The sequence below is a fragment of the Lissotriton vulgaris genome, chromosome 3_1 (genome assembly GCF_964263255.1).
Source record: "Lissotriton vulgaris chromosome 3_1, aLisVul1.2, whole genome shotgun sequence".
Lineage (NCBI taxonomy): Eukaryota > Metazoa > Chordata > Amphibia > Caudata > Salamandridae > Lissotriton > Lissotriton vulgaris.
The window spans coordinates 949,909,392-951,062,824 of record NC_141689.1 but is presented as its reverse complement, the minus strand read 5'-3'; the positions used below and the strand labels follow the sequence as shown (position 1 = coordinate 951,062,824).

The 1,153,433-nt window shown below is 45.1% G+C and overlaps 3 protein-coding genes across 6 annotated transcripts; 2 read left to right on the top strand and 1 right to left on the bottom strand.

Annotated features, from left to right (window-relative positions):
- The first annotated feature begins 129,025 nt into the window (after positions 1–129,025).
- QNG1 (Q-nucleotide N-glycosylase 1) lies at positions 129,026–214,313 on the top strand. Of its 3 annotated transcripts, XM_086961306.1 has the most exons (6): positions 129,116–129,142; positions 138,308–138,359; positions 152,116–152,459; positions 163,576–163,835; positions 168,164–168,359; positions 213,829–214,313. In XM_086961306.1, exons 3-6 carry the CDS (start codon positions 152,123–152,125, stop codon positions 214,059–214,061), a joined length of 1,026 nt encoding a protein of 341 aa, XP_086817432.1. In that variant the 5' UTR covers positions 129,116–129,142; positions 138,308–138,359; positions 152,116–152,122; the 3' UTR covers positions 214,062–214,313. The 3 variants fall into 3 exon arrangements, with proteins under 3 accessions (XP_086817430.1, XP_086817431.1, XP_086817432.1); XM_086961304.1 differs by lacking the exon at positions 138,308–138,359 and having other exon boundaries at positions 129,026–129,142; XM_086961305.1 differs by lacking the exons at positions 138,308–138,359; positions 152,116–152,459 and having other exon boundaries at positions 129,110–129,142.
- Positions 214,314–264,411: 50,098 nt separating this feature from the next.
- On the top strand, positions 264,412–743,831 carry KIF27 (kinesin family member 27). 2 transcript variants are annotated; one of them, XM_086961311.1, is made up of 18 exons: positions 264,412–264,587; positions 283,108–283,497; positions 323,285–323,485; positions 355,545–356,521; positions 390,505–390,648; positions 434,048–434,269; positions 442,341–442,522; positions 453,418–453,551; positions 469,212–469,367; positions 497,906–498,111; positions 517,122–517,319; positions 603,513–603,623; positions 643,812–643,988; positions 673,699–673,914; positions 701,053–701,259; positions 702,323–702,521; positions 708,656–708,820; positions 740,857–743,831. In XM_086961311.1, the coding sequence occupies exons 2-18, from the start codon at positions 283,200–283,202 to the stop codon at positions 741,345–741,347; spliced, it is 4,284 nt and encodes a 1,427-aa protein (XP_086817437.1). In that variant the 5' UTR covers positions 264,412–264,587; positions 283,108–283,199; the 3' UTR covers positions 741,348–743,831. The 2 variants fall into 2 exon arrangements, with proteins under 2 accessions (XP_086817437.1, XP_086817436.1); XM_086961310.1 differs by having other exon boundaries at positions 469,209–469,367.
- A 42,663-nt stretch (positions 743,832–786,494) lies between these two features.
- SLC28A3 (solute carrier family 28 member 3) lies at positions 786,495–1,151,693 on the bottom strand. Its single transcript, XM_086961303.1, has 18 exons — positions 1,151,367–1,151,693; positions 1,063,825–1,063,905; positions 967,654–967,733; positions 962,350–962,441; positions 956,392–956,581; positions 954,133–954,277; positions 950,004–950,117; positions 914,526–914,603; positions 892,545–892,625; positions 871,803–871,883; positions 869,945–870,070; positions 855,539–855,669; positions 853,570–853,738; positions 843,882–844,079; positions 827,306–827,387; positions 823,720–823,818; positions 810,636–810,762; positions 786,495–787,679 (listed from the first exon to the last, which is right to left on the bottom strand). Exons 1-18 carry the CDS (start codon positions 1,151,430–1,151,432, stop codon positions 787,550–787,552), a joined length of 2,070 nt encoding a protein of 689 aa, XP_086817429.1. The 5' UTR covers positions 1,151,433–1,151,693; the 3' UTR covers positions 786,495–787,549.
- Between the last annotated feature and the right edge of the window lie 1,740 nt (positions 1,151,694–1,153,433).

Here is a 1,153,433-nt window from a genome sequence, read left to right as displayed (position 1 = left end):
CTAAGGGTGGGACCAGGAAGGGGGGTAGTTACACCCCTCTCCCCTGCCGGACTTTCCCCAGGCCAGGGCTGTCGCCCCTGGAACTGGTTCTAACCGGCAGATGCGTAGTGAGCACCGGGGTGCCACTCCGCAGTCACCTTCTCGCCCAAGCCCTACCTACCCAGAATACACAAACCCTGTCTGGGACGGTGCGAACAGCGCCCTCGACAGGAAACCCTTTGTCCAAGTGCTCCTCGCTGGAAGGACTCCCAGCAGCAGGAGGTCAGACTCGTGTCTGTGGTGGCAGCATCCATTTTGTGGAGCTGAGGCTTCAGTTAACTTTAACCGGGGTTCACAGTTACGTACATGTCGTGTCCCTCTAGAAGGGTGGGATGCTAACCTCATCGCCAGAATTGGTGAGAGGGCAGCACCCCGATTCGTATGACACCTTACTCGACATGCCTTGATAACGCGACACCGGAGTTACCGATGTGGTACGCGTTATCATGGAACAGCCATTGGGTCTTGATTCCGCAAGCTGCAACCGGGCTCGGCTCGGGCCAAAACCTAGTTCACACGAGCCCACGCACTCTGCCTTCAGGATTGTCAAGGCCTGCCATAGGAGTGACTGATAGGAACTCGGGTGTCCATTGTATGGTTAGATATAGGGCTACTATACCTAAAGCAAAGGGTGATTACACGACTTTGCCCCAGCTGTCATGCAGCCAGTTGTGTCAAATTTAGGAGGCCAGCCAGGGGTGGCATAATACATGCTGCAGCCCCTGGTGGCCCTGGGTACACCTATGCCCTGCGTTACGGGGTCTGATAAGGTGGCCCAGTACCAATTGGAAATGCACCTAAGGTACATGGAATCCATTTTAAAGAGAGAGCAGTAGGCCTGGGGTCCTGATTGGCAGGATCCCAGGTCGACTATGTCAAAAACCAGCTAAAACACAGGGCAAAAAGTTGGGGGCAACCATAGTCAGGATGTACCTTCCTACAAGGAGCTTATCTCTACCTTTACCTTCAAAGGAGAGCCACAAGATAGCTGCCCACTGACTTTGGGGAACACCCTGCACAGTGCAGGCCCTCTCCAAAGCAGTTATCCATTTGTGGATTTCATTCCCTTGCTTAAAGGGGGGCACTATCTTACTTAGGTGTCTTGTATCAAAACTCCTGTCCCTATTGCTAGGTATATTGCTGCCACCAGTGGGGACTACCCCACTTAACTTTTGCTCTCTAGCAAAGGCAAGCCTCTCTTTGGCCAGGGCAAGTTCTTCCCTTTCAATCCTCAGATTGACTGCCCTTTCTTTAGCTTCATACACTCTCCTCTGAGGGGATGTCATCCCTTTGTGAGAAGAGTTGTGAGAACGATTGGTTTGGATGGATCTGTTAGAGCCTCTTGATAGAGACCTAACTCATCCATTCCCAATGTTAAGCTGGCCTGAGAGTGGGCCTAGGGGTCACCCAAATCCATTCTCATGCCTACTTAAGTTGGACCTGCTTAGTCTGCTGACTTCCACCTGTCCCTTATCTGCCTCATCCCCAGATAGATCCTCATCCTCTTCCCCCTCCTCAGTCTCAGCTGAGAGCTGGATTAGGTCAGGGTCTCCTCTGGTTCCCTCTAGGGGAGGCATGTTCCCATCTGGATTAGAAGGGTCTGGGTTACCAGCCCTCCTGGCATCATAAGTCTCTAAGAGACCAATCAGAAAGGGAATTGTAGGGTTAGAACCCTGTTTTAGCTTCCTGGATGTGCAGATTTGCCTCATCTCCTGGAAGCTAAGAGCAGCATATCTGGAAGTGACCTGTGGAAGGTCCACTGACACAAGGGGAGACTCAGAGTTTCCTCCTTTGTCTGACATGCTGATTCTAGTGTGGTGTAAGTGATGCACCTACCTACACTATATGTTTGCCTACTGATCCCTTGCTAAGAGTTGTAGCCAAGGTGTGCTAAGCCTTGAGGAGCTACAACAGCTGGTTCAGTAGAACTCAGAGTATTCTAAGCTAAGTTATATGTACCTGAAGTACTTATGTGATCTTTCACAAGATATTCTTAGGATACGTGTGGTAAAACAACAGCAAGCTCAAATCCCAACCGCTGCTCACCAATGTGAGAAGTTGGCCTGACATGCAGTGCTCACTATTCTAGTGAACACTATGTATCAGTCCAGACAACCCTTATTGATGATTGGTTGTAAGTCAACCTTATAGACCAGCTATCCTAGTAGCGTGGATACGAGCAGTCTAAGGCTAAAGACTCGAGAGGGCGTGTTAAGCCAGCTGTTATACCATCACATATACCCCTTGAACACCAAGTGAAAGGACACCACACAAGTGTTATGAAAATAAACAGTGTATTTATTTGAATCACAACAGCCCTGTACTCTTTATGAGGACAGGGTACTAAGCACAAAACAAAACTCTTACGAAAATACTTAAGTTAGCACAGTATATACAAATGCCCGAGGGGCACGGAAAACCATATACTCTGAAAGTGGAATGGGAAATTACTAGCAGGTAAGTACAGTACTAATAGGCTTTGGAATCGCTAGGACTTGACTATAGAATCTTCAGATTACTTCTAGGAGGCCTAGGGGACTCGGGTGCAGAGTGTGCACTCTCACGCGTGATGCGGGACAAAGTCTATGGTAGCTAGATTTCACAAAGTTAGTGTTCTCGGGCGAACCCGACCTGGTAGGAGGAAAACGAAAGTGGATTCTGACCCTTGGATAGTGAGGCTATGCTGGGGCACCGAAATGCCGAAGTTACCTAGCCCAGGGGCTGCAGCTGCATAGGTCTCAAAAGACGTCGGGAATCCTCGTAGACGGACCAGGAGCCTGAAAGAAAGATGCTGGCAGGCGACCAGTGAAGAGAGTTCGAAGTGATCCAAGCCTGGATCTGGAAGATGGACGATACCTGAAAGCAGAGGGGACCAAGTTCGTGACTACTAGCCAGTAGTCAGGTGGCACCAGGAGGGCACCGGATGGTAGTCACCTCGACTAGGTGTGTGGGCGACGCTAGGCTCTGCAGATCTCACGGACCAGGAGGCGTTGTCGGTGACCAGGATGGAGGGGCGAGCTGTCCCACGATGGATGAAGCTGTCGGCGTCGCTGGACCCAGGATTGGGCAACAAAGCCTTGGCTAATTCAAGCCCACGCGGTGGACCTAAAATGGCGTCTTGAGTGGACCAGGAGGGTCCGGGGTGCTCCTCTTTTGGAAGGGAGCAAGGGCCAGTCTGGAGCAACCAGACCAGCAGTAGTGATGTCGTCGGGCGTCGTTAGGAAGGCCACAAGCCAGCGGGCTAGTAGCCAAACAACGCGGTGAGCAGCAAAAAGCAGAAGGGCCCCACGCAGATCGTGGAGATGCTGGAGGGCTGATCTTCGGTGCTGGAGCTGCTCAGGGTCGGGGCTTCTCGGACCCCAAAGCACTCACCAGTGGATTACTCGGCGGGCTTGCTGTAAAGAAGTCGTGCAATCTTGAAGATGGCCGGTCCCTCGAGGTCTCGTCGCACTTACGGTTCTCAGCTTTGCTGTAGAGATGAGTAGAGGTCAGAGGTGCCAGGGAAGCCGGTTCTCGTCGAGCTGGGCAGTCGGATTTCGGAGGAAGGACGTGCAGCAGACCGCAGTGTTCTTAAGATGGTGCCTGCGGATGCAGGGTGACTACTCCTTAGTCACAAGGGAGAATCTTGAAGAAGAAATCTTGAAGTCCTTTCGCAGAAAGTCGTGTCTTGATTCCAAAGATGATCTAATTTGAACAGGGGGCCCGCTCCTATCTTTATACTAAGAAAAGGGGCTGACCCGGTGACTAGGTCCTGCCTATGGGTGGGACTAGGAGGGGGGTGGTTACACCCCTCTCCCATGCCGGACTTTCCCCAGGCCAGGGGCTGGTGTGCCCCTGGAACTGGTTCTGACCGGCCTATGCCTAGTGAGCACCGGGGTGCCACTCAGCAGTCACCTTCCTGTAAAGCCCTGCCTACCCAGGATACACAAAACCCTGTCTGGGATGGTGCTAGCACCGCCCCGGACAGGAAACCCTTTGTCCAGGCTCTCCTCGCTGGAAGGACTCCCAGCAGCAGGAGGTCAGACTCGTGTCTGTGGTGGCAGCATCCATTTTGTGGAGCTGAGGCTTCAGTTAACTTTAACCGGGGTTCACAGTTACATACATGTCGTGTCCCTCTAGAAGGGTGGAATGCTAACCCCGTCGCCAGAATTGGCGAGGGGTTAGTATTCCAATTCGTATGACACCTTACTAGACATGTTTTGATAAAGCAATGCCAAAGATAGCATTTAACTGCGAGGATTATAATGCACTTAAGAGTATATGGTATGCGTTATCATGGAACAGCTATTAGGACTTGGTTCCGCAAGCTGCAAACGGGCTCAGCTCATGCCAGAGCACCATTTCACACGATTCCAAGCACTCTGCCTTCAGGATTGTCAAGGCCTGCCATAGGAGTGACTGATAGGAATCTGTGTGTCCATTTTTAGGGTTAGATATAGGTATACTATATCTACAGCAAAGGGTGATTACACGACTTTGCCCCAGCTGTCATGCAGCCAGTTGTGTCAGATTTAGGAGGCCAGCCAGGGGTGGCATAATACATGCTTCAGCCCCTGGTAGGCCCTGGGTACACCTATGCCCTGAGTTACAGGGTCTGATAAGGTGGCCCAGTACCAATTGGTAAATGCACCTAGGGTACATGTCATAATTTAGAGAGAGAACAGCCAGGCTGTGGGTCTGATTGGCAGGCCCACAGCCAGAGAAAGTCGTAAACCAGTGAAACAAAAGCAAAAAATCTGGGTGATCATAGGATTGCAGACCCTACTCTCCTACATACGGGACCTGTCATTTTGAAGGCCGCGAACCTGTGAGGTTCTCCACTCCCAACTGTGTCACCTTGTACTCGTCTGTGTGTGTGCGTAAGTTCACAAACTCCATGAGACGCCTTGTGGGTTGCTGGGAATATGTTTTCCTCCTTCAATGTTGCATGCATGCCCTGTCCTAACTTCGCTCTTGTATTCATTAAAGGTGCCACTGATTGATCTTTCTTAATAATACCTGAATGGAAGCTTCCCAGGACGTGTGTTCCTAATTACGTGTTTTGCTCAGTCAGCTCAAACATAATGCGCTAGGGAATACCCACCCCCCTGTTATCATGGTCTGACATGGCATCATGGTAAATGTTGATCTCCTTACCTCTGCTATGCATGCAGCTGAAATCAAGAAATACTGATTAGAAATTTACAAAGTTACGAAGGCTTGTGCTCTTCCTAATGGCCCTGCTTAGTTGCATCATGATCATACGGTAAATCAGAGGGAGATGTGTTTCTCTGTCTATTTGTATACATGATTGAGATAAAAACACATCTTGATAGATAATTTACACCATCATGCGTGGTCGCGTACTAAATTAAGTCTATTTGTTCAGCAAACAGGCCATTGGTACCTTGCATGACAGTCTATAGTAGTGTCAATGTCTTTTAGCAGTATCTTTTATGTCAATATATTTTTCTCTTATGATGTGTTAGATAGAAGTTAAAAGCGGAAATATGCAATGGTTTTCTGTGATCCTCAGCACCGTCCTTATATGCAGAGCATTAAGGAAAGGATAGCACGCCATCTCATATCACTGGCTTGAAGCTAAACTCAAAAGAGTTGGGCACGTGGCCAAGATGAGGAAGATGGCAGCTGCAGTTTTCTGGGCTCTGCTGGACTGCTGCACTAATCCTCCCTCATCCGCTCAGTGCTGGATCCCACCCTATGCCATAACACAATTCCAGAGGCTAAGACGCCCTATGCTGCTGCACGCTGGCTGATTGAGACAAAACTGGCGTTGTCCGACTGAGGAGACTGCCATGTGACCTGCTGGGCTTTGTTGTGCAGCTGAGGGAGTCGGCTCTGCCGCGCAGGCAAGGACCTGCTGAGCGGGGCAGTAGTGTCGCTCCTGTGACGCAACTGGAGCGTTGGGATTTCATCATTGTGCCTAAATGACATCTTGTGTTTATGCCCCTGTGGGCTGACGATTGTTGCTTCACCCCATACCACACCACAAGAGTCTTTTCAAATAAATGGTGCCTTTGCAAGGCGTGGTCGCAGAGGAGAACCCGGCCTCAGCAGTGCGCATGCTTTATTAATGCTTCTCTGTGTGCTATGTTTCTGGACCTATCGGCCTATGATCACGTGGCCGCAACTTCATGTAATCGTGGCCCATCCCAGTATCAATCTGGGGCCACGCTAGAACACTGGTGATGAGCGGGTGTTTTTCCATTGCTCCTGGTACGTTGGGGAGGCTGCATACCTGTCAGGAGGGTGCACGGTGCGTGTTCAGCCCCACATGAGAGTCCCAATGCTGTCGGAAGCCACCCGACCTGCATACAATGCAGACAACGTGGATGGACCAGTGCTGGCAATTCCTACATGGAGGTGTGCCCCTTCCAGCGGTTGTTAAGAGAAAAGGAATGAAGAGTGTGATCGGCACAGTCCTATAGAGGTAGAGGATGTGAAGGTAAAGTGCACCCCTGCTGTCTAGACTGGATGTGTTGGGCAAGACTGCCCTGTTGATATAAGGCTCAACTAAAAACTAAAACAAGCATTTGCAATGCAATAGGTCTTGCATTTGCGAGAGATTGAGCTCTTTTTATTGTAAATGACATTGCCTTTTATTTATTTTTTGTTTTTTGAAACATGAATAAAAGCCATTGTCATTTACAATGCCAATAGGCCAAACTCGTGTAAATGCGAGACCTATTGCATTGCAAATGCTTGTTGTTACCGAAAAGCCCTTTCTACAGCACATACTGGCTCTTTTAACGTTACTCACAAAAACAAAAAAGTACAGGTAAAGCACGTGATGGCTTCGTGTTACCAAAAGCACAATGCTCGAAGACCACCAGAAGGGGTGGATATGCCCAATCCAATGTCATGGATCGATATACCCAGGTTAAAGGGTCGCCCAGTGGACCGGGTAGGTCACTGGAAGAGGCGAAGGATTCCTCGGCCCCGGCGACCGATTTGACATTGCAGGACGTTATGACCGCTATTGACGGCATTAGGTCATCCCTCGGGAAGCAAATGGAGACCTTGGCACACAAATTAGACACCGTGGCCATTGATGTGAATCTTATTCGCACAGACCTTACAAAGACAAATGAGACGGTCAAATCGCTAGACATAAAGACATCGAGTTTAATGGATGACATCGTCGAGCTGCAGACCGAGGTCCGAAACCTGAGGGCCTCGATTGACATTGTGGCCCGTCGCCTTGAGGAGTTTAAAGGAAGGGCCTGAAGGAATAATGTCCGTATAATCGGAGTTCCGGAAAAGGCAGAGAATCAAGCGGCCGACCTTTTTGTGGAAGACCTTATCATCAACCAGCTAAAGCCCAAGGGACTGAGTACGTTTTTTACTGTAGAGCGTGCCCACAGGATCCCTGGTGGAAGACCGAAAGTGGGCGCCCCACCGGAGCCTCTTATAGCACGTATCTTTAACTTTCAAGACAGAGACGCTGTCCTCCAGGCCTCCCGAATGGGTGGGCCCTTGAAGTTCGAGAACTCAACTATCAGCTTTTATCCGGACTTTACTCAAGTGGTCCAAAAACAAAGACTCAGTTTTCTGGAGGTGAAGCGGAGACTTCGTGACCTGGGTCTTAAATATGCCATGTTTTTTCCAGCCAAGTTGAGGATCGAACATGATGAGCGAACCTATTTCTTTGATAAGCCTGAAGTGGTGGCCGATTGGTTAGATACTCTGCCGACCCAGCAAGGTCCTGAGAAACATTCTGATGAAACTGAGGGAGGGATTGTGGAACAGGAATGATCATAATTTATCTGGCTCCTGGGGATGCTTGGGTATTTCATATTGAGGTGGTTCTAGTCTATATGTGCATTTCATGCCGATGATATGGCGGGGGTTACTGGGCCATCGAGGGGTCTCTCTCGTCCCCAGCCTAACTTTCTGTAGTTTTGTTTAGATATGGAGGTGACAGCCACAATGCCAGTTGGGGTGGTCCTATAGTCGGAAGCAGGGGTGCAGGGTGGGGGAGTTGTAACGGGTTGTTTGGGTGGGGGTGTTGGTTTTCAGTTTCGTTTTTCAGTAAGGCCTTATATTGCAAGAGAATTGTATTGATGTGTTGGACTCGGAGGGTGGGTGGGTCTTCTTTCTGTTTTATGATGGGGGTAGGGGGTTGAGGCTGATGAGTTGGAATGTTAATGGGTTAGGGGATAAGATTAAACGTGGGGTGGTGTTGCAACTCCTGAAACGGCACTCTCCGGATGTGGTTTTACTTCAAGTAACCCACCTAGTTGGTAATACATGCCATGCATAGAAAGGGATATCGTTTGGTGGCTCATGCTGGGTTCCCATCTGGGTCCCGGGGGGTTGGAATCCTCATTAAGAATTCACTTCCGTTCGAGGTGGAGTCAACGGTCCTTGATGAGAGAGGGCGCTATGTGGCTTTGTCGGGAAAGTGGGAGGGTTGCACGCTTTCCCTGGTGTCTGTTTATGTTCCGCCTGGCCTGCAGTCTACTACCTTTGCTGACCTGGGACGGGTTTTACTCGGTCTCCCTGGGGGGTTTCTGATACTGGGTGGCGATTTTAATGCAGTGGTGTCTGGTGTGTTGGATAGGCATCTACCTAGAGATCTCGGGAGGGCTTATGGCTGGCTGCCTGACTTCATTGATACAATGGGAATGGTGGACTGCTGGAGGTTGCTCCACACCACTCAGCAACAGTATACCTTTCTTTCGGGCGCCCACTGTAGTCTCTCCAGGACAGATTATGTTTTAGTACCGGCTGCACAGGTGTCCTATGTTGCGGAGATTAGACATATGGCTCGGGGTATTTCCGATCCCTCCCCGCTTTGACTTCGGTTTGAACTGGCGCCGGGCTCTGAGGGAAGGATAGCTCCTATACCCCCTTGGTATCTTCTCGCAGTGCACTTGTAAAAGCTTTGGAACATTATTTCCGGGAAAATTTCTTCCTGGATATCGCTATGGGAGGCTTTTAAGACAGTACTTAGGGGTCAAGCTCTCTCTTTAATTGCTGGTGTTAAAAAACAAAAGGAAGAGGATGTGGTGAGGATAGAGACGGATGTAGGAAGGTGGATATCTAACTATGGTTACCCCCAACTTTTTGCCTGGTGTTTTGCTGGTGTTTCGACTTAGTTGACCTGGGACCCTGCTATTCAGGGCCCCAGGCCTACTGCTCTCTCTCTAAAATGGATTCCATGTACCTTAGGTACATATCCAATTGGTACTGGGCCACCTTATCAGACCCTGTAACTCTGGGCATAGGTGTACCCAGGGCCTACCAGGGGCTGCAGCATGTATTATGCCACCCCTGGCTGGCCATCTAAATCTGACACAACTGGCTGCACAACAGCTGGGGCAAGGTGGTGTAATCACCCTTTGCTTTAGATATAGTATACCTATATCTAACCCTAAAATGGACACCCGTATTCCTATCAGTCACTCCTATGGCAGGCCTTGACAATCCTGAAGGCAGAGTGCTTGGAATCGTGTGAGATGGTGCTCTGGCATGAGCTGAGCCCGTTTGCAGCTTGCGGAACCAAGTCCTAATAGCTGTTCCATGATAACGCATACCATATACTCTTAAGTGCATTATAATCCTCGCGGTTATATGCTAACTCTGGTATCGCTTTATCAAAACATGTCGAGTAAGGTGTCATACGAATTGGAATACTAACCCCTCGCCAATTCTGGCGACGGGGTTAGCATTCCACCCTTCTAGAGGGACACGACATGTATGTAACTGTGAACCCCGGTTAAAGTTAACTCAAGCCTCAGCATCACAAAATGGATGCTGCCACCACAGACACAAGTCTGACCTCCTGCTGCTGGGAGTCCTTCCAGCGAGGGAGGCTTGGACAAAGGGTTTCCTGTCAGGGGCGGTGCTAGCACCATCCCAGACAGGGATTTGTGTATCCTGGGTAGGCAGGGCTTTAGAGGAAGGTGACTGCAAGTGGCACCCCGGTGCTCACTATGCATCTGCTGGCTAGAACCAGTTCCAGGGACACCCCAGCCCCTGAGCTGGGGAAAGTCCGGCATGGGAGAGGGGTGTAACCCCCCCCTTCCTGGTCCCACCCATTGGCAGGACCTAGTCGCGTGCCAGCCCCTTTTTCTAGTATAAAGATAGGAGCGGGCCCCCTTCCAAATTAGATCATCTTTGAATCCTGAAACTACTTTCTACGAAAGGAACTCAAGACTTCTTCCTAAGATTTCTCCCTTGTGACTAAGGAGTAGTCACCCTGCATCCGCAGGCACCATCCAAGCATCGCGGTCTGCTGTAAGTCTCTCCTCCGGATCAAGACTGCCCAGCTCGACGAGAACCGGCTTCCCTGGCACCTCTGACCTCTACCTACATCTTCAGCTCAGCTGAGATCCGTGGGTGTGACGAGACCTCGAGGGACCGGCCATCTTCAGGACTGCACGACGCTTGCCCAGTACGACCGCCGAGGGATCCTCGAGTGAGTGCTTTGGGGTGTGAGAAGCCCCAACCCTGAGCAGCTCCAGCACCGAAGTTCAGCCTCCACGAGATCTGCGTGGGGCCCTTCTGCTCTTTGCTGCTCGCTGCGCTGTCTGGCTACTAGCCCACTGGCTTGTGGCCTTCCCGACGACGAACGACGACATCAACACCGCTGGTCTGGTTGCTCCAGACTGGCCCTTTCTCCCCTCCAACAGAGGAGCACCCCGGACCCTCCTGGTCCACTCCAGACGGCATTTTAAGTCCACCGCGTGGGCTTGCATTTGCCAAGACTTGTTGCCCCAATCCTGGGTCCAGCGACGTCGACAGCAGATACCATCGTGGGACAGCTCGCACCTCCATCATGGTCGCCGACAACGCCTCCTGGTCCATGAGACTGCAGAGCCCAGCGTCGCCCACTCACCTGGTCGAGGTGACTCCATCCGGTGCCATCCTGGTGCCCATCTAATCACTGGCTAGTGATTCAGAACTTGGTCCCCTCTGCTTACAGGTGTCTTCCATCTCCGATCCAGGCTTGGATCCATCCAAATCTCTTCACTGGTCGCCTGCCAGCAACTTCTTCTTTCAGGCTCCATAGACTGCAACAAGGATTCCCGACGTCTTTCCAGACCTATGCATCCGCAGCCCCTGGGCTAGGTAAACTCAGCATTTCGGTGCTCCAGCATAGTCTTGCTATCCAAGGGTCCAGATCCTTTTTCGTTTCAGCTCTACCTAGTCGGATTCGTCCGATATCACTAACTTTACGAAATCTAGCATCCATAGACTTTGTCCCGCATCCCGCGTGAGAGTGCACACTCTGCACCCGATCTCCCTAGGCCTCCTGCTAGTAATCTGAAGGTTCAGTAGTCAAGTCCTAGCGATCCCAAAGCCTATTAGAGTAGTACTTACCTGCTAGTAATTTCGCATTCCACTTTTAGAGTATCTGGTTTTTCGTGCCCCTCGGGCATTTGTGTAAATTGTGCAACTTTGCGTATTTTCCTAAGAGCTTTGTATTGTGCTAAGCGCCCTGTCCTCATAAAGAGTCCAGGGCTGTTGTGTTCTAAATAAATATACTTTTATTTTCATAACAACTTGTGTGGTGTCCTTTCACTTGGTGTTCAAGGGGTACATGTGATGGTATAACAGCTGGCTTAACACGCCCTCTAGAGTCTAGCCTAAAGACTGCTCTTGTCCATGCTACTAGGATAGCTGGTCTACGGTTGACTTACAACCAATCATCAATAAGGGTCGTTTGGACTGATACATAGTGATCACTAGAATAGTGAGCACTGCATATCAGGCCAACTTCTCACATTGGTGAGCAGCGGTTGGGATTAGAGCTTGCTGTTGTTTTACCACACGTATCCTAAGAATATCATTGTGAAAGATCACATAAGTACCCAGGTACATATAACTTAGCTTAGAATACTCTGAGTTCTACTGAACCAGCTGTTGTAGTTCAACAGGGCCTAGCACACCCTGACTACAACTCTTAGCAAGGGATCAGTAGGCAAACAAATAGTGTAGGTAGGTGCATCACTTACACCACACTAGAAGCATGTCAAACAAAGGAGGGAACTCGGAAGCCCCCCTTCGGTCAGTTGACCCTCCACAGTCCACTTCCAGATATGCTGCTTTTAGCTTCCAGGAGATGAGACAGATCTGTACATCCAAGAAGCTAAAACAGGGTTCTAACCCTACCATTCCCTTTCTGATTGGTCTCTTAGAGACTTATGATGCTAGGAGGACTGCTAACACAGATCCTTCTCATCCAGATGGGAAAATGCCCCCCTTAGAGGGAACCCTTGGGGACCCTGACCTCAACCTCCATGCAGCAGTTAGTGAAGGAGAGGAAGAGGATCTGGAGTTGTCAGAGGATGAGGCAGACAAAGGTCAGGTAGAAGTCAGTAGACTCACCAGGACCAACTTAAGTAGGCATGAGAATGGATTTGGGGGACCCCCAGGGCCACTCTCAGGCAGACTTAACATTGGGAGTGGACAAGTTAGGTCTCTATCCAGAGGCTCTAACAGATCCATTCGAACCAATGGCTCTCAGACCTCTTCTCACAGAGGGATGACATCCCCTCAGAGGAGAGAGCATGAAGCAAAAATGAAGGAAGTCAATCTGAGGATTGAAAGGGAAGAACTTGCCCTGGCCAAAGAGAGACTTGCCTTTGCTAGAGAGCAGAAATTGTGTGGGGCAGACCCCACTGGTGGCAGCATTCTCACAAGAGAAAAAGACAGGAGTTTAGACACTAGACACCTGATTAAGATAGTGCCCCCCTTTAAACAATGCCAGAAACCGGTCCCCGGTAGCTTGTCTCCTTTCTGGTGAAGAATTGGCTTGGTAGTTTGGTCTGCCCTGTTCCCATGATGCACTGGGCCAGGGACAGACTAATTTGCATATAGCCAGGTTCTGAGCTGGGATGGGGCAGTGAGATAAATAACGGTGATGGATCAAGCCCTGATCTTTGGACTGGGTAAGAGTGGTCTGCTTAATTCAGACACTCTGTTCATCACCACCCCCTTTTCTGTATCGTTTTTGGCCACTATAGGTGTGGCAGGGTATACTCAGACATGAGTCCCTTTCTCACTGCTCCATCAGGATTCAAGCAAGCCGGGCCGAAGAGGCTGAAATGCCAGAAACCGGTCCCCGGTAGCTTGTCTCCTTTCTGGTGAAGAATTGGCTTGGTAGTTTGGTCTGCCCTGTTCCCATGATGCACTGGGCCAGGGACAGACTAATTTGCATATAGCCAGGTTCTGAGCTGGGATGGGGCAGTGAGATAAATAACGGTGATGGATCAAGCCCTGATCTTTGGACTGGGTAAGAGTGGTCTGCTTAATTCAGACACTCTGTTCATCACCACCCCCTTTTCTGTATCGTTTTTGGCCACTATAGGTGTGGCAGGGTATACTCAGACATGAGTCCCTTTCTCACTGCTCCATCAGGATTCAAGCAAGCCGGGCCGAAGAGGCTGAAATGCCAGAAACCGGTCCCCGGTAGCTTGTCTCCTTTCTGGTGAAGAATTGGCTTGGTAGTTTGGTCTGCCCTGTTCCCATGATGCACTGGGCCAGGGACAGACTAATTTGCATATAGCCAAGTTCTGAGCTGGGATGGGGCAGTGAGATAAATAACGGTGATGGATCAAGCCCTGATCTTTGGACTGGGTAAGAGTGGTCTGCTTAATTCAGACACTCTGTTCATCACCACCCCCTTTTCTGTATCGTTTTTGGCCACTATAGGTGTGGCAGGGTATACTCAGACATGAGTCCCTTTCTCACTGCTCCATCAGGATTCAAGCAAGCCGGGCCGAAGAGGCTGAAATGCCAGAAACCGGTCCCCGGTAGCTTGTCTCCTTTCTGGTGAAGAATTGGCTTGGTAGTTTGGTCTGCCCTGTTCCCATGATGCACTGGGCCAGGGACAGACTAATTTGCATATAGCCAGGTTCTGAGCTGGGATGGGGCAGTGAGATAAATAACGGTGATGGATCAAGCCCTGATCTTTGGACTGGGTAAGAGTGGTCTGCTTAATTCAGACACTCTGTTCATCACCACCCCCTTTTCTGTATCGTTTTTGGCCACTATAGGTGTGGCAGGGTATACTCAGACATGAGTCCCTTTCTCACTGCTCCATCAGGATTCAAGCAAGCCGGGCCGAAGAGGCTGAAATGCCAGAAACCGGTCCCCGGTAGCTTGTCTCCTTTCTGGTGAATAATTGGCTTGGTAGTTTGGTCTGCCCTGTTCCCATGATGCACTGGGCCAGGGACAGACTAATTTGCATATAGCCAGGTTCTGAGCTGGGATGGGGCAGTGAGATAAATAACGGTGATGGATCAAGCCCTGATCTTTGGACTGGGTAAGAGTGGTCTGCTTAATTCAGACACTCTGTTCATCACCACCCCCTTTTCTGTATCGTTTTTGGCCACTATAGGTGTGGCAGGGTATACTCAGACATGAGTCCCTTTCTCACTGCTCCATCAGGATTCAAGCAAGCCGGGCCGAAGAGGCTGAAATGCCAGAAACCGGTCCCCGGTAGCTTGTCTCCTTTCTGGTGAAGAATTGGCTTGGTAGTTTGGTCTGCCCTGTTCCCATGATGCACTGGGCCAGGGACAGACTAATTTGCATATAGCCAGGTTCTGAGCTGGGATGGGGCAGTGAGATAAATAACGGTGATGGATCAAGCCCTGATCTTTGGACTGGGTAAGAGTGGTCTGCTTAATTCAGACACTCTGTTCATCACCACCCCCTTTTCTGTATCGTTTTTGGCCACTATAGGTGTGGCAGGGTATACTCAGACATGAGTCCCTTTCTCACTGCTCCATCAGGATTCAAGCAAGCCGGGCCGAAGAGGCTGAAATGCCAGAAACCGGTCCCCGGTAGCTTGTCTCCTTTCTGGTGAAGAATTGGCTTGGTAGTTTGGTCTGCCCTGTTCCCATGATGCACTGGGCCAGGGACAGACTAATTTGCATATAGCCAGGTTCTGAGCTGGGATGGGGCAGTGAGATAAATAACGGTGATGGATCAAGCCCTGATCTTTGGACTGGGTAAGAGTGGTCTGCTTAATTCAGACACTCTGTTCATCACCACCCCCTTTTCTGTATCGTTTTTGGCCACTATAGGTGTGGCAGGGTATACTCAGACATGAGTCCCTTTCTCACTGCTCCATCAGGATTCAAGCAAGCCGGGCCGAAGAGGCTGAAATGCCAGAAACCGGTCCCCGGTAGCTTGTCTCCTTTCTGGTGAAGAATTGGCTTGGTAGTTTGGTCTGCCCTGTTCCCATGATGCACTGGGCCAGGGACAGACTAATTTGCATATAGCCAGGTTCTGAGCTGGGATGGGGCAGTGAGATAAATAACGGTGATGGATCAAGCCCTGATCTTTGGACTGGGTAAGAGTGGTTTGCTTAATTCAGACACTCTGTTCATCACCACCCCCTTTTCTGTATCGTTTTTGGCCACTATAGGTGTGGCAGGGTATACTCAGACATGAGTCCCTTTCTCACTGCTCCATCAGGATTCAAGCAAGCCGGGCCGAAGAGGCTGAAATGCCAGAAACCGGTCCCCGGTAGCTTGTCTCCTTTCTGGTGAAGAATTGGCTTGGTAGTTTGGTCTGCCCTGTTCCCATGATGCACTGGGCCAGGGACAGACTAATTTGCATATAGCCAGGTTCTGAGCTGGGATGGGGCAGTGAGATAAATAACGGTGATGGATCAAGCCCTGATCTTTGGACTGGGTAAGAGTGGTCTGCTTAATTCAGACACTCTGTTCATCACCACCCCCTTTTCTGTATCGTTTTTGGCCACTATAGGTGTGGCAGGGTATACTCAGACATGAGTCCCTTTCTCACTGCTCCATCAGGATTCAAGCAAGCCGGGCCGAAGAGGCTGAAATGCCAGAAACCGGTCCCCGGTAGCTTGTCTCCTTTCTGGTGAAGAATTGGCTTGGTAGTTTGGTCTGCCCTGTTCCCATGATGCACTGGGCCAGGGACAGACTAATTTGCATATAGCCAGGTTCTGAGCTGGGATGGGGCAGTGAGATAAATAACGGTGATGGATCAAGCCCTGATCTTTGGACTGGGTAAGAGTGGTCTGCTTAATTCAGACACTCTGTTCATCACCACCCCCTTTTCTGTATCGTTTTTGGCCACTATAGGTGTGGCAGGGTATACTCAGACATGAGTCCCTTTCTCACTGCTCCATCAGGATTCAAGCAAGCCGGGCCGAAGAGGCTGAAATGCCAGAAACCGGTCCCCGGTAGCTTGTCTCCTTTCTGGTGAAGAATTGGCTTGGTAGTTTGGTCTGCCCTGTTCCCATGATGCACTGGGCCAGGGACAGACTAATTTGCATATAGCCAGGTTCTGAGCTGGGATGGGGCAGTGAGATAAATAACGGTGATGGATCAAGCCCTGATCTTTGGACTGGGTAAGAGTGGTCTGCTTAATTCAGACACTCTGTTCATCACCACCCCCTTTTCTGTATCGTTTTTGGCCACTATAGGTGTGGCAGGGTATACTCAGACATGAGTCCCTTTCTCACTGCTCCATCAGGATTCAAGCAAGCCGGGCCGAAGAGGCTGAAATGCCAGAAACCGGTCCCCGGTAGCTTGTCTCCTTTCTGGTGAAGAATTGGCTTGGTAGTTTGGTCTGCCCTGTTCCCATGATGCACTGGGCCAGGGACAGACTAATTTGCATATAGCCAGGTTCTGAGCTGGGATGGGGCAGTGAGATAAATAACGGTGATGGATCAAGCCCTGATCTTTGGACTGGGTAAGAGTGGTCTGAGGTTCCGTGACAATTGTAAGTGGTGTTTTCGACTCGCACGAATATGGTCGAGTCTGGTATCTATGAACCACAAATGACGAGTTTAGTAAGTGTGCGCAGTTTCGCTGTGCTAACTTAAACCGTTCGTTTGTTATGTGGGTTTTTCATCTGAACCCACGGGTTCCATCTTAGATACGACATCCATTTTGTCTCTTGCCCTCAAGTAGCCAGCGAACGGACGTTGTCCGCTTCGCGACCCTGGGACTCCCAAGATATTTGCGGAAGACACATGTTCTCTGTAAGTGTCTTTATGACGAGGGGGATGCTACTGTAAAGTAGATGGCGCCGCTCGAGGCTCATCTTGCCGCACGGACTTATTGTCTCAGCCGTGCATCTCATTAGGCACGTCCCTTTGATGCCTGTATCTCGTGTTTCCCGACACCTCCCCTTTTACACCCTTTCCGATCTCCCCACTGTCTCCGTCTTCCTCTGCACCTGTCCTTGTTCCTATTTCGATCTGTTTTACTGCTGATTGGAATTCGCTAATGGTGGGAAGATGGGTTTTTACAGTTGGGAACCACCAAATGTTTCCGCACTTATGTTCCGGACCTCATGTGTATCAAAGTGACCAAAGCGACCCCTCTGGGGGATAATGGTGGGAACCGGGTTGTAAACTTTTGTGTGCCATGTTGTCTTATGGGTAAAAACTGTATAAAAGGAGCGATCCACAGAACCAATTTGAAGCAGTCTCCCCGAACTACACTCGATGTACTTCCTGTGATTTCTGTGTTCCCTGCAGCAAATAAACCTTGAATCTTTGACGCCGAAGGAAGTGTCCCGTGTCTCTGTCATTCGTACGCCGGAGCAGGTTACCCACGAAGGTTTCAGGTGTTGTGCCCTGGCACCGCTGGGTCCTAAAGAACCCAGTCCTTCAGTTGGCGCCCAACGTGGGGCTGCATCAGTGGTACCGGTCCAAGCCCGACGATCGTGAGGAACTTCGTGTGAAATCTCCGAGGGAAGGTGCACTCCGCTTCATCGATCCTGTTGTCGAAACAAGTGGCCCGAAGACTTTTCCCGCGAAGATTCCCGCCTCCTGACGGCTGCGACGGACTGCTGCCCTGACTGTAGACCTGTTTTGGCGCCTGGCGTAGACCTTGGTATAGCGAGACGATTGACGGGCCTTCCTGGTGACGCCATCGATCTTTGAGTTAAGTATTTGTGGGTCGCTCCCAGAGTTCTTGGTTGTTGACACTTTAGCGAGTGTTTTTGTTGTTAACGCTGTGTGAGTGTTTTTGTCGGTGACACTTTGCTAGCGTACTTTGTTGTGTTGTTTGACGACTGCAGCCGCCAAAAACCGAGGGTTTTGTTCTTTGCTGGGACTTGGTAAATCCCGTAACCCTTGAAGTTTGTGAAACTCGGCTAGTGTGCAAGATGCCTGGTCGCAGTACTTTGTTTAGTTGTTTCAGGCCTTGTGGTACGGATTCCCGACTGGAGGACTCGTGTCCGATACCTCCGGTTGGAACTCCCACGTATGAACTTTATAGCAAACATGGGCTAGGCCCGATTACTTTTAATGAATACTGGATCAAATATACGAAGAAAGATGGTGACCTTCGCTGGCCACCACATGGTAGCTTCGAGGCACCGATCTTAGATAATCTAGAGGTTAAATTGTTCGCGAAAAAGTCAAGGCCGGCCATGTTTGATGCCTTTCGGTTGTGGCGTAAAGAAGCCCGACAGAAAGAAATCAGACAGACTAAACGAAATCAGCGAGATAGTGCTGGTACCATTGTAAAGAAAGCAGAGCAGTTCCAGCATGATAAGGAGGTTAGGGAAAAGGAAGTGTTTGACAGATTACAGCATATGACTATAGATAAATGTTATCCTACTTTGCCTACGGAGTCGGAAAAGAAGGAAGATGCAGTTGAGGATCCTCTAATGTCCTATCTTATGAAATCGCCACCTCCGTACGTACAGGGTACCACAGCCCCTGTGATTCCCCCTGTACCTGTTCCTGCACCTATTCTTCCTTTGCCTGTTCCTCAACCTGCACCCGTTCTTCCGACTGTTCCTGCTCCTTCCTCTGTTTCTATTCCTACTGCTCCTCCGCTTCCGCATACTCCTGCTCACGCTACTGCTCCTGTTTTGTTAACCCCTGCTGTTGTTTCTGCCTCTACCCCTTCACTTGTTAGTCCTGTGTCCTATGCTTCTCCCTCTACTCGTAGTCGTAATTCTCCTCTTGCTTCTTTCATTCACTCGGACCTGTTCTTGGGTCCGCTGGTTCAGATGGTCCTCAGAGACGTAGTCAGCTTCCTGGTAATAGGGAACGTGCTTCGCTATATAATATGGCGATGGGTTGGATGACGCACCCCCTTAGAAATCCACCACGTGTTGTGCTCGACACGTTTTGTCAGTTCAATATACCAACCCAAAGATTTGTGTTTGAGGAAATGTGTAAGGTTCTTCGTGATCAGATATCGGCCGACGCGCCTGACGAGGTGCTGACCGCTTTGTCTGATCTACAGCTTCAGTTTTCGACTGGACTGATAGTGGATACTAATGTTCGACGTGCTGTTGAACGGTTGCTATCTTTTCGTCCCACTCCTATACCTCAAGCCTTGTTTGTCGAGGATGTCGAAAGACAGACAGATGAGTCTGGCCAATATCCCATGCGTGAAGTTCCGCCGATTTGGATGCCAGGTAACCCCGCAGCTGCTCCTCCGATCTTGCCGTTTTTCCAGAGAGTATGGATACATCTCCCGTGGAAGCGATCAGAGGTGTTACAGGTGAAGCAATCTTTGCCTGACCCTCGCAAAAATCCTGCAGGGTATTACAAAGAATTATCGCAGCTCGTAGATGCTACGATAATGAATCTTGCCGATATCGACATGTTGTTCGGCAATGTCGTACCGCAGCCGGTATGGGCTAAGATTCGCCATGGAAACCATCCAAATGAATTAGGTGGTGCTTGGGCTGCCATTGTAGCGGCAGATGCCGGACAAGTTGGTGGTGCTAAGCCCGACCAGCTGATTACTGATCTTCCCCAACGAATAATAACATTAATGAAAACTCTTATGCCGGCTATGAGAGTAAATTGGGATAAATTGTCGGCTTGTAAGCAAAAGAAGGACGAGAGTGTTTCCGACTTCTTTACGAGGTTCGAGGAGGCATTCATCGACCATAGTGGCCAGGATATGAGCACTGAGGGTGGTCAAAGATTGTTCGTGGATAAATTTGTTTCGAACTTACTGCCCGATTTGAGCAATAAATTGAGGAATTCAGAAAGTGCATGGGCCGTTTCTACTTCGGCTCAGATATTGGCTACGGCACAATATTATGAGAACAGAGAGAAAGAAGAGAATGACCGAGCCGATAAAAAGACGAAAGAGCTAAAAACTAAAGGGCTGCTTCAGCAAGCGTATCCTCCACGTTCAAATCAGAATAATTCACAACAGAATAAATCGCAGCCGCAATCGAACCGATCTCAAACTCGTAATGACTCCTCTTCCCAAAGATCTTCGTTAGGGTACAATCAATGTGCTTATTGTAGACAAGAGGGTCACATTAAATTCAATTGTCCTGTTTTGAATGAGCGTAATAGTGGTAACTCATCTAGAGGAGGTCGTGGTGGTTCGCAGCAGGCATCACGTGGTAGAGGTCGTGGTGCTCAGAACGATCGCTCAGATAACTCATCAAATTCCGATAATTGTTTTGATCAACGTGGATCGTCGCAAGGACGATCTGCGCAGTACAATGTAGATGATTATTACGTCGATCAGGGAACTGACGACAGTAATTACTAGGACAGCCATAGACAAGGAGAGGAAGTGGTATCAGTTCCGGTTGATCAGAGAGGGCCTTACGTCGCAGTTGCTACATCGGGCGTCGTTGAGCCTTTTCTGTTGGACACTGGTGCAGCGAAAAGTTCCATTAAGCATTCGAAACTCCCTGGCGCACCTTTGTCTGGCTTAACAAATGTTTCCGTTGGATTCTCTGGCGCCCCTGTTAGCAATCCAGTTTCGCGCCCTTTGCCCCTTCAAATTGGGCCACGTGAGCTAGAAGCTCTATTGATTTTGACTACGGGTTGTGGTGAAAATCTTTTGGGCCTGGATTTGCTTAAACGTTTGTATGCGACTTTGTATTGTTCTCCTGCGGGTGTAAAGCTTACGTTAGGAGAGAGGGTTGTCTCTCCCATGTACTTGTCCCTCGATAAGCTCCCACCGGAATTGAGTTCTCTTCCTGCGTCTTTGTGGGCAACGGGTCAGAACGATGTGGGCCTACTTGATATCTCCCCTTATGTTGTACAGTTGAAATCTAATGTGCGATTGCCACGTATTCCCCAATATCGTATCTCCCTTGATGGTGAACGAGCACTGTTAGCGATCATCTATGATTTGATCGAGAAAGATGTTATTGAGGAGACTCGGGGAAACGTGTGCAACAGCCCTGTGCTGCCCATTCTTAAACGTACTGATCCTTCAAAGCCGCCTGTTTATCGCTTTGTTATCGATTTACGGGAGGTGAATAAAATTGTGGTTCCTCAATTCCCCGTTGTGCCTGACATCACGGCGCTATTGACTCTGATTCCAGCTTCTGCATCATGGTTTTCGGTGATTGACTTGAAAAATGCGTTTTTCAGCATCCCGATTGCCGAGGAGAGCAGAGACCTTTTCGGTTTCTCTCTTGGTGGACGCAGCTTCCGGTTCAAACGCGCTCCTCAGGGCTACTGTGAAAGTCCATCTATTTACAGCCAAGCCTTGAAGGGTCAACTGGATGCGTTTAGGTTGCCGGCTGGTGCGGCCTTAATCCAATACGTCGACGACTTATTGGTAGCTGCTGATACTCAGGACATTTGCAAAATTGCTACGGTGTCGCTGCTGCAACATCTCTGTGAGTTAAATCACAAGGTGTCCCCTTCTAAACTCCAATATTGTTGTCAAGAAGTAACCTATCTAGGTCACTTATTGTCAAAGGAGGGAAGGAGGTTGACCCCAGAGAGAATTGCAGCAATTGCGCGAATGGCTGTGCCAACAACCCAAAGAGATGTGCGTGCCTTTCTAGGTATCACGTCGTACTGCAGGCAATGGATTCCTAATTTTTCATTGCTAGCGAAACCATTGGTGGCTCTTACGTGCAAGGATGTTTCAACTCCTTTACCATGGACGGAAGAATGTCAGAAAAATGTTTCTGAATTGCGTGATTCATTGTGTTCGGCTCCTGTGTTGGGTACTCCTGACTACAGCAAGCCGTTTACGTTATATGTTCACGAGAGGGAAGGTTGTGCTTTGAGTGTCTTAACGCAACCTTTTGGTGGTAAGCAACGTCCATGTGCATATTTTTCCTCGACCTTGGACCCGGTAGCTAGAGCATTGCCGAGTTGTTTACGAGCAACAGCGGCAGCTGCGGTCTCCATCCGACAATCAGCAGGATTGGTCATGGATAATATGCTTACGGTGATGGTTCCGCATGCAGTCGATACTCTTTTGAATCGTACGAAAACTCAGCACTTGACGAGTGCGAGGTTGTCTGGGTACGAGTTGACGCTGTTGGCAAGCCACATTCAGATAAAACGTTGTAATGTTCTGAACCCGGCAACTTTGTTACCAATTAGCACAGAGTCAGATGAAGTAGCAGAACATGATTGCTACTTGAGGACAGAGGAGGAAACAAAAGGTCGAGTGGACCTTAAAAACACCCCATTGGAAGATCCGGACGGTACACTGTATGTGGATGGGTCATGCTTTAAGTTGCCGAATGGCGATGTGACTACTGCTTATGCTGTTGTAACGTTGAATACTGTTGTTGAGACTGCAAGATTGAATCAGAATTCTGCCCAAGCTGCAGAGCTGATCGCTCTTACTAGAGCGTGTGTGTTAGCGAAAGGGAAACGTGTGAATGTGTTTACCGACAGCCAATACGCATTTGGCGTCGCACATAGTTTTGGACGATTGTGGAGAGAGAGAGGTTTCTTGACGTCGCATGGTATGAAGATTCAGCATGGCCAGCTTGTGAATGATCTTTTGGATGCACTTACGTTGCCTAAGCAAGTTGAAATTGTTAAATGTAGTGCGCATCGTAAGGTGACGGATGATGTTGGTCGTGGTAATGCGTTTGCGGACGAGACTGCTAAGGAGACTGCCCGGAACCTTAGCAATCGAATGTATGTGACGAGTTCGGTTAGGTGGCCTACAGAATCGAGCATGTGTGAAGACACTATCGAAAGTGTGAAAGAAATTCAGAATAAGGCCACCGAGACTGAAAAGGCGAAGTGGAAAGAAAATACGGGAAAGTTGGATGCGAATGGTTGTTGGATTGATTTGTCTGATCAGAAAAGATGGATGTTACCGGATGCGTATGTGCTGGCCGTTGTGACAATGGCGCATGGGTTAGCACATATTAGCGCGAAAGGTATTTGTAAGTTGCTGTCCCCTGTATGGAAGAATGATGGTATCACGAAATGTGCTGAACGTCTGGTGAAGAACTGTATGGTGTGCATGATGTACAATCCTGGCAAAGGAACCCCAACTCCTCCTGGCAGTTTTGCTCCCCCTTCATGCCCTTTTGAGGTGATTCAATTGGACTTCATCCATATGGAGCGATGCAATAACCTGAAATACGTTTTAGTTGTGGTTTGCGCATTCTCCCGATGGATCGAGGCCTATCCTCTCAAAGACAATACTGCTTTGTCTACTGCGAAAATCCTACTGAAGGAATATTTTCCTCGGTATGGAATGCCTAGAGTCGTGTGGTCAGATAACGGAAGTGAGTTTGTGGGTAGTGTGATGAAGAGTGTGTGTAAGGGCCTTGGAATTAATCAGAAATTCCACAGCGCCAATCATCCCCAGTCAGCTGGATTGGTTGAAGGGTACAACGGCACCCTCAAACTAAAGCTAGCGAAGATTCAGGCTACGACTGGTCTTTCGTGGCCTGACGCTTTGCCTTTAGCATTACTGTCAACTAGGGCGACTGTACACTCCCGAGTAGGGCTTAGTCCCTATGAAATAGTGTTCGGCCGTCCTGCGAATGTGTGGGGGGTTCCTAGGCCAGGAATGTTTTCTGATCTTGAGTACCCAATGTTGATCGATTATCTACATGACTTGACTGCTAAACTGAGGTTAATTCACCAACAGGTTTACGACGCATTGCCGACGCAGACAGAGGGTCCAGGCCACCAGCTCCAGCCCGGAGACTGGGTGGTGACAAGGAATTTTTCACGCAAAAATAACCTGGACCCGAGGTTCACCGGACCCTATCAAGTGCTCCTGGCCACGAGGACTGCCGTTCGTCTCGAGGGACGTAAGAATTGGGTGCATGCTACGCACACCAAACGAGTCCCCAAGTAGACAACGTTCATTGAATCGCATGTTGCAGATACCTTTAATTTGGCCTATATTGTCTCAAGAGACAGATTTCAACGAGATCTTCAAGGAACCACCGCTATTTGCATATCAAAGAGGAATAAATTTGGGCAATATGATAAAACACAAGGCGGAGAACATCAGTGAAACCTACCATGGAACATTGCCATGTCACAATTGCAGTCACTGTAACTGCATAATTAAAGGAAACAACATCACACATCCGAGCAAAGGATATAAAATAAAATTAAAGGTATCTGCAACATGCGATTCAATGAACGTTGTCTACTTGTTGAAATGTCCATGTGGACAAGGATATGTGGGCAAAACCGAGAGAAAGATGAAGACCAGGCTCAATGAGCATAAATCCAACATTCGCAATAGACACACAAAATCGTCAGTAGCTAACCACTTTTTAGAAGCTTCACATAATATCAGCCAACTAAAATACACCATTCTGGAAGTGGTTAAAAAACGAGAAGGTGTAGACAACCACAAAGCTCTTTTGCAGAGAGAAAACTTTTGGATTTTCAAATTGGGAACCTTGAAACCAGTGGGTATGAATGATCGGACTGAATTCAGTTGCTACCTGTAACCACTGTTCGTTAACCATAGGAATGTATTTGCATAATTTTGATTGACTGCCGATATTGATCCTTCATGCAATTGTGAGATTTTAATTTTTATTAATTTTTTCTTCATCATTATTTTACTCGCAAGTTTGTTGGTTGATACAGTCATTAGGGCGTGGTATCCACCCGTAAGTTTGCATTGGGATCTATTTCTATTCCATTAGACACTTAATGCAGCGTTGTTTATTTCCCATTCAAACATGGCCGCTACTTTGTAACCCTTATGAATGAGTCCGTTTTTGATATCTGTTAATCCTCAATTGATTTAACCAACACGCCCGACCACGGTCGGGAGACAGTACCGTTTGGGGAATGGCGTTCGAGAACAGGGTTTACCGAGATTAGGTAAGCGTGCGCTAAAACTTTGCTCTATTGTTTTTGAACGCGGTGCATCCGCGGTTTCTTCACGCTTGGTTGGATTTTGTTTTACACTGTTTGCTAACCTGTGTGCCAACTTGGTAAATGTGTAAGAGGACTAATGAATGTTTACACGAACACGTTTGTGAAGATTCTCTAACGGTCAATGATTTTGGTTGAGAACCCTTTTGTATAACTATGTTTTGAGGTTTCTTTCAACAATCTTGGGTGGAGAGATTATTAGGCTGTATAATTCTATAATGTCTAGCGTTTAGTTTATCACGAACAGAAGGGAGAGATGACTGTTTTATATATCATTAGCTTCCAATGCATTTATTTACATTTTCTGTTTTGAAATTTTGAGTTCGAGCATGAGGGATTATGAGCATTACTTTAATGATTGCCTAATGAGATAGAGATATTGCATGAGATATGTAGCCTCTGATGAATTTCTAATTGTGATTATTTGATTTGTAGAACATGTCCCTGACGAAGGCTATGACCTAGCCGAAATGCATTGGACAAACTATCAATGTATTTAAAGGTCTGGATGATTTATCACGAAGAATGAACTTTGAATATGATAAGAGAATAAAAGATATAGAACTATCTGGAAACTGGTTTTGAAACTTTTTTTGAATATCTACAACCCTCACCATGGGGCTTAGGCTGTGACCAGGGGACGTTACTCAATTTTGGGTCACGCTTTTCCATATGCCTGATAGTACCATTTCCCTGGTGTACACGAAACGGATTAATCACAGGGCGGACCTTCTGTCGCAGCTGCGTGATCAATGGACCCATGACGGCCTTGAGCTTGACAATGAAGACTGGCAGTCCGCGATCTCCTCTCTGAAGGAGGTCGAGATTCCAGCACGATTGAGACTAGTTCAGCTCAAAATACTACATAGGGTCTATGTCACTGGTCCCCGTCTGGTCAGAATGGGTTTTTCTGAGGAGGGTCTGTGTCAGCAGGGCTGCGGTCAGTTGGGGACGTTCCTCCATATCATCTGGGAATGTCGGGAAGTGTTTGACTATTGGAGTAGGGTCCATGAGGTTATGCAGGAAGTTACGGGTGTGGCTCTCTCGCCGGAGGCTAGACGCTTGTTGTTGAATGTTTTGGAGCACACTGATCATAATGTGGCTCAGACTCAATGGGTGACTCTAGGGGCCATGATTGCCAGTAGGAATATTCCACAGTTGTGGGGGTCCCAGAGGCCTCCCACTCTTGAGCTGTGGGTAGAAAGCATGGATTGGTGCATGTTCCAAGAGAAAACGATGTACTTGGCTCAGGGCCGTCCCCGGAAATGGCATAAAGTGTGTAGTCTCATTGTCATCCGCACTAGTCTCGTTGTCATCGGCACTAGTCTCATTGTTGTCATCAGCGCTATGCTCACTGTTCTCCTTAGCACTAGTCCCATTGTTATCATCAGAGCTATAGTCATTGCTATCATCAGTGCTATTCTCATTGTTGTCATGAGCATTAGTCCCATTGTTATCATCAGAGCTACTTTTATTGTTATCATCACCTCTAGCCTCGTTGTTATCATCAGGGCTATTCTCATTGTTGTCATGGGCACTAGTTCCATGGTTACCAGTGCTATTCTCATTGCTATCATGAGCACTAGCCCCATGGTTATCAGTGCTATTCTCGTTATTGGCATCGGCACTAATCCTATTGTTATCATCAGTGCTACCCTCATTGTTGTCAGGAGCACTAGTCCCATTGGTATAATCAGTGCTATTCTAATTGTTGGCATCGGCACTAGTCCCGTTGTTATCATCAGTGCTATTCTTATTGTTGGCATCGGCACTAGACTCATTGTTATCATCAGTGCTATTCTCATTGTTGGCATCTGCACTAGTCCCATAGTTATCATCAGTGCTATCCTCATTGTTGTCAGGAGCACTAGTCCCATTGGTATCATCAGTGCTATTCTCATTGTTGTCCTGGGCACCAGTCCCATGGTTATCAGTGCTATTCTCATTGTTGTCATGGGCACTTGTCCCATTGTTATCATCAGTGCTATTCTCATTGTTGTTATGGGCACTAGTCCCATTGTTATCATCAGTGCTATTCTCTTTGTTGGCATCGGCACTAGTTCAGTTGTTATCATCAGTGCTATTCTCATTGTTGGCATAAGCACTAGTCCCATGGTTATCAGTTCTATTCTCATTGTTGTCATGGGCACTAGTCCTATTGTTATCATCAGTGCTATCCTCATTGTTGTCAGGAGCACTAGTCCCATTGTTATCATCAGTGCTATTCTCATTGTTGGCATCAGCACTAGTCCCATTGTTATCATCAGTGCTATTCTCAGTGTTGGCATCGGCACTAGTCCCATTGTTATCATCAGTGCTATTATCATTATTGGCATCAGCACTAGTCCCGTTGTTATCATTAGTGCTATTCTCATTGTTGGCATCGGCATTAGTCCCATTGGTATCATCAGTTCTCTTCTCATTGTTTGCATCAGCACTGGTCCCATTGTTATCATCAGTGCTATTCTCATTGTCGTCATGGGCACTAATCCCATGGTTATCAGTGCTATTCTCCTTGCTGTCATGAGCAATAGTCCCATTCTTATCATCAGTGCTATTCTCATTGTTGGCATCGGCACTAGTCCCCTTGTTATCATCAGTGCTATTCTCATTCTTGGCATCAGCACTAGTCCCATTGTTATCATCAGTGCTAGTCTCATTGTTGGCATCGGCACTAGTCCCATTATTATTATAAGTGCTATTCTCATTGTTGCCATTAGCACTAGTCCCATTGTTATCATCAGTGCTATTCTCATTGTTGGCATCAGCACTAGTCCCATTGTTATTATCAGTGCTATTCTCCTTGTTGGCATCGGCACTAGTCCCATTGTTATCATCATTGCTATTGTCATTGTTGTCAGGAGCACTAGTCCCATGGTTATCAGTGATATTCTCATTGTTGGCATCGGCACTAGTCCCATTCTTATCATCAACGCTATTCTCATTGTTTGCATCGGCACTAGTCCCATTGTTATCATCAGTGCTATTCCCATTGTTGGCAACGGCACTAGTCCCATTGTTATCATCAGAGCTATTCTCATTGTTGGCATCAGCACTAGTCCCATTGGTATCATCAGTGCTATTCTCATTGTTGGCATCAGCACTAGTCCCATTGTTATTATCAGTGCTATTCTCCTTGTTGGCATCGGCACTAGTCCCATTGTTATCATCATTGCTATTCTCATTGGTGGCATCGGCACTAGTCCCATGGTTATCATCATTGCTATTGTCATTGTTGTCAGGAGCACTAGTCCCATGGTTATCAGTGATATTCTCATTGTTGGCATCGGCACTAGTCCCATTCTTATCATCAACGCTATTCTCATTGTTTGCATCGGCACTAGTCCCATTGTTATCATCAGTGCTATTCTCATTGTTGGCATCTGCACCCTGTCCATGGTTATCAGTGCTAATCTCATTGTTCACATCAGCACTAGTCCCATTGTTATCATCAGTGCTATTCTCATTGTTGTCAGGAGCACTAGTCCCATTGGAATCATCAGTGCTATTCTCATTGTTGTCAGGAGCACTACTCCCATTGGTATCATCAGTGCTATTCTCATTGTTGGCATCGGCACTAGTCCCGTTGTTATCATCAGTGCTATTCTCATTGTTGGTATCGGCACTAGACCCATTGTTATCATCAGTGCTGTTCTCATTGTTGGCATCTGCACTAGTCCCATAGTTATCATCAGTGCTATCCTCATTGTTGTCAGGAGCACTAGTCCCATTAATATCATCAGTGCTATTCTCATTGTTGTCATGGGCACTAGTCCCATAGTTATCAGTGCTATTCTCATTGTTGTCATGGGCACTTGTCCCATTGTTATCATCAGTGCTATTCTCATTGTTGTTATGGGCACTAGTCCCATTGTTATCATCAGTGCTATTCTCTTTGTTGGCATCAGCACTAGTTCAGTTGTTATCATCAGTGCTATTCTGATTGTTGGCATACGCACTAGTCCCATGGTTATCATTTCTATTCTCATTGTTGTCATGGGCACTAGTCCTATTGTTATCATCAGTGCTATCCTCATTGTTGTCAGGAGCACTAGTCCCATTGTTATCATCAGTGCTATTCTCATTGTTGGCATCAGCACTAGTCCCATTGTTATCATCAGTGCTATTCTCAGTGTTGGCATCGGCACTAGTCCCATTGTTATCATCAGTGCTATTCTCATTACTGGCATCGGCACTAGTCCCGTTGTTATCATCAGTGCTACTCTCATTGTTGGCATCAGCATTAGTCCCATTGGTATCATCAGTTCTCTTCTCATTGTTTGCATCAGCACTGGTCCCATTGTTATCATCAGTGCTATTCTCATTGTCGTCATGGGCACTAATCCCATGGTTATCAGTGCTATTCTCCTTTTTGGCATCGGCACTAGTCCCATTGTTATCATCATTGCTATTCTCATTGGTGGCATCGGCACTAGTCCCATGGTTATCATCATTGCTATTGTCATTGCTGTCATGAGCAATAGTCCCATTCTTATCATCAGTGCTATTCTCATTGTTGGCATCGGCACTAGTCCCCTTGTTATCATCAGTGCTATTCTCATTCTTGGCATCAGCACTAGTCCCATTGTTATTATCAGTGCTAGTCTCATTGTTGGCATCAGCACTAGTCCCATTATTATTATCAGTGCTATTCTCATTGTCGACATCAGCACTAGTCCCATGGTTATCAGTGCTATTCTCATTGTTGCCATTAGCACTAGTCCCATTGTTATCATCAGGGCTATTCTCATTGTTGGCATCAGCACTAGTCCCATTGTTATTATCAGTGCTATTCTCCTTGTTGGCATCGGCACTAGTCCCATTGTTATCATCATTGCTATTCTCATTGGTGGCATCGGCACTAGTCCCATGGTTATCATCATTGCTATTGTCATTGTTGTCAGGAGCACTAGTCCCATGGTTATCAGTGATATTCTCATTGTTGGCATCGACACTAGTCCCATTCTTATCATCAATGCTATTCTCATTGTTTGCATCAGCACTAGTCCCATTGTTATCATCAGTGCTATCCTCATTGTTGGCATCGGCACTAGTTCCATGGTTATCAGTGCTATTATCATTGTTCACATCGGCACTAGTCCCATTGTTATCATCAGTGCTATTCTCATTGTTGGCAACGGCACTAGTCCCATTGTTATCAACAGAGCTATTCTAATTGTTGGTATCAGCACTAGTCCCATTGGTATCATCAGTGCTATTCTCATTGTTGGCATCAGCACTAGTCCCATTGTTATTATCAGTGCTATTCTCCTTGTTGGCATCGGCACCAGTCCTATTGTTATCATCATTGCTATTCTCATTGGTGGCATCGGCACTAGTCCCATGGTTATCATCATTGCTATTCTCATTGTTGTCAGGAGCACTAGTCCCATGGTTATCAGTGATATTCTCATTGTTGGCATCGGCACTAGTCCCATTCTTATCATCAACGCTATTCTCATTGTTTGCATCAGCACTAGTCCCATTGTTATCATCAGTGCTATTCTCATTGTTGGCATCGGCACTAGTTCCATGGTTATCAGTGCTATTCTCATTGTTCACATCGGCACTAGTCCCATTGTTATCATCAGTGCTATTCTTATTGTTGGCAACAGCACTAGTCCCATTGTTATCATTAGAGCTATTCACATTGTTGGCATCAGCACTAGTTCCATGGTTATCAGTGCTATTCTCATTGTTGTCATCGGCACTAGTCCCATTGTTATCATCACTGCTGTTCTCATTAATGTCAGGAGCACTAGTCCCATTGGTATCACCAGCGCTATTTTAATTGTCATCAGCACTAGTTCCATTGCTGTCATCAAGGTTACTCCCATTCACTTAGAACAGGTCTTGAAAACACTGAAATGTGGTGCCTGTTGCGGTTGCTGTTGTCTTCCTGCAGATTTCAAAACGCCCTTGCTGTTGACTTTACTTAAAGAGCAGATCTGCCTTTCGAAGAACCGGACACAGTCTGGGTATCTGCTACAGGTGATTCTGGAAGGAAGCCAGGTGCTGACCAAAGCAACCTCCATGGGTGATAATCTATATGCTACGAATGTTGTCTGCTGTGAAGATTAACAATTTCACCATCTGCCAACCACATAAAAATAGGGAGACTTTGTTTTATAAACATCGCTATCCACGGAGGTGTGAAAGTGGCGCCGAAAAAAAACACGGCTTCTTTCATTTAGTTGCTTCCCTGAGAAATTAACAAGCCTGCGAGTGGTGCGCGCGCCACTGCAAGCCATGTGGTTTCAGTTATCGCAACCGTGTCTGGGAACGATGATTGAAACCACATGACGGCCGGTGCGCGTAATAGACACCAATAGCCTTAAGCGGAGCAATGCGCCCACCTTTGGCCAATTGCGTTCTCTCTTGGAAAAAAACACGCACACAAAGCCCAATAGCGTGACACAAAAGGAAAAGCACACGCTCATGCATGTGTTATTCCTAGGTCAGCTTCTGAAACCCCATTGTTCTGTAGTAGGGGATCTCTGTGTATAGTCCTAATCTAGTGAATAGTCCCGCCCATGTGCGTGGACCCCGGAGCAATCAAAAATAATCTCTTAAACTGTCTTTTGTGCAGCCCTACATTGACACTTAAGAGAAAATTAAAGACAAATAATGCAGCCTATACCTACAAGGCCACACTGTCCAGTACTTCAACTAGAAATGCAAAGGATATTCCACCAATATCACATTTACCATAATCTGCCCAGTTTCACCCACAGAGAGACCTCCCCTTCACAAAATCCTTGGAATGATAGAGAGGAAGGGATGGACCGACAAGCCCCCATAGGCTGCCATTATGTGTCTGGAAAAGGGATACTGTGCCTTTAAGGAACTCTCCAGAGACCCTCGGTTTCCCAGCATGCACAGCCAAAGTCCTTTTACTTTCAGTTCTTTTTTCCAGATCCTGCTTGCACGACGCTGGAGCATTGAGCTCTCCTTTTTTGGGTGTCTTTCAATTGTTTGGCACTTTTCAAGTGTTTTGAGTGTTTCACTCGACGTCCGACTGCTTCTTCTTCCTTTTGCTGGGGTTTTTGTCCAGTTTTGGCCACTTTTCTGTCGAATATCCCAGCTTTGTTCGACAAGTGCCCTGAGTGTTCCAGGAAGAAAGCTAAATCAGACTCTCACAGTGTGTATCCTCTGTCTACCATTCTCTCATGTCCCTGAAGCTTGTGAGATTTGCCAATCCTACTCCAAGAGGACCGTGAGGGACAGGGAGAAAATTTGTCTCCTAGGCCTGGAGGTAAGGAGACACCAGGATCAAGGTGGGTCTGGGCCTGGAGAGACTTCGTCCTTTGCCCATGCTTCGGCCTCTCGGGGGATCCCCAGTTAAGAGATGGCCAGGAAAAGTCACAGGTCTTCGTCCCCGTCGATGGCCTCGACATCGGCGTCGAGAGGGATGACCACCATCTGCTCCCCGTTATCCCAGGACTCTGGAGCGAAGCGACGTCGCCGTTCGACGTCGAGGGGACTGACGTCGAGATCTCGGACGAGGTCGACGTCGAGGACAACATCGACGCCGAGACACTGTCGATGTCGAGATGGGTCCAAGAGGCACCGGCGCTCGCCGTAGAAGTGACACCTCCGTTCGGCGTCGAGGCGACACTGGCGTTCGACGTCGAGGAGAAGGGAGTTGACGTCGAAGAGACAAGAGCCAACATCGAGGGATGTATCGACATCGAGACGTTCGACGTCGAAAAAGAGATCGATGTCGAGGAGAGATGGGTCGGCATCGAGGGGGCGATAAAGGGCCAGGACTGTGTCCTCTGTCTCTGTGTTAAGCCTGTCTTCTGCATCAAGAACCCACGGTCGCGGCGGCACCGGCGCTCAGCTTTAAAAAGATCGGCCTCTAGAACATCATCGCCAAGGCCTGCGCAGAAGAAAAAGAGGAGAGTGGCGAGGTCTTTGGACTCTGAATACTCTCAGACCTACTCGCCTTCGAGGCCCAGGTCTCCTACGCCTCCTCCATTACCTTAAGGAGACCTCTCCTCGTCCTCCTCCTCCTCCTCCTCCTCCTTCAGTTCCCCCTCATCAACCTCCCCCTCCTCCACCGCGGCCTACTCCACGGTCTCTATCTCTGCCACACCTCCCGTCACCGCCTACGAGGCCTCCACAACCTATAGTTCCGGTTCTGCCTCCGCAGTTACCGCCTCCTGTACGGCCAGTGGATCGCCCGAGGCCTAGGAGGTCGAGGTCACGGTCCAGACAGAGACACCGGTCAAGGAGTGACCGTCGATCTTCAACGCGGTCCAGGCGTCGTCACTGGAGGGACATGTCAAGGTCCCGTCATACGGATTCTTCCAGCGCCAGGGAGTACTCGCCCACCTTATCGGATTCCCCCCGTACGAGGGTGTCACCGGTCAATAACATCATATCGTTCCAAGAGGTGTTACTGAGAGGGGCAGCGAAGCTGGGGATTACTGTAACGGTTCCCACACCTTCTACATCGGTGATTTTCGAGACCCTACACAAGCGGCAGCTGTCTCGACCCTTGTTGCCCTTGGTGCCAGGGCTGGAGGAACTGGCGATGGAGCTCCTCTTGACTCCGGCGTCAACGAAATCCGCTCCTTCCAGGCTACAGAAAAAGTATAGGGCCCCAGACTCCGATTCCGGCGTTTCTCAGATCAGACCCGGTGCCGGATTCGGTGATCGTCACTGCAGCCAGGAAGCAGCACGCTACTGCCCCGTCGTCGACGGTGCCTCCGGATAAGGAAAGCCGTCTGCTGGATTCAGCAGGACGTAAAATCTGCGGTACAGCGGCTACGTCCATGAAAGCCGCTAGTGCTTCGGCTCTCTTGGGTCGGCATGACCGGTCTTTATGGGAGTCCCTGCAGCAGTTTCTGGAGCACCTTCCTAGGGACAGGAGGGAGGACTTCCAGGAAATCATCAATGAGGGCATGATGGTATCCAATCAGGTTATCAGCTCAGCTGCAGATTCCTCTCTCTTGGCGGCTCATGGATACTGCCACTGGATTAATCAGAGATGCCATGACTGGTTGCGCCTGACATCGCTGAAACCAGAGGTGCAGCAGAGAGTCACCAATTTGCCGTTCTCTGGCTTGACGCTCTTCGAGAAGCATGCAGATGATGAGATGACCCGCATGAAGGCGGAATCGGAAACCCTGAGGGCTGTCGGGTTAGAAAAGCCAAAAGAGCAGAAGAGGGCCTTCCGTCCCTTCCAGAGACGTTTTGGTGCCCAGGGAAGAGGCCAAGGTCGTCAAGCTGGCCAGCAGCAACAACAGCAGCAGCAGTACCAGCGAAGGCCCTTCCAGAAGTGCCAGATGGGCAGAGGCGGCCAGTAGGCCTCAGCGACGCCTAAAACCCATCCGGGTCTAGGCCCTGAGGTATTACTTCCTCCTCATCGGTTACCCGCTCCGCTGGGGGGAAGCATACAAAATTATTTGGCAGAGTGGAGAAAAATTACTCAGGACAAGTGGGTGCTGAATATTGTTTGCAATGGATACAGTCTTCATTTCATCAGCCCGCCTCCAGCGATTCCGCCGGTTTGCTCGCAGTTCCAACTGCGCGAGCTCCAAGTGGAGGCTGATACCCTGTTAAGAAAAAGGGCGATAGAAGACGTCCCTCTGTCTCAAAGGGGAAAGTGTCTTTACTCACGGTTCTTCCTGGTGCGCAAGAAGGACAAGAACAAGTTTAGGCCCATTCTGGATTTGCGACAAGCAAACAAATGGATTCGCAGAGAAATGTTTTGCATGCTGTCTTTGCACCAGATTTGTCCTAAGCTGCAGTGAGGAGACTGGCTTTGCGCAATAGATCTACAGGTTGCGTACTTCCATGTGCCCATTGCATGGAAACACCGGAAGTTCCTGCGATTTCTAGTCGGCACCAATCACTATCAGTACACCGTACTACCGTTTGGTCTGAAATCTGCACCCAGGACTTTTTGAAAAATGCATGGCTGTGGTGGCAGCGACCCTAAGAAAGAACAAGGTGTTTGTCTACCCTTACTTGGACGATTGGTTGATCAAGGCCTCCACCTTCCAGGAAGCACAATTGCACTTCAACAGGGCGGCCGTCCTGCTGAACCAGCTGGGGTTGCACATAAACATGTCCAAGTCTGTCCCGAATCCTGTCCAGGGCCTACAGTACTTGGGAGCCTCCATCAATACGCTGTCAGCAAGCGTTTCTCCTTCGGAGGAGAGACGCTTATTGATCCTTCGGAAGGCTCAGGCTCTAATGGCTGTTCCATCTACAACAGTGAGGATGGTGTCTTCTCTTCTGGGGTCGATGACCTCTTGCATCTTCCTCACTCCACACGCACACCTCCACATGAGGCCGCTGCAGGAGTGTCTGGAGGATCAGTGGGACCATAAGCAGGGGAGCTGGGACAACAGGGTCAGGCTGTCCCTTCATGCTCAACAGCCCCTGAGGTGGTGGTGCTCAGCAGAGAATGTCCTCAAACGGGTTCCATTCCACAAGGACATTCCCATTCAGATTATCGTCACGGATGCATCTCTCCATGGCTGGGGAGCGCACTCAGACCATCTACAGATCCAGGGAACGTGGTCCCCAGCGGAATCCACGTATCACATCAATTTCCTGGAACTCAGAGCTGTTCACTTGGCACTGAAGGCCTTTCATCCGTCCTTCCAGACCGACTCCTTGCTTGTACAGACGGACAATATGACCACGATGTAATACCTCAACAAGCAGGGGGCTTGAGATCGCGCACACTGTCACAAGAAGCGCAGGCGATCTGGCATAGGCTGCTAGCCAGAGGACTGACTATAACGGCGACTCATCTGCCAGGTGTGCAGAATGTTCAGACGGATCAACTCAGCAGGATGATTCAAGAAAACCACGAGTGGGTCATAAACGACGAGGTGCTCGCAGACATCTTTGCCAGGTGTGGCACTCCAGACGTAGATCTGTTCGCCACCGTTGAAAACAGAAAATGCTGAGACTTCGCCTCAAGGTATTTCCAGCCAGGGACTCTGGGGAACGCGTTATGGATCAGCTTTCTGTACACTTTTACACCCATTCACCTGATTCCGGCGGTGCTCATCAAGCTGTCTCAGTCCAGGGCACGGATGATCCTCATCGGTCCGGAATGGCCCTGACAGTGGTGGTTCACGGACCTGCTTCACCGGTCTCTCCTGCCTCACCTGCGACTGCCGTGTCGGCTGGACCTTCTCACGAACTTCGGGGGGCAGATGGTGCACCCCAACCTCTCATTGTTGAGTTTGGTGGCATGGCTCCTGAGATAGTGCAATATAGCCAACTGAATCTTCCTGAGGATTGCATGGACATATTGAAGGAGGCTAAGCAACCTTCCACTAGGACTTCTTACGCTTACCAGTGGAAGAGGTTCTGCATCTGGTGCCCGTCTAAGAACTATGATCCGACGACCTGCAAGGAAGATGTCATCCTTCCATACCTTTTCGATTTGGCTCAGGCTGGCCTTAATTTCCATTCCATTAAGGTTCACCTCGCAGCGTTAACTGCGTACAGGAAATGCCCTTCACAGACATCCTTCTTCCAGATTCCTGTGATAAAGGATTTTTTGGAAGGATTGAAGAAAGTGTTCCCTCCTGTTCGGCTTCCTTCGCCTTTGTGGGAGCTGAATGTGGGGCTGTCCAGGTTGAAGAAGGAACCTTTTGAACCTATTCATAAGGCTTCACTGCAGCACCTATCGTGGAAGGCGGCGTTCCTCATGGCCATTAGATCGGCCCGCAGGGTGAGTGAAATTCAGGCATTGTGTTGCCAGGAACCTTATACTGTATTTCATGCTGCTAAGGTTGTGATGCATGCTCACCCTAAGTTCCTTCCTAAGGTGATCTCTGATTTTCACGTTAATCAGATTATAACTTTAACTACGTTTTTCCAGAACCCTTCCACTCCAGCGGAAAAGTCTCTTCATTCCCTGGATGTCAGAAGGGTGTTGAAATTCTATCTGGATAAGACCAAGGATATTCGTAGGTCAGACCAACTGTTTGTTAACTATGGGTCGGTCAGGACTGGTCTTGCTACCTCTAAACAGTCCATCTGTAGGTGGATTGTGTCCTGTATCCAGTTATGTTCCCAAAAGGCTAATAAGACCGTAGGAGGTAAGCCTAAGGCTCATTCCACCAGGGGAAAAGAGGCTACAACGGCTTTGCTACGTAATGTTCCCATTGCAGAGATCTGCAGGGCTGCCACATGGAAGTCGGTCCATACCTTTGCTAAGCATTACTGTCTGGACTCTGATGCCAGAGCAGATGCTCAGGTTGGGCAGGCTTCGTTAAGAAATCTGTTTGCACAATAGTGGTGTTGTCTTTTTTCTCCACCGCCGGGTTAGTTGTTGGGATGGGCTTGCCATTCTATTCACTAGATTATGGCTGTACACAGAGATCCCCTACTACAGAAGGAGTAGTTTCTTACCTGCAACTCCAGTTCTGTAGTAGGGGTATCTCTGTTATAGTCATAAGCGCCCGCCCTCCTCCCCAGTGGAGAAAATGGTACTGTATTATGTGCTAAAGGCCTTGCTTTATTCCCCTTCTAAAAGAACTGAAAGTAAAAGGACTTTGGCTGTGCATGCTGGGATACTGAGGGTCTCTGGAGAGTTCCTTAAAGGCACAATATCCCTTTTCCAGACACATAATGGCAGCCTATGGGGGCTTGTCTGTCCATCCCTTCCTCTCTATCATTCCAAGGATTTGGGCAGATTATGGTAAATGTGATATTGGTGAAATATCCTTTGCATTTCTAGTTGAAGTACTGGACAGTGTAGCCTTGTAGGTATAGGCTGCTTTATTTGTCTTTAATTTTCTCTTAAGTATCTATGCAGGACTGCAAAAAAGACAGCTTAAGAGATTATTTTTGATTGCTCCGAGGTCCACGCACATGGGCGGGACTATTCACTAGATTATGACTATAAAAGAGATACCCCTACTACAGAACTGGAGTTACAGGTAAGAAACTACTCCTTACCTACTAAAAGGCGCGAGACCTAAAAAGTAAGACTTGAATGAAGACACTAAAACGATACAGAATAGTGGAAGCATTGAGCAGCTGGCTCCCCAGCCATTGTTGAGTGTTTGAAGGAGGGAAACAGTGGAGAATTCCTCTATTAACCCTGCATGCTATGTGAGCGAAGTTGCGTGCAAGAACAAGGGAAATATAATAAGAGGGACTATAGCTGGCATAGTACTCCACACATATAACATGGCAAACATACCAGCAGTGGAACCAATCATAGTTGAAGGTGCCCTGTCAGGCATCTAGGTGGAAATAGTGGGTCAAGGGAGTACTACTCTTCTTGAAGCCACTAAAGTAGACAACGACCCATGACGAACCAAGTCTATGAGAGGTTTGTGTTTTGCCAAGCAAGGCCGCAGGCCGAGGAATCTATTGATGTTTTTTATGCACATTTGAAGGAACTTGCCAGCCCATGTGGTTTCAATGATGAGAATGAGGAAATAGGAGGGCAAATCATTCAAGGGTGTGCATCTGCAAAATTCTGTGAGATAATACTTAAAGAGTAGGGTAAATCGATAGCTGATATCTTAATGTTGGGCAGGACTAAGGAGCTCACCGGAGCCCGGGCTGCTCACTTGGAAGCCACATTGCAAAAACCGGTAAAAACCAAGAGAGAAGTAGTGACACGGATGATGATGAAAGTGAGGAACATACTATACACTCTGTTTTCACTATTGGCACAGCTTCTCAAACCACACGTCGTCTGCTGCAATGCCAAATATGAGTTGGAGATCACCCCACCACTTTGGGGGTAGATACCTTTCCACCTAGGTGCCCTGTCAGCGCAGGCATCTAGGTGGAAAGAGTGGGTCAAGGGAGTACTACTCTTCTTGAAGCCACTAAAGTAGACAATGACCCCAAAAAAGGGCTCTGATCCCATGTTTAGGGGGAAGAGACATCTAAAATATCCAGGTCAATCAACAAAGCTGCTCCCAAGACCCTTACCATCATTTTACATTTTGAACCGATGACGAACCAAGTCTATGAGAGGTTTGTGTTTTGCCAAGCAAGGCAGCAGGCTGAGGAATCGATTGATGTTTTTTATGCACATTTGAAGGAACTAAGAGGGGGCCTCCTTCATCCCTTTGTCTCCCCCCCGGCGGCAGCTCCGGCGGTCGGCTCGGGCCGCAGTGGTGACGAACGGCAAGCGGGGGGGCCCCTCCCATTGATGTGCAGTTGGCCCCGCGACCGGACACTGGGTGGCAGCTGTGGAGAGTTCTGGTCCTCCCTGGCTAGTGCGGACTGTAGGGGGCCCACTTGCACGGACTTCAGGGCTTCACACGGGGCGGTTCTTGGGGGTCCTGGCCTGTGACTGGTGCTGGACTTGAGCGTAATTGGTTGATGAGGGGCTGCCTGGAGTGGGCTTGCATTGGCTGCATCTGGATCCTGTAGGAGGCGTGGAGGCAGGCTGAGGCACCCTGTGGAGGACGGACACGGCGGCGGGTGGCGAGCCCTGGAGCGGGGGGACAGGTCATTTTGGTGCAGGGCCAGCAAGGAGCTTGGAGGGGCCGAAATGCGCAACGGAGTCCTCAAAGTGTGGAGCATAGTGCTTGGTCTCATCGTTGGTGTCCGACGGATTGCCTGAACATTCATTGTTCCTTTGGGGTGCCCGAGGCAGGGAGCTGGTAAGGGATACAGCGACGCCCACAGCGGGGGTCTTGCCTGCAGCCTACGATGACGAGAGGTGGGAGCGGTAACACAGTCACGAAACATGGACCCATAGACAAATACACGGGACAGGGTGGCGGAGCCGGGGGCCCCCCCAACCCGGTGCCTGATAATGCGGCGCTGATGGCAGCCATCACACAATCTAGGGACATGTTAGATGCGAAGATCGGGGCTGTGGGTGCGGATGTTGCCCTCTTGCGACAGGACTTGCGCAACGCAGTGGCCCGTATCACAGAGGTTGAAACAAGGATTTCTGGCATGGAGGACGATGTAGTGACCTTGAAACGCAAATGTTGCAACCATGGAAAGTATCCAGAAAAACCTGGCGCTCCGAGCAAAGAATACAGAAGGGCAGGCCCGGCGGAACAACCTGCGCTTCGTTAAACTTCCGGAAGGCTGCGAGAAGGGCAACATGGGGAACTTCTTGGCCCAATGGCTGGAGAGCTGGATCCCCCTGGATTCCCTCTCCAGATGCTTTGTGATACAGCGGGCGCACAGGGCTCTGATCCAGAAGCCGCCCGGGGGTCCCGTCCTCGGCCGGTGATCGCAAAACTATCATGATCGGGATGTCATCCTGCAGCAGGCGCGGCCGAAGGAGCCTCTAATGTATGACAATCAGCGGATTCTTATCTTTCCCGACTATACAAGGCTTGTGCAACAGCAACGGCAGTCCTTTATGGCAGCGAAGGCCCGACTCAGGGATCTCAAGCTCCCCTATGCATTGCTCTATCCGGCCCGTCTGAGGGTAGTCTTTCGATCCCGTACTCATTTCTTTGATACCCCGGAGGAAGTATTTCAATGTACTGATGAGACAGTGAAGGTTAGGACGCATACCCCGCCGGGCCTTGAATCCGACTCTTCACAAAATGAGGCCCGCTCCCACACGGCCCGGGGGCCGGAAAGGGGCATGCAGTGGCGGTTCAGATCTCGGAAACGCTCCAACCCAAGGGGGGCTGCCGAGGATGCCGGGGTGCGCCTGATCTCCGAATAGTGAAACCCTGCGCTGTGGACACACATCTGGAGAAGCGCTAACCATTGCAGCGATCGGCTGTGCTTGGCCTGCCCGAGGCGCCGGTGTGGCGCAGCTCCTGGGGGGGATCAGTGACATATGTGACTTCTGGCTATAGTGCTTAACGATTTCCATGCATACGGGGCGGTGGGGTGGGGGGGACATGTGGGGGGCAAGACCATTTGCCCCACTTACTTAAGGGTTGTTAGGGGGGAGTTGGGTACATGGGTAGGTTGACGGGGATCCATTGGTGTGGCTGTTCTCTAGGCTCCCGTTTGGGGCTGAGGGGTGTCTATACTGCGACAGGTACTTCAGTGTTTTTTAAGGTATGGGGGGGCTGGGGGTGGGGGGGGAGCAGTTTAATGGGTTACAGGGGGGACTTGGGGGTGTTCGATCGTATGACGGTAAGAGAATTTCCGGGGTTCCTGTGTGCTTTCTTTCGTGGCCTGCCTTGGGGCGCTTTCCCTTCCTGGGTTATGAATGACGACTGATGGGTTGAAGGCCTTAGGCCCTAGAGCATCCCTCCTAGTCATGAGCTGGAATGTGAGGGGTATGCTTGACAAGATCAAAAGGGGGGCAGTCTTGCGGCAGGCGAAGAGAAAACGTGCTGATGTACTGTTTCTGCAGGAAACCCACCTGTTGGGCAACATAATCCTCTGCCTCCAGCGCTTTGGCTATCAACAGGTGTATCATGCAGGCTTTGTTAGTGGATCGCGGTGGGTAGCTATTCTAGTCCACCGTAGGCTTACTCCACCCAATGGGTTGATACACAGGGCAGGTACATATTCATTAGTGGCATGGTGGGGGAAGAGTCCCTAGTTCTGGGTAGTGTGTATGCCCCGCCCCCGCTGCAGTGGTCATTAGTGGAGCAGCTGTTCACGATCTGGGCTGATATCCCCGAGACGCCGGCGATAATGGGGGGGGACTGGAATGGTGTCATGGATAAATTGTTGGATAGATGCAGGCCCGTGGAAGGCCAGCTGATGGGTGGGGCCACTAAACTGGGGGATTTGGTACGAGGTCTGGACTGGGTGGACACATGGCGATACTTACATGCGTGCAGGTGGGAATACACATACCTTTCGGCTGTCCACGGGTCCTTCTCGAGGCTAGATTATATATTTGTCCCCCGCTCGGCTATTGGCAGGGTGGAATCGGCGGCAGTGTTGTCCATGGGGCTCTCGGATCATTCCCCTGTGGTCATAGGATTTGCCCTGGATACGGGACGGCAGCCATTTCGATGGCACCTCTCTACATGGTATCTCCAAAACGAGGACTATCAGAGGCACATGAGGGAAGCCTTAGCTCATTATTGGGTGGAGAACGCATGATCTGTCTCTGAGGTCGGCACTTTGTGGGAGGCTTTGAAGCCCACACTCCGAGGAGTGGCTATTGCGTGGTGTGCGGCGGCGCGCTGGCAGCGGAAAGCAGAATTGATCCAGGCGGCGGCAGAGGGGGAGGCCCTGGAGAGCCACTGTAGCATGGGCGGTGAAGGCCAGGCGGTGGGGCAGCTCCTCTTGGTACAGCAATCCTATGCGGCGATGCTGTTGGGTGAGGAGCGGCAGGTGTGGCTGGCGACGCGTAGTAGAATTTATCAGTTGGGCGATAAGTCCGGGACGATGTTGCACCGCCTCTGCCAGAATACTTTTCAGGCGCAGGCTTTGCCGGGACTCCTAGATGCGGTGGGAGATCCGATCACGGACCCGCGGGAACTGGCAGAGAGCTTCGCAGCGCATTACGCTGTCCAGTATGATTCGAAGGAGTGTCTATCAGCAGACATGGTAGACAAATTTATAGCGGACCTGCCGCCGCGGACGGTGACAGATGATGTACGTGACCGTCTGGAGCTCCCTCTCACACATCAGATCAAGCGCTGGGTGAGCTTAACTCCGGAAAAGCCCCTGGGCCCAATGGGTTCCCTAGCGAATTTTTAAAGAAATATCACTTACAGCTGCCCTGGAGGAAGCAAGGAAGAGAGGTACCCTTCCAGCGGATTGGCGACATGCCGAGGTGGTGGTCTTTCAGAAATCGGGCAGGCCCCCGGAACAGCACGCCCCATTTCTCTCCTGAATATTGAGGCTAAGATTCTGGGTGACGAGCTTGCTAACAGGCTTCTGGCGGCTTGGGTGCGGCTGGATGCGCAGCTTCATGGTTTCGTCTGGGAGCGAGGCCTGGCCAACAAGATTGCCCTTTATGCCGACGACGTCCTGTTCTTTCTCACGCAGCTTGATAGGTCGGGACCGCGCCTATTAAAAATTATGCAGATATTCGGCGAGACCTCAGGTCTCTACTTAAACCCTCGTAAATCTTTCATCTGGGTACTGGGGGATGGCCCAAATGTCGGGGAATGGGCTTCCACGCTGCAAACGGCGGTGGGAGGTATTACGTATTTGGGGGTATTCATCTCCGCGAGTCCCGCGCTTTCCTGGGAGCGCAACTTGATGCCGGTTTGGGATAGAATCCACCTGGAGATGAAGACGTGGTCCAGAATGCCCCATACTATATATGGCAGATCGGCCATCTTTAAGATGGTGGCTCTCCCCCGATTGCTTTATCAACTGGAAAATCACCCTTACCCGATCTCGTCCCAGTGGTTCCGACAAGTAAATTCAGCATTGGGACAGTATTTGTGGGCCGGGGGAATGGTGCGGGTAGCGCTGCGCACCTGTTTCCTATCCACCTATAATGGGGGTCTGGCAACCTCCGATATTCTGTTGTACTATCAAGCCTCTCAACTTTTAGTTCTAAATGAATGGTGGTATGGAGATAGGGGGGATCCGGCATATGCTCTGGAGAGACATCTTATGGGATCCACTACGCTACATACGGTCCTCTATGCGCCGCGGCAGCGAAGGGGACTGCCCCCGGCCACCAAGGTAGTTTTTCAAGTTTGGAGACAGGCTCTACGTCGTATGGGATGGTGGGATAAGCTGACGCAACAGACCCCGCTGTGGCCCAATGGTCGTCTGCCTGCTCTGGTGTCCCTCCAAGGCTTTGGGGGCTGGGATGCCATCGGCATCTCGTCTTTGGGAGATGTGATGTCAGGGACGACGCTCAAATCCTTCCAAGATTTGCGAGAGGAGTATGATATGCCACAGTCCCAGTTTTTTAGGTACCTACAGTTCCGCCATGCCATCAGGCCGAGTCTTGAGAGTCTGGATTCCCTACTGGAGTTTAGCCCACTGGAGGCCAAAGTCTTTATGGGGGATCTAGTGGACAAAAAGATCTCCTGTATTTATCGCACGCTGGTAATACATTGTTCGATGACACTTCAGAAGCTTCGGGAGTCGTTGGAGCGTGATGTAGGGGTGCTTGAAGAGGAGGATTGGAGGGAGGCGCTGGAGGCCCCAAGAGGCGCGGCAATAGCGATCATCTATTGCAAAAACGAGAGAAACCAAAGGTTGACAGGATGGTCTGTGTCTCTACTTTCGGACCCCACACCAACCCGGTACAAAAAATAGTCCGGAGTAACTGGCATCTGGTGGAAGAAATCCTACCTGATATTGGAAAACCGCTGTTCGCACTAAAAAAAAACAGAAGTATTGGACAGCAGATCTCATCCACACGGGGCGCCACAAAAAGAGAAACACAAGGAACGCTCTTTAACATGGGCCCGGTAAAGGGTCATCACAAGTGTGGGACACGTTCTGTGTGCAATTTGACAACAGAAGGAACTCTCTTCACAGATGGTCAAAAACATTGGCGACACGAAAATTTTACAAATTGTAAGACCAGATATGCAGTATACGCCATCACGTGCCCTTGTGCAAAAGTTTACATTGGCAAAACAACCCAGGAAGTGCGCCAACGCATTATACAGCACCGTTCCAGGATCAATAACAAAGTGTTGACAGCACCGTTGGTATCCCATTTTCTGAAAAAAGAACATTCGTCTAATGATCTAAAATGGACAATTCTGGATAACATTAAGAACACTCCAGGCGCAGGCGGGGATCCTGATGTACGCCTTGCCCAAAAAGAGGCCTACCTCATCTTGCGATTCAATACTGCCATGGCAGGACTCAATGACCTTAACGAATTCAGTAGCCTATAGAAATCTGGTCTGCAGCAATTGCTTGTCTGTGCCTGTTGCCGCTCATGTGTCTGCTACACTTTTCACTGCCGATTTCTAAACGTACATGTGCCTCTTACACCTTTTTCCATAAGGGTCTCCAATTGTCGATCCCCTTTGTGAGCCCCCCCCTCCCCTTTCCCGAAACTGTCATTGGGGTTCGCGCAATGCCGCGTTTTCGAACTACATATCCCAACATGCATCGGGATTCAGTCCGTGTTAAATACATTTTGACACGCCCCCGTAAACCTCGTTTGGTCATTTCATTGCCGCCTGGGTGCCGGTTGCAGAGCTTCAATCGATTGTCCCTAACGTAAGTCCTGTTACAGAAATATTGAATGTTGTTGTGGAGTGAGCGCGAGCTGGGCTCCTTTCTCTAAAAACGCCCCTCCTTTGACTTTACAGTTACCGAACTGCTGCGGCGGCCGCCGCCCGCGTTCGCGTAGAGAATCACAAGCCTACATACAAAGGTAGGATTGTATAAATACACATATTTTTCCATACTCGCTCATTCAAATTCTATTTACTGTGAATAGCTGGGACTCTAATAAGAAGTACGTTCTGCTTCTTGCAGGCACTTTGAAATAAAAAACCACCATAGGTGCGCCGGCACCCCAACTACTTCCTAGTGTCTTGCACACTGAGGTATGTGTTGACATTTATTTATTTCGTTTACATGGTGGCTCATAGGGATCTGTATAAAATTGAAAATAACTGTGGTTATACAATCTTATCCACAGGGAGTATCCTGACATCCCAAGTATAAGGTACCCGCACGTTTTTTATGTTTGAGTCTCAGTGAGTTTCTATCCAGCTTGCCATTGGTACCATTCCCTTTTAACTTAATTCACAGCGACAACGACCCCCCCAATCCAAGTCCTGAGGAGAACCCTGAAATTATTGATCGGGTTCGAAACGCGTCGGCGTCTTGCTCCACCCAGATACTGAACCACCAGGGCGTAATAGGAATAGAATTTACACATTTTCACACTGTTGTATGGTTTATGTGTCTTCCTATTCTCCGCACCACGTGACAAATGTAATGCGTATCTTGTGGTGGTTGAAACAAGTAGGCTGTTTGTTCATCTTGCCAGTCCACTTGTTCATTGTTTATTCAGGATTGGTGCCTCATTGGCGCAATTTCTTGAGGCATTGCACAGTTGTCTTTATTTATTGTCTTCACAATTGTTTATGTGTGTGTAATGTAATTGAATGTATTGTTTATGGTTTATTCAATGCATTTGTGAACTTCTGTAAATGTGGTTGTGTATCTCTTGATGCCAAAAAAACATTGGCTTATAATCTTTCATAAAAAATAAGTGACTAAACACAAATGGTTTGGTAGCCTAGCAATTTATTATACTAGGTGTGCATTTGTCTTGAATAAGTGATACTGTCCGGCTCTTTTGTTTGTTTATCCCATACTATATATGGCAGATCGGCCATCTTTAAGATGGTGGCTCTCCCCCGATTGCTTTATCAACTGGAAAATCACCCTTACCCAATCTCGTCCCAGTGGTTCCGACAAGTAAATTCAGCATTGGGACAGTATTTGTGGGCCGGGGGAATGGTGCGGGTAGCGCTGCGCACCTGTTTCCTATCCACCTATAATGGGGGTCTGGCAACCTCCGATATTCTGTTGTACTATCAAGCCTCTCAACTTTTAGTTCTAAATGAATGGTGGTATGGAGATAGGGGGGATCCGGCATATGCTCTGGAGAGACATCTTATGGGATCCACTACGCTACATACAGTCCTCTATGCGCCGCGGCAGCGAAGGGGACTGCCCCCGGCCACCAAGGTAGTTTTTCAAGTTTGGAGACAGGCTCTACGTCGTATGGGATGGTGGGATAAGCTGACGCAAGAGACCCCGCTGTGGCCCAACGGTCGTCTGCCTGCTCTGGTGTCCCTCCAAGGCTTTGGGGGCTGGGATGGCATCCGCATCTCGTCTTTGGGAGATGTGATGTCAGGGACGACGCTCAAATCCTTCCAAGATTTGCGAGAGGAGTATGATATGCCACAGTCCCAGTTTTTTAGGTACCTACAGTTCCGCCATGCCATCAGGCCGAGTCTTGAGGGTCTGGATTCCCTAGTGGAGTTTAGCCCACTGGAGGCCAAAGTCTTTATGGGGGATCTAGTGGACAAAAAGATCTCCCGTATTTATCGCACGCTGGTAATACATTGTTCGATGACACTTCAGAAGCTTCTGGAGTCGTTGGAGCGTGATGTAGGGGTGCTTGAAGAGGAGGATTGGAGGGAGGCGCTGGAGGCCCCAAGAGGCGCGGCAATAGCGATCAGATTGCGATTGATCCAATTTAAATACCTGCATAGAGTGTACTTTACAAGGGAAAGATTGTGGCGGGCTGGCCTCATTGCATCACCAGATGGTCTCAGGTGTGGTAAAGAGAAGCAGACATTGATACATACGGTTTGGAGCTGTGGTGCACTGGTCGGATTCTTGACTGGGGTGTGGAACTGTATGGCTGAGGTGTTGGGGTGGGAACTTCCTTGCACACCACATTTAGGATTACTACACGTCCTGGAAAGGGTGGGGGGTGACATATATAAGAGGCATCTACTGCTGTTGGGCCTTACCCTCGCCAAAAGGGATATAGCCAAGGTGTGGAAGGACCCCCGCCCTCCCTCAGTTTCGGTGTGGAAGAAGGGCATTGATTTCTGTATGGGGCTGGAACAGCCAATCTTGGTGGCCCGAGGGTGCCCACGAAACCATTATAAGATATGGAAGCAGTGGGCAGAGTATCGGGGCCTCTGGCTGGAGCCCCCGATGGACCGATGGAGATGGGATAGGCGGGTCAGGAGGAAGGGGTACACATGATTTTGGTCGGTGATTGTGTTGGAGAAACCGGGAGGTGCTGTTGTGCGATCGGGGTGGGTAGGATCTAGGTAGGGGGTGTTGGGGGGGGGAGGGAGGGAGGGATGTTTGGTCAGTTTGATGAAACATTGAACTCTAAAATGTTGTATAGATTGCCAATTTCGTGATGCTTTATATTGATGTGTAGTTAACTTTGGTGTGCGAGATGCTGCCTTCATGTGCGATCTATCAATAAAATCTGTTTTTAAAAAAAATAATAAATTAAAACAGTAATTCCAAAAAATACACACGTGTGTACACAAAACAATTACTCAAAGTACTAAGGATTTTGGGATCAGATGTACGACCATTTCATTTAGCGCCTCACAATTGGCGACACATTGCGAGTGGCAAATTGCGAATCGCTAAATGAAGTGTACAACAGTGTGTTTAACACTGTTTGGGATTCCAATGGGGTCGCAAATTGTGAGGTTCATTAATATTAATGAGCCGCTTGCAATTTGCAAGCCCATTGGGAATGCCAGCCCTCCCAGGGATGGTGGACTGCTGGGCTCTGCAGGCCACCATGTCTCGGACTGCTTTTAAATAAAGCAGTTTAAAAATAAAATGCAGCCTATTTACCATGCATTTAAAAAAAAAAAAAAAAACGTTTTTTTTTCATTTTCTAAGGGCAGGCAGAGGCCCCTGGGACCACCGCCTGCCCTTAAATTATTTTTGCATGCATTTGCAAAGGGGAAGGGGTCCTCTAGGGACCCCTTCCTATTTGCGAATGCATTACCATCTACTTGGTTCGCACATACAAAAACAGATTGTACATCTGGCACTTAGTATTTTATATTGAAGTAATAGCCCCTCTGTCACATGTATTTCATTTGTTTTATAGCATCTCTCATACCATTGTAGGATGTCAGAGCACTTTACATCACACACATATAGAGACATTGAATCATACATGTAAATCAGTGTGTATATAAAATGTTTAAAGAGTGCTCGGTCTGGAAAAGCACAAACTCAGGATTCAGAACATAACACAGTGGCTAGTACTGACTTTAACATTAAAAATGTATTTGCACCCAAATAAATGTTTTTAGCAGCATTAGGATAATGGATAACTGGGGAAAAATATAAGTTACTAACTGGTAACATGCAGTATGCAAGCAGGTCTTTGATGACAGTTTATAGGTCCCTCTGCTAGATGTAACCACGAACCTATGCACATAAAATACTGCTGTTTAAGATGCATGATACACGTTCTTTGCAGTAGGCACATTAACCATCTTGCTGGAAAGCTGCTAATTATACAAGAAATGTTTCTGTGCTTTTAAAACTGTTGCCTACGGACCCCCTGGGAATGTGTCACGGACCCCAGAAGTGCAAGAGAGAAGTAGTGACACGGATGATGTTCAAAGTGAGGAACATACTATACACACTGTTTTCCCTATCGGCACAGCTTCTCAACCCACATGTCGGCTGCTGCAATGCCAAATATGAGTTGGAGATCACCCCACCACTTCGAGGGTAGATACCGGGGCGACTATCAACATCATGTCTGCTGAGGCATATTGTAACATGCACCCACCCACAAAACTATACCCCGCGATGATCAAAGTGTTCGCATACGGCCAAGAGAGACCCCTTGTGATGCAAGGAAAATTCAAGGCAGCCATAACAAATGGATCACAGATCGAAGATGGCCGAGTGAGCTTAGGTCTCCCAAGATCCTCGTAGCCCCCCAAATATATCCTGTTGTTTATCCTGTTTACTGTGGAGTGCTTCTTGCAGCGGAACCGGAGGAGTGTCGGATGCTGAAAACCGTGTCCCGAACGTGCCCCGGGGACCAGCGTTGGAGGTCCGGACAGTTTGAGGCCTGTATCTCTTGGAGACCCGGTGTTTGAGTTGGCATTGTGCCCGAGTTGTAATGCGACAACAACGGCTCTGAATACCGGAAGTGATTGGCTCGGCCATGCGACTTCACCTAGTTTCACTTTTGATTTCGCCTGGAACTCTCTGATACCTCGCTGGGACCCTCTCCGGAACATCTGAGAGCCTGGTCGACGACAATGGGCCGTACTATTACGACACTTTAACGGAGTGGTCAAAAACAAAAGAACCCCCCCCAGGACTAAATCTATTAAGAGGCACACACTCTAATCCATAAAAAACTTCATTATAGTCCCACACAGAGAGTAATTATTTGAAAAACATATATCTATTTATTTATTATTATTTTCTGAAGTTTTCATTTATAAATCCAACAACAATAGAGACATAAATGTATATAAAAAATCTATTTACATATCAAAATATATGCAACACATACCCTCTCACAACTTCATAGCAACCACCAATCAAACCCATACAAGCCATCATCAGTCATACCAATCAACAATATATACAAAAAGTACAAACAATTTACAAAAATGTACACCATAAGAAACAAACATACAAAAATGAAACAAGAACAAAACAAAGCAGAACAAAAGCGCCGAGGCGCGTTTCGGAACAGGACCGATATTCACCAATCCTTCGTCAGGGCGCAGACAGTTACATATAGTCTCTTCTGTAACTTTTCACAACATATGCATAAGTTCAAGATATAAATCAATAGATACAATACATTGTATGTAGAAAGCTAGACTCAGGGCTGCCGCTTCACATCACAATATCCAGTCAGTAGACAATATCCCTATCAACAGACAGGGAATTGCGTGGGTGGTATACAAGAGGGCGGGATACTTCACGTTGGAATGAGGACGCGAAATTGAAATAGAAATTGAAGAAACGTAGGTCCGGGTTTGTTCAACAGATGTATCACCTCACGATGAATCAGGTCCAATTATACCCTCTCTAACGGTATCCCGGGTTGAGACACCTCACGATCAAACGGGGCACACACCCCGAGCAGGCACCTTCGCGCAGATACACTTATATTTCCATCATATAGCTGAGGGCCATGAATTCTTAAACGATCATATGGGCAGCAGTAAATAATGCGTCCCTCAGTGCACACCTGTGGAATCGAGATTTAGGATTTTGGCTGCGTGTTGCACCAGTTAGTGCGCCGAGGCCTGGGCTTTTTGCCGACAGTACGGGTCTGCGGATGGCTAGCAGGCATTCCTAAAGAGTCGTAAGCAAGATATTGGTCCGAATTCAAGGGCTATCCAGTGCCTCCGCTTCGAATCGAATGACGAACAAATGGCGACCAAACCGAAGGGAGAGAAACGACAATCGAAGTCCACTAGAGGGGGAAGGTATACCCAATCTTACAACATGGACTGATGTGATGGTCGCCATTGATGGAATCAAGTCCTCCCTCGGACAGAAGATGGAGACCCTGGCTCATAAATTGGACACAGTATCTACTGAGGTAAATCTGATTCGGCGGACTGCACGAAGACAAGTGAGAAAGTTAAATCACTTGACATCAAGACTGCTAGCCTCACTAATGATGTAACGGAACTGCAATCGGAGGTTCGGACCTCGCAGGCCTCGAATGGTTTGGCTATCCGCAGACTGGAGGATTTTGAAGGACGGGCCCGGAGGAACAACGTGCGTCTTATTGGAGTGCTGGAAAAGGCAGAAGGGCAGGCCGCAGATCTCCTTGTCAAATATTTGGTACTTAATCATCTTAAGCCCAAAGACCTGAGCAATTTCATTACCGTCGAGAGAGTGCACAGAGTTCCCGGGGGCAGACCGCGTGTTTGTGCCCCGCCTCGACCGTTGATTGCGAGAATATTTAATTTTAGGGACAGAGATGCGATCCTCCAGGCCTCCAGATCGGGGGGCCCTTTGAAGTACAAAAACTCATCCATCAGTTTTTTTCCGGACTTCACACAGGCAGGCCAGAAGCAGAGAATGAGCTTTATGGGGGTTAAACGGAAGCTTTGTGATAAGGGACTCAAGTACGCCATGCTATACCCGGCCAAGCTGAGAATTGAACATAATGAGAGAGTTTATTTCTTTGACAAGCCGGAGGTCGCAGCGGACTGGTTGGACACTTTAACTACCCAACCTGAACCCCAGAGACAGAGTGGTGATGAAGGAGAGGGCGCACAAGAACAAGAATAAGTACTCTTGCTGTGGGAACTGGGGAAAGTTTGGGAACAAATTATTTCTGTACTCTTTCCGACAACATGTTTTAGCACAGTAACTATGGGGGGTCAACGGGTCTCTTCCCTCCTCAGATTTATCTTTTTTTAGTAGCCTAGTCTAGATGTGGGGGTGACCGGCACACTGCAAGTTAGGGAGACTTGATAGTCGTAAGTAGGGGTGCAGGGTGGGGGGTAGTGTAACGGGAAGTTTGGTGGGAGGGAGGGGAGGGGTGTTTATTTTTTGTTTTGTTTTTTTCTTTGTGTTTTTCCAAGGCATCGTATTCCAAGATTGCTTATTGATGTGGCATGGATTGGAGGTTGGTTGGACCTTCTTTATGTTTATTGATGGGGGATAGGGGGGATAGGGGGTTGCGAGTATTGAGTTGGAAGGTGAATGTGTTGGGGGATAAAATCAAGTGCAGTGTGGTCCTACAATTCCTTAAAAGACATTCCCCGGATGTATTCCTACTCCAGGAAACACACTTGGTAGGAAATGCATGTAAGGCGATGCACAGAAAAGGCTACCGGCTGGTTGCGTATGCTGAGTTTACGTCGGGGTCCTGGGGAGTAGGGATACTCCTTAGAAATTCTCTCCCATGTATAGTTGACTCCGTTGTTGCAGATGAGAGGGGTCGATATATAGTGGTGTCGGGACGTTGGGAGGGATATACTCTCTCCTTGGTCTCTATTTATGTCCCTCCGGGTCTGCAAACCACTACCTATATTGACTTGGAGAAGATTGTTTTAGACCTTCCTAATGGTTTGTTGATTCTGGGTGGGGATTTCAATGCTGTGGTTTCCAGGACCATGGACAGGTTTCCGCCCGCGATGTGGGACGGGCACAAAAATGGCTACCCGACTTTTTGGAGGCTCTGGGTCTGGTTGATAGCTGGAGATTGTTTCATCCTAATCAGCGACAGTATACCTTCCACTCTGGTGCCCATGGTAGCCTCTCTCGAATCGACTATGGTCTAGTACCGGCGGCCCAGGCGTCGTATATTACTGAAGTGAAACATCTGGCTAGAGGCATCTCGGATCACTCGCCGCTCTGGCTCCGGTTTGAGATGACCTTGGGTTCAGGTGGTAGGATCGCCCCCATTAACCCGTGGCACTTGCGCAAACCTAAGATTCGTAAGGAACTGTTAAAAACGTTGGAGCACTATGTTCGGGAAAATGAGGGTTCAGTTTACTCGTCGATCTCGCTGTGGGAGGCTTTTAAGACAGTGATTAGAGGTCAAGCCTTGTCCCTGATTGCGGGAGTCAACAGACAGAAAGAGAAAGAAGTGGTGAGAGTTGAATCGGAGATAGCGAACATTGAAATGGAAATAGAACAGGAGGTAACCCGGGCTAGATTACATGTTTTACAACTTAAGCAGCTCGAGTACAGGACGCTAGTCACAGATAGTGCTAGAGCCTTGAGTCGAGAACAGCAAGGGCGTCTTTATGATGTTGGGGACAAGGCCGGTAAATTGATTGCTTGGTTGGATAGGAAGGACATAGCGGATCGGGTGGTTCCTGACATTGAGACGAAGGAGGGGACTTAAATAAATGACCCGCAAGGGATAATAGATGGTTTTGTGGATCATTTTCGTAACGTTTATACTTCTGTCTCAGATAGGCCGGAGGAAGATTCGCGCCTATTATTGAGGGATATTCAACTTCCACGTTTGACGGAGAAGGATGGTGACCTCATGGATAGTAAACTTACCACGGATGAGATTGCCTTGGCGGTGCGCTCCTTGAATTCTGAGAAAGCAATGGGTCCCAATGGCCTTCCGATCGAGTTGTATAAGCTCAGACCAGATAAGATCGCCCCCTATTTGAAAGATATGTTTTTGGAAGCTCGAGAATGTGGGGTGTTGCCCCAAGACCAGAGAGTGGCCCCGATAGTAGTAATACCTAAGGAGGGGAAGCCGAGATCTAATTGTGCTTCTTATAGACCGATCTCATTACTAAATTCGGAACCCAAGATTTTGGCTAAAGTATTGTCTAATAGGTTGATCAAGGTCATTAGTGATTTAGTACATCCTGACCAATCTGGATTTATCCCACATAGGAATACGGCGCTGAACCTAAGGCGGTTGCACGGGGTTCTAGCCAGGGCGCATACCCTGCGGGAACCGGCCATATTAGCGTCGTTAGACGCGACGATGGCCTTTGATACGGTGAAATGTCCATATCTCTAGGCTGTATTGGCTAAATTCGGTTACGGTCCTGAGTTTATTAGCTGGGTGCGTTTATTATATACTGAGCCTCTAGCGCAGGTTGTTGTGAACAATCGTGTCTCGCGCCATTTTGTCTTGGACGGGGCACTAGACAGGGGTGCCCGCTTTCTCCTCTTGTTTTCTTTGGCTCTTGAGCCTCTCACGGCCTGGATCCGTTGGGAGCCTTCAATAAATGGCATTTTGTGCATGAGGTTATGGAAGAGGTCACTGGTGTTTCGTTATTACCGGAGGCCAGGAGATGTCTGTTGAATGTGTGGGAGCCAAATGACTATAGCGTAGCACAGACTCAATGGGCCACCCTTGGCAACATGATTGCAAACGAAAAGAGACATAGCCCAGCGGTGGGGGTCTCAACGGGCTCCCCTGGTTTCAACTTGGGAGGAAAACATGGATTGGTGCATGTTCCGAGAGAAAACTGTGTACATCGCCCGTGGATGACCTAAGAAATGGGGGAGGATATGGGGTCAATGGAACTCATATCGTGGAGAGATTTGTACCCCCCCCCCCCCTTCGTAGAAACCACTGATATCCCTCTGTCCCCGTGACCGAGCATTCCATACGCCTATATCCTGTCGTACCTTACCTGGTTGTCCGCTCCTGACCCCTTCATTCCCTCTGTATGTTTTCATATCCTTCATATATTTGCCTTTATTTGGGTCGCTCCCCCTGCTATCAGAGACGGTCACAAACTCTTTACACGTTACCTCGGAATTAGGTTGTTATGTTTGTTTTTAAAAAAAAAAAAAAAAGTGAAACCTTTCATGAATCCTCCTCTCATCACAGGGATATCGTTTGCGCATATTTTATCGCTGCCGAACCCCCGGGTTGTCGGCTGATGAGCTGTGTACTGTTTTTGGATTTCGGCATTTGTTGTACCTGACCGGCCCCTGTGGTTGTAGGTCTGTATTTGTATTGCTTTGTTGAAATAAAGGTTTTAAAAAATAAATAAATAACTAAATAAATAAATGGCATTCGTTGGTCCCCGCAATTTGAAGATCGGATCTCCCTATATGCTGACGACATATTACTCTATTTGAGTTCTCCCAGGAAATCCCTTAATGTTGTTTGTGATGTCTTGGCCTCGTACGGTAGGAATTCAGGATTGGTAATAAACTGGGCAAAATCCTATCTCTATGTATTGTGTGGTGACACCCTGGTCCTGCCTCGTAATTGTCCTATTCAGCTCGCTCAGGAAGGTTTCAAATATCTTGGGATTTATATTTCAATGGATTCCCGTACTTCGATATGATAAGAATCTTCTTCCTCCATTGACTCGGCTGAAAAGTGATGTCGCTGGCTGGAAGAAACTTCTGTTGTTCCTATTAGGACGGGCGGCCCTTTTTAAAATGATGTCCCTGCCCCGATTTCTTTATGCCCTCCAGAATACCTTGGGTGTGGTACCATCTAGCTATTTTCAAGAAGTAGAGGGAATGCAGCGCAACTTACTTTGGGAAGGCAGACCGAGTATAGCGTTGGATAAGTTGACACTCCCATGGTACGACGGAGGAATTGCCCTCCCTGATATTAGGAGATACTATTGGGCATCACAGCTGAGTGCTATAAATCATGGTACCTATGGGTCCAATATGGATCCGGGTTATGATAAATGGCTGCTCCCTGGTGGTGATTATAGTAGAGCGCTCTACACCAAATCTACAGAGAAAAGTCCTACGGGACCGACTAGGGTGGCGGTGCGCATATGGCACGCTGCCCCTTTTCACTGGGATGGAAAGACCGTCTGACTTTGGCTACCCCGTTATTTGGATCGGATAAGTTGGGCAGGTTATGGAATTCGAAGGGTTTTGATCAATGGGACTTGATAGGGAGTACCACTGTGGGCAATGTTTGGGAGAAGGGAAGAGTTAAGTCGTTTGCTGAATTACAAACTGAATATGAACTGAGTGGGACGGAATATTTTCGCTATGCGCAAGTGAGACATGCCTTGAGGTCGGTGTTCCCCGACGGGGAAGAGATACCGGAAGCGTCATCATTGGAGGACCGAATACTAGATGGGCATCTACCTGACAGCACCATTTCTCTCATTTATAAAAAATTGATAAACCATAGAGCCTATCTCTTAGTAGATTTAAGGGATAAGTGGACGCAGGAGGGTATTGAAATAGATGACGAGGATTGGCAATCAGCAGTGTCTTCCCTAGGGAAGTTGCGATCCCAGCGAGATTGAGGCTCTTCCAGTTGAAAATACTGCACCAGGTCTATGTCACTGGTCCACGTCTGATTAGAATGGGTTTAACAGAGGATGGTCTGTGTAAGTGTGGTTGCGGCCAGTTGGGGACGTTTCTTCATATCCTGTGGGAATGCCGATATATAATAGACTACTGGAGCAGAGTCCATGTTATGCAGGAAGTGACGGGTGTGGATCTTTTGCCAGAAGCTAGAAGATGTTTTTTTAATATTTGGGAGCCTACAGACCTGAACATTGCACAAACGCGATGGGTCACTCTAGGGGCCATGATTGCTAAGCGGAACATACATGTACTGGGGATGCCCAGACGTGGGTCCCAGGCACTCCACACCACTGGAGTCAAGCTAGCCGGGCTGATGAGAGGTGTTACCTCGAAACCGGTCCGGTCCTCGGATGCTTGATTCCGTTCTGGGAAGGACATGGCTTTTGTAGTTCGGACTGGACTGTTCCCATGGGGCACAGGGTCAGAGCTGATTTGCATATCGCCATTGTCTAACCCAGGGTGGTGTGGAGTGCAAAAAAACGATGGATTAGGACCCAGATCTTTTGACTGGGTTGAATGTGTGACATTGATCCACATTCGGTCCATCACCTGTTGTTTTTGCAAACTCGCTATAAGTGTACTGGGGATGCCCAGACGTGGGTCCCAGGCACTCCACACCACTGGAGTCAAGCTAGCCGGGCTGATGAGAGGTGTTACCTCGAAACCGGTCCGGTCCTCGGATGCTTGATTCCGTTCTGGGAAGGACATGGCTTTTGTAGTTCGGACTGGACTGTTCCCATGGGGCACAGGGTCAGAGCTGATTTGCATATCGCCATTGTCTAACCCATGGTGGTGTGGAGTGCAAAAAAACGATGGATTAGGACCCAGATCTTTTGACTGGGTTGAATGTGTGACATTGATTCACATTCGGTCCATCACCTGTTGTTTTTGCAAACTCGCTATAAGTGTACTGGGGATGCCCAGACGTGGGTCCCAGGCACTCCACACCACTGGAGTCAAGCTAGCCGGGCTGATGAGAGGTGTTACCTCGAAACCGGTCCGGTCCTCGGATGCTTGATTCCGTTCTGGGAAGGACATGGCTTTTGTAGTTCGGACTGGACTGTTCCCATGGGGCACAGGGTCAGAGCTGATTTGCATATCGCCATTGTCTAACCCAGGGTGGTGTGGAGTGCAAAAAAACGATGGATTAGGACCCAGATCTTTTGACTGGGTTGAATGTGTGACATTGATCCACATTCGGTCCATCACCTGTTGTTTTTGCAAACTCGCTATAAGTGTACTGGGGATGCCCAGACGTGGGTCCCAGGCACTCCACACCACTGGAGTCAAGCTAGCCGGGCTGATGAGAGGTGTTACCTCGAAACCGGTCCGGTCCTCGGATGCTTGATTCCGTTCTGGGAAGGACATGGCTTTTGTAGTTCGGACTGGACTGTTCCCATGGGGCACAGGGTCAGAGCTGATTTGCATATCGCCATTGTCTAACCCAGGGTGGTGTGGAGTGCAAAAAAACGATGGATTAGGACCCAGATCTTTTGACTGGGTTGAATGTGTGACATTGATCCACATTCGGTCCATCACCTGTTGTTTTTGCAAACTTGCTAAGCAGAACATAGCACAGCAGTGGGGAGCGGCTGGGCCGCCTACGCTAGAAGGGTGGAAAGAACAAAAATGGATTGGTGTATGTTCTGCGAAAAAACTGTTTATCTGGCACGGGGTCACCCTAGAAAGTGGAACAATGTTTGGGGACCCTGGAATCAATACAGAGGAAATATTTGTGTACCACCTGCAACTGTTGTTTTTGATACTCCTCTTTCCCCATGACCCCATCATGTTAATCTGCCTGACATTTGTGCTCCCTGCCCCCCCGGCAGATATTTTCTGTACTATATGTTGAAGTTGTGCCAACCCTCTTCTGTATGATGCACCAATGTATTTCTTGATGCCTTGTTGTAATAAAAAGAAATATAAAAAAAAACCAAATGGATCACACTCCGTGGATTCACAAGTTTATGTCGCCAAAGAAAGCCATGGCATACTCCTGAACTGCAGGGCGGTGGAAGCTCTTGGCATTGTGACTTGAATATACCAGGAAAATAATTAACTCACATTCTTAACGAATTTCCCACCGTCTATGAAGGCACTGAGTGCCTGAAAAGCAAGGAGATCCACTTACACATTGACCAGTCAGTGCAGCCAGTAGCACTACGACACTGGTGCATTGCTTTTCGACACTGGTGCATTGCTTTTCATTTGAAACCTCTCATGAAGAACGAACTAGATAAACTTGAGGCCTCAGGTATCATTGAACAAGTAACGGGGCTATCACCCAGTGTATCGCCAATCGTGGTAGCAAGAAAACACAAACAGCACGGCGAGGTGCGAATATGCATAGATAGATGCTTACCAAATGTAGCAATAAAAGAACGGCACCTAACACCAACAATAGGTGACCTGATTGGCAAATTCAGCAGAGCCAGCTGGTTTTCCAAGTTGGATTTGCGGTCCGGATATCACCAGCTAGTCCTTGTTGAGGAATTCCACCACATTATGACTTTTTCAACACACGTGGGCCTGCGTCGCTACAAGCGTTTAACTTTTAGCATCTCCAGTGCTGCTGAAGTGCTTCAAAACACTATTCAAGAGCTCCTTGTTGACCTTCCCAGGGTCGTAGATGTCAGTAAACACATTTTGATTTATGTTAAAACTGTGCCAGAACACAATGCAAGATTAAGGAAGGTGCTACAAAGAATTCAGGACTCTGGCCTTACTCAGCATTGCAAAAAGTGTGAATGTTTACAGCAGAAATGACTTTTCTTCGGATATGTATTCTAGGCGGAAGGCGCGGCCCCAGATTCTGACAAGGTACAGGACATCAAGGAAGTACCCCCACCAGCCACTGTGACTGAGGTGCGCAGATCTGTAGGCATGGTCAATTATTGTGGCCGCTTCATCAAGAATCTTACCACATTGACACAACCCCTCCAAGAGCTCACCAAAGTATCAGTCCCCTGGTCATAGGGCCCTGAGCAAGAAGCCGCTTTTCAGGGCACCAAGGATGCATTATCCTCTAACACAACGTAAGCTGTCCCTGGAAGAACACTACTATAGCTGTAGATGCCACCCTAGAGGATTGGGGGCTTTGCTGATGGAACGGCCCACTGATGTAGATGAATGGGCCCCAGTACCCTTTGCAAGTCGCTCACTAACCAGCACAGAGCAGAGGTACTGTCAAATTGAGAAAGAGGCAATCGTCATTCATGGGGGATGTTGCCATTTCCATCTATATGTGTATGGAAATTCATTTACAGTTACTACTGATCATAAGCCTTTAATTCCCCTATTCAAAGGTACTGCCTCCAAATGACCTCAGAGAATAGAAAAGTGGATGCTCCAATTACAAGAGTACACTGCCAAGTGGAGTACCACTCTAGGGGCCAGATGTAGGTAAATAAGATTTACCGATTTTTAATTACCGAATTTTACCGATTCGGTAATTAAAAATCGGTAAATCTGAGGGGTGGATATGTAGGAACATCCAGATGTTCCTTTTACCGAATCGGTAAATATCTGTATTTACCGATTCGGTAAATACCGACCGGTAATGCCCCATTCATTCCTATGGGCTTTGAAGCCCATAGGAATGAATGGGGCATTACCGGTCGGTATTTACCGAATCGGTAAATACCGATTCTGACAAGGGTGCAGGGGGTGTCACTTTGACACCCTCTAGCACCCCCAAAAAAGGTTCGGGGGGCATGTGGCAGGCATACCTGCCCTAAGGGCAGGTCTGCCTGTCATATGGCACAGGTGTGCATGCACACATGTGCATGCACACCAGAATCGTTATTTTACCATCAAATAGTATTTGATGGTAAAATACCGATTCTGTAATGCTTGTGGGACTCAGAAGAGTCCCACCTACATATCAATTTTACCGAATCGGAAAAAATACTGATTCGGTATTTTACAGAATCGGTAAATTTACCGATCGGTAAATTTACCGATTCTGTAAAATACAGGGCCCTACATCTCAAATTGCATTTACCGGTCGGTAACGGCCGAATTCGGCCGTTACCGACCGGTAAATGCCTACCTACATCTGGCCCATGGTCTCATAACCTAGCAGACAATTTGCCTCGCCTCCCTCATGCCTACTCCTGACAAATAATAGAATGCAGATGAGACCGAAGAATATGTATGGTACATGACTGAATAGTCTCATCCCATTCAACTTTCTGTGGACGCACTGTGTCAAGCCACCAACCAAGATGAGTGTCTCACCCCTGAAGCGCGTCAAATTATGGACAGTCTCTATCACGTTTGCCAGGAGTTAAGTGCTGATCCAAATGGGTGCCTTCTGCGAGAACACGGCTGGTCATCCCCACTATCCTCACAGAAAGGGTAATTCAACTTGCCCACGCGGGACACCAGGGCATAGTTAAAACCAAGAACAGGCTGCAAACAAAAGTGTGGTTTCCTTTGATGGATGAGAAAGTAGAGGAAGTGGTCAGATCCTGTCGATGATGCCATGTATCAGATGATGCCATTCCACCACTACTAGTATTGACAGAAAAGGAGCTGCAACATCCGTGGGTCTGTGCCAGTCTTGATTTCGGGACCTCGTGGATGGAAGACCCCCCCTGGTAATGATAAACGATTGCCCCAAAATCTGGAGGTAGAGATAATTTCTTCCCTGAGTGCCAGTGAGGTGGTGCCCAAGTTGGAGAAAATTATGGCTTCCCATGGTCTAAACAAAGAACTGAGAACCGACAATGTCTGCCTTTCCAGGGACAAGAAATGGCTTCATATTTAACATTGGTATCAAAAATAAGGAGTCTGGGGCTGTTACTGCTCTCGCAGGGGCAGAAGGTCCACACACGACGTGCCCAAAATATACGTAAATACAAAGAATGTCGTGTTGTTCCTAAGGAAAGAAAGAGGTATAGTTACTGTCTACAGTGCAAGCGGATTAGAACAGGGTAGCCTAGTGGTCACCCTGGGAATCCATTTTGTTGGATTTAATGCCCTCACACACCCTTTCAGGTGTCATGCTTCATCATTTGGGCCTGCTCCTCGTTGGGTCGGCGGTGCAATACCCAACGGGCAACACCTCATAGAGGGGCTCTTTGGCGGAGATCTTTTTCCAACTGCCGTATAGATGAAGTGCGGGTATGGGGCCAGGATTCAGGGTAGACGTGACCATGTGAGTTAAAATAAAGCTAGTGGTACCAAGGACACTTTATTCGGGAGGGCCACTGCTTTAGTTAAAAACAATCTCCTAGAGGAGAGTAGTGGAAAATAATGTTTCCCACTCTCATCTGGAATATGTTAGAGTCCGGTCAACATGTTTCTCGCTGCTCTAAAATTTATTGAGCGATTCTTCAGGACCAGGGGGACTAATTAGCAAGTATCTAGGGGTGTATGTAACTGTCTACACTGTTACCACACTGTATGGTGTATGTAAGCTCGTTTGGCTACCATCCTAGTGGGTGAAGGGGAGAACAATATTATATTACCCTTCTTCGGGTTGTGATTGTTAATACCTAAAGTTAAAAACAATCAGATAACGACAGTGTCCAGCAGGTAAAGCTTCAGGGAGATCTTCCACCACAATGTTGGTGAATGCCTGAGCTGCATTAATCGCACCTACCCATCGCCGGCCGGATATTTAACATCTCTGGGAATCTCTCATAACAAAATCACTTCGCAGTAGCCCCAAGCCAGTGGGGAGGTGAAAAGATTCATGAGAACCGTGAATAAAGTCATTAGAATTGCCTCTGCTAACTAACACCCTCCTGAATTGGCCATTTACTCCTTCCTTTGTTACTATTGACAGACTCCACATTCCACCACGGGACGAGCCCCGTGGTATCTTTCTATGGACTGGGTGGTTTTGGACTCAATTGCTCACCATTCCGGATGGACCCCGATGTCCTGTTGATGACCACCTGGTCTGTGAGCAACGGAAGAGGTTTAATGCACGAGCCAACTGTCGCCGGAGAGTGAATGTGTCAGATCTGAAGGTTGGTGATTTGGTGATCAATGCCCTGGTAGCAAATGCAAGCTGCCCTTTGAGCGTGGCCCCTGGAACATAGTTTCTTTGCATGGCACTAGAGTTACGCGGCATCGTGGGGTAAGAGACTATCACTCAAAACCAACCACGGCCTGTGAAGGGAGTTTTGGTGGGGCGGAGAGGCGGGCAGGGGAGGGGCAGGGTGGGGGTGCTAAAAACTGGAGTATGGATAATTAAAGGTAAGTAAACAATTTAATTAATAAAACGAATTTTGTAGCGCGCCCTGCATCGCATGCAGGGCGCGCTACCAAAAAAAAAAAAATATATATATATATATATATATATATATGTATATATTTTTCTTTTTGGGTAGCGCGCCCGGCCACGGCACGGCATCACTGCGGATTGAAGCGGGTCTGCCTCCGTCTCCATGGCGGGCGGAACAGGAGTGCTCTGTTGATTGTTTGAAAAGCGGCAGGCGAAGGATTGATTCTGTACCCACTAAGAACTTTGTCGAATGGATCCATGGCAATATGCGACCCACTGGGGTATATTTGACACTACTAATCCCATCATGCATCATTGTTGTTCATTGGAACGTGCATTTGAAAATAAAAGAGGGACTGCATTAGTAATCAACACAGCTGCTGTCATGTCTTTCTAGGTCCATGAGGAAGGGCTACATGCTTGAAACGCGTCGGACCGAATGAACTGTGGGGAATTATCCTTTGGATTGCCGTTGAATTTCAGAAGCGCAACTTACCTGGGTGTGCCGGCCTTTGGGTAAACTTTGGTGAAAATAAACTAGTGGCTGACCCGGCCACGGCACGGCATCACTGCGGATTGAAGCGGGTCTGCCTCCGTCTCCATGGCGGGCGGAACAGGAGGTGCTCTGTTGATTGTTTGAAAAGCGGCAGGCGAAGGATTGATTCTGTACCCACTAAGAACTTTGTCGAATGGATCCATGGCAATATGCGACCCACTGGGGTGTATTTGACACTACTAATCCCATCATGCATCATTGTTGTTCATTGGAACGTGCATTTGAAAATAAAAGAGGGACTGCATTAGTAATCAACACAGCTGCTGTCATGTCTTTCTAGGTCCATGAGGAAGGGCTACATGCTTGAAACGCGTCGGACCGAATGAACTGTGGGGAATTATCCTTTGGATTGCCGTTGAATTTCAGAAGCGCAACTTACCTGGGTGTGCCGGCCTTTGGGTAAACTTTGGTGAAAATAAACTAGTGGCTGACCCGGCCACGGCACGGCATCACTGCGGATTGAAGCGGGTCTGCCTCCGTCTCCATGGCGGGCGGAACAGGAGGTGCTCTGTTGATTGTTTGAAAAGCGGCAGGCGAAGGATTGATTCTGTACCCACTAAGAACTTTGTCGAATGGATCCATGGCAATATGCGACCCACTGGGGTGTATTTGACACTACTAATCCCATCATGCATCATTGTTGTTCATTGGAACGTGCATTTGAAAATAAAAGAGGGACTGCATTAGTAATCAACACAGCTGCTGTCATGTCTTTCTAGGTCCATGAGGAAGGGCTACATGCTTGAAACGCGTCGGACCGAATGAACTGTGGGGAATTATCCTTTGGATTGCCGTTGAATTTCAGAAGCGCAACTTACCTGGGTGTGCCGGCCTTTGGGTAAACTTTGGTGAAAATAAACTAGTGGCTGACCCGGCCACGGCACGGCATCACTGCGGATTGAAGCGGGTCTGCCTCCGTCTCCATGGCGGGCGGAACAGAAGGTGCTCTGTTGATTGTTTGAAAAGCGGCAGGCGAAGGATTGATTCTGTACCCACTAAGAACTTTGTCGAATGGATCCATGGCAATATGCGACCCACTGGGGTGTATTTGACACTACTAATCCCATCATGCATCATTGTTGTTCATTGGAACGTGCATTTGAAAATAAAAGAGGGACTGCATTAGTAATCAACACAGCTGCTGTCATGTCTTTCTAGGTCCATGAGGAAGGGCTACATGCTTGAAACGCGTCGGACCGAATGAACTGTGGGGAATTATCCTTTGGATTGCCGTTGAATTTCAGAAGCGCAACTTACCGGGTGTGCCGGCCTTTGGGTAAACTTTGGTGAAAATAAACTAGTGGCTGACCCGGCCACGGCACGGCATCATTGCGGATTGAAGCGGGTCTGCCTCCGTCTCTATGGCGGGCGGAACAGGTGCTCTGTTGATTGTTTGAAAAGCGGCAGGTGAAGGATTGATTCTGTACCCACTAAGAACTTTGTCGAATGGATCCATGGCAATATGCGACCCACTGGGGTGTATTTGACACTACTAATCCCATCATGCATCATTGTTGTTCATTGGAACGTGCATTTGAAAATAAAAGAGGGACTGCATTAGTAATCAACACAGCTGCTGTCATGTCTTTCTAGGTCCAGGAGGAAGGGCTACATGCTTGAAACGCGTCGGACCGAATGAATTGTGGGGAATTATCCTTTGCATTGCCGTTGAATTTCAGAAGCGCAACTTACCTGGGTGTGCCGGCCTTTGGGTAAACTTTGGTGAAAATATATATAAACATAGTATTAATAAACAAGCATTTACAATGCGACGGTTTCGCCTTTGTAAAAGTTTGAGCTATTGGCATTGTAAATGACAAATTTTGTATTTATGTGTTGGTTTTGAAAGCAGATAAATAAATGGCATTGTCATTTACAATGCCAATAGCTTAATCTCTCACAAATGCGAGACCTATTGCATTTGCACACACAGACATAGCTACACACAGACAGAGCCACACACACAGACAGAGCCACACACACAGACAGAGCAACACACACAGACAGAGCAACACACACAGACAGAGCAACACACACAGACAGACATTTTATGTGCCCAGACACCAACTGGTGGATAAAATATTGTAAACAGAAGCTTTGTTATTTCTCACAGTTTTTTAACGACACACATTGGCTTTAACCCACAACGTACTATATAACATGCCTTTATAACCCACATCGGGTGGGTTCAAGACTGTATTTTGTTACACATAGACTACTACTTGCACTCTAAACTTTATTGGTTTGTAAATGGCCCACAACATAATTTTCATCATGCACAACCACACCTGTCTCCAGTTATTCACCTATTTCCATTCTATACACCCACACATGTACACACAGTAACTCAATGTTGAATGTGGTGTAGTGGCTTACCTGTCATCTTTCGACCCAGGCGAAATAGGGGCAAATAATGGCACTTGACCAAAACCTTGTTATGTTATGTTATGTTATATTTATTTTTATATAGCGCACAGCTACTCAAAAAGAGTGTCCCGGCACTTTTAATAATGAGACCTACAGCAGAATAACACAACACAGTAATAAAAACAAGGTGGAAAGCGGAAACAGAAAAAGACAGAAAACAGCCTATAGGGCAAACAGCCAGGTTTTGAGGCCTTTCCTGAATGCGAGTAGACTAGTAGCTCCCCGGAGTGTCAGCGGCAAGATGTTCCACAGCTGTGGGGCCAGCAGTCCAAAGGAGTGGCCTCCAATGCGAGCTCTCTTTACACGCGGCACAGCCGCCAGAAACAGAGATTCTGATCTGAGAGAGCGAGCCGGTTGGTAAAAGGCGAGTCTCCATTGGAGATACTTAGCTCCCACAGCATGAAGAGCTTTGTAGGCCAAAGTTAATGCTTTGAAGGCAATCCGTTTACGGATAGGCAGCCAATGTAAGGTCTGCAAAAGACCGGCAGCACTGGCTCGCCTGTTTAGGCCATAAATGGCCCTCGCGGCCGCATTCTGCACAACTTGGAGCCGCTGCAGCAGATACTCTGGCAGGCCCAGATAGAGGACGTTGGAGTAGTCCAATCTAGAGCCTATCAGAGCCTGCACAGTCAGCTTCCTGTGTTCCTCAGAAAGAAGAGGCAGAAACCTCCGCAGCATCTTGAGGAGGCCGAAACATGTACCCGTCACACCTAGGATCTGGGATCTCAGCGTTATACCCTTGTCCATCTTGACCCCTAGGTTCTTAGCTACTTGGGGTGAACAGGACGTAGGAAACATGTTAATGGGCCACCAAGCTTGCCAGTCTGGCTCCGCAGCACACCCGAAGAAGAGTACCTCGGACTTATCAGAATTGCACTTGAGGCTGTTCAGCTGGAACCATTTAAAAACAGCCCCAAGGCAATCCTGGATACTCTCTCCATCGAAGTCTCCTCCCTTCTTACAAGAAAAGAGGAGCTGGGTGTCGTCGGCGTAGGATACGATCTGGGCCCCGAACGACTCCGCCAGCGCCGTCAAAGGGGTCATAAAGATGTTAAAAAGGGTCGGGCTCAATATAGAGCCCTGCGGAACCCCGACTCCCAGTGGCGGCATCACGGCGGAGTCTGGGGATGCCCAGACCGTTTGTCGACGGCCAGCTAGGAAAGATGAAAACCAGCTGAGCACCGTCCCTCGTAGGCCAATCTCATAGAGTCTTGCGAGAAGGCCCTCATGGGGGACGGTGTCGAAGGCCGCCGACAAATCCAACATAACCAGCATGGCTTTGCCCCCGGTGTCCAGAACCCCTTTAATGGTTTCTGAGACCTCTAGGAGCGCGGTCTCTGTACTGAGATTTGGGCGGAAGCCGGATTGGGTGGCGTGCAGAATCTCGTGTGTTTCCAGAAAATTGGAGAGCACCGTGTGTACATGCTTCTCCAAAATTTTCGTGAGAGCAGGCAACAGGGAGATAGGCCTATAATTGACCGGAGCCTTAGGATCGAGACCAGGCTTCTTCAGCAAAGGAATGACCATTGCCTGCTTCCAGGCCTGCGGAACCACTCCCTGGCTCAGCGAGAGATTCAGGAGTGGATTCGCCAGCGGATTTATCACTTCTGCCATTTTTGCCAAGAATTTGGCAGGGCAGGGGTCCAGAGGCGACCCAGATTTAAGATTGCCCATAAGCGCTAAGGAAGCAGGGGCTGAGATAGATGGAAAAACGGCCAGCACCGGACCTAGCGGGGCCGAAAGGCACGGGTCGTCCTCAGGGTTGATCAGCCCCACGGGCGCCGCCAGTGGAAAAGAGTCCTGGATAAGTTTAATCTTGCTGGTGAAAAAATTTGCAAGATCAGCAGCCCAGGACTTAGAGGGCATACCTTGGGATGTATTGGAACGAGGAGCCATAAATTCTCTCACTAGGGTGAAAATCTCCTTACAGGAGTTAGATGCGGCTTCTATCCTCCCTGCTAGATAGGCTTTTTTTCCTAGGCGAATGTCCCGATGATAGGCCTTGACCGCTGTCTTGTAGGTCAGCCTTGCCACAGAGTCATATTGTGATCGCCAGGCTCTTTCAGCTGCCTTACACTGCTGCCGAGCGGCCGACAGTGCCGCAGTGAACCAGGTGATGTAGGTGAATTAACTCATCTCTCTTTACTTCAGCCCAAAACCAAAAGTGCTTAGAATTAGGTTAATTGCATGTATGATGCACTACATAAATAAATGCGTATCAGGACATAAATAACTTCAATGGTGATATCTCACCGAGTTCTATGCCCACAATATCTACACTGATTGGTGGGGCAAGACAGAATCTGTATCCTTCCTCGTTTGCTTTTACACAATGAATGTCACTTTAAAGAAGCAGTAGCGCCGCTATACACTCTGCACCCAGGATAAATGGAGGCACCGAACCGGAGAATGGCAGGTAGTCTTGCACAGGCGGGAAGCAGAACTTGCCCGAGCCTCTTTTGTGAGCTGACTGGCTAGTCCGATCGGAATCTATACTTAATAACCCAAAACAACAAATGCTGTCTCATAAGCACTTGCAGCCTTACCTAAAGAGCCAATATCTATTACAGGTCAGAGGACGACTGGGAGAAACATTTACTGCTGACAACTCTCCCACTGCTGTACTTGCTTAATTTGAGTAAGTGGTAGCAGGTGCGCCTACCGACGTTCATTTTAGGGGAGCAGCACACGAACGGGAAAAACGGAGGAAGAAAAAGACAGAAAAAAGTCACCAAGGAAAAAAAGTAGGGACCTGCAAGAGTAAGATAAGGGGCCATGGAGTGTCTGGCATTGTATGAAAGAGGTACTAGCCTTGGTATTCGGCGCACAGGTATATAATATCGCCGCTGTGGCTTCTGAGCTGCGCTTAAAGAAATTAAACACTGCCCAGAGTAATATACACCGATGCGTCATTATGTTATGTGTAACACCTCAAACAGGTGCTTTTTAGAATTTATAGCTTTGCCTTTACATTGTGGGCTTTAAAAAAAAAAAGATTTTTAACTGCAGTGCAGGTCCACTTTTGCTAGTGAAAATGCAAACTGCAGGTTTTAGCAAAACACAAAGCTTTGCCAAAAGAACACACTTAAGACCTCTGGCCGGTTACACCTTGCACTGTTTATCACAGCAACTGTTTATGAGAAAGGCACAAGTAGCTTTCCCACTTGATAATCGTCCAGATTATAAAATTGCTATTTACAAAGTCTCAGCCTTTTACACACACTTGTAACCCTGGGTCTGAGGCCACATAACTATACCCGAACCCTTAACTCTGGGGAGTGTGTATAAATGCCTGTCATAACGCCAGCGGTCCTGATCTGTCTCTTGGGGACATGTCTCTTCAAAGTGAGGCACTGTCGCTCCTGTGAGTGCAGAGTGCGCACGCCTGTGAGGCGCGAGCAGTGACATAGATAGATGCTCAAACTCAAAAACGCATGCCTTTCAACACTGTCAACGCATAGCCACCGAGGAACTGTTTCTACCAGCAAAAGCAGGCATGGGGCACAAAATGCTGGCGAGGCAGCTTCAGCTGTGGCACGTTTGAACCTCTCACCCCTCCCCCACCCGTCGCAGCGTCCCTTCCGACCCCCCACTGCTTTCTCTGTGGATGTAAAAGTGGCTGGGGCCAGCGTCTTGACAGATGACTGGATACCGCCGCGGGGCTCACTGATAACCAGGCGTGAGGCGGCAAGCCCGCGGGCATCACTGCAACTGGTAGAAAGTGGGTCTACGGGGCACCTGCCGTCTTAACAGAATGTATGCTAGATCTGCATGTAAAAAGTAAATTGTGTGACGGTTGCCCATTGGGAGGTCGCAGAGCGGAGAGAGGTGGTGACTCGATCAAGGGCGTAGGTATGGTGGTGCAGAACGTGTAGTGGTACCAGGGCCAGAGAGGCCCAGTGAACCCTGATTACAGCTGAATTTGAGTTCTCCAGGAAGCAGTTCGGGGCTTATTCCCATTACATGCAAAGGGGTCATGGCACCCCATCTATGCCACCGGACTGGAGGGGAAGTCTAAGAAAGCTGCGACACATGCGGAACGGTGATGCAGCGAGTCGTGGTATCTGGTGACACAGCAGCAGAGCCTGGCAGGCAGCCTCATTCCCGCAGTGGAGCAGCACTGAAGTGCGCCTGCCCGAGGCCACGCAGTGGCCATAGAGAGGGCGGGCTCCTAGTCTCGGAGGGCTGTCCCGCCCCCAGCAGGATGTTCAGCTTTTCCTCCTCACTGGTTGGAGGAGGCGGCTGGCGGTGAGTCTCGTCCGGGGCGGCGGGGTGGGGCCTCCATGGGTACTTAAGCTCCTGTACCCCGTTGGAGGGCCTCTTTGCCGCTCCGGACGCCTTCGCGAGCTCTTCGGGACACTCTTTTCCACGATCGAGGTGAGCGAGGCCTTGGGCCTAATCTTCCCCCCCCTTTCTCCGCCTGCTCCCTCCTCCGGAGTCGTGAGCCTGGTGAGGCAGCCCACTAGCGTGGGCTGCTGTGGGGGGGACGTCCGGTTCCCCAATGTGGTCTCCTTTTCCTTGCCCCCTCCCTTCTTTTCTGTGGGGGGGTTTAGCGGGTCCGGCCTGTAACCCGTCGGGCCCCGCCGCGGCAACCGAGCGGCCTTGCTGGCGCCGTGTCCCCATGCCGCGTTGCCACGGATTACTTTTCCGACCTGGGTCCTTGCGGCAATACTCATTCCTCCCCTCGGCTTGGTCCACTTGGCGGCGCAGCGGCGGCGCTTTCTTTCTCAAACTCTTGGTGGAGGGGTAGGGGGGCCATGTGCCGGTTTCAAAACTTTGGGTCGTTTTCCCTTAGACCCGGCAGCCGAGAGTAATTCTCATCCCCCCCCCCCTGTTTTCGGCAGTTCCGGCGGCCATCTTAGGTGGGGAAAATCGGGCGGCCATTTTAGCAGATCTGTGGTTTGTTCAAACATGTGCGCTCGCGCCTTTCTTTGAGCAGTGAATGTTTATATCACGAAGATGGGCTCCGGTGACCGGAGCGTGTATAATTTCACTTTAAGGGAAATGTGGTGCGTGTCGGTGTTCGGTCCATGTGGGCTCGGGACCCGACGAGCGCTTCAGGCTGTGTTTCCCAGATCTGCTGTTGCGCATAATCTGCTGTTGCCTGTTATTTTCCTGTTTCTGTTTATATCGAAGTGATAAATTGTTGACACATGCACTGCTCGTGATTGCGGTGCTGCGTGGGGGGAGCTGGCAATTATTGTGCACGCCCGGACTGCAATGTTTTGCTAAGCGGTCATCATTGCCATCCAACCCGACCGCCCCCCCCCCCCCCCCCCCGCCCGCCGCGCGCATTCTTTAGAACCTACGGCGATGTTAACTTTGGCTGATCCGCGTGCAGGGTAAGCGGCGGAGGCCATCCGGGCACCCGGCCCGTGTTAAAGGGGAAGTGCGGCGCGCGGTGCGAGGTGTCCTTTCTTGGGTGGGGGGCGAGCACGATGCAGGAGGAACGGGCCTGGGGGGGCAGGTGGCCCCAACATTTAGGCACCTTGGGTGCGCACAAGGGTTTACCGTGCAATACATAGCGCGTAGTCAAGAGTTTGTACCCCTTGGGGCGAGTGGCCTTCAATCTAGAGGAGAGACCGCCCCACCCTGGCCACCACCTGTGTTTCCCGCGTCCTGCCACCGCCTGCTCCCGCGCAGTGCCAGTGGCGCATGTGTCTTAATTACGTTTCTTGTTTACGTTTCGTCTTTTCTTTAGGAGCCGCTCCTGTGTGTTGATGGTCGCCTGGGTAAGGCACTGACTCTACCCATGCCATTGGTAGCGCTGCACATTGCCAGCTCTGCACCCCCCAAGGACAGTGCGTGGGGTCCAAGCGCAGGCTAGACCATAACTTGTTCTCCAGTGTGAGGAGAATTTTTCCCCTTCCAGGTTGTGCGCAGCGCTGGCCTAACGATCGTTTTTCTGTTTTAGGCGCGCACGGCCATTGATGCATAGGGCGCTGGCCTCATTTAACTTTGTCGTACTTTGTTTTGCAGATTCAGTTTCAGTCTTGCAATCGCTTACCGCTTCTCTGCCTTTTCGGCTGAGCTTCTGCCCCCCCACCCCCCCCCCCCCACCCCCCACTCGCCAGTGCTAGTGCAAGGTATGTACGACCGGGAGAGTTGGGCGCTAATTTGGTTTCATCATGGGGTAATGCCCGCTTCCTGCTTTGCACGGGTATGGGCGGTGGGACGCCTACCGACAAATTTGGCATTGTGTTGGGCGTTTGCTTTCCGGTTACGGCCGGTAGAACGTTGTTTCAGGTCAAGTGGCTTACTCTCCTTTGTTTTACACAGTTGCACTCAGTCTCTGGAGCAGCATCGGGGGGCGCCCCATAGTCACGGATCTCGTTAGCTTTCACAGGAATAGTAGAAGAGGTATGTACGACTGAAGAGTGGGCCTGTACTAGGGGGGGGGGGGTGCTGGTCTCGGTCTGACTACCCCCCATTTGCAGTATCGGTTCTCTTTTCTCTACAGGTCCTGAGCGTGATTTCCCCCCCCCCCTCTCATTACATGCCTTGGCAGGAGAGTACCTCGTGGGGGTGGAGGGAGTGGGGGGCGGCCAGTCATTGGGTGGGGCGTGCGTGCTTTCTTTGGCAAAGTTGTTGGACATGGTGGCTCATGGTTATCTCTTTTTCAGGATACATACGAAGGCACCATGGAAAGTCAGGGGTCCCCCTCGCTTTTTACGCAGACGTCCCAGGTTGATGATTCGGGTCTAGGACCTTCCCAGGACCCACAGATGAAAGCTTTGTTGGATATGATAAAGGCAAATGGGGTGGCGTGGGCCAGTGAACTTTTGTTGGCCTACCCCCCTAAAGCCCCCAGGCCGGCCCCCGCCCCCCAGATAACTGAAATAGAAGTGGCAGAGGACCCGGCCACAGTGAGGCCTAAGCGCACTAGGAAGCCGACAGTGAAGAACTTCCCAGCAGACCCCCCCCCCTAAGACCAGGGCGGCGGACCCGGTCAGGAACGTCATTGTGCACGCCCCGGCACCCCCCCCCCCGGCGGTGATTCGGGTGTGCCCTCCCTCGCCCCCTCGCCCGGCAGTGCCTAGTGTGGAATTTGCTACCCGGGAAGATCTGGGTAAGATTACAGACTCGCTGGCTTTGTTCATGTCGGAAATCAGAGCCGGTCTGCGCGCTGCCCCTGTGCAGTCTCCTGATTTAGTGCATTCTCAGACTGTGGCACCGTTAGTTGCGGCGCCACTTCATGCCGCGGGGGAGGCGGACGTGGCTCGAGTGTGGGGGGGATTTTCTGTTCAAGTGGGGGATATTGCTAGTCCCCTGACTGGTGTGGTTGCCCTGCCTGTCAGCACGGCTCAAAGGTCTGTTTCCTCAGCGCCTCCTCCTACCCAAGTGTTGCTGTTGCCCCCGAGTGTGTACCAGGAGGCCCTCACACCCGCTGCGGCCACGGCTCTGCCACAGGCTGTTACCCCGGCCGCTCCTCCCCCCTGGCATCTATTGCTTCTGCGGCCTCCCCGACTTTGGAGGTGGCCATACCTGCGCCCACAGTACTGATGACTATGGCGCCTCTCTTGTCAGGCAAATGTTCCCTAGCCTGGCAGGTCCCTCAGGCAGCGAAGGAGGGCATCTGGCGTAGAGAATTTATAGACATTTTCCCTCATCATGTTGGGGGCGGATGGGGTGGATGTGAGAAGAATGGGTTCCGAGGATGAGGAGAAGAAAGCACGCTTTCAGTCTTGGCCTGAAAAGACAATTAAAAACTGGCGTCAGGCATTTGTCATCCTGGCAGCAGTAATCACGGAGCGTTTCCCAGATCAGGCGCAAGGTCTATTCCAGTATAACAGTGTCATAATCAATGAAGCTGAAGCCTCAGCCGGGATGGGGTGGTACTTATACGATTGTGAGTTCCGCAAAAAAATGTCTGTCTGTCCAGAACTGGAGTGGGACCAGGTTGAAGTTAGACTGTGGATGGTACACATGGGTAAAGGAAAAGCTGAGAGTGGTGCCAACAGTGTTGTCCAGGTTAAGAAGACAGAAAATGATAAGTCGTTCACTCAGAAGAAAAGTAATTTCAGGCAGTCCTTTCGAGGGGGCGCGGGGGGGCAGTTTCAACAGGCAGTACGCCAAGAAGAATGTCTCTTCCACTTGCAGGTTGTACAATGCAGGTAATTGCACCTGGGGGAAAGCATGTAGATTCTCCCACGCTTGCAACAAATGCGGAGGTTCCCACCCAGAGTCTTCCTGCGAGAAGCGGTCTTCCTCTGCCAGCGCTGCCAATACAGATAAATAGTGACCCCAAGATCCCACCCCCCCTTTTCCCCCCCTGCTGCGCCCCCCCTCCAACTTTGCTTTCTGCTTCTACTGCCCTAGAGGGGGGTTCATTCTCTGCGCTGCTCTGTGGGGACCCCGACCCCCTTAGTTCAAAAGGCCCGTCTCCAGTCATCATCCCCAGCCTGTTGTCCCTTCTTCCGTTCTTATCCCAATGGAAAGGATAGGGATGTCCTGACCTCCGGTTTCCTGGAAGGTTTCAAAATCCCATATCTGGGTCCTAGGGTCAGCAGGGATGCAGAGAACCAAAAATCTGTCAGGGAGCTCCCTGAGGTGGTTGACAAGAAGATTAGCAAGGAGGTGGCCTTGGGGAGGGTGGCAGGCCCTTTTCCTCCCCCCCCCCCCCCCTCCTGACTTTGTGGTGTCCCCTTTGGGCGTAGTCCCCAAGAAAGAACCTGGGGCTTTCAGGCTGATTCAGAACTTGTCTTTCCCAGAGGGGAACTCCGTCAACTCCTGGCTGCCAGAAGCGGCCTGTTCTGTCTCTTACTGTTCCCTAGACATGGCCATCGACTTAGTGAGGAGAGCTGGGGAGGGGGCCTGGCTAGCTAAGGCAGACATTGAGGCAGCCTTCCGCTTGTTACCTGTACACCCTGACAGCCAGCATCTGCTGGGTTTCAAGTGGAAAGGGGGGTACTACTTTGATAAGTGTATGCCAATGGGTTGCGCTGTCTCGTGTGCCTTCTTCGAGGCTTTCAGCACCTTCTTGCAGTGGGCCCTCACAGAGGAATACAAAGTGGCAGCAGTGTCACATTACCTGGACGACTTCCTCTTTATTGGAAGGGAGGGCACGCAGGAGTGTCAGGAGGGCCTGGACTGTTTCATTGACCTAGCCAGTCGCTTAGGTGTGCCGCTGGCGCCAGGTAAGACTGAGGGCCCTGCTCAGGTGCTGACCTTCCTGGGGATCGAGCTCGACACGCTCCAGGGAGTGTCTCGTCTCCCAGCAGAGAAGGTGGTTGGCTTGAAGAACGACATCCATGCTTTGCTAGGTAGCGATAAGGCACCTCTGGGGGTCATTCAGAGTCTTCTAGGCAAGCTGAACTTTGCTGCTAGGGTCATTCCGGTGGGGAGAGTTTTTGCGAGACGCTTAACCAGGGCTACTGCCAAGGTCCACAAGCATTATCACTTTGTTAGATTGACCTCTGGACTCAAGAAGGATTTGCAAATGTGGGATGACTTCTTATCTGATTTTAATGGTACAGTGATCTGGAGGTCCCCGTGGGTGGAGAGTCCTGAGTTGAATATGTTCACGGACGCCTCTGGCCGTGAGGGCTTTGGTGCCATTCTGGGAGAGCTGTGGTGCGCGCAGGGATGGCCCAATGCTTGGCGCAAGCGTGGTATTACTGCTAACGTTACTGTCCTGGAACTCTTTCCCATTGTAATTTCTCTACACCTTTGGCCTGAGACTCTGTCCAACAGGAAGGTTTTGTTTTGGTCTGACAATATGGCAGTCGTGCAGGCAATCAATGGCCTATCTGCCAGCTGTCCGCTAGTGCTGTCTCTACTCCGGGAATTGGCTAGCAGGTGCCTGCACTGCAATGTTGAATTTAGAGCTAGAAACATTGCAGGGGTCACTAATGTCGCAGCCGACGCTCTTTCTCGTTTGCAGTTGGATCGTTTCCGGGCAGCTTGCCCTCAGGCGAGAGAGGAGATGACCCCCTTTGCACCAGGGCTTTGGCACATCTTGGAGTGGCTATCCAAGAGAGAAAAAAAGAATAAAAGAGATACACTCTGGATGCGTTTTGTAGATACAATGATGAAATGATCAATGGTATTAGCATATTGTGGCAATGCTTATGATTATCATGGTTTATTATTATTCTGCTATGTTATATTATGATGTTTTGTGTAATGTCTGTTTTTTGTACACATGGAAGCAGTGTTGTCAGAATTCTTGTTAGGGTAGCAATATCTGTTTACACTCTATTTTTTAAGAAGTAGATATTATTATGTTGCTATTTAATAATAATTGTAATTAAGAATGGTTTTGTTTTAATTTTAGAATTAATTGGGAAACTATCTTAAATGTCCTGATGAAGGTGGTAAAAGTCTCTTTCACTCCACCGAAACGCGTCGATGCCTAAGGAGGAATACATGGTCAAGGAATAGAGGAGAATTCTGTATCACTGTGTGAATTTAATCCTCTACCTGTACCTCCTTTTTTACTGGAATGTTTTTATGATTGATTGTATATGATTTTCTTCCTGTCTGTTTCCCATTTTTTAACAAATATAGTGTATACTAATAAACTGTTTAGATTAATTTTACTAGAGTGTTTTTCACTTGTTTTTAATTCTGTTTATATTGCTTCCTGCATGTTCATGTGTTATGTATTGTTGCATTTTTATCTGTTTGGTCCGTAAGAACTAGCTGTTCTATGTTCATCTGTCCAAAGAGAATCCCCTTTTCTGACATCTTGGAGTGGAGCAGCAATTGAGAGAACTAGGAGAGAAATCTTTAGCGCTGGGCACAAGGAAACGCTATGCGAGTCACCGTGCTACTTTCATTAAAGTCATCTCTGACCTGGGCTTGCAGGCTTTGTCTATGGAGAGTAGAGTTCAGGCATTCGTTGTGTGGGCTAAGAAGCAGAAAAAGTCCCACTCTTGGGTTTGCGGCCACTTAGCGGCCATTAGCCATGAGGCTAGGTTGTGTGGGGGGACTGATCCAGCCAAATCCTTTGTGATTAGGGCCGCTTTGAAGGGTTGGTCTCGGGAGGATCCCAGGGTCCCAGATGACAGGTCCCCTATTGATTTTCCCTCGCTACAGGCTATGTTACAAGTGTTGCGTGCAGTTGTGCATTCGCAGTATGAAGCGGCCCTGTTTTCTGCAGCCTTTATCCTAGCATTCTTTGGGGCCTTCAGGAGTAGTGAGCTGGTGGCCCGCTCTAAGACAGATGTCTCTGGGGATGCGTTGGGAGTGGAGGATATCGCTTTTGTGAGTGGGTTGTCCATCACGCTGAGGCGGTCCAAGACAGATCAAGCTGGAAAAGGGTCTGTTATCAGGCTCTCCCCCCTTGGGGATCCCCGTTTTTGCCCGGTGTCGGTCCTACGGGCCTTCTTGGCTATGCGGCCTGCTGGGCCGGGTTACCTTTTTGTACATGCTCACCTCAGCCCCTTGACTAAATACCAGATGGACAAAATCATGCTGGCCTGCCTGGACAGGGCTGGTCTGTTAGTACAGGGGAAGAAGTTTTCTAGCCATTCCTTCCGTATCGGGGCGGCCACATTGGCCTTCCGTGCTGGTATGCTGCCAGTTCAGATTCAGTCAGTTGGGCGCTGGGAATCAGATTGCTATAGACGTTACATTAGGCCTTGATTCCGCTCATGTAAAAATGTTGTGCTTTGTTTGCTGTGTTTTGTTGTGGCGTTATTTGTTTTACTTGTGATTTACTCAATAAACACCCTTGAACATATTGCGTCTTTCTTTGACAGGTTCACGTGTATGGGACATGGGGCATTCTATGGTCGACAGATTGGCCCGATGGGCAGCGGTCAGGCAGTGGACTAGTACCTTCACGAGTATAGACTGTGTGTGGTCCGGTTTCCCGGGCATGCGCTGGCATAGCTTACTCTTTCGGCTTCGGGAGGCCCTTGCCTTGGGTGGACCACCTCCCCATCACTTGATAATCCACCTGGGTGGCAATGACATTACGTACTTGGGGAAATCCACTCTACTGCTTAAAATGAAGACCGACTTGGGTATCATCAGTGGCCTTTTGCGGGAATGCGAGGTCTGGTGGTCCGAAATAGTGCCCAGGAGATCCTGGCGGGGTGCTAAGTCCTGTGAGGCAATTGAGAGATCTAGGAGGCGGATCAATGCGGCCATGAAAAAGTTCACCCAGCGCAGAGGTCTAGGCTTTATCAAACATGACATGATTCAGGACAAAGTGAAGGGTTATTTCGAGGATGATGGTGTTCACCTCACGCCCGTAGGCTTAGACCTCTTCCTGCTGGACTTGAAAGAAGCACTCATGAGCAAAGGTTGCAGGTAGCAAAGGTAGCAATGGTGGGGGGGGCCTGTGCGGCAGCGGGTACCACTGCACAGGCTGTGGCGGAGCTACTGGGCGATCCGGAAGAAGAGAGGTGCAAACGATGTACTTCAGCGGGCACATAGGGGTGCCAGAGCCTAACCTGTAACCTCATGGGAGGTGCAGGAATTCGTGTTGGCGCCTCAGTAGTCCTTCGGGCGGTTGTGGGCCTGTGCAACCGGGGGTTTGCCTAGTCACACCCCGCAATGGGCGTGTCAGTATTTATATGTTAATTGTACAGCAGTTGGGTGGTTCGCCACTGTGCTGTTTGGCTCAACAGGCGGGCAGGTGGCGAGAATGCGGCCTGCTCGGGATCGCCCGTAAGTTAACCCACCATCATTACATATGTTGTATGTAATAAACCTGCAGCAATTTTTTCCCAAACCTAACACGGTGTCTGTGTATCATTTGCGGGTTTGGGCATGTGGGGGCGGGGGACTTCCTGTGGCCCTGATGTGACTATGCGCCTGCCCGAGGCCACGCAGTGGCCATAGAGAGGGCGGGCTCCTAGTCTCGGAGGGCTGTCCCGCCCCCAGCAGGATGTTCAGCTTTTCCTCCTCACTGGTTGGAGGAGGCGGCTGGCGGTGAGTCTCGTCCGGGGCGGCGGGGAGGGGCCTCCATGGGTACTTAAGCTCCTGTACCCCGTTGGAGGGCCTCTTTGCCGCTCCGGACGCCGTCGCGAGCTCTTCGGGACACTCTTTTAACTCCCTTCCTCGAACCCAGAGTGTCAGTATGAGGGGGTTGTGGGGGATTTTAATATGTTTATTTCTCGTTGCAGGCGGAGTTACTGGGCGATCCGGAAGAAGAGAGGTGCAAACGATGTACTTCAGCGGGCACATAGGGGTGCCAGAGCCTAACCTGTAACCTCATGGGAGGTACAGGAATTCGTGTCGGCGCCCCAGTAGTCCTTCGGGCGGTTGTGGGCCTGTGCAACCGGGGGTTTGCCTAGTCTCGCCCCGCAATGGGCGTGTCAGTATTTATATGTTAATTGTACAGCAGTTGGGTGGTTCGCCACTGTGCTGTTTGGCTCAACAGGCGGGCAGGTGGCGAGAATGCGGCCTGCCCGGGATCGGCCGTAAGTTAACCCACCATCATTACATATGTTGTATGTAATAAACCTGCAGCAATTTTTTCCCAAACCTAACACGGTGTCTGTGTATCATTTGCGGGTTTGGGCATGTGGGGGCGGGGGACTTCCTGTGGCCTCGGCGGCGCTCTCAAAACCAACTCTTGTCTGGAGGCGCGTCCTGCCCTCAGCCCTCCAGCTCTGGCGTGCCTGTGGCACAGGGTGGGTGCACCACAGGAGATGGGGCATCGAGGAGCTAAAAAATGACATGACCCCGAAAGGGTCACAGATTGTTCTCTGGGCTCAAGAGTGGTCTCTATGGATACAGGTAAATGGCTGATGTGGGGAGTGGGCACACTTGTGCCCGTGATCATCACACAGTTCGAAAAATGGTGCAGTGTCAGTGTATGTTTGCGCACTGTGGGCGGTCTCAGATCCACGTTGTGTTTCCAATAAAGTGACACCCGAATTATTCCCCCCTTCCCTCCATACAAAGTGAAGGAGCCCTCCGTGGACCCCTGGCTGTAAAACACAAAGACCCCCACACGTAACCCCAGGCTGCAATCATCAGATCCCCTCAACTCTCCTCCTGCAGGGACCGACCCACTCTCGCACAGTGCCCGCCACGGAGGGCACCTCACGCACCACACACCCACCCCGCGGTCTTACCTTGTGCGGGGCTTTCAGCAGCCGGTGCACCCATGCCACCTGGTTGACGAGCGCGATGTCCTCCCGGAAGGTGTAGAGCGGTGGCCTGGTGGGCTCGGGAAAGTTGGTGCTGTTGAAAGGATCGGTGTCATCTAAGAACTGGACCCGGCACACAAGCGTAGCCATGATTCATCCATGCAAGAAGGAGAAGGTGGGAAAACCAGCAGCACAAAAACCCCAGTCTCAAAAACAAAAGGCGAACAAAAGCGACGAGAACAGAACTTGGATGGGGCAGCAGAGACGATGACCGGCAGCGATTAGCGAAAAAAAATCTGCAAAACACAACTAGCTGCAGGGATTCCGGGCAGCTGCAGATGATGCGGAGCCTGCCCGGGCGCTCAAACAGGTCGTAGTTTTGATTTGGTCGTGAAAAAGCGTCACTCCAAGAGTCACACATTTGAAAGCAGAATGTCACTCATACGCCATCTGAAACGATAGAAATGACACACACAATCAATCTGAAAACTTGGCCGCTATGGTAATTATAGAATTGGGGCGCTCGGCACTTCTGCATGATATGCACGAATGAACTTTCCACAAACCATGAATGCCGACGGGTAAACACCCCCTAGCTAGTACTAACACATGCATTCTATGAACATTCTTTTATCCGCATGGCATAACGGTTAGAATTGCAGATATGCCCCTTTTTCCTGTCACAAGTTATCGCACAGGGCAGAGGAAGGGAACAAAACAACTGAACGCAACACACTGCATTCGAAGTACGGAGCGGATGACTCATACGACTGTCAGGGCTCTAGAGGCCACTGAGGGCCTAAATCAGAGTAGAGACATACTGATTTGGCATTACTGACGAGCCTAACTACCACCACCATCAGTCTCAGAGTACCTGCTGGCCTGAGTGCACAATCCCTCAGAAGGGCATGCTCGTGGGGCCCAGGCTGCCTTTCAGTACAAACAGTACAGCACGCAGAAAAAAAACGTATCTTAAACACGCATGTCACCCAACACCCCCACTGACGGGAAATGTAGTGCACTGAACTACATTACAATGAGTCTGCTTAATGGGCCTCACAGCCAATAATCAACTGGCAAGAGCTCTCTCAACCAATCCAACGCGAGGACGCATTTTTTTGCATTCTCACCGCCAATTAACATCTGAGAGGATATTCCCAACAACCAATCCTATGATAAGAGGTGCGTCTATGACGCGACATCAGACTTCCCAACCAGTGATCGTCACGGGACTAAACGACATCCGTAAACAGTAACAACGGACAACTAGTTTCAGGCTCTTCAATGAAGTACTCAGTAGACGATTACAGTAACCAGGAATGGAAGTAGGTCGGCATGTGACAGCTTATCGCTCCTGTTCTGGATAGTCACCGAGCCAGTGCGGAGTTCAGGATGGGGCAGAGAAGAACAACGTTTCTGAGCCCAGTGTCACTGCTGCTCTGGACCTTCTATGGTAGGAGACTGTTCACTAGTACACACACGAACAAGCTGTCATCACAGCTGCGTACCATAACATGATAACCCCACCTCGGTGCACATTACGCAGAATAAGACAACACGGACAACAACGGGACGGCAAGAGGGAGGGTGTGGGGGGCGGGACTCATCGAACACAGACAGTGGGCGGGCGGGAGGGAGGAGGCACGGAGAGTGGGCGGGCGGGAGGGAGAACTTCGAGAAGGCACGGACAACGGGATGGCGAGAGGGAGGGTGTTGGGGACGGGACTTAAAAAAAGACCGAGAAACGCCCCCGAATCGTGTTTTCACGGGGAAAGCGTGATTGACAGCCAATCTCTTCCAATGGCTAGCCTCAGTTTATGGAGCTAGCCAATGGAAGACAGAGGCGGGATGAAGCCCCATACTGGAGATCATAAAATTTCGCCCTGGGCGGAGCACCTGCTTCGCAGGTGCTACGGCCAGGGCGAAACCTAAAAAATACAATATATTTACCATAGGATAGTGAGAGGGTTTAAATTTACTATTACCACTCCAGTGAGTGCAACAGTAGAAAAAACATTGGATAGCATAGCAGTAAACATTACTATTCCCACTCCAGTGAGTGAAACAGTAGGGAAAACGTTGGATAGCGGGAGGGTAAGAATTACTATTCCCACTCCAGTTAGTGCAACAGTAGGGAAAGCGTTGGATAGCGTAGGGGTAAAAATTACTATTCCCACTCCAGGGAGTGCAACAGTAGGGAAAACGTTGGATAGCGTAGGGGTAAAAATTACTATTCCCACTCCAGTGAGTGCAACAGTAAGGAAAGCGTTGGATAGCGTAGGGGTAAACATTACCATTCCCACTCCAGAGAGTGCAACAGTAGGGAAAGTGTTGGATAGCGTAGGGGTAAAAATTGCTATTTCCACTCCAGTGAGTGCAACAGCAGGGAAAGTGTTGGATAGCGTTGGGGTGTAAATTACTATTCCCACTCCAGTGAGTGCAACAGTAGGGAAAGCGTTGGATAGCGTAGGGGTAAAAATTACTATTCCCACTCAAGAGAGTGCAACAGTAGGGAAAGCTTTGGATAGCATAGGGGTAAAAATTACTATTCCCACTCCAGTGAGTGCAACAGTAGGGAAAGCGTTGGATAGCGGGAGGGTAGAAATTACCATTCCCACTCCAGAGAGTACAACAGTAGGGAAAGCGTTGGCTAGCGTAGGGGTAAAAATTACTATTTCCACTCCAGTGAGTGCAACAGTAGGGAAAGCATTGGATAGCGTAGAGGTTTAAATTACTATTCCCACTCCAGTGAGTGCAACAGTAGGGAAAGCGTTGGATAGCGGGAGGGTTAAAATTACTATTCCCACTCTACTGAGTGCAACAGTAGGGAAAGCGTTGGATAGCGGGAGGGTAAAAATTACTATTCCAACTCCAGAGAGTGCAACAGTAGGTAAAACGTTGGATAGCGTAGGGGTAAAAATTACTATTCCCACTCCAGTGAGTGCAACAGTAGGGAAAGCGTTCGATAGCGTAGGGGTAGAAATTACTATTCCCACTCCAGAGAGTGCAACAGTAGGGAAAGCGTTGGATAGCGTAGGGGTAAAAATTACTATTCCCATTCCAAAGAGTGCAACAGTAAGGAAAGTGTTGGATAGCGTAGGGGTAAAAATTACTATTCTCACTCCAGTAAGTGCAACAGTAGGAAAATCATTGGATAGTGGGAGGGTAAAAATGACTATTCCCACTCCAGTGAGTGCAACAGTAGGGAAACTAAATACTTCATATATAAATAAAAATAACATAAATATTAATACCAATTACAAATTAATTTAAATAATTATCAATTTTATATAATATATTCATTAATCAATTAAAAAAACAAATACAAATTAATTATTATTAATAATTACCTACTAATACAAATTATTTACCTATTAACAATAAATTAATTAGCAATGTAAAATTAATAAAAAATTAGATCAAAAAATACAAATTTAAAAAATGTCATTACTTACAATTAAATTACTTCCCACCCTATTCCCCTATAAACCCACAACCCACTACAGAAAATAAATTAATAAAAGTTACATAATTATCAATTAATCAATTATTTAAAATTAATTAACAATTACATTTTAATTACTCACCAATTAATAATTAATTAACACTTATTTCAAAATAAATACCAATAAATAAAATAACATATTTAATTAATTATAATTAAATTAATTCCCACCCTATTCCCCTATAAACCCACAACCCGCTACAGAAAATAAATTACTAAAATTAACATATTTATCAATTAATCAATTAAAATTAATTATCAATCATATTTTAATTAATTACCAATTAATTACCAATTAATTCTAAATAAATACCAATAAATAAATTAACATATTTAATTAATTATAATTAAATTACTTCCCACCCTATTCCCCTACAAACCCACAACCCGCTACAGAAAATAAATTACTAAAATTAACATATTTATCAATTAATCAACTACTAATAATTACCAATTATATTTTCATGAATTACCAATTAATAATTAATTAACCATTAATTAAAAATAAATACCAATAAATAAAATAACATTTAATGAATTATAATTAAATTACTTCCCACCCTATTCCCCTATAAACCCACAACCCGCTACAGAATTATATTACGCAAATATTAAAAATAATATTAACTTACCTGAAATTCGATATTTTTGTTGTCTATATTCTGTCCATTCGATATTTTTGTATTCTATATTCTGTCAATTCGATATTTTTTCCATTCTATATTTTTGATTCGATATTAATGCTATTCTATTCGATATTAATACTATTCTATTCGATATTTTGGTAGTCTATATTCTGTCTATTCGATATTATGCCTATTCTATATTTTTTACTCAATATTATTGCTACTCGATATTAAAAACTCGATATTTTGACTGTACACCAGCTGCAATACTCGCACCAAGTAAGGACTCTGGAGGAATCCCATGCCATCGACCAGACTGAAAGATCATGTGATGTGAGAAGGTTTGATTTTTATTTTACGGTGTCAGGTAATCTCCTGTTATTAGGTATTTCACCATATCATGTGTATGTATTATTCCAAAGAGAACCTTTGGTCCCGCCCTGATCAGAATCCAGTTATGGTCCTTATGGTGTCTACATTGACTTTTGTGTTATTGTTAATTTGTATTTATGGAGAGGAATGTAGTGTCGCTCCACTAATGCAACTGGAGCATCGGGAGTTCATCATTGTGCCTAAATGGCAGGGGTTTTATGCCCCTGTAGGCTGACAGTTGTTGGTTCTCCCCACAGCACGTGGGGCTTTGCAAATAAATGATGCATTTGCCGGTCGTGGCTCAGAGGAGACCCAGGCCCCAGCAGAGTGCATGCTCTACTAATCCGTCTCCGTGTGCTCTGTTTCCGGGCCTATTGGCCTATGACCACGGGGCAGCAAATCCATGTAATCGGGGATATTCCAGTATCAATCCTGGGCCACCGATACCATAGGGGACCGGAGCCACCCTCCAAACACCCTGAGCAGATGACCGCCACTATGCCCCAGTGATGGTGGGGTTGACTGGCCGCATGGGCTGCTGGAGACTGCATGAAATAAATAGCTGACAAGGGCTGGAAGAGCATGGGGAGATAAGCCTCCCTGGTCGCTGGGATGGGGCCATGGGGGAACGTGTTGGCATGGGCTGTAGCTGAGGGATTTGTTGTCTTCCTTGGTGGCCACAGGGGATGTGAAGGGGCCAGCGCCACCTACCTTCGCCCCTCACTCTTTTTATTGAACTGTGACGGGTCACATATTCTTCCCCACTGCAGCGGCATAAAGGATAGTGATTTTTGACTAGGCATGACCGGGGGCCACAGGGCTGTGTCTGGATGTTCGCCTTGCCTGCAGACCTGAGGATACTTGGCAATTTGGGGTCTTTGAGGACACTGTACCCCCCCCCCCCCTCCATTAACAGTAGTCAGCTGTTTGTACTGCCTGATCATCCAGGTCGCGCAGGCTACCCATGTGCCAGTGATGCACTGAATACGAGTGGTCCTGCGGGGGAGGCCCCACTGTTAATGCTGCAACATTGTGACCGGGAGAAAGGGCGTTGTGTAGCTGACCTGCCCCTGCGCCACCACATTGCCACCTCGGGTGACATGAGATGGGGAGACTCAAACACTAGAAGGCCTCCCTGCCTCCGGTGGTGGCAACCTGTCTGGGGACTGCAGAGGGGAAAAACTAGAGTGAGGCAGTGATGGTTGGTCGCCGGCAATCGTGATACTGCTCAGTGGAGACGCGGTAGCTCAAATCCTGACAGCTGCGAACTCCTTGAAAGTGTCTATGGAGGCAAATATTGACGTGGTAGAGATAGAGGTGGGCCTCTGTGAGGACCAAAAGAAGCTACGAGAGAATAACACAGGAGGAAACTTCCCTCAGGCACCTACAACCTCGGACGAAAGACCTATAGTGATAAGTGCACAGCCTCTTGTAACGCCTACAAAATCTGGAGGACAAGGAGGAGGATGCAGAGGGCAGGGCTCATTGGAACGACATCTGAGTGGTGGGCAGCGGGCGTACTTGGAGGGAGTGAGACACGTGGGTAAGTGAGAGGTTGGATGGCTCCCTGATATACATCCTAGGTCTTTATTCCCCGAACATGGGACAGTAGGCGTATCTACGCTCTCTCATAGGTCTCCTGGAGCACACACTAACTGAGCACCTTGTAGTGGGTGGGGACTTTAAATTTGTGGTGGATGTCGCCTTGGACTGCTTGCATCCAACGCTATAGGGCGTGGCAGCACATAAGACAGTGGACCAACTGCACAACTGGCTGTCCAACTGGTACCTTCTGTATTTGTGGTGCCAGGCGCGCTCTCTGGTGAGGGAATACTCATTTTTTTTCCACCATCTATGAACTTCGTAGAAGGATAGACTTATTCCTCACCTCCTGACACCTGTGGGAACGGCTCACAGTATCTAATATCTGGCAAATACCCACTTAGACCACTGCCCATTGCTGCTGGTCCAAATCCCCTCCTGGTGATTGCAGACAATGGCACTCGGGGGCACAGCTTACCACAGTACAGTACTAGAGGAGGTCACAAGCTACTTCGAAAATAACGCCCCTAGTGTAGTTGTACGCTTTCATGGTGTATATCTGGGGGATTTGTTTGAAAACCTCAACTGGGGTGCGCTCAGCCTTACAACCCCAGCTGGGACGCATGGAGATGGAGCTTCGGCGTTTGGAGATCCACACAATCTCACAGGTGGAGGCTCGGGTTGACCTGGTGTGATAACACAGGTAACATGCTGAGACAGGAGAAAGACTGGCCCTGCACGACTACAGGGAGCAAGTGGCGCAAACACATGCAGCGGGGGACCAATCCAGGCATCTGCTCACTAATCCTTTGCACATAGAAAGTGGCCACTCTGTAATAACAGCCATTCGGTATCCAGAGGGCCACCACTTACACAGGCTGGTGGACGTTCTGGGAAGAGTTCTCCGAGAACTATAAAGCCCTGTATGGGCTAGTGCCTGGCGCTGATGCTAACCCGCCTATCCTGGGTGAAACACCTATAGCCCTTCTCAGCCCGGAGGACATTCAACAGATGAAGAGACCCATCACGGAGGGCAAAATCACTCGGGCAATTAAGCAACTGGTGACAGGTAAAAGGCCTGGCAGTGATGGCCTCCCCCTGGAGGTCTATATGTGCTTCCAGGCACACCTTACAAAGCCCTTGGCGGCAATGTATGCAGCCGCATCAGAGTTAGAGAGATTACCAGGTTCCTTGTGAGAAGCCTTCATTGCATGATGCCTACGCGGGGCAGTGACATGCTGAACAGAGGCGCGTACAGGGCATTGTCCTTTCTAAAATTAGATGCAAGATCCTGGGAGAAATCATCAGTATTCAGCCCCACTTAGTGGCCTTGGTTTTTCTGGCCCAGAGTGGCTTTGTTTGCAGAAGGAGCACCTCCTTGAACATATGGCGTCTGTTTCACATTATGGATGGTCTGTGAGAAAGGCTGCGCATGTCAGTGGCACTCTCATTACATATGGAGAAGGCTTTCAACAGTATCTTCTGGCCCTACCTATTTGCGGTGCTCTGCTCAATGGGGTTTAAAGTGGAACTGATGGACTGGCTCAGAGTACTGTATGCGACCAGAGGCACAGGTCCCGGTAGGATACAAAGACTCAGACCAGTGGGGTATATCTACACAGAGGCAACCACCAAGGTGACCCGCTTTTGCCATTGTTGTTTGCACTCGCCATGGAGCAGCTGGTACACAGGCTGCAGCGGCTGGGGTAAAGTGAAGGACTGCAGGTAGGGAGCGGCACACATGCTGTCTCTCTCTCTCTCTCTCTCTCTCTCTCTCTCTATGTGGATGACATTCTGATATATCTAAGTGATTTTGCCACCTCACTGACGTACAGACGGGAACTACTGGTTGCATTCAGAACACTCTCTGGCTTGCGGATGAACCTTTCCAAGTTTTGCCTCTTCCTGCTTTCGAGTTGATGTGCAGCCCTGATGACACACGCTGGAACATATGCTGTCCTCATGGTAGTGCACACCTTCTGGTGTCTGGGGATCCAGGTGTAGCTGGATTTGGAGTATGTCCGCGTGGGCAATTTTGGGCAATTACGGGCAGGTTATTGCCTCTCTTTGGGGGCTTTCAGTCTTCTGGAGAACTTTGCCACTATCACCCATGGGGAGATTGCACTGGTAAAAATGGTGGCTTTGTCATGTCTTCTTTATATGTTTGAATATGCCAAGAGTACCCTTAAAATATTAAGATACCCTTGGATGACTCTAGAATTTGCCCTTGGTACAGTGTGTTGGAACGTAAAGGGATTACCGAGCCCTGATGAAGTTCCGAAAGGAAAAAAATGCATTGGCTGAGGCCTTTTAAAGATTCAACGAATAAAGGATTTAACTTTCATAAAATTGAAAATTTCTGGACTCATATCTTTGGTGCACCATCCTTTTTTCCAAGATAGATTTTGTATCTGTTTCTGCAGTGGAGCATATATGTGGCAAGCTCCGGATGTATTGTGCACAAACCAAACACTAAGTGGATGTGCTTAACCTTGGTCAGCCACACAATTTGTTTTTCTTAGGAATTCTTCTTTATATGTTTGCTAATGTTTGCTAGTGCTCATTTGCAAAGTGTTTACAGATCTAAACAACCGGCTGTAGGAGTTGGTCTGGGCAGTGGGACACCACCGTGTGGCCACGGACAAGTTGTGTCTGACGATGGCTGCATGCCAGTGAGCCCTGTTTATGAACTGTACTATTTATCGAGCCAGCTGCAATGGTGCATGACATGGATAGTCACAGAGACAACCTATGGCCTCAAAGGAGAAGGGAAGGCGTATTCACGGCTGTACTGGAATGTGCCCCAAGGCCTGAGCACACACCACTCTTGTTACTGCTGGGTGGATATACCATATTCACCGATCTTCCTCTATGGTGCCTGCCGGGCTTCATTACGATTGGGAAGATGCTCCCTCTGTTACTTGTGCAGTGTACATTTTCTTTTCATTGACTTATGGGTTTACAGTCATTTATTTAATTACATTATAATGGCAGTGTTTGAAAACGAGGCAGCATCTGCGAGGCATGTACAAATAGCATGACTAAATTTGTCCTTCACTGGGAACCAAACACCCAATTGTAGCGCCTTACTCTCAGAGGGTAGCGTTTCAGAGCAGTCTGAGGCGTACTCAAGGGAGGTGGTGTGGGCTAGTAATCTCCATGTGTAGGTGCGCCAAAAATAACACTCAATAATTCATTGTCCGGTCTGTACTTTACTTTATAATAGTAAGAGTACATTTATTAAACACACACACTGCTCAATACTATGCACCAATTTTACAAATATACATAAGCTGTTGGAATAACTTTGTGACATTGTGTAACATCTCCACCCCTCCCGCAGGGGGTGAGGACTGGTACCACCACTCCCATGTATGCACATCATCTTGCCCCCAATGCAGTGAATTGGACTTAACCTGGAGCGAGGGCCCTGCGCACTGGCACCATCCCATTGGAGACCCCCCCTTACGTCAACCAGCATTAAAAATGGGTAAATTTGCCTTGGTGACACATAACCCTGACTGAGCATCTCCTACTGACCATAAAGTATGCACCTCTACATCTTAAGGGCTAACAGTCTGGGTGGTTCCTCACCTAACAGCAGCAGCAAGAATACGGTATGTAACTGTTACCACTCAACTTTTAGCACGAAATACTTTTACAACGAAACTATTACCACGCAGGACCCTTTACCACGAATACCTTTACAACGCATTACACTACAACGCAGATACTATTACAACGCATACCGTTACAACGTAAGTATAGGTAAGTTTATCTTTTTTTTAAAAACATTTATTAGGGGTATTGGGTTTGGGGTACAGGGGTATTTTTAGGTTTCAGGGTTGGGTTTGGGTTTTGGGGTACAGGGGTATTTTTAGGTTTCAGGGTTGGGTTTGGGTTTTGGGGTACAGGGGTATTTTTAGGTTTCAGGGCTGGGTTTGAGTTTTGGGGTACAGGGGTATTTTTAGGTTTCAGGGCTGGGTTTGGGTTTTGGGGTACAGGGGTATTTTTAGGTTTAAGGGTTGGGTTTGGATTTGGGGTAGAGGGGTATTTTTAGGTTTCAGGGTTGGGTTTGGTTTTTGGGGTGCAGGGGTATTTTTAGGTTTCAGGGCTGGGTTTGGGTTTTGGGGTACAGGGGTATTTTTAGGTTTCAGGGCTGGGTTTGGGTTTTGGGGTACAGGGGTATTTTTAGGTTTCAGGGTTGGGTTTGGGTTTTGGGGTACAGGGGTATTTTTAGGTTTCAGGGTTTGGGTTTGGGTTTTGGGGTACAGGGGTATTTTTTTTGGTTTCAGGGTTGGGTTTGGGTTTTGGGGTACAGGGGTATTTTTAACATATATATTTACAAATTAATAAATAAAAATTAATATAATTAATTTAAATATTTAATAAAAAAATAAATATTAATTAATTAAAAAAATTAATTAATAATTAATTACATTATTTTAAAATATTATTTACTTACCTATACTTACGTTGTAACGGTATGCGTTGTAATAGTACCTGCGTTGTAGTGTATTGCGTTGTAAGGGTATTCGTTGTAAAAGGTCCTGCGTTGTAAAAAATGCGTGGTAATGGTATGCGTGCTAAAAGTATGCGTGGTATCAACATATATCCCAAGAATACATGTTTAAGCACCACTTTAGAATGATCATACTCATAACATTTGGATATCATTAAAATGCCTTGAAATTACAGCCCCTAAAGGTATCACAGATGATCACAGGATTATGCATATAAAGCCAGACACCCTAGCAGGAATGTCTAATAACATAACCCCACTTTGCTTATGACATCACCTTACACCAGTACTTCACATTACTCAAGGAAATAACCATTAGTAAAAGCATTTCTGGTGCAATTACACCTCTTCACCTGCAGGGGATGCATTCTTCCAAACATCCCACCTCAGCTCTTTACTCCTTGAGGCAATTATACAAACACCCTCAGCTGAAAAACAAAAGTTCCAGCCCAGAAGGTGATAATTGTTAGCTGAGCCCTTGAAATACGTAGGAAACTTAGGATGATGTGTCTCTTCGTGCAGGGGGGAGACTGGGTTTCTCCTGAAGCTCCCCCCACACCTTTTCACCATTGAGGGTGAGCCCCCTTCTCTGGGGAACCACCAAGGATTAAAACGGCAGGCTTCCAAATGCCCGGCAAGACATTATGGGGGGGGGGGGGGCGCAACAGCGCTCCCCTTCACTCTGTCACTTCGAGGCCCGGAGATGGGGTCCCGGGCCCCTCCTCCTCGGGACGGGGTTGCGCGATGGTGCGCCCTTCACATTTGTGTCGGGCCAGGGTGGGCTCCTGGTACCCCGTGGAGGCATTTTCATGGGGAGCGCAACGGCGCTCCCGGCCTCCGTCTTCGTAGGGGCCAGAGTGGGCTCCTGGCCCCCCTGCAGGGCACCTTCATGGGGAGCGTAACAGAACTCCCTGGCTTTACTTCTCCTTGGAGGCAGCCCCCGGGACCTGACCCTCCCCAGGGGCATCTCTGAGACCGGCGGCGGAGCCCCACACGCTTCGTCGTCGGTCTTCTTAAGGGTCAAAGGTCGCCTATCTTCCGGGGCCATATCTCAACCCCTGGGGGTCCGATCTGCCCCATTTTCTCGTCTTCTTACTCCTGGTAGCGACCCCCAGCCACTGGGAGCACTCTCCTTTGCCCACCGGGTCTCCAAGAGGGTACATTCTGCAGGGAGCGGTCTTCACTGGCTCCCTGCGCCTCTCTTCTACCTGCGCAGAGGCCCCTGCTTCTGCGCACCGGTCCTGGGCGCTTCTACTGGTGCTGTTAAGGGCCTGGAGGTACAGTCAGGGGTGTCCTCCTTCCAACTGCCCATTGCCAGGCTCTAGCACCTTCCGCCTCAGCAGACCACACCCCAGAGAGAGCTTCTCTTCCTGTGCAAGTACTTTTTAAAAGTTGAGTAGGGGGCTGGCAGGAAGTCTCTGTGTGTCCTATCAAACAGCAACACATCACTTCCCTGCCCCTGCTCCCTCCTTCTTGTGCAGTCTCTGGGTTGTTCAAAATGGAGTCGTTTAGGGTCTCTGGCCACATGGTCCTCCTTCCCTCAGTGCTGCCTTCACTGGGGTTCAGCTTGGTGCCTGGCACCCAGCAACACCAGTTGATGGATTGGCTTGTAGCTCCACCTATCGTTTCTCCTTGAAGGGAAGATCTTTGCTCTGGGAAGAAATGTCATTAATCTAACCTAACAGGGCCAGACCCCAGCCAGGGACTCAGAGAAATATGACATTTCTGGACAACCCAAAAGCAGTACAAATATAACTTTGGACTCTGCAGAATACTGTTTTTCACCTACCCTATAATGGACTTTAGTGCGTGTCTGGAACCTGTAGGCCTTGTGGAAGTCATTTTAGCCATAGTCCCCACATCCCCATAGGGGAATAATGAAGTGAAAACACAGTAAAACACACTGACTTTCCCTGGCATGTTTCTTTCCAGTGCATAAAGCCTATTCCATGTCACCACCCAATTCTGCATAAGTCCTGCCACACCATTCAATTTGTACCTGCTCCGGGACTGCGCATGCTAGGACTCTCCCCTGCGCAGCCCCTACACGTGGGCACACGCATATACCCATGTGTCTGTAAGTAACCAGCCCGGTGCCCCATACTCCAGCTGCTGCGCAGCGGCCTAGTCAAGCCAGGGGGACACCAGTAAAATCTCCATGCAGTCTCTTTCATTAGGCGTTCACTGTGGGTGAGTCTCAGATTATGAGGCTCCCCCACAGTAAAAGCTCAACACTTAGGTGCTCAAAAAGCGAAAAAAATCCGGGCTGCCCCTACTGTCAGAACCACTTTCTAACAGGCAGGGAGGAGGAATCCCCGTTTTCCAGAGTGAGAATTGTCAGTCATTTTAAATGAAATTATTAGAGTGGAGCCCAAGTACAAAATAAACGATGCAAATGAATAAATAATACATTTTCCCTTGGCATCGTCCCTCGAAATCCCGCCTACGCAGCCCCACTGCTGTTACCTTCACAAACCACGGCTGCCTCCCTTTCCAGTAAGGAATCGATGTATCACCTCCTCTGACAGTAGGGAACCGACGCATCACCTCTCCAGCGTAGCAGTAAGGAACCGATGCATCGCCTCCCCTGTCAGTAAGGAAACAATGCATCACCTCCCCTGGGAGTAAGGAACTGACACATTGCTTTGTTTTCCGGCACCTAACCTCCCCAGCTCCTGTTTTTCGTCTTTGAATTTTGACGCATCCCAGGTACTTTGTGCTAAAAGAGTTGCATCCATATATTCCGATAGACAGAACTGATGTAACCTTTTTAAAGTGATATTTTTACTTATGTAGGTTGGATGTTTGTTGTTTTGTATTGATTTATTCAGATAAATATTGGCTGTTTCTCTAAACTGGTATGGAGTCGTAGTGTTTTCACTGTGTTACAGTGTATGTATGCACAAAGACTTTACACATTGCCTCTGACATAAGCCTGACTGCTCATGTCAAGCTACCAAGGGGGTGCTGGGGTTATCTTAGCTGTATGATCCCCTTACTAGAGTGAGGATCCCTACTTGGACAGGGTGCATACTGACTACCAACTAGAGAACCCATTTCTAACACCAAGGTTGAGAAGCATAGATATAGTTGGTGTGGTAAGTGGCAATTTCAGCAGTTGTTTGAGGAATCATAGCTCATGGCGCGATAGCCAGGATATTGGAAAAACCACACTGCTCCACACTATACATAGGTGCACTTTTGGCTTTGTGCCTTACACACTTCTTATGCCTGATGGATCAAGTGGTTACTTTTATTACAGGAAAAATAAAGCGTTCTCCCAGTTTGCTAGCCCATCAGGTTTGTTAAATAAATCGGATGCTGCCTTCTCAAATCCTGTTAAAATTTTATGCCTAGTTATGGAAAGTAGGAGATCCGCTCAAGAGGAGAAGAGTTTAGGATAAAATAGTTCTGATGCCTTTAAGTAGGTGGAACGTCATTAATTTGGTCTTTGCAATGTTGGAGGAACTGGAGTCTCCAAAATGTTTTAATATGTTTTAAAGGTCAGCAGGACATTTTGAAAGCATGTCGTTGTCAAACAAAAGTGTTGCCACCTTGGTCCCACCCAAAGCTGGAGCTTCTCATAAGCAAGATTTGACATACTTGTTCACTCCATTAATATAAATCAGGGGTCTCCAAACTATGACCCGCATGCCACATCTGGCCTTATACAAGATTTTTTCTGGCCCACAGCAACTTAAGAATTAATAGTCTAAAATGTAATTTCTCTGTTATTTTCCAAAGCCACGGATTACAATGATCACAGGGAAATATATATCCAATTCCTTTGGAAGCCTTTAAGTGACAGCAGAGCCTCTCCTCCTGAATTTAAAATGAATTAAACAATGCAGAGCATGTTTTTCTTATCTACAGTTGAGTAATACATTATTTTGTCAGAGCATTTGCTAATGTTTGACCTTTTTACTCATTATATATAATTTCTCAGTTTAAGTACTGCATTGTTTCTTTGTAATTGTCACATTTCTCTTTTGTTCTCAATCATAATATGCAGATTACAAAAAAGATCCAAATAAAACTTATTGATTCATTTAAATTTTATTCATTCATTTATAAAAACTGATGTTGTCATGTAATATTTTGTAAAATATACAATGTGGCCTTCGTACTCAAAAGTTTGGAGACCCCTGATTTAAAGTGAAAATAATGTGAGAGCTAGAAAGAAATCCTGTTGGATCCCCCTTAACACTGGAAATAGTCTTGTGGCTTCACCAACATTGCCCCAACAAATCTTTGTGAAATTCCCTTCATGGTGGATAACTAGTAGAGTTAAGATTCCAGATGGAATGCCACGTTCACATAAAGTGTCCCACAGTACATGGCAGGGAAGATTGTTGAAGGTACAACGTAGATCAACAAAGACCACATATAGCGGTTGCTTTTTAGAACCACAACAGTTGTAAATTGGAAATAGAAGGTAAAACATGAATGCTTGATCTGTTGGGTCCATTTCCTAAAATTGCATTGCTTAAAAATGGCAATAAATCACCCACTCTGATTTGTAAAGGTCTGCTGGGATCTCATCATGGCCTAAGGCCTTTCCAGACTTTTGCTTGATTATGGCTGCCATCAACTCTTTCATTGAGAAGAGGCATAGGTCAGCAGTTCCTATACTGTGGTCCGGAAACCCCTGAGGGTCTACAAAGCCTACTCAGGGTGACTGCTTAGAAAATTAAATAATATTAACATATTAATAACGTGTATATAAAAAAAGAAGCAAAATTGAAAACTGAAAACGTGCTGTAATTGTGAAGGAATTCTAAATTTTAGGCTAAAAACTAACTTAATTGCGATGTCGGGCAGACGACGTTTCGGGACTGACGGACCTCCGGTCGAGGGTCTCAACACAGCGATTACAATGCAATCGGACATGGTGCGTTGCATACTCCCATTTGTCTAAGCACAAGCTCCTATAGATAAATGGGAGAATTTGTTCATCTCTGCACTGCGTGGAAGGCACCTCATGGTACAGTGGGGCACAGAAGCGCAACTAGAGTCAAATTTCGGGGGGGGGCTAAGAAAACATTTCGGGGGGGGGGGGCTGAATCTTTAGGCAATCGGCAGAGTCAAGCTGCAGGGGCTCTTAGAAGGGGTGAAACAACAACAAAGCCCCATTAACATGTACAAGGTCTTTTAAAGACCTGTGAAGTGCTCGGGAGCGGCTGTGATCGGGCCAGGGAAGTGTCTCATCCAAGGCTGCCACACACAACGGGGGGGGGGCTGAAGCCCTTTGAGGCCAATGGGTGATGCGCGCCTGGTGGGGCACCATTGGTGCCCCCTCGGCTCCCAACCAAAGGCCACAAGATGAAGGGGGCCCTGATAGGAACCCCCAATGTCGCTTTCCGAAAGGCTTTCTATGTCAGAAAGCCCGATATGGAAAGCCTGTCGGAAACCAACATTGAAATCCCTATGGTGGAAACGCCATCCACAGGGATTACGTCCCGGTCTCCTACTTGCCGACGGGTTTCAGTTTCGAACATCTGCATTGTAATGCAGTGGTCAAGACTGAAACTGCGATGAGGCGTGGAAAGCCTCTGACCTGCAATCGGAGGCTTTTTGACCCTCACTGTAAAGAGGGACTTAGATTAATTCATGGGAGAGGGTAAGTGCATTAAACCGTCCCATTAAAATTATAATTGTGATTTTTAAATATTTTTTTGTGAATTTTTAAAAATATTTTACCATTTGTGTATTGTTTTGTAATTCAACTCATCAACATTGCTTAGGTCGGGGTCCTTGCCTTCCAGTAACGACTCAGTCGGTGATCCCTAGATTCCAATAATTATTCAGTGGGATTCCAGTAATGATTAAGAGGGAATTCACAGAAGTCAAAAGGTTAAGAACCAGTGGCTTAGGTCATGAGCTCCAGTGTGACTACACCGGAAATATAAGTCAGAGAAATGTGAGTGCCATTGATCCATACTTGCATATGAGGAAGGGAAGAGGATTTTTTAACATGTCCTAATACTATAATTTTATGGCAAGGCAGAGAGGCCAATATTATGCACATCTCTTTAAATGCCAACTCATAGCAGCAACTACAAAACAATTGAAAAGAACTTAGAATAGTAACCCTAACATTCTAAAGTCTACTTCATCCTGTGTGTGGCAGCCATCTTCCTTCTTTGTTGCTGCTCACAGCCAAGATAAGTTTATTTAAAATTGTGTGCTTGCCTTTTGCTGTATTTGTTGTTGAGGTGTGTTTTGTATATTTGGATGACTATAGCTCGAGTGGTTCGCTTGTCTGCGATCCATGGTATGCTTGGTCTTATAATATTGTCAATTAAGTGCTTATTTCTATGTTTTGGTCGATGTATGAATTCTATGCTTTGAATCTTTTGGACGCGTGCCCTTTTGGCTTGTGGAAATTGCGGGCGGAGAGTCTTTCACACTCCTCCCTCACAAAAGCTATTTTGGGGATCCTTTACTGTATGAGACTTACCCTCACCATTGTGGTCCTTGGAGGCGCGAGCACCCAGGCGTTGCATTCGTGTGCGCCCCAATATTTCTAAATAAATACTGCGAGCGGATGATTCCCTCTCGGAAATGAGTGTAGAAATTACATTTATATTTATTTGGGAAAGGCACTGCCCTACTGTTAGGCAAGATTGTTTTTTACCTGCTTTTCGACCCATGCTGATCACTGCGGGGCCACCGTATCGACGTCACATGACGCGACGGCCACCTTAGATTGGTGAGGTTAAACACGCACGCATTGTGTTTTGAGCGGTCATGTTTTGTGCTGCGGGAGAGCTTGAATTACTGTTTTTTCTCCACAGTTTGTCCTGTTAGGGTCAAGAGTTGATTGGCTGGGCCGAAATAGCTCAGTTGGGAGAGCGTTAGACTGAAGAGTTGATTGGCTGCTCAGCTGCAAAAGTCAAGAGTTGATTAGCTGCTCGGTCGGTTATTAGAATAACAATACCTTGTATTTTGGGGTTGTTAAGGTTTTAAGTGAATTTTGGTGTACTGGATTATTAAGGTTCTTAGTAAATTTTGGTGGACTGGATTATTAGGGTCCATGGTGAATTATGGCGTACTTTGTACTTACCTTCTTGTTTTGGAGAGTTTTATATGGAGGAGAATAAAGTAAGTGAAACAAATAAGGAAGTAAAAGTTCAAGAGTGTGTGGATAAAGCAGTTTCTGCCTTAGCATCTCAGTTGGGCAGAAAACTGGAGGATTGTATGGAAAGGTTGGAAGGAAGGTTTAGTGAACAACATAATGAGGAACAGTTCTGGTCAGGTGGCGAGGTGGTTGTAATCCCTCAACCAGTGGAGATACTAGGAAGGTCACCCAGATGAGACAACATCTCGAGAAAGAGAGGATTTCTAAAGGAAATGGGGTATTTAATCTGAAAGTCTTTGGGAGGACAACTCACAAGGAGTTGAGTGAAAAGGCATTAAAGGCCGCAAAAAGGGAACACAGGGCTATTGCCTGCGATGAATCCTCCAGTAGTGGAGATATTATAATTTCATGTTCCTCAGACTTTGACTCCTCAAGAGGATGTAATTAAGAGAAAAAAAATGTTAAAAAGGAGAGGAGTGAGAAATAAGGTGCAGATCAAGTCATAGACCCATTGGGTGATTTTAAGTTTGACCCCAGTATTATCCAACACCCTCTCTCACCTCTGTGGGTCCTGTCTAAGCATGTAGCGCAATATGTGGAATTTTGGATAAGGAGAGAAAGGCCTAAGGATGTGTAGACTAGACTCCGTTCGGAGTGTCCAAGGCCCTCCCTTTCAAATAAGGTGCCCTAAACACCTGAATTGGACCCAAAGGTGCTTACCTTCCTTAATAAATTTGGAAGGGACCTGAGAAGCCGCCTTGATAAGGGATTGAAGGGGTGTCAGGACCGCCTTTTTGACATGTTTGGACCTTTGACGAAGATTTTTTACCTCTGTGAGAAGGCTTATCTCAAGGAGTCTGCTGTAGAACGTTTGGAGTTAAGACAGTGGCTACAAAGAGCGGTCTGTTGGTTGGGAGAAATGCTGATGCATCCCTGTGTATTGAATGTAGGAAGAGCCTACTAATGAAAATGTACCCAAAATTGGCTGAGCTGGCTGGGAAAGAGTCAGGCATGGAGGCAAACGTTTTCCTATTTGGAGAGGATTTTGTTAGAGAAATGGCTTGTTATGCCGGGCCTTTAATTCAATACAGAAGGTCCAGAAGGACATCAGAAAGGTTTTTTGTACGGCTGTGAGTATGCGGAGTCAATTTCCAGGCTGAGGCATCGGAACCTCACGGAGCTCTTTCTCTCGTGGGTATAGACCCGGAACCTTCCAAGCCAGAAACTATACTCCCGATTTCTGCCCTCAAAGATAGAGGGAAAGAGGTCAATTTAGAGGAGAAAGGAGTCAAGGTATGTTTGCCAAACAACCTTTTGTCTAATCCAGTAAAATTAGGTGGCAGACTCGCCCATTTTTTAGACAGATGGAGAGAGATTACTTCCGATCCTTGGGTGTTACAAACTATAAGTGGCGATCGAATAGATTTTGTGGAGAGTCCGATTCAAGTAAGAAGTCCTCCCCCTTAAGGTTTTCAAGAGAGGAAGAACAAGCATTGGAAATGCAATAGGGCTCGCATTAGGAAAGTTTGAGCTATTGGTCTTATAAAGGATTTTTTTTTATTTATGTGTTTTTTTTTAAATAGCTAAATTAATAGCTTTGTCATTTACAATGCCAATAGTTATAACTTTCGCAAATGTGACACCTATAGCATTTTCTATGCAACATGTTTTGTATTTACGTGACTTAGATGTATTGATATTACAAATAACAATGGCTTTTCATTTTTTTAAATAATTAATACTTAAATAATGTATTTAATTTGTAATGGCAATAGCTTAAACTTTTGTAAATAACTTTGGTGAAGATTATGTTCAGTGTTTTTTATTGTGACAAAAATCCAAGAACAGAAGTGAAACATTAACATCTTTTTGTGATTTGTAATAAAGCGTGAAAGCTTGAAAACAGCTTGAAACATTGAAAGAACATATTTGAACCAGTGATGCTGTGGTTGCGCTGAGTGATGCTGTGGTTGCGCTGAGTGATGCTGTGGTGGTGCTGAGTGATGCTGTGGTTGCGCTGAGTGATGCTGTGGTTGCGCTGAGTGATGCTGTGGTTGCGCTGAGTGATGCTCTGGTTACGCTGAGTGATGTGTGCATCGGTGGAGCTTAGTGGGTGCATTGGTGGAGCTGTTTGGTGGGTGCATTGGTGGAGCTTAGTTGGAGCATCGGTGGAGCTGTGTGGTGGGTGCATCGGTGGAGCTGTGTGGTGGGTGCCTTGGCGGAGCTGTGTGGTGGGTGCATCGGCGGAGCTGTGTGGTGGGTGCACCTGTGGAGCTGTGTGGTGGGTGCCTCGGTGGAGCTGTGTGGTGGGTGCCTCTATGGAGCTGGGTGGTGGGTGCCTCGGTGGAGCTGTGTGGTGGGTGCCTCGGTGGAGCTGTGTAGGTGGAGCTGTGTGGTGGGTGCATCAGTGGAGCTGGGTGGTGGGTGCATCAGTGGAGCTGTGTGGTGGGTGCATTGGTGGAGCTGTGTGGTGGGTGCATTGGTGGAGCTGTGTGGTGGGTGCATCGGTGGAGCTTAGTTGGTGCATCGGTGGAGCTGTGTGGTGGGTGCATCGGTGGAGCTGTGTGGTGGGTGCCTCGGCAGAGCTGTGTGGTGGGTGCCTCGGCGGAGCTGTGTGGTGGGTGCCTCGGCGGAGCTGTGTGGCGGGTGCCTCGGCAGAGCTGTGTGGTGGGTGCCTCGGCGGAGCTGTGTGGTGGGTGCCTCGGCGGAGCTGTGTGGTGGGTGCATCGGTGGAGCTGTGTGGTGGGTGCTTCTGTGGAGCTGTGTGGTGGGTGCATCTGTGGAGCTGTGTGGTGGGTGCATCTGTGGAGCTGTGTGGTGGGTGCATCTGTGGAGCTGTGTGGTGGGTGCATCTGTGGAGCTGTGTGGTGGGTGCCTCGGTGGAGCTGTGTGGTGGGTGCATCGGTGGAGCTGTGTGGTGGGTGCATCGGTGGAGCTGTGTGGTGGCTGCATCGGTGGAGCTGTGTGGTGGGTGCATCGGTGGAGCTGTGTGGTGGGTGCATCGGTGGAGCTGTGTGGTGGGTGCATCGGTGGAGCTGTGTGGTGGGTGCTTCTGTGGAGCTGTGTGGTGGGTGCATCTGTGGAGCTGTGTGGTGGGTGCATCTGTGGAGCTGTGTGGTGGGTGCATCTGTGGAGCTGTGTGGTGGGTGCATCTGTGGAGCTGTGTGGTGGGTGCCTCGGTGGAGCTGTGTGGTGGGTGCATCGGTGGAGCTGTGTGGTGGGTGCATCGGTGGAGCTGTGTGGTGGGTGCATCGGTGGAGCTGTGTGGTGGGTGCCTCGGTGGAGCTGTGTGGTGGGTGCATCGGTGGAGCTGTGTAGGTGGAGCTGTGTGGTGGGTGCATCGGTGGAGCTGTGTGGTGGCCGCATCAGTGGAGCTGTGTGGTGAGTGCATTGGTGGAGCTGTGTGGTGGCTGCCTCGGTGGAGCTGTGTGGTGGGTGCATCGGTGGAGCTGTGTGGTGGGTGCATCGGTGGAGCTGTGTAGGTGGAGCTGTGTGGTGGGTGCATCAGTGGAGCTTTGTCGGTGGAGCTGTGTGGTGGATGCATCGGTGGAGCTGGGTGGTGGGTGCATCGGTGGAGCTGTGTGGTGGCTGCATCGGTGGAGCTGAGTGGTGGGTGCATCAGTGGAACTGTGTGGAGGGTGCATCAGGGGAGCTGTGTGGTGGGTGCATCGGTGGAGCTGTGTGGTGGGTGCATCGGTGGAGCTGTGTGGTGGGTGCATCGTGGAGCTGTGTAGGTGGAGCTGTGCGGTGGGTGCATCAGTGGAGCTGTGTGGTGGGTGCATCGGTGGAGCTGTGTGGTGGCTGCATTGGTGGAGCTGTGTGGTGGGTGCATCATGGGTTGCCTTCATTACATCAACTTTAACACTTTTATAACATTGCATGTTTAAAGCATGCCTTACGTGTAATCCGGAGTACGTAAATATGTATGTGAAGTGCATGTCCCACTATACACTGTCACACACATGGCTACTACGCCTTGTATATAATGCTGCAACATGATTCCCGTATTTAAATGTCATTTGTGTATATAACTTTAGTCACGTTTGTAAAAACACTCACTAAGAGTGGTTACTACACACAAACTCGCACACAAATATAGGCAGCTGTGGGTTACTTTAGGTATAACATGCATCATGTCTTTACAAAAGTATCTGTTAGCGATATTTCATGAAAGTGCACATTATATATCTGATATAGGTATGTGATATCAAGCTACTACCTGCACAAACTCATATAGCTATATAAAATACAAAAAATATTGCAAGTACGAGTAAGCACATGAACATGTGCATGTTTCAAATGCATGTGTGTCGAGAGGTGGCGGTAGTAGGATAGATAGTGTGTCTGTGGCGGTGTGTGTATGTGACTGTGTGTGGCTATGTGTGTGGCTCTGTAGGTATATATGGGTGTGGGTTTGTGTGTTTGTGTGTGGCATTTGCGAGAGATTAAGCTATTGGCATTGTAAATGACAATGGCATTTATTTATCTGTTTTCAAAACCAACACAAATAAAGTTATTTACAATGCCAATAGCTCTAACTTTTTCAAAGGCGAGACCGTTGCATTGTAAATGCTTGTTAAAATATGACTGTGGTATGGTCATGGTCCATTATAAAGACAACTATTTGGACAAATGAAGATTTTAAAATAAACCAAGAACCGTCTTCTATGATCTTTGCACTGTAAACTCAGTCACAATTAGAGGGGCAGCCTGATGCATTGCTGAAAGAGCCCGCTCACATTAAGTGAGAAAGCAAAAATATTTTGTAATGCCATTACAGGAGAGGACCTTATACTAGCTCAAATGTGGCATTTACATGCCATGTAATTGTTTTTTAAGTAAATCGGCCAAATAGTTCAGGTTGCTGCTTACTGCTAATGGGGGTCGCATTTCCCCCCCCCCCCCCCCCCCCCCCCCAAAAAAAGTTTAAGTCCCAACCGGGTCTATTTAGGCTATCGTCTATTAGAGTGCCAATGATAAAAGCAACATCTGCTTATTAAAGATCCAAATGTCAACACTTCAGAGTGAGTTTTTTTAACCACTGTTGTGACCTCACTGCAAGCACTCGTAAGCATACCATGTCAGAAGTCCCAATGCAGACAGGCTGACTTCGCATTTCATCCTTTCAACGTCGAAAACGGAATGGTTTATAGCAGTACTGGTCGCCTTCAGTACATCGAATGTGACGTGCAGCGTCCCAGGTGATCAGTTCACACTTTGTATTCGTGTTAAATCCCTTCAGATGTAGCTACACCCGAGCTGTATATCGTGCACTAATACGGGTTTGAGATGGTGGAAGAGCCAGAACATTATAAGTGGCATTGTTTCAAGTGTCATGTGATTGTGTTCTGAAACGTCAAGGACTTGGAACTCCTTGTTCAATTCCCGTGGTAAGTTTCTTTATGCTTTTTCTCCACTTCCTGTAATTGGCAAAATGCTTCTGGAGTTCATGAAGTAATTCAGCAGATCGTTTATTTTAGTTGTAATTATTGCACTTCCTAAGTTAGTTCTAAACAAAGGACCTTTGCCGTCCAGAGTAATGCATTCTCTTCGTAGAGTAAGCAACAGGATTCCACATCTTTACATACGACTGCTGAAGCTAAATAGGGGTCCTGTGTATAGTGCACAAACGATTCCACTATGGTTATAGAAAGAGAAAGTGGCTTTCATGTGAATGATACAAACCTTCAATGATTGATTAACCAATATTTCAACAGTCAACTTTCGGCGGTTGTGTGTTGGAAATGTACTTCTAAGTAGATTTTTGTAAAAAATACATATCTTCCATCGCCAATAGGAGGAAGAGCAGTGCTGTCAAGCTTATGTGGTAAGAGAACCTAACAGGAGGTTGCATCTCAACGTTATTCCTGTTGTTGAGGATTTCGATGTTCTTTAACCTAACGTGTAGATTTCATGTGACCATATCCATTCCAGACACTGATAATTAATTGGCGACAAAAGTTATTATTTGACGTGGCATATCTTAATTGCTAGGTTTTTTAATTACTAGTTGATGTTTAATTTTTGTAATCATTTTTTTAAGTATGCACCTCTTAAAAAATAAATAAAAATGTTGCTTGTTATGTATTTCCATTTGTAGACCTAGAATAGTTATGGTGCATTGTATGTAGCTTTAAAAAATAAAAATGTAGACTGCTCAATGTATTTCCGTGAATAGATGCAGGTTGCCTCTTTCTGTCAAATAATATCCCTTGTTCAACTTACTATAGTGGTGCGGCATACTATGAAGCAGAGGAGGACTGACTGTCAGAGCCTTGCTCTTTCCTCTCTTGCCAACAGGGCTACTCCAGAATAAGACCACGAAAACCATAATTTGTGAAACATGGCCATTTGACTCGCAGCCCGGTCAGTGGGGGGGCTCCGCTTTCTGATCCGTAGAGGCTGATGCGCAGTCACTTTCTTGAAGAGGAAATGGGGAATAAAAACTTTACTTTTGCAGTGATGTCGATGAACCTGGCTTGATGTCACACTGCTGCATTGTGCTGATTTTCTAAGTAAAAACATGCATAGTGAGGAGCCGCTAGGTCCATTGCTTTAACAAATGATGTCTTTGTGGCGCTGTTGGTTCATTAATCGTGCACTAATACGGGTTTGAAATGGTGGAAGAGCTGCTTATCTCTTATGGAGATAGATTATCTGGGGGGAGGAAGGACTCCTAATGGGAAGTGTAGACGGGGAGAAATTGAGAAAAAAGCTGAGCAGGGAGGGTGGTATTGCGGCTATCTGTTTGCCCGAGGGGAGGAGAAATGCCGGCCTGAGGCAGAGCACACGCTGAGAAGCTTGTGGGAGGGGGGCTGGGCTGCCTTTGATCTGGTAATGCGAGGCAGGCAGGCAGGCGGCTGGTGGCATTGTGCACGCGCTTTTTAGGGCTTGCGCTTGCGCAATGACCTAAAAAGCACATGCACTTGAAGGAATCGCCAGTTGAATCGCCAGTGGTGGTTCAACACTGGATAAGCCGTAATAGAGCTTCGCCAGCGATGCGCAGAAGCGCATCAGCAGGCGAGCCCTAAAAATGAGTAGAGCATGAGGTTCAGGAGTTAGATAAGAAGGGTGCCAGAGAGTTAGCAATGGAAACCACCCCAGGGTTTGTAAGCAATTTATTTCTAGTCAAGAAAAAGGACAAGGGCATGAGGCCAGTCATAATCCTGAAAGATTTGAACAAGTGGATGGAATACAGCCATTTCAAGATGGCGGGTATCCATATGTTAAGGGACCTTTTAGGGAAGGGAGATTGGTTGACTCTCTTAGACCTACAAGACGCATATTTGACCGTCCCTGTCTGCCACGATCAGAGGTATCTTTTGAAATTCCAATGGAATGGAACCATGTGGAGATTCAAAAGCCTCCCCTTCAGTTTAACATCAGCTCCATGGTGCTTAACAAAGGTAATGAGACTGATAGCGCATGGTTGCTTACGAGGGGTCAGGCTGATAATATACTTAGACGATATCCTGATTATAGCTCAAAGCAAAGAGATAGGTCAGGAGTACACCACGTTGGCAGTTCATGTGATAGAGGGCTTGGGTTTTGTAGTAAACAGATATAAGTTATGTTTGGAGCCGAGTCAGGACACTGTTTTCTTGGGTTTTCAGATTTGGACGTTGGACTGTGTGTTGAAGTTACCAATGGAAAAGGTGAAGAAAATTTGCAAGGAGATCAAGATGTGGCTCTCTGACAACTGGTGGGAGATGGACAGGTCAGGAGAAAGAAATGCACATCAACTATTTGGAGTTGCTGGCAGGTTACTTTGCGATAAAGAGCTTTGTCAAAGATCAAGCAAAATGTAGTGTTCTCTTAAAGATGGACAACATTTCTGTGATGAGATATGTAAACAAGTAAGGGGGCCCTCGTTCAAAGGCTCTAGCAGATTTAGCGAAGGAGTTTAGGCATTATTTTCTGAGCAGAAACATTATGATTCTAGCTCAGTACCCTCCGGAAATAGACAATTCCGTTGCATACTGAAATTCAAGACAGTTGGTGGATTTCAGCGAATGGAGATTAAACAGGGAAATGTTAAATTCTATAGATAAGAGATGGGGTCCTCTGGCAGTGGATTTATTTGCAAACAGGGTGAATGCTCAGATTCAGATTCTTCGGTCAGAGGCCAGACCCAGCAGCCGAAGCAGTGAATGCTTTTCTGCAGGTCTGGTACAAGTTACGGAATTACGCATTTCCCACCTTTGCCTTAATTCAAAGGATGTTACTGAAAATAAAGAGGGAGAGAGGCGAATTAGTGCTGGTAGCTCCGTCTGGACTTCCCAGGTTTGGTTTCACGATATGTTGGAAATGCTGATTGCTGACCCAGTACTTTTCCCAAATGTCCCGGAGTTGTTGATGAACGCATCGGGGGAGTATCACAAGTTGGTTCTTCAAGGCCATTTAAGCTTGATGGTGTGGCTGGTTTCGGGAGAGCCTGGCAAGTGTCAGGCTTATCAATGGAGGCTTTGAAACTCACTAAAGAGTTATGGGCTCCAGGGACTTCAAAAGTGTACAGGTTGGTCTGGAAAAGATGGGTTTGTTTGAGTTCTGCCAGGGGTCTGGATCTCATTTCAGCACTCTGGGTGATAGTAGTGAATTATTTGACAGAGTTATTCCTTGAAGGAAAATCTTAAGTGCAGTTAACATCACTAGGTCTGCCGTCTCAGCTGGTCACGATTTAATAGACCGCTTGCCAGTGGGTCAACATGATGTGGTTAAGAGACTATTGAGAAGTGTAAGAATAAAGGCTCCACCGGGGGCGAAATATTAATCCTTATGGGACGTTGATCTAATCCTTAAAGAGCTGTTGGCTTGGAGCGAAAATGAGTTTTTAGACTTGAGGGAGCTCTCTCTGAAGTTGGTTATGTTATTATGTTTGGTTTCTTTTAGAAGAGTTTCTGATGTTAGAGCTCTAGAAATTTCAGGGTGTAGCTTTGTACTAGAGGGGGTTTGCTTCTATGTAACTAAGAGAACGAATACTATGTCTAGAACTATACTTTAGCCTTATTTGGACGAGTGTAGAAAGGTGTGTTTGGTGAGATGTTTAGGTGAGAATGAGAGCAAAACAGAATGTTTGAGATGCAGTGGGGCTCCCAGCTGACAATTTGTTTCAGAATCCCGCATAAGGCAGTGTCTGCGCCTACCTTGGCTCGTTGGGTCAGAGAGGTCATGAAAAGAGTAGGTATAGATTTATCTAGGTTTGGAGCTCACTCTGCTAGAGGGGCTATGGCTTATAAGGCACTGCTTTTGGGAGGAGGTTTGCATGAGATCTTAGCTGAGGCCGACTGGTCATCATATTCTGTATTCAAGAAATTCTATTTTAAACCGGGACCTGATGGTCCACACCATTCAAACTGCACAAAGGCTTTGCCGTAAGGAGGAGGAAGAAATAGAGGAACTTACAAAGGCCATACAGACCAGCCGGGTGGTCACTGATGCCAAGTCACTCCTAGAAAAGATAGAGAAAGATATCCAGGTATTCAAGGACAACACAATTAACGACAAAAGCAATAAATACGAACGAGACTTCAAGGCATTTAACATCGATCAAGTCTATCCCTTTCTGCGAGACGACTATTATTCACAGTCAGACTCGCGGCAGGCTTTGTCAAGTTACCAGGGTAGATCCAGGAACAGATTTACAACCTTTTTAAGTACGTCTTCGTCAGATTCATCAGAATCTGACAATAGAAACAAAAAGAAGGGTGTGTCTTTTTTAGACCTGCGCAAACAACCCAAACCCAGATACAAGGTACCATGGGACATGAGAACACGGAACAACCACTACAAATTGTAGGTGGTGCCAGCACGGTAGTGAATTTGTCCACAAGGGTGCTATCTGTTGAGGAAGAGGCAGTATTAAATTTAGGCCTTAAATTTGTTCCTTGCAAGAAAACAGACTATACAAAGCTCAAAATGGAGGCTATCGAGTTTTGCCGCAAGGTGAGACTCAAGGCCTTCTTTGCAAATACACCATCCATTAAAAATATGGAACCAACGGGGTTGAGAAATAAATCCAGGTTTGTACCACACAATAACATTCCCAAACAAGTATTAGCGTTTGAGCAGGTGCTGTTATCTGCCATCAGTAAACTGGAGAAAAACAAAAGTTATACCCAACAGAATATGAGCCAAAAACAACGGGCCACGATAAGATCCTTAAAAGAAGACCCTTCTATTGTTATAAAACAAGCAGATAAGGGTGGGGCAGTAGTCATCTGGCCCCACCCTATGTATCTAGCGGAAGGCGAGAAGCAAGTCAAAAACACGACTTGGTATTCTGCACTAACTGAGGACCCAGTGAAGCAAATTCAGGGACAGATTGCTCAAATTCTAGAACTTGGTAAAGAAGGTAGATTCTTAGGTAGCAAAGAATACGACTATCTTCTTAAGAAATTTCCAAGGACTCCCGTCCTTTATCTTCTACCGAAGATTCACAGGAGTTTGCAAGAGCCTCCAGGTCGCCCGATTGTTTCGGGGTGCGATTCCTGCCTGGAACCAATAGCACAATATGTAGATTTTTTCTTAAAGCCTTTCCTTAGCGAAGTAAAGTCTTACCTCAGAGACACGACAGATTTCCTGCTCAAGGTGGAAGGTACCACATTTGATGCCCAATCACAAATAATGGTCACCCTAGACGTCACATCCCTCTACACTCAAATCCCACAAGAAGCACTAGAGGTCATGCAAATATATCTTGACAAAAGAGAAAGACCCCACAGGGTCCCTACCTCTTTCATTTTAGAACTAGCTGAAATAGCGCTGAAAAAGAATTATTTCACCTTTAATGGTGAGTACTTTATGCAAGTGAAGGGGACTGCCATGGGGTGTCCTTATGCCCCAAAGATGGCAGTCCTCTTCATGGCATGGTACGAGGAGAAATTCTTGGAGGTAAACAACCCCTTTAAACAGCACATCACACAGTGGTACCGCTACATTGATGACGTATGGCTCCTGTGGCAGGGGAGCCAGACCGAACTATTGGCATTTCACAGTTGGCTTAATACGAGACATAGAGACATCCAATTTTCCATTGAATACAGCACTAGTCGCATGACATTCCTAGATGTTGAGCTTATATGTGATCAAGGACAATTAAAAACATCTCTTTACAAAAAACCTACAGATAGGAACACAATCCTACACCATAGAAGCGCTCACCCCAAAAACCTTAAATCCAATCTGCCCTACGGGCAACTATTTAGGATTAGGAGAAATTGCTCTGACATACATGATTACGACAAACATGCCCGCAATTTTTGCTCTGACATGCAACAAAGAGGCTATCCCAAAAAGCTCTTGAAACACTCATTTAGATGAGCTAGATATATGCCTTGTGAATGCCTACTTCAAGTTAAGAAACGCACACCGCTAGAGAAACTTGTGTGTGTAACTACGTTCTGCCCTGACACACACAAATTAAGACAGGCTGTGCTAAAGAATTGGCACCTTTTGGAAGGTCTTGATTGCCCCTTTCCTAAACCGATTTTTGCTTACAAAAAGAATCAGAGCATCGGGCAACAGCTGATCAGAGCTGACATTGCAACACCAAAGCCAAAAAGTGACTTGCTGTCACAATGGAATTAATTTGAAACCTATTGAGGGCCACCACAAGTGTGGGAATTGTGTAGCTTGCCCAAATACGATCGAAGGCAAGGAATTTATACATCAAGGAGTTAAATGGTCACATACAGAGTTTTCTAATTGTAGGACCAACAATGTGGTCTATGCGATACTGTGCCCCTGCATGAAAACGTATGTTGGCAAGACTAGCCAGCAGATTAACCATAGAATCAGCCAGCACCGGTCCCGGATTAAGAAGAAAGTGATCTCAGCTCCCACGGTGGAGCACTTCTTGGAAAAGGGACATGATGAGCATGACTTTAAGTGGTCTGTCTTACTCACAGTTAAATCCACAAATCAATGCCAAGATGTCGAGTGCATTTTGCTTCAAAAGGAAATATACCGCATTCTGAAATTTAATAGCGCGCAAACCAGACTCAACAATCTCTCGGAGATAGCGCATTTGTAATAAGTTGACCTTTCCTCTGGAGTGACTTGAGTGTTAGATTAGACGTGCCGGGTCGGGCCAGCGGGCCCAGTTCTTCTATTTTCTACAAATATCTATTCTTTTAAAATCACTAAAGGGGCTCTGGGCTTTCTAGTTGTGCCCTTAATTTACCCAGTCCGTGATTCACATCTGATCCAGCAATGAATGCCCTATAAGTTCGGAACACTCGCGTTACACACTACACGCGCTTTCTCAACTTCAGTAAAATGTTTTCAGCAACACAGCGCACACACTAAACCTAAATACACCGTGGTTCCCACGCTTACGGTAAACATTAGCTAGTCATTTTCTAACGAACTCGACAATCACTTTTTCAACTAGCGGCTAGCGATCCGCAAAAACTACTAGGTCCACAATGCACTTGGGTTCGATTCAAATAAATCCAGTTCGGACACCAGCCGGCCATTTTGACTGAGACCTTGATGAACATAGTTGCTGAGAAAGCACGTCTGGAGAAGGTAACGCTCTATTTTAAAAGTGCGCCTTTTGAGTCATAACAACAATCCTGTAAGAATTTTCATAAGCGTCCCTTTCATTTGACAGGACCGCGAGCGCTGAAGAAACACTGAATTTAAGAATAAGTATTTGGCAAGATAGGCTCCTGGCGCCACTCCAAAGCGCCCATAATTAATGTACATGAGGATTGATTCTCCTTTCCAATCTCATTTATACGTACTCACTTTGCCCCCGCTAGGAACTAACACGGATGGTCACATTTCACCAGCCATCTCGCCGGTTGGCGGCACACGACAGGTCAGTGTGCTATGTTGGTTAAACGCAATGCAGTTTATTTATTTATCAGGCAGCTATCTAAATGCTGTGCCAATCTTAATCGATCCAAACCCTGATTTTTCAGATTAGATTGCCCGTTTACAGAAAACGATTGATCCCCTTGGTGTCCCGGATTCTGACAACAAGTCCCACATGCCTTCTCCTTTCTATAAAAAGAGCCTGGTATGTAGAGTCTATCCATTTATAAACTAGTAGCGAATGCAACTTTAGAACAGAGGCTACCATTTCATCAAGATAGTAAAACGCTTTTTTCTTTGCATCTTCCAGACACAAAGAATAAAAGCCCTGATGAGAGCCCAGGGACGTTTGTCCTGGCCTCGAAACGCGTCGGCAGTTTTGGTGGAATAGAGCATTATCTGTAAAGAAAACTAGGACTTGCTAGTCCAGATACTACCAATTTTGAGTCATTCAGTTGACTATATTTCCCTTTTTTTTTTTACTTTTCTCATTCATTGACTCTATATGTATGTGATATTGTTGTTTTGTAATGTATTAATTTCTTTGTAGGAGGTTTGATGTTGACATATTATTTTGACAATGTTTGTTTCTATGTGTATCAAACCAATTGTACAGTGATGTAAATATTTGAATGTACAGTCTGTTTTATTTCTGCTAATCTATGTGAAAGTATATTTCAAAATTTCAAAATAATTGGCATTGAATAAGCATGCCGGGTTGGAATGTAATAAATATTTTTTGAACCTAAAAAAACATTCTTCGTTTAAGTAAGTGTGGTTTAGGCAAATTGTGTGCTGTATACGTAAGGAATATTATGGCAAGGCTTTAAACATGCATAATATTGGCCTCTGTGCCTTGCCATAAAATTCAGATTTTCCACAGCTAGGATGAGTAGCAAATCATGATTTTATTAAAGACACGGAGGCTGATATTATCCCTCCCTTTTAATACCCACCCTTTAATAAATTGTTTGTGATTCTTTTCAGGAGGAGACTTCAAGAAGTAATTGGAAAACAAGATTTGGGATTTTAGTCGTTCTTTTGGACATTTAAGGATTGGTTTATTAAACAGTTTTTATTCACGGTTAGATGTGGCGGAATGTTCACAGCAAAAAAGAAGGAGGATAGCTGCCACACACAGGATGAAATAGATTTTAGAATGTTAGGTTTACTATTCTAAGTTCTTTTCAATTGTTTTGTAGTTGCTGCTGTGGTTGGCAATTAAAGAGATATGCATAATATAATATATTTTAATTAATATTTTAAAATTATATTTTTTATATTAATTGTACATTTATGCTTAAGTTACATGTTTTTTAGAATTGCATTTCTTAAAAGTTAATCAATTATGTTTTATTTTTTGTTAATTATTTTTAATGAATTCCATTTGTAAAAAAATAATCTGACTTCTTTTAAAAATTAAAATACGTTTTCATTCCAATACATAGATTTACCAATGCAAGTTCGATATTTTGTCCACAGTACCTTGGCAAATTATATTTTTGTACCCCAATATTGGTGTGTTCTATGTTTCATCATAACACCTTGTGGAGATCGTTATGTGTGTTTATTGTTTCAATTGTGTGCCTTTTTGTAGCCCAGTGTCTGTGTCGCCCATGTTGGTGTGGGTGTGCAGAGCCCAGGAAGGTTACATTGACAATTCCTGGAAATATGGTTGGACGACTTGTATTTCTTGTTACTACATCGGGGTGTGAAGTGATCACCCCCCTCTTTTCTTTTTTTTCTTACCAGAACCCAACAAATCTCAGTAAATACACCAGGTGCCCTTTTCCCAGTGTCTTGTGTACGCATTGTATCAACAGTTTAGAATGCGGCTACCATCTTGCATAGATCACTTGCCAGTCTTGTTTGCTATGTGATAATACCCTTCTATAATACTGGATTCAGTGTACTCATCTTTGTAATAAATCTGCACTTTACAACCTAGTTATGTGAAGATGTTACACTGATTCATTTGAAAATTAATAAATGCCTACATTAAGATCAAAAAGTGAAACTAGCAGAATTCAAAGGAAAACCGAGACTGGGTGAGCACCTCCCATCTGACTTGAGAACACAACAGGTCTCTTCTGGCCCATCTCTCAAAACATCTTCCTTCCTTTCTTCCTTTGTTTCCCACCTACTTTCTGTCCCTTAGCTCTCTTCTAATTCTTCCATCAGCTCTCTTCAACTTCTTTCTTCATAGTTCTGTCCTCAACTTCTCTCACCCATGCCCTCATCCCTGCTACCCACCTGTCTCTCTCATCATGCCTACCTGCTACTCCAGCAACGCTGTCTTTCTGCCTCTCTCTATAACCACTTTCTTATATCACTTCCCCTCAATGTCCCCCACCTTTCTCGATATACACTGTCTTTGAAAAGCAGCCTTTAGACTTAAGACTTGTAAGTAAATACTACTCCTGCTAACAATATAATTGACATTTCACACTGTATTGCTTTTGCATACCTGGGCACACCTTCGATTCACACCCACCAGGTGACCAAAGGCCACCCCTTGTTGGAATCTTTGCTTCCTTTATGAAACGTATAGAGCAAACTCTAACTTTTTTGTGAGAACAAAAATACACTTGTCCTCCCAGAGATGGGACCTCCTGGTTACAGACGCTAATAGCCAGCAATGGCTTGGCAAGAGAAATGCACCCTGCTGACATCTGGTGTAAGTTTCAGGCAACTGGTTTGAGTACTGTTACTTCATTTGTAAGTGCTTAGGAATAAACACATTGATATTTCAAGCACTGGAAAAAACAAATCATCTGAAAATATTCTGCTTTTAATGTATTTAAACCAGCACTTCCCAAACACTGTAGCACCATGAACCAATTTTTAGAATATCAAACTTACAATGTCAACCTAGTTTCAATCGACATGAGGTGGGTGATTTTTAATGTAACTGAAGTATAGTGTGGTAGCACACTGTCATTTAAAGACAGAACAATTTCCATTGAAATAGCCACTAAATTTGCACAGACATACATCTCTAGCTGAGAAAACTATATTCACATAAATGTTAATGCCTGGAAATTGTGTTTCAGTGAATATTTATCATTTGTGCATCACCAAGTAAAATGTCCTGATTTGTTTTTATCGTGTTAAAATCTTTGTTTTCATCACACTTCAGAATTACAAACAATTGTGCTTCATTTTCCCTAACTCCTGAGTGTGTACAGTTCCTTTACCTTTATTTCCATTTTGTGTTACAAAAAATTGCATCCTACAGCCTTTCATTTCACACTATCTGTACCCCAGCAAGACTGTCACATAATTCACTTTATGTTTCTTTCTCTTACTGCAAAATGAGAGGAGTTTATAAACACCAATCTTCATGTATTCAGCAATTTATCAGAAGACACAGTTAGACAATTGACCTCTGTCTATAAAGTGCAGCAAATGTGGCAAGGTAAATACAGAATTTAAAGAAATCTTTTTTTATTGCTTGGACTTTTGCAAACCATCAGCTTGCGACACATTGGTGGGTCATGAATATATTTTTCCTCTGCTACTGGCAATACATTAAAGAAGGTAAGAAATGCAAAGTGCCCCTCATTTGACAATTACTATCTTTTGTGCAGTATTTCTCCAGACTTTTACACTTTTTAACTGAACCTGTTTTTGTTGGCCAATGGTGAAGTTCCTGTGCTCTCTCCTGTAAATATAGTAAAATTGACATACATCTAATTGGAACATTTAATGTACTTATAAGTCCCTAATATATGGCACAACATGTATTTAAGGCTTGTAAATTAAATGCTGCAAGTGGGCTGCAGCACTCATTGTGCCACCTACTAAAGTAGCACTGTAAATTATGTCTCCAGGCATGCACTTGCAGCCTGTATGTGCAGTTTTAAACTGCTACTTCGACTTGGCAAAATAAACCTTTTGCCAGGCCTAACCATTCCCTTTTGGCACTTATAAGTCACTCCTAAGGCAGCTCTTAAATGCCCATAGGGCAGGGTGCATTGTATTTAAAAAAGTAGGATGTGTATATTTAAAGTTTTACATTTCCTGACAGTGAAAACCCTGCAAACTCGTTTTTTACTGTGGTGAGGCTGGCCCGCCTACAGGAAATCACTGGGTTACATTATAACAATGTACAATGCTTAATTCAGTTTGAGATCAGCTGGAACCATGACTCATTTTAATGCTACTTTAAAAAATCCAACTTAATGGTCAGGTCAGATTTTATATTAGGATTATTACTCTATTAGAAAGTTGCCATTTCTCTGCCGAAGTCAAATGTGCCTTTCTGCCAATGTCCAGTGTCATCTGACTGTCAAATGTTTTCCTGTGGTGTGTATTGCTCCCAGACAGCAGACAAAAGGCTTTGGTGTGGATTGGTGTTTGTCTTCCTTGAACAAGGTGGCCTGGGGTTGTGCCCAGCCCCTTCCTGGGCTTCAAAGAGTGCCTACCCTTTCACTGACAGATGCAGCTCACACCTAAGTCTGCCTCCCTTTGTCTTCCTAGTCAGCTTAGCTCCAAATTTATTGGAAGTGGGGAGCTGTCTCAGAACTTGTTTGGAGTGACCACAAGGGAGGCTTTAGTGATTACCACAGCCACACCTTTGGTTGGACACAAGGAGCCCTGACCAGAGTTAAAAAGGATTCAGGTAGAGAGGGGCACTGTGGAATAATTTACAGTAAAACACACAGGAAGAGTGGGAAGGGTCACCCGGGGAACTTTTACCCCATTGGTTAGAGAGTGGCCAGGACTTGTCCCCACCCACAGGCTGGTACTGGGCATAACATTGACATCCCATTGCCCCTCTAACACCACCCCTGGATCTGTGAGAATCAGAAGAAAGACCGGTCTGCAATCTGAGGAACATGAAGGAAGACTGGGCTTGCTTGACATGAACACAAGACCCCAGAAGTGACTCCATGGTTCAGTTGGCTGACCCGTTTCATCTACAGGGACACCACAAGCTTACAGAGGCCTTTCTTGCAATTTCCCAGTTGATCTGCTTTGGAGCCTGCTGTGATCTCTGCTGGAGTGAATCTTGATCCCAAAACCTTTTTCCTAAGATCCTAGTCCCTAGGCTTAGTGTCAAAGTATGCTCCTTCAAAAGTTTCCAAAAGCTTGGGAGTTATAAACGATTTGACACCATTTTACTCTGAGCCCCGACAGAGCACCGGGACCAACCTGCAAATCTGATCCTACAAAGGTGCATCGCAGATGGACCAAAGACTCAGGTTGTTCCTGCTCCGTTTTTCTCTTCAGCAGCAAATCTGATCTGGCAGGACTTCACGGAGAAGCTGTCCAGTCTCGTAGAGCACGCTTCAGCTACAGCCTGCAGCCTTGCCCTACTAAAAGATTCTGAGCTCCAAAAAAGTGACTACATCCGAAGATAGAAATTATCAGCAGGGAAAGGCAGGAAATTATCTTGCCAGTGAGTAGCCTTCTCTGGGCACAAAATTCAAATTTGCCCCCTCGTAGGTTTCCCATAAAAAGTAAACAGGTTCACCAAGAACTTGTTCAGCAGCTATCTGATAACATAGAGCCCTCTTCAGTCACAGTCTACAGCCTTGTCCAGCTGAAGATTTCTGGCTTCCATTCCAGAGACTAAGTCAGAAGGTAAAACTTATCACCAGAATGAACACGATCCCTGTATCCGGCCATGCTTTATTTCGGTTTGAGTTAATTTTTTACTTCTCCTTGGTCAAGCGCAACAAGATGACTGGTTTTTTGAACTTTAAATGTTCAAAACTCCAGTTCTACTTTTTAAATTTGTTTTTGTTTAGGTGTGATTTTATATATTAAAATTTACTTCAATTTTCTAAATTGGTTTCAGATTTTTGTTGTGTTTTCTTTAAGTAACTGTTTGAGTACTGCACACATTCTTTACACATTGCCTCTAAGTTCAGCCTGACTACTTTTCTACTAAGCTACCAGAGGGTTAACCACTAGTTTATTTAGTGACTTTTGTGGCTCACCCTGACAGAGGTTGTGATTATTATTTGATGTGGGTTCTCACCCCCCTCAGCTAATACTTCAATTTCTTACACCTTCCCTGTTACAAGCAGACTTCCTATCTTTGTGCCATTATTCTAGCTCTCTTTACCCTGGCTTGCCAGTTCCTCATCGACAAGCCTACAACCATTCAGTACAAACAGTATGGTTCATCTTCAGTTTGAAGCACGATTCATGAGCCGTGACATGAAAGAAATCAATTGGTTCCCCATTGTCAAATGCATCAAATTCAAAACCCTATGCATCACCTATGTAGAAATCAAAACTCCTTCTCAGGGGTCTCACTGATAAAGAAGAAGTTGGCACAGAAGCTGTAATATAAAAGAATATCTTTATTAAACTCAAATGAGTTGAGGCTACGTCACACAGAAGCCGTAGCTACTGAATGAGGCAGCCTAAAGAGTGCAGAAAGTTGGGGCTTTATATATGCTTAGGGTTACATAGTAAGCATAAATGCAAGGGGCAGTCCTGGCTCATGTAAGCATGCAGAAATGCCTAATATGGACATGCAAGATCGGCTTGCTCAACCAAGTGGGAGGAGCTAACAGTTTTCAGAAAGTAGTAAACACATTCCTATCTGAAACTAATCAGTAACAGCTGCAGACCCTACTGGGCATGTCTGGGCATGCGTTAAAGTGGGGGATGGTAAGTATAGCCTGTTGCTGGACAGACTTCAGGCGCAGTTAACAAGAAGGTAGGACAAAACACATGGTGAGCACATTGCAGCACATGGCAGACAAGATGGCTGCCAGAAATACAAAATGGCTTTCACAAAGCAGATAAGATAACTTCTAAATACAGGATGGCTTCTGCTAATGCTAACCCATTGCTGCCAATTTACAACACCCAGAGAGCCCTTCACATCAAAAGGCTGGTGCAATGACCGCAGCTTATACAGCACAGGAGATCAGGCAGGTCTACTTGTCATAGCATTAAACAGTACTCACAGCAAGTCAGGTAAAAAGAGCGGCATCAAATCTCAGCATAGCAAATGAAAACTACGGATTGGCACAAGACTACTTTTATACTGCATGCAGAGCTCCACATAGAGACGCTTGTGATCTTTGCACTCCCATGCTTTCTGTCAATCCCACCTTATTTCTGCACCCACGCACTTCCACGCACCTAGGGGCAGTTCCTCTCTATACCAAGAAGAGATGCCCAAGTCAGGGTGGAAGTTTGGGCACTAGAGCTGGCATACCTCAAAAAAAGCATAGACAAGGGCAATGGGTCGCGCCTTTGTAATGTGAGTGCCAAGCTGTTGGCCTTGGCAATGCTTGTGTGTAAAGTATCGTATAAAAAGAGTAAACAAAACAACATTTCAAAAGGAAACACATATCTTATAGCTCTGAAACTGGACATTTAATTCAATGTTTTCAATCTTTATGAAAGGCATGGCTTATTTTTTCAAACACTTTCCATTCAGGAAACTCTGAGCAAAATTTAAAAGTATAAGGAATTGTCAGAATGTAAAAAGGACTGCTTGCCAAGGCCTAGTTTACTTTCCAAAGGATACAGCTCCTTGGTTCTCTATACTTTCCAAGGGAGAAATGTTTGTGTCTCCAAGAGAGGTGGCATGATAATTACATCCTCTGCCTCAGAAGCTTGCTCAGTGAGTGAAGCTCATGGCCCTGCTAGTGGCCGCCAATGATACTTTACTATCTAAACTTCAGGTGGTGCAAAATACTGCTGCACACCTGATTTGTAACCTCTTGGCAGCCTCTCCCTCAGCTCCTAGGCTGATAACCTAAGCGTTGCTGCCTCACCCATAAGTATCTGATGGACTTTCTTAAAGAGAAAATGGTGTCACTATTGTCCCGCTAGAAACTTCATATCTAGTAACAAAGCCCTGCTGACCGTCCCATGCATCCGCACTTCTAGATTTGGCAGAAGATCCTTTTCCTTTATTGCTCCTTCGGCCTGGAATCAAATTCCATACTACATCCGCACCTGTTCGGACTTTGCGAATTAAAAACAATTATTGAAGACCTGGTTGTTTAAGTTTGATGCTGGTTCCTGTGTTAGCGAAGTGCCGAGATACACCTATGAGTGTGAGTCACTGCGCTATACTAAGTGATAACAACAACATTCACCCATACCTTTGTGTGCCAAAACTTGTATTTATCATTTTAGTACTTTACAGCAATATAAACATGGGTACTCACTGTCATCTGTACATTTAACTAGAGAATGCATCGATATTGATGAAATAGAAGGCAATGTAGCGAAAGTCCGATAATAAGGAGGAAATAGAATATAATTAATAAATGCAGTCCCAGTGGGATGTTCGAGTCCCTGGGGAGTAAAAGCATGTGCCCCCCTGCATAACCCCCCTTCTTCCCAACAAATAAAAGCAATGCTCAACAATTGAATAAAATCAAGACAGTCAATCTTAATAAATACATTTCAACATTCAGAAACAGGTTATTGTGTTGCATATGCCCCTCATTCCACTCCGGTAGGGACTATGCCGATTTCGAGTTGTGAGGCGGCAGGTTGACGTGTATTCCCGGTATTATCCCTGAATGATCCCTAGATGTCTTTGGGGTGGAAGGAGCGTGGTAATTATGGTAGAGTAAACTTTGCTTTTGGTGTTGCAGCATGCTAGGCTATCTAGTCAGTTTTGTAGCGTGGGAACTGTTTTGCGGTCCCAATGTAGTGCGATTTCCCTTTTGGCTAACAGCAAACTAAGGGAGGCAAATCTCCGTATTCCTTTACGGAAGTTTGCCTCATAGCCCAGTAGCGATCTCGGGCGTGGGGGCTAGTGTCAATTCTGTCATATCTCCTAGTGTCTTGTGTATTGTTTCCCAACATGAATGTATCTTAGGAAACGTCCATGTGAGATGAGTGGAATCTGCGTGTGGAGCATTGCATTTGCGACAGTTGTGTGGTCTAGCCGGATCAAGCCTGTGCGATCTGGCCAAGGTGATGTATATTCTAGGCAGAAATTTAAAATGAAGCAGTTTGTGTCGACTATTGAGTGAGACCTGCAACATTTGATCCATTGCTCATCCGTGATGGTGCGCCCAAAGTCATCTTCCCATGCTTCGCGTATCTTGTCGTCTGTGACCAGGATAATGTCTGAGCATGCCCTATAAAGTTTAGACACGAGATGAGTCCCACTCTGATTCTCAATGATCATAGAGAGGGGAGAGAATGGGTTGGGTTCGATAGGAAAGCTGGGTAAGGAAACCCGCAGTGCTGAACGGATGCGCCCCATTACGAAGCGGTCCATAAACGAGGCGTGACTGAAGCGTTCCTCGTCTGTCACAGAGAAGACATGTCCATTAGGGAACAGGTCCACCATTTTGGTGATACTGGATTTGTTCATGGTGCATTGTACCAGTTTCTCCCCCGTGATCGGCAGCCAAGAGGCATTAGGAACGGGTAGCGCCGAGGAATATAGCATGTCAGTGCCTGTAATGCACCTTAGTTTTTACAAGGTCCAGCTGGTGGTGGAAACCGTTTGTATGTCGGTAGGGTCTCTAGGTACGCCCTTGGGCAACACCGTGGGGAGTCTCTAAGGTAACATGAAGTCTGCCTCAGGACAGAGAAATGGGATCCTAGCGTCTGGGTGGAACCACGCAAAGGCATAGTTGCAGTGGGCTACCAAGTAGTACAATTGAAAATCGGGAATGCTAAACCCTCCTCTCTCGTATGGCAATGTCAGTACTTGCCAGCGTACTTGAGGCTGTTTACCCCGCCCCCCCGATCAGCATGATAGGTTGGGAGCGAAGTGTTAAAAAGAACCTGTTCAGGAGCGGTATGGGGATATTATTAAAAAGGTATGAAAATGTGGGGAGCATAACCATCTTGTTGATGGCTACCCTAGCAGTGATGGATAGTGGTAAACGCAGCCACTTCTCCGCCTGAGCCTCAAGAGCGGAGATTGCTTGGTCATAATTAAGATGAAGGATGTGTGCTGTGTCTAAGTGGAGGTGAATGCCCAGATATTTAACAGAATTGGTACACCACTCAAGGGGGAATTCACATTCCCACTGCAGTGTGCTTGAAGTCAAGGGGAAAATAACTGATTTGCGCCAGTTGATGCCCAGTCCTGAATGTTGTCCAAATGTGGTTATTTCCCTAATGAGGGTATCAAGATTAGTTTGGGGTTCACGCACATCTGCGTATAATGAGACCAAGAGTGGGCCAGTGTTGAATTGGAGACCTCTCTGGAGATGTTTTTCTTGAAAGTGCCGGATTAGTGGGTCCATGGCGGGAATAATAATAAGGGTGACAGGGGGCAGCCCTGACGAGTACTGCATGATAGAGAGAAAGGGTGGGAGAGTGTACCGTTCAGTCTCATTCTGGCTGTGGGGCGACTATACAGTAATTCAGTTGTGGCAATAAATCCTGTAGGCATTCCCATGCGGCGCATAACGGATAAAAGGAGGGCCACACCAGACAGCCGAACACTTTTTGCGTGTCCAACAGGATGGCAGTGGCCGGGACCTACGGGTTAAATCTATGCAAAATTGAGAATAGCGTCCTAAGATTTAGTGAGGTTGACCGATGCCGGACAAAGCAGGACTGTGCCTGGGAAATGTTAAATTCCACCAGGAGAGATAAGCGCATTGCTAGAACTTTGGCCAGGATTTTATAGTCTAAGTTTAGTAAGGACAGTGGCCGGTATGACCCACATAGAGACGGGTCCCTGCCAGGTTTGGGAAGGAGAATAATGACTGCTTCACGAAGGGTAGGCGGTAGGATTTGTATTTCAAGGGCTTCTGTGTATAATTCAATCAGTTGTGGGACCAACAGGTCTTTATATGACTTATAAAAGTCCCCTGTGAAGCCTTCAAGGGCCCGAGCCGAAGAGCTTCTGAGGGTTGAGATGGAGTTAATGACCTCGTCCCCATTGATCGGCTCAGCTGAAAAGTCCTGCATGTGTTTATCCAAATAGACCAAAGCGATTTCGGAGAAAAAGGCTTCCTGAGCAGTGAGGTCGCATCTTACTCTAGAAGTGTCTAGGGATGTGTAATAATCCAGGAGTTCATTGCGAACCTCCGAGGTGCCAGTGAAGATCTGGTCAAAGGAAGATCTAAATTCGGTGATATAAGCTTTACTGTATGGAGAGCGAAGCAATTGCGCTAGTACTCGGCCCGGACGCTCCCCTTCACCCTAGCGCTGTGCCGTGCTATATTTACTCAAAAACAGAATCTTGTGGTCTGCGGATTCCCTGTAGTCACTGAGGAGAGCTAATCGGCATTTGGCTACTTCGGGGTCCGAGCCATGTAATGTGGCACTGACGATGTCCCTCAGCCCGTGTTCCAAGCATGAAAGTGTCGTCCGAGGATCCTTTAGCAACCCGGCATGTTTGGCAATGCACACTCCTCTCATGTATGCCTTGAACCTTTCCTACAGGACTGTCCAAGAGTCCACCAAGCCAGTATTAATGGCGAAGTATTCCTCTATAGCTTCGTGCACCTCGGAGTAGAATAGGTCGTCATTTAGGGCCCAGCCGGGAAAGCTCCATTGTCATTCATATCCATCTGATCTGGGCATCTCAAGTCAGAGCTGAACTGAGGAATGGTCAGAATACGTTCTCTGGAAGGTCATAATTGATTGGTACCAGCGGGAGACAACTGGGGAGATGAGCCAGTAATCTATCCTCGTCCATGTGTTGTGTTGATCAGAGTAATGTGTGTGTTCAGTGGTGGAAAGGTAACGTTTGCGCCAGATGTCAAGTAGTGGGAGTTGCTCACAAACATCTAGTAGTGCCCATTGCGCATGAGCCTTTATGCTAGGAGCTTGGGCAGTGCTGTCTAATGCAGGGTTGAGGAGCAAGTTGAAGTCTCCCCCTGCTATCAATAAGTCATAATCTAGCTTAGCGAGCCGGGAGTGTAGGGAATGAAAAAATCTTGGTAGTCAGTGTTCGGGCCGTAGGAACATAACAGGGCGATGTTGTGACCCATTAGTGACCCGGGGACAAATGTGCATCTGCCCTCGTAGTCACCAGTCATGGAGTGGAGGCTGAAGGGCACCCTCTTGTGGAGGAGCATTGCTGTGCCGCAGGAAGAATTGCTGAAATTGGGAAAATATCTGTCGGCACCCCAGCTTGAGGCGAAACATGCGGGATCAGATTTGGGCATGTGAGTCTCCTGTCAAAAAACAATTTTGTGACGAAACAAATAATGTACGACATGTCTCCTCTTATGGTTATCATTAAGGCCTCTGACATTCCAGGATAATAGGGACAATCCACATGGACCACTAACATTGCCTAGCATGGACATCTAGCAGTCAAGATGGCTATGGCCAGTATGGGCCATTGTGGACAAATGTGAAATTGGACAATGAACACAACAGTAAACAACTCAATATATTTGTGCAGTGAAACTTCTCCCTCCCCCACCCCCCACCAACCCTTACCACAAAAAGGCGAGGTAGAAACCCCTGTATACAACAGAACATGATATACCAAGTAATCTTAAGCAGTAATGAAATACCCCTGAAGAGTTATATCCATATCACTAGAAACAGACCAAAGGTGTACACTATGGGGGGTGGCAACGCCACCTCAGTCGACCAGCCATCTGAACAATTTTGTGTAGTTAGATACTATTATCCGCAAATAGCTTACTGAACAAAGAAGAGACTATCAGTTCAATAACGTCAACCAGTTCCTGTGTTTGAAATGAGGTCCATGCTTGCATTGGAGCCGCTGCATGGGGGAGAGGACCTTGCGCCATCTGTGATCGTCTGGGCGTTATTTTGCCTGTGCGCTTGGCAGAATTCTTGTGCCTCCGTGGGGCTATCAAAGATGCGGGTCCTGCAGTTGACATCCACCCTCAGTCTAGCTGGGTATAGCATGGCGTATTTCAGGCCCAAGTTCCGTAGGGTGGCCTTGACCCGTTATATTTCCGACGTGCTTCTTGTACCATAATCGTGAAATCGGGGTATAGTGATAGTTTAGAGCCCTGTCATTTGGTTTCCCCACGCTCCCTGGCGAGGCGGAGCACAGTGTCCTGGTCTCTAAAGTTCATGAGACGTGCAATGATGGGTCTCAGAGGCAAGCATCTACTACGTCAAGGCGTTGGTCGTGCACTTAGATCTTGGCCCCCAGGCTCTCAAGACTTTTGTCCAGGGCGTCGAATCGCCCATCTAGCGTCTTGAAACCAGCCCTCACCTCATGCAGTATGGATGCAGAAAGAGCAGCAGCATCATCTCCATGTTCTGTGCCCACCCTCCGCCATTTTGGAGCAGCCCTCTGGAATTCTGTCAGTCAACTTTTCAAATAGGAGAGTTCTTTGCTTAGGGTCTTTGCGGCCCATGCCGCTGTGCAGCTATGTGAGAGGGGGCAGATTCAGATGGTCACCACCATGATGTCTCATAGTAGACTGGTCAGCTCAAACCTTCCACTGTCTAGTGAACAGTGAGAGGCAAGGCAGGGCCAGGGCGTGTAAGTAGCAGGTGGTGTTCTCCCTTAAATAGCCAGATATTGGGAATGTGGTGTGACCTGGAATGGCGAGTATGTAGACCGGGGCTCCAGAGTGTGTTTTGTTTTTTTCCTGGTAAACTCCTTCACCGCGAGGGGTGAGAGGTCCCCCCGTGTGAGCTTGGAGGGCTGTCGGCAGGAAGTGCGAGGGCCGCAGGAGAGTGCTGCAGTTCCCAGGTGTAATGATCAAATTGCAGCCAGCGCTGTGTGTTAATGCACTATGATCGAGGCGGCTGTGGACCCTGTGTTGCAGAGGGTTGCTGGGACGGTATGCCTGGAGTTTGGGCGCTGCGTCAGGAGGCCACTCAGAGTGTCGAGTGCGCAGGAGGAGGCAACCTGCCGAAGGAGTGTTGATTCCACTCACGCCTCCCCCCGGTTCCAGACCAGCGCGACCGGGTCGTCGCCTCCCGGACCCGCCCGCGGTCCCAGTCCCCACGGGGTCTTAGGGAGAAGGTCAGAACTTGCGGAACGAACCAGGAACAGTCTAAAGCGACCGCACCCTGGAGGGGGTAGAAGGTAGGGTGGGGGAGGCGTACGATATTGTGGTCCTGCGCCCGGTATGATCAAGCGCTTTCAGCAGGTTCTGATTTTTGGCCTCACTTTCCCCTCAGCAGCGCGCCACATGGATGGCCTCTAAACATGGCCGATGCTTGCTCCCTCTCAGGTCTCGCCAGATGTCGCACTAACCCATGTGGCATGGATCTGCATGCGGATGGTAGCGCCGAGCACCTCACTCTCTGGGCAAGCCGATGCTATTAGGCTGGATATGTTGCATGTGGGAGAAATTGCTGTTGCGCTGGGGTTGACTGGCGGAGCTTCAACGACGCGCGGCCATCTTGGTTGACTGCTTGGCCACGCCCCCAGAGGGTGTTCTTTTCACATTGGAAGGCCCGTATTTAATGAGCCAGGTGCGTATGAAAGACAAGTTTTTGTTTTTTAGTCACTGATGAACAGGTGCGCTGTGGATGGGCTGATGGCAAGATTTCAGACTGAGGAGGCATTCATGGTTGAACTTATTACTGGTCCTGTGGGTCAGCTGAAGGGGTTACGGGAGTGTGGAGTCTAGGAGAGTTGGAAAATAGATATGAAATCAAGATGAAGTTGGTTGAAAGGTATTACCTTTGGGGCCTGCAACAGTTATGGGGTGAGCAAGATCTGGTACATTGATGTGAAATGATGTCAACAAGTTTAGCCTTTGAGACATATGCCAAGGTTGTTTGTAATTGTAATGCATACCTGCCGCTGTCTGCGTCCCCCGCAGGGGGACATTAGTAGGGCAGCCTTTTAGTGCCCACTAGTCGGAGCACCCCTCCTCCTCCTGGTCCCAAGGAGGGGAAGGTCCGGGCTGGCTCACCAGCCCCGCCCCTGGGCGGGGGCACTGTGCGTGCATCCGGGGGAGGATATGGATCGCTTTAAGATGGCGAGGGACACGCGGGCTAGGGCAATACAAAGCGGAGGCTAGTTGTGTGTGTTGATTTTCCTAGTGTCCCACCAGCCAAAAGCACTTTGTCATGACAAAGGTAGCACAATAGGGAGTTTAGCAACCTGGTATTTTAAAAAAGTTGCCAGGATCAACGGTTAATTGAGTAGGTGTTAGATTTGGTAGTTGTATAAGATGGTGTGCAGTGCCCGTTAGGATGCCAGGAGTTAGATCTGGGCTAGAAAGGGAGGCACGCGCGTACACAGCTTAGGGTTGAAGCTGCTGCTCACCACTGAGATAGTTTGGTTGAGATCCTCAGCATGCGCTGGAACAGCTTGCTATAGAAACTACGACAATCTTTGGGGGGGAGTGTTCACCCCTCCCCACCAATTTGGTCATACACGGGGAGGCATGACTTTACTGTCCTGGGTAGGGCAGCACTGCTGTATGAAATGAAGTCCCCCTTGGATAGAATGAGCAGCTAATCTTGTTGAGTATTAGTAATGGTGGAAAAATTAATGTGTGCAGTTTTTGCAAACAATACACAAGTTGTGACAAGATGGTGTCCATTTTACTCATCAGGTTGTCAAGTGTGGCTGCGGAGACACTCATACGTTGCCAGGTTGGCACAGGGGGCAACGCACAGGGATTGGACCCAGGGTTTCGCACGGACACAGTTTGTATGGGGGCTCCCCCGGGCTGAGATGGATGAGCAGGCCAACAACAGCTCGCATTAGGGGACCCCCTCCCATGTCCTGATTATCCATTTAGGTGGCAATGACTTAGTAACCATGGGGGAGAGGGCACTTATACAGGCCATGCAAACAGATACTGGGACTATCAGCAATAATTGGGGCCATGCGAGCTACTGTGGTCAGAGATTGTTCCACGTAGGTAATGGCGGGGTGCCAGGTCCATAGCTGCGGTAGAGCATTCATGCAAAGGGCTCAACGCGGCCACGCAGAAGTTCACTGAATGGAGAGGCTTGGGGTTCATCAAGCACGCACTAATACAGGCAAGGATGGAAGGATATTATTAAAAGGATGGCGTGCACCAGTCCAAAGTCGGGATGGATATGTTTCTCCTTGATGTACAGGATGCACTGGAAGCTACAGGATGCAAGTAGGGAGCTCGGAGGTGGGGGGCTCTGTCATCGACGGTAGCCTCCTCCAGGGCTGTGGCGGAGTTACAGGGCGATCTGGAGGCAGACGGGTACAGTAAGGGTACCTCTGCGGCAGACCGGTACAGTAAGGGTACCTCTGCCTGGCACAGCATCCGGGTATTTAGGCCCCTGCCGCCCCCCAGATCGACCTCTGTAACCGCCGATTAGCCTGCTGCCTGCCTGACGCGCTGCACCCTCCCTATCCTCGTACCCAGCAGCTCGTACCACCTGCCCAAGGTGGCATGCAATTTGGATGGTTTAATGCTTTCTTTTGTGTTGCAGGCGGAGTTACAGGCCGATCTGGAGGCAGACGGGTACAGTAAGGGTACCTCTGCGGCAGACCGGTACAGTAAGGGTACCTCTGCCTGGCACTGTAAGGGTGCCAGAGCCAAAGACCTGGAGCCGCTGGGAGGTGCTGGGAAAACCGCGACGGCGCCCCATTAGTCCTTCGGCGGTTGGGGGGCCTGACCAACCGGGGGTGTGCCATACCACGCTCCGCCCCGAAAGGGGCGAGGGAGTATAAGACATGATAGCATGATCCGTAGGGGGATCTGCAAAGGTGCAAAGGACGTCGACCCACCGTGCCGGCGGGCTTAGAAGGCGGGCGGGGCAGCGAGGGGCTGCCTGCCCTGGATCGCCCGTTGGATAACCCACTAAAACGTCATACTTTTGTTGTATGAAAATAAACCTGCAGCAGTTCTTTACCCATAAACAATGTGTCCGGTGTAATCATTATATGGGCAAATGTAATATGTGATGGGGGGAGCGGATGACGGTGTGGGCACTATGCATCAGTAAAGGGGCCGAATGTCTGACATAATATCGACAGACAGAATATCGAAATACAAAAATATCGGCACAAAAATATCGACATCAAAAATATCGGAGTCATATCTTCATAAAGGTAAGTACAAAAATATCGAAAAAATAATATCGTAGTACAAAAATATCGAAATTAAAAATATCGTTTTTTAAATGTATTAATAATAATGTAAAAATAATTTTAAAATACATATAATTTTACAAATATTAAATAAAAATATTAAAACAAAATTAAAACTAATACATATACATTTAAAATAAATAAAACACTTAATAATTTAATGAAATTTTCTTTTTTTTAATTTCATTTAATTTATTTAATGTAAAAAAAAATTATTTTTACCCTGTACGCCTGTACCCCAAAAACCCAAAACTGACCCTGAACCCTAAAAATATTCCTGTACCCCAAAAACCCAAAACTGACCCTGAACCCTAAAAATATCCCTGTACCCCAAAAACCCAAAACTGACCATGAACCCTAAAAATACCCCTTTACTCAAAAACTGAAAACTGACCCTGAACCCTAAAAATACCCCTTTACCCAAAAACTGAAAACTGACCCTGAACCCTAAAAATACCCCTTTACCCAAGAACTGAAAACTGACCCTGAACCCTAAAAATACCCCTTTACCCAAAAACTGAAAACTGACCCTGAACCCTAAAAATACCCCTTTACCCAAAAACTGAAAACTGACCCTGAACCCTAAAAATACCCCTTTACCCAAGAACTGAAAACTGACCCTGAACCCTAAAAATACCCCTTTACCCAAAAACTGAAAACTGACCCTGAACCCTAAAAATACTCCTTTACCCAAAATTAATTAATATTATTTAATTACCAATTAATTAACAATAACAATAAAGTAAATATATTAGCACATTAGCTGTAAATAATTTAATGTATTAATTAATATTATTTTTCCCAATTAATTAATTAAGAATGACAAAAAATTATATATAAAAAAATTACTCTAATTAATGTAATTAACTAATTAATATTAATTAATTACCAACTAATTAATAATTAAAAATATGTACAAAATTATATTAATTAACTAATTAATATAAATTAATTACCAATTAATTATTAATTAAAATATGTACAAACATATATTAATTAATTAATTATTATTAAATTACTTCCCACCCTATTCCCCTATAAACCCATAACCCGCTACAGAACATATTTATCAATTAATCAATTAATTAAAATTAATTAAAAATTAATTCTCAATTAATTAATTAATAATTCCTACTAATTAATAATTAATTTAACATAATTAAATTACTTCCCACCCTATTCCCCTATAAACCCACAACCCGCTACAGTAGTAAAAGACAATATTTAATTAAATTACATTAAAAATAAATAGTAAAACATAATAAATACAATATAATATACACAAAATGTATTTAAAAATTGATATTAGTAACATCAAAGTTATTTATATCGATATTATTGACATCGATATTTAAAACTTCGATATTACTGATATCATACTAATATCGATATTAAGACTGTCGATATTACTTACCTTCGATATTTTGTCCCATCGATATTTAAACTTCGATATCATTGTATATCGAAATGTAAAACTCGATATTTTGTCTGTATACCAAAGGGGCCTTTTCCACATTATATGAAGTGTCCTTCTTGGGTTCAGGCCACCACGCATGAATGTGAGCAGTGGAAGGATGGATGCACGTCAGCCAAAGGCTATGCTCCAGGGGAGGGCCAAACACGAGAAGTGGAAAGCAGGACATCCAATGAAAATAAAATCCTGCAAATAAGGAAACAAAGCCAACCAATGGTAAGCAATAGGAAATCTATGTCTGCAATAAGCACGACCCCCTCGGCATTAGGAGAAAGCTTTAAACCGATGAGTTCAATTGTGCATGTAATTGAATTTACAGAGAGCTTACTACCCCTGACAAGGAATCGAATGTTTATGATGCTTTTGTTTTTATCTCGATTTCTTCACCCTGGCGCAGTGTGCCGCCGCGTTGCGAATGATCTTTCTTAAATAAATAATACGCTCGGAACATACCTTACATACAAAACAGTAGTTTAAAGTTGTTCTGTTGTTATTTAAATAAGACCTTACCTTGTAAGTGCTGCTTACATTGCAGACACCCATGGTCATAATGTTCACACATCCGGTCAAAGTATTTAGGTTCAACGTAGTCTCCGAATATTTTTTGTCTCCAGGTCCACATCAGGAACTACAGTTTGAGGCATGATGGGGCTGCTTCCTCCCTCCTTCCCGGAAGTGACTTTTTGCCCTCACCACCTTCCAAGGCGCCGCACCGCACGGCAAAGAAGAAAGAACGGTGAGGGCATCGCTGGGAAGCTAAACCCTGCAATGAATGTGGTGGCAGTTTTTCTTGGGCAACGATTTAATCGGTTTGCAAGAGAGTTCGTGGTTTTAATGGTTTGCCAACACTCCTTGGATTTAGAACAGCGGTGGGGCACGGGAAGATGTAGCGAACTGTGCGTTGTGGACTCTGTACTTTAGCACAGATGAACAAGTAGAATGGAGAGCAGGTGTGCGCTGACAGCTAAATGAGATCTTATTTGTTGTTTTCACTTGTTGAGGTTTTCATTTATACCCTGCCTCAAACGGTTGCCTTACCTGGCACTGAACTGTATTATGTTTTCAGATGGTTAATGGAATGAAACCGATTCACTGTCTCCGCAGTTGGGCTTAGGATGTGCCCAGGTGGCACACTTGTGCCCCCAGATCCCAGGACAGTTTTCGTAGCGTGGAGGCACTGTTCCCTGGCCCCTCGAAACACCAGCAATGGCAAATCTAATAGGTCTGGCTTGTTTTATGTGTTCTTCGTTGTAATGGGTATATGCTGTATGCTATGCACAAACGGAAAGCACATACAAAGGGGCCCATATGCACACGGATCATGCCCAGCCGCACGCACAGAGACTACAAGTATACAGACAAAAATGCATGTGTAGTCAGACAATTCGCATGGGCAGGTGCATGTCCGTTTGATGTAAGCATGCATGGATGAATACATCCATGGTTAGATAACAGAGCTAACAAAGTGGGATGAAAAAACTGAGAGGAGGAGTTTCAAATGGGCGTGGCCTATGTAATTAAGGGAGTGGCTTAAACATGCAAACTAAAAATCTGTTCTTAGCATAGTGTGCCACCCGACTGTTATTTTGTTGTTTCTGTCATTGCATCCAGATATATAATACAAGTAACATTATATCTACAACAAGCCAGGGCTGTTGTCTTTGTCAATGGTTGTTGGTTGCATAAGATAAATAAGCAACAGCTATGGCTTCTTTGAATATGGTATTGAAAATGCTTCAGTTCTGAAATGATGAGACTGTAAAATAACTATAACGAGTATCTTTGAAGCTACATAAAGACAGCGAAGAGAGGTACTGCTGCAAAGTTAACCCTGAGGGAGAGGCCAGGGCAAAAATTGAGAGCCCTATGGGGACCCGTCTTAGCACCTGCTTTTTAGAGCTGCCAGTGCTGAGCACCGGCAGGACCAGGCCCACATAAAGCCTGGATAACAAGATGAATAGATGACTGGGCGTGTAAACACATTTTGGAGCACTACTTGCATGCAGAGAGCAAAAACACACATAGGTGTAAAATCACTCTTAGGAGCAAAATGTTATGTTTGTGCACAGGGCACAAGTCGGGAGTACATTTAGGTACACAGCGTCCATCCACAATTTTCACAAGGTGGACACCTTCCACCCTGCCAAGAAGCTGGGCCCCACGGAAATATTCAGAATTTGTCCTAGTGTAGTTTTCAGACACCGGATACATTAAGCAGCACCTGCACGTTGTCTGCTTCACATTCCCAGCAGCAACATGCAGGCAGAGGGATGCTTTAAACACTTTTTTTACCTCTATCTGGGCCAAAGATAAAGGTCGAAGTGAAAGGGCCATCAGGCCTCCCTCTCATCGAGTATCCTGACTGGAGGTGGCCTGGAACCTCACACTTAAATGCAAAGGCAACGGAGGTTAAAAAAAGGCTCACAGCTTGTTATCTCTTCACAGGTACATAATAGGGGCATTCTCTTGACTTTCATGCACTGAATGAAAGTCAGATGTGTTGGTCTGTTCCTGTATTTATTCAAATAACAATTTAAATAGAATTGTTTTATTTCTTTATATCACTACTCATCCCGATGCAGGGTGTCAGAGCGCTTTACGCAACTCACACATTATACATTGACAATAAATTATGTAAATGAGTGAATCAATTGTACAAGATGTGTTATGTGAGACAGTGAGGTTTCAAGGTGTAGGAGTCACTGTGCTATATTAGAAGGATTACCATTTATGAACTGCAAGTAACAAAAGGATCTCTGTGTTCAAAGCAGTAACCCACTTACCTATCTACATAAATGAAAATCTGTCATCTGCATGTTACATGATGTGCTGTGCAGGGGACACATTAACCTTCTATGCTACTTTTATTCAAATCTAGAACTACACAAAACAAAGATCTCTCCAACAAATGCATTATCTTCCAAAGTTATCTCACCATTATTATTCCCTGAGATTTACTGTCTAAACCCCATAAAATATTGAACACTTTCCAACCAATTAAGCAGAACTGATCTACTAGCATGCTTCTCCTTTTTGCCAATTTCTTTGTGGCAGGGTTTTAAATATAAATTTAAATATATTAATTGAGACCTAGATTTTGTGTTGAGGTTGCGCCATCTTTTTTTGGCTCAACCCTGACACAAAACCTTATTTGTCAAATCTCATAATGCGCTTAAATGTACTCATGATATACCTGATAAACATGTGTGAGGTGTTAATATCCGATGTCTCTTCTTGTGATGTCACTTACAGTGATGCCACGTGCAATGTCATGCGCCGTGACGGCACTTGCCATGATGCTACGTGCATACTGCCTAACTTGGTTAGTCCCCCCCACTTATTTGTTTGGACTTGTGCCCTGTTTGTGCAGCATCAACTGTAGTGAAGAGACACGTTTTGCAATATAAATACACCTCCACTGGAGTCCTTGCACGCTTTGCTTCAATGTCCATACATTGCAATAGGAGGAAATCTTTAAGCAGAGGAACTAACACAGCTGATAGCCAGAAGCATAAGGTGATTGACCCTGATATACTCCTCTGGTGTGATCCGAAATATGCATTACTCTTTCTTCAAGCAATGGCTGAAGACAACTGATCCAAAGAAGTCAATGGTTTAAGGTGGCTGACCCAAAGCCTCTCATTGTATATGTTTTTTATATTGTTTACATGTGCTCTGGCAGAAACTAGACTTAAAAAAGCAAGAAGATATATTTTCGGAAGTGTATTTATGCTTTTTCTGTTTACGCTCCTAAAGAAGGAGGGTAGTAGCAGCCAGTGAGGGAATGGATGTATTATATGGTGTGGTTGTTCAAGCTCACTGTGTAATACATATACCAACCCCTGTCGGACCAGTAGATTTTTTTGTTAAACCTTTAGCTCAAACCTGGGCAGCTGTGTCTCTGAGCACTCAGGCTTACACAAAGGAACAAGTGTAAAGCATCTAAACAGCACCAAAACAATTGCTTAGGAAATACACGATACCCTCAAGAAATCTAAAACCAGTTTATAAAAATAGACACTAAAATGTAGATACTAAAATGAAAAAGATCCACTGTAGGATTCCGGAGATACAAATTTTACAAGGTATCATAAATATCCACTTTTTACTTAATCGTGAACAAGCCTTGGCAAATTTACCAAATTTGGCTCAGAAACGTTTTCAAGAAAAACTTGGGTAAGTATACTTTACGTGACCTACTCTGGCTGGGAGCCAGTTTGGGGAACCAGCAACGTCCACAGGAACAGCTACCTCAAAGGAAGAAGCAGTTTTCAGTGAGTTCCAGACACTTTTATCTCCTTGTCATATACTCCTATGGAAGTCGTCCTGATGCAAGGGATACAGGATACTGAAGTTGCTCAAGGATGCTGTGGATCCAAAGCAATCAACGGGGGTCTTCCTGTGGATAGTCCTCGATCCACTGGCTTGATGAGTCGATCCTGGCCATAGGGGTTGATATCCCTCGAAACTCCTCTCGTCCTGGCACAAGTCCAGTCACCTTTGGGCTGCCACTCACCCAGTATCGCAGTCATGGGCAAATCCTTCCTTGGGGGGTATCCCGCCTTCAAAGCAACCAATCTGCACTCTGATGACTCTCCTGGGTCCAGTAGGCTCGGTGCAACTTTGAATGTAGGTTTCTGGTCCTTGGTGCTGCACAGCAGCGAGGAGCATCGGTTAGAAGATTTGGGTTACCAACTCGCCCCATCAAGCTTCTTCAGCTGCTGTGACCCTGTGCAGCGAACAAGAGGTCGCGAATGGATCTTTGGAAGCTCTTTGTTTTGGCTGGGCTCAGGAGTTGCCTGCTCCCCAAGCAGGTCACAGCAGGCACAGTCCCTTCTCCTTTGCTAGCCACAAGGTTCAGCAGGTGCAGTCCATGTCGGTGCAACCTCTCTTCGCCAGGCCCTTGCTCTAGCAGGGTACTCTTTCTTTGGTCTTTCTCTCCAGTCAGTCGAGATCTGAGGTCAGGGAGCCCTTTACATTCCCAGAAAATTCCCTCAGGGTAGGTAATGGTCAGTAGCCAATGGGCTACTAGGTTCCATCCCTCCAGATGACACATCCTGCAAATTGTGGCATCTGGCTATCTCAGACTTCTCCATTCTGCCAACTTCCAACGTGGCAGAACCCTTCTCACGGCACGTAGAGTTCCCTAGCCTAACCCAGAGGTGTGGCTACCAAGGGGGCTACACAATCTTGAAAAACTGGTTTGGCAAGTGGTTTCCCTTCTCCTTCATGAGTGCCAGCTATATGATAAAGTCTCTTCAGAGTTCCAAAAAGTGTATTTCTTAATCATGCAGAAGCGTTTCACCTGAGAACATCAAATAAAATCACTACATTAAGACATAATTATTGAAAGTGATTTTTAAACATGAACTTCGAAACGTTCCTGCCCTTCACCCTCACAACAATGTCATTAGTGAACTAAGAGGCAAGTGAGTTGTCATGTGCATCCTATATGTGGCCTAGATTCTTATTCTAAATGGAGCCACTCTATAGTCTAATAATTGAAACACTTGATGTTTTTGTACAGCACACATCCTGAATGTATGTATTTGAAGGTAGTCTCATATATGAAAATTAAGAAAAGGAAGACTGGTGAAATAAAATGTTCGCCTGGCATCCCAAAATTTGGTTGATCAGGAATCTGAATTTGGTCCCAAGTTTTCTGGTTTCAGGTTGTGCATTACACCCTATAAATTGGTATCTTTTTTATATCAAATTGTAATGCTTTGTATTTAATTCTGGGCGGATGAGGTTAGAAAATGTGTACCAGACACAAGCCTTGGCTCATTTCAGGCTCTTTTTGGGTCTACACGTTTCCGTTTTCCACATGCCTGAGAACCGTGGTACCTTGAGTGGTCCTGGAGTTCCCTAGGCTTAGAGGACATCCAATGAACCCCGCAGCTACAGACTGTGAGCTTAACTCATCTGGGGCCGCATACCCTCATGCTCCTAGATGTGTGTCATTACAACGCAGAGAAATACCATACATGCCTTTAACACAAATCTTTTACGGTGCATGCCTTTACCGCGCATGTGCCTTTACAACATACGTAAGTATAACTAAGGTTAGGACCTAGTTTCCATAGGTAAAGTGTTTTTTGTTTTAGTAATAACTTAACGGCCGTTTGAAGAATCTTCACGAAATTTTCAAAACTAGTTTGCCACTCACAAAAGGAGGCAGTGTGCCCCCACCCTCCTGTTTAAAAAGGCTCCCTTGAGCTGCTGAGCTGACAAGCTTCTGTCTGTTGATGCACCTGTGCCCACCGAGTGGTACAGAGACCTGAAAAGATTTTGGGCAGCATTTCCAGCACCCCCAATCGACTTGTTGCTCTCTACTGATGAAGAAATGAATCCAGAAACACATGTCTAGAGTTACACAGCACAGGCTGCAGCATCAAGGGTGAACATGTAAAGACTACTACTGAACTTTTATCATGCACTGCAATTACTATGATGCATTGGGGGCAAATTGAGTGCTAGGGTGTGAGGCAGTGTGCTCCCACCCTCCTTCTGTTTGAAAAGGCTCCCTTTTGCTACTGAGCTGATGAGCTTGTGTTGATGCACCAGCATCCAGTGAGTGGTACAGAGACCTGAGAAGACTTTGAGCAGCATTTCCAGCACCTCTACACAAGTTGTTGCTCTCTAATGATGAAGGAAGGAATCTGGAAACACGTGTCCAGAGTTACACAGAACAGGCTTCACTAACAAGTGTGAAAAATGTAAGACTACTACTGAAGTAATTGTTATCATGCACTGAATTTACCATGATGCATTGGGGCAAATTGAGTACTGGGAAGTAAGGCAGTATGCTCCCACCCTCCTCCTGTTAGTTTGCCACTCACTACACCTGCTGTCTGGAAAGTTTTGGAGTGATTCGCAATGCAGGGGCCAAGAAACAGGGAGGGCCCCAAAACGTATTTTCCCAATGCAATTTCCCATAGATATTTCTGGCACTACTACAGCCCAAACTGCCAAACGGAATTGCACCAAATTTAGCAGAAAGTTAGATCTTGGGCCAGAAAACGTTATATCCGTAATTTGGTGTAAATCAGTTCCGTAGTTTTGGAGATATTAAAGAAAAAAAGATGTATGTATATCTAAAGATGTGGAGTGTCCGCAGTTCCAACAGATCTCAAAATTATATCTGATTGGCTGCCACCAGTTGAGCCAGGAAGTGGTGGCAGCCACCTTGGGACTCAGGAGTTATCCCAAAATACCAGGAAAAAAAACAGAAGGGGGCAGTGTAGGAATACCCTTACCCTCTAGGCCTGGAGTAAAAAACGTTTTCATTTTTCAAATTTACCACAAATTCGCAGAGGATCTGCAGTTAAATAAAAAAAAATTAAAAACAAAGCTCAGGCACCTGTGCTTGTTTTCTTTATTCCCCCCAGGTGGGCCAGGTCCTGGGGGGTTGATTTATAAATATAATTAGGGGCGGGGGGATTGTGAACCCCACAGGTTGGTTTCGGCCCGCGAACCCCATCCACCAGGGCCCAGCCTTACAAATTAACTGAGAGGAGGGCACACACCCATCCCTCCCACATGGGCTCATTTTGGCTCCAGGGACTTCATCCCCCAGGGACAGCCTTACAAATCAACTAAAAGGGGGTCATATGGCCCCCATCCCTCCCCAGGCCGATTTCAGCCCTGGGGACTCCTTCCCCCATGGCCCTGCCACAGTTTGAAAAGGAAAGGGAGCCGCATGTCCACCCTTCCGGATCCATTAATGGTCCCATTCCCTTAGCCTGGCTCCTACTATGTCCTAGGCTGCCCACCCCCAAGACATGGCTATTTCACCAACCGTACTGGCGTGGGCAGACAAAGCTGTGTTTGCTCTCGCTTTGCAGGAGCAATTTCAAAGCTCGCGCCAAATGAGAGCGAACATGAAACAATGCTATGACGCGGCAGGGAAACAGATCTGAATATTGCTCCTGCCCGCAAGGAGCAGCATTTGTAGCTGTTCCCTGTGAGCAGAAGCAATGCTGGCTCCCACTGGAGGCCCATTATCTCCTTGTTGGGGCCGCAGGAGAGACCTAGTCCCCCTGCGGCCCCAACAAGGAGATGGTGCCCTGAGTACACCCCTAGTTTGCCGAGACCCAGGGGATGGGGGTTGCGTGCCCCCTCCCATTTAAAAAGGTGCAAGGCACCGAGGTGGAGTCCCCGGGGTTGCAATCTGTCCGAGGAAGGGGACTGCATACACCCCTCCCTGCTTACAATATGGCCGGGCCTCAGGAGATTGGGTGCCTCGGGCCAATATCAGCCTGGTGAGGGAGCTGCATGGCTGCATGATCCCTCCCCCATAATCACAGTGGTGGGCCCAAGGGGATGAGGTACCCGGGGCTAAAAAAGGCACATGAAGGCAGGGCCCTTAAAAAGAAAAATACCGTGGGCCCAAGGGATGGGGTTACGCGGGGCCAAAATTGGCCTCTGGAAGGGGGAGATTTGCCCCCCTTCTCCCATGAAATGTGCAGGGCCTTGGGGGTTGGGGTCCCCAGGGCCGATACAGGCGATGGAGGGGGGCTGTGTGGGTTGTCTGCATGCGGGAAGTTGGCAGCAGGGCGTGGCCGCAGGCGGCAGTTGGGTTAACGTATGGTAATTAAATATTACTTTATGCTAAAAAATAAACCACTAGAAATTAACTGAAAAAACCAAAGGTTACAGGGACGTTATAGTTAAGAAATTGCATTAAAAACATAGAAATTCACTGAAAAAACAAGGTTACAGGGACTTTATAGTTAGGAAACAAAATGTAACAAACCTTGAAAATTCACTACATTCAGTGAATTAAAATGTTTCTGTTTGTATCAGCACTCCATGCCAGTGCATGTGTTTTCTTGCTGTCTTTCTCGTGTGCATCTTTCTCACTCAAATCCCCTTCCCCTGGCTCTCTTCATGTTACGTCCCCCAGCTCATATGTTGCATCCCCACACCCCCCTTCCAGCGTGGTATTCTCTCTTTTAATTTTTTTTGTTTTTTGACACCAAACGCCCAGCTCCAATGTTGCTCCTCTACTGTGTCTGCCTCTCTTTGACATTTATTTGACCCCTTCAGCTTTGCCCGCTCAAAATGCATTTTTTATTTTTAGATTTATCATTTTTGTAATTTAAAAAGTGTCCACTTGTTGCAGTTTGCTGCCGGACTACTTTTATTTTTTTGTATGCTATGCAGCACTTTAATTTTTTTTTTTTTTAGATCTACTCCTCTAAGATTAGTGTCCGCCATGTTGGAATGGTTAATTAAAAGAAATTGTTGCCACGTTATGGCTTGTGTGTGTGCCCTCATGGTGATGCATTCTGTGAATATGTGGTAACACCAGGGCCGCAATAGCATCATGATGCATTTCATACACGCATACACGCATATGCAGCATTGCAATTTTTTCTATTTTTTTTTGCCAAAGCTTTCATGCATCAGCAGTAAAAAAATATTTTGCTGAACAGCATCAGCAAAAAAACCATTGGCAAAGCAATCAGAAGAGAAGAGAGCGTGGCAACGTTCATCTATGCATACAAGTACCAAAGATTGCAACAAACTGCCATTACCAGAGAAGTTAATTTTTTTATGTACTACATTTATTTACCAGTGCTACCATGCTTAATTTTTAAAAATAAATAAGTTCAGTGTTACAGAGATTTGTTAGGAATCTGCTGTTGGTGCTGCTGAATGCATGTTGCTCCCTTACGCCACCTTAATCTTTCTGTTTCTTATTTAGTTTTTTTTATTCTTGATATTACCCTTTATTACTTCTACTTTCCCACTTTTATTTCCTTTTCTCTTGGTAAAAGACGTATGATGAAAAATAAGTCACAGTATCCAAAAATAAGTTCTGCCACCCACTACCTGCAAGCACAGGCAAAAATAAGTAATTCATTGATGTCCTTCTGTCTCTGGATTTTCTCAGGAATTGAGAGCAGGCTACATTTATTCCTGACTAGCAGCCAACTGGAATGCAGGTAATCTGTGCATATGCCTATCTTTCTTTTGCTTTAAACTGGGGCTTGCAGTAATTTGTGCTTGCATGACCCAGGAGGAAGGCGGACACATATGCATGTATGCAAGGCATTGAGGGCCATCTCCTGGCCATTAATACACCCCACCCTTAAAAACTCTGATGCCTGTTTCATGTTGCCCGGTCGTTTAATCATCTTGCAGTCACCTAGTGGTTTTTGCAGGTAAGGTACTCCTGGGACATTGAAACACATTCCCAAAAAAGGCCCAGATTGCTAATGCCCTTCAGCTCACAGTCCTGTGAATGCTGGCCTGCCTATAAGGTGTTTCCGATGGCAGAGCAGGCTGGGTCTCTAGCATTGGACACAAAGCGTGTTCCCTGGTCCTAAATAATGTTGTGGAACTGAGAGGCAGAAAGCACATCCACTGAGTTTTGGTGAATGCCCCGTTCTCTGATTGAGGTCTTCTACCTTAGTATAAGGAAAATCACACATTGCTTGGCAGTTAGAACATCACTTTGTACATTCACTCCTTTTTTTCTATTGACTTCAGTTTGGCATATACATGGTACGCTGTGGAAAAATAATGCTCATGGATGTAGTGCAGACAGGGGTAGGGATATGAGCAATTTGTTCCCCCCTTGACCATCACTACTAACTTTCCCACTGTACAAAATCCATGGTGCATAAGGCATGCCACAGGGCGATCACATCCTATTGTGATTACCTCGCAGTGTGTGCAAAATGAGAGGTAACCCACGAGAGCCCCAGCTTTCCAAAGGCACTTCTCCTGGGGTGCCATTGGACATGCTCCTTCGGGAATGGGTCTGAAAATAATTTATGGGGAGTCGGTTCACACACATGACCTCAGTTGTTTAGCACATCATCACATCACTTTCAAGGTTTCTTAGTGAAATACCCTTCCACAGGGAGAGGTTGTGCTGTGGAAATGGAGATAAACCCATGTACTGAAACGGTTTGACATTGATAAACACTGCAGTACTAGAACTAATGTGGTTGTTTTGCCACGCGGAGATGCGACGCCAGTGTTTACTTCCTAGGTGGCAAAGGTTCATTTTGCAGAAAGATATCCACAGATAAATAGCATGTTACTCAATTGGATTGATGGAAAAGAAAGGAAATACATTTCATGGAAATGTGTGTGTTCTAAAATGTTCCCCTAATATAGTAAAATGTTGTAACATGGGTGAATAAACTGACTCTGGTAGTAAGTACTAAGCTGTGTTTTTGAACAGTAAAATGCAAAGGTATTGAATGGCTTATTTTCTCAGTTTATAAAAGGAAAGAAGACAATGTAGAATAGCACATTCTATGGGCCACGAATCTAGCAATCAGTTAGTTGAAATGATGGTACTTTTCTTTTTCAATGTCACTAGCCATTTTTGGGATCTCTAGTTATTAAGCTTTGTTCTAGCTAACAATGTAGAAGTTGCACAAACAGAAGTAGACATGGATAAGAACTTTACTAATCGCAACAAACACCTCCATCACAAAAACGTGCCAAATATTTTTTCTACACTAAAAGGACACATTTTGAGGGATTGGACTTCTGTCTCCTCTTTTTAGACTGGATTCCCGCAGGCAATTACATGAAGTTCGCTCTAGAGCAGAAATTCTCTGTGGTCTGGGGACCACTGGGGGTCTGCGGCACCTACTCAGAGGATCTGCGACTGCTCAGAACAATAAATAATACTAACGGATTTATAAAGTGTATATAAATAAATAAGTGTGTACGCTCAATTCAGTTACACTTGTCTGTTAATGAGAGACAGCAATCAAGCACAGTCATGGACGCATTTTTATTTAAGTTTAAGCCTGAGAGATACAGAGCCGTCAGCTTCCAAGTATGCCCTGCTAAAGGCAGCTGGCGCAATCCTTCTATACTGTTTGAACTACATTGTAAACATTCAGTGCATTTTGGGGATCAATGTGCAGCATTCAGTGTATATCATTTTACAAACGGCCCCTTTCTCAGAGAAGAGCATACCAAGTACCATGCAATTTATTCAATTTTAGAGAACTACCTGTCTCAAAGCTACCATGTCTACTGTAATATTACCTAGGGTTCCTGTTGTTTCATTTATTGTTGCTTCCAACAAATGGCCTAATTGTCTTATTCTTCAGGAATTAATTTCTAACCCTAGCATAAGTATTATTTCTAGTGCCAAGTCACCGAACTCTTGGGCAGAAATATCCATCTGATCTATTTCCCTTCTCCCTCTAGCTACATTGTTGGCAGATATTTGCTAACATGTTCCTTAGTATGTTACCTAATACGCTGAAGCACTAGGCCCAAATAAAAAGACCCTCCCCAACCCTTGGGCAGCCAAAGGTATGCTTTTTGTCCACAGACAACATAAATGCCCTCAACTGCTGCTACTGATAACAAAGGCCAAGAGGCATCGGCCAGACTGAATACATGAGTGCAGTTACTCTACCCCATCTCTATGTTCCATTTGGTGTGAGACATAACTGCCTGTGTCCTCTTGTTACCCATAAAGCCGGGGGATTGTTAAATAAGGCAGACGTGCTGGGAATCGAACTATTCATCCCTAGGATGAATTGTTTATATCTTTTACTCATGATACTATCATTGAAGGCATCACTGTAGGTTGAACCTTCCCCTCTGACAGAACAACCTAATGGTACCACTACTTCATATCTGTATTTGCGTCTGGCATCAGTACCCCTCTGGCCAGAAAACCAGGTGATAACTGCTTTAAATAGATTCTAACAAGAATCATTAAGCGTCAAACTCAAAGGCATCCCTTGTTGTGTTACAGAAGGAAGTTTTAGACAAATCCAACAATCTGAGACATTTAATTCCTTGTGATAGGCGTTCATCATTTGTATGGCAACATTTTCATGGTACTGTTTGGAATGATGGTCGTGCAGATCTTCAGTAAGTGTGGTATTATTTAAACCCAGTAATTTTGGGAAGTATAGATCATACAAGTAGATGACTACGGTTGTTAGAGTAGTAATGATCAGTGCAAACGGTATGCACAATTTGTTAATCCGCATGGTTCCATTCCATCCTAATTGTTCCATCTGAGCAGTTGGGTTCCTTTGTTACCTATTTTTCACCCTCACTAGGTGGGGAGATGTTGTCAGTACTTCGCTGCTCTGGACCAATAGTAAACTATTGTTGGTTGGGTCAGTAAGATGGTCCTACTGTAGGGTGTGGAAACGCGTTTTAGGGCCCTGCTTAAAACACACCTATACACTGCATAGATCCTGGTCTTTGTCTGTTGTTTTCCTTGACAGCTTCAGCGCGGGGACACGCCGTGATGGCGTTACTGAGCGCTCTATAAGCTCAATATTATTATTATTATTTGTGGGCGCAGGTTGTATTGAGGGCCAGTGTTCCTGATGGGCTGAGGTGGCACAGTCAGGGCAATCCTTTGTGCTGCAGCTGGTGACGAGGTCTGAGGCAAGAGAGCTGTTTTCACATTTGAGGCATGAATCCAATTCTTATTTTCTGTACACTTCACAGCTTTTGTGCTGGCAGCAAAATATGTATGGGACCCTTCCAGCGTGGTTGTAGACAGTTAGATCTCTGAAAGTTCTTAACCATCACCCAGGGTGAATGTCAAGGCGTCTTTCACTTGTATATTAATAGCAGAAACATGTTTTGTCAATTCAATACAAAACTCACAGATCCATGTTTCTGTTATTTGTGTTGTTAGAAAAGCTTTTGGGACCCCGCAATAGGTGAAAGTTCGCCCAGTCACTATTTCATCTGCGCTGAGATGTGTTACACTTTCTGGGGCAGCTTGCATACTTATACGGGCAAGTGGCAAGTGATCCACCCAATTCAATGTGGATTCTGCACATATTTTTAGCTATCTTGGTCTTCAGGATGCCATTTCTCCTTATGATACAATGAAACTTCTGTTGTACTCCCATTGCCTTGCAGACCAATTCCATTACCTTAGGGAGGAAGTGCACCACGTTATCACTTGAAATCATCCAGGGCATACTTTCAGCAAATTCTTTCAGCAAGCATTTAGTTGTGGTCCTAGCATTGCATCGCTTAGTAGGGTAGCCTTCAATCCACTTGCTCAATATACATACCACAGTCATTACATGCCGTTACCTATTTTTAGGAGGCAGCTCAAAGTCCATTTGCAAATGTTCGAAGGGTGGCTCAGCAGATGCAAAATGCCCTGTAGGGGTCGGAATTCCTTTACCAGCATTATACGGTGTGCATCCTATGCAGTTTTACCATATTTTGTCTACATATTTTGTATATTATCATTCTTCTAAATAGCTTCATACTGTTTACAATGTCACTGCGTCCATTTCACCTTCAATGAATCCACCGCACCCAAGCCCGCCCCACGCCCGCCATGGTGGAACTGGAGCAAGGTCACAGAGGAACTCCTCAACACTGCCAAAACCCCCCCAGGAGCCACCACCGACACCAACGCCGCAGCCATAGGATTTCACCGCTGGATCTCCGGCTGCGCCGACAAGCTTGCTCCCCTCCGCCACCCCTCCAAATAACGCCCTCTGAAGGCCACCTAGTTTTCCACAGAACTACAAGAAGCCAGATGCACCTGCAGACGCCTAGAGAAAACCTCACAAAACCAGAAAACCACGGAAGCACAGAACAACCACAGGAGCGCAAGAAGGAATACCACCAGCGCATTAGTGACACCAAATGTACCTTCATAAGAGACACAGTCCGGACCAAAGCAGCCAACGCCAATGAACTGTTTAACGTCATACACAGACATCGTACCCTCCCAGGAACTCTGCGACTACTTCTATCTGAAGAACAAGGCCCTTTATGACCACTTCAGCGATCCAGCACCGGACACCCCCACCACACCCACCGCCGTCGATAAACTTGGACCTGCCACCGTCGAACACACCACCACGACCATGAAGAAAACCCACTAAGCAGCCCCAATGAACTCCTGCCCACCGGACATATTCCACAGAGCCTCCGCCGCCATCATACCCAAACTAGGACGGACCATCAACGCCTCCTTTATATCAGAAATTTGCCCTGACGACTGGAAGCGGCAGAGGTAATACCCCTACTCAAGAAACCAACAGTAGACCCTACAGACTTGAAGAACTACCTGCCCAGCTCTTTTCTCCCCTTCGCGGAAAAAGTCACAGAGGGACTCGTAAATGCCCAGCTGACCGCCTTCATCGAAGAGAACTTCATCCTAGATGCCTCCCTGGATTCCGCAGCAACCACAGCACCGAGACCGCCCTCCTCGCCGCCACTGACGACATCCACCTTCTACTCGACCAAGGCCCCACCGTGGCCCTCATCCTTCTAGACCTTTCCACAGCCTTCAACACCGTCTCACATCACACTCTCGTAGCCAAACTTCACGACGCAGGGATACAAGGAACCGACCTCCTCTGGATCCAATCCTTCCTCACCAGGAGAACCCAGTGGATCAGGCTCCCTCCATTCCTCTCCAAACCCACCGAGATCAACTACGGAGTACCCCAGGGATCTTCACTCAGCCCCACGCTCTTCAACATCTACATGGCCCCCCTCGCCGCCTTCGTCAGACAGCACAGGCTCAGCATTGTATCCTATGCTGACGACACCCAGCTCATCCTCTCTCTCACGAAAAACCCTGAAGGCACCACACTTTGCTTCCAGGAAGGAATGAAGAACAGGACAGCATGGGTGATAGACAGCTGCTTGAAGCTCAACTTAGAGAAGACTGAGGTCCTCATCCTTGGATCCTGCTCCTCCGCCTTGGACAACACCTGGTGGCCCTCTGCCCTCGTGAACCCACCCACCCCTATGGACCACGCACGAAACCATGACATCATCCTTGACTCCTCCCTCTCCATGAACCGACAGATCAACGCTGTGGCCTCCACTAGCTTTAACCGCCTGCGCATCCTCTGCAAGATCTTATAATGGATCCCCCCGACTGCAGAATGGCCGTCACCCAGGCGCTCATACCCAGCAGACTGGACTACGGCAATGCCCTCTATGCCGTAATCAACAAGACCCTTTTACACAAACTTCAAACTATCCAGAACACCGCAGCCAGACGCGTCCTCGCGACCCCGAGTCACGAGTACATGACCCAACACTTATGAAGCCTCCACTGGCACCCTGTTGAGAAGAGGGTCACTTTCAAGCTCCTCACCCAAAAATATTCATAAAGGAAAATCGGTTGCAATATGATTATGGGACACAAAAAGAAACAAGCATTTGCAAAGCCAGTAGGTCTGAAATGGGTGGTCAGCTTTTTAGTTTTGTCAATGTGTGACTTATTTTGGCATGGTTTTTGTAAAACCTTATTATTGTGGGAGTTACAGGGCCCTCACCATTATAACAAACATTGGCAAAAGCAAAAAAGTTTTTGGGTCTCAAAAGCACACACTGCCACAGTAGTTACTAGCACTGAACAAAGCTACTTTGTGTGCTGATATGCTCCTTGTGAAAGAGCAGAATGCTGTCACTCAGTGAAGCCAGCCGATACAGAGTGAGAGAGAGACAGAATTTTAATAAACCCAAAAAGTCACGGTCAATGCCAGACCAAATTAGGGGCCCAATTATTAAAGAAAGTCTCAAAAGTGCACCAATGGTATATGTCCTTACATTAAGTGCAGTTATACGGCTTCATGAATTCCCGAGAATTTACAGAAGTTGGACAAGAAATAGTACTCCTGGAAAATATTTGTGAACTGCATTTCAGCAATAGCAAATATGTATGTCTAGATTGGCTCATACTAAAATCTGTGTTTGCAAGTTCACTTTTTTCCCACCACTTTTTTACTAACTCTGGAAGAAGGTTCACGTCTGCCATTGTCAGGAGTACATTTCCAACATTTCCAACATTTCTCAGTATGGGAAAAGATTAGAAAAGAGTTGTGAAAAACCCTTAAAACATGCAAGTTAGTAGGTATGCACAGAGTCAAAAGAGCATTCTAACCCTGGAACTATTGCTTACCACTACCTTCAGCCCCAGTATGTAGCTCTGCAAAAACGTGGCAACATAAGGGGATTGCAAGTATTCAAACACCACTATGGTATAAGCCCTGGCATAATCAGAGAGGCTATATCAGAGCTCTTTTATAATGAGATTGCTGCCATGATTTGTCGCTGCACTACATACCACCAAAGGGGCTAGTGGATTTTGTTACAGGACAAGTAGATTTATGAAGCAACCTGCCCCATGGACAAGTAGATATTTTATTAAATTCCACACCCCTGACAGTTAATCCAGCACTCCGCCCACAAGCTCCTGTTAATGCTATTAATTTGGCTGCTTGCGTGGTTAATTCTAGTAGTGTATAAGTTTAATGACATTGGGTAAGGTGGTAACAGCATAGGCTGCAGTAGTTGTCCCTTCCTGGAGCCTAAAGCAAGAGCTATTGACCCATAAGTCACCATCTCTTTCTTCCATCGGTGTGTCCTGTAAATCTTTTGTCTCTTTGGTCTGTTCCCTTGTGATCAGTACACAATCATGGGGTGTGTCAGTGTCATTCTGGGGAAGGGGCAAGAGGGTCACTGGATTAAGTGTGTTACAACAATGTACGATAACATGAGGACTGAACAAACAAATCAAAATGTGTTAGTCTGGCATTTGTCAAATGTTGAGTTTGCATGTTGTTTATCAGTATACCTACAGAGTGAGGTACATACAGATGCACTTTGTGTCCAAGAATCATTATGTCTGCTTCTTTTAAGGAAACAGCTGCTGCAGTTGCATGCAGGCATGCTAGTAAGCTTAAAGCAACCATTCTGGAAAAATAAGCGCAGGGTCTTTTTTCTGTCACCCTTTTGTGTAAGAAGAGCAAGTGCATGCCCATCTTGTTCACGTACAAAAAGATTAAATTCTTTAGTATAGTCAGGCATTCCAAGAGCAGGAGCGTCACAAAGTGCCTGCTTGATATGCAGAAAACTATTCTGGTGTTCAGTTAACCATGGTAAAGATTGTGGGGTGTCTTTAGTCGTGAGGTTTAGCAAGGGTTTGAAATAAGGGAAAAGTTAGGGATCCATTGTCTACAATAACTTGCTATGCGCAGGAAGGCTCGTACTTGTTGTGTTGTAGGGGGTTGAATATTCAATATAGCTTTCTCTCTTTGAGGGTCAGTTCTCCTTTCCCCCTTCGACAGAAGGTATCCTAAATAGGCAACTTCCTTTTGAACAAATTGCAAATTAGTGGGAGATACCATGTGGCTATGTGTAGCAAGGAAATTTAATAATCCAATAGTGTCAGAAGCGCAGTCTGTTTCTCTGGTGCTGGCCAATAATATGTCATCTATGTATTGTATGAGAGTGGCGGTTGGTGTCAACTGAAAGGTGCCTAGTTGTGCTTTTGGTGCCTTTGAATAAATGGAAAGGCTTTCTGTGAAGCCCAGTGGGATACGTGTAAAACGGTAACAAACGTTTTTTAAACACAAAACTGAATAGGTATTATGAGTCTTCATGTAGGGGATTGGAAAAGAAAACATTTCACAACTCAACGACAGAAAAGTGACACGAATTAGGAAGAATGTCTGCTAACACAGTGGCAATGTTAGGTGCCCCGAGGAAACACGGTTCCACTTTTTCACTAATCTCGCAGAGGTCAACCACAAACCTCCAGACATCTTTTTTTAATACAGGGATGATCGGTCTATTACATGGGGAACACTGTATCTCTCATCACCCCGTTCCATATCCTGTATCACTATTTCCTCTGTTCTCTTTCTGTTGATGTTTTGTACTGTGACAGGAGCATTTTGTTTCACAGTTATTTGTACAGGTGCTATTGTCATATGTCCCACATTGTTGTCTACTTAGACAAACACCTATTCAGGGACTGTAGTTTGGTGTCTGGCGAAGAAGACATTAGTTGGAAAAGGAGAGTTTTTGGTAAACTCAAGATATATGCCATTGATGGTCGCAGGTAATATTTGGAGTAAGTCTATGCCCAACAAGTTAAGGCCGCATTTGTCTGTCAATACAAAACAATGCTTATCAGTTATTGGACCTTTTGTATTTCAGTGGGGTGGAGACTGAACAGAGCACAGGCACATTTTCTTTAGAGGAGTGCATGTGAGATACATTTTCAAGAAATGGAGGAATTAGTAGCCCGTGTCCATGACGAATTTTATCTTCTGTCCTTGCACCATTGCTTCAACATATGGCCCTCTTGAATCCACTGGAATTTCTACCTGTTCCTCCGTCCCTCCTGGGCCACCATATTGCACAAAATCATAATCAGGAAAGGGGACAGTTACCACCTAGGATCCATTAGCCTGTCTGTCAAAGTAGTTTTGTTGGTGTCTCTGATAAGTGGTGTTTTTGGAGTCATTAGTATAATATTCGGCATGGGGGACATTATTGGGCATATCATGGTGTTGTTATGACCCTCTGTTAAAAGAATTTCTGTATCCCCCTTGGGTAAGTACTCATGACATGGAAAACCTTTGGTTAGTTTTTTGTAGAAACAGGCCCTCTCTAATCCATTGATTAGGATCTTTGCAATTATGGCACCAATTATCTGTTTGGGCATTCTGGGGCCTGTAAGTTGGTGCAGAGTATCCCCTTGTTCCCCCGTGGTCCCCAGAATGCGGACCTGCCTCTCCCTTGTTGTAGTTGTTGGAACAACTCTTTACTCTTTAGCGCCTTGTGTTTCTTATCCTTATTCTGTTCTTCCTATGCCTCTCTCAGCGTAGTATTGGGCAATGGTCAATACTTTTTTTTGTGGCTTTACTCCCCATGTTGGCTCATAGGTATGGACGGCTAATCTTTTTTTGGTAACCACATTTATAATTTTTTGGGACAAGACAACAAAAGCAACAAATTGCCACACAAAGCCACCATAACAAGAATCCCTTTGAAGAACCACAGTAGAGCTATTTGTGGGGATAATTCCACTTCCACTACCAGCACATCTGAGAACATCTGGGCCACTTTGCCCCAGAAGCTGGCGCTAAGGAGGAATGTCTACAACATATGGTAAAAGTCTGCAGGCAGGTAGGGACATCTAAAATGTGGGATTAGAGAGGAAACCTGCACGGGGCAAGGTTTCCACAATTACGGTGATAGCAAACACAAGGAGATGATGGACGGAGCACTGAAACTTTTCAGAGACTCACCCCCAGTCACAGATCTGGGATGAATCCATCATCATTCTTTAGCTCACTTCGCCACCTCAGTTGAGACCCAGCTATTTGCAAATCAGTCTTGGCCCTGTGCCTCATGGGAACAGTCCAGCTGAACTGCCAAGCCAGTTCTTCCCTGAACCGGAAACAAGCATCCTGGGACCGGTTTCTGGGTAACACCCTTCATCAGCCAGGCTAGCCTGAATCCAGTGGCAAAGTGAGCAAGGGACCCACGTCTGGGCATACCCTACCAACTTAGGCCTAACAAAGCAAACACAAGGAGATGATGGACGGAGCGCTGAAAGTTTTCAGACACTCATTCCCAGTCACCGATCGGGGTTGAATCCATCATCATTCTTTAGCTCACTTCGCCACCTCACTACAGACCTAGCTATATGCAAATCAGTCTTGACCCTGTGCCTCATGGGAACAGTCCAGCCCGAACTGCCGAGCCAGGTCTTCCCTGAACCGGAAACAAGCATCCTGGTACCAGTTTCTGGGTAACACCCTTCATCAGCCAGGCTAGGTGATACACTTGCACTAATCGTAATTTGGATGAAATGGTCATGGTGTGAGGGGCCATCCTGGTGTTGTTCTAATCTTCTTCTTCTGAGGACCCACCCCTCGCATTGGGTTCGCAGTGGTGCAAATTTGTCAGGGGTTAGGCCTCCTTATTTTAAGATCATGTAATAACGGCAAAATATAGCGTTTCCTAGGGCCAAAATACATTTTTACAAAAGATGACAAGGTGCTCGGTGCAGTATGACTATCACAGAGACATTGAATGAGATCTTCAAACCAAGGACCACAGCTAGGAACGCAACCAACAAGTGTAATATGTTAAGTAAAATTTATGCTTGCGATTGATGACAATCAAAAGATAGGGTTCCGGGCCCCTCCCTGTAAGTAAATCAAGATTTGCCTAATTACTGTGCTAGTATAGCTTTTGCTGTACCATAATCTTACTTGTTGTTATAGCTTTATCTGGGTTGCTAAAGACCTCTGGCAACCCAAGCTGATAAAATTTATTCTTTAAATAAGCTAGCCAGGGGATAGCAGAGCCTTATCCAGATTTAGGCAATCTGTTCTAATCTGTTGCGCGAGGCACAGTTCCTTACTCCGCCATGTAGAAGCCTACAATAGGAGCAGAAAGATCTTTACTTGACCCGCAAAAAAAGATAGTCCTAGCTCACCGTGAACTATGTAAAACAGAACAGCCTTGTGGAACCGTTAGCATTGTCCATAAAAAATTTATTCTTTAGTTTCTGCAGCTGGTCTACTTCATCATATGCCCATAGGCCAGCTCTTTATGTGGCAATGGACAAACACTTACTCCTGTATAAGGTAAGCATTTCTTTAGTAGGTTTGTGGCCAAGTTTTTATGCAAATCTAAAAATCGCCTTTAGGGATCTGTCAAATTGCTGAGATCTAATGTTAATCAAGTGGTGGCAAGTAAGTTAGTTAAAAGGGATAACTAGCTATGTAAAAATCTTAACCTGCCCTCTACAGAATCCTATATTACATGTAAGTGTTATTTTGTATTCTTTGAACCACAGATCATAATAAAAGTTTTGGTAATGTTATCATTAATATTTTAAAAAAATTATGAAAAGTGTAACATTATTTAAAAAGACCTGAAGGACTTTTGCAGTTCTGGCTACTGGAACTGCATCATCCACATACAGCAACACAGGAATCAGTAGCTTCTTCCTGTGGCTAACTAAATAGTCCGCCAGCCCATTAATATAGAGTGTGAATAGGAGAGGTGCCTAATAATATGCAGCCTTTTTTTTTAAAATAATTTTTATTGCAGATTCACAGGAAGCCAAGAACAATCAATTGGGTGGTTCAGGTATAAATCATAAATACCGCATCTCATAGTCAACAGAAGGATACACGGCCATTTAGTCCACATCCCGAGGGCCGGGCGGCGAGTCATGATTGAGCACTGTAGGCTCTGTTCCACATGTAACTGTAGGCTTCAACGGGCATTCCTAGTATCTGCTTTTTGTTTTTTTCTCCCCCTTATTGTTACTGAACCCCCCCCCCCCTAACGAACACGAACACCAACTGGATATCCTAAACACATATGCACAAAAGAAAAATAGCAGCAATTACACTTTAATCCCCCGCTTTGTCTCTCTATTGCCAGCAATGTCCTTCACAGTTCTGAACCAGAGACCACAAACGCCCTGCGGTATTCCGCAAGTATAAGATATGTCGTCTTACCCTTTGGAGAGAGGTCCCAGTGTCCCGTTCCATACTCCCTGCAGGCCACCCTCCCTCACAACCCCCTATCAAGCCCATGGTATTGTCTCCACTTAGACCAGACCCTGCAGAATTTTTTGGGACACCCCCTAGCCTTATAGGTCACCCTCTCAGCCGCCATATACAGATCCAACCCTCTCCTCCATTCCTCTAATAATATGCAGCCTTGACGGATCCCTCGGACTATTCAAGAACACATTCTTGATCTACAGTGCTCGGAGTAGCTCAGAGATGATTACATTTCTCTCTGGTTAAGACTACTTGCAGACCATTAGTATTTTGTTCCTTTGGACCACTGGACTTAGGCTTTGTTCCCCATCTATAAAGAGGTGCCGTATGGAAAAATATAGCTTTCATGATGAATCAAAATTCTGCATTGTGTAAATACGTCAGAGTATTCATCCTTAGTAAATGTATAATCTAACACAGTAGAATAGGCACCCATTAGCCGAGTGTCTTGTCCCAGAACAACTCCCTTAACGCTGCCGTTTAGTATTCTGTAATTATAATGGCTCAAGAGCTATAGTAAGTCTTTACTACAGGACTCCGATCTAGAATTCACTACTATGCCACTCTTGACTGATTTAAATGGTCGAATCACTAAAACAGATTTTAACATTTTCTGAAGGATGATCAATGGCAAGTAATTCCAGCACATATTCTAGTTGGCTTGTAAGTTTGTAAAAAATGTTTTCCTTGGAGGAGTTAGTTATTAATTACAATAATTGAATGTGACTAGCTTAACAAGCCAAGTGAGGAAGGCACAGTTAAACTGCAAACTGTCCACTAGAGCTGCAAATCCGATCAGGCTTCAATTCCAATTTAACAGAGATTATTATTAATAAACCTGCCAGGTGCTACTATGTAGCCCGTTTGCTGCGTTGGACAGGATAATTTGTTCATCATCAATGACTAGTAGCCTATTCAGCTAGTTTTTGTATCTATAAATTCTTTTCAAATGATCTAATAAAACAGTCATAATCAAACTTCTGTAGGCAGTCTTAAGGTCTGTGATGTTGCATGAAACCATTGTTGGATAGATCATCTTTGTAGCTTTGAGGGGATGTGAAATGATACATTTATAATATATTGTCACAGGAATCCAAGATCATTCCTCTAGGCTATGAGACCTATCATTCCATGCTCGCCATTATTCTCTCTGTCAGATTCCTTGAATCCATTGTCGTCACAATCATAATATTTAAGGATGAGACCTTAACAGAAATAAGATGGTATTTACATTGTAAACCAATTTCATTTGGATGTGGTTGTCCAGGGTAATGTCCAGGGTAATTTCACGTCTCCTGTCATCGTTTTTTTATGCATAAATGTATTTACCTGGAATTGTATCGTGTCATACCATTCTAATTTTGTCTGTACTTAGGGCAAACATGGAAAGTCCGATGTGTCCTCGAGATTCTGGAAAGTTCATTGCAGAAAACAGCAAAGATGTCTTCGTCGACCATGAAGGCGTGAGAAAAGTTGCAGAAATGTTGGTTACCAAAATCACTAACAATCAGCTCACTTTGGCAGGTTGGAAATCTCTTCATGAACTCAACCCCCAATCATTGGATGAGGATTCAGTGAACTGGGTGTTCCTCTCTGATACACTGAACTTTTCGTTTTGGTCAGAAAGTGAGGAGCACAAATGCTCGGTTGCATACAAGGGTAAAATGTACAGTGGGTACTGGTCACTGTGTGCTGCAATCAACAGAGCTCTGGATGAAGGTACATAACTCATTATTATCTCAAAAAGTGTTTAGTCACATTACATGCCTTCAACATTTTATGTTCGAATTGTGTAGGGCACAATGGTTATGTTTGTAGTTACTAAATTGAAGAAAAGGTAGCACAAAATGATGCCCTTGCGCAGAATTGTTTTTTGAGAGTATTGGAAGTGTTAAATTAAGAAGGTTTGGTGATTGATGTCTTAATTCAGGAGCTAGAACTGCGTGATTTTACCTCCTCGACAATGTTAAATGGCAGCTTAACTCCATATTATAAGAGCATTACACAAACAAAATCAATTCATAAAAATAGAAAGCAGTATCAGAAATATACTTAGCATCTGGAACATTTCCTAAATCCAATCCGTTATAGGTGCCCATATCTTCACTCCCATAGCCCTCTTCCTGCTTACTTTAGTTTTATAGATAGCAAGTTCCAAATTATACATTATTAATAATCTTTCACGTCGACTAAAAAAAGAGGGCGGATCAGGATTGATCCAGTCTTTTGTAATGCATGCACGTACTATAGCCATACAAATAAAAATGAAACATATTGTAGCCTTAGACCTTATTTGACCAAATGTTACCGGACTGCGACCAGTCAACACCACAACAGTTATTTTGATCGAACTCCCCAAAATTAAATAAAAAAACTGTTCAAGTGATAAAAAAAATTCAGAAAGTTTGGGGCAAGAAAAAAACATATGCACGGCATCAGCAGGGAATTGTCCACACCTGTTACATATGGTCCCTGTGGCCGTACTCCATTTGGAAATCTTCCTGGGAGTATAGTGTAAATCAGGTATAGCCATGAAATACTGTGATTGCATCATTTCAGTAATAAGAACCCGGTTAGCCAGCATAAGTGATTCAGTAATATTAATTTCAGCTATCCCAAGCTTAGTTACCCATTTCATTTGACAACTTTCTAAATCATCTGGGAATTCATTGACAAGATGAGAATAAAATTGCCCTATTGATGTTTTTTTTCCCCATGCTCTCAATAAGAGGAAATTTCATCAATTGATGCTCTATACCAGGACATAGAGTCTGCAAAAAGCTGCGGATTTGAAGAAATTTAAAAAAATCGTTTTTTGATAGGCCAAAATTATTTTGCAGCTCAGTAAAGGAGGCTAATTGTCCCTCTTGAAGCAGGTCCCCTAAACATTGAATTCCTCTAGTGCTCCACCTATTGGCAATTTGATCACGAAAAATAAAGGGTAATAGATCGTATGCTGTAAATGGTGTATATATATTTAATCAAAAGGAGACTAGCTAGTAGTGTGGCTCACTGGTTAGAGGCGGCAGACCCGAGAGCAGAGGACGGCCCGGGACCAGGGTTCGATTCCCGGCGCGGCAGGTTTCTGGACCAGGGTCAGCGGACTCAATAATTCTCTCGCCTCGGTGCCCACTCTGATCAGCGATCACACTCGGCAACTCTGGGCATTAGCTTGCCTCATCTTCACTAACGGCCCCACCAGACCGCCGGGGATGCCTGGTCTCACCCTGGAGATACCCATTAAGGGACCATCTCTCAGGGAAGCCAGGAAGGGTTTCGCAGCGGTCGAAGCGCCTTGGGACCCTCCGGGTAAGTAGTGCGCTATATAAATGCCTATACATACATACATACATACAGCTCATCAACTACTAAGTTAAAGGACTCAAATATGTTTTGTCAGGGGGTAGGATTACACACCCATTACCTTTAATTCACACCTACACCTTTTTATCTTGGTCCTGAAGAAAGCCAGCATAGTCATAAGGCACTGGCTGAAACATGTCGACCCACCACTGGATGTGAGTGGTCGTAACTCGCCTCCTACATCCAAAAAGCCTTATTTTTAACCGCTGACGGAGGCCCAGTTATTAAAGTTTAATTTACCCTCGGGTACTGGGACCCCCACCAAGCCGTTTTAACATCACTATACCTTACACCTCACACTGCACACTCAGCAATATACCTGCTCCGCTGTAATCAGGCGTCGAAGCACACCCGGGACACGCTAGGTGTTACTGGGTGGGCCCGATGATGAAGCATGCCACCAACTAGGTTGGTGGGTGAGGGCTTCATGAACACACCTACAAGGTGTTCCTACCCCCTGACAAAACATATTTGAGTCCTTTAACTTAGTAGTTGATGAGCTAGTCTCCTTTTGATTAAATATATATAAACAACGGGGACACGGACTAGCTATCTGGTCCTCTCTCTCTCTCTTGATACGCATGTAAATGGTGTATATACATTTATTTTTGGAATTCCCATCTGGCGCTTAACCAATTTCCAGTTCATGTATGCAGCTTTAAGGATTTAAAATTGTGTCTTCTTAAAATAGCTGGGTTCAACTACTTTGACCAAACAGCCCTTTATCTCTTCACCCATCCCATAAATAGAAAGGGTGTTGCACGGAGGAATTCGTGCTCTATACCCCACTACTATTGGGCTAATAAATTGTAAAGTTGCTGCAACATAATAAAACAAAAAATAAGGTATTTCCCATCCCTCCGTTCTTTGGGCAGCACCATCTTTGTATAAGCTCTTCGTTGTCGCTTATAACCCCACAAAAATCTGGAGGAAACCCTCTCTAATCTTTTGAAACAAGCAGCGGAGAATTCAATCAGAATTGTACGGAACATATATAAAAGTTTAGGCAAAATCAACATTTTTAGCACGTTAGATCTACCATACAAAGACAAGTGGAGTGATCCAACCTCTCTAATATAACATTTATTTTAATCAAAACGGGGTTGATATTTAATTCTGGAATGTTAGAAACTGGGAGTGAGATCTTAACAGTGACTATATTAGAAGGGGGATCTCATCCAACATAAAGAATCTGGGTTTTGGATATATTCAACTTGTAACCCGAGAATAGTCCAAACTGGGCCGCTATCTAATAGCAGGGAGTGTAGTACCGATATCTGTTGTGACTACAACTATATCATCCGCGTAGGCGAGGGCTCGATAATCTATATGACCTAAGCGTATAGGTTTGATATTTTCAGCTACATCTAGTTTATTCAAAAAGGGATCAATGTAAAAAGCAAAGAGAAGTGGTGAGCACGGACACCCTTACAGTGTTACGCGGGAGATTAGAAAGAGGAAGATGTTTGACCACCCAAGCGTATAGAAGCAGTAGGGGAATGATAAAGGGCCTTTAAAGCAGTTAAGATACCCGGGCCGAATCCTTTTCTGGCTAGAGATTCCCACATATACGCCCAAGAAAACCCTGTTGAATACTTTTTCAGCATCCAACAGGGTTACACCAATTGTGGAGCTAGTTGCTTGCGCCCAATCCAAAAATGCAATTAGCCGACGAACATGATCAGCTGTATCGCGTCCAGGAATAAAACCATGCTGGAATTTTGACACGAGGTGTAATTATGCCAGAAAGATTTGACGCTAGGATCTTGGAATATAGCTTACTATCAGAATTAATAAGCGATATGGGCCTATATGAAAAAGGCATTAACGGTGGCTTATCTTTTTTAAGAAAGATGGTAATTATTGAATTCCGCCAAGAGAGAGGTGCATTCCCTTTTTGAGCTTCCAGAAAGACTGATGTTAGTTCTTTTTTTAACACTGTTCGGAAAGCCCTGAAAAATTCCAGAGGGATGGCATTGGGGCCAACCGCTTTACCCGACGCTAATGATATTAGAAATGTCTCAATCTCTTCCCATGTAATTGGTGTATCTAATTCCTCAGTCTGCTCTGGTGTTAGGATGGAATTTTCAATATTGATACTAAAATCTATTACATTTTCCTCAATACCATAGATAATATCCTCTGTATATAGTTTACTATAAAATTCGCGAAAAGTCTCCAATATTTCAGCAGGTTTGTTATTCATTTGCCCCGAATCATCCAAGATACTATCTATCGTTGCAGCCACCTCTTTCTGTCGTAGTCTTTTCGCAAATATTCGCCCTGAATTTTCTCCCACCTCATACATCTTTGATCTATACACTGCAACCTGTGAGGCTAATTTTGAAACGAAATTCTGATATAGGATTGCTTTCTGTATGACTAAGTCCTTTAAAATTTGATTAGTGTTCACCCCTCTACCGCATGCCACCATCAACCGAATATCAATATCTCGTAATTTTCCCATCTCAGTGTCATATACCTTCCACATTTCTCGCTGTTTGTTAATTGAATAGCATAACGTTTCTCCCCGAACCCCCGATTTTAAACCACACACCATCTGGACCGGTGCATATCCATGGTTAATCTTAAAGAACTCAGCTATCCATTTCCCCATCTGCTCGACATATAAAGGATCAAATAATAGTTTACGTTCGAAAGTCCAGGCTCTTGGGGAAGGTCTAAAATTGGAATCTAACTCTAAGATGATAGGGTTGTTATCCAGCAGTTACAAAAAAATAATCTAAGCGGAAGTGTTTTTGATGCGGGGGTAGAATAAAAAGTACTCCCTGGGTCACCCATTCCCTTTAAATAACCTACATCTACTAACCCGAATTCTTTAATAATCCCTTTGGTAGCCCTAAAGACTTTTTTTTTCTTAAACATAATTACTAGTTATATCATCCTTTCCATCCAGATGAAGGTTAAAATCCCCACATAAGACTAATGGGGAAGGCCACATTGCTAGCTCTACACTAAGCTGATTCAGCATGTCAGGATCATCCAGATTAGGACCGTAGATAGTGCAGATAGTCAATGATAAACCTTCCAAACATAGCTCACTAATTACCCAGCGACCCAAGGAATCTTGTTTTACACGCTTGCATGCCCCCAACCCATATCTTTTCAATACAACCACACCTCTTGTAGTTGTACCCTGCCACATACAACCTTCTAGTTCATGGCCTAGATCTTTAAACCAGTTTGTGTTATTCCATTCTATATGAGTCTCTTGTATACACAATACATCAATTTTCATAGATTTGAGCATATGAGCCATTATTCCCCTTTTCCTCCTATCATTTATCCCGCAGATATTCCAAGAACATATCGTGAATTTACCCATTCTTTAAGTGAGTTAGACCACTGTTAATCAGAAATTCAGTCGTGACATTACCTACAAAGGCGAAAAAACAATATACACTTAAAGAATCTTTATCAAATAAATCTTGGCTATAGTTTGTGCTTAGTACTCCTTCTCTGTTATTCCTTGCCCCACACACCACCCATCCAACCCACCCTTCCTCCAATGAAACCCACCAATATGAGACAAAGGGACTGACCGGTCCCTATTGGTGATGGAGAGAAAGGCTAGTTGCCCCCACCGAACATCCCCACCTCCCGAAGCAAGAAAGAGAAATTGAAAACATTGAATAGAACATAATTGAAAATTAGTTATACATTAGTCAGGCAAAATCACTAAACTACATTGTGTCTAGGAAACCCCTAGCAGCAATCTCTTACAGAAAAAATGTGTTTTCTCTTTATAAACAATCTTTAGCTTGTAAGAATTCAGTGGAACCGCTAAGACTCCCTCTGCTTGAAACTGTGGTATTAACTGCCGGAAATGCCACCTCTGCTGGACCGTAGCCTGGCAATAGTCAGGGGCAACAAAAAACTTAATCCCCTTCTCCTTCCTCTTAAGATCTGGTCTTGCTAAGTCATATAAGGCTTCTCGTGATAAAAAGTTATTTAGGCAGATCAGAATAGCTCTGGGTTTCTCGTCAGAGAGCTTAATACTGCTACGCTTGTGGAAGGGGAATCGTGCACTCTTTGCAGTTCAACCTCCCATCTCCATTGTGATAGTTCAGGAAAGGCTTCTGAAAACAGCTCCTGGATAAACTGTTGAATATTACTTCCTTCTGCTCCTTCGGGGATACCTAAAATTCAGAGATTATTTCTCCTCGCTCTGTTCTCAAGGTCAATTAATTTCCAATTGACATCATCCCTAAGAGCAGTTAAGGAGGCGACTTCAGCTTTCTGTTGCACCATTTCATCTTCGACTGAAGATATTCTGGCTTCCGCCTCACCAACCCACGTAGACAATTCATAAGTCGTCTTGATGACCCGACGTACTGTATTCTGTAGTTTACGCACCGCTCCTTGAGTGCGCAAGGCCTCCACTTTTGTCTCCTCCCCATGCATTGTAATTGCCTGAAGAATCGTGACTAAAGTGACCTCGATCTCGGTCTCAGTATGATCGCCTACACAAGGGTTAGAGAGAGCATCCCCAAATTCAGCAGATTCAACAGTTATGCCAGTTATTCCAGATGATTTAGGTTCAACCGGGGGGAGGGGCCAACGTAGGAGACCCATCATTTTCGCAGTAAACTCTAGAGAATATTCGCGGCCCAGACGATAGTACTGTGGGGCTGGCCTTACGTACTGTATTTCCCTCCATAAGGCTGCCTTCATCCTCCCCCAGAGGAACTGAGCTTGCCAAGCTTCTATCATCTGGCAAGTCAGTTTCACCGCTCTCTGTACCCGATAAGTTATACAGATCCGACATGGAATAAAATTTGCCGGCAGAGTCCCCAGAATCTACATCAGAAATTACTTGGTACAAAGTCCTGTAGCCAGTAGCAGCTTTATCTGTCTGTAATAAGTTACTTTCAGAAAGGGGGGCTAGAATATCTCCCTCAATTACAGGAATCATATCTGCATTATCACTTTTATCCCTGCTTTCCACCGCCACTTCTGCCGTTTCCTCTTGCAAAGTATTTGGCTGTATATTTTGTAAGTCCGCCATTTCAGCCTGAGCCGTATCTTGAGCAGTAGTCTTACCTTTGAGCTGCATCTTCTTTTTAAACATTCCCGGGATTTTGGGCCTCGTACCTCCGACCTCAGCGTCAGCTCTACCCGGGATCAAGGAGTGGGATCTAACTCTTTGAGCGGCTTTACTATTTCCAGGTCCATCCCTCTCAGCACCACTGGAAACCGGGCCCTCTAGACGAGCCGCATCCTTGGGAGCACGGCCATCAGCTCCCCCTGACATAGCAGCTGCTGTGGCTCGAGTGCATGGTCCTTTCCCCGCAGTGCCGGCGGCGTTCTTGGGCGCCATTGAACTTGCTGCATGCGATGCTGGTGACGCAATCCACTGCGGGTCTTCTAGGTAGCTCGCTGCCTGCACGGGGAGTGTCGATGCCTGGAGGACGGCTGAGAGAAGCGTCCCGAGTCGGCAGTCGTTCCCCACAATCGGCGTGCAGGGGCTCAGGTGATGAAACAGACGCCAGTAGATCTGCTGAAGGTGTCAGAGCCGCTCGTACCGGGAAAAATCATTCAGCATAGCCAGCAAAAAAAGGTATGGTCAAATTCCAAGCATAAACTACCAGGGTGGTGGGAAAAAGTCGTCGGTGAGGAGCTTCAAAACGCCTGCCTCACTTGGACACCGCTGTGTCCGCCATCTTGTCCCCAGCCTGTCTCTAAAATTTTAAAGGAATGTAATGTTTTTGGCTGGAAATAGAGCAGAACAATATACACATCAATACTCCCTCCTACCTTTTTTTTACAAAACGTTGGAAAAATATGTTTATTCAGCTAGTACCTCGTTCGCACCAGAGCCAAACCGGTTTCAGGCCAAATTTCAGCACGGAAACGGCTCTCCTTGAAATCTCGGAGTCCATAAAGGATGTCCTTGATAGGGGCAGCAAAGCTATGCTGAAACTCCTGGATCTCTCTGCAGCCTTTGATACCGTTCCTCATGACCGACTCCTACGGAGACTCCAAGAGTCCGGTTTTGGAGGGACGGTTATCAAGTGGGTTGCCTCTTTTCTGTCGGACCATCAACAAACAGTTTGGGCTCCCCCTTTTTTGGCTCGCATTCCCCCTTCAAAGGTGGAAGTCCCACAGGGTTCTGTGCTCAGCCCTACATTGTTTAATATTTACATGTCCCCCCTAGTGAATCTGGCTGAGTCGCATGGAGCATAAATAGTGTCTTACGCTGATGACACGTAGTTGCTCTTCACGTGTGATACGGACACAGATTTTAATGGTGAAGCGATCAACTCTTGTCTATCAGAGGTGTTTGCCTGGCTTCAGCTCAATCAACTGAAGTTTAACTCCAACAATTTGGAAATATTTTTTTTGGGCCTGCTCCCCAACATTAGGTGGCGCAGCTGGTAGTCTCAGGACATGCACCTCCCCATAACCTCGGTTAGGTCAGGTAAAAACTTATGGGTGAAATTGGATGACACTTTGAATATTAATTCCTAGATTCAAGTGGTAGCCGGACAATGCTTCGGCCTCCTGAAAATGTTAAAACAATTTCTGCCCCTTCTTCAGGTCCCCACAGGAAAACAGTGGTCCAGGCCTTGATCGTTTCCAGGCTGTATTATGTGAATATATTGTACATTGGACTACTTGAATATCTACTCACCCGCCTCCAGGTAGTCCAAAACGCTGCTGCCAGGGCTATCATTTTACTAGGTCCCAGGGCGCGGATGTCTTCTCACTCGAATTCTCTCCACTGGCTCCCGATCCGCAAGAGGATCCATTTCAAAGCGCTTGTCCTGGCCTTTAAGGCCCTTCACGACTCCGGAGCCCCCTATCTTAGGAAAAGAGTCCAGCCCTATCATCCACGATGCTCTTTGCGTTCCTCATCTCTGTCGTTAGCATGCACCCTTGTGTTCCTCCGCTCTCGAATAGGAGGTCGATCCTTTCAGGCACTAGCTGCCAAACTTTGGAACGGCATGCCGCTTACCTTAAGACGGATGCATTATTTCCTCCCCTTTAGAAAGGCCCTAAAACCTGGTTGTTCCAGCAATAGTCCAGCAATCAGCCCCAATATCGCAATACTTCTACCTGCCAGTCACACTCACCTAGCGCCGGGACACTCAGCCGAGTAGCTGTGCTTTCTACAAATACCCTGATAACATAACATAACAAAGCAAATAACAACACAACAGAAACATCGCACGGCAAAATACAACAAATCAGGCAAAACAGAACACAATAAAGCAACCACAGTAAAAGACAATAACAGTGCAGTAATGAGCACAAAAACACCACAAAAATGCATAACACATAATGTCAAATATTCTCACACAGATTACTATCTCCTCAGATCTGCTCTCTTAATATAATGTCAAAGGGATATGCAGCATGCAGGGCCTTACCACCAAGGGACAGTGCCAGTCAAAAAATGTTTTGTGATCAGGCACCTTATGTTCTATCTTTGGTCAGAGTTCTGATTGAAAAATAATTTTGAACTTAAAGTAGTGTGTCAGCTCTGCTCTTTAAAGAGAGTGAACACTCCTAATGTGATAACCTTTCAGATATTATTTATACTACTAGATGGACAAACAGGAGTGTGTCCCCATCTGAGCCCCAGCAAGTTCTAGAACTCTAGCTACACAAGATATTTTGCTATAGGTGTTCAAAACATTATTAAAGAATTTGTGAGCTTTTGTCGTAGCTACAAATCACACAGTTCTACCTTAGGTTTTCTGTCAGGTGTTTGTACTATTTTGCTCACCCGTTTCATGAATAAAATGCTGTTTCCCAACCAGCAATGAGACACAGACATCTAGATTATCTTGTGATAATTTTGCAGTGTTTTAAATATTAAACCAGAATAACCACACTCCTTCTAGCCTTGACAGCTCTGCACATACATCAAAAACATGCGACTTTTAGTGAGATGCAGAGTGCCTTAAAAAGATTGCCTTATATTCCTTGCCCACAATTGAACACTTCATTATAGCACTGATTTCCTTTGACGCTTATGCATCTCTCCCTTAACTCTGCTACCTGTCTTTTCTATTTTTCCTCTCCTCTCAACTGCATCACTTATCTCCTTGTCAGGCTCCATTCATACCTTATTACTATAGCTCTCAGCCAGTTGTCTTTACTTAGTAGCCATAAAAGGTATTGATTGGCAGGCACATTGGTAATTGTGGAGAATGCCATCGTTTTCTAGAGTATGCTATTCAGACTACACACATTGTTCGATACCAAGAGGAGGCACACAGCAGACCCCTTCAAGGAGATACTGATCACTTGTCTCACAGAGTACGCTCCGATACCTGAAAAAAATTACCATCAGTCTGTGCTTCAACACTGTTTCCGAGGAATATTTCAAATCTCTATCATGGATTCTTTCATATTTCTCCCACTTACTGGTGTTACACCTCTCTTCCAGACCTGCCAACAGACCTCTCAGTTTCACCAGGTAGTTTGTCTGTTTCTGCCAACTGCAAAACATATTTATGTGTAGCGCCCCACAGTCACATGCAGATAAAACAGTGAAATGTTCCCACCTGCTGGTAGATGACAGCTAGCTTGTGTGAATCAATATTTCCAAAGCAGGATCACTGCTTTCGGATGGTGTGGCGAATGTACCTACGTCACACCAGCAGACCCACCTAACAAAAAAAGCGAGTTCCTTAGTTTGAGCCAGAAGCCTGATGTCCATATTTCCATATTGCTCTGGAAGGTGTGTATTGTATGACTGATGTTTCAGAGAGGATATTTTAAGTGCAACATTCCCATTAGTGTTGACTGTAGTGTTGACACCTCAGTCAACACTGAGGGGCGCGCAAATTGTGGACGGCATGTACCATGATGGAAAGGAGCAAACATTTCTGGAATATGATGTAGTGTCCGGCCACACCCTTTTCCCTGCCCAAACTGATTTTCAAGACCTCCTTTACCATTTATCATACATTACTTATGTTCCTTTTTTGTAAAAATTAGCATTCCGGCACATTAATTACACCTCATCCTGCCCGAGCCAGGGAGTACAGCCCCGGTGCGGAGAGTACGGCCCGACTGCAGACGTAAAGATTCGACTTGTTAATGACCTCTGTGAATACCAAAAGTTGTAAAGTTAGACTTTTGTCTCAGATTACGTTTGTGAATCGGGCCCAATTTCTTTTCTTCCATCCAAAAGTGGTAAATTCCTCTTCAACAACTTCTGGCATCCTGTAATGGGGAATACAACCCTTTCTGCACAGGAAATGGAAGGACACCATCATAGGGCAAGCTTGAGGGCAGGAAAGCGGGGGTTAAAGTCTTTCGCATGTTAATTCTGCTACCAATTGATGTGACTGACATTCCTTCTCTGCCATCAAATTAAATATCTTCAACTCCTCTAACTCCTGTTATTGTTTTAACTGTCAATACATTTATTTAGTGGCATCAGTGGATGAAGGACTAGGATGTCTTCTTTAAAAAAATAATTTGTTTTTCTAAGGTATTCCTTTCACCAAAGCGTCATATTTCGCTACCATGACCCTTGATGAGCTGAAGCACATACTCCGTTCTGATAGTGATGAGCCCATGCCTATGATTGAAGAGAGACATCAGGTCCTCAATGAAACTGGAACTATTCTGCTGAAGAACTTTGGAGGTTCATTCCTGAACTGCGTTAAAGCAAGTGAAAACAGTGCACAGAAACTAATACAAATTGTGGTCGAAAACTTTCCTTCTTATAGAGATGAGGCAATGTTTCAGGTCAGTTTCGCTAACTCATTTCCTTTTCTTTCCCTGTGCCTCAAAAGTAATGATGACTAACGATAAGACTAGATAGTCAAACAAATTCATATTATTTAATTGAATTTAGTCTATATATTGAGAGTTGGTAAATTCATCTACCATAGGGATGGCATGCTGTAGAAGCTGGTCTAAATAATCCATTGTCATTGCATTGACCACTATATCATTGCTTTTTACAGTTTGTTTAATCCCTTAACTTCCGAAGCTCCCACCCCCATACACACATACTGTGACAAGCCTATTTTTGATGTTTGGGGTACTTTGTGCTTAAGCTGTCAGGTGGCTCTATTTTGGAAAAATTGCAAAAATGCTGTGCAAGAAAATGTGTTTTATTTTTTCTAAAATGGCATCAACAAATTGTTTGCTATAATAAGATCATCCTCTTCACAGCTTTCAGGTACAGTCTGAGTTGTAAAAAATATTTTTTTTATATCGCAGCCTAGGCATTTTGTACAAGTGGCTGTCGATTGTGTTTTTCCTTTTTGTGGGGTTTACCCACCTCCATCTTGTAAGTTGTGCATTTGTGAAACATGTGAAACCCATGAGTGAACCCAGAAAGCTATACATTTATGAAGAGTAGCTACAATTCAGAATTCAGCACAGGTTCATTTCTATAGATGACTTATAGTATTTCCAATGAAACTAATCTTTGAAATAAAAGAAATAATGAAAATAAGAAGGAAAAAATAGAAATAGGTAACATTTTCATCTGTAATTTTTTGCCCCGATTTACAGAATTCATGTACTGTTATATCCGTGGGATACTTCTGGTAATAGTGATATATAATGGTTGTTGATTTTCCAAAAGCGTGATATCCAGAGTCACCAATCGAGCTGCAGCTTATAATGATTTTTCATTGTGCACTGACCATGCATCAACTCATATGTTACTATCTAATGAGTGAAAATGGGATATGATGGACATATGCATGTTGTTAAATGAGTCTAAGATACTGAGTTTAGGAATAGTGATTATGTGTGCAACTCTGAATTTAGAGTTACTCATACTTTCATGTGATTTAGAGGGTGTTTTGCAAAATGTGTACTTTCTTGTACATTGGCTTACGTTTGGAAACTAAAAATGGGAGAAGTTCAATTGATAATAACAAATGTTCAACTATTTTGAGTTCCCATACTCCTGATAAAAGTGGTACGCACGTGTATGGCTAGGCCTATTGCCCGAGACATAAAAAAGACACAAAACAGAACAACGAAACATCAAGATTTTGGCTTGGGAACTGATCCATTCTGTTGATGTGGTTAGCTGCAGTATTTGGGCCTGGGCTCAACCTACGGCACCCATACATTTCTGAAAACTAAACATGCCAGGGGAGTCCAATGTGGGGTGATGTGGATACAACTAAGTTTTCTTACCCAAAATGCATTGCAAATATCAAAGTTTGGTTAAATTCACAGGTTTTCCCACAAATTTTGCAGAGGAAAGGTTCATGGATCTTGCAGGCATCCACAAAATTCCAACCACCAAGAATTTGAACAATTCTGATAAAAACATTACCCAATTTTTTTTTTCATCTATTCCCTATGACAGGAACAAGTCAAAACTTTGACTATTAGGAGTCCATGTGGTGTCAATGAGGTCTTCACATGGTAAATGTGTTAGGTCCACCCACACATGGGAGGCGGTGTTTCAATTGGGAGAAGTGTGAGAATGCAATGTGGTAAAACATTGGTAACTGGCATCCAGTGTAACTTCTGCTCCTCTGCCTCCGCTCTGGTGTCAGATTTAGGGGGATTTTCTGATATCTAGTGAATTTTCTGCATCCGTCCCCCCAAATCCCCAAGAAGGTTAGTCTTGTGGTAAGCCCTCAATCTGCAAATGAGGAAGTCAGAAATTCTGTTAAGTCTTTTATGGGTGGGGATCAGGCCCATACCATGACAGGCCACCTTCACCCCATTCTTTTTTCTTAAAAACAATCTCTGGTGTTCTATCAGTATCTCAGTTCAATCCGCTAATCCACAGCAGGAACAGTTGCCCATATCTGGGAGGCCGGTACCCCCTTCCTTGGTGTCTAGTGGGTGGATCCTTGCGTGAGGATCGCCCTCCTATGGCGATCCCCAGGATAGGGCAACAGTAGGAAAAGTACCTGTCAAATGCATTTATGATCAGATGTTTTAATCATCTTTGCCTTCCCTCCGTTATCTCTAATTCCCATCAATTTTTTGCAAGCTAAAGAGAGGCAAAGCTTCAAGTTAGTATTGGAGGAACTTCTAATCTGATTTGCAAGGCCAAATGCCACATGTTCACAAGGCAGCATTCCACAGCCAGCACTTTTTGGATTGACAACGTCAATAAAGTGCACTTATTATGTAACAGCATTTAAAAATTTCCACAGGTCCATTGATAATTTCCATATTAGTATTGCCAACTGCACTATGCCAGGTACGTGTTGTACTGCGCTGCAAAATTGGTCCCAAGTGTCTTTCTTGAAGGATGGTGTGTTTGTTATCACTAGCAATTACTATTAGGAAAACAATCTGTTAATCACATCTGCTCATTTTTAATAAGTTAAACACCCTGAAAATAAAGGATGTAGTCGGGAAAGGTCAGTGACTGTTTGAGAAGAATTATTTTGCGTCTTTGTTGTTACTAGGAGTGCAAAACAAATTGCTGTTGTATGTACTTTATTCGATATAAAATATCATAAAAGCATGAACAAGGTATTTTTAAGAATAGGAAGTCCGACAATTCATACAACAGTTAACAATATAAAAGTTTGGCCAAAAAATCAGTTAAAAAGAAATGTATACACTATATACAAAAAAAACAGATTCATTTACAATTGACATATAAACAACATTTGGGCCCTGAAGATGCTAACTCTTACTGTGCTTTAACAGCTTTGAACTTATCAGCCAGGCGTTGCCCAAATATTTTGCTAACGCACAGATCATGCTAAGGGAGGAGGTATCTGATTTAAACGTGCGTAGTGCTGCCCTATAGTCAGTAAACCCCAGGTTTTTGCATGTAGGTTTCAACCATTTCCTCCTGGCAGCCCTATAAGCGGGGCATGCGAAGAGGAAATGGGTAAGCGATTCTGATGGCGCTTGGCAACCTGGGCAGCTCACAGAAGCCAAGCTATGATTCCTCCAACCCGCTACCAATTCGTTGAGTGGGAGCATCCCTAGTCTGAACTTCGTGTATAGCAATCTATCTCGGGGAGATTGTATAAAATCAAGATAGTGCTCAAATTTAGCAACCGGCTTGTGCTCTAAAAACTGTTCAGTGAGGGTCCCCCAGTTGGATTTTCGTTCCTCCACTCCTTTCACCCATTCCCAGGATGCCTTCTTGATAATTTGCTTGGCTGGCGCGGTCTGGGTTGCCAAAGCCTCTCTGAACCCAATTTCTATTACCAACTGCTTTAATTTACCGAGCCACTTGATCTTATTCCCTGAGTCTAGGTTGATAATCTCATTCAGTGCAGACGCGTAGTTGGCAAGTTCAGGAGTCCTTCTTAGGCGCACCCAGAAAAATAATGGACGTAATCTAGCAATATTTGTGAAGGACTGCTTCCCCAGGTCTCTAGGGAGCGGAGGCAGAGGGGTGGAGAGAGGAAGAGATACCAGACCCCTGAAAAACGTATTCTCTGATTTCTCTAGCTCACAAACATCCTCGAATCCCCATAACTCCGACCCGCAGAGCGCCGAAGGCAGTACGATACCATCATAGACCACGATAGCCGGGCCTACTGGTCTAATAGATGAGAGCTGCTGTTCTCTTAAAATGGCTCCCGCTACCCTTCTGTGATTAAGGAACATTTTGGCTAAATGGGTATTCCACTTCATTTGATTATTCATCCTGATCCCCAAATAGTCAAAAGACTCTACAGTTTCCAAGGGGGTACCATTCAGGTTGATACTATTCTTGAAGCGTTTGGAAGGGGAGAGTGTCATCAGTTTAATTTTATCTGTATTAGTCGTTAGACCCCGTAAATTAGAAAAGTGGCAAAACCTATCTAACAATTTTTGCAGGCCGGAGGATGTTTTTGAGACTAGTAACGTATCATCTGCGAATAGGAGGGTGGGGGGTTTATCGCCGGCCAGGGTTGGGGCATCAGATGGAACCTCTCTCAAATGCAAAACAAATTGGCTTCTTTATGATTCACAATATTACCACTCTTCTAAGTGATCATGAGGGCTTTTAAGGCGATCCACTGTAAAGAATATTAAGGGAACTTAGTTAACAGTACCGCTGTAATGAGTTGCGTGATAAAAGCATGAAATTCAAAGTACAAGTGTGATTGAAAAGTGTTACTTCTTTATTCTAGGGAAAAAGAGTGACTTTCTACAAACGGGCCCAGATTCTTGTGGCTGATACATGGAGTGTTTTGGAGGGAAAAGGAGATGGGTGTTTTCACGATATTTCTACAGTGACCATGTTTGCTGACTACAGGATTCCACAAGCCTTAGTACACTTAGGGGCAATGAGATATTCTGAGGAACTCATGGAGAAACTTAGAAAAGGTTTGTAACAGCTGTTATTTCTTTATTTATTTTGGTTTGTAACTGTGGTGGTTTATTTATTTGCAGGTTTTTATAGCGCGAATCAGGCCCTCAAGGGTAGCAGAGCATGCTACATAGGAATAAGAGACACAATACAATCACAGAAAGACAATAAAAGATAGGGTAACCTATGGTATAATGTCCATGATCCAACAATAATGGCATTGCATTAGGATTTTGTTTCAGTCACTGTTGCAGATGTTGCTGAAAGAGCAGGATTTTAAACTCTTTCTTGAAGATCTCATGAGACAGATGTGTTCTAGTGGTAGTGGGGATGGCATTCTAGAATCTGGGTGGAAGTCCTTAGAAAGCTTGTTTCAGGGTGTTTGCTTTCTTCAATGAGGGCGTTTCTAGTCTTAGAGAATCTGCGCTTCGGAGACAGCAGGAAACCCCTGAGATGGCTTGTTGTATGTTTTGTGTTTGTGTGTTAGATAGTTAGCAGCTCCCGCATGTATTGCCTTGTGAACTGAGCAGGCCAGCTTGAAAATTCTTCTTGCTTCTATGGGAAGCTATTTTAGTGTCTTCAGGACTGTGGTGATGTTCCCAGATCTTCTGCAACTAGTGACTAGTCAGGCCACGTAATTAAGGTCTGCCTTTAGTGGTGCCATGTGAACTTTGGGTACACCAGTCCATAGGGAAATTGCCATAATCAAGTCTTGAGAGGACTAGTGATTGACTGTTATTTTGAAGTTATCTAATGGCATAAGAGACATGCATCTCCTATTCACTCTAATGTGGTAGTAGGCTCTCTTTGCTACAGCATTAATGTGGGCATGTGTAAATTACAATTTTTGTCCTGAGTAAATACTAAAGATTTAGCATTTTCCACCGTGGATGGCTTTCAGTCAAGTAGGACTGAAGTACCCAGCCGGGCTTACACTGATGTGGAGCAGTGTGGTCTAGAAAGCAGAAGGAAGTTCGTTTTCAGGGGGGAGGGAGGTGTTCAGTTTGGGATGATTGCATGCCATCAGGGATTGGAGGGCACTAAGGGTCTCTGCATGATTGGTTATTTCCTCCGGCGTGGAGTCTTTCAGGTACAGCTGCTTTCCATCTGCGTGTAGGTGAATTGAGATGTTGGATTTTCTCCAGAGAGAGCTGAAGGGTGCAACAGACTGAAGTTGTGTGGGAGAGGATGGAACCTTGGGGTACTCCTTGGTGAAGAGGTGAGGTACTAATGAGAGAGTTTCACAATTTTATTTGCTGTGAGCGATTTGTGAGATGGGGCTTACACCATCTAATGACTATTCCATTTGAAAAAGGAGGCGTGATTGACCATGGGGAGTGCTGTTGTCAAGAATGGGCAGTACATCTCCATAACATGTAGCAATGCTGTCTCTGTGCTGCAGCCAGCCCTGAAGCACCACCAGCGGTCATCAAGGAGGTTATTTTCTTTTATGTGTTTTTTAGTGTCTCTCAGGGGGAAGAGGAGGTTGGATATGGGATGGAAGTTGTTACCGTCTTCTCAGTCAGCATCTGGGTTTTTGGAGCATCTTGTATCTCATTAACGGCCCTCCTATTTGAGCAAAGAACCCACACTGCTAAGCCTGGATATGTAAGCATTATAAAGAAGCACCACCTGTAGAGAAACTCTCACAGTCATTGAGGAGCGTATGATAGGCACTGACTAGACACTGACTGGACACACGACACCCCAGTGTCATTGGTTATGGAACCTGTTGAATTATCACTAACAAGTCCGTTATTCTAATTTCAGGAAAATATTTCCTACATTTTGTGGTATTTTTAATTGGTTCAAATTTCGCCCTGAGCCTAGCAAATCTGCATGGCCATAATGTCAATCAGAAAATTATTTTCAGCACAGGTAACCCCTTCACGGAACGAATAAGCTGTGGCGGAGGTATATTAATCACATCTTTGTCATTTTGGAATAAATTGTACATTGGCACCTTCCTCACTAGGATCAGCAAGCACTCTCAGTGAACATTTCATGTTCACTGCCACATTGAGCAAATTAGAACTGGTTATAGACTAGTCTCAACTGTGGGGACAGAATGTATGAGAAAAAATGTTATGCTCTGAAATGGGTACACACTTAGGGGACATTCTGGTCTACCTCTGCCCAGCTACTCAAGAAAGAAATTCCCAGCAAATACTTTGGAACAAATCAAAACAGCAGGCTGTCTACCTTAATAAAACACGTGTGGCACTAATGCAGCATAATTCGAGCATTTAGAAAGCATGAAGTGGAATCTATGACAACCATTTACACAATTTACACATTCCTTGTAGAGTATGCAGTTCAATGTTTCTTGTTCTACTGTGTCTTAAATTAAATCTGCACATTTAGAGCAACGTTTTGCATTCTTCAGAATACTTCAAATTAGATACTTCAAAAGCCAATACTTTACATTACATAATGGACACTAAACAGAGGGTGCAGAATAAAATCCTAGTATATTGGTCAATAAAGTCACACCCCTGATATGATGTGTAGAGCGGTCGCCACTGCATAGTTATAGTTAGGTCAGTGTTTTCACAATGAGCGTATTTTATTTTGCTAAGAACTTTGGCACTGATTGACCTTTCCAAAAAACAAGTTCATCCACCTCAGCTCCTTTCTGGAATGTTCTGGGATGAGCCATCAAGCAGGGGCCGAGAAAAATTAGTAACTATAACGGGCAACCTTGCCATCCACAGTGTTTTCATAAACAATATTATTTCAGATGTTGCAGTGATGTTAGTAATTTCGTAGATCGTCTCATGAGTGATGTATCAGGTGGGGTAAATGGCAGTGCATGGCGGGCGCGAGTTATATTACTTTAGGGCACGAGTGATAGTTTCTTGAGATAACTATAACTGGTGAAATTCAGTGGTTTCATTATTTAAAATGTAAAACATACCGTATGAAACGAACAAATCCACTGAAATTCACCTGCAGTCAGTCCCTGCATCCAACAACCTGTGGACAACTGACCCTCGCCACACACTGACTTTGGCTGTGTGTGGTGGAAGGTTGGGCACTTGTGTCCAACCCCATGTTGCGCATTGTTTGGGTAGGCCCCAGACCTGGCCTGTGGTGGGGGATTGTTGCTGGTGGGGGTTGGGCACAAGGACTGGCGCCCAAACCCCTGCAGGTGCACACGGCTGACTATGTAAAGTTACAGTATAAAGAGTGTCATTATACAGCAAACAAATTATGGACGAAATGCTGACAATGCAAACATTCTCCCCCAGTCAAAAGATCTGGGTTAAATCCATCGTTCTTTTGCCCACTACGCCACCCCAGTTTGGGCCCAGCCTTATGCAAATCATTCTTGACCCTGTGCCTCATCGGAACGGTCCTGACCAAAATGCCAGGCCAGGTCTTCCCTGGACCGTGAACAAGCATCCTGGGACCCGTTTCAGGGTATGTCACTCTTCTTCAGCCAAGCTAGCTTGAATCCAGTGACTCAATGAGCAAGGAGCCCACATCTGGGCATACCCATCCCCGAGTGGGACGAGTATGCCAGACGTGGGTCCTGTGCTCTCCATGCCACTGGAGTCAAGCTATCCTGGCTGATGAGGGCTGAAAGCCCGAAACCGGTCCTAGGATGCTTGTTTCCAGTCCAGAGAGGACCTGGGCTGGCAGTTCGGGCTGGACTCTTCCCATTGGGTGCAGGGTCAAGACTGATTTGCATATGGCTGGGTCCAAACTGGAATGGCATGGTGAGCGAAAAAACTATGGATTTAGGCCCAGATCTCTGTACTGGGGTGGATGTATGACACTGTTTTGCATTCTGTCCATCAATTGTTCTTTTTGCATTAAGTAAGGCAAGTAAGGCAGACTTATTGACTTTGTCAACGGGTCAAATCTCAAAAATATAAAATGTGGGCCTCTTGGCTTTATGAAGGAGTCAGCATATCCAAATACAAAAAGCACCCCTATTGCCATTGTCAAGAAATAAATCACTAATAATTATAACCAAATGTATGTTTCATTGAATCACACAGTACAATTTTTAATACAAGTGATTGTCATTTAAAAATCGTATTCAGTTTTATTCTTTAAAATCATCATGTCTTTAAGACTTTTTAAAAATAATTTTCTAGCTACAAAGCACAGCTATTGAACCAACCACAAGGGGCTCTGCACTACAGATGGCGAACATAGAGCTCCTGCTTTAAAAATATGTTAAGCTCTCCTTGGGTTCACCACCGCAGGCCTTAGATAGTTCTTGGTGGAGGAGTGAACCGGAATGTGGGGCAGTAGTACAGTAGGAAGAAGGAATATGCGGGGGGAGGTGCCAGTTATTGCTATCCTGGTTCTGGGTGCACAGTAGGGCCGGCCGGGTCCCCTACCAGAAGAGCCACCAGTCCCACAGATGCTGCAAGGAATGAAGTCTGCGCAGAAACACCTCAAGATGGAGGGTACTGGTCTCAGTACTGTTGCAGCGTTCGGTGCCGATCTCGGGGCCCTGCGGACGGAATGGCTGGGCGCAATGCACACCATGCAGAGAAATCCTTGCAGTTTTCCCTTTATGTATCAAACACTGCTTTTCAGGGTAGAAAGTGCCCCACGGGGTCCTCTCTCCTCAGGGGGGTTAAGTCAGGCAGGCGTTGCAGGAGTTATGGGTGCCCCAACATGGTGCAGACCGGCCATCCCAGAGGTGGAAGGTTGACCATGGGCATTACGGATCAAAGAGGTTGCCACAGATGTCGTACTAACAATGGATGGCCCTGGGGCATCTCAAGCCGGGTGCTGAGCGTTGGCTGGGCCTGGTGTAGATCGCATGATGGGGGGCCACTGCAGTCCTCCGCACGTGTGCGGCTTTTGTTACACTGAGAAAGAAGGTGCTCCGCTGGGTCTTACTGCTCAGGGAGTCTGAGACAAGGCGGGCAGCACCGATGTTTTGCGGGAGCTGAAGTCGTGTGGGGTGATTGTCCCTAGGCGGTGGACCGGTTGCAGGCTGCAGGTTTCAGGAAGGCCGTCACAGTCGGTATAGTGCCGCAGAAGTTTCCAGAGATGGCGTAATTGACTGCTGTCAGCCCCAAATCAATGCCCCCAAACTCCTTCAATGGGCGGAGCCCCAGGATGGCACATTCAGGTTGGCCCCGGGTAGAGATTTGACAGGAACTGGGTGGCCGGGATCACGGAGCTCTAGGAAAGAGCATCCAACATAATGTCTGATGAAGCCACACCTCGCTCACTCTCTTTTCACTAACTACATTAGTCTGCTGCTGGTTATGCTGGAGGTTGATGGTGCCTTGTGTTCTTTCCATTACAATGATTTCCTAATCTCTTCACTGACAGTTGTATACATGACAAATAACACGGTTCTCAATTCCAAAAACCAGAACTGCGTGCAAAGGGAAAAGAGTAGCAAAATATATGCATTGATACCGAGCCTTACCACCTCCTCAGGTGCTGAAGACTTAGGGCCTGATTATGAGTTTTGCAGTTTGGGAGTGGTCTGCCATTCCACTGCCTCACTTCCACACTGCCAAGCGTGACCGCAGGCCGCCCTCCAGATTATGAGTTATCTTGTGGTCTGGTGGCAGTCCTTGGCATTCCCACAGTGGTGCCTATTAAAAAGGCACCGCAATGGGAATGCCAAATCCCGTTCCTGCACGGCATGGGCTATACAGTCCATGCCGTGCAGGAAAGGGGGTGCATGCAGACGGGGGGCACGCCATGTGCCCCCCTGCATGCATCCCATGGCCCTGAGTGAACAGGGTGCCCTTTAGGACCCTCTAAATTTTCTCACTACCACCCTTTTTATGGCGGGCTCACTGCCATGAAAAGGGTGGATGTGAGTAAACTTGTGATATGCTTGGCAGTGCCGCAGCAGCAGCATATTGCATGTTGCTGCCATCAGACCACCTCGCCACCGCCAGGATCGTGGATCCCTGTTGGTTGCAGTGGTTCTATTGCGATCCGAACACCACTTGTTGATTTTTTGGTTGTCCCAGCAGAATACTACACTGTCAAACTGTGGTACACCCAAGAACGCTCCCACACCTACTTGATGAGAATGCCACATCCTCACTGACCTATGGTGAGACTGAATGCCTAAGCAGCCGTTTATAGCCTGGGAACATGCCTTTTTTACTTGCACCTCAGGAAAACCTGCTGACATTTTTTGGTAAAATTGTGTTAAGTAATTTATACGTGAACTCCTTAATTCCCTCAATTGAATGATATATTCTGTGGTTTTTGTGTGTGTGCCTACAGTAAAAATTGTGTTTTCTGTTCACAATGACTGCAATGCAGTGTTATAGTTCTACACAGTCTATACTTTGTAGCTCTCCTTCGGGTCTGGAATATGAACCTAGCCACATCTCTGCTCAGTAACACCCTCTAAACTAATTTTGACCTCTCCAGAAGACTGTTGTCCAGCTGATAGGGCTGTTGAAAGTACTGTTGCCATTTCATCAATGTTAATTCTAAGCCTGAAGGATATGAGGAGCTGTCTAAATCTTTTTTGTCTTGTAGGAGGAATAAGAATCTGGTTTATTGTGATTGTTGCTTACATTACCCTTACACAAAACTCATGACCCAGCTGAACCTGCAATCTGTCTGGAGGATTAACTCAAGGAAGTGATGCCAAGAGGAACAACATCCCTGTAAAATGTAGGCAAAAGACCCACAGATGAACCTGCAGAGTGAGGCTGCCTTTCTTAATGTTATGCTTTATCACAGCCAGTCATATTCTCTGAACTCAACCCTACCTTTGGGCGCTGGGGGAGAGGAGTTGGCCTAATGGCTAGGGCGTCGACCTTGAATCTGGGGAACCGGGTTCGAGTCTCGGCAAGGACGCGCAACATCCTGTGATTCTGGGCAAATCACTTAATCTCCCTGTGCTTAACAAAAATGAATGTGTCCTCATGTAATGCAACTGGCGCTCGTGTAAAGCGCGGTCACGTTTGCGCTATATTAAACTCAGTAAAATAAATAAAAAATAATAAAAATAAATAAAAGCCTCTTCTCCACTCTGCCTGATCATCCTGGTAGTGAATAAATCCCCCTTAGCTTGGGAACCCTGTATGCACACTTTTATGTTCAAGAGGAACACCAGTCTTTTTACCTTCCACATTTGACTCTAGGTTAGTCATTCGGTGTGTGACCTCCTGGATTGTTTAAACCATCTTTCTAACAAAACATAAAACTCCTAAGTTATGGCTGTCTGACCGTAAACTATAGTCTCCAGTTATTGGTACTGTTAGAAACAAGGTCTTTAGTTGTCAGAAGTTTGCACCCTGTCCACGAAGGGACCCTCACTCAGGGTAAGGGAGTCACACAGCTAAGATAACCCTGGTAGCTTGGCATGATCAGTCAGACTTACCTCAGATGCAATTTGCAAAGCATTTGTACATACACACATGGTAGACCAGTGAAAACACTATAAAAAGAGACCACACAAGTTTAGAAAAATAGCCAGTATTTTCCGATTAAAACAAGACCAAAATGACATAAATCCAGCATGCTGAAGTAAAGATGTCACTTTTCAAATGTTAAGCAAAGGTAGTCCATAGAAATCTACGGACGAATTACTTTTAACACAAAGAACCTGGGATGCTTCAAAATTCAAAGATGAAAACAGGCACAGGGGAGGTGAGGCACCCGAAAAACACAGCAATGCATTGGTTCCTTACTCCCAGGGGAAGTGATGCGTTGCTTCCTTACTTCCAGGGGAGGTGATGCGCTGGTTCTTTACTGCTATGCAGGGGACGTGATGTGTTGATTCCTTACTGTCAGGGAGGTGATGCGTCTGTTCCTTAGTGGAAGGAGAGTTGTTGTGTCGAACTCCCGACATGCGGCTTCGGTTCCATATTGCTCGGCAACATAGATGAGGAGACAACGTCAAACTATGTTGCATCGAAAATCCAGATGCACTGTGTCGATGTGGTGGCGGAGAAGCAGGTGCTGCGTCAATTTGACAGCCATGAAGCAGGCGATGTGTTGATTCTCCAGCCACAAAGCACGGGCTGTGTGTGAGTCGGAGTGGGTTCCACAGACTTCAGTGACACAGTGCTTGGACTCAGGCTGTGGTGATTTTTCAGCAGCACAGCAGTGCTGCATCGATTCTTTGGTCACACAGGGGTGATGCTTCGAATTCTTCTTTTTTTTTGCCACACGGCTGCGCTGTGTCGAATAAAACGGTTGCTGAGAGTTGATGTGTGGATGTTGTTAACAGTTTGAACGTCCAAGGGTACAGGAACTGGATTTGGCACCACTAGACAAGTCAGGGTTCTTAGCTGAGGAGCCCAGGGACTTGTAGGTGAAGTCTTTGATGGCCCTGAGACTTCTTAATACGAGGCACGCACGTACAAGCCCATGGAGAACCTTGGAAGAGGGACACTGAAAGCAAAGCCAAGACCTTTCACTCCCAGGACAGAAGCAGCATGCAGCAGGCCAGCACAACAATGCAACAGGCAGTTCCTTCCACAGCATTGAGCTATTTTTCCTGGCAGAATGTCCTTTAGTCCAGCAGTATTGTGATTTGAGAGTGTCAGATGTCCAATACTTATTCCCCTTTCTGGCTTTGAAGTAGGAAGAAATGTCTTGGGAGTGCACACGATCTTGCCTTTCCCTGACCTGGCTCCAGACACACTACAGGGGGGTGGAGACAGCTTTGTGTTAGGACAGGCACAGCCCTGTTCAGGTGTCAGTGACAACTTCTACTGCCACTCTAGCTCAGGAAGACCCACCAGCCTGGTGATGGGCCATCAGGATATCCAGGGCACACCTCAGCTCCATTTGTGTGACTGTCTAGAGTAAATGCACAAACAGCCCAACTGTCACCCTAACCCAGACTTTGATTCTTCAGACAGGCAAAGGCACAGAATGGTTAAGCAAGAAAATGCCCACTTTCTAAAAGTGTCATTTTCAAAAGCGCAATTCAAAAACCAACTTCATCAAAGGATACACGTTTAAATTGTGAGTTCAGAGATCCCAAACTCCAAATCTCTATCCACTCCCAAAGGGAAAAGATATTTCAAGGCAATTCCCATGTTACCGAAAACGAAATTAGCAGCATTCCACAATTAGGACATTTAAAACACAACAGTACAAGTCCCCCCTTTTATATACACTGCACCCTGTCCCTGGGCACACCTGGTGCACTTTACTTGGGACTTAAATATGGCAATTATGGAGAAACTAATGACAATATAATTTAGCCAAAGAGCATATGCAATTTAGTGCTTGTTAGGTAAAGTGCCATGAGTCTTAAAGCCCAAAAAAACCCAAGTCCGAATAAATAGGAGGAAGAAGGCTAAAAGTTAGGGGATAACCCCGCAAAAAGGGCTAGGTCCAACAGGTACACTGTGCACCATTGATAATTTATCACACCTATGAGAAGCACAAAATAAAAAATCTTGACATTGACTAGTAGATCCTGAAGTTTCCTGATGGTCTTGAGTACCAGCCAGTACTAATCCATCTCTGGTCACCAACTAGCCATTTGAATTGGACCTTTGAAAAGTGCTGATGCCACAAGTACACTGAACTACTGTCTGTTACCCTCTAAATCAATGGTCTTCAAACTTTTTTGCTCAGACCCCCCCAAAGAAAAATGTTTTGAAGTCGGGCCCCCCCCCCCCCCCCCCCTACCAGAAGAGCCACCAGTCCCACAGATGCTGCAAGGAATGAAGTCTGCGCAGAAACACCTCAAGATGGAGGGTACTGGTCTCAGTACTGTTGCAGCGTTCGGTGCCGATCTCGGGGCCCTGCGGACGGAATGGCTGGGCGCAATGCACACCATGCAGAGAAATCCTTGCAGTTTTCCCTTTATGTATCAAACACTGCTTTTCAGGGTAGAAAGTGCCCCACGGGGTCCTCTCTCCTCAGGGGGGTTAAGTCAGGCAGGCGTTGCAGGAGTTATGGGTGCCCCAACATGGTGCAGACCGGCCATCCCAGAGGTGGAAGGTTGACCATGGGCATTACGGATCAAAGAGGTTGCCACAGATGTCGTACTACCAATGGATGGCCCTGGGGCATCTCAAGCCGGGTGCTGTGCGTTGGCTGGGCCTGGTGTAGATCGCATGATGGGGGGCCACTGCAGTCCTCCGCACGTGTGCGGCTTTTGTTACACTGAGAAAGAAGGTGCTCCGCTGGGTCTTACTGCTCAGGGAGTCTGAGACAAGGCGGGCAGCACCGATGTTTTGCGGGAGCTGAAGTCGTGTGGGGTGATTGTCCCTAGGCGGTGGACCGGTTGCAGGCTGCAGGTTTCAGGAAGGCCGTCACAGTCGGTATAGTGCCGCAGAAGTTTCCAGAGATGGCGTAATTGACTGCTGTCAGCCCCAAATCAATGCCCCCAAACTCCTTCAATGGGCGGAGCCCCAGGATGGCACATTCAGGTTGGCCCCGGGTAGAGATTTGACAGGAACTGGGTGGCCGGGATCACGGAGCTCTAGGAAAGAGCATCCAACATAATGTCTGATGAAGCCACACCTCGCTCACTCTCTTTTCACTAACTACATTAGTCTGCTGCTGGTTATGCTGGAGGTTGATGGTGCCTTGTGTTCTTTCCATTACAATGATTTCCTAATCTCTTCACTGACAGTTGTATACATGACAAATAACACGGTTCTCAATTCCAAAAACCAGAACTGCGTGCAAAGGGAAAAGAGTAGCAAAATATATGCATTGATACCGAGCCTTACCACCTCCTCAGGTGCTGAAGACTTAGGGCCTGATTATGAGTTTTGCAGTTTGGGAGTGGTCTGCCATTCCACTGCCTCACTTCCACACTGCCAAGCGTGACCACAGGCCGCCCTCCAGATTATGAGTTATCTTGTGGTCTGGTGGGCAGTCCTTGGCATTCCCACAGTGGTGCCTATTAAAAAGGCACCGCAATGGGAATGCCAAATCCCGTTCCTGCACGGCATGGGCTATACAGTCCATGCCGTGCAGGAAAGGGGGTGCATGCAGACGGGGGGCACGCCATGTGCCCCCCTGCATGCATCCCATGGCCCTGAGTGAACAGGGTGCCCTTTAGGACCCTCTAAATTTTCTCACTACCACCCTTTTTATGGCGGGCTCACTGCCATGAAAAGGGTGGATGTGAGTAAACTTGTGATATGCTTGGCAGTGCCGCAGCAGCAGCATATTGCATGTTGCTGCCATCAGACCACCTCGCCACCGCCAGGATCGTGGATCCCTGTTGGTTGCAGTGGTTCTATTGCGATCCGAACACCACTTGTTGATTTTTTGGTTGTCCCAGCAGAATACTACACTGTCAAACTGTGGTACACCCAAGAACGCTCCCACACCTACTTGATGAGAATGCCACATCCTCACTGACCTATGGTGAGACTGAATGCCTAAGCAGCCGTTTATAGCCTGGGAACATGCCTTTTTTACTTGCACCTCAGGAAAACCTGTTGACATTTTTTGGTAAAATTGTGTTAAGTAATTTATACGTGAACTCCTTAATTCCCTCAATTGAATGATATATTCTGTGGTTTTTGTGTGTGTGCCTACAGTAAAAATTGTGTTTTCTGTTCACAATGACTGCAATGCAGTGTTATAGTTCTACACAGTCTATACTTTGTAGCTCTCCTTCGGGTCTGGAATATGAACCTAGCCACATCTCTGCTCAGTAACACCCTCTAAACTAATTTTGACCTCTCCAGAAGACTGTTGTTCAGCTGATAGGGCTGTTGAAAGTACTGTTGCCATTTCATCAATGTTAATTCTAAGCCTGAAGGAAATTTGCAAAGCATTTGTACATACACACATGGTAGACCAGTGAAAACACTATAAAAAGAGACCACACAAGTTTAGAAAAATAGCCAGTATTTTCCGATTAAAACAAGACCAAAATGACATAAATCCAGCATGCTGAAGTAAAGATGTCACTTTTCAAATGTTAAGCAAAGGTAGTCCATAGAAATCTACGAACGAATTACTTTTAACACAAAGAACCTGGGATGCTTCAAAATTCAAAGATGAAAACAGGCACAGGGGAGGTGAGGCACCCGAAAAACACAGCAATGCATTGGTTCCTTACTCCCAGGGGAAGTGATGCGTTGCTTCCTTACTTCCAGGGGAGGTGATGCGCTGGTTCTTTACTGCTATGCAGGGGACGTGATGTGTTGATTCCTTACTGTCAGGGAGGTGATGCGTCTGTTCCTTAGTGGAAGGAGAGTTGTTGTGTCGAACTCCCGACATGCGGCTTCGGTTCCATATTGCTCGGCAACATAGATGAGGAGACAACGTCAAACTATGTTGCATCGAAAATCCAGATGCACTGTGTCGATGTGGTGGCGGAGAAGCAGGTGCTGCGTCAATTTGACAGCCATGAAGCAGGCGATGTGTTGATTCTCCAGCCACAAAGCACGGGCTGTGTGTGAGTCGGAGTGGGTTCCACAGACTTCAGTGACACAGTGCTTGGACTCAGGCTGTGGTGATTTTTCAGCTGCACAGCAGTGCTGCATCGATTCTTTGGTCACACAGGGGTGATGCTTCGAATTCTTCTTTTTTTTTGCCACACGGCTGCGCTGTGTCGAATAAAACGGTTGCTGAGAGTTGATGTGTGGATGTTGTTAACAGTTTGAACGTCCAAGGGTACAGGAACTGGATTTGGCACCACTAGACAAGTCAGGGTTCTTAGCTGAGGAGCCCAGGGACTTGTAGGTGAAGTCTTTGATGGCCCTGAGACTTCTTAATACGAGGCACGCACGTACAAGCCCATGGAGAACCTTGGAAGAGGGATACTGAAAGCAAAGCCAAGACCTTTCACTCCCAGGACAGAAGCAGCATGCAGCAGGCCAGCACAACAATGCAACAGGCAGTTCCTTCCACAGCATTGAGCTATTTTTCCTGTCAGAATGTCCTTTAGTCCAGCAGTATTGTGATTTGAGAGTGTCAGATGTCCAATACTTATTCCCCTTTCTGGCTTTGAAGTAGGAAGAAATGTCTTGGGAGTGCACACGATCTTGCCTTTCCCTGACCTGGCTCCAGACACACTACAGGGGGGTGGAGACAGCTTTGTGTTAGGACAGGCACAGCCCTGTTCAGGTGTCAGTGACAACTTCTACTGCCACTCTAGCTCAGGAAGACCCACCAGCCTGGTGATGGGCCATCAGGATATCCAGGGCACACCTCAGCTCCATTTGTGTGACTGTCTAGAGTAAATGCACAAACAGCCCAACTGTCACCCTAACCCAGACTTTGATTCTTCAGACAGGCAAAGGCACAGAATGGTTAAGCAAGAAAATGCCCACTTTCTAAAAGTGTCATTTTCAAAAGCGCAATTCAAAAACCAACTTCATCAAAGGATACACGTTTAAATTGTGAGTTCAGAGATCCCAAACTCCAAATCTCTATCCACTCCCAAAGGGAAAAGATATTTCAAGGCAATTCCCATGTTACCGAAAACGAAATTAGCAGCATTCCACAATTAGGACATTTAAAACACAACAGTACAAGTCCCCCCTTTTAAATACACTGCACCCTGTCCCTGGGCACACCTGGTGCACTTTACTTGGGACTTAAATATGGCAATTATGGAGAAACTAATGACAATATAATTTAGCCAAAGAGCATATGCAATTTAGTGCTTGTTAGGTAAAGTGCCATGAGTCTTAAAGCCCAAAAAAACCCAAGTCCGAATAAATAGGAGGAAGAAGGCTAAAAGTTAGGGGATAACCCCGCAAAAAGGGCTAGGTCCAACAGGTACACTGTGCACCATTGATAATTTATCACACCTATGAGAAGCACAAAATAAAAAATCTTGACATTGACTAGTAGATCCTGAAGTTTCCTGATGGTCTTGAGTACCAGCCAGTACTAATCCATCTCTGGTCACCAACTAGCCATTTGAATTGGACCTTTGAAAAGTGCTGATGCCACAAGTACACTGAACTACTGTCTGTTACCCTCTAAATCAATGGTCTTCAAACTTTTTTGCTCAGACCCCCCCAAAGAAAAATGTTTTGAAGTCGGGCCCCCCCCCCCACCCCCCCCCCCCTACCAGAAGAGCCACCAGTCCCACAGATGCTGCAAGGAATGAAGTCTGCGCAGAAACACCTCAAGATGGAGGGTACTGGTCTCAGTACTGTTGCAGCGTTCGGTGCCGATCTCGGGGCCCTGCGGACGGAATGGCTGGGCGCAATGCACACCATGCAGAGAAATCCTTGCAGTTTTCCCTTTATGTATCAAACACTGCTTTTCAGGGTAGAAAGTGCCCCACGGGGTCCTCTCTCCTCAGGGGGGTTAAGTCAGGCAGGCGTTGCAGGAGTTATGGGTGCCCCAACATGGTGCAGACCGGCCATCCCAGAGGTGGAAGGTTGACCATGGGCATTACGGATCAAAGAGGTTGCCACAGATGTCGTACTACCAATGGATGGCCCTGGGGCATCTCAAGCCGGGTGCTGTGCGTTGGCTGGGCCTGGTGTAGATCGCATGATGGGGGGCCACTGCAGTCCTTCGCACGTGTGCGGCTTTTGTTACACTGAGAAAGAAGGTGCTCCGCTGGGTCTTACTGCTCAGGGAGTCTGAGACAAGGCGGGCAGCACCGATGTTTTGCGGGAGCTGAAGTCGTGTGGGGTGATTGTCCCTAGGCGGTGGACCGGTTGCAGGCTGCAGGTTTCAGGAAGGCCGTCACAGTCGGTATAGTGCCGCAGAAGTTTCCAGAGATGGCGTAATTGACTGCTGTCAGCCCCAAATCAATGCCCCCAAACTCCTTCAATGGGCGGAGCCCCAGGATGGCACATTCAGGTTGGCCCCGGGTAGAGATTTGACAGGAACTGGGTGGCCGGGATCACGGAGCTCTAGGAAAGAGCATCCAACATAATGTCTGATGAAGCCACACCTCGCTCACTCTCTTTTCACTAACTACATTAGTCTGCTGCTGGTTATGCTGGAGGTTGATGGTGCCTTGTGTTCTTTCCATTACAATGATTTCCTAATCTCTTCACTGACAGTTGTATACATGACAAATAACACGGTTCTCAATTCCAAAAACCAGAACTGCGTGCAAAGGGAAAAGAGTAGCAAAATATATGCATTGATACCGAGCCTTACCACCTCCTCAGGTGCTGAAGACTTAGGGCCTGATTATGAGTTTTGCAGTTTGGGAGTGGTCTGCCATTCCACTGCCTCACTTCCACACTGCCAAGCGTGACCACAGGCCGCCCTCCAGATTATGAGTTATCTTGTGGTCTGGTGGGCAGTCCTTGGCATTCCCACAGTGGTGCCTATTAAAAAGGCACCGCAATGGGAATGCCAAATCCGGTTCCTGCACGGCATGGGCTATACAGTCCATGCCGTGCAGGAAAGGGGGTGCATGCAGACGGGGGGCACGCCATGTGCCCCCCTGCATGCATCCCATGGCCCTGAGTGAACAGGGTGCCCTTTAGGACCCTCTAAATTTTCTCACTACCACCCTTTTTATGGCGGGCTCACTGCCATGAAAAGGGTGGATGTGAGTAAACTTGTGATATGCTTGGCAGTGCCGCAGCAGCAGCATATTGCATGTTGCTGCCATCAGACCACCTCGCCACCGCCAGGATCGTGGATCCCTGTTGGTTGCAGTGGTTCTATTGCGATCCGAACACCACTTGTTGATTTTTTGGTTGTCCCAGCAGAATACTACACTGTCAAACTGTGGTACACCCAAGAACGCTCCCACACCTACTTGATGAGAATGCCACATCCTCACTGACCTATGGTGAGACTGAATGCCTAAGCAGCCGTTTATAGCCTGGGAACATGCCTTTTTTACTTGCACCTCAGGAAAACCTGCTGACATTTTTTGGTAAAATTGTGTTAAGTAATTTATACCTGAACTCCTTAATTCCCTCAATTGAATGATATATTCTGTGGTTTTTGTGTGTGTGCCTACAGTAAAAATTGTGTTTTCTGTTCACAATGACTGCAATGCAGTGTTATAGTTCTACACAGTCTATACTTTGTAGCTCTCCTTCGGGTCTGGAATATGAACCTAGCCACATCTCTGCTCAGTAACACCCTCTAAACTAATTTTGACCTCTCCAGAAGACTGTTGTTCAGCTGATAGGGCTGTTGAAAGTACTGTTGCCATTTCATCAATGTTAATTCTAAGCCTGAAGGAAATTTGCAAAGCATTTGTACATACACACATGGTAGACCAGTGAAAACACTATAAAAAGAGACCACACAAGTTTAGAAAAATAGCCAGTATTTTCCGATTAAAACAAGACCAAAATGACATAAATCCAGCATGCTGAAGTAAAGATGTCACTTTTCAAATGTTAAGCAAAGGTAGTCCATAGAAATCTACGAACGAATTACTTTTAACACAAAGAACCTGGGATGCTTCAAAATTCAAAGATGAAAACAGGCACAGGGGAGGTGAGGCACCCGAAAAACACAGCAATGCATTGGTTCCTTACTCCCAGGGGAAGTGATGCGTTGCTTCCTTACTTCCAGGGGAGGTGATGCGCTGGTTCTTTACTGCTATGCAGGGGACGTGATGTGTTGATTCCTTACTGTCAGGGAGGTGATGCGTCTGTTCCTTAGTGGAAGGAGAGTTGTTGTGTCGAACTCCCGACATGCGGCTTCGGTTCCATATTGCTCGGCAACATAGATGAGGAGACAACGTCAAACTATGTTGCATCGAAAATCCAGATGCACTGTGTTGATGTGGTGGCGGAGAAGCAGGAGCTGCGTCAATTTGACAGCCATGAAGCAGGCGATGTGTTGATTCACCAGCCACAAAGCACGGGCTGTGTGTGAGTCGGAGTGGGTTCCACAGACTTCAGTGACACAGTGCTTGGACTCAGGCTGTGGTGATGTTTCAGCTGCACAGCAGTGCTGCATCGATTCTTTGGTCACACAGGGGTGATGCTTCGAATTCTTCTTTTTTTTTGCCACACGGCTGCGCTGTGTCGAATAAAACGGTTGCTGAGAGTTGATGTGTGGATGTTGTTAACAGTTTGAACGTCCAAGGGTACAGGAACTGGATTTGGCACCACTAGACAAGTCAGGGTTCTTAGCTGAGGAGCCCAGGGACTTGTAGGTGAAGTCTTTGATGGCCCTGAGACTTCTTAATACGAGGCACGCACGTACAAGCCCATGGAGAACCTTGGAAGAGGGATACTGAAAGCAAAGCCAAGACCTTTCACTCCCAGGACAGAAGCAGCATGCAGCAGGCCAGCACAACAATGCAACAGGCAGTTCCTTCCACAGCATTGAGCTATTTTTCCTGTCAGAATGTCCTTTAGTCCAGCAGTATTGTGATTTGAGAGTGTCAGATGTCCAATACTTATTCCCCTTTCTGGCTTTGAAGTAGGAAGAAATGTCTTGGGAGTGCACACGATCTTGCCTTTCCCTGACCTGGCTCCAGACACACTACAGGGGGGTGGAGACAGCTTTGTGTTAGGACAGGCACAGCCCTGTTCAGGTGTCAGTGACAACTTCTACTGCCACTCTAGCTCAGGAAGACCCACCAGCCTGGTGATGGGCCATCAGGATATCCAGGGCACACCTCAGCTCCATTTGTGTGACTGTCTAGAGTAAATGCACAAACAGCCCAACTGTCACCCTAACCCAGACTTTGATTCTTCAGACAGGCAAAGGCACAGAATGGTTAAGCAAGAAAATGCCCACTTTCTAAAAGTGTCATTTTCAAAAGCGCAATTCAAAAACCAACTTCATCAAAGGATACACGTTTAAATTGTGAGTTCAGAGATCCCAAACTCCAAATCTCTATCCACTCCCAAAGGGAAAAGATATTTCAAGGCAATTCCCATGTTACCGAAAACGAAATTAGCAGCATTCCACAATTAGGACATTTAAAACACAACAGTACAAGTCCCCCCTTTTATATACACTGCACCCTGTCCCTGGGCACACCTGGTGCACTTTACTTGGGACTTAAATATGGCAATTATGGAGAAACTAATGACAATATAATTTAGCCAAAGAGCATATGCAATTTAGTGCTTGTTAGGTAAAGTGCCATGAGTCTTAAAGCCCAAAAAAACCCAAGTCCGAATAAATAGGAGGAAGAAGGCTAAAAGTTAGGGGATAACCCCGCAAAAAGGGCTAGGTCCAACAGGTACACTGTGCACCATTGATAATTTATCACACCTATGAGAAGCACAAAATAAAAAATCTTGACATTGACTAGTAGATCCTGAAGTTTCCTGATGGTCTTGAGTACCAGCCAGTACTAATCCATCTCTGGTCACCAACTAGCCATTTGAATTGGACCTTTGAAAAGTGCTGATGCCACAAGTACACTGAACTACTGTCTGTTACCCTCTAAATCAATGGTCTTCAAACTTTTTTGCTCAGACCCCCCCAAAGAAAAATGTTTTGAAGTCGGGCCCCCCCCCCCGCCAGCAAACTTTATGGCAAGGATCGGCAAACAGGAGAGACAGGGCTGTGTGCAGAGGTGGAGGTTTTGAGATAATTTCATGGATACTTTTTTGTAGCTCATAATCCACAATAAATGTGAAACATATAATAGAGAAAATCATCAAACAATAACAATAACAGAAATGTACTAAAATACTGTTGCTGCACTAATGATAGCTGAGGTCCTAAGCAGCAGTCTACCTCCTCTTCCTCTTTCACAACCTACCGACCATGCCTGGCCATCACCCCAACCTTGAAACAGGTTATCCATTCTATAAAATCCATATAAATTCAATAAGTAAAAGGTTCAGATTGAGGTTGAAATGAAGTATGTTTATTATAGAGAAATAAGGATCCCATCCGTCCAGTCCAATCAGTCTGATGCATCTGACTCCCAAACTTCCTCAGTGTTCTATCACCAAGGAGATAATCATAAAACAACATTAGTGAGCAAAGGCATGGATCAGCACTTAAAGATACAAGGCTACTATATACATACTAAGAATAAAATAGGCATAGGCGCATGTTACACACCATCCCTCCTTATAACAAAACAAGAAAGAGAAGAAAAAACAAAAAAAAACAAGTCACTTCATTTCATAATCTTTAAATTTTGAAGGGACTTTGATAATTCTTCTAGTTTTCACACAAACAGAGCTTGGTGGAGAACTCACTGACCCTGAAATGGAAGTGAATGTGTAATCATGCAAAGACATGTCATGGTTTTTAATAACATGGGGATTCTTCACTACAACCACCATATTAAGATTCCAGATTCTGGAATCTTCTGTTTTCACAGCATTAGTGAGAACTTTCACCACTTTGTGAACTTTCTTGAACAAATCAGAAGATTTGCGACCAAAAGGTGCTCTTATCATGACACAATCACCAGCATGAACATGAGTTTTCTTAACTACTTTCCTTTCATCAAATTTAGACTTGCGTTCTAATATTTTGCTGGACTCACGATCTTTCCATCCACTTGGAGGAACTCTTTCAAAACCTTTTTTGAACAATAGGTCATTAACCCAGAAAGGCGTTATGAGAGTGTTAAGCTGTCTTTTTTTTTTGCAAGACAAATGGAGTACATCCAGTAGTAGCATGAGGTGTTATCCTGTACATATCAACAATTTTGTTCACACCTTCTTTCCAATCAACATTATTTTGTTCAGATAAAGCAATGGATTCTTTAAGAACTCTAACAAAGCGTTCTACCATTCCATTACTTTCTGGATGGTACAGAGAACAACGTTTATGTTTTATGGAACACTTGTTTAAAAACTCATCCATTTCCCTGGACACAAATTGCACTCCATTGTCAATTAGTAAATACGCCCATAAGAACGTCTCTAGCAAATACATCTATTTAAAAAACTTATGACATGTTTAGTGTTTATACATTTGGTCATTTTGATCTCAGGCAACCTGGAAACTAAGTCTATGAGTACAAAAATATATAATTCACGATCTTTGCACTTTACTGGACCCAAATGTCAAGAGCCAATTCTTCCCAAGGCCTAGTTGGGTGCTCCCTTATAACCATAGGTTGGCCCCTTGGTTTTAAGCTTTTCTCACTCAGAGTACAAGGAATGCACTCACATACTTGTCTCTCTACATCCAGATCCATACCTGCCCACCAGTAGTTAAGTCTTATGGTTTCCTTGGTTTTGGATATGTCCTGATGACCCTGATGGGCCAACTTAACAAGATCATCACGAAAACATTTTGGTGGTATTAACCTGGTACCACGAAAAATTAACCCATCAACATTTGGTATTTCATGCCTAACATTCCAGTATCTTTCCGATACACCTTGTTTCCTTTTATCCCAACCAGTGTCAATAAGTATAGATGAGTTCTTCATCTGTTTTGCATTCCTCACGCCATTTAGTTTCTTTAATACCATATTTTTCAATGTTACACACCAACTCAAAGTCTTCTTGTGAATCTTGGTCAATATAATCTTCATTTGGTATAACTAACCTGGAAAGTGCATCAGCCGTGCAATTCTGTGCTCCAGGTAGATACTCAACTCTGAAATCAAAACCCTGTAGGTCAACTACCCACCTTGAAATTCTGCTGGATATGGCATCAATGCCTTTCTTGTTAAAGACTTCTACTAACAGTTTGTGGTCGGTGCGTACGATAAATTTTGTACCCCACAAAAGATTCTTTAACTTTTTGGTAGCCCAGTGCACAGCCTAAGCTTCTCTCTCAATGACAGAGTAGCGACATTACGCCCCCCTGAGACTTCTTGAATGAAAAAGTATGACATTTGTTCCACTCTCATTTTCCTGTTGAAGAACAGCGTCTGTTATAAGAAAGGTTTTGTTCTTAGGATCGAAACTTCTGAGCTTGGGAGTATTTTTAAGTAGCGCATTTATTTTCACAAACTCACTTTCACACAAATCACTCCACTCAAAATCAACACCCTTGCACAACAGCGTTCGCATATTGATACACTTTGCAGCAAACCCTTTGACGAACTTGCTATAGTACTCCACCATCCCTAGGAACTTCATCAATTCCTCTTTATTTTTGGGAGATGGCAAGTTTTCAAGGAGTCAACAAGATCTTGTTTAGGTTCAACACCTTTTCCAGAGATTGTGTGTCCTAAGTAATCAATCTGGGACTTCCTGAATTTGCATTTATCAATCCTGAGTGTGAGGTTATGCAAGTCAAATTTACTTAAAACCTCTTAGTCTTAGATCGTGTTCTTCCACATCTTTCCCATAGATCAAAACGTCATCTTGATAAATTTTGACTCCTTTTTGACCTTTTAATACTTTTTCAAGAGCCAATTGGAACACTGAAGCTGCTGATACTAACCCGAAAGGTAGACGCCCAAACCTAAATGTTCCAAAAGGCGTAATGAAAGACTTATAATCTTTTGACTCCTCATCCAACAAAATCTGATGGTACACCGACTTAAGGTCGACTGTTGAGAAAACTTCTGCACCATTTAGTAACATGAGCATGTCTGAGATTTTAGGCAACGGGTATTTATCAACAATTACCTGCCTATTAAGTTCTCTGAGATCAATACAGAGCAGGAGAGAGCCATCCGATTTGCGTACGGCTACGACCGGAGCAAACCATTGTGTCCCCTCTACCTCTTCAATAATACCCTCTATTTTAAGTTTTTTGCAACTGCTCCTTCATTTCTTCTCTTACTGATAACGGAACTCCTCAAACTTTGCTGGCAAATAGAACAGCAACAGAAACTAACTTAATTTTGTGGGTATAGTTAGTTAGACATCCTAGTCCATTCCTGAAAACTCTAGGATAAGAGTCCTTTAACTCCTTGGCAAAATTCTCACTATCAACTTGAGCACAAACATCTCCAACAACAACATTTTCTTTTAAGAGGATGGGAGGATCACTATTAGGATCAAGCATAACACCCAGATCTCGTTGGTGTAGTCAACTTAAAATGCTGTCTCCTTTTTTAGACACGTACACTTTTCCAGACACATACCTTCCTTTATATTCTATCAATCCAGAGAAATACCCCATTAGCTTTATAGGCTCACCACCGTAAGCGTATGGGTTAATATCAGCCTTGAGCAACTTAACTTTGTCTTTCAAATGACTAAGGAAAAACTCTTTAGAAACTATTGTTATTTTAGCTCCTGAATCAAATAGGACATGGGTACCACAGTGTTCAACTAAAACTTCATCATAAGGACCCTTTTTCTTTTCATTAGATATTTGTGAGACAACTTGTCCACAATCACAGTCGGAATCAGATTCACTTTCATCTTCATCACACTTGCGAATCATGTTGCCCTTCGATTTAACTTTCTTTGCTTTACAGGAGGAGGTAAAATGACCGATTTTCTTATAGACATCACATTTGGATTTTAACACAGGGTATTTTTTATCATTGGCTAAGTGGTTGGGGTTGCCACATCTGAAACACTTAAACTGAGAAGAATAATTCTTTGAACTTACACCAACCTTTTTATCTACCCCGATTTAAAGGCACTGTTAGCACCCTTCTCCTTGACAATTTTATTTCTCTTAGGATGTACTTTAATTTCACTCACGTTCTCATTCTTGTCTTCTTGTTTGGAGATGAGTTCCACCCATTTGACTGAGTGTTCAATTTGCTTGGCAATTGTTATGACCTCATCTAATGAAGGCTCATCCTTTTGCCAAATGTCTTCTTTTACTTTCTGCACATCGCAACCCAACATGAATTAGTCTCTGATCCTTTCTTCTAGGAGGGCTCCAAATTTACAGGATGAACCTAATTTCCTAAGGGCAGTGATATCATTTTCTACAGACTCCCCTTCATTTTGATTGCGACTCCCAAAATGATAACATTCAAGGATAGTGTTAACTTTTGGTAGATAATGCCTATCCAATTTCAAAATACATATTTCGTACTCATTAAGTGTGGAATCATCAATGTCTGGTAAATGGTCCAAGACCTCTTGGCCTTCAGACCCAAAGCAATGTAATGAAAGAGCAGTGCGGCGCTCAGCGCTAAGATTTGTCCCACAAACTTTGGCATATCGTTCAAAAACCTTTTTCCATTTTTGCCATTTGATAGGCGGGTCTCCAGGATTAGTGAGAAAGAATGGATGGGTGGTTGGCTACATTCTGCATGGTTGAAACTCAAATCACAAATGAATTCCCCCCCCAAAAAATATATATATTAACCCCTTCGACGCTCATGACGAGCTGGGCTCGTCATGGCGTAGCTTCCTCGCACGCTGATGACGAGCCCAGCTCGTCACGTAAAGTGCGTTTTTGAAAAACCCAGCACGCTAGCGGAATTCCGCTAGCGCGCATGGTGTTAAAATTAAAGCACTAAACCATATAAAAATTAACAGTTTGTAAAATTTTGATAAACTTGCCAGGCTTGTGTATATGCGTTTCTAGAATAATTGTGGCAACTAAAGTGCACAAACTTCAAAGCAGAACGATTGCAGGGAATATTATCTTTCAATAGTATTGTAAACAATAAAGTAATGATAGCCTTGTTAAAAATTGTTAATCAAAACTTGATTAATAAAAAAAAAATGCAGATAAAGGGAAAAACAGGTTAACATACACACGGTTGAACAATTTGAAAGTATACAGAAAATGTAATAATAGATTAGACCACAATATCAAGTCCAGTAGATGGCGCTGTTGTATAAGGCTTTGTTTATGAATTAAGGCTCAAAGTACCTCGAAACAGCTATAAAATGCAAAAGTCTTACTTGCAGTGCGTTTTCAGTTCAAAACTGTAGATTCTCAAAACATATTAATTATCTTGGTAGAAAAAATGAGTTAAAGTTGGACAAACTACTGAGGATTTTTAGAGTCCGATTGAATGTTTTCCATGAAATGCACTAAAAATGGTTGTCACGAGTAACGTAGGCACGTTGAAGCGTCATAAATTATTACGGGAGCCCACGCTGTCCAAATTGCCAACTCCATAAACAATCAGGCTGAAAGGAACACTCTGTGCGTCACACTTAGAGCAGAAGATCCTAACTCCAACGTCACAAGAATGTTCACGCAGTGAGTTTTGAATGTGACGATATTTTGAATAGAAACAAGGAGGCAGATTTACAAGCCCCTTGCGCCTCTTTTACGCTGCCATTGCGTCACTTTTGTGATGCAGCGGCGTCGCAAAAGATGCGCCATGGTGCGGGGTATTTACAACGTGACGCATCTCCCATATGCGTCACGTTGTAAAGCCCTGCGCCACATGTAGGCGTTCCGTCGCAGGGGGGGGGGCGTTCCGGCGCAGGAACGCCTCCCAAAAGTGGCTGAGTGAAATCTACAAGATTTCACTCAGTCACCTTTGGGCCCATGCTGCGTCAAAACCCTGCGCCTGCTTGAAGCAGGCGTAAGGATTGACGCAGCATTGTGGAGATAGAGCCTCCCAAGCCTTGCTGAAGCTGCGTCGCGCTTGCGACGCAACTCCAGCAATGGTGCGCCGCATCCAGGGTGGCGGAGCTGCGGCGCACAATTACTGGCGCATCCCTGCTGATATTGTGGAGATAGAGCCTCCCAAGCCGTGCTGAAGCTGCGACGCAACTCCAGCAATGCGCCACTTTTACGGCACAGATGCGTGACATCCAGGGTGGCGGAGCTGCGGCGCACAATTACTGGCGCATCCCTGCTGATATGCAGGGATGCGCCAGTAATTGTAAATCTGCCCCAAGATGCTTTAAAATTTATAACGTAGGCTGTGGATGATGTTCCTGTCTTCATGTAAAATGCTGGCACTTCTAAAACACACACATTTAAAACGAGTGGTATTTTCAAATAATAACCAACTGTGGCAGGCAAACAGAGTTACTGGAGTATTAGGTGAAGAAAAACAACAGTTAAGGCATAAACGTGGATCTTAGCGGTAGACTCCAATAGTCAGGAGATTGTTAAATAATGTAAACTTTTTTTAGTAGAAACAGTTCAGTTCAGTTTATTTAGCTTTATTCGATTTTTAAACAAAATCATAAAAGCACAAGCATATGATACATACAATAAAATCAAGTCAATATCAGCACCATCACACAATTATGGTAAAAACCCCGAGGTATACATATTTACATGTTCCTATAAAAAAACACAGCATTATTTTACGCTAACTAATCTGGTGTTACAGAAATAATATCGGTCGAGTATCACAAATTTTAAGAACATATAAAATTCATTATATTTCATAAGAGAGATTTAAAAGAATGAATTAGTTAAAAAAAGGTATGTTAAAAGAAAGCTCACAATACAGTAGAAGCAATTAATTTAGACACTTTAAAACCACTATTCAAAAAAATAAAAAAGATAACAATTGTTGAGTGTTTCCCTGGAAGTTATAAGATATTTAAGAAGTCACTTCAACGCAACCTTGTGTAACCTTACTTTGTGAGTACAAAGTCACCATGTAGTAATCACACAGTAAAAGAATTAGCTCCCAACAAAGTTTTCAGGATTACATGCAGCCCACATCGAATTTCTCCCAACCCAGTTATGCTGATAAATTTTAAGGGTGAGAAATGTGGCGATTGCTGAAGGTTTTAAAATTAAGTCTTGTCAATTAAGATGTCAGTGACTCAATATAATAATGGGTAAACACTTACAACAAAATCCAGTCAGTCAAAAATGAAATTCCAGATGTTGAGATCTTCCTTTAAATCTTGAAATTCCTCTGAAAACAAACTTGAAACTTCATATATCAGTAGAGATGCATCCCGTCCTCGTCACCAGTGTAAAATCCATGTAAATTTAATAAGTAAAACGTTCAGATTGAGGTTGAAACTAAGTATGTTTATTATAGAGAAATAAAGATCCCATCCATCCAGTCCAATCAGTCAGATGCAACTGACTCTCAAATTTCCTCAGTGTTATATCACCAAGGAGCTAATCATAAAACAACATCAGTGAGCAAAGGCATGGATCAGCACTTAAAGATACAAGGCTACTATATACATACTAAGAATAACATAGGCATAGGCACATGTTACACATTCCTTTTCTTGGGTATATGTAGGAAGGGCATTGGAAAACTTTACATAAGCACCATTTACATTTCACAAACACAAGGTCATATTCATTTATTATTAAAACAATATATATATTTTAGGCACTGGACAATTAAGTGATTTGAGTTGAGCTGACATGAGGACCTGAACTAGGTTCCAAAGTAGGCAGCTCTCACTATTAGGCCACATCTCATTCCTTTTAGAAAAAAATAACTCCAACGTGTTGCCCCAATCTTTTTGCCGCAAAGGTGCTCTCATCTCTATGTGAAAGGCTCTTTGCAAAGTTTGACTGGTCACCTTTTTGTTGCTTTTTGCTATATTTGGGTATTCATCATCATCATCATCACTTTATTTCGTTCACACAGACCCAAAAAAGTACACAGCACAAGTATCAAAACAGAAATATAAAACATTATCAGATAAATATGTTTAAAAAAAACAGTTCCATAAAATAGTTGTGCAAATACAGGGTACAACAACTTGAAAAGAATAAAGTGCTTCATGCAAATGATTTCCCACCCCTGAGCCACAGTGCATACCAGAATCTGAGAGGCCAAAAATCATTACTCTCCGAGTGTCAGTACACAAGATTCTCATCACCTCGAGATAATGACCCAGGCCTGCCAGTCTACACAACGGGAGTATCCATTTTTTCCACAGAGGTGAATAGTGTGAGCAGAAGAAAAGTAGATGTACAATGGATTCCAGGCAGGCTTTACACGCAAGGCACTAATCAGTAAAAGTACTATGGCACTGTTAGACCTGTCAGCCCTTTGGGTGGTCCCTCCTATTTATTTTATTTTTGTCCCCTTTGTGCCTCCTAATTTTCTTTTATTTTTTTGTGTCCACTACAATTTTTGGTGTTGTCCCTAGAGTTCTGAGTGCCTTATTACCCCTACATCCTCCTGAGGCACAGGTGTTCTTTAAAATAGAGAATAGGGAGAGACAAAATGGAGGCTTGTAACTGCCACATTTTTACCTCAGGATCCTGGGCCATAGGGTTATATGGGAAAGCTCTAGAACCTTCTAGCCAGTTCCCAGTCTATAAAAGGGTCAGAACCAGGGCGGCCATTTTGGAGTGACCGGAGAGCTTGAGTAGAACCTGGTGAGGAGTGAAGCGGTAGTGTGGGGAGGAAGGCGCACTGAGAAGGGGTTAGATCGTCCCACGGGCCGGCTACTCCACTTGGCTGATGTGACCCCTTGCCTAGTGACTAAGCCCTGTCATCGTTTTGTCATTATTAACTCTCAAAACCTGTTAGGGCCCCTGGGAAGGATGTCCCTGAGCTGCTCGTGAAGAACTATAAGAAACTAGCCTGGGAATTCCACAGGGAGAGCAACGGTCCATGAGAGAGACTGTCCGGTTTTCCCCCTTCCTTCGTGACCTCATCTGAACTGCCCCCATAGAGAGTGTGGAGGGAAGGTCTGAAACATCACCGCTACTGTCCCCAAGTGTTCTCTGTGCCCAAAAGATGGTGAAAAGAACCCTACCTGGTCGCGGCTAGCGGCTGAAGTCCCTATCGCTAGATTACCGCCCCCTAATCAAGGGCCCCCGCTGAGGAGATTCCGCGGGGAGGGCCCGGTTTTCATCAGCTGAGCAGAGGGTTTTGTGAGGCGGAGCCGGGGAAGCCAGTGAGGGCTGACGCAGGAGCGCTGTGAGAAAGGGGGCGGGTATCGGAAGAGGCTGGTCCGCTTAGCACCCTCCCTCGCTGACGACGGAGCCGAGAGAAGCGCCGAGGGAGACGCGGTGAAGTTCCAGCCCAGTCAGCTGCGAGGAGCCTGCAGCGCTGGGGCCGGGATCCTCACCGAACAGCTGCAGTGTGATCGAGTGAGGTGACCGGGGCGAACTGTCCAAAACCCGGTAAGGCCTAAAGTGAAGTGCGGGGCCCCGGGGGCTGAAGGGGCCTCGCTTCTGTCTTAAGAGCATTGGCGGGAAGGGAGAGTCAGGTTTACCCGGCTCACCATAACCCAATTAACTGACAGTGACCGGTGACTCTGAAATAACACCATGGCTTTGGGGAAACCTCCATCTGGTAACCTGCGCCAATAACCCTTCCCCATGATAGCGTGACACAGTGTTTACAGTACTTTCCCTGCTGGGTGAAAGACGCTTGTGGGAAAGAGACTCCTGAATGAAGCTCAATTTACCGCTCAAGGAAGCCGAGTTAATAGGGCTGTTACAGGAAGAGGAAAGCATTGGTGGGGGAGGTTTGCTTCTTTTATGCAGAGTTAATTAGAGCCTGAGAATGTCACTGGGACAAACTGTCAATCCACTGTGATTCTAGAGCAAACTACATAGCTTAGTGAAATAACAAAATATCTTGCCTGTCGTTATTCAGATTTCCCGCTGTTGAGCCAAGGTGATAGTGGGCTATTAGTGGAATATTTGCTGAAAGCCTGTATTCTCCTGCCAGTAATAACATTGAGTCCTCAAGGGTAATGTACAGCCGTGCATAACTGTAAGGAAACTGTCTTCTTGCTGATTACCTTAACTAAGACTGTGGAATATACTCTGCTTGCATAAGGTGCAGGAGTTACTACTGAGCTCCTTTCAATTGAGGGAGAAAAGTGTTGTCAATGTTGTATGAAATTGTGCATATGCTAGTAATCCAATGCAGAGCTATTTAATGTACTGAATCTAAATACTGCTAAGAAACAAAGAGATTCTAGAGATTTTTATAAAGCAACTCGTATTTTTCTAAACTGGTGTAGTGTCATTTATTTTTAGTGGTTGGGCGCTGGGTTACTGTAAGTGAGTGATGTAAGCACAACACAATTGCCTTTGAGTTTAGCTATTCCTACTCAGTGCCAGTCTACCCTATGTGGATTGGTAACCCCAGGTCCAACATAATTGGTGTTCAGTGGTGGGATTAGAGCTTGTGCTTGCATCCACTTAGCAGTAGCTTAGTGTGCACTACGGACCTACACTTGGAGTTTTCTTTTAGCGGACTCCCTAATTAAAAGTTTTGTTTTTCCAAATTCTTTCCTGGTCGTGGGTGGAGGTAGCCCTTACGTAACGCTCTTCCTTGAATTCTTCCAAGTGGTTGTCTGAGTCCCTGTTGGCAAAATGGAATTTGATTTGGAGGAGTTGGAGACCTACACTGCGGCCCAACTCAGGGAATTTTGTCAAAGTAATGGGGTGTTTTTCAAGTGTGGTGCTAAAAAGGGGGAACTCCAAACCAGCTTGAGAGCATGGGTGGCAGGTGACCCGGATGGGAAGAAGGAGGAGGAAGAGGGGGATCGGGACACTGTCATCGGAGTGGATGAACTGTACCAAACCGAAAGGGGGAACCTACTGCAAGGTCCTAGGACACTTTCGAGGGAGGGCAGCAGTGTCTCTGTGAGGAGCTTGACCGAATTAGCTGACCGGAGAGAGGAAAGGCAGTTGAAGTGGGAGTTAGCTAAGATGGAGAAGGAGAGGGAGGAACAGAGGCTGGCTCATGAAATGAGTTTAAAGGAGTTAGACCTCAAGGCCCTGCAAATAGGGACTTCTAGTGCTCCTGTTGGTGGCAGCGAACTCAAAGAAATAACCAGGGAACCCGACCCTATTTGCCAAAGGACGTAGTCGCCAGCTACAGTGCAGGGGACGATATTGCGAAGTGGTTGGCTGCCTGAGGTCTCGCTAAGAGCTCATGGGATATCGGAAAGACACTGGGGGGATGGCATGTACAAATACATGCCTCCAGTAGGGAGAGCTGCACTTCTAGCCCTAGAGCAGGAGGAGCAGACTAACTACCCCACCATGAAAGTGGCGCTGATAAGAAAGTTTGGGCTGACTCCTGAGTAGTACAGACAGAAATTCAGGAACAGCCACAAACTGGCTACACAGAACTGGGTGGATTTCCTAGACTACGCCAAGAAGGCCTTGGAGGGTTGGGTGCAAGGCAGCGAGGTTGGGGACTATGAGGGGTTATATGATCTAATCCTAAAGGAGCACCTACTCGAGAAATGTTTTCCAGAGCTGCGACAACACCTGGTGGACACCAAGCTGACCAGTCCCAGGAAACTTGCTGAGGAGGCAGACATCTTGGCTAGTACCCGGATGTCCTCAAAGGGGACCGGAGGGGATTCCCAAAGGACTGGTCAGGGCGCTCCCCAGAAGAAAGAGGGGGGAGATAAGAAGAGGGAATTCTCTAAAGGCCCCCAAAACAGTTTCCAAGGAAAGGGATCAGGATTCATTCCTAGGACCAACCCGCCGTAAAACCCTCATCCTGACCATAGTCAGCAGCCAAGGGTTGTCCGCTGCTATGAATGTGGTGAGATTGGGCACTATAAAGGTGATGCTAAGTGCCCAAAGAGACCACCCCCTCCCCTTGGTTCCCAGCTACGTCATCAGAAGTTTTTCGCTTTGTGTGAGTGGGTGCGTTGCGGCTTCTTTTATTTTGACTTGAACTACCAAATGGTGCACCTGTTGATACCTGAAGTGCTCTTGTCTGGCAAACTATGTTTTCTTACAGTTTGCTAATTACCTGGTTTCCCAGTCTAGACACATTTCTAAAATGATCCTACAATCTCATGTACCCCAGTGCGAGTGTGACATAGACCCCAGAGTAGACATGAACTCCTGATTATCTAATATTAGTGTCAGGGATGAGGCGAAAGTGGTAATTTTGTATAGCAAGGCTATGGTGTCCTAGAGGTCAATAAGTGTACTTTCAATGTGACTGCAGCATACGTGTCATAGGGATCTTCCGACTACTGCTCTATTTATGCGAGTCCCTCCTTTGTCAGATTCTTCTTTTGATCATTCCCCTGTAATGTGCATTTGCACTGCCCTGTATCAATTACCAATACCTCTAGGTGCTAACAAGATTTTCTTGGAGAATCTAGGTGTCCTGTTCTGCCAATGCGAATCTGATTAAGGCAGTTTCCAGAAAATCTAGCATTGATTTGTCACTCCGAACTGGCGGTGCTTGAACGACATAAAGCAACCTGGAGACTAGGTTCATTTTAATGGCTGCAATGCGACCCAACCAGCAGATGTATAATTTCCCCCATTTTTGAGTCAAATTTACTCCCAGCTATCTTATCGCCCTGTGGTTATTTTAAAGGGGACCTTGTCCCCAAGTTATTCGATGTCAGTATCAGACAGACCCAGAAGATAAAGTTCGCATTTGGATGGATTACTTTTATATCTGGATCTTTCCCATATCGTAACCAAATTTGATGGAGTGGCACTATAGTTTGCTCCAGTTCGAGAACGGAAAGGAGTAAATCATCGGCAAAGAGCTATACTTTGTAAGTTACACCCCTGAAATTGTGAATCTTTAATGTAAATCGAGAGGTGAATTCTCGTGGCTTGCGTTTCTTTTTTTTTTGTTACTTTTTTTTTTTTTTTTTTTCTATTTTCCTCATTTGCGTGCATGGCTCCAATCTATCAAAACTAAAAACCGCCACAGAGCAATAAGGCGTATGGTCGTGTTCTGTGCTGTCTCAGCATATAGCTGGTGGGAGAATTCATTAGGGAGGGAGGAAGACCAATTCCCAGCAGCACCATTCACACAGGCCAGACATGATCTTGCTTAGGGCTGCGCCTTAGTAGATAGTGTCTGAGTTATCGAGACCCCCATATCACCAAGACACTTAGTCATGGAAACAAGGGTAGGCAATGCGCGCATTAATCATAGGACCTGGGGAAAAAAAAAAACCCAGGCTTGTCGCTACTATCCAAGCATAGCCCAAAACGCTATCCTATTGGGATTTCCTGCCCTGGCGGGGTCGAGTTTGGAAATTTGAAGAAGTGATGCTCGCCATTCGTGAACTGTGGGTGGTTGAGCATCTTTCCAGTGTCTACATATCTCCCTACGTGCCGCTAGAATGGCATAAAATAGCAGATTAGTTGCGGCATTGCGGGCTTTGCTTCGAAGGCCAAAGATAACAAGAGCAAGGTCTATAGAGATATGCTCACCCAAAGATTGTGATAACTTATTACTAATGGCTTCCCAATAAGCGGATACATTTGGACAGTCGTAGAACATATGGATGTCTGATGCTGCGATTAACCCGCATCTTGGGCATAAGACCGGGCCTGTTAGAGAAAACTTGGTCAACCTATACGGGGAATAGTATGCCCTATGTATAGTAAAAAGGTGGTTCCTACGAAGCCACGCAGGTTTAACTAAGTCCCAGAGTGTTGAGCAAGAAGCCGTCCAGAGCTCCTCCACATCTAAACCTGGCATTAATTCAGCCCATAATGATATTGGTAAGTGGATGTTGGCATCTATTTCATCAATTATTTTATTATACCAACGTGAAATTTCTTTCTTTGCGACTGGGCTGTCCAAAAGGCAAGTTACCAAATCACTATAACCACCTATAGGCAGCTTACTAATCCGTGCTGGCTGCTCTTTATATGACTGTGACCAGCTAGAGATCTGAATATATTTAAATCTGGACAGACTTGGGCCTACTTTGTTAATTAAATAGTCCCATGGAAGCAAAGATCCATCCATAAACAAATCATCCCAACTATTGATACCAGCTTCTATTAGAGGATTGGTAAGTGCATCCATTGTCCATGGAGGGGGAACGGGTAAGTTCCATATAGGAGCCTTCCCAGAATAGTAGCCCACTTTAGTCGCTTGCCTCACTTTATACCAAGTAGATGCAATCCCTTGTAAAACTTTCAATTTTATTTTCTTAAAGAATTTGGGGTCACCAAATGTAAACAAAAAACCAGATTGCTCTACTCTTTCACATTCCAATAGTGTAAAAAGAAGAAGGCCCATCCCTGTTGATGTAGGAGTTTTAAGCAACATACGTGTGTGCGAAAGCTGGAACGCCCATGCATAGATTTGAAGGTCTGGTCCAGCCAACCCTCCCTTCTCCCTACGACGTCTAATTTTTTTCCACGAGATTCTAGGGCTCTTACTATTCCAAATGAAGCTGGTAATCGTGCTCTGCAGCTTTGAGATTAACTTTGAATCAAAAAGAAGTGGAATTGAGTTAAACAAAAAAGAAATTTTCGGTAAAATACTCATCTTTACCAGGTTAACCTTACCCAAAACAGTGAGCGGGAGATGTGACCAGTCTCTCATAAGTTTCCGGCACTCTGCAGCTACTTTGGTGAAGTTTAGAGAAGCAATTGAGTTGATGTCTTTGACTATGTTTATCCCCAGGTAGCGTATTTGGGTTTTGGATGTCCCGTTATTATCAGTTGTATTAATATTCCAGGACATTGACTCTGTCTTTAAGGCGTTGATCTCATACCCTGAGACTTTACCAAATTTGAGAGCCAGATCGATTATCTCTGGGTATGCTTCATCATAACTTGTAGTAAAAATCATAATATCATCCGCATAAAGCGCCACCTTTTTATCCCAACCACCGAAAATAAAAGGTTTAATGAGTGTATTGTCTCTTAAGGTTTGGGCAAAGGGTTCGATGTATATATCAAAAAGGAGGGGAGACAGGGGACACCCCTGTCTAGTTCCTCTCGTAACCCTGAATGGCTCCGTCAAACCACCGTTTATCAAGAGTGAAGCAGATGGGCAACGATATAACAGATTTACCGTTCTGCGAAATCTATCCCCTACATTGAACTTCCTCAAGGTCTCCGACAGGTATAGCCAATTCACCCTGTCGAAGGCCTTGGTAGCATCCAACGTGAGAACAGCCAAGGGGATAGCCTCTTTTATAGCAATATCTATAGTGCCTAGTAATTCATAAGTGAGCTCACACAGCTGTCTCCCCTTTATAAACCCTTTTTGGTTCGGAGCTATAATATCAGGCGCTACCCGGCCCAACCGATTGGCCAGTATAGTGGCAAAGATTTTGTAGTCGGCGTTTAAAATAGAGATAGGCCGATATGAGCCACAATCTGAGGAGGGTTTGCCAGGCTTCAAGATGAGAGTTATGGAAACATTATCCCATGATTCAGGTGGCAATTCGCCGTCTCTTAGAATTTGATTAAATAGGGTAACTAGGACTGGAGACACCTCTGTGATCAATTTTTTATATATTTCGCATAGCAAACCATCAGTGCCTGCAGCCTTTCCACCCTTTGCACTCCTTATAGCCTCCTCTACCTCTGTAATGCTTATTTCCTCATCCAAGGAGCGGCTCTGTTCTGATATTAGAGATGGTAAAGAGATACCTTCCAACCAACTCATGATGTCATTTTGAGTAACATTAAGATCGTCTTGATATATAGATTGAAAGAAAGTTCTAAAAGCTTCTCTGATTTCATCGTCCCTGGAAAAGGTGCCCCTCGCTGATGTAACAGAGGAAATGTTGTTTCGGACCCGGTCAGATTTAGTTTTCCAGGCAAGTAATTTCCCTGCCCCCTCCCCATATTGGAAATGTGAAAGCTTACTTGCCTCCCATCTTTGCAAGACACGTTTCTCTAGAATTGCCGATAATGCGCCCCGGGGGCTGAGGGGGCCTCGCTTCTGTCTTAAGAGCATTGGCGGGAAGGGAGAGTCAGGTTTACCCGGCTCACCATAACCCAATTAACTGACAGTGACCGGTGACTCTGAAATAACAACATGGCTTTGGGGAAACCTCCATCTGGTAACCTGCGCCAATAACCCTTCCCCATGATAGCGTGACACAGTGTTTACAGTACTTTCCCTGCTGGGTGAAAGACGCTTGTGGGAAAGAGACTCCTGAATGAAGCTCAATTTACCGCTAATGGAAGCCGAGTTAATAGGGCTGTTACAGGAAGAGGGGGGAGATAAGAAGAGGGAATTCTCTAAAGGCCCCTAAAACAGTTTCCAAGGAAAGGGATCAGGATTCATTCCTAGGACCAACCCGCTGTAAAACCCTCATCCTGACCATAGTCAGCAGCCAAGGGTTGTCCGCTGCTATGAATGTGGTGGGATTGGGCACTATAAAGGTGATGCCAAGTGCCCAAAGAGACCACCTCCTCCCCTTGGTTCCCAGCTACATCATCAGATGTTTTTCACTTTGTGTGAGTGGGTGCGTTGCAGCTTCTTTTATTTTGACTTGAACTACCAAATGGTGCACCTGTTGATACCTGAAGCGCTCTTGTCTGGCAAACTATGTTTTCTTGCAGTTTGCTAATTACCTGGTTTCCCAGTCTAGACACATTTCTAAAATGATCCTACAATCTCATGTACCCCAGTGCGAGTGTGACATAGACCCCAGAGTAGACATGAACTCCTGATTATCTAATATTAGTGTCAGGGATGAGGCGAAAGTGGTAATTTTGTATAGCAAGGCTATGGTGTCCTAGAGGTCAATAAGTGTACTTTCAATGTGACTGCAGCATACGTGTCATAGGGATCTTCCGACTACTGCTCTATTTATGTGAGTCCCTCCTTTGTCAGATTCTTCTTTTGATCATTCCCCTGTAATGTGCATTTTCACTGCCCTGTATCAATTACCAATACCTCTAGGTGCTAACAAGATTTTCTTGGAGAATCTAGGTGTCCTGTTCTGCCAATGCGAATCTGATTAAGGCAGTTTCCAGAAAATCTAGCATTGATTTGTCACTCCGAACTGGCGGTGCTTGAACGACATAAAGCAACCTGGAGACTAGGTTCATTTTAATGGCTGCAATGCGACCCAACCAGCAGATGTATAATTTCCCCCATTTTTGAGTCAAATTTACTCCCAGCTATCTTATCGCCCTGTGGTTATTTTAAAGGGGATCTTGTCCCCAAGTTATTCGATGTCAGTATCAGACAGACCCAGAACATAAAGTTCGCATTTGGATGGATTACTTTTATATCTGGATCTTTCCCATATTGTAACCAAATTTGATGGAGTGGCACTATAGTTTGCTCCAGTTCGAGAACGGAAAGGAGTAAATCATCGGCAAAGAGCGATACTTTGTAAGTTACACCCCTGAAATTGTGAATCTTTAATGTAAATCGAGAGGTGAATTCTCGTGGCTTGCGTTTCTATCACAATAACATAGAGCAGCAGAGATAAAGACCATCCCTACCTCGTTCCTCATGGAAAGTGAATAAGTCACAGGCTCAAAAACCTAACTGCAATATACGTGACCCGTAAACTGGTCTCACATTGTATGATCTGAGGCAAATATTTTATTTTACAGAACCGCCATTTTATTCATTATCACATTTGGAAGCACATTCAAATATGTTAATTCAGCATTTCTTCTTTACAACAAAAACTCTATTGTTTGAATAAATAGACTAAATGTTTGATCTATGTATAATAAGAGTAGTTCACACGATCTCTGATTTGCCTCTTAGTGCTTAATTTAAGCTATTGGTTTCTGGTGCTCAGCACCCGCACTTAATCATTAACCCCGGCACTTATGGTAGGTACAAAGGGCCCGATTCACAGAACTAACTTAAGACAAAATCCTAAACTTACTACTTTTGGTATTCACAGAATTTAGGATTTTGTCTTAAGTTTGTCTTAAGTCTGTCTTAAGACAAACTTAAGACAAAATCCTAACTTCTGTGAATACCAAAAGTAGTAAGTTTAGGATTTTGTCTTAAGTTAGTTCTGTGAATCGGCCCCAGAGAGATTAACAGGTAGATTCATCAAAGTCCCGTTTTGCGAGTCTGTAAAAGCGATTATTAAGGAATCGCTATTACAGACTCGCAAAAAGGGATTCTTGTACAAATCGCAATTATTTTTGCGATTCCTACAGCTTCCTTATTTGCGATTAGCTAATTGATATTCGCAAATAAGGAATAACTGCCCAGTCATTCCTATGGGCCTAGAGGCCCATAGGAATGAATGGGATGACATATCAAGGTGCGAATCGCTATTAGCGATTCGCATTTTGAGTTTGCGATTTCAAGGGTGCAGGGTTGTCCAAAGGACACCCTGTTGCACCCCTGAAATGACATTGGATGCTGGTGTTACGCACACACATGTCCCAAGGACATGTGTGTGTGTAACATACAACTTAGAAAAATGCACTTAAGTGCATTTTTCTAAGTTTCCGCTATTTACCACGAGGTTTGACTTCGCAGTAAATAGCGGCCCAAAATTGCGAATTCGCATTTTTTAAATGTGTCATGAATTGCATTTAAGGAATCTCAAATAGAGATTCCTTAAATGCAATTGCTCGCAAATTTGCGAATTCTATAATAGCGATTTTTGCATTTGGGATGATGAATCCCAAATGCAAAAATTGCGCTTGCAAAGGGCCAGATTCTCAGAATCTGGCCCTTTGCGAGCCGATTTTCGTTTCATGAATCTGGCCGTAAGTGATTTGCCCAGAATCGCAGGCTGTTGAGCAGACGCCGAGACTCGAAACCTGGTTCCCCATCTCTGAAGTCGGCAACTCTGGCTATTACACCACATACTCCCCACTTTCATTTTTAGTTCTGTTTTAGGCAGCCCTAACAGGAGAAAAGGGCTGGTGGGAAGTTTGTGCGCACATGCACGCCGTAGAAATACTTTCCACATCCTGTTTTAATCGTTCTCAGACAATCGCAACTCTTTTTTGTAGGGATTTACAGCCTGATTCATCAAAGACCCGTTTTGCGAGTCTATAATAGCGATTCATAAGGAATCGCTATTACAGACTAGAAAACGGGATTCATGTAGGAATCGCAAAAAGAATTGCGATTCCTACACATTCCTTATTTGCGATTAGCAAATTGCTAATCGCAAATAAGAATAACTCCCCATTCATTCCTATGGGCCAAAAGGCCCATAGGAATGAATGGGGAGTATTCCTTATTTGCGATTAGCAATTAGCTAATTGCAAATAAGGTAGCGATTTAAAGGGTGCCAGGGGTGTCCAAAGAACACCCTGTAGCACCCCTTAAATGCAAATTGAAACAGGTGTTGCGCACATACATGTCCAAAGGACATGTGTGTGTGCAACATGCAACTTAGAAAAATGCTTTTAAAAGCATTTTTCATAGTTTTCGCTATTTACCACGAGGTTTGACCTCGCGGTAAATAGCGGGCTGAAATTGCGAATTCGCTATTTTTAAATGGATGATGAATTGCATTTAAGGAATCTCAAATAGAGATTCCTTAAATGTAATTCCACGCAAAATAGCGAAATCGCTATTACAGATTTTTGCATTTGGGATGATGAATCCCAAATGCAAAAATAGCGCTCGCAAAGGGCCAGATTCTCAGAATCTGGCCCTTTGCGAGCCGATTTCGGCTTGATTAATCAGGCTGTTAATTTCCATGCTTTGCAAACTTGAACGTTCACTTTTTGCATTGGAGCTTTGCAGTGCTTCCACTGCGGCATAGGATCCCCTTACGATCCTAGGCCCACGATTCTACAGGAGTTTTGCACTTTGCGAAAAATAGAGCCCATCTATTCTTTCAATTGTTCTTGCTAATTTTGGCCTCGAAGAAGCCAATGTATTTTTCATTTCTGAGGTGAAAAGTGTCACTGAATATGAGGCCAAGTCTTTAAGGGGAGTAGGTGTAGGGGGAAACATTTTCTGAGCCATAAATCATAGAATTATGCAGTTTACTGTGATCTCTCTCTCACACCCCCCCCCGCCCACCTCCCCCCCCCCTACTTTCTTTCTTTTCGGTGGAAATTCTAAATTAACTGAATTATAGCAGTAAGGATAGTACTGTCGACTGTGGTATATGTATCTTTCTCGAAACGTGTATTTCACTTGTCCTACTTTTCATTCGTGTATTGGTTCATAATGTATGCTGACCCCTGTGAATGACGGAGTGTTTTACAATAAAAGCTGGCTCTAACAGGAGAAGTGTGCTGGTGCAAGCTGCCTCCTGACGAAAGCCCCAGCACTTATTTCTTTGCAAATTAACCATTGCTCTTAGTTCACTTAGTTTTTTGTAATTTTCTCCCTGAGTGTACTGGGGTAGCTCAGACGTGGGTCCCAGAGCCTCCACACCACTTGAGTCAAGCTAGCCGGGCTGATGAGAGGTGTTACCTCGAAACCGGTCCGGTCCTCGGATGCTTGATTCCGGTCTGGGAAAGATATGGCTGTTGTAGTTCGGACTGGACTGTTCCCATGGGGCACAGGGTCAGAGCTGATTTGCATAAAGCCATTATCTGACCCAGGGTGGTGTGGAGTGCAAAAAACGATGGATTTAGGCCCAGATCCTTGTACTGGGGTGAATGTAAGACATTGATCTACATTCTGTCCATCAAATTGTTTTTTGTAATTTTCTCCCTTAGTTCACTCACAGCATTGCCATTTGGACTGGGGCAGGAAGGAGTGTTTCTCTGTTCATATTTTAAAAAAAACTCTCCTTTAATAAATATATTACTAAAGCATGATGTGGTAGCACATAGTCCTTTACAGACAGTAAATTTCTCATGGAAATGGCCAAAAATGTTCCCATTAACACTAGTTTTACTTATAAAACTATTTAGTGTATAAACAATAATCTATGCATACTGGGTTTCAGCAAACACATGTATCATTTGCACATCACCAAATAAAGTGTTATATTTTCATCCTATTAAAATACTTTTTTCTTCACATAGAATTACAAAAATGGACTTTCATATCTATTAAAATATATTTGAAATGTTTGTATGATTCACTTATTAGCTATGTTGTGTGTTCGGATAAAAAACTGACAACCTACAGCCTTTTATTTCACATTCTTTGTACAGCACCTCAGACAGTTCATTTTACAAAATCGTGGAACTCTGCAGTCATAGAAAGAAAAGTAATTGTAACAAGATGTTAACAGACTTCTGACCTTGTCTCTATGCAGAGAGCAAATGTGACAAGATAACAACAAGATGTAAAAGTATCTTTATTGCTCCTTCATTTTCTGAGTGAACAGAACACCTGTTCATTTTCAGCTCCCAGGACGGGTGAGTAGTCCCTAAAGTTAGCTCGCCCTTATAAAGTCTGACTCGCTGGACGAGTAGATTTCTTGAGGCCTGTGTCAGAGTGTATGCCCCCATTCATCACTCTTATTTCCATTTCCTTCTGTGATCCTATTTATAAATGCCACCTATTCCAGAGTGGCTCAGAACTGCCCTCATAAATGCCAGTACACCATATTGAAGGTTTTTTCATCAAGTGTTACAAAACCCACATTCAATTGTTTATGTTTCGCCGTTTCGACAAAGTGCTACACGGCGTATGCTATCAAAGGTCTACCAGTACCAAAGCCAGACTGGTTTTCCCAGGTGAGTGACAGGAGAATAGGAGTCAGTCTTGTCGCCAATATTTTCATGTACATCTTCACTTCGAAGTTCAATAATGTGATAGGTCTATAGACAGAGCACTCAGCATGGTCCTCCCTGATTTTGGGATTCCCACTATTGTGGTGTCCACTATTGACTAAGTAACTACCGGTGATTCGAAGGACTTAGAAATTTCTCTTGAGTATTGGTGCAAGTTTTGTTGAATGGAGTTTGTAACATTCCCCACTAAACCCAGCCGGACCCAGGGCCTTATTCGATTTGAAGGATTTGATTGCGGCTCTAATTTCTCCTTCCTCCACAGGTGTCTCTAGCTCTTGACATTGCTCTGGTGAGATTATGGGAAACTCAAAATGTCCTTAAAATGAGGCAATCGCCCCTTGCCCAGGCTTCTCTGGCGTTTATAGTTTGGTGTAATAGGTTCTAAATAGGTTTGCGGTTTCTTTGGTATCTTAAGTAAGTAGGCACTGGGAGTTCTTAAGTGCCATTGTGTGTTATTTCTATTGCTCTAACTTTAAGCAAATTGGCAGTATTTGATGCTCTTTATCTCTGACCTCCTAAATGTTTCCTTTCAGGGACAAATGGGGCCTCTTTGCTCTGTTTAGTTCCAGGGTTCCTAATTGGCATCTACATTAGTTTGTGTTTAAAGATCTCCCCTGGTTGCAGTCTTTTTGTCCCTTTCTTGCAAGCTATAAAACTTTCTGCTCTGATCTTGGGTGGGGGTCTTGCTAGTCTGACTTGCAATGGCCCCAGCACAGAATACAACCATGCAGAGAGTCAGGAAATGTTGTGTCTGATATTATTAGCCAGGCTGCTGCTGCTTGGTGCTGACATGGTAACTATAGAAATAAGAAGGGGTTGTACTAGTCTGGTAATATCTTATTCAAGTACCATGTATTTTTGGTTACATTTTCCATATGTCGTTTATGTGACTGGAAAATTCACACACATGCATGTGCATCTCTGGACATGGCTGGAACACCAGGGCATATCTCTAATGGTTCAACACCTGGCTGGCACTCTAAACGCCTGAGCGGACAAACTAAGCCATTGATGCCTTGCAGATCATGAACAAGGCTCAATCTGAAGGTGGATCAAGTTCTGTTAGAGTGGAGAGATCCTTGGTTAGATTGGTCTTCCTCCACCGAGAATACGTAATGTCAGCAGTTTTGCATGCTGGAGTTTCCAAGGAGTTCTCGCTCAGAGGCACTTTTTGTCTTGAGTGAAGCTCAGACCTCCTGGATGCCTTTCTGCCAATACCACTCCTGTCCAGAGTTCTCAAGAAGATCAAGAACGACTGGGCCCAAGTTATTCTTGTGGCTTCAGATTGGTAACTTGAGCTGTTGAGCGTGAGCATTGGTCCACTGATCAGGCTGCCTCTTCAGGAGGATCTTCTGTCACAGCAGCAGGCAAGGCCCTGCACCTGAAACTGAAAATGCTTCACCTTTGTTAGAACCGGCTGTCTCTAGTTGGCAGAGGTATACACGTCTGACAAATAGGGACACACCTTTTCTAGTCAGGGCAAGGGGATCACACCCTTCGATAACCCCTGCTCACCCCCTTGGTAGCTTGGCAGAGCAGACAGGCTTATCTCAGAGGCTGTGTGTTAAGCAATTATGACCACATACAGTAATAAAGTGAATACACTACAAATGGACACGACACAGTAGTATTATAAAAATAAGTATTTTTATATAAGGCTTAGCACAAGACCAAATAACGAAAAAAATGTATACAATCGTAATAAATACTCTGGGAAGGAAAAAGGGATAGTTCAAAGGTAGGTTCGTCTTTAGCACAAAAGTCTTTTTAGTATCAAAGCAAATCCGCTTCTTGGCAATACAGTTCTTAGCAACAGGGTAACCCACACGGGGGCTACACGACGTCGAGGCAAAGTTAATCCAAAGGTTCGGCGTCGACCGCGAGGAGCGCTACGTCGAGCCCGGAGTCACACGGACCCCCAACAACACAGTACCTTTAGGAAAATGAAGCACACGATGATCAGCGGCGTCGAGCAATCCGGCGTCGCGTCTTCGGTGTCGATCAGGCCTCAGCAGGCGTCGTCGATGATGCGGTTGCACAGAGTGAGCAGCGCTCACGGCTTCGAGAGGGCACACAGTTGATGCGATCAGCAGCGGTGCAGACACGAGGTCCTCTGGAGCTAGAGCCGTACTCCCACTCACTGGCGTTGCTGCTGGCGTCGGTCGGGCCCGGCGGCCGGTCGTCGAGGAAGTGGGACACTGGGGCCGTTACCCACTGCGTCGAGCTGGATTCGGCGACGTCCGTCGGCGTCGAGATTGCTGGTTCTTTCAGAGGTGCTGGATTCACTATTCCAGCAAATAGCACTTTAAGCAGATGAAGTCCTTTAGCCCTGTGACTTCGGCAGGAGACTGGCACTCTTCCAGTCCTTGGAGATTTTCTTATCAAGCGTGAGAGTACACACACAGTTCCTCTCTCCTGGTTCCTTGGCAAAAATAAAGAAGCACTGCAGGATTCCCCCCAGCAAACAGCACACTGGCAGAAGGGGTAGGCAAGTCCTTAGATCAGCAGGCCTCTTGTCCTTGGTTACAGGGTTCCTTGTCAGAAGTGATCTAAATTCTTGGTTCAGGGGTCCTTCTCTTATACCCCTTTTCGGCTTTGATCCCTTTGTCCATGCCGGGGAATTTCCCAACATCCTGGGTCTGTTGTGGGTGGAGCCAGGCAGAAGCACCTGGCCTATTCACTGAGCAGGGCTGGGTCCTCAGACGCTCAGCAGGAGGTGGAGCCAGCATTGACACTGGCAGGAGCAGAGCTATCGGCCTCCTGGCAGGAGGTGGGGCTAGGATCGTCCATGGCAGGCACAGAGCCATCAGTCGCTTGGCAGGAGGTGGAGCCAGCATTGTATCAGGCAGGGCAGGCTATCAGCAACTACTCTCCCCCTACTCTCAACGCAAATGTCCCACTCATCCCACACTGACTCATCCAGACCTGTGGAGCCACCCAGCTCCTGTCACACACACGCAAGACCAGCAGAAACCAGAAATGGTTAGACAAGAAAATAGACCCTTTCTAAAGTGCTATTTTCGAACCCAGAGTCCAAAGACCATCCACACCAACGGATGCGTAATTAAACCCCGAGTTCAGGGATACCAAACTCGACATTGCACCATGCTCCCCGAGCCAGCTAGGATCATAGCATTAATAATCCCGGCGGCCCATTCTAACTAATGGAGAGCAGGCTACCTCGCAATAGTGAAGAACGAAGATGGCTGTAATTCACTATTAGGACATGCCAACTTGGTCAGGCGTGTCCTACCTTATACTTACAATGCACCCTGCCCGTGGGCCTACCATAGGGGTGACTAACATGAAGTCAAGGGAAGGTTTGGGGGGCTGGCAAGTAGGTATACTTGCGCAGCCTGCGTGACAGCACTAGGCTGCACGTGGGTCTCGCAATGACCGACCCGTAGACATTCTTTTACGAGGCCGCTCCTGTGGGTGGCACAACACGTGCTGCAAGCCCACGAGCGGCATTTGTATTTACAAGCCCCGGCACTCCTGGTGCACTAGACTAGGGACTGATAGTAAACCAAATAAGCCAAACATGGATACAATAGATGCATCAATTTAACATAGGGAGCACTTGCGCTATGGCACTGATCAGCAGTGGCACAGTGCCCAAAGCATATACCAGCAAAACATCGAAAAACAGTGGAGGCTAAACAGAAAAAATGGAGGAGAGACTCAAGCCAATGATGTCAGGTCTAACAACCTTCATGTATGGAGATTGAGCAGAAGAGTTGACAACTTTTGACCTTCTGTCCGAAGTCTGCAATGTTTTCTTGGCAGCCAGGCATCCCTCCACCAAGAGAATAAATGCCTGCCGTTGGAACAAGAATGCCAGATGCTAGATCAGCCATACCTTCTCAAATCCTTTCGTCTACATAGTTTCCTGGAAGGTCTACAACACATATTCCCTCTAGCGCCTTTTATTATACCTTAGTGGGACCTCGACCTACTTCTCAGTTTTCTGATCTTTGCTCCCTTTGAGCTGCTCCACAACTGTCCACTCAGGCTTCTGACAATCAAAAGGCCTTCCAGAGCGTCAGTGAGCTACAGGCACTATCTGTGCATCCTCCATACCTTACCTTCAACTCTGCCACACTGGTTCTTCCAACTACAGCATCTTTCTTACCAAAGGTGGTTACTCCTTTTCATGTGGGCTAGTCCATCACTCTGCATACCCTTTATGCTCTGCCTCATCCCTCTAAAGAAGAGGAGAGACTCCACCGACTGGCCCCCAAAAAGAGCGTGTTTGTTCTAACTTGATCGCATTTGTGATTTTCGGGTGGACGATCAACTCTTCATGGTGTATGTCGGAACCAAGAAACGGAAGGTGCTGCAGAAGCGGACTATCTCGTGATGGATAGTTCTCTGCATCACAATCTGCTATGCATTGGCCAACAAGCAACCCCCTAACCAGAGCCAAAGTTGCAACCACTGTGTTAGCTTGGATATCTATTAGGCAGCAACGTGGGCTTCCTTGCACACTTTTACGAAGCACTACTGCCTAGACAGTCTGGTCCAGCACGGCAGTCATTTTGCCAGTTCAATCCTACACGACTGTATAATACCCTTTGTGCAGCCCTACTTCCGGGTACGTATTACTTGGGTATCTAGTCTAAGGTAAGGAATCTGAGGCTAAAAGTCTGTATAAGATGAACAAGTTACTAATCTTCAGTAACACCTTATCTGGTAGAGACTCTATCTAGCACCAGATTTGTTACTGACCCACCCATCCTCCCAGCTCTGCAACTGGATTATAGAGTTAAGGATTAATCCTTGTAATGGCAATTGATTTTCAAACCAGGGGACAGTGTTCCTCGTGGCTCTGCGATTCTGGCATGGAAAGTCACAAAAGAAACTAACGTCAGTGCGCTAGGGTGGTGCCTAAATAGGCACCGCGCATGGTACTTCCGGCGCGGATGCTGCTTCCGACGCCAGGCAGAGTCAAATAACGCCACATACTGGCGTGCAGGGGTACTGAAATTTCCAGTGGTATATTCTAAGGTAAGGAATCTGCAGCTAGATAGGGTCTCTACCAGATAAAGTGTTACTGAAGGTAAGTAACTTGTTCTTCATGTAGCTTGCCTGGTATTTCATCTAGTTTCATCACTTTGAATTTCACCATTAAAAGTGGTAGCAGAGATACCCTTCCACGGAGGTGGTGTCTTTATTAGCAACCACATTTAATCAGTTTCTACTGATGTTTTATTCCATGAATCTAATTTGGATGACCTCTATATTTTCATATTCCTTATTAGTTTTATAATCCAATGAGAAGGAAGCGGGTCCAAAAGGGGAGTTGTTTTATTACTTATTTCTATTACAGAAAATGGTGTTTATAGTGCATGTGATTAGTTGCTGTACACTTGTGGGCATGGGAAATGTATCTAGTATTCTAGTATTTCAAAGGTAGTACACCAGCTATTTTTGGAGAAAATAGACATGTAATAGGTTGTTGTATATCATTTTCAAGATAAGTACTAAAATCGTGCAGCTTTGATCTCCCATGCATTAAGTATTTTGAATATTCACAAAGATATTTCTCTCCCACAGGAGTGATGTTTTATTCCGGAGAGAGCCAAGAGGTAGAGATCAGAGGCTGTTCCATTTGGTGTGTCGAGTTGATTTGTGAAAGTTTGTTGGAATTTTTCAAGGCTCAGGGAGAAAAGAAGAGCAAAGACATAAATCCCGTTTTACTTGATCACTACTTGTGGGACTATGCCAGAGACCACCTTGAAGAAATGAAGCAGATTCCCATCCACCGCATCCGCTGCATATATTACTAGGTAGTGACATGTCTAGATGATACTTAAATTTAGCTGCCAGTATCCTGAAATGACCGAGTCAGTAAGGAAGAATTCAGACTTGTATCAAGCTTTCTTAGAGCTACTGAATGAGAGCATCTCTATAGTCGGTGGCATTTATAAGCTGTTTCTTGGTTGAAGATGATTTGTATTCCTTTACAGGACAAGAATCAGGTGGAACAATATTTTTTCTAAATCTGTACATGATGGATTAAATTAACTATTCTTATATCAGTTGTTGCATTGCAAACGACTTTAAACCTATTGGTAAAACTGAAATATTTGATAATGTGCATAGCCTGTGTGTGCTTTTCATTTACAGTCCACTCATAAACAGTCATTAACATGCTATGTGGTTTTTGTAAGTGCTGTACACAATTGTTTTATATGATAATAATAACAGTATATTATTTCGTATCACTGTGAGCAACAAGTTTTTAGTATGATTAAACTTAGCGCCATACAGTTTTTAGCTCTTTAAAGGATGAGAGGCACAGTCGGCTCTGCCGCGATGTGAAACAGTTGTCGTCAGGATATAGGCCGATGCCTTCAATGAGCAACAATCTCTCTGAGAAATATAATCAGCTAACTGTTACATAAGAGCATGTAATGGCACAGCTATCTTAATGCCTTAGCATAACGGTAAAGCATGTAATAGCAGAACTCCGCGAAGTGACCATAAAACTCGGCTGTACTACGCGGTGTTCCTCATGTGACGAAGTGCTTTAGGCAATGTGGTTTGCGCTGATTTTTTGTGCCAGGTGTTTATCCCGTGCTGGAAAATCTGCGCAAATGGCACCATGCCTAGCGCAAGAGTGTGCTGTTTCTTTCTGCCGCTCGAGTAGATTTTCAATTTGAGCATTAAGAAATCGTCTAGCGTTGGATTTTCCAAACTTGCGATCGAGAGCGAGTGAGGAAAAAACTCCACTCTGCGTGTGCGGAGTGCGGAAAACTCCACGAACAGAGCGGAGTTCACCGTCCATGCCTACATGAAATACTAAAACGACTTTCTGTCCCCAGCTAAAGAATGCAGTTAAGGGCAAGAAACTGATACTTGCATCAAAGATTCCTCTTGTAGTCCCATTGTACCATCTATCTTCAAAGGCTGTTGTTATATTGCTATGAACTATGTGTATAAAAAAAACAAATGATTACTGGCTTCGGGCTGTTTGTTTTAGGCACAATAAATACAAGTAGCTAGTCCTGTCCCCAATAAATCACAGGTTCAGTGTATGAAGACGGGGAGTGAAAAAAAGAGATAGGTCTTGGGTCAACTAACGGCCATGTCTATGCATCAATATATGCCTGGCACAGTTGACCTGAGGAGAAGGCAAAAACATATGGAGATCAAATAATTCAAAACAGTGTGAATACAAGGGAATTGTATATTCTAGCAATATAACCAACCTCAAAGAACCTGGCCTGTTCACAGGACTGACTCTCTCCCAGCGAAACGCTTTCCTTGAATACCTCTCAGGTGCCTAGACTTAGAATCACTGCTGTATAACAGGAATTTCACAAATAACAGTTTTCACAAGTTGACAGCTTCTTTACTGAGTGTCAATCTAAAGTTTTAATCTCTTAAAATACTTCTCAGGAGGGGGGGCATATATTCAGCACATCAGGACTTTCAAAAGAAAAAGTAGTCTTGAACGATGTTTATTACATGGTATATCTTAACTTCCTCTAGATGAGTGAGGTACTCTGAATGGCTGCTGATAAATCAGCGAGCTGGAACCAGCAGCTAGATTGTAGGTGAACAAGGAAGATCAAGAGACACAGATTGAGAAAGCCCAGCCACTAGGTTTAGTCCCAGGCTGAGGAGCTGGGGCCAAGGATGAGGACTTCTGTTTTCTCTGAGTTGAGTTTTAGGCAACTGTTCTTCATCCAGGTTGCGACAACTGTCATCCCTTCTTGGAAGCTGTGCACTCTGATGTTCAGAAACGTTAAGAGGCTCTACACCACAGCCCCACATTGCATGCGCGTCAACGTCTTAGGAAGGTGTATGGAGAGAACTTGACAGGTTTAAAACAATTGTGATCTGTTTGTTGACACTGCTCATGTCCAAAGCTCTTAATACATTTTCATTAGGGCAGTCATCACTTTACGACCGAACTTCAGTAATTAATATCATGGAAGTTCTATAGTTTTGCCTTAAGATGGCAGGAGATAGTAGTGATTAATGCCCAGATGCATCAAACTACTTTTTTGCGAGTCCTAATTTGCTAAAATTACCGAATCGCAAATTAGGATTCGCAAAATGGTATGCATCATTATTTTCGCATTTTTTTTGCAATTCGGTAAAAATCTCAATTTTTACCGAATCACAAAAAAAATGCGATTTTGAAATTGCGAATTCGCAATTCCCATTCATTCCTATGGGCTGAAATACCCATAGGAATGAATGGGAATTGCGAATTCGCAATTTCAAAATCGCAATTCAACAAAGCATTTCAAGGGTGGAGAGGGGGGTCCAAATGACCCCCCCCCGGCACCCATGAAATGCACTTTTAGCTATAAGTTACATACACACATGTCCTAAGGACGTGTGTCTGTAACTTAACAGTTTAAAAATGCATTTTTGTGCATTATTAAACATTTTTGCAAATTACCACGAGGTTCAAACTCGTGGTAATTTGCACTTGCTATTTTAAAATTCGCAAATTTTTAAACAATGATGCATTGCATTTAAGGAATCGCAAAATTGCGATTCCTTAAATGCAATCGCATTTTAGAAATTCGCAAAATTAGCGATTTTGTACAAAATCTAATGATGCATATCAACAAGCATTTTTGGAGTCGCAAACGGCCGATTTTAAGGAATCGCACCGTTTGCGACTCCAAAAATGCTTGATGCATCTGGGCATAAGTGGTTTAAAAATGTCTAAGTTGTATCACAAAAATAAATTTTTAATGTTTGATCAATTAGACATATTAAAATCAATGTGTTGGGAAACAAGCCAAATAGATTGTTTGGCTATTTCCAGAAAGATTTACAAGTGGGTTAACATGTTTCTGCCGTAAGAGGTGTAAATTTAGCAGGCATTCATCAGGACCAAAATAGTGGACTAAACCCTGGTGGTATGGGCGCGCTAAGGCCCACCCTACCTAGGGACGTGAAAGTGAAAATATGTACAAAGTGCAAGAGAAGGAAAAATCCTTCCCTGGTACTCTCGATTTGAGAGACCATACAAAAATTGTACACTTGGGTAGTGTGAGGGAATCACACCATGGATCTCGGGAGGGGGGTGGTGGCTAATTCGGCACACCGGACCGAAAGTCCATCTTCGGGATCCGGTTACTGAGGGCGAGTTGCAGGTTTCCAGAGGGTGCCTGGCGTTGAGGGCGGTGTGCCGAATTCGCCACCTGCCCCCTCCCGAGATCCATGGTGTGATTCCCTCACACTACCCAAGTGCACAATTTTTGTATGGTCTCTCAAATCGAGAGTACCAGGGAAGGATTTTTCCTTCTCTTGCACTTTGTACATATTTTCACTTTCACGTCCCTAGGTAGGGTGGGCCTTAGCGCGCCCATACCGCCAGGGTTTAGTCCACTATTTTGGTCCTGGTGAATGCCTGATAAATTTACACCTCTTACGGCAGAAGCATGTTGACCCACTTATAAATCTTTCTGGAAATAGCCAAACAATCTATTTGGCTTGTTTCCCAACACATTGATTTTAATATGTCTAATTGATCAAACATTAAAAATTTATGTTTGTGATACAACTTAGACATTTTTACACCACTTAATCACTACTATCACCTATCACTCATCATTTCACAATACCCGCTCCGCAGTAAATCTGGCGTCGTAGCACACTGGGGAGGCACTCGGCCTCTCCCGGTGGGGCCCTATGATGAAGCATGTCACCAACCAGGTTGGTGAGTGAGGGCTTTTTATACAAACCTAATTGGTTCTGTGTATCCCTATTTTTGTGCTTTAGTTGCCTTTTCTTAGAGTTCTTACACTCTTTTCTTGTTTAAACCAGTATAATCGGGGACTAAGAGTGTATGTTTACCTTTTCCCTGCCTCTCTTTTTGTTGAACTTTAAGATGGCAGGAATCAAGGTATTTTCTCGTAGTCAAAATATTGAAAACATTTATCAAACATTATCCACAATAGGAAGATGTACTGGGAGAATACATCGAAGTGTAGTACAGTATCTCAGATGATTTTATAACGTTTTTGAGTTTCCTTGGTATATGCCTCTGAAAGTGCATACCATCATTTCTCATGGTATTCTAAGTTACCCAACTTCTATTTTACCACTCTGTTTTTAATTGCGTCCTGAAATTCCTAAAATGTCCTTTATGCTACCTTCTTGCTGCTCAGAATTTCCTCGCCCATTTTCATGAAGTATTTACCTCTTTGCCACATAACCTTTTACTTAGTTCCTCCGTAGGTGGAATGTACCATTAGCTCAGGGAGGGCTGGTGTGGTAAATGCCTCCTATTCCGAGCTTTTCACTTAAAAAAATGGGTCAAGGCATGCAGAATTGTTATCCGACACAACATATTATGCATGCTTTGCCTTTATTTCTGGGCCTTTTCCCTGATACATTTCTGCGAGTTTGTTCCTCCAAGTCTACCAGGAGGAAATGTTGAGAGTTTGTTAATATTCACACAACTCATTATTGTAATCCGCACGCAAACTCCCGTTTGCACAGGGATCAGAATTTAGCCTTGAACCTGTTTTCAGAGCTTTAGTATCTTGGATCATCACATTCATTCAAAGATCCTGTCTTTTTCATTTGCGTGTTGCTGATAAAGACAATTATAGCAATATATACATCTTGACATTTTAAAGCAAAGATTAAGTCTATAAAATGTTAAGATCGTCGGGAAACACAATGAAATAATACACACTTACTTCATGTGTGGCATGTAATTCTCAGATTTATTTGCCCCTAATACTTTTCTTGGAAACTCAGGCAATCGTGATCCTGCTTGGCCTTTGAATAATTAATGTAAAATTATTTTATATCATGCCATCATAATTAAAACAAATCAAGGCATGTTATGCTATTATTAAGTACAACCACCATAAATTGCATGTGCATTAACACTACAAGCCTGTGGAGTTGACACGGCGTCCATTTAGGAACTTTTAAAACCTCCTTTCGCATCTTAACCCCAATATCGACTAGCAGTACACCTCTGAGTTATTATGTTGTCTGGACTCTCAAGCCCGTTCAAAGCCTCCTTTCTGGTTGTGACACCCCATGATCATTAACAGAGGTTTGCGCTGTACCTGCTAAATCTGAGACTAAGAAAGGCACCGGAAATAGAGATGCACCTCCATTATCAACACAGCTTTGTTATACAGGCAGTACAAGGAATCATATTTAGGCTAGTAAATAGCCTAAACGGAATAATGTTCAGCCTAAATGTAACATGGCGAACACTGGTTTGGAGGATACGCCCAGTCAAGACAACTTTCCATGCTTATCACTGATGTATCACTAATATAGTGAATGACAGATCCCAAATTCTGCAAGTTCTGAATATCCATTCTTTATTTTGGTTAGAATGATTTCCTATATGAACTCAGACCACATCCTGTACTAAACAATTTACTATAAAATAACCAGAATATGCCAGAATCACAGGAAGTTAACAAAGGTTTCATGGTTGATAAGATTCCTTATGGAATGCTGAAAGAGTTTTGCCACTGGATTTGACCAAATTCTGGACCATAACAACGCCGCTTAATAAACTCTTTCTATACAGTACTTTTAACTCCTAGTTTATGGTACTGGGATTTAATTAAGTTAATTGAGGTAAACAGCACAAAGGACAAACAACCTATTGTTTATCTAAGCCAGTTATTTTACAGGTGACTCATCTGAAGAAAACCACTCTGAACATCTCTTCTGGAGCCGACAACAGGCTGTCCTCTTAACTAAAGTTCTATACACACTTATTTTGCGATTTGTACATTAAAATACAGAGATATGTAGGGATGTCATATTTGTTTTGCTAGTGGATCCATGTAGAGTGCAAAAAGCAAAGGGAACACTGGGCACACCTGCCTCGTTCTCCTGCCAGTCATGAGGGGGGCCGACACGCACTGTTTGGTCGGACTCTTGTGGTGAGGTGTATATAGCTGGTAAGCCCCCAGGTTGTGAATTTAGGACCAAATCCCACTTTGGCTAGAATCACTCGTATGAACAGCCAAGTGACCCGGTCAAATGCCTTCTCCGCATCTGTGGAACAGTTGTTTGACATAGGATTTCATATCTACCTGTTCAGTTTCCCTCAGGGCACGTCTAATACGGATGTTAGATTTGTGCGATCTGTTCTTGAGGTCGTCGAGGTGGCCCTGTAGGTCTATATTCTGGTTTTGCAGTTCCAGGATTTAATTCCTTAAGGATTAAAATGTTTCTTCCCTGGCATCTCCCGTGTCCACTCACTGGCCCAAGTCCCCCAGGTTTTGTTGCATCTCTTTGAGATCTTTAGTGACACCATCACGGAGGGTGCAGTGGTAACAAATGAGGACAGAATGCTGAATGAATCAAACATTCACCCCTAATCAAGAGATTTTGGGTTAAATCCATAGTTCTTTTGCTCACTGCACCATCGCAGTTTGGACCCTGCCATATGCAAATCAATATTGACCCTGCTCCTCATGAGAACAGTCCAGCCCGAACTGCTGAGCCGGTCCTCCCTTGAACAGAATCGAGCATCTTCGGACCAGTTTCGTTTTAACACCCCTCAACAGCCAGGCTAGCTTGAATCCAGTGACAAAGTGAACAAGTGACCCACTTCTGGGCATACCCATCCCACTTAGGGCAAAAAGTGCAGCGGTAACAAATGATTAACAGAATGCTGAATTAATCTAACATTCACCCCTAATCAAGAGATCTGGGTTAAATCCATAGTTCTTTTGCTCACTACACCACCCCAGTTTGGACCCTCCAGCCATATGCAAATCAGTCTTGACCCTGCTTCTCATGGGAACAGTCCAGCTCAAACTGTCAAGCCCGGTCCTCGCTAGACTGGAAACAAGCATCCTGGGACCAGTTTCGGGGTAACACCCCACATCAGCCAGGCTAGCTTGAATCCAGTGACTTAGTGAGCAAGAGACTCACGTCGGGGCATACCAGTGATTTGTCTGCTAGTGGAAACCCTAAGTTCAGCGTAGGGATGGCAACAAGACACCAATATTTTGATTGGTAGTATGTGTGGGGGTTCATCTGAGTCGGCCATGCATCTGAGCTATGCTGGTCATGCTTGATTTGTCGGCGGCTTTTGACACCGTCCCCCATGAGGGTCTCCTCGCCAGACTTTATGAGATTGGTCTGAGGGGGACGGTGTTCAGCTGGTTTAGATCTTTCTTGGCTGACCGCCGACAAACGGTCTGGGCCTCTTCTAGCTCCGCCGAGATGCCGCCATTGGGAGTCGGAGTCCCTCAGGGCTCCGTGTTGAGCCCGACTCTATTTAACATCTTTATGACCCCTTTGGCGACATTGGTGGAGTCTTTCGGGGCCCAGATCGTATCCTATGCCTATGATACCCAGCTCCTCTTTACTTGCCGGAAGGGAGAAGATTTTGATGGAGAGAGTATCCGTGAGTGCCTTGGGGCTGTTTTTAAATGGTTCCATCTAAACAGCCTCAAGTGCAACTCAGATAAATCTGAGATACTCTTCTTCGGATGTCCATCTGACCCAGATTGGCATGGATGGTGGCCTGCCGACATGTTCCCTCCAGCGCACTCGTCCCAGCTAGCTAAGAACCTGGGAATCAAGATTGACAACGGGCTGACGCTTAGATCCCAGCTTCTGGCTCTCACGGGAACCTGTTTTGGCATCCTCAGGATGCTCCGGAAGTTCTTCCCTCTGCTCTCCGAGGAACATAGGAGGACTACGGTTCAGGCCTTAATCGGTTCAAGATTAGATTACTCCAACATACTATATCTTGGCCTGCCGGAGTATCTCTTGCACCGCCTGCAAGTGGTCCAGAACACGGCCGCGCGGGCCATCTTTGGCCTCCACAGGCGGGCCAGAGCCTCTAGCCTATTGCAGTCGCTCCATTGGCTGCCTATCCGGAAGCGGATAGCATTTAAGGCTTTGACACTGGCCCATAAGGCTCTGTACGCCTCGGGAGCCCAATATCTCCAAAGGAGGCTCGCCTTTTACCATCCGGCACGATCTTTGAGATCGGAGTCCCTTTTCCTGGCTGTGGTTCCCCGAGTAAAAAAGGCCCGTATTGGAGGCCGCTCTTTCAGGCTGTGAGCTCCACAACTCTGGAACTCTCTCCCTTTGACTCTGCGCAGTACATCCAATCTACTGGCTTTTAGGAAGGGCCTAAAGACATGGCTCTTTGCCCGCTAGGGCGCTCTCTATAGTGCTGGACCCCTTTAGTCCTCTGGATTGAACCTGTTATTGTTGTGTGTTGTCTGTTCTTTTCTGGTCACCAATAAAAAGCGCCGGGACACTCCTTTGGAGTAGCCGTGCGCTATAGAAGACCAATTTAACATTAACATTAACATCTGATTCTTTTGTGCCTAGGCTACATCAAATCCCAGGTGCAAGGGCTCCTGAGCCCCTCAAGGGCATTGCACGTTGCACGGCCGTTGGACAGTCAGTTCACTTAATGCGATGCAACCTGTATGGGTTCCTGCATCATTGTAAGAGGAAGGACCGGTGCTGCAAGCTTGTGTCTCTCCTGGCCTACTGCTTGTGCTGGTCCCGCTTGAACCCTCAGGGCTCCACTGGTGGTCCTCGGCCTCAGGTCCAGGGTCTCATTTATCGGCCACCATGCACCACCAGGGCCCGACACAGCTGTCCCCAAGGGTCCAAAGTGTTGCCGGGGCCTTAGGGCACTATTGCTCCTTTCAGTGAACAGACCTTATTATGGGAGGGATGAAGATGATCTTTTCCCCAGGTCCAAGCACAAAGAAAGGAATAAACGCTTCTACTCCAGCACCATTTTGGCCCCACCCCTCAAAATGATAAGTTTTAGAGTGTCTGTGTTGTTGTAGAATGTTCCATACAAAAAGCTACTGTCCATCTAAACCTTGGGGACTAACCAGAGTTCTCTACTTCCTTTTTTGCAAAATGTATGTGGTGTTCTACGTCTGAAAGGGTATTGCTTTGACTTAAACTGGATGCTCCCCTGTGTCTGGACTAAGCTATGTCTCTCTCACGAGCTCTAATAACAGCAAAATACATGTGTCAGGGATGGCTTTTATTAATTCCAGGTTTGCTAGGATGGTATTTTACCTGTCTGGAGTGTTAAAAGGATTTTTTAATTTTTCAGCTCAGCATGGATCGCACTAGATAATCCTGGCCTAAAGACTTTGCTGCAAAAATGGCAAAGGGCTTTGTTACTTTTCTAGCTCGAGATGGATGGCACTATGCTAACCCTGTGCTTTAAAACTCTGCTTAAAAACAGACGTTTTAGAGTGCCACCCCAAAACTTTTTTATATATATATTCATTGAAAAACACAAAAGGTTAAAGTGATGTTATAGTTAGGTATGGTAATAATATCTTACTTTCAATTATAACAAACCATACAAGTTCACTGAAAACAACAAAACTTAAAGGGGCGTTATAGTTAGATGAAAATGTCAGTTAAAACATACCACTTTTTAAACTAATAAAGCCACAGAAATTCACCAGGTATAGTTATCTCATAACTCGTGCCCTATAGTAACTTTAACTCTTGTTACTGCAATGGTGGTGGGTGGGGGGGAAGGTTTCCCATGGCAAGGAGAGCATTTTATTTTTTATTTTCAAAAGAAAATCCTGCTGTGAGCTTTTCATTTTGAAAACTAAAGAAAACTGTTTGGTTCATGCAAACTGTAAACAGCAATTCCTGCCAATGCTTTAGAAATGGCTGCCAGCTTGGCAGTCATTTCTAAATTTGTTGGGCAGCACCTCGGCAGGGTGATGGAATAATTTACCCCGTCACCCTGTCCGAGTAACAGACCGCCCGCAAAATATATAAATCAAGGCTTGAGTCAGAAAAATTGACAACTCTAAAAGTAACTAACCTACATGAGAAGTCTTATTAGAACACTGTAGATCAAATGCAACTGCACAAAGCATTCCAAGTGTAAAAAACAGTCAGTTTGGGCTGTGGTCTCGCTGGAAATGCAGTGAGACGCACGCTGCGGGAGCTCCTGCCAGCCGCTGCTAATTAAAGCAATTTTAGCAGAGCTGGGGGCTTTTTGATGCCGACTCTGGGGGTGATCAGCTAGCAAAAGGTGAGAGGCACCGGTTGCAGAGCGAAGGGCTGCTTGGAGGTGACGGCGGCGGCAAAGAAGCAGCAACATATCAACCTACAGGCCGGGACGCCCGCCATTTTACGGCGCCCGGACCTGGTCTCCCCAGCCGTGTGACCAGAGCTGTTCCAGTGCACTCTGGGACCCCCTGGACCCGCACAGGGTTGGGGCGAACGGAGGAGCAGCGGGGCGCCTACACCAGATGTAGGGTGCTCGGGAACGGCTCGGAGCAGGCGAACAGACCCCTGACTGGACCTGAGGCGCCAGCTTGAATACCGCGCCGGAGACGTCCCCTGGCGCGGGGCGCTGTAGGCTGCCTCTCCCAGCCCGACAGGCATATCATAGGACCTGAGAGGTGACAGCGGTGCCCAGACTGCGGTGGGGGACGACGGGGACAGCCTCCTCAGTGTACTTGGGCCTGTTGCTTTTGGGGTCCTGCTGTGGTGGCGGCCGCCATCTTGCCTGAACCGTCCGTGAACCGCCTACTACAGTGAGTAGCAGCTGCAGGGCACAGCGCGCAGACCTGGGCCACTGTTGTGGGCTCTGTGGGGGGCCCCATGAGTAGATGCTTCAGCTGCCCTGCGTAACGCCCCGACGCCCTGAGCGACTGAGGACGTCATCTTGGGCCTCGTCCGCCTTCCTGGTGCTGGCGTGAAGCGGTTGGATTTGGCAGCAATCCAGCAGGAGACTGTATGGGCAGTGGTGACTTCCCTGAATGACCCGACGCTGGACCTCGGCGGCACAGACACGCAGCGCAGGTGAGGAGTAAGGGGTGGGGATGCTCCTTGTTGACTCACTGCTCCACGTCCCCCCCCCCCCCCCCCCCCCTGTCCTCAGTGCCTTGCTGCACCAGGCGGCCCCATCACCCTACACCTGCTCCGGGCCTGGCTGACCCTATCGAAGATACGATTGATCAGACAACGGGGGGCCCTGGCGGCCAACCTTCCTGTCATTGGTGCCTCCCCTGAGTGAGCTGGTGGGGCTGGCTTCACGCGGCTTGGCCCGAGGCATCTACACGACCTATGGCCTCCAATCATCCACTTGTCGACCGTAGAGGGCGGGTGCGCCACGCGCTTAGCGCCATCCTCAGGACGCTGGTACAGGACCTGCGAACATTGGGGCCTCCTCTGATCTGTCCCCAGTGTGCAGCCTCCTCTGCATGGACACTGCAGCTCTTCAGCGACCTGCCCTGACAATGCTTCGACAGTGTCCTGCACGCCCCTTAGCATGGACAGGTACAGAGGACTAGCGGAGGCGACTGCAGGCTGTCGGCCTTGGGTGGGGACGAGCTGATCTGCATGGTTCCTGGCCTCTGGGATTGTCACCTTCCGGCTGGGCGACTGAGCGGCTGAATACGACCCGCATCAATCTCTGCCCTGGTCGCCCTGCCTCCTATTAGCCTTCTGGATAGCGCACATCTTGAGCTGGCGGGGAGCTGAGGCGAGACCATTCATGTGAGTGGTGACCCGGCCCTTCTCATTTGAAACGCACCGCTCTGTTATCTGCTGAACCCGAAGCGACACACCCCAATCTCCATCCACAGACGCGAGGCAAGTACACTTGACGCTCGGGCTCGATCTTGAGCAACCCTTCGAACACCCACTGGTTCCTACGCTTGGAGCTGTTCAGGACCACACATATACAAGGGATGACACGCACCAAAGTGGCAAAGGACTCCACAGCACCCCCCCAAGGACAATCAGGTCACCGCGATGTGGGGCAAGGCGGGCGCACTTGCCCCTGCGGAGGTGATCTCGCAGACTGGAGGAGATTCGCCGCCTGTCGCGCAAGCTTTTATCGCCACCTTTATGTCAGAGCTTAAGAATGAAAAAGGCTGCCTGCGCACTGAGATCTACTCCTGTGCCCAGGAGCTTAAGAAGGAGGTCACAGACCTTGGAGAAAGAGTGGATGGGCTGGGGAAGACCATAGATGCCCGAACTGAGAACCAGGAACAACTCTGGCAGCGCCTGGCCACCTTGGAGGAACAGCACAACGAGTTGCAACTGAAGCAAGAAGATCTGAAAAATCGGAGCCGCAAGAACAACCTCCGCATCCGGGAAGGGTTTCCCTTGTGGCGGAGGGGAATGGCATCATGACATACGTGACACAGCTCCTGCACAAAGCCGGCTCTGGATTGGGCTCATCGGTTTCTGGCCTCACTGGCAGTCAGGGTGTTCCCCCAGACATCCTGACCCGGGTCCATTTCAATACAGAAAAGGAGGCTATACTCAGGGTGGCGCGTGCCAAGCCGGACCTCAACTACATCGGGATCAAGATCCAGATCTTCCAAGATCTCGCACCTACCAACCTTCGAAGACGCTGAGATTTTAAACCGATAACGGATAACCTGCGAAGCATGGGCATTTCATACCAGTGGGGCCACCCATTCGCTCTCATTTTCCAATGGGAATCCAAGCACCAGATGATAAGGTCCTATAAAGAAGCGGCACAACTCCTCCACGCCACCTGCCAATCCTGCATATCTTCTGACACCTCACGCGGGCACCTGCCAAGCCATCATGGTCTACAGTGCGTCGTCATAGACGCTCACCGCCTCCCGATGAACACTCATCCTCACAAGCGAAAAACGATATTATCCAACAAATCAGATCCCTGAAGGGGGAAAAGTCTGCAGCAAACTCCCGCTCTCCATCCCCTTGATTGATTGACTGAAACCCCACCTTTGTAAGAGAATGAACACGCTGCATTCGGATCGTGTCCCTGACCCCTTTGAGGTTGGTGACTACTTTCAGGAATTGTCCACACCTCAGCTCCCTACCTGCAGTGTTCATGGAACTGGAATACCCACCTAGACGATCCCGCGAGCGCCTGACGACCCGCCCCTATCTGTTCTTGAGCGAGCGACATCTCTGGGATCACCCAAACCTTGTAGTCTAGACTGACCCGCAACTGGATCAGAACACTGTGGCCCAGTAGGCCAATGTTGTTTACTTATTTTTTGTCTTTACATATCTATGCTCTTCTTTCTCTCTTTTCCCACTCTCTTCCTTCCTCTGGCCAAGGCGAGCGGGAAATCCCCTTCCGATGGTGCCCTCCTTTTGCCAAGAGTGATGAGCCCCAACAACCACTCCCCCCTACTCCATCTTGCTCTCTACAGTGGCATGACGGACTAATTCGGGCCTTAACACAACTGTGTCTATCCCTTGCCCCCTGAAGATCTTATCCTTTAACATCAAGAGTCTTAACTCCCCCAACAAACGGCAACAAAAATGGCGCTACCTTCTACAACACAATCCAGACATTATCCTTCTTCAAGAAACCCACCTTTTAAAAGCAGATATCCCTCGCATGGCTCACCCTAAATATCCCCTCCAATTTTAGGCTATGGCACCCACTAAAACAGATGGAGTGGTGATCCTTTGCAGAGCAGGTATCAGGCAGGGTGAATCCAGGGTCTTCCGTAGCTCGGATGGCCGCTTCATCAGGGCTGGGGTTCGGATTGGACAACGCCTCTTTTCACTATGAAATGTGTATGCGCCCAACCAGATGCAGGACTCCTATCTTCGGATGACCTTTAGGGAACACGTGCCGCAGGACGATCCCTCGCTAATCTTAGGGGGGATTTTAACCTGGTGTGGGATCCTAAAATAGACCGCAGTGACGCTTCCTCGCATGGGTCGGAGGCCATGTCCTCGGCCCTCGGGAGACAAATGGCGGACCTTGGTTTGCTGTACTCCTGGCGTTACCATTCTCCTGAGATGCGTGATTTTTCGTATAATTCACACGTCCATCGCTCGCACTCACGCATTGATTATATTTTTATCTCTCACGACCTAATCAGTGACACGCTTTCGGCCTCCATGTCTGCTATCTGGCTTTTCGATCACGCTCATGTTGAACTCTTGCAGGTCCTGGGCACTTGTCCCTCCCATACCCCACAATAGCGTCTGCCGCCGCACATCCTGCGGGACCCAGTGGATGTAGAAAGCATAAGGAGTGCCATTGACTCTTATTTCACGATTAACGACACTCCCGAAATACCCTTCCCTGTAATGTGGGATGCCTTTAAGGCTACGACCCGCGGTCATATCACATCCCTGGCAATTGCGCGGGAGCTCGAGGCCCGTCTCCTGGAGGATAACCTTTCCAAGGATATTAAAGACCTGGAGAGACAGGATCAGGAATGCCCCACACTCGCACGTAAACGATGCCTTGCAAATCTTAGGGGGCAACTCTGTTCCCTCCACACCAATAAGGCTGAGAGAGCCCTATTAGCATTAAAACAACAACACTTTGAGGTGGGCAGGTTACTGGCGAAACGCCTGCGAGCGTGCACTGCGAAGGCACACATTGCTATCATCCAGATCCCTGCCGGCGAGAGGGTCACCACAGACACGGCCAAGCGTGAGGCTTTTTTGGCCTATTATTCAGCCCTCTACTCGGCAGACAAGCCATCCTCGGAACAGATCGAAGTTATCCTCGACCAATGCCCCTGGACCCCACTTGGCCTCCACCACTCCAAACAGCTGGAGGAACCCCTCACAGCAGAGGAGTTGGCGTCGGCACTAAAGAACCTCCCTCTTGGGAAGTCACTGGGCCCGGATGGTCTTCCATTGGCGTTCTACCACCTGTTTCTAACACAACTCCAACCCTACCTCCTGCAACTGTTCTATTCTTTCTCCGACACGGAGGGGCCAACGCCCTCTATGGGAATGGCAGAAATAGCCCTTATTCCCAATCCGGGGAAGGACCCAATGTTGTGCGCATCCTTCCATCCCATAGCCCTCTTGAACACGGATCTTAACATTTATACCAAAATACTGGCTAAACGCCTTGATCCCTATATGCCTGGCCTTGTACAGCCGGATCAGGTTGGCTTCATTCGGAATCGACAGGGAGCAGACAATGTACGCAGAATTGCACATCTTGTGGGGAAGGGGCAACACTGGAACATACCAGCATGCCTTCTGTCGCTAGACGTGGAGAAAGCGTTCGATCGGGTCGATTGGGCCTTCCTTCGAGCGGTACTAAAGAAAATCGGACTGGGCCAGAACATGATCGGTAGGTCATGTCTCCCTATCTCTCCCTGCAGGCTCGGGTGCGAGTCAACGGTCAGCTCACGGATCCACAGGGGCACGCTGCAGGGCTGCCCCCTGTCCCTTCTGTTGTTTGCCCTCGTGGTAGAACCCCTGGCTGTTATGATCAGGCAAGCCGCGGACATATGTGGCCTCTTCCTTGGGGGTCGGTAGAACAAAGTGGCACTCTTTGCTGACGATCTCATCCTCATGTTATCTCGCCCCCCATATCTCCCTACCGGCACTACACTCATTACTGCATTCCTTTGAGCGGGCTTCTGGTCTTAAAATCAACCATGGAAAGTCCTGGGCACTGAACCTTACAATTCCTGAGGAGGAGATACCGACCCTGCAAGCACTTTCCCCCTATCAGTGGGCCACTAACTACATCAGATATCTAGGACTTCAGCTGACTCCTTCCCTCGCCACCTGGACCCAAAACGAATTGGTGGGAATGTAGGAAAACTGTCTTGGAAGACCTGAGGGGTTGGAAAACCTTGACCCTTTCATGGCTGGGCCGCATCAACGCTATAAAAATGTCGATACTCCCAAAAATACTGCATCTGTTTCAATGCCTACCCACCCCCATTCCACAACATCAAATCCAGAGCCTTCAGTGGGATCTCACCAGTTTCATATGGGGCGGGCGTAGACCACATTTCTCCCACAAAGTTCTCATGCTCCCCCGGGACAGAGGAGTACTAGCGTACCCCAACCTACTGGAATACTATTGGGCCTCCCACCTTCGCATCGTTTCGGAATGTACAACGACTGAGAGTGAGAAGGTCTGGTTCCATATGGACAGGATGGTAACCGGACCGACCATATGGGATCTTTCCTGGCTCCATCTGACTGCGTGCTCTTGCAGCGCCTATATTGCCGTGCCCACGAAGACAGTGCTGGATATATGGGACAAAGTGGCCGTACCCAAGGGGCTCATGACCTTCCCCTCCCCCCACACTCCTATTGCAGGTAACCCGCTATTCCCTCCGGCCCTTAATCCACAGTGGTTTTCACAATGGCTGAAAGGTGAATGCAGAATGATCAGCGATCTGTACGATGGGGGCACACTCAAAACATTTACTCAATGCAGAGAGTAGTTCCGACTCCCGGTGGGGGCTGGGCTTCAGTATGCACAGCTGCGACATTGGTTGTCTTCGCCCGACATGCAGCAGGCTTCCAACCATCCTTTCACTCCTGGACGTACCAGATCCTGCCGCACCCCCGCTAGTAACTATTCACCCATGCCAGCGCCAATGGCAATCAACGTCCCCCACCGAAATCACGGCTGTTCAATGGAGCTGCCTGTGGCGAGACATACCAAAGGTCTATCGCAGTATATCGCAATGAGAAACTGCGTATAAGATCATGACGCAGTGGTATTATACGCCCTCTCGATTGCATAGGATGTTCCCCGCATCCTCCCCATTGTGCTGGAGAGGTTTAAATGCTTCTGGGGACTTCATTCACATTTGGTGGGCATGCTCTCTCGTAACCCTGTTCTGGAAATAGTTCTTAGTCATATTAAGGAGGTACCAGGCTTCCCTCTGCCTGAATCCACAGCCACGGTCCTTTTAGGCCTTAAACCTGACAACTTAAAAGCGCTTACCCGTAGTGAGTGACACATAGCTCTTCATATGCTAGGAGCCGCTAAGCAACTCATAGCATTACATTGGAAAAAAGCTGAGACCCCCCCCCATTGCTGCCTGATTTGTGCGCTTATGGCACGTAGTGACTATGGAACTCTTCACAGATCGATTTCAGTCCCGCGATACCCGCTTCACCAAAATCTGGAACCCATTAGTCACATATCTCTGTAAAGTAGAACATGCGCGTCTCCTGCCCCCGAAACTCCGGGCCCTACACCTATTTGGAGATGCTGTAACCCCGTCTGACCCCAACAGATTACCTACACAGCCATAATGGCCCTGCTCATAGCTCCAAATGACATGTGTACCGACCCATGACTTGACTAGCATACAATGCTGGCTCCCCTTGCTCTCCTCCCGCTCGACTGCGCACTCCCCATCATCGTCACTTAACATTGCTCCCTTGATGTGGGGGCCTTTCTCATTCTTGATTCTTTTACTCCTCTATCGCTCCTATCTGTTTGTTCCTTACTTCCTTCTTTCCATAGGCCTCTTGCCTACACCTTCTGTCCTTCTCTCTGCTATATTATTGTCATTGTTAATTTAGGGTCTCGAAACTCACCCATCATTGTAATCTACTGCTACGATACATGCATCATGCAGCCGACCCAACAAGGGTTGTAGGCGACATGCTGTGTATAAGCTGTTCCGCTAGGCCCCCCCCTCCCCCGATATCCTTTGAGGCTCTTTAAAATTGCGCTGCCGGCCCTGCATAGGGTTGTGGGCCTTGCGCTGTATGTACCTAGGCCCTCCCTTTGTTCTCTATATGGAAAAATAAAACAGATTTACAACAAAAAAAGGGAGATGATGTAAAGTGCTTAAATAAAAAAAAATTGACCTTCATAGATGAAATAGGGGACTTTGTCAGTATTGGGACACAATGTTCACATGACTGGATGTTTCTATCCATCAAAACAGAGGAAAGAATCAGTAAAAAAAATGTGGAACCTATCAAGGAATGAGTAGAGGTAATCAAAAGAAATACTGTCATTACAGATGCCAAAGCCCTATTAGCTCAAATTGACAGCATGTTTGTGGACTTTAAGGATAATACGCAAGGCCAGAAACAGATGAAGTTGCAGAAAGGTATTTCAAATTTCAGCTTGGAAAAGACTTACCCTTATCTCCAAAAAGATTTTTTTTCTCAACCTGACGACACCAGAGCAGTCTCAAAGTATCAGAGGGGAAGCTGTAGAAGGTTTATTAACTTCTTTGAAGTTCATTATACTCAGATACTAGCAGGAACTCAGACCTTGAACAAATTCATTTGACCCAAAAGAAGAGGCCATTTTTTAGAGAGCGACCAAAAGGAGAGGAGCAGGAACACGATGGCAGAACCCAGGTACTGGAGTAATACGAACTGCAAGATGAACATAACTCCAATTCACAACTTCTCTGAAAGAGCACTATATCTCAATGAGACCAATGTACTGAAATAGGCTTTTCATATGTTCCAAGTACACAAACTGACTTAATCGAAGTAAGAATGAAAGTGATGCAGTTCTTTTGCAAAATTAGAATAAGAACATATTTCTCTGGCTCAAATAGTACACATTACCTGGAATACATTGGTTTAAAAAGTCTATCTAAAATGTTGCCCTCCTGCCCAAAATACACCCACTGGAATACTGAATTTTGAAAAAACTATATTGAGAGAGCTGGATAAAATGGAGGCCACGGATCTATTTAAATAGAAGACCCAATTTGTCCAAACAGAAATTTGAGGCTCTACAGAGACTAAAGGACGTGGATGGCATCATACTTAAACCTCCTGGTAAGGGTGGAGCCATAGTGGTTCAAGACAGACATAGTATAGCCTAGAGATCATACCTTAACTAAGTAATGTGGAAGACTACAGAAGGATACCCACAGATATCAATAATTAATTCAATAAGAAATGTGCTGTTTAATTTTGCAAGGTGAGTGTAGTGACCGGCTAACAGGGCACTAGGACCCTGCAGGTCACGAAGTGGACACTGAAGGAACCGGACACCACATCCAGTCAGGGGTGTGGGAAGGGGCATTCACGGTTGGACAATCATGGTGTACAGACGTGTGTGGGCATGCAGATACTAAGCTGTACTAAATAAAGAAGTAACGATCCTTACCTGTCTCCTGCCCCTCTGTGAAGTGTGGACATCACAGTGAGGAATCAGACTACTTAGACAATCGGCATGCAAAGACTCCAGTAATTTATACCCTCCTAAAAATTCAGAAAGATGCTACTCACTCTTCAGTAAGACCAATAGTGTCAGGGGTCAACTCAATTCTTAACCTACTAGCAAAATACTGATATTGTCCTGCAACCATTTATGGAGTACGTACGATCTTATGTGAGGGATACCAGTGACATCATCAATCTGATGAGGGCTTTCCATATAACAATCAAGAGAAAATCTTAATAACCTTAGACATGGAGCGTCTCTATACAGACGTTTCCCAGGAAGTAGCTTTGGAAATCCTGGAGGGATACGTGGAAACAAGACCTGGACCCCATACAGACCTTTCAGGGATGGTGATCACATTAGCCAAGATCTAAAAAAAAAAAACATAACATGTACATTTGTAAAGCGCACGTATCACCTGAAGGCCTCAAGGCGCTGAATAACAGATGTATATTGTTACCCAACGGTACTCATTTTATCGACATCAGATGGATGAAAGGCTGAGTGGCTCCCGCCGGGATTAGAATTTGTGACTATGAGGTCAAACACAGGCTCCTACAGTGGATGCATTAGTCCAGTGCGCCACCAGACTTGGCGATCTGTCTGTCGGAGATCTGTCTCACACGAAACGTTTTCAAATTCAACAAGCAGTTCTGCATACAAATTAAAGGGAATGCAGTGGGCTGTCCCATTACACCAGAAATGGCCGTGTTGTCCATGGCAAAATTTAAAGAGAGACAGACTTACATAAACAATCTTTTCAGGGATAACATAATGGTGGAAAACGTACATTGACGTGTTCCGATGATCTGTAAAAGAAGTACAGGTGACCTGAACTTCTTTTATAGCTGGTTTAACACCAAATCTCTGGACATCACGTTTTCGAGCAACAATGTGTGTGTTAATGTATTTGTTGCATGTAACAATGTGGAAAGTTAATGCAGTCTAAAATTGTGGAGATCAGTACATTTCCATTTATCACACTTAGGATTGTGCTACTAAATAATACATGTGTGGCTCTTTGGCTTAATAAGTAGTATGATCCAGCACGTTGAATAAAGTCCATGTGTCGGAGAGGTAAAACATGTTTTCATAAGTTTGTAGCCAGAGAGCGGTATACGTGAAAGTGATTTTAATTAAAAAATACATCATTCAGTGTAAGTAGAGATGTAATTTGCAGACATGAGGAAAACAGGAATTGCTATTTTCTTTTAACTAAACCTGCAGACCGTCCTAATGGACTGTCTTGTCTTTAATGCTGCCCCTTATAACTTACCTTACAGGATTTAAAAAAGATTCAGTGGCATAACACAAACTGTACTAGATGATGAGGGCCTCCCCAGACTAACATATCTCACCAGTATTCACAGGCTTTAGAGGGGACCTCATGATGGGGTGGAGCAAAAGAGATTGACGCCCACCCCTGCTAATATTTTCAGCAATATTATACCTCCCTCTGTGGCACTTAGAATAAGTTGACACAGTAGGCGACCAACCTGTGTAAAAGCAGAAGCGTCTGTACAAGTTGCTCTGATATTACATCACTGCACTGTGAAGCCACAGAATTCTCTGCTCTTAAAAAAACAGCAACATGTCAAACAGGACCTTATAAGAATTCCCTAATACACTCATTGTTGATCATTTCCATGCTGGATAGCGTGGGAAGATCAAGATAGACCTAAACTACTTCACCCAAAATAGTGTCTTGATCTGACACTTCTCAATGAACTGAATGATATTTCGGCCTCAAACAAACGTTAGGGACACCACCTAAAAATAGCTCCTTTATCTCTGATGGATCAATAACCATGTCTACGAGAAGTGTGGCTCACTGGTTAGAAGTGGCAGACCCTGAAGCAGAGGTCTGCCCGGCACCAGGGTTCAATTCCCGGCAGGGTCTTGGGTCAATGTCTGCAGACTCGATAATTCTCGCCTAGGTGCCTACGCTAACCATGGGTCCCACTCTGCAACTCTGGGCAATAGCTTGCTTAATCTCCACAACGGCCCTATCAGCGCCGGGGATGCCTGGCTTCACCTTGGGGGTGCCCAGGAATGACCATCTCACAGGGAAAGTCAGGACGGGTTCCCCAGTGGTACACAGCGCCATCATTCCCCAAGTGATGGGGTAACAGTCCGCTTTACAAGTATACATACATTTACATTCTATATACAACAATGGCAGGATAATTATCCAATCCACGGATGTATATCTAACACTATTCAACCATGTATTCACCTTACTTCTGAATGCTGTGGAGAGGTTATCCTCTGCCTCTCCTCCCCATATGTAGCGAACCTCTTCACATAACTCTAGATAGAACTACACCCCTAATATGATCCTCATCTAATTTACACACACTCCCGACAATTTTTCCCTTGCACCATTATTCTACAGGTCTTGAGCTCAAGCAGTCCTTTGTCTAAGTATGCCCTAATAACAACATCATTCTTGCTCAAGACCTCTCAGCTGTTCTGACTCACGTCACTGAACAACATCCCAATAGTCGGACTTCCTCCTTTCCCAGTTCTCATCCAAATCCCAAAGAAGGGCTATGCTTTAACTCGCCACCAATTATGCTGGCTACGTACTATGGAGAGCCGCCTCACCTAGGCAGCCCTTGAATGGAATCAGAAGATTCCACATATTCAACAAGCTCATCTAGTCTGTCTTTGATGACGCCCAATCTATGTATTTACTATCTGAGAACACCTTCCACTCACTCTCATGAGATAATGCCCTCTTGGCCTCCCCTGCCCCACACCCCTCTCCCTCTCTCTAAAACATTCAAACAGAACTTTCCATGTCATATGAAAGCACAACTGATGAACTCTAGTCCTCTTATGCTTTATTTGCAGCACCACTTGCAAAAGAATATAAATACCTAATTCTGCACAGTCCTACCTCAGTCACAGTTGTGAGGATTTTGGTAAAGTGTGGTTGTGCTATCTCACCCTGTAATACACTCACTAAACCATTTTGGACCAGTCAGGCTTGTTTGTAAAATCTCTAGCTCAACCCTGGGTAGCAGTAGGTTGGGGCAGCAAGACTTAAACAAAGGAACTACTGTAAAGCATTAAGAAGCACCAAACAATGAAATAAGAAAGTCACGGCATGCAAAAGAAACCTGATACGAATTTATAAAAATAGTATATATTGTTATGAATTTTTAGACACCAAAACGAGAAAAATCCACTGGCGGGTTCAGGGGATATACATTGTTAAGTAAAATGTAAATCTCCGCTTTTTATTCAAAAGTGCAAACAAGCACTGGTAAGCATAAAGTTTGGAAACTTTGTAAAACTTTTAAAGAGTTGTGCTTGATTACTTCGGCCCAGACTTGACAATCCCTTCTTGCGGGGAGAAGGCCAGGGGCGCCAATAAGGAGTGTTTGGACGGTTACCTGGTCACCAAAACCACACCCACACTCTATGCTTGGACCGCCATTGACTTAAATGGAATGGTCCTGATGCTGGAGATACAGGATGATGTGGGATACTGTGTGTGCTGTGCGGTCGCTGAGAGGCTTCTTGCATTTTTTTCTTGGTCTAAGGTGCAGGTGGGACAACTTTGGCCACAGTGTTCAACGTCGCTCGAAGTCCTCCTTGGCCCAGCAGAAGTAACAATTACGACTAGGCTACTGATCTCCGGTCACAGCAGCTCCAGCAGTTTCCTTTGGTGAGGGCAAGTGAGTGTCTTTGGCAACCAATCTGCACTCTGATTACTCTCTTGGGTACCACAGACTCAGGTGCAATTTTTGAGTGTTAAGCTGTGCTCTTCTTGGCTCCATGGCGGCGGTTAGGGGGATTTCAGATGATTGGTCAGGACGGGCTACTTCAGCTTTTATGGCCCTAGTGCTAGAACAGAGAATCAGTCGACTGACTCTTAGAGTTCACCTTTTCTGTCTAAGACTCTGAAGCCACTTTTCCATGAGGCAGGCTCCACAGGCACAGTCCTCTCTTTGGTAGCCCAAGGGGCAGCAGGTGCAGTCTGGCGGTTGATGAAGCATTTTTTGCCAAGTCCAGGGGTCACCAGTGCAATCCTTCTTCAGTCCTGTGTCCAGTCCAGATGTGATCTGAGGTCTGAGTGCTAGGTGTGAAATATTTATGCCCATAAAGTGCCCTGGGGAGATGAAGTAGTCACTAGTCAATGGGCTACCAAGTTCCATCCTTCTTTATGATGACTTCCAGCTATGTGTTGACTCTAACTATCCCAGAATGTACTATTCTGCCCACTCCCAATTTGGCTGAACCCTTCTCTTGGTGTGGGGTGCATGGGAGCCCACCCTAAAGGTGTACCTACCTGAGGACTACACACCCCCAAAAAACTCAGTTTGGCAACTGGTCTCCCCTCTCTGTTCCTGCCGCAAGACTGGCTACCTGAACAAAAAAGCAGCCTCTCTTTAGTGTGGTTGGCTTTTTCCTATCAAAGGCAGCTCCGCCTTTGAAGCTTGCCTTTAGGCCCAGCACGATGTGTGGCTTCCTGCAAGACGGGGGTAACACCTCTCTCTGCAGCAGGCCTCTATTGTTCCTGTCCTTGGGAATCGTTCACACTCCTCTCCAGGAGGGTAGAAGACTGTCTAGTGGCCAGCATCTGGGAAAGGCCAATGGAATCAATGAGCAACACAGTGGCAACTTTCTAAGTGTTGCGTTCTCTTAAAACTGACATCACATTCGATTTGACCATCAAGTCAGGTTTAATGCTATGTTTAATTTGATATTTTAAAGTACCGACTTTAGTTGTCTCATTCCGAAGTTAGCAGGGCTGAGATATCAGGCTGTAACTCTATACTTGCCAATGGGCCTTCAATTTAGGGTTTTCACTATTAGGACATAAGTACATACATGTCCTACTAAAAAATATACAGCTCCCTGCCTGAGGACTTGATAGGCCTTCCTAAGGGGAGACTTATATATGTTATTAAGGGATGTGTGGGATTTGCCATGGGTTTGAATGGCAAAGTCGAACCAGCAGTTGAAAACTGCTCTTCCAGTCTGCATTGCCACCGGATTGCATGGATGGCACCTGGAAAGGACCTCTATTGACTTTGAGGCTAAATGGAACTTATCAAGGCTCCATAACAATATTACACTGTGGAAGCTTGACATACGACACTGCGTCCTTTTGATAAAATTGAAAACTACACAATAGTGATACGTCTTTGTGGGAAAGATCGGATATGGACATACCAGCGATATTTAAAAAGAAATAAAGAAACTGTGTGCAATACGCAAGTTTAGAACCTTGAGAAAGCCCGAACGGGGCGAAACGCGCGTCGGCTGTGGATCATTGTCAAGTGAAAAATAAAGCTTGAATTACCGACATCATATGGCTTTCGGAAGTTGCTTCTGACAAAGGACATGGACTGACAAGAAAGTGCTAAAATTGCACAAGGGATAAAAGTGACTATTTTGGATGTGCACTGGTGTATATTTTTTTGCTTTGTGGTGACCTACGGCTTGGATTTTTATTTGGGTAGGAGGTCCTGGTGGATGCCCTAGGTGAATGTGCATCAAACGCCAAAGCTGCACTATATATTGATTATTGTTCGTTAAATTGAGTTGAAGTTGAATGTGATTGTGAGAACTGATGTTGATGTGCAGGTCATGATAGCAAATCCACCATTTCTTATTTCCCATGTTATTAAGGGATGTGTGGGATTTGCCATGGGTTTGAATGGCAAAGTCGAACCAGCAGTGGAAAACTGCTCTTCCAGTCTGCAGTGGCAGGCCTAGAACCGTGTTGTACTTTGTCACACTCAGGGTGGCACAACAAGTGCAGCAGCCCTAGGTGGGCACTTTAACTTACAGGCCCTGATAACCTTGGTACCATATACTAGGGACTTATTCTGTCAATTGGGGGAAGTGAATTTAACATATACTTTGTAAAAGGTTAGAACACTGGCACTGAGGTCTGGTTAGCAGAACTCTGTCCACTCTCAGAGTCGAAAAACCAGCAGCATCAGTCCAAAGCTTTAGGTTTGATCATGCAAAAAGAGGCATTTCCTTACAACACACCTAAACGCCAGCTTACAATCTTGAACTATAATACTACTCAAATTTCTCTCTTTACTGTCTCGACTACTCCCCTGATTTGACAGTAATAGATCCCTGTACTCTCATTCCCAAAATGTGACAACAAAAGCTGCCTTTACCCCACAGCACCACATAAAATCATGGCAACTCTCTGTTTCCAATACTGACCTCACTAGGCCCATTAACCTCTGCACTACTGCAAAACCTGTAGCGGACAATACCCCAATTAAACCCTTTAACAGGTGCTAGATGAACATGTTTAAAGTTGTGAACATCAACACAGCCCCTCACTGAGTCATCCATATCCTGCTGCCCTGAACTCCTGTCTACTGCAAACGGAGATCACAACCAAGGCGCATTCACAAAAGAGAGTAGCAAGAATCAGGGGGAGCTGAGCTCTCCCGTTCAGGATCCCCGCTGAAACCTGGTAAACTTGACTGACCAAAGTCCTCTTGAACATAAGCTAGATCCCCTCAAGTCTTCATTATCCCGGTCTAGTTATCTTCTTTTTTATGGTCTCCATCCCCTCAGTGAATGTCTGACATTACATGGTACTCCAGACCTAGTAGCAATTGACTACTGTGTCCTGAAATACTTAAGCCCTGTCTATCACAAGAAGACCTTGACAGCCTCCTGGCAGATTACAACACTTTGTCCCCTCCTATCATCAATACTCCTGTACACCTCTCCTGGTTTTTGTACCTACCTTGACCAAAACAAAGACAAAATCCTATTTTGTTGTTTAGGACCGGTTTCAAGTCCTACCCAGCAAAAAACAATGGCAAACAGGAACACTATGCCTATTTAGACAGAACTCATTGACACGCCGTGCACCAAAACGATATGCTCTGCCCTTCGGGCATGCATTGTACCTGTAGATCAGCAATGAAACACAGACTGGATCTCGCTGACTTAATCTGACACTACAACCTTGATATTCTAGTCCTTACTGAGACCTGGTTCAACAAAAGTTCCCAGAACATAATGGTCCTTCAGCTGCCTCCGATTTACTCAACCATCAGATGCGCCCGTGAAGGTAGAGCGGCAGATGAAGTTGCAGTCATTTTCTGAAACTCATTATGCAAAGAGATACCAAATAGTTCTCTTCCTTCATTCCACTGCCTGACACTTGATCTACATGAACAACAGAACTTCCTTCTTCAACTCAATGTCATTTATCACCCTCCAGGTGAAAAGGCATGGAGCTCATTAGCACCCATTTAATTTAATGTGACTAAGTCATTTTTTGGGAGACTTGAGTCTTCATTGAGGCAACACTGATGACTCGGCAGTCAATCTCCTCTCCTTGTTCCTCACTGGAAATGAATAGATACAACACAGCCTCAGACCTACCCACATAAAAGGATCATCACTAGACTTAATTCTATCTTAGAGAGACATGCTCGTACTAGAAGATTCCATACCTATAGATGGGTGTGATCATTTTCTCATACTTTCCCCCTTGTTGCTCTCCCACTACATTACCAGAGGCTAACTAAAAAGGAGTTAACATGGTTTTGTGATGCTTAGAATATTGCCCTCAGAATTCTTGGCAGCAGGATGCAGAATGTACTTCCTCTATCAATTCTGACTCCGACATGAACCATTCCCCAGTCCTTTACTCCGATGGTCTTTTGGAAATGTTTAACGATCTAGTACCATTTAAATGCAAAAAGAAAAAACAAAACCATAATTTCCCTTGTTTAATGAGGCACTTTTCAAGTAAAAGCAAAGCTCTGAGACTACTGGAAAGAACAATGTAGACAATCGCCATTTACTGCCAACCTCACTTACCTCAGAACTGCGAAATCCATCAAAATGAGAATCATCTTCAGTGCGAAAGGAGTTCATATTAGATCATTCAACTCAGCTAAACAATGACCCAAACAGCTCTTCGAGTTGGTTAGACTAGTTTGCAACACCTCCAAGGCAATTACATTTGATAACCCAGCTGCTAAAGCAAAAGAGTTTGCAAAGTTCTTTGATTCTAAACTGACATTGATTGATCAATCACTGATAAACTGTCTAAATTAACACTCCAGCTGAATCAGCACTTACAAATCCAAAACCACTTAGCATCTCTTTGACTAAATAGGGAAGGACAAAATACTAAAGATTATCCCAAAGATCACACCCTCAAACCATTTTGTGTAACCGGTTCCCAGAAATCTAACCAAAAACATTGCCATACACTTACTTCCATACTGGACCAAACTAGTAAATATCTCACTTACCCAGTGAGTGGTTTTTGACTTTCTCAAGAGTGGACAAGTCATCTCATTAGTCAAAAAACATTTGGCAGACACGAAAAACCACAACGCCTTTCGTTGAGTTTCCAAACTTCCATTCTTTGCAACAGCAATTGAAAGATTGTACACCAACTTACCTAACATACCCAAGGTGACAACCTTTCCGAAGAATACCAATCAGGATTCAATCAAGGCTGTGGTACTGAAACATAATTTCTCAAAATCGTTGACGATGCATTTCGCAACCTGGACTCAGACACCTCATGCCTCCTGATTGTACTCAACTCATCGGAGACTTTTGACACACTTATTCACAACACGCTTTTGGAAACTCTCACAAATCAGACGGGAATTAAAGGAGTGGTTCATATCATACCACATGGACACATCATAGAGGCTAAAATACATCTATGCTTATCTAAACCTATCACCCTTACACAAGGGTTTCCTTAACCTCTACATTGAACCCTTAGGAGTCTTATTAAGAAACTCAGGAATCCCCTTCAGTCAATACATCAATGACACCGAACTGTAGCCAAAGATCTAATCGCCAAGCGACATTTTACAAGTAGTCAACACTCTAAACACTGTTCAAGAGTGGATGACTTCCTACCATTTAAAGCTGAACCCATCCAAAACTGAATTTCTCCTTATTTACCCACCTCAATTGCCCCTATCAATGCAATCACGCTTAGGCTCACTCAGCGTCCTTACCTGCAAGCCAACCGTTGTTGACAGTGCTAAATCACTTGGGGGTCATCCTAGACAAAAAAGACTTAATCTACAGTAAAAAGTCAACACCATGATCAGAACTGCGTGCTTTAAATTGAGACTTTCATGAGGAATCAGCTGCTTCATTTCAGAACAAGATCTCAAAACACTAAATCAATTATAGGTACTCTCTAGAATCGAATACTGCAATTTTCTTTTAACCAGCCTTCTCAAAATTCATCTCACTCCTCTGAAAGCAGTTTTACATGCAGCAGCACTTTGCATCTCTGGAGCCAAAAGGAATGATCAAATTGCATTGGTACTGTTATCACTCCACTGGCCTCCTAATGAAGACAGAGTTATGTAAAAAATGGCTTTCTTAACACTCCAGGCTCTTCACACAACTACTCCACAGTATCTGGTTGCCAAGCCCAAGACATCTGGTGGGTCTGGACCATCAAGGAATGCTGAAACGCTCCTAGAATGCCCAACCTCTCAAATGACTGATGTATGGCACTATCCTTTTCAGGGAGTCCAACCAGAGTCTGGAACTCTCTACCTCCGAACCTACACACCACCATCTCATTGACAATATTGAAATTGGAACTAAAACCCCTCCTATTCAAGAGACATTTTAGCTAATTATGTTCTTCGCTTTTCATTTAGTGCGTGATACTCCACAATGATAGATGCCCAGAGGATCAATTCTCTCTCTAGATTTGATTTGGCTCCCACATATCACTGCACTGACTTTCATTCTGCACAATATATGTGCAAGATGCAATACTCTATTTGTAACAGAAAGCACTCAAACACCTGGGAATGTCCACAGTGTTGCTCTGGGCCCTGGGACCTTCTGTTCTAGCTCAATATTATTTGACACATTCCCAGTCTTGCACCTGTGCTCTTTCTACTACTCTTTATTTATGACTATGTCATCTCTATGTGCCATATGTAAAGCTGCAGTGCTATTGTAAAACGCTCTAACACCTTTGGGTAAAGTCTGCACTGTATAAAACTACATACATAGATAAAGAACGTATAGACCTAAAGGTTCTAACCATTGTATGGCCAAGGCTGTCTTCACTGATGACTTTCAGTAATACTGGCCAAGCAGGTAATGTTTTGCTTGATAGGTGACGATTGTCTGTGTCACCTATCCAATATTCTCAAATTCTTCGTTATTCTCACAAACATGGCATGCTTTTCTATGCATCTTCTAGGTTACATGTTGGTTTTTGTAAAAGGTAGTGTTGGTTGCTTATGGATGGCTTTGCTGACATATTGAGGTCACTCATTGCCAGCATTTTAGAAGAGGTAAGCAGGGTTCACGATTTGATCCCGACGCCGGCAGCAGGTCAGCCCAGCACCATGTGACTCTGGGCAATAGCTCGCTTAATCTTCCCGAGGGCCCCCCGCGCCGGGAAACCACTGCGGAGGTAGCTGTGCACTTTAAAAATTCAAGGTTATATATTACTCAAGTATCATGCCGGGCCTTTACAGACTCTTAAACAGCCTTGCCAAGTACCACACATTAGGAGTTAGACTAACACATTTTAGTGCTAGTGTCCGCATCACCACACTAAAATGCTTTAGTCATGCATAATAGCATCCCTAGGACCACTGCAAGGTGTGCTCCACGATTTTACCAACGAGCACACAATGCTTCCCAAAGGAAAGCCGCATGCTCTGTCCTCCTAACAATGGATGTCTCTCTTGTTTTTATGTGGAGCCTTGGCAGCGCGCATGCGCTGTCTGCAAGACCTTGTTGTAATCACTATACAGCAGTGTATTCTCGCATGCTGCTTACCATTGGTTCACTCCTCCGTAGCTCTTCTTTGGTGGCTCCTAATTGGTTGGCACTCCCGAGAAATCATTTTCATTTTTCACTTGTGAGCACTGGCCAACTACAGTTTCCTTCCGCTGTAGAGGTTTACTTGTGCCTTTGGGGGCTACTTCAATAAAGCAAAAGTGTTGAAGATTAGAACATGCGCCACTGTAAAATGCAGGCTGTCTGTCACTTCCTCACTCTACACTGCCTGACAGCATTATCGCCTTTCCAAACTCACCCCCTATAAATTTTTGCTCATTTTCGCCCCTGTGCCATGCCGCGCTTTTACTTTGATAAAGGTGGCATGCGTGCCTTATACACACCGCATTTGTTACTTCGCGTCATGCTGCACTTTCAGTTTGATAAAACACTGCATTTTTGCTCGCGCCATGCCGTGCTTTCACTTTGATAAAGGCGGCACACACCTTTTATGCACACTGCATTTTTTTACCTTCGCCAGGGTGCTGCGAAGTGGTAATGAAAAGCTGCCACCCTCGCCAACAGTTTGATGAATACTTCAGTACCTTCACTTCAGCGTACCCCGCCCCCTTCCACTCTTGTCCACTTCACAGCGTGGTTAAATCACTCTAACAGGGTACGTTCATAATTGAACACTCCATATCTCACCCATCATTAATTTCACGCCGCCCAGGAGACTGCTAGTCCTATATATCGGACTCCACCACTAGCCACCTTTCACTGTATCCCCCACAATGGGTACAGTCACCGTACCACTTTAACGCACAGTTTTTAACACCTTGACCTTACCCACCACCTTGCGCCCGCTCTCTCCAAACCATCCTAGAGACCGTCACAACAAGTAACAAGACACCACACCACCCCAGAGCGCCCACTCTCACGCGCTGTTCGTGTTCCACAGGTTCTTCCCCACCTCCACGCGGTAGTGTTCCTTCTCTCTACCCACGAGCTTCACGTAGCACGCTTCCCGATTAGCCTTCCCAACCATGCGCTCCCATCCCTTCCTCCTCCCATCCCTTATCCTTCTCCATTCCCTCCTTATACAGCACAGTCAATACCCACAACCCCGTCCTGAAGATAATCCTGAGTATTAGGATCGAAACTTCGTCGACTCCTCAGCGCAACTAAAGGTGCATCTTCTGTAATTCTGATGCAGCGCTTCTCCGGAAATAATTTCTAAAGACATGTCACCTCTCCCGGAAGTATAATTTCTAACATACTCTCAAACAGTGGGGCCCATATCACTGCGAATCACTCTTAAACACTTACACTTTACTTCTTGGATCGGTGAAATTCAAAGGAAAAGCTGCTGTATCATAGTGGAGTGTCTAAAAACTAAATTGCATATTTATACTATTTACACTTGCAGTTTTAAATGTATTTACCATGGTTTCATAAAATACGACATTTTATGAGACACACCGCTCGTCGAGGATTCTTGGACGCTGTGCTGCTTTTGCCCTTTTGGAGTTCTGCCGGGAACCTGCCCAGGGAGAGAGTGCTGCTGGCTTAGGAGGACGGGACTGCGAGGTCCAACAGGCTGTGCGTACAACAACGAGCACACCTGCCGCCTCTTCCCGTGTCTCCGCCTCCCGCCTTGTGCCTTTTAAAACTCCTCGCGGCCCCCGCTTCGCGGGAGCCGCTCGTCGAGGATTCTTGGACGCTGTGCTGCTTTTGCCCTTTTGGAGTTCTGCCGGGAACCTGCACAGGGAGAGAGTGCTGCTGGCTTAGGAGGACGGGACTGCGAGGTCCAACAGGCTGTGCGTGCAACAACGAGCACACCTGCCGCCTCTTCCCGTGTCTCCGCCTCCCGCCTTGTGCCTTTTAAAACTCCTCGCGGCCCCCGCTTCGCGGGAGCCGCTCGTCGAGGATTCTTGGACGCTGTGCTGCTTTTGCCCTTTTGGAGTTCTGCCGGGAACCTGCCCAAGGAGAGAGTGCTGCTGGCTTAGGAGGACGGGACTGCGAGGTCCAACAGGCTGTGCGTGCAACAAGGAGCACACCTGCCGCCTCTTCCCGTGTCTCCGCCTCCCGCCTTGTGCCTTTTAAAACTCCTCGCGGCCCCCGCTTCGCGGGGGCCGCTCGTCGAGGATTCTTGGACGCTGTGCTGCTTTTGGAGTTCTGCCGGGAACCTGCCCAGGGAGAGAGTGCTGTTGGCTTAGGAGGACGGGACTGCGAGGTCCAACAGGCTGTGCGTGCAACAACGAGCACACCTGCCGCCTCTTCCCGTGTCTCCGCCTCCTGCCTTGCGCCTTTTAAAGCTCCTCGCGGCCCCCGCTTCGCGGGAGCCGCTCGTCGAGGATTCTTGGACGCTGTGCTGCTTTTGCCCTTTTGGAGTTCTGCCGGGAACCTGCCCAGGGAGAGAGTGCTGCTGGCTTAGGAGGACGGGACTGCGAGGTCCAACAGGCTGTGCGTGCAACAACGAGCACACATGCCGCCTCTTCCCGTGTCTCCGCCTCCCGCCTTGTGCCTTTTAAAACTCCTCGCGGCCCCCGCTTCGCGGGAGCCGCTCCTCGAGGATTCTTGGACGCTGTGCTGCTTTTGCCCTTTTGGAGTTCTGCCGGGAACCTGCCCAGGGAGAGAGTGCTGCTGGCTTAGGAGGACGGGACTGCGAGGTCCAACAGGCTGTGCGTGCAACAACGAGCACACCTGCCGCCTCTTCCCGTGACTCCGCCCCCCTTTAACAGCACGTATAAGACCTGGTTTCACAACGCGTTAGCGGGACGCGTGTGCGGGACATATCCCGGGACAAAGCCCGGACTAAGGGCGGACCCTCTGAGACCCTCCGAGAACCACTGAGACCGGACTGGACACTAAGCCCTGGTATTTATTATCGTGATTCGTTGTTTTTATATTTCTGTACCTTCGTTTCCCTGCTAACCCTCGCTTGTGGTTGAATTCACTGATCCATCATGTCTGAGAAGCAGGGAGGGATGTTAAACAAAACCCTTGACAATTAGTATACCAAGGCCTCTCCAGACATTCCACTAGAAACTGTTTTGGCAGAGCGTCGTGCCGATCGCCGCCGCTCTGTGGAAAGTCTAAAGAGTCGGCGTTTGTCGCCATTATCCCTACCTCCCCTGAACAATAGTGTAAATTTCCAGCTAGCCGATGTCATCGTTCACGCAACTGACAACCAACCTGTGGAATCAGCCGTTACTACTCCCATTATAACTAACTCCCCCCAATTGGACATGATTGGTCCTGATGTTCTTACACATACAAGTACCCCTAACGTTTCAAAACTCCCTGCCCCTATACCATCAAAAATAGTGCGCAGTAGAGTAAAGAAAACTATTTCAGCCCCAAGGGTACATGGGCCACCTCCATGCAAGAAAAGGCGAAAAGGGGGGATTCCATCACAAACAAAATTAAGTCATTCAGACTTTGGGAAAAAGGCGAAGACTCCGGTAGCTAGCATTGATATTACTCCAGCGGCTACGGAAGGGCCTATTATCATTGCATTCCCGCCACCCCCAACTATTCCCATAGACATGGAGGATAATATGGAAGTTTCTGTGATGTCTAAAGCGCCCCTCACAGTTCGTGATTCTGCCACTTTAGACTCCATAGAAAGCTTAATTAACACCTACTCTGCATCGATCCTGGAGAGGCTGATTGAAGTGGAATTAAGACTAAGTTCACTTGAGCGTGCACTGGGAAATAAGGGCAAAGAGAATCCAAAAACATCGAACTTAATAACGCACAAAACATCTAGCGTGACTAAGCTTATCCCAGCCGCTCCAGCCCCACCGGCTAATTCTACCTTGTTGGCGAATCCTTCTACTTCAGCGCCTAAAGGGAACACCACAATAACTCCCCAACCTATCCCACCCCCTAAAAATCCACAAAATCAAACGGCTTCTACGCTAGTTACTGTTATAACTAAATCATCCAATGATATAGTTAACATTCCACACGAAAGCCAACCGACTGAGGTGAGGGGACAAAAACCAAGATGGGGTAGGCCCAAAATGGTCCCAAACCCAGAATTACCACCAGAGGCAGTGCCCTTTGTGGTAGTCCTAACAGGGGTCCCCGTGTTACAAAATAGCAAGCGGGAGGGTTTTGCACAATTAAAAAATAAAATCATGCATTGGCTAAGTCTATACAGGCCAATAGCAAACCATATAAATGGTGAAATTGTGCATGTCCGACGCCTTCAATGGTTGGGAAGCAGACCAAAAAATATCGAGGGTGACGTGGTGGTTGTAAACTTTAGGGACCCTAATGCAGTCCAATTTGTATTAAACTGGCCTCCAGGCACTACAAGTAACTGCATAATACCCAGACCGTTGACATATTTCTATCCCAGGTCTGTGGTTTCCCCCCCCCCAACAACAACCAGCCTCGCATCTAACATCTCAGACCATACCCAGTTCTTATCCACCATTTATGCAGAGGGCTGGTAATTTACATCAAATGATGCCACCACATATTAGACACAACCCTATGGAGCCCTTTTACCCACCAAACCCCGTGCCTGCACCTGATGCTTTTGGTTGGAACTGTGTCCCATACAGGCAAACCAAACCCAACAATAGAAGAATGGACCACCTAAAACCCTTCACCCCCTTAGAAACCATCAACAGATTCGACATTTTCAGCGGTCTAGATGATTGTGATTGATGCCAAACGTCTAAGGGGTTTGATGGAAATGAGTTGGAGAATGGCAAATTGTTGGAGGGGGGGGGAAGTAGGAAGTGATATATGTTTACCAAGAGCTGGTGGTACCACTAATTAAATCAAATTTTTGGGGAATGTAAGTTTATTTCCTGTAGAAGCACCAGCAACTGGGGATAACCCAATATTAAGGGAAAGTGTTGTATATCAAAATGATTTGATGTCCATAGAATCTGATGCAATTAGCCCAGAATGCCATATTATAGAACCTGGGGAGGTGGGAAATGTACTGATGCAAAAACAAACTCCGGAAACATTTCAACCTATAAAATTGGTTTCCTGGAACATAGCCGGGGTATCAAAAAATTTAAGGGATCCGGAATGGGCAAGTTTCATTGACACTTTTGACTTTTGTATTTTGCAAGAGACCTGGTCAGTTGAAATCATACATAGGCTAGGATACAAATCCTATGGTATTAGTGCGATTCCCTCTAGAAGTGGAAGACCCTCGGGAGGGTTGTTGATTTGGGTAAAAGTTAACCTAAGAGTGAATATAGAACAGATAGACACCAACTCCCCTGATATATTGATTTTAAAAATCACTGTTTTCAAAGGGAAAAAACTCTATTTAGTGAATGTTTACAATAGACCAACACCCATCACAAGGGAATCTTCCTTGCTAACCCACTTAGATCTCCTATTGGCCAACCTGGATACTAGAGAGAATTATGTTATCATGGCAGGTGATTTTAATTGCAATTTTGAGCCTATTGTGGGATTTAGTGACATCTTTTTAGAAGAAGATGAGGCAAATGGGATCCCTGCCTTAGATAATATTAAACCAGTCAAATGCTCACCCCTGGCCCTCCAAATGACGAAACTATGTGAAGAATACTGCACTAGGGCGTGCAATGGACGGCTACCATCAGATATTGTGAAGAAGCCTACCTTCTATAGGGGGAACTATAAAAGTAATATAGATTTCATTATTGCCTCTGTGTCGTCATGGGAATACTTTCTTGACATGGAGGTAATAGAAAGATTAGAAAGTGACCATTTCCCTCTATACCTTCAGATTGAGGCTTCCCTATTCGGAGATACAGTTTCCTTTTTGACTGGAGAAGTAACTAATGGTGACCAAAACGAGATCCATATTAGTAATAATAGACGTTCTCTTAAATGGCCTCTAATACTGGGCAACGGTGACATTGTAGCAGAAATCTATAAACTCTTTGCTAGTACTTTTGGCCCATATTTAAACGATATCTCAAAGGAGGGGAATGATAGCCATTTTATGAAGCTACATCAAAAATTCTTTGATGCCCTAAAGCTATTAGTCACCAAGATGCCAAGGAAAGGGCAGCAGAAGACTCATAATTTGCCTCATAGCAAACCCTGGTACAATAAAGACTGCAGGGAGTCCAAGAGGGCACTTTTAACTGCGATCAAAACGAAGGCACAATCGGATATTATGTTAGCCAGGAATAACTATAAATTGGTCCAAAAAGCATGTAAAATAGCATGGGAGGAAGCAAAATGGGCAGAACTGCTGCACGCAGCAAAAATACGAGACAACACAGCCTTTTGGAGGTTGATAGCGAATGGCAACCATCAAGGTAGAGTGGTCAAGGACGTCTATCTAGACGAACAGACCTGGGTAAACCATTTTTCTAATCTCTACAAGGAATATGAGGAACCCCTTACAGATAGGACTCCAAGTAATGCCATTCCAATGGATACTTTGGATTTTAAACTAGGAGAGACAGAATTGGCAATAACCCAGATTAAGTCTGGTAAAGCCCCTGGGTTAGACAAGATTCCGGGAGACTTGTATAAACACGAATAAAAAATATGGGCTCCCTACATCAACCATTTGTGTAACGAGCTATCCCGAAATCTAGACTTCCCAGAGAGCTGGAAGGGGGCTGAAATTGTCTTAATTTATAAGAAAGGTGACAGGATGGATTCCTCAAACTACCGTCCAATAAGCCTAATGGATATACTACAAAAAATTTACACAAGACACATCCTATTTCGTGTTAATGATTGGCTGGACGAAAAGGCAATTTTGTCTAGATACCAAGCGGGATTTAGACCTAAAGTTAGTACAATTGACCAAATTTTCCGCTTTTGTTGCCTTTATTGGAAATACATTAAGATTAAAAAGGGCCAACTATATGTTGCGTTCGTTGATCTAAGGGCGGCGTTCGATTTAGTCCCACGCAATTTATTGTGGGAAACATTGAGTTTAGTAGGGATGCCACCCACCCTGATAGTGCAAATAAAAGAGCTCCACAGAGGTAACTTTGCGAGAGTACGATGGGGCCCAAAAGGTGAACTAACTCCTAAAATCCCTATTGAACCTGGTGTGCGCCAGGGGTGTGTACTGGCCCCCACACTGTTTTCGTTATTTGTGAATGACATTCCTGTATATCTGGAGGGATGCAAAAATGACTCTCCAAAGTTGAATGGCGAAAAAGTTACTTCCTTATTGTTTGCAGACGACACCATTTTGATTTCTCAGACAAAAAAAGGTCTCCAAGCCCTCCTAAATTCTTTTAACAATTACTGTTATAAGAAAGGATTGGAGATAAATGGGAAAAAGACAAAGTGTATGACCCTAAATCCAACCAAATCTGACAAGGGTTGTCTAACCCTAAATGGATTAAAATTGGAATCGGTTCCGTTTTTCGGATACCTTGGGGTAACATTGGATTCCAAATTCAAATGGAAGCACAATTGGAAAAGAGCAAGATGATGTGTAGTCAGAATGTAAAACCCATTCTTAGAGAGCAAGGCCAGAGTACCAGTAAGGCCGTGTCTCCTGCAGTTGAACTTTTTAAATTTAAGGTCCAACCTGCAGTGCTATACGGCTCAGAAATCTGGGGCCCAGGGTCTAAAGACACTTTTAGAGTTTTGGATAACAACTTCCTGAGAAGTTTGGTCAGAGTCCCCAGAAGTACTCCTCTGGTCCCACTTCAGCTAGATTTAAATTTTCGTAGAACGGACCATCATATTATTCTACGTCCCTTACTGTTATGGATCAGGCTGTGGCGGGTACCCGAGTTGCAAGTATATAGAGATGGGCTCATAGAAATCATGGGGCTTGATAGCTTCAAGGTAATACCCTGGTTTAAACACGTCAAATTCTGGCTTAGCATATTAGGTCTGACACATTATTGGGAACATCCAGAGCTACTTCCACCTCATTCAAAAACCATGGTAAAAAAGTGTTTTTGGTCGTACATTACGGACATGACCAAAAACGCCTCATCTAGTGGGTCACTTGTGACAAGGTTTCTCACCTTTAAAGATGATCCATTCTTTGAGACCTTTTTGGATGAAATAGAACCACCTTTAGCAAAGACCCTATTTCTGAAATTTAGATATGGCAATCTCCAAATTGGCTCAACATTGGCACGTTGGTCTGTCGGTGCAAACTTGCCAAACCATGTAGAAGATGAATTGTGTACCATGTGTGGATGTAACCAAAAAGAAAACGAGTTACATATCCTCTTTTTCTGCCCAGCATATGCTCAGGCTAGAAAAAGATGGATAAAACCAACTTGCCTAGCATTAGGTGTAAGATCATGTTCCCAGGCTTTAAGGATTCTTTTGACTAACACAAGCCAACCTATTGTATTTAGTGTTAGCAGATTCTTGCATAGTATTTTCTTCCCAAGAAGGAAATTGGGTTATAAATTGTAAAAAAGTTGATAAATCAAATTGCTGCTGTACCAATAATAGAGGGATAATTGATGAAATTTCATTTCCTCTTGCCCATAACTGTCTCTACTAAGATAGAATATTTATCTTGAATGTTTTTAAACTTCTTGGTCCTTATTTTATAGAATCGACATGAAAATTGAATGAATTTATATAGCAAGTTGTGTATTTTTTTTTTAAAAAAGAAATGTTTGACTGTATTTATGCAATGGTTCTTTTATGGTATTCATGCCGAAATAAAGATTGAAACTGAACTGAGACACACCACCATTGAGATCAATGGATCTACTAGTAAAAATTAGGCACATGAAAACTCAAGACCAGCTTGATTCTCTATTTATCCAATTTTTATTAATAGCAAATTCAGCATGTCTAAGATTATTCACTTTCTTTATTTTATTTCAGAAAAATAAGACATTTAAAATATGAGGATTCAATTTCAGGGCAGTTAAATCATTTATTTAAAAAAAAACCTCAAGAATAGACATTCTCATTATTTTGAATAATTAAGATATTAGCAAAAGACTGATAGTTCCCAAACCATTTACCTATTCTCCTAACATCCCTAACTAGACTCTCAAATAAAGTGCATTTCCCTGTAAAAGAAAACAGAGTTAGGCAGGTTTCTTACGTCTCAGGAAAAATCAGCAATCCGGCAGCATCTCAGGAGGGAAATTGAAGGAAGCGATCCCCCTCAGTAAAATCAGCACTTTTTATACCTTTTTCACTAGCTCTATCTAACTAAAAGCGTATCTTTTAGCTTAAATGTGAATTCTGATTGGACAATTTTGGGGTGGATGAGCATCATCTCGTCATTGAAACTCAAATTTCCTTCGGTTCGCAATTTTTCTAATGGGTCCATTGTATTATTCAGTGTCCAGCCTAGTCCGGTTCCCTACTCGCAACATTCCACAATTTTCCCACGTTCTGTACCACTGTGCTCATCACTTGGCAGACATCTGCACTTCCAGTCCAAATCGACCTTGAACCTTAGTCAGTCCAGGCTCAAGCTGCCCGCATTCAATTCTCACACATGCGGAGTTCTTTTGTGGCCACAATAATCGAGTGACTCCATTTTCTCTTAGACCTCATGACTCGGAAATGAGAACTATCATAGAAACACAAATGAACATTAATTTAAATTGTTTAAACCTTCTGTTTACCTCCCCCCTTACTAAAGTCTTCCCAATTAGTATTTACCTAGCAAATAGCTACATTTAAGCACAATATACTTACTTTGTTTTCACATTTTTACACAAAGACACATAAACAAAAACACATTTATACCCCATTCCATTAATTTTAAAGCTGCTTATTAGTTTTAACATGACAAAATCACATAATTAGTTGATTATGATTGCAACATAAGCAAGATTAATCTCCCACATGTATTTGTGTAGGTGCTTTTCTTATTCTACGTTGGTTATACATGCACAACGTTTCATTAATATGAGTTATTGTTATTGGAGTATGATTTCACAAGGGGTACACAAAATTTTGTTTCATCACCTTGCTCCATCAGTTCAACTGAAATCATTGTCATTTTTTTATCCAAAAAATTGTAAATCATTGTCTTGAACAACTATATTCACTGTATATACTTGCACACATTCGCACCTTGCCCTGTGTTTCGCTGATTACACATTGTCACTTGCCTTGCCGCTTTTTGTGTCACATACACAATTGAGCACCAATTCCAATTCAGGTTGTTCACACAAATTTTTGCCTACAGTGCTGTTATAACTGTAACTTGCTTTTCTCAAATTTGATCTTAATTATATGATGCCATGTGCATACTTCAAAAATCTGCTAAGAGTCTCCCGTTTTCTTTTCGTGTAATGTATTGTACATACATGTCTAACCCTCCTTCCTAGTGATACCAGTTGAGATACTGTTGCTTTGTTTCACATACCTACCCAAATCTCAACATGGTTTATGGGTTATATTCCTGTTGTTAAATACAAAATTCACTTCGATATAGGCAGCACATGCCTTTTATGCACACTGCATTTTTGCGCCTCGCCATGCCTAACTTTTAGTTTGATAAAGTGGGCACATGCCTTACTTTTATATACACTGCACATTTGGCTTATTACTAAGCTCTTTATGTGTGGTAAACATCAGGACTGCTACAGAACAAAATAGAGGAAGATAGCGCTTTCGACTGTGCCATTGCAATGCAGTAGGGTTTAGGATCTTCTGCCCTCATGCTGCTACAAAGCTGGGGGCTGCACTGTAGGAAAACTCCACCGCCAGCACATGAACACTTCAATAGGATCAGCCTGCCCTATAGGAAGACTCCACAGCCGGCACCCTGAACACTTCAATCGAAACTACGTTTTGCCTCAACAATCTCCACCATAGATACTACGGTGGATATATACAGTGTGCAGTCAATGCCGTGAGCTAATGTTTAAAAGCAAGCTGCTGTGTATTTGTTTTCCGCGGGCTACTTTAAAAAAAATCTTTAGACTTGATTAATAGCTAACGTTTTGTCTGTGTCATAATGCCCACTGTAATTATTTTGTTCACTGCAAACAAAACCTGTAGATTCCTAACATTCCTGCCCCTCCTCCAACATCTGCCCAAGCCCTCCCTGCAGAAGCAGTGCACATACAGATAGCTCACATAAAGTAAATTTACTTACATCATTCCAAGTACAACCAGTATTTACTTTGCCCGCTTACAGTAGGTCTATTAACTCTTGTGCTACCTTGCCAATACAAAACATGTTTTGGCACTTTTATAATTATTATTATTTATTATTTATTGAACTTATAGAGCGCACTATCACCTTACAGGCATCCTGGCGCTGAGGCTCCAATGAAGGTGGAAAAAAGGGTGTAGTCTAAGAACTAGAGGCCAGACCTTAGGAAACAGACAGATTTTCACACATTTTCTGAATGGGAGAAGTAGAAGTTCCTCAATTTGTCTTATCTCCCAAGGTAGACTGTTCCAAAGTTTGGCCGCTGCTACTCCAAAAGATCTTCCCCCTGCCCTAACTTTCTTGAATCTAGGTACTCTCACCAGACGAGCCGATGAAGAGCAAGCACTCTGGTTGGAGTGTACCAGGCAAATCTAGATTGCATTGATCTGGGGCCTGACCCATGAAGAGCTTTTAAACCAAGGCAGAGGGACTTAAATTGTACTCTCTGCCTAAGAGGGAGCCAATGGAGTTCGGCCAAAGCTGCTGATGCGGACGATCTTCTAGGTCAACCTAAGACCAGTCTGGCTGCAGCAGATTGGATTCTTTGAAGTCTATCCATCAGAAGGTTGGGAGACTCGAGTAAGAGGGCGTTGCAATAATCGAGTCTGCTCAAGATTGTGCACCTAGCCACTAAAGCATGAGCATAGGAGGGTAGTAATGGCAGGATCTTACGAAGGGACCTAATGAGGGCAAAGCAACAGGACGCGGTTTTCGCAACCTGAGCTTCCATGGTTAGCTTATTATCCAGCATGATGCCCAGGTTGCGGACAGTTTTAACCGGTTGAACCTTAATCGATGTTTCTGGGGGCCAGAAATTGTCAGGAAGGGGGTGAGGGATCTGGCTCCCTGCACAGAAAAGCACCTCGGTCTTGTCAGCGTTAAATTGGAGGGAGTTATTTTGTAACCAACTGGCAGTGTCCCGCAGACACTCATTAAATACCTCCAACGGGGTCGAGTCCTCACCCTCCAAGGATAAGATCAGTTGGGTGTCGTCCGCATAGTTAATCGTATTGATCTTATAAGATTTGATCAGCGTAATTAAGTGTTTTAAATAAAGGTTGAACAAGATAGGGCTAATTGTCGAACCTTGAGGAACCCCATGCGACACAGGGAAGAATGCAGATTGGAAAGGGGGAAGGGACACCGCCTGCTGTCTATCCTGCAGAAAAGAGCGAAACCAGCAAAAGGCGCAGCCTCTCACCCCGGCCTCACTCAATCTTCTCAGGAGGATCTCATGGTTAACCGTGTCAAATGCGGCAGACAGGTCGAGCAGAATCAAAGCTGTTGCGTGTCCCCTGTCTGATAATTCTTGAAAGTAGAAAGATATTTGCAATAGCTTTAACTTACACCTCATGTCCTTTGAATGCGCTGGTCCATTAGACTGCTACCTCCGTGGGGGGGGGGGGGAGAGGAGGGGAGGGGGGGGGAGGCATCTAACTGCCTGCCATGCATCTCGCATTTGTTAAAGTTAGAGCTATTAGCGTTCTAAATTACAATGTTTTTTACTTTTTCTTTTTTATACTCATTGCAACAGTGCTATGCAAATATTATTACTCCACTACAAATAAAAAAAACGGAATTAAAAAACATTGCCATTTTCAACGCCAACATCGCTAACTTTAACACATGCGAGACCTACTGCATTGTAAATGCTTGGTATTGACTAGCTGGCCATCAACACTCTATGAGGGGCTATGTTGCGCCACAGGCCAGATCATTAATTTTCACTAGGCAGTTCAATAAAGTTGGACTGCCCAGCCCATCTCACAGTGCGTTGACCAAGTGGTCTCTTTCTATCAGTGCAGCCAGTGGTAATAAACACAATCCAGGGGCGGCACCTTGACTGTTGTTATTTTATGGCAAGCGGCTGACCCCACTGTGACTACAGTGTCGGATTGGCTACAGCGTCTCCCACAGCAGACACTGATGCAGTGGGGGGCAGTTCTGTTTTTTCTTTCTGATGCCCCATCATCAGAGATGTTTCACTTACAAGTGTAAAAAAAAAGTCCAAGATTGGCCCCTCTCACATGCAACTTTAAGCATAAACTTTACATATCATAGGCAAAATAATGTGAGTTATAACCATACCCTAATTTGTTTATGCTTATATTTTTTAACTTTTGGCGTTGGAACTTGGGAATGCCCATGTTGCCTTTTACTATACATTTAACGTAATTTGTGTAGCTTATAAAAATATCTAAGCTTTGGTTGGTGCTCAGTTTTCTCGTGCCCAGCAGCCAGCTTCTATACAAAGCCCCACAATTTAACAACCATTTTGTAATGTAAGCATTGATCTTATAGACAAGACTTTGGACCACCTGACTGCTGCAGAGCCTTCTCCCTCCCAGCTATATAGTGTTTCCTCTTAAGGGGTTAAGCTGTGGTTGACTGCTTGGGAAATCATTGCAGGGGCGTGACTGCTCAGGCGCATGACAATCACTTATCTTGGCTCTCTTCACAGTACTTATCGTTAGTGCACCAGATATAAACATTTACAAAGCCAAATCGTTTGGGTTTCATTTTCAAATGAAAAAGACTGTGCTCACTAGAACAGAGAGTCAGTTTTCTATTTACTTGAAGAATTGCACAGCTAAGCCTACACCCTGGAAAACTGGTTGGTGCAGCGGGAAATAGAGACTTCTGTATGCTAGTGCTATGAGGTTGCAGCCTGCTACCATACATACCAACATTTTAGAAGAGAAAAGTGTGAGATTTAAAAAAAGATTATCGGGAGAATATATTTCTACCACTGACTTCGTTAAAGGCCTGAATCTGGTCTGTTGTCATATATGGAACTTGTAAGGGTGCTGCAGCAGCAAAGGATATCAGAAATATACGTTAAAATTTTTTCTGGTCTGTCAGCCCGTATAAAGTGCTATGGCAGGCAGAGAAATTGTGACAACAATGTTGTGCACTGCCCTGCAGGAGCAGGTTCTTGGCAGTGCATACTCCTAGTCACCCAAGACCTGTCCCTATTGGCAGAAGCCCACCTAGGTATCAGTCTTTAGCATGCAGGAATCAGGAAGTGGCAGACTAGCCTTGAAATCGTTAGTGTCCTGAATTTGGAGGGTTGGCATGTATGTGCTACTGAAAGGACAATGAATATGCACATTTTTTTAAAACTCTATTACACACAAGATAAGATGGGCTGTTTATTATAAAACAAGTGCTAACCTTCTATTTAATGGTTTTGCAGCAGTTTTAAGATATTTTTAGAGCCACTCTATATTCAAACAGGTGTCATTTCTGATATTTATCTCTTTCCGTGCACTTCATTGCTTGGTTTTAGTTGTGAGAAAGTGTCACTCTAAGTGTTGTAGTGTCCGGAGACACGGGGGAGGGAACGCCTAGGCCTCAGAGTGGGGCCTAACTAACTGGTAACAAATCACACGCACACACTAGCTGCAGGTTAGGGCCAAAGACCACGAGCGGTCTTCCGGCCGTTTATTTATACTCAGGGGCTACCCCGCCCCTGAGGCGTATGCGTGCGTGTGTGCGAACGTGTGCGGGCCGGGTGGCTCCGTTATTACATCCCTCCAAACTTACGGATCAATAGTCCCGGCCATGAATTGTCTCTGATCAGTTCATATTCCATGCATAGTCCTTTAGCCTTTGACTGGGAGCTGGATTTGGTCGCAGGTGGTATCTTTGGCTTTGGCGATTTTCCAAACCTCCCATCTCCGCTGGTAGCTCAGGACGATGTTGAATGTCACTCGAGGTGCTTCCGGGACTGGTGGTGTTGTCCGGCTCGAGTCTCGGTGGAGTTGGTCTTTCCTCTTCTCGTGGGGCCGTGGATGACTCCTCTTGCACCGGCTCCTGGTCCCCGTCTTCGGCACCCTCAGATGCAGAATCGGTGTTTCCACTCTCACGAGAGACACGCTTGAACCACAACACGTTTCTGGTCACGGCTCTTGTGCCCCTGGATGCGGATACCATGGTGCCGTGTATGTTCACGATCTCCCACACTTCAGGTTCAAATGCTGGGTCGTATTTTGAATGTCTGTATCTGTTCTTGAGGACCACTTTGTCGCCGACTATTTATGACCTGGCCTGGGCTCTTCTGGTCCGACTGGCTTTGTCGTTCGTGCGCTTCCGTCGTTCTTGAGTGGCTTCCTGGTTCATCTCTGGAGGGCACCACGCAGGTGTGGCGGGCACGCAGTCTCTTGGTACCTTCTTGAACACCAGGTGTGCCGGGGCGCAGCGTGTGGTCGAGTGGGGCGTTTGTCGATATGCACAGAGGAACTGTGATAGGCACTCTTCTGCGTCCTCCTTCCTTTCCACTCCAATTTATAGCGCGCGGTTCAGGGTCCTCATAAACCTCTCGACTTCCCCGTTTGCCTGGGGCCATTGCGGAGTGATTTTCCTGTGGTGGATGCCCCGGGCGGCTAGGTAGGCCTGGAAGTCTCTTCCCTGGAAGGGTGGACCATTGTCCGATCTCATCTCTTCTGGCAGGCCTACCATGGCGAACACTCTCTCTAGGGCTTTCTTCACGTGAGTGAACGCCGTGGAGGGTACGATCTCCACGATAGGAAAACGGGAGTAGGAGTCAATTAAGACGAGGGTATGCCGCCCATCCGGGAAGGATCCGAAGTCCACACTGACTTTTGACCATGGCTCCCGACACGGGTCTTCAGTGATCACAGGGTGGGGAGCTGGTTCCCGGCCTGTGATGGTGCACGAATGGCAGTTGCCGACTTCCTTCTCTACCGCTGCGTCTATGCCGGGGAACCATACTTTGCTGCGCAGCCGTCCTTTGGTCTTTGACACGCCTTGGTGTCCTTGGTGGGCTAGACGTACGACTTCTTCCTGTAGTCTTGCGGGTATCACAATCGCTGTCCCTCGGAGGATCACTCCGTGGGGTCCGACACTCAGCTCACTTTGGGCCCTCCACAGTTGTTGTCTTGACAGCTGTTCTTGAGGTGTAAGGGCGCTGACTCCGTCCAGAAAGTGCTTCCAGTTCCTGTTCAACAGTGTGGCTTTTACTTTGAGGAGACACTCGTCCTCATCTGTCGCTTTGCCAATGTCTTCCAGTGTCAGGGCCACCGGGCAGGCCTCCTGAGAAATCATCTGCACATACTCCTCGACGTCCTCCATGTCGCCCGTTGCTTGAGCCGAATCAGCGGTGCCGGGGTGCCTTGATAGGAAATCCGCGGGATTGTCGGCTCCAGGCCGGTATATGACTTCGAAGCGGTATGTTTGGAGTTGGACGGCCCACCTCTCGATCCTGGGTGGTGCAAGCCTGGCAGTTCCAGCAAACAGAGGCACGAGAGGTTTGTGATCGGATACTACTTTGAACTCGTGTCCATATAGGTAGAGGTGGAAGTGCTGGCAAGCCCATTTGATGGCCAGCGCTTCACGTTCAATTTGAGCATACCGCATCTCCGTCGCGGTCAGTGCTCTGCTTGCGTATGCTGTTGGTACCCATTCGTGTGCTTCAGTCTCTTGCATAAGGACAGCCCCCAGGCCAACGGGGCTCGTGTCAACAACCACTTCCGTGCGCCGGTGTGGCCTGAAGTAAGCCATGACCTTGTCGTCGATCAGAGCGGCCTTGATCGCCGTGAAAGCTTCGTCTTCCTTGGCGGTCCATGCCCACGGTTGGCCCAACTTGGTGAGGGCACGTAGTGGCTCGGAGAGGGACGCCAATCCAGGGATGAAACGGCCACAATAAGTGGCCATCCCCAGGAAGCTTCTGACTTCAGTGGCCGACGTGGGTTTGGGAGCGGTTCGGATGGCTTCCGCTTTCTTCGGATCAACCTGAAGTCCTTCCCTGGAAAAGATATAGCCGAAGAAGTCCATGGATTCCCTGTAGAAGGAGCACTTATCCCTGTGGAGGGTGAGGCCGTGATCGGCGAGGCGTTGCAATGTGGCTCGGAGGTGGACGTGGTGTTCTTCCAAGGTCTTGGAGAAGACAAGGATATTGTCGCTCAGGTTTATGACTCCTGTCAGACCTGAGAGTGTCTCCCTGATGGCGTTTTGAAAGACTTCGGCAGCCGACGACACCCCGAAGCTCAGGCGTTTGTACCTCCGGAGCCCAACATGGGTGGAGAACGTAGTGATGTTGCGACTGTCCGGGTGAAGCTCAAGCTGGTGATACCCGGCGTTGAGGTCCAGTTTAGAGAACTAGCGAACGCCGTTGAGGTCTGCTACGATGTCGTCCATAGTTGGCGTCAAGTGCCTTTCCCTCTTCACTGCTTTGTTCGGAAGACGCATGTCCACACACAGGCGTATAGCGCCTGGCTGCTCCGGTTTCGGGGCGATCACCAGCGGCGACACCCATGGTGTCGGGCCCGACACTTTTTCGATCACCCCCAGCTCCTCGAGTTTGCGCAGTTCTTCTTCTACCTGCGGCCGCAGGTGAAACGGTACTCGACGGTGTCTGAGGGCTGTGGGCCGGATCGTTGGGTCCACGTGCAGCTTGAATGTTTTTCCTTTTAGGCAGCCGAGTCCTTTAAACAGGGTTGGGAAGTCCCGCAGCATTGCGTCTGCGTGCAGCTCATGCACCTGTCGTGCGAAGAATACTAGTTGTAAGTCCTCAGCCGTGTGGCAGCTCAGGAGTGTGCCACGCCTGCGTCCGGTGACATGGAACTTGGTTTTGACTTGGTGATCGTTACAAGCGGCGGTCACCTCGATCACTCCTCTCAGGGGAAGTGGGTCGTCACTGTCGTAGGTGTAGATTGTGGCGTTTGAAGGTGACAGTGATGGGCGTGGTGACAGTAACTCATATTGTGTGCTGTCCATCACATTCACTGACGCTCCGGTGTCAATGAGCGCCTGTACGGGTGAGCCAGCGATGGAGATCTCGCACATCGGTGGAGGTCTTTTTCTGGAACCATCTCTTCCAACAAAGGAGACAAAGACGTCGTCCTCGTCGTCGTCGAGGCGGAACGCTGATCTGGAGGCATCGCTGCACGGGCCTGGGTCATCCAGGGAGAGTTGACGCACAGCCTGTGCAGGAGTTTTCCCGCTCGAACTGGTGCGGCGGTTCCCGCTGCTGCGGCACACTTTGGCGAAGTGATTCATCTTCCCACAGTTGGAGCAGACTTTACCCCTCGCTAAACACTTCCCACCGGCGGGGTGATCCATCCCACAGTTCCCACAGGAGGACCGGGAAGAGGCATGCGAGGACCCCCTCTGGGGATGTGGCCGGCGTCGAATGGCGTCCACGTGTTCTTCCTTGATGTGGGGGATCTTCATGGGCGTGCCAGGCCGGTCGAGGGCAGCCTGCATCTCGTCAGCTCTGGCATTGGACAGCTCATGGGAGCGCGCGAGGACGAGGATTTCATCCAGGGTGATCCTCGGCTGTCTGAGGATGAGGCGTCTGAGCTGTACTGAGCGGCACCCTTGGATTAGCTGTGCCCGTATCTCCTGACGCTGGTCCGGGAGCTCGCAGGCCAGGGCCAGCTTACGCAGCCGCGCATAGAAGGAGTCTATGGGTTCCGATTCACCTTGTCTTGCCTGGCGTAGTTTAAACCACTCGTAATCCGGGTTCACCCTAGGGTCGAAGTAGAGGTTCAGGGCTCTGACCGCGGCGTCGTAGTCTTGATCACTACCCCGATCTGGTAGCGTTTCGAAAAGCTCGTAGAGTTCGTCACCCCCGTAGCACATGAGCAGGGAGCGCTTAACTTTGCCATCAGTTTCACGGACGCCAACGAAGTAACGTTCCAACCTCCCAATCCATAGGCGCCATCTTGCTGCGGCTGTGGGAGGGTCAGCAAGTTCGCTAAACGGAGGGAGTGGCGCAGCAAGGCCATGCCCAGGGGGAGCAGGCGTAGCGGCCGTCGCACCACCCGGGGCCGGACCGGCCGCTGCGACACCTGGAGCTGGACCGGTGACTTGGGGCGGCACGGTGGCAGGAGAACCAGTGGTGGCCGGCGCCTGATTTTGCGCGGGAGTCGCGGCTGTGGCGCCGCCAGTAGCGGGCAGTTGGCTCATGGTCGAGGATGCAGGAGCACGTGGAGGCGAGGGCAGAACAGGCCTGGTAGGGCAGGCGCGGCTGGAGCAGGTCCTGCGTGACGGTGGAGGAGGAGCTGGGTGCCCAGTCTGTGGGGTGCAGGCAAGGATGGCCTCAGCGACTCAGGAGTGGTGCGCTGGCAGTCGTGGCGGCAGATCGAGGCCTGCGGAGCGCAGGGGCAGCTGACGTGGCCCTCTGGGGCTGTGGTGCGCAGGGGCAGCAGATGTGGTCTCTGGCGTGCAGGGATAGCGGGGATACCGAGGGCCGAACACACCCTCCGACAGGTATCCGCCGTCCGCCCGATGCGTGAGCAAACGCAGGGCTCTTCACAATGCCCGTCCGCCTAATGCGTGAGGCGAGATAGGGCCTGCGCGACCAGGAGCGGTGTGCGCATGCGCGAGCCAATGCTCCCAGCGCGGCCGCGAAGGATCAAGCGCGAGGGCCGAGAACCACCCCCCGAGGCGCTGGCGGCAGATGGGCGCACACCGAGGCGGCAGGTAATCGCACACCGGGCCGGAGAGTGGGTGCGGGCGCGAGGGAGGGCAGGCCACGGGATGGAGCAGGCGGAGCTGTAAGACGCTCGCTGCGGCCTCGGAGAGGCGGGAGCTCACCTTAGGCACCACGGCCTGGTGCCGAACAGCAGAAGTGCGCACCGGGGGCCCGTCCTTGCAGGGCCCGGCCACGCGCGCGGGTGCAGGATGGCAGGCACCGCTGTGTGGCGAGGCGTGGGTAGCAGAAACCGCCTCGTCGCCAGTGTAGTGTCCGGAGACACGGAGGAGGGAACGCCTAGGCCTCAGAGTGGGGCCTAACTAACTGGTAACAAATCACACGCACACACTAGCTGCAGGTTAGGGCCAAAGACCACGAGCGGTCTTCCGGCCGTTTATTTATACTCAGGGGCTACCCCGCCCCTGAGGCGTATGCGTGCGTGTGTGCGTACGTGTGCGGGCCAGGTGGCTCCGTTATTACAAGTGTCACACATTTGCCAGTTGAATGTTACTCATAAGTCCACTGAAACCATGGAAATGTCACACATAAGCAATCTGAAAACTTGTTAGCTATGCTTTAAATATGAATCAATGGGCAGTATTTTTCTTTTGGAATGATGGCAATCGCAGTTGGGAAGCTAGTTGCTTGATGTTTTGCAAAATAAGCCTTGGATTCCGAAGCAGCGTTCGGCGTAAACCGCTTCCACACCTCCTCGGTGATAGCTAGCGAGAAATAAAATGCAATTACAGTAAATCAGGGTCGTTATGCCTGACCCTAACATGTCCGCCGCAGTAAGGAAGTCTCTGGCTAAGTTTTCATAGAACACCAGATCCACTGGGTGGCGCTGTGATTTCGGAGGACTTTAGTTTACTAGGTGCAAGCAAGCGTTTTCTCTCTTGCACCCTCGCGCTGTAGCGTCGACAGTTTAGGTGAAAGGTCACGCAACGTTCGTTGGTTGCTATGGAAACAGACGAAAACAAAGTACTAGAAGTGCTGGTGTGGCCTGCAGAAGTAGATGTGTATTGTGTCATAAACAGAGAGTGATATTGGGAACTGTCATCTACCTCGCATTCGCAAAGAGGCTGCTTTACAGCGTCGCACGAAGTGGAAGCGCATTGACAGCACTTCAGGTGGGCGTCTTTGTTTCCCTTTGTAGAAGGAGCATCTGAGTAGCTCTGCACACCAGGCTTGGGTATGACTAGCGGTACACCTCTGCACCACACATTTCCCATAGATTTCAGCCCCGGGCTGATGCTCCCTTTTGGGTGTGCAGTAATTTCACAGCCTCCGTACCCTTCTCAAAATACAAAAATATAGCTTGTGGTTGGTAAATTGAGCATAAGTGGAAGCGAACTTCAGCCCAAGAATAATTTACTTTGCACCTGTGCGCTGACAGCACCTCTAAAAAGAAGATGCTGAATGTCGCACACCGTGTGGGAAATGTAGGAATGTTAATCCACAATAAGTGACAAAAATAGTTGTCTATTTGTAGTACTATATAAAATGTTGGCGTGTTGACATGCTTTGCAGTGTTTTAACTATTCATGTGTTAGCTGTTCGATAAGTATGGAGTTAGTTGCCTAAGTGGGTGATCCTGTTTTTTTTTTAGATAGCTGTTTTTTGTAGGGTTTTTGGGCTTTCAATGAGAGAGTTTGTAGTGAGCCGCCACTTAATTGCAGATAAGTAAATGGGATGATACAAGGAACAGAGGTCCAGCCAATGTACCACAATCACCCTCATAGCATTCTCTCACCCATCCTCCTTTATCGGACAGCATTCCAAAGTCAACCAACATCCTATCTTGCTTCTGCCTTAATGAAGGAACGGTATGACATTTTGTTCTTACCAGTATTAGATAGTGAAAAGGTGCAAGAAAAAGTTCATCAAATGTACAGTAACAATGTCAAAATGTTAATTCATTACATACGAAATAATATTCCAATCTCCTGGGAAAACTGGAGATATCTGAACGCATCGGTGTGCGTCAGTATCATGCACCACTGTGTTACACACCTATTTTCAGCACCTCTTCTGCAAGAGCGGGAATCAAATGAAATAAACGGTTTAGCATCTCTAGCATTCATTCACAGGGTTGATCCCCAATCTCGGTGTAAGTCGTACTTCTATGTGACAGACCTTTGACGTCGTTTATGAGAAGATCAGGAGCTATGCATCCACAATCATAATCGCAATACCATTTCTAATTTCAGTCAATAATGCGAGTTTTAACTAGTTTTACGGGTTTTATTTGTATTAAAATGTTTAGTTAGTTCTGTTTTACTCTTTTATTCAACTAGTGGTCAAATGCATCAGTAAAATTACAGAATTGATAATAAAATATGGTTAGAACAAACCATAACAAAATAATGCATTCAGCGCGTTCCATAAAGGAAAGAATCCCTATTCTAATAAAAATGGGATGAAAATGGTGTTAGCAGGAACTTGTAAAGATTCTAAATTTATAGGCAAGAGTGAGGTTATAGCATGATGCTTAAAATTCCGATCAATGAGTATCAGCTGAACGTCCCATAAAGAGAGGTTCATGAAAACTCAGTAGAGTTTCAGAAATATAAGTGAAATAATCATGCAGTAGCAACTGCAATTAGGTCAGGTAAGATAGCAAATCAGCATTCAGCCTTCAGCATTAAGTTGTTAGCATTCAGGTTCACTGCATTATGGGGTACCAAAGGGGATGATGGACGGAGCGTTTGAGCAAATCAAACACTCATTCCTAGTCAACTGATGTGGGTTTAATCCATCATCATTCTTTACTCACTCCACCACCCCAGTTCAGACATGGCCAAATGCAAATCAGTCTGACCCTGTGCCTCATGGGAACAGTCCAGCCCGAACTGCCAAGCAATGTCTTCCCTGGACCAGAAACAGGCATCCTGGGACCAGTTTCGGGTTCATAACCCTCATCAGCAAGGCTATCTTGAATCCAGTGGCAAAGTGAGTAAGGGACCCACGTCCGGGCATACCCTGCCAACTTAGGGCGAACAAAGCGATACCAAAGGCGATGATGGACGGAGCGTTTGAGCAAATCAAAGACTCACCCCCAGTCAACTGATCTGGGTTTAAGCCATCATCATTCTTTAGCTCACTCCACCACCCCAGTTCAGACATGACCATATGCAAATCATTCTGACCCTGTGGTTACATACTGCGATTTTGTACATTTTAATGTCGTGCCAGTTCAATGTAAATTGCATGCTAACATTGCATGTCTCTTTTAGGTATTTTATTTTGCATTTTAATAAAACTTTCTCTCACTCCTATATATCTAAATGACTTCATTCCTGCTTCTTGAGGCTTCTTTTCCAAACATCCCGTCGGGTATCTTGCTCCGACCGTTCCGTGTCAAAAACATAGCCTGTCTCTGTGTTCTGTACCTGCTGCATTTCTTCTCTCACCCTACTTTTATCAAAAAATTCTCATTTCGTCGTCTGTCACCCTCAACCTGAACTCCCCTTTCACACTCATATCTAGAAACGTAAGGCAGGAGATAATTTGGACAAACTTTGAGTTGCTATGAACAGCTTCTGCACATTTCCCAATGTTTAACCATTATCTCTCTAGATTCTAACAGGCTATCTCTCGATATAGCGTTTTCTTCTAGCATTGGTAGAAGGAACCTTCTTTATGTGTTCAGGTACAACAGATAGTGAGTTTATTTATAGTTCAGTGTTCCATATAAGGTTCAAGCCCTTATGTAACACTAAATCCCACCATGACCTATTAAGGTTTATGCTCAGCCTTCAAATTCTCTCTGACTCTTCCTAAAGACACTGGTGGAATCAAGGTAAGGAAATATTTAAAACACGGACAACATTTATTGCACCAGAACACTCAGCCAGGACAGGGGTCACAAAGAATACTGCACTCTTCCAGGGTAGGAATAGAAACTTGAAACATCCCAGGCAAAAATGATAAATTCAGCCCCCATTTGCACCAGGTGAGTGTCTCCCAATGCGTTGCTCAGTATGATTTTCCCTAGGATAATTTTGGAAAAACCTAACAATGCGTGTTAACTGCACACTTTTTCATTTATATATGCTAGTTTTACTGGCTGTTCTGAAATGATTATAATCATCAGTACCTCGTTGAACTATTTCCACGCATATTCTAATCATACATACACCTGAGCAAAAATAGTGTGCCTGACAAAAAAAAGGACACATTGGTACCATATGAGAGACTTTCTTCTCATTCATCCATTCATTAGGCTTTAAAACAAGCCTAAAAACGTTCTATTCATGTAGTGGAATAGTGTCAAATGGCAGAGTTATATGACCAGTTTATAATGCTGAAATGTAATTTGTCAAAAAAGTTAAAACATTTTCTTGACTATATAAACCCTCAAATTTGGGGGTTAACCAGACACTTTTGAGCTGTTACAAGGGACAATTCACTATTGATTTTTAGCACACTTTGGACTCAGGGCCTGAGTTAGATCTTGGTGGACGGGTTACTCTGTCCACCAATATACAGGCTTTCTTTATGCTTTTAATATTAAAGAGCACATTGCTTTTAAGGTTTTAGGTTTAAAGACATATTTGAACTTATACTATAGCACATGTTTTGGGAAGTTTTTTAATCACCTTACGTCCAAGGAATGGGTGTTATGCTGTTACATAGGCTCCGGACGAGGGACACCACCATTTTACATGTTCACGTTTAAAGTTGACATCGTTCTTAAACGGTGATTCTTGACACACATTTGAAAGCACACACCAAGGATATAATGGAATTTATATTTCGCAGATGGGATATCCATCACAGTTGTGACAGAGTAAACCGTCTGCCAATCTAAATCAGGCTCTTAGTCTATATGTCAGATTTTGTTCATTGTTCCATGTACTTTACATTCCGAGAGCCTTCATGGCAATTGATTTCTATATCCTTTGATGGATTTATTGAGACTGCTGCTGCATTTTTATAATTTATGTATTGCACTTTAATATTTTGTTAAACCTTCCTGGTTATCTAAATTTATCAACTTTACTTTTTGAGTCATTTTCACTTATAGACTATATTTTGAAAAGTTGTTATGGAATCTTGTCTTCAGGGAAATATTGCCTCATATTTCCTTGAGGATAACACCATCCCGACCCAGCAAATGGGCTCTATTAGTGTTATGACTATCATGCTAATTATTTAAGCGAAAGCACCCACACTATCATTCATGCTTCATATAGTTAACAACATTTTGCTGTTTTTACATTTTAAATTTGGTAGGCTAAAAGTGCTATGGTGATAGGGGCCATGGGATGTATTGCCAAAGGAGTATAACACATTGGTGCCTTTTGTGGGGATAATTTACAAACAACTGTACATGTTATCTGTGTTTGCTCATTCTTCCAGGGGCCAAGGGAGATCATGCTGGAGCTGGTATTTCTTAAACCTAATATGTAGACAGGAAACGAAAGGGCCTCTTGTGTGAGATAAAACTGATATATCTGGAGGCAAAACATTCAACTGTTATGTAAATGTATGTAAATGTATAGGCATTTATATAGCGCACTACTTACCCGGAGGGTCCCAAGGCGCTTCGACCGCTGCGAAACCCTTCCTGGCTTCCCTGAGAGATGGTCCCTTAATGGGTATCTCCAGGGTGAGACCAGGCATCCCCGGCGGTCTGGTGGGGCCGTTAGTGAAGATGAGGCAAGCTAATGCCCAGAGTTGCCGAGTGTGATCGCTGATCAGAGTGGGCACCGAGGCGAGAGAATTATCGAGTCCGCTGACCCTGGTCCAGAAACCTGCCGCGCCGGGAATCGAACCCTGGTCCCGGGCCGTCATTTATTTGACATTTGCAAGGAACTGAATTTGATGTGACATTTACAAACGGTAATGCAAAAAAGTGCATAAAAAGCAATTACGATGGCAGAGGGCCCGCCACTGCCAGCTGGCCAGTGGCGGGCCCTCCGCCTCCGCACTGATGTCCCCTACCCTCCATATTATGATGGCGAGGGAAATCGGTTAAGCGTGGCGGTCGCAAAGATCAACCGCCACAGTTCTGACAGGCGGTCCTTTTCTGACCGCCTGTCGGAACTAAACCATTGGCCAACATTGCGGCACTGCCTTGCAGGCACCGCCGCAGGGATTATGATATCCCTTTATCCGTTCGTTTTTGCGGCAGACAACCCACAGCAAAACGAATGGCGGAAACGGATTTGGGGGCTCGTAGTATGCCCCCCTCAATCCCCCTAAATATCCCTGTCCCATGTGGCAGGTACCGTAGTGTGCCTGCCACGTAGTGCAGGGATGTGTCTGCACCCTCTATTTTGCATTGTGGTGGGGGCTGCTGACCGCATCCCCGCCACAATGCAAAATATTGGTGATGCGACTGCTGTGATGGCAGTCAAATCATGATCAGGATTGTGAGGAGGCCACCTCATAGGTGGCCAGTCCCAAATCTCTATGGTAATGAGGCCCTATATTTTTGCAAACAATATTTTACACTTATATATTTTAAACATCAATATTACTTACCTAAATTCGATATTCTTGACCACGAGAATTTGTCTGTGGATATTTCTGACCCACAATATTTTTGTAAATCAATATTCTGTCTCTGCACCCATCAGGATATATTGGCCTTAGTCTTGGCTAACTCACAGTGCACCCTCTGGACGTCTAAACCTTACAATGTACCAGAAGGCATGTGCAACCTTAGAATATGACAACTCTGACACCCCAAGGGAATTGTGAAAACAGATCAGTCTCTTTTGTTAGTAACGTATGCATGCCCAAAGAGAGACACAAGAAATAATCAAATTGGCATTTCAATCAATTGTTGAAGCATTGTGATTCTTGTTTAAAATACGTGTGCTGCAATGATTATTAGAAGAAAACAGAACAGAGTAATCTGCATTACTAGAATCGTAAAAAAGATGAACAACTCAACCATCGTTTTCTTACATTAATTACAGGCGTACATGAATATTCATAAGTAATACTCCTACCCAGCACTTCCTAACCTAGGGGCTCATTACGATGGCAAGGGGACCGAGTCCGTCCGCCATTGTTGCGGTGTGTGGGACCGCCCGCCAGACGGCTGGCTGCAGCACCGTACGCAATGTAAAAATGTCATGCTGTTCATTTCCCTGCACTGCGTGGCATGCACCACGCAGTGCCTGCCACGCAGTGCAGGGAAATATAGGAGCCAAGTGCACCACTACCTCCCCCCAAAACAAGGGCCGACCCCTGAATCCGTTTTGCCTGTCTTTTCGCGGTGGTATGACCGCAGCGAACAGACAGGTGGGAAGGGATATTGTAATTCATACGGCGGTGCCTGCAAGGCAGCGCTACAATGTTGGCCCATAGTTTAGTTCTGCTAGGCTAGTGGAAAAGGACTGCCTTGCGGAACTGCGGCGGACGCAAAGACCGTCCGCCACGCTTGCCTGTGGATTCCCCCGCCATCATAATCTGGCAGGGGGACCATTGCTGCCCGATGGTGGAGGGCCCACCGCTGCACGGCTGGCGGTGGAGGTCCCTCCGCCATCGTAATGAGCCCCTTAGGGAGCTTAGGGGATTTGAATCTCCAGAATACCCCAGGGTGATCTAACTCCCCAATTACTTGTGTGTATGTTTCATCTGGCAGTCCGTTCTTGTGCTGAGCAGGCCGTCATCCTTCTCAGGAACATAAACCGTATTCACCTGTGCAGGAATTCCAGCTCTGGGCAACCTTGACACTGACTGCTAAATGCTCCTCTATCTAAACAAAGGATTTATGTTGTTTATATAATAAACTTCACCCATGTTGTCATGCTGGAGCTCTAGTCAGGCCGTCATTATTGATTCTACCCTTGCAGTACTGTAGCTGAGTGGAAAACCACAAACAACAACATTTTTTGCAGTGAACTTAAGCCTGATACAGATTATTCAAAGGCCCTGTTAATATGCCTACGGAGAAGTGTAAATGTAAGCAAATCCCTTTCAGAGAATATTATCCTATATGTGTGTGCATGCAAATGTTTGTCAAGAGTCACTGTTTTAGAAAGATGTGAACTTTAAACTTGAACATGTAAAATGGTGGTGTCCCTCATCTTAGGTCTTTATAACCACATAACAATATTACTCCAGTCCTAAAACAACTACAGGTTCACTGTACTTGCACAAATCTGTTATTACTCCCAAAGTGATATATGTCTGCTTACTGTATTATTTGAATGATCAACAAAATATTCTGGAAGTGTGCAGTGGCAGTGGAGTATGATGAAGTTCAGACTAGAAGTCACATGCATGAGCAAAAGGTCTTACTCTTACCTACTCCTTTTTTTCTTAACTCTTGTCTCTATTTGGATATGTTATTTTCTCACTTAAATGCTCTTTCTGTTCTGCTTATTAGGAAACAACCCAAAGATTAGTTTAGCAATCCTTCATCTCGTTCCATTCTTTCTTTTTTTTATGATTTTGCTGGTAAGTGTATTTAGCTATTTTACTGTCTATGAAAGACCTTGATAGGTATTTAATATTGAATGAAAAATTTCCTAGCAAAGAAAAGTTTCAATTCTACTAAGGACACAGAGGTGAGGATTTCCTTCTCCTTTACTTCTCTCCAGCAGCCTTGATCAGAAATTCAAACTAAAAGAAGTAACACCGTGAACCAATCAACAGACTTTCATCCTTTAAATTGATGAGTGAGCTCCTTGCCTATCCTCTTTCTTTGCATGACAGCTGCCTTGTATTTCCCAAACATACTAACAATCAAAAATGGAAAGGATCACTAGTCCTGCAGAACCCAAGTGTGCAGGATGTACAGGGTGTCCCCCAAATGTTAACCCTCATGCACTTGTCTTTTCGTTGTTCAATGAGCTCTAATATAAAAGGTAAGTGCGTTTATTGGATTGAGTTGGCTGAAGGCAGCGACAGCACAAGCTGTTAGCTACGGTAGCGAGGCAAATTGCCATCCGCACCCAAGCGCCTCCCAACTGATGCCGCAATGCGCTATTTAACATGAGGTACCAAGTGACCTCGCACCAAGGAACAGGTTAATAATATTCCTTTCCTTACACACTTCCACTCACCGGTCCTGATAAATGCCCACAGACCACCTCACGGCTACTAGGGCAGAAACATGTCGACCTCTCCCCCCATTTTTTTGCACTGAATAATTGCGTTTGGACTTCCTAAAATCAATCCAATAAACGCACTTACCTTTTATATTAGAGCTCATTGAAGCTACCCGAATCCAGACCAATTAAAATAAACAATCTGGCTGTACGGGTATTTTAACTATATACCTCACCTTTCTCACTCACCAACCACTTCCACGATCACTACTGTCACAACCCAAGAAAGAACTTCCTGGTGGAGGGTGCGTTTTACAAAAAATAACCCAATGATTATGCACTTACGTTACCGTAGCTAACAGCTTGTGCTGTCGCTGCCTTCAGCCAACGGTTGGCTGAAGGCAGCGACAGCACAAGCTGTTAGCAACGGTAGCGAGGCAAATTGCCATCCGCACCCCAGCGCCTACCAACTGATGCCGCAATGCGCTATTTAACATGAGGTACCAAGTGACCTTGCACCAAGGAACAGGTTAATAATATTCCTTTCCTTACACACTTCCACTCACCGGTCCTGATGAATGCCCACAGACCGCCTCACGGCTACTAGGGCAGAAACATGTCGACCTCTCCCCCCATTTTGTTGCACTGAATAATTGCGTTTGGACTTCCTAAAATCAATCCAATAAACGCACTTACCTTTTATATTAGAGCTCATTGAAGCTACCCGAATCCAGACCAATTAAAATAAACAATCTGGCTGTACGGGTATTTTAACTATTTACCTCACCTTTCTCACTCACCAACCACTTCCACAATCACTACTGTCACAACCCAAGAAAGAACCTCCTGGTGGAGGGTGCATTTTACAAAAAATAACCCAATGATTATGCACTTACGTGTACTTTAAAAAGCGGGTACCCAGTATATACCGCCACAAGTTCAGAACAATAGAACAACGAAAAGACACCTGCATGAGGGTTAACATTTGGGAGACACCATGTACATCCTGCACACTTGGGTTCTGCAGGACTAGTGATCCTTTCCATTTTTGATTGTTAGTATAAACCTAGGAGACTGAAAGGATCAATACTCTACCCCCCCTTTCTTGATTTTTTGTTGTTTCCCAAACATAGCCTTACTCCATCTTCTGTTCAGTTCCTGAGCAATAAAAATAATGTTTTTAATAGTTTGTTACAATAGAGATAATTATTTTTTCCAATATAATGAATACAATGACATTAGAAGGTATAGCTCTTTTACCTACTGATAGAAAAAAATATTTCTCAACCCATAGTTAGACCACTGATTGAGGTATACAGGTGGGAAATTAGAATATTCCAAGTCTAAGTGGAGGGATACTTTTTGCCTCCATATACTTAATAGAATTGAAATTTTCCTTCTTGTTTGCTAGGAGTTTTTTCATTCTATGTCTGGACTGGAGGCAAGGATTATGTATGCTGAAAGCTTACTTACCACTAGAGTGGCCACATCCACAATAGGTTTGAAATAAAACTTCTTAAATGTTGAATATGAGGACCACTCAGCGGCATTCAGAATGCTCTCAATCCTCGCCTCAACAGGAAAGACTTTTGAGGCCACGGCACCTTGCGCGGAGTACGCTCCGAAAAGTTTGATATCTATACCTGCTTCTTGCATGACCCACCTGACCCATCTGGAGGGTCATGCAAGAAGACAGGACTGCTTTGAAATGTTTACAAATTGAAATAAGCATTTGGCATTCTCCCATGGGTCTGGGTTAATCAGTCATCCATTTGTATGCTTTCAGGCATTGCAATTTCGTGCACTCATCAAATGCTGGGTGTGAAATGACTCGTATGAGTATTTCTACTCCTACACACAGTAAACATAACACTGTCAGGGGTATACATTCTGCAAGATATATCCAGTGCTCTAACATCTGAAACTCTCCTGCAGAACACCAAGCACAGCAACATGACCAATTTGCTAGACTTTTTCTTCTTGTTCAGGTATTTGTGTTGAGGCCAAGATAAAAACAGGTTTAAGACATTATAAATATCCCAAAGATAAGAGAATATTGGTTCTTGGGAAGAGAGAATCTGATACCCCTGAGAAGTTTCCTTACCAATGGGTATTCCCCCACATGTATTCCATCAATGGGAAAATGCCTCGTTGATATGGCTATTCAAAAGGTGTTAACTGACCTATAAAACATACATTGTAGCACCAAATCTGATAGGAAATTCAGCACATGAACAGTGGAGGACCCCACAGGATCCAGGTGTTGGTGCACACACCAACGCAGCCATCTTTTCAAGGCTTACCTATACCTTTTGGTAGTGTTGTCAGCCCATTCTTTAAGGGCGAGTGTCTGAGCATGTTCTGAAAGGCTTCTGATTTTCCACTGTCCCTGGTAATCCTCCAGGCCATCAGATACACTTGCCTTCTAGGACCAGCTGATGTGGTAGTCCGTTCTGGCTCCTCCGAATATGAGGATGGTGAGGCTGTTGGATTTGAGAATCCCAGAAAAGTTCCAGAAGAGCTGGAATTCACACTTGAGAACTCCAAATCGTTGTGATAAGGATGACATTCACTTGTTGTATCCTGATTTTCGTTGATGTTCTCTTAATCATCTCGAATGGTGCTAAGGCATAACCTTTCTCTGTTTGCAAATTCTGAAGAAAGGCATCTATCACGTTGCCTCTGGATCTGGTCTCTAACTGAATACCAGGGGATCTAACGATCTAGATAGGATGCAAAGATGTCCTCCAAGAAGAAACCCCAGATCTTGCTTAGACTGAAATATTGGGTCCAATTGCCATCCGCTTCAGTCCCGAAGGAATCTTGAGTGTCAATACGCCACTTTGTTGGCTTTCCTACACAGGTATTCCGCCGTCACTGAGACCTGATTGGCGAGATAGAAGTACCAGAAGTTCTTTGTTATGTCCGTGAGGATCTTGGATCGAGTACAGCCTAGATGGTTTATGTACTGTACTGCTGACATATTTCCATCTTCAGTAGTATGCAGCATTATTAGGCCCTCTCTTTGGTCCAGCATTTGATGGTGAATGATCCAGCAAGAAGTTCCAGGCATTTGATATGGAGTTGTTTTTCCTGGTTGGACCAGCTTCCTCCTGTAGATAATCCGCGACAAGTGGTGCCCCATTACAAACGGCTGCCATACGACTCTATGATGAGGTCCTTGTCTCAGCCCAAGATGGCTTTGCTTTTGTGTGGCTCAACCCCCGTTGAAGGTCCTCTTTGGCGGCATCGTAGAGTATGACTTGTTCCGAGTACGTGAGGCCCTTCCTGTAGTGTAGAGATCCCGGGAAGATCACTTGGATGGAGGAAGAGAGTAAACCCACAATCCTCAATAGATGCCTCAGGGAGGACTTCGGTCTGGCCAACAGTCCACTGATTTCCTAGCAAACCTTTACTGTCTTCTTGTTTGGCAGGCTAAGAGTATTCTTGACAGAGTAAATGGCGAAGCCCAGAAAGGTGACAGATTGGGCAGCGATCATGGATGATTTTTGCTGTTGATGAAAAACTTCAGTTCCTCCAAGAGTGTAGTTGTTATTGCAAGCTGGGACCTCAGTTTCTCCCGTGATTGGTGCATTAGAAAAATGTTGTCCAGATACACGATCATGCGAATGCCTGCATCCTGAGTAATTCCATTGCCACTTTGAGGACCTTCATAACGCACCACTGTGCCGACGAAAGGCCGAAGGGTCAAGTTTGGAATTCATAGAGCTGTTCCCTTTTAATGAATTGAAGGAACCTGGGATGATGTTTGAAAATGGGGATTGTGAGATACATGTCCTTTAGGTCTAATCAAACTAGCCAGTGCCCTGTAAGAAGTATATCCTGAAGTAGATGAAGTCCCTCTGTCTTGCAGTGACAGTAAACCACACATTAGTTGAAATCTCACAGACTTATCACAAGTCCAAATCTTCTTTTCCACCACGAAGAGGTTGCTGAGAAACCCGCAGGGATGTAGGTAGAACCTTGTAATGGCATGCTTTGCCTCTAACTCCATCACCTCTTGAGCTAAAGGAGTGGATTGTGCATCTGAAAACACCATTGGGCAAGAGGGTCTAGCCTGAAAGGGGGATCTGCAGAACTGTGAAACCCTGTGATTGTAGTACCGAAGCATCAGAAGTAAAATGTATCCTTTTGTGGAGAAAAAGTGCCAGTCTGTCCCCCAGAGGTGTTTGAAGGGCGTTTGATGCATTTACAGGAAAAGGAATTAGCAGTGGAATTTCCTTGTGAAATGTCTCTGGATTATCTAGATCTGCCTGCGCCTCGTGCAGGGAAGAAACCCACACATTTCACTTGGTCCTGTAAGTGTCTCCTACAGGAGTCTTGGCCTCTTTGAGGAGCACTGCAGGTCAAGCGCTCCCGGCTAAGTTCCCAATTCCTCTGCAGGCCCTGGGGACATCCTTGGGTGCAAACGCCTTTTAATGGACACTTGGACCTTATCTAGTGAAGTAAATGTAGCAACAATTATGCCAAGCTCTTTCATGAAGGGGTCTTCAAAAAGACCCCCGCCCACAGGGGGATCCAGGTCCCCCATCATAGGGTACATTTTTATGAGGTGGGATCTGCGTCTTTCCGTAGACATATGATATCTATCCATACCGCCGATCAGGTATGTGTTCTTCTGGCCATTGATCCTTGTACTCCTTCTGATTCAGATCAGGACCAAACAGTGGATTAACTGATATCCCCCTATTTCTTTTCCATCTATTGCTTCCAATAGTGACGGTCCTGACTGCAATTTCAGGTTTGGGCCACACTTCATGTATAGGCCTCACCTATGCTTTATTAGAAAACTGAAGTAAGCCCCCCTCCTTTCTGTTACTAAGGTACTAGGGTGATGGTGGTGACAGACAATGAGCATGTTTTCCTCTGGGAAGTGCACAAATGTGATTTTTGGCACTGAAATCTTATCTCTTTGTAATATTGCACATGATTTTTCTATTGCACACGGGTTTCCTTTTTCTCTCCTTTTTAACCAATGAAATTCATTGATAGTACACTTTTTGTTTACAAGTGTTGTAACACATTGTATTATATTTGTATAGGGGTCTTTCTTTGCAAAATCAATTGTCCTAATGATTGTCTAACGGATTGACGCCATAAAGACCGAAACGTCGACCTTCTCATAACCAAAATAAATGTATTGTCTTTTAAGTGACGTTTACTCTCTTGTGGAGATCTGTTACTTTGTGATTATGTTGGGAGCTGATGTTTGTTATGAACTGTTTGACTAATTTGATTCTACATCTTTTCATGACATTTTTGCTGATGTGCTCTTTATGTATGTATTCCTTTTAATCCTGGTATATAAAAATATAAATATTTCTACAGAATTAGAATCTCCCGTGTGCTCTGTATCACTAATTCCCATTCAGTGTTGTTGTCTTTAGACACTTCTGGAGTTTGTTCATTTATGACTTACCCCTCTAAAAGATTCTAATAGTTACAAATCTTGCATAAACAAAATCCCCTGTAGACAGTCTTTACCCTTGTTTTTTCCATAGAGATGGCACAATTACAATTCCCCAGGAAAACTATATCTCTTTGTGCCCTCTCAGGGGAAATTAGGGTTCTCGATTGTTTAGCCTCCTCTGCTATATGCAGAATCTTTGTTGAAGGGCCAGCAATGCCCAGTAATTTATCATGGTAGGAGCATCAAGAACTGTTGATTCCCTTTTTGGGGTCTTTAATATATTTAGCAACCAGGGCACCAGGGTCTGACAGAGTCATTGTCTCTGTCAGTCAGGAGGAGGGGAAATTAAGGCATAGCCCCGAGAGAGACGAACACCTGAGGATAGTAATGGGGATCCCTTTTCGAGAGATTCCTCCATAGAAGATTAACGTCTTTGGCCAGAAAGGGCTTTTTTAGGCAAACAAGCATGTCTTTAAAGCACCTGGTCCCTTTGATTTCTATCTCAAAGGGGGGATTGCCTTGGAGGACCTAGCCTTTGCAGATTTGTCTTCCCTCCAAGGGAGGGGTTCTGGTTGGCAAGCTGCCAATTGCAGTAATTTCCTCTCCAGAGGCACTGGGGCTAAAAATTGGGCGCTTTGCACTGGGGCATCCACTGCCTCTACATTATGGTCAATAGAAATAAATTCCACCTTGTCCTCAAGGAGAGAAGAGCCATTTTAGGCCTTGGATTGACGTATATGGGTGCCAGAAGGCAACAATGTGATTGGTGAACCAATCTATTTTAGGTCCCTGTGGGAATATTCAGTAGTGCAGGTGACTGGATTTTAATGAGGAGACACAAAGTTTTTTTGAATCAGTTGTTAAAATGGCAAAGCCTGGGCAACCTTGCAGAGGATAATGCATTGATCAGGTTTACTGACCCCGAGATGGGGCGTCATGCTTCAGTCTATGTGGATGAGTCCTACTAATGTTTCCCTCCGTGCTCACTCCAACAAACAAAATATCAAGCAGCTCCAGACATTCACGCAATGTGTTAAAACGAAGTAGGAGGCTTAGACATGTCTTGTAGATAGTTAAAGAAGATTTATTCATGTAGAAATCCATCAGGCTCTGAGATACAAGATGATATATAGATCCTTAGTAAAGCCTGGAGATGCCTGGTAATGCCCCACCAGGAGCAAGGTCCTCTCTGCTCAGCCCATCACACCAACTGATTCTCAGCTACATACAAACCAACCTAAACATTCCAAGTGACCTCTCCACAGGCTGAGCAGAAAGGCAGAGAACCACAGTGGAGAGACTGCATTAGTAAATAGCACATTACAACACATAAAGATAAAATCACAAAAAAGAATACACACGTCTGGAAAGAAAATACAAAAGCACAAGTCTGGAAAGAGAATAGACAGGTCAGAAATAGAAGCAGATAAAATACAGAAAATATAGAAGTGGGGAAAAGAAGAATGCATTAAAACAAAATATAACACGTCCTTCCCCCACACAAGTCAGGAAAAGAAGAATGCATTAAAACAATATATAACACATCCTTCCCCCTTAATAACGATCATAAACACAAAAATGCATCAAGATGGTAAACACACTTTTGACAGAGAGACGAAAAGGACGCACCACCAAAACATAGTAATACATCCTTACAACCTTTTCCTTGAAAATGATCAAAACAAAAAAAATAGCAAGAAACCAAAACCGCACAAATTTCCTAAAGTGCTGCAGAAATCTCAAAAACCAAGGATAAAATACAATAGCAAAACTGATAGGAGAAGTTACACATAACAGAAGTAACCCCCCACATGTGTACCCGTCACACACAGTCTAAGTAATGTGTATGTAACACAAGACAAAACTTGAAAACCTAGGGTAACCCTTAACCCAAAACAAAATTAGGGTATCCTAATAACCCAAAACACACCCGAGTAATACAATGAGTATGATTAAACTCAGAAGTCCCAAAAACTAGGGGTAAATCTAAACAGATAAGAGAAGTTACACTACACTTGAGGTAACTCTCCATGTGTGTACCCATCACACACAGTCCATGTAGCCTATAAACAAACGAGAATGCAAACCAAAAACCTAGGGTAACCCTTACCCCACATATGTAGTTGTCATATCACACACAGCCTATATAAAATGAATACATAACACCAGGCAAATCAAAAACCTAGGGTAACCTTAAACCCATGACAGACTCACAATACCCCATATACTGCGTAAGGCACTCACAAAACAACCAATAAAGGTGAGAACACACACTCACACAACACTACACCACACCTCCTATACTGCACAACCAGAAGAGACAATAACTCAAGTGCTACCAGATGAGGGAACCATGCTGTCCCAACAGCCACAACAAGAACATACGCCTACACAACAATACACTAACGAGTTTACAAAGCTCAAAGCATGTCAGAAAAAATAAAAATAAATAAATAACAGCCATGACCTACAAATGGATAACAGAGCAACCCCCCTCGCAACAACATTACAGAGCTAAGAAGTCTCTAGCACCGGTGAGCGATGACTCACCCCAGATCCACACTGCGATGAGTCCTTGTTGATGGCTTGGAAACGTCACGTATTCCCCATATCAAGATGCATCCAATACATCCATCTCCATAAAAGTAATGACTTGGAAGAAGTCTTGAGAAACAGCGCAAACAGACATCATTTCCAAAAATAAAAATGCTCAAAATCCTTGCATGTTGATATTTAAAATGACTTGCAGAATAAATTACCTACAAGGCATAATGTCAAAATAAAAACACAAATCTCCACAAAAACGCTGACACACTCGCCGTTTCCGTATTGCAGCTTCAGTGGTGTTACTATAGAAACACAAATTTTAAAAAATGACTTCACGACAAAGTGAACGAGCGTCATACGTCATCCGTTGTTTGCGCGTAACATCTGAGGCATCCAGAACGTCAAGGCTCTTCAGCGAGTGTTAAAGATGAAGTCAGCAGTACCTCTCACGAGAAGGGAACACGCGCTGGAACTCCGACAATTTTGAAGGTAAACACACACGTAACTAAATTGCCGTTGAAGAAATAAATGTCAGCCAATTAATCCAGGAAAAGCACACGCAAAGACAAGTATGGCGGGAGCATTACCACTCAATATCCAAACTCGTGGTACAATACAAACAGGTGTCACAGCAGATCTCCAACGCCGACGATCTGCCGTACACTTCCAAATAGCAGAACACTCTTTGATGGTGGAGAGGCAAATTCCATGCCATAGAGCACCACTCCACAAGTCAAGGAACACGTGGCTGCAGTCTATATATAACCAAAAATACGTTATCAAAACTGCCAAATCTTAGAGGGGTGCAAGTTTTCCCAGCACGCATCGCTGCATCCCTCACTGCTAACAATATCCAGGGCACATCGCTGCTTCCCACACTGATGTCAATACCCAGCACACATCAATACCTTCCACTGGGATTGTGAAGTATTCACTTGAAAATAGCTAAGTAGAAATGTAGTTTTCCTTAGGCACACGTCACAGCACAATCAAGACTTCAAAATTCATTCCAAAATTGTCCCAAATCTGTAAATAAATAGACTTAAACTGGGAAGAGACTGACACCATGCGTTGAGGGCGACCGTTGACAGGGTCACTGGTGGGGCATATGGGGTGGCTAGTTTCATCCATTCCACTTACTTGAAGTCTTTAAGTCTTTAAGTTCCAAATCTTTAAATCCTTTTTAAAAGCGCTACTTCATCTACTTCAGTTTCAAAAGTCAAATCCATCCAAGGTAGCTCCATGGGTTCTTTTTAAATCGTCGCCAGTGTGAAAACGAAGTAGTAGGCTTAGACATGCCTTGTAGATAGTTATAGAAGATTTATTCATGTAGAAATCCATCAGGCTCTGAGATACAAGATGATATATAGATCCTTAGTAAAGCCTGGAGATGCCTGGTAATGCCCCACCAGGAGCAAGGTCCTCTCTGCTCAGCCCATCACACCAACTGATTCTCAGCTACATACAAACCAACCTAAACATTCCAAGTGACCTCACCACAGGCTGAGCAGACAGACAGAGAACCACAGTGGAGAGACTGCATTAGTAAATAGCACATTACAACACAATGCTGAAAATGTATTGTTCGAACCTCCAACTTTCAAAAGGGAAAGACTTATGGCACAATCCTTCTCAGGTAATGCGATTAGAATTTCTTCGGACCACCGCCTTTTTCCGGACTTTCAAAACAAATTTTAAAACCCTTCTATTCAAAGACACTTCTATGAATAATTTGTCTCATCCCAGGTCATGACCCTGAATGCCACACACACCCACGAGTGCTCAATTTTGTAATTAGATATTCTGTGCTTGTATTAGCCTATTCGCGCCACCTTTTCGTATTTTTTAATAATTTTGAATGTATCTGTAACTTGTTAATTTGTAACTTTCACCACGAGTGCCTATAAGTAGTTTTACCTACTTCCATGCTACTCTCATTCCTTATGTAATTTACTTCGCTCTATTGTAAAGCGCTCTGACATCTCTGGGTAAAGTTTGCTCTATATAAAAATGCATAAATAAATTGCAGCCCCATGACCAACGAGGAGAGGATCAAGGCACTGGGGCTGCTCAAAAGCGGGCCATCTAACGATCAGAGAACATCAGCACGGGTGCACGGCCCCTTCCTGATGCAATCTCACAGGGATCGGAAAGTCGATTTTCATGATCAAAAGTTACACCCGAGGTACATGAAATCTAACGTGCCAAAAATATACATGAAATATAACGTGCCAAAAACAGTATAAAATAAACAACTGCGTTTATAAATACTATGAGAGAGGATATATAGAGATACGTATCTGCTGCTGGAGCAGCGAAGGAAGAGCAGAGGCATGAAGCTCACTCGTCTGTTCAAAGGGTAAAAGACTGCTGATTGGTTCATGTTACTTCTTTTCCCTGGTGTTCTGGGAAATGTAGTTTGGTTTTCTTATCAAAGTTGCTGGTGAGAAATAAAAGAGAAAGAAATGCATAATCCTTGACCCTGGTCCTGACATAGAATTATGTTGAATGCATGTAAAGTATTTTGACCATTGTAAAACTGCCCTAATGCTGTCCCACACTCTTATATGATTTCAAGTAATATTTGCAAAAACAATGAAGACAAAAAACCTTCCATCAGATTTCATGCATTACAGTCAACATTTTTATTTGTTTTAGATTGTGTAACGATACTATGAAGACAAGCACAGAAGCCATCCCCCTCCCTTACAGCAACCCATACTAAGCAAGGGAAGACTGGGGTCACTGACATGGAAGAGACTGCAGTGAAGGTTGCTGTGAGAGTAAGGCCGCTTTTATCCAAGGAAATTCTGCACAACCAGCAAGTGTGTGTTAGGCTGGTCCCAAACACTCAGCAAGTCATCATTGGAAAGGACCGGGTCTTCACTTTTGATTATGTCTTTGGCAAAAAGTCTACCCAAGATGATGTTTACATAACTTGCATAAAGCCTCTGGTAGTCTCCTTGGTTGAAGGATATAATGCAACAGTTTTCGCCTATGGACAAACGGGTTCAGGAAAGACGTACACCATTGGAGGTGGCCACATAGGTATGTTTTTAAAATTAATATTCATGTTATTTGAATTTATATTTTGTATTTCTTTATTTATTTGGTTTTATAAAGCACTTTGTTGCCCGTGAGGGCACCCTGTCGCTGACAGAACAGCCATACACAGAGCAGCACGGCCAATAATTAGATTAAGAAGAGGCAGGTTTTATATTCTGCCTTTTCAATAAAGTCAAGAATATTCTATTAGTTCTGCAGATATATTCTTTTAACTGATCATTTAGACAATAAATCACGCTAGTTTGTTCTTTTATGCTTGATTACCTCTCAGAACTGAAATGTTTTCTAGCTAATGCAGTAACTGAAATGGTATTTACAGATGTACAACACTTTATGACATCTTCACCTGTAAAGCTTGTCTGTGCTGGAACCCATTTGTTTCCATGTTGTTTATTGTTGTGTTCTACTGGTGAACAACGGAATCTAAAATGTGGAAGACATTAATGTTGCTTTTACCTACTTTTTAGGTCTCGCGTAAACAGCGCATGCACTGTCGGAAGACCTATAGTAAACACAATATGTAGGGTAATTTGTCCTGTTGCATGCTATTGGTTGATTCTGGTATTGCTCTTCTTATCTCACTTACAGTTTTATCTCACTTACAGTTTGCTGTTGATCGGATACCTCACTTCCGTTTTTGTAGGAAGCAGCACCGACCAACTACAGTTTCCTTACACTGTGTGTTTATATATTATTTTGGGGACTACTTCTTTATAGGTCGAGCATCTTACACAAACACATGCATACACAATCAGCACGGTGCCCTTTCACGAGCGCCGCGCTGTTAATGGTGTTTCATTGTTTCCTCCACCATGCTCTCCGCTCTCACTCCCCCTCCCTTCTCCCCCTCCCTCCTTGTTTTATTACCATTGTACCCATTCATGAGCTGCTACGCACATAAGTTCATCCAAAACAATCAACCCATTCTTGAAAGCTTTAACAGATGGAATACGGCTGCAGCTAGGGACACTTCTCCCATTATCTGCTCATGCAAAACTGAGCACTCCGTGATGGGCGGGGCTTGAATAAAGGTCACCAGCAGGTGCAGAGTTGACCTAAGCAGCGAATTATGCGTGAAAAAGGAGGGATTCCTGAAGAAGTGCAGGGGTTGCTCTAACCCTAGGCAGGACATCAAATGTTAATCTTGCACGGCTGCCTTGCCCTCCATCCTCCTGTAGTGCCTTCCTTATGGTATCAGTCAATGTAAACAGGCATTCCGATTGGCTCACCTTGCTCCTAGACGAACTTTGCTGCAGTCTGACCTTAATGCTATGCCAGTGAGAGGTGTCACGTTTGTGATTTGTAACGGTTCCAGGGTAGATAAGGTAATCCAAATATAAACGTGCGCAGTCCCAGACGGCAAATTGAATGCATTGGTAGGACTGCCTAAATGTAAACTTGTAAGAACACGCTTGTGTGGGGTGGAGTGCGGCTGTAGAGCAGAGGCCATCTTACGTGTGGTGTTGCTGCAGAAGAGCCGAAGGGGCCAAATGCGCGATGGTTAAGGCACTAATGTATTATATTAATTTGTACTATAACATTTACAAGACGCTTACTACCTCGTCAACGTAGGATGTTGGTCTATGGTTTGGGCGGTTACCACTCGGCAATTTTTGGAAATTTTCACTTCCGAGACAATCTGCTGTTGCCCCCAGTGCGGCTCCAGTCTAACAACGCTTCTTTCAGTTTCACGTGCCACATAGGACTGAGCTCTACCAGATGTGCCACCAGTGGTCGCCTTAAAACAATCATTCTTCTGCCAGGTATAACAGGTACCAGCGGTGGAGCATACGGTGCCAAAATGTACTGCCTCATTTGCACAATTTATCCAAGAATGCACCTTAATTTTTTCATTCAGCCATTCAAATTGATATATAGTGAGGGTTCGTGGTCCCGTTTGATGTCTGTTCTTTTAAAGTATATTGGTTTAAGAGTCCCGTCGATGCCCTCCCTGCCTTAAGCTTATGTATAACCTTAGATCTGACCTTTATATTTAACTAGAATTCTATGAATAATGAAATCGCAGAGGCTTTTAGTCAGCCTTTTTCATCCATTGGTCTCTTATTGTGTTATTTACATTTTAGGTCGAACCTAATTTATACACGATAATGAATGCATTGTTGCACTGACTTTGTTTCACCACACACCCGGCACAGTGTCCCACCCTGGAATATACATGATTGCATTTGACCTTCTTGTTTGTATTGTCAGCATAATGCGTAATGAATGAATGGTTCACCAGTTTATGACCAGAGTTCACGATTCTCCACCTTTCTAGGCCATTAGTTTATTGCTGAATAACGCCCATTGAAAGTCTTGTACTTTATTGGTCTCAGTTACACCTGGTGTGTTCCGTAATGGATCGCTCTGTTATTCAGTCCCGTATTTAAAAAAATGTAATGTAGAGTGTAGATACCAAAAGACTCCACGCATCAGAACAGTAGTAACATTTCTACAATAATTCATACCGCTGGCGAGGCACTGACACATTTGTGGACAAACCACGCCCCACTAACTCTGCAGAGATGGAAGTGTGTGGGTCTCTAGTGTATCTTGTTTAAGACGTTTAATAAAATCTTGCATGAAATCCAGAGTAATGCTCTGTTAGACCTGTCAGCCCTTTGGGTGGTCCCTCCTATTTATTTATTTATTTTTGTCCCCTTTTTGCCTCCTAACTCCTTTCGCCTTTTTATGTCCACTGGGATTTTTGGTGTTGTCCTGGGAGTTAGGTGCTACTTTGTCCCTATAACTTTTTGAGGCCTTGACGCACTTTTAAGAAGTGGTGAAAACAGAGACACAAAATGGTGGCTTGTAACTGCCAAATCTTTTACATCAGAAGTTCTGACCCATAGGACTTAATAGGGAAGTTCTAGAACCTTCTAGCCAGTTCCGGTAGCCAGAGCCCAGCCTATAAAAGGTCAGGACTGGGGCGTCCATTTTAGAGTGACCAGGAGGCTTGGGTAGAATCTGGTGAGGAGTGAGGCAATAGTGTGGGGAGGAAGGCGCATTGATTGGGGTTAGATCATCCCTTGGGCCGGCTGCTCTTTTCTTCTGCCGTGACCCCCTGCCTGTTGACTGAACCCTGCCACATTTGTCCCAGTTTCGGCCAGTGGAGTGCCTCTGGTCAGATGTCCCTGTGCTTCCCCTCATAAGTTGTGGGTAGCCGTCTGGATCTAGGAAGTAGGGGCATCCAAAAACAGTGGCAATTTCAGACGAAACCTAATCACCGTGTGAAGAGCTCTGCACCGTGGGGCGGTGAAGCCTTACATTACCTGCCCAAAGTTTAGTTTAGTGCGGGACCATTGAGAGTGAAAAGCGGAGATATATCCCATCAGACGGAGGACTGAACTCACCGAGAGTGGGGTGAAGTGCCTGGCGGCTCGCCGTCATCCTCTCCTGCACGCGAGTGCCTTAGACGCGAGCTCTCCGCTGTGGAAGCGAAGCGGGAGCCGGAGGGAGCAAATCGACCTCTGTCTGGCGAGTGTGTTGCGACGTCGGAAAGGGGAGGAGAGACTCTGGTGGAGGCCGGGCCTGGGCGGAGATTTGCCTGTGAGAAGCCGATGAGGGAAGGAATGCGGAAGCGCTGACAGGTGTCCACCGAAGCCGGCAGGTCGAAGAGCAGCAAACGAGAAGGCAAGCGGAACCAGCCGGAGCGGGGCCTTCTCTTGTCAGTGAGAACAGATCGGACCCGAGTAAGAACTGCCTGTCAGCCTGGCAATTGAAGTTAGCTGGGAATCGAGTCCGGTGGGCGGGGAAGATCGTTAACAGGCCTACAGTGGCGGGAGCTATCAGGGCCTGGAAAGTGAAGCACCGGCTTTGATTTCCTCAAGCCTGCTGAACTGTGCAACGAACAACGTATCTACTAAATGAACTTGTTTATTCTAGTTACTTTCTTACTGGATAAGGACCATTCTGGGAGAGAGTGAGAATTCTGTATGCAATTTATTAATCCTAACTAATGAGAAGACGGAGTAGTAAGGCTTATTCAAAGATAAGGCCTAGTTGGTTGAGGGGCCTATGTTTATACCGATCATTCTGGGCCCAGGAGAGTTATTGTGAAAACCTAACAATTTGAGGTGGCTGTAGAGTGAGTTATATGGCTAAATGTAATAATCAACTAAAACTGCCTGTTTCTATTTAGAAATTCAGCTGTGTAGAATGAGTTACCAGTATAAAACGTGTGGAGAAATATGCTGAGCAGCTGTTTCCTCTAACTAATGATGACACTGTGACCCCAAGGGTAAGGTACCAATTGATTTCAACCTAAAAGGAATTTGTTCTTGCTGGTACCCTGATTACACTGGGGAAATATTGGGGAAGAGATAAGGTGCAGATGTTATTGCTGTGACTCTTTCAGTAAGGGATGACAAGATGTATCAAGTAATGTACTGAAAAGCTTATGAAATCCAATATTTGAATGTGGAAGATTGTACTGTACTGAATTTAAACACTGCTAGTGGTAGAAGATAATTCAAAGAACTTTTATAAAAGGTACCTGTATTTTTCTAAACTGGTGTAGTGTCGTTTATTTTTAGTGGTTGAGCGCTGGGTTACTGTGAGTGAGTGATGTAAGCACAACACAATCGCCTTTGGAGATTAGCTGTTCCTACTCTGTGCCAGGCTACCCTATGTGGACTGGTAACCCCAGGTTTAACATGCTCTTATTGTGTTTTTGCTGCCATGTCTTAGTTTGTCATGAAAAAAAGGAGTATGGGATAAAATGCTTAGACTCGTGCATAGATGGAAAAAACATTTTGTGTTTGTAGGATGTTCATTGTGGGAAATGTTTTAGTCTTGTGCCTTTGGAGAAATCCCATTCCTCTATGGCCCCACTAAATTTAGTGGTATTCCAAGCATTTGCTATGCAGTATTTCTTGCATTACTGTAAGTTTGAACTATTGCATTATTATTGGCAACGACAATAGCTCAAACTTTCAGTAATGCAAGACCTATTGCATTGCAAATGCTATTTTTTATTTTTAGTTCGTTTGATGGTTGCAATGTTAAAGTAACTGTTATGACCACAAAATAAATCAACATTAAAGTTGCGAAACACGTGTTGAACAGTGTTTGTTGATAATAAACATACCAGTACTGAATTAACATCAACAATTTAGTACTTTTCATTTCGCACCAGTATCTTTTGCTGTCGACCTCGAAATGAGGTTTGTTTTTCCCATGCTTCAAGCACACTCACTTTAGCCAGTACTGTTAGCTTCCCTAGAAACTTGTATTCAGAAGATACAAAATCTTTAGTAGCGTTGACACGTAATCAGCATAATCCTGTCAGTTTTACATCTTTTCGCTCCTTTTTTATTTGATCCTATTCCGCCATGGCCCATTCCATCATATCCCTCACCTAAATATTCATTGGTGGTACCTTTGCTCTGAGCCAAAGTATAACTATCCTGTGTTTGGCTGGGATAACTCCCTGACCATCAATTTTTTTATTTCTGTTTATTTTTTCTAGCTAGGAACACTGCTTCAGCCCTAATTTAGGTGGACCCCTATAAGTAGCTGCTGCACTTGTATATTAAAAGCAGTAATGCTATATCAGCTGGCGCAGCTACGTCATGTCTATAAATCATAACCTAGGGCCATGTCAATGAGAGCAGTCACACGTGTGGCTCACATAAATCTTGGTCAACTTTAGTAGAATTATAAAGGTCCTATGTACATAATTATATTGGACCAACTTAAGCATACATCACTAAACAATCTTCAACGAACACACATACAGACAAATACAAACCCGATCTGTGCTTACAGAATGGCACTTTGCTTTCACTTTGTGCCTTTGCCTCTCTATTTTGCAGAATGGATCCCTAATAAAGCTATCACACTCCGTGATTCCCACGGTACTGTCTAAGCCAGCAGATACTGGGAACGTCTGCCGCATTACCACAGTGTGCCATTGACGTCGGAGCTTAATCATTACTCGCACATTCTCGTGTCAGTTTGCCGGCTTGGGAGTGCAAAATTAGGTAGCTAGCTATAATTGCGCTGGATCACACTGTTTGTCCGGAATGGGATAGTAAGGGGGGGTGGAGCCACTTTCACACAAAGCTTCTATTGCATGTTTATGGTTTATATAGTTCAAATCTGCTCATTGCTTGCATTTCTTTTCATTTGCTTATATCAGTGCCCTTTAAAATCCTTCCTTACTAGTTGTTAGTCATGCCTATCAGTCCCTCCTTTTTGTCTTCTGTTTCGTTCACCACTTCGTACACAAACTACCTATCCCTCTCTATCTGCCTTTCTATTTATTCTGTGCAGCTCTCACTCCTATGTATTCACCATGTATTCACATAATTCCACTACACAAATACAAAAAACACCACACAATTCCACCTCACTCAATTTAAATTAAACCCACAAAATTCCACTCCACACCACATACATCCACTCCAGCTCAAACCCAAACACATAAATAACACTTTGTCATCTACAATACCCATAGCTCTAACTCTCGCAAATGCGAGACCTATTGCATTGCAAATGCTTGTTACATTTGTTTTTAAAGTACCCTTTTAGGCCTGTATACCGCATCGACCTGTATAAATCCCATACTATACATCTTTAATGTTATTTCACGAACAAAGTTATTTGGAAAATGCGGGCATGTAGCTACTTATGGATTTTGTGATTTATCATGGCTTAATGGTTGTTACATACCATTCATTTAACACCATCGATGCTAGTGTTATTTTCCTCCTGTGCTGATATTCTCTGAATACCATTGTTCATGACGAGCTCAGCTCGTCATGAGTGTATGGAGGTGTACATTATGACGAGCTGAGCTCGTCATGAGCGTCGAAGGAGTTAAACAAAAAATACAAGAGCAGGAGCTGTTGGCTACAGTTCCTACCTACTTGATTGCCAGAGAAAAGTTTAGCTGTTGTCCTTGCAACCCCTGTAGGTCCAATTTTCAATCATGAAATTTGTTTATGGGGACGATTAGTATGTGACTTTTTTACATTATATAATTCATCTAGAGGGAGAATACAGCTGTTCCTGTTGGAGAAGCCTAAACTGTGCCGGAGGCGATGTTAGTTGCTAGCAATATACATATGTCTTCACCTCTTAATAAAAACTATTTTGTATTTCTTCATCAAATCTTTATTTCGAAAATCTGCCGTAAAAGCACAATTTAAAAAATACATCTGTTAAAATTGACAAAAACAGAACCACATTATGACAAGTGCTTAAAACATTGTGAAACAGTTGTTAAAATCCATTCCAGTCATAATAACACTGTTTAATTCACATCCATATTAACAAATGCATCCTTTCCAACTCTACCAAATAAAGTGCTAAGTGATTCTAAAGGGTCAGGATCAGAGGAGGCACACTACCTCCATAGTGTCTGGGCCACGGTTGGGTGCAGACTCATCTTTTGCCTAATCCTCCACATAAATAACTGATAACGTGAGACAACAAAGACTGCACTTTGCTGCACATCAGAGTTCAGAATTCATAGGGTCTCTGCATATTTCCTGAAACCTATATTCCGGCAAACTGGAGCTACCCATTTCCTCCTCCCGTTCAGATAGGCTGTGCAGAAAAACAGAGCATGCTCCTCCGTTTTTTTAGTGAATGCCCACCTAGCTGGCTCAGGAGTGCGGACCCATTTACCAGGAAGAGGTAAACGGTAAAGTACTATACCAAAACTGGAGGTACATTTTCCTAGCTGTTGTGGGTTCGATTTGATCAAGGAACTGTTCTATTTTTAATTTATCCTTCGTCAGAAGAAAGGAATCGGTCAGGGGGCTAAAAGAAGATTGAGCCTGCAATTGGCTCATTTTATGCTGCCCATAGTTATCCTTTATAATTGATTTATAAATTGAGGGGGCTGCCAGCGGATCGTCCCACAAAATCCCATTCACCATCTCTCCCAGGGTTACTCTAACATACTTGATCTAAGGTATGCTACCTGAGCCAGAGATACCTAGGACTTCCTCCAGCCCCTCACAGTAAGAGTGGACCTTGGGGGTGGCCCAGATCCTTCACCAGTGTAATATTGTCTCACTCCAATCCCATCAGAAATGGAATTCAGCCCCATATCTAGTCTAAGGGGGAGCAATGGAGTACTGATGGGTAAACCCGTCAACTGGTGCAGAAATCGATTTTCTACAGCTACCATTTTAGCCGTGTCCTTATGACCCCAACGCCCACGCCATAAAGGTTCACTCCCAGGGCCTGCTGTTTGTATGTTTGTATATTTGGATAATCGTGAAATTGGGTGATACTAGGAACCTGGTTGCACTTTAGCTAACCCCCCAGTATGTTGTTCTAATTTAAGCATGCTCCTTTCAAAGTGCCACAGCCAATCTAGCTGTTCTGCGAGGATCAGCCTGAGATATTCAAATGTGTGTGCATGTTCCAGGGGGATCCCTTTAAGCTTGGGGTTAGATCTTGTGGAATGACAAGGATTTAGGACCATTTATTTTGTTTCGCCACATTAATTTTCAAGCCCCTCTGACTGCTGAAATCGTCAACACAATCTAGGATTTTTTGTAGCCTCATAGGTGAGTTAGATAGTAGAAGTGTATCATAAGCAAACATTAAGGCGTGAGCCTTAATGCTTGCCAGACTCTCACCGGGATGTCTGTAAGGAATCTGCACCAACAACTTAGTTGGGCACTACTAGACGTACCCAGTAGTTCGAGAGGGGACTCCACCTCCTAATCACTAGAAAGACGGTGCCCACAGAATACATGTCTTCGCAGTCCTGGTAGCCTTGATCACGTACGTGGTGGCCAGTATATTTACACTTCTTATGATCACAAATTGATACAGAGTGACTATATAACTTTGAGGTCCTGATGAATGCCCTGGAATCTCTGTATGGGATCATAATTGGGCAGAAACATATTGACCCCCATGAGGGGTATGATATATTAATCCCTTCTCCTCTTTTTTAAAGTCTATCCCATAGGCCACTTAATAAAGTCTACGTGGACCTCTGCTTGAGTGTTTGCAGATCTTCTTCCTCTTCCTGACTGAACTGCATTAAGAATGTGGTTAGAACCAGTCGAGGAAAAGACCAGAGTTAGAGAGTCTGACTTTGACTCCTTTGGAAGATATGTTCCCACAGGCAAGTATACCAAATCAGGGCACCCTTAGAGGGATGGGTTCTGCTAGGAAGTTGGTGACCTGGAACTTGTCTCTCCGTATTCCATCTCAGAAGTCACACAGAGGTGAGGACCTTTGGTATGTCCCCAGTTTGAGACAGGGGAACCACTGGGATTTACCTGAACCATCCACTATTGGAAAATCCTGGTTGTCGAGGTTGGTGATAGAATGCATGGTTGGAGGTACTGCATCTTGGCCTCTCAATGACATGAAAAAGCAGTCCCTCAAGGCCCATTGTGAAGAGGACAACACAAAGCAGAAGCTTGTAATTCTTCTAAAGGCATACAATAGCTTCTAGGCATAACAGAATCCCAGCCTGCGAGATGGGTAAAATGTAGCAAGGCCCCTCAGGTATGTGCCAAGCTGCAGCCTTTTTCAAGGGCAGCAAGTAAGAAAGAGAATTAAGATTGGGCCCTGCGTTTGTCCTCTGTTCAGATTCATTGGGTGAGGAGAGAGACTTGCCTCCTCCCTTCCTCTGGACACTGGAGGTAGGCTTCACTCTGACGAGGAATGGCCCTGACCACCAGGCCTTAATTATGGGAGGAATGGTTCCACCAGTTCCAAATGATAACTTCCATCCTAGGTTTAGAGTGTCTCAGGCGCCTCTGTTATTTATTTTCACATCCAGGAAAAGTTAGGCACAAGGCTAACTTACTGATGTGTAACTTTCTATGAAGAGTTCAGTGGAGTCCAGGGATTTTACAGAATGTGATACAGAAAGACTGCTGCATATTGTGGCCAAGCAGGAAATATAGGCAGTTCTAAATAAACTTTTAAGGAATATAAAATAAGAAGACACTCAGTTTGCAAGGGTTGATTTTAAGCAAAAAGATAATTCCTTGGTGACAGTCAGACAGTCTCCTTGGCAGCGAACATGCATTAAGAGACAAAATGAGGAAAAAGAACCTGTGCCATTTACATGCCACAGGTATATGGATATGTGTGTCTTAGCTCTCTCAGTGATATTATGTAAAGGTTGAAACACATGGGCGATAGAATGGAACCATGACACACTCAATATGCCTTTACGATGGGTGAGTATCTGAAAGATCCATCTGTACAACCCCAAGCAAGTGACCAGAATAGACAAGAGGACCTCAATATTTAGTATATTGAAGACCACCTGGATAGTAGCAGACTAAGTGTTGCATCAAGAATGGCAGCTAGACTGATCATGCCAGAGAATATGTAGAGTAGATAGAATAAATATGAAAAAGGTTTGTTTTTTTTGATCAAGAGCAAAACCTGACCATATTTAAGAGGTCCTGGTAAAATAGTCAGTGAAATTGATGTATTTATGAGAGAGACGACAATCCGATTAAAGTTACACTTGATCAAATATGCCAGAAAAGGGTCTTTTTTTTCAGAACAAAATTTTATTGTTTTCTTAAGAGAGATTGCAAGTAAACCACAGCACTCCGAACACCGGAGGGGCTGTGAGCATGTAATTAAAATTCACAGAATAGTAATCAATACAGTAGTCAAAAATAAGCATAATCACTATAGTTTTCCCAACCCCCCTACCCGGTATTGACCCCCCCCCCCCCTCCCCCTGGTTCCCACCCTAGCCCCTTGCACGATGTCCTCACAGGTCCAAGAAATCAAATCATTATGAAACTAGCAATGCATACTTTCCCTCACCCCGGTTCTCAAAGCATCTGTACAGTATCTACATCCCGCTGTGCTGGCGGCTCCAGCCACAATCCCCTGTACTACGCCAATCTCTTCCAAATTTTGTAGTGCTTCCTGGGGCAGCCTCGGGCCTCAAACACTGGGCGCTCTAGTCCCATACAGTAATCTAATCCCTTTTTCCACACTCCCACCGGGGGGGCCCTAGGGTCCTTCCAGGCACGGGCCACATCCCTCTTGGCCACGGTAAGGCCGAGGAGCAGTAAGTGTCGTTTGTAGATGTTGCCACCCACTTGTTCCATAACATGGAGAAGGTCTAGCTGCGGTGTACGGGGGAGCCTCCAGCCCAATACTTCATCCAAGCAGTCCCAAACACTTGTCCAGAATCTCTCCAGTGCTCCACAAGACCATACGGTATGTAGGAAGGTGCCCACTTCTCGACCACATCTCAGACATTCTGGAGACACAATCAAACCCGCTCCCCACAATCTCTCCCTAGTGTAGTAAGCTCTATGTAGATTCTTGAATTGAATGAATCGTAGTCGTACGGCAACTGCTGCACCCCTTGGAGCAGCAAGAGCCTCCCTCCAATCTTCTTCCTCCAGCTCTCCCACATCTCCCTCCCAGGTGGTCCGCAATTTGTCAAGAGAGGAGGAACAATGTGTAACCAACGATTGATAGATGCAGGATATTTTCTTTTCCCCCAATTCTCCCATGAATAGCTTAGCTTCCAGAGGGCTGAACTCGGGTAAGGAATCTAGTCCCTCCAAGGCAGGGGAGATGGCATGTCGGAACTGCAGGTATTTAAATAACTGGGTGTGGGCAATATCATACTCGTCCCTTAGTTCTTGGAATGATTTTAGGGTCATGCCTTTCATTACGTGGCCTAGCGCAGAGATCCCTATTGCATCCCTATTGTGTGAGAAGTGTGGCTCAGGGGTTAGAGGCGGCAGACCTGGAGCTTGAGTTCGGCCCTGGACCAGGGTTCAATTCCCTGCCTCGGCGGGTCTTGGGCTCAAAATTCCACGGACTCGTTAATTCTCGCTCCGGTTCCTTCTCGACTCACGGGTTCACACTCTGCAACTCTGGGCAATAGCTTGCTTAATCTCCACAACGGCCCCTCGCGGTGGGATGCCTGGCTTTCACCTTGTGGATACCCTGCCAGGGTTATCTCACAGGGGAATACCAGGACGGGTTCCCTAAGCAAGCGCGGAGATGCCCCAGGGTAAGTCGTGCGCTATATAAGTTTCATTCATTTCATTTCATTTCATCCCAGCCGCGGAACCCCTGCAAGGACGCCAGAGCCGATAAGCGACCATTCCGCCACAACGGGGTCTCCTCAGTCAGCCTGTTCCACCATCCCATGCGATGAAGCGCACGCCTCCAGATCTGAAAAACTACCTGCGTGACCACCGGGAGCCTTCTCCTCTTCCTAGCTGAATACAATAATGTATGTAGGGTGTCTGGCTCCATCAAATACCTCTCCAGGGCGTAAGCCGGGTCGCCCCGATCTCCATACCACCATTCATTCAATACCAACAAGTGGGACGCCTGATAATAGGACAGGACATCCGAAGATGCTAAGCCGCCGCAATATGTAGAGAGGAAACCGGTACGGAGCGCCACTCTCACTGCACCCCCGGCCCAGAGAAACTGGCCTAGCGCCGAATTAACCTGGCGAAACCACTGCGGCGATATAGGGTATGGGTGGTTCTGTAGTTGATAGAGCAAACGTGGGAGGGCCACCATCTTGAAAATGGCTGAGCGACCATAGAGGTTCAGGGGCATACGGGACCAGGTTTTCATGTCCGACCGAATCCGGTCCCAAAGAGGAATGATATTGCCCTCCCACGAGACTCCAGGGATGTCCGTCAGGAACACCTCAAGATACTTAAGGCCTCCGGTCGCCCCTTGTAGCGCTGATGCCCTGGTACCAAGCTCCGTACCGTCCCCCAGAGTCCACAGTGTGAATTTCCGCACATTTAGGCAAAGCCCCGATACCTCTCCAAACACCCGCATAATTTCAAGGACCCTTGGTCCTGACCTATTAAGGTCTGTGTGGAAGAAGAGCACGTCATCCGCGTAGAGCGCGATCCTGTCCGATGGCCCGGCCTCCCATTCAAAGCCCCTCATCTGAGCGTCTATGTGTACCCACGCCGCCAAGGCTCCATGGCAAGGGCGAATAGGTACGGCGAGAGTGGACACCCCTGTCGGGTGCCCCGTCCGATAGGAAAGGCGCCGGATACAGCCCGAGCCACTCTCACAGACGCCGTCAAGTCAGTATACAGTAGTTGTATGTACGACAGAAACTGGGGTCCAAGATTCAGGCGAGGTAGGAGTGCATTTAGATAAACCCAACTCAACGAGTCAAAGGCTCTGTCTATGTCAGCCAGTAGAAGCGCCGCCTGGGTCCCCGTGGCCCGCATCATCTCCAATGCCACCTGAGCCCGCCTAATGTTGTGTCTCGTTGCTCTATGCGGCATAAATCCTGCCTGGTCCGGATGCACCAAGTTAGTGATTAACGGAAGGAGGCGATTGGCGAGGGCCTTCGCCAATATCTTCGCCTCAACATTTAGAAGCGAAATGGGTCTATATGATTCATGACGTTCGGGGGGGCCTCCCTGGCTTACAAAAAAACACTATTTCAGCGTGCCTCCAATCAGCCGGTAGGCGGCCCGACTCCCTGGCCGCATCTAACGCTTTTTTATAATGCGCCCCTAATTGGAGGTGGTATTTCCTAAAGAACTCGCACGGGAACCCGTTGGGTCCCGGGGCTTTCCCTGCATTCAATTCTCCGAGGGCCTTTCCTAATTCTTCTGCTGAGAGCGGAAGCTCAAGGCGGTTTCGCTCCTCTTCTGATATCGCTTGTGGCGGGAGATCCGCAAGAAATGTATCATCCGCGTCCGCTGGGAGGGATTCCCTAGGGGCATATTGCGCTGCATAATAGCTTGCAAAGCTGTCTGCGATCTCCTCGGGGGCTGATAAGGGATCCCCGGCCTCGTCTCGAAGAGCCGGCAGTGTCTGCGCTTGGAAGGCGCCCTGGCAGAGCCTGTACAGCATCGTGCCGGACTTGTCTCCCCATTGGTAGATTCTGCTCTGCGTAGCAAGCCACACCTGACGTGACTCTTCGAGATGTAGAGAGGCAGAATCGTGCTGCGCCTGCAGCAGCCTCCGCACGTCTCCATCCTCCCCGGTCGCCGTGCACTGCTCCTCCAGGTTGCGGACCCTATCTGCCGCCATCTCCATGCCCTCCCTACGAGCTGTCGCACACCAGGCTATGTCTACTCCTCATAATGTGGGCTTCAGAGCCTCCCAGAGGGTCACATCGTCCGTCTCCGATCCATCATTATCTTCCCAGTAATGGGCTATGGCCTCTCGCATGTGAGACTGGTAGTCATCTTGCTGCAGGTGCCAAGTAGAGAGGCGCCATCGAAATGGCTGCCGCCTCTTATCTAGAAGGATATTAATAGTAATGGGGGAATGATCAGAGAGACCGCGCAGCAGTATATCCGTCGAGTCTACCCTCCCAATCCGAGTGCCGGGGACAAACAGGTAATCTAACCTTGAAAAGGATTTGTGTACCGCAGACATATATGTGTATTCTCGATTATGTGTATGTTGATAGCGCCATGCATCTATCCAGCCCATTCCCCTCACCATGTCATTCAACCTGGTAGGGGTGCTCACTATCTGCCCACCACCTGGTCTGCAGTGATCCACCTGACCATTCATAACATCGTTCCAGTCACCCCCGATGACAGCCATCACGTCTGGGATCTTGGCCCAGATGGTGAACAGTTTCTCTACAAGTGACCATTGCAGTGGGGGAGGAGCATACACACTTCCAAAAACCACTGGTTCACCTCCAATCATTCCTTTGACAAATACGTATCTGCCCTGAGCATCCACCCACTGCGTCGAGTGGACGTAAGACACCCTGCGGTGGATCAATATCGCCACTCCCCGGGAGCCCCTAGCAAAGCCGGAGTGGAACACCTGTTGATACCCATAGCGCTGCAAACTAAGGGCTTTGGTGCCCAGGAGGTGTGTCTCCTGCAGCAGGAGGACATCTGCCATCTCTTTTTTCCCTTGTCGCAGCACAGCGCCCCTCTTGATTTTATCCAGCATACCCCTTACATTCCAGCTCACTAACCGTAGCGATGCCCTGGGGAGCTCAGACTCGGGACCTCTAGCCGCCATCTATCGGTTGGAACTTTAATTCCCCGGGTGTCGGGAATTGCATCTGCATACATACCCACAGTAGAGCCTGGTGAACCATCGTACTGTAAAGAACTGTCCTAACCCCCCCCCCCGAACTCTTCCCTCCCCCCGCCTCCCAGCCCCCTTCCAATCCCCAGCCCAACAACTCCTCAACTTCCAGCCTCCCCCCACCCCTATACCTCAGCAACGTTGAAGTACCTGACGTGGTGCAAGAGTGCTCCGACCTCCAACGGGAGTCCGGAAGCCACCTACTCCAATGGATCCCCATAAACTACACACTCAACCCCCAACTCACCCCTTAGGGCCCATAAACGTCTCTGAACTCGTGGAGCGTGCCCGCCAGCCAGATCGTTGCCCCCCCCATACCCATCCCCACCCCATCTCAGATTATTTGAAACCGTGCAGCCTCAGATGTGGCTAGTCCCCCATCCTCCCACTGTCTCCAGCGGGGGCCAGGAGGCGCCACTCGCCCGCCACATATGAATAACTGCAGATAATGTCCTCAGGTCCGTCTCGGTATTTCAAGGATCTGGCTTCCGAATGACCGGTGTATCCGGAGGACTTTTCTTTTTGGATCGGGACCTCCAGTTGCTCGCGCTCCGCGATCTCCGGGAAGACTGCCACGACGCCGCCGTTGAGGATGAATCCGAATCATGATCAGGTGGTGTGTGCGCTCAGACCCTAACAGTTTCGTCGGTCCAGTTAAACACCTGCTCTGGTGTATTGAAGAAAAGGGTACGAGACCTATACACCACCCATAAGCGGGCCGGGAAGAGCAGGGCATATTGAATCTTCAGGTCTCGCAGACGCGCCTTGGCCGCTGTAAACGATTGCCGCTGCTGTTGGACCTGTTTAGTGTAGTCCGGAAATATAACGATCTTCTGATTGTCGTACATGAGGGGCTCTTTTACACGTGCTTGCCGCAAGATAGTGTCCCGGTCATGGTAGTTGAGGAGCCGAGCTATCACAGGTCTTGGGCGGGCGCCCACCGGAGGTTTCTTGAGCAGCGCCCGATGTGCTCACTCGACTATGAAGCAGCGGGAGAGGGAGTCCGCCGGCATCCAGCACTCCAGCCACTGGGTCAGGAAGGCCTCCATGTTATCTTTCTCACCACCTTCCGGAAAGCCAACAAATCGCAAGTTGTTGGGCCGAGCCCGTCCTTCTGCATCTTCGGCTCGGAGCACCAGGCCCTTTTGGATCCCTTCCATATTGGCCACTTTTTTCTTTAAGGTCGCCATGCCGTCTTCTACCTCCGAGAGTCTGGACTCGGCCTCAGTAATGCGGGTCACAGCATTCCGTAGGTCCTGACGCAATAGGGTGACGTCAGCCCCAACCGCCCCAATCTTGGCGTCCAGCATATCTCTGGACTGCGTGATCGCCGCCATAAGGGCCGCATTATCTGGCCCCGATGTTTGGGGGCCCCCGGAGGCTCCGGATCCCCCGCTCGGGCCTGCGAACTTGTCCATAGGCTCCTGTTTCGAGGTCCCACACTATTTCCTCCTCTGGTCATGGTAGTCTCGGTCTCTCCGGGCGTGTCACTCGGCCTCTGTTGTGTCGCGTCCTTCTCAAATCCTCGGATGACCCATAGAGAATACAGCGCACCGTGGTCAAGGGCCCAACAGACGTCACACTCCCTCCGCCGCAGCGCGAAAATGGCGGTCCACAGTCCAGAAGGATCCACACTCCCCACCACCGGTAAATAACAACTCCACACTCACCCCTCAGGCTGCGTGTCCTGCTGTGCCCAGGACACAGCGCCTCGTGGTGGCTCCACCGGAGAGGAGGAGGGGGGGGAGGGTGGCGGGCGGCGAAGCGCCGCTCCGGGCCTAGTCATCCACTGGCGTGCACCGCACCACCGGCTTGCCGCTTCCCTGCTGGATGATCTTTTGGGTCTTTGCACCCGGGGCCAGTATTTCCACAAGGCCTCACCCGGCCCTCAGGGTCGCCAAACTCCAGGTCCCGGCTCCAGCCGTCGCATAGGCCGCACCGTCTAGAGCCCAGTGCCTCCGCTCCACCCAGGGTCGCCGCGCTCAGCTGTCCAGTCGCACAGTACAGCACAGGGCTCCACACACCTGGTCCGCTTCTCTCCGGCCAGCCGATCTCGCCGCTCCCGGGTCCGGGCCCGCTCCCTCGCGGGATCCCTCTCGCGGCCGCCGGGGCCGCCAAAATCTAGGTCCCGGCTCCGGATGAACACTCAGGCTGCACTGTTCGGAGCTCCGGATCTCCGCTCCCAGCGCTCGCCCGTCACTCGGACTTGCTGTGCAGTTCAGCGCTGGCCTCCCCGTAAGGAAACCCGTAGTTGGGGCTTTCGGGTATGGGGGAAAAGGAAGGATAAATGCAGGATCTCTTATCGACGGGACGGAGCTGTTTTAAGCCACGTCCGCCATGCTGTCGCGCTAAGCCACGCCCTAGGAAAGGGTCTTTTAATGAAGAAGTAGGTTTAATTTTAGCAGAGATAATATTGAAGAGAGCCTTATGCAGTAGGGAAATGATGAACCAGAAATAAATGACATGAAAAGCGGGACACAAACAATCTATAGGGCAGTGTAGCATAGCCAAGATGTTATTTAGAACAGTCTAGATTTTAGAAGTAAATATACATAAATCTTAGCCGCTATTTACAATGAATGGGAAATAGCGCCAAGAGGTGGGACACTGCTGAACCTTATGAAAAATGCAAAAAGAACAATTGATGGACAGAATGCAGAACAATTTCATACACTCACCCCAGTACAGGGATCTGGGCCTAAATCCATCGTTTTTTTGCTCACCATGCCATTCAAGTTTGCATCCAGTCATATACAAATAAGTCTTGACCCTGCGTCCCAATGGGAACAGTCCAGCCCGAACTGCCAGGCCAGGTCCTCCCTGGTCTGTAAAAAGGCATCCTAGGACCAGTTTCGGGCTTTCAGCCCTCATCAGCCAGGATAGCTTGACTCCAGTGGTATAGAGAGCACGGGACCCACGTCTGGGCATACCTGTCCCACTCGGGGTGAAAAATGCAAAAAGAACAATTGATGGACTAAATGCAGAACAATATCATACATTCACCCCAGGACCGAGATCTGGGCCTAAATCCATCATTTTTTTGCTCACCATGCCATTCCAGTTTGGACCCAGCCATATGCAAATCAGTTTTGACCTTGGATCCGAATGGGAACAGTCTAGCCTGAACTACCAGGCCAGCTCCTCCCTGGACAGGAAACAAGCATCCTAAGACCGGTTTTGGGTTTTCAGCCCTCAGCAGCCAGGATAGCTTGACTCCAGTGGCATGGAGAGCACGGGACCCATGTCTGGGCATACCCGTCCCACTCGGGGTGACAAATGCAAAAAGAACAATTGAGGGACAGAATGCACACAATGTCATATATTCACCCCAGTACAGAGATCTGGGCCTAAATCCATTGTTTTTTTGCTCACCATGCCATTCCAGTTTGGACCCAGCCATATGCAAATCAGTCTTGCCTCTGCATCCCAATGGGAACAGTCCAGCCCGAACTGCCAGGCCAGGTCCTCCCTGGACTGGAAACAAGCATCCTAGGACCGGTTTTGGGCTTTCAGCCTTCATCAGCCATGATAGCTTGACTCCAATTGGCATAGAGAGCACGGGACCCATATCTGGGGATACCCATGAGGCACAGGGTCAAGACTGATTTTCATATGGCCAGCTCCAAACTGAGGTGGCATGGTGAGCAAAAGAATTATGGATTTAACCCAGATCTCTTGACTGGGAGTGAATGTTTTGATTTGTTCTGCATTCCGTCCATCAATTGTGTGTCTTTTGCTTTCTCGCCCTAAGCGCGCCAGGTATGCCCAGACGTGGGTTCTGGGCTCACTGTGCCACTGGAATCAAGCTATCCTGGCTGATGAGGGATCAAATCCCGAAACCGGTCCTAGGATGCTTGTTTCCGGTCCAGGGAGGAACTGGCGTGGCAGTTCGGGCTGGACTGATTTGCATATGGCCAGGTCCAAGCTGGGGTGGCATGGTGAGCAAAAGAATGATGGATTTAACCCAGATCTCTTGACTTGGGGTGGATGTTTTGATTTGTTCTGCATTCCGTCCATCAATTGTGTGTCTTTTAAACCACATGAAAAATGCACACTGATTGAGTCTGCATATGGGCTTAGTGATATCTTGAGATTTAACCTTGATAAATGAAATTATGTTGAGCAGACAGATGGAGAAAGATCGTATGTGTTCTCAAATCTCTTGAGCTGGCACATTGTTTGATTTTTAAGTTTGAGCTTGTTTGGCTAATGTTTGGGAAGGTTTGAGCATAAACTATACTAGTGGCAGCTGAAAAATAATACCTTTTTAATTTGTTTAGCCTGAACAATCACTAACCTATCAGGACTTCTACCTTGATTATGTGTTGGAGCCCAAAATGACTGCTAGGTATATTAGCAACGGCTGTGCCTTGCTTTTGTTATGTTATGTTATGTTAACAAGAGCTTATAAAGCGCACGGTCACCAAAGGTTTTATGGCGCTAATCATGCATAGTGTCGTTGCGTAAAGACCATTTAATAGGCTTGCCCAAACAGCCATGTTTTCAGGGCCCTTCTAAATCCCAAGAGGTTGTCACAGCTCCTGGTTGTCAATAGGAGAGAATTCCAGTATTTGGAGGCAAGGTAAGAGAACCTGCAGGATCCCTGTCGTTTAAGTTTGATGGCCGGGATGGTAAGTAGGTGAAGGTGGGCTGAACGTAAATTGCGCCGAGGGACGTGCTTCATGATCACATCACTGAGAAATTTTGGGCTATTACAATGCAGCGCCTTGAAGGCTAGGCAACCCGTCTTAAACGCAGCCCGTTGCGCCATGTGCAACCAATGAAGTTTTAGCAACAAGGGCCTAGCCGATTGTCATCTCGGCTGTTTGTAGATTAATCTTGCCGCCTGATTCTGAACTATTTGTAGACGTTTGAGCAGAAACTGAGGTAGACCAATATAGAGAGAGTTTGAGAAATCAAGGCGTCAGAGAACCAGCGCTATCACAACCTGAACGATGGCTGAGAGTCAGCAAATGAGCAATCTTCCTGATTTTACACAGTTGGAAGAGACTGGTGGAAACCACTGCACCCACTTGTACTCTGAGGGAGAGATCTGAGTTTATAGTAACCCCTAAACTTTTCACAGAGGGGGAAGGGGTAAGAGGAGGGCCTAATTCGCTCGGCCAGAAACGCGGTCCCCAGCAGACATCGCTCTTCCCGGGCAGCACAAGTTCCATCTTGCCCGGGTTGAGCTTCAAATGGTTAAGACCCATCCAACGCTGGATGTGGAGCATAGTAGTTTGAAATTCCGCGGCGGAGTTAGGAGAATCCAGAGGAAGACGAGCTGGAGGTCGTCGGCGTAGTTGAAGATGCTTATTTTTCAGTTTTTTAGTGAGTGAATCAAGGGCCTAAGATAGAGATTGAACAGCAGTGGGGAAATGGACGAACCCTGCGGGACCCCACACGAAGTGGACAATTTGGGGGCAGTAAAGGCACCAAGACGTACTGCTTGAGTTCTGCCTGTAAGAAAAGTCTTGATCCAGTTATATGCAGGACCTTTCATACCTGCTTGTTCGACACGGTTCAACAAGATGTTATGATCGACCGTGTCGAACGCAGCCGACAGATCCAGGAGCACAAGAGGCTGGGGGACCCCCATGTCCGCATTTGCTCTTAACGTATCCAGTACCGCAAGATTTACTGACTCCGTTGAGTGAGCTGGCCGGAAGCCAGCTTGATTAGGCGCTAAGTATTCTGATTGTTAAATGAAGTTCGAAAGGCACCTGGCCACGTGGGCCTCCAAAATCTTAGCCAAGAAGGGAAGAAGGGATATTGGACGATAGTTGGAGGGATTCAGGGGATCTGCCCCAGGTTTTTTAAAAAGAGGAACTACCGTAGCGTTCTTGAAGGCACTAGGCACCTCACCCTTGCTGAGGGATTCGTTCAGAAAAGGGAGAATGCTGTGAGGTAACACAGAGAAAGTGTCCCTGAGGACAGGAGGTGGGCAGCAGTCATTGGGAGACCCCGACTCAACACGGGTCATAAGATCTGATAGTGTGTTAGGACATATAGCTGAGAAGGGATTCATAGTAAATTAATTACTGGAGATGTCGTCCAGTGATTCCATGTTGACAGTGGGGGGAATACTAGCCTTGATGATGGTGATTTTATCCAAGAAAAAATTATTCAGAAAATTACACCGCTCTTGGGTGGGAGGCTGGCTAGGTGATATTCTCTCATCACTACTCAGGTCGTTTACAATCTTTAAAAAATTCCTTTTGTTTATTATGGGCATTAAGTATTCTCGCTGAGAAATTAGCAGCTTTAGCAGACAGTATGGCTTTTTTATAATCCTTGCGAGCTAGCAGAAGCTGCTGCCTATCTTCGATGGAATAGCAGAGCCTCCATTTTTCTCTAATTGACGGAGCTTGAGTTTTTGATCTTTTAATTCGGTAGTGAACCATTTGTGGGCGTCTGAGTATCTTGCACGAGAGAATTTGATGAGAGGAGCATGTGAATCGCTAGCCGACAGTAGCCAGTCCGCAATGTCCTTTTCCATGGAATTAGAGTTAAAAGTGGGTAGAGAGCTGGCTAGGGAGTTAATAAATCCCTGTTTATCGAGGGTTCTCCACTTTCTTATCAATCCTCCCGCCACCTTGGGGGTCTTGATTCTGCTGTTAAAAGTGGCTGTAAATTCAATCAGATGGTGGTCAGACCAAATACAGGGAGAGATTAAGGGTACCGAGAATGTGAGGTTATAGGACCAGATTTGGTCCAGGGTATGCCCCTTTATGTGGGTAGGGGAAAATAAGTGCTGGGACAGATTTAAGTTGGAGAGCAAATCGGAAAGTTCGGCCGCCTGTGGCCCGCCACGATCGTCATTGAACCAGTAGTTCAAGTCCCCAATAAGTAGGACACTGGCATGGTTCATGATGAGGTTGGCCATTTGCTCGCTTAAGGAGAGTGGGAAAGAGGGCATGGTCTGGGGGGGGCGATAGATGAGCACCAGTGCAAGAGACCCATGATTGGTGTCAAGTGTAATGACAATGATTTGATTTGATTTGATTTGATTGTGGATTTATAGAGCGTGTAGCTACCCTCGAGCGTCCCAGCGCTAAAGAGACAGCCTAACAGTACTCCTGTGGAGGGATTATTGAGGGAACAGCCAGGTTTTCAGAAGTCTGCGGAACATAAGCAGATTGTTTTCTTTGCGGATGTTAATGGGGAGGCTGTTCCAGAGCTTAAGGGGTTGTAAGAAAAGCGTCGACCGCCCGTGCGAGCTCTTCTTATTCTGGGAACGCTGGCCAGAAATAGGGAGTCTGACCTGAGCTGTCTGGTGGATTTGTGGGGCTTGATGAGTGGTCTTAGTATGGGTGGGCCTTTGCCTTGTAAGATTTTATGGGAGATACACAGGGCTTTGAAGGCGATGCGCTCCTGGATGGGAAGTCCATGAAGTGCCTTGAGGGAGGGTTTAGCTGAGCACCTTGTATTCGTCCCCGTTAGTAATCTTGCTGCAGCATTCTGGGTGTGCTGAAATTTTTTAATAACAGCTACTGGTGCGCCCAGGTACAAGGCGTTTCCGTAGTCCAGTCTCAATATGATGAGGCCCTTGATCAGAATTTTCCTAGACTGGGGGGAATGAGGGGGAGGATCTTCCGAGCTGCTCGCATGAGCCCAAAGCAGGTGCCGGCTGTCTTTCTTGCTTGGGCTCTGAAGCTGAGGTCCTGGTCGAGCCAAAAGCCTAGGCTCTTGATTTCTTGTTTAGGTGTGGGAGGGGTGCCCATGCTAGATGGCCAGGCAAGGGTTTTAGGGAGTTTGTTTGGGTCACCTAGGAGCATAATTTAGGATTTCTCTCCGTTAAGTTTGAGTCTGGAGTCGCCCATCCATTTGGATATTTTATGGAGGCATGAGACTAGGTTCTCCATGAATTGGTCTGCCTGGTTGATGGAGACGACTAGTTGTGTGTCGTCGGCGTACATGACCACCTTTATGCCAAATGGTGAGGCAATGTCACCTAACGGGCCATGTAAACATTAAAAAGGGTGGGGCTCAGGGAAGATCCCTGTGGAACCCCACAGTTCAGGGGAAAGCTTTGGAGCGACCATAGTTGTCTGCTACTTGGAAGGTCCTGTGTTCCAAGAATGATTGTAGCCAGGCCAGGGCGGTCCCAGTGATGCCGATTTTTTGGAGAAGGTGGAGGAGGATGGTGTGGTCCACTGTGCCGAATGCAGCGCTCAGGTCCAGGAGGATCACTGCCACTGATCCCCTGCGTCCAAGATAGACCTTGTCTCCTCTGTTACGGCCAGGAGGGCGGTGTCAGTCCCCTGCCCTGGTCTGAACCCTATCTGGGAGTGGCGAAGGAGGTTGTTTGTCTCTAGAAATGTTGAGAGCTGTTCATTTACAATTCTTTCTGCCACTTTGCTGATGCCTGGGAGGAGGGAGATGGGTCTGAAGTTTGAGGGGTCCAGGGGGTCTAGGTTGGGTTTTTTGATTAGTGCCCGTACTATCGCACTTTTCCAGTTGACGGGGACTGTCCCGCTGGAAAGGGAGGCATTTATCAGCCTGGTGAGAAGAGGGAATATTGTAGGGGCTACTAGTTTCAGTTTACTCATAGGAGCTGGGTCGTCCGGGGAGCCACTCTTCACATGGTTGAGAGTGGTCACCAACCTCTCGATGGAGATGGGGAGGAAGGCCTTAAGGGCGGGGGCGTCTTGATCGATATGCCCTGCTGGTGGGTCGGTAGGGGGTTGGGGTTCGGGGAAGGTCATAAAGATCTTGAGGATTTTAGATGAGAAATACTCCACGAGTTGGGTACATCTGGCGCCGGTGGGGTCAGCGGCCGGCTGCGATTCGGGAACTTTCATGAGAGATTTTACTATGCGGTAGGTCTCCTTAGAGGAGTTGGAGGCAGCTAGGATTTTCCCTTCGTAGTAGGTGGCTTGCGTATTTTTGATAAGGGTTTTGTATTGCTTCATGGTCGATTTATAGGTTTCTTTGCTGTTTGGAGTCCAATCTTTCCTCCAGAGACGTTAGAGTCTTTTGCATTTTTTCCGTAGTTCCCGCAATTCTGGAGTGAACCAGGGAGACTTAAAAGATCCCCTCTTACTGGGGAGGTGTTTGACAGGGGGAGCCGCGTCCAAGGATAATTCTATCTCGGATTTGAGTGTCTGCTAGCGAGGGGTCCGGGTTCAGGGTGGGGGTGGAGGCTATCAGCAGGCTGGTCCAGGTGTCCGTGTCTAGTTTGTGCCACGGGCGAGAGGGAGCTTGGGGAGGAAGGTTGTGGGTGATTTCAGTGGAGATTGGAAGTTTCAGGAGGATAAGGTGATGATCAGTCCAGGGGATGGGTAGGGGTGAGAGTGAGGTGAGTTCCGAGATGTTAAAAAAAATAGGGTCCAGGAGCAATGTTCCCTCTAATTTTTTTCCTCTGTGTGCGGCAGTGGAGGGTCTCTGTGCGCTGCAACCATGGCTATGTGCGCCAGGAACCAAAACGCGTGTGTCTGCGGCGCCAAAAAAGTTTACTTTAAAAAGTGAAAAGATGATGCATTTTCACACATACAGCGCCACAATAAGGGTCTTAAGAGCAGTTTGCAAATTGGATAAGCACGCCATGACATGAATTGGTTACACTGGCAAGTATACTTCAAGTTTAGAAAAGCACAAGACTTCAATGGTGGTACCATCATAAGATTTTAATAAATATTCTTAACTGGAGCACAGTTCATTGGGTGGAGAAATGTCCCCGTGCTCTCTCTGCCCAGTCTTTCCTTCTGTACCCCTAGCTGCCCTGTGTCTCTCTGCCCATTCTGCCTTCTGTTCTAAACTGCCCCTATATTTCTGTATTCTGTATTTTGCCTCTGTGCCATTCGTTTTTTGTGCCCGTCTACCCTCTATGCCACTTGTTTTTCCCTCGTTTTTGTGCCCCTTTTGCCTTCTGTTCCACTTGTTTTTCCCTAATTTTTTGTGCTTTTCTGCCCTCTGTTCCACTCGTTTTCCCTTGTTTTTTGTGCCTTTCTGCCCTCTGTTCCACTAGTTTTTTGTGCCTTTCTGCCCTCTGTTCCACTTCATTTTCCCCTTGTTTTTTGTGCACTTCTGCCCTCTGTTCCAATCGTTTTTTGTGCCGTTCTGCCCTCTGTTCCACTTCTTTTTCCCCTCGTTTTTTGTGCTCTTCTGCCCTCTGTTCCACTCGTTACTTGTGCCTTTGTGCCCTCTGTTACAATCGGTTTTTGTGCCCTTCTGTCCTCTGTTCAACTCGTTTTTTGTGCCTTTCTGCCCTCTGTTCCACTTGTTTTGTGCCCTTCTGCCCTCTGTTCCACTCGTTTTTTGTGCCTTTCTGGCCTATGTCCCACTCGTTTTTTGTGCCTTTCTGCCCTCCTGCCTTCTGTTCTGCTCATTTCCCCAGCTGCTGTGACCTTTTGTTTAGGTATCGCTGTTAATCAGAGCCCCTTCACGGGCTCCGATTAACAGCAATACTTAAACAAAAGGCTACATTCTGCCCCGCGCTTTGCAAATAAAAACGTAGAGACAGTTTCCAAACACAGCGCGTACTTTAGCACACGCTGTGTTTGGAAACTGACTACCAGCCGCACAGCAGACATAGAACAGCCAGGGGGCATGGGCCTGTCTCACCCTCCTGGATGAGAGCCCTGGCTGGCACCAGCCAAGGCTGATAGGGGCCCACGTGGGCTCAGACCGCACAGCAGACATAGAACAGCCAGGGGGCATGGTTCACCCTCTCACCCTCCTGCAAAAGAGTCCTGGCTGGCACTAGCCAAAAGTGCCAGGGGCATGGTTCACCCTCTCACCCTCCTGCAGAAGAGTCCTGGCTGGCAACAGCCAAGGGTTTAAGGGGCCCATGTGGGCCCACACAGACATAGAACAGATCAGCCCCAGAGGTTGGGGCAGAAATGTGAACTCTTCGACACGACAAGCCTTCATACATCTCTTCTCTGTGGCTTCGGATGTTTACCTCTGGTTGATGTTAGACGGACCGGGAGGGTCGGCCGAGGTTACGGGGAGAGGTCTCCAGGGAGAGCCGTCTCCAACGACTGTACAGATAAGTGACTTCCCCCCCACAGACGGACACCACACAAGGTTGAAGGTTAACGAGACTTTATATGCAATTCTTAGGTTACGAGGATGGATACAAGGAGGTCTGGACTCAGGGGTCCCCTCGGTTCTAGTCTCTGGTTTAGGAAAGGGGGTAGCGGGACAGTCTTAGTTACCAATGAGTACAAAATAGCTCTCAATCCTCGAGCTCGGCGTTCTAGATGATCGGGCCGTGGAGGAGCCAAGCAGGTCCCGAGATGGATGAAGGAAGGACGACGGTCCGCGGCGGAGCCTGCAGGTCCCGGTGGAAGATGACGGTTACAACGGTCCGCGGCCACGCCAGCAGGTCCCGACGACGATGAAGGATGAAGGTTACGACGGCTGTGGCAGCGCCAACAGGCAGGACGATGGTGCACAGGACAGGGCTATGGCAGCGCCAGTAGTCCGTCCAGGATGAGTTCCTCTTTACGTCTCTCGACTCCAAGATACAACTGCCTTCCTGCTCTGGAGCTGCCCCAGTTATAGGGCTGGCGTGCTTTGATGTCCGGACCCTCGCACTTGGAGGTCGGGAGGTCCGGGATGGGGGAGTCCAGACACCCAGCAGGGGGGTGGAGCCAGCGCCCGGGGAGGCGATGGGCGAGCGGCACTTGGTGGGGGAGAGCCATCGGCACCTCTTTCTCCCATTGACTTGCCAAGTAGCCCGCTCACCTCCTGGGTGGAGGGTGGTGCCGGAATGTCTGAGGCCGGGCCAGGCCCAGGGTTGAGGTCGATCGGGGGCCAGGCGGCCTCGTGGTGGAGTGTCCAAGATGGCGCCCCAGGCTGGGCGCGTGGGCCGGCAGTGGATCGGACCCTCGAGGTCGGCAGGCTCGAGGGCAGGGGTCCCTGAGGGGACGGAGGACGTGCAATGGTGGTGTGTGGTACTTGCGGGACTGGGCTCAGGCCTGGTTGGGCCGGGGGAGAGCGGCCCTTCATGTGGCCTGTCCAACATGCGTCCCCCCCAGCTGAAGGCGGGGAGAGTTACCCATCCTCTTGGGGACTCTCCTCGTCGAGGCGGAAAAACCGGGACAGGCCATCCGCGTTGGCGTGATCTGGCCCAGGCCGGTGTTCGACTGTGAAGTCCATACCTTGCAAGGAGATGGACCAGCGTAGCAACTTTGGGTTCTCCCCCCGCATATGCATCAGCCATTGCAGGGGTCGGTGGTCGGTCTGCACCCGAAAGTGGGTGCCGAAAAGGTAGGGCCGGAGCTTCTTGAGGGCCCATACCACAGCGAAGGCTTCCCTCTCTATGGTGCTCCAGCGTTGCTCCCGTGGTAGGAGTCTCCGGCTGATGAAGGCCACCGGTTGATCAAGGCCTTCGGTGTTCACTTGAGACAGGACTGCCCCAATGCCCTGGTCGGAGGCGTCCGTCTGGACGACGAACTCCCGGCTGTAGTCTGGGGCCTGGAGCACAGGGGCGGAACACATGGCGGCCTTTAATTGTTCAAATGCAGTTTGACACTCTGGGGTCCAGGTGACTTTCTTGGGCTGGTTCTTTGACGTGAGTTCTGTGAGGGGCCCCACTATGGTACCATAGTCTTTTACGAACCTTCGGTAGTAGCCCGTGAGGCCCAGGAAGGCTCGTACCTCGGTTTGGGTGATGGGGGGCTGCCAGGCCTGGATGGCGGCAATTTTCAGCTGTAGCGGGGCCACTAGGCCGCTTCCCACCTGGTGTCCGAGGTAGGTTACAGACCCTTGCCCAATTTGACACTTGCTGGCCTTGATCGTGAGGCCAGCTCGCTGAAGGGCTTGCAGCACTGCTCGGAGGTGGTGGAGGTGCTCGGTCCAATGGTGGCTGTATACAGCGATGTCGTCTAGGTAGGCGGCGCTGAATCCTTCGAGCCCCGCCAGGACCTGATTGACGAGCCGTTGGAATGTTGCTGGGGCATTCTTCATGCCGAAGGGCATGACCGTGAAATGGTAATGGCCATCGGGGGTGGAGAAGGCAGAACGTTCTTGCGCCCGGGGTGTGAGGCCGATCTGCCAATAGCCTGCTGTCAAGTCGAAGATGCTGAGGTAGCGGGCAGCTCCCATTCGGTCGACTAGTTCATCTGCCCGGGGGATGGGGTGCGCGTCTGTTCTGGTGACCGCATTCAAGCCCCGGTAGTCGACGCAGAACCGGAGTTCGGGTGTGGTGCCGGGGGCAGCTGCTTTGGGGACCAGTACGACAGGGCTGGCCCAGGGACTGTCTGAGGGCTCGATGACCCCGATCGTGAGCATCTTGGCTATTTCTTCCTGGATGCAGGCCCGTACCCGGTCTGGCACGCGGTAGGCCCGGTGGCGGATAGGGGGGCTGTCCCCGGTATCCACATCGTGCACACACCAGGAAGTGACACCCGGGGTGAGGGAGAACAGGCTGGCGAACTGTGATAGGAGGGCTTGACACTCCTGGCGTTGTTCTCTGGTGAGGGCCTCTGAGAGCCGGACCCCATCCACGGAGCCGTCTTGCTCTTGAGTCCGGAGGAGGTCAGGGAGAGGCTCGGAGTCTTCTTCAACCCCAGTGTCTGTGGCCATCAGGAGGCTGAGCTCTGTTCGCACAAAGTGGGGCTTTAGTCTGTTAGCGTGGAGGACCCGGAGAGGGTTCCGGGAGGATTCCATGTCGATGAGATAAGTGGCAGGACCCTTGCGCTCTATTACTTTGAAGGGCCCCGTCCATTTGTCTTGCAGGGCGCATGGCTCAGTGGGGGACATCACCCATACCTGTTGGCCAGGTTCGAATTCAATGGATGAGGCATTCTGGTCATACCATTTTTTCATGTCCTCTTGACTGGCCTCTAGGTTGGCCTTCGCTAGTTCTCTGAACCGCCGGGTCTGGTTGCGGAGGGTGAGGAGGTACCGGAAGACATCTGGAGGGTTCTTTAGCGGAGGCATCTCCCAGCCTTCTTTGACGAGACTGAGCGGCCCTCGCACTGGGTGTCCATATAGCAGTTCAAATGGGCTGAAGCCCAGGGATTTCTGGGGGACTTCTCGATATGCGAAGAGGAGGCACGGCAGCAGCACATCCCACTGGCGACGGAGGGGCTCTTCCAACCCCCCGATCATTCCCTTTAGCGTGCGGTTGAACCGCTCAACGAGTCCGTTCCCTTGAGGGTGATAGGGGGTTGTGAATCTGTAGGTGACCCCGCACTGTTGCCAGAGGGACTTCATGTATTTGGAAATAAAGTTCGTGCCTCTGTCGCTGACGACTTCTCGGGGGAAGCCCACACGGGAGAAGATCCCCATCAGGGCCCGGCCGACCACCGGGGCTGTCACAGTTCGCAGAGGAACAGCCTCAGGGTAGCGGGTGGCGTGGTCCACTAGCACCAGGATGAATCGATGGCCTTGTTTTGTGCGTGGGTCCAAGGGCCCCACAATGTCTATTCCGACTCTCTCAAACGGGGTAGTGACCACGGGAAAAGGTTGCAGGGGAGCCTTTAGTTTGCGGCCGCTCTTCCCACTGGCTTGGCACGTGGGGCAAGATCGGCAATGCTGGTGCACATCGTTTCTCATTTTGGGCCAGAAGAAGTGGGTCACTAGGCGACTGTAGGTTTTATCTTGTCCCAGATGTCCTGCCAGGGGGACATCGTGGGCCAGGTTTAACAGGAAGTCTCTGAAACGGAGGGGTACCACTAGTACTCGGTTGCTCCCCAGCTCGGCGATTCTTTGCTCGCTGTACAGCAGATCATTGTCCCAGTAGACCCAATGAGTTCCGGGGGTATCCCCTGCGCTTTGGGCGAGCGCTTGCTGGCGGAGTCCCTCGAGGGAGGGACAGGTCTTCTGTTCTTTGCGAAATTGTTCTTGCGTGGGCCCCCCTTCTTGAGGCCACTGGTCGAGGTTAGCGAGGTCGGTAGGTTGAGCTGGTTCGGCGGGAATGTTACGGTCGGTGTTTTCGGCTGGGGCGACCGGAGGCGGTGGCGCCGGCCATTCGGGTTCTTCTGGCTGGTGGTTGGCACGGGCGGCCATGGAACGGGTGGTGACGCACGCCCAGTCTGGGACGCCCAACATCCCCAGGTGTTCCTTTCGCTCCACGGCGGCCCACGGAGAGCTTTCCAGGTCATTGCCCAGGAGGCAGTCTACGGGGGCATCGTCTCGGACCGTCACTTTCAACATGCCGGAGACCCCCCCCCATTCGAAGGGGACGCAGGCCATCCGACACAGGCTCTCCGAGTTATCGGCTGATCGTACAGGGCAGAGAATGTTCGGTAGATACTGTTCTGGGGCCACCAGGTGACAGCGGACGGCTGTTACACTGGCCCCGGTGTCACGAAGGGCTTCGGCCTGGTGTCCATTGATGCTCACCCATTGGCTGTACTTCTGGGTGTTAGCGGGTAGGGGGACCCGCGGGACCATGTCTTTCCCCCCTAAGCAGGCTAGAGTCATGGCGGCTGGCTCCCACTCTTGATGCTCTTGTTCGTACTCTTCCTGTTCCTCGGAGATCTGTTCTTCCCCTAGGGCTGCAGCGGCCACTTGGCGGGGTCTTGGGCTCTGGTATTGCGGGCAGTTTGGGTCGTTCGCATAGTGGCCGACTCGTTGACATCGGTGACACGTGACATTGGCTCTGTACCCCGGTCGCGCTGGGGTGCTGCCCCGGTTGGCCGGGGGGGTGGTGTTGGTAGCGGGGGCGACCGGGGCGTTGTCTCTTCCTCGCCCTTGGCCCCCTCCTCCTCCTCTGGGTCGGTGCTGACCATTGTTGTTCCGGTTCTGTTCGTAGGACCCATTCCGGCCCACTCTGGTGATCTCCCACCGGTCAGCTTCGGCTGCGAGCTGCCGGGGATCCGTTAACTTGCTGTCGAGGAGGTGTTGGCGGAGTTCAATGAAGCAATTGTTCGACAGATGCTCCCATACCATCAGGTTAAATAGTTGCTCGTATGTCGTGACGTTGCTTCCTCGGATCCAGCCCTCGAAGGCTCGGCTAAAGTATGTTACATAGTCCACCCAAGTTGTACCCGGGATGCGGGTGCAGTCTCGGAACCTCTGACGGTACATCTCGGGTGTGAGACCATAGCGGGTGAGGAGGGCCGCTTTCATATGGTCGTAGGAGGTCATCTGGTGGTCCGGGAGCTGTAGTAGGGTGTCGCGGCCCTCATTGAGGAATCTTCCCCAGAGACCGGCTCCCCAGTCGCTTCTATCGATCCGGTGTGCAGTCATAGCGATTTCATAGGCTTTAAACCATTGCTGGATGTCGTCCTCTCTGAAGTATTCTCGGACAACATCCTTGGGGATGTGTACCTTTTTGTCTGTGGCCCCTGAGGTGGGGGGTCGCTCGGGTACCCCTGCTTCTTTATTCTGCTTGCGTAGGTTGATCTCGGCTAGGTTTCGTTCGTGTTCGTACGCTAGTTTTTTTTCCTCGAGCTCCCTTTGTCTCTGTTTCTCCTCTCTTTCTTCTCGGAGACGCAGGTGCTCTAAGTTGATTTTTTGTTCGGCCAACTTAAGTTCAACGTCCATTTTAAGTCGGGCCATTTCTAGTTCGTGTAGTCGGGTCCTTTCTCTTTCCTGGATCTCGCCTTGCGAGAGACCCGTTCTTTGCCCTTCCGGGGCCGTGGTCGTTTTTTCTACGGTGCTTTGATCAGGGGTTCCGGCAGCCCCGGTTTCTGCCCAAGATTCTAGGGCATGCTTAAAATCGTCCTTGGTACTCAGTCCGGTGGTAGCGATACCCAGTTCGATGCAGAATTGTTTAAGTTCACGATGGTTGTACTCCTCCAATTTCTCCATTTGGAATTTCTCGGTTGATCCGCTCTCTTTCGTGGTCATTGTGACTTCGTCGTGGGGTGAGCTACTATCTGTACGTTTATGCGGTGATTCGGATCGCGCCGCTGGCCACCAATGTTAGACGGACCGGGAGGGTCGGCCGAGGTTACGGGGAGAGGTCTCCAGGGAGAGCCGTCTCCAACGACTGTACAGATAAGTGACTTCCCCCCCACAGACGGACACCACACAAGGTTGAAGGTTAACGAGACTTTATATGCAATTCTTAGGTTACGAGGATGGATACAAGGAGGTCTGGACTCAGGGGTCCCCTCGGTTCTAGTCTCTGGTTTAGGAAAGGGGGTAGCGGGACAGTCTTAGTTACCAATGAGTACAAAATAGCTCTCAATCCTCGAGCTCGGCGTTCTAGATGATCGGGCCGTGGAGGAGCCAAGCAGGTCCCGAGATGGATGAAGGAAGGACGACGGTCCGCGGCGGAGCCTGCAGGTCCCGGTGGAAGATGACGGTTACAACGGTCCGCGGCCACGCCAGCAGGTCCCGACGACGATGAAGGATGAAGGTTACGACGGCTGTGGCAGCGCCAACAGGCAGGACGATGGTGCACAGGACAGGGCTATGGCAGCGCCAGTAGTCCGTCCAGGATGAGTTCCTCTTTACGTCTCTCGACTCCAAGATACAACTGCCTTCCTGCTCTGGAGCTGCCCCAGTTATAGGGCTGGCGTGCTTTGATGTCCGGACCCTCGCACTTGGAGGTCGGGAGGTCCGGGATGGGGGAGTCCAGACACCCAGCAGGGGGGTGGAGCCAGCGCCCGGGGAGGCGATGGGCGAGCGGCACTTGGTGGGGGAGAGCCATCGGCACCTCTTTCTCCCATTGACTTGCCAAGTAGCCCGCTCACCTCCTGGGTGGAGGGTGGTGCCGGAATGTCTGAGGCCGGGCCAGGCCCAGGGTTGAGGTCGATCGGGGGCCAGGCGGCCTCGTGGTGGAGTGTCCAAGATGGCGCCCCAGGCTGGGCGCGTGGGCCGGCAGTGGATCGGACCCTCGAGGTCGGCAGGCTCGAGGGCAGGGGTCCCTGAGGGGACGGAGGACGTGCAATGGTGGTGTGTGGTACTTGCGGGACTGGGCTCAGGCCTGGTTGGGCCGGGGGAGAGCGGCCCTTCATGTGGCCTGTCCAACAGTTGACAAGAAAATCTCACTTTGATTAGAAAAGGAAAATGCTTCCAGAGTGCGCTCTCTTTCCTCCTGAGGACAGATGCCTTGTGCCTGCCGAGGAAGGTGCATAAGTATCAAACAATAGCAGAAGCCGAAAGCATGGGTGCCGGTGAGACACTGTGCATGCATAAGTGTCTCTGGCACGCAGTGCATGCATAAGTGTCTCTGGTGCGCGGTGCGAGCACAGGTGTCTGTGGTACACGGTGCGTGCATGAGTGTCTGTGGTACATGGTGCATGCTTAAGTGTCTGTGGTACGCAGTACATGGACGAGTGTCTGCAGTACACGGTGCATGAATAGGTGTCTGTGGCATGCGGTGCATTCGTAGGTGTCTGAGGTACACAGTGCATACTTGAGTGTCTGTGGTACTGCTACTCACTAATAAAGGAATAACCTTTAGGCATATCTTGAGGTAATCTTATGCACCTAGGACCTCTTAGCAGGAGCAAATTTTGGTTGGAAGCGCAATCTAAATTACGAAACAATAACTCTTGGAAAGCCCCCATACAAGTTATCTAAAAGCAAGGCACGAATAGCAAGTATTTTAACTTTACCTCCAGAGAGGGGCTTCTCCGCTGCCATGTGCTGTGACAAGTCCAGGGCTTTTATTCAGTGTAAGAGCTGGCAATGCAATCAGGAGACTACCTACTCTACTTCCTAATTTTTATTTTTCTTTAGCTTCCTGACTGAGCGAAGAGGTCCGACACTTTTTTAGACACACCCCCATCCAGTAGGCCCATCTGCATGCTCCCTTCTAGCCCTGGTCAAGAAGACTTATCAATGCCCCTGTTCCTCCTCCATGGGTTCCACACCTTCCATTTTTTGAGCATCCCCTTCCTGTATGTACCAGTCCATGTCCTTTGCCCAGTCCTCCGCCCAGGCTTGAATGTCTGTGCTTGGCACTCCCACCCCCCTAACTTCTGGCTGTGTTCCTCTTAGCCACTGCCAGTACCACCATTAGCAGCAGTTTGGTGTGCTGCAGAGGATCATCATCACCTCACATACGGAGTATCAGCATATTGACGGTATTCTCTACTTTTGCCCCTGTTGCTCTGTAGAAGCCCTGTCCAACTGGAACGGCGTAGGGCTGGATTCTCTCATAAGCCCACATGGTGTGTAGGAACTCTCAGTGTGACGCATCCCCTGCTGCACACACTGGAGCCTGCCCTACCCATGTTATAGATGAAAACGCCGTTGTTGTATGCCCTGTGCAGCAATTGCAGCTGCGCCAGATGTAACTCTGGCCTTATCGCTATCACCCTCTGGGCCTGGAGCACCTCCTCCCACTCCCCATCCTCAAGTGTGTCCACATCTTTTTCCCAAGCAGTCCTTAGTGTGGACATTCCCTCCAGCGAATTAGACATTATTTTTCAATGTATTAGGGAGATGGCTTTCTTAGCCAATGGTTCCCTTAGTAGCCTACCCTCCAGGGTTGAGGATTCTTTGATTGTGTTGTCACTAGTGGTGTGTGCTGTCAGTGCTTCTCTTACTTTCCGGTAGAGGAACAGCAAGTCCAATATTTGAGATCATCCATCTTCTGGTTGGAACTTAAGGAACCTTGAAGGCATGTGCTGATTCCACTATACTTCCTTTGGTTCATAGCCATATTCACAGCCAGTAGGACACCTGCTCTTGTCTGTCAGAGAGTTCAGTCTCCATCTTTACCTGCGCTCACGCAGTACCATTATTACTATGTAATTTGTTTTTTATTACTAATTGAGTAGCGTGTTCGTTTTCTTTGTACTTGCTTTTGAAGGTTCTACCATTCAGTCGCAAGCTATTGAAACCAGTTTGCTTTCATTTTGCACGACCGTGTCTAGGGATGGTTGTAAGAGTGGCATGCTGTCAATGGGGAAAAGATAAGGCAATGGCAGGCTTAAGGAGGCTGAGCTTGTGACAGTTCTGAGATAGGTACAGTTTGACCTAGGAACTTTTAGGAGAGTTACAGTATTTCCTGGTCACACCTTTGAAATACAACTTCAGCACAGACTGGTCTCGCCCAGTAATGCTGGGAAGTGCCTATTTTCACCCTTGCTTGAGGCATAGTTATTGTGCGTCATATTGTGTGACTCTGTAGTGGTAGCCACGCAAGTCTGTAATTATTTCAGATGCTCTGATCTTCTGTGCACCATACCTAGGTTTGCAGGTATTCTAAGAACCACAGTCCAAACATATTCAGCGAGTACGAGAAACTTAAGTGCCTTGGAAGCCAAGGACTGAGATGGCCTCAACCCGGGCTAGGAAAGTCCAAGGCGGATATGTTCAGGACGATTATCCTGAGTTACAGCAGGCCAGACAAGAACAGTGCAGCATGCAGAATGCAGTCCTGCCAAGCGTCGTGCAACATGTGTGACGCCCACGCATTTCGGTGCTGTGATACGCATCACCGCACTGAAATGAAATGTCACACATTTTGCCAACGGTGCTTGTCACTGTGCCCGTCACGGTGTGGCTCTCTCTGCTGCTCGAGGTGCCGGCCGCCTGTGTCCCAGCAAACAGTTAACAGCAGTGCGCAGCTCTCTGAGAGCCGGCGCTACAATGTATCGGAGTAGCACTTCTGTGCCGGTGCGGGCTGCCTGCCCTAGTCCCGATACGTGCAGCCAATCATGATCACCGGTGTCACCAGGGGGCCGGGATTAATAAAATCCGGATGTGCGGTACTCCTGCATCACGTCTGCCGCCAGGAACTGACAGGAAGTTAGTCAGCGGGGGAATCTGAGTGAGCGTGCAGGCTGCCTCGGCCGTGTGGCTCAGCTGCCTCAGTCAGTGCAGTTGCAGTAAATTTACCCGGGCCCCGGCGATCTCAATTGCCTTCACCGAGAGGGACACTTGACTGACGGACGGTCACTGGATTGCACACGACAGGCTTTGCTGACTCGAGGACTCACTGACTGTGACCAGGTGAGGCTCAAACGGTAATTGCGGTGGTGGCTTGCGGCCTGAGCTACAACAAGTGATGTGAAGTAAGACAGGAGTGGTGCAGTGCTGCAGCCACCCGAGTGTGTGTGTGACTGTGCTCTAAATGTGAACACAGTCCCGCCCATGTTTGCTGACATCTGTTTTCAGTCAAGCCATCAGTGTTTCTGGACACTGTAGCATTTTACATACTTTGTAAATATTTAAACTCACCATGATTATAAAATCTTACATTCTGTGCAACACGAACTCCAGAAACAGGAAAAGCTTTCAATCCCCATCGTTTAGGCCAATGCATATTTGACCATGGTGTTGTAAATTCAAATTGCAGAGGCCTCTGCACACCACCCAAAACGTTGCGCAGCACGGACACACCCATGGTGCAGGCCTACAGCATCTGCACCAGACACGACTCCAGCTCGGTTTCGGCCACGCAGAGATGATCGGTGAGCAATGCTTTGTGAGTGGCCCTTCACACGTCGTCCTCGCAAGGCTGCTCCAGCAGCGAGAAAGCCCAGGCCTGGCCCCCGAAACATCAGAAACAAGAAGTAGGCGACCAGCATCAAGCAATAGAGCAGGCAAGGGTTGGGCCATAGCACTGTTGGTAGCGTACTCCTCTGCACCCTGGGCTAGTACCCGCCGACGGTGCCAACGTTTCACAGCTGAGTAACAGGTATGAGTCTTGTATTGCAGCAAACATAGAGGGGTTCGGGTATTCTACATATTAGTCAGAGCTTGATTATTTGAGAGGCGTGTTTGTGCAGCAGCTACTCGAGTTACGTTTTGCTTGTAAACACTGGAGTAATTTAAACACCACTACCTGCAATCCGAAAGAGGCAAATGAAAGTGTCCTTCTTCAAGAGGCCTGTATATTGAGCGTTGTTAAGTTGTTACACCAAAATCCATTCTTTATAGAAATGCAGAAGGAAGTGCTATTTAAAAAGTACGTTTTTATGATTATATGACTGGATACACCTAGGCCTTGCATTCTTTTTCGAAACCCCAGTGACTGAAATGACCTCAGTTCCCTTTTAATTTACTCTTCTTAATGCAGCTGCTATGTGAGTGCATGTAGATCCATTGTTCCTGTGTCTTCATCGCTTGATTTTGCTCGAAAGAAAGTGTCACTCATAGTCGTCTAATGTCACTCATATTTACACTGAAATTATGAAAAAGTCACACAAAAGTAATCTGAAACCTTGGCAGCTTTGAGAATGCTTTATAAATGCTGCACAGTCAGTCCTTGCGAAATCGCGTGTATGTTTCCCTCTTGCTATCTGCCCTATGTGTCTCCTGATCTCATCCTCAACCCTCCCCTCTCGCATCACAAACCATGTGGCCCTTCGTGAAAACATTTGTTAATGGCAGCCCCGTCATGCGCTGCAATTACCAAACATTTTCACAATGGTTCACAATCAGCCCCCAACCGCTCCCCCTTAAGAGAAGACATTTAGCAAGTCCGTGCTTTTGGACTTGCTAAATGTCTTCTCTTAAGGGAGCGCGGTTGGGGGCTGATTGTGAACCATTGTGAAAACGTTTGGTAATTGCAGCGCATGACGGGGCTGCCATTAACAAATGTTTTCACGAAGGGCCACAAACAGCCTGCAGCCACAGCCGGAATTACCATTTTCGCGCCGCTCGCGTTTCAAAAGCGGCGGCGCGAAAGCACTCACAGGATGTGTGCGCGCTTCCCTCGGGACTCTGCGCGCTCGGGGGTAAGCAAGGTGCGCGCGCGCGCCCGCGCGGGTTACAGGGAACACTGTCCAGGAGTTGGCCCTTATTATGGGTGGGCTGAGAATTTTTCAAGGAGAGGCTGAGTGCTGCTAGGTCTTCTTTGAGGTCACCAGATATTTTGTACCCTGGGTCATCAAAGTGGATGTTAAGGTCTCCTAGTACCGTAAAGTTGGAAGATAGACAGGCTAGGGAGGGGGCAGTCTCCACCAGAGAGTTGGGGAACTATCCCAGTGGGCCCGGGGTTGATATATTAACAGCCCAACAGCGTTTTCTCCGGGGAGAGATGTAGGGAGAAGTGAGTGTTTTCGCAGTCGAGGATTGGGCTGTCCTTAAGTTGGCAGGTGAGGTGGGCTTTGATGATGATTGCTATGCCGCCTCCTGACCCTTGGGGTCTATCTAGATGTTTAATTGTGTAGCCCGGAGGAAGGGCTTGAACTATGTCTGGGTCGGAGGATGAATTGATCCATGTTTCTGTGAGGAACAGCACCTCAATGTCGTAGTTCCGTATTAGATGGTTTAACTCGGTGCTGTGCTTGGGGAGGGATCTGCAGTTGAGCAGAGCCATTTTGATTGTCCTAACTTTAGGAGGTGAGTGGGGGGTGAGTCTATATGGGCAATGGTTGCATTTGCTGTACTGCTCATCGGGAGAGATTGAGTGAAGACATGGGTCCTGGGTACGCATAGCGAGTTTTCGAAGAGTGCTTGAAGAGTAGCTGATGGCTGTCGAGGTGAGAGGAGCAGGGGGACTGGGCCCTGGGTCCGTTCTGGCGCGGGTGCGCTGGCGGCGCGCCCGCAGCGCGCGTCCGCTGCGCGTCTGACTGAGGCACATCCTTAAGGGGCGGAGGGGGGCGTGGCCTCAGGGTAGTGGGCGTGGCCTCGTTACCAGACTGATGGCGGCAAGAATGAGATTTTACCCGCGGCAGCGTTTACATCGGCTGCGCGGGGTGATTACGAGCGAGTTGAAGGAGGGGGAGTGCCCAGTGGAGAGTGCTACAAGCAGGTAAACACAATATTTAACAGAATCAAAATGTTTAAAAAACGCTAAGCGTTCCTCCCGGCTTCCGCCTCAGGAGCTGTCTGATAGACTCTCTACTTCAGGCAGTTCAAGTGAGGTCATAATAACAAACTTATGGTTTTTGTTTATAATGGCAGCAACACCCCCCCCCCGTCCTCCCTAAGGGCCGATTGACAGTCAGAATGTAATAATCTGAGGAGAGTGCCGCTAAAATATCTGGCGTGGAGTTCTGGGTAAGCAAGGTCTCAGTGATCAGCAGTACATCCGGTTTTTCTGAAGTTAGCAACATGAAACTGTCCAGCTGGTGCTTTTTTACATCTGGTACTCTTAATCCATTAGATTCTCCTCTTCCTTCAATGCTTATGCCTCATTATTGCCAACTAATGGTATACAGCTTCTTCCAGGCTTCCTCCAAGCTGTTTGTCCATATTTACAACTGAGTTTTGAGGAGGAGTAAGAGGAAGTGATGGAGGCAGGAAAGGTGCAAGAAGAAACTAAATTCACGGTTATCTAAGTGATCAGTCATATATTGTTACTATTGCAGTGCTACGTGTCATGTAAATATCTCAAAGTAAATTACTATTTGAGGAAGTCTGTTTCCCAAAAATGATTCAATGTAAGCTGGGATACTTGTACCTTGACTTTTGAATGCTCTTTGATATTTAAGTTTCCTTTCTATAATTGTGGTCCTTCATCATGGGTAATGCCACCATTTTATACTGCCCTCATTACAATCATAGATGTCTCTGTGGTCCATCTCCAGACAAGTAAGATGGCCAGATGGGGTAAGGTTAATACAATGAAAAAGGTATGCTCATTTGTAAACCAGAGGTATTCTAGGTCTCCTTCATGATGGTAGCTGGCAAAAGATAAAAACATTTTTATAAAAGTGCTATCTTTAAGGACCCCTTTGATGCAGCTGATAATCAAACAGGTTGCATGTAGATGGCTTTTTCCTTTCACCTGCCTTTAATGGCAATAACTAAGTTAGTACATATGATTTTAAAAGTATGAGTAGTACAAATAGTTATTTTATCAATTATTTCTGGCAATTTATGTTTGATATTTCTCCTGGGACTTTCCTAAAATGCAATGTTAGTTTTGAATCATAAGTGAAACTGCTAAACCACTGTATGTTTTTTGCCATTATTTCAGCCACAGTGGCTGAAGATGAGAAAGGCATCATACCACACGCTATTCAAGACCTATTCGAGAGCATCTCTGAAAACCATAACATTGACTTCAGTGTAAAAGTGTCCTACATAGAGGTGTACAAGGAAGATCTGCGAGACTTATTGGAGCTGGAGACGTCAATGAAAGATTTACACATTAGAGAGGATGAAAAAGGAAATACAGGTAAGATTTTATCTTGTATTATACATGATCGTTAAACTTAGAGACATCAAGAGTCTGTTTGGATGTCACCCCAATATTAGAGGTGCACTACACTAAGGAGTATGTGACCTTAACAGCATTTCTGTTGGTACAGATATTGAAGGTTCAGAAGTTGGAGCCATTCTCCCTAATGCATTTTACTCCAGAGTCCATTCTGTAACCAGTAGTCAATCCCTGCAGTACTCACTCTCCATCAGGCTCTCTCACCTCAAGGGTATTCAAATACATACAGAGAGATCGGAACTAATAGCCCCGTTGGACCAGGAGCAGTCAGACCTCAAATTGCCAAACACCTTCCAACTTTTCTCGTACCAAACAGAGTACATTATGCCTCAGTCTCAGTCATCAGCTCTGACTTCTTGAATACACAATAGTACACATGGTACAAAACTAAAGGCTAGGCAGTCCAGCTTGAACCGTCAGCCTCAAACCTGACTGCTCCTCTAAATCACCCATGTGTAGATCCCAATGTCTGAAGGTCAGTTACTGACCCCAGTCACTTTGTTACAGCCAGCAGTGCAAGTTCTGGGTCAGCTGTCTAACCCACTGTGAGAAAGTGCCATCTTTCTTGCATGGTATGCACCCACGTTTTGCTGAATATCATGTGTACTTTGACTGAGTGTGCCCTGGGCTCCTGCCAATCAGGTGCCCAGGGGCTGTGTTCCTTCCCTAAAACTGTGTTGAAGCTAAAACCCAATTGGCATCTCTGGCCACATGTCAGCCCCTGGTAAATGGTACCCTAGGTACCCAGGGCATTGTGACCAGAGAAGATCCCTAAGGGCTGCAGCACTTATAGTGCCACCCTTAGGGGCCCTGCACCCTGACACACACACACACTGCCTTTGCAGGCTGAGTGTCCTGGTGCAGAACTAAACAAAGAGTCGACATGGCACACATCCCTGTGTAGAAGAGTGCCGTGCACACCACTTTTAGCCTTTTTCTTTTCTTAACCAAATTTTTCCATTTTGAATCATTATGCGTGCTCACTGGATAGCGTGATCTGCCCTTTTATCACGTGGGGTTAAACAACATTCGTATTGGAGCAAAGCTTCACTCCAAATCCAGGGGCACTGCAAGATCACATGTTCAATGTATTTAAGCATTTCTATCGCCATGCAAGTTAATCCAAATCAATCCAAGTACTCCAAAAATGTTTTGATCGCATTCCAATTTATTAAGATCTTTCCACACGTAATTCATATTTGCGTTTTATACTAGCTTCTCATTCCGTGAATATGCAAATCCATGCCTTTTTCCCAGCACGTCGAAAAAACGTCAGACATCCTCAATCGTTAGTGATTCTGTTACCCAATGCATTTAGGGCTTAAAAATAGCCCTTCCTCAGGGGTTCACTATAGAATAAAAGAACATGGCTGTTAACATTTGACTTCAAATCAAACTGCTTCACATGCTTAAAACTGTACCTTATGACGAATCAACCCGTGTACAACGCTTACCCTCTTAACCCGGTACTGTGATATTACCGTAATTGAACATGAAATTTTTTTAAACCACCCTCGATGTCCCGTGCTATACACCATCCTTTACCCTGCAAAACATCACCATTGTCCCACCCTTATTCTGCTGTTTCGTCCCTTTACCGTACCCACTGTTCTTTATCCCAAACGCCTACTCTCAAAATCGTACCTTTGCAACTCGATTCGGTTCTTCAACTTTTCACCACAGTTCCCTCTAGCTGGCAGCATTTGAATGCGCTCCATCATTTCCATCTATTTTAACTGTTCTGAAGTTGCCCCGCCTTTAAAGCTGCACCTGTCGTTACCACTTAATTAGCAAAGGTGCAATCGCTCCTGCCTACAAGCCTCACAGTGCACTTCACAATCAGTGGTCAAACCCAATGGTGATTTGTAATTCCCTTCTCTTTAAACCAACCCATTATTCCTCAATTGTATTTGTGGTTCCACAGATACCTTGTGGGCATGGCACACATCCCTGTGTGCCATGCCCACAAACCCACTACCCTGGCATACATCAGTCACCCCTCTAGCTGGGTGCCGTATGCCAGTGGTGAGGGCACAGGTGCATGAGCCCTGTGCCCCTACAGTACCCAGGGCCATTCCTGGGCACTGTAAGCGGTCGCTCCCCTCGCTGCTCCCTGCACATCAGCCTGCTTGCCTCACTCAGAACCACCTAACATTCAGAAAGCAACTTAAAACCTGGATATTTGACAAGTAACTCCCCACCCTTCTTCAAGCGCCTTGAGACCCTCTGGGTATGTAGCGCGCTATATAAATTAATTGAATTGAATTGAATTGATGCCATTAAGAGTATATGGTGCTGGGAGGTTGTCATTATGAACTCCACAGTACCATAATGGCTACACTGAAGACTGACAAGTTTGATATCAAACTTCTCAGCACATGAAATCCACACTGATGCCAGTGTGGGATTTAATGTAAAATGCACGACAGAGGGGCCCCTGAAACCTAACCTACAATCCACGTCTTGTCTGAGAGGCTGCCTATGCTGCCACACAGCAGACATGGTGCTGGACCCCTGAGTGGAGAGCCCCCGCTCTCCTGGGCCTGCAACAATGCACATCCTCGGCGAGGTGCTAGGTCTCCTCCCCCGGGATGGGCAGGGGGAAGCTTCAAAGGCATACCACCTTTGTGACCTTCTCCAGACCACTTGCTGTACTCAGAAACAGGCCCCCACCGGTTCTGAACCCCACTCTGGCGGGAAGACTGGCGGGAAACCCTACGTGAGGAAAGGGGTGTGCCAGCCTGTGCCAACTCCACCCCTCAGGTGGGAGAGGCGAGGTGAAGAACAACTCTAGGCTCCGGCCATCTTGAGGTTGGGGAGCCCTGCCCAATCAGAGATAGGCTCCTGCCCCTTCCCACAAGGGAGGAGCAGGATAGGGGGTGTAGTCACACCAGGACAGGGACCTGTTGGTCCCTGCCCTTCCCCTACCTGTTACCCCCCTAAATTTAGTATTTAGGGGCACCCTGAACCTTCCTTCCTCAGATCCCGATATCGAAACAAGAAAGAAGACCAAGAAAAAGACGACTTGCTGTGCAGCTGCTAACAAGAGGACGACACCAACTGACTTGGCGCCAGCCCTACCGGCCTGTTGATCCTTCTTTAACCTGCCTGCCTTGACCCTCTTAGTGACTGGGACTCCCATGAGCAGTGGTTCTGCTCAAACAGCAATACCCCAGGTGCTAGCCAGGAACCGCGAATCCAGCACACTCTGCACCCGCCGAGCCCGGCCTGTTCCTGAGTGGACAAAGACCCTGAGTACTTCCCCCCGGCGATTCTGACCTGGAATCGAGTGCCCAAGGACCCTCCTCGACGGCCCAGACGACGCCTGCAGCCGCGACCAGCAGAGGGTAAGATTTCCCGACGTCAAAAGACACCCCTGCACCTGGCTCCCCCCGCCTCCTGTGCCCAACTCCAGGGTGCCTACCTATCTTCAAAGATCCCAACTTCCCTCTCGAAGTGTTGGTCGCTCCTGAAGAATCTCCTTCCCCGAGCCTGTAGCCTTTGTTCCCTTTTCAAGCTCTCCATTGAATAACATTGAGCGCCCGACAGCTCAAAAGCACCCTGCACCCAGCCGCCCGACTGCACCTGGCAGTGCAACCTTTGTCCTATCCTACTTCCCCATTTGCCCTCAGCAAGTGACCAGCAGCCCGGCTCCCACAGCCGCATGGCCTGCTGGCCAGCAGCCACCAACCGAAGGCCCCTGCCTCTCATTGGATAACTTCTGGTCTAACTACCGCTGAGGGTGTACCAACTGTACCTACTTGACCCTGGGAGACCCCTGAGTCTATGCCCAGAACCTTAACTCTACCAGTCGAGTACTTACCTAAAAGCCGATAACTCCCTTTTCTTCCATAGGCTAACATTCACTTGGAAATTCTTCAAAGTGTGGAGTTTTGGAACTTTACAATATTCATCTAAAATCAGCCGAACAATGAATTCCAATTTACTCACCTGTTATCAGGAGAGACCTCAGTGCTGCATCTTTTAGCCCAGTACTGACCCTGAAAAGTAATTCTAACCGTACTTACCAGTAACTTGATTTTCCTTCCATAGGATATCATTGCCTGCTTTTTGCTGAAAAAGTTTCTACGTGTCAATTTTTGAAAATTACAAATATTCTTTAAAAATCGTGCCAACGATAAAAACGAAATTACTTTCCTGTTTTAGATAGATGTCCCAGTGCTGAACCTAGGAGTCCCAAAAACATACAGTGCCCACACCATAATTACTTAAACAACACTAAAATAGGGAAAAGAAACCAATTTATTGTAACTTCCCTATGACAATATTTACTTTGTGTCCATTATTTTATGTTTTTATCTTTTTCAAAAACTTATAACAGAAAAAGGACAATACATGTACAATATTTACAAGACTAGATACACTTTGTACAAGTTTCAGACATTAACATTATGTACAATTTAAAACGTTCTTGCATCAAACATTTATACATAAACAAAAATATATTACATATATCATGACTTCATCATAGGGCTCCTCCTCACGCCTGGAGGCATGGACCATAACCTGCCAAAGCAGGAGAGCTCTTGGTATTTTGGAGAGCACTATAGGATACGGTTTGTGTGGGGTGGTGTACATCTAAAAAAGTGGGTATACTAATCCCTCATCGAGTGAGTGCAGACAAAGGAACTACTGTTAAAAATACTAAGTGGTACGTGGACTAAATATCCTTTATTAATGTCTGCTACAAGGTATGTAAAAATGCCTTCACTGATACTTTGATAGCTACTTGGTCGAAGCCTTGTTCTTGCCCTCATGTTAATGGGGAGGTGGCCAGACCTGTGCCCAGTAACCCAGATTTTCTCACCAACCACCCAGCCCCAGAAAGTACAGGCTTCAGTCAATAAGGTGAATTCAGTCTTATTTCTGTCCACTTCTCTGGTTCGAGAATCCAAGAGGATTAATGCTTTTGCACAGGTTTTCCTCCAGCAGTCTTTCTATGTGGTCTGTACATGGTGTTTGTCCACTGGTCCATTACTCACATTCCCTTTGGAACATGATCAGTGAGATTTAGCTGGTAATCCTGGAAGACCTTAGGACCTCTTTGGCCCAGACGGTGCCAACGTTTCACAGCTGAGTAACAGGTATGAGTCTTGTATTGCAGCAAACATAGAGGGGTTCGGGTATTCTACATATTAGTCAGAGCTTGATTATTTGAGAGGCGTGTTTGTGCAGCAGCTACTCGAGTTACGTTTTGCTTGTAAACACTGGAGTAATTTAAACACCACTACCTGCAATCCGAAAGAGGCAAATGAAAGTGTCCTTCTTCAAGAGGCCTGTATATTGAGCGTTGTTAAGTTGTTACACCAAAATCCATTCTTTATAGAAATGCAGAAGGAAGTGCTATTTAAAAGGTACGTTTTTATGATTATATGACTGGATACACCTAGGCCTTGCATTCTTTTTCGAAACCCCAGTGACTGAAATGACCTCAGTTCCCTTTTAATTTACTCTTCTTAATGCAGCTGCTATGTGAGTGCATGTAGATCCATTGTTCCTGTGTCTTCATCGCTTGATTTTGCTCGAAAGAAAGTGTCACTCATAGTCGTCTAATGGCACTCATATTTACACTGAAATTATGAAAAAGTCACACAAAAGTAATCTGAAACCTTGGCAGCTTTGAGAATGCTTTATAAATGCTGCACAGTCAGTCCTTGCGAAATCGCGTGTATGTTTCCCTCTTGCTATCTGCCCTATGTGTCTCCTGATCTCATCCTCAACCCTCCCCTCTCGCATCACAAACCATGTGGCCCTTCGTGAAAACATTTGTTAATGGCAGCCCCGTCATGCGCTGCAATTACCAAACATTTTCACAATGGTTCACAAACTAAAGGCTAGGCAGTCCAGCTTGAACCGTCAGCCTCAAACCTGACTGCTCCTCTAAATCACCCATGTGTAGATCCCAATGTCTGAAGGTCAGTTACTGACCCCAGTCACTTTGTTACAGCCAGCAGTGCAAGTTCTGGGTCAGCTGTCTAACCCACTGTGAGAAAGTGCCATCTTTCTTGCATGGTATGCACCCACGTTTTGCTGAATATCATGTGTACTTTGACTGAGTGTGCCCTGGGCTCCTGCCAATCAGGTGCCCAGGGGCTGTGTTCCTTCCCTAAAACTGTGTTGAAGCTAAAACCCAATTGGCATCTCTGGCCACATGTCAGCCCCTGGTAAATGGTACCCTAGGTACCCAGGGCATTGTGACCAGAGAAGATCCCTAAGGGCTGCAGCACTTATAGTGCCACCCTTAGGGGCCCTGCACCCTGACACACACACACACTGCCTTTGCAGGCTGAGTGTCCTGGTGCAGAACTAAGCAAAGAGTCGACATGGCACACATCCCTGTGTAGAAGAGTGCCGTGCACACCACTTTTAGCCTTTTTCTTTTCTTAACCAAATTTTTCCATTTTGAATCATTATGCGTGCTCACTGGATAGCGTGATCTGCCCTTTTATCACGTGGGGTTAAACAACATTCGTATTGGAGCAAAGCTTCACTCCAAATCCAGGGGCAGTGCAAGATCACATGTTCAATGTTTTTAAGCATTTCTATCGCCATGCAAGTTAATCCAAATCAATCCAAGTACTCCAAAAATGTTTTGATCGCATTCCAATTTATTAAGATCTTTCCACACGTAATTCATATTTGCGTTTTATACTAGCTTCTCATTCCGTGAATATGCAAATCCATGCCTTTTTCCCAGCACGTCGAAAAAACGTCAGACATCCTCAATCGTTAGTGATTCTGTTACCCAATGCATTTAGGGCTTAAAAATAGCCCTTCCTCAGGGGTTCACTATAGAATAAAAGAACATGGCTGTTAACATTTGACTTCAAATCAAACTGCTTCACATGCTTAAAACTGTACCTTATGACGAATCAACCCGTGTACAACGCTTACCCTCTTAACCCGGTACTGTGATATTACCGTAATTGAACATGAAATTTTTTTAAACCACCCTCGATGTCCCGTGCTATACACCATCCTTTACCCTGCAAAACATCACCATTGTCCCACCCTTATTCTGCTGTTTCGTCCCTTTACCGTACCCACTGTTCTTTATCCCAAACGCCTACTCTCAAAATCGTACCTTTGCAACTCGATTCGGTTCTTCAACTTTTCACCACAGTTCCCTCTAGCTGGCAGCATTTGAATGCGCTCCATCATTTCCATCTATTTTAACTGTTCTGAAGTTGCCCCGCCTTTAAAGCTGCACCTATCGTTACCACTTAATTAGCAAAGGTGCAATCGCTCCTGCCTACAAGCCTCACAGTGCACTTCACAATCAGTGGTCAAACCCAATGGTGATTTGTAATTCCCTTCTCTTTAAACCAACCCATTATTCCTCAATTGTATTCGTGGTTCCACAGATACCTTGTGGGCATGGCACACATCCCTGTGTGCCATGCCCACAAACCCACTACCCTGGCATACATCAGTCACCCCTCTAGCTGGGTGCTGTATGCCAGTGGTGAGGGCACAGGTGCATGAGCCCTGTGCCCCTACAGTACCCAGGGCCATTCCTGGGCACTGTAAGCGGTCGCTCCCCTCGCTGCTCCCTGCACATCAGCCTGCTTGCCTCACTCAGAACCACCTAACATTCAGAAAGCAACTTAAAACCTGGATATTTGACAAGTAACTCCCCACCCTTCTTCAAGCGCCTTGAGACCCTCTGGGTATGTAGCGCGCTATATAAATTAATTGAATTTAATTGAATTGATGCCATTAAGAGTATATGGTGCTGGGAGGTTGTCATTATGAACTCCACAGTACCATAATGGCTACACTGAAGACTGACAAGTTTGATATCAAACTTCTCAGCACATGAAATCCACACTGATGCCAGTGTGGGATTTAATGTAAAATGCACGACAGAGGGGCCCCCTGAAACCTAACCTACAATCCACGTCTTGTCTGAGAGGCTGCCTATGCTGCCACACAGCAGACATGGTGCTGGACCCCTGAGTGGAGAGCCCCCGCTCTCCTGGGCCTGCAACAATGCACATCCTCGGCGAGGTGCTAGGTCTCCTCCCCCGGGATGGGCAGGGGGAAGCTTCAAAGGCATACCGCCTTTGTGACCTTCTCCAGACCACTTGCTGTACTCAGAAACAGGCCCCCACCGGTTCTGAACCCCACTCTGGCGGGAAGACTGGCGGGAAACCCTACGTGAGGAAAGAGGTGTGCCAGCCTGTGCCAACTCCACCCCTCAGGTGGGAGAGGCGAGGTGAAGAACAACTCTAGGCTCCGGCCATCTTGAGGTTGGGGAGCCCTGCCCAATCAGAGATAGGCTCCTGCCCCTTCCCACAAGAGAGGAGCAGGATAGGGGGTGTACTCACACCAGGACAGGGACCTGTTGGTCCCTGCCCTTCCCCTACCTGTTACCCCCCTAAATTTAGTATTTAGGGGCACCCTGAACCTTCCTTCCTCAGATCCCGATATCGAAACAAGAAAGAAGACCAAGAAAAAGACGACTTGCTGTGCAGCTGCTAACAAGAGGACGACACCAACTGACTTGGCGCCAGCCCTACCGGCCTGTTGATCCTTCTTTAACCTGCCTGCCTTGACCCTCTTAGTGACTGGGACTCCCATGAGCAGTGGTTCTGCTCAAACAGCAATACCCCAGGTGCTAGCCAGGAACCGCGAATCCAGCACACTCTGCACCCGCCGAGCCCGGCCTGTTCCTGAGTGGACAAAGACCCTGAGTACTTCCCCCCGGCGATTCTGACCTGGAATCGAGTGCCCAAGGACCCTCCTCGACGACCCAGACGACGCCTGCAGCCGCGACCAGCAGAGGGTAAGATTTCCCGACGTCAAAAGACACCCCTGCACCTGGCTCCCCCCGCCTCCTGTGCCCAACTCCAGGGTGCCTACCTATCTTCAAAGATCCCAACTTCCCTCTCGAAGTGTTGGTCGCTCCTGAAGAATCTCCTTCCCCGAGCCTGTAGCCTTTGTTCCCTTTTCAAGCTCTCCATTGAATAACATTGAGCGCCCGACAGCTCAAAAGCACCCTGCACCCAGCCGCCCGACTGCACCTGGCAGTGCAACCTTTGTCCTATCCTACTTCCCCATTTGCCCTCAGCAAGTGACCAGGAGCCCGGCTCCCACAGCCGCATGGCCTGCTAGCCAGCAGCCACCAACCGAAGGCCCCTGCCTCTCATTGGATAACTTCTGGTCTAACTACCTCTGCACCCGGCTGCCCCTGTGCCGCTGAGGGTGTACCAACTGTACCTACTTGACCCTGGGAGACCCCTGAGTCTATGCCCAGAACCTTAACTCTACCAGTCGAGTACTTACCTAAAAGCCGATAACTCCCTTTTCTTCCATAGGCTAACATTGACTGGTTTCACTTGGAAATTCTTCAAAGTGTGGAGTTTTGGAACTTTACAATATTCATCTAAAATCAGCCGAACAACGAATTCCAATTTACTCACCTGTTATCAGGAGAGACCTCAGTGCTGCATCTTTTAGCCCAGTACTGACCCTGAAAAGTAATTCTAACCGTACTTACCAGTAACTTGATTTTCCTTCCATAGGATATCATTGCCTGCTTTTTGCTGAAAAAGTTTCTACGTGTCAATTTTTGAAAATTACAAATATTCTTTAAAAATCGTGCCAACGATAAAAACGAAATTACTTTCCTGTTTTAGATAGATAGTGAAGTAGTGTGGCTCACTGGTTAGAGGCGGCAGACCCGAGAGCAGAGGACGGCCCGGGACCAGGGTTCGATTCCCGGCGCGGCAGGTTTCTGGACCAGGGTCAGCGGACTCGATAATTCTCTCGCCTCGGTGCCCACTCTGATCAGCGATCACACTCGGCAACTCTGGGCATTAGCTTGCCTCATCTTCACTAACGGCCCCACCAGACCGCCGGGGATGCCTGGTCTCACCCTGGAGATACCCATTAAGGGACCATCTCTCAGGGAAGCCAGGAAGGGTTTCGCAGCGGTCGAAGCGCCTTGGGACCCTACGGGTAAGTAGTGCGCTATATAAATGCCTATACATTTACATTTACATTTACATGTCCCAGTGCTGAACCTAGGAGTCCCAAAAACATACAGTGCCCACACCATAATTACTTAAACAACACTAAAATAGGGAAAATAAACCAATTTATTGTAACTTCCCTATGACAATATTTACTTTGTGTCCATTATTTTATGTTTTTATCTTTTTCAAAAACTTATAACAGAAAAAGGACAATACATGTACAATATTTACAAGACTAGATACACTTTGTACAAGTTTCAGACATTAACATTATGTACAATTTAAAACGTTCTTGCATCAAACATTTATACATAAACAAAAATATATTACATATATCATGACTTCATCATAGGGCTCCTCCTCACGCCTGGAGGCATGGACCATAACCTGCCAAAGCAGGAGAGCTCTTGGTATTTTGGAGAGCACTATAGGATACGGTTTGTGTGGGGTGGTGTACATCTAAAAAAGTGGGTATACTAATCCCTCATCGAGTGAGTGCAGACAAAGGAACTACTGTTAAAAATACTAAGTGGTACGTGGACTAAATATCCTTTATTAATGTCTGCTACAAGGTATGTAAAAATGCCTTCACTGATACTTTGATAGCTACTTGGTCGAAGCCTTGTTCTTGCCCTCATGTTAATGGGGAGGTGGCCAGACCTGTGCCCAGTAACCCAGATTTTCTCACCAACCACCCAGCCCCAGAAAGTACAGGCTTCAGTCAATAAGGTGAATTCAGTCTTATTTCTGTCCACTTCTCTGGTTCGAGAATCCAAGAGGATTAATGCTTTTGCACAGGTTTTCCTCCAGCAGTCTTTCTATGTGGTCTATACATGGTGTTTGTCCAGTGGTCCATTACTCACATTCCCTTTGGAACATGATCAGTGAGATTTAGTGCCAGTGTGGGATTTAATGTAAAATGCACGACAGAGGGGCCCCCTGAAACCTAACCTACAATCCACGTCTTGTCTGAGAGGCTGCCTATGCTGCCACACAGCAGACATGGTGCTGGACCCCTGAGTGGAGAGCCCCCGCTCTCCTGGGCCTGCAACAATGCACATCCTCGGCGAGGTGCTAGGTCTCCTCCCCCGGGATGGGCAGGGGGAAGCTTCAAAGGCATACCGCCTTTGTGACCTTCTCCAGACCACTTGCTGTACTCAGAAACAGGCCCCCACCGGTTCTGAACCCCACTCTGGCGGGAAGACTGGCGGGAAACCCTACGTGAGGAAAGGGGTGTGCCAGCCTGTGCCAACTCCACCCCTCAGGTGGGAGAGGCGAGGTGAAGAACAACTCTAGGCTCCGGCCATCTTGAGGTTGGGGAGCCCTGCCCAATCAGAGATAGGCTCCTGCCCCTTCCCACAAGGGAGGAGCAGGATAGGGGGTGTACCCACACCAGGACAGGGACCTGTTGGTCCCTGCCCTTCCCCTACCTGTTACCCCCCTAAATTTAGTATTTAGGGGCACCCTGAACCTTCCTTCCTCAGATCCCGATATCGAAACAAGAAAGAAGACCAAGAAAAAGACGACTTGCTGTGCAGCTGCTAACAAGAGGACGACACCAACTGACTTGGCGCCAGCCCTACCGGCCTGTTGATCCTTCTTTAACCTGCCTGCCTTGACCCTCTTAGTGACTGGGACTCCCATGAGCAGTGGTTCTGCTCAAACAGCAATACCCCAGGTGCTAGCCAGGAACCGCGAATCCAGCACACTCTGCACCCGCCGAGCCCGGCTTGTTCCTGAGTGGACAAAGAACCTGAGTACTTCCCCCCGGCGATTCTGACCTGGAATCGAGTGCCCAAGGACCCTCCTCGACGACCCAGACGACGCCTGCAGCCGCGACCAGCAGAGGGTAAGATTTCCCGACGTCAAAAGACACCCCTGCACCTGGCTCCCCCCGCCTCCTGTGCCCAACTCCAGGGTGCCTACCTATCTTCAAAGATCCCAACTTCCCTCTCGAAGTGTTGGTCGCTCCTGAAGAATCTCCTTCCCCGAGCCTGTAGCCTTTGTTCCCTTTTCAAGCTCTCCATTGAATAACATTGAGCTCCCGACAGCTCAAAAGCACCCTGCACCCAGCCGCCCGACTGCACCTGGCAGTGCAACCTTTGTCCTATCCTACTTCCCCATTTGCCCTCAGCAAGTGACCAGGAGCCCGGCTCCCACAGCCGCATGGCCTGCTAGCCAGCAGCCACCAACCGAAGGCCCCTGCCTCTCATTGGATAACTTCTGGTCTAACTACCTCTGCACCCGGCTGCCCCTGTGCCGCTGAGGGTGTACCAACTGTACCTACCTGACCCTGGGAGACCCCTGAGTCTATGCCCAGAACCTTAACTCTACCAGTCGAGTACTTACCTAAAAGCCGATAACTCCCTTTTCTTCCATAGGCTAACATTGACTGGTTTCACTTGGAAATTCTTCAAAGTGTGGAGTTTTGGAACTTTACAATATTCATCTAAAATCAGCCGAACAACGAATTCCAATTTACTCACCTGTTATCAGGAGAGACCTCAGTGCTGCATCTTTTAGCCCAGTACTGACCCTGAAAAGTAATTCTAACCGTACTTACCAGTAACTTGATTTTCCTTCCATAGGATATCATTGCCTGCTTTTTGCTGAAAAAGTTTCTACGTGTCAATTTTTGAAAATTACAAATATTCTTTAAAAATCGTGCCAACGATAAAAACGAAATTACTTTCCTGTTTTAGATAGATGTCCCAGTGCTGAACCTAGGAGTCCCAAAAACATACAGTGCCCACACCATAATTACTTAAACAACACTAAAATAGGGAAAAGAAACCAATTTATTGTAACTTCCCTATGACAATATTTACTTTGTGTCCATTATTTTATGTTTTTATCTTTTTCAAAAACTTATAACAGAAAAAGGACAATACATGTACAATATTTACAAGACTAGATACACTTTGTACAAGTTTCAGACATTAACATTATGTACAATTTAAAACGTTCTTGCATCAAACATTTATACATAAACAAAAATATATTACATTCAAACCATGAGGAAAACAAATTTAGAGGGGGAATATGAAACAACTTAGTAACTTATAAGTGTTTAAGTACTGGACCAGCCGGTCCTAGTATGTTGCAAAGACAATTTATTCCACCCAAACAAAACTGCCGACGCGTTTCTAGACCAGGCGTGACATCACTGGTCTTTCATCAGAGCTGTGGATTCTGAATATCTGAAAAATGCAAAAACATTGTTTTGCTTTATCAGCCTTAATGGCAAGGGATTCCTTTTTCAATGGAGGCTACAGAAAATGAAGGCTACATACCAATTTTTCGCTAGAGGAAATTCGAGGATATGACTCTTCAAATAGTCCAGTCCGCTATTTGTGGTGGCCCAAATGGATATCTGGATGCGTGACACTTACAAAGAGAGCTAGTGGAAACTAGTGGAAACTGTCTCATAGTTTGTGCTATGAGACCATTTCCACTAGCTCTCTTTGTAAGTGTCACGCGTACCAAACAACTCACTTTATTGTTTTAGAAAAAACGAACTCGATGGTCACGTTGTACAAGCGATTTCGCCGTGCTTTGGCACTCCAACAATACCAAGATACGCAATCATTCATTTGTCCTGGTTTCCAAACATGTCAAGACCCGAACGGTTTATATTTACATAAATTTTCAAAACCTTTTTAGACATCCATTTGGGCCACCACAAATAGCGGACTGGACTATTTGAAGAGTCATATCCTCGAATTTCCTCTAGCGAAAAATTGGTATGTAGCCTTAATTTTCTGTAGCCTCCATTGAAAAGGAATCCCTTGCCATAAAGGCTGATAAAGCAAAACAATGTTTTTGCATTTTTCAGATATTCAGAATCCACAGCCCTGATGAAAGACCAGTGATGTCTCGCCTGGTCTAGAAACGCGTTGGCAGTTTGGTTTGGGTGGAATAAATTGTCTTTGCAACATACTAGGACCGGCTGGTCCTGTACTTAAACACTTATAAGTTACTAAGTTGTTTCATATTCCCCCTCAAAATTTGTTTTCCTCATGGTTTGAATGTAATATATTTTTGTTTCTGTATAAATGTTTGATGCAAGAACGTTTTAAATTGTACATAATGTTAATGTCTGAAACTTGTACAAAGTGTATCTAGTCTTGTAAATATTGTACATGTATTGTCCTTTTTCTGTTATAAGTTTTTGAAAAAGATAAAAACATAAAATAATGGACACAAAGTAAATATTGTCATAGGGAAGTTACAATAAATTGATTTATTTTCCCTATTTAAGTATTGTTTAACCCCTTAAGTGCTGCGCACGACCAATGGTCGTCAGCAGCGCTACCTCCCCAGTGCTGCGCACGACCATTGAACGTCCATTCAGCACTAGTTCTAATGGACAGCGCAGCACTGGGGAGGAATGTGTAATAGCAGCTATGGAGTTAAGTAATTATGGTGTGGGCACTGTATGTTTTTGTAATTTCAAAGAAGGTCTAGCCCTCACTGTTAATTTACGGACCTATCCCCTGTTGTTGCTAAGCACCTAGGAGTCCAGCACTGGATTACAAAAGTAACCTAAACGTACTTTACCTGCAAACTGAATTTCGTTCCATAGGATAACATTGGTAATTTCAACTGAAAAAGTTTCAAATTGTCAACTTTTAAAATACAATAATATTCCTTAAAAATCACTACTGTAACCAAAACGCTTTTACTTAACTGTTTTCAGGACATGTCCCAGGACAGAATCTAGGATCCAGTCTTGTGGTTTGAAAAGTAAACTACAAAGTAACTAATTACATTTAACTAGAAATTCAAATTGAGCTCAATGTTGCATTGTGATTGAAATTGTGTTGCCTGTTGCAACAAATTGTGACTATTGTATTCCAATAGTCTATTGCCTATTTGAAAAGTATTTAACTAAAGGAATCCATTCTGAGAAAGTATATTTTGATACCTTGTTGTTTCTAAAATAAAACAACTATATCCTTTGATACAAAACAATTGGCCTAGAGTTCAGTTCTTGAGTGTGTGAGACCATTTGCTGACTGAGTGTATACAATACATTCTTTACACTGTCCTCTGATACTGCCTTACTGCTCGACCAAGCTACCACTTTAGAGAGTAAGGTTATATCTAACTTTAGCCTCTGCCAAACCTCTGGGGACTGTGGTCTCTGTACACACTGTACCTTACTTTGGTCCAGTATATACAGAGTCACTTTCTTACACCCACTTATAATCTGGGCTTCTCCAACGGAACCTTCAGAATGGGCAATTACTCAAGTCAGCTAGGGGTCTGACATTGTCCTAGGCACAAGATTATTTTCTGACGCTACTGGCATTAGTACTAGCTTCGGGATAGCAGGGACTGGTGCGGATCTCAGGCCTAGATGAGAAGCCTGTACTGCCACTGGTACGGGCTCAGGAACGGGTCCTAATGGGACATACGGTAACAGAGATGGAACCACCAGCAGTAACCTGACTGGAGGTACCCTTGCTCGCTGACATTACTTTCTTTCGAAGCCTTGTTCGTGCTCTTCTGTAAATGGGCAGGTGGCCAGACCTGCACCCAGTAACCCATATTTTCTTACCATTTCTCACCAACCACCCCACCACAGAAAGTACAGGCTTCAGTCAAAAAGGTGAATCCAATATTATTTCTGTCCACTTCACTAAATAGAGAATCCAAGAGGATTAATGCTTTAGACAAGCACAAGCTTTCTTCCTGTAGTCTTCCTCTGTGGTCTGTAAATGCTGTTTGTACGCTGGTCCATTACACACATTCCCTTTGAGACATGATCAGTGAGATTTAGATGGTTGTCCTGGAAGACCTTAGGACCTCTTTGGCACAGACGATCCATGATGACAAGATGCGGCCAAATATGTTATCTGCACAGGTCTGGATACTGGAGATTGCCTTTGAAAGTCAGTTGATCCCAGTATTATCCTTCGTAGATAAGCTTGGATGTGATCCACTGGATTCCCTGGCAGTGTACAGGCCTCCCTAATGGATATGCCTTTTGATGGGTCTGGCTTTTTCCATGAGAAGGAGGACTCCACATTTGCATGCTTTAAAGACAGCAGTGCTGCAGCACTTTCCTTATGGCTGTTGACCCCTGCCAAACAGTTTCCGCATCAATTTCACAGGTTTAAAGTCTATCCCAGGGGGCTGGCATATAAACAGAGACTGCTTTCCTAACCAGTGATGCTGCATAACCCAAGTCCTTCCATTGATTTGAATGTGAGTCTGGCAGACAGTGTATGGGTTAGCAGGGACATCAGTCCTCCCATTCCTCTTCCTCTGCTACAACAGCCACCAAAGCACTTTAGTTTGCCCATAGTGGTGCATGCCCAAGCACCTGGGGGGCAGCATTCAACAGATGGGTCTTACAGATTGTTCCAAATGTCTATTCCCTTCCTTCTCTATTTACTCCGCATTTATTCCTCCTTCACAAGGGCAAATTTCAGATAAGCACCTGTGGATTCTTTTAAAGGAGATGCTCCTATTGCTAGACAAGGGTGCTACTGAGAGTGTTCTGGACTCAGGGGGGGGGGGGGGGGTTAGAGGGGGTTGTTACTCATGCTAGTTCTTTGTTCCAAAGAAGGATGGAGGTCTCCGGCCTATTCTGGACCTTCAGCCTCCGATTGCCTTCCAGTGGAATCAGCAAAATAAAAGTGCTCATGGTGGACTAGATCTGTCTGCTCTAGACCCAGGTGACTGGATCATGTCCTTGGACCTTCAGCACCCATATGATCAAATATGCGTCCTCCAGTACCCCAGACGTTATCTGTGGATCAAGGTAGGTAAGGGGCATTTTTAGTATGCTGTGCTCCCCTTCAGCCTCACCAGCACCCCTCTGATGTGCACAAAATTGATGGCGGTGGTCGCTACCCATCTTTGGAGTTTGAGAATTCCAGTATTCCTGTACCTTGAGGACTGGTTGTTGAAGGCAGACATGTTACAGTTAGTCTTTGACCCCCCTCTGGATGATGGCAGGCTGATTGGCATCATTGGGGTTCAAAATCAAAGTTCCAAAGTCCACCTGATATCTTCTCAGAGGCTTCAATTTATTGGGGCGATCCTGGACACAGAGGAGTTCAGAGCTTTCCCTCTACTGCAAAGAGCCCAGGATGTTCAGATTCTGATTCTGATGTGAAAAAAACAATGGGGGGAAGGGGGTTAAACACAGAGATACATCTCGGATAAATCATATAACAAAAAGTATCCTGGGGAGAAAAGGGGCTAGAACAAAACATGGACTAATGTGAACTGATAATTGTCTGTGGAGTCTCTCTATTAAGGATGGATGCCTTCACCCACTGACCTGGTGGCATACTTCATCATAGGGCTCCTCCTCACGCCTGGAGGCATGGACCATAACCTGCCAAAGCAGGAGAGCTCTTGGTATTTTGGAGAGCACTATAGGATACGGTTTGTGTGGGGTGGTGTACATCTAAAAAAGTGGGTATACTAATCCCTCATCGAGTGAGTGCAGACAAAGGAACTACTGTTAAAAATACTAAGTGGTACGTGGACTAAATATCCTTTATTAATGTCTGCTACAAGGTATGTAAAAATGCCTTCACTGATACTTTGATAGCTACTTGGTCGAAGCCTTGTTCTTGCCCTCATGTTAATGGGGAGGTGGCCAGACCTGTGCCCAGTAACCCAGATTTTCTCACCAACCACCCAGCCCCAGAAAGTACAGGCTTCAGTCAATAAGGTGAATTCAGTCTTATTTCTGTCCACTTCTCTGGTTCGAGAATCCAAGAGGATTAATGCTTTTGCACAGGTTTTCCTCCAGCAGTCTTTCTATGTGGTCTGTACATGGTGTTTGTCCACTGGTCCATTACTCACATTCCCTTTGGAACATGATCAGTGAGATTTAGCTGGTAATCCTGGAAGACCTTAGGACCTCTTTGGCCCAGACGATCTATGATGACAAGATGCAGCCAAATATGTTATCCGCACAGGTCTGAACACTGGAGGTTGCATTTGAATGGCAGTTAATACCAGTATTATCCTTCATAGATAAGCATGGATGTTGTCTACTGGATTTCATGGCAATGTACGGGCCGCCCTAATGGATATTCCTTTTGATCGGTCTGGCTTTTTCCATGAGAAGGAGGACTTTGCATTTGAATGCTTTAAAGACAGCAGTGCTGCACCACTTTCCTTCTGGTTGTTGACCCCTGTCAAACAAGTTTCCACATCAATTTCAAAGGTTTAAGTTCTATCCCAGAGGGCTGTAATATAAACAGAGACAGCTTTCCTAACCAGTGATGCTGCATAACCCTAGTCCTTCCATAGATGTGAATGTGAGTCTGGCAGGCAGTGTGCGGGCCATCAGGGCCACCAGTCCTCCCATTCCTCTTCCCCTGCTACAACAGCCACCAAAGCACTTTAGTATGCCCATAGTGGTGCATGCTCAAGCACTGGGGGGACAGCATTCAACAGATGGGTCTTGCAGATTATTCAAAATGTTTATGCCCTGCCTTTTCTCTCCACCCCGCATATTTTTATCCTTCACCAAGCCAAATTTCAGACAAGCACCTGTGGATTCTTTTACAGGAGGTGCTCCTATTGCTCCCCAAGGGTGGCATTGAGAGGGTTCTGAACTCAGAAAAAGTAGGGGGTTGTTATTCTTGCTAGTTCCTTGTTCCAAAGAAGGATGGGACCTCACACCTATTCTGGACCTTCAGCCTCTGTTTGCCTTCCAGTGTAATGGGCAAAATAAAAGTGCTCATGGTGGCCTAGATCATGTCTACTCTGGACCCAGGTGACTGGATCATGTCCTTGGACCTGAGCACGCATATGTTCAAATATCCATCCTGCAATACCACAGACGTTATCTACGGTTCAAGGTTAGGTAAGGGGCATTTTCAGTATGCTGTGTTCTCCTTCGGCCTCACCAGCACCCCTCTGATGTTCACGAAAGTTATGGCGGCGTTCGCTATCCATCTTTGGAGTTTGAAAATTCCAGTATTCCTGTACCTTGAGGACTAGCTGTTGAAGGCAGGCATGTTACAGTTAGTCGGATAATGGCGGGCCGATAGACATTAGGGTTCACTATCAATGAGCACGAAGTCCACCTCATTTCTTCTCAGAGGCTTCCATTTACTGGGGGCGATCCTGGAAACAGAGGAGTTCAGAGCTTTCCCTCCACTGCTATCCAATGACTGGACGGTTTCACTTTCAACTGCCTGCATCATAATGCGGCAGTCGAAACTGAAACCGCAATTAGGCTCGGAAAGCCGCCGACCTGAGATCAGAGGCTCTCTGAGTCTCATTGTAATTGGGCACATAATGTATAATTTCCAAAGATTCAAGTTCAGGGTATCCTCGTATCTTCATTTTATATCACCGGATAGCTGACGTAGGGCATAAAACAATGTTGTTGACGTTTCGACCCTATGATCATGTGTTAGTCACTATGCATCATACCAGGTCTTCCTCAGGACTATAAAGGTAACAAACCAGAGGACAGCCTGTAAGAAATAATACCTTAGGTTAGTGTTGTGCAAATATATGTATAGTAGTTTTAAAATGAAGTGGTACCCCCTTGGTGGTCACTCACCTTCAAACACTGCAATCAGGAACACACAGCTTGTCAGATATATCATGGCATCATGGACCCCAGTCGGGGTTCACTAGGAAAGAAAAATAAATATATGGTGAGCCACCGGCCACTACAATACATTGTGTACACGCAACTCCCTGGGCTGGGCCCGGACCAGGGAGTATTTAATAAAGGGTGACGTCGGGGCACGTGACCGACGGCACAAACTGAGTATACGAGTGGCTGTGTCTCCCATGCGGTCCCGCTGTATTCAGAGTATACGACTCTGTACACCGAGTTATCTCCCCCTAAGAGTTACCCTGCTGATCTACGAGCACCTTCCGATAGCAGGGTACCACATTGGCGACGAGGGCGGGATCCGACTCCGCAAGCAACCTCGTGGCCTGTTCGTGGACGAGCCTTGCTGGAGGTCGACTGGGACCCGAGAGCACGCAGAACTGCACCCGCAGGTGGTCAACGAGTGTGAGTGCTCGAAAGGAGAGGAGCAGCCTGGCCTAGCGGGAGTTGGGGCGAATCGAGGCCTAGTAGAGGTTTCGGAGGCGTGGCGTAGGAGAGGTGGAAGTCATGCCTGACTTGCTGGAGAGAACGGCTGCTGGTGGGGCAGCAGGAGGGAGGCCGAGTCGCGCTGCCACGAAGAACCTTCCAGAATTCAGCCAGCTAGCAGATCCCGCTACAGCAGCGCCCCGCTGGATGAAGTGGCTAGGGCAGCTGGAGAATTACTTTGTTGCCACCCGGGAGACGGACAACACTGTTAAGAGGTCGCTACTGTTGCTGATGGGTGGCGATCAGCTTTATGATCTATTCCAAGATCTGACGGACACTGGGGACAGTAGTAATTATGACAAAGCGATACAGGCCTTAAATCGCTACTTCGACCCGCAAGTTAACCCCGATTATGAACATTTCCAACTGCGGCAAGCGAAACAACGGAAGGAAGAATCAATTGATATGTACTATGCTAGGCTGTGGAAGCTAGCCTGTACCTGTACCGTGCCCAGTTGATTGCGGGTTATAAGTCCTTGGAGCTGCGCAAGCGAATCCTTCGCCAGCCAGGAATCACGTTGGAGGAAATCCTAATCCTGGGGAGATCGTATGAGCTAGCAGACGCACGTGCTGGCGAAATGGAGATGGTGCGGGCGAAGAAGTCGGGAGGAAGCCAGCCCGTGTTTCCAACTCCGATCAAGGAGGAAAGGGTTGAGGCGATTAAGAAATCGTATGGCTGAGAACACGGAAACGGTGCCAAGCAGGAAGACCGGAGGCGTGAATGCCAGAAGTGCGGCATGGGGGCGCATGCCCCGAGGGTATGTCCAGCGCAAGGGAGGCAGTGCCTAAAGTTCAAAAAGTATGGACATTTTCCCAAGGTATGCCAGAGTGGGGGGCAACCAGGAGGAAGCAAGTCCCCAGGACAAAAGGTCGTAAAGGCGACCAAGACGGTGCAGGTGGAGGAAGAAGCGGATGAGAGAGGGCCACCATCGTCAGACACCGACGATGAGGAGGAGAATGTATTTGTAATCTCCCACATCCGAGGGGTGAAAACTGCCAAAAGACCCCCGCCGAGCTGTCAAGTGTGGATAGGGGAATCATATATACGAGCCCTAATTGACACAGGGGTATCAGTCAACTGGACGCTAATCAGTACGAGAAACTCAACCCCAGGCCCCGGCTGATGCCGACGAGTGCGAAAATTCTCACGTATGGTGGCACGACTCGGATTCCACTACAGGGGGTTATCCATGCAGAGTTGAAGTACAAAGACTGAGTTACCGCAACAAGGTTCTATGTCTATGTTACCTGTGATCAAGCGGGTTCGTTGCTCAGCTGTCACACGGCCGAAGATCTAGGATTGGTGATGTTTGCAAAACACATACATCAGTCACAGGCGGACAGGATTATTCATGAGTTCCCTCAGCTTTTCCAGGGACGGGGTTGCTTGAAAGGAGTCAAAGTTCGGCTGCACATTGATGAGTCCATACAGCCGGTTGCACTTCATCACCGAAGGGTACTGTTCCATCTGAGACCTTTGGTGGAAGCGGAACTGGACCGTTTGGAACGAGAGGGGGTGATTGAGAAAGTGTCGGGCCCTACGCTGTGGGTGTCTCCCCTGGTCATTGCACCCAAGCCGAAGCAACATGGGGTCATTAGGTTGTACGTGGACATGAGCTCCTGAATAAGGCCATCCGACGAGAAAGGCGTATCACCCCGACCATCGATGAGATTATGACTGACCTGAATGGGGCGCAGTGGTTCTCAAAAGTAGACTTAAACTCCGAATACCATCAATTGAGGTTGGCGGAAGAAAGCTGATACATAACCACGTTCTCTACCCATGTTGGGTTACGACCTTTCAAAAGATTAAGCTTTGGGATGTCCTCGGCGGTAGAGGTGTTCCAAGAGGCAGTACGGGAGGCGCTGTCTGAACTGGTGGGAGTTATCAATGTCAGTGATGACATTCTTATATTCTCGAAGTCGTTGGAAGAACACCATGTGAGGTTGAGGGCAACTCTCCAGCAACTGGTGGAGCAAGGACTCACTCTACATCAAACGAAATGTAAATTCTACACCACCGAAGTCGAGTTCTTTGGATATCCTTTCCCCACCCTTGGGCTGCAGGTGGATCCAGCCAAGGTGGAGGTGATCAGGACAGCAGCAATCCCTCAGACACCAACGGAAGTGAGGAGTTTTTTGGGTATGGCGAATTACTGTGGGTGATTTATTCCGCGGCTAGCTACCATTTCGGAACCCTTAAGACAACTAACCAAGAAGGACACTGGTTGGCAGTGGTCGGACAAGGAGGCTCAAGCATTTGCGGATGTCAAGAGAGCGTTGCTAAAAGGGGCCACGGTGGCGTACTTTCAGCCGGGAGCGGCGACGGAGCAGACTGTGGATGCCAGCCCAGTGGGGCTGGGGGCTGTACTTCTGCAGATGTCTGACCAGGATGAGTTGGTCTCCATCGCCTATGCCAGCAGGGCACTCACAGCGGTGGAAACCGGATATGTGCAGATGGAGTGAGAGGCCCTGGCCATCCGCTGGGCATGTCAACACTTTCATATCTATTAGGGTGGACATTCTTTCACCATGGTGACAGACCACAAGCCTCTGGTGCCCCTCTTTGCGGGAACGTCGAGGAATGGGCCTACCAGGATTGAGAGGTGGGCTATTCAGATCCAGCAATACCGGTTTGAGGTGGTGTATCGTCCAGGAGCGAGTAACCCTGTCGACTATTTGTCAGGGCACCCGATGGCTCCGAACGGAGTGTAAGGATCGGAGGTGGATGAGGGCACTGAATGCTTTGTGGAACAGTTGCTGGAAGAAGCCCGACCCCAGGCGTTGCGGCTGGAGGACATCAGGAAGGCGTCACAAGAGGATGGATGTTTACAGGCCATTGCCCGCACTTTGTGTGATCACCAGTGGAAGTGGTTCCTTAGCGGGAACAATCAAAGGTCTGCCGAAGAAAAGGAGTACTGGGAAAGTGGAGATGCTGAGGGGAACTGAGTGCCGAGGGTGATGGCATTATCCTGTGAGAATCAAGGATAGTGATACCGGCCGCCCTCCGTGACCGCACAATTGACTTGGCACATCAAGTGCACCAGGGATTAGAGAAGACCAAAGCACGCCTGAGGACAAAGGTATGGTTCCCGGGGATGGACCGGTTAGTGGAAGGCAAAGTGAGGAAGTGCTAGGCGTGCATCATAACAGGGGCCGACCCCGCAGAAGCACCTATCATCACAGAGGGTCCCTGCCTGTTGCCCTGGGAGCAAGTGAGCTTGGACTTTGGGAGCTTCCCAGACGGCAGACAAATGGCGGTGTTGGTGGACAGCCAGTCCAAATTCCCAGTGGTGGAGTTAGTGTCTTCGACGTTTGAACACCTACAACCGGCCCTGGAAAAGACTTTTGCATTTCTCGGATTGCCGGGGGAACTCTGGACGGATAACGGGCCACCATTCGAGGGGCAGGAGTTTCATGAATTTCTAGAGCAGTATGGCGTAAAGTATCGGACGATAACGCCGCAATGGCTGCAAGCCAACGGCGATGTTGAACGGTTTATGAGGACACTGAACAAAGTCCTGCGAATTGGAGTAGCTCAGGGATTCAATCTGGACAATTACCTACATCAATTTCTGAGAGCTTACCGGCAGATGCCTCATTGCACGATCAAGTGTGCGCCACACGATCTCTTACTGAAACGAGCTGTGCGTGACGGCATACCCTGTAGTGATGCGTGGACCCCTGCAGTTCTGGATCATCTGGATGTAGAGCAGTCTCAAGCCCAATGACAAAAGAACAACGATCGGGCCAGCCAGAAAAGAGGAGTCCGGCTGGTAGACCTTCCAGGTGGGAGATTATGTAGTGGGTAAAGACAGACACCCTGGGTCCAAGTTTCGTACACCGTTCGAGCCGGATCCGTGGAATGTGGTGAAAATCCAAGGAACTCTCGTGGTGGCCGAAAAAGGGAACCAGGGCATAGCTCGCAATGTGTCCTGGCTCAAGAAATGTCCCTGGCCTAGTGAGGCCGACATGGAGCCTGAGAGGAACCTCTGGGAAGATGACGCAGCCGAGGTGTCTGGGGAAGGTAGCCACCCAACGGAGGTGACTCCGGACAGAGATGGATCGAGTGCAGTGGCTGGGCAAGGATGGGCTACCCCCAGTAGCACCAGTGACCCACCGAGTGCTGAGGGTGGAGAAGATCGTGGCCGACACCATCGCTATGAGTTCCGCAACAACCCCACTCCAAGCACTCGGCTGAGGGACTTTGTGCGTTGACAGCTCCTGGAGGAAGCAGGCCCTGGGAAGTCGCAAACGGCAGGTACCTGAGCTGAGTGGGGACGCGGGGAAAGAATGAGCTTATGTTATTGGGTGAACACTTTTATTGTTATTTGTATGTTTGTTCAAATCCCGAGGTTGGATGGGATGTGGGGAGCCACTACAATACATTGTGTACACGCAACTCCCTGGGCCGGGCGCGGACTGAGTATACGAGTGGCTGTGTCTCCCATGCGGTCCCGCTGTATTCAGAGTATACGACTGTGTACACCGAGTTATCTCCCCCTAAGAGTTACCCTGCTGATCTACGAGCACCCTCCGATAGCAAGGTATCACATATGGGAATATTTTGCAACCACTATAGCAGCACCTCAGTGCTAGTGAAATCCTTCTCCTATCGGCAGGATGAGGGCAAATGCTAATTTAAATACTTACATTTATGAGCAGGAAACTATTCTCACACACAAATGTGCATGTAAAATGTGCCTTGTTAAAACTAAACATACACGTCTTTATTCGCAGTTAGATAGAGATGTAAATCACAAGACTGCACCGTTGTGCATGTAAACCGTACCGGATTAACAAGCACCGTGGGTCCAAAAATCACTCAGAGTTGAGAAAATAATATAACGTCCCAACATTAAAGAAGGGACAGGCCCGCAAAACTTACCGTATTTATTCTAAAGCAATTCCTTGTATTGGAGCAACAGCCTGCGTGCTCACGTTGCTTCTTTCAGCAGTGAAGCGCACTGACGGAGGAATGATTTGTAGCCTTCAAGCAGTGCTGGCGTCGACGTGCACTCTGCAGTGTGCGTGATGCTGTCGGACTCCTGAGTTGACGTCCCGTTCGAAGTAAAACAACTAATGGAGGTTGTATCGTCATTGAACCCCTGTGCACAACGTGGAAGAAGGGGTCATGTGAGCGGGTTTCAATTAAAATAGCTTGCTACGTCAATCACAGCCCTTCATCTTAGATGTTTGCTGCGCATCTCTGCTTTGGCACTGCAGATGGTTCAACTACCACAGAGCTGCCCCATCTTGCTCCTCCGGGCCACCAGTAAACTTCAGCCAGTCCTCGTCTGGGCCGATATGGCTGTTACCTATGGTGCTTGATTTTTTGTTTTCATTTCAGAAGTTGAAATGGAATTGCATTTGTAGCATAGGTAGATGAATGTCTCAGAGTATTGAATACATAAAAAGTAGCAGGCTACTTAAGCAATTAATGATGTTACATATGCAAGTGATAGTATTCTGTCATCTTATATAATAACTGTCCAATAGGATGAATTGTACACGATGCAAAAGTGTATCTTATGAAAATTACCAATTTTATTTTTAACAAGAAGTATAGAGATAGAATCGGGGCAAAGAAGAAAGTGAGGACAGAGGAGAAGAAGAGAGTGTGGTGTAGGAGACTGGAACTGCTGGTCCATGAAGATGGTATTTGTCTGTGGTACTGCAGAAAGGCAATGTCATTACTTGCCGTAGAGAGAACATGAGTGGAGAGAGAGAATGTTATTTCCATAATGAGAGTTATGGAGGTTTGCTTTTTTATGTCAAGAGAGTCCAATAGCTTGATGAATGGAGACAGAGGAAAATTAAGACCTACTTATATCTTTTCTATTATTGATGACACAACACAAAGTTGTTAAATACTATACTATGCCTTTGTGACAATTTTGCACAATATCAGAGACACACACTGGCACAAGTGAGTCTGATTTATACTGTGGCTCTATGTCTAGTCACATCCTGTAGACTTTATATCCGTTCTCACTCTGTGCACTTAACCGTACATCGGCTCGTACAATGCACAGCCCAGGGAAACACCTGTTACAACGAATATATCGCATCGCGCGGAGTAAATGTTACACTTTCTCTATCTTACAAACAGAACATCCTCCAGTCTTTAGCAAGCATTCACAAAGCCAGTAGGTCGTGTCTTTTCGCTTTGCCAACGCACAGCTATTGGCTTGACCAATGCTTTTTTTCCATTCAGCATTGATGAATAGAAGATAAAAATGCTTGTTTGCCCATTTGGACAGCACTGGCAAAAAAAAACCATGATGCGGTGCACGAAAGTATGCATCTTGATGGTAAACTAAGCGTTATCCCAAATGACAAATACTCATGCTTGTGGAATGTTCCGGCTGAGATTTAATTTTTCTTATGTACCATACGAAAATGGCAAATTTCAATTTTGGGGAGATGAATAAAAACATAAGTTAAATACGTGCGAAAGCTCTCTTTCGAAAAGGAACACGTTACCACTGACGTGCCCTTACAAAAAAAAGGAAATACAATTAAAATACATGGTTGGATAGGAAATGGAGAACAATTGTGGAGTGGGTGTTTGGTTGAGGAAAAGTAAATGCCACACAGCAGCAAGATTAACGTGCAACAAGGTTGGAGAAGTAGAGGACGAGGTGGAGTGAGGGTTGCTTGAATAAAAAAAGACAAAAAAACAAATAAGATTAACAAGAAAGTCAAGTAATGGTAAGTAATGGACCGAGCCAAAGCCCACCGCAACTAATTATATTTTCCACAACAGGTCTTCGATAGCAGACAGCTGATAGCTGCCTGTAGGCAAGACCTAAAAAAATTGTGCAGTGCATGTAGTAGGCAGAATTCTTACAGGACTCTAGCTAGCTAGAAGAGAACTGTCCCAAAAAAGTGTGACTGTCTGGCACCCCAACACATTTTCAATCAACATGTAAAAGGTGATTCAAAATATTAGGTAGCATTCAAGTTTCATCTCTTTCCAAGTAGCCCATCTGTATCTGTATTACACTAATGAGCCCCAAATAGTGGATGGTTTGTGGGTAATTATTGAATAATTTGGAGATGCTGGTCTTCGAAGGGAAACATTCTGTTTAAAGTGAAACTGTCAGTAGATTACGATATTCTTCGGCACTTTTGCTTGGAATAACCAAAGTTATAAAAACGGACGCTTCCCAGTGAAAATCTGTAAATACCCACTAAATTCCTCTTTTGCTTGAATTATTGTTAAATGGATCTGATAGAGACTACTAGCCGCAGATTCCTTAATGTAGAATTATTCCCAGGCATGAGACTGGATCCGGAAATTTTTGGCCCAGCATTTTTGCGCGCCGGGGTGATGGCATCATGCGACTCTGCCCAGGCGTCTTCCGCCTACGTGACATCAGCGCGGTCACATAAGTCCCACCCCGGCGCGCCTACATCAGTTTTTTCCTTTTCCTCGTGCAACGCGGATCCGGTTTGTGCTCCGGGCCTGTTTAGGCCTTTTTCCCTTCGCTATTTTGCGTGTTGTGGGAACAGTGTGCGGATGCCTTCAGGCTTTAAAACGTGCTTGTCTTGTGGACATCTGATGTCGGCGACGGACCCTCATCTCATTTGTATATGGTGTTTGGGGGATGCAGCCCCGCGTATCGTCCCCCTATCCACCGTTTCCCGGTGAAGGGGCCTCGAGAGCACAGATGGAGACATACGGGGCGGCTCTGCAGGCCTCGCTGGCTTCTCCTTCTCCTCCTTCTCCTCCTGGGAAGTCGGCGGATCCTTTGCGCAGTGCGGGGCCCTCCGCGGTGTCACCGGCGGCTCCAGCGCCGACTGGTTCGGGCCCAGGCTCGGAGGATGTGGTGCCTTTGGGGTGCAGCCCTTCGGGGTTCCCTCCTTTGGACCATGGCGCCTCTGCTTCGCCGCAAACTCATGTGGGAGTCCCTGTGGTGTCGCTGGAGGTCGCCGGGGCTCGGTTGCATTCCCAAGCCCCTCTCGGCCCTTTGGACAGACGGCAATCTTGTCTGAAGCTGAGGTGATGCAGCTATGGCGTCGGTGGCTGCTGGCCCTGGCGGCGCCACAGGGGTCGGCGAACCCCCCCTAGTCCCATAATAGGTTGAGGCTGACGAGGGACTCTGCGCACCTCCCCGGGTCCCTCTCGTCCCTCTGCGCAGGCGGCTGCCTCATCGGGGGTCGAGTCAGAGGTCGAGTAGGCCTTGGCACCCCTGGGAGCGGCGGGCCCCCTCGCCCCGTCATGGGTCGAGGCTGGCAAGGGACTCCTTGTTATGCCCCGGGTTGCTCTCGTTCCTCCATGCAGGCGGCTGTGCCTTCCTATAGCCGCTCCAGCTCCGGCCCAGACCCGGTCTCCTGCGCCGTGTGGGTGGTGGTTGCGGACTCTATGGCAACGGACAGGTGTCAGGTCGTGGACTCGTCTTCGGACGCCCCTCTTCCCCAGAGGTTGGGTGCCTGCTGGTGTCATCCTCACCTGCGTCGTTGCTTTTTCCCCAACGTCATCAAAGGGTGTCTTCTCGCCCTCACCGCGGCCACGGTTTTCGCAAGAGGAGCCACAGGTTCCCCACTCCTCGGTCCCTCTTTCTCCTTTCCGGACCTGGCCCTTGCCCACTCCGATTGGCTTAGGAGACGGCCACCTTAGTTTGCAGCCGTCGCCTACGGAGGAGCTCCTATCCCCCGCGGGGCCCAACGGAGGCGGGTGCGGCCTTCGCTCGCGCTGTTTTCACGGCTGTGGGTATTTTGCGCATGGGTGAACCGGCTGCACATTTTTCAGCGGATCATCTTCTGGAAGTTCTCCACCAGGGCTCTGGTGGGAGGGAGCTACTGCTTCCGTTTGAGGGTTCCCTCCACTCTTCCTTGACGGGGACTTGGGGGCGCCCCGCCATGGGGTTTCTGGTGCCCCAACACCTTCTGCACTGGCACCTTCTAGCACCACGTGACCCGGTGTGTCTGTCCCTCCATCCTTCTGCCTCGGGTCCTCTTTTGCCGACTGCTTTTCCATCCCTACCGCCGCTGTTGTCTCCACCATCTCGGGAGGCCTGCTGGCTGGACTGTTGGGGGCGCAATATGTTCGCTTCAACAAGTGCCGCCTTGCGGGCCCTTAACACTTTGTGTGTGTTGGCTAGGGCCACCTTTTGCTTGTGGGCCTCGGCGAAGTTCCTTGGATCTGCCGTTTCTCAGGAGAATGCTGGAGTTGACTTGCGGCACCATGCGTTGGATGGCCGGGAGCTGGCAGCGTTTATTCTTCGCTCCGCTCTGGACATCTCAGAGGCTGTTGGTCTGGCCATGACTTCTTCGGTTGCCCTTCGCCGCCATGCTTGGCTGTGGGACAGTGTGTTCCCGGAAAATGTGAGGGAACGACAGGTGGATCTTCCCTTCGATGGCACTCTTTTGTTCCATGCCCCGGCAGACTCGGCCATCCGGAGGTTCTTGGCTGCTCCTCCTCCTCCTCTTCCTCCTTCTCCTCTTCCTCCTCCTTCTTCTCCTCCCCAGTGGCCTGTGAGTTGATCTGGTCTTTGAGTGCTGTTCTGTCGTTGGGGTGGGTCGCCCCAGTTGTGTGATCTGTGCTCTTCATGTTCTTTCGAGTCCTCCTGTTGGAACTGTGGTTCTGTTGGCTGCTGGCCGGCCCTTCTTCACTGTGTGTTTTTGTTTTGGTTATCTACACCAGGTTGGCCCTGAGATTAGGCCTTCTGTTTTTTTCTCTTTGGATGCCTGACAAGCCTTCTGCGGGTTTTTTTTACCCGCGGCTCTTTCTGTTGTCCTCTGCTGCGGAAGTTTCTTCTTAAGAGGGTTCCCATGTCTTGGAATTTAACATACCCTATGTGGGGCAGTGGTATCTGTTATATAGCTTGTTCTATGCTGGGGATTTATGGTCGCCTTTGGGCCTCTGCTCTCCATGGCGTTTATGTATGTTGCCGGTGCAGTTCTCTTTTTGCTGGATTGGAATGCCTTGGATTGTTTTTCTCTGGGGTCGCTGCGCTGTTCGCTTTGTCTGCCTGCTGTCTGTGGCCTGGCGTCATGGCTCTGGTTCTACTTCTTTTTGAGTCGTGTGTGCAGGCCACTCTCTGATGTGTGTCCGGGCCCTTCTTCACCTTCGTGTTCTCTGTCCTAGGGGCTGGGATGGATTTTGTGTTCCTCCCTCTTTCATTCGCAGCCTTCCCGGTTTTCCTGGGTTCCCCCGAGCTACTCTTTCTGCTTCCGACTGCTTTATTGCGGTCGGCGCCGTTCAGGTCTCTTGACTTCTGTCTGTGGTGGGCCCGGCTGCCCTCTCCGCGGGGTGTGTTCCCTGCGGGAGGGCTTGCCTTCTTTTTCCCTCGTCTCCTTGGAGCCTCTAGGTTGCTCACCCTTCCTCTTCCTTGCATTAGCCTTGGAAGGAGGTTCTGTTGCCTTGTAGGGACGTGGGGTGCTTCGGCCTTCCCTTGCCTTGCCCTTGTTTCCTCTGTTGAGTGTGAACGGGCTTCCTCTTCTTTCTTCTTCCCACACTCCCCTTGGGGTCGGTGGTGTTCGGCCTGTAGGGGTTACCCTTGCCTGGGGGGCGGGGCTCCTCGTCCTGTCCGTTTGACTGGTCTCAGGTGGGACCCTCTGTTCTGTCCAGGTTGGTGGGTTCCTCTCGCAGACCCTCCTTCCCCGTGGGTTTGGCTAGGATATCTATTCTACGTTAAGGAATCTGCAGCTAGTAGTCTCTATCAGATGTACGAGTTACTTACCTTCGGTAACGATGTATCTGGTAGAGTCGATTCTAGCCGCAGATTCCTTCACGGCCCACCCTTCCTCCCCGTTCTGCGAGGACCTTTGGCTTGGTCTTCTGCACTCGCCTCCCGGGGAGTGGCTATGTCTTCTGTGAGTGCATCCCTTCGCTCTTATTGGCGGAATGATTTGTCTTATTCCTTTTTCCTTTCCTCCTCTTTGGCACATTGGAGGATGGGTTTACAGGTACTTCTGTGCCCCTCTGCTCTGGTTGTCCAGTGATTGGGGCTTGTCTTCACTCTTTCCCTCCTCTCCTTCTTCCCATTTTGTTGCTAGGGTTATGGCCCCTCTGATATCCTATGGGTTGGGGCTCTCTGGCCATGCCTGTGACCCTTGTCTGTTCCGGGGGTTGTCGCACTCTGTGCTGGGGTTGCCTTGGGTGTTGTCGTTCCTGCTTGTCTTGGAACTGGTTCCCCTTCATTGTTCTTGGTTTGGGTTGTAGTCCTGCTACATGTTGCCATAACATTTTACATATGTTCCTTATCTCCAGGGGGGGGGGGCTGTCTACATACTGGCAGGGTGACTGCTCTGTTCTTTCCCTTTTTCCCTGCGTTTGGGTGCTGCAGTGTTGCCACTGCTCCTTATGGATGTTGTTCATCTCCATGCCTGTTCCCATACTCCCACAGTTTTGTCTGATGGCTCCGCGTTGTGGCGCGTAAAAGTTCTCCGAAGAAAACTGACCTAGGCACGCCGGGGTGGGACTTACGTGACCTCGCTGATGTCACGTTCGCGGACGGCGCCTGGGCGGAGGCGCGTGCTGCCGGCGCGCAGGGATGCTGGGCAAAAAGAATTCCGGATCCAGTCTCATGCCTGGGGATAATTCTACGTTAAGGAATCTGTGGCTAGAATCGTCTCTATCAGATACAGCGTTACCGAAGGTAAGTAACTCGTACTTTATTTCTGCTGCTTTCAAAATGGTAACTCACTCTCCTCTCATATGCTAATGTCTATTTTACTTAATCGTATTTTCATACTTTACTCCATAATAACGTTCTGCTGACACAATAGTGACAATTAAATTGGAAATATGATGAACATCTATGTACTGAATTTGTGTTGATAACAAACAAGATAATTTCTTGTTTTATGATTCATTTGATACAGCTGTAGGTAGGGATAGTGAGAATATTGTAATGTAGATGAGCAGAACCTATTGAAACACATGCCTCATTTCGTTCTGTGTCCTTAGTCATTATAGGTGCCAAGGAATGCCAGGTGGAGAGTGCAGAGGACGTCATGAGCCTCTTAGAAATTGGAAATGCTGCTCGTCATACCGGCACTACGCAAATGAATGAACACTCCAGTCGATCCCATGCCATTTTTACCATCAGTATTTGTCAACAGCGGCCAAAGCAACCACTGAACTCTCCGGACACTGCTCAAAATAGTGACCCGAGAGCAGTCCAAATGATCTTCTCAAAGTTCCACTTTGTGGATTTGGCAGGTTCCGAAAGAGTGACCAAAACGGGGAACACAGGCGAGCGCTTCAAAGAGTCCATACAAATAAACAGCGGTTTGCTAGCCCTGGGCAACGTGATAAGTGCTCTTGGAGATCCCAAGAGGAAAAGTGCTCATGTTCCATATAGGGACGCGAAGATCACACGTATCCTCAAAGACTCGCTCGGGGGAAATGCCAAAACCGTTATGATCACTTGCATAAGCCCATCCTCCTCTGACTTTGATGAGTCCTTAAACTCCCTCAAATACTCCAACAGGGCTCGAAATATTAGAAACAAACCCATTGTGAACTACAATCCAGACTGGGACCGGCTAGATGAGATGGAAAATGAAATCAAGGCCCTGCGAGAAGCCTTGCAGAACCAGCGTTCCAGTGTGATGGCCCGTACAAGTCAGGTATCTCAAGAATGGGGACCGGACAAAACGCAAATACGTTCCCTTGAAGAACAGCTTGCACAGCTTCAGACTGAATGTTTCAACCAACGAAACTGCATTGAAGAAGCCCTTACATTCATCACAGATGTGAAGGATACTTGCAACTTAACGAAGAGTAAACAGTTGAAGTTGCAGGACTGGCTGAATATGGTAGAGGATCTAAAAAACGAAATCCCAAACGTTTCTGGTGTTGATAACCAAACTGGTAGTGGAAGAGATGAGCCACATCATATAACTATTCTTCAATTGAAGAGGGAGCTGAAAAAATGCCAGGTATGTACAGATATTTTCCTGAATTCTATCTTTTTGCCATTTTTAATTTTTGTCTGCATTTTTTATTTTTGTCAAGGTAAACACTATTTGAATTGCATGCTATTATGAAAACAAATGATTACCAAATCTAATCTTTTTGGCTCTGGCCATGAGTACTTACATATTTTCCCACCAGTATGTGCCAGCATGATGGCAAAACACTCATAAGAAGTTGATGAGCCTTCTGTTGTACAAGTTGGCACATATTAGCTGCATTTTCTTTTATTTTTGATTAGGATGAACACTGCCATTAATGCTTTCAAAGATTTTGTTGGGTTTTATGATTTCTTGTCACACCACCAGGAAACATTTGATCTGAAAGAGACACGTTAGTGATAGATTCCTTACCTTAGAATATCCCCAGGCGTCAGACTGGATCCGGAAACTTTTTCGTAGCAGTACCCTTGCGCGTCGGCAGGCGTCGTCTGCGGCTCCGCGTCCGTCGTCGGTGTCGTGGGCGCCGTGATGACGTCGTCGGAGTACTTAGACGCCGCCTCCGTGTGCTGACGTCAGTTCTTCTTTTTTCCACGCCAGCCAGCGCAGATCTGGAAAAAGCAGTAACCCAGTCAATTTTTGACTAACTTTTTTTAGATCATTTTTGATCCTTCTCGAAGTCTTGCGACTCCGATCGGTGCCGTAGGGATGCCTGGTTTCAAGCATTGTGAAGATTGCGACCGCACCATGTCGGTCACGGATCCTCACCACCTGTGCCTGACTTGTCTAGGCATCGACCATGACGACAAGGCCTGCTCCGACTGCCGGGCCCTTTCTTCGAAAGCCAGGCGGAAGCGGTCCCGCAGGCGACTCGAATTCCGGCAGTCGACCCCGCGCCGCGTGAGGTCCCGGTCCCGGTCCCACGGGAGGTCGAGGGACAGGTCGCGGGGACGGAGCCACCAAAGCTCTGGGAGTCGGCACCACTCCTCCGGGTCAAAGTCATCGTCAGGTAAGAAGCACAAGAAGTCGAAGAACTCTTCTGACTCCCCCCGACGCTCGCGCGACGCAGCCGGGGGTTCGGGTGACACTGCCCACGCGGCTCCTTCTGAGTCGCGGGCGTCCCATCCTGCCCCACACCCTCCGGTCCCTGGGCGAGATGCGACACCAGAGGAGATTGAGCGCTTCCTCATGGCCATGAGGTCCCTTTCTCCTCCGACGGGCTCCGCGGCGCCTCCGGGCCCAGCGGACCCGTCTGGGTCCCCTAGCAGGTCAGGGGCTTCGGCCCCGACGCCGTCGGGTGCTTCGGTCCCGACACCGCCGGCGCCTTCGGGCCCGGCGCCGCAAGGTCAAGCGGCCCCAGCGCGCCGGCGCCTTTGGTCTCGGTGCCGCAGGAAGTCGCTGGACCTTCCTCAGGCTCTGGATCGTCACCGGTGGACCTTACGACCCCCCCGGGGTCGGTCCGTCAGGTGTCTCCTCCGGCGCCATCCTCGGGCGGCGCCGCCCCGATTCCTCCTTTGCTTCGGTTCCGGCGTCGGAGCGGCGCCGCTGGGCGCCGCATCCGACGCCGTTTGGAGATTTCCACTTCTATGAACCGGCCCCATTGATTAACGACCCTGAGTATCAGGAGATGGGTGATGAGAAGGATTGGGAGGGGTCTGAAGACCCTCTGACCAGGGAGTGTCAGTCTCAAGAGGACTGGGCAGGAGACCTTGGGGATGCCAGTGGTCTGGACACTTCCCCAGACACTGGCTTTGTCTCACCTCCTACCGTGGCTATGGAGGAGGGGGCAACCTATAGCGTGGTGTTGACGAGGGCTGCCAAGGCCTTGGGCCTTGAGCTCCCCGTCGCGTCCGTGAGGACTAACCTCCTCACAGAGGTCCTTAAACCGCAGTCAAGCTCGGCCGAGCCTCTGCTGCCGTTTAATAAGGCCTTGACCGACGTTCTTTTGGGCACCTGGTCCAGTCCCGCTACGGGCTCGTCCGTAGATAGGAACATGGCCAGACGCCACTGCCCAGCCCCGGGCGACCCATGTTTCCTGTCCACCCACCCCACCCCCGAGAGTCTGGTCATCCAGGCCTCCAATTCCCAGACCGCATTCCTGTCGGCTCCGCCGGACAGGGAATCCAAGAGGTATGAGAATTATGGCAAGAAAATATTCTCCTCCCTTAGTTTGGGACTGCGGTCTTCCAACACCGCATGCCTCTTGGGCCGCTACACCCACTCTCTGTGGGAGACGGTGCGGAAGTGCTGCCAGAGTGCCCGTTGAAGGTACTGGACAAACTCGGCCAAGCACTTGTGGAGGGCCGAGATGCAGCCAGGTATTCTATCCGGTGTGGGCTGGATACCACCGACTCGCTGGGCAGAGCAATGGCAACGACGGTGGCAGTGAGACGCCACGCCTGGCTGAGTCCGCCAACTTTTCGGCAGATGTCCAGAACACTCTCATGGACATGCCGTTCGATGGCTGTCGCCTTTTTGGCGACAAGGCAGACCACGCGCTTGAGCGCTTTAAGGACTCCAGGGCTACGACCAAGTCCTTGGGCCTCTCGGCCCCGCGCCAGCAAACGGCTGCTTTTCGCTCCTTTCGTGGCCAAGGAAGGGGCGTCCCCACACGTGCCGCCAGCCACTCGCCGCAGACTAACATCCAGCGTGGTGGCGGCCGTGGGAACCGCCGTGGAGGCGGTCGGGGACAAAGGCGAGGTCAGTCCACACCTTCCCCCGCAGCATCCGCCTCTAAACCCTCCTAGTCCGTGCTTTCAGGCCCATGTGAAGCCAGTGGGTGGCAGGGTTCGCCATCACCACTCTCACTGGCACACCATCACGTCGGACAGGTGGGTGCTGCAAATCGTCTGAAGGGGCTACTCCCTCCCCTTCGAGACGACTCCTCAAGCCATGCCACCGCAACACCACCGCGTATTGGGGGATCACTTGCGGCCTCTGCAGGAGGAAGTTTCGGCCCTCTTGGCCAAGGGGGCCATCGAGCGCGTTCCTGGGCCGGAAGTAGGACGTGGTTGCTACTCCCACTACTTTCTGGTACCCAAGAAGGACAAAGGGGGCCTACGCCCTATCTTGGACCTGAGGAACGTCAACGGCTTCCTCCGGAAGGAGAAGTTCAAGATGCTGACTCTGGCTCAGGTCTTAGCTGCCCTGGACCCAGGAGACTGGATGGTAGCATTGGACTTGCAGGACGCGTATTTCCACATCCCCGTCCTGCCGGCCCACCGGCGTTACCTGCGGTTCCCGGTAGGTCACGAGCACTTTCAGTTTACCGTGCTCCCCTTCGGCCTTACCAGCGCCCCACGGGTGTTCACGAAGGTGATGGCGGTGGTCGCAGCTCATCTGCGGCGGTTAGGGGTCTCAGTCTTCCCCTACCTTGACGACTGGTTGTTGAAGGCGGGCTCGCCCCAGACAGTCGTCCACCACCTCCAGACTACGGCAGACCTCTTGCACCAGCTGGGGTTCTCCATCAATGTGCCAAAGTCACACCTGTGTCCCTCTCAGAAGCTCCTTTTCATCTGAGCGGTTCTCGACTTGGCGCTGTTTCGGGTTTACCCACCCGAACAGCGGGTTCGGGATATACAGGGTCTGATTCCAGCCTTTATCCCGAGTTTCGGTCAGGTTGACGCTGTGGCTTCTGGGGCTGATGGCCTCCTGCATCCTTCTGGTGCATCACGCCCGGTGGCGGATGCAGGCTCTGCAGTGGGACCTGAAGTTTCAGTGGGCCCAGCATCAGGGCAACCTGTCCGACCATGTCCTGATCTCGGAGGGCACTGCGAGACAGGCAGTGGTGGCTCACGGGCCGCGATTGGGTCAGCAGCAGATCCCTCTCCCTTCCCCAACCGGAGCACGTAGTTGTGACGGACGCATACCTCCAGGGCTGGGGAGGCCACATCGGAGAGGCGGAGATCAGAGCCTCTGGTCTCCGGCGGAGTCCCGGCTCCATATCAACCTTTTGGAGCTGCAGGCGATTCGTCTAGCACTGAAGGCATTCCTCCCCTCTGTCCGAGGGAGTGTAGTGCAGGTGTTTACGGACAACACCACCGCCATGTGGTACTGCAACAAACAGGGCGGGGTGGGGTCGTGGACCCTCTGCCAGGAGGCTCTGCGCCTCTGGCAATGGCTGGAACATCAGGGGCGTGACTCTGGTGGTTCAACACCTGGCCGGTTCTCTGAACGCCAGGGCGGACGTACTCAGCCGCCGGTGCATGATGGATCACGAATGGCGTCTGAACTCGGACGTGGCGCAAGGTCTCTTTCTGCAGTGGGGAGAGCCTTGGTTAGATCTATTCGTCACCGAAGAGAACGCGCAATGTCATCAGTTCTGCGTGTTGGAATTTCCACGCCGGCACTCGCTCGGAGACGCTTTTCGTCGCGAGTGGAGCTGCGGTCTGTTGTATGCCTTTCCGCCTATACCACTTCTGCCCAGAGTGCTGAAGAAGATCAGGCGTGACCGGGCACAAGTAATCCTTGTGGCTCCGGACTGGGCACGAAGGTACTGGTATCCCGAGCTACTCAGTATGTCAGTCGATCCCCCGGTTCGTCTGCCTCTTCAGGAGGACCTTCTGTCGCAGCAGCAGGGGACTGTCCTCCACCCGAACCTGTCCAGTCTCCACCTCGATGCTTGGAGATTGAGCGGCGACAGTTGAGGCCATTTGACTTGCCTCCTGAAGTTGGCAACATCATTCTGGCAGCCAGTCGTCCCTCCACAAAGTCGGTGTACGCCTGCAGGTGGAACAGAATTGTGGCATGGTGCACAGCAAAGGCTGTGGATCCCATTCATGCCCCTCTTTCTGAGGTTCTCCTCTTTCTTCTTTCTCTTGCCCAGCAGGGCTCTGCTCTGGGCACTATCAAGGGCTACCTTTCTGCTCTTTCAGCCTTTCTGAGGCAACCTGATCAACCTTCTTTGTTCAAGTCCCCTATCGTTAATCGATTCCTGAAAGGCATCACACCCACGTTCCCTCCTGTTCCCTTTGTGATGCCTCAGTGGGACTTGAACCTGGTTCTTACGTTTCTGATGTGCGCTCCCTTTGAGCCACTTCACAACTGTCCTCTTCGCCTTCTCACTTTAAAGACTGCCTTCCTGGTAGCCATCACCTCTGCCAGGAGAGTGAGTGAGCTCCAGGCTCTATCCTGTAAACCTCCTTTCCTTTCAGGTTGTGTTCCGGACTAGGCCCTCCTTCCTACCCAAGGTAGTCACGGCCTTCCACATTGGGCAATCTATCACCTTGCCCACATTCTTTCCACCTCCTCATCCCTCGAGAGAGGAAGAGAGGCTCCACCCTCTGGAGCCAAAACGTGCGCTCTCATTTTATTTGAATCGCACACACCAGTGCACGACGAACTCTTTGTTGGGTACATGGGCGCTAAGAAAGGGAAAGCGGTGCACAAGCGGACCATCTCGCGGTGGATCATCTGGTGTATCCAGGCGTGTTACTCCTTGGCTAAGAAGGAACCCCCTGTGGGGCTGAGGGCTCTTTCCACTCGAGCCACAGCGACTACAACTGCCTTGGGCCGAGGTGTGCCCTTGCAGGACATTTGCCAGGCGGCTACGTGGGCCTCACTGCACACATTTGCACGACATTATTGCCTGGAAAGTCAAGTCCGGAGGGAAGGCTTTTTTGGCCGTTCCGTCCTCCAGGACTTTCTGGTGTGATTATTGGTTCGCTGACCCACCACCACGGGGTTGGTATTGCTGGGGTATCTATTCTAAGGTAAGGAATCTATCACTAATGTGTCTCTTTCAGATGCACAAGTTACTACTTGTGTAACGATATATCTGTAAGAGACATTAGGTAGTGATAGATTCCTTACCGACCCACCCATCCTCCCCGTTCTGCGAACCGATATCTAGGATTATGGTCATCCCCTTTCAGGGCCCTAGTTTCATGGCACCAGTGTTGGTTTTTGGCATGGCTCTGCGCTTCTGGCGCGGAAAAGCTGTGTCTAAGAACTGACGTCAGCACGTGGAGGCGGCGTCTAAGTACTCCGACGACGTCATCACTAGGCATCAGCCTGGATCTGGAACATCAAGAGCAGTACCCTCATGTGCGTTGTAGGCATAGTCAGCATCAGCTGTGATGTGCGCAATGCCTAAATAGGCACGACCCCAGCACTCTGTCACCAGTTCCGTTCTTTCGGCGCCAACAGCCCGAATCCGTTGGAGCTACCCCGGTCAATTTTCGAGCACTTTTTCATCATTTTGTCAACCTCATTTTGAGCATTTTGCACCCAGTGTGCCTCAAGGATGTCCCCTACGAAACCAGTGGATCTTAACCTGTTCCATGCTGAGGACAACCCCCGGCCGTCCCACGTGATGGTGGACATGTGCGGGGGACGGCCAGGGGCCATCCAAACCCCGCCCACTGATTAAAATGCTCGCACCGCGACGGAATTCACGCTGAGGTCAACGGGTTAAACCCTGTGGAGCCTGTCACAGGCAAATGTCTGTAGTGGGCCCATATCTGGTTTGTCTATGGTGCCTGGAACTGGACTACATTTCCCAGAACTGTCCTGACTGACACACTATGAATCTGAAGGTGATTTGGGATTGGGAGACAAAGGTACTGGTGGCCCAACATTGGAATACTCCGCACCGCTCCAGGTCCCGGTCGTGTGGAGGGTCCCAGGCCCACTCTGCTGGTCGACTTTGTAGTCGAAGTTGTCATCGGGTAATTTCCAAAAACACAAGAATTCTAAGAAGTCGAAGCGCTCTTAGACTTTTCAGCACTGGTCCAAGTCACCCGACGAGGCTTGGTAACAACACCACAAGCTGAGGCACCGCTCCCTCACTCCACCTGCAGAGCCTGGGCTTGTGTCTGCTCCGCACCTCCCTAAAGTTCCTGGAGCTGGAGTTACCGCAGCTCAACTCAAAGAGTTTTATGAGGCTGTGCACCTCTTATCTGGGCAGTCTGAATTCTTTGGAGAGTCTTTAGGCCTCCCGGGTATGGGAGGTGGCTCGACTGGATTACTGCCAGCGAGTTTGCTCTCACTGTCAGCAGGATATACTCAATTTATATGGTAACATTAATGCATAATAGCAATTTACAACAAGGGTTGAATGGGATGTCAAAGAGACGCAGTGATTCTTGCTGGAGCAGACAGATTAACTCGGACTGTCCCCATGCCATCGATGCGAGTTCATGAGGTACTAACCCTCAGTAACTAGCGCCCTCCTTTCGGGCCTCAAACGTCATCTGGAATTACTCCAAACCTGGTAACATCGCGCTCCATCCGTATCGCCCCATCTGATAGCACATCGCTTTGCTACTTACTCGTACCAGTGAACCCGGTTGGGTTCACTGTGAGTACTTTTACTTCACCTGCAGCACACAGGTTACATATCACTGTGCACTAGACCATCACTGTATACAGCAGATGTCCCCATATCATTGGTCCTGATGAGACCCTCCATTCACTCCAGGGTCGAAACGCCGTTGACACTAAAAAGGAAAACGAGCCTTGCAAAAACAGCACTTATGATTGTATAAAGTGTCTGCATATATCTCTTGTACATATACAGAACGGCCGCTTTTCCTCAAAGACAATAATTGCACAGAAACCTTGTAAATACAGTCACCTGTATTCACCCAATTGTTCGTTTGGTTCTTCGTATATACACTGGGGACACTTGTTGCACTGAAATATTGTTGTAAAAATTTATATATCTTGATTTATTTGCATAAATACGATTGCATTATCAAAATCCCTAGGTGTAAGCTTCCTCTTTTCTCTCTTTGACATCCCATTCAACCCTTGTTGTAAATTGCTATTATGCATTAATGTTACCATATAAATTGAGTATATCATTCCACTGGAACCATTGTTTCCTATATAATGTCTACACCCTGGTTACTCTGTGAGTAGGGTTCCCTTGTTCCTCCATTTCAACTCACTGTCAGCAGGGCCTGTAGTGCGAGGTCCTGTTCCATCGACATCAAGGATCCTGCCGTACAGGTTTCAAATGCAAAGTCAGGTGTCGGGGGATCTGATGCCCAGCTGAGGGGATATGTCAATTCTGATGAGCGGTGAAGCTGCGATGCACTGTTTAACTGTTGTTGTTGAGGCTCCCATCGACAAGAGACTCGAGGAGCTGGTCCCGGGAAAGTGATGGGCACTGGCGGTTCCAAAAGTGATGCTTGGTCTCAAGATGAGGGTTGCGGTGGCAATGTAAATCTTTTACGATGGGTCCAATCCACGCATCAGCAGTGATGCTTTAGTTCTGCTCGGGGATGCACTGCTCAGCTGAGGAGATACATCAGTTCTGCACGGGGATGCACCGCTCAGCAGAGAAGATGCGTCAGTTTCACTGGCAAGCACCTTAATCCCTCTTCCAAGAGTCTAGGACAGGGGTTACATCACTTAGCAAGCTAGGCTCACAGAGGAAAGAGTCCAGGTGCAAGGGATGGAAGCCTGTTATGCCCATTAGGCTTCAAATAAGGAGGCGATCCAAATAAGTCTCTCTGTGTTATGGGGTCAAGAGATGCAAGTCCAGTCTTTTTCCCCCAGCCAAGAAGGCAGCAGATCACCACAGCAAAGCAGCAGTCCAGTAGAGTGCAGTCCAGCAGAGTGACAGTCCTTCAGCAGCACAGCATTCCTTTTTCCCAGTAGAGTATTCACAGGTCCAAAATTGTACTAAAGTGTTGGTGTCTAAGGTCGAGTATTTTTACCCAGTGGTGCCTTTTAAGTGGGGGGGGGGGGGCTTTAAGAGACATGCCTTTGAAGTGTACAGATGTCCTTCTCCCCCTGCCCTGGCTCGATACTAACTACAGGGGGCATGCAGCCCTTTGTGTTGTAGCAGTACACAGGTGTAAGTGAGGATGTGCCCAGCTCTTCTCTCCCATCCCGCCAGTGATGGCCCATTGAGACACATCAATGCTCCCATTGTGTAAGGCTGTCTAGGAGGAATACCTAAAGGCCAACTGCCAACTTCACCCAGTCAGGTGATCAGAGAAATCGCCAAGGCACGAAAAATGGCAATGTCCTAAAAGTTGCATTTTCAGAATTATATTTTCAAATTCTGAGTTAACCATAAGTTAGAATTTTAAATTATGAATCCAGAAAGACCAAACATGAGCCAGTCCTTCCTTCCTGTTTGGAAATTATTCCTCTAAGATCTAACAAGGTAATCCCAATGTTATCCTACAGGAGATATAGGCTTTGAAGTAGTAAAAAAGGAATTTAAGAGTTTTTCACTACCAGGGCATGTAAACTACATGTCTTGCTTATTAATACATTGCTCCCTACCCTTGGGGTGGCTTATATACATTAAAAATTAAGGTTTAGGACTGGCAAAAGGGTCATTTTGTCCGAGTGATAAGGCAGTTTAAACTGCACATACAGGCTCTGAAATTAGAAGCCTGAGACATGTTTGAAGGGATACTTAACTGGGTGGCACAATCAGTGCTGAAGGCCCACCAGTAGCATTTAATATACAGCCCCTGGGCACATTTAGTACACTTTACAAGGGACCCATGAGTAAATTAAATATGCCAATTAGGTAGGATCCAATATTACCATGTTTAAAGGAGAGAGCACATGCACTTTAGCACGTTAGCAGGTGTAACGTCTCAGAGTCTTAAGGCCAACAAAAACAATTTCAGCAAAAAGGAAGTGAAAGGCAAAAGGTTTGGGGTGGCCCTGCAAAACGGCCATTTCCAACACCATTGCTGACTGGACCCCAATGACCATCTGGGTTGGATACATTGCCTCCTTTCTGTGACTGGCCCTGTGGGAATTTGTACTGGGGTAGATCTGAGGATCCGTACGGCTCCCTAGATCCCCATGAAGACCATTTGGCCCAAGTAGATGATGATAACTAGTATGAAACCAGACACTGGCCTGGTCTTTCCTCCTAGTGTGGTTACGGAGGAAGGGGTATCAGTTGATATGGTGGTGAGGAGGGCAGCTGAAGATCGAGGACCTTAGCTGCCCTCCTCACCACCATATAAAATGATACCCCTTCCTCCTTAACCACACTAGGAGGAAAGATCTTGGAGGTCAAAATCAGTGAGTTGACGGAGGTGCCTTGTTAGAACTGGGGGTCTCTAGTTGGCAGAGGTAGGTACCACAAGGCCCCACAACTGGATCAAGCACTCTAGGAAGGACAGAACTCTCTCAGCAGAGTTCACGGAAGCTGGGGGGTGAAGTCCTTTTGTTCCTGGGACTTCAGAACAGGGAGCCAGCTCTCCTCAGGCCCTTGGAGATTCCTTCAAGACAGGGGACACAGCACACAGCAAAGTCCTTCCCCTCTCCTTGGCAGCAAAGCAACAGCAGGTCAGTCCAGCAGAGCAACAGCAGGACAGTCTTCCTTCTTCAGAGTCGGCTTTCTCCTGGGAAGAGGTTCCTTCTTGATTCCAGGATGATCTAATTTTCTGTTGTCAGGGGTCTTGTACTTATACCCCTAAACGTCTTTGTTCTCTTTGTGCATATGGGCCCTGAGCCCGGTCAGAACCAGTTCTGGGTGTCTCCTGAGTACTTTGTTTTCCTGGCTGCTCCTTTCCTTTCAGAGTGAGGGGCAGGGTCGTCAGCCACCTAGCAGGAGGTGGAGCCAGCATTGTGGCAGGCAGGCACAGCCCTATTCAGGCCCAGGTGCTAACTCCTCCCACCACTCAGGTTGCAAATGCAGTCATTCAGCCTAGGGCTGACTCAGCCAGCCTCCTGGGGAATCCGCAGCCCCTGTCACTCTCAAACCAGACAGTCAATACACAAACAGGCCAAGGCACAGAAGGGTCAGACAAGAGAACAGCAACTTTCTAAAAGTGCTGTTCTCAAACACAGGATTTAAAAACAACCTTTCCTAAAAGATGTGTTATTAAATTCTGAGTTCAGGGATACTAGATACTTATGTCCTATCTTGTTCCTATGAGAAGAAATGCTGGAAGCCACTGTAGCCAGCATCCCCCATGTTAATCTATGGAGCAAGATAGCCTTACAATAGTGAAAAACGAAAATGGCTGTAATTCACTACCAGAGCATGTCACCTGCACCAGTACATGCTCTACCTTTCACATACACTGCGCCCTGCCCAGGGGGGTACCTTGGGCCTTCCATAGGAGTGACTGATGTGCACAAAAAGGGAAGGGTTAGGCCTGGTCAGTGGGGACACTGACCAGGAGGACATGGCAGTTTCTAAACTGCCCATAGGCACTGCAGTCGCAGGCTTGAGACACCATTTTAGAGCTACTCCTGTGGGTGGCACAACCAGTGCTGCAGGCCCACTAGTAGCATTTGTCATCACCAGCCATGGCACACCCAGTGCACTTTACTAGGGACTTCAGGGTGATACAAATATGCCAATCATGTATATCCAATCATGATAACAATTTACACAGAGAGCATAGGCACCTTAGCACTGATCAGCAGTGGTAAAGTGCGCAGAGTCCTATTGCCAACAGCCACGGGTCAGGAAAAATAAGGGAGGAAGAAGCAAAAAGTTAGGGGATGACCCTGCGAGAAGGGCCAGGTCCAACATGGCTCAGCTGGGTTATTCCACTCCGAACATCTACTGCTCTTCAATGAAGCCCTCTCTGGTGTCCTTCTAGGCTTCAACGCGCTCAGGACGCTTGCATTTCGCCCCCTTTTTGCTCTTTCGGCCCAGCTTTACTCACCCAGCACCACGCCCCTGAAAGCCTCTAATCTGAATCCAGGAAGTTGGGCGTAGCAAAGGAATTAGGACAGGTGTATGTGGTAATGTTTCTGTATTGAGGAGAACGTCATGAAGTCTCATTGCGCTAGGAAGTCTCTCATCCTGGAGATGGCTATCATATCTCATGCCCCAAAGCCAGTCAGTTTTGTGATCTCTCGTAACCAAGTTCCCTTCCAGAGGGATGTTTCCCAAGTTATTTTGTGGGCCCACCCAAGTGCCCCCATCACCCTGGCCCAGGCTTTCAATGCCACTTCTGTTGCAGGAAGTAACATCTGGGTTCCCTCCCTCCATATACATGTGTTCTACCCTAAATGTCGGGGGATCTTGTGGGACATGAATCCAGTTATTAATATTAATCAGATGTGCCGCCCAGTAGTAACCCTCTATTTCTGGGAGTGCAAGTCCACCATTATGTTGCTTGTGTTGCAGAGTTTTAGGCAAGGTCCTGGGCTGTCCCCATCCCATAAAAGAGTTCTTTTGTCACTGTTTATCCTAGTAAACACTATCGGTGTTACAAGTTTGTACGAGGTTTGTAGGACATACAAAAGCTGAAGCAGTGTAATCATTTTAAAGAGGGCCACCGCCCCATCATAGAGAGAGGCAGGACTTTCCACCTAGCCATGTCAGCCTGGAAGACCAACAGTACCTTTCCCACATTGCGACGGAAGCATAGGTCTTTGGGTAATGTCAGGAATATTCCTAGATATTTAAAGCCCTCCTCTGATTCTTTAAGCCCCTGGGGCAGTGGCAATGGTGTTCATATCCTGTGAGGGGTGTTACGCACTGATTTGTTCAAAGTGACCCTATAAGCCAAGTGGGCACCGTAGTCCCCCAGTATTTGGGAAAGTGTTAGGATGGTATTCACTGGGTCTGTTACATATGCCACTGCAATCCAGACCTAATTATAATTATTAAGCAAACAATTTGATGAGCCCCGACCACACTAATAGTGTATTTGGGTTGTTGAGGCCATGGCTTAGTACACTATTTTTCTAACATCTTTATTTTAGGTTCTTGACATGGTTACATGGGCACACATTATGCAGCATATTAATAAATTAATATGATGAACCTAATGATAGCTACTAGACTGTGAGCATCATCTAGCAACAATTTCATTTATAAGTCCAGCTCTCACTGAAACTGGGTCTCCCCCAAAAGTGTTCTTTCATGTGTGTCATGAATGGGAGCCAAATCCTATCAAATCTATCATGTTTAATGGCAAATAATGTTTTCACTGTCAAATATTACATACTTTCTCTCACCACATGTTTATTTTTAGGAGTACTCAGAGCTTCCAAACTTGAGCAGTTGCATGTGTAGCAGCCACTAAAAGGGTGTATATTATTTTTCCCAGGATATCAAAAGAGTAGTAAAAAAGGGCTGGAGTGGCAGGGCTATCCATGTGATTGTTCCAATCTGAGATAGTATCTCTCGTCAACAAGTTTATATATGAATACATGACTGCCATGCATAGAGGAATTTGCCTCTGTCACTGTAACCCTTCCAGTACATATCTGGCATACCAAATATAGCATTCAATCTGGTAGGAAACAAGAATTATCCAGTCATAGTTTTATATCCATTTTATTTTTTGTTAGAAACGGGACCCCTGGCTGGCCAAGGCTTGCGCCAAAGTCAGTCACAGATCACCATTCCCAAGTCAGGGCAAGGGAGTTACACACCAAGATAACCCCTGCTCACCCTCTAGGTAACGTGACTCGAGCAGCAAGGCTAATCTCGGAGGCGATGTGTAAAGCGTTTGCGCGCGCACCCAGCAACAACACCCAAGGCCCACCACAAAGGAAACTCCACACAAGGTTATATAAAAAATAGCCTTTATATTATAGCAAAAACACATTAGAGAAACACACACTTTACAATGTGCCAACAGGCACGGGCAGAATTTACAGGGGATTATGTACAGGACAGGGCCACATGGACCACCGTCAGGGGTAGGCACTTTTAGAATTAGTACTTTGTAGGTATAACACTTAACACATAGACATATAATGACTGTAGCACCAAAATAGTAAATGTAGCACACAACCAGTAATCACTGGTAAAGGGTAAATACCTCCTATGCAACCCTAACCACCTTAGGAAAATCACGCAGGGAACTAGGACCTTATTATCAGGACCTATAGAAACATAAACAATCACCTAAGCAGGTCACATTTAGCAAAGGTAAAGAAACATAAAACAATCACATAAGCAGGTCACATTTAGCAAAGGTAAAGAAACATAAAACAATCACCTAAGCAGGTCACATTTAGCCAAGTTAATAACAATTGCGCAGGAATCACATTAGCAAGTAAATAATAAATCGCGCAAGGTGCACATGGCACAACACTAGAACTGTCCCCCAGGCCAACCGGCCTCGCAAGGGCTGAGATGCCCTTCGTCCAAAATGTCAGGGCAGGCTGCGCAGGCAGCAAAGAACAAACCTAAACGTGGCAACTGCCCACTAAGAGCAGGGCAGTTGTAAACAATGATGATGCCAACGTTGGAGCCTCATGGGCTCAAGAACAATAGTGGGGCAAAACACAGCGTGCAGAGCTCTCCTTCCGCCCTGGAACCCCGCCTGCCTCCACTCCAGTTCTCCTCTGCTGTCGGCCAATAGCAGCGCGGGTCGCCGGCGAGCCTCCTGCTGCCTTAACCAATGGCAGGGGCGGCTCCCCGGGTGACGTCGGCGGCTGCACTCTCACGGCCCCGGTGCTGCGGCGGTGATATCCTGGGCAAACGAGGGGTAGGCTCCCTCTTGATTAAATAACTAGCAGCCCGTCCCGACGTTGTCCGGGAGCAAAAGGCTGCTTCAGGGCCCCCGTCCGCCCCGCAGAAGAGTTGTCTGTGCATGTCCTAGCCCTGTTCAACTGATTTGACCCACTTGTGTTATTTTTTTAATTCGTATGTATTGTTTTCCGTGTTTTATGTTGTCCGCAAGATGTGAGGAAAGTGTTGTGTCACCTGTTTAATGTTTTGTTTTCTTTCGAAGGCTCTTTCCCTGTGTTCGTTTTTGTATCCCTTCAAAGAAGTTTCCCTTTCGTTTTGTCAATTGTGTGGTGAAGTACTGGCAGTGCTCGAGTGATTATGGGCGGTTGTGTTATTTTCGTTATTCGTATGTCTTATTGTAAGCGTTTTATCTTGTCCGCAAGATGTGAGGAAAGTCTTGTGAATGCGCAGTCGATTGCTTTTCTCCGTTAAGAAATGTCGGCTTTTTTTGTTCGTGTTTACCCACCTGTGACGTCCTTGCTCAATGGCCAATGGTTAAAGATTTTTTTTTTTGGTAAGCCGAAGTCGTGTGTGTGTGTTTTCTTTAGTGCGTTGTGATGGTGTAGTATGCAATTAATCCTGCCCCCTGTGTGTGGCGTCATTTGACACTCCTCATCGATGGAAGGCCGTTTTTTAATGCGAAGGCGTCAATGTTGTCTGGGTAACTGCAACAAATGTGTGTATATGTGTGTATATTTCTTATAGCGCGCACCTCTGCTGTTTTTGTATATTGGTGTTACCGCGCTGTATGTGTGAATTTAAATTCATTGAAAGCGCATTTCCGCTGTATGTGTTGGGATTTGCAAATGTTTGTTAGAAATTCATTGAAAGCGCATTTTCGCTCTATGTCTGCATATTGTGCGTTCTAAATTCAGTGAAAGCGCATTTCCGCTCTATTTGTGCATATGTAAGTGTGTTGTGAAGTCGCTTGGCCTATGTTTGTTATTTGCACTTGGCACGGCCCTGTAAATGCCCACATTTGTTGTTTGAGACGCCCACGGCCACGACCACGCCCCCAAGGGACTACTTTACCACTTTTGGCGTTTTTGCTTTTTTAATGTATATGGTGTGCATATCTGTAGCCTATGTCCTTCTGCCACATCTCCCCTTTCAAATGGTGTATTGGGTGTAGTGATTGGTGCAGTACTTTTGTAGTTTACCTGGCTCAAAGGTTTGTGTTCTCTCTTTATAATAGTAGTATAGATAAAACGGGGTTGGCACACGGCACAACGCGGCGTAGGCAGCCGCAGAAGGAAATAAAAGCGCTACCAAGCGCTTAGGGGAAGACAAAGTGCTCTTAAGCGCTATAAGTAAACTAAAGCGCTTCCAGGCGCTCGGGGGCGAAATAGAGCCCTTCCAGGCGCTTTGCAGGAAGAAGAAGAAGGAAAAAGAAGGTCTCTGTCAAAATAAAGCGCACCCCGAGCGCTATGGCAAAAAGTAAAACTCCAGCAGGGTCTGGAGACAGGCAGGGGGGCAAGGCTGGGCTCACTGGGTCTCCAGGCAGGGAGACAGTCCAAGTGGCGGTCCTCCTGGCCCCAGCAACAGCAGCAGCCCCCTCTGGTAGGATCCAGGAACAGAAAGGAACCAAATGTAAGGGGACACAGCCCCTTCTTATACTGTAAATCCTTTGTCTTTGTCACAGGGGGAGGGGAGAAACCAGTTGCAGCTGGTTTTGGAGCACCCTGGATGTGCTCAGCCCCTCACTCTATTCACTAGCAGGGCTAGGGTCATTAGTCGCACTACAGGGGGCGGAGCCAGCATTGTGTGGGGAAAGTCCAGCCTTATTCAGGAACCAGGTGTAGCCCTCCCCAGCCATCAGCATGCTAATCTCCACACTCACCATTGGGCAGACCCATCCAGACTTCCTGGAGCCAGGCTCACCAGCCAGCTCCAGCCAATCACACGCCAGGCACATTTTACACTAATATGCCAACTCCTAGAAGGGGCATTTCCACACAAGACACAATCATGCCACATACATCATTGCGAAGCATTCAATCTCACGAGTTCGCACATACCAAACTCGAGCCTGCACTCCCCACGCATCAGGAACTACCAGGGACACAGACATTCCCCATGCATTCCTATGGGAGGGCAGGCCAGCCTTACTACATGCACGCACTTTACTCTGGGACACAGGGAAGAAGTGCGCAGAGACCAAAAATCATCAAAAACAGGTTCAGTTATCAACATATTACATGGTTGACCAATAACCACCCCCTCACTGGTGATAAAGAGAGACTTCTTGAAAATCTCATACCATCATAGGAATTGTGCTTGTCCCCACCACTCTCTGACAGTTCAGTCCTGGACACCCCCAACTGATCTCCCCTACAATTGAAAGGATAATACAGAATCCAATATTAACTGCCTGCAAGAATCACTATTGTGTTCCTGGATACTCAATTAGAATTTCCAAAAGGTCATTTAACAGTTCTTTTCCATAACCCAGGATGAAGGGAAAACACTCTCCAGAATAGGGATTCCCTTAGCGCATAACAGTGTTAATGGAGGACTGTGATAACTTCAGCCAGTAAAAGAAATACAAGAAAGCAATACATGTAGTACCTCTGCACTCTCGCTATTGCCTCAAAGCAAGAGTGGTAATAGTTCCAGAATACTTGTCACAGGAAAATGGCACCAACCTTTCCTCCCGCATGAGACCTTAAGGATTAATACGTCTCGCCAACGGGAAGAACAAGAAAACCTGCTTCGGGACTCTCCGTAGCAGAAGAACACCAGAAAAACAAAAGAATGTAACCGGTGCGAATCCGCACCTTTACCCGACCGTACTTTCTGGTACATTAGGAACAACAGGATAATCGGCGTCTTCGTAAGGGTGCAATCTCGTTATATGCAGGTAGGCCGACAGCACGTCTGATAGCGTGCAACGTCAGCGCTTGCAATGACAGCGCAAGCTGAATGACAGGAATTGTAGTTCTTGTCTGTCTCAGCTCCGCGTCCACTGTCAGTGCGCTCACGCTAGGGAGCCTTGAAACCTTCTTTTAAGTAATAACCAATTAGGCGACAGCACCCTATAGAACACTTCCAAGAGAGGCTGAGTTCTTCAGATTTTCAAGCACAAGTATGACAGGGAGTTTCCGTGAGCTCTGCTATTTTATATCCTTTATTCACCTGATTTTTTCTCTAATTTCCAGAAAACCATGCCAGATTCTTCTAAGAAGGGCCTCTTCAGATCGTGGTTTCTTGGGGTAAGAAGAGACTTCATGCTGAAGATCCCCATAAAGACTGTATTTACTGTTTATACCCTCCGCATAAAGTAAAGGACGGCAACATTTGTAGGGCATTCTCAACCAAAACCCTAAAAGACAAAGCAGGTAGGTTGTTGATTTGGTTACAGAGACTTAAGAGTACATCTGATGTCTTCTTTGAGGATGGGGAAAGTAATACCTCTCACACCTCTCTGGAACAGCACAGAAGGAGAGAGAGGTCACAGGAATCACCTGAACCCCATAAAAAGCCGCCAAAAAGTCTCGCCACCACAATCCAAACTCCTCACAAAAAGGAACGTGTTCATTTACTACTGAGGAAAAATCTCATCTGGTCTCAAAACATGAAAAAACCTCTGCAGAACCTTCCATAGTGAAGATACAGATCACTAAAAAGCTTACTCCTTTATATCCATCGTCGATGACTCAGTCGATGAGTCATTTTCTTCAGAACCCTTCAGTGGTTTCACCTTTACCTCCTGCAACTGTCTTAGATGAGTCGGATGATGATCTGTTTGGCCCCACCTTCACAACTTCATGTAAAATACCAGGAGTATTATGATGAATAGGAAGACTATTATCCACAGGAGTTTCATCACCAACATGCCAAGACCTTACAGTTTCTGGAACCTGCACATGAGCCCATGGTTCACCTTCCTGTAGCATTAGTTCAGGATTTGCATGCCATGTTTCAGGATTATCATGCTCATTTCCCTTCATCTACGGGTGCACCTCCAGCTATGCCAGCATCTCCACCACTTATGTCTCCTCCTACACCTAGGATGATGCTGAGAACAGATATTATTGTTCCTCCACAGCAGGATGTTTTCTCTGATGATGACCTAGAGGAAGGTGAAATTCAGAATGCTAGACCAGCTAGCAATAAGTGGGAAGAATACATAATTTCCACACCTGCTTCTCTAACTCCTCAAATAGCAGATTCTCAGCTGGAGGACATAGGTGGTTTCCATACATTAATTGAAAGAGCTGCCTTTCGTTTTCAACCACCGATGACAGTCAAGCAATCTGACTGCTTTCTTTATGATTTTAAAGACCAATCGTGAAAAACTGTAAAGGGAATCCCTATAATTGACCATATTTGGGAGGAAGGAGTGAAAGTTAAACACCTGCAACTGTTAGCGCAGTCCTTCCTAGAATAGACAAAAAATACAAGGCCCCTGATGACGCACCAGCCTGTCTGGTAGAACACCCAAAACCAGACTCAGTGGTTACTCAAGCTGCACAGTGAAGGTCAAAAAATCCTTCGGCACCTATCACCGCTCCACCGGATAAAGAAGGCAGGCATCTGGATAACATCTGCAAGAGGTTTACTACCACTTCAGGCACTACTGTGTGGTCGACCAATACTGTGCGACATTGGGAAGATACGACCACCAGATGTTGGCCGATATTGCGCAATACTTGGACCTTCTTCCAGAAGACAAAAAGCTAGAGGCAAGGAAGATATTGTTAGAAGGAGAAAGATCTGCTACCGAGATCATTGATGCATTGATGGATGTAGCTTTCTTTGCTTTCTGTCAGCTTGTTGGTGCAACCATCCTCAGACGTCAGGGTTGGTTGAAGGAGACTACTTTCCCCTCTGAAGTGCATAATAAAATTCTGGACATGCCTTTTAATGGTGAAGCGCTTTTTGGAAAGCACATAGATGTCTCATTAAGGCATACACCGAGACTGCTAGATCCTTGGGAACGCTCCAGTAAAGAAAGATCCCCTTTCGTCTCGTGGAAGAGAAGCCTATTTATTTCATGGAGGCTACCAAAGATACCAGCCTCAGTCTTATGTATAATTTTGTCCATCCTACCAACAACAAGCTTATCGTGCACCACCATGGGCTGCATACTCCAGACAATCCAGACATAAACATCCTGTACAGTCCAGAGATGCTGTTAGAAAACAGTTCTCCCTACCCTATTGCCCAAAGGAGGCACGCATTACTCGCTATTACAATCAGTGGCAGCAAATGACTGCAGACAAATGCGTCCTGGATATAATAAGGTACGCCCCTGGAGTTTGTCTCAGTACCGCCTCCTCATCCACCACAAAAATCTCTGCCATCCCATCTTCAGTTACTCAGGAAGGAGGCATTCACCTTGCTGCAAAAAGGAGCCATAGAGAGAATTCCACACTCTCAAAGGGGAATGGGTTTCTACTCCTACTTTTTTTCTTGAAAAGAAAAAGTCAGGAGAATGGTGTCTCATTCTGGACCTCAGAAAGCTCGACAAATTCCTACAGAAAAAATCCTTCCACATTGTAACTCTCCAGGAGATATTGCAGCTGCCGGCCATTCAGATTTTCTAGCCAGTCTCGATTTACAGGATGCGTATTTCCATTTTCTTATCCATCCCAAACACCGAAGGTTTCTCCGTTTCACTGTGGCAGGCGCTCACTATCAATTTAAGGTGCTCCTCTCTGTTCTCTGCTTAGCTTATTTCGGTATTCACCAAATGTCTTCCTCGAATCTCTGGAGTAATATATTTGATTTCAGAGGCAGCACTAGTAAAAGCTTGGAACGCGTTTCGGCATGTATTGGAAACGCAAGCTCCAGCAATGAAAACAGAGAAATAAAAAGGTGAGCGCTGATGTTTAACTTTGTGGACAAAGTAACAGAAAATATGTTTATATCGGAAATCCAAATGAAAGTGGCAGAACATTAATGTGAACTTTATTTAAATACTCATGGGAAAGCTGGAAAATATTTTTGAGAAAGACTGCCAACGCGTTTGGAATAAACAGGTGAATTAAAGACATGATTTATAGATTTCATGAAGAACATGCAGCAAGCTCGATGCTTACAGAAAAAAAGGCAAATGGTTTTTATTTTTCTGCTGGAACCGAAAGGATTATGTTTTAAGTACACATTTCTACAGGTTTTGTAAAAGTAATTTTGAGTGATTTTAAACAAGGGAGTACAATAGTAACTCTTTCATGTTTATTTAATTACCAACACCTGTGGTGAGAATTTAAATGAAATGAACACCACAATGCATTTTATGGTTGACAAAGCTGAAGCAACAGCCGAAACGCAGAAAGGCAGCCTCTCGATCAGTGCGTCAGTTGGAGGGTCGGCTTCCTTCGGCACTTGCGGTTGCGAGCTGCGTCGGGCAAGAAGATAGTTGAACTGCTCCGAACCACCATGTCTTGCTAGAGCAAGCAAAGGCATACCTTGAAGGTGTCTAGTTTGACGTAAAGTCGGACATGATAACGCCAGGAAAGAACCCCTAAGGAATAGTAGTTCTTTGCAAAGTACATGAGTTCTTGGACAAAATCAATATTCAAGCAAGGGAAGGTCCCTGACTGTTTAAGCTGATTTTTCAAGAAATCGTTGTGACGTTTGGTACGGGTTGAAGTAGCCATGCCTGTATTTGGTCTGCATGGGCTATGTTTAAATAAGGGAATGATTTCTATGCCTATATTAGGGCAATGTTAATTGTACTATATAAGGGCATGAATCCGGAAAATTTACTATGAACCTAAAACGCCACATAACAATCAGTGATGTTATCAGTGATGTTACTGACCATGTCATGAATGATGTAATATGTGACATCATCAGCAGTGAAATGTCCAGCTAACTATAACACTCATGAAACCTATCGTTTTTCCAGTGAATATTATATATTGTTACCCACCATCCACTATGGATATTTATATTCTCTAATGTTTATCTATACAACTGCTGTCTACTCTGATTCAAGCATGTGAATCTATGAAAGAGCCAATACTGGAGAAGAAAATTAGTTACTTACCTGTAACTACAGTTCTCCAGTATTGGTATTTTTCATATATTCACATGCACCCACTCTCCTCTCCTGAGAGGCTTCCCTTATATACTTAAGTATATACCAAGTATATAACTTCACACTTGTGCTTGAAAATCTGAGGTACTCAGCTTCTCTTTGGAGTGTTCAACAGATTGCTTATTGGTTATTGTTTTTTACAAAAGAAGGTAGATAGGCTATTGGAGTGACTGTACATTGCATTGTAGCCTATGGTTATAATATCTACTGCTTTAGAATAATACAGTGGGACTCCGACAGCGACGATGGGGATGATTCAAGCATGTGAATCTATGAAAGATACCAATACTGGTGAACCATAGTTACAGGTAAGTAACTCATTTTCTTATGTGTTGCGTATAGGTCTTATTTGTGGTGGAAGAGCCATGTGATGCCCCTCCGCCTCATATTGGAGAACATAAACTCCAGATGGGTCTTTTCTCTTTTTCTGCTACAAACTCTCTGACCTCCTGGCTGTTTGCCCAGTATAATAACTGAGTTAGCTCATGTCCATCTTCTTGGGTCAAGCCCATATTACCCTGCCTTTTTTGTCTTGTAAAAAGTTCATCATCTGTAAAAGATCGCCTAGGGTTGGTGGGTTGTTATGATTCTATTTTCTAAACATCCTTGGTTGGAAATCGGTTATGTATGAGGAGTATAATTTTTTCATGCTATCTTTTGCAGTAGTCCGCTAGGAGTAATGCAGACTTTAGAAGTGTATGTACTTAGGGTTTAGCTCTGGAAGGGATTCACAATAAATACTGCATTGAAACCTGGGAAAATTCATTTTGCACTTGTACCCACAGTTTTCCTTCGGAGTTATGATTCAAATCCTGAGATAGGCGAGTCTGAGCAGCCGCTATGTACGTAACTCTTTACATTGAGAAGTCCCAATTCTCCCTATCCTGTAGCTTGATATAGCGGGTGCTTGTGACTTTGAGTTTCTTGTTTTTCCCTACAAAGGAATTTTTTATGCAGTTGGGCTGGTATTACTTTATGGAATTTAAGTGGTATGGTCTGAGATAGAAATAGTAGTTAAGGTAGGTAATCAATCTTGGAGCTTGTTGTCCTCCCCCATCAAGGTTATCTCAAGTTTCCGACATTAGTAAAAGTGTCTGCAGGAGTGGAGGGTTATTGCATTCATACATTGCAGCAGCCCTTTGCAGCAGATTTACTTCAAGATATTTAATAGGACCTTCAGTCCAACTAAAGTCATTGTGTAGTAGGGATTCATGACATTCATCTCTTGCATCAGACACGCATCCCTATTGACTTTGAAAAATGCAGTTTAATGCCAGAGATTAATAAAGTTTCTGGGTTGGCAATGAAACACAGCTTGGCATCAACAAATAATGCTAATTTGTGTTTAGTATTAATAGGGTCAGGCCTTTTTTATTTGGCTTGCATAGGAATCTTTGAACGAGAGGATCCATTGATAAAGGGAGCAATAAGAACCAAAGAGGGCGGCCCTTTTTTGCCCTCTTGTAATTGGGATGTTGGTAGACTAGTCCTCATTCACACTTATTTTAATAGCAGACCAAATATAGTTGGATTGGATACATGTTTTCATGATCGGACTGATACACCTTTTATGACGTATTGCCAGTCGATCCTATCAAAGGTCTTCTCTGCATCAAGCAAGAGCAGGACCATTGATTTCTCATATCTGCAGGCTCTATGAGAATAGCCAACAGCATGGTATTGTTGCATGTGTATCTTTCTTTATGAAGCCCGATTTGTTAAAATTGATATTAGCTTAGACTAAATGGAATGTAATCTGGTAACCAGCTGAGATGTGAACAATGTGGCATCACAGTTAAAGAGCACAATGGACCTATATAGGCAACATGACACTGGGTCTCTCATTCTGGTTTACAGAGGAGGGTCAGGTGGGAATCAAGTATGGTATTCATCACTATACCAGGGGATAGAACATAATTGAACACCTGTGTGAGTAGGCCTGTCAGAATTTCTATGTAGACCTTATAGAGGGACAGCAGAAAACCTTCTGATCCCTGTGTTTTTCCCTGTGTTTTTCCTCTTGGTGTTTCAAAAAGTTTTTTTTAACTGCTGTTACCTCTTCTGTTGAAATGTCCTCTTCTAGAGATTCAGAGGGTAACTCATATGTTGGTTGGTTATACTATGCCAATTAGTCAATTTGTTTGTGAGGCTGTTGAAAAAGAGATGAGTAGAAAGTAGTAAGAGCTTGAGAATATCAGTGATCCTAGTATGTGTGGTTCCTTCTTCCTCTTTTATTACTTTGATGTAGTTCCACATGTGCAATTGCATTAATTTGTACACCAGAAAAGTATCTGCTTTATCCCCCTTTCTATAATATGCTTGTTTGATATACCATGGTTTTCTATCTGCATCTTTCATTAGGAGCTACTCCACTTCACCTCTCACTTTTCTTAACTTGCTACATGCATGCCTCAAACAGTCTTTTTATGACAGGCTTCTAATGTTTGAAGCTGAGGATCCAAATCCAGTTTCCTTTGTTTGGTTCCAAAATTGAACATATGGGAAATTAATTCCCCCATATGACGGCTTTCACTGCATCCTATACGAATCTGCAGTTTTTATCCCCATTTTCGTTTCCCCAGAAATATTTTTTTACTTCCTGTATTCTTCCTCTAACCATTAGATCACATGATGCCATTTCATTGTTTATTCAAAGTCATGAATTGGGTCTCTGTGGTGTTGTGGGGGTCCAGGTCAAGCCAGATCTGGGCATAATCAGCAAGAGCCCGGATACCATTCGAGGAATTTAATATCTCCGGTGCTAGAGCTCTCAAGAGTAAGAAGAAACCTGTTGTGTATATGATTTGTGCACAACAGAGAAAAATGTGAAGTCCTTGTACTCCCCCTAATTGTTACCTTCAGATGTTTAAAAGACTCTATGCTTTGTATTAGTGATGGTTGTCTCTGGGGGGATCTGTATTGCGTGGAATGAAGCATAGCATAATATGCAATATAGCATTAATGTCAGTTCTGAGAATTAAACCTGCCTGTTATGAATTGTGCTATTTTAGGAAAGAATAAAAAAAAAATCCTTTAGTTCTTTACGTGCATATAGCGAGATTAGTATTGTATTCAATTAACCCACCTTGTCACTGTTTTGTATAAATCTGCCCTCCTTGAGTACTCTGACTTCAAGTTGAAGTCAAGACCACACCACAAGGGAATAGCTACCCATTTAGTTTGAGGAGTATTAGTGGCGTGTAACTACAAGGGAAACCAGTAGGAACGTAGGCGTGGTAGAATTTTGTGTGAGTAATTGGTTTCTTGTAAGAAAGCTATATCAACTTCCTCTTTTTCTCGACCATTGTAGCACTACTTTTCGCTTAACCGTTGAATTAAGGCCTAGTTAATTTAGTGATACTATTGTCAGTGGGTTAATCAAATATATTGTTTTGGTAGATTATATCTCTCCCCATTTCAATGCACTGTTGTATATTTTGCATTCTCTGGAAGCTTAAGGCTGTGTACCTTTCCTACATTGCTCCTTTTCTTCCTCTCTCTTGAAACAAGCCCATATCTATCCATCTCCTCTTTGCGCTGTCTATGTAATAATTTTGACAAAAAAACTCAACTAAAACAGCGTATACCTTAACAAGTAAACACACCACATTACTATTTGACTGCAACTATTCACACTGTTCTCATCTCTATGAAGGGGCTGACTCAGTGGTGTGATTCCAGGCAACTTACCCTTCTCGCACCATTGAGGTTTTTGGTTTCTGGCCAAGATCATATGCCAAGAGCACAAGCAAATATAGAAATTGACCAAGCAGGGAGAAGCCCGTTGGAATGCCAATTTATAATATATCTGCTCAAGAGATCCCACTTTCCAAGGAGTTTTAAAGTATTCAAAGCCAAGATCTCATCAGTCTATTCCTCATCCTGTTGGTGTCCATTGGTGCCGGACCTCGCCGAGTGCCAGGAACCTTGGTCATCCCCCCTCCTGCTGCTACCACGTTGTGACCCTTTACATCCTCACCCTGGCCACCGTTCCACACTCTGCTGCATCACACACAACACTGAAGGAGCATTCTTCTGTGCTTCCTGCAAGTATTCATGCACTTACCCACACCCAATAATCACCGCACCGGCAGCACCCAACACCCCACTTTGTGACACTCACACAGTCCTGCAGCCACCCACACAACGCTTCACAATCCAATGCATGCTCCTCAACTCCTGCTCACTCACCAAGCACACCACAGAGATCTGGGACCTGCTGCACGACAATGCTCCAGAGCTACTTTTCCTCACGGAAAACTGGCTGAACCCTGCATCGGTACCTGACTTCACAAGCCTGAAGGCAGAATTGCTGTCATCCCCATCAATACCATCGACTGTACCACATCCACGGACACGCCATCCTCTAACATGGAACACCCATTGTTCAAGCTCCACATCAAAGCAAGCTTCACCCTAAGCGGCACATGCACCTACAGACCATCAGGGCTGTGATCCACTTCACCGACACCATCAGGGACTTGGTTTCACCACTCGCTCTTATTTTTAGCAATTACTTCCTACTCGGAGACCTAAACTTCCATCTGGAAGACCACGCCAACCACTATTCAAGAGCCCTGATTGAAACCTTGGAAGCCTGGGCCTCACCCAACGAGTAAAGAGACCTACTGATGTTTTGGACTTCTCCTGGACCCTATTTTCACCAACTTTGACAACATTTAGGTCTACGAGCACCCACCAGTCCCCTGGGCAGACCATAAGCCCCCACCAGTCTCCTGGGCAGACCAGCCTGCTGAAACTGGAACAGAATCCCAAACAAGGACTGCAAAACCGCTCTCAAAACTCACCAACCCGCACACAGCAACAGTCTCCTCAAAGCCATAAAGAATTTCAGCAGTTGGATCTCCTCCTGCACAGACTCCCTGCCCCCCCTCAAGCAGATCAATACATCAAGATCCAAACCCCAGCCTAACTGGTACATGGAGGCATTCAGACTGATGAAATGCCACTTCCAACAACTGTAGTGGAAATGAAGAATGAGCCAGGACAATGAAGCCAGGAGCACATTCAAATCCTCTCTGTGACGCTACCACCAAATGATCCAGACCACGAAATACACCGCTCTGGTAGACTACATCGATGCCAGCTCCAACCAAAGCAAATAAATCTTTGCCATTGTGAAAGATTTTGCCTCTCCCTTAGCCGCCTCCAACTCAATCGCATTCCTATGGATCTGGTCCTTCCTGACTTGAAGGACCCAGTCAGTCAGCCTGGCACCGTTCACCTCAGACGCCACGACCTAATCTGCAGAGTTCTAAGCCTGACCCTCTTCAAAGCATACATGGCCCTGCTAGCCAGGATCATCCACTCTCACATCAACGTCCTCTCCTAAGCCGATGACACACAACTCATTCTCTCACGGACAAACGACCCAGTACCCAAATTAAGTTCAATTCCTGCATGACTGAAAATGACTGAAATCGCCCACTGGATGAAGACCAACTCAGTAAAGCTGGACACCGACAAGATCAAAATCATGATCTTAGGGAAGAGCACATCGCCTTGGGCCATAGTATGGAAGTGCCCCGGGGGCGCAACAGGCATCAGTGCCTGCTTTGTGCACCCTCAGAGCACTTTGGTATTACAGAAGGGGCCGCAAATGCTTATGCGCCCCCTTCTGTAATACAGATACCGCTGGCGCACATGTAGTGCCAGCGCTATCATTAGTGGGTATTCCCTCATTTGCATGGGGGCGTGGCCCCTAGCAAATGAATGAATCTCTTTGCCTCTGCCCCCGGACTATATTATCAATGTGTGCCCCGGGCCAACTATGCCTTGAAAGTGGGCCACAAAAAGGTGGTGCACTGAAAGTGTGCCTCTTGAAGGAAGCTCTCTGGAGAAATGAAAGGAGGTCCCATAGACCCCCAGGCATCCCCTTGCAGGTCAGCGCAGTGACTCACTGCACCCACCTGCAAGAGGATCTCTAACCCTTCTTAAAAGTACTGATGGGTTACCGTCTACACAGAGAAACACAGGGCAACTTTTAAACCTATGCTCTTTATTTCTCTTGAATGTGCTGCCAGGGGGGCAGTACGAGTACGAGACTGCCCTGAGGGCAGTTAATTCACCGTAATAGGGCGCACTATCCCAGTTTGCATCCGGCGCGCTTACTTAAAGGTGCACTGCAGCACAAACGGGAAAAGAGTGCCCTATCTGTATTAGGACCCCTGGTGGCCAAGAGAGCTTGGATAATTATTGACAGCAAATCCGAGATCACTGCCCAAATCAATGCTGTCACCAACTTAGGCTTCCATACCCCGAAGATGCAGAGAAAGCTTTTCAATTGGCTCCCCGTTAGCACCCTGAAAACTATTACACATGCCCTGGTCACAAGCAAGCTGGGCTACAGTAACACCCTCTATGCTAGGATCAACAAAAAACTCAACTGAAGGCTGCAGACCATTTAGAACTCGTTGTCAGAATCACTCTCAACCTCCCACGCTGCATTCACATCTCACCACAGCTGAAGGAGCTCCACTGGTTTTCCATTCACAAACACAGTTTAGCCTTTTGATAACACTGGCCCAGCATATCACAATCCTCGCATCTGTTTTCTCAAACATTCCAGACACCTCTGCTCTTCTGGACTCCTATTTGCATAAAATCAATGCATATAGAAAACCACATCCAGTGGGTGAGTCTCCTCCTATGTTGCTCCTAAAATGTGGAACAACATGCTGATTTACATAAGAGCTCCTCCTCACTTCTTGAATTCCTCAAGAAGCTGAAGACTTGGCTTTTTGAGTAGTCCCACTAGGCCTTAGGTGTAGCTGGACTCACACCTGCTCAGCGCCAGGATAACCTCTGGGGTAATAGCGCGATCTTTAAATCTGGATTATATAACATAGCAGCCTCTGAACATATACATCACACTAATTTCTCTTGTTTGTGTCCATGGCGACTTTTTTCTATGCTATCCTTGTTTGATTTTAAAGTCCACCACACTTCATAAATATTTTTTGCTGGACCTTGTGTTTCTTCGGCTGGTCTGGATGTGTTTATCCAGAAAATAATGTTTCCTGTGGCATATTACTTATATAATACTTGGTCAGTAAAACAAGCTCAATGGCAATTCAATTATTAGAGGGAGGTTGGCAAAAGAAAGAAACACAACTGTACCAGTTTATAACGTTTTTTTGTATTTCAAACTGTATTGCACTAACAAAGACCACCCATCTACAAACTGTATTGCACTAACACAGACCGCCCATCTACAACTATTCTTAAAGACCATCTAAGAACTCTCCCCCAACATGCAGCTAGCCAACTCCCTTCTATAGATTCTCTAAAAAGGACAATAGCTAGGCAAAAAAGAACAACTACAGCCACACCACCTGCCCCAAAAACATTTGAGGAAATCCAAATTCCCCCTGAACTAACAATAAGCCATAATAACGAACCTTTCATCATATATGACAATGCAGCTAAAGAAAAAAGAATTATAATGTTTGCTACAGCAGACAATATGGTGAAATTACACCAATGTGGAACATGGATGATGGACAGCACATTCTCAGTCTGCCCAAAACCATTCTACCAATTATACACCATCCATGGAAACTATCAAAACTGCAATATCCCCTTCATATATGCCCTACTACCCAACAAACAACAAACAACCTATACTGAAGTACTAAATAAAACAAAAGACCTAACAAATAATTACTTCCCTCAAAAAATTATCATTGACTTTGAGAAAGCAATGATAAATTCAATTCTAAAGACCTACCCCCACACAGCAATCTAAGGTTGCTACTACCACTTTAACAAATGTATATGGAAACATATACAAAAATCTGCCCTAAGCACCCAATACTGCACTGACAGTACTTTTGCCTACCAGGTAAAAAAATTAATTGCACTGGCCTACGTTCCAGTTACAGACGTAGCGGAACTTTACAACCTACTAATCGACAGCCCCTATTATAAAAAAATGAAACCAAACTAAGCCCTCTCTTAGATTATTTCGAAGATACATGGGTAGGGAGACTACACAGATCATGACACAGAAGTCAACCTAAATTCTAAATCCCCTGGTGGAACGTCTACCTAAGTACACTAAATAAACAAGCTAAAAGCAACAACGCTGTTGAAGGATAGCACAATGCTTTCCAAGCAGGTACAGGCAGAGGTTCCCTAACCCTACATAAACTCCTTCAAGCATTACAAAAGGAGCAAAGCTACCAATAACTCAGAATGGAGCAATCTATAACACAAATAGGCCCTAAACTAACTAAAGAAATGAAAAAATGTACAACACCTTACAAAGCCAGGTAACCCTATACCCAACTATCAGAGACCTACCATACCTATCTACCATAGCTAAAACAATTCTCTAAACATAACTCACATACAGACACTATTCAAACAGTAAACATAAAATATACATATTAAACACATGTTAGAAACTGTAAAAAAAGTATTCAAATATATTTCATATATTTATTTAAATATATCTAAATAATTTTCTTACAATTTCTAACATATACCATAAAATTACATTAAAAATAAAATGACAATCCCACCCAAAAAATAATTGAAAAATACTTACTCACTTTGTTGCTGAAGAGAAACCTTTGTAACAAAATAAATCATTCCTTAGAAGTAACCCACCCAAACAATCCAAACAAGATCATCCAAAAATAACACGAAATACCCAAAATTTCTTCTCCAAAACAATCCACTCGAAAACCCTTAAAAACCCGAAAATGGTTCACAAAAACAGAAAAAACGCTCCATGGAAATGTAATGTAAATGAAATAAAAAAAACACATCCATAACGATTCTTCTCCATAATAGATCCAACAATAACCCATTAAAAACCCGAAAATAGTGTAAAATATAAAAAACGCTCCAGGAAAAACCGATTCCTAAATTTTAGTATACATTTTATGAAATTTTAATTATTTTTTTGAAATTTTAAATTTAGATTTTTTTTCTTCAAATTTATAATTTTAAAACTATCCCAACCCGATTTCCCTAAAAACCCACATCCCATTCCTAAATTTTAGGATAATTTAAAAAAAATTTTTTTTATATAACAATTTAAAATAAATATTACTAATTAAAATTTTTATAACAGTGCCCACCCTATTCCCCTTAAAAACTCACAACTCACTCCTAAATTTTATTACAAATTAAAAAAAAAATCAAAATATATATATATTTTTTTTTAAATACATTTTTAAAACAAAACATTTGTAATACACTCCCCACACATTTCCCTAAAAACCCACATACCACTCCCAAATTTCTTTATATATTTTTTTAAGTTAAAAAAAAATAAATTTTCACTTTTTAAAAACAATCCCCACCCTATTCCCCTTAATACCCACATCCCGCTCATAAATTTTCTTATACTTTTATTTAAATTTTGTTACAATTAAAAAAAAAAAAATCAAATGTCACTTTTTTATAACACTCCCCACCCTATTCCCCTAAAAACCCACATCCCGCTCCTAATTTTCATTATACTTTTATTTACATTTTTCATTTTTTTTTATAAAAAATAAAAACAAATTCCAAATTACCTTTTTTAAAACACTCCCCACCCTATTCCCCTAAAAACCCACATCCCGCTCCTAAATTTTATTATACATTTTTTAAAATAATTTTTGTTTAATTATTTATTAAAAATTATATAAAAATATATATTTTTTCATAACTTAAATAACATATTTTACAATCTAAAATACTCTTATAAATATTCTTACACTCTATATTAATAATTTCGATATTTTAACTTTATATATTTTTACATTAGATATTCTGACACTATATTTTTACATTTGATATTCTGACATTGTATATTTTTACTTTCAATATTAATTACTTACAAACATAATCGATATTTTAGACACTCGAGATTAACAACTCGATATTACTACCTTCGATATTTTTTTTACTATAAAAATCGATATTAGATACCTCGATATTACTTACCTCGATATTATTGCAGACTCGATATTCCTGACTCTAAAAAAAACTAGATATTTAGACTGCATACCGTTATTTCTCTTTTGACCTGCTTGGAAAACTTACAATTTTGAGAGAATGTATGCAAGTGACAAAAACATGTCAGAATAGTCAGCGTTAACATTTTTTTGACGTGTTTTCATCTTATAATTGATGTTTTCAGTTTATATTTCGAAGGGAAAATTCCAGATTTTAATTATTTTACCTGTCATGGCATAAATATATTGGCAAGGCCAGTAAAATACCTGTCAGTTGGCAACCCTAGTCTTCATCCTTATATGTGGGTACATTAGAATTTTCAAATTCACAGTATGATGTTAAATTCCAAATAGTTGGTGAACTCGATATCTCAAACTCCTTACATTTATCATTAATTTCTTATTGTGTACCCCCACCTCCACCGAGCCTCCCCCGCGCCCTGTCCTGTGTTCTTCCCCCGCCTGTGTGCCTCCACTTTGTGTATGTGGCAGCTGCCACTGTTTAGTAGGTCACCGAAAATCCAAGCAACAAATAAAAAATGCCTTTTAATTCTGTATTTTCTTGTCATATTTGCAGTGCTTCAATGACAGAGGTCAAATGTCAGTCTATGTCTCTACTGCTAATTTTGTTAACATGGGTTCTGGTGCTTACAAAATCCTTTCACTTTGAAGTCAGAGAAAGAAGAGTAAAGAAAAGTAAAGTGAATTATGTGGCAATCTTTCTGGGGTACATGAAGTGTTAAAGGAAAGGCTGTAGGATGTCATGTTTTCTTAACACACAACAAAACATAAATACCTGTAAAGAAACTACACACAATCAGCAGTTAGGAAAGCAAACATACCCACATTTGTTTGTAATTCTGAAGTGTAATGGAAACAAAGATTTTTATAGGATTAGAACAAATCAAGACACTTAACTTGGTGATGCACAAATAATTATTATTCACTGAAACCCGGTTTCCACACATTATTGTGTGCAATATAGTTGTATAGTTGTATCAGCAAAACGTATGTCTGTGCAATTTTAGTGACCATTTCAATATAGAATGTGCTGTCTGTAAATTACAATGTGCTACCACATGATGCTTTAGTTACATTAAGAAAATCACCCACATCGTCCATTAAGGCTCGTTAGGTTTCAAACGTTTGTCATACAAAAAATGAGCTGTTGTTCTAAAAGGTTTGAGAAGCACTGCTTTGGAGACATGTTTCTAACAATGATATCAAAAATAAATTGTGATGGGGTATCAAGTTTTTAGACTGTTGTTGTAGTGACTGAGTGAAGACCTAACGTTTTAAACATTTTGGAGTTGGATTTCAAATCTGGAACTTACTCACAATACTTCTAATTCACGTAGCATATTGACGCTCACAGTGCTTCACAAGTATCTGAAAGAACAAAGCTAAAATAACAGCATAGAGAGATGAGAAGAGAAGCACACATTTCATATTTCTTATTTATATATATATATATTAAAGATATTTGTATATCACAGACCTAGTCACATTGACATAAATGTCTTGTCCTAGATCTGTTAGATGTGAAATATGTATGTCTAGACATTTAAGGGGTAGCTTTTTAGGTTGAGTCTACGAGACAGCGCAAGCTGTGTGGTTGGAAAATACCTATTGGCAGTTAACCAGATCTCACAGTATGCTTGAATTCAAAACTGCATTTTGTTTACAATTAGTTTTCACTATTCTCACTCTCATTTGATTCCTCCTTATTTAATGTCTTCCCTTGTCCATCCTGTTTCTGCTCCTCCCCTGGAGCATAGCCTCCTTAAGTTTGTCTTTCAATTGCTCTCTTTTTGCTTAAACAATCCATAAGAGTGCATTTGTTTTCCAGCTGGTTCCCACATGTGCTCCTCTCCACCCTTCGGCTCAGTGTTGCTGTCTCTCGTCCATGTTCTTTTCTCTAGCCGCGCTGCTCTCTCTTGTTTCTATTTAAGTAAGCAATCCACAAATCATGTGTTTCCCAGCCGTCTACAATGTGTTCTCCCCTTTACGTTCCCTGTTGCTGTCTTTCGTCTGTTTCTATCCTACCCCCACATCACGCTGCTCTCTATTGCCCATGTGTTTCTATTCCCCCACCCAGCCCTCCTTGTTGTTTTCTTTTTCATGCCTGTGGTGTCCCCTTCCAATTGTAGTCCCCCCTCCCTCCGTGTGTTGCTTTGCGCCAACCACTTGCTCCTTCCTTACCCCACACACCCAATACCTTTGGTGCCTTTTGTTTTATTTAGCTCCATCAGGGTTAAAATTGTAATTTTTTTAATTAACTGAGCCAAGTAGCGTTTGTCATCTTGAATGGTGCCCACGTTATTTTGCTAGCATGCATATGCAGTCTGATACACGCACACTTGCGTGAAATGGAGCAACTGGCATTGTGCCTATGTTTGGGGGGTGGGGATGGTGATGCACTGCCAAAATCAATTGCCAAGAAGTCCCAAAGGTGCCATCTATTTGCTATGCCAGTACTTGTTTGCTAAACCTATTGAAGTATTAGTGTTTAGATAAATACGTTTGACTCTTGGCTGAGCATTCATTTATGATTTTGTTTGTTTTATTTTAGGACGCATTGGCTGCAGATGAAGAAGTATTTAGTCAAAAGGAACAGGAAAGGAAGGATCTACTAGATCAAATACAAGCTCTGATACATGAAAACCAAGAACAACAACTTTGTTTGGCGGATGCAGAACAAACTAACAGATTGCAAGTAAGTGTATGCACCAGCTACTCTTTCAAACAGTTTCCTAAATTCCGCTAGCGCATGGGACAGGCACTGTAGGTTATTGATGTAACCTCTCTAGAAGCCTTGTGGTTCTGGGCGGACTCTGGAGAGAAAACACGTGGAATGCGGGGAGGTGTTAGGGTGTGCATAACATAGAGTAAGAGATGATGCGCAGTGTGTGAGTGTATGCTGAGGCATAAAGAAGTGTTTGACTGCAGCTTCCATATGGCGTATTTCATTTGCATGCTCTAGGGCTGAGAAAGACGCTACAGGCACCACCTTGTAACTAACACACACCATGCCCTACAGCTTCATGCATCTTTTCTGTTTCCTTTACGTAAAGTCTGTGGAATAACAAAAGCTGAGTGGAATGGAGTGTGTGAGGCGTCATGACTCATGTCGTAAATGAGGGAGAGTCGAGCCATAGCGGAGCCAATGGTCTGACTTTGCTCGAACAACCTTACATGGGCCTCGCCGTCCACATAGGTGACAGGTAAATTGTGCAACAAGTGTCACATAAAAATATATTAAAGTGTCTTCAAAATTCAAAGAGATGCATTACTGTAACTTGCAGAAGCATTTCCCTTTTGAGCATTAGAGTGATTTACTGCATTGAGTAGCATTCTTTTAGAAGTAATAGTTTCTAACCATGAATTTAGATATATTTATACGGACCCCCTCCCCGCCTTAACTATGAAGCTGTTAGTAAACCACTGGTTAGTTTTATTGATGAAACAATATTAAAGTCTATTAAAACATTTGCAAGAGTGAATTTTGTTCAGCACAAATCCTGAACTGATGTATTTCAAGGTACTCTCAAATGTGATAAAGGAAAACTGGGCACCATGAAATCATATAATAGCCTAGGATCACACAATTTGGTCATGCAGGAAAGCAAAGATTGATTCCTAGATTCCTGGTTATGCAATTCAGTCATTAGATGGGTATCATCATCATCATTAAGCTTTATTCGATTTTGTTTCAACCATAAAAGCATACAATGTAGAAAAAAATATACAGTCATAATTTAACAAACAACATACATTTTAAAAGGATCAAAAAAAATAAATCTCATTGGATTAAGTAAAATAAAATTAGCTGACCCAGTTGATATTAATGTCAAAGAATTTACAATTTATGCACCCGCCTAATATTAGCACTTGTTATATGGGGTGAAAAAATGAGATTGAAGTGGGTTGCTATACTTAAATAGTCTATGTGGAAAGAGGTTAAAAGAGGGGAAACTGTGCTCATTTGGTGGCCAGAATCTATGGGCCAGCTTAGGGTTGTGATTGGCAGTCTGTTCCCGATAAGGGTTGTATGATTCACTGGGATAAAAGTCATGTAGGTCCCAAGTTGTTATAGGGCCATCACTTTCTTGGGGCTGCCACGACTGTAGATAGGGGACAACTTGTCTGCTCCTAAATCTGATTAGAATCAGATCCCAGCAGATATCTTTCTGATGGGGACCCAACCATCCCACTCTCCTCACGCTGACTATCCTGCCATCGAGGTTATGGGGTAGGGGTCTGTTTTTCGATAGCCAGAACTTAACTTTGTTTATCAAATCGCTGGTTCTCTCGATTTTTCCATGTTTCAGGGGAAGAACCCCCGACAGGATGGACACGAATGGAGCGGCCTCTGGGGGAAGATTAATATGAGGGGTCTTAGTACTTTTTAATCTTGGTTCAATATTGCGTTCTGAGGTAGGTATGGGTAGTGGTTTAGGGACGAGTGGGCACACAGTAGTGGAGACTGTTACCTGTGTTGGGGGAACTGTGTTTTGCGTAGTTTGTATAGGCAAATTAGGGAGACCGGCCTGGGGTAAACATTTAGATGTTGCTGTGTGTGGCTGATTGAGTTTAACAATTTCCTCAATCCCCGTTAGTCTTTCCCCCATGCTGTTAATTTTGTCGATCAGGGGATGAATGATAGTTTTAATCAACTGTTCAATCATGGTCAGTAAGACCAATTGGGGAGAGGATACTGGGTCATCTATTTTCTTGCCCATCTCTTGGATTAGCAGAGCCATGTTAACAGGCGGGTTTGAATCTGATGACACATACTGCAATGTTGGTGATTTGGATTGGGACCCACTTTCTCCAGCCCCGTCATGTTTCCTTTTACCAGATATGGCCTTAAGGGGAGTTGTTTTGTTTGCTTTTAGTTTTACGAGAGTCGGTAGAGGCCCCTGTGTACTATCGTTAAGAGCTAGCGGACTGGCGTTAGATACCAGGTAGGGCGATGTAACAAGGGAGTACTTGTTGTTACACATACTATTTAAGTCATCTAGCCACTGGGGATTAGCTGCTGTACTGGACGTTTTCGTAGAAGGATCCATGCTGATAGGGGTATGTTTAAAGTGAGAGAAAACAAAACAAACAGCTGTGGCTAGGGGAATATATTGAGTATCCGCTCCCTTATAGGAAGGGGAAACAGTCTCAATCCAATGTGATAGTCAGTGGGGTTGGCAGTAGATGGCTTTACCTCTTCTTAGAAGACCAAGGGGGGTAGCCCGTCCCGGCCTCCTCAGGCCTCTGAGGGCCACAGAGGGCCCGCCCTTTGCCCGGGCTTAGCCCGGCGCGGTCCCGCGCGCGTTCCGCGACGCGGAGGGAGCCTCCTCCTTTTCTGCGCCTCCGGGCGCGCTTGAGCAGGAAGTGACCCGCTCGGCCTGCTGGGAGCTGTAGTTCCCCGGCGGCCGTGAAGCTGGAAATCACTGGCGGCAGGGGGAACAGGCAGCGTTTGGGCCCCAGCGGCGGCGTGTGGCGAGCGGCAAGTGACCCAGGAATCCCAGGTAGGTCCAGCAACAAAGTTAGTGCCCCCCTTAGATGGGTATCTCTCTCTCCTGTTTCACATCAAAGTTTAATGTTTTGCCCATCAAAGTTTAATGTTTTGCCCTTAATTCCTGGAGGAGCAATGTCAGTACCATGTGTTAAATAAATGCACATATTTTATAATAAATCTAGTTGAAATTAAACTAACCTGGAGCAGCATGATAGTTAATAGAGGACTGTCTTTTGAAATGAGCATTATGGCCATCTTCACCTTCATTAAAAAACCGAGATCCAAACCTATCCCGAAAATCATGATGGTTTACAAGGCCAAGCAATATCAGTAGCCTCATAGAGGGCACGGGTTTGAGCCGTATCAAATATCTGCATTCTTCAGCACGTTGAGGACGGCTTTTATAAAAGACTACTTTACCTCCCTCGTACCTGTTCAAATTAAAACTTCCACAATGCAATAGGCTCCCCGTTTAATTCTGATATCATTCGTTTAGCACCAATCACATTGTGGCATTCTATTTGGAGAAGGGAATCGGTTAAATGAAATCAAACCAACCTCAGTGATTGTCTAAAATTGTATCATGTCGTAAAAATTAGATGGTTACATTATTTATGTTAAAAACCCTTTGAGAGCATTGGGCCTTTCTACGCCCTTTGAGAACCCACCTAGTTGTAACCTGATTTTTAAAGCCAAACTAAGAGGGGTCTTTTGCCTGAAGTCCACTCGGGACAGAAGGGACACAAATTTGGCAAAAGCCTCAGTAACGCTCTATCAACGGTCTCCTCCTATGCAAGCGGTTAATTATTCTTATTTAGCTCATGTCCCAAATCTACAACATCGTTTTATCTTAGTAAGATTCCGACTAAATTATATCCCCCTGATGTTGTGTTACCTGGGTAATATGTACGCATTAGAAGAACTAAACCTATGTCCTTGTGATGGCTCATCTTCACAAACAGATCTACACTTTATCTTTTTCCGTAAATTCTATGAAGAGTCAAGAAAAAGATTTATCTGTCTCTTGTTCGGAAATACAATTTCAGGTAAGGCCAAGTAGTTCTATATTTTATCAAGATGCTTGGGAACGCGTTTGTGTGTTATTGGCTAGCCTCGTACCTGTGGTCAGCCTTAAGGCGAAGACAAACCCAATTTATTTCTGGACTTTTAGAGTGTCATTAGGATGACGGGCGGACTTTGTCCGCCCGCCATCCTATCGGGAAAGGGGACCACCCACCATAATAGCGGGGGTCTCGTGGGGGCAATTAGGATGCGCCCGCCACAGTGGCAGACGCATCCTGCATTCCTGTCATTGTGGCGGGCGGTGCACAATGCCAGGAAGGCATGTTGTGCACTTCCATGCACAACATGGCAGGCACCGCTCAGTGCCTGCCATGTTGTGCATGGAACTGCTGGTGGGTACCATAGGTACCCCCCATGTGCACCCCCACCCCCCAGAGTACCTGGGGGCCTGCAACGGGCCCCCGCATTCCATTCCCGCATGCCTTTCCATGGCGGCAACGCTGCAACGGAAAGGCATCTTTCCGCACCCATCATAATATGAATGGCGGTGTGTAACAGACACCACCACCATATTAAACCCTTTTCCACCCGGAAAAGCGGCGGACGGCCTTCCCGTCCGCCGCGGTCCCCCTGCCATACTAATATGGCGGGAGAAATGGGTGGCGGGTAGGCTAGGATGTAGGGCGGATCGCCACCGCCTGCATCCTAATGGGCCCCTAAGTCTGTAGTTAAATGTAACGTCTTTTATCACCCTTTATTATACATGTATATTATTGTGAGGGCATTTTATCTTTCTCTTTTACTTTTTTCATGCATTTGAAGATGGAAGGTCGATTTTAAAATGTATTGTTATATGTGATGAAATGGTTTTAATATATGTACTTTATATGCAATATAAATATTGCGAAATAAAGGAATATTGATTGATTGATAGTTGAGACGAAAAGACTTAATAGAAAATGGTGATGGGTCAACAGAAATACTATGAAGGTTCAGCTAAAGGTTGGACAGAGGTTCCAAGGAGACCTTAACCTAAGTCATAGTGAGGCATCTGGCTTGAGCCTTCAGTGACTGCCTACCTCTAGCTTCTGACAAATAAATGTAAACATTTGGACGTACAATGGCACATCTTTCAAAATCTGCCACAAGGTAATTTTAAGAAGAGTTTGTAATGCATCCACTTAATATAAGCTAATATATATATATATATATATATATATATATATATAAAAACGTGTCCCAAAAGCTCCAACACTGCCAGATAGCACGCAGTCTCGAAAAGACGAAGAGAGGAACCCAAGAGGGGTGCCAAACAAAGTGCGTGTTTATTTAAGCTCAATTTTGCTCAGCATGCCCGCCATTACGCGTTTCGACAGTATCCACTGTCTTGATCACATGATGTGATCGCAAAGCCACATATATATATTCTGCTCCTGGGTTTGCCACACACTTAGGGAGCACACAGGCAGCTGAGAAGGTTTAACCCTTAACCTTTAATCACTGGTATGAACGGCATACAGACACAGGAAAAATGTAAGCAGTTCCTTCGTATCGCCTTACGCGTTTCGAAATCCTTCTTCATCAGAGGCTTGAAAACGAAGATTGTGTGCATACTTCCACACGCTATCTTTATTAACCATGACACGCCCCTCGATGGGCTGCCCAGATGGAACAGTGTCCTGTAGCATTGTGGGAGTTAGAGTTCAAATCCGTAGATGGATGCACTGTTCTTAGCTCCATTCAAGGCTCTGTATGAGCCCCCCCATGTGCGCCTCCGTTCTCATCCAGCTCAGATGCCCCACAGTGAGTTAGGTGACTACCACTCCTCGTGGCCCCCAAAGTTCGTGGGGTGGTACTCTCCTCGCGGCTGGGCTGCCGCTAACACATTCTGCTCCTGGGTTTGCCACACACTTAGGGAGCACACAGGCAGCTGAGAAGGTTTAACCCTTAACCTTTAATCACTGGTATGAAAGGCATACAGACACAGGAAAAATGTAAGCAGTTCCTTCGTATCGCCTTACGCGTTTCGAAATCCTTCTTCATCAGAGGCTTGAAAACGAAGATTGTGTGCATACTCCCACACGCTATCTTTATTAACCATGACACGCCCCTCGATGGGCTGCCCAGATGGAACAGTGTCCTGTAGCATTGTGGGAGTTAGAGTTCAAATCCGTAGATGGATGCACTGTTCTTAGCTCCATTCAAGGCTCTGTATGAGCCCCCCCATATGCGCCTCCGTTCTCTTCTAGCTCAGATGCCCCACAGTGAGTTAGGTGACTACCACGCCTCATGGACCCCAAAGTTCGTGGGGTGGTGCTCTCCTCGCGGCTGGGCTGCCGCTAACACATTCTGCTCCTGGGTTTGCCACACACTTAGGGAGCACACAGGCAGCTGAGAAGGTTTAACCCTTAACCTTTAATCACTGGTATGAACGGCATACAGACACAGGAAAAATGTAAGCAGTTCCTTCGTATCGCCTTACGCGTTTCGAAATCCTTCTTCATCAGAGGCTTGAAAACGAAGATTGTGTGCATACTCCCACACACTATCTTTATTAACCATGACACGCCCCTCGATGGGCTGCCCAGATGGAACAGTGTCCTGTAGCATTGTGGGAGTTAGAGTTCAAATCCGTAGATGGATGCACTGTTCTTAGCTCCATTCAAGGCTCTGTATGAGCCCCCCCATGTGCGCCTCCGAATATATATATATATATATATATATATATATATATATATATATATATATATATATATATATATTCACTGAAAAAAACATAGGTTATAGACCATATATAGTTAGGGATTAGCATTTACAAATCCTTATTTTACTCACACTCACAATCCTTCATCCAGACACTTATACATCCACTCATTCTTCAATATGTAAGACATATTTTAACTTTACAGAAACATACAGTCACTGGATGATGTCATCAGTGATGTCATTTGAGATGTCATCAGTGATGTCATCTGTGATGTCACTGACCATGTCATGAATGATGTAATATGTGACATGATCAGCAGTGGATTGTGGGTGCGCGATATATAGTTAGTGCAACTAACTATATATGCGAATTTCAATGGTTTTGTGTGAGTAAAATAAGGTTTTGTAAATGCTAATCCCTAACTATATATGGTCTATAACCTATGGTTTTTTCAGTGAATTTTCAAGGTTTTGTAAATGCAAATTCCTAACTATATATGGTCTATAACCTATGGTTTTTTCAGTGAATTTCAATGGTTTTTTAAAAGCTAATATCTGTAGCTGTAAAATGTATTCTTCTTTAAATCTTAAAATATATTTTACATGTTTTTTAGACAATTTAAAAAAAAAAACAATTTTTGTTTCGCTCCCAGTCCGCGAACCGGTCAGCTTCCCGTTAGCTCAATTTAAAGCCGCGGCTCTGTCCGCGAACCGGTAAACGTTCCTTTAGCGTAACTGTTACGTTAGCATGACGTTTTGCGTTGTCGCGTAATACGTCATTGGACGCGCCAAGTTAGCGGACCCGGAAGCGGACCGGAAAGCTGAGGAAAGCGCGAAACGTAAACACAGCAGGTCATGTGACTCGGTAATAACACTTTTCATTGGTTCATTTCACTTTTGGTTTCCTAATGATGTAATACTAGGTCATGTGATCTAAAATTAACACTTTTCATTGGTTTAGAACTTTTGCTTTTCCCAAATGATGAAAACCCCTCCTTCTTTCCTCACTCTGACTTTCATCTTGGTGAGAGAAAGACCCTTTTTCATTGTTGAGCAATGGCTTCAGTAGTTGCTTCAGCTAGTGTACCCCCACCACCACCTCCACCTCCTCATGGGAAGAGAGGACCACCTGCTCAAGCAATCATAGAAGAAGAGGAAGATCAAGAAGAGGAGGAAGAGGAGGAAGAGCCTGAGTTTTTGCCAGAGGAGCCCAGGAGGTACAATAGAAAAGAAAACTACATCTGGCAATTTCTTAAATTCCCTGAAGGGCAAAAAAAAGTCAATGCCAGATATGTGTTTTGCCGTATTTGCAACGATAGACTTTCAAGGGGGACTGACAAGAAATACAGCTTCGGAAATTACACGATGCACAGGCATATGAGTAGGTGGCACCCAAACAATTATAGTGCTGCCCAGCTTCGTGATGAACAGCAAAATCACCCGGCGATGGCAAGAAGATCTGTTGTCCAAGAAGTATCGGGACCAGAGGCGAGGGAGGTGGTCCCGAACATTCAAATGAACTTTGGGGAAGTAAAGCAAGTGTGCGTGGGGTGTAACCAGATAATTTGCTACAGAGAAAGTAGCATTACTCTAATAGTGAAAGCTATCAATAATCATGTTTGCCCGAAACGCCCCAAAAAATAAATTCTTCTTTTTTTCGTTGCTCCTGTTGAGCCCTTTTCAATGAATCATTTTTGTTTCCCCCCTCCCCCCCAAAAAACAAAAAAATTACAAAATGTTCAGAAAATACAAAAAAAATATAAAAAATGTTCAGAAAAATAATAAAAAAAATTAAAAAAAACAAAAACCAAAAATAAAGTTCTTTTCAGAACTACCTCCCCATTATAAAAAAAATTGGTAGAATTTTTGAAACTCTGCCAACCTCTATTTCTTTTAGTTCGCTCCCAGTTCGCACTCCGGTACGCGAACCAGGAGCGAACCCCAAAAATATTTTTAAAAAAAGAACAGTAAGTATAAGGGAAGGAAACAGACAGTTATGTTACAAGAAAGACAGCTATAGGGAGTAAAGAAAAGATACTGTTACCCGCAATCCACTTCTGATCATGTCACATATTACATCATTCTTGATATGGTCAGTGACATCATCAGCAGTGGATTGCGAGTAACAGTATCTTTTGTTTACTTCCTATAGCTGTCTTTCTTGTAACATAACTGTCTGTTTCCTACCCTTATACTTACTGTTCTTGTTTTAAAAATTTTTTTGAGATCATTCAGAAACAGTAACATTAATAGAGACAGAATGAGTGAATAAGAATGAAGAAGTATGAGAAGAGAGGGACTGAGAAAAATACTGGAAGGAGTAGAATAATTAAGTAATAGAGAAAGGAATGAGGGAAGTAGCAAACGCAGGAAAGTAAGGATTAAAAAAATGAAGCAGTAGAACTAATAGATGTTAAATGTGATAGATTAAATGATTGATTCAGGATGACGATAAGGTGTGTCCTCTCCAAAAGTTTGTCTAAGGTGAGGCCTACTCAGGGTTGCATATCAAATTTATGCTTGTTGAAGAATACAGAGGAGATAATACATGTGAAGGCCTACCATTGAAGTAAAACATGTCCACTTCACTCTTGAACAACGGCCAGACCTCTTCTGTGTCCATAGACAGACCTAAACTTCATCTGCACAATGTCATTCGTAAACTTAGAAAACACAAGTAATGTAATTGAAAAACGTGGAGTTTCTTTTGCTCATTTCACAATCACATCACCTGTGTTGCCTTTGCTTAGGTATCTCATAGTGCAGATGTAGTCCAGCATATGAAACAGTACGTAGAAGTGCAGCAGTGTATGCATTAATACATGTGAAGGCCTACCAATGAAGTAAGTCATGTCCACTTATTACATCATTCATGACATAGTCAGTGACATCATCAGCAGTGGATTGCGGGTAAAAAGAGTAGAAAACATTTACCTTATAATTCTTGTTAACTTTTTCAAATATTTTTTCATACTTTCAATCTGTAAAAGAGAGAACAAACATTTCAAAAATATTAAAACATGTATTTAAAAATTAGAAAAGACAAGGGAAAAGGTTCAAGAACAAACAGTTTTTCAACAACTTTGACATTTACAGAAGCCTCTGCTGCTCTACGTCCCCTACACAATCCTAAAGATATATATTTTAAACAAACAGTATCTTGATGCTGATGAAGTGAGGCCTATTTTGGAACATGGTGCATCTTTTGCACTGCTGATGTCTCACAATAGTGATGCAATAGCAGCGCAAAAAAGATGTAAAGCCATCATAAAATTGTGACTAACATTTTAAATGATTGTTTCAGGATGCAAATAAGATGTGTCCTTTCAAGAGGTTTCTTTAAGGTGAGGCCTATTCAGTTTTTTAAAAAAAAACAGTACCCAGAAGTGCAGCACTGTAAGCATTAACTTTGACACTTACAGAAACCTCAGTTTCTCCATATCTACCTCACATTTCTAAATGTATATCATAAGTACAAAAAGTACAACATTAATTATACATGTTAAATGGTTTATTTTTGCTGTTCTCAGAATGTATCAAATTTCACTTAAATCAGTGACTTGAAGGTATTCATCATGTAACAGCGGGGGAAAAAAAACACAATCAAAATGATTGTGTTTAAAAAACCCATGCAACCTAAGAAATCTGAATTCAAAACTCCTTAAAATTAACTTACTTTCCATAACGTCGAAGGATGTCCTATGAACAGCGTACACTCTGTTGTGCTATAAATATTTTCAGCCCGCCACTTTCTGAAAGAAAACCTCCATCGTTTTGAAAAATATGTTACATATAATAAAAGACTTCTCACATTCTACCACATGTTTCCACTTGGCCAAATCATGTTGCAGCGTTTTTCAACTCTTGTAATTCTTATAATGAAATCCCATCATTTTCTATTTTCGCAACTTTCAAAAAGAAAACATTTAAGATTACTTTCACAATCCTGGACTACTAATATCTTACCCTTCTTTCTCACTCATGTTCTCCTTTTCCTATGACACTGATACTGCTTACTATGAAGCAGACTTGCTTGCATCAGGTTTATATAGTTGGATTTTTAAATTGACATTATAATTAAAAGTTTTGGACCAATAATCTAGACAGCATTGCAGACTTACATTCCCTCTACTTCATGAACCTTTTGCAATTCCTCAGAGGAAATCCCGAGATTCTTTCCTTAAAATGTTGGTTTTAAAAACACCAGGTAAGAATTTTTAAGGTCAAACGGCAATTTTTTTTTTAAAGTTACAACAGAATCGTTGCAGAATGACCAGCCGTTTCGAGACTTTAAATAAGCTGTGTAATGTCCTGATGTTGTTGAAGGACCATCGTGATAGATAATTGCTACAGTTACAAAAGTCCTTCCTGATATTGACAGCTGAGAAGCAACAACATTTTTTATTAAAGTTGACAATTTTGATCCATCAGGCCTACATCGTTGGATCATTAAAATGACATACTGGCCATATCTTCGTATAAATAATGTTGACATCATTTCAGATTTACATTGGCTACACTCCATGTTGTGATCAGCTGCATTTACTAGCTTATTAAAGGAGACTGATTTACTGTCTGGCAAAGTTAAATATATAAATCTTTCTGAGTCTACACTAGTAGTACTTGATACCATACAGTTCTCGCAGTCATGCTGCCATTGATAAGAAAGCCCAAACAGGTGATCTACATCTACACCCTCATCTTGCAATACATCAAGCATATACATTAAAAACTCCTGACAATCCTGCTGATTATTTTCAGAGAAGTCTGTTTGACCTGAACATTCATCTAACAGATAACGAACTTCAGACACACTTTCTACTTTTGTTCGATCAGTGCTACATTTCCCTAACACAGAATTCAACAAACAGCATAAACTTTGTTCCGAATTGAACACAATCTGTTCTTTTAAAGTCTCTAGTGAAAAGAGAACATTAACCACTACATTTGCATAGCAGTTGACACCAGAACTGTTTTCAAATTGAAAACCGACAACATCTTCAACAGAATCCACTTTCTTTCTGCTTACAATTTTCGGTTCATCGACTTTTGGGCTTTTTGCTACAACCTCCCTACTATTACTGATATTTCTTCGTTTCCGGCCTACCACACGTTTCTCAAACAAAGGATATTGAGGCAAATGTGGCGCATACTCTTTTCTTAACCTATTGTATTCCTTAACACAATCTAGATCCGCACAAATGTTTGTGACATCACAGTCAATCAAGTACAATCCCGATAAAGTTCTAACTCGTGACAATGCCACATATGCCATACCCTCCTTGAACACAGAACTGCCAATATTCACCAATGCACTATCTACACTTAAACCTTGCGATTTATGGATTGTCACCGCATATGCCAAGCAAACAGGAAACTGTTTACGGCGAACATATAAGTCTTTAACAAGCAAAAACCTAGCAGAACAACGACCAATTAGCTGTACTTCCTCAATGCCATCAAATTTAATTTTTAAAAATTCAATTCCATCTCTATTTCTGTATTTCTCAAAATCAACAACATTACCCATTGATCCATTTACCAGACCTCTTTCAACATGTAAATTCCTTCTCAAAATGATTCGGCAATTTAAACACACATTCAAAGTCTTTTCAAAACCCGCTGTTTTAGATATAGTCTTCTCTAATGAATCCAATTTTGATTTCAAATTCTCAGACAAAATATTTGTTGATCCCATATGCTCTATTCTGTCAATAGCTTCAAGTTTCAAAATCTCTTGCTTTTCTAAATTCAACATTTTGTTGTTGAAGATGGCACATTCCGCAAGAGTTGGCATCAAACATATTCCGGATTTCTTCTCAGTAATTTTCTGAAAAATATTCTCAGGCACAATGTCTTGTTCGGGATATAAATTTGACAGTAATCGTGCATTTAAAGCTTCTTTCCCATGCTCGGTCACTTTTCCAATTCTAATATCTTGTAGAATATTCTTGTAATCTTCATCCTTCGCCTGACGCATATTTTCATGCAGTTCAGCATAATTGAAATTTAACCATATATTGACGTTGCCAATGCTCCCTAGGCACTTCCTGGTATCTTCATGCGTGAGTATTTTGAACACAGGTTGTCCTTTTACTGGTGTCAGCTGCAGAAGATCTCCGAAAACAATGATGTGTTTGCTACCAAATAACACATCATACTCAGTTTTAAGAACTTCTTGCATTCTCAAATGCACAAAGGCAAGCATGACATTGGAAACCATGCTTACTTCGTCAATGATAAGAAGTTTCATTTTCCTCAAGACTCTTGAAACTTCACAACAAGCATCCCCAGATAACTTGTGGTATTGTAATTTGTTGTCATGCTCCACTGGCAGCATCAGTAGACGATGCAAAGTAATACCTTTAATGTTATGTGCTGCCAGTCCAGTAGGAGCGGTAACAACACAAGACAACGATGTCTCAGTCCTTTCCTGCAAATAACAAGAAATTGCTTTAATAAGGAAACTTTTTCCAGTTCCCGCTTCTCCACTCACGTACAGTCGGACAGGCTTCAACGATGTACATGAGCACTCTTTCTTCTCATGACTTAATCCATGCTCAATTTGCTTGGTAACTTCATCATATATTTTCCTCTGCTCAACGTTGAGTTGTTTTTCCAAGTCTTCTAAGTTAACTGCATCCTCCTGAGCATGTGCCATGGCTCTTTCCACTTCATTCATAGCAGTGGCAGCTTCATTTTCGATAATAGGTCCTCCTAGTGGATCCTGACTCAATGAAACAGAACTCTGACTGTCCTGAGAACTGTCTCTGGCATGGCAATCTCGGCTGCAATCGTTGCTTCCTGCTCAATTTCCAAAGTCAACATTTCTTGATATTTGGGAAAAGCAGGACATTCTATGGTCTCCTTAGCAGCAGTAAAAGAGTCTTCGTAACAGAGGAAATCTCCAAGCAGTTCCTCTTCTGCACGCCAAGGCTTAAAAAGTTGCAAAAGTGCTAAATAGAAAAACTCCTTTTTTTCAGGAGATTCGCCACTCAATTTTCGATGGTTTACTAATTGGCATTTTCTTTGCTTGACCAGACATCCCTCACTTCCAATTACAGCATACACTCCTTTCTCAATATCTTCTTTGATGTTCCTCTTGAATATATAATTTTGTAGAACCTCATATAGACAAACATTCTCAAGGTGACTGCTTCGATTTGGATAATATGTATCCAACATGTTGGTCTTCAAAATGTCGGTACTGTTTGGTTCCTTTTCTGCCAAATACTCAATTTCCCGGACAGGTTTTAGAACTCGATTTCGCGTTGCAGCAAGACCAAGACTCGCCCAAACGATACTCCTGGATTTGGCATAGAGACTTGCTGAAGACAACCGGTCAGAACATTCGTAAGCTCCGATTTCTCGATGCGACAACATCTTCAGACTGAAACTGTACAACTTCTTGCTGAGGCTCTTTTCATGGGAACTGTCCTCTCACATATCCTTCAATTCTGTCTTTTCTTTTTTGGTGATGTAAGATGTCACATACCGAGCCACAGCCATACAGTTGTCAGCCACAAACTGCATATCCATGTTAGCATTCCACATGGACAAAATCACTGGGTTGTAGTCGTTGATGTACTTAGACTCTTCGTTCCTTTTCAAATTTTATGTATTTTTGGGTGATTTCCTCGTCACATTATGTCGCAGAAAAGACATCAAACTGTTCACTCTTCCTTTAGAAATCACCGGTCGTGGAAAGTTGAAACGACATTTGGTGTAGAACTTGTCCTTGTTTCTGAATTTACGACGACAGTACTTTCCACAACGATGGCTTTGGAAACGTAGAACTTGTTCTCTTAGGCTTTTCTTCTCCGTTGCGTTTGGAACAGCACACGTAGAATACTGTTCTATGAAATTCATCACTAAGTCATCCGGATCTGTTCCAAATTTAGGTGCATCCTTGATCCACAACAACATATGTATATGAGGAGCACCTCTTGCTTGGTACTCCTTTCTCCAGAAGAAATCCAACACCTCTCCAAGAGGTGGATTCTTCTTATTTGTGATGAAAGACATCATAGCTTCAAATCTATGATTGAAGTACCTGCATACATTCACTGGATCCAAAGAACACAGTTCTCCAGGTGTCTTGAATTCAATGTTTTCAATATTTCCATTTGCCTCTCGTAGAAATTCAAGTAAGTCTTCCCAGCCATACTCGGCACAGCTCAGAGTAAGGAACCATGTTGGAGTTCTAAGTTCCTCAGCATATATTTTAAATCACCATGACGACGGTACCAGTACTCATTAGTACCACGCTGACACGCCATGAGATTAATTAGGTGAGAATCCAAAATACTGTCTTGGACATTGACTTTATGCATAAAGTCACTTGCCGAGATGTTTCGCATCTGTATACCACTTTTTAAGATGTGGTTCACTGCATATGACAGTCCAGACAGATCGCTTTCAAACAGGAGATGAAACAAATAGGGAATGCATTGACGAAACCTAGGATCTTCTGCATACAATCGTAAAGTCCGGTATTCAGACGCAGGAATTTGATGAGGTCGCTCATCATATCTTCCTCCTTGACCTGTTGGAAATAGCTGTGGGAAACACCGAGCTTCCAAACTTTCCTCCCAAACACTAATGGGACTCCCTTTGGCTTGTTTCATTTGAAACAACTCAATTGCATTCCCCATGACTTCCTTGGAATGCAAAGGATGAACACTATAATGTTCATATATTTCTTCACTTTTAGAGGCCTCTACTTTCTCAATTTGGCCAGCACACAAATCGCTATCCTCTTCATCACTTACTTCCTCTTCTGCAACATATACATTCATATAGTACTTATTATTTTTCTTCAAATACAATGTTGCCTTTTTGACTTTCCTAACATCCACTAAATCTTGCCATATTTTCTTATTCTTTGTCGGAACCCCATTAACCAAGATAACCAGAGGTTCCTCTTCCACTTTTTCTACTCCAATTGTGTTAATGTTTTTGTTCAAATCTAGAGGCAAATAAACAACTCTTCCCTTTAATCCTCTCTGTAAATCTGATGGAGGCAACTTCCCTGTCTTTGGCTCCATTCTTACAATAGCCTGAAAGGGATGGATACTTTGAATCAAAATAGATTCATAAGTATTTAAATCCTTCAATTCAGAAGGAACCTCAACCAATTCCAGATTATTATGAACCGCCCTAGCAGGCATCTGGTTTTGGTTTAATTTGTTACAACAATAAGTACATACACGTTGATCCGATCCCAAATCAAAATAATTTTCTACCATCAAGAATGTGGCAAAATCCTTCCATTCACTATTATTTTCCCTTTCACTTTTTGCATATAAATCCACTAACTTAGTCTGATTCTTATAATAAGTGCGTCGACAACACACACAAGTGAAATTAGGCCTCTCACTTGATTTCATCTGAAATGTGGCAATTTCCCTCTGAAATTTATCTGTACTAGAAACCTGTACATTATCTTCAACATTACCCTCTACTTCTGGGTCAATTTGAACATTCTCATCTTTACTTCCAAAGTAACAAAACTCAATTTCTTCACAAATATTCTTGACATCTATTTCAGAACCATGCAAAAGAGCAGCACATAATTGTTTAAGCATAATTGCTGGACTCTTAGCATAATACAACATTCTCACTAATTTTCTCACTTTATTATGATGCACTGCTAGCATCCTGAAATGATGAAAAACACTCTGGCATACTCTCCTGGAAAGACAAGCCAGTGAATGACCACGCAAACCTGTCATTTGTCTCACTCTGCAAGGATCTAATTCTTGCAACAACTTCATTTTCTGCTTCAAACTTTTCTTATTAAATGTCCGTACAAAATCACAAAGCAAATTGATGGAATCCTGTCGCACACTGCAAATAGAACTACACTTCCAAATGTACACAGGACCCTTAGGACGTCTTCCTAAAACCTCATTACCTAACACCTTGTCTGTCTCTGTTGTCACAAGTTTTTCTTTTTCAACTGGACAACCATCCTTCACAGCAAACACCAAATCATTATCCTGAAAATAACTCTCCTCATTAAAAAATGCCTCACAACTTGAACTATGCATCCATTCTCCGGAAAAAACTTCACAAAAGTTACTACGATTTACTACTCTCTTCCATCTACTATTTGATTTGAAATCAGAAATTACCTTGATTAGTTTCCTAATTCTATTGATTACCAAAATAAACAACTTTCGCTTAATTTCAAAAGCATGATCAATAATTTTCTCTACATTTTTCTTCTTCTTATAAAATGCCACTTTCTGTTGGCCTTTCTTAATATTTTTTTAATAAATTAACTATTATCCTGTTGCGGAACATTCGTTTTCGAATGTCCCTAAACTGTTGTTTCCTTCTACTATCATGCACAGAGTTATCTCTTGCTCTACCAGTAACATTTTTGATTGGTCTTTCCTTTCCATTTAAATTGCTTTTCTTTTTCTGGACTGAAACATTTTTTGGAGAAATACTTTTTTTACTACAAATATTTCTTAAGAATGATTTCGTGCTCTTACCCGGAGCTTTCTTGGTGATTTCACAAGTATTTTGGGGAGAGGACTGCTGCAATAATAGATGATCTTGCTGTCTTTGACGTTTTCTAGCCTTTCTAATTCGATTCTTAGTTGGCATTTTTCAAATTTTGTAATGATCTGCAGTTGAATCTGTGGAAAAATATAATAAAAAATGTTATTAACCACTATTACCAAACAGTAAATGAATAACAGTCATCAAAAACTTAACACCCTACTTATTATTTAACATAGCAAATCTTTTGCACCAGCACTGCGTCACAAAAATGACACACAGTGGTACAAAACAGGCATACACCTATCATAAATCTCTCCCTAACATTTTAAATGATTGATTCAGGTTGACGATAAGGTGTGGCCTATCTAGAGGTTTGTTTGGGCCCAGATCTTTGGACTGGGGTGAATGTGTGTCATTGATCCACATTCGGTCCATCACCTGTTTTGTTTGTTTGAGGTGAGGCCAACACATGGTTGCAGATGAGATTTTCACTTGTTGAAGAAAACAAAGGAGATAATACATGTGAAGGCCTAGCAATGAAGTAAGTCATGTCCACTTCACTCTTGAACAAAGGGCAGACCTCTTTTGAATCTGTGGTCACACCTAAACTTCATCTGCACAATGTCATTCATAAACTTAGGAAACACTAGTGATGTAATTGAAAAATGTGAAGTTTCTTTTCCTCATTTCAGAATTACATATCCTGTGTTTCCTCATTGACTTAAAATGTCCTTAATGCACATGAAAGCGTTTTTTAGATTGCCCTTGCACCATTTTTGGGTCATTTTGAACATGGCTATGTTACTCCCATAATCAAAATCTAAATTTGCCAAGCACAGGTGGGAGCGTATTTACAAGAAACTTGCCCCATGAAGAACGCTTTCCATTTAAAAAGGGAAAAATAACATCATAGACACTCAAATGCCTTATAAATATGGCCCAAACAACCTATGAAGCTCTAGCAGTACATATCCAGAAATGTAATTGATTTCAAAAATCGTTTTTAAACAAACCATATAAATCAATTGTATACCTACATTCAGTTGGAAATGACTGTAAATGTCCTTGAGACACATGAAAGCGTTTTTTTGAATGCCCTTGCACCATTTTTGGGACATTTTTAACATGACTATGTAACTCCCATAATCAAAATCTAAATTTGCCAAGCACAGGTGGGAGCGTATTTACAAGAAACTTGCCCCATGAAGAACGCTTTCCATTTAAAAAGGGAAAAATAACATCATAGACACTCAAATGCCTTATAAATATGACCCAAAACAACCTATGAAGCTCTAGCAGTACATATCCAGAAATGTAATTGATTTCAAAAAATCGTTTTTAAACACAGCATATAAATCAATTGTATACCTACATTCAAGAGGAAATGACTAAAAATGTCCTTGAAACACATGAAAGCGTTTTTTTGAATGCCCTTGCACCATTTTTGGGACATTATTAACATGGCTATTTAACTCCCATAATCAAAATCTAAATTTGCCAACCACAGGTGGGAGCGTATTTACAAGAAACTTGCCCCATGAGGAACGCTTTCCATTTAAAAAGGGAAAAATAACATCATAGACACTCAAATGCCTTATAAATATGACCCAAAACAAACTATGAAGCTCTAGCAGTACATATCCAGAAATGTAATTGATTTCAAAAAATCGTTTTTAAACACAGCATATAAATCAATTGTATACCTACATTCAAGAGGAAATGACTGAAAATGTCCTTGAGACACATGAAAGCGTTTTTTTGAAAGCCCTTGCACCATTTTTGGGACATTATTAACATGGCTATGTAACTCCCATAATCAAAATCTAAATTTGCCAAGCACAGGTGGGAGCGTATTTACAAGAAACTTGCCCCATGAAGAACGCTTTCCATTTAAAAAGGGAAAAATAACATCATAGACACTCAAATGCCTTATAAATATGACCCAAACAACCTATGAAGCTCTAGCAGTACATATCCAGAAATGTAATTGTTTTCAAAAATCGTTTTTAAAAACAACATATCTGTTTCAGCTTACATGAGAGACCATGGAATAGGCTCCATGTACAACAATAACTTGTGTTACTGCATGCCAGAATGCTACACCGAATATGCAATTACAATTTCTCCAAAAAAACAAAATCTATTTGTATATCACTTGAGACAAAGCCACATTTTAAAAACACAGCTTTCTTCATCATTTTCTCCTTAAATCATACTATTCTCTATCTAAATTAAATAAATCTTTTCTCACCTTAGCAAATACTTTTTGAGTTTCAAAACAGTCTCAGAAATACTCCAAATTGTCTTCAGCAGAACAAAGAGGATGCACTCCAGAGGCTGCAGCTATTGAAAGCACAGAAATACAGATATTCATTACACATATCTCTCATATTAGCCAATCATAACTCTTCCCTCACTTTTTTCAAATCAAAACCCTTCCCCCCTCTGCCCTCTCTGCCTTTTTTGCTTAGCAACCACCTCCTGAAAGACCTCTCATGTTTGCAAATTCACACAACAATGTTTCAATTGAACTCTGAACTCTCAGTGCACCTGCGTATCCAGTGCAATCTTTCATTAAATGTTTCTTCCTTGACCATTCAAATTACATCTTTCAAAGAACACATCCATGCACCCTAACTTTCTGTTTTCAGAAATGAAAATACACTAATCACTGCTAATGAATCATTAGGACTGGAAATCCACAGTTTTTTTTCTTTACAAACTCCTACTGTTTCAACTGCCCTTTCATTACCACACTTCATCTGACTGCAGCCCAACCTTCTCTCACCATGTTTAATGTCTGGATTGTTGGACATAGTTACATCTACTGGGCTCAAAGGTATGCTGAGAACAGAAATTTACCTAACCTCAATTTACAAGATGTGGAAATTAAGTGGTTGGGCCAAAGAGGATTAAAATGTCACCAATTGATACCATTGGTGAAAACCTTTATGCATTTGCCAAAACCTGACCTGTTAATAGTGCACTGTGTAGGTAATGATTTGGGCACTTTGACTGGGGTAGGTCTGGAAATGCTTTTAAAGGACGCCTTTGAGCAATTAATGGCACTTTTTCCTCAAACTGCCTTGGTATATTCCAATATATGCCAAAGACAGAAATGGAGGTGGTCCAACCAATTTTGTCCACAAATTGAGAAAGCGAGGAAGCATGTAAACAAATCTGTTTCAGCTTACATGAGAGACCATGGAATGGGCTCCTTGTACAACAATAACTTGCGTTACTACATGCAAGATATCTACAGAGGAGATGGAGTTCACTTCTCAGATGAGGGCAACAGAATTTTCATTTTGAATTTAAGACTGTGCATTGGTACCTACTTATAAGTACCAAAATGTACCATAAACCCAAAAGCTCTTCTCAGAGCTACCCTACATCTGATCACTCACAATTATTATTTTTCTCTAACTTTTTTCTGTAATTTTCAACAAACTACGCTCAAAGAGCGCTACCCGGTACGCGAACTGGAAGCTAACCGCGCAAAATTAAAAAAAAAAATGTTTTTTCCCCGCACATATGGTCCTCCTCAGCCACCCTCAGAAAACCTAGGGGGTCAAAATACTTGTACCGTGCCCCCTTCTACCCATTCTGAACATTATCTGCCCTCCATTTTATATCTTAATTCGACCGAAACACAAAATGGTGGACTCCCGTTACGCTCCTAGTTCGCGGACCGGACCGCTTCCCGGGAAGCGGTCCAAAAAAAAGGTGGGAAAGTAATTCACAGAAAAACGACTGGAGACACTCTCACCAAATATAGATTAGCTCATACTACATAACAATCCCTTTCATTTTCACAAATTTGATTGAAATTCCATTTAGCCATTAAGCCTGTAGACCTCTCTAAATACCGTGAGGTAAATTACTTCACAAAACACATCTGAAGTGTTGGAATTGACAACCAATGAAAATGTTACTTTCATTTTCTACTTATATTACCTGACATTTGATTGGTTATATACCTGAATATATATAAAGGAAGAGAAGAAAACACAGCCATTTTGACTGCTACTTCTTGTTGTACATTACATTTGAATAGCTACTAAACACTTCAACTTGTTTGTGAAGGTAAGTTGTTATTTTTCAAAACTGAAGTATATTGTGCACTATAACTTAATATGGTAGACTTTTTCTGATAGATATATACTATCCCTCTGTAGTAGTTATGGATTTAGATAGACTTCTCTGTTATAGTTATGAATGGAGTTAGGCTTGTCTTGGTTAAATCACATACACTTTTTTATAGTCCTATTTCCACTCTGATACTATACACTGCCAAAAGATAAATTCACTGATAAAAACTGCCTATCTAAAATTAATCCCAACAGTGCCCTATCTCTACTAATATATATTTTTTAATCCAAATTTCAGGCAAAATGGAAGGCGAGCAGCAAGTTCAATTTAAAATTGTACTGGAAGAGAGCAGCCAAGGAAACATTGATGAATTTATGGATCAAAGTAGAGACCAGGAACTACTACAATGTGTTGAAGCAGTGGATAACCTGCTTAAAAATGAGGACATGTTACACCCTCATAGAATACAAAATATATTCAATGACAATTTTGAAATTTTTTTTTTTGCCCTGCTGGGACCTTTTAAAACCTCCACATAAAACCTAGGGGGTCAACGAGGATCTACTATGCCCCCTTATGGTAATTTCCCCCTTTGTTTTGGCCTCCTCTTGTCTCTCGATCCTACCGAGAGACAAGATGGCGGCCGCTCCGGACTGTTTAGAATGTTGACAGACACCGGAAAGCCAATCAGCTTCGCATCGCAAAGTTCCGTTACGCGAAAAGTACGCGAACCGGATCGCTACCCGGAGCGCTGTTACAGATATATATCTTATTTTGAACGTTAATTTCTCAAAATCCACTGGAGCACATATATTGAGACCTAGCAAAGGCACATCGGGCTAACAGTCCCTACAATTTTGCCAAGTTTCGTGCAAATCCATTCAGCCGTTCGGGCTAAAAGTGCGGCCAACCGCCCTATGGAAATTAACATGGGAAAAACGCGTTTTGGGACCCCCCTTTTTTCTCGGCCCCCCCTTGACGAACACCCCCCAAATTTTCAGGGGCTGCTCAAAAACAAAATGTGGCATTTTCCTGAAAATTTCAGCCAATTCCGTCCACAAACGCCAAAGTTATTAGACATAGAATTTTCAGAAATCCCATAGGGAAAAAATCCTAATTATATATACCTACTGGCGACTGCCAGTAGGTAATATATATATATATATATATATATATATATATATATATATATATATATATATATATATATATATATATATATATTATTCCAGATGCCCCAGAGCTCAGAGACGCCACTCCGCAGAAGAACAGGAAACATCCTTTTTATTCTGTTAAAACCAGCTCACTTTCCCAAATGATTCTGTCCCTGACGCGTTTCGATGCACCTGCATCTTATTCAATAGGGAAGGGGAAAGTTCAAAAACACGGAGCAGACTGCAATTGCTTTTCACCCTTTGTGATGTAACCACCCTTCAATATGTGGCATGCTGGGTATTGCAGTCCGAATTGCACCCTCTGGTGGGGTCCGTGTAGTTGCTGTCATTTTTGCACCCCAAATGTTATTGTTCAATGTTTGTAGCCCTCCAGTGGGCTTTTGGAAAGTGCTCCGGTTTTCAATGACAGAGTTCCTCCGTGCTGAAGACTGGCTGCCGTTTTTCAAACAGCCAGACAGACCTCTTCTTCGATCCATGAGGCGGTGCAATCTCCCACGGCCGAGGCCGCCGTGTCAAAATTATTCCAGATGCCCCAGAGCTCAGAGACGCCACTCCGCAGAAGAACAGGAAACATCCTTTTTATTCTGTTAAAACCAGCTCACTTTCCCAAATGATTCTGTCCCTGACGCGTTTCGATGCACCTGCATCTTATTCAATAGGGAAGGGGAAAGTTCAAAAACACGGAGCAGACTGCAATTGCTTTTCACCCTTTGTGATGTAACCACCCTTCAATATGTGGCATGCTGGGTATTGCAGTCCGAATTGCACCCTCTGGTGGGGTCCGTGTAGTTGCTGTCATTTTTGCACCCCAAATGTTATTGTTCAATGTTTGTAGCCCTCCAGTGGGCTTTTGGAAAGTGCTCCGGTTTTCAATGACAGAGTTCCTCCGTGCTGAAGACTGGCTGCCGTTTTTCAAACAGGCAGACAGACCTCTTCTTCGATCCATGAGGCGGTGCAATCTCCCACGGCCGAGGCCGCCGTGTCAAAATTATTCCAGATGCCCCAGAGCTCAGAGACGCCACTCCGCAGAAGAACAGGAAACATCCTTTTTATTCTGTTAAAACCAGCTCACTTTCCCAAATGATTCTGTCCCTGACGCGTTTCGATGCACCTGCATCTTATTCAATAGGGAAGGGGAAAGTTCAAAAACACGGAGCAGACTGCAATTGCTTTTCACCCTTTGTGATGTAACCACCCTTCAATATGTGGCATGCTGGGTATTGCAGTCCGAATTGCACCCTCTGGTGGGGTCCGTGTAGTTGCTGTCATTTTTGCACCCCAAATGTTATTGTTCAATGTTTGTAGCCCTCCAGTGGGCTTTTGGAAAGTGCTCCGGTTTTCAATGACAGAGTTCCTCCGTGCTGAAGACTGGCTGCCGTTTTTCAAACAGCCAGACAGACCTCTTCTTCGATCCATGAGGCGGTGCAATCTCCCACGGCCGAGGCCGCCGTGTCAAAATTATTCCAGATGCCCCAGAGCTCAGAGACGCCACTCCGCAGAAGAACAGGAAACATCCTTTTTATTCTGTTAAAACCAGCTCACTTTCCCAAATGATTCTGTCCCTGACGCGTTTCGATGCACCTGCATCTTATTCAATAGGGAAGGGAAAAGTTCAAAAACACGGAGCAGACTGCAATTGCTTTTCACCCTTTGTGATGTAACCACCCTTCAATATGTGGCATGCTGGGTATTGCAGTCCGAATTGCACCCTCTGGTGGGGTCCGTGTAGTTGCTGTCATTTTTGCACCCCAAATGTTATTGTTCAATGTTTGTAGCCCTCCAGTGGGCTTTTGGAAAGTGCTCCGGTTTTCAATGACAGAGTTCCTCCGTGCTGAAGACTGGCTGCCGTTTTTCAAACAGCCAGACAGACCTCTTCTTCGATCCATGAGGCGGTGCAATCTCCCACGGCCGAGGCCGCCGTGTCAAAATTATTCCAGATGCCCCAGAGCTCAGAGACGCCACTCCGCAGAAGAACAGGAAACATCCTTTTTATTCTGTTAAAACCAGCTCACTTTCCCAAATGATTCTGTCCCTGACGCGTTTCGATGCACCTGCATCTTATTCAATAGGGAAGGGGAAAGTTCAAAAACACGGAGCAGACTGCATATATATATATACCAACGTAATCCAGTTTCTAGGAAAATAAATGAATCCACTGGTGCCGTGGCCACATTTCATGAACGGTCTTTATTTCAGGCTTCGGGCAAACCCGACGCGTTTCGCAGTTACCTCACTGCTTTGTTAAGGGTGATTCATTAAAGTGCAATACACACATTTAAAGGTGCAGGGTTCCAACTTAATAAACATAGTAAAAATACTTCCGTTTTTTAGTTTCGAGCAGAGTAAACAAAATTAATTTTCACATTGCCCTGAAATACATTGTAGCCATTCATTATCCATGACAATTTACTTTCATTTAGCCCAAGTGGGCTGGTATTGTAAGCTCTAATGATAACACATCAATGAAAATTTATAACATATTAATTGCACATTTCAAAATTATATCAGTTAGGCTTTCAATATACAGTCTCTTTGTGATGTAGCTCTAGTGAGCAAATATTCACTGCCTCTGGGCAAAACATCTTTGGAAGTTACGTCTTTTGTCTGCAAAGAAACAAACGGAAAACTGACTTTAAAACTAGTTCGAACCCTAAGTGTCCAAAAAATATTACCAAACTTAAGACTTTAAAATCAAACAAAGATATATAGTAAGCAGGAGGTTAGGCTACAGAACATGATTCATCTCAGGTGTATAGAAATCTCATTATCCACATTTAAACCATAAGGAATCACGGTGTTGTATTTTATAATTATCTTTGACTCCAATTTCCTTAATTCTAGTGTGCGATTCCCTCCTCTTTCTCTCAGGGTTATTGTGTCAAGCACACAGAATTTGAGCAGATTTGGGTTTTGGTTGTGTTTTTCAAAAAAGTGTCGGGCAACCGGGTATTGCTTGTCATTTTTACTAATTGCCCGCAGATGCTCTAAGATGCGCAATTTAGCCTTTTTGATCGTACTGCCTATATAAAATAGGTCACATGGGCATCTTAAGGCATGAATAGCAAATTCTGTATCACAGGATAGATGTTTCAATATTTGAAATGCAGCAAGATCTTTGTTCAGTTTTATTGTTTTACAGTTCTGTCTATACCGGCAAGCTTTACACTTAGAACATGTAAAGAATCTTTGTACTGGGTTTCTTTTCTTAGTTTCTCTAATCTCACTTGTCATAAGTATATCCTTCAGTGATTTGTTACGTCTGAACGTTATAGATGGCTGAACAGACAAGTTCTCTTTCAGATCTTCATCGGTTCTAAGAACCTCCCAGAACTTTCTCAGACTCCTACGTACCTCCCATGCCTGGCTGTGGTATGTAGTAATGAATCTCATCTTATTGTCACTCGGCAATTCCTTCTCTTTGTGACCAAGCAGGTCCTCTCTCTTCACTAGGGCAACTTTGTCAACTGCTGTTTGAATAGTTTTTTTTTTTTTATAAATTTTATTTTTGTTGGCGAGGATAGTAAAGAAAGCACAATTTATACAGTCAGCAAGCCAGTTGACACATAAGGAACAGGTAGGCCAGGGCCAAAGGGAGTACACAGCCAGGTAAGGCCCACATCCCGGAGGCAGGGCGGCGTCACGGTGAACCTATTAAACAAGTAAAGGGATTCGCTCTTGTGCTTCAAAGTTCAAAGAAACAATATCAATGTCTACGCCAATTTTCATGCACGATGCAGTTCCAACCTAAACAACAACATAACAGCAACGAAAAACCCCATGAATGGCACTTGTAGCGCTGATACGATCACATAAGGAGATGAAGGCAAGGGCCCATTAGAACGCGGTCCTCATAGTACAGTGTGGTCAAATGGGAATCACAATGAGAGACAAATGTATGCAATAAGGAATATCGGCATGGCTCAGGGGACTGCTACACTACCTCCAGACACCCCTCCCCAGGTCCCCCCCCATCTTCATCAGACTCCGAGGAAGCGGAGGAAAACAGCTCAGCGCTGGTGGCGTCTGAGTCATCCCCCTCCATCCCCTCGATACACATGGCTCTCCAAGCGAGTAAGTCATCCTGGAGTTTCCCATCCCTGCGAGTGCGCTGCATATGTGTCTCCTCTGCCAAGGCCCATTCCCTGGCGTCCCGCAACCAACTTGGAATTTCAGGAGCCCTCTGGCCCATCCAGGTAATGGCCACCCGTCTCCTCGCCAAGACCAGCAGGAGTTGCAGTAATTTGTAAGACAGTCCCCTCTTCCTGGGTTTGGGCACTAACGCTAGCAAACAGTGAAGCGGGACTAGTTGCAACTTAAGATGTGTGATCCGAGTAATGTGAGCAACCACCTCATTCCAAAAATCATGCACCAAGGGGCACTCCCAAGCCAGGTGAAGGAATCCCGCCCTTTCTGCACTACACCTCGGGCAAGTATGGGGCCTATCCGAGGAGATACGGTGGAGGGAGGCAGGCGTCATATATGTGCGATGGACAAAGTTAAAGTGGATCAATTTGAAACGCGCATTACAAGATACTTTGCGAGTCAAAAGTCCAATTCGCTTCCTCTGAGCCGGATCCAATTCAATCCCCAGGTCCGCTTCCCAAGCCACCCAAGCTGGCGCCAACGGGGGAGTCGAGTCTCTGCGCATGGCTGAGTAAAGGAGGGAAATCAGTCGCCTACCTCTGCCACAGGACAAAATGATGTCCAGGGTATTAGTGAGCTGGGGCGCCTCTGGGAATTGGGGCCACGTCGCCCTGGCCACATCCCGGAGACATCCGTAGTGGAGGTACTGGCCCTCCTGGAGTCCAAAGGAGTCCGCCGCTCTCTCAAAGGACACAAAAGAGTCGTCCGGATAAAGATCCGCGAGGGTCTCGCAACCGCCAAGGCGCCACTCCCGGAAAGACATATTTGCCTCCATTGTGAGTATCGGGCCAGGATCCAAAGGGAGAGCTCCCTGTGAAACGGCGCACGACGCAGAACCCGCTCAACGAACTGTTGCCAAATATTAGCCATATGCCTGACGACATAGGGCAGAGTGTCATCAGCGCCCCGACCCCGCATGAGAGCCTCCTGTAAGTCCCTGTCCGAGGCCGCACCCGCCAACAATGCCAATTCCCAGTTCTCGCCGTCAGCGAACCACCTGGCCGCTGGGAGAAGCTGCGCAGCATAGTAGTATAAATCAAACCTCGGGGCCTCTAGGCCGCCTTCATCCCAACACTGCGTCACTGTGCGCAACGCGACCCTGCTACGTCCACCCGCCCAGAGCAGGGACGTGAGGAGTGAATTCAGCGTACGAAACACCCGGGGGGGCAATGGGCATAGGGTATTTTGCAGCACATATAGGACTCTAGGAAGCATCACCATCTTGGCAACTGCCAGTCGTCCCATAAGGGAGAGAGGGAGCGTGTTCCAAAAGGCAATAGATTTACGGAGGGCCACAAGAATTTTGTCTACGTTATGAGTCAAGAGAGCCTCGTCGGAGGCGGCCACCTGAATACCCAGGTATCGGAACGCCAGGCGTTCGCACCGGAGGCCCAAATAATAAGAATCCGCAGCCGGGTCGAGGACACCAGGAGTTAGTGGGAACACCAGGGACTTATTGACGTTCATGCGCAGTCCAGAGGCCGCACCAAAATGGTCCAAAAGTCGCAACAAAGCGGGGAGGGCCTCCACCGGAGAAGTCAGGTAGAAGAACGCATCATCGGCGTATAGGGAGACGACATTGGTGGTGTCTCCCACCACGATACCCCAGTCATGCAATTCCTTGCGGGCAGATACGGCCAGGGGCTCAATCGCAAGGGCAAAGAGAAGGGGGGACAGCGGGCAGCCCTGCCGGGTACCCCTCCCCAACGGCCTTTCATCGGAGCGGGCCGAACCCAGACGCACCCTGGCCCGGGGCGCTCCATAGAGAACCCGGATCCAGTCTCGAAATCCGGGACCAAATCCCATCTTTAAGAGTACATGCATCAGGTAACCCCAATGCACCGTATCAAAGGCTTTAGCCAGATCAACAGAGACCAGCACATGGGGAGCCTCTCGCCCCCGGACCTCATGCAATACATGATTCAGGCGGCGCAAGTTCATCGCCGTATTACGACCAGGGACAAAGCCACACTGGTCCGGATGAACGAGCTGGGCCACGTGCGGGGCAAGGCGATTGGCCAGTAGCTTAGTCAGGATTTTTGCGTCCGAGTTTACCAAAGTGATAGGACGGTAAGAAGCGGGGTCTGTGTTATCACCCCCCGGTTTCAAAATCATACAAACCTCACCCTGATTCAAGGTGGGTGGGAGGGTACCTGTACTCAAAGCCTCATTGTAGACCTGTAGAAGGAGGGGGGCCAGGGTATGCCCGAACTCATGGTAAAACTCCGCAGGGAATCCATCCCCGCCAGGGGTCTTGGCCCGGGGGAGGGCGGCTATCGCCGCAGTAATCTCACCCAACGTCAGCTTGACATCAAGGTCTTTCGCCGCCGCCTCTGGCAGGATCTGCAGTCCGAGGTCTTCAAGGTATAAATGATAGACCTCCTCAGATATGGACAGGTCAGCCTCATACACAACCCGCAGATGGTCTCGCAGAACTGCGAGCACCTCGGCCTCCGAATGGACCATATCGCCGCTGGGCGTCCGTAGGGCCACTATACGTTCGGCCGTGAACTCACGACGAAGTATCCAGGCCAACAATCGTCCAGACTTATCCCCCTCACGGTGTAGTCTCTGTCTATATTGGCCGAGCGTGAATTTATCGAGCCTCGTGAGAATGTCGTGGACCGACCCCAGGGCAAGGCTCTCCACCCGTCGATCCGAGGCGTCCGGATCAGGCCGGGTTTGAACGCGTAAAAGCTCAGCCTCCGCAGTCTGCAAGTCAGATAGCAGCTGTTTCCTGACCCCATACGACAGTCCCATGCATGCTCCGCGGACGACCGCTTTCAGCGCCTCCCACTTAGTGGAATAGGACAGATCTCTCCCCGCCCAGTTGAGTTCCAGATAATCGGAGAGTGTCGATGCCACGTGGTCCCGGGCCACCTGGTCTTGGAAATGGTCAGTCGGCAGTCTCCACGTGCGCAGGCGCTCCGTCCGATCAGGCCATCGTGCCACGCACGTGACCGGAGCATGATCCGATAGGTATCGGGCCTGGTGTGTAACCGTCAGTGTGAGAGAGGAGGGGAGGTTGGCTGCCAGCACTCTATCCAGTCTACTATGAGTACCATGTGTCGGGGTATAACATGTGTAAAGCTTCTGCCCGGGGTGACAGGCACGCCAGACATCGATTGCCCCTATGTTATGCATCACTTCCTGTAAACACGCCGTCATACGAGGCTTAGTGCCCGCCCTAGGTGGATGACGGTCCAGTTCATGATGTAGCACGCAATTGAAATCCCCGAACCAGAGGAGGGGTGCGTCCTGGCTCGGAGCCACAAGATCTTGCATCTGGGAAAAAAATGTCGGGTCATCAACATTCGGCGCATACGTATTAAGGATCAGAAGGACTTTATCGTCCAATCTGAGCTTCGCCAATATGTACCTGCCATCCACATCCGCATCAATATATTGGACAGCGCAGGGAACCCCAGGGGCCACCCAAATCAGAACCCCCCTAGCATACGTAGAATAGGAAGAATGGAAAATCTGGCCTCTCCATTTCTTGGCCAGCCGCTGCGCACCATCATCATCCAAGTGGGTCTCCTGTAAGCAAGCAACTGAAACCCCATGGCGTTTGAGGAAGGTAAGGACCCTGTGTCTCTTAGTGCACGTACCCAGGCCACGCACATTCCACGTCAAGAATTTAAATCCCATGACCACAAATCACGCCCTGCCGGGCAACAGTGTAAGCACAGCCTATGCCGACGCCAGGAGGCCCTCGCCACATAGTATTCTAGGGATGCATCGCATAGAATAAGCACCCCGCAGAACGGAATCAACATGCGCCAAATGCCAGTGTCATCATTGTCACAACCCCAGTCCCACCCCCCAACAACCCCAACATTCAAAACTTTGACTTGAACCCCCTCAACCCCACCACTCACGAGCAATAGGATAGCAACAACCAAAACCGCCACCCCGCCCTCCCCCTGCCAGTGCCAGGACGTGCACAGCCACCCCATACAATACACTCCACACACACTCACACAGAACAAACCAACCCCACCCACCCACCCTCCCAGCTCCCCGAAAGACCCAGTGGATCTGAGATAAGAACCCGGGCACAACTCCCAGCCGTGTCAGCAATGCGGGAAGGACCTCTGCCCACCTCACCCCCTTCCCCCCTGCAGCACATGATCCAAATGCCAATCCCAGGGTACCAAACAGTGTTCAAGAAGGCCCCAACAACAATGGTGTAGTGCGTCAAGTCAAAGAAGTGCAGGACCATGGAGGGTCACACAAGTAAGGACGGAGTCACAGAGTGGCCATTGAAATTAGAGCAATGATCATTCCAACCCTGGTGCCGGTAGGGCAGTCTCCGGGACCACCAGGGCCGTAGAATCTGTGTTTAGCGGGGTTTCCTGCAAAGTATCCGGCACCAATATGTCATTAGGAGCAGTCACCCCAGTCGAACTCGTGCCAGTTCCCGACGGCGAGTCATCCATAAGGATAGCCCCATCCGGTCCCACCACGGGCCGGGCCTCAGGAGAACCACAGGACCCAGAACGGCGTTTCTTCCTGCCACGCCGCCTCCTCTGTGGCCTCGCCACCCGGGGGCAAGTCATCCCCCCTGATCTCAAGCCACTCCCACACCTCCGCTGGTGTCTCAAAGAAATGTGCCCGGCCCTGGGAGAGTACCTTGAGCTTGGCAGGATAAAGAAGCATGTACTGAAGCTGCATGTCCCGGAGTTTTTGCTTGACTCCCAAGTAGGACTTCCTTTGTTCCTGGACATGCTGGGTATAGTCAGGGTAGATCGATACGCGACTGTTCTCAATCATATGGGGCCCCGACTCCCTCGCCGCCCTGAGAATACAGTCACGGTCTTTGTAGTTTAGGATTTTCGCAATGAGAGCCCTAGGAGCCTCCCCTGGTCACGGCGGGGGCACCAGAGCCCTGTGTGCCCGTTCCACCGCAAAGACGCCGGACAATCCATCTGGACACAGATGTTCTCGGATCCAAGTCTCTAGGAAGCGCTCAGGGTTCCCCGCCTCCAGTCGTTCCGGTACTCCCAACACTCGTATGTTGCTCCGACGCGCCCTCCCTTCTGCGTCCTCGGCGCGCCTCTCCAATGCACGGGTAGTAGAGGTAAGTTGGGCAAGAGACTTTTGCAGGGTAGCGACCTCCCCCTGAAGTTGGGTGATATTGCCCTCTGCATCTGAAACTTTGTCCGACACTTTGCGAAGGTCTGTCCTCAAAAGGTTGACATCAATAGAGACCGTCTCTATCTGGCGTTCCAGGGCAGTGTGTGAACCCTGAATAGCCTTGAGGAGTTCCGCTCTGGACGGCTCCGATGGGCCCGCACTTCTAGCGTCAGGCTCCGTCTGCCGCATGATCCTTTGTGACGGCAGGCGAGGGGTAGTGTACTGCTCGATTGTGTTGGACTGGGAGGCCTTCAACCCACGGCCCGTGCGGGCCGTCATAGCACCAAGCTTGCGTCCGTGCGTCCCAAGACGCGCACCTCAAGGGCAACCGGCCAGGGAGGGCCCCCCCAACCAATCCAGATCAGGTCACGGAGGCGCAGACCGTGGCGCTCAGATGATGCTATATCATATTATGCAGCGAAGGTAGCACCCAGGGCCGTCCAGTCAGGCTGAGAGGTAAGGCAGCACAGGAGCAACAGGTATCCACTACCCACCGGTGGGGGTCTAGGATTCGGGACCCCAGCAAAAGCAGGAGCGCGGGCACCACCACCTCCTCACCTCCTCACCTCGTGGTTCCCACTGCGTGTGAAACAACAGCACAGGATCTCCCAGGCCCCGCAGTTCCAGGCAGGGAGGGACACAGGTGGACTTCGCCCCCAGCAGCCCCGGACGCCCTGGAGGCCGCCTGGTACAGTCCTCAAGATGGCGGGCACGTGGGGGGAGGGGCGCAGGTCGGTTTCAGCCCCAGCAGCGCTGCCCTTCAATCTCCCTCGATGCTGCAAGGCAGCGAGGGGCAAAACCAGTGTCCAAGTCGGATGGCGGTGGGAGGAAGGAGCAAGTGAAAGGTCTCCGCAAGTTGCAGCGAAGGGGCCGGGTCCAACTAGGCACACAGCAGTCCGGGACCCCCGCAGTCACCCCGCGCTGAAATAGAGAGCCAAGGCAGGCAGTACTCACAGCACTCCCGGCGAGGTGTAGTCGCTCCGATGGCCGGGCCCGCAGTCCCCAGCAGCAACAATAGGGGGGGGGGGGCCCCCGAGCTCCGTCAGAGGATCGAGTCACAAAATGGACGGCGCCTCCGTCCCGTCTCCCTCGCCGCCTCTCAGCAGTAGGATCTCTGCGCCGCCGTCTCCCGATCCACCGCCTACATTCAGGGAGCCCCGGTCAGGCCACAGGCGCTCATCAGATAGCCCGCTCAGATCGGGAAGCCCTGGGTGGTACGCCCGCAGTCCGGCCCCACCGTGCAGGCCCAGTCCGCGGCGTCGCGTGATTCAACGCGCCAGCGCCGCCTCCAGGAGCATAAGCTTTGCTGCCTACAGAGCGCAGGTCGCGGGTCCCTTCATTCGGGCTCAGGGGTACCGGCGGGGTTACCGCTTCCCTCGACACGCTTTCCGGCTATCGGGAGAGCCCGGGCAGGAGAAAGTACAGGATTTTGCTGGTCTTCGGGACGGAGCTGGTGGAGCTCACGTCCTGTCGGCCATGCTGCTTGGCCACCGCTGTTTGAATAGTTGAGCAGCTGTATCCCCTCTCCTTAAATCTAGATATCATCAGTTGCTGTTCTGTTTCGAAATCCCCGGACGAGCTGCAATTGCGTTTGGCACGCAGCAGTTCACCGTAGGGAATACTATTGATAAGGTTTTTAGGATGACAGCTCTGAGCTAGCAATAAACTATTGCCAGCTGTCTTTTTTCTGTACAATTTACTACAGATTGTATTATTGACAATATTCAGTTCTAAATCAAGGAATTCAATTTTCTTCCTGCTTATTTCACAAGTAAATTGCAAATTACATTCATTTTGATTCAGTTTACTTACAAACTCTTCTGCCTGTTGTTGGTCACCATCCCAGATACAGAATACATCGTCAATGTACCTTACCCAGAGGACGACATGATCTTGGTACTGATCGATCTTCCGGGCAACCTGCTCCTCCCACCAGCCGAGGTAAAGACCTGCAAAGCTGGGGGCGAAGCAGGTTCCCATTGCCGTCCCCTGGGTCTGTTTGTACAAAACTTTATTGAAAATGAAGAAGTTATTCTTCAAACATAGTGCAATCATTTCTAGTACCATGTCTGTGTGTAACAGAAATGATAATGACCTTTCTCTTAGAAAATATCTACACGCGCAGACATGGTACTAGAAATGATTGCACTATGTTTGAAGAATAACTTCTTCATTTTCAATAACGTTTTGTACAAACAGACCCAGGGGACGGAAATGGGAACCTGCTTCGCCCCCAGCTTTGCAGGTCTTTACCTCGGCTGGTGCTGGCGCTGAGCTGTTTTCCTCCGCTTCCTCGGAGTCTGATGAAGATGGGGGGGGACCTGGGGAGGGGTGTCTGGAGGTAGTGTAGCAGTCCCCTGAGCCATGCCGATATTCCTTATTGCATACATTTGTCTCTCATTGTGATTCCCATTTGACCACACTGTACTATGAGGACCGCGTTCTAATGGGCCCTTGCCTTCATCTCCTTATGTGATCGTATCAGCGCTACAAGTGCCATTCATGGGGTTTTTCGTTGCTGTTATGTTGTTGTTTAGGTTGGAACTGCATCGTGCATGAAAATTGGCGTAGACATTGATATTGTTTCTTTGAACTTTGAAGCACAAGAGCGAATCCCTTTACTTGTTTAACAGGTTCACCGTGACGCCTCCCTGCCTCCGGGATGTGGGCCTTACCTGGCTGTGTACTCCCTTTGGCCCTGGCCTACCTGTTCCTTATGTGTCAACTGGCTTGCTGACTGTATAAATTGTGCTTTCTTTACTATCCTCGCCAACAAAAATAAAATTTATAAAAAAAAAAAACTATTCAAACAGCAGTTGACAAAGTTGCCCTAGTGAAGAGAAAGGACCTGCTTGGTCACAAAGAGAAGGAATTGCCGAGTGACAATAAGATGAGATTCATTACTACATACCACAGCCAGGCATGGGAGGTACGTAGGAGTCTGAGAAAGTTCTGGGAGGTTCTTAGAACCGATGAAGTTCTGAAAGAGAACTTGTCTGTTCAGCCATCTATAACGTTCAGACGTAACAAATCACTGAAGGATATACTTATGACAAGTGAGATTAGAGAAACTAAGAAAAGAAACCCAGTACAAGGATTCTTTACATGTTCTAAGTGTAAAGCTTGCCGGTATAGCCAGAACTGTAAAACAATGAAACTGAACAAAGATCTTGCTGCATTTCAAATATTGAAACATCTATCCTGTGATACAGAATTTGCTATTTATGCCTTAAGATGCCCATGTGACCTATTTTATATAGGCAGTACGATCAAAAAGGCTAAATTGCTCATCTTAGAGCACCTGCGGGCAATTAGTAAAAATGACAAGCAATACCCGGTTGACCAACACTTTTTTGAAAAACACAACCAAAACCCAAATCTGCTCAAATTCTGTGTGCTTGACACAATACGCCTGAGAGAAAGAGGAGGGAATCGCACACTAGAATTAAGGAAATTGGAGTCAAAGATAATTATAAAATACAACACCGTGATTCCTTATGGTTTAAATGTGGATAATGAGATTTCTATACACCTGAGATGAATCATGTTCTGTAGCCTAACCTCCTGCTTGCTAGTTTGATTTTAAAGTCTTAAGCTTGGTAATATTTTTTGGACACTTAGGGTTCGAACTAGTTTTAAAGTCAGTTTTCCGTTTGTTTCTTTGCAGACAAAAGATGTAACTTCCAAAGATGTTTTGCCCAGAGGCTGTGAATATTTGCGCACTAGAGCTACATCACAAAGAGACTGTATATTGAAAGCCCAACTGATATAATTTTGAAATGTGCAATTAATATGTTATAAATTTTCTTTGATGTGTTATCATTAGAGCTTACAATACCAGCCCACTTGGGCTAAATGAAAGTAAATTGTCATGGATAATGAATGGCTACAATGTATTTCAGGGCAATGTGAAAATTAATTTTGTTTACTCTGCTCGAAACTAAAAAACGGAAGTATTTTTACTATGTTTATTAAGTTGGAACCCTGCACCTTTAAATGTGTGTATTGCACTTTAATGAATCACCCTTGACAAAGCAGTGAGGTAACTGCGAAACGCGTCGGGTTTGCCCAAAGCCTGAAATAAAGACCGTTCATGAAATGTGGCCACGGCACCAGTGGATTCATTTATTTTCCTAGAAACTGGATTACGTTGGTATTTGTGGGAGTGGCATTCCCTGCCGTGTTGCCCGCCGAGATTGTGGCTTGGTTTTCTGCCAAAACTACGTTGGGATATATATGTATATATATATATATCCACCACACAAGTTTTGCCTGATGTAGAAGAGGACTTGCACCACAGGTAAGCATTAGGCAAAACATTGTTTATTCACCACAGAAGCAGCAAGACAGCATTTCAATCCGCTGAATTGACAGAGTCCTTCCCAACGCGTTTCATTATTCACTTACTCAGGGGAACTAGACTAAAGGAAAACCGCAGGCAAGATTTGGCGGCATTTTTAAACTTCCAGAACCCACCCCAGTGGGCGTGGCCTTCACCGAGGCCTTATGGTTACTGAAGTCCCAACCATTTGTCCCTAGTGGGTAGCCTGTAGGGCTTCCTTCGATTAAAGTTAGTATTCACCAAGTGGGTAGTGGCATAGAAAGGCTGCACAATGCCACCGCTTTCCGTTTTACGTGAAGAAAACGGCACCCGTGCCATAGGTGAATCCGCGATGAGCGCATTCACTGGAATGCTGGAACAGCATCGGGTCCTCTTCCGCGACCCAGGCTGGCCGCTTCAATCCACCACACACGTTTTGCCTGATGTAGAAGAGGACTTGCACCACAGGTAAGCATTAGCCAAAACATTGTTTATTCACCACAGAAGCAGCAAGACAGCATTTCAGTCCGCTGAATTAACAGCGTCCTTCCCAACGCGTTTCATTATTCACTTCCTCAGGGGAACTGGACTAAAGGAAAACGGCAGGCAAGATTTGGCGGCATTTTTAAACTTCCAGAACCCACCCCAGTGGGTGTGGCCTTCACCGAGGCCTTATGGTTACTGAAGTCCCAACCATTTGTCCCTAGTGGGTAGCCTGTAGGTCTTCCTTAGATTAAAGTTAGTATTCACCAGAGGCAGGACAGCCGGAGAGCAGGTTAGAAGAGACGATGCGAAACCCGGGAAGGTACTTTTATTTTATTTTATTTTCAAATTAAAGCCCCCATACGACACCACCACACGACACCCCCGCGGAACACTCCCCCCCCCACCGGCGAGTCCTGCCAGCCGCGACTGCTTGTGATAAATCGTGCACAAGTGGGAATGTGTAATTGGTGTGTTCAACAGATTTTTATGAGTCTGAGAAAAAAGAGAGAAATGTAAGAAAAGCAAGTCGGAGAAAAGGAAGATTAAAACGGAAATGGGTGATTTTGTAGATCCATTGGGTGAGGAGATATTTGATCCTCTTTTAATACAGCATCCATTTTCGCCACAGTGGACACCAGCTGAGCATGTGGCTTTGTATATATCATACTGGATTTGCAGAGAGATTCCAAGGGAGGTTTGGACTTTTCTATGTTCTGAGTGTCCTAGACCGAGCTTGCAATCCAAAGTAGCGTACACACCTGATCTGGACCCCAAAATGTTGAGTTTCCTCAATAAAACAGGAAGTGATCTGAGAAAGGGGTTAGATAAAGGATTGAAGGGGTGTCAGGATAGGCTATTAGACATCCTAGGACCTGTAACAAAGCTTTTTGACATGTGTGAGGAGACTCAAACAAGCAACATTGGGGTTAATGTGGTAGAGTTACTTATGCCAGTGGGTGCAAAGGTTTATTAGCCATTAAGGTAATACGAATGCCACATTGTGTATGGAGAGGCGTAAGAGCATTTAAATGAAAATAGGCCCCAAGTTGGCAGAAATGGCGAGGAAGAAATTTGGCATAGAGAATAACAGGATATTGTTCGGTGAGGAATTCGTCAAAGACATGACCAGATATGTGAGCACATTCAGTTTGTTGCAAAAGGTGCAGTAGGACATGCATAAGATCTTGGTGGGGCCGGGAGGATGCAGGTTGATTCCCGGCCGTGTACAGGGAACCACTCGTGGCTCCTTCACACGAGGATTCAGACCCAATGGTAATGGATACAGAGCAGGGTGGATTTTATTCACAGAAACAGGTAACGGTTGCGAGGAGCGTGGAGTGATAGAAGAGCAAGAGGTGGAACAGGGGACAACCTTATATGTACCCAAATACAGCTGGGCAGCAGACAAGGTCAGTTTATTCGAAGATGGAGAGAAATTACACAGGATCTCTATGTGTTGAGGACAGTACAGGGCTATCATATAGATTTTATAGGACAGCTAGTCCAGGAGTTATATCCAAGCTTATTACATTTTTGAGAGGAGCATGAGGATTTAGTGACTCAGGAGGTGGGGCACTTTTAAGGAACAGGGCCGTAGAGAGAGTGAACAAGAGCCTGACTTGTTTTGTGGGCAATATTTTTCTCGTCCAAAAAAGGACAAAGGAATGAGGCCCGTGATTAATCTGATAGAGCTGAACGATTGGGTGTGATACAATCACTTCAAGAGGGAAGGGATACACATTTTGAGAGATTTGTTAAGGAGATTGGATGACATAGTTGGATTTAAAAGATGCGTATCTGATGGTTCCAATATATGCGGGACACAGAGATTACCTTTAGTTCCGCTCGAAGGGTGTGAGATGGAGGTTCAAGAGTCTACCATTCAGGCTTACGTCAGCACCATGGTGTTTTACAAAGGTCATGAGACCGGTGATGGCATTTTTGAGATCAAGGGGTGTACGTCTGATAATGTATCTGGACTATGTGTTGATTATGGCAGAGGAGAGAGAGTGGCTTTGGAGCAGACCGAGTTGGCTGTGCGAGTGTTGGAAGCTTTTGGATTTGTAGTAAACAGGGAAAAGTCTTGTTTGATACCGGCAAAGGAGATTAATTTTTTAGGGTTTCTTATACAGACCTTGGAGGGTATGTTAAAGTTACCTATGGAGAAGGTGAGGAAAATTTGCAAGGAGTTGAAGCGAGGGAAGCAAGCGGAATGAATTTCTTTACGTCATATAGCAAGGTTGTAAAGGCTGCTATTAGCGTCTATTCAGTCAATTTTTCCAGCGCCCCTGCATTACAGAGCATTACAGAGGATGAAGGATTATCATTTGCGCATGGGAGTGAAGTATGCTCAGAATATAAGGATGAATCGGGAGGCAATGCAGGAGGTGAACTGGTGGTTGTTAAACATGGAAGCATGGAATGGAAGGGCAATTACTGAGGAACTCCCAGAGGTAGTAATCGAGTCAGTTGCAAGTCTGTATGGATGGGTGGGCCAGATGCAGGTCTGTGACAATGGGGAGACACTGGTCAGTCTTGGAGGGGGAGATGTATATTAATTGTCTGGAACTTTAGCAGGGTCATTCACAGTGAGGAGCTTTGTGAAAGACCAGGTAAAGTGTTGTGTCCTGTTGAAAATGGACTTTGTGTCAGCAGTTAGGTATATCAACAAGAAGGGGGGCCCTCAGTCAAGGGGGTTAGCAGAAATGGCAAAGGAATTTCGGGGCTTCTGTTTAGACAGGAAGATTATGGTTCAGGCACAGCATATCCCAGGGAAGTTGAATGTAGAGGTGGATTAGAGTTCACAAACTTTGTGGGATACAAGCAATTGGAGGTTGAAGAGAGAAGTGTTTTTGAGTCTAGACAAGAGATGGGTTCTGTTAGAGGTGGATCTGTTTGCAGACAGATTGAATGTGCTGCTGCAGAGCTACTACAGCTGGAGACCGGATCCACCAGAAACAAAAGCAGTGGATGCTTTTCTACTGATTTGGGGGACGGGAGGTTATACGTGTTTCCTCCATTCTCATTGAGTCAGAGGGTTATTATGATGGTCAAGTGGGAGAAAGCAGAGTTGGTGTTGCTAACCACGTTTTGGCAATCACAAGTGTGGTTTCCGGATGTGATTAACTTGTTGATTGACGATCCAGTCTTGTTACCATGTTTTCCACAGTTGCTGGTGGGTGCCCAAGTGGAGTGCCTTGAGTTGGTGAAGAGGGAGAGTTGGTGTTCATAGGTTGGATGATTTCAGGAGAGTGTGGCAAGTACCTGGATTATGGGAGGAAGCTACAGAATTTATTAATAAATCCTGGGCTCCAGGGACAACAAAGGTATACAGTTCAGTATGGAGAAGAGAAAGTAGTTGGTGTTTTGCAAGGACTTTGGATCGCTTATCAGCAGATGTAGTTGAAGTTGTAAATTATTTGTCTGTGTTGTTTAGGAAAGGTTTGGCTTACAGTTCAGTGAATCTGAGAAGATCAGCAATTTCAGTAGGAGTAGGAGAATGAGATTCCGGTAGGACAACATGCTTTAGTGAAAAGGATTATTAAGTAGGTTCGTTTAGAGAATCCACCTAAGGCCAAGAATGCTTCTTTATGGTATGTGTCCAAGGTATTAAAGGTACATCATTTCCTCTACCCCCACCGCAATAGTTGAGAATAATTCCTACCTTCCTTATCTAGGCTATGATTACTGGCAAGACTAGCAACCTCAAGATATTATCCTGCAGAAGCCAGGTATACTTAAAACAGATTTGGCCAATTATAGGCCAATAATGCTACTTTGTTCATCAAATCCTTTGGCATAGACTTATCCCATGCAGATTATACTCAGTTAATTTTTACTGGAAAATAATGGTCCTTCATCAATGGCCAAATTCATTGACTCACTGAAGCACAGAAATGGATGAATTACAGCTATCGCTGGTTAACGCTGATAAGCAAAGCGCCTTGTGCTGTATAGTAACATCTCTCATTGGGAAACCCTTCTGCCCTGTGGAAAGGCCATATCCCTGGGGGTGGTAATCAATCAAAAGCTTTCCCTGATGGCACAGGTAAATGCAGTAGCCTCCAGCTGCACGTCTATGCTTCGTTCTACTAAGGGCGATCTTGCCTTTGCTTTCCGGGGAGAAGAATGCCGTTTTAGTAGCATTATGTGTTCTATCAAAAATTGATTTCTGTAGCTGCGTTATCTGGATATTTTGGCATACTGGCTTGCAGTACTCCAAAAAATTCATTTCTTTGTGGTAATAGTGACCTGCAACCTTTGAAACTACAGTTGTGTGTTAAAGGCTCGTACAAACTTGCACTGGCTGCCATTTGAAAAACGCGCCACCTTAATGCCTGTGCTCCGTATCTACCACAACTTGCTTTGCTTTGTCGAGCTGACAGATGTTTCTTCCGTCAGGGCTAGATGGGCACATCCGTAACAAGCAAAGCTTCTAAGATTCTAGATCCTTCGCCAGTCCTACAACTTTAGGATACATACACACATCATTTTATGGTTACATACATCATTTTATGGTTATTACATACATACTATCATCATGTTATGGTTATCACTTAGGGAAAAGTAGCTATACTCAGAGCTCTTGAACTGGCAGCAGGACGTGTGTACCACAGAATATTCATATAGGAGAGAGGATCTTAATGTTTCATAGAAAAAAACCTAACTCTGATGGTCATATTTTTAGCCTCTAAAGTATCCAGTTGGAATCTCCCTGACATGGGAATTCCTCTATGTATTTGGAAATATAACCTTCAATTGCCCAGTTGATAAAATGGCTGTCTGCAAGGCACAACATTTTTGCCCTAAGTTTGCTCTTAGTTTTCTAGTGACAAGGTTTTTTTGGCACATGTATGTCTGAGATGAGTTACAAATACTGAATTGCCTGGATAAATTATTCAAACCAATTAAAGGTAAACTTTGTGTTCAAATGCCAAAAATCTATCCTTTTCCACTAGGGCAAGCAGCATTTTCATGTTAATTAACCATTAAGTATTCCAAATTGCATTTTTTTTTCTTCTCCAATTAAATTATGCCTTTGATGAAACCATATTGTTATGACTTATGTTAATGGTGTTATTAAATGACCTGTATTCTTTTCGGGGTCCAGCCACTTCTTCCAGAGTAATATAACATCACAGTCTATTTTGCTGGAAAAAAACCACAAATTAAAAAAACTCTCTTCAGACCCTAATCTTTCCATCCAAAAATATTCCAGGCCAGGTCTTCCCTTGGCCAGAACAAATATATGCACTGAAATGGGCACTTGCACTTTCTGAGAAGAGCAATTATATAAGGAAGTTTTCTTCTTGCACTTGCCAAATAGAAGACGTCCCCCAGGATGCAGACACGCCGTGCAGTCTGCGACAAGTCTCACAGGTGGCCTGAAGACATTTCCTTTATTTTCATCAGTTTTATTTCCAGATTTTCATCTAATCCAAGCAAATTATCTTGCTAGACTTATTATTAAATCCTTCTACAGGTTTCCGAGAATTCTCCTTAACCTAAATGCTTGTAGAAATCTCAATTTTTGCTTGAATATAACGAAAGTTTTGTGTCAATTCAAGAAGCAATTTTTTTTATTTCAATGCAATTTTATTGCGATTTTTATAACATAATATGGACAAAGATCACGTATAAGAAAAAATTAAAATACAATAGGGCGATACAGTGAATATATCAGAAACATACTCGTACTCTGAAGGATTAAGCAAGAATCTTAGAAAAACCTTTTATTATAAGTTTTTGGAAACAAATGGCTCTCTATTTGATTCAAGAGATAGTAAATAATATTTGCATTCGGGTTGAAACAATAAAAAAGTATGAAATAAGCACAATAATCTTACTCAGGAGGAACAAGAAGCTACATGTTGATATGTTGACACATTTCAAAGGAAAGAAAATGCAGAGGTCTCAATAGCCCATTAAACTCTTTCTTGGGTCAGGTAGATATTCGTGTCCACATAGTTATGGTCACGCAATAGCTCTCTAGAGACAGGTTTCCATGCATCAAGTAAAAATATTAACGACATATCCCTTGAAAAAGGGAAGCATTTGAAAGAAAACTATGGCTAAAAGTAAAGCTGACAAATTGTTAAGGGTTAGAATCCTGCTTCTGATGCTGAAACTAATGTCTTACTTGAGCCACAAACCTTACAACAATTCAAAAAAGAGCATAATTCAGATTAAAAGACAGTTAGACTAACATAAAAGTGTCACCTGCAAAAACCGAAGACGATGATTTGAAAGTGTGATCTTTTTAAAAGCTAAGCAGCATCTTCATTTTCTGCTTAGGAAAAGCTATAAGGAAGCAAGAGCTGCCAGAAATTAACATAATACCATGTGTGTGGTTTTATATTCAGAGATGAATCCCAGGATAGCCAGGCCATCCTAAAAAAGGGTTTTTAATTAATATGTTGTATATCATGGGACTACACCCCACTCTGAGTTATGCTTTTTAATCTAACCATAGAAAGCCCTTGTACATTTTTACATTCCAGCAATGGGGTTGGGATGTAAGAGGACATGACATTTAAATGAAACACCATCAATACCCTAAGCCTTGCCCTTCCCATAATATACTATTACTCATGGATGAAGTGAAGGGTCTTATATAGAAAGCTAAGTGGGATAGGTGGGTGTAGTACTGGGTATGTACTCAGCCACAGGTTTCTTTTCTGAGTGGGCTGTTGACGTCTCCCAGTACGTCCAGTTACTTGAAATCTTATACTAATGACTGTGCTGAATGACGTACATTACAGAAAGGTGCTTTGTGTTTTATTGGAGTTCTAAGAACCATTAGTTTTAGAAAATTGGTCCTTTGACTGTACAATGCCTAAAGGCATGTGTCATGCTTACCTATGGAAATGGTATAATCAATGGAAGTCATAATCTATACTTGCTAAGTAAACAGACATGTTTAATAATGTTTTAATAATTATCAGGCAAATGTACACAGTGAATATTGTTTTAACATATTAAAATGTTGCTGTGCTTTTAGAATGAGAAAATGGTTGAGCAGCATCTCCTGATAAATCATATGCAAGATGAACTCGAGAAGATGACGCTTGTGATGGCATCTGCACATGGGGAGGGTGATGGCTTGAACGTTGTTCCCTACAGCAGGAGACCGTACAGCGTTCCACTTACCAATATCTCTCAGCCCTTCTCCTTCAGCATGGCGCAGTCCAATCACCTCTCTGACAGGCCTGAGCCTAGAAAGGTATGAACAAAGTTGATACTCAAAGTACTCCCTTTACCTTGCTCCTATCATCCATAACATCCATGTAATTGGTCACTTTCATCAGTATGCCTATACCGTCTTTTCATGCTTCCAGTGATTTCACAAAATAATGTTCAATGTTTTAAAAGTAGTATTGATACTCGTAGGGAATAAATATTTCAGGCATGATTCATGAAGCACATTTTTATTAAGAAGGGGATCTGTGCTTCTAGAAATGCATCATTTGCGCTATAAAATGAGCATAAATTCATAGCAATATGCATCTCTCATATACACTTGCTCAAATTTCAGTAGAGTAAAACATAGGAAAATCTTCTAACGTGGTTAAGTGAAGCAGTAGAACAGTGATTTCATCTAACAACAGCCAAGGAAACAGAACGAGGGACCATTATTAAAAGCACATTACTTAATGCATTCTGTGTGAAATCACAGAATAGTGAGTACAGAATAACACCATTATATCTGCCTTGTTTTCTTTTGTCTTCTAGGTAGTGATGGACAGGTAGCGGAGTGATGATACTCTGAATACTGCCATCAAAGGGCCATGCACTAAGCTATGGGACTCACAACCTAGCTCAGATCCTTCTCTAGGAGGGCTCTGAATGTCGCATGCCATGTATAGGTTAACACAAGTGCATTATTCCAAATCATGCCACTCACAATTGTTTCTGATAATTAATTATTGGAGCGCAAGAAGATGATGTCCATATTAGAAGTAGCATATGATGATTTTGAAACATGTGTGCTACTGTATCGATAAAGCTGGAAGTTAGTCGAGCACTGTTTTGTATTTTGAGTAGCCAAGGGAAAATTAATCAAATTAGAGAAACATCCCTCAACGAATTGAAATCCTCAATTGGAGTGACAAAATGGACTTCATCAAATTTTCCAGTGATGGGTTTCCCACGGTTTCACATGCTTATTTGAACATTCACCACCTTTTGGATGGAAGAATGGTTTCCATTATTAAATCTGAAAATCAACAACTAAACATACATTTGGTGTTTTTAAGAATCCCATATACTCAGGGCCCGATTATGATGTAGTCCGGAAAGCAGTCCAAGCGAATCGGTTCCAAAATGCATTCCGAACGACTCCGGCCCAGGGAGTCCAACCGACCGATTACGGTGTGTTCAAACACCGTTCGGTCGAACTCCCATTGACTTCCATGGGAGCCTGTGTTACGAACAAGAACACAGGCTCCCATTGAAAAAAGGGGTAGTTAGGGATAACCTTGCACCATGTGGCAGGCATGGAAAGGAGAGACCCGTGGGTACGCCCACAGGCCCAAATCGGAGAGCCCCGGGTGAAGGGGTGCCAGCTAACGGCCCCCAAAGTCAGATTCCGGCAGCCGATCCGTGTCGTAACAACCAATTTGGAAAGGCTGTCCGAATCCAACATCCTAATCGCTCGTCCTGAAACACAGCCTGTAGACCTGTACGAGTCGGCTCCGCATGACATCGTTACTCCGAATGTCGTTTGGAACCGAGTCGGACAGTTAGAACGGTTTCCGGACATCATGATCGGTCGTCCGGAAATTTGTCCGAGTCGGTTGGAATCTGATTCAACAGAATTCGTTGCTGTTCTGAGCCTTTCCAAACGGCATCATAATCTGCCCCTTAGGCTGAAACAAGTTGAGCTGCTTTGACATTTTGTACCTGAATTTTTGGAAGAATTTCTTAGAGCACAATTCAGGGGGTGGAGGTGATGCATTGATGAGCATGGGCAACAGAGTTCCTTGCCTCCTCATACACCTTGACCATTCAACAGCATTGACCATTCTTCCCTAGAAAAGACTGTCTTATCGAGCATGCATATCACTGAAACGGTACAAATATGGCTATCACTTTTCTCTGAGGGACACCACAGTTCATTCACTCATACTGAGTACCACCCCACCGGGCAACAATTTCAAAGCCATACTCCAAGCTCCAACATTGATGGGTCAGTGCTGTGCTGCTGACTGACCTTCCTCACTACCCCCTTTCACCAGCGAAAATGGTCAATGACTTGTCTGTTCAATCTGAAAGAGACACGTTAGTGATAGATTCCTTAACTTAGAATATCCCCAGGCGTCAGACTGGATCCGGAAAATTTTGCGTAGCAATACCCCCGCACTCCGGAAGGCGTCGTCCGCGGCTCTGCGTCCGTCGTCGGCGTCGTTAGCGCCGGAATGACGTCGTCGGAGTACATAGACGCCGTCCATGCGCGCTGACGTCAGTTCTTCTTTTTTCAGCACCAGCTAGCGCTGGTCAGGAGAAGCTTTACCCCTTAGTCTTTTTTGACTAAACTTTTTGCTCTTTTTGATCATTTCTTTACTCGAGTCTTCGACTCCTACGGTGCCGGTAGGGATGCCCGGGTTTAAACCCTGTTCCAAGTGCGACCGACTGATGTCGGTTACCGACCCCCATCGCCGGTGCCTCAAGTGTTTAGGCCTCGTCCACGACGACCGCACCTGCTCCGACTGCCGGGCCCTGACGTCTAAAGCTAGGCGGGAGCGGTCCCGCAAACGACTGGAACTCTGGCAGTCGGCCATGCGCCGCTCCAGGTCCCGGTCCCACAGGAGGTAGAGGGACTGGTCACGGGGTCGGAGCCCTCGCAGCTCCGGAAGTGGACATCGGTCGTCAGATCCAAGTCCTCAGGTAAGAGGCATGAGAGGTCAGTGAGACACCATCATTCCTCCGACCCACCCCCACTCTCACGCGTTGCGGCCGGGGGTTCGGGTGACACCACCCACAGGGCTCCGACGGAGTTGCGGACGTCACCGCCTGCCCCACACCTTCGGGTCCCTGGGCATGACGCGACGCCTGAGGAGGTCGAGCGGTACCTCATGGCCATGAAGTCCCTCCCTCCTCAGCCGGGTTCCGTGGCGCCTCCGGGCCCAACGGCCCCGGCTGAAAGGCCTAGCGGGTTTGGTGCTTCGGCTCCGACGCTGTTGGGTGCTTCGGCCCCGGCGCCGCCGGCGACTTCGGTCCTGGCGCCGCAGGCCCTCCCTGGATTTTTTTCCGGGTCGTCGCCGGTCGACCTCACAACCTCACCGGCGCCGGCCCAGCGGGTGTCACCCCTGGCGCCTGCTATGAGCGCCGTCCCCGATCCTACTCTCGGTCCGGTTCTGGCATCGGAGCGGCGCCGCTGGGCGCCGCTACCGACGGCCTTTGGGGATTTCTATTTCCATGAACTGGCCCCATCTGCTGACCCTGAACTACAGGAGATGGGTGATTGGGAAGGGTCTGAGGACCCTCTGGCACGGGAGTGCCAGTCTCAACAGGACTGGACATATGAGCTTGGGGAGGCCAGTGGAATTGACACTTCGCCAGACACTGGATTTGTCTCCCCTCCAACCATGGCTACGGAGGAGGGGGCTGCTTATAGTGTAGTGTTGACGAGGGCAGCCAAGGACCTAAACCTTGAGCACACTGTTGCGGCCTTGAGGACTAACCTCCTCACTGAGGTCCTTAAACCGCAGGCAAGCTCCAGTGAGCCTCTACTGCTGTTCAATGAGGCCTTGTGTGACGTTCTTGTGGGCACTTGGTCCAAGCCCGCCACAGGTCCGCCTGTGGATAGGAACGTGGTCAGACGCTACCACCCGGCCCAGGGCAACCCATGCTTTTTGTCCACCCATCCCACCCCCGAGAGCCTGGTCATCCAGGCCTCCACTTCCCAGACCGCATTCCCGACGGCCCCGCCCGATCGGGAATCCAAGAGGTACGAACAGTTCGGGAAGAAGGTGTTCTCGTCCCTGAGTTAGGAACTGCGGTCAGTCAATACCGCATGCCTCTTGGGCCGCTACACCCACACCCTGTGGGACACGGTCGCGGAAGTGCTGCCATAATGTCCGGAGGAGGCCCGGGTAAAACTCGCCCAAGCCCTTGCGGAGGATCGAGATGCAGCACGGTATTCCATCCGGTGTGGGCTGGATACAACGGACTCACTGGGCAGGGCGATGGCAACGACGGTGGCGGTACGACGCCAACGCCTGGTTGAGGTCCGCCAACTTTTCGGCCGATGTCCAGGCTACCCTTCTGGATATCCCGTTCGATGGCCGTCGCCTCTTTGGTGACAAGGCAGACCATGCGCTTGAGCGTTTTAAGGACTCCAGGGCTACGGCCAAGTCCTTGGGCCTCTCTGCCCCACGCCAGCAAACGGGTGCCTTTCGCTCCTTTCGTGGCCAAGGAAGGGGCGCCCCCACACGTGCCGCCAGCCACGCGCCGCAGAACGCTCAACAGCGCGGTGGCGGCTGTGGAAACCACCGTAACGGCGGTCGGGGACCACGGCGAGGCCAGTCCACACCTTCCCCCGCAGCACCTGCCTCAAAACCCTCCTAGTCCGTACTTTCAGGCCCATGTGACGCCAGTGGGGGGCAGGGTTCGCCATCACCTCTTCCACTGGTGCACTGTCACATTGGACAGGTGGGTGCTGCAAATCGTCCGAAGGGGCTACTCCCTCCTCTTCGAGGCGACCCCTCCAGCCATGCCACCGCAATTCCACCGCGTGTCGGGGGATCACTTGCAACTTCTGCAAGAGGAAGTCACGGCTCTCTTGGCCAAGGGGGCCATCGAGCGCGTTCCTGGGCCGGAAGTAGGGTGCTCAAGAAGGGCAAAGGGGGCCTACGCCCTATCTTGGACCTACGGAACGTCAACGGCTTCCTCCGGAAGGAGAGTTCAAGATGCTGACTCTGGCTCAGGTCTTAGCTGCCCTGGACCCCGGAGACTGGATGGTAGCGTTGGACTTGCAGGACGCTTATTTCCATATCCCCGTCCTGCCGGCCCACCGGCGTTACCTTCGGTTCACGGTAGGCCACGAGCACTTTCAATTTACCATGCTGCCCTTCGGCTTTACCAGCGCCCCACGGGTCGCAGCCCATCTGCGCAGGTTAGGGGCGTCAGTCTTCCCCTACCTCGACGACTGGTTGTTGAAGGCGGGCTCGCCCCAGACAGTCGTCAGCCACCTCCAGACTACGGCCAATCTCCTGCACCTGCTGGGGTTCTCCATCAACGTGCCGAAGTCGCACCTGTGTCCCTCCCAGAAGCTCCTCTTCATAGGAGGGGTTCTGGATTCGGTGCAGTTTCGGGTTTATCCTCCCGAACAGCGGGTTCGGGATATTCAGGCTATGATTCCGATCTTTCAGCCTTTATCCAGAGTCTCGGTCATGTTGACGCTGCGGCTTCTGGGGCTGATGGCCTCCTGCATCCTTCTGGTGCATCACGCCCGGTGCCGGATGCGGGCTCTGAAGTGGGACCTGAAGTTTCAGTGGGCCCAGCATCAGGGCAACTTGTCCGACCATGTCTTGATCTCGGAGGGCACTGCAAGACAGTTGCATGGGTGGCTCACGGACCACGATTGGGTCAGTGGCCGATCCCTCTCCCTAACCCACCCGGAGCACGTAGTTGTGACGGACGCCTCCCTCCTGGGCTGGGGGGGCCACATGGGAGAGGCGGAGATCAGAGGCCTCTGGTCTCCGGCGGAGTCCCAGCTCCACCTCAAAATTCTGGAGCTGAGGGCGATCCGTCTTGCACTGAAGGCATTCCTCCCCTCTGTCCGGGGGAGTGTAGTGCAGGTGTTCACAGAAAACACCACCGCCATGTGGTACTGCAACAAACAGGGCGGGGTGGGGTCGTGGACCCTATGCCAGGAGGCTCTGTGCCTCTGGCAGTGGCTGGAACATTAGGGCGTGACCATGGTGGTTCAACGCCTGGTGGGTTCTCTGAACGCCAGTGCGGACGAACTCAGCCGCCGGTGCATGATGGATCACGAATGGCGTCTGAACTCGGACGTGGCGCAAGGCCTCTTTCAGCAGTGGGGAGAGCCTTGGTTAGATCTATTTGCCACAGAAGAGAACGCGCAATGTCATCAGTTCTGCGCGTTGGAGTTTCCAAGGCGGCACTCGCTCAGAGACGCTTTTCGTCGCGAGTGGAGTTGCGGTCTATTGTACGCCTTTCCGCCCATACCACTTCTGCCCAGAGTGCTGAAGAAGATCAGGCGCGATCGAGCCCAGGTTATCCTTGTGGCTCCGGACTGGGCACGAAGATACTGGTATCCCGAGCTACTCAGCATGTCAGTCGATCCCCCGATTCTCTCCGTTCTGCGAACCGATATCTAGGGTTAAGGTCATCCCCTTTCAGGGCCCTAGTTTCATGGCATCAGTGTTAGTTCTATCGTGGCTCTGTGAATCTGGCGCGGAAAAGCTGTGCATCAGATCTGACGTCAGCGCGCATGGACGGCGTCTATGTACTCCGACGACGCCATTCCGGCGCTAACGACGCTGACGACGGACGTGGAGCCACCGATGACGCCTGCCGGTGCGCAGGGGTATTGCTAGGCAAAATTTTCCGGATCCAGTCTGACGCCTGGGGATATTCTAAGGTAAGGAATCCATCACTAACTAATGCCTATTACAGATATATCGTTACACAAGTAGTAACTTGTGCATCAGTAGAAAAACAAAAGAAATATCACTCCTCTACATATCTACTTCCAGGCATGGATTCTGTTTAAGACATGTTGCATAATCTAAAAGGACAGTCACCCCACCTCTGTGGTCGTTTGGTTCAGCACCTGCAGTGATTTCCTTCCTAGATATAAACTCAAAAGATTCTCAAATAATGTGCATGGAAGCAGGACTTCACCACCTATAACAGAAGATTGTTTAAGGATTTGCCCTTGCACTTCATGCGGTTTCCTTTGACATTACCATTCTGAAAATGCCTAAAACCCTATCTCTTAACCGTCTTCCTATGTTACCTGTAATCAGCAGTAACTGCAACCCCTTCTTATAAGATGGAAATGTCTTGATCTGTGCGAACTTTCATGCCTGGACCACGTTTGCTCTGTAAAGCACTCCACCTTTTCAGTCCATGTACACATGATCTGATATACCCATTAAAATGAAGCATAATGTAATTTTTTCTTAAATGTCTCTGTCAATGGCATTCTAGCTGTTGTTGTAGGGTGAAGATTTGGAGGTTGCTGATGCTTGCTGTTCTATTTTCTTTAGCTTTCAGTGTTCTAATTATCTCCCTGGTAATTGTGGGTGTCCTCAGAGAGATTCGCCCCATTTTTTGAACCAGTCAGTTTTCCAGAGAAATATTAGAAATCAGGTTATCTCTTAACGGTTCTCCTTCCATTCACAAGCACACACTTGTGCACCTACTCCATCCCATCCATCCACAAGTGCACACACTCACGGCCACCCATTCACAAGCATGTACATGCATACACTTGCATTCATCCATTCACAGCATGTGTACAAATATACATACATTCATACAAACAGCCAAATACTCCATAAAGTCTTTACTAGTCCTAAGCAGTGATGCAGGATCAGCAGGTGGTGGTGCCCCAGCACTTCATTCTCAACACCGGCACCTATGACAGACTACCACATGGTGGCACTGTTTGCCTAATTTTGACATAAGCACAGCACAATGTTTAATATTTCAATATACATTACAAACTAACAGTACCTGCCGCCCACACCATTCTTATAGCTTTCAGTGGCCTGGAATACTCTAAATTATCACAGATGTAGGATTGTGATGGTTAGCAGTTGTGTTGGTACTGTCATTGACTGCGCTGGCAGGGGCAAAGGGTGGTGCAAGCTACAGTTGCATCCGGAGAAGGGCCCTAGCACTTACTTTTTTTTTACAAATTAATCACTGTTGGAGGGAGAAGAACTATGGCTCAGGAAGTATGTGAGCGCTTCGGGGAACGGATGCACCAGGAAACTCAAGACGCTGCCACCTAATCTCATCTGGCTGTCTGACCCTGACATGATGAGTGCCTGTAAACTGACCTTTGCTTGTCCTGACAGACATTCATCATGCTTTAAAACAGGGGGGGGCAGAGCCCCAGTGCCTGTAAATGCGGGCCATGACTGGCTTATATGCCTGATCTGAATAACTGTTTGATTTCAGGCATGTTTACAGCGGACATTTCTCTTTTTTCATGTGTGTTAGTACAAATGCACACATTTTGATTTGTTTTTCAGTGTTGTAGAAGATGACTAGAGCTAATCAGATCGAATAATTTATTAATTAATCTTTTCTTGAAGGTTCATACAAGCCCTCCTACCTACTCACTGGAGCGAGTAGTAGCAGGATTTCGAACTCGCAGTCAGATGCTATTGGGTAATATAGAAGAGAAAGATGAAGTTCTTCACTGTCAGTTCTCTGATCACAGTGATGAAGAAGATGGAGGGGAAAATAAAGAGAACAGAAATAAGTTAACATTTAGGTAAGTTTGTTTAAATTGTTTGTATTTTGTGTTTGTATTTATTGAGCAACAGGAACATTTTCACAAGAAACGCTGTGCTAAGCAACAACATAATATGAATGTGTTTGTTTCAACTTGAATGGATATAGGACAGGTAGTAGGTATGATGGATGGTAAATGATGACGAGACAAAAGTTCCCCTTAACATTTTTACAGTATTTGCGTACAGTGTCTATTTATAGCAGTAGATTTACTGGAGAGAGTTGGAGTGATGCAAGTAGGAAGATGATTGAAATGTCATTCATCAATATTGCATTCCTTTGGAGGGGGGTGAGCTTTGAAAGCTGTCTTGAATGATGGTAAGAAATGGGTTTCCACACAGTTCTGTAGGAAGATAGTTACATTGGCGGTTCGCTGGTAGCTTTTAGGACTGGAACCTCACTCAGTAATTTTACCATGTGACAATTAGGTTCTGAATGGCTGGGCTTGGGATATGAGAAGTGAATGAATGTTTAAGTGAGGTAGTTAGGGGAGCTTCACATGCTATCTTTTTGGCTAACAGCTTGTGCCCTGATGGTTATAGTATGATGTAGTCGTGTGTTTGGGGAGGTCTTTGTGGTGAACTTCGGAGTTTACTCAAATGGGTAAAAGAATTAGTGAGGGGACCCAGCGATAGACTGTTGTACTTGTACACGTGTGTTAGACCGGGAAACATTGGCGTGGGTCTACCTTCCATTTTTGCTGTTGCCTCATGTATTTTTGCTGGTGTTAGATGCTTTGGGCACTGTGCCATTGCTATTCAGTGCCACAGTGCAAGTGCTCCCTATTGTAAATTGATGTATGAATCAGTGATTCCATGTTTGGCTATTTTGGTTTACTTGTCAGACCCTAGTCTAGTGCACTGAGTGTGCCAGGGCGTGTAATCCAAATGCTGCTGGTGGGCCTGCAGCACTGGTTGTGCCACCCACAGAAGCAGCCTTGTAAAATGTGTCTAAGGTCTGCCATTGCAGAGCCTGTGTGCAATCTGGTACTGTCATGCTGACTGGGTAAGTGCGCCCACTTTCCAGTCCCTAAACCTTCCCTTTTCTTCATATTAGTCACCCCTATGGTAGGCCAACGGGCAGGGTGCATTGTAAGTATAAGGTAGGACAAGCCCTGGTGTGTGTGGCATGTCCTAATAGTGAATTACAGCCATTTTCGTTTTTCACTATTGCAAGGCTACCTGTTCTCCATAGGCCAGAATGGGCTGTAGAATTGTTACACTTTATAATCCTAACAGGCTCAGAGAACATGGTAGAAATTCGAGTTTAGTATGCCTGAACTCAGAATAATAAAATACATCTTTTAGTAAAGTTTATTTTAATATTCTGTGTTTGCAAATACCACTTTTAGAAAGTAGGTATTTACTTGTCTAACTATTCAAACCTGCCTCTGCTAGGTTGTGTATTCCTATGTCTGGTTTCTGTGAGTGACAGGGCTGGGGAATTCCAGTAGACAGGCTGAGTCACCCAGTGGTGAATAGAGAGATCTGCATCTTGATGGGAGGGAGGAGTGCACCTGAACCTTAAATAGGGCTGTGCCTGCCCTCCACAGTGCTGGCTCCACCCCATGGGGAGCGGCTGATGTCTCTGCCCTGCACACGGAACGAAGAGAAGGAGTCCTGTCAACAAAGTGCTCCAGGACTGTACGTGGCTTCCACAATGCTGGCTCCACCTCCTGTGGGGCGTCTGATGTTTCTGCCTTGCACTGTGAAGGGAAAAGAGAAGTCTGGTAAACAGAGTTCTCAGGAACTGGTTTGGACTAGGCACAGGCCCCTCTCCCCTCAGAGAACAAAGGATTTTGGGGTATAAGTATTGGGACCCTGCTCCCATGAAATTATATCACTCTGAACAACAAGAAGAAACCTTGACTGAGGAGAGGAACCGGAAGAAACTGAGGAGAGACTATTCCCAAGCTGAAGTGCTGCTTGGGGGATTGGCCTGCAGTGGTTGCCTTACTGCCAAAGGAAGGAGAAAGGACTTTTGAGTAACTTTGCTTTCAACTTTTAAAGGATCTCCAAGGGGTTGGAAAAGAGCTTGCCTCCTGCTGAAGTCTCAGGGACAACAGAATTCACCCCCCAGCTCCCCAGAGTTCTTGTGGAAGTGCCTGCTGCTGTTTTGGGCCTTCTGAGGAACTGCGTGTCGCAAGGAGCTGAAAGCGCGACTCAACGAGAAGAAGCGTTTCGCCGTCGCTGTGCCTGCCGTCGCAACTCTGAAGGAGAGTGTCGCCGCTGGAACTGTCACACTGCACCGCATCGAAGAGAAGCGTGCCGCAACAAAGAGGAAGCGTGTCGCCGTCACTGCTGCTGCCGTCGCAACTCCGGAGAAAGAGGGTGTCGTATCTGTGGTTGTCGCACTGCACCGCATCAGGAGAAGCATCTCGCAATGAGGTCGGAGCGTGTGGCCGTCGCTGTGCCTACCGTCGCAACTCCAGAGAAGGAGGGTGTCGCTGCTGGAACTGTCGCATTGCACCGCATCGACCAAGAGCACCTCGCATCCCCGAGAAGCGCGCCGCCGTCGGAGCTGCTGCCGTCGCATCTTGGATGTCGCCGCTGTAGTTGTCCCATCGTGCGGAAGCTTCACGCATTGTGAAGAAGAGCATCGCCGCTGGAGCTGTTGCTGTCGCATCGTAAGGGTGTCGCCGCTGCAGTCCACGCATCGAACGAGAGTTTCTCGCATCCCCGAGAAGCGTGCCACATCTATAAGATCTTCACGTCTTTATTTCTTTGTAGCTGAACTTTGCTGCATTTCCCATCGCTGCGACATTGCTTGTCGTGGAAGCGCAACGCAACTTAAGGTACATTGACGCAGAGTGGCGCATCTAAGAACTGAACTGAACTAAGCTTAATCTACCATCTTAAATTAATCATAGTTTGTATTTTTGTCGTTTATGGTCTTGTGGTAACTCTATATAAAGTCTACTTATTTTTTATATAAAACCTGTGTGGTGTCCATTTGTAGTGTTGTCACTGGGTTACTGTATGTGGTCACAACTGCTTAACTTATAACGCCTCTGAAATAAGCCTTGACTGCTCGCTCAACGCAACCTAGAGGGTGAGCAGGGGTTATTTTAGGTGTGTAATCCCCTTTCCCTGACTAGAGGGGAGGGTCCTTGTTTGTCACAAGTACCTACCTGTGCCAACCAGAGACCCCCAAATCTAACATTGGTAGGCAGCGGAAGGGATTCTGGATTTGCATTTGTGACTCATGTACAGTGACTGGTGAACACTACTTAGTGAGTGCAGACCATAACGATACCGCATACTTTTTGGTAGATTCCTTTTTGATTTTTGGATTGCCTATTTTTGAAAGATGCCTATCTCAGTAGAGAGAGAAGAATCCATAGTCTCTTGATCTTGAATGGGAAGAAGAGAAGCTACAAAGCTACAAAGTAATGCAGCTGAAGTACTTTTGCAAGAAATTCAATGTTTCCACCTCTGGGTTCAGAGTGAAGGAAGAATTCTACAAGGCGCTGAGGGCCTGGGTAGAAGCAAGGAAAACTCCTGTGATTGAGGAGGATGACTTGGCAATTGTGCAACAAGAAGGGCCAGTGGGCCTAGGAGGGAGGAAAGTACCTTCCCCCGCATGTAGCAGTGCTTTTAACAAAAGTCTGTCTCCAGAGGAGTTGGAGGACAGAGAGAGATCAAGAAGGCATGAAATGGAATTGACCAGGTTCAAGGTTGATAGGCAACTAGAAATAGAAAATAAAAAGTTAGATCTTGAGGAAAAGAAAATGCAGTTTGAGCATGAAGAAGTTTTGAGGGAGTTGGAGTTAAAGATAAAAGTTTGGAAATTACTCCCTCTGGAGGCAATAATGGTAAATAAGAACAACAATCAAGCATTAGCCCCAACTCCGCCTGACATAAAAGAACATTTACAGCTGGGGTCATAAATCTGCTACTCCCATAAGGCAATCAATCCGGTTTCCCTGACTAAACTCAACCTGCAAGTCGCGGCTGGTGCCGCCAGGATCGCCTCCGATAAGTCCGGCTACTAGCAGGTTCATATATCCTAATGGTAAACAGTTGTACAACCGATGGCCTAGTGACGAACATACAGTCCTGTAGCGACCATATCGAGCCAGCTTTTCCTACCAGGGTATAATCCTACCGTCAGGGGTCTCACATTAGTGTATAAAGAACTGTGTCCAAACATCATGTTATGCGTCTACCTGTACATACAGTGTGAACAGTTGCCACATATTTCAGTCTTGTTCGTCCAGCGCGGAATCCGCCACCCCTTCTTGCTGCGGTCGCGCCGGACCGGTCCTTCGATCCTTGATCCATTTCTTGATAGCCTGCTGCAATACTTTGGGGTCCGTGAATATGACACGAAGCCTTGCGGGGTACAGCATGGCGTAATCAGCACCCAGCTCGTGCAGCTGCTTCTTAAGGGGCACAAAGAGTCTGCGGGCTTCCTGTACCCTAGCAGTAAAGTCTGGAAATATGGATAGTTCGGACCCCTCGAACTTCAGAATTTTCTTTTCCCGGGCTACCCGCAAGGCAGAGTCCCGGTCACGGTAATTGGGCGGTTTTCGCAATAATGGGGCACGGGGGGCGCCCGGCGGCGGGCGAGGACCTAAGGCCCTGTGCGCCATTTCCACAACAAACATGGCAGAGAAGACACCTTCCCCCAGCAGAGTGACAAGCAATTTTTTCATAAACTGTTCCATATTCCCAGTAGCTGTCGTCTCCGGAAGGCCCACGAGCCGCAGGTTACAACGTCAGGAACGCGCTTCTAAGTCCTCTGTTTTATCTTGCAGGATGCGAATAACTATTCCCAGTTACTTATGATCCGCATCTAACGTGGTGTGCGTTTCCTCCACCTCCTTGAGGCGTCTCTCAGCCATGTCGAGCCGTTCTGCGTGTTTGTCTAAGCGCTCCACCATTCTATCCATCCTAGAGGACATGGCATCCATTCTAGTGCCCAACGCAGAAATGCCACTCTGCAAAAATTGTTCCATAGCCTTCAGGATAGTGCGGATGTCGTCATCTGCGTCCTCCTGTACTGGCGCCGTCTCCCCCGCACCCCTACCAGGGCCAGGGTCTTGTTATTTGGATCTTCGTTGCTCAAAGGACAACTTGGGTTGGTTCTGATCACCTTTACCCATGACTGTCGCAAGCGATACAAAGGTCTGCAAGGCTTCGGTGTGGAATCTAATGAGCCTTTCACCTGCGTGGGGAGGCTTCACTGATTTACTCGTCGCTTCCGATTAAGCTATCAGGTGCATGCTGAGGCTTTGAGGGCCTTCGCGTCAATCGCCATCAGGTCTGAGGAATCCTTCTGTTCGTTGCTGGGGTGCTCGGTGGCGCTCTACATAGGATCTGGTGTACAGCTCTCAAACGTAAGTGTCGTAGCATGGTTCTTGGAGGCTTGGCGTCAGTTCCAGGTGAGCCTTTGATTCAGAGCTGTGCGGCTCTGCGCGGATCTGATGGAAACTTCTGTTAGGCAGGAAGGAATACACTCTTATACCATCTAAGTGTCCAGGACCTGGGGGCACCTTTTGGGCATCCGAACTCTATCCAGCAAAAGGCCAGCAGCAGGGCTCAGGCAGGTCCAGGGAAGTCCAGTTGGTGGTGGTCAGCTTGACATTTGCAGGTCACGGCTCCAGAAGCTTTTTATGTTCATGTAGATCATGAAGAAGGTGAGCCAACTGACCATAGGGTCACTCTGGGGGGCTGGGATCAAGGTAAGCAGGTCCAATCTTCCTTTTTCAGACAGCAAGGCAGTCCTTCCAGCAGCAGGGCAGTGTGGGGGAATTACCCGACTTACCCACCAAACTGGTTCTGGTCAGATCTTCCCCTTCTACTGACCTGCCTTAAAACTGTCTAGGCTGACAAAAGCATGGGCAGGCCTGGTGTCAGGTTCCTTTGTATGTGCTGCAGACAAGTCTCTTTGAAATGTAATCAGGGCTGTGTAGAGCTCCCTCCAGCCATCCTGTCAGGAAGACCCTCTCCCCCACATCTAGGCTTCTTTGTCTCACTATCTGGAAGCAATACTCAATCTTCAATAACAGAGCCATTCACTGTAATTTTACCCGGGACACTGGCGGCAGGACACAGTTGGTTTGGGCAAGAACATACCAATTTTCTAAAATTTGCACTTTCACAATTGTAATTTAAAATCTGATTTCCCCAGTAAAGAGGATTGTAAATTGCAGTTCACTAGAGTCTAAACAGCATATCTCTACTTGCTCTCAATCTGAAGTAAACACAATAAAGTAACCCATTGTTATTCAATGGAAGAGATAGACCTTACAGTGGTGAAACACGGTTTTAGGAGTTTTTGAATGTCAAGACATTTAAAACTTAAACACATATCTCCTACTTTTTAAATGCCATGCATCCTGCCCAATGAGTCGTTATGCCCTACTTAAGGGGTGATTTATAAGTATTGAAAAGGGAAGGTTTAGGACTGACAAACGGTTTATTTTGCCTGGACAAAGTGGCAGTCTAAAACTGGACTAGAGGCTGCAGTGGCATTTTTAAGACATGTTTTATAGTGCTCCTGTAATTTTTGGCACAATGGGTGCTGCTGCCCGATTGCAGCATTTAATTTACAGGCCCTGTGGACATGTGGTACCATTTACTAGGGACTTACAAGTACATTCAATGTGGCAATTAGGTGTAGGCCAGTTTTGCCGTGTTTTAAAGAGAAAGCTCAAGCACCTTAGCACTGCATAGCAGGGGTAAAGTGCACAGAGTCCTAATGCAAACAAAAACATGCTTAGCAAAGATTACGGCAATAAAGGCAAAATGTTTTGAGGAATACTATGCCAAGGATGTCAGTTCTAAGTAACTCACCTTCAAATTCAGCTGCTTGATTTTCCTCACTTTGATGCACTGATTCACTCAATATCTCTCTAATGCAGTCACGCTCCAACCCATTTACCGATGTATTCATCTGGTTGCTCCGTCAATTACAAATACACGGACTCCATACTTCACTCGCCTGCCCGCTTAACTGCTCAGCTCATATGCTCACTCATACCTGTTTCATGGCGGTGCAGTAGATGTCACTCTGTGGGTGTGTGTTTATTTTAAAAGGGTAGACTATATTTCAAACTGCTGCAGTTTATTCCACCCTGTATGCATGTATACATTCAATCCAATGTGCCTGTGTCCTTTTCATAGGTGCGGTATATTCCACCCTATGTCCATGTTCAGTTAAGTGGTGCAGCACATTTTAGCCTGTCTGCACAGGTGGCCTTCAGTAAAGTCCAACTTTTGTTTATGAGTGCCACATAAAGGTTCATTATAGTCACTCTGTATAGCTATTGTGAAGAAGGTGCAGTTCACTACAATCAATGTAGAGGTGCCTTTAAGTATATTACTGTAGGCTGCTTGCATTCGTTTGAGGATCTGTGAATGTAGCATTCCTCTGAAAGAGAACTGTTCTCTATGATCTCAGCAATTGGACACATAATAATGTACAGAAAAACATTGTTTTAAGGAGTCTATATATTGAGTAATCACTTCTTCGTGAGTCTTGTATCAGACTTGTGAGTCATCTCAGAGTCTGTTACTAGGTACCTATAGAAAGGTTTGAGAATAGATTCTGGAAAGGTTCTCCTCTGTACATCCGAAATATTTTTTACATAAGTCGTTCCAAAACATCTAGCAGAATAGTGAGGAAAGCTGCCCTGATTCATTTCAGCTGGCATGTGTCGGACCATGATGTACCAGGACGATAGATAAAGTATTTTTTAATTGGATTGCTCTGCTTTCTTCTTGATCAGTCCGTTGTATGTTTCCCCTGTCTTTCTAACGTATTCTGCGCGGTGTCGAAAGTATGCAAGTATTTCAACAGGAGAAATGAAACGCCATAGTCCCAATTACGAGTCTGTGGTCCCAGGACCGCCAGACTCGTGGTGGCACGGTGGCAGCGGTCCAGCCACCGCCGCACCAGCGGTCCGACCACTGCATTATGACATGGGTGGTCAGACCACCATGGGGCCGCCGCCAGGGTACTATGTTCGCTAGAGGTGGCGGATCGGTTCAGAGGCCGCAATATGCTTGGTGGGATCTCTGTGGTCCTGCCAAGCATATTATGAGTATCCTCTCCACCATGGTTTTCATGACGGTTACAGCGCCATGAAAACCGTGACAGAGAGGAAGGAAAGGAGGCCCTACACCTCGTGCCTCACGCCCTGTGGATGCACACAGGGGGGCAAAACATGTGCCCCCCCCGTGTGTATGTACACCAGTTCCTGCGCAGCATGGAAGTTACAGTCCATGCCATGCAGGAACCTTTCTAAGACACTGCAGCCTTTGAAAGAGGCACCACATCGGGAACCGACACTCCGCCCGCCAGACCAATTTTAAGTTGTAATCTGGAGGGCAACGCTGTGGCAACTCTTAGCAATGTGGTGCCGCCCGCCCGCACCGCCAAAAGTTGTAATCGGGCTCTTAATATAGAAATTAGACTTGGTGCATTTTCAGTTTCGATAATATGAACCAGTGGCGTAGCTAGGCCTTTGGCCGCCCGTTCGGTACCTGCGTTTGCTGCCAGTGGTGGGCGAATGTAAGAGTGGGGGTGGGGTACTGCTGCCGATTCCTGAATTTGCTGCCCCTTGACTTCCGCAGTTAGGAGTGTTGGGAAACGCGCCCCCAAAAATCATGCGCCCCCCTTGCTACCACACTGATATGAATAAAAATGGATGTTGTTAGTATGATGCTGCCTTTTAATATGAAGTTGTTACATGAGATCTAATGTTTTTAAAGGCTTTGCCTTATGAATTTATAAAGTAAAATAAGATGTCTTGGCAGTGTGGTTGATGGTGAACAAATATGTGGTTTTGAAGAAACAGAGATGTAGGCCGTTTTTATTAGTCCTGGGCAAACTTTTGTTACCCTACGTAATCTTGCACAATTTCCTGAATTTTGTGTTGTGCTTGTTATGCGAAATTTCCAAACTTACACAGTTGTGCCATATTATGTAATTTCAAGCCCAGTTGGAGCAGAACAGTAAGAACAATAACTACGCGAACAAACAGTAGGTGAGCTGCTGTTTTCACAACACGTATTGTTTGTGTGCTATTTTTATAGTGCGAAATGTGTCCTCCTTTCCAAAGTACACACGAGGCCACCTTGATGCCAAAGGATAGCACTAAGTAACAGATTTGTTTTCTGCTTAAATTTGCATAATTTTTTTAAGGTTTCATGTAATTACACACAAGGAAATTACACGAATTCCGCGAACTTCCAGTTATCGACTTATCCTGTGCAATTGACATTGTTAATTGTACATTACTTTGGAATAAACTACGTCAATGCTTTATCCCATGGGGACTGTTAATTTCTTTTCGTATTACACACTTCAAATTTGAAATAGGGCCTATGTGGATAATGGTTTAATAGATGGATGTGTTTTAACACTGGTGTTGTTCTCCCTCACAGACTTATATCTGCTGGTATATCTAAAGAATCTAAGATCTTCCCACGAGTCCCTTCTGGCACCCTCTACTATCTTTAACCATGTATACTGATGATCTTGTACTGCTGGACAGTTGACTGCGTTAGCGGCATATTCTAATAATAATATTAATATTAATAATAATCATAGTTACGTGTATTTTTTAATCCTTGAACTGTAGTGATATTGCATCTTTGTTGCATGGCTACAACACAAAGAACCAGCATGTGCACTGTATGGAATTGAAAGGCTATCATATGGCGGAATCAGAGAAGTTTTAAGGCATGGGCAAAGCGGGCAATTGCCTAGGCCCCCGATCTTCAAGGGGACCTCTGGGGAAAAAAAGCTTTCTCTCTCTTTCTCTCACGCGTGTCTATTTCTATATCTGAACTACACTCCCTCCCTCTGCTTATACTACCTCTTGCTCTCTCTTTGTATGCAGTCTCATTCAAAGGATGTTTGGGACCCAGGCAAGATATATTTCAACTGCATTTGTGTTACCCCATTTCTGAAAGTGTATAATTCACTATTGTTTGGCATCTTGTTGACTTGCGTTAGCAGAAAATGTCTAATACAATTCATAGTTTTTCCGCAGATGCCTCTAAAATATATCTTGCCCAGGGCCACAAAAATCCTTAAGATAGAAGTGTGGGGAATTGCAGTATGTGGCCAGGAGAAGGAAGTATGTGGAGAGTATCTTTGCTCCTTCTTCAAAGTGTATCTGTTGAGGGAATTCGCCTGGGTTACCGGGTTTAAAATCTAGGGGTCGTGCTCAAGACTCTTTAGATTTTTTAAGCAAATGTTTTAATGGTCGTGTGATCTATTAACTGTGCATTGTATCATTAGGCAGAATTTCACTAGTAAATTTAAACTACTAAATAAATAAAATACATCCATCCGTCCATTGAGTTAACCATAGTTTCTTCGAGCCTTTGACCCATTTTCTTGTTCATTCACTCACTCAGTTGCACAGCCATGCTTATGATTGACACAATTCTACGCTGTAGGTCAGACATACTGGCTTTGCCAGTACTTGTTTGAGCTGTGTTTCGGCTTCTAACTGAATTAAAAGTACACATTTATTTCTCTCCTTCCTAAAGAGAAACACTGAAGGAAACATATTTGTATAGTTTTCATTAAGTGTCACCATAAGGGTTAACACATGAGTGTAACAATCTTTAAAAAAAAGCAAACTCTTAAATATGTTTGCTTGGATTAACATGTTAACGCTAGGAGGATGCACTTTCCTTCTCAACATACCAGTCTACCCGTATATGCCCTACATGCCTTTCTTTTTATAAGTTTTCCATCAGTTATGCTGTTGAAGTTGACAGAGAAATGTCCAGAATAGGAAGACATTCCCTGGTTTCAAAGCTCGAATAGACATTTTAGTATCCAATATTCTCCTTGTGACATGTGTTTCTATGTTTGTGAACAATTTTTTGTATGGCTTTTACATTGTAGGCGATCCATAAACCGTACATGGACAAGAAAGCAGGCTCCAGACAATTCTGCTGTAGAACTACAGAACCGCCAGTGCCGAGTGCCAAAGCACACTTTACAAAATGACTCCATTCCAGAGACAGAAAATGCTACAGGTACGATTTACTAATGCAATTCTTCACTCTTAGATAACAATGATATAACATATGTAAAGAGGCAACTTTGTCATGTGATTTAAATACTTTCTGATTGGCATTTAACTTTTTGAAAATATTTTAGTACGAACATGAATCTGGTATTTCAACATTTTTGACTAGGTAGTACACTTTTTTGTGTGCTTTTTGTGTTATTTGTGTTTCACCCACAAAGGTAGTTGTTTTATTAAAACGATTTTTAATCAAATAAACCCACACATTTAGAGTCAACACAAAACTAATGAATGCACTGTTAAGCAGAACATGACCACAAGAAGGCACACCACTAAAAGATACAAGAAACATATTTCAAGTTTATAGGCACTCCTATTTTGTCAAACCAGTATAAAAGCAAAACCAATAAGTTTGCAAGTGGACTGTAAATGAACGATGAGTGAAAGGGATAGAGGCCGTGAAACATGTCAGGCAGCGTCGCTATCGAGCAAAGAGGGTATGAAGTTCCTCAGGGTCTGAGTGAATGAGATGCAGGTGGGAGTAACACTAAGGAATGGTCGTCCCACCTGGAGTAGAAATAGGGGGAATATCCCTTGTCAGAACTAGGGTTCTCACACACCTAGCAAGCTAGGTGTCATGCTTCATCATACGTGCCTGCCCCTTGTCAGGTTGGCGCTGCAATACCTGACGGGCACCCATTACAGGGCTCTTTGGCAGGGATATTTTGTCCCTGCCATTGGGTGCAGTGGGGGTAAGGGGCCTAGTGTGTGTAGATGTGGAGTGAGTTGATTAAACAGGTGAGTTAGTCCTAGCAGTAATTTGTTCAGGAAGGTAAACTGCCTGAGTAAAAACAGGAAGAGTGGCAGTGAACTAGATGTAAGGTTACTAGCTGTGTATGCTCTACTCTAACGATCAACATGTTTAATGCTCTATGAGTCCGGAGGATCAAGGCTCTTCATCAGGACCAAATGTGACTCTCTACACAACATGATAAGTGAAACAAGCATTTGCAATGCAATAGGTCTCGTATTAGGAAAGTTAGAGCTATTGGTATTGTAAATGACACATTTTTTAATTAGGTTTTGTTTTTGAAAATTGCGAAATTAATAGCTTTGTCATTTACAATGCCAATAGTTATAACTCTCGCAAATGTGACACCTATAGCATTTGTAATGCAATATGTGTTGTATTTACGTGACTTACATGTATTGATATTACAAATAACAATGTTTTTTAATTTTTTTAAATAATTAATACTTAAATAAAAGTTATTGTAATTTATAATGGCAATAGCTTAAACTTTTGTAAATAACATTTGTGAAGATTATGTTCAGTGTATTTTATTGTGACGAAAATCCAAGAACATATGTCAAATATTAACAACTTTTTGTTACATTTGTAATAAAGCTTGAAACATTGAGATAACATATTTGAACCAGTTGTTGTTGAATGGTTGCACAGATTGATGCTGTGGTGGAGCTCAGTGATGTTGTGGTGCCACTGAGTGATGCTGTGGTGGTGCTGAGTGATGCAGTATGCTATTCTATGTTTTGTTTTGCTATCCTATGTTTTGTTTTATTATGCTATGCTATGCTGTTTTGTTATGCTATGCTATGTTTTGCTATGCTATGCTATGTTTTGCTATGCTATGCTATGTTATGCTATGCTATGTTTTGCTCTGCTTTGTTATGCTATGCTATGTTTTGTTGTGTTTTATTATGCTATGCTTTGTTTTGCTATGCTATGTTTTGTTGTGTTGGTATGCTATGCTGTGTTTTGCTATGTTATTATGTTTTGTTATGTTTTGTTCAGCCATGCTATGTTTTGTTTTGTTAAGCTATGCTGTTTTGTTGTGTTTTATTATGCGAATTTTTGTTATGTTATGCTATGTTTTGTTATGTTATGCTATGTTTTGTTATGCTATGCTATGTTTTGTTTTGCTATCCTATGCTTTGTTTTGTTATGCTATGCTATGTTTCGTTTTGCTATCCTATGCTTTGTTTTGTTATGCTATGTTTTGTTGTGTTTTGTTATGCTATGCTATGTTTTGTTGTGTTTTGCTAGGCTATGCTTTGTTATGCTATGCTATGTTTTGTTATGCTATGCTATGTTTTGCTCTGCTATGCTTTGTTATGCTATGTTTTTTATGCTATGCTATGCTTTGTTGTGTTTTATTATGCTATGCTTTGTTTAGCTATGCTATGTTTTGTTATGCTATGCCATGTTTTGCTGTGTTTGGTATGCTATGCTGTGTTTTGCTATGCTATATGTTTTGTTATGTTTTGTTAAGCCATGCTATGTTTTGTTGTGTTTTGTTATGCTATGTGTTGTTGTATTTTGTTATGCTATGTTTTGTTATGTTATGCTATGTTTTGTTATGCTATGCTATGCTTTGCTGTGTTTTGTTATGCTTTGTTGTGTTTTGTTATGCTATGCTATGCTATGCTATGTTTTGTTATGTATGCTATGGTTTGTTGTGTTTTGCTATGTTTTGTTATGCTATGTTTTGTTATGCTATGTTTTGTTATGCTATGTTTTGTTATGCTATGCTTTGTTGTGTTTTGCTATGTTTTGTTTTGCTCTACTATGCTTTGTTATACTATTCTATGTTTTGTTTTGCTACGCTTTGTTTTGTTATGCTATGTTTTGTTATGCTATGGTATGTTTTGTTGTGTTTTGTTACGCTATGCTTTGTTATGCTATGCTTTGTTATGCTATGCTATGTTTTCCTATCCTATGCTTTGTTTTGTTATGCTATGCTATGTTTTGTTATGCTATGCTGGTGAGGATGAGTGAGGGTGAGTGAGGATGGGTGGGTGAGGGTGGGTGAGTGAGTGAGGGTGGGTGAGTGAGGGTGGGTGGCTGAGGGTGGGTGAGTGAGGGTGGGTGAGGGTGGGTGGGTGAGTGAGGGTGAGTGAGGGTGAGTGTGTTAGAGCGAGGGTGATGGTGAGAGGGTTGTGAGGTTGTGTATCCTATGCTTTCTAGGGCTCGCCTGCTGTGCGCATGCGCACAGCTGGCGAAGCTCTATAGGGGCTTATCCAGTGTTTAACCACCACTGGCGATTCCTTGCAGTGCATGAAGCGCGTGCACAATGCCACCAGCCGCCTGCCTGCCTGCCTCGCATTACCACATCAAAGGCAGCCCTCCCAGCGCATTTGTCACCCCCTAATTATTCACGGCCTGCCGGCCGTACTTTCAGTTTAGTCTCCTTTTATAACTTGTTTAACTTGCTCTCATTTCCCTCCCCCCCCTTCTGGGTCCTTATCTCCTCGCATTCCCCCCTCCCTTCGCGCCCAGCCCTTTGATGCTCTGCTGTAGTCGTGGCCTCTAAACCTGTCGTCCCTTCTTTCACCCTCTCGCTTCCCCCTTTCCTCTCCATTGACGATCTCCCTCATGTGTGAGTGATACCTGAGCTTGTGGCCTGTACCCGTCATGTCTCCCTCCCTGCCATACACTGTTTATTTCCTGTATGCAGCAAACTCGTGACACACACGGACCCTGGCCGGAGCGGGATCCAAGCTCAGTCAAGCTCAGATGGGCCCGGGCCTCCAACCAGCGCAAGTCTAATATATGTCAACGGGGCCCGCGTTTCAGTAATAGGTTGTCTTATTCACGACTCGAAGCAAGCACTGCCCTATAATCTACTACTATATATTCTGCGGACGCGCGACGGAGACGGAATAACAAAAAAAAAAACAGTTTCTGCGACGAATGGTAAACAGTTCGCCAACGAGCCCCTCACCCCCCCCACTCTCCCCCCTCCCCCATCTCCCCCCCCCCCCCCCCCCCCCCCCCCCAAGCCAGCAGCCACACGCTCTCATTAACTGCAGGCCTAATGAACAGGGCCTGGATTTAAAGCATGACCGCAGATAATTCACGCGCCGCTAATTAGCGCCTAGCCCTGATTACAGGAGCTAGCCGAGGCCCAAACAAAGACACGCGGATTCATAAAGCATAAGCCGCGGCGCCCCCCAACACTGCCGTTTCCACTTATCTTGAGCACTCACCCCTCAAACAGAGTCAGCGCGGTACAAAAATCATAATTACAACCAGTGCGTTGGAACTAAAAGGATTAAAATTTAATGCATCAGGAAAACAAACACCAAGCTATTTTTTCCGTACCATTTGCATATTCTTCTTATGCAAATTACTTTCCCGCATGGTTTATAAAAAATATATTGCATTAAATAAAGTTGGGCTTTTATTTGTTCAACGGTATGATATGTAAGCTGAAAAATATCTTTCAACACAATAACTCGCTTGGATGCTTTGCGGCCACACATTAATGTGTACCGGGCAACCATTTCATGTGTAGAGTTCTTTAGAAGAGTAGGGAATACCCCAGTGGCACTAAACATGATGTCTTTCTCGTACCCGGAAGAGAGGGCTAAAAAAAATCCCCATGAAAGCTAACAAGAGCCAAAAAAAAAACAACAAGATAAGGGCTCCTCCGGCTACACTCGCAGTCTAGCGATGGAGCGCGAGAGCTTCAGGTGACCCATACTGAGCACGTCCGGATAGAGGGAAGGGAGCACGGGAAGGGCATTATTTCAGAGTTAAGATCATATCAGAATGCACATTTATATCAGACTGTGAGTTCATGATGATTCATAGCGTGAGATTATATCAATCACAAAGTGAAATTATATTCAGGTTGAGGCTTTATTATCCAAAATATTATTTATATCGTCATTTCAGAATATTTCTATACTAATCTGGGTATGAGGTAATGTTCATTTCAGAGCACAAAAGTATATTTCTGTGAGATTTCACTATAGTGTGAAGCTGTCAGGAATAGAAACACTGTATAAATAATACAAACAGATTAGCTACTTCCTCGCCCACCCAGAAAGTGCTAAAAGCCATTGTTATTTGTAATATCAAGACATCTAAGTCACGTAAATACAAAACATGTTGCATTACAAATGCTATAGGTGTCACATTTGCGAAAGTTATAACTATTGGCATTGTAAATGACAAAGCTATTAATTTAGCTATTTTAAAAAATAACACATGAATAAAAAAAATGTCATTTATAAGACCAATAGCTCAAACTTTCCTAATGCGAGCCCTATTGCATTTCCAATGCTTGTTTTGTTATGCCATGCTATGTTTTGTTATGCTATGCTGATGAGGGTGTATGAAGGTGAGTGAGTGAGGGTGAGTGAGGGTGTGTGAGGGGGTATGAGGGTGAGGGGGTATGAGGGTGAGAGGTGTAGGGGATAAGGGTGAGAGCGTTCTGAGGGTGTGAGGGTGTGAGGGTGGGGAGGTGTGTGAGGGTGAGGGGATGAGGTTGAGGGTGAGGGTGTGTGAGGGGGTGAGGGTGAGTGAGAGTGAGAGGGTTGTGAGGGTGAGGGGGGAAGGTGAGGGTGTGAGGGTGAGTGAGTGTCTAGAGGCAAAGCATAGTGGATGTAGCATTGCAGCTAGCAAGTCAAGTGTTTTCAAGCTAAGTGCCCTGTGCAGGGAGCATCGCTGGAGTACAATGTCTTGCAACTTAGTTAACATGGTACGTCCTGGGATCGGCTTGACTGGTCATACTGATTCATTATAATAAAAAACACACTCGGGAGAAAAACTTGAAAGTGATGTTGGCTTCCGTACTTGGTGTAGTACGCTTGGCTGGGTGAGAGCTTGCTTAGCTCGGTTGTAAAAGAAATAAACCCTGGTTGCGCTCGATGGAATGCTGTAAAACTAGGAGGCATGGGGAAAATGTTATCGGCTTGACTGTGCATTAGTGAAAACAAAATGCTCGAGGGCATGCTACATAACTGGGAGGCTTAAGGAAAGTATCATTGTGATCGTATTGTTATAACTAGGAGTGAGGGAAACAAAATCAACTTGAAACTTAGAAGGACAAGCTCTCTGCATTGCGTGGTGGGAGGGCGGGGGGGCGGGGGAGCAGGGTAGCGGCGTTCCTTTGAAGTCGGAAGGATGGGAGGGAATGAGCATATGGGGTGTGAGCGATAATGCAAGTAAGAGATGTACAGTCTCTGTGTTACAGAGAAGAAGTGGCAATGTATGTCCTCGGTAAACTAAGTTTTGGCAAGAAGGAGACTCACTGGGGTTGACGTTAAAGATGTGGGGCAGCGCATGACCAGTCATGCCGATCCCAGGACCTACCATGTTAACTAAGTTGCAGGACATTGTACGCCATCGATGCTCCCTGAAAGGATTTAGGATCTAATCACCCGCCTTGTTACTGCATGCTCACGAGATACTGACTACCAGCTGAGCCCATGACAGCATACCCATGCGGCCTACAGTCTCCTTTGTCTACAAAGGACTATAGTGCAGAGGTCCACCAAGAGTAGCCGTCGCCACGTAATTTTTCAATAACAACATTTTTTAAATACTACGTTTTTGGACGCACACCGCGACCTGCCAGCTAGTGCAAGAAAACCCCTTTTCCAGAACGAACCCACTTGTTGTTTTATTCACAGACTCTTTTTGTTGCCTTTCTAGCAACACACATCGGGACAGTAGTGACCGCGTTTCCGCAGTGATTTTAGACTCTGCCAGGTTGACTCCATAAGCAACACGTCATGGGAAATACCGATTCATTATAATAATAAAAAACACACTTGGAGAAAAACTTGAAAGTGATGTTGGCTTCCGTACATGGTGTAGTACGCTCGGCTGGGTGAGAGCTTGCTTAGCTCGGTTGTAAAAGAAATAAACCCTGGTTGCGCTTGATGGAATGCTGTAAAACTAGGAGGCATGGGGAAAATGTTATCGGCTTGACTGTGCATTAGTGAAAAAAAAATGCTCGAGGGCATGCTACATAACTGGGAGGCTTAAGGAAAGTATCATTGTTGTCGTATTGTTATAACTAGGAGTGAGGGAAACAAAATCAACTTGAAACTTAGAAGGACAAGCTCTCTGCATTGCGTGGTGGGAGGGCGGGGGGGGCGGGGGAGCAGGGTAGCGGCGTTCCTTTGAAGTCGGAAGGATGGGAGGGAATGAGCATATGGGGTGTGAGCGATAATGCAAGTAAGAGATGTACAGTCTCTGTGTTACAGAGAAGAAGTGGCAATGTATGTCCTCAGTAAACTAAGTTTTGGCAAGAAGGAGACTCACTGGGGTTGACGTTAAAGATGTGGGGCAGCGCATGACCAGTCATGCCGATCCCAGGACCTACCATGTTAACTAAGTTGCAGGACATTGTACGCCATCGATGCTCCCTGAAAGGATTTAGGATCTAATCACCCGCCTTGTTACTGCATGCTCACGAGATACTGACTACCAGCTGAGCCCATGCCAGCAGACCCATGCGGCCTACAGTCTCCTTTGTCTACAAAGGACTATAGTGCAGAGGTCCACCAAGAGTAGCCGTCGCCACGCAATTTTTCAATAACAACATTTTTTAAATACTACGTTTTTGGACGCACACCGCGACCTGCCAGCTAGTGCAAGAAAACCCCTTTTCCAGAACGAACCCACTTGTTGTTTTATTCACAGACTCTTTTTGTTGCCTTTCTAGCAACACACATCGGGACAGTAGTGACCGCGTTTCCGCAGTGATTTTAGACTCTGCCAGGTTGACTCCATAAGCAACACGTCGTGGGAAATACCGATTCATTATAATAATAAAAAACACACTTGGAGAAAAACTTGAAAGTGATGTTGGCTTCTGTACATGGTGTAGTACGCTCGGCTGGGTGAGAGCTTGCTTAGCTCGGTTGTAAAAGAAATAAACCCTGGTTGCGCTCGATGGAATGCTGTAAAACTAGGAGGCATGGGGAAAATGTTATCGGCTTGACTGTGCATAAGTGAAAACGAAATGCTCGAGGGCCTGCTACATAACTGGGAGGCTTAAGGAAAGTATCATCGTGATCGTAACAACATTTTTTAAATACTACGTTTTTGGACGCACACCGCGACCTGCCAGCTAGTGCAGAAAACCCCTTTTCCTGAACGAACCCACTTGTTGTTTTATTCACAGACTCTTTTTGTTGCCTTTCTAGTAACACACATCGGGACAGTAGTGACCCCGTTTCCGCAGTGATTTTAGACTCTGCCAGGTTGACTCCATAAGCAACACGTTGTGGGAAATACCGATTCATTATAATAATTAAAAAAAAACTTGGAGAAAAACTTAAAAGTGATGTTGGCTTCCGTACATGGTGTAGTACGCTCGGCTGGGTGAGAGCTTGCTTAGCTCGGTTGTAAAAGAAATAAACCCTGGTTGCGCTCAATGGAATGTTGTAAAACTAGGAGGCATGGGGAAAATGTTATCGGCTTGACTGTGCATTAGTGAAAACAAAATGCTCGAGGGCATGCTACTTAACTGGGAGGCTTAAGGAAAGTATCATCGGGATCATATCGTTATAACTAGGAGTGAGGGAAACAAAATCAACTTGAAACTTAGAAGGACAAGCTCTCGGCATTGCTGTGGCGGGGTGGGTGGAAAGCGGGGATTAAAAACAAGAATAAGAGAGGCACGCAATAAAGAATCACATAGCAAACAAGCACAGTATCGCTACAAGTACAGCAGCCATCCACTTATACAAACAGAACACCAGTAGGCAGTTAGCCAGAAGGGTCACAAGTTTAAATAGCAAAAGCTCAAGCAGCAATATCGAGAGGTGGTGGGGGCAGGGTTAAGTGTTAGGGAGAGACGGCTGGGCAGGCTGCGATGGGCTGGTGGGAGGAGAAATGCGAGTAAGTCACGGCCTGGCGGCCAAAGTGAAGTGAATAATTAGGGGAGGAGAAATACGAGGCCGGCCGAGCGCACGCTGGGGAAGCGTTTGATGTGGCCTGGCGGCCTTGGAGAAATGCTGCTGGCAGTGGGAGGGTGATTGATGGGCGGGGCAGTGCTGGGGAAGCCTTTGATGTGGCCTGGCGGCCGTGGAAAAATGCTGCTGGCAGTGGGAGGGCTGGGCATGCTCGTCCACAAGGAGTCACGTGACTCTCGTGCACTGTCCAAAATCCTAGGAAAGGAATTTTTTGGGTTGACAACATTAGGTTCGAGTAAACTCGACCTAAAAACTATATACCATGTTATCAGGTCGGTCCCTTAAACGGGGGACAAAGAATATGCATTATGATCAATTACTCAACATAACTTTCGAAACACTCAGAAATAGGTGTACCGGTGTATATTGTGCTCATACACCCATGCTCTACACCGTGCTCTGTCTGAGGGGCATAGTTCAGCTACAAACCCTATCAACCAGGGCCCATAGTGAGTGAGTGTGTGTAAGTGTGTTAGTGAGTGAGAATGTTAATCAGTGAGTATAAGTACGTTGTGGCTGTTTGGCACCTTATAAAATAGAATGAACACATTCTCTCTCACTTTTCTTTGGAGCATATCTGTTTGAGGGAGTGCAAACAGATATGCTCCATCTCTGCTTATCTCTTTATACTGAAAAAGACCACTTCCGTTTCGGTGTGAATGTGCCTTTCTTTGTTGCTTTACATTTGAACCCAGGAATGTTTGTGGGCTCCAGAGTCTCAACCTTTTTATCTTAGTGTCCCAGAGACTGTGGATTCTATATTAAACAACTCTAGGTTTGTGCCTTGGCAGTCCACAATCTGGCAAAAAATGATGAAGATGTTGAGAGACCCAAAATCCCCATCAGACAAACTTAAGTGGATTATCCATGCAGAGAATCATTGTGGTTTGAGTTTGAGAAATAACTTGTCCAAAAGAAAACCTGCAGTCTCCATTTAACAGGTCAACCAGGCTCCAATGGGTGGTATTAATTGAACACTGTAATCAGTTGAATGGGAGTCTAAATGGTACTATGCTTGGTCTCCAGAGTCAAGGGGACACCTCTTGTCGGAAATCTATTAGCATCCTGAGAGCTGCCCTAGGGATCATTGGTGGATGGAAGGAGAAAGTACGAGGTACACCATGGGTGGCTCTAGTTCAGCAATGTAGGATCATTGTTGACACTTTCAGATGGTAGAGGTAATTGTAAGACTTAGAGCGCTCACTGGGCTCACAGTATCAAGTGAGTAAACTTGGAGTTAAGTTTGAAGTTCCATCTCATCTTCAAATGTTGATCTCTTGCCATGTGGTGTCGGTGATGCTTTTCGTTTCCTATTTAAAATGGACTGCAGTGAACATTGCTGTCAGGTCCAGTTTGATCAGTTGGAGCTTGGCAGCCGATTGCCTTTGAACTTTATGTTGCCTACTTGTTTTTCCACACTGCTAACAAGACTTGTGGCACCCTGTCACAACATGAGTGTCACCCACATCAAGAGTAGTGTTTTGGCAATTTATCAACAACACCGCTATGGTGACAATTTGGTGGTGGGTGGCCGTGTTACAGACATAAACCAAGAGGAGTCGGTTTATTGAGCAAGCCATCCAAACAGTGAGGTGGAGGGAGGAGTAGGGGAGGCAGGTACTTTCAGCGTGGGGCAATGGGTTTGTTGATCTGTGCTATGCCGTTGGATTTCAAGGGCCTACTGTAAATGCAGGGTCCACTTGCCTCCATTCATCTTGACATTTCACACTACAAACAATGGAACACCCTTCTGGAGACTGTTGACATGGCTGACCATCAAACAGTCGGCCCAGGATTGTGCATTCCAGGCAGCCTGAAGTGATGTGCATCAGCATAGTTACCCTCAAAAGCAGGGCGGCAGCACAATAAGGGAAGGTTGTGTACCTTAATGCTTCCTGGCTGCCGTGCTCTTCAGTTCAACAGAGAGCAGTACTTTCAGGAGGATTCTTTGTCCGGCATGTCCTTGGCGGGTTTGCGGTTACATGCTTGCACTTTGATAATGGACTGCTGAGGGTTCGACATCTTGCTCTCCATCAGAGCGGAAATAATGGTTAATGTGCCGTTTTCATCCGTGATGGGCATATCTGGCTGCAATTAGTGCTTGTCATGAAAGGTCACGAGCACAGCTGGAATTTTTGAAAAAAGTCTTTGTCCTTTTGATTCTGACTTCAGCTCATTTTGTCCCTTCATTCTGTTTCTTTAAACATCTTTTCTACAGTAACTGGCATAATATTATAGTGCCTTATTCTACTTAATGTTGTTGAAGCGTTGCACATTTTCAGTTCCTCTTAGTTTTTTAGGTCTCGCCTGTCGATGCGCATGCGCATCGAGCTTGCGAGACTATGGGGGCTTAAACAGTCTTTAACCAACTTGCAAGGAATCGTGGCGATTCCTTGCAGTGCGCGTGAAATTCAAGCTCAATGCGCATGCGCATTGAGCTTAAAAGCGCGTGCACATGCCCCCAGCCGCCTGCCTTGCATGTATTTTCCCTCAGGCGCACTCCTCCCACACCCCCGCTCCGCCCCCTCCCCTGCCTGCCGTGTCGCATTTCTTCAGTTCCCTCAGCCGCACTCCAGGCCCCTGCTGCTTTCACACCCTCTCCCCGCTCCGCCCCCTCCCCTGCCCGCCGTGTCGCATTTCTCCTCCCCCCTCCCCTTCTCTGCCTTCCCTCCGTCTTGTCTCTTTTGGCCCCCCTTCTCCTCCTACTCTCCTCCCCCCTCCTCCTCCTACTCTCCTCCCCACTCTCTCTCTCCCACCATGGGCATTGCATGCAGAAGTTAAGAGCGGTGACATACGGTGCTGTTCCAGGGAGCTTGTACGTCAGCAGAGATTAGTTCGGTGTGGAAAAAATATCACTAACCCCATTTACTTCTTAGAACTGTTTGTATACCAGTTTGAACGCGCAGTTACCACGAGGTTGGACCCTCTCCCCGCTCCGCCCCCTCCCCTGCCCGCCGTGTCGCATTTCTCCTCCCCCCTCCCCTTCTCTGCCTTCCCTCCGTCTTGTCTCTTTTGGCCCCCCTTCTCCTCCTACTCTCCTCCCCCCTCCTCCTCCTACTCTCCTCCCCACTCTCTCTCTCCCACCATGGGCATTGCATGCAGAAGTTAAGAGCGGTGACATACGGTGCTGTTCCAGGGAGCTTGTACGTCAGCAGAGATTAGTTCGGTGTGGAAAAAATATCACTAACTAATTTACTTCTTAGAACTGTTTGTATACCAGTTTGAACACGCAGTTACCACGAGGTTGGACCCTCTCCCCGCTCCGCCCCCTCCCCTGCCCGCCGTGTCGCATTTCTCCTCCCCCCTCCCCTTCTCTGCCTTCCCTCCGTCTTGTCTCTTTTGGCCCCCCTTCTCCTCCTACTCTCCTCCCCCCTCCTCCTCCTACTCTCCTCCCCACTCTCTCTCTCCCACCATGGGCATTGCATGCAGAAGTTAAGAGCGGTGACATACGGTGCTGTTCCAGGGAGCTTGTACGTCAGCAGAGATTAGTTCGGTGTGGAAAAAATATCACTAACCCCATTTACTTCTTAGAACTGTTTGTATACCAGTTTGAACGCGCAGTTACCACGAGGTTGGAGTGAATATATTTTGCGCTCATCTCTGAATTAGCACTAACACGAACATGGGTGGAAATACAGTACGAGCTGTATAAGCACTGGTTCTGTTTTGTAACTGTCCCTGCCTTGTGGTACTGCCTTCTGTCTGAACCGCTTTCCAGAGCCCCTAACTGCTGGTTGCTTCTCTGCTGTTGAAGAGAAACGTTGCTTTTTTTGTCAGACCGCGTTGCTGACTAACATTTGTGGAATTAATTTAACAGCTCTTGGAATGTGTGCGTGACCACAGGAAATTTCCTTGCCCGGAAGAGACGTAAGGAACTTCCTGTGGAGCAGTGCTGTGAGGAAGCGAGCTCTGGCAGGTGTTCCTTAGCCGCTCCACGTGGTCATAAGAAGTGCAGTGAGGGACGGGAATTGGAAAATTGGTTGAATCTTTAAATGAAAATGGAAGATAGCTGAACAAGCTTGCAGTTATTGTCTCCTTCATACATAAAAGTCTCTTTGACTAACTTTGTGGCTAAGAATTTACTTATTATGAACTCTTCGAGGAGGAGGGAGTACATTCCTACCCGTTTTAAACTTGCTGTGAAAATTCCCTATTAAGCCAAGGGTCTGGCTTGTCTCAAAGAGCCCTTACAAGCCCCAAACCATCAACATATTTGCATTTAAACCACTCAAAAAACAAAATGTACAAATGTGATACACATTTTTTTATTATTGAAGAATTTTTATTTATTTAGCCCCCCATTAAACTTTAGTACATTTATTTTATCACTGCCCTGCGTGCAATTTTTTTGCTTAAACGCATTCAAGACTCTACCCATCACCTACTATGTAGCCTCACCCACAATGCATTTGAAAAACCCAGAGGTACGGGTTGAGCACTAATACAATAGCTCCGCCCCCTGCTCTACGCCCCCTCCCTTCTCCAACCCCTCCCCACTCTCTCCCAGCACAGCACCATCAAAAAACCCCAGCCGACAGTGCAATAGGTCTCGCAGCATTTGAGTTAGAGCTTTTAGAAATGTTTATGGCTGTTTTTATTTGTAATTCTTTAGCATTGGCTACAGGAAACAAAAATGCTAAAGATTTACAAAAAAAACCCATCAACAATTCTAAAAGCACTAACTCTAATGATGCGAGACCTATTGCATTTCCAATGCTTGTTATTATAGGGGATTTTGATACGGCAGTTTCCGGTTTCTTGATTAATAATATGTAATAGTAAACACGTGACACTAAAAACCGTAAGTGAAAATTTCCGTAAACATTTCCTGGCGAAATATATGAAAGATACCGCCCTCGCAACAGTATTATGAGCTCCTATGCATTGATATTAAAAGCAACGATGCTAACATTATACGACCGATATGTTGTGTTTACACAGCACTAAAAACTATGTTCATAAACTTAAAAATATAGAAGTCACGTGCACTCTCCTAAAAAGTACAAGCGCGCAGCCGAGGCAAGTATATATTGCTGACTCAGACTGCATGACTCGGTGTATAGCTATTCAACATCTGGCGGCACAGCAATCAGGATAATATGAAGCATGGCTAAACACTAATAAGGTCCTAAAAGCAAGACCAGTTGGTATGGACAAATGCTTGTTTGCCCTTGTTTGTGAATCACCTGTGACCACCCCTTATCTCCTTTGAGGACACTGCAAGCAACAGGATGAGCTGTCTGTCGGAGAAAACACAATGTTTGTTCCGACGCACACTTCACCCAGGCTTTCCATGGGACAGACACCAACAGGAACCGGACGGGGGCGCAGGGGGGCTGCATAATGATCACTTTGCACCGCTCGGAATAAGGGCCTTTGATGTATTTTCTGCAGGTGTTTAACTGTTCCCATGCATGGAAGCTTTTCAGTGCGGGGATGCCAGGTTCGCAGGTGAGCACCCACCACGTTTTGGGTTTGAGGTTATTGCCAAACATGGTCATGACCTTTCACTTCGCCTGGATGTGATTGGAGGCAGTAGTAAATCTACATCCAGTTTGGAATGGGGGAGAAGTAAATCCATAACCAGAGAGGATATAGGAAGGCGGTGGTGGAACAGAGAAAGGCCAAAAAGAATGAAGCACACTTCTGCTGAGCGTTTACGCATGCATAAATATTTGCCATGTTTGCAATGCCCGGCATTTATGGAGGAGCGCGAGATTTGGGTTCTACCGCCAGCGTTTAATAAAGATGGATTGCTGTTGTGGCCTTGTGTTGAAGCCAGTTTTACAGTGTATGAGGGTTAGGCATCCGCAAGTGGCAGCTGGCTATGTGAAGTGTGTAGACTATGTAACATGGGAGTACTCACTGTTAGACCATATATTGTATTTTTAGCTGGGGCCTACCGCAATCCCCCGACTAACTTTTTTATTCTAATTTCTTATTATTTCTGAGAGCCAGGGTTGCGGGGTTTATTGTATTTTTTAAGTACATTTAGAAACTGTAATGGTCTTTACTCACTTTGTAAATAAAGTATTACAAGTATGGATATTTAAATACTTACAGCTTTGAGTACTTCTGGAAAGCTGCGACTGGGGGAACTTACCTGCAGTACTGTTGTAGGTTTTTTTGAGAATTCCACAAAGATTATAAATTAACTTCAAAGGTAGATGACAATATTCAGAAGAAAATGTATGATTTTGGTAACGTTGGGCCTTAATGTCCGATTGACTTTTCATACAGCATCTTGTTTAACTAATTCAGTCACTTAGCTAGAGTAGTGAGTTAAACAGTTGTTGCTGACACTGTGTTTTCAGCTGCAGGTGAGCAGTTCAAATAAGGACACAGCTGACTCGGCCCTTCATCTTTCTGAGTCGAATAAAAAAAAGAGTAGGACTGAGCTGGGTAATAGTAACACATTGTCACACTGGATTTTAGAACGGCATCCCTTAAATTATTGAGTATTTGGTGCATTTTCCAATATCATTTTTATATTTGCTGTAATTTTTTCACAACAGATTTTATGTCCAAAGAGTGGGAAATACTTTAGAAATCTTTGTAAATATATACAGCGTTCTGGCTGTGTGTGTTTCTAACACTGACGACCACACGGACGTTCAGTTGAATACCCGCCCCCTTTCGTTCATAAAGTGTACTACTGTAGAAAGTAAGAGAACCTACCTGACAGATTGTCTGCGGTACTAGTACTTTACCTCTGGCCTTTAAATGTTCGCACCGTCGTATCAAAAAAAAATAACAACAAAAACGATGTCTTTTAATGCAAACACGTTTAGTACAGATTTTAGGTAATCACCCAATAAAGTTTTATCTGTGCAGGATAACTCAGTTACTTATCATTACACTTACACTATTCTAACACAATGTTAAAGTGTGGCTGCACCATTCATGAAACTTCTTCTGTTTCTGATAGAAGACGCGGAAATAGAAAATCTGAGAGAGAGCCAGCTGTTAAATATGAAGAAATTAAAGAACTCTGAGCTGCGGCTGGCAGGAGCCAAACAAAAAGTGAGAGAACTGGCAATCAGCATCAAAATGAAGGAGGAACTCATTAACGAACTCATCAAGACAGGTAATTTGATCAAACTGTGCTGTGTCTGCATGTTGTATCTGTTTTATACCAGACTCCATTCACTAGAGCATGGAAGGGGAGTTAATGATTATTTGCTATGTTTAGTTAACTCAGTACGTACGAAGACGAGTATGAGTTGCTTCGTCTGTTGCAATGCGAAGTGTCTAAAAGTGCATAATAATACTTTACACCGTGAGTCAAGTATTGCACTAATCAACTGCCATGAAAATTCACTTTCTTCAACTAGCCAAGAATCCATTTTGAAAAAGCTAGTTGCCTGCCATTGGTCAAGCAATTCACTGACGCACTGGGGTAGCCTGGCCAATACCGAGGTAACTGCAGGCTGCAACGCTCTCTGGGCCCCCGCCTGATACCATCTTCTGTACACAGCCAAGGGTTTAGTAGCTGCCCTCGACCCGACCATACCTTACTCTCAGCAATGGCTTCGCACTTGGCATCCCCCGCCATATACTTTTACTTGACATTTTTTTTCTTCTCGGGGCTGAACTTCTCTTCAATGATAAATGCTAAAAGTAATAGCAGCCTAGGGAAATAGAAGGAGCACTAGATGCGTGACCAGAGAATCGGGTGCGGTGACCCAGACACAGAATAGGTGGGCCCGCTGCCATGACTTTGAGTGTTTATCATTGAAGAGGAGGAACCAGTGCATTACCACATTTCAGGTTATTCAAAATAACGGCAAAGATAGCACTTTCCTTGGAATGGTCCATTAAGAATTGAACCCCAACGTACATCTGATATAAAATAGAATCCTGTTTCTCAGAACAGAGGACAGGAGCTATTTATCTTGGTAGAAAAAAGACTGGCACTACATTCGCTGCTCCAAAAGATAATTTTTATCATGATGAAATTGGAAAGCACATCACTGATTATTGATTTGACCTACTTTTAATTCCACTAGAGGGAGGTTCAGATCCCTGATACACTTTGTTGTCCTGAGGAAGGTGGGGTGTATAGTTCTGAGACCACCGAAACGTGTCAACGCTGTATATGTACTGAATCCAACCGCGAGAAAGATTATTGCAAAGAACAATGAGAGATAGCACTAACGATTTGAACTCTACGTGAGAAGTTGGATCAGGTTCTGTAACAGTACATCTTTTACTGTGCAATGGGGTCTCCCTGTTCGGATTTAGGGTATTTTTCTTTTATACGTATAGTTTTGTGTAGAATGTTCTTTTATTAAATACAGATATATTGTTTTTATGGTCTACGTGATTGTGATAATGAAAACATAACAAACTGGTTTTAACTGTACATCCGATTTATTGTATTTTGTATGAACTGTTTTTAAAGCTCATCAGATGTATTATGTTTTTTCATAAATTGTAAAATAACAAAGGTTTTTAAATGTGAATTGTAATGTTTAGTACATGAGTTTGGATACATGTAAATAAAGCCTCTGATACTAAATTCTTGGGCCTGGTGGTATCTTAGTGGAATAATCCTAGCATATATGCACTCCCCGTTTTCAGGCGTTGATGAGTCTGAGTGAAACTGTATCTGTGTGATCTTGAGTTCTCCTTAAGACATTATTGCTCTTCACTTCCAGTCAGTCAGTACCAGAAATTGGTCCTTTCATAGGACCAATGATGGTTCAGCAAGTCAGAAGTACAGTCTGATATAAGTGATTGTGGTGTAAACTTTTCAGAATCCAAACACCTATATATTAACCCGTTGCGTGCTTCTGTCGGCCGTTGGCCGACGGCAGCACTACCTCGCTAGTAATGCTGTAATATCAGTTGTGTGCAGCAGGTGGCAGCATTGTATTACTTCTTTTTATGACAAAGCAGCCATACGTTTCAAAGGGCTGTCCCAGCCTTCAGGCTGGAGCCTCTTTAAGACACCGTTAACAGTTCCTGCATTGTCAGCTACACTGTTATGTTAGCTGCTTAAAGGAAAATAACCAACGCCTAGTGCTCATATCACACACTAATGTCAGGGGCCGCGAGGTGGGGAACTATTGTCAGGTTGAAATTTCATTAGTAATTAATGATAACACTTATACAGACACACAATCTATACAAGCTCATACATGCAGATGGCCACATGCAAACACAAGCACAAACAACATGCACCCTCATGCCACACAAACTCTCTGTCTATCCATTTCCCCTTCCCGCTTCCCTGACTGCTACTTGATGGTTAGTCTGATTATCAATTCAGAACTCGAATTTCCAGGAAAAAACCAGACATGATTGGATATTCCTCTCCAGCCTGACTGACATGCGACAACTTAACAACAACACTCTGTTACATTAAATGTCATGTAACCTGTACAAAACTGTGCACAAGTGCTCGTGAAAAAGATGAACGGAAAAGTGACAAGTAAAGGGTACATATACAGCGGGAATAGGCGCAAAAAAAAAACAATAATATATACAATGAACTCTTACTGTTCCCATACATTAATACACTAATGAGTACAATACATTTTTGTGGGAACCATGAGGATGGTGTCTTTGATTGCGCTGCAATGTTGACGGCATTTCAACCTGTTCAGATTTCAGGCCATCTTCAGGACCAGGTTACTTATTTTTACAAAAGTTCTGTATAGAAAAAGACAAACCCAATCAAAAGTGGACCGGGGCACGCAATGATAGATGACGGAAAGGTCTCGAAGTAGAGAGAAAAAGATCTGACCGATTGAGCGGATGAGCCATCAAGGGACAGAGATGGCATAATGACGAGAGTCTGGCAAGATGCATGAATTCACGCTGCACTCAAACAGGAAGTGAGCGCAAGATGAGGAAATAACAAATGTGCCTAGGCTCAAAGTGTGATAGCAAGAGCTGAGGTAGAGAAGAATATTCTTGCCTGAGTGGTGTGAAGATGAGATTGGGAACTAACCTTGCTAGAGGGCCTGGCATAATTATGAACTACAATCAGGGTTTAGAGTGCATGGATATTTCTCCCCCTTAGGCTAATTCCAATTCCTTTTGTTCCAGGCTCTAGCACTTCTCTAGTGTTACTTACACCCTGATTGTGGTTCATAATTATGCCATGCCAGTTGACAATTAGAGACGGACTCCGACATTACAGTCAGAGGGAGTAGTGAAATAGCAGAGGAGTTTGCCAAACATTTGGAACTCTTCTATGACTCCCTGAGTAGGAAGTGTTAGCATTTAGAAATGATTGCCCCGTGAGAAGTGTTGGAGAGTAGGGTCTGCAATCCTATGATCACCCAGATTTTTTGCTTTTGTTTCACTGGTTTACGACTTTCTCTGGCTGTGGGCCTGCCAATCAGACCCACAGCCTGGCTGTTCTCTTTCTAAATTACGACATGTACCCTAGGTGCATTTACCAATTGGTACTGGGCCACCTTATCAGACCCTGTAACTCAGGGCATAGGTGTACCCAGGGCTGCCAGGGGCTGCAGCATGTATTATGCCACCCCTGGCTGGCCTCCTAAATCTGACACAACTGGCTGCATGACAGCTGGGGCAAAGTCGTGTAATCACCCTTTGCTGTAGGTGTAGTATACCTATACCTAACCCTAAAATGGACACACAGATTCCTATCAGTCACTCCTATGGCAGGCCTTGACAATCCTGAAGGCAGAGTGCTTGGAATCCTGTGAGATGGTGCTCTGGCATGAGCTGAGCCTGTCTGCAGCTTGCGGAACCAAGTCCTAATAGCTGTTCCATGATATCGCATACCATATACTCTTAAGTGCATTATAATCCTCGCGGTTAAATGCTATCTTTGGTATTGCTTTATCAAAACATGTCGAGTAAGGTGTCATACGAATTGGAATACTAACCCCTCGCCAATTCTGGCGACGGGGTTAGCATTCCACCCTTCTAGAGGGACACGACATGTATGTAACTGTGAACCCCGGTTAAAGTTAACTGAAGCCTCAGCTCCACAAAATGGATGCTGCCACCACAGACACGAGTCTGACCTCCTGCTGCTGGGAGTCCTTCCAGCGAGGGAGGCCTGGACAAAGGGTTTCCTGTCCGGGGCGGTGCTAGCACCGTCCCAGACATGGTTTTGTGTATCCTGGGTAGGCAGGGCTTTTCAGGAAGGTTACTGCTGAGTGGCACCCCGGTGCTCACTACGCATAGGCCGGTCTGAACCAGTTCCAGGGGCACACCAGCCCCTGGCCTGGGGAAGTCCGGCATGGCAGAGGGGTGTAACCACCCCCCTCCTAGTCCCACCCATAGGCAGGACCTAGTCACCGGGTCAGCCCCCTTTTTTAGTATAAAGATGGGAGCGGGCCCCCTGTTCAAATTAGATCATCTTTGGAATCAAGACACGACTTTCTGCGAAAGGACTTCAAGATTTCTTCCTCAAGATTCTCCCTTGTGGCTAAGGAGTAGTCACCCTGCATCAAGCGGGCACCATCCTAAGAACACTGCGGTCTGCTGCAAGTCCTTCTTCACGAATCCGATGACCCAGCTCGACGAGACCCGGCTTCCCTGGCACCTCTGACCTCTACTCACCTCTACAGCAAAGCTGAGAACCGTGAGTGCGACGAGACCTCGAGGGACCGACGATCGCCAAGACTGCACGACTTCTTTGTAACAAGCCCACCGAGTCTTCCACTGGTGAGTGCTTTGGGGTCCGAGAAGCCCCAACCCTGCGCAGCTCCAGCACCCAAGATCAGCCTCCCTGCATCTCCACGATCTGCGTGGGGCCCTTCTGCTGTTTGCTGTGCACCGCGTTGTTTGGCTACTAGCCGGCTGGCTTGTGGCCTTCTGAACGACGCCCGACGACATCACTGCTGCTGGTCTGGTTGCTCCAGACTGGCCCTTGCTTCCTTCTTTAAGAGAGGCACCCCGGACCCTCCTGGTCCACTCCAGACGCCATTTTAGGTCCACCGCGTGGGCTTGAATTTGCCAAGGCTTTGTTGCCCAATCCTGGGTCCAGCGACGCCGACAGCTTCTATCTTCGTGGGACAGCTCGATCCTCCTTCCTGGTCGCCGACAACGCCTCCTGGTCCGTGAGATCTTGGAGCACAGCGTCACCCACTCGCCTTGTCGAGGTGGCTACCATCCGGTGCCCTCCTGGTGCCCACTGACTACTGGCTAGTAGTCTCGAACTTGGTCCCCTCTGCTTTCAGGTGTCATCTTCCATCGATCCAGGCTTGGATCCACCGAACTTTCTTCACTGGTCGCCTGCCAGCAACTTCTTTCTTCCAGGCTCCTGGTCCGTCAACGAGGATTCCCGACGTCTTTTGAGTCCTATGCAGCTGCAGCCCCTGGGCTAGGTAACTTCGGCATTTCGGTGCCCCAGCATAGCCTCACTATCCAAGGGTCAGAATCTACTTTCGTTTTCTCCCTACCAGGTCGGGTTCGCCCGTGAACACTAACTTTGCAATTCCTAGCTACCATAGACCTTGTCCCGCATCTCGCGTGAGAGTGCACACACTGCACCCGAGTCCCCTGGGTCTCCTAGAAGTAATCTAACGATTCTATAGTTAAGTCCTAGCGATTCCAATGCCTATTAGTACTGTACTTACCTGCTAGTAATTTCGCATTCCACTTTTCAAGTATATGGTTTTCCGTGCCCCTCGGGCATTTGTATATACTGTGCTAACTTAAGTATTTTTGTACGAGTTTTGGTTTGTGCTTAGTACCCTGTCCTCATAAAGAGTACAGGGCTGTTGTGATTCTTAATAAATAACTGTTTATTTTCATAACACTTGTGTGGTGTCCTTTCACTTGATGTTCAAGGGGTATATGTGGTATAACAGCTGGCTTAACACGCCCTCTCGAGTCTTTAGCCTTAGACTGCTCGTATCCACGCTACTAGGATAGCTGGTCTATAAGGTTGACTTACAACCAATCATCAATAAGGGTTGCTGGACTGATACATAGTGTTCACTAGAATAGTGAGCACTGCATATCAGGCCACCTTCTCACATTGGTGAGCAGCGGTTGGGATTTGAGCTTGCTGTTGTTTTACCACACGTATCCTTAGAATATCTTGTTGAAAGATCACATAAGTACTGTTAGTACATATAACTAAGCTTAGAATACTCTGAGTTCTACTGAACCAGCTGTTGCAGCTCCTCAAGGCTTAGCACACCTCTGCTGCAACTCTTAGCAAGGGATCAGTAGGTAAACACATAGTGTAGGTAGGTGCATCACTTACACCACACTAGAAACAGTATGTTGGACAAAGGAGGTAACACTGAGTCTCCCCTTGTGTCAGTTGACCCTCCACAGGTCATCCCTTCAAGATATACTGTGCTTAGCTTCCATGAGTTACGACAAGTATGTACCTCTAGGAAGATTAAGCAAGGGGCTAACCCCACCACCTCCTTTCTGATTGGTCTCCTAGAGACTTATGATGCCAGAAAGGCTGAGAGACTTCTTAGCCCTTCTACTCCAGAAGGAGGCATGCCTCCCCTTGAGGGAACCAGAGGAGACCCTGACCTAATCCACCTCTCCATTGAGAACGAAAATGGGGAGGAGGATGAGGATGAGGATCCCTCTGGGGATGAGGCAGAAAAGGGACAGGTAGAAGTCGTTAGACTAACCAGGTCCAACTTAAGCAAACATGACAGTGGTACTGGGGGACCCCTGGGGCCACTATCAGGTCAGCTTAACATTGGGAATGGACGAGCCAGATCTCTATCAAGAGGCTCTGGCAGATCCCTTCAAACCAATGGCTCTCACAACTCTTCTCAAAGAGGGATGACATCCCCTCAGAGAAGAGTGTATGAAGCTAAAGAAAGGGCAGCCAATCTGAGGATTGAAAGGGAAGAACTTGCCCTGGCCAAAGAGAGGCTTGCCTTTGCTAGAGAGCAACAGTTAAGTGGGGTAGTCCCCACTGGTGGCAGCATTGTACCTAGCAATAGGGAAAGGAGTTTTGATACAAAACACCTTGGGAAGATAGTGCCCCCTTTAAACAAGGGGATGACATCCACAAATGGATTACTGCTCTGGAGAGGGCCTGCACTGTGCAGGGTGTTCCCCAGACTCAGTGGGCAGCTACCTTGTGGCTCTCCTTTGAAGGTAAAGGAAGAGACAAGCTCCTCACCACAAGGGTAGAGGATGCTAACAATTACCAAGTCTTGAAGAATACACTGGTTGAAGGGTTTGGCCTAACCACTGAGCAGTACAGGGTGCTGTTCAGGGATACCCAGAAAACTCAGTCTCAAGATTGGTCTGACTTTGTAGATTGTGCCACTAAGGCTTTTGAGGGCTGGTTGCTGGGCAGTAAGGTTACTGATTATAAAGGATTGTATAATTTGATGATGAGAGAACAAATTTTAAACAATTGTCAGAACCAGTTGTTGCATCAGCATCTTGTTGACTCAGATCTGACCTCTCCCCAAGAATTGGGAAAGAAGGCAGACAGATGGGTTAGAACAAGAGTCAAACAGAACCAGGGCCAGAATCAAGGTGGTCAGAAGAAAGCAGACCAGAAGGGTAAAGATTCTAAGGGGGAACAAAATGACCAGAAGTCTTCGACAGGTCCCCAACAACCCAAAGAGGGTGGGGGTCAGGCTCCCCAAAAGAAGAAAGAAGGCCAATCTAAAAGGTGGTGCCAGTACTGCAAAAGTAAAACTCACTGGTTTAGTGAGTGCACCAAGAAAGGAGGAGGGCAGACTCCTGCCACTGCAGCCCCTAAGGCACCTGTGCCCCCTAGTACAGCCAGCAGTGGTAGTGCACCTCCCAAGGGTTTAGTAGGGTTAACCCTGGGTTCTGAGGGGTGTGACAACTTAGTTGGTACACTCACTCAGGCTGTCCTTGTCAGTACAGGGGATATGGATATGTCCCCTGACATAAGTCCCAATACTTTGGGCAAATACAGACAGACACCTTTCATTAATGGAAAAATGGCTCAGGCCTATAGGGACACTTGTGCCAGTGTCACAATGGTGACACCTAACTTTGTGGACCCTGGACAGATCATGCCAGGTACAGAATTCCTGGTGACCAATGCAAGCACTGTCACTACCAATCACAGTATGGCAATTGTAGCTTTCTCCTGGGGAGGGGTAACTGGCCAAAAGAAGGTTGTAGTTAGTTCAGACCTCCCAGTGGATTGTTTGTTGGGCAATGATTTGGAGTCATCAAAATGGTCAGAAGTGGAGCAGAGGACTCACATGGAAATGTTAGGCTTGCCAGCACATGTGTTTGCTGTGACCAGGTCACATGTCAGGAAATGCCCCACTGAACAGGTGCTGGATCCTGGACCAATGGACCAGACACCTCCCAAGAAGAAGAGCAGTAGGGTTAAGGCTGTGCCTTCCCCCTTGCCCCAGGTTGAGGATCAAGTCTCAGAGGAGGTTGACCTACAGGAATTGAGGGAAACTGAGCCCAGAGAGTTTTAACTTGATCAAGTTGAATTCTTGGGTTCAGGGGGACCCTCAAGGGAAGACCTGGGGAAGGACCAGTTAAGCTGCCCTTCTCTTGAACCCCTCAGACAGCAGGCTGCTGCTGAGGCTGCTGGGAACGCCACAGGTACCCACAAGGTATACTGGGAAGATGGACTCCTGTACACTGAGTCAAGAGACCCCAAGCCTGGCATGACCAGGAGGCTGGTTGTACCCTTGTCTCAGAGAGGTTTCCTACTTACCTTGGCCCATGAGATTCCCTTAGCAGGTCACTTAGGCCAGACAAAGACTTGGGACAGGCTTGTCTCACACTTTCACTGGCCTCACATGAATGAGGATACCAAGGAGTTTTGTCGCTCCTGTGTCACTTGCCAAGCCAGTGGTAAGTCAGGTGGCACAACAAAGGCCCCCCTTATACCAATGCCTGTGGTGGGGGTGCCCTTTGAAAGAGTGGGGATTGACATTGTTGGTCCAATGGAACCCCAGACAGCATCAGGGCACAAGTTTATACTGGTGGTAGTGGATCATGCCACCAGGTATCCTGAAGCTATTCCACTTAGTACCACTACAGCACCTGTAGTGGCAAGGGCCCTAGTTGGAGTGTTCTCCAGAGTGGGCTTCCCTAAGGAGGTTGTCTCTGACAGAGGTGCAAACTTCATGTCAAGCTACTTAACTGCAATGTGGAAGGAATGTGGTGTCAATTACAAATTCACTACACCCTATCATCCACAATGCAATGGGCTTGTTGAAAGGTTCAACAGGACCCTAAAAGGGATGATTCATGGACTACCTGAAAAGCTCAGGCGTAGATGGGATGTCCTGATCCCCTGCCTTCTGTTTGCTTACAGAGAGGTCCCACAAAAGGGGGTTGGCTACAGCCCTTTTGAACTTTTGTATGGGCATCCTGTGAGAGGCCCACTGTGTTTGGTGAAGGAAGGATGGGAGAGACCTCTCAAAAAGCCTGCAACCAGCATAGTGGACTATGTACTTGGTCTCCGCTCCAGGATGGCTGAGTATATGGAGAAGGCATCAGAAAACCTTAAGGCCAGTCAAGAACTTCAAAAAGCTTGGCATGACCAAAAGGCTGTCCTGACTGTTTGTCAGCCTGGACAGAAGGTGTGGGTGTTGGAGCCAGTGGCCCCAGCAGCACTCAAAGACAAATGGTCTGGGCCCCACACAATTCTTGAGCAAAAGGGAGAGGTCACCTACCTGGTGGACCTTGGAACTCCCAGGAGCCCCCACAGGGTGCTCCATGTCAACAGGCTCAAAGCATATGTCGACAGGAAGGACATGAGCTTGCTCATGGCCATAGATGAGGGACAGGAGGAAGAGAGTGACCCTCTCCCAGACCTGCTCACTCAGAATCCTGATGATGGGTCAGTAGATGGTGTTGTCTTTTGTGGCAGCCTCTCTGAGCATCAACAGAAAGACTGTAAACAGGTTCTTCAGTCTTTCAGACATATGTTTTCTCTGACACCCAGTCAGACCAATTGGTGTACCCATGAGGTTGACACTGGTGACAGTCTGCCAGTTAAGAGTAAAATCTACAGGCAGCCTGATCATGTTAGAGACAGCATAAAAACTGAAGTGCAGAAAATGTTGGAGTTGGGAGTCATTGAACCCTCAGATATCCCTTGGGCTAGTCCAGTAGTTCTAGTGCCAAAGCCTCACACCCAGGGTGGTAAGAGAGAGATGAGGTTTTGCGTAGACTACAGGGGTCTCAATGCAGTCACTAAGACTGATGCCCACCCAATACCAAGGGCAGATGAGCTGATAGATAGATTGGCTTCTGCCAACTACTTAAGCACATTTGACTTAACAGCTGGGTATTGGCAAATCAGGTTAGCTGAGGATGCCAAGCCCAAGACAGCATTTTCAACCCCTGGTGGGCATTATCAATTTGTGGTAATGCCCTTTGGTCTGAAAAATGCACCTGCCACCTTCCAAAGGTTGGTGAATCAAGTCCTTACTGGGCTGGATGACTTCTGTGCAGCATATCTAGATGATATTGCTGTCTTTAGCTCCACCTGGGAGGATCACCTGGTCCACCTGAGGAAAGTGTTAGAGGCTCTGCAAGCAGCAGGCCTCACTATCAAGGCCACCAAGTGCCAGATAGGGCAGACACAGGTTGTATACCTGGGCCACCTTGTAGGTGGAGGCCAGGTTCAGCCACTGGAGAGCAAAATACAGTCAATCAGGGACTGGGCTCCTCCAACCACCCAGACTCAGGTTCGAGCTTTCTTGGGCCTGACTGGATACTACAGAAAGTTTGTCAGGAACTATGGTTCAATTGTGACACCATTAAATGAACTGACAAGTAAGAAAATGCCAAAAAAAGTTCAGTGGACAGCAGGCTGTCAAAAAGCATTCGATGACCTAAAGCAGGCCATGTGCACAGCACCTATCCTTAAGAGTCCAGACTACTCCAAACCATTCATTGTCCAAACAGATGCTTCTGAGTTGGGTGTGGGAGCTGTTCTATCTCAGCTGAATTTTGATGGTCAAGACCAGCCCATTGCTTTTATAAGCAGAAGGCTGACCCCCAGAGAGAAGAATTGGTCAGCTATTGAGAGGGAGGCCTTTGCTGTGGTTTGGGCCCTGAAGAAGCTGAGGCCATACTTGTTTGGCACTCACTTCAAGATTCAGACCGACCATAAGCCCCTCTTGTGGCTAAATCAGATGAAGGGTGAAAACCCCAAACTGCTTAGGTGGTCCATTTCCCTACAGGGGATGGACTTTACAGTGGAACATAGACCTGGTACTGATCATGGCAATGCCGATGGGCTCTCCAGATATTTCCACTTAGAACAAGAAGACTCACCTGGTCAAGGTTAGCTTATTGTCCCAAAGTTTGGGGGGGGGGGGTCATGTAGGAGAGTAGGGTCTGCAATCCTATGATCACCCAGATTTTTTGCTTTTGTTTCACTGGTTTACGACTTTCTCTGGCTGTGGGCCTGCCAATCAGACCCACAGCCTGGCTGTTCTCTTTCTAAATTACGACATGTACCCTAGGTGCATTTACCAATTGGTACTGGGCCACCTTATCAGACCCTGTAACTCAGGGCATAGGTGTACCCAGGGCTGCCAGGGGCTGCAGCATGTATTATGCCACCCCTGGCTGGCCTCCTAAATCTGACACAACTGGCTGCATGACAGCTGGGGCAAAGTCGTGTAATCACCCTTTGCTGTAGGTGTAGTATACCTATACCTAACCCTAAAATGGACACACAGATTCCTATCAGTCACTCCTATGGCAGGCCTTGACAATCCTGAAGGCAGAGTGCTTGGAATCGTGTGAGATGGTGCTCTGGCATGAGCTGAGCCTGTCTGCAGCTTGCGGAACCAAGTCCTAATAGCTGTTCCATGATATCGCATACCATATACTCTTAAGTGCATTATAATCCTCGCGGTTAAATGCTAACTTTGGTATTGTTTATCAAAACATGTCGAGTAAGGTGTCATACGAATTGGAATACTAACCCCTCGCCAATTCTGGCGACGGGGTTAGCATTCCACCCTTCTAGAGGGACACGACATGTATGTAACTGTGAACCCCGGTTAAAGTTAACTGAAGCCTCAGCTCCACAAAATGGATGCTGCCACCACAGACACGAGTCTGACCTCCTGCTGCTGGGAGTCCTTCCAGCGAGGGAGGCCTGGACAAAGGGTTTCCTGTCCGGGGCGGTGCTAGCACCGTCCCAGACATGGTTTTGTGTATCCTGGGTAGGCAGGGCTTTTCAGGAAGGTGACTGCTGAGTGGCACCCCGGTGCTCACTACGCATAGGCCGGTCTGAACCAGTTCCAGGGGCACACCAGCCCCTGGCCTGGGGAAGTCCGGCATGGCAGAGGGGTGTAACCACCCCCTCCTAGTCCCACCCATAGGCAGGACCTAGTCACCGGGTCAGCCCCCTTTTTTAGTATAAAGATGGGAGCGGGCCCCCTGTTCAAATTAGATCATCTTTGGAATCAAGACACGACTTTCTGCGAAAGGACTTCAAGATTTCTTCCTCAAGATTCTCCCTTGTGGCTAAGGAGTAGTCACCCTGCATCAAGCGGGCACCATCCTAAGAACACTGCGGTCTGCTGCAAGTCCTTCTTCACGAATCCGACGACCCAGCTCGACGAGACCCGGCTTCCCTGGCACCTCTGACCTCTACTCACCTCTACAGCAAAGCTGAGAACCGTGAGTGCGACGAGACCTCGAGGGACCGACGATCGCCAAGACTGCACGACTTCTTTGTAACAAGCCCACCGAGTCTTCCACTGGTGAGTGCTTTGGGGTCCGAGAAGCCCCAACCCTGCGCAGCTCCAGCACCCAAGATCAGCCTCCCTGCATCTCCACGATCTGCGTGGGGCCCTTCTGCTGTTTGCTGTGCACCGCGTTGTTTGGCTACTAGCCGGCTGGCTTGTGGCCTTCTGAACGACGCCCGACGACATCACTGCTGCTGATCTGGTTGCTCCAGACTGGCCCCTGCTTCCTTCTTTAAGAGAGGCACCCCGGACCCTCCTGGTCCACTCCAGACGCCATTTTAGGTCCACCGCGTGGGCTTGAATTTGCCAAGGCTTTGTTACCCAATCCTGGGTCCAGCGACGCCGACAGCTTCTATCTTCGTGGGACAGCTCGATCCTCCTTCCTGGTTGCCGACAACGCCTCCTGGTCCGTGAGATCTTCGAGCACAGCGTCACCCACTCGCCTTGTCGAGGTGGCTACCATCCGGTGCCCTCCTGGTGCCCACTGACTACTGGCTAGTAGTCTCGAACTTGGTCCCCTCTGCTTTCAGGTGTCATCTTCCATCGATCCAGGCTTGGATCCACCGAACTTTCTTCACTGGTCGCCTGCCAGCAACTTCTTTCTTCCAGGCTCCTGGTCCGTCAACGAGGATTCCCGACGTCTTTTGAGTCCTATGCAGCTGCAGCCCCTGGGCTAGGTAACTTCGGCATTTCGGTGCCCCAGCATAGCCTCACTATCCAAGGGTCAGAATCTACTTTCGTTTTCTCCCTACCAGGTCGGGTTCGCCCAAGAACACTAACTTTGCAATTCCTAGCTACCATAGACCTTGTCCCGCATCTCGCGTGAGAGTGCACACACTGCACCCGAGTCCCCTGGGTCTCCTAGAAGTAATCTAACGATTCTATAGTTAAGTCCTAGCGATTCCAAAGCCTATTAGTACTGGACTTACCTGCTAGTAATTTCGCATTCCACTTTTCAAGTATATGGTTTTCCGTGCCCCTCGGGCATTTGTATATACTGTGCTAACTTAAGTATTTTTGTACGAGTTTTGGTTTGTGCTTAGTACCCTGTCCTCATAAAGAGTACAGGGCTGTTGTGATTCTTAATAAATAACTGTTTATTTTCATAACACTTGTGTGGTGTCCTTTCACTTGGTGTTCAAGGGGTATATGTGGTATAACAGCTGGCTTAACACGCCCTCTCGAGTCTTTAGCCTTAGACTGCTCGTATCCACGCTACTAGGATAGCTGGTCTATAAGGTTGACTTACAACCAATCATCAATAAGGGTTGCTGGACTGATACATAGTGTTCACTAGAATAGTGAGCACTGCATATCAGGCCACCTTCTCACAAGAAGGATGTGGGGACCCACGCAAGAGACGCGGATGTCCACATAACAGTGGAGGCCCCGTGGCCAAACAGATTCCTGATTGAAATGTTCAGGAAGCAGCATAGGTGGACTATGGCTCCTCTACACGCAATATATGTAAAGGCGGTTCAGGAGGGAGAACTACCAGATGACATGCATGCTGCAACTATAGTTCTATTTACGAAAGCAGGCAGACCTCTGAACAGATGCGACTTGTATCGACCCATTTCACTACTGAATGCGGATATTAAGATCCTGGCCAAACTGCTGGGTGCCAGGCTGAGGGCAGTTTTTTTGGAATTAGTGCTTCCAGACCAGAGCAGATTTATGCTGGGTCGTTCGACCCGGCTGAATCTTAGGCTGCTGCATAATAATTTGGCAGCAGCCTGGGGCTTGCCGGCGGGAAGGACAAATGCGTCCCTGGATGCAAACAAAGCTTTTGATTCAGTGGAGTGGGCCTAACTTTTTGGGGTGATGGCCAAGATAGGGTTTGGTCCTAATTACATCTGGTGGGTCAGAATGTTGTATGACCGACTTGTAGCCAGAGTGCGGGTTAATGGTCATGTATCATAGGAATTTAGTGCACGACGGGGCACCCATAAAGGGTGTCCATTTTCGCAGATGTGATTTGCCCTGGCTATAGAATTACTGGCAGCATGGATGCGTGTGGATGCACAGGTGTGGGGTTGGCCCGGATGTTGGGGTGTGGTTAAATGCATCTCACTGTTTGCTGATGAAATCCTGCTTGATCCGACCAATGTGGCCCAATCATTGGATAGGCTACGAGATATCTTCTGCATATTTGGGAATCAGTCTGGTTTTGCCATAAACTTGGAGAAATCGCTACTGTTCCAAATGGAGAGATTTACAGGGGGAGAGATACTCCGTCTGTCACTGCAGATAGAATGGTAATAGTTTAAGTATCTGGGAATCGGGATAACTAGACGCCCGAACTCACATTACAGGGTAAACTTGGAACACTTGCTTAAACGTCTGGAGCAAGAAGTGAGACGCTGGCAATCACTGCCATTTCCCTAATGTGGTACGCTGCAATGTACTCCACATTATCCCCTATGAAATACCGGAGACCTGTTTCACAAAGGTAGACGCATTGGTCCGAACACTACTTTGGTCAGGGTAACAACCCAGAAATGCCATGGGAGTCCTGTATAGGTCAAAATACGATGGGGGTATTGACTTACCGAATGTGTGGAAATATTTCAAGGTGGCGCAAGTGAGCGTGGTGAGCGACTGGTGGCACACGGACTGAGACGACCCAACATTTAGACAAGACAGAATAGGAAGGGGGGCAAAGAGTTACCTACTATATGGGGGCAAACTGACACCTGAAGCGTGCCCGGTGACAGAAACAGTGGTGAGGTTTGGAATAAACTAACCAGGGAAATAGGGTGGAGTCATCAGTTGACTCCAAAAACACCATTATGGGAAGGCTCCAGGGTGCGGCCACTGGCGGCCTTCCAGGGATTTAAAGGTTGGGAAGCAATCGGCATATCCGCACTGTCATATGTGTGGGATGTGAATGGGGTGGGCCCCTTCTCCTATCTCAGACAAGAATATCAGACACCAGAAACACAGAGGGTACATTATGGCAGGTTGCGGCAGGACCTCTGGGAATGTGTCTCCCTGGAAAAAGAAACGCAAGAGGATTCCCCACTGGAAAATAGACTTTTGATTGGGTGGGTACAAAATAATCTGATCTCAATGACATACAGCACAGTGACGAGAAATACACAGCCCCCCTGCTGAGGCTACAGCGAAAGTGGGAGCAGGACGTGAGGGAGCTGGAAGGGGTGACTGGTGAGAAGTATTAGAGTTCCCTGCGATGGTGGCAATAAAAGCGAGTTTTAAATTGATTCAACTCCAGGTTCTGCACTGGTCATACTACACCTGCACCTTGCTTCACAAGTTTGGAGGACTTGGGGCATGTCCTGCCTGAGGGGGTGTGATCTAGAAGGTAGTTTCCTACACACACTATGGAGCTACCCCCATATCCAACCTTCTGGGATAGAGTTGGTTAATCGATGTGGAAGCGACTGGTTACCTCTGGAGATGGTTACCTCTGGGGCTGGCCCAGTCTGGAATTACTGGGCATATGGGGCCCAGCAGACCATTCCTGATACCAGAAACTGTTAGTAAACTTGGGTTGCATGGTGGCTAAATGGGACATTGCACAGAGGTGGGTGGGGCAAGACCCCCCTACACATCCAAACTGGGAACTAGGAATGGAATTCTGCAGCATAATGGAAAGAAAAGTTTACAAGGGGAGAGAGTTTGCATGAAAAAATATGAAAATATATGAGGGGATGGGACCTGGGAGTGGGTTAGGAGAGAGAAGCATGGTGAACACCCCTTCTACACGGGCTATGAGGGGGAACAGTTTGTTCATCGAGGGCTGGTAATACAGACCCGGGCTGTTTTATGGACCCAGGAAGGAGTGTACTACAGTCACAAATATTGATCCTTGTGGTTTCGAGTATATTGGATTAAACCACGTGAAGAACGGAAGGTGGGAGGATGTCGTGAATGTTACGTTTTTCATATTTTTTGTGGAAAATAATAAAAATATTGCAAAAAAAAGTGCAAACATTCATGACTATGTAAAGAAATACATACAAGTCACCATCCCCACAGGACTACCTGTTTGAAAGAATCAAAGGCTTCTACAAATCCAGGTTCCTAGTGCTGAGGTTTTTCCTAACATCAATAATTGATGCACTGCCGCCGTGGGCTCCAATACCAAGTTCGATGCTTTTATAGGCTGTGCTTGGGGCAAGAAGAAATACTTTAGCCCACATTATGCATATGCTCCATTTGCAATCTGCACGCAGAAAGCGCTTACATAACATCTTTAATACTCATGGAATAAGGATTTGTCATTATGCCCGTCTTTTCTGTCTGCAAAGCTCGCTCAAGCGCCTAGGTATCAGTCTGTCTTGTAAAATGTATCACCATCACAGAAAACTTGCCTATAGGTGGCACATAACGACCCTGAGGATTACATTGCTAACAACAGTTGGACAAAAGTAAAAAAAAATATTGATCTGCAAATGCGGGGCACTTTTTTTTCGCTATCTGATTTGCTAATGGGGGCCACATTTATTTTGGTGATCTTGCCTATATTTTGTCCCAGTCCAAACATGCCACCCCCATTGTAGCTGCTAATGCGGGGGTTCACACCGCCCCTCCTATCAGGCTAATGCAAGTTATCTTCCAGGAGCTTCAGACAGGGAAAAGATAACTTTCTAAAAGTTACTTTCCCTAAATATTTATTAAAAAATGTAACATCACTATAAAATTAGATTTTTAAGAAAAAACAGTAGTTGAAATGGCTGTCGTACTTGAACCAAATCTGAGATCGAATTAATATTTTAATGTGTTCTGTAGATTATCTCGGAGGGCAGCCGGAGCTTTCCACAAGGAAAATAGCTTTTGGGGACTTGTTGCCAAAATACTCGTAGGGGACTTTTCACCAAAATACAAGGTAGGATGCACAATATTGTGCACCTTACCTTGTGGTTTTCAAGGTTTTCACAGGAGTCATGTCTTCCTTGTCACATTAATGGATGGCACAATAAGTGCTGCAGTCCCCGGGCCACATTTACCTTTCCATGCCATGGGTGTTGTTTCTACACTATATACTGTGGTCTTACAGGAGAATATGCCTATTTTTCTCGCTGCCCATCACCCTGCATGTTGTTACAACACGGTCTTTACAACAACCGTGTTGTAATAATACATACCATTACCCCGCGAGTCGTAACAAAAACTTGCTGAGTGGGGCGATGGATGTTGGAATAGTATAATTTACTATTTCAACTCCGGTCTGTACGGACAGTAGGGAAGGTGTTGGATTTTAAATCCAACACCTTCTCCCTCCATCGCAAGTAGTTGTTACGACTTGTGGGGTAATGGTATGCGTTATTACAAAGTGTTCGTTGTAACAACCGTTTTGTAACAACATGCGGGGTCACGGTTTCGTGGTCAGGATTGTTTACCCTTACAGGAATACTATATACGATGGCCTTACAGGAGAGTTAAATATATAATCCAGGGATTAGCCGATTTTTTTATTATGTTTTAGGGGTCACAACACATACACTGTGCACTGGCGGGCAGCACCCCAGTGGTCAGAGTCTAAGCACCTAGCAATACAATTCGGCAAACAAATTTGGTGACCATTCAAAAGAGGCATTTTCGCACAGTTTATAAACCTAAATGCAAACAAAAGATAAGGAGAGAGGAACCTACAGTGGACTGAGAGATCAAGGTTTGGTGCAGAAACTGCAAATATCTTTTTTTTCAACAACAAGGACACTAACTGTCACCATGAGAAAGCAACACAACTTTATCAGCTTTGCTGGAATTCCATAGCCTCTGAGAGTAGAGGGAGATGCAGTAGCTCCCTTTGTGTGGAAAGCATCTTCATTGTTCCTTTAAGTTATGCGAGTGAGAGACAAAGCCACCTAATAATTCTTACTGGCTCCTTTTGGTGCTAAAGCAGTTTAGCTAGAGACAGGAAAGAAGGCACTGGAAATAAAATGCAGTGACATGCTGTATTACCATTAAGATGCAATTGTTCCTTTTATTTAGCCTGCTAACCAGTATTATTGCCACTATGTCATTTGTTCAAATACATCTGTTTTGCTTGTTGTATGCAATTATGCACTAGGATGGAACTTTGATCTAGTTATTCTAAATGCAAATTATAAAGACATATATTTAGTGCATATTCTGGAGTGTTTATTTATGGTGAAAGAGGGTTTAGAACCTACTAACAACTAGTACTCCTGTAAGTCTCGCAGTACTTTTCGTTACCCACAATGCACCATCTTTATTTAGTATGCAGGGGGATCAGTGTGGTTATAGTCCACTGGGTTCTTTGTCTCAGGATTGGTACATTTACTAAGTCCTTGTTATCGAAAGGTCTTTACACCCCCAACTCAGGTGTATTCCAGATAAATTCAGAAAATATATCATTTCTGGCCATTAAGAAATATCAATGGAGCCAGGTTATAAAACACATCAACGGTACTGTTCACTCTCCTCCTGGATTTGTCCAAGGGCAAGGATGTTGATTGTTGTCCTCTCCCCTTGCTAAACCCAGGAGGGGCGTGCCGCTGACCTGCCCTCTTCCAAGGGAAAGTAGGGTTGTTGTTTCAAACCTGCCTTGCAAAAGGATGGGAATGCTTTTGGGCCCGCCCCTCTTCTTTGACGAAGGGCAAGAGGGAATCTGCGCTATTGAAAACGTTACCAAAGTGTTTGTGGGTTGTTCACAGATGCACTGGTGCTTTATAAGTAAATGCACACATGGCACTTCAAAAATGAGGGTCACGGTGGTTTAGAACTGCTAATAGATGCCTGGTCACAATTGTAAACAGGACCTAGGGCATTTTTCAGCATCCTTGCCCATAAAATGCTCCAGAGCTAGGCACTTCACTCAAGTAACCAGTTTTTTCCTCCCCTCCCCAAAGAACGCAAATCCCTGCCCTGTAACTTGCTCAGGTGGGGAAGGACAAACTGTCAAGCAAGGACGCCCACTGGCACAGGTGAAAGATCTTTCTGTATGGTAGAGTGATATATTCCATACACTGAAGAAAAAAGAAGAAATGCTCCTTAGGGCATTTCCTCTCTCTGCAGAGCAATACAACATTGAACCGTGAATTTAAAAAAAGTGTTTTTTTAATCGCTTTGTCTTTTTCTGCGTGAGATAAAAAAATAAAGCAGTTGTGCCACAAAAATGCAGTACTTTGGCTCTCCTGTTATTATCCAATAGTGGGATGGCGAGTCCTGTTTCTCTAGCTTTCCTTAGAGTGGGTGGCATTATTTGTGTTTTTTGTAAAAGAAAGATTATTGTGGCAGCTCACCCTGTCCCATGTGTACACTTGTGCTGCTGTGCCCTGTTTGCAACTGCAAAACATTTTTAGGTCTCGCCCTGGAACAGGGACAGAGACTCTATAGCTGGCGGATGCCGGGGAATGAGGGACAAGAAACTGGCACGATTTTTAGCATTCGGATTTGGCTGCGCGAACGCGCACGTTCCGTCCTGCGCCGCCCTCCCAGCCTACTGCGCATGCGCCGCCCTCCCAGCCTACCGCGCATGCATGCACACAGACACAGACACACACACACACACACGTCGCAGACAGACACTCGCTCACACACACACCCCCTCCCCCACAGTCACACACACGCACTCCAAGACACATACACACACGCACGCACACACATACACACACATACACAGGCCCCCCCCCCCGCGCCTACATGCTCCTCTCCCTCCGCCCGCACGCCGCTCAGCAACGCACTCACCGGCTTCCTCTCCTCAGCTGCAAGGCCCGGCAGCAGGACTCTTCTTCCCTCCTTCGGCACCGGGGCGCAGGGTAGGCTCCTGCCTGCTCCGGTGCTCCCTGCTCCCAACACGGCTCCAATCGCGGCTCTTCCGTGGGAGGCGGGGTAGGCTCCCGCCCTCCTACTTCCTGTTTCCGGGTGTCGCGCCGGCCTGCCTGACTTCCTGGTCGCAGGCCGGCAGAGTAACGAGGATGTTTTGCGGTATGTATTTATTTATTTAATTATGCATTTTTATATAGCGCAGACTTTACCCGAAGGCGGTATTTATTTATTTATGTATTTATGCATTTTTATATAGCGCGGACTTTACCCGAAGGCGGTATTTCTTTATTCATGTATTTATGCATTTTTATATAGCGCGGACTTTACCCGAAGGCGGTAATGCTTGCCTTAGCGTAATGGTGTTCCTTCTTAATTTATTGGTGGTGTCCCTGTTAGAATTATTCCCACTTTTAGTCTAGCAATGCTTGGCATGATGTTGGCATCTTTGGCATTATTGAGCCCATCCCTGGTATAATGGGACCACAACGTATTGTGGGCATTCTTGACACAATTGTGCTTCTCTTCACCAGCGGTGATGGTCATCCCTGGCATGCGATGGGTGTTCATGGAATTGGATGTTAATATGTAGACATGTAAAGCCAGACTCTGTCCATGGGGCAGTAATATTCATGAGTACTTGATGACATGGAGATCAAAGATACAACTAAAACTGAAAAGCCATTATTTTGAGAGACTGTCATATTTGTTTTTGGGAATCAGAAATATTTATTAAAATGAAATGCTTGTAATAACAAGCCAATGCATGATTACCAGCTGTGATCGTGTTTTCAAAATGTTTGTAAAGTTGATATTAAAGTGATAATTCATGCTAATTTCTGTAGTCTTATTTACATCTTGTTTACAATTATACTATACTACTAATGTATGTTTACTAGCCATAACTGTACTGTTATATGTTACATTTTAATTACAGTGTTTGCCTTTTACAATCATTTTCTTACAAACTACCTCATAAAACAAAAATATTTATGGCTAAAATATTTTGCACTGTTTGCACAATATATTTGTGATGTTTACACTTACCTATTTGAAATTAAAATGTACAAATGGACATTTAGTCAATTACCATTAAAAAGTTTAACTTTTTTGCTAAGATATTCTTGTAATCTTTTATGCAAACAAATTTAAATACTGCATAAATAATTTTAACAACAAATACTTTATATGTAGCTTTTTATGTACATAAGAAAACTATAGCATAAAGCAAAAAACATTGCCATTTACAATAATAATAGCTCAAACTTAAATAATGCGAGACCTATTGCATTGCAAATGCTTGTTTTGCTTTAGTGGCAAAACCCTTCTCACTCCTTGGCAAGGCAGAGTTGGAGGGGACACCAAACACGAGGTAAAAACAGCAGACGCAACAGCAACCCTGTTGGCCCGAAGCCCTCACCCTACCCTCCTGTGCTATGGTCCTTTTGTATATCTATCAAACTGTTGTTGCCGCACCAGTCTTTAGGAGTGTGCATGGCATAACATTTTCTTATTGAAGGGAGACAGGCTGCTTTTTTTTTAATTAATCCCGATGTTCGTGAACATTAAGAGCAATACTGAAAAATATGGTGGGGAAATTGGTGCTGCATTATGTGTAAGCTGTCAGACCATAGGCCTACACATTTATGCAAAATCTCTTTTCAGCCAGTCATACTTCTAAATGTAAATGTATTTGAGCTTATATAGCGCACAGCTACCCACAAAGGGTTTCCCGGCGCTTGCTTAGGGAACCCGTCCTGGTATTCCCCTGTGAGATAACCCCGGCAGGGTATCCACAAGGTGAAAGCCAGGCATCCCACCGCGAGGGGCCGTTGTGGAGATTAAGCAAGCTATTGCCCAGAGTCGCAGAGTGTGAACCCGTGAGTCGAGAAGGCACCGGAGCGAGAATTATCGAGTCCGTGGAATTTTTGAGCCCAAGACCCGCCGAGGCGGGGAATTGAACCCTGGTCCAGGGCCAATCTCAGCTTCCGGGTCTGCCGCCTCTAACCCCTGAGCCACACTTCTCCACAATGAGATCAGAAACTCCAGGGCCTTCTTCCTGACACAGACCTGGCCTGGCCAGGTATAAGGAGAAGGATACAAATATGAGTTGTACTAAATAATTTTCCCTGGCCAAGCTATGGATGGTTATCTTGACACCACACCTAAACAATCTTGCCCATGTACACAGATGTTTCTTGGGTCATTGAAAATGTGTAGTCCTCCTTTCAATCAATTTTCCAGACCTTATCCTTGTGACAGGGAGGGTTGCCCCATATATAATTAACCCCAAACATGTCCAACAATCATTGTGCTCTTCCTTCCCAAAGGTCTCAGGGGGTTGGGTGGAGGGATCCTATGACCCCCCCTCCCCACCTCCCACCCCCGTAAGCCCACTGATTGCATGACTCTTCTCAATGCTTCCCACCTTGTCCAAGGAGGGGGCAGGGAGTTCCAAAAGAAATTACACTAAGGCAGGTGACAGCTGTCCCAATTCACCATAGCAATAACAATCATGGCTCCGTACCAGCTGCCCAATTTCCTTAAGCAGCAAAAACCATATCACAGCAGGAGGACCGTGGCAGTAAGTGTCCTATTTATATTTTTATATTTCCGAACAGGATGGCTATCCAGCTCTCAGCTGGCCTCTTCAAAATTAAATGTTAAACAAAGGAACTCCTTTACATTCTTTGATCTAGGTTAGAGGGAGGGGCAGGAAGAAACATTTGCTTCATCCCATTATATATAGATTGGGGTACATACAGTGGCAGCGTCAACTATCTTGCCAATGAGCAAAGGTCATGAGGGTGGATGAAATGTAATCTATGTGGGCATGACATCCACCATAGAGTTTAACAAAAGAAAGTAAAATTACATGTAAGTTATTTGAGGACAACAGAAGGTAGCTTGCAGCACTTTACAAAAAAGCCCAGATGAAATAAATAAATACGTACTGTGTGGGGCTGCCGATACCCTCAAACATTAGAGTTAAAAAAAAAGGTTTTCCCATTTATTTCAATCAATAATCTCTTGTAGCGTTCGGGAACATCTGGCCAGCTTTATTTGAAAGCAAACACCACTAAGATTGCCGAACTATGGCAGACTTGTAACTGTGGAATAGTCCAACCCTTAACAGAGCTCCTTTTTAAAAAAAAAATTTCTTGTGGTGTTTGCAAATATCAAAAGAGAGAAAAATAAAAATAAATGTGTTGTTGGTGTAACATTTTAAAGGCTTTCAACAATCTTCTGGTACTGGAAACCCAAAACAGCAATTGTGTTTCTTTTTTTTTGTTCTAAAAGTATTTTATGTTCCTCTGCGCTCAATTTCAGTTAGCCTTCCAGCTTTGCCCGCGTGCTTTGCGAGTTGATGCTGCCCCTGTACCCTCACATATTATCGTCATATTATCGTTACTGCTAGGGACAATAGTTTGTGCAAAGATGGGAAATTCACCAATTATCGTTGTAACATAACTTTAAATCCACACCAGTTCTCAGTCTTTCTAGCTTCACATTATCATGCATATTACGTCATTAGGGATTTCCCTAATAACATAATAACTGTTGACATATTTATGGAGTGGTATAGCATTTGAAGAGGAAAAAGAAGGGGAACTTTACCATATAATACCAAAAAACAAAAAAAAAAACAGTGTCATGCAAGGAGCATTTAGTGCTGTAGGATGTCAAGTGATTGCCTTCCTAACGTCCACAATGGTACATGCTTTTAATAAATAAGATATGCAAACAATTGAACAATTAATAGTGGACATCATTTTTCTGTCCATGAACTTTGTCACGTAATCGTTGAAACTCTCACACTCATCCACATACTCAATCATTCTCTTATTCCCATATGTATTTGATATGTCACCCGGCATGGCAGCAGTGGGAATTACATTATGGTTATGCTGCTTAATAGTAAGCTCAAGTCGCCTATGCTCACATTAAAGTAAGGTATGTTTATGAAAAACATCAAAAACTCCATTAAAAAACTATCAGGCACATGCATCAATCTTTTTTACGAGCGCAAACAGTGCGATTCGCAAAGATCGGCCGTTTGCGCTCGCAAAAAGGGCTTTTGCGATGCATCAAGGTTTAAGGCACTCACAATTTAAGAATTTGCAATTTATTGCGATTTCTTAAATTGCGATTTCATTTAAGGAATCGCAATTTGCGGTACCTTAAATACAATGCAAGACCCACTTTAAAATAGCGATTTTGCTATTTGGGGCCGCAAATTACCGAGCAATTAAACTAGTCGGTAATTTGCAAAAATGTAGAAAAATGCACTAAAGTGCATTTTCAAAGTTTCATGTTGCGCACACACATGCCCTTGGGGCATGTGTGTTTGCAACATGGGTGCACATCACAATTTCAGGGGTGCAACAGGGTGTCCTTTTGACACCCTTTCACCCTTGAAATTGCATGCGCAATTTGTGAGTACCTAGTGGTACTCTCAAATTGCACATGCAATCTCCTATTCATTCGTATGGGCATGTAGGCCCATAGGAATGAATGGGGAGCCATTCCCTAATTGCGACTCGCAAATTACAAGTTGCAATTAGGGATTGTTTAGGAATCGCTATTTTTATAGCGATTCCTACATGCATAGGCTTTTGCGAGTCCTTAATTGCGATTCCTACATGCATAGGCTTTTGCAAGTCCTTAATTGCGATTCCTCAATAATCTCAATTAAGGACTCGCAAAATTCTACCTTGATGCATGTGCCTGATAATCTCTACTTGTAGTGACATTATAGTTACAATGCACAAATATAAAATTGCTTAAACTCCCTAGTTATAATAAGCTTGATGATGCCCTGCACTGCACATAACTTCAAACATGACACAACCACTTCATTAATGGTATTTACCAAAAGAGCGACCCAACTGTCAAGGTGTCAATACTTTTGGTTGCCTCATTAGACCCATAGTTTTTGCCTTATTTGCAGAAAACGGCTAATGGATCTCACCGAATCATAAAAGGATCAAAAGTTGCTTTAAACCAATTTACCTCATCCACGTTTGGTGAATAGCTGTCCGTTCAACAGGAGGAATCTGATATAGATATAACTAAAGCTTCACTATAACCTACTAACTAGTTGATCTCTTAAAGTATATATGTACAATAAGTGTGCATATTGAGTAATGGACTATTCCAAATACCTTTTAAACATTACATTAACAGCAGAGTGATTCAAAAATGCTCAAATATGCACCTGTTTATCAGCAAATCATTCTAATACTGTTCATCTGAAAGTTTTAACCATACTGGAGAACTTTCTTTTCCAGAGAAAAACATTCTTTACCAAATCCCCATAATCAGAAAAGAAGCAAGCATATCAACCCATATTTTAGGACACTGTTAGCTTTAAAGCATGTTTCATATTGTAGAGAGAACCCTGTAATGGATGTATAAGCCTATTATGCAAAATAAGGTCATCATGCAAACCCTATCTATAAGAATGTGGTTTTTTGGATAATGTTTATTGCAGCTTGCACCGTTTCTTTGCTTGCTAGCATAATCTTCCTAGTACTTGTTAGCTGTTCATCCCATCTAATTGTCCTGTACAGGCATTGTTTTACTTATCCAATACACATGAACTGAGGAATCTAATATCCATAGTTAATTTGATAATATACTATTGTGATTTGCACCTGGAACAAGAAATTACACTAGCAATAAAACCGAATTCACTGTTCAGAGGTGGCTGTTACAAATTGCTAACAATAAATACATCAGATTTAAATCAGCAAGACAGGAAGCAGAATTGAGTGTCATAGATTTCTTTCATTAAGAACATTTTATCGACTATTGGATGATATTTTGATAATAAAGATCAGACAGTTCTCTGAGGGGATATAAAACAATATATCCTAATATATGTTGGGGTATTAATAGGATGTGCTGATCAGACTTTACAGACTCCTTTTTAAGCTAGGGTTGCTCACAGACTTTTACTTATTGTTTTGATGATGGAGGGGTTGGCATTGCATTTCATGCAGTCAAGCGATAGTTTGTTTGGAGTCATTTAATGTCCGAATGGTTTTGGCCAATCTGTTGCAGAATGCTTTAATTTGGCGTATCTCCCACCTTTTTTTATTATTATTATTTATACCTTTATTTTGCAAAATATAAAATTCCCTAGTAAATACCATTTCATAATCAGACTGATAAGAATACATAATGTACATTGTTAAAATCAACTCATCAGATTTGAAAAAAAAATACTAAAAGAGAGCATTAAAATATATATAGATTTACCTGTCATACTACGTTTACTAAAGTGCACTCATAGAAGTTACATATTATACTCTGGTGTTTTTACAGCGTGCTAAAAAGAGCATTAAAATTGATGAAGCTTGGTCTGTCATGCTAAGTCTACTAAAGTGTATCTATAAAAAATATATACAGTAAGTTCTGCTGCTTTTATAGGTTTGTTATTCGATGTATTTTGTTTTGAGTCTTTTGAATGTTATAACCATAAATGTTAGTAGTTTCCCTATAGAGGCATTTTATCGTGTCGTAAAACAAGCTAAAGTTGTCTCCTTCACAGTGCGCAAAGATAGTTTCCTGAAGGAGGGAAGGAAATTACTTGCTGCAAATATTACTCAGCCGGGGACAAGGGCCGATAATATGATTTAGGGATTCCATGTAATAATTACAAAGTCTGCAGTTGGGGGGCACTGTGTGTTTGGATTTCCAGGCACAATTGAACTCTTTCAAGTGAATATGTAGCAAGTGGAATCTAAAGAAGTTTTGTTTTGTTAATGTCTCTAAATTGAAAGCAGTGTACTGCTGGTTCGGCTGAAAATAAGATTGCATGAGGAGCTCCGAATGTTTGTATTATGCAGCTTTTAATAGATCTCTTAAACAAAAGGACTTCTGAAGTCTGTCCCTAATGGCTCTGTTACGGATTGGTGCTACCATTTGCATAAGATCCTGTATGAAAGGTAAAATGTATTCTTGAAGGAAGGTATTAATTTTATCACAAGAGAGAGGAGCTGGATACAGAGTTCCGTTTAAACGCCTGATGTATCAGTCCTCTCAATGAGTCTTCTTTTGCACAGGCACAGTCACAGTAGTAGTTGTCTGGCCCAGTGGTCCGCCTCCATTGGTTCAAGTCTAATCAGTGCGGGTGGAGTGGAGCTTCGTAGGTTGAATATAGAGCACTAAAGAATTCCGGGTGGACGATCAACTCTTCGTGGGTTATTTTGTGGATATTCTATTCATTTTGTACTATTGAGACATAGCTCAGAAGAAGAGTTTGTTTTCTCCTACAGGCTATATTAGTTGGTCTAATAAAATGCCCTCCGTATACTTGTGCTAGCTTTTGTTTTTAGTGAGTTTAAATGTTGTGTGGCAGTTAGGTACTTATCCAGATGGAAACCCAGGTAAACAAATGATTGACTGACTCTACTGTATTGTTTCCTAACTTATGTTGAACTCTCCCAAACTAAATAATTATTGTTTTGCTGGTGTTAGCAGAAGGTCAGAAACAACAGGGATATACCCAAATGACCCTTATATACCTGGGCATAGAACATAATTATAAACAAGACAGATGGTATAAAAGAATAGATACACAAACAGTTACTGGGTAGAGTACATTTAATTTACCCTCACCGCACTTATTATTAACAATGAATATAACAGACAAAGTTATATCCTACATGGACAATAGCACCTAATCAATGAAAAACAGAAAATGACATATATCACAACATTCTGTACATGAACAAGGACAGCATGAAAATATAACAAAAACCCTACAAATAATTCTTTACTAGTATCTTCCATACAATTCTGGACAGACCACTAAGAGGTAGTCCAGGTGACACACTTCAAAGTTAGTCAACTGATCCAATTTTTTCTTAGTGTGACACCCTATAGTTTTAAAGCCTCACTACAGTTCTATTGGCTACTCCTTATTAGTATTGTCAACTTGACCACGTTTCAGTCTATCATCTGCTTAGGCCTCCTCAGGACAGGGTTAATACATTAATCTGTAGAGCATCTGACTGGCACATACTCAGGATGTCCTTCACAACCTTGCGCCACAAAAGTATCTAAGTTCTCTACTGGATCCTTCACATCACAGCCCAAGAGTCCCTATCTCTTCATTGGGTTTAGCTTTGAGCTGGCTCCAAGATAAGTCGATTTTATATGACACTCAATATGTTTTTCAATTTATAATGCATTTGGATCTTTTAAGGTAATGATGCTCAGACTGTGAACCAACAGTATGCAATGAAAATATCACATCTGGAACAAGAAGCAGAACAAGCCAAAACAGAGCTTGCCGAAACACAAGCACTTCTACAAGAACTTGAGAGCAAGGAAACCAGAGACACTGCTCAGAAGGCAAAGTTACAACGAGAGTTTCGGAAGAAGATGGATGCAGCAAAGCTAAAAGTGCAGGTAGTTTATTTCTCTATTAAGATGAATACATTTCAATCCTTTGACTGCCCACATTTTCTCGGTCTTTTATCAAGCTGTGCGTGCATGTTAAAAACCATTGCACCTCTGATAGTTGTTCTCCACCTTATTTTTTTACCTTCAGACTGCTGCTTTCTGCCATCTTGCATTTCATTTTTAAGCGTGAAAATTAGTCATTCAAATTACTAATGATAATATATGCAGAAAGGGTCTTTTCAGTCACTGCTGAGTGACATCAAACAGCCTTTTAATCCCAAATGACATTGCTGCAAGGGACATCACATAGAATTTATTTGATATTTATTGTTGTTTTGCCATGATGGCATCACAAGAATGAACAGTGCTTTCATATTGCAATCATTTGAATAAGTGGCGAGTGATACATGTGTGCTAATCCATTTACTGCTTGTCCAAGGGTCTAACCCTTCCTCTGCAGAGGATATCCTCGGAGAGATGGGAAACCTGCTGCAGTCTATAGGCACTGAACTGTACAATTACTCAGAAGAGTAAGGGGCATGTTTATTGAGCCACCAAGGATGTAGCAGTGCCCTGGGATTTACATGGCATAGGTTCTGGTAGCCCCCTGTGCAGAATTCAGAGCCAGATACTGGTGCCCAAAGGGCAAAGCCAACAATTCTCCATTGCCTAAATGTTTCACACAAGGGTACCTGGTGGCCTGCCTCATATAATTCCTAATCAAGGATTAGGGAGAGTTTCTCCTCAAGGAACAGGTCCCTCACTGGTTCAATATAATGCTCAACTTTCTGTAGTGATGTGCAACCTTCTGATTGTGGGGTTTTGAAAGCTAACACAGTGACATATTTTCATTTAAGGGAGAGCCTCTAAACACAAGGCCATGTGGTTTGTCATTAGGCCACAGGGCATGAATGAATGTCTTACTGAGTTGTACTGGGTAGAAACCTAAATTGCATCTATCTTTGGGATGCATTAAACCACTTGTATAGATGAATGGCAGAGAGAGTGTTATATCTCCGACATGCACCGCTGTCTCAGCTGCAGATATAGGGCAGGGCTTAGACCATTGCAGTGGGTACCACCCTTAAAGTGGATACCAAAGTATTTATTTATTTATTTTTATTTGCACATTTTTCTATAGCGCGAACATGATCCCGAAGGATATCAGAGCGCTTTACAAAAGAATGGAAGGAAGGACATAAATCCAATATCGACATCAAGTAAGAATACACAAAAGGAATAATCACATAATACCCAGACAATCAAATCAAGGAGAGTAATACAATAAAAAGGAATATAGGAGGGAGGGCACACAATGCGGTAAAGGATAGCAGAAACAAATGATGGTGCAATGGTTGTAGGATCAATGAATTTGAGCAGGAGAAGCCTAGACCCAATTAAGGTAAGAATACAGGCGATGCCTCCTCCCTTTTGAATTGGCCTGTCTAGTCTCATAATGCAATAGTTCAGGGGAGACTAATATATTTCGGCATGGGGAAGAAGAGTCAGATAGCCATTATTCCGTTAGTATAGTTACGTCAATTTCCTGCCTTAATATGAGGTCGGCTATGTCTGGACTGTGCTTCTTTGCTGACCGACAGTTGAGTAGAATATACCTAATGTGTTTCTGTGGTTTGATCATTGAGGAGTCTAGTTTTTCAGAAATATTATCAAATTTATTAGGTTGTTAAAATTTAGTAATCTATTGCTAGTCTTTGAAATTATGTATGCGTTAGTTGGGACTGACTGAATACTGTGTTCATCTGACTTAGTAGGAGAAATAGGGGGTGGTTCATAGGATCGTAAGTGTTTGTATCTCGTTGTCTGTCAGATAACCAAGTTGATTGCGGGGATGGAGTAGTCTGTTTGTCGCTACCATTGGGATAGATTTTAGTTTCTCCTGGATTTCGTGAGTGAATTTCTGTATGAGCTCCAATTTTGATAGACATTTTTCTGATAAGCGTAGAAGGCTCTTTATGTCTCTGATAGCGAGTTACATGGCTTTATAGGTCTTAATGGATTGCAAGCTGATATTATCGAGCTCCATATTAGGGTGGGGGGCACTGCGATTCTCAGACTCCTTTCTAGGTTGAGGAGTGATAGGAAGTTGTATGGATGACCCTGTTGGTTTGCTAGCATAAATTGACTCTGGAGGATTGGGGCTACTGTTCGGCTTTACTGTGCCTATTTCCTTGTATCTTGTTGCTGTTTCGCGTTTTTTTAGTGTCGAGCCTAATAATACATCTCCAGTTGTCTTGGTCTAAGACTGTTGACTACAATCTAATGACTGTTTCCAGTATATTTGAAATCTTAGCGCAACGCTTATCTCATCCCAAAGGACTGACTAAAGCAAGTTTCCGCCTCTCCTGAAATGTCTAAAAGGCCAGCCGCTGCGACTGCGGGCAAGAGCAGCGGGGCCAACAGAGGCGGGACCCCGAGAGACGACAACAAGGGAAAATTAAATAAATAATACATTTCCCTTGTGGTCGTGTCCCGAAATCCCCCCTCACCCGGCCCCACCGCTCTCACCTGCAGCAGCCGCAGCTGTGAAAGGCCCTTGAGGAATTATGGCGTGTACATAACCTCCAAATGTCAGCACCTGCATCTAAACTGTGATCGGCCTTGTTGTACATAAGCAGTACTACCATCTTATTGTTGACTCATGTCATACGTGCCACAGTCAGTCATCCTTGGCTTCATAACTAACAGCACACCGAATCGTTGGATTTTCAGCATCATACTTTTGCTAGTAAAAATAAAAACATAAGTCCCAGAACTAAGCTGCATTTTGTAGTATGGGTTGTAGCACTACAAATACTACTACATAATGCTATTCACAAACCTCCATGTGGAGATTAGAACCCCTCCTGTCCCATCTTTTGTTGTGCAGAGATCCTCACACCGGTGTCTGCGCCCACTTAAATATACATTTTATTAGTACATTTAGAAAAGGACAGAGCTGAGAAGCTGGAAATGTGGAATCCTGACAACATAAAGGGAAAGGGAATAGATAGGAGTAAGGCGAGAGTAAGGGGGGTTAAGGAGGGGTTCATGGAGGGACATCTATCCACCACCAAAAGAGTAATCCCATTCATATTGACAAACTGTGCTTCTTAAATTACTACAGCCACAGAGTGACCCAAAACAGTAGTACAGTACTCCAGCTCAGACCTGGAGTAAGTGCAGCACCACGCCGCCAACAAGTGGTACTGCAATAACCTCCCATTGAAATCAATGAAATTTGCGACTTAAAATTATACCCCATAGGAAATAATAAATGAAATTAATTTAGCTAGTTAAAATATGAATAAAGATAATTTAATGTTAAAAAATGTTTAATTTAATCAAGACTTATTTTAATAACCTTTTTTGCATTTAAAAATTCATATAATACAGTTTATTAAATAGAATTACATTACTGTTAATTAATTATATAAACACTTTTTATAATTTCTAATACTTAATAAAAATATATATGGTTTTACTTTAGGTTGGTATCTATTTTTTAATTTAACTTTGAAAAATAAGGTTAATGTAATTTAATATATTTAAAATAATTTAATTTTTAAGCATGAATGTAGCTGATAGTACAGTATAATTTTTGTGTTTAATTCGCCAATTAAAATAAATATCTCTAAAATTTAACATTTTAAATAAAAGAATATAAAAAACGTTTTCCAAGTTGAATAAACATCTTTTCTATTCCCTATACATTACAAATGGGAGATTTCCGCAGTTGGGGTGGAGCTCTCCACATAGTAAAGTGCAGGGAAAAGTAAAATTGTTTTTTCCCAACTTTTTTCAATATGTTAAATATTGTTTTCTTTTTTTCTATCCCTTTTTCTATTCCTTTTTCTATTCATATGGCCTGTTTATACGTTCTGTGTGCCTTGTAAAATGTATGTAGAATCTTTTTTTGTGGTGTTTTCAGGGGTATTACTTTTAGGACTTCATGTGGACATGAATTAGCTATTAAAATGGCAGCCTCTCCCATCGTAGTGGGCCTGAGGAGAAGACCTGGCACAGGAAAAATGTGGACCTAATTTTGAAAAACCCTTCTTTAGTAAGTATGTTTTATCTTTCATAGATTTACATGCTTGAATCATCTCCATCTTCATGCTGGGAGTCTCAAAGTAGACATAGTGGGCTGTACAATGTTAAAGATATGGAGAATACCTATAACAAGACCCAGTAGTAGTCTATTCACATCATTGTAAGAGATCCAAAACTCAGCCATACAAGGCAAAGTACAGCATTCTCCTCTCCTCCCACAGGCCACCACAGTTCAGATTTCTACTGCACGTCGTGTGAAGACTGTGCCTTTGAGCTGTGCTCAGTCAGTCAGATAAATTACTATTGCTATCAAAATCTAGAAAGGATTCACAATTTATTAAGCTTAAAATAAACCAGACCATGACTGAAGCTTCCAAGAAAGGCCTTTTTAGTCCATTTGGAAGCTGTGGAAAAAAGAGGAATAGCTCTGAAGATCTACACAAGAAATGCATTTGCTGCTTACCTCCAGCACACAAGGCAAACAACCATTAAATCTGTGAAGCCTTCTCCACAAATACTCTAAGTGCACACACTTTGAGTGCACTTTAAAGACAAGATCTGAAGGAGAACCTCCTAAAAAATTCTTTAAAGCTTTTAAAAATCTACAAGAGAAGAGAGCCCTTCTTTAAATGTAAGCACTCTGACTAGAAAAAGTCTGTCAGAAACACATTACAGAACCTTTTCTGCACCTTCAAGTCCTAGAAAGAAGAAGCTGGCTCCGTAGTCTTCAAAACACTCTTTATCCTTACCAGCAATGAAAATTTGATCTGTATCACCGTCGAAGACACCATAAGCGGTATAGACACCAGCAGCGTCGACTACTATCTTCATCACTTGTAACTCCATCAATGGGAATACCATTAATGACAACACCATTGACAAAGATACTGACGAAGATACCGTTGATGAAGTTAAAAACAACACCATAGACTAAGATAGCACCACCACCAACGACAACACCGTCAGTGACTGCTTCTGATATCATGCCTTCAGGTATTTTTTCCAAGGCCATGACTACCCCTGCCCTCACAATTGCTACACTGTCAACAATGAAAACTCCATCAACGAGAATGGATATAACCTCAACGTCCAAGAGCACAAAAATAACCATGATTTCTGACAAGGGTATTCCATTGACTCTGATGCTGGAATATACATGCCCAAGTAAAGTTTCACCGAACTCACTACAACACCTCTTCTACACAGAAGAATCAGACAGGGTAAAGCCTTTGGACCAACATACACTCCCACTGAGTTAAAGGTGAAGCCCAGGATCCAGAAGTAGAGGATGATGATAACGAAGACATGATTTATCCATCAGATCAAAGACAGGTTGTCGACCTGAAGACTAGAAACACATATCAGTTCTATATGCAGAATCAGGATGATGAAGATGAGGATGATGGATGGCAATATGATTTGGAAATCTCTAAAACACAATGCAAGGGCCGAAAGAAGAGATGATGCAGGTGGCCTTGGCCTAAGGTTTAAGTCACCTGCTTTAAGACTACAGTAGACGCTTTGCTGAGTCACTTGATTCGCAATCCAAAAGACAGCTTTCGAAATCTACAGCACCAACCAGTTCCAGACCTCAAACAAGAACAACCACACAACTCACCCCCAGTACTTTTCCCCACCCAGCACTCCAATGACTCAGTTGTCGCACCATTCACCTCTGGCATCACAGTCAATTACACCACAGGCAACAGATACAGATGACCAGGAAGGCAGACAGTTAGCGAATACCCCCAGTATTCAGCCCTAGAACGGTTGACTACATCGCTTCCACACTGGATGGTGTCACTCACCCAGTGTTTGACTCTCCATCAGTTGACATTGGTGTCTTCCACAATTTGATAAAAAGAGTGGCAAAAAGGTTTAACCTACCAATGACGGCAAAAGAGAATGACTGTATCCTTTATGAATTCAAGGAACATGCCAGAAAAATTATTAAATCAATCGCTATAATGGACCACATATGGGTGGGGGGCCTAAAAATTATGAAGACACCAATTATAATTCCAGCAGTGATTCCACGCCTGGACCAAAAGTACAAAGTACTAGGAAACACTCCTGCATGCCAGATTTGGCACCTCTAAACAGACGTGATGTAACGCAAGCGGCTCAAAGGCAATCTAGAAACCCAACATTAAACTGTAAAGCACCGTCCGACAGGGAGCACAGGAGAATAGACAACATTGGCAAATAATTTTCTGCACAGACGCCACATCCATCAGGGCCTCAAATGTTCTGGAAATACTCACTAGATTAAACCGTTAGATGTGGTCAGACATAAGGCCATACCTAGAACATTTGCCAGATCATTAAAAAGCTGAGGCAAAATCAATTCTACAGGAAGGAGAAAGAAAGTTTTCAGCAAATATTGATACAACTATGGACAAAACATCAGCTGGCTTCAGACAACTAGCTGGAGCAGCTGTGTTGCACAGACAAGGTTGGCTGCCAGTCACTTCCTTTAGACCTGAAATGTAAAGCAGCATTTTAGATATGTAGTATGATGGCAAGGCTCTATTTACAACCATAACGATGAAGCTCTACTGTCTATTAAATCAGACATAAATATAGTGATCCCTTTCTGTGCCTCAAACAAGACACCATCAATCCTTTCGAGGTGGTATGTGGAAGGGGCATGTATTTATACAGAGGGGTCTATCAATCCTATAGATGCAAACAGTATACCACCCCTTATTTTCAGTATCACTAACCCTATCACCAGCAATATGGGGCTCAGCCATCTATTTCCTACCATAAACAAGCCCCTCACAAGAGAGCCAGAAACCTATCCAGTAACAACAAAGGTTCACAAAGGCAGTGACAAGTTGGTGATGGTTACAGTACTTCACAATACGCTTGCAGGAGGAAAGACCTCTTCTAGTTAGGGGAAGCATACACGTGGGCTGACATCTACGCAAAAAAGAGGCAGAGCAGACCTTATACCCCAAACACAGGTACTTCTTCATCTGACAATGAAACTACTGACTCATCGAGAACTATCCAAAAGCCAAGTACTACACTCGGACAACAGTCAATTGCAAGTACCTCATCTTCATCTTCCTCTCCTTTTTTAGAGGTAGGCTGCGACGAACGGGACGACCCCGGAGGGGAAAAAGACAAAGACAAGGAGAAAGGGAAAGACCCACTTCAAACGAGAAACGTGACATCGAAGAAGGACAAGAGCAAGAAAGAAGGTCATTGAACGATTTGGTGATCAACATATCTGATTACCATTTCAATAAAAGTCAACTACAAACACTTCAAAAAGGGACCTCATTTGTGCCGACCGCTCATACCAACTTGCTGGAAATAAACATCAGTTTTTTCAAACTGATGAGAAAACTGAGGCTGCGCCATGTCTTTGAAAATGTGTTAACCGAACATGACATGATGAAGATCCTCTAAAAGGATTAGGACCAATTAGCACGTATATGGCACCGGTGAGCCATAAGACTCTTGATTTGTTTGAACAGAAGGTGAAACAAGATCTGTCAAAATTAAACTTCCATAAGAAAACCAAAAATAAAAACCTGTCAGCAAAATAATTTGAGATCTAACGCTCAATTTCAAAGAACCAAGCAGTAATCTGCCAGAAAGCTGATAACGGGGGAACCCTAGTGTTATTGAATACTGCGTACTATTTGGAAGAAGTACATAATCACCTACAGGATGAAAACATTTATATGAAACTTGAATCTAATCCTATAGCAGAAATCCAATCAACCTTATTAAACATTGTGCAGAAGGCATTAGACAGCGGCGTCATCAATGAGAAGGTCAAGAAGTACCTGATTCAAAACAACCCCAAAAGCCCCCATTTCTACATGGTGCAAAAAATCCATAAGGATCCCAAAAAACCTCCATGCCGCCCCATCAAATCCACGAGGGGAAGCCTTCATGAACCAGTGGGGAAGTTTCTGGATCGCTACTTACAATCATGTGTACTTAAAATGAGATCTTTCCTTAAAGATACCACAGACTTTCTCAAGAAACTTAGTAACATCACATTAAACAAAGAAGAACCCGCAGTACTATGTACCATCGACGTAAAATCCTTCTAATATACATCTATCCCGCAAAGCATTGAAGCGGTAGAAAAAGCACTGCTGCGTGCTGAATATGAGGACGATATGAAGGTGTTCCTGATGGAATTATTGGAGTTTACATAAATGCACAGCTATTTCAAGTGGGACAACAACTGGTATCTGCTAAAGAGTGGTACATCCATGGGCAATTGCACAGCACCAACATACGCAAATATATTCATGAAGGAATATGAGGAAGAACATATTCTTAACATACCACCATGGAAGGAACACATACAATTATATCTGCGCTACATTGATGATATTGTCATTATGTGGAGAGGAACAACAGAAACATTATCAACGCAAATAACAAAATTGAATGCCATTGACGAGAGAATACAGTTCACTTTTGAAATACAAGAGCAGTCCATACATTTTTGGGGATGTAGAGATTACTAAAACACCTACAGGCTTCGCTACAAACCTGTATAGAAAGCTTACAAATAGAAATAGTACCTTGAGATACGGCAGTTTTCATCCGCAACAACTAAAACAACACCTACCATACTCTCAGCTGTTGAGAATTAAAAAGATTGTCTCAGACCCCTACAAGGAAAAAGACCAGACCAACCATATGATACAACGGTTTAAACAAAGAGGATACCCAGAGGATGTACTTGAACAAGCATCCAATTGAACAAAGAACAAAACCAGAATTGAACTGTTAAATACTCAACCCAAAACCAAGGAAGAAAGAGTCACATGCGTTAGCAAATATTCCACAATGAGCCGACACTATAAGAAAATAATAATAAAAACACTGGATTCTCCTGAAAATGGAACAAGATTTCAACAAAATTTTTGAACCCTTGTTCGCATATACCAGAGCCAAGAACATAGGGGAAATCATTCGGCATCTACCTAAGACAGTTGACAAAATTGCATATAGCTGCACTACCCCATGTTGGAATTGCAACAATTGCCACAATATAATTCGAGGAGGATACATCACCCACCCTATGAAAGGATACAAAGTATACCTAAAAGTCAACGCTACGTGCAACACGTCCAATATCATCTACATGCTGAAATGTCCATGTGGGAAAGCCTACATAGGCCAGTCGGAAAGAAAATTAAAAATACGCATGAATGAACATAAAAGCAATATTAGGACTAAAGCCATAAAATCCACAGTAGCATCCCACTTTATTGAGGCTCAACATCATGTCAGTCGAATGAAAGCATGCATACTGGAAGTAGTGGAAAAGAGTGAAGGAAAGGCCAACAGAAATACTTTACTCATGAGAGAGAACAATTGGATTTACTATCTGAACACTTTTAAACCGATTGAAATAAATGAAAGACTGGAATTCCAATGTTATCTTTAAATGGTGACTGTTTTTTGATCAGAGTATTTAATGACTCTTTTGTGGTCATTAAGTACCTATCGGACTGCTAGCAATGAACGGACAAGCAACAGTAAATTTCCGTTCAAATTATTATTATTTTTTTATTTACATTCTGATTTATACACCTAAGTTGGGTTGAATTATTAGACTTTTTTTTAATTGACTTATTTTTTTAACTTCTTATAGTATTGAAAGCGCACCATGTTCTTTAACTGTAATCAGCTAGCAATAGCTTTCTTTTTGAGCTTCCATCTTTATTCACAGCGCGTAAAACTAACAAACACCCCCTTTTTCCGATCACATGACCGGACGTAGAGATGCCCGTACACTCTTTAACGTCACTGACAGGAACCGGCACATACACGAGATTTATGAAGCAAGGAAAAGCCTCACGCCCGTAACATCGGTAAGCGTCATTCTTAGAAATAATGAAGCCGTTAAATGCATGTAAACCCACAAGCGCGTATCGAATTTCTAGTGATGTTTTACCGGAAAGCTATCACAGACTTCATTTCCGAACACGCTGAAGCCGTTAAATGCATGTAGTCACACAATCGCGTATTGAACTTTTAGCAATGTGTTTCCAGAACACAAAGATCAACCGCATAGCCAAACACGCTTAAGCCGCTAAATGCATGAAGACCCACAAGCGCGCATTAAAGGTTTTAACGGAACATTCAGATCGACTTTATAACTGAAATAGCCGCTAAGCAGGCACGCCAAACAGTCACTGGGTGAACTTAATCTCTAACACGCACTTACCCTAATGATCACCGCATGCACAATAGAATATACAAATAAGGCAATACCATTTAACGAAAGCTATACCGCTGACACGGAACACTACTGTCAGCCAACCATAATTAATCAGGTGGTGGATATATTTTTTCAGGTGGCAAGCCCATTGCTTAAAACAAACATAATTTCTTCACTTTCCACAGATACTCCCCTGATGAAGTTCTCAATGCCGAAATACATAGGGAGAAGTGAGAATTGATAATATCTGTGATACAGACATAGCATTATGGGACATGAAGTACTATTTGTGAATGCAATGAAATAAATGTGTGAAATTAACATATTAAAGAGTGAAGCAACAAACCAAAAAAAATGTAATAAAGATGTTTATTGAAAATTTAGCTGTTGACACAGCACATTAACCTGTGGCCAGGGAGACCCCACAATAGTGGGGTTGCTACCAAGGTAGTACTCTTCTAATTACAACAATTATGTCAGCCTTACATCAGACTATTAGATGTTGTAGCTTATAAAATACGGTTACTTGTTAGAATTTGTAGGTAAACCTCCAACGACACCACCTCACAAGATGAACATCAACATTTACATCTGTTTCAGAAGAAAATCTGTACCATGTTAGAAAAAATTAGGAATATAAGTGATCTAAAAGACACAAAAGGAACTTCCCATATTTTCCCCATAAGGAAAAAATGGGAGAATGGAAACCAATATTAGATCTTTGAATCCTCAACAAATATTAATAAAAGCAAAACTGCACACCGCCACCTCATCAGAACAACGAAGAAAGCGGCCCTACAAGAAAGTATCAACGCCAAGCACTGAATAGTAAAGAACTTTTTGTTGTGGTCAAAGAATTCGCCAGACCCAGCACAGAGACAGCAATCATTTCCCCCTCCCAAGACCTCTGAAACAGCCTCGGCACCTACTTCCACCTCAAGAGCAAGGAGATATATGACCGCTTTGACAGCATTAATACCCAAGACCCTCCCACCCGCAACCACCACACTCTATGACGCCGGATCCCAACTGACACCACGGAGGACACCCGCATGATCATGCAGAGCATTCTTTCTGGAGCACCCTCAGAACCCTGCCCACATCATATCTTAAACAGAGCCCCCGAACTCTGCCGCACCAACTGCGCCATTAATTCCGACACCTTCCTGGAAGACTGGATCACCCCTTGCTGAAGAAACCCTCTACCGACCTGAGGGACCTCAAGAACTTCAGAACTATGTCTCTTCTCCCCTTCCCAGTCAAGGTCATCAAGAAGACCATCAATGCCCAATTTTCTGAGATCATCGAAGCAAAACACATCCTGGACCTCTCCCAATCCAGCTTCCGAACCAACCTCCTCGCTGCCACAAACGACGTCCACACCCTCCTCGACCGAGACGAAACTGCAGCCCTCTTCCTCCTGGACTTCTCGACTGCCTTCGATACCATCTCTCATCGCACCTTATGCTCAAGACTCCACAATTCCAGCATCTGCAACAAATCCCTGGAATGGATCTACTCCTTCCTCACCATCCGAACGCAGAGTCAGCTGACCACATTTCCTCTCTGCGCCAACAGATATCAGCTGCGGAGTGGCTCAGGGCTCCTCCCTGAGCCCAACTCTTTTCAACATCTACATGGCCCGCTCGCAGCCATCATCAGGATCCATGAACTCAACATTGTCTCCTATGCCGAAGACATCCAGCTGATTCTCTCCCTCACCAACAAACCCACAGTCGTCAAGAACAACTTCCACGATGGAATGAAGGCTGTCGCCACCTGGATGAAGAACAGCTGCCTCAAGCTCATCTCAGAGAAGACCGAAGATATCATCCTGGGCTCCACCCCCTCCACCTGGGGTGACTCCTGGTGGCCCACAGCACTTGGACCCCCCACACCCACAAACCACGCATGAAACCGCAACATCATCCTGGACTCCTCGCTCACCATGAACCACCAGATCAACGTCATCTCATCATCCTGCTTCCACAAGCTTTGCCTGCTCCAAAAAATCTTCAAATGGATCCCCACTGAGTCCAGAAAGACGGTCACCCATGCACACATCATGAACAGAATCAAGTATGGCAATGCACTCTATGTTGGCATCACACAGAAACTCCTCAAGAAACTGCAGAAAATTCAGAACTCCTCAGCCAGACTCATCCTCAGCATCCCTCGCCACAGCCACATCACCAGCCACCTGAGAGACCTTCGCTGGCTCCCAGCCTACAAAAGAATCACCTTCAAGCTCCTCACACATGCCTACAAAGCCCTACATGACACAGGACCTGTGTACCTCGACAACCGCCTCGCATTCCACGCACCCACCAGAGACCTCCGCTCTTCCCAACTGGCTACCATCCCACGTATCCGCAATACCACAGCCAGACGAAGATCCTTCTCCTACCTCACAGCAAAGACCTGGAACGCCCTGCCTCTCCACCTCAGGCAATCACTGTCACTGCCTCAATTCAGGAAGGACCTGAAGGCCTTGCTCTTCGACTGATCCACAGCACCTTTGACAGACCAGCAGCCCCTCCACCTCCCCCCAGTGCCTTGAGACCCTTATGGGTGAATAATCATGATTTACAAGCCACCTGATTGACTGATTGATTGAAAGGTTCTGCATTGTGACATTGCAGGAGGTTCTATAATTTCTATGAAACAAAGACCGTATGACATCTTTGGACCTGGAGGATGCATAATTTCATATTCCTATTTACCCAACTCATTGAAGGTCCCTGAGATTCCAGGTGACTTATCTCTATTATAAATATAAAGTCCTCCCTTTCTGACTCAAATCTACTCCAAGAGTGTTTATGAAGTACATGGCACCAGTAGCTGCTTACCTCAGGAGACAGTGTTACCAAGTATTACCCTATTTAGACGATTGGCTATTCAAAGCAAAAACCTTGAAAACACCTGCGTAGTTTAAAACAAACTGTCTTCAGCCCTTCCAAGATTTAGGCATACTTTAAACAAAGAAGGTTCTCTACTTCCAGTAATTATTAAATTACAGAAAATCATTTTTGACGTGTGAGGCTGAATCTGAGGTTTAAGTGTGTAACGTATACAAGTCTGATGCAGATTTGTCTGTGTCTTGTGGATAGATTTTCAGATGACTGGCTGCTCTCAAATGTTGCAGGACACCTGCCTTGTCTCTGCAAAATCTTCAGGAGGTGGTGTTTTCATTATTTTTATGGGCTTTCTTTGTCTACCCCTCTGACCGATGTATGGCTGCACCTTTACTGCAGTGGTCATCATCTTGAGCTGGGTCAGCTGTTGGTTCATTGCCTATGACAAAGACCATCTTATTTTACTCGAGTGATCTGTCTTCAACCTTGTTCCTTGCCAGGTGAGGAGTAGGCAAAACAGGTGCCCCATTGATAAGGTACTATCTGTGAGCACAGGAAGTATCTGATAAATTTAAAGTCTGCATTTCTGCAGTGTTGAAGCTACCAAATGCTGATAAAACTGTCCCTTATGGCCATGGAAAATGATTTGTCCTTTCATCTTACCCATAACCATTACATCTCCTTTCTCATTAAAGGAATGAATCCTTGTGAGGATGCCTGGGGGCGTTGTACCTACAGTAATCAGGACCTACTTGATGTGTCCCGTCACTTCGTATGGGCTGTTCCTCAGACTTGTGACCAGTGAAATGTAACAAGTTCTGGACAAGTCTTTTCATATCGCCCACCACTGCTCCAGTTGGAAATCAATAAGTTACATGAAATGCTGTTTACAGAAATCGCCACAATGCACTGTAAAGAAGAGAGAACAGCATAGTGGAGTACGAAGGGGGTCATTGTCAATCATGGTCATGCATGTAACCTAGGGGCCTTTTTTCCTGGTGTTTTCTTTATCCATGTCACATAAGAGAACACTATTCACATTCTGTAGTATCTTTCTATGTTTTGGTCTTCATAAGCTATGAGTGTTTTTTACTAATGGAATAGTAAAATTACACTTGTGGTTTGTGAATACCAAAATAGTAGTAAAGTTGTTACAGCAAGTGTAAATTTACACAAAAGTGTAAGTTTACCTTTGTAAATCAGCCCTGTGAATCAGGCCCATAAGGCCTAATTCACAAAGGTAAACTTACACTTTGGGGCTCATTACGATGTCGGACGGAAAGCCTCCGCCCGACAGTCAGAATCTTCCCGACTGTGTCGGAGTCCTTTCGACCGACTCAGCCGGTTTACAGTCGGACCGCTGGATTACGATGTTCACGGTCCGAACGTGAACCGGCCGGTCATTCCGACTCAGTTCTGACCGACTCACGGAGTGCTCCTGTTGGTCGGAACTGCACCGTAACCCCCTAGGGACAGTGTTTCCGCCAGCCTTTCCGCATCAGCCTTTCCGACATGAAAAGGCTGTCGGAAAGTGACTATGGGGGCCCCATGCAGGGCCCCCTCAGCCTATAGTTGGTGGATAAGGGGGTACCTAAGTTACCCCCCTGTAAAACCCTGCACTCTGTAGCAGGCACCATGGGGTGCCTGCGACAGGGTGCAGGGTTTTACACACACAGACACCATTTACGTCTTACGGCCGGTTCTCGGGTTAAACACGAGCTCCCATTGGAAACAATGGGAATCAGACTGAACATTGTTTGGTCGCATTGTAATCTGGTGGTCGGAACCACCGACCGCAAGTCAGTCAATCCCGAATCCGAGACGGTGCAAGGTGGAAGCTTCCCGCCCAACATCCTAATGATCCCCTTTGTAGTTGTTTACTACTGTTTTGGAATTCACAAACTACAAGTGTAATTTTACTACTAGTAATTCTACTAGTAGCAAAATTACATTCGTAGTTTGTGAATACCAAAAAGTAGTAAAGTTACTACAGCAAGTGTAAACTTACACAAAAGTGAAAGTTTACCTGTGTGAATCAGGCCAACTGCATTTTAAGTGCCCATTTATACCCACTGGAGGAGAATGGCAATGCCATAAATTAACATACTCCCTCGCTATTTTGGACCCATGACAGTATTTTGTACCTGGGTCAGATTTTTCCAAATTTCTTTAGACAGCCTCTCCCTTCGACACTTGTTTCTCGCCAAGCATGCCTCAATCCATGTTTGGTCGCCTTGTTGTTAAGGTTGAGACATCAGGGCTACTCCGCAATTTGCCAACATCTCGGTAACCGACCATTAACCTCAGGTTGCAGCTTCCACTGTTTTATCATTAGAAATCTTAGTGACAGTCACATAACTAAAGGCAGTTGTGCACTGCTTAATTTGAGCCGGTGGTTTCCGGTGCTGGGCACCGGCACTTAATTGTCAACACCGGGAGTTATGACTGTCTGCCCCATGGTGGCGGTGTATATCTAATTTAGAGATGAGGACAACAACAGTTGTTTATTCATTCAATATACAGTAAAAAGGACTAATACATGCCTCCCATGCTGTTCTTATAGCATTGAAGGCCTGGAATAGTCTGAATTGTCGCACTTGTAGTATTCTGATGGTTAGTAGTTGTGTTGGTGCTGACATTGACAGCACTGGCAGGGGCAATAGCTGCCGCAAGCTGCAGTGGCCTCCTGACAAGGGCCTGGCACTTATTTTTTTTACAAATTAATTTATTGCAGTTGTGTCTGTCGGTAATGGTCTTGTTTAGACCTTGACAGGCAGACCGCTATATAGCTAGCGGAAGTTTAAGCTCTCAGAACAAAAAGTAAACAACTCAAACACGGACGGAGCTTTTTGCCTGTGTGTAGGGCCATTTAATATTTTCCTTTCTTGTGTCCGCTATGCCTTGCATGGGAGACACGGACAGGTAAAATGAGGAACGGTTCTCCCACCCTCAATATTGTGGAATGGCTGTCACAGTAACACAGTGGGCCTGTGGCATGTGGACCCCGGGTCAGAGGTTTGCCAAAGGTAGGACATCCATTTCCCGACACTAAAGAGAGCGGGGGAACCACCGATTGGGCAGGACAGGTGAACAGGCGATTTACTGCTTTCCTGCCACTCCAGCAAACCCTAAATAAGGTCCTGATTATTTTAAAATATTTTTGATTAAATGATTGCTGGCAAAGTGTGCCAGCACCGGGACCTAGAGCAATATTTTACTCTCCTTTGAAAATTGAACATTATTTCTGTACATTTTTCACTGCACATTAATGTTGACTAAAGGTTCTGAGTGTTTCTGACTTAGCTGCACAATTTTACTTCATAAAGTGAAAAATATTGACTGATTCCAAATTAGACTCCTCACCTAACTGTGAACATATATCCCAGCTACATGGCAGAAGCAGACCAAGATTATTCATAAGGTTGCTTCAGGGCTCACATAATCTTTACAGAAGCCTGTGATAGATTTATGTTGTTTCTCTCTGATTATGTTGTTAGATTTCCATTATGTGTGTAAACATGAACACATTGGCAATACTTTGGTGTATTACAAATCATATAAATGAAATAAAATAAATAAACCTTAAAACAAGGGAAATCGTCATAAATAAATTGCAGAGTTCCTTGCGCTAACTCCCAGAATTGCTCTGGTTTAGGGTCAGGCCAAGACGAATACTTTGCTGATTGCTGGGACGAGAATGTTCCCTGCATGGTAACACAGTTGTGCAACCCCTACCCTGAGTAACCTAACTGCATGATATTTGTTGTGCTGGCAATTTTCTTTTGGCCTAGTATTACAACGATGTTGCTTGCATGCTATGTCCTATGCGGTTCTGTTAGCTATGAGACGCAGGGGCTAGCTCTGTGTTCTGAAGGCTCCACCCACTGAGCATTTGAGCTGACACAAAACTACTCCCTGTGTACATATTAAGCAGTTGTGACCCATTACCGTATGTTTCCCTTTTGATTGTCCTAAACAGACCTTTTTCTTGTGGATGAAGACAGTGGTGCCTACTAGCCCCACATGCGTAAGGTTCTGCTTGAGTGCAGTGCCCAGATACGGCACTCACATCCAGACTGATTATGAGCATGTACTGTGTGCTGTTTACGGTACTGTTAGTAGCGATTCAAGTTAAATGTGAGTCTATGCTTGACTAGACCACTGGGATCCATTTTTGACTTGAAGAGCATAGCACATAATTGGGTTGTGACTGCCTCCCCGGGCAAGGAAGTGTATTGTTGGCATTCCTGGTCTGAAGGGAACATGCCAAGACTCTGAGACACTGAAATGTGAGAGGATGGAGTCAGGGCTGCTTTAGAAATGCAACAGTGACCTTACCGTGGAGGTCTTGCGGATTATCTCTCATGGAGCACTGCCATCAATGCTGATAGTGTGTAGAGGGAATTAAGTCAGATGTTTTTCTGGTAGAAAGGGAATATTTGAGACGAGGCCTGCCTTTTTGTTTTCTTCCAAGTGCTACTTCCAAAATGGTTGTTGCCAGCCAGGTGCAGAGCTTCAAACTTGGCTGGAGCCTAATAACTAAGCCTGGCGAAGTTCTACTCTGCAGAACTCTGCATAGTGCCAGAAAAGCTCTGCCTCGCTCCGTGGTGTTCCACCAGCGGTGGAGTTTGTTAAGTTGTGCGACTCTCACTGAATTTTAGTGCCAGGACTTTGTCCCACACTTTAAAATGTGCATGAAGGGTGCTGCTGCTTTCTGTAGCTCGAGTAGACATTCTACTCAAGCGGCAGCTTCCTCAACGCAAGTGGCAGATTTCTCAACACAAGCGGTCGTGCCCTGTCGCGACCGCCCGCAATGAGAAATCTCACCTGGAAGAGGTCTAGCGCATTCATTATTTTTTCTCGCAATCGCTCAGCAACTTAACGTTGGCCAGCTGCGAGAGAAAAACAACTCTGCTCTGGAGTTTTGCCCACTTTGCGCTCTGTGCGGAGGTCTGAAAAACTCAGTTGGCGGAGCGGAATTCTTGGCCCACCCCTACTAATAACCTCTGCTTGCCATGAGATCCCTGAAGGAGTTCTGACACTGGTAAAGTCAGAAACCTTGCGTCAACATTTCTGACTTCCAACCAAAGTCAGAACTTTGACTCCTGAAACTGCTGTGAGACAGTGTTAGCTGCTGCTGGATGGTTCCTGGGTGGGACATCTTGCAGCAGGATATCTGTGACGACATATAGCAACCCTTCTTCGTGTGTATATGAGGCGCATGGTGACGAGCAGGGAGCCCACAGTGTGAGGACCATGAAGTGGTCTGTGGGACAGCCAAAGACTGTTGCTGCCTGGGCTGTACCTTAGCTGTGTACTGCTCAGACCTGGAAGGTGTGGCTGAGTGCAAGGCAAGGTTTGTGGGAACAGCACTAGTGTAGGGGAGATTCTAGTACTGGGGGTGCAGGGGGCATTTGAGCATGGGATGGGCACTGCAGCCGTGTAGTGGTAGTCTTCCCTTTGCCCTGCACATCCTTTTGCTTTTACTGCATCAGAAATGGTTTCAGATGCCTGTTTTTTTATTTATTAAATCAAGCTTGCATTCTCTAAACAATTGTCGAGTTGCCTGTGAGGAGACTGCACAGTTTTGCATTCACATACATGTTTTGTTTCTACTGAGAGTCCTTTTTAAAGTCAACACAAAACTGTAGGATAGTTTTGTTTTTGTCCACTAGTAAATCTAACCTTTTGATAATGCTCCATTAATTTGTTCTTGAAGTGCCTGTTATTCGTCTCTTTGCCACTCAGTTAAAACAACCTGGAACTACTTTCAAGTCCTCTTAGAGCAGAAATGTGTTAATACTTTTGATTCTCCACAAAAGTCTATTGTTATATGCATGAAAGCGATCTTTGGCTCTTAATATTCATTTTATCCAACTGACTATGTTGTCTGGTCTTAGATGTTAAACAAGAAACAACAGGATACGAAGAAGTTGGCATCGTTTTCCACACAAAATGAGAAACGAGTCACTGAGCTGGGGCAGAACGTTGATCACATGAGACAACAGCAAGCGCAATTACAAAAGAAACTACGCGAGGAGGCTGACAAAAAGCGAAAGTTGGAGTCTGAGATTCAACAAAATCAACTGCAAATAAAAGTAAGAATCATTCTTCTTGAACAGTTCTGTGGACTGTTTTTACAATGCACCATAGACAAGGAAATAAAATAATTTAAAGATAATGTTTGGTGTAGGGAAGTAGCTGCTTCACTTTTTGCCACATCATTAAAAAAAATGCATTGTCATTCTTATATTGCCCATAGTTATCCCCTTGCACTCCTACTACAGTGACCCTACATGTGAGCTAGATAATGTTGACCCCTACACCAGTGGCGTAGCGTGGGTTGCCAGTGTCTGGGGCAAGGCAAGTATTGCCCCACCTCCCCCCAATACTCGCCAGGGTTCAACATTTTAAAAGAAAATAAATTCGGTCGAGACCTGCTGCTGAATTTTTTTTCTTTTAAAATTTTGTGTCTCTAAGAATTTTGCGCCAGTGACAGCTGTCCCCGTGGCACCGCCCATGCCACGCCACTGAGTTGCAGGGAACATAATTATACGTTTTGTGGAGATTGCCTCAACCAGTAAATACCTGGTGCAATAAACTCAACACCCTGGCAATTTCACCAAGGTACATTTCAGGAGGTCAAACCTGCCGAACTATATCAGAGAAAATTACTGAGTGGATACTTTTTGTTTTTAACATGTCTTGATTGAGATTTCTTACAGTATAATGTATAAAAGACAGCAGTATGGCTATACCAACACTGAAACATACAGTGGTACCAAACAAAGGACATCCCTTACAGGATGGGATAAAGCACATCAGCAACCACAGGCCTCCAACACTTTCTCTTCTCTTGTTGCTGCTATCTAGCTTCATATTACCTGCCACTTAGCATTCCCCTCATTATCGACCGAGCCTTCACTAGCATCTCCCCTGACATAAACTGTGTAGAACGGCTACCAAACCTAACTATACAAATTCTATAATACTAAGCAGCAATAGTGGAAAGTCTGTGGCAGTACTTTTTCCTCACACCCCCAGGCAGCGAAAAGGGGGGAAAGGCGGGCAGCCCATCCACAACATCAAACACACATATATATATATATATATATATATATATATATATATATATATATATATATATATATATATATATATATATATATATATTTTGGGGGTCGTCCCCCCAACCCAGAGCAGGGGTGGCGCACAGCGTGTCCATGTCTGCCTCCAGGCCCCTCAACTACATGTACTATCCCATCCTCGACTAGGAGCCCTCCCGATTATGTCACCACATTGGGTACCAAGGGCCCAGATCTGGAGCAACAATGGTTGGGTCATCCCCAAGCAGCTCCAGAGCCAAAAGAATTTCCATCATGGCTACCCATAGTTTTTAGTCCTTGTCTGAGTGCTCATCAGTGCACACTAACCACAACCATTGTTCCCTTGCCACTCTACATTTGTGTGTGTCGTACAGCCAGTTTCGGATGGTTGGCGGCCTGGTTTGCATCCAACTTTTGACTAAACGCTACTTAGCCAATCCCAATCCCAGAAGGCCGAACCTGTGTTACATTTTAGCCCCTCATTTGGGGACCGTGAGCACTCCAAGAAGGCAATGCTTGACCAAGAGGTCCTACTGTATGTGTGCAACCCCGCATATAGTCCGCAGCACCTGCTCCCAGTACTTCTGCAGCCTACTGCACTTCCACGTTATATGTATAAATGGCACCTGATCTGACCCACATCTGGGACATGCACTCAACCGCGACACTCAAATTCTGTGCAGCAGTTGCGGTGTTAAGTAGGTCCGATGTAAACAATAAAACTGAGTACGCTTGAACCGTGCATTAGTAGCTACTTCCCTGACCTGAGTACAGGCCTGCGTCCATTCGCCCTACGTAAGTGGCGCAGGTAAGTTACCCATACACCTGTCAGGGATTACCACCATGACCGTCTTTCGGTCCTCCTTAAGGGCCTTATAGATGTGAGATATCAGGTATCAACCAGATCCTTAATCAGCATCAGTGTCTGTGATTCCGCTGGCTGCGCAGGAAAGTCCTTCCAGACCGCCAGAGTTGTCAGGAACAGCTTAGCATATTGCAAAAACTGACCCGGCTGTAGATGACACAAATCATGTGCCTCCCCCGCTGTTCCTATGAAACATGTATCCTTACTTTAACTACCCCGTGGCGACTGCCACTGAGTAGTATATATATTATGCCATTAAGTAACTTCAGGCCACAAGTTATAGTTCCTTAACATAAGCCTACCTATAACTACTGAATTTATATGGTTTTGTGTGGGTAAAATGTCAACCTAACTATAACATCTGAATACCTTTGTTGTGTTCAGTGATGTATATATATAGAACTATAACTACCCAGTGATATATAAGATTTAAGGTAAGTATAGCACATGGAAGCACAAAGCGCCACTCGTGGTTATCTGGTCTTGTGAGATCGGATGAAAGTCACAAGTTCAGTTGACCACGACAGAGCACTGGCCCGATACAGGGACCAGGTTAGTCCCACTATAAAAAGTTACTTTCTCAAACTCTGGCACAAAGGGTCCAGTCACAGTGAGGGAAACTGAGACGGGCAGGGAGAGTGTCTCGGATGGGGGCTGCTGTAGCACAAAAAGCAAAAACAACAAGTGATGGACCGAATGTGGATCAATGTCACACATTCACCCCAGTCAAAAGATCTGGGCCCAAATCCATCGTTTTTTTGCACTCCACACCACCCTGAGTTAGGCAATGGCGATATGCAAATCAGCTCTGACCCTGTTGCCCCATGGGAACAGTCCAGTCCGAACTACAAAAGCCATGTCCTTCTCAGAACGGAATCAAGCATCCGAGGACCGGACCGGTTTCGAGGTAACACCTCTCATCAGCCCGGCTAGCTTGACTCCAAGTGGTGTGGAGTGCCTGGGACCCACGTCTGGGCATCCCCAGCGCACTTAGGGCGGCAATTGCAAAAACAACAAGTGATGGACCGAATGTGGATCAATGTCACACATTCACCCCAGTCAAAAGATCTGGGCCCAAATCCATCGTTTTTTTGCACTCCACACCACCCTGAGTTAGACAATGGCGATATGCAAATCAGCTCTGACCCTGTTGCCCCATGGGAACAGTCCAGTCCGAACTACAAAAGCCATGTCCTTCTCAGAACGGAATCAAGCATCCGAGGACCGGACCGGTTTCGAGGTAACACCTCTCATCAGCCCGGCTAGCTTGACTCCAAGTGGTGTGGAGTGCCTGGGACCCACGTCTGGGCATCCCCAGCGCACTTAGGGCGGCAATTGCAAAAACAACAAGTGATGGACCGAATGTGGATCAATGTCACACATTCACCCCAGTCAAAAGATCTGGGCCCAAATCCATCGTTTTTTTGCACTCCACACCACCCTGAGTTAGACAATGGCGATATGCAAATCAGCTCTGACCCTGTTGCCCCATGGGAACAGTCCAGTCCGAACTACAAAAGCCATGTCCTTCTCAGAACGGAATCAAGCATCCGAGGACCGGACCGGTTTCGAGGTAACACCTCTAATCAGCCCGGCTAGCTTGACTCCAAGTGGTGTGGAGTGCCTGGGACCCACGTCTGGGCATCCCCAGCGCACTTAGGGCGGCAATTGCAAAAACAACAAGTGATGGACCGAATGTGGATCAATGTCACACATTCACCCCAGTCAAAAGATCTGGGCCCAAATCCATCGTTTTTTTGCACTCCACACCACCCTGAGTTGGACAATGGCGATATGCAAATCAGCTCTGACCCTGTTGCCCCATGGGAACAGTCCAGTCCGAACTACAAAAGCCATGTCCTTCTCAGAACGGAATCAAGCATCCGAGGACCGGACCGGTTTTGAGGTAACACCTCTCATCAGCCCGGCTAGCTTGACTCCAAGTGGTGTGGAGTGCCTGGGACCCACGTCTGGGCATCCCCAGCGCACTTAGGGCGGCAATTGCAAAAACAAGTAGTGATGGACCGAATGTGGATCAATGTCACACATTCACCCCAGTCAAAAGATCTGGGCCCAAATCCATCGTTTTTTTGCACTCCACACCACCCTGAGTTAGACAATGGCGATATGCAAATCAGCTCTGACCCTGTTGCCCCATGGGAACAGTCCAGTCCGAACTACAAAAGCCATGTCCTTCTCAGAACGGAATCAAGCATCCAAGGACCGGACCGGTTTCGAGGTAACACCTCTCATCAGCCCGGCTAGCTTGACTCCAAGTGGTGTGGAGTGCCTGGGACCCACGTCTGGGCATCCCCAGCGCACTTAGGGCGGCAATTGCAAAAACAACAAGTGATGGACCGAATGTGGATCAATGTCACACATTCACCCCAGTCAAAAGATCTGGGCCCAAATCCATCGTTTTTTTGCACTCCACACCACCCTGAGTTAGACAATGGCGATATGCAAATCAGCTCTGACCCTGTTGCCCCATGGGAACAGTCCAGTCCGAACTACAAAAGCCATGTCCTTCTCAGAACGGAATCAAGCATCCGAGGACCGGACCGGTTTCGAGGTAACACCTCTCATCAGCCCGGCTAGCTTGACTCCAAGTGGTGTGGAGTGCCTGGGACCCACGTCTGGGCATCCCCAGCGCACTTAGGGCGGCAATTGCAAAAACAACAAGTGATGGACCGAATGTGGATCAATGTCACACATTCACCCCAGTCAAAAGATCTGGGCCCAAATCCATCGTTTTTTTGCACTCCACACCACCCTGAGTTAGACAATGGCGATATGCAAATCAGCTCTGACCCTGTTGCCCCATGGGAACAGTCCAGTCCGAACTACAAAAGCCATGTCCTTCTCAGAACGGAATCAAGCATCCGAGGACCGGACCGGTTTCGAGGTAACACCTCTCATCAGCCCGGCTAGCTTGACTCCAAGTGGTGTGGAGTGCCTGAGACCCACGTCTGGGCATCCCCAGCGCACTTAGGGCGGCAATTGCAAAAACAACAAGTGATGGACCGAATGTGGATCAATGTCACACATTCACCCCAGTCAAAAGATCTGGGCCCAAATCCATCGTTTTTTTGCACTCCACACCACCCTGAGTTAGACAATGGCGATATGCAAATCAGCTCTGACCCTGTTGCCCCATGGGAACAGTCCAGTCCGAACTACAAAAGCCATGTCCTTCTCAGAACGGAATCAAGCATCCGAGGACCGGACCGGTTTCGAGGTAACACCTCTCATCAGCCCGGCTAGCTTGACTCCAAGTGGTGTGGAGTGCCTGGGACCCACGTCTGGGCATCCCCAGCGCACTTAGGGCGGCAATTGCAAAAACAACAAGTGATGGACCGAATGTGGATCAATGTCACACATTCACCCCAGTCAAAAGATCTGGGCCCAAATCCATCGTTTTCTTGCACTCCACACCATCCTGAGTTAGACAATGGCGATATGCAAATCAGCTCTGACCCTGTTGCCCCATGGGAACAGTCCAGTCCGAACTACAAAAGCCATGTCCTTCTCAGAACGGAATCAAGCATCCGAGGACCGGACCGGTTTCGAGGTAACACCTCTCATCAGCCCGGCTAGCTTGACTCCAAGTGGTGTGGAGTGCCTGGGACCCACGTCTGGGCATCCCCAGCGCACTTAGGGCGGCAATTGCAAAAACAACAAGTGATGGACCGAATGTGGATCAATGTCACACATTCACCCCAGTCAAAAGATCTGGGCCCAAATCCATCGTTTTTTTGCACTCCACACCACCCTGAGTTAGACAATGGCGATATGCAAATCAGCTCTGACCCTGTTGCCCCATGGGAACAGTCCAGTCCGAACTACAAAAGCCATGTCCTTCTCAGAACGGAATCAAGCATCCGAGGACCGGACCGGTTTCGAGGTAACACCTCTCATCAGCCCGGCTAGCTTGACTCCAAGTGGTGTGGAGTGCCTGGGACCCACGTCTGGGCATCCCCAGCGCACTTAGGGCGGCAATTGCAAAAACAACAAGTGATGGACCGAATGTGGATCAATGTCACACATTCACCCCAGTCAAAAGATCTGGGCCCAAATCCATCGTTTTTTTGCACTCCACACCACCCTGAGTTAGACAATGGCGATATGCAAATCAGCTCTGACCCTGTTGCCCCATGGGAACAGTCCAGTCCGAACTACAAAAGCCATGTCCTTCTCAGAACGGAATCAAGCATCCGAGGACCGGACCGGTTTCGAGGTAACACCTCTCATCAGCCCGGCTAGCTTGACTCCAAGTGGTGTGGAGTGCCTGGGACCCACGTCTGGGCATCCCCAGCGCACTTAGGGCGGCAATTGCAAAAACAACAAGTGATGGACCGAATGTGGATCAATGTCACACATTCACCCCAGTCAAAAGATCTGGGCCCAAATCCATCTTTTTTTTGCACTCCACACCACCCTGAGTTAGACAATGGCGATATGCAAATCAGCTCTGACCCTGTTGCCCCATGGGAACAGTCCAGTCCGAACTACAAAAGCCATGTCCTTCTCAGAACGGAATCAAGCATCCGAGGACCGGACCGGTTTCGAGGTAACACCTCTCATCAGCCCGGCTAGCTTGACTCCAAGTGGTGTGGAGTGCCTGGGACCCACGTCTGGGCATCCCCAGCGCACTTAGGGCGGCAATTGCAAAAACAACAAGTGATGGACCGAATGTGGATCAATGTCACACATTCACCCCAGTCAAAAGATCTGGGCCCAAATCCATCGTTTTTTTGCACTCCACACCACCCTGAGTTAGACAATGGCGATATGCAAATCAGCTCTGACCCTGTTGCCCCATGGGAACAGTCCAGTCCGAACTACAAAAGCCATGTCCTTCTCAGAACGGAATCAAGCATCCGAGGACCGGACCGGTTTCGAGGTAACACCTCTCATCAGCCCGGCTAGCTTGACTCCAAGTGGTGTGGAGTGCCTGGGACCCACGTCTGGGCATCCCCAGCGCACTTAGGGCAATTACCGCCATAAGTGCGCTGGGGATGCTCAGACGTGGGTCCCAGGCACTCCACACCACTGGAGTCAAGCTAGCCGGGCTGATGAGAGGTGTTACCTCGAAACCGGTCCGGTCCTCGGATGCTTGATTCCGTTCTGGGAAGGACATGGCTTTTGTAGTTCGGACTGGACTGTTCCCATGGGGCACAGGGTCAGAGCTGATTTGCATATCGCCATTGTCTAACCCAGGGTGGTGTGGAGTGCAAAAAAACGATGGATTTGGGCCCAGATCTTTGGACTGGGGTGAATGTGTGACATTGATCCACATTCTGTCCATCACCTGTTTTGTTTGCAATTACCGCCATAAGTGCGCTGGGGATGCTCAGACGTGGGTCCCAGGCACTCCACACCACTGGAGTCAAGCTAGCCGGGCTGATGAGAGGTGTTACCTCGAAACCGGTCCGGTCCTCGGATGCTTGATTCCGTTCTGGGAAGGACATGGCTTTTGTAGTTCGGACTGGACTGTTCCCATGGGGCACAGGGTCAGAGCTGATTTGCATATCGCCATTGTCTAACCCAGGGTGGTGTGGAGTGCAAAAAAACGATGGATTTGGGCCCAGATCTTTGGACTGGGGTGAATGTGTGACATTGATCCACATTCTGTCCATCACCTGTTTTGTTTGCAATTACCGCCATAAGTGCGCTGGGGATGCTCAGACGTGGGTCCCAGGCACTCCACACCACTGGAGTCAAGCTAGCCGGGCTGATGAGAGGTGTTACCTCGAAACCGGTCCGGTCCTCGGATGCTTGATTCCGTTCTGGGAAGGACATGGCTTTTGTAGTTCGGACTGGACATGTTCCCATGGGGCACAGGGTCAGAGCTGATTTGCATATCGCCATTGTCTAACCCAGGGTGGTGTGGAGTGCAAAAAAACGATGGATTTGGGCCCAGATCTTTGGACTGGGGTGAATGTGTGACATTGATCCACATTCTGTCCATCACCTGTTTTGTTTGCAATTACCGCCATAAGTGCGCTGGGGATGCTCAGACGTGGGTCCCAGGCACTCCACACCACTGGAGTCAAGCTAGCCGGGCTGATGAGAGGTGTTACCTCGAAACCGGTCCGGTCCTCGGATGCTTGATTCCGTTCTGGGAAGGACATGGCTTTTGTAGTTCGGACTGGACTGTTCCCATGGGGCACAGGGTCAGAGCTGATTTGCATATCGCCATTGTCTAACCCAGGGTGGTGTGGAGTGCAAAAAAACGATGGATTTGGGCCCAGATCTTTGGACTGGGGTGAATGTGTGACATTGATCCACATTCTGTCCATCACCTGTTTTGTTTGCAATTACCGCCATAAGTGCGCTGGGGATGCTCAGACGTGGGTCCCAGGCACTCCACACCACTGGAGTCAAGCTAGCCGGGCTGATGAGAGGTGTTACCTCGAAACCGGTCCGGTCCTCGGATGCTTGATTCCGTTCTGGGAAGGACATGGCTTTTGTAGTTCGGACTGGACTGTTCCCATGGGGCACAGGGTCAGAGCTGATTTGCATATCGCCATTGTCTAACCCAGGGTGGTGTGGAGTGCAAAAAAACGATGGATTTGGGCCCAGATCTTTGGACTGGGGTGAATGTGTGACATTGATCCACATTCTGTCCATCACCTGTTTTGTTTGCAATTACCGCCATAAGTGCGCTGGGGATGCTCAGACGTGGGTCCCAGGCACTCCACACCACTGGAGTCAAGCTAGCCGGGCTGATGAGAGGTGTTACCTCGAAACCGGTCCGGTCCTCGGATGCTTGATTCCGTTCTGGGAAGGACATGGCTTTTGTAGTTCGGACTGGACTGTTCCCATGGGGCACAGGGTCAGAGCTGATTTGCATATCGCCATTGTCTAACCCAGGGTGGTGTGGAGTGCAAAAAAACGATGGATTTGGGCCCAGATCTTTGGACTGGGGTGAATGATCCACATTCTGTCCATCACCTGTTTTGTTTGCAATTACCGCCATAAGTGCGCTGGGGATGCTCAGACGTGGGTCCCAGGCACTCCACACCACTGGAGTCAAGCTAGCCGGGCTGATGAGAGGTGTTACCTCGAAACCGGTCCGGTCCTCGGATGCTTGATTCCGTTCTGGGAAGGACATGGCTTTTGTAGTTCGGACTGGACTGTTCCCATGGGGCACAGGGTCAGAGCTGATTTGCATATCGCCATTGTCTAACCCAGGGTGGTGTGGAGTGCAAAAAAACGATGGATTTGGGCCCAGATCTTTGGACTGGGGTGAATGTGTGACATTGATCCACATTCTGTCCATCACCTGTTTTGTTTGCAATTACCGCCATAAGTGCGCTGGGGATGCTCAGACGTGGGTCCCAGGCACTCCACACCACTGGAGTCAAGCTAGCCGGGCTGATGAGAGGTGTTACCTCGAAACCGGTCCGGTCCTCGGATGCTTGATTCCGTTCTGGGAAGGACATGGCTTTTGTAGTTTGGACTGGACTGTTCCCATGGGGCACAGGGTCAGAGCTGATTTGCATATCGCCATTGTCTAACCCAGGGTGGTGTGGAGTGCAAAAAAACGATGGATTTGGGCCCAGATCTTTGGACTGGGGTGAATGTGTGACATTGATCCACATTCTGTCCATCACCTGTTTTGTTTGCAATTACCGCCATAAGTGCGCTGGGGATGCTCAGACGTGGGTCCCAGGCACTCCACACCACTGGAGTCAAGCTAGCCGGGCTGATGAGAGGTGTTACCTCGAAACCGGTCCGGTCCTCGGATGCTTGATTCCGTTCTGGGAAGGACATGGCTTTTGTAGTTCGGACTGGACTGTTCCCATGGGGCACAGGGTCAGAGCTGATTTGCATATCGCCATTGTCTAACCCAGGGTGGTGTGGAGTGCAAAAAAACGATGGATTTGGGCCCAGATCTTTGGACTGGGGTGAATGTGTGACATTGATCCACATTCTGTCCATCACCTGTTTTGTTTGCAATTACCGCCATAAGTGCGCTGGGGATGCTCAGACGTGGGTCCCAGGCACTCCACACCACTGGAGTCAAGCTAGCCGGGCTGATGAGAGGTGTTACCTCGAAACCGGTCCGGTCCTCGGATGCTTGATTCCGTTCTGGGAAGGACATGGCTTTTGTAGTTCGGACTGGACTGTTCCCATGGGGCACAGGGTCAGAGCTGATTTGCATATCGCCATTGTCTAACCCAGGGTGGTGTGGAGTGCAAAAAAACGATGGATTTGGGCCCAGATCTTTGGACTGGGGTGAATGTGTGACATTGATCCACATTCTGTCCATCACCTGTTTTGTTTGCAATTACCGCCATAAGTGCGCTGGGGATGCTCAGACGTGGGTCCCAGGCACTCCACACCACTGGAGTCAAGCTAGCCGGGCTGATGAGAGGTGTTACCTCGAAACCGGTCCGGTCCTCGGATGCTTGATTCCGTTCTGGGAAGGACATGGCTTTTGTAGTTCGGACTGGACTGTTCCCATGGGGCACAGGGTCAGAGCTGATTTGCATATCGCCATTGTCTAACCCAGGGTGGTGTGGAGTGCAAAAAAACGATGGATTTGGGCCCAGATCTTTGGACTGGGGTGAATGTGTGACATTGATCCACATTCTGTCCATCACCTGTTTTGTTTGCAATTACCGCCATAAGTGCGCTGGGGATGCTCAGACGTGGGTCCCAGGCACTCCACACCACTGGAGTCAAGCTAGCCGGGCTGATGAGAGGTGTTACCTCGAAACCGGTCCGGTCCTCGGATGCTTGATTCCGTTCTGGGAAGGACATGGCTTTTGTAGTTCGGACTGGACTGTTCCCATGGGGCACAGGGTCAGAGCTGATTTGCATATCGCCATTGTCTAACCCAGGGTGGTGTGGAGTGCAAAAAAACGATGGATTTGGGCCCAGATCTTTGGACTGGGGTGAATGTGTGACATTGATCCACATTCTGTCCATCACCTGTTTTGTTTGCAATTACCGCCATAAGTGCGCTGGGGATGCTCAGACGTGGGTCCCAGGCACTCCACACCACTGGAGTCAAGCTAGCCGGGCTGATGAGAGGTGTTACCTCGAAACCGGTCCGGTCCTCGGATGCTTGATTCCGTTCTGGGAAGGACATGGCTTTTGTAGTTCGGACTGGACTGTTCCCATGGGGCACAGGGTCAGAGCTGATTTGCATATCGCCATTGTCTAACCCAGGGTGGTGTGGAGTGCAAAAAAACGATGGATTTGGGCCCAGATCTTTGGACTGGGGTGAATGTGTGACATTGATCCACATTCTGTCCATCACCTGTTTTGTTTGCAATTACCGCCATAAGTGCGCTGGGGATGCTCAGACGTGGGTCCCAGGCACTCCACACCACTGGAGTCAAGCTAGCCGGGCTGATGAGAGGTGTTACCTCGAAACCGGTCCGGTCCTCGGATGCTTGATTCCGTTCTGGGAAGGACATGGCTTTTGTAGTTCGGACTGGACTGTTCCCATGGGGCACAGGGTCAGAGCTGATTTGCATATCGCCATTGTCTAACCCAGGGTGGTGTGGAGTGCAAAAAAACGATGGATTTGGGCCCAGATCTTTGGACTGGGGTGAATGTGTGACATTGATCCACATTCTGTCCATCACCTGTTTTGTTTGCAAGTAGCACAAAAAGCAGGCCTTGCATCCAGGACAGTCATCGCTGTATCATGAAGATCCAGTCGAGCGTCGTAGATGGTGGTTGTTGGAGCTTTGCATTGGAGGTCGAAGCAGGCTGTCAATGCTGGTGCGCAAAGTGCAGATCTCAATCTGCCGATTGTCACTGGCGGTCACTGTAGCAAGTAGAGTTGGGTCGACTGGTGCTTTGTGTTGCCCGCTGCCACAGGCAACGATATCTTGGTACGAACAGGGCTGTTTGCGAACTCAAAGAGACCAAAACTTCATAATTTCTACTTTGTACCCACTATGATGCTAACCAAGGGTCCAGAACCTATGGAGTCACCTCTTGGGGATCAGAGACTCACTGTTGAAGAAGCCGGCAGGGCTCTGGCAAGTCCAGTTGCAGCTCTAGGCAGATTGAGATGCAGCAGGTCAGCTACATAGTAGCAGGGAGGCTCCTGGAGCTTGTTATGTAGCTTTTTACAGAAGATCAGTCAGCTTACTCTTGTAGTCACTTCTGGTAACCTAGGATGAAGGGAGGAGGTTCTATCTTCCTCCTTAGACAGCAGGGAAGGCCTCAGGCAGCTGGGAGTCCTCTGGCAGCAGGGCAGTCCTTCTTCCGTAGTATCCACAGGTACAGGAGTGTAATAAAGAATGGGTCTCAGGTTCTGATATTTATATCTGGTGTCGGCTTTGAAGTGGGAGAAACAGTTTCCCCTATAGATTGTTCTGGAATTTCCTTCCTCCCTGGCCTGGTCTCAGGATCTCTAGGGTGACAATAGACCAATACAATGTCCTTTGTGAGTGTGCTGAGGCAGTCTTTTTGAGGTGCATATGAGGCTGTGCACAGCTTTGCCCCTTCCATCCTGTTAGGGTATCTCATTCTGCCATCATCTAGCCACCCTTTTGTGTTACTGTCTGTGAGGAAAACAAAAAGCCAACTGCCAACTACACCTAGTCATGTGATCCAGGAAACTGGCTGCAGGCAGCAAATGGTTAGGACAAAATAATACCAACTTTCTAAAAGTGGAATTTTCAGAATTGTGACTTAAGTGCCGACCTCATCATTAAAGAGGTTTTTAAATCACATTCCTTAGACACCAAACATGACATTGCTACCTGTTCCCAAACAGAAGTTATCCCTTATAAGGTAACTCACTGTTATACTATAGAAGTGGTAGGGCTCACCGTAGTTGAAAAAGAAACGTGTGAGTTTTTCTCTACCAGGACATGTAAAACTTAAAAGTATATGTCCAACTTTTTTAATACAGTGCACCCTGCCCTATGGACTGTTTAGGGTCATACCACAGACCACTGACTACTTTAAAAAAATGACGCTTTAAAGTTTAATTTTACATTTTTTAAACACATCCCATTTTCCTATAAGGATAATGGGCGGCATTTTTTTTTTTAAAAGGCTGATTTATTTAAAAGCAATCGCAGTCATAGTGGTCATTAATATTCATGATGTAGGTCAATTTGTGACCCATTAGGAATCGTTGTTTAAAAGATGTATGTTTCTTACATCAGGAATTGCGGTTCCTAGTTGCGATTGAATATGAATCGCAATTTGGAAACCGCAGTTCTCGATTTGTAAGCATCTGACCCTGAGTCCTAAAATGGCTGCTACCACATCTTTATTGATGTGGTGTCAGTCAATCAGATCTGATCTTTAGATATTTTTGCAGGCCCTCCTTGGCGTGAAATGAACATACATTTTTAACCTTAATCTCTCAAAAACTACTGAACGGATTGACACCACATCTTGAACACCACTCTTTCAAAACCAAAATCTAGCTTTCTGCAAGATTTCGTGTAATTTCGTTCAGCTATTTTTGAGAGATCGATATTATATTTTTCTGTGGAATATCGCATAGGGAAAATACGTTATGAGACCCCCCCCTCTTTTTCTCGGCCCTGCTTAATGGACCACCCCAAGAGCGGCGGCCCCTCTATTAGGGTGGAGGAGCGCCCCCCCCCTGTCACCACCGTAAATAAAACGATAATAAAACAGGTTTTAACCAGGTTTTATCATCATTTCATTTTAATCCCCCTGGACCTGCCCCAGGACTCTGAAGAGGAGTCCAGGGGAGTGGTAGTGCACACCCTTGTCCCTTCTCTGTGCATGAGGGTTTTGCCAGCCGTTTCAGGCCGGCTAAACCCTCATGCGCAGTGAAGCTTTCTCCAGCCCCAGCAACATTGCTGGGGCTGGAGAAAGCAGGCACAGACTCCCAGTCTGCCTGGGAACGCAAAGTCCCAGCACTCAGGCAAATTCTGATGCTGCTTTCCTGCAGCGTCATGATTGGCCGCAGTGCAGTCTGGGAGCCTGTCCCAGAAGCAGGAAGAGCGTGATGGAACGGACAGCGAAGGCAGCGCCGATCAGGTAAGCTTTTAAAAAAAAAAAAAATCTTATTTTGTCGCCGACCCCTCCCTTCACCAGCTCCCTCGTCCGGCCCACCCCGCCACTTTGGCAGAGGGCGGCCGCTGCTGCAACCCAAAGCTTTCCAGGAAGGAGCTGAAGTGGATGACAGTTTGTTTTGGAAAGGTTTGTGATGGATTGTGAAATGGCGCCAAAGTTATAGGCAAAACAAAAAAATCTATTTCATATGGAAACCTGGTGTATATATATATATATATATATATATATATTCGGATGGACTGAGAGACGAATCCAGGCAAATTTGACAGGTAATCGAGGGAGGAGAGACTTGTGCGGAGGCAGCAGAGGTTGGAGAAATTATTTGGAATTGCCCAGCTTGCCGAGACAAATAGCATTTTCCTGTTATCAGTATGTCGGCCGACAATGTAAGAGACAGGGAGGCTGCAGCCATGGCCATGTTTTCTGACAGCCTCCCGATTACACCAAACATTCGAGGCAAGAATAACACTGATGGCAATCAGGTCAATAGTTCCCTTAAAGAAAAATAAAAAATTCTAGAAAAAAAGTTACGTTGCAAACAGAGCAAGTGGTGGGAATCTAAATCCCTCCAAAGATATATCGATGTCAAACGCATCCCAAGAGGCCAAAGCATCTTAACGGCCCCAAGTTATGAGAATCCCAATACCGACCTCATGCGGGAATGGGCATAGAGCAATTTGGAGTCGTCACGAAGATTAGTTTTAATACTTATCAAATACGCGGACATTGACAGGGCACAGTTACTTGAAGAAATCGCAGAGATTAATGATGAGCTGGATAAAATCGACCAGACTGAAGAAAATACTTTCTAACGACATGACAATTAAATTAAAAAAAGAGGAAACTAAAATTATGGAGAGAAAAGCCTTCAAATTTCAGGGAGACCGCAACGATTATGAGTTGGGGCAAATATTTACGTTTGCAAAAAAATATGACGCTTTACGAGTCCCCACGACCAGAGCTTTTGTCAATCCCAAGATATCCAACAAAAACAGGAATCAGGCGGAAACGTCACAATCTGATTTAAGCTCTATGGGAGGCAGTGATTCCGATTCTGAACTATGTAGCATAGAGGTAACAGGCCAGATACCTAAACCATCCCTTGGAGAGGAAATCAAGAGGAGGCAAACCCTGCGCCCAAGACCACAGAAAAGTTACAACGAAAAAATGCCAATTTCAAACGAAGGCAGAGGTGCAGGGCAAGGAAGAGGCATTTCAAATCATGGCAGGAAGAAGGGAAGAGATCAGTGGTCGAAGAAACAATAATCGAGAATGAGATGAACAAAACCATCGTAAACCTGACTCAAGTCCAATTAACTTCAGATGAGGAAAATATCTTGAAGTTAGTGTCGTGGTGAGCCTCAGCTAGGCCTACCAGTGCTAGGGGCTTGCCCTTCTCTGCACAAGTCCTCAGCCCAATAGAATAGAAGTTGGCATGGAAACTGGAATATAAAACAAAGTAGTTATTAAACCTCATGAGGTGGAACTACATTCACACAACACCCTTCGGTAGTGTATGAAGTAGCACATTGAATAGAAGTAACATGGACCTTTTATACCCACACAGGGGCTCAAACGAAGGAGGTACAAGTACAGAATAGAAGGTTTTATATACATAAAAGGTCATACAGAAATGCACAGTCAACAGTAGGGAGGAGATTAGCAGTTTGCTAATTACAGTAAAAATACCCTGACAGGTAGAGACTAAGACATATGTGAACAGTTACAGTGTCTTCTGCGCATGTGCAGAGTAGCAGAACCTAAATATAGTCTGTCCATAAGGAGAGTACAAGAGTAAACAACACTAAGGAAGGACAGAGCACATGGTGAGCACATGGCAGACAAGATGGCTGCCGAAAACAAGATGGCTTCAGCTAAATGCTAACATCGATCGCTGCCAAAGTACAACAGACAACCCTTTTAGCATTAGCTGAAGACATTTGTTCATTTGGGGTAATCTGAATTCACATCTTGTACGTTTATTTGCATCATTTCGGTAATCTCTTTATTTAGCATGTGTTGGGCTTTTATTTCTGCAACATTCCGTTTAGCAGGTGTACAGGCAGTGATGCAGACGGAGCAAAGCATTGGACCACATTGTATACATACACAGCATGTAAATAGTATTACTAGTATTACACATAGGATGGTCCAATAGTTTCCAGCCAATATCCAAAACCAGCTGGCAAAAGTCCCGGTGCAGTCATTGGGTGAATTTCAGCAGCAATTCTATGCAGTTTAGAGATTGCATCGAACACTGAAGGAGAGTGATCAGGAATGTAAATGCAGCAACTACTACCGATGATGCCACATGCACCACCTCGATCAGCCAAAACCGAGAACCATACGATTTTGGAGTGCTACAATCCTTGCAATTTGCAGAGCTTATGTAATGTTCCCAAGTGCCATAGCCGTCTGATTGGTAACAGCTTCCACAACACAAGTCAATCGTCTTCTCTTTCTGCTGTTTAATGCAGCAACCACAAAGAAAAACAAACCCAAATTGAAATCAACCTATTGTCGCAAGGTGGTGTCAGTCTGGGCCACCTCATCAATCCTTGTGATACGATGCAGGCGCCAGAAACACAGGAGGCAACAGAAAGGACACATAGCATACTCCAGACCATCCAACAGGTAGTTGGTAATATCCCTTGGTACCACAGACAAAGTAGGTATTATGTGAGGATATGAAACTGCTGTTATTGGCACCTTCAATAGTCAGGACCACAGTACACTCACTTCTTCCTACTGGAATTCTCCCAACACTGCTCATACACAAGTCTGCTTTAGCCCTAGTAACAGAAATCACGAATGGTCCATTGTACTTAATAGTTCTCATATTTGGGAAAACATATGGTGTGGAAATATTTTCAGGTCGATACTCCCATTCCGATTTAGTCCCTTCAGCTCTGGGATGATTATCTTCATCTGGATAACACACTTTGTTGAGGTGGTAATTAATACGTCCTACTGTCATCCTTGAGATGTTAGCCTTTTCAGAAGCAATTAAAAGCGCAAACCAAGCTTGGCAAGAACCATTGTGAGAGAAGGGAAGAGGAATAAAAGGTGTTCCTCCCTTCTTCTGGTGATCAGGTATCATCCCACACACCCAACAGTCAGTAGTATTTGTGGCATTGTGAGTGTGATGCGACATCTGAATAAACTTGTTGTTCAAATAGGATTGTCGATGCTTTTGCTTGTGGTATGGAAGTGTAAAGTAATGATGTTCAGCTGGTACTAGGGTAGTGGCAATCAGCCGTTGCGGAGCAGGAGCCACTTTCTCAACAAACCAGGTTGTCACAGCTACAATTACCATAGCAACAACAAATCCTACAGCACAAATGGTCTTTTTATTACAGATTTTAGCAACAGTTGATCTCCCTGCAGACATGATCACTTTTTTGTTGAATCGATCGTTGGAGCTCTAAAGTCCTAGGCAGCCGTTGGTTTCTTCACCGAGGGTCAAGACGGGTGTCACTATGTAGGACTGACCCCCCCTTGCCACATCAGCTCCGTTTCACAAACTCAGGATGCTAGCTCAACCAATGCAGACCCTTACCGTGGTCTCAGTTAGTATCGGTATACTCCAGGGATCGTGTGGTCCGGGAAGACTTCCTCAGATTCGTCAGGTGATATGGTGTGGCCTTTTTCCGTATCCAAAATCTCTCGATGGTCAGTCAGCACAGCAGGTTCCACCAAAGTAGGCAACACTCGGTTACAGTGAGTGCTGTGAACCTAGATCTTCCTGTTCGTCACTCAAACCGCTGTCCTCGTGGCTAAGAGCACCTGTTCCGGTCCTCGCCACCTGGGCTCCAAGCTGTTTGACCTCTCGAAGACTTTGACCATCACGTGATCGCCGGGCCGGAGTTCATGGGCCTCACCTGTGGACCTGACAGGAAGAACTTCTCGAACCTGTTGATGAATAGAGATCAGACTGTCAGTCAACTGTGATAAGTAGTCACTCATCAGAACACATGGTACATCATGTATGGGGCGTGGCTTAGAAACTCCCCAAATGTTCATAGGTCTCCCAAATACCACCTCATAGGGTGTAAGCCCAGATCGTGAATGTGGCACTGATCTAATAGACAATAATGCCAAGGGCAGCGCATCAGGCCATTTCAAAGACGTGGAAGCCAGTATTTTCGCTAGTTTCAATTTCAAAGTAGGTTATACCTCCCCACTAGTCCTGATGATTGTGGGTGGAAGACTGCATGGAACTTCTGTTTGATCCCTAATCCTTTTAGGACATACTCAACAACTTTCCCAATAAAATGAGGTCCGTTGTCACTCCTCAAAAGTTTGCAAACATCAAATCTAGGGAAGAATTCTTTTAAAAGCACCTTTGCAGTGGTGAGAGCTGTATTATCCTTTGTAGGGTATGCCTCTATCCATTTACCAAAAGCACATACCACTACTAGAACATACTTCAAGTTATTGCAACGTTCAAGTTGGATATAATCCATTTGCAAAACTTCAAAAGGTGCGGTTGGTGTAGCAAACCCTCCTGTAGGAGTCCACGTCCCTGTACTGTCCTTTTAGCTGTGCTGGCAATTTCTGGATGCTCCCAAACTTGCGTATACGCAATTTCGTTATTGCAGAAGCTCCAACATGTGCCGGCCTACGTGCCATATAAACCATAGGCTGTAGATAGGATATAGGCAGTTTCCATATATCCATCTCTTAATTTTGCCAACAGCCGTCATCATTGCTCAAGCTCCTCCACAGAAGCAGATCTCTGTATGTCTAGCACTTCTTGTCTAGCATCATGCCAAAGTTCAGCTTGTGACTTCCCTACATACATAGATGTAGTGCCTCGTTGCATCGCAGTCTCACGGCTATACAATCTACAAAGGCGTCACTTTCTTGTGTGTGCTACACCTAACAATAGCTATTTTCTTCGGATATGTCAGTGCAGTCAAAAGATTATGCACTAGTTCTCCATGCATTATCTGCATCCCGTGGGAGGTAAGAAACCCTCTTTCCTTCCAAAGTAGGCCAAAATCAATGGCCACTCCAAAAGCATAGCAGCTATCTGTATAGATGTTCACACACAAGTCAGTACTAAGTTCACACGCTTGTGTCAAAGCTATTAGCTCAGCTGCTTGAGCTGACTTCTGTGGTATACAAGCTGTCTCCACTACTGTCTGAAGTGTCGTAATTGCATATGCAGCTGAGGTCGTGCCATCTGGTAACTTCAAACAAGACCCATCAACCCCTGGTTCCCCAGCTACATCTAAAAAGGGTGTATCTTGCAAATCGACTCGACCCTTTGTCTGTTCGCTCCTTAAGGAATATACAATCATGAGACTCCTGCGACTGAGGCTGAGTCGCTGGACATGGCAACAAAGTAGCTGGGTTCAGAGTCGCACAACTCTTTAGGGTAATGTGAGGGGCCAAGAGTGTCAATTCGTATCCTGTCAAGCGAGCACTAGTTAAGTGTTGTGTCTTAGTCTGGTTCAAAAGGGCATCAACTGCATGGGGTACTAGCACCAACAATTTGTGTGACAAAACTATCCCTTCACTCTGACGTATGGACACAGCTGCTGCTGCAACTGAACGGAAACACCCAGGCAATGCACGAGCAACGGGATCAAGAACAGCTGAAAAATATGCACAGAGACGCTGCTTGTCACCGTGTGTCTGTATTAAACTGACAATATACACCCATCTTTCTCTTGTAAGTAGGGTGTAAAAGCCTTTTTATAATCTGGAGTGCCTAACACTGGTGCCGAGCAAAGAGCTTGACGTAACTGACGAACAGCATTATGGTCGTCCATGGATGGGCATTGGAGTGTCTTTAGTCAGAAGCGCCAACAAAGGTTTGACAATATGTGAAAACCCTAATATCCATTGCCTACAAAAAGGAGTAAGACCAATGAATACACGGACATCTTTCTGAGTAGAAGGTACTGGTGTGTCTAAAATTGCTTGAATGCGATCTGGTGTAAGTGCACGCCCCTCCTTAGACAGAAGGTGACCTAAGTAGGTAACCTTCAGTCTACAATATTTGAATTTCTTCAGTGACACTTTGTGGTGGTGCAATCCAAGAAAAGAAAGTAAAGACAAAGTACATTTTTCACACTGTTCAGGGGTATCGGCTGCCAACAAGATCTCATCGACATATTGTATGAGAGTCACTCCTTCAGGCAAAGTGAAAGAATCAAGCTGTCTTTTTAATGCTTGACTGTACATACTAGGACTCTCATTATACCCTTGAGGAATTCTACAAAATCTGTACAATCGATTATTCAAAGTGAACTCGAACAAATATCGGCTATCAGAATGAATAGGAATTGAAAAGAAGGCATGCTTTAGATCAATTACAGTAAATGTAGTCGCTGTCGGAGGAACTAAGGTAAGAAGTGTCGTTATGTCAGAAACCACTGGGTATTGTGGTATTACAATCTTGTTAACCTCTCGTAAATCAATGATGAATCTGTAAATCCTAGTATCAGTATCTTTTTTCAAAATGGGAAGGATAGGACTGTTGCAAATATTGTAAGGAACTTCTTCCACAACACCCACTTCAATTAAATCATGAACAATGCGTACAAGTGCCTCTTCGCCTTCTTGAGAAATTGTGTATTGAGGCAAGCGTGGCAATGAAGCGCCCCTCCTTGACACTAATATGTACTGGTGGAATAACCATTTGCCCTACATCGGTGTCTGAAGTAGCCCACAAAGTACTAGGGAGTGAAGCTAATGCAATGTCCTCTTTAACAAGACAAGATCTCTCAATCATGGGGTACTTGTCATTCAAAATAACATGTACACCTTCTGGAGAACATCGCATCGTAGCCCTGAAATACTTGAGCATATCAAGACCCACAATATTGTCCGGTGTGTTTGGAGAAAGCAAAAATGGACCCGGAGCAGTACATTTGTCAACATGAAATGCAAGTCGTTGTGACAGTGGGCTAAGGGAAGGTGCTGCATCGAAACCTATCGATGTAATGGTCAAGCCAGACAGGGGAGCCCTTGGAACCAATTGTTTAGACAAGGCGCTACGAGTAGCTCCTGTATCAACCAGAAACTGATCAGTAGAACCCAAAACTTGTGCTGTAACATAGGGACCCTTCTGATCTACCGGAACTTCAACTGATTCCTTACCCCATCCTAGACAGTCCTATGCATAAGCCGAATCCTTCAAATCAGACGGCAAATAGTCAGACATTTGATATTGGTTCCATCTATCGAAAGTATTAAAACCATTCTGTCCATGCATATTAGTATCGAATCTGGCATGATCGTCCGTGCTCCCTCTAGGCACTGAATATCCTGAACGATTTCCCATTTGTCCCCTTCCCCGCGATACTGCTGAGCAGACAATACTGGACAATCGGCAGCCCAATGTCCAAATTTCTTACAGTACGCACACTGGTCAGAAGACAAAGGTGGACGAGCATAAGGAGGAAAAGACGGACCATAAGACCCATGTCCACCTCTGTCACCACTTCTAGAAGGCGGGCTATAAGCTTGAGCTAACATAACCTTCGTTTTTAACTCCTCAGTCTTTTTATCCTCATTACCCTTTGCTTCTAACTCCTGTCGTTCATAATACTGAGCCAAAGAGAAACCGGAGAAGAGGTAGTCCATGAACTCTCACTGGCCTTCAGGCGACTAGCTATTCCTGGCAACAGGTTGGCGACATATTTATCGACAAACAGATGCCTGCCCGTGTCATCTGTCAATGACTGGCCACTAAAATCGTGGAATGCCTTCTCAAAACGTGTAAAGAAGTCAGAAACTGATTCATCTGTCTCTTGCTTACAAGATGCTAATACAGTCCAGTCTATCTTTTTAGGGGGAATAATCATCTTTAACTTAACCAATATAGCTGAGGGAAGGTCTAAAATTAACTGACATGGTTTCCGTGCTTGTTCCCTTTCTAAGTCCATTTGTTCTAATTCTTTCCATAATGCCCCAAAAGTCGCACGATCATCAACTTTATGAACAGTTCTCCACATATCAAGGGGTAATATCAATCCAAAGAACATGTCGATATCAGGCAGAGTCATGGTACAGGAGCTAATGGCTCCCTCAACTTCCTCATAAAAGGCGGCTGGATTTTTCCGTGAATCAAGCAGTGCAGTTTTAAGACCCATAACATCCGCTCTATTTCAAGGAGTGTAAACCCAATTATAAATAAAATAACCCTTTGCATCAGCGGAATCCCTATTATCACTTTTTCCCGTACCTCTGGGAGGGACATACAAAGGTGCCGCTTCCCGCATAGGTCTCACATGAACTACTACATTCTTATCTGTTTCAGAGGAAGAAGCCTGTGTCACGCTGGTCTGGGATGTTTGTGCAGCTGCGTCTGCTGCCTTTTTCTCGTCTCGCAAACAGACTGCATCTGCACGCAATTTAACCAAACGTCTGATTGAGTCAGCCACCTGAGAGAAGACAAAAAGACCATCACGCATATGCTTACAGTCCTCTGCTATATCATCTGACTCCAACTCATCAGAATGTTTCTTAAACCGCTCAATGACTCCTGTGGTGAATTCCTCAGTAAAATATATTTGCTCCCTTTCCTGCCAGTTTTTCATGTTATCTATAAGTTCAGAAAAAGGAGCAGTACCACAAACAGCTTTGCGAGCAGAGGATCTAAGCTCAGAAGCCTGGTCAGCGGTCAACATAGAATGAGTTTCCCTTGCCTTCTCTTGCTCTGTAGAAGAGTCCTCATCCGACTCATGAGGAGCAGAAGAGAAAGTATACGGAGGTGGAGAATGGTCTAGCAAAAGGGAATGATCTTGTGGTTTATTAAGGATAGGATAAAGGGGTCGCCAAACAGCGTATTGGCCAGTTATCTGCAAATTACGCTCCCTATCTTCTCTCTCTTTTATTTCTTTCATTTCTTTATTTTTAATTTCTAATGCTTTTGCATGAATACTTTTTCGTTGTTCTTTTTCGATCAAGGCTTGCTCTCGCTTCATTCATTCATGCACTTCTTTCTCCCACATTCGTACACAGTCAAACATATCTTGCCTAGTCTTTTGCTTAAACATACTTTGTTCCACATACTGAATCTTTCGTAAATCAAATGACCCATGCATAGGCCAACGCAACTCAGGATCCTTAATAGTATATTTATTCCATAACGTGCTGTACATTATAGAAGAAATACCATATTTAATATACATATCCCTATTAGGCGTCCCCTCCGGGGGGGCCGGTTGTGTCTTATTGAGTCTTAAACTGGTACCACCACAAAAGCAACACATTCTACGAAGTGTGCTAGAAACAGGCATGCCAAAAATAGTGCAATATATGCAGTATTATACGCAAAGTAGCACTTAAATCACGTTGTGCCGTTCAACATAGAGAAAAGTCTCCTCATTACCTGCCTATATAAATTGCAATTTATATATGACCAAATCCCAAAATCCCAAATCATTGGCCAATGTAAATCCAAATCCAAAAGCGTCACATCAAACGACCTTACCAATCCCAAGAGTCCAGATTCCAACTGCCCAGTTCTGAATCGACCAAATGGTCACTGCACGGCGAATCAACAGAAGAGATCTCAGTCGAGGACCGGCACCACCTGGAGGGTCAGATCAGAAAGGGAGGAAAAGCGCTGTGGTTTCCAAGACGCGGGTCTCCTCGGGCAGTGATCGTCCGCAGCGAGAATCCAATCCTTCATTTCGACCACTCCTTCGGGCATCGGAGTCGCCGATGAGCCCCACTGGTTGGGCGCCAATTTGTCGTGGTGAGCCTCAGCTAGGCCTACCAGTGCTAGGGGTCACCCATCTCTGCACAAGTCCTCAGCCCAATTGAATAGAAGTTGGCACAGAAACTGGAATATAAAACAAAGTATTTATTAAACCTCATGAGGTGGAACTATATTCACACAACACCCTTCGATAGTGTATGAAGTAGCACACTGAATAGAAGGAACATGGACCTTTTATACCCACACAGGGGCTCAAACGAAGGCGGTACAAGTACAGAAGAGAAGGGTTTACATACCTAAAAGGTCCTACAGAAATGCACAGTCAACAGTAGGGAGGAGCTTAGCAGTTTTCTAATTACAGTAAAAATACCCTGACAGTTAGAGACTAAGACATATGTGAACAGTTACAGTGTCTTCTGCGCATGTGCAGAGTTGCAGAACGCTATACGAACGAACGAATATAGTCTGTCCATAAGCAGAGTACGAGAGCAAAAGACACTAAGGAAGGACAGAACACATGGTGAGCACATGGCAGACAAGATGGCTGCCGAAAACAAGATGGCTTCAGCTAAATGCTAATATCGATCGCTGCCAAATTACAACATTTGGTTTAACTTATGCACCACAAACAAACTTCGACTATGCCACCACTAGACTTGACATTTACAAAGCTGTAAGGAAACAAAAATTACGCAAATTCCATACTTTGAGCAACAAACCTTTGAATGTCAATAAAGAGACAAGCTTTGGATTACTGACCCAATCTGACATGCCAATCATGACGGAAATGCAGTAGCTGTGGGAATCTGAAGGAGCGGGGTATGCCATCACTGGTGGACATCGGGGGAATGTGGAGTTGGGTAACTCGAACGCAATCCAAAGAGCCCCAGTGATGCCATACAAACCCCCTTCCACCTTTAATCCGCTAATGCCACGTGACTCTCTGGATGTGTTCCATGAAAACGTTACGGTTCAATTAAAAAACTACACATCGAGACGCAAAAAAGAAAACGTAAATAAAGCAAGCAAACTCAGCAATATGAGGTCCTGATGACTAAACTAAAGTGTGGAAAAAACATTCTAATTAGGGGCAGCGAAACAAGGAGGAAACATCGTCCTGTTGACAGCCAAAGATTATATATAGTACTTCTAGAGCACACTGTCACCTTGCAGGCATCCTGGCGCTAGACAGGGAGGCTTATTCCCAGCTAAACGACAGGAAATGCTATGCACGGACTACTCCAGAAGCCATGAAAATATCCCACAATGACTATTATAAAAAATTGGCCAGATGGAAAAACCAGCAGCTAATCACAGAAGCCGAGTACAAATTCCTTAAAAATTATTATCCTGTCACCCCCTCAATATACTTTATCCCCAAAATTCACAAGGACGCCAACAATCATTTCAGCCTGAGACAGGATTTTAGAAAATACATCTATTTACATAGACTTTATTTTACAAGACTTTGTGCCATCAATAAAATCCTATGTTCAGGATACAGGGGACTTCCTACGGAAAATGAGGGGTGTGACATGGCAGACGGGATGTTGGATGTTAGCCTTGGATGTGACATTCCTCTACACAAGCATCAGACATGAAGATGGCATATGCACAGTGCGACACTACCTTTCACAAAGACCTCTACAGTACAAGGATCATAGTGACATGCTTTTAGAGATGTTGGAGCATTGTCTCAAAAACAACCATTTTTAATAATTTGCTTTATCAGCAGCAGAGGGGCATGGCAATGGGGGCCAGTTTCTCCCCAGCTATGCCTGCTTTCACATGGGAAGCTGGGAGGAACTGGTCCTCAAAGGCCAGTTCAGCAGATTCCTTGATGAAAATGTGATTGTTTGGCTGCGTATATATCAGCGACTTGTTTGTCCTATGGAATGGTACTAGGGAACATGCTGAAAAATTTGTAACATAGATTAATGATAATGACTTAAATCTCCATTTTACGGTCACTATGAGCCAGTCCTCTATCACAATCAATAAATCAGAGTACTTGTAGAGCGCGCTACTTACCCTTGAGGATCTCAAGGCACTGAGGGGAGGGAGGAGGGGTGCTGCTTCTGCTCAAAGAGCCAGGTCTTGAGGAGTCTTCTGAAGGCGAGTGGGTCTTGGGTCTGCCGTATGTGGGTAGGAGGGTGTTCCAGGTCTTGGCGGCAAGGTAGGAGAAGGATCTGCTGCCGGAGGCCATTTGTTGGATGCAGGGACAGCGGCGAGGGCGAGGCTGGCGGAATGGAGCTGGCGGGTGGGGGTGTAGAAGCTGAGTTTGCTGTTAAGGTAGGCCGTTGTGGAGTGCTTTGTGTGCGTGGGTGAGGAGCTTGAAGGTGATCCTCTTGTCGACGGGGAGCCAGTGTAGGTCTCTCAAGTGGGGGGTGATGTGGCTGCGGCGGGGGACGTTGACGATCAGTCGGGCGGAGGCGTTTTGGATGCGTTGTAGTCGTCGTAGGTGTTTGGCTGGGATTCCTGCGTAGAGTGCGTTCTCGTAGTCCAGTCTGCTGCTGACGAGGGTCTGTGTCACCGGTCTTCTTGTTTCGGTCGGGATCCACTTGTAGATCCTGCGGAGCATGCAGAGGGTGTTGTAGCAGGAGGAGGAGACGGCATTGACCTGTTTAGCCATGGAGAAGGAGGAGTCAGGGATGAATCCTAGGTTGCGTGCATGGTCGGTGGGTGTTGGTGCTGTTCCCAGTGTGGTCGGCCACCAGGAGTCGTCCCAGGCTGAGGGGGTGGGTTAGAGGATGAGTACCTCCGTCTTGTCCGAGTTTAGCTTCAGACGGCTGCTCCTCATCCAGTCCGCGACGGCCTTCATTCCCTCGTGGAGGTTGGTTTTGGCGGTGAGAGGGTCCTTGGTGAGGGAGAGGTTGAGCTGGGTGTTGTCGGCAAAGGAGATGATGTTGAGGTCGTGATGGCGGGCCACTTGTGTGTGGGGGGCCATGTAGATATTGAACAGCGTCGGGCTGAGGGATGAGTCCTGGGGGACGCCACAGATGATGTTGGTGGCTTCGGGTCGGAAGGGTGGGAGGCGGATGCTTTGGGTTCTGCCGGAGAGGAAGGACATGGTCCAGTCAAGGGCCTTCTCTCGGATTCCGGCTTCTAGGAGGTGTGTCTTTAGAGTGCAATGGCAGAACGCGTAGAAAGCGGCCGACAGGTCCAGGAGGATGAGGGCTGATGTTTGCCGTTGTCTAGTTGGTGCCTGATGTCGTCTGTGGCGGCGATGAGCGCTGTGGTTTCGTCTGAATCCGGACTGGGACGGGTCCAAGATGTTGTTGTCGTCCAGGTGGCGGGCCGATTGCCTGTTGACGATTTTCTCGATGACTTTTGCTGGGAACAGGAGCAGGGAGATGGGCCGGAAGTTCTTGAGGTCCTTGGGGTCCGCCTTGGGCTTCTTGAGGGGGGCGTTGATTTCGGTGTGCTTCCAGCTTTCTGGGAATGTAGCTGTTTCGAAGGAGATGTTGATGACCTTCCGTAGTTGGGGTGCGATGGCTGCGTCTGCTTTGTTGAATATGTGGTGTGGGCACGGGTCTGACGGAGATCCCGAGTAGATGGAGTTCATGACCTTGCGTGTCTCGTCGTCATTGACGTTGGACCAGGAGGTCAGGCGGATGGCGCTGGTGGTGTTCACAGGGGAGGTGGAGTCTGGCGTAGTCGAGGCGGTTGTGGTGTTGAAGCTGTCGTGGATGTCAGTGATGTTGCAGTGGAAGAAGATGGCTAGTGAGTCGCACAGTTCTTGTGAGGGTGGGATGTGGTTGGCATTGGCGCTGGGGTTGGAGAGTTCCTTTACGATGCTGCAAAGCTCTTTGCTGTTGTGTGCGTTGTTGTCCAAGCGGTCTTTGAAGGAGAGTCTCTTGGATAATCTGATGAGGTGGTGATGTCTGCGGGTTGCGTCATTGTGGGCTGAGTGGTTGTCCGGTGTGCGTTCGTGGTGCCATATTTTCTCACGTTTCTAGATACTGAAGTATATATAGCCAACAACAGTATTGAAACTAGGCTTTATAGAAAAACAACCGCTGGCAATTCGATTCTACATGCTGGGAGTGCTCACCCGCCACATCTTATTAACAGCATCCCATATGGGGAAATGTTAAGCCTCAGAAGAATATGCAGCAATGAGGCAGACTTGAGACAGGCACAACTCCTTAGGAAACAATAGAATCCAGGAGAGGTGTTACAGTAAGCACGCCATTGACAGCGCTATCACTAAGTCGATGAGGCACAGTAGGATTGAACTCCTCAGCGACAAAAGGGTGGCAGAACAGACAGAATCTCAAGACACTATAACTGATGATGTAGAACAGGGAAATAAATCTAAGCCCTTTAGGATCATCATGGGTTACAGCAGACAACATTCCAGCCTACACAGAATCATCTCTAAAAATTGGCCAATTGTATTGAGTGACCCCGTCATAGGCCCCACCGTCCTGAGTAGAGTTTCTATCACACATAGTAGGGTCCCCTCTATGAGGGACATGTCAGTTTATACCAGTCCAGAGGTAATCGACAAAACCACTTGGTTACAGACCAATGGTGGTTATTACAAGTGTAAAACATGCAAAGCATGCACCCATGGAGTGAACAGGAAAACATACACTGACCCTTTTAGCAACAGGGAGCGCAAGATCGGCAAACTTTTAACATGCAAAAACGAGTATGCCGTATATGTACTGACTTGTCCTTGCGGACTCAAATATGTCGGCAGCACAAAACTGGCCGTACATAAGCACATTTTGCAACACCTCCGTGCTATTTGCAATCAAGACAACACATATCCAGTGACAAGGCACTTTAGAGAGGTCCACAGTAGTAACAACAGTGGACTGAGATATTTTGTTATTGATGCCATCACAGCCAGCAGAAGGGGAGGCGACAGAGAATCGAAACTTCGGAGGCTTGAAACAAGGTATATCCTCCAACTGAATTCCAAGACCCCAGGTGGCCTTAACATCACGGAGGACTTACATACCTGCCTGAGCTAAGCCATTGCTTGCTAATTACAATGTGATAAATTTTAAGGGTCAATTCAGATAATTACAACTAGACTCCTTTTAGGCCAGTTTTTATATGATGTTTTTATTTGATCTTATTTGACTTACAAGCCTTTTGAATTTTCTAGGGCTTTTTAAGTTCCGGTATCTTTTATATGTATACATGAATTTTGTATGATTTGGTTTTAACCATTTTTTAACAAATATTTATGTATTTATATATTTATATACATGTATTACGGTGAAGAGACACTTGTACAAGGCCCTCTTAAATTTAAGACTGAGGCTTCTGGGGCAACATACTCTTGTTAGTTGACCCTGGATGATGGAGTAGGGCCGAGTCTCTGGTCATATAATTAGATAGGGCCTCAATGGTAGGACAAGCTGTGAACGATTCTATGGTGTTGGACCCATTAACCTCACACATGGCATAGAAAGGTATCGACTTGACCAATTGGTAATGTGGAGGCCTATTCAGTTGCAACAAGTTTGTTCATGACATCTTTTATGCAACGTATACTTCATTAATAGTATCAATTAATCTGAGTAAGATATCCATTTATTTATTTATTGGTTTGGAACTGCCTTTAAAACAGCGAATGTTTGGTTTTTAACAGTCACTTTCACTACTACCATCACTAGATTTCATGTTTTACACGCACGCAGGACGGCTACATAGACTATTTTTCATTTCAATTAAGCTTTATTCGATTTTAAATTACAAAATCATAAAAGCATACATTTAAAATCCAGTGTTAAAAAAAATCTGTACATTTAAAAATTGGTAATATTAAAAATACTATAATACAATTCATGCAGGACCAAGAGTTATTAAAAAGTCACTCCGCACTGCTCGTTTTATGTAACGAATGTCACAAATAAGAGAGATAGGACATATGTATGTGCATATTCAGTTTGGAGTATTTACAATTTCTTTATACACTATGTACAATCTTTTAGGTCACTTCCTAATGTAAAAAACAATCAACGTGCATATACGTTATAAAATGTTCAGGTATCTAATAAGAAGTTTTAAAAAAGAGGATACTGCCTTGGTAACATATTCATTCTCTAGCTGTTTTAACTTAAGAAATGCCACTCTGCAGCTACGTAGCCCCCAGGCCTTCAATATAGGTTTCAAAAGTCTCTTCCTCGGGGTCAGGTAAAACTTGCAGAACAATTCACAGTGAATGTTTGATTGGTATGAAATATCGTCGCATGGACAAATTACCCTGTCCCTTAACCAATTAAGTTCTGGAAAAGTTATCAGTCTGAAAAAGGTGTCAGTGCGGAAACGGGTCAACATGCGAGTGTAACAACTTGGCTCTAATAACAAATAAGGTTCAATCCCTACGCTGATGGCAAGTAGCTGGTTATCCGCAACTGTACATTTAACCTTTTCCAGGAGCCACCTCTTATTATCTAGATGTTCCAAGACCATCTTTTTCAATGTGTTTCTAGGCACAGCTTCCATGCTTACTGGATTTTCGAAGAATTCCGGGTGCCCGATCTCATTCAACATTTGTTTTACATAATTGATCCATTTTATGTTGACCGCTCCATCTAGCTTAAGGCAGTCTATGATGACATCTCTATTTAAACTTGTCTCAGGTGTTACCCAAACTTTATGCCACAATAGTAAGGGGGAGGTTTTAATGGTATCAGAAATATATGGTAGGCCCACTTCACTATGGGAGGTATAAGCAGCTATGGACTTGGGGGCTGCTAATAGATTAATCTGCTCCGCCTGTTCAATCCCCCAGATACCTGCCTCATAAGTACCGGTAGAGACACATTTTGATTTATAAATTTGTATAAGTTCTCCAACCGGTCTTCCACCCAATTTTTGCAATAAGTTTGTCAGCGCTCCTGTGACCCTGGAGAAGGCTAGTTTCCTTGCAGTCACAGCTGCCTGCCATGAGCCATTTCTATCAAAATTAATTCCCAAATAGGAAAATCTGTTGGTACTCTCGATCTTATTCCCCTCCAGGAAAATCGGGCAGGGGGTCCTCTTTGTCCTAACTCCACAGGTCATGGAGTACGTTTTGGAAACATTAACTTTTAGCCCTCTGCAGCTCATATAATCAGCAAATTTAGTTACCGCTCTTTGAAAACCAACCCTGGTCCGTAACATTATTGCGGCATCGTCAACATACAGGAAGATTGGTACAGGGATGCCCCTTACAGTTGGGTAGTCATACTGAAATTCACTGAGATGTTGACCAATGGAATTAACCCCTTACATGCTCATGAAGAGCTAAGCTCATCATGGCCATTAGAACGCTCGCACGCTGGGATAATTCCCCTGCTGTGCTGAACGTTCTATTGAAACGGGTGTGGCCGTGACGAGCTCAGCTCGTCATAAGCACAGGAGCACTGTAGCTCATGACGAGCTGAGCTCGTCATGAGCACCGGATCGCTGTGCGCGCCCCCCAGCACAGCAGGAAAATTACCCCAGCAGCCAAGGGGTTAATATACAGGGTAAAAAGGAGGGGTGCTAAGATGCACCCCTGTCTCATGCCTCTCCTTATTTCAAACTTCGCTGAACGCTCACCCTTCCTACCATACCTTACACTAGCACCCGCCCCCTAAACAGTTCCTTGATAAATGAAAGGATTTGTCTATCTATGCCAATGTCACTAAGCATCATCCATAATTTCCCGTGGTCCACACAATCAAAAGCGGAACTTAAATCAACAAAAGTAACAAAAAGGTTTTCCTTCTTAGCCTGTGTGTATTTGGCTATTAAAAGTGCTAGGTTTAGGCTCTGTTCTATTGTTCCTCTACCTGCCCGGAACCCATATTGAAGGTTAGAGATAACGTAATTTTCCTCCGCCCATTCTTGTAACCTATTTAGGATTATCCGACCTGCCACCTTCATCAATGCATCTAATAACGATATAGGACAGTAGCAGTCGGGTCGTTCCTATCCCCTTTTTTAAAGATCGGGATCACAATGGCGTCTGACCAAGTTGGGATAAATCCAGACCTATTTGAACAATTTAGCACGTTGGTTAGCAAAGGTCCCCATAGGTCGATCTCAAATTTATAGACGTCAATCGGGACGCCATCCGGACCTGGTGCTTTTCCTGGGGAGCATTCTTTGATTGCCCTTATAACTTCCTCACACTCAAATACAATGCCCAGGTGGAACACACTAGATGGATTATTATCATCAGATCTACCAATTACATTTTCAGTTGGTTCTCCGGAGTCAAATTCAAAGTTCTTTATTCGACTGTCTAAAATACAGTCATAAAAGTACATAGAAATACATATATATACAATTCATATTCAAAAAGTAAAAAGAGCAGTAAAAGCAGATAATCACAGAGAAAGTAAATGATAACACGGTCAAATGTGGGTATACTTATTAGGGACATGATTACTGGGGTAATACAGTTCGGCTGGGAGTTAACCTTCCATGCTTTTTCTGAATTTCAGGGCTGTTTTTAAAAAGTTGCAGGTAAAGAAAGTGCTATCACAATGCAGCATTTGAAGCTATAGTAGTGCTGGCTTGATTTGCACAAAGTTCAGTTTCTTAAGCAAAGGTTTTAAAAATATATTCCGTGGTCTTGAATAAAATGTGCATAAAAATAAAAAGTGAGCCAGATCTTGCGGAGACTTATTGTCGCAGCCGCAAGGTGGCAGCACTTGCCCTCTATGGGCTCCACTCGGTACGGCTAACAGCAGGTGATATAAACCAAGACGAAATCTGCTCAGCAGGAAGCGCTCATATCTTGAGATGGGTCAGGATAGATATGGTTCAGATCGTATACAAGTTTTAGTTAAAATATGACTCATTACACTACCCTTCTTCAGTTCAATTTCTTCCCTAGCGAGCTGTCGATTTAGTAGGAAAGTATCCTTTACGTAATTTATATCTTGCTTGGATACATGCTGAGGTGTTAGATAGAGATCCAACCTGCCCAGGTCTTGGAGACAGTGTCTGATGTATTTCAGCCAGGGTATCTTGAGTTGCCCTTCCCAGGTGAGGGCTTCAAGGAGGATATTATGGGTTAGTGGTATTGCGTCATTCAACCAGCAGTTTAACCAGCAGAGCAGAGGGTTTACAGCAATTTTATCTCCTAAGTGTGGTGTGCCGAGTTCCTCATGAGTGGAGAAGTTAGCAATACTTTTTGGTAGACACAGGACCTGTTTCAGGAAGTTATTTTCAAGAGTTGTGAGGGCGTCCACTGAGGCAAAGCCCCAAAGTTCGCTTCCGTAACAGGCAACCGCGACGCTTTTCGCTTGATATGGTTTCATCACGGCGGTCACTGGTGTATTGCCCATTTTGCGTGCAAAGTCCATTATTCCAGCGTTAGTCCTTATTATTTCACCTTTCTTTTTATTTATAGCAGGACCCCATGAGAGTTTATGATCAAACAAAACTCCAAGGTATGAGAAGGTTTTTGTTGATGGTATTTTTTCCCCATTAACTGAAAAGGGGTAATGCTTTTTTGATCCTGAGCCTATCTTCATAACAAATGATTTGGAGTTGTTGATACTCAGGCCACGTAAGGTCATAAATTGAAGAAAGGAATCTAATAGTTTTTGGAGTCCAAGTGCAGTTCTGGATATGAGGACGGCGTCATCTGCGTAGAGCAGAACAGGGACGCCCTTTTTTCCAATGCGAGGGTAGTCTGTGTCAGTTTTTAAAAGATGTTCCTCGAGACCATTTATATATAGGTTAAAAAGAAAAGGTGCTAAAATACAGCCCTGCCTAACCCCCCGGTTGATTTTGAAGTCTCTCGTTACTTTCAGGTCTTTAGTGTAACGAACATTGGCACGTGTATCATTGTGGAGGTCAGCCAGAAAATTGATCAGGTTATTTTCAACACCCATATGCTGCAAGGCTTCCCAGAGTTTACTTCTGTCAACACAATCAAAGGCCGATGAAAGGTCCATAAAGGCCATATATAGTGTTCCTTTTCTGGCCTGGGTATACTTGCCACTGATTAAATATAAGTTCAGGCATTGGGTTGTTGTTGAATGCCCCGGTCTAAAGCCGTATTGAACAGGAGCCATTATGTTGTTTTGTTTGGCCCACGTAGTCAGCCGATTTAAGAGGATCCCTCCCACTACCTTTGCAACTGAATTTATCAGGGAAATTGGTCTGTAACAAGCTGCTTTTGTTCTGTCACCCTTCTTATATACAGGGACGATGGTGGAAGCTCCCCAGGACTTCGGAACCCCGATTTCGGCCCCAGCATTGATGACTGCTGTAAGAATTGGGGCCCAAAAGGGAATATTTGATTTAAATAAGTCCGGAGGAAGACCATCTGGGCCCGGGGCTTTGTTACTGGTTAGACCATGGATCCCTATTTCAACTTCTTTAGTAGTAAAGTGCAAAGGTGTGCTTTCAGGAAGTTTAAAAGTTTGCATTGTCTGTGGGGCGTCACTCATAAAAATTGAACTGAAGTGGGAGATCCAATCGTTCTCGGGTATAACAGTTCCGAGGCTGACAGCATTCGGGTCATCAAAAAGTGGCTTGTTGATTATGCTCCAGAACTTCGAGCTGTTGCCCAAAGTTGAGGGATCAAGCAGAGACTCCCAGATTTTAGTTTTTATAGTCTTTTTGCGAGAGGCAAGAGCATTTTTATATTCTGCACGTAGGGCCTTGATGAGTGCAAAGTCTCTTGGTTTGTTCTTGAGGGCGGTTTTCAGTTTTCGATTAGCTGAAGAACAAATGTGATCAAACCATCGTGGTTGTTGGGCGGTTGTTCCTTTTGTAGATACAGAGAGCAATTGATCGATCCTTTTTGTCACCACTACAAAGGCGGATAAGATGGATTCCGGGGGGGTGGAGTTCGAGCCACACAGGTTGAGTTCAAATTCACAGTGCTTTACAACAGACTCGTGCAAAATGTCGCTGTTTATCGAGGTCCATTTCAGACGGCGGTTGTTATTGACCGGTTTTAGCACTCCCGGGTCCTTGATGTTTTTCCGAAGTACAAAAGGGCCACGTTGTAGCTCAAGATAAAGTGGGTTGTGGTCACTATAAGTGCTTTCGAGTATATCAAAGTTTAAAACCTGATTTACCACACCAGCTGAAAGAAGTATGTGATCTATAAAAGAGCCTGACTCTGATCCTTTATAAGTTGGATTTTTAAAGGTAAAAGAGTCAACTTTCAGAGATAGTGCCATACTCAAGTTCAGGGCGTCTAGTAAGGTGTTCATACTTGTTCCACGGTGGCAATGAGCAAAGTGAGGACCTGATCTGCTTCCACATCCCAAAGAACCCAAGGGTGTCGTGGATGGGTTTCCACAAATGTGCGTGTTAAAATCGCCAACAATTATTTTATCCTGGGACAATTTTGTCAGGTTTCACATAGATGATTTTGAAGTGTGACGATGTTACATTCACCTGGTGATGTGACGGAGTTGTAGAAATTGACCAGGGTTAATCCTTTCTTTCCCTTTCTAAGATCCAGTATCTGGATATTCCTACTGTCCAGCTGTATATTGTTTATCTTAGATTTGAGGGACAGACTAATAAACGTTGCTAAGCCCTCCTTTGCCCTGCCACTGGGTGAAGGGGATGCGTGGACAAAGAAGCTTTGGAATCCCTCAATGAAAACATTATTATCTACTAACCAGGTTTCCTGGAAGCACAATATAGTGTCATTTTTAACAGAAGATACCCACATCGGGTCGTTTGTTTTGGCAGCCAGTCCTGCGATGTTCCATGACAGAATTTTAATAGGGTTGGAGTTATTGTGGTCTATTGATGATGCTGGGGTCGTGTTGGGTGAACAGTGTAGTTGTGGGTTAACGTTATTTGCTGAGTTTATCACTTGATTTCTAGTAATAAGTGAGGAGTGAAACACTATAGAAGTAGAGGAGCTACGCGCTTCAAGTAAGGAAGGGGTAGGGGCGTGATCTGAGGAAGGGCTATCTGAGTAAAGGGTTCTCGTCGTTGTTACATTGTTAGCTAAATTAACATGTGACAGGTTGGAGGTTATTGATGGACTAACCTTACATACCGCGTTAGAGTGGCCATGGGTATCCACCCAGTCAGGGGAGGGAACGGGGGGCAAATCAGATGGCAGTCAGTCCACCTCATCCAGTTGATCATAGTTGTATAGAACGTCATATCTATTTGATATTGGGATCCCAAAGTTATTATGTTGTAAGTTAAAATGGTTATAGTCTCGATGTTGAGTGGGCCCTAATCTCTCAAATGTTGCTGGAGGTTGATAATTATAAATTTTGCCTTCCCAAGGGTGATCATATGAGTATGGTTCAGAGTCCACTGGCATGCCTTGGGAGGAAACAATGGGGGCGGGCCAAGGTTGAAGATAAGGTTGCAAAGTAAGGGGTCCTTCTTGGACATAATGGTGTTTATATTTATTCCTTTGGCGACCTGAGTGAACGGGATAAAAGTAACTTAGACCCATCGTTCGAATCAGACTATTTGTCACAGAGCTCCTCCAGTTTGCAATAAATTTCGCCGCTCCTCTGTTTTTAAAAGTGACCACGATGCAATCACCCTCTGTGGATTTAAATCGCGTGCCCACCCAATCTACTCTCTTAACATGAGAGATGGTTCCTATTATATTGGAGGGAAGTGGCCTGTGTGTAGTTAGCCATTGCATCACTTTATTCTTTAATTCCACATAGGTTTCCCCCCTGTTTTCATCTATTTTAGGGACCCCAATCATGACTATTGTGTAGGGATTAGACTGTGGTGGTAAGTTTATGTGGGAGGATATTCGTGTTGTGGTGGGTCTAGGTTGCTGTGCTCCGGTTACTTTAGAAGGTATGTTTATGTTTGGTGGAGCTAAGTGTCTTGAAGTCTCAGCGGTAACTGTATTTGTGTTAGAAGGATAACCCTCTTCTGCCCACTCACTGTCATCGTCGTCCTCACGTGTCTGAATATTTTGCGTGTTATTTGTGGGTGTAACAGCAATCTTTTCTATAGGATGTACTGTTTGTGGGTTTGACGACAAATCAATAGTGGAAGGACCCTGTTGCTGTGGCTTTTTCTGTTTACCTATGTTCATTAGTCGATCACTTGATTTTTTTAGTTTTTGGATTTTTAACATTGAGGGTTGTAGAGGGTGGGACAAAGGTAGGGAGTGTATTGGGCATTTTTAGTAGTTTAAGAATACTAGATGATATATCATTTTGTGCCCTCTCGAATTTACTCAGAGCCTTTTCGATGTTAGCAATCTGTTGGCTAATGGGTTGTAAGAGTGATTTAATCAAGGTTTCAATCTCACTCATAGATGGTGTATTCGCGGTGAGTATCTTATCTATATGGCCTGTTTGCTCGTTGACCAGAGTCCTCCCTACATTGTTCTTGATGTTTCGGTGTGCATCTTGAGCCTGAGGAGATGTCAGTGAGAGCCCCGCACAGGTGGGTTCAGTGGGTTTCCCCAGGATTGTTTTCTGCCACATATCTTTAATAGAACGTTTAGGTTTGCCTAATAGGCAATGGGTTTTTCTCATAGGATGTTTTATTTTGCGTTTTTTCCGGGTGCACTTGGAAAGACTGGGTTGTTTAGAAATTTGAGTTTCTGTTAAGTGGGTAACCAATGAGTGGCTCTCCACTAAATGGACATCCGGGTCTGAAGACGTAGCATGTTCGTGATGTTTATTGTTTACACGATTAGTTAGAATCAAAAGACTACTGTCCAAGTTATTCACTGTTGAGTCGGTAAACAAAGATTTAGGTTTGTTCTCTTTAACGTGCGACCTTGGTAGATCTGAGAATGATTGCATCAGTAAAGATTCCTGTGATGTGGCAGTATCGTCCATATTTTGAGTATTGTTTGTGGTGTGCGAGGACAAGTTTGGAAAGCATAGGTCTGGTGTCAAGGAGAGCCGCCTCTCTGTGTCCTGAATGGCATCCGCCACGACACTAATGGTTTTTTGCAACATAATGTCTATGGCAGTTATGGTGGGAAGTGGAGTACTCACGGTTTTCAATCTGGTGGTAGATCTTGTTGCCATCGGAGTTTTCAGTGTTTTGGTCATCCTTTTGCAGTATTTGATAGTCCACACTCGGTATGTTCTTTGTGGTGACTTAGCTTAAAGATCCTGACGGGCGATCTTGGGGAGGTAGCCCGACCCGGCCACTTCAGGCCCCTGAGGGCCACAGAGGGCCCGCCCCTTGCCCAGGCTTAGCCCGGCGCATGCCCGCGCGCGGTCCCGCGACGCGGGGGCTGACCTGTAATTTATGCGCCTCCTGGCGCAGGTATTCGCGGCTTCCGGCCGCTGAGGCCCCTGGGTATTATAGTTCTCCTTTGGTCTCCCCCCAACTGCGGCCACGCTCGGCTGTTGGAGAGCTGCGGCAGCGGGGGGAGACCATGAGCGGGATTGCGGGCGGCCGTGCAGGCACTGGAGCTGCTGGTTTTCCCTGGCCCCAAGGTTAGTGAGCGTCTTTGGCAAGGTACAGGTCTGGCAGTAAACAAAGGATTTGTCCCCCGCTCCGCCGGGGCTGACCTGTAATTTATGCGCCTCCTGGCGCAGGTATTCGCGGCTTCCGGCCGCTGAGGCCCCTGGGTATTATAGTTCTCCTTTGGTCTCCCCCCAACTGCGGCCGCGCTCGGCTGTTGGAGAGCTGCGGCGGCGGGAGGAGACCGTGAGCGGGATTGCGGGCGGCCGTGCAGGCACTGGAGCTGCTGGTTTTCCCTGGCCCCAAGGTTAGTGAGCGTCTTTGGCAAGGTGCAGGTCTGGCAGTAAACAAAGGATTTGTCCCGAGAGTCATCTATGTTAGCCTTATCATAAAGGCCCTTGAAGTGTGTCACCCAGGTTTCACCTATGATTGCTAGGTCGATTACATTGATAGAGCGCGCAGGTCATCCGACCAAACACATTGCACACTCGGGCCCATAAAATACCTTTTGATTTATACTTATTTTAATCAGGTAACCTACACGCTGTTATCAGCAATTCAGTTTCCTTCTTTCTATTTCCATGTACCAGACTTACCAATCCTTGTAATAGGTACCTAAACTTACAATGGATCAGGAGCAAGTTCAGATGTAGGTGGACAATGCAAAAATATCATGCAACATGTGAAATAACGGTTGTACTTTATAATAACCACAAACGCAAGAAGTTTTCAAAACCTTTATCTAGTTATCGTTTTCTTCATTTTCCATGAGCCACAGGTTAACACAAATCAAACTATCTATCACTAAGATTAAGAAGATGGTATAACTATGAATTAAAGTAAGAAACATTTAGAAATCGGAAAATAAAGGGAAGGGAAAAATAAAGAACACGCTATTCTTAGATCAGCAAACCTTCACAGCTTCACTAAAGGCGGGTAAGGAAAAGGGAACATACTAGCAAAAGCAGATTTTGATTATCACTAACAGTCTATAAGAAACAAAACATTAATTTGATTTGTCCAGATGTTCTTATTCACTAAAGGGAGGGTAAGAATGGAACAAAGTATATATGCATACGATTCAATATTTGACTAAAGGTAGGGAGAGAATGGAATATGCTACTTAACTGTGGAGAGAAACATGATAAAGGACAATAGGCAATTTTGCTTTATTCGGAATAGGGAGAGAAGTTTAGGAAAGACAATCACCCACGCAGTTTTTTTATATTTACCTAGGACAGAATGAAGACCAACCCTGGCCACGGGTCAGTTGGAAAAAGCGGGAAAGGACCCTCAAGGACTTAGGCTGTCAGTAGGCGAGCAGGTACAGCTCATGGACAGTCGGGACAGGATAACCTCAGGATTTTGGATCAGGACTGGGCTCATCAAAGGGTACGACCAACACCTGCAGCTTCGGATGCAACGCCTGCGCTACGCCCTCTCTGCAAGGAATCTGCCAATAACCCCGATTGGGTTCTCGAATCTCCCAGCAAAGTGCTTCACCAGCACTTAAGGTTTCTCAAACTCCGACTGAGTCTGGGGAAATTACGGACAGAGTGCTCCGCAGCTCTCTGTATCAATCACCTATAGAGTTCGTTGGGTCAGTGACAGGTCAGCTATTCGGACAAGTCGGACAACTTCTCTAGCTAAACCTAGGCAAAATATACTGTTTTCGGGACAATGTACCACCCACAAATGTTGCAAGTGAAAGGTTCCCTAATTTCTAATTGGGCAAGGGAGGAGGTTAGGTCATGGTGCCTCCTAAAATTTAGACTTTCTCAGACTTAATATTCATTTTCGAACCCACCCCTTACATTCCAGTTCCCATGGCAAGTAAGGTTTTAGCAGACAATGGGGTATACTGTAAAATTATACATTTGTAGCAAATGCAGGTACAAGTCAGCTTCTTTTTGCTAGGTCGGAGGTCGGTTCCCAGGAGCATCTTGGCTTCGGCTGCCAGCTGGCTGGGTTCCACTGCTGCATGACTTTCTTTTCCCTCATCACATGACTGGTTCTATACGGACTTCAAGATGGAGTAGCAGCGCCTCCCAGGCCCCCCCGAAGATGGTACATGAAAAGTAAGCGAAAACAATTTAGAAACACAGGAAAGAATGAATACACTGTATACCGTAAATGGCTATACTACATCCCTTACTTTATAATAACTATAGCATTAGGAGTTAAGCAGAACAAACGGCTTTGCAAAGGCAGCAGTGCAAGCACGGAGCATGTGAAAAACAAAGCGGCCATTTTAGCAATACTGCGCATGAGCAACAAGTTCCCTCCAGAACTGCGAGTGCGTCACATCACGTGGGCATGACCGACGCATGCGTAGACTAGATTCCTGCAAAGCAGCGACCATATTAGAAGCAAGCGTCATTACTTTTAGTAAACACATAGGCAAGCGTCTCTGGGACACCCCCGTGTAGTGTAAAAGTGCACTATTAGTAAGACAAACATATTGAATTAGCTTATTAATGTTATCCGAAATTCTTGATACAAGCAAGTCGCGTCACATGCAAATACTTGCTCCATCAATCCCCTCTTTGATGATATTTACTATCATCACTATAAATGGAACCAGATGCCAACTTGTTACAATTTTCCCAATTCAATCTCCTCGATCATTCGATTCACCTTTTCTTTCGTATCTTTATTAGGGTGAGAATTTTTCATCCTTTTATAAATTTGATTGTTCAGTTCTTCCAGTTCCAATTCATCCACATTTCTCTTCACTCCTCTCTTATTCACAGTATACTTTTTCTGATGTTTGCGACATTTACAACAAATGAACATGAAAAACACTACTATACTTATACCCATGATTGGCAATAGTATTTTACATAAAATACTTTTCCGTAGGCTAGAAAACCAATGACCTACAGAGGAGAGACCATCACTCAGTCTCTTCCAAGCACTGTCAACTTCCAGTGGTTTGAGCTCTTTTTCCAAATTTGTAATATTCCTCGCATAACTTTTGATCTCCACACTTTTGTCAGATATGTAAGTGCAACAATGTTTCGCTTTCAACATTCTACAGACTCCGCCCTCTTTTGCTAATAAGGTGTCAAGAGCAAGCCTGTTTTGTAAAACCATAGATCTGATCGCAACCATCTCGGTATTGACCATCAGGAAACCTCCAGCAGTGTCAGTAGATAACCGATCCACTACTGTTGACAATTTGCAAATTCTGTGTGTATTCAGAGTCACTCCCACTGCAGGTATCAATGCACTAAAAATGTCTCCTACTATTTCTCCGGCACTTTCTCTTTTTGTGCGTGCTAATTTGTTAGTCTTTTCAATGCTTCCAGTGCTTTTCTCCACATGGTATATCTTTGGAAAGTAACAGCTTCCGTACCAATGGTCCCGTAATTTGAAGTAAGCCTTGTTTCCGCATATAAAATAAATTCCAAGAAACACTGGCTCTGACCCATCTTTGAATCCCCAACACCCAATTACCTTATAATTATGTTCGCACTCACTGGAACCAATGAATATGTTATTATAGTAACTAGTCATTTCTCTGTGGGAGACCAAGAGACTCAAAGAACAGTCAGAGTGAGTAAAAATTTTCGACCTTCTCAAGAGCAAAAGTCAGTCCCAGTTTTGGGATTATATGAACAAACTCCGCTCCACCAACAAGACGAGAGGAAATGCAGTCAGTGAAGAAGCCTGGGCCCTGCATGTGTCTGATCTTTATCGCAGTGACCCTGGTGACCCCGCGGTGATAGAACTAAGAGATCGTGCCGCTTCCATTCAAACAGAAACTTTAGAACTGACCCCTGCAGCCGAGGTCACCAAGCATCTGCGAGCCATGAAAAAAGACGGAGCTCCAGGGCCCAACGGTCTCCCAGCCGGGTTATTTAAATGCGCCCCGGAAGAGTGGGCGGACCTTCTGACTTCCCTATTTAACAACGCTTTCGAGACAGGCCAGCTCCCAGACTCTTGCTTAGGTTCGACTCTATGCCCCATATTCAAGAAAGGTGACTCTGCGTCACCGGCTTACTATCGCCTTATTGCCCTATTAGACCTGGAGGCAAAGGCATACGCTTGATGTTTTCTTCGGTTGCTTGAAAAATGGGTCGAAGAAAATAACATAATACCATACTACCAAACTGGGTTCCGGGCATCGGCCTCCACAATAGACAACATCATTACTCTAGCCGCTCTGGGTCAAAAAGCAGCACAAAAAAAACATCTTCCACTATATTGCTTCTTTATAGACTACAGCGCGGCTTTTGATAAAGTGTCTCGGAACATCTTGTGGAGGAAGCTGAATAAATGGGGGATTCTGCATGACCTACTAGGTGCACTAATTTCCCTGCACAAGAACACATGGGTGCGAATTAAAACCTGCCCAAAGACACTTTCTTCAAAAATTGCCGTCGAAGATGGGCTAAAGCAAGGCTGTGTTCTTGCCCCGCTGCTGTTCAATCTCTACACAGCCGACCTCGGTACATTCTTGGAGAATAGTAACCTTCTCCCGCCAAAACTGGGACCCGCTAAAAAGCCTCTTCACATATTACAATATGCAGATGATATTGTAATAATGGACAAAGCAAAATCGGGTCTCCAACGGGCATTAAGTATGCTTCATACATATAACTCCGCCAATGCCCTGAAAATCAACCAGGCAAAGATGAAGGTACTGGTATTTGGCAGATGTAAGAACAAGAAATGGCTGGCATGGAACATCGGGCCCGCCAGGATTAACACAACAGTAAAATATAATTACCTGGGAGTCTGGTTCAACGAGACGTCCAGGCCTACAGCTCACCTAGCCGCTTTGCAAAAGAGAGCAGGCACAATTACATATTCCCTGACCCGGCTGAACCAAACTTTGAGCAGCCCCTCTGCAGAAGCCATCCTGAAGGTGGCTAAAGCTACTTTACTTCCTGCATTAACTTACGGACACCAGGCCTTTCCTGGAGCATGCTCCTCCAGTCTTGAGCTCGCCCAAATCTCCACCTACAAAAAACTTTTCCATCTGCCAAGTTTTATTCAGCGGGCAAGACTACGATTGGAGCTGGGCCTACAAAGACAATCTCTTCACTGCGAGGCCGATATCCTGAAATGTTTTATTAGGACCCTAAAAGCAGGTGATAACACTCTTAAATTCCAGCTAAAATGAATCCTGTCTAGCCCTGGCAATCCCTGGAATACCCAGATTATAAAGGCCATAAGAGTGTTAGAGATTGACGAGTCAACACTCCCCTCAGTCACTATCTCATACTCGGCCTGGAAAAGCACCATCAATAAGCAAGTCAAACTTATTTCTCAGTCCATGGATCTGCAGGCTCTAAAGACATCAACCTTTCTGCTCCCCTTGAACTCTTCGTATCTTCTTGGGCGTCCACAAGCATACTGCCAGGAAAACGTAAGCAAAGTGGCTCGGAAGAACATAATGTTTATGCGACTTCTAGGCCTGTGCTCGACGGCCTTCAACAAATGGGCCCCAACAAGCGAGGGGGGGCTTGCAGGCTGTGTAAATACCACTCCGAATCATGGCTGCATCTCCTGTGCTGCTGCCCGGCACTAGCAGACCCCAGTAGGTCCCTTTTGAAACCCTTGTTCTTAAAATGGGGCGCCAGGACGTGCTGGGAGGCCTCGGCCTTGTGCTTTACATCTACTGACATTCAAGTGCTCGCTAGGTTTGGAAAATTTGTGAGACTTTTGGACAATCTTTTATTACCTCCCCTGGTTGCCATGCTTCTCCCCCTTTCCCCTCCCCCTCAAACACTCATTACAGACTTTTTTCGTCCTTTGGCCCAGTACTCTCTGTCTTAACTATTTTATCCGGCCAAGTATAGCAAAACGCTCACATAGGGAACTATAATGCTGCTCTTCAATAAGCATATTGGTCTCTAAGCCTTGAAAATTGTTCTTTAGCCTTGTTATTACTAGATAAATGTGCTAAAAGCTACATTTTATACTCGTGCTAAAGTAGATTTTGTATAGCAATGGTTTTAAGTAACTGCTAAATTAATAAAAAACTTGGAGTCTTGTTCTTAATCTTGTTAAAGTGTAAGTCTTCCTCATCTGGTGCTTCTAAATCCAGTTTTGTCTGTTTCAGGCTAAGTGGTCTGTCTAGTGTGTCTATACTTTGTGGTGTATTTCTAGTATGCGATTCTACAGTGTCATCCGGTAGGTTATTATTGGGGTACAGACTTGGGTTTTTGCTCATCATAGAAGGAATTGTTATTGTCAGCCCTATCCAGAGTATTAGAATTAGTGCTATACTACATACACATATTTGACAGCATGTTTTGCAACAATTACGCCTAGGTCTTCCATTTAGACTGGAATCAGACATTTTGGCTCAAAATAAGTTTTTCAACCCCTCTTTGTAACTTTATACAGGTTTTCGTACACCGAGCAACTTCAGGTTGGCTCTTCATCTTCGGTGCTCTGATTAGCAATCACCTCTTCGTCATTTTCGTCACTTATATCAAGATCCTCAAATTCTTCCAATACCAAAAAGGTCCATTCAGGATCCCGATATTTACTGTTTTGTCTCTTTATTCGGGCACTCTTTCTCTTAGGCTTGGTTCCAGATTTCTCCTTTTCTCTAGACGCCTGTTTCCTCTCCTCAAGCTTTTCCTCTACAGTCTTTAGTCTTAGTCTCAGTCTTTTGATAAATCTGGGTTCACTTTTCTTTTTCTTGAATCTATTAACCTGCACTGTTACTGGGCTTTCTTCTAGTGATCTTTTATTTTCATTCAGTTGTGGCACATCTGCTTCGATGGTTTCTCCCTATCTGTCTGACTAGTTCCAGGTCTTGGGTTTGTTTCTTCTGCCTGGTCACTAAGCTGACCTTGTTCAGGTGTATGTTGGATTTGGCTTTGTTTTATTTCAGTTTCTTCTCCCTGAACACATTTATCTATTTCTATCTGATCCTGTTCAAGCACTTCGAACCCTTGATTTTCTTCTGCTTGAACCTTTGCTCTATTTTCTAACTGTCCCTTCTGCATATTTGTATATTGCACTAATCGCCTGAGGCTTGAGCCGGGCGGTCCTTTATTTGCTCTGCTACCAGATTTTAACATTTATGTGAATTGCCCTGTGTGTCCTTTCCCCCCCAGCACTAGCGCGACGATTTTCGCGACGCCTGGTGCCTCACCGATATTAGGGTGAAGGCACTGGTGAAACTTGTGTTTTTAAAACAAATCTTGCTGCTCTTTCCTTATCCAGCGCTGCCCCCCCCAGAGTGTCTGGCCGATTTAAGGGCTGGTCTACCTGGGTCTCGGGCGAAGTGACGGCGGCGGCCATCTTGGGTAGGGCTTGACTCCCTTGGTGGACTGAGCCACCAGTATAAAAACAAGGATTTCGGCCGATTCACTCGTATATTGCACTAATCCCCTGAGGCTTGAGCCGGGCAGTCCTTTATTTGCTCTGCTACCAGATTTTAACATTTATGTGAATTGCCCTGTGTGTCCTTTCCCCCCCAGCACTAGCGCGACGATTTTCGCGACGCCTGGCGCCTCACCGATTTTAGGGTGAAGGCACTGGTGAAGCTTGTGTTTTTAAAACAAATCTTGCTACTTTTTCCTTATCCAGCGCTGCCCCCCCCAGAGTGTCTGGCCGATTTAAGGGCTGGTCTACCTGGGTCTCGGGCGAAGTGACGGCGGCGGCCATCTTGGGTAGGGCTTGACTCCCTTGGTGGACTGAGCCACCAGTATAAAAACAAGGATTTCGGCCGATTCACTCGTATATTGCACTAATCGCCTGAGGCTTGAGCCGGGCGGTCCTTTATTTGCTCTGCTTCCAGATTTTAACATTTATGTGAATTGTCCTGTGTGTCCTTTCCCCCCCAGCACTAGCGCGACGATTTTCGCGACGCATGGCGCCTCACCGATTTTAGGGTGAAGGCACTGGTGAACTTGTGTTTTTAAAACAAATCTTGCTGCTCTTTCCTTATCCAGCGCTGCCACCCCCCCCCCGAGTGTCTGGCCGATTTAAGGGCTGGTCTACCTGGGTCTCGGGCGAAGTGACGGCGGCGGCCATCTTGGGTAGGGCTTGACTCCCTTGGTGGACTGAGCCACCAGTATAAAAACAAGGATTTCGGCCGATTCACTCGTATATTGCACTAATCGCCTGAGGCTTGAGCCGGGCGGTCCTTTATTTGCTCTGCTACCAGATTTTAACATTTTTGTGAATTGTCCTGTGTGTCCTTTCCCTCCCAGCACTAGCGCGACGATTTTCGCGACGCCTGACGCCTCACCGATTTTAGGGTGAAGGCACTGGTGAAACTTGTGTTTTTAAAACAAATTTTGCTGCTCTTTCCTTATCCAGCGCTTCCCCCCCACCCCCCAGAGTGTCTGGCCGATTTAAGGGCTGGTCTACCTGGGTCTCGGGCGAAGTGACGGCGGTGGCCATCTTGGGTAGGGCTTGACTCCCTTGGTGGACTGAGCCACCAGTATAAAAACAAACGGCTATGACTCCGCGCAGCGGACGCGTTCAGCGGGCGCGCCGGATTCGCGCCGGAGTCAAGCCAGAGTCCAGCCCGTCAGCGCCCGTCCGCGACAGACCGGGGCGTGGGGCAGTTCCTCATGACGGGTTGGTACCATCTAGGCTCTCTATACCATATACTCAACAGGAGTTATTACTACTGCGCCCAAGTGTGCTTACCGACTGTGCCCACTGTTTTCAAGCTGATATACTGCCGCCGATATGCGGAACATGTAAACAGAATGACTGCTTATAATGTACCTAAAGCCAGTATGATATTACTAAACTGTGGGTCATTGAAAAAACATAAGCTTGAAATACATGATTTATTAGTTGCTGAGAACCCTGATGTGCTCTTCCTTACCGAGACTTGGATGGACGAGGACTCGTCTCCCGAGGCACTTGAGGAAACTCCTCCCGGGTACTGTCTACTTCGTTTAGACAGACACAAACAAAGAGGGGGGGTTAGCCCTCATGTACAAATCGGAGCTAGAGTGCACCCTAGAGAAGGCCACCTTACATAATAGCGAAAGTGGCTTATTCACTATTAATATAGGGCCTAGAAATGCCATTCATGGGCTGTTGGTGTATAGGCCACCGGGGGCGGCAGGGCAGTTTGGCAACCAGCTTTTAGAGTGCATTACTCAAGCCGCCCTGCGATACAAAAAATGTATTATTCTAGGAGATCTTAATCTCCATTTTGATGACACAGGTTGCAGGGAAGCACAGGATGCGGCTGATGCTCTAACATCTTTGGGCCTCAACCTTAAACCTACGGCCCCCACCCATCAACATGGTCATCTCCTGGATCCCATTTTTGCGAACTGGGATGGTATTGATGTTTCTACTCCGGTTAGAATAATCTGGTCGGATCATTTTATCATCCCGTTCACAGTAGATAAAACCCTTTTAGACATCACTCTTTCTAACCCCCCCTCCCCCATGAAACGAAGAAAATGGAAAAACTTTAATCAAGAAGATTTGAGATGTGCTCTCCAAAAAAATCCCCCTTCCCAAAGCAACTCCCTGGAGGAGGCCTGGAATAAATACGAAACATGGGTGACCACCGCACTCGATGAGATCGCGCCATGGACAACCAAACCCCCTGCTAGGCAATCGAAAACTGCCCCCTGGTTCTCGGAACCACTTAAATTAGCCAGATTCAGATGCAATAATCTAGAACGTAGGTGGAGATTACATTATAACCCCGAGGACAAACTGTATTACAAAAGAGAACTCAATACTTATAAGAAAATGCTGAGAGCAGAAAAAAGCTGCTACCTTAAAAACAGAATCGACTCTGCTAAGAACCGTACTAAAGAACTCTTTACCATCTACAGAGAGCTCACGGTTCCTACCAGGCTGGATGCCCAAGATACCTATTCAGAAGAGCTGTGCGATTCTATTGCCAACTTCTTCATAGGTAAGATTGACAAAATCCATGCCACCTTTACGAAAGATGACATCCAGCCGTTTAAACACGCAGTAATTATAAACACTCACACGGAGACCCCCTGCCTCTCCTGTTTTGTCACTCCTGAGAAACAAGAATTAGTGAGCATTGCCAACAGCATCCAATCTGGCTCACCCAGTGATGTCTGCCCCCCGGCTCGCTTTAAAGGAGTACTGGAAACTAAAATAATTGATCAGATTAGTCTCATTACATCGCTCTCCTTTAAAGAATGTCAGGTACTGGACGCATGGAAAACTGCTCAGGTTATCCCCCTAAAAAAAAACCCAATATTCACATCACTCAGTTTCAGAACCTCCGCCCCATCTCCCTCCTCCCTTTCTGCGCTAAAGTCGTTGAGAAGGTGGTGAATAAGCAGCTCATGAGCTACTTGGAGGAACATTCTCTCCTGCACCCCACTCAATCGGGCTTTAGAGCAGGTCACTCCACAGAATCAGCCCTACTTTTTTCCACCGAAGGCTTGAGGAGTATAGTGGACGATGGAGAGACAGCAGCGTTGGTTTTATTAGATCTCAGTGCAGCGTTTTACACCGTGCAGCACTCAACGCTGCTGTCTCGGCTGGGGGGTATCGGAGTGAAGGGAATGGCCTTGGCTTGGCTAGAGTCTTTCCTGACTAACAGAAGTTTCCAAATGCATTGCCCCCCCTTTAAATCCTCTCGCAGAAGTGTAGTCCATGGGGTTCCACAGGGCTCGAGTTTGAGCCCCACTTTATTTAACATTTACATGGCACCCCTGGCCTGCATAGTTGAGAGTTTTGGGGTGGGCATTGTCAGCTTCGCCGATGACACACAACTACTGCTGAAGCTCACGCCTGAGTGTAGAGAAGATGCCATCAACTTCTCGAGCTGCTTATCATCGGTATCAGCTTGGATGAACCACAATTGTCTACGCCTCAATGGCGATAAAACCGAGTTGTTGGTAGTAGGGAAATCAGCTTCAGTATGGTCGCATATGTGGTGGCCTATGGAACTGGGCAGTCTCCCTCGTCCTGTGGAGTCAGTGCGCAATTTGGGAATAACATTGGACTCAGATCTCTCATATAAAACCCATGTGAACAAAGTAACAGCTAGATGCTCAGTATACTGAAAGCTCTCCGTAAGATCCTGGATCTTTTGCCAATTGACTCAAGAAAGACTATTGTGCATGCCTTGGTAACCCCCAACCTTGACTACGGTAATGCTCTGCTTCTAGGGTTGAGCCAAAAAGGATTACACCAACTTCAATGTACTCAAAATGCCGCAGCTCGCCTAGTACTCAAACTCCCCCGCAGAGCATCAGGCAAATCAGCTCTATTCAAACTCCACTGGTTACCTGTAAGAGAGCGGATTAAATTTAAGTCCCTTTGTTTCGCTCATCGTATAGCTCAGGGCAAAGGCCCGGCCTATCTCCTTAACCTTCTGACGATACACCGCCCCACCAGAGACTTGAGATCAGCCGGCAGGATGATGTTCAAACTACCTAAAATCACCAGAGCCAGGATGGGCGGACGCTCGTTCAGATTTTTAGCGGCTAAATGTTGGAACGATCTCCCACTCGATCTTCGGATGGAGCCTTCCGAGAGCATGTTCCGAAGAAACCTCAAAACCTTTCTTTTCCCCCAGGATTAATCCCGGTGCCACTATCAGTCCTTAAATGTTTTACTTCTGTCTCGCCTTTAGCTTTTTGTGCAGTATACAGCGCGGGGACACACTGTTTTTGGGTAACCAGGCGCTTAATAAATGGTTTTAATAATAATAATAATCTCACGAGTTCTTGGAGGTGTGTCGATAACCTGTTCTGTCCCTATCTGACCCTCCTCATTATCAGATTTGACATGGATTTCGATGATCTGATTATCTCTTTCTAATCCTGTCTCGTCCTCACTATCCCACTCTCTGTCTAAGTAGGTTTGTCTTCTGGTTCTTATGGGATCAAATGTCAGGTCGATTACTGGAACACATTCATCTCGACTGGTGCTCGGTTGTTCGTCATCAGCTATTTCAGGACCATCGTCAGGAGACCCCTCAACTGCACAACCTTCAGCCTCAGTTTCTTCGTCTTCAGTCACTCTTTTTGTATGACTGGCATGGATCCTCTTCGGCACACCTGCACACTTCACTGCTGTTGTGGTAACAAGAATCACTTGTCTCGGTTTTCCCCACTTCGGTGCGACGCAACTCGACCGGGTGTGTTTCTTTAGCACAACCCAATCCCCTGGGTTCAGATTATGGGCTGGAGTTGATGGCCTGACGACGGCGTCTTCCCCTATCTGGTGAGAGATAGAACGCACTTGGTCACCCAGTTGCTTGCAGTACTCTAGCACCAAATCATCAGAAATGCTTAGCAGTTTGTGTCCTGGTACCCATGCTTGTCGCATTACTCTTCCCATCAATATCTCATGAGGGCTCAGGCCTGTTTTCCGATCTGGAATACTTCTGATTCCCATCAGGACAAGGGGCAAAGCATCTATCCAATTCATTCCAGTAGACTCACACATTTTTCCTAATCTTGACTTGATAGTGCCATTCAGTTGTTCTACCACTCCAGAAGCCTCTGGGCGATATGCACAGTGCAATTTTTGGGTAATCTTGAATGCTTCACAGAGTTGGCCTATTATTTCATTGTGAAAATGCCCACCTCTGTCTGATTCAATTGTAAATGGAAAACCAAACCTAGGTATCAATTCCCTTAGTAACAACTTGTTACAGTAATGCCATCATTTTTCTTTGCAGGATAAGCTTCTACCCATTTTGAAAATAGGCAGACAATGACAAGGACGTACTTCATTCCTTTACAGAGGGGTAACTGTATAAAGTCAATTTGTAATCTGACAAAGGGAGCTTCTGCTTTTCCGATTTTACCAGGCAAAACTACTGTTTTCTTTCCAGGATTAAACTGTTGACAAGTTAAGCACCTCTGGCAGAGTGCCTCTGCAATGTTCCTGAATTTCGAATTGTACCATGTCTGTTTAAAGACACGAACCATAGCGTCCCTGCCTATATGTTCATCTCCATGTATTAGCCGGGCCATAGGAGCAAGCAAGCTGTCAGGCAATACAGGCATACCATCAGTGTAAATCATAACACCATCCTCACTCCTTTCCTGACAACCAGACTTTCTCCACCTTCTCTTTTCCTTTGGTCCTGCTGCGTTTTGCAAATCTTCCAGTTCTTCCCATGATTGCACATCCTCAAACACCATAAGTTGGCAGCTGTTTTCATATCCCCCCAACTTGATGTTGACTGACATTTGATACCGTGCACAATATTGGGCTAGTTGGTCAGCATATCGATTACCTGCTGTCGCATCGTCATTGCCAGATTTGTGAGCAGCACACTTGACCACTGCCAGTTCTTTTGGTAACTGGATTGCCTCCAGTAGCTCCTGTACAACCTTCCCATTCCTGATAGGAGTACCTGAAGAAGTCAGAAACTCTCTTTGCAGGCACAATAGGCCAAAGTCATGCACAACCCCATAGCCGTACTGGCTATCCGTATATATGGTGTCTTGTCAATGCAATTAATTTGGCTACTTGTGCAGACTTGACTCCAAACAAATAGGATGCTTCTACTGCACGCGCTAATGTGCACACTGCATAAGCAGCACTTAGGCCTCCGTCCTCATGTCTTAGACACGAGCCATCTACAAACAGTTCAAATTCTTCAATAGGCAAAGGCATTTCTTTAATGTCTGGGCGTGGTTTTGTACTGAACTCGGTCAGGTCTATGCAATCATGCTCGACCTCTCCCTTCACTTCTGCAATGAGGGAATCTGGTAATAGGGTAGCTGGATTCAATATGTTACATCCAGTAATGGTTACATTTGCTGCACCCACCAGAATCCTTTCATACTTATTCAGCCGACTAGGAGTGAGATACTGGATCTTAGTTCGGGTCAGTAAGATAACAACTGCATGTGGAACATACACAGTTACCGGATGTCCCATAATGATGGATTCACTCTGCTCAAGACTCATGAAAGTTGCAGCTACTGCTTTCAGACATCCAGGTAATCCAGCAGCCACTGGATCTAAAGTAGCAGAACAATATGCCACAGGACGTCTAGTCAAACCATGCGCTTGGGTCAGAACTGACAATGCACAATTGTCGCGTGTGTCACAAAACAGTGCAAATTCTTTCGAGTAATCAGGCATTCCCAATGCAGGAGCAGTACACAGACAGTCTCGTAATTTGGTAAAAGCTGACATGCTTTCTTCGTCCCACTCCACTGGGTCTTTTGCTCCTTTCTTCGTCATTTTTATCAATGGTTTTGCCAGAACTGCAAATCCCACAATCCACTGTCAACAGTATCCTACAACCCCAAGGAACATTCTGATTTCTTTCTGAGTATGGGGTAGATGCATGTTTTTAATTATCCTGATTCTTTCTGTGGCTACTTTCCTGATACCTTTCTCTATCTGGTGCCCCAGATACTTTACGGAAGAGGTACAGAACTGCAATTTGTCTGGTGATACTTTATGCCATCCTTCACCTAAGTGGTTCAGTAAGGCAATGGTGTCAACAACACAGTCTTTCTGACTTTTAGACGTCACCAAAAGGTTGTCTATGTATTGCACCAGGACTGATTCTCTAGGTAGGACCAAAGAGTCGAGGCATTTTTTTAGAATCTGATTAAAGATTGAAGGACTCTCTGTGTACCCCTGAGGGACATGATTCCAGACGTAGATATGACTGTCGAATTCAAATGAGAAAAGGAATTTGCTGTCTGGATGCAATGGGATTGAAAAGAATGTGTGACATAGGTCAATGACGGTGAACCATTCAGCATTCCATGGAATTTGGTACAAGATCACGGCAGGATTTGGTGCAATAGGACAGCAAGGAACGACGATTTTGTTTACCTTGCGCAGGTCCTGCACTACTCTGTACTTTCCACTCGGTTTCTTGATTCCAATTATGGGCGAATTACAAGGACTGCTCATTACCTCCTGTATGATGTTTGCTTCCAATAATCTTTTTATTTCAATGGCAACCCCTGCCTTTACTTCTGCACTCATTTTGTATGGTTTGGTATTCGGGTAGACTGCATCTTCTCTTATGGCTATTTTAATTGGGTCAACATTTGCCATTAATCCTACATATTTTCCAGTAAAATCCCACACCTCGGGTTTCACTGTCTGTTGGAGTTCTTCAGGTAAGTCTTGTATTGTCAGTCTTTTAATTTCTGAGTCAGGCCTTATCAACATTAATTTGTAAATTCCATCCTCATCTGGGCTCTGAATTTCAACGCCTTTTGGTGTGCAAAAGATGGTACAATTCATTTTGCACAACAAATCACGTCCTAATAGGTTCACAGGACTGGAGTCACAGACTACAAATCTGTGCATCTCTTTGAAGTTCCCTATTGTGATCTCCATGGGCTCGGTTACTGGGGTACTAATTAACTGATTAGAAACACCCACTACTTGGATTGCCTCTCCCGAGTGGGGTATGTTTGGAACATCTGCTGTTCTCACAGTAGAACGGGTAGCACCAGTGTCCAACAGAAAGGTGACATAATTTCCTTCCACCTTTCCTTCAATATATGGCCCTGACTGGTCAACCGGCAAGGAGGCGCCAAGCACGCACTCCTCGTCCTCCCCCCTAAGGCACCGCCAGTAAGGTTCATCACAGAGGAATGTATCATTCAACAGGAATTGCGAAGCTGCTGCATTTCTATCCTCCCTTCCTTCCCAAACCTCTACTTCCTCACTTTGTTGTGCTCTATTCTTATAGTTTGGCCTAGGCGCACGAGGCAACTGTTGCTGCTTTACCTGTTGCTGTGTCTTTCGTGGCCCCTCTTTCTGCACCTGTGGATTCAAATCATTATTGGGCACGTTACCATTCTGTCTCTCCAGTGCCCTATCTGTCTGCACCCGTGACAGGGGAACTTCTTTTTGGCCTCCTCTCGGCTCATTTTGACTCTGGGCTTCCCTCCACCCCCATGGCCTTGATTCTGGGTATTATTATTCATTTTACTTAACTGTTTTTCTTGTTGCTCTGCTATTTTCACTTGTGCCCACATAACTTTCTCTTTTAATTCTTTCTGTTTATTTTCCAGCTCATCTTCACAATACTTGGCGTATTTCAGGACCTCATCTATAGGCTTGGCTTGCCAACAGATTATATTGTCTTTAATCCATTGTGAAATTTCAGGTCTTAACCCTAACACAAATCGATAAATGAAATGGGTCATGTCCTTCATCTCAATGTTATCTAGTCCACTGTACGTTTTAAACACCTGTAACAGTGGTTCATAGTATGAATGTACAGTTTCATCACGATTTTGGGTAGTTCTATCTATGCGGGTCCAATCAGTTTCCTTAGTAGGCACCTTGCCTTTCAAATGCAGTATTACCTGGTCATACTTTCTCATTACCTCCGCTGAGGGGGCTCCTGTCCTAGGGTCTCTGGGATACTCCTCACTGGGCCAATCTACAGCAATTTTGCATTCTGTCCATAAATCTGCGGGAACTACAATGCCAAAGAACCCATCTAGATCTTTCAGGAGACATTTCTGCACTTTAACAAATCTCTCGACCTGTCTGTACCAGTCTACAGGTTTCTCTCGTAATTTTGGGAAATCATTTGTAAATGACACAATATCCTGTCTGGACCATGGAACATGTACATATTTTCCACCTAGCACTTCTCTCATGGGTTACAATGCTTCAGCCTTGTCAGCTTCTTTTAGGACATATTCAGAGGACACGTGTCTGGACCTACTGTCTTCCTTTTTCTTCGCCCACCTCGTTTTCCATTTTTCTAGGTCTCCCCATTTCTGTAACAGGTTCAGCAATTCTCTTATCTGCACCTTTTCCCCTGACACGTTCATATTTTCTAAATCTTTGTCGGAAAATTCTGCTCTGTATGGTTTCTGCAATACCTTGGATTTGCTGACATCTATTCCCATATTAGCTGCGGTGTCCATCAGTTTCTCATGGAACACTCTGGTATTTCTGGTAATACTTTTACAGATGAACAGTAGCTCTTCTTCACTAAGGGTGTTCAGTCTGTCTAGTCCCACGTTCCCAGCCATCAGTTCTTCCAATTCTATTGTTAACTTGTAAATATCTAATGGTTTAGGTTGAGGATTTATTTTTTCTAATTCTCCGGTCCATCAATCTATTTCTTCTGGAGTCAATACCGTGGCACTTCGAGTACCTGCAGATGACTCTATCAGTACTTCTCTTGCACTAGTCTGAGCGTTCTTTCTTGGTGCACTGCCTTCCGGTTCCCTTATAGGTAAATCCATCAGGGAAATTACAGATTCGCATTCACTTGTCTGGTCATCAACTATTAAGGGCTCTTTTCTTGGCTGCACTACAGCTGGAGTAATAACTGGAGTCTTTGGACTAACCTGTCTATCCCCGTAAAGAGGAACAACTGGACCAATATTTACTGGAATTGTCAGGGCTTCAGGACTTGAATTTAACTGGGATATTTTCTGAATGAGTTCATTTCTCTGTTTAGCTAAGGCTTTTCTCTCTCAATCCTGTAAAACCTTTTCCATGGAGGTTTCATGTACTACTTGTGGAATCAACGGTGGATAAAGATTCGGGGCAGTTGGAATGGTCGTACTTGGTCCCTCACCACAGGACGGTCTATAACATGGAACAGTTGTATCGGGCATACTAAATCCCTCATTACCACTAGGCCTATAACCTGGACCTGCTGTATCAGATGCACTGGCCCTTCTATTACTGGAAGGCCTAAAGAATGGATTTTTTTAACTCAAGGACCTAGACTCCTCATCGTATGGAGGTGGATTTTTCATTAATAAATCCTCCAAATATTCATCTTCCGAATCACCCGCAGTCATTAAGTGTTGGGTTTTCTCTGTCCTTTTCCCTCCTATGGGTTCGTCTACAGCACGTACTGGAAATAGTCCTTCAACCATCATATTCTGTCTCCACTGTTTCAATTTTTTCTCTCGGGTCTCCCTCTGATTCTTTGGATAAAATTTTGCTAACCCTTTATCCATTCTGGGTCTGTCTTGCTCAAAGGCCTCAATCTCCCATTCCTCTAGGGCCTCGTATTGCGTCAGTCTTGGTCTGGGATGTAAATCATTCATTCGGGTCATCAAATTAAAGAAGATTCTACCATTAAAGGTACCGTCTAAAGGAAAAGCTAAAACTCCGTCATCTTTAGTATATTCCACCTAATTTTCCAACCATACACAGGTATGATACCCTTTGTCGAACATCATAAACGATGCAGGAGTATTAGGTGATGGAATGATTACACCTTCTCTAGTTTTAATGGGTTTATCCTTTTTGAAGTAATTTTTGACTCTGTTTGCGAAAGTCATTTTTCTCTTGCTTCCGTACATTCCGTCTAATCTATGACCTTTCCACTGATCTTTCGCAAACCCTAAGTACCTAGGATCAGGTCGAGTCTCGGGATTAAGCGAATACCACATATACCTCGTAAAACTTAACTCGGGCTTAAAGTACGTACTTTTGTTTACAAATTTTCTTCCAATGCTAGCGCGTCTTGTAGATTTCAAAACCAATCAACACTGTGATTGCAAACAACTTCAACCAATAGATGCGCGGCCTTTTCGTGAGACGCGGTCTCACGCTCAGGCACTCACCCCTCCTTTACAATTCCAGCTCCGTTACACACCCGCTGTTTTGACCAATACCAGCGCGGCACAGAGTGGCGTCAGTGCAGCTCTGCGACTGACTTCCTCCTTTACAAGGTAACAGACACTTGATTTCTTTCTTAAAGTGCAAGTGCTTTATTTAGTTTACAACATATAACATTCGCCACTGTACTCGAGTGTCTAGAAAGAAAGATTTGTTTCACTGCAAGTAAACTTCTTCTGTCTACTTTTCTTACAATACGGATAGACCCTTCTGCCTACCCTTCACACAAGCATTAGAGAACCTGTTACTTCTTTGACTCATCCACTCTTTCCGGGATATATACTAAGTCCAAAGTTTCACTAGCGAACTCCTTTGCTATCACTCAAGCTCCGACGAACCTACTACTCCTTCCTCGTGTGACCCTTACTAGATAATATCACAACTGAAGTTTCAATTGTGAACTCGTTGCTATCATTTATTCAACTATTTATGCAGAAAACCCTAATTAGCGCTTCCAGTTCTGCCTAACCATGCACTAATTTTCCTCGAGCCACTGACCTCACTGCAAAGTGGATTCTCCTCACCACCCGCTATTCTGCCCCCGGGGATTCCAGACAACATATAACAATCACTAACAAGTGGTTAATACATTTAAAAAATCACATAGCAGCATTTCATCACAACCTAAAAAAAAACATTTCATAGCATTTCAAAACAATATTTTTACATTTGATCGATCAACTTTTGCAAAGAAAATATTTTTAGCAGCACATTAAATTTTTCACGGTTTATCCACAAATAACCTATCCACCTATCTCAACTAGTCCTAACCATCCTCTGGCTACCAGAAAACTACTGATAGATCACGCAGGTCACCCGACCAAACACATTGCACACTCAGGCCCATAAAATACCTTTTGATTCATACTTATTTTAATCAGGTAACCTACACGCTGTTATCAGCAATTCAGTTTCCTTCTTTCTATTTCCATGTACCAGACTTACCAATCCTTGTAATAGGTACCTAAACTTACAATGGATCAGGAGCAAGTTCAGATGTAGGTGGACAATGCAAAAATATCATGCAACATGTGAAATAACGGTTGTACTTTATAATAACCGCAAACGCAAGAAATTTTCAAAACCTTTATTTAGTTATCGTTTTCTTCATTTTCCATGAGCCACAGGTTAACACAAATCAAACTATCTATCACTAAGATTAAGAAGATGGTATAACTATGAATTAATGTAAGACACTTTTAGAAATCGGAAAATAAAGGGAAGGGAAAAATAAGGAATACGCTATTCTTAGATCAGCAAACTTTCACAACTTCACTAAAGGCGGGTAAGGAAAAGGGAACATACTAGCCAAAGCAGACTTTGATTATCACTAACAGTCTATACGAAACGAAACTTTAATTTGATTCGTCCAGATGTTCTTATTCACTAAAGGGAGGGTAAGAATGGAACAAACTATAAATCCTACAATTCAATATTTGACTAAAGGTAGGGAGAGAATGGAATAAGCTACTTAACTGTGGAGAGAAACAGGATGAAGGACAATAGGCAATTTAGCTTTATTCGGAATAGGGAGAGAAGTTTAGGAAAGACAATCACCCATGCAGTTTTTTATATTTACCTAGGACAGAATGAAGACCAACCCTGGCCACGGGTCAGTTGGAAAAAGTGGGAAAGGACCCTCAAGGACTTAGGCTGGCAGTAAGCGAGCAGGTACAGCTCATGGACAGTCAGGACAGAATAACCTCAGGATTTTGGATCAGGACTGGGCTCATCAAAGGGTACGACCAACACCTGCAGCTTCGGATGCAACGCCTGCGCTACCCCCTCTCTGCAAGGAATCTGCCAATAACCCCGATTGGGTTCTCGAATCTCCCAGCAAAGTGCTTCGCCAGCACTTGAGGTTTCTCAAACTCCGACTGAGTCTTAGAAATTACGGACAGAGTGCTCCGCAGCTCTCTGTATCAATCACCTATAGAGTTCGTTGGGTCAGTGACAGGTCAGCTATTCGGACAAGTCGGACGACTTCTCTAGCTCAACCTAGGCAAATTATACTGTTTTCGGGACAATGTACCACCCACAAATGTTGCAAGTGAAAGGTTCCCTAATTTCTAGTTGGGCAAGGGAGGAGGTTAGGTCATGGTACCTCCTAAAATTTTGACTTTCTCAGACTTAATATTCATTTTTGAACCCACCCCTTACATTCCAGTTCCCATGGCAAGAGAGGTTTTAGCAGACAATGGGGTATACTATAAAATTATACATTTGTAGCAAATGCAGGTACAAGTCAGCTTCTTCTTGCTAGGTCGCAGGTCGGTTCCCAGGAGCATCTTGGCTTCGACTGCCAGCTGGCTGGGTTCCACTACTGCATGACTTTCTTTTCCCTCATCACATGACTGGTTCTAAACGGACTTCAAGATGGAGTAGCAGCGCCTCCCAGGCCCCCCCGAAGATGGTACATGAAAAGTAAGCGAAAACAATTTAGAAACACAGGAAAAAATGAATACACTGTATACCGTGAATGGCTATACTACATCCCTTACTTTATAATAACTATAGCATTAGGAGTTAAGCAGAACAAACAGCTTTGCAAAAGCAGCAGTGCAAGCACGGAGCATGTGAAAAACAAAGCGGCCATTTTAGCAATACCGCGCATGAGCAACAAGTTCCCTCCAGAACTGCGAGTGCGTCACATCACGTGGGTATGACCGACGCATGCGCAGACTAGATTACCGCAAAGCAGCGACCATATTAGAAGCAAGCGTCATTACTTTTAGTAAACACATAGGCAAGCGTCTCTGGGACACTCCCGTGTAGTGTAAAAGTGCAATATTAGTAAGACAAACATATTGAATTAGCTTATTAATGTTATCAGAGGTTCTTTATACAAGCAAGTCGCGTCACATGCGAATACTTGCTCCATCAACATCTGTCTCCTTACGTTGCAAGAACGGAGCATTAACCACTTTCCAGAAAGCTGTATTATCTTTTCTTTGACAAGCTTCATGTAATACTGACCATGCATCCCTTTAGTTGTTTTTTCCTGGTAGTTATGGCAGTATGATAAGATTTTCTGGCTTGCCGAACTAATTCAGTTGATCTTGGGGAATCGTGTAGGGCACGTTTCAGGTTAGTAAGTGCCTTAGTGCAACCCTCATCAAACCAGCTATGGACTTTATTTGTACTGCAGTGGTATTCCCTTGTTAATAATTTTTTTGATTCTGCTATGATTTTATTAAAGGAATCAAGAACTGTGTGGCTTTCCTCTTTTTGTGAAAGGCATGTTACCATATGGTCGTAAGTATTTATCACTAGATTTTGAAGAAAAACCACAGGCTCGACTTTATCCCATTTAATGGAATACCGTTTCTACTAGCAAGGCTGATCGGGAGATTATAAGAAATGTTTCCCGTCGATTTTTGTTCAACCCCCTTAATTTTTATACCAAGGGAGATGGGGTAATGATCACTCAGCATGGTATCAAGTATTCCCCAAGATGATACTAGCCCTGAATACCTCAAGGATAATAGAGCAAAATCGACAATCGAGTTGCACCCTCTCCCATTAAAGGTGGGCTGAAAAGGTATTACGGGTGAACATAGTTCGTTAACATATGACAGATTAAAATGGAAGATCAAATTATTTAAAAAATCCCCTAGTTTTGAGTGAATGAAATGGGTGGAGGTATCCTCCTTGTTGTCCCCTAGTCCGCAAATACCTGCGGCACCACGGGGGCATAAGGTACAGTTAAAATCACCCACCCAGAGCAAAACCATGTCTCCAGTCACCTGTTCCTCCAATCTAAATAGATTGCTCATGAGATTGTTTATAACATTTTCCAGTAGGGGTGTTGGAATGTTATTATAAAAATGTATTATCGCCATGTTTTTTACGTCTCCCCAGGTGACTAGTAGGATCTGATAATACTCGGTTGACATGAATTTGGAAACTATGATCCCTCCCGAGGTTGAAACATACATACACAACCCCTCTTTATTTCTACCTTGTGAACTAGCAATAGCCGGTGTGTTAAAAGTTTGATACCCATTGATGTGTATTTCTTCAATGGACCACGTTTCCTGGAGGCATAGTATACTGTGCTTAGTTGCTATATCCATCCATGGGGGATGGATTAATTTGTCTGTGAGCCCCGCAACGTTCCAGCATAAAATGTTCTTCTTAGATATTATCACTTCTGGGGGTACCCTTGCGTGATTCGCGTTATTTGTACCATCTTTTATTCCCTTAATAAATACTGGTCCTGTCTTTATTGGAGGATCTACTTAATGCCTTTGTACTTTGGATTTGTCTAGAAGAGTCCTCTTTCGGCGTTATTAACAACTGCATCTAATTTATCTTTGCCATTCTTTTTTGTCTCATAACTTTCTACACTTTCCTGCACCTGGTGCCTATTTACTTCTATCAATAGCGGGCTAGTCGTCTCAAGGAATTACTCCCCCATTCTGTTCTTCCCTTGTCAGTCTTGATCATCCATGCCTGATAGAGCCTCATAATGATTATGTAAAGGTATGCTCCACCTCTGTGTGTATCTGACTTTTTGCGTTCTGCCCTGATGGTGCATGGGGGTCCTGCCTATAAGTGAGCGTGGGGGATAGAATGCCCCCAATGGATTAATACTTATAGAATTGTAATGTGTAGAAATACATCTAGTTCTTAACAGAATATCAGCTACAAGTCTAGGGTTACTGAAGGTCAGGACTATACAGTCTCCGGGCGAAGTCTTGTTTTCCCTTCCCACCCACGCTACCCTTCATGCCATTTTAAAGCAATTAAACAATTCATTATTTAACCCAGTTTGATTTCCCAGCCAATGTAGGGACTTATTCCTGAGTTCCCTCCAAGTTTCATGCTTTGCTGGTGATAATATAGGTACATTAGCCAGTACCACCACGTAAGGAGTGGCAGCGGGATGTAAGTCTAGATGGTCCCTCATGGGTGGATTATTAAAGTTAGATGGATCTTTGAAAATGGTGACAAGACTTTCGATCTCGTTGGAATCGGCTGCCTTGATCAATGGGTTTGTTGGATCAGAATGCACTGATGGTATGTTTCTACTGTTCTTAAGTCTAGGATTTAATTGTGTGTTGTCCACAGATAAAGATGTTAAATTTGCCGTAGATAGATCGACTATGGGCTGTGAGTTAAATATACCTTTCTCTTGGGTGCCAGACTATGTCCGCTGTTCATTATCTACTCTTGTTATGGAGTGTTTCTCTTTAAGAGCCACCTCCAAGTTTGTCATTCTATTGGCCAGGGACTGTAATGCCTCAACCAGAGTCCAGCGAAGAGTATCAATGCCCTTCGTGAGATTTTCAATTGCAATTATATTGCGCTCAGTTTGGGTAGGCGGATTCCTCTTACCAGAGTTTTTATTAGCCCTGCGTGTATGTGTTTTTATGGCAGATTGTTTCCCCTTGAGCCTTTTTCTATTAGGATGCTCCTTGGGAGTACTTATATGAATAATGCTTCCATTTGTCATGGGATTGTTATTACCCCCGCCGTACTTACGGGGTTCTTAGGACATTTATTTGGGGGTTGATCCTCTTCGTCTTCTTCTGAGGAGCTGTAACGACCTGATTTTTGGACCAGATAGAATCAGCTCACCAAGACACCACCAACCCGGCTGAAACGTAACCACCTCCCTCCTCAGGGCTTACTTACCACGGTACCTGGGTACCTACCTGGGGATGGGGAATTCGCAATATACAAGCTTAGATTATCTAAAATACCACCAAATCCATAGGGATTACTAGAAACAATATTCTATACCACACTCCTACATTATAGTCTCGCGGCCACTTAGGCCCAGACTAGGCTACCCTCCTACTCATAGTGAAGGGGGCAGTTCCGATTACTTACCATTACACACTGACCACAATCAGTGCTCACACAAGCCACAATCCTGTGGGTATATGCACCGCGTCCTCCCGGTGCTCTCACTCTCTCACACAAGCCACAATCCTGTGGGTATACACACCATATTCTCTTGGTGCTCTCACTCTCTTACACAAGCCATAATCCTGTGGGTATACACACCGTCTTATCTCGGTGCTCTCACTAACGCCGCTACACAACGGCGATCACTGTCCTATTGATACCTTTAGCTCTCTCTCTCTGTTGGGAAGTTTCACCATATACTACTGGGAATATCCTACATATTATATAATAGACAGTTCGATCCTCTCACACAAGAATGGCCAAATTACGGTATGCAAAGGTTATTTTCTGATTCAAGTGCTCCCTGCTCCCTTACTCAGTTACCACTTACCCGGACGGGAAACGCATCCGTCCACATAACAGCATCTGACTAGAAGAAAGGTTAACTGTGCCAGGTAAATAACAATCACACAATGATTCACTAAGAACTGGGGTCCCTTTATTACGTAATAACAAATTATAACAACAATATAATACTGCAATATAACATATAGCCTGAAAAGCAAAGGAAAGAATTAGAATGTGTGTGCACGCTAATAAAAAAGGGTCGACGTCACCTTATGAGTACGAAGTCTGGACTCAGTTGTCCTCTGGGTTCCCTTCTCATCAGTGCCTTGGCTCATCTTAGGATCACCCCTGCAGTCACGGATACACGTCTGCACCGCTATGCTCTGTCTCCTCTGCTCCCCTCCAAGTCACTGGAACCTCTCTCCTGTTCTTTGTTTCGTCTGTCTCACTCTTGTCGTTCTGCACTACTCCACTCTCCTCTCGATCACGGACTATCTTCACCTTCCAACTTCGATCTTATAAATCAGTTTCTGCGCTCTAGTACTCGTTCGCTCCGCTAACTTCTTCACTCTGCATGCTCTGATCTTAGTATCAAAGCTCACCAGCTGCTCCAACTAAAGTAACTTCAATCTTTCTGAGAGATTATCAGCCTTCGGGCTTTTTCGGACTTCAAAATGGCGACTGTCTGCTTTAAGTTGATTAACTGCAATAATGCTAACGACTAGCTGCCGTCTACTAACTGACTCTCTGAACTCTCCGCGCTTTCGCTAATATAGAACCTTGTTCATGCATGGAAATTCCCAGCCAGTAACCTGCCGCCCACCGAATTCTTGTACCATCCCGTGCCAAGGACACGTTCTCAGCCGGCGGGCATGATGTTATGTCTTCGACACGAAGAAAAATACAGTTTCTCGATAAGGGTCAGCCCGAGCCGGTTCTCTCCAAGCGAACAACACCTTATAACTAAAACATTACATTTGACCTAAAAGCATCTCAAGCAGCCGGGGCAGAAAGAAAGATGGAGTCTCTCTCGTTCGAGGCCTACAAGGCCCAAAATAAGCATGACTCTATCAGAAATATACTAGTAGCTTTACAAAAGGACGGAATAATACTAATACTAAGGAATCTATCCCCTAACATAAACTTATAGGCCCTAGAATAAAGAAAAGAAGAGGGAATTATATCAAACACCTTGTAAATAAGCCAGATCTGAGGCTCTAATCCTCCTATTAGAATGATAGCAGGCTAAAGTCACCTTCACCCAAAAAGGGGAACAAAAACCCGGTCAGAACAGGAGCTCACTTCAATGTCCTCTGATAACTGTTGTACGCATCAATTTTTAGCTCTAACCTGCGTGTGATTCTCTCTCGGGGGGACATCCTGGAGTTGTGTGGGTGCTATGGGTTCTACATCCAAATTGCCTATCTCTTTCCCCAAAGTCTCTTCAACATTAATGATCTGTTTTTCTATCACGCCCATGGCTCCCACCAAGTTTGAAAGCAATGAAGTTTGGCCCCCGGTTTGTAAATCTTGGAGACCCTTAACATCAGCTTAAGTCTTTCTTTTGCTCATAATGTATCCCGTAAAATTACTTCCTAATATGCCCGGTAATCACTTAGTTAGACCAATGCCCACAAAGATGCAAAATATGTAACAATATAATACCCGGTCTGGGGCCAAAATGTTAGGGGGTGAGCCCAGCCCGGCCTCCTTCGGGCTCCGACGGGCGTGGACGGGCCCGCCCTTGGCCCGAGCTTTGCCCGGGCGAGCCCGCGCCCATCCCGCGCCGCGGGAGCCCGGCTCCGGTTTTGTAGTGCGGTTGGCTCCAACCCCCCCACTACTCTCGCGGGACCGCGCTGCCTGTTGGATGTTGTAGTAGGCAATGCGCGGTCCACGCCTTCAGAGGAGGAGGGCAAGAGGCAGCAAGGGGTTTGGCAGGTGAGTGTGATGGCCAGCAAGGGTCCTGGCAGTCTGTGGCATGCAAAGGAAGTCTCCTCCCTGCAGAAATCTCCTCAGCAGTGGCGCTCGTGAAAGAAAAAGGTAATTTTGAGTTTTAAACGGCTACATAGAATAACTCTGGCAATTTAGGATAAGGGATTCACTGATAAACAGGATTTAACCTAGTATACTACGAACATTTAATCTCACAGCAGTGGGAGTTTTGCCTGACACACTGTATCCAGTGGAATTAATCTTTCTTAGAACTGCTGACAATATTGGGACTGGTTTCTATATATACGCATTCATGCAAGGACTAAGGAAACAAGAAGCGTATTTTGCACATAAGCAATTTTTGTACATGAAATATATAATTGCATACCTTTTTGCTATTGTCACATGAGCATTTTTTGCACAAGATATGATTAATTTCAAACTTACTGCTTGTGTAAATTATGTAGTCCCGTAATAGGGGATATCAATCTAGCCCGTCTGGTCCGGCTGTGATGGATTTTTTATGACAGGCTATTGGATTTGGGACCAGATTCCATCATATGCATTTATGCTGCTATTGTGGACGAAATAAGCACTCTTTGCACATTAGCAAATTTGCACTTAGTTTGCATGTATGTACAAGTTTTTGCTTTTATTAACAACACTATATTGCTTGTATCAATGATGAATATAACTTATTATGGTTTTATCATTCTTTATTTGCACATAAGACATTTTGATAGTTTGTATGGATCTTGTATGTCAGTCACTATGTGATTCCCGATAATGCTCAAATTTCAGACTGCAGCCAGAATTTCTTTTACGTCTATTACCATGCCTCCCACGTGGCTGTTTGGGAATTAGCACTGTCACTTCAAATTTGGAGCTCACCAGTATTGCATTGTCATGTGAACAAGGTTCGGACGGACGAGCCGAAACGTTATGGCGACGTACTAGGAATAAAAACTAAATTGTGCACTACTATCTGGTCCGTGTCCGTTGTGCTAGAGGCAAAGGCGACTAACCTGATGTCTTATATATATATATATATTTCACTATTCTGACAGCGAAAACAGGCACCGACACCGGGATTTCTTATGGCACGGGTAGGTTTTATTCCACTAGCAAGGTTAGACGCGTTTCGGCGGTACAACCGCCTTGGTCACTGCATTACACACTTTGCTGTATAGCTTCGACATATATACAAGTAGATTCTCTCTTGGTTGCCTTGGCAACCATAAGTCAGCCATAGACATAAAGAAGTGATGTATGGCTGTACTCAATGACAGTGCAGTTTCTTTCCTCAATCAAAAATATAAATGGACAACAGAATACATTAAATTGCAAACTATAATTCACTACAATTAAGGTAAGAGATGGCACTCAACTGTAGTGTGTTTTGTTAAAATAAAAAACCGAAACACGTGTTTTTCCCTAAAACAAGTGGTGTTTAGATTGAATTAGCCCATGTACTGAGCACTTGTTGCCATCGGGAGCCACTCAAGGTCTAGTACTGAGAGGCCCCTTCTCCCTGCAAAAGCGAATGAGAAGATACTCATATGCTAAACAATGACCTAACTAAATTGCTACATGAGCAAAAATAATGCCCAGTGTAGAAGCAGGCCATTATGATCGGTCGTGCAAACCCTTCTATATGTAGGTGTAGCCTCGCCCAATTATTCACAGGCTGTTTGACCTTTCAGGTATTTTCTCAGAGTTAAGGATACCTGAGGGGTACTAGTTCTCCTTAATTGTCTTGATACTGCCCAATATTGGGTAAATGATGACAAGTGTCAATAAATGCAGTGGTTATTAGGCAATGGCACAGTACGTTCCCGGAGAAGGGAAGCCGCTGTTATGGTATAGGCAGAGTAGCTAAAGAGCTAGGTTCTCGAACACTGTTCTAGATGAGTGTACTCGATGGTAAGCAATTAAGCCCAAGTGGGCATAGACCGTGTAAATTTAAAGTGTATACATAAATGTATAGTATACAATGGTCTATGTGCTAAGTGTTGTGGCTAAATGTGAGGGGGTAGGGAAAAAAACAATTGCAATAGGAGAAAATAATATTAACGAAAATAAAAACGAAAGTGTTAAAAAATGCTCAGAGGACTGGTTCAGTGTTCAGGAGGAGACACTATTGCATATCTTTCATAAATGGACATTAAGGGCCTCATCTGCATTCATCCCATGTGGGATCTTGGAGTTGAGCAGAATAATGTATCTCGACTCCAGCCTTCTCAGGGACAGCTGTCTGTCTCCTCCCCTTGGATTTATTGGTACGTTGTCAATGACAAAGTACATGAGATCTTGGGCCTTGCCTGCATGACAACAATTAATATGTTGTGCTACAGGATAGGCCTGGTCATCATGAGTTATGACCCTCAAGTGTTGCAGTATGCGTATGTGTACAGGGTGTATGGTGCTCCCTACGTAAAGTTTGTTGCAGGTACATTGCAGTATGTATACTGCAAAGTCGGTTTTGCAACTATAGCTTCCACGGATAGCAAAAGGTGTTTGTCTGAATGACAATATCACTGATTTGGTGTTCACGCCATGCCTACAGGCTTTACACTTACTACACCTTGCAAATCCTTTCTGTGTTTGTAACCAGTTCAATGGTTTTACCACGGCTGGCGCATTTTGCACCAATTGTTGGCGCATGGACTTTGCTCTGCGGAAACTGATCGACGGTACTTTAGGACAGGTAGGGCCCAATATAGGATCATGTCTGACTGAATTCCAGTGTTTGTAGATTATTTTCCTGAATCTAGTGTGATATGCATGGAACCTAGTAATCAGTCTAGGTGTGTCAGTTGCCTCTGTTTTTTTCAGTTTTTTATTTTTAAAGAGTAGGTCTTTTCTTGATATTAGCTCACTCCTACTTCTGGCTTTAGTCAAGGTCTCATACTTGTATCCTCTTTTTGCTAGTCTGTCAAAAAGTTATTTGGTAGATTTGTCTAGTCCCCCCTCTGTGCTGCAGTTACGCCTCATCCTGAGGCATTCTGCAAATAGTATTCCTTCTTTGACACTGTGCAGGTGAAATGCATTCCCGGCAGTGAGTTTTCTGTATGTTCTGGACTGTAGGTGATTGTGCTCAATGTACAGTTCTATATCTAGGACCTGTATGGTGTCTTTACTGGTGTGGCTAGTAAACAACAGGTTTGGGCTGTTGTTGTTAAGTTCCATGCAAAACGTTTCTGCACTTTTGACAGTTCCCTGCCACAGCATAAAAATATCATCTATGTAACACACAAAAAGTACCACATTTTCCTTCATGACCTTCTCATGTTCTGCCATGAGCACTTGCTCCTCCCACCAGCCCATATGCAAATTAGCATAGCTTGGGGCGAAGCAAGTACCCATGACAGTCCCCCTCAGTTCCCCTCAGTTGTTTGTAAAACAGTTTATCAAAAATAAACAGATTATTGTCCAGGCACCCTTCTGCCATTTGGAGCAGCATCAAGGAATGGTCATGATGGTCAGCTGGCCTTTTCCCTAGAAAATGTTTAAGGGCATTAAATCCATCCACATGTCTAATGCTCGTGTACAGCTCATTGACATCCAATGTCATAAGAACAAAATCATCTTGCCAGGTAATGTCATAGATTTTGGTAAGGAAATCCACTGTGTCTTTCAAGTGGGAAGGTAATTCACAGACTAGTGGTTGCAGAAAAAAGTCAATAAAGCGGGAAGTGCTTTCAAACAATCCACCAATTGCTGCAATTATCGGTCTTCCTGGTGGGTGGGCCGGTGATTTGTGGATTTCGGGGATCAGGTATAGTTGAGGGGGGTCACCGGGTAGTCAGTTTTCAGGTATTCTAGATCTGTTCTCGAAATCAGACCATTTCTTCTCCATTCATAAAGTGTCTTATGGTATTTTTCTTTAATGCCTACTAGGCAGGTTGGGGCTATGCAACTGTAGCATTCTCTGTCTACAAGTTGTGCCTGTGTTTCCGCATTGTAATCTTTCAGGGGCCATAGGACAACGTTCCCCCCCCCTTATCTGACCATCTGACCACGATATTGTGGTGTTTTTTGATTTTCTCTATGGTGTTGTTGTAGATGGTTCTGTGTGCATTGTGTGTATTTGCAAATTCTTTGCTGCTCTCAGTTTTCAAATCCCTAATGACATTTACCGCAAAGATGTCAATGCCATCCTTGGGCATAAGCGGGCTGAACGTAGATTTAGGTTTGAATGGAGAGCGTATTTTGCCTCCTACGTTTAGTTCTATCACACTGAACCAACCCTTGTTATACTCCTCTTGTTGCATTTGTAATAAGTCATTCAGTAATCTTTCATCTGATCCAGTTAATTCCACTGTGTTTTCCTCATCTGGGATGTCATTCCTGTCCTTTCTATTGTTCAAGTTGAAGAAATATTTCTTGAGTTTCAGTTTTTGTAAATGAAATATATAATTGCATATCTTTTTGCTATTTGCACATGAGCATTTTTTGCACAAGATATGATTAATTTCAAACTTACTGCTTTAGTAAATTATGTAGTCCCGTAATAGGGAATATCAATCTAGCCCGTCTGGTCCGGCTGTGATGGATTTTTTATGACCGGCTATTGGATTTGGGACCAAATTCCAGAATATGCATTTATGCTGCTATTGTGGACGAAATAAGCACTCTTTGCACATAATTTTACACTTAGTTTGCATGTATGACAAGTTTTTGCTTTTATTAACAACACCATATTGCTTGTATCAATGATGAATATAACTTATTATGGTTTTATCATTCTTTATTTGCACATAAGACATTTTGATATTTTGTATGGATCTTGTATGTCAGTCACTATGTGAATCCCGATAACGCTCAAGTTTCAGACTGCAGCCAGAATTCCTTTTATGTCTATTACCACGCCTCCCACGTGGCTGTTTGTGAATTAGCACTGCCACTTTAAATTTGGAGATCACCAGTATTGCATTGTCATGTGAACAAGGCTCGGACGGACGAGCCGAAATATTATGGCGACGTACTAGGAATAAAAACTGAATTGTGCACTACTATCCGGTCCGTGTCCGTTGTGCTAGCGGCGAAGGCGACTAACCTGCTGTTTAGTCACGGAAGCGAAGATATATATATATATATATGTATATATATCTATATCTATATCTATATATATCTATATATATCTATATATATATATATATATATATATATATATATATATATATATATATATATATATATATATCCATCACACAAGGCTTGCCTGGAATGAGGGAGCCACAAAGCAGGAAAATTCGATTTTGCCATTTTAATGATGATGCAAACAGCGAAGGAACAGCTTGCTGCCTCACAAGTATACTGTCCAGCCCTGACGCGTTTCGTGCTCTCTGCAGCACTTCTTCAAAGGGTTGAGGACTTACTGTGAATGAAACCAGTCCTTGATGCCTGCACTTGTCTCTGATAATCCCCGCCTCAGTGGGCGTGGCCATAACTATGGCCCGATGGTTCTTGTAGTGCAGGGGTTTTTGTGTGTTTCATTCTCGGTGCAAGTAAGATAAAAATAAAATCCCCAGTGGGTTGTGGGGTCAGTATCACAGTTCAAACACCTCCATTAATCACATCACCGGCTTTTCCCTGCTCCTCACGCTGACTCATCGCTTGACGCTTCAGCTCGGACTGCAAACTGCAGCTGGGTTCACCTTGTGGCTCAGGCAACAAGCCACATTTAATCCATCACACAAGGCTTGCCTGGAATGAGGGAGCCACAAACAGGAAAATTCGATTTTGCCATTTTAATGATGATGCAAACAGCGAAGGAACAGCTTGCTGCCTCACAAGTATACTGTCCAGCCCTGACGCGTTTCGTGCTCTCTGCAGCACTTCTTCAAAGGGTTGAGGACTTACTGTGAATGAAACCAGTCCTTGATGCCTGCACTTGTCTCTGATAATCCCCGCCTCAGTGGGCGTGGCCATAACTATGGCCCGATGGTTCTTGTAGTGCAGGGGTTTTTGCGTGTTTCATTCTCGGTGCAAGTAAGATAAAAATATAATCCCCAGTGGGTTGTGGGGTCAGTGTCACAGTTCAAACACCTCCATTAATCACATCACCGGCTTTTCCCTGCTCCTCACGCTGACTCATCGCTTGACGCTTCAGCTCGGACTGCAAACTGCAGCTGGGTTCACCTCGTGGCTCAGGCAACAAGCCACATTTAATCCATCACACAAGGCTTGCCTGGAATGAGGGAGCCACAAACAGGAAAATTCGATTTTGCCATTTTAATGATGATGCAAACAGCGAAGGAACAGCTTGCTGCCTCACAAGTATACTGTCCAGCCCTGACGCGTTTCGTGCTCTCTGCAGCACTTCTTCAAAGGGTTGAGGACTTACTGTGAATGAAACCAGTCCTTGATGCCTGCACTTGTCTCTGATAATCCCCGCCTCAGTGGGCGTGGCCATAACTAAGTCCTCAACCCTTTGAAGAAGTGCTGCAGAGAGCACGAAACGCGTCAGGGCTGGACAGTATACTTGTGAGGCAGCAAGCTGTTCCTTCGCTGTTTGCATCATCATTAAAATGGCAAAATCGAATTTTCCTGTTTGTGGCTACCTCTCTTAATCATAAATTGTCCCGTAATGCCCCCGTTTACTCTTAAGGCCGCCACCGGTTCCCTATACAGGGTCTGTAGAGCTTTCACGAAACCACCCCTAAGTAGGCCGAATCCTTTCTGGTGTTATTTGTGTTCACATCTGGAGGGTATGTGCCTGGCAGTTTAGAATGGACTTTTTCTATTGATGAGAACCAAAACAGATTTGCATGCAGTGGTCTCTGTTTAGAGTGAAATAGCAGGTGAAAACAGCGGAGTGGTTTATGACCTGAGAAATCACCAATGTCTGAGATTAGTTCAGTTACTTAATGTTATTACTTTGTGATTTGTTCCCATGAAGTATGATAACATGAAGGTGTTGATTTATCCCAGCTATATTATCCAGCCACAATGAAGGTCATTCATGAAATTAAAGAAGACGATAAGTGACTTTCTGCCAAAGTACATGCTCTTGTTCCTAGTGCCAGTTTACACTATGGTCAGGCCAGATGCTCAGGGCCTGAACATCTGAAGGGCTTTTAGGCAATCCTAGTAACAAGTATTGCTGCAGTTCTTGTAATTGTAGTGTTAGACTTGGCATCTTTTGGCGTTTTTCCCCTGCCTTTTTGCTTCTGAACTCCCGGTTTTGACTCTGGTTTAGTGTCTCTGCTCACTTTCTCACTGCTGTTCAGTGTTAAAGTGCAAGTGCTCCTGTTGTGAATTATGTTATGAATCTGTGTTTCGCCGACGTCCTGCATTTCTAAAGGTACTATTTTGCGGGTCTTCCCGACACCATCGCTGGCCTGCGACGCCGCGGTCAGCCAGAACTGTTTGGATTTGTTGTTCACGATGCCGTGATAGCCCCAGATGGGGCTATCGACTTCAGGGAACTTTACTTCAAGTTTATTTTGATAACTGAAGATTTCTAAGTACTGTATTTTGGATTTTTATCATTTTTGGTCTTGTTTTAAGTATATACAATATTGGATCTTTTTCTAAACTGATGTGGTGTCCTTTTGTAGTGCTTACACTGTGTTGCTGTTGGTTATGTGCAAATGCTTTAGACACTGCCTTTAAGATAAGCCTGACTGCTTGTGCCAAGCTGCCAAGGGGGTGAGTGGGGGTTATTTTAGGAGTGTAACTCCTTTATCCTAACAAGAAGGAAGGGTCCCTACTTGGACAAAGGTGCAACCCCTTGCTAACTAGAGACCCCCATTTCTAACATGTAGAAACCAGATACTACTACAATCTCAATGAAATGCTAAGGGTTTTCTGTCTGACTTTCAGGGGTTAGCTTTGTCAAATAATCAAGACTTTTTTCTTTGAGGGTGGTATAAGAGTAGAACTCTAGTTAAGGCATGTTAGTGTCACTCACAATAAACAGATATTTCCAGCAGTATATTTATATTTTTACAAAAAGGAATAAGCCTTTCATTATGTAAAGATAACGTGCATTAACTTTAAGGAGTCTTGTGGCATTGTTACTTGGAGTTCTCGTAGTAAAAACAGTTCCACCATCTTCTCTGCAGAGGTGAGGGGTAAAGCATTTTGGAAATCAGGTTTACAAATATACTAATTTAGGTAAGGATCCTAGGGGCATTCATAGCCTGTCTTGTTCGGGCCACTAGTCTGTAGAGGAAGGGGTTCCGCACCTAGCAGCTCTCAGCCCTATAGTGGCATTGGACTGAACTGGTGGGGTCATTTAGCAGGCAGAAGTGCAAGTATTTGTGCTTGAGAATAATGTAGGGTGTAACTGAAGATTGAGATTTATGCTTCCACAATGGTGTTCGCAGGTGTGCTTGAGAGTGGGTGCTGACTTCCAAGTACACCTTCAGGTCAGAATGCACAACTCTCAGGAGGTGAGGAACCGCCACACAGGTGCCATTTGCATGGCCACACACTGCCTCATGTTTGTGTGAACATAGAGGTTCACAATTGTGATAGGCTTGTCAAGGGATGCCTCTTGCAGGGTCACATACTGTCCTTGTGCCTGCAGTACTTCAACAAGTAGTCAGGTAGAGCACTGGTCATATGACTGGAGACATGGGTACTTCTTAGTCTGCCAGTATGGTTAAAATGAGGGACAGTTTGCTTTATGGACATTGTGCCTGGGACTTTATCTGTACAACTTCTTACTCCTGTTTTGCCTGGGGAAGCTGCACAAGGCCTTGGATGTGTGGTGGTCTCTGGCCAGCTAGATGTTGACTCTTTGGTACTCGCTAATATGTGAGCACTTAGTATACTCCCTTTTGTGTTCCTCCATAATGTGGAGATTGAGTTCAAATAGCAGGCTCTGGAGTGGAGATGGAGAGGGGCGAATTATGCTGCATAGCTGAACCTTCCTTGAATAAGTCCTGCACTCCTCCCAGACTTACAGCTTGTGACAGGGCATGCTTTGTCTCCAAAACAGGTTTGAGTGCTACATGATGGCTGTTGTAAAACAGATCAACAAGGCAGAAAATACTCCTTTTTCCCTTGTTCACATGTTGCACACAAGACTGGACATGTCCTGGCTATGGCCAGGCTCCTTCCATTTAGTGCAGCATGCTGAAGACTGTCTCTGATCACAGTCTTCTATTGCATAGATTAAACTGGGTATGCCCACTTGCCTACATGCCAACCTGGTGTCTCCAGTTGGCTGCAATCTGTGATGCCGCCTTTAAGATCACCATTGTTGACTCTACATGTAACTACTTAAATGAGATTAGGGTATCCACAGGTGATATAGGGAGGAATGGGAAGCATTTAAGGTACAGGAAGCTTGTACGTTGATGATCTCTGGTTTGCAAGGGGTTATTGTGAGAATCTGGTCCTTCCCTGAGGGCACAATCCATGACCTAGTGGTAAGATGCATAGTAGATCCCACATTGAAAGTAAGCCTTTTAGCAATGAGGACTGAACAAGAGGACCAGTTGGAAAGACTATGGGACCTAAATTCTCATCAAGAGGGGTAAGAAGTGGGAAAATTGTTAGCATGATTGCTAGGAGTAATCTAACCACCCCAATAATTGAAGTTTACTCCATAGCTTACTCACAAACTGAGGTCAATCATATATTAGCTTATTATTATGAACCTTAGTACTACCATCGTACTTTGTCTTATCTGGGTCAGATTCATGACTTTCTGTCTGATTTGTGAGCACAGTTTCTGACAAGCGCACAAACAGAGTGGTTGGAATCACCTGTCACCCCAGGTGAGACTGTTCTACTGTGTAATCACTAAATAGAAGCAAAACACCTGGCCCGATAAACTCCAGGTTGAGTCTGATGATGTGTGTAATGGCCTGCCATTGCATTTAGGTACGGTGTCTGGGAAGCACTGTCTGTCCTTTGTGGAAGTGATTCCCAAACATTTAGATAAGAACTCCCCTAGGTCTGTCTTCTACCATCTGCTGTTGATGCAAAATCTGGACTACTAGATTCTGGGAATCTTGCTAGTGACCAGGATTTAAACTTTTGTGACCACCTGATGCATTTACACTGAGTTGACTTTAAACCCTGCAACAACAATGCTGTGCTACCAAAATATAATTGTCAGAAAATCATCTCCTGTAAATATTGTGTGATAAATATTAACAAAAATGTTGTCCCCCTGGATTTAGTAAATAAAAATGTATGCCCAATGCCGCAATATTTTTGTAAATGATTTTTAGGACACATTATTTATGTAAGACAATATGTCTGATTGTACTCCTGAATACTGACCCCTCCAGAATTTCGTCGTGCAACAATATGGCATTTGGCATGCATTTTGAGGGGCAAAATATAAAAATTAAGTACATATATGGAAGTTTATATTTACTATTATGTAGTATCAACAGGGACTAGCCTGGTGTGACCGTTGAAGGACTCTGAACTGTATTTTCAGCAGGCACCTAGTCGGTGTGTTCATGAAGCCCTCAACCACCAACCTAGTTGGTGGCATGCTTCATCATCGGGCCCACCCAGTGACATCTAACATGTCCCGGGTGTGCTTCGACGCCTGATTACAGAGGAGCAGGTATATTTACTGAGTGTGCAGTGAGGTGAGTGATAAAGTGAGAATTAAATCGGCTTCTTGGTGGTCCCAGTACCCGAGGGTAAATTAAAGTTTAATAACTGGGCCTCCAAGGGCAGTTAAAAACAAGGCAAAGGGATGTGTGGTGGTTAAGTTAAGACCACCTACAGGCGACATTGGGCGGAAAAGCGGCGGACGGTCTTTCCGTCCGCCGCGGTCCCCCCCCACCCCCCATAGTAATATGGCGGGGGGAAATGGGTGGCGGGCGGGTGTGGATGTCTGGCGGATCCCCACCGCCCGCATGGCGGTGGCGATCCGCCAGACATCCTAATGGGCCCCTAACTTCCACTGCTCGCCTCAAATAATCGGTAGTATCCAGACCAGAACAAATCATATATTTGGCTGCATCCTGACCTTCTTGAATGGTTTGAGAATGGATTGCTAGCAAGATCTCTCTGGTGATGTCCCAGAGGGTGTGCATTTAAGAATTCAGTAGGCAAACCGCATTGACCAACCTCAAGGCGTGGCTGACCAAAGACAACATTTGTTTTTTGAATGCTACAGTCCTTTTCAGCTCCTTGTTGGGGTTGAGGGAAATTAATTAAAATTAACCTTGCAGTTGGAAGCTTAGAACACCAAACTCTCAGGAGTAGGATGATGCCTAAGAAAACATGGGTCTCCAGGGGCTGATCTGTTCCTTGGTGGGCAAGAGCGCGACTTTGAACAAGTATCCATAAGAGTGTAAGTTAATGCATTGTTGAACGAGAATAAGGGCTGGGAGAAAGCTAGCTCGGGTTGTAAAACTTTTGTACGGATATTTGTTTTAACTGCAGCAGAAGGTAGTTGTAGGTCCAGGACCTCAGTAGCACATCTGAAATACTACATCAAAGAAAGCACTCTCTTCTGTTGGTGAAACAAGGGAGTAAATCAATCCTGTATCAGGAGAGCCCCTGGTCATCATCAGAATGTTGGAGTAAATAATCCCCATCATCCCATTGTCATCTCCAGGTGCTGGTAAACTCTGGTCAGAATCGGAACCAAAAAGATGATGGGACTTTGTGAATAGTTTCACGGAAGTGGAAGTGTATTGTCTGAATCAATCTATACAGGAACTGATTGTGCTGGAGTGGAGTCAGAGCATGATCTCGATTGGGGATTAGTGAATCTGTTGCACATGTAAAACAGCATCAATTAAAGAGGGACCTGTGCAGATCTTAGAGCGAGAATTTAAGTTAACACCTGAGTCGGTGCAGAGCCTTAGGTGAGTTCCACGCTCTGAGATGACACTGAAAAGGATTAGCAGCAGTAACCTAACCGGAGGCCCATGCAGATCTTTGGGATCCAAAGGTGTGCCAGTGGGAACCGAAAGAGTGCCAAAAATATGCTGCACTGCTTCCCTAAAGGCCATGACCTGCTGCGTCCTCATCAGTGGGTCGATAAACTTAGGGGAGCATCAAGATTAGCTATGGGTTTAGCCCCTGAATCAGAAATCGGTAGTGAGATTGAGTGGTACCTTGACACCCTGGTGACTTTTCTTTACATATATGGGGCAGGAGGGGGTTGAGTCCTGCTTTGCCTTTTTATGTTTCCTCTTCACTTTAGACTAATGCTTACTGAATGGCTTCGACAGAGAAGAAGATCTGTCACAGGATTGGCCTTGAGAGTGGTAATAGGTCCACGCCCTCGACTTGGAGCAGGAACAGGACTTACGCAGGGTCCATGATGTTTTTTGATGTTCGCCTATGTACAGCTTCGGTTCACTGTCCTGGATCGCCTTCTGGCGCTTGACAGATACTTTTTTGCATGACTTGGAATGGCTCTCCTACCCCAAACACCAAAGGCAGACCTGTGCACTTCCACCTCCGACATCTGTTTACAAAAGTCACAGCATGGTTTAAAGCCTGTAGATTTAGGGTGGGACACAGTTCCCTTTCACCCTGGAATTCAATTTGAAGGACTTGTCTAACTGACGAAAAAGGGAGTGAAGCCCCAGAACTGCATTTGAAGATGCAGAAAAAAGGGACTGATATTGTCACTCAGGGGTGGGGCTTATGCTGCTCCGCTCCATCATTTACGGGGCTGTAGGAAGTCAACATGGAGCCAAACAATGGCACCTAACAGTGCACTGGAGGACTACTGTGAAATCTTCTGTACCCAGTGTGGTGCCTAGCAAGTACTCTAATGGTGGGGAACCTACAGTTAAAACTGTCCATCAGATTAAACTTTTGCTCAGTACTTATGTGTGGGATACACCTCCTGTATGGAAATCTGGTGACCTCTGGGAGAGTGATCTCAGACCTGTTTGAATTGAGTGCTGCATCAGACCTTGCTGTTTGCTGTGCTATTTGAGCCTCTGGTCTACCATGCATGATGACAAGGCTTTAACTGGGGCCCAATCCTTTTGCCATCTATACATGAGAGAGGATTCCAGGAGAAAGTGGCTTGAAACCTGACTTGTGATGGCACTGTTTGCCTGTGTCTTAAAGGGCATCGAGCTCCATAGATCAGGCTGTGCTTGACTCCACCTCATACAGTCCATGTGCCCCAAACTTCTTCGTCCAGGATGTCCAGCGGGGGCAGAGGTGATTGATGAAAGAGAGTAAGCTCAGTCCTCCGAGTGTTCAGCAGGCCTTCAGTCACTGTTTGTAGCACGAGCCCTTCAGAGCTACGGATACGACTTGCGCCCAGCTGCCTCCTGAGATGTCATCAAGTTGGAAGGCCACCAGCTGTCTTCCCTCAGCACAGCACTGCAGAAATCTCGGCTACTGGTATTCTGATGGGGCTTCCGTACCTTTGCTCTTAGCCACTCAGCAAGAGTCTTGCCCATTTTGGATCTAGGCATCACTTCACTTCTCTGCAATGTGACAGGCATGGCAAGCCACACCGTAGCTGCTCTCCCCGATGCCCTATGTACTCTTTGAGGTCTAAAGCACAGTCATTGTGCTGTTCCATGTTAACTGCACAATGAGCTCCTTGTCGGTGAGTTACTTGTGCTCAATTAGGATAAGGAAAGATTGCTTGGGGATTATGGCCTAGAGACTCAGCAGGGCGTGTCTGCCATTTTGCAGTATCTTTAACATGCCAGTCTTATCAGCTGTTAAAAACCACTTTATCCAGTATTAGGGGTGTCTTTCATAGATTCACATGCCTGAATCATTCCCCGTCGTCGAGACGGGAGCCTCCGGTAAATAAAAAAGTAATGTCCATAGACATACATGGAGAGAAAGGGTCCAAGGGTCTCCCCTTAGTAGCCTTTCCTTGTCCTTATGTAAAAAGGACCAAACTGACATAGTCAGCCAATCAGCTCCGACCTCCCTCTAGAACCTTCCTGGGAGGAGCCTCAGTCCCTCAGATTTTCTACCGCACGTTGTGCTAGGGAGTCTCCAGCCTGAGCTCTCCTCAGGATTATTCTAAATTCTACAAACTCTCTTGGAAGTTTTCTCTGAGCCTAAAAACTCTTCAAGGACTTCTTCAACACACTATCCCTGAAGTAAGTGTGTATTTATACTGCCTTTTTCATGTCTGACTCGGGGAAGAAAGCCCTGTTCAGGGCCTGTTCTTCCTGCAGCAAGAAAAGGATTCATGTGGATGATAAACACGACCTGTGCATCTATTGCCTTTACCCGGATCATAATTCGGAAAAATGCGCAATCTGTCGGTCTTTCCCCAAAAAGACTGTGAGAGACAGAGAAGGTCGCCTTCTGATCTGGTTGGACAGGCTTAAGAACAGGGACAATCTGGAGTCCTCTGTGAGCAGCGTTTCCAGAACTTCTGCTGTCTCGAGCAAGAGGCCAAGGGACGCTTCCCCGGGCCCCTCAGACACTCCTCCTGCGAAGACCCACAAAAAGTCTTCTGAGGCGAGATCGGAGTCATCCTCAGTGTCTGCTAAGGAGGATAAAACCTTCAAAATGCCTGCTCCGTCCTCCAGACAAAGCCAGAGGACTACTTCAGTCAAAACCACAGTATCTACCACATCAGCATCGTCGCCCTCAGCTTCGACGACGATGACTACTTCCTCTTCATCGACAGGTAGGCCTGTTTCTTCAATTATTCTCCTGACGTCAAAACCGACGACGGCGAGAGTGTCGACGAGGGACTCGTCGACGAGACCATCGTCTACGAAGGCACCGTCGATGACGACGACGACTGCGCAGTCGTTGACGACCAAGATCCCTTCGTCCACCCCTCCGTCGACGAAGACCTCTTCGACGAAGACCTCGTCGACGACCCCGTCGACGAGAGGCTCGTCGGCGACGAGCCCGTCGATGAAGACACCGTCGACGAAGACACCGTCGACGAAGACACCGTCGACGAAGACACCGTCGACGCAGACACCGTCGACGAAGATACCGTCGACGACGACACCGTCGACGACGACACCGTCGACGAAGATACCGTCGACGACGACACCGTCGACGACGACACCGTCGACGAAGATACCGTCGACGAAGATACCGTCGACGACGACGGACTCGACGACGACACCGTCGACGGGCGATTCGTCGTCGAATGAAACATGGAAAAAATCAAAGCTGGCGGAGACGCCGTACATGATGCTACCACCGTCGACGGTCCCCTCGACGACTACAAGCTCTACCATTCAGTCTACCAAACAGGGCAAGTCAATAATTACCCCGGAAACAACGTCTCCTAGCAAGGTGGAAAAGCAGCCATCTCAAGAAATTTTCCAAAGCGAGGAATCCGAAGAGGATGACCATCTGAATCCCGCTACTTCACTCTCAGACCTTCACATAAAATGCCAGAGCACTGATGAGGAACAAGAAGAATTCACATATCAAGAACACTCTGTCCAAGCCAGTGTCCACACCGAAGTCACCCCCATGATATGCCTACCGGCGACCCTGGTAGATGACTTGAAACTTCTTGTGCAAGACTACAAGCGGCGCTTTCCGGAGCCTAGCAGAGGCGGTCAAGCGCCTGAGAGTCCCGCACCTGGGGACAAGGGAGATCAGACACCTCCAGCGCATGTTCAGGTGTCCGCACCGGAACGCCCTCATCCTCACCATCAACCCCACCAAGAAGTCCATCCTCAAGTGGTGGTCTCTTCGGACGAAGAAGAGGAAGAGGAAGAACTGGAGGAAGGAGAGGTCCAGGAGGTTCACTCGGACCACTCGGACCAGGTTGATGAAGACGAATATATTACATCATCCCCAGCTTCGCCACAACCACGCCAAGCGGACTCCCCACCGGTGGACATTGCGGGTTTCCACAAGCTGGTGGAGAGAGCGGCGAAGAGATTCCACATGGCGGTGGAATCCACGGAAACGGACTGTTTCCTCCACGACTTCAAGGAACAGCCTCAAAAATCGGCAAAAGCTGTTCCAATCATAGACTTTCTGTGGGAACAGGGAAAGAAGCTAATGCTCACTCCTGCTTCTGTGCCAGCGGTGGTCCCACGCCTTGATAAAAAATACAGGGCACCACTCACTGCAGCGGCTTGCCTAAATGGTCACCCCAAACCTGACTCGGTAGTGACGCAGGCGGCCCAGAAAAACTCCCGCAACCCTTCATCACCACTGTCAGCTCCCCCGGACAAAGAGGGCAGGAAACTGGACACGATAGGCAAGCGCTTCGCTTCCACATCGGCCATGTCCATCAAGGTGGCCAACTCCATTGCCTTGCTGGGGCGTTACAATCGACAGCTATGGGAGGACATTGCCCCTTACATAAAGGAACTACCTGACGACGTTCAGGGCGAGGTGAAAGCGCTCCTCGTTGAGGGTCAATCTTCTGCAGCGGAACTCATAGACTGTGCTATCGACGCAGCCATGACAGGCTTCCGTCAACTTGCAGGAGCTGCCGTACTGAAACGCCAGGGATGGCTCTAAGCCACTTCATTCCGCCAAGAAGTTCAGGCGAAGGTTCTAGACATGCCCTTCGACGGCCAGCACCTGTTTGGAGTACAGGTCGACGAGGCCCTACAGGCCATTAAAAAGGACACAGACACGGCAAGGGCACTGGGCTCTCTACAGTCTAGAAACCAGTCCTTTCGGGGCAACAAGCCCAGGGGTCAATCCTCCTATCGGGGCTCATATCAAAACAGGTCCTCGTCCTCATTCTCGTACAATCAAAAAGGCCAGTACCAAAACAAGCAACAGCAGGGCAGACAACCTTCATTCGGAAGATCGTCCTACAGAGGTAAAAATACCAAGAGGGGCGCTGGCGGCCGCCAGTGACCACCTACTCCAGCCAGTCCGAACACCATCTCCGTCCTTTCAAATTGGAGGAAAGCTGACCCATTTCCTTCACAATTGGCAGTACATCACCACGGACCGGTGGGTTCTTCAAATTATTCGATTTGGCCACTCTCTCGAGTTCACCTCCATCCCTCCCAATACCCCTCCACGCAGACGGACACACAAACATCCACGCCTGCTTCTAAAGGAGCTTTCGGCAATGCTACAAAAAGGAGCAATCGAAAGGGTTCCGGCATCCTCGAAGGGGAAAGGATTTTACTCCCACTTCTTCCTTGTACAACAAAAAGAAAACAAGTGGAGGCCCATCCTGGATCTCCGGGGACTCAACACCTTCCTACGAAGCCAATCGTTCAGGATGGTGACGATTCAGGAAATCCTGGGCATTCTAGAGAAAGGAGATTTCATGGTGTCACTGGATCTCCAGGATGCATACTACCACATCCCTATCCTCAAAACTCACCGGAAGTTCCTAAGATTCGAGGTGGCGGACCGTCACTATCAGTTCAAAGTCCTGCCGTTCGGCCTCAAGTCCGCGCCGCGCATATTCACGAAATGCCTTGCGCCTGTGGCAGCATTCCTGCGCCAACTGGGCCACCAGATCTTCCCCTACCTAGACGACTGGCTGGTGAAAGCACCCTCGCCTGGGGACGCGGTCACGTCCTCCAACGCCTGCACCAATCTCTTTCAAAATCTGGGATTGACGCTCAATATCAAGAAATCTTGCATGATTCCCGCAACAAAAATTACCTTCCTAGGGGCCATGTTGGACACAGGCTGCACGAAGGCCTTCCCCTCAAAAGAAAGAACAGACAAAATCTTATCTCTGGCCACGGCTGTGGCAAAGAAAAAGCACCTGAAAGTTCGGACTTACACCTCCCTCCTGGGAATGATGTCTTCCTGCATACTCCTCATCCCGCACTGCAGGCTCAGAATGCGGCCCTTGCAGGAGGCACTCGCGAGCCAATGGACCCAAAGCACTGGCTCATTCGAAGACATCCTTCGGATCACACCGAAGATTTCAAAAGCTCTACAATGGTGGACAAGTCGTCACAATCTCACGGTGGGCTTACCGTTTCTCCTCCCAGCATCACCGCTGGTGGTAACAACAGACGCCTCCCTAGAGGGATGGGGCGCGGTGCTACAGGATCTACAGATCAGCGGCAAATGGGACTCTCAAGAGCAATTGCTCCATATCAACCTCTTGGAGCTGAGAGCAGTGTTTCTGGCTCTACAAGCCTTCCTACCCCGCATCCAGAAATCCCCAGTGCTCGTCAGGACGGACAACACCATGACGATGCACTATTTGAACAAACAAGGGGGAACGCGTTCACTCTCGCTCTCACGCGAATCACAGACGATCTGGAACTGGCTAGTGCTACACGACATCCAACTCAAAGCGGAATATGTTCCGGGAAGGGACAATACCATCGCGGACGCCCTGAGCAGGCAAAAGTCCCTCTCCCACGAGTGGGAACTATCGGACAGCGCCCTCACTCACATCTTCTCTCTTTGGGGAGTCCCAAACATCGACCTCTTTGCCACCAGGAGGAACGCCAAATGCCCGTGCTACGCAAGTTGGCATCCCCAACCAGGATCACTAGGAAATGCGTTCTCCATCGGATGGTACAGCGTCTTTGCATACGCCTTTCCTCCATTCCCGATGATTCCACGGCTCCTCAGAAAGATGAAAGCGGAACCATGCACCCTGATCCTGATCGCCCCGTCCTGGCCGAGGCAACACTGGTTCTCGGATCTGCTTCGACTATCCATCAAATCACCGATCCGCCTGAACCAACACCCAGCCCTACTGACGATGTCCAACGGGCAAGTGCAACACCCGAACCTCCAATCGCTCAAATTATCAGCCTGGCTCCTGAGCACAGAGAGTTCGGTGGCCTGAATATCCCACAAGACTGCAAGGATGTGCTAGCCAAAGCAAGAGCGGACAGTACGAACAAGACCTACTGTCTCAAATGGAAGAGGTTCTGCATATGGTGCTCAGAACAGGGCTTACGGCCACTCACCATCACACCAGAACAAATATTACCATACCTCCTGCATTTGGCCCAGTCGGGACTGGCGCATGCGTCCATCAAAGTCCACCTGGCAGCAATCTCGAGGTTCACCAGAACGGTCACAGGACCTTCTCTGTGGTCTAGTCGGCTAGTCAAACAATTCCTCAAAGGACTATACAGATCCTTCCCGAGGCCTCGGAAGGTACCCCCCACATGGCAGCTTAACCTGGTACTCAACCAGCTCATGCGTCACCCGTTTGAACCCATTCACAGGGCATCGCTTCAACACCTCTCATGGAAGACTGCGCTCTTGCTGGCTCTAACTTCGGCTAGAAGGGTTAGCGAGCTGCAAGCCTTGTCCATTCAAGACCCTTACCTGCAATTCAGACATGATAGGGTGATACTGCGACCAAACCCTAAGTTCATTCCAAAGGTACCGTCGGACTTCCATCTCAACGAACCTTTGGTCCTTAGGTCATTCTTCGCCAACCCCTCCACAGCAGCGGAAAGATCGCTGCATTCTTTGGACCTTATGAGGTGCCTGAAGTTCTACCTGGAGAAGACTAAGGATCTCAGGAAATCCTCACAGCTGTTCGTGGCATACAGCAGGCCAAGAATGGGCCTACCCCTCACGAAGCAAAGCATATCCAGATGGATCTCCTCGGCGATTTCCTTCTGCCACGAAAAGGCCGGCCGGCCTTTGAATGACCGTGTTCTGGCTCACTCAACCAGAGCGATGTCTACATCGGCAGCACTGTTTGCTGGGGTACCTATCCTGGACATCTGTAGAGCGGCGACTTGGAAGTCACCGCACACTTTCTCCAGACACTACTGCCTGGATATCGAACTCCAGAAGGATGCGGCAGTGGGCCAGGCGGTGCTTCGCCATCTCTTTCAGTAAGGTGAGCCTTCCTACATCCCGCCTTCCAGGTATGCACATTATTGCTCTGATGTGATTATGTCTAAGCTGTCTCTTTGTTGTATGATATTATATGCATTATCTACTATGACGGCAGAGCAACGCTGTTTTACAAATGTGCTACTGTGATTGCTAGCTACTCTGATTCAGGCATGTGAATCTATGAAAGACACCCCTAATACTGGATAAGAAATGCGTTACTTACCTGTAACAGCAGTTATCCAGTATTGGTGTCTTTCATAGATTCACATGCAACCCTCCCGCCTCCCCTGGAAGGACTCACTTCCCTCTCGGAACTATACTACGCCAAACCTAGCTGGGTGCGTACGAAAATCTGAGGGACTGAGGCTCCTCCCAGGAAGGTTCTAGAGGGAGGTCGGAGCTGATTGGCTGACTATGTCAGTTTGGTCCTTTTTACATAAGGACAAGGAAAGGCTACTAAGGGGAGACCCTTGGACCCTTTCTCTCCATGTATGTCTATGGACATTACTTTTTTATTTACCGGAGGCTCCCGTCTCGACGACGGGGAATGATTCAGGCATGTGAATCTATGAAAGACACCAATACTGGATAACTGCTGTTACAGGTAAGTAACGCATTTCTTTCATAGCCTCTAACAAGTATTTTCTCTATGATGTTTATGTGAAGCTGCACATGTGGAAATATTCGGTATTTTTTATTTCAATGCAACATTCTCTAAGATGGAGAATTTGGAATAAAATTAAGTAATTTTTCGTTTTTTCTGTTATTTGCTTATTGTTATGGATTGTATCTCGACTGCTGATCCTGTCTTTTCTTGTCATTCATTTTTTCTGCTCTACACAGGCCCTTTTGATTTCTGAAATGTACAGCTGCCAGGAAATCCATAGTCATTTAATTTTAGTGACTGTGTTCAACTTATTTAATTTGACCTGTCTGTACATCCATAATTTTATAATCATGTTGAGATAATCTTGGTCTATACCATTATAGCAAATGTTTGTGGTTTTATTCAACAAAGTAAAAATCTTATTGTATTGTATACATTAGACCAAGGGTGTGGTCCCTGGTAATTACCATGTCCCACATTAGGATGGAATCATTGATTACTTTTGTAATAATATAATTATGTACTTTAGGGTTGTATGTGTTATATATGCGTACTTTGCACATGTCACCTTTTGAAAAACCTTGTAATTGACTTAGCACTTAAATACTATTTTATATGATGATTTTAAGGACGTAATTAATTATGGATTATTGTTAATCCCTTTTTATGTCATTTTTTAAAATTAATTAATTGACATGTTCATGTATTTGTTTCTTATATGGTTGTGTTTTATAAACCGAATAAAGCATTTTAAACTGAACTGAAACTGATTTCTGCAGTGTGCTCACTGGTCTGACTGCTTATTGTCTCTTCTCTTCTAGCCTTCTCATAACATTGATGTTGCTTGTTGGATATCCCAGTTACACTCTCCGTCCTCAACATCGCATACCATCTTCAGTCACCCCTACTGCAGATAACTTAAATTCAGTTCAACCTATCATGGCTGATATTCTACACACATCCTTCTCACTTCTCACTTCTCCTGTCCATTTCCACCTGTTTGTGCCCTGCCGCTCACCCTTCCCCTCACAAACAGCTTCCTGCTTGAGTGTCCAGTATGTGTTAATCTCTCCCCCCTCACAGCTGCTGTGCCCCTTATTCCCTTCATTCCTATTTTTTCGTGCTGGTTGTACAGTGCCTTGAAGATGCGGAGTAAATCTCCTTGACCTGCTTTCAACCATCTTGTTTAAGATGTGCAGGCAGAGCCACCGTTTTAAAGTACTGTTTCTCTGAGCATGAATAGGATTCACTGGCAACCTAACAAAGTGACAACAGTAGTTCCATTGCCATCTTTTTCAGGAACTCCAGTTGAAGACAGAACAGCAGCAGAAGATTCTGAAGGTTAAAACAGAGGAGATAGCAGCAATAAGGAAGAGAAAGAGTATTGTTGGCACACCAGATCAGCTTCAGGTATCTGTCAATGTAATACATTCAATAATAATGATTTGTTTTGCCTGTGTATACGTTCAGACATATTTAAGAATTGAACATTGTTCTCATTATATTGACATATTGACCGCTTTCTTTAAAAGTAGGGGTTTGATTCACTAAAAGTCATTAACTCTTATGGCTGAATTTACTGAACAATGCACTATCACAAATGAAGTTGTCATTGGGGTACAATGTACACAATCATTAAAGAAATGTACTAAGGGCCCCATGCGTCAAACTAAAAACCGATCGCAAACAGGCAGATTCTCAGAATCTGCCCTTTTGCAACCGGTATTTTTGCATTTGCGATGCATCATCCCAAATGCAAAAATCGGAAATTGCAATTGCATTTAAGGAATCGCAAATTGCGATTGCATTTAAGGAATCGCAAATTGCGATTCCTTAAATGCAATGCTAGAAGCAATTTTAAATAGTGATTTCACTATTAGGAGTCGCAAATTAACGAAAAATAAAACAGGTTAGTAATTTGCAAAAACTTTGAAAAATGCACTAAAGTGCATTTTTCAAAGTTACATGTTACATACACACACATGCCCTTGGGGCATGTGTGTGCTCAACATTGGTGCACACTACAATTTCAGGCGTGCAACAGGGTGTCCTTTTGACACCCTTGTACCCTTGAAAATGCATGCGAAATTTGCGAGTACCTAATGGATACTCGCAGATTGTGCTTGCAATTCCCATTAGGCCCATTGGAATGAATGGGAAGCCCTTCCTTAATTGTGACTCTCAATTTGTGAATCGCAATTAAGGAATGTTTAGGAATCGTTATTTTTATAGCGATTCCTACATGCATAGGCTTTTGCAATTCCTTAATTGCGATTCCTTAATAATCGCATTTAAGTAATCGCAAAAGCCTACGTTGATGCGTGCCCCAAAGTTTGCTCCTCTAAGAGTGTCTAAAAACATGCATTATAGGAGCATTTTAGGATTGTGAGAATGGTCCTTTTACCAATGTAAAGCTCTCTTTTGCCTTCTAGCCACGTGTGTGCTGTAAACATATATGTTTACTAGTTTAAACAAACATTGGCACCACCAATATTTCTTGGCTGTGAAAGGCAGAACTGATTTCTTTGCCATTGCTTTTTGGCAATCGTGTGCATATGCATGCATCATAATATAAATGCATGCATGACCAACAATTTTGCAATGGATTTTCTATTGAAGAAAGATGTTAAAGAAAACCCAAACTGTGACAGAAGCTCACACACATTCATACACCTGTGTGCACAGACTTATGTTGGGACTGATGCATGGTTACTGTTCTTAATTTCCCATTCTAACATGGTGGAGGGTTATATTCGAAAAGTGATTTACAATTTAAGAAACAGTGAAAGACAGGTGTGTAGGAATTAGCCTAGTAGTACTTTGCAGGTGCTGGTCTGTTGTAAAAAAAAGGAGTGTGTAAAAGTCCATCCTTGATTTGTCTTTCCAAAATTCAAAGAATAATACTATTCAATCTTCAATTATTATCTGTCCATTCAAAAACGAATCACTGGGGAGTCTTGTGTTTCTCCAGTATTAGGGGTGTCTTTCATAGATTCACATGCCTGAATCATTCCCCGTCGTTGGAGTGGGAGTCCCACGGTATATATAAAAGTAATAAAATGCCATAATACATATAGCAAATATCAGAAATACCCAACCAGGAAGTAAAGTAGCACCAGCTACAGTAGAAAAAACCTTCACAATCGTGACTATCCTAGTCATTATGTCTTAGTCCAAACTGCAGCCAATTAGGCGACAGCACCCACCAGAATGTTTTCCCCAGAGGCTCAGGCTCTCAGATTTTCTACCGCACGTCGTGTGAAGGGAGTCTCCCTGAGCTCTGCTCAGTTTTTTCTTCTACATCAGTTAGTTTCTTCAAGTTTTACAGATGTCTTCTTCAAAATCCCTGTTCAGGGCCTGTGATTCTTGTGGGAAGCAAAGACTATTCAAGGAAGATCCCCACAAAAAATGTTTATATTGCCTTTACCCTGATCATAAGGCAAAGGAGTGCAAGATCTGCCGGACCTTCCCCCCTAAGACCATCAGGGATAGAGAAGGACGACTGCTATTGTGGCTTAACAGACTCAAGGACTAGGAGGACCCTTTGTCTGAGGTAGGAAGCATTGCCTCTGGTTCTTCATTTCTTTCTACTAAGAGGAAGGCTGAAACTGAAGTTTCATCTCCAAGGGCGAAGGTGGCGAAGAAGGCCCAATCCTCTCTGGATGCTCCTGGGCCTAGTACTTCAATTAAGGCTCTCCCACCTACTAAGGTGGATAGTACGCCCTCTAAGAAGTCTTGGAAATCTGCAGTTCCCAAGAAATCTTCAAAATCTGTGCCTCCTCAGTTGCCACCTTTGACAATTTCAACGTCAAAAAAGGACTGTGTTTCCTCTCATGTGGCCACGTCTACCACCTGCACTATGACTTTCTCCTCTCCAAAGCCTACTCTTGTCATGTCTTCGGCCTCATCGCCTACGCTGGTTCATGTACAGATCAGGCCTATCTCGTCGTCGACAATTGTCCCGTCGACGACGGCTAAGGTACCATCGACGAGTTCCTCGTCTACGATTATGATGTCGACGGTTGGATCCCCGTCGACGATGAAGATGGTACCGTCGACGAAGTCCTCGACGTCGACGACGTTTCCGTCGACGATGAAATCCACGTCGACGACTAAGTCCACGTCGACGAAGCTACCGTCGACGACCTCGACGGCGACCCCGTCGACGATGTTACCGTCGACGACCTCGTCGACGAAGAGATCCTCGTCGACGACGAAAACCACGTCGACGAAGCTACCGTCGACGACCTCGACGACGTCCCCGTCGACGATGATACCGTCGACGAGACAACAGATTCAACAGCAAACGGATGTACCATCGACGCCGCCTCTATCAAGCTGCACTACCTTGCAAGTCTGGTCAGCGCAGACATCAGGGATTTCAACTACAGCTACGCTGTTGAAGAAAAGGGCTACTACTGAGACGATTTCTTCTACGCTAGTAGTGCCAGAGAAATTTTTGGATTCCGATGTGGAAGGATCCTATGAGGATGAAAACTTTGGAGCAGCCAGAAGTCCATCTGACCTCCGAATTAAAGTTGAAGATGATATGGAGGAAGAGATGGGTGAAACAGAGCCTACGTCACAGGCAGACAGGCCTGCTCCCGGCATGCAGATGCCTGACGATTTGTTTCGCAATCTACAGTATATGCTCAGTGACTATTAAAGACGTTTCCCACCTTCAGAGTCAGGTGAATCTCAGGTATCTACACCAAGACCTAAAACAGCGACACCGCTTTCTAAGCAGACGCAGCCAGTGGTTTCTGTGACGTTGGAGGAAGGACGTCCAGCATTATCTGCGTCGCAAGTCACAGCTCCACAAGCAGGGGAGGAAGAGTTCTCAGATCATGAGGAGCAAGAAGAAGGAGAACTGGACAATGGGTCAGAATCGTCGGAGTATGATGATTATAATGCAAACACGCCCTCTCCGGCAGAACCTACTACATCTGAGTCACCACCCGTGGACATTGCCTCATTCCACAAGATCATGGATAGAGCAACAAGGAGGTTCATGATAACCATGGAATCAAAGCAAGAAGACTGCTTCTTGTATGATTTCAAGTCTACACCACAAAAACAGAGTTGGACCATTCCAATTATAGAATTCATCTGGAAGGAGGGACTAAAGATCATGTCCAAGCCAAATTCTTTGCCGGCAGTGCTCCCAAGAGTAGATAAGAAATATAGGGCGCCGAATTCATCTCCAGCGTGCCTTATCGGACAAGCTAAAGCAGACTCTGTGGTAGCGCAGGCAGTGCAAAAGAGGTCTTCTAATCCAACATCTCAAGTCTCTGTTCCACCAGACAAAGATGGAAGATGCCTAGATTCTATCAGGAAGAAAGTTTCTACTATTGCAGCTACGACCATTAGGGCCGCAAACTCCCTAGCCATATTGGGGAGATACGATAGGCAGATGTGGTCGGACATCTCGCCGTATGTGGACAAGCTTCCCGAGCCAGATCGAACTGAAGCGAAGAAGATCCTTCAGGAAGGAGAGTGCGTCTCCTCTGAGATAATTGATGCTGCCACAGGATTTCTTCAGCTAGCGGGTGCAGCTGTTCTCAGGAGGCAAGGATGGTTGAAGGCAACATCCTTTCGGCAGGAGGTCCAAACAAGGATTATAGATATGGCATTTGATGGAGAATACTTATTTGGAAAGCATGTTGACGATGCTCTTGAGGCCATCAAAAAAGATACTGAGACAGCACGTTCGCTGGGCACTCTATAATACCGGAAGTCTTCCTTTCGTGGAGCAAGAGGAAGAGGGAATTTCTCTAATAGAGGAGGTTATAACCAGCAGCGCTCCTATACTTCCGCCCAGGAAAACCAAAGATTCCAGCCATATCGGCAGCAGACTTACGGACAGAGGAAAGGAAATTTCTCTCAACCTCGAGGAAAATCTAACTATCGAGGAAGAGACAATAAGAAGTGAGGAACGCATCCTGCCACCACTTTGTGCTAACCCGAAGCAAATTGGAGGAAAAATATCCCAAAATTACTTGAATTGGTCCACAATTACCACAGACAAATGGGTTCTGGATGTGGTAGCCAGAGGTCACATTTTGGAATTCGTAAAAACTCCCCCAAATTGCCCCCCAAGAGGACCGCCTCCAGCGCACCTCAAGGAGCTGTTTACCCAGATCAACACTATGATTCGGAAAGGAGCAATAGAAAGGGTACCTCATCATCAGAAAGGAAAAGGATTCTACTCAAGATTTTTCCTTATTCGCAAGAAGTCGGGGGAATGGCGTCCCATCCTCGACCTGCGTGCCCTAAACAAATTCCTAAAAAAGCTGTCATTCAGGATGCTGACACTTCAAGAAATCCTCCAATTTCTTTCGGCGGGAGAGTATATGGCAACACTCGACCTTCAGGATGCATACTTCCACGTACCAATTTTTCCCAGGCATCGGAAGTTTCTGAGGTTCAGAGTGGCTGGCAGGGACTTCCAGTTCAAAGTTCTTCCATTTGGACTGCGCTCAGCCCCCAGAGTGTTTACGAAGATACTTGCCCCGGTGGCAGCCCATCTTCGGTTGCAATCGATACAGATATATCCATATCTAGACGATTGCCTTATCAAGGCCAGTTCTTTCGACATGGTGCAAGATCACATTCAAACAACTCTGTCGCTGATGCAAAGCCTGGGTTTCTCAGTAAACTTCGAGAAGTCACACCTCACGCCAGCAACAAGAAAGACTTTCTTGGGAGCGACACTGGACACCAAGCTCACCCAAGTATTCATCTCAAAGGAAAGACAGCAAAAGATACAACGGTTGGCTGCGGCACTGTTATTAAAAAGGTGCGTTTCAGTGCGCATGTTCAAGTCCTTCATCGGGATGATTTCTTCCTGCATTCTTCTCACCCCCAACTGTCGTCTTCGGATGAAGCCCTTGCAAGAGGAGCTCAGTCGCCAGTGGATTCAGGTATCGGGGTCCTTCGAGGATATCATCCAAATAACGCCTCGAATGCGAGAAGCGATACAATGGTGGACTCAACGATCCAACATACAAGTGGGATGCTCTTTCCTCACGGAAGTGCCCAGGTTCATAGTAACGACGGACGCTTCAATGACAGGCTGGGGTGCACACCTCCAAGGCATGACGGTCAGCGGAAAATGGAACAAGATCCAAATGAGATGGCACATAAACAGACTAGAATTGCACGCCATATTTCTAGCCCTAAAGTCCTTTCAAGCGACTCTAGAAAGCGCCACAGTTTTGATTCGGACAGACAACACCACCTGCATGCATTGTCTGAACAAGCAGGGAGGCACGAGATCAGCCCGGTTGTCGCAGCAAGCACAAGAGATTTGGAGTTGGGCCCTGACTCACAATATCCATCTGTCAGCGGTCCATGTTCCGGGAATCGCAAATGTGTTAGCGGACTCTCTCAGCAGGTCCACGGGCTGCACTCACGAGTGGGAATTACATCTACCATCTCTAAACCGCATCTTTCAGATATGGGGGCATCCGGATCTGGACTTGTTTGCGACACACCAGAACCGGAAATGCCCATACTTGCAAGCTGGGTTCCCCACAAGGACTCGTGCGGGGATGCCCTTTCGCTGAATTGGAATCAAATATTCGCATACGCTTTTCCACCGATACCTCTGATCCCGAAAGCCATCAGGAAGATGAAGAAGCAGCCATGCCGGTTGATACTGATTGCTCCACGATGGCCCCGGCAATACTGGTTCACCGAGCTACTCCTTCTCTCTGAATGCAACCCTATCCAACTTCCACGCATTCCGAATCTTCTCTCCACCCAGCAGGGCAGAGTGTACCATCCGGACCCAAACTCGCTGAAATTGTCAGCTTGGCTCCTCAGCACATGGAATTTGCGCACTTAAACATTCCACAAGATTGCCAGGAGGTACTGGCGAAGGCCAGAGCTCCATCCACGATCAAGACCTACAAACTTAAGTAGAGGCGTTTCTGTGCATGGTGCCAATCTAATGGTCTTCATCCCATTCATGCCAAACCGGAGCAAATCCTTCCTTTCTTTTTGCATTTGGCCAGATTGGGTTTGGCACATTCTACTCTTAAAGTCTTCCTAGTTGCCATTTCTAGATTTCGTCAAGATGGATCAAATTCTTTGTTTTCTGTGCGGATCATACAACAATTTTTCAAAGGATTGTTTCGTATGTTCCCGCCTGTACGGAAACCTCCTCCTGCATGGCATCTGAATGTCGTACTAACTCAGCTCATGCGTCACCCTTTCGAGCCGATCCATAAGGTGGACCTGAAATTTCTGACATGGAAAGTATCTTTGTTACTAGCCTTAACATCTGCTAGAAGGGTTAGCGATATTCAGGCATTTACATCTAAAGCGCCTTTCATCCAATTCACCGCGGACTCAGTAGTGCTGCGTACTAATCCAACGTACATGCCAAAAGTGCCTTTGGATTTTCATCTGAATGAGCCGGTTATCCTAAAGACATTCTTTCCAACCCCACAGTCTCCAGCTGAAAGAGCACTACATTCGTTAGACATTAGAAGATGTCTTAAGTTTTACTTATCAAGAACTTCGGCCATCCGCAAGACAGATCAACTGTTTGTGGCTTATGGGCGGCAGCGCCAGGGCTGTGCAGTTTCAAAGCAGACCATTGCTAGATGGGTCTCCTCTACTATTGGACTTTGTCATCAGCAGGCCGGTAGACCCTTACAGGCCTTGCCAAGAGCACATTCTACAAGGGCGGTTAGCTCTTCCACTGCCCTTTTTGCTGGTGTGCCTCTTCGACAGATCTGCAGAGCTGCTACTTGGTCTAGCAGACACACCTTTACTAGACACTACTGTCTAGATTCAGCAGACGGCGCAGATGCTTCGGTTGGAAGAGCAGTGCTGCGCAATCTTTTCAAATAAGGTGAGCCTCTGTTTCCACCTCCTCCTCTATGCTCTTTAGACGTTCTTCCAGATGTCGATGATTATTGTTATACATGTATTCTGTATATATATATATATATTGGATACTCTGACGTCTACGAGCGTTATGCTAGGAGTACTGCTTACTATTCTGATTCAGGCATGTGAATCTATGAAAGACACCCCTAATACTGGAGAAGAACAATAGTTACTTACCTGTAAACAGGTGGTTCTCCAGTATTGGTGTCTTTCATAGATTCACATGCAACCCGCCCGCCCGCCTCCCCCCAGAGACTCACTCAGGCATTATGGGGTTTCACTCCTGTGCGAGAAAATCTGAGAGCCTGAGCCTCTGGGGAGAACATTCTGGTGGGTGCTGTCGCCTGATTGGCTGCAGTTTGGACTAAGACATAATGACTAGGATAGTCACGATTGTGAAGGTTTTTTCTACTGTAGCTGGTGCTACTTTACTTCCTGGTTGGGTATTTCTGATATTTGCTATATGTATTATGGCATTTTATTACTTTTATATATACCGTGGGACTCCCACTCCAACGACGGGGAATGATTCAGGCATGTGAATCTATGAAAGACACCAATACTGGAGAACCACCTGTTTACAGGTAAGTAACTATTGTTCTTCTTAATCGATCCAAAAAATGTTATTCAATCAATGATTTTCATCAAAAGTAGTCAACACAGCCCAGCCAACGTGCTTCGTCCCTACGGACATCATCAATGAGAACAGGATATGAAACATTTATGTGAATTGTACTGCACCTTGATAGACACAACAGAGGAATTAACAGAGTCTTTTGACTGAATAATGATATTGAGCCCTGCTGATGTCCGTAGGGACGCAATGCGTTGCCTGGGCTGCGTTTACTGCTTTTGATGAAAAGCATTGATTGAAAAAAAAATTGTTGGATCCATTAGGAAACACAAGACTCCCAAGTGAATATGTTTTGAATGGACTGATAATAATGAAGGAATTATTAGTATTATTCTTTGAATTTTTGGAAAGACAAATCAAGGATGGATTTTTACAAGCTTCTTTTCTTCTAAAATTGGATTTTGCATGAAATTGGCCCTTGGGCAGTGTGACCACTTAAAGTTGAGCGTGAGAGTATGCTAATAGAATTGTTACACCAGTGCACCCTTGTTCTAAGCCACACTGCCAGTTACAGAATTTTGGTGTGATAAAAAAGAAATACAAAAAATATTTGCTAAAGGGAGCGGGATGGGCAATGCGGGAAGGGAGAAAAACAAGAGCACCTGGGGTGAGAGCAGAACAACATAACGCATGCCCTCCCATGAAGTGCTCACTGTAACATTCCCTCAAGACAGTAGTCAGAGGATATCACTGATCCAGTCATAACACTGTGAGACTGATATGATCCTCCTTGGGACAAACACAAGAACAGGTAGTAAAGACTTTGAAAAGGTGACAACTGAGATGGTCACAGAGCCATCCATTCAAGAACAAGGGGCTGACCCAAAATCACTGTAAGCATAGATTATGTATTGGAAACCACTTGTCTGCCAATAGACCGTTAAAGCTGTCTGTGGCATAGCCCAAGAGTTGTTGACCAGGTTTTGATCAAACCAGAGCCAGATTAATTATTGTTTGGTGTGTCATGTAGCAATGGAGGATATATTCTTTAGGTTTCAGAGCTCAGTTCTTTGTCCATAGCATGGTCCTCTTTTGGCCATTGTGCCCTTTGCCTGTTGTTTGTTGTCTTATGGAGGGATTTGTTGCCATCTTTGTTTTGGCAATAATTTCTTGTAAAATACGGCTAGATACTGACTACTACTGTACATGTATGCCAAAGGAGTAGAATAATGGTTGATACAGCAATCTAAATCACTAGACCAAACTCTGTGGACCCTGTTGAATCGAGACAAATTTGATTAGTTGTTCACACTGCAAGCCCTTCCTTCGAAAGGAAAAAAATATCCAGATAGGTGAGACCTATACATCTGATTCCTCGAGACTACAATGACAATGGTACAGAGGAGACACTGTACCTCTCGTTAACTATCATCAATTGCATTTTGTTGGCATAACTACGTCTATGCCATCAGGAAAATTGGCCATAGTCCTCCTTTTTGAAATCCATTTAAGTCATGTGATATTAGAAATGTCGGCTTATATGCTGCTATAACACTTCTCTCATTGAACTTAGTGACCATTATCCCTTTTGCCTCCCATACTGTTACAACTTCCATACTTCTGTATCTGTTGCCCTTTGTATTTATCTGATGTTTAGGTTACTCTTTCTGTTTGACCCCCACCCTTTCAGGTTCACTACTCAAGGAATTTGATATTATTTCTAGTTCTTCAGGACTGATGTTTTTCCATGTCATTTTTTTAAAAACCTCTGCTGCCACAACATCAAACCGAAACTACAGTACTTCAGCCGAGTTACACTTTTTCCTTAGCCTTTGGTACATAGAAAGATCAGCACGGCTTGCAGGTCAGTCACCAAATGAAGTCAGGTGGGCTTTGTCTCTCCATTAACGTAGTATAAAGGTAGATTGTGTGATCGTTGAGACATTGTCTCTCTAATTGATACTCATAACTGCGCATTCCTCACTTTTAGAATATCCATATGCGCCAGACTAGATTCAGAGAATTTCTAAAGATTTCTATGCACCATTAGGTGGCATCCTGCTGCTCCGCACTGACCTTGTTCGGCCCTGAAAGTTACAATGGAACTCCGGAAAGAGCCACCTTTGGGCATCAATGTTAATTCCTCTCTTTCTATACCTTTGTACTTGGATCCGGAGATAGCTCCAAACTTTTTCTCCTCAGTTGACAAGTTTTTTCTAGTGTGCAAGGGGACATGTCCCTTCCTAAAACTACTCTCGCAAACATCTGTATGTGACAGAATCCCATGAGTCATGTTTCTGGTGTTTGGGTATGGATCGCAATTCCCATTTGTGTCAGAAGTGTGCCCTTGTGAATCCTGTCTGAGAATGAAAAGCCAAGCTGTTTGTTGACGAACCCCAAACTATGGGCCAGATGTAGGTCGCCAAATACCGCTCGGTAACGGCCGATTTCGGCCGTTACCGACCGGTATTTGGAGATTGAGATGTAGGGGGCCTAATATTTACCGATTCGGTAATTTTACTGATTCGGTATTTTACCGAATCGGTAAATCTAGATATGTAGGTAGCACTGAAAACAGTGCCACAGGCCCTTAAGAATTCGTTATTAACCATGAAATTCTATTTCATGGAATTCCTGTGTACATGCACATCTGTCACATGGCACACAAGCCAGAATAAGGGGTGCAACAGGGTGTCAAAGTGACACCCTGTCCCCCTTGACAATTCGGGATTTTATTGAATCTGTATTTACCGATTCGGCAATTGCCATTGATTCCTATGGGCCTCAAGGCCCATAGGAATCAATGGCAATTACCGAATCATAAATACCGATTCGGTAATTACCGAATCATACCGATTCGGTAAAAATTACCGAATTATTACCTACATCTCATTTACCGAATCTAGAATACCGAATCGGTAAAATTCGGTATTCTAGAGTCGGTAAATGAGATTTACCTACATCGGGCCTTATTTCTCTTAAGTCCTTCTTATGCTTGAAGTCAAGGGGCATGGACCCTTTACCGCTCTCAAAACATTACCATGACAGGTCATCATCACAGTCTTTGGATAAGTCAAAGTAGAAGAGGAAGCATAAGGAGTCCAAGCGAGACTATACCCCATCCCTCCACTCTCTCCCTGAGAAGTCACAAGGACTTCAAGGTACCATCAGGTCTTGCTCCTAGTCTCCTGCTTTGGAGCCGATTCTGCAGTTGATTATGGTGCACTCTGAATTTCCAGGGTCATCAACAAAATCACAACATATTGAGACTTTCAAAGATGCCATGTTGTAAATCTTAGGCACCATTCTAGATCCCTCTGGAGAACCTTTGTGCCCCAAGGATCCACGGAGGACCCCAGTCCGGGTACCGCTGGTGGGTCTGCCCTCAGCGCTGTATGTGCCTCCTGAATTCACCTTGGATTCCAATCCAACATCAGAGTCAACTTAAAATCCCTCACCAAGCTCTCACTGGTCCCTGTGGTATCAATGCAAGGCCCAATGCCACAGACACCGAAGGAAGGCCCAGGTTCCTGTAGTCCAATTCGACTCCCAGTCAAATTCATCTCAGCCCTGACTGAGGTCGTATTCCAGGGCTGTTCTGACAAACCCAGTCTCAGTTCAATTGGACTCAGACAGAAGCCTGTCTTTGCCTCGGAGCCACACCCAGGCCCTTCTCCAACTTTTTATTTCTGATTCTAATCAGAGCCAGCTAGCCTTTCAAAATGGTAATGAAGATGAGGGGGATTCTCATCCTTGACACTATGGTCTTGACAATTTATTTATGGACTTGCAAGAGGCTAGTGATTTGGACACTTTCCAGGACACTGCATTATGTTCTCAACAGAAGAGAAAGCCTCCTTTGCCGTTGTTATGGGACAAGCAGTGGAAGTCTTAAATCTACAGCGTCCAACTATGGAAGTCAAAACGAATGTGTTAACGGAAGTTCTGCAACCCAGACAAAGTTCCTCTGAGCCATTATTCCCATTTAATGAAGTTCTGACTGACACTTATGGGCACCCAGTTAAAGCCTTATTTGTGCGCACCAGTGAGCAGGCAATTTACCAGAATCCATGGTCCAGTGATAGGTGACCCTGATTTCTTGACGTAGCACCCTGTGCCAGTAGGTGTGGTGGTTTAGGCTTCCATCAATAAAGTGAACCCCAATTAATTCCCCATGAATCTGCCAGACAGAGTTGAACCGAATAAAGTCATATGGGAAACAGATGTTTTTCTCTGCTGCTCTTCAGGTCAGTTAATACCAGCTATTTGCTGGGGAGGGATACCCATTCCTTAGGGACATTTGTTTAACAAAACGCTTTTATTTTTCAATAATGGTTTACATACATAAGTATAAGGATATAGATCATAGACATCGTGACTGCCTTCGGGCAGTTAAGGAAGTGCTCTTTCAAGAAGGTACAATCTCCGCTGACAAAGTTGGTTTGATTTGTTACCACTCATTTAGTTAGACAGGCACAGTCATATCATTTAACATGAATTTGACAGGGCTAATTATTCTCTTGTTGGTCTCCTGTTGGTCTAGTCACGTTCCATCTACACTTGTATTGTAACCATTATTTAAACATGATTTTGAATTTCTCGCAAGGGTTCCAAATCTTTTTGAATTTCTGCTTGCAATCCTTTCAATCTGCATTTACTAGTCTATAGTGTGGATCTATTGTGAACTTTGCATTTGTCGGCACTCCCCAAAGTCTAACCACATCCCTTTTGGCCCCTGTGAGGGCGGTATTACAGAATGGAAGGGTATTTCTCTGTATTGTTTGTTCTCTTCATGTCCCCAAACAAACTACATGTTTATTCATATCCCATCCTAAACCAATGGCTCTTGCCTTAGATATTCCCACAATGTCTGTAATAATGTGCCTATTTGGTTGTTCCCTCGTAGGCATCGATCTGCTTCTATCCTTTATGGGACATGGTTGACAAGGTCTTGCCGGCAGTCCCCGAAGAATTTTGGTCTAATCTTGCTCAAACTATTGAGGATGGTCTGGATGCTGCAAAATAATTATGTGCATATTTTGAGGTTGGCTGTCGTGGGACCGCCTTGCAGGTTGATGCAGGTCCCACCGGCGCCATTGCGTCGGGCTTCCCACTCGATCATGATGGTGGTGGTCGGACCACCACAAAACCGTCACCTCTGTCAGGATCCTGCGGCGGTGGCGGTAGGAAAAGCAGGCGGGCATTGTTGTGGTGCTGATGCCGGCACTGTCGTGCAGATTCCGACCTGCCATTTATCCAAGCATTTAATGGCGGGCTCCTGCCATGAAATGCTTGGTGGAAAGACATGTAAAGGGGCCCAAACAAGGACTCCAGGCACATCTGCACATGGGGTCGTGCTTGCACTGTGTGATATGCATGACATGGTGCATGCCACACCATGCACTGACATGCTTGAGGTGCTGTCATGGTGCGGGATGCTCTTTAGGCTCTCAAATGAGCCAAACATTCTCACTGCTGTGACACCTCCGCACCACCCACCCTCGATTACTGTTGTAATCTGGCATGCGGGACTGCAGACATCTTGACGGTCTTCCTCCGACAGCCACGGCGGCGATTCAGCGGGAAGACCGCAAGCATCTAAATCAGACCCATAATATATTTGTGGAATGGCTACTGCTAACTCCTTGGGCAGAGCAGTTTGCACTAGCATGGTGTTTCAGCGACCTGCTTGGATGAGCTCTACAGGTTTTTTTGGGGACATTTAGGCCTCACTGATGGTGTATGCCATTCAAAGGATCTCCCCTATTTATTGAGAAGGCTGATTCCCATGAGATCGCTGCATGTTTTTCAGCCAATCGTTGACAGAGTGTGGGAGGGAAAAGTCCTCTGCATGGCAAGGGATGTGTACCCCTTCCCCGATTGCCCAACTTTATTGTTGTCTGGAGCTCTAATGCTGATTTTTTTGTCATAGGTGAACACGAATTATGCTTGTTCCCCATGATATAGGTCTTGTGGTCTTGTTGGACAGGGAGGGGTTGCCAAAGCGCTACCCTCACAGTGGTGGAAGGCTACCGTCTTCACTAGTAGTGAACAGGACCATTTTAGCCTATGTCACTGGAGTGAGGCCTATAGGCTTACTCACCTTTGTTAACATTCTGCTGCTGTGTGCTTAACTCAACCCTTGACCTACATCAGATGGATGTGGATTGCTGCACAGCGTGGAGTTCTGACTCTGTGCTGGTTGTATGTGTGCCTGGGAAGGGTACAGCTCCGCACCACCCAGGGTAAGAGCAGTACTGTACAGGGCATCAGTGGTTACTGCATGTACTGGGTGTATGTATACCTATGAGGACTACTTTAAATAAGAGCTGTAGTGATGTGCAGTGCATGTGCAATGAGACCATGTGCTGGGTATTTGTGTGTTTGTACTGAAGTACAATATATGAAGGGTGAAGTGTTGTACAGCGCACACATGGTGAGTGTGCGGACTTGCAGTGTGTGTATTTGTAAATAACACACCCTGGTTGAATATGGAAAAGCTTCAGTAATGAACAGTGTGCTCAGTCTGAGTGTGCATGTAAGGATACAATGCACAGAGGTGACAGTGCTGTACCCAAAGTATGCTGTGAATGTATACTGAGAGAGTGTACCTGCAAAGGTACATTGTATGGAGGACCCTGGGTTCCATTTTAGGAAGCTCAGATCTGCCCGATGAAGACATGAGGAGAAGAGGAATCCCTCCAGAGAGATTTGTGTATTACTGCATTCGTGTGAACTGGGTGGGACACACACTAAAGGGATAAAGGAAGAGGCTCCCTTTACACTTCTAAAGACTGCTCTTAGATTCAGTGGTAGATCACAAGGAAGAGGCCTGGTCACGTATCAGGAAGGGAGATGGGAATGATAAGGGAATCATAAAGACTATGGCTGGGGTCCTGGGATTAACCTTTTGATGCACATATCACTGTGGCTAACATCCAGGTGTGAACTCTGGTCACTCACATGAAGTGTGTTGTGGGACAATCATCTTCAGAATCTTGCCTACAGTGGCAGACTGTCTTTCATGAGGACAGAAGAAAGTGTCCACTTCAAAAGGAGCAGAAGCTCAACATAAAACTTCAACAACTCAGACCCTAAATTACATTTTGGTTTCTGGAAATGGACTTTAAGAAGGGAAGGTTGAGACCCCAAAATTTGTCATCTGCCGGGGCAGCCAGGTGGTCTGCTTGAGAAGGGGCAGCCCTGCAAGACTTCTGCCTGTGACCTGGACTGGGAGTCAAGGCCTTCTAGTCTCCCTGCTAAATGAGGGACATCACCCTGGGCACCAAGATCACCTCCCCTGGAGCCTGAAACACCAGCTCCTACCAAGACCAGTGTACCCTGTGAGGAGGAGGAGAGCATTGGAGGGTGTGAGGTCTAATGGTGAGCCCTGCAAGAGTATTCCCTGAGTGAGGTGTGAGGCTGTGCACGGATCGGACTCTGCCCGTATGCACTGTCACCCTTGTATGTCAGGAGAGGGCTGCTGAAGATTGAGCCGAGAGTGAAGCACCTTGCCGGCCTAGGTGAACCTGTACCGCCGTGCTGCAGTGACCCCGTATACTAAAGGTATGCCAGAGGGGGCCACTGGTAAGTGTTACCACTGCTGAATTGCTAGGACCTGTGACTGTCTCAGCATGGGCATTTGAACCAGGGAAAGTCTACATCTGTGTTGTCCAAGGACCACAATATTACCATATACCAGGAGTAGCTGCCATAACCAACATGCCAAAGGATTTGGGTTGTTACCCGAAGGCGAGGCCGAGGCTATGTTCAGCGGGTTGGATCCGCCCTGCAATGGAACTGCACTGGACTGATGTGAGTGCTGCCAAAGACATTGTGGACAGCGTTAAACCCTCACTAGGCTCCAGTCAGGAGCAAAGAAAGGATTTATCCTCCGCTTCCATCGCTGGGTAAAGCCAACTTAGTGCGTCTTCGCAAGCTGGGAGCGGCTCTGACACCAGAGAAGGACCCTGGCAGCGCTTCTCAGCAGAGAGCCTGCGCCGCCTGGTGCTGCCTTGTGGGCCTAGAGCAGCCTGACGTCTCCTACTGGAGCAGAACTCACGGGTGCTCGCACTGAGGTCACCTGCTGGTCTGCTGAACTCCTACGGGCTGCGACAGTGGGTAAGATGTGAACTGGGCCAGTTGGGGCCTAAGATACTTTTTGCTTGAGTACAGCCTAATAGTGTGCATTTCGTGGATGCGGTCACCAGTGAATGGGAAGTAACCCTCAACATGTTACACGGAGGAGTGTGGGACAGGTATTTGCGTGACAACTACTAGAGCCTCGACCTCAAGGGGGATCTGAATGTCATGTCCCTTTGCATGTGCAGAGCTAGAAATAAAATACTTTTTGTGTTTGTATAAAAGCAAGTATTTTACTGGACATTGATTTATTGTTCGTACTGTGTGATCTTTGAGTTATGAGTCCTGTTCACTAAACTGTATCTGCCTGACCCTAAGGTAGCCTAGACTGGTCAACCACTCCTACCACTGAGAATCAGGTGCAGAAGGGGTACTTGGCCCAGCTGCCCAAGATCCATAGTAGGTCAGGCCCTGGGACATTAGGAGTAAAAGGCCTAAATCACAACGGTTTGGGCCCAGTAGCACCTGCGTGCACTGTGGCCTTCTGAGAGGGGTTGTTAAACAGGGGCATGGTGATACAACACTAAACGGAGTTGTCCAGTGCTGTTAAGACCCATTTAATGTTCAAATTGTGAGACTGTTTTAGTATATAGCAAATCATTCTGCCAAGTATTTAAATAAGTCACTTTGCCACCACTCAGGTAAGATTAGGAAGTGGTCCTCATCAGTAGGTGCCAATGCACCAGGGAGAAATAAACATAGATGAGTCAATTTATCTTGCTTCCCAAAAGCAGACCAAAAGCTTCAATTTCTCCAATCAGCCTATTGCTAGTGACTTGTGGTTTATTAAAAACACTCATATGTTGTCAGTGTGGAGTGACACAATATGTTCTAGATTTCCCACCACTGCTCTTATTTCTAATAAAACATCTGCCAAAGATTCCATTAGCAGAGTAAATGGTAGAGTGATGATCCGTGCCCCATGCCTCTCCTTAGCTTCCGTTCCTCGTGCACAGCCTTTTAAATTCACACCCTTGCCTTTGGCTTTGAAAATAGCAGTTTAACTCATTTTTCAAATCACTCACAAGGTTCATATGCTTCAGTAGTGTGAACATAAATGACCCCCAGTTGTGTTGAGTGTCTTTTCTGTGTCCATGGGCGCCAAGGCGCATTCACCCGCTCTATTCACCCGCTCTATTCACCATCTCTGCCATCACATACCTTAATGAAAGAGCACAAACATATTCTGGTCACTGTGTAGCAATGGCAGCCCAACTCTGCAATCGCATTGTTGAACTTTGCTGAATAGTCTCATGTTGACAGCATGGACAGTACATCCTAATGCAATGAGTCTTTGCCCAGCTTTGGGAACATTCCTGTTCTTGCTTCTCTCATCCTCTGTGGAATGACACATTTTTGACCTCCTCACATAGTTGAGTATGGTATCAAATGCCTAGTAGAACTCGGTTAGTGAACTGTCACCACTAGGCGCCCTACTTGTCGTCAATTCCTTGATTGTTATTAGTATCCCATTTTTGCTATTGCCTTATAAATCCCATTGAATAGCATGATGTACAGTTTTATTACTGCCCTTTCCTGTAATCATGAACTATTCTGGGCAAAAAGTATATAATATTCATTAGAACATTGGAATGTTGGGATCTCCATTGTAGACAATGGAGTGCTGCATGCTACTACGGGCCGGTAAAGGCCCGCAGAGCAACATTCCAATGTTTAACAAAGGCCTCTTGAAGCTCAAGGGGATTTAAATCCCCTCGAGCTCTGATAGGCCCTTGTTTTATTTGTTAGAACATTCTGCCCTCTAGTGGCAGCATGTTCTATTAGCCTTGTAGCCCATGGTAGCAGGGCTATACCGGCTATTAAAGTCCTGGTCCCTTGTTAAAGTCCCTCGCCTTCGGCTCGGCCCGTTACCATGGGAGCAGGCCTTTAATAGCCGGTATAGGCCGCTACAGCGGGCTATAAGGCTATATAAGTACATTGGAATGTGGGAAGCTCCATTGAAAACAATGGATTAGCTCCAGGCTTATAATGGCTGGTATAAACCTGGAGCTCCAACATTCCAATGTTTCTCTGTTCACAGCTGTGGCTGTGAACAAAGGCTTCAGGGAGCCTGAGGGAATTTCAATCCTCTTGCGCTCCCTGTAGTCTTTGGTTTATTTGTTGGAAGATTCTGCCCTCTAGTAGCAGAATGTTCTAATAGCCTTATAGCCCTTCGTAGCTGGGCTATACCGGCTATTACAGTACAGGTCCTTTGTGAAAGGCCCTCGACTTCGGCTCGGGCCATTAACGCTGGAGCGGGCCTTTAATAGCTGGTATAGCTCCTTATAACGCTCAGTCAACCTAAAAGAGCTACTACCTGGTTCCGCAAAACTAAAAACATAGATCTTGACACTTTTTGTGACTCTGCTATGCGGTCACTTCCTAGACTTCACCCTAACATGGATGTCAACGTTCTCACCTCTCAGTGCCTCCCAGTCCTAGCTGTCGAAATTGACAAGGTAGCTACACTCCAAAGTAAAAGGAAAAGACCCACCCCCTCAGCACCTTTGTTCAATAAAGCTCTCTACGATGAAAGGAAAAACCTTAGAAGCCTGGCGAAACATTGGAGAAAAACTCCTTCCAACTCCAATCTCTCTCGGTTACGTTCAGCAAGATCCAAATACCACAACCACATCTTCCACAAAAAAAGCATCACATTTCAGTTCCCTCCTCGACTCAGCCAAAACAGACCCCAAAAACTTTTTGACCTCATCAAAAACCCTAACTGTTCTCACCTAACTACTAAGCCAGAACACTCCACAAAGAGAGCAGCCAATTTCGCTATTTTCTTTGATAAAAAGGTCAAAGCCCTGGTGAATCGGGTCACCCACCCCACCCCCTTTGAGGAGCAGAAATCTTTAGTCACTTGGCAACATTTTGACGTCATCTCGGAGGATGAACTCCTCAAATGCATCCTCGAAACCAAACCATCCAACCATTCTTCTGACCCTATCCCTAGCATCTTCGCCATCGATTTCTACACCCATACTCTCTCTTACTGGACCAGGCTAGTTAATCTCTTCTTTAGTCAAGGATCCCTCCCATACACCCTTAAATCAGGTCAGGTTACCCTTCTTCTAAAAAAAACCTCCACTGATGCGAACGACCTCAACAACTTCCACCCTATCACCAACCTCCCTTTTCTTTAGAAAATCACCGAAAAATGTGTTGCCAAACAACTTGCCCCACATATTAGGGGCAATAATCTCCTCGAAGTTTTCCAATCTGGCTTCATACAAAATTGTAGCTCTGAAACAGCCCTGCTGCAAGTGATTGATGATGCGCTGCTTATACTAGACTCTGGGGAATCGTGTCTTCTGATTCTTCTAGACCTCTCTGCAGCCTTTGACACTGTTAATCATAGCATCCTCCTCAACACTCTTCATCAGAGAATGGGATTGGATGGCACAGTGCTGAAATGGTTTTCCTCTTTCCTCTCGGACAGATCCCAAATGATTAAGTTAGCGAACAGTCTTTCATCTCCATTGGCTGTAGGTCAAGGCTTCCCTCAAGGTCCTATCCTGGCACCCACCTTGTTTATTCTCTACCTGGAACCATTGGGGAACCTCCTAAGCAAATCTGGGATCCATTAGCATCTTTATGCGGATGACACTCAAATCTACCTCAAGGTGTCTTCCGCACACTATCTCTCACTACTCAACTCTACTCTCAACTCCATTCACAACTGGTTGTTAGCTCACCAACTCATTCTAAATCCTGCCACAACTGAATTCCTCCTCCTTTCTTCTTCTCTCTCACCTCCTCCCATTCAATCGTGGATGGATCAGCTGAATTTAATCAACAACAAACCCATCATTGTCGACAGCATGAAATCCCTAGGTGTCATACTTGACAAAAGACTCGCCCTAATCTCTTACACCAACACCAAGAACGTATGATACCAGTTGCACCTTCTGTGGGGGATCTGTCGGTTTTTCCAGGAGAAAGACTTAAAAACCTTGGTACAATCACTGGTTCTCTCAAGACTGGATTATTGCAATTCTCTTCTGACTGACCTACCTAAATCTCCCCTCTCCCCTCTCAAATCCATCCTCCATTAAGCTCGCTTCATTACAGGGTCTAAACGAAGTGACCATATCACTCCTATCCTGTCCTCTCTTCAATGGCTTCCGATCGTGAAAAGATCTATCCACAAAACTGCCTGCATCACGCATAAAGCCATGCACACGTCCTCCCCTCGTTACCTGGCAAACAAACTGAAATTGTCCGGTGGCTCGCAACCCTCGCGCATTGCGGAAAAGCTTCTGCTTGAGCCCCCCGTCTTCAAAAGGGAAAGATCGATGGCACAATCCTTCTCAGGCAATGCGGTGAGAATCTGGTACTCACTTCCCCCATTACTCTGTGCCACCTCCTCTACCCGGATCTTGAAAGCTGATCTCAAATTGCTTCTCTTTCAAAGACACTTTCAGAACTAATACTTTCATGCTCAGGCCCCCCTTGGAAGTTTACTCCTCATTCTAAATTTGTATTTTATTTTTTTGTTGTACATTCCTCACTCCTGCGTGCTTTGTTGGTTTTTTGTGTCTATGTAACCTTAATTTTTAGTCTCCTGTTTTTCTTTGTAATGTTTTATTGTGTTTCCAGTTTTCTCTAGTAACGTAACTGGCTCTATTGTACGGTGCTCTGACACCTTCGGATAATATCCGCGCTTTATGAAAATTAACTAAATAAAATAAAAAATGAGGCTATATTAATACATTGAGTGTGCACAAGGAAGGTATCATCTGAACTTGCCTGCACTTAATCTCTAGTTGATTTATGAGAAAGGTAATCAAATGTTTGATGACAGTATATTACAGTGTACCCATGCCTATTTCACTGAGTAGCCACTGATAAATCTAGATTGAGTTCTTGTTGGCTGGCCTTCATATAGCCTTATATATCGCCGTAGCGGGCTATACCGGCTATTAAAGGCCCGCTCCAGCGTTAATGGCCCGAGCCGAAGGCGAGGGACTTTAACAAGGGAGCGGGAATTTAATAGCCAGTGTAGCCCAGCTACGCAGGGCTTTAAGGCTATTAGAACATTCTGCCACTAGAGGGCAGAATGTTCTAACAATGACGTCTTGGAGCCCGAGGGAATTTAAATCCCCTCGAGCTCCGAGAGGCCTTTGTTCACAGCAACAGCTGTGAACAAAAGCAACATTTGAATGTTGCTCTGCGGGCCTTTACCATTCAATGGAGTGCTCCACATTCCAATGTTCTAATATTCTATAAATTATTCAAATGCCCGACCTGGGCTCTTTTACTCCTTATTACTAAATTTAGCATATATCTTTAAAGGGGAGAAGGGAGGCGTGAAAGATGAGAGATGGCAGATATAAACTAATGACACTTCTTTTTCGATAAGAAAAATACTCCAGCCACAGTAGGCAAGCTTTGGCCGTTTCCAAACAGCCACTGTCTTCTCAGCAACAATCGAACATAAATAATTTCAAATTCTAATAGAACATATCACTTCAAATAGCATGGGAAGAAATATAGAAGAAACCATACAAGAGTTAAAAAACTTCCTGATAATTCCACAAGAGGCGGACATCAGTCTCGCTTAAGAGACACGCCTTTTCAAATGGGATCAACACAGATAGACTCTGTTCCACGACTCAAGAGAGCAGAATACTTATCTGAACCAAGCTTTCTTTAAAGCACATGAGATTATCTTAGGATAAAGAGGGCTGTTGGTTAATTTTAGTGCAAGAATGGGGGGGGGGGGGGGGGTCAGCAAGTCGCGATAGCCACCATGTATCCTCCCAACATGGGACAGGAGGAGTGTTTAGTTTCTAAAATCCACAACATGGTGCAGATATCTGACAACCCCATCATAATTGTAGTTGTCTTTAACTGTGTGATGTACCCTATGCAGGATAAATCTCAACAATGCACAATCGGTTGGTAAAGCGCAACTACTCACCCGTGAGGGTCTCAAGGCACTTGGGGAGGGGAGGTGGGTCCGTTGAGTGCTGGGGTCATCCGAAGAGCCAGGAGGGACACCTGTTCTGGGCGGCAGACAAAATCGCACTCAAAATCAGGGCCGAATTGACGCATGGCACTGCAGACACCCCTAGCAGATAGATTATTTTCATTTTTTGGCAGCACATCAGAACCTATCAATGCATCAGCTAAATTCTTCTTCACCAAGGGCTAACGTAGATGCTTAATGGCTTGGATCAATGACTGCAAACCGTATCAAACCATGGCCTCATACAATTAGTACTAGACTGACCTGGAGCTGGAAAAATTGGGAGACTACTTGCACCTCAGTGACTCTGTCCTGCAGAAACCTGTGATCTGCCCTTAGATATGCAAGGCGCTTTAGGAAAGCTTCTTACTAAATAAGACTGGACAGCTCCACCTGAGGGTGGTATGGGATGCACTAAAATCAGAATTGAGAGAAGCATCCCACCTAATCTTCATGAGTGAAGTGAAGCTAAAACTGTCGACGTGAGGAGCTACAATGCCTTGAGTGCAACCCCAAAAACGTTGAGGGGCAGCTAATCTAGATCAGGAGACAGATCCACTCAGTGGAGTACAATCAGGTAAACTGCATCTTAGCAAGAGTAGGCACACTTTTCTATGAGGCAGGCAATAAGGGAGACACCCTCCTCACTAACAAACTCTGACGCAGAAGGGAGTGGAAGTGCATCAGGGAAATCAGAAATGATAGAGCGGAAATTCAACAGGCAAGGAAACTCCAAGCATTGTACACACATTATAAAGAGCTTTATGTAGAGGGCTCAATGCTTTGGCCATAAACACGTGCTAACACTCAGTTAACATCCTCAAAATGCCCACTTCATAAGAGTGAGGACACTTAAATGATCCCATAGCATTATCTGAGGTCCTCGCAGCCATTAAAAGCCTCATGATAGGCAAATCCCCAAGTACACTCCATTATTTCCCAAAACATTTGCACCCCTACTTGCCCCAGTGTTGTAGTGATTTCCCCTCTGGGCCCACTTTAGTTCTCCCTTAATTTTGCGTCTTAGATGTTTTAGGCTATCTCTGCCACACATAACACATTTGTTTTTGTGACATTATTTTAGGAATACACTGTACATGTTATTTGTTATTTAGTGATTCTTCTAGGTAATCAGACTGCACATGTTGTACATATGGAACTGTTTTCTTTTGCACGGTCAGCAACAGCTCCTAACATTTTAGACATAACACTGTTGCACAGCTGCAGCTTTTTAACACAGTTGGGAGCAGAGAGAAGAATTCCGGCAGAGTGACCTGTCCTGGATTGAACGCACGCAGAGCTTGGCATGCAGCCTTGCTTAATCTCAGTTTACACTCATGATCAGCGATCACACTCGGCAACTCTGGGCATTAGCTTGCCTCATCTTCACTAACGGCCCCACCAGACCGCCGGGGATGCCTGGTCTCACCCTGGAGATACCCATTAAGGGACCATCTCTCAGGGAAGCCAGGAAGGGTTTCGCAGCGGTCGAAGCGCCTTGGGACCCTATGGGTAAGTAGTGCGCTATATAAATGCCTATACATTTACATTTACATTTACGTGATGCAGACCACCTGACTATATACATCAGGTATGGTGTCTGTTGCCAATCAAAGTAAGGGTAGGCCTAGACAGATAGATAATTTGCCATGGTTGGGATGTTTATTTTACACAGCGATATAGTAATGCGAATTACTTTGTTTAGTTTCATCTGTCTCGTGATCACAGCACATTTGTTTCATAATAGACTATGATAGTTGCAATAAGTGTGTTGTAAACTTTCTTTGTGTCTTTCCTTTTTTTACATGAGTGAGAGATGAAAGGTGATGATCTCTTTCCACCGTTAGCTTGGGGACAATAGGGTCCTATTTCTACGTTGCCAAAATCACCTGCTATTCTGGGAAGGTTAGGAGTTCAGGTGAAGCACTGTGAGCTAGCCAGGATTTGAGCCAACAGATATTGACGTTGTAGAGTTTCAGTACATACATTCTGACTTCCTGTCATCCAAAGGCACAGTTCTGCTTTACCAGCAGAATCTGTGACAATGCTATCTGAAGTGTACAGAACGTGGATCAAATGAGAGGCCTAACTTGCTCAAATGCTGAAGCAATATCTCTCTGTTAGCTAAACCAGTGAGGGACACCGCTAAGTGTTCTTTCTATCGGCCAGTCTTCCTGTTGGACTTTGATGCCAAAATCTTTGCTCTTATACTAGCAAATCATCTAGAAGTGGTACTACCTCCACTGATTCCCGCTGACCAGATTGCATTTATTTCCCCTATGTCAGCTATCGACAACACCAAAAAGTCTCTGTACCTAATACACCTTTCACTTAAGCAACACAAAGAGGTACCACTGTTTCTGGATGCAGAGATGGTATTCAACGCAGTGTATTGACGTATGATTATGGCGGCACAGTAGAGCAAGACTCTGTACTAGAATCAGAGGCTGTCGGCCCACTATACGCCTCACCTTGGAGAAGAATAAGGGTATATGACAAATCAAACTGACGGTGACAATAGAGAGGGTACGAAGCGGTGGTGCACTCTATCCAATGCACTAACCCTCCTGCAATTAATAAGAGAGCATCAATGCATCATTGGCATAGACTTCTACCAAGGTGCATTCAAGAAATCTGCTTTTGCTGGTTACATTATGCTATCCCTCACCTCACCCTGATAATCTCTGATAATCTCTTTGGCTGCTGGTACCATTCCTAGGGCAGTACAGAGACCTTGCGGACATTTTAAATCAACTTACACAAATCAGAGTTTTTTTGTCAGGATAAACTCTGGCTCAAACACTACAAAATGAGACCCCTTTTAGATGGTATGGCATCCCAGAAGTAGAAAGGTTTCATTATGCGACCGGGGTGTGGGGACGGGCGGCGCCTGTCGGGCCCCCGGATGCGACTGAAGTTCGGAGGAGGCCGCGGATCGGGGGAGAAGAGCCGGCCCGTGAGACGACAGGGCTGCTCGGCCGAGGGGCCCTCTGGTTGACAGGAGTGCTGTGCAGCGCGGCGGGCCCACCGGGTGGGTGCCGCTGTCTAGCGTTGACGGGCCCAGGACGAGGCCGCACCTCCGTGGAGCTCATACACGTGCCGCGGCCCCGCGGACGCGGGGGGAACTGACAAGCCCCCCACTGGCGCACCTGGCTCCACATGCCGACCCACCCCAGCCCACGCAGTAGCCGAAGGGGGGTATCAACACGAGGAGCTCCACGAGCATCAAGAGACACCATGGCGAATTCGAACTGCAGAACTGGACGCACTATCCCCGAAATGTTGGCTAAAGGGGAGACTAAAGGAGAGAAAAGCCCTGACAAACCGACCCATGGGGCCCAACTGAAGGAAAAAGCACGATGGAGGAAGAGCCCCTATCACGAAATCCTTCCTAGAATCCCTTTTCAACACCCTTAGACAAGACTTCCAAACCCTCAAACAGGACATGGCGGGGAAATACAGGGAGCTGCGCCGAGACGTGGATGACCTTGGGGAGCGAGTTGCAGGGATTGAGAATTCTGGAGACGCTCGGTGCGAAGAAGTGGACCAACTGAGGCAGGAGATTATCAGACTTTACGAGCAACAGACAGACCTACAGACCCACAATGAGGATCTCGAGGACCGCTCTTGACGCAACAAAATACGGGTCAGAGGAGTGCCGTCCAAATCAGAAGGGAGCGATGTCACGGCCTACCTGCTGTCTTTGTTTCGGGATGTCCTGGGGGAACCGGCGGATTTTGAGATCCGAATAGACAGAGCCCACAGGGTGGGCCTAGCACGCCGAGCGCCGACCCCACCACCTGATATCCTAGCCTTTTTGCCAGACTACCCCCTCAAGGAACGTATCCTGAAAGCGGCACGCCAAAAGCAACCCCTACATTTTCAGGGCCATAAGGTCGAACTGTTCCAAGATTTATCTGCGATTACGCTGCAAAAGAGAAAGGCCTTCAAAGTGGTCACATCCTTCCTGCGCGACAATGGCACCCCATACTCCTGGTGGCATTCGTTTAGACTCATCTTCAAATGGAAAGGAGCCTTATTCCAGCTCAGATCCCTTCGGGAGACATGCGAATTGCTGGGTATCACCACAGAGGGCGGTGACACAGAGGAAAGCCCTGGCACGCAGTCTTCCTGGCCGAGGTCCCCACAGATGGGTACAGAACGGGAATATCGTCGCAAAAATATCGACTTACTTAAATATCGCTGCAAAAATATCTACAGGAAGAAATATCGATGACAAAAATATAGTCTGACCAGAATATCGACAGACAGGTAAGTAATATCGTTAACATTAATATAGTTGTAATAAATATCGTTTACAAAAACATAGTTTACAATAATATCGTTTTTTAAATAATTATAAGTAATGTAGTGTTTTTAATGAGTATTTGTAGATAAAGTAGTTTTTTTAGTAGTATTTTATTAGTTAATAATGTATTTTATGTTGAATTTAGTATTAATAGTTCCGTAGCGGGTTGTGGATTTATAGGGGAGTAGGGTGGGAAGTAATTTAAATATAATGAAATAATAGATTAATTAATGTTTTAAATGAATATAAATAGTGTAATAAATAATAGTTAATTAATTTCAATTAGTTAATTGATTAATAATTATGTAATTAATTATGTTAATTTATTAATTAATTTTAGGTGTCTGTACATGAATTTTTTAGTGAAAATGTAGTAAATTAATTACAATTTAATTGATTAATTATTTAATTAATGATTAAAAAATATTAATAATAATTGTTATTTTATAAATGATTAAATACATTTAGTAATTTTTACCCCTACGCTATCCAACGCTTTCCCTACTGTTGCACCCCCTGGAGTGGGAATAGTAATTTTTCCCCCTACGCTATCCAACGCTTTCCCTACTGTTGCACCCCCTGGAGTGGGAATAGTAATTTTTACCCCTACGCTATCCAACGCTTTCCCTACTGTTGCACCCTCTGGAGTGGGAATAGTAATTTTTACCCCTACGCTATCCAACGCTTTCCCTACTGTTGCACCCCCTGGAGTGGGAATAGTAATTTTTACCCCTACGCTATCCAACGCTTTCCCTACTGTTGCACCCCCTGGAGTGGGAATAGTAATTTTTACCCCTACGCTATCCAACGCTTTCCCTACTGTTGCACCCCCTGGAGTGGGAATAGTAATTTTTACCCCTACGCTATCCAACGCTTTCCCTACTGTTGCACCCTCTGGAGTGGGAATAGTAATTTTTACCCCTACGCTATCCAACGCTTTCCTTACTGTTGCACCCTCTGGAGTGGGAATAGTAATTTTTACCCCTACGCTATCCAACGCTTTCCCTACTGTTGCACCCTCTGGAGTGGGAATAGTAATTTTTACCCCTACGCTATCCAACGCTTTCCCTACTGTTGCACCCTCTGGAGTGGGAAAAGTAATTTTTACTCCTACGCTATCAAATGTTATAATTAGTAATATATTGTATATTTTAATTATATGTATGTATTATTTTTGTTATATAAAGTAATGTGTTAAATATATGTATATGTCCACATTTATTAAGTTTATGATTAAAAAGTGTAGTAAATTTGTTTTAAATAGTTAAAAAATAAAAGTAATGTAATGTATTTTGTTAATAGTACTTATATTTATTTATTATTTAATGTAATTTTAATTATTTTAAAAAGTCGATATTTTTTACATCTATATTAATTACAACGATATTTTGGAGTCGATATTTATGTACTTACCTGTTTAAGTATAGGGAGTCGATATTTATGTAAACAATATTTTTACAACTATATTTATGTCAGCTATATTTTTGTAATCGATATTTTAACACCCTACCCACAGATGACAAGGGATGGATGGCAAACGGTCGGACGCAAACGTCTGCCCAGGAAGGGACTTAAGCCAGATCCCGAGACATTAGCGCAGGAGCACGCAGCGCCGATAAAGGAGGTCTCCAGGGATACGTTTGAGGATCAGTGAAGGGTCACGGATGAGGGTGCGGCTGCACTATGCTTTCGCTACATGTAGGGAGGGCGGGATGGGGGGCTTCGGAGCTGCCACTGCCACTGTTCTCCCTCCTTTGAGACTTTACTACAGGCCTGGTCTGTGCCTATATTGGGCCTGGGACAATGTTCACAAGTTCAGTTGGGGCACGGGGGTGGGGAAGGGTGGTGTGGGGGATTGGGGGCGGGCTCCGGTGTGTTCACTTCACTAAGGCGGCAAGAGTGGGTGTGTGGGGTGGCTCGGGATCAAGACAGCGGTTGAGCGGGATAGGGTACATACCTCCCCATGACTGATGAGTCTATTCAGGTTCTTACCCTAAATGTTAAAGGGCTCAACCCTATCAAACGAAGGGCAGTACTCTCCTATTTGGAGAACTCCGGGGCGGCCATATGCCTTCTCCAAGAGACTCACTTGCTGGCCAAAGACTGGCATCGCATGAAGTCCAGGGCTTTCCCTACTCAGTGTTACTCCTCCACCGCAGAGAAGAAGGCAGGTTTTTGCTAGTCACTTCAAAGGCCGGGTGGGGGACAAAGTGGCAGAAATCAAAGGTAGACTTTTAGCCCACACTGTCTTCCTTGGGAACTTGACGATCACGGTGGGATCTGTTTACGCTCCCAACTCCAGTCAGGAGACCTTCCTCAAAGGGGCACTGTCTGAGGTCATGGGCACAGATTCGAGGCACACACTGATAGGCGGGGACATAAACCTGGTTATGGATAACGAAAGGGATAGGTCGGGGCGGAAGTTCGGCGATTCCGGAGCTCTCTCTACTGAGGGGAAGCGCTGGCTCGCTAGCAGGGGGTTCCTGGACACATGGAGAGAGATCCATCCCACAGCCCCTGGGTACACCTTTTACTCACATGTGCACCGTACATATGCCCGAATAGACCACTTTTTCGGTTCTGTGGAGTTGGCCCCTATGGTACAGGACATGGAGGTTGCCCCTGCGGCCTTGTCGGATCAAGATGCGATAGTGCTTCACGTACAGGTCCCGCGTATGCAATCGCATAAGGGTAGATGGCGACTCAGGGAGACTTTACTCTCCCGCAAGGGGGTCACACAGCAACTTTCCCAGAGCATCGCAGATTATTTAAGCCAGAACGACACGGGGGAGGTGACCCCGACGGCAGTCTGGGGGGCACTGAAGGCGGTCATCAGAGGGGAGTTCATAGCACTCTCGGCTGTGGACAACAGGGAACGGAAGGAGAGTCGTCGGGAGCTGGCAGCACAGGTGCTGGAGCTGAAGAGAGTACACAGCCTGACGGGGACCCCAGGATTTGGCGCAAATTGAAGGCAGCCAGAGCACAGCTTGTGAGCCTCAATCTAGACCGGGCGGAATACGCTGCATTGCGTCTCAAGCACACCTACTACGTGGGAGGGAACAGGACGGGCCTTCTGCTGGCCAGTAAACTTAAAGCGAAAATTGTCCGGTCTAGGATCCCCATCATTCGCTAGGAAAGTGGGGGGGAACTCCGCGAGGACGACCACATTGCGGAGGCATTCAGGGCATCCTATGCCACGCTCTACAAGGCTGACCCGGCCTGCGAGGCTGAGGCAGGGACGGCATACTTGGGCGCAGCTAATGTCACCTCCCTTAATGAGGCGAACGCCTTGGCTCTAGATGCCCCCATATGATTGGAGGAAGTGATCTCGGCCATTGCACGCCTCAAACCGCTTAAGGCACCGGGCCCAGATGGGTTCTCCGCGGGCTTTTATAAATCCTTCTGCCCCCTCCTGGCTCCCATACTGACAAAACTATTCAACTCTTTTCCAGGTCCGGGATCGATCCCCCAGGACATGCTGGAGGCAGATATTATAGTCCTGCCGAAACCGGGCAAGGACACGTTTCGGTGCACGCCCTATTGGCCGATCTCACTCCTCAATCTCGACTTAAATCTCTTTACAGGGATTCTAGCCGAGAGACTGGGCCCTTGCCTTCCTGGTATAATAGAACCGGATCAAGCAGGCTTTATTCCCTCCCGTCAATGCGCTGACAACACCAAGCGCCTGATGCATGTGATTGATAAAGTGCACTATAACGCAGCGGACGCGGCCCTCCTCTCGGTCGACGCATAAAAGGCGTTTGACAGAGTGGACTGGATCCACCTAGACGAGACAATGGTAAGATTTTGTATGGGTGATAGGTTCAGGGCTTGGGTGGCCAGTTGCTACGCGTCGCCCCGGGCGACGATCAAGGTGAACGGGACTAGCTCCAAACCGTTAGATATCTGGCGAGGCACGAGGAAAGGCTGCCCGCTCTCGCCGCTGCTATTCGCCCTCTATATCGAACCTTTCGCCGAACATGTACGAGACAACCCGGCTATCAAGGGCATTATGTTTGGGGGCGCTGCACAAACTATAAGCTTGTACGCAGACGACATTTTAGTGGCCGTAGACAACCCCAGGGCCTCGATACCAGCATTTTTAGAGGGAATGGAGCGGTTTAGGAAGATATCGGGCTTTAAAATGAACGTCGGGAAATCAGTGATCCTTCCTCTTGGGAGTAATACCCGCCAGGCCAATAGAGGCTCGCTCCGACTGGGTGGGCTGTCCACGCAAATGGAGCTCCCATACCTGGGGATCGACTTAACGCCCACAACAGCCCAGACCGTTGAACTAAACTACACCAAGCTCCTCAATCGCATCCGAGGGGATACTCTGAGATGGCGACAGCAGCCGCTCTCCTGGCTGGGCCGGGTGGCCGCTGTTAAAATGTCCCTGCTACCAAAAGTGCTGTACCTCTTCCAGACCATCCCGGTCACCCCCGATAGGTAGGATTAAAAAACTACAAGACAGTATTCAGCAGTACATTTGGGCAGGTAAACGTCCTAGGATGCGACGCGACCTAATCACACGGGTTCCAGCGGAGGGAGGGCTAGGCGTACCTGACTTGCAGTGATACTTCCAGGCAGCACAGCTACGATACCTCTTAGAATGGTCCAGGCCAGCTTCGGCGAAACACTGGTTGTTTCAAGATAGGGCGATGGCGGGAATGCCGCTATGGACGGTCCCATTCCTGGCGCGCCCAGACAGGCCGGCGTACATTAAAAAGTCCCCCATCACCAGAACGCTCCTCCAGGTGTGGGACGCGGTGGCGGTATCCAGAGACCTTACGTCCTTCCCGTCACCGATGACACCCCTGCTCGACAACCCGGCGTTCCCGCCAGGGATGGCTCCTGGTTCCTTTCCGCAGTGGCGACAGACCGAGTGTCGCGCGGCCGGGGACTTATTTGATCTCCAGGGCTTCATGACACTAGAAACCATAAAGGATGGGTATGCCATAGATAAGCCACAAATCTTCCAATATTTTCAGCTACGACACTGGCTCACTCACAAAGATACCATCCCGCATGTGGGCCGCTTTCTCATGTCATACAACAAGTAGTGGCTCGTAATCAAATCCACAGATAAAAGAGCGATCACGGAACTGTAAAAGCTGCTGACCTCCCCCACCCCCCCGCCAGTGACTAGATCTGCTGGGCAGAAACGATAGGAGCGGGAGCTGGGACGTCCGCTCTCGGATAAGGAACGGCAGGACATTTTCTACCGGGTGCACCACACGGCTCGCAACGTGGCCAGTCGGGAATCGGCGGTCAAGGTGGCCTATTACTGGCACCTGACCCCGGAGAGGTTGCACCAGAGTAATCCTAGTAGAGATCCCATGTGCTGGAGGTGATGCGGACACACAGGGACCATGCTTCACATGCTATGGGAATGCCCAGAGGTGCAGGAATACTGGGAGGTGGTACTCTGGGACATAGACTTATATTTCGAGACTGAGATTCCCCGCTTCCCCACGTATGCGATCCTGGGCCTGCCCAACAAACTCACCTTCCCACTCAAGTCTATAAGAGGGAGACAAATGGGGCTGGCGATGGGGGCAGTGACACAACACATCCTTTCACTTTGGGGCACCTCACGGAAACCCACGCATACGGGATGGCTCCACCGGCTATGGTATATAATGGGGATGGAGCGCATACAAGCCTCTCGTACACAAACGTCAGACACTTTTAGAGAAACATGGTCACCCCTGGTCTCTTTGCTATCCCATGAATTCCATGAGCTTACATGCCCGAAATATCTCAAAGTTCTTAGACTGGTGGATGAGTTTCATAAACCTCCAAGAGACAAGAAATAGAAACCTTGTTAGGGGTCCAGTCGGATACCACGTGATTACACAGCAGAACACACCGGAGGGGTTGGACGGGGGGAGGGGGGATGTTCACGAGGGGGGGACGGTTGGGGTTAGGGTGGACCTCGAGCGGGGGTTGGTTGCAGGAGCTCTACTGTACTTCACTTTGATGGGTATCACCCTCGCCAGCAAACATGGACACATAGCATTTACCCCCGGGGACTGGATCTCTGACGATGGGTCCGACTCAGGGGGCGAAAGAGGAGTATCTGATTGTGATTGTCCTAATATTGCACTGTTTTGTTTTCAAGAAAATAAAAATACATTTGATCAAAAAAAAAAAAGAGACACTGCGTTCTACAGCCACATATAAGGAAAAGAGGATTCAAGATCTCGGACAATCTTTGAGAAATTCCTTCAAACCCTCACATCCACAAGGCACTTAGTATCTGGTATTTACTCAAAATGAAGCAGCCCCAATTGAATTTCGCATATCAAGAACAATTGGGAAAAGAGCTCAAAACTTCACTCTTTGCCGAACACTGGGATGACATCTTCACATGCACAAACAATTTTGCTCATCATGCCCATGGACGAGGAACCCTAAACAAAATTGTGTGCAAATGGCATTCTACACCAGCACGCCTACACATGATTGATAAGACATACTGCTGGAAGCACTGCAGGAAGAAAGACACACTACTACATATACTATGGGCATGCCTGAACCTGAGGACTTCTTGGATGATATACTGCTCATCATATCCCAAATTGAGTGGGAAATGGTGACAAATGACTAAGTATCTATAATCTTAAGTGCTCAACAGTGTCCGCCTACCTATTATCCTCTACCATAGGGAAGCATATTTCTCAGTTACTACTTGTGGCCATCAAATAATACTGAGCCGATGGGGTAACCCCGTATCATCGACAATGGAATTATGGCTCTAGCTCCTTTGTCACCTACTGGCACATGAGAAAAAAGCATGCAATCTCAAAGGGGAGGCACTCAGATTTATTAAAATGTGGGACCCAGTGCTGGAACACCTGAATGATGACAATAGTGGTCTGCATTACCCAATTAGATTCCCTGCTCTGGGACCATTAGACAACGATAAATAAGTGTTAGCAAAGAAATAGGCACATCTGGAAGAAGGAATGAAGGAGGACGCTCACGTCGACTTCTGAAAAATGGGCACTGCGGGAGCGGAGGAAGGGTTAGTAGGGAGGGGAGCCAGACTTTTGAGTTGGGTGATTGGTATCATTCAAGACGGGAATGGCTACCTGAGGTTATGCATTATGTCAGACAAGTCAGCCTTAGGGTGGTCTTCTCCCAAACCGTTGCCTGTTTACCTCCAATTTTGTTGGATTTTTGTTGATCTTGGCCTTAGGACTCTGTGCAGTTTACCACTACTGACCAATGCTAAGGTGCTTGCTTCCGTAAACATGGTTTGATTGGCATATACCTAATTGGCATATTTAATTTACTCATAAGTTCCTTATAGAGTGTTATACCATATACCCAGGGCGTGTAAATTAAATGCTAACAATGGGCCTGCAGCCCTTATTATGCCACTCACTTAAGAAGTCCTTCAAAACATGTCCCGGCCTGCTTGTCAGAGTGCTATGTTATCTTGGCATTTAAACTCCCTTGCCTAGCCTTAAACTCCCTTTTGTTTACATATAAGCTAACCGTAAGGTAGGCCCTAGGTAGCCCATAGACCCGAGTTCTATGTAATTAAAAGGTTGGACATGTACTTTTAAGTTTTATATGTACTGATAGTGAAAAACTCCTTAATTAGTTTTTTATTACTGTGAGGCCTACCCCTCCTGTAGAATAACATTGGGGATTCGTTGTTACATTTAAAAAGCTATAATTCCTAATTGAGAGAGGTAGCGATGTCATGTTTGGGACCTATGAAATTGTAATCGTACACTATCTTTAATGGTAAAGTCGGAATTTTCATTACATTTTTGAAAATGCCACTTTTGCAAAGATGGCATTTTTCTCTTCTTAGCCCTTTGTTACTGCAGCCTGTCTTGGGTCACATGACAAGGTGTATCTCACAGATAGACTTTCTAAATTCGTTGCAGACGGTCACACAATTGAGGGATTGGGTGTGCCTGAATGGGCTATCTGCTTGCAGGATGAGGGGGCCCAGCTGAGCACAGCCCAATTTACACATGAATAGCCTGTACCCTACCTTTACACAAAGGGCCTAACAACCCTGTATTGTCACTGCAACCAGCTTAGAGCCTGGGCAGGGGAGTCAGGAAATTCCAACCACTTTAAAGAACCTTTCCAGAAATGTCTCCCACTTTCCAGAGGAAGTGCACCAGGGTTTAAAAATAAGACCTTCAACTCCAACTTCAACTCTTCAGTTCACTACTGGGCATGCAGAAGGACTCTCAGAGGACTGCCTGCTGCTGTGCACTCTGCCAGACTGCTGCTGTACCTGTAAGTATGGCTTTGCACCCTGGAACCTGCCTTAACGCTCAAAGGCTAGCCCGGCTGGTGAACCCTGCATGCACAATTGCACACCTGCACCAAGGACTACCAGAAGTGACTCAGAGGGCTAGTTTGCTGGCCTCCTGTTCAAAGCCACAGAGACATCGCAGGCTCTCGCCATCTTGGACCTGCACCTGAACCAAGACTAAGTGAGTCCTGAACCCCCAAGAGATGTCCCACCAGTCCTGGACCCTTTGTTGTGGTGCTAAAGGTGCCCAGATGGCCAATTTCCAAAACTGAGGACTTTCACAAAATTTGCCACAAAGTGCTTTGAGAACCAGGAGTAGACTGGGACAAACCTTCTTGCCTATCCACCCCAGGTGTATTGCCGGTGCATCTCCGGTCGGATTGACTTTGAGGCTTCTCCCGCTATGTTCTTCTCCGCAGCAGAAAATTCGGTTTAGCAGTCCTTCGCCAAAGCTGTATCTGACGTTGTGGAACTGTCTTCAGCTTCAGAACTCTGCTTTGTCTTGCTGGAGTTTTTTTACTTCCATTTTTCAACTTCCATTTTGGCGACTAAGTCCAAATGTAGAAATCTTTACCGCAGCTTTGACCCACGAACATCCGACGATGAGACACTCTCTTCGGACACCACTTGCGGCTATATTGTATCTTAAACTTAAAAAAATTCATAACGCCGTTTCTACTGATTGGATTTTTGTCATTGTGGTGTCAAATAATTTATAAAGATTTACTTTTTCTAAATTGGTTTGGGATTTTTCTTGTGTTGTGTTGTCACTTTATTATTGTTAAGCCTGACTGCTTTTTGTACCAAACTCCCCAGGGTTAAGCACAGTTAATTTAGTGACATTGTGTGCTTCATCCTGCTAGGGATGGTGTCAATTGCTAGGCCAGGGCTCACACCCCAGTCAACCAACAACCACATTTCTCACACATTATCTTTCACAAATCAATTAAAAAATAATTTAAACCTGAAGGGCAGAAGGGGCCTGTTTGACCACATCCATTTCACATGGCTTTTCAGAGACCTCTGAAGTGGCAGAGTAGATCTCTTACCCTTTAGGAATGTTACAACCCTACATTCATGGGTTATAGAGACTACACTAACCATAAATTTTGTAAGAACCCCCTTCTCCTCTTTGGGGAGTACAGTCTTCAAAATAGTTGCTAATTCTCAGTCCAGCGAATATGATGGTGGCCTATCCAGGGCTAAATTTGCTGTTTCATTTAATCGAAAATCATGTATGCTGAGTCCCCTCGTTGGGTAAAATTCATCAGCCCACCATCTAATAGTTGCTCTCCTGCTTTCCATGTCCTTGCTAATTGGCAAGAGAAAATATGCATGTTTGTGCTCTTCTGCCTTTTCTGGAGTTGTGTGAGGTATTTTTCTGTGTGCCTTTGTTGCCCCGATCAATATGGTGTATGAGGTCAGCTTATAATACTTTCTTTTAAGTTTCTATTTTTGTATTTGAAATGTATTTTATCTGGTATTTTGTCTAGCTTTAGAAGGTAATAGATCAAATGTTTGAAATGGTTGATGAGCTCATGCTATCCATTACTACTATAACTTCTGTGTGGTTCCTTCTGAATTGTATAGTATGTTCCATAAATTGTTTCTCAGTCTTTCTACTGCCGTTATATGTATGAGAGCATTTAATTATTTTCTGCACAATACTGTTTTCTTTTCATTTGTTGTGCATCCATTGATCTAAAGAGGGCCTTGGTATTCCTTTCTCTTTTGTAGTAAGAATGTATCTTGATTACTACTGACATTTTCATTAATGCAGTGTTTTTCTCCTATGGTGACCTTGTGAAATTGTATGTACTTCTAACAATTTTTTAGATCTTGGGGGTTTCAATGATATGCTGTACCCATTTCTCACAATCTGTAGAACACACTAGATTGAGATTAGAAGCTGTTGCTCTTAAAAGCAGTATGTCCATCTTCCTCTATCGACATATTGTGTTTCAGTGGAGTATTAAACTGTCTTACTTTGGCCCAGAAGTCTAGGCCCTCATTAACACTGCCCCAGTTTTTGGTGTGATGATGTTGGGCCGCAATCTCTGATTTAGACCTGTAGTCCCAAGCCAAAATCTGGACATAATGAGTTTTTGCCCTTGGAATGGAAAATGCCTACAAGGACCATAGAATAGCAGTTTTCCTTAATTCCAGGGACTATTTCCCTGACATTTTCTGCCTGTTGGGTGAGGTTGAAAGTTGTCAGTGGGAGGGCTGGTGGGGGTCAGCATGAGAGAGAAAAGTGTGGGGCTAGGTGGGATCAGGGTAGGGTTTGATCCGTCTGGAGGGAGCACTGTCTGCTCCTTCTGTGTTGTTCTGTAGGCAAGTGGGTATGGCTAGTGCTGCAGGGGTCTAGTAGGGGTTGAACAGAGCATCTGCTTGCCAGACCTGCCCTTCTCCTGCAGCTGTTTCACCAGGTGCACATCCTGTAAAACTAGACCTGGGTTCTCCTGGCCCAGAATTAATGGTACCTGTTAGACCTGTCTGGCTTTTTGACGTAGTCCCTCCTCATTATTATTTATTTTGTCCCCTTTTTGCCCCTCATACCCTTAATAATTTTTGTCTACTGACTTTTTGTAGGTGTTGGCCAGGGGGATAGGTGTTCTTTCTCCCCCTCATAATCTTTTACCTCCGGCCCAGAGGCCTGTTCTGACAGGAAAGTTGACACCACCTAAAATGGTGGCCACCAACTGCCCCAACTGTCACACCCAGAACTTGGCCATAGCCTAGCATAGGGCATTCTAGAACCTTCTGGTCCATTCTGGACCACTGAGAGGGCAGCCTATATAAGGCGGAATGCGAGGCAGCCATTTTGTCTACCTGTGGAAGTCAGCTGGAGGACAGGCTGTAGCTAAGGGTGGGAAAAGGTTAGACATAAGGTTGACCTACTGGACTGGGAAGCTGCCTTATTGATCTACCCCACTACTCCCCTTTTGGTTACTTGTCCTGGCCCCGCTGCGGAGGGTTACTGGAGACCCTGGGCGCCTAGCTTGCCCCTTGTCTAAATTATACAGGGGAAGCCTTCAGGAGAAGGAGACTGCAGTGCTGCAGTGCGCAGTCCTCTGCCCAGTGGTGGGAACTGAACTAAAGAGGGCTCCTGTTATCTGTCCAGAAAGAAGGGCTGGTGTCCTAGAGTGGAAAGAGTGCCCTGTGGCTTTATCCTGTGGAAGCCCCTTTGATCCCCCCTACCCTTTTGAGGGCAAGAAGTAAGCCTTTGACCTGGGTGGCACTGGGCATCACTTACCTGTGTCAGGACTGGCAGGGAGCCGACACTTTACTGATAGACCAGGTGTTGGAGATTGGAGGAAGATTCCCTTGAGCCTGGGCAGCCTTGTGAGGCCAGCGCCGTGAACGGGACCCCGGGGGCACCTGTCGCGCTCTGTGTCGGCGTCCGGTGGAGTCAGGAGTGAGTGAGAGCACAGTGCTCATTCCCGGCGCCAGCGCGCTACTTCCCCACTGAATTGGGGGACTGTGGTGAGAGGAGGGGCCGAGGATTGAGCAGGCCCGGTGCGGAGTCGCTTCTCCCCCGCGCATGCGCAGTAGAGCCCGGGTGCGTGTGGAAGTCGACGACGTCCACCGCTGAGGAGAGCTGTGAGGAGGCGGCTTCAGCGAGTGGTTAGGATCGATTAGAGCGCCGAGGGACAGATCCTGGACGGTGAGGAGCAGCCCTGTTGCGAGGCTGCATCACCGTGTCCGCGCTTTGATTCTGCTGCTGGAAAGGTCTCCGCTCCTCTGTGAGGGGGCGGGGAGGCCGAACTGACCAGGAGGAGCGTCTTGAGGCCCAGAGGGTGAGCGGAAGATCCGCCTGCTGGCCACCCTCGCAAGTAAGCAGGGAGGAGTGAGGGGAGGCGAGGGAGAGCTGGTTAGGCCTCCTGATCGTCTGGTTTCCTTCCCACACTGATTGAACCTGAAAGAAAGAAGGAGGGTGGAGAGCCTGGAAAACGAGGGGCTTAACTGTTGAAAAACTACCTATTTCAAGAAGCCTGGTTAGCTGAGGGGTGCAAAGAATATAAGAGTCCCAGTCAACCCCTGGCTCTTGACCATTAATGACAGTTTGCCCCCCCCCCCCTCTGATGGAGTAGAGTGTCTGAAGAGCAAAATACAAGCACATTGCATAATTAACTGTCCTATGGAATTAGAAGGGTTACCTACCAGACCTGGTTGTGGTGCATATTTAACTGTAATGAGCTATTGGAATTAATTAACAACTTGCATAGTAATTTAAGAGTATTATTGCTATTGCTGAGACCAGTTGTAGAGTATAGGTCATATTTAGAAACTATGCCTAATTAACTATTAGAAATTCTAGTAATGTAATGTGGATTCTTAAGACCAGTGACTCTGCTAAAAAGAATGCTAATACTGTGATGATATCTGCTTTTGCTTATATTGAGTAGTAGTTTCTCTTCCAAAACTTTAGCGGATTGTGATTTCACCTGATTGATGGTAAAGTACTGAACTGTGAATCCTAGAGTAATAAGTGTAAGAGTACCGACAAGTTAATTGATTAATTGCTTAGCAGTTTAAGTGATATAATTGCTGATACTAAAGTGACCTGAAATGTTCTAAGCTATTTATATTGTGAGAACAAAGAGAATATTATTTTTATAAAGCAGTACGTATTTTCCCACATTTTTGGTGTAGTGTTTTCTTTTTGAGTGCTATTGCGTGGTTTTACTTTTGGGTGGTCTGCAACCTTTACACTGTGCCTCTGAATTGTTAGTCTTGCCCTAGGCCAGGCTACCCCAGTTCCAACAGTACCTGTATTTGTAGACCAGGTAATTCCACTCCTTCAGTCAGCAGGCTCCTTGGAGTGGCCTGTGCTGGTCACCCCGAGTCAACAATCCAGGTAGAATAACGCTACATGCAATTAAGAGCTAATTGGGCAAAGGCTGAGGTATAAACATGACCTGTCCATGACTTCCCAAGCATATTGCTTTTTGTATTGTGGCTGCCTCTCAATAGGCTGATTCCTACTAAGTATTCCCTTTTGTTAAAAGGTTAAAGCCATAATTAAGTCCTTCAAAGCTGCATAGAAGGGTATTGGTATTGCTGACAGGCCAAAGATTGAGCCTTTACTTCTTAGGCTTTTCAGTGTCTACCCCCACCGCCATCCATCTAGAGCTTGGATGCTAAGATATTGGTTAGTTTTTCATAACTGTATAAAAACAGGACTCTCCAAAGCTATCCTTTGTGTAGTTTGTAGACAAGCTCTGTTCTTTCTCCTCATACCTTCGTAACATTGACACAGCTCATAACATAGCTCATGTACACAATATTTGCAGCGCTAAATTGATTAAAAATCACATGAAAGCGTGCTCCTAGTTTTCAGCTATATAAAGTTCTTACCGGCATTCAAACATATGTTTTATCTCTTTACTGCATTAATTTAGAAATTAGAGGAGCAAAAGAAATGGCTGGATGATGAAGTAGAGAGGGTCCTTCAGCAACGGCAAGCTTTAGAGGAGCTTGAAGAAGACCTGAAGAAAAGAGAGGCAATCTTAAGCAAAAAGGAGTCATTGCAACTGGAAAAGAGTCATTTGGAAATCAAGAAACTCCGATCTAGCCAGGTATGCTGTAAAACAGAAGCCTTTTGCTTATAATGTGAGATTTTCTCTAGATTTTCAACCTTTGATTCATGGAATTGTGTTTTTTGTGATGCTTTGCTTTCCTTTGCTATCAGTGTAACCATCATATATCACCTGTAATGGAAAGAGGCCAGCCAAAAATGAAATGCACTGAATATTGGTCTGAGTAATTGATTTTCTTGACCCTCATTTACAGTTTGGTAATTCAACCGTGATATCACTGGATCTCCTGCATCACACCAGCCTTCATAATTAAACTAGTTGATCATTTTTGCAGGCATTTGTCCCTGAAGCAGCTCTCAGAAGACACTTTTGAGGAAATATATTTCTGGCCAATTGTAGGAACCACACAACTAAGTTTCTACACTTTGGGCATTGTCTACCTTATAAGATTGTTCATTCTGGGATTCAGAGAGTCAACGGATTGGACCAATGTCTCCAGGCTGGTAGAGAAGGGTAGAACACCTTTAATTCTGCAGCTAAGCGCAGTCCTCTGCCTAACCTAAGGTGCAGTGTGTGTACCCAGATAGGGTCACATTTGGTCTACTTTAACTGTGTAAGGTACACTTCACACTATTCGGGTGAATCGTCTGTTTGAGTATTTAACTTTATCCATATTCCCAATCTCCCGTAGATTAGGTAAGAACTGTTCCTGATGAATTGCCAAGATCTCGCATGTCAATTTAAGCCAAGAAACATGTTGACCCGTGTTTATACCACCAATTGAGCTGCCTTGGAACATTATTTCCTACACAGCCACACTCTGTTTTTATTCATGACAGGAGCACTCACACATTAAAAATCTTTTAGGGTTCTCTTAGTCATTTTTAGATCACATCTCACATCAATCTAAATACACTATACCCTCTCACATTCTTCATTGTGGCATCTTATTTTTACAGAACTCCTGCATAGAGCCCCCTTGAGGGGCACGTTGGGCATTGCTGCACCTGCCCAACGAGGAGCTGCCCAATGATGAAGCATGACATCTATCTGGATGTTTGAGGGCTCTTGCTTCTGATCAATCAGATCCCCCGATCTGACTTGATCAGCCATCTCTGACGGACAGCTTCTCCCCCATCCCCCTCAATTTTCCCTTCCTCACCTTTATAGGTACTGCATACCTTCTGTGGAAACTTGTATACCGAAGGCGCATGTATGTTGGCCCTTGAACACGCTTCCTGTCTCTCTTTGTTCTTGATGAAGTAAGAGGGGCCTGTACCTTCGACACCTTTCTTGTCGGTGCAAAGACTGTAAAGTGGATGTCTTTGATGGTAGAGGGGGCAGCACATTTGCCAGTGAGAATACCACCTTCCCCGCACTCTAAATGAAAGAGGAATACAGGAGTGAGCAAAAGGGGGTTTCTGACGAATTTTGGAGAATGACTCGTTATCACATTTATGAATCGAGGCCCTTAACGCTATATCATGGACCGTTTGTTTCAGTATTGATTTGCATTCATGATTTTATTAGACTAGTACGTCAACTATACAGAGTCTTATGTTAGATGTTTCAAAGTAATCTTACTTTTTAGTGACTGGAATCAAGTTTCAGAAATGTATTATTCTGATTAATAAAATCAGCAAATCCTAATAAGAAAATAAGGTACTTACCTGTAACTGTAATTCTCCAGTATTGGAATCTTTCACAGATTCACATGCTTGAAACATTCCCCATCGTTGAGATGGGAGTCCCCAGGACATTTAAGATGTAATGTCACAATAGACATAGGACTTAAAGGCCTAAGGCCTCATTATTTAGTAACATATCCATGTCCTTAATTTAAAAAGGACCAAACTTAGAAAACAACCAATCAGATGACACCACCCTGTAGAACCTTCCTGAGAGAATCTCCAGACCCTCAGATTTTCTAAGCACAGTGTGTACAAATAGAAGTAACTGAGAGACAAAGAAGAGCCTTTCCAGGGAGCGAGTGGGTCGGATGTGAATCTATGAAAGATGTCAATACTAGTGAACTACAGTTACAGTTAAGTAAATTATTTTCTTACTCCAGTATTGGACCTTTCATAGGTTCACATGCTTGAATCAGAGTAAACAGCAGTAATTAGCACATTTTGCCATGCAATATATATATATATATATATCACCAAAGTGCCAAAATCTTTTGGGAGGCACACAACAGTCCTCCGCCGTCCGGGCTTCTCACGCAGCACACTTCCCCACTTGGCATTTAATCATCTTTGCCCGTTCTGCATGTAGTAGGCTGCATTTGTGGTTTAGTGCGCTGTACCTTTCACATAGGAGTCCTGTGCTCAACCTCCAAGTCGTTTGGAAGCGCCAGCCTCATACTGCTGCCAGGGGTTTTGACTCCAGCAGTTGATGGTGCTCTCCCTACGGCTCGGCAGCCGTGTCAAAATATTAATCACCAAAGTGCCAAAAGCCTTTGGGAGGCACACAACAGTCCTCTGCTTTATTTTCACTGCATAATTAAATAATCCTTGCACGAGTGTTCTTTGATGGCAGACCCTGATGATGGGAGGAAATCCCTGAAAAGCCCGGACGGCGGAGGACAGAGTGTCTCTGTACCGCTTGTCCTACTGCAGCATCTCTCATGACTTCAGAGTTCAAGCAATACTGCTCAGTGAATGTATGGGTATCTTCCAGGTTGCTGCCCTACAGATATCTAATAGGGGCACACCGGCAAACCGGGCCAGAAAGGTCGATATGGCTCTAGTAGAGTGAGCATGAACCTTTGGCAGCAGAGGCTGGCCCACCTGTTGATGCCAGAAAAGAATTGGACTAGATATCCATCAGGAGATGCTTTGCTTCGTGAGAGGGAAACCTTTCCTATGTGCATTGTAAGCTACAAACAATTGAGTGGATTTGTGAAAGGATTTGGTTCCGTCCAGACAGAATTTTAGGAGGCTTTTAACATCCAAGGAGTGCAAAGCACGTTCAGCTGACTTTTGAGGATTTTGCGAAAATTTATTTTAGTACAACCGGCTTGTTTAAGGGACTGTCAGGATAAATTTTGAATTGGTGCACAGAATTACCTTATTGTGTTTAAACTGTAAGAATGGCTCCTGGATAGTGATAGCCTGGAGTTCACCAACTCTCCTTGCCGATGTAAGAGCCAGGAGGAAAGTGGTTTTCCTGTACAGAAACTTTGTATCAGCTCTATGTATAGGTTCGGATGGGTGCTTCATCAGCTGTGCAAGCACCGTGTTGAGCTGCCATGTAGGAGGAGGAGCTCTCACAGGCGGAAAAGTCCTGAACAAGCCTTTAAGGAATTGCTTTACCAGTCTGCTTGACCACAAAGATGGAATCTCAGATGATCTCTGGAAACGGGAAATAGCCGCTAAGTGTCCTTTGATGGTTACATAAGACAAATCTTTACGTGCTAGATGTAGGAGGTATGGCAAAATCTCCTCAGAAGATGACCAAAGTCGGTGCCCCCTAGCTGATCTACACCAAATACAGAATCTTTTCCACTTTAAAGGGTATGCTCTTTTGGTACTGTTCGCTCAAGCCCAAGATAGGACTTCTCTGCATTCCATTGGGATCTTTAAGGGTTGAAACTCCTGGGACTCAGGAGCCAAGCGAATAGCCTCAGAGAACCGGGGTCTGGATGTTTTACTTGTCCCTGGTTCATCTATATCTATATCTATACTAATACAATAAAGAGAGAGCCCAAACATTTGAGGCGGGTAATCTCAGGAACCACAGCACCAATCACAACACCCAATATAGCTTTGGAAAGGGCAGTTGCAGCAGAAGGACATAAGCTATGCAGATGCCCACCATATACATGTAAAAGGTAAAAGAACCGTGCCAGCAAAGTAGTCCCTTGTGGGCGTGTCTGCGTTGTGCTGTGGCCAGTGCTGGGGGCGTGACAAACGTTGGGGGCGTGTGGTACATTCTGCCATTCATGCCATGTCTCATATCGTGTGCTGTGGGCGTGTGCTGGGGGGGTGGGCGTGTGCGGGGCGCGGGATTACGGGGAAAAAAAACGAGCGTTGTGCCCAATATTTCATTGTTTTTTCTTCCCAGGTTCTGTACATTCCAGCTCCGGGTGGGCTTGCCCCATGCTCCCAGTGACGTGCACCTGCTGTACTGTATGGAGGTCAGGCATTGCGCTATTCCCAAGGGCCGGAAGGAGCGCAAACAGGGACCATTGTGCAGGAAATGTAATCTCGCCTTAACTTCCTGGAACGCCTGAATCGCACACTGGAGATTTTCCACTTCTGTTGCGCACAGGCCTCGCGCCACGCACATCCGGACACAAGGCCCGCGTCCACGGAAATAGCAAGAAAGGGACTATCCCTCCCCTGTGAATATGTTTTGATATTCCGCAAACCAACATACCTCATACCTTCACTCCGCAATTTTTATAACACGGGACTATTACTCCGCAAATACATCATTTCTAAAACTTTTACAACGCATATGACTTTATCACACATGCCATTATAACGCAATGTAATGTATGTGGTCTTGTAAAGCGCACTGCTGCCCTGAGGCGTCGTGGCCCTGTAGACCGCTGGGGAACCCGTCCTGGCTATCCCTGTGAGATGGTCCCTACTGGGTATCTCCAAGGTGAAACCAGGCATCCCCGGCGAATGTGGGGGGCCGTTGTAGAGATGAGGCAAGCTAATGCCCAGAGTTGCCGAGTGTGATCTCTGGTGAGAGTAGGCACCAAGGCGAGAATTATCAAGTCCGCTGACCCTGGTCCACAACCCTGCCGCATCGGGAATTGAACCCTGGTCCCGGGCCGTTTTCTGCTTCCGGGTCTGCAGCCTCTAACCAGTGAGCCACACCACTCCACTATGCAAATGCAAATGCATGCGTGGTAAAGTCATATACATTGTAAAAGTACATTATTAAAACATCAAATATATGTTTGTATATATGTGTGTATAAATATATATATATATATATATATATATATATATATATATATATATATATATATATCTCTATATATATATATTTTTTTCGAACAAAGGGGGCGGCACAACTGGATACTTTATGAAGCTTTATTCATACACAAACACTCCACCAACGCGTTTCAGCCTCACGGCTTTTTTCACGGTCAGCAAGTCCTTTTTTGCTTTTGGTTTATATACTGCCCCATGTTAGCCATTAAGTGGCATTATGGGATATGTAGTTCATCAAGCAATATGTTGCAAACAGTTAAATAAAAAATAAGGTTAAAACAAAGGACTGGTGTGCTATGGTTATATGAGTATAGTACTCAAAGCATCTTAAGTTGTTTTCACTTAGGGCTTATTACTTAACAGTTCATAATACTTTGTCATTGGGTATAGTACCCTTTTTACAGTTAATCAAAGTTCATGCTGGGTTCTGTATCACTCCAGATGTATGTGGAGATCTTCTCCAAAGTTCATGCCTCTGGGATGTTTCGTTCGGAATTGGATTATGAGACGGGATTCCATTTGTCTTAAGAGACGTACTGTGTCTCCTCCTCTTTCTAGTTTTGTCAGCATTCTTAATCCATAGAAACTCATGGCTCGCCAATCCCCATTTTGGCAAGATTTCAAGTGTTTGGCTGTAGCATATAGCAGATTGGAGTTCTTAACAGCTCGGATGTGCTCCAAGATTCTTTTTTTTAGCATACATGTTGTGGAACCTATGTATTTCATACCACATTTGCATTCAATTGCATACACTACATTTTTGGATGTGCATGTGATGTATTGCTTGATTGGCATGTATTTTCCGTTGGGTTCCATTACATTCTTCATTTTTTTACCTATCTTACAGGCTTTGCATGTAGTACATGGTTTGAAGCCTACACTTTGTTCAGTCCACCATTTCGGTTGTTCTTGCGTCTGAAAGTGGCTTTTTACTAACAAGTTTTGCAGAGAAGTGTTCTTTTTATATGTAATGGAAGGATGTTTCCCAGCTAGTGTCCCAATGTCTGGATCGCTGGTTATTAAATGCCAATATTTTTTCATTTTTTTTGCAATCAATCCACTTTCCTTGTTGTAAGTTGTTATGAATCTCGGAGGATCCTTGTCTTGTGGGGATTTTTCTTTTTCAATCAGTGTTTCTGCTCTGCTGATTTTGTCGACTTTCTTTTTGCAGTTATTCAATACATAATCTTTGTATCCTCTGGATTGGAATCTGGTTTTGCTTTCAAGAATTTTTCTCTCCGCATCTTCTACTTTCGAGCAGTTTCTCTTTAGTCGGACGTATTCTCCGTACGGGATACTTCTGAGCAGTGATTTCGGGTGGAAACTGGTCCCATGGAGGACACTATTGGTAGCTGTTTTTTTGCGGAACAACGTGGTTTCTAGTTTACCTTCTGAGACGTAGACTTTGGTGTCTAGGAAGTCTATCTCCTTGGTATTGGTTGAACATGTAAACTGTAGCCCAATCTCATTTTGATTCAGTTTAATGAAGAACTCTTGAAACTGTGCATTGGTCCCATTCCAAATAAGGAAAAGGTCATCAATATATCTGACCCATAATACAATTCGGTCAAGTTCTTCTTGTTCATTGTTGTTCCATACTAGCATTTTTTCCCAATAGCCCATGGTGATATTGGTGTAATTGGGAGAGAAAGAAATTCCCATGGCCGTGCCGCATTCTTGTTTATACAGTTCGCTGTTGAATAAGAATACGTTGTTTGTCAGGCATAGCTCTATCATTTTAAGGAGCATAGTTGTGTGTTGCAGTTCCTTGATGTTGCGTTGATGTAAAAAATACTTGCAAGCTTTCAAACCTATTTCATGCCTGATTGAGGTATATAGTGACACGGCGTCAATTGTCACTAGAAGATAATTTGGATTCCATGGTATATCCATTAGGATTCTCAGAAAGTCTCCGGTGTCCTTTAGGTATGATGGCATGCTTTGGGCAATTGGAGCGAGAAAGTTATCAACATACCTTGAGACTTTTTCATACAATGAATCACATGAGGACACAATGGGTCTTCCCGGTGGATGGATGAGTGTCTTGTGGATTTTTGGTAGAAAATACACACACGGGGTAATTGGATGTTCCGTAGTCATATATTTCCGCTCTTCTTCATTGATCAGTCCCTTTGCCTGCCAGAGTGTTAGTTGTTCCTTCAGATCGGACATCATTTTACCCATAGGGTTCGTTTTCAACTTGCTGTAATGTTGTGGAACCTTAAGTTGGCGTTCCGCTTCTTGAATGTAATCCTTAGTATCAAGGATAACGATATTTCCCCCTTTGTCGGCGGGTTTAATCGTTATGGCGGAGTTGTTCATCAGATTTTAAAGTGCCTTTCTTTCTTTGGTAGATAGGTTTTGTCTCTTATTATCTTTGACTTTGATGAGATTGTCAAGCTCTTCCATCATAGCATCCGAGAACAGGTCGATTTTATTGCCTGGCGATAGGACTGGGCAGTATCGGGATTTGTTTTTCAATCCAGTATTTTTACTCAAGTTGGTTTGAATGTTCATTTGTTCCAACATTTGGGAATCAGTTGTGGTGTTGCCTTCAGGATTAAACATTGCCTCAAATGTCTCTCTTAGGTCAGAAATTTGTTCAATGGTAGTGGTAATGTTTTCTACCGTTGCCTCTTCTGTGATGTTATTTACACAATCTGGTGTAATTCGATTGGCATGGATTTTAGCCAATTTTAATTTCCTCACGAATTTGTACAGGTCAATTTTAGTTTGCGGATAGTCGAAATGGGCTTCTGGGCAAAATGATAAGCCTTTGTTCAATACATTTTGTTCTGCTTGTGTTAGTTGGTATTGCGATAGGTTCACTATTAAATTGGTCACTTCCTGTTGCGTAGGGGGTATTGCCTTCTTTCGTTGCTTGGACCTGCGGGTTTTTCGGGTACTGGTGAGGGATTTGGTTGGTTTTGTACACCTCTTCCTCTCCCTCTGTTTCGAAAGTGCGTTCTTGCTCTTCCTCCCCCTCTGGTGATGTCCTTTTCCAAGTTCACCATTTTTACCTCCTCTAAAATATTGAAGTTTTTTGACAGGTCGCCTGTTACTTCAATAAGGCTTGCATCTGACTCGCTGCCACTGGAAGCTTGTGTAGTGGAAGGGAAGTTCTTTTTAAGGTTATCGTAGCGTCTTGCAAAAGTTAGGATGCGGCCATGTAAATAGTCAAGCTCATCTCTTTTAAACTTCCGTTCTTTGCGTTCCTGTATGTCTGTTTCATATGCATCCAGTCTTGTTTCCATTTCTGATCTCATTTTGATTACTTCTTCCTGTTTAGTTTCTTTGGAAACCAGATCTTCAATTTCTTTGATCTTTGTTGTAATTTCATCAATATCCATTTTGGCATGCTTGATAAGAATGCGCATCATATCTAAAGAACACAGCGTATTGTTATCTACCCATTCCAGAATCAATTCCTCCTTGGTATCTGGATGAGTTGGCATGGTAAAAATCCTTAATCCGCGTGGTATTCTTTTGACTTCCACATAATTCTCCAAAGTGATTATTTCCCAGCTTTTATTCACTTCTTTTTTATACAAGCGTTCTAACGCATTCATATGTTGTTTCAACGTGACATTTTCAGTTTCTAGTGTTTTTGTCTTGCGGGTCACGTCAACCGCTACAGCCCCTGGTTTGAACATTGTTGATGCTTTTGTAGCGCGTTTAGCAACACGCGCTTCCATTATTGAAAATTAACCCCAAATCAGAGTCACAGCACACCTTTACTTAAAGAGCGCTTAGACAAGTTTGTCACTTTAAATGCAGCTTAACTTTCTCCAGTCTGATGTACACCAACGCGCTCCGCGTATAGTATACGCTTGGGCGCATTCACTGCTGATGTAAACAGCCACTTCGATTGCCTGCTCGCTTCAATTGTAATAGTAACCGAAGACGCTCACCTCGTAGTGGGATCTTCCTGCAGCCGCAGCCGAGCCCGCCGCTTCTCTCCCACAGTCACCGAGGGCGTCTCCTTCGCGTTTCAGCAGCTTGCTACACGCAGGCAATCGGGCGCATCTCGCAGCAGACGTATGAATCCAAAACGATCCTTTCCAAGCCTGAGAGCGCTCGACAGTGTGTGCTCAACCCGGGAGCTGGATCAAAGCCCCAAATTAATTTTCGAACAAAGGGGGCGGCACAACTGGATACTTTATGAAGCTTTATTCATACACAAACACTCCACCAAAGCGTTTCAGCCTCACGGCTTTTTTCACGGTCAGCAAGTCCTTTTTTGCTTTTGGTTTATATAGTATTATGAACTGTTAAGTAATAAGCCCTAAGTGAAAACAACTTAAGATGCTTTGAGTACTATACTCATATAACCATAGCACACCAGTCCTTTGTTTTAACCTTATTTTTTATTTAACTGTTTGCAACATATTGCTTGATGAACTACATATCCCATAATGCCACTTAATGGCTAACATGGGGCAGTATATAAACCAAAAGCAAAAAAGGACTTGCTGACCATGAAAAAAGCCGTGAGGCTGAAACGCGTTGGTGGAGTGTTTGTGTGTCTAAGCGCTCTTTAAGTAAAGGTGTGCTGTGACTCTGATTTGGGAGTAATTTTCAATAATGGAAGCGCGTGTTGCTAAACGCGCTACAAAAGCATCAACAATGTTCAAACCAGGGGCTGTAGCGGTTGACGTGACCCGCAAGACAAAAACACTGGAAACTGAAAATGTCACGTTGAAACAACATATGAATGCGTTAGAACGCTTGTATAAAAAAGAAGTGAATAAAAGCTGGGAAATAATCACTTTGGAGAATTATGTGGAAGTCAAAAGAATACCACGCGGATTAAGGATTTTTACCATGCCAACTCATCCAGATACCAAGGAGGAATTGATTCTGGAATGGGTAGAAAACAATACGCTGTGTTCTTTAGATATGATGCGCATTCTTATCAAGCATGCCAAAATGGATATTGATGAAATTACAACAAAGATAAAAGAAATTGAAGATCTGGTTTCCAAAGAAACTAAACAGGAAGAAGTAATCAAAATGAGATCAGAAATGGAAACAAGACTGGATGCATATGAAACAGACATACAGGAACGCAAAGAACGGAAGTTTAAACGAGATGAGCTTGACTATTTACATGGCCGCATCCTAACTTTTGCAAGACGCTACGATAACCTTAAAAAGAACTTCCCTTCCACTACACAAGCTTCCAGTGGCAGCGAGTCAGATGCAAGCCTTATTGAAGTAACAGGCGACCTGTCAAAAAACTTCAATATTTTAGAGGAGGTAAAAATGGTGAACTTGGAAAAGGACATCACCAGAGGGGGAGGAAGAGCAAGAACGCACTTTCGAAACAGAGGGAGAGGAAGAGGTGTACAAAACCAACCAAATCCCTCACCAGTACCCGAAAAACCCGCAGGTCCAAGCAACGAAAGAAGGCAATACCCCCTACGCAACAGGAAGTGACCAATTTAATAGTGAACCTATCGCAATACCAACTAACACAAGCAGAACAAAATGTATTGAACAAAGGCTTATCATTTTGCCCAGAAGCCCATTTCGACTATCCGCAAACTAAAATTGACCTGTACAAATTCGTGAGGAAATTAAAATTGGCTAAAATCCATGCCAATCGAATTACACCAGATTGTGTAAATAACATCACAGAAGAGGCAACGGTAGAAAACATTACCACTACCATTGAACAAATTTCTGACCTAAGAGAGACATTTGAGGCAATGTTTAATCCTGAAGGCAACACCACAACTGATTCCCAAATGTTGGAACAAATGAACATTCAAACCAACTTGAGTAAAAATACTGGATTGAAAAACAAATCCCGATACTGCCCAGTCCTATCGCCAGGCAATAAAATCGACCTGTTCTCGGATGCTATGATGGAAGAGCTTGACAATCTCATCAAAGTCAAAGATAATAAGAGACAAAACCTATCTACCAAAGAAAGAAAGGCACTTCAAAATCTGATGAACAACTCCGCCATAACGATTAAACCCGCCGACAAAGGGGGAAATATCGTTATCCTTGATACTAAGGATTACATTCAAGAAGCGGAACGCCAACTTAAGGTTCCACAACATTACAGCAAGTTGAAAACGAACCCTATGGGTAAAATGATGTCCGATCTGAAGGAACAACTAACACTCTGGCAGGCAAAGGGACTGATCAATGAAGAAGAGCGGAAATATATGACTACGGAACATCCAATTACCCCGTGTGTGTATTTTCTACCAAAAATCCACAAGACACTCATCCATCCACCGGGAAGACCCATTGTGTCCTCATGTGATTCATTGTATGAAAAAGTCTCAAGGTATGTTGATAACTTTCTCGCTCCAATTGCCCAAAGCATGCCATCATACCTAAAGGACACCGGAGACTTTCTGAGAATCCTAATGGATATACCATGGAATCCAAATTATCTTCTAGTGACAATTGACGCCGTGTCACTATATACCTCAATCAGGCATGAAATAGGTTTGAAAGCTTGCAAGTATTTTTTACATCAACGCAACATCAAGGAACTGCAACACACAACTATGCTCCTTAAAATGATAGAGCTATGCCTGACAAACAACGTATTCTTATTCAACAGCGAACTGTATAAACAAGAATGCGGCACGGCCATGGGAATTTCTTTCTCTCCCAATTACGCCAATATCACCATGGGCTATTGGGAAAAAATGCTAGTATGGAACAACAATGAACAAGAAGAACTTGACCGAATTGTATTATGGGTCAGATATATTGATGACCTTTTCCTTATTTGGAATGGGACCAATGCACAGTTTCAAGAGTTCTTCATTAAACTGAATCAAAATGAGATTGGGCTACAGTTTACATGTTCAACCAATACCAAGGAGATAGACTTCCTAGACACCAAAGTCTATGTCTCAGAAGGTAAACTAGAAACCACGTTGTTCCGCAAAAAAACAGCTACCAATAGTGTCCTCCATGGGACCAGTTTCCACCCGAAATCACTGCTCAGAAGTATCCCGTACGGAGAATACGTCCGACTAAAGAGAAACTGCTCGAAAGTAGAAGATGCGGAGAGAAAAATTCTTGAAAGCAAAACCAGATTCCAATCCAGAGGATACAAAGATTATGTATTGAATAACTGCAAAAAGAAAGTCGACAAAATCAGCAGAGCAGAAACACTGATTGAAAAAGAAAAATCCCCACAAGACAAGGATCCTCCGAGATTCATAACAACTTACAACAAGGAAAGTGGATTGATTGCAAAAAAAATGAAAAAATATTGGCATTTAATAACCAGCGATCCAGACATTGGGACACTAGCTGGGAAACATCCTTCCATTACATATAAAAAGAACACTTCTCTGCAAAACTTGTTAGTAAAAAGCCACTTTCAGACGCAAGAACAACCGAAATGGTGGACTGAACAAAGTGTAGGCTTCAAACCATGTACTACATGCAAAGCCTGTAAGATAGGTAAAAAAATGAAGAATGTAATGGAACCCAACGGAAAATACATGCCAATCAAGCAATACATCACATGCACATCCAAAAATGTAGTGTATGCAATTGAATGCAAACGTGGTATGAAATACATAGGTTCCACAACATGTATGCTAAAAAAAAGAATCTTGGAGCACATCCGAGCTGTTAAGAACTCCAATCTGCTATATGCTACAGCCAAACACTTGAAATCTTGCCAAAATGGGGATTGGCGAGCCATGAGTTTCTATGGATTAAGAATGCTGACAAAACTAGAAAGAGGAGGAGACACAGTACGTCTCTTAAGACAAATGGAATCCCGTCTCATAATCCAATTCCGAACGAAACATCCCAGAGGCATGAACTTTGGAGAAGATCTCCACATACATCTGGAGTGATACAGAACCCAGCATGAACTTTGATTAACTGTAAAAAGGGTACTATACCCAATGACAAAGTATTATGAACTGTTAAGTAATAAGCCCTAAGTGAAAACAACTTAAGATGCTTTGAGTACTATACTCATATAACCATAGCACACCAGTCCTTTGTTTTAACCTTATTTTTTATTTAACTGTTTGCAACATATTGCTTGATGAACTACATATCCCATAATGCCACTTAATGGCTAACATGGGGCAGTATATAAACCAAAAGCAAAAAAGGACTTGCTGACCGTGAAAAAAGCCGTGAGGCTGAAACGCGTTGGTGGAGTGTTTGTGTATGAATAAAGCTTCATAAAGTATCCAGTTGTGCCGCCCCCTTTGTTCCAAAATTAATTTGGGGCTTTGATCCAGCTCCCGGGTTGAGCACACACTGTCGAGCGCTCTCAGGCTTGGAAAGGATCATTTTGGATTCATATATATATATATATATATATATATATATATATATATATATATATATATATATATATATATATATATATATATATATATATATATAGATATATAACAATGTTCCTGTTTCACCAATCCGTGGTGAAAAGAAGATCAGGTAAGGACCTCTTGACGTGACTTTTCCTTTTAAATCAGGCAAAAAGAAGCAGCAACAATATTATCCAGTGAAAAATAAGTATTTATTCCACACAGATGAAATAAAAAGACATAGTGTCGTCCATGACGCGTTTCACTCCTAAAAGGAGCTTGTTCATGTATATACAATTTTTTTAATTTAATTAAAACATTTATTCTTTTAAATTGCATTATTTATATTATTTTTATTTATTATTTTATTTTATTACCCTTTACACCCTAAAGACGAATCCCACCCTTCTCCCTTTAAATACCCCTGCACCCCATAATCATAACCCACCCTTACTCCTTAAAATACCCCAACACCCTTAAACACTAACCCATCTTAACCCTATAAATATACCCTGTACCCCAAAACCCATACCTATCCATAAACCCTAAAAATACCCCTGTACCCCAAAACCCAAAGCTAGCCCTGAACCCTAAAAATACCCCTGTACCCCAAAACCCAAACCTAGCCCTGAACCCTAAAAATACCACTGTACCCCAAAACCCAAACCTACCCCTGAACCCTAAAATACCCCTGTACCCCAAAACCCAAACCTAGCCCTGAACCCTCAAAATACACCTGTACCCCAAAACCCAACCTACCCCTGAACCCTACAAATACACCTGTACCTCAAAACCCAAAGCTAGCCCTGAACCCTAAAAATAACCCTGTACCCCAAAACCCAAAACTAGCCCTGAACCCTAAAAATACCCCTGTACCCCAAAACCCAAACCTAGCCCTGAACCCTAAAAATACCACTGTACCCCAAAACCCAAACCTACCCCTAAACCCTAACATACCCCTGTTCCCCGAAACTCAAACCTAGCCCTGAACCCTTAAAATACACCTGTACCCCAAAACCCAACCTACCCCTGAACCCTAAAAATACCCCTGTACCCCAACACCCAAAGCTAGCCCTGAACCCTAAAAATAACCCTGTACCCCAAAACCCAAACCTACCCCTGAACCCTAAAATACCCCTGTACCCCAAACCTAGCCCTGAACCCTAAAAATACCCCAATACCCAAACATAGCCCTGAACCCTTAAAATACCCCTGTACCCCAAAATCCAAACATACCCCTGAACCCTAAAAATATACCTATACCCCAAAATCCAAACCTAGCCCTGAACCCTAAAAATACCCCTGTACCCCAAAACCCATACCTATCCCTAAACCCTAAAACTACCCCTGTACCCCATAACCCAAAACTATATCTGAACCCTTAAAATACCCAAACACCCCAAAACATATACCTCAGTACCCCAAAACATATACCCCTATGCCCATACTTACCTTATCCAAACATTTTAAAAAAAACATGCTTTTACCATTCATGCATTTACAATGAATTTCGTTGTAAATGTATGTGTGGTAAAAGCATATAAAATGTAATGCCATGCGTTATAATAGCATTGCGGAGTCATGGTACTTTCGTAATGAAAGTATGCGGAGTGATGGTATGCGGAAAGAAAGTTGCGGAACAATGGGTGTTTACCCTCCCCGGTAAGTACATTGGTGGCACGGCGGCCCACATCTCCAGCAACATACTCATATTTTTTCACCACCCATTTGAAAAATGCACAGGTCTCTCTCATTGATGGCCAGCACCGACATACACTTTTAGACACACCTCGCGCCACAAGTTCTAGAATTGCCGAACTTTAGAGCCGGTGGAGCTATGTTAGAATCTCGGCATCAGCTCAACATCCTGTGATTCCAGGCAAACCGCTTTGTTTCCCTGTGCCTACCACAAATGAATGTGTTCTTCTGTAATGTAAATTGTGCTCATGCCATGTTCTCGAGTTCGCACTATGTAATATTGCAAGGAAAAAAGTAGGGAAACTCGAGTTCACACACTACTGAACGCGCACTCTTAAGTGCATCAGCAGTGCACTGTGAATCGGAGCTTTTCACAGGCCTGTCACAGATAAGAAATGCTATCAAAACGAAATCCTACAAAACAATATACTACTGGCCGGCAGCAATTCATACCCGGACAACGTCGGGACGGGCTGCTAGTTGTTAATAGAGATGGAATCGGTTTGGGGGGTATTGGTGTTTGCAGTGACAGAAGATGAAGTACCGTGTTCCAGTGTTGATGGGGCCACGCTGGGGCTATTAAGATGATTTTGCAGGGCTCCACCTTTATCTTCTTTAGCACCCTTGGAAGGAGAGGAATGGGTGGAAAAGCAAAGGCAAATACCCCGGACCATGCTTTTGAAAAGGCATTCTCCCATGCTTTCGAAGTACTGGTATTTGGCATTGTCAGAGTTGCAAACAGGTCTATCTTTGGCTTGCCCCAGCGGGAGAAAATTTGGTTTAGAGTGCTTGGATTCAACTCCCACTCGTGGCAGGATATTTGTAGCCTGATTAGTGTGTCTGCTATGGTGTTCTGTTTTCCTGGTATATACTCCACTGTCAGTTAGACCTTGTGCTGAATTGCCCAGTTCCAAATCAGTTGAGCTTCTTGAGACAAAGGAAGGGATTGTGTTTCCCCTTGCTTGTTTAAGTAGTGCATCGTAGTATTGTCTGTCCTGAAAATCGCTGAATTCCTTATTCTAGGTAAGAAGGCTTGTGGGGCAAGGAACATGACTCTTATTACAAGAAGATTTATATGAAGGTTCCGATGAGATGGTGACCATTTGCCGCTGATCTGAAGTTCTTGTAGAAAAGTTCCCCAGCCTTCCAGAGAAGCATCGGTTATTATCATTAGGGGAGAGGCTTGCAACAGGAATGGTAAGCCTTACGACAGATGATGAGGCTGTGTCCACCAGAGTAGTGAGGAAACCATGGGTGAAGTTACTTGAATTATTGGATGTTCCTAGCTTTCTGAAGAGGACGCATGTGCAGGCGACAGTGAGGGATGAGAAGAATACAAAAGGACATCATGCCCAGGAGAGATTTGTAAAGGCATATGGAAAGAAACGTTCTTTTTTGTATGCGGTTTGCCAAAGTTATTAGTCGCCGGGAGGGTTGGAGGACTGATTTTTGTGGATTTAAGGTGAGGCCTAGTTGACTGAAGAGGCGCAGACTGTCCTTGGTAGGTGCTTTTGTGGTGTTGTGGGTAGGAGCCTTGACTAGCTAGTCAGTGAGTCAAGGAAATATTTGGTAATGATGTTGCCTGAGATATGCTGCTACTGGTGCTAGGCATTTGGAAAAAATGCGAGAGGTCGATTTGAGCTGAAAGGCAATTCTCGGCCACCGCGAATCTGAGAAACCTTTTGTGTTTCTTGTGTAATCGAACTCAGTAGCCTTAACATCAAGAGTACCACAGGGCTCGATCCTGAGTCCTCTACTTTTCAATCTTTATGTTGGCCCTTTTGCGGACATTGCGGAAAAAACCAGGTGAGCATATTTTTTCTCTTTCATCTGCTCAGCATCAGGACCCTTCACTACTTCAGCTTGGACTGCGTAATATTTCCTTGTGGATGTCCAGACATGCTTTAAAACTGAATGGCTCTAAGACTGAGGTCCTCGTCTTGGGTAACAATCCCAAGCTCTGGGGAGCAAGCCATTGGCATGCATCTTTAGGACCTTTTCCAGCCCGAGGGTTAAGAATTTGAGTTTTACCATTGATAGTAAGCGTTCTCTTGGAGCCCAAGTGTCCGGAGTCACCTTGGCTTGCTTGTGGTCCTTAAATGGCTAATGAAAATCCTTTGACTAATTACACCGGTTGCCAAAAGAACCATATTGCAGGCCTTGGTGATCTCCAGACTTGATTATGGAAAATGTAAAGTATTTGGGTGCAGACAAGGCCTCTGTGCGCCATCTCCAGCTTATTCAAAATGCAGCGGCCTGCCTGCTTTTTTGGTTGCCTTGGTGCGCCTCTGTTTCCCCTCTGCCTCATCAACTTCACTGGGTCAAGGTACACAGACGTATTGAGTTCAAGGCCCTTTGTTACATGTTCCCAGCTCAGCACGGCTTGGCCCCCTTGTGCATACAAAGCCTTGTCAAGCCTTACCAACCCACCCGTTAACTAAGATCGGCCAGCCTTTCTCTTTTCTCAGTTCCTAGAGTGCGGCTGACCCATATGGGAGGCCGCTCGTTCCCTTACCTGGGCCCTAAATTGTGGAATTCCCTCATATTGGAACCCAGGACCTTTCGATCTCTCCTGGCCTTTCATAAAAAGTTGAAGACTTTTCTTTATAGTCCGGTTTAATTCCTCGCTTCCAACTAACCTCAACCTCGCTTGTCCTGCTCAGCACCGGAAAAATCCTGTTGGGTAGCTGCTCACTTTATTAATCTTTTAAATAAATAAATAAATATAATGTTATGGCGGCACTGTTGCTGGAGTCCGCATTATTTTCAAACTTTAGTCCCGGAGATAATCAATAATGAGCATGGATCTGACTGATTTCCTGAAAGGCTTCTTGAAATCATAAAGGAAACAGTCTTACTGATGGAACAGGCATTAGAAGCTCAAAACGCCTGGCTCTTCTCTCGAAGAGTTTATGGAAAACTCCTATGTCCTCTGGAGGTAAATCAATTTTTGGCGGAGTCGGAGACTCTAGTGGAGGAATTATGTAATCGTCCCATCCATCATGTTGTTGTTGTTCCTGTTTTATCTCCACTTCCTCCTGCTCTTCTTCCTCTTCCTCAAAGGATGATAGTTGTTGTAAAGGTACTTCTGATTGAGGAGAAGGCAGAGTTTGACTTTGCACCATAAAAGGTGGGAGAGGTGCTTGTGAAGGAGACTGCGATGTTGACAGAAATATCTTTCTGTAACCTGCTTGCATGGATTGTAAATCTGTAACAAGAGTGGAGGTAAGGCGTACCATATCTTGTTGAAGTTGTTGTTGGCGGCCTTGGTCAGAGAAATAAAATTGCTGGCCATAATATTCTTGCTCATCTTAGTCTTCGTGGTACTACACAAATTAATCTCTGACGGGCTTTGTATTCCCCAAAGAGGCTGTCCTTGTCAGAATAACCATCATCCAGGAGATGTGTTGGCAACAAAGACTGGACTCTACTTGGTGATGTCAAAGAAGGAGTTAGTGTTTTTTGTTCTAATTTTGGGTGAAAAATAAATTTTCCTGCTTTTGATGTTGAGGTCGTCGATGAGGTCATCGACGCAGCCGTCGTCGCCAGAGTATTTGAGTGCATTCTGGAAGTTACTGTTGTCGTCCAAGATGAGCCGTCAGCCAAGGTAGGCGGCGTCGACGATGACAATGATTCCGCCATAGACAATAAAGGCGTGGATGACAGTATTGCCGTTAACTATATATTCATCGTCAACGAGGCCGTCAACAAGATGATGGGTGAGATCCTCGACTAGAGGTTTGCCGTTGACGGTAGGCTCGTTGTCGACGCGGGAGTCACAGTCGACGAGAGATTCGGCGTTGCCGTCGTTGGATGCTTTCTCACTGATGACTTGGAAGCCTAAGTAATCCTTACTGTCGACAACAGAGGGACCTGGCTTGTCAATGATGACGTCATTGATGAGGAGAATGCCGCTGATGACACTGTGACAGTGGCGACGGTGGACGTCGACGACGTTACCACAGTAGCACACGAGGAGGATTTCCTCATTGTCAAGGCTGCCGTCGATGAGCTGTCCATCGGCAGAGCTGAGGTAGGCTTTTTGAAAATATGTTTAACCTTCACAGGTGGAGTAGAAGGTTCTGAAGCCGGTTTCTGAGAGGTTTTTTTACCAGAAACTGAACCTTACCCTGTTGTTGAAGAGGCAACTTGGAAGAGGAGCCATGTTTTTGAGAACCTTCTGAAGACTTTTTGTGTGTTTTCTTTGAGGACCTTGAAGAAACATCACTCTCCTCATCAGAAACAGGATCATCTCTGTCTTTAAGCCTCTGCAGCCATAATAAAAGCCTCACTTCACAATCTATTTCAAAGTCGTGGAGGAAAACGTGCGGCATACCCTACAGTCCTTTGGACAGTGGTCTGGGTGTCTGCCACAGCACCCTTTTACAACGCCTCAATAACATCGGAATCCAAGGTAAAGCACTTGAATGGATCACCTCGTTCCTCACCGGAAGAACCCAGAGAGTCCGCCTTCCACCATTCAAGTCCGAGGCCTCTGAAGTCATCTGCGGCGTACCACAAGGATCCTCACTCAGTCCCACCCTCTTCAACGTATACATGAGCCCCCTCGCGGCCATCGCACGCCAACACAACCTCAACATCATCTCATACGCGGATGACACTCAACTGATCCTTTCCCTCACCAATGACCCCAGCACCGCCAAAACAAACCTACACGAAGGAATGAAAGAAGTTGCCGAATGGATGAAACAAAGCCGTCTGAAACTGAACTCAGACAAAACAGAAGTCCTCATCTTAGGTACATCCCCCTCTGCATGGGACGACTCCTGGTGGCCGGAAGCCCTCGGAAAAGCACCCATCCCGACAGACCACGCACGGAACCTAGGCGTCATCCTGGATTCCTCACTCTCAATGAACAGACAAGTCAGCGCCGTATCCTCTTCCTGCTTCAACATTCTTCGCATGCTCAGAAAAACATTTCGCTGGATCCCCTCCGAAACAAGGAAAACAGTCACCCACGCTCTGGTCACGAGCCGACTGGACTACGGAAACACCCTCTACGCAGGTACTACCACAAAACTCCAGAAGAAACTCCAACGAATCCAAAACGCCTCAGCCAGACTCATATTAGACATTCCACGCAACGATCACATCTCTGGTCACCTTAAAGACCTCCACTGGCTACCCGTCAATAAGAGGATCACCTTCCGACTGCTTACCCACGCACACAAATCACTCTACGACATCGGTCCAGATTGCCTCAACTCACGACTGTCCTTCTACACCCCCTCCCGCCAACTACGTTCTTCCAGCCAAGCCCTCGCCACTGTACCTCGCATCAACAAGACCACCATGGGAGGCAGATCCTTTTCATACCTGGCTGCTAAAACATGGAACTCTCTCCCCGCTTACCTTCGCCTTACCCAGAACCACCTAGCATTCAGAAAGCAACTTAAAACTTGGATTTTTGACAAGTAATCCTCCTCCCCTTCCTAAGCGCCTTGAAACCCTCCGGGTATGTAGTGCGCTATATAAATTCTTTGACTTGACTTGACTTGACTTGACAACAAATGCTGTCCTTATGGGGATTGTTGATGTGTAGTCTCATCTTCCTGAAAGTGCCACAGGGCCTGAAGAGGCCTTTTTTAGATGTTTCTTACATGGAAGCATTAGTTACTCCACCCAAAACATATACAGAGATCTGTATAATATATATAAGAATCCTAGCCCACCCATTGCATGATGAGGTGAACAAGGTACGGACCACCAGACAATGAACTTTGGAATTCAAACAAGTGCTTCAATCTCTTCACGGCACATAGTCTAATTCAGGCTAGTGCCTGCCATGACGCGTTTCGACCGTCGTCTTGATCATATGACACTCCGCCATTTTACCATCCTTTAAATAGTGGAAACAAACAACAACCACAGTGCAATACAACAAACAATGCTTATAGACATAGTAAACAGACTGTAAAGTTAATACTGAAAAATTGAAAATACTCAAAAATTAAAGTCCAATGGTGCCAGAGAAATGACAAGATGTACAAAATCGAAAACACGCTATTTGGCACTTAATTCTCTGGATTGTATAATAAGTTTATCTGGCTGCAAATACAAAGTCAAAATTATTATTGTTCATCAGAGATCATAAATATTCCAAGACAGCCAGCAGCGTGGCATCAAATAAGATAATAAAAAACACAGTACATTGATCAATTCTTAAAGTGCAAGTGCTGAAGCATCAAAGTGCTAGTGCTGAAATGTCCACTCATACTCGGATCAATATACTCAATATTACTACCATAGATAAGAAAAACACGCTGCAAAGTTAGTAAAATATATAGAGCCTCCGATATAGATAGAATCACAGTAGCTGTAGCAGCAAAACGTAATTTCAAGAATATTTGAGCAGCAGTAAAATAAACTATTTCTTGAATAGTCATAAAGCAAAGGTATAAAGTGCAAGTGCTAAAACAGTAAAAACCACCATAAAGTGCAATGTATTAAGGTGCTAAAGTGTTGTTCAAAAAAATTGAACCATCTAATCACAACTTGAATCTGCCCAGAAGCTAACATAAAAACCTCAAATCTGATACAGAAATGGCAAACGAGAAGATGAACGTAATAGAGTCACATATTGCCTAGAAACTAATGCGGAGACTTAGTAAGTCTACAACTCAAGAATTATTGTAGGCATAGTGGGGAATTGGAAGTAAATACAGAAAAATGTAGAGAAATCTATAGAAAGTTATGAAGGTCCTCACTGGTGTTTAATCCATTTGGCATTTTAGTGTCAAGTGCAAGAATTAAATGGGACTCCAACAGTCTGAGACGTTTTTCTCGGTTACCACCTCGACGTAATGCAGGGACAGTACCAATAACATAGTATCTAAGCTCATTGAGATTATTGTCATGAACTAACTTAAAATGACGGGCCACAGGAGAAGTTAGGGTCAGAATTGACCACTGCCCTCAGAAGTAAAATTCTGTTACAAACTTGAAGCTTGGTGCTGCCCACAAATTTGAGCCCACAAGAACAGGATGTAGACTGCAAATTCAGTTTGACAAGTGTAATGTCCCTTGATTTTGATGAGTTTAGTGCTGAATGCAGTAGTGTATTCAGAAGTATTTACACCGAACTTACAGGCATGACAGGAATTACACTTAAAAAACCCAGTTTTGCTGGATAGCTATGTTTGTGTGGAAGTAAACTCCGGACTGTTCTTAACTAAGGAGTCTCTCATCAATGGAGCACGTCTGAACGTGATGGAAGGCTGTTTGGGAAGAATTTGACTAAGGGTGATATCAGTCAAAACGATTGGCCAGTTGGAATTGATAATACGTCTGATTCTCTTGCCTACTGAAGGTAGTAATCAACCTTATTTCTTGTGTGTTATCAGGGGTGGAACTTGTATGTGAGCTAACAACTGATCTCGTCACATCAATGCCATTGGATGACAAACACTGATCTCTAGTGTGAGTGTTAGCTCTAGAGAGAGCATTAAGAACTGTAGTACGATTGTACCCATGGGAAATGAAGTGTTTAACAGCTTCTTGTTGGCACTGCTCGAGATTAATATTGGAGCTTCAACTGCACCGTATTCTTAAAAATTCAACGTAGGGAACACTACGTATCAAGTACCTCGGATGTGCACTGCTGACGTGGAGGACCGAATTACCAGCCGTAGCTTTTCGGTGGAGTTTGGTATGGATCTCTCCTTTGTCTACATAGATCTATACATCTAGAAAATCTACACTGTGATCACTGAATGAAGCTGTAAAATTCAAATTTAACTCATTGATATAGGTGACACAAACAATTCTGCCTCTTCTCTTGTGCCTTTCCATATTGCAAAAGCCTCATCGATGTAACACCATAGATATATACCCTTGTCAGCAGGGTTCTGATCCTTCCCTGGATGATGCACAATGGTATAATTATACTCTTGTAATCAATGTCCCCATCCTTCATTTCAAGGAGGCTTTTTGGCCTTTGGATTGCCAAAAATAGTCAGTAAAGCCTGATGATCAGTTACCAGCTTAAAAGGTTTTCCTTACAGAAATACATGGAAATGTTCATAAGCCCATACAACAGCTAAGCTGTGTTTTACAGGTTTGAAATAAGCATGTTCGGTTGGGACAAACATCTACTTGCATATGCCTCAATATGCCTTCAAGCATTCAAGTGCCGCTGTGCTGTGCAAGGATAGGGCCTAACCGGACTGGGCTAGCATCAACAACAGCTTCTGTATGAAGCTTTAGGTGGAAGTAGGCCATGTCAGTAGCATTCTCAATGGCTTGTTTGGTTTTCTTAAAACATTTCACATATTCATATGACCAATGAAATGACATATTCTTTTTCGTCATGTCTCTCAACGGAGCACTTACAGTGGCAAATTATTGTATGTAACTGGAACAGTAACTGGCCTTGCCAAGAAATTAATGTACCATAGAAGCACCTAGTGGGGGATCAGCATTTGACAGCGCTTGGACTTTAGCAGGATCTGGTGTCATAGCCTTATCAGAAAAGATATGGCCAAAGAATGTTGGCTTTGTATTATGGTACTCACACTTGTCTGCATTCAGATTCAAACCTGCTTCAGCAAGTAAATAATACACTTGTGAGAGAGATTTGTGTTCTGTGTGGGTAGCTCCGAAAAACAATATATTATCATTGTAATTGAACATATTCATGAAAGGATATTTGGTACGTCGAATGACATCTTGAGACAAAAGATAAATTGTCCCCGAGCACATATATGCCAGTTCTTATATTGTTCCAAGAGAAAAGATAGCCACAATCAAATGAGTGTTCTTTCAAAGTTCATCAAATCAAATTCCTTTGATTTCCATTTCTTTTCTCTTCATACATCAAATCTCTTCACAGTCTTCATCTAGTTCATACAGAATGTAGCCAATAGATCAAAAGGACCAGTGCCAACACGTGTTTTGTCAGAGGGTACAGTCACCCAAATGACTTCTTCAGGGCAAAAAATCAATCCAAATAACAAATTATATAGGCCAATTCCAGAAGACAGTTGTTCCTCAATTATAAATGGGAACTCAATCCATTGTATATCTCTGAGTTCTTCATATAGGGTAATATGTAGTTTAGATCAAGGAGAGTACTCCTCACGTCTTCAGAAGGGGTTCCGTTTCAATAACTGAAACGGAACCCCTTCTGAAGACGTGAGGAGTACATTCTGTATGAACTAGATGAAGACTGTGAAGAGATTTGATGTATGAAGAGAAAAGAAATGGAAATTAAAGGAATTTGATTTGATGAACTTTGAAAGAACACTCATTTGATTGTGGCTATCTTTTCTCTTGGAACAATATAAGAACTGGCATATATGTGCTCGGGGACAATTTATCTTTTGTTACTGAATTCTCTGTTTTCAGAGGACTCCTTTGGGGACGCAAGTGGCCGCTTTCCCCTGTTCCCTTGAGCCATCTTATTAGGAGAATATTAATTTAGTTGTAGTTGCGCAAGAGTTACCCAGCCACTATCTGTTTTGTTTGACATCTTGAGACAGTTCTGCAGTGGATGGCTCACTAAAACTTAGTCTTTTTTTATCAAAACAGACCAACATGTGTAGAAAAGGTTGTAATGTACCAGCAGTCTTCTCCAACATGAGGAAAATAGGTTATTAAAACATTTACTTTGAAAAGTTTATGGGTCCCAAACAAATAATTGAGGTCAAGAAAAAGGTGGTGGTGTTAAGTCGGGGAGAGGTGTGGAGTATGTCAAGGTTATCAAAATGCAATTGTAACTTGGACATAACCAATGAAAAAGAAAGTCATGAGCCTAGTGATGAGGGGGAAAGGGGTGCAAGCTCTTCGTCTGTCTGTTCGCAGAACACCCTTAGACTCAGGAAACCACCCATTTACCTCAAGGATTATCTTTTGGAGTTATGTCCTTTGATTCAAAAAGCTGCTTGTTTACTATGGGGCTCCCAATCTCGCAGAGGTTAAAAGCAGGGTTAAATGGTGGATGCACCAACTCGTCGCCAGTGTTAAGAGAGTACAAAATCCAAGTATATTGTATAACTCTCTTTATTGCATCCACCACAGGTATTACAGCCACCTCTAAGTCAGCCACAGCCCAACTGATTAGTGGTTGCCTAGGTCACCCACCGTTCTACATAATGCCCCCAGAACTCTACAAGTTACCACAGAGTTAATGAGACAGAGGCAGGTTGCAACACAAACCATCTAAGCAGAAATCTTATCGAACACAAAAAATGGGAATTAAACAGTGTCATATTCAAAGATATTTTCCAAGAATCGGGGTGTCCTCTAATGGACTTGTTTGCTACAAGTCAAAACACAAAATGCCAAAGCTTCGCATCACAAGTGCGGGAACCTGGATCAGTGGGTGATGCACTTTTGATGAATTTCTGTATACCTCTCCCCCACTAATTCTATTGGTATTAATGTGGGTGAAGCACTGAAGTGCAACAATACGCATTATCCCAGAATGACTGTGGTGATTCCCAAAGCTTCTTCATCTATTTTTTAGACCACGCAAGTGCAGGCTGAAGCTACTGTTGAAATTGCAGGGGGAGAGGTTAGATTATGTTAATCCATTTGTATAGCGCAAAGATTACCCAAAGGGGTGTCCTGACAATAGCATAGAGAATTGACACATTAATAAGGTGAATCCTTAATAAACAGCCAAAGCAAGCCACAATTGACTAATGAGCCCTAGTTCCTGAAAAGACAGATGTTAGTGATTTCCTAAAATGGAGCAAAGATGGAATCTCTTCCGCTGGATGACAGGATGCTCATTCCCAAATTTGACTACTCTAACTAAAAATGCCTTAGTCCTGAACAACAGCGCTTTTTAGGACTAGCAGTCGAGCATTGGAGGAGTGTAGGCAGCATGTAGGAATGTAATTATTTCGAGCAGGGTGGTGGAGTTGCTGTCATTGGCATTCTCGAGTTGGAAGTTCAGGTCTCCGAGGAGAATGTAGTCCGTGGATGCAAGGGCTTGCATGCTGACGAGGTCGGAGATGGCATCGCTGAACTGTGACCGGGGGCCGGGAGGGGTCTGTACATGAGGGTTCCTTTGAGGGTGGTTTTTGGATTGATATGGATCTGGAAGTGCAGGTATTCGGCGATGCTGAGGATGTCCTCGTTGCTGGTCGTTGCACTTCATTGGTGCGGTCCCTGCAGGGGGATCTTGTAGCCGTCCGGGATGGCGACGGCGAAGTCGGGTGACGAGGAGGGGTTCATCCAGGTCTCGGTCAGGAAGGCGACGTCCTGGGAGGATGAGTCGAGTAGGTCCTAGAGTTTGATGGCGTGCTTGTGTGCGGAGCGGGTGTTGAATAGTATGCAAATGAGGTTTTTGCATCCTGCCCTGGTCTGTGCAACGGTGTCTTGTGGGCTGGTGAAGCTGCAGTTCCAGCAGGAGAAAGGTCCGTGGGTGCGCTTCGGGGTATCCTGGAAGCAGGTGGAAGAGCGTCGGTGTTGAGTGCGTGAAGGAAGTTGGCATCGTAGCGGCAACGGGGGTCGCGGGGGCCAGGGGGTGTGCAGCTGGGCTCGGACGGGCGCAGACGGTCTTGCCATTGGCGCGCCAGTGGTATGGACGCGCATTGGTCGCCATAATAAGGGAAGGTGGGAGGGAGGAGCAACTGGGAGGAGGGGAGCGTGAGCGAATGGGCGAGCGAGGGGGGTGAGACGCAGCGGCGGGGAAGGAAGGCTGGAACGCAGGAAGGGGTAACTGCTCAAAAATAGATGGACCCCAGAGTAACAGAAAACAACCACTAAGTATACAATAGAGTGCAGGATAAAATAAAAACAGTGGAGTACGATACAATACAACAATAGGAATTACAGCAGTGTGAGAGTCACAATCGGGCAAGTTGACAGTGTGAGCAGGCAGATACTCACGAGGGCCTTGAACTTGCGGTAGCAGCGAGGTCAGGGACACGTGCACGAGCAGGTGGAGCTGTGCAGTGTGGGGAGCGACCGGCCTGGAGCAGGCGTCAAGGGTCGCTCGCTTAATTATTTTTTTAAGAGCACTGCATACCTCCTTTTCATTAAGAATTTGTACTCTATATCATTGAGTCCAAACAGGTTTAGTATGACCCATGAAAAGGAGGATTAAGAACTATTGTATTTTGAAGATGTAAATAGTGGTGGAAGGCTGCTTACAATATGTTTAACCACTGGCTGTATCTCAGGGTAGCACTCCGACCCATCGTTCTTTTGCTCTCCAGGCCATGTCAGTTTGGACTCAGCCCCATGCTAATCAGTCTTTACCCTGTTTCTCATGGGACCAGCCCAGCCTGTACTGCCAAGTCAGGTCCTCCCTTAACTGGAACACAAGCGACCCAGGTCCCGTTTTACCCTAGTTATGGGCTCATCAACCGAGTACAGCTTGATTCCAGTGACACAGTGAGCATGGGATCCTCATCTGGTCATATCCATGCCACTTAGGCCGGTATATGAAACACACAAAAGGGGATGGGAGCCTCTTGCAATAAAACTAACCACTGGCACACTTTTTTGAAGACCCCAACTTCCAATCATAGGTCCATATCTGTTGTTTATTTCTATTGTCGTCACCCGAAGCAATGCCATACCATTAAGGGTATCAAAGGATACATCATCAAGACATTGCAACTCCACCCTCTGGAACTCCGCTCAATTCTATGCTCCTAGCATACCTAAGGAGTGAGATTTCCTGAAACTAGACCCTGAGAGGTACGTCGAGCATGGCTGATGCCCGATGGAGTTGCTAGACAACTAATGAGGAGATTGGTCCTGGTTTCCCCCTCGACGGTCACCTACCCAGTCGGTCATTGGACACAGTTCTTCCTTGTCTCCCCGCTATGGCTCCTTCCTCCCCTCCTTTCCTATAAATTCTCTCAACCTTGTTGTTTGTTTACTGTACCTTACTACGCTATTGTAACTGATGTAATTTGTAACGCAATGATCCTCTGTTATAGCGCTCTGATACCTATGGGAAAAATCAGCGCTTTTTAATCCTTTTGATGTACCTTCTAATGCAACGTTCCCCTGGTTTTGCGCTCTGATACCTCCGGATCTAGATAGCGCTATATAACCTTCGCAAATCAAATAAACTAAAAACTAGTTTTTCCTGAACGCTGAGACCTGAGCAACATGGCTGATGACCAGTGGAGCTGCTTGACAGCTAATGACGAGATTGGCCCTGGTTTCCCCCTTGACCATAACCTACCCAGCCGGACATTGTGCATTATTCCTCCTCGTCTCCCCGCTATTACTCCTTCCTCCCCTCCCTCCTTAGAATTATTGAAACATTGTTTATGTGTACTGAACCTTACGATGCTCTTGTATCTGATGTAACTTGTAACGTAACAATCTAAATGTAAAGGGCTCTGATACCCTCTTGTGTCAAGATCGTGCTATATAAAACTTTATGAATGAAAAAATAAACAAAAATAAATAAAATAAAAAGGATAGGTAGAAGCCAGTGGCTTGGTTGAGCTCAGAGTAGGCTTTACCCTATCTACTTTCTTGGTCACAGGATCTGAGGGCGAAACATCTTCCAAGGACATTTTTAGTGGCCACCAGATTGAAGAGCATTGGACCCACACCACTGTAAAATATATGTCTCCTGCCACATACATCTTGACCAGGAATCTAGATATGGCATACTTCTCCATATATTTTTATTCCTGAAGGATGTCCCCTTCTACCACAGGAATGTCAGGCACAGGCTTAGAGGGAGGCATACAAAATTAGGAAAACAGGATGGAACTGGTGCTCGGAACCTCTACTGGATCAGAAGATTGTCCCACGTTGTCCCTCAAATAGCCCAGTATCAGTGCTAAACCCTTTGTATCGACTAATTAACCCCTATCATTAGATAGCACAGAGACATGTAAATCATGCTTATTCTCTGGACATGTCCAAGAGGAAGACAAAGAGACAGCTGAATCCAACAATTCATGCCTCCTTGCCTCACCATGGCCAGCGCTTCAGAAAAAGTAGAGCCTTTCAAATGTATCATGAAAGTGGTTTCTCAACGGTAAATACCTTTAAGACATATTCATTTTAATGTTCTCTGTGTTCTCCTTTGTTGTACATGCATTTCAGGCACTGGCCTGACCTCACACATTCACAAAGCACTATGACCTGTAATTAGAACAAGGAATAACTCACAGGTTAAACTCTGCTTTAGCCGTTTCTTCTGCAATGTGACTATGTCTACTGAGACCCTTCTCTGTGTTATGTTTATAATGCTATAAAGTCTTCCTGAAGGAATCTGCAGGAAAAATGATGTAATAAGTTTGTAACCTTAAGTAATGCCTTTTCTGATAAAACTCCATACTCCTTCACTCATTGCCTTTCTACACCCGCCCTTTCATTCTGTTAATATGTTGAGAGTTGTGTGAATATTGGTTTCTTTTACTTCTTCTTTTCTTGCTTCTTTGGTGCAGTGAATTAAATTAGAGTTGATACCACAGACACTGATAGCACCTTTATAGAGCAGCGGAGGTACCTTAATTGAGATGCCATGTATCTCTACTTGTGTAGTAGGTCTGGACAACTTGTACCGAAGATAGTAAAAAGTTTAAATCTTTCTGAACTAGTGAGATTCTTGTGGATTTTTATTTAGATGACTTATCTGCAGAAAGGTAGAATATCCATCAGAAAAAGCATTTTCAAAGGTATGTGCCCTATTCATTTGCTTATTGAAAAATATATTATCAGACACATTTCCAGTTCCTCGAACTAGGTGAAGTGGCACTGGAAGAGAAGCTAGGACTAAGTGAACTAGATTCACCATAACGGTATCTTTCCGCTTTGGTTTATGTTTTACAGGCTTTGAATAAGGATATTTTGAAATTATCTTCCCGGTTGAGTGTTGTGGAGACGGAGCTGACTAATAAAAGCACACAGTTGCATGACAGAGCCACAGACCACGAGAGAAAGATTTCTGAAGAAGTTCAGACTCTGCAGAAGGAAAGAGATCACCTTCTTAAGAGAAGAGATAGCATGGACGAAAAACTGAAACTTGGAAGGGTTCTGTCACCTGATGTAAGTAATGGAGCCAATTTATTTGAAATATTCTTGCCTTTGACTGGGTACTGAGTGTGTGATAAATTCCCATGGCAATTAAATGCATTGTTTAAAATACATTTGTATGCCATTTTGTAAAGTAACTATGTATCAGAGAGATTGTTTAAGAGCATAGACGACAACACTTTTATGCTGTGATGAGAGTAATTCACATTGCAGAGGGTCCATAAATAGTTTTTATTTTCGATAAATTGCACTAAACTCACTTTTACAATGATAGGGATATAAATGGAAATGTGCACATTTTTATATTTGGCCTGGCAGCATAGCTGTCTACATGACCTTTTGATACAAATTATTTGAAACATACATAGAGTGGGCTTTGGTTCCACCCAGAGGAGTATCACTCACTCAAAACATGCTATTGGATGTCTGGTGTATTATTCGACCTCCTTTGGGGTGCCCTCATAGCCATGCTTGAGAGACTATTTTGCATCTCCAAGGTACACTGAAATATCACTCGTTAAAATCCATATGTCATTAATGCACCTAAAAAATAAAGTAGTTGTTTTTTTGTTTTTCAGTGCTGAAGGCTTGGTAGGTTTGCCTACAGACCGTTTTTAGCTGTTTGTTGTTTGTTGCTGAAGACCTGTTATGGACAACACCAGTAAATACTGTGGCCTCTGGGCACTGTCTATTACTTACTCCACTGGTTGACTTTGATGTCCCTCTCATTTCCTTGCTTCTTATTCAACGGCTTTCCTCCCTCTTGTTGTTTTTGTCCCTCCTCTCAAGCATAGCTTCTTTATTATCCTATTGATTGGATGACTTGCATTCTTCCATGGCTCAAATAGGGATCTATTTGTTCATTCTCTTTGAGTACTCCTTGGGAGTGCTTGCTTTTTCTTGTTCTTTCCCTCACACCCTATTTCTTCCTCACATCACTGTTCCTATTGTTCTCTGGGTTGCTCCCCACCCCTCCCATGTCATCCATAAAAATTCAGCAACATGTATATTTTTCCAGGGTTTAATAAAGAGCAGACTTTACTGGGTTGGTTTTCTTTTATCTTCTACCTTCCGCAAGTTTTTCAGCATTGATAGTGTTGGGGGCCTGCACTTACTCAGGCTGCATCTGAGGCTAAAGGTTTACTTAAAGGGGCTGGATAGTAGATGTCTATTGTCCGAGAGGGCCATGAATCTGCTCCCTGACCTGCTCCAGACACCAACTTGCATGAGCATTTGTTCCAGTGCAGAGTCTTTTGAAGACTCAATGGCAAGTGTTTTTCTTTAACTTTTAACCCTTCCTCAAACAACTGTTATTATACTTTGTATTACTTTTAAACTGGATAAATTATTTTCAGAGTTTCTTGAGTGAAATTTAAAAATGAACAATGCTTTTTATAAAGACTGAAATTACTGAATTCAGTTTTGAGATACCTTAAGATATGCATTTGCTTTTCCTCCAGTATTTTCCATTTTTTATTGACTTTTTTAACCCCTTCGCTGCTTCTGTCCGCCAACGGCCGTCGCAAGCACTACCTCCGTAGTGCTGCGCACGTCCGTTGGCCGACGCAGCCCCACCCTCCTAATTAAACCACTTCGGCGGAATTTGCTCCACGGGACCTGAGTCATCATCACATCAGTTTGCATTTTGATCGTGTTGTGAGAAGGATGAATGAATCTTGTTGATGTGTGTGTGCTTTTGTATGATTGTGTGAAGGGATGTGTGGGACTTTATTTGAGTGTTGTGATTATTTATTATGGACATAGAATGATTTTTTCAACCTGATGTTTGAATTGAAAATTTGAAAAATAATAATAATTTTTTTTTGCTAATATCACTGTGGCCTTTTGATGTAAAAAAAACTTTTGTTCTTGTGAGCTTCGTACTAATTTTATAAGCTGGGACTCTATATGAGCCCCTATATTTATTAGATCTAGGCAGTAGTTTTGTTCTTTGATTGTGTCTTTGATTCCCTTGCTCTTCTGCCTAGTATTAGCTATTCAAGGGTCCCCTTTGTTTAAGTGGGAATTTGCCCCACGGTTAAGCGGTTAAACAATGCATTTTCAATCTGATTATAAACACACAACCTACAGGCATTGCCAATACTTATTAAAAGGTTTTAGTCAGGGTTCAAGATGCAAGTCAAAGACAAAGACTTTGTCAATGCTTGTTACAAAAATGTGATTAAAGTTTGATTAGGAGCCTCAATCACGGGCCTGTTGACCTCTGCATACTAGGGGCCAGATGTAGGTAAAAGTCATTTACCGATTCTTAAATACCGAATTTTACAGATTCGGTATTCAAGAATTGGTAAATGATATGTAGGAAAAAAATCGGTATCAAATACCAATTCGGAAAACATCGTTATCGGACTTTCGGTATTTACCGAATCGGAATTTACTGAATCGGTATTTACCGAATCGGTAATGGCCATACAACCCTATGGGCCAAAAGGCCCATAGGAATGCATTGGAAATACCGAATCGGTAAATACCGAATCGGTAAATACCGAATCGGTAAATTCCGAATCGGCAAGCAAGTAAAAGTGAAACTAATGAAAACAGCCAATCAGGTGCCACCACCCTCCCCCTCCCTACCAGGGAGTGGCTACCCAGGCAGCTGCAACTCATTAGAAGGTTCTGGAGAGGCAGTCAGAGCTGAGCAGAAAGACAAAGCAGCAGGGAGAGTTTGTTTGTAGTGAAAGACAGTAAAAATGGCAAGCAGCACTGAGAGCCAGAAGGCTGAGAGAAAACGAAAAATAAAGTTCAGCAGCATGGAGCTGCAGGTACTGGTGGAGGAAGTGGTGAGAGTCCACAAACAGCTATTTGGCAGGCAGTCCCTCACTGTACCTGAGTCAGCCAAAAGAAAACTGTGGCTTGCCATAGGAGAGAAGGTAAATGCAGTGGGTGTGACCATCAGGAGCATTGAGGACCTGAAGAAAAGATTTTACGATATCAGGAGCCTCACCAAAAAAAAGATGGCTGAGATCCATAAGCAGCTGGTGTCACCGGTGGAGGCAGGAACCCAGCGCCCCCCCTGACTGACCTGGAGGAACTGGTGGCCTCAACCATCGAGCCTGACAGTGTTGTGGGAGTAGGAGATGTGGACAGCTCAGCCAGAGCTACAAGTAAAGGTAAGAGGCTTGCGCAGCATGACACCCCATAGCACCCAGCTTCCCTTTAGCCTTTGTGTACAGGCCAACCCCAGTCCAGTACTGCTAGCACTATACAGGAGCAATGCATTATGGGAAATGTAGTCAGCAAATGTAGGACCATTTGTAAGTGCACAGAAATCAGCAAGGCACTGAAAGCAAATCACAGTAATGAAAGTTAAATGTGCAAAGCATTTATTGTAGTGACGGTGACACATTAGCACTCAGTTGACATATACGCTTCTTTATACCGAGGGGCAACATCAGGCAGTGGACCATCTGCATCAGAAGGGACTGCACCAGCGAGGGAGGAGAGTGTGGAGGCAGGGCCAAGCACTGTACAAGCCTCGCAGGAGGAGGAAGACACCACTGCCATCTTCCATGAGGATGATACTGTTCATTCCCTCGTGTTTCCCCACTCCCCACACCTTTCTCAATCCCCCCCATTGGTGTTCTCACCTGAGAACTCCCCATCACGGTCCCTGTCAGCACCTGCTACCTCACCAGCCAGGAGGAGAATCGTGGCCCCACTGAGAGTTATGGCGGGAGCTGAGGGTGAGGCTCCAGCAACCATACAAGTCACTCCTGCTGCACAGGAGTCCACCAATCAGTCCAGCAGCACTCGCAGACGCCAACGCACTCCAAGCAGTGCAGCTCCTCCTGGAGAGGGCACTGTGTTCCGTGGCCTTGAGGGGAGCATGGTGCGCATCCAGCGCATGCAGGGGAAATCAATTCAGGCCTGCCACCGCCAATTCCGAATCCTAAATCAGCAAATCGGAGACATGGGCAAGGGCATGAGTGACTTAGTAGACAGCAATAGGGAGGTTGCAAAGACAAACAGTGACATTGCATCAGGAATGCATCAAATGACCACCACCATCAACCAGCTCTGCGCTAAAATGGATACCCTGGAGCACACAAGGCGCAGGGATGCGCGTGTGCACAACAGGGCCATAAACCAGCTGGCCACGGCAACATCCCAGCTATGCCGTAGAGGCGTCAACATGCAGGAGAGCCTCATGCAGAACACCGCGGAGGTAACCAGGGGCATGGCCAGGATCACCAGTGCCCTGGAGGCCATGATTATCTCACATACTGCTGTAAATCCTGCCCTGGACGTGGCTGAGGCAGACGACAGCAGTAGCCGCAGCAGCCTGGCTAGCGCTGTTGTTGAGCCACGCAGGAGCACCAGGCGCTCAGCTGAGCCTGCAGGACATGCTGAAGGCAGTGAGCAACATCCCAGCGGCTCTGGGAAGCGCGGCCGCAAATGACATTGCCAGTGTGGGTGAGGCAGCCCGGGACATTAGCAGTCCCCACGTTTAAATCTGTTTTTTTGTTGCACATCAGTGCATGAACGTTGTGGCAACATTAAATTTCGTTATTCTCATTCACAACCTGTCTGTGTCTCTTTACTCACTCAGAAATAGTTGTCTGTAATCTCCTCAAGTCTGTATCTGCCATCACTTGGTGTTGACACTCCAGCAGGTTGGGTTTCTGGCACAGCAATGTCGTCGTCATGATCCTCGTAGTACGACAACTCCACCTCAGTGCCCTTCCTCACCGCAAGGTTGTGCAACATGGCACAGGCAGCAATGATCTTACAGCAGGTGATGGGGGTATACTGCCTTGCACCTCCACTCTTGTGCAAGCATCTGAATCTGCTTTTCCATATGCCAAAGGTCCGTTCAACTACATTCCTTGTGCTTTTGTGGGCCCGGTTATACCTCCTTTGGCTGGGTATTGAGGGGTTGAGGTAGGGGGTCAGTATGAATGAGCGGAGGGCATATGCAATGTCTCCTAGAAGGTAAAGGAATGACATTACTCACATGCATACATGTACTTCATACTGCAATTGGTATTATGGGGGTCTGACACTGTGTCTCACCTAGGAGGTATCCTTCACCAAATTCCCCTGCAGTCAGCCGTGCATAGATGCCGCTGTTTTGAAATATGTAGGAGTCGTGGGTACTCCCAGGGAATTTTGCCACAAGGTCAGTGATGGCGCACTTTGCATTGCAAATCACCTGCACATTGATGGTGTGCGTTGACTTCCTATTCCGGTATATGTATTCGGTGTCAGCAGGGGGACAAATGGGAATGTGCGTGCCATCAATGCAGCCAATGATATGGGGGAATCGTGCCATCTGGTAGAAGTCTGCTTTTGTTTGGACCAGTTCCGCATGGGTTGCAGGAAAAGAAATGTATTGGTCCATCCTCTGTAACATGGCGTCAAGGAATTTGTAGAAAAACCTTGACAGGCTGCTCTGGGTCACCCCACCTACCGCAGCAACCACACTTGGTAGCTGCCAGACGCAAGCAGGTGTAGGCTGCATAGCACCTGCACGTGCGGTGGGATAGCGTGTGCCCTTGGGGTGGTGTGCTCCAACAGTGGTTGGAGGTCCCTGATGAGGTCCAAAATGGTGTCTGAGTCCAACCTGTACCTCTGGAGGATCTCTGCCTCTGTGAGCATGAACAGGGTGATCCTCTCTCTGTAGACCTGCTCCTCTCTCTGCCATTCCCTCTCTCCTTCCTGCTGTAGCCGTAGCCGTCTTGCAATGACATAAAATGCCGCCATTGTGCAAGTAGAATTGCATTTTGGGTCCTTTTTTATGGGTTGCAGTTGGTTACCACCTGATTCCAATCCATGGTAAATACCGACTCTTAAATACCGATGTTGAGGCTAATTCGGTATTTCTGTGCTTACCTACATCTCAATGATCATTTTTACCACTTCTTATTTTCCGAATCGGTATTTTACCGATTCGGTAACTCTTCCGATTCGGTAAATATACCAATTCGGTATATTTACCGATTCAGTATTTTTCCGATTCGGTAAATTTACTGAATCTGTATTTTTTCCGATTCGGTATTTTACCGATTCGGTAACTTTACCGATTCGGTAAATTTACCGAATCGGAGGGATTTCGGACTCCTACATCCCGATGGCTCAATACCGGTCGGTAACGGCCGAGAATCGGTAATTTCGGCCGTTACCGACCGGTATTGGGCCACCTACATCTGGCCCCTAGGTATTTTAAAACTAAACCTATTCACAGGAGGACAATCATAACTAGATGTAATCAAGCCAGCCCAGACTAGAAAATCCTACAAATTTGCTTACAGTGAATGTAGCTGTACAAAACAGATGCTGGAAAAATAATTAACAAAATTAGTTGTGCTCGTATCTCATGTCATATTAGCTCTCCGTTCTTTTTCTTGTTCTTTTTTTTGTTCTTTTTTACATAGTAGTATGGTTTAAGTTGATGCACCATGGTGTTTCCCAGCGGTTCCATGCCTCACTTGCGCTTCCCCTATCTACCTTCTGCCCCAACACCACTGTTGTTGATAAACGTAATTCTTGAATGCTAAAGCATAAGCTTTTAGTGGATTTTACTGGGTGCTCTTTAGAATCCTGGATATGCTGATGTCAGACTCACAACTGCCCTCTGTAGTACATAAAGTAGTACCAGAGTAGTACGGCTTACTATGCAGTTCACAAACCAATGAATGTAAATCTCCATCAGTACCTCTCCTATCTTTTCTGTGGGGAGATGTAGGTTTATAACTTAGTATTAAATGTGGGAGGGACCAGGAGGGACTGAAAAATGTGAAATACTAACTACTAAAGGAGAGGGGTTTAGGGAAGAGGATGGAGGGTTTTAAGGAAAACTAAGGAGGAGTTCGGGGAGGTACAGACACCCACCTCTAAAGAGTTAAGCCTCTTGCTATTCACAAACCGTATTTCTAAATATACTACAGCTATAAAGCGCCCACACAGAAGAAAATGTACTCCAGTTCAGACCTGTAGTAAGTCCAGCACCACACATGGTCAACCTCTCACACTGCAACACCCTCCTATAGAAAATAATGGAGGCATGGACTTAAAATAGAACCTCATAGGGAATAATTTAAAAATGAATTAGTAAATATTATTTTGTGGTAAAATATTTTGATTAACTATTTTTAATGTATTATTAATTAATTAATTTATTTACGTGGTTATATAGCGCAACATATACCCGAAGGCTTCAAGGCGCTTGAGGAAGCTTCATCTGGTGAACATTGACTGTCATGGGCTCGGAACATTAATTAATAAATTTAAAACATAAATGCAATAAAAAAAACATAATTACATTAGTTTAAATTAATTCCATTGATAAGTGTATGTAACTTTTAATACAAAATAAGTTAATACAGATCTTTAACTTTAGGTGTGATTTTTTAAAAGAAATCTTTAAATTACTATATTTACATTAATTAAATATTGAATTAAAATTATTGACTGTATGGCTTAATCATTGGTTGCTTTAGTACAAGCAGTAGGCTTTTACCTAGAGAAATGCATGTTAGGTATTTAAGCAGCACCAAAATAACATTAAATCAGGTAATACAATACAATTCATAAAGCAATTTCATTAAAAGAATAATCTTTAAAAAAAATAAAGTCCATCAAAATTATCAAAATCTCATTAGAACCAGCGATATGAAGTTGTAAAGTTTTGAGACGGAAATCAACAAGAAAACACGAAGTGCCAATGCAAGTTATTGATTACAGATGACCTAGACGTACGTGAGATTTCAGGATGATTTCCACGGAGAGGTGGTCAACAGAGTTTGGCAAATGCGGTGTAGTACCCTGTTTGCAAAAATAACAATGCACCTTCCCTGCTTAGGGTCGGCAGGTTATGTTGATGGAAAGCTACCTCCAGTGACCTGATAGAGTAAGGGCTCTCGGAGGAAGGGCATTACACTGCCTGCCCTATTTAGGGTGAAATGTGTGATGTCCTTTTTTTGTCTATCACCACATGCTGTAGTGTATGATAGGGAAAAACAAATAGTGACTCCAACACGCAGAAGAAAAACCGCTGTGCATGTGGGAAGCCTTGGTTTTTTGTCTATCAATAACAAACTATCACTTTGTGAGTTTGTTTTTGAAAAACAAAATGCTTGGTGGAATTCCTTCAAGATCAACTGTGGCTGTCCACCAAACCTTTTGGGCATTGATGAGAACTGCCATGGTACATTGATCAAGGCTAGGCCAGCAGTAAACTCTAAATTTGGTGGATGGTGGTCTGTTGGGGTGGCCAATGTAGTGTCCTCCTCCACCCTCACGGATGTATTACCATCAGTCAAACTCTAGATCTGGCCCTTAGGTTTTTTTCTGAAAGTCAGACTCCATTGTCAAGGTAAGACAAATGCTGCAATCAGCAAGGGTCCTTCGAAGTTGGAAAAGTGGAGTTTGGGTTTCTGGAAGACAAATGCTGCAATCAGCAAGGGTCCTTCGAAGTTGGAAAAGTGGAGTTTGGGTTTCTGGATAAGGTGTTCATTTACAATCTAAATTAAACAAGGCTAGGTTCTGTAGCTGCTGAAGTTACTTCACCCCACGGTACATTGCATCTTGTCCTGGTCCCACTTTATACCTTCTATCTTAGTCACCTTTTTAGAGCTTGTAAACCTCCAATGAAGCAATTCTGAATGCTACAATCAGTCAGGGCTCCCACGGCCTAATACTAACATTATGAGGTTTTGCTGGAACCTTTTCCTTAACTGCAAAAAGCTCTGGGCTGGGCAAACCTGAAATTATTTCTATATGCTGGAAAAGTGAGACTACACTAAGTAACAGCAATTAGGAGTCTGTTATTGTATTATGTGTATTTTTATGTATTTATATGGTATTTATGTCGTGCAAATCTAGCCAAAAGTCAGTGGAGCACTGTACATGGTCAAAGGTGAGCTTAAAGTCAGCAAGTAATATGAGAGAAAGCCATACTGTGAATAGGTAATGCATTGTGATGTAGTGTTCTTAAAGAGGAGAATATTCAACTCTTTCTTTCCTACATTGGATATAGGGAAGTTGTGCCAGATCCTATGTGCATAGATGGAAAATGCCTGCTGTCTTGTTTTTTCTCTTTTACACTTCTTAGTCTGCAGTATAGATGGTCTTGTCTGCAGGTTGCTGAGAGCCACCAGAGATGGTGAGCTTGCCTGCAAGGTAAGCGGGGTGCTGGTTGTGATGGTTTTTAAATGGTGCATCTAATAGAGACTTCTAGCTGCAGATTATTTACCTTTTGAATTATCTCCAGACTTCAGACTGGAGCAGTACCCCTGCGTGCTTGTAGGTGGCGTTCAACTCCTACTGGTATACCGCACCTGAAGTGCCATTCGTGGTGCCTATATAAGCGCCAACCCAGCCCTCCTATGTCAGTTATTTCTTTCCATACCAGTTAGCACACATCTGGAGAGAGCTGCCCCTTAGTCATTTTTTACTAAACTTTTTTTGACTTTTTGTTGAAGTGTTTATTTGAGATCCTCTCCTGGTATGGCGGAGGTGTCATCTCAGAAGGCTGGCTTTAAGCTCTGTGGTGCCAGTTACTGCTCGATGTCAGTTACTGACCCACATCTTGTATGCCTTTGGTGCCTTGAGTGCGACTTCGATCCGAAGCCCTGCTCCGATTGCCATGCCATGAACCTGAAGGCCTTGAGGGAGCGATCCCTGAAGCTCCTGACGGCTCGATGTGCGATGTCACAATAATGTCGATCCCTGTCGAGAGGAAGGTCCTGGGACCGGTTGCGCAGTCCAAGATCAGTCACCGCGGCGCGCAAGCTTCCTAGCCTATGTGTGGCCGAGGACATGGTAGCCACATTCCTCGTTGGGCAGCCAAAGGCCGGGTCAGTCCACCACTCCCCAGCATCCTCAGCCTCCAAACCCTTACAGTTAGTCCTCTTACCATCATGGCTGCTGGGCTTCATAGCCTACAGCATCCTGCTTGTGACACATGCTCACTGGCATACACGGGCTCTACAGTGGGTGTAGCATCAGGGAAGTCTCTCCAACATGGTTCAGATTTTATAGGGAGCAGCGAAAGATCTGCAGTGGTGGATAACAAATTGTGATTGGGTCAGCGACAGACCCCTCTCCCGCCCCAACCAGATCTGACAGTAGTGATTGATGCGTCACTCCTGGGATGGGTTGGCCAACTGGGAGAGGTTGAGATCAGAGGCCTCTGGTGGAATCTGGACTCCGCATCAACTTTCTGGAGGTCAGAGCCATCCGAGTGGTATTAAAATCCTTTCTACCCTCCATCAAGGGAAGGCTAGTGCAGGTGTTCATGAACAACACCGCCATGTAGTACTGCAACATATCAGACAGGGTAGGATTGTGGAGTCCTTGTGAAGTGGTCCTGCGTCTTTGGACATGGCTTGAACATCAGGTCATTTCCCTGGTGGTTCACCACCTGGGGGGCTCTCTGAATGCTGGGGCGGACAAACTCAGCTGAAGATGCCTAGCAGATCACAAATGTCCGCTTCATCCGAAGATGGTGCAAGGTTATTTCAGCAGTGGGAGCACCATGGCTAATTTTTTTCGCCACCGCCAAGTGCATGCAATGTCAGCAGTTCTGCACGCTGGAGTTTCCAAGGTGGCTCTTGCTTGGAGATGCTTTTCATCTCGAGCTCAGGACACTTGTATGGCTTTCCGCCCATACCACTCCTGCCCTGAGTTCTCAAGAAGATCAAGAACAGCCGAGCGATAGGTCATCCTCGTGGCTCCGGACTGGGCTTGGAGAGTTTGGTATTCCGAGCTGTTGAGCATGGCCATCGATCCTCTAATCAGACTACTCCTTTGGGAAGATCTTCTGTCGCAGAAGTAGGGGGAGGGTTCTTCACCCAAACATGTCAATGCTCTGCCTTCTTGCCTGGTGATTGAGCGGCAACAGTTGACAGCTTTCGACCTTCCTCCCAAAGTCTGCAACATTAACTTGGCAGCCAGGCATCCCTCCACTTAGACAGTATACACCTGCTGTAGTGGAAAATGTGTGGCATGGTGTATAGCAAGACAGATTGATCCCCTTTCTGCCCCCTTTTCTCAGGTCCTTCTCTTTATTTTTTCTCTTGCCCGGCAGGTGTCAGCTATGGACTCTCTCAATGGCTATCTTTCTGCTATTTCCGCTTTTCTCCTGTTACCTAACCAGCCATTCCTCTTCAAATCCCCTATTGTTAATACATTTTGAAAGGTTTGCAATATTTGTTTTCACCTTCCCCATTCATTATGCCTCAGTGAGACCACAATCTTGTTTTCACTTTCTTTGTGTGTGCTCCTTATGAGCCTTTGCTCAATTGTCCTCTCAGGCTCCTTGTCATCAAGAGGCCTTTCTCGTAGCAATAATAACTGCCCGGATAGTCAGCGAGCTTCAGTCTTTATCATCCAAGCCACCATACTTTAACATCTATCCAGACAAACTGGTGCTTCGTACATGAGCTTCCTTTCTATCGAAAGTGGTCACTCCTTTTCACGTAGGCCAATCTATCACTTTGTCTACTTTTTATTCTCTGCCACATCCCGCTAAGGAAGATGAGCAGCAATTACGCTGCCTAGACCCAAAAATAGAGTTGTTCTACCTGGACCACACACAACAGTTCCGATGGACAGCCAACTCTTCGTGGGGTATGTCGGAGCAAAGAAAGGACAGGCTGTGCAGAAGCGGACCATCTCCCAATGGATCTTGCTTTGTATCAAGATCTGCTACGCACCGGTCAAAAAGCGACTCCCTCTGGGCTTGCATGCTCCTTCCATCAGAGTTAAAGCTGCCACCACTCCTTTAGCACGTGGAGTTCTGGTCCTAGATATCTGCCAGGCAGCAACAAGGGCTTCTTTGCACACATTCACAAAACTCTACTGCCTGGACAGTCAGGTCCGTTGGGATGGCACTGTGCCTATTCGGTCCTGCAGGACTTTCTTGTATGAAATTGACCTGCAGACCCACCTCTTGGGAGGTATTACTTGGGTATCTATTCAAAAGGTAATTAATCTGTGGCTAGAAGTCTCTATCAGATGGACAAGTTACTTACCTTCAGTAACACCTTATCCGGTAGAGACTCTATCTAACTGCAAATTCCTTACTGACCCACCCATCCTCCCCGCTTTTGAATGGAATTCTTGGAACAGGTATTTTCCCCCTTCAGGGCCTAAGTTATCCACACTAGTGGTCAGTGTTCTTCATGGCTCCGCGCGCCTGGCATGGAATGTCATGAAAGGAAATTGACATCAGCATGCTGAGGTGGAGCCTATATAGGCACAGCACATGTCATTTCCAGTGCGGGCAGCGCCACGCGGAGCTGAACGTTGCAACCTACCGGTACGCACAGGTACTGCTCAGCAACAATTTAGGGATCCAGTCTGAAGTCTGGAGAAAATTTAAAAGGTATGGAATCTGCAGCTAGATAGAGTCTCTAGGCTGGACATCCAGGTCTGGATGGTGGGCAAGCAGTGTTTGGGGTGTGGAATGTCTGAAGCTGAGGAGACTTTCAAGTAGAGTTGTGTATCATCGGCATATTGGTGAATCTTGATGCAGTTATGTGTGGGTAGAGCACCAAATGGATGACATAGGAATCCTGCTTGCCACTTGGGAATTTCTGATGTCCTCCACACACAACATTATAATAGCTAAAAGGCTGATTTAGACTTCGAAGTATGCATTTTCTCTGTTGGGGGATTGGAGTAAAATACTCTGTTGCCCTGACAGAGTATCCTGCACTGCGAATTTAGAGATGTCCACCGCCCTAGCGGAAATCTCATACATAGGCAGGAAACACTGTCCCAACAGTTCCAGTCAATGTATTTATTTATTTATTTATTTATTGGCATTTTTAAAACGCGGCGAATACCCGTAGGCGTCTCGGCGCTGGCTTAAGGGAATGGATCAGCATCTAGGAACACCTACAGAATATAGAGAGCTATTGGTCAAATAACCAGGTCTTAAGTTGTTTGCGGAATATGAACAGGGAGGGGCTGGTCCTGATATGTAGAGGAAGGATGTTCCAGAGTCTAGGGGCGGCGACCAGGAAGCGCCTATCGCCCCAAGTGACTGTTCTAGTACGAGGCACTACTAGGTGATTATGATGAGAAGAGCGGAGGGAACGGGTTGGAGTGTAGTGGAGAAGGTTGTGTTTAAGGAAATGGGGGCCTTGATTGTTGAGTGCCTTGTAAACAATACACAATGATTTAAATTTGATACGGCTGCGTATCGGGAGCCAGTGAAGTTCCCTGATGGTGTTTGAGACAGGTGCAAACTTGGGAAGTCCCGCCAGCATCCGAGCGGCTGCATTTTGAATTGACTGCATCTTGTTTGTCACCCGGGATTGTGCATTTAGGAAGAGGGCATTACAGTAGTCCAGGGCGGACAAGACCAATGAGCTGACCAGGGTTCTCCCAGCAGTATCCGGTAGGTAGGGTAGTATTTTCCTGATCATTCTGAGTTTCATGTGAGCTGTTGCAGCAGTCTTGTTGGCGTGTGCCATGAAATTTAGACCTACATCAAAAGTGACGCCTAAATTTCTAACTTTGAGGGCTGGACTAGGAGGAGTTCCAAATGAAGTTGGCCACCAAACTGGTGACCAGCCCGGGGAGAGGTGACCGAAAATGACCACTTCAGTTTTTTCTGAATTGAGTTTAAGACAATTCGTGGCCATCCAGTCACCTATGGCCACCATTCCTCTAGTGAATAGATTGGCCACTTCTTCACCATCCCCTTTGATGGCCAGTACCAATTGGGTGTCGTCTGCGTAGGAGGTCAGGCTCATCCCAAATGCTTTGATGACACTAGCAAGGTCCGACACATAGATGTTAAATAGTGTCGGACTTAGGGACCCCACAAGGCAGGGACACCTTAGAGGATTGGTATGGTCCTAGGGATACCGCCTGAGTTCTGTTAGCCAAAAACGATACAAGTAGGTCCAGCGCTGTTTTCTGGACCCCTAGTCGTTCGACGCGGTCGACCAGGATCTTGTGGTCGACCGTGTCGAAGGCCGCAGAGAGATCCAGCAGGACCAGGACTGCTGTCCCCCCCTGATCTCGTATGGCTCTGATGTCATCGGCCGCTTTTAGGAGGGCGGTTTCCGTGCCATGGCATTTGCGGAATCCAAACTGAGTGTTGTCAAGCAGCTGATGCTGCTCCACAAACTCCGACAGTTGCTGGTTCATAGCTTTTTCTATGACTTTGGCCAGAAACGGGAGACTAGCTATCGGCCGATAGTTTTTTAATTCATCTTTATTAAGATTGAATTTCTTTAATAGGGGTTTGACCAACGTGTGTTTCAGTGAGACCGGGAAAATGCCGGAACTGAACATAGCGTTACAGACCCGAGTTATGACCGGGATCAACGTGTCCATAACTGGGGCAAGCACTTTAAGCGGGCATGGATCCAGTGCTGACCCTGTTTTAATCCTTGAAATGATGCTCTTCGTCTGATCCATAGTAAGGTCAGCAAAGCGTGTCAATGAGTTATCCCGCGGTGTAGGAGGAAGGGAACGAGGAGCGGTTTTGGTATTTAAGGAAAAAGCCTGATAGATATTGTTGACTTTCTTAAAGAAAAAATCGGATAGGGCATCGCAAAGATGTTGTGAGGGGGGGTGTAAGATCCTGCGTGCCACCGGACAGGCGCTTAGTAATGTCAAATAACTCTTTGCATGAGTTTTTTGCCTTGTCGATTTGTTCGGCATAATAGGCTCTTTTCGCCTCTGCAATCATCTGTTTGTACCGAGCAAGTGAATCTTTATATAATGTTTTACTCTCGGGGTCGTACTGCTTTCGCCAGTGTCTTTCTCTTTGTTTATTAAGTTGTTTCTGCTTTTTGAGTTCATCAGAGAACCAAGGTGCACTGGGGGAAGCTCGATTCTGAGAAATAGATTTTAAGGGCACTAACTTGTGTGTGGCCTGACTGAGCCAGTTATGGAACTGATTTGTAGCGACAATGGGATCATCTGACAGCAGAGGCGATGTTCTTGCCAAGAGAGTATTCAGTGTCCCCACGTTTAAGTCTTTCCATGCTCTCACCTGTTTGGGGGCATGGTTAACCACTCTCGTCTTGGGGGTATCGGGGATGGCTAACTTGCTTAGGATAGCATGATGATCGGTTCATGGCATAGGAAGGAGAGCTGTGATGTGTAACGTCTCAATATTGGTGAATATGCCATCGAGAGTGTGACCGGCCTCATGGGTGGGGGCAGATATTAGTTGATGCAACCCTAACGTTTCCATGTCCGAAGAGAGACAAGCTGTATCAACGTCACTGCCTAATTCGAGGTGGAAATTGAAATCCCCTAACACCATGAAGTGGTCTTCAAGCGCTATAGATTCCAGTATCGACCCCAGGCTAAGTAAAAAGGGGGCACGTGCTCCTGGTGGGCGGTATATCAGTACGCCTTTGAGGTTGAAAAGGGGAGTGAGCTTAATACTGAACATTATGGCTTCACAGGAGGTAGATGGTATCGGTGTAGTCCTGATAGGGAAATTGTCTCTGACGATAATGGCAACCCCACCTCCCCTCTGGCCTATTCTGTCCTGCCTGTGTATCGTGAACCCGCTGGGGACTGCTATGACTAGGTCCGGGCCCGAAGCACCATCCGTCCAGGTTTCCGTTAGGAACAGCACGTCCAAGTGAGAATCTATTATTAGATCTGCAATTTCTTGCCTGTGTCTGCACATAGAAAGAGCATTGATAAGTGCTAAAAGAAAAGTGGCGATGGGAGGGGACGGATTAGTCAGAACCTTAATCTTGGTGTTAACAATCGAAGTCCTAAAGGTGCAGTGTGAACAGCTTAGGTGGTAAGGTGCATTAGAATGAGTACATGGATCATATATGTAACAGCACTCACTAGCTGGTGACCGAAGTGCAGTGAGAGATAACGGCGCATAGACCAATCTAGATGTAGGGACAGGGGTACTGGCACTCAGCACGGGCCCAGGGCGGACGGGTGCAGACGGGCTGGACTTTGGCGCGACTTTGGCGCGCTTCCGGCGCGCCCGCTGCGCCAGCCCGCTGTGCCGTCTAGTGGTGATGCACATTTATAGGCGGTGGAGGAGGGTAGGAGGCAGCCAGCGACTAGAGCGCTGACCTGCCTACCTCCAAGATGGCGGCCGGCTGTATTAGAAGTTTGATGTATAGATCCGTCAACATGATGCTTCCGTCCGTTAAACGTTTAAAATGTTTTTTGTTTTTTTTTCAATATCCAAAAACGAGAAAATAGAGAAACTAATGACCCCCGACACCATGAGATTTTTCTCCCACGGTGTGAGGGTCATTATGCAGTTTTCACTGCCTCTTACTGTCAGATTATATGTAGTGGTGACTGACAGTCAAAACAGTCCATTTGACTGCCCACTCTAAATTGGGCTGGCAGTCAAAAAGCCAAATGTGCGACGACCCTTACTCCTTCGGGCTGTCGGAGGAGTATGTCAATGAGGGTGGGGGAGTAGTCTCCATCGCTGACATACTAAAGGTCCACCCAAATCTAAATGAGGAGGGCAGATCTCTTAAGTTTGGTGGAGAGCAGTACTTTAAATGGGCCGATGCTCACGATACTGAGTACTTTTAATTTTCTCCTCTTGAGTACTGGAACTTCTCCTCTGACAAGGAGTGTACCGGTACTTGTTGTGGCCCAGCATCTGCGCAAGCACTGTTGTACTCAATAACTTGTATTTAAACTATTGCGGTTGGTGCCATTGAACTTTACTGTCCCCTTTCCCCAACTTGAGGCTGAACTTTGCATCTTCTGACTGGATAACTGCAGCAGGGACTCGGGCATTCAGACAAAGCCCATCTATATATGTATGTAATTAACACTATCAGTGTACAGTATCTCCGACATATTTCTTGGTGTGCGAGCCAACCTACTCGACCCGCTTACAATTGGCTGGTTGATGCTACGGGTCGGAATGTGTAGGCTGTTCAGGCCTGTCTCCTCATTTGGTCACAGTCTGTCCTCGTGCCTGGCAGCACTTTATCAGACTCACTTTATCTAACAGGCCCAGAACTCTCAATCAAACCCACGGAGGAGACCGGAAGAGTAAGAACGGCGACAGCTTCTGCTAAACTGCAAGAAACAAGTACTGGGTTCTTCATTGGTGCAGCAAATGCATTTTAACTAAGGACCTGAGCTAGTGAAGTGACACACTTTCTTAATTGCAGTAATGTTAAAATCAGAAGACAGGAACAGACTAATTCTGCCAACAATGGCAGATGTTTTTGTGTTTATTGTACCTGATTTTACACTGGTCTTCCTATAAGAGGTCCACGTCATCTTATCAACAAGATATGGAAAGAGAGGCAGAGCAACCAAGTTTTCCAGATCCTTTCATGAGTAGCTTGCCCAGCCTTCGTTTTCCCTTGGCATTCTGGTATTTGTTGTAGTGTTGATTTTATAACATAAATATAAGTACGAAGTGTAAATAAGTAGCATTGACCGGGTGAGTAGAACCTGAGAAACTTCAGAGCTCTGGAGAGGACGAAGGAGAGAGAAAATCGATGTAGAGAGAGATCTCTCCTTAGCAGAGCCCTTTGCTCACAGTGCCCTGGGCGAAACCAACTTTAGCTTCCCTTCTCATTCATCCTTTTAACACTCTGTGTGTAGAAAACAATGGAAGAGGTGGGGGAAGGTGCGGGGACAAGAGAATGGGGAGTCAGCGAATTAAAGCAGTCAAAATGCAGTCACGGTCACCAACAACCTCCAGTGACCATGTTTAAATGTACTTTTCTTTGGAGTCACGCCAGAAGAAGCCTGCTGCAGGCAGCTTTTGTGCCATTTAAAGGTATGCGCCCTGGGCATAGGCTCTGCTTGCACATGCTAAAGGCCGGCCCTGCTCGTTAGCACAGATCCTTACAGTAACTATGTTAACACGATAGGAATCCAAATTTTAAGTGCCCTAAGCACCTACTGTAGGAGATGGTGGTTCCTACACTATACCAGAGTATGGGAGGATACAGGGAGGGGGAACACTCACAATCGCTGAGTTACAGAGTAAGGAACCAGCACCAATCAAATGCCAAAGATTTCATCTATATTGCTACTTCATGTACTCACAAACCTGTAACATCTTGGACATTTCTCCACTCACTGTGAAGGCGATGGGCTGCTCTTACTTGCCAATGGCATTGGTGAACTCAAGATTGTACATTAGAGATGATGAGATGGCCCCTTGGGTCGTCTCCGTGGGCCTTGGAATGCTCCACAGTCTACTGGCCTTCTGTTTAATGCCAGAATGTCTGGGAACCTTTTGACAGTTTTGTAGCAGCAATCTAATCTGAGGACAAGAGTGGTTCGGACCAGATAAGATTGCTTTTGGAGCCGCTTAACCTTGTAATGAGAGAACACTGCAGCACGCCTTGAAGAATGTGTTTCCAGTGAAAAAGAGCAGGTGTGAGACATAGTCAAAGCAAAAAAAAGTGTGTGTGTGAGTATGACTGAGAATGAAAAGCATTAGTGTGAGGATTGTGTGTGCAAATGACACAGAATGTGTTTGAAAGAGTATGAAAGGGGAATTTAAACGCATAACAGGCTGTGTTTGTGCGTGTGTATGAAAGATGGAGGCTGTATTTTGACATGTAAGAGTGAGAACACATGAGTTTTTAACAGTCCGTCTCTTCCATTTCCCGACCAGCCAAGCTATTGTCTTTATGTATTCGGCAGGAGTAATTTCCTCAGTAGCGTAGAATAGAAATGAGATGTTTGCACCAGCACTTCAGACTACATACAGCTCGAAGCTTGAGGGCAGATAGTGCATTTTTCTTTTCATGGCAAGGAAATTGTATTGACTTGAAAAATTTGTATTGACAGTCGAGGGATTGTTGAACGTTTATGTCAATTTCTTTAACAAAAAAATCTTCAGCTTTGTGAGCAAATGATGCAGCAGGCTTACCCTAGTGGAGTCAAGTATATTTTTAAAATGAGCACTTGTGAGGCCAACACCAGTTTTATTAATCAAGAAAGTCCATAATGAGTGCTGGGAAAAGAAAAAAAACGATTTCCTGATCCCATAAATTGGGGCTAACGGTTGGCAGCAGAAAGTGAACAAAGCAGAGTCTGACAGTCAACTTATAACTTTTTTTTTTAACTCTGTCCAAAAAGATAGGCAACAAAGATAAATATGATGGTAAGTATTCATTGGGATGTTAGCATTAATTTGATTTAGGAATTTGGTGACTCAACTACTAGCACCATTATTGGTAGTTTGATTGCTTTCTGAATGTTTTAGTTAGCACTGGCAGCCCCATCAAGCCTAGATATTCACTTTGTGTGTGTCTGAACTTAGGGATTGAACCATATTTATTGTCTGGTAAAATTGCTGGGATTCTTTCTTGTTCACTTCACATCTGAAATTTGGTATTGTACCTGCACTTTTTTCCATTTAAAGCACTGGTGGGGCGTGTGCTCTGTCGCCGTTGTGACCGAGTTCCCTCTCTTCCAAAGTCTAAATCAGGCCTTATTCAATTTTTTTTTAACTTAACAGAAAAGTTTCATTAGTTACTAAGGTGAGTTAGTTCAGGAGAAAAGTCTCTTATGTAAATGTAATGGATATGATATGAGTCACATTTTCTTTGTTAGCCTTAACCAGTGGCGGCTCCTCCGCTATGGGGGAGGAGCATCGCCCCCTGCTTGAGTGCCATGCAGCAGACAGAAACGGGAAAAATAAAATGATAATAAAACCATTTTATTATCATTTTATTTTTCTTTCTGCTGCAGGCAGCCAAGTCTGGGCGGAGTAGAGGCACAGGCCTCTAGGCACCGAGCAAGCGTTAAACAACCCCGCTCAGGCCAATCAAGGCGCTGCTCTGATGAGAGCAGCACCTTGATTGGCGTCTAGGAGCCTGCGCAGTGTGCAGGGACCCCGAGGAGAAAAACCCGAGACGGCGGCCAGCAGCGCAGCAGCAGTATGGCCGGGATGCCCGCCACCCCCTCCCAACACCAATTCCCCAAGGGGAGGAGACAGACACTGGTTTGAGCTTTTGGAAGGCGGTGGGGAGTTACCCCCCCGGCCGTATTTATTAAAATATGAAACAAAATTTAAAACATTAAATTAAAACGTTTCATGAATTATGTACAATTTTACTTTCGTTACATTTTTGATGAAGACATGTTCTTTGGCTAACCTTAACAGCTCTCTAATACAAATGTTTCCTAGCCGAGTCTAGCATCCTGAAAATGTATACATTCTAAATTAAAATTGTACATCCTCGCATTAAGGGCCAACGGCAAGGTCTTAACCGGTGTCAGATCCCTACTACCAAACTCCCGCCCTCACGGTGTGAGTGGCGCATGCGCAGAGGACTTTACCCTCGTAGCCAACTGTAACTTCCCTTGTCGTGGGGGCCCCCTCTCGCTCGACGCCGTCTTAAAGGTCGTCCGAGTCCCCGTGTGAGGTATCTGTAAGAAGGGCAGCGTGGACTCCCCCCCTTCCCCACACTCTCTTCCGCCGTCGCGGATATCCGGCCCCCGGGAAATTCGTAGGAGGGGCATCTAGCTGTCTCCCCCCTGGGAGGGGCCTATGGCCGTCTCCCCCTATGCGACCCATCCGTAGTCGGTGCCGCCTACCCGTGGGAGGGTCCAATGGCCGCCTCCCCCCGGGCGCTCCTATCCATTCTGGGTGGCGCCCCCCCTAGGGACCTTGAAATTACTGCTCACCGATCATGACCTTACCGCCTGACCAAAAAATAAATACGACAGTTGTTTTACCTACTAAGGGAAGAAAATTCACCTAACGTGAAACAGCTTGATGATTCATCAACTTTTCATTTCTACAAAGGGAAAAAGGTCCTAAAGCACAAGACAATTACATTACTTGATACATTCCTTTACTTTTCTACAAAGGAAGAAAGGCCTATACACATTTATTCAATGCTGAAACAACTTGACTGCATCTCTTTAATACAATCTGATATTATCAACAAATCACTTTATTCAAAAACATTGCAATAGGGGCTGGTGGGTGGGTCAAAATTGCCGCTTGTTCCGTCGAGGGCTCACGAGCAACGAGTGGTGCAGCCTTCAGAGCACTGGAACAAGAGGACGCTTCTTTGGATTCCCGCTCTTTTATCCGTCTGCGGGAGGGCGGGGACCCTCCTCAGGTACGCCCCCCGGGGCGCGGTCTTCCGGGTGGGTGTCTAGGACAACCCCTTCTGGGCGGGAAGGGCGTGCTCCGGCTACGCCGCTTTGGGCATACCAGCCGAACCACGCCCCCCGCCCAAAATGGTTTCCCGGGGGGATCGGGGCACCCATCCATACGTTCCGGGGGACCGAGTGGTCTTCCCTTTCCATATGGCTGGGATGCCCGCCACCCTCTCCCAACACCAATTCCCCAAGGGGAGGAGACAGACACTGGTTTGAGCTTTTGGAAGGCGGGGGGGAGTTACCCCCCCGGCCGTATTTATTAAAATATGAAACAAAATTTAAAACATTAAATTAAAACGTTTCATGAATTATGTACAATTTTACTTTCGTTACATTTTTGATGAAGACATGTTCTTTGGCTAACCTTAGCAGCTCTCTAATACAAAGGTTTCCTAGCCGAGTCGAGCATCCTGAAAATGTATACATTCTAAATTAAAATTGTACATCCTAGCATTAAGGGCCAACGGCAAGGTCTTAACCGGTGTCAGATCCCTACTACCAAACTCCCGCCCTCACGGTGTGAGTGGCGCATGCGCAGAGGACTTTACCCTCGTAGCCAACTGTAACTTCCCTTGTCGTGGGGGCCCCCTCTCGCTCGACGCCATCTTAAAGGTCGTCCGAGTCCCCGTGTGAGGTATCTGTAAGAAGGACAGCGTGGACTCCCCCCCCCCCTTCCCCACACTCTCTTCCGCCGTCGCGGATATCCGGCCCCCGGGAAATTCGTAGGAGGGGCATCTAGCCGTCTCCCCCCTGAGAGGGGCCTATGGCCGTCTCCCCCTAGGCGACCCATCCGTAGTGGGTGCCGCCTACCCGTGGGAGGGGCCAATGGCCGCCTCCCCCCGGGCGCTCCCATCCATTCTGGGTGGCGCCCCCCCTAGGGACCTTGAAATTACTGCTCACCGATCATGACCTTACCGCCACATGCTGGATAGTTGACCGACTATCCGGCCCCCCCACACCTCCTAAAGGTCATGCCTCCTCAAACCCCTTAGCCATGCTATGAAGTCTCCTATGAGTAAATCATTCCCCTCCCTGGACAGGTGAACCCCATCATTCAAATAAAAGTGATCACCCCGAATACACCCATGTGGAATGCTATGCAGATGCGCGGAGCGAAACAGTTTCCCAATTTTATCGTTGACCCTCTTAACCGAGTGGTTCAACGCTGACACAGAGAAACCCCCCCGCCAAACTTTCCTGGGAATCATGTGAGACCAGGCAATTGTATACCCCGGGAGCCTCTTAGCCAACCAACTGACTGCCGACAAAATGTGTTCCACTAACACTCGTCTTCCCAGTCTTACCAAGTCATTGCCCCCCAAGTGTACTATGATTATAGATGGCGGTGACCTTTGCCGCCCTAAAAGACCCTCCACAAACGATTGAAATTGGTCAAAACAGAGGCCTCCCTTCCCATGGAAGGACACTCTAAACCCGTATTCCCCAGATGCGTGAGTCGCGTCACCTGCCGTGAATACGTCCCCGGCGCGCCTCACGTATGAGTGGCCCACAACCCATACCACTTGCTCTCCAGTCGGTTATCCTCGACCGCTGGTCCTCCTGTGATGGGTCGATCCCAGATTCCGCCCCACGTCACAGGCTCGCGAAACTGTAATTCAAGCAAAAGACAACAAGCGTGAGTGCATTTCATCAGTCTTTTACAACATGTGCATCCACACATACCTTTTGAAACAGTTCGAGGACCAACGGCCTAGCTGTTTTACCTCTTCTGCACCCAGACCCCGAGCCGTAGCCTCAGTAGCGGCCCCTATTCTGAAGGAGTGGGTCCCAAAATCGCACGGGTCCATGCCCGCCTCGGCGATTGTCAGTGCTAGCACCCTCTGAAACTGAAATCTCGTCAGAGGGGTGCCATCTTTGTGTCTCAGCAAGCTCCCTCCCCATGTCGCCGGCCTCTGTGCCAAGTATTCCTCTAAACACTTTATCGGACAAGTGGGGCACCCTCGAGAGCGCTGCACAACCACACTATCCCCCACAGCATCCTGGTCTGTCTTGGACCTAGCTATCGAGATTAGCATCGAATCACCCCGTATTTGCACGTGATCCCTGCAAAGGCCTCCCTCCATATCCTTCTTGTTCCTCGCCACGAGTTCGCTTACCCGCATGGCCCCATGAAATGCCAAGGCGAAAGCTGCCCGGAACAGAACTGCTTCAGAAGGGGAGGAGCATGTCTCATCCAGCTTTGCTAAAAGCTGAGACAATCTCTCTAAACCAATCGGGTGCCTCGTATCTTGTTTGCGACCCTCCAGGCGTTGCCAGCCGCGAAGCGCCTTTCTGACTAAAAAGGAACCCGTTGGATCCCTTATACCGTGGAGCTGTGCCATGAATGATATGGCCGCCCTATGTCTGTTGGCAGTCGCGGTTGATCGGCCTTCTCTGTGCAGTGCTACTAGGAACCCCAGGAAGGATTCCTCCTGCCCCCAGCTATGTCTCCCTGCCGGGCCCAAAAAGGCGCAGTAAGAACGAAACGCTCCCTCATAAGCCTTACTCGTCCTGGGCGCTAAGCTGGCTGCCACGAGGTCTTGTAATCCGGGGCACCGATCAGCCACAGTGCTTCGGGGAACGGTGCCGCCACTAGGTCCGCTGTGGGTAGATAGCCCTTGAAAGCCTGCATGTGTGAACGAGAGAGTGCATCAGCTGCATTATTCAGTACACCCGGCACATGTTTTGCCCTGAACTGTACATTCAATCTCATGCAATGTAACACAATCTCTTTCAACAGTCTCAAGATCCACTTGCAGCGGGCCGCTTGCTGATTGATGCACTCAACCACAGTCATATTGTCCGACCAAAACACTACTGATCGGTCCCTGAAATCGTCTGGCCATGCCAACAGAGCCACCCAAATGGGGAACAGCTCCAAGAACCCAATGTTACCTGTTAGGCCACTGGAGTGCCACCACATCGGCCATACTTGTGCTGACCATCGGTTACCAAAGATGGCGCCAAATCCCAGGCTCCCGGCTGAATCGGTCCACAAACCCAGTTCATCCAATGAAGCTGGGGGTTTGTTCCACACTACTCGACCGTTGAAGTCCGCCAGAAATGCCAACCAAATGCACATATCCTGGCGAACCTCTGCCGACAGTCTCGTGCGGTGGTGTCCCTCCTTGAGGCTGACCATAGCTTGTGCAATGGAGCGGGAGAATGGGCGAGCCATCGGTATTACTCTCATGGCAAAGTTAAGCTGACCCACTGTTTGTTGTAACTGGTGCAGGGTCACTTTCTCTTTGCCCAGGCATTGCGTTAAGGATGCCCTGAACTTGGCCACCTTCTCCATTGGCAAACGGAAGCATCCCTCCACTGAGTCGAGCTCAATTCCCAGAAACTCGAGTGAAGTAGATGGCCCCACCGTCTTACCTGGTGCCAATGGGACGCCAAACTCCTGCATGAGAATGCAGAAATCCTGCAGTGCCTGTGCACAGTTCGCATTGCCTGCCGGCCCCAAGAACAGGAAGTCATCTAAATAGTGCATCACCTCTCCATGTCCTGTGGCCTTAGTGAATGCCCATTTTAAAAAACAGCTGAACATCTCAAAATAAGCACAAGAAATTGAGCAACCCATGGGCATGCATTTATCCATGTAATATTTCCCTTGGAACGTAAATCCTAGCAAGCGCTGGTCCCGTGGGTGTACCGGGAGCAACCTGAATGCCGATTCGATGTCCGATTTCACCATCAGAGCCCCAGGGCCCAGGCGATTCAGCAGGGTCACAGCATCATCAAACGATGCGTACCGGACTGAACAGATATCCGGATCAATGGCTACATTCACCGAAGCGCCCTTCGGGGCCGACAGGTTGTGAATGAGTCTATACTCCCCTGGGTCTTTCTTCGGGACCACTCCCAGAGGTGAACACACGAAATCCGCCACCGGCGGGCATGGGAAGGGTCCTGCTACCCGCCCCAGGCTGACTTCTTTGGTAATTTTTCTGGCTGCCACTGCAGGGTTGTGTTGGACGGATAGCTGATTTTTACAAAAGGGAGTCCCCTGGAAATTTCCCGCCGGGATGTTGAAGCCATATAAGAAACCATTCCTCAACATTCCGGCGGATATATGATCAGGGTATTCGTTCAACCAAGGAGTCAAAGCCATGATGTCAACGGGTGAAGGGGATTCTTTACCTAGCATCACCTCACTCTTGCTTGGACCCTCCCCTTTCCTCCCGCACCACCGTTCTTGGATCTACAGCTACTCTCCGGGTGTGAGGAGTTCCCACAGCCCGCACAAGCATGCCGGAACCTACACGTTCCCTGGGGTCTGTTACAGTTTCCTCTGTTGAAGCCCCAACAGACACCGCGCTTGCCCCCATTTCCGCCGGTCTTGGGCTGTGATTCCCCACCGGCGTTTGCTCGAAAGGGCTGTGCTGGCCTTTGCTGAACTGTCCCAGGCCCGCTCCCGCCCGGCGAGGACGTACCTGCCGATCCAGGCAAGAGCTGCCTGTGCCACGCTACCGTGTCGAGGCAGTCCCATGTCAAAGTTACATCAAACTCTTTAGACTTTCGGAATTGCGTGTCATATCCTTTCCACTCATTCCCCCCGTACATGTTCAGAAAATCCATGATCCTATTCTGGTAACAGGATAGCTCGGGCAACACTTCAGGCTTACGTTCCCCCATTACTGCCGTAAATATCGAGAAGGCCTTCACCCAGTTCGTTACGGTCTTGTTGACCCTGAATTCCGCCATTTTGGCCCGCCATACGCTGGGGTGCCATAGATCTTTCTGGGTCTTTGCGTATTCCATCTCACGATGGTCGGTCAATAAAGAAAACATATTCACATACTTGTCCCCCCATATCATTTCCTTGGTGGCCGCTGGGATGTGCTGGGCCACCCTCTCACGCCGCGAAGGCACTGAACTTTCCCCCACCATTGGCAATGGGTTCTTACCAGGTTCAACCGCCGTGTCTGTTGTCTTTTCCCGGCCAACCGTGGTTGCTCCTGGCGCCACCTGTGGGGAAATAGAAGGAACATTCGCCGTCCCGGCTTCCCTTGACTGCCGTAACTGCTCGATTATTAATCCTGCCTCCTCGGCCGGATCCCCCGCAGCCACTGCCCCCCATGCTTTCTTTTTAAGCCAGGGCAACACTGCCGCTAACTGAAGAGCCAGTTCCGGGGGCATCTGATCATCATTAACAGGGGTAATTACAACCGGGATTGGTAGACCTATCTCTGGACTTGGTACCGGGCTGTCCGCCGGTGTGATGGGGGCGGATGGGGGCACCTCAGGAACCGGATCCTTCCCGGAAACCGCCCTCCTATTAATACGCTTCCCTCTACCCTCAGGGACGACTCCCGGCAAGGCCGGGCCTATTACCTTCTTAGGGCGGCCTGAGGGGTTGTTCTGGGCCGCTAACTGCTTTTTAACTTCGGCCAAAACCTCGACCGATCGAATCAACTTTACCGAGTTTTCGGTCCATGATTGCCATTCGGTTCGACAAGGTGCGCAGTACCTTCTCCAGCTCGGAGCTCTTTCCTGCTTTTTTGCCGGCCATAGCTTCGTTTACTCCGCTCAAGTCGATCAACGAGGTCCCAGATCCTTCGAACTCTCGATAACTGAAAGAGAAAAAACAAGATTACAAGTTCTCAAAATTGCCGCTTGTTCCGTCGAGGGCTCACGAGCAACGAGTGGTGCAGCCTTCAGAGCACTGGAACAAGAGGACGCTTCTTTGGATTCCCGCTCTTTTATCCGTCTGCGGGAGGGCGGGGACCCTCCTCAGGTACGCCCCCCGGGGCGCGGTCTTCCGGGTGGGTGTCTAGGACAACCCCTTCAGGGCGGGAAGGGCGTGCTCCGGCTACGCCGCTTTGGGCATACCAGCCGAACCACGCCCCCCGCCCAAAATGGTTTCCCGGGGGATCGGGGCACCCATCCATACGTTCGGGGGGACCGAGTGGTCTTCCCTTTCCAGTAAATGTGTTTTTTAATGTATTCATTATATTCCTCCTACCCCTACACCTCCCCTCAACCCCCCGCTGCACCACTTGTTAAGAAAGCAAGCTGCTACCGGCCTTAACTTGTATTTTTTCTATTTTCATGAAGGAGGAGCATGTCTTATTCCAGTTGGAAGAGGGGATTGAGGCCCTGGAAGCTGCCATTGATTACAAGAATGAAAACATCAGTAGTCGACAACCCTCAATGAATGACACCACCCAAATACTGAGACAAAGCGAAGCTAATGTCATGGAAAAGCTAAGCTCCTTATCTCCCTCCGAGATAAGATCTCTTCTCATCCGATACTTCAACAAGGTGTGTACGGAGCGATTGAACTGCCTACTAACCTACAGGGAATAAGCTACCCATGTGGTTAAAACAATGTCTGATGCTGTTTAAATCTTGGGCAAGTATTCATTTGCACATCATACATGCTCCAGTTGCTCATTTTTTTGGTTCTTTCAAGCAGCTAAGAACAGATGTGCTTGACTGATTCAAATATGAGGTTTAGTTACATGCAGTTATGTTGCCTGCTCCCCTCTCCAACAAAACTCCTAGCACTGAACTTCTTTTCATGTCAATATCATGGTTGCAGATAAATATGATGGGCCCGATTCACAAAGGTAAATTGAGACGAAAGTCTAACTTTACGACTTTCTGTATTCACAAAGAGCATTTACGAGTAGTAAAGTTAGACTTTTGTTTCAGTTAAGTTTATGTTTTGGTCTTAAGTTTAACTGAGACCAAGGACTTTTGGTCTGAGTTAAACTTAAGACCAAAACGGCCAGGGCCCGACTGAGAACACAAACCAGCCCTGGTAATTCATTGCTGCAAAACCAGCCCCAGTAACCAAAACAGCCCGCACCACTCAAAAATCTGCCCTCACCCTTCCAGCCCACTGTAAAAATGCCTGGTGCCCGCTATGGCCACTTGGCCCGGAATCAGGACCTAGGTTTTTCTCAGATGCATATGTATTGGTATCTCCTCCTGTTTAAAGTTGTATTATGTTAGTGGTGGTTAGCTTAATTTGGAGATGAAAAGCAGGAAAACGTGTAGGGTGCAACATTAGAAACAATTGTTTTCTGTACAGGGGATAGCAGTGAAACATTGAGAAGTTTAAGTCAAGCCAAGGAAAGCACCCCTGGTAGGAACCATGCCACAAATACAATATCAAAAGCCCCACAGTGGCAGCTCACATTATTTCATGACATTAAAATTCTAGGAGAAAAGCAATGTTCATTAGACCCAAACCTATTCTCTGCTTTGTCATTATTCATATTAATATTGTTCTATGTATTTGCTTCCCTGATCTTGGTTGATGTAATTTTTTGGGATCATATTTTTGGCTTTGTTAAAAAATTACATATTTGCTTGGCAGGTGGTTGGTCTGCGAGAATCTGAGCGCAAGTTACATCTGCGATCTGAAGAGATGAGCATGAGGGTGGTCGAACAGGAGAATATAGTTCGGGAACTGGAATCTGCACTGGAGCGTCTTAATATGCAGTGTGACAGGCGCTTGACTCTGCAACAGAAAGAGCATGAGCAAAAGATGCAGCTATTACTACTACACTTTAAAGGTACTGATGCCCTTTTATGTGTCTTTCCATTGCTTTTCTTTATGTGTTTTTGCCAGATATCTCCCTTTGTGTACTCTCTTTACTTTAACAGTTGTATGATTTTGGCAATTTTTTCCCTTGTCATGTTGAGGATTCTCTTACAAGTTAAACCAACTCGAAAATGGGCAAATGCCTCGGCAATAGGAAAAGATGCTAATGAGGTGTGTCTACTGTATGAAATAAAAAACTGGAGAGAGAGATACCATGTACCTATACAGTGAGGAAAAATGCCCTTGCTGAACCTCAAATAACAGGGGCAGTAATAGCCATCATTCCAGATGAACTGTCTTTACCCACTAATAATGGGGGATATTGACGCCTACTCACTGGAATTCATAGCATCAACTTTGAAAGTATCGGAACCTTAGTGGAGCTTTCAAAAATTCAAACTGTGATCTTCATTTTTTGCCAGATATCTGCAGCATATACATTAGTCCACTAAAATATTGTACTAGGTTATATTCCTCAGTAGTTAAGTTTTCTTGCTTTTGTTAGTGATTCCCTAATTGAGGTTCTTCATCCAGGTCAGTCAGGGATTCAGCCAGTGGTACCTTTTTGTGAGGCATTATATGATATTTCACGGGGGCATTGGCTAGACCTGATACTGATGTGCCTGTAGACAGTACTATTGCCCACAAGCACCGCCCTGACTCTGATGATCATGCTTGCCTTCTTTGTCAACCGACACACCACAGCTTTTTGATTCAGACCGCTACAGCTTCCCACAAAGTGAATAGCCGTCCACATACTCCGATTGACAAAGATTCCCGAAAGCAAGACTCCTGTGGGAGACGTACGTTCTATTCCACCAGTGGGGCGTTATGTTCCATTAACACAACTTGCGTCCTTGGACGTTTTTCTCATGCCTTATAGGATTTGTTGCGTCAGTTATTGCCATTGTTTCCGGAGAACAAAATGAGTCCGTTGAGTTCGGATGAGCAGCAAGAGGCTAGGTTAATCATTAGGTGTGGAATGGAAACCATTTATTCGATTGGTCGAACCATGGCGTCTTCTATGGCATTACGAAGGCGATCTTGGCTTCTTTCTACTGGATTTTCAGAGGCAGTCCTGTCAGCTTTAATTGGCATGCCGTTTGATGGCGTTCATTTGTTTAGTGCCCATGCAGATGCTGCTTTTCTTAGGTTTAGAGACAGTGTGGTGGCTAAGACCCTCAACCTTGTTCCCTTCTTTCAGTTTTTGCTGTATTTTAAGTGAGGTGCTCCTGTGCAGAAGGCTCCTCTTGGTTGTAATTTGTCTCTAAACTACATTATGGGATGCTTTTTGTAGTGTAATGTGACCAGATGTGATGTTCCTGCCTTTGCAGGCCTTATTTCTTAGGGTATTTTTGCTGTCAATGACAGGTTGTTTTTCTTTGAAGGCCTACATAGGTTTTTTCCTACCCGTAGGTAGTTTCTTTTTGGTTATCTCTGATGAGGCGATCCTCACTCAAGATATTTGGATCTATGGTTTCTTTCTCATGTGAAATTGATTACCTGTGTTACATGCTTGTAGGGGCATTTGCAGTAGGTTTATTGACATTTCTTTCAATATGCATGGGTCTCTGTTGGTACAGAACCTCACCTGTTATTTTATTGAAATTTTTGTTTCTTGGATCACGCTTTTCTTCGATAAATTCTTGCCCTATTTCAACAAGTTGCATTCCTTAGATGGTTCACAGCTTTTAGTTCCCTACTTATGGAGTGTTTTTTCCTCCTCTTGTTTCAGAAGTGTATTCTTTAATGATTGCAGATTGCGACAAATTTATTTGTATTACCTTCCATTGTATGGCATCAAGGTATTTTTATTCCTACAGGTTTACCAACCTACTCCGGTAGGATAAAGGGTAATTCCATCTGTGTGGCTTCCTGGTGTCTCTCACACCTAAGTTGTTTGTATTTCATTTTGATGGTTTTCTTTTGGTTTTCTTTTACAAGAAATATATGTTTAGTGTCCTCCCTTGGAGAGCATGTCACACTTATCACTCTTAAATTTAAAAAGGAGTGCTGCCAATTACCGGTTTTCGAGGTGGCAGGTTTTCTCCCCTTCCTTCTTTCAGTGATCCTCATCTAATTTACTGATGGGCTAAAGCCATATAGTCGTTTGAAGGGACAACTCTTTTCGGTCCCTCCTTTCAGTGTTCTGTTATTATGCCCTGTTGGGGAGCTCCAACTCCTTTCTATTTGTGAGTATGTATTTCTATAGTGTACAGACAGGTTTTCGTGTTGTATATTTTGGATATAATTCTGCTCTTTCTAATGGTTCAGATTATGTAGCAATATTTTTTGCCAGTGTCTGGTTAGGAGACAGTGAGTGTCTTCTTCCCTAGTCCTTCCATGTATGGGGCCTTTATATTGATATACACATTCATTGGGCAATGAATATGCAGGTTTGCATAGGTGTTTTGTAGTTATGTGGATATAGATATTTATGGCAGATGTATATCCGTATACTTGTTACATGTCTGTTGGAAGACTGTTGGTATTGGATTTTAGATACATCTTTTCTAGCTTGTAGTTTATTTATATATGCTGTGCTGCTTTTCCACTTCTGTGGGGTTACATGGTAGATGAGACTTGCAGTTCACTCTAACGAGCATTCTTTTTATTCAAGGATAGGTCTAGATTTTAGCAGTCCTTGTTCTTATTTTTAGTCTGTCAGACATTTCAATGGATCCTTCTTTATCTATGTTTCACTATTACCTGGTTAGAAATACCTTGTCTGGGGGTCTTTCAGACTCATGACACTTATATTCTGTCAGTGTTTGTTACATACGAAAAAATATGATTATCTATCTTCAGCAGTAATTAAGAGGGTACTTTAATTATGACACATTTGTGTGCCTGACACCATTGTTTAAAAATAATATATATATATGAATGGCCAACCCTCTAACCCTAACATGAAATTGCCATAGAATCCAGAACCGACTGAATATGTACATATTTGTAGATAATGATTTTGACATCGGTTATGATTTGTGAAAAATTGTATATATATTCGTGGGGCTTAAGTATGGCTATGAAAACATGACAATATGTTTAGAAATAAGCAAACCCTTGAAATGTGAAAAGTACTTTACTGGAAATAGTAAAAAGTAAAAGGTAAAAAGAATATACAATCAAATGATTACTATATGACTGGAACTGTACATGGGGAAAAGGGGGCTATGATTAGAAAAGTGTAAATTTGTAAATAATATATTGTGGTTTGTAAAGGTTTGATTTAATATGAGTACTTCACAGTAATTTGGAAATGCAAAATGGCCACAAGTATATGCTGGCCTAGAATCACTGTGCAGGGTTGCTGGTCTAGATGACCATGGAAAGGGAAGAGGGTACTTACACATAGCACTACTTTAAAATGAGGTCTAGACTCGAGGACTCTATGGTCCAGTTGAAGGCAAGGAGCCGAAACGCGTAGACCGTCCGTTTTTGATGCACTTTATTGTGCACATGGTGTGTAAATAAATCTGTGAAAACCAACCTGTTGCTGTGCCATGTCTTCATCTGCGGGAATCGTGGGAAGAAGAAACAAAAGGAATATATATATATATATATATATATATATATATATATATATATATATATATATATATATATATATATATATATATATATATATATATATATATATATATATATATATATATATATATTCACTGAAAAAACCATAGGTTTCACACCAGTTATAGTTAGGAATTAGCATTTAAAAAACATTTGAAATTCACTGAAAAAACCATAGGTTTCGCACCAGTTATAGTTAGTAATTAGCATTTAAAAAACCTATTAAATTCACTGAAAAAACCATAGGTTTCACACCAGTTACATAAAACCATTGAAATTCCCACGTTATAGTTAACGACCGCCAGTAGGTAATATATATATATATATATATATATATATATATATATATATATATATATATATATATGACTGTGGCTCCTTTCACTTTGTTCATTCTGTTCCCGCTGATTTCCCTCTAGATCAGAGGTCCATTATGAGTCCTTAATTCTCACTGTCTTGCTATCAGGAACTTTACATTGGATTGGCATTTGTTTCACCTATAGTCTTCCTAATCCAGGGTTTCACTTCAACCTTTTAGTTTAGACCGGCTGGTCCTATCCAAGACCTTTTGTAGGATTTGGTAACTCCTTGCAGGATTTTGTCCTGTTTCCCTTGAGGTTTTTTTTTCCGTGCCTGCGGCGTTGTTTCTTATTTACATTGTCTGTGGTCATTGCCACAATTTTTTATAAGGAGCCATGCTCTTTTTCATCTAATTCCTCCGTATGTCTGGTCTGTGGCTAATTTCGACCAGCTAATTCTCTTTCAGAACTTTGGTAGGATTGGGCTCAGACCCACCTCATGGTTGGGTACTGCTATGGTATATAATTAAAAAGTTAACAAATCTGTGGCTAGATGTCTCTATCAGATCTAAAAGTTACTTAACTACAGTAGCAATGTATCTAGTAGAGTCTTGCCACAGATTCCTTAACTCCCTGCCCATCCTCCCCACTCTGCCAACGACATATGATACAGGGGTTATTCCCCTTTTAAGTACCGGTTTTATACTCCAATGATCACTGTTACGTGTAGTGGTATGACTCAACAAACCACGTAGTCTTGCCTCATACGTTTTGTTCTGGTATTACCATAACATTCATTTCCATTTGTGAGTGACTGGTAGAGTAAGAGGTGTCTTCTTTTGCAAGGCTGGTTTATACACCGGTGTGCAGCATTTCATGTAGCGGTGCTTTGGTGATTCATTTGGTCTTTTCCTTCAATCCCTTAGCTGATATTAACATACAATTTATTGTTACTGTGTAATAATTTTTTCCACAGCCAGTTTCTATAGTTGCTACGTGTTCTAGCGCGGAAGGTTTCACAGAAGAAACTGACATCCACGCACGGAAGGGACTTATATGGCTCCACTGACAACCAGAGTCGACTTAATCATGGAGCTGTACGACGCCGTCCCCTGGAGCGCAGAGGTACTGCTGAAAATTTTCCAGATCCATTCTGACTCCTGTGGATAATTCATAAGTTAGGGATTCTTCTGCTAGACTATCAGCCCGATTCATCAATGTGAAGTTTTGCGAGTCTGAAATAGCGATTAATAAGGAATCGCTATTCCAGACTCGCAAAACAGGATTCATGTAGGAATCGCAATATTTTTTGCGATTCCTACAGGTTCCTTATTTGCGATTAGCTAATTGCTAATCACAAATAAGGAATAACTCCCCATTCATTCCTATGGGCCTAAAGGCCCATAGGAATGAATGGGGAGTCATTCCTTATTTGCGATTAGCAATTAGCTAATCGCAAATGAGATTGCGATTTCAAGGGTGCAGGGGTGTCCAAAGGACACCCTGTAACACCCCTGAAATGTAAATTCACACAGATGTTACACACACACATGTCCAAAGGACATGTGTGTGTGTAACATGCAACTTAGAAAAATGCATTTAAATGCATTTTTCTAAGTTTTCGCTATTTACCACGAGGTTTGACTTCGTGGTAAATAGCGGTTCTAAATTGCGAATTCGCAATTATTAAATGTTTCAAGAATAGCATTTAAGGAATCTCTAATAGAGATTCCTTAAATGGTATTCCTCGCAAATTTGCAAGTTCTTAAATAGCGAATTTTGCATTTGGGATGATGAATCCCAAATGCAATAATTGCACTCGCAAAGGGCCAGATTCTCAGAATCTGGCCCTTTGCGAGCGCTATTTCGCTTGATGAATCTGGCTGCTAGTCTCTACCAGATACATCGTTATCGAAGGTAAGTAGCTTTCCCTTTAAGTTATAAAAGATGAAGGGAATGGAGGTAATATTTTAATATTTTAATTTGTCAGTGGTAAATTACTTATTGCTTGATGTGAGCACTGCGTTGCATTATATATTTTTATTGTTGCACAACAAATTAAAATACTGTCAATATGTTTTACTAACTAAAAATTCAAACACAGCCGGCACTTACTTCTTTAGATGATGCAGTCAGAGTACGCATTTTTTGATCAGTGACAAGGCAGTGGTTTCATTTTGTTATAGATCTCTTTAATTATGCTCTTTCTAACTATATGTTGTTACTTTTGTAGACCAAGATAAAGATGGTATTACAGAAAGTATTAATGCATACGAAGCTAAAGTCCAGCAGCTTGAAAAAGATTTGTTTTTCTATAAGAAAACCAGCCGTGAGCTAAAGAAAAAATTAAGAGAACTGATTGGTGAATCCATTCATCCTCAGCATCCAAATTCTAAAAGTAGGTATTTGTTTGCTTTTTATACATCCAAGGGTTAGCTTTAGTATTAGATATTTTAGAGTAACCTCAATTGTTAAAATGTTGTTGAACTATGTGTTTAAAAATTCAATATATCCATGTTGAGAAACTTGCTCAAATGGTTATTTATGACTCAATTACGGGGCTGATTTAGAGTTTGGCGGAAAGGGGACAACATTGTAAATGGGATGGGCTACCCTGTCAGCCAAACACTCAATCCACCCATCTGATTTATAGACGGATTCTCTGTAAGCTTTCCGCCGACAGAGACACCATGAACCTTTTGGACATAAAGCTTCCTCTGATGGGCCAACGGAGTAGGTGCCGTCGGAGGAAGGGCATTACACCGCCTGCCATATTTAGGTTGAATGTACCACCATAATACTAGCGCCAGCTTTATGCAGGTGTTGGTATGCACGCACCAATGATGACCAAGCGTTATAACAACATCTCAACTTACTCTCAGGAAATGCTTATCCCTACTACAAAATGTTCTAATTCTTAGAAAAACTGCAACTTCAGATATGTGTAGATAAACTTTGTTATGGCTCAGTGAAAGACACAGGCAGTGCTGTAAGCTAGATACCTCAGTTGACCTCCTCTTTAGTGGAACTTCATTTTAAGATGGCCAACAAATCCAGACTTCATTCCAAAGTGGTGCCCAAAAATGAACACAATTCTGATCTGTCCTGTTCAGAGGCCCACCACTTTCCTTGAAGAAGTTCCAGTTCAAACACCAGGCTCTTCCTTTCTGATGTTTCTTTTATATAAGGATAATGAGCCAGTGATCATTATACCAGTGCAGTGCAACTCCCCTTGCTTCTCCTGCATTCAGACTATTTGCTCCTGCTCCAATCCTGTCAGCTCCTGCTCCAATTGAGTTCCTGTGTTACCCAGATCCTAAATTTCAGCCTTGCAGTAACTGTCCCCAGTTGCAGCCAAGATCAGGTGGACGTTTGGTGGATTGTGAGGAGGTATAATGGGAAGAGGAAGGATGTAGGAAGGAAGAAGAGCAGATAAGGAAATGGGACAAAACTCGAAGAGTAGAGAAGCGGGAGGACCGGAAAGCAGGATAAAAGAAGGGAGTGTAGGGATGAGTAGAATGAAGGAAAATGGTTGATTAGTGGATGTCATACAGCTCTCCTCTGACAGCGTAAACTGGAACAAGACGGTGATCCTGTGGTAAATGCGGAATGATTGCACCAGGTGCATCAGGTACAGTCTAAACTAGTGCATCTTTCACAGGTGATGGAAGCAGAAAAGGGTTGGTCCAGTTTTAGTTTCATTAGGCAGGAAAATCCCAATGGTTTAGGGTGTTTTTGAGACAGACTGCTGCAGAGCATGCCAAGTTCAAAATAAGGGGAGTCTTTAGAACATAGTTTTCTTTGATTCTAAGATTCCTAGTTCCTTCTGAGGGCTTTATTTATTTAGTAATTTCACATATTTATATTGTACATGATCACCAAAGATATATTTACACTTTACAAGGAAAAAAAAATGCAATTCAAGGTTTTGCACAAAACTGTAATTAGCGAACAAGGAGGAGGAAGGCAAAGAGGAAGGGTGTTATGCCGCAACGCATAGGTATGCTCTGAGAGGGGTAGACCCAGAAGCAGCAGATGAGCAACTCTTGAGAATAGGTACTACTGGTTTTGGGTGAAGATGCGATATTCACTACAACTGTGGAAACAGTGCTTGATTTGAAAAAGAATAAGCGCTGGGGCCCAAACCTGTGCTCAGAAGCCTGCGGCCAATGCTATCAAAGGGTAGGGTAGCAAATACCATTGTTGCATAGTCTTGATTCAAATTATGCCTTTTTAATCCACTGCAAGACTCCCAATGCCTCATTTTCTAACTCTCAAAGGTTATTTTTCATCCCTGTTTTTTGACTGTTTTCCATCTTTTTCTTTGTCCTTCTTCCCCCTTTAGTGTTTTTCTCTGTACTGCTTTGTATCAAATTCTGTTAAGAAAAACTGAGTGCCGCTCCTCAATAATAAGTGCTGATGGGGCCTCACCTGCACCCACTGGCTCAAAATAAGCACTGTGTGGAAACATCAGGTTAGATAAAAGTGACAAAAGGAGTGCATAAAGGGAAAGAATATAAGAATAATATGGCAGGGATTCAGGCACTAGGCTGTTTCCAGGTCTCATGTTATGTTAGGGTGTTTTCTATGGCGCATGGCTACCCCAGGAACGAGGCGTCCCAGCGCTCAACGGACATGCATGACTGAATGCTTGTGAGGCTGCGAGAAGAGAGAGAGTGTAATGCCAGCCTCCACAGCACGGCGAAATTAAATTGATTAAAATAGCCAAGTTTTAATTAGCTTGCGGAAACACTGATGAAGCGTAGTGGACCGTGCTTGTATAGGGATAGAATTCCAAAGTAGAGGAGCCTTATGCTTGAATGAACGTCCTCCCGCTCTACTCCTTCGTACCTTCGTAGTACAGGCCAAGTAGCGATCTGCGGAGCGAAGATCGCGCGTCGGGGTATAGAAAGTGCAGAGTCCCTTCAGGATACAAGGGCCCTGTCCGTATAGAATTCTGTGAGCTATACATAAGGTCTTAAATAGGATTCTCTGTTTTACAGGAAGCCAGTGTAACCGAACGAGAGCCTGTGATACGGAACAGTGTTTTGGCAGGGTGAGCAGAGTTTAAGGTGTTGTAGATACCTTTACCCTTTCCTACAAAAAAGCAAGCTAGCTCTTCACATTGAGTATTGGATCCTACTGCGCTTTCAGTGGCCTCAGGGGCTTTGGACAAATCCTTTATCAAGGAAAAAATGGTTTTCGAACGATTGGCACTCGAGTTAATTAAATTGGTGTAATAGATGGCTTTAGCCTTTTTTATCTGCTTGTGATACAATTTGGTAGCAGATCTATAGCTAGCTTTTGCTATAGGGTCATAGGAGCGTCTCCATTTGCGCTCAAGAATTTTACATTGTTTTTTCCCACTGGCCAGTTCTTCCGAATACCATGGGTGCGCCTGGTCACGATAGGGCCTTGACAGTTTCTTGGGAATAAAATGATCCAGTGCATCAGTGATCCATTTCCTATAGTCTTTATCAGCCTCCTCCAAGTTGCTAGACCAATTAGGCCCTGTAAGTTTAAGTCTGGCTTCAAATAGGGTGCCGTCGAGTTTGTGCCAGGGACGTCTCAAGAGGGGGGGAGAGGCTTGGCCCTGGGGCTTGCTGGTATCCTTATGGAGATATGAAGAAGGTAATGATCCGACCAGATGAGTGGGAGGGGAGGGTATACAATGATGTCATGGATGTTGGAAAATACGGGGTCCAACAAATGTCCTGCAGAGTGCGAGGGTCCCCTGACCAGCTGAATTAGTTGGCACGCCTCCAGGTCACCCACAAAATTCAATATGGCGGGGGAGTCAAGACGCTCAAGATGAAGATTTAAATCTCCCAGGACACTAAAATTGGCTGATTGCAGTGCTAGAGTGGAAATAGCCGCTGCCAGAGAGTCTTGAAAAGTGCCAGCTGGACCAGGAGGGCGATATATTAGGAGACCTGTGAGGGTGAAGATGTCCGAAACCCTAATCTTAAATAGGACACTCTCACAATCCGCTATATTAGCTGGGGACAAGGTGCAGGCCAGACTCGATTTAAAAATAACAGCCAAACCTCCACCCCTCCCCTTCATCCTGTTCTGGACCCGAACAGAATAACCTGGGGATAAGGCTAGGGCTAGAGTGGCGCCGGACCCATCAGTCAACCATGTCTCAGTAAGGTATATTAAATCAGGATTATGATCCAGGAGGAGTTCAGAGATATCCTCATGGTGTTTAACCATAGACCTACAGTTTAAGCTAAAAATCTTAAGATTTTCAGTTTTTTGTATTGTGCAGCTAGGGGTCAGAGAAGTTGTGAAGGCCTCAGTGGCTTTATGACCGCAATGCTTGCACCGTAGACTGAGGGTGCCCGGATGCCACAAATGGGGCATGCAGGTGCTATTCCTGCGAAGGGCCAATAGCTCCCCTAGCGTGTAAGGGGCCATTAGTGTGCTATCAAGCAAAGCTCCTAGCGCCTAGCGACGGACCCGCCGGCTACCCGCCGCGCGCGTCTGCTGCGCGGGAAAATGCGGAGATCTCTAAATAGGCACCGTCCCCGCCTCTGGCGATGTGAACACCCTCAGGGGGCGGGCCCAGGTCGTGAACACCCTCCACTGCAAACGGCACTTGCCGCGGTGGAACGAGGCGCCGGCCGGAGGATCAGCAGGTAAGGGCACAGAGGTCTAAATGCACGATTCACAATAGTGTTAAAAGCACGATTTTTAAAACATAAGTATTGTCAAACAACACACTTCACCGGCAGCACCTCAGCGCCTAGTAGTCAAGCGCGTCCGCTGCGTGGGAAAATGCCAAGATCCCTAAATAGGCACCGTCCCCGCCTCTGGCGATGTGAACACCCTCAGGGGGCAGGCCCAGGTCGTGAACGCCCTCCACCGCAAACGGCACTTGCCGCGGTGGAACGAGGCGCCGACCGGAGGATCAGCAGGTAAGGGCACAGAGGTTTAAATGCACAATTCACAATAGTGTTAAAAGCACGATTTTTAAAACTTAAGTATTGTCAAACAACACACTCACCGGCAGCACCTCAGCGCCTAGTAGTCAAGCGCGTCATGTGGAACAAAACGGGGCAATTGTCACTAAAGTGAACCTTAACCTATGTGCCCTTGTACCTGAACAACTGAGCTTGACACCCTGGAAGAGCTGGTAAAATGCACTTCGAGCAGAGACAGGGGAAGGAGAAGTGGGTGGAACAGGATGACCACCACTGCTATGATGCCAGCACACTCTATGCTCTCAACCTTGGACGGACCCACACCTGCTTTAAGGCCGCCCGAGACGCACACACGGCCCCTTCACCTGCCGTAACAGCAGGTACACCAGCCTCAGAGCAGCTAAACAACCCGACATGAAAGACCTAAACCACCTCCGATGCATCCTACTGAACACCCGCTCCGCACGCAAACATGCCGTCGAGCTCTGGGACCTGCTTGACACATCATCCCCGGACATTGCCTTCCTGACAGGGATATGGATGAACGACTCCTCCGCACCTGACATCGCCATAGCCATCCCAGATGGCTACAAGGTCACCCGCAGAGACCGCACTAACGGAGTCAGAGGAGGAATCGCTATTGTCCACAAGAACAGCATCAGGGTCTCGACCAGCACCGAGGACACTCTCAGCACCGCCGAACACATGCATTTCCAGATCCACACAGACCCCAACTCCACCCTCAGAGGCATCCTCGTTTACAGACCCCCGGACCACAACCCCAGTTCAGCGACTCCATCGCCGACTGCACGCGCGCCCTGACCTCCACTGACTACATCCTCCTCTGAGACCTGAACTTTCACCTTGAAAACAACAACTACAGCAACTCGACAACCCTGATCGACATCCTCGCCAACCTCGGACTGAAGCAACTCGTCACAATGCCCACCCACTCTACTGGCCACACGCTTGACCCCATCTTCTCCGCTAGTCCCCACGTCTCCTTCAGCCACACCACCGAACTCCTCTGGATCGACCACCGCTGCATCCACTTCTCCTTCCAGAAACCCACCACGCACCACCGCACCCAACAGATCCCTCGCCGCAACTGGAGAAAAATCACCGAAGACCAACTACACGCAAACCTCGCTCTCAGCCCACCCTCCGAACCCTCCAACACCGACGATGCTGCCCACAGCCTCACACGCTGGATCGATGACTGCGTCAACACCCTGGCCCCGCTGAAGAAACCCCCCACAGAGACACCAGCAAGAGGGCCGACTGGTTCACCCCAGAACTCCTAGCCTTCAAGCGAGCCTGCCAAAAACTAGAGAAGAACTGGCACAGCGAACAGACTCCGGACAGCCACGCAGCCCACAAGAAAGCCACCCGCAACCACCATCACCTCATCAGGACTACCAAGAGGACCTCCTTCAAAGACCGCCTCGACAACAATGCACACAACAGCTAGGAGCTCTTCAACATCGTGAAAGAACTCTCCAACCCCAGCTCCAACACCAACAACATCCCGCCGCCGCAAGCCCTGTGCGACTCCCTCGCCACCTTTTTCCACCGCATCATAGCAGACATCCAAGACAGCTTCATCATCCAGACAGCCCCACCAGACAGCAACACAACAGACCCTCCGTACACCATCGACCACAACGCCCTGCTAGCCTGGGCCAACAGAGCATCGATTACATCATCAAGACCATGAGCATCGTCCACTCTGGCTTTCCGTCAGACCCATTCCCGCACCACATCCTCAACAAAGCCAGCAGCTCCATCGCACCCCACATGCGCAACATCATCAATCTCTCCCTCGAGACCACGACCTTCCCAGAGAGCAGGAAACACGCCGAGATCAACGCCCTACTCAAAAAACCCAAGGCAGACCCTAAAGACCTCTAGAAATTCCGGCCCATCTCTCTGCTCCCGTTCCCAGCCAAGCTCATCGAGAAGATCATCAATAGACAGCTAACCCGATACCTCAAAGAAAACAAAATCCTGGACCCTCCCCAGTCAGGGTTCCGCAGCAACCACAGCACCGAAACCACCCTCATCGCCGCCACTGACGACATCAGGACCATGCTGGACAACGGTGAGACCGCAGCCCTCATCCTCCTGCACCTCTCCACCGCCTTGGACACCATCTGCCACCGCACACTATGCGCATGCCTCCACGTCGTAGGGATCCAAGACAAAGCCCTGGAATGGACCACCTCCTTCCTCTCCGGCAGAACCCAGAGCATCCGCCTCCCCCCTTTCCGTTCCAAAGCCTCCGAGATCATCTGCGACGTACCCCAGGGATCCTCCCTCAGCCCAACACAGTTCAAAATGTATTTACATGGCCCCGCTCGCACATATCACCCGACAGCACAACCTCAACATAATCTCCTATGCCGATGACCATCAACTGATCCTCTTCCTCACCAAGGACCCCATCACCGCCAAAGCCAACCTCCATGAGGGAATGAAGGCCATCACCGACTGGATGAAGATCAGCCGACTGAAGCTGAACTTGGACAAAACGAGGTCCTCATCCTCGGCTCCAACCCATCAGCCTGGGATGACTCCTGGTGGCCGACGGCACTGGGGGCAGCCCCGACACCCACCTACCACGCACGCAACCTGGAAATCATCCTTGACTCAACGCTCTCCATGGCCAAGCAAGTCTCCGTCTCCTCCTCCTCCTTCAACACCCTCGGCATGCTCCTCAAGATCTACAGGTGGATCCCAACATTTTCAAGAAGAATAGTCACCCAGGCACTCGTCAGCAGCAGACTCGACTACGGAAACACCCTCTACACAGGAGCCCCGACTAAGCTCATCAAACGACTGCAACGCATCCAAAATGTCTCGGCACGACTGATCCTCGATGTTCCACGCCACAGCCACATCACCCCCACCTGACAAACCTGTACTGGCTGCCCGTCAACAAGAGGATATCCTTCAAGCTCCTCATCCACGCACACAAGGCACTCCACGAGACCGGCCCAACCTACCTCAACAGACGACTTTCCTTCTACATCTCTAACCGCCAGCTCCGCTCCGCCGACCTCGCACTCGCCACCGTCCTGCGCATCTGAAAAACAACCACTGGCAGGAAATCCTTCTTCCACCTCGCCGCCAAGACCTGGAACACCATCCAACCGAGCCTACAACAAACTCAAGACCTGCTGACCTTCAGGAGACTTCTCAAGACCTGTCTGTTCGATCAGTAGAGCCCCCCCCCCTCCCCTCCACAGCGCCTTGAGACCCTCACGGGTACGTAGCCCGCTCTGCAAATGGTTGATTGATTGATTGAACTAGTGAGGCCCCACTGCTTTCAATAAATGATCATAGCCCAGAAGGAGGAAATACCTGCAGTGGAAATTGAAAACACAAGTATAGTGTTTTGCTATAGCTACTAAAATCAGTTCACTCAGCAGCACATTTTACATCCTCACACTTAATACTATGTATGGATTTCTGTACTTCAGGAGCAGTCCATGACAGTGGCAGCTAAAGATGCAGCTCATTTAAAAGAAACAAAAACAAGGGCAAATGGGGTGGGTCGGGGCAGTAGAGGGCCACAGTAATGCCTTGTGGTGGGGCTTGTTTCAGTAAGGCAGCACCACCTATAAGGAGGTGATACTTCAGGAGAGCTCAGTGAAGGGTGGGACACTGTTATGCTAGGGATATCCTTAATGTTGTAAAGGATGGCCACAATAGTCCAAGGATGATAGACTATTTTCTAGCTATATTCAGTATGTTGTTGAAAATGGGTACAATATGTGAACCCAGATAACTTTTATGACAAGGGTAACTAAAATGTTGTCAAGAATAGACCAGTAGTATTCCAGTGGATAGCCACAATGCTGACTTCTAACCACAGATTTCTCATCTTTTGAATATTCCCCAAGTGTCAGACTGGATCCTGAAACTTTTGAACACTACCTCTGCTTGCTGGTACGTGGTGCTATGCAGCTCTGCACTGATGCTGTTCCTCTGCAAAAATGGCGTGCATGGCCCATATAAATGCAGCTCCCGTGGGCGGACGTTAGTTCCTTTCTTTCCGTGCCACCAGACAAGTATCTGGGCCATCTCTTATTTCTTTAAGACAGTATTTTTCTAAAAATTTTACAGTGTGCAAGGAAAATATCAGCTCCTAAATTGATAGATTCCAAACCCTGTAAGGACTGTCTCAAACAAATGTCTGTGAAAAGTCCTCATCAATTTTGCTTGTGTTGCCTGGGGTCAAGTCATGACTCTAAGACCTACAGTATCTGTGTGTTGATGAACCTGAAGGCAATATAGAACCACGAGGCAAAGCTCTACATGAACAAGCACTGAAAGACTCAGTGACGAGACTGGTCCAAGTTGAAGGGTCAGCCCCCTTCCACGTAAAGAAGTCACAGAAGTCGTTCCCAACATAAGTCTTGTCACGCTCCAAGCCTTAGGGTATATTGAAGAAGAAACATAATAAATCAAAGTGGGAGTCCGTCCCCTTCCGCAACTTCAATTCTCCTGAAAAGCAGCAAGGGTGTCGCCATGCCTCTCGGTCTCGCGCCTAAAGTTGGTAAAACTCGGAGCCCAGCCTGCAACTTGTCCCAGCACAACCTGAGTTCCTGGGCCCGCCAAAAACACCAAGGTAGATTGCAGAGTTCTGGAAAGTCATACACCTACTCTTCGGATCACTATCGACTCCCTCGCCGCAATTTGGACACTCCAACTCAACCACTGGTTGTCCGCTGCCGCCTGCATCGACTGCACCTCCAGTGCTGTGCTCCATGCTGCTTCCTGGTACCTCAAAGGCAATACCGACCCTTGAGGATGAAGGGCCCATTGTGCTCTCCGAAACCAAGTCTGAGCTATTGCGATGTTGTCCGAGACTGCATTCGACCTCCTTTGAAGAGATGCCTCCCTACTTTACTTGCCTCCTCCACAAGGAAGCAAACATTTGCTGCATTCCTTATTTCGTATGGATTTAGACACAATCACAATGCTGGTGATGCAATATATCAACCATACCACAAATAAAATTGGTATGATGGCACCCCTCCCCTTAAAGCTTGCTGGTGCTGGCCTCCAGAAGTTGGAAGAACCCAAATACCTTTCCAACTGCTTCCCCTGATAGGCGGGAGGTGAACCTTTGGGAAGAGGGTATTTTCTTCCACCAGCCTGGCCCTCAGATCTGTGAATGCCAGATGGCCTCTGGTGCAGCTATTCCAACGCTCTTTGGGATTCAGTGGCTCAAGTCCATCTAGATAGCCCAGAAGAACGCTGGCCTCTCCTAACTGAAGCCATACAGAACAATTGTGATGCTGCCAAGTTCACAAATCTTCATTATTCCATTGGGTGCGTACATGGACCTCCTCCCGGAGGACGAGAGACAAGAAAGATTCTTCTTGAAGGAGAGTGGTCAGCATCTGAAATAATAGATTCTTCTATGGATGTGGCTTCTTTAGCCTTTCGTCAGCTTGCTGGAGCTGCTGCTCTTAGGCGTCAAGGGTGGCTGAAGTCAACAACATTTCGCCCTGAAGTCCAAAGTAAAATACTAGATATGCCGTTTGATGGCAATGCACTTTTTGCCAAACATATTGATGACGACTTACAGGCCATTAAGGCAGACAATGAGACAGCGAAAGCTTTGGGCATGCTCCAATACAGGAAGACCCCCGTGGTAGTGGAGCGTATTCATTTCGTGGTCACTACCAGAAATATCAAACTCAGGCTTACACCTCCTTTCGCCCTTACTACCAGCATCATCAAGCATATCGTGCCTCACCACAGGCTGCTTATCCCAGACAGCCCAGGCGGAAACAACAAGGTAAGTCCAGGGATAATGTCAGGAAACAGTGACGAGGTAGCCCCACCTGCCGCTCTTCCTGCCATCATCTCAACCAAAAGAACTCACATTTCTGATTATCTCAGTCAATAGCAGAAAACTACCACCGACTGATAGGTCCTGGATATAATAAAATATGGCCATACCCTGGAGTTTGTCTCAACACCACCTCCTCATCCGCCTCAAAAGTCTCTACCATCGCATCTTCAATTGCTTAAGAAGGAGGCATTTATCATGCGCCAGAAGGGAGCAATAGAAGCTGAACCTCGCTCTCAGAGAGGAAGAGGCTTCCACTTCTGTTTTTTCCTGGTCAAAAATAAGTCGGGAAAATGTCGTCCCATTCTGGTCCTCAGAAAGCTCAACAAATACAAAAAATCATTTTGCAAGGTAACTCTCCAGGAGATATTACAGCTTCTGAACCATATGGATTTTCTGGCTAGCCTCGATTTACAGGACACATATTTCCTTATTCCTATCCACCCCAAGCATCGAAAATGTCTCCTTTTTTCTGTGGCAGGCGTGCACTATCAGTTCAAAGCACTTCCCTTCAGCCTTCTCTCAACTCTTTGGGTTTTTACCAAGTGTCTGGCTTCTGTGGCAGCATACCTACAATTAAGAGGTCTACAGATCTTCCCATGTCTCAACGATTGGCTAGTAAAGGCTCCTTCTCTCCGTTAGACCTCAAAGGCCATCACCTTCTGCCTACAACTGTTCCGCTCTCTAGGGCTTACGTCAGTTATCAAAAATCCATTCTCCCACCTTCACAATGGATAACGTTTCTTGGAGTGATGTTGGATACCTCCCAAAACAAGGCATTCTTATCCACAGAAAGACAGAACACCATACTATCTCTGGCTCACAATATATACAAAAGAGAGTTTGCTTCTGTCCATCTCTTTAAGTCCTTTCTAGGTATGATGTGCTCTGCCATCCTCATGGTGCCTCATGCACGCTTAAGGATGAGATGCTTTCAAGAGCAGTTGGACAGACAATGGCTTCAGATAACAGGTTTATTCAAGGACATTATTCAGATCACCCCGGTCATGAGGAAAGCACTTCCTTGGTGGCAGTCTGTGTGACGGACATTCCTTTCTCCTCTTCCGGAGTTTGTTCTGACCACGGACACTTCTTTGGAAAGTTGGGGGGCACACTTTCAGGATTTTCAAATAAGGGGCAAATGGAGTTTTTCTCTATCTAAAATGCACATCAATTTCCCAGATCTCAGAGGAATTTTCCAAGCCCTCCAGTCGTTTCTCCCAAGGATACGAGAGCCTCAGTCCTCATTCGCACAGACAATACCACCTGAATGCACTATCTCAACAAGCAGGGAGGAACAGGGTCTCCAACTCTCTTTTTGGAAGCTCAAAGGGTCTGGGAGTGGGCACTACAGCATCACATAACCACCAAAGCGGAACATCTCCCAGGAGTAAGGAACAACCTGGCTGATACAACAACATGCCAGACACCTTGAGCAGATTAGGTCAAACAAATCACGAGTGGGAACTCAATCAGCTAATCCTTGACTCCATCTTCAAAAATGGAGAACACTCAACTTAGACCTATTTGCATCTCATGAGAACCAGAAATGCTTGTTCTTCGATAGCAGAGAACCTCAGAGGGACTCATGGGGGAATGCATTTTCGATTAGTTGGTCAGGAATCTCTGCGTACACTTTTCCCCCATGCCCTCTCATCTCCAGTGTGTTACTGAAAATGAAGAGGGAACCGTGCCAGCTAATTCTCATTGCTCTCATTGCTCTGTGTTGCCCTCACCAGCATTGGTTCACGGAGCTACTCCTGCTGTTGTGGTCCAAGCCTTATCGCCAGCCATTAACAACGACTCTACTGACCATGAGCAAAGGACAAATCCTGCATCCGCATCCAGCTTCTCTTCAGTTGCATGCTTGGCACCTGAGTTCAATGAGTTCAAAGACTTAATAATTCCCCAGGATTGTAGGAATATATTGTCCAGGGCTAGAGCTGAGTCAACCACCAAGACCTACAGACTAAAATGGAAACGTTTTTGCTCTTGTTGCCTTCAGAACAAAATTCACCCTCTTCTCTCATCTCCAGAACAAATCTTGCCTTGTTTACTCTCTTTGGCAAAATCAGAATTGGCGTATGCATCAGTGAGGGTCCACCTCGCTGCCATCTCCGAATACAGATGCACCTCTGATGCTTTTTCCCTTTGTTCCTCTCGCATCATCGAACAGTTTATGAGAGGATTGTTGAGGACCTTTCCTTCCATTGGCCTCCACCAGAATGGTGCCTCAATGTGGGCTTGTTTCAACTAATGAAACCACAGTTTGAACCAATTCACAAAATTGAGCTCAAGTTTCTCACATGGAAGGTGGCATTACTTCCAGCACTTACTTCCACAGGGAAACTAAGAGAAATTCAAGCTTTCACCATAAGACAACCCTATTTACGATTTACAGAAGACTACGTCTTACAAAGAACAGATCCTACATTTATCCCGAAGCTTCCATCTCAGTTTCACCTTAATGAACCTCTTGTCCTGCACACTTTTTTCCCAAATCCTTCCTCTCCAGCTGAGAAATCTCTCCAGTCCTTGGATGTTAAAAGTTGACTTAAATTTGCAAAGGACTAAGTAGGTACGCAAAACGGATTACCTGCTGGTATGTTATGGGCCTCAAAGACTGGGTTCTGCTGTCACAAAGAGAACTATTGCACAATGGATTGCTGCCACTATTCAGCTCTGTCATGCTAAGGTGGGTAAACCGCTTACAATCAAGGCCATGGCACATTCTACAAGAGCAGTTTCCACCTCTGCTGCTCTTGTTGCTGGATTACTGTTGGACAAGATTTGCCGTGCCGCTACATGAAAGAATGCACATACGTTCATGCAGCATTATTGTCTGGATATGCCAACTTACAGCGAAGGAGCGGTAGGGCAGGCAGTTCTACGTCATCTGTATCAATAAGGTAAGCCTCTACTCCTAGAGGTGCTTTTTCCTTCGGCATATACTGGCACATGCATCAACGTAGGCTTTTCCTAAATAGTGATTTTTAAGGAATCGCTATTTAGGATTCGCAAAAGCCTATGCATGTAGGAATAGCTATAAAAATAGTGATTCCTAAACATTCCTAAGGGCATGTGTGTGCGCAACATGAAACTTTGAAAAATGCCCAAAAGTGAATTTTTCAAAGTTTTAGCAAATTACCATGAAGTTCAACTTCATGGTAATTTGCTACTCCTATTAGCGAAATCGCTAATTTTTTAACTTTCATGCATTGCATTTAAGGAATCTCAATTTGGGATTCCTTATATGCAATCGCAATTTAAGGAATCGCAATTTAGAGATTCCTTAAATTGCTATTTTTGCATTTGGGATGATGCATCCCAAATGCAAAAATACCGGTGGTAAAGGGGCGGATTCTGAGAATCTGCCCGTTTGCGACAGGTATTTGGTTTGATGCATGGGGCCCATAGTGTCTTTTCCAGCTTATAATGATGTTATGCAATTTTGTTTTCTTATGTTACTTGGTTTATATACTGATAGTAAATAACTACATGATATTATATATTTGTTTCAGTATATGCATGTATAGTGTTACCCACCATCCTCTAAGGGCAGATATGTATATATTGGAACGTTTCTATATACGTTTGTCTATGCAACTGCTAGTTACTCTGATTCAAGCATGTGAATCTATGAAAGATCCGATATTGGAGAAGAAAATTAGTTACTTGCATATAACTACGGTTCTCCAGTGTTGGTATCTTTCATAGATTCACATGCAACCCACCTTCCTCCCCTGAGAGGCTTCCCTTATTTCCTCAAGGTATAAAGTTGCACACTTGTTCTCGAAAATCTGAGGAATCTAGCATCTCTTGATAGTGTTCTAGAGGGGGCAGTCGCCTGATTGGCTGCTGCTTACGTTTGGTTCTTATTTCCAGTGGACAATGGATAGGCTATCAGCCACGGCCGGTGGTAGGTGTAACTGCAGGGCTGTGACGTAGGGAGGGGGAGGGGCATGGTGGGGAGTTGTAATGTATGGATTACGGACTTTAACAGGTAAGTAAACATATAAATAAATAAAACGAATTTCGTTGCGCGCACTGCATCGCATTTGGTGATGCAGTGCACACAACGAAATTCGTTTTATTAATTTATATGTTTACTTACCTGTTAAAGTCCGTAATCCATACATTACAACCCCCCACCCTGCCCCTCCCCCTCCCTACGTCACCGCCCTGCAGTTACACCTACCACTGGCCGTGGCTGTAGGCTATTGCAGTGACTATTCATTGCATTGTAGTCTATGGTATTATTATCTACTGCTTTTATAAGTATACCATGGGACTCCCACTACGACGATGGGGATGATTCAAGCATGTGAATCTATGAAAGATACCAATACTAGAGGGTGCCGTCGCCTGATTGGCTGCTAATTAAGTTTGGCTCTTTTTTCCAAAAGAAAATAGATAGGCTATTGTAGTGACTGTTCATTGCATTGTAGCCTATGGGAGTATTATCTAGTGCTTTTATAAGTATACTGTGGGACTCCCACTATGACGATGGGGAAGATCTATGAAAGAGAACAACACTGGAGAACCGTAGTTACAGGTAAGTAACTCATTTTTCTTACAACCCTTGCATGACATTCTTGTATGCTTCAGATGTTAAGTATGTCCTAAGATAATATGTATACAAAATGAAAAATACCAGACATTAAAAAATGAGTCTCATGCCTCTATGGACGCAGGGTCTCATGTACCTATAAAAACCATAGCTAAGTGGATAGTTTTCTGTATCTGCTCACGTAATCAAAATACTATATGTGCACGCCCAGGGAGACTTTGAGCTCACTGTAAAAGTGCAAACCCCATATCTCAGTTATACTATTTACCTGTAGGGAATTCCACTGCTAGACAACAAAGGAGAGTAGGCACACACTTAAATTTGGCTGTGACTGAGCTGCCACACTGGCCAATCTGAAGGAACCACTGACGCTGGCAGATTTCAGTAGGTTTAACATTGAATCCTCATTGGTAGCTAGGACTTGAATAGGGAGGCAACACACAGAAAAAATTGCTTGTAGAGGGTAACAGAGAAGCACAAGTTATGAAAAGAAAAACACCCACGTAAAAGATAAAATATTAAGAAAAATGTTGCAAAATAGAAGAAAAAAAAAGATATAAAGAATTTTAGATAGCAAAGGTGCCATACCTGAAGAATATTGGAGAGAGGTTTCAAACACCAATCTGTTTTCCCACATTAACAACCAAAGAAAACTTCTCCCCCTAGACATTCAGTGCTCTTAATTACCCAAAAGACTCCCAAATAGATAAATTAAATTATGTCATGAGGAAAAATATTTCCTATGAAAACCAAATTGTTGCAATTATCAAAAATCAGCACACAATATTAAAACATTTATAAGTGACCTTTTCAGATTTGACCTCGGCCCAGCAGGCCTTGGGGCTTACCTGTGAGTCGACTAAGCAGAATACTAACTAGCTCGTAAATTGTTCCTTTACTCTATAAGTTATGGAAGAAAACTTTTCAAGCAACTTTAACCTGAATCTGTAGTCCTACAGTGTACAGCCTCAGGTTAAAGTTGCTTTACATTTGAGTGGCAATGCCCCAGACATCTGGATGAAAAACGTGTGATTGGGTCATTGTCACAAAATAATACTGAACTGTCAAATCCATAGTAATCAAAATGTTTATTTTTGAAAATGCTCCACAGGATCAAATTGGATCTATATCCAAATGGAAGCTTTAGCCTATTCGTACAATGTAAAAAGGCTGACTTGTAAGTGCCTTCGGCCAGTTCTTTTTAATTATAACATCTAGTTAGGGACTTTGTTACTTTTCTGAACATTTAGATGCTCCAACAGGCCACATTTACATATAGTCCACAAAGGGCTACATAAAGCCGGATTCATTTTCTTTGCTCTATACCTATTGTCAAGTTCAAAAAATCTTAGAGCAAGCTGCACACTTCCAATTGTTGTAGCTGATCACAAGCCTGGTGATATCAATTTTGAGCACCTACCTAATTGTAATATCTTGGTTCTTGGTTCAAAAACCTTGTATGATAAAAGTAGTGCTACTTTAATTAACCTATATCTTCACCAAAACCGAAGGACAGAGCCCCAATGGCCAAGCCTTCTTGATGAAAGTTATTGCAAAGGTTCCTGCCAAATTAAATAATTTAACACAATTCACCCAGCCTATCATTTATCAAAGATTTCTACAAGTGACCACAGGCTTCGCCTGTTGCAGGATCTTCTTTCATTCCCAACACTCAGACTCATGAAATAAGTCTCCAAAGCAGGACCTAGAAGTCCACAGCAGACTAATTAATCAAAGATAGCTGGTACAGGTCTGCTTGGTATTCACAAATGGGAAACTGACATTTTGCAGACCGCTACAGAGCTACCAGTGCGACAGAATATTAGAATACCCCTGGAAAATTTAATGCAACGCCCGAGTTCAGTAGATTCAGTTAAATCAGTTGCACAGGGTCTATATGACCAGACACACTATGTGTAAACTACATATAAATAATACTGCCCTCACTGAGATGAAGAGAGTGCTGGTTTTCCTGCACATGATGTGAGAAAGCCCTACCATAAAGCAGTTCTGGTGGGAAGTTTGAGCAAACATTGAGAACATGACTGGGAGGGGCTACTACACAACTATAGAGATATACATCCTATGTTTGGCACCCGCCTCAAAACGGGGAAGCGTAAAACAAAGTTTGCAGATCTATTGCTCAAACTGCCCAATGTGCCATCACCATACACTCAAAGGCTAGTGTGGTGTTTGACAGTAGATACATTTTTATGTAGCAAAATCGTAGCATTGCACACGGAGGAGGCCAGGGGCCTGAGTAAATTCACAATTGCTATGGATTGGGATGCACTAACTGTGAGAAGTTGGCCTGATATATGATGCTCACTAGTTCTAGTGATCACCTTGTATCAGTCCAAACAACCCTTATGGTGATTGGTTGTAAGTCAACCTTATAGACCAGCTATCCTAATGGTAGCATGGACAAAGCAGTCTTAGGCTAAACTCTTTTGGCATGTGAAGCCAGCTGTTTGACCACATATAACCCCTTGAATACCAAATGAAAGGACACCACACAGGTTGTTATGAAAATAAACAATATATTTATTAATAACAAACACCTCTGAACTCTTTATAAGATCAGAGGGCTAAGCACATGACAAGACTCTTAGGAAAAATACGCTTAAGTTGCACAAATTACAATGGTGCCCTAGGGGCACGTCAAACCATATACTAAGTAAGTGGGTTGAGAAAGTCGATAGAAGGAATGGAGCTGTCCAGAGGCAGTAGGATCGCTGGGACTAAACTATCCTAACCTTAGGTAAGTAATAGGAGGCCCACGGGACGCGTGTGCAGAGTGTGAACTCACACGCGAGATGCGTAACAAAGTCAATGGACAGTACAAATTACGAAAAGTTAAGTAATAGACAGTTCCGACTAGCTAGGACTAAAACAACTGGAAATCTGGACACTAGGAGAGTCAATCTACCCTTGAGCACCGAAATGCTTTTGTTACCTCACCCACGGGCTGCGGGTGCATAGGTGTCAAAGTGTGTCGGGTTTCCGCGTTGAAGTCTATGGAGCCTTGAAGAAAGATGCTGCAGGCGACCAGGAGGAAGCTGTCCGGAGTGACCCAAGGGTGGGTCAAGGAAGATGAAGACCTGAAAGCAGAGGGGACAATGTTCAAAGTCACTAGCCAGTGACTGGAGTGGAACCAGGAAGGAACCAGATGCTGTCGTCGCGATCAGGTGAAGAGTGGATGCTTGATTCTGCAGCCACGTGGACCAGGAGGTGTCTTCGACAACCAGGATGGAGGCACAAGCTGTCCCACGCAGGCTCACGCTGTCGGCGGTGTTGGTTCCGGATTCGGTGTCAACAGGCCTTGGCAAAGGCAACCCACGCGGTGAGTGGAAAAGGCGTCTGGTGCTGACCAGGAGGGTCCGGGGTGCTTCTCTTTTGGAAGGAAGCAAGGGCCAGTCTTGAGCAACCAGACCAGCAGTGTTGATGTCGTAGATCGTCGACTAGGAGGCCATTAGCCAGCCAGCAAGTGACCAGACAACGCGTCGAGCAGCAGTCAAGCAAAAGGGCCCCACGCAGATCTCCTGGATGCTGGAGGGCTGATCTTCTGTGCAGGAGCTGCTCGGGGAGGGGGCTTCTCAATCCCCAAAGCACTTCGTCGAGGATGCCTCTGAAGTCGTGCTGGAAGCGAAGTGCAGTTTCTTCAAGATGGCCGGTCCCACGTGTCTCGTCACACCCACGGGTCTCAGCTGTGCTGCAGATGTGAGTTGAGGTCAGAGAGGTCTGGAAGTCCGGGTCTCGTCGTGGTCTGAAGTCTGGATCCACCAGGCAAGACGACAAAGTGAACCGCTGGAATGCTTGATGGTGCCTGCTTGTGCAGGGTGGTCACTCCTTGGCCACAAGGGAGATTTCTTCAGTCTTCTGTGGAGCAGAACATCTAAGTCCAGAGTTTCTTCCTGTAGATTCAATTCAGGATAATCTAATTTGGAATGGGACCAGCTCCTACCTTTATTCTCCTAAAGGGGGCTGTACTATCACTAGGTCCCTCCTATGGGTGGGACCAGGAAGGGGATTTCACAAAATTCTGTCTGGGGTGGTGCTAGCACCTCCCAAGGCAGGAAACCCTTAGTCCAGGCCTCCCTCTCTAGAAGGACTCCCAGCAGCAGGAGGTCAGACTTGTGTCTGTGGTGGCAGCATCCATTTTGTGATGCTGAGGCTCGAGTTCACTTTAACCGGGGTTCACAGTTACATACATGTTGTGTCCCTCTAAAAGGGTAGAATGCTACCCCCGTCACCAGAACTGGCGAGGGGGTAGTATTCCAATCCGTATGACACCTTCCTCAACATGTTTTGATAATGCTATGCCAAAGTTAGCAATAACCGCGAGGATTATAATGCACTTAAGAGTATATAGTATAGCGTTATCATGGAAACAGCTAAAGGACTTGGTTCCGAAAGCTGCAGACAGGCTCAGCTCATGCTAGAGCACCATCTCACATAATTCCAAGCACTCTGCCTCCAGGATTGTTAAGGCCTGCCATAGGAGTGACTTATAGGAGTATATGTGTCCATTTTAGGTTTAGATATAGGTATACTATATCTAAGGCAAAGGGTGATTACACCACCTTGCCCCAGCTGATTGATCAGCCAGTTGTGTCAGATTTGGATGGCCAGCCAGGGGTGGCATAATACATGCTACAGCCCCTGGTAGGCCTTGGGTTCACTTATGCCCTGGGTACCTATGGTACACTGTACAAGGACTTACAAGAGTGACCCAATACCAATTGGTAAATGCACCTAAAGTACATGGATGTCACTTTAGAGAGAGAACAGCTAGGGGGTGGGTCTGATTAGCAGGCCCACAGCCAGGGAAAGTCGTAAACCAGTGAAGCAAAAAGCAAAAATCTGGGGTGACCATAGGATTGCAGACCCTACTCTCCTACACTAACATCACATTTTTCTCAGGAGCTCAAAAATAATAATAAACCACCATAGAACTGTTCCATTTGACACAGCTTACATGACTGAACAGGTGGTGAGTGCCACATAAGGGGCATAGATGACATAAACATATGCCCTGGGCTAGGCTCTGTTGCACTGGCTCTACCTATGTAATCCGAGCACTGCCCACTCCGGGACCTCCTCAGCCAGACTTCTATGAACTTGCTCCCTTGACCTGCCATACCCACAACTCCCTAATAGTGTGAGTAGCCCGGCTGACATCACAGTACAGATGTAAACATTACACCATATAACGTAACCCAAGTCCAGTATAGATTACACAGGGTACTAAATAATCCCCCTTTTTTTAAGTGACAATACCAAATTAGAGCATGATATGGATACAAACACAAGCGCACACATGCAAATCAGCCCATAACTATGGATGACAAATGGGAACTGAGGCATAACCCCATAAACACATTCAAGGTTCTCCGAAAAGGTAAACTCATGCCTAGTGATGAACAGAATTTTCATGACACACAATACGTTGTATTGTGTTCATTTGTCTTTTATGCCAATAAGAAATCTGTTACAAAAAACAGAAGTCTGCTTGATATTCCCTTTCTGGTAACAGGAAATCCTGTCATGCCAGGAGCTTAATCTTGATAAACCGAACATTCTCCAAGTAGCCAGTTATCACAAGTTAATTTTGCCCCAGTAGACAGAATAAACTAGTTTTAGCAGACCCAAACTTAACTATCTTTCAAGACATAATCAGGCCACCGACTTTCACATTTCTGTGTCAAGTCACTGGTGCAAAAATTCAAGTAATGATTAGGCAGAATCCTCCCAATGTTCATCTGCAGTTAAAATGTAATTCAACCCAGCCCCAGTTAAGAAGTCTTGCATTTTTGTCTATTTCCAAATCTTGATCTGAAGCAAAAGCACCTGAGCAATTGTGTTGAAAATCAACTGCTCTCAAACTGTTGTTAGATACTTATTGTGCTACCCAGCAGAAGGTCTCAAGGTCACAAGGTCTCACACTACCCTACTACCATTCCTACAGTTTGCTGTCACTGGATTATTGTAAGGCTCAATCTCAGCTAGGCAAGTAACACAGATGACTTCTTAGAAATTTCAGAAGCATCATCACAAGGAAACAGCTCTCTCCAAAATCTGATCCTTTCCCAGCACATGTCAAAATTAGGACATCGCTCTTGTTAAGTAGGCAGTAACCCCAGTAAAACAATGTAGAAAGAGTGACTAGAATTGAGGTCCTCCTGAAAAGGACATGGGAGAGGGCAGCGCAACCTGTTCTACAGCTCTCCTTCGTCACCTTGCCCATTGTCCAAGGAAGCGTTTAACTTTGAACTGGAAGCGATATTGAGAGCGATATTACCCGCAGCTGAATTTGTCCTCAGCTCAAGAGGTGCATTGATCCCAGTTAATTAATCTCAGTACAAAAAAGTATGGAATGTGTAAATTGATTTACAATCTGTTAATTTCAGTTACTGCCACACAAGGCTAGTTATGAAATTTGAGTTTAAGTTATAATTCCTTTCCTGGAAGAAGGCTCACAGGGTGCAGTGAGCGCTCTACGTCCCAGAGACTTACTTATGGATAGTTGATTTTAATATTATCCCTTGCAGTGTCCTAACTGGATCACTCAGTGTTTAAAATGGATCCGGAGAACACATTATTGATGTAGTCAAAATGGAGACTCTCCATTATGGGCACTCACCAATTTCATGAAAACATGATTTCACATAAAAATACAAATTGTATCTAGGATTGCATTCAGAGCCTGATATCTGGAAAATGTAAACCTCAAAGCTTCTTAACATTTATTACTCATACATTCTTAGGATATATTAGAGAATTGAAAATGTGCTTGAAAAAAACGAACAGCAACACATTTCCAGAGAAGGGACATGGGAGAGGGGCATGAGGGTTTGGCTCTACTGGGGTTCCCTCTTCTTGCATACAAGCAACATAACAATTCAAATAAGCATGGACAAAGCCAATAGGTCTCCGATCTAGTCAGTGCACGGAAAAACATGCACTCCCATGGAGTGCTGAATACTAAGCAAAAGAGTTCCTCATGTCAGCAAAACAAAAATACAATTCATCCAGTCAGAACACTGAGAAAGTGGAGAGGAAAGCCACTGAATTAATAGCTCACAAGTGAGATAGACAACAAAGCCATCCAGGCATAAGCAAGGAGCTAGCTCGAGCAGCTTCGAGTTTTGGCATGTGTTACATTATTGAAAGCTATACCCGCCTTCTTGTAGTCTTTTAGATGCTTAGTGGTGGTGACCGAATACCTGTTTTTTTTTTAAATAATACAATCTTTGCTTATATTGGTCCATGGTAAGTTGTTATAACCATTTTTTCCAGCTCCTTGTAATTAACGAGTAGCATACATGCCTTCTTGTGTAAATTTCAGCTGAAACATTGTAACTAGATCCTCGGGCTGACATGTTGTGTTGAGGTGACTGCCAGCATAGAGCTTTATGTCAGATAGGTGAGTGGTATGAGTGGGATCCATTTTGGATTGCCCCTGGTAAAGCATGACTCAAGATGGTGGTGAGTGGAGCAATGCCTCCTGTACTAGCAAAGTGCATTTCTGGCATTCCTGAGGCTTTTAAGAGGCACAGAATATTTGGCTGTGAGTGATAGAGATAGGGCTGCTTTTAGAAATTTAACAGTGGCCTTTTATTAATCGTCTGCCAGGTTATTCCTTCCTGAGCACTCACATTAGATAAGACGGAGGACATAAGGAGGTGCAGACAGTGATCTTCTTTGAAGTGCTGAAGGAACTGTTCTTTTAGGATCTGCCTCTTGAATGTCCCGTAGGTGCTACTTCCAAAAGGCAGATGTCTTCCAAGAGCAAGGTCTTCACTCTTGATTGTGCTCTTGTTTTTGGTGGTACACTTGGAGACACTCCTCTCACTTTCTACTATGGAACCTTGACATGGGAGCAAAGACTGTGTGTGCTCTGGAGAGAAGGGATGCACGGTCAGAGAGAGCCTCCTCAAACTGGCCCCAGAATAATGACAGTGGAATCACCATTCTCGGGAAAGTAAAGAAAGGGCTGTAAACTTACCAAAGGTGTTGAGAAAGTTTGTTCAAAGAGAAGGCACTCCACATAGTGTCACGGAATTCTAGTGATGTAGGGCTCCTGGCAGCCAGTCTCCCATAGGTGAGGAGGGAACATAATCCGGAAATCTGCATCAGCCACTAGAAGAGAGCTGTAGATCTATCTTGGCATGAAGCCTTACTGGCCTGGTGAGAGAGAGGAGTGGAGGATACCTCTTCAGATGGAGGCTTGTCTAGAGGAGAAGCCCATGTATAATGCCTGGGAGAAAGGAACTACTAAGGACTAAGGACTCAAATCAGAGAAATCTCAGCAATTGATCCGAGTGCTGGACTGCGTCTACCTGCATCCAACTAATTTCATCAGGTGTGATGAATGCCTGTGGTCACCCTTAATTGGTTTGATGTTGTCGGAGCCAACTCAAGGGTGGAGAATGAGCCTCCCTGTGCTCCCACAGCATATTAATACACTGCACCAACAAAGACAAATTAAACCAAAGCCTGCAGTCTCCCCATGTTGTGCTTGAGGATCGGCAACTGGTGCTGATTCTGGCTGTGACCTTCAAGTGTTTGGAAATGACAATATCACCAAGAACTTGAGGGTGGGCTTTTCACTGTTTAGCCAGGGAAGTTGCACTGGGCCGGTTTGCTCCTCTGTAACTCACTGCTCAATTCACAGACCAGCTGTGGCATTTGGTGCTTCATTTGCATCCTCAGAAGAGAGGTGGGGGCCACCCACCTGCAGAACACCGTGGTGAGGAGCTCTTTCCAGGGTTCAACTGCTTCCAGGAGAGCAGATAAACCTTACTTGTACCTAACCTGACAAGTGGGCCTTGACTTCAGATCGGGCTTAATTGCTAAAGTGAATCAAGATTGAATGGCCAGAGATTGACCTACAGGTCCTAGAATCAACTAACTACTTGCATCTTCACTGTAAGCCTGCACCTGTGATTTTGCCTTGTTAATTATATTGCTGCCTTTTCTCGTTAGAACTGTGTGCCCTGTTTATGATTTTGTGTAGCACGGTCTATTGGAAAACAAAGTACTCCTCTTTTGATTGTTGAGTGTTGACTGTCTCCTCACAATATCTCCCTGGGAAGGCTGCATTGCACTGCTTGCCATGCTACTCTGAGAGTTTACTGCTGTAGCACTGTATTAGTGCTCAATTTTAAGGGCCATAGTATGGGTCTGGTCACTGAACAGTAGTTAGGAAGGTCCTCCACCACTTCCGGGGTTGCTTGCCCAGCAGTCCATTCCTACCAGCGGAGCTCTGAAAAGGTTCTGATGGATGTGCACCAATTTGGACTTTTGAATTTGGTGAATATTGTTTCTCCGAAACAAATTTCACCAATTTCGATCTGAGACCAGCTCACATTAAATCAATAACATAAATATGCAACTAGAGAGTGAAGATTGTACTCCTACAGTTAGCTTACAAGATATCAAGTTTGGAATATTTTAAAATTCAAAGTCATCCAAGTGGCCGAATTTCATGTCAGGTAGTAGCATGCATTCGACTGGGATGAAGGGAAATATCATTTCACAAAGAGCACAGCAGGAATCCAAAACCTAAGTACCAAAAACCCAAAAACAACTGGGCAGCGTCCAAGGTAAGAAGAAAAAGTAATGATATTTATTTTCTTTAATCAGAAGCTACATAGATATCCATCCAATATATTCTGCTATGTTGAATCTGCTGCTAGGAGAGCAGTGGGTGCAGAATAGATACCCTTAAATATATGTTTCAAATGCGGTCTTGTCTTTTTCCTGTCTTCTTCTTGGAGCTACTGCTTATCCAGTATTAGAGGTATCTTTCATAGATTCACATGCCTGAATCATTCCCCGTCGTCGGGATGGGAGTCCCCAGTACATAAATAAAGTAAAGTCACATAGACATATATTTATATATATAGTAATGGGCCAGAGGCCTCTCATTAGTAACATATCCATGTCCTTTTGTGAAAAGGACCAAACTTTGGCCAAGAGCCAATCAGCTATCACCACTCTCTAGAACCTTCCTGGAAGGAGCCCTAGTCCCTCAGATTTTCTACTGCACGTCGGGCTAAGGGAGTCTCCACTGAGCTCTGCTCAGTTTTCCTTATTTCTCTGTATTTTCCAGTACTTTTCTCACAGAACTTCTTTATTTTTGTGAGGTTGTCAGTTTACCATGGCTGATGCTCCTAAAAAAGGACTTTTTAGACCTTGTGCCTCTTGTGGCAAGAAGAGGCTTCATGTAGATGACAAGCATAAGGATTGCCTTTATTGTCTCTACCCTGACCACTCTTCTAAGGATTGTAAAGTCTGCCGGACTTTTTCAACAAAGACCCTCAAAGACAGAGAGGGGTGCCTGTTGATATGGCTTCAGAGACTGAAAGATAAAGACCAGACAGTCTCTTCTGGTGAGAGTGAGTGTTCCTTCAGGAGTACACATTCCTCTCCTAAAAGGCCTAGACTGACATCCCCAGGACCATCTTCGGAGCCACCTCAAAAGAAGACGCTGAAGTCTTCAGAGGTTCATTCCAAGGCCTTGCCTGTGAAGGTTTCTCCTCAGGACTCTGCTTCCACCTTCAAGAAACCCTTCACGACATCTACAGCTCTGCCTGTGACAGCGTCAACAGCGACCATCTCCACTTCTGTGGTGTCATCTTCATTATCCACGTGGACGTCTACAATATCCTCGTCGTCGACGGGTAGGTTCGTTCTATCTATTATACCAATAAAGAAATCGTCGTCTATGCCATTGTCGACGAGCGCTTCCACGTCGACGAAGACCACATCATCGTCGTCGACGAAAGCTCCATCGTCGTCGACGAAAACATCATCGACGTCGACGAAGGCTCCATCGACGTCGACGAAGGCACCGTCAATGCCATCGCCGTCGATGAAGTCGTCGACGAGACCATCGGCATCGTCGACGATGCCATCTGGATCAGTCGTCGACGTCTCTCCGTCGACGACCACCCCATAGACGGGCTCGATGATGACACAGGCACCTACCTTAAAAAGTGCATATGTTCACTTAAAAATGACCAAGCGCACTTTGACACCGGATTTAACCTCTCCGAGCAGAGTCCAGGCTTTACCACCTGCGCATCTTCTGGACGACGAAGACCCGGATGAGGGCTCTATGTTCCGGACAGCTACTAGCCCATCTGAACTGAATGTAAAATATCACAAGAGTTCAGATAATGAAGAGCAAGAACAGGACCAACAAGTACATTACCAGGAGGAATTCCAGCCTCCTCTTCCTCCTCAACCTATGGTGTGTCTACCCGCATCCATAGTCATGGATCTGCAGTTCTTGATTGCAGACTATAAACAAAGGTTTCCCTCCACACCTCCACCACCTCCAGTGGTTTCTCCTCCGCCTAGACCTCTGCCTCCACCTCTAGTGCTTCAGTCGGATCCTGCTCCTTCACATCCTCCACCATCCTCAGATGATGAAGAGGAGGAGCAACAGCAGGAGGAAGGGGAACTCCAGGACTCACCTGACTAGTGGGATGATTATGTCATTCCATGTCCAGCATCTCCTGTGCCAACTCAAGCCGATTCGCACCCGGAGGACATTGAGGGATTAAATAATATCCTCGAAAGGGCGGCTTTGCGTTTCAAGATTCCAATACCCACTCAACAACAAGATTGTTTCCTTTATGATTTTAAGGAACCATTCAAAAAGGCTGTTAGGTCCATACCTATCATCAACTGCATTTGGGACCAAGGGGTTAAAATCATGCAAAACCCTTCTTGCTTGCCCCCAGTTCTGCCCAGGCTGGACAAGAAAGATAGGGCTCCAGACACGGCTTAAGCTTGCCTTACGGGCCATCCCAAGCCGGACTCGGTCATTACTCAAGCAGCGCAGCGCAAATCGAAAAATCCTTCTGCTGCTCTAACTGCGCCACCGGATAAGGAGGGACGAAAACTGGACAATATTGGAAAGCGGTTTTCTTCGATGTCCGCGTTGACAGTGCGCGCTTCAAACTCTATGGCACTGTTAGGACGGTACAACCGTCAAATGTGGGCATATATCGCCCCATATTTGGGATCATTGTCTGAGGAAGAAAAAGAAGAGGCTAAAAAGATTCTCTTAGAAGGCGAACGCTCAGCCTCAGAGATGATTGATTGTGCGATGGATATCGCATCAACAGGATTCCGCCAACTAGTTGGAGCTGCGGTACTGAGACGACAAGGCTGGTTCAAAGCAACTACTTTCCGACTGGAAGTGCAAACTAAGGTGCTCGACATGCCTTACGACGGATAACTTCTGTTTGGAGCACACATTGATGAGGCGCTTCAAGGTATTATAAAAGATACCGATACAGCGAAGGCACTGGGTACCCTCCAGTTTAAAAATCCTCCCTTTCGGGGCTCAAGAGGGAGTGGCCAATCTTCAAGAGGTGATTTTCAAAGTTACCGGTCCTCGTACAGCTCAAATCAGCAGTACAAACCCCAATATCAGCAAAGACAACAACAACAGTCGTCTTACACAAAGTCTTCCTTTCGTGGTAAATGAGGAAAGAAGGACACAGCCAGAAGACAATGACTTCTCTCTGCCATAGGTCTCCACTTCTTCTCCACCATGCAAAGTTGGAGGAAGAATTTTATCTTTCCTACAAAATTGGAGAAAGATTACTACGGATCGATGGGTCCTCAAACTAGTTCGCTTCGGACACTCTCTGGAGTTCATAGAAACTCCGCCTCAAACCCCTCCTCGCCCAATGCTCCACAAGAATTTACATCTGGTGCAATTGGAACTCTCACTAATGCTCCAGAAAGGCGCTATAGAAAGAGTCCCTTGCGGTCAGAGAGGCAAGGGGTTCTACTCCCGATTCTTCTTAATTCGGAAGGAAGCGAAAAAATGGAGACCTATATTGGACTTGAGAGACCTAAACAAGTATCTAAAAAAAACTGTCATTTCGTATGGTGTCCATTCAGGAGGTGCTACAACTCCTCAATGCGAACGACTTCATGGTGTCTCTAGACCTTCAAGACGCTTATTTTCACGTTCCTATCCACAGGAATCACACAATATCTCAGGTTCGCTGTGGCTGGCAAACACTACCAGTTTTGGATGTTGCCTTTCGGCCTGAAGTCAGCACCACGCATTTTTACAAAATGCCTGTCTCCAGTAGCAGCGTACCTCCAGCAACAACATCACCAAGTCTTCCCATACTTGGACGGCTGGCTCGTCAAGGCACCTTCTTTTGCAGGCGTGACCAAGTCCTCCAACGCCTGTCTTCAACTTTTCAACGACTTGGGCCTTACTCTCAATCGAGAGAAATCTGTCCTTCAGCCTTACCAGCGTCTCGCTTTCCTAGGCGCTGTCCTCGATACGGCTCAGAAGAAAGCATTCCCTTCGCAGGAGCGTCAATCCAAACTGGCATCCTTGGCGGCCCGTGTACAAACCAAAACAACCCCCATGGTACATCTTTACAAGTCTCTGCTAGGGATGATGTCTTCTTGCATCCTGTTAGTTCCACACTGCCGTCTTCATATGCGCTCTCTACAAGAAGCGCTATCCACTCAATGGATCCAGTGTACAGGATCATTCGACGATGTAATCCGAGTGACTCCTCCCATGGTGAAAGCTCTACAGTGGTGGATTCATGCACAGAACCTTATGCGGGGTATGCCTTTCCTGCTTCCAGTTTCGCCGCATGTTATAACAACAGATGCGTCCCTGGAAGGTTGGGGTGCGTTCCTCCAAGAACTCAGAATCAACGGACAGGGTTCCCCTGCCGAACGACAACTGCACATAAACCTTCTCGAGGTAAGAGCAGTTTACCTGGCGCTTCGAGCGTTCCTGCCTCGGATCGAAAATTCCCCAGTGCTTGTGAGAACATACAACACCAGCACAATGCACTATATAAACAAACAAGGGCGGACTCGTTCTCTGATGTTGTCTCACGAATCTCAGAAAATCTGGAACTGGCTACTTCTTCACAACATTTCCCTTCGGGCAGAATACGTCCCTGGAACGGACAATGTCCTTGCAGACTCACTGAGCAGACAGCGCTCTGTGTGCCACGAGTGGGAGCTGGACACCAAATTCTCAATCACATCTTCTCCCGATGGGGCAGGCCTCACCTGGATCTGTTCGTAACCAAACACAACGCCAAATGCCAACATTACGCAAGCTGCCGTCCCCAGAAGGGATCTCTAGGGAATGCATTTTCGATCGCATGGTTCAACGTCTTTGCGTATGCATTTCCTCCATTTTCCCTGATTCCCAGGGTCCTCCGGAAGCTGAAGGTGGAACATTGTACCCTGAACTTGATAGCTCCAGCTTGGCCGCGCCAGCACTGGTGTACGGACCTTCATCTCCTGTCGCTGGAACCGGCGATCCAATTGAAACCGTGCCCAAATCTCCTTACAATGAACCACGGACAAGTCCAACATCCGGATCTAGCATCTCTCAAATTATTGGCTTGGCACCTGAGTTCAGAGAATTCCTGAACTTAGACATCCCGCAAGATTGCAGAGCTGTTCTAGCCCGGGCTCAGACTGACAGTACCAACAAAACGTATTCCCTGAAATGGAAAAGGTTCTGCATGTGGTGCAAATCAAAGAAAATACATCCTTTTTCTTAGTCACCTGCACAGATTTTGCCTTACCTTCTTCATTTGGCAAACTCAGGTCTTGCTCATGCTTCAATAAAAGTTCACCTGGCTGCCATATCTCGTTTCAGATGTTCCTCAACTGGTGCTTCTCTCTGGTCCAGTAGACTCGTAAAACAATTTCTTAAAGGTTTGTTCAGGACAGTCCCTCCGGTGAGGTCTTTACCGCCTACCTGGCAGCTAAACATTGTGCTTGCTCAATTAATGAAACATCCCTTTGAGCCAATACACAAAGCTGATATCAAACATCTTTCCTGGAAAACAGCTCTTCAACTGGCGCTTACCTCAGCGAGATGAGTAAGCGAACTCCAAGCCTTCTCAATTCAAGACCCTTTCCTCCAATTCAGGCAGGACAGAGTGATTCTAAGGACTAATCCTACATTCATTCCAAAGGTCCCATCTGACTTTCACCTTAATGAGCCTATAGTCCTGCGGTCTTTCTTCCCGAATCCACTTTCCGCAACAGAGAGGTGTCTCCACTCTCTTGATCTCAAACGCTGTCTTAAGTTCTACATCCACAGAACAGAGACATTTCGGAAGTCTAACCAACTCTTCGTTGCCTTTAGCAGACCTAGGAAAGGTCTTCCATTGACTAAGCAGAGCATTTCACGTTGGATCTCTGCAGCTATTGCCTTCTGTCATCAGCAAGCAGGACATCCTCTGCATTCCAAGGTTCGTGCTCATTCCCCTAGAGCAGTTTCAACCTCCAAGGCGCTCTTTGCGGGAGTGCCCATCATTGACATCTGCAGATCGGCGACATGGAAGACGCCGCATACGTTCACCAGGCACTACTGCTTGGATACTGAACTTATGAAAGATGCAGCAGTGGGATAAGCTGTGCTACGTCATCTATTGCACTAGAGTTGAGCCTTCTCTTTCATCTCACCTTCCTACTGTCTACTTGCACATTTCTCTTTTATATTGCATTTTGGTACCTTTTGCATTTCACAATTGATATGTTATTATCTAGTGAGATTTCATTTTGTACCATTCGAAATGTGCTTGTTATTGCTCACTACTCTGATTCAGGCATGTGAATCTATGGAAGATACCCCTAATACTGGATAAGAAATGCGTTACTTACCTGTATCTGCAGTTTTCCGGTATTGTTATCTTTCATAAATTCACATGCAACCCACCCACCTCCCCTGGAAGGGCTCACCTTACTTTTTCTCAGTAGTATACTACTTAGCACTGTGCTTACGAAAATCTGACGGACCAGGGCTCCTTCCAGGAAGGATCCAGAGGGTGGTGATAGCTGATTGGCTCTTGGCCAAAGTTTGGTCCTTTTCACAAAAGGACATGGATATGTTACTAATGAGAAGCCTCTGGCCCATTACTATATGTATATGTCTATGTGACATTACTTTATTTATGTACTAGGGACTCACACCCCGACGACGGGGAATGATTCAGGCATGTGAATTTATGAAAGATACCAATACTGGATAACTGCAGTTACAGGTAAGTAACGCATTTCTTATAACTCTCTCTTGGGAGGCGTGAGATGTTCAAATTCTCATGCCAGAGAAAATGACATTTCTCACCTATAATTGTAGTTCTCCATCATTTGCCTCTTTATCATGTATGACTGACCAAGCCAACGTTTCCTAAGAAGGATAAATCTATGTTGCCTGTCATTGACCCAAAGGAACTTGAGTTGAGCTGGTCATTTAAGGTGATGCAGTAATGCTGTTGTTAAAGGTGCAACACTTAAAGCCTCATTTAGAGTTGGCAGGCCATCACACTTGCTGACTACTGCCTGTCATATTTGGAGATCTGCGCCAGCCTAGCAGAGATCTATATGCAATAGCCACCACAACTGTTCTTCTAAAAGCATTGACAGTTTGCTGAGCAGTCGCCATGATTCATGCAGCTGCTCAGCAAATGTTTTGTTTTTTCCACAAACAAATATCTAGTGGAAGTTTATTTTTGAACAACAGTTAATGACCCTGACACCTTGAGTGTTTTCTCCTAGAGTGAGTGGGTAGTTTTTTTTTTTCAGTTTTCCTAGTGGTCCCAAACAGAAGACGAGGACATCAGAACATTCGTCCTAAGTAGGACGGGCTGTCTTGTGTGCTGACATTGATGGCCCTAAGTCCATCAGCCATCGGTGTTAGGTTTCCTCCGGCAGAGCCAGCGTGTGCTTTGCCCGACTCTAAATAGAGTGGGCAGATTATCATTTTGCAGCACAGTACTTCGCTACGTTTGTGGCATATTATTCTATTTGCCAAACTCTGAATGAGGACCTTAGCTCCCTACTGACACAGTGTATGTTTGCCTAAAAAATGGGGAATGTTTTTCTTAATTTTTGTATTCTAATTTTAACTCCCAATTTGATTCTAAATATAGTTTGTAAACATATTATGGGAAGCACAGTTAAGGAAATTGACATTTGGTAGCCTCGAATGGTTTTAGGAATAACAACCATTAATATATTTTTTGGGATGTTTTTTTCAGACACTGGCACTTCAGGTGGAATCCAAAACCTAGAGGAAATGGGCCCTGTTTCTGAAGATTTTAAATGGACATCCAGTGCTGAAAGTAGCAAAATGAATGGAAGATCAAAAGACAGAGATCATGTGAACCTGGATTCCAGTTCAAAACTGCAGCTGAACTCGTTCAGGCTTTTGGGAGATATTTCTGAACCAGCAAAGCCTCCACTATCAGTGATACCGATGAGAAGGGATTTGTCAAGTGGTGAGGAGCCGGTGGAAGATGGGGAACTGTCATCTTTAAAACCTCAGAATCAGCTGTTCACCCATACGCAAACACTAGAGGGTATTCTGCCCATCCAGAAGGGGACTCCAATTAAAGTATCTCGTCGAGAATTACGGCAGATACCACCACTTGAGCTGTCGATGAGGAGGTCCAGTATCTGCGCGAGCCTTGGTTCGATTCCTATAGATTCAATAGAAATCGCCAAACGATCCCATGACTTTAAACTATAGCACTTATGCTAACTTCTTTTGACAATCACAATTCTAGTAGATACTTCTACCAGAAATGATTCATTGGTTTCTAAATTAATCAGTAAATTATACTTGTCAAAGAGCGATAAATAGTTTACCCGTGAGAAAACACAGAATTGTGGCAGCATCATGTTTGTTTGTGATTCAAAAATTGAAAATCTTACAGTATATTTTGAAAGGATTGTATAAAGAAGAAGATAAAGAGTTATTAGTCATGAATTTAGGGAGGGAAGGGCTTTATTTCCAATTCTTAAAGCGTGGGACCTGCACAATAAGGGGAAAATATTGTTGAAAAAAATGCAGCTTAATGGTAGGAATGGATAAAAAAAATTATAGGATCCCCTACTCCAGTTTTAGACTGTTGCCTTTTTTCATGACTTTCATGCTGATTGGTTTGTTTTTAAAAAACAGAGGCCAAAGTAGGGGCAGACTGTTTCTCACATGAGTATTTTAAAAAGATCTGCTCTTTGGTCAAGTTTAGGGAATATATATTTGTGCTCATGTCATTGAAGGTCATTGTGGGTTGCAAATTCAAATCGTCCATGTGAATTTGTTTTGGAAACCCTTTTCTTACTCTCATCATGTTAACTATCTGGCGATATTTCTTTGAATGTCTTAAAATGGCTTTAATTTGCTTACATACACTCCACCTACTTAGGTAGCCACACTTGATTTCACTTTATTTTAATTCGTCATTTTGTTATCGCTTTTGTAATTACTCCGTTCTCTATTTCTATCAATTTTTTCTGTATTCCATGTACTGTTATTATTTATTTTACTCTTTATGTAATTGTAGCAAAACGTTTGTGATCATTTTGTTCTTCCTTGGTTGTAATTTTAAAGTACATAACGTTGTTCAATGCCAACCTCTTTCCAAAGCACGCAAGTTTCCAGTATTTAGGATATGTTTTTCATACACATTTTTTCTAATAGGCTAAAAACCTCAGAATAAGTGCCTTTGTGCCTGACAGAAACACGCCTGGTGACTTGCGGAAGTGAGCAGTTCTTATATAGGTCCACAAAATGTTGGCATTCCTTTTTGCCTGACAAAAACCCACCAGGAGGCTTTCCTAAAAAAGCTGTGTCTGATTTCTCCTTTTGAGTTCTCTTTAGTTCCCTGGTAGGTAACTGCTCTTAAAAAGGCTTTTGTGTGCTCTTAGTGGCGCAGTGGGCAGCATTTGCCTCCTGGCCGAAGGCAGTCGCGCCATTGCAGAGCTTTGTTTGTGGTCCTACGTCCTAGGCACAGCCCACCAGCATGGAACTCCTGGCCACCAGCATCCTATTGTTCCTGCCTTCAGGGCTTAGGAGAGAGCTGTGCAGCCAGAGCTGTGAGGGATCTGAGTACCAGACTGAAGGTGTGAGCTGGCCCGTCAGTGCTGTGAGAGAACACTGGCTGACAAAGACTGAGGCAGCTGAGTGACCGCTGTATGCAGTATACACTCTTGATTCATTGGGATCGCTTGTCCCTCAGGATATGTGGGAACCATTCCACGTCCCTAGGGCACAGGGTTCACTCTCCAAACAAATGAGAGAGACCAGAGAAATAAGTAAATATGGAACCATGATCCCTCAGCGTACACTGACCTCCACGTCTCCAGGCACTCCAGTCCTTTTACTACTCCTCAGCAGTCCCCTTACCTCACTCAGTACGGTTGTTTAAAATGAACAAAATGAAATGACAGGGGATCTAAAGTGTTTCTGCTTCCTCCCGAGAAAAGCTTCTATGTCACAGAGGTCACAAGTGTTGCTTTGCCAAAAGACAGACTGTGCAGAGAGAGGAAGCACTGGTAAAATAATAAATAAATAAAAGTAACCAGTTTGTATGCAGTAAAATAAAAAAGAAAATCAATGAACGTTTTGAGGAAGCTACATACCCTGAAGACTTTTCGCGCTATCACATTACAAATAGAAATTCCATCGCTAGAAATTTACAGTAATTCAGCAGAGTAAGTATATTCACCTGGCCGTTGTCTCTACAGAGAAATCATACTAGTTAAAAGGGAGAAGAATACACTGGTCCCTTTCATATTTCAGTCTTCGGTCTCCAACAGAGGTGTTCTGGCAATTAGTCTTGGTAGACGATCAGTGTTTACCAAACCCCTTATACTAACACGTGCCCACCGTAACTAACGCGGATTACATCCACATGTATCTTAGGTCACTGACTGCCCCGTTATCATTACAAAGTTGACAAGTCACTGAAAGCTGATGTACTACTTGCCCTGGGTTTCGTTAAACAGCAAATATACCTTAGATTGCCCCTTGAATAGTCAGGCTTGTTTGGCAGTCGTTTCACTGAGTTTGGGAATACCTCTTCTGATTCTGTAAAAATGATAACCTTTACGTTTGAAGACTTTTACACTTGTGTTTTGTATTATACATTTTTTGTATGTAAGCTATTGTCATTGTACAGTTATTATTATACAGCAAACATATGCACATGGTGCCTACTTTGTGCTGTAGAAAAACAATTAAATAAATAAAATAAATACCTCAAAAAATTGGTTTTGTTGATATAGGACGATAACTAATTAATGAGAAGTATAATAACGTAATTTTAGACAAACAGCACTGAAGATCTGGATCGCCTAGTTTTCCGTCAGACTTTAAACATTTTCCTCTTCACTATTTTGAATGGAGGAAAATTAAAGAAAACTACACAAGTAGACAAAAATTAGGAGAAGGTTATGAACATATTACGTGTTTCCAGTCAGTGAGGGAGTGCAACAGGCATTCTCTTGTAAAACGTCCGCAGATCTACACTTCGGTCCTAATGTCAGATCATGGGTGTAGTCACCAGGGAATGCGTTCCCACCCTAATAGTTTCTCCTCTTACCCTTACCTGGGTGATCACACTTACACATAATGCTCAAACATAGTGTGCAACTTGGAACCTCAACCTCTAGTGTTCATGGCAAATATCATATGTGTAGGGGGTCAAATCTGGGTGGTAAGTATATCAAAAGCCATTGGCAGTTCTGTACCTTTGGAGCGGTCCAGTGACATTAACGCCATATCTAAAAAAAAGTTGAGTATATTCCTGCTCATCAATACCTCAGTTACGATGGCATGAAATGTTGGGTATGTAGAATATTTCTAAATATTGTTAAAAATATTACAAAGCATGCCTTGCTGTCATGCTCACTGTCCATATCCCTAGTGTGCACACCTCACTTTATGTCTCAGTCATGGGCTTGGGTTGTTTAACAGACACTCTTAACTGAAGTGTTCTTTATGTAATCTGGTCATTTTCTATCCACCTGTGTCATAAGGCAGTGCTAACACTTCCCATCTGATTTTAGACTGTTTGCAGCCCATTCCAGTGTAGAGTGTTCAGTCTACAATGTAATGGAAAGGTTTTTTATGCAATGGAATGCGTAACTGGTGAAAAGATATACAAATGTCCGCAGGACTACTATTTCAGGTCTGCCAGCCAATGATAGCAGTAATTTAACCTATCTCTTCACTTGATTTTTCAAGGTTCTAAGGATGGGACCATAGTTATCCCTCAGGTGAATTCTATCCCGATGCATGTGGATTACCAATTATTTCACAGGCGTGTCACACCATTGAAATGAGTATTCTATCTCCATCCATTTTATAATCGGCATTTAAGAAGAAAAACATAATTTTTCCGCCTTTAAATTTAATCTTAAAGAAGTTTGCATATTTAATTACTTCTCTGATGAGTACGGACCGGTTCACAGCAGGATTTTTAACTAATAGCGATGTCATCTGTATTTAATGATACTAAACAGTCTTATTAACAGGAAAGGAATGATTTTATACGAATGATGTTCTCGGATTGTACAGGTTAATGGTTCTTGTGCAAGTACAAATAGCAAAGGCAAACTGAGAAGCCCTGACGAGTGCCCCTGCCAACTGGAAATGAGCGGTTTATTCAGTTGTTGACCAAAAGCCTCAGCCGGGGCAGTATACAGTAGACTACTGAGACTCATGATGTACCTGCTAAGCTCCATTCTCTCCAAGACTGTCATAGGAACGAACATTCCATGTGAGCTTAGGACCTTCATGGCATCCATTAAGGCTGCCTCCCGCATAGGTCTAATCTGCTGCAGCAGGGGGTACATTGTCCTCTGATTAAGAGAAGTAGCCTGCCCTGGGATGAATACTACCTGATCTGACAGTACCAATTTGTCCATAAATAGACACAACATGATGGCTATTACTTTTAGAAGCATATACAGCATATGACAAGAAACATCACTAAATCCATCCAAGCAAATACCGAATAAAGAAGAAATATGAAAAGTGCACCAGTCTAATGAATAGAAATAAGATAATCAAAGTATAAAGTTCATGTAAAGTAAACATAGCATATAATATTAAACGGTAAGCCTAAGAACTTGCATTGGGAAATATAGCAATAATGCTGAAACAAATGCATTTTAATCTTTTTTATAAGGAAAGGAAAGAAAAGAAAAAATCAGTAAAGCAGGAGAGAAGAAGAAAAAGGGGAAGAAAAGAAAAAAGGGTAAAAAGAGAGTGAAGAAAATAAATACAATATTAAAATTATAGAGTGAACAGTTAACAACTATGTAGTTATAAAATATATATGTAATAAACATTCTAGTCTTAAGGGGGATCATAGTTAATAACCGTAGACACGGATCGAGACGATTGCTTGGATAAGAATGAAGTGAGGGGCAACCATAATAAATATTTTGTTTATCATTAAAGGAAGAGAAGCAGCATGGGCTCGAGCCAATCTATGATAATGACATAACAGGTTACACCATCTGGCCTTACGCGGTTCCTCCAATCTGCTGTCTTTTAGGAGGGGCCTTAAAACTTGGCTTTTTACCCTTTAATATCTTTCCTTCATTGTCAATAAATGTTTTTATCTTTGTTATGTTTTCTTCATATGAGCTGCCAATACAAAGCGCCGGGACACTCCAATGGAGTAGCCGTGCGCTATAGAAATCAAATGTAACATAACATAACATAACATATAAGTAATTCCAATTTGTTGTGATTATTTGTATAGCCAGAGCAATGATCAAATCAATGAATTTCCCGACCATACGTTGAGAATTCGAAAGGGGGGAAGAGCACCCCAGAAAAATATGTAAGATATCAAAAGGAAAGCACATAGACAAACTTTTGTTAAGATTTCCCCATATATGAAGTCAATGTTTATTAACTAAAGGGCATTTAAAAAACATATGGAAAAGATTGCTATTAATCATGAGCACAAGACCAACATTTAGTAGTGTTAGAAAGTTTGAATTTATATAAACTCATGGGTTTATATAAAGTCTGTTGTAGAAATAATGTAATGTTTGGGTTGTGCTTGCTAAACGAGAAGAGATATGGATCTTGGCCCAAACAGATTTCCAAGTATGTGCCGAAAACTCATGTTTGAGATCTGCTTCCCACATTAACTCTGTTTTGGATTTTGTATAAAAATTGGAGGAACTATTTAATAACCTATATATGCCAGAAGCCTTTAGTTGTAAAGAGAAATGTATCATGGAGGAGGGGGGTTGTGTATTAGAAGTGATATCTGATTGTTGGAAAATATAAAGAAGTAGAAGAGGTTTAAGATACTGATAATGAGAGGCATAGTAAGTAGATAAATGATATTTTTCCTGGATACTAGCTACAGACCCTCCAGGATTTCTCAATTTTGCGGTTTGCTGCAAATTCGGCACTTTTGTAAAAAGGCAGAGATTTTTACAAAAGTGCCCGCGAAATCGGCACACTTTTATATTTCTATGATAATTCTTCACATCAACTCGTAAATTAAACCAACTTTTGCACCCCACAAACGCTGCTACCGCTCTCCAGTCTTCACAGTGTTATCTTTATCGCCAGTTTAATGGAATCTTTCATGTGGTTTAAACAACTGTGTGAGTCTAGGCGCAGAGCTTGAAGGAAACCACAGCCGCATTTCTTGCACACAGCCGGGGCGAGCGTGGGCTATGCTGAGAATGTGAGGCAGAACCTGAGTAGGGGAGCGAGCAGGAATGTGGAAACAGGACATGTGTTTATTTCCAGAGCCAAGGCTTCTGAGAAGGAAAAGAAAGCTATGAACTCTGGGCGGGTCCCTCTTGAGCTTCCTATGCTGCGCAGCTCTCTGGGGCAGCGTTGGCTCGAGTATGACTTAAATTCACACTGTGGTGGGGGGGAGGCCTGCTGGCCAAATGAGGCATAACTCCTCTTAAACTTACAGTTCTTGCTATCACTGTTATTGTACCTTGTTATACGCCATTGCGATCCGAACTTTTTTCGCAGCAACAGACCGACCTGTCTGTGGGCCTTCTCTTAAAAACTCTGTTTTTAGAAATGTTGTCCTTATCCTACAAAGTAGGTCCTTGATATCTAAAGGTAGACTCAGTTGCCTCAAAGAAAAGAACCATTAAATCCAGACAGGTTGGGCACATGTGCCATTGCGGACGTTTCAAATTTGCTACTAATTTGGACAGTGGGCTGCAATGATGGCACTTGTCTTGTTCACAAATTGGGATATTTAAAATTCTCTGAGGAGACATGTGACTACACAGAATCATTTGGCTGCTCTGAAGTCAGGTTTCAGCTGCCTCGTCCTGAGAATGTGGCTGTGTGCCATATCACTTCAAACAGAGTGCTGCTTTACAGCCCTCTGAGGAAAGCACCTTCCCACAAAAACCAACCCCCCCAGAGCATACACTAAGGTAGGTTCTAGAATGCCATTTCCTACAGGATGCTACCAGGCCATCTTTGATGAGCTTCTCAGAGCCTATACTAAAGCAAATGGGGGATTGCATTTTCAAGGGATAGCAGCCTTCACCTGTGGGCTGCTTCCTCTGTTCCATATCCCAGGTTGCCTATTTTAAAGTGGAATACTCTGCTAAAACAGATTCCATTGTTTTAAAGCTGAAAATTAATGATTATGAGTAAACTAAAGTGCCTGCAAAAATGCCACTAAATTTCCATATTTGTTCTGCTAAAATTCCATATTTGTGCCACTAAATTTGCTAATCCATGCCACTATATCCTGGGGGGTCTAACTAGAGAAGACAAACAGTGAACCATTAAGGTGTAGTCGTCCTATTTTTATGATTCCCTTATTTATCCATTCTTCCAATGAAATACTCTATTGTCTAGTTTTATGTTTTTATTGTACAAACTTATAGTTTGTGAAATGTTTTCAGAGTAGGAGTTGGAAGAAATAATTAAAGGCTTAGTGACAGCTATAGAAGCAAATTTTAACAGTTGAAATTGTAATACATGCATTCTGTATAGTGTGTAGAATAACTTTGGAAATGCCAATAAACAAATCGATGGTATGTGTATAGAATGAGTAAGTATTGGAGAGAGAAACACACCGGGGGGGGGCTGACTGATGTGGACTACCTCCTTGAAAGCGAAGGGTGTAAATTGAACTTGTTCCAGTTGCCCCCAAATGGTAGATGAGTCTGTAGGGGTATCTGAAAGGGAAGTCCAAATATGTTTCAATGTGAAGGCAGAGTGATATAATCTAAAGTTGGGTAAGTTAACCCCACCAGTATCTTTGGGTTGCTGAAGACGTTACTGGATTCCAGGTTTGCACTTATTTCATAAAAATTGAATCAGGGATCGATTAATAGTTTTGAAAAAAATATGTCCAAGAGATATTGGAAGCATAGTTAACTAAAAATTAATGAATGGTAGCAACATAATTTTAATTGTATCTAGCCTACCCCACCAGGACAAAAATAAAGGAGACCAGCCCTCTACTAGCGAATCTCGTTGAGGTTAATTTAGATAATTTCTTTAATATTATTGGAATAGAGGATACTTAGACATTTAATACATTTTGAATTGCACGTGAACCAAGAGTCTTCAAACATATCCGGAAGGCAATATGTATTTAAGGGCAGGACCTCCGATTTATCTGTATTAAGTTTATATCCCGAAACTGCATGTATGCATTTAGTAATGAGAAAAACTCTGGTAAAGATGTATCAGGGCTTGGATAATTATAACAAAATATCATGAGCATATGCTGTGTATTTAATGTCCAGACTTTTAAATTTGAAGCCTGTAAAGGCTGAAGCTCAGTGAATTGTTTCTAGGAAGGGTTCCAATGATAAAATAAATAAAATTGGGGATAAACGACAGCCCTGCCTAGTGCCTCTATGAAGAGGAAAGTATTTGGATTGTTTACCATTGACCCAAATAGAGGTAGAGGGTTCAAAATATAGTAACTGAATATATTGGAGAAAATTGGTACTAAAGCCATGCCATTTCATTGCACCAAACATAAATTCTCAGTTCACCCGATCGAAAGCCTTCTCAGCATCGAGAGGTATGGGCGCTGAGGGAGAATTACATTTAGAGGCTAAATGAATGATGTTGGACTTGGCCCTTTGTGCAGGTTCACCCCTAAACTTTTTGTATTTCTCCCAGCCTTTTTCTCTGTGTAGTGTTAGTAGTTTTAGGCCGCTGGGCACTTTAGCACTGCGGTCCAGTGTAAATTGTGTGCGCTCTGTGTTACATTTTATTGGGAGTGAGAGTGGCCTGCCCTCCCATAGGAATGCATGGGGGAATCCATGCTCAGTGTGTGTCAGTTGTAATTCCTGTTATGAGAGAAGCAGTATGGTCAAGTCGGATATGTATGAAATTGTGAGAATAAATGCTGCGCAATGTTGTGCGCAGATTTATTATGACCATGTGAGAAGTGCCACTTTTAGAAGATTAAATTTCTGTGTGCGGTGTGTTTCTGCCTGCTTGATGTGAATTGCATGTCTGGTTTTGGAGGTACAGGGCAGGCTGAGCCAGACGTGGGGTTGAATAGAGAGATCTGCAGTTAGCGTATGGGGAGGGTGACCCTTTGATCTGAGCAGGGCTATGCCTGGCAAAATGAATGGTGGTTCCACCTCCTTGTGGAAGAGGTGTGGCGCAGCGGCCAGGGCAACTGACACCGGAACCCGGGGACTCGCGGTTCGGTCCCCGGTGCCCAGCCCAGAACCATGGGACTCTGGGCAATAGCTCGCTTATTCTTCCCGAGGGCCCCCAGCGCCTTGACAACTTTGGGTAATTGTTCGCGCTTTACAAATACTGGACATTTACATTTTTACGGTGTTTATGATAGCAGACCCCCTCTTCCTCAAAGGCAGAATGCAGCATCGTAAATAAAGTGCTCCAAGACGACACCAAACTGGTTCTGGCTGGGTTCAGTGATTTGTGACTTTTCTGTGAACAAAGTCTTTTGGTGGTATAAGTAAAGGGGCTGGGACCCCTGAAGTGTTCAGTTCCAAGATGCCATGATGCTGTACTAATCCTGCTGGGGCGTTCTGCTGGGGCCCAGGAGGAACTGCCAGGAGGGCTGCCTCCCTGGGCCCTGCATTGCCCCTTTATTGCTAAAGACTTATTCTTTATTCTTAAAGACGTCTTTTACCAGCGCCTTGGGAATGCTATGCTGGATTCTTCATTCTACCCAAGGACAAGGAACACTGGGCTGCTCAACCTGATGGGGGGAATCCCGGCTTTAAGGGTTCCCCCGTAATGGCTCAAGAGGCGGGTGCTATTTAAATGGTGGGTGCCCACCCCACATGGCCGCCTGGTATTTATTCTCAACTATGAGGGAGCCCACCCCTCGTTGCTACTGGGAAGAGGAAGGTGGCCATGATCCGCGGCCCGCCTGGTTGTGAGCGGGACCTCTGGATGGAAGCAGAAGGGGCCGGAAGTGTGAGTGGCATTCAAAGACCCGGGCGGGGGCCTACTCCGCGCCGGGACATGCCAAGAAGGACGGGAGTCTATCCCGCCTCCATGAGCTCCGGTGAGAAGCCCCAAGTCCCAGGAAGGGGCCCGGGAGAAGGGGAGAGACGGCGAGGGCTGCGCGGGGCTCCTGTGAGGGAGGGGAGCCCCACGTAGTGCGGGCCTTGTGGAGAGGAGTCCCGGCCCCAGAAAGGGACCGAGTGAAGAAGGGTAGAGTCGTCGGCCATGGTGAGTGCGGGGCCAGCCGCGAGGAGACGGAGCCTCCACGTGTGGACGGGAGAGCCCCGCGTGCCGCTGCCCTGCCGCACTAGAAGGGAGCCCGGGTGAAGCCCAGAGAGCACCTCAGGCAAAGAAAGCAGCCTGCCTGAGAGGAGAGTCCAGTGGGAAGAGAACCTCTGAGCCGGTGAGTTGACATGGCTGGGAGGGAGACGAGGTCGGGCCCAGTTTTCGTGCCCATTTCATGAGCGGCCCGCCTGGTCGAGGGGCTCCAGCATTAGGGGCACATTTTTGTCTACGGCACCCCAGTGGGGCCCGAGGGCATGGAGGTGCCGGGGCCCCCATAACAGGATCTCCAGCTGCCCTGCTTGCCAGTGGGCAGCTACCACGTCTGGCCCGCATTCCTTTGCTACCGAGTCCCAGTGGGGACCCCAAGGGCACAGAGGTGCCAATGCCCAAATTTGAGTACCAGGCCTGTACGTGATATTCCCAGATGCCCAGCAAGTAGTGGGCAGCTGCTACGTTTAGGCCAACAGTTCCTGGGGGCTCGGTCATGGACTTGGTGGGGGTGGTGAGGGCCACATGGTGCCTGTGCTGGTGCCACAGCTGTCCCATCTGATAGCAGGTAGCTGCAACGTGTAGTGCCATATTTCCTCAGCTGGGGCATACTTGTTTTTAGAGAGCAGAGTTCCTCTTTGTGCATTCAGAACTGCACTGCCATAGCAGGCAGCTGTAACGATTGGGCAGCCTTCTTGCTAGGGAGTCCCAGAGGGGGGGGCTCCGGTGGCACCAGGGTGCCAGTTCTGATTTTTTCACCCCAGCTGCGCCGCACCAGAGCAGGCAGCTGCATCGAGAGGCAACTGTCACTAGAGAGAGCCCCACTGGGGGCCCAGAGGGCACAGCGATGCCAGACCCCGGAACTTTGATATTCCCAGCCGCACCACACCAGCGCGGGCAGCTACAACATTTGTGCATAACTGTTTGGAGGGCACAGTGGTGCTAGGTCTCATTTGATATTCACAGTTGCGCTGCACGTAGTGCCAGCTGCTACGTTTAGGCCATTCCTACGGTGGGGGCATTCTCGCTAGGAGTGAGATGCCTTCCGCTGTCTCAGTACTTTCAGAGCTGCGCAGCACTTAGTGCCAGCTGCAACGTTTAGGTCTGCGCAATTGCTCACATGGATTCTGCCGCATTTTCAGCCGCCCTGACACTTTGGACATAGGGCATTTGAGCCCCTTGGGAAGGCCAGTTGACCCAGGGGGCTGTTAGGTTTGTAGCCCGCCGATCCCTAATGTGATGTATTCCTCTCCGATGGATTTTGTTAGGAAGGTACGAGCTAATATGATTTATGGGGTGCTAGGAAATGTGATGCATGCAGTATCAGCTACGCACCCTTCTTTATGCTTCTAAATGGGGTCTTATGGTTATGAGGTTTTACATACTGTGTTCATGTCTGAGTTATTCTCTACTGTGGTTTGTGCTAGCGAGATTATTTCCTAGCTGTGGGTTAAGTATGAGGTCTATTGCATAATGTGTTTAGGCTTACATTTTACGCCTAGTGTAATGATGACTGCCTAATATGATTGAAGATGGCCTAATATGTTTTATACTTGCGAGGCCTATTGCCTCAGGGGATGATTGGATGAGGTTGTATGCTTGTGATGCCCATTGCATCTTGTGATTTATTCCCTACTGTGGTTTATGTTGTTGATTATGCTGCTGAGGCTTATCAGCTAAAATGAGTTATGATTAGGAGGGTGTCTAACGCTGTCTAACGCTAACGTAGGTTTTACCTCATCCCAGGTGATGATCTTTTTCGTTGGTGCCTCCTGCTAAGGTCTTCTCTGCTTGCGAGGCCTAGGGCCTCATGCGAGGATTACATAATGAAGTTATGCTTGCAATGCCCATTGCATCTTAGGCTTGATCCTCTATTGTGGTTCATGGTAGTGATTATGCGGTTGATATCTACCCGCTAATGGGATGTATGCCTAAGGTGGAAGGCCCACGAGATTCATGCCTGATAGGATTTAGGGGCCCTACGTCTTATATTACAAGATCTAGTTCTCCGTACAGTATTATGCCAGTTGGTATTGGTGGTGCATTATGTATGTGTTACTATTGCATTTCTGAAGGTTCTGACCGTGGCCCGATTGGCCCGGCCAATACTCCCCTGTAAACAGTGCCCAGTGCAGTGGGGCACAGTGTATATTGTGTGATTACTACTCTAATGTGTTTATGATAATACAAAGGCTGTTTTTGGTATACCCTTGTGTGGAGTTTCTTTTGTTGTGAGCCTAGTGGGTTGCTGCTGTGTGGGTGTTGCGCAAACGCTTTGCACATGGCCTCCAGAATAAGCCTGACTGCTTTTGCCAAGCTACCAAATGGGTGACCAGGGGTTATCTTTGGCGTGTACCTCCCTTGCCTTGACTAGAGTGGTGGTCTCTGCCTGGCTTTGGCGCAAGCCTTCGCCAACCAGAGACCCCATTTCTAACAAATGATATCAAGGAAAGTTCTAGAATTATCTGAAATAGAACTGCCCTTCACAAATCCTGACTGATGTATATTGACTAAATCAGGAATAACAAAGTTAAGACGGAGTCCTTGTAATTTAGCAAATATTTTACAGTCTGTATTTATGAATGAAATATGCCTATAGTTGCTACATTGGGAAAGATCTTTGTTTTTCTTAGGAGGTAAGCAAATCATAGCCTGAGAGAAAGAACCTTGTTTCCTCCCTGTGGTCAACAAATGAGAAATAAGAAGTAATAGCGTAGGGATTAAAAGATGTTTGAAGTGTAAGTAAACACATACAGTAAAGCCGTCCAGGCCTTGAGTTTTATCTTTTGGAAGTTGATTAATGGCCTTTATAATCTCTTGTTCTGATAATGGAGTATCAAGAGAGGACAAATATACGCTGCTATCAGAACTTTTAGGGATTCATTGAAAAAAGGGATTCACTTGTTCCGTTGAAGGGTATGTTTCTGGGGTATATAGCTTTGTGTAGTATTCAGAACAGCATTCTAATATTTAGGAGTCACTAATATGCCTGACCCCGACAGAATCTGTTATAGCAAAAATCTTACATTTCTGCTTTCTTATTTTAGGGTAATTAGCTAAAGATTTACCGGCTTTGTTTCGACCACCATACATTTGTGCATTAAAGTGAAGTAAAGTACTGCAGGCATTATCTCAAGATTGTTTGTTGTATTTCAACTTGGCCCTAATAAGTTTGGAAAAAGTATCATTGCGATTAGAGGAGAAACGTTTGTGTTCTAGAACTTTAATCTGATCTAAAAACTGCACAGAGTCCCTGAGAGCCCTCCTCTTCTTCCTTGCTACAAAGTCTATTATAAAGCCCCTTGCAGTTGCCTTGAAGGCATCCCAGATAAAATAATTTGTGTGTCTGAAGTAAGGTTATTTGCAAAAAACCTTTGTAGAAATATTTTGAATTGGTCTGTAAATTGTTGATCCAGCAGAAGAGAGTTGTTCAATCTCCATCTACGAGTGGGGGAATGGAATTAGGATAATCCAGGTCTACAATGACAGGAACATAGTCAGGAATGAGAATAGGACCTATCTCCATATGTGTTAGAAATGGAATGGTATACTGGGTAATCAATCAGGGGAATTGTAAGCGCGCTACTCACCTGTGAGGATCTCAAAGCGCTGGGGGGGGGGTAATCAGATCCGTTCAGTCAAAGAGTGAGGTCTTGGGTGTCTTTCTGAAGATTTTCAGGGAGGGTCGCGTCTGACTGGGAGCTCATTTGCAGCCTTGGCCGCGATGTAGGAGAATGCTCTTCCACCTGTTCTGGCTCTGCGGATGCGCAGGAGTTTGGTGAGGGTGAGGTCGGCGGATCGGAAGTTTCTCTTGGGTGCGTGGAAGGAGATTCTCACATTGAGGTATTGGGGTCCAGTGTTTGCATTTGTAGTGGTGGGTGAGTATCTTGAAAGTAACCCTCTTCTCGACGGGGAGCCAGTGGAGGTTCAACAGGTGTGGGGTGATATGTTCATGTTGAGGGATGCCGAGGTCGAGTCTGGCTGTGGTGTTCTGTATGGGCCGGAGTTTGTGGAGCAGAGACTTTTTGTTTCAGGCATTGAGGGCATTTCCGTAGTCCAATCTGCTGGTTATGAACGAGTGGGTGACGGTCTTCCTTGATTCGGGGGGATCCATTTCAAGGTCTTTCGGAGGAAGCGGAGGGTGTTGAAGCAGCTGAAGCAACAGCGTTGACCTGTCGGGTCATGGAGAGGGGGACCCCAGTATGATGCCGTGGTTATAGGCGTGGTCTGTGGGGATGGGAGGGCTGCCATGGGTGGTTGGCCACCAGGTGTTGTCCCATGCAGTGGGAGAGATTCCGAGGACAAGGACCTCTGTCTTCTCCAAGTTGAGTTTCATGCAGCTGCTGCTCATCCAGGATGCAACATCCTTCATTCCTTCCTGGAAGTTGAGTCTGGTGGTGATGGAGTCCTTGGTGAGGGAGAGGATGAGCTGTGTGTCGTCGGCATAGGATACTATGCTTAGTCCACTAACTCTATTCTTAGATTTGACAGTCACCATGCTAGATCAGTAATCAGAGGCATCCCTTACGGTGAGATGGTTGGGATCCGACGCAATTGTAGTAAGGATAGTGACTTTCATGTAGAACTTAGGGCCCGAATTCGGCCGTTACCGACCGGTATTTGGTGATTGAGATGTAGGGGGCTATATTTTACAGAATCGGTAAATTTAGCGATTAGGTAAATTTACTGATTCTGTAAAATACCGAATCGGTAATTTTACCGAATCGGAAAATTCCTGATGTAGGTCGCACTGTTTCCAGTGCTACAGGCCTTTCAGATTCTGTATTTTACCACCCAATCCAATTGGGTGGTAAAATACCGAATCCAGGTGTGCATGCACATGTGTGCATGCACACCTATGCCATGTGACAGACAGACATGCCCTTAGGGCATGTCTGTGTGCCACATGGCACACATGCCTGTATTTGGGGTGCTAGAGGGTGTCAAAGTGACACCCCCTGCACCCTTGCTGGAATCGGTATTTACCGAATCGGTAAATACCGATTCGGTAATGCCCATTGATTCCTATGGGCTTCAATGCCCATTGGAATCAATGGGCATTACCGAATCAGTATTTACAGAATCGGTAAATACCGAATCTTAACGATTCGGTATTTACCGATTCTGTATTACCTACATCTCACCCCCTCTATTTTACTACTTCTTAAATACCGATTCGGTATCATTCGGTATTTAAGAAGTGGTAAAATAAAATGACCTATATCGGGCCCTTAATTCCTTAAAAAATAGACTAATTCAGAGAGGATACAATGAGTCGGACCTTATGAATGCCAAAAAGAGAGTTTATAAGTTGGACAGGAAATCCACGCTTACTCAGAAAGAGAGAAAGAGAGATTCGAAAGGACAGTTAGCCTTTGTCACTAAGTTCTGTATACAGAAGGGTGATATCTATGAAGCATTAAATAAGAATTGGGATATTCTGAAAGGTGTCCCATCTTTGTCTGGATTATTAGGGGAACGTCCAGAAGTTATTTTCAGGAGAAGTCCTACAGTGAAGGAATTGATCAGCAGGAATTATCTTGAGCCCTTGATTGGCAGACATATAGATTGGTTACCCAAACCTCCATTAGGTTTTTACACTTGTGGCACATGTAATGTGTGTGAGTTTGGACTGAACAAGATGGAGGAATTTTGTTACAATACTGATCAGACGTATACAATTAGGGAGTTTATTAACTGCAATAGCGAAGGCGTAGTTTACGCCATTAAGTGTAATTGCGACAGAGTGTATATAGGTAGCACTAAAAGGAAGCTTAAAATAAGGATTCAGGAGCATGTGAGATCCATACAAAACCTAGATGAAAGGTCACCTATATTTCAACACATCAGGGCCTGCCATCCCCTAGAAACAGAGATAAGGTTCCATGGGGTAGAGAAGGTTGCACCATGGAAAAGGGGAGGCGACTGGTTACTCCGTTTAAGATGGATAGAATCACGATGGATCAGCCGCTGTAGGTCTGTGAAATTAGGTTTAAACACAGAAAATGAGTTACATTACTTTTTGGGATAAGGAAGGGATGCATCGTCTATGGTTTTTTGGTCTCTTATAAGGAGACCTATTGTTACATAATATGAAAGTATGAGAGAAATGACAGGTGTAGTTAGATGTCATAATCTCTTTCGAGTGATCTGAAAAGCATGTGATAGATTAAAATTCAGGGGGAGGACTCCTGTCTGGAGCCAGGCTGGTGAGATATCATTATTTGAGCAAAGGAGGAGAGATAGTTTTTATAAATGTTTACCTCATGGTCTCAGGAGGTCAGTGATATTATATATACACACTTCTTATTAGATATACTATCTGTTGTTTGTCTTTTATTTTTGCCGTGTGGTCATAATTAGATAATGGGTGGATTGTAGGAAGTGATATACGTTCGTTATTAATGTATTGTTGGTATGGCAGGCATGATGGGTTTCGATGCTAAGTACGAATTTGGTTGCGGTTTAAATAAGATATTTTTTCTATTCCTGTGTTTGACAGGTGGTAGAGTCATTATCAAATTGATTCTATATAGGTTACGTCCAGTGAGTTTTCGCCGCTTTTATTAGATTCAGGCCATGGGGCAGAGCAGAGTGAGAACGGGCTGTTGAGCCTCCAGGATCACATACACTTTTTTGTTATGGTGCTACACCTGGGATAAGAAGTGAACTGATGCCTAATGATTGGGTATGGTATTACACGGGGACGTGGTTTACTGTAGCAAATAGCGGAGTCTTGATTTATAGATACCGGCTCTTTATGGATCCCGGACCACCAGGGAAGTAGTTTATGGGGAGTGTTTCATGAAGAAAATAGCGGAGGGTGACGTGTTGTTATACTGCTCTCTGATTGGGTCCATACGACTAACAGGAAACTAACCAAAGTGGAAGGAATACAAACTCTGATGTGTGCTTTCCGCACACGGAAATGATGGCGAAAGGGAGACGGGTTGAACGGTGTGCGGACCTGATCGGAAACTGCATTACTGGAATTAGGCACGAATGACAGCGGCGTTGGGACCGCGGTGCGGACCTGATAGGGAACTGTATTTCATTAATTTGGCGTGACTGATAGCGGTATTTTGATTGGCTAGCAGGAGGTTTAAATTTGGACGGCAGGAGAGAGTCTAATGCACAAACTTATCAAGCTCCAGTTTCCCAGCTACCTGGTCAAGCTACTGTCCAGCTACCTGACAAAACGGACCTTTCATGTGGCGGTGCGAGAAGAATGCTCATCGCCACGCCCAATTCTTGCTGGAGTGCCTCAGGGATCAATCCTAGGACCATTCCTCTTCAACATATTCACAAACGACATCCCCACGGACCTAAAGAAGACGGATCTTGCCCTTTACGCAGATGATGTTGCAGTCATCTCTCAATCCTTCAGCGACAAAGAAGTGGCTAAGAACCTGGAGACATCGCTCTGCAGACTCTCTGAATGGTACAGCGACTGGCAGATCACCTTGAACACAGGCAAAACTACTGCAACATTATTTACCAGGAAGCAAAACAGGAAACACCCACAGATCCTCCTCAATGGGCACGAGGTCAAATGGGAAAACAGCAGCTCCTACCTGGGGGTGACTCTGGACTCTAAACTCAGCTGGAGAAACCACATAGAGAAGACCTGCCAGAAAGCAGCATCCAAACTGGCTGCATTATACCCACTCCTGAAGACTAAGTCGATGCCCATGCAGAGCAAGGTACGAGTAATCACTGCAATAATTCGACCAACTATGACATACGCTTCACCAGTTTGGAGTGGCTGCCGCCCACATCTTCGGAAGGACCTACAAAAACTACAGAGTAAGGCCTTACAGATTGCAGCAAGTGCTCCCATGTTCACACGAATAGTAGACCTCCACAAAGACCTAGGCATCGAGATGTTGGACGACCATCTCCTCAAACTCAACAGGACGTTCTACAATGGACTGGATCAAAAAGAAAATCCACTGATCAGGAAACTTGCAGATATCTCTACAAACCCATTTGACCGCTACCCGCGTCCCATTGAAGCGCTAACCCTGCGAACCTGAAACAGCAACGCAGTATCCAAAAACTCACTACTGCCTGAAGGCAAACGCCGACAGATAGGCAAAACTCACCGCTGCCCTGATGGCATAATAGCCTCGGCAAGCACCTAAAACCCGCTCACTGCCCAATGGCATTATAGCCGCGGCAGGCATCCAAACCTCAACACTAACAGAAGGTTCTAGACGGACAAAGACGAGACTCTCTGAGGAAACATGCTGACAATTCTGCAAACACTACTGACCGCTACCCGCGGCCCATCACTGAGCTGACCATGTGATACAACCTCAACTGTGACAAAGCGTCACACACCAATAAGACAACCTAAACAGCGACTACAAAATTCCAAACGAATATGGAGTAATGAGGTTATTGCCTCGGTATCCAAAAACTCACCACTGTCAGAAGGTATCTGACAGGAGAAGACAAGAATCAGGAGTCTAATGCACACTGGTTTGGAAAGACGCAAGATGTCGCCTGCCGAGACTCCCCGCCTATAATTTCTGCAAATCAAGATAATAAGGTGAGGAATGAGGAGTAGAGATAGTTTCTTGGTATTGGAGTTTTATGTTTATTTCTCCAGCATTCTTTAAACATGTTGGATTTTAAGGGTTTGTCTTTACTCATTTTCGCAGGAATGGTGCTTTTGAATTGTTGAGATCTGGTGAGGAACGGTTGGTGAGAAAATAGTATTTCATATAGTTGAAACTCAAATAGTAAGATGGTTTGACTCCAGGCTGCTTGTTTCTCCACATAGAGTTTTCTTTGAACAAAATTGCATAAGTGACTAATAGAGGACCTATTGAAAAGAATACAATTTTATTATGGTAAGCATCCTTCAGTTTAGAGTATAGTGACAAAACAGTCCATCTTAGAAGTTATGTTTTAAATTACTGAAGTGCCTTCTAATTTTTGCAGTGGGCGTAAATAGAAGGGATAATTCTCAAGAGGGGAAGTTGAGGCACGAAAACTAACAGAGCATTACTCACAGGTTAGATGACATTGAGTAACTTTTTCATGCTGAAGAGGGAGACTTTATATGTATTGATAGGGAATGGCCCCCAGCGATGGAGTATACTAAGGATAGGATATGGTGAACATGACTATACGATTGAGTCACAGTGTAGATGGAGAGCTTTTTTGATTAAAACAAATGACAGAATAGTAAATATGTGATATGGGGTTAAAATAATAACCACATGGAAGGGTGGTCTTACCATGGTATGATATATGTAGATATTTTATGATTGTATTTTGAAAATATACATTATGTTTACAGACTATTTCTGTATGTGAACACTGCTGCTGAATTATATGGTTTCACAATTGATGAATCAGAATCTTGTTTGTTCGATAGTGGTCTTAAATAAGAGGTATGCTAATTTCTGTATTACTTTAACTTACTATGAGTTCGAGGGAGGGTGCAAGAGTGTTCTTTGTGAATAGAACATATTTCTGGATAATGCTTTTTGATTTTAGTTTGTTAAATAGGCAGGTATGGTGCTAAGTATTATTCTATAATGCAATAGACCGATCATTATAGTAAATTGGATTTTTTTTAAATAAAGTGTTTTATATTTCTGTATACATATAGTAATATAGATAATCTATATCTTTTTTGATTTGTTTGGTTTAACAGCCTGATGATGTCCATATCTAGACGAAACGCGTCGGCTGTTTGACATGTGTACTGGTTAATGAACAGTGAAGATGTACTACTGGTCGCCACTATCTCTGTTGAAATAATGTCAATAAAGAACAACTTGGGGAATCCACATCAGTGAACCATTGATACATTTTTTTGTAAATTAAGTCGCTCCCTCAACTCATGGCAACTTGTTTATGGACATTATTGGATTTGTACTGTGGATCCAAATGAGGTTTTGAGCGTACATTGCAACGGATTACATGTGAACTACTGAATGCATTAATTTAGTTATTGTCTGTGCTGATATAGTAATCCTCACCGTCTCTTGTATATGAGTATTAGTCCATGCTGTCTCATGATGGAGGCATGGGGGCTATGTAGATGTTGAAGAGCATGGGTCTGAGCAATGATCCTTGAGGTACTCCACAGTTGATTGCCGTGGGTTCGGAGAGGAAGGGTGGCAGTCTGATTCTTTGAGTTCTGCTATGAGGAAGTAGCAGATCCACTCAAGGGTGGTTCCCTATATGCCGGCATTGTGGAGTGTGGCAGTGAGTGAGCAGTGGGAGACGTTGTCGAATGCCGCAGAGAGGTCGAGTAGGATCTGGGCCGCTCTGTGTCCCTGGTCGAGGATGGTGCAGAATTCATCTGTGGCGGCATGTAGAGCAGTCTCGGTGCTGTGGTTGCTTCGGAATCTGAATTGGGAGGGGACAAGTATGGAGTTTACTTAGATGAATTTTGTTATTTGGGCATTGACTGCCTTCTTGGTGATTTTGACCGCGAAGGGGAGGGAGATGGGTTGGTAGTTCTTGAGGTCCATGGGATCTGCTAAGGGCTTTTTGAGCAGGGGTCTAACTTCTGCGCAATTCCAGTCGTCGGGGAAGATGCTGGTCCTGAAGGTGGTGTTGATAGTGAGTCGTAGTTCTGGAGCGATGGCGGTGGCGGCTCTGTGGAAGATGTGTGCAGGCAGAGGTCCGTGGTGGCTCCTTAGTGGATACCTTTCATGGTCGAAGTGGTGTGTTTGGTGGTGACTGGGGTCCAGGAGGAGATGGTGGGCTGGCTGCCGTTGTTTGAGACGGAAGTGGCTTCGGAGTCAGGTGTTTGGTAGTCGAAGTTGTCGTAGAGGCCCTTGATTTTCAGATGTCAGTAGGATCCAAGTTTGTTGCAGAGGTCCTGGGATGGGGTGATGTCCATGGTTTCATTGGGTGGTTAGTGAATTCCTGGATGATGCTGAAGAGTTCTTTGGAGTTGCTGTGGTTGGCGAGGATCTCGTTTTAGACGAAGGTCCTTTTGGTGAATCTGATGCACTGGTGGTATTCCTTCATGGATTTCTTGTAGGTAGTGCGATCTTCTGATGTTTTGCTGTTTCTCCAGTTCTTCTCGAGACATCTGCAGGTGCGTCTGGATTCTTGGAGGTCGGCTGTGAACCAGGTGGCCTTCCAGGGGCGCTGTCTGTCGGAGTTGCGTAGGGAGGCAAGCTCACCTGCGCAGTTGGAGATCCATTTGTGAAGTTTTTTGGCTCCTAGGTTGGCATCAGTCGAGGTGGTGGGTGCGTTGCGGTTGAGGGTGGAGTTGAGCTGCTCCTCAGTGACTTTGTTCCAGGTCCTTCGTGGAGGGCATGGTGCAGGTTTGGGCAGCGTGGGTTTGTCGACGTGGAAGCGTACACAGTGTTGGTCCATCCATGGGGGTTGCGTGGTGTGGCTGAAGTGGATGTTGTTCCCTCCTGCAAAGACGGGGTTGAGGGTGTGTCCTGCCTTGTGGATGGGCATGGTGTTGAGCTGTTTCAGTCCAATGTTGGCGAGGTTGTCCAGGAAGGTGGCGGAGTGGGGTTTGCTGGTGTTGTCGAGGTGGAAGTTCGGGTCTCCGATGAGGAGGTAGTCCATAGAGGCGATGGCGTGGGGTAAAAAATATATAATCTATTCTAGAGTGGGAATTATGAACAGGGGAAAAGAAAGTACATTCTAGGACATCGGGATGCGATGCTCTCCAAATATCAACCAACCCTCTAGAGGATATGGCCCTCTGAAAGGCTCTGTGCATCTTAGTAGGAATAAATCTAGTCTGAGATCTACGATCTAAAAAGGGGTCCATGAGTTGATTACAGTCTCCCCCTACAATAAGATTCTCTAATGCATGGGAAGATAACATAGAGGAAAAATCGTTCCAAAATAGTAAATCTACTCTTTTTGGACCAAAGACATTATAGATTGAAAATTGTGTATTATTTATCATAATATCTAACAGGAGCCAGCTTCCAGCATCTCCTTCAAATTCATTCAACAGCTGAATATTTAAAGATTTGTGAAACAATATAAGGACACTATTTTTGTTATTTACAGTAGGGAAACTAAAAACATTCCCAACCCATTGTCTTCGTATAAAGGTTATGTCTTGTTCTTTATGGTGCGTTTCTTAAAAGTAGAGCAATTTGACAATTTAATTTTGATAAATGAGACAGTACCCTTTCAGGCACATGCATCAAGAAAAGCTCTTGAGAGTCCTTAATTGCGATTATTAAGGAATCACAATTAAGGACCCTCAAAAGCCTATGCATGTAGGAATCGTTATTAAAATAGCGATTCCTAAACATTCCTTAATTGCGACTCGAATATGGCAAGTCGCAATTCAGGATTGCCTTCATATTCATTCCTATGGGCCTGCAGGCCCATAAGAATGAATGGGAGATTGCATGCACAATTTGCGAGTACCAATAGGTACATGCAATTTCAAGTGTGCAAAGGACACCCTCTTGCACCCCTGAAATAGCCCTGTGCACACATGATGTGTACACACATGCCCCTAGGGCATGTGTGTGTAACCTAAAACTTTGAAAGTGGTTCTTGCATTGCATTTAAGGAATTGCAAATTGCGATTCCTTAAATGCAATTGCAATTTGAGAAATCGCAATTCATTGCGAATTCTTAAATTGCGAGTGCCTTTACCCTTGATGCATCGTAAATGCCCTTTTTGCAGGTGCAAATGGCCGATTTTTGCGACCTTTTAAATTCCATGACACAATGCATAAAATACTCATAGAGAAAAACCCAAGGAATATTTAGAGAACCAACAATAAAAAGACTGTACACTAAAAATACAGTGTAACCATCTCTAAGGATTCCAGTGAAAAATGACAGACGACCACAAGAAAAAGTTACATAAAGAAAGTTCATTACACAGCAGAGAAAAGGGAATGGGGAAAGTTAAAGAAGGAAATAAGAGAAAAAAGATATGGAGAGAAGAGGAGAAATGGGGAAGAACAACGTCTCCATCAAGGTAAATTGAAAGGAGAGATGCAGAAAGCCAAGAAACTTTAGTCATGAGGATAAAGAACAAAAGAGACATTAATGCTGTGGGGGGGAGCAAGGAGAAGAAGAACACCGCTCACAGAGATCGGAGCACCAGAATTAAATAAACAAAATATCGCCCAATTAGGAGGGAACAATATGAGACAGCGGACTTGATAACATTATTGAACGCGGACACCGACATCAAGACAAGAGGGAGGCAGGGACCTGCAAAAGAAAGAAAAGGTAAATTGCCAACATTTTAGGGGTTACTAAGTTCCATGACTTCTCCCTTGTGCATACCTATGAATTTCTTGAGCTCTGCAGCGTCTGCATAAGTGATAGACCTGTCATTGTAGGTGAACTTAAAGAAGCAAGGATGAATAAAGCTGTAGCGAACATTCATGGTCCGCAGCATAGGCCAGAAATCTAAGAATTCCTTTCGGTGATAGGCCATTGCTCTGGAAACATCTTGATTTCTGAAAATCTTTTGGCCCGACCACAGCATTTGTGTGCATTGTTTAGCCGCTGGGAGAATCGTCATTAAATCTGAGTATTGAAGAAAATAGGCAATGATCCCTTGTGCTCTGTGTGAGATCAAAGCACGCAGGGGACCAATCCTGTGAGCCCTTTGGATGTTGAGATCGACTATTTTTGGTATATGAATCTTCAAGAAGTTGATCATGTCTGGACCTTCAGAATCTTCAGGTATGCCATAAATACGTAGATTGTTGCACCTGTTTTGATTCTACAGATCCTCAGTTAGTTTCTTTAATTGAATCACTTCTTTGGATAGGGTATCAACCTTTGCAATAACATCCTGGGCATTGCTAACAGAGGGTTAGCGACGCTCAGGATGTTCGCCCTCTGTAAGCCTAGAGTCCAGATGAGACCATTTATCTTCAATTCTTTGAAGCGCCGCATGAGCATCCGCCCTGAAAGGTTCTTTATTTTTCAACTCATCCATAATGTCTTCCAGAGTCGGAGGCTAAGGTGATTTGTTAGGAAAAGAGGGATTTGTTTTGCCCTTTTAGCAGCGTAACCTCCAGGTTCTTTGTGAATGTAAGTATTAGAATTTCTGATAGAATGCGATTTTGGTGACTGCCCCATCTCCATATTATATTGAACTGAAGGGAACAGGTGAGATGGCGTATATAATCCTTCAAAACCCTCAAAGACAAGAGCTTGTGCAACTTTAATTAAGAAGATCAGTGAGACGGACCAATAAAAAGGACAAAAAAGATTTATAAGAGACTCTTGCCAGTATAACAATTTAGTATAAAAGAAAAAAATGGCCATAATTTATTTCTTTCTTCTCCACTCAGTGCATCTATAATAGCCCTTATAATATGCCCACAAAGTGCTGAAATCATGAGGGAGTAAATAGAGGCAGTCTCTTCATTTGGGAAAAATTCCCATGTGTTTGCAGCCACCATTGTCGTTCAGAAGAAGAAAACCATGAGATCACAAGCATCTGAGGAGATTCGAGCTAAGAAGCTCACAAAATAGAGGCCGCGAGACGGAACGCGCCGGGAGGGGCAAAGAAAAAACGAATAAAAAGAAAAATAGACCATTTCAGGGCCTATAAACCTGCCCCGCCGCTCCCGGGGGATTCTGACGCCCTCCGCTGGGTCAACACACTCACACTGAGTACGCATACAGCATTTGCATCAGTGATCAGACTTTTGAACTCTTGAATTCACATTGAAGGTGTCTAGATCTTTGGATGCAGAGCAAACACATATGTTCAACAAATGCTTTTCTAAACTCCATAGAGTAGGAGTGCCCTTGAATGGATGAGCAATGTATTAGGTGCATGCGTAGCAAACACAGTGAGGGGCACACGATTATGTTCCAAATAAAGACAATGGGCCCGATTCACAAATGCATTCTGAGCCAAAGTCTAACTTTACAACTTTTGGCATTCACAGAGGTCATTTACGAGTCGTATCTTTACGTCCACATTGAGCCGTAATATCTGCACCCAGGCTGTACTCTCAACACCTGGGCGGTTCTATCCGGCTCAAGCCATACTCCCCAGCTGCAACTGTACTCTCAGGCTTTGGCCGGATGAAGTGTAATTAAGGAGCCGGAATACAATTTATTTTTTACAAAAAGGAGCATTAGGAACATGTGATAAATGGTAGAGGAGGTCAAGAAAATCAGTTTGGGCAAGGAAAAGGGTGTGGCTGTACACTACATCATACCCCAGAAAAGTTTACTCGTTTGCATCATGGTACATGCAGTCTATGATTTCCGCTCTCCTCTGTGTTAAGCAGTCCATGATATGCACTCTCCTCAGTGTTGAGCAGTCCATGATTTGCACTCCTCTCTGAGTTGACTGTAGTGTGATACTTCATCCGGCCCAAGTCGGAGAATACAGCTGGAGCCGGAGAGTACAGCTGGAGCCTGAGAGTACGGCCCGGGTGTGGAGATTCCGGCCCGACTGCTGATGTAAAGATATGACTTGTAAATGACCTTTGTGAATACCAAAAGTCGTAAAGTTAAACTTTTGTCTCAGATTACATTTGTGAATAGGGCCCTGTGTATTAAGAGGTCTTCACATTCGAACAATAATTCTCTACAGTCAGATGATTAAGGATTTAATAACAAATGTTTTTTAATCTTTGTTCAAGAATCAAGTTAATATCATAGGCCAACATGTTCACAGACCACCGTTGCAATTAAGACAGTTATCATGCTGTGATTGTTTGGAATTATACTCCCAGCTTTATAGAATGGACTCATTACCATATGGTTTCAGACCCCATAATATGTGATGAAGTGGAATACTATATGCCTCTCTGGATCATGCTTTATATTGTTCATTTGCTTTCTTACAAGTAAGGTACAAATGATTGCATTGTAGTGAATGCATTTTTTTTTTGTCCCTAATGAAGCGATGATAAATGATGTCACTGCTCATTTAGGGTCGAGGCTTTATGTTAGACATAGTGGTTCAGAACCAATCTGGACATTAGGTTTGGCAACTGATGCCAGCTACTAAAGCCAAGTTATGTCTGTCCTCTGTTTTTTCTGCCCAAATCAGACCATGAACCCAAAGGGCATTACATTGTATAACTTTTATAAATACTAAGCAGTTATGAGGCCAACCGCTCTGCCTTTATACTATTACACGATTTGGGGGATACGGAGTACATATACCAGATAGTTTAGGAGAAAAACAAGCAATTTGTAGTGTGAAGGTGATTCCATATACTTGTATTCATATATATTTTTCACTTGCATATTGTTGAATGCACACCATTTTGTTTTTGTTAAAGTATGTATATATCATGCTGTGAGTGAGCAAAAGTTTGTTTTCAATGTTTAATAGCAGTACACCTTTAAACACCTGGTTTGACAACTACACATAACTGTGACTGGTAAAAGTGTGTTGTGTTTGCTTTCTGTTCTTTTACTAAGTAAAGATTACTGCAAGTAACTTCGTTGGTGTGGCTCGTATTTCAAGAATTTCAGTAAAGAGTATTTTGGTGCTAAAGCAATATATATGTATGTATATCTATGTATCTGTATATATGTGTTTGTGTGTGGGTGTGTGAATATATATATATATATATATATATATATATATATATATATATATATATATATATATATATATATATATATCCACACGCAAGTTCGAAATTGATGGCACTCCACTCAGGGATTTTTTAACAGAGTTTTATTTCACAACTGTGATCGCCTACGCGTTTCGAACGTAGCGTTCTTGATCACGGCAAATTTTCAGACAGTGAGTCCCTTTTCACTTTCTCATTATATACACATGTGACACACATTGCATTGTGGGCATTGTAGTTAAATTCATTTCATTCAACCAAAGTGCATTTTTTGACATTTCATGTGGTGTGCCGTGTTATGTATCGATTGTATCGACATAAATGCATCATTTCAAATTAAGATCAGTGATTTTCCGACTAAGTGCCCTCTTGTTGCCCTGCATGTAGTGTCTATGTCATAAAGATATGTGTCGGTGAGATCCATTACTTCCAGTTTTTGTGGTAATGCGGTGGTGAGCGTACCCTGTGCGAATATTCGTTTGTATGCAATGTTGTACTGTGAACAGTGGTTCAAAGTTTATGACATAACTATTGCAGTGTTACGCTAATGGGTATGGCTCTCTTAGCGTAACACTGCAATAGTTATGTCATAAACCGACACATATCTTTATGACATATATATATATATATATATATATATATATATATATATATATATATATATATATATATATATATATATATATATATATATATATATATATATATATACTTTTTAACCTTGTGTTCTTGTTCCAATCATTAGAAAAGGCGCAAGAGATAGAATTACGTAAATGATGGGAAGCGATCTCATTACAAAGATACATATACTGCGAACGAATACCAAGGGGCCTGCGTATTTTTACGGCCCCATCGTATGAAAACCCTGACCCACAGCTCCTTAATGAATGGGCTAAGCACACAACGGAATCTGCGAAAGGAATGGTCAAAATATTAATTAAATATGCATGGAGTGACCTTGAGAAGTTTTTAATTGAAATTAAAGAACTAGAGGATCTAATAAGTAAGGAAAAAGGCGTGAAGCAGATCGAAGAGCTGAGAAACGCGATGATGCCTAAAAGACTATGAAGCTGTGATAAGACGTCGGAAACAGACTACATTTCAGAGGGATGTACAGGATTACACCACGGCCGCATCCTGACGCTTACCTGTAAATTTGATGGACTAAAGAAGTTGAGCCAACAGGGCGCAACGGCAAGCAGAAGCAAAGACACCTCAGAATCAGAGGTAGAAACCTCAGAAGGGGAACAACCTGCCAACACTGAAGATGGAAGAGTAAACCAAGAATCCCCTTATTTTCCAGAATATCAGCTAATAAGGGAGACACAGCAAAGACCCACTCAACGGACCCACCCTCCACAATAAACAAAATCAAAAAGCGGAAAACAAGGATGGGCAAGAAAAGAGGAAGAAGAGGCACCTACCCCAAGGATTACTCACAGCAGAGGGAAGAGGGGCGAGTGGTAAATCAGATAGAAGAAAGAACTGTGATTAATCTTTCCAACAAAACACTAACTCAGGATCAGATTAAAATATTACAACTTAGTCCCACCTTCTGTCCCACATCAGGATATAATTATACAATGACTCGAATAGATCTGTTTAAATACATCAGAAAATTAAAGTTACAAAAGATCTTTTTACTTCATCCTGAAAGAAGACCGCTGAGAATACACAGAGATGAGCAAAACAATGACAACATCAAATATGATCTAGTAGGCCACGTTCTTCAGACCTTATTAGTGTTACAGACTTTCGATACTTCCATAGAGGAGGGAGACAACAATGTTGATGACTGCCTAGAAGGGGCTGGCATGAAACAAACGAGTGGCGCAGCAACTTAAAAAGAAAGTCAAGAACAATCCCACAGACCCCTTTTGATGAAATTGGTGTATTTAATCAAGCAGTCATTATGGATCTAAAAAACTTGGCCAAACACAACACTCTTCAAAATTGGGATTATAATCTCTCAAGACAACAATAGGAAGCTATGAAATCCCTGAAAGAAGACACCAACATAGAAATCAAGGCCTCAGATAAAGGGTGCAACATGGTTATCTTCAATAAAGAACATTATCACAAAGAGGCCATGAGACAATTGGATGATAGGGAATGCTATATTCCAATACAACAGAAGGAATATGTGACATGTATCAGTGTATATCATAAACTACTGCAAGACTGGAGGAATAATGGGATGTTGGGACAAGATGAGTATTTGTTTCTGAATTGCGAAACACCAATTTTACCCACCTTCTACCATCTGCCCAAAATTCACAAAGATCCAAACAATCCACCAGGTAGGCCAATGTGGCCTCTATCAGCAGTCTTATAGAAAATACAGCAATATACATTGACTCCTTTTTAGCATCCCTAGTCAGGGACCTTGCTTCCTATGTCCGGGACACCCAGGACTTCTTGAGACAGATTGAAGGCATCACGTGGGACAAAGTTATGCTCCTTATAACTTTGTATATAACAAGCTTGTACACGTGTATCAAACATACAGATGGACTCAAAGATGTAGAATGGTTCCTCAACAAGAGACAATTGAAATGTCGGAAGCACAATAAGATGCTTTTAGACATGATCACCTTCTGCTTGAATAATAAAATGTTTACCTTTGCAGGTCAACTTTACCAACAGCAACGCGGGACCGCGATGGGCACGTGCTTTGCCCCCAGCTACGCAAATTTATTCATGGGCTGGTGGGAGAAGCATATGGCCTGGGGGAAGTGAATGACTTTTGGATCGATAAGATAACTTTGTGGGCAAGGTACATAGATGTCCTTTTTGTTATTTGGTGTGGCAGTATGTTGCCTCCCTTAATAACAATGAATTAAATCTCAAATTCCCAAGTAACATCAGTGACATCTCTGTAACCTACTTAGACCTAGAAGTATATATTGAAAACAGAACTTTATAGACCCGACTGTATAGAAATCCGACGATGGGCAATGCGGTCTTACACGCAGGAAGCCATCACCCGATAAGCCTCATAAAAACATACCATTCGGAGAGCTTTTGCGTCTAAAACGCAACTGCACCACGATGCAGAGCTATAAACAAGCTAAGGAACAGCCTCTGCAACGGTTTAAATAGAGAGGCTATACCAAGGCAGATTTACAGCAGTCAGAAAACAGGGTAGAAAAAGTCAACAGAGTAGAATTACTGGTAGCTAAAGGACAAAGTAAATCCACACAAGACGGTCCAGTAAGAATGATAACTAGCTATAATGAAAAATCAAGCAGTATTCTAGAGATCTTTAAAAAGAACTGGCACATCCTTATGTAATATGTGACGTCATCAGCAGTGCCTTGCGGGTGCGCAAGTTATAGTTAGCTGAACTAACTATAACGTAGGAATTTCAATGGTTTTGTACGAGCGAAATGACCAACTAACTATAACACCCCTGAAACCTGTTTTTTCAGTGAATATATATATATATATTCCCCCATTATAATTAGGTCAGCTAACTATAACTCGCGGGACCACACCCTGCGCATATTTTGCCGTTTTTTTTTTTTTTTTTTTAAAGAACTTTTTTTTGGGCCTTGGGATTCCTTGTGGAGGCCTAGGGGGTCAGGGTGTTTCTACCCTGCCCCCTTTTTGCATTCTGCGTGTTTTTTCTTCTGTTTTCTTGTGCCTCGGTTCTACTGAGGCACAAGATGGCTGCCAACACTTCCTGGTTTGGAGTGTTGACAGCAAATTAACATACAGCTCGTGCTCGGCAGAGTGCGCTCAGGGTGCACGGATCCACCGCGGCCATAGATATATATGTGATTTTAATTTTGATTTTCTCAGGAACTAGTTAACAGATTTACGCCATTTAACCAAAAGGCACAACTCTGAACCAAGGTCTACCTTTCTGCCAAAATTGGTGTAATTACGTTCAGCAGTTCAGGTTGTAGCGGCGACTAAAGGTTCCTATGGGAAATTGCATGGAGAAAACACCTTTTGGGACCCCCCTTTTTTCTCGGCCCCCGCTTGACGAATCACTGTGAAACTCTCAGGATAGGAGCGGACCAAAGCGGGCCATAAGTTTTGAAAATTTCGCAATAATTCGTCAATAGGCACAAAAGATATTGGGAATATAATGTTGCGGATTTCTTATGAATAATAGGTCCTAACTATAACTACCTACTTTGCCCCCCTCCCTGTATCCCTTGGTAGTATGCAGAGCTCTTACTGCTTTTTCCCATGTCGATGAACAGCTTAACAAAGTCCCCCGAGCGTGTTTCCAGCCAATTTTGGGGATGTGTTATTGATGCAGAGGAATATGAGGAAATCTCATCCAAACAAAGAATCAGTTACTTCATTTAGCCAAGAGGAAGTACACCTGCTTGGTGGTGATTCACCTCTTTGTATTCTCGTCTTCTAAGGATGAGGTTTCAGGTTATCACAGAGTTGTGGATGAAAGCTCTCCAGGAACAATCATATTGCTGAAATTACATGCATAGAAGGTCATTGGAAATATTAACTTGGGCCCTTTATGTCGCTGTACTGCAGAATATGCACAAGACATTCACCGAACAAGGTAGCGGTTACTAATTAACCAAATGAAAGTACTCCAGTTGGGTAGAGGTTTTCGGCAAAACTTGGGACTCTTCTGTGAAAAAAATAGGTTCCATTCTGGCACTGCTGTGCATTTCACAGTTATTAAACCTCTGCGAGAATCCCTTACAAATATAAACATAACAGGTGCCCTAGTAGAAGCTCCAATTCATTAAAGCACAAACGTCCATTACTTCTTGGACTTAGAAAAGGCAAATCAAATGTGTTTCCTCTCTTTTTCCACGTTGAAAAATGATCTAAAATACTTAATGGAGGTGAAGGTATAAACAATCTAATGGAGGGCAATCTGACCTGTAATACTGTGATGAGTGGTTTCTTTCTTGTAAGTAATTAAAATGTTTCTAAAGCACAACATATGCTGAGGTGGCTTGGTGCTAAAAGCGATTCTGCTACTCGTTTGGGAAACAGAGTTACATAGACTTAGGGATGAAGAGCCAAGTTTTGAGCGACTTCCTGAATAAGAGCCTATTAGGTTGAGATCCGAGGGAGGAAGGCAGGGTGTTCCAGAGTTTGCCTGCCAAGTGGGAGAGGGCTTCTGCCACTTGGCCTTCCTCACCCTAGGCTTGACAACCAGACAAGTGTTAGCAGATCGCAGATTTGGTTGAGGGACATACCAGACAAAACTTCCTGGAGGCCCTGAGCCCAAGTCCATGCAGTGCCTTATGGACCATACACAGTGCCTTGAATGTAATACTCTCTTGGACTGACAGCCAATGAAGGTAGTTTATGCTGTTAGTTGTAGAACTGAATTTTGGAATTTTTCACAGTAATTGGGCTGGAGCATTCTACAAAGACTGAAGTTTTGATTGCTGCTGTTTATCTATTCCTAGATAGAGAGCATTGCAGTAATCTATCTTGGACAAAATCAAGACAACTATTACTGTGTTTTGCATCTCCAGTGGGATAAAAGGGAACATCTTTCTTAGGCTCTTTAAATGATAAAAACACGAGGATGTAATGTGATTGATCTGTTCTGAAAATCAGAGCAGGTTATCGAACAGAACACCAAGATTTTTCACTTTATTGACTGGGGCTTGTGAGAGGAGGGTCCATGGTTTTCCCTTTTAAATACCCTTATTATGCAAATGCCCAAAATCCATAGTGCCAATCACATACCCACTCACAGAAACAGAGGCACTCACACAAATTCACAGACACACGCAGGTACTAACACACCCACACAGCCACTCATATGCTGACTCTCAGACCCATAGCACAACTCACAAACCCAGTCACACACTCACCCACCTACCCACTTATAGGCCTACATAGGTACTCACACACCCATTAACAGTTCCATAGCACCACTTACACACCAAGTCGTAGGCACACACATAGTCACACACTCACACTCACAGACCTGCACAGTCACTCACACACCACCCACACAGTCACTCACAGACCCATTGTGCAACTCAGAGCTAGTCACAGACCAACACTGGCACTCGTACACCCACTCACAGACCTACATAGGCACTCACACACCTACTCACAGACCCATAGCACCACTCACACACCAACTCACAGACACGCCAAGGCACTCCCACAGCCACTCAAAGACTCACATAGCCACTCACACACCCACTCAAAGGCCCACAGTGCTACTCACAAACCCAGTCACAGCCCCACACAGGCACTCAGGCACCCACTCACAAACTCATACAGCCACTTACACATCCACTCACAGACACATACAGCCACTTACACATCCACTCACAGACACATACAGCCACTTACACATCCACTCACTGACCTACACATCCACTCTCAAAGTTTACAGGTCACAGTTAGGAAATAAAATGTCAAAGACCATAGAAATTCACAGAAAAAATAAAGGTTACGGGCATTATAGTTTGGAAATAGAATTTTTAAAACCTTATAAAATTCACTGAAAAAAGTTACAGGGACGTTAAAGTTAGAAAATAGAATTAAAAGAACCATGGAAATTCACTGAAAATTCCAGAGGTTACTGGGACGTTTCTAGTCAGGATATAGAATTACAAAAACCATAGAAATCTACTGAAAGAACCAAAGGGTATAGGGACAGTATAGTTAGGCTCAGATTTCACTTGTGCAAAACCATAACAATTCAGCTGTTGTTTATGCCCCTCCAATGACCTCACATTTGGCATCACTCATGACATGGCCAGTGGCATCACTGATGACATCTCAAATGACATCACTGATAACATCACTGATGACATCCTCCACAGACCCCCTCACACACCCCTATAGAAAATCTCATACACCCACTCCCACTCTCACACAACCACTCACAAGCCCATTCACAGACCCACATACCCACTCACTGATCCATAGAGCCACTCGCACATCTACTCACTCATACACCCATTCACAAAACCACTAACACACTCCTACAGCCACCCATGTACCAACTCACTAACTCATATAGCTACTTGCACACCAAATCACTCACACATATAGTCACTCACACAGCCACTCACTTGCCCATACAGTTACTCACACACCCACTCACTTACTCATACATAAACTAACATATGTACTCACTCACCTATACAGTCACCAACACAAGCACACATTCACCCATGCAGCTACTCTGTTATTTATTTGCTCACCCATATATTCACCCACACACCCACTCATTTACCCATCCCATACAACACTTATACACTCACTCACCCATACAGCCATTCACACACTCCATCACTTACCTATACAGCCTCTCACATACTCACGCACACTCCTATACAGCACTGACATACCCACCCACCCACTCAATCACACAGTCACTTACTCACGCATACAGCAACTCACACACCCATAGACACTCAGACAGCTACTCACACATGGATACACAGTCACATACATAATATGTGTTATCAATAGTATCAATCATCAGTAGTACACAAAGCTTACTAATTTAACATTTATAGTATCTTATTATATATCTTTAACACTAAGTAACTTTTAGAAAACTCTCACAATCACTAGAGGTTGTCATCAGTTATGTTATCATTGACCTCAGGAGTGATGTCATTAATGATGTCATGAGTGATGTAATATGTGAGGTCATAAGCAGTGCATTGGGGCGTAAGTATGGTTACCTCAGGTAACTGCTGAATGTATATGGTTTTGTATGAGTGAAATCTGAGCCCTACTATAAAGTCCCTAGTCAGTGATTTTTTTATGGTTTTTGTAATGCTATTTCCTAACTATAACATCCCTGTAATCTTTGTTTTTTACAGTGAAATTCTAAGGTTTTTGTAATTCTAGTTCCAAACTATAACGTCCCTGTAACTTTTGTTTCTTTCAGTGAATTTCAATTTTTAAAAAAATTCTATTTCCTAACTATAACACCCCTGTAACCTTAATTTCTTTCAGTGAATGTATATGCGGCACAAACATGTGAGCTTAGATCATAAACCATTATTGACTGGCGCAAATACATGTCCTTTGTAGTAAGTAAGGCAGTACTTGGTACAAACATCTTTTGTCACTGTATTATGGGAAAATGTGTTGTAGTGGTAATGTGTTGTGAAGCTGTGGCTGTGTTTATGCTGCACTATTGTGTTGTTGGTTCATTGTACTGTGATAGTTGTGTTGCATTCTGTTTTGACAGTTTTGTTGCATTTTGCCTTTTTTGATTGTGTTGTAGGTTTGCTTTATATTATGCCATTGTGCTGCATTCTGTTGTTTACTTTATTCAACGTGATGCTGTATATAAAGCTTAGTGCTACCACAACAAATGATGGATGGTATGCTGAGTAAATCAAACATTCACCCCCAGTCAAGAGATCTGGGTTAAATCCATTGTTCTTTTTCTCATACCCCACCCCAGTTTGGACCCAGCCATATGCAAATCATCTTGACCCTGCTCCTCATGGGAACAGACCAGCCCTACTGCCAAGCCCGACTCTCACTGGACTGGAAACAAGCATCATAGGACCTGTTTTGGAGTTTCATCCCTCATTAGCCATGTTAGCTTGCATCATGTGGCAAAGCGAACAAGGGACCCACGTCTGGGCATACCCATCCCACTTAGGACAATAAGTGCTACATCAACAAATGATGGACAGAATGCTGAGTAAATGAAACATCCACCCCCAGTCAACAAATTATGCCACTGGATTCAAGCTAGCTTGGCTGATGAGGGGTGATACACCGAAACAGGTCCTAGGATGCTAGGTTACGGTCCAAGGAGGACCTGTCCTGGCAGTTCGGGCTTCAAGATAACTGCTATAATTATAAAGAGAGGAAATCTATAAGATTTGATTTTCACTCATTCTTACTCAGAGCACCATACACATTTAGGTATGTATCATGAATGCTCTGTCCTATGTTGCACTTTCTGTTGTTAGCGATTTAACTGATATTTCTGAACTTAGGACACATATTATTGATTCATTCTTCACTAGCGGCCTATAGTTAACAGTGAGGAAAACCTATATTATCAAGTTATGTTTATAACTAATTTCTTGCCCAGAACTTTATACACATGTGTATTTAGAAAAATGTGTCCTACGTACGTCTGTACCATATCAGCACCTCTATGAATATCACTAACTCAAAGACACATGGCACTGATACTTTTTTTGGGCTAAATAGATAGAACCTTGTTTGCTTTTTCTACGATTTGCTTTTGGTAGCTCAGATTATACTCCTTTTTAGGAGATATAAACTTTGTGATATATTCTTAGGGCCTAATTACGAATTTGACAGCCCATAGGACCACCAAACTTGCGATGGAGGTTCGGTGGTGGTCAGGGACTGCCGCACCGGCATACTGACCACCTTACAACATGCCATGCAGGAATGGGCATTGGCGCTCTGTTGTAATGTTACTTCATCTTATTTATCTCTCTGTGTCTCTGTGCTGACATCAATGTATTTTAGAACTGTAGTGTTGCCCTGGCTCGAGTGGAATCTTGACTGACTGATGATTGAGCTTGAGCCAGAGGCAGTTGGGTGGCTGAGCTGTTAAACTCTTGAACTAAAGAATAAACTTTAAGACAGATTATCCTCAATTCTTGTCTTTATTGAAAGATTCATCAATTTAACACTGGCGAAAACTGGGAAAATGACAGCTCAACTTCAAATAATTCTGCTTTATCCTGTGTTTCTGTGGAAGAAAAGGGCCTTTCCTTTGTATTCAAGCATACCTTGGATTAAACTCTACAAACAAGACCTTATCCGTTTGAAACCTGCTGCTGTAAAACGCCTTCAAGGAAAGCCTGCTCCTGTAAAAACGCCTTGAAGCGATTCAGCTGTAAAAACGACTGACCTGAACTTTCTTTTTTAAACGCCCAAAATTTTCAGCTTAAAAGCGCTTTTTTTTAACTCTGAACTATTTAAAGCCTACTGCTGTAAAACGCCTCAAAGAAAAGCCGCTGCAATAATGCATTTAAGCCCTACTGTTATAAAATGGCTGACCACCAAGTAAGAACTTTTCAGTGTAGGCGCATAACGTTTTCTGCCTCGAAAGCGCTTCTGTGTTTTTCTACTTTGGTGCGCTTGTGTTATTCTAAGCATATGCTTTTATTCTACCCATCAGCGAAGCTTTTATCAATGACTTTGTTTTTGTTATATTCTCCTTGTGGAGCTCCCGTTCTTTTTATTTAAAATGACCTGCTCGTGTTTCAGTTATCTTGAGCTTCCACAATGTTTTTCCTTAGTTGTTGACGTCTTCATACGGACTCTGCGATACTCGTCATTGGAACGCAGTGTCTGCACGCAAGCTCAACAATGATCATATTTGTCAGTGGAACGCAGTATTCTAACCTTTCTGAACCTTTGTAACGCAACACGTTTGTTTTTACTTTGCAACTCACCATATCACTGTACTGCAAGTATTTCAACAGCGTGTTCGGCATCTCACGCTGACACGCACACTTTTGTGTTTCCTTCAGAGTCCTTAGCGTGTCTACAGTTTTGCTCAACAGTGTGCCTACAGTTTTTTTAAAAACTACAAGTATTTCACAACAGTGTGTTTGGCAGGTTCCACATTTCTCGCTGACACGCACAGCTTAAGTTTTTCTTTTGGCTCTCGCTGACACGCACAGCTTTTGTGTTTATGACTCCATGTACATAAATAGCAAGTCTACACTGTGTTTCTCGCTGATACGCACAGCTTAAGTTTCTACAAGCATTCTACATTTATCGCTGACACGCACAGCACATTTTAATTTTTTTTAAGGAATAGCGTGTCTACACTGTGTTTCTCACTGATACGCACAGCTTAAGTGTGGATCATTCTTTTTTCCTGTGTTTATGCAGAAAAGCGTGCCTATACTCTATATTTTTTGCTGACATGCACAGCTAAAGTGTGGAACATTCTTTTGTCCTGCGTTTATTTAGACAATACTGTCTACAATTTTATTCACTAATACACACAACAATTCGTTCAAAGTAGTGTGTCTCACATTATGAGGTGGTCTTTGTTGCTGAGCGATCTATTTTTTTTTGTTTGCTTAGTTAGTTACTATATTTCTTTGATACACCTTTTGCTTATACTTCTTTGAATTTAGTAATGTAGAATGTCACTGCAGCTCCTTTTTTTTTTACAGTCACCAGGTGATCCCCCTAGAAAATTGTCAAAGTGGAAAAAAGTATTTGAGCGCTATGCTCGTGTTTGTGGTTAAGAGGAAAATAGCTTTACTTATGCACAATCTTGGATTGGAGGATCAAGATGTCTTTGATCATCTTCCAAACGTTCCTGACAGTGCTGCAACAAATTTGAAATGTGCATTTACAAACTGGATGCTCATTATTTGCAAAGGTTAGTACCATTTTAGAACACTACCACTTTGGGAAAAGGATGCAAAAGGAAGGAGAGAGTATTGAAAATTATATTACGGATTTAAGACGCCTGGCTTCCACTTGTAAATCTGATTTACTTATGGATAAAATGATAAGGGATCAATTTATGTTGGGTTGTGTGTCTGAGAAGGTGCGTGATGAGTTATGGCTCAAGGATAAACCCTCCCTTGATGACGTTTTGGTGATAGCCAAAAGGATTGAACATTCTCTTGAGTGTGTCAAAGAGATCAAAAAAGATCTCAATAAGATGTATTGGTTGTCAATACAACCCCAACTATCAATACTAAGTTAAAAGACTCTCAAACAAAAGCTTAAGTTAAAAACAAACAATTAGGTAAGTCTAATTTTCAGTTCAGTAAAGATACGAAATGTTATAGATGCAATAATGCCGGTCATTGGGCTAATGATAAATCCTGTCCTGCTTTGAATGCCATATGTACTTTTTGTAAAAAAAATAAGGGACATTTTGTTATTGCCTGCAGGGTCGAATCCTCTAGACAAAGAGTTAACGAAGTTGGCCATGAGATAACTTCTGATCAACATGATTTTGAGTGTAGTCAAATTATTGTTCAAGTAGGGGGTGACGGGCCGTTAGATTATACTCTCATAGAGGTCTTATTTGGTTCAGGGGCAAAAATAACTATCATTTCAAGTACATTTTGTAATGAGGCTACTTTGTAGATCTAATAGAATATGAGGGTAGTTTCACCTCTGGGAAAATGTATGTTTCAAAAAAGGGTGACAGTATTATAAGCTAGTGGCATCAGAAGGATCTGAGAGTTATGTTAGACACTAACAACACTCCTCCCATAATACTGAAAGATAGAAGAGCTGTTGAATCTGTAAATCATGACTCTCCTCTGCAAGCTCAGCTTATGGATGAATATTCCCAGGTTTTTGGTGCCAAACTGGGGTGTCTGAAGGGACACTGTCACAAAATAAAATTGTCTCCTGGGTCCATTCCTGTTTTAAGCAAAGTACGTAATGTTCCTTTCACTGTCAAAGATAAAATGCAGAGTGAGTTATAAAGGCTTAAATCTCAAGGTATCATTGAAGAGGTTGAAGGCACATCTTGGTTAGCCCCGGTTGTAGCTGCCAGGATGAATGATGGGTCTTTGAGATCATGTGTAGATCTCAGGCAGCTCAATAAATGTGTGCTTGTGGATAAATGCCCTCTTCCAAACATATCAGACCTACTGAGCATGGTGCGTGGTGCTAAAATGTTTAGCCCCATCGACTTGACGTCTGCGTATCATCAGATTTTGCTTGATCAATCCTCTAGAGACGTAACTGTCTTTGTTACGCCGTTTGGGACTTTTAGGTCAGTCAGACTCCCTTGTGGTCTTGTCTTTCCGCTGCTTCTGTTTTCCAACGTGTTATGGAGAAGGTTTTAGCTAATATCCCTGGTGTATACGTATATCAGGATGCCATTTTGGCCCATGGGAGCGACGAATCAGAACGTGGCAGGAGAGTCAGACAAGTGTTAGATAGGCTTTCTTCTCACAATCTCACCATTAAACGTGAAAAGTGTAAGTTTGGTCTTAATAAAATAGACTACTTAGGTCATTCTATTACTTCTGATGGGGTAATTCCCAAGGCAGTGTTAGTGAATACCATTAGAAATGTAACTGCTTCCACATCCAAAGAGGAACTCATGCGCTTTCTGGGGATGGCAGAATATAATAATAAGTTTATTATGAATTTTGCGGACGCTACTTTCAACATGAGAGAATTACTAAAAAAGAGGGTGAAGTTTGAGTGGAATAAGATATGTGATAAAGAGTTTGATGAGTTAAAATGTAAATTACACAATGCCACTAAACTTCACAATTTTGATCCCTCAAAATGCTCTATCATCTCTACTGATGCCTGCATGAAGGGTCTTGGTTCTGTTTTGTATCAAGATGGCAAGAGTCCTGAAAACACCATCTTGTTTGTTTCGAGGAATCTCAAAGTTGCTGAGTTAAGGTACTCAGTCATAGAGAGAGAGACCCTTGCTGTTTATTAGGCTGTTAAAAAGGTAAAAACTGTTCTTTGGGGTACCTCCTTTATTTCAGAACTGATCACAAGTCACTGTGTGAGGTATTTTCAAGTAAAGGCATTGATTCGATTTCACCAAGAATCTCTGAGTGGATTGTTGGGTTACAGGGTTATGATTTTTCTGTCAAACATATTCCTGATTCGGAAAACTTTGTTGCTGGCACACTTTCCTGAGTCGTTCAGGTTTCTCAATCTGATGATCAATCTGATCCATCTTTCAGTCATTCTTATGATTTTGTTTGTGGGATTGACTATCAGATAATTTCTCAAGAACGTTGGTGTGTTGCTTGTCGAGAGGATGAGGTTATTCAAAATTTTAAGAAACTCATTTGTGATAGTTGGCATCATAAGGAACAGAGAGGACTATCTGTAAAGGACTTTTGGTCTGTGAAAGATCAGCGCCTTGAGACCCTACGGGTGAGTAGCGCGCTATACAAATGCTTTGATTGATTGATTGCTTTCATGTTGTGTAGAGATGTGGAGGAGGAGTCACAGGTTGGTTCCACCACTAGCATTAAGAAAAGGTTTCTTTGATTTGGCACATGAAGCACATTTAGGCATCTCTAAACTAAGGAGAGGTTGCGCTCTACTTATTGGTGGCCTGGTTTAGATTTACAAGTTGAGCGTCTTGTTAGGGATTGTGTCCAATGTTCTCTTAGTGAAAAAAAGTCTAAAGATCAGGACTAAGCCTATGGAAATGAGGTCTCGCCATAGTGGTCCATTGAAAGATGTAGTTCTTGATATTTTGGGACCTGTGGTGGGTCTGATACTTATGTAATTGTTGTGTTAGATCTTTATTCCAGTGTTAAAGTTTGCAGGAATGGCTGTTAGCATGAGCTAAAGCCATTTTGTTCTTGCCAGCCATTTTAGTTAGCCATGTGCTCGCCATGTGCTTTCTCCCACTTTCAGAGCCTTGCACATGCTCAGAAAGACCTGTAGCTGCCAGAATGCATCTGGTCTTAGTGTATAACTGTCAGGCTGTTCTCACTGATGTAAGGAGAAATGTCTTACCTCCCACTTTGTTGAGCAAGCACATTTTGTATACCCATATTACTCAATAACTATGCTTGTATTTGCCAGTACCTCCCCTTGGTCTTATGCTGACTATGCAACAAATGCATATATAATGTTCCTGTTCTCTGTACTCCTTAGACTGTCTCATACAGCGGCCTGAGGGTACTGTATGACACAGTCTCCCTCATGTGAGGTTAATAAATGCTTTTTTTTTATATTACAGCTTCTGTGCCAATCTTTTCTTTGTTGGTTTAAGGACCCGGTGCATCAGTGAACTCCTACAACGTTTTTATTTCTACACCAGGTGGCCTGAAATTGCTTTTGTAAGAAATGTTAACATAAAAGCTAATGTTGATTTTCCTAAAAAAAATATCTCTAGAGAATAATATCTGAAATTTTATTGACAGATAATGGTGTACACCTTGTCTTGAAGGACATGGAATAATTTCCTATCAATTGTGGGATTGTTCACAAGAAATGTGCTTTATATCACCCTGAGGCAAATGGTACTGTTGAGAGGTTTAACAGAGTTATTAAAGAAACCATTTCACTTGCGAAGCAAAACTCCCTTGATTGTAAGGAAGAGGTTGAAGAGGTTGAAAGAGAGTTTGTGTTTATCGTTTTGCGCCTCACTCTACTACTGGTAGAACTCCTTTTCTTTTGTTTCATAGTAGGCAACCTGACACTGACTGGGTCAATAAATGTCTTTCCTGATTTAGTTCCCCGGAAGGAGAAATAATATCAAAAGTGTTTGAAAAGTAAAGTAAAGAAAATTATGTGAGGCATGTCAACCAAGTTGCTGTTGGTGATCTTGTCATGATCAACAAACCTGGTTTTTAAGTTTCTGGTGCTAAGTTCTCAGGACCTTTGAAAGTCATCAAAGTTTTTGAAAATGCAATGGGAACCTCTGACCATAGAGTTTGGAATCCAGGCAGGGTTGCTATTTGCAGAAAGAAGGATCAATTGGGTAATCATATTCATGATGGTGGTGACAAAGGTGTGCCTGGAGTTTTCTGGAGTTCTAAAAGGGAGTCTCGTGTTACTTCATACTTAAATGACTATGTTGTATAACTGTTTTAAAGAGTTAAAAAAAAATAAGGAGTCTTGTGCTCTCTTGCACATAATTCACTATGTTACATAACTTTGTTTATAGCATTGTTTTTTTCTCTTATTTTCTTTTGTTTCTTGTTTGTTTTTAGTATAACAGAGGGAGATGTGTTGTAAGTTTACTTCATCTTATTTATCTCTCTGTGTCTCTGTGCTCACATCAATTTATTCTAGAACTGTATTGTTGCCCTGGTTCAAGAGTGGGATCTTGACTGACTGATGATTGAGCTTGAGCCAGAGGTAGTTGGGTGGCTGAGCTGTTAACACTCTTGAACTAAAGAATAAACTTCAAGACAGATTATCCTCATTTCATGTCTTCATTCAAAGATTCATCAATTTAACACGCACCCATTATGGTGCCATTTTAATAGGCACCGTCAAAGGGCCGCTTACCAGACCATGAGGTAACTCATAATCTGTCAGGTCAGTGGCGGTGAGATTTGGCAGTGTGGGAGCAGGTCGTTGGGGTGTCGAGGTGGGCCTCTCCCACACTGCCAAACTCATAATCAGGCCCTTAGTAAGCACAGGTTATGACTTATAGTTAGCCTCCTTTGAGGCAGCCTGGATAGCATTTTGTTTGCTCTCTTTTTATTAAACAGCTTATTCATTATAATTGTATCGGATTCCATGATAATTTCCTGGCTTACATTTATGAGGATTAAGAGAAATTTGAAAGTAAAAGAATTGTAAGGAGTTTGGTTGAATTCCTCTCACCTGGATGGGCTCCACTGGGAAGTCATACCTTTTTCCTTAACACATGGTGGTGGTATTTCTGTCTTTTGATTGGTGTTCGTTTCTCCATTTCCAAATTATTACCCCTCAGGTGCAAGCTCTGAACACATTTGCCTCTTTCTTGGCTTAGGTTGTGATTGGAGTTTTTGTTATTTCAGATTATAATATATTATATTTTGGACTCTCCTACATGTGTCGTGTCACATTAGAGACGTACAAAGTAGTGAAAAAGTTCGCCTACAAACTTATACAACTACAGCGCCCATTGTAGTATCTGCTCTGCTCTTCTTTGGGATTCATTTGTTGGGTCAATGAGTCCTGCATTCCGTATTCAATGTTGGATCTGTTATGATTAGAGGTGAGGCAGTTAGGACTGGAAGCTGTGATGGAAGGTTTAAGTACTTGGTGATAGAATAAACCACTTTTATTTATCTGCTTTCTGGAGTCCTGAATTACTGTCACCTCGGACAAGACTACATCCATGTTTTTACTTGTGTGTATGTATATGAGTGGTGTGGATGGTGAGAGTCCCTTATAAAATGTTTATGTATTTTGTTGCAACAAATTGTATCTGCAGATAGAAGATTACTCTTAACTACACATGTTTATTTTCAATAATACTTGTAGATTTAGTTTCTAATAACTTGGGGCCCGATGTAGGTCACCAAATACCGGTCGGTAACGGCCGAATTCGGCCGTTACCGACCGGTATTTGGTGATTGAGATGTAGGGGCCATTATTTTACAGAATCGGTAAATTTACCGAATCGGTAAATTTACAGATTCTGTAAAATACTGAATCGGTAATTTTACTGATTCAGTAAATCCCAGATGTAGGTATCACTGTTTACAGTGCTACAGGCCTTCAGAATTCGGTATTTTATCACCCAATACAATTGGGTGGTAAAATACCGAATTCAGGTGTACATGCACATCTGTGCATGTACACCTGTGCCATGTGACACACAGACATTCCCTTAGGGCATGTATGTGTGCCACATGGCACACAAGCCTGGAATTGGGGTGCTACAGGGTGTCAAAGTGACACCCCGTTCATCCTTGCAGGATTCGGTATTTACCGATTCGGTAAATACCGAATCGGTATTTCCCATTGATTCCTATGGGCTTCAAGGCCCATAGGAATCAATAGGAAATGCCTACTTGGTATTTACCGAATCGGTAAATACCGAATCTTACAGATTCGGTAATTCTAAAATAAGAATTACCTACATCTTCCCCCTTCCTATTTACCTACTCTTAAATACCGAATCGGTATGATTCGGTATTTAAGAGTAGGTAAATAGGAATTACCTACATCGGGCCCTTGATATCAAACCAAAATAAATTAACAGTACAACTAGCAAAGTGAGGAAAATGAGCCAGAGTAATGAAGATAAAGAAGGCAGAACAGGTGTGCTTTGCTGGAGGAGGAAATAGCTGTTATGCTCTCTGAATCAGGATTTTGACATTTAAATTCTCAATAATAATTGCTGCAAACTAGCTCTGCTACTATTAGTAAGCTAGCATATCCCACCAACGGTTATGGTTGCATGAAACAGGATGTGCGCAGGCACTAAAGTGGCAACAGAGGAAATCAAGGGCCAGATGTAGGTCGCCAATTACCGGTCGGTAACGGCCGAATTCGGCCGTTACCGACCGGTAATTGGTGATTGAGATGTAGGGGCCATTATTTTACACAATCGGTAAATTTACCGAATCAGTAAATTTACCGATTCTGTAAAATACCGAATCGGTAATTTTACCGATTCGGTAAATCAAGATGTAGGTGGCACTCCACAAAGTGCCACAGGCCCTTAAGAGTCAGTATTTTACCACCCAATCCTATTGGGTGGTAAAATACCGAATTCAGGTGTGCATGCACATCTGTGCATGCACACCTGTGCAATGTGACACACAGACATGCCCTTAGGGCATGTATGTGTGCCACATGGCACACAAGCCTGCACTTGGGGTGCTAGAGGGTGTCAAAGTGACACCCCCTGCACCCTTGCTGGATTCGGTATTTACCGATTCGGTAAATACCGAATCGGTATTCCCCATTGATTCCTATGGGCTCAAAAGCCCATAGGAATCAATGGGGAATACCGATTCGGTATTTACCGAATTGGTAAATACCGAATCTTACAGATTCGGTAATTCAAAATAAAAAATTACCTATATCTCCCTCCTTCTAATTTACCGATTCATAAATACCGAATCGGTAAAATTCGGTATTTATGAGTCGGTAAATTAGATATACCTACATCTGGCCCTAAGTGTTTTGTATTTGAATAGCCTATGTAATGGTCAAATTGATCAGAATTAGTGCTTGCCAAATATATGTTTATGGTGCAAGTTTATTCAGATATACTTCCATTGTTTTGGCACATTCACAACCTTAAAAAAATACAAATAGCATATTTTTCCTTTTTCTGTGTACATTATAGCTCGCAAAAGCTCGTTTTGCTTTCCTTTACTTTACAGATGTCAAAAAATGCTGGTGCATTTACAGCAAAAAATCATTACATGTTAAAGGTTTTAGAATACTTCTGCTCGAGCTCTTCATTGGTTTAAGACACCAGGCAGTGCAAAACTGTGTCAGAGTCCTGTCTTAAATTAGCAGGTCCAGTGCTCACTTTATGTGGTATGGCCTCCTGAGTTGAGAATAGTATAACTTTACATACCTACACACACATACTTTGTCAATATATTAGTTCATATTCTGTAGTCAATAATTTGTAGGTCGATATTTATGACCTTGATATTCTGATATATACCAACAATTCAACTTGATTTAGAGATTGTAGCAACAGAAAATCATTCTGAAGAAAGTGGTGAATCCTTAGGAGGATCAACCGGAAGAGTTTTCTCCTCCATCCCCCCATCATTGTTGTTAAGGAAATTCAGCCAGAGCATTCTCCTCCTATTTGAAGACTTTTTCTTCACAAACACCGATTTTCCATGAGCATCAAACTCTAAATCAGGCCATTCTTAGACAAAAGAGAAGTTTAGAGGTAGATTAGAGTTCAGTGTCTTGGAAACAAGTCCCTTTTCTGTTATCCGTGGGCCTCTCACGCTCTCCGTTCCACAGCCTGTCTCTTTCCATCTCTTGATCTATTGCATAAATAATACCGCAGGTCCCACAAGCCACAAACGCTGACATCTTATGAAAAAGGTCAGTTTGAACCTCCACCATCATAGTTCTGTATTTCCTATCTCTGTCAAAGTTCTTCTTGACGCTGCTCTCCACCAACTGACGTAGGCAAGACACAACTCTGAAACAATTCCAGGAATGGTAATACTTTCTTCTTTTAAAAAGGCTTGCCTTTAGTTCTGTGCTTTCTCTAAAACAGTCCAGTTGCATGAAGGACATCCATGTTCCAACAAGTACTGCTCACAGAGTCTGTACAGTAAACCAACTGCAGTTTAATGAAGGAGAAGGCACCATGAGGCAACATCCTGTCAGGGAGGCTGTGCTGTAGTTTCCACCTAGAGTGAAGTTCTCTGGACTGCTTGCAACCGTGCTGTGAACGATATAAATGTAACGCGTTAGAACAAAAATATGTGGATACATAGATTCACAGATGACTCGGTTGGATTAACTACCATATGGGTCAGAGAAAACCTAGCCTCTGATATTAAATTGACTGTTTGATAAGCCAGATTTCTTATTTTATTGAGACCCATTCCAATTTGATCTCTTCTGGGACATGAATCAGATCTCACCTGCTTTATGAAAATTGACCATGCAGTGCTACTTTCCATCACAGCTAGACACAAAGGCATTGGGGCTCATTCAGAGAAGGAAAACTGTCATATTTTGGTGATGCTCTACCACACTAAACATACAGGGGCAGATTTATAATAAAGTGACGCATCTGTAGAAATGTGTCAGTTTCCCTGCACCAGCCTGCGATACCCTTGCACCACCATGGATGTACCGTATTTATAATACAACGCACTATGGCGCAAGGATTGACATGCGTCAGAAATTCTGATGCAGCTGCTGGCCCAAAAGTGAAGCATTGCTGGAGTCGTGTTGCAAGCACGAAGCAACTCCAGCAATGCATGTTGGGGCCTATACTTATTGTACTGCGTCAATCCTTACGCATGCTTCAAGCAGGCGTAAGGTTTTGATGCAGTGGCTTCCTAGAAGTGGTGCAGTAAAATCTTATAGATTTCACTGTCACTTTTACAAGGCTTTCCTGCGTAGGAATGCCCACCCTGCATACGTTATACCTGACGCAGGTATAATGTGACACAGGGCTTTACAACGGGACGCATCTCCCTTGATACGTCACGTTGTAAATTGGATGCATTGTTTACGCCGCAGCTGTGTCCCAAAAGTGACGAAACGGTGGATCAAAAGTGTTGCAAGGGCTTGTAAATCTGCTCCACAGTTCTTTCAGTTCTTTTGAGGGGTTGGAAGAGCTGTTTTGACATCTGTATAGTCTCAGCTGAGTCCATTGATGTGCACATTTAACTTGGTGGCCTGCCAGCACAGCTTCATCAGGTCATAGAGATGGTCACCCCACTCTCAAACTATGATGGGCAGTCTTCCCCTAAAGGAGCAGTGCCATAACTTCAGCTGGCTTAGTGAGCTAGAGGTCCAACCAGCACAGTCTAAATGACCTTGAAAAAATGAACTCGTGGCTTTCAAGAAGAGGTTGAAAGTTCAATATCTTGTCCAATATGAGACAACAGGAGAGGTACAGACTCCCTTCTAATGTTTCATTTGGACCAGTGTCAGTCCACAAAGTTTAAAAATATGTCAGGCAGCTCTGCTTGAATATCATTTATGTATAGATCATGTACCACAAAAGAACTACATTAAACTTTTGCAAGAATTGGGCTTGAGTGGCAATAAATAAAAACAACCATTTATTTTGGCCTGAGGCAGGTAATTCTGCATTGAGACTGTTCATGTTAGTTTTTATCCTTTCAAAGCTGGTAACTTTAGTAATGATATGGTATGAAACATTTTTGCTCTAGATAGAGGGGATCCTCACTTCACCTATAATCAACCTTCTCTTCTGTTCTATATCAGGAATTTAAAAGGGATTAGATAAGAGTAGTGGGCCACATTTATGGGTTTTATTATGTTACTTACATTGGTGAGGCACTGACTAATGAGTGGGATTCATGGATATAGATTTTGGGCCCTACTTACAATGGTAAACTTACATGTGAGAAAATCTACATGTGTAAGTTTACTCTTACATTTTTGAGTAACTTTACTACTTTTGGTTATTCACCAATAATGAGTGTAAATTTAGTGAAAGTTGTAGACTTATTTGTCCCCAACCCTTGAAACAGTGGGTGGAATCAGTAAAAACATTATATATGACCATAAGGTTGCATTTAGTAATAGCTTTACAACCGTATTGAACGTTTTGCACGCTTGGCGTAGACCTCCGCTTTTAACAGTGGAAAACTGTAAGGACATTTTCAAAAGTTACCAAAGAATATTTGTTAGGTACATGTTCATATAAATGAATTTTATATATATATTTTAAATGTAGTATATCTTTTTAAAATGCTACCACACTATTAACTACATTTTAAATGAAAAATGAAATTAATTTATGCTTATTAAATTACATTAAAATATTTTTAAATATGTATTTATAAAACTAACCACCTAAATGTTTATATTCAATTATTATATATTAAATGTTATGAAAAGATTTTAGTGCAGAATTAAATAATGTTTTTTAAACTTACATTTATTTTTAAATTGAAAAGAAGTTATTTATATTATGTTTTTTATTTTTTGACAAAAAATGTGTGTATATTTTGTGTATATTGAGTGCATATTTTTAAAAGGTTTAAATAAAATATTTTAACAATATTTCCTACGGGATTTTATTTTAACTACAGTAGTAGTTTGTGAACATAAATGGGCTTTCTCTTTTTTGGTTGGTTTTGTGTCTCTCTCTCTAAAACCTGTCCTTTCTCTATATCTTAACACATCTTTACCCCTCCCTTAACCCCTCCTGTTTAATAGCAAGTATTCCCAATTTTCCAGCCACTCCCCTGTCCCTCCCACATTTACTACTAAAACGTAAACCTACATGTACAGAGATATCCGCAGTCCGATGGAGATTCCCTGCATACAAAATTTAGGAGAGGCAGAATCGTAGATGTTTGCTCATAGGTTTCTGAATAGCGTTTTTTACTATGTGTGAAGTGCTATTGTAGTACTCCTACCAATGTACTACAAAAGGTCGTTTTTATATAGGCCTCACAGATTAGGACAGGTATGTGTTTGGAGAGGAAGAAGTGTGGTGACTTAAACCTTGGCACTCCGAATAGAGATTTGTTAGAAGACGGGGAGATTGCACTTGTCTGGGGGGAATCCTTTCTCTGAAAATTTGTGAATAAGAAGTCCTACCAGTTCCTGAGCCAAATTGATCAGAACATTTAGAGCCTTCATGCCTGAAGATCACTGTTGTCTGATGATGGGAAAACTTGGAGTCTATCAAAGCTCAGGGTGCTTTGGGCCTGATAAGGTATTACGCTTAGTTGAAGCGATGACCTATGAAGTTATCCATAGCTTACTGGGGATCCAGGAATATGGAGCACTGATATCATCTGTGTTGTGAGATATGGTATGCTGAGAAATTTAGGACTTTGGAGAGAAAGGGTACCATAATGCACCGAGAAACTGAGAAGAGTGTGCCACAGGGGAAACCTCTAAGCAGAGGAAGGAGTCTCAGTTGATCAGTGAGCTGAAATCATCTTGTGTGTTGGAAGAGAGAGGAGAGAACCATATGAGAAATTAAGCACCATAGAGCTGATGTCTTAGAAACCTGTTTGGGAGAAAATAAACTAGAATTCAATAAGACTTTACAAACATATTCACTGGTTGGCTGTTTGCAATTACTGATAACTGGCTCTTCCCATCCTCACCAGCCTGTGTGAGAACTGGGGCTCACAGAATTTCTTGTGAACATCTTTGGCACCATGTTGCCCGATAGTGGCTGTTTTGATAACAGACTTGGAAGATCATGTGAAATGTGACAAATCGACCCCAATCTGCTAAGACACTCCTACTAGCTGCCTGCCACCAAATCTAGAATTCCCTGCTGCTATGATGGGGAATTTTCACACAGTGAATGCATTTTTGGTGAACATGTAATGCTGGGCAGAATGCCAAATCTTGGCGGCCCACTCAGCATTTTTTTGTTTTACATAAGCATACCCCTAAAGTGGGGGTGTTCATAAAGGAGCATTTGTATTTTTTCCTGCCCTGCCCTGACACTCTCTACAGGGTGGTCCAGGAAAGTAAAATCATGGTCAGAAGATATACCCTAAATAGCAATGGCCTTCTGATGCTAAAAAAAACAGCAACCGTGTGGCAGATGTGTTTCCCATGGCAGAGCCAGCTGAGGTTTCACCTATGGTTTCCCAAAGCTTACCCTGACAATAAACGAAGCAAATTATGGCAGATGCCCTATCCCCAATACTCTGAATTGTGTCGATTATTCTTGAATTCTTTTGTTGACAAAGGTGACTTTATCCCACCCCATCCTTATTTCCCACAAGATTACATTTGATTTCTTTAAAACATTTAACATCTTATCATTGTTTTTTTTGCATCATGTCATTGGTTTTATTGGTAAATAACTGTATGGTAATTTTGTTTTCTATACACCACTTGCATCTTCTCTGGGGATAACGTAGACTCTTGAACACTGCTGCCACAGATGTGCAAAGGCACTCATGTATGTCTGAGGAGTCCCTTTGTGGGCAGTGATAACTCGGTTGCAGCTCAGATCAAGACTGTGAATGTTTGCCTCTGCAGCCTTCTACTAGTAATTCCTAAAATGTGTTGTTAAGCTGTGATTATTTGCACTTGTGTTTGTTCACATATCATAATGTATTTGAAGTAGAAACTAGGTACTTGCCAAAGGCTACGTGTTACCATTTTTGATTATTTCTGAGATTGGGGTTTTTGAGTTTGAAATATTTGTGATGGAAAACGATTCCTGGCTTTGAAGATGAAAGGGCAGAGAAAGAGGAGGGTGAGGAACAACAGACCCTCAAACAGCCTTAAGAACAAAGACCTTCAAAACTGGGAGTGGAAATCCTAAAAGATCAGTCAACCCCTCTTTCCTGTCTGCATGCACGATAACATGGTGAATGGAGCTCACAGACCATGTTCTTCTCACATATGTAAAGTGCCAGCATTGAGTTGTGTTACTTGCGTGGATATCTGCCCGTGTTTTTGGGCCACAATGCTAACTTTTCTGAAACATCAGGTGAAGAAGCAGTTTTGAGTTTGGTGCTGGTCAAGTTAAATGGACTGTGTTTTTGTTTTAGTTTGATCGACCGGTCTACTAACAATTACATTCTGGCAGCAACGTTTAAGGACACTTCTTAGTACCTATTCCAGATTTTGAAGAAGAGGCTTGGACTTAGCACAATAAGGCTCTGTTCAAAAGAAGCATCATGCTGATAGCAGTGCTTTGTTAGAAGCTGAAAGCAAATGATCAGCAGTCAACAACTCTGTAATGGGCCATTTTTAAGAAGTTTAACATAGCTCTAATGTGTAAATAAGTCTAGATATTCTTAAACATGGCAAATTGAAGAGAATAATTGTGAAAAATTCGGGGAGGGGTGTTGGACTTGGCCCTGCTTGCAGGGTCATCCCAGAACTTTTTGCCTTTCCCCCTAGCCTTTTTGGCTTTTGTGGAGTTGGTGGGTTCAGGATGTTGGACACTTTAGCGCTGGAAGCAGTGCAAAGTGTGTGTGCTGTCTGCCTCCCATGGGCTTACATTAGGAACACCCCCCATGGGAGAGAAAAGGTATGCCATGTTTGGTATGTGGGTGAACTGCGAATATGAGATGCTGTGCAATGTGTACTCATGTTTTTTTCACCATTGTAATAAATTTCATTTTTAAAATGTCACCCTGTCTGTGTGCTTTGGGCCTGCTGCCTCAAGTGGGTTGCAGGTCTAGTTTTTGAAGTGACCAAGGCTGGCTCCGCCCCCTGAAGTGTGTCCGTCTCACACACCCGCAGCTTTTGGAGGAAAGCTTGGCAGACAGGGTGCTCTACACCTCCCCAAAACTAGTTGGGACCGGTACCCCAGAGAACCTTCTAGAAGCTCTTGCCCTTTCTGGTAGGTGGGTTGAGGAGTGTATTTATAGAGGACCTGAGACTCCATGTGTTTAGACTGAGTGTGGACTTGATTGAGAGAGGACACTCTGCCAGGAGGTACCGCCGCAAGGGTCTGTGTGCTGGCCCCTGCGCCCATCTGTACCCCCTCTGCTGTCCAGAGGGCCAGTGAGAGCCCTTTGCTGGAGTGAAGACTGCCATGCCAGGAGGAGTGCCACATTACGGGAGATGACTGTTCCTAGGAACTGCTGTCCTAACTTGATGAGTGCCCACTGCCTACTGATCTTGCCCAGCAGTGCCTGTCTGGTCTCCTGCCCTAGCGCATGGTGAGCGCTACAAATAGAAGCTGCCCGGGACCTAAATGCGCTGTGTAGCGCTAAGTGGAGCACTGCCCTGGAGAACTGCCTACTTGGAAATATAGCGGGAACCTAACCCGCATATCAGCAGCCGGTAGTGGGTGCCCACCCCCTGTTTGTGCCCCCGGGAGGAGAATCCATAATCCCAGCGGGGCTCCCGTGTGTCAGGGAGAGCACTGCATTTTAATAAAGAGCGGGTGCCCACCCTGCTTTATCCTTCCACATAACGGGAGCCTACCCCGTATTGTCGTCCTACGCCGGTGCCCACCCCGTGGGAATGCTGTCTTGAGTGGGTGCCTACCCCAAGTTATCGCTGCATGGCAGGAGCCCACCCTTCACGCTGAAATTGCCTAGAAGCACTGCCGTGACCCAAGCCCAGGACGGGAGGAGACCCGCCGCGCTGCCTGTGGTGACCCAGAGGGAGAAGGGACCTTGCCCAAGCCGGCCGGAAGTGAGGAAGGGGGGCTCCCAATGTAACTAGGGAGCCCCGGGCCTGCAAAGGAGCCAGGTGGGAGCCTACCCCGCACTGGTACAGTGCCCAGGAGAAGGGGACCTTGCCTAGGAGGTGACGGCTCCCCGTGAGCAGAGGAGAGCCGCGTGCTGGCGCCGAGTCTGCCGCCCGCCCAAGGTGAAGGGACCCCGAAGCGGTGCATGCCTGGGCGGGGCTCTCGTGAGTCAGAGAGTCCCGCAGCCACTGAGATGTTGAAGAAGAGTGTGCTCCGTCCCAGCCGCCCAGAAGAGGTCACTTGATCAGGGCCTGCCGGTGATGCAGGCCCACTAGAGACCAGCAGCTGAGGCCTGGAGAAGCCCTGCGGCGGAGGGGGCCTGAGTCATGCTGTCGGTGCCTGCCCCGCCCGGCGGGTGAGGGGAAAAGAGGTCCTAGCAGTGGCACCTATCAGGGCACATTGCCGGTGCCCAGAGACTGCAGAGGTCACCGAAAGAGAGGCCCTGGACTGATGGTGAGTGGGGGCTCTGAGGGGCATCGAGGTACTGAGTTAAGAGGCACCAGAGACCTGCAGAGCAGAGCCCGGGAGGAAGGGACTCCCAATGCAGCGCAAGTGTTTATTTTCCCTTTTTGGGCCATTTCCTCTTTTGCCTGACACAGCTGCACCACCGAAGCGGCAGCTGCACCAAGGGGGTATCTTGAACGTGCCAGTGCCCGTGTTTGGTGACTGTGACTGCTGGCATTTTTGAGAGCGGGCCACTGCACCTTTCGAACTCTAGGGCCATTTTCAATTTGAGAGTCCTGGGAGAGGGGCTCCACCGACTCTATTCTACACAACTGTCCCGCCGGACAGTGGGCAGTTGCAACGTGGGGCCCATCCTTGCACTACAGTCCCAGAGTAGGGGCTCCCCAGGCGCAGTGGCCCCATTTACAAATCTGTACTCTTGGGCATGTTGGTTTTGAAGGCCTCATGCAAATGTGATGTGTGCACCTTATCGGGGTTACTGTGGTGCCCTAACAATGGGGTGTGTAAGGTAATCATGCTGCCCGCTTATGCCAATGTGGACACTTCTGATTGTATTTCATGCTCCAGGGTAATGCCAACGTCAGGTTATTACGTTCAGGACATGATGTTTTCATTCTACGGCCACTGCTAATGTGCTCCACACCTAAGACATTATGCGTTGGTCAAATGCTTTCCCTAATGGTCACATTGCTGATCTTAGGCCTCATGGACTTATGCTGATGTACTGCATAATATGTTCTATGCCTGACCTAATGCATTTATGTTGATAAGGTTTATGCCTAATGCCTGCTTGATGTATGCCTAAAGCGAGTTATGCAAAGGTGCTTATGCCTATGGTTATGTCTAATGTTTCATGCTAAAGTGGTTGACCCCCATGTTTATGCCGGAGCTGATGGATCACTGACAGAATATCGAGGAGCAAAATATCGACCTGCCGAAATATCATGGAGAAAATATAGAATGCCAGAATATCGAATTCCTATCTTCAAACAGGTAAGTAAAAAAATATCGGCTCCAAAATATCGTTGTAAAAAATATAGACAGTCAAAATATTGAATTTTTTAAATGTCTTAAAAGTAATTTAAAATTAATATAATAAGCATAATTAATTTAAACATACTTAAAATACTTAAACTTACAATTAATAAATAATTAATGTAACAAACATTTTTTTAAATAGTTTTAATATATATATATATATATATATATATATATATATATATATATATATATATATACATATTATTAACAAAACATATACAATATTTTCAACGTAGGATAGCGAGAGCGTTATATTACTATTACCACTCCAGGGAGTGCAACAGTAGAGAAAACATTGGATAGCGTAGGGGTAAAAATTACTATTCCCACTCCAGAGAGTGCAACAGTAGAGAAAGCATTGGATAGCGTAGAGGTAAAAATTACTATTCCCACTCCAGTGAGTGCAACAGTAGGGAAAGCGTTGGATAGCGGGAGATTAAAAATTACTATTCCCACTCCAGTGAGTGCAACAGTAGGGAAAGCGTTGGATAGCGTAGGGGTAAAAATTACTATTCCCACTCCAGTGAGTGTAATAGTAGGGAAAGCGTTGGATAGCGGGAGGGTAAGAGGTACTATTCCCACTCCAGAGAGTGCAACAGTAGGGAAAGCGTTGGATAGCGTAGAGGTACAAATTACTATTCCCACTCCAGAGAGTGCAACAGTAGGGAAAGCGTTGGATAGCGTAGGGGTAAAAATTACTATTCCCACTCCAGTGAGTGCAACAGTAGGGAAAGTAAATACTTCATATATGAATTAAATTAAATATTAATACCAATTACAAATAATATAAAATAATTAACAGTTTTATATAATATATGTATGTATATTAATTAATCAATTAAAAATACAAATGAAATGTAATTATTAACAAGAAATTACCTACTAATACAAATTATTTACCAATTAACACTAAATTAACAATTAATAAAACATTAAATATTACAACAAAAATAAGCAATACATAAATTTAAAAATGTATTTATTCATAATTCAATTACTTCCCACACTATTCCCTATAAACGCACAACCCACTACTGAAAGTAAATTATTAAACTTAACATAATTATCAATTAATCAATTAATTAAAACTATTGACCAATTATATTTTAATTAATTACCAATTAATTAATAATTAACAATTAATTCAAAATAAATACCAATAAATAAACATATTTAATTAATTATATTTAAATTACTTCCCACCCTATTTCCCTATAAACCCACAACCCGCTGCAGAAAATACATTAATTTAATTAACATAATTATCAATTAATCAAAATTAATTACCAATTATATTTTAATTAATTACCAATTAATCATTAATTACCAATTAATTCAACATAAATACCAATAAATAAAATAACATATTTAATTAATTATATTTAAATTAGTTCCCACCCTATTCCCCTATAAACCCACAACCCGCTACAGAATTATATTACTCAAAAATTAAATACAATTAAATTAATTAATTAAAATGAATTATAAAATAAATATAGACTTTTCACACATATAGTAGCATAAAAAACACTTTAAAAAAATTCATATTAACTTACCTCAAATTCGATATTTTTGTTGTCTATATTCTGTCCATTCGATATTGTGTCCATTCTATATTTTTGAGAAATTAACAAAGGAGGGAGATAGAGTACAGAGGTAGGATTCTTACTCCACAGGCATAGATACATAAACAAGGGGAATCCTACTTACAGTGACTGGGAGGAGTGTTACCCACAAGGGTGTGGGAGCACTTAGTGTTTTGTAGAATACCCCTCACACACCAAAAGGCCCCTTGGTGTCATGCTTCATCATAGGGGTCTTCGCACCCCTCTAACTGGATGCGGCGTGCTGCGACCTACGACTACGCGGGAGCACTGATAGTAATGACTATGTATGGTGTAAGTGATAGGGATATTTATGTGAGTGGTGGGATTTAGTGAAGGGTTAAAAAGTACCTGGCTCGTGGGTGTCTAGGAAAAAACTTTATTCACAACCCCGGGCTGGTACTACTAAAAGAAGTGAAGTGCGAGGTTATTATCTGTCGTGTTTATGGACAGTACCTCATGTGTGCGTCGACATGTTTTGGAGCATGTGCTCCTTCTTCAGGACGGGGGCACAACTTCCCCCACCTTACTCACTTTTCACTACTTTGTTTTGTGTAAATAACAAAAAGTGAAAAATATATTTTTTAAGTGTATTAAAAATATAGGCTATAGTGTGCCTACAGCGTTTTTTTGGCTCAGGATACATGCATTTGCATGACTCATTGGATATAGCTTGCTTGCTTCATGAGCACTCCAGCGGAGCAGCGTGTGGGGCAGTACGGAGGACAACTCATCCCGAGTTTATTGCACAAATAGCAATCAACCCCCAGACGTTCTAGAGTGCTCATGAAGCAAGCAAGCTATATCCAATGAGTCATGCAAATGCATGTATCCTGAGCCAAAAAACCGCTGTAGGCACACTATAGCCTATATTTTTAATACACTTAAATGAGAAGCAAGCTGCATGTCCTAATAGCATCCACACTATACCCAGGCACAGTAGTCCCAGATTGCACCTTCCACTAGATGCTGCCCCTTTCGTGGCAGTGTTAACAGGGGTGCCACCTCTAGAACAAAATGAGAGAGAGTCTACTGAGGACCTCCTGGGCAAATCTAGGGAATGGTGTAGACACTACTCAAGCGGGGAGAGTGATATATCCCCCTCCATCATAATGCCTAGAAAGGTGGGCTGGGTAGGACATGGAGCGAAGAATATCACTGGGGACTGCATTGTTGTAAACATTTGTGGGAGAGATGTTGCTGGAATTAGACCATTACCCCTAGGCTACTTCTATCCGCCAAGGGGGAGCCAGAAGCCATGTTCCCGCCCCCAGAGTTTAACAGCAAAGAGAGATACTCCTACCTTAGGACCCTGTGATTTTGCAAGGCTTGCTGAGAGTGGTGTTTCTGCTTCCCCACCCCTGCATCCCTCTTCACTCCCTGCACCCTTGCAGATCTCTGAAGACACACAGAATAGGGGTTTGCCACTGTCAAATCGTTTTTCACCTCTGCTACAATTACAGAACTCCGATTGACTACACAACCCATGTCGCACAAATTACATGTCTCCTCCTATCCTAACTAACAGAAATATTTGTAGAAGGGACTAAAGGAAACACCCAGAAATAGAACACACATAGCGTCCCTTAGGAAGAAATACAAACATGCCATCCAGGCCCGGAAAAATCAGATTAAGGAAGAAGCTTGGAATGACCTGCAATCAGAAGAAGTTTTGCGGGATAGCTCTAAATTTTGGGAGGTCATCAATCAGCCCTATTTCTCAGGGATGGAGAATCAAGGTATGTAATGTGTTATTCCAGATGAGCAGTGGCTTGCCCACTTTGGAAACATCTATAGTCAGTCAACCCCTGGTCACACACAGGAGCTTTTTTCCTCCCTTCGTTTAGAGCCAATTTTGGCCTTTAGGGAGGAAGATGTGGAAAAAGCTATAAACGAGACACTTAAGCACAAGGCCCCGGGCCCTGAGGGGGACCCTGCGGACTTATATAAGTCTGCACCGAAATTTTGCGCCAAGATTTTGACCAATATTTCTAATGCCTCAAGAGAAAACATCTTTCCTAAGTCCTGGGCTAGGTCCATTATTATTCCAATCTTCAAGAAGGGCCAAAGGGGTGATCCTGCCTGTTATAGGCCCATTTCCCTAATAGACTCTGCCGTTAAAATCCTGGGCAGAGTCATCTTAGGTAGAATGACAACATGGCTAGAAGGCAGAGGAACCATGTTGAATGCCCGGAACGGCTTCAGGGCTAAAGGAGTACATTGGATCAATGTTTAAATCTCCAATTGATTATCAGCAAATATACTATAGCGAAAGAGGCCTTGTACATGGCCTTTATGGACCTCTCCTCAGCATTTGATCTGGTCAACAGGTCGAGGCTGTGGGGGGGTCCTTTTGGACATGGGCATCGATCCTCCGCTGGTCGGCTTTTTAGCTGACCTCCATCGCGGTTTACAGGCCTCTGTCAGAGTCACCCGGGAGGGGAGGTGCACTACTCATTTTAAATCAGAGAGGGGTGTGCGGCAAGGGTGCATCCTTGCCCCCCTCCTCTTTACATTATACATAAATGCACTTGAGCCAGCCTTGGCCACTTCAGCTGCGGACGTTCCGCGTGCAGGGGAGACCAACATTACGGTCCTCCTGTACGCGGATGACGTGGTTCTCTTGGCTCGTACAGGTGTGGCTCTTAACAGACTATTGGCCTCTTTCGGCGATTTTATGACCTCCTTAGATCTGAAAATTAACACTCTAAAATCCCAGGTCATGATTGTCGGGTCAACCGGCAGGAAAAAGAAATCAATAACATTCTCCTGCACAGGGAAAGAAGTTAGGAGGGTCTCATCCTTCACTTACCTGGGGGTGATTTTCGATGATAGAGGAACCTGGGGTGCCCAATATAAGTCAAAAACCAATGCAGTAGTAAGATCAACTGCAGCCTTGCTGAGTTTTGTTAAAAGAATGGGGCACGACCAATGGAGGCTATCCTCAAAGTTTATAAAGCCAAATGCTTGGCTATAGCCACCTATGGATCTTCAATATGGGGATACATAAAACCTGATAATATCCAGAAGGTGGAAAACAAATTTCTTAGATCCTTGCTCTCCTTTCCCCAGTCTACTCCCACCTTTTCTACTCACTCAGAGCTAGGTATTGGGTTAGTCACAGACCAAATTAAATCCGCCCCTGTTATCTGCTGGTTAAAAACCTGGCTTAACCAGGAAATTTCCTTAAATCACTTGATCCTAAAAGACTGTCTAGCCCTGGACAGAGCTCACAGAATCCCATGGCTGGTTTATGTCAAATCGATGCTTTCCAATGTGGGGCGTATTGAGCTTTTTAATTTTCCTGAATGCATCAAAAAAGAGGACGTCATGGCGATAAAATCCACACTGTTAAACCTGTTCGCGGCAGAGCGGGAGGAGATAGAGATGAGAAAACCGCTCGTTAGAAGGAATTATGTACTTACTACTGGCCCAGGCCTAGAACCCTACCTAGTTTTTGTAACCAGACCATTTCATTGTTTTCTTTTAACCAGATTTCGTTTAAACTTGATACACTTGCTGCTTGGTTCCTATGCAACGTGGGATACTCCTGTTAACGCAAACCCTTGTGATTGCGACCACTTTTCTATACAGGACACATTACATATCACCATGTTCTGTGAACACTATGCACTAATTAGAAAAAAATATCTGTTACCAATTTTGCGGGATGCTGGCTTTTTACAGGTCAGGCCAGTGCTCCTGTTTTTACAACTTTTGCCCAGTGCACGTGTAACTTTTCATGTAGCAAGTTTCTTAGTGGCAGGCGTTCGCATAAATAAGAATCGCTCTAAAATACGGCATCAACATATTACAATTGAATCATCTTAGTTGTGCTGGCGCTTTCTTAAAAACAAGGTAATTAAATGCTATATGGACATTTTTTATCATGAAAGAAATAATTTTGAATAATCTTTTATTGAACTTATGAAATATGCTTATTTTATAACCTGACATGTTATTTATATTTCTCATTTTTTATTATTAATCAGAAATGTATGTACTGTTGTATTGTATTGTTTGTAATGATCTGTATCTTGAGTCTTTTTGTGATTTTTATTAATCGAATAAAAGTAATTGACTGACTGACTGACTGACTGACTGACTGACTGATGCTGACAGCAACATTGCTGACCTCATGATTTAACCAGCAGGTACTGGTTAGTTGTCATTTACTGTTCTGCATAAGGTGATGACGCTAAGTTCATTTCTTGTACCCAATAGGTACCGCCTGTGATACATTTAGTGCTTATAGACTCTCATTTATTCTTGGATTTTTGATGGTTCTGGCAGCGGACTGATTGGCCCTGCCTTGTAAATAGTTCCGCTGTGAATTGCTACCCGGGGCCGGCTAGCACAGTGGATATGTACCTATGTTTGCATTCTAATGTGTTTTTATAATACACAAGTTATTTTCATGCAACATGGTGTGGAGTCTCTTTTGTAGTGTGCCTAGTGTGTCGCCGGTGAGTGTGCTGCACCGATGCTTTACACAATCCTCGGGAGTTTACGCTACCCGCTCCGAACCACGCAACCCTGTTTCTAACAAGGGGCAATAATTTTTTTATACTGTGGGGGTGTGGCATTATAAAGTTTGAAGACCACTGCACTAGAGTGTCCTGATTGAGAGACATCTGTGGAAGTTATTCAGCTTTGTGGTGCTGTCCTTGACCTCTAGGTGAGTATCAAGATCTACCTACTGACCTAAATGAGGTGATGCCCTTAGGATCAACAATGGATCAGTGAGGCATACATCGAAAAGGACGTGGTGATCTACTTTGTGTGGAATTATGGCTAGTGACTGTTTTCCTCCCAAAGGGAATTACATATGATCCATCTCATAGTACCACTCCTGACATTGTTGTGGTAAAGATAGGGAGGCATGTACAAGTAGCATGCAGTTTAGGAATCCAACCAGAGATCACCAGGAGACCTCTGGTGCCTCAGATGCCTTTCTTAGCTGCTTTATTGAGACCAGATGATCAGTCTCTGGGTTTGACTTGGGAGATCAAGGTGCGATTGGGAGGAGGGTGCTAATAGCATGAGACTCAGAACCCCCAAACCGCTTGTCACCCAGAGGCACTTAGCACTACAGAGACCTCTGATAGGCTGACATCCTGGGAGGAGAAAACTTTCACTAGATACATCTCCTCAGGTGTTAGATGTGTGAGTTGTAGGAGTTTGTTAGAAGCTTAAGGGGGATGACCTCCATGCCCAGGTTGCCTGGAAACCAGCACAATTTCAGTAAGATTCCATGAAGGACGGGGGCAGGAGGGCATCCTCAGACTAGGATTTGATAGTCTTCAGCATGGCACTCAGAGGAGCAGGGTGGTGAGCCCATTGAGCTTCCCTGCTGTAGGAAGTGTGCACTAGGCCATGTCCTGTCTAAGAGGGCGCCCCTCAGAGGATGCTAAATATTCTCCCTAGAGAATATGTTAGCCCTTGAAACAACACCATGGCATGGGTATAACCTATCCTGTGTGCAGATGAGTGTTTCAAACCCAGTGGCCTTCCTGAGACTGCCCATTTAAGATATAGTGATCCCACTTCTGAAAGTACTGATGCCATAATGAACTACAATTTACAGTGCCAAAGTGGAGGTTCCTGGTTCAGCTGTCAAGATACCTCTCATGTGATGTCAGTTTTGGACACAAGTCTGACATTCTAGGTCCAAATTGGTCTGCAAAGGTGTTTTCAAAGTACAGTGACCCTGCCTGTTAGGTGTCCCCCACACTTGAGGACAGAGAGCTTCTGAGATCACTTAATATGCAGGATCCATCTGTGGCTCCAATTGTCAGAATTAAAGGAGGGGAATTAGGCTATGTGCCTGTCCCTTCACTGATATCATGTTACTGATAAGTAGAATTCCCCAGTGATAAGAGTACCCAAGGCACCCGCATTAGTCGTGCCAAGGCCCAAGAACCACAGTGTACACAGGGAGGGAACTGGAGTCTATGTAGGTTACTGCCCATGGACTTCAACCAACAGGTGAGAAAGCAATGTCTCCATATCTGGATTGAATGCTTTCCCATTGGATGTGTAGGTATAGAGAAAGGTCAGGCACATTGCTCAGGAGAATGTGCATGTGCCTTGAAATCATGGTAGCCAGCCATAGATGTTGTATTCTTGTTTATCCTCAAATGGTCATCATGTCTATGTGCTGAAAGCTCTTTTTGTAACTAGGATGAGACCCATAGCCAGGCTTTTGATGAACATGGCTACTGTCATCTCTTGACCTGTAGAGAAGTGACTGTGATGGCAGTAATATGATTCTAAAAGAAAGACAGGTCTATTTTCCTGTTGCCTGCTAGAGGAGGTGGCCTACCAGCCTCTTGTGCGTTTGTAAATTGACCTGTCCATTCCCTACAATTGGGTCTTTCACCAATCCGTATGGGACATGGATGTTCCATGTCTGTACATTACTTGTACGTGTAGAGAATGCATGTTGAGTGTGTATAACACATGTGCCTGTAACGATACTTGGTTACATTTTGTGTTTGCTACATTCAACATGTTCCTAAGATTGAGGTGGAGAGGGAGAGCCTAGACAACAGATCATTTTTAAATAGAAGCAAGTTTTGTCATAATGGCATCCTTCTTTTCAATGCCAGGATTTATAGACAGATTCAAGGTACATAATTGGGCAACTGCTTCACTCCGAACTATGCACATTTGTTAATGGGCTGGTCCGAGGAGTAGGTGGTTGGGGTTTCTGCCATGAAAAATACATGACTAATGTTTTAATACAGCTACACTTTGCAGATGATCTCTTTATTATTTGGAGAGGGTCACACATTATGGTTGTAGAATTGGTATGCAACTTGAATCATAATGATTTCAATCTTCTTTTTACTAGTACTATCAGCGATAAGTCAATTGACTTAATGGACATTAGAGTAACAGTTACCAGCAATTATTTCACCAGTGCATTGTTCTGCAAGGCTTTTGCAGGGAATTGTTTCCTGAATGCAATGAGTGACCAAACTAACAAGCTTAAATGAGTATCCATAATGGAGAGCTCCTAAAGGTTAAGCATACCTGTAGTGACACTAAAGATTTTGTACTAGAGTCCAATCAGATGCTGGATTAGATCAAAGAAAGAGGTTGTCCCTATGTGGTCCTGAATAGAGTTGAGGACAGGGTACACATCTAGAAATAGATAATCACCACTATAATAACATCATGAGATTACTTAGGAGGCAATGGTACTTTTCCCAATTAGATTCCATCATACTGTACAGGTCCAAAGTAATATAGGTATCACATCCCCTGTTCACACATCCAACACCGTGGGCTTTTTTTAGATGTAACAAATGCAAAGCCACCCACAGTAGTTCCCCTATGAAAATATACCAGGTAATGTATGACTCCAAGCTAATAGAGATTAAGAAATGTATTGCATGCCACTAATATTTTGCAGGGAACACAGTGGTCTGCCTATGTGATAACTCATTACAACCATTATCCAGTCAATCCTGCAAAACAACACGAACACCCTTGCACCACAGTGCAAGTGTGTCTGTGTTGGTGCTTGGCTGCTAATCGTGCCTTAGCGCAGGCAGAAAGGACAGGAATGCACCTTATCCAGTAAATATAGTGCATTCCTGCCCTTTTGAATTAGTGTAGGGCAGCACAGCTAAATGACTTGCACCCTTCTCTACACCAATTCTTTGTAAATATACCCCTAAGTTTTCAGGAGGCCTCAACATTGGGTATTTAGGTGTAACTGGTAATACATGAAATGTTATGAGATATTACTGCCTTCAATTACTCTTCAAGAAGTTTTCACTGGTTATTTTATTTCTTGCAGGCATAACATTATGAAAACAACATGGGAATGACAACCAATCAGAGTTTGTTTTGATTTGCCCAATTGCGCCTTATTGTGATATATTGTCATGTCATGTCCAGAATAACCCACTTGGGCCTCATTGGCAATGTATCATCTTCTATTTTTAGTTTTATATATTATTCATTACAGTTTTCTTGCCACTTGATCTCTGCTTTTATTCATAGTCTAATTGATTTGGTGATTTCTGTCTCTTTTATTGGGCAAATGTAGCATAACGTTAAGTTTCAAGGTGTGATATTCTTTCGTGTCATTGGGTTCCATCATATTCACTCCATTCTAAGATGGATAAGCAATACTAATGCATTGCCTGCTGGTGGCTGTTCAGAAGTATTTTTTTTATGTTTGTTAGTTGTATATACTAATGCATATACTAATCATGTAACGTATTGGTTATAAGGAACACTTTAAGATAAAGATGTTATCTTAGCCCACAATGACGGGAATGATATTGACAAATGTAATGTGTAATTGTTCACATACGCAATCATTAAGTTCTCAAAGGATAGTTGGAATTTGCTTGGTTTGTTTTTTTGTTTTTGAACCTCAAATAATATGGTATTGAATATCGATGTGTTTCAGGCGATAGACTCCATTCAAAGATGGCACCCATTTTGATACTGTGTAATGAACACTTCAGATTGGGGAAACAGAGGCAACTTGTTATGAACGGGTTTGCCATGCCAACCAATGTTTCTATTTTCCCTAACCATTATAAGGCTTTGTATGATAATTTAACATGATTGTCTAGACTGCAGGTCTCCCCCACCTCAATCTGTCACAAATTACATTTCCAGTCATGGAAAGTGATTAGAAGATGGGAGGAACACCTTTTCTGTTTTTTGGGGACCAATGCATCATAACAAACCATGTAACCTGAAGCATGCAATTGTTCAAGTAACTAAATAAGTTGTTTTGGACCACATGGTATTGCCTCACTCATGATACATATGGCATGCTTGAATATAAAAAAAGAATTGCATTAGGTATTTATAAGGCAGACCGAGTGGGTTAATTACATATAAATCCCTTTTACGGCATGGCTTTATTAAAAACCATCTGATTAAACATAGCAATAGATTGTATCTACTGTTTTCAACTCATCTCTTGTCCTTGGAATGGATGCATGGTTTGGCCTTGATAAATTCAGCTACGGATTCACTGTTGTTTTTATTCTGAGTCCACCCAGGTGATTCCAATAGAGTGAAAGTATATGTTAGTATTTATAACATTGTATTTAACTTTCCTGCTTTCAGTGACATAAGTTATACATTCATTATCTTATTTAACAATCAATTTTAGCTTCATCATCACGTGACGTTTTGTACAGGACTGAACACACACGGTAGCTAAGGATGAAATACTGGGATTGCAATGAAATATGACAAGTTAGTTTGTATCTTCCTTTACTATAATCGTGAATAATGAATTGATTTAATTTTGTGGACATGTAGCTCTTTCCTTTTTTTGACTAATGTGAATTACTCCTGATACTTAGAATCCATGTGTAACATCTGGCTGGTTGTTTAATGTAGGGCATGATCATATGTAAAACAATATGTCAATTTTTTTTGATGCTATATATCTGTATATTAAGGAAGAAAGCCTCTGATTCCAATATATGAGTGTAAATATACTTTTTATAGTATTCTTTAATGTGTATTTTGGCATTTGTCTATGGTGTGTATAAAAGTTTAATGTTTTGTATTTTTTTAGTGTACAGCCCTGAAGAAGTTCTGCCTGATATATAGGAACAAAACGTATTGGCTGTGGCTATAATGTTTTGTATAGTGAAGAATAAAGAAAGATATTAAGCTAACACTTGGGCATTTGGTCTTCTTAGCATACACAATGGATGACACTGCGTCGTTCAACATTTTGATGAATATAGTTGTATATACTATTTAAATACAATGCTTATGATCCTTGTTACCCATGATTGAGTCCTGTGTGCCATAATGCATTGTATAACTAATCTCCTTCGGACACTTTTTGTATTTTATACATTTTTTTGCACTGTTCCATGAGTGTCTGACATTTTATTGGGTGATTCACCAGTGATTCTTTTGCATACATGTAAAAGGGTCCTCACACAGGCTCCTTCGTACTGTCACTATTGGGACTGCTAGGGCCTTCTTTGTAAAGGGGTGGAGTTTGGATCTCTATGCACATAGATGACCCCAACCCAACTCTGCACGGCGGCCAACCCTCACCTTGGCCTCTACTACCCATCCCGCAAAAGGTGTTCAACCCCTGCTGCGCATGGACGTGCGCAGCAGAGTTGAGTGCATGGCATGTATCCTTGCTCTCTTGCCCCCACAACTTGTAAATTGCTGCTGCACACGTCCTTCAGGGCCAGATTCCAGATCTGCAAACGCAGTGAGAAAAAATCATTACAATTGTTTGTTTTTTTAACTTCAACTCAAACGCACATGGGCTACCCACTTATGTGTCCTTTCAGATTTTTTTCCATACTTGGGGCCTAAGTCATCAAATAGCATCTACAACATTTTCTGTTATGGTGCTGTCTGCCAATCAGATCCGAGCATTTAACTTTGGATCCACAGATTCGAAATGGCGAGCAGGAGAAAAGTCTACCAATAAGATTTGAGCATTTTTTTAAATTTTGGGATTTGAGGATATTCATGGATCTTTGATGACCCAGATGTCTATAATTGTTTCCAAAATTTAGACTCTCCATTCCCAACCTGGATCCCTCTTTAAATGTTAATTTCTCAAAAACCACTGAACAGATTTACCCCAAACCAAAACAAAGAGGCACTTCCTTGCATAAAGTTTGAACTTCCTCCCAAATGTGTTGAATTTTCCTTTACCAGTTTTTATATTTTATAGAGCAAATCTTCCTTTTGTAATTGGCAGTGGAAGAAGAACTGATAGTGAGGACAATGAGGGATCCAAATCACCACCGTAATCTATTTTATGGAAGATTTTCCCCACATGATGAAGAAAAAAGACATCCAATTATGTTACTTGCACTTTGTCCAAGAAGAACCTCAGTAGGGGCAACTAATGGATAGATAGCTTGGAGCGTCATCGATGTACAAGCATCTTAATGCATGGCATGAACAACAGTTCACTGTTGAAACAAATGAGTGGATTAAGGTGAGGCGGAGTGTGGCACATGAAAGTCCTGTTGTGAATATGAAAACAAAAGAAATATTGCTGTGGGGTTCATGGGTGGGAGCGATGTACGCTTTCACACAACACCATATCCACTGCCAAACCAACACAGTTCCATTACACTGGCAGGAATTGGAAATGGTATAAGATAGAGAAAAAACGACAATGGAGATCACCACTCTGACTTATCAGTTCTACTGGGCCTGTGCTTCAACTGCTCACAGTGGTTATCTAAAGTAGATAAGTCTATTAGTGCTCATGAATTATACTTCAGCCAACTCTCCGCCTCTCTCGCCTCTATCTAAATTGTATCTATCTATCTATCTATCTATCTATCTATCTATCTATCTATCTATCTATCTATCTATCTATCTATCTATCTATCTATCTATCTATCTATCTATCTATCTATCTATGTGCCTATCTATCTATCTATCTATCTATCTGTCTATGTGCCTATCTATCTATGTGTCTGTCTAGCTTCAGATTATCTATATATCTCTAACTCTTGTGAAGTGGGATATCTGATCTTTCTAAAAACTGAAAACACAGATAACAGTTTAATGACCCAAGCATAATATAGCCTGTACTTGTATCACTACCAACATAACAATGGCCACCCTTCATAGTCGCTACCCTTTCAACTCTTGATGCATGTGACATCAATTTCAGTTTGACTTCTGTGGTGTGAAATATACAACATGAATAAGTATTGTGTTATTGTGCTGATTATAGTAATTACAGTCCTTGAAATAACAATCCCTAAAACAACTGTCACATTGTAAACAATGCAAACGCCTTGAGCTTTAATGTTACTGTCTGTTAACTTTCCTCTAAGTACAGGAAGAGCATATGGATATTAACTTGCTGATGGCTTTGCAGGTATTAGCTATCTGGGAATTCAAAGAAACGGTTGGCAGAACAAATATCAGCTTTAACACAACCTCTTTTGACTTGGATATGCCAGAAAGGCCTTCACCTATTCATTCTCAGGACCATCCCAGACAACCCGGCCCCAGTCACAGTATGGAAGAAAATCCTGTTAAATAAGCAGAGAGCTCATCTAAATAGGGGCCTGGCAAAGGTGTTGAAGCCAGACTGGCCTGGTGGCAGCTAGTTCTGCCAGCTTAAAACAAAGACTCATTGGTACTTTTACAGTTAATTAAATAGAATCTGCTGCAAATAGGGACGGGAGACTGAGAAAAAATAGGATTGGATGGTATAATTTCTCCAGTAACTGGCTAGTAAGGACTCCTTATTCCAAGAGGGCCCAGTTGACCACTAAGGAGTAGATCCTGTAAAAGACTTTACTGGAAAGAAGTACACAGGTAAACATTTGGACCAGGCTGAAACTGCAAATATATGCAGGCTGTAAAGCACCCTAGGTGGCTACTAAATACAGGTTTATCCCTCTCAAAGCTACTGGTGCCAAAACCGGCAGCTTCAGCTGGATCTTGATGATGACATTCCGGACTTCCACGGACTCTTGCTGGCCTCACCATATGGACCTTGCTCCACTGGAACAATTTGCCTTCCTTTCCAAGACCAGGTCCTAAGGTAAAAACTTTGGCTGGGATAACCTGCTTGGTGTATCTGACCTCTGCTATATCGCGATCAGTCTCAAATTGTGCCTAAGTCGCGTTAAACCACAAACGGTAATTGAAGATTAGCGCTTTACTTTTTCTTTGTGCTTTTTTCCTTTAAACTTTGAGTTGATGGGCCATGGAGATATGAACTTTTAGTGTAAAACACAATAAAAAAATAAAAAAGTTAAATACATGGTTTTTAATTTACCGCTGTGCTTGATATTGAATGAAATTGGGGATAATGTAATCATCCTGGTATGTTTGTACTCAATAAAATGATCTCTATTTTTCAAAATTGGGTTGGGAATTTTATTTTGTTGGGTACTTCACTTTAAAATTGTTGGTATTGCTCTTCTTAAAACACACTTTTCTAGGTATTGTGCTGCTTGTGATATAGCTACCTGTGGTTGAGCGGGTTGAGATTCTCACAGAACATTTCTTTGACCTAATCAGAGTGGCTTTAATGAATTGGTAATGGAATCCGCTTCCCAAATTAATAACCCCATCTCTGAAAAATAGCATTTTACACTCTGTGTGTCCGCATATACTATACATGTATAAATATGCACTTTTAAGACGAGTTAGGAATGGAGTTGTGAAGTAGAGGCTGATGCACATTGGATTGTTGTATATTTTGGAAGAAAACATAAGAAAAAAAACACTGACAGGAATAGAAAGCAAAGGAATTCAAATTGTCACAACAATGCTTTCAGATTTTGACAGGTCATACAGTCAGTGTTAAAGTGTTGTGCTTCCATTACTGGATCTCTCAAATTGTGTGGTGAGTTTTATAAAGGAACAACATTTGTACCTGTTAAAAAGATCCAAACAGCAGCCGACAAGTTCAGTAGAATTCAATGGCAAACTGGATATATTGAAGTCAATATTTCCCAACATGGTGTTGCATGCGTCTTCAACAACAGGAGGACTCAATATGCCTAGAGATTAATTAGAAGATAATAGGGGAAAAAATGACAAGAAATTGACGTAGACATATATATCATGCTAACATGCAATGTTTTCTTGTAAACTTGGTCAAAGAGAGCTGATTTGTTTGAATATTTTTGTTGTTATTAAACATTAACATTATTGCATTTTACAATACAAGGTGTCATGGATGTATCAGGCAGGATAAAATACAGCAGCAATCGGTCAGGTGCATGTACTACTTGCTATACATGTGGTTCGGGACTGTGTAATTGAAGAATGTAATAAGACATGCACATCTGGTAAGTTTTGCCTTGGCATCCGTATACAACAACAGTTCAGCATCGCAGTCAGTGGCACCGCATACGTCCTATGAGCTAAATGAACTTAAGTGACACATACCACACTGTAACCATATAGTGCAGGCACTGGGCAAAGTCTATATCAGCCAAGAGGCTGTATGCTGTTAACATGTAATGTTTCGAGTAAATGATACACCAGGGCGTATGCAGTGCGGAACATTGAGTGTGCTCCCCAGTGTCAGGGCTCAGCTATCCCAGTGGATCATCCCTGCTCATGGGATTGCGTCAACCGTTTCTCGACCAAATAACACACTCCCGCTTTGGGAACCCTGAAACGTCGGTGTGATGCAATTCGCTTTGGCGATCTCTACATGTAGCCCAGGGAGGAGTATTAACTGATGCAACCATCAACATTCCAATCCGGGAATGCTTGATCTAAACCAAACTCAAAAAAGTAAGAACCAAACAAAATGCTAATCAAAACAGGTCTGGGGGCAATTGCGTGCGCGTGTGGGGTGCGTGTTTTGTAGATCCTTGCATAAGCGGTTCAGAGTGAGCACGGGCCGCTGCCTCAGGGGGGGCTGGGGGAGGGGGGGAGAGAGAGGGAATGAAGTTTTGGTAAAGCAGTGGCTTCCAATGTCGCGTGTTTGTCTCCATGGGACCGTGTTAAAGCGCTATCTGTTGCTGTTGGAAAGGGTGCGGGCGTGGGGGTGCCAGCTGGGTGGATCACTTGTGTCAGGGCTATTCCGGGAGTCTGGGGGGTAAAGAAGGATGTGCGCTTAAGTAATGCCTCTCTGTATACACACTTGGTGAAAGGCGGCAAGGATATCATCCCAGACCTGGGCTATGGGGAATTTACGAAGGCCTGCAGTCTCCTCCCTATGCAAAGCGACGCTTTCTGCTGTTGCCTAGTTATCAAATGAGGTGCGCCAGTGTATGGCCTGTGGGGGTTTCTGTTTTTCCAGCATTTGGTAATGAGTCTTTTTGCAGTTATGAGACCAAGATCTCAGAATCTAGCTGGAACTTTCGACTGCTTCGTCCTTTTGTATAGGCCCAATAGACAAGCCTCCCATGTGTGTGGTAATCCACCTCCCGCCCCTGACGCCAGTGTGGCTGAGACCTCCATCCAGTAACTTTGCAAAGAAGGGCAGGCCCATAACATATGCAAAAGGTCTGCATCTAGTAATCCACATCTAAGACAGGACGCCGTTGTCAGCCCAAAATATCGGTTTATCTTATCAGGGGAAAGGTATGCCCTATGTATAACATAAAATTGGATGATTTTAAATCGGGAATTGCGCGGGATATCTATTGTTCCGGCTAGTGCCTTACCCCATTCTTTATCGGTCCAGTCCCGTCCCCTGTCTCTGGCCCACTCATCCCGCAAGCGCTGGGAGGAATGTTGTATATGCATGTGTAAGGCCTGTGCTAGCCAGTGTACTAAGTGCGACCCGTTCCCCCATCACGTGCAGGTATTGTATCAGTAAATGAGGGGGTGGTTCCACCGCAAGGTCGCCCCAGGCGTTTGTGAGTATGCGCGTTAGCGTTGCGTACATAAGGAACTGGCCTGCCGGAATCCCTTCGTCAGTAACCAGCGACTCGAAAGGCAGCAGTGAGCCATCCTTGTACGGGGTGCCCACTGTGTCCAGATCCGCCTGCAGCCAGCTGCTCAGCGCCGCTTCCGTGAGCGTCCCAGCACCCCAGGGTGTCCCCAACAATGGCAGATTAGGTGCATACGGCTTAATGCTGTTCGGGAGTTTCAAGCTGCGTGTATAAGATTTTCGCGCCACCGCTAAGTGTATCTGTGCTGGGCATTGGGACTTGGAGAGTGGATGAAAAAGTTCATGTATCTGAGTGGCAGTTAAAACTGTCACGTCTCTGGCTGTATCTGCCAAATTTTTCCCGCTCAGCCAGTAGGCCACCCATTGCAGCTGCGCAGCTAAATATTATAGTTCATGTTTCGGTACAGCTAGTCTGCCAGCCTCCAGTGATGCGTATAGTGTGTGTAGCGCTACCCTGGGACGCCCCTTGTTCCAAATCAATCGTCTTCTTAGAGTTTCTAGCTCACGAAATATGCGGACAGGCACATAAACAGGCATATTAGCGTAAAAGTACAGTAATCTTGGCAACACCACCATTTTCGTTAGGGTGGCACGAGCTGGAACGTTTAGCGGGAGGGAGTTCCAGAATGTCACCTGTGCACTGAGTGAAGAGACTGCTCGTACCAGGTTCCCTTCCAACACATCAGCCGGGTCACGGTAGATATACAACCCTAGATATCTAAACGTGGTGGGATACCACACAAGCCGTTCTCGCAGGACGGCAATATCACACTCCTGTTTTGCTGCATTAAAGGGATAAACTCCCGATTTAGTCCAGCTGACCCAGAGTCCTGACATTTCGCTGAATTCACGGAAAATGTCAGTGAGCGCCTGTGGGAAGCTAGTCAAGTCACGGATGTAAAGCAGTAGGTCATCCGCATATAGTGACACTGCATGCATCCCATCCGCCAGCTGTATTCCCCAGTCCTCGCCTGAAGCCCGCAGTCGCATCACCAATGGTTCTATCATGAGGGCGAATATAAGAGGGGAGAGGGGACACACCTGTCTAGTGCCTCTGCGCACCCTAATCTGGTTAGAGATAAGCTTGCCTGTCCGGACACGTACCAGTGGTCTTTGATACAAGAGCTCCACCAGTTGCAGAAAGCCCTCTCGCAAGTCACATTTACTTAGCACCGACAGCGGGTAAGGCCACTCAAATGCTTTTTCCAAGTCAAGCACTAGACATACCGAGTTAGGCCATCGGTGCAGGGCCAGTCTTTGCACTGGAAACAGTCGTCTGATGTTATGGGATGTGCTGCGCACGGGCACGAAACCATTTTGGTCAATGTGAACAAGGGCGGGCACCAACGGTGCCAACCTCTGTGCCAGGGTAGAAGCCAGAAGTTTATAGTCTGTGTTGAGAAGTGCTAGGGAACGGTACGACCCCAGGTTGACCCCGCCCCTGCCTGGTTTCAAAAGTGATATGAGATTCACCTCATTTAGTGTGGGGGGGAGGGCAGAGTCCTGAATAGCCGCCACGAACACGCGCAACAGTTCTGGGATCAATATGATAGAATAGGCCTTATAGAACTCCACGGGTAGTCCGTCAGGTCCCGGGGACTTGCCATTTGAAAGAGAAAATATGGCCGATCTAAGCTCTTCCGATGTCAGGGGAGCTCCAAGTTCCTCCCGTTGCGCATCGGTAACCACCAGTAAGGGCAGGGTGGATAGATATGTCGAGATCTGTTCTGCAGTAACCTGTATGCGAGAGCGGTAGAGGTCCTCATAGTGTGTTGTGAAGGCATTGTGTATTGCTTGTTGTGTGTATACTATGGTGTTCTGGGCTGTTGTTGGTGACCTCACTGGGGTATTTTGGGTTTCCCGCCTGATCAGCCAAGACAGCAGCTTAGCTGGCTTATCCCCTGAAGCAGGTGTGCGCGCTGAATGTGCCGCGTAATTTAAAAGTTTCAGCCTGTCTAGTAACTCCGCATGTCGTTCTCTGTTTGCCAGCAAGTTCGTATCGTCGCCCTTTATCGCCTCACATTCCCAACTAGTAGTGTGACCTCGACCCGAGCAAGTTCGCCTTCAACCTGTCTGCTCATCCCTGCCTGCGTTCCCAGACAATGTCCCCTAACCACCACCTTGAAAGCGTCCCATTCCAGCTGTGGAGAGGAGGCAGTGTCAGTGTTCTCCTCAAAATATTGCAGGAGACGGGTTTCAAGCGCCCCCCTGGACCATCCAGGAGTAGATCTGGTTGCAGGCGCCAAGTTGGCACCGGCGGATGTGGGCGTACCCAGGCGAAATCTAAAGTGTGGGGGTTATTGTCATAGCGGGTGCGTCCTAGATAGCAGGAATCAACCACTTGGGGGAGCAGATCGCTGGTCAGCATGTATCTATCCCACCAAACGTGAAGTGTGTGTGCACCAGTATAATATGAATATGTCTTCGTATGGGGGTTACGTACTCTCCAAGCATCGTGGAAATCCCATTGTGCAGCCCAATCTCTGAATGTCCTCGCAGCACCGCTCACCGGGAACGAGCGATCCATAGCAACATCCAGTACGCAGTTATAATCACCCCCCAATAGTAGTGGCATTCCAAGCCATGGTGCTAGGACTGCTGATAGCTGCTCAAAAAAACGGGAATGTTCCGTATTAGGGGCGTAAAGGGAGGCCAATACTACGGGCCGACCATCCAGGGATCCCTGCAGTACTACATATCTACCATCTGTGTCTATCATGCAATGGGCTAGTGCAAAGGGAACTCCAGGCCGTACCCAAATTAGTGCTCCCCTCGCATAAGCTGAATAGCCAGTAGCGTAAACAGTGCTATCTGAATGTGCTGTCTCTTAAGATAGGAATAGACCTGGTAACGGCGCAATGGCGTGTGCATTCCCCGCACGTTCCAGGTGCAGAATTTAACCATAATCATAATTGTCCCTCAATCTCAGCATGGCCTTTACCCACTCGCCTCCATTACCCCACAGCAGCGCAAAGCCACTCAAACAGGCATGATAATCTGCAGTGGATCTCAACACGCACCCATTACGCAATAATAATAGGGAAACAAGATGCATAAAAACAAATGATCCTGAAAACATTAGGAGCAACAATACAATACAAACATTTTGACAGCAGAACATGTTATCGTCCAAACGTTCTAGAGAGCTTAAAGAAAAAAACTTGAGTTCAGGGGAAGGTCATTGAGCACTCGGCTCCGAAGATAAGAGCCTAACATATGTGCAGGTAGAGGGTGTCTTCCCCCACAGGCCCTATGGCCCCTCGTACTAGTTCCGGCTGGTACTTACTATGTCTCTGGAGCGCTCATCAGGATAGGGGCAGAGCAGTCCCGGCTGGGCACCAATGGGGTAAGATGGGAACAAAAAGGAAAACCCACTCATCATGTGGCATAAGGGTTTTTTGTTAGGCATAGCAGGATGGGGCAAACTGTACAGATAGACATTAATGGATAAAGTCTGCTGTTTGAGGCGTGACGTCAGGTAAGTCCGCCGACGCCTGCGAGTCCGGCAGTCCATATATCCGTTCATCATCACTTGGGAGGTCACGGGGACTAGTCCCCAGGAGTGGGTCTTCTTCCTGCGAACCGCTGATCTACGCCACCATCCGCAGAGCCTCCTGTTGTTCGCTGTGCATGAGTTTGGTCGGAGGGCCTATTTCCGCCTCCAATTGTGTCCTTCCCGAGGGCGAGCGCCTCCGCTTGCCACGACATCGGGGACCTCTGTTACGTCGCGCAGTCGACCCGGTGGCCGCAGTGCCAGGCTCCACATCCGTTTCCGAGTCCAACCAGGCCTCCACTGCCTCCGGGGTGTCAAAGAAATGGGTTTTGCCGTGAGCGACCACACGCAGTCGCGCTGGGAAAAGTAAAGAGTATTTCAGTGCCAAGTCGCGGAGTCGCAGTTTCACCTGCAGGAAGGAGTGTCGTTGCCATTGTACCTGTATTGTGTAATCGGGAAAGAGCATTATCTTCGCGTTTTCAACCCTGACCTCAGATAGCTTCCTTGTCTCTCGCAGCACTGTATTGCGGTCTCTGTAATTCAATATTCGGATGAGCATTGGCCTCGGGTTGGAACCCTCCGGGGGAGGCCTCGCCGGCACTCTATGAGCTCGCTCAACCACAAAGTGTGGGGAAAGGGATCCCTCGGGAAGGAGGTCCATGAGCCACTTCTCCATTCGGATTTCCGGTTCTCTGCCCTCCCATCTTTCTGGCAGTCCTACAATACGGACATTATTTCTTCGCGCCCTCCCTTCCGCATCCTCGGCGTGGTCTTCGAAGAGCTCTACACGGTTGAGGAGGTCCTGTACATGTTTGTCCGTTTGTGTTACTTTGGGTGTGAAACCCCCCACGGTAGCCTCAAGGGAAGTTGTGCGTTTCTTATGATCCGCTCTGAGGTGCGTGAGGTCAATGGCTACGCTGTCAATCTTCATCTCTAGTGACATTCGGGTAAGTTGTAGGGACTCCTCCAAGCGCTCCATAGCCGCCAACATAGTGTCCAGCTTGGAGGTGGTTTGATCCTGGTCTGCCTGTTTCGCCATCCGTCCCTTCACTAGTGCGCCTCCAGCACCGGCCCTCGTCTTGGGCCCTCCAGGCATGGGCAACGTGATACTGGTCAATGTGCAACTGTTCTCAGGGAAGGCTGTCCGCGGCGTAGGGAGTGGTCCGGTGTCAGTCACTACAGGTGAGCGCTGTCTGAAAGGGTGAGACTGTGCTATCACGCCCTCCGGGCACCCCGGCAATCGCTTTGCATGGCAGAGGGGATGTTCGCCGCCCGGTGGGTACAGTGAGACATACAGTTCACCTTGCCTTTTCTAGGTTCAGGTCTTCCGGGCGACAGGTGATCCACCGCAAGGGTTGGCCCAGCATGGATATTGGACAGTGTTCTCAGTTTACATCAGGATAGCTAGCCTTGGTGTTCGGATGCCCAGCCGGAAGTGGCCTTTCCAGTGTTCGTTAGTTATGGGCGCCGAATAGTCGTACAGTCCTTTGACGGTCTCGGTGGCCACTATCAGTTCCCCTTGGCTAGTGATGCTCCCAGCCGCGGGGCGGGCCGTCCCAGGCCCCCAATCCAGCCAACGATGGCACCTCCCTCTCTCTTTAGGCGTAGGAAGGGCGATAGGACTGTCCCGGTTAGCGCTCTGTGTGTCCACTGCCAGCGCGGGGAGACTCCAGCTCACAATCAGCCGCGCATATAGTCGGGCCGTAGGGTGAAGGGGCGCCTTAATTAAAAATCCCAAGTGCCTTCACTCCACACGGGCACTGCCCCACAGCCGTGCCCGCTCCTCCGCCCGGGGAGGCCCCACCGTCGCCACCCATAGGGTGATGTCCCTGTGTACTTGCCAGGCCCGACCGCTGGCCAGGGTCTTCCGTCAACAGGGGGGGGGAGGGCCAGATGGGACATGCTCCCTTGGGCAGGTCCGCAATGCCACTGGTTCAGCACCAATGTCATGAGGCTCTGGGCGCCCCGCTGTCCATTAATGCCGGCGATGGTAATGCCCACTCAGCGTCGTCTCCGACAGCCTCCCAGGGTAGGGCCACCAGTTCCTGAAGTTGCGCCGATTCTCGCACCGAGTAGAGGAGGCCCGCAAAGATGGCCGCTCCGATCGCCCAACTTGAAAGCAGGGGGCCAGGGAGTTTAGCTCGGCCCACAGTAACCCTCCGCCGCCGCCCCAGTGTGGTAGGGGGCTCAGACGTGTTCCTCTGGGGTCCCGTCGCACCTGGCCTCGGCCGGAGCAGTCTCGCTGTGTCTTCGTCTGATCTCTCCCCGGCCCGGTCGGGACTAGCCCGTCAAGATGGCCGCCTCCGTTCGTCACCTCCAAGGCGGCGGCCCTCACCCCGATCGCGCACCGCCAGCAGGGGGTCTTTCTCACCGTCCGGCTAATCTCTGTAGACAGCAGGAGGAACACAACAGGATTCCAATGTCGGCCGGGTCCTGAGTCCGTCCTGTAATCTTACCTGGCCTCTTCACAGTGCCAGACCTCGGGTTTGCGCAGGTGCAGGTGCCGGCGTCGAGGATCCACGGCAGGGGCCAACTCTTCCCGCCCCCGCAGAAGTGGTCAGGGGCCGCCCTCCAGCTCCAAAGTTCGCCAGCTTGTGGGGAACAGTTACTCACAGCCTCACTGCCGACGGGGGCCACATGTAGGGATAATTTTTCGGGGAAATTGCCTGTGTGAGGGGAGCTCAACGCAGAGCTCTACCCAGGCACGTCTGCTGCCATTGCGTGCTTAGCCACACCCCCTTGGTCAAAGAGAGCTGATTATAGCTACACTTTCTTGATGGCTTTCAAATTCCTTTTTCATGCAGATACCCAACGTTCGACCCATTCGTTTATCCACAAGAGCAGAAGTCATGCCAAGTTTTTCTATTTTTGGAAGCATGGGGGCCTCTGTGAACTCGTGGTCGGGTGTCCTGCTGATGTTGCATGTCCGCTGATAGCGCTTAGATACCCCTGGGTGATACAGCGCTATATAAGCTCATAATAACATAACATAACATAACACATCTCAGTCTTGAAACTGTAAAGCAGAGACACCCAAACGGATCTTATAAAAGGAATTATAATGCAGACAAATAGTCAGACACTCACCTTCCACCCCCCTTCCATCTCAAATGTTCAAGCTTGTACCTCTGAAACACCACACTGCATTCTAAAATCCAGGAAGTACTTAGGGGTATGAGGCATTAAAATATGTTTAAATAAATACAAAAATTACTTTTCCATCAACATATTGCACGTTTTATAAAATGGGGCCCTGTTACACAGTCAATACAGGTACAACCGCTAAAGTCTGCCTATTTCCTGCCCATTCTCTGCTACAGGGTCATACCAAATCACTGCACAAACACTGGCAAATATGAAACATTATGCGATTGTATCAGGATCACACCTTGCATCAATGGGGAACTGAGATGGTGTTGCCTCTATTTGTGACTGAATAACATCTATCCCAAATTACACCGAACCTTAAAATGAAACAGTGTTAATAAGCATGCAGTCCTGGTGTTCCTTTCACACTCCTCAATGTCCATCGCCGAAGGAGTAACTTTTCTGAAACTACGCTGTACCCAGGCATTCTGAAAGGTCTTGCTGCAAATAACAATCGCCTCAGCGTTCTGTGTGACTCACCGGCCAAATCTCCAGTCACAAGCCAAGACGGACCTCCAAAGAGCAGAAAGACTCTGCATCCTGCTGCAAAATGCAGATTAATAAAACAATGAGCTCCGACGCACCAACACCGAAAACTAATCTTAAGGTGGAGAAACGCTAACTCCAGTTGTGGATTCAAAAGCCTACGTTTGATACACCACCTGGCTTTCTTTCATAACACCACCATCCCCCCTTCCCCACCCACCTCCGATTCATATGGCGTCTGTGCATTATCCTGCCTCTTAAAAATCAATTTTACAACCAAGGTTGTGTGTTGAAGTGAATGGCTGTTTTGCTTCAAACAATGTAGTCGAAAACCTGAAGCATTTTGACAAATCGCAGCACATTTATAATTACTTGCACACCCCCAATTAACACTATATGACCTTTAACACGATTATGTCACTAAGAGTTGAAAACATATGACCTTTCACTATGCTGAAACCAGGCCAGGAAACAACACAGTGATGGCTGGAAAGTTACTAATGAAATAGCTAAACTTGGCAGGGAAAAAATTAAAAACTCCATACACATAAATCACTTCCGAAATCATAAAAAAAAAACTCTTACATATGTTGCTACTACCTGGCATTACACTTCGGGATAGGCCTGAAGGTAAACTACAGCCTTCAATATTGTTTCTACTGTTTACATGGTGTGTCGATTTATCAAATATCTACAGAAGCCTTCAGTGACAAGTGCAATTGCAAACAAGCGGACACGCATGCCATCTTTGACAGGTCCTTACATAACACGTTCAGACATGCCCACCATCTCCTTGGGTAAACACTGGCAATAGTCATGAGGAAGCTGAAAAGTTCAACTAGTTTACTTAGTCCGTGGAAAGATTGAGGTGCTTCATTGCAACATCAACTGCAGAGTTATATAACTCAGGCAGAAGTTAATACTGGGACTACACTGTGCAACAATTTGTTCCAGTAGTTGTGCGAATTTGCGAGGCCAACACATAGCGTTGCACTGAAGGCTCGATCCGGTTCCTGGCTCGGCTCGATTGGCTCTTAACTTTAGTTGTAATGAGTTTCGTTAATTACTAAGGATCTGGGTGGCTAACTGCAAATCGCACATTCTCACTGCAAGTTTTGTAGGAAAACATTCTTCTATGAACTGGGTAGTCTGTAAACTAAAAAAAACAATGTGGACGGTGTGCAATGTTGGAGGGTGGCTGCATGTAAGCCGGACCATAACTGCATGGAGCAGGATAAATAAAATATAGAGCACATATAACCTTGAAACCTTTGAACTTAAAATCTACAATCCGAGCTTCCCTGCTATCCTCCTTAGAGGCCAGCACTCACTACAGACATCACTAGGACACACATCACACAATTGGTATTACCGAAGGAAAAGGGAGGTTTATCCCTACCAAATTTCAAGCTGTATTACTGGGCCACTGTCCTAAAATATTGCGCCAATTTGATCTCGATCAATAGTATTAATCAAGAGATCCCGACCCCTCAAGAACTCCTACTAGGAGAAGATTGTGCTGGTTGCTTCTGGCGACATACTAACGATAACTATTTTAAGAAAGTCAAGTTTAAGACTATTGTAGGGGCTTATAAAGCATGGAGCAGTATACGCAAAATGCTGGGGCTTGGGCGATTCTCATTTTACACACCAACAAATAATAATAATGATCTGCCTCTAATATTTCATGACAATTGTATAAATAGATGGATATTGGCAGGGATGGTGCAACTGGGCTGCTTTTATAAACAAGGATGTCTTAAGACTTTTGAGGATCTGCATGAGGAATATAATATTTGCCATAGGGATTTTTTTACGTTTTTGCAGGTTAGAGATTTCCTAACGAAGAAAACTGGTGGGCAGGAGAATTTCCGGAACAATCAATTGATTGATAATTTATGTAAAAAAACAACTCCCAGAATTGGGGAAATCTATGAAACATTGAATTTAATGGCCCCAGATGATATGGACAAACATTGGGTAATTTGGCAGGAACAACTAGGAGTACATCCCAATATCCCCCGCATAGCATTTGAGTTCGCATTACATTCATTAATGTCGATAAAGCTACACGCGCAATTTTATAAAACGTTTTTCTTCCTATATTACACCCCCAAGAAAATTGCTAAATGGGGAACAGGGAAGGGAACAACATGCCCTCGCTGTGCACTATACGGGGCCGATATTATACATATCTTTGCCACATGTAATACGCTGACTAAGCTGATTAATGACATCTCTGAATTTCTATCAGAGGTTTGTCAAACAAGAATTGAAATCTCAACGGAGGAAATCATGCTGGGGGTAGCAAATTGTGAATTGCAGACAAACACTCAGGGCTTAATATTCGTGGCCATGGCTATACTTCGACTTACTATTGCCTCAGCATGGTTAGATCCTGATCCACCGGCATTTCAACAATGGAGGTCTAGACTATTAGCCACTTGTAGCCTGGAAGTTGCAATTTATAAAAACACAGGGCCTAAGAAAAGATTAATGGGCATGCGGATTTGGTCACCAATGTTATTGTGGATCCAGAGACATACATGATTGTATTTTCTGTATATAGTATTATCATCATCTTTATTTCTTTGTACCCATATGGTAAAGTATATCATACGGGATTAATTTCTGTTGTATGTATGTAATATGCTATTTCTTTATCTTTTTGACGTGTTCTTGGTCAGGGAAAAGGGGGGTGGGGAGGGTGGGAATGCATTTTTTTATGAAAAATTGTCAATAAAAAGATTTTTTTTTAAAAAGGACACACATCACTAACAGGTTTTAGAATAGTGGAATTCAGAAATGTATTAGACAAAATACCCTTGCTTTCATTAAAGAGTCCACAAGCAAAGATCCCTCTGCTTTTCTTTAATGTAAACATTGATAACAAGTTAAGGTTCCCAAACCGCTAAATAAACTATACATTGCAGTACATGGAGCTGAAGTTCGAGTTATGGTACCTCCTATCACACCCATTTCACGGCACAACCATTCGGGTCCAGACTAAAAGTCCACAAAAACAAGAATCACTTTTCATATCAGTGTATCCATCGGGCTACGTGGTAAACTGAAAATTAAAGCAATTCAAAGACGGCCAAAGAAACTATGGGCTATGTAACTGTGTAACCTGCGCCACATGGCAAAAATTCTCGTAATGTCATCTGGCAGCTGGCATATGGAAGTGTAAAGTTGTGATGGATAATCCCGACAGAGGCTTTTCCTCTAGTCTAAACTTTTTCTAGTGTGAAGTTGTTTTTAAAGTATGCATATGAAACGTATTTTCTCGGATATGGGCCTATATGTTAGGAAAAGCAAACCGATTTAAAAACAGCGAGCTACCAAGATTTTAAAGTATTCTATGCAACCAATCATCTGCATCTACTCTTCTATAAGATGTCTGTAACTTTGCAAATACTTTTCTGGAAATCTTTATATGTTTAGCTAGATGATATCTCTCTTTGGCTACCTCTTCTTGTTTTAAAAAAAAATGTGTTCTAAGAAAAGAGTTGCTATTTTTCAAATGTCCTTTGTGTAACACGCAGACTTCCTAAGGTTTACTGCACCATTTGAAAATTCATAATAAATGATGAAATAAATAAATAGCAAGAATAAAAAATGAACAACAATTAGAGAAAAATGTAATGTGTTATGAAGTCACTTGTCATAGTATGCATGCACCAAAAGATTACAAATTGGGAACTGGCATAGTACTTCATTAAGACTGAAAAATCCTCATTAGTGGTATACATATGTATGCAGCTGGACGTAAACATGTTGCACTATTCCACATTCAAATTAAAATAAATTGCAAACACTCCATTTGGTCAACCACTTGCAAATAGGGGGCAGGGCCTCCAAAGGATTGAGGCACAATGGAATTTAAGGATGATTTCAGTCAACACTAATCAACTTATTTGTGTTATGTAATGATTCATAAAAAAGATAAAGAAATAATTGTACAAGTGTATACATTACCTGCTATGCAGGCAGTCATAAAACAGGCAATAGTGCCAGCAATCATTGCACGGATAGCAGCACCGGCTATATCACCTTTCCTCCCAGGAGCCATAGATGCTGAAAACAAATTGTGCATAGCGGAATAATTAAATATATATATATATATAGTTTTATTGCTAAAGTACTACACATGCAGGCCTAACCCTGCCTCAGATAACCGTTTATGAAAGCTATATTAACATCTAAATAAGGCGACACAAATAAATAACAAAATCACTAAATAGAAAATAATTGTTTCAAAGCAGGAAAGGGCAATTGTAAACCATTACATCCGTAATTTAAAAGTTGTGCTTGCTTTGGTGTCAGGTTCCTCAGCACTTGAGTAGATACCCACATCTGGTGTTTACCTCCGTGATTAATTTGTGCTAGTTGTATACGGTGCTCGGCACCGGCACTTTATTGTCAACACCAGCACACCTGGTGGCACTGTTTGTCTGATTTCGAGATGTGCACAATATCAGTTGTTTATTAATTCAAAATACATTAAAAATGACTAACACCTGCCGCCTACGCCATTGTTATAACTTTGGGTGCCTGGAATAGTCTGAAATGTCACACTTGAAGGATGTGATGGTTAGTAGTTATGTTGATACTATCACTGGCAGTATGGCAAGGGCAATGGGTAGTACAAGCTGTGGCAGCCTACTGAGGAGGGCACTGGCACTTATTCTTTTACAAATTAAGCACTGGTTCACCTTTTTACCTGCCTCCATCTGACCTGGCAGCCATGCGCTTTACAAATCTAATTTCATTTCATTTCATTCAAGTCTTACTGCGATATTACTTTTCGAGAATGACCCTCAGAAAGCATGCTAAAGCCATTACAGATTATCCTCGGACATTATATTTGGATGTATGTGTTTAATATACGCCCTGTCCATTCCATTTTCTGGACAGTACATATTGGGATGCTATAAACGGGTGCACCTCTGGGCGGTGATGCAAAGCTCGTTCTTCAGCTGTACACCCAACGAAGCCAGAATTGGCATGTGGTGAAAAACACAGAAAAACAGAAATACATTTATCTACGTCTAACAAAATTTCTATAACGTATTTCCATTAAGGGAAGAAACGTGAGGTGCCAACATAAATTGTATGTTACAGATAGAATTTGAAGCAATAGGGCGGCATCAATTTCTTAATAATCCTTGGGCCTCATTTATGAGGCTGTGCGTCACTTTTACGCCGCCGGTGCGTCACTTTTTGTGACGGACCAGTGGCGAAAGAAATGCACCTTGTTGCGCCATATTTACAAAGTGACGCATCTAGGTAGATGCGTCACTTTGTAAACCCCTGCGCCACATTATACCTGCGCCAGGTATAATGTATGCAAGTGGGGCGTATTGACGCAAGGAAGGGTCGTAGAAGTGACGCAGTGAAATCTATGAGATTTCACTGCGTCACTTTTAGGACACCGTTGCGTCAAAATCTTGCGCCTGCCTCACAGCAGACGTAAGACTGACGCAGGCTCTTTCACATGGGGCTTGCCCCATGTGAAAGGACGCATTGCTGGAGTTGCGTCACTTTTGTGACACACTACAGCAATGCGTCACTTTTGCACTTACAGATATGTCAGAAATACTGACGTATCTGTAACTCCTTGCGACATGTTGCGTCATACATTAAATATGACGCATCAGGAATGTCGCAAGGAGTGCGCACTGAGAAGTGACGCATCGCTGCTTTCACACAGCGATGCGTCATTTCTCATAAATGAGGCCCCTTGTATGCTATATAATAATGCTGAATACTCTGGCAGCTGAGCTGATGCAGGCCGGGTTAGGTAAGAATCAAGCGACACTTACCCTCCTCACCCCATTTCTTCTGAAAAAAATTCAATTACGTCTTAGAGGAAAATCACATGGTTACCTCTGCAACTGGTAACCACACTTCATGCTGAATGTGGCACAAGGTCCCAATGTATAGGACATCTTGTGAGTAGAAAGATTTATATTTTCTAGTACACGCCCAATGTTGATTTATTAGATTGTCTTCCTTGAAAAATTCGACAACAGTCCCAAAAAATCATCTTCGGTGACATGAATAGCTTGAATCCAAATTATATCAGTTTCATTTTATTTGATAGTGTTAAAGCCGTTAAGATGGCCACTTGAATCTGCGCTGCAAACAAAATGGGGTGCTTTGATGTATGTAACGAGGTCGAATCTCGACATGGTTGACTCAGGCTTACATCCTTCTGTGGTGACTATATTGAATACCATTTTTTGTTTAAGAATTGACATCTGTTATACAGCGCTTAGAAATGGCAGAGGTGTGGAATGAACACATTCTTAGCCTCCACCTATTTTCCCATGATGCACAACATGCAGATGACATGACTGAAGCCAGCATGACAACCTTGAAAACTATGGTGCATGTGTACGTGGAAATGGCGCTGAGTGGCGCTGTGCCAAATTTTGCAGCTCTGTGCTGCGCCATTTCCAAAACGCAGAGATGCGCCATATTTGAAAGAATACGGCAGCACCTCTGTGTTTTCCCCAGTGCTGGTGCTAAAAATAGTTCCTGAGCGCCAACACAGAAACCTTTGTACCATATACAACAGTGTTTGTGTTGCAGGGAATGACTGTTTATGTGCAAGAAGCTGTCCCTTCTTACTCATAATCACTAATGGCAATTTGTTACATAAATAGAAGTAGCAAATCGTCATTATTTAATTGTGTCCCTTCCTGCACATAAACAATCATTCATGGCGTTTTGCGCTTTCTTTGTGTGCTGTATAATGCAGAACCTATAGAAAGAGCAAAAATAAAATTATTTCTCCTCGCTGCACCAATCTAATGCCTACTTTTGCATGGTGTTAGTTCTTGACACTGCCTCAGATTTACACATCCTTATAAATCTGGGGCAACGTCAAAAAGCAATGGGGGTTGCAGTGGAACACCCATGCAGGCCATTTTGTAAATATGGAGCAGGGCATTGTGCCACCTGAACCTTGGTTAAAGTGACATTATGGTTGCAGAATCCCCTAGTAAATATGCCCCTCTACCATTTAGTAAAGCTCTTATGGGTTTTATCTGAATGACAATTGTTACTGAGTAGTTTTCGGTTTAAGATCATGACTGTGCATACATCAAGAGACTTGCACTCTCGCTTCCAGAGGGCATGGAGGTATAGAATAAAAATGCTGCTTATTATCCAAAAGAACCCACTATCACATTAATGCAATATGAAGGCCACAAATCCCCATTTTAGCCAAGTATTTAGAAAGAAACGCTCCCCACCACCCCAAATACACTTTCAGTGTCTGCTGATGTTTGCTGGTAACTGGTAAAGTGGCTTTTTTAATTTTGGAAAAGGTGATGGACAGAGTTTCTGAATGATGCAGAATACTCCTACCCAGTCAAAAGATCAGGGCTTGATCCATCACCGTTTTTTAGCTCACTTCACCATCCCAGCTTCAGAACCTGGCTATATGCAAACCTGGTAAAGTGGCTACATGTCACGCATGAAGTGCATAGAAAATTTCTATCAATACTTTACTTATACATAGAGTTAGGATGCACTAGAATGATATGCGTCTTACTTAGTCCTCCTATTTGGATTCCCAGAGAGCCAAAGTTGGCAAATCCACAGAGGGCATAGGTGGCAATGGTTTCAGAACGTACCTAAAAAGATGAAAAGTGCAAACAGTTACTAATTTTATTAATTTTTAATTAACAAGTGTTATGTAACTTGAAAAAAATCAACTACACACACTTTAATATCAATTATGTGATTACTTTTGAGATTCCATGTTAAGATGAAAGGCAGGAATAGATGCTCCGTCGGAACATCACGTTTTGTTTTCGATATTTACGTGGCAGCATTAAGCCCAAAAAAGTGGCTTGTGCTGCCTCATAAATACCGTTCCATTTAATCCAGTTTTCTGTGCTAAAGGGGCGTGCACTGAGTGTTGCTGGGGGCATTCTCAGCAACATCCATGGCTTTTTGACACTGCCCCAGATTTAGAAGAATTCACAATGCTGAGGCAGCGCCAAAAACGTACGCCTCCGGGAAGGCATAAGGAAGGCACAACAAGGAGAAACATCTTTATATCTCCTCGGTTTTCCTTTTTTCTATGAGTGCTGCATTCTGCATCACACATAGAAGGAGGAAAAAGCCTCTTGTGATTGTTTTTGAGCAGGAAGGTCTTCCTTCCTGCACAAAAATAATTATCTTTGCAACGCAGGCACCCTTGCACCATGGTGCAAAGGGTGCCTGCGATGGCACACAGCACCCCAATGTGCGCCGGCGCAGGGGAAAAGGACCGTAGTGCACCGTATCTGATAGATACGGCAAACTCCTGCCCTCTTCCTTTGCCTTAGTGCAGCACAGCAGGAAGGCCTGCAGCTCTGCCCTACGGCAAAACCTCAAAAATGAGCCCAGAGGGTGAGAGGTAAAGGTAAGCGAGTGTGTGTGTGGGAAAGAGAAACTGAAAAACTCACATAGCTGAGTATCTGAGTATCTGTTGCCAGAGTATTTTTACATGTGCCTGAGTTTTTCCGTCATGCAGATGTAGCCACTGAAAACGAACTGGCTAAACTAAAATTGCAATGAAGGCGAGAAACATGGGAGAACCTGTGATGAGCAGCTTGGAATGGCTGATATAACTGAATTGAGAGTGTGTGCCTGCTCCCAAAGGAAGTGTTGAGTTTTAACGGGGTAGACCCTTAAAACTACCCGACCTGGGTCATGTTAGTGGTACGTTAAAGAAAAGGTCGATGTAGTCCCTTATATATTTACATATTTACATATAGTTACAAGACTATATAAGATTGGTGAAATATATCAATGGGAGAATAAATATCCCACAGAGTGCACGTCCATTCTAGTGAGTTTCCCTCATACTATATACATTCTTTAAGGACAAGTATTGTTCCTTCCCATACATAACCTGATGATCATATACCTTATTACAGACACCGGTGAGCGTTTTACTGCCACTTGTGATTGGTCATTCGGAGCCGTATCTCAAGTAGGTACATTCCAGGTTATCATTTTCAGTTGGCCATTTTCTGACTACATGCACTGAATCGTATTTATATTTTCAGGTTCTCCTACACCATCTTGTACTGATGAAGACCCCAAAATGAGGAACTAATAACCCTTATCTACCAGGGGTCGAAACGTAGACTACCATACGACTACCCAACACAAACTATAGGAACTGAAGAAATCAATCTATTTGGCCACCTTTATCCTGTCCCTCACTTACCCAACCACCCCTATTTCCCCTAAAAACCTCTCTCTCTTTCTTTACTGAGAGCACTGTATATATACTGTATATAATGAGAGTATATTGATACCACATGGACGCATATGAATACTCTGAATTGTAAGAGCATTTATTGAATACTTGATTGAAAAATTAAATTTGTGTTCCTGATGAACTCAATCAGAAATGTCTTGTTGGCTAACTGTTAATACCAATGCAAATGCTCACAAAGGAAGACTGCACAGTCCTTTTTTAGGTCTGATATTTAATGCAAAATTATATTGTACTCTACGCATACCCTCAGGGGTTTTAGGTCACCCTTCTTCACCCTGGCATCCTTGGCTCAGAAACTTCAGGCAGTGGCTTGAGACATTGTCCATCGCATCTTTGATCAGCCCACATTTTAGTCTCACCGTCATTCTATTAGCTGTTTGGGTGTGTCCTTCTGCCTTTATTGAATGCACAATGGACACTTTGACATATATGAATAGTCCTATTAACAGCTAATCATTCAAATGTTCTAATTGGCTAAAAAGATGTTCTATGTCTGATATTACCATTCACTCAGAGTATGTGCAGATAACCTACCTACATAGTGTCCAAATTGTGGATCTGGAAATGTACAAAAAGAGTCATGGGTATTCAGATGTCCTCAGCTATGTGCAAAGGGTGTAGTTCCACTCACAGCTGACAAGGGACACACTAGCTAGAGGTTGCTTAAGTGCAAATCATGAATCACCCATTGAATGGGGCCTGCATGTTCTCTTATTTGGACATAAAGAAAGGCTATCCCCAGCTCAAACTGGAGGAAGGGCTGTGCTACATAACAAGCTTTGTAACTCACTATGGTTTGTTTTGGTACAAGAGTCTCAGTGTTGATGTTTGCTCAGCAGTGAAGGTATTCCAAGAAGAATTCAGCTGTTGTTCCAATGAATACCCAACTGCTTGAACTACAGTGATATATTAGCCTTGAACATTGACCAAAGTCTGCCATGCCCTTCAGGATGATTGCATCATGTTAAACAGAGCAACATGTCACTTTGGGGCAACCTCACAGAAATTCTATGGCCACATTTTCTTGCAGGAAGACATGTGTCCACATCTGAACAAAGTCTCAGCTCTGGCACTTGCTTGCCCACCTGAAAATGTCTTAGTTCTGCACTCCTTCCAAAGCTAGCCAGATACAGTGAATTGAATTGAATTTAAAAACATTTATTGAGCGCACTTTTACCAAGCGGTTTCATGGCGCTTTTCAGATTGCGACCAGCGTCAGCAGCAAGGGGAGATTAGGCAGCAAAAGCTCGGGAAAAAAGAAAGGTTTTAAGGTTTTTCCGGAACTCTAAATAGGAAGGTGAGGTGCGGAGTTCCACCGGAAGGGAGTTCCAGAAGGCTGGAGCAAGGACAGCAAATTTTGCTCCACCGGCTGTCTTCTTTTTAAAACGCGGAGTGACCAGGAGTGCCATGTAGGTGGAACGAAGTTCTCTACCCGGCATGTAGGGCTTGATGGCAGAGCATAATAACTCAGGGGCGGTGCCCATTCTGGCCTGAAAGGTGAGGCAGCCAAGTTTGAATAAGGCTCGCTCTCTCACAGGCAACCAGTGTAGTGCCTGCAATAGAGGGGTGGCACGGTGGAATTTGGTCAGGCCATGAATCAGGCGAGCGGCCTGATTCTGCACTAGTTGCAGGCGATGGATGGCATAGGCCGGCGCGCCATTATAGATTATGTTGCCATAATCAAGGCGTGAGAGCACCATTGCCATCACGATGATTTTTAAAGCCGGGAGGGAAAAGAAGCGGGAGATCTTTCTGATTGTCCTGAGGGAAAAGAAACAAGAAGACACCACAGAACTGACTTGGGAATGAACAGAAAGTTGTAAGTTGAGGAGAATACCAAGGGTTTTAACTTTGGTAACCGGGAGTGGGGGAGCACCAAGTGATGGGGGCCAATGAGAGGGAGACCAGGGGCTGCAACCACCTCCGGCCAAGACCAACTCTGTCTTGTCCCGGTTGAGTTTGAGGTGGTTGCAGTTCATCCAGTCCTGAATGAACAACATGACAGTTTGAACATTCTGGGCGGATGAAGGAGAATGGGAGAGGTTAAAGATTAGCTGGAGATCATCGGCGTAATTAAACACCGTGACCTCGAGCTGCTGCAACATAAAAATGAGGGGGTAAATGTATAAATTAAACAAAAGAGGGGAAAGTGAAGAGCCCTTGGGAACACCACACACTACCTTGCGGGAGGCGGCAGTGAAACCAGCAAGGTGGACCGCCTGAGCCCTCTCGCTCAGGAAGGACTCGAGCCATGAGAAGGCTAGGCCCTCTATGCCTGCCGCCCTGACACGGGTGAGGAGGATGGAGTGGTCCACCGTGTCAAAAGCGGCAGACAGATCTAAAAGAATAAGGGCTTGCTGGAGGTTGTTGTCAATGCCTTCACGTAGCCCGTCCATCACTGAGATCACCACCTTCTCCGTAGAGTGGAGGGGCCGAAAGCCCGCCTGGCAGGGGGAGAGGCAGTGGTTTGTCTCCACGTGGGTGCTCAGGGTGCTGGTAACATGGGTTTCTAAAACTTAACCCAAATAAGGCAGGAGAGAGATGGGGCGATAGTTGGAAGGGGATGATGGATCGGCGCCAGCCTTTTTTAAGATTGGGATGACAACCGCGGATTTATGGAAACTAGGAACAACCCCATTACTGAGTGAGTCGTTAAGGAGTGTGAGGGGCGAGGTAGGACAAGCTAGGAAGATTTCTCTCAGGATGTGAGCGGGGCCAAAATCCAAGGGGGATCCCGACTTCACCCTTTGGAGCAGAGGGAGGAGTGTGACTTTGGTCAAGAGGGGAATGTTAGTTAGTTTGGGAATGGTGGGGGGGGGAATGATGAATGTGGAAGATGGAAGAGAAATGTTAGTTTTAATATTTGCGACCTTCTCAACGAAAAACTCGTTGAGCGAGTCGCAAAGGGATTGGGAGGGGGGGATCATAGCCGTAGCTCTGTCGGATGAGGCCAATTCATGCACAGTGGCAAAAATGTCTTTTGATTGGGACTCCGCTGCCAGTATCCTATTAGAATAGAATTCAGTTTTGGGGTCAAGAATGCCTTGTTTATAAGTCTTAAGGACAGATAGGTAAGTGGTTTTTAGCACAGGGCAATACTCTCTTCTCCATGCTCGCTCGGCTCTCCATGCAGCCAATTTCTTCTCCTTAAGATCTGAGGTAAACCAGCAGTTGGCTGCATGGGCTCGTTTGACCGTAATTCGTCTCAAGGGGGCAAATTCATCGCCCGCTTGGGTCAGCCAGTTGTTAATAGTGGTCAGCTGAGCGGGGGCTGCCAAGCCGGAAAGGTCAGGGTTGGTTTTGGCCAGAGACGAGCAGAGGGATGACATGTCGACTTTGCCCCATTTCCTAACCCAGGTGTTCTTAGGGAGGGGGGCTTAGTCTTAGGGGCTAGAGCAAGGGAGAATGAAATAAACAAGTGATCTGACCAAGGACAGGGGGAGATGATGGGGGGTGTGGTGGGGATGTTTAAGGTCCAGATCTGATCCAACGTGTGGCCCTGTATGTGCGTGGAACTGTGGACATGAGGTGTGAAATTAAGGCTGGCCATGAGATCAGTGAACTCCTTAGAGAGGGAGCTTTCAGCAGAGTCGTTTGGCCAGAAGTTGAGGTCCCCTAGGACTAGCACTGACGAATTGTTTATCCCCAGTGTGGCCAGGAGATCTTGGAGGCTGGAAACAAAAGAAGGGTTAGAGTGAGGGGGGCGGTAAATAAGAACAGAGGTCAGGGGGGCCTGATGGGAAGTCGAGCGGGTTACCAGGTAATCTACTTCAGGAATGGGAGGGAAAGGAAGGATCTGAAAGTGCATACCTGACTTTGCGTCAATCAGCTCATCCTTATGAGTACTCAAAAAGAAGGGATACATCTTCAAATGGCACTAGCAGTGCAAAGCAACATTTGAAAATATACAGGCAAGAATGACTTAGGCAAGAAATTCTCCATATTTTACACCGCCTCACACACTGTGCTGGTAGTTGATGAGATGCCTCCCGGCATAGGGCCAATTCTTGCTCAAAGATACATGCATCCTGATTCCGCTCAATGGGTTGTTGTCTATGCCCTTAGCAGCCACACAGGCCCTGAGACAGCCTACTCACAGGCAGAAAAGGAGAGCCTTGAAGTGTAGGCCTGTGAAAATTGCCAAATGTTCATATATGGTACATTTTCACAATCATAACCAATCACCAAGGCCTGCTCTCTATTTTTGGTAACCCCAGGGTGAAGCAATTCCACAGATAGAAAAAGGGGAATTCGCCTTCAGGACTATAAATTCAAAATCCTACATTACCTCAGCAAAGACAAAAACCTGCTGATTTTGTCTCTAGCTTTTCCCTCACCACACTGATACCCGAGCCTCAATTGCTGAAGAGTACCTTCACCATGTCAACAGACAGTTATGCGTGAGTTCACTGAGGAAATGAGAGATCACCAGAGAATCACTAAATGACCCTACATTATGTACTGCAGCTGATCTGGAGAGACAAAGTTGGAGAGACCCTGAGCGGCGTGCACATGCAGAGCTGCTTCAAGGACCTCAATTCATTCAGGCACGCCGATGGTGAACTCACTGAAACACAGTGGAGTATTACTGAAAGGACCTTGCTTGGTCATTTCTCACTCATAGTGAGACTGGGAAGTTCATCCAGCTTAAAAATGACATTGAGGCATTGTCACCCTCAAGAGACTGTTGCAACAGTAGGTCTGGTACCCATTTCTCAACAAATCATAGAAATGAAAGTAGGTGAATGTCAAGTATTTCAGATCCTAAGCAAGAAAATCCCAACAAACAACTACAAAAGTCACAGCTACCTACACATGTATGGAAATAGTTTTTTTGTGACAAATTATTTTTATTGAAGAAATGCAAGTCGACTTGCCAGTTTACATGAAAAGGGATTGTGCAAATTGAAAAAACAAACACTGTTGTGCACAAAAGTCATACAGGCGTTACATGATAGAGTACAATGGTTACGGCGTAGATGGTTCTTCAGGTAAGAGGATAGCTGGAGGGAAGCATTTATTACCTCGATAGGCATTCCTTTTGCTCCATATAGAGGACAATTTTTTTGGGGCACCCCGTGCAACGTATGCAGTTTTTTCTCTAAACATACACCAGTCCATATCTGCCCTCCAGGCCTTAATTTTAGGTGGTTCCCCCACTCACCACAACTGTGCAATGTTCCTTTTAGCCACTATTAGGTTCAGCGTGACCGATGTTTTATCTGTTCTGTTCAAATCAGTGGGCTCCCAAACATTCAAAAGGCATCTCTTTGCTTCGGGTTGTATGTCAACATCAAGTACCTCACTCAAACAGTCATGTATCTTCTTTCAATAGTACTGGACACACCCACATTCCCATATTATATGCATGAATGATCCTACCTGGGCACACTGTCTTCTACAGTCCCAGGGGATCTGAGGTCTTATTGATCAGTTTTTTATAAGTCAGGGATATCACTTTATTTGGAAGGTATCCATCAAGCAGCCTATCCTCCAGCGGTGAGGAGTCTGGGAGGGAGGTGCCCTTTGGTAAATTCAACATGAGTGCGTGTCTGACCTGCAAATATTTACAGTATTCTGTGTCTGCAAACCCATAGTCCTGCTGCTGTGAAGAGAATGAAACCACTTCCCCTTCACCCATAGGTCCCCAATCTTCGAGATACCGATTAGGTCCCATTCGATGAACCCCTTCGTAGTCCTCAGGGTACCTAGCTGTTCTGCATCCCACAGGGGAGTGGCCAGTGGGAGCTTCTGTTCCCACCCCAGGCTTCTGTTGGCAACGTGCCAAACCTGCACTGAGTGTTTGGTTGGTCCTGTCAAAGGGAACTTGCGATGTCTAGAGTATAGAGCCCTGTTGTAATTATCACCCGGCAGCAACCATTTATCCATTCTGTAACCCGGTCGTCCCAGTGGCGGTAAGTACAATGATCAATTGCTGCTAGGAGCGCAGCCCAGTAGTCTCTTTTTATGTCTGGCAGTCCAATCCCCCGTCGTACCAACTCAAGGCTAGTTTTTGCAAGTCAATGCAGGGTCTCCCATACCAAAGCAATTCCCTCTGCAGGCCCTCTATCTCCTTAAAATACCTCACCAGGACCAGTTCCGGGGAATTTTATAATGCACAGAGGAAGAGCAGCAACTACATAATTTTAAAAAGTGCCGCCCTCCCTAGCAGCGAAAGCGGGAGTGCCTTCCAAGTTGCCACATCACGCCTCAGTCTCTGCAGCGTGGGAAAGCAGGTTACGCTCGTACCTGATTTTGGAGTCTGTGGTAATAAAGACACCCAAGTACTGGAAGCCTTTTCTTGCCACTTGTATAGGGCACCTTTTGGGCGGGGGAGGAGGATCTCCTCCAAGGACATACATAAGGGACTTGCTCCAATTAATTGTGTACCACAAATATTTACCAAAGTTCGTGAAGATGTTAAGCACTGTATGGAGGGATGCTTTTGGGGAAGCAAGATAAAGAAGGATGTCATCCGCATACAGGGAGATGTGGTCCTCCCACTCTTCAGTCCATTTAAGCCCCCGTATTGTTGGGGCCCAGTGGATCCATGCGGCCAATGGCTCCTGAGAGAGAGCAAAAAGCAGGGGCGACAGCGGACATCCTTGGTGGGTCCCCCATCCCACCCCGAACACCTCTGATTTCTTATTATTGACCATGACCTGAGTCAGGGGCTCCACATAGAGGAGTCGCATCCACCCTATGAATCCGGGCCCGAGCCCCAGCATTGCCAAAACTGCAAAGAGATATGGCCTCTCTAGTGTATCAAACGCCATAGAGGCATCCAAGGATAACACCACTGCAGCTTCTTGGATCGTGTCCAACCTACCTAGAACCCCATGCAGTCTTTGCAGGTTTAGTGCTGTATTTCGATGAGGCATTAAGCCCAATTGATCAGGGTGCACTAAATTACATATTACTTGGGTCAGGAGGTTCGCCAGCACTTTAGCTAGAGTTTTGGGTTCTGCGTTTAACAGGGAAATGGGCCTGTAGGAGGAGCACTTGTACTTCGGCTTACCTTCTTTACATATAGCTACCAGCGTAGCCACCCTCTGATCTAGTGGCAATAGTCCCAACTCTCGGCTCTCCTCAAACATGGCCCGTAAATGCGGGGCTATTTTATCCGGCTTTAGCTTGTATAATTTGATCGGTAGACCATTGAGTCCCAAGGGTTTGCCAGAGTGAAGGTTTCTGATCGCCTGTGCGATTTTATCATTTGTAAAGTAGCTGTCCAGTGTGTCCCTTTACTCTGCCGACAGGGTGGGTAGCTATTTGTTCCTAAGCAATGCCCTAGAATCGTCCTCGGATGAGGTTGAACTCGTTCGATATACAAAGCTTTAATGTTCAGCAAATTCATTTACAATTGCCTGCGAATCTGTTATTTTCCCACCCGTATCATCTGTCAGCTCCGGTACTAGTCTACTTGCCAATTCTTTTCTATCGAGCTAGGCAAGTAACTTCCCGACCTTGTCCCCCAAGTCATACAATCTGCCGTCTTTGTCCCTCCCCAGTGTCTTAGCCATGTTAGTGGCTATGGATTTATATCCGTCCTGTTTGAGATGCAGGGCATGGAGTTTCTCCTGCGTGATTTCCTCCCCAGTCTCCTCCTCCAGACAGAGAACTTCATTCTCCACGTAAACTAGGTCTTTCAGTTTCTCTTTATGCGCTCCTGCAATTAGGGAAAGTGCCTGCCTCCTTAATACTGTTTTGAAAGCTTCCCAAATAGTTTGGGTGGGAAGTACCGATCCTTCGTTTTTCAGGAAATAGTTATCTGTAGCCTGTATGAGTGCTTTTTTGACCATGGGGTTTCGGAGGGACCAGGGGTTGATGGGCACCTTCATCCTCACCTGTGTTTCACCCAGGACCAGATGAGCCCATACAGGAGAGTGGTCAGATATACCTGATGCCATATGCCTAATTTCGTGGATGTCAGCTATCTGGGCGGCTGGAATTAGGAGATAATCGATCCGGGAAAGGCTGTTGTGTGCCCTGAGTGAAAGGTGTGTTGAATACTGTCAAGGTGGTATGTTCGCCATGCATCAACAAGGCCCAAGGCATCCTGAAAGTCCGCAAGCCATCTATACAAGGAGCCAAGGTGGATGGCAGTCGAGGAGCCACGACACAACTGAGTTGAATTCCCCTCCTACCACGAGGTGGCCCTCTGGGGGCGAGAGCATTATGGCACCCAAGTCTTTGAAGGTAAGGCTCCGAAGACCCTGTGGGACATATACCATCATCAATGTGAGCATCTTCCCCTCCCATTGCTCCGAGACTGCGGCATACCTATCCATGTCATCGACCCAAGTGCGATGTGTGGAAAGCGAGAAGGAGTGTTTAAATGTGATGCCCACTCCCCTGGAAGCCAGAGTGTGCCACTAGTCGGTAGCCCCATCTATTCAGTCCTTTGCAGGAATTGCCAACCAGGTGGGACTCCTGAAGGAGTACAACATCTGGGGAGTGTCGTTTGATGTGTTGTAAAGCTATGCAACGTTTTAGTTTGTCCCCGAATCCGTTGACATTCCAGCTAAGGAGTCTAAAGCTTGTGTCTCAGTATGTAGTCACTGTTACATGTATGGTCTGTGCATCCCTCCTACTGTCTATGGAGAAACCCACCCTGCTACCCTGCACTCTGGGCCATAAACTGCCCCTCTAACAAACCGTGCCTGTCGCCCAAACTTGTAGCTAAAAGTAGTCTAATATGGGGGTGAGAGGATCCGCAACCCCGATCCCTCCCCAGTTCTGTATACTATACATGCTACCTGTGCGGGGGCGGCCAACAAAATTAGATACAGAAGGATAAATAGTACTGCTGACAAAGGGCCTTTCCTCGGAATGTCTCTATAAACCCCCACCACCCAACAAGGTTTGTGAGTTTAAGGCCAAAATAGGTCTAATGCACCTTACATTCTGGAAACATTTTCAGCAATGGACCTGGATGTGGCTGACTCTTAACGAGCGTTATGTTACTCTGCACCTCTCCAGCCCTCCAACCAGTCAGCAGCCCCTTCTGGATGATCGAAGAACCAGGCTTTGCCATCTGCCTCCTCTCGAAGACGGTCTGGAAATAACATTGCATATTTGACCCCCTTGTCTCGCAGTTTTTTCTTCACAGCAAGAAAGGATCGCCTCTGTTTCTGCACAGCTAGGGTGAAGTCTGGGAAACAAGAAGATTACTGCATTCTTGTAGCAAAGAGGTGGGGCCACGCTGGTATTTTGTAAGATGACGTCCCGGTCTTGAAAGTTCAACAACTTTGCCAAGATAGGGCAGGGGTTACTCCAGGCTTTGGTCTTCCCCCAGGAATTCTGTGTGGCCTTTCAACCACGAAGAATTGAGACAGGCCTTCAGGTTGCAGGTGGTTACGTATAAAGTCCTCTACGAATAGGTCAGTTGCCCGCCCCTCTGCCTTTTCAGGCACCCCGATTATGCGCACGTTGTTTTCGCGGGTGCAACCTTCGTTGTCATCAAGCTTGTCCTCTGCAAACCTCCTGAAGGTCTGCAATTCTCTGACGTCTTGCTGCAGTTGCGATGAGTCATCAACGGGGCTGGAGGTAGTGATCTCCATCTGTTTGACTTTCTCCCCTATTTTTATCAGGTCTGCCCTGATGAGAGTCACCTCCGATGGGATTGCACCCATTCTCTGCTTCAGGGACGATCTGACCCCAGAGATAGCGTCCATCACATCCTTCAGTGTTAGTTCAGGGAGATCTCCTTCCGATCTGGCTATCGTTTTAGCAGTGAGGTGAGGTTCAGAGATCGCCGTTTTCGGGAGAGCATATCTATCTAGCTTATTTTGCTAAGTTACTTTATGGCCCCTTGATCCGACATTTCTCCCAATACTGTAGCAGCCTTGCCCGACTCCCCGGCAAGGCTGTGGGCTCCTTTAGCAAATGTCCTCAAGCATGGCAACTCCGATGGGGGGAGCCAAGGCCCCCAGAGGTCCAAATGGTTGAAGTGGAGGCACAGCAGGGATGGCCCCACATGTGGTGCGTCCTGTGGCGGAGGTCGATGGTCAGGCATGTGCCACTGGTCAGTCCAGTCTGATGCAGCTCCGCTATGTCACTGACAGACTCGACCCCCACCAGGCAAACACACACTATTCTAATGCTCACTCGGGCAGCGCCTCCTCTCCACCCCGAGTATGACGGGAGATTGCTTTCCGCAAAGGCTGGATCTCCGCCTTGTAGCACCAGCAGCTCCTCAGGGCAGGTGGATCTTGAGGCAACCACGCACCTCTGGGCAAAATATTACTTCACAGTCTCCCCCACTGCGCTCCAGCTCCTGGGCCAATCACTGCGCCCTGGCATTAAGGCTCTCGATGTCCATTCATACGGCCACCAAGGAGGAAACAGTCGCCTAGTGGCTTCCTGTTCATCTGCTCAAGGACTCAGGAAAGGGACAGTATCTCTCCCAATATTTGTGGCGTGCACAGGTGATCGCAGCTGCTCAGGGCAGAAGCGGCTCGCTGGGAGCTTCAGGTGCGTGCCTTGCGATGCGGCCAAAATTAAAACAGGGAGTCCCGGCTCACCTCCGTGGCATTGAATGCGACGATGTGTCAGGTGCTTGTGTGGCGTTCGGGGCCTTTGCCCCATTTCGATCCCTCCGGCCCTTGTTGTGGGCCTCAACCACGATCTAGCTTTGCAGGCAGGCCCGGTCCGCTGCGTAGCCACGACACGCTGCACCACACTGCAGCCTCCGGCTTCAGGGACAGAGGAGGCCACAAATCCTTTCAGCCGTATCTTCATCTGCATGGCCCCACAGAGACGATTCTTGGCTCAGCAGTAGCCCCGTGAAATCCAACGGTCGCTCCGCCACTAGGGTGTCGGATTAGTGTTACGGGTGTTAGGAAGGGAATCAGGTGCTGTTGGAGCTACTCTAAATCGCGGCCATTACGCTCCGCGGCAGAGCCATGCCCCACGAAATAGGTTTTTGTTGACTTCTTTTGGCCCATTGCAACTGGCCAACACTGCTCATAGTCAGTGTTAAAGTTCATGCTTCCCTGAGGTGATAGCTGTTACCTGTACTGGGCCTGACTTAGTCATACATGTGCCAAACAACATTTTCTCCATTGTTGGCATTCCTAAAGGGAGGAATTCAGATAAAGGCCCACTTTCTGCTGGGTAGAATTCAAACAATTTGTTGCCAGACAAATGCCCTGGCAATAACTCTGTTGTGAAGTGAAGCCAATGGAATGTTGAACCCTTCCATGCTCAAAAATGGACTCCAAGTAGCCAATATTACACGCTGCTCGATTTTGAAGATGCTTTGCCAATTTCAACATGTTATAGAGACACTCATCATAGTACTGCAGGGCAACTCCTGGTAAACACATGTTTGGGAAAAGATTCACACCAATCAATGTGCTTGAAGTATCTGACTCCAGACCACCCCTGGGGTACAATCCTGAGACACTGTCCTGAAAGACGAAATTAAGTGCTATGCTCATACGTGAAGCAAGCACAGCCTTCACACCTCTTCCAAGGACTACTTGTGCTTCTCTGAGCACAATAAAGTAAACAAATAAAAGATGGATGGAATGCTTGAAATAATCTCGGCCACTGGTAAAAACAGTTTAGGCTTGACTGATCCTATTGGAGCAGGGTCAAGACATATTTGCTTAAGGCTGGGTCCAAACTGAAGAGACATGGTGTGCAAAATAACGACGGATTGGGATGCAGCCCAGAATGATTTCCAGTGAATTAGATTAATTCAATCATTCCATCCATCACTTATTTGTATACTTCAGTGTGTCACACTGTCTTTGGAACCAATCTATACTTGGCTGATGAGCCCTAACTAGGGCAATGTGGTCCTAGGTTCCTTGTGTTCCAGTTCAGGGAGGACCTGGCCTGGAAGTTCGGGCTGAACTGTTCCCATTGCAGCAGGATCAAGACTGATTTGCATATGGCTGGGTCCAAACTGAGGTGACTTAGGAGCAGATTTACAAACCCCTTGCGACACTTTTACGCAGCTGTTGCGTCACTTTTGTGACGCAGCGGCGGCCTAAACCATGCACCGCGTTGAGACTTATTCACAACGTGATGCATCTAGGCAGACGCGTCACGTTGTAAAGCCCTGCGCCACATGAAACCTGCGTCAGGTTTCATGTGGGCGTTCTGTCGCAGGGCGGACGTTCCCTCGCAGGAAAGCCCCGTAAAACTGCACTGAGTCAGTTTTACGACTCTGCTGCGTCAAATCCTTACAGCTGCTTGAAGCAGGCGTAAGAAGTGACTCACCACATTATGGGCCCGATGTAGGTAATTCTAAATTACCACTTCTAAAATACCGAATCATACCGATTCGGTATGTAAGAAGTGGTAAATTAGAAGGGGGGAAATGTAGGTATTTCAGATTCGGTAAATACCGAATCGTTAAGATTCGGTATTTACCGATTCTGTAAATACCGAATCGGTAAAGCCTATTGATTCCTATGGGCATTGCAGCCCATAGGAATCGATGGTCATTACAGAATCGGTATTTACCGATTCGGTAAATACCGATTTTTGCAAGGGTGCAGGGGGTGTCACTTTGACACCCTTTAGCACCCTGAATTCAGGCACGTGTGCCATGTGGCACACAGACAAGCCCTAAGGGCATGTCTGTGTGTCACATGGTACTGGTGTGCATGCACACATGTGCATGCACACCTGTATTCAGTATTTTACCACCCAATAGGATTGGGTGGTAAAATACCGATTCTTAAAGCCCTGTGGCATTCTGACATGTGCCAGCTACATCTGCATTTACAGAATCGGTATTTTACCGAGTCTGTATTTACCGATTCGGTAATTTTACCGAATCGGTAAATACAGAATCGGTAAAATCCCGATTCTGTAAATGCATGCCCTACATCTGGAAACCGTAATACCGGTCGGAAACGGCCGAATTCGGCCGTTTCCGACCGGTATTAGGGCACCTACATTGGGCCCTAAGTATGGGTGGCCCTTGTGCATTGCAGGAGTTGCGTCGCGCTTGCGACTCCAGCAATGAGCCACCCGTACGCCACAAGATGCGTCACGCATCTGTCCCTCCTTGCACCATGGTGTGCCGCATTGTAAATGCGACGCATCCGTGGTGGCGCAAAGGGGATTGCGTGACGCATCTGTTCTGGTGCATCCCTGCTGATTTGCAGAGATGCGCCAGAAGTTGTTAATCTGCCCCCAAGTGTGCAAACTAACAATGGATTGTGATGCGGCCAAGAGATAACCAGTGGCTGGGATTAATTCAAGCATTCCATCCATCACTTTTTTGAATACTTTAGGGTGTTCCCCTAAGTGGGACGGCTATGCCCAGACGTGGCTTCTCTGCACACTGTGTCACTGGAACCAAGCTATATCTGGCTGATGAGCCCTCACAAAGGTGAAACCAGTCCTAGGCTGCTTGGATTTTTGTTCAGGGAGGTCTGACCTGGCAGTTCGAGCTGGACTGTTCCCAGTGGGGCAGGTTCAAGAATGATTTGCATGAGGCTGGGTCTAAACTGAGGTGGCAAGGTGTGCAAAATACCAGTGGATTGAGATGCAACCAAAAGTTATTACCAATGGCTGAGATTCACTTAAGCATTCTATCCTTCACTTCTTTGGATACTTTAGTGTCTTTAAACACAAAGCATTCACAAACATGACCCCTATTATGACCCACGACCAGACATATTTACCAACATCAAAGGATAAACTATCACTGCCTGGTGAGATGGTCACATACTTACTCGCAATTCCTCTTACTTTCAAGCTCTGTGCTGTGACCCTTTTGTCCAGTTATCAACTGAAAAAATTGAATTTCTCGGATGCAGATGCAAAGGGGCACACTGCCTGTTGGAAATCCAGCGATCTAACACAAAAGTGTTCACCACTATCCTCTCCATCACATTTCGACCTTGTCCTTTCTTCCCATCTTTCCTCCAACTCTTGTTTTTCCTCTGAGTCTTGTTCTCCACTTTACCTTCTCTGTCTTTAGGATACCTGTCTGCCAAAGGACACTAATCAAGGCGCCTGGGGCATCCTTGCACTTTCCTAAAGATGCAGCTCAGCGCAGCAAGATGGGCACCGTGCTGCATAATTATCTTGTAAACAGGCCTCTTTGCTTGTGTGTGTGTGTGTGTGTGTCTGTCAGTCAATAATGGCTGGCATCTATAAGGCGGGGTGGGGCGGGCAAATGGTTGATCGGTGATAATTTTAAAAATCACGTACCTTAAATTCAGCCTCCTCCTGCAAAGTATGTTGTCCTACTCCCGCTGCTGCAGTCCAACGCAGGCCCAAGCCTGCTGCCTTAACCAATCCTGGCGCTGCTCTCATCAGCATGAGAGCAGTGCCAGGGTCGGAGGGAGCGGCTTCTCTTGCCCCTCCTGAGGGCACTGGAGCTTTGCACTTGCTCAAACCCAGCGGTCTTAAAAAAGCTGGATTACAGCTTTCAAAGTGCGCATGTCAGGCTGGCTGTCGCAACACGCCCGTTCAAACGGACATGCACACTTTTAAAAGTGCCCAGGCAGCCCATCGTCATCCCTGCTACCATCACTGGGCAATTCCTGCCCCGTCCTGACCCTCGGTTCGGCACGAAAGGATGAAAAATAAAATGGTAATAAATTAACTTCACTACCATTTATTTTTCATCTATGGGGCTTTTAGGGGCAATACACGTGGCGGGGCAATGCTCCTCCGCTCTCATGGAGGAGCCGCCTCTGGTGTGTGTCTGTGCATGTGTGAGAAAACAGTGTGTATGTGTGTGTGTATGTGAGGTAACTAGACCTTGACATACATGTGTTTTGTACAAAAATACTTGATATTTATCAATTAAACATGCAATGCATATTCTAGCAAGCGAAAAACTGGATAACATGTTTAGAAATGTGCTACTTACCGACATGTACTGTTTTAACCCATTAATGTACATTGGACCCCGGTGTTTCCTGTTTGTGATCAAAGCTGCAAGGTTTTCATAAGCGACAAACTCATTGAAGAATGTTTTGTATCCTAACAGCTTTCCAACAATAAAGCTGTCTTCCCAGTCCACGCCCATCATAAAAGAAAATGGCATAAAGACATATGAACAAATGACCTGTAGAATGGAAAACAAATGAATTATTGAATTAGAAAAATGATGTGTAACAGACAAGATCCAATGCAAGATTAAAAAAGGTTACAACATTATTTACACGCCTTCCACTGGAGTGTTCTTGTTTGAGAATATGAAACACAAAACAAATATGGGTGCTGTATGGACAGTAAAAGAGACTCATGGTGGGAAAATATTGATCCCTGATTCAGACAAAAGAAAGGCCCTATCTATGAAAATGAAAGCCCTTTATTGATTTATGATTCCTTGAAAAGAAAAATGAAAATTATTATATTAATATTAAAAGACAGGCCTCCAGGCGTCAGTGGCGTGAAGCAAAATGATGGGGTTCCCCTCACACTGTAGTAAGGGCCGCTGAAACTCCCACATCAGTCTCCCAGATTTTCACTGGGTTCAAAGTGAATTGGGAGCCCCCTAAAGGGTGAGGGCTCCTGCGCTGCAGGGCTGCAGCGGCCTGTGTTACGCTTACGCCCAGCGTTTTCACGGTGGGAGTTGGATCTAGAAAAAAATGAACTGCAAAATCGACCAAACCACAGTATTTAGCTCCAAATAATACATCTTTGAATAAAGAGATAAAGCTATGTACATTAAAATCAGTTCAGCGACTCTCTGTGGTATTTTATAAAAGCAAATTATGTGTATTCACTACCACAGATTACTTATGCTTGTTGTCACCATCCCAAGCAGTTTCGAAGTCTAGAAAGTATAGGGGGCCTTATTTATGAAAACTGTTGCATCGCTGCGTGAAAACAGCGATATGTCAGTTTTCACTGCCCCCTCCTTGCGACATGATGGATGTGTCATATTAACTGTAAGACGCGTCATATTAACTGTATGACGCATCATGTCGCAAGGAAGGACAGATACGTCAGTATTAGTGACGTATTTGTCGGTGCAAAACTGATGCATTGCTGGAGTTGTGTCGGAAGCGTGACACAACTCCAGCAATGCAGGGGGAGGGCTATGATTATAGCACTGCATCAGTCTAACGCCTCCTGTGAGGCAGGCATGAGATATTGACGCAATGGCGACCTAGAAGACGCGCACTGAAATCTCATAGATTTCACTGCACCACTTCTACGAGGCTTTCTTGCATGGGAACGCCCACCCTGCATACATTATACCTGAGGCAGGTATAATGTGGTGCAGGGCTTTACAAAGTGACGCATCTGCCTAGATGTGTCACTTTGTAAATGGGGCGCAACATGGCGCATATTTTACGCTGCCAGTACGTCACAAAGGCATCGCAAAAGTCACGCAGGGGCTCATAATTAAGCCCCAGTGTATTTTGCTCTGGCATGAACATTTCAAAATTAGGCACTCTTTTTTACAATTAGGGGCTGATTTATTATTTTTTAGTCTAACACCGAAACCATTGTTGCTTCACTGCGTTGAACAAGAGGGAGAAAGCAACAAAGATCCGTAGTTATTAAAGGTGGTCTGCTGCTGCTGCTGTTATCCCCTGCACTGCTGCACTCTAAAGGCTGAGTAGCACCACACATATGTACAAGGAAATGTTAGAGCTCGGAGCTGCGCCAAATTTGTGCTGTATTTACAACAATATGGTGCACCCTGTGTTTTCCCTAGCGCTGGCACTCAAATGACCTCTCTTGTGCCAATCCAGCCACCCTTGCACATTAATGCAAAGGTGCCTGCGTTGCAGGGAATGATTGTTTATGTGCAGGAAGGAATGCCGACGACGCAGTGCTTATGGCCCATATGGCTCGGGGCTTGCAGGATTTAATAGATGGATTTGTTGCTTTTATGGATAGGCTAGACTTGTTAGTTAATTTTACTAAGTCATATGTACTAATTGGGGGTTCCCCGGGTCTTTGGTTGATAATATTTAAAGCTGGCCTGCATACCCTAGCAAAGGTCCCGGTTTACCCCTACCTAGGAGTGTTATTCGATGACCAACTGCAGTGGAGCACGCTCCTAGAGGGCAAGCGGAGTGATTTGAATACATCTATGGGCGCTATTACCAGTTTTGCTAGCAGATTGGGATCATGGGTGCCCAAGGTCATTTTAAAATTGTACCGGTCTATAGGTATCTCAAAGGAATTATATGGCAGTGAAATATGGGGGTACGTTTCTATACACAGGCTTAATGTGGATGAAAACAAGTTTTTGCGTCGGATCCTGCGTGTTCCCCAAAGCATGCCAGCTTGGTTAGTGCACAAAGAGTTAGGAGTTGATTTTCTGGGGGATCAGGTGACAATTAATCCCTTATTGTGCTAGATAAAGATATGGACAAGTAAAAACTAGGACTTAAATCATCTAATTCTCTTAGACTGCTTTCTCAGGAGCACAGAAATAAAACCCCCTGGCTACATTATGTAAAGGAGTCTTTTCAGGCTCTAGGGAGGCCAGATATTTTTATTGCGCATTATACTGTAAGTCCCAGGGATGATAACATTATAAAAGACTTATATCGTAAACAGTCTTCTGCTCATCGTGGAAACATTGAGCTAAGAAAATCCTCAGTGAGGGCTTATGCTATGTTAGAGTTCTGGGAATGGAGCATTACCTTTTCTGTCTTACTAGTGCTCATGATAGATTTTTAATCACTTGTTTTAGATTTAATTATCTCCATTTACTTTTAGCAACTCCTGCAGGTTTTCTCCCGCAAAACCAAAGAGGACCCTGTGGCTGCGATTTTAGATCGCCACAGGACACGTTACATTTTGTATTATTGTGCAAATTCTTTTCTTTGCCTAGAAGACAATTTCTTTGTCCCCTTTTAGAGAGTTTAAAGTTCAGGCATGCCAGAATGGCACTTTTGTATTTACAGCTGATGCCAAATGCTTTTACCTTATGATCAGTGACAAGCTTTCTGAGGGCCGCTTACAGATCTAGACTTTCTAGACCCAATTGAATTGGGCTCGACTGTCTATGTTGTGCTTTTTATATCTATAGTATGTACTGTTTATGAATTTGCGAGTTTTTTGTTGTTTTACTCTTCCCTTCTTAATACAGGTTGTGCAATAGTCCTATTTATTATCTTAAATATTGCATATATTTTTTTCTCTTTGCTTTATTTTTAATGTATGATTGTATCTTTTATGGTTGCATTTGCTTCCAAATAAAGAAAGAATTATTATTATTATTACTCGAATTGCAGCCCTCTGACTGCTCGTGAACACCACCGACCCCTCGAGTTAGAAAATCGCGCTAGGAGATGCCAAATGTTGCTTGCACTCACCAGCTCACATATTCTGAAGCCTCGCTGGAGAAACATTCTACCACAAGCCGATTGGTGGGATTTGGCCACAACTCTGTGTTAAAGAGTAACGCGGAGTGGGCAAAATGCCAGCAATTCTGTAGGCCTTACGGAACATTCTGCCCAACCCCAGTTAATAAAAGCGTCCTGAATTAGAAACAGCTCATTTGTGAAAGGTAGGTGCCATGGGTGAAGAAACTGTGCTAGTAACATACACTATCTCTTTAAATAACATGATAATATGAATTTTTCCAAGGGTCTATGGCAGGTTCCAAAACACTGGCTAGATGGGCATACTGTTTGACACATTAACTGGAAACTTTGATCATTTGAAGTATTTAAAACTGATACATTTATAGTCAGTTCTATATTGAGTGTAGGTATTTACAGAAGCAAATGTAGAGTAGAGAATGTATTGTAAATGCCTCCATTACTACAGAACACTGAGAGAGAAATCATGCATTTACTTTCGTGCAGATGAACATAACGCTTTGCTGTGTTGTAAATTCTATTTATGGCTATACCTATGTAGACCTTGGGTTTAGCCAAAGATTGAAATGAAGAAGTAGAATATTGGATAGTCCATGAAAAGTGAAGGGAAAGAAATGTCCTTCTCTATTTATTACTACAGAGAATGAAGATGGGCTCTAGTCAATTACTGGGTATCTGCCACAGCAGTGAACAACAGAAGTTATGTTGCACCCTCTGACGTCGCAAATGGAAATTTCTTGCATGCTTGGAGTCCTTTTGCCTCAGCTAGTTCTCCAGATACCCAAGATGTGTAGCAGTCTTCCATCTCATCTACATTCTCCTGATTCTCTCAAGAATGCGGAGAACGTATGTGGACCTTTGCCTACTGCATTCGTTGTTGTATATAGAGGTTGAATTGTTGATTGTACCTGATTAATCCCACTAGAGACTTGTAGAACAGAGAGCTGCGCTGTGGGATTAATCCGCTAGAGACTTGTAGAAAATAATCTTGTAACATGCTCATCCATTTGATAGGGAAATCACGGGTAGTTTTTAGAGGTTGGGCCATGTTTTTGGGAAAGGCGTTTTGTTTATTTTTAACCTGAATTTTAAATGGTTGCAGATCGTGTTTATTTTCTTGGGAAGGATATTCTGCAGTTTGTAATGTTGTACTGAGAAGCATCTTCCACATATGCTGTTTCCGCTGTAAGGATGAATTATTATTAGCAGTGCCAATCTTGATATGAGGTTTCTGCTTTTTTGCAGCGTTTCAATTTGGATTAGAGAAAAATTGGTCCAGTTTTGTGGACTTCCCAGTGGGCAGTGGCAAGTGTTTTAATCCCTTGAACGCCCCCGGCCGTCCGACGCACACGCCCGCCATGATGTTGGACGGCCGGGGGAAAGTCCGACGCATGGAGAGGGTTAAAGGATATTTTTTTTGCAAAGGTTATCTAGTGTAGGGCTTTTATGTTATGTTATGTTATGTTATTACTTTTTGTACAGTGCACAGCTGCCCCAGCGTAGGGGCGTCCTGGCGCTCTGAGAAGGTAAACACAACACAACATCAAAAGACCGCAAAGAAACAATCAGGAATTAAACAAACAGAAAAGTTTTAATAGCCCGCCTAAACTGAAGTAAATCGTCAATTGCCCGGATGTCAGCAGGAAGGGAGTTCCACCACTTCGTGGCCAACACTCGAAAGGAGCGGCCGCCAGTTCGACTCAGCCTGAAGCGTGGAACCACCGTCAGGTTCTGACCCATGGATCTCAAGGATCGGGAAGGGACATAAAGAGTTAAAAGGTTCGCCAAAATTTGTGGAGACGTACCTTTGAGGATTTTAAATGCCAGGCAGAGCACCTTGAATTTAATCCTCTGGCTTACTGGAAGCCAATGGAGCGAGTGCAGTGTTTTGGAAATTGGGCATTGCCTAAGCAAACCTACTACCACTCTAGCTGCCGCATTTTGCACTCGCTGCAGTCGAGTGAGTTCAGCCTGATTGATCCCTGCCAAAAGCGAACTGGCATAGTCCAGCCGGGATAGCACTGATGCCTGAACCACCAATTGTCTGGTGGGAGCATCAAAAAATTTGAGTATTGGCCTAAGTCCTCTAGGTTTGCCGTAGCAGGAAGCTGCCACCCTCTTGGTATGGCAGGTGAAGCTGAGTGCCGGGTCAAGTCAGACCCCGAGGTTTTTTATCTCCATAACCGGAGAAGGGGTCAGCCCCAGTTCCGGAGGCCACCAATTGTCATTCCACAGCCCCACCTGCTTTCCCACCACCATGACCTTTTAAGACAGGGGTGATATGGTCATGTCTGTTCAGGGGTATAACCTGTCTGGTAGCAGCATTATATATTTGTTAAAGTTTGTTGATTAAGCATTCGTAAGCCAGATGTAGCTTCTTTGCCACAGCCTAGACTTGACAGCTCTTGGGTTCCTGAGGCTTGGATCCTATGGGGTTTGCCTGCGCATGGGAAAAGCCAGTGGTAATGTTCTTTTGATGCTGAAGACCCTTTTCGTCACATTGTTGTCCTGTATTTTGAGTGTGAGTTTGGAGTCCATGATTCCCCCAGGTTCTTTACTTCTGTTGATGCGGTAGGAGCAGTTTCAATCTCCTTACGCCAGAATGAGTAGAATCATATGTTTCCATGTTTCACAGGTTAAGATCCCAGTTTGGAGGGCTTTAGGTTCAGATGATTTTAGCATCCATTTGTTGACTGTTTATAAGTATTTGGTAAGTTCCAATCTCTCATGGTCTGATGGTCTTATGAGTTTAAGGATAATTTTGGTGTGATGGATGTTGTATCAGGTGAGATTGAAGGCATTTATAAGCTCAAGTGAGCCTAATTATACATTAAAGAAAAAAGGTGAGTTGTTGAGCATTGAGGAACACCTACCCTTTGAACGTATGGTGCTGCTGGTATGGAGGTAGATACAATTTGTGCTGCGCCTGTGACAGAGAGTACTGATTTAATTTTAAGGCTGTGCTCAGTATTTCCGTATCCTTTGGTCCTTTAAGTAGGTAGTGTTAGCCCTCAACATCAAAAGTTGCACCAAGGCCAGTAAGAGGACTATGTTCTTTTGTATTCTTGATGTCATCTGAAATTGCAACTAATGGTGAGTCAGCATCTCTACCAGGTCGGAAAACTGTTTGTTGCTCAGAATGGAGGTTGTTTTTCTCTAGGAAATCTGAAATCTGGATGAATGCTCCTTTTTACAGCATGCAAGAAACCACACTTCAAAACAGATCTATAATATATTGGGTCCTTGAGGTCTAGACTTTGCTTTTCAGACTTTGTGTGATGTAACATGTTTTTTAATTTGCTGGTGAATTCTACAGATGATAATATTTGGTGATTATTGCTCTGGCCGGTGTGGATGCAGGGGTAGATTTGAGAATGTTCTTGAATATATGTCGGAGACAAAGGTCAGAAGGCGATCCATAGATGTTGTTTGCTGGTATTAGTTCAATTGTATCTACTACAGATAGAAGACTAAGAAATCATAGATTTGCATGTAGGTTATGAAGAATCACGTTTCAGCGTTGTTGAAATAGTGATCTGGTTGCTGGCTGTCATAGATCGGAAGATCCTTGGTTTTTTAGTAAGGTGATCTGCAAGAGAATTTCACACTTTTTGAGAATCATTGGTATAATCTAAGGTGCGGGCTAGTTTACCAATGACTTTGAATAGTTCTTCAGTCAAGTTGGTGGCATTAGAAAAGCACGAGGAGTAATGCATTTTCTAGATTTCTTTTTTTACAGAAGAATTTTAGTTTTTGCATTGTCTTAGTATCATGTTTTCATCTTTAGGCTCATGTGGTCTAGAATTAAGATTTTTATTCATTGTAGATTTGTATTCATGTTGAGCCAATTCACCTTTTGCCATGGTTGGCTCTGTCATGAAGATTTAAGAGAAGCCCCTTTCTTAAAGGTGTCCGTGATGGAATTTATACATAGATATTAATGGGTTAACGTGTTGCATTGCCAGGAAATCCTTCTGAACTTTTTGATGTGTAATGGCTTCCATGGTCTGTTAAAGGAGATGTCATTAAGTTTTGAATAGACGTAAATGATATGGTCGTCACTCCATGTGATGGGCTGTGTTTCTTTGGCTGAAAGAAAATCCTCTGATGTGTATATGACTGCAATGCATGGCTAGTATCATATTCCCGGTCACGAGCTCGTGGTAATTGAGCACCTCAAAGTTGTTAAGTAGATCAGCCAGTTGGTGGAGGTCCAATTTATCAAACAAGTTGTTGAGTTTTAATTGCATACACTTAATAGGACCACAAATTGTGTATTTGAAACAGGTTTAGTAGCACAAGGACATCCACAAATGAGGTGTTGTGCGGAGGTGATCGGTAGATTAAAAGGAACGAAGTGCTGACGGACTAAGGTTGTGAACAGCCAATAAGTAAATAATCACACTCTGGTGGTGAATGATCTATAATCATGGTAGCTGCTAGAGAGATTTTGTAGACTACAGCTATTCATTCATCACACCTATTTGGTCTGTTTCTGTAAAGTGTTTTAGGTTTACATTTGTTATGACTTCATACAGAATGGCTGGAGTATCATCGCCTATAAAGAACAGATCTAGGCTGGAATCATTAGGTAGGTCATATCTCATTCTTTCTTAAGGCTCTAGCAATAATCAGGATGCTAAATAAATGTTTGTTGGGGTGACTAGAGGATTCAGTGGCTTTTTCTTGTTCTTGCTGTGTAGATTATTCATCTTAGACTAGTGGCTATAGGAGGTGGAAACTTGATGTCTTTTTTCTGTGCTTTGGCAAGTTGTCCATGGACCAGTTGATCACTCGTGCAATTACGGGCCAAATTTACTAGCCTTTTCAAGCAACCCAGTGTAGCAAGGCAACTTGCTGTGCCGTATTGCGTGGAAGGGAGGGAGCAGGAAGGCGCCATGTTACTAAGATATGGCACATTTCTGCTCTCTCATAGCGCTGGGACACTTGAGACAGCCTAGTGCCAAAGCAGGCCCCCTTGCAACACTGTGCAAGGGTGTCTGCGTTAAAAGGAGAATTGTTTTTGAGCAGGAAGGGATACTGTGAAAAATCAATAACTGATACACAATGGTACAATGTTTATATGAAACAGTTCTCCCAAACGCTTTTGAGTGGAGACAGAACTGAAAAACGCAAGGGACGTTTCTAATTTATTTTGCCAATAGCTGGACCCACTACATCTATCCAACATCTTCCTCAACTTTTTATCTTTCTATCGTTCATTTGTTCTTCATTGTACTGAGGAAATGTACATGTTTATCATTTATTAGGCCTAATATTAGCATTTAAATACCTGTTATTAATTTAACCTTTAGGCATTTTGATTAATTTTATCATTTATTTTATTACCTGAACTATAACCTTTAAACATGTGTAATTTATTTATAATTAATTTAATTTACCTTAGCAAATCTAATATATAATGAATTTAATGTAATAAATTAACTTTGATCTTTAAATATATTTAATTAATATATATGTATTTTCATTATTAAGTGAACCCTAGTATTTAAATATTTTATAGCATTACTTTAGTCTTTGGTTTAAAAATGATTTTGATATAACATAGACATAAAATATGCAAACAATATATCTGTGGGAGAAACCCTCCAAAGTCCCCTATTCTTTACTTCACTTATAATTATTAATTCATTTTATTAATATAATTTTATGTCATTGTCTTAATTATTCGGTAACCCGTTACTTTCAATATGATTTTTACATTGGTGCTATAGTGGCCAGCAATGTGATCCTCACCTTGTTTGTCTTCACGGCTAAGTTTACATGATAGTTGTTAGGCGAAGTATTGGACTCGATGGAGAGCGGTGCGCCTATCTTACACATGAAGTTCTCCACAATGCAGATGGCCCCCATACATAGCAGTAGTTCCCAAAAAAAAACTATTCCAGAAAAGAATGTTACTATACATACTTAGTGGAAATTCGCATGTATGTGTATCTGAGGGAGTCTTGCAAGTCGGCACGCAGTTTTAACTTTCCTCCATCAATAGGAGATAGGAGTATGCCTACACATTCAGATACTTGCAAATTCTTTGTCAATAAACTTCATTCAAGTTAGTTTTGCTAGCTAGAAATGCTGGCATTGTGTCCAGACCCACTTTTATGGGATATCTTAACCCAGCAGCTCCATTGATCATCCCTCCAACATTGGAATAAACAATCTTAATTTAGCATCCAATCCCCACAGAAAACCCCATAATATCCACATAAAATCCATTCTTGAAAAAATGTGATTACTCGCCTCAAAACTCAGTTGTGGATAGTCAAACATGTTCCCCAACCAGGCCAGGACCGCATTGAAGAAGGCCAGCAGGGAGAGGAAGGCCATGAGATTCACTGCGATGTTTGCCACCAGTGGGATTGAAGCAGAGGCCCCGAGACTGGCTGCTTCCAACAGGTTTCTTGCATCTCTTAGTGTGAAAAAAAATCACAGTGACATTGAGCAAGCAACACTTGCCTAGGCAGCCATTTTCTTTTTTACTGACAAGTTCTGCATAGTTACATCATAGGGTGAACTATGGGAGTGTTTATTAACTGTAAAAAATGAAATGACACATTTTTAATTTGCCAGTTACAGGCATGTTCACCATGCAACCTAAAATGTTAGCGTTTTCCCACAGTAAGCAAATATGATAATTAGGTAAACAGTAAGAGAATTAGGAAGTATTAGATACTTAATTAAAGCCAATCTAAAAGTTGCTGCTGAGGTTACTTTGCAGACAGTTATCTACAATACTTCACTGAAAAACAGGAGTATAAAGCAAATAATATCCGGTTGTAAAGCTGGGCCTAAGTCTAATTGAAGCAAAATCAGACCTACCTTGATTTGTTTCAGTAGCATCACTTATAATGCATTACACTTTATTTTAGTTAAAAGTATGCATTACACAGAAAACTATGTGAAAAATTAATTTTATAAAAATATAACATGAGAATTTTGAGTTCCTGTTGCAGCCACAAAACTCTCCACACAATTAATAAAGTTACCTGTTGTTGCTGTGTTTACAGAAAGCCTTAAATGTAAATGCAAGCCCTCCCTTAGGTGTTAAGGGGTAACTGTTCATCATTAGTTTACATATAACGCTACAATGTAAGGTAAAGGGAACATCCTAGAAGAAAGGCTCCGCTCTCCGATATGGTCAATGTATGAAGAAAGAGCCTTGAGGTCAGCCATGTTGTGAGGGCAGTTTCAGCTTAACTCAAGCAATAATCAATAATGTATAATCTTACAAAAGCAGTGGTAATATAATTTCACCCATTAGAACATTGGAATGTTGGGAGCTCCATTGAAAACAATGGAGTGCTCCGGGCGTATAATGGTTGGTATAAGCCTGGAGCTCCAACATTCCAATGTTTCTTTGTTCACAGCTCTGGCTGTGAACAAAGGCTTCAAGACCCCTCACGCTCCCATAAGGCTTTGTTCTTTTTTGTTAGAACATTCTTCCCTCTCGTGTCAGAAGGTTCTAATAGCATTATAGCCCTTCGTAGCTGGGCTATACCGGCTATTAAAGTCCCTCTCCATTGTTAAAGGCCCTCACCTTCGGCTTGGGCCTTGAATGCTGGAGAGGGCCTTTAATTGCCGGTATAGCCCTCTACGGCGGGCTATAAGGCTATATTAAGTGCAACTGTCCTCCATTTTTGTATTTTACTCAGGCGGAGAACCTTACAGTGAAAATTACATTCATGGAGAAAATTATGTCAAACTGCTTTACTTAGCCTTACATATTACCATCGTTCTGAAGATAAGGCCCTTGGCTGTGACGTAATCAGTGTTTGAAGTCACACATTTCAGGTCACTGGTTACCAAATACTCCTATGTGGTTTTGCCAGCAAGAACATTGTTGGGGACCCTTAACACAAGCAAACCTTACATACGTTTTCCAAAATACCGCTAAACAAACACCAACTCTAAAAGGAAATTGCACAAATGGCTGTTGAATAAGTTTCCGAGTCGCCAATTAAATGCCTATTGTAAAACTGGGCAGATGCCTGCTGAAATAACCATCTGAGATGCATGCTCCCCTGCCCCTTTCAGGCATTACTTAGGCTCCATTACCTATTAAAGCTCACGGCCGTTAGCTGCTGTGATGTCACTGTAAGTGACCAATCAAACAAAGCCACGGTAGTACATCACATTTTTTCTGCTTTAACAGTGAAGATGGCAGAGAAGCAATCATAATTTCTTAAGAGTGTTTTTATTGTCTACTTACCCTTTTTCCAGTTTCATGCCAGAGTGCAGAGTTACTTTCGTTGCTTGGGTTTCAGGCCAGAAGAGTTTAGCGACAGCTAATGCTGCTGGCGCAGACATCACTGATGCAGACAGTAAATGTGAAGAGGAAACCTGGAATTCCAGAAAGGGGTTAGTTGATCTCTGTACTTTGCAAAAAGAACAGTTTAAACGTTTATTAGGTCTGGCCTTAACTGCCTCACCTGACAATTTAAAAATGTATATATATAATATACAGTCTTTCATATTTTGCTTCCACCCACCACATTGATTAATTTATTGATTGATTTTAAAACTTATATAGCGAGTACTGGCACCCCACGGGTATCCTGGCGCTTCAGACTAATAAACAGAACCAAGATGGCATAAGTCACAAGCAGAGAGGGCAAGGAGAAGTGAACAGAACTAAGCCCTGGGGAAGAGCCAGGTTTTCAGGTTCCTATGAAACTCTAGCAGGGAGCTGATCTGTGTAAGGTTCTGGGGAAGTATATTCCACAGCCGAGCTCCAGCCACACTGAATGCCCTTCCTCCTAGCCTAGACCGTTTGAATCTAGGGACCATAAGTAGGCCAGCACTAGAATAGCGGAGCTGCCTTGTAGGTCGATACCATGAGAACCTTTCCTGCATAGCAACAGGACCTAACTCATGTACCGCTTTGAAAACCAGGCACAGGGATTTAAAATGAACCCGTTCCATCAATGGCAGCCAATGCAGCTCTCTCAGAGCCAATGTTGTAGAGGAGCCATGTTGCCTGCCAAGAGCCAGTTTAGCCGCTGCAGACTGGATTCTTTGAAGCCCCTGCAGAATGTATAATGGGGCCCCCAGATACAAAGAATTGCAGTAATCCAGCCTGCTACCTACTGTACTGCTTACTACCAATGATCGCGCCTCTTTAGGTAGTAGAGGGAGTATTTTACGCAACATGCGTATTAAGGCAAAACAGACGCTGGCAGTCTTACTTGCCTGTGATTCCATCTGCGGATCAGTGTCAATCAACACCCCCAAATTACGTACCTTACTAGCCGGGATTAGTGGTTCCTCCTCTGGGGTAAGCCTAAATTCAGAAGGAGATTTTCTGGGTAGCCTACCAGAGGAGCAGTAGAGCACCTCGGTATTTCCAGCGTTGAATTGTAGGGAATTCCTTCTAAGCCAGTCGGTTGGCTGCCTCATGCATTGCTGGAATAGGTCCAGAGATACTGCATTCTCACCTTCCAAAGAAAATGCCAATTGCGTATCATCCACATAGTTGACAAGGCAGACTCCGGCGGACTTTATAATGGGGAGCAGGGGCTGCAGATAAATATTAAAGGAAATAGGACTAATCGTAGAACCCTGCGGCACCCCATGAATGACTGGTGATTTGCTAGAAGAGAATGGAGATAGTGTTACCACTTCATGTCGTCCTGCTAGGTAAGATTGTAACCATTGTAGTGCCCGACCTTTCACCCCTAGCTTCTTTAATCTTTCCAGTAGGATGAAATGGTTCACCGTGTCGAATGCGGCCGACATATCGAGAAGCACTAACACAGTGGCATTCCCGTTGTCGGCACGCATCCGCAGGTTATCCAACATTGTGACCAGGGCCGTCTCCGTCCCATGACTTGGGCGGAAACCGAACTGATCTTTGTCAAGCAGGAAGTTCTCCTCCAGAAAACGCGACAGTCCCTACTGTTTTTTCTAAGATTTTCACCGGGTAGGGTAGGAGAGGGATAGGCCTGAAATTAGCCGGTACCAACGGGTCCAAGGAAGGCTTTTTAATTATTGGAGTCACATCATATATCATTGGGCAATGTATCAGTCCACTTCAGTCATAGGCTCTCCTTTGTATGGGTTACTGCATTATGCATGTGGATAATGTTTACTTTAACTTTAACCATAAACATAGTCCCTTCATTACGAGCGCTAGTGGGACAATTTGTACTATCTTTATAGGTATATTATTTGCTCTCTAATCTATATTTTTTTTAATGTTGTTAGGGCCCAGCAGCTTCCCATAGAGTGAAACAGTTAGATCGACAGGCAGTCCATTATCCAAGGCTACAGAGCAAATAGGTTTTAGCATTGGATAGTTCAGGCCACAAAGGGGTTTCCACAGATTGTGATCCTATGCCTTGGAGCTCAAGGCGGAACTCAACAGGGAACACAAATGTCAGTAATCACTGACATCCATGGGCTCACAATCACTGGAATGGCCCAATTAACAAACATGATTAGCAGTCTCATTAGACCATCTACCTTCTGCACCATTTATTTGTCCTTTTAGCCTCAGGCTGCAATGTTGTCAGAATTCCCTAAACGAGCCTCTTTTCCATCTAGATAGCCTCATCATGGCCTTCTGATAATTCTTCTCTCCCAAAACATCTCTCTAAACTAGGATATTTTCCTTTAACATTGCCTGCCTTTCACGTCTATCGTAAAATGCTATGAGCTTCAAACAAAAGATTTAAAGGGAATTTCCACATACCTCGATTGCTGATCAGTATCAGTGTGGTCAGAAAGAGTCTCTCAACTCAGATCTTCTACTTTTTACTCACAACAAGGACCACTGGTTTTGCTTTCTACACAGAAGCCTTAATATAGATAGATGATCTGACCTGTTTGTCAACCATCACTCTCCTTATTTCTTCTATCAACATACCCAACAGGCATCTTGTACACACCATTACATATGACGCTTGCCCACTCTCATTCTTCCAACTATAAATGCAGCCACCTCCCTTCCTCTCTCTCTCCAGTCTTCCCAGTGGAAACTCACCTCTTACTGCGCTCTCACTAATTTTGGTCCTCTTGATACAAATACAGAGGTATTGGTATAAAAAATAAGGAGTATTGGGCTATTACTGCTCTCGCAGGAGCAGAAGGTCCACACACGACGTGCCCAAATTATACGTATATATAAAGTATGTCGTGTTGTTCCTCATGAAAGAGAAAGGTATAGATACAGTCTATAGTGCAAGCGGATTAGAACAGGGTAGCCTGATGGTCACCCTGGGAATCCATTTTGTTGGATTTAATGCCCTCACACACCCTTTCAGGTGTCATGCTTCTTCATTTGGGCCTGCTCCTCGTTGGGTCGGCGGTGCAATACCCAACGGGCAACACCTCATAGAGGGGCTCTTTAGCGGAGATCTTTTTCCAACTGCCGTATGGATGAAGTGCGGGTATGGGGCCAGGATTCAGGGTAGACGTGATTCTGTAAATTAAAATAAAGCTAGTTGTACCAGGAACGCTTTATTCAGAAGGGCCACTGCTTTAGTTAAAAACGATTTCCCAGAGGAGAGTAGTGGAAAGTAATGTTTTTCGCTCTCATCTGGAATGTGTTACAGTCCGGTCAACATGTTTCTCGCTACTCTAAATTTTATTGAGCGATTCTTCAGGACCAGGGGGACTAGTTAGCAAGTATCTAGGAATGTATGTAACTGTCTACACTGTTACCACTCAGTATGGTGTATGTAAGCTCGTTTGGCTACCATACTAGTGGGTGAAGGGGAGAACAATATTATATTACCCTTCTTCAGGTTGGAACCCGGTTCCAGCGGCGATGGGTAGGTGCGTGTAACGAAGCTCAGGCATTCACCAACATTGTGGTGGAAGATCTCCCTGAAGCTTTACCCGCTGGACACTGTCGTTGTCTGATTGTTTTTAACTTTAGGTATTAACAATCACAACCTTTAAAACAGGTATGCTGGCAATCGGACAGTGGATGTCAGCAAACTGTTTAAAACTTAATTCCGAAAAAACGGAGGTGGTAACCTTTGGACACCTATCTCCTAGCTGGTCCCCCGTTTGGTGGCCAACATCTTTCGGAACCCTGCCGAAACCAACTTCCAGGGTGAGGAACCTAGGTGTTATCTTTGATAACGACCTTAATTTCGTAGCCCATGCCAATCAGACTGCTGCCACAGCTTTTTACAAATTACGATTGGTGAAAACAATCCTTCCTTTTCTTCCGAAGAGTGCAGGCAAAACCTTGGTAATCTCCTTAGTCTTATCTGCATTAGACTATTGCAATGGCTTGTTTGCCAACGCCCAGATCAGGGTCATCAAGAAAATGCAGACGGTACAGAATGCGGCGGCCAGACTTCTCTCGGGAATTCCCAGGTATAAACTCATAGCCGATACCATCAGAAGCTATCATTGGCTCCCCATTGTAAACCGTATTAAATGTAAGACCCTATGCATAGTCTACAAATCACTGCATCAACAAGCACCTCAGTTTCTGAGAGACCAGTTAATTCCATACCGCCCCTCGAGACCACTCCGCTCCTCCAATCTTAACGAATTGGTGGTGCCCCGTACAAAGTTGGTCACTTGGGGAGATCGTCGCTTTTTGGTCGCCGCACCAAAATTATGGAACACACTTCCCCAGTCTATCAGGACTAGCCCCACTCTCATGTCATTTAGAAAAAAAACTGAAAACCTGGTTGTTTAATCAGTAATTGCCAGAAGCTCAGTAGTGGAGAAGTTTGCAGTAGTAACAGCGCCAAGACGCCCACGGGCAATTATTCGCGCTTTATTAAATACCAAAAATAAATAAATAAATAAAATACATTTTCTACTAGGCCAACATTTTTAAATAAGGAGGATTGTATTTTATATGAATATTTTATATTGTACAATTTTATAATGTATTGTGTCTTCCTGAGTAAGAGCGCCGAATAATGCACCACTCATTGAAAACTTATCAAACGTTTTAACATTTAGAATGTATACATTGTGATGTTTTAATCTGTGTAATTTGGTTTTATATCTGTTTAAAGGCTAAGGTCTAAATAAACATTGCTGTGACAGTGACAGTAATCCCTGCTGACTTTTCTTTCTCAAAAAATAAACACCTTGTCCCAAGCAATCTCTCAAGTCAATACTTCATTGTCCAAATTCAAATGTGTCTCACACCATATCCCTCAACATAGGTTTCATTCTCTGAGGAATAACTCCTGGGGCGAAAATCCACCAAGTAGCAACTGTGGCCCTATGCATAACAGAACAAAACCTGCACTGGATGATGAAGTTCTTAATGAATTACTCAAACGTTATGGTAACTTATACGTAGTCAACAAACACCTATAACCAAATCCAGGGTAGCTTCGCTATCCTCATTATCCAGAACCACAGACGTCTTCCAGACGCCAGCCATACCTTCCACCAAAAAATAAGGGACCCTACCTAACTCATTCAGATTCCCAGTGATTACCCCAACTGAACTACTTTCAAATCCACTCCCTCAAATCTTGCTTCAAACAATGCCCTATCCCTTCTTCTTCTCCCCATTGTTCCATTCTCTGCTGTGACCGTGAAATTGGACATGGTGGTGGTGGAGATGCAAATGACTTCCAATAAAAAAAATACATTCCTTCCAATGCCTTTCTCTTGAAATATGTACTCACAAGGCTTCCGGCCTCATAATGAATGTCATATATCACCCTCCAGGTGAAAACCACAAGTTTATTGAGGAATGCTTGGAATTTAAACTAGCACAACTTATACACACAGAGACTCTTCTTTTTGGTGGCCTTCAATCTCTACTAGGGGGAAGATAATAACAAATCTGTTTAATGTGTTCTCTTTTCTATGTGAAAACAATCTTCCACCACACTGTCAGAAACCAATTCACTACAAAGGCTCTATTCTGGGCCTCATTTTTTGCAAGGGCACACTTCTGACTACTCTTGTCCCCATTCCAGTGGACAATGAAATACTTTGTTCGACTAAAAACTTCAGATCAATTTAAGAGAGAAAAATCATGATTTCATGACACCAAATACATTGATACCGATAACTCTGCCAACAAGGCTCGAGGTATCCTTCACACTGCTTGTATGCAGTGGTACATTAATTCCACAACGATGGGCTACCATCAGTGGATGAAATACTCGATTATTGAATTTGTTCTGCTGAAAAGCAAAAAGGAAAAGCTCCAAACCTTTTCTCCCCTGGTACTCGATAAAAGTTTATGCTGAAATAATGAATATTTATGAATATGTTCTGCTGTGAAGTAAATGTAAAAGCCTCAAACCCTGTGTTCCCTGATTCTCGAAGAAAGTTTATGCCGAAATAAAACACCTGGTTCTTCTTGAGAAACACTGGTGACAAGCACCCTTTTCCTCCAGTCTCTCTACTCTCAGGCCTGACAGAAGTAAGTACAAATGTAACAACTTCAGAGCTCAATCTAGCTACAATAAATCTATGCTTCACTCTACTACATTTCGTCCAAAGCTTCTCTTTGTGGGGGCCGTTGGTTCTCCTATAACTCGGCCAAACTCTGGAACTCCCTTCCCCTCCACCTGCGATCAGAGCCCAATCTACTGTCTTTCCGCAAAAAGCTAAAAACCCTGCTGTTCAACAAATCAGACTAGGCCCCTACTGTTCATACACACACATGTGTCCGCAGCGCTAGGTCGCTTCTCGGGATAGCTATTGAGCTATACAAATGATCTCTTCATTTCATTCATATGACATCATTAATCAATGGAACACTCAGTCCTCCACCAGCATGGCCTGCATACCAGCTACTATGGCCATGATAATGAGTGGTTCGATTAATTCCAACCCGTGCATAAACATGGATAGGAATTACAAGGTAGAAAGTATTTAATGCATTCGATAATTATCGAATGTGTAATTCCTCAATCTTCCTTGAATTTCTGCTGTTTAAACCTGCCAAAACTTAATAGCAGAAATATGTACGGTATTTTCCTAAACATTGGGATTTTGGTGCATTAGCCCCCAAATCCCCGTTATTTCCCACAATCTTGAAATAGGAGCGATTTATCGCACCTGATAAAAAACGTACCTCAGGGTATCATTATTTATCAAGTCCACTAAACAGCACGTATACTCAAAATCAGGGCCAAAATATGTAGAATTTGGATTCTTCCTTAGAGAGAAATTAGTCCAATGAGCAATCACTTCCACCAAGCTCCACCATCCCATGACTGCATAACAGGGTCGGATTGGGATCACAATTCGGCCCGGGCACTGACGAAAAAAGTGGCCCACATTCAAGAGGCGTGGCCCATATTTAAGGGGCGTGGCCCACATTCAAGGGGCGTGCCCTTTCATGAAACACCATTTGCACAGACAAGGAATGAAAGTGGGAGGATACTGTTCTTGCACACAACACAGGGCCAAGGTGACAATGGCCTACATGCTGAGCAACTAAAAAAAATAGCAAGGCCCCTTTTTGTCACAAAATTATTCCAGCCCTCCAGCACAGGAGCACCTGAAAAGCAGCAAAGCCCCTGCTATTACTAACCTACTCAGCCCTCCCCAGACCTTCAGCTCAGGAGCACATGAACAGAGGTAAGGCCCCTGCAATTTTTAAATTAATCAACCCTCCTGGCCTTGGGAAAATGTCCTGGCAGGGGAGCACAAAACACAGCTTTCTGGGTCATCCAAGGTAGCCAGGTAGCCAGGGGGGAGGCTGAGGTGAAGCTGGTGCATGGGAAGTGCCTTCCCAGTGTGTTCTGGCAGTTTGAGTATTTACCATTTACTGTAGTATTACCCTTGTACCTGTGTATGGTACTCTTTCTAACTTGCACACATCACTTTTCTCTTGTAACACACTGTTTGCTACCTCTCACTTTTGTTTGCTTTAGATACTTGCACAAGTGCCACCATTGCCTACGTAACGTTTGTTCTTGTGCTGGAGTGTCTGCCATTAATTGCAGTATTATACCTCTACTTGTATTTTGTACGCTTTTGTAACCTGCACACATATCTCTTTTTCCTCCTGTAATGTATCGTTTGCTCCTCTTGTATTTTGGTTGCTCACTATTGTCACTTTTGATTCATGTAACTTAACGTTTGCTTTTGTAATTTGTCCACTTATAATTTTCTCCTCATGTATTATTGCTGTTCCTAGTGTGAAGTGCTCTGACACCTTCGGGTAAAGTCCGCGCTATATGAAATCGCATAAATAAATAAATAAAACAAAAAAAATTCCAAACATCACCTGGCCCCCACAGCAAGACCCATTCTTCCTCGCCCACTATGCCCTGAATGTGAAGGGCTGTGGGCGAGGTGTTAAGACTAACACCGTTTCTGGGCTGCATGGGCGCCAGGGGGCCGAGGTGCAAATGGCTCAAAGGCCTGAGAAACACCTGGCCCCCAGGGAGGCCGATTATTGTAAACAATCACCCCTCCCCAGCTCAGCCTCAGCTTGATTGCTTGGCAGGGTAGGGGTGAAGGAGAGCCCACAGCTGACAATCGCTGTCTGACCACAGCGAGGCTGCTTTCATTTTCTCAGTCTCTGTCTCCGTACACTCTGTGGGCCGGTTTTTTTTCTCCCCTTTCCTAGTCCACTGTGGACTGGGACAGGGGAGAAAAAAAAACGGCCCACAGAGGGCACTGGGGCACCGGCCCTTCGGCCCATTCCCGAATGCCCGCCTTGCCAATCCGCCCCTGCTGCATAATAGACCACAAAGCCCAAAGGTCATGGTTGCACTTTGACACAGGCTCCGGGTCAGAACTACTTGAAACATTTTCTGCAAAGGATGAAAAGGAGGTAAATTCAGTTTCATCAAAAGCTTTTCCCTGCAGTTTCTTCACTTTTTCTTCAAATAAAGTTAGTCTACTTCAGGAGAGCTGATTGTGGATTTCACAATCTATACAACAGTTTTTAATGTCCTCGCAGAGCTTCTCCTGTTACCTGGGATTTTTTTTTTAATAATCTCCTTATTATGTTTTGAACCAAATACAAAGATAACACTGTTGCATAAGGAACTCAGGGGCATATTTAGAAGCCCCTATCAACACTGAAATGTCACTTTTATCGTTGTTCCTGTGGCGATACGGGCTTGGCCTTATTTATAAGGTGACTTTAAGCCACGTAGCGTGGCTTAACACCGCCTTGTAAATAGGGGCCCCTTTCACGCTACACTTACAGTGAAATGGGTGGGCAGTGGGTGTTGCTGTGGACATTCCAGCGCAACGCCCACTGATTTTGACGCTGCCCCCTATTTACAAGGGTGGCGTAAATAAGAGGCAGCACCAAAAGTGGGACCAGGAAAAACGTGGTTTTAACATTATTTATTTATTTTTATTTTAGAAGTTTGTAGAGCGCGCAGCTACCTCCGACGGAGGTGTCCCGGCACTGAAGACAGTATCTTGTGAGGTTCAGAGGAGCTCAGGAGAAAGAGATTAGGTTAGATCAGGGAGAAGAGCCAGGTCTTTAGTTTTTTCCGAAACAGAGGCTCAGAAGTCAGGAATCTCAGTTCTGTTGGGAGGTGATTCCACAGTCTGGAGGTGGCTACTGCAAAGGCCCTTCTTCCCGTTCGTGCTAGACGAAAGCGGGGGCAGATCATAAGGCGGAGATGGTTAGATCTGAGATTTCGGGGTGCTTGTGAGATCTTCAGTCTGTGTCTCAGGTAGGCGGGGCCTCGACCATTAAGAGCTCTAAAAGCAAGGGTCAGGGATTTAAACTGAATACGTAATCTCACTGGGAGCCAATGGAGTTTGATCAGATGGGGTGAGATGGAATGACGGTAGGGGATATTACAGATCAGCCTGGCCACTGAATTCTGTACTGTCTGTAGTTGATTTATGAGATATGCCGGGGCTCCCACGTACAGACTATTTGCGTAGTCCAAATGGGCAGTTATGAGGGTGTGGACTACTGTCTTGCGTGAGTCTAATGGCAGGAAAGGGATGATTTTTTTAATCATGCGGAGCTTTCCAAAGCAAGATGCTGTGACTTTGTTAATTTGGGTCTTGCAGGAGAGGGCAGTATCAAATTGGAAGCCCAGATTACGGGCAGCTTGGACAGGTACCGGGGGAGGATCTAATTCAGCCGGCCACCAGAGGCTGGAAGAGATGGGGGATTTCTGGTTAAAAAATAGGACTTCCGTCTTGTCTGTATTAAGTTTTAAGTTGTTAGAGGACATCCAGGCGGAGATATTCACCATGCAGTGGCGAAAGTTGTGTAGGGAGCTTTCAGAGTGATCTTTAAAGGAGAACACCAGCTGAGTGTCGTCAGCATAAAAGATCACTCTGATGCCCCATGATTCCACCACTTTTGCCAGAGGCTTCAGGTATACATTGAACAGGAGCGGGCTAAGGGCAGACCCTTGTGGTACGCCCCAAGTCAAAGGTTTCTTGGTAGAGAAGAAGGAGCCCAGCATCACTTGTTGGAATCTGTCCGTGAGGAATGATTTGACCCAGGCGAGAGGAGTCCCGCCAACTCCCACCTCTTGCAAGCGAGTAAGTAGTGTATCATGGGAGATGGTGTTGAATGCTGCGGATAGGTCAAGGAGGACCAGCATGGCCTCCTCTCCCCTATCCGTGCACTCACAAATCGACTCAGACACTTCAAGTAGAGCTGACTCAGTACTGAAGTCCGGCCTGAATCCTGACTGAGAGTCGTGGAACAGTGAATTTGACTCCAGGTAATTGGACAGCTGTTCTTGTACCACCTTCTCGAGCACTTTGGCTGGCTTGGGTAGGAGAGAGATCGGCCGGTAATTGCTCAAACATGTTGGGTCGATACCTGCTTTTTTTTGAATGGGGACTAGCAATGCGTGTTTCCAAACGGAAGGGACAACACCTGAATATAGGGAGGAGTTCCAGATTTCAAGCGGGGGATTAATGACAAGCGGGGCAATCTCATTCAGGATCCAGTGGTGAGCTTGATTTACATTTTAAAAATAGGTTCAAGGCATACTCCTTGGTGAGAGGTTTAAAAGTTGTAAATGCTTTAGTGCAGGTGGTGTCAGGATCTAGGGTGATTTCTGTACGATTCTGAACGATTGTTGCCGTAATGTTGGAGATTTTTTCCGCAAAAAAGTCTGCTAGGTCTACACTAAGTACTTGGGAGGGGGTGACAGGAGCGGACAGAGCAGTGGGATTAGTAAACTCTTTAACGATGTTAAAGAGGGCCTTAGTGGAGTTTTTTTGCGTTAGAAAAAGTTTCTGCAAAGTGTACACTCATGGTGTTATGTTTGAGTTTATGAAACTCTTTAAGGGCCTGTCTGTAAAGAGACTTAGTTGCAGGGTCATAGGTCCGGCGCCATAGACGTTCCAGCTTTTTACATTTGCTTCTGTTTTCCCTTAATTCCAGGGTAAACCAGGGAGCTGACGGTTTTGATCTGCGGGAGGTAAGGGTCTGTAAGGGTGCGATTTTCTCAATGGCGGTCATGAGATCTTTATTAAATGTAAGAACCGCTCCATTGAGATCATCAGGGAGTGAGCCTAAGCTATTATTGTACGATTGCTCTAGGGCAGTACATGAGATCTTATGCCATTTTCTGCCTTGTGTTCTGATGGTAGATTCCTTCTTAAGAGGTTGGGATAAAGACACCTCGAATGGAATCAGAAAATAGTGAGACCATGTCAGAGGTGTGGAAGGAAGGATTCTCAGCTTCGTGCAGTTGGAAAAGATTAGATCAAGGGTGTGTCCCGCAACATGTGTGGGGCCCCTTACCCCTTGTGTCAGATTCATACTTTGCATGGAGTCTAGAAGATGGGTGGCACGACTGCAGCCACTTACATCTACGTGATGGTTAAAGTCTCCCAATAACGTGAAGTGATGGTGTTTAAGAGACAGATCTGCGGTAACTGCTAAAAGTTCAGAAATGGCAGACTGTGGGGAATTAGGGGGGCTGTAGACCAGGATCCCTGAAAAGATGGCTGTAGTAATGTCCGAGACGGAGAAATATAGTGCCTCTATGGGCCCTATGTTCGTGATTTTTCTCGACGTGAACATCAGGTGAGTCTGTAAGATTACCGCGATTCCGCCTCCCGTCTTGGAGCCTTCACGGCTTATACCTGTAAAGCGGTAGCCCGGGGGCAAGGCAAGGGTGATGTCAGGATTGGAGGAGTCTTTAATCCATGTCTCAGTCAGGAACAGTAGGTCCCAGGACATGGAAGACAGCAGCAGCCAAATGTCATTAGCGTGGCATGGTAAAGGCGACAATTCAACAATCCCATAGAATATGTTTTTATGGGTGTGGGATGACTGACTAACAAGTCATGGGGGCAATTTGTATGAGGGGAAAAGGTGAAAGGACATCTGTGACATTTAAACAGGAGAGAGCTAGTCAGAGAGAGGTTGCACGGTGTGGAGGGGGTGCAAGTTGTCTTTCCTAGATCTATAAGCTGTTATCTCGTCCAGACCTGCCTCTGTGTGGGAAGGGGACCGGCAGCATGGCTGGCCCTTGGCCCGGAACTGGCGCGGACGGGCGCAGACGGGCTTGCCTTAGGCGCTCCTTCAGCGCGCAGACGGCGCGCCCGCTGCGCTCGTCCGCTGCGAGCCCGGAAGATGCACATAATTTATAAGAGATGGAGGACGGCAAGGAGGGGTGTGGCCTCACGAAAGGGGCGTGGCCTGAGGGTGCGCCGGTAATGGCAGCAGTGGTGTTTGTATTTATGCTCCCGCAGCAGCGCTAAGATCCGCTGCGCGGGCTTGTCAGGAGCGTGCTTGAACCCTGATTCAGTGTCAGGAATGGAGGTCAGGTAGGTTAAGTTAAAATACACAACACAAATAGTGACTCTCAAAGTTTTAAAAAATGATAAGCAGTCGTGCTCCCGGCTTCCGCCTCAGGAGATTCAGTCTCTAAGTGGCGCTTGCAATCAGCGTCCTTTAAATAGTCTCGGTGGGGGGCGTGGCCTCACGAAAGGGGCGTGGCCTGAGGGTGCGCTGGTAATGGCGGCAGTGGTGTTTGTATTTATGCTCCCGCAGCAGCGCTAAGATCCGCTGCGCGGGCTTGTCAGGAGCGTGCTTGAGCCCCGATTCAGTGTCAGGAATGGAGGTCAGGTAGGTTAAGTTAAAATACACAACACAAATAGTGACTCTCAAAGTTTTAAAAATGATAAGCAGTCGTGCTCCCGGCTTCCGCCTCAGGAGATTCAGTCTCTAAGTGGCACTTGCAATCAGCGTCCTTTAAATAGTCTCGTGGGGGGCGTGGCCTCGCGAAAGGGGCGTGGCCTGAGGGTGCGCTGATAATGGCGGCAGTGGTGTTTGTATTTATGCTCCCGCAGCAGCGCTATGATCCGCTGCGCGGGCTTGTCAGGAGGGTGCTTGAGCCCCGATTCAGTGTCAGGAATGGAGGTCAGGTAGGTTAAGTTAAAATACACAACACAAATAGTGACTCTCAAAGTTTTAAAAATGATAAGCAGTCGGGCTCCCGGCTTCCGCCTCAGGAGATTCAGTCTCTAAGTGGCGCTTGCAATCAGCGTCCTTTAAATAGTCTCGGTGGGGCGTGGCCTCACGAAAGGGGTGTGGCCTGAGGGTGCGCCGGTAATGGCGGCAGTGGTGTTTGTATTTATGCTCCCGCAGCAGCGCTAAGATCTGCTGCGCGGGCTTGTCAGGAGCGTGCTTGAGCCCCGATTCAGTGTCAGGAATGGAGGTCAGGTAGGTTAAGTTAAAATACACAACACAAATAGTGACTCTCAAAGTTTTAAAAATGATAAGCAGTCGTGCTCCCGGCTTCCGTCTCAGGAGATTCAGTCTCTAAGTGGCGCTTGCAATCAGCGTCCTTTAAATAGTCTCGGCGGGGGCGTGGCCTCACGAAAGGGGTGTGGCCTGAGGGTGCGCCGGTAATGGCGGCAGTGGTGTTTGTATTTATGCTCCCGCAGCAGCGATAAGATCCGCTGTGCAGGCTTGTCAGGAGCGTGCTTGAGCCCCGATTCAGTGTCAGGAATGGAGGTCAGGTAGGTTAAGTTAAAATACACAACACAAATAGTGACTCTCAAAGTTTTAAAAATGATAAGCAGTCGTGCTCCCGGCTTCCGCCTCAGGAGATTCAGTCTCAGGTGAACCAAGGAGATATTTCTCCTCGGTACCTCCAAGGAGAAATGCTTTATTTCTCCTCGTTTTTGCTGGGTCTATGTGTGCTGCATTGTGCAGCACACATAAAAACAGCAAAATGCAATGAATAATTGTTTATGTGCAAGAAGGTGTCCCTTCCTGCACATAAATAATCATTTAAAAAATGACGATTTGCAACTTCTATGTGTGGTGCACAATGCAGCACACATAGAAGTTGCAAATCGCCATTTTGGATTGTTAATGTGCAGAAAGGGGCACTTTCCTGCACATAAACAATAATTCCCACAACCAAGGCACTCTTGCATTATGGGGCGAGGGTACCTGCGCTGGCCTAGGCAGTCTAGTTAGGCGCCAGCGCAAGGGAAAATGTAGGGGTACACCGTATTGTAAACCCGGAACCCGGCCTTATCACAATTATAAAAGTAATTTTAGGATCGAAAAAATTGAAATCTGGTTCAATGTAATTGAACCTATAATACATAGAATGTCTCTTATGATACACCCGGACAGTAATCTTGGGTCGCTGTGCGCATAATTACTTAAAATGAGCATCTAGTATGCAGAAATTAATTTACGACAAGTAGAAACACATTTGTAATGCAGATGTATGTTTTCTGTCCTTACCCCAAAGGAAATATATGCTCCAAGCACACTTCCAGCGATGGTAGAGAATCCTGCTGTCATGACTGCATGTATTTCCGACTTTGTGAGATCATTTAGATATGGACGAATCAAAAGAGGAGACTCCGTCTAAAAAGGAAAAAGCATATATTAAAGCTTTTTCGACAATGTCTAACAATTAGAGAAGTTCAGAAAAGCGGTAGTTCTGATGCTATTCATTTGTTCGGGTGAGTAGCACTAATTTCTTACCAATTTAATATCCATCCATCCATGTGACAAACTTTACACTGGTGAAACTAACCAAGACAATATGAAATAATTGGACAACACAAATCACAAATTCACTGCAAAATCCCGACAGACCCTACGTCAATTATTTTATGTCTGTGCACTAACTACAGCGACGGACAACTTACGTGCACTGTGCTAGCCGCCATTAATCTCAATCAATGAAGTGATTCTCTCCCTCACGGACTAGATGCCCAGTACCTGGATCAAGTTCAATACCTGCATTACTGATATTGCTCGCTGGAAGAAGACCAGCTGTCTAAAGCTGAACAAGACCGAAAACATGATTTTCGGGAAGAGCACAATACTGTGGGATACCACCAAGGGACGTACAGAGCTAGATCGAACCCCACCCCCACTAGCCATTCCAAGAACCTCAGGATCATCACTGACAGCAACCTTGACATGACCGCCCAAGTCACTGTTGTCACCGCTTCATGCTTCCATACCCTGAAGATGCTGACGAGGATTTTTAAATGGCTCCCAATCAGCACCCAGAAAACTGTCATGCACGCCTTGGTTACAAGCAACCTGGACTACGGCATCACCCTCTGTGATTCCTGGATTTTTTATCAGGTTAAGCCCCAGACATTTTGCTTTTTGGCCTTCTATTTTTGACCTTGTTTTTGTTGGTTTTAGGACTCTGGGCACGTTACCACTGCTATCCAGTGCTAAAGGGCATGTGATCACCCTGTAAATTATGTTTATGTATTGGTGTTTCCATGATTGGCTTACTTGATTTATTAGTAAGTACCTAGTACAGTGCACTGTGGGAACTCAAATGTTGCTAGGGCCACTGCAGTGCCTGCACTCAGTTTTACACTGCTATGTCGAACTGGCAAGTGCAGCCGCGCTATCATCTTTCTAATGTCTATAGAGTACGTAACTATAAACTGAATACAATTAAAAATGGCAAGATTGTGGTATTTGAGGAGTGTATAAAACACGCGTTTATGTTGTTATTGTTGTAATAATTAAACAAAGTAGAGAAAATAGTTCTCTATTAGCAGGAATTAATCCCATGCCTAATTGTATTAATTTGACAAAATATTGCAGTACTAATAAGCCCCAAGTGCAGATCTTTCTTGAACCCAGCTGTACCACTTCTTTCAACTGAAAGTTACTGGGAAAATAGTACCATTATTTAGACTTATTAATGTGTAAAGTGAACTTGAGTGTTAACTCTTTTAAAACTATGTCTCATTTTCTACAAGGCATTAAGGATAGTTTACAGAAGAAAAATATTCTCTTGCTCCTGTGTGCAAAAAACAAACAAAATGTATCACCATCTTCAATTAGAATAGATCATTAGATTGTGGATAGTTCAAGCACATTGAATTTCAGTGGTTGAAAATTAAAATGTAAATGTGGCGATAAATCAGGAAAATGCGAATGACAGTGAAAGTACTACGCCGTTTTCAGTGTGTGAACATGTACTATGTATATATGTTTTTTTAACGTTTTCTTAAAGCATAATCGATTCATAATCATTTGAGATTTTCCAAAGGATCACTTTGTAATACTTCATGTAAAATAAGTTGTTACTGAACAGTGCACTATTTCCGTCACTTACCTGTCCCACAAATATGTTTCCCGATGCAACGAGTGACTCCGTCGGTGAGGTTCCCATGGTAACTTGCATTACCCAGCCAACCTTTGAAAACATGAAAACAAGGCATCCTTAATTTGGTAACGAAATCACAAGCAGTTAAAGGGAACATTATCATTTTCTGCGCATTCAAAACCTCATGAGGCCAAATACTATTTATGCTCACATACCGATCATTCGGTTGGTTTAAAAGTACAAAAATCAGCAGCTTTCACAACAAAAAAAGTGCATCAACACGGGGTACTTGGAGAGAAACCACTCCCTTCCTCCGTGTTTTATTGGAGGCAATAGTAAGCAACAGATCAAACAAGCCTATATACGTTTCAATTACACAGAGTAAGTTATTTGATTTTTTGTTATTACAGCTGTTTGTTCAAAACCATCTCAGCCAATAGGCCGTGATTTCACAAAAACCCATAGGAATTAACAAACCATTGCTTGGCCTTACATTATCAAAGAGAAAACAGTATTAGAAGGAAATCAGCAGTCATCACGCCGAGCTTTATTTTTCTCACACACGAGAAATGCGCCACTTCAAATTAGAAACAGAAATAGCAGCCTAGCGTCATCTAGTGGATCTTTTGATTAGTTCTCGTGTTCTGATTTCCCAACATTATATTTAGGCATTTTCTTGTGTGCAAATTTATATAGCGAGAACTCGACCCGAAGGTATTGGAGTGCTTTACATGAGCTCGGTAGTTTAGCCGTGAGACCACATCCTCTTCCCATTACTTAGGTGTGCTTAAGTTAAACAATCATAAAGGCTGCTATAAAGTAATATTAGGCACTTTTAGTAAAACTGAATTCAATGTGTAGAAAAACTGAAAAGCCATATACGTTCACATTATTTTTGTCGGAAGATACTGATTGATCAATTAGATGGTGACAGGACGCTATCTTTATTTTCCAACCTGAATTGTCTCATTTCTTGTGTGTAAAAAGAAGTTCAGGGGCATATTCTCAAGAACGTGTGATAATCATCTCAAAATTAGCTTAATGCACCTTTGTACATTAAGCTACATCGCGACAAAATAACACCTTTTTAACGTTGTATTCCCAACCCGGCCGCACTATGCGATAGTAGCAGGATAACGCACCAAATGACCTCAGAAAAATCAATGCGACGCCCAATAAATGCAAAACACGAAAGCACAAAAATGTTGCTATGCCCCAAATCGCGATACAAAAATCGGCGTCAACCAGCGACAGGCCTGCATTTCCCAGGCATCATGCAGGAAAATGAACTATAAAAGCAACAAAAAACCACACCAAAAACAAATCAAACCGCATAGCACCATGAATGCACCCGGACCGAGTGCAGAGGACAACCCAAACTCCACAAGCTCCTCGGAGGACCAGCCAGGAACCGCGGGTTCAGGGAAGGGCAAGGAGAAGAGGAAGAGGAAGACGGGGTTCAGTCCGGAGGAAGACCGGATCATCGTCACAGAGGTGATAGAACAGTACCAACAACTGTTCGTCACCTCCACTGCGTCATTGCCAACACGAACGGAAATATGGCAGTCCATGGCCAACAACGTGAATGGAGTCGGAGGAATGAGGAGGTCAATGGAGGAGGTCAAGAGGCGTGGCATGATATGATAAGCCAAACCACACAGAAACTCGCTGCCAAAAGTAAGGCAACAAAGGCGATTGGAGGTGGGAGTCCTGCACCAAAGGAGGAGCTGGATGAGTCGGAGGAAAGGGTGGACCTGACCCAACCAGGCACGGTGCGTCCATTGGGGCGTGGGGGCTTCGCCTCCCCGCCTGCAGCTCCCTCTGCGTCTCTGAACTTAAACAAACTGAATCAGTTTACTTAAGTTCAAAGACGCTGAGGGAGAACTGACAATCATGTCAGTCAGCATGACGTCGGACAACCCACCCCCTTCAGAGACTGAAGGGGGTGGGCGGTCTGGGGTCATGTTGACTGACATGATTGTCACCAGGGGCAGCAGGCAGCAGGCAGCAGCACAAGTGCGCATGAGTGGGGACGGAGGGTGAATATTTTACCCGTGCCCATTCATGTGCACTTGTGTTTGCGCTTGTTTGGGCATGCCCATTAGGAGCCCCTCGCACTCCTAATGGGCGTGCGGTGGGCGAAGCGTAACCTGTGCCCCAAGCCAATCCTGGCGCTGCCGCAGCACCAGGATTGGCTGTAAGGGGCTGCCAATCCACTTCGTTGGTAAAGGCGCCAAGTGGAGCAGAGGTGTCGCGGACCGGCTATCAGGTAAGAGTTCAATTTTAGATTCCATGCCCCCCCCCACCCCGTGAGCCGTGACTGAGGCACACGACGCGTATGCCATCTCTGCTATTTACTATGCAGACTGTCATATTTAATTTGAGCTATGCGAGCAAGCGTGAAATGTTTGTAAACATGCATTCATGCCAGTCCCTAACGAACCTGCCAGGGGTGCTCGCAAGCCACCATTCACCTAGGCTGAGCAGACGTCACTGCGAATGGTTTCACATCAAACCTCCACCCACTATTTGGGATCTCTCATTCAATTGATTTGGTGGAACCTCAGCCCCACGTGAGAGATCTGGTATGTCACGTATGTGTATTGCCTTCTTGGTATGAAGTGTAGTCAACCCAATTCCTGTCTGTCCACCTGATCATCGGAAGTACTTCCCTCCCTAGACATCTTGCACTAATATTTAATGAACCTGAGAAAACACATCCCAGCTGTATGCCTCCAGTCATAATGATAAATATTAGATGATGCGGCGCTCTACTTAGATTCTCTTGAAACTGCGTAATGCTGGCCTCTCCATTTTTGCTACAGCAATTTAGAACTTTATTCAGTGCTCGAGTCTGTCAAACATCAATGGCGAAATGTGTTGTCCATTTTGTTGGGGTCGCCAGAAACATTACACGAAATGGCTTCTGGCAAAAACAGGCGAATTCCGGTTTCCAAAAGTCCTCTCGCCACCTTCTCTGCGCTTTGTGTGACCAAGGGCCACTCACTTCATCTCGGGGAGCAGCGGTTTCCTTATCTGCCACTGTTTTGTAGCACTTAGAAACGGGCTAAACACAAGCATTTTATGAACATATAGATAGCATGATTTATGCACCCCATAATACACGTTTGGCGCCCTACAATTGATAAAATATTGAAATACACATACCGAATGTTGCACATTTTGTATTGCTTTTCCTGGGGGAACAGTGGAGTTTTATTTTGTGTGTTTGTTTTTTTTTTATTTTGAATGTTTTCAAAAGGAATTAAATCTTCCATTTGTTTTCTCCTCCAACTTCGTAGATCCGTATGAAGGTGTGGAATTAGAGGGAGAGTGAGAAAGACATTGGGACAGAAAATAAGACAGAAGGACACAGATGAAAAGGACACAGCCAGAATGATAGAGAAAAATAGCGGCAGACAGAAACAGTGTGAGAGAGTGTTGGGGAGTAATGTAAAAGTGAGTGCGGCCGGAGAGGTGGCGGGCCATTAGGGGAATGCTAGGCAGAGGGAAGTGAAAATGCATCAAACTTTAAATGAATGCACTTGATCTGATGTTTCTACTCGCACTAGCGAGAAAAGCACAGTAAAAAATATATTTTTTTGTGCTCAAATGCAGTGTCACAAGGTAGCAAGCGCAGTCGGTGATGCTAACAAGCATATGGGGTCCTGTCATTCTAAGTTACAGTAGTGGAAATTCCTCACTAAGTCTTGGGTGTTCCTCTAAAGTTTATAACGAACAGCCTGCCCACCTGTGACTCTGTACTGGACATGTCTTTGGGAAGGATCTTTATTAATGTAATACCTGCACCTTCACCATTGCTGTATTAACCTTCCTGCTTTCTCAAATTTGCTTGAAAATGCACCATTTGTCCACTCTTTTTTCAAGAGACCCCCCCCCCCATAGGTTGTTCCGGCTCGCTCGCTTGCTGTGGTGCAGTATGAAAATAAGTTTACGCCGCACGACTTTCAAATGTCACCAGCCACCACTGGACCCAACAGCAACAGGGTGAGAACGACCAGTGCTTCGGGGGATGGAGGGAGATGGGCACAATGGCACACATGCACAATCATGTGTAGCACACTGCACACCCACCATGATTGTGGAACATGTCCCTGATACCCTTGGCACACTGCAGCACACATAGAAACACCAAGTAGGCCCCCGGCCACTATGTGCACAAAGAGGCCCCCATCCCTATCAGCAATCCCACAACCTATCCATGCACAGGTGCTGAATCCAGCAAAGCAGCGGCTCCGTGAGCCACACTGACAATGCAAGTGACACTGCATGACCAATTGCATGGCTGCAGCCAAAATACATGGCATGATACACAACACAATACTGAGGTGGCCCAGTGTGGATCACATCCCCAAAGTAGTAGGTCACACTCTGACACATCCACGTGCATATACAATCCCTGACATCAACAACACATCTGCAGACAAACAATGCACAAGAGTTCCAAAACCGTTCAAGAGCACAAATGACCCAAGTCGTCCACACCTCAGCACCGGAAAAGCACACATGTCAAAGGCACACCACCTCAAAGGGATAAGGGGCTTCTTAATCAGAGCGGCAGGCGCGACTCTCCCACAATGCAGCACACACACATAGCAATCACAGCACATCAACATTGAATTGATGACAATGTGGTACAAAGTGCAACACTTACACCACAGGACAGAGGACACAACTGGTGCCACTTGTGCATGAAACTGTGAGATGATAATGTACGAGTACAACCGCATATTCGTCATGTAGTCGAAATGTCCACTGCCTCCCATCAAATAGCCAGCTTCTCCAAAACAGTCACAATGTACATAGTCATGCTGTCTGTCTGGAAACATGTACAATGCGTCAACATATCTGGGACACACTGTTAACCTGCATCTCCCCTTTACATTGCAGAGGGACAATCAACACCTCCTGCAGAGCCTACCAGACATCTCTTCAGTAACGATGGAAAGGCCCCCTGGTCATCTCCTCCGATACCCTCCAACGGCTCGTAGACAGCCTCCGCACCCCACCCCACCTCCAGGGGCAGGGCAGCCCAGCTGGAGCGAGGTTACCCCACCCCCTGCACAGACCACACAGCAGGCAGCACCTACCACCACGGCTGCCTCCCAGGACCCCCACGACCAACACATTGAAATCCAACTCCATGTGTTAGGGTGCCAGGAGAAGATGGCTGATCAGCTGCGTGTGGGGTTCGACCTCAGGGCAGCCAAACTAGATGCCATGCGTGGGTGACTGTCCCATCAGGGACCACTTACAGTCCTTAACTGACACCCACTGTCCGCTTCATGCAGTCCAACAATCCTTGGCTGACATCGCTGGGCCATTAGTCGGATACAAGCACTGTCTAGTCAGACAGGCTCCAGCGATAACAGCACAGAGTTGGCACAGATGCGGAGCACAATGGAGACCATGGAGCCAATGCTGGCTGGAAGTATGGCTGCCACGGCTGAACACCAGCGAGATGTAGCTGGGATCTTCCATGCCTTGCAGATCCTCATCTTGCCATTGCTGCCACAGAGCCTGTACCAGATAACTGCTGCAGGAACTTCGACACACACATCTCCGCCCCCTGATGTGTCAGTAGCACACAGTGATGCAGCCATAACACCATACACATACACCTGACACACTGGACACAGAAGACATATCAGAGGAGTAAGATGTGGATGGTATTGACTGTGTGAGAAAGGAGGTAGTAGAATCCATCCCCGCCATCAGTAGCGGTTGGTGGTGGGAGTGCTGCTGGGAGGTGACGTGTGGTGGGGGAGGGGCAGGGTGGGGGGTAGTAAACTACGGAATACAGCCAAATACAGGTAAGTAAACATAAAAATAAATAAAATGAATTTCGTTGCGTGCACTGAGTCGCCAAATGTGATGCAGTGCGCACAACGAAATTCGTTTGATTTATTTTTATGTTTACTTCCCTGCATTTGGCCGTATTACGTAGTTTACTATCACCCACCCTACCCCTCCTCTGCCCCACGTCACCGCCTGGCAGCACTCCCACCACCGACCACTACCGCCCGCCATATGGCCTGTCCCTGCCTGGTTCAGCTCTATGCATCATGCCATGGAACAACACCTCCCACTGTCCCCCGAAACACTCTGCGACATTCACCTCGACCCGGCATGGACTGCCATATCTGCTCTGGTTACCAATGACACAGCAATCTTGTGGCCCTCCTGGGTGTCCAAGCTGTTGATCGTTGGCTCCATGGCATCTGTTGTTCTTCAGGTGTGGCTCTGGGCTGGGCTCCTTTTTCTGGTGCAGGTTGTCATCCGACTTTACACCAGGTAAGAGCAGGTGTTCAATTCCTGCTGCTAATGCGCCGTATTGGCTGTTTTGTGATCTAATCGCAGATCTGGCTGGTAGTTCAAAATTTTGTGACGTGGTGTGGTCGCCGCTCTTTGCACGGGAACGCCTACTCTGCATATCATTAGCGTTAGTTGCCAGGGTCATCTGTGGCGATGTTTTTTGCTGCTACTATCGCAGGTAAACTGTGATATGGGCTGTTAGCACCAGCTTGTGAATGGGGCGATAAATTTATATTGACTTTAGCTGCCAAAAAGTGCCGCTAACTCGGCGATAAGTCCTTGAGAATATGCCCCTATGTGTGATGATTGAGAATTCCAATTTTAGGTTACGCCTGCACAGCGCTGTGTTTGTGAAATCTTTTGTAATAAAGGAAAAGATCTTAAAAGGGGCTTGAAGCTGGTCTTTACTTTCCATTTGTTTGTGTGCTCGTCACTCTGTTTTCCTTGCTTCCTGTTGGCTGCAGCATGCTATTTCCTGTTGTGTTCGTCTTTTTCTTTGTGTGTTTTCTTCAATGGAGCTTGGACCAAGCACTCCCTTGAACTTTTCCTCTGCATTTTATGGTCCAACTTTTTTCTTTGTGATTCAGTGGGTTTGTCAACTGCATGTTATTTGTGTAGCTCTGTGTATATCCATTCTTTTGGAATACTTTATACATTCTGCTCTACTATAATACCTGCACAGCGTATGAGTTCGGTCTTTCCAGCGCCTATTGTTTAATAGACTTCCCTATGTTTGTTCACCGCACCCTCCCGCTGTTCGTTCTTTTGATATTTTATTTGGCTATTTTACATAGAGCAAAACTGACCCCAAGTGTTGGAGCACTTTACACAAAGAGATTAAAGGATTTGCCCAGAATAACGGAATGTTGAGCCTCCCTCTAAGACTCAAACCTGGTTTTCCAGTTTCAAGGGTGGCCGCTCTAGCCCTTACACCACATCCTCTCTTTCGCGATCAGCATATACGGTGGCTGCCACTCCTTTAGAACTCACAATTATTATGTATTCCCATTATGTGTTCCAGAGCAGCCCCGGCCAGCTTGTTTTTGTATGATAGTTGCACTGTTCACAATTGCCATAATTTGGCTGCATTTTCTTATATGTATTATACACTCACTACCGTTTAGTGTCTTTAAAATGCTTAATAGACACAGTATTATGGACATCTTAAAAACCACAGACGAAAAGCCGATTTCAAAGCGTGAATTTATCTTCATTCTGCGGCATTCAACTTCTTTGGTTTAGTAAAGTAAGGCTGAACTATTTAGACCAATTCTCACATGCTGTCTTCCAAAATATATTCACTGGTGTTTTGATAAAATAATCTCTTCATTTGGTGCTGGAAGGAATCGAGATCCTATTACACAAAGACGTTTCAAAGGATTTCCTTGATTTACACGTCCTCATCGGTTTATCTGAATCTGGTCCATAAACTAAGCATAAATGCTGTTTTATGTACAAACAGAAGATGGCATCTCTAACACTGTCTTTGTGCAGGTAGATGTCCAACCTGAAGTCAGAAAGGCCATGTGGTTAAATGGCAAAAATGAATCCTATAAAAGCAGGAGTCTCGCCGTCACAGAGGGATATCTGTTGAAATAACTTGAATTGCAAAGCTGGGCTTATGTTTGCCTTATCCATGCTGCAGTCGCATTAACCCACTCAGCTTTCTTCTACCTCTCTGAGTGGAAATTGCAATTGCCATGAAAATAATAAAACAGGTTTGGAACGAGAGACAAATAGTTTTTTTGCAAGGTGGAGTATGATAAGCGCCAGCGGGCAATGTGTGAGCAATTTTTATTTATCGGCAAACCTATAGTTTTCCCCATGCAGGACTGTCTTGTGTCGAGAGTTTGTGCCTCAGGTAGAATCTTAAAACAGACGTTTCCATCTTGCCTAAAAAACTGACGTCTATTCTCTTAGGGACTGTGAGAAAGAATATCAGAATGGGGCTTATTATTCATTAACTGGATGTGGCGCTATGGCCAGAGCTGCCAATTTTGAAGCTGGGGAAGCAGGTTCGGGTCTCAGCTTTGCTGCAACATCCTTAGGGCCTTATTTATGGGAAGTTGGCCTATGGCAACGCAGCAAATCAGCTTGCTGCGCTGGCATACCTCAAAGTGAAAGGGCAGCATACGGTGCATTGCTGTCCTTCCCCTCACCGCTAGCAGCGTTTCGGCACCTTTGCACAATGGTGCAAGGGTGCCTGTGCTGTCAGCTGGATTGTTTTTGTGTAGGAAGGGGCACCTTCCTGTACAAAAACAATCCTGGGAGTTTTTTTCAATATGTGCTGCACAATGCAGCACACATGGAAAGAGAAAAAAACGAGGAGAGGCAAAAGGTTTTGGCACATTCCCAGGTTTACATGGTTTTATAAATCTGGAGAAGCATCAAAATCCATGGGTGCTGCATGGGAACACCCACCACAATGCCCATGGAAGGCCTCCCTAATGCAGCGTAAGGCAATGCAGTGATTTGCGCTGCCTTGCCTCGCTCTATATCTATGTGGCCATTGAAAGCCAGTTGCTCTGTGTGACCTCATTAATATGATTTTGTGATTTGCGCCACAAAAAACTGACGCTAGGGTGGCGCAGCTGGCTCCATAATATGTCCCTTAATATCCCCGTGCCTAACAAAAAAGAGGGTGTCCTTGCGTATTGTAACTGATGCTCACGTAAAGCGCTCCATTACCTTTGGTCTAGCTTGCGCTGCATGGAGCTGCAAAAAACAACCCATCTACTTCTTTCCATTCCTGATACAAAGTTAGAAGGGCCACTCAAGAGTGCCTGGAAAACTCCTTAAAAATACATAAAATAGGTCCTGAACTTGCTGCATCTTCTCAATGAGTGGATCAAATAGCAAGCATTGGCAAAGCCTATAGGTTTTGCCTCTGCAAAATCTAGTGGCTTTGTCAATGTTTTTTTAATACATGTTGCATAGCGGCGCTATCTGCAGTACAACATGGCTTAAAGTTTTTTTTAGCTAAGATGTGGACAGCTTTGTCTGTGTCACAGTCCTTTTTTTAAAGTTCAAACCATGCTGCACAGAAGCTATCACTGCTGTGTAACATTTTTCACAAAACTATATTGGCATTTTTAGACAACAAAGCAGATAATCCATTCAGTTTCTTTAAGGCGGATGACATTTTAACAACATGTCCCTTTTCGACATGGAATGGATTTCCAAATAACGATCATGTATAATTACATCCTTTGTGATCTATTTTTACTGCTTCACATCAGTTAGTCTAATAGTTACACGTGCCAAGATTATAACAACTCCTCTCTCCTCCCACAGGTATGTCTCAGTTGTTATGGTAACTCCTGCCTTCCCCCACTGGTATGTCTGAGTTGTTACTGGTCTCTGCTATCTAAGGGTTCTCATAGATCTTGTGGTATGTTGTGTCTGTGTTTTTTCCGTTGTTATCACTAACTGGGGTGGGGGGAGAGCTTTCAGATCAGGGATCATCGCCATCCAAGCCCTGATATCATCTTCCAATTTATCATCTCTTTGGACCTGTTTCATCCTAACTTTTTCCGCTGTTGCCCATTCGCACACGTCCTTCAACTATATTTCACATCTCGGGTGTATAGGGCTCATCCACGTGATCGCAATTTGCCAAAATTAAACCCAGGAGTACAAATTTCCTGCTAAGTTTCCTATTTTGGGGGTGGGCAATAGACCTAATAGTACTGTACGTACCTCCCTAGGGACCTCCCAGCCTGTGGCCTCCTGTATTTTTTGTAGGATTTCTGACCAGAATGAGGTTAGAGATGGGCTTGTCCACACCATATGCAGGAATCCAGCCTCAGGTTCCCTACATCGGGGACATTCGCTGGACCAGTCCGGGTACATTTTGCCAAGCACTTTGGGGGTGAGATAGGCCTTATGAAGAAAATTGTAATGGATCAGTTTAAAGCGAGCATTGGAGCTCACCATTTTGACCCCTTCATGTATCCTCCCCCAGTCCCATTCCATCATGGGATCTCCCACCACCTCATCCCATCTTGACTGTATAGGGCGTATTCTCCTTGGCAAATCCTCGTGTATCACACGGTATAGGTGGGTAATCAAATGTCGACCTTGAGCCATATAGAGCATTACTTGCAATATTTTAGTTATGGGAGGCTCCTCTGGAAAGGACGGCCAGAGCTCTCTACTTACCTAGGATATCTTTACATATTGTAGAAACTGTCCTCTGCCCAAATCAAATGAGGTTCCCACATTCTCTCTGCGCTGCTGTGTAACATGTCGAAAAAACATTGACAAAACCAATATGTTTCGCAGAGGTGAAACCTATTGGCTTTGCCAATGCTTGTTACTAATATTGTTTTCTCTTTGATAATTTAAAGTTGAGTAATTATTCGTTAATTGTTATGGGTTTTATGAAAATAAAGTCCATTAGCTTAGATGGTTTTGAAAGAGCGGTTTCAATAATTGAGATCAATTAACTAACTGTTATGTAGTTGAAATGTACATAATTGTTCGATTCATTGCTGTGCTCACGTGTTTCTTCCAGTAAAACACAGATTCTGAGAATCTGGCCCTTTGCGAGCGCTACTTTTGCATTTGGGATTCATCATCCCAAATGCAAAAATTGCAATTATAGAAATCGCTAAATTGCGATGAATTGCATTTAAGGAATCTCAATTTGAGATTCCTTAAATGCAATTCATGAACCATTTAAAAATTGCGAATTTGCATTCTGGGGCCGGTATTTACCGCAAAGTTAAACTACGTGGTAAATAGCAACAACTTTGAAAAATACACTAAAGTGCATTTTTCAAAGTTTCATGTTGCGCACACACATGCCCTTAGGGCATGTGTGTTCGCAACATATGTGCACACATCAATTTCAGGGGTGCAACAGGGTGTCCTTTGGACACCCCTGCACCCTTGAAATCGCAATCTCAATTTGCGAATCGCTAATTGCGATTCGCAAATTGAGATGGTCTTCCCATTCATTCCTATGGGCCTCTAGGCCCATAGGAATGAATGGAGAGATATTCGTTATAATTGCGACTCGTAATTTGCGATTCGCAATTAAGGAATTATTAGAAATCGGTATTTTTTAATGGATTTTTTGATGAATAGCATTTTGCTATTCCTTAATAGCGAATCGGTATTTTTCGCTATTAAGGAATCGCAAAATGTGTTCTTCATGAATCTGGGGGTTGGGGCCTAATTTACTAGGCCATTGCACCAACATTGTGTCACTTTTTTTGACGCACCGGTGGCACAGTGGTCCTGCCCATATTTACAAGGCCACATGAAGTCAACCTGTGACTTTTCATGGCCCTGTAAATTTTGTCCCCTTTCACGCATTACTATCGATTGTTGTTGCTGTGGGTGTTCCAACGCACCATGCATGGAAGTTGACACATTCCCAGATTTACAAAGTGTTGTAAACTGGGAATGCTTCAGAATCCTACGCCTCCCCAGGGGAGGCATAGAAATGGCGCAACAAGGAGAAATACTTTTATTCCTCCTAATTTTTCTATGCGTGCTGCATTCTGCTGCATGCAGTGAAAGAGGAACATGCCATCAATGATTGTTTTTGTGAAGGAAGGTGTCCCTTCCTGCACAAAAACCATCATCCCGCAGTGCAGGCACCCTTGCAAAATGACACACGGGTGCCTGCACTGGCGCACAATAGCCAATTGTGCGCCAGCGCTGGGGAAAGCACACAGATGCGTCGTATTGCTGTTAATACAACGCATCCCTGTGTTTTTAAAATGAAGCAGCTCGGCGCATCAAAATGGCTTGCGGCGCTTCGTGGCGTCATTTTGTAGTAAATGAGGCCCTAAGGAAGGAAAAGGTTTTCTCTCGAAACATGCACTGTTGGAGTGAAATGAGCTTTAGGAGTTATAAGGTTTTCCCATTATATTATCTTTTATCTTCCACCACAGTCTTGGGGTACGAAATGATGTGATGCAGTGTCACTTTGTGAGCCCAGATTCATGGAACTGATGGAAAAACGTTCTCAAATATGGTTGAATTCCATTTTTAAACTTTCAGAAACATAAGCTAACAAAAACACCCCAAAATTGCTCCAGCTGCACGTTTCTTGGGCACTGGGCCACATCTTTCTGAAATTTCCCATTACAAGGAAATGGCGACCAGGCCTTCGTATCTCATGGAAGTGGGTTGGAAACTAAAGCATATTAACGTGGGGCGTCCGCCCGACTCGGAGCCCCTGACATCGAGTGGTCTATTAACAGTCCCCACCCTATCTCAACGCTGATCTATTCCCTACTGACATTGGCCTCCAGTCTTCCCACAGCTAATATTTTACAGAAGCAAAAGAGAAGGAGAGAGAGGAGCAAGGTGAGAATACATGAGCAGTTCAGGAGCACGAGGCTGTTGGCTCCGGTGTTTATGAAGCTGGAGATCGCTTGTATGTTGTGGAGATACAAGTAGGCATGTGTAACTCTTGCAACACTTTTTTGCACCCCCCCCCCCCTCATGACTTCCTCCTGCTCGATTCCCTCATTACCACCTGGCAAAAGTGACCCTCATCCCCTCCATCGTCCCTCTTCCACATACATTTCATCTGTTTTTAAGGGCTGGTAAAGTCTGACTTTATTGATCGACTCAGCTAGCCACATAAAATACCGATCAGTTCTTTGCAGCAGGCAAAGATAGGGTGGGGACTTTATGGCGAGTCAAAGGTGCCAGTAGACAAAACTCTGATCTTTCTCACAAGCAGAAACATTAATCACAAGAGTTATCGTGACATTTTTATGGCTGCCTGAAAGCTGGCAGCACAAGGAACTCTGCAGCAGGTGCTTTTAAATCTTAAGTTATTGCTAAACACAGCACCGCCCCCGCAGTCAGTGCCATCCTACAGGTCAGCTCCCAGTTCGGCTGCGCCGGTTGCACCTCCCTAAAGCCAGCCCTGGTCATGTGTGAGGCATGCCCCAGTTTTAGCCACTTTAATGCTGTCTGCCTTGGGGGGCTCACTGTTGCCCAGGGTAGGGTCAGAAGAGCTCCTCCTAGTACCAAGACATAGGGGCCGGGCAGGCTGGCCGGGTCAAGGTGGGAGAGGGTGGCCCTTTCAGACAGGGTGTTAGGCTCCTCCAATCCTCACATTTTCAGTAATGTTTCAAGTTGCAAGGGAGTACGAAGGAGGTGTGACCTGTGTAGATTTCCCGATGATACATTGTGCACACTTGTAGCTGTATAGTTGTATCCCTGGCTGAGGAAGTCACTGGTCTGATGCCTGTGAGTACTCTATCTACTCTACAGCGCCGGGACACTCCTTGGAGTAGCCGTGCAATATAGAAGCACCCCCTTTAACATAACATATCTCGCTATCATGCCTGCTTCACACTTCGCATAGTATTTATGAGTTCCTGTCGCTCCTTCATTCCTCTGCTGCAGCAGGCAGGATCTCTCCCAAATAACTGTAGGACTGCAAGCAACATCAGGGGTGACACTTTGCAAGTGGTTTTCCCACTAAGCGCACATACACATTTGCTCTTGTCCAAGGCAGGAGTAAGTGTTTTTTCATGGTGGGAATGGAAAGGGAACATCCACCAATTTCAGGGGCTATAGAGGGAAGTGATTTTCCATTGGGAAGCATTTACCACCTGAAGAAAAGTAAACAAACAAAAACAGTGCAAATGCACTTCTCCCTTTATTGATGTGGAACTCCCCAAAAGATGACATTCCACATCTACAGGATGGGCCAATATCAATGACATTTTGCCCATACTTCAGCCTGACTCTTCTCCCCCTTCTGCCTTTGTTCTTATATATGCATTCTTGAACTCAAATGCCACCATTGTGTGTATTTGGGCGGATTTTTATCTACCCAGTGCTTAGCAATAATTAGTCTGATCACTGTTGTAAAAAGACATAATCAAATGTAATTAGCTGGGAGTTCAGCCCTAGAAGTATCATTAGCTAACACAATAATTGGTACCATCAGACAGCCATCTATCAGGATTTCAGATACTCTTTTAGCCATGAGTTCAGGGTAAGTAGTAAACATATATACATCTTCTGCATTCTCTGCCAAACATCTAGGGCAGTTTGAGTTAGCCCGATATTTCCCTATGAATAGTTGATGTGGAATATGATATAATTGATGGACAATTTTTATATTGTTGATCTAATAAATTAAGCAAACACAAGAAGATGATGGACGGAGCGCTGAAACTTTTCAAACACTCACCTCCAGTCACAGATCTGGGTTGCATCCATCATCATTCTTTAGCTCACTTTGCCACCTCAGTTCAGACCCAGCTATATGAAAATCAGTCTTGACCCTGTGCCTCATGGGAAAAGTCCAGCCCGAACCTTTGACCAGTCCTATGCTAACTGTGTGTAAATGTTTGGGAAAATATAACAAAAACTTAGCATAAGCATTATGAGTCGTGGCTGTTCGATACTTGCCAAGCACTTCTAATAACCAAATCTTGCGCAATTTGACATCTGATTACTGCAAATAGTCTCTTAATTGAAGATATTTATAAACCCCTCCTCTGGGTAGCTGATATTGGACTGGAAGGTCTTCATAGGTTTCGATGGTTGTAAAATCATATAGCATGCCAAGAGGTTTAGTGCCAAAATGTGTCCATCATTGGGCCATGGTATCATAAAATATTTCAGATAATGTCAACTTTTTCCCAATACCTTTTTATTAATGGTATACGGGAGACTTTTATCCATTGTTGTCATATTTTCTTAGCATCTTCTAGGATCTTAAACCTAAAACTTTTGTAATAATTTGATCATGAATTATCACCAGCCAATCAAAAACACCCTTTCCCAAGCACATTTCCCACATGCTGATCCCTGCTCCATTAAATTCACAATTAATCAATATAGCTAATATCCTCTTAATGGCTGCCCAGTAATAAAGCTGAAATCTCAAAATACTTATCCTCCTCAATCTTGTGGTGTTTTAGGAAATTAGCTGCTCGTCATATCTTTTTAAAGCCCCAGATAAAAGCGGATAAACCTGCCTCCATTTACTTAAAAAGGAATGTTGGTTAATAATTAGGCATGGAATTAAACTGATAGAACATCTAGTTATAAATTCATTTTCACTAAATGACACCTACCTACTATTGTAATGGTTAATCCTTCGTATTGGCTCATTCGTCTTATTGATCTTGCTAACAAAGGGTAGTAATTAATCTAAAAATCTTATGTATAGTTAGACTAATATTGTCCCACAGATACACGACCACTGGTTTAGCATTGTTGTACATATAATGTTTGATTATCTCAGGTTTAGCAGTATTGAGTGCCTAGCCAAACTTTAATGCAAATTCCTCAACAGCTTGAATATCTTTGGAAAATATTGCGACGTCATCCGCATAGGCAGCACTCTTCACAGTAACCAAATTGAGACATACTGGACCAATTTGCTCCTTGTTTTTATCAGTCGTAGGTAGGGAGCCAGATATTAAGCAGGAGACAACTGAAATTTTTGGCACGTGCCTCTTTGTATTGGGATGCTTGCTGACAATTTACCCATAATACTATGGCTAACCTTCGTTTGGCTATGTCATTTGGGCACTTAGGAGATGAATTTGGTGCCAAAATGCATCTGCTCCAATATTAACCCCAGGTACTACTAGGAAACACAGTCAAATGCTTTCTCGGCATCTCGTTGGATCATACGGATTGTTGCCTTTGTACATTAATCCGGTCAAACATAGTTATTGGCAGATTTGTACTTGTTGTGGTATCCCATTCTGGTGTAAATCCATGTTGTTCCACTGATACCAAAGTTTTTATGACACTTGCTAATCATTTGGATAATATTTTCTAATATATTATGGCGTCTGAATTAAATTGTGAAAAAAGCCAATATGATCTTCTAGATTCTGCCAGTTTCCTTCGCTTTAAAAATATTGAAATCATGGTTTCTTTGCAGAATAAAAGGACCAGATAAGCATTGTATATGCTGTTAATAACGACAGTGAGCAAAGGAAGTATTACATAGACAAATGTTTTATAAAACTCAGCAGGGATAGAGTCCAATCCCGCTGCCTTGCCAGTAGCCAATGTTACTACGGTCTTCGTTACCGCTTCTCTAGAGAATGGGAACTCAAGAGAGTTGGCCTCCTGACAAGAGAGATGGTTAAGAACAATCTTCCCAATAATTTAATTATTCTAGATCTATTCTAGATCTGGAGCTCACCTCTTCCAGTGAATATAATTGTGCATAATAGTGTTAACATGAATCAATGGTGGTGCTACCTCAGCTACTAATACCGCTCAATCATCTTTAAACTCAGTGATCTAGGACCTAGCTTGTTGTTCCCTAGAGTTTAGCGCAAATATCAGCCCTGCAGTTTCATTGCACTCATACACTGACACAGTGGAAACATTGATGGACATTCTTCTCCTGGAATACTCTAGTTATTTGAGTCCCGGCCCACAAAATATATAATTAGATTTTTCTTCTATCTAAAGATTGACTATGAATTCCTGCCGTATGTTTTTGTTCAACCCCTGTATATTTTGAAGTAACTGTAGGGTCTCATTTTTGTTGTTTTTTCATTTTACAACACTACAGCTAGTTATTTTCTCCCCAGCGTTGTAGCGTTGAAAGCGTCCAATACAATTATAGGTGAAGCAGAATATCTATTAAACGGGATACATTCTGTAATCTTCTCCATAATATGTTTCCTAAAAGATTTGACCATTTGCAAGGTGGTCAGAAAAATCAAGCATCTATTTGTAAAAATTAGATTTAGCATTTTGATCCCTTGCATTATTTCTGATGAGAGACACACATAATCAGTTTGCAATGTTGCGTGTGCCGGTGGGAATAATACATACATCTGTGACTGTCATCATTCCCATATATATTAACCCAGCAAACCCTTAACCGTAATACTTTAATCAAGTTACTTAAGGCGCTCCCAAAATTAGGTTAATCTAATAAATCCTAATGTGTTTGGTTGCCTCCTTTACCCAATCAAAGGGCCACTTGAAATCCCCACACACTATGTAGTGTTTCTGCCAACCTGCCACCCCCACATCAGAAAATGAAATAATGAAGGGTGATTGGTGTTTGTACCGTGCACAGTGCACACCATACGCCTTTGATTGCTAACTACAAGGGCTGCAATAGCCTACCTGCCATATGTGGCAGCTAATACTTTAGTAGTAACATGTTTCCCTGTGAATTGTCTATTAGTCATGGCTATGCTTCCATCTCTGGTAGACATGGGTGAAACAAACATGCTACCAAATTTAAGCTGAGCTGCTTAACACCATCGGTGCAGTGCAGATTTCCGCGGTGCGCTGACTGCAAACGGAAACCTATGCGTTCATGACGAGCTCAGCTCGTCATGAGCGTCGAAGGGGTTAAACACTGCCCGATCTAAGTAAGCTCTTTGGGTCTCTTAAAGATACACTATATCAGGAGTGTATCTCTTAAGATTGCATTTAACTAAAGTTTGTTTTTGTTTAGAGCAGGGTTCTCCAAAGTTGGTCCCGGAGGGCCGGATCCATGCCAGATTTTTAAGATAACTGCATTTATCTAAATGGCAATATGCTAAAAATCTGGCATGGATCCGGCCCTCCAGGATCAACTCTGGAGAATCCTGGTTTAGAGTTCAAACTGCTGCTATTTGAGTTAAGTACTCTTAACTTTAATTTATTATTATTATGCAGGAACTGTAAGACTAATCATCTCCAATCATTAAGTGCCAAGGTTGGTCGACCGGGCACAGCCTTCCTTTCATATATAACTGACTGGGCTCTGTTTCATTTTCGCCCCTCACAAAGGCACCCTTAATCCATACGCCGCCCCTCCCATCCATCGTTCAACCCCATTCCCTACCCAACTCCCCAACCCATACTCCTTGGTGGCAACCTCCCAGTGGGATGGAGAGTAACCATCCCACTCCCTCTCACTCCATGTGCTTCAGGGAATATGGATCTGGACTAGATGGTGGGCGGCGGGGGGGGGGGGGGCTTCGTGCAGAGATCACTCCCTCCATGGAGGTTCCTTTCATTTCAATAAGTGATGAAAGGCAATAAAGAAGTAGGCAAATAATACATCTCAGATTCTGAACGTTTTCCTCATCTTGGATATAAAAGCTAAAGCTTTCTCAACTTCCTGAACCAGGGTGTAGCTGCTACGCCACAGAATCCTCATGTACGGCTGCTGTGCAATTTGGACTTGGCCACCCAATGACTTGGCTTCAGGGATTTGTGCCCGAATCTACCAACTACAAGTGCTGTTGTGAAAGACATGTCGAGATACATTCTAAATGCATATCAAGATTTAGATCTGAGGCAACGTTTAATTATCTGTGTTTTATTAGATAGAGAAACAGGCCAAGACAGTAGGTGGTGTAACACTTTTTGAGTTAAGACAAAATAAGTACTCCTGGAAATGTACAACTGCTATCTATTTCGAGTAGTACTCCTGGGATTCTTTGTTAAAGTCAGAAATGAACTTCAATCATTGGAATCACTACACAGAATACATTTCTGATTTTATTTTACTTGGGTTTTAAAAGTTGGACTATTATTTCTTGTTCGTTTTTTAATAATAAGCCTAATTGGACAAATTGCTTTTTGTGTTTCATTCTAAATAATTTACTCATGTGTTTATAGATTTCTTCTTGTCAAAAGCAACAATGTTGATGGGGAACAGTACAGTTGAGTACATTTTTATTGGAGCAATAACAATTATTTTATATGTTGCAAAGCCTAGTAATGGTATCGTTCTCTTGTGTGTTTTTTAGTTTAATTTTAGAAAACCTGTGTCCAGACATGCTGCTGAAGAAGAGGAGTGATGAATTCCCTGCTAACCTCTGAGTGGTATGCTCCGTACAGGCACAACCTGCATGACTAATTAGAAAGCATGGATACTCCACAAGTGGAATGGAAAAATCTACATTTTTACTGCACACCTGTGATGTCATGGCCACACTGTAGAAATTAATACCCAGTGTTGGACCTGACCCTTTTTGAAGGGTTATCCCCTAACGTTTTGCCTTCCTGTGCCTATTTTTCTGACCTTCGTTTTGCTTCCATTATGACTCTGGGAACTTTTGCACTGCTAACCAGTGCTAAAAAAGTGCATGTGCTCTCTCTTTTAAACATGATATGATTGGTTGACACCGGTCTGGTATATTTGATTTACTTATAAGTCCCTTGAACATTGGTAGAGCATATGCAGGGGCTGCAAATGCTAATAGTGGGCCTGCAGAACTCCTTGTGGCACTCACAGACATAGCCTTTTAAACCTGTCTCAGGCCTTCCACTGCAAAAAAAAGTAAAGAACAGAAAACTGTCCATGGGTCAAACAATTCCTGTACCTTATCAGCCCCTTTCTAGATAGGCATTTACTCCTGGCCTTGGTAGGTGAAAATCTTTAGCAGTACCCATAATGAAAATAGGCCTGCCAAGGGTGCGTTAATTCCCACAAATTCAGAAAATTGTGAATATTCACCACATTAGTCAAACATCCTTGTCCTGTTAGCTCACAAACCAGCCTCCCAAAGCAGATTTGCTCACATTTAATATTACACTGTACTGATCTAATATTATGTGTCAAGAAATGTGAATATCAAAAATGGCTTTGTAATATTGTTTTGCACATCTAAGTTTAACTTCAATGTATGATTAACTTTGTGAATTGGAGTATTCCGGTCCTTTCTGTCTGCGCTGGCGCTGTTTTGACAGCTTAGCGCTCACTTAGGCACCCTTGCACCATGTTGGAAGGGTGCCTCGGGCACAGACAGGTTTGTTTTTGTGCAGGAACGGCACCTTCGTGCACAAACCCAATCCTATGAGGAGTTTTCCTCTTTGTATGTGTGCTGCAGAATACAGAACACATGGAAAGAGGAACAAACATGGAGAAATGAACACATTTCTCCTCGTTACGCCTCACCTCGAGAGGCGTAGAGATTTGATGCTTCCACGGGTTTACATCACCCAGGTTAACTTCACTTTGTAAATGTGGAGCCTCATCAAATCGCAAGGGTGTTTGGGTGGGAAAACCCACCGTAAACGTCTCCCATGCGCAGAGTAAGGCGAAGCAACGATTTGTGCTGTCACTTTACTCATGATTTATGAGGCCACTCAAAGCCACGCACGGTGGCTTCATAAATCTTTACGAGAGCACTGCGTTAAGTATGTACCACTTTACATGGTTCAAAAGTGATGCAAGGCTCTCATAAATAAGCCCCTAAGAGTTTACTTTACAACAGTATTCTCTCTGACCATGAAAACACATCTCTCAAATACACTTTTTTTTACAAACACTGTATTATAGGTCATTTTTCTCTTTTAGTGTTGTACTTTGCTTACCTTGTCTGATATCTGTTCCTTACTTTAGTTAGGGTGGGTGGTAAGAGGTGCAATGTCCAAATAGCAATAATAAGGCAAAAGTCCTCACAATATTTATTTGATGAAACTGAAAGAAAGTCATACCTTTTTAATGAGCCACTGCATAAATCCAGTGTAATACAACATAGACATCACGGTGCTGAAGAATACTACGATTGGCAGGACCTTGAACACAAAAACAATGCATTGTAATTAACTTGTGCTTTCTGAATAAAAATGTTATCAATCCCTGTAATGAAATCATTTTTGTATTGTTGTTAGAGGTCAGTGGGCTTGTATTGTTTTTAAACAGTTTTCATTGTATACTAATATAAGTCCACAATAAAAGACATTGGATTACTAAAAGTGACAAATAATCATTCATCTTTCATTGATGGCACGTGCAATGGGAACATATGTAGTTATTCCAGGTGCACGTCTGTAAAACCTGATTTCATCTCTATTAACAGATTTCACAATTCAATTGAAACTTTTCACATCCATGATTCTCATAAACATGTTTATACCGATTATCAGGAATATATATTTACTTGTATTGTCCTTTGTGCACTTTGATGGAAAAGACCATAGTCAAAGTGTATTATTATTTCCTCAATATGTTACTTATTGTATTGACAATACAATATGGTGTTAAACATTCTGTAACCAAAAGTCACAGAAGTATCTTCAATTGAGGGTGAAGCACTTGAAAAGGGGGGGCCCTTGGCCCCCCCGTCCGCATGGCGGCGCGGCGATCCCTTCTTCCCATGCCTGCCGGTGGTGTGGGGGCGTGACCTCCCGGCGACCAATGGTAGGCAGGAGGTGTGCGCCACACCACCGGTCGGCCGATGCCCAATCCCTGATCCGGAGGTGTGGTGCAGTCCTCCGGGTCAGAGGGGCGGGCGTTGAGGGGTGAGGGGAGGGGGCGGCCCGCCCTCCCCCCGCGTCCCTGGGAATAAAGGAGGCGGGAGCGCTCAGTTCGCCCTTCTTGTCGCCTGACGCTCCCCCACACTGGTCGTGCCCCGCGCTCGGGGCCTCCTAATTTTCTGTTTTCTTTTTCAGATCAAGGATTGCTGACCGGAGTGTGTGGTAGCGCGACGTTGGAAGCAGACAGACGGAGAGTTGACCGTAAAAGATCGAGGACGGTGGATCTGTAGAGTGCAGGACACGCGAGTCATCGACAGTAAGAGGAAGCGGGGGGCTTGCATTTCATCGCTTCGTGTGACCGCCGGGTGGGTCTACGTTAGAGTTTGGCCACCCCTAACATTTGGAGTAGCCAGTGTTGCGGTCGCTGTCGCGTGGTGCTTACAGCCCCCTGCACATCCTCCGTCTCGTGACGGTACAGGACGCATTGGTTCCGAATCTGATCTGTGAGTGACTTGAACATTAGTAAGAATGCCAGGAGCTAAAGCTAAGGGGTCAAAGATGGAGTTGATGTTTCAGGCCATGATGCGGAAGATGAATGCCATGGACAAAAGATTGAGTTCGGTTGATGGCCTAGAGGCCCGTATGATGAAAAGAATGGATGATATCGAAGGCCCGCGCGGTAGGCCCAAGCGGCAGATTGACGCGCCTTTACCGGAGAGGGATTCCGATTCCTTGCCGAAGAAAGGTGAGGCTAAACGGCCAAGGCGCAATGCTTCTGCTCCTACACCGGTGGCGGTGCCCGCTACCCCGGAGCCGGTATTCCCGGCCCCTATGGCACCCGCTCCCGCATTGCCAGCAGGGGACAATCCTGCCGGGCAGGCGCCATCTGCCCCAGATGGCACACTCCCATCGCCCCCAGTGCCGGCACCCTTGGCCCCCCTTGTACCGGTGGTGCCGGCAGCAATACCGGATTGTGACACTCAGATCCCTCCTGAGTTAACGGCCCAGATAGCGGCGATACTTCCGTGGCTACAGAAAGGGGGTATGATGCCCTCAACGTTAGATCATTCCGCGGAGGCGGCAAAAATGGTGGAGAAGATTAGGGCGGGAACAGGTACAAGTGCGGTTCCGGCCTCTGTTTCTCCCTCTTCTGCAGGTTTGGATGCTGCTCGACCGAACGGAAGCGATGCAGGAACAGCCCCGGCGCCCGGTAACGGTAAGGAGGTAGTCCTGCCTCTCTTAGGAGACGGGACGATTCCGTCTCGTAGTGAGGATTTAGGGCAACATGTTTCCGTGCGGTGAAAGAGATGATTTGGGCGGGAAAGTACATATATATTTTCTCTTTGCTGTTAGACAATAGGTAAATGGAAAATGCCAAAATGCTAAAAGAATGGATGCACCCTAGCGAATGGAGAGTACAGTGTGCGAAGTTTAGGGTGGAGGAAACACTGAGCAATTGGATCAGGGCTTTCTCCATTCTTACAGCTATCACTGTTGAACGCACTCCAAACGTGCATGCGGCAATGGCGTGTTATCAGGGCAGGATTGTGGGTTGGAGCGAGCAATATGCCGGGGATGCATGGAAAGAATATGACGTGAATTTCAGAAAGTCAAAGGAGTTTGACTTGTCATTGTCATGGGACAAGGTGGACTCATTGTCATGGCATAAGCAGTTCGGAGGGGGCACGGCCCCCACCCAGCAGGGGACCATAGCCAACGTGTTCCCCGCAAAGACCCAGCAGCCCTTTCGGGCGGCACCAGGGAATGAGTTCGCAGGGAAAGGTAGGGGGGGCGGCGGGGAAAGAAAAGGTGTGTGTTGGGATTTCAACAAATGCTCCTGTACTAGACCCGCCGGCACTTGTACATTCAGACATGCATGTGCAATCTGTGGTCACACCTCTCACCCCGAGACGACATGCAGGAAAAATAGTAACCAGACTCAGAGAGGGGGAAGGAAACCTGAATAGGGCAGAGAGTCCGGTTAGCCCCTCCCCGGTTAACGTCCTGGCAATGATTCCATGGCTAAACAGATACCCTAACCACTGCGCAGCTGCGTTATTGCAGGAAGGTTTCTCCCAAGGTTTCCGGATCCCGGCCGGGGGACACATTGGCAGTGCGCACTGCAGGGACCAGTTATCTGTACAACAGAATCCTGCTGTAGTTCTGGCTAAGATTCGAAAAAGAACTGTCCCTGGGCAGGATAGCGGGGCCATTCCAGGAAGTCCCAGTGCCAAATTTTGTCTGTTCACCATTAGGTGTAGTCCCCAAGAAAGAGAAGGACGAGTTTAGATTGATCCACAACTTGTCGGCACCAAGAGCTACATGTTTAAGATCAAAACCAAAACGGCACCTACCTATCTACAAGCGCTAGCCACCCCTTACCTACCAACAAGAAACCTACGCTCCCAAACTGCAGCAAATTTCGCTGTTCCCAGTTTTAGACTGCAAAGAACTGGCGGCAGATCGTTTTCTGTCAGAGGGCCAATTCTGTGGAACACACTCCCCCTACATATCCGGAAAGAGGAAAACTACGCTAGCTTCCGGAAATATGTAAAAACCTGGCTTTTCCAGAAACAACTGAGCTAAAATCTAACTCCGCTTATACCTTAGTCCAACCTAATGTCATAGGCGCCGGGAAACCCTTGTTGGGTAGCTGAGCGCCATACAAATGTAAAAAATAAAATAAAATAAATAAAATACAAGAGGGGTGTCCGTGAATGATGCGATAGACGAATCAATTTGCAGTGTGAAATATGCCTCCTTTGATCAAGCAGTTGAGTTATTGCGGGGATTGGGGCGGGGCACTCTCATGGCCAAATCTGATATTGAATCCGCCTTTTGTTTGTTACCAGTGCATCCTTTGGACCATCACCTACTTGGTTTCGCTTTTGAAGGAAAGTTCTATATGGACAAATGTATGCCGATGGGTTGCTCAATCTCTTGTGCGTACTTCGAGATTTTCAGTTCCTTTCTTTAATGGGTCATGAGACAGGCCAAGGGCCACAAGCAGGTTATGCATTATTTGGACGACTTCCTGTTCTTGGGAGCGGTGGGGACTTCGGAGTGTGCCTGGGCATTGCAGTAATTTTGCGTGCTCATGCGGGCTTTCAGGGTACCGTTAGCGCCGGGGAAGACGGTTGGTCCGACCACTTGTTTGGAGTTCTTGGGTACCGAAATTGATTCTCTGGAGGGGTGCTTTAGATTACCCACAAGCAAATTATCGAAGTTCAGGGCGGCATTGCGCCAGTGCCTTCAGAAGGAGAAAGTTACGTTGCAGCAGCTACAGGAGACGGTGGGCCAATTGAACTTTGCATTGCGAGTTATCCCAATGGCACGCCCCTTCTCTCGGTCGATTGCCCAAGCCATGAAAGGTGGACAAAGAGGGTGGCCTACAAGTGGCCTGTGTGGGGATCCATGCCGACACCATGTGTGTAACGATTCAAAGATCGAAGACCGACCAGGAGGGAAAGGGGGAAACGATAGTGCTTCAACGTGCTCAGACCAACCCTTGTTGCCCAGTCTCGCATGTGGAGGCTTTTAGGAGGCAGCGGGAAGGGACGCCCGGAGGGGCACTATTGTGTCACATGGATGGTACTCCTTTGACTAGGTACCAGTTTAGGAAAGTCCTGGACTTAACTATTGCAAAGGCAAACTTGGATCCCGCGGAATTTGGCTCCCATTCTTTTAGAATCGGGGCAGCAACTGAAGCAGTGGTAAGGGGACTCCCAGCCGAAAAGGTTAAAAGGATTGGGAGGTGGTCCTCGGAGTGTTACAAACGCTATGTACGTATTGGCATGTTGTGACAGAGCTGGATGACTCACACTTGTATATCTTGGTTTTGCAGTTTCTCAAACCTGTCACGCGGGAGAGGAACTTGCCGAATGTCGGCAGAAGACACCATCGCAACACAAGCAACAGGAAGATCGTCGGACATTGGTGACTTGGGTTGTGGGCCACTCTTATGTTAGACGTGCGAAAAATTTATTTCTTACAGGTGACAGGATGAGAAGGGCGAAAGAGATGGGGTTCTCCATCTCATTCTTCGGGAGGGGAGGCCTGGGTATTAGGCAGTTCAGGGATTACTTCCTGGAATTATTGTCGCAGCAACCCGCCCCCCGTCAGTGGTGATACTTCACCTGGGGGAGAATGACTTGACCAAATTCGGGAGATGCATCCTGATAGATGAAATCATATCCACTGCCGGGTGGGTGTCTAGGACTTGTGCGGGTTGCACGGTAGTCTGGTCCCAACTTATTCCTCGTTGGCAGTGGCGAGGGGGGGATTCGGTCAAGGCGTTGAATCACTCGGTAAAGAGGATCAACACGCAGTTGGACAAATTGTTTTGAGCCCCCTGGTTGCAGACGATTCCTCATGGGTCTATTTGGGGAGAGCATTTCTACCTCCGGGACGGGGTGCACTTGACTGAGGCTGGGAACGTCCTGTGGTCGAATAACATTTTAGCATGGCTAGTGGGATATGCGAAGGGGACATGACCTTTCTGAGAAGTAGGAAGGGGGAGGCCAGATCGTCGGGTAACAATGCTGGCCTGTGGCGGGAAGGTCATGACCGGTGAGCAGCTATTTTAAGGTCTTAGGGGGCGGCATCATCCTTTGGAGGTGTCCGCCCAGGGGGAGGAGGGGTCACTGGCCCCTCCTAGAACTTCAGGGGCAGCTGGTAACGCAAGTTAGGGCCCTCCTTCACTGGTTAAATGAAGTTCACGGGGTGGACCGAGTAATTAACGAGCTCGGCTGCATGGGTGGACCGAGTAAGTAACGGGCTCGGCTGCATGGGTGGACAGAGTAATTAACGGGCTCAGCTGCAAGGGTGGACCGAGTAATTAACGGGCTCGGCTGCAGGGGTGGACCGGGTAAGTAACGGGCCCGGCTGCGCATGCGCACCTGCGTAAGGGCGCAGCTTGTAAGACCTGACACCAGTTAGCGACCTTGCCATATCGCCATCAATGTTAGTATGCAAAATTTTTCAGATGAGGATGTTAGATTCGGTTAGGAAACAAGCTGTATTAGAATCTTGTTAAGGCTAGCCGATCACAATTGTCGATATAAATGTATCTAAATGTTTCTGAATAATTTTGCATAAATTTTTTTTATATTTTGTATAACAATTTTATTATTTTGTATCTTAATAAATACGGCCGGGGGGTTATACGACTCCCCGCCTTCCAAAGACAAATCATTTTCCGTTTTGCTGTGTTCTGGGTTGTTGTGGGCCTACAGGGAGGGGGGCGGTAGCCGTCGCTGACCATGTAACTAGATAACTAGGTTTCAAAACTTTCCCATGAACATTGTAAGATTATGATTGAGGTCGAGAGCAACAATAAGCAACATAGACATGTCTTTGTGAGTTTCAGGAGAATATCTAATTAGAATACCCCAAATTACTGTCTCTCTAGGTCCCAAAAAGATAATGTATTTGGTGGATGCCCAATGAGATTAACACTACCACTTTCCAATACGTTAGTGTAAATGTAATAGGCATAGTAGTCATATCGCTCCCACTTAACTAAGTATATGTTTGTTTAGAACCTGAAAAAGCTCTCTCGCCTCATTCTAGGTTAAGGGTAGACTCCTAGTAACCTTACTAAAAACAGGGGTGTGGAATTTTCTTCCTATTGCTTGGCCAGTAATATGGAATCCATCTTTTAGCTGTGCCCTACCCCCATTTTGTCACTCTGCCCATTTGAGGTTTTTGACCTCTGTAATATCTGTGGCTCTCTAAAGTTGCACACTAATCACTTTGTTTTTCAAAGTTTGCCATACCTGTCACTTTGATAAAATAATCTTTAATGCAGTATTGTTCTGCACATTTGCACAAAATACATATATGAGGTGTAACAATTATGCAAACACAAGGATATGATGGACAGAGCACTGAAACCTTTTAGACACTCACTCCCAGTCACAGATCTGGGTTGAATCCATCATCGTTCTTTAGCTCACTTGGCCACCCCAGTTTAGACACAGCTATATGCAAATCAGTCTTGACCCTGTGCCTCACGGGAACAGTCCAGCCCAAACTGCCAAGCCATGTCATCTTCCCTGGACCGGAAACACGCATCCAGGGACCGGGTTCGAGCTAAAAGCCGCCATCAGCCAGGCTAGCTTGAATCCAATGGCAATGTGAGCAAGTGACCAATACTCTGCCAACTTAGGGTGAACAAAGCAAACACAAGGAGAAGATGGCCAACTTTTCAGACACCCCCCCCCCCCCCAGTCACAGATCTGGTTTAAATCCATCATCATTCTTTAGCTCACTTTGCCATCCCAGTTCAGACACAGCTATATGCAAAGCTATATAGCTGCTCTAATGGGACTTGAATCTCAGCTACTTTACCTGTTGCAGAGATTTTTTTTGTATTAACAACGTGTTAATGGGAAAACATCCCACCTGCACCTGCTGAGACGCCATCTGTTCCTCCAAGGTGCAGTGCTAACTCCTACAAAGATGATGGCAGTTCAGTCCCCCATCTATAACGGCAGATCAGTGACATACTGGGCAGAAGTAGAACCACAAAAGATCCCTCCCACCTCCAACTCTCCCATTGAAAAGGCAAGACACCTTTGAGGAAAAAGTGAGTATAGTGTCTGTCCTTAATATGTTGGGATACCCCTCTCCCCCAACTATTTTAGTCAGATATTAAGGCCCTGACAATATATCACCGATTTGATATGTATAATTTCAGTGTCTACATTAGGTACCTCTAATTCTACCATCCTACTCAGACACTGATGAAATCTCACCTAAGTGTGTTCACCCCTAAAGTGAAGTCACTTTGAGGGACTAGTAACTGCTGCTACCACCGCAGTGTGCACGGCAGCGGATTACAGCCGCCACCCTGCTGGATGGAAATTCCGGCAAAAACATTCAGCCTCAGCTAGTATGTATGCTATAGGCACATCGGTGAAAATAGCAGGGCTGGTTTATGACTCGGTGAACCGGTGAAGGTGACGGTCATTGCAATATTTAGTTACTATGCATATATATGTGTATGAGAACATGTCAGGGCATGTGTAGAAGCAGGTGCAGGGAACGACTGAAACCAGGAAACATGCATAGATGCGGATTTGAGTTGTGTGTGTGTGGGTGGATAGAGCAGAAAGCATGGAGGAAAGGCAGCTTTGCATCCCAGTGTCTATCAGTTTTCCATATTACACATTAAAAGTCATATTAACCAGAAAACATCGTTTTAAAATGAAGATCAGAAGCACCTTGATTGTTCAAGGTGTGGATGGTAGCTTTGTGTTCAATTCTTTTGTGAGGGCAGAAGCCAACGCTTTTAACTACCTTGAATCAAATGTGGTTTCTGTTCACGCAGACAATAGTAAACAAAAGCGCTCAACAAGTCTTGCAGCGTGTTATTCTCTGGCACTTTTCCGCTTGCCCTGGCAGTGGACGCTGTTTTACTGTTTACAGAAGCACGCCTTGTGGGGTGGTTTTCCTTGCAGATTAAAATAAGACTTTGTATACCTGTTCCGCTCCACGGCTCTCAATGTTGTCACATACAGTAGCAATAATATCCTAAGGGCTTGGACTCAGTCGCACAAACTTGATTGTTGCTCTGCTCAGAAGATCACTTTGCAGTTTTGGCTCTTATGTTTGGTGCTGAATGCAAGCTCTGTGCTACTGTCCACCTGTCTATGCTAGACAGACAGAACAGCCAATTAAACTCTTAAGTGAGAGAATTTTAGTACGTCAACGAGTCTAGCGCGTGCAACCTGCACGTCAAGTGTTTGAATGTTGACAGGGCCAGGTTCGCAATTAATTACCCAGAAGTCAACAAACAGCTGCCATTTAAGAGGGTAATTGCTCAATTTCATGACTGGGTTCCACGTTTTGCTATCACGCTTGTACTAGTACCTGTGCAACTACAAGTCCCAGCATGCAAATAATAGGCCGGGGATGGTGAGGGTGCCACAATTTACACGCGTCACCAGTCAGTAATGAAAGGCACATATTCCCTATTCTCTTCAGTTAGCACTTCGTTTAATCTAAACATTTTTGCCAGCTGAACGCAAAGGAATAATGTTGTTTACTATCTGAGACAAATTTCCCCAGAAACTGACCTCAATTAGTCCTGAGAGTGGCATACTGTTTCCATTGACTACTTAGAGGCAGGAAATGCACTGATATTTTTCACCTCGCTGTTTACTAAGATTTCAACCAATACTGAGAAGAAGTTCCCTTGAATGAGATATTCAATAAAACAACTTAATTAACAAATCAATTAGGACAATAAAGTTAAGAAAATTGTACACAATTTATTAATATTACAAAATATATTAAAAAACACAAGTGGGCAAGAGCGCCACTGTACACAAATAAAAACAAATAAATTGGAGGAAAAATTGTTAAAACGGTTTTTTGACATTCATGGAGATCAAAATCGACCAGCAATATTGATACGAGGAAAGGGGAACAGACAACAGTACGACATCCAATTGTTACAGTACTAGGTGTACATTCGAACTCAATGTGATAACCATGTGCTGTGCACAGTTTTTATATTGTATCAACACCGGTATCCGAGTCTAGGAATTGTACTTGGAAATTGCGTCGACGCGTTTCGGTGGTTGAAATAGTTTTGGACCACCTTTATCAAGACTCTATCTTTTGTCTGTCGTGTATCTGGGGTCAAGAACGATCACCCTTTAGATTCTTGTTTGGATAAACTCCCTGTACGTTCAGTTGTAGAAATGTGCGCTTAAGGATAAGTGAGTTGACATCAGTTTTCCTTCACACTTTTGTGTGTCTGACTTCGGTTTAAAAGTCCTGCAGATAAACGTGGTGCGCTTGGCGATACTGCTCGTTAAAGAGCGCCTTTTTCTGTTTAAAAGAAGTGGAAACCAGGGGCGCTTTCGTCTTGTCCTCCCGGCGAAAAACAATTGTTTCCCTATTCGGCCGAAGAGAACTGCCTGCTTCTCTGGTTTCAGTCCGGTCTGAAACCGGAGAAGCAGGCAGTTCTCTTTAACCCTACTTCCCTTGAATTTTTTAAGGGGTACCTCTCACTTTGTTTCATTACTAAGATTTCAAGCAAGCTGCACCTGTAATAAAGGGTTGCGCACGAACCAACAAACCGTTTAGCTATGTTCAATGAGTGCAGAAAGTCAAAAAGGCTTTGGAAGGTTGAATTTTGGGCAATCTGTTTTGCCTAGGCAAACCCTCCGAACAGCCACGTTCATGCTCTTTGCTGAGTGTTAAAGCATCATTCACAAGGTCTGTACCTCCAGCCTGCAGTGTCTGGGTTTTGTTGTGGACTCTGAATCAGCTACAGGTCTCCAAATAGCCATGGCTGCCAACTCCACTCCCGGGTCAAGAAAGGCATTTGTTTATTCTAGAACGAAGAACTGGACCCAATGCCAGATCAAATCAGTTTTTTAGGTCGCGCATTCGAGACCTCTTGTATATACTTTAGTATATACATATATGTGTATGTACTTTGTGGGCCCTGGAGATCAGCCCTTGGACTTCCGCTTAGGGACTTTTTTTTCTGTTCAACTGTCTCTATTTAAAGTTCTATATAGAAAACTACCAGCAGAGGTCAGTAAAATACCAGAATTGCTTTCTGCTTGTTCAACTGACCCTATTTAACCGTCTTGATAGAAAAGGACCAGTAGAGATCAGTCAAATACCAGAATTGCTTTCTGCTTAGGGACTTTTTTTTCCCTAGGAACTGCCTCTATTTAACTTTCTTGATAGAAAACGAACAGCAGACGTCAGTAAAATACCAGAATCACTTTAGCATTCTCTAGATTCCAGTCCAAAGAAATTGTCTTCCACGAGCACCCGTAGATAATAATATTTATTTAAAATCTTGTAGTTTCAGTAATATGACCACCGAAGGCCCAAATTTTCTATTAAAAACAGAGCTTTGGACTATACCATTTCCATCTGAAAGGCAATATTTCTCTCCATGTATTCCCATACCTGGCGTGTCACACAGTTTGGTGCTTACTTTCTCTCCATGTTAAAGAACAGTAGGTGTTTCAGCACCCAGGCTAATGTGCTGCATAGCGAAATGCATATAAGATCCCAAAGGCGAGACTGATTGCATTGCAAATGCTTGTTTCAGTGTCTGTCCACTCCTGGGTGCTCGAAGACCTCCCTTAGAAGGTGGACTTGTCCTCCTGGGTTTTCACACAGTGAGCATGTAATGAGCATTTACATCTTAAAGCTTTGGAAGTTGACCTTTGCTCTTACTGCTGCTGGGCTACAGGCGTGTGAACCTGTTGTTATATGATCAGCAAACATCTTGATGAGCACAAGCTTCTCATGAATTGTAAGTGGTCAGACTAGTTTTCGCTTTCACATTTGATCCTGAACCAACACAGCATGTACTCATTTCATTTTAAATTGGTGTTTAATAAGAGCCAAACATGCTGCCTCATGGCCACCTCGTAGCACATTGTTGTGAAGGTGTATAGACGTGCACAGTAGGTCAGAACTTTTTAATAGTACCGTCTGTCGACTCCAAAGTGAACAATTTAACTTTGACAAAGATAGGCTGTTAACATAGAGAGTGCAGCAGTCATGTTAATGGTGGAAGTCTGACTCCTGAGTGCCCCAGTTAGACCTGTGCTATCTGAGCTAACCACACAGTATGTATATATAGGAATAATGTTTTTGACTTGCTTACAACTTTGACGCCTTTTGACAAATCTTCACAAGCTTTTTTTTTTAAAAAGTGCCCTGCTGGGTCTGATTGTGCATGGAAATTTTCAGGGTGATCAGTCATGCAGGTGTGAGAAAAAGTGGAGGGTGTCAAAAAAAGAGTGTTTCCCATGTTAATTCCTAAAAAGATTTTGAACTTGACTAGAGCCCAAATCGCTGGACAGAATTACACCAATTTTGGAAGAAAGGTAGCTCTTGGTCCAGAAAGTGGCCTTTTTGTGAATTGGTGTAAATCCGTTCAGTAGTTTTTAAAGATATTAATGGGAAAACAAATTTTTATATCTAAAGACATGAAGCCTTCACAAATACTTTGTGATGTGTTGCAAATACGCACACCAACAGGAATGCTGTGATTGGCTGGCCGCAACCTGTGTAGAAAGTTGCGGCTGCCAATTTATGTAGCGGGACATGGTCCCTGGGGGCTGAAAATAAACATTGAGAGTGATAGAAAGGGCCATGGTAGAGGTACCCTGATCCCATGGGTGGAATATAGGTGTGTTTGGAGGACCCTCTATGTTTACAACACATCGAGAAATGTTTTTGTCTTCCTTGTGGGATATTCGTGACTCCGCTGCAGCGCTCAACGCGGCCCCTATTTAATATTGCAATGTCTTAGCGAATATCACCGGAAAAAAAAGTACATTCAGATACTCATTCAAACACTAATGCACTCACTCAGAGACCCACTCACACTCTTACACCCACTCAGAGACTTATGCACTCGCTTACAGACCCACTCAGAGACTGAAACACCCAGTCACAGATCTAATCAGACACTCATATACCCACTCAGAGACTCTCTCAGACACTTATGCGCACAACGCAGACCCACTGAAGCACTCATGCACCCACTCAGAGACTGACACACCCACTCACAGACCCAGACACTCACAGATCCACTCACATACCCACTCACAGACCCACTCAGACACTCATGCACTCACTCAGAGACCTACTCAGACACACACACACACTCACTCACCTACTCAGAGACTCATGCACCCACTCACAGACCCACTTAGGAATTCATACACTCATGCACAGACCCCCTCAGACAGTAATGCTTCTACTCACAGACCCACTCAGACCCTCTCATACACTAACACACCCATTCAGAGACCTACTCAGGCACTCATGCACACACTAACAGACCCACTCAGACCGAATGCACCAACTGACAGACCCATTCAGACAGTCATGGACCCACTCACAGACCCACTCAGACACTCATGTACCCACTCACTAACCCTCTCAGACTCACAAACCCACTCGGAGACTCACAGGCCCACTCACAGATCTACTTTTGACATATTCAAGATTATTGCTAAAGAAATACAGATAAATACTGATTCAGACACTAATGTACTCCTTCAGAGACCCACTAACACTCTGACACCCACTCAAACACCCTCTCAGAGACTCACTTACAAACCCACGTAGGACTCACTAACCCACTCACAGGCCCACTCAGACACTCACACACCCACTCCCACTCAGACACTCATGCATACACTCACAGATCCTCTCAGACACTCATGCATACACTCATAGACCCATTCATGCATTCATGCACCCAATCACAGACCCACTCAAAGACTCACGCACCAGTTCACAGACCCATTCAGAGACTGACACATCCAGCCATAGACCTACTCAGACACTCACACACCCACTCACAGACTCACTCAGACACTCATGTATCCACTAACAGACCCTCAGACACTCACACACCCACTCACCAACCCACTCAGACACTTATTTACCCACTCACAGACCTACTCAGACTGTCATGCACCCACTCACAGACCCCCACAGATACTCACAAACCCACTCACAGACAAATAGAGTGACTCACACACCCACTCACAGACCCATACAGGCACTCACAAACCCACTCACACCTCCACACAGCTAATCACACATCCACTTACAGACCCATTTAGCACCTCACGCACCCACTCACAAATCCATTCACCTACCCACTCAGAATCCCTCAAAACTACTCACATACCCACTCATACATCCATACACCCATACAGACACCAACACTCTGTCATTCACTCTCAAAGGGTCCAGGTTACAGTTGGGAAATAAAATTTGAAACCTTAGAAATTCACTGAAAAACACAAAGGTTACAGTGACGTTATAGTTTGGAAATAACAATAAAAAAACGTAGAAATTATCTGAAAATAACAGAGGTTACAGGGTCATTATAGTTAGGAAATCGAATTTTAAAAAACCTTTGAAATTTACTGAAAAATTGATACAGGGACGCTATGGTTAGACTCAGATTTCTCTTGTACAAAGCCAGTGAAATTCAGCAGTTATAGTTACCTGAGATAATTCTAACTTCCCCTGAAATGTATTGCTTTTGGCCTCAAATTTTGCATCACTCATGACATAGTGACATTACTGATGACATGACTGATGGCAGCTCAAATTACATCAGTGATGACATCATCCACAGAACCACACACACACTCACTCACTCACACCCACACAACCACTCACATACCCACACAACCACTCACACATTCACTTGCACAATCACTCATACACCCACTCACGGATTCATACAACCACTCATACACCTACTCACCTGCCTATACAACCACTCACGCACCCACTTACAGACCAATACAACCACTCACATACCCACTCACCCACCCATACAACCTGTCATGCACCCACACCAGAATTCACACCCACTTACACAGCCAAACAACTCAGAAACCCATTCACACACCTATACAACCACGTACACACCCACTCACACACCCATACAACAACTCATTCACCCACTCACACATCCATGTAACCACTCACACACCCATACAACCACTCACACATCCACGTATAGACCTGAACAACCATTCACACCCACAGACAACCACTCACACACCCACTTACACACTCCCAAAACCAATCATAGACCTATACAAACACTCAAACACCCACTTACACACCCAAACTCACATACCCACGGACACACCTGTACACCCACTCACTCCCCCTTACAACCACTTACACACCCATTCACACACCCACACAGCTATTCAGACACCTACTCACACACTCATACAACCACTCACACGCATACTCAAACACTCTTATAACCACTCACACTCCCATACAGCCCCCCACATACGCATTGCAGCAGGCCTATTCAGCCACTCACACACCCAGTGACAGATCCATAAAGCAACTCACACAACCATACAGCCACTCAGACACTCACTCACACACTGATACTGACAGTCAGAAAGCCACTCAGATGACATATATTAGAAACACTATCACTTATTAGTATTAGAGAAAGAATATTAATTTAACTTATGGTGTATCTTAGTAAATATCTTTAAGCCTCAGAAACGTTTACGAAAAATAATCATTGGATGATGTCATCAGTAATGAATTGTGTAATGTCACTGACAATGTCATGAGTGATGTAATATGTGAGGTCATAAGCAGTGAGGGGGTGTAAGTAATAGTTAGCACAGGAAATTCTGTCTGCTAAATTTCACTAGTTTTGTATGAGTGAAATCTGAGCCTAACTATAACACCCCTGTAACCTTTGATGTTTTTTGTGAATATATATATATATATATATATATATATATATATATATATATATATATATATATATATATATATATATATATATATATATATATATATATATATATATTCAACAACAGTCACAACATGCTGAGGTCCAAATATGCTCCTTAGTGAGTTTTATTTGTCATAATCACCTGACGCGTTTCGCAGCGTCCGCTGCTTGCTCACGAACAAGCAGCGGACGCTGGGAAACACGTTGGGTGAGTTTGTCAAATAAAACTCACTAAGGAGCATATTTGGGCATCAGCGTGTTGTCTGGATACCTTACAGGACGACTGTTGTTGGATCTATTGGGGTAGGCGAACCCCGCCGCGGCCCGCCAATTACAAAGCGGCTCTGGTTTCCTTCTCGCTAAACTGGTTGGAGATAGATATATATATGGCGTCGATGGCAAGAGACTATGCTAGAAGGACATTGAAGTTGGAACCGCTGCCTGCTTTTCCAATAAAGGCAAAGTGAATACATCGCGTGGGTGTCTTCATTGCGAGAGCAAACTTGTTGGGATATTAGGTGGCCTCGCTCCGGCCACGAAGACAACCCCCCTGCCTCGTGCGGGTCCTTGCGCCCTTAGTCATATGGGGCGCGGTTGAGGAGCAAAGTTGCCGGTTCAGCAAGGCCAAGGATAGGCGGTACGGCAGCAATGCACCGGAATAGCAACCCGAAGGGAAATTAATATATGGAGGAAAGATAACAGCTGCACCACTATGGATATAAATTACATGAACTACATGAACTAGAATGCATTGCGCCCAGATGGGCGGGACTTATCTCTGAAACATCGCGAGTATAAAACGAAAAAAATGCACAGCTGTTTTTTCACCAAAAAAGCCATTTGCCAGTGATCAAGGGAATTAACCAGAAACGCGTATGGCGTCGATGGCAAGAGACTATGCTAGAAGGACATTGAAGTTGGAACAGCTGCCTGCTTTTCCAATAAAGGCGAAGTGAATACATCGCGTTGGTGTCTTCATTGCGAGAGCAAACTTGTTGGGATATTAGGTGGCCTCGCTCGGGCCACGAAGACAACCCCCCTGTCTCGTGCGGGTCCTTGCGCCCTTAGTCATATGGGGCGCGGTTGAGGAGCGAAGTTGCCGGTTCAGAAAGGCCAAGGATAGGCGGTAAGGCGGCAATGCACCGGAATAGCAACTCGAAGGGAAAATAATATATGGAGGAAAGATAACAGCTGCACCACTATGGATATAAATTACATGAACTACATGAACTAGAATGCATTGCGCCCAGATGGGCGGGACTTATCTCTGAAACATTCCAAGTATAAAACGAACAAAATGCACAGCTGTTTTTTCACCAAAAAAGCCATTTGCCAGTGATCAAGCGAATTAACCAGAAACGCGTATGGCGTCGATGGCAAGAGACTATGCTAGAAGGACATTGAAGTTGGAACCGCTGCCTGCTTTTCCAATAAAGGCGAAGTGAATACATCGCGTGGGTGTCTTCATTGCGAGAGCAAACTTGTTGGGATGTTAGGTGGCCTCGCTCGGGCCACGAAGACAACCCCCCTGCCTTGTGCGGGTCTTTGCGCCCTTAGTCATATGGGGCGCGGTTGAGGAGCGAAGTTGCCGGTTCACCAAGCCAAGGATAGGCGGTACGGCGGCAATGCACCGGAATAGCAACCCGAAGGGTAATTAATATATGGAGGAAAGATAACAGCTGCACCACTATGGATATAAATTACATGAACTACATGAACTAGAATGCATTGCGCCCAGATGGGCGGGACTTATCTCTGAAACATCGCGAGTATAAAACGAACAAAATGCACAGCTGTTTTTTCACAAAAAAAGCCATTTGCCAGTGATCAAGGGAATTAACCAGAAACGCGTATGGCGTCGATGGCAAGAGACTATGCTAGAAGGACATTGAAGTTGGAACCGCTGCCTGCTTTTCCAATAAAGGCGAAGTGAATACATTGCGTGGGTGTCTTCATTGCGAGAGCAAACTTGTTGGGATATATATATATATATATATATATATATATATATATCTCACCAAACTTGCCCGAACACGAAAGGCACACTTAGCACAGCTGGTGCATGCGGCGGGGACGGACATTCCCCGACAACAATCTTCCACCAAAAAGTATTCGCTTGCACTCGCCCAATTTGATAATTCACAGGTTTAATTCAACAGGCCATTGCCAATTACAGCACTCTCCTCCCACTACGCTTTTCGACCGGCAGGTCTTGGTCACAGTGTTAAACATTGGTCCTACCTTGATTTCAATATTTATACCAGAAACACCTATTAGCACATTATGATGCGTTACGGGTCTGGTAGTTTAAAAACATGTTTTTTACATTTTTTCTTGTTTCTTATTTTTAAGGAAACGTATGATTTCATGGCACAACACCAATACAATACATTATTTTTGTCGCATCTAGTATGACACTATACACTAGAGAATACCATATGGATGTTTTTTTATTTTATCATATTCCCTCAGTCAAATGTAAAAAAACATGTTTTTAAACTACCAGACCCATAATGCATCTGCTTGGGATATTGAACAGCACCCACATGCGGAGGCCCATCTGTGGGCTCGGAACTTTTTGGCAACAATAATATTTACTTGCACCCATTAGGGTAGAGTTCGCTGATCCAGACTACAACACCCACAAGTCAATACGCTCAACAGAGCAGCCCATCGAAGGGTGAAAATTTTTCCTTGTGTGTGTATGGGTCAGAACAGCACGAAAGACTGTTGAAGCCTCTGATGAAGTGCAGCAGCACAGAAACGCTTCAGGCATGCATAACTCAACACGAAAGCTGTTATTTGCATCGGCATGCCGGTTCCGTTCTTACCCTTTAAAAGCCTGGTGCTAGCAGATGTCTGAGTGCGTCTTTGTTCCGGTGGGCAACTTTGGAGCTTTCATTTTTCACACAGCGTCCCCGGCCGCGAAAGACACACCACCCTACTAAGGTTGGGGGCCATGGGCTCTGTAGTTCACAGAGCCACTATGTGGGACATCTGCTTGGGATATTGAATGGCACCCACATGCGGAGGCCCATCTGTGGGCTCAGAACTTTTTGGCAACAGCAATATTTACGTGCACCCATTAGGGTAGAGTTCGCTGATCCAGACTACAACACCCACAAGTCAATACGCTCAACAGAGCAGCCCATCGAAGGGTGAATATTTTTCCTTGTGTGTATATGGGTCAGAACAGCACGAAAGACTGTTGAAGCCTCTGATGAAGTGCGGCAGCACAGAAACGCATCAGGCATGCATAACTCGCCACGAAAGCTGTTATTTGCCAGGTATGCCGGTTCCGTTCTTACCCTTTAAAAGCCTGGTGCTAGCCGATGTCTGAGTGCGTCTTTGTTCTGGTGGGGAACTTTGGAGCTTTCATTTTTTACGCGGCGTCCCCGGCCGCGAAAGACGCACCACCCTACTAAGGTTGGGGGCCACGGGCTCTGCAGTTCACAGAGCCACTATGTGGGACATCTGCTTGGGATATTGAACGGCACCCACATGCGGAGGCCCATCTGTGGGCTCAGAACTTTTTGGCAACAGCAATATGTACGTGCACCCATTAGGGCAGAGTTCGCAGATCCAGACTACAACACCCACAAGTCAATACGCTCAACAGAGCAGCCCATCGAAGGGTGAAAATGTTTCCTTGTGTGTGTATGGGTCAGAACAGCACGAAAGACTGTCGAAGCCTCTGATGAAGTGCGGCAGCACAGAAACGCGTCAGGCATGCATAACTCGACAATAAAGCTGTTATTTGCATCGGCATGCCGGCTCTGTTCTTACCCTTTAAAAGCCTGGTGCTAGCGGATGTCTGAGTGCGTCTTTGTTCCGGTGGGGAACTTTGGAGCTTATATGTATATATATATATATATATATATATGTATATATATATATATATATCCAGTCATACCAAACTTGTAAATTTTGAAGAAGGCGCTGACACCATGAATCTGAATCCAAACTCGATTTATTCGATCAGTATCTGCTTAGACGCGTTTCGGCGTTGCCGCCTTGTTCACTACCGCCTTGTTCATATACTATATATATATAGAGGAACTGCATTTCGCTGAGTACCGCCACACGACGTGATGGAAAGAGTCCAGAAACGGCGAGCATACAGCTTGTTGGGATATGAACATATACTTATCACTTGCTCTAACACCATGGCGCCGCCTGGCTGGCGAGGGGTTTCCAGGCCAGGACCCTGCCATCAAAATTGAAAACTGAGGACAGAGACGCAATATGCGATAATTAATCACAGCAGGAATACATGTACCAGAAGACACGGCGCCCATCCAGGGGCGTGTCATGAACATAAAGAAAGGTCCTTCCTGCAACTATCCTGAAGATTACTTCGTCATCCTCTGAAGAAGAAGGCAGCCGCCTTCGAAACGCGTCAGGACAAAAGAGGAATCAGGACTTAATACGAACCTTGCTCCTTTGTTTTCAAGCTATCTAGCAACTTGTTGGGAGAATAAAGCCCTGAACAGAAGCCCCGCGAGTGTGGTCGGTGTTTTCAACACATGAGCGTGCGCATATATATATATATATATATATATATATATATATATATATATATATATATATATATATGAGTGAAATCGGAGCATATATATATATATATATGTATATATATATATATATATATATATATGCTCCGATTTCACTCATACAAAACTAGTGAGCTAACTATGCTATATATATACTCCACATACACACGCACACACACACACACACACACAAACACACACACACATCTAGGCAGGCCTTACTGTTTCTGTTGGTATGCACTCGCCCACATTTAGAGAGTTTTGATGCAAGAGTTTATGTGGAGTCTTGGAGGAAGCATGAAGAAAAGTCGTGTGGAATTAACCCTCGCTCAAAAATTAGAGTCAACAAAGAAATCGAGAGACAGGGGTGGTAGGAACTGATTCATTTCTTCCTACTACTACTCTGACTGCCACATTCAAAACACATTGCTTAAGGAACGAGTAATACAGCAGTCTGCAGGAGATAAACCTTTGCTCTGACATGCAGACCATAGACTGGCAGAATAGTTCTTGATTTTACAGAACACTGGCATTTGATCATGTGACTAACCCCATGACTGCCAGTACAACTCTTTGCTTCTATTCTATGTTTGTCTTTTGTAGTCTCAAGCTTCCTTTTTTGTACAGAACTTGAGTTGTCTTTTTACATTGGTTTTGTATAATTTATATTGCAACCCAAAACAGATGGGCTGTAATGCTATTCAAATAATATTCCACCCACTGAGCAATGAATGTTCTAAATTAAGAGGGAGCAACATAACGGACTGTGCCATGAGGAATTCTACTGAAGATCTCAGCATTTAAATAGCCTAAAGAGCCTTGCAAATCTCAAACACATTTTCAAGGGAAGCTTAAAGTATATATGTGTGTACAAAATAATATTGCTGCAATCTCCAGACCCTTATGCTTAGTCTCAATCAGATAAATATTTTTGGACCCATCTTAGACATATACATGTCGGATGAATGCTAAAAAACAAAAAGTACCTAAAAAGCAACTCCCCACCGCACATAACTTATATCTAAGGATTTTATTGTTGAGCCATGTATATGCATGGATATGTCCCCATTGGATCATCTGCACTGAATTCCAGTCCTTTTGGTTGCAAGTGCCTTAAAAGCTGTCCTTGTGTGTGAAACCCAAGAGCCATGCACCCTGCAGGTACCATTACAATCCAGGTTCCTGTCATACTTGTGTGAATATTCTGAATTCATTATTTCTTAAAGTATACTTATTTTTGTTCTGTAACAGCACCAAACATATCTTGCTTCCTTTTTCACAGAAGTCTGGTCTCTGTGGTACACAGCTTGAGTACCAGTGCCACAACCAGTAGTAGATGACTAAGAAGATGTTAGCTTGCAAAGCATAGATCTGTGAATTTATTTATATTTTTACCACTTTTTATTTACTGTAATCTATTTTACAATATTTGGCAAGTATTTTTCTACTGCTGACATTTGCGGCAGGCAAGGTTCCTGGCATCGTTTGCTGAATTTTACTTTTTGACCATCATCTTTAAGTGACCCACAATGTAATTGCTGTAATGTATATTTGGTTCTCAATTGTAGAATACAACTCACATAAATTTGTAGTCCGAGTTTGATAATTTTAATGTCTGAATGGATATTAAGACTCTACTACTATTTTGAATAGGGGGAGGTATTTGTGTTATTAATTTTCTTTTTTCCTAACTTTGTCACATTCCCCCTCAAGATCTGTAAAGCTTCTCCGTGCTTCGCTGAGAAAAGCTTAATTTCCCCTTAAAGAAAATGTTTCAAAATTGGTAAAGCACAGTGCACTTTCAGAAGTCCACAATTGTTGTAATACATAAATAATAAGTAGAAGAAATGGCACATTAGGCAACTTGGAGCTGCTAATTACATTACCAACAAAGTGCCTGTCGATAAAAATTTACTGAGAATTTGAGGTTTTTACAATATTGAAATAAAGATCACCCACATCAACACATCCTCAGGGAGTTACAGAAAAACAACTTGTTTTTTCATTTTAATAACATTCCCAGTCAGTGATGTAATGCAAAATGGAGGGATTACCCTGCATAAGGTGTCGAGGGGCCCCTGAGTATCGCATATTTCACAGATTTTCATTGTCCTGGGGCTGAGTTAGGGTCCCTTGAAGAGTTGGGGGCCCATGAAGTTTCGGGGTCCCCCTGTGCCACATAGGCTGCAGGGACATGCATTACGCTCCTGTTCCCAACTTCTACTTCTGTACACTTAAATTGCATCAAATTGGTAAAGGATAATACATAATGAAAGCATATACAATACATATGATTTCACTTTTGAACTGCAAACAAAATGTTATACTCAGATAACTGCAAGCAATGATATTTTGTGTGACTCTTACCTTGAAGGCAAAAAAGTGATCCATATATTTATCACCAAATACAAACTTGGCACCTGTGTCAGAATACTCCAGGAATGTCTGATGAAAAAACAGAAACACAGAATTTGAATTATATTTTTTTGTAGGAAAAGAGGTCTATCAGTGATTCTGAAAAAGTGTTTGACATGAGGAGCTTCTCTTACAAATATACTGTTTGCAAGGCGATACAGTTGTTCTCATAAGACACAAGTAAACTACATTCCCCACTGGGTGGAAAATTAGTCCATGAAAGGTCTTCACATGGTCAGAGTAAGTAATCAATCAATCAATCAAGCTTCTTATAGAGCATGGCTAATCACCCGTTAGGGTCCCAAGGCGCAGGGGTGGGGGTGGTGGGGGGGCGGGAAGGGGTTTCTGAAGTTCAGTCGAAGAGTAAATAGAGACAAACTTCGAAGGTGATATGACAAGACAAGGCAGATCTTCTACTCTCGGATCTCCTAATCAACGATACGCTTTCAATCATATTTTCTGACGGCACTGAAAGAAGCAAGTGCTGTAGAAAAAGGAGTGTGTTTACAATGTGCTAACTTTACATTGCTAATAACACAACTTTAGTTGTGTTAGTAGCATTACCATGCATATGCTGAGCTTTAAATGTTGCATGCAACGATGTGTTTTTGGTTGTTTTTGAGCGGCGGTGGATTTCCTTCCTTCCTTCTGACATTTTTGTAGTTCTGTTGCAAACAAGTAAGGTGTTTACATTAAAAAAAATCACAGGCGTAGGGGGTGAGAGGTCATCACATGGCCCAGTTTACCTTAATTACCTTAAACGGCAATAGTTCTCTTTTACTGCGAGTGATGCATTTCGTCTGATTACACATGTGCTCATCAACTTAAAAAGTAGTGCACTTTAGTGCCAGGAATGGTGGGCTAATGCTTTAATTTGCCCATGCTCCTTTTCTTCTATTTTTCACCCTTTTGTATAATTAAGTCACCTTTGTGTCTTTTAATTCTGTCTTTAGGTTTCCTGAATTCAAAGCTAATAGTATTGCTCATTGTGCTAAGAATCCTTTTTCCTGTTATGTGTACAAAAACTAAAAGGGATTTCTCTACTTGCTTTAATTGCACCTGCCTGCTGGGAAGCACCCATACTGCTCTATAAACATTATATGCAAGGCGTATATTTTTTATTTTAAGATTTTTATTACAAGCATATGGCCGCCACTTTTAGGCGACACAATATTTTTTTATTTCTTCATTTTGTTTTTGTGGCATTTGCGTGCCATTAAAAAATAACCACCAAACTAGTTATATTGTGTATAAATATTTCAGTTAAAATATTGAAGATACCCAATAAAAGGATATGAAAGTTATTTATAACATTTAGAGAAAAAAATCGTTTTAAAAGTTATGCGTATATTTTTAACAATCACAATTTTAGTAAAAACTCTTTGCAAAACTGAATCTATATTTAAAGACTAAGGGGCAGATTTACAATAAGTGGCGCATCCCTGCATATTAGCAGGGATGCGCCACTTATTGAGCGCCATGCCTCCGCCACCATTGATGCGCCGCATTTACAATGCGGCGCACCAATGGGCAAAAACGGCACAGATGCGTGACGCATCTGTGCCGTAAAGGCGGCGCATTGCTGGAGTTGCATCGCAAGCGCGACACAGCTCCAGCAAGACTCTGGGGGGCCTATCTTGTTAATGCTGCGTCAATCCTTACGCCTGCTTCAAGCAGGAGCAGGGTTTTGACGCAGCATGGGCCCCAAAGTGACTGAGTGAAATCTTGTAGATTTCACTCAGCCACTTTTAGGAGGCGTTTCTGAGCCAGAACGCCCCCCCCTGCGCAGGAACGCCTCCTTCTGGCGCAGGGCTTTACATCTTTACGCATCTCCCAGATGCGTCACGTTGTAAGTACCCCGCACCATGGCACATCTTTTACGCCGCCACTGCGTCACAAAAGTGACGCAACGTCGGCGTAGAAGGGGCGCAAGGGGCTTGTAAATCTGTCCCTGGATGTGTGCAGAAAGTAATAATTTCCCCCATTATGCTAGTATTTTCCGATTTTTTTCTGCTTAGAAGAAACTACTTTTTTAGTATTCAGTTTAGTTTTTGTGAGAATTGTCTCTTTATGCAAACTGGGAAATTCTTCCCCTCCCAACCAAGTGAAGTACTGCAAGCACGACAAAATCATTTTTAATAGTTGCTTTGCACAATGCAAAAACATTTTTTCAAATATACATTTAAAAGAGAATAAAAAGTAATACAAAACTGCATAAAAACAGCAAATGTATGTATATGCTTATAAAGTTGAAAATGTAAGCAAACAAACTCTAGCAGAATGGCAGCTGGCCTAATATGTACATATCTTAATCACTGTTCTCTTTTACTCTAAGTCAGTGATGTTAGATAGTGCTTTTAAATGAAATATAGTTATAGACGCAAATCCATTTAAATGCGTTCAAAATCTGAATTGAATTGAAAACTGAGTTTATTTTTTGACTGGATTTAATACTAATGATAGAGGAAATGACACTATTTTTTTAAACAAATGATAACTAAAATGAAATGGACACTTTACACCGCATGCGTTTACAACGCGAGCCATTACCCTGCATTTTATACTCCACAAAATCTTTTACAACGCAATCCATTACCAAGCATTTCCCATTACAACGCAATTTACTAGTCTAACTCCACCAGGGTGTTGCTTTGGGGAATGAGTTTTAATGGTTTGCCGTGTAAAGCCCTGCATTGTAAAAGATTTTGCGGAGTAAAACATGTAAAGTAAAAGCAATCGTTGTAAAGCATTCGTGGTAAAGGATGTTTACCCTGATGAGGAACCAAACAGCGACTTCTGCCTTTGTTGGATGATACCTTGTGCATGTACATATCTCTGCATATGTTCCGTTACAGCTTTCTAGAAGTACTCATGGAGCAAAAATGACATACAATAAGACACCCAGATGTAAAGAGAGAGGGAGCCATTTATACCCTGCATATGATTTACAGGTAAAGTTTCGTCATTCCTGATTCTATGGATCAAAAATAGGATTTTGTGCAGGGAAAGACTTATTTTTGCTCACCTCGGATACATTTAGATACACAAATTGCTAAATTTGGTCTACTAATTTATTTTCTTGTTTAAGAGTAATGATATAGTACGATCTCTATATGGACCTCAGTAGCTTCTTTTACGTACAGTTGTCAGTGAAACATGCAACGCAGAGGGCCTCATTACTATGGCGGTCGGATGAATGTTCGACCGCCATCGTTTCGGGCACAAAATTGTATGACAAGAAGTTGGTGGATTCGACAGCCCAATTACGATGCGACCGCCAAGGAGGCGGTCGTAAAATGCTGTTTAGCATTGCGGCTTAAGCAGCAGCCGAGGAAGAGGGCAGCTGCACAATCTACAATGATAAAGAGCGTTTTTCAAAAATCAATGGACATGTGCCAGGCACCATATGCAGCCTGGGTGTTTATGGGGGCACCACAGGTGCCCCCACGGCCACATAGTGGAGGCCTATATGGGACGACGGCTCTGCTAGGGGCTTCAAAGTCCCTTTCCAACAACCAAGGGACAACCAAGGGACATTGTAACCCCTATGGCGGTGCCTGCGTAGGCACCGCCTTCATTGTAGGGTTTATGATCAGATCAACGCTTCCTGATGGGCTCCTTAAGCCTGTCTAAAGTGTTGTCAGTCCCTCCAAACACTGTAGTCCGACCAACCACATCAAGATGCGGCTGTCGGACCATTATGCTGGATGTCAGTGGGACAGCCACCTACGGCCTAGAAGGTGGCGTTCCCCCCAACATCATAATCAGGCCCATAATGATCAGACTTGGCAAAGCACATATGCGGAACTCCCTAGTGAATAGCTGTATAGTATTATCATTGCATTTACACGTGCCTTATTGCCCCTGACGAGCCTTTGAAGATCTTAAATTGATGTACGAATAAACTAATTAGAATTTTTAAGAAGAGCAAATAAGTCACAAAAGTCATGGCAAAACCTTCATGGCAAGATACTTATAGAATGTTGTTTTTGTAGTGATTTCTTGATTTTATTGGCTGGGATATATTTAAAAAAAAACTCTTAGTATTTCGATCTGGGATTGTAGACAGACTGCCGTAACTCTGGAAAAAATTAAATAAACAAACACAGCAGCATGGTTCGTAAAAATGTTTTAATAAATGATTAGTAACAATTGACTGAACAGCCTGACAGCCACATACCCACCGGCAATGACAGATATACCGAATTCTTAAAAATATGTTGATTGTTTGTGCAAAGTCAAACATGTGTGGTGAGTTTTCGCAGCAAATTAGTTCAATAAGTATATAATGCATATGTATTTTATGCAGCCTCCTGAGAGGCACATAACTGATGCAACCTGCGGATGAAGGTGTCGCGTTCTAATCTAGGACCCCGATCAATACTGTGACCTTATGCCCCTACACGGCTATAATCCATTTATTTCCCTATAATGGCATGAACGATCAAGAGTGATATTTCAGAAACTCGTCTCTAGCCTAACACGATCAGAGCCACATTTCAGAATCTCTTCCGCTGCAGCTCATTAGAGCAAATGACACAGCAGAAGCCACTATCTAAGATTCCTAGATTACACTCCGAGTTCTTCAACAAGATAAAACTCAGCAACCTGGGAAAGCCCCGCTTGCTATGTTTTGATTAGTAATAGAACTCTAATGAGCACTGAGAGACGATCACTTCCTAGTGACATCTTTATTGACGTCTTATGTCCAAAAACGTACGTCAAACCAGGTACCTTTCAGGTATAAATATTACCAACGTTGCCTTAAGCAAACGCTGCCTCAACGACATCGATGATAGTGATGTTGTGGTGAACACAGGAGCAGAACAGCTGTCCCCTGCAGAGCCCAGCAGATACAAGCTGCCCACAGACGCTGCCCCTCCTCCTCCTCGACGCGCTGAGAGAGACGCTGTTTTTTCTCCTGCCGAGAAAATCCAGCTCCGGCGTTTCCAGCCTACTCTTGCGAGTGACTGGGATATCGAGTCCTGGAAGAAGATACAAGACCTCCAACATTCTATTCCAGAGGTATGGTGTTGACTAAACCCTTAGAGAGAATTCTTGAAGCAAACCTTGGCAAAACCAACTTAACTAAAACTGCTACTTACTTACTCCCTCCCAAGTATTAGGCTTAGGTCAGGTACACTGGGGTAGGCGTAGTTAGAAGCACCAGTTGAGTACGTTAGCTGAATGTATATATGAATGTATATATTTTATTCATTTTAACCATTGTATGGCTAAGAAACCATATCAATGCTTTTACAGTATTATTTCGCAATCCTCATTTTACTGTACGCACTTTTTATAATAACTAGTCTTGCAATTGTGGCAATTCATTTCTCTTGCATGAGAAGAAAGACTGTTCAATAAATAATACCTTTTTATTGAAAACGCCCGTCTCTCTATTTCTCTGCATCTTGGTGAAAGTAATCTGCACAACTGACTGAGTAAAATAACTGTCTATTGTTTCACACGACTCTAGAGATTGACTCTTATTCTAAGGAGCAAAGTTGTCATGTTTATGCGGTTGTTGGAAAACTGAATCCCTTCTTGTCTGTGCCAGGGAAGTTGATCACTTCCTATTCAGTCAAGAAAGTTTCCAGTGACCTCTGAGCTAGTTGGTAACAAACCCAATTAAGATTAGCATAGTCAGTAGAGACCTGGAAGACCGCACTTCTACGTCCATACTATTGTTTATGTTATTCCAATGCGCAGGGCCTATTGGGAAAATAGGAACTACACTACAAAGGGAGTGATTCGCATCTATGAACTTTGCACAAAGGGTTGGGAAAGTGCACATAGAGATTCACCAGAGAGAATGTGATCAATCATCACTGTCTATTTCACAAGCATCACCTTTGACTTAGTCAAATTCAGGTCCAGCTTCATCATATTGGTCAATGTTGTAAGCAAGAGACAATGATGCCTGGGATGTCTCATTTAAGGATGAGGACCGGAGTATCAAACGCATACATATGGAAATCAGAAGCAACATCCAGAATCGTCCCATATTAACCTCAATTATAGAAAAGGGCAGGAGCACAGGGTTATCTTACCACCCGTTCTATAATGTTTGCCTTATACCTTGGAAATACAACAGTGTTTACTGCTCCCAAACCACCATACAAAAAACATGGTTGCCCTGTTACTGCTGGTAGACTCAATTTGTGTGGTATGAGCTCAACAGAGATTGACCTCCACTGGGTTACAGGACTGGGCATATTTGCATAAGGAGGGTTGTTACACATCTCAATGAAAAATGAATGTAAGAAATTGGGGTATTAGTTGAGAGGGATGAGATCCCCACTCAAGTAACTTACACAATCCTTGTCTGGGTGAAGCACAAAAGTAACTGAGTAAACCTGTGTTAAACCCTGTGGTAGCTTGGAATGAAAGCAGTCAGGCTTAACTTAGAGGCAATGTGTAAAGTAGTAAAGCAGCACCTTTAAGTCGTAATAGAGTGAAAATACAACACAGTCAAAATCCCCAAATCAAGTTAGAAACATAGATTAAAGTTTGATAAATAAAATGACACCAACATTATAAAAATCCAATCAGTAGAACTGGAATTATGAACCTTTAAAGTTTATGGTAAAAATAGTGCCAAAAAGGTGTGAAGTACCAACTGTAGGTTTTTAGTCTCGCCGGACTGGGAGAAAGGCACAAGTTCAGGTCAATCGCGATATAGCAGAAGCCAGATGCTGGACCAAGTGTGGCCTGCTGGAAGTTGTACCTTTTTTACGTGGTGCTGGGGTGGCACAGTGCTACGATGTGAAGCTCTGCATCAGGTCCGTCAAGCTGCCGATCAAGAGCAGCACAGCATTACCTTGCAAGGCCCTTGCATCATCCAGCATCGTTCTGTGTCAGATCCAGTGAAGCCAATGATCAGTAGCTGCGAGGTGAGTCCCTGAGTCGGTCTGCACCATGCTCCTCGGTTCCGGTTAAGCCTTCAGTTGAGCAGGGAGAGGTACACTCTGACTCCAGCCAACAGTCCAGGACTTGAGGAACAGTACTTGGAGAGTCAGGACTCACTCTCACAGAGGGCAGTAGATGGGATCAGGTCCGGAACCAGTTGAGCTACTCAGGTGGAAAGCAGGTAAGGCCTCTGAAAACTTGTTGTGTCCCCTGTAGCTCAAACAGGGGAACAGGACGGCAGCAAAATGAGCCTCTGAGTCACTTCTTGGGATCTTGGATTCAAAACAAAGAAGTCCAGTCTTCATTCTTTAGACAGCAAGGCAGTCCTTCATTTGAATCTTCTCCACAGATCTAGAAGTGTTCTGATGAGAGGTTCTAGGGGTGTCACTTTTATACAGAGTGCCAGTCTGTGTGCGGAGGATGCCCTTTTTGTCTAACCTTCCTCTTCCCTGGGTTAGGTTCCAATCAGTCTTAAGGGGATAAAGGGTAGGCATGCCGAGGTATGAGCAGCATTTGACAGTGAAAGGACAGGCAGTCTTAAAAGTCAGGGAAGGGGTGGGCACAGCCCTGAGGCTACTCTTTAAGACTCAAGAAGGTCTGGGTATAATCCTTAGGCCACCCTGCTCAGGAGAGGAACACCATGCACACCCAATGCCCGTTCGTTCCCTGTCTGGAAGAAATACATGAGACCGTGAACACTGGCAGAAAGGTGCATTTCGTTTATGCAGAAAATGCCAACTATTAAAAAGAGTACAACGTGAGTGTACATGTACTTCTTTTCAAATACCATGCATACTGCCATATGATCCTTTAGTGCCTACCTTGGAGGTGACTTAAAAGTACTGAAAAGGAAGGTTTGGACCTGCAAAATTGTATTTTGCCAGGATTACATGGCAGGTTAAAACCACACTACAGGCTGCGGTGGCAGGCCTGAGAAGTCTATTACAGTGCCGCTTTAGTGAGTGGCACAATGAGTGCTGCAGCTCACTTGCAGAATTTAATGTACAGGCCCTGGCTACATGAAGTACCATTTACTAGGAACTTATAAGTAAAATAAACGTGCCAATTGTGCATATACCAGTGTTATTATGTTTGGAAGGACAAGCACAAGCACGTTACCACTGCTTAGCAGGGGTAAAGTGCACAGAGTCCCAATTTCAACTAAAATTAGTTCAACAAAAATAGTGTAGTGAAAGCAAAACGTCTTGGGGAATACCACACCAAGGGTGGTCAGGTCTAATGATGAAGCATGGTGCGGTGGAAGTCCCTGGGAAAGGGTTCACCATCAAGGCTGGAACCAATGCTCCCTCATCCTCAGTGAGGTTAATTGAAGTAATTAATGGAAGACTACCACTATGTATACTTTTCTAGGTAAATAAGAAACTCTTGTTAAAAGGTACTTTTATGGTTTACTTTTACCTTTTATAATTCAACAGAACTAGTTTTAGTGTAGTGTGTTTGTCCTCTTAAGGTATTGGAGTAACCCATTACAGATCTGAGCATTCCACTGATCCACTGTACTACCATGCTGAATGGAAGCATTTATCTTTTTTTTGTGGTACTGCCACCTTCACACATAACTTTGTGGACAGACATTCAAGGTGGTGCTCACCCACAAGGGCTAGGACCTCTATTCAGTGAATCATAGAAACAGAAATATGCAGGCTGCAGCTGCTAGGGTACCAGTTTACTGTGTCGGATTGGCAAGGAGCCAAAGGTCACACAGGCTTAACAACTTCGATCAGTGACACATCAACAACAAGAGGAAGCAAGTTGCACCAGGTAACATGTGCAGCCAAGTTTTGAAGCTGTTGTTCCAGTGCCAATGTAGAAAGGACTGATTATTGAGTCAACTGAGCAGAGACTTGCTTTTGAATAATAAAAGCAGCACACATAGGGAACTGGTAGAAGACCCTTCTAGAAGAAAAAAACACAGAATATTGGAAGGCCAATGAGAATCAGCAGCACTTATGAACAACCCAAAGGAGTTAAGAATATCTGAAGAACGGATTGTACTGAGTGGATCACAAAAGGTTATGCCTGCATTCCCTAGAAGTCGCCATAGTTGTGCTGGAACACATGAAATGCCAAAAGGTTATCAAAGCTAAGGGGCTGATTTCACGCTCAGTGGCCTCCTTTTCGTTGTTGGAAGACAATCCAACATATTTAAAGTCCCTGTCAGGCAGACAAAGTTGTATGTATCTTCAGTGGAGCTATGACTATGGTGGCTCCACTGAAAGCACTGAAGTTCTGAAAAGTGGGTTCCATGCTTAATGCACCGGCTTGGCAAAGTTGTTTAATTTTCAATAACAAACTCCAAAAGCGTCAAATTTTATTGAAAAAAAACAACAATGGCCCTTTTGCACAAGAAGTTTTTTGCCAGAGTGTGAGGTTGTAGTCCACTGGCTGAACTTCTTCTAACATGATGATAATATCAATGAGAATAATAATCTAGTGGCTTCTCCGCTGTATGTAGGGTTTCCTTCCAGAATCTAAAGGATTTTCTAGATACCACGAACTCTAAATTAATACCTAAATCCAACATGCAGATGTGTTGAAAAGTGGTCTATTGCCAAGTTGCTGAGCATTGACAAACCACCACTCATCAAATTCTTAAAGGTCCACGAAATGAGTCTCCCCTGCTGCTAATCTGTCTCCCATAACCAAATACCCTACATCAACATTCATTAATGAGCACCTACTACTCATTAGCATTAAAGAAACTGAACTGAGACAAGCTAGGCAATGAGATAGTGAGCACAAGATGCGGATCTGGGGCCTTCAGGAAGGCTATGTGGATTTTTGAAGGACTGTCCGTCTGGGGGCAAGTTTCATATACAATTCAATGTGTGGCTTTTTGGGATAGTTGATGGGAAAGGCGCCACAGTGACGTCAGCCAGTACCTTTCGTATGCACATGAACTTGCAGGCAAAATCCTTTATCATGCACATGCAGCATTTTCTGGGACCAGAAACAGACAGTGATGGTTCTGAGAAATATACTCTGGAAATGGAATTGCACAATCACCTTCTCCTACAGTTCTACAGATGTCATCTGCCCTCATCCCAAAGAACAACAGGGACGTTGATCCCTGAATGGTGCCCCAAGTTGACTCATTGAAGGATGGTCTCAGACAGGGATTATGTTTGAGGTGTGTCAGAGTAGGGCTATCTCAGAGCCAGGTGTGTCACTGAAGTAGAATGCAGAGAGACTAACTGTCCTTTATCTGCCACCCCAGATACAAACAGTGTCCTTGACAACGAGTGCCTATGCAACTGCAGATACCCGCTCCATCAGTATTCCATGCCCCGCAGGCACACCACGAATCTGGTGTATTTCACCTGAACACTTTGGTTGCAGATATCTCCAGTTGAGAGATTGAATGCCAAATGAGGAATACCCAGGCGTGTCTGGAGATGGGGGAAAGAGAGAACATTACTAGGCAACATACCGGCACACGTGTAACGAGGCCCTTGGTGTGCTGGTTGTTCATGCTGCTGCTACTGAGTCATTAACTTCATAGACCTGGCCCTGACGTCATGTAATTCAAGAAGGCTCCTGAGAATTAGTGAAGGATGGTGGTTGCTGCACCCTCCACCTTTGGTGTTGGCCCACATCCCTTCACCCTTAGTTTCAAAATTGTGGGGCTCATTTGCAAGCCCATTGCGCCGCCAGTGTGTCACTTTATTAGACGCACCAGTGGCGCAGCATGCCTGCCCATATTTACAAGGCCACGGAAAGCCATCCTGCGTGGCCTTTCATGGCCTTGTAAATATGACCCCCCCTTTCACGCATTACTCCGCATGAAAGGGGTGTTCCATGAGTGTTGCAGTGGGTGTTCTCCCGCAGCATCCATTGAATCTTACACATATACAGATTTCCAAGGTATCGTAAACCTGGAATGCGCTAGATTCCTACACTTCCCATAGGTAGGCATAAAGGAGGTGCAACGAGGAGAAATACCTTTATTTATTTCTCCTAATTTTTCCTTTTTCTATGCACGCATAGAAAGAGTTAAACACCTCTTGTGTTTGTTTTATGCAGGAAGGAACAAAAACAAATCACCCCTACAACGTGAACACCCTTGCACCTTGGCACAAGAGTGCCTGTGTTGCCACATGGCAGCCCATTGTGAGCCAGCACAGGAGGAAAGGACAGAAATGCTCTGTATCTTGTAGATACAGCACAATCCTGCCCTTTACTTTTGACGCAGGGCAACACAGTAGGAAGGCTTGCTGTGCCTCAGTGCGCCAAAATATTGTAAATGAGGCCCATTACCTGTAATCCAAGAAGAGTCTGCTTAACGTGGGTGATTACTTTAGGATTATTGAGGATTCAGAGTCCAACGTATTTCAGAACATACTAATGTGCTTCTCCACTTGCCACCTTAAATGACAGATCTGTTAGGCACATGGCAGATGTAGAAAAAGCACTTTAATACAGACCAAGAGGCAAACACTATCCATGCGGTCACAGACAAAATGGACTTATCGACGGTGGAAAACACAAGCAATAAAATAGTTTTTTGTTCTTTCTAGAGGCGCGCTTCAACAATGCTAACAGTGTAACCAGTGCAAGGCCAATCAAGGTATGTGTGTGTTAGAAATGTGTAATGATACCCATTATTGGGTCATCAATGGGTTAACACCTACTTTTAAAGTTCCAAAAACTACCTAGGTTAACAAATGCAGTCAATTAAAATGTTGTGTTGCAACTTCAGCCTAACAATGGAGCAGAGAAAGGTTCACACTTTGATGTTAATGAAGGAAGTTTTGTCTCAGAAGCAATTTTTAATTCATTTTAATTATTGGGAAAGTCAGCAGGCGGGGCTGGAGCACATTTTCTATGTTGGGTTGTGGTTGTAAAATTTGGGCATCCACCCAGTTCACCATGCCCTACTCATATTCACACTTTTTGCTGAGATTAACAAAACACCTTATAATTTCATGCCACTATAATTCATAAAGCAGCCAGAAAATTATTTATTTGTTAAATTGAAAGGATGTTTTTGCAACGTAATGAGAACACTTTAAAAGTATTTCTGGTTCTGTAAATGTTGTCAAAATAACGATGTTAAGTGTTTTAGGACTATTGATGGAACCTTTTATGTTTTGTGAAATTAACTCTGTAAAGATTTTCTAAAAGAAGCAATAATGTGTCATGTTTGACGGAAGTAGTGTAAGGTGTGTGGTGCAAGGCCCGTGCAACAGGATAACTTAAGTTGCAAAAGCTGTACGTTGTTGAAGTAATAGGCCGTGAAAGCTATATATTGTGAAAGTCAACTTTGTAAGCAATGTGTAGTGATTTTCATGGATGCTGTGTTATGGAAATCATGTTGTGGAAGCTGTGTTTTGTGAAAACACGTTTTGAGCACCTCAAAGGGACACCTTCCTGCACATAAACAATCATTCAATCAACGCAGGAACCACTGCGTTGCCGCTAGGCAGATGAATTTAGTGCCAGTTCAGGGAGAAATGCAGGGGTGCGCCGTATTATTGTAAATACGGCACATCCCTGTATTTCTAAAGTGATGGAGCGTGGCGTTAGCAATTTAGGAACTAACCCTCGCTCTGCCACTTTCTTGTGAATATCTCCCTATGTGTTTTCTTTATGTCTCTCCAACATGGAGACATAGGGACCATTAGGCCACAGAATGTGTTTTACCTTAAAGGTCCTTTTCAGCTGCTGGCACATTATCACATTTACTTCTGAGAAGATAAGGGGCACAGGGCTTGGAGCCACTGTCCCTTGAATAAGTAACTGCTCACCACTTAATGGCTCATTCGATAGTGGAGTGAGATGCTAATGTACTTGTATAACAGACATGTATACTATGCCAACACACCTATGCATCACCAAAGATGGAAAAACACAACTTGGACAGGAGACCTGTTAAGAAAGGTGTGGCACCAATCACAAACAATTATGCCGATGAAATAATAAAAAAATTGCAGACCAGCCTATGTGCATGCTCCTGAAAGTATCCCCAGTCCAGGAGCACCCCCCTATTTCTGACTTAGGGCAATCGTACAAACAAACTAAATCAGGGCTGCACCACTTCAAAGAGAACAGATTATTACAAATAATTGTAATCAAATGGGCCTCAAGTCAAAAAAACGTTTCTTCCTTATTATATTGTTCTTAAAAAGCCACAGCCAACACGTTGTTAGTTTTTGGGGCTTGGTTTTTATCTCAATTCTACATGTACACTTCACAGTGTTTTTGTATATTGCATGTACTGTTGTGTCTAGGTACTGTGTTGTCTTTTGAATCATATTTATATATGTATGTATATATTTATGACATGTATGTCATGTATATTTCAATGTATTATATGCAAAACATTCACCCCAGTCACAGATCTGGGTTTAATCCTTCGTTATTTTTCTCACCAAGCCACCCCAGTTCAGACATGGCCATATGAAAATCAGTCTTGACCCTGTGCCTCATGGGAACAGTCCAGCCCGAACTGCCAAGCCATGTCTTCCCTGGACCGGAATCAAGCATCCTAGGACCGGTTGATGGACAGCATTCTGTCCATCAACTGTTGTTTTTGCAATTGTCACCCGAGTGAGCTGGGTATGCTCAGACGTGAGTCCCATGCTCTCCACACCACTGGAGTCAAGCTATCCTGGCTGAAGACGGCTGATAGCCAGAAACCGGTCCTAGGATGCTTGATTCCGGTCCAGGAAAGACATGGCTTGGCAGTTCGGGCTCGACTGTTCCCATGAGCCACAGGGTCAAGGCTGATTTGCATATGGCCATGTCGGAACTGGGGTGGTGTGGAGTGCAAAAAACGTTGGATTTAGGCCCAGATCTCTGTACTGGGGTGAATGTATGACATTGTTCTGCATTCTGTCCATCAACTGTTGTTTTTACAATTGTCACCCCGAGTGGGATGGGTATGCTCAGACGTGAGTCCCATGCTCTTCACACCACTGGAGTCAAGCTATCCTGGCTGAAGATGGCTGATAACCAGAAAATGGTCCTAGGATGCTTGATTCCGGTCCAGGAAAGACATGGCTTGGCAGTTCGGGCTGGACTGTTCCCATGAGGCACAGGGTGAAGGTTGATTTGCATATGGCCATGTCTGAACTGGGGTGGTGTGGAGTGCAAACAAACGATGGATTTAGGCCCAGATCTCTGTACTGGGGTGAATGTATGACATTGTTCTGCATTCTGTCCATCAACTGTTGTTTTTGCAATTGTCACCCCGAGTGGGATGGGTATGCTCAGACGTGAGTCCCATGCTCTCCACATCACTGGAGTTAAGCTACCCTGGCTGAAGACGGCTGATAGCCAGAAACCGGTCCTAGGATGCTTGATTCCGGTCCAGGAAAGACATGGCTTGGCAGTTCGGGCTCGACTGTTCCCATGAGGCACAGGGTCAAGGCTGATTTGCATATGGCCATGTCTGAACTGGCGTGGTGTGGAGTGCAAAAAAAGAGGGATTTAGGCCCAGATCTCTGTACTGGGGTGAATGTATGACATTGTTCTGCATTCTGTCCATCAACTGTTGTTTTTGGAAAAACTCTGAAGGCGCAAGACTATACCAAACTTGTAATATGGATTTGGCTGGTAACGCCTGCTACCAGCCGAACAGGGATGTACACTGCACTGGCAATGAGGCTTTAAGAATGAACAGCAAATGCACATTTGCAACATATGTAAGATTAAAGTAGAGATGTTTGTACTATAAGTCAGAAAAAATGTAAAAGTGTCTTTGAAAAGCCTGAATGAACATAGTTGGTTGTTTAATACTGGAGGAAAGCAGCAGAGATATCTATGCAACGACAGTATGAAACAAAGGAAGTACTTGTGCAGTGTGCGTTATTAGGAGAAAAGTGTTTGCTCAAGTTAAGTAGGAGAACCCACACTCGCTTGTTTTTGACAGAGTAGGGCATACAATATCAAGTGTAAAAGAAGTTTATCAGAGAGATAAAGGTAGGAAAGAGGGTGGTGCAAGAAAAGAGGGTGTGTAAGAGAGCCTGTGCTTCTACAAAGAATATGAGAGACTTTGAATGCTGTTAAAAGTGAATGGAGAGAGAATGGGTTTGATAGGGAGCATGGGTAGAGGGGGAATGAGAGAGGTGAATGGAAGAGAGAGGTGGGAGCGAAGGACTGGAATCTGGTTATTCACGACTATGATATAACAGCAGTGAAAACACAGAACTTGCTCTTCCACTTCTGTTATGTCACCAGGGCAAATGGTTGTTTGTCCTGTGTTTCCCAGTCTCGTCTTGGTACCCAGTGACCCGAGGCGTGCATTGGAATGACAGCTGAAGCTCTCACCTGCAATTTCCTGTCTCTCGAGGGTCTTCACACACATGAGGGAGGCAGAAAATTGCTAGTGGCACTTATTTTTGCCAACCGCCTTTTGTACTGTCAGGTGTGGGTTTGCAGAGACCCATAGCTGACAGGAAAATAAAGAACAGTTCTCAGATGGAAACTGTCAAAGTGGATGTGGGTGCAAGGGTACACAGACAAAATATCGAGTTTTAAATTTCGATATACAATTATATCGAAGTTTAAATATTGATGGGACATAATATAGAAGGTAAGTAATATCGACACTATTAATATCGATATTAGTAATATCGAAGTTTTAAATATCGATGTCAGTAATATCGAAGTAAATAATTTCGATGTTACTAATATCAATTTTTAAATAAATTTTGTGTATATTATATTGTATTTATTATGCTTTATTATTAATTTTTAATGTAATTTAATTAAATATTGTCTTTTAGTACTGTAGCGGGTTGTGGGTTTATAGGGGAATAGGGTGGGAAGTAATTTAATTATGTTAAATTAATTATTAATTAGTAGGAATTATTAATTACTTAATTGAGAATAATTTTAAAATAATTTTAATTAATTGAATAATTGATAAATATGTTCTGTAGCGGGTTATGGGTTTATAGGGAAATAGGGTGGGAAGTAATTTAATTATGTTAAATTAATTATTAATTAGTAGGAATTATTAATGAATTAATTGAGAATTATTTTTAATTAATTTTAATTAATTGATTAATTGATAAATATGTTCTGTAGTGGGTTATGGGTTTATAGGGGAATAGGGTGGGAAGTAATTTAATAATGTTGAAATAATTATTAATTAGTAGGAATCATACATTAATTTAAAATAATTGGTAATTATATTTAATTATTTTGGTAATTATTTTTAAGTAATTGATTAAGTGATAAATATGTTCTGTAGCGGGTTATGGGTTTATAGGGGAATAGGGTGGGAAGTAATTTTATTATGTAGAATTAATTATTAATAAGTAGGAAGCATACATTAAATTGTATTAATTGGTAAATAATTTTAATTAATTGGTAATTAATTTTAAATAATTCATTAATTGATAGATGTGTTATGTTGCGGGTTGTGTTTTTATAGGGGAATATGGTGGGAACTAATTTTAATGAAATTAAGTAATAATGAATTAAAAATAATTGTTAAGTTAATTTTATAATTGTTAATTATTTAATAATTGGTAATTAAATATTATAAAATGGTATGTTTTTCATGATTTTTGTAGGTTACATATATTTTGCTAATCATGTTTTTAATAATTATGTATATGTATTGTAAATGTTTTATATTTATTTAATAGATCATATTTGTATTAGTAAAAAAAATAAAAAATTATAAGTATGTTATTTTAACCCCTACGCTATCCAACACTTTCCCAACTGTTGCACTCTCTGGAGTGGGAATAGTAATTTTTACCCCTACGCTATCCAACCCTTTCCCTACTTTTGCACTCTCTGGAGTTGGAATAGTAATTGTTACCCCTACGCTATCCAACACTTTCCCTACTGTTGCACTCTCTGGAGTTGGAATAGTAATTGTTACCCCTACGCGGACCAACACTTTCCCTACTGTTGCACTCTCTGGAGTAGGAATAGTAATTGTTAACCCTACGCTATCCAACACTTTCCCTACTATTGCACTCTCTGGAGTGGGAATAGTAATTTTTACCCCTATGCTACCCAACACTTTCCCTACTGTTGCACTCTCTGGAGTTGGAATAGTAATTGTTACCCCTACGCTATCCAACACTTTCCCTACTGTTGCACTCTCTGGAGTTGGAATAGTCATTGTTACCCCTACGCTATCCAACACTTTCCCTACTGTTGCACTCTCTGGAGTTGGAATAGTAATTGTTACCCCTACGCTATCAAACACTTTCCCTACTGTTGCACTCTCTGGAGTTGGAATAGTAATTGTTACCCCTACGCTATCCAACACTTTCCCTACTGTTGCACTCTCAGGAGTTGGAATAGTAATTGTTACCCCTACGCTATCCAACACTTTCCCTACTGTTGCACTCTCTGGAGTGGGAATAGTAATTTTTAACCCTACGCTATCCAACACTTTACCTACTGTTGCACTCTCTGGAGTGGGAATAGTAATTGTTACCGCTACGCTATCCAACACTTTCCCTACTGTCGCACTCTCTGGAGTGGAAATAGTCATTTTTACCCCTACGCTATCCAACACTTTCCCTACTGTTGCACTCTCTGGAGTTGGAATAGTAATTGTTAACCCTACGCTATCCAACACTTTCTCTACTGTTGCACTCTCTGGAGTTGGAATATTAATTGTTACCCCTACGCTATCCAACACTTTCCCTACTGTCGCACTCTCTGGAGTGGGAATAGTAATTTTTACTCATACGCTATCTAAAATGTATTTAGCTTTTTTATTAGTATTATGTTGTTATTAATTGGTATTTATGTGATTATTTTATGTAAATAAATGTATTAGTAATTTATTATATTTTTATTTGTTTATAAGTTATGAAAATAATTAATTTAGAGTTATTATTAATGAAAAATATATTATGTATTATATATTTATTAATAGTAATTTGTATTACATGATGTATTAATTTTAAATATTATAGTACATTTTTAAATATGTATATTACATTTATAAGTATTATTGTGTTAATATTTATTTTATTTAAAAAAAAAAGATATTTTACAAAAAACGATATTTTTGTAATTCTATATTTTATTTTCGATATATTTGTACTTACCTTGTTAGGGATAGGATTCCTATATTTTTGACTTCGATATTTTTGTTCCGATATTTTTGTATATCGATACTTGTGTTATCGATATTTTGTCAGACATTCGGTGCAAGGGATGGCACAGAAGGTGGCACTATAGGCGACAGGTCAGCAGGTAATTGAAAACATATGGGTTGAGGAGAGGAGGACAATTCCTTGAGGCAATTCGAAATTTTTGTGCAAGAAATTGGGTTATTAGTTGAGAGGGGTGAGAGTCTCACTCAAGCAATAAACAGAATCCTAGTAAGGGTGAGCCACAAATGTTTACTAAATAAACTTGTGCACAACACACTGATAGCTTAATCTGTCCCTGTAGCTCAAACAGGAGGTCATCCAACTGACCCTTGGAGTCACTTGTGGGGATCGTAGGTTTATTGTAAGCAGATGCAGTCTTCCTTCTTCAGACAGAAAGGCAGTCCTTCTTCTGAATCTTCCACAGGTCCAGGAGTATTCTGACGTGAGATACTGAGGGTTCAACTTTTATACCCAGTGTCAACATTTGTGTGGGGGCAATAAGTGGCCTATTCCTTGACTAGTTCTGGCCAGTTCTCTAGTAATTTATTATATTTTTATTTGTTTATAAGTTATGAAAATAATTAATTTAGAGTTATTATTAATGAAAAATATATTATGTATTATATATTTATTAATATTAATTTGTATTACATGATGTATTAATTTTAAATATTATAGTACATTTTTAAATATGTTTATTACATTTATAAGTATTATTGTGTTAATATTAGATATTTATTTTATTTAAAAAAAACGATATTTTACAAAAAACGATATTTTTGTCATTCTATATTTTATTTTCGATATATTTGTACTTACCTTGTTAGGGATAGGATTCCTATATTTTTGACTTCGATATTTTTGTATATCGATATTTGTGTTATCAATATTTTGTCAGACATTCGGTGCAAGGGATGGCACAGAAGGTGGCACTATAGGCGACAGGTCAGCAGGTAATTGATAACATATGGGTTGAGGAGAGGAGGACAATTCCTTGAGGCAATTCGAAATTTTTGTGCAAGAAATTGGGTTATTAGTTGAGAGGGGTGAGAGTCCCACTCAAGCAATAAACAGAATCCTAGTAAGGGTGAGCCACAAATGTTTACTAAATAAACTTGTGCACAACACACTGATAGCTTAATCTGTCCCTGTAGCTCAAACAGGAGGTCATCCAACTGACCCTTGGAGTCACTTGTGGGGATCGTAGGTTCATTGTAAGCAGATGCAGTCTTCCTTCTTCAGACAGAAAGGGAGTCCTTCTTCTGAATCTTCCACAGGTCCAGGAGTATTCTGACGTGAGATACTGAGGGTTCAACTTTTATACCCAGTGTCAACATTTGTGTGGGGGCAATAAGTAGCCTATTCCTTGACTAGTTCTGGCCAGTTCTCTAGTAATTTATTATATTTTTATTTGTTTATAAGTTATGAAAATAATTAATTTAGAGTTATTATTAATGAAAAATATATTATGTATGATATATTTATTAATATTAATTTGTATTACATGATGTATTAATTTTAAATATTATAGTACATTTTTAAATATGTTTATTACATTTATAAGTATTATTGTGTTAATATTAGATATTTATTTTATTTTAAAAAAACGATATTTTACAAAAAACGATATTTTTGTCATTCTATATTTTATTTTCGATGTATTTGTACTTACCTTGTTAGGGATAGGATTCCTATATTTTTGACTTCGATATTTTTGTATATCGATATTTGTGTTATCAATATTTTGTCAGACATTCGGTGCAAGGGATGGCACAGAAGGTGGCACTATAGGCGACAGGTCAGCAGGTAATTGATAACATATGGGTTGAGGAGAGGAGGACAATTCCTTGAGGCAATTCGACATTTTTGTGCAAGAAATTGGGTTATTAGTTGAGAGGGGTGAGAGTCTCACTCAAGCAATAAACAGAATCCTAGTAAGGGTGAGCCACAAATGTTTACTAAATAAACTTGTGCACAACACACTGATAGCTTAATCTGTCCCTGTAGCTCAAACAGGAGGTCATCCAACTGACCCTTGGAGTCACTTCTGGGGATCGTAGGTTCATTGTAAGCAGATGCAGTCTTCCTTCTTCAGACAGAAAGGGAGTCCTTCTTCTTAATCTTCCACAGGTCCAGGAGTATTCTGACGTGAGATACTGAGTGTTCAACTTTTATACCCAGTGTCAACATTTGTGTGGGGGCAATAAGTGGCCTATTCCTTGACTAGTTCTGGCCAGTTCTCCACTCTTCTCCTTGTTTGGCTCTAGCTTTGCTAGGGGAACAAAGGCAAGGGCAGACCTGATGTCAGGTTCCTTTGTGTGTGCTGCAGGCAGGGTCCTTTAAAGTGTAACCAGGGCAGGGCAGAACATCGCCCTAGCCATCCTGTTAGAAAGACTCACTCTCTCTACACTCAGGCCCATTTAGTCCCATTTCTGGAAGGAATACACATCACATCACAAGGGAGTCAAAAACAGTTATTCAACCTGGGACCCTGGCTGAAAGACAGATTTGGTTAAGGCAGAAAAACACCAACTTTCTAAAAGTGGCATTTTCAGAATAGTAACCTAAAATCCAACTATACCATTAAAGATGCACTTTTTTGTGGCATTTCTAGAGCGCATGGCTACCCATGGGCATCCCAGCACTAGGAAATAAAAGAGGCTTCTGAAACTTATCTGGGGAAGAGCCAGGTTTTCAATAGCTTGCAAAAGATCAGGTGATTAGATTCTTTCTGCAGCTGGAGGGGAAGAGAGTTCCAACGCTTGGCGGCGTTATAAGAGAAAAGCTCATCTCCGCTTCTGGCTCTTCTGATCCTTGGTACAAAGACCAGATGCAGTTCATCCGATCTTAGAGGCCTATTGGCTTGATAAGGTTTGACTAAAGGGGAGATGATCTTGGGTCCATTCCCTCCAAGCAATTCGTGAGTGATACAAAGAGCATTAAAATGGACTCTCTCCCGAAAGGGCAGCCAGTGTAGAGCTTTCATGGCAGGTTTGGTTGACTGTCGATAGGGAGTTCCCATAAGGGTTCTTGCCGCACAGTTCTGAATCATTTGAAGATTACAAAGTACTGCCTCTGGAGCACCCAGGTAGAGTACATTGCTGAATTCCAAGCGTGATAGAATAAGCGCTTGGACTGCAAGTTTCCTGGCTTGAAAGGGGAGTAGAGGCCGTACTTTACGTAGCATTCTGAGCATGCTAAAGCAGGCCTTTCTGGCTTGGACTTTAGGAGTAAGGTCTGAGTCCAGCCAGAACCCCAAACTCTTTATATTTGGTTTGGGAACGGGCACTGGTCCCATTGCAGTCAGCCACATCTCAATTGGTCTAAATACTGATGGATTATCAAGGAGCATGAGCTCTGTCTTGTCCCCGTTGAGCTTCAGATGGGAATAGTGCATCCATTTGGCCACTTCTTCGAGACAAGTACAGAGGCGGGGTGTGGATGGATCAGGATGGTTAAGTGAAACCACTAGTTGAGTATCATCAGCGTATGCTACGATGTTCACTCCATAGGGCTGTATAATCTCTGCCAATGGAGCCATATAAGCATTAAAAAGCGTTGGGCTTAAAGAGGAGCCCTGTGGAACTCCGCAAAGAAGGGGCCAGGATTTAGAAGTGACTTCACCCTCAAATACTTGGAAGGATCGCCCCTCCAGGAATGATCTCAGCCAGGTTAACGCTGTTCCGGTCACACCCAGAGTTCTGAGACGGTCAATCAAGATATGGTGATTCATCATATCGAAGGCCGCGCTCAGATCCAAAAGGATCACGGCAGATGATCCTCCTGAATCGAGAATTTTTCTCGATTCTTCCAAGACAGCTAAGAGCACTGTCTCCGTGCCGTGTCCGGGACGGATTCCTGTTTGGGTTGGGTGGAGAAGATGGTTGGATTCTAAGTAGGCAGATAGTGTAATATTTATGTATTTCTCTAAGATTTTGATGGTTCCTGGGAGAAGGGAAATCGGACGATAGTTGGCCAAACAGTCAGGATCTAAAGTAGGTTTCTTCAAAAGAGCTCTGACCATAGCTTTTTTCCAGGGAGGGGTAACTACTTCGGATAAAATGGAGGAATTGACGAAGTCTAAGATGACCGGGCCAACTGCCTCTATTACTTGTTTAAGAATACTGAGTTGGGCAGGGTCATTAGGTGATCCGCTTTTCACTCGGCCATCAGTCGCTAGCAGACAATTATAGTCCATTATAGGAAAAGCTGCTAGGCACGTGTCCTTGTCCTCTGTATAGGGCTTATCGTGATAGATAAGATTGGGGTCTTCGGTGGCAGAGAAGACTTTCATTAATTACTTGACAATTTGAAAGGTTTCTCGAGAAGAGTTGGCAGAGGAAGCTATAATCTTTTCATAATAGAGAGCTTGGGTGTTTCTAATTTCGGTTTTATACATTTTAATGGCTTTCTTATATTCCTGCTTCTTGTCTGGGTAGAAATTCCTTCTCCAGCCTCTCTCCGTCTTTTTACAATTTTTTTTCAGTTCTCGGAGCTTTAGACTATACCAAGCAGCTTTATTATGGCCTTTATGCAACTTAATTGTTGTTTTAGGAAGAACTGAATCCAAGGAATTGTTAATCCAGTTGTCAAATTTCTAATTGGCCACTATCAGGTCCGGGTCAAAAACAGGCCTAGATCTCTCCAGGGTTGATGTCCAGGAAAATAGTGGGAGTTTTGACCAGCATCGGGACTTAGGGGCCGATTAGGATTGCGGTGAATCCGCATCCTCCGGGCCGGCGGAAGCTACCGCCGGCCCGGAGGATGCAGATTCACCGGTGCAGTGATTGCAAAGACCCCCTGCCAGATTAGGATGGCAGGGGGGTCATCTGCGGACATGAAGACTGTCTGTCGCTTTTCCGCCGCGGTCCCGCGGCAGAAAAGCTCTAATATGATGGCGGTGTCTATCAGACAACGCCAGCCATATTAGGATTCATGCGGAAACATGCTTTTCCACAGCGGGTTTTCTGCCGTGGAAAAGCATGTGGTCTTTGGTGTTTGGGGGCCCGTTGCGGGCCCCCACGGTGTCAGGGGTGGCGGGTGCACATGGGGGGTACCTATGGTGCCCCCCAGCATTTACATGCACAAAGCGGCAGGCACCGCGCGGTGCCTGCCGCTTTGTGCATGTAAATGTTAAACATGCATTTTTAACCTTGCAGCGGGTGCTGCTTCAAGCAGCACCCGCCGCAAGGTTAAAGGAACAGGATGTGACCGCCAGGGTGGCGGTCACATCCTAATTTGCATGGAGGGACCGCCGCTGCCGATGCGGATGGTCCCACTTCCTCGGGGTTGTGGACGGACGCAGGTCCGTCCGCCATCCTAATGACCCCCTTAGTTTGTACTAGTCAAGTTGAGGGAGTTGCATAGGTAGGGGACCAGGAAAAGGGGATAAGGGAGTCGTCCGACCAGGGAATTGGTATTGGTGCTTGACAGGATAACTCCTTCAGACCTGAAAAAATAGGGTTTAGGAGGTGTCCTTTTGAGTGTGTTGCTAACAGTACTTTTTGTGTAAGCTGCAAAGCCGCTAGATCTGAGATCAATTCGGTTGCATGTTTAGATTTTATATCATAAAAATGAATATTAAAATCTCCAAGAATGGTAACGTTTTTTTTGTTGTTTTTTTTTAAATCTGTTTATTGCACAAATAAGAATCCTCTCTTTACATACATAATAATCAAGAAAATAATCAAGCATTATCAGGTGGAGTATTAACCAATAATCAGGTATTCGCATAGAGGGATTGCAGCTTGGTAGAATGACACATTACAATAGAACAATTTTTCTTTTTTCCAATGAAACCATAAATACAAAAATCATATAGGAACTGAAAGGAAAAAATAATAAACACCATACATACCGCAAATAATATCAGTGAGATTGCGAGAATAGTAGAGCAGATCAATCAGCAAATTACAGCATTAGTCTTTGTATGGAGTATCGAGTAACGTATACATCAAGATATTCAGAGATTTACCAGTTGTTCATTTAACACCATGTGAGTAGGAGCGGAATTACACAGTGACACAGGCACAACTTCAGGCAACCCACGGAGTGCCCCCACCAACAGCCGGAACACCCAGCCGCAGTATCCACTGCGTTGATTTCACGTGACCCACACGGAAATAGCAGTGTAAGCAGTCACATCGCTGCAGTGGAGCCCGCCCTAGCCCACCCCCTCAGGTACAATTGAATTAAGCGATTGGGATTGTGTCTCCTGAGCGAGTTTCGCAACATATTTCTGATATGGCCCCCAGATGTCAGTTGGTCGGGACGCAATCGGAATCTGTTCTGAGTATTCAACACTGTTAACATTGCAGTAGGCCATGCTTCTAAGCCAAGCGCGGGCGGTTGGAGCGCGCCTAGCACACCAGAGTAGCGCTATCTCCCTCTTCGCCAAGAGAAAGCCAATGGATGCCAGTTTACGAAGAGGGCGAGGGAAGTTAGCTACATAGCCAAGCAGCGCAATTTCAGGGGTGGGTTGCAGCTCCATGCCCAATATGTCACCCAGGACCCGGTGCACCCTTAACCAGTATTCATGCAAGCGCGGACATGTCCAGGAAAGATGGGCGAAATCTGCCTGCAGGGCTCTGCATTTAGGGCAGTGGTGTGGCCTGCTAGAGTCAATTTTATGAGCAAGAGCGGGAGTGTGATACGTCCTCCTCAAGAACTTAAAGTGGATAAGTTTATGTCTGCTGTTAATGGACACGTCTCTAGTGGTAGCGCAACACGCCGCCCACTGGTTGTCTGTAATCTGGATGCCTAGGTCGCCCTCCCAAGCGGCGCGCACTGCTGCGTCTAAGGAAGGGACTGAAGCCAGACACAACTTGTATAGTCTAGAGACAACATGCAACCCCGTCTGGTTTTGAACTATAAATGTGAGTGCAGGGGAATCCTCCGGAGGGAGCGGAAATGTGGGGAATTCAGCACGGAGCATAGAGCGAATTCTGGTAAGCGTGAAAGAGTCCATAAATGTCCGGTAGTGAAACGGTGATCTTCCGTCAGGGAGAAAACGTGGCCATCCGGGAAGAGGTCACCGACTGTGTATAGTTGGTATTTGGATAAGGTGCGCTTCCCCACTGATTCACCTGTGATGGGAAGCCAGTGAGGATTAGGCAACGGCAGAGCCGAAGAGTACAGTTTCTCAATGTGCAGTAGGCGCCGCAGTTTGTCCCAAGCCCAGCATGTAGTGGACACAGGCTGTATGTCCTGCGGGTCCCGGGGGAGTCCTCTAGGGAGGATGGAATTAAGGACCACAGGGAGCGCCATATCAGTTTCAGGCCTCAGATATGGAATTCTGGCATCCGTGTGAAACCAGGGATGCGCATACGAACACTGTGCAACTAAATAATAAAGAAAAAAATCTGGTACTCCGAATCCTCCTCGTTCGTAAGGAAGCGTCAATGTGCGCCAGGCCACTTGTGAGTTTTTACCGCCCCAAACCAAGCGCAACAGTGAGGAACTAAGTTGTAAAAAAAAAATCTTGGTGAGAGGGATCGGAATGTTGTTGAATAAATACAGAAACCGGGGGAGGACAATCATTTTGATAATGGCAATCCTGCCAGCCATGGACAAGGGGAGGCGAAGCCAGCGCTCCGTGTTGTCTTCCAAGAAATCCAGGGCATGTCCGTAGTTCAAACGGATAATGGACACCGTGTCAAGGTGGATATGAATTCCCAAATATTTCACGGAGTCGGTGCTCCATTCAAGCGGGAAGGCACAAGTCCACTGCAAGATGGAGGGGGTAAGCGGAAAAATGGCTGATTTATGCCAATTTATTCTGAGGCCTGAGTATTCGCCAAAGCGGGCAATCTCCGACAACAGAGGGTCCAAGTTGAACCGAGGAGTCCGAACATACAAGACAGCGTCGTCCGCATACAGCGAGTCGAGCAGTGGCCCGGTGCGAAACTGTAGCCCTCTGTGAAGGTGTTTCTCTTGAAAATGCCGCACCAAGGGGTCCATCGCAATGATGAACAGGAGCGGGGATAAGGGGCACCCCTGGCGGGTGCCTCGAGAAAGTGAAAAGCTTTCCGTAATGGTGCCATTTAATCGTATCCGGGTGTGGGAGCCGAGTACAGCAACTCCACTGTCACCACAAACATTGCAGGCATGCCCATTCGTCTCATGATCGACAAAAAGAAGGGCCACTCCAGGGTGTCAAACGCTTTCTCCGCGTCCAGGAACACCGCTGCAGCCGGGGTGGAGGGATCAATCCTGTGTAAAACAGAAAACAGTGTCCGAAGATTTAGGGAGGTGGATCTATGTGGGACAAATCCGGACTGGGCCGGCGAAATGATGGTCTCCACGAGCAGTGCCAAGCGGATTGCGAGGACCTTGGCCAAAATCTTGTAGTCCAAGTTCAAGAGGGATAAGGGCCTATATGAGCTACACAAAGAGGGGTCCCGGCCCTGCTTGGGTGGTAAAACAATTACCGCTTCCCGGAGTGTGGACAGGAGAACTCCCGCCTCAAGTGCCTCCGCATACACCTCGACTAACCTAGGTACCAGTTCCTCCTTGTATTCTTTATAAAAGTCAGCCGAGTATCCATCCAGGCCTGGTGCAGATAAGCTCCTCAATGAGTCAATGGCCTCGACTATAGAATCCGGCGTTATGGGCATGGCCAGAAATTCCTGCATATTTTTCTCCAGGTATACCATGGCTATCTCATTCAAATAAGATCCTGGGTTACAATGCTCCCCTGTCAGTGTGGATGTGTAGAGAGTTTTGTAGTATGACAAAAAGGTGTTTGATATATCGGGAGTGGAGTGGTGTCGTGTGCCCTGCGCGTCAACTACGTCAGTTATGTAAGCTGCCTGGTGTGGCGGACGGAGCATTTGCGCCAATATCTTGCCCGGCCTGTCACCCTCTCCGTATTGGCGCGCTGTGTAGTGTTTGCCCATGAACCGCAATTCTCTGTCTGCAGCGTCGCGAAATTACAAGAGTAACTCAAGGCGCTTGGCTTCACAGTCAGTCGAGGGATCTTCGAGGATTCCTTTCTCTAGTGCAGATAGATCATTTCAATGCGAGTCAGGGTAGAGCGAACCTCACGCAAGGAGCCCACATATTTGGCAATACAGACCCCACGCAAGGTGGCCTTGAAGCCCTCCCATAACGTGGCCCAGGAAGCCACAGAGCCGGTATTAATGTCAAAATATTCATTGATGGCAGTGCAGATCTCCTCTTTAAAAACCGGATCCAGCAGTGCCCTACCAGGGAATCGCCACTGTCTCTCGCATCCGCCCAGCCTGGGGATTGCTAAAGTTAACACTATGGGTGAGTGGTCCGACAACGTGCGTGGAAGAGTGGAAAGGCCATCCACCCAGCCTGCAATGCCCGGGGAGAGGAGCCAATAGTCAATTCTAGTACTGGTATTGTGGAAACCAGAGTGATGCGTATACTCCGGTGCGTGTGGGTACAGACGAGCCTCTATGTCTATTAAAGAAAAGTGGGAACAAATTTCCGCCAACACTGAGTGGGCTTGTGGTTTGCTTTCAGGAGAGGGAGACGTGCTGTCTCTGCCCGGGTTCATTAATAGGTTAAAGTCACCTCCCATAACCAACAGGTTTATTTCAGAGTGAAGCAGCGTCAGATGCAGGTCTTGAAAAAAGGCCGGGGAATCCATGTTGGGGCCGTAGACTTCCACCATTGCGATTTTTTACCCAAACAACACACCCGTTATGAGCACATATCTGCCCTCCCCATCAGTCTTACTACCAGTCAATACGAAGGGAACACGCCTGTGCACAAGAATCGCAACACCTCTAGCGTATCTACTGTAATTTGAAAACACTCTGTGCGTCCCCAGCCTTTCGCCACGGAGATCGTGTCTGACTGGACTAAGTAGGTCTCCTGCAAAAAGAGGATATCCACCTTATGCCGTGCAGCATAGTTCAGTACCTGTTTGCGTTTCCTTGTGGTGTTTAAACCACGAACGTTCCAAGACATCAAAGTGAGTCTGGACGGACCAGACTGTAGACCTACCCTGGCCATAACATCTCATCAAAGAAACTTGCCAGCAGGCGTGCATCTGTCAATCTACTCTCATGAGTCTCGCAGTTGCTCACAAACATAAATGACAACATAAACAAAACACGGCCCAACCCCCTCCCACCACCCAGCCTCCCAACATCCACAGAGAGGCATTCCCCAAACAAACGCTGATCAACAGTGCAAAACACAAAAGGAATGACCAGTCAATGAAATAATATTGCTGCAAAAAAAATGTTAAAGCCCCAAAGAAGTTAAACAATAAGGCATTCGCCATAGGGGGTGGCAACGCTACGCCATGCGGGCGTCCCAACTAGCGACTCCTGACTTGGTGACCATTCAACAAGCGCTGGAAAGTCCACATCCAATAGGACACACAACGAGCAGGGTACAAAGATTAGGATACATCGAACATTCAGTCCTGGCCAGTTTCAGCAAAAAGATCAGCACTGGACTGTGTGTCGCTGCGGGGCGGAGATCGTGGGGGGGAGCCAGAGGCAGATGGTGAGCCCTGCTTCTTGTAGCCTTGACAGAAGTCTTGTGCTTCCGCGGGAGAGTCAAAGATGCGAAATCTGCCGTCCACATCCACCTTCAATCTGGCCGGATACAGCATGCCGTGTTTTAATCCAGGATTACGGAGAGTGGACTTAACTCCATTATATTTCCGACGCGTTTCTTGGACCATGAGTGTGAAATCAGGGAAAAAGGACAGTTTGCTGCCTTGCCACTGCACCTCGCCGCCCTCACGTGCTGCACGAAGCGCGTCGTCGCGGTCGCGGAAGTTCTTAATTTTAGCAATAATGGGTCGTGGTGGCTGGCCGGGCGAGGTTTAGGTCATAGTGACCTGTGTGCTCGTTCGACAACAAAGCCAGCAGTGAAGGTGTCCTTGCCAAATAGTTCAATGAGGAGGTTTTCAACGAAGGTGTCAAAACGGCCAGTGGCAGTTGTCTCTGCCACGCCAAGAATACGAATGTTGTTGCACCTACTACGCGCTTCTAAGTCTTCGTTTTTTATGGCCACATCTTTGAGGATTTTCTCAACACGTTCCAGCCGCTTCAGCGATTTCGAGGCTCCATCTTCAACATCCAATATCCTGGATTCCGCAACGTCGAGTCGTCTGTCATGGGCCTGCACCTTGGTGCCCATGTCGGCTAGCTTTTGCTCAAGGCTGTCAAAGCGGGTGTCAAGCGCCTTAAAACCAGCGCGCATTTCACCCATCATGGTGGCGACCATGGCCGCGGCGTCCCCAATGTCAGCCGAATTGGCAGTCCCAGCCGCCGAACCAGTCGGAGGGTCCGCAGTGAGGAGGGGGGTCTTATCGAAGCTGAGCTTTCTCTGATTCGGGTCCCGTTTCCCCATCGCTTTGGTGGTACAGAGGGCGCAGTTGCAATAAAAGAAAGAAACCGTGGAGCCAACCTGCGAGGGGGGGAGTGCGGCAGGATAATGCAATTGAACCAGGCAGACCCACGACCAGGCAGGCCCCAGTGGTCGCTTCGTGAGCAGGCCAATATGGGTGAGTTAGAGTGAGGCCAGTCTCGCTTGTGAAAGCCAATGGTGGCAAGCAGCAGCGGCAGCCATGGCCCAGGTAGTAGTGTGGGCCGGAGTCCGTTTATGAAGAGCGCTCGATGTGTGCAACGGAGTGGGGAGCGACTCTCTCCCACTATCTAGAGCAGGAGGTAAGGGAGGGAATCAAGTTCCCCCTGAGTGCGTCTGAGGCGGGGCCGCAGAATTGCACTAAGGAGCGCCCCCCGGTAACTCAACCACCGCATTCCCCCACCCTCGACGTCCCCTAGAGATCGCTCCCGCCAGACACCCCGCACCCGACGCAGGCCCGCAAATCGAGGCCCCGACTTCGGCTCGCCCCCAGGCCCGCAGGCCGCGGTCACGCCAAAGAGCCAGGCGCCCTTACCCGGGAGCCAGCGAGGGGCGGGCAGCGCGCGAGGAACACCGCAGGAGGCGTTCGAGAGGGCAAAAGGCTCGGAAGCCGGGCACCGCAAGGCACTCACCCAGTGATCCGGCGCAGATAGAGATGATGTCGCCGGTTCCGGATGCCTCGATTCTCCTCCGCCTTACACACTCTTCGAGGACGCTCCCTCGGTCTCACAAGCCACCCAGATGGTCGGGCGGCTACTGCATTCAGGTCCGCATGGATGTGGAGTACAGGAGCGGGGGATTACAGCTTAATTGTCGCCGCCGGGAGCCCGCATGGAGGAGCTTCACGGAAAGGCAGCCATCCCGATCGCCACCGTGGCCACGCCCCCTAAGAATGGTAAAGTTAGCAGTAGAACCTGCTAATTTGGAGACCGTATCTGTAAGTGAGTTGCAGAATTGGCCTATGGGTCCTGGGGGCGATAAATCAGGATCCCTGAAAAAGCTAACGTAGGTATTGAGAAATGATGGCTTTCGCAGTTTAAAAGAGGGCTCCCCAGGATTCTGCAAATGAAATGATTCTTTAAAATGATGGTAATTCCACCCCCTTTGCCATTAGTTCGGTCTAGTCTCTGTATTATGTAGCCGGGAGGAAGAGCTTGCGCTATGTCAGGATCGGCGACTGTTTTCAGCCAGGTTTCCGTTAGGAACAGAGCATCCGGGCTTTCCTCCATCAGGAGCAGGGATATTTCCTCAGCATGTTTCGGTATGGAACAACAGTTTAGTAGAAATAACTTAAAAACTTGGTGCGGTTTAACTGCATGTAAATTGGTAGGACTAAAGTCCTGGAAATTATGGGAACAATGCGTACATCTATAGTTCCACCGGTCAGGAGCGATAGAGTGAAGACAAGAGGAATCTGGGGTTGAGTTCAGAAGTTTAAGTTGGTTTAGGCTATACCGGGATTTTCCTGGTGTGGAACAGACAGGGGTTCTGGCCCCTGGGGCCGGATAGTCACGAACGGGCGCAGACGGGCTTGCCTTTGGCACGCTAACGGCGCGTTAGCTGTGCGGTCACGTGATCGGGCTTAATATAGCCCTGGTGAGCTCAGCGACTAGAGCGCTGACTTGCAAGATGGCGGCCAGTTTTGTAGGCAAAGAGTTCCCCCCTCAATTCCCACACAGTGCGAAGAGCAGTTCGTGCAACAGGGCATTTTAAACTTTCAGGTAACAATTTCATTTTTAATTCTATTTGCAAGCTTTCATAAAACAATTTTAAAAGTTCAATTTGCAGTCTTTCTACTCGTAAAACGCGGTTCTCACGCCGGTAATAATTCAAGCAGCTTCTTTCGCACTGCGCGGTCGCGTCATCGGGGGTAATATAGCCCTGGTGAGCTCAGCGACTAGAGCGCTGACTTGCAAGATGGCGGCCAGTTATGTAGGCAAAGAGTTCCCCCCTCAATTCCCACACAGTGCGAAGAGCAGGTCGTGCAACAGTGCAATTTTAAACTATCAGGTAACGATTTATTTTTTTAATTCTATTTGCAAGCTTTCATAAAACAATTTTAAAAGTTCAATTTGCAATCTTTCTACTCGGAAAACGCGGTTCTCGCGCCAGTAATAATTCAAGCAGCTTCTTTCGCGCTGCGCGGTCGCGTCATCGGGCGTAATATAGCCCTGGTGAGCTCAGCGACTAGAGCGCTGACTTGCAAGATGGCGGCCAAGTTATATATGCAAAGAGTTCCCCCCTCAATTCCCACACAGTGCGAAGAGCAGTTTGTGCAACAGTGCAATTTTAAACTAGCAGGTAACGATTTAAAAAAAAATTCTATTTGCAAGCTTTCATAAAACAATTTTAAAAGTTCAATTTGCAATCTTTCTACTCGGAAAACGCGGTTCTCGCGCCAGTAATAATTCATGCAGCCTCTTTCACTTTAAACTTGCACCTATTCGTCTCCCCTTATTCTGTTGCTAAGACTCTGACAAGGAGGGTAATTCTATCTCATGAACTGCTGCTAATAGCCACAAACAAAAATGAGGAAACAGGACTATGGGTAACCAAGGCCGGGGGAGTGGATCTCTTCTGTAACTGTGGCTATCAGCCTTTTAAATTGATGTTTTACTATTTATAGGAGACGGCCAACTTTTGTAAAGGTTTTAATTAACTATACAATAAACACATTACTTACCATTACAGATGATTTAAAATTACAATTCATATGAGTGAAAGAAGTATTTCTCTAAAAGTTGTGGGAAAAACACCCTAAGGATGACAGGTGTAATACATCTTCTATGGGCTTATAAGTAAATTAAATGGACCAATCAGATGTATAGGAATGTTACCATGTTTAAGAAAGAGAGGACACGTAGCTTACCGCTGATTAGCAGCAGTAAAGTGCACAGAGCCTTAAAGGTACAGAAATAGGCTCAGCAAAGGAAGCCAAATATTTGGGGTGACCCTGCAGAAAGGGCCTGGTCCTACAATTTGGGTGGAGGAGTGGGGGGTAATGCTGATGGTGGTGGGAGAGGGTAACTGAAAAATAGGTAATTTTTAAATATTTGGGTGGGGAAGAGGAGTACAATGGCGTGGGTGATATAGCACCAGCTATCTCATTTATGAATGTTTAAGAAGAGGAATGCTGAGGGTGGTGGGGGAATTTGAGTTTCTATTAATTTTCAGTGGGGTAGCAGAGCATTAGCCGGTGGGTGGCTGGGGGTCTAGCATGTAGAATTTCATATAGGATGAAGTACCTGAAGCAGGCCGTGCTGTGGTTTGCTTCCCAATGCTGTCCCTACTCTTGCACTGCTGATCTAAACGGACTGCAACATACTTAACATAGCATTTTTGAATGATTAACTATGAATAAAGGGAATGTTCTCAACTTGGGGTTCCGACATCATAGACAACTTGTGCTTTAATTTTGTTGTCTATTTACTATCATACACTGTACCTCTTGGTGAAAACCATCCTCGTTATTTACAGTTGACGAGTCACAATTCAATTTTTTTCCCTATATGGGATCTAAACCAGTGGCAAAAGATCAAATTTGGTAAACTGGCAGTGACTCTCCAGTACTTAAGTGACTGAAGAGTTGTACATCTCTATGACTCGGCTAATTTTTCCTCATATTCTGTGAATCTGTACGTTTAGAAGACTGTTTGATGGCCTCTTCTGAAGCATTAATTCTCCTCTATTTGTCCTCTAGCCGCTCCCTCTTTAGATGGGCAAGCTATGCGAGGTTAGTATGATATTTGGGGGCAGATACAGTTTTGCTTTGTTTAGGAGCCAGCTGATACATAACCAACTCACTTTACTCAAAAGATTTTGCTAATATACATTCAGGTTGTTTTAAATATCCACCTGATGGTAGAATTCAGATAGTGTGTTGAAAAGCACCCACTTGTCAAAGGAGAAATAATTTGGCCCAGATCAAATGTAGGTTTAACAGCGATATCTAGGATGATATACCTAAGCTTGTCATTCATAGTATGTGTAGCACTGTACTATCAAACCAGGACGCATACTTAAAAACTAAATTGAGAATAGAGGCATAAATATCGATTACGAGGTCCAGAATATGACCAGTCTTTTTAGTTCGTGTTTCCACCCACTTCTGGAATTCAATGCTATGTATGTCTATGGTATTTCCTGTACCTGGTCAAAGACTAGCATAAAGTCAAGGTGTGATCGGAGAGCTAGCTGGTTTGAGGCCTGTTAATGCATTGTGATGTAGTGTTCTTTAAAGAGGTGAGTCTTCACTTCTTTCTTAAACTGTAGCAGTATTTCAGCGACCATGATGGATGGGGGGGTGGAGGGTGGTTCTTCCTGATCCTGGCTACATAGACGGAAAAGGCCCACTGCCATGTATGTAATCATTTAAACAAAAATTCTGATGATATGTGGAAATTCCTTTAATAGGAATATTAAAATCTGACATGATAATGTTCCTACACAAAAGATTCAAATATTCACTGAGCAGCAGCAACTCTGAACAAAATAGGCCATTGTAGACAGGAGGGTGAGGCACATTAACTTTCATTTTAGAAAAGTCCAAATGTGCTGTAAACTAGATGGCAAGCAAGCGTGCTAACAAATAGAACAAGCTAGCTTTGGATTTTTATGTAGCAGCAGTATAAATGAATTAAACTTGGAAAACGTTTCACTTGAGGCAAGATTATGCCTATGACCATTTTAAAGGATATGAGTTTTGTCACACTCTGCGAATGACAGTGCATCATTATGTAAATATAAAGCTATGCTGAAAAAGACGGACACATCCGTACATTTTCGACTTTGAGTAAAGGGGACTATGAACATCTATTTCAGGTTCTTCCTGGCATATGTATGTATTGTTTTCTCACACACAAAAGGGGAGAGAGTCTATATACAAATCTACCACCCCAAACCCCCTACGTCACTATAGTATACACACAAGAGGGGTGGAGAAGACAAAAAAGAAAAGAACACAAACTTAACAAGAGTGTACAAGCCTTGGCACACCCATGAGTGATGAAAAACTGCCCTCACTCACACACACTGTGTGTGACATGCTTCATCATCGGGTCTGCTACAACGCCTGGGCGTAGCCACACTCCAGGCGGAGCATAGGGAGGGGGAACAAAGAAATACACAGACAAAGTGCAATACAAAGTTGAACGGGACACCAGTGTCCACAAACAACAAACGGACAAATCAAGACTGAGTACAAAGATAGACAAACAATTAGCAGTAGGGAAGAGTTAAAACTGGCTCCTGGCTACCATAGTAAACTTTATTGGTAGGTTCCAAGGTCAGGATTAAAAAGGAAATGATGGTGGTGCTACAAAAGGGTATTAAGGCCCACTACAGTGTGTGTGAGTGAGGGCAGTTTTTCATCACTCATGAGTGTGCCAATGCTTGTACACTCTTGTTGAGTTTGTGTTCTTTTCTTTTTTGTCTTCTACACCCCTCTTGTGTGTATAATATGTATGTATTGACCAATTCTCATTGCATAGTTGTAAAGTGTAACAAAACGCCAGCCTACAAAACAAAAAATAATCTCGAATTTAACAAGTGACGACTTTGATATTGTTAACAATACTGGTAAATCAAAGACTGGTCAAAAGTTGACCACATAACAATAAAATAGTTACAGGGCCATATGGCAGATGTGATCAATTTGAATTCATCACAAAATTAACGTTACTGCTATCATCTACGTTAAGGGTGCTATATCAACACTGATTTTCCAAGCTCCCGTATTGGCTCTAGATAGGAGCGTTTGCTCCAGTGAAAGTTGTAAGCATCAACAGGTCTAAATTAAATTTAAGAAAAATCTGAACAATTTCTATAGGCCAATGGGGCTGGACCAGTGCCAGGTTTCCATCAACGACCCTAGTCCATTTTGAAGCTCTTCCTGCTGGAGACATCTGGATAGATTTGTGGCGGCATCCCTAGACAGAGTGAGTGGCACGGTTGTCCCCATTCTTTCACAGGTTCATAAAGGTCTACTGAAATACCCTTAGAGAGATGTTCTTTGCATTGACTCTGCTTGACAATCAAAGATGTTGTTTAATGGTAAACATACCTGAATTTGCATTCCGAGCCAATCAAAAGCATCATATCCTGGCTTGGTTCTTAGAATGATGAGACCCAAAATGAACTGTAGTCCTATTCCCCAAAAAACTGGTCTCCAAGAAACCTGTGCATGAAAATAAGAGAGTCATCAATTTCAAATGTAAAGGAAACTGATATTGGCAAATATTCTGATTAGCAGCAATAACCCCCATTGAAGATATATGTTAGGAAACTCAAAAAGTGTCCATCTGCTTGGTTCATTACGAGTCAGATGTCATACTATAATGTGCAAAGAGAACCCAAATCACAATGCAGGTCCTAAATCTATGGAGGTGATGCGAGATAATTCCAACCTTACTAGCTTCCGGAAACAGCTCAAAACCTTCCTGTTCAATAAGTAGTAACCTTCTGAGGGCATCTTCTGTTTTTAGCGCCTGGACGCCTCAGGGCAACTGCAGCGCTCTACAAATCCCATTTTCATTTCATTTCATTTCATGTCAAAATGTAAGTATTTTGGTGATTTCTGACTGTTCAACTGATTTACAAAAGACCCAAGCATATGTAAGTATAACATCCAAACTTCAAAAGTTGTTTACGTGTGTGTTATTTGCATACTTTCTGATATACTCCTCTTTCTCTAACTGTGCACATGCAAATTATGACAGAATTTAGTCCGTTTTGAAAAATATATATGTTTTTTTCTTTTCATTAAAACAATTAGCATGAAATTTGAGACCCGATTATTGTTTGGCATAAATATTGTGTACTACATATTGTCTAGAAAACATATTGCCCCATTGAAATTAATAATAGAAATCTATACCTCAAAGTACGAAATATTTGTAAACAATACTTAAGAAACACATAGCCTTGCCTCGTTTTTTCTTTTCTGTGTTTTTGTTAGTGGTTTTATTTAAATAAAATATAAAATGTGAAACCTTCCGAGGATCCTAGCTATACCACAGGCTTGTACGTAATCATGAAGTATCGCTGCCATACCCCCGGGTTGTCGGCTGATGAGCTGTGTAATTCGATGTTGATGTTATTATGCTCGACTGACCAGCCTACGTGGTTGTGGGTCTGTAACTGTCCTTTCTTTACATAATAAAGGTTTTCAAAAAAAAAAAGAAACAATATTTATATCATCTAGTCTGATATAAAACCTTCCAAGGAGAGGCATATTTTCGCAGACCCCTCCCCATGGAAATCGAGATTTTACATGGATATTTTGTGTCATTAACACTTGAGTCTCTCAGGTATAAGCTTAGAAGTGATGATAGCCAGGTAATGCATTCTAAGGGTCAGCTTCAAAGTTTGGCAAAGGAGTACAGTCCATCAAGATGGTGGAGGACATTCTGTTTACCACCATGACAGACTACCATCTGACAAATTTAGAGATCACCGCTAGCCCCCAGTGATTTCTATTACTTGATAGGAACCACTGTCATGGCAGTTAATGTCACGCTACAGAAGGTTTTGTTGACTGCTGCCATTGTTTTTGATGGCTGTTCACCGAACTTTAGCAAAGGTTTTACTTTAACAAAGTTTTTGGCTGCCAAAAGCAAACTCCCAAAGTGAAAAACAAATAACTAACAATCCTTACACCAATGGAGTTTTATCCCTTGGTAAGGGGGTCATTATTTTTAGTTCTGTTCCTCTCCACCAGGTTTTACCTGGTGGTGATGGACATAAAAAAGGACATCACAAAGCGCTCCCTAAATAGGGCGTTGATGTAATGTCCTTTCCTTGATGATCACCACTCTGTTGAGAAGTCAGAGGAGATTTTCTGATGACGGAATCAACGGGGTCTCTGTTGATGGAAAGCTGGCAGTCTGCCCAACTCTACTTGAGGTGGGCATACCAAGAGTTTGGTGAACAGGGTACTCTGTCACATTTGTAACAGAGTACCCTATCTACCAAAGCCTAAATCTGGTTCAAAGTACTTGGAAAAATCCACAAACTTGTGACTGTGTGGATGTTCATCTCATTTGGACAGTATATGCTTTCACTCTCATTCAGCACCTCCTATGAAGCCTACACTCCCTCATCTCGCTGTCACTTATGATTACAAAGTTACGTACATGAGTACAGAGTTAAAAAACTCAGGTTTTTTCTAGCTGGATTACTAAATAAATGCTGGTGATGTTGCAAGAAATTGAGATGGTGTCCTGGTTTTGACTAACACAGGACAATGTAGGTGTGGAAGGTTAGCACACCCAGACCCCCAGGCCCAGATGGGGGGACCTTCCAGGAATTAAATATTAAAAAAGCATATTTTGCCACTGGTACTACTGCGGCACTCTGTTAGCCTCCCTGTGGCCATGCGCAGAGAGGGTGAGCCAAAACTTGGCATTTTGGGTTCAGGGCTTGGGACAGGTCAGACCCCTCGGCCAACCCATGCTGTGCAAAGCCTTCGGCTTTGCGCAGCAGGATTTGTTCTGGGCTGTTGGTCATAGGACCTGGCTGAAGACCAGCCCTGGTGGCTAAACCCCACTGTGCAACTTTGTGAAGTGATCACAGACATGGCGGTCTACTGTCCCCAGCAAGTCACTATCTGTGTGATGACAGAAAATGTAGTAGGTTGCAATCTGTAACCTATCTCATGAATACTCATGAGGAAGGTATAGTTGTGATTGACCGCAATTCAGCATTTTGTGAACCAAACTATTGCCAACTAAGTCAGTTCACATATTATCACTGGATTCACAAAACGTTGGTGCAAATGTTGCAACCTCTTTTTGCACATCTAACTTTGCTACTTCGGGATGGAGAACATGCCCAGCCTCCCATTCTCTGATCGAGCGCCGCTCCATGGTGCTCAGACAAATCACAATGCTGCACTGCAGGCGGTAGTGATGGCGGGCGGCAGTGGCAGACAGTTAAGTGTGTATTTTTTTTTAAATGTCATTCCCTCCTCTCCCTGGCCCCCGGATCTGCCCCCCCCCCCCACCACTGCCTAAAAATACCAGCTGCCACTGGTGTACAGAACACCCACATATACACACAAGGCCACGCACAAACACACTCACACACACTCTAACAAAGTGGTTGCAAATTAAAAATATATCTGTAATGCCAGACGGCTCCTATTCTGCCGAGTAACACAACAGGTCCTTATGAGGGTCGGATTAGGATCACAATAGGGCCCGGGCACGCCCCCAAAAAGTGGCCCACATTCCCAAATGGTTAGTACTTTGTTTTGTAGCTGTATATAGCATGGAATCGGTCCGAAGGCATTGGAGCAATTACCATGAGAACCAGCTACACTGCACAAAATCAAATTCATTTTTATTTTAGGTTGATTACGTGATTTGCCCATAATCACTGGATATTGAGGTGAAGCCAGAACTCAAACGTATGCCCCCAGTTTCAACGTCAGGGGCTCTGAGACCATAACGCTTCGTCCTATGTGTTTTTGTTTCCCTCTGGGGACGGTGACTTCACAGCGAGGCATATTTCTCCACTCCTCCATCAAGGCCTAAAAAACACTGGGACCGTGGTGACAACACCTGGCCCCTAACGACGCCACTTCTACTAACTCCCTCTCTATCTCATTATAGCCTCAGGGTATGACCTGGCAGGCGAGGGGGGTCAAGAAAAGCACACGGCTGATGCTGCTACTCCACAGGGGCATAGGTGATAATGTCTCACCCTGCGAGGGTCCTGCAGACTCCCACGCTCCCCCCACACCTGTCGGGGCCTGAACGTGATGACCCCACGGGGAAATTTCACTTCTTCTGGGCCGGCCACAGGATGCAGGGGGCCGAGGTGAGGATGCCGTAAGGGCCAGAATAACACCTGCCCCCCAGCTTCAGTTTGACAGCATGGCAGGCGAGTGCCCATGATAATGGCGACGCTTCATAGCTGCCTGCCGGAGACCGGGGAAAACAGTAAGTTTCTGAGTGCTGGTTTACAGAGGCCTTAAAAACAAGTCCACAGATGACCCTGAGGCACCGGTCCATCCTCCAATGCCCGACTGCCCGCTCTCCCAATCCGACCCTTGTCATTATCATTTTGTGCACAATTGCTTTATGCTTTAGGACGTCTATCGTAAACCAGAGAGACTGAGAAGACAGACGTTTTCTTAGAAAAATTTTTTAAGGATGAAGAATAGAACAATTATTTGATAAGGTACTCACCCTGGCGGGATACTTAGAAAACACCCACATTATTAGGACATACATCACAAGGCCTCCGAATGAGATCAGCTGATTAGCGCCCATGCTGGCCGTATCAAAAATAAGCCAACATATCACTGCAGCAATTAATGCTATATAAATAACCCTGGAAAGAGGAAAATAAAGGGAGATAGAGTTACACACTAAACATGTTTGATGTGTGCTAAACACTACAAATCAATATGTGTATTTATCAGAGATATTTGAGAACAGTGAATGTCTTGTCTGATTTGGCTCATAGTATAAATTGTTTATACACATACAACAATTGCATCTTCAAATACTTAAAATGGTGGCGAGATTTTCTACCATGTGGTATTAGAGGAAGCTGACCCAGAGGGATTATAATGAGAAGTACCTTTCAGTTTCCAATTGTGGGAGAAGTTGTCAATGGGGAGGCCAGTTTTGTTGTCGGGATACAGCACAGTGTCTGTGTTGCCATGGAGTGGCAGCCATATTTTGACCAGTGGAGGCAGTGTCTAACCTCTCCAATCGCTCCACACGAAAACAAAATCGAGTAAAGACCGGATTGAACCAACACACCTGAAAAGGGCGGCAGGCAGAGCACCTCTCCACAAAGAACCCCACCCCAAACTGGCCCTATGTGGTTTTCAGGAGGTTCCCAACTAACCCAAGAACTAACAACTTGCTGCCACTCGAACAATGGTTGGTGGTTGGTAGTGTGAGGTTAAACTGCCTGGGAGAAGCCGAGTGTGGATTAAGTACGGGAACTGGGAAAAGATATCAGTGGTGAACAATGATACAGTATAATAATGCAGAAATCTCAATGTGTCCTTTGATGGACAAAGCTATTGTGATTGTGAATCTCACAATATCACAATATCGATAAGGGCTGGTTCTCAATTGTCAGAATCCTAGGCCTTCATCATGTAGATATATGTCCTGAAATTCCATCTCTGGCTGTTTTGTTGAAAACACCGATACTGTACCTGGAAAGGGTATTACTAATCTTTTTTTCTATCAAATGCATGCCACTGGTGCATTACCTGTGCTAGAACGGGGTATGAGGTTGGTGGTGAGCGGCAGACACCTATTGTAAACACCATATACTTGTTCAGCTCAATACCAGACATTAGACTCTTTGTACAGCGAGGTGCCCCAAACATTTTTTTCAAAACTTAGGGAAATGCTGTATCAAGAATACAGCGCATACCTGTGCTCACCCCTGCTTCGGCGCTAAAAAAAGCGCCAACACAGGCACCCTTACACCATGGTGTAACAGTGCCTGCATTGCATTGATGATTGTATTTGTGCAGGAACGAACACCTTCCGGACAAAAATAATAAATAATGGTGTTTTGCTCCTTCCATGTGTGCTGCAGAAAGAGCAAAAAACAAGGAGAAAAGTATTACTACTCCTCTCGCCACATTAATGCCTCCTTTTGAAAGGCGTTACTTTTTGGCGCGGCCTCAGATTTACCGATCCCTGTAAAACTGGCGCAGTGTTAAAAAGCTGTGGGTGTTGCGAGGAACGCCCACAGCAATACCCATTCCATGCCCCTTTGCTGCAGAATACTGCTTTGCAGAGGGCCATATTAAGAAGGCGGTGTTAAATGACGCAAAGCTGCTTAGTGCAGCCTTGTAAATATGGGCTAGCATAGAGCGCCACCGGAGAGTTAACAAACGTGACGCTCTTGTTGAGTAGCGGCTTGTAAATAGGACTCCGTATGTCATGCTTAAGCTGTCAAACACTGCTTTTCTATGTTTTTTTTCGAATAGACCACATTACATTGCATGCGTTCAAAACGCATGCTATTACAATGGGGTCATTGCACAGACCGCGTTGTTACATCGCATACCATTACAACGCAAGTAATTACAGCGACTTGCTGTAGGGGAGGCGCTGGATTTTGGAATTATATAATTTACTATTCTAACTCCAGTCTGTGGAACAGTAGGGAAAGTTTTGGATTTTAAATCCAACACCTTCTGCCCCCTACAGCAAGTCATTGTAATGACTTGCATTATAATAGTATGCGATGTAATAAAGCGGTCATTGTAATGACCGCATTGCAAAGGCCTGCATTGTATCGCATGCGTGGTAAACGGTTTTTACAATTTTTTCATATCACAAACAAAGCTTCCACGTATTAAGTGCATCTGATCGCTCTGGGTCACATAAACTTTTTAAATATATGTTATTTGCTGGGGATTTTATTCTTTGCGCAGTCTAGCAGAAAGTGATATTCTATTCACTTACCATTTCAGCCAAAACCAATGCTTTTTTAGAAATCTCCCACAGGGAGAAAAACATTTCACAATTCTTCCTTCATATTTGTCCATGAACCAGTCCCAGAAAATGAAGAACAGGGCCAGTACAGTTAACACAAACAGAGCTAGAGCTCGTCGGAAATCCAGGACACATGCCGCGATCACCAAAGCAAAGAAACCTGCAAGAGAGTGATGTAGAGAACTTTAACAACTCTATCATAGTAATACCGTTATTATTTGTCTGGAAGTTGCTGATATTTTTGTAAAACACACGCTCACCCAGAAGGGTCTCTTGGCGCTGAATAACAGATGTTTATTGTTACCCAACTCAATGATACTCATTTAATCATCCTCAGAAGGATGAAAGGCTGAGAGGATCAGCCGGGATGTGAACCTGCGACCATAAGGTCAAACACATGCCCCTACAGTGGGCGCATTAGTCCATTAAGCCACCAGGCCCGGCATATAGTTTGCATTTAGTTACTTATTTTGCATTTTTAAAGACATAGAAGAAGGTGTCACTGTGCTTTATAGAAAATAGAATGGGGAATTAGACTGTCTTTGCATTGAATACCGAGGCAAGTTCTAAAGAAAAAACACAGAAGAAAATAGTAAGATAAATTCAAACAAAATAGCAGTCAGCACATTAAAGAGGGAGAACAAGTCGTGGCAACAATCGACAAGAGGTCAAATAAGAGTAGGTAAAGGGTCAAAAAAGTGTCTTAGCATCAAGTTACTTGATGTAAATGTATTGTGGCATGCCCAGGAAAGCCTTATCTAAGCTTTGCCATTTAATCAAGAAGGATCCTATCATAGGGAATATCGTACCGGACAAACTACAGGTAACGTACATAAAAGCGACATCTAGGATAGACCTGTTAGTCAGGAATGAAGTAGTATCTACAGTACACACTTGGCTTTGACCAAAACCAGGCTGTACAAAGTGTACCAAATGTAAAGCATTTAAAAATGGCCAAAAGTTGAGTGAACTAAAAACCCTATTTGACAAAGCTATAAACATAAAGAAGAATTTGACCTGTAAAACTGAATTTGCTATATATGCCTTATCTTGTCCCTACCCTAAATGGTATGTGGGGAGCACAATTTTACCAGTGCATAAATGCATCTCACAACATCTTGGAATGATAAAAAACAATGACAGCAGCTAACCAGGGGCCCGGCACTTTCACATAACACATGGTGGGGACCACAGAGGTTTACTATACAGTGTAATTGACAGTGTGCCCAAAAGAATCTAGAGAAGGGGACAGAGAGAAAGAGCTGAGAAGACTTGAATCTAGTTACATTTTAGAAATGGATTACAATGAACCAGTAGGTTTGAACATTGACGAGGAGCTCTGTGTCCACTTATACATTTTATTCTTGAATCAATGCTGCTAGTTCAGTGACTATGTGAAAGATTTAAAATTTGAGCTTAGAATGTTTTGTTTTTAATGAATATGTTTACATTTTCTCTTTTCATTTACCAGAGGACAAGCTGTTTTAGTACAAGCATGAAACCATATAGTGGCTAAGTAGAGAGACTACTTCTACGGGAGAGTAGCAGCAGCAGTGCTGGTTTGAGAAAGTTTGGATATTATGTTTATAAATATGAATGAAAAATTGTTTTAAGTTTGAATACTTGTTATAATATTGCATTATACTATAACTTAGTCGCTGAAAGAAAAGCAGTAGTATGAGCCAAGCAGTAGGGTAATTCGACATCACACTAAAGGATGCGAAGCCCACTTTGACACAATAGTATCAACAGGTTTAAAGATGGTATGAAGGAAAAGCACATGATAAGAAAAAGTGGATTGCCATAAATTTGAGTCTGATTTACAGAGACTTAGTAGGGATTTGGTTGTAATTTATTAATGCGAATTTACAATAGATGAAACCAAAGCATTATTGATTAAATTTATGAATCACTGTTTGTAGAAAGCAAACTTAGCCACTCCAAGATGGCGGCCAAATATTTAGATACTCTGTTGTCCTTCTATGATGGTTACACCTCATTGTAAGTATTGTGTGACATGGTCAGTGTAGTGACCAAGGTGCACGGAAGCACCAAAGCGTGTTGGCGTATATGTCTGTGCCACAGCACATTTAATAAATTAATTTTCCTGCACCGGAGTGCTGTGGATTCCTTTGATGTCAAGGAGCTGTTCTAAAAGCATTTTATGACAGCCTCAACTGTGCACAACTAGCGTTTTGGCAGCTTGAAGAGAACTTGTCGAAAATAGTGTAGATACATATATATATATAGTCTGAATGGTTGATTCTGACTGGTTGAAAGAAATTGTTCCAATGCGCATAGACAGTCACAGAAGGTAGCATGTGGTTATTGATTGAACCCTGGGTGGTAAATTGTTGAGGGTGTGTGTAGAATGTAGGCGTATTTAGCAATGAGTGTAACTGAGGAATTCTCAGGAGAATTGCTTTGAATGATGCTTTCTTGGATTAGGATTCTACACTTTGTCTCTTTTTGGGGACTTCCATTGACATTAGAAAAGCAGCTCAGGAATAAAGCATAGGTCAAAGGAATACATTAAAAGATCTGTATTCTGAAATGCTTGACAGGTCTATGGCTGATATATAGACATCAAATGAGCACCAGAAAGTTCGATACTTTCAGAGGATATGGTGATTGACTGGAGAAGATAGTGCCTACACGCTATATTAGTTTACCTGAAATCAAGCCATTGAATCAACAAGTTGTGTTTCATAACAATATACTCTATGCTGTACATTGGTTTCTATAATGAAATGGTATTGGCGGTGGTTGTGAGAAAATATATAACACTATAACTGACCTCAGAATTTGATCACACACTATTCAGTTAAGGAATTAACTTGCTGATCATGTGCGAAACCTGTTATTTCTACCTTGGAAATTCTAGTTGCTGCTCAGCATATAAAAATATAGCATGTTTCTTAAGTGCATATTCAGCATGATTAGTAGAGATTTGGTTAGGTTTTGCCATTGGATAAATATACTTCGACTACCAGTGCAAATGTCTGCCTCAAGGTAAGTCTTTTCTTAGACTTCTTGGGAGATTCTCCAATTCCTAACATATAGATATTTGAATTTGATATCACTTACTCAGAAAGTTTATTGCAGCGTGGCAATCTTATGTTTGTTTTAATCTAAATTCAAAGTCAATTTAACAGCAAAGCCAACAGGTCTCACATTAGCTGCCAGTTTTAGGTTTTGTTAATGCATGTTTTGTTTTGTTATTGCAAAACTTCATTGTTGGGCAAGCTGATATGCCTCCATGATCTACAAAAAAAGAGCAGTTGTTAAAAATTACAAAAAAACTTTTGAGCACAAAAAGCGCACATTGCCAATGAAGTCCATGACACTGAAAGCAACTACTTTGTGTGCTCCTTGAGAAAGGGCAGAATGCTGTCACTCACAGTGAAGTTAGAGGATGGCTGAAGCTGACTTACCCACTGCCCGATGCTGTTTTGAGTGCAGAAAATTTTGAATGACAAAAAAGACCAATGGATAAGGATGGCTGGCTGAAAGCCCCCTAAAGTATATTATACATATCATTTTAGTAAAATCATAAGACCTTGGCTAACACAAGACCTACAAATGCATGTCTGCCTTTAATCAGTCTTATCGACAAGTATAGTCCACCTTTATGACAACCCCAACGTAAATATTATAGTGAGAAGAAATTCTCATTGGAATCTTGTATATTTACATGGTGAATTTCACTATAACATAATGGAACACAATTAACTCAAAGGATAGTTTGTCACTGAACCATCTTCAGAAAGTAAGATAATTGTGAGCTATTGCACAATAATATACATCAAAGGGTACTACTTAGAAATGGTACCATAGGGTAATTGTGCCCAGGCGGCATCAATATATCTTTGTTAAGAGGTTCAGTCTGCCATGTCTTGTAATTTACAGAGGTGCTAAATATTAAAATGGGAAGGTTTTCAGTGCATTCATATAGAAAAGAGTTTATACTACAGCTTTAGTTCTGCCCTGCTGAGAGATTAAGATATCCCAAAGTGAAAAATTAAAGAACAACTCTAGTAGTCATAGGGTTAAAATGAAGGAACGCCTGGAGGCTAAAGAAGAGAGGGAAACTGCCAGATTAGGTGGGCGGATTCATCAGTATCTATCAATCCAACCAGTGTTTAATTTGTAAAAGAATAAGTGCTGGGCCTCTTCTCAAGAGGCAACTTGCACCAGCCCAGTTCTCCTAAAACAGAACCAACTACTAACCATGAAATTTGGGAGAGGATGTGGTGTAGTAGCCAGAGCTGCCGACTTTGAAGCTGGGGAGGCAGGTTCAAGTCTCGCTGTTGGTTCAACATCCTGTAAATTAATGTGTTCTTAACTGGTGCCCATGAAAGGCGCCAGTGTTGATGATTAAGTGCCGGTGCTGAGCATCAGAAACCACTGGCTCAAATTAAGCACTGAATCCAACCATATATGAAACCGAAGGTGGCATCAGGGAGGAGGCCATTATAAAAATACAAATGGTGCTTCAGTCAAATGTGTAGGGCTCTAAGCAGCAATCTGAGTTTGCTTCCATGGGGGATGGGTGCGAGGTCTGTCTGGTGAACAGGTATTCCTTTAAGCTTGTATAAAAGGTGATAAAAGTAAAGGTATGTAATAAAAGAAGCTCATCAGCTCTGCCTTTAACCAAAGTCCCACAATCTAGACCCTTTGTTCCCCCAGATAAGAGGGGTAACCCCTCTGCTAACTAGGAAACAAGTGTAAGGGGTCAAACTGTCCAGAAAAAAGGTTGTGTTGGGTCTTGCAGGATAAATTTATGTAAACGTCTTCAGATCTCCCATGAAATTCACTGACTGACTCTAACCAGGGTTCGTTCTTCTGGATCCAGAGGTAAGGCCACGGGAGGCACCTTACTGGAAGAGTTGTCTTCTAACCAGCAATTTATGATTGCCCCTAATGCTATGGCTAGAGATCATTAGGTTCAAAGTGCAGCACCCAACACATTTTTACCACGACTAGCATATTTTAGCATGCCCTTAATTTGAGATAACAGCAATATTTCTTCATCAAAATGCCTTCACACATGCAGGGTTGTAGAGCTGCAACACGAGCACTGGATCATCTCTTACGCACATAGGATGTAACATAGGGATGTTGCTGATCTGACCGGTGGTAATGTAAGTGGGGACAGTACTTGCAAAGTGCAGTGTGATCATGGAGCATCTTGGCACCATGAGCTTACAGCCTGTAATACATAATCACAAGGTTCTAATTTAAGCAGAACAGGCATGCCTTTAGTGCTTTCCTGAAGGGACTACAGTCTTCAAAAGTTGTAAATAGAGAAGACGTTTGCTCTGAGGAGAAGAGTGCAATTATGTAAGGCGATCACTCGCCATCTCAGGCTCACTGAAACCTACAGGACAGAGAATAAAAGAGAGGCAGCACTAGGAGGAGATGGTATAGTAACATATGAAATTAATTATATGGTGAGCTGATATGCACAAAACATATAAATAATCTTTATGGGCCTATTATGTACGCACTTGGTTATAGTAAGCCAGAGAACTTTTCAATGGGCTTGGGAAACTCTAAGAGATTTCATGAAGTTGTAAACCATGTGCTCCGCCACATTATAACATTGGAATGTTGGGAGCTCCATTTAAAACAAAGGAGTGCTTTGGCCTCTAACGACAGGTAGAAACCCAGAGCATCAACATTCCAATGTTTAACAAAGGCCTCATGGAGCCCGAGGGGATTTCAATGCCAGAAGAACACATGATATGAGACTGAAAAATCTGCCTATTCCTCTCACCTGAGTCTACGTCACATTCCGAACTACCCCTACGTTACCCGGGATCAAGCCATTACATTCTGGGAACCCTACAGGCACGGTGGCACCAAATTCCACAGTGACACTGCGTGCATGGAAGACATTAGGAAAAAGATATACAACTCATATACCTGCTATCAAAATTGCATAGATAATTCTCCGGATGATGGTTTTATGCTTCTGGAAGAAATTACACACTGCGTCGTATTTCTGCTCCAGATACCTGTGGAAAACAAGAGAAAGGGGCGTTGGTGTCAGCTGGAGAAATAAATGCTACTCGAAAAATCAATGGAAGGTAAATTAGTCAAAGAATATAAGGAAGTCCCTAGCATCATTGTCAAAATATTACATGAAAAGTTTCAGAGACAAACATACAAGCTCCCTTCCTTTCTTTTGCACTGTAGTTGTCTGCTTTGTAAAGAGAAAGGCCGAAAAGTAGATGCTAGTTTGAGTGACCATTCTCTTTTGGAATGAGGAATTTTCCTTCATATGTGGTCTTTTACCAACAATAGTGAAAAATATGAGTGTAATTAGATACATATAGAGGATGACATTGCACCACTGCCTGCCCTTAAAAAATGAAATTGAAAAGTTTCCTTTTCATTTTTTAAATGCAGCCTGTTTTCCTTTAAGGAAAACAGGCTGCATTTAAAAAAAACTGCTTTATTTAAAAGGAGTCCCAGACATGATGGCCTGCTGATCCCAGCAGGTCACCATCCCTGGGAGTGCCAGCCATTTCCAATGGGTCGCAAATTGCGACAGCTTCATTAATATGCATGAGGCATGCAATTTGCGACCCAATTGGGAATTGCAATCAGTGGCTCAAACACGGTTGTACATCTCAATTTGCGACTCGCAAATTGGTGGGTCGCACATCTGGCCCTTGTACTGTTAACATACAAATACTATAGTATTCTGCAAGCATTCTTGATTTATTTTTTCACCAGAAGAAAAAAAGACTTTATAATACATTGCATAAATGTATGCTTTTTCACATTGTTCCTGTAAGTATCATGACGAAAACAATCACTTTGACAACAGACTACAACAGTTGCTCTTGAATTGTTCATCTTATTAGCAAATGAAAGATACAGAGACCAGCAACAGCCAGGCAGATGAAAACAATTAACTCAGAAGTAAGTTCGAGATAGGATTAGAAAATGTATAAAGATTTATTACAAAAATTAAAAAGGTGCAATACAAAATTTGTAAAGTGCAAATTGTAGGAGTTGGCCCTTTTTGGCTAAAGTTCCCTAAACTTTTTGCTTTCCCCCTAGACATTTGTTTTGACATGGTGTTGCCAACGTAGATGCTTTGGACACGTTGCCGCTGCTAAACAGTGTCAAAGTGCAAGTGCTCCCTGTATAAAGTGTAATGGTAATTGGTTTTCCATGACTGGTATGTTTGCCTTACTAGTAGAGTCCCCTATTAAAGTGCACTATGTGTGCCAGGGCTGGTAATGCAAATGCTACTAGTGGGCCTGCAGCACTAATTGTGCAACCCACACAAGTAGCCTCAAAAACGGAACTCAGGCCTGCCATTGCAGAGCCTGCGTGCAGTTTGTTAAACTGCCATGTTGTTCTGACAAGTGCACTCACTTGCCAGACCTTACCCTTCCCTTTCTATGAACATCAGACACCCCTATGGTAGGTCCAGGGTACCCCAGGACAGGGTGCAGTGCATAAGAAAGGTAGGACATGTACTAAGGTGTGTACCATGTTCTGACAGTAAAATAATCTCCATTTCGTTGTTCACTGTTGAAAGGACATCTTGCCCATAGGATAGAATGGGAAGACTGTGTGATGTGTTTTCCAGCCTGCCTTCCCAAAGGCTTAAGATGGAGAGGTGCAGTTTAGTGTGCCTGAACTCACAATGTCATAACACAACTTTTTATGAAGATGGTTTTTGCATTGTGTGTTTAGAAGCCACTCTTTTAGAAGTGGCTAGATCTTTGTGCTCTAACATGTCTGTGTGTCTCTGCCTGGTTGTGGATTGACTGTCTGGATTTGAAAAGCGATAGGAACAGGGGAATGTCTTGACCCAGGGGAGGAGGTGAGACAACAACAGGTTGACCTGCATCTGGAGTGTAAGGGGAGGAGTAGCCCCTAGAGGTGAATAGGCCTGGGTTGCTGCTATAAAACAATTGTCCCATCTCCTGCTGAGTGATTGAGAATCCAGACCCCCACTAATCAAAGGAAGAAGGTGTCACTGGCAGGGAGGCACCCAGAACTGGATTGAACAGAGGTCAGTGCCCCCTGAACACAAATACTTCAAGCCATTGAGGGGTATAACTATGAGAGCTGAATCCCCTGAACTGTGGAGAATGGCTTGATCAAGATTGAACAAGACTGAAGCTACTTCGTGGTCAAGAGGAAACTTTGCCAAGGAAGAAACACATTAAAGAGACTGAAGGAAAGGACTGACCCTTGCTGGGTGTTCTGGGGCTGGCCTGCAGTTTGCTGTTTTAACCAAGGAAAGGCTGAAGGGACTTTGTTGTCTGCTGTGTCCCCCTGCTTGAAAGGACTTTGCTGTGTTGTGTCCTGAAGTAACTTATCCCCAAGGACCTAAGTTGAGCTGGCTCCCTGTTGAGGAAACTCAGGAACACAAAAGTTTCCAGGAGAGTCTCAGCTGCGCTATGTGGGTGTGCTTGTTGCAGCCTGAGACCCTCTTACGTAGTGCCCTGTGATCGTGGGCACCTGGAGTCCAAGCAAGGATCAGTGACGCTGTGTGATTGTGCTTTTTGCAGCCTGAACCCTTTGGGAGGATTGTCCAGTTATCGTGTGCACCGGAATCAAGGTGAGTCTCATCGATGCAGTGTGCATTTTCTTTTTGCAGCGTGAGACCTTCGTGAGGATTGCCTTGTTATTGTGCAACCCAGAATCCAAGTGAGACTCAGCGAAGCTGTGTGCATGTGCTTTGTGCAGCGTAAGACCTTTGTGAGGATTGCCTTGTTAACGTGCAACCGGAGTTTAAGTGAGTCTCAGCGATGCTGTGTGTGTGTTCTTCGTGCAGCCTCAGACTTTCGTGTGGAGTGCCCGGTGATCGATGCACCCGAAGCTCAAGGGAGTCTCAGCGATGCTAATTGGCCTAAGGTACCTACGTCAGCCAACCAGGGATCCCGGGTCTAACACAAATGCATAAAGTCGTTGCAATGAAGGCATCCAGTAATAAGACAATAAGGAATATTAAGTAAATCAAAAATATTGTAAGTCCCAGAGAGCAGAAGAATCAGTAAGAAATCGGCATCCCAAATAGCATCGAAAAAGTCTCTGGCTCACCCCCAAATTGGATGTTTTATAAAGGGAATCTTCTAATATAACATAACAGAAACATTAGATTCATCATTGTGCAAAATAAAAACATTCTCAGCAAATCAAAACATTGAATTAAAGAGTGTTATACAGCCTTACCACCTAAGTGCTATCCTTTTAATCATCTATATTAATAGACTGAATAAAATATTGGAAACATTAACCCAAGACGTTTAAAAAAATCAACGGAAAATCACCCCCCATACTACTCTATGCAGACGATGCTGTCTTTTTAAGCCGCACCCCGAATTCCTTGCGCACCTTAGTGCAGGGCTTTGTTAATCATATAGATAGCCTGGACCTACGCACTAATTTAAAAATGTCATTCATAATGTCACGCGTTCCAAAGAAACGTCAACTCAGTTCAATATCGTGGGTAATCAGAAGCTGATGAGCACCAGCACCTGTCCTTATCTTGGGGTGGTCTTTGCTGCGAACAGTTCCTGGACTGAGCATATGGCTCATTCTAAGAGCAAGTTCTCAAAGGCCACCAACTCGATCCTTAGCCTTCCGCGCCCAGAGAGAACAGGTGCCTTTTTAGCTATTTTAAAAAAAATGGAGTCCCAATGCGTACCAACAGCCATGTATGGTGCTGAGGTTTGGGGCTTTGCCAAGCGTACCTGCATACAACAGGAAGAAAACAGATTCTGTAGAAAGTTATTAGGCGTCCCAATCTTAACCGTACAATACACTTGCCTCAGGGAACTCAACTTTTTATCAGGGCCCTCCCTGCCCTTTTTTGGCTATCGTTTTGGAAAAACCCAGCCGCATCCCTAACGAGAGAGATCATTAGTGATTGCATGGGATGTGTGAAAGGGAAGGACATACCATGTCTGTCAGGGGTGTACCAGAGCCTATGTAGAATTAACTAGGGAACAATCTATTTGGACTCTGGCATAGCAATGACCACGTATAAAAATGAGCTAAGTAGTGTGCTCTATTTGTTATATAGAGCAGAAAGGATTGGTAAGGAAACTAAAAAAATCACTTGTCCCCAATTACATGGCTATTGAAAATTCTGTACACCCGCTGGCCAACTACATCACCCTGCCTATGAACCATTGGTAGAGGAGCCTTTTGTTCCCTATAAGGGCAGGCACTATCAAATTTGTATTTTGTTTCCCTCTTGGCCACCACTCTGACCTTGATCGTATACCTTGTCCGTGTGATGGGCAGAGGGGTCAAGCTATTTTACATTTCACTCCACCGTGCATCATGATGAGCTGGACTTGTCATAAGTACTGCGGCACCGCACCCCCACCCCCCTGCGCGGTGGGGGACCCCACAGCAAAGGGGTTAAGGTGCTTCAGGGAGCGACCCTGGTGACCTTAAAAAATGTCCCTTTAGATGTAAGTAAACTTATTGTATAAGTAAATAAAACCTTTACAAAAAAAAAATCGCTCAAGGTGAAAGTTCATCAAAATAAAAGTGCAATTTCATCATTTATGCAGACCAACAATAAAAAGGTATGGGACAGTTTAGATTAGCCCAGCATTTCCTGTTCAGCTGGCCTGTGCCATGCTCCACTTGAGTTTCTATTCATCTGATGGGCTTTGGGTCCTTAGTCCCAAACATGTAACATAAAAACATGAAAAAATAGAGCCTATGGGTTACATGCATATCTAAAATAGCAAGATTGGTAGCATCGTATAGCGGCCTTGTGGCCAGATTTTATGATGGGGATGCTACAGGTCCGTAGCGTATCAAGTGCCCAGTAGTTAACAAAAGATTATTTTAGATGTATTAAAAGGAAAGCTTTTTGTGTCAGGCGTTTTCCCAGTAAAAGAGTTCCAATTCCGGGGGATGGTGAGCCCGTGTTCGAAGGTGTTTATGGTACACCGGATTTCTTCAGATGTGATCTTGACAAAAGTCAGAGTTAGCTTCCGGGGTACTCCAATTACTGTAATGAGACTTTTTTCAAATGATCTGACCTATTTCTCTTGTACAAAAGGGCAGTTTCTTTCAAGCCTCCCATGGCCTCTGAGGGAGAAACATGCTCACATCGTACTACAGTGAGGCATAATCAAACACAAGGCATTTTTACAAACATTAGCACTTGTTGACTTATAACAAAAGCATGAATTATGGACAAACAAAATCTATCCGCCTTAAACAACATATTACCCTTTCTTGCGTCTGAGTTCATCTTCATCTTCCAATTTACTTTTAGGGAGCTGATCCTCAATATAAGTCAGGGAAGCTGGCTGCAAAAAACACAACATGGAACAGACTGAGCACAGTGTCAAAAGACAGACGACATTGCTGATTTTTCACAAGCACAATGTGAGATTTATATAGCCCCAAAAAGAATACATGCGACAAAGAAGGCCTGAGAGATGACGCATAACAATGACGTAAAGTGCATAATTGTTCTACAGCTGAGGCCCCAGAGACTCAGGGCCCGATTCACAGAATGAACTTAAGACTAAATCCTAAACTTACTACTATTTGGTATTCACAGAATGCACTTACTACTTTCGGGATTCACAGAGTGGACTTACTACTTTCGGGATTCACAGAATGAACTTACTACTTTCGGTATTCACAGAATAGATTTAAGACTACTAACTTTACGTCCGCACTCGGGCCGGAAATTCCGACCCGGAGGCGGAGTTTCTGGCTTGGGGGCGGAGCTTCCAGGCCAGAGGCGGAGCTTCCAGGCCAGAGGCGGAGCTTCCGGGCCGGAGGCGGAGCTCATGGCTTTGAGGCTGAGCTTGCGGCTTGGAGGTGGGTATTTAGCTATGGCTGAAATCTCCACCTCTGGGCCGGAAGCTCTGCCTCCAAGCCACAAGCTCCGCCTCCGGGCCGTAAGATCCACCCCCAAGCCAGAAACTCCGCCTCCGGGTCGGAATTTCCGGCCCGAGTGCGGACGTAAAGTTAGTAGTCTTAAATCTATTCTGTGAATACCGAAAGTAGTAAGTTCATTCTGTGAATCCCGAAAGTAGTAAGTCCACTCTGTGAATCCCGAAAGAAGTAAGTGCATTCTGTGAATACCAAATAGTAGTAAGTTTAGGATTTAGTCTTAAGTTCATTCTGTGAATCGGGCCCACAAGATTCCACAGTACTGAAAGAACCTTTTGAAAAAGCGCATAACACACAGTTCATAATCTAAATATTAAGTAACATCAGTTTAGGTTCTCACTATCTACAGTCTTGCTACTCACAGGACTATTCACCAGACTAACCATGTTTGCAGCTTCCGCCCCTTTCTGAGAACCAATAACTTTCTATAACTTTTTGAATACATCCTCTTGTTTTCTCGAAAGCTGCATCTCTCAATGCAAAGCACCGTATTTTTCACATATTTGAAACACGAGTTTGACAAACAGAAAATTCAATTCTAGGAATCCATATTCACATTAGTCAACTGGTTTATTTGTAAAGCAGCCAAATGCTGCTTTGGTGGGGCAGGAGTGCCCCCTGGTGCCCCTGAGTGTAAAGCGAATGCGACTTACGGAACATTTTTGCAGCACATACTGCATGCTCATCAGAACTAACTCGAAGTCAAACTGTGAGCAGTACTCATGAGTTACTTCAAGTCTGCTGATTTGAAGAACAGATTTTTTTTAAGTGAAAAGAATAATTTAACTATTTTTTGATGATAATATATCAAATAATGCCAAGAGACTGGGCCATGATGCACTATGTGAAACATCTGCAGACATGACATGCATCACATTGTAAGCATTTCCACACTTTTGGGCTTATTCACAAAGGTATATTTAGTCATAAATGCACATTTACAAAACCACTGAGTTTATTTACTTGCACCTGTCAGAAATTCACAAAGGGCCCGATTCACAGAACTTACTTAAGACAAAATCCTAAACTTACTACCAAATTCGTATTCACAGAAGGCACTTACTCATTTTGGTATTCACAGAAGACACTTACTCATTTCGGTATTCATTTCACAGAAGTTAGGAGTCCTAACTTTAGGACTCCTAAATGCCTTCTGTGAATACCGAAAGTCTTAAAATTAGGATTTTTCTCAATTTAGTAGTAGTAAAGTTAGGACTCCTAACTTTAGGACTCCTAAATGCCTTCTGTGAATACCGAAAGTCTTAAAATTAGGATTTTTCTCCGTTTAGTAGTAGTAAAGTTGAGTAAAATCCTAATTTTAAGACTTTCGGTATTCACAGAAGGATTTTAGGAGTCCGAAAGTTAGGAGTCCTAACTTTACTACTACTACATTGAGAAAAATCCTAACTTTAAGACTTTCGGTATTCACACAAGGTATTTAAGAGTCCTAAAGTTAGGACTCCTAACTTCTTTGAATACCGAAATGAGTAAGTGCCTTCTGTGAATACCAAAATGGTAGTAAGTTTAGGATTTTGTCTGAAGTTTGTTCTGTGAATCAATCCCAAAGTGTTTTCAGTCAGGCTTAGATCCAATTCAATTCAATTTTTTCAATTTTATTAAATATGATTTTGGAACTCCGTGGAGATCCACATATTATACAATGACATACAAAATATGAAGATAAGAACCATATATAAACAACTCATGCAGGCAAAAATTATACAGAAGCAGTATACCATTCAACTAATACAGTTTTAAAAAACATTTAAAAAAGTTAAAAATTTTGTTACAAAAAATTCCATTTGGGGGATTATAAATAGCGTCCAGCAAGGCTGTTGAAGAGATAATACCAAATTGGACACATGCCGGTTTTACCCAAAGACGACGATAAGTCAGTAATGCTGGACAAACTAGCAAGACATGTTTAGAATCTTGAATTGCAAGGTTACAGTAATTGCACACATTGGATATGCCGTGCCATTTGGCCAACAACTTATTCAAGGGGAGCAAGTCCTGCCTGAGGAGAAGCCAGAAGCGGCGTAGGCCGTGGGGTATGTTCCATGACAGGTAGGGTTGTACTTGTCTAATTAAACAGGAATCGACAGCTTGTATGACCCCATTCTTTTGTATTATCAGGTTCCGATCCCTCTCATAGCTTAGCTTCCATGTAGCTTGTTTTAGTTGTAATTTTAATTGGTTCATGGAAAGCTCTAGGAGAGATGCTTCCTCCAAGTCCAAGAGGGTGATGGCTCTCCTATAATTCTTTATGAGGGTCGAATATTCATTTAATGGGCCCATCAACTCTTTTGTAATAAGGGACCTGAGAGAAGTTGGCTTCCCTTTAATCAAACAAATGACCCAACGGATGACTCCTGCAAGGCCTTGTGCCCAGCTGCTCCTTAGACCAAGTTCTAAACGCAGGGTTGCTGCACTACAACTGTTGTTAACCGAGGTTAAGTTTCTCAGGAGGCAGCCCTCAACTGTGTCCAAGAAGCCCCAATCCGTCAGGTCGATTAATTCTATACCATAGAGCAAAGTCGGGGGGACTTTTGCCCGAAAAGCCTCCAGCAGGTGGACAAAGTGTCTTTTGCCTGTTGATTTATATAATGTTCTTAGGCCGTTTCCCTGGGTCTTTGCTTTACGGGAGCTGTTTTCTATGTGTAATTTGTTACCCAAGCTGCTATTGACAACCATGCCTAGGAAAACATACGATTTTACTTTTTCTAATTTTTGGCCTCCCAATTCCCAGCTAATGTGCTCCAACTTTAATTTATTCCGTCCTTCTAAGCACATTATCTTACTTTTAGAGATGTTTATTTTCAGGAAGTGCTCCTCAGAAAAGGTGTGTAGTGTATGTAGACGATTGTTAAGACCCTTAGGGGTGAGATCTAAAATTAAAATATCGTCCGCATACATTAGACAAGAAATGTGTCTTTCACCCAGGCGTGGCGCAATTCCTACACATGTCGATAAAATAAAGGGAAGGTCACTAACATAAAGGGAAAATAATATGGGAGCTAATAGACAGCCCTGTTTGAGGCCGTTTGCCGATGGAATGAGCCGAGAGAGGCCCCTTTCACCCCCCAACAGCACTTTGCACCATGTGTTGTCATGCAGATCCTGGACCAAACATAAAAGTCTATGCGGCATACCTAGGGAGTGCAGCTTTCTCCACAATACTTGACGGTCGACCTTATCAAAGGCCGTGGAAAAGTCTATGAATGCCGCATAGACTCTCCCCTTTCTTGCTCTAATGTATTTATCAATTAATACCTGGAGGGCTGTTAAATTGTCCATAGTCCCATGGTTTTTTCTGAAGCCTGTCTGTTCCAGAGGGAGAACATTTGAGGACTCCACCCATGCATTTATCCGTTTGAGCAGGCATCTAGTAAAAACTTTTCCGATCGCATCCAGCAATGCAATCTGGCGATAGTTCTGGGGGAGAAGACGATCGCCCTTTTTGAACAGGGGGACCAGGATACTTCCCTTCCAGGAGGGGAGGACCTTTCCGCTTGATAGGCAGATATTAAAAATTGGACATAAGAGCTTGCTCCATTTAGCCCTATTCTGCTTTAATACATTGATGGGCACTTCATCAGGGCCCATGGCCCCTGAACGTCTCATGTCCCCAATGGCAAGATCTATATCTTTTTCCGAAAAGGGCTCTAACGGTGGACTTGTTTCTATTGGCCATGCTTGGGGAGATACAGTGTGGTTTCTAGCATAAAGGTTTGAGATAAAATCCCTCCATATATGTTCCTCAATAGGGATGGGTAGCGGACTGGTTCTCGTTCCGCACCCCTCACCTATTAGGGACCAAAATTGTCTCATTTCCCCATTGGTTGCGGCTTCCCTTATTTTTACCCAGATGGCGTCCTCTTTTTCTTTACGTAATGAGAGTAAGAGTCTTCTACTTTTCCTTCTTAACGTTGTTATTTGTCGTGTTAGGGCGTTAGTTTTATTTAAATATTGGGCCCTTATTAGTTTATTCAGTTCTATGTTGAGCAGTTTCAGTGGGTGTGGGATTAAATTGATGGGCTTTTTCTTATTCTGTTTTTGTGCCCCTGTTATCGCCGATTTCAGAAACAAGGAAAAAAGATCGATTTCGCGACCATACCAGGATGGGAGCGCGGATAATGCTATATCGAGCATAGCTTCCAAGTTTCGATGTGCCTTTGCGTTCCAATAGCATCTGCCTGAACTGTTACCAAAATGTATTTGGTCACTGTTCAGGGTCCATTGATCACATTTGGGAGGGTTTACATTCATCGAGATAAATAACATTTTGTGATCGCTGAATATAGTATCGATTACATCGATATCCTTTAATAACTCAAATGATTGAGACCCTATTATGACATAATCGAGGATCGACTCCCCTTGATACGATTTGTGAGTAAAGTTTGCTGGGGAATCCGAGGGGAGTCGCCCATTTGCGATTATCCCATCTGTTTCTGCCAACTCTTTTAATAGTAATTTACCTCGTTTATTTGTTAATATATTTTCGGGGAACGTTGCTCGTGGAATATGGAGAGTTTCTTCTCCTATTTTATCGCAAAATAAGTTTAAACTAAAATTGGAAATCTTGCAATTCAAGTCCCCCGTTAGGATAATAACTGTTCTTGGATCTTTCTCCTTAATAGTCTGTATATGGAGGAAGATTTTGTTTAAGATTGCATTAAAACCTGCTTCAGGCGGTATGTAAGCGTTTATCAGAGCCAGACGGATACCGGCTAAGGGGGTGCCTGACCCGAATAAAGTTACTACCTGAAAAAGCTTGCTCGGGTCCATGAAATGATCATATTCCCAGTTTATACGGTTCGATAGAAGACAGGCTATACCCCCGCTGGCGTGGCCTTTTTTGTTTGCAGTGGCGCTACCTTCCAATACATAATACTCTTTCCCTATTTGGATATTTCCGCTGCACCATGTCTCCTGGAGGCATATTATATTTGCCTCTAGCGACAAGAGAAATTGTATTTTCTCCGAATTATTTTTTAAACCTGCTGTATTCCAAGATAATATGGACAGATCTTTGCTAAAGGTACTGGTTAGATACTGGTTTACTTGAGGATTTTTCAGCCAGTACTCTAGGCAACCAGTTCCATTGATCACTTTCCATGCTGTTAGTAGTTTGATAAGATGAGAAGGAGGGTTTAACATAGGATACTACTCGAGAATCCTTAGACCTGCTTATTTTTAATTCTTTGATTTCCCCTAATTTGTTTATATTGCCAGTTGCAGCTTGCAACAGAGAAGGGGGGGGTATCTGTTGGTTTAAAGATTTAGGGACATTATTTTGTCTAGAGTGCTTTAATACAGGGATTACATCTATTCCTCTACTCTGAAGGTCTTCTGCACGCTGTAAAATTAGATTTGCTACTAATTTAGAATAGAATTTCACCCGCGTTACCGTCCCCGCTGCAGATTTTAGTTGTTGAACTATATCTAGATCGGCTGATTGGATAAGTTTCAAATTGGCCGATTCTTGAAAATATTTCAACAAAAGAGATCTGTTCAGGATATAATCAGCTTCAAAAAGGGGAGAGAATTCTATCCATACAGTATCTATACTCTCTTCCTTAGGTTCTTTGTACAGGGAACCTTTTGCAGGAATTCCCCAAGGGGCAGTTATAAAGGGATTGAGCGATGGAACTTTTTGGGCAGGGGGATTTTGCTCATGCCCTAGGGAAGTTGGATTATCTGCCTCAATTAAACCTTGTGGGGGGACACCCATGGAGGATGCTCCCCGAAAAACAGATGCAAAGGGATTAAGTGATAACGCAACTTGGGTTGGGGGGTTTTGCGCCTGACCTAGAAAAGTTGATTTATGTACCACTATTGTATCCCTGTTGCTATTGCCTTGCTGACCGAAGGTGAATATGTCAGCTAATGCAGGTGAGGGGGATATGTGGATGGATACAGGGGCTGGCGTTGCCTTAGATGGAAAGGCTATGTTTTCTTTAGTTGACAGATTGTCAAAATTTTTATTTTTTCCCACTGCCAACTGTACTTGGTGTGTCACATTCTGTAAGGGAGAATTTAGATGTTTTCTGAAGAGGATCTTCCTCCGCCTATTTTTTTCTATCCTTCTTAACAGTTTCCTCTTATTCTTTCCATTCTTTTTTAATATCTCAGTTTTCCCTTTGTTTTCGTTTTCTCCCTGAATAGCTTCCTCCTCCATATCCCCATCCCCCTTCTGTTTCTTAAAAATCGGGAACAGCTCATTTCCAATTTTTAGCGGAATTTCCTCGAATGATTTTATTACAGGATCGTTACCTGACAAACCTTTTAGGGAGGGGGGAGGCTGGGAAACGCTTATTTTTTCCTCATCATGTGCTTTTTTAGTAGTATTGTTACCTGCTGGAGATTGATCTTTTATCCCTAACTTATCTGGGGCCAAAAAAGGAGAAGAGGGTACCTTCCCATCCACATCCTTCTCCCTTTGAGACCTCAGCAGGACTTTTAGAATTTGCGTCACTGTATCGAGCACACAATCTGATCCCCCTACAAATTTTTCCAGGAGTTGTAAAATGGATGCTAGTAAGTGTTCTAATATATGAAGGGAATCAGAGAGCGGTTTATCGGGGCCCTTGCATTGAAAGGTGTTTATTCCAGTCAAGTTTAAATTTGGACTTGAGGAGAAGTGTGAATGAGAGGACTTAGATGGGGTACTACTGTAGAGATGTAAGCCAGCATGATTCGACATTACCGGAGTGTTCTGGGGTTTCTCGGCTTTTGTCTGGTCAGACTCTAGATATCGTTGACATAGGTCTTCATCTAAGAGCATTGGGGACAACCCATTATGGAAGGACGTTTTAGTAGGTGAAGCTGCCTGGGTGCCGTCCTCATGAGGTATTGTCACAATATTTAAGTTATCTTGCTCTATGTCTTTTTTTGTTTTTATAACTACCTCTGGTATAAGGTCGATGTTGTTTTTCAGAGTTGAGAATAGGGGGGGTGAAAACTCACACTTGGGGGGCGATTGCGTCTCCCTTGTTGTTGTCCCTGGACTCATATCCACTGTTATCTTTTTGATTTCAGATCTTTCTCGCGGGTTATTGGGGACAGAATCTAAATGTATAGCTTCACAGTCCTTGGGGTCCTTTGCTATACTGTCCACCCCTGTAGCTTTGTTCTTACCCCTCTCCCAGAGATTGAAGAGCTGGCAAGTGCTTTTCATACTAGAGGCTTGACTAAGTTTGTTTCGAAGGGGATTCAATCTAGTTTTAGTGCCTGATCTCCCTACTATTATTTTCCCAGACCTTAGTTTCTTTGTCATCATCACAGGTAGGTGTTATCGCAGTTAAACAGACAAACGCCGTGGGCGAAAATTATGATGAGAACAATTGAATGCACGGCCTGCTCGAAACCGACTATATCTATAAACTCAGAGTAGGCAATGCATTCCTACCCAAAACATTTCATATGAAATATATAACAAGTATGTAAATTACCGGGAGTACGAGAGGTGGCCTAGCCTGGCCTTCTCGTGCCTCTGAGGGCCTCAGAGGGCCCGCCCTTGTCCCGGGCTTCTCCCGGGCGCTACCCGCGCGCTACCGCGCTGCGGTGTGCTTACACTCTATAAATAAGTCACAAGGGAATAGGGGCGTGGCCTCCAGGGAGAGCGTCACCGGGTGGAGTAGGTGATTGAGGCTGCTGGGACTCTTGGGAGTTTGAGTCCAGCAGTGCTCACGCTCGCAGCCCTGATTCGCCTACAGCCCAGATGAGAAGTCAGCAATATGCAGCCGTGAAGCGGGACCCGCGAAGCGGGTCCGGCGAAGAGTAGCGCCTAGCAGAGCGCTTCAAACGGGCAGTTCAGCGCTTCCACAGTCCACCAGCGCCAATCACAGTAGCAAGGTCAGCAGGTATGCAAAGAGAGAAATCCGCTGGTTTGGGCAAGTCCGGTGCCTTTTCACAGAGCAGCAGGGGGCGTGGCCTCCAGGGAGAGCGTCACCGGGTGGAGTAGGTGATTGAGGCTGCTGGGACTCTTGGGAGTTTGAGTCCAGCAGTGCTCACGCTCGCAGCCCTGATTCGCCTACAGCCCAGATGAGAAGTCAGCAATATGCAGCCGTGAAGCGGGACCCGCGAAGCGGGTCCGGCGAAGAGTAGCGCCTAGCAGAGCGCTTCAAACGGGCAGTCCAGCGCTTCCACAGTCCACCAGCGCCAATCACAGTAGCAAGGTCAGCAGGTATGCAAAGAGAGAAATCCGCTGGTTTGGGCAAGTCCGGTGCCTTTTCACAGAGCAGCAGGGGGCGTGGCCTCCAGGGAGAGCGTCACCGGGTGGAGTAGGTGATTGAGGCTGCTGGGACTCTTGGGAGTTTGAGTCCAGCAGTGCTCACGCTCGCAGCCCTGATTCGCCTACAGCCCAGATGAGAAGTCAGCAATATGCAGCCGTGAAGCGGGACCCGCGAAGCGGGTCCGGCGAAGAGTAGGGCCTAGCAGAGCGCTTCAAACGGGCAGTCCAGCGCTTCCACAGTCCACCAGCGCCAATCACAGTAGCAAGGTCAGCAGGTATGCAAAGAGAGATCCATATACATCTGGGCCTGGGGAGACGTCAGGCCAGGGGCGGCTCAGCCGCTAAGGAGGAGGAGCATTGACCCCCTGCCTTTCAGTATGACAAAAAAGGAAAAATAAAATGATCATAACGTGATGTTAATATCATTTTATTTTCCATGCTGAGGCCCTTTTGTAGGGTGGTAGGCTGGGCGGCGCAGGGGGGAGGAGTGGTGGCACACTCCTAAGTGCGCATGAATGTTTGGCCGGCCCTCTGGGGCTGGTCAAGCATTTATGAGCACTTTGCATGTTCTCAACCTAGGCTGCTTTACAGCCTGGGAGGATAACATTTCCAGGTTCCCACTCCCCATCTGATCGCCGAACCACTGACTTAGACCATTCCCGATGCGATGCAGCGTTGTGATTGGCTTAGAGGAGCCTGGGTGCTTCCCTCTTACTGTTCCAACAGTAGCCGGAAGAAGATGGAGAGAACAGAAGAATAGCAAGTAAGTGATATTTTTTTTTCTTTTTCCTCCCCACCCCACTACTGCTTTGCGGGAGCTTCCACAACTGTGCCAGGCACGAGTGCAGAGCTCTCTACACCCGTGAATGGTAGGATGTGGCTATTCTAAAATGGAGTAAGCCTTGGAAATTTGTGACCACCCACAAACATAGCTTCTGGTCCACATTCACAAACTCCTCTCCTTTCCCATTCCATCCTGAAAAAGGTAGGGAGTTTACTTTAGGCAAGGGCTGGCCTAACTTAGATCACCTCCAGATTTGCCGGAGTGTATGTAGGGTGAGGGATTTCTCTGCAGAGACATTTTTTTCTCTATGGAGAAACCCCCCCCACAAAAATGCATTTGTACATAAGATATGATTGCCTTTGTGTGGGGTCTTCTGTTATGGAGAGCTCTGCGTAGCCAGCAGGGTAGTGGCGGCTGCTAGCTGGGGAAATCGGTGAGGCAGCACGGGGTGAATAAAAGAAATAAAAACGTACCTGCAGCCTGATGTACGCCGCCTCTTCAGACCATGTTCACACAGGCACCACTGTGCCAATACTGATCCTACTCTCATGCTGGTATTACCCAGCATGGGAGAAGCGCAGGGATTGGACAGAGCGGGCTAGCTCCAGGCTCCAGCAGGGACCGGGAGCCTGTGCTCCTGAACATGCGATATCACCAATCAATAGCCTGGAGATATCCAAGTGCGCATGCCGGTTTAACCATCCTAAGATGGCTGGCCACACCTACACCACTCCTCCGACTCCTGATGGTCTCTCCCTCAAGACTAGGCGGTGGCTCTGGAGTAAAATAAAATGATAATTAAGCAGTATTTAACTAGTTTTTAACTGCTTTATAATCATTTTCTTTTACATGCATCTTCAGGTTCCAGTAGTGGGGCGATGCTCCTCTGCCCTAATGGAGGAGTAACCAGGTCCCTGTGGTGCAAGGAGGACCCCAACCCACTATTCAAACAAAGGCCAAGGAATATCTCTAAGATATAGCAGACTCGGGCCCCTCATCACAACCTGCAGGGAGGAGCGTCACTTCATTTTGTGTTAAGCCACTGGTAGCCGGAATAGGGTCTTGCTGGAAATGTCATGTAATCTTTCCAGGAATACGCATGGAAAGCTACACCTGTTAATATCTATGGGCCAACCTTTGCTATCTTGCTGCTGATGAATACTTATTGAAGCACTATGATATTAGTCAGTTTGTAATAGCAGCAGTATTTGTTAGACAGCAGTAGGGTGGTGGAAGTTGAATCAGGTGTTGTTTCGCTAAGCTTGTAGAACGGCTGTGTACTCTGCAACATTATTTGGTATTTCTTGATCTTATGTCTATGGCCTAATCATATTCATTCTCATTATTATCATTTTACATTATTGTCATTTATTCGATATACAATTAAAATATGTGTTTTTAGGCATTACTTGTGTTTTTATGACTTTATTGTAAAAATAACCATTGCTTTTAAGAACATTCCTGACGTAAATTTGACAGCTGTGATCTGGTGCTGTAATATGGCCATGACAGACAAGAAGCTATACTCAGGGACGTATATTTCTTTTGTTAAGCCATCAAGCAATGTCTCCACGCCCTAAGTCTCATCAGTGCAACATATGCATAGCTTTAACTACAAAGAATAGTGAGGTACATCTGCCCCCAGTAGAATAAAAGCAATGCTTATTTGGACTGGTGGTTTCGGGTGATGGGCTCTGGCACTCATTTTTGTGGATCAGACATTGATCCAGAAAAAGCAACAAAAAAGGTGAAAAAGGGAGAAAGAAGGAGTAAAGAAATATAAGAAAAGAGGGACAAATTGAAACAGTAGGGATGAATATCAACCCACAAGAGTGAGATAAACGATCCGGAAGTGTGGGATAGTAGAAAACGAGGAGTGAGATAAAATAAAAATTTGGTATTTGGCAAACCTAACATACATAATACTGGAATTTGGCTTCTAAGAAAAACTTTAGGCTCCTACACATATATATTTACAATTTTTGTATTGTACATATTAAACACTGAATAAAAGTTAAGGGGGCTATTCGCAAAGGTAAATTTACCAGTGAGTAAATATACATGCGTAAAATTACTTGTACACTTTTGAGTAACTTTACTACTAAGGGGCCGATTACGATCTCGGTCGGAAGGGCACCGAATCGGGTTCAGCATTAGCGGACCCGTTTTGGAGGCTGAATTTCCATCCGGTTCGTACACGGGTCCTGACGTCGAAGTACGATGCGAACAAGCGCAAAATCTCTGCCCGAATTGTTTCCGGGTCCGAACCGCTTCGTACGACTCGGCCGTAAGCTAACCGTAGCGCGCAATGGAGACGCTTCACGACCGAGCTAGTGTGATGCTCGATTCGGACAGCCTGATCGAGTCGGAGCTTCCGGCTCACAATAGCTCCCGGAGATGGACTTTGGAGGTCCACATCGGACCCCCTGTTACCCGCAGCCTTACGACTCGGACACAGGGAGAGACCCATGGGTCTCCCCAACACAGGCATGTACGGTGCGGATGGCACCGGTGCGTACCCACTGTAGGGGGCGCACTTGTCCGCAACGTACACATTCAGTCAATGGGAGCCTATGTACGCGCCGTACGACCGGCTCCCATTGACTTCTATGGGAGTCTGACCGAACCGAGCCCGACAGCATATGGCCGCATCGTACTCGCTCGGTCGGACTGCAGGAGTTCGGATAGGTTGGAAAACACTCCGGATCCGGCTCGGTCAGAGTGATTTCCAACCCAGATCGGAATCGGCCGCTAAGTCTATTAACTATTTTCAAGTGTAAAGCTACTCAAATCTGTAGACTTACATGTCCCCAGACCCCCTGAAAGAGGTGGTGCAGTCAGTAAAACGTCATATGTTGCCATAAAGTTACCAGTAGGAGTGACTGTATTCACATTCCTCATACTTGGCTGAGATCTTCGCAATCTGTGTGGAGATCTCCCTATGGAAAAGTATAGGGAACAGTTTTATAGTTTAATAAGGTTTTAAAAAAGTTAAAGTGTGCTTATGTTAAATATTAACTATTTTATATCAATTTAAAAAAAGCCCACCTAAGTATAACATTTATATTTTTTGCTGTATTAAAAATAATAAAAAATTATGTATTGAGTTATTTAAAAAAAACGTATTTAAAAAGTTACATTTATTTTAAAATTTTAAAATGGTTATTCAAATATTCTAAAACAAACTAATAAATACATTTCATATTTAGACAAGCTTAGTGGGCCTGATTCACAAAGGTAAACTTAAACTATTGTGCGACTTTATGATTTATGTACACATTTTACAAGTATTATCTTTAGGACTGTGGAGTGTTCACACTCATGGCGGGGACTCTGCACATAAAAAGCTAGGCCTGAAATAAAGATACTACTCGTAACATTTTGTTGGTGAATACCAAAAAATCATAAACTTACACTACACTTCAGGTCAAGTGGCTCAAGAGTTTTGAGAACAGGAAGTGGCATTGCAAGTGAATAGCAATGCAAGTGGTTTCTATATTTTTAATTCATAAAACTTTCATAAGAGCCCCTTTTCAAATGCATTACATTGTCACAATTTAAGCAAACATCAGCCATGACGGTTGGCATATTTAAATAAAGCTTCTATTTGAGAAGGCCTATCAAATGGCTCACCTACAAAGTGGGCATGTTGAGGTCTAGTCACAAACTGCATTTTGTAGTATCCTGTAGTAGTACTACAATACTACTATTCACCTACTACAAAATGCTATGCCTCTGCCTCACCTATCTTTTATGTGTGGCAAACTCCACTCTGACTGTAGAGTTTTCTTAACATTGAAGTATATATTTTAGTAGTAAATGTGGGCGGAAGATAGCGGAGGGGTTGGAAAATAGTAAATGCTTAGTACTGAAGGGGAGGGGTTAAGGGAGTAGTAAGGTAGGTTTTTGAGAGGGGTTTAGGAAGGAACATGCACCCATCCACAAATGAATAGGCCCCTTCCTATTCACAAACTGTCCATCCACAGTTACTACAGCCACAAAAAAAAAAAAAACAATAAGACTTGTACTCCAGCTCATCTGCAAAACCCTACTCTGGAAAATATTAGAGAAAGGGGCTTAATATAAAAGCATATACAAACAAATGTTAAAATAAATTACATTATTTAAACTGTTTAAAACTTTAATTACATTTTATTTAATGTTTAAAAATAAAAGCATCATTAATCATTTCTTTTATAATGTAATATTAATATTTTTTTTTAAATACTGTTCATTAATACACCACTTCTAATAATGTTAAATACATAATAAAACTTTTTTACTTTAAGTTGTATTTTTTTAATTACATTTCAGAAAAATAATTTTGTTTTAAAAGTAATCTATATAATATATGACATTTAACAAAATGAAGTTAGTAACGCTGCTGTAACATTTTAATATATTATTCTACAACTAAAATATATATATAAAATTAATTGATGTTAACATTTACCTTTACATTTTTGAAACTTTTTCTACAGTTTAAAAAACAATTCTATAGTTTACCATACAAAGAACTCTGCTCTGAGAGCGAAGGTCTCCATAAAGAGTGCAGAACATTAAATCAGGTCCCAAAGTCACTACTAGTTCTAACTTTATGGTTGTATCGGATGGTTTACGGTGGAGTCTGTATTTCAGGAGGTGGGGATATGTGGGCCTATACTTTTGAGTAACTGTACACTTAGAAATGGTGAATATTCCAGAGTAGTAAAGTTACTTAAAAGTGTGAGACTAAACTTACACATGTAGATTTACTCACATGTAAGTTTACCTTTGTTATTAGGCCTTAAATATGTTAAATGAGGCAACCTAAGAAACTAGCCTGCATGACTTATTATTTATTTCATAATCCAAAGACACACTACCTCCTACAATGGGGATGCTCACCAAGGAACTCAAAAAGATGAGATTCCATTGCAGAGTGGGCGGGGAGGAACTAGCAGTTATTGAGAAATTACCTATATAATGTTAATGTTCTTTGGTAGGCTCCCTAATGTGCCACATATGCTGGAGAGACTACTCTTTCCCAACAAAGCCAAACACCTAGCAGAAGATTCCTTAGAATTTTTGAATAATTCAACTGAGTGGATTAACTGCCACGTTCCACCTTTCAAGATAAGGCCAGCCATGGTCGGTAGTAGTGGGAGTACCTGCGGGGCGGTGACGTGGGGAGGGGGAGGGGCAGGGTGGGGGGTAGTAATTTGTTTTATTTATTTATATGTTTACTTACATGTAAACCTCCGTAATCCATAGATTACTACCCCCCACCCTGCCCCTCCCCACGTCACCGCCCGGCAGGTACTCCCACTACCGACCGAGGCTGGATAAGGCTGTTTCAGTATAGCTAGGTCACTGGGCTGGTTACACGTAAACACATGTGTTAACATGTGTGTGGGCTGCATATTTGAGACTACGGTCATGTGCAGCGTGGTAACTGCGCACAGGTACTTTGGCACAAAAGGACCCTGTAAACATAGGTGCTGACCTGGGGTTGTTGTTATAATATTAGTGGGTATTTATAGATAGAGCCGTCGGATTTACTGGAAAATCTGTACTGCTTTCACCGTGTTATACATAAAGGTGAAATCTGCCTTAAGTACAGTTTTCCTCTAGTTTGGCCAACACTGTCCAGCAACATGTCAAACCGGGGTAAAACATGCACTTTGAGCTTGCTTTTTCAAGATTCAACAACCCACATATACATCTTATGAGACATCAAGAATTGTCATATTTCCCTGTCTCAGCTCGTAATCAGATTTTAGGCCTGTGGTCCACCTGCTGGACCAAATTAATTACTCTGCTCCACAGCAGAAGTAACAAAGTCCTGCCCACACAAGTGTAGCAATTATGAGAAATAACCCAGTTCATGGGAGATGAAAAGGGTGTGTGGGGAATATTCATCTGATAATTAGCTATTACACTGAACTAGTGCTCGGTCAACTTAGGCCCACTGATAAAAGGAGGAAGCTCAGATATCTAAAACCTGCACAGGAGTGGCTCCATTTTGAAGTACTGGAGGGAAAGAATCTGGAATTATGTCAGCTAGTGGTGGAGGTGAGACCCTCAGAGGAGCTCTTCATAGGGAAAACTTGACAGCGCTAAGTTTGATTGTCACTGAATACTGTGTCAGGAGTTTGGGACAGGGGTGGAGGGATGATGCAGCATTCTAGGATTAGCAAGGGTGCCTGTCATCTAGAACTTTCCATACACACTTGCACAAGGGAGAGGCAGAGAACAAGGCACTGGCTCTGGAATGCAAAAACAGTGGAGTAATAGACAGCTGAATGAGAGGCCATCAGATGTCCTTAAAGGATGGACTAAGGGCTTGGTCCCCAGCTGACCCCAGGACTAGATGGGGTTGTGCAGGGGCAATGGTGCTGTCCTGCTTATGCCCCTGAGGATCAATTGGGGAAAGACTGGACTCCACTGCCATCTTAAGTGCCTAGGACAGCCAGGGCCAGGCAGAGGAGATGGCTGGAAACCTGAAAACCAAGCTCCCAGAAAAGTGAACTCATCACCAGGATCAAAACAAGCCAAAGATTGCAAATAGGGTATGAGTTATGGCCATTGTCCCCTAGGGAAAGAAATGGAGCACGAGGCTCCACCATATTCCTCTCTAAAGCCCAAGGGGTGTGCTAGGGACCCAGAGCCAGTGCAATGTTAATTGTACCAATTGATGGAGGAGAGATGTGTGCGTGTGTGTGCCCCCTGTAACACAAGCCAGACTTTGTCCCAGAGGACCCTACTCCCCAGGGCCCTACACAAGACTGTTGAGAGGACCCCATCCATCAGATCAGAGAACACAAGAAAAACAGCCCTTCTAGAACTTGTCCCATTGTCTGACCCCGTCCCTGTGTTTGGGAGGGGTGCGTCACGCTATCCACTCCTCTTTCTGCCCAGAGCGCAGGGAGGGTACTACACTGCATCAGCTGTGAGTGGGAACAAGTCAGAGACTGGGAAGTTTCCTGCAAGCCCCACATGAAGTGCATTCCCGAGGGGCTGTCTTGAGCTGTGAGGGCCTTGGGGCTCCCCTGCAGCCCCCCTAAGTGTAGAGTGGAACCGGGACACCCCTACAAGATAAAAAATGTCCGCAGTGCGAGGCCTCATTCAACTTTGCCAAGTGAAGCAGCTGCTCATAAAGTAGTTGCTTTTCTCTGCTAAAAACTGCCCCATAATGCCCTATGTGGGCTATTTTGCATAGTGTTCTTCCTTCTGCGGTGCCCCTAAATGGGCAGGGGCACCACCATTATGCAGGTACAGGATGCAGCCCAGGAATATTCTATGTGAACAAAACGTCACTCTCTTGAAGCCTTACAGGCGTGACCCCAGGAGAGGTTTTCATAACTTTTAAAGCACTCTAGAATAGGATCTTGTGGTCTAAGGCTATGGATTATGGAGATCCCTTGTGGTTGATCATATGGGTGCATTATGTGACTTAAAGAAAGTTAAGGAAAGACTATAAAGCATTTTTGTGAATGTTTTTCCAAATGCTTAGTTTAGAATACTTCATTGACAATGATTACAGGTGAACACTGCAGTGGTTATTTTTAATAATGAATGCATCTAAACATCATTATTGATTCTGTTAGCTATAAAGGTTATTTCTAACATGTGATGATTGTTTTGAAAGACAAAGCCAAATGGCCTGCCTTATGTTTTAATGTAGTGACCGCTTGACAAAGCCAATATGTTTTCTTTATGTATAAGGATACCTCCTGATATTGAGATGTTACATCTGGTATAGGTGGAGGGTATTTTGGTTATGGGGTTCATGATCCATTAGGGGTCAATTTGATCCATGGGTGTCACTAAAGTTCATATTATCTATCTGCTGTATATATTTGTACTTTAATGCATATCATTTAGTAATGTGTGTCTAATAAATGTACTTTCCCTTTTTCAAAGAAAAAAGCACTGACTGGAAAATTATTTTTCAAGTGTTCCAGTTGTGTGCCAGTGAATGGAGATTACTAATCCATACAGCTTCCCCTGAGTAGGCCTTGGACTGCTCTGCTTCAATACCATGAGATAGTCAAGTGCTAAAATGGGGCACTTGGTTTCCCATAAGGTGACAATTGTAGACCTATGACTTGTGCAGGACTCACATCCTTCACAACTAATAATCCAATTCCTTACAATGTGCATTTGAGGATACTATTTATGCTGACAATTAGAAATGTACTCTGTCAACATCTCATTTTGAGCGCAAATTCATAAAAAGCCATGCCCCATGTTAAGGAGAGTTTAGTGACAGTGACACAAGTCTATTAAAAGATATTGGGGCATATTAGCAAGAACCTCGTTAAAATGATAGCCGTTTTGCCTCTAAAAAGGCGATAATGGGCTTGCTAATCTGCGTTAGAGAATTCCAATAGAAGCCCAGGTTAGATGTGCAGGACATCTAACCTGGGCTTCTATTGGAATTCTATAAAGCATATTAGCAAGCCCATTATCGCCGTTTTAACGGCAGTTTCCTGCCACTAAAACAGCGATAATTTTAACGAGGTTCTTGCTAATATGCTACATTGTCTCTTCATGGGGGAACTGTATTGTATTTTTTTAATGGTGCTGCTAGGAGGGTGAATACTAATAGAATACACTATTTGAAGTGTATGAAAAGTAGCTAAAAGCTTATAAGGAACAAACAGGGCCTCTGGGCAGAGGCATCTTTGAGCATCAATGAACTAAAAACTTCCAAACAATAAAGGATGAGGTTACAGGTAGTGGGAATGCACTAATGGGATCTATCCCCACTCACCATCATCATTCAAACCTGTCAGGTGCATGGATAGTTTAAATGCTGATCCCTGATCTTTAGTATACAACGTGTGAGTTCTTGATCACTTATCTCTCCTTCATTTCACATTTACAAATACTGTTAATTTAAGAACATTCTCTGAGTCAACATCTCTACGAAAATGTGTTAAAAGTTTAGGGCCAAATACATCAAGCAGTATGCTCCTCGTAAACGGGCGGAATCGCTAAATCGACCCGTTTGCAATTGCAAAAAATGTATTTCTGATGCAGCAAACGCAAGTTTGCGATTCAGTAACCTGTTACCGAATCACAAAATAGGTTTGTGATTCGCTATTTGGAAGGGCCATGTTTTGGGCATCTCTTCAAATAGCGAGTCCTAACGGTATGCATGAATGTTTTGTGACTGTGAATGAGGTTGCAAAACATTCACATTTTACCACCTACTTCAAGTAGGTGGTACCCATTCGCAAATGGGAAGGGGTCCCGTAGGGACCCCTGCCTCTTTGTGTATGTTAGTAAAATAATTTTTTAGGAGCAGGCAGTGGTCCCATGGCCCACTGCCTTCTCTTAAAAAATAAAAATAAATCTTTTCTTTATTTTTAAATGCAATCACAGACATTGTGGCCCGCTGAGCCCAGCAGGCCACCATCCTTGCGATTTTTGCGATTCCTAGGGGGTTGCAAATTGCAACCTACCTCATTAATATTCATAAGGTCGGTCATTTGACATCCCATAGGAATCGCTAAAAGTGTTAAATATACTCTCATGCATTCCATTTTGCGATTTCCTAATTACGAATCGCAAAGATTCACAATTAGGAATTCGCAAAACAGGGCCTTAAGACATATGGCCCTTAGTTATTTAGTTAGCACAGAGGATGCTGCTCTTTTGTTTCAAGATACAAACTTTAACTTTCCTCATGGTCATTTACATACAGCTGAGACATGCAAGTATATAAATTACTTTGTTGCTATTGCACATCTTGTTTATCCTTTGTTTCCAGGGAGTGTTTAAATCTAGAATATTTCTCTTGCATGACTCAGTGTATGTACATCAGAGCCAGTGGAATTATTAAGCAGGGCCAAGTTCTGTGTCAGTGTTGACTAGTTTATGTAGCAAGAAGACGCACACTATAAAGCATAATGCAGGACATGTGTGTTGGTATTACCTCATTATTTTGGCTTTTTTTACATAAGGTCCACTTTCTGGTTAAAGGTTTCACCTCGTTAATACCACTTAAACAACCAAATACAGAAATAAGCAACAGAAAGTTGACCAGTCAACCTTTGTGAAAGGCCATTGCTGCACCGCAGCACATGTTGCCTCACTGTTAGAAAATGTTGATCTGTTTGAGCTGGAACCAATTTTTTGTGCTGAAATCTGCAGATTATGCAGTAGATGATGGATTATGTTGCAAATGCAGTAAATCCATATCTATACGGAAAACATTGCAGCCACAAAATGGCAAAATCTAAGGGTCCTTGGTTTACATGCATTCCATGCTCTATCCTGTTGAAGATCCCACAGTGTATTTTGATTTAGGTTCATTATTGTTGTTTGGGCGCAAGTATGCATTATATACCCCATTGTGTGCTAACACATACGAGCCTATTGTTGTATGGCATTAGGTGTGCCTCAAGAAGGGAATCTCAGTCATTATTCTGTGCCCTTTCCTTTGCTACCATAATAATTTATTTGGACAGTGTCTTGCTGGAAGTGTCTTCATTATTATCTCTTTTTGAAATTGAAAAGCAGTGATGCCTGAGTAATTAAGGCTGATGCATACAAATTGAAATACTAGTAGGTTTTCTCAGAGCACTCTCAGGTGATGATTTTCCAATCTGAGCAGTGAATTATTGTCAGTTGGCTTAGTCTAAACTTCACTGTGTAGTCTCCAATGGTTAGCGATTAACAGTCAGTCAAGAAAGGCCAATTTGTTTTTGCCTATCCAAGTGTGAAATGCAAATGGGCATCCTCCTTGTTTGGCAAATCCAAAAAAGGAAACTGCCCTCTGTTCAGTTCCAGACCAGATGATGTAAATGTCGTCAATGTAAGAAAACCTTTGAGTGATCCTTAAAGGAAGTGGTCTTGAAAAACATCACTTGTTACTCAAACATGTGCAGATGCAGATTCACCAGGCTTTGTACAAAGGAACTGCCCATCGAGGGGCCTCCCACTTAATGCTAGAAATCTTCAGAAAATTTGAAAAAGTTATTTCTAAAGAGTAATTCTGTGCAATAAATAACAAAACTGATGAGTTCCAGGTAGGACCGTCAGTATATTTTATATTCTCCTATAGCTTGTAAGGTGACCTTTTAGGGGGATGTTGGTGTACGGAGCCTCAACATCAATCTAAAGAGTACATCATTGGTTCCTTTTAAGCATGCCAGCATCATCTCTTCCTCAGGATGTAAAACATAATCACGATAATTGTGTTTGGAGCTAAAAAATGTAAGATATACCCAACAAAAATGGATCTCTCTGGAGGTTTGTTCCGCTGGAATTTTGGCTACATATAAATATAGCGAGTGTTGGGTTTGTCAGCAATCCAAAACTATTTTCCTGATTGGAAATCCACCTGTCTTTCGTTCCCCAGTTTGAGATGCTACCTGTATTTTTATAGCCTAAGAAGGATCTAGAGTAGGCTTTCTTACACACTTTTCACATGATAGTAGTCACAGGCATTCATAAAGGTATGTAGTTTTGTCATGTGCCTCCTCTTTCTACTTATTTGATAATTGGAGTATCTCTATTGGTTAGTGTTCACAGAACTTCTATTCTTATGCAGGTTATCGAGTCGTCTCTTCTGGACACATTAAAAACCTTCCAGATGTGTTGGCACAGATTTCCTAAAAGTTTGGGGAGGTGGAGTTGGCAGTTAAACTGAAGTTAGATTGTTTCTTTCATTCAGTCTCCCTGATGGATGGGGATGACTATTGTTATTGTATGTCAAAGAAAATGTGTAATCATATTATCCTAATGAACTGGTGTAGTACTGTACTAAGTGACTGTGGGGGGAGGTAAAAAACCTAACTGAGTACTCTTCTCTAAATGTCTGTCAGTGGGGTTTTAAGGAGGTTAACCACTAAGTCTACTTCGAGTTCTGTTGAAATCCTCTTGCTCAGCTCCTCATTAAATATGGTGAGCTTTCCATCCAAAGTTCTGATCGATGGATAATTTCCTGAGCAGAATTGTTCCTGTTGATGTTGTCCCACTAAAATACTTATGCCTTTTTCCCAAACAAATTCATTACATTTCAAGCGAAGGTCTAGTTAGTGGGAGCTTGTTTCTACTTCTGACCTTTCTTTTTCAGTACTGATTTTGTGGCATAGTTTTGCTTTTTTAATGCCAAATCGACGAAGCTGGAGTTTGTTTTTGAAAAACAAATGTTAATGACCCTGATGTGCAAAGAGCATTGTGGTCATTGTTTAATGTTTCTGCGAGGCATGGCAGTCCCAGGCAAGGAAATCTATTAAGGGTCACCCAGCCCTAAAGAGCACAGAATGACTGTCCCTATGACCAGGCAGACCTGTGAAGGTTTTACCCCTATTTGAAAGGTTTCTACCAGTGAAGCCAGCTGTCCCTTCACCGGTAGAAATGTTGTGGTTGCCCCATCTCCGAATGGGCTGGGGAACCACAAGTTTGGCAGGGTTGGCCAACTTCTGATATATTGTGGTTCACCCACTTTGCCATAATATAATTTCACCTATATGTTTTTTTATGCTATTTGCTTTAGGTAAAATTTCACCTTGCACAGCAACAGATGTTTGTTTCACGGTGCTTATTATCAAGATTAGCTAATTCCTGGTACACTTCCCTACTTTATTGACCTGTCCTTCCTGAATTATAACAAATGTGTAGTTAATTGACAACTATCAGTCCACATGGTGCCGATTTCCTTCTCAGATATTTAGTCACCATAGCCCAGTGAAGGACTATCAAAAGTTGATTATTTTCAGGGAAGACAAGGCTTCCCATTCATCCGTGAGGCTAAGCAGTTGGGTTATATTTGTACCAGTCAAAAAAGAAGAAACAGCCAATATGGTTTCTACCATTTCACTGGTAAACAAATGGCCATTCTCAGTGAACACACTGCCTGATAAGATAAGAGACAAGTGCCCAAACATAGAGTCCATGTACGGGAAACTGGAACCTGGAGTAATCAAGACTAGGATGCAAATACTTTGTGACCAAGTGGAAATTATTGTTCACCTCAGTTGAACTGTTATCTGCTGCTCTATTGATCCATAACTAGCAAGAGACAGTGAGAGGAATGTTAAGTCTACAATACATCCTTCTTAAACCTATGGTATGACAAAGAAAGAATGCTGTAGATCTCTAACGGACACAGAATATTGTAAGGTTCACCAGTGCGTAATTTGCAAAATTTTAAGTGCAGGTGCTCACATTTTTTAGGAATCCACATCTTCTGTTCCCAGGCTCCACCCATTTGCTTTAATGGCTCCAGCCACATTCACAAACCTCAACACATCAGAGCCACCTCCTCACATCTTGAGTTCTGCATGAAGCTGAAGACCTGGCTCTTCAAATAAGCACCTCGGGACCTCCCACTTACACACCTATCCAAGCACCTGGATACCGCTTTGGGTGATTAGTGCACTATACAAATCAATATAACATTTCATAATATAACATATGGAAAGCCTATGACAGCAACTCAAAAGTTAATTCAAATTGGAGAATGTGTGTATATGTGGAGAAGTGTGGCTCAATGGTTAGAGCAGGCAGACCTTGATGCAGAGCTCTGGCCAGGGACCAGGGTTCGATTCCTGCCCCGGCGGGTCTCGGGCTCATTAATTCCCCTGACCGGATATTCTCGCCTCAGTGCCTATTCTGATCATGGGTCCCACGCTGCAACTCTGGGCAATAGCTTGCTTAGTCTCCACAACGGCCCCCACAACGCGAGGGATGCCTGGTCTGCACCATGGGGGTGCCCAGGAGTGGACACTTCACAGGGAAAGCCAGGAAGGGTTCCCTTGCGGTATTCGTACAAGCGCCGGGAAACCCACTGCGGGTAGCTGTGCGCTATACAAGTACAAAAACATTTACATATATCTCAATATGCAGCTTTTGGAAAGGTCATTTGAAGACTTGAGGCAGCTTTGCAAACTAAAGAAAATGTGCTTGTACTGTGCTGTTTAAAATGAAGGAAGGAATACGTTAAAGAGGGCAGCAACAAATTCAGTCAAGAAGGGGAGTACTGGAGTGAGGAACTAATTAAGTGATTGATGAAGAAAGGAGGAAATAAGAAAAGAATGTTAAAGGAAGAAATGATGGGCTAGAGGGAGAAAGGAAGTGAACGATGTGTGATGAATGAATAGAAAGACGAATGGAGGAAGAAAAGCAAAAGGAAGGGTTACAAATAAGAAAGGAAGAAATTAAAGAAGGGATGAAGAAGGAGCAGGAAAAAAAGAAAGCAAAAATTGAATGAAGGAAGAAGGAAGGAAATAATGCACCGAGGGAGAATGGAGAATGAATGTGGCTGGAAGAAAACAAATGGAAAGAAGAAAGGAGACATGGAGATACTGGGTCAAGGAGGGACAGAGCAAATAATGACAGTGTTATATTGCAGAGAATTTGAAAAACAAAAGATTAAAATGCATTTCTGTGTCCTAAAGAGCACATATTTACCAGAGAGGATCTTGACACCAAGTTAAAAATGTTGTAATCCAACTCAATAGCACTAATTTTATCGACCTCAGAAAGATGAATGGCCACACCAAGATTTAAGTTTATGCTCCAGAGCTCAAACATGGATTCCTGGAGTGGATATAAAGACACGTGGAAGAAGGAAAAACATAAAAGGTACAGTGAGGAAGTAGGAGAGGTCTGAATGCAAAGATAAATATGATAGACAAGGAATGTGAAGAGAAGTGGGGAAAGCAGAGATTTGGAGTGCAAGATTAGAGTGGAACATGATGAGAATTAAAAGTGGAAAGAGGAGAATGGGAAGAAAAGAAGACCAGGCAGCTGGGAGCACATGAAAGGAGAGTGGAAGGGAAAGATCGAAAAAGAAAAGCAGTTAGTTTGGGGAGGCGGCAATTAAGACGAAATACGGACATAGAGCAGAAAATGAAGGGAGAATGGAGACAAGGGAAGGATTGAGATGTGTAGGGGAGGAAGAAAAGCAGATACTGAGGGAGAACAAGCAAAAAGTACACCTCTGCTTTATTAAATATACAGTAATTATTGTTGTAAAGTAATGGGGTGACAGGGCTGTATCATTCTTAGGCCTGTCTCATCAGTGCATAGGTGTGCTGTCCAAGACACACAATAGCGATTTTTTAACTGTATTACGATTTTATGATATCAAAATATGTTTTGTGGCATCACAATAGGTATTCTTGATAAAAGATAATTAAGTGTCAGTTATACCATCAGGATTATGCTTTGATGGAGAATCAGGCTCTCATGCTTCAAACAAATAGTTGTTTTACATATCAGGCTATAAGTCACAACATCTCACTGCCATCTATTTCAAAATTAAGTCAGACACTCAACTCCATTCAGAGAGGCTTCCACATACACTTTTGAACTAGTAAAGCACAAAATTCATTGGAGTCTGCCCTGCTGTTGTTGAGATGTGAGCATATACCCCCCTCCCCTCAAACCTCCACCGGATCGGTTTCTAATGGCACCAATGCTATTTTAATGTTCTGGCCGGTACATAAATAAGCAGAATCGCCTAAATCCAGTATTTTTAGCTCCTATCTGTACATACTTTAAGAGTTGAGCGCTGAGTTATAATTAAGTAATAAAAGATAAGGGTTACAAATGAATAAATACAACTTAGTGTACCGTTAAATTTTTTTTTTTTAGAGTTTTATATAGCATGCACTAGACCCGAAGATATCGGGTAGCAGAGCGATTTACATAAGCACCAGTTTCGTTACACAGGGACACATCCATTTTTGTTAGGCACGGGGATATTAAATGATTTGCTCTGAATCACAGGATGTTGAGCGTCGTTGCTGAGACTCGAACCTGGTTCCCCAGCTGTCAGGTCGCCGCTCTAGCCGCAAGGCTACATCCTCTTCACTAAAGTTTTATTTAGTATCACGTCTGGGTTTTTGCAGGCTCTTAAAACAGCAACAAATGGTCGGTATTTTACTCTTCGAAATTTAGCAATGTCCACATGTTCTAATTAAGACCCCCTCCCCCCAAAGGGGGTTATTTCTACCTCTCCATGAATACAGGTACAATTCTTAAAGCTCACAGAGAAGAGGCCGAGTCCTGCACCCACCTCTCTCACATAAAGCACTACATTCAAGCGTTGCATATCAAAGATTGGTGGTTCTTACCTTAGAAACAAAATGCAGTGTTTGCTGAGAGCTCAAAGGGCAAGGAGGTGGCAAAAAATCACACAGCCTCACTTTGTGCCTCTTCCCCTTCCCATGCCATTCAAACGGTGACGTAACAAATCCTTAGGGGAGCCCCCTGCAAGGTATCCTACTGGGGCCCCTGTCAAATCTAGAGTTCACTAGCATCCCACCTAATTTCACACCCCTGTGAAAAGGCCTCACACCATGCAACTGACTCACAATTTGTCTTTAGACAGCAGAGATAGTCCCCAGGCAACACAAGTTGCAGGCTCAGGCCTCTCAGAAGAGCTGCACGTAAAGAGTTACAGAATGTTCCAACTTTAGCTTTAGAGAGCAGAGCTGTCTCATAGATTCCACTGATCTCACAAGAGATTTCTTTAGACAGAAGAGAGAGTTACACACAAAGTATAGCAGGCTCCGTTTTCAAACAGCAGCAGTATCTCAGGTTTACATCATAAAAAAGCCCTGGAATGTTAACATGCCTGCTGCTGAGTGTCGCGGCTAATGAGAAGAGTTTAGGAATGGCAAGGGCATGGGAAGACTTAACGCAAACGTTTAAAAACAGTTTAGAGACTGAAGAGGGCTAAACGCGAAGGCTTGTGAAAGGAAGTTCCTAAAGATACACAAGATAGCGACTGAGGTCACAGTGGTCTCTTCCCCTTAGTAGATATTCAATACGAGCCAGGTTCACACCAGTTGAGGTTGTTGGGGTGTGGGAGGGAAGGGTAGGGGATCCCATGTGGTTGTAGAGGGGTGGTACTGTAGTAGGATGGAGTAAGCTGATGCTCTGCATAGTGTGTTCAGGATGTAAGAGATAAAATGAGCGCCTACGGGGCGTACCACCAAGAGTGAATGCACCGAAGGACAGGTTGGCTGATGACCGGACATTAGGACAATAGTATTAGCATACGCTAGGCCCATCTATTTGGCCTCAGGCATGGACCATTCAACCGTAGGGGATTGGGGAAAGGGAAGTTAGAGATAAAAGCGGATATAGAATCTTCTGACTGAGTGCAAACCCTGGCCTCCCTAAGCCACTATCGGGTCAGACCACTAGCTAAATGACGCCGCCCAGCCTCCGGGATGTGGGCATAATGGCTGTGTAGAGAACTGATTGAAGATTTGTATGTGGAATTTGGGAGGGGCGGGCGCATCGATGTATACAACTGTAAGTTTTCTGAATCTGCAATAAAAATTATTTTTTAAAAAAAATGCCTGCTGCTGTGTGGTGTGAAAGATAATGTCACGCTCCATCATCCAAGTATCAGAGCTTAGCAGGTTAAGGTGCTTGCCGCTGTGATTCATGCGTAAATTTCAGCTCACAAGGCATACAGCTTCATCTTTGAGGTGCTATGTCAAGCTTTCATTGTTGATTTCAATGTCAGTATAGTGATAAAGAAAACAAATTCCATCCACCAAAAGTGGAAACAATAGTGTGTCCTGAACATCTACTTCTCCAGATGTAGAAACATGCTCTGCAGTTGCCCTACTGACCCGACTGATAATTAAAGTATTCAAAGACAGAAATCCCATGTTAGAATTAGTAGAGATCTTTTCATATGATGTTTTTCCTAAGAATACTGCCCAGACCTTTGCTTAGGGTTGCCAACCTTCCCAGATAAAAGTAAAGATCATCAGTACTTGTTTTAACAATCTGCAGAGTCAAGAAACATGAAATAAAAATTAGGCCAGCAGGACAGAGTTGTCGCTACTTTGATATACCTGATTTCAAGCAGGAATGTGGGGCACATGCTCTTGCAGCACCTCTGAGTGCTGTGCAGATAGAAAGAGTGTCTGCAGGTCAGACCATATGCTTTTACAGCAAAGCCCAGCTCTTCAGTTTGGAGTGATGGCTGTGCGTGAAACTAAGTTGTTGCTTCAAGGAGGTAGGGCCCGGGGGCTCATCAGTTCATCCACTGAACCTAGGGAGGCCACTGCCACTCTTGGAAGGCAAAGTCCGGGCCTCCTGCCTCTCGAAATAGATACATTTCTATTCCCGAAATGGTGTTGCCAGCGCTGAGTAATGTTTTTTATAACAACTTTGTAATACATATTCCAGGCTGGGAAGGCCCCCTCTAGGTGTCCTGTCCCCTCCCCCCCACCCCACACTGCGTGGCTGCGGAGCCTTATGTTAAGCCCCTGCATCCAGAAAATGCTGATGAAACGGAGCAATGCTTTCTTCACTCCCCCACCAGCTCGGCCCCAATATGCACAGTGTCTGAGCAGCAGAACTTCATTTTCCCTCTCATTTGAACTGCAAGTTACCACTCAGCTTCCGCTTCCGTTCCGAGGCGGAGACAATACAGTGGGATGCACAGATAGAAAAGGGACCATAAAAATATACACCTTAGCAGCCAACAAGCATTGGCAATCACAACCAGTGTCATGAAATTTAATAGACCCGGCCCTGTAAAATAAGTGCCGGTGCAGAGTACCGGAAAGCCCTGTCAAAAATGAAGCACTGCGGTTCACCAAGGTCTTCTTAAAAAGAACACAAGAGACCATATTATATAAATTGGGTATTTTTATTGTTTTAAAATGTGTGCCCATTGCAAACAATGAAAATGCGCCATATTATGGTGAATGCGCTGCCCCCAAGGCAGCCGTGAACTCGCACTGCCATGGGGGCAGCGCATTCCTGAGAAAAATGGAGCGGCTGCAAAGAAACCCCTCCTTGTTTTCACAGTGCAGGTGGCAACTTATTAACACACACACACGTTACCTACTGGTGATAGCCAGTAGGTAGTTATAGTTAGGACTAAAGCTTCCTATGAAAAATTGTTTCTTCTTTTACCAATAACTTTGGTGCTGCTTGACGAATCTTCACAATTTTTTTTTTTAAACTTCCTCTTTTTGGTTTAGCTGCTGTATTTCGGGGTCATCTGTCAAGCAGAAACTGAGAAAAATGGGGCGTCCCAAAACACGTTTTCCCTATGTTATGTCAATGGGGATATTTAATTTTTTTAACACAACTACAGTTCTAACCGCTAAATGGAATTACACCATATTTGGGAGACAGCTAGATGTTGGTCCAGAAAGAATACTTTTTGTGATTTGGTGTAAATTCATTCAATAATTTCATAGATATTTAAGTTTAAATAATATAGATATCTGGGCGCCCAAAGGAAGCGCCAAATCCCAGGGGCATATGAAAAATAAAGGAAGGGGGCACATGGGCCCCACCTCATAGGTTTTAATCAAACCTCAGGGACCACCACCTCTCAGGGTCTTAATTGTTAAATGAAGTGACCTCTCGGACCCCCCAGCCCTAGGGACAGCCACTTCCCAGGGCTTTACAAGAAAAACTGCGGGGCGTGCAAACCCCACCTACAGCCCAGGGGACCTCCACCTCCCCAGGGCATTTTTATTTAAAGAATTTGGGGTAGCAGGCTGGCCCCCCCACAGCCCTGGGGAGGGCCACCGCCCCAGGGCTTTTTGTTTATAGAATTAAGGGGCCACGCAGACCCCCACAGCTCCGGGGGCTGCTGCCTCCCCGGGTTGTTAAATGTAATTTTATGTGGTAGGGCTGAGCGACCATATAGAGAAAAATAGAAGGTACCCTGCCAGATATTTATAGAGGTCCTAGCTAGAGGATCCTAATGTGATAAAATGAGGGGGTGGTTAGCCCAGAGTCTGAGGCTGCACAGGACAAAACCAATCCAAACAGACTCAACAACATATTTTGAAAAAATACATATTTTTTATTTTTCTCTTCTTAGATATATTCAAAAGACATACATGTATAAATTAAATAGTCAGTGATATATAGCAAAACACATGGCAAAGATTCTTTTCAGGATTAAGATCTGCCCACACTTCAAACAACATTAGGATCCTCTAGCTAGGACCTCTATAAATATCTGGCAGGGTACCTTCTATTTTTCTCTATATAGTTGTTCTTCCCCCCTTGGCCTGCCTATATCATTAAGAAACCCTACGGGGAGCCCCCTTCTATTGTTGTTAGGGCTGAGCGACCCCCCGCAGCCCCGGGGCCCACCACCTCCCTGGGGCTTTTGACAAATTGAAGGTGGAAGCTATGCGGTCCCCCCACAACCCTGGGGACCACCACTTCCTTGGGGCAAATTCAAAGAAAGGATGGGGGCCGCACAGACTTGGGGGCTGTCACCCCTCATGGTCGGCTCTTGCTATGTCCCGGTTGCCCATCCCAAGGACATAGCTATTTTCTATGGCTTGGCAGGAGCATTAACCCTCCTGTCAAACCATAGCAAATACTGCCACCTTCCTAAAAAATGTAAAAAAATAAAAAAATGGCTAGTTGCCGGAGACTTTGACTACTTTCTCCACCAGAGGACACTTACCCTGTAGCCAGGCATTTTGGAGACCATCACAACAGTGACCTGACCCTTATGACCTACAGTGTGATAGAGAGTGGAATCAAAACTCCACATGGGGGAGATAAAGAAAGAGCACTGCATCAACTTGAAAGCAAATACATTCATAGAATGGGCACCAAGGAGTCGATTGGTTTGAATACAGATGAAGGCATGTATAGTTATTTATGAAGTATACTGAAGAATGTACATTATTGCCTTAATGGTTTGTAGATGTTTTCAGAGATTTTTACTGCATAAAAATGCTTGATTATTCACTTCTAAAAGCACTGATGCATGTATTTGTTTGTTTGTTTGTAGTTATGCACACAGTAGTATGGATCCAAAATTGATCTTCAGCAGCTTGTAATACAAAAGAGTTAAGATATCTTAATCTAGGAAAGTGATCTTAGATCAGATTTTTAAATTTTTTCCATATTTTACTGAATTTTTGTTACAGTGCAAGGGGTCATAAATATCTGTAGAAGAGAATATCAGTTTTGTTTCACATAAATAGGTCAGCCCAGTGGGCCACAATTGGAGGTTCAATCTCATTGCCCAATACATGTAGTTATACAATGACCACTAAGATAAATATTGTTGCACCTGATGTTGTCGGTGTAAGAAGTTTAAAAGGTATCCTGGCCCAATGGGGCCTAATCTGACAGGCTTCATCTGCCCAATGGGGGCATAATGGACATACTCTGTGGTTGAACACTGTTACGTAAACCCAAGGCAGCAAAAAAAACAGTATATTTTAGGTCACGCAATGTAACAATGTTATATAAAAGCACTTGTTTAAAATGTATAGTTTTACATTGGCCACAATGACAGGCAATGAAGCATGTGATGATGTTTATGTTATTAAGATTTATAGTACACGCATGTACCAATATGTCTGTCACAAACAGGGAAGTGCGGTTTTTCCACCTGTAATGTTTAGCAAGTGACCTGTAAATAGTGAGTGTTGAATATGTGCTGGAGTAGCAAAAAAGGCTGAATTTTGCTGAAACGCATCTACCTCCACAAGGTGAAACGCCATGTCTGCCATATAGCGAATAAAGTGATTAAACTATTATCCAGAGTGACGTTTCGTTAAAGGATTTGTAGCAGAAATCATCCTGAACCCTAAAATTACCCTTAACACCCAAAATCCCCCAAATGCTCTTGCCACCCAAACACCCGTATACAACCAAAATCCTAATAATTCCCTAGCCAGCCAAATACCCATACTCAACCTAAACCCGAAAAATACATTTGCCTCTCTAAAAAATCATACCCAGCCTAAATTTCCCTTATCTCCCAAAAACATATACCCACCCTAAACCCTAAAATACCTCTGCCATCACAAAGCCAATACCCACCTTAAACCCTAAAAATGCCTTTGCCACTCAAAGACCGATACCCACCCTAAACCCTAAAATGGCCCTTGCCACCCAAAAATCCATTCCAACCCTAAACCCTAAAATGCACTTAATACTTCCGTGCAAAATGCTTACATTTAAATGTACATTTTTTACCAGGCAAATGCCTTTAAAAGGAAACTCATTGTAAAGGCATCCATGGTAAAGGCATACTCGTGTTAAAAAATTCCCTTGAAAAACAGTAGTGGTTAAGGTTGGTTCATGGTAAAGCCTTCGTTGTAAAGTAATTTACAGTTTTGCTGACGTAAACAATGTTTCCAAAAAGACATTTCTCTGTAAGGATGGAGCTTTCCTCCTCTCTCCCTGTCATGCAGTGCAGCACAGCTACTTTGGGTGCTGTTCTGTGTTGTATGGCAGGGTCGTAAATCTGGCACTATGTATTCTCTAACCTACACACTAATAAACATATTTGGTGGGTATTGTGAAGAACATAAACAACATGAAGTGAATTGAATAAACCTGTTGCCAAAGTAAAACTATATAATGATCCATTGTTGGCTAATTAACCTGGAAGAAAAATGAACAGTACAATGAATTAACAATTTGGATCAGTAGGAAGATTTGAATGCTGTGGACCTATGTTCGGGGCTAATTTAAATATGTCCATACTAATGATTAATTATTGTTATACCTTTGTATTAGGTCTGGTCATGTGATAGTGTTTGCTTTCCATTGAGTCGCTTGGGAGCTACTGGTAGCTCTCCAGCTACCTGTGAGTAGGTCTCCTGTGTACCTTAAGCCTATTAAATCATAGGCTTGTACTTGGTTAAGTTAATATATGCATACCATAACTGTGTGCACTGTTGACAAAAAATGTGTGTTTTTCAGAACTCATAAGCTGATGTGTGGAAAAAATTGGCTGAATTTCCAAAATATTTTTAAAGCTGATATTTGAGTGATAAACCATGTGGCATTGGGGAGGCTTATTACTAATATCATTATGTTGGTGCCAGGGGCATTGCAGCTATGGTTGTAATGAACTCCCCGTATAAAGGCATTTGAATTTGACAAAACCCTTTATATTATTGCTGTGAACACTGGCTGATGTACCAAAGTGATCTCTTCTAGTAATCTAGTAATCTTTCACTCTACTTTCCTCTCCTCATCACCTGTGGGTACAAATACAAGCCGCTCATAACGCCACACACCAAGTATATGAATGCCGCATGCATGTTCCAAGAAGATGCCGTATGTAACCCAACCGGCATACAAAGTGACCAAGCTTTTTTCTTTTTTGCCCTCAGGCGACCCATACTGTACTCCTGTATACTGTACTCTGTATATAAAACTCTTTTCTCAATAAAATTCATTTGAAATAAAAAAAAAAGGAGAAGGTCTCTTAGGCTAAAATATGTTGGGCAAAAGTGAACTAAGCACTCACAGACAACAAACAAAGCTACTGCATGTGGGTGTGGCTATAATTACATCTATCCCAACTTGACTTCATCCCTCGACCTGTCATGTGTGTGTATAGTTTAAATGTCAATGTTGTTCTTTAGTAATCACAGTGTGACTTGTTGACTCACCCATGCTTCCGGTAGCGAGTTCATTTCCGCCCAATGTTGCAAAAAGCCTGCCCTTTTTTAATTCCTCAGTAAGCACCACCATTGTAGGCGACAGCATGTCTGGATTATGAAATAACATTTTGGAAGAAACCACAAGCAGTACTAACCCATACCTTGTGTTGTCTTATAGAACACCACATGGTGATGCTTCATAGCGTATGCATGGTGTGTGTGTGTGTTTGTGTGTGGGTGGTTAAATTAATGGGGGTTTCCTGCACAAGGAGGTATACTGATCATCTTTAACATGGCAAATAGTAATTAATAACGAAAGTGTTTACTTAGCTCCCTAGCCTGGGAAATAGGCCAGCTGCATTAAAAATGTCCAAATGACCCACAGTGTTGATCAACTGCACTTTAATTTTTCTCACAGGCAAATACGATAACATTATGCCTATTTACTTTGACAACAGGTATATTCAATTTACTTAATTTGCTTTGCCATGCTTACTGCCCTATACATTTTAGCTCTAAGGAGGACCTGCTACCAGCACACTAGGGCCTTTTGAAATCTGTGTGTGTCAGAAATGGATGTTTCTGTTTTGACAAGGGCCTGTCCTAACAGAAGCAAATATCAAAGCAGGGAAAATCATGCAAACATCCCTAGAAGCATGCAAAAAAAACTCACATCAAAACCAAAACGTTAGGACATGTTGTGCGCCACCTTAACCCCCATAGTTAAAAGGATAACATGGCTCGCGGAAATGTATAAGACTGTGTCCTATGGAACAATCATTTACAACTTAATGGACAAAGCAGATATTTTTCTCCTCACATGATCTCCTTTCTGCAGGATGTCCCCCACCCCAAATTCGCTATGACTCTTGGTATTGTCTTATCATTCTAACTGCACTCCACCCCCCCCCCCCAAACGCAGCATTAGTATACGTGGGCTTTCCCGGAATGATCCATTTCCCTGCCCTCGCCACCCTGTTTGTTAGTTTAGTTTCGTCTTCCATTTCTTCTTTTCCTCCTGTCCTTTTGCTTTACTTTTCTTTTCTTCTGTCGATCTATGGCTTATTTTCTCACTTCTTGCCATCTTTTTTCTTCCTTTTAATAACGTTTGGCATTGGTATCTTACTGTGAATATATGATGGCCTTGCATGTTATTGAATTTAAAGATGATTCTGTTTTGGTACTTATTTTATGCTGATAAAATAATTGATAAAAAAATAAAAAGGATGCAATTGGTGGACACTTATTGGCAGTCAGTTTGATTTCAGAAAGCCCTGAAGACTGAGCTTTTCCACATGGCCTTTGTTTAGGATCTCAGTAATGTGTCTATTTACCTAGTTCTGCTTTCTGCTCTTTTGTAACATCAAAGGTTGTGACGGCCTACATGCCCCTACAAAAGTCCATGTGATGAAACAAAAAAGGTTTGTTGGGGAGTAGGCAGTCATCCATGGGACCACTGCAAGCTCTCAAACTTAAATAAAAAAAATAAACACAGCCCAGTTTCCTTATAGGAAACCAGGCTACATTTGTTTTTTAAAGTTTGCTTTATTTAAATGCATTCACACACATTGTGCTCTGCTAAACCCAGCAAGGCACTATCGATGTGATGACATCTAGTCATAGTGAGTCACAATTTCCAATCTCCCTCATGAATATTGATGAAGTATTTCAAATTGCAACCCACTACAATTTGGAATTTTGTGCACCCACCTATTAGTACATATGTCTGTTTTAAAAGTTACACATTGGTCCCAAAAATACTGGCCGCAAATTGAGCCCAGCATTTTGTTACCATTGTGTTAAGTACATATGTCCCAGAGTTTTACAGCAGAATTCAGAAGCACTGTGCTCCACCTAGATCATAAAACTGTATATAAGATAATTAAGAGGGAAGCAGAGGAACGTCAAAGTGGAGAGGACAAGTGCTGCATAAGAAACTGACCAGAGACTATAACAAAGCCATTTTGTCTCAAAATTCTGCATATCGGTGTCAAGGAATAGTGTCAGCTCAGAACAGTTCAAAGGAGTAATTCAAAATGAAAACGTACTTAACTTTGGACATGACTCCTCATCATAGAAGACTGCTAACCTACTTTCATTTAAATCTGTTTCCACATCTGTTGATGGGGTGGCATAAGCCGTTAGACTGTCCTTTTTGCACAAGTGACAGGATTTCTGCACCGGACACTTTGTTTTTATTTGCCCGAACTGGTCAGCCTAAAGATGAAAGTATATTCATCCCCTACTTGCTCCTTGGGATTTTTATCAAAGACCAGCCTTACTCTACTTGCAACTTTTGGATTCACCGAAAACATGTTGTTTTTATCCCGGTTTTTGGCAGGGGTGTATTTTGCTAACATGAGAAATTAAATGTGACAGTGAACTATTTTATAAATGTACTGTTCATGTAAATTGGTTAAAATGTGAATGGATTATTGGTTTTTGGGCGGTTCCTATTATTTCCTACTTACATAGCAAACTCTTATTTTGAGGTTTTTGTTTGTTCGGTTTTATTAGGCTCAGTCCTGGCGCCCTTTTATACAGTATTTTTTTTTGTATTTCAAATAATTTCATAAGATATTTTCAAAAGAAAAAACAACAAATGACTACATACTTAGTAGAGTGTACAAAAATGCAATATATAACGCAACACCACAGCTGGAAAAAAGCATTAAACTTATCAATAGGAAAAAACAAGAAAAAAGATCTCCATTAACATACAGGAAACGTGAGGACAAAGTGCCAGCTGATATCAAATATTGTACACTGATAGGTAAACATCGAATCATCCACGAAATAAAGAGCAGAGGAAAAAGAAGAACAAACTAAATACTAAAAAAGAAACTTCTAATTCTAAAGAAAGAGGAGAGAAGTGAAGGTGGGTCAGAGCAATATTAAGATCTGCACATACTTAAAGTGGTTATTATATCTAAATTCATGTTATTAAAGAAAAAAGTCCTGTGAAACAGAGTCTACTAGGTTAATATATCGAAGAGTCAATCAGAATATTAAGCATCAAAATGGTTAAGGTTAGGAGAATATGTAAAAGGAAAATCTCTTCAAGAAAAATGGCGTCCATATGTTCATGGTAGTTTATGTGTGGAAAAATATATATCTAGTGTATCCCACATGTATCTGGTAGAAGGTTTCCTGGGAGAATTTTGAAGAGCAATATTATCTGCGCCCTTCAGATGAATAATCCAATTCATCCATCCTTTATATCAAGTCTTATGTGTATCTTTCCAATTATTTAGGACCATTTTTATAGCTGATGTATTATGGCTTTGTCTACAAAGTTTAATGTGTCATCATCAACAAAACCAGTTGTTAATGTGAAGAATTCGCTTTTTAGCTTACAGTTGAATAGTTTAGATAGAAAATCAAATACCTTGTCCCAAAATGACAATACAGCTTTACAGTGTAATATAAGATGGGCTAAAAAGCCTTTTTCTTCTTTACAATTACAACAAACAGGGTCATCGTGGAGATGTTTTGAGTGCAAGCGAGCAGGTGTCCAGAAGGCTTTATGTAGATGCCATAGTTTTGTTTGAGACAAGATCAGTGATATTTTATTACGGGTAGTAGAGCTCCATATTACAGGCCATTTAGATTCGGGCAATGTGTTAGAGGCATGTATTTCCCAGAAGTCAATACATTGTTTATTAAGATTTGAGTTTTTAGGACGGAGAAGTTTGTATATAAGTGATACTTGATGGCCTAGCTTATTGATCTTTGTCACAAAAAGTGGTAGGGATGGGGTTGAGTTGTGTAGTTTGGCTTTTGACAAAGCTGCTCTAACTTTTAGAAAGTTGTAAAATTCAATGTTGTTTAAGTTGTATCTAGATTGTAGTTCCTTAAACCTAATCGAGTATGAGTAGTTTTCTAGCTGGTGGGGGAAAAATATCCCCTTGTTAATCCAAGTATCGTAATGTATAATTTTCCTATTATATAAAATATTATGATTGTTCCATATGGATTCCAACTTGGAACGCTTAATGCTTGAGTCAAGTTTCTTGTCTAACTTTAGTAACGCTGTTTTCTTATTTTTAAAAATAGACTTAGATCTAATTAGTTTCATTTGGTTAGAGGTGAGCATGGTGAGAGGGTTGAGATTATCAAGGGCGCCTTTTTCAACTTCTAGCCATACAGGAGTGTAATTGACGGGAGGCGTTATCCAATAAGAACCCAGTTTTGCTAGAAAGGCTGTTTGGTATGTTTTAAAATCGGCTAAGTTGACTCCACCTAGGGAGTTGTCCAACCTTAGTTTTTAAGTCCAATTCTATCTTTCTTACCCTGTCATATGAATTTTGAAGGAAGGATATCAAGTTTATGGTGAAAGTGTTCTGTTAGGATAAGAGGGAGCATGTTGATTAGATAATTAATTAGTGGCATAATCATCCTCTTTATCGTTTCAATCCCCCCACCAAGTAATACATTTTGGAGACCATGTGTTTAGATGTTTTTTCAAGTGTTATGTTTTCATTGTGATGTAGTGTACCTATTGTATTGCAACCAAATTCTATACCTAAGTATTTTTTACAACCCTGTGGCCACGCAAGACCTGAGTTGCCCAGGATCTCTCTGGAACAGTGAATATTTAGGGGTTTTGCCTCCGATTTGTCCCTATTTAGTTTGTAACCCGAGTGTATAGAGTATTTCTCTATCGTTAACATCAGAGCATTAATTGAGGGACCCGGTCCTTCAGTTACTATAAGGATAACGTCCGCATAAGCAGCTAATTTAACTTGAATATTATTAAACGCTACTCCTTTTTTGCCTGTATTCAATTTAATATCTTGTATTAAGGAATCTAGTGTCAGAAGGAAAAGGGATGGTGAAAGTGGGCAGCCTTGTCTTGTGCCTTGTTGTAAAGTGAAAGGTTCCGAAAGTGAACCATTAATTGCAATACGCGCCGTAGGTGCCAAATAAAGGGCCATGACCATATTTATGTAGGGTTCCTCTAAGTTAAAAGAATACATGCATTGCTTTAAAAATTACCATGAAACCTTGTCAAACGCGTTTTCAGCATCCAGGGTAATTGCAATTGAACGATTCATATTAATAGTTGCATTTTCAAGTACATGACATAACAGTAAGGTGTTATCGTTCGACATACGGTTTTTAAGAAAGCCTACTTGTGAGTTGCTTATCAAATGTGGTAGGACTGTATTGAGTCTCATACCATATTTTTTAACATGTTTTTTCCTGTACTTAGGTATTTTTAGCAATTTCTTTTTATCTTTTCAAAGGTTACGCTTTAAAAAGTTGCTGTATTTTAATTTAGACATGTCTGCAAGTGAAATTAAGATATGAGTTGATTTGTGGATGTTTCATTTCTTCATGTGCTCTAATAGCCAATTTGTCTTGCTGTTATTGTGTTGTATTGTTGTTAGATATCATGTTAGTGTGAATTAGCGTTGTGTTACATTTTTGCATTGTGATCTTGTTCAAGTGGTTGTGTATTTTTGTTAGTGGTGTTGAATTGCTACTATGAGGTGTTGTTATGCTGTCATTGTTATGTATTGTCTATAGTTATGTTTGATATGTTGTAATGTTCATCCATTGTCATTGTGTTGTGTGTGTTGCTGTTCCCTTGAATTGTGTCATTGTTGTGTTTTTTAATTGTTTTTTTGGTGGAGATTTGGTGGCTGTGTGCACTGTCAGTGGTATGGGGTGGAAGTACAGGGTCATATTATCAAGGGGGTTTAACTCTGCTTTTTTGGCTTTAAAAGCCAAGAAAGCGGAGATAAAATTATCTCCCTATTACCTAGCTGTCGCTTACACCAGTTAGCGACAGCTAGTAGGAGATAGCGACCATCTTGGGCCCCGCTTTGCATGTCAGTGATATTTATCACTAATGACATGCAAAGTGAGCGTGCCAAGATGTTAGCGACTGGAAACAGTCGCTAACATCGCTATCTCCTATTACCAACTTTTGGAGATATTCGCGCTAAGCGCGAATATCTCCAAAAGCTAACACCTGCCCTGAGCAGTTCTTAGCCATGTTATCCAATGGGATGTGGATAGTACCGTAGTGGAGGTGGTAGAAAAGTGTTTCTTGCAGCAAAGTAGAGGTCTTTGGCAGTGTGATATTGGTGGATAATACTGCAGTTCCGTTACGTGGTAGATCAGTGTGGGGGGCTACAGTGTCACTGTGTGGTTGTGACCTCCTGGATCAATTAGGTCATTTTGTGATGGGGGATGGTAACAGCATGGTGTATGTGTTTGGTAGTGTGTAGTTTCAGTGCTGTGAGATGGTGGTGTATAAGCTATGGTGTGCTTCTGTGATTGATACGGGTAGTAGTAAGATACTTTCACGTAAAGTGAAGCACTATAGTAGTGGTGTGTGGTAGTGTCAGGTTGCTGGGTGGTATTGTGTTGCTGTGAAGTACTTTGTTATGATGGAAAGATGGTAGTACACTGCTGAGTTTTTGCATGATCTTAGGTTGTGGGAGTAGGTCTGAGGGAGGTACTGCTGTGGTGATAGTATGATAATAAAGGGTTGGTAGGGTGATACTATGGGATGGAAGTGTGGTGCCCTTATGTGGTGACACAGCGCAAAGTTGGTAATTACATGGTGGTGTTGGTACTCCTGGGAGATGTAGTGATTGTATGGTGGCCTAAATGTGATGAAAAGTGTGATCATTTTTTGCAGTTTTGAGATTTAATTTAGTCCCTGCGTATGTCTTATTGATTGCAACAGAAGCACTCCAGGCAGAGCGATACACCCAATAGGCAATATCAAGTAGCGTGAAAAGAATATTAATATAAAGCACCGTAGCAGAACAATAACAACATTAGCTCTGGCAAGCTGTCTGTAGCTAGAACTGCAAATGATTAGCATATCCTACCATCAATAACACAAATATTGAGGGGAGGAATGCCTGAAAAAAGTCTAACCACTGGCAATCATTTGGGGTACCATTCCAACCCATCGATTTTCACTCACTGTGCCACTCTAGACAAAGGCCTGTGTTATGCAGAACAGCTCCTCCTGGGAGCAGTTCATCCTAAACTGCCAGATGATGTCCCCTCCAGAAGGGATCCCAAGCAATCCCAGACTGGTATCGGCATGTTAGGCCTCATCAGTGAGGCATAGCTTGGAACCTATAGGACAGATAGCACAAGACTCATGTCTGGGCATACTCCAGGCCACTTAGGGAGTAACATCAATCACACAGGAGCTGATGGGTAGAATGCTTGCAAATAGTCTAACTGCTGACAATTGCATGCGGTACCGTTCCAACCCGTTGTTTTTCACTTACTGGGGCACTCTAGACAGGCTCTCCTTATGCAAGTCAATACTGACCCTGCTCTACTTGGGAAAAGTCCATCCCGTACTGCCAGACAAATCCCCTCAGAAGGGAAAACAAGCAACCCCAGAATGGTTAAGCCTTGGTATGCCTCATCAATGAGGTATAACGTGGATCCTATGGTACAGTGAGCAATGGGCCCACATCTGGGCATGCCTTCCTTCACCTTTTGTGTGACTGACGTTACGCCCTGGTGATAATTGAGAGTCTCCTTCTCAATTGTTCTTTAGACTTTATGACACCAATATATTTTGTGATGGATTTTGCTAGGCTAGATTTAATGAAAATTATTTGAAAATTGAAGGCGCTATCACCAAATTCTATAGGCAGCACATTTTGCTGAAGTTGGCATGCCTGTATTTTCATCATTTTGAGACTGAAATTGTGTATTCAGCTGGGAAGCCTGTCAAAACCAACCTACATTGTTGGCAGAGATAATTAGGCGATATCCTCATCATTTTGACCTTTGTCATGTGGTTCAATGATCAAAACCCTTACCTCAAATTTACATGCACCTCATTGTTTTTAGCAACAGAGTAGGGATTTATGGGTCCTGAAGAAAGTGTTAGACTGCATAAGAGACTATTGGGCACATGTATCAAAGTACATTTTTGCGAGTCCTCAATAGTGATTTTTTGCGAATCGCCATTAAGGACTCGCAAACTGCTATGCAGGTAGGTTTCGTATTTAAAATAGCGATTCCTACACAGTCCTTATTTGCGACTTGCAAATTGCGAGTCGCAAATAAGGAATTGCTTCCCATTCATTTCTATGGACCAAGAGGCCGATAGGAATGAATGGGAATTGCATGCGTAATTAGCGAGTACCCAATTGGTACATGCTAATTACGCATGCAATTTTAAGGGTTCCAAAAGGACTCCCTGTTGCACCCCTGTAATGTGCATGTGTGCATATGTGGCACACATACATGCCCTACGGGCATGTATTTGTGCCACATGGCACTTTAAAAAAAGCGAAAACGTTTTTTTTTAATGAAAAATCGCAAATTACCACCACCTTGAAGTTGACCAGTGGATGTTGGGACCAATTATGATTTGTGAACATTCAATTTGAGCTTTAGGGTAAATCTTATGGGAGGTAAACTTAACAAAGTGCAGTTGGGCGACCTCCAGGCAGTTTTACTTTCTAATTATAGGATTCTGTTTCATGTTATTCAATTCTCTGCTAAAAAGATTGCTGCAAAGAGCTCCTACCATCAGGTATTGACGTTGCCTGAAGGAGAAGCAAGCCCAATGATGAAGCATGCCACCTTCATGGTGAAGGATCTTAGCATACGATAAATAATCATAGCCGATGGAGTTAGACAGGGTTTTCTCTCCTCTTTTCAAACAAAATTGCAGTGTGCATGTCAGGTAGTCAGAGGTCTTGTGTATCTTATGGACATATTCGGGTGTATATTAGGAAAGATATAACATAGACCTTAAAATACCCTTATTCTCTCCTAGGTCTATTAGTGTCTTTAGGTTGTTCCGTGCTGGAGACAGTGAAGCACTTCACATATAGAAATACATTCTAATAGACTGGAATATACAACAGAGAGAATTCAATGGGAGTATCCCGTCTAAAGTAGGATGAAAAGATAAGTATGAGACTGTGATTCCTTTGTATAGGAAAGTGTACCGGTGCCCAAAGCCCTGCTAAGAAAGCCCTGGGCAGGAGCATTTAAACATCACTGTGCCGTACGCCAAGGCTGAGTAGTTTTAAATCCACCTAATGCCTCTTAAATTCACTCCTGGACACTCCTTGTCCAATTATCTCATTCTTGCAGGTTCCTGCTTTGTCCCGGTAATTTCATTTCTCTTTTTGTCCATCTTCCCGATCCTTATGTGTTTCCTCTCTTGCGCTTGGAAAACATCTGATGCAGAAAAATAAGTACCAGTCCCTAAAAAAAAGTACCAATGCCCCCCACTGGCAACCACCAGCTCAAACTAAACACTGGTATGAGGATGGTTTTGAGAAGGTGAGTTGTGTCCTTCTGAAATAGCAGTAGGCAAGACCATATCTAACATTCCTGTGAGGGCCTTGCTGAGTCTTGGACACGTAGGAAAAGGATTGGGTAGACAGTACCAGGCCACGCCATTCTCAAAACTAGTCGCATTATTTACAAAACCATCATGACCTGCATCCCAACCTCTGGGCACAGCCACAACACGATAAGACTGGGGACAAAGTGTACAATAGAAAAAGGAAGTCTTCATGCTTTCCCCATCTGTGGACACAGGGTCTGGGATAACATCCCTGTATCCATCAGGAATACGCCAACCACGCTCCAATTTAAAAATGAGCCGAAGACGCACCTTCTTAAAGAACATCATGATGCAGTAACAGTTCACAAACCGGACAACCCTTACATCACTAATTCACGTGTTTTTGCCATAGTCCTGTAGAGCATTCCTCTGCCATTGACTTGGTTCATGTTATACAAAAACCATATACATACATAGAAACTTTAGGTCATTTTTTTGAAGGGGGTGGGATGGCATTTACTACAGGTGTGCCATTATATGAAGCATGATTTCTACTACCACTGATGTAATATAGATCTGTTGACGTGCCCTGCACAGCCATACCTGAGGTCTAACAGGGGTCAGAGGCCTTCATGCGTGTCACAGTTCAGCAGTTATAGACTGCTGTGCATTTAGATTGAAGTTAACGAAGACCCTACGTGCTCTTTCAGTAACAGGGGAGAAAATTAAATGCATGGTCATGTGCTGGCCATCATGACCAGACTGAGCAGACGTCAACTTTCAAAGGAGTAGTGGTGGTGGGTGGGGGTGGGGGGGGGGGTGGGGGGGGGGAGAAGGCAGTCCTGTACACAGGACGCCATTTGACAGGCGCAGCAACTATAAACATTGATCAACATTGCTATAATCTGTCCCAATCCCCCCACAGAAACCAAGCAAAGTGTGACTATGCAGCTGTGTGTGTAGGTTTGCTCCAGCAGCAGTGGAGTTATGTGGGCAGGACCCTAAACTGCATAGAATCAGCACCAGCCTTCTTCTTGTGGACTAAGTCCAAAGATTGTGAGTTCAAGAACTTCCCCTTCATTTTGGAATGTTTATCTACGTTACACTCACATGCTCAGCAAATGAAAGGTTGGCATTATACCCTAAAAAACACAATTCACGTCCAGATGGCGCCCTCCAGGACCAAGGCCTGCATGTCACACACCAGGCTTACCGTCTGCTTCAGAGCGCCCCCTGAGGGCGAGAGGCAAGGAATGCTCGGAGGGCATAAGTGTGGTTTCGAGAGTGATGCATAGCGCCAGTGTGTAAGCATTTAAAACAATGCAGGGTTGGTCCTGATAAGAGGTGCCTGACATAAGCTCTTTTAGTCTTGTGTGCCAAAAGCTCTTGAGACAGTCAGGCAAGTACTCTAGACTTCAGGATCCTGTACTACTTGGATTCTGTACGACTGCCAGGGGAGTGCTGCTTAGAGGTTAGCTGTGATGTTGGCTTTGTGCACTTCACCACGGGCAGACAAAGTCGATTCTCGTTTGCAAACAGTTTACGGGAGATAGGAGACACAAGAAAATGCCACCTTACAGGCCCTGTAGTCTGAAACTACCATAGTAGGGGAAGGGGGGGAGGTGGGGAGGGGGGTTGCCCGTAGGTTGGATATTCAGTCAGAAATACAGACACATTGCTATCTCTGTTCCATACAGTACGAGCAGTAAAACCTAATTTTCCGTATTTAATGAGGAGATAACATTTATTTTCAAAAAGAGCCCTTGACTGAGAATATCAATGAAGTGAGTCAAATTATAAAGGCCTTATTTTATTTTTAAGAAAATCTAAGAGTGACTTAGCAAATAAAGGCCCAGATGCATGAAGCTAAAAACCGCTCAGAAAGGGGCAGATTCTGAGAATCTGCCCCTTTGCGACCGGTATTTTTGCATTTGGGATGCATCATCCCAAATGCAAAAATCGTAAATTAAGAATTCGCTAAATTGCGATTACTTGCATTTAAGGAATCTCAAATTGAGATTTCTTAAATGCAATGCATGAAAGTTTAAAAAATAGGCATTTCGCTAATAGGGCTCGCAAATTACCATGAAGTTCAACTTCTTGGTAATTTGCAAAAACTTTGAAAAATGCACTAAAGTGCATTTTTCAAAGTTTCATGTTGCGCACACACATGCCCTAAGGCATGTGTGTGCGCAACATATGTGCACAGATCGATTTCAGGGGTGCAACTAGGTGTCCTTTGGACACCCCTGCACCCTTGAAATCGCATTCTCATTTTGCGATTCGCTAATTGCGATTCGCAAATTGAGAATGTCTACCCATTCATTCCTATGGGCCTCTAGTGTGGTAAGGGGTGGGGGATGTTGGGAAAAAATGCAAGCGTAAAACACTTCTGCTTAACTAAACAGGTCCCCAGCACTGCTGCTTTTGTTACTGGGGGTCGATATTGCAGCACTGCTGCAAATCCAGCCCCCAGTAACAAAGCTGGCCCCCAATGCTCCAAAACTGGACCCCATCCTTCCAGCCTCCCAGGCAAACACCCGAAGCTCGCTACGTCCAGTCCGGTCCTGAAAGTAACGCAAGGAAGTGTAAATTGCTGCCTTGTATTACTCTGCGACAGACAAGCATTTCATGGGAGAAGCATACGCCTCCTCACACATCCACCCATGGATTTTGGTGCATTCACAGATTTACCATCAGTGGTAGACCTATGAGGGCATCTGAATGCTATGCCTCCCTTGGTGAGGTGTAAAGAAGAAAAAGATCTTTATTTCTCCTCAATTTTTCTTCTTTCTGTGTGTGCTGCATTCTGCATCACATATAGAAAGAGGTCCCTTCCTGCACAAAAACAATCCTGCCTACAACACACAGGCACCTTTGTAACATGAGGCAGGGTGGCTGCATTGGTGCTAGGCAGACAAAGTGCCCCAGGGCTAGGAAAGGACAGTAAAGCGCCATTTAGTGGTAAGTACTGTGCAATCCTGCCCTTCCTTTTTACACAATGCTCTTATCATTTTATTTTTCAGTACTAAACCAGTTTAGGGTGGGGTGGGGCTGGGCTGTCGTCATGGAGCAGGGCGGAGTGGTGGGCATCATAAGTGTGCATGCCGGTTTCGCCGGCTGTCTTAGGACGCCCAAACCTACATGCCCACTTAGCATTTCTCCACCCGGCTGTGTTGCACAGCTGAGTAGAGTACAGTCCCAGGCTCCCAGGCACTTCTGAGCAGCAAACAAGGCTTCTCAGATCAATCATGACAAGCATTACCAGCATGGCAGCTGCGTCATAATTGGCTTTGTGGTGTTTGGGAACCTGTGTGGTGCCGGACGTTGACAGGAAGAGAAGAGGACAGAGGAGAGGTGGCGTCCAGCAGGTAAATGATCTTTTCTTTCTCGCCCCCACCACTTCTGTTCCGTGAGGTAGAGTAACCGAGAGAAACACGGTTACACCTTACACATCGTGAACATGTTTTCCAATCTTTTTCTGCACAGTGCCCATGCAAAGCAAAATAATAATTAATGGATCAGTGCTAAAATGTGAACTCTCTGGAAATATGATTGATCGACCTCTCAGTCATAGACAAGTGTCTACTTAAGTCAAAGGGAATGATCAATGTGTATGAGAGATTGACTGTGGAGAAAAACGTATGTAGTCCAGGGATTTCCCTTTGACTTAAGTTGTCGATAGTACCCTGTTCCCTGGAACTCAGTGGGGTCTTCTCTTTTGTGAAATCATAGACAAGTGTCTACCCTAAGTTGGAGTGATAGGCCCACCCCCACCCTGAGTCTAGCTCCTTGCCAGATTGAAAACAGTGGGGAACAAAAAGAAAAGTGAAAGTACCAAGCTACAGTGCGGCATGCTTCCTCTAACCACAAAGGTATCACAGCTCCTTTGCCTCAATACCCAAACCACAGGGAGCGGAATTAGCAAGAGTTTGAGCTGCCACAAAGTCACATGGAATGACACAAAGCGGCACACATTCTCAAAAGGGAATTTACTTTCCAGAAACCTTTTTGTGCCAGAAAAGTGTTCTTTCTTGAGCACAAAATACACTTTGCAGTCCTTTACATCACTTCGCATTAAGGGGGTGCCAGTGCAAGCACCTGTGTTTTTTGATGCACAACTGTATCTACTACAATTGTCAGACTGGGCTCTGCCTCCTTGAGGCTGGCACTAAGTTGGAGAAATATATTAACTTCTCCAAACAGTTAAAACATTGCACATGTGCTGCACTGTACATCACACATCCAAGGTGGGAAATGGTTTAAACATTGTCTAGGCATGTGTTTTTGTACTGGGAGAGTATATATATACTTCCAGTACAAAACTGATGTTAGACTTAATATCATGATGCAAAGTTAAGGGATATGTGTGTGTGTTTGGGGGGTGGGAAGTGGTGTGGGGATGTTAGGCAGCCTGTCTGTGTGCCAATGTGTGGAAAGACAGTAGCAACTGGCTATATTTAGTAAATATGGCTCTGAGTTGCTCTTCCCCTTGCACAACATAGAGCAGCACCCTTGGTTGCTGCACTATGATGCGCTATATTTTAGTATCTCTGCTCCTAGGTGTTACCAGGAAAAGATCTGAGAAGGAACTAGCTATCCATAACCTCTTGTAGACGACACTGCACCGGATGCCACATTGGCACAGACGCAAACCACCATGTATTCACAGAGGTGGATTGAAATCAACAACACTGTAAAATGGCTTGGAAATCACAACAAAGCCCTGGCACATCCAAAACGAGTTCTTCAACCATGCTGCTCAGCCAAGTTATTATTCTCAACAAAACAGAAGGTTCTGTTAATAGTAGCTGATCTTGTCTGTAGAGATGAATGAGTTAAATCAGTTTAATGTTTGTCGGAAAGACAAACATTAAAAGCTGCATGAGCTGAGAGGAATTAAACAATGGCAGTTATTTGCACTTTGTGTGCTGCTTTGTTGCTTTCAGGCAGCCATGTGGACGAAGCGAGAACACTCTAATCTAAAAATACACACACACCCACACACATTGGTTTAAACCAATCTTTATTCCGTTTGTTTATTTAAGCGAGAGAAGACTGGCTATGAAATAGAAAAACATTGGCACTCGACTTCGATAAATAATTAGCCATAGCAAAATATCCAATTCGAAAGAACAAAAGTTCCAGATAAGGGACACACCCAAGCAGGTTGCACTGAATCATCGTTTATGGGAAACATTGCAAATGATAGTTCTGGTAAAAAACTACCCAGATGACTAATAACCTTGTTTGTTTTACTTCCCTCATTAACCGGTGCTGAGCTTCCAGCGCATGATTTCCGTGTAGGTTGAGAAATGGGGGGGCAGGAGTCTGGGAAGGGCGAGCGGGCATGAATGGTCCAGCCAACCTCACTGCAATGGTACATTCCGAGGATATTTTAGATACTGAGGAAGGACCTCGCCCAGCAGACGAGCACAGTGTGGTAAAGGAAGATACACAGTCCAGCTGTATAGTTAGATAATCCTTTATTGTAGATTCCTTCTAGGATAGATGAGTAGGAGAAGATAGGAAATATAGGTAAAACCCCACCAGGAGCAAGCTCCAAGCAGCTCAGCCTGAGTTGACCAACTGACACTGTGAGCCAGAGAGACACCCAGGCATTCCATGATGTCATGGTACATTCTACTTAATGGAGAACAGTAGAGAAGTCATTTACTACACATCCTCTTTCCTTAGGGAAAGACAACAGAATAGAGAGAAAGATAGGCAAGATACCTCGCATATAACATTTGCATGAAAGTACAAAATGAGATACACAAATCTAGGGAGGCGTGGCTTGGCGCCCAAGGGTAATGGCGGCGCCTGAGTGAGGCTCTGTCGCGGCTCCGGGGGACCTGCTGCTTAGAGTTCCTGGTTTCCGAGTTGGAGGCGATGTCCGGACGTCGGAATCCTTCTGCAGTGCTCCGCGACCCCTGAGGCATTCCCGCATTTACCGGAGGCGGCATAATTTACTGAATTGTATCAGAGGACTGTCTGCGTGGTTACGGCCGCCATCTTCTGTGGGTTGACGTGCTGCGCTCCTTTTGTAGGAATGTGCGCGTCTTACTCGGCATCTCCTGTTTGGCGGCTGTAGCTGATATTGGACCACTCCTGCTGCTAGCGTGACGTCTGGAGCCCCTTTGAAGTCCTCCTGGCGGAGCGCTTTCCAAGTGAGTTTGAGCGTCTTTACCCTGAGTGCGGCCGCCATTTTGTGCAACCTGGTGCACCGTGCTCTTCACGCCGGGCTGTGACTGTACTATTCAAGTGTCTCTAGCTTTGGCTTGGCTTTCATAACGCCTCACAATATGTTTCATCCCCAATGGCACAATAGATTCTTGGCATCATTCTGACACAGTGTGAATGCGGCAGATTGCTTGTCGCCTCAGCATTGGCATAGCAGTCATTTCGGATACCTCAAGAGACTTTCTTTTATGCCCCATATGAGTACTTAGGCAATCCTCAATTGGATGGAGACTGCGTATACCCATATTTATTGTTTGTCCTGCAGTTTATGGCTTGTTGGTGACCCTGTATGCTTTCGCTTGCTCTCTATACACTGCTGCGCCTTTACTTGGGCATTTTCTATGCGGTGCCCTCAGTCCTGAGAGGCCTGTTTGTCTTTGCTTCCACTCGCTAAGATGTCCTCCCTGTGTGGCCTGTGACGCAATTACGACCTCTTCATATTCGCATTTTCTGCCTGGAGGCTTCCATATTTCATCAGCTGGGGCTCTTCAGACTCCTTTTAACATGTCTGTGTCTACGCTTCCGCCTTCTACTGACTCTCACTCGACCAGCTGCAAGTTTTGACTTCCACTGGCTTCAATGCGCTACTTCTTGATTGCAGTCGTGCCTGTTGTCGTCAATGCTCCTTACTTTTGTTAATACAGCCTCTTGTTAGCATTTTGTACCTGGCATTTCATCAAGTGACTTCTCTCATCGCCAACAGTGCCTTCCTCCTCTCTTCAGGGGCTTCCTTCACAGCTCTCACGTTTCCCGGTGGCATTATCCATCTTACTGCGCTGAATGCGTGGCCGTTCTTTTCCAGTTGCTTCTTTATGGGACGGCTCAAATCTATGTCGCGCCTACCTTTCTAAAACACCAACAAAGGTGGCCTTTGTGAAAAATTCCAAATTATTTTCTGCTCTCTCTAAACTAGACGACTCTCTCACCTCGTCTGGCTCGGACACAGCCATGGAATCCTCTCAGCCAGCACCGGGGAAAACCAACGTTAAACGACTGAAAAAGGACCCCCCTTCGCCATTCGAACAATCCACACCTGTCTCTATGAACTTTTGCTGGAAGAGAAAAGATATTTTCGCCCTTTTCTAGAGGAAATCGGGACATTGCGTCCTTTTATGGAGGAAACCAATGCCAAGCTTCAAGTTCTTACGGACAACTGGTCACAAATCGAAACGAGAGTCTCCTCAGTTGAACAGTCCGTCGCATCATTTCAGGAAACTCACACCACAGTTTCTCATTTAACCTCGCAGGTGGGCACTCTACAGAGGCAGGTGGAGGAGTTAGAAAATAGAAACAGGCAGAATAACCTTCGCATTTACGGCTTGGCAGAAGGTCTTGAGGGCTCGGACCCGCTTGCTTTCTTCAAATCTTTCCTCCCCAAACTGCTTCATCTACCAGAAGGTACGACTCTTAACATCCAGCGTGCTCATCGTCTTGGCCGTCCACCTACATCTGCGTCCATGTCACAGCGACCAAGAGGCGTCATTCTCTATTTTCTGGAGTACACTGACCTTTTGAAGGTTCTAGCAGCTGCTAAGGCCTTTCCCAAATTAGCATGGTCTGGCTCTTCTCTGTTCTTCGCTCAGGACTATGCCAAGGTGACTGCGAATCGTAGGAAGGCCTTCCTGGGCATGAGAAATGTCCTTCGTTCCAAGGGTGCTCGATATGGCCTGTATCATCCTTGCTTGTTTAAAGTCACCTACAACAACAGAACGACCACTTATGAAGATCTGGTGCGATTGCAGAGCTTCATTAACGCACATAAACCACCGCCATGGACGCCTCTGGACCTTCCTCCTCTTGTCCTGGCTGAGCTGATGTCTTGCTTGTTTTTATAATCTTCTCGTTTTTGGTCATGGTTTTTCTTTCTTTAGCGTCTCACTTGTTCGACTGTTACCTCCCTTAAGTTGCATTGTTGTTGTTTGCTTTATGTTCTCTTTTGACCGACGTTTGTAACTTGTTCTCGTTTTTCCCTCTTTGCCTCCACAGGAACCCTTCCTTGTCTGATGATGTCTCCCTGGATCCCCGCCCAGCTGATATTGGTTGTGTTGCATTACCTACGTGGTCCCTTCCCCCCCGATTCCTTCTCGTCTTCTCCTTTTGTAGGTATGTTTTTTCTTTGTTTTTTCCTCCTTTCTCGTTTTTTGTTTTCTACTCTTCCTCCCATGTTCCAGTTTCCTTGTTTGTACAGTAATGATAACCTCTTTTTTTCAGGTTGTATTTATTTTCACGCCTTCTCTTTTCTCCATCTGACCCTCTTACAACTACTTTTAATTTCCACTTTCTTATCTCTACCTGCATATTATCCTACTCTCATCGATCTCCTCTTTCTTTTTCTTTTCTCAATCTCCATTATGCATCTATCTTCTCTTTGTTCATCCTTCTTCATGGGCTTATATTCTGATTTTGATTACTTTGTTTCACATGGATTAATGTTTATAGTATATCCCTGAATATTGTATCATGGAATGTTAAGGGTATTAACTCTCCTATTAAACATCAAAGAATTTTATCACACCTAGCCAAATTGAATGTCGATGTAGCATTCCTCCAGGAAATCCACCTTTCCGAAATAGAGTCTGCAAAGCTAAGAGAAGTTGGGTGGGTGAGGTTTTTTATTCGCAAGGGGATGGTAAACGTAATGGTGTAGCGATCTTATGTCGTAGATCTCTACCTCTTACAATCCTATCTCAAGAGTCGGATACCAACGGCAGATGGACACATGTCAGACTGTCTCTCAGAGGTGTTCCAATCTCTCTCCTTAATGTCTATGCTCCCACCACTGGCGAACCTCTCTTTTGGGCTGAGTTCTCTCAACGTATTACCCAATTTATGGATGAAAATGTTATCCTCGCTGGTGATTGCAATCAACCTCTGGATCCTTTTGTGGACAGAAATTCTGATGCCATTTATATTCCCAACAAATCACATCGACTCTTTACCCAAGCAATATCCCAACACGAGCTCCTTGACTCCTGGCGACTTTGTAATCCGACCTTGAGGGAGTTTACTTTTTACTCTCCGTCTCACCGATCTCAGTCGCGGATCGATTACATCTTTGTTTCTCACAATCTTGCCCAAACACTTACTGTTGCTGAAATTGGCCCGATTTTACTTTCGGATCATGCCCCTGTTCTAATTGGTGTTGACGTGCTTCCTAAAAGTGATGGGCCCAGAAGATGGTGTTTTAACAATACCCTCCTCCTGGATCCCAAATTCACCAGTTCCTTCACTGCTTTTTATGATGAATTTTTCCTGTCAATGATACCCCTTCCATCCCGGCGCATACCATTTGGGATGCTTTTCAGGCAGCAGCGCGCAACTTTATTATTGGCTATGTCGCAAAGAAACGTAGAATTGCACGTTAATTTACTAATAGTCTTCTTGGTGACATTAAGAGATTGGAACACGCCTACTTCACATCGCATTCACAAGACAGTCTGACGGCTCGTTTCGCTGCCAAGATGAAATTTAATGAGAAATCTACAGCAGATGCCTCCTTGTATTTGCTAAAATCAAGTGCTAAGTTCTATGGAGATAGGAACAAAGCTGGAAACCTTCTTGCTAATTATTTGAAGGTCAAGCACAAAAAAGCTGAATATTGAGTCCATTTATGATACCAAATCTATTTTACAGCATAAAGACGCCGACATCCTTACTGAGTTCTCCCGTTTCTATCAAACCCTCTACACCTCTGAGACCCAACCCTCTCTCCAATCCCTCACACACTTCTTCTCTTCTATCCAAAAACCTGATCACTTCCCTCTTGATCTTTCCCTCCTGGAGACTGATATTTCGCAGAAGGAATTGCTTGCCGCGCTCCAACGTCTTAAGCTTAATAAAGCCCCTGGACCTGACCGTTTTACCGTTGAATTTTATCTTCACTTTTCAAAATTGCTGATTCCAAAACTCCACTCTCTCCTACACACTTTCGCTGCTCTAGGTAATTCCTCAGGGACCTTCTCCAATGCACACATTTGTTTAATACCAAAAGAAGGAAAAGATGTGAAGCATTGTAAAAATGATAGGCCTATTTCCCTTGTCAACATCGACTATAAAAACTTCGCTAAGTCTTTGGCGGTCAGGCTGGACCATCTACTTCCTGACCTTTTAGGCGAAGAGCAGTCAGGTTTTGTTAAAGGGAGGTACATTACTGATAATACTATACTTTTATTCAATATATTGTCAAAGTCCTCGCATCTCCAGCATTCCCTTGCAGCGATCGCTCTAGATGCCGAGAAGGCGTTTGATAGGGTCGAATGGCCATATCTTTTCCACCCTCTCGGGTGGTTTGGCTTGGCCCCCAAATTCATTTCCTTAGTTTCATTGTTGTATTCCCACCCTCGAGCTGCGGTATATGCGAATGGTCATATCTCCTCCTACTTTGACCTTGGCAGAGGTGTTCGCCAAGGTTGCCATCTTTCCCCTTTCCTTTTTAACCTGGCCTTGGAACCCTTTTTATCCAAGCTTTGCCAAAACCCCGACATACATGGTTTTCAGACCGCGGACTCCCTCATTAAGCTTGCTGCCTATGCAGACGATATTTTACTCTTCATCTCTAATCCCACAGATTCGATTCCTGCTTTCCTAGAGGAAGTGCGGACCTATTCCTTAATCTCTGGCTACAAGCTCAATAACGACAAATGTGAGATCCTTCCCCTGACAAATTCACCTTTAAACCTGATTTCAGTGCTTCCAGCTTTACCTGGAGTCCTTCCCATATTAAATATTTAGGTTTGCACATCATCCCCTCCATCTCAGACACCATCTCCCTTTGTTTGACTAAATGCACTCAGAAAATAACGGACCTAACAACTAGGTGGCATCCTCTCTATTTGTCCTAGTGGGGTCGTCTCGACACCATTAAGATGATGCTATCCCTCATAATCCTTTACACAATCTCTAATATCCCTGTTTCCATCCCAGCTAAATTTTTCAGGAAAATTAATTTGGTCCTATCCTCCTTTTTGTGGCATAACAAAAAACCCAGAATGTCCCTTGCTAGACTAATTTGCCCCACTTTTGAAGGTGGGGTTAATTTCCCGGACTTTCCAGCTTATCAAAAAGCCTTCTTGTTACGCCAAGCTTCCTTTTGGTTGCAAGACCCCACTTCCCCTTGTCCTTTGTGGGCTAAGGTTGAGCGCCTTTTCCTCTCCCCGTTCTCCTTTTCTGAATACATTTCTTTCTCCCGCAAACCCTCCTTGCTTCCCATTCCTATTCATAAATTTACTGCCAAGCTTCTCCTATCCTCTGGTCCTCCCCCCCTGCGACCACTGCTGACTTTCTCTCATCTGCCATTTGGCATAATAAATATCTTTTAATCCATGATAAGCCCTTTTACTGGAAACCCTGGAGGAGTAGAGGGTTGATTTGGATCTCGCAGTTATTCTCACTCTCTACTTTTCTACCCTTCCATACTCTTTGTTCCTCTTTTGGTTTGCCCCCGTCCTTTGCTCCCAAATATCTTCTCCTTAAAACAGCGGTCATGGAAGTCTACACTCGACTCCTACATGCACAACCTTCCCCCACCCCTCCTACTCCCGTTCTCTGACTTCACTCTCTCCTACAGGCTACTCCTAAGGCCTCTGTTATTTACAAGTACCTCCATGCCACCACTTCTACTTGGCCTAAGTCAAAGGTGGAAGTGCAGGGGGAACAGGACCTTGCTACATCATGCCCTGTATCCTTATGGGACAAGATCTGGACAAAGGTTCGTAAAACGTCCAGAGCGGCGTCCTTGCCGCAAACCATGTTTTTTATCTACAATAGGCTGCTCCACACCCCTTCTACCTTAAACAAGTGGTTCTCGACTGTCTCACACACTTGCTCCTTATCTCACGCTACCCTATTTCATATGCTATTTCTTTGTAAGCATGTACATGATTTTTGGTTGCAGGTCTGGGATCAAATCAATGTAATCTTCCACACTTGTATCCCCATGTCTCACATCTCTCTCTTTTTAGGGAGTCTTCCACCCTGTTGGGAGGGGACTGACCTACAGGTTCGTATTGTTGACTTGCTGTTGGCTGTTGCGTTCCAACAGATTACCATCAACTGGAAAACTGCTTCCAACATTTCTTTTAAAGCATGGTGGTATAATGTATGTCATAATCACAGACTTGACACTGCTTTTGTTTTCCCTGCCCAATTGGCAACAAAACGTGCAGACTTATGGCATCCTGTTACGATGTACTTAGATAATTCTGTGACTCTTTCATTTGGCCCACAGCCTGCCCAGCAGGAGGTTCCCAAGCCCCCCTGATGCCCTTTGCATTCCTCTCTAATTTTGCATTGCTATCTGATATGCTCTCATTTGCACCTGCTTTTGATGTTTACCCAATGTATCCCTTATATTTAGTCTTATTGCCCATGAATTGTTTTTTGCTCCCTGATTCCCTGTAGAGTATGTCCTGATTATTCTTTTTTGTTTCCCCTTCCCTCTCTCTTATTTTCCCAAATTCTTTCATATATTATGTATTGATGCCTTATTTTATGACTAATAAAATTCTTTTTTTAACTTAAAAAGAGATACACAAATCAAATAAAGTACGACATGAGGTATCATTAGCATGAGCAGAAATACAATAAGATGTTAATCATTACTACTACATGCCCCATCCCCCTCCCTTAGGGAAACAAAGCATGGTTTAGAGGAATAAAAACCAATGCAACAAAGAAGGGTGGTCACGCCCACAACCTCCCCCTACATGGGTACACCACAGGGTAAGCACCCTGGGAAACAAAGATGAGCGTAGACACAGACCCTTGGGAGAAATGGATCACTGACAGAACATCGACAGTCAAAATATCAAGAGGGCAAAATATTGAGGTAAAAATATCGACTACAAGAATATCGACTTCCTATCTTCAAACAGGTAAGTACAAAAATATCGACTCCAAAATATCGAGTGTAAAAAATTTAGACTATCAAAATATCGATTTTTTTAAATGTCTTAAAAGTAAGTTAAAAGTAATATAATAATAAATTAAATTAATGTAAACATATTTAAAATACTTAAATAAACGAAAAATTGAGAAATAATTAATGTAACTAAAACATTTTTTATATTTTTAATACTTATATATATATATATATATATATATATACATATACAATATTTTTTCCGTAGGCTAGCAAAAGGGTTACATTTACTGTAACGACTCCAGTGAGTGCAACAGTAGGGAAAGCGTTGGGTAGCGTAGGGGTAAAAATTACTATTCCCACTCCAGAGAGTGCAACAGTAGGGAAAGCGTTGGATAGCGTAGGGGTTTAATTTACTATTCCAACTCCAGTGAGTGCAGCAGTAGGGTAAGCTTTGGATAGCGTAGGGTTAAAATTACTATTCCCACTCTAGAGAGTGCAACAGTAGGGAAAGCGTTGGATAGCGTAGGGGTAAAAATTACTATTCCCACTCGAGTTTTTAATTTCGACTAGACATAATATCGAGTTAAAAATATAAAATAGACATAATATCGACTAGACATAATATAGACTACAAAAATATCGACTAGAAAAAATGAATATCGACTAGAATAGCAAAAATATAGAATCAAAAATATAGAATGGACATCGACTAGACAGAATATAGACAACAAAAATATCGAATTTAAGGTAAGTTAATATTAATATTTAATTTTTGTGTAATATATTTCTGTAGCGGGTTGTGGGTTTATAGGGGAATAGGGTGGGAAGTAATTTAAATATAATTAAATAAATATGTTATTTTATTTATTGGTATTTATTTAGAATTATTTGTTAAATTATTATTAATTGGTAATTAATTAAGATATAATTGCTAATTAATTTTAATTGAATAATTTATAAATATTTTATTTTTAGTAATTTATTTTCTGTAGCGGGTTGTGGGTTTATAGGGGAATAGGGTGGGAAGTAATTTTATTATAATTAATTAAATATGTATATTAATTTTTGGGTATTTATTTGGAATTAATTGTTAATTAATTAATAATTGACAATTAATTAAAATATAATTGGTAATTAAATGTAATTGATTAATTGATAACTATGTTAATTTTATTAATTTATTTTCTGTAGCGGGTTGTGGGTTTTTAGGGGAATAGGGTGGGAAGAAATTTTATTATAATTAATTAAATATGTAATTTAATTTTGGGGTATTTATTTAGAATTAATTGTTAATTAATTATTAATTGTCAAATAATTAAAATATAATTGGTAATTAAATTTAATTGAGAAATATGTTAATTTTAGTAATTTATTTTCTGTAGCGGGTTGTGGGTTTATAGGGGAATAGGGTGGCAAGTAATTTATTATAATTAATTAAATATGTTATTTTAATTATTGGTATTTATTTAGAATTAAATGTAAATTAATTATTAATTTGTAATTAAATAAAATATATTTTATAATTTATAGTAATTGATTAATTGATAATTATGTTACTTTTATTAAATTAATTTCTGTAGTGAGTTGTGTGTTTTTAGGGGAATAGATTGTGAAGTAATTTAATTGTAAGTAATTACATTTTTGAATAAAAAATGTATTGAGTTACTTTTTCAAAATAAGTTTAAATTGTTAATTATTTTATTATTAATAGGCCAATAATTAGTATTAGTAGGTAATAATTTTTATTAAATACATTTTAGTTGTCTTTTATATTGATTATTTAATATATTTTACACAATTGTAAAATATTTTTATTAATTTGTAATTGGTGTTACTATTTATAATATTTATATTTAAATAATAAGTATTTACTTGCCCTACTATTGCACTCACTTTAGTTGGAATAGTAATTTCAGCCCTACGCTATCCAACGCTTTCCCTACTGTTGCACTCACTGGAGTTGGAATAGTAATTTTTACCCCTACACTATCCAACACTTTTCCTACTGTTGCACTCACTGGAGTGGGAATAGTAATTTTTACCCCTACGCTATCCAACGCTTTCCCTACTGTTGCACTCTCTGGAGTGGGAATAGTAATTTTAACCCTACGCTATCCAATGCTTACCCTACTGTTGCACTCACTGGAGTTGGAATAGTAAATTAAACCCCTACGCTATCCAACGCTTTCCCTACTGTTGCACTCTTTGGAGTGGGAATAGTAATTTTTACCCCTACGCTATCCAACGCTTACCCTACTGTTACACTCACTGGAGTTGGAATAGAAATTTAAACCCCTACGCTATCCAATGTATTCCCTACTGTTGCACTCTCTGGAGTTGGAATAGTAATTTTTACCTCTACGCTATCCAACGCTTACCCTACTGTTACACTCACTGGAGTTGGTATAGTAATTTAAACCCCTACGCTATCCAATGCTTTTCATACTGTTGCACTCTCTGGAGTGGCTATAGTCATTTTTACCCCTACGCTATCCAACGTTTTCCCTACTGTTGCACTCACTGGAGTGGGAATAGCAATTTTTACCCCTACGCTATCCAACGCTTTCCCCACTGTTGCACTCTCTGGAGTGGGAATAGTAATTTTTACCCCTACACTATCCAACGCTTTCCCTACTGTTGCACTCGCTGGAGTGGGAATAGTAATTTTTACCCCTACGCTATTCAATGCGTTCTCTACTGTTGCACTCACTGGAGTGGTTACAGTAAATTTAGCTCTTTTGCTAGCTTACGTAAAAAATATTGTATATGTTTTGTAAATAATATGTATATATATATATAAGTATTAAAAATATATATTTTTTTTAAGTTACATTAATTATTTCTCAATTTTTCGTTTATTTAAGTATTTTAAATATGTTTACATTAATTTAATTTATTATTATATTACTTTTAATTTACTTTTAAGACATTTAAAAAATTCGATATTTTGACAGTCTATATTTTTTACACTCGATATTTTGGAGTCGATATTTTTGTACTTACCTGTTTGAAGATAGGAAGTCGATATTCTTGTAGTCGATACTTTTACCTCAATATTTTGTCCTCTCGATATTTTGACTGTCGATGTTCTGTCAGTGATCCAAATAGGGTATACCGCAGGATAGTCACCCTGGGAAACAAAAATGGGGCATTGACTACCCACAAACACACAACCTCCCCTAAATAGGGTACACCGCAGGATAATCACCCTGGGAACTGAAATGGAGCATTGACTACCCACATTCACACAACCTTCCCTAAATAGGGTACACCGCAGGATAGTCACCCTGGGAACTGAAATGGGGCATTGACTACCCATAAACACACAACCTCCCCTAAATAGGGTACACCACAGGTTAGTCATCCTAGAAACTGAAGTGGAGCATTGACTACCCACAAACACACAACCTCCCCTAAATAGAGTACACCGCAGGATATCCAAGGGTACAACACAGGATACTCACCCCGGAAAACCAAGACTACAACATCCCCTACATAGGGTACACCATAAGGTACAACATCACCCTAGAAACAGAAATGGGCATTGACTAGCCCCACAACCTGTCAAAGAAGGATATACCGTAGGGTTAAAAGATGTCGCCCTAGGAAAGTACAGCCACAAAAGCTCTCAAGACACTTTCTATAATGACCCCAAATACACACAACAGAGCAACGACACCAGAAAGCTGCAGAAAGATAAAGCAACCTAAAACACAAGACTATTCCCAAACAAGCACCCACCCAAAATATGCATTTAGAAGCTAAGCACTTCAAAAGTAAATGAATAGATAAACACAAGACTTGAGCTTCGGTGAGCGGTCTCTCACCCGGGGTCTTCGTACTCAGCTCTCCGCAGTCGCCGCTGAACTTCGCCACAAGAATGAAGGGTCAAGCAGTCTATGGAATGCCACAGGCTTGGCTCGCTTTCCAGCCAATGCATCTCAAGTTTCACCCATCGCCCAGACTGTCCACGACCACAACAGGAAGGAAATGTAACACAGATGATACAGGCTAAACTCGTGGGGAGGCAAACATTACCTCGTTAGCCGAAACTTCTCTGCCAAGATTGCCCGGCTGAAGGAAGCACAACAAACATGTCAGGCAAAGTGAGGCGTTGTAAAGAAATAACGTAAATCAAAACCATGCACAAAATGGCGGCACGCCTCCAGACGCCGCACCGGATGGCTATCGGCAAGGGCGTGCACCAGAACGTAGGACATAGTGCCAAATTTACCCACAATATCGGTTCCTATACGAATTTCTGTTTCCTTCGAAGCGCCAAATTGCACACAGAGAGCGACAACAAGTGGATTTACATGCCGCTTCTGGCGCTGTTGGAGGAACTCCCTCAAATTGTAACACTGCCAAGACTGTGAAACTCACGCATAGATAAAAGTGGATGTAAGCACATTGAAGTTCGTAGCTGTTTGTTGAAGACGCTGTTAAAAAGAATCCACAAACAGACTGCTGAGTCAGAAAGCACTAAAGAATCACTCGTGAATGTCGCTATCTTTCCCAAAGCGACAAAAAACTTCCAAGGTGTTTTCTGCACCAAAAAGTTTATCACACCTGTAGACAGTCAGTCCACAAGACTTACTGATGTACTGCAACAATTCTCTCGCAGGTTGACAGCAGACATCAAAGTAAAGACACACGCCCAGGGTGCAGGCTGTCCAGGTGGTACAGGACACTGGTGGGGTCAGCTGGGCGTTACCTTTTAGTTTCAATTTGAAGTTTTAAAAGTTCTTAATGTCGTTTTAGTTCCTTTTTTTGTAGTTGCTTAGTTCCTTAGTTGGCCTTTCTCCTTAGTTCACGCGTACGTTCATCCTGTTCACAATCGTCGACAAGTTGTAGTAAAGGAAGATACACAGTTCAGCTGTATAGTTAGATAAGCCTTTATTGTAGATTCCTTCTAGGATAGATGAGTAGGAGAAGATAGGAAGTATAGGTAAAACCCACCAGGAGCAAGCTCCGAGCAGCTCAGCCTGAGTTGACCAACTGACACTGTGAGCCAGAGAGACACCCAGGCATTCTATGATGTCATGGTACATTCTACTTAATGGAGAACAGTAGAGAAGTCATTTACTACACACAGCTGCCTGCCGAGGGAGGAGTGAAGCTACAATCACAACCATGATTGACTAGGCCTTTACCTGAGTACTCGAGCACCCCAAGTCATCACAACAGCCCAGGACACAAACCACGGCCCAGGGACCATGGGTTGACTTCCAAAACACGAGAGGAAATCTGTGACTACTGGGATACACATATAATTCCATTCTAAGATAGAGGACAGCTTGAAATGCACTCTCAAGGGCGTGCTCTGGCCACGCAGGAAGATGGCCGCCTGCTAGGGAAGCTCCGCCGAGGGACGGACCCCTGACGAGCTTCTAGGGCTCACCTGCTCCAGTGGGTCGTCCTTCCAGCGATGCCAGGGCTCCGGAGTCCGTGTCTGATGCAGCGGTGGTCTTCTTTCCCGGGTAGCGGCTGTGGTTCCCTCGTTAGCGGAGTGACGGTGAGGTGACCGACATTGGCTGTGCTCGCCTAGGCTTTCGCGCACTTCCGTAGCCGCGCCTCTCCTCAGCTGAGGCAGCGTCAGAGCTACTCCAGGGCCGCGCCTCCTCAGCTACAAGGCCACGCCTCCTCAGACGGTGGAGGCGCACTTTCAGACTGCTGCAGGCTGCCTTTTAGTGAACTCCCTCACTGCTCACGCACTTTTCTTGTCCCTTTACAAGTTGCCAGCAATACAGTTTAATTGGAAGAGGCACCATGACAGGAATGCAGGCACGGCTCACAGACTATCCTAATTATTATTCTAACGAAGAGTATTTACTCTATTAACTGTGCACATGTGCCAGTGGTCCTATCAGCTATGGCACAGCTAAATATTGCCTGACTTATTCCTTCTACTATTTATTCTGTCAGTGGAGGCACTTTATAGCTATCATTTGAAGGGGGAAAAGTTTAACAGTACTAGCAGATTTGCATGCAGTAGTGCTGATCCATTCTCTCCCTTTAACTTCTCACAACTGATTTTTGGCATTTTTGATTCACTGCTTTTTGTGCCATAAGTGACATATGTGTCAGATTAACTTGACCTTTATATGTCTTGCTTCTGAGGTGATTTTGTCACTAATTGTATGCTGTTCATGTTGGTTATTTACTGAATGCTCATATTTCATTGCCTTTTTGTTCTTTAGTGAATTTCTGTTTTCACCATTGCCTCCAATTCCTATATTACCTCTATTCGCTATTGTAGAACGCCACTACAACGGTGTGCAGCAATGTCAAATAACAAGAATGGCGGCAGGGGGCCTAAACAGAGTCTTTTCACTGACGTAGTCAAGCAATCCTCTACTTCCACAGCTAAAGGCAATGGTTCTGCGTCACCTTCTTCTTCACAGGCTACATCACCCCAGAACGGTAAATCACTATCTGACACTATGGACCGCATTTTACTGGAGATCTCTGGGGTCAACCGGCGGCTAGAGGGTCTGGATATTGCCATGAGTTCATTGACTACGGAAACGAAGTCTATTAGGGCAGAACTCACTACTTTTCACACACGGATTGACGTCATTGACTCCAAAATAATGGCAATGGAGGGCCGGCTGGACTCTGTTCAGGGTTCGGATCAAGACCTCCTCTTTCTTCACAGTAAGATCGTTGATTTGGAAGATCGCAGTCGTAGAGACAACATCCGTTTTTTTGGTTTTCCAGAAAACATTGAAAACCAAGATATGAAGTCCTTTCTTTGTGATTCTCTTCCCACTTTGACTGGTATTTCTTTTACTCCTCCTCTTAATCTTCAACGTGCTCATCGACTGGGTCCTCCACGTTCTGGATCTTCTGTCAGGCCTAGACCAATCATTGCTTGTTTTCTTCGGCATGAACAAACTAGACAGATTTTATCACTGGCCCGTACACGTGGCCCCTTTATGTTTCAAGGTCATACCATCCATATGGCTGCAGACTTCTCTAAAGAAACGAATGAACGGCGGAAGGCGTTTCTTTCCATGCGACCACAGTTACGTCAAATGGACATCAAGTATGGCTTGTTTGAGCCTGCACGTTTTCGAATTACCAGGAATGGAGAATCCAGAGACTTTTATGATCCTGCACTCCTACAACAGTTTCTGGACGATATCAAGTCCGATGATATGGAAACCCAGTCTTCTTCAAATATCCACCCTTCTCAGTCCAAGTCTCCATCTACGAATATGCCAATGTCTCATTTGTATACATCCCCTGAATCTAGACAACGCGGAAGAGATCCTACTCGCCTGCCTTGCTCTCAAGATGGCAGGGAATCAGCTCTACACTCTGTATCCTCTCTTACTAACGCGCATCAGAGAGACAAGTCCAGGTCGCCTCTTAAGACACCTTCTGATGCTGATTGAAGGCCTATAGCAATATCTGTTGTTCATCATGTTTTTGCTTCTTATTTCGCTTATTGCGACTTTAATGCATGATACAATAAGGTTCCTTCTACTTCGTGTTTTTCTATGTTGCTTCATTTTCTACTGTTCTTTTCTATTCGATATTATTAGATGCTGACTGATATTTTTGCTTTATTGTATTATTGCTATTTTTTGGATTAGGATAATTCCTATTATCTGATGTTTTAACTGGTTACTTCTTCACCTGTAGATTTATAGTATTTAAACTATGCGCATTGTTTTATTTTGTGATATTTATTTTATTGTTCTACTGTAAGTTTCTAACAAAATTGAGTATTTATGCATTGTAGGTCTTGCTCATTAAATACTGTATATGCATTGCTTATTACATATAGGACTTACTCCCCATTTATGCCCATTTTCCATGTTCTAGTTATTGTGTTTAGATGTACACTGTTCATCTGTTTTATCAGATACTTTGGGTTTTGATATGATACACTTTTATTATATTGTTTTAGTCACTTATACATATATTGTCTCTAATCATGCTCTCATGTTTCCCCATGAGTGCTTTTCTTCTTTTCTACACTAATTCTTTCTCTCTTCCTATGGCATTCTTTACTTTGTTCTGTTTCATACATTATTTCTCATGTTTCCTTTCTATATCTTATTTTTTCTCTTTTTACTGTTTGCTATGGGGACTCCTTCATTTACTTCACTTCCTTTAGTCTTCTTTTCTTATCTTTTCGAATCATTATTTACTGTATGGTATTTCTACAGTGCATTTCATCATTCTCTTTATTCATTGGCTGTTTTTTATGATGATACTTAAGGTTTTCACACGTTTTGCTAAAATGTTACCTTGCTCTATTTTGGCTTGTATATTCCATATTATCCTTTGCTCTCTAGATCCCCAGTTTTCTTTCCTCGGAGGGGGTCCGATTACCCCTTGGCGCTGCTTTCAGTGCGCCCAGACCCGTAGATAACAGTCTAAGTTCTCTTCTCTTTTTCTATTTTATTGTTTTCTTTTGCTCATTTCCACCTGATTTGTTTATCTTAGATACTTCCTTTTACCTCTCTAAACTACCTCTGTCTTTTCTTTTCCTCTTCTCTTTCTTTCCTTTTCTTCTTTTCCTTTTCCTCGACTCACTTTTTCTATTACTTCCCAGTGCAACATTTTTCTTCTCTAATTTTCGTCCATTTGCTTCCTTTCCTTTCTATTTACCTCTTGACCTCCCCTACCATGTCCTCTCCTAATTCGTTGTCAGTGATTTCCTGGAATGTTAATGGTCTCACTCATTATATTAAGCGTAAAAAAAGTACTAACATACTTACGATCTAAACATGTGGACATTGCTTTATTGCAGGAAACGCACTTAGATGACATTGAATCTAGCAAACTCAGCAGAGATTGGGTCGGTAAGGTGATTCATAGTAGTGTCTCCAAACATGATCCCACCAACCCTAACCCTGTTCGTAAGTGCGGGGTAGCCATACTTCTTCGTAAGTCACTTCCCTTCACAATTCTCAAAACATGGTCTGACCCAGAAGGTCGGTATGTATTTGCCAAGTTGAAGATTGGAAACTCTTTCATCTGTCTTGGTTCCATTTATGCCCCATTAGGCTCCAAAAAACAGTTTTTTCTTCAACTGAACCGCCTTTTCACAGAAATCGATGCCTCCCAGTTTCTCATCGGAGGAGACTGGAATCTGGCACCAGATCCGACTCTGGACAGAACAGGTTGTTTTGACACTGTTAATGCTCCAGATCGAGCCATTTTCCGGGACATTCTTGCTGATATTGGTCTAGTTGATCATTGGAGATTGAGTCATCCTCAGGACAAAGAATATACGTTTTTCTCCCCTTCACATGGTACATTCTCACGTCTCGATTATTTTCTTCTTTCACAACGGGCAGTCCAATTGGTTACACAGTCCCAGATCCTGGAAGCAGCCATTTCCGACCATTCCCCTGTTCTCCTGTCCCTTGACTTGGGTCTTTCCAAACCAGGTCGTAAACCATGGCGCTTGAATATTGCTAGGTATAGAGCGCCAGCAGGTAAACTCTTTTTGCAATCTCACCTCCAAGATTATCTTATTCTCAATGATACATCAGTCTCTTCTAAGAGAATGGTTTGGGCAGCGGCCAAGGCAACGATTAGAGGTCAACTCATGCGGGACGCTGCCTTTCGCAATAAGGAAAATGCACATAAACAGACTGCCTTGGAGGAGGACATCCGTCAACTTTCTCAATCATATATTTTAACTCCAACTCTTCAGGTTCGAAAATCGCTGGAGAAGGCACGAATGTCCCTTAATAGTCTCTTTACTTCTAAAGCTGAATACGCTTTACAAAGAATGAAAGGACGTCATTATGAGCAGGGGGAAAAGGCTGGTCGACTATTGGCTGCGCAATTGCGACAGAGGGAGGCCAATATGTCTATCCCAGCTATCAAATCAAGTAATGGTGACGTGCTCACTCGGCCACAAGAGATTGTTGAAGAATTTGCTTCATTCTACAGATCTCTTTACTTTCCAAGCACTCATATTGACACACTTGCAATGTCTAATTCTTTAGATACAGTTCACCTCCCAAAACTCTCCGATGAAGGTAGAGCCCTACTGGAGGGTGTTATTACAAAGGATGAAATATCTTCAGCGATAGCGGCATTACCATATCATAAAGCTCCGGGAGATGATGGCTTTCCTCCTGAATTCTTTAAATGGACCGGTCAGAATATGATCGACACCTTACATGCAGCACTTGGGGAGGCAGTAGAGGAATCTTCTCTTGGTCCTATTTCAAACAAGGCCGTCATAGCTGTCTTACCGAAACCTGGCAAAGATCCTTTGCTGTGCAGTAGTTATAGGCCGATATCTCTCTTAAATTCTGATGTCAAGATACTTGCCAGCATTCTTGCTTCACGCCTTCGTAAAGTCCTACCTTCTTTAATCCATAATTCGCAGGTAGGTTTTGTTCCGGGTAGGTCATCTCGTAATCATTTACGCACTCTGTCTCATACTTTATGGTCAGCTAAACATCTTACTGATAATGCGTTACTTCTTTCTCTAGATGCTGAAAAAGCATTTGATCGTATTGAGTGGGAATACCTTTTTTCTGTCATGCAAAGGTTTGGGTTAGGAGCTCAGTTTATAGATAAAGTACGGCTGCTTTACGATGACCCATCAGCTCAGGTCAGTTGCGGCGGTTTCCTATCCACTCCATTCCCAATCAGACGAGGTACTCGTCAAGGTTGCCCACTTTCACCTCTTCTTTTTCTTCTCGCAATGGAACCTTTAGCTGCTGCGGTACGACAATCTACTGAGGTAATAGGTGTTCCCCTTCCAATTGGTCACTCAAAAATGTATTTATATGCAGATGATGTGCTCCTCACACTCACTGATCTTCCCCGCTCCCTTCCTGCTCTCCTCCGCATCATTAATAATTTCTCTTCCTTTTCTGGTTACAAGATAAATTGGGATAAGAGTGAAGCATTACCCATGACTATTGGTACAACAAAAGATGTGATTTCTGGTTTCCCTTTTCGTTGGCAACCATCCCGGCTTAAGTACTTAGGAATCCTACTAAATAGAGGATTGGATAATAGAGTCACAGACAATTTGTCTCCTTTAATCACGCAAATGCAAAGAGACTTTGATAAATGGAAGGCTCTCGGTTTGTCCTTGTGGGGGCGAGTACAGTCGGTCAAAATGGTTACTCTTCCTCGCTTCCTTTATGTCTTGGGTATGCTTCCTTTTCACATCCCCTTAACCACTCTAAGATCCATTGACTCCAAGATTAAGCTTTTTGTCTGGGGCACGGCTAAACCGCGTCTTGCATTTGCAAAATTAAAATCTCATCAGCTGCAAGGAGGATTGGGTCTCCCTTCTATCGAGCATTACTCACTTGCTCTTCATCTGTCGCAACTTGTCTTTTTTCTACCCAAATCTAAAGATATACCTCAATGGGTTCCCCTTGAACGACACTTGTTAGCCTCTGGTCCAGGTTTGTCCCTTCTCTATGGTAAAGGGGTTAGTTCTTCTGATCCTAAAAACCCTATCTTATCTGCAATGTCCAAATCTTGGCAGAGGAGTCATCGTTTACTTAAATCTAACTCACGCATCCATATCAAAGCTCCTTTATGGGTTAATGCTGCTGTTCGGGTTGGAGGTCGCACTCTGTCCTGGCCTATTTGGCAGGAAGCTGGCATTCAGACAATAGACCAGTTGTTTCACAATAATACTTTTAAATCTTTTTCTCAACTCTGTGAGGAATTCCATCTACCATCCACTCAATCCTACAAATACACCCAGCTCCAACAAGCTCTCACGAAACATTTGGGTCCCCCGCCTGACTTGTTATCTGTATCTCCTTTTTTGTCCTATCTACAGTTGTGGGGGAATCTTAAAGGTGTGACTTCTGGTCTTTATAAAACTTTTTTGCATTCTCTATTTTCACAACCTCTTTCACAAGCTCTCCAGTTGAAATGGCAGTCTCGCCTCTCGGTTACATATTCCAATACTCAATGGGATCAAATATTGGAAGGGTTACATAAGGGAGTTCGTGAAGCCCGTCTTAAATTTTGTGTTTTTAAAATTCTACACGAATGGCACTGGTCTCCAGTCAAGTTACACCATGCTAAATTAATATCACATACTTTGTGTTGGAGGTGTTCAGCCTCTGGCTGTGATATTACGTAGATATGCCCCCATACGACACCTTTTTGGCTTTTTGTGCGGAAGACGTTGGTCACTACTATGTCACTCCCTCTACCCCTTACCTCTATGAATATTATCTTGCATGATTTTTGTGGCCTTCCGAAGCTTTGTAGACCACAAACTCCTCTTCTCCATACCGCTCTGGCCACAGCAAAAATCTGCATACTACGACATTGGAAATCTCCTCTCCCTCCTTTGCAGGAAGAGTGGCTGGTGGCGATGATGCAAACAGCTCTACATGAACGTACAATTTATAATTTGCAGGATCAAGCTTCCATTTTTCTCCAGGTGTGGTCTCCTTTCCTGGAAGCCACTGTGCATGAGGATCCTGGCCTTACTCCTCCTTCTCCTTTGATTGTTTCTCCTTCTTAATCCTATTCTTTTGAGTCCTTCCTTTCGTATTGCTCAGTTTTATATTTTCTTTCCTTACCTCTTTTTATGTAACTTTGTGTTGTGTTGCTCTGGGATTCTTGTCTATTCTTTCTTTTCTTTTTTCTCTTATTATTTTCTTTCTTCCATTCTTTTTTTCTTTCCTTCATTCTTCTTTCATGTTATACTTATTTTATAATCTTTTTATAATCTTTCATCATCATTGCATTTAGGATTATGGAATATACGTTATTTTTATATTCTCATATTTATTATATTTTGTGTAGTACTTTTCTTCATCTGTACTATTTTTTACTTACCAAAGATTTTACTATGTATCATTATTTGCATCTGTACTTCTATCTTCAAATTTCTAATAAAAAATTTCAACACAAAAAAAGAAATGCACTCTCAAAGCACTCAAGAATGGCACTCCGCCAGGAGATGAAGAGAAAGTAAAATGGAACAGAGGGTGAAAGCTGAGGTTTAAGGGAAAGTGGGCCAGTATAACACATTCTTTTGAACAAACCTGATATTATAATTTCAAGTATCAATAAATTGATGTGTGGATTCTTGCCTAAAATGTATTACCCCGTTCCTGATTCAATGCAAGAGGCTTCACCCTGTGCGACCTGATAGAAATATAAGTGGCATGAAATAGACCGCCTTTAGAAGTGACATGCTACTTTGAGAAACTCTCTGTAAGAAAGGGGGTTATTAATTGAGAGAAATGGAAGCCCTACTCAAATAATAAACACAATCCTTGTCAGGGTGAACAATAAAAGACACTAAATAAACCTGTGGTTAACCCTTGAGCAGCTTGGCGGTCAGGCTTAACATATTGGAAATGTGTAAAATCAGCACTCAAACAGTAATAAAGTGAAAACACAACACACAAAAAATAGCAAACCAATGTATAAAGTAATAGAATACATTTTAATAAATCAAATGACATAAAAATATCAAAAAATCCAGTTAGTAAAACCGGATATGAGTTTTTAAAGTTCTAGTTGGAAATAATGCCAAAAAGCACAAGGCACCACAATCTGGTCATGATAGACCGGGGTAAAGTCACAATTTCAGGCCAACCAAGATGGGGTGCACGTCTTGTGAAGGGAGCAGGTTCATCGCACTAAAGAGTTACCCTCTCAAGTCTGTGCGAGGAGCTGCTGTTCGCTTTGGCTAGGGCTGCAAGGAGGTTGTTGTTAGCACAAGGGGCAGGTGGGGCAATGTAGATGGTCGCAGTTTTGGCGTGAACAGCCTATCATTGCTCGAGCTTCGCGTTGGCGGTTGACGTGGTGTGTCGCAGTGAAGTTCAAGCCTCGTTGGGGATTCATGTTGGAGGTTGTCACAGATGGATCTTCGTGTTGGGAGTCATTACAGGTGGTCTTTCTTTCGCATGAAGAGGTCACTTCATGGTCGTAAGGAGCCCAAAACTTGTGTATCTTCATCTTTTCTTCAGGAGGAGTACACCCTGAGGCCAATCATGAGTCCAGGACATGGGCGGCAACTCTTACAAATCTGGAGTCACTCAACCAGAGGATAGCAGAAGGGCTCAGGCAGGTCCAGGTAGGTTCAGCTGGTGCTTATCAGCTAGGCAGTCACAGGGAGGTCTCTAGAAGATTGTTCGTGGAGAAGTGTGGCTCACTGGTTAGAGCAGGCAGACCCTGAAGCAGAGGTCAGACCCGGGACCAGGGTTCGATTCCCGACGCGGCAGGGTGTTGAGCTCAAATGTCCACGGACTCGATAATTCTCGCTTCGGTGCCTGACCTAATCATGGGTTCACACTCTGCAACTCTGGGCATTAAGCTTGCTTAATCTCCACAACGGCCCCCCCGCGGCGGGATGCCTGGCTTTCACCTTGGGGATGCCCTGTAGGGGCTATCTCACAGGGAAAAACCAGGACGGGTTCCCAAGGCAAGCGCGGAGATACCCCTTCGGGGGTCGATTCTGGCGCTATATAAGAAATGTAATAATAATAATAATAATAATTTGTCCCTCTAGCTCAAACCGGAGGTTTGTCAACTGACCATAGGAGCCACTTCTGGGGAACCTGGGTTCAATGCAAGCAGGTCCTATCTTCCTTCTTCAGTAAGCCGGTCAATCTGAATCTTCCACAGGTCCACAAGTGTTCTGATGAGAGTTTCAGTAGGAGCTACTTTTATCCCTAGTGCCCGACTGTGAGAGGGGGATGCCTAATCTTCCCCTTTTCTTGACTTTGACTCCAAGCTGTCTAGGGTAACAAAGGGCGGACAGGCCTAGGTGCGAGCTGCATTTGTCAGAGGCAGGGCAGGAAGCACTTACACATCAGGAATGGGAGGGACAACCCCTGAGGCTACCCTATGAAGCTCAGGAAGGACGGAGTACATCCCCAGAACATCCTGCTCAGAAGAGCAACACACTCCCCCACATCCAAGGCCCTTTTGTCCCAATATCTGAAAGGACTCCACAAAACACCATATGAGAGATATTCACAGTCATGTGACCCTGGACATTGGCAGAAAGGCACATTTGGTTTAGGCAGAAAAATGGCAACTTTCTAAAAGTGGTATTTTCAGAATAGTAACTTAAAATCTGACATGCCACTGGAGTCAAGCTATCCTGGCTGATGAGGGGTGAAACCCCGGAACCGGTCCTAGAATGCTTGTTTCCAGTCCAGGGAGGACCTGGCCTGGCAGTACAGGCACTGTTCCTATGAGGCACAGGGTCAAGACTGATTTGCATATGGCTGGGTTCAAACTGGAATGGCATGACGGGCAAATAAACAATGGATTTAGGCCCAGATCTCTGTACTTGGGTAAATGTAAGACATTGTTCTGCATTCTGTCCATCAATTCTTCTTTTTGCATTTGTCACCCCGAGTGGGACAGGTATGCCCAGACGTGGGTCATGTGCTCTCCATGCCACTGTAGTCAAGCTATCCTAGCTGATGAAGGGTGAAACCCCGAAACTGGTCCTAGGATGCTTGTTTCCGGTACAGGGAGGACCTGGCCTGGCAGTTCGGGCTGGACTGTTCCTATGAGGCACATGGTCAAGACTGATTTGCATATGGCTGGGTTCAAACTTGAATTGCATGGTGAGCAAAAAAACGATGGATTTAGACCCAGATCTCTGTACTGGGGTGAATGTAAGATATTGTTCTGCATTCTGCCCATCAATTCTTCTTTCTGCAATTACCATTAAAGAGGTTTTTAAATTACACTAAATTTGAGTGGAAACAGCATTATCTATCTGATCCCAAACTAAAGCTATCACGTATGCAATAAGGTAAGTCAGTGTTAGTCTATGTGAAAGATAGGCTTAAATCAGTGAAAAACTACTTTTGGAACTTTTCACTGACAAGACATGTGAAACTTAAATACATGATTCCCTCTTTTTCAACACCATGCACCTTACCTTATGAGCATTTAGGGCCTACCTTAGGGGTGAGGTATAAGTATTAATTGGAGGGAAAAGATGCTTGAAAAAGTTTAGAACATCAAAAAACTCTACTTCAATGTAATTCTTGCTCGGGAAATCATGGAATGCACCCACAGTTTGCTCGAATACACTTGGTCTTACTGTTCAAAATTGTCTAACAGTCTAAATGAGAAGGTGAGTATAGAGGCATTCAGTTTTAGGAGGAAATAAAAAAATGTATTCTTACTCTGACATTGGACAACAATTTAATTTTCCTTGAGGGATCACTTTCCCATGAATTAACAATAATTATATCTCCAATGGGGGGTGGAGCTTGCTCTCGACGAAGATGGCAACTTAAGCGAGAAGCTCCGCACAACCACCAGACGATATTTAAATTATCCGGCATCTGAAGAGTGCATGCGGCTTCAGCTGACCTTGGCTCCAGAGGAACACTAGAACTGATTGAATTGCGTCCGATCTCACGGCTGCAGTCTCCCCATAGTGCAATCAGAGAGCTGCGTGTGAGGCTCCACTGAGGGACCCTTGCTACACTGAGAACCGCGTAGCACAACGAGTGGGCTCCGCCATTTTCGAGGCAGGCGCAGCGCATTCCCCTAACTGCATAGTTTGGCAAGAGAGGTGAGCCCAGTCTGTTGCTTCGTGGTGGTGCCTCATCTCTCCAGAGTGAAGGACCCTTTGCACTTCCCCCTGATTATGCACCCGAGTGAAGACAGATGAGGAGTGTGCACTTGGGGGGTGTCAGGGAAGTGCGTGTGGGCTTCAGGACGCACCTCGCTTGGGAAATTGTATTCTGCCCACCTTAGAGAGGCCTAAAGAAGTGACTGACTGCTTCCCAAATGGGGCGGGCTAGGTCAGCTGCAGGAAATTGTATTTGAGCAGTATCATATCCCCAGCTATAGAATTCTGCGTATGACTGCCTAGCTGCACCTCATGTACAAGTAGGGGTGTGGCGGCGCTGGTAGCGGTGGCACTAAGAACAGTGTCGACTTGGCCGCCAGGTGATTGAGAAGCACCCTGGCTACAGTGTCCCTGTAATGTGGCGCGCCCTAGTGGAGAGACGGTGCCCTGTAGCCCTGCGACCTGATGTCCGGACAGCTGCTTTGTCCAGAGATTGCTGTGGCATAACTGCTTCCAGCTTGAAGCGCTCATGGCAGCTGAGGTACCTGAACTAAAAAAGTACAGATCTTGGCCCAGAAAATGTATAGAGCTACTCTAGCAATGGGGAGGGTTGAAAGGACACAACCGAAACTGTTGTTCGACCACAGGAAGTCCAAGGGGCGAGACGCAGCCGCCGAAGATGGAGATAGTACACAGGATCCAACCCAGGAGGAAACAGAATGTGATATTTGCGCCATACTGATGGCGATGGAAAAAGGTTTGCAGAGCAGTCTTTCGGTCCTAGGCACTAAGAGGGACTCCCTCTCCTACCGTATGAATAGAATGTCTGAGAGACTGGACAAACACCCTGAACGGTTAGATATGACGGATTGACGGGTCACGGAAGTTGAAGAAGCACAGACAATGCTAGACGTGGATCACAAACAACTGGGGTGGGTGCTGCAGGTGCTGCAAGACAAAACTGAGGACCTAGAGGCTCGGTCCCGATGCAGTAACCTGAGGATTACAGGCCTACCGGATACGACCCAAACTGGCAATATGGAACAATTTGTCAAGAAAATGTTGGTAACGCTCCTAGAAAGTGAGACTTTCTCAAATATGATTGTTGTCGAGAAGGCGCATTGATCCCTGGGCCGTCGCACGGCTCCAGGTGCTCCCCTGAGGCCGATTATAGCAAAGTTGCTGAACTACCGTGACCGAGATTTGGCTCTGAAAGCTGTCAGAGACAAACAGTCACTGCAGTACTAGGGTTCTGCCATATCTCTGTTCCGGACTTAACACTAAGGGTACAAGAAGCACGCCGACAGTTCGCCCCCTTGAAGAAACAACTCAGGGACCAAAACATAAACTACATCATGCTGTACCCTGCTAGACTCCGTGTTAACCACCAGGGCCAGGCGCAAATTTTCACTTACAGGAAGCCCTGAAGGAATGGTCCAAAGACAAATGACGTAGCCCAGAGAGAGACTCCTGGGAGGTAGCTGTAGGTGGTCGCATGGATGATCAGGACTGACCTTTAGACTGCTCTACACTCAGATAAGAATGATACATGCGGGGTTATATGTCAAGGTTTCCCTTAAACAGCATGGGGAACACGTGTGCTGGAGTGATTTAGTGGTTCCTAGCAATGTGTTCATTGATATTGGGGATCTACAACGAGGGCTCTTGGTCGAGGAGGGTGCCTGACATGGGACTAGGTCAATTGAATGAACACTTTGGCTTCATGTCATACAGGCGGGGGGGGTCGGAAATCACATTTCTAATACAGATGCTTTATAGCTCGCTGATGGTGTGTGGGGTGGAGACCAGAATGGGAGTGTTTTCCCAGTTTTGCTCTGGTGACCGAGCTACCTCTGCTCGCAAGAGAAACACACACTCAGGGAATTGTACCTTGAGGAGTGAGGGGGTGGGACCTCTTTGTTTATTGTTGAGTTCTATGCGATTACATGGTCCAAGAGGCATGTTTGTTTGTCTTTCACCTAGGTCCAGTTGGGTAGGCCGGGCATGGGTGGGAGTCGGGGGGATGGGGACTTGATTGGTAGGACACTTTTTATAGACACTACTTTCGTCACATGACGATTTTACAAGCTATATGTTTCAGTGGCAGGCGCGAACAGTCCGTTAGGGCGTGATCACAGGACGGCAGGTAGTACTCCCCATAGCGCTGCTGTGCAGGGTAAACTGCGAGATCTCACATGGAATGTGAGAGATCTTAATGAGCATAGGAAGTTATGTAAGGTTTTGGCCTACTTGATGAGACATGACGTAGATGTTGCTCTACTATAGGAGACACACCTTCCTCTTACTAGCCCCATACTCCGTAGCAGGGGATTGCAGGGCTCTATTCATGCAGGGGTGCTAACATGGGTCCGCCCAAAGGCTTCTCTCACACTGGAACCCTTAATCACGGATGTAGGCAGACGGTATGTTATCTACAGGTGCCGAGGACAGGGGCTGGACATACTTATAATAACTGTTTATGGACCAAACTATGATAACCCCAATTTCTATACTGCACTGACTGATAACGTACGTAAATGTGGGGTGGGGCAGCAACTCTGTGGAGGAGATTTGAACCTGGTTCTTAACCCCGAACAAGACAGATCGGGAGGGACAACCAGATATGTCACGGCAGCGGCTAGAACGGTCACAGAAATCATGATGTAATTAGACTTACATGATATATGGAGGCAGAGGTTCCCAGATAAAGGGGGGTATACGCACTATTCGGCATATCATGACCTGCATACACGCATAGACTACTGGTTGACTACCGGGCAATTATACGAGTATATGCGCACCTGTGAAGTACTGCGTCACACACTTTCGGATCACTCCCTGATCCTATTAGTTTTAGATGTCCCACAGAGATTTATCCCCCCCTACACTTAGAGGTTCCCCCGTACTCTCTGCTGGACACGGTATTTGAGGAGGAATGTAATGTAATGGTACTTGTATAGCGCACAAATCACCATGAGGCATCTCGGCGCTTGTACGAATACCGCGGAGGAACCCTTCCTGACCTTTCCCTGTGAAGTGCCCACTCCTGGGCACCCCCAAGGTGAAGCCAGGCATCCTAGCATTGTTGGGGCCATTGTGGAGATTAAGCAAGATATTGCCCAGAGTTGCAGAGTGGGACCCATGATTAGAATAGGCACAGAGGCGAGAATTATCAAGAGTCGCCGAGGCGGGAATTGAACCTTGGTCCCGGGCCAGCCCTCTGCATCAGGGTCTGCCGCTCTAACCATTGAGCCACACTTCTTACCATGATTGCAGTGTGTGTATGCTCTTTGGTTGATTTAACTGTAACTAGTAAACCTGCTGTACTAGAAAGTGAGTCTTAAATTGACAGACTGACTTTAAGCTATTTCCAGCATGCAACTGGGATGGTCTTACCTTCCTTGTGATAGTTGTCAGAAAAAAAATGTGGCCAGCATTTCTAACATTGACCCCTCTTCTTAAAATATTAAAAAGGAAAGTGTAGCAGAAAGAAACAACTACCACTAAGGAGGATTTAACTCCAATGAACAAAAATAGGAGCCTATAATAGAAAATACCTTGCTTTGTAAAGTTGGTAGAGCTCTTTCAATTACAGGCTATTGCCACTGTTTGTGGCAGAAGGTTATATCTTGGTCCTGAAAGAGTGATTTTTTGTAATTTGGAGTAATTCTGTTCAGTAGTTTTGTAAGTTATTAAAGTAAAAAGATGTATGTATGTCTAGAGACGTGGATCCACGTGCCAACAGCAATGCTGTGATTGGCTGTCCGCAACCTGAGAGAAAAGTTGCACCTGTCATTTTGTCAATCAGGACACGGTTCCGGGGGTGGGGGGGGATAAAGTGTCAATAGGATATAAGGGATTAGCATAGAGGTATCCTGACCCCATGGGACTGATGGAACACACACCCACTCACACACACACTCAGACACCCAGAGAACCACTCACACACCCACTCACAGACCTACACAGGCACTCACACACCCATGTACATACCCACACAACCACTCTTAGGCCAGTCACACATGCACTCATTCACACAATTGCCCCAACACCCACTTACACACCCACACAAACACTTATATACACATACAGACATTCACACGCCCACACAAACTGACACAGTGAGTCACACACCCCCTGACACACCCACCACAGTCACACACCCACTTACATGCCCACACAACCACTTACACACCTAGGTTACTGGGAAGTTATAGCTTGGAAATAGCACTTAAAGAAAGTAAGAATGTACTGAAAAAAGCAAAGATTACAGGGACGTTATAGTTAAGAAAAAGAGTTAAAAAAACATATAAATTAAATAAAATAACAACGTTTACAGAGACGTTATAGTTAGGTTCAGATTTTACACACACAGAACCATTGGTTAACTATAACTCGTGCCCTTGGGGAACTTTAACTCACTATGATTTAGTGTATATCTGTTCAGTCATTTTTTAGATATTAGGGGAAAAAATTATTGTATATTTTGGAGTTGGGCTTGCGAGACTATGGTGGGCGTCCTGCAAGAAGGCAAAATCAAAAATGAAGCCCTGTGATTGGTCAAAAGGCTTGTTTTTCCTGTGAGCCTTCACACTCTTGTGGGAGCGAGAGGCTCCCAGAAGTCACATGAGAGTGAGCGTTTTGATTGGCTGGCTATTGAAATGTTAGAAATTAAATGTCCCCCATTCCTGTTTACAGTAAAAAATTTGAGGTGTTGTGGAAATGAAGCAAAAAAGCTATGTAAGGAGACAGCAGAAAGGCATGCTGCCCTCCTATATTTAGAGAGTATGGGTCTAAGGTAGAACTACTGTGGAGATAATAAATACATATTGTTTTACAGTTATTTTTTTAATCTTGTGGGTCTCTCCCGGGATCGTGAATAGTAAAATATGAGTAGTTGAGTTCTCAATACACCTTCAATAGTAATACATATTGTGGCCCTTGTTTTTGAGATGGAGTGTGTAGGAGATAAGAACTATGATGAGTAGATGGTTATTTTTTAATTGAAATTCTTTTTATGATCTCATGAGACTCTCGCAGGATTGTGAAATGTAGAAATGAGTGAGTGATCTTTGAATACACTTTAGTATGCACACTTGCTACTGTGGGAAGGAGTCTTACTGGAGATGGTATTTATCAGATTCCATTATTTTTGCCCATTGGCTTGGTAAGAGTTGTGAGTAGAGAACAGTCTGTTCCCACACCCTATACATGCATACCCATTATCATAGAGAGGAATGTTAGCAGGGATAACAGTCCCTGGAAAATGGATATTATGCAAACCTGTCATCCAAGAGAGAGTCCTCAGCAGAAAGGCCAGTCTCTCTCCACACATCCTACTGCACACACCTGTCATCTGAGGGAGAGGTCTGTCACTCCCCATACTTTACTAAACACACCTGCCATCTGAGAGAGGTCTTACAGGAGGGGCTAGTTCATGTACACACCCTACTACACACACCTGTCACCTGAGAGAGAGAGGCTTGACAGAAGAGGCCAGTCTATGTGCGTACCCTAATATGCACACCGTCACCTGAGAGAGAGGTCTGAAAGGAAAGGGCAATCCCTCTCAACTCACTACTATGCACACCAGTCATCTGAGAGAGAGACCTCAGTAGAGAGGGCAGTCTCTCTTCTCACACCCTTCTATGCACATCCATCATCTGAAAGAGAGGTCTGAAAGCATAGGCCAGTTCAGCCATACACCCTACTACGGATACCTATCATATATGAGAGAGGTCACAAAGAAGAGCCCTGCCACTTACCATACACCCTACTATGCACACCTGTCATTTGAGAGAGAGGTCTCGAAGGAGAGGGCAGTACATGCACATACCCTACTATGAACACCTGTCATGTGAGAGAGTGGTCTCAAAGGAGTGGCCAGATCATCCATACACCCTACTATGCAAATCTGTTGTCCAAGAGAGAGGTGTTACATAAAAGGCATTCCCTCTCTATACCCTACTATGTATACATGTAATCTTGCAGAGAGGTCTTATTGGAGAGGCATGTTTCTCCATTCACCCTACTATGCACACATGCCATTACAGAGAGAGGTCTCAGTGGTAAGGGCACCCCTCCACACATCGACTATGGACACCTGTCATCCAAAAGAGAGGTGTCAATGGAGAGGCTAATGCCTCCTCACATACTACCACACACACCTGTCATCCAAGGGAGAGGTCCGAGCGGAAGGGGCCAGTCCATCCCCACACCCAACTATGCACACCTGTCATCTGAGAGAGGGGTCTCAGTTAAGAGGCCAGTCCCTCCCTGCACCCTACTATTCACACCTGTCCTCTAAGGAAAGGTCTAAAAGAAGAGGGTAGTCCCTCCTCACACCCTACAATACACATCCATTATCCAAGAGAAGGGTCTCAGTGAAGAGGCTAGTCCCTCCCACATACTACTATTTCCCTATAATACTGTTGTGTTCCCACAAGAGTCCCGTAAGAGTAGTTTGCAAGCTTCAGACAGCGAAGCTTGCAGCATGAACTTTGTGTGATCCAGCAAGCCTCTCATGAGACGCTCATGGAAAATTAAAAAGCCTGCCACAAGGTATTTTGCAATCCTGTGGGAGGCTCATGAGAACTACTTGGAAAATAACTGAGAATGCATGAGGTGTTTTATGATCCAGCAAGAATCTCGTGAGATCATATGGGGGAAAGTATAAAAGGGCTAAGGCTGAATCAGTAGGTACTATTCTTATTACTTGGTTGAAGAAATGCTGTGATGTGATTGGGTGCGGAACCAAAGATAGCTCACAATGTCCTTGGTGCTTTGGTGGAGAAGGAAGTCTGTTTGAATTGTGCTTAGCAGATGTCATTTAATTTGGAGCTGAAAGAGAGTGGTGTCTTCATCTGCATTTAAGAAACAACTCTAAATGCAGGTAATTAATAATATAGTTTATGCATATTATTGTGGAGTGTTAGCAAGTGCACTAATATTGATAAACATATTCTACTCTATGTTTAAAGAGTGAAAATCTGGGGAGGTGTAGATATCTTGATATAGCTGTTGAGAGGCAGACATTAGAATGTAGAGAGATATCAGCAAGTATTGCAGATTGAGCTATAAAAATGAAGTGTTCATGCTGTATGTACTTGTAAGTAAAGGAAGCAGTGGTTCTTACACTATAAGAAAAAGAATGGAATAATGCAAGCTCTGCTGTAATTATGAATCTTATTGTACATATATTTTAGCCCTATGTGGTGTTTGAGAGGAGATATTGCTATTTCTAGTGTGAAACACTGTGGTAAGTGTTAGCAAAGGTGTGTGAAGATGAATGTCTTACTTTATAAACTGTGATGTAAGCAGAGTTCAGGAATGTTATAATTTAATTGTGAAAGTAGACTGGTTGAGGGTGTGGAATTTTTCAGGCAAAAGGAATAAGACGTTACAGGTGTACTAGATATAAATATGTGATTGTGAGTGAAAAATTTAGTATAGCTTAGACAATATAGTGTGTTATCGATATTGATCAGTATATAACATTTATCATTTTGGTGATTTTGTCTTTTATTTTGGAAAATTGAAACTTGCCTGTAAGGAAAAAATCTGCTTACATAGGCAGCACAAAGGAGCCTTGTGAAGACAAGCAGGTTTATTGTGCTTTTCAGTAATAAGTACCTCTTCAGGCACAGTGTATTCCGGTTGGAAAAATGTCCAGTTAAGCAGCACGACCTAACTCTGCACAAGCTAATCTTTGTGAACTATTTCTTTTTTTCAAAACTGTAATTTTATACTTTTCTAGGACAATATTGCCACCTAGCCTGCTTTAAAACAGTAGGAAACTGAAGACTCTTTATCAGGGCAAGGTTGCTAAAAGACAGGAAAAGAAGTGCTACGTACATCAAAATCCAGTATGGAAATGAAGCAAATAGGGGGAAATTTTAGCACCTGCTGATGAGCATCAGAGAATTAAAAAAAAGAAATAATACTTTATTGGTATGTAGGGATGTCACATAAGCAGTTTGTACCATATGGAATATATGTACAAGTTTCCCTTGTCCCTCCCGCTCAAGAGAAAAATGTTTTATATTACTAAAGTTGTTTGTTTTGTTTGTTTTATGGTTGTCGGTGTAGTTTGTTAATAACTTTGGTGTAGTTTTATATTGTTGCTAAATTGTTTTGTTGTAATATAAACATTTTATTTGTTTAACACTTATAAATCAAAATCTTATTTTAGTATTGCAATATTCACTAAAACTGGCAGTTATCAACAGAGAGGATATTCTATTTTATACTCTACTATGGACATTCATCACTAGAAATAGAAGTATTTGCAGAGTGAACAGTCTCTACCCACAGTCTCCTCTGCACATCTGTTACTCTGGGGAGATGTCTCAGTTGACAGGGCATTGTGTTTCCATAGCACAGTCCCTATAGTTGTATACAAAGCAAACTTCTAGGCATAGAAGTAATTTCATCCTCACAGGTTACTTGTATATCTGTTATCCTGGGGAGAGCTGTGACCAGATGTAAGCTTGTTTTCACAGCCTATTATGCACACCCGTGATCCAAGCCTGTTCGATTCACATCGAGGACAGATTTATTCGCCTCGCGCCCCCCCTGACCTCCGGTCACGCACGGACCGGCATACTTCTTCCCTGGATTACTTGCCTTCCTTGGGACTGCGCCTAACTGGATTGAAGGCCCTTGGAGCACCTTACCAAAACTATTGGCTCCTTAGCAACCACCTCTCGGGTTGACCGACCCGGCACCCGTTTCTCTGCTAACCTCAACCAACAGATCCACGAGATTGACTCCTCCAATTCGGCCCCACTGGGCCCAACTTTCGCACTGCTACCAACCCCCCCCCCCCAGTCCTGATGATGATCCTAATTACCACGGATCGAAACGCCATCGACCTATCAGCAAGACTTTAGGCGCCCTTCACACAGTGGTTCTCATCAACATTGACAAAAGAAAAAAGTATCCTCTGAAATTATTTACAAACCACTCTGTGCCTTTTAAAACTCACTGTATATATTTATGCACCAATACCTTGCGCCGCTCACGCTGATCACTCTGTCACTTGTGTCGCTGTAGTGTTATTCACTTGTCTCACTCGTGCACCTTGTACAACTTCGGGTTGTTTATTCTTCAATTTGAAATTGCAGTGCTGATATTAACTGTGAATTATATCCGTCTTTTCCTTATAAATATGCCTAGTAAAATGATGCCTTGAGCACATGTGCAAATCATTTGGAGTCTCCTTGTTCCGTCCTGGACAATGTTGTATTCATGTCCCCACTAACTGTCCTAAAATTATACCAGTTGGGATATTGTTTTGTTTATATAGTTTACTACCCCAATCCCAACAAGGTTGACGGGTTACTACTCCTGTGTAATTGTGCAACACCCGTGATCCAAGTCATAGGTCACAGGAGATTACCCAGCCTCTCCCCACACTGTGCTATGAAGACTTCTCACGCAAGAGAGATGTGTCAGCAAACAGTCTACTATGCATACTTGTCAGCATGGGAAGAGGTAGGAATTACAGAGACACATTTTTCTCAAACTATATTACAAACACCTCTTATCCTGGTAAAATGTGTTAGTGGACAGCTCATTTGGTTTCCAGACAACACTGCATATCGTTTTTCTGGAGGAAGAGGTGTCAATACAGTGGCCATTGCTTACCCACACCATACTGCACATCCATGTAGTCCTGGAAATAGGTGTTAGTGGAGAAGACAATGTTTCCCTTCACACTAATGTACATGCCTGTCATGCTGGGGAGAGCTGTGGCTGAACAGTCAAATCCATTCCAAAACCCTAATATATATGGTTATTTCCCTGGGAAGAGGTCTCACTGGAGAGGCCAGTACTTGTTATACCTGCTATGCAATAGTGAGGTTTTATATGGATGTGAATACCTTTTCCACCGGACTATGCATACTGATGAGCCTCGGGAAAGGCGTGAGTGGAGAGGCAGTGTCCTTTTGTACCCTACTCTACACACTGGTTATCTTCATTCAAGATCTCACTGGAGAGGCCAGTCTATCCCCACAGTTTAGTATACACTGTTGTTAGGCTGTAGAGAGGTGTCAGTGAGATCCCAGTGTCTCCTTACATCCTACTGTGAACTGTTGTTTTACTGTGTAAAGGTCTCATTTGAGAGTCTTCTTTCTCACCAAACTTTACTAAAGAAAATTATAAAGCATAAGTTCTATGATTAAGAAACGTGAAAATTCTTCCTCTAAAAAAAGTTTGCAATCTAGTGAAACGCTTCCGGGATCATAAAAAACAGGATTGATTGTACTTTTTCTAAAAGTCATAAATGGACATAAAGTACACAAATGAGTATCAATGTGTGCTATGTACCAATGTAGTGGATTTTTCCAGAAATCTATGTGAAACACTGGTACTATTCTGGTGTATATAAATTATACATACTACATCAGTATATATTCAGTGTAAAAGCAAAGCCCATTATAAAAAGTATGATATGCTCATGAGAGCAACTCAGGAAGTACTGCACATGAAGGATTACCTGCCTGGCTCTCGCGAGCTATTGCAAATTTTTGCAAGAGGCTTGTGATGCCCGCCAATCATTGTGGGCTACTCTGGCTCTCAAAAGAGTCTCTCTAGAGATTATAAGAATTGAAAAAAGGAAAACATAGTACAAACAGCATAGGTCATGAAACTATAGGGTAGCTTTGAAAAGAGCCATTTTTTGGCAGGTTTCAACAAGTATACGTTTTTGTGTTTTCTAACATTTTTAACTTTTTTGCATTTAAAAAACAAAAACATACAACTTGAAGTGTAAAACAAACAGCAACAACATCTCCTTAAAAACAAAAAAGAGAAAAATGTGGAAATCAACCTGTTAGAAAAAAAACTACTGTCTACGCGGGCACTAGGGATCTTGGTCAAGCTACTCCTGGGCAGACCTGCTTGTCTCTGATGAAAAAATGATCTCCTTACACAAGTAGCAAAATAGTGCTTTATTCAGGAAAGGAGGGTTATTGTCTGCCTGTGCACTTAGAAACTGCACAGGCACTATGTCTCCCAGAGCACATGACGTGGAAGCCCCAGTAGAGTTGTCCAGCTCTGAAGCATACACCAACTCTGCCCGTGCAAGCCTTTGCAGATGCACAGATATTAGGTGACTCTACATGCCTGTGGTAATCATGCTATATTGTTTATTTCTGCTCCCCCGGCTGAACGCCTTGCAAAGTTTACAGATGACATGCTTTGCAGAAACTTTCTTTCAAGTTGCCTCATATCAACTAATTGCCACACCAAGGATTCCTTAAGATGGTGAAATGGCTGAGCTGGTGCAGGTGCCCCTGGCTGTTCATCAGAATCTGATGAAGACATGTTTGTGATGAAAGTCAAATCAGAAAGGAAAGCAAGCCAGATATGTCTACCCTCACCAAAATCCTATAGTGAAATAAATAAAAAAGGATTGAATCTTCTTCTAAATAAAGACATCCATATCAATGAATTACAATAATTCCTTAGGGTGTGCTTCCTCTCCTGGACCTCTTACAAGAGGCTCATGGGCATCTCGTGCGACCATAAAATAAGTAATTGCTTTATAACTTCAATAGCATAATACATTTTTCTAACTTAATCAACATGTCGAATGTTGTACATTCTTCAAAATCACACGAAATCATTGTAAATAATTGAAATCTAAATGTACAATCTCGTGAGTGCTTCATGAGAGCCGAACAGGAAGTACAGCCCCCTCTGAGTACATACAGGGGTTTGTGCATCAGGCTCTCGGAAGCATCTCACGAGAGCTATCAACGTAACTATCCAACCATCTTTTTTCATTATTTTATTACAGATTACCATCAAATAATAAGTGAAAACATGATAAACAACTGTATATAATAGATTACAATGAAATTTCGAACTCTACGATCTCTATGATCTCGAGACTCTTGCAAGAGTGATTACACCTCATTTCTGGTAACATGTTTCAATACGAGAATTACAAGAACTACGCAAATACACAATCTCAAATCACATATCACTATAATATTCTGTTTAATACATATCTTTAGAAACATTTTGCAAACTGTGACCCCTCCCCTTTTATGTCACGATACAAAAGCATTCCTTTTCAAATTAATGTCTGCACATAACAAATATTATAAAGTCATTTTACCATACATACATTCAGAAAACATAGAAACTCACAGAAATAACTAAAGGTTAAAGCAACGTTAAATTTATGTGTAATACAAAGATCTGTTTTCATTTTTTTAAAACCTAAGAAATTCACTGACAAAACAAAGGTTAAAGTAACGTCATTGGTCGGTGAATTTCTCAGAGACAACATTAACATTTTGAGCTAAAAAAACACAGATATTCAGCAGTTTTAGTTAGCTGCGCTAGCTACAACTTGCTCCCTCACCATGCACTGCTTATGACCTCACATATGACATCACTTATGACATATTCTATGACATCATTTATGACGTCACTTATGACATCTCAAATTACACCATTGATGACAATCCTGATGACATCATCCAATGAGTGTGCTAGTTTGTTATACAGTTTTCATAGTGGCGGGTAACTAATGTAGTACGTTTGTACTTAATTGCTTTTTCCCTGCGTTTAGCTAATAGTTGTAGGTGCTAACAAAACACATTTGCTCCCAATTCAACATAGTTGTGCTCCTCACAACTTTTTGGTTCTGGAGAAAAAGTTTCAAATGGGAGCAACATTCTATGTAGTAAATTCAAACTTTTCTAAGCAGCCTTGAATTATTAGAGAGAATTGTGTCAGCATGATCATTTATAGTTTTCATAGAAGAGTGTGTGCACCAGGTACTAACCTATGTATATGTGCTTGTTTTGCTTCATTAGATGGGCTGACTGTGAAGTTTTCTCCACAGTATGAAGGGTGCTGGTAGTATGATCTTTAGCACCTTCTGATCTTGGTTATTTTTTATCAAATAGCGTCCTTTTTTACAACTGTTGAATAGAATATACACTGTTCTTGGTAGATTATTTTGAATACTCTGTGGTGTATTTTTTCATGAGTGTTCCATTGCTTGCAACAGTATGCTAAGAATGAACTCGCTCCATAGAGTAAAAACTGTTTACAGGACTCGGTACTTAATTATGTAGCTTTGTTGTGTGTCAGTGGTTTGATTCAGATAAAGACTGTCCACAGTAGGACATTTGTTTTGGAAATGGCATTCACTATTTTGGCTTTCTCTGAACAGTTGTATAAAGATTCAACACCATACTCAATGAGGGTTTCCGATACATCTATGGTTGATTGTTATTGTGAACTATTCTAGCTGTAAAGTGTTGGGTATAGGGTCAGCATTACACAAAATCAATGCTTTTGTTAGCTAATGGAGTTGTTTCTGTGATGGTAGCACTGACGGCTGATATTCTCCTGAGCTATTTTGTACTTACTGTCAGACCCCTACGCGGGAAAGTGAAGTTTGGATGATGTCATTAGTGACGTCAATACTGATGTCATCAATGATGTCATTTGAGATGTCATCAATGATATTATAAATGATTTCATAGAACATGTCATGAATGATGTCATATGTGAGGTCATAAACAACGCATGGGGGAGAAAATTGTAGCTAGCCCTGCTAACCATAACTACTGAATTTCTGTGTTAGTTTTTGTAGCTCAATAAAGTTAATATTGTCACTGAGAAATTCACATTGAGGCTCCTGCATCTTTGTTATACCTTCTATTAACAGGATTGTAATAAGTGGAGTGCCAATCATTCAGGTGTTTTCTCATTCCATTTTCTTATTCCAGATATCCGGAATTTGTACTTTTTCCAGTACCCCTGGAAAAGTGTCTGTGGCAATGTGATTGGTTACCAACTTTGCTGGCACTTTCTTCTCTCATGAAGGGAGTCAAAGGAAGTTTCAAACAAATGACTGGGAAGACCTCCTAGCCTTTTCTTAAACTTTCTGCCACTCTTCTTACTTAGAGCTCTTTTCAAAATGCCATTTTTCCAGTTGAATCCCTGTTGGAAATGACCATATTTTTAGATATTTAGATATTTACCTTCTCTCCTCTATTTTTGGTGTAACTCATTTATGTGCTTAAGAGGATTCTGTGCACTTTATCCCTGGTACAGAAATAAATTCTGTTTGCTCTTCCTTCTTAACTTGGTAAATTGGTAAACACACTATTGGCCCATTTAATTTAGTGATTAGTTACTGAGTGGTGTGGTGTGTTTCTTCCAGACAGGAAACAACGGGTTTGGGATGGTCTGAGGGGTTGTACTCAGCCATTCCTGAAATTCAAAGCGTAACTTGAGGGCTGTGCTCACAGCCTCCCTGACTCCTGAAGCTGCCTGCCCTTCCACTGACAGATGCAACCCACACCTGGGCCTGCCTTCTTGTGTCTGCCTAGACAGATTGGAGCGGCACCAGTGGAAAGAGGAAGGTCAGACAAAGGGGGCGCACACGCAGGTCGGCACTGGGTATTAAAGTGGCACCCTTAGCATCTCTTATCAGAACACTGTGGAGACTCAGAAGAAGGACTGCCCTGCTGTCTGAAGAAGTGGACTGAACCTGCTTGCCTTGAACCCAGGATCTGGGAAGGTACTCCAAGGGACAGTTGGCTGGCCTCCTGTTCGACCTACAGGGGTACAACAAGCTTCCAGAAGCAATGGTGCCTGGTGAAGTTGGAGAGGGATGGGGCTGGGCTCAATCTTTGGGGGTTGGGGCATGTGTGGGGGCACATTACAGGTGCGAGGCATGGCATTTTTGGGAAGGCCAGTCACCATTTCCTGTGCATTTTTTTTTTTTATCCGAAAAAATGTGTATTTTCCATTGTTCCACAGTTATGGCTGTCTTCTACTGCCCACACGATGCCAAGGTTCAATGTTTCTTGATGGCATTAGGCCCCATAACATTCATAGCTAAAAATGCATTCACCCTAAACAAGTAGACCACCTGCCCCACAGAATCTGCCCATTACTGGCTGATTTGCACTCAATAAAATTAGAAAATATGGATAAATTAAGATTTCCCACTTAAATTGTGCGATCCTAGGCAAACATTTTATCTCACCAAAACTCTTTTCCATCATTTTTGCATATAACGCACTTTCAATCAGATATATGGGTTCAGAATGCCAGTTGCCGAAAAACCATTAGGCTGCCTTCAGGTCAAGTTCTGCAGTCGCTACATAAACAAGCACTGGCGTTGCCAATAGGTCTCGCAGTAGGAAAGTTGGAGCTATTGGTTTTGTAAATGACAAAGCCCTTTATGTATTTAAAATGATAACCAAAGTGAAAGGCATTGTTATTTGCAATTGTAATGGCTCCAACTGTCGTACTGCGAGACCTATTGGCAACGTGAGTGGTTTTTCGTGTGTGAGTGGCGTTGTGTGTGTGAGTGGCGTTGTGTGTGTGAGTGGCGTTGTGTGTGTGAGTGGCGTTGTGTGTGTGAGTGGCGTTGCGTGTGTGAGTGGCGTTGCGTGTGTGAGTGGCGTTGCGTGTGTGAGTGGCGTTGCGTGTGTGAGTGGCGTTGCGTGTGTGAGTGGCGTTGCGTGTGTGAGTGGCGTTGCGTGTGTGAGTGGCGTTGCGTGTGTGAGTGGCGTTGCATGTGTGAGTGGCGTTGCATGTGTGAGTGGCGTTGCATGTGTGAGTGGCGTTGCATGTGTGAGTGGCATTGCATGTGTGCGTAGTTGAGTGGCGTTGCGTAGTTGAGTGGCGTTGCGTAGTTGCGTGGCATTGCGGCGTTGCGTAGTTGCGCTGCGTTGCGTAGTTGATTGGCGTTGCGTAGTTGAGTGGCGTTGCGTAGTTGAGTGGCGTTGCGTAGTTGAGTGGCGTTGCGTAGTTGAGTGGCGTTGCGTAGTTGAGTGGCGTTGCGTAGTTGAGTGGCGTTGCGTTGTTGCGTGGCGTTGCGTTGTGGCGTTGCGTTGCGTAGTTGCGTGGCGTTGCGTAGTTGCGTGGCGTTGCGTAGTTGCGTGGCGTTGCGTAGTTGCGTGGCGTTGCGTAGTTGCATGGCGTTGCGTAGTTGCGTGGCGTTGCGTAGTTGCGTGGCGTTGCGTAGTTGCGTGGCGTTGCATGTGTGAGTGGCGTTGCGTAGTTGCGTGGCGTTGCGTAGTTGCGTGGCGTTGCATAGTTGCGTGGCGTTGCGTAGTTGCGTGGCGTTGCGTAGTTGCGTGGCGTTGCGTAGTTGCGTGGCGTTGCGTAGTTGCGCAGCGTTGCGTAGTTGAGTGGCGTTGCGTAGTTGAGTGGCGTTGCGTAGTTGAGTGGCGTTGCGTAGTGTGGCGTTGCATGTGTGAGTGGCGTTGCATGTGTGCGTAGTTGAGTGGCGTTGCGTAGTTGAGTGGCGTTGCGTAGTTGAGTGGCGTTGCGTAGTTGAGTGGCGTTGCGTAGTTGAGTGGCGTTGCGTGGTGTTGCGTAGTTGCGTGGCATTGCGGCGTTGCGTAGTTGCGCGGCGTTGCGTAGTTGAGCGGCGTTGCGTAGTTGAGTGGCGTTGCGTAGTTGAGTGGCGTTGCGTAGTTGAGTGGCGTTGCGTAGTTGAGTGGCGTTGCGTTGTTGCGTGGTGTTGCGTAGTTGCGTGGCATTGCGGCGTTGCGTAGTTGCGCGGCGTTGCGTAGTTGAGTGGCGTGGCGTAGTTGATTGGCGTGGCGTAGTTGAGTGGCGTTGCGTAGTTGAGTGGCGTTGCGTAGTTGAGTGGCGTTGCGTAGTTGAGTGGCGTTGCGTAGTTGAGTGGCGTTGCGTAGTTGCGTGGCGTTGCGTAGTTGCGTGGCGTTGCGTAGTTGCGTGGCGTTGCGTAGTTGCGTGGCGTTGCATGTGTGAGTGGCGTTGCGTAGTTGCGTGGCGTTGCGTAGTTGCGTGGCATTGCGTAGTTGCGTGGCATTGCGTAGTTGCGTGGCATTGCGGCGTTGCGTAGTTGAGTGGCGTTGCGTAGTTGAGTGGCGTTGCGTAGTTGAGTGGCGTTGCGTAGTTGAGTGGCGTTGCGTAGTTGAGTGGCGTTGCGTAGTTGAGTGGCGTTGCGTAGTGTGGCGTTGCATGTGTGAGTGGCGTTGCATGTGTGAGTGGCGTTGCATGTGTGCGTAGTTGCGCAGCGTTGCGTAGTTGAGTGGCGTTGCGTAGTTGAGTGGCGTTGCGTAGTTGAGTGGCGTTGCGTAGTTGAGTGGCGTTGCGTAGTGTGGCGTTGCGTAGTGTGGCGTTGCGTAGTGTGGCGTTGCGTAGTGTGGCGTTGCATGTGTGAGTGGCGTTGCATGTGTGAGTGGCGTTGCATGTGTGCGTAGTTGAGTGGCGTTGCGTAGTTGAGTGGCGTTGCGTAGTTGAGTGGCGTTGCGTAGTTGAGTGGCGTTGCGTAGTTGAGTGGCGTTGCGTAGTTGAGTGGCGTTGCGTAGTTGAGTGGCGTTGCGTAGTTGAGTGGCGTTGCGTAGTTGAGTGGCGTTGCGTAGTTGCGTGGCGTTGCGTAGTTGCGCGGCGTTGCGTAGTTGCGCGGCGTTGCGTAGTTGCGCGGCGTTGCGCGTAGTTGCGCGGCGTTGCGCGTAGTTGCGTGGCGTTGCGTAGTTGCGTGGCGTTGCGTAGTTGCGTGGCGTTGCGTAGTTGCGTGGCGTTGCGTAGTTGCGTGGCGTTGCGTAGTTGCGTGGCGTTGCATGTGTGAGTGGCGTTGCATGTGTGAGTGGCGTTGCATGTGTGAGTGGCGTTGCATGTGTGAGTGGCGTTGCATGTGTGAGTGGCGTTGCATGTGTGAGTGGCGTTGCATGTGTGAGTGGCGTTGCATGTGTGAGTGGCGTTGCGTAGTTGCGTGGCATTGCGGCGTTGCGTAGTTGCGCGGCGTTGCGTAGTTGAGCGGCGTTGCGTAGTTGAGCGGCGTTGCGTAGTTGAGCGGCGTTGCGTAGTTGAGCGGCGTTGCGTAGTTGAGCGGCGTTGCGTAGTTGAGCGGCGTTGCGTAGTTGCGTGGCATTGCGGCGTTGCGTAGTTGCGCGGCGTTGCGTAGTTGAGCGGCGTTGCGTAGTTGAGCGGCGTTGCGTAGTTGAGCGGCGTTGCGTAGTTGAGCGGCGTTGCGTAGTTGAGCGGCGTGGCGTAGTTGAGCGGCGTTGCGTAGTTGAGCGGCGTTGCGTAGTTGAGCGGCGTTGCGTAGTTGAGCGGCGTGGCGTAGTTGAGCGGCGTTGCGTAGTTGAGCGGCGTTGCGTAGTTGAGCGGCGTTGCGTAGTTGAGCGGCGTTGCGTAGTTGAGCGGCGTTGCGTAGTTGAGTGGTGTTGCATGTGTGAGTGGCGTTGCGTTGTTGCGTGGCGTTGCGTAGTTGCGTGGCGTTGCGTAGTTGCGCGGCGTTGCGTAGTTGCGCGGCGTTGCGTAGTTGCGCGGCGTTGCGTAGTTGCGCGGCGTTGCGTAGTTGCGCGGCGTTGCGTAGTTGCGCGGCGTTGCGTAGTTGCGCGGCGTTGCGTAGTTGCGCGGCGTTGCGTAGTTGCGCGGCGTTGCGTAGTTGCGCGGCGTTGCGTAGTTGCGCGGCGTGGCGTAGTTGCGCGGCGTGGCGTAGTTGAGTGGCGTGGCGTAGTTGAGTGGCGTGGCGTAGTTGAGTGGCGTGGCGTAGTTGAGTGGCGTGGCGTAGTTGAGTGGCGTGGCGTAGTTGAGTGGCGTGGCGTAGTTGAGTGGCGTGGCGTAGTTGAGTGGCGTTGCGTAGTTGAGTGGCGTTGCGTAGTTGCGTGGCGTTGCGTAGATGCGTGGCGTTGCGTAGTTGCGTGGCGTTGCGTAGTTGCGTGGCGTTGCGTAGTTGCGTGGCGTTGCGTAGTTGCGTGGCGTTGCGTAGTTGCGTGGCGTTGCATGTGTGAGTGGCGTTGCGTAGTTGCGTGGCGTTGCGTAGTTGCGTGGCGTTGCGTAGTTGCGTGGCGTTGCGTAGTTGCGTGGCGTTGCGTAGTTGCGTGGCGTTGCGTAGTTGAGTGGCGTTGCGTAGTTGAGTGGCGTTGCGTAGTTGAGTGGCGTTGTGTAGTTGAGTGGCGTTGCGTAGTTGCGTGGCGTTGCATGTGTGAGTGGCGTTGCGTTGTTGCGTGGCGTTGCGTAGTTGCGTGGCATTGCGGCGTTGCGTAGTTGCGCGGTGTTGCGTAGTTGAGCGGCGTTGCGTAGTTGAGCGGCGTTGCGTAGTTGAGCGGCGTTGCGTAGTTGAGCGGCGTTGCGTAGTTGAGTGGCGTTGCGTAGTTGAGTGGCGTTGCGTAGTTGCGTGGCGTTGCGTAGTTGCGTGGCGTTGCGTAGTTGCGTGGCGTTGCGTAGTTGCGTGGCGTTGCGTAGTTGCGTGGCGTTGCGTAGTTGCGTGGCGTTGCGTGGTTGAGTGGCGTTGCGTGGTTGAGTGGTGTTGCGTGGTTGAGTGGCGTTGCGTGGTTGAGTGGCGTTGCATGTGTCAGAGGCTAAATGTAGCACAGGGAGACCTCCAGTGGTAAGACAATCAAAAACAACTTAGAAAACATTTGACAGTATGAAGAGATCAAACTCATGAACAAGCGTGATACACCTCAGCTAAAAATCATGATAAATAACAACACACATTAGAAGTGAAACTGCAAGTACAGAAGGACCAGCTTTGCTTGTTTAAAACTCCCACTTCAGGCAGATGAGTGTAATGTGTAAAGCGTCTTGTGCACATGAGCAGATCGTAGTCTGGAAGCAAATACAAAGAAGAGGAATGACTGAGGCGCATTGGTGTGAAGCACATCAAAGGGCTTCTCCTCCCCTAATTAGCCGTTCTGGGGAAACTGAAAGTACGGCCGGCCTGCGGCCGGCCATGAATAATTAGGGGAGGAGAAGCCCTTTGATGTGCTGGGCTGGCTGGCCCTGAATGCGCGTGCATGTTATCACGTGGTTCACGGGCACTGCAAGAAAACCGCGGCTGAAAGCCCTTTGGTTTGAAGAGAAAATAGCCGACTTGAATTCTCCCCATTTCCCATTCCTGCGGAATGGTAAAGGCTCGACCTAAAAACTACATTGAAATGCACAAGGAGGTAAAAACTAAGCTTTAACACAGGTCAAGACTAATCGACACTCAATTACAGGCCGATTTGTAAGGCAAACTCAGAAAATGTGGCTAAATCATGGCTTTCTAACTTAAATTGTGCAATCTGAAGGCACATTTTCATCTCACCAGAATTCTTTAGAAATCAAAAACCTTTATTAGGTATGTATGAAAGCACTTTTTTCAAATATGTGCATTCAGAAAAAAAGTTGCATGGGGTTACTGCGGATAGGGGGCGGTAAAAGAAAACGAAGAAAACCTACCTGACCAAGTCCAGCGCCACCTCTGCTCCTGGGTCGGGTCCTGCGTTCCGTGTTTTCCTAAACAGGAACAGGAACTTAGGAACAGGAACGGGCATGCTCCCTCCCCTCCTGTAAGCCAATCACAACGCTGCAATAGCAGTGTTGTGATTGGTGCAGTTTCCCGGACAGCGCCCAGCCGGCCACTTGTAGGGAAGCTATTTTCTCTATGGAGGCTGCATGCTGCCTACATAGAGAAAATGTAGAGTGCGCATGGCTGCTTTGGTCGGCCCCAGGGCCGACCAAAGCAGTCAGGGTACTCAGAGTGGTGCAAGCCACTCCTCCCCGACCTGCCCACCCCCAAGCAGGCATAGCCTCCCGCTCGCCCCAACCAGGCATACCTCTGTCTTCGGCTTTCTCACAGAGCGAGAAGCAGAAACATAAAATGGCATTATGTTTCTGCTTCTTGCACTGCAAGAAAGCAGTGGGGCTGCACTCCTCTACCCTAATGGAGGAGCCGCCGCTGACAAAAAGCATTATTGAGTCCGCATGAAAGTATTTCAAAATCTGTGCATGAATGCCAGTTGTGCAATACCATTAGCGCTGCCTGTGGGGTGGGTTCTCTGAGTCGCTAGATAAAAACTGCGGAGAAAAGCATAAAGAGGTCAAATCCGAAGCATACACATTTGCTGATCTAATGTTTTCAGGGACAGAAGGAGCCGTAAAATATAAACCTCTCACCTCGAGGTCCACAGGGTTGGGGGCTGCAGGGCACCACCTGGAGTCTGTAAGCTAGTGACGCTGGCCCAAGGCCCACACAACTGTAGTGTCCATCAGCACCACCTTCGCTCCATGCCACCACCAGGTCCATGTGCCCCGCTCCATGGCAGCGAGACACATCATTTAGTGCCATGCAAGTGAAACGCACCAGAGCTAATGGTGTTCCTTACAAAGTGCAGTGTGGGTAGCAGACACCTCGAGTCTACGCAATGTGTCTTAAAAAATGTGGATGACAAGCTGCACAGACTTCCCCTCTTCCTGCAGTGTCTACTCCACCCTTTGTCAATATGTCACAGGTAGGGACTACCCACCTGTGACAAGTTGGGAGAGGGTGGGGTGATCATGCTCGCCACTCCCTGAGTGCCATGAAGCCCCAGCATTACAGGGCTTCAATCTAAAGCAACAACTTTAGATCTATTTTGGAGATAGAGATGTGGTGAAAGGGAAGGGACACCCTGGACAAGAAATCGCCGCTGTCCAGAGGCCTTCCGTGCAACTGCCCTACTGACCAGCACTAACTAGACCTGCCTGGACCGTCTGCTTTCCTCTGCTAGAATGAGGCCTGAGTCCCAAGACGTGGCTCCCCAGATCCTGAATTGTTGGCTAGCATAAGAGTGTACTCTTCCAACCTGAAAGCTGCAACTGGACTCCTGGTGAAAACCTAGAGGATCTGGGATCCTTGCATTGAAAAAAGAACCATCCCTGGTCTCCCTAGTGACCGCAGGCGGACACTTTACGTCAGTGATTGCGTCTACTGTCAATGTGAATCTCAGACAGCAACCTGCTCTTCGCCCCAGAAATTACAACCTGCATCTCCAGCCAACACAAAGCTCCCAGGGCACTCTACTTTTCACGCCAACAACGATCTTGCATCTCCTGCGACACAAAATTCACATGGAGCTGGACTATGCAGAAGATACACTTTCCACCGGGATGAACCTGGTCCCTGTACTTGACCTGCACTCCATCACGGCCATCCGGACTTTCTGCTTTGACCCGGTCTAGGGACCAGATAACTGCGATTGGTGCTTTGTGCTTCTTTGCACTATTTTTACCTAAAACTTTTAAAATTCATAACTCTGGTTCTTCTTATCGGATTTTTGTCATTTTTGTTTCATGTTAAGCGGTAAGCACAGGATTTTTTAGTGACTTTAGGGTTTGCATTCTGACAAGGATGACAGGGATTGTGATTATTATTTGAGTAGGGCTCTCACCCTATCAATTAATACCCAATGTCTTACGATCCTCAAAAAACTTTTAAAATACAGCGAAAACTGAGCACAGAGTGCACTCAGGTGCCACACTCTAGCAACAATGATAGTGTGGGAACACCTTCAAAATACATCAGTACAACCACATTAGCCAATGAAATATAGTTTCACTCTCAGTAACAGGTATCACGTGGACCGTTTCTCGGTACTGTGGTACTGCCAGACATTTCTCTAAAAGTACACCAGATCTTGGTTATTCATGCCCGTGAGGATATGCTTAAAGCCTAAAATACAATGATCACCTTCGTAATAAACACAACTTTTTTTTGGGACACCTCCATCATGCACTGGCCTTCAGTCCTGTACCCATACTTGCACAAACTCCCACCCCACATTCTAGCCCTCTTCTTGTAAAACTTTAACATGTCAGAAGTAATAAAATATGTGAGGTGAGGAGCAAAGCATAAAAGGAGGCGCAAGTAATGCTTTTAACAACTATAACTTCATTCTAACCTTCCTTTGAATTTTTTCAGTGAATGTGTATATATGTATTTACACACACACACACACACATATATATATATATATATATATATATATATATATATATATATATATATATATATCACGCTCCTCCTCTTCTTCCCAATTGAAAAAGACACAGCACTCACGGGGGGAAGAGTCATAGATTTTATTTTGACTCTCACAAACACCAGACGCGTTTCGGCATTCGCCTTCCTCTGTGGTACCAGATCGTCAGCGCCATGCCTGAGAAGGCACGACAGTAAGTCTTTTTTTTCTTGAATTTTTGTGGTTTGAGTAGGAGGGTGCAGGCACTTCTGGGGGCTCTTGTACCACAAGAGAGCTCAGGTTTCTGAGCGAGGTAAAGCGGGGTCTTGAAGTGGATGGCTTTGTGTGCCATGCATGGAATTAGATTAGAGGGTCAAAAAGGGGATTTCAGTGGTGGGGCCAGTGCAAAGAAAGGCTCTATCAAGAATTCAGGCACCCCTATAGCATGGACCTACAAGTAGAAGGTAGATTCAGACTGAAAGAAGGCCAGGCCTATTCTAACAGAAGAGACAGTGGTCCACCCACAAATTCACAAGGGCTTTCTTGTAACTAAGGGCCTGATTTAGAGTTTCGAGGTCGAGTTATTTCAAGACAAACGTGGCAGATATTCCATCATCTTTATTTCAAGTGTTTTACATCTTATGGCACTTGTCATAAGAAGAATGTCACATCTGGGATGGAATGACCTGTCCGCCATTTTTAAACCAGGCCCTTAGTGTTTTGTTACTCTTGTCTTTCTCTTACTCCTAGAATTTAGGAGTAAACCAAGAGTAAGTCACTTTAACTCATGGCAAACCTTCTATGCCTTCAGGCCCAAAGTCTTGAAAAGAATGAGCTATGCAATCAATGAACCTGTGAAGCTTACAAAACCAGGAGGAAAGATGGTGAAACTCCTGCAGACTGAAAACCTGTCCCCGCAGGGAGGCTGGAGCCCTACTGCACACCTGGCAGTCCGCTTAGCCGATGCTGAATCCAGCAGCCATGGAGTGATGAGGCTAAAGCTGTGAAGGTCGCAAATTCTTGGAAGGAATATCCCTAGTGTGAGTAAAGAGTAAAGAGAGGCTGTCTTGTCATTTCTGTTTCCAACATAAACCTGGGTAATGTTCCTGGTCTGTAACTTGTCAATGTTCACGTTGAGACTGACACACTGTCCGGCTGCCTCGCTTTTGGTGAGGTAAGTGCTTTGGTAGGTTTGGAAACGGACATTTTCCATTTTTTATGAAGTGTTATATTTATCAGTAGGGGAAAGAGTAAGGATGACCAATGACAGAGTGATACGAAATTAAACAATGCTAGGGCTTTCCGTTAGTACTGAGAGTATGCATACAGCGATCTGAATAAACGAGTTTTGTAAAACAATATATAAAAATATAGTTCTTTTTCTGTAAAATAAACAAAACTCCAAACCTTGAAAAGGAAAGTCAGTCTTACCTGATCATTCGTCACCGCAGCCCCATTATCATGGGCCCTGTTTCGGAACGCGTTGTGCTTTGCAAAATCGCCTTCATCATTCTGAAAGATATCCAAAGAAAACAAGTCAGGTCAACTAGGAGCTCGGTCTATAAATTTGGATAAAGTTAGTGGACGCTTTTATCCTTTCAAACTCGATTGTTCTTGGTGAGAATTAAACTTGAAGTAACAGAACCCTCCATCTGGCAGGCCTTTGTAGGTATATAGCTATCTTTTCTCCAGTCAAAACAGATGGTTTTTAATGATGACTGTTAAACTCATTATGTTGTTTTTTAAGCTCGAATAGTCATAAGGGCTCAATTGATGGTTATTGTGGTAGCCGTCTTGGCACTTTCAGACAGCAGTATGATGATTTGGGCCCTATTACGTAAAGGACGCACTTTCCCTGTTTGTGCCCGGTGCACCTTGAAACAGGTGCGCAGGCGCAAACTGGGTATGTGCGCAATATTACATGGAATGCGCTTCCCCCAGGGCAGCCGGCAACTCACGCTGCCCCGGGGGAGCTCATTCCTATGAAAGAAACGGAGCGGCTGCTTTAACGTGTTTTCACTGTGCAGGCGGCACCTGTCTGCACTTTCAAAGGGGATTAAAAAGCCCCTTGCAGGCGGGTGCGGTCGCTGACTGCCCCCACCTGCAAGGGGAGGTCTGGGGGTCCATGGGACTAGGATCTCCTTTCCCCCTACAGAGGGTTGCTGACAGGGGGTGCACTGACAGGGCACCACCTTTTAGTTGGCGCACTGTCAATGTGCCTCCAGAGAGCTTCTTTGTCACTGTGCCCGCATCTGCAATACAGCTCGGGTGCAGAGGTAAAGGGATTTTTTCATTTGCATGGGGCATGCCCCCATGCAAATGAGGGAACGCCCTCTGCAAATAGCGCTGGCGGTTTATGTGGGCCAGTGCTATAGCTGGCGCAGACACCTATTGAGGCACTCTCTGTAATACGGCCGATAGTGTACTTTTATGTTTCTTGTAAGGCTGCCATATTTGGGTGGACACATGGCGGCAGGCCGTCTATCGAACCATCACCGCTAATTGTGGCTCAAATGAAAACTCACAAATCAAGTGGCAAAATTTAAATAGCAAAGCTATATTAATTTCAAATCACTGAAAAAAGCGCAGTAATATTTGTTCAACATTTGAATCCAAATCCATTGACAAGAGCACATAGAACACTATTTAAATAAAAAAACTGTTTATTAAAGGTGTTTCTGGGAATGTTGGGCCTTTCTCTTGTCTTAGGTGCAAATTGCATCAGAATTTTCAGAATTATAAACTATTTTTGACACCCAATCCAAAGCAGTGGCTGGGGCTCGTTTTGGGCTTCTAAGGGTCCTGAAACCATTGATGGGCTTTTTCCCTCCTAAAGTTCGCCAAATCATCCTTCAGTCGACAATTTAGTCGAGACTGGATTACGGGAACTGCCTATACTTGGGCACGAACAAGGCCAGCGTCAAGCGTCTTCAAAGGGCACAGAATGCAGCTGCCCGCATGCTGACGGCCCTTCCGCACACTAGCTCTGTTTCCCATGTACTTCAGAAACTCCACTGGTTGCCGGTAGAAAAGCGCATTCAATTCAAGGTGCTTTGTTTGGCGCATAAGATCTTATGACCTCAGGCACCGGTGGGACTGATGGGACTGCTAGAGTTCTATCCGCTACGACGTCCTTTAGGATCCGCTGCCTAAGCTCTGGTGTGCACCCCGCGTGTCTGGAAAGCCAGAGCGTGTGGCCTTTCCTTTCACAGCCTGGCCGTGCAACTTTGGAACTCACTTCCTGTGTTCATCAGAGTGATCCAGAATCATCTTGCGTTCTGGAAGGCCATAAAGACATGGATTTTTCCCACTTAAGCTTTTTCTTCTCTGGTTCTTGTCCTGGAGTCTGTGGTCTGCGCTGGGACGCCCCGTCGCTGGGGCAGCCATGCGCACTATAAATCTGATAAATAAATAAATAAATACATTTAGAAACTACAAGTTTTTAGGAATCAGGTGATGGAGTAAGCATGACTTACTCTTGGGACTCCATGAGACATCAGACTCTCTGAAGTACTCTGTACTAATATCAAGCGACTTTCTTTCAAGCTTAGATCAAACATAAACAGCTCACATTAGAAACTCTCTCATGTTGTGGTGATAATGTTTCTAAAGAGTTTTTTTTTTAAAGTTTTGAAAACCTTTATTAAAAATATAAGATGTCATCCACAGCATAATGCCCACATCCCTGAAAGGGCCGGCATAGCGATGCGATATATTAAGAATTGCTAGAGGTGCGAGAGGATTACACAGCAAGTCGCCTACAACCACATCGGGTCGGCCGCATTAACTGGAGCCTGGGGTCTTTAAGGATCATATATTTATCTGTAGGCATATGATTTTGAACAACATCCTATTAAAAATAACATTTCCACTGTTGCATTGTATGCACCTGAGGCATGTTTGCATGGTTTATCGGATTCTGAGCTTTTGAGTATGGAATGGTGTATCCTAGTGACCCATCGTCTCCTATGTATAGCGTGTGTCATACTGGTTGAGGGTTCCTTTTGATTCAGTGCATTTTACTCCGTTGAGGTATTACTGGGGGGTTTGTGGGGTCTGTAATAGTGGAGTGTTCTAATAGATACGTTTGTAGAGGTGCCTATATATCCCGTGGACGGGAGGAGGGGGGTAGGAGCTCAGCGTAAATGTGCAATTGCTCTTGGCAGTATATAAGGTCATTAAGCCAGTTCTTACATTTCGGTGCCCTGTCCTCTTCTCCATTTACAAGCGACCCTCCTCCTGGCTATAAAGAGTGCAAGGGACGTGTATCTGCGGATTTTGGCGGCTAGGGGTTCAGTGTAGCCTAAGAGTGCGGTCAGGGGGTCTTCGGGAACGTGCAGTCCTGTCATGCGGTCTAGTGCTGCCAGTACCTCCGTCCAGAAGAGACGAACGGGTGGGCAATCCCAGGCTGTGTGTTGAAAGTCTGTGCCCTCACTACCGCATCGGTCATATCTGTCATTATCGGGAAGTTGTAGGCGGTGTAGGCGCGCTTATGTGTAGTAGAGTTGGTAGACAAATTTATAATGTATGATTCGAAATTTGCTGTTGGCGGAGATATCGTCTCTCTGCCTACAGCAAAAGGACCACTGTTCATCAATTAGGGGGTGCCCCAATTCCTCTTCCCATCTAGCCCTAGCTAAGGGGCGTGCATATTCTCTATCTTTCTGCACTGTGCGATATAGTAGTAAAATCACGTGGGAAGGTTCGGCTTGAGGTAGAACAGCATGTAGTGGGGACATGATGGGGGTTCTTGAGGGAAACAGGGAGTAAGAGCCTTCATGTCTTGATGCAGTCTAATGTAATAGAAGCGCTCTAGAGGGGAGGGGGTTGTGGAGCCCAAGAATTCGTCACTCGTGCGGAATTTGCCCTTGTCGTACAGTTGTCCCCAGGTTTGCAGGGACAGTTTGCGGAGGAGTCTGCGACAGCCCTCAGAAAAGGGATGTGTGAGGGTATCCCAACGTAACCTGGCTTGTTTTCCTCCCCAGGTGAGTCTAATGAGTTGAATTTTGATGGAACAGAAAAAGTGTTGGCTGGGGGCTTATGGAATATTGACAAACAAATGTAATAGTTTGGGCAGTATTACCATTTTTATAAGGGCAGCTCCTCCCACCATAGACAGTGGCAATGCAATCCACCATGTATTTTGTCAGTTATTGAGTCCAATGCACAGCCATAGTTGGCCCTCATTAGTTCCTCAGGTTTACGGGAAATGACTACGCCAAGGTAAGTGAGTGTGTCTTCGCACCATTTTAAGGGATAATCCGGCTCAAATCTGGGAGTGGAGTCGGTTAGGGGATAGATTTGGGACTTTCCCCAGTTGATATTTACTCCAGAGCGCCGTCCGAAGAGGATGAAGATTCTGAGGATGGGGTTCAAGCTTTCGCTTGGATTCCCCAAATAAAGTGTAAGATCATCTGGATATAAAGAAATGAGTATTTGTCTTTCTGGGTAGATGATGGGATGATCGCGGAAGTGTTGGCGGACTTTAGCGGCGAGGGGTTTAATAGCCAGGGCGAACAAGAGGGGAGATAGGGGGCACCCCTGTCTGGTGCCTCGGGCTATTGTGAAGGAGGGTGATCGCATGCCATTGATCAGAACTGTAGCTTGTAGGCCTGTATATAATAGATTTATCCATGCTAGGAATGGGAGTGGGAAACCCATGCTGTGTAATACAAAGGCTAAATAGTCCCATTCAAGGGAGTCAAACGCCTTAGTGGCATCTAGGAAAATGGCAGCAGCGTTCATCTCGGGGTCTATGTCATGAAGGATTGCAAAAAGGATACGCAAATTATGGGAAGTGCCCCTGGTCGGCAATAAGCCTAATTCGTCGGAGAGGACCAGAAAGGGCATAAGGGGACTGATGCGATTTGTGATTAATTTAGCTGAATCTTGGCGACAGTGGTCTATATGAGTCAACTTGTGTGGTCGGTTTCCCCGGTTTAGGTAGGGAGATGATTAGTGCTTCGAGCATAGATTGAGGCAGAATGCCCGACTCTCGTGCCTCCTCGAATACATGGCGCAATACGGGAATGAGTAGATGTCGAAATGTTTTGTAAAATTCAGTTGGGAGGCCCCCCGGCCCCGTATCCCTGCCAGATTGTAATGTATTATTGCGGAGATGATTTCCTCATCTTCATGGTGTGCAAGGAGGAAATCTCTCTGACCATCTCCCAACCAAGCAATTGTGGTGTCCTCAAAGAATGGGGTGAAGTCAACTGATCGTTTCCTGTGTGTTTTATATAGTCGTTTACAGAATCTTTTGAAAGTGTCAACTATGTCAAAGGTGTTTCTGTGTGTCTAGCCCTCTTCATTTTCTATTTCTAGTGTAGTATTGGCAAAATGGGGGGGTCGGATCGTAGAGGCTAGTACCCTGCCCGGTCTCTCTCCCTGGCCATAGCGACGTGCCTGTTGGTATTTCCTCTAAATTTACACTCTCTTTCAGCTGTTTCCTGGTATTCAGTGAGGAGGTCGCGTAGACACGCTTTCAGTTCAGGGGTGGGCAAGGTTGGAAGAGAGAGTTCCACATGTTTAATGTCTAGTTCTAGTTTTCATAGCGTACTGCGGATATCTTTTAAAACTCCCCCACTTTTGGCTAAGCAAATACCGCATATGATGACCTTATAGGCCTCCCATACCGTAGAATACTGTAAAACCGAGTTATCATTTCGGGAGAAAAAATCTGATATTTCTTGCTCGAGTTCGTCTTTGAACACAGGATCTAATATTGATTGTGGGTTGAGACGCCAAGAGATGTAAGGTGGGTCTCCATAAGGTGGTGTAACAGTAAGGAGCATGGGCGAGTGGTCCGAATATGTGCGGGAGAGGTGATTCGCATGTGTTCGCCAAGTTGCTAACCCTTTGTTAATGAGCCAGCTGTCTATGTGAGACCAAGAGGAATGAGCAGTAGAGTAACATGATCCCTTTCAGGTTTGTGGGTGGAGCATTCACCGAGCGTCTATAAGGTCCTGTTCTTCGAGAATGTTTTTGAGAGTAGTTTGCGCGTTAGAGTAGTGGTGAATCTGTGGATGCGACCTGTCTAAAGCTGGGTTTATGGTGATGTTAAAGTCCCCCCCCACATATCAGGTGCGTAGAGCCTACGTCCATTATTTTGCCCCAGAGAATCCGGAAAAAGTCTGGGTCATCAGTATTGAGTCCATAGCAGGAGACAAATGTGATGGATTGTGTAGCAATACTTCCCCAGAGAATGCTGTAGCGGCCTTGTGGGTCTCAATAAGATCGAATGGGAGTGTAGAGAAGCGTGCGTTTCACAATTTTCTAAAGAGTTGAACATAGACATCGAACAATACCTGGTATTGCAGGGGAGATGAGTTTTGAGGCAAAGAACCAGATTAAAAGCTTTACATAAGTGTTTGTATTGTGTACCGACTTAAGTATATATTACTCACCTAGAAACCAGTACCCTTATTTACATACCCTTCTCTTCAGTAAGCATCTCTCAACCCAGGAATTTCAAGTCTTGGGCCAAAAGTAAGACATAACTATTCGCAAAAAGGTGTTGTGATGTAGCTTGGCACAGGGAGCTCAACATGTCATAGCTGATTGAGCCAATTATCAACCTTCCCATAGATACCCTTGAGGTTATGTGATTGATATGAGGGTGAAGGGGCCAATCATGACTCATGCCACTGACAGCTTGAGAAGTGTAGTAATGTTTATCAGCTAGATAAAGGGTTTGTCTCAAATATTCAGAGTGTCTGTGTTGCTTGAACTTAGATAGTTTATAAAGGAGGAGTCAACAAGATTTAGGGCTAGATGTACCACCCTTCCAATTTGCGAGTCGCAAATTGCATCATTTTGTGACTCGTAAATTGGAATTAACAACAGTGTCTCAGTCACTGTTTGCAATACCTAATGGGGTGGCAAATCGCCTGATTCATTAATATTCAAGAGGCAGGTGTAATTTGCGACCCTGTTCAGAATGGCGAGCACTCCTTGGGATGGTGGACTGCTGGGGTCAGCAGTCCATCATACCGGTGACTGCTTTTAAATAAAGTAGTTTTTTTTTTTATGGCAGCCCATTTTTCTTAAAGAAAAACGGGATGCATTTAAAAAAAAAAAAATTATATCTTACTGTTTCATTTTTCAAGAGTAGGCATTTTAAGACTTTCGGTATTCACTGAAGGCATTTAGGAGTCCGAAAGTTAAGAGTCCTAACTTTACTACTACTAAATTGAGAAAAATCCTAATTTTAAGACTTTCGTTATTCACAGAAGGCATTTAGGAGTCCTAAAGTTAGGACTCCTAACTTCTGTGAATACCGAAATGAGTAAGTGCCTTCGGTGAATACCAAAATGATAGTAAGCTTAGGATTTTGTCTTAAGTTAGTTCTGTGAATCAGGCCCTTCATTCCCTCTTTCCTTTGAATTTATACTGGTACTTTTAATAATGAAGAAAACACTATGGGGCATATTTACAAGCCCCTATTTCCAGCAGAACGTCACATTTTTTGACGTTGTGGTGGCGATACAGGCTTTGCCTTAATTACAAGGCAGTGTTATGCCACTTATCGGCTTTACTCAGTGGAAATTATTAAAGCCATCCTCCCCAAATTCTGCTTTGTCTTTGATAACATCCCTTTGGAAATTGACAAAAAGTAAACGAAAATGCTCTAGGTTTTAATCAATAGCTTTGTGGGGCAAATTCCATGGTACCGCCTGGCATGGAAGAAGCCGTCAAAGTCAATTATGAAGGAACTTGGGCTCTACCCAGCATACGCTCAGATTACTGGGCATTTTATATTAAACAAGTCAGATCTCTGCTAGTTTTTCAGAGGTTAGTCTCCACCATCTGCATGCTCAAGCTCAATCAGACTTTAAAAAAGGTGGGCAAAACTTTGTGTTAGTGGAAAGGGTACTCTGTCGCTGTTGGAGTAAGCTCTCCATCAAAGTCTAAATCGGGCCTTAGTCACTTTTTTTGATTTTACAATCAAACAACATAGCTAGACTGGACGTTATAGCCAGACAGGGCTCCACAGGGTATGAATCTTTACTTTGAGATCCCCCTGAACCAGTTTCTAGCACACCAAGAGCTCTGAGGAGGATAAACCTGGTTATCTCGCCATCCAAAGCATGCCATCTCTAGAGAAGCCAAGGGACCTTGCCCCAGTTTACCAAGGGTGATAAGAATGACTAAGTCCAACTTTCCTTCCACTGCTGGGGAAGTAACCTCTAATCTCCCCAGTGGCCCATAGGTCCTTAGGACAGGCTTCCAAACACCAGCATATCATTTAGAGATTGACACACACGAGAAAACAAGCAGAAAAGATAGTTCAATCATTTTTGCATTTACATGTATTATGAGTCGGGCCGTGATTGCACTGACTCTGTGTTTGCTCTTGTGACAACTAGTTACTGTAGGCATATTTAGGAAGCTAGATAATGTGTGTAAACAATGATGTGATCATTCACATTGGACTAGCAATGAAAATCAACAATAGACTGAATGAGATCAATGGATTACAGGGAGTGTCCTTTCTTCCTCCATTCTGTTGCTCCTATTAGAAAAAGTGCCTGCTTCTCTGGCTTTTTTGGGAGAAATCATGTCCATATTTCCCCATCCCCATCCCTTCACTCTGCAGATTCATTGATGAACGTGGTTATGATCAGAAAACAAATAATTCAGTAGTTGTGTCTTATGTCTTCTGATGTATTCCTTTCAAACCCTTGACACTGAAGTCCACAAATCAGCAGAATGTCTTGTCTTCCTTTCCTTTATCAAACAGTGCCCTCTACATAACTAATCCATGCTTGAATTAATCTCAGCTACTGGTAATTACTCGGGCAGATTCCCCGTCCATTGTTATTTTGTGCATCATGCCACCTCCGTTTGGACCCTGCTATATGCAAATCATATGCATCCCAGTCCATTGTTATTTTGCACACCATGCCACCTCAGTTCGGCTGATGGGCCACGACAAGGGTGAAGCCGGTCCTGGATTGCTTGTGTTCCAGTTCAGGGAGGATCTGGCTTGGATGTGCCGGCTGGACTGTTCCTACTGGAGCAAGGTCAAGACTGATTTGTCAATAGCTGGGTCCAAACGGAGGTGCCATGGTGTGCAAAACAATGATGATCTGAGATATGGCTCCGAGTAATTACCAGTGGCTGAGATTAATTCAAACATTCCATCCATTGCTTTCACATACTTGAGTAGGTCTCAATACAGTGTTCCCAGAAACAGTGCTCAACTCTAGGTAGCTGTGGCACAAGCAGCAGAAAACTCTCCAGAGGAAGCATGTTCAAGCTGTACCGGCAAATTTAATAACAGGAAAAAATTAAATAAAATTCTTGAACCAATTAAAAAAAATTGAGAAATGATCAAAATTGAATGAGGCAAACCATAGGTAAGAATTTTTAAAACATGAGGTAAAAAGTTACAAGAAACAAAGTAGCAATATAAATGTTTGGTTTTTGGAGACTTAAGGGCCATATGTATGAAGCAAATTCGCATTTGCAAAGGCCGAAATTCGTAGAATTTCGGCCTTTGCAAATGTGAATTAGCCAAATGATATGTATGAAGTAAAATCTGGTGCAAAATAAGGAATCGCAAAATTTGCGATTCCTTATTTTGCAATTGCATTTGAGGAATCGCAAATTTTGCGATTCCTTAAATGCAATGTATGAAGGCAAAAAAATTATCAAAATGCCTTTAAGGAATCACAATTTACCACCAACTTCTAGTTGGTGGTAAGGTGCGATTTCCTTGAAAAATGCACATTTCAGCATTTTTCAAAGTGCCATGTGATGCACATACATGCCCTTAGGGCATGTATGTGCACCACATGTGCACCCATGCATATTTCAGGGGTGCAACAGGGTGTCCTTTGGACACCCCTGCACCCTTGAAATTATTCTCAATTTGCGATTTTCAAATTGCGATTTGCAAAATTGAGAATACCTTCCCATTCATTCCTATGGGCCTCCTGGCCCATAGAAATGAAAGGGAAAGTATTCCTTAATTGCGATTTGCAATTTGCTAATCGCAATTAAGGAATACTAAGAATTCGCAAAAAAAAGCGAATTTGTACATACATACCAATTTGCGATTCTGAAATAGCGATTTCTTAAAAATCACTACTTCAGAATCGCAAATCGGTACCTTCATACATATGGCCCCTAGGTGCAATTTCAGGCTGATTGCGATGAAGTGGAGATCGGCCACACCAAACAGGATGCACAGGTTGGTAATGTCAGAATGCAGCGCCAGCTACGGTCTCTTAAAGTTAAAAATGCTGTCTCAAAGATCCTTTTAAATCAACTGGTTTTGACACCAAATCTCAGAGTGGGACAAAGCTGGGTTTGCGCCCTCCCTGGTTTAAGGTTTTTCCTTAAGACTTTTTCTTGAATTTCTTTATTGTCAATTCAAAGTGCAAAAAGAAAACAAGCCATAATTATTATGAAAGGTGCATTATACAGCTGTGCCATGTTATATCTTTTAAACATACTGTAAAGCATTACAGGGTGAACTTACCCATGCTCCAACCTCCCCTTGTGCTGCAGGATCAATATCGATCTCACAGTGACAACATTAAGTCATAAGACAAGTGAGAGAGAATCTAAAAAGTCCATACACAACACTAAACTGCAATTAATGGGGCCTTCATGTTCCTGTGCATATGTTGTGAGATGGCCAAACTGATCTGAATGTCCCTCCCAGTCGCGCCACTGAGCCACTCCACTCGCCTGTCTCAACCACTTCTCCATCTTCTTGGTCTATTGCCTCTGGCAGAGCCTCATTGGGAGACTCCAAAATTCCCCAGGAGAGCAAGTCATCTGTAAACCTGTCATACCTACGGGTTTGCCTCGTGTGTGCCTCCTCTGCTCCAGCCCATTCGAGTAAAACCCTGTGCAAGTCCTCTTGTTTAGGGGTTCTAGGGCTGATCCTGATGATGACTATGAGCCATTTAGCAATTATTAACCCTAACATTGTAAAGCCATGGCCCAATTTTTTTTAGGGTTATCGGGGAAGACACCAAGCACACTCTGTTTAATTGTACGCATCACCTCACATCCCATCCCCTCTTGAAGATGGCGTAGTATCTCGGTCTAGTATAGCAAGATAATCAGGCATCGCCACACAATATTTAGAAAATCAACCAGACTAGCCCGCATCTAGGATAGCCGGGTGATCTGGTCAGGTAGATCGTGAGTAGCCGCTTAGGTGAGAGAAACATCATGTGCACTATATTAAATTGAATTAGTTTAATGTGCCAACAGGGACCCTTCGTACTGCTGCATGTATCTTTGACCAATCATTAGGCTCAAAGGGCTCTCCACTATCTCGCTGCCCGATTGCTTCCACACGGAGTGGAGTCAAACACCTATCAGCGTAGACACGCTGGCAGATATATGTAATGAACTTACATCCCCTGCATTAGAAAGAAGTGTCACCAAAGTCTACTAAGGCTCAGGGGCCTCAAGGAATGATGGCCAGAGATGTTGGGCCGTAGTTGCTATTTTGATGTATTGGAGGAATTGATCTATTCCGAGATCAAATGTCTCCATTGGCTCCATCAGGTTTACAAAGTGTAATACAACCTCCCTCCGGCAACTGGTCTACTGCCATCGCTCGTGACATCTGCTCAAAAGGGCACACAATCCATATAACTAGTTCTGGCGCATATGGCACTCTACCTATTTCCCACAGCACCGCTCTCTCCCACAACTGGCCCATCTTACGGATCAGATGTGGAAATAAATCAGGTATGATTCCACCTCACATCAGCCACACCCCCAGTTGCTGACTATCGTGAGTGCCATCCAATAAGGTCCTCTCCCAAATATGTTCCCCATCCAGCCAATGTATAGCATGTTGTAAATGCACTGCTAAGTATTAAAGTTCCAGGTAGGGGACCACCATTCCGCCCTTGCCCCATTCTCTCTGGAGTGTTCCAATGCTTACCCTGCTGCATTTACCAGCCCAAAAGAGCTCCACCAACAAGTAGTCAAGCTCCCGAAACACATTCTTCAGTATCTCGTACATAGTGCCCTGCAGCACATACAAACATTAGGGTGAGACTACCTTCTTCATGAGTGATATTTTCCCCATCAGGGCCAATTTTACCATGCTCCCAAGTGCCATAGAGGGGTGCAGATTAGGAATCACCTGCCCCAGATTTAAGTCATACACTAGTTGTTCTCCATGGGCGATGTAAATGCCCAAATATTTTACATTATCTACCTGCAAAGATATCCCAACTTGCGGCAAGCGGGTAAGTGATAAGCCTCGTAGTTGTCAGAGGAGGGGGAAGAAAGCTGACTTTCCTCTGTTGTCTTGGAGTCCTGAGAATTCCCAAAATTCATGCATTACATTAGATATTATAGGACTGGATAGATATATCAGATCTGTGCAAGTATATCATAGCGTCATCTGATTATAATGACAAACATGATCCAAGCTGCCAACATGTATGCCCCATAAATGTAGCATCTGTCGAAGGTGACATGCCAGAGGCTCCAACGCCAATGCGAATATTAACCGAGACAGGGGGCATCCCCGTCTGGTGCCCCACTGTAGAAGGATTTTAACTGAAACATCTGCCTGTTCGTACTCTCGCCCATGGGCAACCATACAGAAGCTTTATCCAACGAACATAGGTGTGCCCCAGCCCCCCCCCCCTATCCAGGACCCGCCAGATATAGTCCCACCTCACTGAATCAAAAGATTTCTCTATGTCTAAAAATTCCAGAGCATTCTGGTCCTCTTCTAATACCGGGTCATGCATTACGTGTATAAGGTGGCGAAGGTTTCGCAGTGTATTATGGTGTGGTATAAAACCTGATGGGTCTGTGTATACAAACTGGGGGCGATGCGTAAACAACCTAGCTGCCAGGGTATGACTTGGGATCCTTAGGTCCACACTCAGCATGCAAATAGGTGGATATAAACTTTGCCTCTAGGTGGTCCTTCCCCTGATTTGATATTAGGACAATTAATAATTCGATCATGGAATCTAAAAGCACCTCCCTCTCCAATGCCTCATTGTACACCAGTAACAGGTGGTCCACGAGTGTCCAAGCAAACATTTGATAGAATTCTGCTGGGGCCTATCTCCTCCTGGCGAACTATGGCAATCAGCAAAACCTGTGGTGACAAAGGCCCCCAATTGAGTCTCAGTCCTCCTAAGAAAGCCACAGCAGATTTTCCAAGTACTCTGGAAGCTGGCCAAAACCCTCCTTGCAGGAATCGCAGTATACACTGCACTTAAATATGCAGTGAAGACATCATTTATCACCTCATGGGTAAATACTATATTTCTCTCCCCTCCCGGATCTTTAAGCAACAATAGCGGGTGGATAGCTGTCTCCGACCGAATCAGACGTGCCAGTAGGCAACTAGATTTGTCCCCTCCATATACCAGCACCTCCGTCCAGTATGGTGGATATGCTTCTCCAGCTCAGCTCATAATTGACGCACCTTATGACGCTGTCTATTCTGATTGCTTAGTATTGCCGGTTCATCAGAAACAAGTCTCGCCAGTCTATTCAATTCAGCTTCCTGGCGCCTTAAGTCCCACTCCAAAGTACGACATATGCCTACCATGGTTGCCATGCATAATCCCCTCAGTACCACCATCATGGCGTTGCATCCAGTCGCTCTATGCCCTGTGTCATTCCAATAAAGCTCAAAATATTGCATTATGGCCAGCGTTAGAAGCAACCCCCTTATAAAACTCAAACTGTAACAACTGTACCCCCAAGTATCCCTCTGCAATCCCACCCACAGGCAGAATCTGTGGGCCAATGCTGACTCAACGAACGGCCACAGGCGACCTCAAACCTCGCCCAAGTCACCCACCCTTCCCCCGTCAACTTATGTGCCTAACGTCACTTGATGCAGATGTTAGCCAGGTGGCAAGACCTTCATGAGTCGCGAGCCCGTAAGTGCTGCTCAGTAATCCGTGTCTGCCTCACCCCTGCTCTCACTAAGCCAAGATGTTATTCATGCACTATATATAGCAAAAAGGAGATAGTAGTGCATATGCTTTCAGTCAACAATAACTTTTCAGTGTCCTAGTAAGTTCTCTAATAGAATTTAGCACAAAGTCAATGTTGTTACCGTTCCTTCGGTGCCCACCATCAGTGGTCAACCAGCCTGCACCTGTTCACCCCACGTCAATGCCATCACTTTTTGTCTCCGGGATATGATTTAGCTTCAAGAAGGGGTGCTGCGTCTACAAGGACACCAGTGTAGCCTGTAGTGGGCTGTCCGTGTCAACAGGATACGCTCTTTTCCATCGATACAGTGGAGCCACACGGTGTCTTGGGCAGAGGTTTATTCCTCAGGGATCGTCACAATGTTTGACCCTTTGGCTCTTGCAGTGCAGTTGAGTGCTTTTCGCAGCCCAGGGGCTCCAACCATTGGACCGCTGCTGCTGGCTGGTCATAGATGTGTACTTTTCCATCATTTTGGATATGCAGTCTGGCCAGATGCATACTTTATATTATGCTCTCGCAGTTGCCTCTTGACAGATAAAAAAGTGTTCCGGAGGTCCTGCACCCTCCTCATGTAATCATGGAAGATCTGTATCTGTTTGTTCTCATACCTTGGAGGTCTGTGGGTGTGCATGTTTTGTAGTATTATTCCACGATCCCGATAGTTAAACATGTGGACTATCAATGCTCTAGGGGGCGCCCCCTGGTGTGGTGCTGCCGTCAGTGTTTTGTGGGCCCTCTCTATTGAAAACCAATAGGTAAAACACATAGGGAAACACAAGGCGATGTTGGACGGAGCACTGAAACTTATCAGACACCCCCTGTCACAGACCTGGGTTGACTCCATCATCGTTCTTTAGCTCACTTCGCCACCCCAGTTCAGACCCAGCTATATGCAAATAAGTCTTGACCCTGTGCCTCATGGGAACAGTCCAGCCTGAACTGCCAAGCCAGGTCTTCAAATGGGAAAACCAATAAAGAGTGGATTGTTGTGCCAGAAGTGCCCATCAGCATCCACCACACACTTGTCTACTTTCGTCTGACTACACTTGAGTCCGACAACCATGGACTTAAGGTCCTTGATTTCCATCTTGAGAATCACTATGTTCTCTTCAGTAGTGGTCAACCTTTCAACCACCTTACACAAGTCTACACAAACATGAATAATATCCAAATACATTGCATTCATTTTTGTTTCCAGCGCCTGTCTAAATCCTTGGATTGTGGCCAGTAATTCAGTGATGCCCTGCAGATGGTCCGCAGATGTCTGCGCTATATTAACATCCAGCCCCTTTTCTTGGGGGCTTGGACTCTTTGTCCTTCACCATGGTAGATCCACCGTTGGTAATCTATGAGATGGAATCAAGGAAACCATATCCAGCACACCTGCGCCAGGCAATTCATTGCAGACAATCACAATTCCTCCCTCGGGCACTCTGGGTTGTCTAAATGTGCAGCTGGCACTGTGCACACAGCTTGGATCTAGGATATACTATCAACTCCCTGCACTCAAAACCACTCAGGACCAGGACTATAGCACCTCCTAGGCAACAACTGCGTATTGCTGTCTTCGCACATGGCAGGTGCAGTAGCTTCTGCTGCAATAAGCTAGCAGCCCCTCTGCAGGCGAATGTAGGGCCTTGTTTGGCCTATAATGCACCACTGCCAATCTTCAGTTGTGCACCCAAAAGTCCCCTACGAGGCCCCTCTGTTTCTAAACCTCACATGGAAAGTCTCATATCTGCGCTACTGTAGCGTTTCCTTGTTGATTCAGGCAGGCTGCACCGCAGCATAACCAGTCCTGGGGTCCGGGCTCCCAGACATAATATATTTGCAGGAAATACCTATGTCCCGCAGTGTCCAACATAGGCTCTCCTGGCAAAGTTCTTTCACATATATTGCAGTGCTGTGTGCAATTCAGCCTTGCAGCCTCACTTGGGGCACTCCTATTGTCGCCGGCATCTCATTCAAGGCCCGGTAGCTCCAGAAGGGCCATCCCTCAGTGCCTCTGCAATCAAGGTATGGCACCTACATGTATTGAGGAGTCCCCACACACCCTGCACAGTGCCTGCTTCCTTCCTTTCTGGAGCACTGCCAATTGTGGGGGATTCTGCCCCTTGATCAGCCTCCAGCCGGTTTGCGAGGATTCAACATCCGGCATCGCCAGGCCTGGTCTCGGCATCACCTGTCCCAGCCAGCAATACGGGTCATAAACCACAGGATTCCACAGGGTTTTGCTCCTCTTTGCCAGAGCTTCCCTAGGGGACATCTATTTGGACATCTTGGCTGGCCACGTCCCCGGTTTTACCTTTAGACTTTGCCACTTTTTTGTTTTTCAAAATCCACCAGTGGAGCAAGGCAGGAAGCAGTAGACAGGCAGGTCTCCAAAAGGTCAGGAAACGTTACCTCAAGACCCCGCTGAGTCAGTTTTCAGCACAACAAATGTTTTAAAAGGGGAAACCCTGGCTATATTTACCTGCCATGGTTGTGGACCAGGCAGACAAGCGTTTGATCCCTCTTGATTTACACTGACTTGGTATGCAGTGTGTGAGTTTGTACCTGGTCCATAAACACCCAAATCAATGTTTGACTTGCCAAGTGCGTAACTGCTCTTTGAGTTTCGCTGCCTCTGTCCTTTTGGCAGCCCTGGACTTCCCTCGCCCTTAGGAGGCGTGTCCCATTATGTTACATTCTACCACAAACACTGAGCTCCAATGGCAGACATTTTTAAATGTAAAAAGAAGCATTAGCAACATGCCAGCTCTTGAACTGCAGGTACAAGGTGCATAAATTACTTTTTGCCCTGGAGCAAAAACAGGTGTCAGCGAGCATTATCAAGGGTGGAGAGACAGCCAGCATTGTTCAAGCTCAATGGAGTAACCGCTCTCCGCATTATGCAACACTTTTGGCTTCTACGTGAATGTATGTTACACCCATATTTATGTCTTTGGCAACCACAGGCGGACTACAGAAAGGTCTGTGATGTTTCTTTTCTTTGTGCGTGCCCTTTTCGGATGGATGGGAATTACTTGCTCCACTGCTTACGCGTGAAAGAGTAGTTTAATATAGCATAGTTGAGGTAAGTGACCCCCTGGTGCCTGCCTCCTCTTCCTCAGTTTCTATGGTAGGGTGACAGTACCAGGTGGTTGCACAGTTTCAGAAAGTTCCCTAAAAGTGCATTAAACAAGCCTAGAACCCTGCATTCATTATAACTAGGGCTCCAGGTATTATGGTATTTATTTTTTCATCCTTTCCGTAAATATTTATCCATATATTTTTTTTGCCATAATATTGGTATTTATCTATATTTATTTTCTGTTTTGTGAACAGATGGGGTGATGACTTGTATATTTCCTGCATTTATTTAACGGATAAACGTGCACTCATACTTCGATACCTACCTGTTTTAGCAAATAACACAGCCAAAAATAAGAAGCCCAGATAAAAAAAATAGCATATTAGTACAAACATATGCTTCCCATGCTGCCAATATGTACAGCAATTGGCCTGAAAGTGCCGTTGACACAGAGTTATTTTCCCGCGATAGACAGCGATGTGTGAAATTGGTTAATCTATTTTGGCGATGATTATGGCATGTATTTGAGAATATGCCCCAGTGTTTTCTGTCTGTATTTATCTATAAAATCTGCAAAAACGGAACACAGGGAGCCCTAATTATAACGTGCCCCCAATTCTTTTTAAAGCCAATGTTTGTTGCATGTGACGTAAATGAAGGTATGGATAAAAAAATCCAAATCTTTAAGAGAAATCATTCATAGTTCTTAGGCCCCCCTTGTCCTTCCTAAGCAGCACATAAAATCTAGTTTTTTCCTGTGCATTGTTCTTATTGAAACCCTGTTCAATCCCTTACAAAACTGGATTACAAGTAACAGACTGTAAAGAGAAAACTGGCCAGGATGAAGAACTCACACAAACACCTGGAAAACTTGAATGATCAGTTGGATAACTACACAAGCATTTGGGTGTGCAAACATATGCAATAAGCAAAAAAATGGTAAAAGTATAAAAAATAAATGAGTAGCTCAGTGACCCGGGCACCCTAGCCTTCACGCTGAAATGTATACCCTTTTCAGATGGTTGTACACATGTGAGAGAGCGCAAACTGAACAAAAAGTATGAGTACATCAAAGTTACAAGTAGTACGCACAAATCATAAGAGAAATGCTATGAGTGCTGAAATTATAATCACCTATACATTCGAAAATGTAGTTAATCTAGAGATTTCATATAGAAGTGGAACTAATGCAGAAATGTGTGAAAATGTATACCTTTATTAGACGTGATTAATCATGATCCATGTTGTGTAGCTGCTAAATAAGAAGAATGTCATGCTGCAAGGCACAGAAGGGAACGGGCCTTATGGCTAGGCCAGAAGGGTAGAAACGTATACACCTTTGCATTGACATGGATTGCACTAATGTTATAATGATTTGTTTATTCGTTAGATTTATATTCCATAGATGTGTTTCTTATTTCTTAACAATAAGATGCTAACATGTTATTTTAGTTTAACCTTTGCGAGAATGGTTGTAGGCCTGAAGTGATAAAAGGGTTTCTGATTTGCACGTACGGGTACAGGCCGACTTGTGTCAGGAAATAAGTTGCAAACTTCTGTTAGAAGTCTATGGGAATGGAGATTCAGCTACGGATGTCTGGCTGCATATGTGAGGGGGATCCAATTAATAATTGGATGAATAGAGTTCTGTTCAAAAGACTGGTGCAGACATGGAGGAGGGTTCAGGAATGTTTTAAGGGGTATCGGCGGGCCGGAGAAGAGTCTGAGAAGCAAGGTCAACGCTAACGCACGAGGCCCAGAGGAAGATCATCATGGAAAAAGCCAGAATCGACACCACGTGAGGGGCGTCTCACGAGGGGCGTCTCAAATGTTATTGTGTTTTGTATTAGGGTCAGCACCCCGGGGTGGAGTTAGAGCAGTTGCCTGAGGACCCTTCAGAGAGCGGATGGGTAGGCAGAGAGGGGTCAGGACTGGAGATTATAGGTTTTCACTTAGAGACTAAAGAGTGGGTGATCTTCCTAGGAAGTCATTCACAGCTGACACCTTTTGATAGGTTGGGATTCTGTTAAGTAGGGATACCATCCAGAGCAGGGTAGGGACAGCCTAACCTGAAACCTTTCCCTCCTGCTGTAAATGACGGAGAGATCACAATATGTGTCTATGCTTGCAGCCCTTTTGATTTTAGAATTAGTCCTAGTCGTGTTCTTTGCTCGCCTGAGGGCTTTTCGAGAGCACATGTATGTAGTGGTGCCTATATATCTTTTGAATCTCATTTTGAGATGCCTGTACTTACAGTTAACTTTGACTCTGTGATAAATCTTGAAAACTTAGAAGTAGTCTGTGGTTTTTCAGAGTCGAGCCCATTATTGATCAACTAACCTGGTATTGGATGCACTTTCTTTCCTCAACGACAGGCAATAAAGGTTCAGTCGGCCAGAACGGGGTTTAGATCTAGAGTGATAAGATAGAGATCTACAATCTCGCCCTTGCAGTTGGTAGCTATAGAGGATGGTTGCCTTCTTGAGGAAGGTGATCTAGGCCAGGTTAGATTACCCCAAGGCCCCTAGAGATCGATGACCGGAAGAACCGCCCGCCGAAGAAGGTCCGGATGACGTGAGACAGAAAAGCAGCAGTATCGGTCGAGAGTGAGTATAAAGGGTCATGCGTGTTAGATTGTGGTGTTTTTGTGTTGTATCTATGTTGTAATGTCTGGCGGAGTTGTATGCCTGTAGAGTGACTGCGGAACAGGTTGTGAGCGCGCGCAACCGGTGCAAATCTTAAGTTCAGATGAGAGCTTAAGTGGTTCGGGTGTATCGGACATCCAGAGTAATTGTCAACCCAGTGTAAAGGGGGTCATGAGGTACCATTGATCGCCCGCAGGACCGAGATAGGGGGAACGTAAGAGTGAGTGCGTGAGTAACAGACGCTGGTCGGAAGTTACTGTGTGTAAGCAACCTATCAGAGAGACGGAAGACATTTCGTCAGTTGTGGTGACAATTACAGATAGACTGTGGACGTACAGTCAAGAGAAGTGACGGCTTGGTCGGAAGTAGTCATTTTTCGGTGTATGAATGGGACGCATGTGTGACCGGGAGACGAGCTGAGAAAGGAGGGGTGCTGCTGCGAAGCGGAGACAAGTGACGTCAGAAAGTGCCGCGCTGGGATTGGCCGGCTGGAGCAAGACCGCGCTGTGATAGGCCAGCTAGCAAAGCCGCGCTAGGATTGGTGGATTGTCATCAGGAAGTAAACAGAATAGCGAGCCTGGAAATTGTACGTTTGATCATGAAATGTTTTAAATGGTTAAGAGCGGCGTTTAAAAGAGAGAGGCGGAGATCTTATGATGGGGAAGAAGCCCCGCCGGAGGGTACGCCGGCTTATTATATGGCGACAAATGTTGGCTTACACACTATATTGTGGATTTCAGAGTGGAGTAAGATTACAGAAGGAAATGAGGAACTGACGTTTCCAAAGTACGGGACGTTCAGATTAGAGGTGCTACACCGATTAAAAGCAGTCATGACCTCAATGAGACCTATGCCTAGACCGACCCAGTTTGAAGCTCTCAATGCATGGATTAGGGCAGCGCACGAGAGGAACCTGAATAGACGACAAGAAAGGGTGAAACGATCGGTAAGAGCAGTGCAGGATGCCAAATGGGATGCGGATGCTAAAAGATGGAGAGTGAATAACCTAGAAGTAAACAAACTGTACCCAGTATTAGAGGTGGCAGGAAACAAGAGCCCATTCGAAGAGGATGAAGAGAGCGAGACAGAAGATAGCCTGATAAATAGGTTACTAACAGATAGGCCACCCCCGTACAATAAAGAGACAGGAAATGTCGAGCCATGCAGGGAAGGGGGGCCTGGCATAGGGGAGTATGGACCGCTTCCCACTACAGATTGGGATCCCATGGCAAGTAAAGAGTTGTCTCAACCTAGTCCGGTGCAGAAGGTAGTCGGAAGGTTTGTGGTACAAAGGGTGCCAGAAACGGAGTGTGCCACTTCCTACGCACTGCCAGATGCCCTGCAAGTACCCATTACTATAGGTCCTATAGTATCGATTTATGACCCGGAGAGAGCCAGAGGGGAGGAACAGGTACGACTGGACAGGGAGAGAGCAGAAATGATAAGGAGGAATGATACAATCAATTCCCCAAGTCAGTTGACAAGACCGAGAGATTGGAGCACCCCAGTACATACAGCAGTAGATACAACAGGAGATCCGGGGGGCCCTAGATGGCCGATGGATCTGAGGGGATCAGGACGGAAATCCTTCCAGGAGCTAAGCGAGTACATGAAGAAATGGGATGAGGCAGTGGAAGCTCACAAGAGCATCATAGCAGGGAAGCTGGAAGGGAAAGCCAGGATAGCAGGACCCGGACTCACTGCGGGGCTGACGAAAGCAGTCCGGAGTGGGACGAGAAGGGTCAGGAAGGTAGCGGAGACACTCGTCATACCAGGAGTGGAGGTAGACCAGACCTGGAAAACAGGAGCCCCGAGTGTGGGGGGGTGTCTCGCCCAATTCACAGCGAAGGGGATAGGAGAACGCAGGAGTACAGGAACAGTTTTAAGTGCACCCACTATGCGTCTGGCAATAGTGGACAGAACGAGAGTTGCGAGAGGCCTCGCCATAACCCCTGTGACTACGGACATGAACGCAGTCCTGGGGAGATGGGGAGCCGAGAAGGAACTTACCGAATCCTGAGTGACACTAGACAACGAGAGGATAGCGACAGGAGGGAGAATAGCAGGGAATCCTACGAGGGAGCGAGGGAGGACAGAGAGTGTGGACAAAATGAGATCGGGGGAAACAGGCCCGTGTTTCATCACCTTCCAAGACAGGATGGCCGAGCATGGGACCTAGAGAGATGGGAACAAGGGAGAACTCTCCTTAACTCCCCTGAGCCCAAGCGTAGGACTCGGAGTTGGGACGGTAGAGAGACTAGTGAACCCCCTAAGAAAGACATACTGCGAGCCGAGATATAAGCCAAGAGACTTGATGTCGCCAGCCTAAAGTCAGATCTGGATGACATGGTGGATGGTACCTTGCCTCTAGAGAGAATGGAGATGTATGAGCAGGACGAGATACTGTTCATGGCAAAGGACATCACTCGGAAAGCGAGAGCGGCACATGAGAAATTAGTCGAACTGGCAGGAAAGTATATGGTAGACCTGTCGAGGACCAAAGCATTACAGGGTAACCATAGGCTACATTATTCAGATCAGGACCTAGATGAGAGAAGAACAATAGAATTAAAAACACACATAAGGGAACTGATCACGGGAATAAAGACATGGAGAGCGCTGGATAAATGGGAAGAAAGGTGGTCCAAGAAAGGGACCGTTAGGAGAAGCATGCTTGGGATGACCCCAGAGGGAGGACTGCAGAAAGTAGAGGCATACCCTTTGCGTGAGGTTGCAAACGGGAACTATGTGCATGTGCCATGGAGTAGGGGGGACTTAGCAGCCTTTACCAACTCCTTCCCTAAATTGAGGGAGAATCCAGTTGAATGGTACAAACAGGTGGAGAGGTTCGTAAAAATCTCCAAAGTACTATGGATAGATCTGAACACACTGTTTGACATTGTGGTACCAGGAGACTTGTGGACAGCATGTAAGGTTAGTGCTGAGTGGCCCACAGCAGAACCAGAGAGAGATGCACGGACCAATGGACCGTCCGAGACAGTAATGGTAAAATACGAGAGAGTGATGACTTGGCTGAAAGACAAAGTGCCAATGCAGGACATAGATTGGGTCAAAATAGATCGAACTAGGCAGGAACCCAAAGAGACAGTTCATGAATATTATGAGAGACTGCTGAAGGCGTTTAAACAATATAGCGGGTTGGATGTGATGGACCCGAAAGACATAGGGCAGTTTGTATCTAAGTTTGTCTTGGGTTTGAGACCGGATATTAGTTTAATGATTCAGCAACACTTGATTTGTTGGCAAAATAAACCTTTGGATGAAATTCTGAGATATGCTAGGTACTGCTGTGATGAGATAGACTCAAAGGCAAAGAAGCTAAAAGAAAAGCTGATGGTGGTACAGATGCAGTCAGCTGGTAAGGGTGGACAACAGCAACAGCAACAGGGAACAGGAACTGGGGATAGGAAACAGAATAGTCAGAACAAGGGCAATGAGGAGAATTCCAACTTTAGACCTAGGGTAGACATTGCGGCATTGAAAAAGACGACCCGGTGCCACCAGTGTAACGAGGTGGGGCATTGGAAACGCAAGTGTCCCTACAACGTTGAAATTGGAGAACAAGAAGTAGAGGAGGAAGAGGTTCAAAGCTCTCCAGGAAGAGGGGTAACGCCGTACCAAGGAAAGGTGGTTAAAGGGGGGACCCCAGCTCCGCGAGCCCAGTTCCCACAACCACCCAGAATAGGGACAACAGGAAAGACCTATAGACAGATGCCTCTGTTCGTAGGAGGAGAGGAGTGCTATTACGTTGATCCCTTAACAGGACAGAGAGTAGAGAGAGAAGACTGTACCCTCGGGGCAGCCTTAGATGTGGACCAAAGGGGACCCTACGTTGAGGCCGAAGTGGCAGGGTGCCCCACGACATTCTTAGTAGACACAGGACCCACCCGATCCACGATAAGATCAGCCGCAGTTCCAGGCCTGCCCATGTCTGGAGAGACAATTCAAGTGGTGGGGGTCGCAAACAGGAGAATACCAAGCCCATTGACAGAACCAGTACAGGTGAAAATAGGGAAGTACAGCGATGAGCATCAGTTTGTGGTTTGCGATTCTAGTCCTGTATGTTTATTGGGAAGAGACCTTTTGTGTAAATTAAATTGTACAATATATTGCACCCCGCAGGGAGTGGAGGTATTAACAAATGATCATGACGCTGACTTCAAGGTCGCAAACTCAAGAATATGTGTGGAGCTGTATCCCACTTTGACAGTGGATGAGCTCCCATGGGATCTAAGGGAGACCGTGGCACCAGAAGTGTGGGACTTCACTGGGGAAGAGATTGGACTGGTCAAAGGAGTAGACCCAGTGAAAATCATAGTGAAACCGCATGCTGAGTTTCCAAGAACACCCCAATATAAATTGACTCCAGAAACGATTGCAGGAATAAAGCCCGTGATCGAGTCCATGATTAAGCAGGGAATACTGAAAGAAATCGTGGGTAGTCCGTGTAACTCCCCGATTATGGGTTTGCAGAAACCAAATGGGAAATTCAGGATAGTGCAAGACCTTCGAAAGATTAACAACATAGTTGTCTCATGTTGTCCAGTGGTACCGAATCCATCAGTGATATTGTTTCAGATACCGTTCCAAGCCGAATGGTTCACTGTGATAGATCTTTGTCAGGCTTTCTTTTCGATCCCTCTGGACGAGGAGAGCCATTTCCTTTTCGCTTTTAAGCTGGAAGGTCGCGTATTAACATGGTGTCGTATCCCCCAGGGGTATACAGAGAGCCCATCGATCTTTAACCAGCTGTTGAAGAAAAATCTTGAAAGTCTAGTGCTGCCCCAGAAGTCTGTTCTGGTCCAGTACATAGACGACCTTCTGGTGGCGTCAGAAACTGAAGAGGCTTGCAGGGAGGACTCCATTGCTTTGCTAAATCACTTAGCTGCAAATGGGCACAAGGTGTCCCCGGGAAAATTGCAGTACTGCCTGACAGAAGTGCAGTACTTGGGGCACAGAATAGAGAAGGGGAAACGGAAGGTGTCCCCAGACAGAATAGAGGCGATCATGAAGATGAATGCGCCCAAAACACAGAGAGAGGTCAGGATGTTCCTAGGGATGGTGGGGTATTGCCGACAGTGGATAGCGAACGTTCCACTGAAAGCAAAACCCTTGCAAAAACTGACGCACAAGGAGGTGAGTGATCCGGTACCATGGGACAAGGACTGTTTGATGGCGTTCCTGCAGCTGAGAGAGGACTTGTGTCGTGCTCCTGCTCTGGGAATGCCAGATTACGATAAAACATTCTTGCTTTATTGTTGTGAAAGAGAGGGTTGTGCTTTGTCTGTCCTGGTCCAAATCCATGGGAATGCCCGTAGACCAGTTGCCTACTTCTCGGCTACCTTAGACCCAGTAGCCGCAGCGTTGCCCGGATGTCTCAAATCCGTTGCTGCAACAGGTGTCAGTATTGAACGTTGCGAAAACATTGTTATGGGGCACCCGTTAGAGGTGTATGTGCCGTATTCTGTTGAACTGTTGATGACCAGGACCAAAACACAGCATCTGACCAATAGCAGGCTCACGCGCTATGAGCAAGTCATTCTTGCTGCAGAGAACGTGACCCTCAAGAGATGCTCTGTTTTGAACCCTGCCACCTTGATGCCACTCCCAGGTGACCTCGATGATGATGTATGTACAGACCATGATTGCCTTGATGTGACTGAACTATGCACCAAACCGAGACCCGACATCGTGGATGAGCCACTGACTGACCCCGATGAAGTTTTCTTTGTCGATGGCTCATGTGTAAGAGACGAAGTTGGGCAGTTGAGAGCAGCTTATGCTGTTTGTACAATTACTGGAGTGGTGGAAGCCGGATGCCTGGAAGGAGTACACTCCGCTCAGGTAGCTGAAATTATTGCATTGACGCGTGCCTGCCTGGCAAGCAACCAAATTCGAGTCACCATATACACCGACAGCCAATATGGTTACGGGGTAGTTCATGATTACGGGCAATTATGGTCTCAAAGAGGTTACATGACTTCTTCAGGTTCACCCATTCGAAATGGAGAGTTCATACGTTTGCTGTTAGAAGCTTTGCAATGTCCAGCAGGTATTGCAGTTGTAAAATGTACCGCCCACACTAGGAACATGGACTTCGTGTCACAAGGCAATAGATATGCCGACGAAGTCGCAAGATATTGTGCAGAACAAGGGTACTCTTTCACGGAGGTGGAAGTGGGCGGAATAAATGTAAGAACTGAATTAGCCATGATATTGGAAACTGTAGACACGTGGGACGAGTTAAAATGTATGCAAGAAAATGCACCCGATTTTGAAAAGCAAACCTGGGAAACTGCAGGATGTGTGATAGGTGAGGCGCATTTCTGGGTTTCAGCAGATGGAAGAGCAGTGTTGCCCAATGAGATGGTGAGCCCAATGGCCAGACAGATACACGGTCCAGTACATCTAGGGAGAGATGCTATGCTGAGAGTATTCAGACAAACCTGGTACAACCCTAAGTTCAGAGTAGCAGCAGAAGCAGTGTGCCAGCGTTGTGTGACCTGTCAGCAGTTGAACATAGGAAAAAGAACACCAGTTACATTGAGTCACATAGGGAGGTCTGGAGGTCCATTCAATAGGATGCAAATCGACTTTATTGAAATGCCAAGGTGCAACCGCCTTCGTTATGTCCTGGTGGTTGTTTGCATATTTTCCAGATGGGTCGAGGCATACCCTACACGCAGGTGTGACACCCTCACAGTAGCCAAGTTACTGCTTAGGGAACTCATTCCGCGATTCGGGGTACCGGCCTCTTTGGAATCGGATAGGGGAACACATTTCAACAGCGAGCTTGTGAAGATGATTTGTGCGGCCCTGAACATAGACCAGAAATTGCATTGTAGTTATCGACCAGAAGCATCAGGAATTGTGGAGCAGATAAACAGCACCATCAAGTCCCGAATTGGCAAAATGTGTTCATCAACGTCCCTGAGTTGGCCCGATGCTCTGCCATTGGTCCTTATGAGCATCCGTAGTACCCCAGACAGAAGAACGGGACTATCACCGCACGAGGTGTTAATGGGGAGGGCAATGAGATTGCCATCAGTACCAACTGCTGCACTGTTAAACATCACAGATGATATGATCCTGGACTATTGTAAGGGGCTGTCTGACGCCATTCATTCTGTGTCCCTTCAGGTGCAGGCTGCCGAGGTTCCGTCGTGCCAGGACCTGTGCCATGACCTGTGCCCTGGAGACTGGGTGCTTGTGAAAAAGCACGTAAGAAGAAGCTGCCTAGATGTTCGTTGGCGTGGGCCCTACCAGATCATCCTGATCACGAACACTGCTGTGAAGGTGGGAGGCCTGCCCAACTGGATCCACGCGTCTCATACGCGGAGGGTTCCAGCACCTCTGGAAGAAACAGCTCCTCTCTCGGATGGAAGTCCAGCTGCAGACCGAGAAGCCATAGAGGGGGCCAGCCAAGCTGTAGAGGTGCAAGAAGAAGAAGGGAACGTGTCTGACCAAGCTGAGGATGGTCAGTACAACAGTGAAACGGACGACGCTACAGAAGGAGGAAGCAGCTGGGAGTACGAATCAGACACCGACCAGGCTGAAAGAGAGCGCGAGCAAACCAGAAGGACAAGGAGCAGAAGGGTAAGGCGTGGAGAAGCCAGTTGGCCGCAAAGAAGGAGTTCTAGCCTGAGGTCAACTCCAGAGAGAACCCTTGCTCCAATATCGGAAGACTCAGACCCGGATGAAGGTGCTCAGGGCGCTGAAGCACCAGATCTAAGAAGATCAAGGAGAGTACGTGTGCCTAACAGAAGATACGCCACTCCTGAGTGGTCATATCTGGTGACAAATGTCTTGGGAACGAGAGACAGGGAGGATACGAGCAGTGCTGGTGACCAGCTCTGAACCCATCCTCACAGTGGAAGTACAGCTGTTAGTACCCGGAGTCGAAGCAGAAGGGTCACTAACGTTCACACTCCCCAACCCTCCCCGCCTAAGCAAGTTAAAGCACATGTTTTTCACCGAATTGCAATTCCCCGACTTTGGAACAAAGATAACGAGCCATGAAGAGCACATTCTTCGTCTGGAAATATTGAACTATGCTATCCAAGCCGCAGGCCCAAGCCTCATTGTAGATGCTTAAAGACTTTGTAAATAAGCAAGAAAAAGAAGATTACCTAGCGCCTAGGAAGCAGAGAATCTTAGGGACCTTCCTATAAGTTGACGGAGAAGGGCTAGGGTTGTCTGTGTTAAAAACTTTAAAAGACTTTGCAAAAGGAGATTGCCAGCTTCCAATTGTGTGGTTCTAAAGACTGAAAGATCAAGAGAGACTGTAAAGGAACAAAGAAGAAAATAATTTTGAGTTGAAATAGAAGGAAAGAACCATACTGTCTGAAGAAATGGAGGCCGGTAGCCCGAATCGTAGAGCCAAATGTATAATAGGCACACTAATAGTAGGAGTGATACTTCTAATAGCTTTAGTAGTTACTGTATCATATGTAATGGGACATGAGAGTGAGGCAAGGGTAGCAGACGAGAAGTCTGTAGTGACACCAAAACCCACTGTTGCTGGTAAGAAAGGGGAAAACACACAGGAGAAAGCTCTATTAGCAGCAGAAGCCCGTAGGTTACACATGGATGAGTCCCAAGGCGACTATAGGTCAAATGCTTATGCCAAACTTTTGTATGAATACGTGGATGCCATGGAGGTCAAGGATTGCTACGTCTGCATGCAACTGCCGGCGTCTGTAGATGAAGGCATTAGATATCATCACCTCCAGTTGACATATGGCATTACATGTAGCTTATTGCTTAGCATATTTTACGGAAGAGATAGTTTTGAGTATTATTTCTCTAACTATGATTGCGTGTTACCAGAAGTCCCAAATTACAAGCAAATGAACAAATGGGACTACTGGAAGAGTGAAGACAGATTGGCCAAGTTCTTCATTCCTTGGGATACCTTAGATACTTCACATGCCCGCAGAAATAACCTGACATGCAAAGTGTCAGAAGTCGAAAAGAAGTTTATAGGGCAGGTGGATGATCGATATAGAAGGCAAAAGATTTTGAAAAAATCAGGACAATGGAAAACAGATTGGACCGAGGAAGAGAAGGCACACAAGAGAAAGGGTAGTAGTGGTCCAATAGCTTTGGATAAAACGCAGAGAGGGAAGTTATGTCTTCACAGAAGTAAAACGTACTACGAAAATGTATTCGTAGGAGAAGGCAGTTGTGAACATGCTTTTAGATTAGAATATTACACTAAGGATTTCTTGAAAGGAATGCAAGTGATTCCAAATGTATATTTTGTATGTGGAAGAAATGCCTACGTGAGACTACCTGATAACTGGTATGGATCATGTTACTTGGCAATTGTCTTTCCCAAAATATACCATGCCCAAGACTTAGAGATCATCGAGGGCAAAGCCTCGACAAGAGGGAGATGAGACCTAGGAGATGCAGAATTAGTTGGAGATGTATTTGGAGCTGCATTTCCTCTCTTAGGACTGATCCTCAATGATGTCAAAATTAGGCGACTGGCAACAGTCGTAGACAGGTTGTCTGCCAGCACTGCTAGATCCTTAATGCTGGTGGAAGGAGAGATGCAATCGATAAGGGCCATGGTGCTTCAGAACCGTCTTGCGTTAGACGTCCTGCTAGCAAAAGAAGGCGGAGTCTGTAAGGCTTTGAAGGTCCAGGAATGTTGCACTTACATTCCAGACAATTCAAAACCTCTTGAGAAAGTTATTATGAATATAACTAATATTCACAAAGAGATCGAAGACCTGACTAAAGTAAATGTTTGGGAAAAAGTGGGTCATGGAATGGGCGAAGTTGGAGGTTGGTTTGCCAACCTAGGGAAGAGTTTTGTATGGTATGTGCTGAAACCTATCATCATAATAGTGATCTGTGTGATCCTGTTGTGGGGATTGGTGAGGTCATACCAATGGTATAGATCAAATAGATTGGAGAGATCCAGGAGAGAGCAGTTACAGAGATTGGCTGCAATGCAAGACAATCAGTACCGGAGTCTGAGGGCTCTAGAAACGCAGAAACGAGGGGCATTAGCAATTAGTTCAGTTTAAATGTTGGTGATGACCCCTAGAGGTCATCAAAGGGGGGAACTGAGAGAGCGCAAACTGAACAAAAAGTATGAGTACATCAAAGTTACAAGTAGTACGCACAAATCATAAGAGAAATGCTATGAGTGCTGAAATTATATTCACCTATACTTCGAAAATGTAGTTAATCTAGAGATTTCATATAGAAGTGGAACTAATGCAGAAATGTGTGAAAATGTATACCTTTATTAGACGTGATTACTCATGATCCATGTTGTGTAGCTGCTAAATAAGAAGAATGTCATGCTGCAAGGCACAGAAGGGAACGGGCCTTATGGCTAGGCCAGAAGGGTAGAAACGTATACACCTTTGCATTGACATGGATTGCACTAATGTTATAATGATTTGTTTATTCGTTAGATTTATATTCCATAGATGTGTTTCTTATTTCTTAACAATAAGATGCTAACATGTTATTTTAGTTTAACCTTTGCGAGAATGGTTGTAGGCCTGAAGTGATAAAAGGGTTTCTGATTTGCACGTACGGGTACAGGCCGACTTGTGTCAGGAAATAAGTTGCAAACTTCTGTTAGAAGTCTATGGGAATGGAGATTCAGCTACGGATGTCTGTCTGCATATGTGAGGGGGATCCAATTAATAATTGGATGAATAGAGTTCTGTTCAAAAGACTGGTGCAGACATGGAGGAGGGTTCAGGAATGTTTTAGGGGGTATCGGCGGGCCGGAGAAGAGTCTGAGAAGCAAGGTCAACGCTATCGCACGAGGCCCAGAGGAAGATCATCATGGAAAAAGCCAGAATCAACACCACGTGAGGGGCGTCTCACGAGGGGCGTCTCAAATGTTATTGTGTTTTGTATTAGGGTCAGCACCCCGGGGTGGAGTTAGAGCAGTTGCCTGAGGACCCTTCAGAGAGCGGATGGGTAGGCAGAGAGGGGTCAGGACTGGAGATTATAGGTTTTCACTTAGAGACTAAAGAGTGGGTGATCTTCCTAGGAAGTCATTCACAGCTGACACCTTTTGATAGGTTGGGATTCTGTTAAGTAGGGATACCATCCAGAGCAGGGTAGGGACAGCCTAACCTGAAACCTTTCCCTCCTGCTGTAAATGACGGAGAGATCACAATATGTGTCTATGCTTGCAGCCCTTTTGATTTTAGAATTAGTCCTAGTCGTGTTCTTTGCTCGCCTGAGGGCTTTTCGAGAGCACATGTATGTAGTGGTGCCTATATATCTTTTGAATCTCATTTTGAGATGCCTGTACTTGCAGTTAACTTTGACTCTGTAATAAATCTTGAAAACTTAGAAGTAGTCTGTGGTTTTTCAGAGTCGAGCCCATTATTGATCAACTAACCTGGTATTGGATGCACTTTCTTTCCTCAACGACAGGCAATAAAGGTTCAGTCGGCCAGAACGGGGTTTAGATCTAGAGTGATAAGATAGAGATCTACAATCTCGCCCTTGCACATGTGACCAGCCAAAATGCCAGCAGGCCAATGGGTGAAGTACGCTGACCCATAGCCTCATGCTGTATTTTTTGAAGGTCAGAAGCACAATATGAACGTCACTTGAATAGACCACTGGATAAGGAGAGCTGAACTAAGGACCGTGTATGTATATATGTATTATTATTAAAATTTTGGGAGAAAACGTTAGGCTGTTGAGATAGGTAACGCTTTTTGTAGGCCAGATTTAAATAAAACAGTAGTACACATACACCACCACCATTTTTCAAACTTCAAGGGCTAGCATTTAGCAAAACCAATTATGAGAAAGCAAATCAGTACACTTTCTCCTCTATTTCTTAGGATTTCTTGCTGTGTGAGCTCAGAATTCCAGGTGTTGGAACCCCTATCATCTTTTTCGAAAGACCAATGTATGTACCCTTTCTTCCAAATATAAGCATCTATTAACAAAAACAGCCCATGTCGTTACTTTCGTGAGGCGAAAGAAATCAAATGGTGTCTTGAGACAGTTTCTGTGTGCAATTGTGCCACTCTTTCAAAACAAAACTTTAGCTGCAGTGAATCATTGGTCGTCTGCCAGTGTCTTGTTTTTATAAAGGTGTATGATTGTTCAACTTCTCTTATTGAAAGAAATCATTCTCCCAGTCTTGTCAAATTCCAAGAATCTCACAAAGCCTTGTCAAAATAGTTTGAAAAGTAACTAATTCGCAGAAGGAGTGGGAAATAGCTCATAGCCAAAGAATAAGGCGCCAGCTTTGTCTTCTGTCCTATGTACCCTGCAGCAAAAATTACATAGAACAAACAGGCTTGAATTTTGTCAGAACAGCAAAATGGGAATGGGTACTACACTTGAATTAATCTCTGCCCTGGAAATTATTCTGAGCCGTATTCCATTCCATTGTTTTTTTCTCAAAGAGCCACTACATACAGCCATATGTAAAACAGCTTTGTCTTGTTCCAGTATCAACAGTCCAGCCTGAACTGCCAGACCACGTTTCCTATTCATGGGAACAAAAGCAACTACAGAGTGGTTTCAACCCTGCTGGGCCTCGCCAGTGAGATGCAGGGTGCATTTTAGGCACTTTGGTGTTCAAGGCCCACTTCTTGGCATACCTGTCCTACTTAGGGGTCTCACTGAGAAAATAAACAAAGCCGTGCTGAAAACGCAAATATTATTGACGTTTTTCTTTTGACCCCCTCTGGTGGTGATCTGAACACCTTGTTTGTGATTTTATCAGGTTTGAAAGGTGTGGCTTCCCTGATGCTCAACAGTTTGCCTCCAAGCGAAAATATTTCCATCCAGGTTCATTCCTCTCCCAGAAATAAAATGGAAGTGTATGAAAATCTTGGATCCTAGATTCCTTTGGGAGAGGACCTTCTCAACTACTAAGTCTGAAGCCTTGACTCTGATCAAGAAGAAGACTGGATGCTGATGTTGATAATTCTTCTACTTCAGGAAGACCTGCTTCACAGCTGCGTAATTGTTTGAAGCAGAAGGCTGATGCTAAGCGACGCCATCACCAAGAGATATTGAAACATGGAAACTTGCAAAGTCTTGCATTTGTTGCCCTCATCGCCACATCTCTTTCAGTGCAGTCTGACATATTCCGTGACCCACCTCAGTTCCACAAGTTTCAATTTTGCATCCCTTCTCATTAGATTCCTACTGAGGTTGTTTCAAAGTAAGTCACAGAAACGGCATGCAAGTTGGTCATTTCCATGGCAAATTCAGATCAAGGCAGCTGGAAAAAAAGCCCTTCTGTCAAATATAGTTTGAAGACAAAGTGCCTTTATTCATCTCTTGCGTGAATGAAAGTGCATTTTCTGTTTCAGCTTTGCAAATTCCCTAGCTGAAGCATTTTTTGTAACTGAAAATAATCGTTTCTCCAACCCTCCATGTGCTTGTCTTATCTCAAGAGTGTAAGGCTTCTCAGACATTTTGCTATGTTACAGTAAGTATTTGAACATTTTAGTATGTCATGGAGTTGGACAACAAAATATAGTAAACTATCTTCATGGCATTATATGGCTGGTGCATTGTACACTATGGAATGTGGGTGCTTGGTGGCTGGCTTTGGGGATAGAATTTGTTGTGAATCACTGCACAGTTTGGTCCTTTCTGTTCTGCTGCTTGTGTGGGGCACTGAGCGTGCACATTTTTTCTGCAACTTTGGCGATGTGTTGGTTTTTGGCTCTCCTACCTCTCAAAGGAGTCTGGAGTGTAGTGCTATCTGGTGGTGTGAGGTTGTGGTCAGACAAGGAGTTCCTCGGGTATAATCTGAGCTCAATGAGTGTGTGGTCTCTCTTGGTTGCAATTAAACATGTGTTTCCACAGAATACACCAGCTTAAAAAAATATATATTAATCTCGCATCAGACGTAAAGAATTAGTGAGTGTTGAAATGCAGCCAAACTAGTGCGCCAGCACAAGGGGAGAGAGAAACACACCATATCTTAGTAGATATGGCACTGGTAGCTCCCTCTCTTTGACGGAGTGGCGTAACGAAACTTGAGGGTCCTACCCTGCAAAAGTACTTGCCGGGGACCCGCCACGCTCCAGACCCAGTCAAAAAGCCTCAGCAGCTGCCCATGCACAGTGCCGAAAGGGTCCTCCTGGAGCTCGCCCCGCACCACGCGGGCCTCAGGGGCTATTGTTACGCCACTGCTTTGACGCAATACAACATTTGGTTATCGCTCTGCATTCAATCAAACCTTAGTAAAATTGACGAAAAGCACAAGAAGGAACAAGTGAAAGATAGAATTATGTTGAGGTGGAATGGAAGGGAAGAAGACTTTCATACTATCTTGATTGCGTTGCAAGGGTTTCTGTTACACTTGCAGGCACAGTGTCAGCAAAAGAATCACTTGGTTGCCCTTTCTTTAGGGTCTTGCTTTCCATGTGTGAGGTATTCACAGAGATTACCAGTATCTTGGGACCCCTGTACCACCACAAGCCACCATTGATTCCTGGCAACCAGGAGGAACAGGGACAACAGCATGGAAGAGCTCAGTGTCATCTTAAGACATTCTGGGCCACTGGGAAAAACATATTTTGGGCCCTATCTAGAACAACCTTGAATTGTAATGCTTGTTCTATGACAATTTAAGCCTGCATGAAGGAACCAATATAGAAACTTTGAGAAAGGGAGACGCGCGAGTGCGTTATCCAAGATGGCCGCCGCCACCGGAGCTCCGTGATTCCCGGAGCTTTTAGCCCTAATTAACGACGAATTACCGGCAAGAACCCAGCGAAAATACCGGCGCTTGCCTCCTGAAGCCTCCACCTACCTGTGAGTTCGTTTTTGAGCATTTTGGACGACGGGGTCATTTTTCTTCTCCTCACAGACTTCTGCTCCATGCTTCTCATCGAGGTACTGCCGAGAATGTGAGCCTGGGGGCGGAGTGTCATTTAAGAAAGAGGCTGGCTTGGGCCTAGCTCCGCCTACAGTTCTGTTTAGCTGCTGCACCTGGGTTTTTTCAGTGTTATTTGACGCAATTGTCCATATTTACAATACTTTTCCTCATATTTTGAGGTTATTTGTTTCAATCTATTTTTCTTCATATTCAGACATATTTTTTCACCTCAAAATGGATTCAAAAAATACTTCCGCTAATAAAAGGAAGCAGCAGGTTTCTCCTCCTCCCACAAAATCTAAAGTGGTGGAATCCTCAGAACCTTCCTTGTCTCTGATTTTGGAGGAAATTAAAGCCTTGCGTTTGAATACTGATTCCATTGCGTCAGAGGTTAAAAATGTTCGTAAAGATATGGCTTCTATGTCCATGAAGGTGTCAGACAATACCATTAAAATCCAAGATAATAAGAATAAATTGGATGCTTTTACACCTTTAATGACTAGAATTATGCCAATGCATACTCAGCTGTTGGACTTGGAAAATCGCAATAGGCAATACAATTTGCGCATCTTTAATTTGCCTGAAGAAATTGAAGGGACCAATTGTCGCCTTTATCTTGAATCTCTTCTGCCTGGTCTCCTGAATATCAAGTTTGCAGAAAAATTTGAAATTGATAAAGCTCATAGAGTTCCGTCACATCGTAATCCTCGTCATTCAAAGCCAAGGCACATGATATTTAAGGTCCTGCGCCATCATCACCTGGTCCTTATTCGGAAAGCTGTTCGTGAAATACCATCTTTGGTGGTGAATGGAACCAAAATCTTCATCCATCAGGATTTTGCTAAAGAAACTGTGGCTATTCGTAAAGATTTTCATCTCTTCGTCCGCAACTGAGGAGCCTTGGTTTCAAATATGGACTATTTGATCCTTCTACAATGCGAATCTGGAAAGACAATGTGTCTAAATCTTTTCAACGTCCTGAAGATCTTTGTCTCTTCCTTGAACAGCAGGCTCCTCCATCAATGGATACACAAGACCCTAATTCTTGACTTCATCTCGCTGGTTTCTTGTGACAGGTCTATTACTAAATTTCTTCATGGGCTCCAACGGTAACTGGCCATGCTTGAGGAACGGGTGTGCGTTTCCTTGTCTTTATTTATGTGGCATGTTCGTACCTTACTCTCTCTTTTTTGTTTCTCCCTTTCCTATCTTTCGATCAGAGTTACTCTATTAACCTGTCTTATCCTACCTTCTTCTTGTTCCTATTCCTGTCTTTTTCTTCTCTTATATCCTAATGGCTAACATTCATAATATAAAAATTGTTTCTCTTAATGTGAAAGGTTTACGACATCCAGTAAAACGTTTAAAAATTTTGGATTATTTAGGTAATTCTAAGGCTGACATCTGTTTTGTCCAAGAGACTCATGTTGATGATAAAGTTTTAAGTTACATGAACAAAAAGTGGGTGGATTCTATTGTTTCTTCACCTGCTGCAGGTAAAAAAAATGGGGTCGCTATTTTCTTTGCCAAAAGGTTACATTGTCAGGTCTTGCATAAGATCTCAGACTCTGATGGAAGATATATTATAGCTAAAGTTAAAATTCATGATTCTATTTTCTTTTTGATGAATGTTTATGGTCCTACGTCAGAGGATCCTGTTTTTTGGACTACTGTTACGTCAGAAGTTTTAAAGTTGGGAAATGCTCCATTGATTTTTGGTGGTGATTTAAATATTTTTGTAGACCCCTTGTTGGATAGATTGTCTACATCTCGATTTCGACCGTCCAAGACTTTTCATGCCTTTAAGACCTTTCTTCAAACTACTAAATTAGCTGACATTTGGCGATTACACTATCCAACTGGTAAAGAGTTTTCTTTTTTCTCCAACCCACACAACTCCCATTCCAGAATAGACTATTTTTTCCTTTCCCCCTCCCTTATTCAATTTGCTAATGATCCTATCATTGGTACCATCGACATTTCAGATCATGCTATGATTTCTTTTGTATTAAATGTATCATCTTCATTTTCTAAGCAGTCAAGATGGCGTATGAATTCTGACATTGTCCCTAACGATACTCATAAGCCTAAGTTACTCCAGGCTATTCAGGAATATTTTACTTTTAATTCAGAAGGGTCTACCTCCATTACCACTCGATGGGATGCATTTAAAGCTTATATTAGGGGTACCACTATTTCTATAATGGCTCATGAAAATAAGAAGTTTAATTCACATATCAAATCTCTAGAAAAACAAATAGCTCATTTTGAGCGTTTATTTGTTTTGTCTAGTGATCTCCAATATAAAGTAAAATTACAAAAGCTGCGGTATGAATTCAATGCAATCCTTAGTACTAGAGCTGGGATACAACTTTCTAAATCCAATGCCAAATTTCGTTTTAATACCAATAGGTCTGGTAGACTTCTGGCTAATTATTTGCGTATTAAAAGAGATAAAACTCAGATTACCTCCATCAAATGTCCTCAAGGTAAAATTGCTTTTTCTCATTATGAGATTGTTAATGAGTTTTTGAATTTTTATTCTACTTTATATAATAAGCCTGACTATTGTGATGTTTCTTTAATTGATTCCTTTTTACAACATTCTGATTTACCTCACATTTCTGCCTCTGATAAAATTAAATTAGATTTACCCATTACTAATGAGGAAATTCTCTCAGCCATTAAATTGCTTCCAAAGAAAAAATCCCCTGGTCCTGATGGTATCCCTGCAGAATTTTATAAAGAGTTCCAACATCATCTTTTACCTTTTTTGAATCAGATTTTTTCTCATTTTTCCTCATCAGGTACTATTTCAGGTTCTTTTTCTGAAGCCTTAATTGTTGTACTTCCCAAACCTGATAAAGACCCTACCCTTGTTGCTAATTACCGTCCCATTTCCTTAATCAATCAAGATTGTAAACTATATGCTAAAATTATCGCTTCCAGGTTAGCCCCTATCCTTCATTCAATTATTCACCCTGATCAATCTGGTTTTATGAAAAATCGATATTCTGCTAATAATACGAGAACGTTATTACATGTTATTGAGCAAAGTTCCTCTATCCTTAACCCTGCTGGTGTTATGGCATTAGATGCTGAAAAAGCTTTTGATAAAATCCATTGGCAATTTTTATTTAAAACTTTGTTATCCTTTAATTTTGGGCCTTCCTTTATTCGTATGATTTCTGCTTTATACTATGCTCCCACAGCTCGACTATTTATTAATGGTCAGATTTCTAACCAATTTTCTCTTTTCAGAGGAACTCGACAGGGTTGTCCCCTCTCCCCTCTTTTGTTTTTACTTGGTATAGAATCATTTCTTAATTACATTCGAAAATGCGAAAACATTCAAGGCATTACGGTCTGTGATATTACTGTTAAAACTCTAGCATATGCTGATGATGTGTTATTATTTATTAGTAATCCTGATTCCTCTGTTCCTTTTCTGCTTGATATTATTTCTAAATACTCTATTGTGTCAGGTTATAAGTTAAATGTTACTAAAACTGAATTTTTTCCACTCAATATGTTGTGTACTCCTGATATGCTACCCTCACCAGATATAGTTTGGCAAAAGAACAAATTGAAATACCTTGGTATTTTATTTTCATCATCCCTTCATGCTACCCTAAAATTAAATTCTGATTTCATTCTAGAACATATCAAACAAAAAACTTCCAAATGGTCCTCCCTTCATCTTTCCTGGTGGGGGAGAATAGAATCTATTAAAATGACTATTGCACCTAAAATATTTTATTCTCTTGCAATGATCCCAACTCAATTTCCACTCAAATTTTATAAAGATGTTGATAAACTTTTATCAAAATTTTTATGGAATAACAAGCCTCCCCGTATTGCTTATAAAAATTCCCAAATGTAATATTGGTTTTGCCCTACCTGATTTTCTTCTATATCATAAGGCATTTATCCTTAAACAGAGTTCGTTATGGTTTAATATATCTCCTATGCTTAATCCCCCTATTTGGTATCATATTGAGACTTCCCTTGTTAAACCTTTTCCTTTATTGTCCCTATTAACCATGTCTCCCGTATCTAAAATTGTACACTCTTCTTCCATAATTAAATCATCAAGATTAATCTTTAACGATTTGGACTCCAATTTCGAATCCCCTCTACTTTCAACGGTATATTTGTCCTTATGGCATAGTGCCTTGTTAAAATTAAATAGGAATATTTCGTTTTGGTCTTCATGGATTGCTAAAGGTATTTTTTATCTTGGAGATGTTTTCATGAATGATGCGTTTATTCCATTTAATCAACTCCAATCAAAATTTAATCTGCCTTTAACTGATCTGTCTAAATATCAATTCCTTTGTAATTCTATTTTAGATTCTTTCCCACATGGCATTCCTTCTAAAATGACAGCTGATTTTATGCTATATGTTAATACTGTGTCTTTATCCCCTAAAGAGGTGTCTGTATTTTATAAGAAGCTCACTGTATCCTTAGGTTCCAATATTGATACAATTTCTACGTTTTGGAACAATGAGTTATCTTTATCTCTGCCAAGTGATTCCTGGTCATTAATATGGACTCTTTCTATTTCTGGTTGTTTACCAGTGTCAATTTATCAAACTAATGCTTATATTTTATTTAATTCCTTATGGACACCACTGCGTTTATTTAAAGCTCATTTATTACCATATAATGTATGCTGGCATTGCAATTTGCATCCTGGTTCCTTACGTCATATGTTATTTGAATGTCCGCTTATTTTGAAATTTTGGTCTGAAGTATGGTCTGTAATACAGAAAATTCTACCTATTTCTGATTTACCCTCTTATACTTTAATCATATGCAATTCTGTTGTGTTGAGTGTACCCCTTGATGATAATGAAGCTAAACTATTTAACTTTTTGGTATCGGCTGCATTGAAATCCATCACTTTTTGTTGGAAGGATGTTACTTCCCTTTCAGTCCATGCTTGGTGGTCTTGGATTATCTTTACAAGAAGAGGTGCTCAATTGTCACTACAAGGTGTTCATCATAATTCTTCTACTTTTCAATCTTTCTGGTCTCCTATAGATTCATATGTACAGTTATAACTATTGTTGTTCTTTCCTTAATACTGTATCGTATTGGTAACTCTACTTGTATAAGTATTTATGCTATGAAATGTATATTTCCCTTTCCCCGCTCCCTTCCCCTCCTTATTTTCTCCTTAGAATGACAAACTTTTTCTTGCGATGTATTTTATTAATGACTGTATTTCTTATGATTAGTCTTTTTCGCTTCTTTGTATTTTAATGAAATCCTTCTTCACTTTTTTGTATGTATTTATGTGCTTCATCATTCTTAAAATTTCAATAAAGTCTTACTGAACTAAAAAAAAAAAAAAAAAAAAAAAAAAACTTTGAGAAAGGTGTGATCAACTGATAGAAATATCACATTACCAGGGGTCCTCTTGGAAGGTGGGGGGTCTGGGCAATTGCCCACTTTGGCCATGCCTTAAAACAGTTGTGGCAGCCTGATATGAAATGCTGGTGCATGCAACCACTGCACCATATTTCAGCCATAACCTGGGGCCTTATTTATGAAGGCCTTGCGCCGCCGGTGCGCCACTTTTAAAATGGGAAAAAGTGACGCACCGGCGGTGCAAGGCCTTCATAAATAAGGCCCCTGGTGTTTAAGCTTGGGGGAAGGGGATGCCTCTGCCTAAATCTAACTAAGGGGACTAGTAACATCCGGAAAGACTTTGCGAAGCAGGCCCAAAGAGTTTCAGTTTTGTGGACACATTTTGGGATGCCCCACAGAGAGGCAGTAAAGTTCTTGAGTAAAGAGCTTGGAAGGATTAACCATTGAGGACACAAGTACAAGCTTTTGCTTATGTTTCGGATCCCTTAAAGGGACCGACATTCTATTCATAGGATAATTTGCATCATGCAGCACAATAATCTCAATATAAAAAACACGATGGGTTACATTTTGCCACTATTTAATCAGAGATATCAGAAGTAAAGTAACCATTTCAAGAGATAAGGAGCAAGATAAAAAAATTAAAACACTCTATAAAGTAATAAAGCAGAAACAGAGTTTGGGAAGAAGCAGACTAGATGGGCTAAAGTTTCCTCATACGGGTGGCATAGTCTGCAGGAGGTAACCATCTCAAGGGAATTCCAGTGGGAGTTTATATCTTTTATTGGCAGAACCAATCTTCTTAAAGTATGGTGTTCACACTTGCAATGGAAATTATTATTATTATTATTTTTTTTTTTTTTGGGGTTCAAATCTGCTTTATTGTATGAGATAGAGTACAGTACACAGCTTGCTTCGCCCACAACCCGGAGGCCGCAGCAGAATGGAGAGGTCTGTACACAGCCATACAGCCGGCATCCCGGGGGCCCGGCGGCCATCATACATACATGGTAATCTTGTTCGGCAGCTGATGGCGTGGGACTAGCAAGGATGAGCAGCAGTTGAACAGGGTTTTTTGCGAGAGAGGGTTCTCTCCTTTTTGTCGAAGGTCATAAACAGTAACACAAAACACCCCAACTAGGTAACAACGAAAAGGCAATGCATGACTGTATAACAGGATCAGTGATAGTGTTCTGGCGTGGCGACCCAGGCAAGCAGAGGTGTGTGTCAGATCTCGTGTTCAGAATGCACGATCCAACACAAGAGAAACCAACAAGGGCCGGTCGTGGAAAGGTGTAGGGAACCATGGAGTGTCATCCGCTGAAGATGTAAGAGCGTGCAGAGAGTATGGTATAGAGCTTACACGTACAGAGAGGGAGGAGCGGTGGGCAGGCCAAGGTAGGACAGCCTATAATGTCAATGACTGCTCAGGGGTATAAGGGGGCTCGGGCAAGGGAATCAAGATAGCCCAGTCAGGACTTCAGGCTGGGTCTAGAGCACAGTTCGGGTTCTTAAGTTACGTCGGGCTGACCCTCCGATCGAGCGTTGTCATCCGGGCGTGCGAGCAGATAGTGCACGAGCGGCTCCCAGATGTCACTGGGACGACACGAGGGAGGTAGCAGTTCAGCAAAGGTAGCATGCTGATCTTGGCAGTATATCAAGTCTGTGAGCCAGTCCTTGAATTTGGGCGCCCTTCCTCTGCCCCATCGGCACGCGACCCGCCGCTTGGCCAAGAGCAAGGCAGTGTCAATGAATTTCCTGCAGCCTCTAGGCATCTGCATCCTATACCCGAGGAGGGCCACCAGGGGGTCCGCAGGAACCACCTCCTCTGCCATTTCGGCAAGAGCTTCCAGCACCTGCCGCCAGTAGCGAGCCACCTGGGGACATTCCCATGCCAGATGAAGAAAATCAGCATGGTCAGCACAACAGCGCTCGCATCGGTCATTATCCGCCAGTCCAAATCTACGTTTCCGCACCGGCGTGTAGTACACTCGTTGAAGAAATTTATAGTGGATAATTTTCAACCTGCTACTGGCAGAGATACGGGAAGTGAGCGCACAGCAGTAGTGCCATTGGCCGTCCGACACCTCAGTCGCAAGCTCAGCAGACCAGCGCACTCGAGCAGCGGATTCCGGATCAGGGGCAGCACTGCGGATCTGATGGTAGAGTCCAGAGACCAGATGTGCCCCGTCCTGTGACCCTAATAGGAAGTGCAGCGGAGGAAGGATCTCGGGCTCATTAGGATAATCAGGTAAGATATCTTTCATCCCCGCACGCAAACGAATGTAATAAAAGAGCTCGAGGGGAGTGCGCTCATGGGTTTTGAAAAACAGGTCCACTGACTTGAAACGACCCTCATGAAACAAATCGCCCCAGCAGGTGACACGTAGTGTATCACAGAGACGTCGGAAACCCGTTTCCGATAACAGTGTGAGCTCTGGGTGATAGACAAGCGGTAATCTGGGCGAGTAGATCAATGGGCACGATAAACTCTTAGCCATGCGGCGCCACGCGTCCAGAGTGCAGGAAACCGAGGTATTAGGCGTGGTTATGGACGCCTCAGGACAGTGTAGCAGCCCATTGAGCGGGATTGGGTGCACGATCCAGTCTTCGACCGCTACGTGTGGCATAAAGGGGGTAGGAGCCATCCAGTGGTAGGCGAATTGCGCCTGTGCGCACTGGTAGTATGCCTCAAAATCAGGGACATCAAAACCTCCCTTGTCATAGGGAAGGGTCAGCGTCGACCATTTTAACCGGGGGCTCTTGCCTCCCCAGAAAAGCCTGCGCAACTCCGTCCGGAGCGTTTTGAAAAAGAAAGCGCCAGGGAAATAAGGGATATTGAGGAAAAGGTACAGAAAGCGGGGTAGGACCACCATTTTTATGAGCGAGGCCCTCCCGGCCATAGAGAGTGGTAACGTGATCCATCTGTCGACGGAGGCAGTTAGTTTGGTCATGGCCACTCCATAATTGGAACGCAGTGTCTCGTCCTTGTCGCGAGAGATGCGGATTCCCAGATAACGGAGATCCGTACTACACCACTCCAATGGGTAATCAAGGGGGAAGTCGCGCACCGCATCCGTTAGTGGGAAGAATTGCGACTTGGTCCAATTTATGTGGACTCCTGACACCCCGCCGAATAAAATAAATTCCCGAAGTAGGGGATTCAGATGCGTCTCAGGGTACTTGACGTATAGCGTGATGTCATCCGCATAGAGCGATACGTCAATTTGCCGCTGCAGGCACCGCACAGCACCAGTTCGATGCAGTTGCCGTAGGCGACAGGCAAGAGGCTCAACCGCGATGGCGAATAACAGGGGAGAGAGCGGGCATCCCTGACGGGTGCCCCTCGTGAGCGCGATAGCCTGCGACAGGCGTCCATTAATCAGCACCCTGGCCGTGGGATCCGTGTATAGAAGGCGGACCCAAGACAGGAATAGTTTAGGGAACCCCATGCTGGCAAGTACCGAAAAAAGGTAAGGCCATTCAATAGAGTCGAAAGCCTTGGTGGCATCAAGGAATACAGCTGCCACCGGAATGTCAGGGTGAACCGTGCGGAGCAAGGAGAAGAGGGTGCGAAGATTGTGGGACGTAGATCTGCCCGCCACAAAGCCAGACTGATCAGGCAATACAAGTCTGGTCATCAGGAGCGATAGCCGGGTGGCTAGTACCTTAGCAAGTATCTTGACGTCGCAGTTTAAGAGGGAGAGCGGGCGGTAAGAATCGCATGATGTGAGGTCTTTATCTGGTTTTAAGAGGGAGGTGATCACCACCTCGCGCATAGAGCGGGGAAGAATACCATCAGCAAGGGATTCCGTAAACACCTCACGGAGCACTGGCGCCATAACATCGATGTAGGCTTTATAGAATTCGGCAGGTATGCCATCAAGGCCCGGAGCCTTGCCGTTCCTGAGGGACATAATGGCCTCACGCACCTCTTCGAGCTCGAAAGGCGCCGCCAGAAACTCCCTGTCTCCATCGCTGAGCCAGCATAACGCCACATCTCTGAGGTATGAGGCATATGGCGCATCCGCCTCCGCCGTGGAAGTGTACAGTGAGGAGTAGTGTGTTGCGAATGTGTGTAATATCGCATCTGAGTCACTCACAGTGGTACCGGAGGCGTCAGTGATTTCTAATATGGTGTGGTGTATATGTGAGGGTTGCGTGAGTGTAGCCAGTACCTTCCCGGGCCTATCACCTTCACAGTATTTACGGGCTGTCCAGTGTTTGCCTCGGTATTTCGCTTCCCTGGCAGCCTCCTCCTCATACCTTGACAGTGTCTCCCTAAAGGTGGCATGCAGGCCGGGGTCAGTGTCTGATGTCATGCGGAGTTCCAGGGCCCGTAGTTCCTTCTCCAGTGTGGTAATGGAATGCAAAATATCACGTAGTACCCCGTGGCTCTTAGATATGCAGTACCCCCTGACAGTGACCTTAAACGCCTCCCATATGTTTTCAACCGAGTCAACCGACCCCTTGTTCCTGGGAAAGAAGTCCGCTATCTCCTCCCCCAGTTCAGTGCGAAACAGGTTGTCAAGAAGTACGGCAGGGCGTAATCGCCACTGCGGTCGGGGAGTGTCCCACCCAGGGATACGGAATCGTAAAAGTACAGGGCCGTGATCAGAGTAGGTTCTAGGCAGGTGAGTAGCCCCCACTAATTCCGCAGCGATCATCCTAGTGACTAAGAAGTAATCCAAGCGTGCCCACGTCCCAGTATGAGAAGTGAAATGTGTACCCTCCCTTCCATTAGGATGTAAGTGTCTCCAGGCATCTAAAAGTCCACCCTCCTCGATAACTCCCTCCAGTGCCTCCCTGGCCCTCGGCTTATAGGAGCCAACACCATCCGCTCTGTCTAATGTGGGTACCAACGCCAGGTTGAAATCACCACCCCATACTATGTGTCGTGCCCCAACAGCCACAATCCTACCCCACAGAGTGGTGAAAAAGGCAGGTGAATCAATATTAGGTGCATATATGGACACAAACAGATACAGTTCACGGCCCATTCTGCCCCACAACAGAGCATAACGGCCCTCTCTGTCCGACATGTCCCCACACGGTTGGAAAGGCACATTGCGGGCAACAAGAATTGCCACACCTCTGGCATAAGTCGAATAAGAGGAAAAGATACGGTGTCCAGCCCATCTCTTTGCAAAAGTGGCGCCATCCTGTGCGGGCAGATGTGTCTCCTGTAACATGGCTAACTGTATATGATGTCTATCGAGGTAGGCAATAACATTTCGGCATTTCTTAGCATTATTCAGTCCGCGGACATTCCAGGATAAACATGTCAATTGCGCATTCGCATTCAAATCAGCCATGGACAGAGCAACAATGAGTAAGGTAGAGCCCGAGAGGGCCGCAAAATGCAACCTCCCCCACCCTGGCAGTGCCAGAGCGTACACCAGGTTATCGTAAATATACACAGTTTGTTCAGCCCCCAGACATTACGGGACAAGCAGGCTAGCAGCATACACGCAGACAGAGCCGCCATGGATAGAGCAGTAAGATAATATAGCGGCGCCAAGAAAGGCAGCGTAACATAGCCACCCCCGCCCAGCCAGCAACGGTGCGCACACCAGAATAATGTCCACGTGGAAAGTCCAGTCAATGATTGCCTCTTGAAACATCCCCACCCCCCACCCACCCCAGCATCCCAATCATGCCAGAAGCCGATCTCTCCCACCCAACAGCCCTTCCCCCAACCCTCCCCACCCAATTCCCGCAACAGCAACAATGCAAACATTGGCAAGGTAAAGGGGATCACCCAGTAGGGGTAACACATAGAGTACGCACAGTCACTCCCTGATCCTGAGCTCCATTACTGTACCGCCCTCGGTGGAGACTAGGGTCAGAAAAGTGGACCTTGGTTTTACGTTACCACAGGGGTGCAGGTTCGGCGCAGGTCCATCATCCGCAATTCCCCCAGTGTCAGTGCAGTAGTTTGTATAAAGATCACCATCCAGAGTAGACAAGGCGTAAGGAGCAGCACATGGCATTAGTTAGCCGTTTTAGGGCGCTGGGGACTAGTCTGCCTCTTCTTGTCCTTCATCATCTGCTCGACCATCCCGCTGGGCCCTTCGAAGCGATTTCAGGAAGTCCTGGACTTTTTGCGGATTAGTGAAGAACCTTTGTGTGCCTTGGTGCGTGACTCGGAGCTTCGCAGGATACAAGAGCGCATAGTCTATTTGGGCCTCTCGCAACTTTTTCTTTACCGGAAGGAATTTGCGTCGCTCCTCCTGAACCATGGGCGTGAAGTCTGGATAAATGGAGAACGTCACACCATTATAATGCAACGACCTCTGAGTCCGGGCCGCCCGAAGCGCAGCATCCCGGTCACGGTAATTCAAGAGACGAGCTATTATGGGCCTCGGTGGGAGCCCAGGCTTGGGCACGGGTGCCAGGGAGCGGTGGGCCCTCTCTACGATAAATTGTGGCGAGAAGGCATCCTCGCCAATCGAGCCTCTGAGCAACTTCTCGATGTACAGCTCCATCCTGCCCGTGTCTGTGGATTCCGGCACATTGGTGACTCGTATGTTATTCCGGCGGCTGCGAGCTTCCAAGTCCTCATTTTTAGCCGCTATGACCCTAAGCAAGTTGTCCATCCTACTCAGTTGCGTCGTGTGGGTCGCGGTAACATCTGAAGTGTTGGATATACGTTGCTCCGCAGTTGTGATGCGCTCTTCGTGACGGTCAACCTTGTGTACTAGCGCGTCCAGTCGAGCAGTGACTCCATCCACCTTTTCAACCACCGTGGCAAACCCCTGTCGCATCTCCTGAATTAGGTTGGTCAGATCAATGTCTTTGGTAGTTGAGCCGGTAGCTTGTGGGGACGATGCGCTAGGTACAGGATCCACTTGTACCGATTTCGCGCCTTTTTTTGTGCTTTCAAAGCTGAGCTTCGCCTGTCGATTTTCAGGCCGCACCATGGTGGTTATCTATCCCCGCACCTGTGCGCCGTGGAGTGTGGTAGCGCGTCAGGGTATCCCAGAGGGAGGCGACTGTAGGTGAGTAGCGATGTCGCAGGTGCCACAGTAGGGCAGCAAGGGCCAATGCAAAGGCGGGCTCGGAGGTACAGGAGGCCTGCGTGGATCTCAAGTGCCGCGAGGCCGAGCGGGAGAAAGCGCCGAGGCAGGGGAGGCTCTGGGACCTCCGTGCGCGTTTCAGTGGAGGCGCCGATGGCCCAGGTGAGTGGACTCCGGGAGCGGTGGGGCACCGGTGAAGAGGGGTGGCATAGGAGGAGCCCCCTCGGGAAGGTGCAGCGTGGTGCTCTCGTGTGTCGCAGTCCCCGGAGGAAGAGCCAGGCCGCAGCAGAGCCGGGAGGGGAGCCGGGCCCCGCCTGTAGCAGCAGCCGGCAGCGCAGCAGTCCGCAGGTCCGCTCAGGGTCCAGAGGTGGGGCAGCAGCGTAATGGACGCTCCGGGCAAAAAGCGCAGCGGCGCCGCTCACCGCGGGGGCCAGGCGCAACACACGATCCCGGATCCGGTATTCTGCAGGGACTCACCGCACCACCAAGAGCCCCAGGCAGTCGGAGGCCCTCACACGAACCCAGGAGACAGGCCGCGCCGCGGTTCCCACCAGCAACCAGTAGCGGGTCAGTCCAAAGCCCCAGGAGCGAGGGCAGTATCGGTAGATGGGGGGGGGGCTCTACACGGGTGGGGTGACAGCCTCCTACCACCCGGCCAAGTCCACACGCGAGGTCTCAGTAACAGGCCGCTGTCAGCTCCGTCATGCGGCCCAGACCCTCGTGGTCATCCCCGGTGTAGCGTAGATTGCTGCAGCCGGCCACTCCAATCCGTCAGCTCCAGTGCGATCTCCGCTGGAACTTCAACCGCTCATATCTCGAGTTTCGAGCAACAGAGCACCACCAGACTTGGGTCGATTGTAGAGTGGGACACTTGCAGAAGATGTCATAAAAATCAGGAGGTTTGGCACTCCGTGGCAGCAGATATATGCAGGATCATTCACCAAGGTGCGGGAGCTGCGTGTTCAAGCAGCCATTCCGCTTGCGCGCCCTCTAGCGCCCCCCGAAATTATTTTTAATTTGGAAATCCTCTCTGTCTCATTTCTTGACTTATATTTACTGAGACTCTCTTAACACTCCCTTCCATTATCCGTGACCCATAGAGTCTTGTACCTCACTGCTTAACTCACAGAACTACCCTCAGAATGAACCTGACCTAAGGCTAGTGCTTTCATCCAATGGAGCCCAGAAAGAAACTCAAAGGTGGTGTAGCAAGGAGCCACCATGGCAGCACAATCAGGTTTACTCACAGGCATGTATGAGGGGGGACTCGCCACAGTTGACAACTCGCTTTGTAAAATTCATCACAGAAATTAACTGCTTGTCTCTACCATCTGATCAAACTTGAACTTTTACCCCCCTAAGTGACATTCCCTTGGCTTCTCTGCTTTCCCTTCCCTTTACCTTACCCATCAATTCTATTGTCTCCTTCAACAGATCTGAATACACTTTTCTATTTTTAATGATCATTTTTGTATGTGCAGATTGCAATGATTTTAATTAATTGTGCAATGAAATTTTTTTTTTTTACCTACTTACTTACTCACCTTCTCAAACTAATGTTATATGATTCCGAAGAAAAAGAATGCATGTGGGTCTTTGTTTGTGTGTGAGAAAGATTAAGACGAAAGAGAAGTAGGAAACAAAAATAGAGTTGAGAAGGAAAAAGAAGGGGAAACACTAGCAGCCTGTTACTAGGGCATTAGGGCTCTGCCCTCCCACTTTCTAAGTGCATTATGCGTGGTCGTCTGACTGAATGAAGGTCAGACTGACAGCGCAGAAACAGTATAGCCAGGTCAACTCTGTCCCATGGTTTAATTGTTTGAAGAATCTCTTGATGAGACTAGGGATGGAGGAATACTAGTCAACCCCAGAAAAACTAGACCGTATCCCACAATGTAGGGTTAAAAAGATATATTGGGATATCATTGCGGAGAAGGAGGCGGCCAAAAGGGTAGGTACCCAGACTCAAAATCTTACAAATTCTAAATTTGCCTCTTTTTACGAGGAAACCATTGATGAAATTGTCCCACTGCTGGCACGGAAATGATTTATTCAATACTGCTTCAAAACTTTGCCAACTAAAGTGTTTTGTAAAAAGTGGTGTAGCAATGCCTCTGCAGATGATCAGTGTCCTGCATGCAATGCTTGCCTAGAGTCAATAGTCCACTTGCTATTCTTCTGCCCCTACTATAAAAATCTGCGGGCCAAGTGGATTGTGCCATTATGTAGATTGATAGGACCTGGCCATTACTTGGAGGTTGTGGGAATCCTAGCCACCGATACACGCAGGGTGGTGGTATTTGGTCTGGCCAGATTCTGGCATGAATTATGGATCAAACACTCCAAATGTTTTACATAGTTTCCTAAAGTTTTTGAATGTAAAAATCGGGTTATTTTTATTGACTATTATCGTTGTGCTGTTCTTAATCACTGCTGTATATTGTGTTTTATAAACTGCTTTTTATTGCTTGTATGATTTTTACATTGTATGCACTTCGCACTTTATTGGATCTTGATGATGATTGCCAAGTTTCAACACCTAATAATTTATGAACATTGGGGATAATGTAATATGTATAGAACAAACACCCTTATGTTTCCATGCAAAGCCAAATTAACTAAGTAGTGTGGCTTGACTTTGTGTGAAATTCTAACACAAGATTAAGTCAGATGCAAACACCGGGCAAGCTGACTATTGCATGATATTTCCACATTTAACATTGCTATGATACTCAAACTTAAAGGTTACCCATAGGGAGTTGTCTTTCCATAAGAATTTGTACTAGAGAGTGTGCCAAAGAGCATCAGTATGCGACTCTCAGCAAATAAAGTGCTTGCCAAATGCCAATATTTCGTAGTTTGCGCAATGCCCTGCAGCAAATCTGGCCAAACATTTAAGTGAGAATACAGTGTCATATCAGCCAGCTAGGATATTTTGCTCCTCTGAGAAAAAGCCGCTGATTGCGTATTAAATTCAAGAAACCTACTACTGGTGGCTAGTGTTTATCGTAGCGCTAACACAGACTCAAATTCACTGCCAATGCAGTCCTATAGTCCCCATAGTTGAACAGTGGCAAACTGGCAGGGAACCAAAGCATAGCTGGTGCACATCAACAAGAGCTTAGAAGGTCTGTCCATAATCCACCAACAATACCGTTCGTATTTAAAATCAGGTACCGACATTCCAATAGTGATTAAAAAACATGAAAACCTTTATTTCGTTTCCAACAAACAGTGCAGCTGTGATGAAGTGTTTTGGCTCATGCATTATCCTTGGAATGTATAATAAAAGAAAAATTACGCAGAAGGTCCACAGATGACCAGACCTATTTTTGGATATGATGCTGCCCTATATTATAGTGAACTGTGAGTTGACAGTGTGCTGCAGCATAGTCATTTTCAAATTGTGTGGATTGGCCATCAAGGGGGACAGGGAAGATTGCCAGTGGGCATGAGACTGTCAAGAAGCAAGATCGATACTGCCCCAGCCGCATAATGTGTCGCTAAAAAACAATATCATTTTGCTAATATACTCAGTAAAAGATGTTTGAAAGGTGTAACTGTTACAATTTTTCATTGTGTTTCCAATGTTTAGGTTTTACCTGCACAGCGATTGCACTGTGCTTGTGAAATCTATTGTATTCAATATAAATTTAAAAAGGGACCTCCTTGCTTTTCATTGGTCCCTGTTCTTGTCACTTACTTTTCCTCTATTTCTATTGGCTGTAGCATACTGTTTCCTGTTGTTCCTTGTGTGCTTCTCTTATCAGTGCCCCGTCCCTGAAGTACTATTTCCATCTGCTTTTGGGGCACTTTTTTTAATGTTTAGCCTGCACATCACTTGCGCTGTGCTTGTTTTATATAATCATCCTCTCCTTGACTGCATGAATTTCAAGTGTGCTTATTGGTTCCTTTTTGTTTTGTCCAACGTCTGCACAGCATCTGCACTCGTGCTCCGAACATGCTCAGCTGACAGGGTCCTACCACGTGTGACTGTCAAGCTCAGAGAGGCCAAAGAGTTCTGCTTGGCTGTCAGTAGTGAACAGTATTGAACAGCTGTTGAGCATGGAAATAAAAACAAACCCGTGCAATTACACATATAACAGCAGCATCTACCGTCGACTTCAAGCACAGTTTGGACAAAAATACATGCAAAACCCCACAGCCACTCAAGAACTTCAGAAATCCTTATGGCACACTAGATTGGCTAGGCTAACCCCAATACTCCAATCGAAGCCCACTAAACACATTAGTAGTACCACCCACTCCCAGCTGACTCCCAATATATCTTCTTCTTTAGGATTGGCTGTTATGCAATCCGGAACGGCTTAAGTTATTGAAAATGACATCTGTTAGATCCGCCATGGAGGAAGCACTATACACATGGAGTTGAATTGAGTGACGCTGTTTAGGTTCTCTGCTAACGCAAAAATTCACTTTTTGGTAACGTTTTGATAATATCAGTGATGCATCTGAATACACCAGAAACATTTCCTATTTAGCCAGCTCTCCAATTACAGTGGGTCGCTGAATAAAGTTATTTTCTAGTTGTGCAACAGCACTTTTTCTTACCTAAAAGGATTTGGTGCTTCAACACAGGAGACATGTTTACCTTTGAGTTCAGTGCTCTTTTCTTAGTGTTGTAATTCTTATGAAATTGCAGTAGCTGACTGGCGCCTCTTCCAATAAGCTGCACACACAGCAGCTGCCACGGATTGATTCTCTGGCAGCCGAGATTGCTCAAAGCCACCAAAACGCAACCATTTTGTGACAAATTGATAAACTGTATCTCAAGGAGTTGGCTAATCCGAGAGGCTGACATTTTAATTAAGCTTAGTAAGGCTGCTGTCAGTAGGTGTGCCCGGCCTGCTCCGCAATGAACTTTAGAGACAACCCATGCAGCCTGCACTCTCAAGCATTTCTGTTGGACTTGGCCCTTCTGGCAGGTTCACCCCTAAACTTTTTGCCTTTTAATATTACATAATTATAGTGATTTCTGGTCTTTGCGCACTTTGACACTGTGTCCCAGTGCAAAGTGCGTGTGCCCTCTGAGTGTGTGTGTGAGATTGGCCTGCCCTCCCATAGGAATGCATGGGGAATGTACGTGTCCATGGTAGTTCCTGATGTGTGGAGAGTGCAGGCTCGAGGTTGGTATGTGCGGACTCGTGTGATTAAATGCTGCGCGATGATGTGCGTCGATTTATTGTGTCTAGTGTGGAAGTGCCACTTCTAGAAGTTGGCATGTCTGTGCAGTTAATGTGAATTGACTGTCTGGCTTGTGATTGGCTGGAGCTGGCTGGTGTGTCTGGCTCTAGGAGTCTGGATGGGTCTGCCCCGGTGGTGAATGGAGAGATCTGCATGTTGATGGGAGGGAGGAGTGCACCTGGGACCTGAATAGGGCTGGGCTTTCCCTCCACAATGCTGGCTCCGCCCCCTGTGGTGGGTCTGATGTCCCTAGCCTGTCCTGTGAATAGGGAGAGGGGCTGAGCAAAACAAAGTGTTCCAGAACCAGTTGCATCTGGTTTTCCCCTTGCCTGCACCTTTGGAGACAAAGGAAATGTGTGTATAAAAAGAGGCTGTGTACTCATGTTAAATGTTCTTGTTCCTGACTTGAATCTACCAGGGGTGTGCTGCTGCTGGGGCCCAGGGGAAGGCTTGCCTTCCTGGGCCCTGCCCAGCCCCTGGATGCCTGGATACCTGGAGTTCCTGCTTGGATCCTAACAGGAGGGGGCTTGCTGCTAGTGGGGCCCAGGAGGGACCTAATGGGGGCTGTCTACTTGCTGGTGTGCCCTGTGTGCTGGCCCCTGGGCCCTGCATTGCCCCTCCTGAGGCCCAGGACTGCTGGGACCTCCTGCTCCCTTTTCTTTGCCACAGGATGTGATGCTGCCTTTGGGCTCCCCGGGAGCGCTGAGATTTGGCTCCAAAAGGAGCCCTGGAGCTTGGCAGTTCTATGCTGCCCTTTTCCCTGAAGAGATTGCGCTGTTGTGGGGATTCCCCTGAAATGGCTCCCCTGTGGGTGCCCACCCCGCTTATTTAATTATTTTTATTTACGGGTGCCCACCCTGTTTATAGGAGCCTTAGCGGGTGCCCACCCCGCTTCTACATTTAATTTTCGTACCGAGGGTGCCACCCCTCCTTTCTGCCCAAAAATCACCGCCGCAGCCCTCACGCCGAAAACAGGAAGTCAGGCACCGTAGTGCCTGATGCGGGGCGGGACTTCCGGTTTTGAAGGGAAGTCCCGCCCACGTTCTGATTGGAAGCTGCCCCGGAACGAGGGTTGGCCCGGAGCCACGAAAGCTCCACACACTAAGTCCCGGTCCCGAGATGGGGGACCGGGTGAAGACGTGGCACACTGTGCGCCACCTGTGTCCTACCGAGGGGGGTGCGAGGCACACTGCTGGTGCCTACCCCCCCACCGCCTTGTGGAAACTGCCGCCGCCCTCGAGGAGGAGAGACACCTCCGACCGCAGTAAGGTGAGTTAGGGCTGGGTCGGGGGACATGGGGGCATTCCTGCTTCCGCTCCCCAAAGGAGCAGATGGTGCATGTGGTGCCCGAGCGAGGCACCGATGCAGAGCGGCCCCGTCTGCCAGCGGGCCGCTCCCACATGGAGGCACCTATTTCAAAAAGGGGCCCGAGTGGCCCAGGGGGACATGATTATTTTCAGAGCCTGCGGGCTCCCATGAGCCCCCAGTATCCCTTGACCCTAGATGCCTCCAACCTGGAGCACATTTGTTTTACGAGCCTAGAGGGCTCCAAAATGAGCAGCACTGTTCTAGAGCCTAGAGGGCTCCCACGTTCTGCACATTCTCGTTCTAGAGCCTAGAGGGCTCCAACCTTTTGCGCAGTCTTTGTTCAGAGGGCCAGTGAGGGCCCATGTTGCAGTTTTTGATCCACAGCTGCCTAGCAAGTAGTGGGCAGCTGCACCGTTTAGGTTTTCTTTCTAGGGATATGTCTTTGGACTCAGGAGTGAGTCGCACTCCTTCGCCCCTACCTTGGCCTTCCACAGCTGCTCAACTTAGTGCCAGCTGCAGCGTTTAGGCTCTGTTCTTGCCCTGCTAGGAAATGTACTGTGTGTATTATGTTTTGCGCACCCTGTGTTTGATGCCTCTAGATATGATGTATGCATAGGAGGTTGTTTTACCAGTTTAGGTATGTTAGGGAGATTGTACTTCCCTCTGTGATTTACGACCCTAGTGTAAGGTTTTACTTAGGGGGTGAGAGTCTAATGTAGTTAGACTGATGGGATACTGTTTATGATGGATTTCATGTCCCAGATTGTTGCAAAGTACAGTGATTTATCAGTGGTTACTGACTGTACGTTATATGACCTATTTTACTTGTGTGTTTTAAGTTCACCTTTACCATTACCAAGTTCACTTTGTGATGATCCTGACAGTGGTCCATGTGGCCCTGTCAGATGTACATAATCCCTTGTAAATATTGCCCGTGCCAGTTGGCACAATGTGTATGGTGTGATTACTATTTGATGTGTTTTGATAATACAAAGGCTATTTTTTATATAACCTTGTGTGGAGTTCCTTTTGTGGGGGGCCTGGGAGGTTGTTGCTGGTGGGTGCCTGCGCAAATACTTTACACATTGCCTCAGGGATAAGCCTGTCTGCTCGTGCCAAGCTACCAAGGGGGTGAGCAGGGGTTATCTTTGGCATGTAACTCCCTTGCCCTGACTAGAGTGGTGGTTTCTGCCTGGCTTTGGTGCAAGCCTTAGCCAACCGGAAGTCCCATTTCTAACATTGGTGATCAGCGGTGGGATTAGGACTTGTGTTTGTGCAGTACTACAGCGTCAACTGGCTCCACTACAAAACTCTGCATTTTAGATAGTCACATGGAAAGGGATTATTGTTTTTAAGTTGGTTCTAAAAATGTCATTTCCTTGGAAATGTGTTTCTTGTGCACTTTGAGTTAGGTGTCCTGCCAAGGATAGAAACCAGAGAATCTGGAGGAGAGACTGCCATTGAGCCATTGTGCTGGTTCTTGTGTTGGCCTACAGTGGGGACTTAATTGGTATGGAGTCACTAGCTCGGGAGGGTAGATCATCCCCTAAGTGCAGTGTGAGTTTTCTGGATTCACCAGTAAGGGTGGGATCCAGTGGTGGCAGCAAAAGTGTGTCCAGTGCATGTGTTCCCCGTCCCATTCCCAGAGTGTGGTACCTCGTGCTCAGTAAGAGGGGTGCAGGTTGAGATTCAGGGGAAGTAGATACTGTCTCACCGGTCTGGGGGGTGTGTGTGGATGAATGTTGTGTTGCACTGGACGATTGGGTGTGAGTTCTCTGAGATAGGAAGCTTGCTGAATACTTTGGTGTGAGTTCTCTGAGATGGGGAGCTTGCTGAATACTTTGGTGTGAGTTCTCTGAGATAGGGAGCTTGCTGAATACTTGGGTGTGAGTTCTCTGAAATAAGGAGCTTGCATGGGGGAGTGATTCCAAAAGGAGTGGCTGAGGTGTCTTCCAGCCCAGCGTGGTGGAAGAAGTTCAGAGTAGCCCAGCTAGGTCCCGGTGTAGGGGCTCACGTCACATCTCAGAGAAGAAAGAGTGGGTGGGACTGCGTGTCTCCAGGTGCCCGAAACCCAGTCTCAGGGCCTGGATTGTTTCTTAAGGGAACATCAGGTCGGGGGCCTAGGCTGTACTAATTGGCCATTTGAGGAGGATCTCCCAGTGTCTAGAGAATGTGGAACATCTGTAAGCAGGGTTCCAGTAGTTCTGGTGTCTGGCAGTACCGCTCCAGTTGGGAGGGAGCAGAAGTGCAGATGGAGGGGTGCGAGGGGGAGAGGGCCCCCTGTGGAAGAACCAGTGGGTCAGGGGCCAGCCAGAAGGGCTGTGTCACTGGTGAGTGACCATGGTGATGCCACTTCTGTCCTGAGTGACAGGCAGACTTGTTACATGAAACATTAGTTATGTGTCACCCTCAGGAAGTCCTGGTGCACCAGGCATCTGACCAAAGGGTGCGTCCCTCGGTTGGGGAGCCAGTAGCCGGTGGTTCCGGATCTGGACGTAGGGGCAACTATAAGCAGTGTCCTGAAGTTACAAGAAGAAACCTGTGCCTGAAGAGAAGGAACTGGGAAAGCTGCAGGAGGAATACTGTCCCTGACCTGGGAGATTGGAGTGCAGTGGTTGCCTTGCTGCTGAAGGAGGGGGGAAAGCCTTGGACTTTATTTTCAACTTGTGAAGTCCTGGGGCGCCAGGCATCTAACCAAAGGGTAGAGTCCCTAGGTTGGGGAGCCAGGTTCAGGTGTTTGCCTGTCCTGGACGTCAGGGCGACTGTAGTCAGTGTCCTGGCCGTTTGCCTTCTAGGGGTACCCCTGTGAACATAGAAAGGACCCATCTGAAAGGAGAGGGAACCTGTGTTTCCCAGAAGGGGTGTTGTAGGCCTCGCCGGGATCCTTAGGGTCCCTGTATGACTATGGTAGTACTACCCTGAGAGCAGGAAGGGCCCATCTTAAAGGAAAGGGACCCTGCTCTACAGTGGGAGGGTGCAGAACTCTGGAAGGGGGTGCAGATGGAGGGAGTCCTCGCCTCTGACCCCAGTGTATCCGGTGAATATACATCCCAGGCGGTAGACCAGTGATGGAGAGAGTTCCTGAACTGGTGGGAGAGTTGTGTTCTGGAGGGTGCTTCCCTGGGAGGCTGTGGAACCCCAGAAGTAGAGGTAGGGTAGGGCATTCTTGCCCGTGACCTCTGGTCAGCCTGAGGGTGCGGACCCTAGGTTGAAGGATCAGTGGTAGTTGTAGCTACACTGAGAGGGAGAGTGGAGAATGGCTATTGTGTGCCTGGGGTTACTACCCCCCACTCTGTGGATTGGCTAGCACCTGTGACATCTGGGTGGCCTAGGGCCTGGTCCTAGCCGTGGACAACTAAGGAGTACCGGTGGGGTAGCCTAGTTGGGCCTGATTTTTTTAACGTTTTTTTATGTGTGTGCTTGTTTTGTGGAACAACATGGCGTAGAACCGGAGGGTGTCCCTGCATCCGTGTTCTATCGCCCAAAGCAGGGAAGTCCATCACAGTGGTGATTGATCTGCCCTGCGTTTTGGCTGGAAGGGGGTTGTGTTCAACTTGGCCCTTCTGGCAGGTTCACCCCTGAACTTTTTGCCTTTTAATATTACATAATTATAGTGGTTTCTGGTCTTTGCGCACTTTGACACTGTGTCCCAGTGTAAAGTGCGTGCGTTCTCTGAGTGTGTGTGTGAGATTGGCCTGCCCTCTCATAGGAATGCATGGGGAATGTGTGTGTCCATGGTAGTTCCTGATGTGTGGGGAGTGCAGGCTCGAGGTTGGAATGTGCGGACTCGTGTGATTAAATGCTGCGCGATGATGTGCGCGGATTTATTGTGTCTAGTGTGGAAGTGCCACTTCTAGAAGTTTTTTTTTTTTTTTTTTTTTTTGGCAGACCTTTATTGCACCTTATTCATATACACAGCGGAGTGCCTACAACCCACTGTTGGGGCCGGCCGCAATCGGTGTACCACAGTTATCATACAAGCTTGACATCAAACGCCAGAGGCACAATTGCAGGAGTCTAAAAGTCTCAGCTCACGTAGGCACTCACAGTTAATCCAGATGTATTATTTAAAGCGCACCTATAGATTGCGGTCGCACGCCCCCATGTGATCTCGGTCTAATTTTCAGTTTTGTATAAAGAAAGGTAACATCAACAAATCCCACCCCCACCCCCCGTTCCATCCTGGTTTCAGAGAGTAGTCCAAGTTTAGGAAGCATGATGTGGCAGGGCGATTAGGACAACGTAAGGCTAACAGTACTTCCCAGATAGGGAACATTCACCCTCCTCCCAGAGTCAACCAGACGCCATAGCGAGGATCAGCAACTGTGGACATCACGCCAGGCCTTGCATCCCACCACGTTCTCACTGCCATGATCACCGCCCAGGCATTCACCACATATACAGGGCTAAACAGTCGTCCCGTCCCAAAAAAACCTCTCAAGCCGTTCCCTCTTCGCAGTCTGATAAAGCAGCAGTCACACTCTCGTCGCTATTAGTGTCTGTTAAAGAAAGCATATAGAGTGTAAACGGAGCCCAGACGTCTCTCGGGCGAGAAGCCTCCGGCAATTCGTCATAGTAACAGTTCAATTGGTCCCTGGAATAGGCCATATCTTTCAGCCACAGTTGCACCTCAGGCGCTCTCCTAGCTCCCCAGACCATAGCAACCCTCCTTCTGGCTAATTGAAGCGCCAACACCACAAGTCGCCGCGATGGCGCAGCCACCCCAGAGGCAATGCCCAACAGACACAGGCGTACATCTAGCTTTACCTCAGTCGAGGCCATGACAGTAAGCCTTTCAGTCACCTCCTTCCAATAGTCATAGACGCGTGGGCAACCCCAGGCCAGGTGTATAAAGTCAGCGTCCTCAGCTCCGCAGCGGACACATTGAGCAGTAGCCCTGAGCCCATATCGTACCAGTTGAGTCGGCGTATAATACCACTGTTGTATAAATTTATAATGCAGAAGGCGAAAGTTGCCATTGATCACATACCCTCCGGTCATAGCACAGCATTCATTCCAGTCGTCATCACTCAGCGGTTCCGGGAGACTCCTATCCCATCTTGCTCTAGCCAGGGTCGCCCCTCCACCCTCATCTTCCTGTGCAGCCTTATATAATTTAGAAAGTAATTTAGTTCTGTCCTTGATCGTATAGAGCAACTGCAATGCTCCTAGGGCCAAAGGTTCCTCCGGATATGTTGGGTATAAGTCACGCACAGCAGCACGCAGTCTGACATACACAAAGGTGGACATAGTAGCATTCGTCGAGCGGGTGGTCATCTCCTGAGAGGAGAGGAACGACGCTCCCGGAAATAGGTCCCCCATAGTCTGTAGTCCAGCCTCCCGCAGAGTCTGCAGCCCTCCCGGCTCGCCCGAGACAGAAATATCCGAGTGGTAAAGTAGCGGCATGGCCGGGGCGTATAGCGGCAGTCTGCCAGCCCGTTTACCCAGGGTAGTCCATGCAGTCGCCGTGAGGCACACGGTATCAATCTCCCCCTTCTCAAACACTGAGTGCTTATTTACTATCATAGCCCTTAGTGGATACGGCAGAACTGCACTCGCCTCCAACGCTACGTGCGGAGTGTACGGCGGAGAGTGTATCCAGTAACTTGCAAAATGTGCCTGTGCGCAAAGATAATAAAGTCTCATATCCGGCAGGGCAAACCCACCAAGAGCGTACGGCTTGGTCAGTACCTCCCAAGTCACTCGCGGCCTCTTGCCGGCCCAGGTGAGAGTTATCAGCAGGGATCGCAGTCTCGCAAAGAAGTGTGATTTTAGCGGGACCGGAATGTTGACAAATAGGTAAAGAAATTTCGGCAACACTACCATTTTAATCAAAGATACGCGATCTGCCAGAGTCAGTGGGAGACGTGTCCATCTCGCCACCTGATCTTCCAGAGTGGAAACGGCAACGCCGTAGTTGGCCCGTATGACTTCTTGGCTATCCCTGTGCACCCAAACGCCCAGGTATCTAATTGACTCCGTTGCCCACTCCAGCGGGAATTCCAATGGCACCTGGTGAGTGACGTCCGTGAGTGGCAGTACCACTGACTTGTCCCAATTTATGGTCAGTCCTGAGTACCGGCCGAATTTTATGAACTCTCGAAGTATGCGCTCCAGGTGAATCGCCGGGTCTCTGACATATAGGACCATGTCGTCAGCGTACATTGATACGGCCAACGATCTGAGAGGGAACTTCAGCGCCGCCTCCGCATATCTCTGACGCAACACACAGGCCAACGGTTCCATCATGATGGCAAAAAGCAGGGGCGACAGAGGGCAGCCCTGCCTTGTCCCCCGTTGTATTGGAAAGGGGGCAGAGACGTGACCATTAATCCTAACTCTCGCCGTGGGTGCATTATATAACAGGGCGATTAGTGACGTGAAGAAGAAAGGCACTCCCATCCGATGCAGAACGGCCAGCATATATTTCCAGGCCACTGAATCAAAAGCCTTGGCGGCGTCAAGCATGACTGCCACCGCGGCCAGGTCCGGCTTAAGGAGATGTAGCACGGCGAACAAGGTCCTCAGGTTATGAGTGGTGGACCGGAGGGGGATAAACCCCGATTGGTCGGGCAATACCATAACCGGGAGGAGGAGACGCAGTCTTGTGGCCAGCACTTTGGCTATTATTTTAACATCAGTGTTTATCAGTGAGAGGGGACGGTATGACTCGCACCTATTTAGAGGCTTTCCGGGTTTAGGGAGCGCCACCAATAGCGCCTCCCTCATAGTTTCCGGAAGACGTCCGCTTTCAAAAGCTTCCTCTAGGACCATGGCCAGCCGCGGAATAAGCAAATCTGCATATGTTTTATAAAATTCGGCAGGCAGGCCATCTGTACCAGCCGCCTTCCCATTCGGCAGGGCTGCTATCGCGTCCCTGAATTCCGCCTCGGTAACATGATGCATGAGGAATTCCTGTTGACCCCTGGAGAGCCATACCAGCGCCACGCCCTCCAAATACCGCGATATGTCTGCCTCTTCCGCCGTTTCTCTATGTTCATAGAGTTGCGCATAGTGCCTCGAGAAGCAGGCAAGTATGCCATCCGACGTAGTCACCACAGTCCCCTGATCCTCAATTTCCAATACAGTGCAGTGTCTAGCCCAAGGGTCTCGAATTCTATCAGCTAGTCCCTTGCCCGGCCTACCCCCCTCTCCATAATATCTGGCTGTGGCGCGTTTGGATAGAAATTTCACCTCCTGGTCTGCCAAGTCGTTATATTCGGTGACCTTTGTCCGAACATCCGCCAGCAATGCGCTGTCGGCCCCTTCCTCCAGCCGGCGTTCTAAAGCCAACAATTCCCTTTCTAGCCTGGTCATAGAGTCTCTGATGGACGTGAGGACCCCGGACCGCAACCCGATACATGCACCCCGCACTGAGACCTTAAAGGCCTCCCACACCGTAATCATACTATCGACGGAGCCCACATTGTTCTCGAAAAAGTCCTCAATTATCTGCCGCAGACGCTCACTTAGCACTTGATCCGTTAACACTCCAGGGGAGAGTCGCCAGGTGAATGGGGCAGGAGCATGTGTCGGTATCCGCAGCTTCAGTGCGACAGGGGCATGGTCCGAAAGCGTTCGGGGCAGGTGTTCCGCATTCAGCACCCATCCACTCACATCTCGTGTCACTAACCAATAATCCAATCTCGACCACGTATTGTGCGCTGATGTGTAGCAAGTACCCTCCCGCCTGCCAGGATTCTGTAAGCGCCAGACATCCAACAATTGCAGCCCAGTCATACCCTCGCGCACCGCATCCGTCCCTCTCTTTCGGTCACAAGGCCGATCGTGTCTCCTATCTAACTCGGAATCCAATGTGACATTCCAGTCCCCCCCACAGAGGATTGCAGACGATGGCAGGCTATACAGTTTGTTCCAAAGTGCAATGAAAAAATCAGGGTCATCTATATTAGGACCGTAGACATTAAGAAGCGTGATCAACGTGCCACACAGTTTACCCTGCACAACAATAAATCTACCATCCTGATCCACCTCCTCATGTAGCACCTCAAATGGAACATTTTTTTTGATCAGAATCATTACCCCACGAGCATAGGAAGAGTATGACGTGGCCCACCTCGCTCCCGCCCACTGTTTGCCCACCATTGCGGCCGCTGTCCCCTTGAGGTGCGTCTCCCGTAAAAATGCCACTTGCGCCCCATGTCTATTCAAAAAGGCAAGCATTTGTCTAGTTTTCTGCGGCTTGTTCAGCCCTCGCACATTCCATGTAACACACGTGATAGTACCCCCCCTATCCATATCGCCTAAGGTGTAAGTATCCCAGCAGTGCGTTCATCCTCGGTTGCCCCCGCTCTCCAATCGCTCCCCTACCGCCTACCCTCCTAGATATAGCCCCATTGGTGCCTGGGAAGGCCCGGAGCCACCAAGTGCAGCCCCACTCATAGCTCACAGATGACTCAGTCTCAATCCCCTTGACCAGGAAAAACATCAACAACCCAACTAGTTGCCACAACCCATCCCCCATCCCGCCGCCCACTTCAGCACTCCCAACTTGCCAAAGCCTCCCCGTGCCCCCCCCCCTTTGCAACCCCCAACAACGCAAACAGCAACATTTGGGGATCTCCCTAATCTGGAGGCGTAGTGGCACACCACCCTCGCCAGATCTGACGAGAGTGCAGACCATTGCCGTTGACAACAACCCCAACCCCTCCACCCGCCCCCGCGGTCAGAGCATCAGACCCGATGGTATTCACATAGCTGCACATTACACTGGGCGCCCCTGTAAGCGTTCACATTCCAAGAATATCGCCTAAGCCCCAGTGAAGTCACCTCATCCAGCGCAGCAGCACATATTGCATAACAGACCACATTTAGGTGAGTTCCACGGAAAGAGAGTCCCCGCTACTGCGGGGCGGCAGCCACAGCAAAGGCAGGATTCACCATAACGCTCCCCCTCGCGCAACATATATAGCAACAACGTACAGAGTACCAGGGGCTAAAATGCCCGAGCGGCACTTCAGCAATTACTGCAAACTCCGCTATAGAGGGAACCCAATGCAATACTCCGCATTACCCCCATCTACATAGTCAGCAGATCAATGCAGGTCAGTCCTGTTCATCCAGCCGCTCATCATCCCCTTCATGACGTCCAGGCGGTTCTTTAGCACGTTTTTTCAGTTTTTTGGCATAGTCCATAGCTGCCTTGGGCGAGGAGAAGATCTTGTTATCCGATGGAGGCCCAACCCGAAGACGCGCAGGGTACAGCATGGCATAAGCAATGTTCTCCGCCCTCAGCAATTGTTTCACCGTCGTGAATTCCCTACGTGCCGTCTGCACTGCCATGGTGAAGTCGGGATAAAACTCCAGTCTGTTACCTTGATAGTCTATGGAGCCCTTTTCCCTGGCGAGCCGTAGAATAGTGTCTCGGTCCCTATAGTTCAGGATCCTTGCCACAATAGGCCTCGGCGGCGCTCCCGGCGGAGGCTTCTTAGCTAGGGACCGATGCGCACGCTCCACAATGAAGACACGGGACAGCTGGTCCGCCCCGAATATGTCGACGATCATGCGCTCCATGAAGTCTTCCATGCGCCCAACATTCGTGGATTCCGGCAGGCCTGTAACGCGAACGTTGTTCCGCCTGGACCTCCCTTCTAACTCCTCATTCTTCGCTTGTATGACCGCCAGCACTCTTTCCATACTGAAGACTTTGGACGAGACCGTGGCCAGACCATCCTCCGTGGCGGAAACTCGCTGTTCTACCTCTCCCATCCGCTCGTTCTGGTGGTCAAATTGTGTTGCCATCTGATCAAGACGATGATTTACAGACTCCATGGTGCCCTCAATAGACTGCAGAGTCTTCTGCATAGCAACCAGCGTGGATTCCAGGTTAGGTGTACCCCCAACAGCCCCACCCTGGTCGGTGTCCGCTGGCGCCTGGGAGGATGAATGCGCAGTCTTTTTTGCGTCAAAGGTAATTTTCGGCTGGTTTCTATCAGGCCTTCCCATGACTGCGACGTGGTTCAGCGCGGTCCGAAACTCAGCCGTGCAGGGCAGTTATCTTAGGTCAGCCTTTCAAAATATGAGCAATGCAGAGTGCAGCCACCGCACGCCGCGGACTATGTCCAGGCCCAGGCCGATGAGCACCCCCAGTCCAGGCCAAGCTGTGTCGTCGCCCCAGCAAGCAAGGTGTGCCAGGCAGTCCTCGAGTAGGCCTACAGTGCAGATATGGGCAGCAGAGCGCAGTGCCCAGGGCGACAGAGAGGCGGCACAGAAAGGCTCCAGGGTCCGTGACCCCTCTCGGACAATGTCAATATCAGGCGAGGCAGCGCTGTTGATGAGCTGATCACCGGTGTGCTGCCCTCAGGTGCCCGGTGGTAGGAGGCCCCAAGATGGCGGACGCCCCACAGGCCCGCCTCACCCAGCGCAGCAGGTCTCCCAGTACCACGTGTGCGGTAATGTAGATTGTCCCAGAGTGCAGCTCCGTCGAAGTTTCCGCCCCCCCAGCTGCTCCGCTCCCCAGCCGACCCTCTCCCCGGCCCTCCCCGGCCCCCCCCGGCCCGAGCTCGCGCGGCGCGGGCTTCCGCGGCCTAGCACCACCTCCGCAGCACCGGGCTAGCGTAGCGCCCACGCCCCACTCACCGGGACCAGCAGGGCCAAGTCCAGGCCGTCCAGAGAGCCGCAGCCCGTCCAGGGGTTCCCGTTGTCCGCTCCGCCTCTCCGCCTCCTCAGCCACAACGCGCCGTCACCAGGGCTCCGCTCCCGCAGGCTGGAACAGCAGCAAAGGTCCAGTTCGCAGCGGAGCCTCGGTCCGCGCCCGCCGGAGTCGCCGTCCTCCACGTCCCGGCCTGGGACCTCTCAGCTCCGGGCGCCCGCAGGATAGCTGCAATCACCTCACAGCTCGCCCCAGTCAGTCACAAAGGGCAGCGGATCGTGCTCCACCGGGGTGCAGGGCAAAAGCGCCGGGGTATCAGGATAAATGGGCGAATATTATCAGGTCTAGACGGAGCCTCACGCGAGTGCGGCCATCTCGTCCGGCGCCCTCTAGCGCCTCCGCCACTTCTAGAAGTTGACATGTCTATGCAGTTAATGTGAATTGACTGTCTGGCTTGTGATTGGCTGGAGCTGGCTGGTGTGCCTGGCTTCAGGAGTCAGGATGGGTCTGCCCCGGTGGTGAATGGAGAGATTTGCATGTTGATGGGAGGGAGGAGTGCACCTGGGACCTGAATAGGGTTGGGCTTTCCCTCTACAATGCTGGCTCCGCCCCCTGTGGTGCGTCTGACGTCCTTAGCCTGTCCTGGGAATAGGGAGAGGGGCTGAGCAATACAAAGTGCTCCAGAACCAGTTGCATCTGGTTCGCCCCTTGCCTGCACCTTTGGAGACGAAGGAAATGTCTGTATAAAAAGAGGCTGTGACCTCATGTTAAATGTTCTTGTTCCTGACTTTAATCTACCAGGGGCGTGCTGCTGCTCGGGCCCAGGGGAAGGCTTGCCTCCCTGGCCCTGCCCAGCCCCTGGATGCCTGGATACCTGGAATTCCTGCTCGGATGCCTGGCTTTCACCTTGCGGATACCCTGCCGGGGTTATCTCACAGGGGAATACCAGGACGGGTTCCCTAAGCAAGCGCTTAGAAACTGCTTGGTGATTTGCGCTATATAAATTCCTGTACATTTACATTTACATTTACATTTACATTTGGATCCCAAGAGGAGGGGGTTTGCTGCTAGTGGAGCCCAGGAGGGACCACCATGGGCGCTGTCTCCTTGCTGGAGTGATCTGTGTGCTGGTCCCTGGGCCCTGCATTGCCCCTCCTGGTGCCCAGGACTGCTGGGACCTCCTGCTCCCTTTTCTTTGCCCCAGGATGTGATGCTGCCTTTGGGCGCCCCGGGAGTGCTGAGATTTGGCTCCAATAGGAGCCCTGGAGCTTGGCAGCGCTATGCTGCTTTTTTCCCTGAAGAGATTCCCCTGTGTGGGGATCCCCCCCGAAATGGCTCCCCTGCAGGTGCCCACCCCACCTATTTAATTATTTTTATTTACGGGTGCCCACCCCGTTTATAGGAGCCTTAGCGGGTGCCCACCCCCCTTCTACCTTTTATTTTTGTACCGAGGGTTCCCACACGTCCTTTCTGCCCGGAAATCACCGCTGCGGCCCTCGCGCCGAAAACAGGAAGTTAGGCACCATAGTACCTGGCACTGGGCGGGACTTCCGGTTTTGAAGGGAAGTCCCGCCCGCCACCGCCCTCTGATTGGAAGCTGCCCCGGAAGGAGAGTTGGCCAGGAGCCACGAAGGCTCCACACACTAAGTCTCGGTCCCGAGATGGGAACCGGGTGAAGACGTGGGGCACTGTGCGCCGCCTGTGTCCTACGGAAGGGGGCGCGAGGCACACCACCGGTGCCTGCCCCCCCCCGCTGCCTTGTAGAAACTTCTGCCCCCCTCAAGGAGGAGAGACGCCTCCGACCGCAGCCCGGTGAGTTAGGGCTGGGTCGGGGGACATGGGGGCATTCCCGCTTCCGCTTCCCGAAGGAGAAGATGGTGCGTGTGATGCCCGAGCGAGGCACCGAGGTAGAGCGGCCCCGTCTGCCAGCAGGCCGGTCCCACAAGGGGGCACCTATTTCAAAAAGGGGCCCGAGTGGCCCAGATGACATGATTATTTTCATACCCTACAGGCTCCAACGAGGCCCCAGTATCCCTTGAGCCTAGATGGCTCCAACCTGGGGCACATTTGTGTTATGAGCCTAGAGGGCTCCAAAATGGGCAGCACCGTTGTAGAGCCTAGATGGCTCCCACGTTCTGCACATTCTCGTTCTAGAGCCTAGAGGGCTCCGACTTTTTGCGCAGTCTTTGTTCAGAGGGCCAGTGAGGGCCCATGCCACAGTTTTTGATCCACAGCTGCCCAGCAAGTAGTGGGCAGCTGCACCGGTTAGGTTTTCTTTCTAGGGACATGTCTTTGGACTCAGGAGTGAGTCGCACTCCTTCGCCCCTACCTTGGCCTTCCACAGTGCCAGCTGCAGGGTTTAGGCCTTGTTCTTGTCCCCAGCAGCCCAGCAAGTATTGGGCAGCTGCAACGTTTAGGTTTTGGCGCCGTGGCGCAACCTGGACCTTATTATGATTTATGTGCTAATGCTTTTGGGTGCTAGGAAATGTACTGTGTGTATTATGTTTTGCGCACCCTGTGTTTTATGCATCTAGATATAATGTATACATAGGAGGTTGTTTTACCTGTTTAGGTATGTTAGGGAGATTGTACTTCCCTGTGTGATTTACGCCCCTAGTGTAAGGTTTTACTTAGGGGGTGAGGGTCTAATGTAGTTAGACTGATGGGATACTGTGTATGATGGATTTCATGTCCCAGACTGTTGCAAAGTACAGTGATTTATCAGTGGTTACTGACTGTACGTTATATGACCTATTTTACTTGTGGTTTTTAGTTCACCTTTACCAAGTTCACTTTGTGATGATCCTGACAGTGGTCCATGTGGCCCTGTCAGGTGTACATAATCCCTTGTAAATATTGCCCGTGCCAGTTGGCACAATGTATATGGTGTGATTAATATTTGATGTGTTTTGATATTACAAAGGCTATTTTTTATATAACCTTGTGTGGAGTTCCTTTTGTGGGGGGCCTCGGATGTTGTTGCTGGTGGATGCGTGCGCAAATACTTTACACATTGCCTCCGGGATAAGCCTGTCTGCTCGTGCCAAGCTACCAAGTTGGTGAGCAGGGGTTATCTTTGGCATGTAACTCCCTTGCCCTGAGTAGAGTGGTGGTTTCTGCCTGGCTTTGGTGAAAGCCTTAGCCAACCGGAAATCCCATTTCTAACAGTTTCCTACCCCCTGGCTCTTGGTGCACAGTTTTCTTCTGCCCTCCACGGAATGCATGTCAGTGTGATGCAATGCTTTCTTCTATTATAACTGCATTATGGAAAATTCATGATTCCATGAACACAGTTTGCAATAAAGCATTGCGTTTCTCAATAAACAAGTCATAACACTTTAATGGACTTTCAATAACTTACATTGCACCACAAGGTGGGAGGATCACGCTGCCTCTCATTCCAGCACTGTTCCTACCATTGCATTCCCGTAAATGCAGTATGCATACTTCAAAGTTGCTGTTGTTTTTCACCAAAGTTAGTGCATATAGAGTTGTCAACTCTAAATATGTGTTTCTGAGTTCAGCCCATTATCAGTAGAGAGCTAAAGTAGTAGAGAACATAGAAACGTCATCTGGGGTTGTTGAAATGCAGCCCAAGTCTTCACAGGTCACAGTACCATGCCACAGGCACACAGGTGCATCCCAGGTGAGCTTGTCATCTTGCTGGCCCATATGAGCCTTTGAAACACAAGGAGGAGGGAGCACATTGCCTCTCATCCCAGTACAGTTCACACAACAGCATTCTGGTATATGCAGTACACTTACTTCAAAGTTGCTGTAGCTTTTTCACCAAAGATGGTGCAGGTAGTGCTGTCATCTCTAGACATGTGTTTTGGGGATTAGCCCTTCATCAGTAGAGAGCAGAGCAAAGTCATCTGGGGTTGCTAAAATGCTGCCCCAGTCTTCACAGGTCACAGTACCACTCCACAGGCACACACTATCTGGACCGATGCTGGTGAAAAACTACAGCTAACATTCAAGAAAGCACGCACATGGTGCTGCATTTACATTAATGCTAAGTGTGCTGTGATGTGGGGCAGTGTGCTCCTATCCCCCTTATGTTTAAAAAGGCTCCCTTGAGCCGGTGAGCTGACGATCTTTTGGAGATGCAATGTGCACCAATGAGAGGTACTGAGACCTGAAAGGACTGCAGCAGCATTCTCAGCAACCCCTGATGTCATTATTTTTTGGTCTCTACTGATGAAGGATAAAATTCAGAAACCCATGTGTCTAGAGATGAACAGCACTATCTGCACCAACTCTGGTGAAAAACGACAGCTAAAATTCAAGTAAACACAAACATTGTATCGCATTTACCATAATGCTAAGGGGTGAACTTTGCTTTCATGTGACGCAGTGTGCTCCCATCCCCCTTAAACTTATATTGTACAACTGTTCACCACGCTACAACTTACAAAAAACAGCTTAGTATTGATCACATAGGCAAAACCTAATGCATTTACCAATGTCTGTTAATAATCTACAACAAAACACAATAACTGTTACAATACATCTATGTTTAGTAAAAATCATGTGCGGTATATTTTTTAATTTAATTTAAAGGAGCTTGTAGAGCGCCTGGTGACGCCTCCCGGCGTGTCCCCGCGCTGTGGAGAGAGTGAGAGAAGGAGTAGAGGAAAACTCATCACCAAGTGAAGAGGCAGGTTTTTAGTTGCTTCCTAAACAGGATTTCATTATTCTCCATCCTGATATCCGCAGGAAGAAGGTTCCATTTATCTCTCCTATGCCCCATACCTTGCACTCACACCTATCCTTCCCAACCCCTTTAGTAATAATCTGCCAACTCTCGCAAAAATGTTTTCAATTTGACATATGTGCAGCAAGAACACTTTAAATGCTGAACATTATTTATGCCACATACTGGGGTCTTTTTTCTGAGAAAATAAAAATCACCTTAATGAACTTCAACTTTTTCCAAAACATTCCTTTTATGCTATTCACCCCTCATACCTCATGTTCCTTATAAAGTGTTAGATCATTCATTCGCAACATTTTACCTACTGATTATGTAAAAACATACCGAGTTCCTCACACTGTCGCCCGGATTTACCAAGACTTTGTGTTGGGTGTGCCTTACTTTCTAAACATAAACCCATTGCAAAGTCTACTAGTGGCATTTATAATCCCCAAAGTAATGCAATGCTGCACAATGTGCCGCATAGTGTTACTCTGCGGCAAGTGGGTGTTCCACGGATGGTGTATAGGTTTCGATGTGAACACCCGTGGGTCTGGATGCAAATCCCTATCTTCAAAGATCTGTCGACAGAGATGCGAGCCAATGCCCTGCATTCCTACCTCCCGAGGCAGCCATAATGAGGAGAAATATTTTCATTCCCCCCCCCCCCCCCCCGTTTTTCCCACTTTGCACATGTGCTGTGTTCCACTACACACATACACAGATAGAAATGCTTTAAAGTATAGATTTTTCTAGAGGAAAGAACACCTTCCTGTACAAAAAGTATACTTACCACAACACAGACAAGCTTGCATTATGGAACAAGGGTGTCTGTGTTGGCACATGGCAGCCAAAAGTACGCCAGCGCATGGTGGGAGCAGAACAGCGCCACATTTTAGTAGATACAATGCCAGTCTGCTCTCCTGTTGATGCAACGGAGCACAGCAACTTTACCTGATGCGCTGCATTGTCATTTCTTTGTACTTTTGAACCCGTATTTTTCTTTTATCATTTTATTTATTAAGCTCATGAAATTACAATGACTACTGGGCGAGTGCATTCTACAAATGTTCACAATGTAGAAGCAGCAATACCGTATCACAGAGCCAGTACATCATTAGCATTTAGACGTAGTCAGGTAGGCTGTCACAAGTGTTCCCGTATTTTTAAGTATAGATATTTGTGTGTCACCTCTTGGAAGCATGGGGGAGGCATAGAAATACAGCCACATGCCATAGTGTGGGGTTTAGCCATATTATATGCCGCCTCTTGAAAGAGGGGCAGAGAAATACCCTAAATGTGAGAGAACGAGATAATTATCAATAATGTATTTTTTCCACACTGACATGTATCCCAGCTAGTAAGGGTGCAAAAAATACTTCATACCATTGTATATGGGTTGGACAGCACTGTATAGCGCACTGCCCGTTAAAATGCTGCGGGCTCATTGCTCCTAAGACCCAGCACTACTGTTCCCAACAGAGTCTAACTGCACTAATGACTTGTATTTTTAAATCAGGCACTTTCGAGCTAATTCATTTAGTGTTTCTTCAAGCGAACAGTTTATTGCGGCTTCATTGTTTAAACCCGTTTGTGTTTGCTTTTTTAAACAATGAAACTGTATTTCTCCTGCTTACTTAGAGATCTAATTAGGGAGGTGGCAGTCGAGCTGATCAACTGTGTGTACTCCAGATATCTGCATTCACACTTCGGGCAAGAAACAGGCTTATTTGTGGTCTCCGAGCAGTTAAGGCCCTTGTGGAGATGGGAAAATGTACAGATTTCAGAAGCAGCAAAGTTTGTGGCTTGGCCACATTTTCGCTTGTTGGGCAAGTTCTGTAAAAAAAAAAATGCTTTTTTTTGGTGAATAACTCCCCTGCAGGTGTTAATCGGATTTCCAACTGCAAACCTTTACTTTTATGTTGCTTTCTTCGCCTGATTTTCTTTTTTTTTAATTCGTGCATGCCCTTAAAATCATAAAGGTACCAACGTTTTAAAAAGGCTTCCCAAACACAACATAGGCAAAGATGGCCAGCCTCACAGACCACAGTGTTTGCATTCCTACAAAAAAGACACACACACATTTGAAAACTGCACACAGATACTGTGTCCCGAATGAAGGGAGGGCCTCAACAAATGCGGAGTGTTGTTTTTCTATAATTGATTTCAATGTCCAAGAACTGGATTATCTAATTTGTGGGTTCAGGCCAGGGTATCCTTTCTAACGTGATACTAATATCCACCAGAACTCCAGTGCTTTTCAATCTGATATTTGCTCCAAAGCAACTAAAGTAACTTAAGTATGGACATCCCAGTCTTGCTCTAGAGTATCTGAGTGTCACTTTTCATAGATCAAACATGCTCTCTAACTCCTACCTAGTGGGGCAGAAACGTCCCTATTTAACCTCAACTACCTGAACTCAACTACTCGTGATCAAACATACTTACCATTTCATATCTAATAGTGCACAAGCACTTCTATCTGGCACCAGACGACATCGCTCTTCAACATAAACATGCTCTCCATCTCATCCCAAACAATGCATGAACTTCCGATTCTGGTCCCAGAAAACTTGAATTCCACTTCTCTTCCATAAAACATGTTCCTCAGCTCATATCTAATAGTGCACAAATATTTCAATCTGTCTCCAAGAGATCCGAACTACCCTACTCTTTGACCTAAACATATCCGTCTCATACCAACCAATGGACGAGCATCTGCGTCTGGCCTCAGAGCACTTTGACTTCCCTCCCCTGTGCCCTAAATATGTTCTCTGTTGCATACCAACCAATACTTGGGCAAGCCCACTAAACAAAAAAAATGCTTTGTGTAAGAATCATAGAACTTTACAAGGCCTTGTTGTATTCACCGTAGCTTCCGCTTACCTTGACAATCTTTAGGAAGCATCTAAGTGTGGAATCGCCTCAGCCTCCACCCGCCCCCCCCCCCCCCAAAGGTGAATTAACCTTGACCTATGGAGATGTAGAGATGTATCTATGCCCTTCTGCCTTTACATCGGCCCAGTTGGACACAAACTTAACATCCAGTCGTCATACAATGCAAACAAAACTGCCAGTACCGCCTTTTTTTACTTCATAATGCCCCGCAATATCCTTCCTTATTTGAACAGATACCATCAGACTGTAATAGTCAATGCTATCATTCAATCATGCATAGTGGTAATGCCATTGTTCTCCAGCTCCTGCTGAAACTCTAACAGCCTGATTCATCAAGCTGATATGCGCTCGCAAAGGGCCAGATTCTCAGAATCTGGCCCTTTGCGAGTGCGATTGTTGCATTTGGGATTCATCATCCCAAATGCAAAAATCGCTATTACTGAAATCGCATATTTGCGAGGAATTGGATTTAAGGAATCTCTAATAGAGATTCCTTAAATGCAATTCATCAACCATTTAGAAATTGCGAAATCGCAATATTTGGTCGCAATTTACCACCAAGTCTGACTTGGTGGTAAATTGCGAAAAAAGAGTAAAAAGCACTTTAGTGCATTTTTTTCTTTTGCATGTTACACACACACATGTCCTTTGGACATGTGTGGGCGCAACACCTGTTCAAATGTGCATTCAAGGGGTGCTACAGGGTGTCCTTTGGACACCCCTGGCACCCTTCAAATCGCAATCTTATTTGCGATTAGCAAATTGCTAATCGCAAATAAGGAATACTCCCCATTCATTCCTATGGGCCTTTTGGCCCATAGGAATGAATGGGGAGTTTTTCCTTATTTGCGATTAGCAATTTGCTAATCGCAAATAAGGAATGTGTAGGAATCGCATATTTTTTTGCGATTCCTACATGAATCCCGTTTTGCGAGTCTGGAATAGCGATTCCTTATGAATCGCTATTTCAGACTCGCAAAACGGCCCAATGATGAATCAGGCTGTAAGTTCCTTGCAGATCATTCCAAATTTGGCAGCTCGTCTGATCAGTAGGACCCGAGTTACCAACATATAACTCTGACATTGAGGCAATTATATTGGCTCCCAGCCCATGAAAGGGAGAGAGGCAATTTTAACTCTATGGCCATTGTATTGAGCTATGTTTCAACAAGTCCCTGACTTTATGGCTACAAAATGTAAATGCTGCCAATCCTCATGCAATTTAAGATCTAACAAATCCTCCTCTTTCTATGGCTGTCCATTTTAGATCAACGCTGAAAGTTTGAAATTCCTTCCAGATGTGCCTTTACAATGAACCCAACACTGTGAAGTTCAGATATATGAAAACTTTCGTATTGCCTGCATAGCTCATTAACATCATTTTAAGACTATCTAGAGGTATTTCATTGCCTAGATTCTTCGGCAAACACGTGCTTCATAAAAATAAATATATATTCCATATGTTCAGACTATCTCTCTATGTTATTTTATGTACCCAGATTCGGTATTTCCTACTCTGTCCTTCTGTATTCATGACTTGCTTTGTCGCTGGTGGCACCCGGTGCGACAATCTTGGTTGGTGTTCCCCAGTACAACAATCTTGGTTGGCGTTCCCCGGTGCACCAATCTTGGTTGGCGTTCCCCGGTGTGACAATTTTGGTTTGGCCTTCGTCCTTGTGACAATCTTAGTTGCCGTTCCCCGGTGCTTCAGTCTTGCTTGGCATTCCTCAGTGCTCTTGGTTGGCGTTCCCCGGTGCGACAATCTCGGTTGGCGTCCCACTCACCCACGTTGACCTCTTTCACAGGTCAACTCACTATCACCCACCAAAAAAGCCCCTCATCTCTCATTTGTCCCTCTCTCACATGTATTTTTTTCTTTTATAATGCTTTTCTCTTCAATGTAGGGTGTCCGAGCAATTTACATGACACACATTATACAAAGACAATGAACCATACAAGTGTGTAAATTAATGTTCAGGAAATTTTACATAATATAACGAGGACTACATTGTGTACGTGTCACATGTCATCCATATAATAGGCAGCATGTGTTAGGTGTGCTTGGTCTAGAGAAGCACAAACTCAGGATTTAAAACGTAACACAGTGGTTGGGGCTGGCTTTACTAATATAAACGCATTACTACCCAAAGTAAACCTCTTTAGAAACATTAGGATAATGAAAGACTGGGGAAAACACTACACCCTATACCTTGCAGTTTGCATGCAGCTCTTTTATTACTGTTCATAGCACACTGTGCTATATTAGTATTGTAAATTGTTAATTACAACTATTAAAGGATCTCTGTGGCAAAAGTAGTAACCCACTGAGCTATACACATAAAATTCAGTTCTGTGATCTACATGGTATGTGTTCTTTGCAAAAAGCATATTAACCATACTTTATGATGAGTCAAAACTGCCACTAGATAAAATGCCATCTTTCTCCAGCAGGTGCGTTAATCACCAGAGTCATCTTGACCTTTTTATTGTTGCCCAAACATTGCTGGCACACTAAGAACTCTGCAGCAGGTGCTTTTAAATTCAGAGGATATTTCAAAACACAGCACCCAATCTCAGCGCCATATCATTTCATATCACATAATATTATATCATATCAAAATATAGCATATCATATCGCATAATAATATATCATACCATATAATAATATATCATATAATTTCATAATATATCCTATCATATTTCATATTATAATACATTATATCATGTCGTATTTAATATCATAACATATCATTTCATATAATGTCTTATAAAACATGTTGTAAAAATATATATGTATCATATATCAATACCTGTACCTAATACGTGTTCATACTCTCTCAGTCAGACATTCTCTCATTCACTCTTAGTAATCATATTGAGGGCACTGGCTCCTAATAAACCTTTACCCCTTCAATTGCCATGTGTGTGTTACACACAAACACTTGGCACATGAAGTTGTCAGTCATCTACAACCCAGTGGCATAAGACAAAATGATGGGGCCCCCATCCAAAATGCGATGAGGGGCCCGAGTCTCCCATATTGCGCAGATATTCATTAACCTTGACCTGGATGGGGACCCCATTGGCATCAGGGTTTGCAGAGAGATGTGTCCCCTCTCACCCGCTAAAACCAACAGAAGAGTTGTTCTGTTGTTAGGGTACAGGTTCAAGTTTAAGCCTCAATATTTAGTGAGATACCTTGGATGGTTCACTCCTCTGCTGAAGCCCTTCCGCAAGGTATCGAACACAGTGGCATAACAAAATATGAGCGACAGCCCCTTTAAGGTTAGGTGAGGGAACCTCCAACATTGCATGCATGACATCCAGAATGCAGCCAAAGCATTGGGCATACAGTCGTTCATTTCAAAAGTGGGCTTCGCAAATGCATCTAGTTTTACTCCCTCTTAGGATCATGCCCCATCACATCCTGGTTTGCATTAAGAAAAGCCTGAACCAGATGGCACATGTGATATGTTCTTCATTTACAATGAGATCATGCTCTCTGTGAAGCCCTTCATTGCTACTTAGAGCAGGTCAATAGTGAAAGCGACCACCATTAGCCCGTGCTCAGTTTCCATAGGCCCTGGCCGACCAATAGTGACTCTCAGCCACAGAAGACAATACATTTTGTCACTCACATGTTGGGAAGCTGCACTTATTTATTTTAGTCTCTTAGCCACAGTCAGCGACACCAACCTATTGAAAAGTGACTTTGCCGCATTACCACAGCTCTGAAGTTGTCCATGACATGGGTGAACAGAGTAGGCCATCTAGTCTTATTTTACAGTGAGGTCTAGATAGGCTGTGTGTGACTTCCAGGGGAGGCTTGGGAACCTTTTTCTGGTAGGGTGTTGGTCAGCTCATGTCAGGTATCAGCTCTAGAGTGGACCGGTTTAGGACAGGTCACGCCAGTGGTTGAGGACATAGTGGTGCAACATCATAGTTGACACCAATGATGGTGTGACATCATGGTTGACAAAGAGGTCAGAAAGGAATGAGGACAAGTGTAAAGGCCACCAGAGAAAGCAACAATTGGGGTTTAAAGTCCATGGTGCAGTATCGGTATTGGAGCCTACTCCTCATTTTCACATTTAGACTGATCCAGAATGTTTACAGGTGCAGGAGACTAATGTTGAAACCATAGGACAGGTGTTCTACATGTCTCAGATGTTGCTCACCAGAGAACTAGACTTTGTTCAGTGATAGGGGTGGACCCAAAGTGGTACTCCTTTTATCAAAAGCCACTATGGTTGCCATGACACAACTAACAATTAGTGCCAGCTGATAAATAGTCACAGAGTGCAGGGTTTGTACCTGCACCTCATTGGGGAAACTGCCTATCATCTCTCCCTGTGGAAATCTGTGTAGTCTATAAGGACTCTGCTCTCTAACACCCTGAGTGTAAGCAGCATTTAGGAGTAGTTACTGGGGAAATGAGAGGAGGGATACCTATAGTTGCATTCCTCACATATGTGTGTATGCCATAAGGTTGCCGGGTGATTCATAACGTTTGATGGTAGTCAGAGCAACTCTCCCATCCCCTGTTTTTTTGCTGAATTGCACCTCTTTTACTGGTATCTGAGGGAACCACTGTCAAGCCCATTCCATGCCTCTGGTTTGCAACAACATAAACATGAATGGAGCAGAACGAGTTCTTTGTGTGCACCCTCAATAGATAAAGACTGGTGCAGAAGCTCAGACTATAGGTTGGAAGACCCAACATCTGGGCAAATTACTGTGGACATGGGCTCAGCCAGAGCCACAGACTTACACAAAAGAGATGGGCAGCCTGCCCGTCCTCGCATCCTGTGTCCTGAGCTACTGGAGATGCAAGAACAAAGCAAAAGCTTTTAATTTGTCAGAAGGGTTGCCTGATTCCAATCTACAAAATACAATAGGCATTATGAGATGCCTGTTATTCCCTAGAATACCAAGTGACAATGCACATTTTGTTAGATGGTTGCCACTGTGGAACACCTATGTAAAGTTTAACATGATTGGTTACCTCCAAACTTTGGGCACAACCTTAATTCTGTGTATGTCAGCCGCCATTGTTTCTGAACATAAACTGACCTTTTTGCTTCTTTATTAGGAGGAGCTCTGTGTACCTGCACAGATATATACAGAGAAATGCTGGATCACACAAAAATAAGAACATGGCTTTCTTCCTTGAGACATAGGAAGTAGATTGCAAGATTGAGATTAAGACTTTACTTCTGTTGAATCATGATGATGAAAAGAAGATGGACTTTGTGGCATGTTGAGGATCTGCTTGATGTCACTTACTTCATCCCAGAGCCAATGTCCACCTGTCCACTGGACTTATAGGAGGAACTTTTTGTTCAAAATAGACTGCAAATACTCTGGCCCTACAACCGCTGTCCAACCTGAACAACATCATAACACAGAGTGAGCTTTGGGACATATGGAGAGAAAAAAGCAACCACCAGTAAACCACTAGCAAGAAGTGAGTTTCGCATGGTCTAACCCCCATAGGTATCTACCACCATCCACATGTCTTCCATTGTGGCGCCAATCCTTTGAGTGAGGGAATAGGAGTTGTTGTTCTGTCACACCTATTCCATATGATTGTCCTGAACGCATGAGCCTACAACTTGCTGCTGACACACTGTTCTCTTATTGTGTCAACCCTGTGAGCCGCTGGCATCCCATATAATTAACAATGTATATCAGAGCACTATTGCTCTATAATCTTAATCCTTTATAAAGTTAATAGGAGATATGTCACAATAAAGACACAAACACAAATTGGAAATTGAACGGAGAAAATAATAAAAGGTGGAAAAACAAGAGAAATCTCAATGTTCAACGGAACAACACTAAATAGTGGTGCAACACATCAACACGACCCCCAGCAGGGGAGTTCTACCTTAGCGCCTGCCATCCCGCCACACCCAAGGCTTAGTGTACAAGCCACCAGAGCCATCTGAAACTGACAGCGTTTTGTGCAAGACTACAACCACAAGGGCCTCTGCCATACAAATGAGAAAACCACAGCTGGACTCCATTAACTGCACTTGGTATGACAGCCACAGACGGCCTGAGCAGCGCAGCTACTATTGGTGACCTATGGACTGAGCTGCATGAGTCACCTGACTCCAGGAGGCTGAGTAAGATAAAGCATGGGAACCCTATTGTTTGACCTGGCCCTTGTTGGTGGGTTATCTCCAAACTTTTTGCTTTTTTTCCTACTATTTTTTTTTACTGTTTTCGATTGCAATAGGACTCTGGGCACTTTGCCACTGTTAACCTGTGCTAAAGTGCAGGCGCTCTATGTCTAATTTGTATTGGGGATAATTTATCCGTGATTGGCATATTTAATTTACTAGTAAGTCCCTAGTAAAGTGCACCAGGTGTGCCCAGGGCCTGTAAATCAAATGCTACTAGTGGGCCTGAGGCACTTATTGTGCCATCCACATGAGTATCACTGTAAACATTTTTCAGACCTGCAACTGCAGTGTTTGTGCTTGCAGTTTTAAACTACGATTGTGATATGTCAAGTGCACCCACTTGTCAGGTCCATACCTTCCCTTTTACTATATGCAAGCCACCCGAAGGTAGTCCCGAGGCACCCCCATGGTTAGGATGCAGTGTATTCAAAAGGTGGGAAATGTGCTAGTTAGTTCTACATGTCCTAATATCAAAATACTGCTCATTTTGTTCTTCACTTTTGCAAGGACTATCTCTCCCATAGGGTAACATTGGGATTGCCTTGAAATATCTTTTAAGTGTAATGTTCCATTGGTAGCAAACAGAGATTTGGAGCTTGGGGTCTCTGAAATCACAATTTAAGCATACATCTTTTGATGAAGTTGGTTTTTAAATTGCGTGTTTGAAAATGCCACTTTTAGAAAGTGTGTAACATTCAACAATGTTTCTAAGGGTGTAAGTTAATAGTCAAATTTTTGGAAGCACAATAAATTGCTAGGAGCACAAGGAAAAACAGGGAGACAAAAAATTCAATGTGACAGCGTAAATTCGTTGTTTAGATAACTACATATATTTGTTATATAGATAACTCCATATAGTTAAACATGAAAGAAAACAGCACTGCATTACATTAAAGTGTATGTAACCTGTGGGATACTGTGCACAAGTGCTCGTGAAACAGTGTACAAAGCAAGTGACACGTGAGGAAGTATGTACAGTGACATGAAGTGGCACAACAAAATAACAGTTGGTGACAGAATTTACAATGTAGAAATATCCAAACAATAAATCTAAATATATATTGGGGAATTCAAGATAGGTATCCTCAAAGTAATAGCGCCATAATTTTCACTCTAAGAGTCTACAGCATTTCGGCCTGTAGGAATGTTTAGGCCATCATCAGGACCAGGTTACACTTATTCTTATGACAGTGACGTAGAACGAAACAGGGTGTCCCATTCGTGGACGTGCCTGGACCAGTAATTGGTCAGGCTGAGTCAGGTTGCATCCATAGGACTGGTTGAATCAGAGAAGGCTACGTTTAAAGGTCTATGGAGGAGAGTCCAGGGAATGTCCGAAGGATAAGCAGTGTGGAAGGAGCTGCTAAGTGCAGTCATTGAATTCAGGCATGAAGTTGGACTAGCAAGGAAATAAATCTGCGATGTGTGGAGCCGGCATTAGTCTCCCCTCCAGAGACCTCTAAACATAGCCTTCTCGGAGCTGGTGGTTCCACCCATAAAGAGCATTATGCACTGCCCTGACTTACACCAGAGCCCTGATGCCTATTGCAGCCAGTGCTTCAACCGTGATATAATGGAGTTGATAACCACTGTGTGTGACTTCTCCAACTCCTCAACACTGTCCAATCATAAGGAACTGACGCATCGCCGGCGAAGTAGAACGAAACTGGGTGTCTCATTCGTGGACATGCCTGGACCAGTAATTGGTCAGGCTGAGTCAGGATGCATCCATAGGACTGGTTGAATCAGAGAAGGCTACGTTTAGAGGTCTATGGAGGAGAGTCCAGGGAATGTCCGAAGGATAAGCAGTGAGGAAGGAGCTGCTAAGTGCAGTCGTTGAATTCAGGCATGAAGTTGGACTAGCAAGGAAATGAATCTGCGATGTGTGGAGCCGGCATTAGTCTCCCCTCCAGAGACCTCTAAACGTAGTCTTCTCGGAGCTGGTGGTTCCACTCATAAAGAGCATTATGCACTGCCCTGACTTACACCAGAGCCCTGATGCCTATTGCAGCCAGTGCTTCAACCGTGATACCATGGAGTTGATAACCACTGTGTGTGACTTCTCCAACTCCTCAACACCGTCCCATCATAAGGAACTGACGCATCCCCGGCGATGCCGCCTCACCTACCCTGCAACAGTAAGGAACAGACTCCTCACCTCCCCTGCCTAGCAGTAAGGAACCAACACCTCACCTCCCCTGTGTCAATAAGGAACCGATGCTGCACGACCCAGTGATGCCTCACCTCCCCGACGCAGTGTAATGTCTTTTGTTTTTCACCATTTCCAAGGTACTGTTACTGGGGGTCTGTGTGACTTTGTAGCTGGACTGTGCTTCTCGCGATCAGTGCCAAACTGTTGGATTAGTACCTGTCATGACGTCTTTATAGCCCCAATTAAAGCTAATGTTTTATAGGAGCTATATTTCTACAGTAATCTTTTTTAAAGTGACAGCTCGTTTTGTGTATGTTACATTTTTGTTGTTTTGGTCTTGTTTTATTCAGATAAATGTTGGCTATTGTTCTAAACTGGTGTGGTGTCCTTTTGTAGTGCTTTCACTGTGTTACTGTGTGTGTACAAATGCTTTACACATTGCCTCTGAGATATACCGGGCTGCTACGGAGGAGATGAGCAGGGGTTATCTTAGCTGTGTGACTCCCTTACCCTGACTACATGAGGGTCTCTACTTGGGCAGGGTGCAAGCCACTACCAACTAGAGAGCCCATTTCTAACAGCTATGCTTCTGATTAAACCACATGTGGCACTTTGCTTAAACTTTTTTCAAGACTGCACCTCTGACTTTGCATGTGCCTAGGCGTTGCCTCACATGCAATGAAAAAAGAGAATCCACAGGGGATATTTGACATTTCAACGCATGCCATTACATCGCATGCTGTTGCAACGCCAAACTTTACCAAAACTTTCTGCCGGGGGAGCTCTGAAAGTTGGAATAGATTACTTTTCTATTCCAACTCCAGTGTGTGCAACAGTAGGGAAGGTGTTGTAGTTAAATCCAACACCTTCTACCCACTGCTGCACACCTTTTTCATTGCGACCGCATGCAACGTAACTGCGTGCGTTGTAACGGTTGCGTTGTAAAGGCTGCTTCCCATCCACAGGTACCCAGCCTGTCTAAATGAATATGACTAAAATTCATAATTTGCCAATCAGTTTTTAATTAGTGTGAATCACGTCTTATCTGTTTTTAAAAAACATAGTGACACTGCCTGTACACTATATTTAATCTGGGTGGGAAAAGAGATAGCTGAAATAAATATTCTACCCCACAAAACCCACCAAGTTAGAGGGGCAGATGTATCAAAGCAATTTTTAGTCACAAACGCTGTGATTCGCAATAAAGCAGCGTTTGCGACAAAAAATTAGCTCAACGGTATGTATGAAGGAAATTGCATAGCAAAATTAAGGAATCGCAAAATTTGTGACTCCTTAATTTTGCGTAAGCATTTAACGAATCGCAATTTTTTGGCATTTGTGAAGGTGTCATATGAATCTATGTGCGCCATATGCGCACACATGTAAATTTCAGGGGTGCATCAGGGTGTCCTTATGACACCCTTGCACCCTTGAAATTATTCTCAATTTGCGATTCTCAAATTGCGAATCGCAAATTGAGAATAACTTCACATTCATTCCTATGGGCCTCCTGGCCCATAGAAATGAATGGGAAATTATTCCTTAATTGTGATTAGCAATTTGCTAATCGCAATTAAGGAATTTTAAGAAATCGCTAAAAGATTGCGATTTTTTATATACATACCATTTTGCAATTCTCAAATAGCGATTCTCAAAAAATCGCTATTTGAGAATCACAAATAGCGATACATCTGCTCCTAAACCATGACTGTCTGAACTTGCTACCCTTTGAAAATCATAGACTGAAAAGAAGGCCCCTGACAATTCTGTGAGCTCCTTCTATTGCAGTTTTAGAACACTGAAATGTTGAGACCTTCATTGAAAACAGTGGAGTGCTCTGGGATTCTAGTGGCTGGTAGAAGCCTGGAGCATCAACATTCCAATGTTTGAGAAAGGCCTTATGGAGCCCAAGGGGATTTCAACTCCCTTGGGCTCCGTGAGGCCTTTGTTTTACAAACTAGAACATTCTGCCCTCTAATGGGCGGAATGTTCTAATTGCCTTAGACCCCTCCGTAGTGGGTACTACTGGCCATTAAAGGCCCACTCTCTTGCTAAAGGCCCTCGTCTTTGGCTCGGACCTTTAACGCTGGAGCGGGCCTTTAATGGCCTGTACAGCATGCTACGGCGGGCTCTAAGCCTATATTGTAGCACCTCTAGAGCGTTTGCTGCTCTTTGTAGCCTTACAATCCTGCTCTTGTGCAATCAACCATGCTGAAACCCTGCTAGACTGCAGCACAGCCCCTCAGCCACAACCCCTGTATCCTTTGATGTAGGACCAGACAAAATGAACTCGCTTCATGCAGGCAGCAAGGGAGCAGCATTTGAGGAGACGCGGGCAGCACAAGCTGAGACTGTTTCTTTAACCGACGTCTACGGCTCTCCTTTCACATTGTTGTCGTTACAGCAGTTGGGTATCTCTCTATCATTGTCAGACAGTCAAATGTCAGCCTGATTCTTTTGATCAGCAGCTGATAACTCTTTTGATTCAGGTTCTGATCATGAGCAGCTCCTTTCGTGAGAATTATCGCCCCTCATAAAAACTCGACATGGGGTATAAATATTGTATATGATATGTTAATTATCACCTATGGCAACTTTTGAAGGAATAACAGATTTTAGGAAATAACAGATATGGCTGGTAAAATTCCATCCCAGTTAATGTCTGTCATTTTCCTCCTGCTAATTTCCACAAATTTCACTTGCCGAAATATAATGAAGGGTGTGAACTTTGTTACACCTAGTAGTTACAAGATACAATAAACATTGCATGATTTATAATTGCGATCCCTGTGCGAACGGGTGTTTGCACATGCATCCTTATTTATTAGGTTACCTGTAATCAGACCCATAGTGTTTTCTTTTCCCTTCTTTGAATTAAAAGCGAAAGCCTTTTGAAATCTGACTACAGCGACACTCTTCTTGGGCGAAACATTTCGAGCTTTGACATTCCTTAATCTTTGTTGGGTTGATGTCGCTGATCAGCACCCCCACTCTCGAAACTGTTCAATTCCCATTGGCTAGAGGACCTGTCTTATGAACCACTGTGGATTTTAATTTAGTAATAATAAAACTAACTGAAATGGAGATGGCGTCATTTTTACTAGTGCACACCTCCTCCAGATTTCCCCACGCTCCATGACTTCCCCCTTCCTCATGTGCACTTGGTCAATATCTAATCACTACGATTGTCTGTTTGACTTGCTATCGCTCCTCAATCATACCAATGTCTCTTAATCAGATCTCATACCAATCATACTCGACTTTGCTCAGACCCCGTTAATATAAGTAGAACCACAAAGGCACTCAACACACTAGAAAATATTCAGCTTTACAGCGCCAAATTGTACATTACAATCAATTTTATTAAAACGTTTAAAAACACATGCATACATAAGTCAAATGTGCTATGTTCCTGGCTTTTTAGCTATTGAGAAAAAAAATGTGTATATTCAAAAACACATTTGGTCAGCTATCACAGTTTGCAATGCATAATCAAAATATTCAACATTTCGTTAAAAAGTGGAGTGGTGTGGCTCACTGGTTAGAGGCGGCAGGCCCAGAAGCAGAGAACGGCCCGGGACCAGGGTTCAATTCCGGACGCGGCAGGGTCGTGCACCAGGTTCAGTGTACTCGATAATTCTCGCCTCGGTGCCTACTCTAACCAGGGATCACACTCGGCAACTCTGGGCATTAGCTTGCCTCATCTCCACAACAGCCCCCCACATTCGCCGGGGATGCCTGGTTTCACCTTGGAGATACCCAGTAAGGGACCATCTCACAGGGATAGCCAGGACGGGTTCCCCAGCGGTCTACAGTGCCACGACGCCTCAGGGCAGCAGTGCGCTTTACAAGACATATACATTACATTACATTACATTAAAAGCATATACATGAATAATTGTATTAAAACCACGGAGACAATAATCCTCTGTGGTTTTAATAAAATTATTCATGTGTATTTAGGTGTTTTTAAAAGTTTTAATAAAATTGATTGTAATGTACAATTGCAAGTCAAACAGACAGTCGTAGTGATTAGATATTGACCAAGGGAACACTCTTGTTTAAATATTGTGATTTACCCAGTTCCCTTTTTGGTTAAAGGGTTAATCTCTATTTGTATTACTTAATTTGTAAAAGAAAAAAAATTGGGGGAGAATCAAAAAAATTTGGGGAGAATTAAACAAATTTGGGGAGAATTTGTCTAGGAATGTGCTAAGGAAACTGTTTATCTGTTTATATGCAGTTATGTTTATTTCACTTGATTCTGAGCCCTTTTGTCTCTATACAAGATTATTTACCTTATGTTTGCCGTATCAAAGTGCTTTAGCTCTTGTTGCTTGCCACAAATGTCAGTTTTTTCTTCCTTCATTTTCTTTTTTGATTAATGTATGATGTGTGTTTCTTATTTGCTGTAATCTTGCCTTCATGTCATCAATAAAAATATTTAAAAAATATATATATTTGTAAAAGAAAGAGTGCAGGCGCTGAAGCTCTGCTCAGAAGAACGCTGCCAGTTCAATTAAAAGTTGGTGCACCGAATACCAAGGGTGGTAGTCTTAAATCCAGCTCATGCCTCTTTAATCCACTACCTGACAATCCCTATCACTTATCTCACATTTGTAGGTTCCTGCTTTCTCCCTTTTCGTCCGTTTTACCACCTTTCTCTTCATCCGTATTTCCAATCTGTGTTTTTTTGCTCTTGTGCGCTCGGAAAATATCTCAGTGCTGGTGCCCTCACCACTGGCAACCGCCCCCTCAAATTAAGCACTGCACTCACTCTATTCAGCAAGCTTCCTATATTCTTTTAGCTATTTCCGGCGCGTACCACTGTTACAAATGACGCTAGTTGGGGGAGAATTAGAAGTGTGCCTCTCACCCTCCGTCTGTGATTGGCAAAGGTATGTAAGCTTTAGGGTGACCAACCGTCTGTAAATTTCACGGACCGTCCGTAATTGGGACCTCAAGTCCGTTGTCCGTGAGGATCCCTTTTACGAACGCCTTCTGTACGTAATTTTAGCCATCACAGGGAGCAGCGCTGCTCCCTGTGAGTGGCCTCACCCCCCTGATTGGGAGCCTCGCACCTCTCCTGGAGCACAAGAGCAGGCCCCCCCCCCCTCCCCCCCCCCCATGGAGCCACCTCACACTCTTCCTGGAGCACCAGAGCTGCCCCACCCGCCCATTATCATTCTGTGTGCCGGGTAATTGCCACACACAGAATGACAATAGGGCAGTCTGGGGTGTGACAGCATGTGGTGGCCTCCTCCTGCCTTAGAGTACATCAGGGCATTCTGTTAATTAAAAGGTAAAACGCTAATGCTGCAACTTTAACAACGTTAGAAAACTGTTTATATAAAGAAGCCTGTAAAAAAGTTAAAAAGAACGGGTTATCGTTCTTTCTCTGTCGCGTCATTTTAGAACTGAAGTATTTTCAATATAATATTCAACAAAGCCATGGTTGCTGCTTTTTTCATTTAAGGAACTAGCAACCATTGACAAAGCCAATAGTCCTGGCTTGTTGTTGGTGTAATGATACTTGCTTTATTATATATCTGGATGCAATGACATAAATAACATAATACCAGTCAGGCGCAACACTATGCTAAGCGCAGATTTTTAGCCTAGGTGTTTTAAACTACGCTCTTAATTACATCAAACACCCCCTTTGAAGAGACCCTCCAGTTTTTTTACACCACTTAAAGCCTTGGAAACAACACCATGTCACAGACACCTCACATCCTGGCCCTCTGCATCATGCATGACTCATGACTTCTACATTTTCAGTCTGCCTATGCGCAGGGGCATAGTGAACTCTCCCCTACAGCACCCCATCCCTTGCTTTAGGAACCACAGCGAGGGTGAAGTTCTTGATGGGCCTCTTCTGTCTGCAACTCTGCAGACAAAGGCTCAGCTCATAATGTGAAAAATTGGCTGAGTAAATAAATGAAGGAATGTGTGAATGGCTGGATGGATTACTGAAAGGATGAATGGATGAATGAAAGGGGGGAATGAATAGGTAATGAAAGAAAGGATGGATGGATGAATGAATGAGTGGAAGTATGGATGAGAGAAAAGATAAATAGATGGAGGTATGGGTGGAAGGGTAGATGGATGGGTAAAAAGGCGGAAGGGTGTGTGAAAGGATGGATGGATGAGTGAAAGGATAGATGATGGCGAGTGAATGGGTGTGTGGATGAATTGATAAGTGAAAGGGTGAATGGCTGGATGAGTGAAAGGGTGGATGTAAGGATTGATGAGTGAGTGAAAGATAGATGGACAAAAGGATGGATAGATGCGTGAAGTTAAAGGGTGGATGGATGAGAACACGGATGGCTGGATGAGTGAAAGGGTGGATGAGTAATAGGATCAATGGATGGATTCATGAAAGGATGAGTAGATGGGTGGGTGGATGGAATGATAAGTGAAAGGGGGATGGAGAGAGAAAGAAAGGATGAATGACTGAAAGGGTGAATGGGTGGAAGGATAAGTGACTGGGTGGATGGATGAGTAAGTGAATGGGTGGATGGATGAGTAAGTGAATGAATGGCTGGAAGGGTAAAAAGGTAAATGGCTGGATGGATGAGTGAATATATGGATGGGTGAAAGAATGGATGGATGACTGTACGGATGGATGGGGTGAAAGTGTAGATAGATGAATAATGGATGGATGAGTGAAAGAGTGGATGGAGGGATGGATGAGTGAAATGATGGATGGAAGGATATATGGTGGATAGGTTTGCAAATGGCTGAATATGTTTGGATATAGATGGTCACACAGGTGGAAGGACAGAATGATTGGTGAAAGACTGAATGATGAATGAAAGAATGATTACACCTTGTAGCACCCATTATCTTAAGTAACATTTCCTATACATTGACTTTCATGTTAATATGAGTCATTGTCTCTATATAATGTGTGTGTGATGTAACGCACTCCGACACCCTGCGCTACATATTTGGGATGAGTAACACTATAAAAGAAATTAAATACACATGAGAGGCTGTCTAAGTGAAGATGAGGGGCACCATTGGAGGGCGGTAGCAATGCCGGACTGGCCGGACCGGGCGTCGGATGTTTCGCTGGGAGGCTGGAAAGGGGGGGGAGGAGGTGGTTTTGTTACTGGGAGCTGGCACTGCAAAGTTCCTTGTATATCCAGTAGTTTTCAATCAATAATAAAAGCGGCTTCACTTATATTCAGGTGCGGTTCACCACTGTCTGGTGACTAATGTACCTGCTGGAGCAAGATGCGAATTTTGAATCGTCTAAGGTAGCAAGCTGCGGCCACACTAAAAAAACGTGAAGTGCATGATTGTCTCAACCTAATATAAACTTATTTAGACTTGTACTTAGGTGGTTGTTTATTTACTTACTTATATGCTATTGCACGACCACCTCTGACGTGTCTGTAAAATGTACCTTTTGTCCCGAAGTTTGTCCTGAATGTAGTCCCTTTGTCCTGAATTTTTACACTCACAGTCCTGAATTTGCACCTATGCCAGTTGGTCACCCTAGTCTGAATCAGTCTTTACTGCACCCACGAGAGTCACACATCCAGCGGCCGATCAGTGTCCCCTGCGAGGTCTTGGGCGGTTCGACTAAGCAGCCTTTCTCTATCCAGCTGCAATGCAGGTGTTCTCAGCTACACCCATCTCTCATTGTTTCGACAGGTATGCACATTGTGCAAGAGATGTTTGGAATGAAAAAAGGTTTTCAGTGCATGTGGTATACATTCTCTAAACTGTGTTTACTTGCCAACACTTCCTATTTGGGCGAACGACTCCCGATTGTTTGAGGGGAAAATGCTTTATTTAAGTTTTCTTTCAAAACTTTTCCCACTTCAATGCAGTTTAATGATAGAATGATAGCATTCCCTCCGTGTTATGCTCTAAATCTCCCTCTGATCTGTTCCTAATTAGAAACATGTTTTAGCATGCATTCACTGCAAGGGACGACAGTCACTCGGGACCCACCTGAAATGCAGTGTTGGAGACGCCGCCGGCCCAAGGGCCAGGGGTGGATTCCTCTTTCAACTCCATGATGTCCGATGCGGCAGGTGTGTCCCTCCCGACTCAAATCCCGGCGCTGCCGCAACCCGTATCAAGTGCCTCCCCAATTCAACAGGCTTTTATTTGCAGGAAGCCACGCCCACGCCGCACCTTGGTGTCTTCACTCCAGCCTAAGGATTTCCAAATCGAAGTCACCTCCAGGACACTCAGAGGCGAGGGACGCTATGAGAAGTATGCAGCGGGTTCTTAAAAGCACAAATGCCGCGCGCCAGGAGCACCACAGCAGCCACTGACAGAAAGAGTGAGATGCCACAGAAGTAATGCCAAGGCTGCCCGGGAGGGTGGGCGTATATTGCTGTATGAGAACGGATGAATGTTGCCGATATTGGCACTATGAGCTCTGTTGACAAAGCAAGCGTCGCTCAAAGACTAGAATGGTTCAGTGACAGGACTGGCCCAAAATTCTGCTTTTATCTAGCTTCAAAATGGTGTCTTCCTCTTTAGAGGTTTCCTGAGGTAAAATGCCGTGTCAGAAGCAGGTCAAGTTTCATCGTCAATAGCTAAGTTATTGACTGCAGCGGGTGTTTACACTGGTGAATGGATGATGGCTGGGCGCTCCCTCCGAGTTTCACCAGGACGCCCAGAACGCATAGCTCCTCGACAGTGTATTTTTCAGAGCCCTTCCCTCCATCCCACTGAACAAACAGATCCACTTAACAAAATGCGCTTTCAGTCTTAGCCACTAACAGCCTGATTCATGATCGGGCCGTTTTGCGAGGCTCAAATAGCGAATCATAAGGAATCGCTATTTGAGACTCGCAAAACGGTAATCATGTAGGAATCGCAATATTAATTGCGATTCCCACTGATTCCTTATTTGCGATTAGCTAATTGCTAATCGCAAATAAGGAATAACTCCCCATGCATTCCTATGGGCCAAAAGGCCCATAGGAATGCATGGGGAGTATTCCTTATTTGCGATTAGCAATTAGCTAATCGCAAATAAGATAGCGATTTAAAGGGTGCCAGGGGTGTCCAAAGGACACCCTGTAGCACCCCTTAAATGCAAATTGAAACAGGTGTTGCGCACACACATGTCCAAAGGACATGTGTGTGTGCAACATGCAACTTAGAAAAATGCTTTTAAAAGCATTTTTCTAAGTTTTTGCTATTTACCGAGAGGTCTGACCTCTCGGTAAATAGCGGCCCAAAATTGCATTTTCGCATTTTTCAAATGCTTCATGAATTGCATTTAAGGAATCTCAAATAGAGATTCCTTAAATGTAATTCCTCGCAATTTAGCGATTTAGCAATTACCGATTTTTGCATTTGGGATGCTGAATCCCAAATGCAAAAATCGCACTCGCAAAGGGCCGGATTCTCAGAATCCGGCCCTTTGCGAGCCGATTTAGCCTTCATGAATAAGGCTGTAAATGCTTACCTTTCTTCTTACCTCGCAGAGAGAATGACCGGGAAAACAAGTAAAGAAAAGCCTGTTAATGATGGATGTCTGACGTACACCTGCAAGAAGCCAATGTTTCTCCTTGCTAAATATTTAGCAAACACGTCATCCATTTTCACTGGTTTCGTGAACCACTCATTCGATAATGATGTCCGGGCAGGAAGCATTCAAAGGGCAAAGGCCGCGAATAGATAACGACACAGAGCGGTGCAAAACACTTTATGCCAAATATGAAACGATTATGCAGCGGTGCCAAATTATGCAGGCCATTGACTGCGTCCAAAAGACTTGGGGGCCAGACGTGTCAAGCTCTTTTGCCTTTGCAAAATTGCAAAAGGTCCGGTTCACAGAATCGGGCCATTTGTGACCGCAAAAAGCCTTTTATTGTGTATAACAAACGCAAATTGCGAGAATCAGAATCTGTGTTTCGGAGGACATATTGAATTTAGTATTTGAAAGGGGCATGTTGAGGACGCCCATCCCAAATACCAATTCGGAATGGAATGAACTAATGTTTTGCAACGGCAACCTGGTCGCAAAATATTAATGCTTTTATTGAGCACACAAAG

Bases quoted from the DNA above. Each gene is read 5' to 3' on its own strand.
- QNG1 (XM_086961304.1), top strand. From the start codon at position 152,123: ATGGAAAGTCCGATGTGTCCTCGAGATTCTGGAAAGTTCATTGCAGAA. The intron at 163,836-168,163 runs GTCAGTTTCGCT...TCTTTATTCTAG, and splicing joins GAGATGAGGCAATGTTTCAG to GGAAAAAGAGTGACTTTCTA. The intron at 168,360-213,828 runs GTTTGTAACAGC...TCTCTCCCACAG, and splicing joins CATGGAGAAACTTAGAAAAG to GAGTGATGTTTTATTCCGGA.
- KIF27 (XM_086961310.1), top strand. From the start codon at position 283,200: ATGGAAGAGACTGCAGTGAAGGTTGCTGTGAGAGTAAGGCCGCTTTTA. The intron at 643,989-673,698 runs GTATGCTGTAAA...TATGTTTTACAG, and splicing joins AGAAACTCCGATCTAGCCAG to GCTTTGAATAAGGATATTTT. The intron at 701,260-702,322 runs GTGTGTACGGAG...TTTGCTTGGCAG, and splicing joins TCATCCGATACTTCAACAAG to GTGGTTGGTCTGCGAGAATC.
- SLC28A3 (XM_086961303.1), bottom strand. From the start codon at position 1,151,432: ATGGAGTTGAAAGAGGAATCCACCCCTGGCCCTTGGGCCGGCGGCGTC. The intron at 967,734-1,063,824 runs GTAAGACTGACT...TGTTTTTTGCAG, and splicing joins CTGCGGTGACGAATGATCAG to CCAGCTTCCCTGACTTATAT. The intron at 871,884-892,544 runs GTATGACTTTCT...ATGTTTTCAAAG, and splicing joins TGCAGTGGCTCATTAAAAAG to GTTGGCTGGGTAATGCAAGT.